Source organism: Tinamus guttatus, unplaced genomic scaffold (genome assembly GCF_059628265.1).
Source record: "Tinamus guttatus ecotype Peru unplaced genomic scaffold, ASM5962826v1 Tinamus_guttatus_pri_ptg000716l, whole genome shotgun sequence".
NCBI lineage: Eukaryota > Metazoa > Chordata > Aves > Tinamiformes > Tinamidae > Tinamus > Tinamus guttatus.
Window position 1 is genome coordinate 1,865,514 of NW_028289250.1, and position 1,153,433 is coordinate 3,018,946.

The 1,153,433-nt window shown below is 40.0% G+C and overlaps 5 protein-coding genes across 10 annotated transcripts; all 5 read right to left on the reverse strand.

Annotated features, from left to right (window-relative positions):
* Positions 1-9,661: 9,661 nt before the first annotated feature.
* Positions 9,662-168,182, reverse strand: UST (uronyl 2-sulfotransferase). Its single transcript, XM_088537070.1, has 8 exons — positions 168,178-168,182; positions 166,773-167,028; positions 91,256-91,411; positions 83,736-83,815; positions 68,787-68,940; positions 43,377-43,474; positions 41,896-42,053; positions 9,662-10,762 (listed from the first exon to the last, which is right to left on the reverse strand). Exons 1-8 carry the CDS (start codon positions 168,180-168,182, stop codon positions 10,482-10,484), a joined length of 1,188 nt encoding a protein of 395 aa, XP_088393196.1. The 3' UTR covers positions 9,662-10,481.
* A 43,214-nt stretch (positions 168,183-211,396) lies between these two features.
* LOC104568900 (SAM and SH3 domain-containing protein 1-like) lies at positions 211,397-729,305 on the reverse strand. Of its 4 annotated transcripts, none has more exons than XM_088537031.1 (20): positions 728,836-729,305; positions 301,391-301,519; positions 269,464-269,514; positions 269,310-269,359; positions 258,363-258,403; positions 256,758-256,835; positions 255,412-255,524; positions 253,802-253,903; positions 239,681-239,813; positions 235,405-236,240; positions 231,244-231,315; positions 229,004-229,147; positions 226,901-227,036; positions 225,712-225,881; positions 224,388-224,597; positions 223,570-223,720; positions 221,331-221,444; positions 214,780-215,921; positions 213,129-213,260; positions 211,397-211,987 (listed from the first exon to the last, which is right to left on the reverse strand). In XM_088537031.1, the coding sequence occupies exons 1-20, from the start codon at positions 729,223-729,225 to the stop codon at positions 211,715-211,717; spliced, it is 4,467 nt and encodes a 1,488-aa protein (XP_088393157.1). In that variant the 5' UTR covers positions 729,226-729,305; the 3' UTR covers positions 211,397-211,714. The 4 variants fall into 4 exon arrangements, with proteins under 4 accessions (XP_088393157.1, XP_088393160.1, XP_088393156.1 ...); XM_088537034.1 differs by having other exon boundaries at positions 235,894-236,240; positions 256,758-256,844; XM_088537030.1 differs by having other exon boundaries at positions 256,758-256,844.
* Positions 729,306-766,526: 37,221 nt separating this feature from the next.
* STXBP5 (syntaxin binding protein 5) lies at positions 766,527-868,261 on the reverse strand. Of its 3 annotated transcripts, XM_088537039.1 has the most exons (28): positions 868,076-868,261; positions 866,453-866,550; positions 838,060-838,141; positions 837,111-837,211; positions 826,270-826,404; positions 823,409-823,472; positions 819,955-820,038; positions 808,646-808,769; positions 807,368-807,446; positions 803,952-804,106; positions 802,857-802,929; positions 801,802-801,949; positions 801,316-801,383; positions 800,214-800,254; positions 798,149-798,369; positions 796,677-796,855; positions 795,682-795,807; positions 795,012-795,163; positions 790,301-790,366; positions 788,218-788,277; positions 788,077-788,124; positions 781,510-781,560; positions 776,600-776,839; positions 774,809-775,178; positions 770,225-770,390; positions 769,406-769,517; positions 768,075-768,295; positions 766,527-767,532 (listed from the first exon to the last, which is right to left on the reverse strand). In XM_088537039.1, exons 1-28 carry the CDS (start codon positions 868,223-868,225, stop codon positions 767,491-767,493), a joined length of 3,456 nt encoding a protein of 1,151 aa, XP_088393165.1. In that variant the 5' UTR covers positions 868,226-868,261; the 3' UTR covers positions 766,527-767,490. The 3 variants fall into 3 exon arrangements, with proteins under 3 accessions (XP_088393165.1, XP_088393163.1, XP_088393164.1); XM_088537037.1 differs by lacking the exons at positions 788,077-788,124; positions 788,218-788,277; XM_088537038.1 differs by lacking the exons at positions 781,510-781,560; positions 788,077-788,124; positions 788,218-788,277.
* A 148,302-nt stretch (positions 868,262-1,016,563) lies between these two features.
* ADGB (androglobin) lies at positions 1,016,564-1,095,820 on the reverse strand. The gene is given in 35 exon segments (XM_088537071.1): positions 1,016,564-1,016,895; positions 1,018,589-1,018,772; positions 1,018,970-1,019,072; positions 1,021,333-1,021,441; positions 1,023,393-1,023,548; positions 1,024,670-1,024,848; positions 1,030,182-1,030,293; positions 1,031,468-1,031,664; positions 1,036,232-1,036,416; positions 1,038,150-1,038,337; positions 1,044,092-1,044,245; positions 1,044,438-1,044,572; positions 1,047,116-1,047,209; positions 1,050,276-1,050,410; positions 1,051,982-1,052,120; positions 1,054,178-1,054,345; positions 1,055,612-1,055,726; positions 1,058,102-1,058,246; positions 1,059,220-1,059,310; positions 1,060,606-1,060,669; positions 1,063,158-1,063,326; positions 1,067,716-1,067,755; positions 1,069,600-1,069,614; positions 1,074,745-1,074,874; positions 1,077,937-1,078,027; positions 1,078,778-1,078,952; positions 1,081,441-1,081,526; positions 1,083,883-1,084,011; positions 1,084,721-1,084,932; positions 1,086,621-1,086,707; positions 1,088,595-1,088,734; positions 1,090,040-1,090,228; positions 1,091,268-1,091,339; positions 1,094,165-1,094,257; positions 1,095,671-1,095,820. Coding segments are annotated over 35 exon segments (4,623 nt in total). The 3' UTR covers positions 1,016,564-1,016,703.
* A 15,006-nt stretch (positions 1,095,821-1,110,826) lies between these two features.
* On the reverse strand, positions 1,110,827-1,129,352 carry RAB32 (RAB32, member RAS oncogene family). The gene is made up of 3 exons (XM_088537055.1): positions 1,129,062-1,129,352; positions 1,113,434-1,113,711; positions 1,110,827-1,111,359 (listed from the first exon to the last, which is right to left on the reverse strand). Exons 1-3 carry the CDS (start codon positions 1,129,288-1,129,290, stop codon positions 1,111,210-1,111,212), a joined length of 657 nt encoding a protein of 218 aa, XP_088393181.1. The 5' UTR covers positions 1,129,291-1,129,352; the 3' UTR covers positions 1,110,827-1,111,209.
* Between the last annotated feature and the right edge of the window lie 24,081 nt (positions 1,129,353-1,153,433).

The following is a 1,153,433-nucleotide window of genomic DNA, read 5'->3' on the forward strand; positions in this document are numbered from 1 at the left end:
TTTAGCACAACTCTGGGCGGAGATGCAGAGGGCACAAAGATAAGATTGAGAAATGAAGAAAACCTTTAGACAAAGTTGGTGTTGGCAGATTTCAAGAAGAAAACTTGAAACTATATCTTAAGCAGCTTTACTTCCCCTAATAAACACAAGGTATTATTTATTTTCACTCACAGTGGCCCTTGCTGAAGGGAATCAAACGGAAGAAATTGTTCCATCCCTGCTTGACCGACCATTGACCTCAGGTTGGCTCCTCATAGCTAGTGACTTTCAAGGTTCCTAACCAGTTTAATGGATCCATGTCTATTTTGAGGACCCAGGTAGAAGAATGCTTTGTCTGTTGCTGGGTGCATGTGCCTGCATCAGGAGCAGGCTTTTTGCCGAGTGTGTCTACATCAGTGGGCTCGGGGAGAGAAAGGAGCCAGGGAGGCTGAGACTGGCCTTTCTGTGAGCTCTGTACTATGTACATCTTGCTGCTTAATACCTGCATAGGGAATACCTTTCCTCATGACCTTTTGTATAGGTTTCTGCTCCTTGTAACTCCACCAATCATCTTACCTCATTCCCAGTCTCTCTGGTCTGATCTCCAAACATATTTCAAACTTAGTACTAGCTAAACCTGTCTGTCTTTAGTGTCTAAAAGCCCTGTAGGATTCCAGAGGGTTGTAGTTAGCATTTCAAGGCTGCATATGTATACTAGCTTATGTTTCTTTATAGTGCAGAGACCTAATAAACACTAATTGCCTAACCTGGCATACATCAGTGCTATAAGGGACCCTTGCCTTTACTGCATGTGCCAGCCCTACTTTGTTCCACTTGATCACTTCCCATAGAAGTCCCCTGAGCAAATAACAATAGTCTCCAAACCTACAGCCCCAACAGTTAATGCAGGGATTCCTGAGCACAAGTCACTGAGCCTCAGTTGCCCCAGTGCAATCTTCAGCACTTTTTCCACACCAGTTCTCAGCCAATTCTTTTGAGAAATGTCAATAGGAATGCTGAGTGAGGGAGCAATACCTTTGACTCACTGGACTAAAGCATACAGCAAAAGCTTTTTTTTTTTTTTTCTTGTGAGTAACAGGCTAGAAAAAAACAGTGGACACTATCGTTCAGCTTGCTAGGGAACAATGTAGTGAAGGGAAAAACTAGCTGTGCTCCAGACCTCAAGCAGTGCAAGAGGCTCCCATAGTTTAACCTGCAGTCTTCCCCCTCTTACACCAGAACTCTTGCTCACAGAGCACTTTTTATTTTGGCTTGTTTCCAGTTGCAGCATCTGCTTTGCAGTTGAACATTGACACTCTAAGGTAAACACAATATTCTCATTATTAGCCTCATTTGTTATTTGATTCTAATTGTGGATTGTAAGATCAATTTTCAAGACTAAGACATTACACTGGTGGCTATACAGTACCTCAGGGCTTGCTGATACCTGAAGGGATACTGAGCTGTTTAAAATTACTTTTCCCAGCTCACTACCAGAAACACTGTCAGGAAAACAAGAAAGTTTTCTCCATGGAAAACATCGGTGCCTCCTTTTTATTTCTGGAGGAATATAAAATATGCAAAGTTCCTGAGTGGTGTTGAGCTCTACATTATGCTGCCTTTCAGTAGCACTCGGGCTCCTTGAAGGAGCTTGGGATTTGCACTGAGAAAGGGAGGTGAAAAACCACGCGATTTGGGCATGTTGGGCCCAAAGGACCTGAGCTGGATTTCGAGTGGTTCAGGGCATTTGCTGCTGGAATTGGTGGGAAACAAAGAAGCAAGAATTTCTGCGCTCCTTGAATGGCCTGGCTTAAGAGATTAAATGTAAACAACGTAACATGCTTACACATTTTAGTTTGAAAAGTCTGGCTCTGCCATCACTATTGTGATCTGCATAGCTAAGGAATTCTACAAAAATGTACCAATTCTCATAAAAGTTTTGCAGAGTAGATAAATAGTATATCCAAGCCGCCACAGCCGTCACTGTTGGGAAAGCTTGAAGCAATGAGCCCAGGCCACACAGCAATTGGGCAGCGGGCTGGGCCGCCGGCTGTGTTGGGCTCACAAGGCAGCACTGTGTCTGTGTGATCCCCCTCAGCGTTGAGCATCGCGGCCCCTGCCCCGGCCGCCGAGCAGCACCAGAACCGGGGCAAAAAGCAGGAGCAGACCTGCTTTTAAGAAAGAAAGGGCCTGAGTGTATTCATGTTAGCAAGAAGCAGATTTCTTAAAAGATGCCAATTTGCATCCAAATACATTTTCCCCTTTTGCCCTTCCCCAAGATTTTCTGGGTAGCTCCACTGAGCTTTTCTCTCTATTTTGTGGGGAAATTACAAGCTCTTAACCTTAAGAGCTGTTCTTGGCCAAGGTTTTGCTGATGCCTCCATTCCCTTTCCTGTGGTGAGAAGAAAAATTGGTTGATTCTCATCTTACTTGCAGGAGCTGGCTACAATTCTGCTCTATCTACAAAACATGAAAATGCTTTAGGTCCTTTTGGGGGTGACTAGAATATGCAAAGGAGTGATCGGTATAAGTCTCAGAAGAGCTCCCTCCCCCAGCCAAAAAGAAGGCAGTCTCATTTATTTCTGAGAAGAAAAAAAGCTTTTCCTTTGACTCAAATATATTGTTTTGGAAAATCAGAGCTGACTGCATAATAATTCCATCTCCTGCTTCCAGTTTTTGACTGATAAGACATGCGCGATGCTGTTTGACACTGTGATATTTATAAGACAAAGTAGAGGTCAAATTTGCTGAACAGATTCCAAATTCCAGTGAGGTTTATCACAAAGAACCCCATGCACTCACAAAAGTAGTGTGACTGACAAGGGTTAGATTGTGGAGTCACTAGAAAGCTCAGTTTCCAGTCAATATGGATGGGCCAAATCAAGTTCTTCGGGGCAAAAGCTGCTGGAAAGCGGGAGCTATGTGGGGAATTCAGGGAGCTTTTGCAGCAGAGTTTCTGACAAGTGACCCCATTGTGAGGAGCTCAGTTTTCATGCTCCAAGGAGAAATGCTGTCTTCTATCAGCACCACCCTGCCAGGGTCTGGTGAGAAGCTGCCCAGAGCTTGGCCCCCTGTGTGGTACGTGGGTGAGAGACGGCTGCTCCCTTTCCCATGCACCCCCACATCTTCCCTGGATGTCTCCAGCCTCTTTGGAAAAGAGGCACTGCTGGGCTCTCCTCGCCAGCTTTCTGTCAAAAAAAGCGAAGGAAGAAAGGTTTTTCCCACAGCAAGTGCTGACAGGACTAGCATGAGCTCGTCCAGAGGAGATTTGGTAGAAATGCCCACCAGCTAGCTACAGCTGAGAAACTAGTTCTGCTTCCCTCTCCCTGCTCCAGCACCTTGGCACCTTCTGGGGCCTGCTGCTGACACCAAGAGTGTCTATGCTCACATCTGAGGACTGGTGCTGCCGAGATCTCTTTGTATTCTGATGCACTCACCTGCCGATGCATTTCAGCATCTTGGCTTGAAGCCAAAGGAGATGGTTTTGGTGTTGCTAAGCCTGAGTTATTTTGACAGAGACAGGCCAAGACTAGCCCTAATTCTTAGAGCAGAAGCTAGATCTGGAAGAGGAATGAAGCTGACACCTACAAGGTGGGTTTAACCTCAAAGGCCTTGCCCCAGTTTCAAAGTTTAGACTAAGGCTCAAGAGCTCTTACTCTTCTTAAAGTATTGGCGCACTGACAGAAGAGTATGGATCACAGCCATGCTTGTTCACTCTTCCTTAAGATGGCCCCAGCACACAGGCAAAGGCTTCTGTTATTATTTTCAAGGCAGGAGATGGGGGAAAGGCAAAGATCTCTCAGTTGAGAGGAACATAGCGCTTTCTGGCAGCTTTATGAATACACCAAACAACCAGCTATAGGGTGAGGTGTGTCTTTCTGATGTATGCTGGTGCTGATTGCTGAACAGTAAGATACCACTTCATACATCTGGTTTCTAAGCACTACTGAAACACAAAGGAGAAAGCAACCTAGAATACATATTCAAACAGAGATCTGATAAGCATCCAAATAGAGCTCAAGCACCATGTATTTAGGGAGAAAATTGTAACTATATTCTCAGGGAAAGGTGATTTTTCATCCATCACATGATGGATGTGATTCCATCCATCCATCCATCCATCCATCCATCCATCCATCCATCCATCCATCTGTTCTAAGTACTACATCTTTCCCAAGTGTAAAGCTAACTTACAGCCATGCCATTTCTGCAGGTGTTTGTTATAGTAAGTTTATGAATTAATCAGTATCACAAAGGACATAAATGGTCTTCTGAACCATTGACTCAATGGTCATTGACATTGAGTCTGATACCTGAAAAGTTTGCATAGTTTTAAGGGAAAGATAAGGGGAGACAACACCATGCAACTGAAAACGTTAATGTTACCTGGTTTTGCATTCTAAAATCCAGAACCTCTCTTGGAAAAGTAAAGATAATTTGAAGCTGAAGATATTTAACTGAATTATAATTTGTTTTGTCACAACCTTCCCATGTGAGAATGTTACTTACCCACTCACTGTATCCATTTCTAATGTATGAAATGGGGACAACAGCACTTCTTTACTTCCACTGTAGATAGCAAGGATAGAGGTATTAATTAGTTTCAAAGACATTCAGACAACACAGTGACTGCAAAAATACTCTCCCTAGACTGACCTTGGGAAATACACCAAATATAGTCTATGGTTGACTTTGTTTAAATACAAAACAAAGTGCACAAAGTGGAAACAAAAAGGGCCCACAGGAATTCCCAGGTGCCTCACTACTATTGCTTCTCAAGAAAATCTCTCCAGCATAATCTTGGGAGTCTTGTCTTCTCCTGGGAACGAAAGGAGGCACTAACAACTATGGCCAACATTTTCCCTGTCCTTCTCTCACTGTGTTTACCACTGCCAAGAGCAGACAGGAGACTCCTGAAGGGGCAGTGCCTTTGTGCCATGGGAAACTATACTCTGGACTTCAGTCAAGATCTACAGGCCTTGGTTTCTTTACTGGACCTGAACTGGGGACCGCCAGGAGCTCAGAACCGGCCTTCACAGCCTGACACCATCCAGCCCTGAGACTGTGTGAAGCCTCCTGCATTGTCCTGGCCCAGCAAATCTGAAAACTTCAGTTACACTTTTCCTTTTGGGCACAGTAACTAAACATTACTCAGCTCATTAGCAGCACCACTGCATTGAGAAGGGCTGATTTGGTAGTTATAGCACTCAGCCTGAATGCTTTGCTGCGGGATCCGATCTCTCTCTCGCATCAGTTCCTGGGCATCCGCTAAAGCATGCGCTTATACTCCGCCAAGTTTCTTAGGCTAGCATTTCTTTGGAAGTGCATGGAAAAAAAGCTGAGGGAATGCTGACTTAATACAAATCATCCTTGCAGCAGAATTTGATTTTGAATCATGGTCTCAGGTCTTCCAGGTGAGCCAAAAACACAGAGTGAGCAGCCTGTGGAGCACTTCTGCTGGATGCTCTATATCATCTGAATTTTTAGGCTTTTACTCTTCATTCTAGGCAGCATTACCTCTATGCATGCTTGCTATTCTCTGCTTCTCACAGCACAGACTTCCCCATAGTATAGCAAAATTCTTTGCCATTCACCTTTTTGTCTACTGGATACAAGGAAGGGAAGAGTAGGACAGGGAAAGTTTGCATAAAACACACTCCTACCATGCCTGGCTGACAGCAGTGTTATTACTTACCCTTTCATGACAGCCACAATCAGTTAAACACAAAAACAGACTTGCATTCTTCCTTTATGCACTCAGAAAAGGAAATCCACATGTTTATATTCAAAATCCACATTCAAATATACCATTGGTCACATCTTACCATTTGACTAATGCCAAAGTATGTTCTTCGGGAAACAACATATAGCCAGATGCGGGGATACATTTGCACTGAAAGCCAAATGGAGTGTGAAAGGCCAAATACATTTGCAGGAAAACCTCCTCTCTACCCAATGTCCTGCTGCTCCAACAGTCCTTCACGCCACCTTGGAGGTTTCTGCAATGGGAGCGTAACACACTGGTGCTCTGACAAAACTACACAAATTCACTTCATTCACATCGCTGCTGCAGCTTGGCATGCAGGGCTGTTTCTGCACCAACTGAAGAAAATATACAACAATTTTCCAACTGTAAGTGAGGCCGCAGCAGGCCTACGGTTCTATCCTGGTTTAACCTGGCTGAGGAGCTAAAACTGAACTTTTATCTTTCAAAATAAGATCCCTCCCATTCACTTACAATATTTTACTTCCCAATTCCAAAGGCTGCTGCTCACTGAACTCTCTTTGAGGCTGCTTCACACTGTATCTCTGTGTTCTTAAATCAAGACTGATTTTACAACCCCTCCCCTGGGACACTGCAGAGGAACAGCAGAAGTGGTCCTGTTGATTCCAGTACCAGCAGGCAGTCATTTCCAGGGCTTGGTAAGATCTTTCCTGCTTCTCCGATGGAATCTAGCCATGGAGCTTTGACTCTGACAACACTCAGTTCTTTTCTTTTGTCTTGGCCCATGAGAACAGATCGATCGACAATGTTTTAAGTATTTGCAAGAGCTTTTGCATTAAAAGCTGATTCCTTTAAAAAAGATTGCTGTGTTATTGTATTTACAGTATTCTAGCTCACAAAAATGCTACTGCTGCTGTCTCAGGCTATGGTCTAGCATCATAGATGTTCCCTTTCTTACAATGGAGGAAATGATCAGAGCACCATTATCCCTAGCTGGGAATAACAGAACTCTATTTCATAAATAGCATGGGTTTTAAAGTAGGTGGGCTGCATTTTTTCATTTGGTAAGAGGATCCAAATTGACCCACAGCATGTTTTTTCTCAACAGTCAAAAAATACACCTTTACTTTAAATATTTTAATTTCACCAAATATCAAAAGGAGGAAGGATTCAATGGCTGGAATCTATAAATCTGTTCTCTAGTGTTTAAAACCTGTAATTTTGTTCGGTGTTTTTATGGTACTGCATACCATACTGTACTACAAAAGTCAAACAACTCATCAGAAAGGATCCAATTATAAAGAACTGTAAACAAATTGAAATGCTTCACACTTACCATTAATTTCACATACCTTGAGCTCTGCTGAACTACTTCTCTACTTATAAGTGCATTTTAAAAACTCAGACTCAGTCTTGTATCATCTGAACAATTTGTGTGGGAAAGAAATGAATTAAACAGGAACAAAAAACTGCACCATTTGTCACTGACACTTGAAACTTAAAACCAAAATTTATTTTCTTCCAGAATGCTGCATTATAACAATGGTTTTCTTTTTAGTGTGAAAGCACTGATGTTTCTCTTACATTATAAAACAACTTCTTTGGACAATTGGAGCTTCTCAGGCTGGCTATCAAATAGCATGTCTAGTAAAAGGTAGTGTATGGGGACCAAGCTGTTTCTCTTCTACATAAAACCTCCTTGACTTAGTGTCAATAAAGCACAGGACCTCATGTATTTCTGGGCACTTACTGCATTTCTCAGGTGAGTGAAGTAATTCAGGCTTCAACCTCCCAGATCATCCCCAGATCGCTGAGGGCATTGAACAACCCAGGAACAACCTGTCTGAATGTCACCGCTCAGGTACGATGCCTGGATGACAGATCACGCCGTAGAAAACACTGCTCTGCTCGGGGCTAATCTGGACCAAGCGTTACCCACAGCCAGGACACCCAGACAAAACAACTAGTGCAAGCAAGTAGACTACGGTGCTATGAAGAAATGTACGAGTTTTATTTTTAACATCGCTGGACTGAAAAATAGAGAGTCATATGGCTTGTTTATATTTCAGGAGATGGTAGTGAATAAGTTAAAAGAATATTTCATCCCAAAACATAGGTTGCTTTCATTTATACCTAAGCTAATGTACACATATGCTTTCTTATTTTCATAAATGCCAAGCACCCACCTTTTTCTCCCACAAAGATTTACAAGTACATGCATGGCACTTCCTACAACACCATTGTGGGCTAAAGGCTTACAAACAATGATTTTTTTTGAACAAGAAATATTCATCAAACCAAAATAAAATCATTTAAATCAACTTCTTCCTGAGCAACTTAGAATTTGGAATGTGCTGAAAAGTTTCAATAAATAAGTCAAAGATTAACCAGCTTTAAACGTACCTTTTAACAATTAACTAACATATAATATATTTAATGACAGACAAATGGGCCGTAGGACCAGGAATCTTAGAAGCTATGTGCCAAATAAATTCATGAAGTACCATTCAGGGAGGAGAGGCCGGGCTGATTGGTAGGAAAAATACAGCAACATTAAACCTAGCAAGTAAATCATTAAACTGTTTTTTTTTTTTTTTTTTTTTTTTTTTTTTGTATTTAGGCTATAAAGTAGTGATGGCTGAAGATACCTTTAAATAAACAGATAGACTTTACTGTAAGCAGCAGTGAACTTGCAGGAAGGGTGAATGCGTGAAGTGACTGATTATTCTGTTACAACATTGGCAAAAAGGATTCAAACAGAATTTTCTGAAAGGTGAGAATATTAATTTTCTTTTCAAAATATAACAGTTCCACAGTGTGTAAACTAATCATTACTCTTTCAATGTAATTTCATAGAAACCACTTAAAATATACAATGCAGCAGATTCATATTTTAGCTAACATGTTAGTTGTTATCTGTGCCATTTCCAGCTTTCTTTAATGTGTTCCCTCATGGTAGTGCATTGGTACCATGAAACTTTTAATAATGAGAGCAGAATCTTCTCCGTAACATTTTCTGTAAAATAGCATCTTGCCTTAACACGATTATACTTCGGTATTTAGTCCTCTGCATGTAAGTACAGTAAAGACTCACTGGTGATAAGGATGGTCCATAATGTCTATGTGTTACCAGCAGGGTCATGGAAGAGGAAACCCTTGGGAAGCACACCCGAGCTTAGCTCAGGTTTATGGCCTCATGCATCACAAAATAACTTTTGCTTTTTAGTCCAAACCAAAGGAGTGATTATCTTGCAGACAGCAGACACACTGCTGAGACAGCCACACGATAGAGCAGAAATTGACTCGAGTTAGATACAGCTGTATTACCCCAGAGGTGTTACTGGGATTCATCCTGACAAGGTGCTGCCATCCTTCTTTCCTGTTCTCTAGAAGAGGATTTATTGCTGCTACCCCTCTGGACAACAAGGGTGCTCAGGAAGCCCATGCTTCCCAGAGACCCCGTTGCCTCCCCTGTTCTGATGTGGAGGACATGGCCAGGGAGCCCTGCCTGTCCCGCCCAGGATCACCTTAGGCACAACAGCAGGTCTCTCATTGCAGCTCTGCCCATTTCGCTTCCCAGCCTCACCAGCCCACCTCCTAGTGTTGACTGATAACACGTGTAGTGATTAGGTAACTGTTCACAGTGAATCTCCTAACAACATGTCATTGATTTGACTTTGGTTTTACACAACATCGCTTTTTTCTTTTTCCTTGTTTTATCATTTTGACATATTTAAACCTGAAAAGCTGTCTATCTTCATATTGCTAATTTTCTTATAGCCATATTAGAAGCATCTGGTGCTTGTTGGTATCTGGTGGGGTGGCTGCATTCTGCTTCAGCCGTGAAGAATTAAATTCTAAGACCACAGAAATATTGCTTGTGGTATTAAGATGTTCCAAATCATGTAAGTTTCTTAGGTGACATTTTTCACTCTTCATATTTGTAAACCATAGCAACAGTAATGACCTACAAATAATTTTCCTGAAGACAAAAACCATAAACTGCACCTTTTCCATTACAGCCTAATAGAACTGCACTGAGCTGCAGAAGCAAAACTCTGCAAATCACATAACGCTGCCTTGCAAGCTTTCCATCCATTCTCGCCATTCACTGACCCAGTAACTTTTTCCACTCACGGGTTCCCCAGAAACATCTAGTTCCTGTAACTTGCCTTCTTTCCAATAATTAATACTCATTTGCCAAAACAGTATGCTTGCTCCTCCTACAGACAGTTATTCAGAAACCACAGTCTAATCCACTTTTGAGTCTGTTGTCCTTTGAAGTGCAGACAGTAGCAATGGCTCTCACCATACCCCTAGAGCACCAGCGTTGTCTAATTAGAAATAGGCACTCTGGGCTCACTAACTTCTCATTTCTGGTTGTGAATGCTGCAGTATTATGCAATGATGACTTGTTTCTGGAGAGAGATGAGAAGTCTGTAAAATTCGTAATGCTGCCCAATCTATTGTGTTTTGCTGGTGTCCAGAGCACTACTGCACACTCCAAAAGTTATTTTGTGATGAGACTGTACATAGTTCTGTCTTAAACTATGTTCCAGACAAGATTCTATGGAGCCAAGACAGTATGATATAATCAAACCCGCAAAAACAGGTATCTCCCAATTTCCCCAACACATGGGAATGTTCTCTTTTGTTTCATTTTAAACACTGCTGCTCATGAAACTCAGTTCCTTAAGGAATTACTTTTAATAATAATTAAAAAAATCTTAAGAAAGCTGAAGGGGTCACCAGAAGAGAAGGATGGCTCTTGCTTTCATCACCTTTTATAGATATCCTCTAGCCATTTTTCATCATCTTCCTCATCATCTATTGGTTCTTCTGTTTCCAGGGGAGAAGGAATGAAGAACTCGGGTCTGGGACGTGGTTTCCTGATATGAGACTTGAGTCCAAACTTGCGCTTTAGTAGGTGAAACTGTTCTTTGACATAGTAATAGAACTCGTATTCATATCTCATGCGCTGGTAGAGGATCTGTATGGCTTCTGGAGAAGGGACGGTCTTTTTCACTGTCACAGTCAAATTGCCAAGTTTCCTATGTTCTATAAAAAAAAATAAATAAATACATGATAGATGTTGAAAAGAGACCATACCTAAAACCTTTTTTTGTTTTGTTTTCTAAAGGCATAGCTACTATATTATTGATAAAAATTGAGCTCCATTTGCCTCCTTAATAATTTATTTACTTTTACTGAGAGATGAAAAATAAAAGGAGTTTGAAGTTAGACTTGCATGTTTGAATATGGCTAGTCAATAGTATTTGACATTGCAAACAGTCAACTCACGTTCTTAACTGGCAGTGGTTATCTAATGCACATTAGGTCATGCCAATCACAAGCATAAACCATATAGAGAGGAACACATAATCTTGCCTAGCTTGGCAAATTTTGCCTGATTGAACAGATATATATTTATTTGACTCCATCTTGGGCTAGCATCAAAACATTGCTGGCATCACTAGATGACACCTCTCGGGAATGTACCCGCTAACTTTGTCATCTGGTTATACCTATTAATTAAGCTAGACCATCTTCCTGTTGCGTCCTGGGACTGGAAAACTGGAGTCTGGAGACAACTTTTGTCTTCGTAAATTGAAATAAAACATCTCTACTGTTGATAAAGTAATAAAGTGACTAACAAAAATATTGCATCGATTCCTCTCTTTGCCTCTTTTCTCTCCCTAGATTATTCCAGCATTGAAGGGTAAATATAAATGAATAAGCATGTCACAGAACAAACACTTTAAACAATTGTTTTTCTGTTTTCATCCAGATAGCAACAGGCTGATGGAACATCCCAAGAAATTTCTTCTCCAAGATAGAGAAGTAACTGAAAGCCAGTCTGGAAAACAGTAAAAGCTTCATAAACATTACTGATCATAAAGCTCTTAATATGAAAGTACTGACCTGTAGAATTCCTGTTTTCTCCCAAGCCCTACACCTTTCTTTAGAAGCAGAGATGAATCTTAGATTGATGAAGTAGTCCCTGTAATTAATCAGGGTTTCTGAAACTTCACTGCTCCAATACAGTAGACCTCACGTGTTACTCTCACAGAACGTGACCCATATGGAAATTTTCACAACATCTTTAGAATACATCTGTGTCCAGACAAAGCAAGAGGAATGGGCTTGTATGGAACCAAGGAGATGCCAACTGGACATTAGCTAAAAGCTTTTTTCATGGCGAGGAGAGTTAAACACCGCAAAAGAGTAAAGGTGTTATGAAACATATACCTCTGGAGGATTTTTACACCAGATTAAGAAAAAAATAATCAGAAAATGGAATAAAGACAGTGGATTCTCTCCTGAGGGAAGTCACTAGACTAGAAAACATCTTACGGCTGTTTTCCATGATTTTAAAAATCATGGAAAGATTCATAGAATCTTTCTCATCCTTATCTACTTCCTTGCTTTCTTCTACAATAGCAAGGTTTGCAGGATAACTGCTTTTTTTTGTTTTGTTTCAGGAAGTTACTTGGCTTCTGCTCCCAATTCTTTCCCTGGTACTTATATCCTCTGTGCTGTTCCAAATGCCAGTCATAAATCCTCATATTCTACATGGCCATATAGATTAACTGTTGTAGTGAAAAAAAGCAGGATTTTGACATGCAAGCCTACTTATTACTGTAATAACAATTCTCACTGTACGTTTGGAGGAACACAAAGGGGTCTGGCCCCAAAGCATGACAAAGAAAGAACTTACAAGAAGAAAGCAGACAACAGAGAACATTTCATATGTCAAGATGGATTCTGCTCTGTTGATCAGCGTCAAAAAGAGGGAAGAAAATAGGTAGGTGCCTCCCTTTGACAGTGTGTTACTGCCTGAGGTGCAGCACACCTGTAGGCACAAGGAATCCTACCATGGACAGCTCAACACTTGGTGATGCCACTTCTGGGGCACCACTGTGCTGTTAATAGCAACCACCAGCACTTCTAGCAAACGTCCCTGAATTGAAATAGTATTTTGACATGAGCAGCATTTTGCTTAGGTGCCCAGTCTGCACTGAGGTCTTCAGAGCACTTGCGTGCAAAGCGAAACACATGCGTAGCAGCTCTACTGAGCAGCAAGTTTCCACAGTTGCTTACACACAAGTTGAAAGCATACATCCATAGCTCCTGTTAGGAAAATTGAGTTGTTCCGGAGATTCCACAAGTTTTATATTTATCCAAAAGAAAATCAAGAAAAAAATTTAAGGGAAGAGAAGATTTTTTAACCAAAGGCAAAAACAGCAAGGCTTTTGACACCATCCCTCATAACATCCTCCTGAGCAAGCTCCGTAAGTGTGGGATACATGAGTGGACAGTGAGGTGGATTAGGAACTGGCTGGATGGCAGAGCTCAGAGGGGGGTGATCAGTGGTGCTGAGTCTAGTTGGAGGCCTGTAGCTAGCGGGGTCCCCCAGGGGTCAGTCCTTGGTCCAGTCCTGTTCAATTTATTCATCAATGACCTGGATGAAGGCACAGAGTGCTCCCTCAGCAAGTTTGCTGATGACACGAAACTGGGAGGAGTAGCCGATACCCCAGAGGGCTGCGCTGCCATCCAGAGGGACCTGGACAGACTGGACAACTGGGCAGTGAGAAATCTTGTGAAATTCAACAAGGCCAAGTGCAAGGTCCTGCACCTGGGGAGGAATAACCCCAGACACCAGCACAGGCTGGGGACTGACCTTCTGGAGAGCAGCTCTGCAGAGAGGGACCTGGGTGTCCTGGTGGACGACAAGTTGACCATGAGGCAGCAGTGTGCCCTCGTGGCCAAGAAGGCCGATGGGATCCTGGGGTGCGTTAAGAAGAGCGTCTCCAGCAGGTCGAGGGAGGTGATCCTGCCCCTCTACTCAGCCCTGGTGAGGCCGCGTCTGGAGTATTGTGTCCAGTTCTGGGCCCCACAGTACAAGAGGGATGTGGAGCTGCTGGAGAGAGTCCAGCACAGGGCTACAAGGATGATCAGGGGCCTGGAACATCTGCCCTATGAGGAGAGGTTGAGGGAGCTGGGCCTGTTCAGCCCAGAGACGAGAAGGCTGAGAGGCGACCTAATCAGTGTCTATAAGTACCTCAAGGGAGGCAGTGAGGAGGATGGTGCTGGCCTCTTTTCAGTGGTGGCCACCAACAGAACTAGAGGAAAGGGCTGGAAACTGAAGCATCAGAAGTTCCACAGGAATTTAAGGAAAAATTCCTTAACAGTGAGGGTGACAGAGCCCTGGAACAGGCTGCCCAGAGAGGTTGTGGAGTCTCCTTCTCTGGAGATCTTCCAAACCCGCTTGGATGCAGTTCTGTGCCACGTGCTCTAGGTGACCCTGTGTGTGCAGGGGGGTTGGATTAGATGACCTCTAGAGGACCCTTCCAACCTTAAGCATTCTATGATTCTATGATTATGTATTTCAACACCTAACAAAAGATGATTAAGAATACAGCAATGTTCCTCGACAAAAACGCACACCTACACAAAATTTTAAATCTTGTAAAATGCAGCTGAAAGGTAGAACACAGCTATGTGACCATGAAAATCGTTCTTTATATTTTATAAGATTTATGCGCATATAGTTTAGTGCATATATACCTATATTTAAATATATACTAATTTTAACATAGCAGATATGCTATTTCCTACTTCAGAGGAGAGACGTTAAATGAAGACAACTGAGAGCTGTTCATTTTAATAATGCTGCATGAAACAGCTAGTGCTACTGGACTGGATGTTCTCACATTATTTAACTTGATATATCTGCTGCAGAAGAAATATTACATCTAAAATCAGGTATTTTCCCTCCCATTTCTGACTACCCATTTACAGTAATCTGTAATGAGAGAAGGTGATAATACAAACTAGTTAACCTCTTCTTTCTTTACCAGCTTAATGCTAATCTAAATCACAGAAAGTGACATAAGGCATTTAACTTTTCTTTATCTTGAATTTGTATTCTTCTGTGTTTTCACTAGTGGGTAACAATCAAAACATGCTGGTTTGTAATTAAATGGAGCCATTAAAACATAATTCGTAATTCCTTACACTGATCAAGAAATCTCTACTCAAATATCTAATTAATTTAACAAACTAGTATACAGAGTTCTAACAGCTTTTGCACTTTAATTTCCTTACAAATGGTTATATAAGATTTATACTTAATGATTGTCTAAAGTTTATAAATTTGTATGGTTTTATTTAGATAGAAGTAGAACTCAATTAATATATACAAAAGTCTAGTTTAAAACAATTTAAAAGGGATCTTCAATATGCTGTTTAGCTAAGAAAAAGTATAAAGAGATTTGCATTTCAAATGGACACTAGTATAGAAAGCACTACCTGTAGCTAGTTAACGGGGTGAAATGCTTTTGGCACTGCAGTCCTTCAAGAAATAAGGGCTTGCTATCTTCTGTATCATGTTTACCCCTAGATTGGATTAGGCAAACAAACAGCCTGGTCTCTCTAAGTTCCCAGTAAGCTTTTTAAGTTCTCATCAGTAGCTATTAGATGAATAAACTCATTAATATAATAATATAATCACTCTATCCTTAGGTAAGGAAGCAAGAACTGTGTGATGACATTTTAGCGCTTCAAGAAATTCCTCTTTCTGGTGCTTAGCTGGTAGCTTCCACCAGCTTTGCAGTCTGGTTTTCTTTACAAACTCAGCAGCAAACATACACTAATAAATATTTCATTTATTAAGCTTAAGTTTTTGTGTGTGCTGGTTGCCAACTTCACTTCTATTTTACATAGGTTATTTCTGTTACAGAAAACTGCATTTATGTAGCTGGAAAAAGCTCTTTATTTATACGGTCCCACCAGGATCCTAACTGGGAAAAGCCACTTCTTACAGCATCAGCTCCCTTTGGTGGCTGCTCCTTGCAGCAGAGAGAGGTGCCTGTGTTCAGCCCAGGAGTGCTGCCAACGATGACAAGGTGAAAAGGCTACGCTGCTTTCTGCGGGGAGCAGCACGGGGCAGGACCAGCTACAGAATAATTTACTGCTGGCAGGGAATTACCGCCTTGCCTTGCGAGGCAGGGCCAGGGCAGCAGTGCTGCCAGGGCGGCCAGGCGCTGCCCCCGCCGCATGCACGGGGCAGGCGCCGTGGGAGCAGAGCGGGAAAGCAGCAAAGCTGCTCGTGGCCTCCTTGGGATTTGTGATTCCAGAGAGCTGGAGGATTCCTGGGTAGGTGCAGGTATGCTCTGCTTTATGCACATATGCATACCTATGAGTATCTATACATGTGTACACATAGACACACATAATCCTGTGCTCTTGCTTTGAAAGGCTACAGACTCTCTCTTCCTTGTCAGCATAACCATCAAAGGAAACTCCAAGGAGTGATATTTTTTTGTTTTAATCAGTGGAGGCTCTTTTTTCTCCCTCCAGTATGTTATCCCACAAAAAGGGTAACTTCTAGTCCATTATGGTTACTTCTGAAAATTAAAGAGTGCTGTAGATTTTATGGCTTCTGTTGGTTTGCCTCTCAGTATAATTATGCAGAGTATACATAGCTATGAGATGGTGTTTGTCAAATGGTGCAAGTGAGGGCAGTGCCTGGCTTCAGCCTTGGATTTTGATAAAACAAGTGAACTTTGCTTTTTTTTTTTTTTTTTTTTTTTTTTTTTTACACTTGAATTTTATTTAGACTGGTTTCTAATCTTAAATTCTCTTAAAAGGCCTTTTAATACAAACATGAATGAAATCACAGAACAGCCCCTTGAAGTCACCCTAACCATCTCTCCTCAACATATAAGCAAAATGGAAAAATTATGTACGTCTGGCTTTAAGCCAATGTAACAATCTGCATATGCTACATAAACCCAGCTGTCCCACCAGAGGACTTCATTTTATGACCTTTGAGACAGCTAACCATACAGTGGGCAACAAACTGCACCATTTACGTTTCGAAGGTTATTTTTTTTAAACTGTGTTTGCTTTGGCATTCTTTTAAATTATTAAAAAGAATGTACTGTACAGTAACCAACCCTCCCAGCACAGCCAGCTCATGCCTTGGATTAACATGGTGAAGATGAAGATATGGATGAAGGAAGTGAAATTCTTTTGGGGTTACCAGGTGATGAGTAGTTACCATTACTTTCCCCAATCTGTCTTTTTTTTTGCTTTACCACAGTTAAGCAGCAGAAATCTAAACCATAGGGAACAGTGTTTTTTTCTATATTTTGTGGCTTGAAAAAAAACTTGGATTGCCATATTTAGACAAAATGATCCGAAAGGCATTCTCTACCTCAAAAGAGAATTTATGAGTTATGCTTTCCCCAGCGATCTAGTGTTTCAGCTGATGAGACGCAAAGGCTGACTCCCGAGCAGCGCTCAGTCCAGAACAAAGCTGCCAGGAGCTGAGAGCCCCCCGAGACCAGGTAGGGAGACGTGCCCGAGGCTGAGGCAGCGGGAGCGCCGCACGCGAGCGCAGCTGCGGCCTGGCCGGCCTCACGCGCACGGTGGAAAAATCCTGCGCGGCTGCTCTAGGGCTGTGCGAACATGATGGTTGTCAAAGATATAGTAAACTCATTTCCTGGAACTACGCAGGGAGGCCCCGCATTTCAATCACATGCAGCTGAGCGACAGCGCATACCTACTTCTCCACAGATTTAAATGGAAATAGATGTATGTCACTGTGGTTAGGTGTGACGTGTGAATCAAAGAGGGCCTCTGCTTAATATGCCACTCAACTGAGCAGCGCAGTGTTAAAATAGGACTCCGATAGCTACACTAAATCCCCCCCAACACACCAAATATTTAACTGCAATACGGCAGAGAACGTTCAGGCACAGCAGAGCTGTTTTCCAAACCTCTCCTGAAATTTTTAGCAGAACTCTTGCAGGGAAAGGACAGTTCTGGGAGAACGGATGGCAGGCCCACATACTGCGGTCCCGATGCCCGCGGCCCTGTCACGGCTCTGGAGAGCCCTAGGGACAGGGACAGCCCTGGAACTCCGTCAGGAGCGGGACAGCAGTGCCATAAGGTCACACTGTGCAGCTGAGTGCCTTGTGCCAAGGCAGAGCAGACACTGCGGGGGAGACCGAACGGAGTCACCGATCGGGAAGAGCATTAAGAAATAACGGTGATGAAAAGTTAAGGGCCATTTGTCCCGTAGTAGGTGGTATGTCTGCTTTAAATACTATGAATCCTGCTTTTTAACCTCCTTATTGCTGGAATGGGTAACAGAAGTTATTTACAATAATAAAAGAAGGTGGCAAGATTTAACAAGATGGAGACAAAGATTAGCCATTTCTGTACATAATGAGAACTGCTGCACTAGTCTCACTAGAAGTGCTTGCTGTGTTTTACACAGGGATATAAATGACTGTGTTTCATGACACAGAACAACTACTAACTCCAGAGATTATTATGAAAACTCGAGCATACTGGCACACAATAATGTCCAGTCTCTTAACTGTGAGATACCCTTCTCTCTTAAATGACAGCTATCCACAGGTAATGGCAATACCAGAACTTAAGGGACCTTATCAAATATACTGAATTATAACTCCTATAGATACTCAAGAATGGTGGCTGCCAGAATCCTGAACTAGATGTGCCCATTACAGCAATTCTGTTTCTTGTTACTGTTATGATGGATAAAGAAACCAGGAGAAATAATAATGTCACTGTTAACCTACTGTAGTTTCATTATTAGTATTAACATGAACAAACTGCAGGGAGCTCAGAGAATGATAACCCAGCAGAGAAAAATGGAAGGACTGCCAAAAAAGAGGGATTATCCAGGAACAGCTGAGAAATTCTAAAGGACACATAATAAACAGTTACTAATACTGAAGGATGTAAACACCAAGGAGACAAAATACAAAACCAGAACAATGAAGAGAAATGAAAAAAAAAAAAAAAAGAAGGAACTAGTGGTCCTGGTGGACAACAAGTCAACTATGGGCCAGCAGTGTGTCCCAACGTGCCAGTGGTAATCTTGGGCTGCATTAGGAAGTGCATTGCTAGCAGGTTGAGGGAAGTGATCCTCCTCCTCCTCTACTCAGCCCTGGTAGGGCCACAGCTGGAGTGCTGGGTCCAGTGCTGGGCTCTGGACAGGTACAATAGAGACAGGGAGCTACTGCAGAGAGTTCAGCAATGGCTGCGAAGATGATGAAGGGGCTGGAACACCTCTCATGAGGAAAGGCTGCAAGAGCTGGGACTGCTCAGGCTGGAGAAGGCGGGGGAGGATTTTATCAATGTGTGCAAGTATCTGAAGGCAGTTTTCAAGAGAATGGAGCCAGGCTCTTTTCAGTGGTGCCCAGTGATAGGATGAGAGGCTATGGGCACAAATTGACACACAGGAAACTGCCTAAACACGAAGCAAAAACTTCTTGACTGTGAAGGTAACAAAGCACTTGAACAGGTTGTCTAGAGAGGTTGTGAAGTCTCCACTTAGAGATCTTCAAAACCTGCTGAATGTGACCCTGTGCAACGTGCTCCAGGTGACTCTGGTTGAGCAAGGAGTTTGGACTACATGATCTCTGGAAGTTCATTGCAACCTCAACCATTCTGACAATAATAAAAGCTTCATTTTCCTATAGCATCCAAATCATGTATATTGCAAATACGCTGCAGAGGTAAACTGGACAACACAACAGTGATATGAGTCCAGTGGTTTGCTGAAGTGCTAGTTAAACTATTAAAAGCATTGCATTGCTATTATGAAACCCCTGCCTTACAAAATGGAATATTCAACAACAGAAATATATACCCTTCTCTATAACTTTGCAAACAACTTATGTCTCTCTGAGGTATCTTCTCTATCCAGAAAGCAGGTATCACGAAATCTCCGAATTTCCTCTGGGAAACTCTTCACAGTGTTAGTATTTTTATCTCTATCAATTCCAAGCTGTGCAATCTAACAAACAATGCAGATTTTCAGCTGCACAGGACACCTTAGTCTATCCTACTATATAACATACTGCCTCTGGTTCTGTTCAATAAGATCGAGAATGTGCTTTATCTCAAACGCACCAGATACCAAATCTCACAGAACCTTCTAAGAAACTTCTTATAGGTTAACACATAAGAGAAGAAAAAGCTGCAAATTAACCCACATTGGTAAAATGAAAAGGTAGATTCTTATGAGAATGTGGTCAAGTACTTTTACTGCTGTTAAACAACTTCTAAGTTGAACTAGACACAGTTGAAGGAGCCAAAACCAAAATCATCTGCAGAGGAAATGCCGGGATTCTCTAGTTCAAATTGCTGAGAGAATTGCTATGCTTGCAGTTCATATGAAATTTCTAACGTACCTTTTATAGCTGCATAAGTACTATTGAATGAATCCAGTCAACTTGACAATCTGACAAAACCACAATTTAAAAATAGGTTCTTGCAGATCACTTGTGAACAGTGCTACATAGTAGGTTAGGCTGATACTAACAGTATTACATTTTGTAGAGAGAAGAGGAATTTGCAGTGACTGAGACAAGGTTCAGCTGTGCTGATGAGCCAAAAAGAAAAGAAAAGAAAAAAGCCACACTGCAGATATGTTATACAGAATATCTGCATAGATATAAACATAGATATAGCCTGGACTTGAGAACTCAGAGCAGGCATCTTGCTGTTGTCTTAAGGTAACAGTAGTGTCAAAGGCAAAGGTTTTGTCCACAGAAAGAAAGTAATGGAAGAGGCACACTGTGCAAACTTAAGGTGTCTAAGTAGGATGCAGTGAGGTAGAGGTGCTTTTATTTCCTTATATAGCATTGATGAGTGCAACACTAGCATATAGCATTCAGTTTTAGTAACCAATTCCTAAATCAGAGAGGGTATAAAAAAAGAGCCTCAAAATGAATTCCAGGGTTGGAAAGAACACTTTAGAGAGGGATGATAAATTCACTCCATTTGGCTTACCAAAAAAAGAAGATTGAGAGGTGACTTGATTACAGCATCTACATACTTTCATGGTGAGAAAACTATGGGTACTGAAGAGCTGGATGTTGAAGCCAGAAAAAATGTGAATTGGAAATAAGGCACATTATTTTTTTAAGTGGTGAATTTGATTAATCAGCGGAGAAAAATAGGAAAAGAGGCTGGTAGCCTTGCTATCCATTGGTATTTTTATATCAGAAGCGGATGCGTTAAACCAAGTCAAGTTATTGATGACTGCAAGTCGCTGTAATAGTTACAGTAACTTAGTACTGTGAAGCAAGTTACTTCTTACTGCACAGAAGTGAAATTGTGTGACTATAGCACCGAAGCCAAACTGAATGATCCAATTGTCTATTTAATAAGCTATTGATCCACTTTTCGTTCACCAAGTTTTAAGTGTCTGAGTTTCCACATCTGAGGCATCACTTTTGAAAGCCTTCTTATAAATGTCTTTGAGATACCTAAATGAATGTCATTTCTGAAAAAAAATGAACACCCAATTTGCTACCATTTCCAGTGGCTGAATCTCCAAAGCCTTACGGTCACCACCTTGCAATATCGAGCCCTGCAGGAATGCACACTTAAAAATTCAGATGGTTGACTTTAACAAGCTCGAGTGCATGATCTTGAAATTCTTAATTCAAAGTGCTGGCTCTTGCTTCCTAGGCTTCCTAGCCAGCCTTCTTGTTCTTCCTAGAACATTTATGTGACTGCTTACTGTTTTTATAGAAGTATTGGCATAAGGAAGAAAACAAAAGGACTAAATAAGAGCAAAGTAATGATCAATAATAAAATTTACGCGCTGTGAAGATAAAACCACTATTGGTATGGCACAATGGGACTGAAAGATATGCATTATTATACAAGTACAGCTATTAAAATGGAGAACAGAAAATACAGTTTTTTTCTCCCATGTGAGAAATCCGCTTGGTTCTAAAGAGATTTCCTACTAACTGTGTCAATATACACACAACTCAAAAGTCTGAAATCGTTTTACTTACTGCTGTAAGTTAAATCACAGAATAAAGAAGGACAAGAAAAAAAAAATCCCTTTTCCCGTTAGTTAGGTTCTTTTGTGTATAATTTGCTACTAGAGACAGCCAGGGCTGAGGCACTTAGTGAAGAAGGAAGAATGCAACCAGAGCAGAAACAACACACTGTTCCTTTCATGTTCACCCCCTTCTGGCCCAGAGCCCGCTGCTCTTGGCCAGCAGCCAGGGTACTGGGACAAAGACTTCCTCCTCTGGCCAAAACTGAGGAAAAGGGTCCGTTGTTTAACACAGGCAGTCTTGTTTCAGTCAGAGAAAAACTAAAAAAGAAGGGGAATTATATTAACTGAAAGTGCTGGGAGAGAAGAGCACTCTCCTAGTGCAATTCTTACCTCGCGCTTTTCCCTATGAGGGACTGCCTTGATTCTCTTACCTCCTTCAGGCTAGAAAGCAAAGCACAATAAGGAACCATAAGGTTTCCAGTGGTTTGGGGGTTCTTGGCGTTATTTCAAAGCAGAAACAAGAACACGCTTTGCTTCCCTTTGGGAATGCCCAGGGACCCCCTGCTCCCACGTAGGCCTGCCCCAAGGAGCCCACAGCAAGGGGGAGGCCCTCGCTCTTCTCCACAGAAACAGCACAGCAATGTCTGCGCAACCAGAGGTCAACAGGAAATAAGCCAAATGTTTAGCTCTCTCAGGGCTTCATGGAGACCAAGGCTCCTGCTGGATTTCACAAATCAGTAAGCCAAGGTTCAGATGAGTTTGTACCCCGGCTTTTTGCAGGCTCTTTAACAGCCTCTGGGACCTTCAAGTCAAGAGTTTACCTCCCTCCTACCAACACCTCCCAGAGAGATGCTGCTGTGGGGGTTACAGAGGGAAGCTGTAGGTACCTCCATACCAGTCTCCCTAGAAGCACAGGCATAGGAGAGGGTAAGGAACTTGAACACAAAATCTTCAGGGTTTAAGTTGATTGATTCTGAGCATTTGAGGGAGAGATGAACTACCTCACAGGTTACATAACAGGATGCACTGAGTGAGCTGCTGCAGAAAATTCTTCTTGGGAACTACTTATATGTCTGAGAGTTTTCAGAAGCAGGCCCTGATTTAAGGTGAAGCATGCATTTGGTCTGCTCAGGTCAATACAAATTAATATAGGACTTTTCTAGATGCTGTTCAACCATCATCAAGATATTTACACATGCATGTGCTTGTTCTGTTTTCCATACAGTACACTTCTCAAGGGGAGAAATGACAGTTCTGACACATATTTATAAGACACATTTATAAGGCTTTGCATGAGAAGGACTCCCTAAGGGCTCTGAGCATCCACACCAGCCAGTAGCAAAGGCAGCCTCCCCTGCAGTACCTCTCATCTGTCTTCACAGACTGGCTCCATCTCTTCCACCAGACCCTAACCACAGTGGCTTGTGTGTCAGCACAAGCGCAATCCACTGAGCAGGCAGTTTGCTCAGAGATCCTTTGAGAGCTCAAGTCACATTTAGCGTTACAGTGCTGACAGGGGGAGAGATACATGGGCAAATATTTCTGCCATCTATCACCTTGTTTACAGGAAGTGCATTTTCAGTCACCCTAACTTCATTGCAGGTTAAAGAAACTAGCCAAGTTTTATGAAAACATCCATGAATCAGCACAGAAGATTTGCGTGGTAAGAAAAGCTGCTGCTTCTGCACTCGCTCCTGCAGATTTTCTCAGGTCTGCAATGTCTCAATTAATAGTTTCATTCCACTGTTAGAGAGACTGGCTAGCATCAAACTTTCCAGGATGACTGCACTTTTTTGATTTAATGACAATTCTAGCCCTGACATAATGACTACCACACTTTCTAGTTCATACTGCAAAAAATTTTACTTCCTGCTTAAGAAAATAGGAGTTAAAATGTCTCTACTGTCTTCCTTTTGCCATGTAAGTACAAAAGGGCACATGTAAATGTTAACACTGCTGGATGAGTATAAATGGGAAACCAGGAAAGACACGACAGCAATTAAAAAGAATTTTTAACAAAAAATCATTTTGGGAAGTAATGAACGCTTAAACCACAGCAAACTAAGCCTCAGTAGAATAATGTTTACACTGCATTACAATTATGAAAGGTCGCAACATAAAGCTCCCCCATATTATTCATGGGACACACAATGTTACATGTTGCATGATGATAAGAGACAAAGTCTATTGATATCAGTACGCTTAGGAAACAGTCACTGTGGGCCACGTCCTGCTATGACTAGATCACGGACCGAAAGTTAGATATTGCATGCAGAAGAAAGCAGGAAAACATTGTCATCTTCCTCCGCAAACTTAAAAAAAGAAAAATACAAGGGTAGCACGGGATGAATGTAAAAAATATTCATGCCATACCTAAATGCCATACCTAATATTCATGCAATTTCCTAAAGAATATGCAAAGCTTGAAAAATAGGGCCAGAAGATGTTCGTGAACTGTGCCCCAAGCAGACAAGCAGAATGCTGCAGAGGAGCCCGCATGCTCAAAGCAACCACTGAAGGCCCTCCGGACGCTTCCATATCAGCCTAAAAATCCTGATCTTTTGCCCAGTGTCTCACTTTAACATGAACATGGGGCTCTACAGTTATCAGTCATCTAAGTCCATGCTAAGGACGCTTCATGCCACACTAATATGGCTGTTTCCCACAGTGCGGCGAAGCCTTTGCAAGATTAATCTTATTCTGTCCCTTAGTTATCCTCCTCTGCGGTACTAAGGCAAAAATTTCAGTTGGTGTGCTCTGTCAACATATAGCCACTTTAGCATTCATTTCACTCATGAATTTGTGCTAAGTTGGTTACTGTGACAAAAGTTATAAGATTTACCCTTCACTGATAGCACTGTAGATAACAGATTCACTCTACTTTCCTCAGAAACAAATCTATGGGCCCAGATGGGAGGCACCCAAGAGTGCTGAGGGAACTGGCAGTGATCATTGCACAGTTGCTCTTCATCATCTTCAAGAGGTCATGGAAGGCGCGGGGTGGGGGGCGGGGGGGGTGCCAGAAGACTGGAAGAAGCCAAAGTAGCTCCAGTCGTCCAGAAAGGCAAGAGGGAGGACCTGGGAAACTACAGGCCGGTCAGCCTCACCTCCGTCCCTGGAAAGTCTCATCCTAGAGACCATCTCTAGGCATGTCAACGAAAAGAAGGTGATCAGGAGTAGTCAGCATGGATTCACCAAAGGTAAGTTGTGTTTGACGAACCTGATAGCCTTCTACGATAAGCTGACTGGCTGAATGGATGATGGGAGAGCTGTGGATGTTGTCTGCCTTGACTTCAGGAAGGTTTTCAACACAGTCTCCCATAACATCTTCATAGAAAAGCTCCAGAAGTGTGGACTGGACAAGTGGACAGTGAAGTGGATTGAGGACTGGCTGAATGGCAGAGCCCAGAGGGTGGTGATAAATGGGGCCAAGTCTGGTTGGAGGCCTGTGGCCAGTGGTGTCCCAGAAGGGTCAGTACTGGGCCCGGGGCTCTTCAACTTGTTCATCAATGACTTGGACGAGAGCACAGAGTGCACCCTCAGCAAGTTTGTAAATGATACCAAACTGGGAGGAGTGGCCAACACTCCCGAGGGCTGCGTTGCCACCAGAGAGACCTAGACAGGATGGAGAGTTGGGCAGAGAGGAACCTCATGAGGTTCAACAAGGACAAGTGCAGGGTCCTGCACCTGGGGAGGAATAACCCCAGACACCAGTACACATTAGGGGTTGACCTGCTAGAAAGTAGCTCCACAGAGGGGATTTGGGAGTCCTGGCTGACAACAAGTTAACCATGAGGCAGCAATGTGCCCTCACGACCAAGGTGGCCAACGGGATCCTGGCCTGCACCAGAAAGAGCGTTGCCAGCAGGTCGAGGGAGGGGATCCTGCCCCTCTGCTCAGCTTTGGTGAGGCCACGTCAGGAGTATGTGTGCAGTTATGGGCTCCACGGCACAAGGACATTGAGCTTCCAGAGAGGGTGCAACGCAGACCACAAAGATGATTAAGGGACTGGAGCATCTATCGTATGAGGAAAGACTTAGTGAGCTCGGCCTGTTTAGTCTGGAGAAGAGAAGGCTGAGAGGAGACTTGATCAACACGTTCAGGTACCTGAGGGGTGACTGTAGGGAGGATGGGCCCAGGCTCTTCTCTGTGGTGGCTGGTGACAGGATGAGGGGTAATGGGTGTAAGTTGAAACATAGGAAGTTTAATCTCTCTGTGTGGAAGAACTTCTCTACTGTGAGGGTGACAGAGCCCTGGAACAGGCTGCCCAGAGAGGTTGTGGAGTCTCCTCTGGAGATCTTCAAAACCTGCCTGGATGCCACATGCTCTAGGTGTCCCTACTGGAGTAGAGGGCTTGGACTAGATGATCTCTAGAGGTCCCTTCTGTGAAACAAAATGTTTCAAGCAAGACATACCTAAGATTGGAGGACATTCGTCAAGAGTTAGTCTCTTAGTCAAGAGTTAGGTATTAAGCTTCCCTATTAATTTTTTTTTTTTTTTGCTTAGTTGCCAACATGCATCTTCCATTATTATTTACCTCATATTTACATTTCTAGAGCAAAAATGACTGTATAAAGTATAGGGAAAATATAACAACAACAACAACAGAGAGAATGGCACATTCAGGGTTTTCATGGTTACAAAAACAACTACCAAAAAATCAAGGGAGTCCTGTAATGCCCTGGCATGCCTGAAAACTCGAACTTCACCTCTGAGAGTGAGTTTAAGTTGAAGGGACACCTAATGCACTGGATGTGTGTCTGCACTTACACACAGGGCCATAAGGCCCATGTTTTGACATACACTTCAGCACTCATTTGGATGCCAATGAAAGCAAACAGATTTTTTTTCTTAGTGTTGAGTATGCTGATCCCAGACTACTTTAAAACTCTCTAGTTTAGAGTCTACACAGAGATCAAGATTTCCTGCAAGTCAGATCCCAAAAGTGGGTGCGGGGAATATAAAACTGTGACTCTGAATTCTTCTAAAAACATATTCTTAGTTGGTTATTCTTGTGTGGCCAACAACTACGCTCATCAGTTCCTAAAGAAATACAGTAACCCAGACACTTCCTATTCAGCTGACACTTCATCCATCTGTTTGCCACAGTGGTTGGCGGTATTTCTGGCATTTTCCTAATATATTTAACTTACGAAGTACATTCATTAAAAAAAAAAAAAAGAAATGCAAAACAAAACAAAAAAACTCAAAGCAAATAGAGAGTCCTCAGAAATATATCTACTTTTTCCCATTTTTGTTTTGTTTTGTTTTTTATGAATGTGTTTCAGATAACAGCAGGACAAGAAAAAAAAAGAGGTTGAAGGAAGTGAAAGGAATATTTATGTAGCATGGGAAAATGTAAATGTGATTCATTTGTTGTAAAGTGTCCAACATCTTTTTATCAAAATATTTCCCTTGTATTCTCTTGTCTTTGATTATCTCAGTCTGTGTGCTAAGACTCACAAACAGGAATGCTGGGTTAAAGATTCTTGCTTTGATTTTAATAGCAATCTTGTAAGTTCTGCCACTTGGAAATCTTTGATCACTTTGAAATCAAAATGCCGGTCTGGCATTGGCAATTGATAATAAAATATACCAATATAACATATGCCACTTCTTCATAAAATTATTCACATGTGTATATACAATATAAAAAAGATGTGTGAGGCTTGGAGTTTTTCCTTTTCTGCACATGAAATAGAAAATGTTTATATCCATCTTTTTATTTCTATTAAAAAAAAAAAGTTGAACAAGTGGGATATGCACCAACATGTGGTCTGGAAGGATAACAGAAGCTGTCTATGAATTAAGTAGCTGAATTAAGGAAGAACTCAAACCATTAATTTCTAAAGGCAGTTTGCAAAAATATGCACCGAGGAAAATAAATTTCAGCAATTCAAAGAAGAATCTTTGGCAAAGTGGTGAGCCTACACTTAAAATAGGCTAAATAGTCTATTCTGCAACTGCAAAATGTACTAGAGCCTACCAGGGGACCACATAGCATGTTCCACCAGCAGCAGAAAGCAGTGCCAAGTAAATATTGAAATTCGATATACAGACAAATACGCTTTGCAACTTTATTACAGCTCTATTATTAAAAGTACTAGAGGAACTGGACTGACATTTTGGTAAGCTGCTTGCTAACATATAAGACGAGAGAGACTGAGGTTTTAGGCTATCAGACACCTGCATTGACACAGCTGCACCAGACAGGCAAGGCTGCAATTTGTCCCTGTTAGCTTCACCTAAAAAAAAAGCTTGGCTTGCAATGAAAAGGGTCTGCAGACCCAGAGGAGCAGTTCTTGCTTATCAGGATTTACTTCAGCCTACTCTGGATAATGTATCTCTGTCAAGAGCTTGGACAGCATACATTTCACCACTCTGATTGGCAAGAAAAACTTGCCATTTGCAGATAAACCAAAATAATATTAACAAGAGGAATCTCTTTTGTTGTTAAAAGATTCCACATTCACCATGCTGAGCATCTCACCTCATCAGTAAAGAAAATCAATTGGCTTAACCACACACAATTATGGACTAAACTAATTACCCAAGCACATAAAAGGCAGTAACTTCTTCTAAGTTGATCTTTGTGATTCCCAGATTATACTCTGTCTCTGCTGGTATTTAACTGGCGCCACGGGCACTCAAAGTTTACCACTAAAATATTAATGGGCTAAATTAAGAATGGGAACGCTTAGGGTAAGAATCCAGAGAAGAAGAAATTGACTGAAAAATCTACCCAACTTGAATTAACAACCCTAAGGAAGACATAGAAAGCACTAGTACCTGATACTGTTATGGTGAAACTGCACAAACACCAATATCCACGTACAGTAGAGTGCAGAAAGAGATTAAGGTTTTCTCAGGGAGTGAAACATGAGCTGTAGATAGGGCAAGGCAGAGGTACATCTCCCATGTTGCAACATCCAAAAAACCTCCAAAAGATCATGGAGGAAACAACTGGCAAAATCAGCTCACTGCCAAACTGGTTTTTTCTATCATCCCCTGCTCCAGTTGGTCCTACCATGCTCCCCTCTCTTCAAGATCGCTTTGCAGTTTCTGTATCCAAACGGCTTCTCCAGGTTTCCTGTTTTCTGCAGTTATTCCCTCTAAGCCCTCCTTGTGCAGTGCCTTTTATCACCATGCAGGAGTTTCTCCAAGTTTCACAATAGATGTTGTTCTTCCTCCATCTCCTTTGCTCTTGGCAAAGAAGCCCTGGGCTTCTGCTGCTATTTCTTTGCCATACAGGCAACAAGCTCATAGACTCCTGGAAACACTGTAGCCAAAAACAGTACTGAAGGTGTTTAAAAAAAAAATCTCAGCCTTTTTTGGCCCTGCCAAATCTTAGCTGAAACAGAAACCAGCAATGCACAGATCTATCCACTGATGGCCAAGCGGAACTCTAGTAAGGCATGACATAAGCACTAATTTTATACACATGCTTTGTCCTTGCTCCTACAAACACTGCAAGCTCCTTGATAACATTCATCTGTACCCAACTTTACATGAGCATACAACACTGGTAAGAGATATTCATACTACTGAATTCCAGGCACTTACGCTGGGCATCAACCAGGCTCCTGAAGAATTATCACCAGTCACCTCTATCCACAGAACATGCAGAGAGTTCAGGTTTCCATGGCAAAAAAAAAAAAAAAAAAAGTACCTAAAGTTAAGTAATGGCAATACCTCAGTAAGTAAAGTAGGTTTGTCAGCTCTTTGAAGAGCCTGCAAATATCAATCATGGCTACTGTGAAACTGGTAAAGCACTTACAGGGACAGTGAAAAGTGGAGGAAACTTAAAAAGTAAAATGAAAATAAGAACTCAATGCCCATTAAAATATTTTCACTAAAACAGTAATATTTCACAAATAGTATTCAGAGGTATTTAGGAAAAAGCAGAATTTTCTGTGAATATTTTCATCCAACATTTTAAATTAATTTGCCTTGGCTATGTTCTCATTCCTGTCATGTCCAATTTCCACTAACCTTTAGGAGAATTATATTATGTACCAGGCACACATTAGTCCCACGCTCCCATTTCACGCTAACGGAAAAAGCAGATGATCCTGCTCACGCGGTAAGCTTTGAACCTCGCTCATGCTGCCACCAAAGCACTCAGCACCACGGCCTGCAAAGCACCCGGGGCCCCCGCGGCACCCGCCCTGCTGGAGGAAGGTCCGCAGGCTCCGCGGCCTTGAGGGCTGCGTCCTCACACCCTGCTGCTGCGCCACCCCAGAGCTCTGCAAAGCGCCGGTCACCACCGGCCCATCGAGCTGGGACGGGTCACTGCCCGCTAGGCCTGGGTGAGGTTTATCACCCACTGGAGTAGCAGGAGTCCAGAGCCTCCAAACACAGAGCTCCCCAGAGGCAGCTCATGTCCTGTACAGGCCTACACCAAATCCTGCAAAAACTGACCATTTAACCTCTGAAGGGTCATGTCTGGAGAGCCAAGGCAAAAATGAGAAAGGAAGGAAGACAGCTTGGATGATGCCCGAGGGGTGAAATAGTTCATTACAGAAGCTCACTCAGGTAGTACAGCTGATACCTCCAGGTGTGCCAGGGGAGTCCACGCATTCCTGTGGACAGTCACATCAGTGGAGAGCTGGGAACCACCTGCAAAGTTATTCACAAGGCCTGGCAATGTGTTTCAGCTGAGCCACTTAATCTCCTTTATAGGTAGTGGAAAAGCTAGGCTACATTCATTTTATCCTAAAGTAATGGTGAGTCAAGTGAGTGACCATTTCACTTCATTTATTAGTTTTACAGTAGTTTAGACAAGCCTTTGGTACAATTGTATCACCCTAGTTCAGAGAAGGAGAGGAATCTCCAACAGTCAGTACACGAAGCTCTGCAGATATTCAACTGGATTTTTATTTTACAGACAAATATTATTCCTGTACTGAAACTAAGATCTAAATGTCTAAGTGCTAACTTGGCAGTATCAATACCATGAAAGTAATTGCCATACTGACAATGACCGAAGATTTTTACTGAAGTTTATCTTGTTTATAAGGTATATGCCATCAGCTGATACCACTATTTCATACTCAAAGACCATCTGATCTCTAACTGTAAAAAGGATAGAGAGTTTGGGAAGAGTGAGAGAAAAAAAAAAGATCAGAAAGAAGAAAAACAAAGAGAAGTAGGAGGCAAAATTAAAGGGGGTAATAAAGAAATGATCAGAAAGCAGAAGACAAGGTATAAACAAATGAATCAAGTTTTGAAGTTTACCATTGTTCATGTGAAAATCCAACTCTAGAAGCTAGTACCTATGCAGAAGGTGACTGAAACTTCTACTGAGGCCCTGTTTGTTGGTTATTCATCATCAAAGAAGAGCATGGAGAAAGCAAACTGACTGCAAAGGGACAATACTTTAGGTCTGAGCACAGACTGCAGCACTCACATGGGTGGACCTTGACCAAGCAGCAAATCAGGAAGGAGTTATGAATTCTGGGGTTTTGCTGTTGTTTTGATTTGTGCAGTTGGAGGAAGATGACAATTTAAGCCACTGCCCCCTGGATAGCTTTTCTGTTTCTCCTGAGTTTGCAATTATTTGCAAATTTTCTTTCTCTTCTGTACTAATCCCTCATTTCCCCTGAGCATGCACCCATTAGCTCCTTACATTCCTCAGAAATCCTCCCACTAGCTCTCTGGAAAGACATTCATGCTAGAGGGCATAACACTCTTCTAATGTGAAGATGCCTTTAAACCACAAGTTTTCTTCAGAAACCAAACTGCATGGAGGTACATGCAGATTTTCTCCAAGTCCTATTTTGGAGGCAAGTCAATCGGTCTAACTCACAAACATCAGCAGCAATTTCATTCTCAAAGGCATGTTTAGTATCCTCAAAATCTTTCCCCAAACCACACGCCTCTTTGCACGTGCACTTTTAAAAATGTTTTCTTCTCGGTCTGTTTTTATGCTCACATTTTGCTCTTAACCTCTGTGATAAAAGTGTTTTCTGGGTGAGCCCTAGAGAACCAAGCAGACCAAACACTAATGCTCATATGGAATTTATTTAGAGGGGGGAAAAAAACCTTAAGTTGAGCGGTTATGTTATTTTGAACTGGTTTTATATTTTATGTGTACATAGCAGAGCTGGAATTTCAGGGCTGGCTTTTGTTTGCATTCATCATGAAACATTTGTTATATGAGCTGCTGCTACTGCTACCAAAACAGCTGCTGCTCACTGCCAGAAAACCAGAGGCCATCCCCACAGCTTCTTGCTTCCTCTGGTAGGTCTAGGTGGCAAATAAAACCTAGTGTTTTAAAGAAAATACCCTTGTTTGGCTTCACTGTTATCCTTGCTGTCTTTTGTCAGATCTGAACATGGATTTGAAAGCAAACTGATAGAGCAACAACAGGTATGTACTGATGCTCTTGAAACACCTAAAATGAACAGGAGACCACAACTGCAGTGGCAGGAATACCCTTCTTTGCAGCTAGGGCAGCAGCTTGAATGTGAACTTTCCCCTTTCAGCTGCCACTGTGATTTGCTCTGCACTCTGAAAATATTCTTTCTGTCTCCACATGATCATTTTCTGTTACCTGGAAAAACAGAGTGCCTTACCTTGACCTAGCCTTGTATAAGAACTTGTTTGCCATAGAAATGCTGCTGTCCCTAGGTAGGGCAAGCTGTGGGAGATGACTTCTTTGTGCAAAAAAATTAACCCCTGAACTGACAATTTGTGCACTTTCCTACAGAGCTGGGCCCAAGCCAGGACTGAGTGCGCAAGCAGACTGCGCTCCTCAGATACCCTGACCTGCACACAGGCTCCACGCTGAACGTGGTGCAAATAAAAACTGAATCCTAATGCACTGCTTTCTGTTTTGGTCACTAAAATCTTTCGTGTTCCTGCTTCTTGGTGATTTTATAATGGTTCTCTCATCTCGGTCTATCTTTTTAACAGATCATTAATCCTAGGCTTGAGTGCAGTGCCTGGAGTGGGGCTCCACTGCTTGTTTTAAACTGAAGGGAGACTACCAAGCATTTAGATACCTACCACTTCCACCATTCAGAGGAACATTTTTTCTCGTATTCCAGTCATGCCTTTTTAAGGGCTTTTAGGCAGAGGTCTTGGTGAAAATCACACTGTACCATGTCATATGCACATGCTTGCTGACTCCTTTACAGAGCTAGTTGATTTGTGAAGCTCTACAAAAGACATACTGACTTTCCCAACTGTCTATTAATTCTGCTCTTTATTATAGTTCCCACCAGCAAATAAATCAGATTCTTTCATCTGTAGCTGGCCAGATCACCATTGCAGCCCTTTAAAAACTGGAGTCGTGTTAACTACCATCCCGTCTCCCAGAACAGCTGCTGATTGAATGATAGGAAAGACAGCAGAGTTGGCAATTTCAGTTCCACAGAGATCCTTGGTGAATGCTAGCCTTGACAGCAGCTCTGCTGACATTGCCAAGGAGGAAAGATAACTGAGGAGGAAAACACTTCTAACACCAAATCTGTTATCTGTATTATAGATGGCATCTGCAAATAACGAAAAAGTTACTCATATGGAGTCCAAAGAGATACAACTCATACAATGAGATTTATAAAGTGAAGAAACAATTGTACAAATGTGGGAGATAGAAAAAGCAGCCAGACTGGAATGAACATACTAATTAAAGAATACAATGGGAATGCAAGTCAGAAGAAAGGGAGGAGATGGGAAAGATGAGCCCTGAGAGCAGCAGAGGGGAGGACCATCTTCCTTACTACACTTTTAAGTTTGTGATTCAACTCCAAGAGCAGAAGAAAGGAAAAAAAAGGGACTCTTCATAACCATATTTAGTAAAAATCTCTTCTCTTGCTAAAGCTTCTTGCAAAACAAGTTTCAAGAGGGACAGGTCAAAAAGGCTAGGGAATTGCAGCTGAGAAAGTAGGGAGCAGGAGCACCAAGAATCTCTCTTGAAAGCGTGGCTTGCCAGTATCTTAAATGACTGCCTACAGCACAGCAGGTAATGCTGATCTCGACCTTCAGCAAAGGCCCTCTGAGGAAGGAGCACACGTATGCTGTGAAGTTATGCTCAAGGGAACAAGTTACCCCTTGGGAGTGATGGCTCTGGGGCCTATCAGGACTCTCATGCAGCAGCTGAGGAAAGCGCTAAACTGCTAATACATTTCCTTAATTGTAATTGTTTTAACTTAATTACTCATTTTGTCATCAAGTGCCAGCCCTCGCACTTTGCTAAACTTAGTTATTGTCCAGAATGCTTTACTTTCCATTAAAATATACTTCTCCCAAACAACGGCCCTGAAATGTATCGTAGCACAGAATTGATAATAAAGCTAAATTCTGAGTAATTATGGACCTACTACAAATAAAACTTTTCCAGATTCCAGGCTCAGCCACCTTGTGCAACTCTCTTGTTTCCATGCTGGTGAAATGGAACCTGTGCATCGTTCCTGGGGATGCAGCCAGGAACAGGGAGCGGGACGAGGAGCTGGAATGCGACCGTGCTCCACCTCTGTCTGTCCTCTGTTGCCCGAATAGAGGTGGAAGTTGTCAGGAAGTCATCTGCATAATCTGGTGCTGCTGTAATTCCCACCCAAATGCTGTTTCTAAAGTGTAAACAGCAACAGCGATTTAGCTGTAATGTTACTAATTAGTACAGCATTGTGATTTTATTTGGTAAATTAGTCAAGAAGAAATGAACTGTCGCTGCAAGCTTTAATTGTCTGTCATTATAATGTTGGTGGGGTTTTCTCATCAGGGACCCTGGATTATTTATGAGATTTAACAAATGCAGCTCTCCCTGTGCATCAAACTGTTAACTTATATAGTGCACATAAAATACATAACAATATTGCTTGTCCATGAATTTTTCATTTGGTTATATTAGGAAGAGAAAATATTCAAAAGATGCAATACAAAATCAATTTAAGACAAACAAGATCAGCACTGGTATTAGTCCATAGCATTTCCAGTGACTGACAGCCTCATTAAATAAGCATTTCAGTTGCTTGAAAAATACCAGCACAAGCCGCTCAAAATGATCTCCTGATACAAAAGAATATGCATGAGCTCTTGACTGATACGTGGGATGCAAGCGTTTGGCTAACTGGTCTCTTGGGATCTAGACCACAAAATACGTTTTATTTTTACTGCAACAGAGTATGAAATTACATCTGTGTGGGTTTAGTCCAAAACCAGACAGCCTATCAACAGATCTGACGAAACTGAAAACAAAGCAAGCATCTTGAAGATGTAGAATGAAATGCAAAATGTAGAGCTTGAATGTTTTTGAAATAGCACTGAATTATGGAGATGATGCTCTAAATGGTCTCAGTCTTCATAATTCTACAGGTATGAATGTATTACATAGGAAGTTTAGAGAGGAGAAACTCTGTTCAGGATACAGAGGCTTAGGTCAGAGAAGGTGTGCAAAAAAAAAAAGAAAAAAAAGAAAAAAAGGGGAGATTTTGGCTTCAAATAAAGACTTTGACAATTGATGAAAGAGGAATAAGAAAAAGGTGGTGGAGAGAAAAAAGAAAAAGGTAGTGAACCACAGAGGACAAGCAGGATTTCTGGGCACCAGTCAGAGGTGTAAGGGCAGCAACTCTAGAAGGGCTCATAAACAACCACATTTTCAAACAGCTGAAACCAGCACCCAAGCGGATTGTGCATCAAGCGAAGGCTGTGCCAGAGAAGCAAACGGTTCCAGAGACAGCCAACAGTCATGACAAGCATGTGAAGAAAGGGGACGTAAACTCTGAAAGAAAAGCTTTTCTACTAAAAAAAGACCTTAGCACCCAAGTCAGAAGTATTAATGCAAACCATATTATAGCAAAAAATGTATTTCACCTACTTCTACTATACCTTGTTGCTTTAGCTAGTCTATTAGCTCATATGTCCAGAAAAATAGTAAAAAAAAAAAAGAAAATGTAGTAGTAGTAGTTATGTAGGAAAGAAATACTTAACTATTTTTTTTCCAAGGATGATTTCAATGAACAAGGACTTCACTTTCCACTACATGTCAATCTCAGCAGAGCCTTTACAAACTTAAGAAAGTGCAAGCCTAAAAGTAAGGATGTCGAATTCTGTGTTGTTACTGGCAAGACCTGAGGCCACCCTTCCTCTGCTCGCTCGATGCTGAGCCCTGCAAGGTGGCTGCACCTCCTGCACGTGGAGCAGCCGCATCGTGGCTCAGTACTAGCCCCCTTCATTCCCAGTTTATGAACTGTGCCCACTAGCCTCGTCCACCGATATGAAGTACTGCGATTTCTGACCTGACCTAATCAATTATTTTTGGTGGTGTTGTACTTGTGAAGTCAACACACCTGTTGACTTTAGGAGAAAGCAGAACCACATTGAGATATTTGGCAGAGGGCACCTGATTTGCATCTCCCTGCACTTCGAGCTTAGGGAAGTCAGAGCTGTGGTATTGTCATATCTTCAGCTACCTAAGCTTCCATTTTGCAAGGTACCATCATGCTGGTCTATCTATTCACAAAAGCTCTGCTCCGTAACATGCACGTGCAAGTTAACCTCAACCTATCAAGCACACATTAGAGGGAACGTGAGTACAGCAGACTTGAGCCTGGCTGCAAGCAGGATCCTGGTGGCCTTGCAAAGCCATGCCAAGCCTCTAGTGTTCCTGAAATTTTAGTTCTGAGATGCAAACTATTTTGGATATATCTTTTGGTGTCCTGACCCATTTCAGTATCTTCCTCAGCAGAAGTAAAACTTCTGCAGTTAAGAAAGCTTCCAATGTTTACTGCAGAACTTGCCACAGAGAGGGTTAGACTCTGAGATGAAACTGGAGGATCTTTTTAAAAATACAGAGTCATGAGAAAGCCTCAAAGTGCTCAAATCCTTCCAAGAGTTCACATTTTTAAAACTGCTTAGTTTATCCACAATGGGATTTGAATCCTCTGAAAGAAAACAACATATTTTCCTTTTATGGAGTTGGAAAAAAAAATGTTCACAGACTGTGGTTACCACTGATTGGTGCATCCACTAACTTCGGGGTATCCCAGATCAAGCAGTCTGATTTTGTTCCTCCTTTCTAAACCTTATTTTCACAGTTGAAGAGCTAAAGCAGCAACTTTTGATCAGCATCTTTATAAAACGAATGAAGGAGCAGAGCCTCTGTGGTACATGAACTACAATGTCTCGTATGGGCTAATGGAAACTGCTTCACAGTACAAAACAAAACAACCCCTCTCTCAAATACCTAAACACTTTACCTAGATCTAAAACTTCTTGTTTTCCTATACGCATTGCTTCAAAGCAGCCTTCCGGGTAATTCTGAAAGTTCAGACTTCAGAGGGAGACGGAGGAATGGTTTGGTCACATTTCCTACTTTTATTTTTAGAACAGGATGTTGGGTGATAAAGAAGAAAATGCCACCCAGGCAGAATGTACATTCACACGTGCTATTACCACTAGCACAGTGCCAAGTTCCCTGAACACCCAAAAAAGCAGGGAAATGACACCACCTTCTGGACAAATCCTATTAAGTCATGCATACAATTTGCTTCACATAACGGACAGGAACATGCCATGGAAGCTGTTAGCTACTTCCAAAGTCCAGCTTCATATTTTACCTCCACAAATTTTGGAATTTTCCTTTTCTGTAGATGACTTTCATACGGAGTGATTCTACGTTAGAGGATTATGCAGGAAGAAATAAGAAAGCTGTGAGAGTGCAAGGCAAAAGAAAAGGCAAGAATATGAGGCAAAAAGATAGCCTTTTTGGAAAGCTTTTTTAGCATTTGAACATATTCAAAGTTTTTCCAAATTATGTTTTAAGAAAGTAACAGATATAAAGACGCAAAAAAATGTATTTAAATTTAATTTCAAAAAAGCGGTTTTCTCACCTCAAGAGTGGAGATTCTTGTAGGAAAGATTTTGTATGGGTGCACGAGATGTGTCTTTAGGTTCCCTCTTTGCCTATCCAGTCAACTCTGCCTTCTCCAGAAAGCATCAGGAGAAGCAGCTAGACTATTAGAAGCTGCAGATCACTTGTCTTAATTTTTATTTCTCTTCTTTTTATTCTCAGCAAAGGCAGAATACGAGGTGATCGCTGTCCAAAGACACTGTCCCCAAAGCACTCCCATCTTCAGCATAGTGCAAGGGCTGCTGACCCTTTTCCTCTCTTCGCCAAAGTGGTGCAGCACCTGCTGCACTTGCTCTCAGCCTGACAGTAATGATGCATGTCAGCATCTCCCTCCTTGCTCTTTTTTTTTTAAAAAAAAAAAAAACAGAAACTCCTAAATAAAAAGCATCGAGTCTGTGTCATTGACACTTAAGAACACAAAGACTTTAAAGGATCAATATGCTTATATTATCTGGGATAATATTATCACCATAAGTAAAAACATTCCCTGTAAATGTCATTTTAAAAAGAGGTGCAGTCACCTTCACGACGCTTTTTGTAAAAAGTGCATCATTTTACATTTTACTCCCAACAGTAAATTTTGTTCCAGATGACAGGAAGAATAATTTCACTATACTCAAAAAATCAACCGTTTGAAAAGTCTTAGTCAATTTTCTTGCTTCATAGTAATAAGTACACATTCTCTAGTGTAAAAGTTAACTTTTAAGAAACAAAGATTTTTTTCCAGAGCAGTGTTTTTAGAGCTTTTGGTGTGAAAGAAATTTTATAAGTTCCTAGAGAAAGATGAGGGAATAAGGATATTTCTGAGGTGATTTCAAGGAGAAAGTGGAAAAGGAAAAGAAAGCAGGAAATCCATAGTTTTAATGTATTCTACAAGATTAAGGGATTGGTTCCAAAGAAAATTTTACCACCAAATATGGTTTTTACATTTAACTGTACATTGTTATAAAAATATGCAAGTCATAAAATATTCGGCCTATGGATTAGCTGAAGGCAACATTTTTATTAATGCAATGAAGAAAAATATTATCCTTATGTTCTGTGCCACAAGAATTTCCTATCTTGCAGAGTAACTTTTTTAAACTCACAATTTTTTTTTTAAAAAAAGTGTATTTCAAACTGTGAGGTTAACACAATCAAAAAGAAAAGTCAGCACAGAATAAATACCCAACAGCTGTCAAGCCAAGTGTATTAAAAATCTCAATAAGCAATTGTTAGTGATAATGACCTAAGGGGCCAATTACATTTCATTCTTTTCTTTAAAATATTCCCTTCCTTTGTATTATCTCTTGTCAGAGAGATACACAAAACAAAATGAAATAAATCATTAGCATTGCTGAGAAAAGTGCTCAAATCCTATTGCATTCAACTATTATCTCTGTCATTATACATGGACAGATGTTCACATTCACATTTGTGCTCTCTGATGTCCATATATCACTAACTATCTAATCAGTACTTTCAAGTACTGATCAATTAGTATGATAATTATCAATATCTTCTGTCTCAGAGCCATAGCACCAAAGCACCATGAAAAAAAATAAAAAGTGAAATTCTCTGGGCTTTGTTTTCTTGTTAGGAGGTTGATAGTGAGCAAGAGTTGGCTCAATGTTACTGAATGATGTCTCCAATGACAAATTCTGCAACAGATAAAGAAAGAACAAAAGACAAGTTCGAGTCGTGCTTGCATAGTTAAGGAAAACAACCACGGGAAAAACAAAGTTTACATCTTTCCTGATTTCTGTTCGCGTCAACCTAGACTGAGGTTCACTTGGTGGGAGCTGCAGTGACCTGGTGCCACTCAGTACATTACGAACACGGCAGGAGGCCCCGCTTTGGGAAGGAGAAGCAGCTTAGCCCAGAACACACACATATCCTAGACACTTTCCAAGGGGTCTCCAAGCAGCCCTCAGGCCTGAAGAGCACAGCAAGAAGGGCAGTTGCAGCCATGTCCCAAGGACACTCTCTGGAGTCCATGGCATTTTATGGGCTTACAGGGCAAATTAATTTGGTTTAAAGTATGACATTGGTGTGATGACAATCACCGATTTCTTACTTTAATGTTTATGTATGCCACTAAAGCTATACTGCATGGAAACTTGAAATATGTCTAATCCAGAATCACTTATTGCAATGGGTTCTGGTGCAGGGATTTAGTAGTCTGGCAACATACTATCTTTTGGTACAGGGTTCTTCACTGTATTTTTCTCATCTCAACATACTGAGTTTTAAAAATAAGTTCACAAAAAAGCTTTTTTTGCTTTATACAGAGACAGGGAAGACTGCTGTAATAAACTTAGGCGGAGTGGCAGGTTAGCACGCAGGATTGTAAATTGTATAGATGTAATTGGTATGTATTAGTCACAATAAAGCAACCTGCTGAATGTCGGGTATGGTGATACCCTAAATACCTGCTGCTTTGCGGGTCACCTGTGGTCCCTACTTCCCATCACTGCCTGATGCGACAGCAGAGGGTGTTGCAGGTCAGGTTTAAGGTGCACTGGGGACAACTATATAGCAACTCTTATACAACGCTCAAGGTTTTATGTTTTATTTTCCATTCTGGCTGATTTTGCTAGTCTTTTATAAGCAGTACTACCAACCACAATCACACCCACACAGAAAAAGACTGGAAGAAAAAGTGCGACTGAACAAAAATGTAGAGAGGACAGAGCTAACACAAGGAAACTGCTTTCTCTCTATTATTCCTTGACAGTAAGCGACTGGAGGAAAAAAAAAAAAAAGTTTAATCCACATTGGGAATACAGAATAAAAGAATTTTAGACAAGCAGGTCTTACCCCAAGAAATCACTGTGGAATCACAAATAAGGGATCAAATCTCCCACAGGTATTAGAATATACATACAGAAGAGAGAAAAATTATTCAGCACTTAAGGATCCTGGAACATAATTTATTTCACATCTGACAATTTCAAGGTAACCCTGATGAAAATCAAGACCCTATTGTGCTATTTGCTAGCTATGTACACTGCGAGAGAAAGGAGAATCTATGATGCAAAGAAAAAAAGAAAAAATCACATGGATTCCCACAGAGAAATCTGCTGATTGGAAAGAGAGCATCTTTTTATTGATTCCCTGCCTCCTGGGATGATATTCATATGGAAAAATCCTAGAGACTGAATCATGCAAACCTTCGAGATAACCATATGCTACAAAAACAGGCCTTTTTATGCTTTTAAGTTATGAAGAAAAGAGAAGTAACTGATCCAAAAACTGGGCTGTTCTGTACGACGCTCTCCTCTTGCCTGCTACTGAGCAAAAATAGCTCTGTGACTGGATTACAACAAAGTAATAAGCACAGTTTTAAAATAGCTGCCTTCTCTGCCCGACTGCAAGTACCTAATTTAAACACTTGTAATGTCTCACTGAAATTATGTTTTTCTTAGCACAGCAATATCGCTCTTCCCTTACAGTATCTGTTTCATTGCTAAATACGAATTTTCAAATGTGGGTTCTGGTTGCAGGGACTGCGAGAGAGTTACCCACTGAAACCCATGATTACTCCAGAGTGGCTGATCAGTGTTAGAGCTGCACTCAATCAAGAGCCAGCGATGAGCTGCACAGTGACGAGCATGCAAACAAAATCAGAGTTTGATTTGTGTGTGTTTAATATACACTTGCTATAAAGTATACATTTCAGTGGCTGCGGTCACTTGACACTGACAAGAATGCAATCAAGTTCCTAGGCACGAAGAGAAGTTTTACCCCTCTTTGGCTGACAGGATGTTGACGGCCCAGTGAAATGCAAGGAGGAAATCAGTTCTGTCAAAATGCTACGTGCAGCACCACAGAAGTTTGGCACGTGGTTTAGGCATAGGACACAATGCTGTTTCCTAAACAAATTAGCAATAAAAAGAGCATTGGGAGAAGACAGGAAAGAGAGAACTCTTTCAGATTCAGCTTCAGGTGTGAATGAAACTAAGGCATATATTAAGCACTCTCTGCTTTCATTTTCTCTACTTGAGTCTTTTTACTGGCCAAGCTTTTTACTTAGAGTACTATATATAAGCATTCTTATTTGCGCTTTACTCAAACTTACACTAAATTCAAGTGATGGGTCATTTTAAGATAACTGATTAATATCATGACACTTGTTGGTCAAAAAATAAATACTCTGGTACAAAAATGTCCAGCTTCCCGCTCCATTTCTTTCAAGTTTCTTTACATATGTAACCCTCTGACACTATTTTGAGAGCAGCCATAACAGAATTAAAAGAAGAAAAGCCACTTTTATGATAAACTTTGCAGTCTGATGTGAGGTCATTGGAGCACTGAGTGCTTGCCAACGAATGCAAAATACACAGTAAGAATAAAAGGAAAACATGCCCCCTTCCCCTGCCAATCAAATCCACTCCCTGAAAGGGAGGTAAATCTCTTCATAGACTGAATAAGACATAGACTTACCTTTGAGCAGTCATGCAGATTTTGCCTAAGCTTCTGTAAGAAGAAATTTTTAATGGAAAAAGTTACCTGGGTTTTTGTAGATGCTAAGCACATCCTTGAAATAATGAGGTAAGAATCTTTCTAATAAAAGCAGCACATCCTCCAGCTCCTCCAGAATTCCCACAAGCAGAAAATTTTCATTAACATTCAGCTTTGCTCTTTCAAGGGCCCACTCACCAGGCTCCCTATATGAAATTAAAAGAGGGAGAGGAAGGGAAGAAGGCCTGTAAACATGCAATTCCCTCGAAGCAATTTGTCTGAGAGCCTAGAGAGATCCCAATGGGAAATCAGCTGATGGAAGTCAATGTACAGCGCGATATTCATCCAGGACAGCAGGACGATCCAACATGCCCAGTCTGCTCACTCCGTCTGTGGCCTTCTCTTTAGGGATTATTTTCCTTGGGGTCTGGCAGGCGATGAGCCAGCTGCAGGCCAGATGAACTGTGTTGGAAGCCATTCCCTGATATTCCATTTCCTGACGACGTGGTAACTAACGTCCCCACAAGCCATGAGCGTATATATAGCCACTGCCTGTCCAGGATATAGACAGGCTCTGAAATACGACAGCACATATCTGATCATGCAAGAGGAAATGTGCATATGTGCTGCTAAACGTGACTAGATGTGTACCTACCACATGGCCAAAACCAGCTGGCATTCACTCTTGCCCGAGGTCTGAACAGACAACCATCCCGTACTTCAGTTGAGCAATGGACATCTGGTAGCATTATGGAAGCTGTGTGGTCTGTCCCAGCAAATCCCCATGTGGATTTAGGATTTCCCTTGGAAATTATGCTCTTAAAATAATGTCCTACTCTTTTGGTGGGCAGAACATCAACTATTCCTAGTGAGGCCATGACTTCTTTGAGAAAGCAGGTCTTACTGTCTGACTGTTCACACTTAGCTAAAGAAGCAGCAGTGCTGAATTTGATTGGAAAATATTATTTTAAAGACATGATACTTTTCAGATTTGTTGCAACAGCAAGAAACAGATCTATAATATGCTACAAAACGGAATTTGAATAGACTGTTCAGAACCCCCTAGTGACTTCTTGCAAAACCATTCATGCTTGTCACTGTTGTTTATGGGAGGGAGTGCTCCTGTATACAAGTTAAATATGCACACAAACATATGCAAAATACAGTAAGAAAAAAATGTAATCAAAATGAAGTCATGAATGTAATTTATTTCTTAATTAGACCCTACCTTATGCAAATTTTTTTGATTTTTTTTAAGATATGCATAATTATTCTACTGTGGAGCAGTAATAAAGGTCTAACAAATATATCTAGATTTGGTTCATTATTTGAGTGTGAAATCAACAAAAACTGTCATTACTATTTGCATCACCCTTTGCACTCTTGAAATAGATGCAATAGATCCCATTCAGTCACATTATACATACACTTTCCTTTAGTACTTCAAATAGCCGTTGCCTGTGCTTTAGCATTTTGTGACAAAAAGATGGCAACAGCTATCTCTTAACAGATACCTTGTATACATTTACCTGCATCTCGGATGCTGTCCACAGAAATACGGTATGATATAAAATAACCTGGGATTGGAACATTCAGGGTAGTTTTCAAGGATACATACGTTGATGTCCTGTGGGGGACAAAAAAGACAATGAGACTGAAGACTGTGTTTTCCCTACTTTATTAACACTTGTATTCTTTTTCTCATATTTCATATAGCCATCTCAGGATGAAAGAATTGTGCTTAGGTCATACCAAGTACCTTACAAAAAACTTGGTGATTTTAATACTTTTGAATTTTATTAAAAAGCTAAAGGAAAGAGAGAGAAAAAAGATACTTTTGTGCTATAATGTCTTGCTGCAAATCACATGATTTTTACACTAGGAAGAATGCATAATTCAAAAGAGGACACATGGATGACCTTCAGACTAAATATAGTACTTAAAATATTCAGGACATTATTTTCAAATACTACTTCTTTCTAAGTATACTGTGGGGAAAACTTGAAGTAGCCAGAATAAATCAAACTGAGACAACATTTTTTATTTGTTATGCTTCATACAATGACTGTACTGAACAAATATAAACTCCAATTGGCACAGCTTGCTCTCTATATAACAGCATTTATCGCCTTTGATTACAACTCAGTATGTTCCTCAGATGTTCAGAATTGATCCTCTTGTGTGAACCCTTACTGAGAAAAGAGCTGATCAGAAACTCTTTATCATCCTTCTGATTTGTCATTCATCTGAGGAGGAACTGCTTATCATTTTTCAAAGCCTTTGCATGCTACTGAAAGCTGAGGACTGCATTCCATTATTAGTTTTATTTTAGTGCACTGTAAAGACACCTTCAATGCAGTTAAATTCTACTATCCTTAAATATCCCAAGTATCCTTATTCTCCAAGCAGATCCACTGATTTCAAAGAGATTTTTGGAGGAACAAAGAACATAATACAACATAAGCAAAGATGAAAGACTCTCATTTCTGCAAGGTAATCTTTCTTTTCATTCCTGTTTAAACACACCTGCTTTTATGACACAACGGGCTGGACACATATTAACAACAATCAAATCAAATACATACTTCACCAAGCAAATAAAGCATGATGGAGAACATTTGAGCAGGTAACACATCATGAGAAAGCCAGAATTCCTCACCAACCTGGGAGACATTCAGAGTATTCCCAGTGTCAGTGAGAAATGACGATTCCCAGGCAGTGCAGGAAGCAGGGTGCCTATGGCAGCATCGCATCCTGAGACTTCAATTCCGAAAAGCTCCTTTGCTCTTCCCAGAACTTAAGTCCTCATGCCAACCTTTATTATTTTCAAATTTGGGACTGTAAGTCTTTTTAAAGAACATGCCCATTTCCATTCCCAGTCTTACGTTTATAAATTCTGATTTACATAAACATGCCAGAAGATCCTGGGCTGTGGAGTCAATTCTGTGAATGTAAAAACTTCCAATTGGGATACAACTATCCCACCCCTCCTGCTTCCCCCAGTGTCTTCAAGCATACTTAACAAGGCTTGCCTCAGATTCATACGAAAAGATTGATGGTCATGACACGAATTTCAGAATTCACGTTTCTTACTTTAAAGCTGTCTTTCAACTCCCTTCTCATTCCTATAAACATTACTAAGAAATCTACTGGATGCACAGATAAGGTGTTCTTCCTATGATTCAAAAAGCTTTAACACACAGCAATTAAAAAATGCAATTCCATAAAGAGTTGTTATATTTTTCATTGTAGACACTATTAGAGATGTTTTCAGGTATATGTATTTTGCAGTTGTCATAAGAACCCCCAGAACTCTGCAATAAACTTAACAATAGCTAAAACATGGTCCTAAAAATACTTTATGTCACCTTCTGGTTGATTAATGAATTAAGAGGCAGAAACACTTATTTTAGATTAAAAAAGTTTAGTGACAACCCACATAAAACTGTTCCTCTTTCCTTACCTCTGTGCAAAGGTGAAGGGGCATTAACTCACACCTTTATTTCTTTTAAAGAAATTGTGAGTGAGGAAACTATTCCCTGAAATCAGAGTGTCACTATTCAATACAAAAGAGTAACAGAGACCTACATGTCCTTTTGAAAGCAGTATTTGATTAACATGGGCAGAGAAAGCATCCACACAAGAAAAGCAACATGCCTTCACATGGAAAATCCCACATTTTTAAACAACTAAGTAACTTTTGTTTAGTCAAAAAGAGATCTTTAATATACTTTGTTTTTTTTAGTGGAAAGTACTTTAGGATCAGGGAATTAAGAGGTATTTCCTTTCAATGAAGTGGTATTTCAAGTTGACTTGTGAAGGGAAAAAAAGGATCAGAGTAGGGAACGTTCCTCCCTGCACTGATTCAATAGAGGTTCAAGATAGAAGAAAAGCGTGTTTTTACACAAACCTACATTTTTTCACTCGAGGCACAAACACACATGTTTAATGTTCCACACAGCAGAAGCATCGCATTTATTCTGTGGTTAAAGGATTGCCCCGACAGTCTCCCTTTACTACTGCTGCTGCTGCAAAAAGCAGCCTTACTTGCTGACATATGATCTTCATTACAGCTGCTGGATGGTTCCAATATAATTTGAGCACCTGCTATCCTTTCATATTTTAATATATTGATAATTTGTGAAATGAATCACCAGCAACCACCCACCCTCTCCAAAGGGATTTTACTTGAGGATAATAATGCAGCTTCATGATCCATGAAATCATAATCTTTATCAAGAGGTGGAACACAAGAAAGTGTGGCCTGAGGCTTACTCCAGCATGCAACAATTATCACTGCATTAATTATTACAAAACATATCAATATGAAGCTCTTCTTTTGCTGCTGACATGACTTAAAGGATTTTTTATTTTCTGAGCACAAAAAAATTAAGGTGAAATTACATTATTCTAGGCAATGTTATTCTGTTATCTGAGGCACTGTTAGTGCTACATTCTTCATTAACATCTTGCTTCCCTACAAAGACACGAATCTTTCAGGGCAGATAGTTCTGCTGCAGACACAAAAAAATCCAGTGTGGCAGATGACAGTTTTTCTCTAGCCTCTCCAGGTCCCTCTGAACAGCAGCAGAGTGCTCCGGGGATATCAGCCACTCCTCCCAGTTTTGCATCATATCAATCATATTTTTCCATTAATTTTCCATTCATCTACAGGAAGACAAACAAACAGTCTTTCCTTTTCTTGCACACAAAATGAAAATACAGCAGTCTTTCCATGCCCTGCCTGGCTGGAATATGGCAACCTGTGTTATGCAATTAGGAGAGACTCGACTCACAGGCCAGTCTCAACGTATGGGCCTTATTTAAGCCTGAAGGTAACAGATGTGAAGTTAAGGTGTGTCACGAAGGCTACAGAGGAAGCAGTGAACTAAACAAATACCTTTCAAGTAGGAACATAACCATAAAAGGAAATGAAATAAAATTATGTGGAAAACTAGTGAGTGAGCCCAGCCTACGGTGCCCTCTCCTGCTTACAAGGCTGTTCTTAATACACTGCTACAGTCAATAGCACTGTTTAGTCCACAGCACGGGCAGCCAAGGAAAATTCTTCTGCTCTGTTGAGAGCCCTCAGAATCCCCTAACTACTTTTCACATGTTTTCTCACATACTTGCTCAGTATTTGTAAAGGGGTCAAGCTGACCGTTACATCCTTATGGCAGCATTGCATCATATGAACTAAACACAATTACACCAAAATACTCTGACCCTTGGCTAGGGAACCTGGGCGGCCACAGAGCAGTGAGAAGGAAAATGGAAACAAGACGGCTCAGAAAACAGCCTGCAAACATGAATAAGTAAGGAAAAAGGGAAAGGCACCATTTCCTATTTTGTAAAGCTGAAGAAACACATGCCTTACTCCAAAGACCCTGGAAAGTCAAGGTATAGCTAGAATTACAGTTTTCAAATACTACTGTAATATGACTTCATGTTTGTTATTTAGTCATACGAGTCATTTACTTTTTTTTTTGTGAAAAATAAAACAAAATACATAATTTTAACCCGAAGAAAAGACATTTTTACTACAGTGATATTTTATATTCTTCTTCGATCTCAAATATGTAGATGATTAGAGCTGCACAGGATCATGAAGACCTGTTTGTTTCAAATCCTGGAGGAATTTGGTATTTGCTTGTGAACCGAGACAAGCGGCACTGGCAGCCGATCACCTCGAGGTCCTCAGGCACTGGGTGTCACTTCCCAGCTGCCAACAGGGCTGAAGCCAAGCGGTTCCTCGCCCACGCTGTTCTGGTACTGAGCCCCTCCAAGAAGCACTGCCAGCAGTAGTGGGTTGTGCCAAACTGCGTGGGAGTTTTCTGAGACACCCAAATGTCCTCTGGAGACTGCAGCGAAGTGACCAAAGGCAGACTCCCGAACAAGACGTGGGTACTGAGCTCCATGAGACAGCAGAGCTGATCTATCTGTGGGTTTCAGACATCCCTTCACACGAGTTCTGATGGCCCCTTGACTCATGTGCAAGCTCCACCATCTCAGTAAAGTCCCACTGGAGCATTATAGGCCACACCAATGACTTAAGGCACACGGTTGTTTTTTTTTTTTTAAACATACTTTGTCAGTGCTGTCATTGCAACAGAAGGGAAACAGTCGGTCACCAGATTATGAAGCCTTTTCTCAACGGCACAAGGACGTAACCACCCGCTGTGCTCAAGTGCTCCCACCACGGCAATACGGAGACTCACGCACGTGCCCAGCTGCTTCAGGCGTGGAGCCCATCCAAAGACTGCAGGTCTGCCCCACACCTTTGACAGACACTGCATTTCAAGTTGAGCTATGCTTTCCATTTTCAAACTAGTTTTTAGTCACAGATAATACTGCTTTCAACTCATCTATTTTTTATGAGATACAGTCCTGGATGCTTTTGTATAGCTTTTCAAAAGACTATTTGTAGGTATTCAGATCCTCTCCTTCCACATACTCATCAGTAGTTGAAACCTGCTTTTTGAAAAATCTTTGATCTCGTGAATTTCCAGAAAAGCATCATTACTGTTTCTTCTACAAACTGTTCTCTACCTTAACTTAAATCATTGTATAAAAATATCAGCAAAAGCAACTAGAGAATAAAAAGAAAAGAGAAAAATTGAAAAATTCAATGTTCTCATCACCAATACTTCTGTAATGCACAGTGTGCTCTTAGTGAATGGTACAATATAACAATCAGAAACATTAGAAGAGGATCCTCTAAAAGGCTTCAGACATTCTTAGCAGCAGCGTGTAGGAAAAGCAAAAGAACCCCATAGAGACAGTTTGATGCAAAACGTTGTCCTCCAGCCACCTTACTGAAAGAACGCTCAAAACCAGAAGCCCTCTTGTAAAATAAAGATAACGTGCTCTTAAAAATGGTTTGTTTAATATTTTTTTTCCCACAACAATCACCACTCCTATTTTCTTCCCAATTTTTCAAATGCTTTCTATAACCACATCTCTGTCAGCAAATTATTTGTTAAGTATTCACTTTGACGTGGGACTGTTCATCTAAGACTTACCACCAGGCTTCTAGTGTCTGAGTGACCAGTGTTCACACAGGAGAGCTGGAATTGTGGATGCAGAGAGATGGTGGCACAACATTAATGCCAGCAGTTAAGGACTACCAAGGCTAACTCTACATCTTGCACAAAGGCCCTAGGGAGCCACCAGGCGATGAGGAGAATAACTTGTGAAGGGGCCCTGCTATGATTTTTAAGTATTCACAGCTTTAATTCTGAAACTAATCTTTTGAGAAGTTCTGACACACAGAATTGTTTTCAGGAAACAAGACAACTGCAAACAGAAACAACGTTGAGATGCTCACATGTTAGTTCTTTTCCTCCTCAGCATTTCTCCCCTGCCAGCTACGGGGCTCCAAACTGAGTGACATGTTTCACGAGTCCAGCGACTCGTGCAAGAACCCAATGTGGAGAATTGAAGCAAGTCAACCATGCATGTGAGAAAAATATATTAAAAAAGGGAAGAGGGGAACTTAATTCTCTGTTTTGGAAGAACGTTTCTTTAAAGAAATACCCACTTTAAAATTTTCCCCCAAGATTCATTCTTCAATGCTTAATCTAAATAAAATTAGAAGAAGTATTTTTGTTCATTCCTTAGCATGAAATTCTCTTCATGGGTGGGATTGCTAAACTTGTCTTTGAAATAAATGAGGGATTTGATGCCACTTGGTCTTTGTTATAAATGCACATTTTATATCCTCATTGCACTGATAATTGTGCAGTCAACTTTGCCTTCCAGTTTAAAAAGGGATTTAAGTGCTGCAAGAATGTTCCTAGTCAAGAGGGAGACAACTGCAGTGGGGGCTATTTAGTAGCTCTTGAAGAATTTCTCCACAAAGTTTAATATGACAGTGATTCTGTATATTTATACTCCCATCTCATTAACAAAATGCATTTTTATCATTTCCCTTCCACCTTTCCTTTTTCTAAGCTCTTCCTCTTTCTTCCCTTGAGTTTTTTTCAGAAAATGCAATCATTTTAATGAAAGAAAAAAAAAAAGGTGAATGGTACCAACACAGAGATATGATGTACGGAGAATACCAGAGAGAGCACTCTCAGTGGCTGCAGTGAGGGGGAAGCCCGTCAGCCATCTCGGAAGAAGCTGGCTGCAAATGCTCGTAGGGGACTCAAGAAAATGAAATTTAAAAAGATTCCCCCCTAGGGAACCACTTTTCTGCAGCAGACAGAGGATGCCACCACACTGAGCCACTGAACAGCAGCAATTACTCCTGCTATGCATTTTTCAGCTATACTTGCAAGGACAGATTTTATAGATTTATTACTAGCAATTTCTATTTTACACAGTCCAGGGTAGCTTGGACACATACTAACACTGACTTGGAGAGAGAGGACAGGGATGAGAAGCTTTCAAAAACCTTGGCAGTTGAGAATGACCTCAAGGCCAACCCTAACTATCCATACAGATACTATCAGAAGGAATGTATGCATGTTTCTTTCTGACCCACAATATTTGTGACAGTTTTTGTGAATAACAGCTTTGGTAGGACATTTACACTTGCAAGGTAATGAATCCTCAGCTTTTTTTTTTATAGTAGGAGATAATTTTTCTTTAATTAAAAAAGCCTGCACTGTAAAAGTACAAATACGAAGAGAAAAATCTACTATGAAAATCCAGAGAAGTGTTAGGATTGGAAGCCTGGTTCGCTAAAGCCGCCTTTTAATTTTGCTCTAACAAGGAAAATGACTTTTAAAAACTAACCTAGCATAGACTATGGGTTGGTTAGATTCCAACTGTGGTGTTTTTACATCAGGATACAATTCTGGGTAGGGGGGTGTTTTGTGAGGAATAATTCTGGGTTTTCTTTGAATTGATTTTCCACTTTTTTCTGGCAAAGTATATGCTTTTCATTTTTTTTTCCCCCAGACCACACAAACAAATATCCTGCCAACTTTAATTTCCACATTTTTCTTTTTGATGGATTCTTTTGGCTGGGCTGATTTCCCTGTTTTTTTTTTTTTTTTTTTTTCTGCCAACAATGTATTCAACTCTTCTTCCTGGCATCTTAGCAAGTAAAGCAGTAGCTAACAAACAGCATCTTCTGCTAACCGTCTACATTTCCACTTAGCATAGACATAAATCATTAATTCACATATATACTTTCATGGTATTAACATAGCAAAGGTGATCAACTCTACCTACAAACCATTACTTGTACATGACAAACATAAAGCCCATTTGCAGCTCTCTATCTTTTAAAATATAAATACATACACCTAAATATTTTCTCAATGTTGCACATCATTATTTGTCTTTCTTTATCAGAAATTGTATTATTAATTTGCAAAAGAGATTTTACTAAATAGAATGGAACTTCTTAATCATTGTAGATATGGACCTTCTCTTCCATCACTTCAGCGTTTTTCATCAAACCTTCCTAGGATGGGAAATACATTAAAAAAAAAAGACGAAAAAATGCCAAAAAAAAAAAGAAAAAAAAAGAAAAAAAGGAAACTGCTTGCCAGCTGGAGGAAGTGTATAAACATTAAATAAAAGTCCTGTTATAAAGGACACTGATCCAAGGAAGACAACAGACCAAAAATACAGACCCAAGTGATGATGAATCCCAGTGGCAACCAACAGCATTGAAATAGTATGAGACAGTACACCTGTTAATTCTGCTTACTAACACTTTTGCATAAATGAACCTGGAAAAAATCAGTTTTCTCAGATGGTGACCCTTAGTAAAGTCACTTAGGGATGGGATATTTTCAGTTCTGCAAATGCTGAATGGGAAGCATCCTCCACAGTACTGATTTCTCAAACATCATTAAGGCTGGGTTACTGGATGCTAGTCAACAGATGCTTGTGAGGAAACAGTGAGATAACAGATAAATCCAGCAATTTATGCTCACAAAAGGTAATTCTGGAGCACAGAGTTTTCTGGATATAGATCACCATCTCAACCAGGTGACAATGACGATAAAGTGAATGGCCTGGCAGCGTACCATGATGTTGTAGGAGAGGTCACATATGGCACCTGGCACAGCCCCTTGTAGCTGAGCCAATAAGGAAATACTGCATTAACTAAAACATAAAATTAAGTACTTCAAGAAACTATTTAGTCCACCCACCCTCCTTTTTTTTTTTTTTTAAAGAAGCAAGTTTATCATGACTAGAGCTGCCAAATATTTCTCCAATCTGTTCATAAAAATGTTCATACCCTCTATAACTCGTATCAGTGCTTTATCACTCCTACTGTTAGATATTCTTTGCTAATATCTGATGCAAATACACCTTCATATAATTTAACTCCTTTTTGTCTTAAGCTTCTTGAATGCAACGAGTAACTGGAGGACATCCTCTTTATAACACATTTTCGCGTGCCTGGAAAGTTGCATCTCCATAAAGTGTTTCCTCTTTAAGTTGCTCTTCTGGACTCTGTCCAACTCCTTAGAACATCTTTGTCCTTTTAACTTAGTGTTGTGTCCTAAAACCTAGGCCTTTTCCTCAGCTCGGAGTAAAGCAGAAAACACCTCTCTGGTGTCTTATCTAAGTTCTCTGCTGAACAAAAGAGTATGATGGAGAGAATTAAGGAACAATTTCACATCTTTGGCACCTTGTACCCAGCATCTGCTTTATTAAGTGCTGGATCCTAGAAACCCTTCGTACTACTCATTAAAAAAAAAAAAAAAAAATCAAATTGCATGACAGAGGAAATCATCGTATAAACACTGCAGAACTTCAGCTCAAGCCTTACCGCCCAGCCAAAGATATTAATTATAATAAGGAAAAACAAAAAAGAACTAGAATTCTGTGTGTATTGAACTGAGAGCAAGTTCCGCTCAAAACTGAGCAGTAATACGCATTCAAGAATGCTTGGAATGAAAAAAAAAAAAAAAAAAAAAAAGAGTTTGACAAGAAACATACTGTAGGAGGTTTGGGCTGCTTTCCCATATACAAAAGCTCTAGAGAGTGCACAAGTCAGAAAAAAACAGTCTCAAAAACAAAGATATTTTAGAAAAAAAATGAATAGAATGAACACCAATAAACTGCCAGAGCCAGTAGGCATTAGAGGACCCTGTAATGAAGAATACAGGTGACAAACAGAAGAAGATGAAGAGAGAGAGAAAGAACAGAGTTTTCGCAGAGGAAGCAATTAAGCAATTCCTCTCAAACTTCCTGCAGTTTTTTTGCCTCAGTCAATAAACGAGTGCTAAAGACAATCCTGTATACCTAAATCCTCAGGAAAAAAACAGAGGAAGGGCTGATGAAGCACAGAAAATCAAGGGTCAGAACAAAACGGCTGGTTTTCTCCGTGAAAGGAGAACCTGAGCAGGGCTGCAGGAAGGGATCTGTGCCGAGCAGTCTGCTGCTTATAACAAGACAGGTTAATAGTGAAGTAACAGATTTATCAAGGAACAGCAATGGGTGGCAGGTAGGAAATCCGACCTGTAGTAATTATGGAAAGACCCCATAATTATGAGTGATTAGGTGAGAAATGTCAGAAGAAATTTGGTGCTGATAAAAAGTGTAACTCATTAAAACAAGATACTCTTAACAACCCAGGTGTAACTGGGTTAGGGAATCCACAAGTTGAAGAATGTCAGAAGCTGGGAAGATTTTGCGGGGGAAGTAACACCATGTTTCCCCATGTCCTGCAGTCTCCCTAGCACATATGGAGCCTGCACCCTACTCCCTAGCTGGGTTAGCTGGTGCCTATGCCGGACCTGGTACAAGCAGTTGTTTTGCTCCCTTCTCCAGAAGGGCTTTCACAAGAAAATTTGCATCTTTACACAACACTAGATGTTATTTGCCCAGATGTCACGGGATTTAAACTATTCAAAATGTTACATAGCAGTTGCAATACAGGAAAGCCTATTTCTGTAACAGACATTTATGTAGTTTCACATTTTCTCCTCACATGTCTTCCTTCCTAGGCCAAGTGTTCCTTTCTCTTAAAACTTGACTGCATGTTCAGAAGTTATGCTCAGCACATTTTAGCAGAACGCTCAAGCACTCACATACCAACAGAAAGATAAGTTCTACTAATACCATAACATCCTGAAACTCACTTTACAATGACTTTTTAGTAAAGCTTCTCAAGGAAACAGTTTTAATGACATGAAGATAAAAAGGGCTGACTAAAACAAATTTCAGAATTCTGAATGTTAAAGATGTTGCGAGAGAGAAGCAATCCATCATCCAAAAGGAAATTAACTGCATTTGCAATGAGCATTAAATATTAATGCTACTATCTTAGACACACCATCAAGACAGAGGGAGAACAAACAAGAGCGATCGCTTCTTTTGCACATCCTGTTACAGAAGTTAATGTGACACAAATTAGGACAGAAAATACTTCATCATAAAGTTTCAAAAGAAAAAAAATATGTTCATGAAAGAGGGAAGACATGCAACATTAAATCTCAAAAAAAAATTGCAGGCTTCAGGAGATTAAGGAGATCAATCTTTTTATTATTAAGCTTCGCTCATTAGCAGATATAGTGTGACTCTCACCAAAGCAAATGAATACTGACAAGTTGATGTATCTTAAAAATTTTATTACCACATACTGCTCAGTTATAGCTTAGACATACCACTCTTGTGAATTCCAGTAATAAATTTCTTGCCACTGATACTGAAGGTAGAAGGACTACACCCAACAGTTTGTGACACATACCTGAAACAGGCCTCTGACATCAATTACACTAGCCATGAATAATAATTAAAAAAAATCACTTCTTGCCTCTCTAAAAAATGAAAAAATGTACAATCATCACCATACAGAAAAGTTTATAAATTTCTTTGATTTTGCTCATTTCTTAAGTCGGATGCTAAATTTTAAAAGCTCAGTATTGGCCAAACAGAGAAAAAAAATAACAGCCTTCCTCACAGCAGCAAGGTCTAAATGTCATTATGTTCCTCCTACCTAACACACTTAAGATAGCAGCCTTCTACAAACCTCCCTTGAAAGTTGAGAAAAAATGAATATATTGATATACTGAGGTCTAAATGAATATGCTGTATATTAGATTCCATTTTCTTAATGGATTTCTGCCCAGGGTCTAAAGTCTTTGAACCTTTTCCTACATCTCATAAGACTGAGATATAAAAAGATGCCCAGAAGCCTCATGGTAGCTTGTGTAGAGAAGAAAAGCATGTTACTTTCACATGCGGCTTCCCTGACGCTGTATCTAGGGGCAGTTTCTACTATACTGACCCCATGCAATTTTCCTTTTTGCAGTCTTGCCCCTTACTGAACAGCTCTAATGCTTTTCTGGGAAATTACTCATAATTTGCATTATTTGAAGAAAAGTCATTCTGAAGAACAGAAGAACAGAAACAAAAGAGAGCAAAACCTACTGATTTCACTCTTCAGTTTGTAGTGACTGTTTAGTGTATTGACAACTTCGAGTGTTTAAGCACTGTGAATGACAAACTCCCAAAATTACAGGATTCTGAGGCATGATAATTTTTTCCTCTCCAGTTTTGAGCCCTGAAGAACAGAAATATGTCCCTCTCTCCACATATAGGTTCTTTCAATCGCTTCATTCCATGAACTGTGCTTCAAAAAATACAAACTACAGGATCAACTATAATTTCATGAAAATTAGTAACTCTGTTAGATGGCTGAGGAGTAGCAAAACAAATCTGCTTTTTTTCTTTTTTGAAAGGCATCATGTCTTTGGTTACATTCTGAGTTTTTTTTTCTGAAAAAAAAAATCAAATTTAGCAAAACACATTCACCATGGAAAGTGTGCTACTTGCCACTTGTTAGTGGATTTTTCCCCAAGAAAAAGGAAATTACTCTTGACAAGCTTAGTTATGAATAGTGGCTGGTTTTGCTTGGATCAACGTTCATAGGAAAAAGTTGTGTTCACGGCAACCTGACGAGACTGTGTTTCAAAAACTCACCGAATACCACGCAGCTTTGCTGCAACAAGGCCAATCCTTTTTGCAGAGCCCACAACAATAACAACAGCAATACTGTTTCTTACTTAACTGAATAAAAGGAAACAACGGTCAAGTGTCCTGAAAACCCACTTGGTGTCATCAGTATCCCTCTCAGACACCTGTTTTTTTTTTTTCTTTTCTTTTAATTTCTACATTGCATTTCCATTTCATTAAGGTGCCTTAGAGCACATCATTTGAATCAGTCCTTGTCTCAGGGCGCCAAAGCCCTTATTCTTGTCAAAGCTACTGCAATAAACAGCCAAACTTGCCAGTTGCTGGCAAGTCTGGATGGTAATTGCTGATCTCTCAGCAGCAGGGAAGCCGATCCATCGCCTCACTGTCTCAAGCCCCTAATCCTTTCATATCCCATTGGGGAAATAAAAGAGAAGGGAGGACACTTAATACCAGTTTGGAGTCTCCATACTAAAAAGGTTAATTTCCCTGAAACTATTAGAATGCTGATAACCTCACTATACAAGTGTCACTCTTGAAAACTAACAAACAAAAAATTCTTAAAAAAATCCAAACCATCTGCAGCCATATGCTTTATGCCAAGCTGGAAAAGATTTCTGGAATATCTGACACCTGAAGAACACCCCTGTGGGAAAGCATACCCATCAGCTGCCAGGCAGGGCCAGGCAACTGGAGAGAAAATCCAAATCCAGTTGCCAACAAAAACCTATGGTGCTCAGTATCTATTTAAAAGTTATTTTGTAGAAACACAAATGCATATTTCTACTCCACAGGAGCATATTAAACCAAACAAAGCAAGACTGGACAGACAACATCTGTTTGTTGGGAAAATGATTCCCCACTTCAGATCTGTTCATTCTGTAATGAGACAGAAACAAAGAACTAAATTTGCATCTCTTTGCCTCTTTTTCACTGTCATCCAAAGTGTGATCTTCCTTTTATTTGCATTTGTTCAGTCAAGAATTATAGCCAATCTTATTTTTAAACGAAAAAATTACTCTGTTCTCTTAGCATATACTGCTTTGCATTCACAATATTGTGAATGCAAGACCCTTAAAATTTATACGTCTTTCATTAAATTTATTCACATCTAAGCTACCAAGAGGAGAATGAAGATAACTTGACATCATAGAAGCAGAGAAACCAATGCAGATCCTTCTCTACTAGTCAAGAGAGAGGGGGAGAACACTGATAGCCAGAGGTACACGTGGAGGGTGCCCCGTAAAGGGGCAATCCTCTAAAACAGTAAATAATTCTGCTCTGAGGGATGAGGGAGTCAGACCAAAGGCTCTCAGTGCCCACTGAATCTCACATGATAATGATCTTCTTTGTGAAAAAGATGCTCCTACCGAGACTGTTGACTATAATGCTTTAAACAAAAGTAGTCTTTACTTTCTTGCCTTCCCCCATTTAATTATACCTGAAGAAATAACGCTGCCATCCTAGAAAACAAGATATTTCGTGCTCTGAGGACTTGAGTTTGAGACTTCAAGTCCCCTGCAAGACTCCTTCTTCTCTCCTTTTAGTCCTCTAGCTCCATCTAATCTTTCTTGATCCAAAATTCAGTAATATCATAACTTGAAAGGTGGCATTATGAAACTAAGCAGAGCAGGCATCTTCTCTCAGCTGTGCCAAGATTTAGCGATAACCAGAACCTTAAAGACATGGTCAGACACTAGCCAAGCAGATGGTGCTGGCATAGAGCTTGCCCCAATTGGAGACCTATTGGTCACAGGAAAAGGTAGTTTTAAATAGCCTGAGTAGAAAACAACACATTGCCTTTAGCATTTCAAAGAAATCTCTGCAGTGACTTTTCAGCACACATAGCTGCTGGAAAGGTAATGTGCTTATGCAGAGGTACAGCTATGCAGCAGCCACCAAGGCAGTCAAGCAAGAGGCTTGGGAGGTTTCACAGGCGCTGTCTAAACTGTTGGACTGGAAAGTAGTTCCCAGGTCCGAGTGCACATGAACTTCAGCTGTGTCCCAAAAACTCTGAAGCCCCTTCTGCAGCACCTGCCCAGGCACCAGGAAGCAGAGGCCTGGCTGCCAGCCACGAGCAGCACAGCACGCTCCAGCAGGGCCCTGGTGGTCCTGGCGCCAGGACTCAGCAGAGAAGGTCACTCCGCAGCCTAGAAAAAGCCTTGAGAGACTTCAGAAGAGAAGAAAAACTAGAAACAGGGTAAATTGTCTCAAGTGTGCCTGGGCACCAAATATCCCTTTTCATCTCCAACAAGCGTCATCTCTGCTTGCGTATGGTTCCAACATAAACTACACTGTAGTTTTAAAAATAATTTACAAGCATGATCCAGAATTTTGGAGTCCACAAAACAGTCTACACAGCCACCAAAAAATACATTTCAGGAAAGTATGTGGTTAATGACACAGTTTAAGCTAATGATAATGAGACAAACAATACATTCAGGGCATCAGCCTAGCTAGCAGTACTGGTAACACTCTGAAGCAGCTTGAGTGTGTCAGGAGCGAATGTGTCAGGCAGCTCAAGCACCAGACAGGCACAAGGGCTTTATGGAAACGCTGCTATACCTTACCACGTTACCTACATCCCACTGGGTGGGTGATTCTGCTGACAGGGGATACTGGAATTCACACTGCAATTTCACCTTCTGAAAGCCTTAGCTCGGCTTCGCCAAATAAGTTTTAGAGATCAGGATTTCCGTTTTTTTCACTTTGCTGGCAGTGCTGACATTCAGAAAACTAATGTATATACCACAAAAATGAAAGAGGAAGGCGAATGATAGATAAGAAATAAAATGGCCTAATAAATACACTTTTTTTTTTTTAAAAAATTGTCAGTTCCTACAGGCTTTGACACCTTCCGCATGAAATGAGTATCTGACTGCTCGTAATTGCATTATCACATCACAACGTGAACACTTTCAATATTGGCAGTAAGGGAGGCGTATCTCTCCCTGGACATGCTCTATAAAGGAGACTGAAAGGCTCTGCAATTTCCTTCCTTACCACACTTTCAATGTAATAGCTCTGAGTTAATGTGGCTAGAGCATAAAATGACCAGGAAAAACAAACAGGTCTACTCCTAGCAAGACCTACTAGACTCCTAGCAAGCAGCATTTAAGAAGGCAATGAACAGGGTTTTCTACAGAAAGACTACTGTGATTTCATTAAACAAAATTTCAAGCCTTACTTAAATTAAACAAGAATACAATACAAAACATTTCAGAGAAATAAGACTTCTATTTCTAAACATATGCACACAATTATCTGATATTTTAAAAACTGATAGTTTGCTGGTTACAGCTATGCGGTTTAGCTCAGAAATAATAAAATTCAAGAAGCCATTCTGATCATGTCAATTGGAACAGATATAAAATAGGATGTTATAAAATAAATTTTAAAACATATTGATAAAAGAGGAAACCAGTGGAGTTCTGGATGATGACAAAATCACAGTTCTAAAAATCACACTATTCCAACTTTAGAGACATAAAAAGTCTACCAATGATTAGTTGTACTTGATGACTATGGAGCACAGAACACTAGCTTCTTAATACACAAGATATTAAGACTCTGCATTTAACCCCATACAAACAGATTTGGTACCTTTTTTATTCCAGTCACCTGCATTCTAGCTACTGGTGCTTATTTGTGAGTTAATTAAAAATAAGCCATCAATTTATTGGCAGCCATTTAACCTCACCATCATTTTTTTTCAGAGATGTCCTCCTGCTGATTTCACATTAACGATACCTTAAGTCAAGAACATGCAAAATAGATGAGGAGAACTGAAGATATGAATACTCATTCATCACTTAAAAAATCATTAAAATGTCTGAAATTCATCCTTTCTGAAAATACTGTATACATTAAAGAAGTATATATTTTTTTCAGATAGATTTGGACGCAGTGAATATGGCACTAACAATTAAGATCCTTGATGGCAGGCTGAAAATTAAAAAAAATAAATAATTTGATCAGCAGAGCTGGCAGACAGCAATAGCTTAACTTCTATATAGTATACAACCAAGAATACTCAGCTGACTAATGTCAAAATGCAAGACATTGAGTTGAAAGCATTGATCTATTACAGTAACTATTTTATATAAATCACCCATCAGTCAATTTCCTCTGCATGTAATTATAAAGTCTGACTTTGAGTTACTCAGAGCAGTCGCTAATTTTAGAAAGCCAGGATGTATGGGGGTTAACCTGTCTGACAGCAACTCTGCAGAAAAGGACCTGGGAGTCCTGGTGGACAAGAACTTGAACATGAGCCACTGAAGTGCCCCTGTGGCCAAGAAGGCGAGTGCTATCGTGGGCTGCCTTGGGCTATTGCCAGTAGGTCAAGGGAAGGGATCCTCCCCCTCTACTCAGCCTGGGTGAGGACACATCTGGAACACTGCGTGCAGTTCTGGGCTCCCCAATACACAACAGACGTGGAGCTAACGCTAGCAGGTCCAGCAAGGAGCCACAAAGATGACCGAGGGACTAGAGCATCTCTCATATTAGGAAAGGCTGAAAGAGCTGGATCTATTCAGCCTAGAGAGAAGGCGGCTGAGAGGGGATCTTATCAGTGTGTAAAAGGACCTTAAGGGAGGGTGTTGAGAGGATGAGAGCAGACTCTTTGCAGTGGTAGCCTGCAATAGGCCAAGAGGCAACAACCACAAACCAAAACTTTGTTACTGTGAGGGTGACAGTGCACTGGCACAGGTTGCCTAGAAAGGAGAGAGGTTGTAGAGTCTCCTTTAACTGGAGACATTTGAAACCTGCCTGGACATGATCCTACGCAGTGTGCTCTAGGTCACCCTGCTTGAGCAGAAGGCTTGGACTGGATGATCTCCAGAGATCTCTTCCAACCTCAAGCACTCTGCGATTCTGTGATCACACGAATTAAGTTGCACTCTCAGAAGTAACCTTCTTCTGGGGTAAGGAGTGAAAGCTTAAGCTGTTAGAAAGACTGACAAGCAAACTTATGCTCATTACTGACTGAGGGATAAAATAACTCTTAGCTAACACATGAAATGCAAACATATAACCCAAATAATAAAAAACTCTGTATATTCCTCTACTGCTCCCAACAGCTGATGGGCCTTGAGACAGGAGCTCTCTATGAATCTCTCCTGTGTCCTAGACTCCCAAGTGTGTTGTCTCCATCGACTTCCAGCACTCCTCCTGTATCCTCCCATCCCAAGCCAGGTTCAGCAGATGAGGCCTCCTACTGTACTGCCAGGGCCTACCCAGGCCTGTACCGGGCCCTCAGCACTCAACACGTGGGGACCATAGGAACAAAACATTTTTCAGTGTGGACTCCAGCCTACCAGAAATTTTCTGAGTTAGAGTTCTCATGATGGTATTTAATAGTCTTTGATGTATCATATTTACTCTTTCTGAATACATATAAATTTCTATTTTCCCCAACACTCCGTTGTAACACAAGACTTCTACGCTTAATTATACGTTGTCCAAACCATCTTGTCATTTTTCTCCACTGGATCTGGCAACCACCCCCTCTAGTTGACATCTTCTAGTTCTTTTACAGAAACAAACTGAGGAATTGCTGCTTATGTAGCTTCTCCTTCTGCAAAGCTGTCTCTTAACACATCCTCTCCACGGCTTTTTGCTTCTTCATCTGGAGGGTCCTAATATACTCAGCCATTCATTGTATGGAAACAATTCCCTATTTTCCTGCCTGCTGCTACCCATTTCTGAATATTTTCCAGTTCTTTCATACCCTTTTGGAGGTCATCGATGTTCAAAGAAGTCAAATGCAGCCACACTACATATTTATACACAATTACATCATCTGTTTTGTTCTCTACTGCTTTTGATCTGCTTTTTTGACTGTGACTGAGAATGGAGCTGATGCTATCATAGAACCATCTACTCATCATACAAGATCTCATTCCTACTGACAACAGTCAATTATTTCATAATTTTTCAATGTGAAAAGAGGATTATATCTCTCTCTGCCAATCACTTTCCTGCCTTGGCTGAAAGCAAGGATGCTTTTATCCTCTGGCTATACAAGAATGCTCCTCTGTTCTTGTTTCAATCTCCAAAACATTCTCTGAAAATATTATATGGATAGACCCTCTTCCCTTACCCAATTCTTTGTCTTTAAAAGGCCAGCATCAACATATTGTTCTGTATTTGGGATTTTCCATCCTACAAACGCCAGCTTCCAACAAAGAAGTTGGAGAAAAGTAGTTCCCTAGATTATCACAATACTTATAAAACCATCACTACCACCACCAAAAAAACGTTTTTGTATTCTTTGCATTCATAAAGGTACCATTAATAAACTTGTCAAAAACACTATAAAAATGAGGAATAGTGTTTCTCATCCTGGATTAGCACAGATAGGTTCTTAAATAAAATAACATTAATTACTTCAATTGCTATGAATTCATACATCTTAACTATCATGTCCTGCTTATTGGTGGTGTTAAGAACCTGTTATAATGTCAGTTTACATGAGACTCTGGGTACTCCATGCTTGGGACTCTACTGCCTCCAAATTCTCAAGCAGTTGCTTAACATTTGCAACAGCCAGAAGCTTTCAGGCACACAGAACACTAGAAAACTGCTTGAAAAAATACGTCAGGTTTTTACATTCTGAAACAAAATATTGTGGTTATCCTGTATCCTGCCTCCTCGAGAAGGAATGCAATACAGAATGATATAATTAAAATAGAAATATGGCATTAATAAAATCCAGATCTTTTTATCTTTGCTGTTATTATAAGGATTTATTATGACTTATATAAGATATTTTAATGCTGCAATTTTTTCACCAACAGTATAGTATTTACTACGTGTAACTGACTCAGATTAATAAATGAAAATAGATTAAAAAGACAGATTTCCCTGCCCTCACATAATTGCATAATGCTGCAACGTTTGGAGTGCAAACTCCACAGGGGAACAGTAAAACATATTGGTCTGGAAATTAAAGTCATTGAAATTTAAATGTCAGCCATGAAAACATTTCCTTTAATATTACATTTTATAAGTTGCTTAATAAGTCCCTTCTCCAACTGAGTTCTGAATTATCTTTAACTTTGCGCTCCTATAAATTATTAATACAGAGTGGAAAAATCTAACTGAAAGATAGTTTGAGTGGTGCTTTATAGCAACACACTTCTGATGAGCAGATACAAAAATATGACAGAAATTTTGCTGTGAAGAGTTAATGCTGGAAAAGGGAACAGCTGGAGACTATTAAAAGAACTCATTAGAGGAAAGAAAAAGAAAACTGTTCTAATTGGGTCAGCTGACAGGTGGCTGCGCTTGAGAAGTGCCCTCCCAGCAGCCTGAATGGGAGCGCTGGATATTGATGCTACTGTGTGAGCCTCAAATGGGATTTACAGCTGCAAATCTGCACTTCAGCTCAGGGCATACCGCAGGATGTCAAAAGAACTTAACAAATCATCTCAGCACCAATATATAATACAGGCAGCAAAATGACCATTCTGTGTATGGGGGGTAAACTTCCAGTGAGAGTGCTTGAACTATTTAGCCTTTTAAGTGAACCTCAAAATCCATTAATTGAAAGTTTGTTTGTTTGTTTTTTAATAACTATATGCACTGTATGTACACGGGCAGATGATTTAAATGTATCCTGCCTCAGTTTGCCAATCTAAACAATCTCAACCATGCTTCCAGACCCTTCAAAAAATCCCAGCGTTCAATCAACTGACATATGTAGCCTCTTCTGAGATCCTTAGTAGAAAAATAACATATACAAAAGCAAATAAAAAGAAGAAACTAGGGCAGACAACTCTTCCTCTTCCTCTTTCCCTTCATATACAGAAACATGCACAGAAGAGCGGAATTAGAGTGGGAGTTACTGCTCTCAGATTTTGATCTCTCTTGAAGGCCATGTCCCCAGCAAATGGAAAACCTCAAGAAACATATCTAAAACATAGAAAATAATACAGCTAGGATTACTGAACTTAACAGATTGTGTTACCCAAGTACTCTTACTATATCTTCCACTTTCAATTTAAAAGCCATCAGAAGACCCCATTCTAAGAACGTAAAAAAAAGAAAAAAAAAATCCAAGAAGATACCTGTGCACTTAATTCAAAAAACAAACTAGAGAGAATCTGAAGGAGAAAGTTTGATGTGCAAAACACAACTAGCCATCGTTAAATATTTGTATTATCCAAATAAAGATAAGAACTATGATGCTGCCATGAGAGCACCAAAGCAATTGGTAAAGTCATATTTTTTCACTGTGGATAGAAATTTCAGGAAATAAATAATAAAATTGCTTAGTCTTTATCTTAAGGAAAACCAGTGCAGTTATCAAAGTGAATTCTCAAAATCCAAGAACACAAAAAAATGATTGTTGGGTTAAACTATTCAGTATTTTTAAAAAACTGTTTTAATTCTATGTAAAAAAATCAACATAAAGATGACTCAAATATTTAACATGAAAAGCCATCTTTGCCACAGGAGAGATCTATATTATTCCAAAAAATGTGACTAGAAAATTTTCTGACATCCTTTGAATTTTACTTTGCTCCATTGTTGTGATCGTACTGAACTTTTTACCATTATTTAAGTGTTTATATCCAATTTAAAAGAGAAAATGATAGAAGCTCCTTTAGGGGATTATGTGCTTTAGTACAGCAAGCTATAGCATAACTGAGGCTGAATATAGATAGAGTATTATCTCTTTTTTTGACAGAAAAAGGATATTTACTTTAAAGAGAGGAACTCGAAAGACTGTGCTGAACCTGAAAGAGATAGGGTGCAGACTTAACCCCTAATTACAATGAAAGTCTGAAATGTTCTGTAGATGGATGACAAGTTCTTCATTTACTTAACTATTTTTCACACCAATGATGATCTTGTGCTTGCATAAGTCAGGAACCATACTATTATTCTGATCTCACTGATACTAGGATCACTCCACTGGATGCAACTCATGGCTTGTACTATTTCACAAACTCATTCAACCTCAGCAGTCATAGATCAAAGGTTCAGTATGCGCTAAAGATGAAAAATGCTACACAATTTTTTATTTCATGTCTCACACTGCAGTTGTAACAAATTATTAACTAATTAAAAACGTCCTTTCCAGATGGCCTGCTAGTAATACAAGGCTTTCAAATATTTATGGTAGTCACACTCTTTGAGTGCTTCTCATCTTCACAACTTCCAAGGCTTAAACGAAATCATCTGGTTCATATTGTTCTATTGCTCAGCATGAAGCTGTTTCAGCTGTACTGATAGTGTATTTGCTTTACTGAAGTGTATTTACCCTAAGAACTTCAGTTCAACCTGCAGAATACTCACTAGGATTCATTTAAATTCATTCTCATGAATTTCCCTCATCTTGTGTGAGCAAAAGTAGGGCAGCCCTCGCCTGAGAGTGCTTAAGCCTCTCTCTGGAGTGACTCTCGTAGTTCCAGACCATTACCTTCTATACAATAAGGCTGGCTAGCATTGCCACTATTTAATTCAGAGAAGCTTGGAAATAGTCTGTTTGGATGACTGATAGTAAGTCACTTCAGCAGAGTGAGTGCCCTTTCCAGGTCAAGGCAAGGAACTGGCTGATCTGGGTGGAAAGTCTCACATTGCAGCAGCTGCCTGCACCATATCTGACTTCTGAATAAAGGACTTGTTTTCTGCCTTGGCTTTGAATAAATTTTGGTAAACACAGACATCTACCGAAACATTTAAAACAACTTATCTGAGTCTTGAATGAATGGTTGTTTTCTCTGGAACCGAGTCAAAGCCTGAAGCTCTATTCAGAGAAAATTTCAGATGATCAGCACACAGTGGAAATTTCCGTCTCTGCTTCTGATATTTGCAGTGTCAGCAGTTTGGACTTTCTAAGTTAAAAAATAGCACCCAAAGATGTACAAAGCTTCAAGGGTATTTTTTTTTTCATCCTCTTGTTTTTCATGACCAGAATTGAGGAGAGGAAATGCCTCCATTTAAAGATACTGCAACCAAACGGCCACACAGGAGTTTGTTGCTTCAGAACTCTAGAAAACCTTATTTTAAAATGCTTTTTTTCTCTTAAATAAGAGCCCACTTTGTAGAGGTGCTGAGCTCCCACAGATTCACTCTGAAGTGAAAAGCACCGTTAGCCCCTGAATATCTCAGCTGCCTAACAAGTGCACCTTTCCTCCAAGCAAACCTTGCTCTTCTGGAGCCAGAAACAGAGGAATTACTGGACCTTGGTACACACTTACAACTTTCCCATCCATTCTGGAAGCTTGTATCTGCTGCCAACACTAGGCTTCTGAGGCTCTTAAGCAATAAGCTCAGTGCTGTTGAACAATTATTCTGTATTTTCCTAGCTTTTGATTTGAGGTATAATGGAAGAAGAATAAAAGCTTCTTGCATCCTCCCGCTTTCATGTTTCTGCACATGGTCAGGCACATCTCATCTCAAACACTTAGATTTAACACTGTGATCGGTAAAGAAACTATTTAATAAGAAAAATAACTCATAAAGCATTTGAAACGCAGAGATTACCTGAGCCTAAGCCTATCCTTTAAGTTTCTCCCTATTAAGTAAAAAATGCTATATGGTTAGTTTTCAACAAAAAAAGAAATCTCCAGGAAAAAAATGGAACAGTAGGAGCACAGCAGTGAGGCCAGCCATCCTTTGTGTGCTAAAGGGCTGTGCTGGCTCATGGGCAGAGGTAAGACTAACAGAACATTTTCTTCATAGCTGGATCAGGCAATTGATTCAGCAGACTTCTGAAGCTACCATGCCCGAAAATCTACTACCTGAGTTTTACAACATATGGCAGTAGAATTCCTAGCACCAGCATGGAAAATATAAAAATGCACAATGTACAATATTATTTGGTTGGAAAGCACAGGCCTTAAAAACACTTAGCATTCTGGCCGACCGGCTTTTGTTAAAATGAACCGCGCTGGCAGGTGGCCCGTGCTTTACCCTGACGGGAAAAACCACTCGCTTTGAGCAGCGCAACTGACATGAGGGACGGAGGACGCATCCAAAACCATTTCCAGGTTTCTAATACAGAGCTATAAACAGAGAGGATCAAAACGAAAAAGCAGAAATAATTTTCATAAAGGTTGCCAATAGGGTCTCTTAGAAAGACAAACTGCCTTTTGTGGAGAACCACCCAGCTGATGATCCCAACAGGAAGGCAATTTTTATTTCCTTTTGGTTATAGCCTCTAAACTGATGTGCGCATCTGTGTGTCATTTCATACACATGTGTATGTTCTTATATATATAATATACACATATATGTACGTGTGTGCATGTGTATAATTAGGGAATATAATCTCCTAAAGCATATCTCAACACACATATGAAAGTACTAGGCCATTTCCTTTTATCAGTTTTTAAATCAACAAAAATACAACAGTAATTTAATCTATTTACTAAGTTCTAGTTCTGCTTGAAGTAAAATTCTACCCACTGTACACATTGTGTCTTCAGAATGAAACAAATATTAATAACAAGATTTACAAAGTAAAGCAATCTTGAGAGATGGCAATTACCACAAATTTCACTTCAAATGAAAAGTAGGGTGAAGTACTGCTAATCTTTAGATTTTTTTTTCTAAAAGGAAACTAGGACAGCTCTAGCAAAGTAATAGTAGAGCAGCAGATCCACGCCATACGCACTTTTACAAACTGCCTGTCCCGTTCACGCAGCAGGCACCAAAGCTCCTGGACACAGCACACGGGGTACAAACTGTTTGGACTGTCTTCCCAACACAACACCACAATGTCAGAACCTCAGCTGACTTAGAGAGCTCTTGAGTAACCCTAGCTATAGAGCAAATGAGAAACACCTTGCAACATTTTTGAAATGAGTTTATGGATGGCAGGTGTGCTGAAAGTTTAAAGTTATATGTAATTACATCCTGAAAAAAAAAAGGAGTACCCTTCTTAATTATTTGTGATTTATAAACTTGTTTGTCATGAAAAAACCCTGTGAGCAGGTAACAGTATTAAAAGTCCAAAAGAAAAGAGCACAACCCACTCACTCATATAGAAAAAATCCCAGACTTCCTTGGATTCACCTGCCCTCAACTAGGACTGGAATACGTGTCTGGATCCCTATTGCTCCTCCAAAACATTTTTTTCTCTCTATTCTCCTGAAGTCACAAACCTTCCTGACTTTATTTTGACATTTAATTTGGGCCTGCAACACCTCATAGCAGATCATCAAACTATGTGCAGTCAGCTGTGCCACTGCACCTCTGCAGGGTCACCTACGGTTGAAGGCTGAATCCAACCGAACTGGACTTCGGTTATAGCGAGGTAAGGTTTAACGTCACCTTTGGGTCTTCTTTGGGCGCAGCATCTAGTACAAGTGGTGGTGTGCATGCAAACTGCAGAGCTACCAGACATCATCCAATGAAACAGACATTCTAGTTTCCATGTTTCTTGTTCTTTGTGCATGGGATCCTGGCTGGTGACAGAGGCTTAGGGGAATTAGGACAGTTTAGCTGTTGCACAAAATTAGAACTGCTGTAAGAATAGCAGCTCAACCATCTCTGTTACTACCTTTTCAATCCAAAAAAAGCAACAAAATCAAAACAAGAACTAAGATATAGGAGGCCTGGTATGAGGAACATTTTGTACAATTTACCAGCAAAAACAATAAAGGCTTACGCTCACTTAATTGCTCAATTTTCCTATTTCCTCTAGTGAAGCTGCCTAGTTATTGCCTCCATTTCAATCCAAAAATCTGTCCAAAAATTCACAGTGATAAATAGTGGCAGAATTATTATGTGAGCTACTATGTAGTCCAGATCCAAAGCTCATTGAACTCAATGACAGGCTTCTAATTCAACAGCACTTGGACCTTGCTGATAGCTTTTATGAAATAAAACTGGATAATTAAATTTGTACACAATAGTCTCCATATTAAAACTGACCAAACTCAAGACCAGGTAGCATGAAAACAAGTGAAAAAGGTGAAACTGAAGATGCCTCATTCTCACGCTTCTCAATAAACCAGTTTGAAATATCAGCATCACCTAAATACACTGAGAAATCAGAAATGTTCCACTAAAAGCTGTTTGTTTAAACATACCAGATATCTTTCCTCCTGCCTCATGCTGGGGGTACGGATCATATGATTCTGTTCTCCTCTCCAGTCTCCAAAACGTCGAAAAAAATAATTGGATAAAAATCGATTGACAGGATCTCTAATAATATTGATATACACTGGCTGGTCGCCTCCAAACCTGGTGGAAAGAAAAATGGGGGAATCTCATCAGAAGCTTGCAGACAGGCACACATATCTTCCACCTGAATGTTTCAAGCTATTCTCCACACGAGTTCAGAACTTTCAGAAGGTTAGAGGTAAAACTGAGAAGCTGATGACTAGTAACCAAACTCCTGTAAAAGCATGCAGGATCTCCTCAGCATTACAGGAAAACATGATACCACATTAAGCTACATGTATGCTATAAACATTTTAGTTTAACCACCTTGTCGATGGTTATGGATTTCAGGTTTTCTCCTTGCAGTTTTCAGAGGAAGAACGTTCTGCAGGTGAATTCAAGGGTGAACATTTCTTTTTTTAAAATTCTCATTTCCTCTCTGGAAAATCATGTCAAAGCAGGAATTACCTAAAATTAAATGCCATAAGGCAGCCTTGGAATCACTTCACCTGTACAGTAAGAGTAGTTAACAGTTGCAACATTCCAGTTTATTTCAAAAGGTTACATTTGGATGAATTGGCAGATATGCATGGAATTTCCATGTTTCACTTGCTGTAACATGCAGATCTTCCTCCACTCATCTCCAAACTTGCACTACCTGCTGGGTTTGAGGTTATTTAGTGGTTATGCAGCAACTTATTTAACACATTAAAGATTAAAAAAGTGAAAACTACTGCTTCCAAGAAGAAATTATCTATCAATTTCAAGTACATGCATGTCCAAGGAAAAGGAAGGGGTAAAACAGCTGTGACCAGGGTCTGCACAAAAGTAAAAAATCTAGTACAGGTGCCTGCAATTTAGAGATGAGAAGATAAACCAGAGCAACCTCTTTAACTCAGGCTTAACACTGTGCTTGCTTTCTCTCAGAAATTATGACAAACATCTTCAGTTTAATGACTGTGATACCAAAGGAAGACAGGAGGAAAATGGGCTTTGAGAAAATGAGGTCTGTGGTTATATCTTATTTTCAGTGTCGAAATACTGACTGCATATCTCACTTCAACAAGCATCGTAATGGGAACAGGCCTAATTGCTAACCCAGTGGAAAAAAAAATGGGAAGCTGCTATGTTCTTTCTTGGTCAAAATTGAAGAATATACACCAGGGCAGACTTGCAGACTAAAAATGCTCTTAGACAAAAATAAAGAGAAAATAAAACCTATTTGCCTGAGATGTTCCTAGGACCAACTCAACTTGGAATTTGCCTCAACTAAAAAAAAAAAAAAAAAAAAGAATCAAACTTTTTTTCTCCCCTATGCTTCCCTAATTTGGGAGAACCACCCTTACCAAAGCACTAGCTCAACGTTTATTGTGGGGTAGAGCTTGAGGCCACCGTCATACTTAAGTACATAAATGTTCTTCAAATTATTCTCTAAGTCACAGTTTGTATTTTTTTCTTTTAAAAATCAATATATTAGAATAGAAGAGAGAAAATTGAAAACACTATTTAGATTTAAAAAGCCTTTTGGTTTGTCTAAAGCTTCTGAGTCAGATGAATAATTGAAGATGTATAGAAAAAAATCAGGACTCCTTATAAATATTAAAGAGTCAGCAAAACTATTTAAAAATATTAATGTAAAAGATGAGAGAAAAATCTCATACAGTTTCTACTTGATTTTTATTCCACATAATCCTCCAGACCACTAAGTACAGTCAGCAAAGGTCTATGTATACGAATAACTTTAGGTATGCAAGTAATCTCATTGACCTCAGTGTTGCGGGATCACTGCCATAATTTGCAAATGCACAGACAGCATAAACTTTAAACCAACCCAATTAAGAAGGGAGATGCTGCTCGCTTCCTGATTAGCACATAGCCAATGCAGGAATATATGTGCATGCAAGCCATAGCAGGGATTCTTCTCTGAGCTTGTCTTTGCCACTCTTTCCTCTCACTCTTTCCTCAACAGTAATTTAAAGACCTAAGAAAGTGGAGAATAGTAAAGAGAAGCAGAAGCAATGAAGACAGCAGGAGGAAGAGTAGCAGCAGGAGGAAGAAAGCTGCTTTAGACTACATGAGACTGACAGATTTTCCAGGCTTTCTAGAGAGAGACTCCAAGTCTCCCAGAAGCAGGAGGCAAGACAGCAGAGACAACCTTGGATTTTTAGAGGATGTCAAGCCTGGATATTCCTCAGCAGGGAAAAAAAAAATTAAAAAGTGCAACTATTATTTGTCTAGATACCCATATTTATTGTCTATTCTGAGATAAAAGGAGGGTTTAGGTTTCAAAACCAAGCAATGAAAATATCAAGGCCTGTCCTTTTGCTGGTAAGGTCATGTCCCTGAATGGGTGAACAGTAAATTCAGTACCAAGGGCTCTGAGGGAAGAGGCGTAGGCAAGTCTGTGCTGAGAGGACAGCTGAGACGGGAGGCCATCCTTTCACAAAAAAGCACAGAAGAATTTCTGATTTCCTTAGTGCTGACTGTAACCTCTCGAAACACAGGACAGCCAAAATTTCTGTTTTCCTGCGTACTTTAACCATTCTAGTAAATGTAGTTTATTAGCAGCTGTAATTGCTCCAAAAGGAAACAAACAGTTTTTTTTGTTTGTTTTTAATTTAGTCTGTTTTGGATTTTTTTCAAAACTGTGTATATTTTCTAGCATAGCTTATAATACTTCAAATCTCAACCATTTGTTTCTATGGACTGGACTGTACTGCATTTCTATCATCGAGGCTAACCAGTAGTTGCATGGCATAAAAAATCCTAAGGGTTAAAAAACAATCACATTATGCTGTTTAGAGAGAGAGAGAGAGAGTATATATATATAAAAAAAAAGGGAAATCCATGTGGTATTTGTGTAAGTATGGTCAGTGCATTTTTAGATCTCTATCAATCACATCAAAGTAAGCATGATTTAGATTTCCAGGTGAGACTTTTCAAATCAATACCACCCAAATGAAAGTGCTAATAATAATATATGGAGCTCTCATTGTGCATCATGTCATCTTATTTGCACTCAAATATCTACTGTTAAGGATGCAAAAAGAAAGCCAGTCATGTTCATGTAGGTATGAGCAAAAGCCTTAGCTTTTCTGAGTAGGATTAAGATTGGGGATCCTACATGATTGAAACCCCTGATCATTCTCATCCCCATTAAGCAGCACAGCTGCAATTTGATAAAATAAGTCAGGACAGAATCTCTGTGGACTCCAACAGAGCCATGAAAACCTATCAGTGGACATGTTGATACACTGCAGCTCTACCCCTGTTTTTAAATTCTCCTGATTTACTTAGTATGTGCTATTACATCACGTTATTTTTTTTGTTAAGTATATAAAAAAATCAAAGTATTTTGCTTGGCTGAAAAATGAAGGAAATCTCACCTCCCGTTATTTTTTACTTTTTTTTTTTTTTTTTTTTAAGGAACAGTTAAATATAAAAGTATTCTTGTCACTGCGGCTCAGGAAGCTGCCGAGTTTCTGCTCAGCACAAAACCCTCTGCACAAGCCACAGCAGGTTTCTCCACCCCTACAGGCAAACCACATTCCTACAGGAAAACAAGATGTATTCCCTTCAAGAACTCCGGCTGCCTCTTAACTCTTTTACTGTAAAATCTCTTTCCCTTAAACAAATGAGTTGATTGCCAGAAGTTAAATATAAGGAAAGCAAATCAGAATTGTCAGTCCCCTCGCACAAGCGTGGACAGGCATATTGCATCGTTCCTGGAAAGGAAGTACCATTTCCTCTTGCAGCTTCTCACAACTGAGAATCCCATGCTGAGGGCACAGCTGCCCGTGGATCATCACACGTGAACGGTGTCACGGCTCCGAGGCTCTCAGCTGCAGCACTGTTTCAAAGCAGACTGTGAAGAAGTGCTAATATGTAACATTCAGCTTTCAAGGACTTCAATAGATGCAGGTCTATCACAATCAATCCTCTGAGAAAAGGTATTTTCAGAATTAGAAATGAAAAGATACTGCAACTTCGTGCATCAACATGCACTTCTGGCAAAGCAAACTTATTCTGTTATAAGGCAGCAGAGCAAAGCAGCCCTGGGCTTATTCCAACGACCTTCATTAAGGAAAAACAGCTACTTTTCCTGTAAAGACTCCCAGGTGAACAGGCTGAGGTATCACTGAGGTACCTCCCCTCAGTGGTACCTACCCAGGGGAACAGGCTGAGGTACTACATGTTATTGCCAGTCTCTAAAATCAAGGAGTTTGTCCTCTTGCTTTTGTGAGTAGCACCTCTGCTCTAGCTCTTGTGCCTTTAACTTCGGCTGTGGTCATGTTTGCATGTTTACTTTTAGGAGACAGAAAGTGAACCAAGATAAAATCTTTAGTTTCAGAACTGCGTTCTTTGCTGGGCTGGCCTGGAACAGGGTGGCAAGAGAAGGCAAAACCCTCATGGTGTGAGGCTGACAACCAAATGGCGCAGACGGGCAATGCGCTACTTGCATTTTTCGGAACTGTGGTTTCACTACTAGAAATTCCAGCTTCTGAAGTGACTATTTGGAAATGTCACTGTTAAAAACACTGAGTCCTCTGGGAACTGCTTAGTAAACTGCTTCAGCCCAGTGAACTGTTAGCAGATCACATTTTGTAATCCAAAAGCCTTGTAATCCAAAATCCTGTAAACCTCCCTGATCATTTATATTGTGCTTCTGTCAGTCAGTTGCATTTACACATGCTAAACACACAATGAGTTTCTTTTCCCAAAGTTTTTCATCAAGCTGAGGATATCGAAGTGGTATATAATACATATACACACATACATATATATATATATGTGTGTATATATTTACACACACACACGCATACATCTATCTATATATAACATCATCAGCATTGATACAACTTCTGCTTCTGACTGTATAGCCTCCTCAAGGGAAGCAAACACTTGAGAAGAAATACTTACCGTGTTTTAATTGGTGTCATGCAACGTTAACAGCTGGAAACAAGGAAGGGAGCAAACGTTAACTCTCCTCAAAATATTAGCTGCTTCTAAAGCCTAGTGATTTAAAATCACTCATTTCCACATCCCTCGCACTCAAGAGTTTTGAAAGGTGTTGTTCAGATTCTTGCTGAGCCACTGATTGATATTTCATCACCATTTACATATGTTCCATTAAATGTAAGCATTGCACATGACATACAGGAACAGAGAGCGTAATCACAGTCCTAGCACTCTATCAGCAAATCCCACCAAATAAGAGAACAATCAATACAAGAGTATTGCAAAAATGTTAAATCAATCAATACGACGTAGAGAAAAGATATATTTTCCAAACTGTTTAATTCCCATAAAATCTTTGGGCTTGACTTCTGAGGGTAGTCATCACACAGACGGTGCAGTCAAGGGTCAGAAGTTACAGTGCATGAGGTATTACATCTTGAACTTCTCGCACAAACATTACTAAGAGTGGTAAGGGGGATTCTGGCTCTTTGTGGCAATGGCTGAATCACCAGAGTTACTCAAAACAGTGCTAGGTATATCCATACAGAAATGATAAACTGTACATTGGGCACAGTTAAAAAAAAAAAAAAATCACCTACCAGCACACCCTGTGTATACAATGCACAGAACATAAAAACCAATGTAACCTAAACTTAGAACATGGCTGCCACATCCAAGAAACGTTATTTCACATAAGGAATCATCACCAAGTAGAGGTGTCCCTGTGGATATCATCATGTTTGAGTATCTGGCTCTGTGCTGACATACTATTCTGTAATTCAGAAGAAAAATGGAAAATTGTTAACATTCTCAGTTAGCGAAGTATTACAAGCTAGAAGGAGCCTCCTTTCCCTTCGAGATGCACAAGTGGAGGGAGGTTCACAGACCCAGCATAGCCCTGATGTGACCATTAAGGAAGTTCAGAGACCATTTTAGGAAGCATGAGAACAAACAGAACGAAGTTCAGAGCAGAGCCCTACGAATGATGGAAACACAAGGAAAAATTCCAAGAAGCTCAGAATCTTTGGCTGGGAAAGAATAGAAAAAGGGGGGAAAAAAGACAGAGAAGGTCGAGAGGTGGCTTGACCACAGAACATAAGAGCTTATGTAATAAAGAGAAATATGATAACAGGATTATTTACATAGTGGGCAAATGTGTACCAATACCCAATAAAAAAGAGTAAATTGTATTTTGAAGAAAAATTAAGACAAAAAATAACTCACAACTTACAATCAGAGTGCATAATTCAATGTTGGAACAATTTATCAAGGACAGCAGATTTGCCATTACTGGTAATTTTGAATCAAGACATTTTCCCCCTCATAAAAGACACACTATAGTTCAAGCCTAAGTTTGAACATCTTGCATTATGCAAGCAGGAGAAAGCTAGAAAGCCGTTAGAAGTGCCATTATCCTTTTTTTTTTTTTTTTTTTTTGGCCTCAGGGCAGGATCAACTATGCAGTTGTCACTACCAACTCCCTCAGGCATAACCTATTCTGGTGCTTAGCTATCCACAATGTTAACAGCTTTCTTGATGTCTCATCTAGAACTTGCCTGACCGGCACTTCTGATGCCATTAACTTATAAAGGACAGTCTATTCCCTTTACCTTTGCAGAGCACGTTTTATATGAAATTTAAAATCATTCTCACACAGTTCTGTCTCTCCCAGTTCTCTTATTTCTGCCTTTGCCCTTTCACTTTTCCCTCACAAGTCTTTTTTTTCCAATCAATAATAATAATTATTATTAATAATAATATTATTAATAATAATAATAATCACATCAACATCTTTCCTGAATTAAATTACACCCAAATTCATCATGTACAGTGCAAATACGAGAAAAAGCAACACAAACAATAAAAAAAAGGATAATTCAGGAATTGTGTTGGATCCCACTTTCCATTCTCAATAACTAGATTTCAAGCAATTATTTCCAATTTAAGAATATCTTATTACCAACTAAATCAAGGTTAAAAAATCATAAAGCATAGATTCAGTAAAGCCAGGGGAAAGGATTTAAAAATCATATAATCTTAAAGACTGTGGCAAAACTCATTATGCAGCAATGTTTACAAAAAAAGAAAAAACATACCCTCATACCACGCAAAGGTCAAATTGCACTTGTGCTTAGCCTTCCATCAAGTCACAGTTACTATCATTAAAAAAATCAAGCATAAAAAAGGAAAAAAAGATGTAAGAGGGATTATAGCACCATGTGGCCTTTCATGAGATGTGTATTTTACAAGGCAGACCTCCCATGATGGTAGAAAGTGTTTCATGATGTGTTAGAGAAAAGTATAGATTGTGATGAACACACATAAAGACACAGTGTTAACGCTGTGTGCGCTAGTTTAGCTGACGTTTTGCAGCTTTTAAGGGCTTACCCAAAGGGCAATTTTTTTTTTATTAACATAGTTTTTAGTGACATTTCCTAGCTGTGTATGTTTATTTTTTCAAGGAGGAAAAATTCATAACAGGTAATTGATTTGGTAAGTAACATTAAGATGCAATTGGGGTCTCAAGATAGTGATTCAAGAAAACAGTCAAAAAGCTCAGCTCCTCCTGCAACTGAGCTGTACAGAATCAGTGCAAATGGATTGAATTATTGCAGTTCATATAAAGCATATTTTAGTTTGCATTCAAAGGGGCATGGGCATTCATGCCAACTTTATGCATTTGCCCAGCTCACTTCCAAAAGCTAGTGGAACATGGTCAAAAAAAAAAAAAAAACAGGAATATTCTGCTAACCATTATATTCTATGTGGTATTACTTATTGCAGAGAAAGGAAGAAACAAGAATACTCAGCTTATTCGTAATTTCAGTGAAGTGCCAAATATTCCATGACTTTGTTTAAGTGAAAGAAAAGAGCATCACAAAATGTTTGCAAAGTTTTACAGACTTCTTACAGATCTATAAAGTCTTAAATGTGAAATTCTAATTCCAAATGGAGGGGTCAGAGATGCATGCACAAGTTCTTGAAGCATTAACGCTCACTTAACACTCACGACAAATCAAGATAATTTAGCCTTTAAAAATGGCAAACCACATAATAAACCCCCTAAAAAAAAAAGAAAATCAACTTAACCCACCAGTGACAAGTTTCTAACATGTCACACTTTGAAACACCAAGCTTTCAGTGCAGAGTGCTCCTGCTTTCAAACATCCAGCTCATTCACATGAAATATAGCCAAGTTAATGCTTCAAGATTTACCTCCTCTTGCTTTGCTGGCTACGGGCACGTTTTACAGAGAACAGAGCAGAGAATTCTGCAGTGCCGAACTGCTGTGTTTAAACTGTTAATAACAGAAAAAAATGGAACAATATTCAAAATTATGTGTAGTTTTGGGCCCTGCATATTTTTCAGTCTAACTGAATCTCTGTCTATCACTGCTTTCAGTGATTTATGAATGCAATTTACTGCTATCAATAATTGAAGCACTTGAAGTTGAAACATTCAATTCAAACATACAGGCACTACCGCATGCAACAGCGTCCGTTTCTATAATAAACTGTTTTTTTATTAGCTAGTGTTGGCTCCTATGTCCACTCTAAAAGAGTCATGTAAAAAAATGTGTCGTACAGTTATTTAAATATGGAGTTTTTACTAGAAAAGACTTCCTCAAAGAATCCAAGAACTTTGCATATTAACGCTACTAATGAATAACATAAAACTAAAAAAATACTTCTGTTATGCCAGAAACCACTTCTAAAGGCAAGCACCTTCAGGAATAACCAACGAAGCCTCATTTTCTTCTGGAACATCTTGCTCTCCTCCCTGGACCTACCCACGTGTCTCCTGCGCCCAGCAGCCCCACAGGGCAGCGTCCGCACGGGCCATGGGGCGGCTGCCCAGGGACTGGCTGGGGCCCTGCAGCAGGTCCAGCCGCTCTGTTTTCCTTGGCTTTCCTTCTGCAGAGGCACCTGCAGCAGCGTAGCTGTCTCCAAGCCTCCCACCTCCCTTCCAAATTTGGCTCAAAATTGGCCAAGGGGCACAGAAGTTCTTTAGGAATTAGGGGTAGGAGGTAAGACATATCGCATCCTAATGCTGCGCATGGATTCATGCTTGCTTAGAACAAGTGAACTGAAACAGAAGGGCTAAGAAAAATGCAAGATTAAAAATAAGTTCACTCTTTGCCTCTCTGCATCTTCTTGCCACATCACAGAAAATCTCTGGAAAGATCACTCCCCAGTGGCCTATGACTACTGCAGAAAGTGAAGAATTCATAACTTCAGTAAAGCAAGAGAAAGTGTGTTTCTCTCGCTGGGTGGTCTTTCTAATGCTTCTCACTCCTATGCCTTTACCCTGACCTACTGGTCCAGCCCTTACATGAAGCAGGCTCTTTCTGACTACTGACATGGGCACATCTGCAGATTTTAACACATTCCCCCATAACGTACATTTACCCCAGGCCAGGATGGAGCAACCAGGCTGCCAACGGCACCTAAGAGTGCTCTGCAAAACCCTGCACCAAAGAGACAACCCTCTCAGTGCAAGTAGGTGCTGCAGGGGGGAGAGCTGCTCTGCGCACCCAGAACAGCAGTTGCTGCTGCTCCTCACCCTGACCCGTCCTGAAGCGAAGCCAAGCTCATCCTCCTCGCCCGCCGCGCGCATTCCTGCAGCATTCCTGACGCTCCTCTGAAATCCCGGCCATTTGGGGCACACCCCAAGGATCTTGAGGAGTTACCCAAACACTGTTGTACTTAGCTTTTTCAGCAGAAGATTACTTAGAGTTGAGGAGGGGTCTTTCAGCAAACTTGGAGCAAACTTCTTCCTGCTTTTTTATGAGACTAAACACATCATTGACAACTAGCGTTTATGGCAAAGCACAGACACCAACCCTCAGCTATCCTGAAATACCTTTTTGCGTTTCTGCAAGTTGTTCCAGCTCTTCAAAGCTTCTTCAGTTTAGCATTGTATTCCTTTGGCCTACTGATAACATCCGTAATTTCACCAAAAGTGTTAAATGCACACATTCTTTAAGGTTTGCTCATCAGTAACATGTCAAATGCTCTTCCCAGCAATATTAGCATATAAACCTAAATTTAAAAATAGCTACCAATATCTTATGAAAGATGCAACAAAAATCTTCAAAAATTTATTGCAGTAAAATAATTTTGCTTTTGCAGCTCTGCAGTTTGATATCTCACTTCTCTTTTTCATTCCTTAATACATTTAATACCAATGAATGAAAGTCATTCCCAAAGAGTGAAAAATGGCTGTCTGTTTAACAGCGACTAGAAAAAGATCTAGAAAGGATAGTGAAAAAAAACTCACCTTAAAATCCAGATTGCCCTGGAAAAACTAGCCAGCTCTAACTCTAGGAGCCATGAGCATGCCTGCTGCAAGGAGGTCACTCTTCTATTATATGTAGTTGGGGAAGTTAAAAAGAAGGCCCACAGAAATACTTAGTGGATAGGAAAATATCCAACACCAGATTTGCACAGAAGCTGCAAAATACTGGGGAAAGAAAGTATTTCTTAGGCTGGCTGGTGACAAGGATGATGCAGAAGTCCACTCATACCAAACGAAACAGTAAGAAATATTTTCATCTTTGTCTTGTATTTGAAGCTGCAATTAATTCAGTCTAGGGTAAATTTACATAAGATTTGCTTTAATGCATCCTTCCAAGACTAGTCTTTTTGTTTGCCTTTTTACATTGTTTTGAACTGAGAAAAAAATAGGAAGAAATTAAACAAAGTAAAATTAGGAGAGTAAATGAAGATTCATTACAGCAACAGAACCAACAGACATTCCTAAGGCATTGTTTGGAAAGAGGGAAAAAAGTCCCAGCACGCACTCAAGTTGGGTGAGATTTCAAACTGGAGAAATAGGCAGAGAGGAACATCATGAAGTTCTGCAAAGGCAGATAGGGAGGAAGGCACCAGGACAGGCTGGGGACTGACCTGCTGGAAAGCAGGTCTGCAGAGAAGGACCTGGGAGCGCTGTGCACTGAGCATGGGCCACCAATGTGCACAGCTGGTCAAGAAGGCCAGGGGTGCCTGGGGGCATTAGGCAGTGTTGCCAGCAGGATGTGGGAGGGGATCCTGCCCCTCTGCTCAGCCCTGCGGAGGCCACATCTGGAGTGTGTGCCCAGTTCCCAGTTCTGGGCTCCCCAGTACAAGAGGGACATGGAGCTACTGGAGATGGTCCAGTGCAGGGCTACAAGGATGATGCCGGGACCGGAGCCTCTCCTGTAAGGACAAGGCCTCTTGTTCAGCCTAGAGAAGGCTAAGAAAGGATCTTATCAGTGTGTAAAAATACCTTAAGAGAGGTCAGGAGGAGCTGGACTCCTTTCAGTGGTAGCTAGTAATAGGACATGAAGCAACAACCACAAAATAAAACACAGTAAGGTCCCTCTCTGAACATAAGAAAAATCTCTATGATTTTGACAGAGCACTGAAACCGGTGATCAGAGACATTGTGGAGCCTCCTCCTTTGATATTCAAAACCCACCTGAACATGATCTTGTACAATGTGCTCTAGGTGACTCTGCTTGTTCAGAGAGGTTGAACTAGATGATTTTCAGAGGTCCCTTCCAAACTCAGCTATTCACTTAGAGGCACCAGTAACTGAATTCAAAGCAGACTTTTGTTTTGCAGGTCACTGTTTACTCTTTCTCTGCTTATCTAATTTCTACCTGCCCAGTGATGTACTGAAGGGCCTATGGCAATTCCCGAGGTTCCTGAAAAGACTGGAACAAAAAGTGCAAGTCTGTACTGAGTAAAAGTGACTCCTTTCACTCCAACAGTAACCATGAAGCTAACTGAAAGAGCTGTGGAGATAACACACCTCATGTCTCCTACCTGCCTGCCTGTCTGATACAACACAGCAGGAAGGTACAGAAAGCTTCCTGCCAGCAGAAGGCTAGATTCAAAGGTATAAAGTGTCAAACAACTGAAGTCAGGTTGCTCACTGGACTCATGTCCAGCATTCACGTCCATGAGACAGCAATGTGCCCTCGTGACAAGGTGGCCAATGGGATCCTGGCCTGCATTAGGAGGAGTGTTGCCAGCAGGTCGAGGGAGGGGATCCCTCTCTTCAGCTCTGGTGAGGCTGCACTTGGAGCACTGGGTGCAGTTCTGGGCTCCCCAGTACAATAAGTTCCCTGGAGAGGGTCTAGCATAGAGCCACAAAGATGATTAAGGGACTGGAGCATCTATTGTATGAGGAAAGACTAAGGGAGCTGGGCCCGTTTAGTCTGCAGAAGAGATGACTGAGAGGGGATCTTATTGACACGTACAAAAACCTGACGGGAGGAGAAGAGAGGAGGCTCTCTGGCCAGCGATAGAACAAATGTGAAATGGGTACAATTAAACACAGGAAGTTTCATCTCCGTGTGAGGAAGAACTTCTTTCCTGTGAGGGTGACAGAGCCCTGGAACAGGCTGCCCAGAGGTTGTGGAGTCTCCTTCTCTGGAGACCTTCCAAACCCACCTGGATTGGAAGGTCTGTGCCCTGTGCCACGTGCTCTAGGTGTCCCTGCTGGAGCAGGGGGGTTGGACTAGATGATCTCAAGAGTTCCCTTCCCACCTTAACCATTCTGTGATTGCTGCCCCTGCAGAAATCTGTGTTCTTCAGTTAAGCTGTGCTGCAGCACCACAAGGAAGCCTCAACCCTTCCCTCTGCGGGAACAAAGATTTCCACCAGGGTGGTATTCCGTCACCTTGCGTAGCATTGGCCATTTCTCCTATCTGCTCTTGTATAGCAGCCCCATAACCTGCTGCACTGGTTTCCTACTAACAAACAGGGAACTCTCAGTCAGAACACTGAACTGACACCTCGGTGCACTTTCTTCTAGTTTCTGGGATACTACACAGCTTTTCTGTTCAGCTGCCAGGAAAGCTAGGGATCCATAAACAATTTGAGCAGAGCTGTTCACTAGAGGTGGACTACAAATGAATGAAGTAAAAAAAAGTGAAACTAATTTTCTTTCACATTACTGCATTATTCACAGTGCCTGTTTAAATCCCATTCTTGAATTTTTTGCATATTCAGTACTTGACACTTCACATTCTTAGGAAATTAATAGTTTAAGAAAAAAAAAAAGATATGCTATAGAACTCAGGAACAGAGGAAAAAAACACTACATCCTATTTTATTATTGGGTATACCACTGTCAATAGATTTTGAAATTAAACACTAAAGCTCTGGTTCATGTGTGTTTATGTACCAGAAAATATCGGAAAGAGCTAGGACAAAAGTAAGCAGTGTTGATGCACCTCAGGGATGTCTCATCACTTCAAAAGACGCATCACGCTTTTCACTACTGTACAGCTACTAGTCAAACCAAATACCCCTCTAAATTCAAACATGTAAACTTACATTTTTCAATTTTACAACTAACAGCAAAAAAAGAAGCTACAAATATTTTATTTTCAATATATTTTCAGAAATTGGAAAAAGAGAGAGATTTCCTATTAAGCATACATAGCATAGGAAACATGCTACCTGTGTGATAAGGGTGTACCATATTTAGGGTAAATGGTATCTTAGGAGGAGCAAGATGTTAATCTCTTTCTCATGTGTCTAATGCTATGTAACATCTCTGAAAAATCAGTATTATCAAGAAATATTCCTTTGTCCCTCAGGCATGCTATTTGCTTAATCCTGAATTTTGACAGGACGAAGAGATGATTTAGCAAGATGTGAAGTCCTATTCTTAATGAATGTTTAAAAATAATATATTAGAAATTGAGCTATTATAAAAGACAGAATACAGAAAATCAGAATTTTGTCTAAATCATCACGTTTTCATGCATTGGAATCATGCCTATAGTTGACTGTAGGGCAAGCGAACTTTCAATTGCTCAAAATGTTTTCATCTTCTTAAAATAAAATTTTTAAAAAAGTATTAAAAATCCATTTAAATATTTGGCATTTCTTACCACACTTTGTACCCATGCCTGAAGTCACACATTTGAAGTATATGAACTAATATTATTGCATTAAAAAAAAAAACTGCTTGGAAGTTAGGCAAGCTTTTGGAAAGACCTCTAGAAAATTCACGCTTCTACAGAAATGCTTTTATCTAAGTACCAAGAGTCCAACCTAGTGGCACAGATGGCATAGTTCCCGAATATAATTTTTAGATGAAATTTAAAGCTTGGGCAATAATCATCTGCAGTTAGCTTTAACCTCTGTATCCTGGCTAACTGCTAACTGGCATACCTCATCTGCACTCTTCCAAAAATTCCTCAGAAGTTTCATCCAAATTCAATTTTCTTCACATTCTATGCTGTAAATGCCTCTAGAGGCTTGCTGTGTTCTTTTAAATAGCTGTTACATATTATGCCAGATGGGATGGCACTCCCATGACACAGCACATAATTTTGTGTGTAGTTTATAAATGCTTCTGCATCCTGTGGATTGGGGACAGCTTTGTCAGCACAAAAATATAAGCTAAATGGGTGAAAAAACATTCTAGTCACAAATGTAATGAACTTGGGAAATTTCCACTCTCAGAGACTACATGCAGGTGAAACATTCCCAACAATATGCAGCCACTGTTGAGCCTGTTTTAAAAAGAGAGTACATAGTTTAAAGACCCCAGTTATTAACATAAGCTTTGTTAGTGCTACTTTCAGATTACTCAGCATCGATTGGAAATCTGACAGGAACTCCAGTAACACAAGCTATGCTACATACCCATATCATCTGGAAATGTTATAAACCAAGACAGTCTCTGTACCAGAAGCACGCAACACCATTCCAGCTTTTCAAATACATTCTGTATGTAACTATTCTGTAGGCAAAAATACCAAAGGAAAAGACTTCTGAATGCGATTTCCAGTGCCAAAAAGGACAAAAAAAGTTCAATGTATTGTTTATATTTGAAAATGAGAGAAAGTGTTCTGTTTATCACAAATTAATACAACTCAGCAAAAAAGTCTTTTAAGTGAATAAATGCCTTACCTTGAGAAGTTGAGGAAATGAACATGTCTAGTGAATAAATAGGGCTGCTCAGCAGTGCTTATGTTTTTAATCAATTCCATCTAAAAAGAATTAACAAATCAAATTTTCCGTGTTATGTCAAGGCATATTTTGAGACAAATATAACTCTCAACAAATAACGATGTAATTTACAAGTCAGAACTACTCAGGAACTCCTCCAATATCCCTCCCAAACCATGATGGTAACTTTAATCAAGATAGCACTGTTACTATTTCATGCCTATGCAAGGGAAGTTAAAATGCAGCCATCATTGTGCTCTCATGGGGCTTACACGCTTCCAGAAGCTAATATCAGTTTAAAGAAGGGCTTAAAACAAAAGAAAACAAAAATCCACCCAAACCTGCCTCTGAATTTTGCAAGTGGCAGCTACCATCTCAAGATAATGTCTCTGCTAAGCAGAATGCCAAAATGTAAAATGTCTGAAACTTTACCAGAAAGCAGGAGCAGCGCCAGTGAGCGTTTTCTTGCAACAATAAAAATTCCTAATCTTGCCAAAGCACTGTGTCATTGTTTGCCTGCTCATACATAGAACACATTCCTTTCACTATGACAGAAAATGAAAAGGACAAATCTAGCTGCACTTTTGGAAAGATGAGGCTAAGCTGTAGCTCAGGTGCATTCACAACATTTTGTTTTAAAAAATATTTTATTTTTTGCATTCAAAAAGATAACTAAAATAATGTCATATAAACAGCATATACCAAAGATCACATTCCAAGGATATGAATATGCATCTTGTGTAAGCCCAGTTTACATTTTGTTCAACTCCAGCTTTAAGAATATTCCACAGCATGTCAAGGAATTGAAAGCCTGAAGAGGAACCAAGCACTAGAAAGTTGAACCACTCTCAATAATTTTCCTTCCTTACTTTCCTGCCCTGAGATTTTCTTTTTAGCAGCATCTGTTCTATACTCCAATGCATGCTGTACTACGGACACTGAACACAAATGCAATTGAAACTCATAATATATTAATTGAATTTTACAGCCTAAGGAGTAAAAACTCAAAAAACCTCAGAAATGTCTAGCCTGCTGCGATGAAGGAGGGAAAAGAAAGCAAAGATGACCTAAACATCCTGGTTTGCATCATGTCCAGTTCATGTTCTGAAATTAAAAGGATGTTAATTTAAAAAATATTAACTGGAATGTTATAGTGGACATAGACAAAATAAGGAGAAGCATTGGGGTTCAGCCTATCAAGTGGTCAGATAAGCTGACTGATGTGCAATCACTTACAGGGCTAAAAAGCCCCAAAGAGCTTCATAAAGACTGATGTCCATGCCATATAAATATATAAACTACATTTAAGGGACATGAATTAACTTTTTTCTTATATATCCCAGTTTTGATAGGCTATATTTTGCCATGGTTTACTTTGCGTGCCACATTTTAGCACTCACCAGCTTTCTTCCCCCCATCCGAGACACATATCCTATCTTCCTTCAGCCAGGACAAACCATGGCCATTTATCTTCTGGTCCGGAATGAAAAGGCACGCACGCAAATGTTCTCTTTCCATCCTTCCTCTGCCCTCGACTATTGTACATACAGGCACATGTGAGAAGGGCTGAAGCAGAGAGTTTCTCTGTCTGTCTTCTCCTGATGGGCCCCTTTCTGTCGAACTAGCTCAAGTGTAACAAACTTTAGGCCTATTTCCACAGGCTTCAAGCCCATGAAATGCTAAAAACCCAAAGGAATGGAACAAAGGAGACTGAAAGGAAGAGAATACGAAAGGGGGAAAAAAAGGGAAAAAAAAGATGTTCAAGAAAAAGAATGGGAAGACGTAAAGATGCCTACCTAGCTTTAGTCCCTCATATCTAGGCTCTGACTAAACCTCATACAAACAAGTGTTTACACAGCTCCTGTATTATAACAAAATGCTATGAGAAAGTAAGCCATAAAAAATAAAGAACAAATCTTGACTAGGTCAGAAATAGAAAGCTCAGGACACTTTGCAACAACTGCCTCACACACACACAAAAAAGCTAGATATTAGACATCTTTTGAGTTTTTTTTTTCCATAGCATAACTGTGAAGATGTAAAAAATAGTATGAATGTACAAAGTAGTCACAACTGAGGTTTAAAAACACTAGCAACTTTAAAATAATAATGACAAATAAATGTGTGTGTGTGTGTGTGTGTGTACAAGTGTAAGTAAAAAGTATCATAGAAGCTGCCCTCTTCTCTTTCTCCTTCCCCCATGCCCTAAGCACTGATTTGCAAGCACCAGGCTCACTCGCATACAATTCCACATCCTTTCCCATTGTGAATCAGCTGATCTAAGTGCCAGGCTCATGTGCATCTGTGTGCTGAAGTAGCAGAAGTGCTCACTTTTTTGCAGCAAAGTGAGTCTGCAAAGACACACACAGACACACTGACAGTCAGACAGGATCCGGCTGCCTGCCTTTTTCTTTTCTTTTCTTTTCTTTTTCTTTTTTTTTTTTTAAAAAAAAGTTCTTGCTACCAAACTCAATCTCTGGAGCTATGCTAATAACTTATTCCAAACCAGACACAGAATTTTGTTTTGACTCAAAGTACCTTCATATTTAGACACTTACTGCTCAACTGGACTTGTAAGCAGATGTGCACTGTGCATATGAACAAACAAGCAAAAAACATTCTTTTAAAAACCCTGCCAAAAGGGTAAGTAAGGCTCAACAGAAACAACACACAGATGTCAGAAGGGAAAAATAAATAACTGTAGTGGCTCACAGCCACATGTAAGTTGTGGCCAGATTTCCCATGGGGCTCTCTCTCTCTCTTCTGATCCCACTGGGCTGAACTGATTTCAACTTGCAAGCCAAACATATTGCTCAGGAACACCAAGCAATCGGCCCTCCTTCTAAGATGGTGCATAAATAAATAAATAAATAAATAGATCTTTCAACACAAAAAGGCTGGAGTAGAAGGGAGAGACAGATGAAGAGTGAGAAGAGGATGAGAGCTGGGAAGAGAAGAGCAAATAGATTTAGACGGAATGGGAGATGCAAGAGGAAGAGAGATAAGTACCAATCAACTAGAAGACCTTTCCTAAACCACCACTAGCTTGAAAAGATGCGAAAAGTCACAAGCAGAAGAAAAACTGCTAGGACAAATATAGGCAGTGCAGAGATGAAGCGGAACATTTTTGTATTTGTTAGGAGAAGCTGTAAGAAAAGCTGAGGGAAGACCAAGTGGAGCACATGCCCTCAAGGACGACGGCTTGTGAAGAGCTGCCCCTTCTCTCAGTGCTGGAAGAGTTTACTCAGGCTGTTTGGGTGAGACGGTGCTGAAAAGACAGCAATTTGCTTTGGAAATGAACTGAGTTGCCCCGGACAGCTTAATGCTGCCCAGCACAGACCAAGGGAGAGGGCAGCACCAGGACCCGAAGCGCCTGTGCTGGCACCAACCGCGCTCAGGCTGGCCCGGCCCTGCCTGGGACCCCCAGCACACAGCACCCGCGGCAGAAAAGCGGAGAGCACAGGCAGCACAGAGACACTCTGCAGGGCTTGGAACTAAAGGAAGCGGCTGCAAAGACCCGCACGGCATCATCAGCTGTGCTCCTAAGTATTTGCTACCATAGCCATAAATACCTGGGTGTTAAATACTCATTATGTGGCCAAAAAACTATGATTCTACAGAACTCACTAAAATCAGCAAATAATTGCGAAGAACACAGTCTTTTAGTCTAAATGCTGATTTGCTTCTTAGGATAATATCTGGTTGCCACTATGATTCCTTGCTTAAGTTTTCTTTCCAAACTTTTCTATAAAGTTTCTCTGCTTCTCTGACTCTAAAGCAGAAAGCTTAAACAAGAGAAGATCCATAAGTACAGACAGTACCTTAAAACAAAAGCTCATTTTGAATCTTAAAGCCCAGCAAAGCAAGAAAACCAAGAGAGCCCAAGTGGAAAACTTTTCCTTACACTACTGCCCTACGCTACCATTGCAGCTTCTCCAGTTAGCCATGCTGAAGACATCGGGTTATATTGGCTCAGTCACTATCAGCCTACTGACACGCTGTTTTTGCTGCATTTTAAATAAGAAGCCGGCAGATGGCACAGTGAAACGACTCGCAGAAACTGGATGGGGGCCCTCCCGGCAAGGACAGAAACGTGGAGGATGGCACTGCTCCAGCTCCAGCCACGGCACTGCTCCAGCACAGAGACTAAAGTCAGACCCGTGAGCGAGGACACCGTCTTTCCCTCTTGCCTGAACATTCACCTGGCTGTGCTGGCCTGCTCGGGGCTGCTGCACTGTGTTCAGATGTGTAACAGGTAAATTCCATCAGGAACAAAACAAAGTATCAGATAATGATACGGATTTTTTTTTTAAACTGCTGTACTTCACCGCTATGGAATTTAAAAACACGTAAAAATGGTGAGGCAACTGTGATTTTTCAAGTGATGCCAGCTGTGCTGCACTATGGTCTCTGCTAACACTACTACAAATAAAACAAAAAGTTCACTGCAACTGTCTCACTTGTGAGTTGTTTACCTCTCCTCTTGATTTCAGTCTCTACTGAAGGCATGTAGGATCCAGGAGACACAAGTATCTGCAGGCACTTGGGATATCGCTTTCATCTTGGCTGAACTTCCTTTCCACAGAAAATTCACAACTGTGTCATCATCATAGTAATGTGACTGGTCCTCCACTTTCATCCCTTAAAAATTTGGAGTTGCTTCAAAACTTTCTTAAACTCCCCAAGCTGCTATGACTAATTTTCTGTCTTCATAAGTATTTAAGAAAAATTAGCAATGGATCCTCAGTGTGCTAAACTTGAATGATACATAAAGCTGGCTGGCTGGGCAAAAGGATAGGAGCAGAAGGAAATGATATAAGGACAAACTGTCTATTAGTCCTGCATGTACTCAGCTTTTGCATATTTTTAAGCATATTCATTCTTCCTTCTCTGAGTGCAAAGGAACTTTCTGGGAGGGAGAATTTGTTATAAACCAACATATGTGTCAATTTAAAGCTACATTGATTCATTTCACTCTGTGTACAGAAATAGCGACCAGGAAAACACAATTTCTGTATTTAATGCAATTGAGAATATTTTTGCAAATGGCAAGGCACAAATGAACCCATCAGCTTCCCAAACCCACTCTCCTATGCCCACAAATGTTCAAAGGCTACACCTCTAATTGCTGGCAAGCATACACAACTTTGAAAAGTTTCTTAGTAGGAAGCAGAATAGAAAAAGCATTGAGAATATGGAATCCAGTTATGTGCAATCTGTAGTCATAAAGAGCACCTAAGTGCTTAACTTTATTTAACAATAGCAGACTGCATAAGCTAAATATTTACATAAAGCCTTGGCTGGATCAGGGCTTTAACCAAATACAAAACAGACAAATGACAGAAGGATCAGAGTAGCAGCATCTTGAGGGAGCAGCCCATGCTCAGCTGGGAGCCTGCACACCACTTTTTTTTTCTCATTCTAGGGCTTGCAGCCTGACATCATCTATTCTCTTAATTTCCACTTGGGTACATCCCATTAAAGGTGAGAGAAACAATGATTTCTCATATTGTCATTAAAAAAGCCACTCAGCAAGAAGCATACCTTAGCCAACAGAACAGTTACTATCTCTGTGAATGTTTCTGGGTGATCAGAGGCACTTTTCAGCAGGAGTACTCATTAAATTATGAGCTTATTGTAGCTGTGTAAATAAGCCATAAATTAGAAGACAGTGACTTGAGTTATAATAGGGCAATCTGGAGAGTAAATCTTCAGCTCTGTAGCAATATGTCCACCACCATCTGTGCTCTATCACATTTGCTGTCTCATGACCTAATAGCTTTTGCATAGCAAAACTTACTGCAGGCATTTTTTGTCCACCAATGTATTTGTTGCAGTAATTTTAATTTTTTGGATTTTAATTTTAGTATGTCAGCTGTAGTAAAACATAGCCAACTGTTTATATGTGATCTTTTGTCATACTTGACAATGGGCATCGAGCTTTGCAATGAAGGAGGTGACAAGGGTGAAGATGGAGGTTACTATCATTTTAAAGATCTTTAGACTTTATGATGCATCTCCCAGGCAATGAGCAATGAAATCTGATGACAAATTTCTTCCTCAGAATAAGGTCCAACCAATCCAAAACACAAAACCAATTATATTAGGAGATGCCTCCCCACCCCGTATCTGATAATTAAGCAGAAAAACTTAAAAGCAGTTGAAATTACTGAGCACACCACATAGCACAGGATCACTTGATCCTGATGCAGTGGGACCATTTTCTCCTGCAGGAAGCGTGATGGTGGCTACGGCAGCTCACCACTCACAGGGGTGCTGCGGGAGCTGAAGCTCAGGGCTCTGCCCCATCCCTCTGCCTGCTCAGGAGCAGTGGCCACCACATAGGAGGCCAAATGTGGGACTGGCACCTTCCCCCGTAGCCTTTTCCTGGAAAGAAGGTTTCACTTGCAACGAACTGCCACATGCGAACGAACGAACGGGGAAGCTCATGTTCGTAAATAGGCTGCAAATAAATGACACCTAACTACAGTAGAATGCCCTTGCTGGGCCCCACGTCTGTATTTTGAGCATCACATCCTTTTGTGGCTTGTAGATTGCTAATCTTAGGAATGACGTCGGGCCTTATTGCAGCATTTACCTGAATCAGCAGATCAAAAGAACAGCTGTGGGCAAAGAACACACTTGTGTATAAAGGCATCTCACTAAATCTCTGGAGTCTGAGGTTTCTGCATTATTTACATCCATGCCTCCTCATTGCAGTGATATTTATGGTGGTTTATTACCCTAAATACAGGTAAATTGAAGTAACTGGACCTTCTGCAGAGCTTATTTTTTTGCAAAGTGGAAAAAATAGTGCTCTCTACCCTTTGAGGGAACATGAAAAGGGGTGTCTGGGGAGAAAGGTTTCACTGGGTGTTGCCTTGGAAAGGTATGTGTAATGTGAAAAAGGCAGAAGAGGAAGATAGGATCAAGGAAGTGTGAGGCTACAGCAACAAAAGTTAGCATAGCTCTAGAAAGAGCGTTTAGAAGCAAGTAATAACTCAAAAGCAAATGAAGAAAGTGAACAAAGAAATTGTTGGCTATTATTTAATTCCTGCTCTGCTTAAAGAAATCTAAGCTAGGCCTGAATAAACTGGCATGCCTATATGATAAATGGCCTGCCCTGCAGATATATTTGCACAGGTCCCAGGGGTGGCTAGTGCCAAACTTCACTCAGTATAACCTTCTTGACTCTTTGTCGAAGTGACTAACACCAGACTGCTATGCTGACTGCATTCAAAAGCTGTCTCATTTGCAGTTAGTTTTTGTGGTAGCTCTCCACATCATGCTGCTTGGGGATCTACCATCCACGTCTTCTATTAATTGAAGCCACTCAAAGGATGATGAATTCTGGGTGACGACCCAGGTGAAAGAAGTAATACATACTCTTTCAATAAGGTTTCTGCTAACATACTCCTTTATTTCACAGTTTTGGAAGTATAGTAACAAAACAGCCTCTAAGGTGAGAAGGAATAACTTACCTGTTCATTTTTGGTAAGTCTTGTTTTGTTATGAATGTCAGATGTAACCAGGTTGAATCCATGTTTCTCTGATAAAATTCTCAAAAGCAAAACCACAGTTCGACTCCCACACTTTCCAACTCTGTTGTAGACCACCTGGCTGGGGAAAGGAAGAACCTAAATAAAGGGTGGAAAAAAAATAGAGTCAGTATATGAGTATTTTTGTTTCTATGTACCTCAGGCACAGAACACTGGCTACAAGCCAACAAACACATAGAGGAGAATTTTCAGGACTCTGCCCAGGTCAGAAGCATTCAGTTCCACCAGTAAGCTCTAAACTCTTCAGAATAAAGAGCTAACTTGTAGCTCAGGAGGTAGCAAACAGAGATTTCTCCCCTCTATCACTCAGGTCAGTACCAATCTCAGAAACACTAAACCACTGCTGATGACTTCTGCTGGAGACAATTATAGGCTTAACCTTGTTGCTTGTAATCTCATCATATATTGCCAGCTTTAGTTGATTGACTCCGTACAAAGAACAAAGAGCAGTGAAATCTCGCCACAGTTTGGCTACTGAAGTGATGTTGACATAATGCACAAGGAATGCCTGGGCTGCAAAACTTCATCTTAATAGGAAAAAAAATCAACAATTGGGTAAAGCTAAAATGAATCGACCATTTGAATTTAAAACATAAATCTTAGGGAGACATAGATCTTAAAGAGAGTTAAGAGAGCAAACCACTGGCTACATGTGTACTCGCAAATTAAGCGATGTCAAAGGCTGTTGGCTGGCCCTAAAGTCAACTGGCACAGCCTGATCATATCCATGCTGTTAAAATCCATTAAACTTCAAAATAGAACAGCCACATCCAAACTGGCTACTGGGAATGATCCCCAGCCCGTGCTGCTAGGCAATCTGGGCTAAAGCCATGTCAAGGACAACCGGAATAATTCAACAGAATGGGCAACTGAGTTCCTGGGCATGGCACTATAGACAAAACTGTTGTTTACCAAACAGTGTCTCTGAAACTGGAGGTTAGTTTCCTTCTCTGCCCCCAAACCACAAGATAAGAAATAGAAAAATGTGAAACTGCTCTCAGTAATTTCCCAGATAGAGCTTCCTACTGTATTTTTGCAACAGTAGATAGTGAAATCTATTACTGTCTCTGAGGCAAAGACAGAAAGTCTGGGGGTGCCTGTGCGGGGTATGTGGGTGGTTGTATTAGCATTTTTGCAAAGCGCGGCTATCAGAGCTACTTAGAATGGTAAACTAAGTGCTTAGTTTGGCATTCCAGAAGAGATGAGCTTCAAAAACAAGCAAAGCAATATTTCACTGAGGATGCTTTGCACACTAGACTAGCCACAGCAAATTCATCATTTTCTGAAACTGAATTACAGTCATATTACCAGATGCTCAATTTAGAGCAATCCCAGCAATAATAAGATCAGCAGCATGGGAAGATAGTTTGATCTGAGCCCCAAACCCCATAGGGAAAAATAACAGTTTCAGAGAATTTTCAGGGATGGAAGAAGATGACGGGCGAATTTGTCATTATAGCTTGTGTAGATAAAGGGCAACAGTACAGGAAAATCAGGAAGGATATCATTACCACAGATTAAGTGAGGAGGCCACAACAGTCTGCACCTAAAGCAACGTGGAACCAAATTTCTAGATTATTAAGCATCTTGAGTAGGGAATAGAAGAGCTGCCTACAAGAAACAGGCTTGCTAAACTGAGACTTCCCTTGACAGCAGGAATATCTGGCTCTGCTGCATAGAGAGAATTCTTCTCTTGGTTGTTTCCTTTTGAACAGGAATCAGGTGAAAGGCTGTTGATTATTTCTCAAAATGAATATAGCAGAAATACTTCTCATTAATTGCCAAGTTAAAAAACAAAATTCATAAAGGTTTGTTTCCATCTGTTTGTACCAGCTATTTTCCCAGCTTAGGACTCTGAGGTAAAACAATCACAGAATTATAGAACGGGGGGAAAAGACCTTAAAGATCACTGAGTCCAACCATAAACCCTTCAACACCATGCCTGCTAAACCACGTCCCTAAGTGCCTCATCTACACGTTTCTTGAACATTGCCAGGGACGGTGACTCCACCATTTACCTGGGCAGCCTGTTCCAGTGCTTCATCATTCTTTCCACGTAGAAAACTTTTCTAATATCTAACCAGAACCTTCCTGCTACAACTTGAGGCCATTTCTTCTTGTTCTATATGTAGTTATTCTGCAGAAGAGATCAAGATCAACCCCTGCCTCACTACAACCTCCTTTCAGGTAGTTGTAGAGAGCAGTAGGGTCTCCCCAAGTCTCTTTCTCCACACTAAATAACCCCAGCTCCCTCAGCCACTCCTCATAAGGTCTGTGCTCCAGTTCCTTCATCAGCTTCATTGCCCTCTTTGGACACGCTCCAGCACCTCAATGTCTTTCTTGCAGTGAGGGGCCCAAAACTGAACACAGTGTTTGAGGTGCAGCCTCACCAGCATCGAGTACAGGAGGACGGTCACTTCCCTGGTCCTGCAGGCTACGCTGTTCCTGATACCATCCAGGAGGCCACTGGCCGCCTTGACCACCTGGGCACATGGCTGGATCATGTTCAGCCAGCTGTCGACCAAGACTCCCAGGTCCTTTTCTGCCGCATAGCTCTCCAGTCACTCTGCCCCAGGCCTGTAGTGCTGCTCGGGGCTGTTGTGACCCAAGTGCAGGACCCAGCACTCGGCCTTGTTGAACCTCATACAGTTGGCCTCAGCCCATCAATCCAGCCTGTCCAGATCCCTCTGCAGAGCTTTCCTACCCTTAGGCAGATCTACTCTTCCTCCCAGCTGGGTGTCATCTGCAAATTTGCTGACAAGACTGTTCCATAGTTAGCTTTGGATAGATCTTCTAAGTATTATACACAACCTCCTAAAATTCAGAGCTTTTTCACCCACTTTCATTTTTGTTACTGGAGTCTTATCATTTGTTTGGAGCCAGTGATGCCAGCTCTGTGCCAAGAGTGCAGCAGTGCTTCCTCTGGGCTGTCCTCACTGCGCGCCCTTCCTTTTCACTCTCAAATCCTTCTCTCGCTGACACACACCAAACACAATTTGTACAACAGAGAAACAAAGCTTGGCTTTTTAGGATGATCCAGCGAATCTAACTTTTTATTCATTCTGCAGTTTTGTTTTCTTTCACTGACACTGAGAAAAGTTCAGTGCTTCTCATCCCTTATGTACTGTATGCTAATTCTAGCTAAAAAATACCCTCTTCTAGCTCCTAATTTCAGGTAGTCCTTACTGATAATGAAGGTAGCAGATCTACCAAGCCCTGACCTTTGAGTATACTTGTTTATTGTCTCTGCTCAGGGTCACTTAGAAGTCAGACCATCAAAATGCAGGAGAGCACATTTCATCATATCTGTTATTGCCAAAATGCTACCATTGCCTGATTTACCCAGTTTCCTTGAGTTAGGCTAATTACTAGAACAAAATGGTGAAGAAGGTAGGTGAAGAACAGAAGCTTCAGGCATCTATTTTGCGTAACCATTCTTAAAAACTGGAAAATTAGAAAATGCAAGCAGCAATTCATAGCTCTAAAGTAAGGTAGATTAAGGATTATTTTGTCGCTGACTGATTGCCACGGGCCACACGTTCAGTAAAAGGCATTCTGAAATCACAGGATTGCATTAGTCAAAGCCTTGGTAAACAGTAGCATCATCTGATAACACAGAGCAAGAGGTGTCTGTTTCTAGGCTTCTGAATTGGCTAACATTGTCAGGAAGTCGTTTCACCCATATCAGGCAATAAATAGGTGACTTCCAGTGAAGAAGCTTATGCCATGACTCAACAGTTGCTTCTGTTAAGAAATTAAGAAAACAATGATCTAAAATCACTTACATGTCTTTTTTTTTTCAGTTAACAATTAGAAATCAATGAATCAAGTCTGCGTACACTGGAAGCAGCACGTATAGCACTCATTTAGAGAGAGTTCATTTTTCTATTAAAAGGTTGTGTCAAATGTTTTCTGATACAGGATACTAATTTTAGTTCCATGCAACACGTGTACACCACAAGGATAACGTGCCAAAGTAATGGGGTGTTTCAAGCAATAGTTACTTCTGCTCTGTGCAATTATTTTCTTCCAAGATTGCTGTCAAGACAGTAGCCAGAAGACACATGTGGTCTTCTGACAGTACCTGAGCAGCTAATAGATCTTCATCAGGCCAGCAGAATGATTCCTCAAGCAATCCTTCAGCTTGCTTTCAAAGAGGATTGCAAATTAGAATGAAAAACAAATGGAGAAATTTGAATATCCTAATATATATAGTGTAAAAATATTGAGTTATTTATGGTACTTTGCTACCACCCACACACTTTATGACCCCCCAAAATATTAATGCCTATTCTAGCAACAATGTTTATGAAAATTTAATACCTGAATCCCCCACTGCTACCTGAATTCTTCACTGCTATGTATATATGAAAGCTGCCATTTTCCAAATTATTTATAGAAGGGTATTTGGTGATCGCTGTCTTGACTGAGCTTTCCAGGACATCACATCTGTTCATTCAGCAAGTGAACCTGGGCCTCCCAGGGCTCACATAAAATCCACATAATTCACACAACTGTCTCTGAAGCTGAAAAATCCCAGCTTCAATGACTAGAGAGCTCCAAAGGTGATGGATGCAACATCTGTAGGTTATAGCTGCAGCTAACCTTTTCCAAAACAATGCTAACGATGTCTGAAAGGTTGATATTGAACACATTTTCTAATTTTGAATACAACTACAAGGGACATCACTATGAAAGATTTTATGTAAGGATGCAAATGAGGGTTATTCTATCTGCTTTTTGATTTATTTCTGTGTACAACAAAATTGGCAATGTACATTTGCCATGTACACCAATAGCACGTGAAAATAAGCCTGACGCTGCATTGTGGTCAATGCCAATTCCCTTCTTCATTGCTACAAAAAGCTACTTTGCAAGTTATTTCAGTAGTTTGACCACAGAGATGTCACTGGATGGTCAATAATCATTAAGCTAAAAATCTACCAGATTACAGCATATCACTCCAAAAACATGATAAATGTCCAGAGTTTGTAAGGCTATGGAAATGTTAATTAATGCATCCTAATTATTAACCACTTTGATTTTCCCTGCAGAACTGTACTTTGCAATACATCAAGCAAAATTTTTTCTTTACTAGTACCATACGTAGAATTAAGTAGATTTAAGTAGAATTTCATTGTACTCTGATTATATTAATTTTGGACAAATCTTATTAAGAACATAAAAAAAAAAAGGAGCGAGAGAGAAAAGAAGAAGAAAAAAAGCAGGTCTTTGTAAAGTCTCTAGCTGCAAACAGTTTCAGCACCTAAAAAAAAAAAAAAAAACCTACTGGTGCTGCCAAGTTTGGCCACCTTTGTTTCTGAAACTCACCTTCTTAGGTAACATGGCTCCATTCTGCACACAGGTGATAACCATGGCAACCCGAATAAAAGAAGCCATAAACAAACACTCACTGCAGTCTACATGATGACAAAGAATAAAGGGCTATTATTTTCAAAGGACTTTTTAGTTTAAAGGAGGGGAATATATCAACGTCTTTATTGAATAAACATCAGAATCTGCTTCTGTCCAAATCAGACAAGACGCAAGATAAGTCCTAGGGCTTCCTCTGCTCCTCTTAAAAGGGCGCAGTACTCAGCTGCAATCAAAACTTCACCTGCAGCACTGCTGAATATGGCTAGCTTTAGGGAGTCACTGCTGAAACTCTGCTCATGTTTATGTCATCAAACCACTTACACACCTAAATACACTAGAGAACATACACACAATACACACAGAGGCTTTTGATACTTAAGCAGGTATTTGTTTAACATAATCAGTTAAGATGCTGCAGATCTGCTTTCTACATTTTAGGAATTAGCTAAATCCCTTGTTAGAAGAATCCCTTGTTATCTGTCATAAACCTGTGTTTGTATCAAGCAGATCTAGAAATGCAAGAAATGCAAAAATCTATAAATTAAAAGAGGAACTTCTGTGTTTTCCTACTCATGATACACGCATCATCGACAGTCACACAATACAAGGGATGGTGCAGAGGACAAACTTGAAAAGGCAGTTCCAGTTTTATCAGTAGAAACAAGTACAAAAATGACCATCGGAGATTCACTAAAGGCTTCTCTGGTTACATTTTATGTTACAATGAAAGAATGCATCTCATAGATTCAGTAACGACTGAGGCGATGCTTGGCAGCAAGATATTCTTGTAACCGTACACACAACTTCAAAATAATTACAGTGCAGCTTTATTGAGTACTGCATCAGAGCTTGGAGATAAAATAAACAATTCAAACACATAATTCACTTAGGAGATATATGAATTAGTAATTACAGCTATAAAACTGTAAAACCCACCATATAATTACAATGGCTCTCTCCAAAGGCTTGAAAAGTTACATCACAATTTACTTGTCAGTCCAAACTGCAAGTCTTTTTCTTTTGCTCCATGGTTAAAGAAAATGACAGGATCTATTTCAAATGCAATGCAGGGGGAGGAAAAGTGAGATTATCCTACAGTCAATTTGCATTATGGAAGAAGACTGACAAGCAGATCCACTTCTCCAAGAGCCTCATGGAAGCCAGGTTTCCATTGTCATTTGAAAAACAGCTTCATACAGCATCGATGATTTAGGAGTCCAGGAAAAAAAAAAAAAAGCCTAAGTCACTCCAGTTTTACTGGATTAACAAAATCCAGTTTAATTTTGCAAATTTCCCCAGATTTACCAGTCTGGGCATAATGTCAAATCCACTGTCTGCAAAAATTATGCAAGGAAGTGATGCACCTCAATGCCCCTTCCTTATTTACAAGAGAGGCTAGAAGTCAATGGCAGGAATTGGCTTCTCCTTGCTGAGCAGACACTGTTCTGTGGTCGCACAGTGCTCTGTGCTTATCGTGCGAATGAAGCAAACAGGCATGATAAGACTATAAAAACAGTTAAATATTTGCTTTTATCATGCACCTCTATGTAATATCAAAACTTGCCAGTTCAGTCTCTGTCTTCATTATCTTCCTGACCATCTTAAAGAGAATTGTATGAATTTAAGAAAAATTCTGCTGGGCCAAACCAATGGTCCACTTGGCCCACCAGCCACAGAAGATGGTTGTTAGGGAAAGCAGGCAACCCGACCACCAAATACAGTTTATTTCTCCCCAGAATCTCTCCTATTCCTCCAGTATGCCCAACCACTGTACAAAGGATATCCGAAGGCACATCCCTGCCTATTCCCTTAAGAATTTCTTTCACAACCTGCAATATCAACAGATTCCAGAATTTCATTTCACAACGTGTACTTCAAACTCAACTTCTACCAATTTCAGCGAACACCCTTTCTCACGTTCTGGGTCTCAAAAAGACAGACTATTCAGTTAACAGTTCTCAGATCTTTAGCTCTATCTGATGCCTCTTTTCCTGTAGGGCTTGTAACTGACAGGCTTGTGTCAGACCCTCGCCTATTCCAGAAGGCCCACATGGCTGTAGAGGTCCAAGACGTTCCCGTATGAGACTTATACGGAACATACAGCCTCTGCTGCTATCCACATAACATACCTACCCAGCATGCAGAGCCGCACAAAGCAGTAATATATTGCTAAGCTAATTATGTCTTCAACTTCTATGGAATTGGTAGGCTCGGTCAATTCACTGTGTTCTCCCTGAAAGGTACAGCAAGGGCCTCCTGATGCCTGTGGTGAGCTAGAAGCCACGCACGTTTTGAAATAATGAACAAAGCAGCAGTCAACCACTGTTTGCATTTATTATGGAAGGTTGTTCTTTCATATGATCTTTTTAGTTGGTAGCAGAACAATATGTATGTTTGGTAGGTCAACAGAATTTCCTCAGAGAAACAGATGACTAACACATGCCTCTTGTAAGCAAAAAAGCCTGTCGGTCTACTGAGAGAGAAACTCTGAGGGCAATAAGAGTTAACATATTCCACAAATAACTTGAGAAACTGCTCACAGAAAATTTCATTCTAGACAAAAAACAGACAAAAAACTAATTCTTTCACACTTTCCTAAACAACTACAGAAAAGAATTACCTATCATAAGCGTATGTCAGCAGAAAACATGACCTTTTAGCCTCCTTCAGCCTCCTGCTTTAAATAAGTCACATAAGTCCAGCTATTCCAAGTACTGTCAAACTTAATTTCAGAGTTTAAACCTCTACTTGTACAGTATAGTGACACGGGACAGGAACAAGCTAAGACTAGACATACAATCTTCTCAACGGATGACCGAGAATACACTGGAAACCACAAGGAAGGTAATGGTGAGGTTTGCTTCTTTCCCAGGCCAGCTAGCCAAGTAGCTGCAACAGAGCATTGAAAATAAACAGAAGAAGAAACAGAGGTTCTTCTGCTGAATCTTCATTGAACAACTAATTCAACTGAGAAAGAATGACTTTTCAAAATGAAACATTTCATGGTTTTGTTACTATTGGCAGCTGACTGATTTGGAAGAGTAAGTCAAAATACGATTCACTATCCCTAAGTACCAGGATAAATTAAAAACATAAGCATGGAGCGCAAGCAGCAAAAGGAGATTGGATGCACACAGTCCTTAAACTTATTAAGGCTAAAGGAAATCACTGCTACAGGATGCCAGCCAGAGCTAATGATTCCTGACCTGTGCCACAGAACAGATCTATACAGCTAATATCAAAACCTCCATTGATTTCTAGGGCACGAAGTACAGCGGCCTTACTGATCTAAAAAGTGCTCAGGGCATACACAGTAAAATCTGCCTGTTCAGTCTCATATCTGGCCCTATTAACATGATACTTTGTCTATATTTATAGCAAAATAATAGTGTATCGATAACAAGCTGGGAAAGTTCTAAAGAAAAGGACAAAGAGCAAGCTCTCAAAGTTACGGCTGCACCTTGTCAGTGAATTTGTGCCTGCTCCTTTTATAGTTTAGATCTCACAGTGAAGCTTTATACATATAACGCTGTAATATTTATATATAATTGCTTTCCAAAAAAAGCAGCTTGCAGGTATGCAAAATCTCTGCTTCTGCAAGCTGATGCACTACACTTTGAGCCAGAAAGGGCAGAGAATCAGATTTAATTCAGGAACAGGAAATCATGGCAATGTTTAAATTCAGCACATGTATGGGAAGAGGTTGATAAAGAGCAGATGCTTTTTTACTCAGCAGTTTCAAGGGGTCACTGGTGTTAAACACCACGCTGAGGTGTGAGCAGGACTCTTGACTCTAATCACTCAGCTCTGCACAGTCCCAACTCCTTGTCCTATGTAGGAGCGATGGCAGCTCTGGCTCCTCTCAGGGAAGGACCAGATGAGATGTAATCACCATCCTAGACAGGTAATGGCTCAGAGGGATGCAGCTGAACACCTGCTAGATGAACCAAATCTTTTTCTTTCAGCCTGTTTAACACAGCATGCTTTCCAGCCTCCTGCCTTTTTCCGCGGGTTCAATTTGTTCTCTTGCTCTTTTGGGACCAAAATTAGACACAGTGCTCTATCTTGTCTCTCTAGCAGCAAAGTGAGCTGAATAATTATCCTCCATAACTTACAAAAATCCCTTTTTAATACATCTCAGGGAGACATTAGAAAAAAAGTCAGAGCATGTGGGACTCTTTCTGGTATACAGTGATGCAGAATGGAAAGCCATTTGTTATTTCTTCTGCTTTAGCCTCTCTTTAGCCCAGCATGAGTGCACATAGGTTGCAACCTATATAAAGAACACGAAGATTCTCAGTAGTTTTACTCTGAAAAGCAATATTTTTGTCTCTGTTCTGAAGTTCAGCATCTTGTTGTGCCAGTCCTCCTGGCACACACCCACCCCAGGACAAGGTCAGAAGAGATGAGGAATGCTAGGTAATGGTTCAGTGATGTTGGTACTTGTCGAGGCAACATGCATGAATTCGAATAGGTTAAGAATTTTTATGTCACTTTAATTCCTCACTTTCCACCAAAAGATTTAACAGGTAGTATCAAAAAACCCTTAGGCTGCAGAATCTGTGAAAGCCATATTCTTATTCAGAGCAGCTTCATATTATATATTACTTGAAACTGTAAGGTTTACAATTGCTGTTATTCCTTCTGAGCCCAGGGTTTTGTAGACTCTGTGATGTGCTCAGAACACACTGGCACAGTTATTCTCTGTTTAAGTATTAAATCCTATCACATCCAACCCACATGTTTATATTGGACACTTACAAAATGACAGATATTAAGTCTCTAAGCCTGGTTTTAAAATTTTTTATAATACATCACAACACTGGAGTTCCCTCAAGTAACCTAACTACCTTGCATTAGTTTCTATGCTTCCAATGCAATTTTCATGAATTCAGCTAGGGAGCCAATAATATTGGATTTGAATGTAGTAAGTGGTAGACTAAATAATTTAATCCTCTCTATGCATTTGTCTTTTTTCACATTAAGGTTTAACCCTTTCTTCTCTATCATAGTTGACCATTTACTAGGCTGCATGGATTATGCACTAAATTTCACTGGAAACAGTTTTGAACGGTTGGTTAGTTACACTATGTAACATACAACAAAATAGAAAAGCTGCAAAATTGGTGATATCAGAATTTTTCTATTTTGTGTAACATTGGAGAGGTTGACGTGCTAATACCATATGCAATCAAAAGCACCTTTAACTATGCACCCCAGTCATCAGTTAGAGCACAAATCAAAAGACACTTATCACAAAATAGTTATCAAGTGTCTCTTGAAATATACGGGACCAAACCCGCAGGCAACCATCATTCACAAATTCTGCATCCCTGCTGCCTCTCAAAGCCCTTCAACACTTACAAACTGAAACTTTCCAAAACAGCAAAATCAAGGTCACTACCCTTGTAGCTTTTGTCAGCGTACACAGTTGTCTCTCATGGATTTATCTGCCTGGGACAATCAGGCTTTAATTTCCTAAGTCTCTTTTTGTTTTTCCAGTTTCTACCAGTCAGTTTCTCCACGTCAACACAGTAAGAATATCTGACACACTTTTAACTGAAACAGCATTCAGCAATAAAAATCTCTATTTTGGGGAACAGCAGAATAATGAATTTATTGCTCATTCTGAAGATTCTGTAACAAAAAAAGAACATGAGCAGAACAAGCAGAAAACAAGCAGAAATTAGTATTCCAGGATTATTCACATGTTTTTATGGTCCAAAGCATAGTTAATAGTAGAGATTCAATTCTTGCTACTGGCAATATCTCCCTAGTACTGGAGTGCTAGATCACTCAGCAGCTACAGCTTCCGGAGGACTTTAACCAACTATAAATGACATGCAACGGATGAATCCTCTGGAAAGCCAATTTTTTTTTTCTCCTTGAAATACTTTAACTTATAGTAAGGAGAAAACAGTTTTAAAAGAATACCACATAACAGACAATTTCCAGTATTGCAATCATTATTTTAGATCTCTTTTAATCAAATGAAGAAAAAGAAGAAATATTTTACCTTTTTAAAAAGTCATAGTATTTTCCTGATTAGACAAACCTCAAAACCTCAGTTTTACAATACAATGACACTTCAAACTATGATTAGGACCATTGTGATTAAGGTACTTGATGAATTCTTTTCTAATATTTTGGGTTTAGCAACCTATTCATTGAGTCCTGTAAACACATGAAGTTATTTACTACATTTTAGTGTTTCTAAATTCTGACTTTTTTTTTCTATTGGAAAAATTCCAACCTGCACCATCATGACATTAATAACTTCTCATTTTATAGCAGGATAATTGTAGATTATCACTAAAATTAAAGAAGACAAAATAATCCGAGAGGTGAAGACTTTAATTCTGTTCATTGGCACCAGCCCTCCTTTTTCTGCTACTTCTCTCTGTTTAAGCTGGACTGCAGCAGACAGTAGGATGGTTCCTTTAAACACTACACACCATTTGCTTTAGAATAGGTAGTGAGAGCATTCTAGGAACATATCTTCTATCTACGCTTTTAAACTCAAAAAGAAAAACGAACAAACAAACAAACAAAAAAATCACTTCTCCAAGAAACAAATCTGTTAAGACAGCAGAGATTGATACAGGTGAAATCACATCCTTAAGAGCACAAGTTCAAAACAGAGAAAAATATATAGCTCTTGGCTGTTATCTAAGTATTTTTACCAAAAGAACTGGAAAAAATAAAGCTGACATGAACTTGATGGCTATGTTGGACATACAAACGCAGAGAAACAAGGACAATGTTGATGTCAGCCTTAAAAGCTATTTAGGTAGCCTTAATAAAAAGCATCTGCTTGACGACTGACCATGACAATACAAGGGTACACACATAAAAGGCTACTTCAGATTCTGCTGTCTTTAGCAGTCTTATCTCTATCTCATAATCTTTATCTCTAAGGGCAACATACACATTGCACTATCATGCGATAAGAACTAAAATAATGGTGTAAAGGCAATTTATCCACTTTCCAGCTTCAAACTCTTTGCAATCATCTCAACACACCAGCCCATCAATACGCCTCAGTTCAAACTTACCAGTACATGTTTTGGAGTGTTTTTGCTTGATTTGACCTCATCCTGACCCTCTTTTGTATTCTTTTAATGCTTTGAAGTGCTGTCACAAAAATGGCAAGCACAGGATTTTGCTGATACCTTTTGGTAGCTGCTTAGGTATCAGGTCCATGACAGGCATACCATAAGAAAATTAAACAAAAGAGAAAAGACTACTTCAAAACGATTTATCTGTCATCTGTGTTCACAGTCTGTTACACACATGTATCATGTGAATCCAAGGAGAACCATATCCTGGTGTTCTTATCAAGTTCTGGGGGTAAAAGCTTTCATCAATGGCATTAATAGATTTGATAAAGATCACATCATTTCTCCCCAAAGCCTCATCATCTCGGATGAAGAAAAAAAAAAGGAATCACTAAGGAAAGAGTACACATACTGCAACAAAGTACACCATTTTTATTCACTGAAATGCTCACGCATGAAATAGATCAGCTAAATTTTATCAGTCAGCAATTAACATCAACTGCACAGGTATTTTTAAAACAAATCAACATCATCTATAGGCAATATTTGGACTCCAGGCTACATGGAAAGGAGATCTAAACAATTATTTTGCAAATATCTTTAACTTGTTATTTTTGGATGGATATAAAGAGAGTGAGAGACTCAAATATTTACATATATATATTTATATTATATATATTATATATATATATATGAAATGCAAATGCTTCAATTTAAAGAGGTTTTTTTTTTTTTGCGCTACAGTAGGAAGTTAGGTCTTGCTCAACTATTTTCCCTTTTTACATATCACATTGTAAAATCAGAAAGTTGGTAGGCCAGAGCTCTGTTGAGGTTACTGGAAATTGTATCTATCTGCAGAAAAGCACACACACATCTGTTTTAAAACTAGAGCTGATTGACCCAATAATAAAACTCTGGTCAAGTTTTTGATACCAAAGCACCAAAGAAGAGTGGTTTATGCTGCATACATTAGTTGCATACCCCAGAAACATTTTCTTTAATAGTGAAGTGAACCTTTCTTGGGGAGAACACTTGAAAAGTTGGCTGAGCAAACTTTTAGAGAAGAACCAAACCACATGAGCAATGTTTGTGCATAGCAGGGAGCAGAGATTTCTTGCTCTGCTTCCACTGAGAAAATTGCTGCTGCCTTCTTACCAGGGAGGAGAGGGGAAAAGAACCTCATCCGCTGAAATGAAAGCACACTATTCTTTATCTGGGGAATAACTGCTATTTTCAATCCTTCCACTAAAGGAATAAATAAATAAAAGCTGCTACAGAGAAGCCAGTTTTGGTACCTATCCATGATGAAAAGCCAAAATGAAAATGACTTTTAACAAAACATTAGAATATGCTCTGCAAAACACCTATAATTTAGTGCGTATCAACTGTTTGTGGCCTTCCACTACAGTTAAACAGACACCATGGATATTAGCTGTCATTCATTTCACCCTGGATCATGGATTATTGTTCCATATCTCAACCACTTTATTTTTTAAAAATAGCATTTCTAGTTTTTAAGCATTTTTAGGCAGATGAAAAAAAGTTACAATCATTTTGATTCTGAAACTTCCTAAACTTCCCAAATCCACCATTCATTCATTTCATTTAGCATGTGCTGTAATTCCCTCTGATGCAGACAGCAGGTTAGGTAAACATTGGAGAGCTTCCCGTAATACTGCCAAGTAAGACCGACCACAGTCAAATTCAGCAAGGCAAAAGTATCCTTTCCAGGAAAGAACTTTTCAGGATTGAGGGAAGCAAATTTAGGGCTTTTGCAACTATGTATTATACACATTACTAAAGAAAGTTGCATCATGTCATCTTTGTCTTGTGAGTATCACAGTTGAAAATACTACCTGCAGTGAATTTATTTTAAAAGTGGGATTCAGGACTAATTTATTCTCACTATGCATAGGGAGTTGCTTAGTGATATGAATAGAGACTACCTGACTGATAATGATCATTACATTAGCATCATCAGGAGTTAGCAGTGCAAGACCAGTTCACAGGTCAGAGTCAAAATCGTAAGCAGGGTAATCCACTGCACTTAGTCAATGATGAAATGCATAAGATTTACACAAGAGCATCTAAGTGCAGAATATAGCCCTTAGCAAATTCAAGAAGTAACTAAAGAAGTAACAATATCCACTCATGTTTTGATTAAAACAGTAAAAAACAGGCAAACAAACAGGAAATAGTAGGCTTGCACCTATGCTATCCAAGGGTGATCAAAATGTCTGCATCCATCTTTTATCAGTGTTTCTAAATGCAGGCAAGCACTTTAAAAAGCAAGATATCTGCCATTAAAATAAGGATACATCCTTTTACTCCTCTGAGCTATGCACTAAGCTTTTGCCAGTCAGGAGAGCAGATGCCCCCAACCTCTACTGACTGTGTAAGTAACTAATCGATCATTCAAAAAAGTACCTCAGTCTATCAGATAACTACCCAATCAGCTGGTCTTTGTGCACAGCTGAACTGCAGCTGGAAGACACTGCGCGAACACAGCCTGAAATTAAAGGTTTAGATAGACAAGAGAAATTTGCACAGTGTAAACAGGAAAGAGTGTGGTCTGGATAAATCTGGATAAATTGCTACTGTGCATTATGACAATTCCCACCCACGGTAACTTTTAATAGTAATGCAAAACCCCTGAAGTAAGAGACACACAATGTCAAATTCAGCATGTGAATATGAATAGAGATTTCAAGGTTAAAAACTCTTATGCAGATTACAGCCTCTTCCTTATTGGCACAGCAAGTCATTTCTGAATGCTAATGCAAACAGGAGGAACACGGGGTTGGAATAAGCATTACTTGATCCGTTCAAGGCGAGGGCTCCCGGCAGACGCTAGACTATCGCTTTCTCCCATGCAAGCAGCAGCATTGCTGGGAAAGGGAAGGAGACTGTGCCCAAATAATAAAGACAATGTCTTTCAAGGGCACAAGAGGGTACTAAAACAGTTTTAAGTGTGAAACGTTTGTTTAGTTTAACAGTTTTTCCCCTCCTCTCTGTTAATATTGTTGAGTTTGACAGGCTGATCTCGTCACCTCTGACTGTAGCTATTGTGCAGGCAGAAAAAATAAGTGTAATTTGTGTTCTTTGATGACAAGAAAAACAAATACATCGCTATTCTTTAATTAAACTGTATGAACTTTATCCTTTTACCAGAGCATATCAAGTTTCCACTTATCAGCTGGAAGTTGCAGTTCCCATGTGTACACAGCAAAATGTGAAAAAAAAGCAGATTATTTTAGCTTGCTTTGAACCGAGAACTAAGTGAAATCAAACTCCTTCCCCCATGACTCTTCTTCTGCAGACCAAAATCCACTTGTTTCAGGACCCTAATTTATACATGTGATTGAACAATTAAAGTCAGGCTAAAGGCTGGAGGCTCTGGATGTGATTTCATGGTCACTTTAGGCAAATGTGTGGACTGCCATGAAGGAGCGGCTCCTGGCTCTCGTTCCATCTCCAACTACTTGCTCCTTGCAGCTAGCTACATGAGCATTCACTGTTTGCCATGTCAGAAAAATAACCTGACTGAATATTAAATCAAAATAAAGATGCATTTTCAGCAACTGCTCGAGCTCACTGCACGAGCACTTGTGTCAGCCCAGTGTGAAACCTGCCCTACTGGGGAAGAATCAGCACCTTCCCCAGCAGCTTGCACTTGGAGGGATGAGAGAACTTCACCCTTTCTGCAAAATTTTAAAAATAAGTCAGATTTCTGCTTAAAGGTGTAGAAGTACTGATTGGATTTACAGAAGCACACAGACCTCTAAATTCATCAAAACAAAATTACTTGAATGGGTTCAAACTAAATACAATCACAGCCAGGGCTAAGCTATAAATCCTGTATTATTATACACAATCACAGAACTTTCTCCCCATCTGCTTTGGAGTTTTACAAGTAATAGTAAAAATATTACGTAATTTGGAAAGGCAGCTTTCTGAAATGTATACTTTTAAGTGTTCTACTTGCACAGCGTAACAGCTTAGTTCTATCCCACTAACTCAAAAAGGTCTTATACTGTACCTGCAGAAATAAAGCAAGTGTGGAGAAATTAAAACAAGTCAAGAGAAATGTTCTCTTTTTCTGGAACAGCTAATAGCTTTTGTACCAAAGGAGTTGCAATGGCCTTACTGTTGCCTGAAGAGGCAGACATAAGGTATCACAAAATCAGGTTTTAGAGAATAATTAAATCACAGATATATCGAGTAATTGAGGTTGGAAGAGAGCTGTGGAGATCATTTAGTGCACCCCCTGCTCAAGCAGGACCACCTAGGGCATGTTGGCCAGGACCATGTCCAGTCAGCTTTTGGATATCTCCAAAGAAACAGATTCCAAACTCTTTAGAGAACCTGTGCCACTGCTCAGTAACCCACACAGTAAAGAAGCGTTTCCTTATGGAATTTCCAGTATTTCATGTTGCAGTTCAAATGGCTGCAGCGACCTGGTTCAGGGACGGCAAGGTGACCACCCCCAAGCCACTCGGGCCATCAGCTAGTTGACACCAATGTGGTGGACGGCAAATGGCCTTTATTGATGGGTAACAAGGTGTTATATAGCTAGGTTTACAACGTCACATCCATCTGCTTACACCATAGACTAAACACTATTGGCTATTAGGGGCCCTATCTTTCCGTACAGCACGATATCTTCTGGCTGCCGTTCCCTAACTATCTGCAACAGATCAGTTTGTGCTCCTTTGTGCTCATTGCCTCTCACCCTGTCAGTGGGCACACAGAGAAGCACCAATGCTACACGGTTACATTTGATGGGTATCTTACTCTACAATCGTAAAGTACTCAACTCGTATCCTTCTGCTCTACTTGCAATTACTGCACTTAGGGTCTGTGTTCTAGCCAAGTTAGTCTGCTGCCAGCAAAGAGACCACCTTCACTTTCCTTATTAACCATGGCTTTGGGCTGGCTTCTGAATACTTTTAATGCTATAACCACACTGATTTAGAAAATGATACAGTCAGAGATTCAACCACACTAGCACAAATTTGGTTTTTTGTCCCCCCGCCTCCTCCCGGTGAGAACTAGAAGAAAGTGGTTCACCAGGTGTGACCAACGCTACTTCATTTGCAAGCAAACACTTCACAAAAAAAAAAAAAAAACAGTGATTGCAACAACCAGCAACTTTCCTAGAGCAACTAAGGGAAGTTTGTCCGATTCTTATCTTCACATGACAGACAAAAGTCTTCACTAAAGTCACATCTCACCTTGTGTCAATGACAAAATCCTGCTAACTTAATCAGAGACTTAACTCAAGTTAAGAAAGGGAAGAGTGAAAGAAGTAGCCAGCAGTGCCAAGTGCTGTTGATCTCAGCAGGGTGGCTCTGCACATGTTCCAGAGCAAGTGAACACATAATTAGCATTACAGAGAACAAGAAGAAACCAACTGCAAAATGTCAGCTCACCTTTTGCAGAGGTGGTCCGTGGTCATCCAGATAAGTGGAATTTCCTACAAAAAGAAGAAGGGGAGAAATAAATAAAAATCATTCAGAGCCATTTCAAAACTTGCCAGATCATGGAAACAGTGTCTCCATCCCATTGGTTCTATGTTGTTAAAAATTTCCAGGAAAATAAATACTGGCTGCATTAACTTTTGCTTAAAAAAAGAAAAATAAAACTAATTTGATTCTGGCTACATTTATGATAGAAAATTAGATACACATTGCCATTTAAGCATAAAACTGAATGGGCCAAGGTAGCTTATATTAAATAATCATGACTTTCAATTATTTGCATGACAAAAGCAGCGTCAGCTGCATCCTTGTATGTTTCAAGCAACTGAACACACTCAACCTCAAAACATTTCTTAAATAAAAAAATATCAAAGGCCTTCATCAGATTTTGTTCTGATGAAGTTGACAAGCATGCATTCATTGATATTTCTTCTAATAAGGATTTTCCTCAAAACTCCAAGCTATTTTTTTGTTCCTGAATAAAAGTACAGTTTGAAGGGTTGTTATACTGAGACGTAAAAACATCTGCCAGTTCCAGATGCTCTTCTAATTCAGAAAAAAAAAAGCTTCTAAAATTTTTAAATGCCCCTCTTTTGGTTAGTTACAATAAAAGAACCAGTAACTATTTCACACTTTCTATCCATTCCTTACAAACACACACAGACATACACAATACACACACAGCTACTCACATACACACCTGCATGTCTGTAACTTTTCTTCCTGAACCCATCTCCCAAAGGATTAAGCAATTTTCCCAGTACATGCTAAGAGAGAACAAAACCTTGCATCAGCTCTAGAGGGTTCCCATCAGGCCACACATGCCCCTCATCTGCATGTCAAACACAGCAAAAATATCTCTGTACAATCCTTATATCAGTAGAGAACATGGGAATAACTTTTACCAGATGCCTGCAAAGAGTCAATTCAAGTCAAAAAATCCTTGGCTTTGGACAAGCATCCATAAGCTTGGTTTCTGCCCCGAACATACTTTAATTTTTACAGCATACTACTGCATCTACTTAAAATACAGATGAAAGACACTAATTCTGACCCAGATAAAGACAGATTTTTAAATCAAAGTTTCTTGCTCAAATCAATAAGCAACACATGGTGATATTAGCTAACTGCAAGACAGATATAAGTGGTGAACCAAATTAAAGGTATTGAATCGAACTCCAGTTAGAATAACTTAGGAAACAAGGGAAGAGGAGGGTAAGCCACAGCAAGGAAAGTTCCCAGTGCTCCTCTGCCCTAAACTCCAGGCTCTCCATTCCCTTCTGCCGCCCGATCTTCTAGCTTAGGTATATAAACTACAGCTGACTGCAGCACCCACTGCAGGCACAATCAGCTCCGTAACTTGAATCATTTTAACTTCATGTTTAAAATAGTTTTTTTGTTTTCAGTAAAACGGAGCCTTTTACTATAGGATTCATAAAAGTAAAAACATCAAAAAATAGCAAGTGCAGCTGTGATCAAATGGAGCAGGCAGATTCAGCAGTATTTCAGGCAATTCCTTAACTCTAGAAGTTCTGCATATGCTCCTATTGATCATCATATCAAAGGATCAGGCTTTCTTTCATTTTGCTTGCAAAATCAAGCACATGAGGGAGTGCCTGGGAAATCTGCAATAAAGTTAGAATATTTCTGCAGAAAACCTATAGGAAAGAAGAACATTTTCTAATATAGAAGGGTCAATGAAGAGAGTCATGAAATGGGTATTTATAAATTTTACAGACTTAAGAGGGGACGCTACTTTTCCCCCTTAGTGCTACTTTTCAGATTATACACATCTGACTATGCTGTTTAAAAAACAAAACAAAAAAGCCTTCTCCGCATGCTAAATACCACAACAGTGAAAGCCATTCCATTAACTGTCTTCTACTGAAAGTGAAAAAGAAGGAAAAAGAGAAAAGTAGCACAGTAAAAAAACAGGGCCTTGGAAGGGTCTCACATAAACACTGAAATCACTACTGATAAATTAGAGAGTTTACATCATTATGCAGCTTTAAAATGCTCTGGCACAGAGAATACTTAAAATATCATACAACTTCGTGTTTGACACAACTAAGCACCAACAAGAAGAGAAAATGCTTTCTGCAGAGGATAGAGTAAAGCAGTAGAAGAGGAGGTCATCTGTTTTCATTACGAATGTAATCCAATGCCCCAAAGCAACATATTTCATTAAATGATTAAGATTAGCTCTCTAAGTCCTTTAATAAAGCATTACTAAAGACATCATTGTTCTTGTCGGTCTCCCAGCGAGACACGTTTAGCTTTCGCTTTTCTGGAGGAATATATTTTCCTTAAGAAGTGTGTTTTCTTAAATCAGCCTATAATATCTTCTGTCTTCCTTTTAAAGAGTGAAAGTCTGGAATAACAAAACAGATAAAATAATTGAGGCTAAAGCCCCAGTGGTCTTATGCATTCCACAAAAATGCTCACCACACTTGCACTGGCTGAGCACACACTTCTCCATTGCCTGTCACAGAAAGAAGAATTCGGCTCTGTTACAGCACATTGTGAATATACGAAAAGCAGTCCAAATATTTTCATAATTTATTATCTTTGAGGTTAAGTGAATCAGATGTATGTAAGATCTTTGGGGAAACCTTGTGGCTATGTTTTCTTTTTTTTTTTCTTCTTGGAATCACTGAAGTGTGGGGGTTTCTGCTTGTACGAAGCCAAGTTTAAACAGAAAAAAAAAGGTCGGTTACCGGGATTAAGGACAAATATTGCTATGTCCTTTTCATAACCACAAAAGACAAGAATAATTACAATTTTAGAAAAAAGAAAAATCTTAAAAATGACTGGAAAGTATGGGAAGGGATGGCAAATGGCCTCATGTACATTACTGAAGATTCTTTCATAGCAACTGGATGGCTCCATTTGAACAATTTAGATATCATGTGGAAAGAATTGAGTGGGGATGAAGGGAGAAAGCCAACATGGAAAATACGGAGTTTTTCGTATTTTCCTGGAGCAGGCTTTTCCCTTGGTGGTGATCATAAGAAACAGTCTAAGGGAAATGGGACACAGCAATCATTGAATGTTTCTGTGTCTGCTGAAAATCCCACCTTGTTCTCTTCACTTGCCCACTGTCTCAACCTTCTGGTCACCAGACCAGTCTCTGCTGCCTTACCTTAACTGAGGCCAGCTCATGTGCAAAGGTAAGAAGTAGTTCAAGAGTTTTCTGATGCATTTGCGGGTTTGGAAATCAAAGTTCTGAAGAATGACCGTCCCAACATGAACCCTTAAGTTATTAAGAACTGCTTCTTCAATATCAACGAACATCTTCCCAGTGACTGATCAGAACAGGATTAGTTCTGCTCCGCTTCCAGCAAACTATTATTTTATCAAGAACATGAAAAGCCACCCACAATCCAAACCCCATGGCTCCCCGGTGTCAATTACCCTTTTATTCTACACAGTTTCCTCACTCCTCTCTCTCCTTCCCCACTAGGAAAGATTTCCCACTCTTCAAACCATTGGGGAGTGATAATTCGAAGGGGATGCCCATGCTGGTGGCACATCCCTCTGCCAGACAGGCCTGCCAGAAGGAGGGTGCAGCAGCCCTGCTCAGCCTTCTGCATTTTTTTCTCAGCTTTGTGCAATTTATGGGTCTCTCAAACTTTCCAGCAGAGCAGTCGGCATCCCTAGAAATGTCACGGATTTTTATGCATCTGAAATAAGATAGTAAGTATCTCTGTAAAACAATCTCTTAATCTCTTATAGAGATACGTACTCCATCATCTCACGGAGCATTTAAGGATTTTATGACCCAAGGGCAAGAAAGGGGGCTAGGGGAAGTTCCATTTCCATGTGAGGAAGAACTTCTTTCCTGTGAGGGTGACAGAGCCCTGGAACAGGCTGCCTAGAGAGGCTGTGGAGTCTCCTTCTCTGGAGATCTTCCAAACCCACCTGGATGCCACCCTGTGCCACGTGCTCTAGGTGTCCCTGCTGGAGCAGGGGGCTTGGACTGGATGATCTCTGGAGGTCCCTTCCAACCTCGGCTCCTCCGTGATTCCGTGACCACAACTTGAAAACAAGCTTAGGGCACGAATGTTGCCCAGCTGAAACCCAATCTAAGAAGAAAGTCCTGTTACTGCTGAGGTGAGCAGAGCCAAGCCAGCCTCAAGAAAGGGAAATTTCTCACAGGTGAGTAGAGAAGACTATCCTTGCAACCCCCCAACACTGGCTAGTCTGTGCTGGAGTACCAGGTGACTTACTGCAATTTCTTCCACAATATATAAATAGCCCTGCAGCCGCTATTGGCTTCTGCAGTAGAAAACTAACATCCTGTCCAGATTGCTTTTTTTGAGGATTAACAAAATAGTATAATATGCATTTTTATTGACTCTCTGAAACAGAACTTTCTGTTTCCTTTCCTGCTGTTCAAAGCATTTTGTTTGTTCCTCATTTCTTGAATCACAAATATCAAGAAAAAAAAATCACTATACAGTATTGCATGCAGTGAAGAGGGGAAAAAAAAGAGTAAAAAGAGAGATATAATTCACATTTGTTCACATACTAGCTTTATATTTCTAATATAATCAGGAGAGAAAAAACCTCAATCAGAGTTTTTGAAAACTTATTGATAATTCTGCATCTGCACTTTGTATAAAAATATTACTAGAAGTGTTTATATGAAGGGAATTATGAAGGGTTTATATAACTGCAGGTTCTAAATTAACACAGATTAAAAAAATCAATCAGGGAAAATATTTAAATGAAGAAAAATATAATTATGAAGAAAATTAAAATGAAAAGTATTAACTTCCCTGTATCTTTTTTTTTTAATTTCTCCAAAGCTGCTAGTTTATATTAATCAACTTTCCTTTTAAAGTACACAGATTGCAGAATTAGATCACTTAGATCAAATTCTTAGGAAAATAAAAAGTCACTTAGATCAAATTCTTAGGAAAATAAAAAGTCACTTGACTCTATTACATTCAAATGCACTGAGAGATATAATAACAAATATTAGATGAATTCAAAACTCTCAGCTGTTCAGAACAAATGAGAAACCAAAGTTCTGGAATGACCCCATCTACTCAAACCATGTGATTTACTGCAAGTGCTATGATGGAAATAGCACAGATATTGGGTGACCTGTGATAATCCTCATGCTTTTGCTTCTATCCTGTAATGGCAAACTTGCCAGCCTATAATTCCACAAAATGCATTTTAAGGAACCTTTTGAAGTTGTGACTAGATAGAATGATAGACAAAACTAGATAATCATTTCATAATGAAAATTCTTGGATAAAGCTGCTCTCAAATAAGAGAAGAAATTCTTCTGTCCCACAAACTTGCAAGAATGGGACTAGATGGCCTAAAGTCAGGAACTTCAAATCCTTCCTGCTAGAAGCAACCTTCTCTGTTTTCTTCCTATATAAGTATCATGTAGTTTTGATCTGGATTCATCCCGGGAAGCTTTTACTCGTACTTTCCCACTGCCAGTTTGGTAGAAACCTTCTAGTCTTCAGTCTGAAAGGTCTCATGACCAATTTACACCTACTTTTTCATGTAATTGCATTGGCCTTTGTTGTCTAGAAGTCTGCACCCACAATGCGTAATGGCTGCACCCAATATACCTACACTAGCCAACCTTTGGTCTGCATTGCTCGTCTAAACAAGTCAAGTTCTCACCCCTTTTCCATCCTTAGGACCTTCGTAGACCTTCTCTAAGATCCCTTCAGGACCAGATAATCTTTACTGCACAGCTCTGGTGCCCGTCGCTTTCCTGATAACCCTTGACCAGAAGCTGCACACAGTCTTCCCAACTTAAATTATGGATCTCTTCTGAATGGTGACAGTAAGCTTCCTTTCAATATACCTGCTACAGGAAGGGTAACCAACATTTTGACAGATGTCCAGGCATACATTCCACTTTTTGTTTGGCCAACAAACCATTTAATTATTACTGTAGGAGAGAGCAAAGAAGCAGAAAAACAAACAAAACAAACCAAAAACAAGCAAAACAGGCATTTTCTGGTACTCCAAGGAAGAACAGCTATGTAGATTTCATCATCAATGCAGTGCAGAGAAAATCCAAAAAAATAAGAAATGGGGCACCATTAAGCCAATCTATTTTTTCTTCAATGTGTTCCTCTATGGGAACAAAGACTGCTACCTACCTCTGCTGCCAGGCAAGTCCTTGAAAAGCATACTTCCATGCCACATAATCTGTTCATAATCTTCATTCTATTTTTCAGTCCCCAACTTCTGATTTCTGACCAATACTCAAGAAATGGTGGGAAATATGAAGGTGAAAAAAATCACCTGAGACACTACAATGGTGAAACCATAGGGAGAAAAAAAAGAGGAGGGAAAAAAGAATAAGGCAAAAGGTAATGAACTTTAGAAAAACCAAACTTGATAAAATCTGAAAAAAGGCATTACAATGCCAAAAAAAAAGTTCAGAAAGCTTCTGAAAAGTTCAGAAAAACTGAAAAACTAGCAGCTTTGCAACTGAACTGCCATTCAATCAAATCATACAAATAAAAAGTCTGATCTCTTACTGTATTTCTTAATAGGTTAAATTGAGAAGAACAGTGGAAACTGTCAAACTACCAAGGCTGAACACAAAAAGAATTCCTGTGGCATAAAAACTGTATCAGAGAGTAGCTAGATATATTTTAGCATTTTGATATCGGCTATACTAAATGACATTCACTTGGCAAAGTTAGGAAACTGCCTGGGGCAGTCTGTATTCTTAATATTTTTCAAAACAATGAGAAAAATGAATGAGTAAAAATCCAACTGAAAGAAAATAACCTGAAAGTAGTTATCAAAACCCTTTTAAACTGGAAGGATAAGGCAAGATCTTTAAGGGAAGATTAGTGATGCATCTGTCAGAAAGAACACAGGTGATTGACGCTGCTTTAGAAGAGACAGGGAAGATAAACCACCTCTGCTCCAGCCTTACTTCTTTGTAGGGATTTTTTTTTTCCAATCAATCAAGCTTCCTCAGGGTGTTGCTCTGGGCCCTGTCATTCAATGGTCTCACTTGTGGCTTGAAACACACATTAGAGAACACTAATATTGTTTTTTTTTTAACAATACCATGTGAAGAGAATTGATACCTGCAAAAACTTTGGAGGGAACAAAGTCAAAACAAGAGAGATCAGTTAAACAACTGCCCTGAGAACATAAGTTACACTAAAGACAAGTAGAAGAAAAATTGGATTAGATAGGAGCAACATCTTCATAAAAACAGAACAGGAGAAAGAAGCATGGAATGAGACGAGGGAAAATGAAAACTAATTCTCTTCCTTTGGATTTCTTTGAGCAATTCATGAAAACTCTTCAGGAAAATCTTTCCCTGACAGCTGAATGCACAGTAATAGTTTCACTAGTTGAATAAGACATCTATTTTAATTTGTCTTCCAATCAAGAACCTTTTTAAGGTTTAGGAATTTGTCTTTTTCTCTCTTTTCCTCCAGTGTCAGACAGGTGGCAGAACATTTGAAGGCTTCAGAGACAACCTTTTACCTCTATCCTATCAAATTCAAGAAATTCCAAATGATCACTTTAAGCACAGGATGGCAACTCCATGGGCAAAATTTCTCTTTACAGGACTCTTATTGTCTTAGGGATGGCAACTTAAAGATGTGGTTCAGGGCTGGACAAGGGACATAACAAAGAAGATGTTGTCAAGTGCTCGGCCTTTTATTCTCACTTCACTCTCCCATCAAGACTTCAACCCCCAAGGGACCTGTGAGTGACCAGACACCTTCTCAGATGATGCTCTTCTCAAGAGTTTCCTATTACATCAGTATCAGCTATCAGGTCTGATCTTACTGATCATGTTTTTTCCGAAGACAAGGATTTTATTTACTTACTTTAAAAAGTTTAGCCAGCTCATAGGTTTTACTCTTGCTCCTTGAGCTTACCCAGATATTATAGAAAATACCTCCATCTTTTCCCTCTGCACAGGCACTCTTGGAAAACAAGAGGTCAGCTGGAAAATACACAACTGGCAAGCCTCCACTTATACATGACTTTTATTATTATTATCATTATTCTTAAATCCTGCATTGCAAGTGCTGTCCAGCATGGGTTGTTTGGTTTGAAGTTCCTGTCCCTGGCTGTTTGGAGACAGATTTCTGAGAAGCTGCTTGGGTCTGTGGTCTGACCCCAGCAGCATCTTCCTAGTTGAGAGGAAATGAACACAATTTATAGACAATTATTCACAAAAAGGTCTAAATAATTCTTTGTATTTTTGTCGTGCTAAAACCACACATTATTTTTCTCGGATATACGTTTCACAGTATACTATTGCTGCGATTTTCTTACGCTTCTTTATAGAAGCTGCACTTAAGATAAGGGATGGTCCCTATGAGAGAGCTTTGCAGGGACAGGTTGTGAATCTTCAAGGTACTCCTTTCCTTACAGGTCAGGTTCTTTTTGCCCTTTAGAAGTCTGTCCCCTTTTCCTCCACTGCCATTTTTTTGTACCGTGAGAGGATCAATGCAAAAATCTCCCCTACATTTACACACCTCTTCAAAAGAAAAATCACTCCGTGCAACAAGTGCTTGTCTTTATGTTGCTTTCCTTTTTGAAGATAAAATTAAAACAATGTACTAATTGTTTAATTCTTAATAGCTTTCCTTCCTCAAAATGCTTAACAATTGCAAAGCACAGAAGTAGCATCTCTTGCCAACTCTGTAAGGCAGCAAAGTTTGCAAAACAGCGCATATAGATAGATCAGATAAGGAACACATGGTACCTAAATGAATTATTTCTTCATGACACACAAGTATAAGGTTTTATTATTCTGTATTACAAAAAATAAATACTAAAATTTCAGATGGTTTCCTAGAATTGAATATGATTTAATATAAATATTTTCCACCATTGTAAATGCCCTGGCCAAACTGCTCAATTTTCACACTATCCAGCTACTGGCTTCTGCTCATGAAGATATTTTAACTATTTTCTACCTGTATTTTAGGCAGATTTTTTTTTTTTTTTTTTTTTGGAGGGGGTGGGTAGGAATGGAGGGCAGGACAAAAAAGACTGTTCTGTTTCACATTTCTGGCTATCCATATAGAAGTGCTTATTTAAAAACAATGGGCAAGACTTAACAACCATACAGCATTGGACTTTGTTTAAACCTGCCTTTCCATTTGAGCACCCCTTTATATCCTACAGCTGTAAAAAGACAGAATTAAGCACATTCTTGTGATATATATATCCTCAACTTCAGTCTCTACTGAATAATGGCCTACTTGAAGAGTCAGCTTAGCACAATGTAAAATAACTTAAAACTCAATGTTTCTCAAAGTTTTGTGCTTCTGCATAGCATTTTAAGAAGCCAGCAAAAAGTTAAGGTTTAACAGATCAGTTTTTCCACTTTCTATTTCTCTTCTCATGACCTTAAGCAATGAACTAGCTCATTTTTTGTGCTGGTTATGATTTATTAGAGGGGCTTTTAACATCCTGTATAATGCCCTATGAAAAAAATAAATTTGACACTGTTATAAAACATTTGTTCCTCAAAAGCTAACCCTGTCTTCAGTACTGAAGGCTAAGACGCATAACATACACTCTAAGCTTATCTGTATTAAACAGGTAATCTTCATAGCTTACATCAACTCATTAAAAGTATACAGCAATATCAATATGTACTGATGGTCTTCCTCAGATTGTAAATAAAAGATCTGTCCCTCAGTTATTAAGCGATATTTAGTATTCTTTTAATTTTCAAAAGTTTCAGTTAAAATGTTTAAAGAGAATGCACGAACAGTTTTCAAATGTGTTAACTCGTCCTCAGCTCTCCAAAAACCATAAAACTTTCAGAAATGTCAACAATAATGGGATCTGCATTAACATTTACATGTTAGAAAAAGTAATGGTGCTGAATGGACTGTCATAAAACCATGCAACTAATTTAATGGACTTCAATATAATTCTTCAAAACATTATTTTTCTCTTGCTTGCTACATGTCTACAAAACACTTGTTGTTTTTACATGCTACTAAACACTTGTTCCTACTGGCCAGGAATGTATTGGGAAGGTCAAAAATGCATTTTGGCTCATTTGGATAACCGTTTGTTTACTTAGGACTGTCTTGGGTATTTTGACCACACTTCTGCACTCCAAGAGGCAGACATCCACTACTGGTAACAATTACCTAGGCGTGCTCTTTCCTTTTATATATACCTTTTCCTGTGTTTTATTTAGCTTGAAGAACCACATCAGGATGTCACCACCAAGATGTGGTAGTTTAATAGATCTCTAACTGCTACTCACCAGCCCTCCAGCAGACCATGCTTCTTAAAATACATGAACAACATCCATGCTATGTAGACTATCACCATACAGTAGCCATATCTAAGTTCAGCTTCTCGGTGTGCACACACACAAAGAGAAGTTTCTGAGTTTTTCACTGTCTTTCAACTTTATCTGTATCCATATGTTGGATTCTACTCAGCTACACAAATACATATCAGCAGCAATCTCTCCATTTTGCATGAATGGTTGGGAGACTGCTAAATAATAATGAAATTGCCAGTTAAATAAAGTTAAAACAAGGATACCAGTTCACATGGATGCTTATGGAAGGACTAAGACCTATCACTGCATTGTATTATTAGGTGTCTATTATTACTACAGTGCGCTTTCCAGCCTACTTTGTAAGACCAGTAATCCCCCTTTTTTTTTTTAATGACAGGCCATAATACAATAGCTGAAAGGTGAGCATAGGTTTTTGTTCTAGTCATACATCAGACATAATAATGCAATTCTGTAACATTTCACAGGGTCATTTCAACAGTAGTATTTCATTTCTACAAATTCCCATCGAGCTTGGCTGAGATGCAGGGTAAAGAACATTGAAACTAACATTTTAGTAGCCAAAAATACAATTTTAGATTCTTTGCTTTGCAGAAAGATGGCACTTGGGTCATGAATAAAGACCATTTATACTTCTTTTTTTTAATTTATTTTTAATGCCTTCTAGATCTAATCCAAGCTACTGCTTTATGTTATTTAACTGCATATTGTATTATTTGTTGAACAGATCTTTAAAACAAGCTCATGAGTAACTACCCAACAAGAGCTCATCTGCTTATACAAGAAAGCATGAAGAACACAAAAAAAATCTTATACAAACTTAATACCTAAGAAGAATCTTCTTCCCCATTACAAACCATGGAACCATGCTTTTCTGGGGACTTACATTTTAAAACATAATTACAGATCAGTGTACTCTTATGTGCTTTATTTTTTCCTAAATGAGAATATTCTTAAAGGCAAAATCATCCATATTTTATTCATTAATGATCTTGTGTGTCTTCATTTGGGAATTCAGTTCCTTTACAGCAAGCAAAGTAATACTGCAGTTGAATTACTGAGTTCCCCAGCTGGCAGCATATTACAAAACCCACTCCTCCTGAGTGAGCCTCTCACCCAGGAGAGGTACAGTGGAGATATGTTCAATGACTGCAGGAACTAAATCGAATCTCATCCTGACCATTAAAATGTTTTCTTGAGAAATCTGCCTTTTTTGCCCCCCCGCCTTTTCTCTTAAAAGAAAACACATGCAGAGGATTTTTTTTAAAAAAAACAGGCTAGACACCTTACACCTTGAAAGAAGCCATTTTCAGAAGGTTACTTTCTCAAAGTTTCTGAGCCAGGCACCTAGTGTCAAAAGTGGTTACCTAAAAATTAATGAATCCAGCACCTCCAGATAGTCTAAAAAGTAGAAAGCATCAGGATGGACAGACAGGTATGGGACTGCACCTGCAATACTGGTATTTCAGGATGTTATTAGTTACTCGTGGATAGCTGAACACTTCTGTGGAATTTTCTGACCTCTGATCCAAAGACTTCCCAAAGATACTCAACTCCGTTTCAAATGAGCTCTTGTGGGAAAAGGATTCATTTCAAATAACATCTAAAATGAACATTCTGCCAACACCAAATGTGTTTCAACTTGAATGCAGCCTTTGCGTTAAGCTGGTGCATTAGAGCAAACTGCTCCATTTGCTACCCTTGCTACAAAGACGAGATAACCTTCTGCCATAGGTTGTAGCAAACCACTTAGGACTGCAGGATCTTAAAAGCTCTAGGCTTTGGCACACACACCAGGGCTTTTGTGGCTCTATTTTCCTCTCCAGCCTTTAAAAATTCACCCTACCAGGCTTCCTACCACAAGTCATTACCTTCCAGGTCTTGACGCCCTTATGGATCCACTATCAGCAGCTCTTAGGCTACAGTCAGTCAGCAAGTGTCAACTCCTCAGGTCCCTTGAACTCCAAGCAAAATACAGCTGTGAAAACACATCCTCTCCGCTGTTGCTGCAGTTTCATACAAGCCAGTTTAGAAGTCTCCACTGTTTTCCTCTTGCTTCCCACACCAGTTTCCACTGTATACTTTGTCATATTATTTACCAATCAAGAGTTTCCAAAACTTATTTTTGGGAAACACTAAGAAACAATGTAATTCCCCTAGCTGTCTTCTCAGAAATAGTAGATTGTTTTTTACTCAGATTAAGTAGTTTAAGAGAGGAGGGGGGAATCTGCCCCAGACAGAATTCTGATGCTACTAATAAATCAAAATCAAACTGCAGAAAAATAGGAAGCTGAAAATGGGGCTTTAAGGGGGTAAACGTCCTGCCAAAACGCTGTGGTATGGGGATTACCGATAATTCAGATTTCAAAATTCACTGCCCTATTTACTCAGACTGAAATGTGCATTCACAGCCAAGGCAGAAGCAATAAAATGCTTCAAATGACTCAACTGGGCCTAGAGCTCCTGCTCCTGTGCCAGGTAGTTCTCCTCCTTCTTTGCAATCCTTCTTTAAAATAAGACACACACATGTTGCCTCAAACATCTCTAAAAAGGATTTTTAAATTTAGATAGAATCCTCTTAAAATCTGAGATGTTTTGTAAGAACGGTTATACAAGTAAACTGACCCCAAAGCCCTGTGAAGAGTTACTGTAATGCTGTAGTTACTATAAAGCCACGGGAGCAGCTGATGGAATAAACTTTACACCAGCAGTGCTTGCAGGATTGAGCCTTCAGATTAACACCTCTTTGGAGAGAAGATACAACCTTTTCAAATGTTTTTATAGAGTCCAACACTCACTAGCTTCATAATTACTTAAAACATATCAAGCTTCAAACTTCACTAAGTGTTTATTATTCGTCTACTTAATTCCAGCATTTTACACACTCTTGCAATTTTTACTGTTTCCCTGGATGTAAACAAGTGCTGCATTCAGCTCCCGAAACGCCCTGACATACCCTGCCATTTTAGTTCATGGAAACTTAAAGAAAAGGTGTCAGTATGGTGCTGTCAGCTGGAAAATGTGGTGAGCGAACACAAATAGGATTGTGCACAGCCAGCTATACGAGGCTTATACCAAACTATAGCACTTTACAGCAGTTTCTCAAGACTCAGACTCCCACATACCCTGGGTGGAAACCAGGGTAGCCCGGTTTCTTTTGTTTTCTTTTTAAAGCAGACAGCCTGGCACATCCATCACAGCAGGAAACCAGTGCACACACACCAAAAATAAAAACATAAAACCTGCACAACACACACAACTTTCTGCCTAGAGAAAGTTCTCCACAGCAGAACTGGGAAGGCCAGCTTTGCTCTCCTAAATCCTTCTGGCTTTGATTTGTTTGTTGCTTCTCTCCTCCCCCTCTCATCCACTATTTTAAAAGTCTCTTTAGTGTAATGAAATAATCCATTATTCTACATATAATTTCCGTGGGAAGGACTTGCTGCGTGATTTATCATTTCGTATTAAGCTCCTCAGTTTCTGCCTGGGCTGGGAAGGAGGCCAGCATGGTGAGCAGGCCCTGTGCCCCCACCTCAAGCTAAACAATTCAAGGCCTTGTCTCTACCTCTCTGCAAACAGCAGCTCTCGTGATTTGCTCCATTCAGTCAAATAACAGATACATTTTCAGCCTGTATTCTCATGCCACTCACTGTTTAGTCAAATTTTTAGTACCACGACTCAAAGCTGTCAAGTAAAAGCAACCACCCCCTTATGAATTCCCTGGGAGAAGAAGAAGGAAAAGAAAGGAAAAACAGCAACATGGATATTGGCACCTCCTCACTGGCACTGCAGAATCTGAGCCTTGGATTGTGACCTCCAGGCAGCGCTGGCAACTTAAGTGACAGGGACACAAAGGAAAGCCCAGGCACCTGGCAAGACATCACTCATACCCCAAGTGCTCCATTCAGGTTCTCCGGCTCTTCCACTATCCCTGCTGGCTCTGGGAGCGTCACCAGGAATAGTTCCATAGCGAGACCATTGCTTTCCAGTGCCTGCATGACACAAACATGAGTGCTCATTGCTGACAACATTTGTAGCTGCGGGGAATTGCGAGCGTTTTAGTTTATGCTGCAAAAACACTCCAAGTGACTGCAAGATCTAACGCAGAACAAGATGATGAGTCCCAAGAAATCTGCAGCAAAACATTCCAGCATCGGGTGGATCTCTATCATCTACTTTCACCAAAGCTGGCAAACTGAGATATGAGCAAGCTGAAGAGTTGTCAAGGTGTTTATGTATTTGCCGAAGTGTTTCTGCAACTCGTAAACTCAAATGAGCCAAGCTAATACATGACTTGAAATAGGTATCATCACTAGGGCTAGAGTAGATTAAGCATGAGAAGTAAATAGGTCACCTGATTATCACATTGGTTTATTCTGTTCTAGCCACAAACCACAAAAAAAAAAAAGAAAGAGACAAACAAAACAAAAACACTGTTTATTTAGGGATTCCTTATGCTAATTTCTCAGCAGTTCTGGAGAACAGATAAACAGGGACATGAGAGGCCAAATGAACTTCTAAAATTTTTTTTTGCTAGAAGCCACTGAAATCAGTGGGAACTTCTCAGGCTGCATAAATTTTATGTGAACCAGAATGGTTTCTCCTCTTAAAGAAAGAGGATTTCCTGCAGGAACCTGAGTTGTTCAAAAACAGACATTTCTGATACCTACATTTCATGTAACATGTTGACAAAATTAAAACAAAATACCAGAAAGTCAAGGCATGCTTTCCAAAGTATGCACAAGCTGTTTCCACATTCAAATACAAAGTGACTCTGAAAGCTTAAAAAAGTTTAACCTGTTTAAATTTAAACCACATTGCTAGAATCAGCAACAACTTGACACATAAAGAATAAGCGGTATCAGAAGTAAATAGTGTAATCTGGGAAATGTGATTTCATAGCATAGCAAACTCCTAGGAATAACTTAGTCACTCAAAGATCACAAAAGGGAAACTCATTTTACTCATCCCAACCTCTGACCAATATTTTGGAGGAACTAAGGTTTCTGTTAAAACCATCACAGAGAAACTGGCGTTTAGCTTCCAAATTTGTTTTCAGTACTGAAATAAATGAAAGTAGTTCACACTTTTTAGGAAATTCATAAAGCGGCACAGAAATGCCAGAAATCCAGCTATGATTTCTTCATTGATTACAAAATTCTGCCATTACGAATGAAAAAAATTGGTGAGCATCACATCCAACATAACACTGTTTTCACACTGCTGAAATTACAGTCTTTCTATTTCTATGCACTCTGTCATCCAACCTGTTTTTGATTTGAGTTCAGTTTTCAGTATCCTGGTTAGAACTCAGAGTATTACGCAATTTTGGCCGTTGGGGCTATTTTTCTGAGGGGTTGTTCATTCTACTCCATCCACAAAATTGGCTTATTAACTCTCAACCTGTGTTTTCTTGACCATTCAGAGCCACATCTCTACCCTTACCAGCCTTTTTGCAGCATCTTCACTATCACCTGAAAATATAATGAGAATATTAACCTTCCACTTCCTAACCATTAACGTAGCTGCTAAGCAAAACCAGAGCACCGATCCTTAATAGACACCATCCTTAAGGTGTTATATGTGATTGTTGCTTAACGCTGTGCTATATGAAAAAATAGTTTCCAAATTTCCAAACAATACCTATTATTAATATTCTCATCAACAAAGGATGCGTAAGTGGAGACTGCCAACTTTATGAAATAGGTAACCCTCGTGCTGCCAGAGGAGAGGAGCACGGTGCAACGTGCGCACCGCCACGAGCGCGCTCACGTCAGGGGGACCCTGAGCCTCCTGCCACAGGGCTCAGCGCGAAGCAGGACCGCGCGTGGAGCCAGCTCACGCCGTGCAGCCTTCCTCCCCAGCCGCGGCTTCAGAAGGAAACAGGAATCGCTGGAGAAAGCACGAGCTGCCCTTTGTAACAAATTTGGAGAATGGTAAAAGGAAGTTACTATAATCTACCGAGAATCACTAGAAGTCTGGCATACGCAGCCAGGACACTACTAGGAAACTGCCCGCTGTCCTGCACACCTTAGAGAAGTAATTGCTGCTACAACGAAGCAGCAGCTTTCAGCTACGGCACGCGAGCGCTGCTCCGTTCAGCGGGGCTGCAGCTGCCGCCTCCAAATTCCCTGCACGCTGCGTAAAGCATCCGAATGAGAACGTTTTTGACACAAAAAATCTTTAGGGCTATTAGCAAACCGTGTGCCACTACAGAGATTTTATTTTTAAACTGAGATTAGCTTATGATTGAATGAGCAACCCTACCTTTAAATGCTCCAAAGCCACAGTACAGTGTGCATGAAATTATTCACTGGGACAACGTTCTTCACTGTATTTTAGTTCCTAGCAGCACAGAACTAAAGCCATTGAGTTTCGAAAGAGGAGCCATGATAAGCTGGTTACTTTTGAGACTTCTGTTCAAGCGTTAAAACTGGAAAGGAGCCACGGGAATTACAAGTTGTTTTGAGATACTCTTTTTTCCGCCCTTTGTTTCTATGGATACAGAAACCTATTGCCATTCGCTTGTCACTGCTGCTTTTGGAAAACTCAAGTGCAGTCACACATTCATTTACTCTCTTGTTTTCACTTTCGCAGAAATACCAGTTCCGAAAAATAACATTTCTAATGTGACAAGAGCACCCAGTACTGCAAAGCAGAAAATACACACTGTTGTTACAAGGTTTCTTTTTCTTATATCTCTCGCCAATTCAGTGATTCACTTGATTAGCAAGAAAAATAAAAGGGGGTGGTGGCATTCAAAGCAATAGCTAATTTATGAAAAGTCTATAGAATTTTGAGGCATCCACCTTCCAAAACAAACCAAAAACCCCACCAACAACTAAGTATAAGCATCCAGAAGATGCCTCTGAATATCGGATTAACATTCGGTCCTAGAACACATCCTGGCTTTTTCACTGGTGACTTCAAAAACAGTCCAGACATCTTAGGATCTCTACTTACGTTCTTAAACATTTTGTGCTACTTTTACAATGCCCTCTTTTAAATTTTCTATAGTCATTTATAGCAGCAAGGATTAAAAAGAAGTACCCAAGTAAACTATTTCTCTCCTCTTTCTCAATCTGTTTAGCTTGTACATGCAACAGCATTTTGCATGCAATCAGTTCCATTGCTTTCCCAGGGCAGTTTCTTTTGCATTTCACAAAACGTCCATACAGGCACAGGACAAAATCCCGATGTCCTAAAACCAGGAGTCAGTGGTTTCATTGTCACTAGAGGTTTTGGAGACAATTTCTTTCCTTTTGGATTCGACTACCTGTCAGTATTTCTTCAGATGAAGTGATACGGCTCTGAGCTGGGGACAGAAACAGAACAAAACTCTACAAACCCTGCATGTAAATAAGCACTAAATCCTCTACTGTTTTATCAATAAGAAGCTCACGTTGGTCACTACCGCAAAAGCAGAAAGTAATGCTTCCTCTGCCTCCAAAAATTTTCTTATGAAGACAGAAAACATACACAAGTGTGAAGCTACTTATCCACCTAAGCTCATGTTTAGGAAGTACAGTTCTAGCACATTTACCTCTTCACAAGAGCTGCTTTTTTTTTCCCTCCCACTGCTCCTTCAAACTTTGTAATTGGCACTGGCACATAAACTGAAGCAAAAGGTATCCGAGTTAGGGATATCTCCTTCCAACAGCAAAGCTGTTCTTAGGCTTGGTGGAAAACCCGGCCTAATAACCAATGATGTAAGCATGCTTAATGAATAAACCACTACTAGTCAACGACACTGAGATTTTTCTCTCCCATTTTTTTTTTTTTTAATCAAACAGATTAATGGTGTCAGCCAGGGCTAGCTAAATTTAGGCAGACCTCTGAACATTTCGCTCCCACTGACCGGGCTTGTGCATGGCAGCCTGTGCACGCTCAGCAGAGGGTGTTTAAAGTTTTCCCAGTCTTCCAGAAGGTCACGCCCTGCCCCCCTGGAGAATGTTTTTCATTAAAATGGTGAAAGAAATCTCATCGATATCTTAACTACCAGATGCCTCATCAGCTCCACATGAATAATAAAATCCTCTCTGCAGCTGAACTCACTTGTCTTTACCTTGCTTCTCCCACCAAACCATTATTTTCACAACATTTCATCATTTCTGGCCTTGAGTTATGTTACAGACAAGGTTATTCTTATTTTATTTGTTAAAAAAAAAATCCTGTAATCTAAAAACTGCAGAATGTGTGAACAACTTTGAGCTTTTTCCTTCTAAAATTTTATGATCTACAAAGACTTGTAAAAACAGTGAAAATTTGTTTTGAAACAGACTCTTAAGCTAGACATGGAAATTACAGCTGGAAACATAAGCTGCTTTTTTATCGAGCAGAAAAAAAAAAGGAAAACAAGAGAACATACGTGGACAAACACTTGATATTTCACTATCCAAATCGTTTTCAGTGCATGTAAGAGGCAAAATCATACAACAAGAAACAAAGAAATATAAAGAAAAAACCTTATTGCTGAACCATGATTATACTATTTTTGTGTTGAACTGAAAGCTCACCAGACGAGACAGCTGAATTCAATTAACCAAAGTTTTGCTTTGGGGCTTGGGGTTTTCTTCTTTTTAAGCATTGAAAATTTAACTACATGGTCTCATTCCTGTTGAATGTCAGGATCATGGGATTGTAAAAGCATAATCCAAGTTTACTAACAGCTCCTTGGGAAAAATGATGTGTTTAAAAAAGAGAAAAAACAACACAGAACGCGATCACACTTAAACGGTCCAGGCAGATGTCCAGTAGTCATTCTGTTACTGATTCATATATTCTGAATTTCAGAAGCCCATTTTTAGCCTCAAAGCAAAGTCTTTAGCATACAGATGGTGTGCTAATTTGCTCCCAGGTGTGTCATTTTAATTACTTCTTTTCTTCAGAAGAAGAAAGATTAAAGTTCATTTTGTTCTGCTAATATAAAGGTCATTTAAAAAAAAAATCACTAAACCTGAAAAATGTGTGTAATTAAGAGTTTTGTCTACTATTTCCAGATCCTGTTTCCCAGTTGCTAGTCAAAGAGACACAGAAAGGACACAAGGTACACAGAAAGTTCTGATGCTAGAACAGAAATAGCCAGTGGTAGCACATACACTGAAAGCTGTAAAGTCCTCAACACCCCCAAACATCCAGAAAGGTTTTAGACACAGCGCATGGGAGGAGGATGGGATAAGTCTTGCTAAAATCTGGTAAGATGGAGGCTGGCTGCTAGAGCCAACAAGGGAGTCTTCAGGAGGATCCTAGATCAAGGACACAGTGAAGCAAAATAAAACAGGTAAAATACCCGATTCAGATATTTTCGGTGATTACCTCACTAAGAGGTCATGGCAGACCCTTCCTCCGTTGCCTTTGTGGGGAGGGCTAATATGTTGTACTATGGCTGATATCCAGTGAATGTGTACAATGTAATGGATATTCTGTATAACGAGACCCTTCTCCCCTTCTCCTACAGAGATGTCCCAGGCTGCTGTTGCTTTCCAAAGAGCACAGGAGTCCGACCGTTCTTACAAAGAGAAGAGAATTGTGAATTTTTCTCTAACGCCTCACAAAATATACCAAAAGATTTGTTTGCACTAGATCTACCTTTTTTTCCAGAATTACTTGTTCAAAAACAAGAGCTGAGACAGAAACTGAGAATTCTGCAAGCGGAGCTGATGAGAGCAGCAAGCCTTCCAGCACTGTCCACATAAATACAAATACTGCAGCTTGAGCCCATTAGCTTCTTTTGTCATCTCTAGACTGTCCAATAAAAATAACTGAACTGAATCCAACTGAACATCCCGCTATTTAAATCTAGGCACTTATGTCTCTCTCTCCACCAGTTCTACCATAACAGTCCTTTGAGTAGTAAGCTGCTCATCCTATTAAATATTCAGCTTTAAGGGAATAAAAGGCTATGGGGATGTGCATCCTGTGACCCAGGAATCCTCTGTGAAGTCTTAAATACAGCACAAAATCCACAGCAAAGTACTCAAAGCCATACAATAATACAATACTTACCAGTCAGGGGAAAACCAACCCTAGTTTTAACACATTTTCCTCCCCCAAAGTATATCATCGCCATTCAAAATGAAAGGGCTCAGAATTTCAGAAATTAGCTCAGGCTTTCTGTAACTAAAGCATGCAGGTTCAAATAAGACAATCTTATATTGCTCTGCAGAACGTAATTAACTTTCCTGTATAACTGGGAAGAGACCCTATTGCATTTGTTCTGCTGTGGTTGGTAGGAAGCAACTAACTTCTCTCACTTTAAAAAAAAAAATCATTTCTGTGTTCTGGTCACTATTTCAAATGAAAAAAAAAAAATCTTTCCTCAGTTACCTATCAGATCTGGCTAAACATCATGCACACAAGAGCAAATACATTCATTTTTCTAAAACCATTTTGTATGCAAAATTAACCAATTTAGTGACATTCTGGTCTTTTCAAAAACAGAAAAAGGAACCCTAGAGCACCTCCCTGCTGCAAGTAGGCATCCCAAATGAAGGTACAGATAACCAGTTTGCTGAGGCCTAACACAGGTGACACCTGTCACCACTAATCATGACATTCAAAGGCCTGGTCCCAACCACAAAGCTTAGGAAGAGCTTCTGGGATTATTCTGCTGTTACAAAGGGCTAGTCTCTTACTCTCCTTGCTATTTTACACTGGGAGATATAGGAGGGAAGAATCACTCAGCATTTTTACTGCTATTATTCAAAATATTAAAGAGAATAGTATAGACGATGCAGCTGCCACACAGGAAAATACTGACTACCACCATTTGAATGAAGCCCAAGCATGACCAACACAGGAAAAAAAAATGCACCAACACCGATATTCCCAATGAAATGGGTCTGAGTTAGTTTTGGCATTGGCTTAGAATTCTTGTGAAATATGAAGTGTTTTGGGAAGTATATAATTTTAACAGGACATCTGCTCTTAGGCTACAAGAAGTCATCCACTTTGTTTTCCAACTTCAGCTATTCAGGGGGTCAGAGTCCACATTCAGTTGGATACTAACGTCTTGCTGTTTTCTATGAAAAAGCGCAACAGGGAGCTCCAAGAAAAGCCTGAGCATCAAAGCTCTCTCCTGGCACGTAAGCGGATTTCCCAGGGACCGGTACAACCGCTCAGCTCCCCTTCCAGGACAGGCCAGCGCCACTGACCCCGGCGAGACCTCAGGCAGCACTTGGTGGGCAGCCTCTGCCATCCCTCCTCGAGCCTCTTTCCTCCCTCCACCCACAGCTGCAAAATGGAGCTTGGATCCTCCTGGCAAAGCCCCCTGCTTTGCCCCTCTGCCCAGGCACTTCCCCAGGTCCTGTGATCCAGGCATCCTTCCTCCCTCTCTTCTAGTCAGTAGGGATGAGGATTACCAAGGGGAGTTACGTGGGAGAAAAATCAGGTGCGAAAGCCCTTCTGTTGAAAAACTTGTTTAGTGAGAACTTGCACATCTTGTTTGGACGTGCGTCTTTCTTTTCCACTAAAATCGGTAGGCCTGCCGGCTCCGGAAATTTGCCAGACTTCTCTGGCTCCCTACAAGCTACTTGCCAAGGCTCTGCCATGGGCCATTACTGCGAGTTTTTATCCACAGATGTTTAATAATATTAAGACTCACAGCACGCACATCTTGTAGAGAGAGAAATATCCAACCAAAACACAAGAAAGGTTAGCCCAGGGCAAAATATCTAAAGTGAACAAAAAACAGGCTGAAAATGCAGCACAAAGTTCACTCTTTCCTGAAGGAGGAAAAAGAAAAATCTTCTTCTGTCTCCTCCCAAATGCCAGAAGAAATTATGCTCATATCTTGATGCTGCATAACAGGATCAAGGTTACTGAACAGGTTACTGAATCAAGCCTTGCTTCTTCCTGCCTGCCCTTGGCAAGGGCTGACGTTTTGGGAGGCAAAAAACAGTGTTGAGACTGCTCAAACAGATCAAGTCCATTTTGACAAAGACTTTTTATAGCCAACTTTATTTCCAAACTAAAAGCCTGCAATGAGGTCGTACAACTTGTTTTTGGAGTTTTGAGTATTTTAACATCAGCATTTGCCAAAGAAATCAGGAGAACTTTCTTTTTTTCAAAAGAGGACATATCTTTGAGTCCTTGCCACATGAACTGTTTTTGTCCTACATTTTTGATAACCTCCCAGGACATTTTTCTCCTCCCTTAATTAAAAACTGTGTTTTTTTTCCATAGCCTCTACACAAATGGCATAGGAAAGCCAAAGTGTTTCTCAGAATGGAACTTTGGACCAAAACTAGCTACTGGTACTTTCTTACAAACAGATTCCCCACAACAGATTTCTTAATCTCTTTACTTAGCTTATGGCTGTACCAAATTTCATAACAACATGATTATCCAGTGTATTTCCAATTCAAATTTATCTGATTTCAGCTTCCAGCCATGTCTTCCTGTTATGATTTTCTCACATACTGTAATTTACTTGGTATTTTCTCCCTAAGAAGGTATTTAGCCACTGTATAATCAAGTTAGGTCTGTCCTCTGTGTGCTTAACCAATCCTGAGTTTCATACTGCATTTCCCCAGTGCTCTAATCAATTTTGTGACTTTTTTTGCACTCCCACCAATTTCTTTTTCTTCATAAAAATGTGGCTCTTCAGAACTGCACTATACAGAGACAAATGTCACCTAACTACCCTTTTGTTCACACAAAGCAGGAGCAAATTATTCCTTTTTACTGCAGTTGAAGTTCATGTTGATAAATAGGAGAAAAAGAATTCAACATAAAAAATAAATTCGAATACCAACCTACACAATTGAGTGATTTTTACGTATTTTTCAATTTTCGATGTCAGATTTTAAGTCTGGATAGCATTGGCTTTACCCTAGTGATACAGATGCTGCTGCTTTGGCCAAAATTAACAGATACATAAATATATTAAATGTCAGATTATCTCTGCAAAACTAGAAGGATTTTTTAAATTAAAGTTTTACTCATCAAATGACTACACTTTCTCAGTCAAGAACACAGCAAGTAACACATGATTCTCAATAGGCATCAGCACCATATTTATGTAGTACATAGTAGCGGTTATAAATTAAAAGTTATTTGTCAATAGCCATTGAACTAGTCCTCATGTCCATTGTGATCATTAAATATTTGTCAAGTCAAATAGTGCATCCTTATTATAAAAATGGACATAAATAAAGTCTGCAGCAGCAGAAGTCAAAGCATGGCATCTCTTTAATGAAACCTGTTCATCATCCTTGATTCCTCAATGGGCAATACATTTTGTATGAGAACACTGCTTGCATTCCTGGTATAGAAGGAACAGAATTGTTATGTCTTCGTCTCCTCCTCAAATATGTATTTATATTTCTGCAAAATTTCTCTTCTCAAGGTCTTTGAAAATTCTCCTTTTCTTATGGAGAAAATGACTGACTGGACCTAGCCAAAAAGGCTACCATGTTTTAAACCCCAAAGAACAAGATATTGGATAAATATGCTTATTGTGTTAACATCTTTTCAGCATTCTGGAGATTTTTTTTCTCTTCTTTTTATTTTCTTCTCCTAAGCAGAGGCAATTTCTTATGTTACCATACTGATTTAGGCAGATGTATACACAAGCGCCTACGTACCTCATGCCCTCACAGATACACAGAATGGTTGAGATTGGAAGCGACCTCCAGAGATTATCTAGTCCAAGCCCCCTGCTCCAGCAGGGACACCTAGAGCACGTGGCACAGGGTGGTATCCAGGCGGGTTTGGAAGATCTCCAGAGAAGGAGACTCCACAACCTCTCTGGGCAGCCTGTTCCAGGGCTCTGTCACCCTCACAGGAAAGAAGTTCTTCATCACACGGAAATGGAACTTCCCATGTTTTGACTTGCACCCATTACCCCTTGTCCTGTCACTGACCACCACCAAGAAGGGTTTGGCTCTATCCTCTTTCACTCTCCCCTCAGCTATTTATGCAGAATGATAAGATCCCCTCACAAACTTCTCTTCTCCAGGATAAACAGGCCCCACTCACTTAGCCTTTCCTCAGAAGATAGATGCTCCAGTCCCTTACCTTGAGTTAGTTTTTAAAACACAGTAATACATTTAGCATTTGTTTTCAACTCTCAATAGCAGAAGATGATGACCATAGAATTTTAAGAAACTTTTCATGTCCTTCAGTACCCCTTTAGCTTTTTATTTTATTTAAAGTATCACAGATTTGTTATTTGAATTACTCTTAAATTCACATCAAGTGAATCTGGATTAGTAATTTCAATCTAGATCTCTCCAAATGTTAGAATATGCCTCTGAAAGCACCAGTTCTTTCCTCACTGATCTACCAGCAGAGCTTTACATCTTAAAATACTGGTAGCACCAGAAACATGAAGGACTTTTTTTTTTTTTCCAAAGGTCTCCAGTAGTACTTCTTCACATTACACTTCCATTGGAAGTTCCTTTTCATAATAGCATTTGTTTGCAGCATCTGTTGAAACACCCTCATGCTGACAAGTTCTTTTCATAATAAATGATGAATAATTAGAGCTGGCCATAGAGCTAAGGGAAAGCAAGAACACTTTTGAACACACTCATTTCTTCATTTCACCAAAACGTGCCCTGCTGACAACACAACAGCATGTGACTGCGGCCACGTCTGTGCCACACAAGGGGTGGTGCAGAGACAGCAAGGCCACATCTGGAAATAGAAACAGCCAACCACACCAGCAGTGGCCTGGGACTACAGCACTGCGCAGAGAGTGCACTGGGGCACGCCACGCTGCTCCTGCAACGGCACATTCGGCCATGCGACACGCACGGGCTGAGGACACACTCGTGCCACCCTGGTCCCGTACAGGGTGAACGCGTGTCCTCATCAGCATGGCTCATGCTGCCACGGCCATCTTTGCACTGTAAGTGGAGTCACAGTGCTGCAGATGTGGCTGTGTAACATCACTTGAGTCTGAAGGGGCAGAATCAGGAGGCTCCCACAGCCTTTGTTTCTCTGAGCCTTGTGGCAATCGTTGCTGCAGACCATTTGCTGCAGCTATTATGGAGTGCAGCACTTACCTCCTAGTGTAGGGCCTCACTGCAGTTACTTAGACCCAAACTGAGCTTTGCCATTTTGACCAAAATTTTCCAAGCCAAACATCTCTTTCATACTGTAGGTTTTAGCAACACTTTATATGCATCACATGGGAATCTTTTTTTAGCAAATACACATGTAATAGCAATTAATGACTACCCAGAGAGAAAATATTTATTTACCAAAGGCAATTCTTCTAGATGAGGTAGTCAGCTTAAACCTTACAGAGGCATGCACATACTTTATGAGAGCAAGTCAGAAAATACTTCTCATTGTAACACCTTACTGATCCTGTATATTAAATAAGATTACATACAAGCTAAAGAGCAATGGAAAGAGAATCTTTGAGGTGCTGGAGAAATACTGAGTACATCTGGTGAGTCAATAAGACTACTGCTCTCCCAAACTTGTCATCTCTGCTAGTAAACAACTTCTGGAGAGAAGTTTGATTTTTTTTCCAGACATAACCATTATCTAATAAATAGAAACCTTAATTATCTTTTCATTGTACTCAATTGGTTTCATCAATCCTTTGGCTGAAATGCAACATTTTTTTGACTCATGAAGCCAAAACAGTCCGCATACTTCTGTCAGAGCATGGTAGAAGTATCACTTATGCACAAAGCATGGTTTCTAGCTGACATCAGGACTCAGAGTACTTTGGATTTCATTATTTTCCCTCCAACTCAAGTAACACAGCCTCCCTACCAGCCGCAGCATTTTTGCAGCCTGGGCTAGCACAGGAAGCACCACTGGCTTTCACTGCCTTCAGCGCTGGCAGACCTCATGTAGACAAGAAATACTCAGCATTTCCCGAAGAAGAGGCTTGAGATGTCCACGTCGAACATATCAAAAGGCCAAATTTGTCTTCACTTACAAAACTATCAGTTTTCTTTATAAGATATTTTCTGTTAGAAAGAAAAAATGCTTAAAAGGTCAGTTCTTTCCTGGCTTCCTCTCTCTTTATTATTACAAGAAAGGAGGGAGAGATGTGTGACAACTGTGAGGGGTTTCTTTCTCCTCTCTGTCCCCAAGGTTATTCTCTACCATTCTCCTTTTCCACTCCTACAAATACCAAGCATCTGTTTTCTAACTAATCTTATTTCCTACAGCCTAACACATCCACACATTTCCCAAGAGGCATTAACTTCAAGAAGGGTAGTGACCACGAGACATCCAACACTATAGCCCTCGAAGTAATCCTGTCACCATGAGTAAAATCACTGATGCAAACAGAGAGCATGAAGAGGTGAAGAAGGGCTACGGAAGGGAACACCACGCAGCGACTACACCTGGAACAACTGGCCATTCCAATTACTTCCAGTAAGCACAGGGTCCACCCAGGACCAGGCAGGACTGTGGGCACTTCCAAAACCTCCCAACTGGATCTATCCCTCCCCCAGAAACTCATTTTTACATTTTCAAAGTGGGGAAGGGGCCTAAGTGAGGTATCAAGCAGCATTTCCACTAGAAATTGTTTGCAACAGAGCAACATGAAAGAAGCAGGGCTTCCTTCTGTAAAGCCAGGTCAGAGTGATTTCCCATCTGTTCATCATCTCTGTTGTAAAGGCTCCTGCTTGGGGTCAAGCTCTAGTTGTAGGAAGGAAGGGACATATTCACATCTCCCAGGAGAAGTGCAGCAGCAAACACCAAGTCCTCCGCTGCTCAGCCCCAAAGCATCTCCTCCTGCACCTACATGAAGCCTCTTCTAGAACACCCAAGTCACGTTTGGCAATACTACTATAGAAATCAGTATTCCCCACATTAAAATTTCAAATCTTTCTTTTTCAGAGGAAAAATTAAGTGACGTAAAACCTTTCATTACCACACAATCCCTGAGTCTTAGGCAAATTATCTGAATCCATAATAAGAGCTTCAGGCACATGCATGAAATCCCACAGCCTGCAAATTCCAGCATGTGGCAGTTTACTTCCTTCTTGTTGCTATTGTAGCACTATTACTTAATAGCCTACCTATGAAAAGTCCAACATATGTCTCTCATCTGTTTTGCATATCTACAAATTCCTTTGACGTACTCCACAAACAACTGCAACTACGGTAGTCATAGCAAAAAAACCCTGCTGATTTAACACAGTGAAACAACAGAGATCATTTTGAGAGCAAAAGCAGTAAAGGTAATTGTAGTGACAAAGTCCTTCACTCCCTGGAATAAGCATGCCATTCAAAATAACGCCAACTCCCTACCAGTCAAAAAGGGGACAATCTTGTTCCAAAGAAGGGGCCTTCCCCAGTTTGACAGAAGCATCACTTCTGACACAGATCACTTTTGTTTAAATCCTTGTCCCTACATGTAAGGAAGCAAGAATGAAAAGGCAGACATTGCACATTCTTGAACACTCTAAAGACTGTTAAAATGAGAACTACACCTCCATTCTGCTCTTTATCTATCAGGGCATCATTTCTGGCAAATATGAGTAACTACATATATATTTTTTTTTAATGTTGAAGTGTCACAAATGTAGATGTGGGTACCTTTCAAGGGCTCTCTTGCTAGGAGGGAGGATTTAGGAGATTTGGGAGCAGAGGCTCTTTCCAATATCAAGCAGTTGGTAACTGCTAAAATTAAACTGCTCCCTATCATTCCCTTTAGTTCAATGCACTATACAAACAGACCTTCAAGGTCACTCCCAAGAGCAACAGTGGAAGCTGGAATTGAAGGCTCTGGCCACAACAAAGACACTCTTTATTCCAACAGTATCAAACGTACAACAATGTACAACCATAGAAAAGCCAGGTTGTCTATCTAGGCCAAGCCAAACACAATACTGGTTTTGCTGGGCAATCGTGCTAGCCAGCAAAGTCCCATGGGAGATACCTGGCTAGTCCCGAAAACAAGCTAGTTGGATACAATCAGTCTCATCACATTAGCACAACACTCTGCTTGAGCTCGTTAGCCTGATTAGTGTATGAATTAGCTTAAAGAGAGTACACATTTTCTCTTACTCTTCCCTTATTCAGCAGAACTGTAGCATTCTACAAGAAGCCTCTTGCGTGACAAACGTATTTGTCCTTATTCAGAACAATCTGACTGTATTTTTTTCTTGGTATTCAGGTTCTTGGTATTACTCTCTCTCACTTTGCTTGCATATCGAAGTCTACCTTGCAATGTGGGTGAACCTGCAATACATCTGTCACCCACAATGACTGCAAGTAATGGAACCAAACTTTCCAGGCCAGCTTCATCAATCAGACCAAAACTACCCATTTTCCACGAGCTAAAACTGCACACAGTTAGTCATCGTGGCAAAAAGACAGCTGTCTTAGATGCATGGCAAACTCAGCAGTGTATGTGTGAATTCTGAGGAATTCCTAACCACCTGAGCCTGAGGGTACACACATAGGTACACAAGATACAAATATATCGCAAATCCTATTCCGAGCTTCCTACTGCCTCAGACATTTTTGTTAACCATAGGCATTAAAGATATCAACCATTTTTAATTCATATGCATTCAGAAAAATAAATTCAGATGGGATATTTTGCTCTCCACTTTTCTTCAGTTGAGCTTTCTTCCCGTCTACTGGCATATGAAACTAAATGCAATATAAGATGCCATTTCCTCTGCCTGTATCAACTGCTAATTACTAAAGCAATAACTCTCCCTGGTTCTTATGGTTTAAGGTGTAGAGCCAGTTCTTCTCTCTTACCTTGAAGACCCACTATTCAATGAAATCAGCTCACATCATTCCCATTACACTTTCTAAGTCAGGGGAAAATACCAGACTCTTAATTGGTTTTATTAACTTGCCTGAGGAAATGGTCTCCAGAGTAAACCTGTTACCAGTTACCATTTTACATTAACATTATCACTCATTTTGCACAACACTTCCTCATCACTCTCCCAGAGAAAGGCAGCATGTGTTTAATTTCTTGATATCCCACTTCATCTTCATCCTTAGCAAGCCAATTACACAGCTATATCAAAGAGGAGTAAATGTTAACATCTAAAGCATTGACTCTCTAATAAACTGAGTCACTGCTTTAGACTTTTTAGACAATACTTTGTTTTACAGAAAACAGATAACAGAAAATAAAGCAAAGCCACATAAATTGGGAACAAACTATACTTTGTCCTACGGTCAGGAGAAGACAGAAAAAGCTGGCTGCTTTTCTGGCGTAGTAACACAGCAGACTCCCAAATCCAACACCTTCCCTAAGGCTTTCGCGTAACAGTTACTTTCCTGCGCATCCGTTTGCATGTTGGAAGTGCTGACCCTTCAGGCAAGTTACCGCTTCTTTCAGAACTCACTGTCTCAGGTTAGACATTACAAGATGGTCTAACTGTTTAGAACAGGGCACATCCGCACCCGTCCAGACCTGCAGCTCAGTGTCGGCAGCACTGGGCAGGTCTCTTGATCAGGAAGGCTTACAACACTTCTCAGTACCTTTGTTACTTAACAGACAGAAAGAATTACTGTAAGGAAGCAAAATCTAACACACTTAGGGCATTCCAGAAAGTTTTCAAACAGTAGATGTGAATTTTTAAGTAATCCATCAGCCACGCCATCCATTGCCTAATTCTGAGATGAGACAGCCTCCACTCCACGGGTACACATCCTGCTTAGGGCAAGTTAAGCCTACTTTGCACAAACCTCGCTTGCTAGCCTGTTAAAAAAAAAAAAAAAAAAAAAAAGAAACACAGCAGGGCTTTCCTGTTCCAGCATGAAACGCACCCTAGTTCTCCCTCTGTTTCCAAATCCGGAAATAAACACTGCCTACTTCCAGCAGAAGAAAACATCAGAAAGTTTTCCTTTTCAGCAAAACACTCAGGTACTTTGGCCACCTATAGAAAACTTCAAAAGTAAAAGCTGGACCACCCACAAGTCAAAGCTCTACACAACGTTTCTCTGGCAGATTTGCAGTTCCTCCTTTGCTTAACTGACCAGATCTTAGAGGTTCTGCGTCCTTTAAACATCAATCCTCATTGTTACAGGTCACCAGCTTCGTAGATGGACAAAACTATAGGAGGAGACAGAAGCCAGAAATTGGAAGTATAGCATGATTTTAAATGATGGAAAGGTACTTTAGTACCTAACATAAATGACTCCATATATTTGCTTTTCTTTTTTTTTTTTTTCCTGAAAAAGAAAACTCTTTGAAGCCAGCCAACACCATCCTGAGTCAGCCACATGGTATCTGACACATGTGGAAGGGGGTCGGTATGCAGCTTACACCTACACACTAAAGTTTTTACTTCTGGTGTTCATTCATGAAAGATTCAACCAATTAACAGATTTTTACAGCAGCTGTTAAAAAACTCAACATATCCAAAGAGACTTTTTAATCACACTTTACCACAAAGCTTTTCAAATCTATCCCTAAACCTAAACCACATGCAAAGAAACTACCGCAATAGAGAAGAATTACCTGTGCCATTATGTTAGTTAGGGAAACTTCCTCTTTATCCTGTTCTTGTAAGATCATGGTGTACAAAACCAAGCCCCGTTTCACAAACACCTGTAAAAATCAACCACTTAAATATTTTATATTGAATGGCTTATGATGGAATTAGAAAAAAAAATATTAAATATATGCAGTTCAGGGACTTATTAGATTCTTTGAATCATGGGAATTTCCAAACTATGTTATTAAACATATAAATAACTAATGACTGGATAAATCTTTTAAGATTCAGCCAGTGATCATCCATGCACAAATCTCATCCTTTCCTAAGATCTTCAGTTTGGTCTCCTATGAGCTATATAAGGGTTGTGCAAGGAACGAATCGGGTCACAAGTCAAATCTGCCACGGAGTATCTTCAGGTGAGGAGCAGAACATGCACACTAAATAAATGGAAAAAAAATGTATTCAATTCTAGTTATTTGAAAGAAGTCCCTGGTACCATCAATCTAAGTCCTCTGCTCTGAGCTTTGTAACTTTCTCGCTGAGAAAACAGACAGGAAGTTTGTAACTATATAATGTGAACCAAAAGTTGCACAAACTTTACTTTGGACACGCTGCAGTCTATAATCAGAATGGCATAATTTTTATAATTACTTTGGCACAAAGGTTAAGACTAATATAATGAAGTTTCCTGGCAAAACAAGGCTGGAAGGAACTGTCAACGGAAGAGGATCAGGATATGGTGTAGGGAGAACTGAGGTGATACTGGGGCTTACACTAAAGAAATACCATGAAATTAAATAGTATGAAAGAAAACCATATTACACTCTGAGGGATTAATGTGAATTTCTCTAATAAGACAGAAGTAAAAAAAAAGGGCAAATAGAATTCCGGTCTATAAAGGGAAAGTTACTTGCAGTAGAGGAAGGGAAGGAGTAATACCACTGAACACAGAACTGCATGACTGTGTATATAAAATACTGCTTACTTTTTGGTCAGCTTTGTTCCAGAAAGAGTAATGTAGCAGGTGCAAGAAATGTTCCTAGCACCGTGGCAGGAAAAGAGTGTGTCTGACCAGAAACTAAAAGAGCTGTTTTGTTTTAGGAGGGAAGAGTTAGGTTAGTTTTTACAGGCCAGTCAGACAGGGATGGAGCATCTCAGAGGAACAAGAGCTATTAAACTACAGAAAGATTGTGACACAAGAACAAAGATGAATAAAGATGTCATAGTGAAAAGTTTCAGCTGGAAATGAAAGGAATTTTCTAAATATCTGAGCACTGCTGTTTTATAACAAGCTTTCAGTAGGAATACAAAAGTAAACCAGATAGCTAGCTTAAAGGTTAAATTTGAACCTTTTTTTTTAAAGGTATATAGTTGCTTATAATAGCAGAAGATTGAACTTTAGGATCTAGCGTGTCCTTCCCTCCTCTGTTCCTAGCTTTGGTATCCATACCACATCATTCACAAACAACTAAATAGCCCCAAATGTTCCTTTCCCAAATTGAAAACAAGGGAAATACCCTGTGAACATAAACTTCCTTACTGTGAGACTGAACATTGGCACAAGTTGCCCAGAGAGCTTGTGAAGTCTCCATCCTAGGAGGCATTCAAAACCTGACTGGCCAAGGTCTGGGGAAGCTGCTTGAGCAGGCGTTGGACTAGATCACCTCCAGAGGTGCCTGGCCATCCCAATGGCTCCGATTCAGATGTGTTCTGCACTTTGCCATTTGGCAGGCTGGAAACCTACCTGATATCACTGGGTATTTTCCCCCAATATACATCATGTTAATACCCAAGTCCATAAAAATGTCTTTAACAGAGAATGCACAGAAATCATCAACCTTTATTTGTTAGCTTGTTGAGTTATGCGTACTCCCAGCCCAGCACACATGGGTGGGGATTTCAATTGCCATAAATTGCACATGCAACCCCCACCAAGTACCTCTACAATCCCGTATCACTGCCAGAGGATGTAACTTGAAATCTGGAAGTCTTCAGGAGCAGCAGCCTTTGGAAGTGACCCTGACGGCAGAGCAAGCGCACTGGCGTGGCACACCGGAGAACGCGACTCAGCTCATGTTTTCTGAGCTGGATCCTTAAGGAGGCCTCAGTACCTCATTACCAACACACCTGTACAGTTTCAAGCCTATTTGCAAGCTTCCCCACCTAAAATACTGCTGTAACATTTGACTAGAAAAAAAGAAATTCTTCTGTTACAAAAGATGTTCGCCTTAACTGACTATGGGGGTTGAAAATTCTAAAGCCCAAACTTTCAACCCTGACCTACTGCCATTTTTGTTCACTCTTTAGTACTGCAGCGACGCGTCTGAACAGGCAGATCAGGGATTTTTCCCAAGATCACTCTCCTTGCCCATTCAGTCCTTGACCTTACAGCTGAGCCAACATACACAGGCATTAAGTGACATGCACTGTGGAGTTAGAGCCACCTAAGAGCTAGAGAGACTAAAAATAATTTCAAATAAAACCTGCTCCAGATACTTTAAAAACATTTACTACCAATTTTAATCCTTCTAATTTGCATTCCTCTTTTTGACTTTCACTCACTAGCAATTGCTGTATGGAGAGCAACATTGCAAAATCAATTTTAACAACAACAAAAAGCTACAGTCTAGACCATTTCTAATAACTGGGCTTAATCCACAAGTATTCAACAGGAAAACAAAATTTCTCCATTGCAACGTTTTGGCAAACAGCATATTCCAATTCTGTTATTTATGGACAAAGTCCTCACAAGACACACGGAATGCCTCTTCAAACAGTGTTTGGCATTTATGCACTGAAAGCACAAATCAAATTTGGAAGTGGTTCAATATCAGCTTTTTTGGCTTATTTGCAACTTTCTGTTCTTGACAAAGCAAGAGCTAATAAAAAGAAGAGAGGCTAATGTTTTCAGCAAATTATGCCATAGCACCTTTATTTTTCGGTTGAATTTTACAATTTAGGTGTAACAGAAAAAGACAACTTTTAAACAAACAGGTTTGTTGATATGTGCTATTAAAAGCTGCGTATTTTGGTCCAACTCTAACAACGCCAAAAGAGTAGGTTTGATTATGTTCAGAGTTTTTCCAGTAATTACACATCCAGAACCACCACAGTGTGGCTTAGTATTTAAAAACAAATAGCTTAGCCCATATGCTTATCAAAAGAGAAAAAAAGGTAAGCTAATTTTAAACAATGTATCAAATATACCCAGTAGCAAGAGGCCTATAAAATCTAGGTTGTTCCCCTCATCCTCAGTTTCTAATCTATGTTATATTCTGTCCAACTATTTTTACAAAAATTCATAAAATGTCAATAACTCTAGCATAAACAAAAACAATGAAACGAAACATCTTAATCACAATATTCCAAGACTCTCTACCTCTGACGAGAGGTGGCAAAATGTTTTCACTCTTTGTGCTACAAATACTTCCATAAAGCTAAATGCACATCATTTTTATCATTTCCATATGGTAAAAAAAATCTGATTGCTGCAAAATTCAAAAGACAGAAAAAATCACCAAAGAATTTGGCAATGTTCCGATACAGAATTTTGCTCAGATCTAGAATTTCCAGAATCAGTCTTAAACAGCACTAAAAAAGAATCTCCAAAAATCTAACAGAATTTATCATCTCCAGCTTTTGTAAATACTGTTCTCCAAGATCAGCAGAACCTCAGACATTAAACACAGCTAATTTCTTGGATTTCAAATTTCCACTTTTAGTATCAGGGAGGGAAAGAAAGAACGAACAAAAGCAAGCAAGCTATATACAAGAGCTATATATAAAAAAAGCCAGTACAGAGTTGAGTTCCCTCTCTTTCAAGGTGAGCTACCAAGCCTGTTGATCACTCTCCCAGGACGTGCTCGGCACACGATGAAGAGAAAGGACGCCCGCCCGCGTGCGCTGCGGCAGCAGCGCCAGCAGCACGGCACCCTCTTCAACTTCCACACTCTAATTTCTTCCAGCTTTTCTTGTAAACTTGCTGTCACAACCACTGAACAGCTGCAAAAAGATTTGTGGATTTTTTTTTTTTAAAAAAGACAATTATTAACAAGTTTTCTGTCTTGAATCAGTCTGACCTGCAGTTTTCCTTTAACCACTGAGCATTTCTGAAAGACAAGTGAGGTTATCGGAAACCTTTGCTATTATTTCCGCAGCTGAAGGACAAATGTCATTGTCTCAGAAGTGACTAAAGATAATTTTATGCTCTTTGAAACATTACTTTTCTGTTAGCTTTCTCCAACTTACAAAAGCAGATATAATTATTACAGCAAGATCAAAGTATTTGAAACACCTTCCCACTGGCCTCCATCCTTCCTAGGAAAAAGACCTCTCTCTGGACCCAAGAAACCTGGCAAATATTATTAAAATGTATACAATATGCTTCAAGAAGTAAATAAATCATGCTGAGAAACAAACCTTTTTTTTTTTTTATTTTTTACAATAAGTCTGTCATATACACAAGCTATTATTTACTTCTAGCTTTTATTCATCCAACAAGATGTCAGGAAGTAGATGTTTTTGGTGTTATTTGTAGTTCTAATTAGAGGAGCGTGCAGTTATTCAGAAATGAAAAGCTCTAACCAGACACAGCAGAACAGAATCAGTTACTAAAACCAATGGACACTTAGCCAAAAAGCTGTTTGCAACATTGACTATAGCATTTAACAGCATATGAGCTACACACACCCAACAGTGGCCATCTCCCTTTATCCTACAATGGTTAGCACAGATATTCAGCATGCACCTAACTTGTACCCGATTAACTCATGTAATCTGACATTTTAAAAGGAACTGGTGACTACACTATGCATAAGAATGAATTCTCCTAACAGGAAGCAAGTCTGCATTGCGTTACGTTCGTTCCTTGGAAATAGAAAAGCCATCAATCTCTATATCTTCCAGGTTCATTTTCTACATAGCCAGTGTACTGTACCATTACGCTGGCATTGCTTAGACATTTTCTTTTTCCTTCTCTCTTTTAAAAAAAAAAAAAAAAAAAACAGTGGAAAGAAATTACACTGAGATCTGAGAATTCTCACGAGGAATAATAATTTTAAAAATGGCAAGAGAAAAGCACAGGGGCAAAAAAACTACCATCCTTAAGGGAAGCATACATAAGACATCCATGCTTTATTGTGCTGGAACCCTCTTCCTTAATGAAGGTTATATGGATTACTGTAAAAGTAGTCTCAAATCACAAATTATGATTTTCCTGGAAGAAGGAAAGTTTTTAGAATACATTTTTTTTCTAGGGACGGTATCATATACTAAATTAAAAGAGGGCAGTCATATTGCTGCTTAAGGGGAACACTGGCACACGTTCCTGGCCAGAGAATGGAGGAGCCCTCTCCAGATCTTGGCAGCAGCTCCTATGTCCTGCGCAACATACTCTGAGCCGCCTGGAAAATGAACTGGCTTCCAGAGAAGCCACCGCCCCGCGTTCTTCCCAGATCAAGGTTCCCAGCTCTGCTCACAGAGGTGGGCTCCGGCAGAAACCAAAAGGACCAGCTCCGGGGCCACATCCCCAGCCCAGCGCACAGCGCTGCCGCACCGGGAGGCAGAGGGCCTTCCCCCCGCACCCTCCGCGCGTCCCCACTCGAGGAGGCCGCGACACGGCCGCGGCGCAGGCCGCAGTCCCCCGAAGGAGCAGCGCATACCCAAAGCAACATTCTTCTTCCACATGCCCTGCTTGCTTTTTTTAAAAACACCTAATTTTTTTCCAACTGCTCAGTATTACTAGGGGCTTTCTTTCAAAAAAAAATCCGTATTACGTTCTTGATACCATTTTCACAAATAGGTAATCTTCTAATCTCTCAAAAACGTGCAAACCAAAAAAAAGCCACCAGACTTCCACAATGCAAGAAGAAAACTGAACTCACACTATAGCATGTCTGTGCTATCTCAGCACACACAGATTCCAGGAAATACTGCCGTTCCAGAAGCAACAGAAAGAAAATGAGAACTAAAGCATGAATAAAGATAAAACATAAAAAATTCTGAGAAGTCTCCAAAACCTTAACTTCCTGCTTCCCAAGTCCTCTTCCTCCTTTCTGCAGCTATGACTGCGTGCCAAACGTTCCCTCCTCCTGCTCCTAGCAGCACACTTGCCATTATAACATTTTTAAATGCTCTTTACAAAAAAAAAGTAGAAGCCGCCGGTAATTGTTGGTTGGTTCCAGCTTCAGGAAGAACTGACTCAGCTTCTTTCCCTTGAGAAGTATTTTCTGTATTTACGGAATAAATCTTTTCAGAGCTATAAAACTAAAAGCAAATTAATACTCAGTACTGTGCCTTCCATAAATTTTTTTTTTACATCTTCTTTAATTGTGAGACATTGAAAAAAATGTAAAATTATTGATGCAACTAGGAAAGGTGGTGGTAAGTACAAATAAGTTTATTTTGAACAGGGATTTTGTCCCAAACTAATGCGTATGATTCTGAAATAATCACTTTGGGATGCTATCCTCTGGAATACGCTTTCAATCCAGCATACTGATATATCATACTGTTGCAGAAGCCAATGCTGGAAGTCATAGAATCCTTAAGGTTGGAAGGGGCGTCTAGAGATCATCCAGTCCAAACCCCCTGCACACGCAGGGTCACCTAGAACACGTGGCACAGGACTGTGTCCAAGAGGGTTTTGAAGATCTCCACAGAGGGGGACTCCACTACATCTCTTGGCAACCTGTCACCCTCACTGTCAAGAAATTTTTCCTGTGGAACTTTTGGTGCTTCAGTTTGTGGCCGTTTCCTCTAGCCCTGTTGGTGGGCATCACCGAAAAGAGGCCGGCCCCATCCTCCTCCCTCCCTCCCTTGAGGTACTTGTAGACACTGATCAGGTCCCCTCTCAGCCTTCTCTTCCTCAGGCTGAACAGGCCCAGCTCTCTCAGCCTTAAGTCAGATGCTTATTTTTTCCACTGTGTTCATTAAAAGTTTTGCCACCAAGGGCCATACTAATGCCATTTCTCCACCTCTTGGGGAAATTTTAACGCTGGTAAATTGGGCTCACAGTGTTCAAGCTTCCTGCTCACAGTGTCCAAGAACACGCCTGGTGAAGAAGACCAGGACCCTCCGCACAGCTGCTGCATTCCCTGGCCATGGCAAAGCCAGGGACAGATCCTGCCTGTTCCGCAGCAAGGAAAGACCTCCAGGAACACGGCACAGCGGAGGGGTGGAGGGAAATATCTTGTCTGGTAGCACCCCTGACAAAAAATGAACGTAAATTGTTACCTGCATGTCTGGTGATAGCGACACCCAAGTTTCAAACACAGCAAAGCAAGTCCCATGCCCTTTAAAATTACTTGGTTTTATCCCAAACCCAAAACACTGTGTGGTCTTGACAGGAGTAAACACTATTAAAGCAATAATTCTGAACTTCATAATGTGAATCCAGAAGCATGTTAACTCTTCAGAAATTAAGACAAGAAATCAAGACAAATTAAGACAAGGATTTTTCCTGCATGACAAGTTATATTCATAGTATCTGGAAAACTCAAGTGTTCTTGAGTTTTCTCCCTTTCTAAAATACAGCATATTGGCTAAAATATGACAAACATTAAATAACTGCTTTTTTGGCTTGGACCAAATTAAGTGTCAGCTTATTTTTGTGTACTTCAAAAAATACTATATCCTGTGGCATCTAGAACAAACCACCCAACAGGAGGCAGACCTGCCACTTCTCAATAACTGATGGCCTTAATAGCATACAGAAACTTTGAGTCACTTGGACAATCAATAAAAGTCAGATTTTTTGGAAAGTATTAAGTTTATTTTTGCTAAAGGTAATTCTTAGTCAAGGTAAGAATATTTGCTTTGTAAAAGAGATTATCATATAGAGGGAAAAGTTAAAGAAAATTTAAAGGCAAGGAAAATAATATTTTACAGAAGCACAGAAAAACCTGCATGGACCCAGAACACACCTTCACACTTCTCACCCTCTAATACTTACCACTCCTTAAATTTTTATTATACTGCAGTTTCCCTAATTTTAATCAAAACTTACTCATTTTGCAGACACCATTGGGACCTTAACTGAAATGCAACATACGCTTTGTCCATTAACTCAAAGGTCACACTTCCTGCAACACATATGACCACCAAGCAAAAATATTTTATTAGGCTACCACCACCCATTTCCAGATGATATTCCTAGCAATTGAGGTGTACAAGGCACAAGACCTTTTTCAGCAGACACATGCTCACTGTGGATCTTAAAGGATGGTCATTGTAGAAACAGGATCTATGATCTCTTTTTGACAGACCCTAACTGACTATCACAGAAATATGTAAAAAAATGAGAGAAGCACAAAGGTTGGAAAAAAATCAGAATGAAGTTACTCCTAAAATCAATACATCAATTTTTTTTTAAGTCAATAAAGCTTTTGACTGTAAGCACCACATTAAAAAACCTTGCTTACATATGCAGAATGTCTCAGGAATATATAATTCCATGATTCAAAAAAGCAGAATCCTAGCTGAGGTCAGTAATGCTGTGTTTGAGCTATGCTATTTTTCACAGCGCAGCTGTTCTCTCTCTTGGTCCTGTTTGTTCATGAGCTGGCAGCTACAACTGCCTGCATTTTTATATGAGAAAGAGAATGTTTTTGATGCAAGTTCAACTGTAAGAAGTGGTTATTTGTTCTCTTTAGATCATGGCGTTTTCTTAACTATTAGTAGGGAACATCAGGTATGTGATCACAACCACAACATACTTAAAATAAAATAAAATAAAATAAATCAGTTATATACAATTTCAAACCTTCCTTCTCAACACTGCTAACCTCCTGGGGTATCTTCTGATTCCTGGTTGTTTCTGGATTTGGTTAAATAAAATACAGAGCAGTATACTGACAGCAATAAGCTTAAAGCTCAAATAATTTCTTCATTTCTCTCTGTAGTTAGGATAGGTTTCCTCTCTGTATTTTCTTGTTTATAAATATTTCTCAAAGCTAACTTTAACTACTTATTTAATAATAATGAACATCAGATATAATTTTTTTTTGTCATCTCAAATACCCTTCTTAATGTATCTGGACTGGGGTTTTACTTTGGTTTCTGATAGGCATTGTTTCTACAACTTGTTCTGATTCCATAAATTTCTACCTTCATAACTTTTTCCTTCAGGTTTTAACAAAATTGCTACTTTCTCTTCATATTCACAAGCCATCATTTCCATGGTCTGCTACTAACAGGAAATGTTTCTGCTTACAGAGCAACAAAGCTTTAACAATTTTAATGGATAAAATTACACAATTCTAGTACCTGAAAACTGCTTCCCTCTTGGTTATCTAGTTCGGTAATCAAAATTTCAGCAGCCAGCTAGATTTCCACAAAGATCACAAGTCGTCTTCTGATTACTTAATCTTTGCTTTTCACCCCCATTCCATAGGTCTTTGTTTGTTGTTGTTGTTTTTTGAACTGTCCTTCACCTCCTGCCCCAGGGTGATTTAGTAGCAGAGCCCTATTCCAGGGCTGAGAAGTCAAAATACACTCGATGAGCTGCCTCGTCCTCTTCCTCCTGCTCCAACTTGGCCGTTCAGAGTTGGGGGCACTCTGTAGGCCAGCCAGCGGAGAGCGGCACAGCAAATACAGAGAGAAAACCACCTGCCTTTTAAAAAGAGGGTATTACTTGGTATCTACTTGAATGGAGGACGTCACAAGAGAGGCTTTTACAGTCCATTAAAGTATTTGAGGAAATGGAAGTGAGAGGGAGAAAAAAAAAACAAAAGAAAAAAAATGCAATGCAAATACAGGCCTCAATTCTCTCCTAAATTATTCAAACTCCTACTAAACATGTAATATCACTGCATTCATTGAATTCAGGAAAAATATCAGAACCTGCCTTGGCAAAGCAGTCCTGATTCATTCAATTTTGACACATGGGAGATTTCCTTTAAAGCTAGCTTTAAATCTCTTAACTAGTCAACACACATGATTACAGGGAAACTATATGAAAATCAATGCCAAAGTACTCGGGTTGATCCTCCTCAACTTCCTTAACTCCAAGAAAATGTGCTCCAAGAACCAAGATTTTTTTTTTCAAATAGGAATGTTTGCCAGTGCCAAAAACAAATATCATGTGTATGCTGAAGGAAAATCTCAGAATATTACTGCCCATCTCAGTAAATAAATTAACACGATGGCAATCCCCCTCTCAATCCACATCCAATTCTAAGCTAAGCTTGCTATAATTTTTTAAAATTAAACTATAATTGAAAAAACCCTTTGTTTTCTTTTGCCTTCAACTTGAAGCTCAAGCCTTCAAGATTCCCATCCTTGGCACAGCCATCTGAATTAGGTCCAACTTGCCAGAGGTATCAATTTTATTGAAACAAATCTGCTCCAATATTTTTCACTTGCAAGAAAATAGACCATTTGTTGGCAAGAGAGAATTGTGCTGGAGTTTGAGAAACAAAAACAAACAGGCTGGATTCGGCCTGACTTCAGCTGAGAGGCTGAAGCACCGTATGCTTTGAAGTGAGCAAGTCCGAGGCTCCGCGGATTTACTGTCCTCCTTCCCTATCCCAGGAATGCTCTCTCCTCCTGCCCCAAGAGGGAAAAAGCATAAAGGAAGTGGGAAAGGAGAGAAAGGATGTGAATAAAACAGATACAAGGTGACTGGAATCACTAAAAGTTCCCCTTTCACAACATCATCACATTAACATCCCCGTGCTGGAATTCCCATCCATTGTCCCTCTTTTCACATCTGTTATGAGTTTGGATTTTTGGAAGAACTTAATTCTGAGAAATACTGCTAATCAAACAGTACTTCTAAGATGTTTTCTGCTACAGTAAATTGTTTATGCTTATTTTTCCTCACTTTGAGAACATAGGAGGATAATAGATACACTTCACAGAGCTACCAAAGGCAATGTGTGCAAGGAACAGCTTGACCAAGTCATGTTTGTAGCGGTATATTTCACCATCCACTTGAAAGAACGTGGTGGATTCAGTGTGCCCAAGGTTAGCTAGTCGGAGATTTGCTCCATCCTGCCCTTAGCAACATGAGAATCACGTTCTCCCATCTTCCATGTTGAAAGATCATTTCACAGAATGGTGCTGAAAACAAATTTAAGTCATTTAAGTGATTCATGAATATGACATGCAATTTTGACACACCAAACTCCTTTAGACTGAAACTGATTCTAGGACCCAAGTTCTTTTCCCACATCTGCTATAATCAGCAACATGATAATTCCTGTCTATCCTCTTGCATGTGCACATTAGAGTCTAAACAACAGTTCCTCATATTCACAAATATGTGGAAGTATAGTTTCACATATTTTCAAATAGTGAAAAAATGGCTGCACGGACATTACTATCATGGCTTTCAAAGAATGACTGTATTTCATAATCTCATCTATGCCTAAACACAGAATATAGTATAAGAATGCTGGTTTTTTGTGAACCTTTTCATTTTCTAGCATCAGAGAGAAAACATTTTTCTCTGCACTTCACACTGGAGCTAACTACTTACTCTGACTCCTAACTGAATTTCTGGAAGGCTGAACACATAGTCCCCATCAAGCATCAATCCAGTGTTCAATCACTGACGTAGTTATATGTGTGTATATACATATATATTTATACACACGCACTACAAATATATTAATTTTAAATGGATTATTCGTACATTTGTTCTTGATCCTGCTTTTTCTTGCTTTTTTTTTCTTCTCCAGAAGCCTCTTATTACTATTAAGTAAAAAATTCTGTAACCCAGAGTCTGAGTTTTGCATCCTATATTCAAAAACATGCAGAAAAAATCCTATTGAAGAAGAAAATCTAGCAGACTTTCCTTCTAAAACTAATAAACATGTCACTATAGCCTAAACTCCAAATAAAATAAACCAAAGATGGAGTTGCATAAATTAATTAATATTAAATAATGAAATTCCAAGAAATCTTAACATGACAATATTCTAAACTTACTTTGGTCACACACTCCATGTTAATTTCGGATAAAGCAAATAACCACCAGGCCAAACTGAATTGCTATTCTCAGCAGAAACATAACTTTTATGTCACAGAGAGCAAAATTTGTATAGCTCATGTAAGAACCATTAGTGCAAGCTGTCTAATGCACACTTGCCCAGCTCTAAACTCCTCTACTCTCCAGAGGTTTTTAAGCTGGTAGATTTCTTTGTCAAAGAAATTTCAAAACATTCAAAAGCACACAAGCGAATGCTTCACAAGTTTACTCATTCAATAAACTGTTTATTTTTGTGGTTCGTGAAGAAGTATAGCTGCAGGAGTTAGAACATGTTAAATCTTAAGTTTGTGCTAACATCACTTTGCTTTAAGTGTCCAAAAATAAAGCTAAGGAAGGAAAGAGAAAGAACACTTATGATTTTCCCTTCTTATTCCTTCCTTCGACCTGCTTCCACGTGGAGTCTCTGCGTTATGTGACCGAGGCATGGCACTGCTATGCACTAACACATCTGCCTGGTCACGCTGCATCACGAATGAAAAATCCTCGGCTGTGCAGGCGAGGACCCATGCCCTGCCCAAGCATGTCACCACAGAAATATAGTAGAGATTGGTCAAACCTTGGCCAGGGAGCAGGAATCAGTGTGGGGTCAGTGACCAGGAGTGCAAAGAGTCTGTAGCAGAAGTGAAGCATGGCCGTTCGGATAAGGAGGAGAGCGTAAACCCTCCTTACGGGGTTATTTATAGAGTATGAGTAAGGAAATACACTGAACCAGGGCCATATTCCAATGCAACAGCTAAATCCATCATTCTGAACTCCAACATAACTACAAATCGAATTACTATGGGTTTCTTACTTTCTTTGATGTAAACCATATTCGCAAAGGACTAGTTGGAGATCACCACATTTACTTCTTACAGAAATGAAATTTCAAGCTTGAATTAGGATCCAGGGTGATCTGCATGAAAACAGAATATTTTCATACGTAGTGAGCCAAAGCGTAATCGTGTTATAGAAGTGAAGAATTGCAGCATAAACCATTTCACTGATCTGCGTTAAAATCTCATTATCATCTTTTCCTTGAAACACAGTAATGATCTGTTAGTATGAAAAATCAAATTCTCCTTTTTGATCTTTTCTCACAAGGGGTGCAATTGTCTACTTCAGAATTGAGAAAATCTGCAGATGTGAAGTTTTAGCCGAAAATGGTCACAAGGGCTCATAAATTGATAAAATTTGCATGAAAACCTCATTAATTCCCTCTCATTGAGCTCCTCTGCCTTAAAGATATTTCTGTCTTGAGCACTAGTAACTTCAGGAAACATTTCTGAACCTGAATGCACAGCTTTTAAACCCCAGAGTTGCTTTATGTAGCCTGTTTTGACATCTACCCATGCCACATAAACAATTTTTCCCAACCATAGAAAAGATTTTGGTGAGAAGATCACACAGAGGGGTGAAGACAACTACAGAAAGCAGGGAAAAATGCTCTAATTATCTTTTCAGTGGGAATAGGCTCCTTAACATGCCAGTTATCACTTACCTGTTTCCCCAATATTATTTCTGTCCCTCTCACAGACTTTAAGGAGAACACATTAAAAAGCATGCTCTTTCAGCTTAAACTGAGAAAGATTTACCCAGCAACCTGTCCTTTTCTCACCCCACTTTTTCCTCTCCCACACATCTATCTTTTATTTTAAGATTCTTGAGTCCAATGAACAGCTCTGCAGAAGCACGCTGACGGGAACAAGCTTAGGAAAGACTCTAAACAGTTGCTGCTCACAGATAGGAAAACACAAGTTTCCTTCTACATGGGAAGGAAGGTCTGTGGTGTGAAAAGCTACTCCACAGCCTGGCAGACTTGGTTTCACACTTTCTTGAGCTAAGCTGTGCTTCAGCAGCTCCACCAGAAAAATAACTCACTCCCTCTCAGGAGGGCTGGGAGGATAGGCGCCCTGCAGGCTGTGTCCAGATAAAGCAGAGGGGTCTGTGTTTTCCCATGCACCAGTGTTTTATCGGACACTCAGCATACATTTCTAGTCAAATCCCAGGCCTTCAAAGAGCTCAGGAACTCATGGCATTATTTTTGATACTGCTGCTGATCAGGCAAATGACATAGCAGGTAGCTTGGGAAGCAAGTAGCTTCCCTTAAATAAGAAGGTGTTAATATTTACTTTCCTTTTTGAAGCTCTAGCTGGACACTGCTGCATGCAGAAACACAGAAAGTTGTACTCCTCAGTGAGCAGTGACGGAGAAAGAAAAGGAAGCTAGGAGGGCACCTGGCAGCTCCTTTCCCGAAGCTGCAGGACTTCTGGTCTGTGACACCTAGCAGGAATGCCAAACATCTTTCTGGTAAGAAATACACTTGTCACTGACACAATAGCTCTGAAACAAACACCCCTACCTAGCAAGCAGATGTACTGCAAACAAATCCACTATATAGGGGCGGTTTTTACCTTGGGGAGAGCTGAGTCCATGACTTTTCACAGAACAAACAAGAGGTGATTCTGCTGTGGATTTACAGAGTGGTTGAGGTTGGAAGGGACCTCTAGAGATCGTCTAGTCCAACCCCCCTGCTCCAGCAGGGACACCTGGAGCACGTGGCACAGGGTGGCATCCAGGCAGGTTTGGAAGATCTCCAGAGAAGGAGACTGCACAACCTCTCTGGGCAGCCTGTTCGAGGGCTCTGTCACCCTCACAGTAAAGAGGTTCTTCCTCATATGGAGGTGGAACTTCCTTACTCCTTGTCCTGTCACTGGCAATGACCCCCACGAGCTTTATAGCGCTCATCGAAATCTTCCAGAATCTTGTTTTTGTCTTGCACTAAGCACGAACAGTGCACAGGCCAGTACATGGCACCAAAACACCCTGGATCGGGGAGAAAAACACATTTGCCAGTTGAGACCCCAGCAGCTAAAGCCTTTAGATCCAGCACTGCCACAGGCAAACGCTCACACCCCAGCCTCCCATGCCTCCTTCTTGGGCCAGCCAAGCCGAAATCTACTTCCAAGAAAGCAACCACTTGCAAGGTGAACTTAACTGCACGCAGGCCACCAAACACCTCAAGGCAGCAGTTACAATCAAATACTGCCAATCTCAGCTGTATCGGAGCCGAGGTCGGAAGGCGAAAGGCACTACATGCCATTTAAAATTCTTTTGGCTTTTAACATTTATAACCAAAACACGTCAGGAAAAAAACTGAAGCTGTCAGCTGTTTCCACATAGCACAGTGCAGAAAACAGCACTGCTGAGCTATAAAGGACCCCAGAGCATGGCCAAAGTTTGCCTCGTTGATCAGAGACAAGTACTGGGTTCAAAATTAGAAAGGAGCAAACATACCAGAGTTAAGAGAACAGGCTGCTTATTAGATTATTAACTAACTCGTGTTGAATTTTACTGACTCAACAGAAAAACATTCTCAAAGGAATGAAAGTGATTGGTTTTGTTCCTTACTAGTGAGGCAACGTACAGAACTTGCAGTTAGAGAAAGAGGCAGTTAATACTTCAACTTTTATTAAACTTTTGCAATTGGCTATTTACATGCAAAGGAGCAGAAATATTATCCAGCTCCTAACACAAACTTCCAGCAGCTCGGAAGTGATTTAAGAATGAGAAACTGCAGGGCACTATGCACGTACCTAACATTTACTTGGATTCCTCTCTCCCTCATACATGCACAGACACACACACTTGGCTGGAAAAGACTTCCTAATAACCACCTACTTTGCAAAGGAGTTTCCCCTCACATTCTCAAACCACACTTCCCATCCAGGAGGTGGCTGAAAACCCCTTAGCTTTGTCAGAAACGTAAATTGGTCGGGAACTATTCAACATTCACGGGATGCACGTCTAGTGCAACCACTTGATTCTAGTAAAACACTGCCCTTCTCCCTCTTCCCAAACTGCCTCTGGGTTTGATGCTTCCTCAGTGAGCCAGCGGCAGCACATCCTCAGATTCTGGCCAACTCTCAGATTCTCCTGCTTCCATACATGTTCCTAATGGTAACTAATACATTTGCTACCATTAATTATTCATATATACTGCTACCTCTTCTTGCCTATTGTGCTGATGTAGTGATAAGCAAAACAATACAACACACATTGTAAAAAAAAAAAAAAAAGATAATAATCACAAGTGTGATTATTAATCACACAAATATTAATCACAATCACAAGGTTTAGCAGCTGCTCTTTTATTATTCCCCATAATTTATTTATTGTGATACTCCCCAATGGGCAAAACAAAAGAATCCTGTGCATCTGCATGGACAGCTCTGCTAAAAAAGAACAATTAGCTGCAGATAAGAAGTAATCTGAGCAGTCAGCAATTTCACAGCCTTTGCCTTACGATGTCTGCTGCAACATTTTGGATTATATCGAAACTGTTGTCTCACACCCTTTTCGGGAAACTGAAAAACTTAGGAAGAAATAAACATATTAGGTCATCAAATCCACCCATAGAGCAGTGATAGATATTCTCTGTGGCATATTTTTCCAGTGCTTTATGCAGTCTTATTTCTAGGCAACCCAAGCACTCAGTTTGCAATGACCTACTGACATACAGTGACCTACCAATCTAAAAACCTTGCCAGTGCAACTGCCACCCTCTGCCCAGTCCTCCTCCTCTTTGGCAGCCTTCCTCTGGTTATCCACCAGTGCTTTTAGGAACAAGTACCAGACGACCAAGCTTCTTCCCACCAAACTTGAAGCACTTCTCTGTGCTCTGGGCAAGGGCATTGCTGTCATGAAGACACGGACGCCCCAAGCTGCTCTTTCTGACACCTCGGCCTCTCAGAGGCACCAGAGGGAGACCCTAATCTGAGCCCTTAGGGTAGTGCCCAGAATCTGAAAGAATGAACCAGGGCCAAACACAACCACCACACAGCCTACACCTCAAATAACCACTGCTGATCATAAAGACACCTCTCTGCCCTTTCCTCTCTTTCCCCTTTAATGGATGGAAAGACCATTTAACAATCTTTTCTTGGTGCATTACTGACCATCCTGAATGCAATTTTCAGGTGTTATCCCATCAGATTTGTACAGAAGAGGTCTATCATTTCCTGTCAGGGTAAAAGGACAGAACTTGACAGCACAGGAAACATGTAGCAACCACCAAAAGACACACTCCATTTCACAGATGCTGTAAAGAGCCAGTTCTACTGTTCTGTAAAGTCTAAAAAAATGTACTTAGGCACAAGCTATGAAATGTTCAGTTATTCAACTCACACTGAAATTTCTTGCATGTATTTCAGAAATATCTATTATTAAACTTCAAGCTAGTAGAAGCATCAACCCAGATGGTATTTTATGTACCTTGGCTTACGAAAAAAAGTTATGAAAATCTTCCTACTGAAATATCCCAAGATCTGGGACAATTCTGTGGTTATCATCTTCTTCCTTTCACAGTTAAACAAAAAGACATACCAAATATAAAATAAACACAATGAAGAAACATTTGCTGGCAACAGAAAAAAATGTGACTAGAAAGCTATATAAGCATATAAAAGAGCATATAAAAGACTTGCAGTCTTTTGCCAATCTATCTTTTTTAGATTTTTTTGTTTTTTTTTTTTTTGCATTTTGCTTTTCACTGCTACTACTTTGGATGGTCATCTATGAACTGCTACAGTTTATCCAAAAAAAAAAAAATACCAAGCCAACTGAGCTTTACATTCCTTAGATAGGGAGCACCACTGCCCTGAAAGACGTTCAGTGATTTCTAAACGAGAAAAATAAATGGAACACACAAGTCAAATTCCTTTGAAGAGTACTTTTTTATTTAGCTCCTCTCCTCTCAAAGATTTGCCATTTCTTAGCAGTTTGGTGACCCTGCTGCACAAGGACAAGGTTATACTGGCATCTTCTCTAGAGCAGATACACTGATCTGAACCAACCACCCACCTTATTAGTCAAAGTTTTTCAAAAGAACGCCCTCAGGAGCACTGAAACATATTTCTTTGATAAAGTTGCACTGCTTCTTTATTCCAACCTCAAGGGCTCCAAAATCTCCATCCCAGGTTCATGATGACTTCTACCCTGAACATTAAGGGTAATAACAGAAAAACTCTGGCAAACTCACGATGTTTTTTTCTAAAGCGTGAGTTTACTTCTAAAGCACGAGCACTATCCCCTAACACGATGTAAATCTTGTACTTTCACTCTTACAAAGCCATGCACACCAAGTTTTCACACAACAGGGTTCGTTTCCCCCACTGCAGCTCTAAAGGGCAAGCGGGTAAAATAAATTTCACTCAAATAATTGCTCTCCACTTCCTATCCACCCTCCATTCTCAAAACATCCTCTAACCCAGATTCTGAAACAAAGAAAAACAAATGCCTCACTGTATAAACAGAAGTAATGTTTGAAAATCTACTTGCCTCACCAATAGCGATGAGCAAACTTTCTTCGGTGAAAAGTCAAGTGTCAACATTTACCACAGCTTTCTCTTGAAAGTTAAATGTATACATATATATTTAAATATATACATAGAAAAAAAAATCAAGCTTTTAGCTTATGCCTTTGAGTCACTGTTGCACTGCTCAGATCAGGTCTTATGAACAAGCAACTCCACCGGCCCTGTGTTTCACTGCAAGTTAATGGCCATAGACAACTGGCATCTCCGAAAAAGCCTTATCACGCTCGCACTAGGCATCTAGCATAAGCTGTAATGAAGTGGAAGCAGCTCTCTCTCCTCACTGAGGACAGCAGGAAACTAAATAACTAGCTTCAAGTAGGTAACTTATACTACATACACAGTTTGGGCTATGAATCTCAGCTTGACACCAAAATCCAGAGAGGCACTTAATTCTCATTAATTTCCAAGGGATTCCCAGACCTTTCTTGCCCCTGTCACAAGAATGACCATATCCATGACCTTGTAATTCCAGGCTCATCTTACTGCTCTCCAAGTAAATGGATGCACAACTGAGATCCAGAGGCAGCTTCTCCACTCCTCTTCCCTCTGCTATCCCTCCTTCCCCAGTTTTTCAGTAAAGGTCATAAAATTAGAACCAGCTGTAAATCAGAACTGCATTGTAAGCAATAAAATTAGAAGTGGCCCCTAGAAACTATCTGTCCTGAAAAACAGAGTGGTAGTTTATTTTCTGAAGTGTGTTCCTACAAATGCACACAAACACGCGGGGCAGCTACTCACTCAGCTGGCTGAGCCTCCTAAGAGCGGGGCACTCCTAAAACGCTGCACGCTGCAGCGCGAAACAGCGCTCGACAGGTGCCAAGTCAGGACTTCCAAAAAACTAGAAACAGACTTTTCTTCTCTCCCAGTCCAAAGTGAAGTGGTAAACTCTACAATTCAACTGCAAAATTATCTTTGCATAGAGGAACAGCTACCAGACCAAAATAACCACCGGCACTCTTCGGGTCACGGGAGTAAGACGTTAACATAGAGAAGAAGAAGGTAAGAACTTTGAAGAAGGTCTCCCTATTTCTTAAGTACCAAAAAGTTAAGTCTGAAAATCTGGGATGAAGATCTCTCAAAAAGCAATCAAAAGATTTTAGTACTCCTAGTTTTCCTGCTTGACTTGGAAGTGAGCAGAAAGCCTCTCTTGGGATTAACAGCAGGATCACGAGACGAGAGAAAGAACCGAGTCCCAGCTGGAAACAAAGGGTAGAACAGAATATCAGAAAAGTGTAATAGATATGAAAAATGAATGAGTCATTCACTTTCCTCTAACACGGTTGTGGGCTTTTTTTTCCTCTTTCAAGTTTTTGTGTCCTTGAATCTTGTTTTATTTGATCTGTTACAGAGTTGCTCCAAATCAAGTTGCTCCATTATATCTTCATACAGATTTTGATGGCATAGACCTATATTTAAATACCAAATAAAAGAGTGATGTCCTTCCTTCCACTTAACTTTCACAGCTGATTCTGGAATTCACAGCCATGAGCTATGAATTTCAAAATAAAGTGCTATTTTTATCGGGAATCAGGGCAACACAGATAGCACAGGTAGCACAGAAGGAACCTCAGATCATCCAACAGAGTTTAAAGAAAATGAGACAGGCTTTATTTCTCCCATAGGCTTTTAGGTGTTGAAACTTTTGCACGAGTTACTTACGCAAGCTTGCGAGTTACGTTAGCAAGCTTCCCTTTCTGGCAGCCTTTAACACTTATTGTTCTTTGTCAAGCCCCTAACTAAAAGCCATTTTCCTCCTGTCTAATTTCACATAAAAATAGGAGAACAAGTCCATCAATGACTTCTTCTCCTGTGACAGCCGCTATTTATTTTGGCCGAATATTCCCCGATAGAGCCTGAAGTGCTTGACCCATTCGCTCAAGGTGAGAGAGACGTACAAAAATTTTATTTTTTACCTGTTTTTGCAAATGAAGCCTAACTAGTGTCACCAGAAACAAGAGGTGACCCGCTTGCATAGTCCTGTATTGAAATCTTTAGTATGGAACAAACCTGTTAGAAACTGTTGCCTCTTTGACCAGATGCCGGAGCTCACTTACAACCATAACCTCTGGGGTCTCTGTGTAGTTTTACTTCAACACAAATGAACTCTAGTGACAGCTTTAAAAGAAAAGCGAAGGAGCAGGAGCACCGACTCTGCCTCAGCCTACAGAGCAACTCCATTCTCATACTCACTGCCTGCCTCATCTCGTTGATACAGCCCAAATCCCTCAGTGACAAGAGGATTTACCACTAATGCCTTTTTCCTTTAAGTATTTCCATGGCTATCATCAGGGTAAAATCTGAGAATATCATTCTCTACTACATATTTATCTTCATAAAGCCCTTTGGGAAAAAGAGTATTAAATGAAGAGAGAAATAATACACAACTTCCAAGCCACACGAGCTCTGTCAGAGCAGGGAACTGAAGCTTCCCTCACTTCCCTAGGTCCAAGTGTAGCATCCCATTCAGCCAGCAGACTGTTCCCTACATGGCCTGAGGTCAACACAGTCCCATCACCAGTCCTTCTGAAAGGAAAAGCCTTGAGATGATCATGAAAACAGAAGGGGTCTGTGTCACCCTGACAGACCCCTTCACGCCCTCGTGCAACAGGCAGAGTTTGGTTACTCTTACCAGTCACCAATCACCCAACTGAAAGCAAGTCACACAGACTTTATAGGGAGAGCCTCTTCGAGATGACATACACTCCATTTTTGAAATAAGCTCATTTAAAACCTGACAGCTTAGTAAGGTAACTTGGACTCCAAACACATTTTACTTCAAATGAAAATACCTTGCACATTTTCAATTCCAAAACAACAAAGTCAAAAGAAGACAGAAAAGTCGATTAAGAAAGATATAGCTACAGACCTGTCATTCTGATGCAGACTATCTCCTTCCAAGGCTGTAAGGAGATGCTTCTCAACTGAACTCTCAGTTCCTGCAAGGTTAATGAATTTAACATGGCAGTAAATCTCAAGAACGATGTGTTCTTAAACAATCCGCCGACAAGCCAACCAAACATGAAGATACTTCGGAGTACTGAAGAGCTATTCTGAGAATAATACAAGTACTACAAAGTCAGTAAGAAGGTAACCAGAGCCTTGGTACCACCATACTCTTTAAGACACAGTGTGCACCACTGTATATTGGATGTCCTTAGACCAGACTGTGTTTCACACAGACCTGAAGGATCTTCAAAGATGAAAACTTATGAAAAATCTTTATTAGGACCCATGTGCAGAACAACACTGGATGTGACAATTCTGTCTGGCCATGCTACCTTCAGGCAGAATAGAACAGTTGGCTATTTACCTATGAGGAAGCATTCTTGGTGCTTTAATTGTTTAAAAAAAAATCTTTCCATCATTTTAAATATAAACGCAAAACTACAAGAAAAGCAAAGGAAAAAAAAAAAGAAAAAAAAATGCTGTTTTTCCCCCTCCTATAGTTCAGGCATAAAAGCATACCAAACACTGTCAGACACTTTTATTGTTTCCTTTTGGATAGTCTGCTTTCCCTTTCTTCGCCTCTTTCAAGGTGATAACAGGAAACAGGAACACACTTCGGCAGAGAAGAAAAAACAACACTGATATAAAGTCAATTCATCCTACCACAATTAAAAAAATAATTTTGCTTTGGGTTTCGCTTAAAATATTCTAAGAGTTTTGTTGCAGAATCCCTAAAAATTCAACCAAACCCTTATGTGTCCAAGATAAACACAACCGTTGTTGTGACAACTTTAAGTCTACTGAGCCCATCTCCTGGCCAAACTACTCAAGAGCTTCCAGCGAAATGCGGAGCGAGTTGAGGGAGCAATTCCGAGATTGTTTAGAGAGCACAACCGGCCACTTCAGCCTTTTGCCTCACATCAGGAAGTGCACAGGACAGGCAGCTTCCACGTGCAATCAAGCCCCTGGCATCAGCCGTGCGCTTGCTGGCCATCTCCCGGGGAGTTCAACAGGGAAATGGCTTTGCTGAGATGAACAACACGACAAAGTTTGCGCTGCACATACTGAAGATCGAAAGATCTCTTATTGGCCACTCGAGGCTTGCCACCAACCCTTGGAAATACTTGTTTCCGTTACTTTGAAGCATGTATATCTCATAAGGTAAAGCAGGGAAAAATAAGGCAACTTGAGAATCCTGCAGTCTCGGGAGACTGGAGGTGCCAGTGGGCAAGATGTACGAGTTCTGCCTTACCTACCTTATAGGAGCTGTTTCTTAATTCCTTCAACTAAATATTGGAGCTGATCTTTGATTAGGGAGCCAGTATTACCTTGGCAGAACCAGCAAGTAAAGCTTCACAGATGTTGTGCAAGTCCCAACTCTCCAGTTTGCAACTGAGAATTGGCAAGTCTTCAACCTTCTTATTTTTTTGGACCCCATAGATTGTCTAGGACTGCTCTGCACCCCCTCATAGCAATGCCAAGTCTACTGGAACAGGCTTGTTGTTTTACTAGTTTTCGCAGATTCCTCAGACACACACCACAAGGTTATGTCCACGACCCCACGGCCCCAAGGATTACACACCGAAAGCCAGTGCTCTGGAGCTATATCCTGAAGGCATTGCAAGAGTGCAGATTTCGAGCTATGTTCTGGCGAACCACAGCTGGAATGGACAGCAGAAACCAACAGCTTTCTACTAAACTACCCTGAACAGCCTCACATCTACTGATCTCCTCCCATTTCTCTGGCTGTGCTCATATTTTGCAAAGGAGAAAAGGTGGCAACGCAAAAGGGGAAATCCTGCGCACAGCTACTTTCTTCTCCTGCAAGCTGCCACAACTTATTTTCCAAAAGATTCTCCAGGATCTTTGTGACAACTAGACAAAACAAGAGATTCATGGACAAGAAACCACAGTAACTGGGCCAGGGGACAAAAAAAAGTTACTAATAATCTAAATTACCTGAAAAAAAAGTCATTTTTCTCTCCCTTCAAAAAGTTTTATGTAAAGAAAAAAACATTTGCTTTAACTAGAAAATCTTCTCTGTTAAGTCCTTTGAAAGTAAGTTTATTCTTCCTCCTCCACAGTTTGTGATGCGGGTCTAAGAGCAAAATGAAAGTTATTCAACTCACTGCTTCCTCGCTGCCTATGTTTCCTTTCATGAGGACACCTGCCTGATGCAGGTGTGATTTCTCTCCTCATTTCTATTGAAGTTTTTGGTGTTGTTACTTATGAACATGCTTTCAAGTTCTGAGGTTAAAAAAAAAAAAAAGAAAGAAAAAAAATCCAAGTATTCCCTTCAGAGCAACACAAGTAACCATGAACAAGGCAATGAAATGTGCGCAGCAAATAAAACAAAGCCAGACAAGAAGACCTCCCACCTCATGAAGGCCACAAAGTAATTAAACAGAGAAATCAATTTTCCCCTTGGTCTGCTCTTTTCTGGTCTTGTGGCTTTAAATGCAACAAGGGTGGCTGCTAAAGTCACACACTGGAACCATGATTTGCAAACTAACTGCTTCTTTCTGTTTGGGGATTTAAATTTTCACACTGTAAATTGTGGCTTGGAATGACTGGAAGGAAAGAGCTGCCTGTTCCCTGGTTCTGTGGCTTCAAGGGAAAAAATGTTTAATGATTTTTAGTATCATGAAATTTGACTCTGTCACACAAAGCACACATGCAGGTGTTCAGTCATTAACAGCATAGGATGCCCAACACCACCTCCTCCAAACACTTGCGTTAGTCCCCGGAAGACAGTGAGACCACTTGGTTACACAGCTGTTCAGGAGCTTAAGTAACCAACTGTGACAATTCTAACGCAAATGTGATAACTTGTTCAGTTTTGGATGACTTTGATTTACTTTTTGAATGAGATGTTCATAGGTGAGCAATTTGCAAACCCTGCCAGCCAGAAGAGGTGACGGAAAAGGCCACCATCCTCCCGAAACCTGCACACAGGCCAAAAACTCTTTAACCATGTCCACCACGTGGATCACCCTTGACAACCCAAGTCATCTTGTACATCAAAAAAGTGTAAGTAAGTTTCTGAAAGTTACATACAAAGGTCTGCAGAGGCAGCAGCACAGGTTGCTCACTGGGGAGGTCACATGGACTCTACCCCTTTGCTCAGTCAGCAGGATGTTAGACAAGTCCTTGTGTCCTCAGCATCCCAGGTGAGCCAGGCTCAAAGGGGAAACTCTTATAGTAACCGGTATGTAAAGTGCAGAAGCTCTGTGATGCCTGACCATGAATAGGCCTCCACCAACCCAGTGGAAGTGCCACACAGAGTCCATTCTCACAGAGCAGGGCACTCCTTCCTCGTGGGCTCAGGATTCACAGCACCTCTCTGCTGAACTTACTGAGCACCTCCCAGAAATGACCCAGTACAAATTATCTAATCACGCAGATCCAGTAGCGTCTCAGAAGTTTGATTTAGGCCTCACAAGATTCTCCAGCAGAGAGACAATTACTGGCTACTAGCATTAAAACAGCAGATCCTAGTTTTACTTCTGGGATCCCTCAAAAGCAGTCAAAAGACCATAAACTGGCAAGCTACCTAAGCAAATATTTCTTAGATTATACTCCTAGATTAACCAAGCAACATCCATCCTTGATGCAAACTAAAAATTGGTATCAGCCTTGCTTTTAGAAAATAGTGATATGTGCTTGACCCAGTTTGTAAATCAATCAATATAAGCAAAACCTACTTCCACCTCAGTGGAAAATTCGTCAATACAAGAAATTCTTCCTAATTGTAATGTGAAAGGAAGAGAGGAACAAGTCAGCAAAACAGAAGCCAATAGGCAAGGCACCATTGTCTTTGGGAAGTAGTATTTGAAGAGTTTTTCTCCCTAGTATCTCACTGGACTTTCCCTTTTTGCCTGTGTCGCTTGTCCTACCTCTATGCATCCCTCAGAATAACCCAGCCCTGTCTTCTCCGTCCACGCTCATCAATTAGCTGAAGACACAGGATTGTTTCCCTTTAAAGAAAAGCAACACAGACAGACAGAGACAGACACACAAACACCATATTCCCCAACTGTTCATAAAATACGCACAGATGTGGGTTTTCAGCTTATCTTTCGTCAAATGCTATCTTTTAGTTTGACACATAACATCACCTCTTACGGATCGCCTCTTCTACAGTGCATAACACATGGGCAAAAACCACAGAGTTCAGGTTGCTCAGCACTGATCTTCCCATGTGGTGAAACCCTTGGGTTTTCTTCCTTATCTGAGCTATGCTCAAGTATGCTCCGGTTTTTGCCGCTTCCCGTGTGGCAGGGAAGTGTTGCTCAGCAGCATGGACACATGACATGAAGGGCAGCCATGGGCCACCAAGTGGCCACTGGGCTGCCCCACGGAGAGAGGGCCCACACGGTGGGCACGGGGCCAGGGCTCCCTCCACAAGACCTTGCTCCAGGTCATGCAGGGGCAACGCGGCAGCAGAGAGCACGCCGGCGCCAAAGCATCGCCACCCCCAGCCCTACAGTGACCCCAGTGCCTAAGCAACGTCTGGACCCTATGGAGCAACCCGCCACCCAGCCCTACAGTGACTGCAGTGCCCGAGCATCACCGCCCACTCCCACGGAGCACCCCAGTGTGGGATCATCACCGCCCAGCCCTGTGGAGCATCCTGGCACCCCAGCATTGTCCTCCAGCCCCATGGAGCACTCCAGTGCGTGAGCATCACCGCCCATCCCCGTGGAGCACCCAGTGCGTGAGCATCACCGCCCATCCCCGTGGAGCACCCAGTGCGTGAGCATCACCGCCCATCCCTGTGGAGCACCCCGGCATCCCAGCATCACTGCCCACTCCCACGGAGCACCCCAGTGTGGGATCATCACCGCCCATCCCCGTGGAGCACCCAGTGTGTGAGCATTGCCGCCCAGCCCTGCGGAGCACCCCAGTGCGTGAGCATCGCCGCCCATCCCCGTGGAGCACCCCGGCATCCCAGCATCACCGCCCATCCCCGCGGGGCACCCCGGCATCCCAGCATCACCGCCCAGCCCTGAGGAGCACCCCAGCTCCCGGCCCTACAGTGACCCCGGGTGCCCGGGCATCGCTGCTCAAGAGGCACGCTGGCCGCACGCTGGCAGGCGCTCTGCTCACAAAACGCTGTATATATGTAGAGTGTACGTATAGAAACGAGTGTGTTTTCGCATCGCATCTCTGTCACACAGCGGCAGGGCAGCCGCGCCGTGCGCGCCCTCCCCTGCGAGGCCGCCCGGCAGCCAGCCCGGAGCGGGGACCGCGAACAAAGGGGCGCCCCGGCCGCGGATCCGTCCGGGATTTGGGGCACGGAGCCGCAGGGGGACCCAACCTCCCGCCACACTTCCCCGCGCTGCCCCCGTCCCCTGGCCGCGAGGCAGGGCTGCCCCCGCTCCCGCCCCAGCCCGGCCGCGCAGCTCCTGGAAAGCGCAGGAATTCCTCAGAAAAGGGGGCACGCGGAGGGGGGAGCTCCGCGTGCCCCTCGCCCCGGCAGCGCCGCGGCCCCGCGGCCGCCGCAACAAGTCGCCGCCGCGCCGCCCTTACCCAGATAGTGCCGCAGGTCGAGCAGAAAGTGCGGAGGGCCCCCGTTGAGCTGGTAGAAGAGGGAGCCGAGGCAGAAGAGCAGCAGGGCGGCCATGCAGAAGCCGTAGTCGCGCAGCGAGAGCAGCGGCAGCAGCGAGAGGCGCCGCCGCCGCTTCCAGCCCCCGCCCTGGCCCGGGCCCCCTCCCGCCGGCGGGGCCGCGGGCGGCCGGAGCGCCGGGCAGTCCCCAGCGCCGCCCGGCTGCTGCTGCGGCTGCTTCTTCTTCATCCTGCCCGTGGCCGTGGCCGCCGGGTCACAGAGCCCGCCGGGCGGAGCGCATCCTCCATCCGCCTGCTCGGCTCGGCTGCCCGCGGCGCGGAAACTTCCCGGCGCGCAGCTCAGGGGGCCCGTCCCGTGCCCATGGCCGCCCGCCCCGGCCCCGCTGCACGCGAGAGTCCCGGCGCGGCGGCGGCGGCGGCTGCGGAGCGGCGCTAAGGGGAGGGCAGGGCGCGGGGGGTGGGCACCATCCCGTCCCCGGGGCTTCGCCTCTCCTCCTCCTCCTCCGCCGCCGCCGCCGCCGCGCGCTCCCGCTCGGCCTCTCGCGCCGGTGTCGGGTTACAGCCAACGCGCCGCCCCGCGCCCGGCTGTGCGAGCCGCCCGGCCCGGCCCTGGCCCCGGCCCGGCCCGGCCCGGCCCGGTCCCGCTGCCGCCGCGGCCCGCGGCCCCCGCGCGCGCCCGTTGCCTCCGCGCGAGCGACCCCTGCGGGCGCCGCCGCGCGCCGCCGCCGGGCGCCCCCAGCGAGGCCCGCGCGCCCGCCCGGCCCCGAGGGCCCCTCCGAGGGCGGCGCGGGGCTGCGGGGGGCACACGGGGCTGGGGGTCCCGGCGGCTTCCCGCGGCTCTCCCACTGCGGGAGCGAGGCAGTGCAATGGGCGCTGGGACCCGCTGCCGCCGTGCGGTTGTGCTGGGGTTGCCGGTGCTTCTGGTCCCGAGACCACTGCAGTAGAAAGGTGACTGAGTGGTGCGGTGCCGTAGGTGAGCCTGGCGCAGCAGCACCACTTGGCACCTGTGTTTTAGTGAAACTGAACTTATGGGGGAAAGGAGAGCTGACCTTCTCATTGCTGCTTTCCTGGAAAAATTAACTGTTGTGTCACAGAGACCAGCAGGGAAAATCCGAATGAAAATTGCTTATGCAGCCTCTGTTTGACCTCCTTGCACATGGGTCTCTACTATACAGCCTCCAACTACATGATCACGTTGTTTTTCCTGGAGAACTGCTCCCTACAAATGCACAGGATGGACAGCATTTACTCAGTGCTGAGCTATTCAGTGGCTTCATCCTCTTTATGCAACATATGTCCCCAATATGTCCTGATGGCTTCTTCCAAATATTCTTGTCCTTAGGCATTCTCTAAAGCAGAACAGTCTCACTCCATGTTGTGGCTGTGTTACCAGTACAGCACTGGAGTATGGTGTTGCCAGCTCACTGTTTCATTTTATGCACCTTGTAGAAAAGGCTTCCTCCAGAGCCACCAACCTGAGTTCTAGCCATCATGGTTTGGGAGAAAAATAAGAAATCATGACCTAAGTGCAACTTGCCAGGTCCGAAACCCAAAAGCAGTTCCTCCTTTCCTTTTTAGGATTAAAAAAAAAAAAGTTCTCTGATTTAAGGGGCCTGACTCAAATTTTTAAGATTTGCAGCTGGAAATTTGTAGACAGAAGTCAGATGTTTTTGTTACTCACATGCCTGAATTTATGCTGCTGGCTTAGTATTGTTGCTAGCATCCAGTGGTAAAGGGCATTTGCTGAAATAAAAATTTACTTTTTTTTAATGTGGATAAAACTACAGAGCTAGAATCTGAGCATAAATAACAAGTGAACAATCCAATTTAGAATCTGAGCATAAATAACAAGTGAACAATCCAATTGGATACCTTCATAAAAATATCTGCATACTGGCTAAAAGATCAGATCTTCTTTAGTAGTCTGGGGACGAATCTCTTAATTTTAGATACATCATTCTTTGACATTGTACAGGCCCTTCAAAATTTTGCACAAAACTTGTGGCATGGAGAAAGTTAGGAATGATTCTTCATTTCTGCAAAGGAGAAAACAAAAGTAATATGCTTTAAAACACAATGCTATTTTGTACTAGCGTTTAAGCACCAAAGACAGCAAAACATAAATTGCCATGACTGCACTTCTCTTTAAAAAGAAATATTCAATAATCAAACAGATAAAGTCATAACTATAAATGCATGATAAAACTATCACTTCTTAATTCTCATGAATGTCACTTTCAAACTCAAAGTATTGGGGGACTTATTTAACTTGCATTGCTGCCATGGATGTTTTACTTTTTCTTCCTTTTTTTGAATACTTGACGATCTACCAAATTGCTTATAATGACCACCACATTGTAAATTCACTTACTAGTGCTGGTTTCTGTTGCGAATGAGAAACAGGTATGCACTTCCACTAAGCATTTGAGAAAAGTGGGTGCCTTGACGAAAAGACAGACAACGTCTGTAAGGTGAATCAATAAATCCTTATTTTTCTAGTTACAAAGAATGTCTTTGATCTCTCCAAATAAATTTTGAAAGAAAAAAAAAAAGACAGAGCTACCAATGGAGCAAGATTTAAGTGGGAATACATCTGAGAAAGTTCTTGCCTAATTTCTAGACATCAGTGGGTAAAAAATTCTTTTGGAAGGAGGGGGAGAAATAGAAATCTTTATTGCTGGAACATAAAGTCAAATATTTTTAAATGTCTAAATTCACTGGAAAATTATTTGCTTTCACATATATTAACTATTACACCTATGTTATTCTATCAGTTAAAATGCCTAAAATTAAACTAAGACTAAGCAGGAAAAGGACTATGATTTACGTTATAATGTAGTTTGATTTAGTACAAATATTTCTATCTCTGTTGTTAATTCCCTATTACACATCTACTTCAGCCAAAACAGTATAACTTCGCTTGCACAGTATACAGCAATACAAGCATATATACATCTTTAAATTACTGCATTACTGTTCGCACAAAATACCAAAGAACACAAAACACAAAACTGACACTAAAGGAGTATTATGGTTGAAAAGTCAAGCACCAACACTGTAGGATAACACCAGATAAAACAAGGCTAAGATTTTCAGACAAACTACCATTGCCTTCTAGTTTACAGTTTATAGATTATAGATTTATGGTTTATAGTTTAATTAGATGATTATGTTACTTTACTCACAGGACTGCTACCTTGTACAACATATGGGACAGACTCTGTTTTCTATATGTGTAGCTTTTCCATTTATTTTTAATCTCTTTGTTCAACACACATTCTCAGGCTTTGTTTAAACCTGTTTAAATCCTGCCTGTAATACAGAATTATTAACGTCATAGTCTTTTTTTTTTTAAACAACATTCATTGCTGCACTATACTGAGCATTTGATGAATGTTTATGAATTACTTTGGATGAGAGGTAACTAATATCACCATTCTACTGATTGCGAGACAGAGTTAAGGTTAAATGCGTCTATTAATGCAGTGGTTGCCTGCCTTGAGATGGCTGGGGTTTGAAATACTCAGCGTTATGCAGCACTTCCTGTGTTCCAAGCCCAGCTCCCACTGACTCCAGGCACAGTCGTGAATACTAAATACTTCTACAAATCAGACCCCAGGCTCTTCAGCCAAACACCTGAAAAAAGCACCAAAGAGCACTCAGTGGCCACCTGTAGTTCAAGTGATCTGCTCGGTGTCAGTTAGAAAGTCTGTGGTGCTGACACAGTCACACAGTCGAGTTTTAAGAGCAGCATTCCCTACAGAAATCCTCATCTTCTTTGTTGCCTGAGAGGTGTCCCACACCTCTCTCCTCTCTTTCTCTTTCTCTCTCGTTTTTTTTCTCTCCTCTCCTAGCCTTTGCTCCAGGCTCTTTTCCAAATCTGTTTCCTTTCACGTCCTCATCTAGGCCGGGTCCAGCTTTTGCTCGGCCTTTCCTTGGCATCCATTTGGACTGAATTCCCTTCCCACTGCCTGGATTCCAGCAAGCAGAGACACAACTCCTCAAGCCTGGAAGAAACTAAAGGACCTGCCAGAAATTTCCAAGTGAGCCACCTCAGTGCATTGCTAGAGATTCCTGAGCTAGCACGTGACTCCAAATGCGTTAGTTCAGAAATAAGCTAAATGAATGAGATGAACAGAGAAGGGAGTTGTGCATCTGCACAACACACTGCACTACTGGGCAAAGGCTGGAGCTAGCTTGGCTCCCAGTAGCTCAAAGCCATGTCAGTAGAGATTACCCCTGGGCTAGCTGGTTTTTGCTTCTCAGCCCAAGCAGACGTAATGTCTTGGCCCATGGAGCCATGTGCTCACGACTCGGAGCCTGGCACTTTCGTTGCTCGCTTGGGAACATCTGCCCCAGGGTGCCGAGGTGCTGCAGGTGCGTCCTCAGAGGCTTTTACTGAGTGCACATCACCTGAGATTATGTCAAGATCTAGCGCTTTCCATGGAAATAGAAAAAAAAAAAAAGAACTAAAAATGAAACAAACACCTATACCTCAAAGAATGGAGGAATGGAGGAATTGCCATATCTCTTATTTTTGTACCAGGAAGATTTGGATTCTAACGCAGCCAAAACAACATATTTTCTTCTTGCAAATATCTGAATATCTTTTGCTGAATTTTTAAAATCAATTCTAATTAATCAAATTTCCCAGCTAAGGAAATTCCAAAATAGTCATTTTGAAAATGTATAAGGATCTAGAAAAAGATAAGATATAATCTGGGCCCTAATTTTCATAGGATAGTAAGACTGGAGAAAAATCAGATGCAAGGCTTCACTGAAATAAAGGTTCACCGATTTAACAGAATAGCATCATCCAATGTCATCTCTAAGCCTCCAAGAAAGACTGCAGCTTTGGCTTCCTCCAGTGCTCCTTCTGATTCAAGAGAGTGAGAGCGTAACAGAGTATTGATGGCAACTGTGCACACTTCATTTTGGTTTATTCATAATTTGATGGAAATCAAATAAGAGAGCTCTGCAGGTTATCATTTCATGCACCCAGAATACTTGCAAATTTCATCTTCCTTGCTTGAGTTGGAATTTCAGCTGTGTGCTGGCTGGTTGTATTAATTTTAATCTTTGGAGAAGATTCAGGAGTATATCCTTGGGAAAATACATCAGTAGACATCTGAAGACAGAGAGATGAGTGGCCATCTGCTGCTCATATGCCAGGTAAAACACGTTGGTGACACTGAGGGAATAGATTAATGCCAGAGGAATTATTTATACTTTGTAATTAGGATGCTAGTTTAAATTACATGAAAATGTTCTGTCAACATCACTTGTAGAGTGATAGGATTTATCAGAAGGGCTTTATATTAATCCCTTGGCATTGTTAGCAAACACCAGAAATGTTTAGCAAACACCAAATACATTAGCAAAGTCCAGAAATGGACTACCCCCCAGGGCAATCCTGACTCTTGATGTTGCTGCTTTTATTTATTTTGTGATAACTTATTTTCTTTTCCTCCCTTAAAAAAAACCTCAACTGAATTCACTTGAATTTACTTTGTGTCCTCTTTATATTGATTTTCCAGTACTGGTCTAATTATTACATATGTCTGCAGCAACTACTAATAGAAGGTAGAAATTTCAGTGTTTCATGAGTTCTCACACAGCAGTCCATTAAAAGATACACAGATAACGGAATAATACCATATGATGTATTGGACAGATTTAGACATGTTAAAGATGGAGACAGTCACTTGGGGAGAATACAATGCTGGGCTTAATTAGGTCCCAATTAAAACAGATAGTTAGGCACTTAAGTCTAAATCCCAGAAATGCCCAAATGTGTTAGAAACACTCAGCCATCTCCAGAACAGCTGGTGTTTGCATGAAACACCCTGCAGAGCTACGCCGTTGTGATAGCAGGGAGCAGCAGAGCAAGGTTAGCGTGGCGCTCGTGACAGGATTAAGCATTTTGGGCAGAGAGCCAGCCTGGCATTTTTATACCCCTTCCAGTCCTTATTTTAGAGATCTCTGTTGTACACTGCATACTATATATAGCATAGGTATTACTGCAGGTGGGGAGCTACAATCATGCATTGATGTTCCTGCTGGGAACATCGTAGCGGGACAGAATGGACTGTCACAGAAAGGCATCTAATCCAGCCAGCAGGAAACCTCAGTCCAAAATTCAGGACCCTCATCTCTGAAACTACTTCCAAAATTAAGTGGCTTTGCCAATCTTCTGCTAGTCACTACCACTCTTTTATCAGATAAGGCAGACCTACACCCCAGGTGTAGGTCCGCCTTCTTTTCCCATGTACAGTAGGACAACTTTAATAGCAGGGATCAGGAGCACTGTTCTCATAATATATTGTAGCCTACCATGGAATCACAGAGTGGTTGAGGTTAGAAGGGATCTCTGGAGGTCATCTAGTCCAACCCACCTTTTCCAGGAGGGATGTTTAGAGCATGTGGCACAGGGTTGCATCCAGTTAGTGCATTCAGAAGGCAACCAACCCACCTTTTCCAGGAGGGATGTTTAGAGCATGTGGCACAGGGTTGCATCCAGTTAGTGCATTCAGAAGGCAACCACCCTCAGGTGAAAGAGAGGATTCAACTTTGAATTTTCATAGTGCCTTTTTTTAGTGCTTTTGCGCTTTTTTTAGTGCTTCTGAATTTTCATAGTGCTTTTTTAGTGCTTCTGCAGCCCAAAGGGGAGAATGTTTTCATGGCTACTAATCCGGGAGAAGTGCACCAAGAGCACCCATCAGACTAGGCCCTGTGGGTGACAAGGGGATGGAGTTGCCCATCATGATGGTTGCTCCTTGGCAACCCTGAGCAGATGCAGACCTCCGTGCGAGCATGGAGCTTGCCCTGGCAGAGGCAGAGGCGATGACAGCCTTTCAGGACCTGCTGTGTTTGGCAGCTGAGGAGCAGGGAATGTGATTTACGGGTGAGCACCTCCAGGGCCAGCTGTACAGGACGTGTGAGCTTATGCCTGCCTGGGCATTTGGTCTCAGTAGCTGAGTAACAGGGAGTCTAACTCGCTTAGCAAGTGTGGCCATGGGTGTTTCAGCCCTCTCAGGTATTACACGTGAAACAATTCACAAGCTGCAAGTTACTTTACTGAGTTATTCATAAGCAGATTGCATGTAATCAGAATATTTCAGAAAAAAAAAAAAAACCCTTTTTGTTCTCACATCAAAAAGCCAGCAAATATCAAGTTCTTTACCTTGAATCCTTCACTTGATAAAGGGGTATTCACCAAAAAAAAAAAAAAAAAACAAAACAGCTACTTTCACATAATCTGCCTACATTATGTTACTAATATCATTACTAGGTCAAATTTGCAGAAAGTAATGTACAAATCAATAACTAAGCCATAGCTAAACTCTAAGGGCTGTAAATTACATCACTTCTACATCCTCTAACCACGAGTGCCACAGGAGGAGGAGACCACAGTGCCTGTGGGGTATGAAACCGCCTTTGCTCTTCCTTCTCTTGCCAGTGCCCGGCTTCCAACCTCAAAACAGAGGTACCCTATGTTAAGGATGGTACTTGCAAAATTATTAGCTAACTAGAGCAGAGGGACTGGCCTTCCAAACAGTTTGCCTCTGCTGTGTAGGTGATTTGGTCTTTTAGACAGTTTTATAATAAGTTTTATTTTAGACAGGTGTTTTTATGGGGTTTTTTTGTTGTTGTTTTTGCCCACCAAGTGGCAATACATCATCAACAACTGAAAAAAAGCATCAAATTTGAAATCTCTAAGTAAACAGAATATTATTAAAATCTCTAGAACAATACCTGACAAATCTCCATAACACACATACACAGCAGGGAGATCCTGCCCCTCTGCTCAGCTCTGGTGAGGCTGCACCTGGAGTACTGGGTGCAGTTCTGGGCTCCCCAGTACAAGAAGGACATGGAGCTTCTAGAGAGGGTCCAGTGTAGAGCAACAAAGGCGATTAAGGGACTGGAGCATCTATTGTATGAGGAAAGACTAAGTGAGCTGGGCCTGGTTAGTCTGGAGAAGAGAAGACGGAGAGGGGATCTGATTAATAAGTACAAATACTTGAGAGGTGAATGTGCAGAAGATGGGGCCAAACTCTTCTTGGTGGTGGCAGCCAGTGACAAGACAAGGGGTAATGGGTACAAGCTGAAACACGGGAAGTTTAATCTCCATGTGAGGAAGAACTTCTTTCCTGTGAGGGTGACAGAGCCCTGGAACGGGCTGCCCAGAGAGGCTGTGGAGTCTCCTTCTCTGCAGATCTTCCAAACCCACCTGGATGCCACCCTGTGCCCCGTGCTCTGGGTGTCCCTGCTGGAGCAGGGGGGTTGGACTGGATGATCTCTAGAGGTCCCTTCCAGCCTTAAGCAGTCTGTGATTCTGTGATGTGCTGTCATTTTTCTAACTTAGCTTTGACTCATTTCCCAGTCAGTTACATATATAAACTTGGCTTCCTATCATTTCCTTAATATATGCACACATAAACCCAAAAGTTTTAAAATTCTGAGTAGTTTCATTTTGATTTTATACAGTCAGATTATGGATTTTATTCAGCATCAGTGTGGAATAACCATATGAAATAATAATATGGAACATTCAATTTTTTTTTTAATTCAGTCAGAAAATCTTGCATTTAAATAATTCATTCTTGTTCCTCATGCAATTTCACATTGCTGCTAAAGTATGAAACATGCAAAGCAGCAAGTAGGTCTGCATATTACAAGCTATTTTCCTGCACTATTAAATTAGATGCTTTTTGGCAACAATATTTCTGGAATGTGGCAAATATTTCTTTTAAAATTGTATGAAACACATCTGAAACCTAGTTCCTGTGGAAATGTCTATTTTAAAGGAAATAATACAATTCAGTTATTTAGGACTTCTGAAGTAAAACAACAAATTCTATAAAATGAATATAAAAAGATGAAACACTATTAACACAGTAATGAGTTTGCATTTGCACACAAATAGCAGACAAACACTTGCAAGAGCCCAAAGCATGTCATTCATTTATAACAAACTAGAATAAATAAATCAAAGGATCTTTGCTCAATTTATTGCATTTTACCCAACAGTAATGCCTCCTCTGGATCAGTTTGATTTTTCTGCAGTCTTTGTCCAGAGTCATATGACTAGAACAAAACTTATGAATTGCTTTAAGCACTCCCAGATGCTGGGGTTGTCGGTCTTAGATCATACTATTTGTGGGAAAGGAATACATGTATTTTCACAATGCTAGGCCCGCAGCTGAGTCGCAACCTCCTGATTGAGAAATTTGATGAATGTAAAAGCCAGAGCAAGCATTATGATAACTGGTCTGATTTCTGTTTCCTGATGAAATAAAAATTGACTCTGCTGTCGCTGCTGACTTAATTTTGTCTCCTCTATATTTTACTTCTGTGCTTCTTGCTGCAGCAGCCCTGACCGCTTTGGTGGGACTCTGTGTGTGCTGCTCCATGAGCCAAGCCAGACTTCAACACGACACCTTGTAAAGGCAGCTCCCATTGCCCTTCCTGGAGGCTCCTTCAGAAGATATCACCTTTTTTTTTTTTTTTTTTCCTCTCTCTTTCCCAAATTAATGCAAGCAGGCTCAACTGTATGACATCTGCATTTAAGCAAACAGCACACTGAGTCCTTTGAAGAGTTTTGGTATTCCCTTTTCGTATTCAAACAGCACAAACCAAAAAGGCATATGTTTATAATTTCATCATACACTTTTTTACTATAAAAATAATGTCATATTGCCTTCTTTTGAGGCGTGCCTCTTTATTTACAGCATGGACAGAACTTTAGCACAAGGACTATGTGCATTCATAGTCTTGTTTGTTTGCTGAAGGATGGGGGAGGACACATCTGCCTCCGTAGGCAGTATCCTGCTGAATTATGTAATGGAAACCTCCCAAATGCCAAGGGTACTCACGTGGTTTGTAAATCTCTCTCTGTGTCAGGTCAGATAACAAGAGAAGGGGGGCAGTACTACACGCCTGCTCCAAATTCGCCGCATTACCCCAGGTGTATCTCTCACACTTTTGGACCTCAGCTTGCATTTTCTTGTGTCACGTGTGGCACACTAAAGAGTTGCACCCCCTAGGAACATCTGCGTCCAAGCCCAGGTCAGGAAACAAGCCACTGCGCTGTGCTGCAAGGGTGTGAAATGCAAGTGCCATGGGAGAAAATACAATGCAGGTCAAAACTTGATTCTCCCACTGGATTCTTGGTCTCTGCAAGAACTGAATTTCAGTCCAAGAGGATGCTTTAACCAATTATTTTAATTGTTGTTCTCTTTTAAGTGTTGCAATATCAGCATACACATAATTGTGGACCTTACTGCCAGGGAAAAAAATGCCCCATTTATCCTTGTTCGAGTTCTCCTTCCAAATGACAGCCTTGTGCCTCTACTCTTTCCAAGGTAAGAGCCTGCAATTTTTCACTCTCCATTATTGCACTCACAATTGTACTGCTCATATAAAAGCAGCCAAAATGCCCCTCTCTTGACAAGTGTAGTTTGCTAGGGGAGGTAGAGGCAAATCTGAGCACTGAGGTTTTGAAAATTCTTGTTCTCCTTTTAACCAGAAATAAAAATGTTAGGTAGAAATAAATCATGCTTAGACTATTTCCCAAACCAAAAGCACGGGAGAAAGCTTGGTGGAGTGCTGATATGTTATTTTAGAAAAATAACGACCACAAAATTCTTTAAAGAAATCTTCCTGATGCTTTAAATCTGAACTTTGGCAATGTGGAAATGACTCAATTTTTAGCCTTCAGACTTGCCCCAGACTTGATCCCCTGCAAGGACAAGTGACTGTGTGTTGCTGTATATGCATACAATGGCTTAACTGTTAGACTAATGGTGGGGCTGCAGGGGGCTTCTGGAGCCCCTTTATTAAGCTAATGACAAACATTCATCTCTTGTTACAGAGGATACATTCTTTTATATAGCCCCTCTACAGCTTACTCTATTTTCCCTTTTTAAAAGGGCTTTTCAATTGTGTTCTCTGAATTGTGAAGGAAATATGAGTAAAGATTCTTATTAGCTATTAGTATACCAATCACATTTTCTAATACCAATAAGCAGCAGCACTTCTTTTACATGCACGTTTCTAATGTTATATCTGAGACATTTTAACTTCTCTGAACTTGCGGACCCAGATATCTAAATCCATTCCCCGAGTGGTTTGAATGCACAAGAACTGCAAGCACAGTACATGTCAGGGTGTTGTAACAGCCAGCCATAACTGTTACGTGTACTATTTACTGTATGTTTAAAACCAGGCATAGTCTGCATTCAGTGCAAGAGTTCAGCGTGGCATCTACCATGTGGATCAGTTAAATGAGACACTTGGTCTGGTGGTGTCCATGCTCCTTAAAGAGTCTTCCTGGGATATTTCCAGCTTACAGTCCACAATCTGCTTCTGTATCTATTTCTTTCTGAGGACTGGTTTTCTTGCAATGGGTACTGCAAGTCCAGACCACTGTAATCCTCTGGTTGCAATGAACCAACATGCCTCCTGCTCCTAATAGCCATACCTGTCTCCTGATGCTATAGAAAGCCAAAATCTTGTGTGGCATAGCTGATCTTGCCATGTAAATTCCTTTCCAGCCTCTGCAAAAATGAGTGACCAAATGCCCATGCAGCATGAGCCTCTAGGTCATTGCTCTGCTCACAGATGTTTGTAAGGATATCAGCTTCCTACAAGTCTGTAGAAAGATGAATCCTGCCTTACAAGCTTTATAGGCTCTTCTTTCACCAGAGAACTTTTCCAAGTCTTTCCCTTTCTTGGGGCCCCCATGTGCTGTTAGGGCAGAGCCACAACTGACTTCAAGACAGTCATACATATTTCCCATACTTCAACTAGTTCATTCCAGTGGCTTTTGTTTTTTCAAATGAAAGGTGCCAAAATTAAAACCAAAATCATTCCCTCACACCACCACTTTCAACTCTGATAATGCCTCACTTCATCTCCAGCCTCTGCTTTACAGATCTTTTCCATCCTATTAGATGGCCGAAGCAGATCTATAGCAGAACTAAGTAACGAATGTAGGAGGGGCTCATGGTAGATGTTTTATGGGAGTTTTATGTCTGTGAAAACTCTGAGACACGAATAAATGTACCAAACTTCAAATCAACACATTTTAGGAGAGTTTGGTTAACATTGCTTAATTGTGGGACTTAATAAGTGAGAAAGGGTAAAGGCACATGGATATGCTATGTGCCATTTTCCTGCATAGCTCGAGACTTTTGTAAACGAAAGCAGAGCTGAAAGATCCCAAAGACACTTGGCAGAGGGGTTGTGAAACATTTTATAGCATTTACATCATTGTCTTATGCTTTTCAAGGGAAGTTACTCATGATGTGAGTTGTACTGTGAGTAGAAATCGTCTCTCGCAGTACTACAAGAGGCAAGGATTAGCTGACAGCAAGGTGAGGATTTTGGAAGGTTGGTTGACCAGTGTCTCCTAATTTAAACTCTATCTATCCTTTATTAACTGAGTTTGAAAATGTTCTGGGAGAGTCTCTGATGTGAACTGAGATGGGACACTGAACACACTATATACAACTCAGCCATTTGCTTCAGAAAGGCTGCCAGATGTTCGCGCTTTTAAGCACACTTTGTAGCATAGTCTCCAAAAGGAATATTTCCATACCTGCTTTGGACAATGCCTTCAACTAGAAGGAACTACTGAAGAAGTTGCTGTAGAGACAACAGTGCTTAAAAGAAAAGTCTTGAAAGATGCAAAACGTTTCTTTAAGCACATAATGGGACAAACTATTCTTGCAAGAAGATATTGTTCTAGATGAATCAAAGTAAACTATAGGGAGGACATTCTAAATGGGAAAAAGAGTGACAATCAAAAAAAATTTATGTTAGGGAAATTTCCAAGCTGAGCCACATGCTGATATCACAACCCTGTAAACATACCTCTGAAATATTTTCCATGGGCCATTATTTTTCCAACATAATACATTTTGGCACATGTCAAACACATATAATGTTAGGTTATCTTTTCCATTGACATTATCCGTCAATGAAACCTAATTTGCCACTGCAGAAATTCAGTTTTGATCTATGACTAGTGTGTGATGCTACATGTTCCTTTGATCCTTAAAGAGCTCTGTAGTAGTAGGCTTATAACGAGCGAAGGACTGGATCTTATCCTGAAAGCAAGTACTACATGAAGAGACAAGCTTTGAATAGTGCTATGTTTGAATCCTATCTTATTTGAATACCACTGTGATTTCTTTAAGTTATGCTATAGATAGTGAAAAGGAACTGCTGCCATTGAAGCCGGCAAGTTTTGTCGGGATTTGGCTGGCTGGGAAATGAAGAATGTAAATAAGCTGAGAATAGGAAAGTGTTTTTAGAAATTCCAAACGCATAACATTGGGAATGAGTCCAATCCTGGCAAAAGCCAGACATGGAGAATCTGCACTGTCCCCCAACATGGCTCCTCTGACTGGCAGGGTACTCACTGGGCTGCACTGGGCTGTTTCTGAATTAAAAAGAAGAAGAAGGAAAAAAAAAACAACAACAGGTCACCTATGGAGACCACCCTGCTGTAACCTAGTAGCGCTTTTTAATTTGTAGTAGAAATTATTCTTCCGAATAATTTGAACTTTTAGTTTGTTATTATGTGGACTTTCCTGCCATGTAATTATTACATTCTGTTATTACAGTGGTCGATTCTGCAGCTGTGTTTTATGCTGACCTTTTAATGACTAGTACTGATTGTTACAAAACTTCAGAGGCAGGACTGATTCATAAAATACGTTCTTATATCATTTAGAGAGTTTGGCATCTTATACAATACTGTACTCTAAAAATCATTGATTTTCTATGGAAAAAAAAATTAAATGGAAACTTGCCCCTATTATTTTCTTTCAATGGATCATTCAGGCTGACATAAATATTCTCCTTTCACCCATTTTCATTTCCATGGGAGAAGCTTTATTACTTAGATAAATGTAGTATTATCTTGGAATTTGATTATCAAAATTATTTCTCTTTTTAGTTAGAAGACCATTTTCTGTTTCCAAGTGTGACTGAAGTAGTTAGTTCAAGAAACTTATCTGACAAAAGGATCCTTTATATCCTTTCATCCATCTCCTTTCAGCCATTCCATAAAATCAATAGTCCGTTTCCATATGGATCTTAACTACCTTCCTGAATAACCTATCCTGCATAACAACGTTTTTTTTCATGCTTTTTGCTATTATTTCTACCAGGGGCTCAAGGGGAAGAGAAAATGACAGTAGTGTTTTATGTCATCTGTTCTTTGTATAATATGTAGCTGAATGACTGGATGGATTTTTCAAACTCAAGTTGTAGTGTTTTGGAAGCACAGAAGTTTTGTACATCATGGACATGGAGATACTGTGCATTGCAGTTTAATTCCTACTCCTTCTATGCTAGTTAAAATACAGACGGTAACTTATCCACTGTTGGTTTATTAATGCCTCCTTTCAGATGGTGCATAGTCAGCTGAATATAATCTACCTGAGTAAAAATTCTCCCAGGAGCCTTCCTGTCCTCCTTCCTTCCATGGACAGCCATTCCCTTCTCCTGCTACACACCTGATTTCTGGGCAATAAGTGCTGTGATCACAAAGATAGTTATCATCTCTTTGCTGATTTACAGACCCACTTCTGACCTGTCTCCTTCCATCCAAGCTGATGCTGCAGTCAGTCTACCTGCAATTCATGGATCTTTAGCTGTCAATGTAATAGGAAAAGGCTTCAGCTTTCCTCTAGGTGCTCTTTTTCTGTTTTCTTCTTCACACAGTTTGCCATCCTGCCAGTCTCAGCCCTAACATCTGTGAGCTGAACCTCTTCCCTGCTCCACAAAACAGGCTATATCTAAATCTTAAAAGTTCACTATAACATATTCTGCCATATTCATTCAGTTTAAACTACTCTAGGCACTTATTTTGCATCTCACTTTCTGTAAGAGTTTTTTTTGTCTTTCTCAGATCACAGTTTAAACAGAACATGGGAGGAGAAGGCAATAACTGTGTAGTTATATTTGTGTCTGTCCCTTTAGAAATGTCAGGTGGGAGACAAGAGAAAAAGAACATTTGAAAAGACGATTACAAAAACGCTTTTGTAAAAATGGAATATCTTATTCAGAGGCTTTAGTCACAGGGCAAGCAGAACTCTGTTCCAAGAAAATTTTCTGCAACTGGACCAAAGCTCCATGTGAAGACCCAGGGTCACATCAGCACGCGGTGGTGCTAACGGAGCAGGAGGTTGGGGTACAACTTGCTCATCTCCCAAGTTCTGTGCCCAATTACCAATTTTAACCCTCCTCAGAGCTTTTGTGCTCAGTGCTGTTGCCTGATGAATCTTTCCTGGTTGCACCTTCCACACATAGCATCAGGGAGATATTGTTTGCACCTGAGTTGATGCATTTTTTGGTATTCCTTTTGCCTCAAATTTAAATCCTTAGAGAGTATCTGAATTTGATGTATATTAATAAACAACCTGAACAGCAAACAGCCTAAGCGAAAACCATCAAGAAAAAGAAAATTCTTAAAATAAGAAGAGTGCTTAACCATCCACTTACTAATGAAGCTTTGCTCTTAATCTAAGATGTTCTGAAATTAGAAAGAATTAGAGAATCAGGGAAGACACTGAAATAAAGAAGGGGACAGAATGGCAGAGGGAGTGACATCAGGCACTAGCAACTGATAAAAAATCTTGGAAAGCAAATGGTCTGCCCAACCAGCTGGTCTGCAATAGGTGCAGCAGGACCAGAAAGTGAAAAAGTGCAGATTAGAAGTGGATTGAAAAACAAAACAAAACAAAACAAAACACTATTCCACTATATAATCTGCACTCTCACATTGTTTTCTACTGAATTAAATGAAATCTAAAAACATATTTGTTTTTCTGAATATTGGTCTATATTGCTATTTTAAGAAATTCTCTCACGTCATGAAAGGCCAAGAGGCTTTAATTATACATGTAGGAAAAGGGATTTCATCCCTTTGAATAAGTATAAAGGTGTGGACTGACTCCAGGAACAATCTCAGCCAATTATGGAATCTGAAAGACGTAACAGAGAAAGACTGGACTGTAGTTGTGGTTTCTAGCATTACCTTCAGTGAAGAAACTGTATGCAATGGATACAGCTATATATCATCCACATTTTGCTTCTGCAACCAAGATCATAAAGAAAAAAAAATCTTTCCATAAAGAGGCATGTTTTTGCTCATGTAAAACACCTCTCTTTTCAAGTTACTGTGGTAAAGGTTGAATGTCAAGGGGCCTTTTTTTTTCCCCTCAAACGTAAAGCATTTTTTAGGACTATACAGAGGGTGGGAATGGATGGAATCATTGCTGCAACTCCTCACAGCACCAAAATCCCTATATCATTTGTGTCATCTGGGGAGAATAGCATTAGAAAGCAATGAAATGATTTTTTTAAAAAAATATAACATTATGCAGTAGCTAAAAAGTGCTGTCTTTTAGGAGACTGGAGTGATGGAGATAGCACCAGAAGGGATCTTGATGAATCATTTAGCACATTCATCTCTCTCCAGGTAGCATCAGGTATGCCTGAGATGTATACCCTGAGAGATGTTTGTGTTTAAACATCTGAAGATATGTTCTTGAAACCTCCAACAATAGAGAGACTCACTGGACATACAGCTCGAGTGCCTCACCATTCTGACCATAAATAGGTTTTCCTGACATCTCAGTTATATTTCCTTTGATTACAGAAATCGAGAACAATTTTATTCTCTTCTTTCTAGTAGTCCTTAGCACTTCTAAAGATCGTTATTATCACTCTTCTAATTACCATTCTTTTCTACAAGCTAAACAAACAGAATTCCTATGACTTTTTCCATCAATCACATTTTTCTCAAGCTCTGTTCACCGCTGTTCCTCTCTTATGACTCTACTTGTTTGATAGCCATTTTATAATTTAAAGACAGTACTATGGTTTGATGAGGCCTCACCTGGGTAAGCAATTTAGTCTTTAGCCATTTAAATTTGCCCTGTGGACCCAAACTTCTCATTTTCAGCATATGATTGTCAAAGTGGTGAAGTGACAGTACTAATGAAGAGACTTATCTTTGAAAATTGAACACCAACCAATACTCTTTCAAATAGCATTCTCTTTGAAACATAACAAAAGAAATCTAAATATTTTTCTCTTCCAGAAATGAAAATATTAAGCTCAGTTCTCCTGACTTCTTGGCAGTTCTTCTTATTTGCCAAAGATTTGCCAAATTCTTGCATTTTCCCTTTCCCCTGGGGCATACTATTTGCAATCCAGAACACTTAAATGCTTTGTCATTGGAGAAAAAACAAACCCAACAGTCAAATTTTGCATTGATTTTATCAAAGTTTTTCTGAACCTGGCTTTGATTTTGTCTGTACTGCTACACAGCATAAAAACTGCACAACCTCGGGGGAATTCACATCAGTGTACTCAGAATGAGATTCATTGCACAGAGTTTTTGTCTTTTTACCTAGGCATTTCTAATCAGCAATACATTTAAGGAGGTTTCTTTAAAATTTTGGACATGGTGATCTGGCTTTGCATTGCACTTCTACTCTGTAATCTATCTTTCCTTGACACAAAGATCCCAGGGATGGAGGGCATCTCAGGAGACACTAATTTCGGGGTTTCCCTTGATTGCACAGAACTGTGAATTTCTCTGCATATAAAGAGCATATGCTCTTCTTGCATGAAGCATATAAAACCTCTACTGAAAAAAGGGGAAGGAGAACATCTATTCCTATGTGATCCAGAAACCTCAAGGAAATTCTAGCAGCCCAATTTACTAATACAGTTTAAAATGGCATGAATTACATAAGGACACAGTTCAGCCCCTAAGCTGACACATGATGTAAGAAGCTGAAAAAGATTATTTCAAACTCATCTTATATGTTTTCTTTGCTCTGTGCTAAGGGAAAAGAAGAGGTAACTGGGGACAGGGCTCAACATGAAATGATAACTAGGTCATTTGTAGGAAGCTGGCGAGGCTGGATCTCTCTTTCACTGGTTCAGTCACGATGAGAAACACCCAGCTCATTCCTGGTGAGGTATATCTATTAATGCTCTTATTTCGATAATGTTTCTTACTCATCATTAGAGCCTCCCACTGAAGGGTCTTTGAGACATCTTTGCAGGCCCATCTCCTCATTTTCTGCTGCATGTCCCTGTAGTACTGTGCTATGCCCAGCAAGACACAAGTCATCTCCAGAGAAGGAGATTCCACAACCTCTCTTGACAACCTGTTCCAGTGCTCTGTCACCCTCACTGTTAAGAATTTTTTCCTTAAGTTCCCGTGGAACTTTTGGTGCTTCAGTTTGTGGCCGTTTCCTCTAGTCTTATCACTGGCCACCAGTGAAAGGAGGCCGGCCCCATCCTCCTCACTCCCTCCCTTGAGGTACTTATAGACACTGATTAGATCCCCTCTCAGCCTTCTCTTCTCCAGGCTGAACAGGCCCAGCTCCCTCAGCCTCTCCTCATAGGGCAGATGTTCCAGGCCCCTGATCATTCTTGTAGCCCTGCGCTGGACTCTCTCCAGCAGCTCCACATCCCTCTTGTACTGGGGAGCCCAGAACTGGACACAATACTCCAGATAAATTTAGAGAGATTATTGTTTTTTTACAACATGAAACTGTAGGTGAATCAAGACAATGGTGAAACTTGCAGATTTTAAAACATCATGATTAGTATTTCAGTCTCTAGCTTTAGACTCATGGATTAAATCTCTTCTTTGTTCAGTTTGCTATACTGTATGGTGTCTCACAAATGTAATTAAACTGTGAATGTGGTCCACCATTCTAGAAGCTGTAGACAAGATGCACAGAGTAACCTGTAGATAATTCATAGCTGAATTTTATCTTGTGAAATTTGAGCAACAGGTAATGACAGCACCATTAATAAATACAGATGGATTTATGCACTCGAACATTTATAAATTCCCAGAGGGTTTGAGTCTAGAATCAAGACAAAAAGTCATTGTGATCACAATGGACGGTTTAGTATTTTTAAAAGAATACCTGTCCAATGATCTTGAAGAGCAAGTTTCTGTGGCTTTCCATATCTAAATTATGTATAGTTTAATTCCCTTCAACTGTTTCACCAATGCACTGCTGAACCCCTTTGGAGGGGACTCTGGATAAGACTCCCAGGTCCAGGCTGAAAAGCTGTCGGTACGAAGCAGAGACATGGGGGTGTGACTCAGAGACAACCCAGGAGCTCGGGTCCATCTTTAGCCACCATCTGTTACTCGCAGCACAGAGTCAGAAGCAACCTTGTCCAGCTTCAACTGCTGCAGTGCATTTTAGGCATCTTTGTTGTGTTTCTCCTAACCCTCCAGCTCTGGGGAGACTCACCATGTCAGGCAAAGCATGCATGACTACTGAGGGCCTGGCAGGGTATGGTGCTACATGTCCCTCCCAGAAAAGCCCCGCGGACAGGGCAGACACAGCAAAGGGCCACAACGTGACCCTATGCACCAAAACCGTGCCAGGGCCAAGCTAATAAAGAGGTTGTTAACATCAGCTCAGTGCCAGGTAGGCTACAAACAAAGCCCCTCAGATGCCTGCCTGTGCAAAATGCTCTGAATATTATTCATGTTTTTTCCAGTCGCACCAGTCTCTTTTACTCTGGATGTGGTAGAGACACCGGTATAAGGAAAACTCTTAAAATTAGTACATACAATGTAACCATGAAGCTGTAGACAAGATGCACTTGTTTACACAAACATGCACAAGCATAGCCTATTGCACTCTTTTTTTAGGGCCTGGTCAAACAATCACAGAATGCTCAAGGTTGGAAGGGACCTCTAGAGGTCATCTAGTCCAACCCCCCTGCACACACAGGGTCATGTGGCACAGGACTGTGTCAAACCACCAAGCCCACTAGAGAGCCCCTAATTATTCAGATGGATACTCAACAGCTCCTTTATTTTACAGGAGTGCTTGATATGAGCCCTATGTTACTGATATGTGCTCTTTAAAAATGTTATACAATTACCATGTTTATTACCTAAATACTATATGAGTCTTAGGGTACAGATCAATAAACTGCAACCTGAAGCATGTATGCTTTATATCTTAATACTAGTAGAATATTATATTTATTTCATTTTCTTCTGAGAGCATTCTTTTACAAAGAAGAAAATAAATAAATTATTTCATAGAAATAGCTAAATGGAAGTTCTCCTTCCAGTTTATTTATCCCTGGAATTTTCAGTGAAGAATATCCTAGGAATCTACCTATTACACAGGGGGAAAAAGAAAAGAAAACACTAGGTCTGTTTCTTGTTGTTTGAAGAGATACACTTGAAGTGCCGTTAATTTCATGAAAGAAAGGCAAATGACAGAGGAGCAGAGGAGTAATCTTGTTTGTCAGTGGAGAATTTCACACTTCACTCTCATGCTTTTCAAATGAAACATTTGATAGCTTTTTGGTTTTTTTTTTTTTTTTTGGACCAGATTATACATGGCACAGCCTATTAAAGAGCAGTGGGAGAGAAAATAAAGGACAAAAAGAAGAGAGATTTATTGTTTAGGTTTGTTCTTTTGAAATAGATTTTTTTAAAAAACTCAACATTCCCTTGGATAGAAGGGACTTCATTATATAATAGCTAAATAGGGCAGTGCAGTCTTGCACAATGAAGTTGTTGAGCACGGCCTGGAGAGATCTGGCAAGGCTGCACAATGTGTGTGGTGTTATGAGAGGGGACATCACAGACAGAAGCTGAAATGCTGTCTCTCTAGGTAGCTGGCAGCACGCACGAGGTCGAACTGATGACAGGGACAGCGTCCGTGGACCTTGGCAGAAACCAAAGCAAGGAGCAGCTCCATACCCCAAGGATCGTATCCAGCCTCCAGAGAGCCTTCTGGATCTATCAGACCAACACTTCAACATCCTAAACCATGACTTGCCAGCTGCCCATTCTGGTCTAAATCAGATCAAGTCACTTTTTGTGAAAAAGGATGGATTCACTGAGAGCTTGAAGGATATATCAAATGTATCATATGGGGTTTCAGTGAGTGCGCTGCACAGATGCCTCTGTGTAGGACAACACTATGTTCGCTTCCTTTTCACTCCCTTATGGTTCAGCAAGGGCATTTATCAGGACATCACTTAAGTAGTCATGGAAAAATCACGTTCTACTGCACTAGCCCCAGGGCTGCCCCACCAGGAGTCACGCTGCAGAGCAGGAAGGGCAGGGTGAAGACAAGCTTCTCTAGATCCTTGGCTTTCCCTCCATTCTTGCAGCCATCTGCTACTGGGCACACTTAACCCTCTGGCAGCACTGCTTCAAAAAAAAAAAAAATAGAGACAACAGGTAGTTCATCATCATCTGCTTACACATATGTCACTTAAAGCAGTGACTTTGCAAAATAATGCTCTGGAAAATCTTCCTAAGATAAAAGATTGTAGAAATTACGCTGAGAGCGTAATTGTTAGGCAGAAGTCAATGGTGTTATGTTCCCTGGAGCCATTACAGAGTCATAAAATAAAATAAAGATAATTTTGTAGTCCTTATTCATTTTGGGGCACTCATTATCCCTTTTCCCTTTGTGGGGGGAAGAGCTCCCTCAAATACTCATAGCACAAATGGAATTAATTGCTGTCTACTAGTGGATGCTTGGCATCATCTCTTTCCTGCAAGCTCATGGAGAAGATAGATGATACCACACGCCCTGCTATTGAGGACTTTGTTCCTAACTAGGCACTATCATTAGTGGTATGAACTGCCAGCAGTGTGAACTGCCCTAATTTTTCTTGCCTTCTACCATTGGTGCCTCAGATGATCTTTACTGTTATGAGCATAATCTTGTTTACTGAAGATGTAACTGAACTGGAAACAAACAAAAACAAATATATTTTATATATACACATACACACGATTTCTTCTATCAGTGCCAGAGTTAAATTGCTCAAGATAAAAGTCAAATTACTCGCCATAGGTCAAGCATCATGCATGCAGTTTGCTTATAGCATTACAGACCATCTCACACACTTATGTCCTGAAACTGTATCAGCTGATAAACGATACCATCCACCCTAAGCAACGAGCAAATACTCCAGTCTTTGTATGTTAGGTGATAATGCATGTATTGCTCACACAGAAATTCTTTATAGTGCTATTGCCACATAAAAATCATTCTAGCAATACTATGATGGTGTAAACTAGGCAGACTCTCCCATCCCCCGCAAATTAAAAGGTCTCACTCCTTTAAAAGCATAACCACACTAACATTAATTTAATAAGTGAAACAGCTGCCAACCTTTTTCCTCTTTAAAGTGGACTGTTTGAAAATAGATAGGCAGTTCTCAGCAAAACAATTTCTTATCATCCCACTAAAGCACAGGCACAGACAAAAGTGTTTCAGCCTAATAATATTTATGCCTGTTTATATTATAAGGAAAATTACCTTGTGTTACAGTGCACTGAACCCTGTTATTAGTATCTATACAGTCATAGACAAGACAGAAAAGCTGTCCCTGAAGTATAAAAGCAGATCTGGGGGCAGAAACTTATTAGAAAGGAGCAGAGACATCAGAAAAACGTCATCTGACAAAACACGAGAGAAATATAAACAAGTTGCAAAAGACTCAGAAAGCGCACTAGGAGCTTTTGAACACTGGACAGTCACGAGAAGGAATTAGTTTTTTTAGTTACAATGAAAGTATTTAGCTAACACTGCAAGTCTTTAGAGCTAAAGAGTAATGCAGTAACTTAATGAGGCAAAGTTGAGGACAAGAGGAAAAAAAAAGTAGAAGGAAAGTAGGGAAAAAACTCATGAAGTCACAAGCTAGAGTAGAAGAGAAATTGAATATTGTGCCTTAGACAAAACTTCATGAAAACACTTGGGTAAACTAGACCTACATCTAGTAAGGAGATGACTTTGAGAAGCTGGCAAGAACATAGACTTCCCCTTAGGAAGGAAGGTCAGCAATTCACCACCCCTTACACAAGGGCATAAATCTGCCCCCTGGGCACATCCTCAGCAAACCTGCGCTTCTCAACAGCACCTTGCCTTCACAATTTCAGCTAAACCTAAAACTTGGAAGCTTCCATGTACAACACAACAGCAAACTGCTGCTCCTGTGACCAAAGCCGTGAGCAAATACCTGAGGAACACAACACTTGCAAGAGGAGATTTATCACAACCCAAGCACAGCTACTCTCAGTGCACTGCCCAGACACAGACACCTCCTCCAGAAGCTCTGCCCTACACTGTTTCATTGCTTAGCTCAGGAAAAAGGATGGGGTGGGGTGGGGCAGGGACTAGGGCACCTCCCCCTTTCCAACAGGTTTTCCCCATCCTCTACAACTAAGACTCATTAGCAGCTATCACCGGAGCAGTCCCTTTTTATTTCATACTGCCCCAAATCAGGCTCCAGGCATAGCAGCCCTGGTGGCTGCTTGGTTGTGGCGCTGGGTCTTGCTGTAGCCTGGACTCCTCTCCCGATCAGCACCAGCCTCCGTGTTCCCTGCTGGCGCTCTGGTGTCACCCACGGCCCTGGCCCCTCTTGCTGAAGAAACAGTGTTTTTCCTGCTGATAGGCCTGGTGGTTGGTGGCGTTTTGGGGCAGCTTCCGGGGTAGGGCACCCTCCACGGCAGCCAGCAGAGCTGCCTCTGCAGCTGCTTCCACATGCCCCTCTCACACCAGGGAAGAGGTCTTCCCAAAGGAGATAAGAGTTTATAAAACCGGGTGGTGTCAAACATCAAGTCAATTAAATTACCAGGGCAGACTGTTTCTTGCCGCTGGTAAGATTTTGTGACTGAAGTAACATTACCTGCAGGGTCCTTCACAAGGCATACATTGCAGAGAAAGCCAGAAGTTATGTGAAAAGCACCAGCCCACCTCATTAAAGGAAAAATAGGAGAAAAAGGAAAAATCTCAGCTAACTACATGCTGAATGTGCAGCACCTCTCACCTCTGCTTTTGGGGCACTCAGCACAACCACGTGTAGTTTCTGGAATGTCTCAGCAACTAGCAGATCAAATGTGCTCAGGTTGTAAGTAGAAAAAGATGTTTTATAAGGCTGCCAGCCCTGCACACTTTCTCAGGGATGTGAAAGACAACCTGTGTTCCTCCTGGCACCTACCGCCTCATCCATAATCCTAACCCAACACGATGGCTTGTGGCATAGCTAAGGTGCAGCTGAAGTATATGAGAGATGATTTGTGAGCCAGGTGCAGTTTAAGTACTGGCAGTTGGAAAAACATTTTTTTATTTTTTTATTTTTTTTGATTTTATTCTAAACAAGCAAATCTGAGGTTTGGGTGACTGGGAACCAATAAATACGGATGTGTTTTTTTTTTTTTTTTTTTTTTTACAGAGTATCTTTTCAGGGTAGAACTGGAGTGGAAGTTCTTAACCTCAGCAGCTGGGACAGAGCCATACCATATATGTTTATGTGGCAGAACAAGAAGAAAGGTTATCATATTTTAGTTAGCTGAAAGAAGTTTAGTCCAAACACTAACTTTCTGCTAAAACCAAGCACCATCTCCCTCCACTCCCCTTAGATTTTAAAGCAGTTTCACACCATAAAAACGAACTCTGAAAACACAGCTGCTAGCCATGACTCTCTGATCAGGATAAAATCTAGCGGAAAATAAATCTAGCAGAACGAAAGAAAACATCTTGGCAAGGAATTTAAATGTTATCTTTCCTCTTCCTGAAATTTTCATTGGATAATCTACAGGAGTCCTAACTGATTTCTGGGTTCCGGCATCTACGTTACCATCAATTTGTCACTCTCTGTATTACTGGATGCTTCATTTTCACAATATGCTTTAGCTCATGGATGTTGCTCTGGCAATTCTACATCCCTGACAGCAAATCCATGACCATCTTTTATCTGGCCACAGATATTTTCCTCTCTGACTATTCACACAATTCTGAAAAGTGTTAACCAGGAAATTTCAAAAAGTCTTTCTAGCTAAAAACACCCTTATCCTGTTATAACAGTCAGAGCTTCAGCCTGTGAGCTCAGTGGCTGAGTGAATGTAAATAACCTGTTAGCACATTTAGGTCACCATTGCCGTCTAAAGTCAGTGGTGTGGGATCTTTTAAAAATAATACACAGTCATTTTTTTCCCAAAGTGTTGGGAAAACAAAGATTTGATTCTTCTGTTGGCATGTTACAATTCTTTTCAGCTATTTTGTACTGTCAGGATTGGGGTTCAGACAAAGATGTTTCAAATGCCTTATCATATCATGTTGTATCATATCAATTATATATTTATTCCTTATTTTTATGTGACTTCTCTGTAAGTCTCACACTTTTATAAAATATTTGGTACAAAATTCCTTGTAACTTTCCTCCTCATTCTGAGCCTGCTATAGAGGAATAAAGCTGCTAATCAAGCATCAGAGACTCTGTGTTTCCTGATCTAGAAATTGTGGCACCGGCTCAGTGTTGACAAGTGCTTTCCTGAATCCTCCAGACTATAGGATTCAGACAGCAATGATCAAGATACCACTGCTACAGAGTAAAGTTTGTTTGGCAGTGGCACTCATAGTATGAACAATATTTTCCTCCCCAGATTCTGTGGAGATTGAGAGAGTTTGGCTCAAGAGGTTAAAAAAATAATGGCCTGGCAGTTAACAGCTTTTTAGAAATATTATTTGGCGGCTTAAACTTGTGCGATGCTTTGTCTACAGTAAAGGGGAGTGCAGCAAGTAATGGCATTAAATGCATAATAATTAAATGATCTACTTCAAAGTCTGCCATATTTTGGAAACTTTTTGTTAGGCTATGACTTTTTTCAGTTTGCTCCTTTTTAACTTGCTTGAATCAGTGAGCGACAGGAGTTGAACATCCACAGACTTGGGAAAACTTGAATCTGGATCTAAAGCTAAGGTTTTGGTTCTGTTCTACAAGACTTTCAGATTTACTATGCTGTCCTTGAAGACCTCTCACTGCTTATACGATAAGGAAAAAATGTTTAATGCTACTCTGATTGATGAAGAGAACCCAGCTTTGTTTCCTCTTTTTCCACAGTATTCTATTACTATCCAACATCAGTTTCTCTTAAGTCCAACCGTCAGAGGCAGAATCTCAGAATCCGCTCAGCTTTCGCATCCTGGTTTGCAGCCTAGCACTTGGCCCTGGTCGCTCCTCATTTCAGCGCTGGCGGAGGGGGATGGAGTATCCTGCAGCTCCTCAAGGGGTCCAGACCACTGGAAAGGTCAAGCAAACAGGGCCAAAATAACGGCGAGCGAGCGGGCCAGCCAGCGCTCCGCGTCCAAGATCAGTGGTACTGCTGCTTGATGACTAATGCAATTAAATGAGCTCTTGGTCCTGTACCACAAGCCTTATAGCGTTAATACTTCTGCCAGAGGGATTGCTCAAGCTTGGAAAGCTCTAGCATGCACACATACTTAATCACGACAGGCCCCGAGCGCGGAAAAACAACATGGCACTTACTGAAGGAGTTTCAGCCACTTCTCTTTAGAAAAACAATGGCAGGGAATAGACCTCGGTTTCAGATTGTAAACACGTAATTTATAGGCCACTAAGAGTTATTTATTTGTTGCAAACAGCAGTAAAAGCCGAGGGTGGAAGGGGTGCGTGCCGGAGGGGACTTCTGGAAGTGCCGGTGAGCGTGGGCTGGCGAGCGCTGCGTGGCCTGTGCTGCAGGGGCTTCCCGGACACTGAAAAATAAAAACTAAAAGGTGAAAACGCCCTCGCAGGAGCACGCGCTGCATATCTGCCTGTCGCCACCACTGCCGCCCCTCTGGTTTGTGTGCCTGCTTCGGCCTGCAGTTGCTGATAATTGCAATAACAGCAGGAAAACCTGGAATTTGTCTAGGCTCAGAGGGATCGTTTCTCTGCTTTAAGAAAAAGGGATTGCTTCCCTGGTTTGAGATTTCAATGGAAAGCTGGCGGGACAGGCTGGGAGAGCAGAGATAGCATCCTGGCCAGGCTTGTGTTACCCACCGTGCAGCTGCCTGCTTTATGGAATCCTCTGGGGTGACCCGAAAACACTTCTGCTTCCTCTCCTGCTCATCTGGTTTTATCACAGGCTTCAGTATCACAAAGGGGGAAAAGCAGCATCTCTTTAAGGCTGTATATTAAAACTAAGCTCTATAAATTGCACACAAAAATCAGTGTGTAAGCCAGGAGAGATCAAGATCATCCCTCAACAGCTGCTGCTTTTGGCGTTAGGTGAAGTTTGGAAATCCTATGGAGTAACACAGCAGTTAGCTACTCAGGTTTTGGGCACAAAGTTACTTTCCTATTTAATTTGAATTCTCACGTGGTTCTGGAGAATTAAATTGTGGTGTGAGGTGATGAAAATTGCTCTTCTCCTGAAGAAAAGTGACATCATATTTGACCACTGAGGCAAGGTCTTTACTGTTATCATTGGTTTGGACTACAGAAAAAGATGAGATACGAAGAGAAACCCATCAGCTTCAGCTTCAGTCACGCTGTACCTCTCCAAATTAATATCTTAGGTCAGGCCAAAGGTTCATTCAGTTTGGTAGCATCTCTTCAAATACCTGCTAAATTGGATGCTTATGCAAAGAGTATGAGACCTTTCCCCTGCCCATAACACCAGGCTAATTAGCTGTCACGTAAGAGTGCCTTAATATAAATCACAGAATCACAGAGTGGTTGAGGTTCGGAGGGACCTCTGGAGATCATCTAGTCCAACCCCCTGCACAAGCTGGGGCACCTAGAGCACATTGCACAGGCGGATTTTGAATATCTCCAAGGATGGAGTCTCCACAACCTCTCAGGGCAACTTGTTCCAGTGCTCTGTCACTCTCACGGTCACAAAGTTTCTCCTCAAATTCTGGCAGAACTTGCTGTGTTTCAATTTGTGACTGTTGCCGCTTGTCCTGTCACTGAACACATCTGAAAATAGTCTGGCCTCGTCCTCCTGACACCCTCCCTTAAGTTTTCTGTATGCACTGATCGGATCCCCTCTCGGCCCCCTCTTCTCTAGACTGAACAGGCCCTGCTCTCTCAGGCTCTATATGAGAGATGCTCCAGGTCCTTCATCATCTTAGCAGCCCTTGCTGGACTCTCTTCAGAGCTCACCAGAGCTGAGCACAGGGGCAGGATCCCCTCCCTCGTTCTGCTGGCAACGCTCCTCCTGATGCAGGCCAGGATCCCATTGGCCACCAGGGCACATTGGTGGCCCATGGCTAACTTGCCCACTAGGACTCCCGGTTTCTTCTCTGCAGAGCTGCTCTCCCAAGTTTCTGTCTGCTACTGCAATTAGCGGCAACTCCAGATAATTTGTTGGAACCAACTGCTGAATCTCTGGACAAGGATGCACTCAAAGGGACATCTGATTTCTTTCATTAATCCTCATGCAGAAAGGTGTCATTGATCTCTTGGTCTCTTTAAAACACTAAAAGACAGTTTAAATGTTTGCCTCCGCAGTTTCTGGAAGGAAGGATATATATTACACAGAAGCCACGTACCCACAGAGCAGTCATGCTATTATCCAAACTCTCTGTAATCTGTCAACAAGCTGTGCTCCCTGCCACACTTCATTAACAGCAGAAATTCACTCATTTGTCTGAGCCACATTCACATAAATTATTTTGAAGATAAAGTTACACAACCACCTTTCAGTTTTAGCAACTGTGTGCTCAGGAGAATGTCTGTAAAGCAGGTTTCATTTTAGCATCGTTTATTGTCTGTATTTCTGTGTAGCCTAAAAGTTCACCGAAGCCTGAGCTTCTGCCTTCTCTCAAGCACCTCTCGGCAGCAAAAAGGAGCAGGGTGAATTTCTGGGTGTTCGTATTAAATTTTGATAGGATGCCAGTTCCAAAAGCTTCAGCTCTATTACCTGGGGAAGAAGGTGCTCAGGAATGAGTGACACTTGTCCAGTCCCAAGTAGGAGCTTATGTACAGGAGTTTAAAACTATCAGGAATTTATTGGAAGAAAACAGGTTGCATTAAAAAAAAATCATGACTTTTTGAGAAGGTGAGTTGGTTCCTGGCTATAGTCCTATGATATTTGCTCTTTTTCCAGCTCTGAGTGGCTCTAAGGTAACACATGCTGTGTTCTTTGTAAAGCAGGACTGAGCAATGCAGTTTGCTTTTGTTGTTGATGGTGGGTTTTTTTTTGGCTTTTTGTTTGTTTGTTTTTCTCTCAAATAAGTTACTATAAAGCGGCTCATAACTGATTCCCAAAAGAAACACAGCAGAGCTGCTGTCTCCCTTTGCCGCCCTACAGGCGCAGTTCTTCCTCATGATGTTCTGGGGATCTTCTGAGCGCTGACAAATGGTCGTCTTTTTTCTCCTGCATCTCTGTTCAGTGCAGCCCATGGAAGTATATGGGATATACTGCTGAATATCAGTGACTGTTTTTTGTTGTTGTGGTGTAGTGAAAGCACCAAACCTTAAAAAAAAAGAATCCATAAGGTTTGCTGTGGTCTCTGGATAAGAGTATTAAAAGGGTTTACAAAAAGTAGTTAGCCCATTTTCTGTTCTCAGACTCCAAAAGGGGAGGCTTGCAATGGCTTTAGCCTCTCGCAGAAATACCAGGGATATCCAGGATAAGGGCACAGAAGGGAACGCTGCGGGACGTGCCACGCAGCCTCTGGGCAACGCTGGGGCCGGGGCTGCGCACAGCGAACGGGGTGAGATGTGTGTGCAGAAACGGAGCGGCAGCTGAAGACCCTCCTCAGCCTTCAGCAAGGAAAGACCCGCCAAACCCTGCCTTAGCTAACGAGATGGACGTCAGAAAGCGCTAACAAAAGCACTCTCGATTAGCAAACATATAATAGTGATTCTTGCAGGGACTACATGATGTTAATAAAAGTGCATGGCATACAGTTATGTAAGTTATTTCCAGAAGACAGTGAATGATAGAGATTTTTTTTTTCTTGTGATCCCACACAGAAGAAAAGATGTATTATTATTACTCAAGTTTCATTGTCTCGCATGTCATCTCTCAGAGCTCTGCCTGGAAACCATCCCAGATCTCCACCTTGCTTGGCGTCTTCTCTTTGTTTGCAAGAAACATATGCTCATCAAAATGGAAAAAAATAGCCAAACTGCTGTGCACAAAATCATAGTAATAGGATATTTTCCTCACTTTAGAGCCTGGAGGAGGACTGTACCAATAGCAAAGCTTTTTTTTTATTATTTTTTTTTTCTACTTCCTAGTCATACATTGCTTAGGATTAAGATCTGCCTCTACCTCGAGGGTTGGTACATAGTAGAATATGATCAGAGTTGCAATGCATGGTAGATTTTATTCAGAGATATAGCATGTCCTACAGGAGAAATAGAGAATAAAACAAATCTGGTTTGTTTTCAGGGTCAACAGGGTTAGCAAAATCTTACTTGCTTCTGAAAAGAAATCCAAATATTATAAACATTATTATAATGAATATAATAATGAATATAATGTTCAGCACTGGAAAGCTGAACTCCTGTGGATATGCATCTGCCGCAGACCAGTTTATTTTCTTCCCTAAGAAAAATAGTTCAATTATTTAAGAAAATTGAGGGAAAATAAAGATGTATGTATAAAAATAATAATTAATCCCCAGCTACACTTATTCTTCTGTTGTTGTCAGGCACTACCACTCCATTACTTTAGGATCATGGATGTTGGCACATCAGCTCTGTGAATTTTTTTTTAATTACTAAAATGTAACAAATAATGAACAGTTTTTTTTTTAAAAAAAAAAAACACCATAAGATGTAAGATAACACCATATGATCAGATAATTAGTTGTAGAGTACATGGTAGAGAAAACAGTCTTTAAACCAACTTTAATTCTTGTATTCCTATCTTCTAAAAACATTAGACTTTATGGTCAAAGGTGTCAAAAGTTTAATGTATGTTAATAAGTCTAAATCATTACACAGGCAGAAAGAGATAGAGGGAGAAAACTCTGGATATTTAGTTTTTAATTTGTCTTTGGCATAAATTCTACTAGTAGAAACTTTCTCTCTCAGATACTATTTGACACTCCGGGAGTCATTCTTACTACCACAAAGCCAGACCACAAAGGTTAGGCAAACAGAGAAGTTTGGAACTGCAGAAAGTTTTAATCCTTAGCAATATTTCTTGACTACTTACCTTGTAATTCCAGCTCTAAAGACACTATGGATGTTCATCTGAAGAAATATTTCTCATACTCAAAGAAGTGGCTGTCTCTCAAAGTAATATTTATGTGGTCTATCTTGTGGGGAAAACTTTAAAGCTAGTGAAGAACAGCAGTTGATTCCACAACAGAGAGACAATTTTATAGGCCATCCCAGCCTTGAGTTATTGTATAGAAGCAGAGAAAGATAAAAAGAAAAATACCCAGGGAACATAGTTTTCTTAATATGTAATATCCTTTTATTGGATTTTATTTCTTTAATCTCCAGTAGATGGCAATCCAGTACTTGGCTAATAAAACAGCCATGTGAAGAAAATGCTTTTTCTACAAGCCCATAGGGGCTTTAGTTATATGCTGTAAGCCTGATTTCAGACCAAAAACATTATCCAAATGAATCAGCTAATGTCTTATTATATTGCTGGCCAGCATGAGGCAACTTCAGAACAAATAAGATTAGAGAAACGTGTGGGGAAATGGCAGTGCTTTTCAACAAATTTGAAGGTTTTTCTGTTTTTAAGGGATGCTAGTTGTTTTCATGATGACTGTCTTTTAAACTCTCACTTTTTAGAAGCCTTTTAGGTAAAAACTTAAATTTCAGCGTTTGTTTAATGCACGTTGTTTGTTTGGATGTTTACCTGCTCTTAAAGTGGTGTAGAGCTACTACCTTTGTTTAAAAGAAAAAAGCCCAGAACACCTTGAATTTTCTTCAGGGCTCTTTCTGATATTGCTGATGTCTGCCCAAACTCAGAGAACACCTCAGCACTGGCAGGGGGCCTCTCTCCCAGCTGCCAGGCCAGCAGGGCCTTTGACCAAGCCTGAGGCGGGTGTTGGCCATGAGCTACATCTTAGCACCTGATAGAAGATTTCTGTGGAGCAAGGAGATGGGGAGATGTGGTTTAGTGGTGCTGGGGGGAGTCTGGGGGGCTGTCCCCGTCTATGTACTGCACCACATGGAAGTGGCTGAGGGGCTCCTCCTTGTCCCACCTTTAGATCCCAGTTCACAGCAGCAAGAGCCATAGCTTGGTGCACTTACCTTAGACAGGTAGGCAGGTTCTTTCTGCAAAAAATAACTAACAAGCCACTCTTAACAAGTCACTGCTAGAGTTGCTCTCTTGCTTGGCCATGTGTCTAAAGGGGCTCAGGAAAGCCCCATCCAGGTGAGCAGACAGGTACCTGCCCTTCCTCTACAGTTAAACTCTGAAATTCATCTAGTGTAAGAAGTCAATGACTGGAGTGAGGAACTGCAATTCCTAATGTGTTATCTCCTCTCCTTCAAATACTGTATTAGTGACAAAGATTTAACAAAATATACTACTAACTTCTACCCCATTTTGGCAGCAAAAACTCTTAGTATGCTGAAAATTAAGTATGGTGAAGATTAATATATATTTTGATAAAACAAAGCTAACAAGAATATTGTGCACATAGAACTTCCCTTTTGGGTTCCTTGATGGGTTGTTCACAGGAACTGAAGTTCCTTTTTTTCTTCCAAGATAACTTCCTTTTCAAAGTTTCCTTATCTTGGGTGAAAAATGCAGATCATTTATAAGAAATGCCACAACCTCCAAGGATAGTAGCTCTGCACTCTTCTGCAGAAATTCTGTGCCAAGGAATCTGGTAAATTCTCTGTTTGAGGGAGGGAGTAGGAAACATATTTTCTGTTTTTTTTTTTTTTTAATCAGAATATTCTCAAGAGCTAGGCCCTTGTTTCCACTGAAATCAGCACACAGCTTGATCTAATAACAGATAAATGGTATTTCTTGCCAACACCTGGCTAGTGTTTGGCGAACAATAAATATACAACATGAAGACTGTATCAGCTCCACAGTGTTCTTCGGTATACATACATACGTAATATATGTATATATATATATATCTGTCAATATCAATATCAAGTGTATTTTGCTAAAATTAAATAATCTTGCCCATCTCCAAGTGCCTGTAGGCTTTCTTCATTGTTTCATTCACAATTTGATTATACACCTTTTAAAAGCGTGGGTCCATGCAGGCAGAAAGGGCCTTTTGTCAAATACTTGACACCTTCATAACAGAGATTTAGAGCAGCAGCACGTTCAGAGCAGTTACATTTTCAGAGCCTTGTCAAGCACCAGTTACTGCTTGTATTCCAATATGGATCTAAGAGGAGCTGGAAGGAAACTCTAGATTTGCATATCACACACCAGGTCACAGGCACCAAATGAGACTGTTTATATGTGAATGTGATTCACAGACATTCATACTCTTTACTGGCCAACAGGATCCTGATTTCCATTTAGGCTATTCTAGGAGCTGGCTGATCGGTTTGTTTTTCCTTCCCATTATGTTCCTAAAGTGGCCAAGGTAACAAATAGCAAATACTCCCTAGTCTATGTGACACTTGGGTTGCTCTGGTTGTGCAGCTGACAGGGGACGCACAGCCCGTAAATGATGTCCCCACAGCACAGGCACTGCCGCACTGAGGGAATGAAAGCTACTGGAGAGAACGTGGGAGGAAGAAGGATGTCAGATAATAGAACAAGTGTGTCTCACTCTAGCCCTCTGTAACTCTTATGTGAGCCTCAGGGTGAAATCTGACAGCTTTTTGCACTTTGCTATAAATAGGATTTATCTGTATTTACTTCATTTATATCAAGAAGATTGCAACTGTGGAAATTTGCTGTTAGTCACAGTACCTTTCCACTCTCTTGGGCCTTTTGTTTGTTGGCCTCCGGACCAAATGTTCTCAGTAAAAGCAGCATCACTCAGAATTAAAGACTTCACCTGTTCTGCAGGCTTCTCTCTCTTACCTGATTCAGCTGGATTTCTCTTTTCCATGCAGCATCTTCACTTCGTAGAACCAGATCAAAATGCTCAGAAAAGCAGTTGCATTTGGAGAAACAAGTAGAAATAGATACCACTTTGGACAGCCTCCAGCTGCTTTGTTTTCACACCTCTGTTCCCATCTGTATGTGAGGTGTTTTATTTATTTATTTTTCTGAGACGCTGATACGGCATCATGAGCCATACATGCTCCACATCAGCGTCACAGTAGCTGGAGTTTCCCTGGGATGCTTTACAGCTGTGGTGCTACTTGCACCAAAGATGGTTTTGTTCTCTCGTACCCCAGGTGAGCACTGTGCGATGAGCCAGAGACCAAACCTTGACAAAACCTTGGTTTTGATCCTCTCGCGCCCACAAAAACTCGTATGACAGTACAATGCACTTGCAAAGCTGCAAGGAGCAAGAGAGAGAATCTTGGGCTATTATCTGTGCAGACAAGCACGAACGTGGTTGGATTGATCTTGGTGTGAAACCTCGGTGGTTGGGAAGCTCTGCCTGCAAGGTTAAAACACTGTATGTTGCAGACACTCTTGCCTGCTCCAGGGTGGTGTATCTACGTGCTCACAAACATTACACAGGAGCTTGTGGCATTGCTTTTAATTTAATCTGCATGAATCCTCATACAATCGAATAAAACCTCCTGTATTCCTGAAGTAAGACACTACTGACCAAATTGCTAAAATACACACACACAAAAATCAACCGAAGTACTTTGGCACACTAGACTTGTTTCATGGGCTTTTACTATGTGCCAGAAGGCAAAACTTGACCTGTGATTGTGTATTTATTACAAAGCAGGCTCAAATTCTCCAGTTTTATCATCAGGTCGGAGATGAAGGAACTTAGAAGGCAGGAATTGGACCCAAAGAATGTGCTAAATCTAGTCCTTCGGGGATGAGGGGTAAAAATGCTCTCTAAAAGGGAAAGGACTTAGTGAATTGAGAGTATCTTTCTCCTCTCATCTCATTAGAAGACTTTATCAAGCGCCAAAGTGAACTCAGGTGTTCGTGTCTGAATTTCTCTCAGCCATTTTTCTGCTGTTCTGCCCTGCTCCAAATCCTAAACATGTTCTATGGCCACAAACTGAAGCACCAAAAGTTCCTCAGGAACTTCAGGAAAAAATTCTTAACAGTGAGGGTGACAGAGCACTGAAACAGGCTGCCCAGAGAGGTTGTGGAGTCTCCTTCTCTGGAGATCTTCAAAACCCTCTTGGATGCAGTCCTGTGCCACCTGCTCTAGGTGACCCTGCGTGTGCAGGGGGGTTGGACTAGATGACCTCGAGAGGTCCCTCCCAACCTTAAGCATTCTGTGATTCTATGATTCTATGTTTACATTTTAAAGTTGTAGAGCTAGGGATGGAAGAACTTCATGAAACAATGCAACGGTACGAATATGTCCTGTGGGTTCACTTAAGAAAAGGAACTGGAAACATTGCACAAGCCAAAATACCAAGTTCTCCATCAGTCAATGAACTGGTATAAATACAAACTGCATTATAAACCTGGATCTGGAAAACATCTTGTTCAGTGTTTTAGGCAATACCACAACAAATGGATATGGAGTAAACCTCTGTCTTTTCAATACTGCTCTATTCTGCTTCAGGATAAAACTATGACTTGGCATTAACTGAAGCTTATGTCCTGTTAGATGTGCTACTGATGCTGCAAGTATCCTTTAAAAAAAAAAGTTATTTGCACTTTTTTTATATTAATTCTGTAGAAATGTCATGACATGGGAACACCCAAATGACCATGCGCTGTGGAGGGAAATAAATTTTTCAGCACCAGACTTGATACTCGGGACTTCTTCCCCAACAGGCTTCTAGCCCTGGGAATGGGGAGATCTGGGAACGCACTCTCTGAAATCTGAACTGCGCATTACAGTGGGATGCTAGGAGTCCTGCTCATTATTTTCAAACAAGATATTCCTAATGCAGCATAATCTGTTGGTGGTGGGTAATTAAGTGCCACTAAAAGAAAATAAAAAGGTGTATGGGGTTTGCCTACAGTTTTGGAGTTGTTGGCAGCATTAGTAATCCTGGTTTCAGATGGCCACTGTAGCTTAAAGGGTTGGCGTCATTTTGCTCAGGGTGCAAAATTTGACGGTCATTTTTAGTTCCTGGTGACAATATATATTCACTATCACAAAAGTCACTGCAGCCAAAGACCAAAAGAAATAACAGCAGGATGATAGTATCGTGCTCAAGCATGTCCCATCAAGCAGGGTTTGTGGACATAGATAAGGGTATTTTTTTGAGGAAACTCACACAGCTGGATTTGATTTTTCTGGCTAAATGGTGACATACAGCTTGTGGGGCTTTCAGAATAAAATACATCAAACTAACCAGTGTGGAGCTTGTCAGATATGCGAAAAAACTTTCCTTGCCTGGGATGAGACCTATCTTGGAAAAGTCTGGACCATACCTTCCTTCTCCAACCCCATGAAAGTCTTGTATCAGACGTGGAGAGGTTAAAAAGTTGGATCAAATAAGCAGTGAAGGTAGCTGAATTGCAAACTGGAATCAAAACTTATGTTTCCCTCCAACTCAAGTATGACTTTGGAAGAAATTAATCCTAGCAGATGCCTTTCTGTTTGACCTTAGCCATGTAGGGTGTCCATGAAATTCCAGAACCTCCCCAGCCTGACCATCACGGTCCCCTAGAAGTAAGACCTATTGCTCATTTTATTCTTTGAAAGAATATTCCATAATTCCATAAACCTCCTGAAAATGTTTATTTGTTTTTACATATAGAAGAATATTTTAAGTTCACTTACAGGTATGTGTGTATGTGTGTAAATTTTTTTCTTTTACAGAGAGCCAGGTCCAAACTCATTGAATTGACAGAACTGCACTGATCAGGCTGGGATCAGGCCATGAACATTACCACTATCCTTATGTACATTATGTGCACTATACTTAGTATATTAGCAGAATCATGAAACATAAGTTCAGCATAAATTAATACTGTTACAGAATGAAGGCAAATAGTCTGTGGGACACGCAAAGAGGCAACATTAAGATCTAACGAGGCTTTTGCTTTGTGCTCCTGATTGATTGTTAAACAACTAACTTCTACTACATGAGGAAGGTCTGGTGGAAAATATCTAGCATTAATTCCTAGCTCTTAAATCTCCATTGCCTTACATGGGAGCCTTCTGCTCAGGGATAAAGCTGCTTTTTAGAGGATTTGCTAGGGGGAATTTTAACAGGTGCTTCTCCCATGCCTTTTTTTTTTTTTCCATTGTAGAGATAACTTTAAAAATATATGGATAAATAGATGCATGCTTGGGGTTTTTTGTTTGTTTGTTTGTTTTGGGCAGTGGCCATGGTGGTTGGCCATGTTTGGATGGAACAGCACTAGGAAAATGCTGAGCGCAACAGATAGGGGCTTTGTATTTCAGCAGCTCCCAAAGCAATCCTGGACCATAACAGTCTTGGAAGGGAAGCAGCGCTCCTTCCAGATGCAGAAATGGCAAGCACTCTGGCTTTTCATGTTGTTCTGTGTTTGTTTTGTTTTGATTTCTGTTTTGTTACTTGAGAGACTCTTGGAAACGGCCTGTGTTTGCGCCAGCGGCCGTCCCCGGAGGCTGCTCGAACGCCCTTTTCTCGCTAGCAGAGCAGTGCCCTCTGGTGCACAAGCGCAGCCTGCGCCTCTGCTGAACCGAAAGAGAAAAATAGAGAAGGAAAATCAAAAGTTCACATTTGACATTTTTACCGCATGCTACTTAATTCCCATGAACTGGTTGCAAGGTTGGACAGTTCTGATGAGATCGTTGTCCTAAGCGGAACTGAGGATTCAGCTGTCTGGATGCAACCCAAGAAAATGATTTTTTTTTTTTTCTTCCAGACTTAGGATTCTGGTTAATGAAGACTAATTCAGGCACAGTCCACCCTGGTCTCTTTGGGCTGAATGCATTAAAGGGATTAACTTTTAGGCATGGTGCACTATTGCCTGGTGAATTTGACAGCTAGGTAGCTAAATGTACCCATTAATTATGCAGTAAACCTAACTAGACCAACGAAAGCCTAAACACTAAACAAAAAGTTGCTTATGTTTGCCAAAAAGAAGCGCTAGGCAAAGGCTGTGTCTTAACTCTCCCTTTCCCTAATGGGGAAACAGAACACGGGGACACGGGAATCTTTGCATAGGCTGTAGGGATCACCTACCTTCTCAGGAGTCACAGGCAGCCACTTGAGATGCCCATGCCACCCCAGCGATGAATTGCAAGTGCATGAATATGAAAGTGGAGCTGAGTTTGGAAATCCTGTCTTTCAGGCAAGAGCTTTATGTGCAACACCATAAAGTTGGGCTCCTGTACCCTTTATTCAAGGCTAGAGCCTTCTTTAGAAATGGGCAGACTCATGCCTAAACCTCTCCTTTCCATCAACTTGCTACTGCTCCTACTCCACCACAGGCTTTCATGCTTTGCTCCTCCATGCGTTTTCTCAGGCACATTTCCTGACAGCCTTGCCTTTTCCATGCTGGTGACCAATCCAAAAGCAGGGACTGTGCTGCAAGGTGGGCCTTTCAGGTCACCTCCTGTAACTCTGCCTCTTGTGCTTAACTGCAGGCTCCGCTGCCCTGCGGGTTTCTCAGCAGGGCTTTTGTGCAAAGCTGAGGCAGTGCCGGAACAGGCCAATGTCCTCCTGGAGCCGCAGCCACAGAGCTACACAGGACAGAAAACCCTGGACCAAGGAGGTTGCTGAGCACACAGGCAGCTCTGCAGGTAGGAGGATGCCCTGAGGACTGGCACTGAGCAGGGCTGCTCTGGAGCTGCATGTGGCACATGTGGGCCACGTGCCATAGCTGTGGTGAGGCAGAGATGTTCAGGGCATTCGTGGCAGCGTGTTTCTGTTGCCATGTCTTCTTTCCCAGAAGTTCCCAGTGACAACCCGGAGCTCAACCAAAGGCGTCTGCAGAGCTCCGCTCTCCACAGCCTTGCTCACTCTGGACTTGAACTGCACTATCCCCATGCCAGAGATTACCCCGTAGCTGCTTGTACCCCCAGAACCGCTCCTCACAGCCAGAGGTGCTGCCTAGGGTGCACTCGCCAGGCCACGTGGTCCCATTGCGAAAGTCCCCTTTTCCCTTCAGAGCGCCCATTAAAACAAAGAGGCTCTTTTCCTACCACAGCACACCCAGGAGCTGCTCAGCGGGACACTGCTTCTCAGCGCGGAACCCAAAGGTGGTTATGGCCGAAGCAGAGGCAGAGCTGCAGCAGACCCGAGGCAGAAGCGCTGGTGGGAGCAGCACTTACGCAACGCATAGCTCTGCTCCTCCACTGCCTCTTGGGGAAATCCCACCCAGCACCCTGCCCAGGAGCTACTTGGAGCCAGTCCTGTCTGTGCAGGAGGGCTCTGGAAAGTGCAGTGGGCACCTGAAAGGCAGCAGAAGTGCAGGCACTATTGCTGTCAGGCAGCAGCAAGAGCTGCCCTTGGAGAAGGCAGTCCTGCCGCGTGCTGAGCCCAGGCAGGAGGCAGCAGGAACCCCCACAGGGTTGTCGTGGGCCAGTATTTAAGGCAGAATGGACTGCCCAAGGTGAGGTTCCAACTATGAAATGGAGCAGGCTGAGGGGAGAGGAGCTGCAGCTTCAGGCTTGTTTGTAGAACCCCAAAAGAGACTAAGCTTGCGAGGTAACACTCTGGGTTCCTTTTTGAAAGAACTAACTGGCCTGGATGCTGCAGGAGCGGGGACGCTGCAGAGCGCTGCTGCCAGCCAGCGCTGTGGGAAGGTCTCCAGTGTCTGGGTGGTGTGGGGGGAGTGAGCATTGGGGCTGGCTGTGACCACTGAGTGAGCATTGGGGCTGACTGTGGCCAAGCTCTGTCTTCGTCCCCACCCCGTGCCCAGCCAAAGCCCAGGAGCCCAAGAGATCCACAGGGGCTTTGGGGAACGGCTGCTCCTGTTGCTCGTTGCTCACTTGCCCAGTGTGAGGCTCTGACAGCCCAGACCGTCGGGGCCTTGATTTCAGCAGAGCCTCCCTCTGCCCCGGCCTTGCTGGGTGCTGGTGGGAGGCAGCTGCAGTTTGGGGGGGCACGTGGCAGGCCCGAAGCAGGCGGAGAGGCAGGGCCCCTCCGCAGGCGCTGGGGACCGCGCGCCTTCCCTGGAGCCGCTCACACCCTTCCCCAGGGCTGCAGCAACTCGCTGGCGGCCTCTGCTGCTGCGGGGGTGGCTCCGTAGCCTGAACCCGTTTCATGGCAACTGGCACCAAGCGGTGTCCTGTCCTGGTCCCATCAGCTCGTGAAGAAGGACCTTCCCGCTCCGTTGGTGTGTCTGGAAGAGAAGCTGAGGAGCTGCCTTCTCACACAGCGCTCGGCGGCTGAGGAGCAGGGGCCCTGTGGGCCGCCCTGGCCCGGAGGCGTGCGCAGACTGCGCAGCCACCGCCGGCTGCCCCAGCCACGCATCTGCCTTGCTGAGACCTCAGAAACCTCTGCCGTGCTCAGAAACGCAGGGCATGTCAGGCACCCTGCAGCTCTTGTGTGTGCCCTGTGTGTTCCCCGCTTGTGAGCGGAAACAGGCACCAGAGCTGGGGAAGAAAGCAGCAAGGCTGGTGTGCTCGCAGGCCTGCTACCCCTTTTTTCACTTCGTGACCATGAGGACCACAGCAGAGGTTGCCCAGCGAGGTTGTGGAGCGCGTTGTAGCCTGAGCGAGCTGGGCCTGCTCAGCCTAGAGAGGAGAAGGCTGAGGAGGATCTTATCAGTGTGCAGAAGTACCTTAAGGGGGGTGTCAAGAGGATGGGGCCAGACTATTTCCAGATGTGTGTAGTGGCAGGACAAGCGGCAATGGCCACAAATGGAAGCACAGGAAGTTCTACCAGAATTGGAGGAGAAACCTCGTGACTGTGAAGTTAACAGAGCACTCCACCAGGCTGCTCAGAGAGGTTGTGGGGTCTCCTCTGGAGATCTTCAAAACTCGCTTGGATTTGATTCCGTGCAATGTGCTCCAGATTATGCTGCTGGAGCAGGGGGGTCGGACTAGATGATCTCCACAGGTCCCTTCCAATATTAATCACTCTGTGGCCTAGGCCAATATTCCACTAATATTTCATTATTCCATGCAAAGTGGGAAACAGCCAAGGATAGTCTTGTGAAGTTTCTTTTTCAGAATATCCTAAACCTAGTAGCTGGGCATTCCTGGGATATAAGAGACAAATAACTAAATCTTCTTAAGCAGTTGCAAAGCAAAGCTTGTTCAGAGCACTGATTTTGACAGCGAAGACGAACCGCAGATTATCTGTGTTATACTGTGCTGTCCATGAAACTCCAGGGTTCACTGAAACCACAGCAGTCACTGCTAAAGGTCTCTATCCCTCCTAACCACATCTAGAGCCAGCTGCTAGCGCTGTCTTACCAGGGGTTTTTACCTATTTTTATTTGATTTTTTCCTGCTGTAGGTCTATCTAGGGCATGCCTGCAAGGTGAGGTATACAGGCTTGGTATGGTAGAGACACAGGGTCTGGGTTATGAGCAAAGTAATTAAATACTTGGACATTGCTACTGCACCACCAGCGAAAAGATAAACAAAAAGAAAAGAGAGAGAGACCAAGGAAATTTATTTACTTTTTATCTATGAACAATATGACATATAATTATAGACAAGTTTTGATACACAGGAAAACCCTTTTGTCAACCATTTTTTTTTTGCTAAATGAAACAGCACAATAATCTTTACACATTCATATTTTGTTTTTTCTTTTTTTTTCTTTACAATACACAGCTTTCTTGGGTTGAAGCAAACTGCAGGACATATTGAGTACTGGTATATTACAGCTACTTACATCATTTAAGAACAGCATGGAGAAAAATAAGTTATTTAAATATTGATTTCATATACAGAAAGTGCAACTTTGTTAGTTGTTACATAACTTGCTTGTCAGTTTTGATTCCCCAGAGGGTGCCTGTTAAAGATAAAAGTATCTTGGAGCGAAAAGTATTATTTATTCTAAAAATAATACAGTACAACTGCACAGCTGTGACTTGGTGAATTGACCACTATTGCTGCTCTTAGAGATGACGACCTCTTTGAATAACACAATATTTAATGCTTCTGGTCCTGCTCCCAGTTTGCACTCAAAGCCAGGCATACAGAAGAGCACAGGGAACTAAGGTTGTCACTGCTATCAGGGCAGTGACAGAGGTTACTGATAGAAGCTTACAGTTAAAATGGCATTCAGAACACTTGGGTTTGCTGCTCTTAGTGTGAAATGGGGCTTGAGCGCCGGTGGCGACCGCGCAGGGCCCGCCGCGGCCCGCGGCAGCCGCGCCAAAGCCCAAGCGCTGGGAAGCTGCCGGCTTTCTTGGGTTAAAATATGAGCTGGAACTGCCGGTCGGATAAGACCACAGAGCACAATCTTTTTAAGAAATAAAAACAAAGTGATTTTTAAAAGTCTCAGATTTCAGCCTGCTCACGCTCGCCCTTATGGGTGCGATTTGGTTTTCCTGGGCTACATAATAATTTAAAAGCCACAGACTTTTGTACAAAGAGTGTTTGGCACACAGGTTCAGCTTATTCCTGTCTCATATCAGGAGAGGGAAAAGTAATTAATACAGGAGAGCTTTATTATTTTACTTGCCTTCCCTGCAACAAGAGGATTTTTTCCCTCTTTTTCCTCTTTTACCGTACACTGCTGGCTTAGACTTCTCCCTTGCCTGGGGAGGCTGCCATCTACTTATGCCTACTGATTTCTGGTCCCAGCCAGTTATCCCAGGAGGTCTCACTGCTCCTTCTACCTCCTGCTTACTGGTAGTTTCTATGCAGGTGTCAGAGCAGAACAGTAGACAAGTTATTATTATTAAAAAGACATACTAATTTGTTTTCTTTAGCTTTTCACCAGCTGTGCAAATGCCTATGCCATATGTCTCCTAACGCTGTCGTAGTAAAACATGCCAGTTACCCATGCTGAGATGAACCCTGCAGAGAGATCAGAGGAGACCAGTGATGAGCGACCTTCACGGGACGGTGCTTACTGATGTAGGCAGAACACACAGCAGATGCTAAAAGGAGTGGAAGGTGGTGAAATCTGGAACTAGGAAAATAAATCTAACACTTATCAATCCTATCAGGAGCCAAATAAATTATCAGCTGCACTGCCACTTATAATCTGAGTCAAAACATGATGAGGTGAGGACCATTTCTAGAAAAGAAATTACACAGTAAGCACAAATTTTCACTCATAAGAGAGCACTCGATCGGGAAATGTGTCATTAGCTCCTTTTAAGGGTGAGATCACTGAGGCACCGAAGAGTGAAGTGACTTGCACAGTTTTACACAGGGTAAGTGTGTAATTGGCTTTGGAAACGGGCACTCTTCCTGGCCCGGGTCTCTCCATTTATCTCACTTTACCTGCCAGCGTAAACCTTACTCTGTCTTCCATGGAGCATTTGCACTGCAAGAAGCTGAAGGACACACTGTGTATAGACCCCAAAGAAAAAGCTAGTTACATGCTGTTCATGATAATCTATATTTGGTATATAAAATGCGTACCCATATAGAAAAATAAAATCTGTCATCAGCCACATGTGTGAGTGGAGCATTTTACACGGATTTTAGCAGAAAAATAGCATTACATGATGGAAAAATGGCTCACCACGTATGCCAGAACAATACTCTCTTCCAGGGAGAGGAAATATTAACACTCAGTCATGAGGGATATAAACTGTTGTAAAATCACAGTGTAATTCATATATATATAGGGTTTGTGGGTTTTTTTTTGTTTGTCCATGCAATGGAATTACTGGATCCAATGATTTCTACAGGACACAGTTTGCTATTTCAATGCATTTTATCTCCCCCAAGCGAATTTTCATTTGCAGAACCCCCCCGTTTGGAATCGATATGGTCAGGATACCAAGTCAAAGCTGCAGCATAATGATTGACAATATAACACAGTACACAGAGTATGATTAAAATGAAAAGCAGTTACATATATACAAGGCAGTATATCTTGGAACAGTTTAGTAATAACAGTAAATGCAGACTGTAGTGAACAAGAAGTTTGCCTGAAAACCAAAACACAGCCTAACCCTGCATTTGTAAAAGCATCTCTGCAACATGGCAGATGTTATGATGAGGCAACATAGAGAAGCTACTTCAGCTGAAATCACCCCAAATGCAACTTGAGGGTGACAGGTTGAAGCAAGGCTTGAGAAACATGAATACAAGTAAGTGAACACTAGGTAACTGCTTAGAAGCTTGTTTTAAGGCAAATAAAAAGCTGATTGCTAGAAAGCAGTTATAAAAATGATCTCAGTTCTGTACAAATAAAAAAGCAGCTTTCTGACTCTCCTCCAGTAGGTTGCAGTGGAGTGCCAGAAACGGGCCACACTGTACACTAATCCCAGCCCATTAACTTTGGACTAGCCAAAGGCTTTGTGGCAGATGGGGACCTACACCAAGCAACGGTGGAGATGACCAGAGGGATAAGCACTTAGCTCTACACTGCTCAAGTCAACAGCAGGCGTTTGCTAAACAGCCTCTACTGGAGGCTGCACCTGGCCTCGTACATGGTCTTTAGGACTGACTGAGGTACCTGGAACCTCAATGTACGAGAGACAAGGTGCTCAGGGCCATGGTCTAACAGGCCGGTATTGACAGGCTGTTGATGGTGTTGACAGGCTTACGGCTGGACTCGATGATCTCAAAGGTCTTTTCCGACCATAATGACTCTGTGATTCTACGAAAGCCCCAAACCTAAGGCGCTCTCTACAGAAACAGGGCCAATCATCAGTATCACTCTGACACGTTCCTGAAAAAGGTGCAAGAGTCCCTTAATTTTGTGGAGCTGCCTGGTCTCAGGCCGACCCTGTGTACTCCATGAAACAAAAACACTTTTCCAAGGGAATGGGGGTGGGAAGTACCACAGCTGTGTTACCTGGTGGTTGCTTCTCTTCTCCTTCAGCTGCCAAAGACAGCAACAGAAACATCTCATATCTTTTGAAGAAGATATTTGCCTGTCCTTAGAAGCCACTTCCTTGTTCCCTTTAGCTATATGAAGTAATTAGGACAATATTGGTGGCGGAAGAAGCAGTGGAGTCTTGACCAGGCAATGCCACATTATGGAGCATGTTGAACTGCCTCTGGATCAAGAGGTTTGAAGAGTCTTGCTGCTGCCAGGAGCTTGCTTATGTGCCTCTCCTCCGTGATGCCAGCTTCTTGAAGGCAAGTTTGTGACAGAGAAGGCACTTTGCTCAGTGTGTTGAATCCTGCTTCTATGAGTGTGCTGGAATACATAGGCAGACCAATGGAGATCAGCCAGTCAGATACAGAAGTGATAAGTCCTGGGGACACAGGTTTTCGGCAAATTTCAGTGAGCCCTCCACTTGGAATCTGGGTAGAAAGACAAAAAAGGAAATAACCCTCAAATGATACTGCTTCATTTACTTCAAATCTTTAGTTTTTCTTCCGAACAGGTAGAATTTGATAGAGGATTTTTCAACTCGTCTGGTGGCACATTTGTCACTATGAGGCTGCTCTGTGGGTTTAAAGGCTTAGGGAGCCTTGGGCATTGTCTTTGGCAGCAGGAGCAACAGTACTAATTTTGGAAAGCCGATGCACAGGGCAGTACCCTGTTGTCTGGGCAACTGTAATGTACCCTTTTTAACTGTAATGTACCATTTCTAAGTAACTTGCATGCATTGCTGACTTCCTGTATTTTTATTCCAAGCATCATAGAGAAGTGCTACCACTTTCAGAGAGTCAGGCACAAATTCAGGATCTGTAAAGGCAAGCCCTGATATGGTTTCCAACCTGCACTTGTTCTGAAGACAAAACAAATCAACGTATTTGTCTTCCATCATTTTACAACAGCTAAAATTTAAGCCAAGCACGTATCTATCTTCAGGAGGCCACCTTCTTACAAAGCCAAGCAGGGAAAACTGACCATCTGGCCAGCCTACTAATTGCTATCATTGGTTGGACAACAAGGAGCCTAAGAGATTCTCACTGATATGGCATGCTTTTTTCTTTCTGATTTACTTATATCAAAAATCACAGTCTTGGGACAATTCTTCACTGCACAGAGAACTGTCTTCTTCAACCAAGTGTGTTCCTGAGGATGCTAAACTGACTTTTCTATTGAATCAGGAGCAACTGTGGACTCAATTTACTCCCAAGTGCTGCTGTCTAAAAGCGAGCGTGCAGCGTGAAGTAAGTGCCAGTAGAAAGGCAGCTCCTGGGGAGGGCAGTAAGGGCTCCACATGAGAACGATGTGCCTCCACCAGGTTTTCATTGACACTTCAACACGAGGGAGTCAGAAATACTCTCAATGGGGAGAGATGGTTATCAGCAATTCCTTCCATTATTAACAGTCCACCTTGGGATGCCCCGATGTCCCTGCTGCATCCCAACCTACTCCATGCTTGCCAGGTCAGCGCGGGGGGCACCTCTGCACTCAGTGTTGCAGGCATCTCCCTTTAGCTTTTTAAAGTCTGCTCATGGGCAGGACACGGGTGCCCACGGGGATACTCACTGCCATGCGATGCTGCTTCCTCAGCTGCTTCACCCGGATTTGGTCCATGTTTGTGGCAATATCCTTTTCAGGCTGGTCTAAGTCCTCGGAGTACCTCTGCACCAAAGCCTCGGGAATACCACAGCGGCCATGCTGTACGTCCCCAGGGGCCAGGCAGGATCGAGTCACGGGTGAGAAAAGAAAAACTGTCAGTACGGATCAACCAATGCAAACATGGAGAGAAGTGTGAGGTGGAAGCAAAGGGGACTCCTCCTCAAAACTTACAAAAAACAAGATTTTACTTAGTTCTACAGGATGATGGTAGGGAGGAGCTTAAATTCAGTAAATCATTAATGAGCCTTAGATCAGCTCCAGCCTGACTGAAATCAACAGCAACATTTCTATCTTCTGAACTGGGGTGTCCCCAAAGGCTATACCAACCATCGGCATTTCTGGTGAAACTTGGAGTCTCTCGAGTAGTACTCCGTTTTAGTAACCGGAAATCTTACTGGATAATTTATGAAGGTTTTGTTTCATTGCTTTTATCAGTTAACTTAGTTGTTTTGGGGTTCTTTTGGAGGTTGCATGACAGAGCAGGGAAGAGACTAGCGGCAGGGGAAGGGCCAGGTTTCCCTGACAGTTTTTAGTCCAGTCTCAAATCTTCACTTCATTGCAAGGAAGCAATGACAGGGCAGTTCATATAACAAAACTTTTCTTATTTACCTTGGTCACAACTCTTTTTTTTTTTTTTTTTGTTAGTCACCTGGGGATTGATAATCTTTCTTCAACTCCAGCTGATCTCTGTTCTTCTTACAGAGCTATTTGCACTTCCTACTAGGAAGGGACACATTGGTAAACTAATACCTCCTTATTCTTACACATGATGTCACTGAAGTTAGGCCACCTCTTTTCTGCCTACATGGCTGCTCTATTACAAAACTTTCTGAGATTGATTCACATCACCCATCTCCAGGCATCACCTAAATCCAGGAGACATCTGAATCAATCAGCAGCTTTACTTGAATCACAACATACCCCAGGCGCCAGAAGCTGTAGGCTTTTACAAGCTTAGTAACGTTCTCCTCTGTGGCCTGAGATAATCAAATGCCAAAACTTGGCTCAGCTTTTGGAAGGGGACAGACACACAAAATTCATGCAAGTCTGTTCATTGCCCAGTGTTGTTTCTGAAGGATGTAGATGAGGGTTCAGAAAGAGGACAAGCAAACAAGACTTGTTTACTGATAAGGACACTTCTCCCAGAAGATGGGGAAATGCTGTGTTCTGTTCTTCCTCCTAACAGTGTTTAGGCATTTTAGCCAATGACTATCCCATGAAAACTGACAGAGCAGCCCCCACAGCAGGGGCCTAGAATGGGGTAACTCCATCCTTCCCAGGAAGACACCCTCATCTCTAGGCTGGCAACTCAGATTCTCGTGGAAGCAGAAAATCTAATCATGACTTCCTTTTCAGCTTCCATGGCCAGCTCCACCATGGACTGAGAGGCCTGAAAAGCTGAAGACTCTGCGATCCCTCCCTTCCTTGAAAGCAAAGGCAAGAATAGGTAGAGAATGGCTAACAGTTTACAATTTATCTAGGCTGGTTGCTTGCAAGAGCGATCAGATATGATAAAGGAAAGACTAGCCACTGGGATGGGAGCAGAATCAAGTGGTACCTTGTCTGAGTACGGTTCTTCTGTGAGATCGATGTCTTCTGACTGCAGCTTGGTTTCTATGACCATTTCCAGATCTACTCCCCTGCTACAAGAGATTTTCCTTGTGGAAGCAGGACCTAGTTTTACCACATGCTGCTGGACACTAGCAGTCTCTGGGAGCTCAGCCAGCCAGGGTGGCAGTGGGCTGGGAGGGGTGCTGGGGTCCTGCTCAGAAGGTGTCCTATGGACAGGTACTCCGTGACAATCCGTGGGACTGGATGGGCTGCTCTTTTTTACCGGCAAGGAAGGTGCTTCTAGACTCGAGTGGCTGCCACCTGTGGTCACAGGAGGATGATACAACCCATTAGAAAGGCGCTCCCGGGATTTCTTGGCAGGAACTGGTGGCGGCTGAGAGGGAGTTTTTGGTTGCATTCTGGCCTCGCTTGCGCCTCTTTGCTCACCTTCTAGACCTCCCTTGAGAACTGGAGCATAATCAGCCCGTGCAAGGTCCTGGAAACCCTTACTTTGTATTTCCAGAGATGTCCTTGTTGCAGGATGTGTCACTAGGGCAGGCTGAGCCTCACAGCTTTTCAGGGGGAAGGGAAGAGGCTCTCCACCCGCAGTCGCCGTCACAGAGCAGTCCAGTTCCTTCGCTCTTCCCTTCTGAGAACCATCAGCTCCTTTACTCTGCTTAAGCACCAAATCACCTACCGTGCAGCCAGCTCCACAAGACGGAGGCTGCAGGGCAGAGCCAGTTGTCTTTTTTGCTATATCCAATGAATCCTGAGCAGAAGAGTCCCTTTCCTTGCCAGCTTCCTGCAGGTTAGTGCTGGCTTCTCCCTGAAGATCATCGAGCGAGTGCGACCTCGGCCAGGCCGCGTGGCCCTGGGCGCCGTGCAGCGTCTCGCAGCTGCGGCACACGGCGCCGGGCAGGCTGCGGCGGTTCCTGCGCGCGCCCTGCGCGGCCGGCACGGCCGGGGACGCGCTCTGCGGGGCCCCGGGCGCGCCGCCCCGCCGGCCCTCCTGCTCCCCGGGCTGCAGCGCTTCCGCCGACTTGGCCAGCGGCAGGGTGGGATAACTCGACAGCTGCTTTCTGCTGAAATCCTTAAAACTGTGCTCGCTTGCCGATTTGGAGGGCAGGACACAGGTCCGCCGAGTTTTACCTAAAAGCAAATAAAAATACAGCAGTTTTTAAAACCTCCTCTGTTTATGAAAAGGGGATCACTACTAAATGTTTTTGAAACACAATAATTTACTCTTTCTGGTAACACTAAATGTACAAGAGCTCTGTCATTTTAAGCTTAGGAATTTGTGAAGTTCAGCTGTTTATTTTTAATGAAAAATAGTACAAAGTTAATAGTACAAAGTCGGAAAATATATTCATAATGAGTATTATTCCCCACTCCTGCAGTTTACAAAGCTCTTTAGTATAGCCTATGTAATAAATCTCTTCCAATGTAGAAATCACAGAATCACAGGATGGTTGAGGTTGGAAGGGACCTCTAGAGACCATCTAGTCCAAACTCCCTGCTCAAGCAGGGACACCTGGAGCATGGGGCACAGGGTGGCATCCAGGTGGGTTTGGAAGATCTCCAGAGAAGGAGACTAGGAGACTCCACAGCCTCTCTGGGCAGCCTGTTCCAGGGCTCTGTCACCCTCACAGGAAAGAAGTTCTTCCTCACATAACATATTAGAACGGATACCTGGTAACAGTTATACAAAATTATTTTACTTCATGTAGCAATATCTCAAAAATCTACTTCTTTTCACTTTTCTAATTAATTTAGGCTATTGAAAGTTACGTTCATTTCCTAAATGAAGTTTAGTAGTCTTGCTCAGTAAGATTTTGAAGAAAAAAGATACTATTTGTTAACTTTAATTACAACAAAATGTACCAACAAGGTTATGTCATGTCTTAAGCAAGAAGCTATTTGCAATGGAAAATCAGAAAGCAAAACATTATTAGGAAGACTATTACACTGTGCCCTTTATAAAGAGAATTTCAGTGACAGGAGGATTTTACGGACTGAGGTCCTGTACTATGGAAGTGTTTCAAAAGGAGGCTTCCCGTGTCACTAATTCTAGCATTAGTCTCCTATCATAGTGTTTTATTGGAGTAGAAGGTCTCGGGGATGTGGCGTTATTGCTTTACTATAACCATTTAAGAAGAGATCACATGAATCAATATGAATTAAATGTTCTACATGAGCTTTATTTGTATGCTTTGAGAAATGCACTGCCACTTTAAAACTGGGAAAAAGTCCATCAAATCTGCTTGATAGAAAAATCCTCAACAAAGAAACTGAGATCATGAGAGTATTCATAGCTATGAAATACAAGTTTTTTTTTTCAAATGCTCCATAGATTTTCTCTTTTTAGAATACATAAATAAATTTGACTCAAAATAGACAACCTGTCAGATTGCAAAAACACCTGAGCAATTTTCCCCCCATTCTAGAGTGGGCTTTCTAAAACTATGACAGACAGTGAAAAACTATGATTCCCCAGTGGAAAGAAAAATGAGAGAGAAAAGAGCTTTGACTTGATATCAAAAGTCAGTAAAAACAGCCTTAATGGCTGTCAAAGGAACAGCACCTTTCAGAGACCTGCAAACTTCTCCTTTGTTCATTCGAATTACATTTATTTCATGTGCTTTTAAGAAATGGGTGCTTTCTTTTCAAAACTTTGGAAGAAGGTAGCACTTGGTTTCTTTCTGACACACATAAGCTGCTTGCTTTGAACGTGAATGTTAACGCACAACAAGTGCATGCTGCACTTCAGAATATCCTATCTTCAGATTTCATACTGGACGTTTTCTCCCAAAAGGGAAAAACAGCTTGCCTTCTCTCTTTTTCTTGCCTCCTCTTTTGCGCCTAGAGTTTACAAAACACAGTATCAAGAAAACTAGCAAAGAAAACGGACCTGTTATGTTTAAGAAGAAATGCTGAAAATATTCCCTTCGAAATGAGTCCTCCCTTTAGTGGGACACTAAGATGGTTATTGTATCCAAAATTTGGACGTGCCTTGCCCTGGTAAATGCAAGCCTGAGCAAACTCCTTTCTCAGAAGTTATAAAGCGCACAGCTAAACTCAAGCTAAATATATACTTTTTCCCCCCAAATGCTAATAAAAATTGACATATTGCACATTCCATGAACTCCTCCACTACTATCTTGAGTCCAAAGCAGTTCAAGAGAAACAGTAGAAAAATGTGCTTGCATGCCCCTTTCCATGGAGGTAGGCCCCTGCTTTCTGCAAATCCAGAGATGTCACACTGAGTTTTCCGTGCCTTGGGCACACATGTGACAGTGCAAGCTGTTTGGCACGGAGCATTCCCTGTTGATCGTCCACGTGTGCTAGGACATGTCTGACCTGTCCACCACGCTGCCTGGGACTTGGTGTCCTGCTTCTGTAACAAAAGCCCGGCCTCCTCCTGGAGCCTGAAACACGGCCGGGCTTTAGCAGAGCCCGCAGAGGTTCCTCACCACCACAGAAAAGCCACGGGAAATGCTACTGTGCAAGGGTAGCTCTGAGCCCAGAAAGGCGTCTAGCAAACACCACTTCAAGGGATGTGTCTGTGGAGAGCCAGTAGCCTGGGAATGGGAAAAGAAAAGAGGAGGGGAAACAAACCACCACGACCCACCCCAAACTACCAAAGAATGAAAAACAAACAAACAAAAAAAACCCCACACAACGTGGGGAAATAAAATTTTTAGTTTGCTTCAGGCCTGTCTCACGTTAAAAAAATACACAGAAAAGGGGTGGAAGAAAGCTCAAGGCATTTTGTCTATAACATAATCATAAAATAAACATGACAACATGCAATCTTCAAGCTCTCACTTTCCAGATGGTTTAAAACACCTCTCAGAAAAGGTTTGGAACAGTACTTGACCTAACCCTTCCCTCCTACTGCCCAAGAGGCTAGTTTCATTATAGTCCTGGGTTATTAAGAAGGGAAGGCAGCATTTCCTGAAAGCAAACTTCTTTATAGATATATAAAATCTACTATGGTTAAAATGTTTAAACGTGAATGCTTAATACCTATTTTGATGGTTGGTGTTTTTGGCAATAATTCATTCATATAAAAGCCTTTCACTGTTAAGCAGAGAAAGGCTTTTCACAGTGCTGTCAACTCCAGTAGCATCTCCAGCCAACTGTGTGCAGAGGGACTCAGGTGTCTGGGTGAAAATGGAGACAACAAAAGACGTTCTTGCACAAAATGCCTGGAAGGTGTGAGGTTTTTCAAGCTACAAGGTGAAGCTACAACCTTCCTTCATGCTTTTGTTTAAAGTTGTGGTGCAGTATCTGTTACAGAAACAACGTCTGCCTCTCATGGTACCTCTTGCAATTAGAATACAAAGAATAACCCTTCTGGTGCTCTGCCATCGTCTGCCTCAGAAGGAAGGTGACTCTCCTGGGGAATATTCCAAGAGGTACCAGAGCTACAGCAATAATTTTCATTGCTTGTCTCTCTCTCTCTCTCTCTCTGTATGTGTATATATATATATATACATATATATTTTTCCCCTGTGTGGAAGATCATGTTTAGGAAACCAAATACTCAAACTCAGGCACAACAGAGTACATAAAGCAGCCTGTCCTGATCACAGATTTCTTAATTTTGGCATTGCTTTCTGCAGCTCTATTTCTGTGCGTTTCAGACAGCTCAACTGAGACAACAAGATGACGGCACAGTAGACAATCCCAGCCTCAAAGCTTTTTCTTTAAATGAAAAAAAAAAAAGAACAGTAGAAATGCACATTGTATTAGGCAATGTGGCCTCCTGTTCTGTTGCCTCCCCTTCTCTTTGATAAGCAGTGAATGTCTGAAGAGTTAGGATGTTGACTTGGCACTGCGGAAACCCTGGCTTTAATTTCTAAACAAACCTGGGAACATCACTAAAAAATAAATGACTTGAGAGGAAGGGTGACAGATGTCTATACAGTCTTGAGGGGCAAGGGGAAATGAGATATAGACTGATTTTTCAGGGCATCTTCCAGTAAGAGAGCATAAAAGGTTTACATGCAGCTAGGAGGAAAGTTCAAAATACTCAAAAGGTGCCATGGGTACTGCTGGGTTATGGGGGTTGCAAGGGAGACCAGGGAAGTTCATAAAGAGAAACTGTTGGAACATATTGTATGTTCCTTGCCCTCTGTAAATTGAGACAAATATACAATGTTAACTGTAAGTGCAGTGGGGATAGCTATGAGAAACTTGAGCATTTCTGCAATAGGACCCAGATATGTACCTAAAATATCCATGTTGACATAATATGCAGCAAACCTTTTTCTATCTCAACCGTGCTCTAGGTGTCCCTGCTGGAGCAGGGGGGTTGGACTAGATGATCTCTAGAGGTCCCTTCCAACCTTAACCACTCTGTGATGCTGTGATTCTGAGATCCCTGAAATTTTGAATTGATGCTAAAAGATGCAGGTATTAGCCCAAAACAGGGCACTATTCTAGTCATTAATATATTATGTATGAGCGTCACCAGAAACTGGAAGACCAATTTCATAGAATGCATTTCCCTTTACAAGAGACAGTCTATTACTGCTGATCTGCACATTACGGTGTGCATACTAGACAATTATCTTTATGTTAACAGATGAGAATTGAAAATATTCTGGAAACAAGATGGATATAATTGATTATTGTTCGTAAATGTATTGCAGATTAACTGGCTGTGACAGAGTCTCTGAATGGATCTCACACCAAATGTTCTTTTCGTAACGCTTTTCCAAAGAAGAGCTAAATGCATTTGTGTACAAACACGATGCTGAAATGCAGCAAGCCATTATTGGAAAGCAATATAAGAACATTAGCGATATCCCATATTCTGCAAAACTCAGAAATGCTACTTTAAATTTAAGTATCTAAGCAGACAGGCAATGATAATTGCTTTCTAAAGATTTTATTATATTTTTAAAATAAGGAAAAGGTACAGGCATTTAACTTCAGTGCCACAGGCGTTATAGCTGTAGATAAAAAGGAAAGAAAACTGTCACATACACCATACATTTAGCTATGATTATATTCCAGTATGCCTACTGTATGGGGATTGCATATCCAAGAAATAATATTTTTTTGCCTTTCAGGAATTTCAAATATTGTGGAGTTAGGGCATTTAGATTCAAACCAAATGGAAATTTTCAATGAATGGGTATTTCTGAATGGCAGATTGACAGAAAATGCACATATTCAGAAACTTAATTCACATTTCTAATTGGAAAAGGGGATAACACAAGGGATACAGCACTTCCATTTATTTCATTCTTGGTTTCCTGTCTATGTGGGATGAAACCAGGCAGTTTGAGGCCTGAAGGTGTGTTGTCTAAGGATCCCATAAGAAAGCAGATAATCTGTAAAAAATGATCTGTTCCCTACTGGTGCAAATAATCAAATTAGCAGCAATGAAAAACAGTGGCCCAAGCTAAGAAGGAAAGATGCAGTCAGATCAAGGCCGAAAGTCAAGCATGAAGCCTGCCTTTGTTAGCTACAAGCACAAGCAGCAAACATACCAAGCCACCTACTGAAAAAAACGCTGTAAGGATGAGGAGGCTTTTTTGCCATTACCGTTTTCCAGGTTTTCGCTGCTCTCATAGCAGCCAGAATCCCGAGGAGAGCATCCAGTTAGACCCTGACCTTCGATGAGAAGTTTCTCCTGAGATCCTGACTGGTCACTGTTACCTAGAGGAAATGAGAGAGCCCAGTGAAAACAGAGAATCCAGCTAAACTTCTCAGCCTTATATTTCCAATACCTATATTATTTTCGCTGTTATATTAATCTTATCAGACCACAGATTAACAAAGAGTGAGCACTAGGGACAGCCACCACAAAGTGATGAACAGCACTGGGAAGCATTCATCCTGTTTTGTACAGAATTAAATACTAGCCTCAGCGTGAGTGTCATGGAGCAGAAACGTGCACGATGAAAGCAGAACTGAGTGCGTGTCCTTGGAAGTCTCAGTGCCATGAAGTGGCTTCCAGGAGGAAATACTATTAAACCATGGAATTGTACTTAAAACAATAGTATCAATGGTTCAAACCTCCAATTCAAGCAAGAAAAGAAAAAAATAAAATCCCAACTCTGACCAACTCTGCACAAAGACCAAGAGGAAAGATCAGGAGTGTCAGACCTTCCTGACCCTAATGCATGGAAAAGGGACAAGGAAGAGACTGGTGGGAAAAACTCCTGCCCTCCTCACTCCGCACCTTGAGCCAAGGCTAGTGTGGTGTGGATTGGGCTGTGCAAGCTGGATTCCAGGAATTTGCCCATAGTGTTTGGTTGGAAATTATGCTTTTGTAAAGACTCTAAGCTGGTGAGATAAAACCAACTCCACGATGCAAGGAGATAGTTCATGTTGTGTGGGTTTGGGTTTGTTTTTTCTGCAATAAAATGTCAGAAACAGACATTGTGCTTCCTATTCTCAGAACCTGAAAGATAATTAGGGAGTATAAAGGAATGTTGCTGCCCCTCCCAGGATCCATCTGTCTCTTCTTCTCTTTCCTTCTGCTCATCATCCTTATTTGGGACTGGAATTTATACTTTCCAACCACTACATCAAATAGTTCCTCAAATTCTCAAACCAAAATTGAGGGTCCCTAAAAAAATGATTTCCTCATGGAAGACAACATTCTAAGTAGGTCTCTGAAATAACTCGGAGAGGTTCATGTTAGGTGACAAGTAGCCACGCTTGATTAAGCAAAAGGAATCCATGCAATTCCACAATTGCAGTTTTTCTTCTTTTGGAAGGAAATCTCAAAGCTGCCTTGGGAAACGTGCAGGGAAGGTACATGTCGGTGAAAGCCCAGATCACACAACACTATCCAGAGCCTGACCACAAACCTCTATAACAAAATTAAACCTCACCCACTGAATAAGCAGCTGTTTAATTGTTAAACTGCTATGGTAGTTTAAGCTAAATTGTAGGATTGCACCCAGAAGCAGCTGAGAAGGCCCCCACACCATTCATTCCTCTGACTCTGCCCTGGGGCCACTAAACCTCTGCTGACACTTTTTTTGGGCTGAGGAAGGAATTTGGCCCTGTTTTGGATTGCTGCAGTTCGGCGTTACGTGGCTGCCAGCCCTACTTCAACAACGCCTGCTTGCTGCAGCACGGCCGGGACAGCTCCGCTTCACCCTGGGCACCAGAGACCCTTCCAATGTGACCACCCCAATTCCCCCATTCTTGTAGCCACTTTCCTGGGGCCCTCTGGACAATGGGCTGAGTTGCACTGCTGCATAATAGACTGCTGTGCCACTGTCTTTCGCTCTTTGCACCTGACTGATGCATTTTTATCCTTTTGAAAACTGCTATCCTGTCATGTATACAGCCTAAGGATACCTCTACAATCCTGTAAGGCAGAGTCCAAGGTACATACAGATAACAAACAAACAATCCCAAACCAAAGTTTAACTCACATCACCTTCCCCCACAGTTCTCTGGGCTTTGACCTTTTCCTTACCCTTGGTGACTCCCAAGCTTATCTCTCTAGTCTAGATGCGCTCTTCCTTCCAATTCTCTATGCCGCAGTTTCTTAGTTTATTATCTCAGAACTTATTCTTGGACACCAGTATTTTAAAGGATTATTTGCTGTATTTTTGACATCCTACCACTTGGATAATTTGGGAAGCAGCGCTTACATGAACAGGGAATTCTGGTGGAACTAAACAAGCCTAAAGTTGCTCCTTGAAAATCTCTGTGCTGCAGGACTAAGGAAATAACTAGATTAAAAAAAAAAAACCTTGAACTGGTTTTGTGTTCAAAGAGGCTCTTGGCCAAACTCGAAAACCCCAAACAACCCACGTACTATCATATTCCTGCAGAAGTTCCACTGCTGTGAGGAGAACAGCTCTGTGCTCAGGATCTCGGATATTCAGTTCATCCAAATCTTCTTCTTCTAAAAGTTTAAAGGTATCCAGATCTTCATAACCATTGAATAAGAAAGTGGGCATGTGCTCCTACATAGGAAGAAACAGGGAAAAAAGTGAACTATAAGACAACAACGTTTTTATTCAACTTCTTTTGACAATAAAATCCCTAGATGAGATTTTCATTAGCATGAAAAAAGCAGTAGTGTAGCAAACCACTGCACAACAGCAAAATTACAGGATAATGTATCATATAAATATCAATGAGAGATAAGGGAAGTAGCTGTGCTAGAATTAGAATGCTGTACATATTTTTATATTTAGAATGAACTGTGTTGTATGCACTAGGTAGCACTCTTCTCTGACGCAGAGTGTAGCACAGCTCTTTACAGTAGTGCAAAGGATGAACTACAGCCACAGCAGTTTATCTCCAGCCCTTTCAAACAGGAATATGGAAAATAACTTCCTCTTTAAAGAGGGCATAAGCACTTCCTGCTCGCTTGTGCAGTGTGTTAGCTGGCAGTCACACTATTTAGTGCTTCACACTGAGTGGGTACAGCTTGCAGCCACTCTCCAGGTGTGACAGGCTGCCACGTCTCAGCTACTTCGACTCTGCAACTAAGACCTCATTCTGCTAAATGGGGTCATGTTCATTAGGACGAGGAATTTAAAACTAATTTAAAACGGAGTAACTTCAGAGATGTGCCCTCCTTCCTACAAGCAAAGCTGAAGGTAAACAGAAAGAAAGAACATGGACCTTTAAGTTGATGCGATCCAAGAGATCCTCCACGGACTTGGGCTGCGGCGGTCGGCTTTTCCGGCGTCTCCTCGTAGGCCGCTTGGGCTTCTCCTCCTCTTCATTTAACACGTCCACGTAGATAAACTTGAAAGTGCCGACTTTGTTGTTCAGGAGGCCCATCCAGGTGCCCATGGGGGGCTTGCTGATTATGTCAATGATGTCGCCTTTCTGCAGAGCGAGGACGCAAGGCAGACATGTAGGCACGCTTACTGAGGGCCACTCAAGCCCACACAGCACTTGCCCCACGGCTGTTTGGTTCTACACAGAACTTACTCTGCAGGGAACACCCTTGAGCTTCAAGGAGGTTAACTTGACCTCTTGCAAGGATGTCTCAGATGCAAGGATTGCAGATTTGTTTTACAAATGGAGAAGGAGGAAAAGCGAATCTGAGTGATTTGCCTAAGCTCAGAGGAAGTCAGTAGCAGAACTTGGAACAGATCCTAACTGTCCAGATCTGCAAACCCACTCAGGCCCTGTACTGCCCCACTGCTCTTCTGCAGGGGCGGTTCCAAGGAGTGTAACTGTCTGAAACTGGTGCAAATGACAACAGTCTGAAGCTGCTCAGTATAGATGGGCACAATCTGACATCAGATTTCCTGAGGAAAGGTGGCACATGAAGGAGGAATGTCGCTGTACTGTAGCTTTTCCTACTTCATTCCTGACTGTATCGGCAGCATGGATGCACAGTAGTCTTTGCATTATTCAAGGGGTTGCCCTACTTGTATTTGCTTTAGCAAGAACTAGCTGTCCTTAGAATTTTATGATTACATGACCTGTCATTCAAGAGTCAGATATGCTGCACAGAATGCTGCACAAATAATAATAAAAAAAAAATCAAAGCCAATACTGAGAAAAATTAAAGGGGACTAACAACACATGGCCAGCAAAGTAATGCACTACTGGCTCAAAGCCAACTCATATTAATTGCAGTGCTTCAAAAGGACACTATATGCTGGCTCCTCCACGTTCCTCGCAAGGTTTTTGAAAATTATTAACTAATGGATGAATTCAGTGACAGGTATTTTTTTTCTCTCATTTTAAAAATACTCTTGCAAAATTGCCTCAAGTGCATTTCCTGTGATTTAGGGAAATAATAAGAATTACTTAACTATATTTTATAATACTTTGCTAACATCAGAATAAGACAACTAAAAAACCTGCAAAAAGCAGATTTAAGTGCATTAAACAACTAAGATTTGCAAAGTTCCTAAGAGCAGCTCTTCATTAGGGGTTTTGCCAGAATCAAGGTTCGAAGCCCGTTAAAAGCCAAACCAACTGGTACCTTGAGCTTCAGAGAGTCAGTGTCGTAAGGGCTGGGTGTAAAATCCGTATGAACCCGGGCTCTCCCGCAGAATGGTCCTCTGTAAGGAGGCTCTTCATCATCTCCATCTTCAGATTTCACACTCTCCCTGTTGCTGGTTGAGGAATCTGTCGTGCTCACTGTCTGACCACCTAAGTACACATGTGTGAGAGATAAAATATCAGCTTACAGGAAAAAAAAAAAATCTGAACCCTCTTCACAAGTAGACACAAGACAGAAATCCCAATCAGAACTTCCTCAAAAGTGGAACTTAATTCTACCAAACACTATACTTTGAAGTCCTTAATGTTGTTATTTCTTACATTTAACTTATTTTACACTCCTTCCCAAATTAATCTCCTCAAAATTTAATTGTGAAATTATTTAATTTATGCCTTGTCTATAGTACTTCATAGATGTGATCTGTCTGGAAAATTTTGCCCACAAAAACTTGTGAGAAAATAAGTCCCCTGTAGGACAGCTCTGGAGTCCCAATTATATCAAAAAATTTGGTTTTATGGCTGCATTTTGTGTTGATATTATAAAAAAAGCAGAAGACCTTCAGGATATACTTTCCCTGATTTAAAAATGAATCTTTCACTCAGGCTTTCTTTCCAATAAGCTCTTGGCTTCTATTGATTAGTAATTTATAGCAAAGTCCCTGTCAGGAACCTGCTTGAGCTCTGATTTTGTTAGAGATATTCTTAGCTACAGCAGTTTTAAATAATACCCCTCTGTTAGTCAATGAGAAAATTTCAATGTCTCTCTGTAAGAAATTAAAACAAAACAAAATAGCAGGAATCCCTAGGAGAAATCTTGTGTAAAGATGAGCCCATTCACAGGGTCTTTGATCTGGATCTTTCATCATCACTCAAATCATCTGTACTATAATAGCAGGGCTCAGCAGCCCCAGCCAGAGAGCAGGATTTCACTTTCTCAGGGCTCTGTATAAATACAAAACAAAAGAGACTGCCTCTGTACCAAAAAGTTTACAGCACTTTTGAGCTAAAATCTGAAGATACTCCATATTGCTTAGCATGATGACTAACCTACCAACCTTTCTGCTTCTAAACGCTGCATCTGCTTTGACTTTCTCGTGTTCTGCTTCCTGTGGAAATAACTTTGCTCCCTGCAGCCACAAAAAGAGCCACCCAGTTAGGGCTGCACTTACTCATGGAGCTCTGACCGCTCAAGGAGCTCCTCAGGCTCTCCACTGAGCCCCCAGCTTTCAGCTTGGGCTTGTCCAGGGCGTCCGAGTCCGGCTGCGGCGACTGCGGAGAGGCCGGCACGACATCGGGGCCGTGCTCCTGCAAGAGACCAAGGCCCAGGGAGGTCAGGAAAACAAACACAGGCAACCACGGAAGCTGCTCATCCGCTGTTAAGCACAGAACACCTTGTATTTTCCTGCCGGCCACCACACAGGATGAAAACTAGTAAAAGGATCAACTTCATCAGCGGTACCCATGTGGGGCAGGAACCCCATTTCACTGGGCACAGTAGCACCGACAGCAGCAGAAACATGAAATTAGACACAGAGCGAGGTATATTTTTTGCAAGTGAGTAACTGATACTTTTGCTCACTGACTTTCAAGAAAAAAAGAGAAAATATATTAACTGAAAATGCAACCTGGGCATAATATAAATACATATAAATATAATAAATACAAAAAAAAATCTGCATATGCAATAGGTGAGACAATTTCTCTTTTAACACAGTCAAGCATTACAGTGAATCCAAGAGGGTCTCTCTGAAATTGAAATTCTGTCAGCTTATGTGAAGCACAGTTAAATTGAAACTGTGGTTACCTGTGGCCAGAACAGCTTTTGCTTGTTCTTTATGAACACAGACTGAGACCTTGGCATATAAGTTTGAATGACGATGCTACAAAGATAGAAGTACAAATACTGTAAACAGATTGCACCGAAAAATTGAAACCAAAAGAACTCCAGCTTGTACACAAGAAGCGTTTCTGTGCATATATATAGCCATGAAACTGCTAGATGCAACCTATTATTTTCATACTTCAGAATCATCAAAAAAAATCATCCCAGCACTTGACTTCAGAGGTCAACTCAATCTTGGAGAGAACCAGAGAATGGAAATGTTGCTAATTGTAAACTGATTTCTCAGTGGATATCTTTCTCAGGCAGACTTTCCAAAGGGGCACTGTAAAGCCAGTCAGGCACCAAAGCATCTTCTTCTCAATGCCAGATCATACTGTTAGACCTTATTTTTTTAAGTGTAGGCATAGCTGTAGCATTGCTCCAGGTCTTGAACAAACATGGCCTAATACTCCTACAAGAAAGAAATTCCAGTGTTCCACTGCATTACTTCAAGCTGTCCATAAAACCATCCAGTTCAATAACCTGGAGGTTGTTATCTCAACCTGATTTACTAGAACTCCTTTACAAACAACTTGGCATTAATCAGGGGGACACGACTGTATTTCCACTTTCCTCTCCAGAACAGCCCCGTGATCCAGTGCTGGTAAGCGACCACTTGAGGGCGATGTTTGCCCACAGAAAAGTCCTGCTTTGCCAGCGGTTTTATAAGTTATTACTTACACATTTCAAGTGGAAAGACTGGTTTTAAGAATTTCTGACAGTCCAAAGCAAGGAATCCAAAGTGTACCAAAGGGATTCTTTTGGAAAAATGCAGCAATTGTTCTTAGTCCGCTAAAATTCAAAGTTTAGTTTTACAACTAATGCACTTCAGGTTTGCCTTTAAGAATGAGCTATAAAAATCTGTAATGAAAAAAAAATAGGAAAATCTTCCATGGGATGCCCCTCCCTCACTTCACTGTGCATCTATTTTAATGGGCTGTTGCAGAGGGCCAGTTATGATGGAAAGCAGATCTACAGTAAAGGAGAACAACAGTGTACACAGAGCTATGCTGGGAATTTAAACTAAGGTACAAATTGCAGATTAAACATACTATTGTGACCCTCTGCCATAGACCAGTTCCCTCAATAAATAATGATGATAAATAAAGAGATGGCAACACAGAGCAGGATGTGTAGTGCCATCAACCACAGGCTTCTGATGATAAGGTACTTGAATGAAAAATCCGAGAGTGCATTTTCACAGCTGGGCTTCTATAAGAAGCCATTTCACAGTGAGGGATTTTAAAAGACTAGAGGAATAAGCCATACCACATGCTCTTGGAAGAAATTTCTTCCTGACCTGACAGACTTCTTAAATAACACCTTGAAGAATGGGAATCAATGTTAATTATCATGTCTATAACATTGAGTCCATTGCAATCTTACATACCTGCTCAGACAGAGAGTTGCTGTATTTTTTTGACATCCTTTTCTTCATGGTTTCCTTGACAGACTTCACCTTTTTCCCCAGAGATATACGAGATGCAGATGGCGATTTGATCACTTCTTTATAAACAAAGTCTCCTTCTTTGCCCTGCAAAATTAAGCAAGGTTTACACTTGTAAAATGCCAGAGCCATTTTCTCCTTAGTGCAGCAATATCCAGGCAGCCAGGGGATGGGAGCAATGGTGTCCTGGTCACTGCTCTAAGTCACTGGCAAGAACTCGTGCAAGGCACCGCAGCAGTCCTCCCCAGGCCTCTTGCTCCTAAGGCCTGGCTTGCAATCTTTTCTGTTGGCACTGCATGTGGATGTGCCAGCATCTGTAAGGCTGCCCTCATCCTTTGGAGTTCCAGCTAAATATTTTACTTTGTCAACAGGCAACTCCATGGACTGAGACTAACCCTCCTCCTCAGGGGAGGCACAACAGCGGCTTGTGCCTCATGCTGGTCATACCACAGCTGCACTCCGGGGACCTCCGAGACCCCAGCAAAATACATATTTGCATACCTGTATTGCCTACCTAAATTTACGCTTTATTTTCAGACAGGCATTCAGTCAACCTCTCTCCACGACCTGCTTTGTGGTTTTACTGTGAATTGTGGAAAAAAAAAAGGGGGAGGGGGGTTGGGAAGCAGGGGAGCCACTGCATCCACCAGCCGTTGCACTCGCACAGCTACTCCTAGGCCTCTCACTTGTACGCAGGTAAGTGCAGGACTAAACTGGCTGCCAATTGCTAAGGATACACCAACAATTACACTGCACACAGGACCAAAACCTACTTGATAATTTGACTGCTGAATTTGGTCTCTGACTTGGTGCAAGAAACAACTTTAGAAGACAATTTAGATAAATAACAAACCCTAAAATACAGGTACACTGGTTTGGTTTCTCTCTCTCTCTCTCTCTCTCTCTCTTTTTTCTAAATTTATGCATGCTTGTTACTTCATCATGTTCTCCTAACAAGTCTTTGTGAAGGTTAACTGACACTTCGGATACTTTTTTTCCCCTTACAATTTTTTTTCTGATTACAATTTCTTTGTAATCCTCTTTTAGCAGAAATTGAGAATAGCTATTTGAATGATCTATTCTGAAACAAACAAACAAACAAACCTCTCTGACTAATGGACTTGCATGTTGCATAGTTTTGACAACAGTTCTTCATCTGCACAGATTACTCTGGTGCACTGTATTTGTCCCATTGTTGACACTATTGGAAAAATGTAGCATCTAAACTTCACACTTTCCTATGTCAAAAACATACAGTGAACAAAATATGCCAAGCTAGCTATGTATAAACATTGTGATTTTGGAGGTTAAGTTTTACCTTGAGTAGAATATTGATGAAAAAAATTACTCACGGTTTGGTCCAATTTAGGGAAAATTTTGATAAAAAAGAAAAACACAGCTAGTAAAATGATGGGGGATATATATAACAATTTAAACTTAATTGAAAGTAAAGAAGAGAAATCATTGGAGCTAAATCTGAGATAGTAGAGGTTCTTCCTTATATTAAAAAAAAAGAAAAAAAATATATGGGCAATTTAATTTGATATAATGTTCTGGCTCACAATTAATTCTGGCCATAGTCTGATGAGCATTAACACTAGGATCAACATGAGTAACATAAAGGGAGTAATTCTCATGGCAGTTATTTTATTACATTTTTATTAAAAGATAACAAAACACTGCACTGTGATCAATCCAACAGCACCCAGCACAAGGGGATGCTGGTCTACTCCACAGTTCTTCGACACAATGAGAAAACGAGTAAGAAATCACTTCTGTAGTGACCTCCACCCAAACAACTTGCACATCTTCACTGAGTGAAAGGTTGCCTCGTCATTCCGAGAAGTAACTGCTTTACCAGGAAAGTACCGTGATTGTGTTCTGCCTGGAGAGATGCTCTGAGGAAGTCACACACAGGAACAGTCCACGGATGTGCCCCCAGATCTGTGCTTTGATCACTTGTTCCTGCATCTTCAGCCACATGGTTTATAAATACTCATACACATATGGATATGGGCGGATATGTTATTCTCAAAGCTAAGGAAGTCTGTGGTTAAAAAAGACACCCTGCTTTCTTGGATCCCCAAACTGCTATTATGGGCCTAAATTACACTTAGGCCTATTATAACTCTATTGTGCATTTCACTCAGTGCTATTTCAAGCATGCACATTCTTTCACTCACCATTTGGTCAGAACTGTTTCCAATATGAAGAGAACGATTTGTCAAGTCAAATCCTCCAAAGCTACAGGTTCTCTGGAAAAAAAAATATAGAAACAGCTGTATCACAATGATTAGCTCAGTCCAAACATGTGTGATTTGAAGGATGTTACTGAAAACCGTAACATGAGCAAACATGGAGATAAACAAACAAACAAAAGGATGGGAGACCAAAGATTCAAGCACCACGAACCCAGAACGCAGCTGTAAAACAACTTGAGTCATTCGTCTCTTCCAGAGACGACTCCGTGGTCTAAGGTCTGCTGCTGTTGAGTCATCTATTGCCTACTCTTATTTAAAAAGAAAGAAAAAAAAATAGACTTTTGGCGTGAGGAAATTGTTCATTCATCTCATGCATAAAGTTTTCCAGGTTTCTGGCAACTCCACCTCAGCCCTGGCGTCTCCCTTCAGTTAGCCCACACTAGTACTGAATCGGAGGAGAACTGATCCTCTAAAGCTCTGCACAACCTACCTTCTGGGAACAGCTGCATCTGCTTAACTTCCCCTGAAACACCCGCAACCCTAGCAGCCTTGGAGGGGAAACCCCTGGCAAGAGCAGGGGAAAACAGGCCCCCTCCAGCTGTTCACAGGCATTGTGCCCCCAGAAGCTTTAAAAGCACCTCCCATACCCATACAAAAAAAAAAAAAGGGGGCACAAAACAAAACAAACAAACAAGCAACAAGCCCTGAAGCCCCAAGATGGGGTATTTGAGGTATTTCTCACAACTTCCCTGGCAGTACATGGCAGTTCTGCTACTTTTAGGGAGAAACCAGGTCATGGTTTCGGAGGCACTATCACCTACAGAGCAACTCAAACTCTACGCTCCCGTTCAGCTGAATGCACAGCTGCAGTTTGCCATGATCATCTTGCATTAAAAACCATCAGCACCATGCTGCTGCTTCCTCCTCAAATCAAAGGGCAGCTAAGCTCAGTGCAGTTGTGCTTCCGCAGCTGACACCAGGGCATTTAAATTTGGCAGATGAGTCTCTGCTAATGTTTTGGTATCACTTGAAAAGAGACCAGTCCCTTAGGGCGACTCAGAGAGAACTCTGAGTTTTTGTGTGGCAATCCAACAGGTCAAATAGTTTGTTTTGCCTTTGAACAACAAACTCTGCAATGTAACCAGCTGCCTGTTACGTGGCTCTGCGAAGAGCCTCAAAAGGCAATGCAGGAAAATGTGGACATGGCAACTACAATCTACTCATTCAGCTTTGACTCTGAAGTATGGGTTTAATGATTAACAGACCTCTATTATAAAAATTCTCAATACAGTCAGACATGAGACAAACAGGATGCAAAAGATTTGGAATTTGCAAACTGTGCATTTTTAGGGCCTGAACAATGGAGTAACCTGAAAGATACTTACGACTTAACTAGGCATCAGATCAAACCTACAAAAGATTCGCCAATTATTACAATAAGGGTGAAGATCCACTATCTGAGAACTACCACTTTACTACCACTGTATAACAAAGACACAAGTCCTCCATAAACTGGGCCACTTAATAAACAACTCTATTAATTGGCTCTGTTAAAGCACACATTATTCTTGCCTCATTCGCTGCTCATCATCATACACATAATTTCTTAAGGTTTGTTGCTGCACACCTACGGTGCCGATTTTTGCACTAACCACAACTCCCTTAGAACTGTCTGCCAGCTTTGTTTAGGCCTCACACACATGAACAGAATTGCTGCCATGGAGAATTCTTCAAAATGTTTGCCCTCCAGAAGGCAACGGGACTATGGCAGAGCTTTCCGAAATTGTTTTTGGAAAGCATTTGAGACTAACCACAAGTAATAAGAGCAGTTTGTAAAGCATAGCACATCTCGCTATGAGTAATGCTGCCCTTCTGCGAAGGGCCCGTCCTAAGTAACCCTGCAGCGCACGGCAATCCCAGCCACGGAGGGGGGACATCTGGAACTGCTCTGAGCAAACGTCTCTCCAACGAGGCAGAACTCCTCTCATAGCAGGCACTTTGGAGAGCAAAATGGTTGCTGATTAAGATGAACCATGTTAAGGATTCTTCTTGTTCCATGATGGACCTCCCCATACATCCAACACTTAACTTTCACCTTTCGATTCCAGAAAAGACCTTAGTAATTCTGTACCAAACAAAAGGTCTGTGGATGAGGAAAGGGATATTCAATGGAATGGCCATGCAATCAAAAGTATTATCATTTTGGGAGAAAAGAAAAACCGATGCGAATTGAAAAATTCATGCATGTCCAGGTCACTGAAACAAATATAAATGACAAAAATGAATGGTAAGGCAAGACAGAGTGACCAGTTCCACTGAATACACAGGCATTGCAATTTCCCTGAGGTTGCAGCAAACAAGCGCTACGTGTTTCTAAGAAGGAGGAACAGCATTACTTGCAAGGTCAAGAGAAGTTTACCAGTGTTTTGCAGTTTCAGAGGAAGAGTGTTGGAAAAGCTAGCAAGGGCAGTCGATCCCTACCACTTATCCCCTTTACCAAAGGCTGGAGAAGCAGTTAACTGAGGAGTTTCTCAACAACAACAACGACAAAGTGTCATCCATTTCTTTTCCGACTGTATCTCTGTGAATAAGCACAAATCAGTCCAGTTACTGCAGTGAGACTGCTTACCAGGAGAACTGAAAAGCCTGTCTTTGGCATCCGCATTTACAATGACAGCTTTAGTCCGTGTTTTTAATTAAGGGGCATCTCCGGCACACATAAATATGCATTTGCCTGCTCATATCCCCCTACTATTCAACTCACATACGGGTGAGTCAGGTGTCTTTTGTCGCTTGTAAAGTCCTTGTGTAGAAAGGATGTCTTCTGAGTACTATGTTAATGAAAAGGAACAGTATCAAGCCAGGTACAAGGCAAGCAGTAAATGCAGAAGAAATAGTGAAATTCTCTCTTAAGGAGAGAATGGTATCGGGTAGAAACAGACTCCTACTACTGTGACCAAAAGTAAAAAAGGTGAACCGGCAAGCCGTGGTTAGCTCCCACCGGTGACTGATCATTACTCAGGGGGAGCACAGTGCTCTCCGTCTCTCTCTCACATCCTGAACAACTCAAACCTGAAGAAATGAAGCGGGGGCCTCTCAAAATAAAGCTGTAATTCAAGAGGAAAAACATCCTCTTTCTACTGTATTGTTCACCGGAATATTTTGCTTAATATTATGGGTCTACCACTCTTTCCATCCGCTAAAGTAGGGAACTCATCAAAATTGCCAAGCCAACAGACTGTTTGGCTCAGCTCTGAAGATCTGGCTGGCTCCAAGGGCAAGCTCCCAGGAAACTCAACATCACGGTGAAGGAAACTACCAAAACTGGGTCAAATAGGCAGGAAGAGTCGTGGCAAAGATTGGGTTTCTTTGGAATCTCAGATCACTTAATTCACTCAGTTTCCTAATGTACAGGAACATTTCCGTTCTTGGCCACCCCCTGCTCCCTCTTCCACATTGCCATGAGGGAAGGTCCCACCTTCATCTCATGCTCGAAAGCAGGAGCAGTGGCCAGGGACACTTTTGGTGGTGGTGAGCAGTAAGCAGGAGGTCAGCGTCTACATAATGTAAACGTCCCCAACTTTCTGCAGCTGTGAGTGTGACGGAAATTACAGAGCTGGGTGGGCTGCTTCAGCAGATGAGATGGAAACTGTGAAGGGGAAGGCCAATATGAGGCAACAACAGACGGCAGGAGAGAAACAGAGCACAGTTGACTAAGCATGCTCTAATCCTTTAAAAATTTTACATATCTCACAGAATCCCTTTAAAAGAATGCTGATTTCCAAAGCAGCAGGAAAACAATTTTATAGATTCTTAAAGCTTCTTTTCATCAATAACCTCAATTTCTGCTCTCGCAAAAGTTATAAAACAGCATTTTCTCATATTTTATTTCTCTCATTGAGTTATTCTGTGCACATGGAAACTGTACACTCAACAAAACCCTTTTCTGACAGGATTATATCAAGCTCGTCATGGCATACTGGTATACTTTTCTGTTATGGAAAAATTACAGCACTTAAGTGTCCCTAAAGGTAAGGAAAATAGGGAAAGTGCAGAATTTCAGTTAAAAGCACAAAGCAATAAATGTCAACTGCAACCTCACAGAAACTGGAAGGCCACCTTCATGGCAACTCTTTGACTCACAGACTTTTGGTGGATTCTCAAGAGAACCCTTTTAGTACAGCGATCCACTGTGGCAGCCCACTTCCTCTTGGCCTCCTCATCCTCCTCCAGCAGGCATCTCCTCAGGTCCTGCTTGTCGGCCTTGCTCAGGGTCCTGTCAGTAACGGGACGCACCAACTGTGAGAGGTTGAGGTGACTGTACAGGCTTCTCTCCACCACATAGGTGATATTGAACTCGCTGACAGAAGTGCGCCCTCGTAGCCTTCTGTTTGGGAAGCCACAACCTCCACCCCCTTTCGCTTTGTGCCGCAGCAATTGCAGGTCGCAAGTTGTGGGGGCTGCTCCTTTCCTAGCAGGGCGCTGACAAAGAAAAGCTCTGGAACAGGAATAGTTAGTATCCATTTTCTTCAATCGGATCTGCTTCCTTACACTCTGAATCTCCTCCAGGGACACCAGAAGATGGTGCTTGTGCCTGTTGCTGTCATAAAAGCAAATGCTTTCTGTACTTACCCCATGGCTCAGGGAGCCGAGGCTCTTCTTCATCTCCCCATCTGTCAAGGAGCGGCAAACTTTCTGGGTCTTCTCCTCTTCTGGGTAAGAGAAAAAAGTCCCGAGTTTCTTGGGGGGCTTGATAAGGCCACGGCTATCAGTTTTGCTGAAGGTCTTCACCAGCTTCCGGTTAGCTCCCCAAGTATCAAGACTGCTGGAGGAGGGAGAAGGCGTGAGCGAGTCCAAGTCATCCTCTGTCTGCTTCTCGCAGGAGCCATCCAAGTAGAATTGCTTCTTGTGAACTCCCGAGTAAAGTGCCGATCTGTCATCCAGGATGGCAGAATTGTCCAGCGAGTGCTCTTCCACACCTACAGGGGACAAAAACAGCACAAAGCATCTATTTAGAGGGGAAGGCAGTCTCCTCTTGATATAAGAAGTCCAGAAGGTATTTATGGGTGGATAAATTTGAACCAGTTCCTTCCATTTGCGAAGTGAGAATTCTGGGACAAGTTAATCACAGGCCATAGCACCCAGCATTGCTGTAGAAAGCAGTATTTGTCCCAGAAAAGAATACAGCTGAACTCAAGGATGAAATGAAAAGAGTCGGGCTTTTGATGGAAAAAGAGGCATCAATTTTATCTACACAGAATTTACTTAAATACATGCAAAGAAAAAAAATGTAGGTCAAATTGTGGGTGTGCCAATTTCAGCAGTGTCCTGCTAATGACAGAAACACATGGTTTTCACCAACTATGTATTAGAGAAGGAAAGAAGACTTTCTGAAACAGAAGTACTGAATACGGGCAAAGGACCAGGACTCTTTTTGGGGATGGTGTGAAGGAAAAACAGTAATTCATTTTCACATTTATCATTTAATTTTTTTTCCCCCAGTATTTTCTCTTGAAAGTTAGGCTCAGGTTTTGGATGCAGAAGTAAGGAAAAGAGTCAAACAAGAATGCACATCCATCTCAGTCCTACCTGACATACTTCACGGCATTCATAGACATATATATCAGAAACGCATAGAGAAATGCAACTGAATTTTGTTCCTTTCACAGAACTCAATGCAGGTCACACAAACTTCCTTTTAAAAACAAACTTCCATTTAGTAGGGGTTGACTTTGCCTTCATCTTCGATTCGTTGAATATTCAACAATGTTGCAGAAGAGCTAAATTTGATCCAACTCCAAAATATTTATGATTTCCTAAACTAGTTTAGCCAGTAAGATCTTTTTGAGATGAAAGATCAGTTGCCTCATACAGGCTTCCAGTCTCATCTTCACTCTCTTGGCAAAACATATTTGACACATATTTGCTGCAACCTAAGACACTGTTTTTCCAAGATGAAACTAGCTGTGGCAGTGATGGGAGAGCAGATGACATCTCACACATCACTTTCACTCTTGAGGGTCTATTGGAGTCTGATTTTAACTCCATGTTCACTGAAGTAGTACAACCTGATTTTTTCTCTTTTAATTTTGGACTTGAAAGAAAATAGACTTTCTTCTGGGGCTGAATCCGTATTGATAAACTGCTTTAGTCCCCTGAGTAAATATGTTTTTAAACAGCTTGTAAAATATGCATTGTGTGTCAACACTGCAACAGATGTTATTTGGAATCCATCCATGACACAAACCCATCATGACACAGATGTAGATGTGATTTGTTTTTAAATACTACATAAAAAGTGCCCCAACATTAGGAAGATTCAGGAATTCAATTAAGAGAAGATTAACATAAAACACTCATGTATTCAGATACTAGCACATACTACTGTCCACCAGAACATCCAGATTTATCGATCAAATTTTACAATGATCTAGAATTTCACAAGAGTTCACACTTCTATACTGATTAGCAGTATAGAAGGAAAGATCTCAATAACCTAATCCAGTAAAATGCAGGTAAAATGCAGATGGCAATCTCCAAATCTGCCTGGAGTACGTTTTGTGACCTTGCAGAGTCCTCTGATGTACAGAAAGGGGAATTTAGACCTACACTATGAGAAATGGGGATGTACAACATTTTGACTTTTTATTTGTCATGTAAGAAAAAAGGGGCCTAGGAGAATCTTACTGAGAAAAAAAAAATTTGTATGTATCTAGTCGTTTTGCCTGCTTAAGAGGTTCTTTTGCTTTTGTAGGAGTTATGTAGAAGTAATTCATGTTGTTATTTAGCAGTAATTCTTTTTGTTACACCATTTCCCAAGAGCCAATCTACAAAGGGACACCAGCACGGTAGTACAAACAAACACAGAGTTATAGATATGTTTAACCATTTTTCTTGGTGACAATAGTGAATTTGGTGATTTTTCTCCAAATGAGGGGCATGGGTGGCTCAGCTCAGTGGAAAAAAATCTGGAAGGAACTGGGAGTTTAAGGAAAAGAGTGAGGGAGAAAAGGAAATAAGGAGATGAAGCAGAATTTGAAACAAGGGTGGAAAGCTGTGAGAGAAGGAACTGCAGCAAAACAGTCAGTTACCATGATGAGGAGCAAGCTTGGTGAAACTGTAGGAAGCTGTCCCACATCCAGAGGCCCCGTGCGGGCCGCTTCTGCAGCTGCTCCCACCACGGTGGCTGATGGCACCCTGCAGCTCTCCACACCCAGCCCCATGGGCCAGGCGAGGAAAAGCAGCTCTGGAGCAGGAAAATATGGTTCTATTTTGCCCCTTCTCACAGGCTGTGTTTTTGCTGCTGAGGTAACTCAGCTTTATATTCAGCTCTAATTTTAAATCCTCTTTGAGGGGATAACCAAATCTTCTCAAGACCAAGCTGGCTGCTCTGGCCAGAGCCCTAGACTGCCTGAGCCTTTCACTCTGGCCAGTAGCATGACCATCGTACAAGAGAGGGGCATGCTAAATGTATTTACTGACAGTATCCTGCCACATGCCAAAGAAGATGCGTGAGCTCTCCTGCAGTATGCTAGCATGGAACAAAGGCGGCCCAGTTCACTCCAAAGTGAAAGGAATCGCAGCACATGATCCTGGGAAGGCTGCTAATCTATGGGGGCGTCCACTGCTCTGCAGGGAGGACTCGGGCAGGACTTGCAGAGAGGGGACTGAGGCTCAGGCTTGGTTAACCTCAGTGCTCACATATGGACACAGGTGATCTAGAGCTCCTTCTGCAGCGTGGCATCCCCAGGAGGTGAGCTCTGTCCCCCTCTCTCCACTCTCCCCTTTTCCCTTCTCTCTTTCTCTGTCTCTCCCCCTGTCTCATGGCAGCATGGCTCATTCAAGAGGCAAACTCCCTCAGGAATAGGAGTTAGCACTGCATGAAGCAGCGAGCGTCCCATAAGAACATCTAGCAGAGTTTCTGCACTTCTGCCACAGGATGATGCCATGTAGAGCAGCTGCGCTACTAGGCAGATGCTCCCCTCCCCAAATTTTAAGAGCTTCACCTGTGCAACGTTCCTACAGCAGAGCATGCCAGGCCTCAGAGGAGGGAAGGGCGCTGTGGCTGCTGTGCTCACCTCCCCATGGCGCCCGTGGGGCAGCGGGCTGGAATTGCTCCAACGCGTTCCCTCCAGAGCAGCACACAACACAGGGCACGAAACATAAACCAAGCCCTAATCTCTTAATGAAGGGCCGTGGGAATCCCAGGAGATCAGCAGTAACCACATCCCAAACTGTCACTTTCCTCCTTCTACAGTCTCAAATAGTAATTACTTGGGTAATGCATGCACCATAAAAAAGGCAATCTCTTTCACTGCTCACTGTAAGCACAGCCTGCTCCTCCTCTCCCATCCACACTCTGTCCCCTCTCAACAGAGAAATACATTCACACGTTCAGTTTCAATCACAGGAACTTTACCTTCCGTGGTGGGTTTTTTCATTTCTTCCACTCTTATGAGTTTCTTCCGAACTCTGCGAGTAGAATTTACCAGCTTGTGCAATCTCTTAAACTTCACCGACTCCTCTGTTTCATCATCGGATTGTTCTCTTGACTGGCAAAGAAACAAAGGGAATATTAATAAAGTAGTCGCTCCATGGCTTGCTCCTTCAAGGCAAGGTAACCCAGCTCATCTGCCGCTCTGTGACAACGCAGCTCTGTAACTGGTGTTACATTTTCAGCCCAGGTCAGAGAGAAATATTTAAACTACTGAGAGTTTTCTTTCTTTCATTTTTTTTTCTTTTTCCGAAAGCGTAACATACCATTTTGAGTTCTAAATCTGTGCAATGTAAGATCCTAGGCACTGAAATTCATTCCTGCCCTTGTCTTTCTTCCCATGCATTGTGTAATAACTACTTCCACATCCTCTGTCCGTGCGTTTCAGGCAGGGCTCTTCCCCAGGGCTCTTCTTGCAGTACCAGTTTTGCTCCTGTGGTTTGGGTCAGTCACTGGTCTGTCTGGCATCTCAGAACTTGCTGCTTCAACCTCATTATAAACAGCTTCTCCAAACTGAAACTCTGTCATTGACGATTTCTCTTTTTTTCCGCCCCCCTGGTCTTCCCAGAAAATCAAAACCAGCAGCACAAGAAAGGGACGGGAAGGAAATGGAAGGAGGAGACCTCATCTGCCTCGCTGAGAAACTGCCACAGCTACAAAACACTCCTCTCCTCCTCCCTGCTCCTTACGTTCCTGCTGCAGGCTCTCGAGGCTGGATGCGAGATGGACACAGCATTCCTCCAACTCTGACCAAGGGAAAACTCTGACCTTTGCAGATATACAGTACAGTCCATATTCCCCAGCATCCCGTTTCATTTTGCATCTGATCCAGTATGCTCAGTTCCAGCTGTTTTCCCTCAAGTATCAAACATTACAGAGAACGAAAAAAACCCTCCCTCTCCAGCCGCGGTGACACAACAGGCTGAAACAATCCATTCCTTGTGCACAGGAGAAGACGACTGCCCTTTCCCGAGCCAACCTCCGACGTGCTACTTCCTGTCCTGCAACGAGCGCGGCGGGAGGACGCAGTGCTGGGGAGGGGGGCAGGAGGCTCGGGCTCCTCGCGGACGTCCCGGCCCCGCACATTCCCGCACGGGCTCCGGCTGCAGCGCTGCACGCTCCGACCTTGCTCGGCACCTGGCCCATTCGCACCGTTCTTCGCATCCAGCGAGGCAATAATGAAATAAAATAAAAACAAGTCCCTTCCTTATGAAAAATGCTGTCTTTGCTTTACCAGAGAGCGAATAAAAGACAGGCGCAAGCATAAAACCGTTTTTCTGCTTTCCAGATATGCTCGGGATGCGGAGCAGCAGTGCCTGCGATGGGACAGGACCCTCGCATACGCACAGCTACGTTCTCAAAGGCGCCAACAGCGCCGGGAGGAATCAGCACCGCTCTGAAAACCCACTGCACGGGAACACGCTTTACAGCGCCGCAGCAAGCGCCAGCCACTGCCTGCAAGGACACTCTCAACTACTGATCTCCCACAAACTTCACGGTATTCCAAAACAAGCAGGAATACCAAGCGGACCACATGTGGCAGCAGGAACTGCCATTCTGACATCCAAAACCCACAGGAATGCATTTATTATGGGTACAAACTGGATAGGCAATTAACAGTCTTCCTTCAGGACAATGAAGGCAGTAGAGAGGATTACGAGATTTGTTAATATCAAGATAGATTAAGCTGCAGGATGAGCATTAATTCAGAGATTATGGCTGGGAGAACTTGGTGACAGGTCAAGCAACAAGACATACCTCATCAGGCATCTTTAGATAACGTGAAGAACAGAATATTGCCTGTAATTAAGAAGTTCAGGCAAGTCTTTATAGACCATTAAGCAACTCTGGCAAGCAACCATCATGCAAACTCTGCACTCAAAATATGTTTATTTTAAATGCAATAGCTTTATGTCATTTCTTTCCTTCATTATTTTTCATACACCCTTGGCTTGCAGGACTTAAAACCTAATTGCTTCTAACACTGTGATTACACATCTAATGCTGACACTGTTAGATTTAGAGAACAGTTCAAAACCAATCCTACATCCTAGGATTTCACTGAAGAATAGGAATGCTGAGACACAAAATAACCTGTCTTAATTTGGCCCATTGATATCCAGTAAAAACTTTTTCTCATCTTTGACTTGTACGAAGCTTCCATATAAGAAAAAAATATATATATATTAAAAAAAACATTTTAAGATGCCTGACGTTTGCATTCATTATTAACACAGTGAAAGTGAGCATCAACATATGTTTCCGTATGGGATACTGACGCCAAATCTGAGTGGTTGATACATCGGGGCCCTACCGCACTTTAAAATAAATATAGTAACATCATAAAAAGAGTTTGCTGGTATTTCCTGCGGTTTCGGGACTCTCTGCATCCTTTGTTCCCAGGAGCCAGGGAAGGCTCCTTCCACGCGGCGACGGACACGTCCTCGCTCTGATGCTCGGCTCAAAGACCTGAGAGCGGCTCGTATTTAGCAACAGGCGCCACTGAGAACGTGTTTGACTGAAAACAAAACCAGAGTCTCACTTGCAGTCTACTTCCTATCACACTGGGCAGCATGTGCCACCGAGAGTCGTTTGTAAAGGAAAAGGGTGGTTAATAACCTGATACAAAAAGACCGAAACCCTTCTGTCGCTATGCCAGAGGTGCTGGCCAGGAACTTCCTTGTCAAGCAGTGCCGATGCCTTCAAAATGAAAAGCCTGCCTTTCCATCAACTTCCTGTTTTGAAACAATTGGGGAAAAAATAAAAAAGAAATTATCAATATATTCCCATTTGACGTGCTGAGCGTAATTTTTCAGCTCAAGCAACTTTTCTTTCACAGCTCATATTAAAAAAAAAGAAAAGCCAAACATTCAGGCTGAAGTGACATATTTGGAAACAATCAAACCAAAACCTTTCTACTTATCCAACCCGCTTTTCCTCCCCTGCTTTTGAGATCACAGAGACCGCTGCTGCTCTTCTTGATTTCGGGTGGGAAAGTCACCCTCACCTCCAGAATTCCTGTGGTCTAGGCAGCCGCTTTCCCGGACGGCTCTCGCAGCTACGCTGCGTGCCGCACGGAGCTTCGGGGCAGCCCTCGCGCCCCATGGCCTGGGAGGACCACAGGGACCTTTCGCGCAGGCCTCTCTGTGCAGTCCGAGGGGAAAACAAGCGGATTTGCAGTACTGTAAATAGGAACAACTCAATTTCCATCCTCCACGCTCCCATTTTTTTTTTTCCATCCAAAAGCCCATATGGCTCAACTTTTAATTATTTTGGCCAATGCTGCATGTAGTAATTCTGTGGCGAATGCCTAAGTGTTTCATTTCTGGTTTCCAGGGCAACATTACATCAGCCTGCAGACAGCTGGCTCCACGGTCCCAAACCATAACAAATCGGCCAGGCCAAGACACAAAACCCCCCTCGCTTTAAAGCGATAGCGGCCGCTCCGCAGCCGCGGCCTCGGGGGCCAATTTGGCGGCGCTGCCGGGGCGGAGGCCGCGTTTCCCAGCTCCGCTTGGAGCGCGCGCGGCCCCGGCGCAGCTGCGCTGCTCTCCCGGCGCGCAAGGCCGGCCAGCCCCGCGCTGCGCCACACGGGCGCACGCCGCCTGCGCGGGACGGCAGATAAATTAACAGCATCTGGGAGGACCGGGGGCTGCGTGGAGGGGACGGCACGTAACACGTGGCTGGAAAAGTGTGGAGAGGGGCCAGGCCCGGCCTCACCGCACAGCTCTTTGCCACCAGCACACGTGGCCATAAACCTCGGAAGACATTCCCAAATCCCTGAGAGAAGGACGCCCCCGTGCCAGCCCTGCTGTCCCCTACGCCTGGAGTATGTTTCATAACTGCATCTCTGAGTGCCACGCGTTTCATCGCCTCGTAGGTAAGAGCACAGGGGAAAGCCTTACACCCAGGCACAAATGTGCAACACGCACACGCGCTGCTACTCAAGGAGTCCTCTGCAAGGCTGCTCCCAACTCCCCACTGCCTTTTCAACCCCTTTGCTCCCCCAGACACTGCGTGGCCGCCCGCACGGCCCCAGGGCGCATGCCCCGTCCCGTAGCTCCGACGCCTCATCCCTCCTCGGGTGCCGGATGGAGCACGGCTGCGTGTGCTCCTCACCAGCCCTTCCCGCGCATGTGTCCCCACAAAGTGCAGATGTTTACTAGGGTACGCAGAAGTCAGTAGCTAGCTTGGGCAGGACTAGGCTTGGAAACTAGGCTTACGGCAGCAGTCCTTATAAAACACAAGTTATGCAAAGCCTGCTAGCCAGGTCCCAATAAAAGTGCTGAAGAAATATTAGCACGGTATCCAGTTAAAGCTACCACAAACAAAACCGTACGTGACTCGTACATGAGCTGCATAAACCCATTTAGAGAGATGTTAAACTTTTACAATTCAGTTTTATGCCTGGGAGTAGCTCAGCTGCAAACTGAAATCTCTAGGAAACCTTCAGGCCAAAAAAGCAGGAAATCTCTTATATCTGATTAAGCCCGAGCTGCAATTATTTTTGGCCGTCAGGCAATTGTTGCCCGGTAGTGCAGGCAAACGCATGCACACAGAGCTCCACGCGTATCGCCTCACTCGCTAGCTCGCTCCAGAGCTACGAGCCCTGCAGCAGACACAGAGATTTTGCTGTTCGCTTTAGGAGACGTGGCTACACGTGTCCTTTTGTCTTTCTCTCTAACAGGCTTTACATCCGCCAACAAAAACAACCATTCTATTTTTTTTTTTTTTTGTTAGAGATGCCTGGATAAAGTCAGAGGCAGGAAAATAGAACAGCAGAGAGCTCAAAAGCCCAAGGAAAGGAAGAGCAGAGCTGAGAAAATCCAAGTATGCGGTGCCGTGCCTAAGAATAACCACAAAAGCCTTTTCTCCTTCTCCATCTCCGAAGCAGGAGACACATCCCTCCACATCATGCTACGCGCTCGGTCACTTACCAGCTTCGGCATTTATAGGCCTAAAGCTCAGCTTCAAGTAATTCCCCTGAGTGCTCAACTGCAGGCAGCTTCGTAACCCCAAAATTTAGGATTAGACCCTTCTTCTTAAGTGCTGTATTCGCTGAGAATCCTGCGCACAGAATGTCTCTTCTTGTGGAGTTACATTATCAGACACCAAACTGGCTCCGATTCCAGGGCTGAATATGTAAAGGAGGAAAAAGCGCGATGCTGGACTCAATTAGCTGTTTTCTGCTCACTGATTGATTCCCCCAGTTACTCGCTAGCTGCATAACTTGCAAGAAAGGCATAAGTCATCAGCTCTAAGCAAATCTTCTATTCACCACAAGGAAAAAAGGGAGTGTTGTACATGGCAAACAATCCCTGTTTTCACTGACGAAGGCTTGCTGACCTCTTGCTGGCCTCCGGTTCCTTAATTACTGTCTATGGAATTTCAGTGAAAGAGAAAAATACAGAGAATCTGTGCAAAGCCAGGACGAAGACTGACCCTCAAACACTACCGCTAGCGTGGAGGCTGTGTCTATAGGAAATACAACTTAAGCCCTTTACCAGGCTCTTTTTATTCTCAATTTTTAATTCTTTTGACAAAAAGACCCCCCAGAGAATTCCCCTTTATAAATGGCTAATTTGACAGAAAAATAAACCTTGCTTCAGTGCTTTTTAAATTAGTGAACTTAAATATTTTTTCTTTTTGCAGTGTCAGAAGAAAAAAAAATACAACATCACCATGAACTGGAAAGGCCAACAATGTGTAATTTAGAAAACTCTGATGGGTCTAAAACTTGCCATGTGCTGCTTTATGAAGCACTGCAGTGTGTCTTTCAAAAAACAGGGTTTCTCCTCCTCGGCTGGGCTCTCACCTCCCTTCCTAAGAGACAGACTGAGATGCTCAAGTAAATCGCCACTCCTTTTATATGCACCCATATCTAATCCCAAACCATGGGGCAAATCCCTACCTTGGACAACTCCTCTCATGGCACAAGAAAACAACCACCAAAGCCCCTACTAATTAGGAGCAGCGCTATCCATTGGTAGAAGGTAGTAGCAAAGACACACCACACCAAAACCCTCTGTAAGTCAACGGCAGTATCTCCCTGACAAGTCCTTCAGTGTCCAGTTAACCTCTGCTCACCCCAGGCCAGTCACGCAGTGAAAGCACAGCAGGACTCACCGTTCAGTTCTCATGACTGGCTGCTTTTTAATGAGCCGCCCGGCCAAAAATACTTTCTCGGTTTTCTCCATCTTTGTGCTAATAACCATACAGCTTTCTGCTCCCTACGGGTCATGTAAACTAGATTTACTGGCTGGCTTTAGCTAGGCTCTTACTCTTGGATTTTACTTCAGCCCCAAAACTCTGATCTAAAACCCTAGGGAAACTGCTAAGCTTCAGATAAAACCAGCTAGTGTTCTCCAATTGCAATAACACACCAGTCCACATCAAGTGAAACATGACAGTGACTTCCTTGAAATATAACCCAAAACCCCCTAGAAGTTCATGGCCAAGAGTGAAACTGGTCTAACTTTTGGGCTAGCAACTTGACTTGTGGACGTTTCCGGTTTCTTTAGGAAAGTTTTGCAAACCTCTAATCGCTACAGGAGCTCTTTACAGAAATCCGTGTAAGCTCAGATGTGACAATCCCCATCATATTCGGAGGTTAGGGACTACGTTGCCTCCAGAATTTTCAGAAAATTCTAAGAAACGTTTTTGCCACTTAACAAAATGAACTGCAAGAGACTGAAACACATATTGCAAAGATCGAAAAGTCTAAAAAATGTGTCAGCCCTCTCAGGTATGCGGGAGGAGAGCGGCGATCCCACGTCTGTGTTCGCTCTGTGATTACTTACACGGAAATCAAAGGAGCGTCCGAGGGCTGCACTGGTGACAGATATATTACACATTAGCGGGTGACGACATTGCTTGCTGAACTTAGTGGGAAATATTTGTCATAAGTAACGAGAGCGAAAAAATTTAATTCTCCCAGGAGGTCTGTCTTGATACCAGAATAGCTGCTTAGGCAAATTCCTAGATGTTAACTGTTTCCAGGTTTTAGTTAAATAATTTTGAGAAGCGCATTGCTGACGTTTGCATCTGTACGCCAGATACTGTTCCTCTCTCTGATTAGAATAATTAATTTTAATGACATTATGACTGTACTCGTGTGCTGCTCATCACCGGCGTGTGTACGTGGCAGACCCAAACTCTGCATTGCATTACGTGCACATGTGCTACAATTCAGCATTCCTTTTCAGCGCTCCTGCAGGCTCTTTTATGCCTGGGAAAGAGGGTCTCAGACAAGGCTCTCTCAACTGCATCTTATGTTCTGGCGAGGCTGAGGAGGCCTGGGGAGAATCCCTATTCTTTGGAGAATGCTGTAATCCTAATGAATGGCGTACACCAGTGGCCCGGGAAACCAGCTTCCCACCACTTCAGAAAACAGGGGTAGAACAGCAAGACATGAATGAAGTGAAATTCATATCAGATATCATTTAGAAAAATAAAAATAGAGAGAGACCCCTCTAATGAGGGGTGTAGTAATTTAAGTTACATTTTTACAGCTTTTTTTAACAACTAAACTATTAAAGTCAGCATGCTAACCAAGAGGAAGGAAACACCAGAGGCAGGGGGAGGCAAGTGGTAAACGACAGGAGCTCAATTAAAATTTTCTATTGTACCACAAGTAAAGATTATTCAGTCTGGCTCTGCCAAATCGGGCAGGGAAACACATGGCTTTGGGGATTTCTAACTCTGGAACTGTGCGAGGCTTTGTTCCAAGCGAGCAGGCTTGCCCTCCTGCACGCTGGGGGCCACGCCACGGCTTACAGCATCTCCTGCTGGATGACACACGCATGACACTGGGCACGGGGAAAAACTGTCCTCACTGCTAGGTAATAAGCAGTGAAATTGGGCAAAATTGGGCTGTTTGAACTTTGCTGCCCACGGTTCAAAAGGTATAAAAGCGCAAAGCGGCACGCTGCAATTAGCCCAACTTGCCCTCCCAGCCCCGCGGCTCCTCCAATACGCAGCCACGTGCCTGGTGGTGGAGGAGGACACCAGGCCCTGCCTGAGCGCAGCCAGAACGAACACACTGAACGGGGGGCACTGCCTGCGTGCTGAGGCCAGTTCTCTTCCTCCAGTCATGACAGCAGCAGTATCTTCCTTCGGGTCCTTCTTACAGACTAATCACATCAGAGCAAATCATCCAGCCCACCAGCACCCAAATAGCTAAATGGTATCTGATGACAACTTGGGCGGGTCTTCCATTGTAAATAATACTTTTAAGGGAATTGATTTAGTTTTAATCATTAATAAATGTGTTTTTCCTGCAGATTCTAAAATATACTGTAAATTTTCAGAACGGTAACAAAGGTTAGAATGGTTTTAGACAACATAAACAAATACCTCCATGATCTCCCATTCTGCTGTCATCACTGCACAGCACTGATCTAGCTTCAAACTTTGTGTTGTGTCCTAGAAACCATAATGATGATTTGTGTTTCCCTTGCAAAGACTCCTGTGGGTTACCATACTCAGGGGAAAATCTGCTCTTGTGCATAGAGAGAGATGGGGAAAAGATCATAACAAAATATGCTATATTTTTTTTTGCTCCTGGCTTCTCCTGAGAGGTGCTGAACACCTCCCATGAGATGAATGGAAAATGAGGAGAGCCAGTACCTCCCAGGAGCAGGTCCCTGTGTTAGCCATAAAATGTGGGAATTCCGCAATATCATTTTGAAGCTGCGCCTTATTACTGACTCCTCCTTCACCACAACTATTTCCGAGCAGTAGCATTATTATAAGAAAGCAGAGAGAGGCAATAAACATAGCACCCAACTGAAGCACACCGGCGCCGGTCGGACCCCTTAGGCCCCTCGCAGCCGCGCGCGCAGCCACGCGCCCGCTCCGCACCCGCCGCCCTCCGCGGCTGCCTACGGGTCCCGCAGGGCGCGAGGGGCCCTGCCAGCAGCACTGAAACACAGAAACATCCTCTTCCACCCTTACGCCTTTGATGGGAAAAAAATAACTCAAAAAAAAAAAAAAAGGTGAGTCAGGTGATAACAGCAAAAATGGCCTAATGTAGTACATGTGTAACTAGTTTAACTGCAATGAAAACAGCTTTCAGAAAGCTCAAATTATTGAGGCTGCTTCAATTTAAATTAAATTACAAATCTGCATCATGTGCTAGTCTTCTTCGTACTAAATACTGGTTCCCAATGTTCACTGACTTTTAACTTGGTTCTAACGAGTTACACTCACTATATTAAGAGATCATGAAGAGAGCTTTCTCCCATCTGTTGTAATATAGGGTCTTATCAGCAATAGTAATGGGAACTGTCTAAGGCTTCAAGAATCCATCAGTAACTAAGATAAAAATCTATTTAAAAACGGCTGCATTTAGCAATCTGAATCACTGAAATACAATATAATGCAGCATAGCATGGATTTACTCTATTTGCTCTTAGATTTACTCCGAGGAATTGCTTCTACAGAAGTTATATCGTAATTATTTCTTTTCTTCTCACTTCACATTTACCAAGGAACACAGTAATAACTGTAATAAGTCAGAAATAATTTCACCAGACTAAGCCTTTTATTAGACTTAGCTTTATACCAATAAGAGAACAGGTGCACAGGCAACACAACCCTGCTTCAAGTGCTACAGTATAACTCTATTCCAAATGAATAGGAGCCAGAGTCCCTTCTGGTGCATTTTTCTGTCTTTGACAACAGTAGTAGATACAAAATCAATACTGAACATTCTTTTATTTTTTAGTCCCATTAAACAACTTAATAAATGAAAATGTCCTCATGAAGTAACACAAAGACCAGGAACAACAAAAAGAATCCTTCCGGCTAGGTTATTTCTGTGTGCACCCGGTTTGTTGTCTCCTATTATGAAGTGGATCAATACAAGACAACAACAGTTGCAGATCTGTACAGTACACCTCCAGCTTTGCAGAACTGCTGCCACCCTCTCCAAAGAGAATAAAAGGGATGGTAATTCAGTACTGCTAAAGGTGCCATGTCAACAGTCCTGGTAAAGAAGATTTTGAAGGGCAAGTAAAACAGCACTGCTGGCTGGGAAAGGAGTTTCACCTTATCTGTGAACTGCACTGTTGGAGCACCTCTGCTGGAGGGAGATGCTTATTATTCTCCAGGCTCGTGAATTTTATGGTCTCTCTACTGGGACTGATAAGGACACACACAGCTGGAGGGCATCTTGGAGAAGCCCTCTGGGGCACTCTGCAAACAGAGATCTGCTACACTGTCTGGAAAGTTGTGTTAATGAGCTTGGCATGGCTGAATCAAAACTGAAAACTAAAAACCCAACCAATGGGGCCAGTGATAATTACAAGTTTGGTTTACTTGCATCTACAGATGATGGCAACAAAGTTAATTAGTTGTTCATTTTAGTGACAGCTTATGTATTACACACCCTTTTGTCACAGGCTCTCTCCTGCTTCTCTCCTTCCTGCAACTCCTGCATCAAATAGGACAACTAGTGCCAAATAGCAGTTTTTCTGCAGACGGTGCAGAAAAGGATTTATGTTGGTTTACCCTAATATTGGTCCTCCAAGCTGGGCTGGAGCCCTACAGACAGAGCAGTCAGGGATGGGGGAAGACACAGCAGTCCTAGGCTTCTGCTTTACATGAACAGAGCAGTTCAGTCCCCCAAAGTTATCAAATGGGCTTCTATCTTTAAGAAGCATAAAAGGCACCTCAGTCTAAAGAAGGAATGTGATACAATTTTGAAATCCTCTCTTCCTCTGGACTTTCTGACTCCTGAGGACAAATAGGCCCTTATCTAAAATCCAAAAAGGGATTCATATGCAATCTGCACCTGCTTTACATCCCAAAGCTTGGCAAGAGGCTATGAAAGCCTGTCTAGAGCTGTTGTGAGTAGCCTTCATTCCAATGGAGATGAAAAATAAACACTCAGAAATAAATTTGTAAAAAAACCAACCAAACAAACAAACAAAAAGCACAAACAAGAAAAAAATCCACCCCCATACAAAACTTTAGGAGTTTTTGATTTGTGATATACGATGAAAAACAGTTGCAACTGCCCTCCCACACTAGCAAACAAAAAACCTGCATACTTGGTTGTGAAGGCAGGGCAGTGAGCTCAGTTTCAGAGCTACAAACTGCTCTGAAGTGGCAGAAAACGAAGTCACCCACTGGCTTGGCAAGGCTTTTGTTTGTTTGTTTCTTGAAAGCAAATGTACAGGACATGCAGCTCACAGCGACCTCAGGCTGCCTCCCTTTGGATCCTGAGACGATGACCCCTCAACACTTTTGCAGTTATGGATGTAATTTTATGAGGGTATGAAATGCAAGTTTCCATTTCCTGGGACACTAACTTAAGAGGAGGAGCTGGGAAAAAGAAACTTTTTTTTTTTTAATGAGATTACTATCAATGCCAGTGCTATTAGTCATAAACACATGTTAAAAAACAACAGCAACAGTTATGATTGTCTTTTAAAAACAAACAACATCTTCGCACTTCAGATATTATTTTGTAGGTGGTGGTTCCCATGTTGTAGGCAGAAGGGGCTTGATAGGATGGAGGCATCTCCAGACCCTCTGCCTTCATTCTCAGACTCTTCTGAGGCTTAGACTCCAGCAGCTTTTTCTCCCTGAAACGTTGTCTTTGGGCAAAAGTAGACCACAATTCTCCTAAAAACATCATGACCCAACCTCTCAAGTCCTCCTAACTAGCAGTAAGTTTCATGAAGATAAAAGGATAAGCAGAACAAAAGAAAAACAAACAAAACAAACAAGCAGACAAGCTAGTCTCCTTATCTCTCTTAAATCCCCAAGATTTGAGATCCCAGAGCAAGCAAACTTAGTAGAGGTAAACAAAAGCAGAGAAAAATCCTGTCTTTCCTCAATGTCCTTCATTTGCCATTATGCTGCAGTTTGCTTTTTCATTTGTGTGTAACAAAACATTCTCAGAATGATCAAGTATGATCACAATATTCCATTAAAATCTGCCTAGTAACAATTTGGCCATAAGACTGAAAAAACAAAAAAAACCCCAGAAAAACAGAAAAAAATGCCAACAAAACCATGACAACCTTGCCCAAGGACTTCTAATTCAAAACAGAAATTTTAGTTTCAGCGACTGATATTTTCAACTACTTTGTGAGGTTAGCAGGAGAAGACTATCTAACAGAATGCTTTTAAAATACAGAGAAACATCTTTGCTTCATGGTCTCTATAAAATGAATGTAGGGGATTTTAGTTCAGTTTCCAAAATCTTGCTGTACGAATCACACAAATGGCACTGAAAGTCAACCTATTTGACAAGTAAAGGGCTTGAAGATAGAAGTATCTTTGCACCTTTCAAAAATTATTCATTTTAGATTAACAAGATGCCCTTTGGCAAAGCAGTCTGTGCGGACGCGAGCCCTATTTCTAGGTATTTCTTGGTTTCCTCCCTCTTGTGTGGAAATTATAGGCAATTATATAAGTCTCCTTCACCCCAGTTCACCCTAGTTTCGTTTTGGTCTGCAAAAAGTGTTGATTTCTACTCTAACACGAAACCTCATTTCTGCACATGATGTGATTTTTCCTTGAAGGCACACAGTTTCACAGCTTGCTTTAAATGCGAGTGGGATAAAAACTAACAGCGAAAGCAGAAATCTTCAAAAGTACTTAGAACTATGGAATATAGAACTCATACAGAACTTGAAGCACCAGGAAGATGCTTATAATCTTAGCAGAAGGGTAGAGAGATGCGACTGCAAAGACAGCTAAGGAAAACTATTTCAGAGACAAGATGCCAAGTCACTCCATTAGGGAGGAAGAACTGAGTCATGTTCTTTCTCAGAGATGTGCGCAGATTTCACTAACTTCAACACAAGAACAAACCCCAGCCTGAGAGCAACACAGGATCCCTTGAAGCTCTGACCAAGGTGAATGAGAGTTTTCACGCTCGTATGCTAAGGGTACCTCAGCCAAAGGCCTTAACAGAGAAAAGTTCAGATTACAAACACTAAGGAGGAACAGATTAAGATGGCTTTTACTCAGATAAACAACCAGTTCAGAGGAGTCAGAATTCTTCCCTATTTCTTCCATATTTCTGATATATCAGAATAAAGAGTCCCTCTATTCTCCCATCTAACTCAAGATGGGCTTCTTCCTTTTTTTTAATACAGACAATAAAATCTTTCTTTACCACAAAATATTTTAAACATCTCATAAAATGACATAGCATTCCTCTCTTCATTTAGGGAGGGGATGCCAACTGTCTGCTACTTTTAGCAGGAAATTCCACTGACAATAAAATAAATAAATCAATCAATGGGCTCAAAGGCCTATGATTCAATTATATGGGCTACAAAGAGCTGGGATTTGACAGCCGAATGTGTTCATCTGTAAGATTTATCTGTGAACTTCAATTAGAGAAAGGGAATAAACTACTCAGTGAAAATGAAGACATTTGGAAAGAAAGAATAATTAATTCAGTATGGTATGACACAAAGGCAGACTGGTGTCCATAAAACAAGAGAAGCTACACAGCTCAAAAGTAAAAAGGAGGGAGGAAAGCAGCCTTGGTGTTTATGGGTCTGGCAAAAGTTGCAAACTCTCTGGGCTGAGAGTTAGCAAACGCAGAGCTGGAACTGTTTGAAAACAGCAGGCAGCTCGTACTTGGTCAGACCCTCAGCTAAGATGCATCAACAAGCTCTAGGAAGGCCTGAGAAACTCTGCTGATTTACAGTAACTTAGAACTGAAATGCAACAGTTCCCTCTAAGCAATATGAAAAGCCTTTACTGTGTGTTTTGGAATACAACTATTTTTGCCTGTATGGCTTGTGTTTCAAAATTTCACTGACAAAGGGCCGGGTTAAAAAAACTGTGATTAAGTATACAGTTAAAGCTGCTCTTTGCCCACAACACCAGATCCTGACGATTTTAAATCCATGTTAAGGATTTTCTGCTAACAGAACACAGCAGCACAAGGTCAAATGGTGCAGAAGCTGCCATTAAGGAAATCATCATTGTAAAACAGGTTACTTTCAGATCACAGTAAAAACTGTAGAATATTAAATGATGCTGCAATGATGTATCAGAAGGACAGATACTTACATTACAATTGGAAGACCCATCAAATGCTGAATAAGAACCATCAGGCCAATCTGTAACATCGACAGTACTTGATTGCCGGTGCTGGGCTTCGTATTCCTTTAGCTGAAATTTGAACAGACAGCAAATGTTTTCCAGTGAGAAGAAACTATCAATCTTCATAAAAGAGCAAGAACCCTTTCAGGCTTTCTTCCCCGCCCCCCCCCCCCCATTTCATTGTGGAACTGGGAAACTCAGAGTTTTTGCACTGCATTTCTCGCTTATTTTTAAACTGAAATTCATGTGTTTTAGATTTCATGATGAGATAGAACTTTTTTTTTAATGAAGTGCTCTATAACCACTGAATTTTGATGAACTGTCACTCACAAGATGTGTTACACATCTTCATCTCAGAAGCACGTTACAAGCTAAATCACAATAACCTACCTTCACAGAGAAAATTATCTGCAGTGAGAGACTAGATCTATTATAATCATAAAACTAAACACTATCTTTCTCACTTTCCAATAAAAGGCTTAAAACAAAAAAACCTAATTCCACTGGAGTGAAATTTCCCAGAGGACCAGAAAAGAACTAACAATATCACAGAAATAAAAGTTGCTGCTAGTAATTCAGACCACTAGAGGGAATCAATATCAGCACATATATTGAGCTATATAGATTAGGCGCAACCCTCTTCCCTCAAAACTTTCAATAGCAGAGAAGTCAAAGAATTCTCAGTATTGCCTCTTGGTAATTTTAAATTTTGGGATTTTTGATTTTCATTATATCATACTCAGCAAAGGGTTATTTTCTTTGGACAACAGAACTTCATCTTCAATGACAATCTATTTCAAGATGTAATGTGAAAGAGTATTTGTCTGCATACCCAATCAGGATCAGACTCATGTTTTCTGAAACTCAGGTGCCTTTACAGAATACTCCATGTATCATCACAGTATTTTGCACATGGAAACAAAATCAAGAGAGGTAGGAAAATTTTAACAGTGATCTTTGAGCTCCTGAACAATTAAAATCCCAGCCTTATTGCTGCACAGACACAACCCTTCATAGTTATTTTCCCTGGGGTTTGTTAACATTCAGATTTTGTAGAGAAACAGTTGTGTCAGCCACTGTATTTATCAAAAACTACATCTGTTTTCATTTTACTGTCAAATGCCAAAAATGGCAGAATATGTTTTCTTGGAGCTTAATAATACAAAACACCACCTTTTTAGCTAAAAAAAATCAAGTAAAATAAATCTCAAGTTAATATTTTATAAAGTTTTAATGAGTAAAAATGGAAGCCTTTGATCAAACCTAAATAGCACAAAAATGGTGAGAAAAAAAATGAAGAAAATAAGGCAACCCCAGAAACACTTGAAGCATTTATTTTACCATTAAAGAAAAAAAATGAACATGTACGTAAAATAAGAGATACTACAGGTGGGATTCCTCTGCAATGTAAATGTTGACACTTGAGCACCTAATTTATATTATCTAGCGAGACAGGATAATCAAGAATGTTTTCCTCCCTTCCCTTACCCTTTCTGAGCAACTGCAAGCTCCAAACTGCCATTTCCCACATCCTAAAGCACCTTTCTCAAGGAAAGTAGAAAATGCACATATCCTACCCTAGCAAGTGCTTCCTCAATGGTGATCATCTTCTCTTTGACCATCATCATCAGTTGGATCCGCTCCTCATCACTCATCGTGATCTCACTGGCCACATAACCGACATCCTCTCCTGGAGGAAAAAGGCAGGAGGTAACAAGCGTGTGTTAGAGGTCATGCACACAGAGAGGAGCACGTTTTGATCAGGCATCATTCAGCGCCCTGGAATCTGGTTACTACTACGGATCTGGCTGGCCAGAGCAGAGCTTTCCCAGAGCAGTCTCCTAGTACAACTGGAACGGTGTAGCTGAACACAACAGTGATAAATTTTTTAATGAGCCAATCAATTTACAGCCACAAAACTAAATCTACTTTGACACTGCAATGAAGAGAGCACAGCAAAGAGGAACAGAACGTGGCCCAAATCATCAGGTGGCTATGCGCCCTGAAGTCACCTGAGGCAATAACCAAATGAGAAGAGAAAGTGCTTCTGAACTTCTAGCCCTGAACTAACTCGTAGCTGTGAGGAACACTGTGACCTGCCGCTGCAGCAGCTGCGGTACCTCGGCTGGAGCAGCGTGCCAAGCCCTCCCGGCTGCACACAGGCCACATGGCTCCATCTGTTCATCCCCTATGGAAGTGGCAGCTGAGCTGACACGAGGTGCTGGGTGTGCCTGGGCTCCCAGATTCAGGACCTGCCCTCTTGGGCTGAGCTTGGCATGTCAACATGGACAGCTAGAACTGGTCTGGAGAGCAGACAAGCACTTAACTGACTGTGTAAATGTGCCCCCTTTCAACCTCTAAATGAGTTACTGTCAATTATCACAACTTGAACACAGCCACAGTGACGTAGGAAAGCATCTGTTTGCAACATAAGGATCTAACGGATACACATGGGGAAACAAGAATTTTCTTCGTGAAGAAAAATACTTCAAGTAATGCACAGCTGTATCTTCGGGAAGCACTAGAGAAAGAGGCTAGACAACTTAAGTGGAATGGATTCTCCGGTTCACTCTTCATCAGATACACTTTTATTACTCCTCCTTGTAGTGATTTCTCCTGCAATAGGAGAAAGGCTGGGTTCATGCCTAAATTAAACAGGTCCAAGTACCAGAATGTTACTCCAATCAAGTCAGGATCAAAAAGAAAAGCATCTGGTTAATTTATGCATACTATTTACATGCGTGACTGTGTGCTGTCACTGACACAGGCACCATCAGGTATGAAGGCCTTCAGCTTCATGCTCTTGCTTGCGTATCTGCAGACCCAGAGTTGCCTTAATGTTATAAATGAATTATATACTCTTTTGTGATGTTGGCTCCTTATATTTTATATGGATGGTCTGTGTGTCCTTGAAAGGATTTACCTTTGGAAGTCTGCCTCATTAGTCCTTTTTGGTTCTTTCGGAAATTCTGCCAAAAGTATTTATTCTTCTTTTTCCAGTCTGCTTTCCCTAAATGGAAAGTGAGAAGGGAGGAAAAGGGAAGGGGAAGGAGAATTTTAGAAAGAAACTTCGGTTAATAAACACTAAAGAATCTTTCAAACATTCCGTTTTACTTTCTTAATCAAAAATAAGAATAAATAATCCACAAATTTTCTTTTTTCTTTGTATTCTGTACCAGAACTATGCTGATGCGGTTGTCCCAAAGAAATGCACATTCCTTGATAAGTGCCAAAGCTATAGAGGACTGAGATAAGCCAGTAACTTACATGTTTTGAACTATGAAAATACTTTACATTCATTTTGATATTTGCTATTAATGTCAAGCCTGTAAGTGCTTTTGAAATGTTCTGTCAGTTTATTCCCTTTAGCTGAGCCACAATTTTGTAGCTTAACTACAAGTCAGATAAGGAATTTTCCAATGTGTATGTGCGTATCTATAGAGAAAACAAGTACTTTATATGCATATATATGTGCGTGTATTTATCTATCTCTGTAAACATATAGAACTCACCCACGCACACACACATTTTCTTACTTGACATGAGAATTTTAAGAGACCATTAACTGTATCTGTGAATCCTGCACTTTATGAGTCAGTACTATACAAGGCTGGGTCTCCATCTCCATTAATATCACACCCGTATATTGCTTGAGGACCCAGAAATGTTTGTTTTATAAAAGAAATAGGATCTGCATCAAGGGAGAACATACAATTATGTTCTACTGCAGCATCCAGGGTGCATGCTATAAAGTTATTGCCATCTGCAGGAGAATATAGTGTGCCTTATCTGTCAGAAAGGCAGCCCATTCACAGCCCCACTCTACTTCTAAAGAATTCAGTTGAACAGAGTTTATACTGGACCGCAGCACTTCTGCATTTAACTATAGCATTTTGGATTTTGGCCTAGGAGCACTAAAACTGTATTTACTGAATCTAAAATATAGCTCCGAATTGTGTCTGTGATGTCTCAAGAAAAATTAGTAGAAAACAGTTTCTCTTGCACTCTCCCAAGATCAAAATAAATTTAAAAAATCCAGAATTTTATCAGTTTAACCAATGAGTTAGGATCACAATATGAACTAATGATAGTAAGTCAAAAAGAAAAAGAAATACAGTGGAAAACAAATACATACTTAAGAATGCAAAGTATTTCAAAAACAAAGAGAGAGACTCGGCTGTGATATTAACAAAAATAATAATAATAAAAAAATTAACCACCATCGGTGATAACTTTCAAAATGTAAATGAATAGGCCAGCAATGATTTAGCGTTTGGATATCTGAAATTCAGTAGAACAAGTCAAAAGTTGCATGCTTGTGCACGACAGTTCTAGTTGGGCAGTTTCTCACTGACAGCCCCAACACGGCATTTTTAAAGCTGTTTAGATTGACCCTCCCCACACCTCCAAGTGCTGCTGACTTCTGCTGGCATTATGTTTACTCAGCTCTTCACATTCTAGCACAGGCAAAACTGAAAAGCTGTTTAAGAATTCAATAGAAGCATCAAATAAAATGAAATATACTGACCTACAGAGCCTTCTTCAGAACTTGATTTATGAACAGAGAGCCTGAAACACAAAAGAGAAATGGACTCACTGATGCAGACTTCTCAAATTTCCTGGGAGCTGTCTGATTACAGCAAATTATAGTTTCCAAACAATATATCATGAGCTGATTTCTCTTCCCTTTTCTTCCCAACACAGCCAGTTGGAAACAGCAACCAAATCCACTGGTCTGACCACATTAACTGAATTCCCCCTGAAAGCTCTGAAACAAGCTCCTTGTGACCATCATAGAAATATATGTACTGATGGAAGCTATGGTTAAGCCAGAGGAGTCCAGGAATCCCTCAGAAAAACGCTTTTTCACATACTTCTCTTTCCATTTGTAAAATAAAAACAGTATTTCGGCTAGAAACTGTGGTGCTGGGATGCTGCTATTTGTTTACTTGCATAACATCTTTATTTCTCTTTCACCTGAAAATGCTTTGTAAGTATTCATTCACAAAATAAAACTTTCAGAAAGCTGCTGTGAGGAGGACAGGAGGATAGATTTAAAGCCAAGGTGAAAAAAAAAAATGCGTCCAGACCCTATGAAGCGTGTCCATGGGCTACAGGTTCTTTCTCCCTATTCCCATCCCCGTGTTTCCCACAAGTTTTTACTCAAAAGCTATTCAGAGAGGCCTAGTCTAACAGAACATGGACTTTACAAAAAACCCACCAAAATAGCAAGTAATTTTTTTTTCTCCCCCTCAGTCTTTAAGCTCATTGAACCGGTTTTCAGAAACGGATTTCTACTCCGTGCCAAAGACTCACTGTGGGATCTCGGCTGGGCCAACACTGCCCCACTTGGCCGCCTGCTTTCTCTCCGCATAAGCAGAGCTAACAGAAACTCCCAAATCTTGAGACGCGCCTTGAGGCCTCCCCACGGGACTCGTGTGCAACCCGCCAGGCCCGGCGGGCGCCATGACCCCGCCTGGGCGCGGGTCCGCGCGCGGCTCCGAGGGCGCGAGGCCGTTGTGCCCGCGACACCACAAGGGCAACCGCCCCAGGAGAGCTCGCGCCAGGCCCGTCTCCGAGCGGGGTCACGTATGCGACACGCACGTGGCGTGCGCAGGCCGCTCTCGGTAGCTTTTGCTCAGGCATTTTCCCAGACTCCCAGAAGAGGGCACTGAAGAGTTTTTGACAAATTCACTTAAGCCTCTCGAAGGAAAATTTTAGTTTCAATAGGCTCAGATTTTAAAGGATGTCAGCAGTTATTGGCCAACGTTTGGCAACCATGAGAAACACACTCATCAATTTACAAAATCATCCTTAAAGAGGAAATGAGACAGTATGAAGTTTTGGTTGGATTCAGCAATTCACCGAGGCACGCAGGGCTTGGCACACCTAAGCTGCGAAATGCCTTCACTTCACTGCCTCCAGCTTCACTCTGATTAGAAATTTAATCTAGCACAAGATTTACACCAACTGAAGCAACGAAATGTCAGATTTGCACTGCATCAGATGAAAGCAGACACTTGCTAATTTCCTTGCTGCCGAAGTTTATCCTTGGAGGGGAAAAGTTAATAATACAGCACTTGCAGCCAAGTGCTTAATTTTCAGAAGCCTGAATAACAAACACGGGTGGAAAAAAAACTAATACTTTTGGGGTAAAATCCCTGGAAAATTTAGTATCAGAATTAACATGGACCTTCAACAGGATCGTCTCGTTATTCATAGGTAAATCTGTCAATGTACTCTAAATGAAGGGACACCAGATAAAAAGTAGGTGGACATCTATATGGAGACAACAAAGCAAAATGAAAGCCAAGTTTCAGCTGAACTAAAAAAAAAAAAAGATCCTATTCACATACTGCATCTGGGCATAGCCCTCACCCATCAAGCTAACACAGTTATTTCACCTCTCTTTCTTACATAAACTCCGCATCCATTAAATCCACCAAATGACCATCCTCAGAAACGAAATCTATTAATCACCAGAACTTTGCTTCACCAGTGAAGTCAGCCTCAACCAGAAGGAGCCCGTCCCCTAGGCTGTTCAATCTCCAAATCCATTTTTATCACCGTGGTCTCCTCTGCAGCTGCCAGCAGTGATGCGAACACATAGCAGGTGTAGTGGCAATGTTTGTCATTTGGCATCTGCTCACTGGGAACTGGCCTGAGGCCACCAGCTCATCCCACACTGGTTACCAAAGAAGGAGAATGGCACTAGGAGCTTCTGATGTTCCTGAATGAAACACAGTAAGGAGAAGAGAAGCATCCACAGCAAGCAGACTGCCTTCTTATTTATAACTATTTGAAAATTAAAGGTTTTTTTTCACCAGAGGATGCAAATTCCAATTATCCTGTCATGCATTCTCTAAAGGGGAAATCTTCCATGTCTGGGCTGACCTTGAAAACGCTAACAGCTGGTCTTAAAAGATGGAAATGCTGACAAAACCTACCACATGCAGCCTGATAAGGCATTTGCTTCTTAGTTCTACCAGACAACTCCGACGCTTTAAAATCCTCAGTGAAATCCATCAAGCGTTTTACTTCCTAGATGTCTGCCGAAAAATTCCATGGTAACTCGGAGTCGCTTTATGTCAGATTTGCCAATTACACTCCCTCACTGTGCTAAATCTGCAGCTCCTCTGCGAACGTGCACTGCAAGTGATTTGTGCTCTTCCATTCATAGACTGATAACTTATACTGAAAGTTAATGATGCAGTGACACTTGGCAGAAGCTGCAGCCTGGCGCGTCTGAAAGGGAGCCAAATGCCATTACTCCACCGTGGAGGCCTTCGTTTTTGTTGTGGTCTGATGTACAACTTCATTAGCAAGCCTTCACATGAAATGTGCTCTGTCACAGCATATAGCAGACAAAAATCTATGGGTATATACTCAGACAAGAAGGGCGAAAAAAGATTTATGGCCAGAGGGAAGGGAAGGGGTATTTTTATTAAGTCAATGCAGAATCTAAAAGTGAGTTTATGAATAGGTCAAAACTTTAATCCATTAATTTCACAGACTCAAACCCAGCTTTAGGCCTGTACTTAAGTCCTCTTGTGGCAACAGTGCTGATGAATCTAAATATGTGTGTGTATACATATATATATACATATATATATATATATAAATAAATAAATATATACATATATAAAGTGGCAAGTAGATAATACCTAACATGGAGCTACTTTGGGGAATAACAGAAAATATTTCTACATGGCTGCCTTAGAGAGCTTAGACATATGATAGGTTTCAGTGGAGTTCAATATATGATATTAGAATATGCAATGACACAAAATTATGTACATCTTTCTGAAACTCGAATTTTGCCAGTTGCAAATGACAGAGTACCTGGGGATACCGGTTGATAAAAATGACTGAAAAAAAATCTACTCCTAAAAGGCAGAAGGATGAGGAATTCCAATGGCAGCATGAAGGATAAATATACACAAATATTCTGTACAATTGTAAATACTCATTTTCGAGAAAGATGAATTTAAACCAGAAGCATAAAAGCTGCTAGAAGAATCAGATCAATGGACAGGTTATCTTAAGAGAGAAGGCTGGAAATTTTTTGCCTGATCAGCTTGCCAAACTAAAAGCTGCAAGATGGTTAATTTACTTCCTATAAATATAACATAGGAACAAGCAGATATAAACTGGAAATAAATTAGAAAAGCTAAAATTTCCTATTTGGACAACTTTCCACCAATAGGAAGCTTATGTGAGAGAAGCAGTAAAAGGCCTAACTGCTTTTAAGAGGGTCCTTGAAAGATATGGAAGAGATCAGTGCTTTTGATAACCAAGAGCTGGATATGAGGGCTGCCCTCTGAGGCCACTTCAAACGTGTCTTAGCAGCCTGTACGTTCCGCCACCTTTATATGCAAAGGCCAGGCAAGCAAAATGGTCTTTGAACCTGTCTGAAATGACCTTCATATACCCAACCATTCCCTTCTTTTGTAAGTTACTTACTGAATTCTGGAGATGATCTCCAGGAATCAGAATGACACACATTTGTGACACAGGCCCGCTGAGACCGTATCTGACTATAAGCAAGGCTTTTAGTTAGGCTGCATTAAACTTCTGGACTAGAGCTTTACCTGTTAACTCTGGACCGATTTTGATCTCAGAGATAAAAATGCCAGGGCTTATCTTGCATACACAGCAGCTGATTTTACAGGAAACACAGTCATACTTGCCTTGAGATGTGAAATAACTGTGTGCTGGTACATTACAGAACTGGAAAAGGAAACAAATGACACCATGTGCTGCTTTTATGAATGCGACCGTTGACTTTCCAAAGCTCATCATTCTCAAAAGAAAACAAACACAAGAGCTGAGAATGACAGGATTTTTGATGGGTTTTTGTTTTACCACTAAATATTTAAATGTGGATGTGCTTTACCACCCAGCTGCATCTCATTTACGCACCATAAAATCCACAGGTGCATAACACTATCTGATAATGAAACCACCACTGTTATGATCTTCAATAAACTGATACGAGCCCTCTTATTTCTTCCCAATGACTACTTAAAATCCATTGAGGATAATTCCTGGGATGGGATTTTCAATCTACAAATATTATTCGCGTTGATAGCGGTAAATAAACCCATACAAAAGCCTGCAGCAGCTCTGCTGCAAAGCCATTCCGTTATCTGCGTGCACTAGAAATGGCCCAGTCACGTAATTAGTATGACAAACTGACAGACCTATAACTGCTCCTGCCTGAACACGAGATAATTTATCTAACCGGAGCCAGCGTAGGGAAGAGAACGGGCATTCAGTGTTTATATCCAATTTGCATGAACGTGAAGAGAAAGCCGGCCTGCGAGGCTCTGACCTCGCTGGCACCCATGTGAGAAAGAGAGGGGAAGCCAAGAGGGTTCATTCAATTATCTTCTCATTAGGTTTCCATAGCAATGGCTCTTGAAGCAGGTCAAAACTTTCTCAGTGCAGGGAAGCAAACGCTGAGGCGCTTGTGGCCTCGGGACGCCCCTACGCGCTTTGCGCCCGACCGCAGCCCGCGTGGAGCGACCGCACGGGCTCGGCCTGGTCACCGGCGGCAAGCGAAGGGGGCTGCGCCGGGGGTTTGGTAAGTGCCGAGGGGTCCGAGCCGGGAGGCAGGTCCTTGCCACCTCAACGCTCTTGGAGGGCGAGGGTGGCAGGCGGTGCAGGGCACGCCGCGGAGCTCGGCGCCACGCTGAGGGGCTGCGGTGCTCGGCCTGGCCCGCGAGAAGCGCCCGTGGCGCTTGGGACGCGCCATCGCCACGCTGGGAATCTGCCTGCAGCTGCCGGGCCGGCTCACGTGCGGCGCGCGCGCTTGGCCGGCCTCTCGCTGCCTTTGTGCGAGCTATTGTGGGAGTTTCCTGCCCTACTTCTCTTGGGGAGGCTGCTTCAGGGCAGCATGAATAATCCGCCTTTGAGTAAGCCAGGCCTCCAGCAAGTGAATGCAGGGCCGTGCACATTCACTGGTTCTTTTCGATTCCTGCAAGCACAGGGCATAAAGAAACGCGTCTTAAACACAGACATCTCGAGCAGAGCAAGCATTCATTTCTTCCTCTTTTTATTTTTCCTCCAATATTCCTTTCCATTTTTAACCTACCCCAAAGGAACAATTTATTCTCTCACTAATTAAGTGCAGCCTTTGCCATTCTGGATACAGGGGTTTTGTTTGTTTTCCAATTTCTCCGTTTCGCCCTCTCTCCTCGCGTCCCTGTGAGAGTAGCGCTCCCCTTTGCCCCCACAGGAGCTCCCAGAGAGCCGCCACGATTCATTTCAGCGCCCTGACGAGCGGCCAGACCCAAATATGAAGGAATTTAAGCCGTCGCACCCATGACCTGCAGTAATGATTTAATGACCTCCTGCATTCAGAGCTTGACCTTCCCTCCCTAGGCATCACAGGAAGAGGATTAGGAAGCTTGCTGTTAAAAATTACTGGCAAAATCCAGGAGATCAGCATATCAAAGGGGCCAGAATTTAGGCCCTTTTCACTGGAAAACACTGTGGAGCATGGAAACACTGAACCTCAGGCACTCTCCCTGCCTTGGGCTGATCTAGAGCTCAATTTTGCACCACAGGATGGTGACTACATTTACTACAGCATATCTACTGCAGCAAGCCTTTAAGAATAGGTCCCGTCAATAGTTTCTCCTACAGAGATGACCAAGCTTGCAGATACCCCCTTTTGTTGAGGCTTCACAGCTTCACAGGCTGCCTGGTGACAACCCCAGGGAAAGCCCTAACGACTGAGCCGCTTTCAGCTCCTCCTCTACCGCTCATAACACACGGTCATGGGTGGGCCTGAACTGTATGAACTCAACCACTTGCTTGGAGATGTATGCCTCACATGCAGGGAGCATGAGGAAGACATTCGCTCCTGTGAGCAGCTGAGCAGGGCTGTGGCGTGTGATTAATACGAACTGTGACCATTTACTTGGTCAGCAACATGTTTGAGGGGTATAGTTCAAGAAACAGCAGGCAGTTCATGCAGGATATGGCAATTCGTAACATCCCTTGCCATGCAAAGGTGACGGGAATGCCTGTGAAAAGCCAGATACATCCACAGCTATCACCCTGTGTATTGTTTTTTTGTCCTTCCTTTCCCTTGCAGCTGCAAAATAAAAAATGAGTACATAGGAGCAACTGCACCTCATCCTATCCGTATGCAGTGCTCTTGGGTTGCTCACTCTCCCCCTCTTTCCTGGCAGTTCTCCCCTTTTGAAGCTTGCCCAGAAACCAGCAGTGACCAGCCAGTGACAGCAAACAGATCTATTTCCCAAGAGAGAAAACACACGACTTCCCCTCTGCAACATCCCCAGTTCTTCTAAAAACAGGATGAGAGCCAGGATGCAGAGGCCTGAGTTCAGGGGACTGGGTTTAACCTGGATTTCCTGGCAAATATGTAGAGCTCATCAGTTTGTCATGTAGACTCGACTGCTCAAAATGGGAACTGGGAACAGGCTAATAGTTGGATTACATTGTTTTAAATACTTTGTTTACAATTATGAGAAAACCCTGCTCAGTCTCCTGCTTCAGTAAACATCCTTGGGGTGTTGCCATCAGTTAGAAATAATAGGAATTGTATCTAGAATACATCCCCAGCTCAACACGTTATGGGGACAAAGGAGCAACAATAACAACTAAGAACTCATTTACTGGGTATTTGTTATATTGATCATCTTTCTAGCAAATCCAGGAGTTAGTGTATTTATACAGGAGAACTCGCAGTTCTGGGACATCCATATTCAAAATGAAAAATATCACTGCTGCAGATAAAGATCTCGTTGCCCCTCTGCTGAAGGCACACCGAAAATCTGCAAAATGACACTAGCACCACATCTGATAGTAACAGTGTGACTGAAAGAGAGATGCAAACTTTGGAAAGGGCAGGGGGGAATGAAGTAGGAAGCCTGCACAAGTGTTTCAGTTTACAGCAGGAAGACCAAAAACTCAGAGCAATTGTGAGCTGAAAGCTCAAACAAACATGACTTCGTTTTCTGTTATTTACTGACAGCTTTTTAGGGCACATCAGTATCCCTGGTGTTAACCTCCACACAACTTCATGCAGATCCTAGAGACCTTTACTACGGTGATTTTTTTTTCTTTGCTTATCAGAATCAATCAAACAAAACCCAACATCTTCAGCAGGATGTATGTAATGCGCAGAGTAGGTCCATACATGCAGACAGTCTTTTTTTACAGTTCCACCTCCTGAACAGCAGCAATGTTGTCAGCTGTAATGCTGCTCCAAATGCCTCCTGGAAGGACAATTACTTAAAGTGACAACTGACTCTGTCTCCAGGCTCATTTAACCCCTTTTGCCTCCCTCCAGACACCTTGGCTGCTCTTTTATGTTACACCAGATCACCCAACAGACAGATTCAGCAAGTTACTGGATTGAGGGGATCAACTAACTTCACACTGGCTTTGAACAGACGGAAATAATCATGACCTGGGCAACATGGTTATAGGACTTCCAGCAAGACTGCCCATAAACTGCATGGCCACATGAATTGGACTTTCCTACCACATCACTTCGAGGCTGATCTATTTTCACTGTGTTACACAGTGGAGCCTGTCAGTCTTTTTCTTCATTTGGGCACCGCAGAAAAACAAAACCAAACCAGGTTAAAATAAACATCTCCTTCCAGACTCTCTCAAAGCCTCACTCTGTCTGGAATCTCTCAACTCTGTCAAATTAAACAACCATCCAGATGTGTTATTTTAAAACTTCAGACCTTGGTAGCATGAACCAAGGGGTGTACAAACAGTGAGGGAAGCTCCTTGGAAGCTACTGAGAATGACTACGTTCCAGCGAGCCACCTGCGCTCTCCTCCCTACCCCGACCAGGAGCTCTTCCAGGACTGCTTTTACTTTCTGAGGCAATAAACTCAATGCTCCAAATGGAAACCTTAGCACACTCCATGAAAAAGGCCACCCATTCTCAGTACATGGAAACATAACTTATCCTTGGCCAAGCTTTTACTTAGACCTTGGAAGAGTATGCACAACGAAAGATTTTTTCAGCACCTGGGTGGTTATTTTGGGGGCCCTTCTTTCTTTCTGCCCTCAAATCTACCACTGAATATGAGTCACCAATACACAATGGCATCATGTTTAGCAAACTGGAATTTGCCACCAATGAAAGTCTTCTAAAAGGTTTACCCCAGATCCATCACACAGCACTGCAGTGGGCAGGCCACAGAAGCACTGTCTTGAAGGGAGCAGCTTCACTGTCTCCACCAGCATGCCCACATACCAAATTCAACTGAAATCTAGAAATTAAATTACTGATCCCCCAAAAGCCCAAGTTCAGCATGTCAGCAGCAAGAACAAAAAAAAAAAAAAAAAAAAAAAAAAAAAAGATGGATTTAAAATGGTTCCTGCAGATCACATTTGCAAGTTTTCCCTCTGTGGAATACGGCTTAATTGACAAGGGAATGCCTCTGAGCTGGAGCAATGTGACCAGCACTGATGGACCAGGCTGTCATTAATAGGCACGGGCCTGAATCACTGCTGTTTTCATTATTTCCTATGGCGTTAAGCAGGTATCATCTATCACTTTCTACTCTTTAGCAAATCAGCATGCATGATGTTGCCTTGTTTCTTACTACAGACTTTTTCTGACACAACTTCCCCTGTGCCAGTTACATATATTTGATTTGGTACATCCTGTACTTGCTCCAACTGACAAATGTATCCTCAAAAAGCACACTATCATTCTTGAAAGGTCCAGAAAAATTACAGGCCTCTTCCATCTGAACTAAGAGAATGAGGTTATTTTTCTTTCAGTGAATTAAATTAAATGGGCCCTCTCAGAATACAGCCACTCAGAAAATGCTTTTGCAGATACTGTCTCCTCACTCAGTTATTTGTGGTACAACACCTACACAGAGGCACATTTCAGGAAGCTGGCTACACCTTGTAAGAGCTGGAATCTGTTCCCAGCTGTGTGTTGTTCTCCCGTGAGATACCCATCTCCTCATTACCTGAAGGGAGTGGGATGATGATATTTACCCACAGGTGAAGTGCTTTGAGATTGAGAGAAATATATTATGATTATAGGGAAACCTTGGAGGCTTACTTCCCAGCCTGAGGTTCCTGTAAAGTTCCCATCCACCTGGCACTTTGGCTTTCAATAGAATGAAAGGCAGGGAAGCATCCTTGAAGATATCTTCTCCAGATGAAAGAGAATTTTTTGGTATCTAAAGCAAACTTTTGGTATCTACTGGCATTTTTTGGTATCTACTGGCAAACTCTAGGCCATTTAGGCTTTCTCTGTTAACTGCATGTAAATTGGGGGCAGTGATGGTGCCCAAAATTGAATTCACCTCATCTGTCTTAAGCTGTTTGAAAATGAGTATCTGTCTCATGCTGGTCATCAGTGCTTTTGCTGTGATTAATGAAAGAGAAACAAGACACCCCTAAAAGATAACTTATCACCTTCCAAGATCTTTAGCAAGAATTGCCTTCCAGAAGTTCCTACATGGAACTCCTAAGAGCTGTTCTGTACCATACACCCCGCTTTTACATGGCCAGGACTCAGTGAGGTGACCCCATATCTCATGTGAGCTGCAGTTCCTGCTCTGATTGACTCTGCTCTTACTGAACCAGCAAAAGCAATGGCAGCCTTTTTTAAAAACTTCCCTGCTGTGGCCCAATGTTGAATTATGGCTACATGAAAATATATTCAAATGTATTTTAAAAGCTTACTACAGCACCTAAAGTCTAAAATTGCATTTCATGTCCACCCTCTGAACCATTCCAGCTGGCACCACTTTACAAAGTGTAGGCAATAGGGAATACAGTGTCAGTGTCTTCACGCACTGCTGCGTGTTATCCTCAGCAGCAGGGATCCGAGATCTTGGGATCAAAGGATGGAGGCATAGAAAACAAGCACATGTATTGCAGCAGGAGGTTACAGTAAACAGAAACCTTCTCTGTCCACACAGAGAGGTTTTTATTAAGGACTGCTAAAATTAACGTTCCTTTTAACTTGTTTTTAAATACTTCGTTCCCTTGGCATCTTCTTCAAAAGCACAGTCACAAACCCAGGAGTGCACAGGAAGAGGAAAGTGATTTAAGTGTGTAACTCTCCCTTCCTCTTGCCCATCTTCCTCTGGGTGCGTTAGGTCTAGCCATAGAAAGCTATTTTTTAAGCAGATTTAATTTGCAGAGAATGTGAAACTCAAAACTGTTTGCAAGTTTTATCAGTGTACGCATATCCCAAACGCTTGCACGAGGGTCTCATTTAAATATCTTGATAAAAAATCTTGATAAATATCTTGATAAAAAAATAACAAGACAGTAACGATGAAACCCCAAAAGAGAAGAAGGGAAGAAGCGGGTTCCAAACCGGATTCATCAATAAGGTCTGGAATCTTGAAACTCAAAGCAATCAAGAAAAACCTTACTCTTTGAAGAAAGAAAATACACATCAATTTTTCCCTCCATCATTTCTCACTCCTTTGCCTTCACTTACTTTCTTTCGGTGTCAGGTGTTGATGCAGCACTGCTGAGGCCAAGTGACTCCTGCAAGAAAAGACACAAAACGGTGAGTGTAAACAAAAGAGCAGCAGTTTATGCAGTTTGTTAAAAAACAAACAAAAATAGATGTTCAAAATCATAGTGCCTACCTCAATCTGGGATCGCAACTGTAGAGATGTGGGGCTGGCATCAGGTTTCTCCTAAAACGGAACAGATATCAAGTTAATGAAAAATTCAAACACTAGAAAAAATAAATTGGAAGGACAGAAGAGGAGGAAAAAAAAAAGAGTAATAGAACCTTGGACAACCTGAGAACTTTTCAAATGGGATACAGTAACCTCTCCAGCAGGAATTATCTCAGAGAAATTCTGAAATACTCCAGTAAAAATGAATGCCATTCTTATCACTGCAGAATATCACACACTAAGGCTAGCACATAGAAATACTTCAAAATACAATATAAAGTGAAATGAGTTATTTTCAGGAAAACATCAATGTTTAACAGATGTTTATGGAAGAGGGCAAGCAGTTGTTTCAGTATTTTGTAATTCTCTGTCTTATGTTTTCATTTGCAGTGTATTGTTAAGCCACTTGATGTCTCTGTGTCTTGCACAGGGTTCCGGACGGGATAAAGCCCCTGGTAACCACGGGGCAAAAAGCTAAAGCTCAAGATCCATTTCTGTCAACCAACTACAGGAGCTTAAATTCACCCGGCTAAAGCAGATCGCGACTCGTATGTGACATTCCCCAACTTACTTGCTACTGGCAGTTGCAACACAAAATTTACAATAAACTTTACTTGCAAATATTTTGTTACAACAATAATATTGGAGGATCAATTGCTAATATCAAACCTAAAGGCATAATTTAATAAAGAGCATAAACTGGACAATAATTAAGGATAAAATTAGTATTTTTCACTCGGTACTTTGTCTTCTAAGTTGCACAGAGCCAACTCGGTTTACTTCTAAATACAGGTAACTGCTTTCCACAGCACAGTGTTGCCCAATGGCTGTGAGCTGGGAACAAAGTGCAGGTGTTTGGGGTACCAGTTACTGCACTAAAGATGCACCCAGAAAAACATTCACAAGTTCTTGTTTCTGAAAAGAGCAAAATCAAAAAGTGTCTTCTGAAAACCTGGTGCGAGTGGAAGTTATCAGCATATTTTTTCTTTCACTAAAAAGTACAGCTGGAAGATTCATACTTAATTTCTACTTTTTCCATTGAAACACCGTATTCCTCTTGTTTAGTTTCATGAATTTTAAAACATCCTTGTATGCAAATACAATTAGCAACAAGAATTCTCCTTGTCCAGTATATGTTTTGTATTGTTTGATATAGTGCAGATTTAAAAAAAAAATACAAACAGGAGCAAAAAATACACTAGATCAGCACAAAATTTATTAGGTAATGTGTAAGTGGTATTTCCAAAAATTGGCTTTAAAGAAGATTACATAGGAAAACCTCACTATTAAATGGGTGTTCTCTAGGCTGAAAACAGTGTAGTGGTAGCAGTGAAAGATTTCAGCAAACCCTGCTTTGAGACAGAAATTCACAGAATCCCAGAATGGTTGAGGTTGGAAGGGACCTCTAGAGACCATCTAGTCCAACCCCCCTGCACAAGCAGGGACACCTAGAGCACGTGGCACAGGGTGGCATCCAGGTGGGTTTGGAAGGTCTCCAGTGAAGGAGACTCCACAGCCTCTCTGGGCAGCCTGTTCCAGGGCTCTGTCATCCTCACAGGAAAGAAGTTCTTCCTCATATGGAAGACGAAATGTCTAAAATGAAATGACCTACTTCTGGGACTGGTCACCTAGACTCTCTTTTCAGTCACTGGAGAGAGGCAGGAATCTTCCTAGAGAATTCACCCAACTGGTTTTCAGTGCTTAGAGTTAAGCAAGATGTGTCCCATTCATGGCATCCAACTTGACACTGTATGCCAACCACTGAAAAGGCACCTGTTATTAACCCTGAGTCTGGCTGAAGTCAGTGGGAAAATTCTGATTAGAATGAAGGAACAAATTATAGTTATTTGTCAGACTGAAACTACATCTTATTACTTCATCTGCATGTGAAACAACAGGGGAAGCCAGTTCAACCCCTAGAGAAGCTGCTGTGAAGCCAATACTGTAACCAGAAGAGCTATCAGAGCTGAGTAAGCAGCCACGCACTCCCCCAAGAAGGAAATAGGACGTGGATTTATTTGCGAGTACTGCGGAGGTCTTTTTTGTTCATGCATTCCTCAGCCCACATGTAAATCTCTCTTATCTCCATGAAATTGTACTTCCTATGCCCTTTGTTTACAGAAAGGCTGACAAAACATTCTCAAGATTTAATACAAAAGGAAAATTAGATACAATTTTCTGAAAATGCAGGCTTTTTACACTAAACAGGAAATTAGCACCAACTGCCATGAAGCGGTAATGGATTAAGGCTCCCAGAAAATCTGCAAAATCTAGAGCAGAGAGGAGTCTATGCCGCTATCGCAGAGCCCACTGAGCCAGCAGCAGCAGCCAGGGGTGTGCAGGACGGCTCAGTGCCACACACTTGTTATGGCAGAGTCACAGACGCCATGGGGTCGCAGCCCTACACAAGGATTTTGCCCAGTCGTGGTCAGCAGGGTATCTGGTTTTATAGCATGAAAAGGGAACTGAGGACCTTCAGCTGGAGTCTGCACGCAAAGGGAACCACATTCATTTACAGTCAGCACTGCCAGGATCCTTCCTATAGCCAAGGAGAAGCTGGACTGAGCCCAGGGAAATTCCACGGATGTCTGCAGATCCGCAAGGGGAAACCAGCTATTTGGAAACAGGCGCAGTAGCGGATCCTTTTAGTTGTCACTCCCTGCTTTCATTTTCACATAGCTGAAATACATGATTCTCCCTCCTCTTCTCCATTAGCTTTGTGAACACAGCCATCACATCTTCAAGCTTCACACAGCCAGTCAGGAGAACCCACTGAGGTCCCCAACATGTATTTAGACTGCAACTTCTCAGCAATAAATATTCCACTTTTCGATGACTTATTTGTTGCCTCCAAAAGATTCCAAAACTTTCTAGTTTTTGCAAAGTATCATTTACAAGATTTGTGGCTGCCCAATACTTTATGTAACTCTTGTGCTCGAGTTGCTTGTAAAGCTGTAGACTGAAAGTGCAGTTAAGCAGATTACCACTTTCAGTCTAAAACTATTCAGAGGAATAAACAACTGCACCCTGTGTAGCCAAATCCTGAAGAAAGTTGAGTGTATTTGCTTTCTTTTGTCTCATTTGCTGTGAAGCCCACTCTTGCAACAGGAACAGTTTTATGGGCTCAGGATGAGAGTGGAGGAGAGCAACAAGCACAACTCTCCTCTCCCTGCCTCTAAAGCAGTAATTGCAGTACTGCAGTGCTAAGCACCTGGTAATCTTGTATCCCTGTACATACCTATCTGTCTTTCCAAAAGGATCACATTTTTGCTATTTAGACAAGAAACTAGGTGTTAGAGAAAGGCTGCTCTCTGCTGAACTTCTGGCATGGATCTATATACCACAGATGACAGAGCTTTTTTTCTGCCTATTCTATTTACCTAAGTTAGAGACCTCACAGAAGAATCCACAGGTAGTGCTGACTTAAATCCAGCAGGCTCAGGACCTTTTCTTTTACCAGGGGATAATTCTGGAAACTCGAGAAAAGCTTACATGACTGGCATGCTCTCAAGCATACCATAACATCTTTTCAAAAAATATTTGCGAAGATTAGTCTTTGAAAGAAAGCACATCTCCCCACCTCTCTGAGCCTAATCTTACAAAAATAAATACAGGAGAGCCTGGGCTTACAGAGGCATCCCCTGCAGCAGGAGCCTCCCCTAGCCAGCATATCCAAGACTACAGAAACGGGCAATGGGGCAGGAGGTGTTTGCTGCCCTAGATGGGCGCGCACTCCGTGCGTCCCTCCGGCTTGTCCGACGTGTTGCAGACACTCATGCCGTTTGCACACTACGCGCTGCTGGTGAAATCCAGGCATCTGAGGAAGGGCCCAAGCGACTGCGTTTTCCAGAGAGCGCCCGACTCGCGTCGCAGGCTCTGTGAGCCATGTGAATAAAGTCAGTGTTCCCAAAAGCGTCTCACTCATTTGCATGATTTCTGGATTTAAGGGGCCCTGCCTCAAAGAGTCACTGTCCTGTGCAGCCACGACCAATGAATGCTACGCGTCTGAGGTACTGTTTAGATCTCAGCAACCAAGATCCAAAGAACTCACATAAAGAGAGATATTCATAAATTACATCCAATCCCAATAAAGAGAGAGGTCAGATAGTGGTGTAACATCAGCTTACCCGGTTCCAAACTTCTGAGGTCCAGGGCTAGTGCAGCACTGAATGGCACACAGCGATTCTATATTCATCATCGCACAGTGATTTCTTGGCCAAAGGGAGCTGGTAAAATAAGTGACTCTAATATCAAGCAGAGTGAAGACATAGAATTTAAACTGGTAATTTCTCTGTCAGCTTGTTGATTGAAAATTATCTTAACTTGGAGATGTATTTTATTCTCCTAGCTTTAAAGCCTTATTCTTACTCCTACTTCGTCCCTGTCTTCTCCTTCAGGCGAAGGGGTGCTGGGATAAGGACGTCACTCCCAGCTGCGGTTCTCATCCCCGAGCTGCAGGACGGGAGGGCAGCCGGGCAGTGCAGCTCCCGGCAGCCCAGGACCACCCGACCTTTCCGCAACTCAGGTGAGGCCGAAAGCAGTTCCTGGGTTAAACTGACTCGTCTCCCCTGAAGAAGGGTCAGTGCAGTGCTTTTACAAAATCTCTTTGTAAAATTTGTAAACGTAACAACCAAGATACGTGGCCTGTGCCTCCAGCTTTAAGTTGCTCGCCTGAGGGCTCAAGAAAGAAGCTTCCCTCACAGGCAGCTTTTCTGTTTGCTTAGTATGCTGTTGACAGTGTAATTTATTCAATCATTTAAACATAGTTTCTTTCAAATAATTTCAGGTTACTAATGTGCCTTTTGTTTTGTATACTATCATTTCTGCAAAAATCTTGAGAGTGGTCTTACGCCCATTCATGTATGAATGTATGAACTAAGCCTGAAAGACGCCTCAGGGAAGGAAGCACAAAACACAGATTACATGGGGAAGAAGCTAGTAACACATCTCCAGACTGCAGTGGCGGGTTTGAATTCATGAGGGACTTTTCCTTCTACGATAACATCGGTTTGGCTGTTCTATACAGAACATAACAGGCAGAAAAATCTCCCCCTATCTCAAGATGTGACTGTTCTAATACAGTAGTATATAAGGACAGCTGAGAAAAGCCTCCAGAAGGAAACATGGGATCCCATAGCAGGACTCATTTGTTTTTACAAGGGGCATCTTACACCCAAGTTACCTGAACATTCCAGCTGTTCAGGTTCAGCTCTGCCTGACACCATAACTTAGGACATTTAGCAGATTTTTTTTTTCATTGAACAAATCCCTCATGATTATGAAAAATGCATGTATCTCTTGACAGTGTCTACCACAGGAGCTGTATCCATTTGAATTTTAAATTTAATACACATGTGTAAGACAGGATTTATCTCCCTGGGCAGACAGAAACTGCGCAAAGTGAAGCCTAGATGGTTCCTGAGAAAACGCAGTGGGAAACCGTGGGGAAAGGAGATGGCTAAAGTACTCCTAAATTTATAAACAAATTCACGAGCCCATTTCAGCACGTATAAATACGGCAGCTAGAATGGAAAAATTCTGCAAGAAAACTGTGGCAGTCCTTTGCCCTTCTCGTTGTGAACAGGCTCAGCATGCCCAGCCCAGCTCCTGGAGCGGCTCACGCGGAGGACGGCTGGAGCGCCTCAGATGGCTGCCAAGGCCGTTACGCTGCCCGGAGCGCGGGCGCGGGGCGCCGTGCGGCTGGAGAGGCCTGCGACAGTCTCCAATCGTTCAGATTAGCGCAGGCCCCACTTGCAGTTTCAGGCTGTGACCCTGGCCCCAACTTTTGGCCATTTTGGTGGAGGAGCGGAGCCCCCGGGCCTGTTGCTCTCCACATGCTCCCCGCAGGCCTGGCACGGCCTGAACGATACCTCTGCACCAGCAAACTCCAGACCACAAAAACAAGTATGGGGTGGGAATGGTTAAGAACTGAGATTTCAAGTAACTACTTTCCACACATGAAACAACAGTCCAAGCACTCTCTCACTGCCCCATATATTAACATAGACACGAGGAAATGCTTTGCGTAGCCACTGCTGAAATGTGGCTTCCGAAAGGGCAGGCTGTCACAATACCTTGGTGCCTGCTTTCAGTATGAGGTAAAGAAAAAAATCATGTTTCTCTTGGCTGGACCTAAATGGTGGAATCTATCAAAGGTAACACATCACACAGAGAAGTGTTTGCCATTCTCCTCTCTATCACCTCTTCTTCTCAGGAAGGACTTGCAAAGGAATTGGAAAGAGCCGTGATGTTTCAGAAGGAAGAAGCAAATTAGAGCAGCAGTTTTCTGGTGTAAATGCACAGAGGGCTCAAGGGGTGAAGCAGGCGAGGGCAGCAGGAGAGAAAGAGACACTGGATCCTACACAAGGCGAGGGGCCGTTCTTGGGCATGGATCGGATGTCAAGGCTGAGGAGGAGTTTGCACTTTCCCCTGAGAAAAGCATTTGATGTCTGGGAAAATCATGCAATGCAAGTGAGAAATAAACAAATAAAAAGGAAAAAAGTCAGAGACCTCCTAACTTTATTGTTATAGAGTTTTGTTTTAGTTTAAGAGTGATTTCAAAGTGAAACATTAACAGTACCACATGTAAGAGGACCACAAGCAGCTTTTTTAAAGCCAGGGTGGAATATTCTGAACTTCTCCCTGGAAATAAACAGTTGGATCCATTTTTATTTGCTCCTCCAATTCAGAATACCAATTCATTGGGTTATGTTCTCAACTTCTTTCACTGAAACACTTTGCAAAACTTACTAATTTTGCGTTTTCATATACACAAAACTGTACTGCATTTGTATTAAGCATATTCACCTCTTTCGCACTTTCCCTTCTGAATTTTCAAGAAAAGCAAAAAACATTTTTTTTCCCCAACACAGCCAAGGGAAGAAAAATAGAATCCCGGGCTACAACCAATGCCTCAAGGAAGCCTCTACAGCTGTGCTATAAATCCTTTCAAATAGACCTACCGCAAAAACACTGGCTAACGTAGATCCACTGTAAGCTGTATTTGTATTGATAATATATTTGCCAACATCCATACCTCAGGCACATGAAATTTCAGATCTGTACTGCAAACAAATGTAAGTGTGCAAACTGAATCAATGAATACATTGAAAACTCTTGAGAAACTGCTTGTTACTGTAAAACTAATGCATTTTTACATGCACACTGACTTTGGCTTTATCATTTGCTAACATTTCACAGATCCACCTTGATTTTACTTCATGTTCTGACAGAAAGTAAGTTACCAATGAATTATGCAGAAGATCTGTAGCAGAATGGATAACCACAGTTAATTCCTTTAAGTCTTGAGTTAATACAGCCTTAAAAAACTTGATGAAATTCATGAGTAGTTAAATGAGCAGGAAGGGTTATTCCTTAATCCTTAAAAGCAAAACAAACAAAACAAAAAATCTACACAGCTTTTTTTATTCTACTACCATAGATGCATGGTGCACCGATAATCAAGTCTCTTTTTCTTTAAGAAAAAAATGTATATTACGCTATTTTCTTTCTGGAAGAGCAGCGAGTCCTTTGATTTTGGACAAAAGGAGATCCGTAAAGGATTACACATTATTATGGAAAACAACGAAAAAAATTTAGCTAAAAAAAATACTTCTCCAACTTTTTAGCACTTACTCTAATTCACATCCAGCTGATAATCTGCAATCTTCCATCAGAAACTTCCATCACTGCGGTCACTCCAATTTGCAGACTGCCTATCGCAATAAAACGAGACAGTTTTGTCTGCCTCACTTACACGAGGCACCCCACATTACAGAGACTCAAAAATGCTCCAGCATTTGGAAGCAATCCAAATCCTTCCGACTGTTGGATCCTTTATCGTTGATGGGCAAAGCCAAAATTCAGAGCTCTGTGGGGTTGTGGGTGGAAGAAAAGCATCGATTCATGAGAAATCTGGCGCCAAACTTAATTGTACGACTGCATCTTGGGCTGCATGTTGCCCCCGCGCAGAGGAGCGGCCTCGTCGCGCTGCTACCAGGCCACGATCTTCAGGGCTGAGGACCTGTCCTTGGCCTCATCTGCCTCCAGAAACAGCTGTGCCCACAGTGCCCGATTTTCCATTTAAAAAATAACCTGTATGCATAGATGCACGTACAGGTGTTTTCTTTTTAAATGGGAAATTGTGCCTTTCAGAACGTGACTGCATAAACATTAATTCAGTAAACTCTGCTGGACTTGAAACTTTTCCTTATCCGGGACAGAATTTCTGAAGGCTAGCTTTGAATCCACTGCTCAAGAAATGGATTCCTCTTTCCAAATTTTTAGAGCAGTGAAAGAGTTCAGTAGAAAAGGGGTTGCAGAATTCTGTAGTTGAGATTTAAGCAAAGCAAGGACCTGAACCAAATAACCCCCGTCTTTGGCAAGTACTCTAACTATGAGGCTGTGCTCACAAGCACATTGACCATCCTTCTGTCCTCCATGACAAGATGCAAACAAACAGCCTCATTACTATTTTCACGCAGAAAAAAATATTATTTCAAAGCTTTAAACATTTGTACAAAATGGGATTCTTGCTTTCCAGATCACAGTTTCACCGCAACTTTCTTCTCTTCCAGAGTTTAAAACTTTGGCTAAAAAGAGCAGAAATCCTGAACTCAGGCTTTTGTAGGTGGAAAGCCTTGCAGCTCCAGTTTTGAAGCTATTCATTCAGTGTTTTAGACTTAACTGGCATTTTCTGCCGATCTGCACTCTCAGTTGGATGTTTTTAATGCAGTTGAGTTCTCCCTTATTGATTCTTGTGTTCCATATTCCACGGGAAGACCCCAGCCAGAAGGCTATAATAATATGAGCTATGCATATCTATGCATATGAACTGGGTCTGACCACATTTCAGAGGCTCTGACCGTGATAACCACAGGAATACAAATGAGAAGTGGTTTTGAAAAATTTACTATCAGACAAGCAAATTTGTATCAGCATATGGGGAAGTGACTTAAAAACAAAAATTCTACTCTGTGCTAACATTTTTGATTGCATTACGCTCATTTTGAGGAAGCCGTTGTTTCAAGTTCCCTTCTACACAGACAGACAACACAGGAAAAACTCATTACACTGGAAAACATCTTTTTGATTTAGTTATTTCATTCTTTTAAAAATTTGATCTTTTCTCAACCACTTAAAAGCAAAAGCAGTGTTTAATTTTAAAACAGACTGATTTTGTTTACTATGTAGGCTTGTGCAGTTGAACATCTGAAAATTAAAAAATTACAAATTCATCCCCTAGAGCCAGGCACTGACGTGCTCGCTCTCAGCCTGCCTAAATGCACTCCAGGAATGTGAGGGGGTGAGGGAAGAGAGAGGAAGGCTGAGAGTTGGATGCTAACTTCAAAGTCTCTGGGAAAATAATGGAGAAATTAATTTATTGAGCGAGAGAACTGCAAACAAATTAACCATATTAATGCAAAAAAGGATTAGCCCACAAATGGTTAGTCTGTATTTATACACCCTCCCTGCTATAAAAATTGCCTTTGATAAAGAGGCTGTTTAAATTAGTCATTCTCTCTTTACCTTTGAACTTGAAGCCTGTATTTAATGGATGCTTAGGGCCAGACCCTGACTTATTTAAGCCATCATCACTGGCCATCACATGATTACGAAACTGAATTTCAGATCAACTCCGGTGCACTGCAGCAGACTTTTAGGGCACCAGATATCATGCAAGGTTGTTCCACCAGAGGGAAAAATCACAATTAAAGGCCATTGTGTTATTTGGCACCATTTTGTGCATTTCCAAAGAAGACGCGCGCAGTCCTGGCTCTCCTCTTGCAGCGAAAACACAGGCTCCTGCTGAGCGCCTGCTGGAGCGGCGGCCGTCCCTGCGACACAAACACAGGGCCGGGGGGTGCTCCGTCACTTCAATAAGCTTTTCTTTGATAATATTAAGTAATTACTGACTTCTGTGATAGAAGTCGGTATCTAAGAGCCACAGGACCGCTCCTGACTTGCTGTTCACACTCAAACGCAAGAAGGCTGTGGCCAGAAACTCGTGCTCTTCGGTGCAGCAGCTGGGAGGCAGTGGCACAACGGTGGCACCCGACAGCTCCAATACCCATAGAGACAACTGCTGGTGAGGGGTTAAACGAAAGGCTTCAGGCCGCACCCGGGGGCCCTCTCCAGAGGTGTCAGCTCTTCCTCAGGCTTTTAAAGGGCCCCGGGGCAGTCGGCAACGCAGAGGGAGACCCAGGGCGTACACGTAGCGCATAAACCTCCTTCCAAGAAAACCTATAGCTACAGACAAGCTCCGTGCTCACTCTTTACTCGCCCTATCTGCTCACTGGCATATTTTACACTTAAGGGACGAATTACTGAGTTTGAGCCATAGTAAATGAAATCACAGCATTATAAATGCTGCCATATATTATTTTTAATTTCTGTACTTTCTCTGCCAAGTGCACATAGAGTGAAATGGACCCTTCAGCAAACAGTAAGTATTGCTGTTTGGAGGCACATTTAAAACTACCCCTTTGCTCATAGCGCTAAGCAAGAGTGTGTTGAGCACACACAGTGTGATGCCTGCAGGGTGCTGGGGGACTTGTGGCAATGGGGAACTGAGCAGAGGGTATCAACGCAGTTCAGAGAGCAGTCAGCAGCCACAAGAGGGAAATAGGTTACAAGGATGTTCCTCATAGATGAAGTGAATTGGGTGAATTAAGTGAGAAGGCCTTTTGCTCAAAATCCATAGGCTTAGATTTCTCAAGGTATGGGGAAGCATTGAGGCAAACACTTCACTCTGCATACTGACAAAACACACAGGATTAAGAACTATCAGAAAAACAATTTACAAAACCAGCCACTTGCAAAAAGAAGAGAAAGAAAAGGCCAGTAGCAAAGGTGCAGAAGAAACATAAAAGACATAAATGTCAAGTAAATCAGACAGCAAGTCCCGAGAGCACAGTCTGTGTCTTACTGACGCTGCAACCTTGCTACCAGTGATAACGGCTCTCAATTACAACCCGAAACAAACGCCATCCAGAAGCTTTAGCCTGGGAAAAGTCTGCCAATGTCGCATCACTTCAGTGAATAATTTGCTGCCGCGCACTTTGGGTGCTGCCATGGGAAGGAGCCACACTGCAGAGTGCCTCAGTGCAGCAAGTAAAGGGCTTCGCGAGGGGAGGACGCGGGTTGTGTCCTGTCTCCTCTCCCCGCCAGCAGATAGAGGTTACGCGCGCGAAACGCTGGAAACAAATGACCAAACACCTCAACTTTGTGAACGCCTTTGTGCAAGGGTTGTGACTCAGCGTGGCAGCAGGCCCTCCAAATAAATTCACTTACTGTGGTAAGGAAAATCTGAGCAAAGTCACATCTGAGCCGTACAAACATGTGCGCGAGTTTCCAAACGCCTGGTTCGCTCGCGACTAAGGCCTGCTTGTTTGGGCAGGTGCTGCGCGCGCTGGGCACATCCCCAGCACAAATTCCTCAGCTCAGCTGCCTGCACAAGGAAGAGCCGTCCCGGCCTCTTGGAAACAAGTCTCTTCTCATCACAACGGCAAGGAGGTGCCTTGAACGAAAAAGTGACATTTTTTTTTCGGCTCCAACTCACCTCAACACCACAGTCTTTTCCAGGCCATGGCCCAAACAGGTTTTTGTTACCACAGCTCATGGCTTTTCTTCAGTGCGGAGAGCATTTCTCTATGGGATTTTGTTTGTTTATTTGTTTCAGCTCAAGTTCTCACACAGAGCTGCTGCTCGACCGTACTTTTTGTTTCTTATTCAAGGTTATGTGCACTCTGTGAAAAAACGTGCAACTTAATCTGGACTACACCCATGGATACAAAACGGATTCTCTATTACACTGGTTTTCGTGAAAAACAAGTCCTTAAGAAGGCTGAGAAAGCTCTGCAAACACGGCAGATGCACCACGGCCACTCTGATACAGTCGTTTTGAACTATGCCACCTCTCCCCACAAATTTAATCAAGACAGTCCCCTCTAAAACCACAAGCTGGTAGCACAATTCACTGCTAGTCACTCTCAGTCAGGACAAAAGGTTTATTTTAAATTGGGCAATGCAGGGTGTTCTCTATTTCCATGAATACTGAAATAAAAATAGCACATTATTTTATGTACCTGAAAGTGCAAAAGAGTCTTCCATATGGCATGCAGTGCTTTCACACCTAATGGTAGATCTTGCTCTATGATTTACATCAAGTATACTGCGAAGTGCATCAGCTGCTATTCACTTTTATAAAGAAACTATGCTTTTATGAACTCCCATGGACTTTTAAACCAGCAAGAGCCACACACTGCAGCTGACCAGCACTACGCATCTTCCATATCTTTCTAGTCTGCTAGTCATTGAGCTTAACCCATAATCTTTCTAATATATATTTATTTTGCATATCATCTTTCAACTCGAGGGGTGAGAAGGCAGTATTTAAACATGCACCCATCGTCAGTGCTCAAACGCTTAAACTTTGGTATGTTTTGGCAAGCTTTCCTGGACACAGTCCTGATCCCACATGGAGAGTATAAGTAGTAAGAGTACAAATTAGCAAGTAATATAGGATACCAGCATTTCTTGTAGACCCAAACTGCAGTTCTCATAGGAATCGAAGCTTTCATGTTTCACAATTTACCAGCTACAGTTTGTACACAACTAACCAAGTCATAGAAGACAGACAGACTTTTCTAAACCCTGGAAAGAGATTAAATCAATCACTGCCGAAATATATCTAGAGCCTGCTGCTCTTTGCAAGTTCATAAGATCACATCAGCAAAGATGACAGGACGGTGGAAACTGCTCAGTGCTCAGAGGCAGGGGGGCTGTGGCAATAACAGAAGGATCACTTGAAGCCAGTTGCATTGGTCACCATTCCTCATAAATACGCGGAAACTCTCACACTGATGCAGGCTTCTCACATGTTAAAATTTGGGGAGAGAGTCCTAGGCTTGCTAAATTGCAGAGGCTGATGCAACTGAATTTGTTAGAGGTCAGAGACCTACACATACCCTGCATTTCTGAAAAACAGGCCTCAAATCCTGATGAAAATGAAGTGTCAAAACCAGATTCATGTCTAATTGGAAGCAATACTAGTCAACAGAGAGCAGATAAACAAACTCAAAATCAATCCAGTTACTATTTTTGCTGATACCTTTTCACCCTATTCAGAGTAAATGATGGCAGTAAACTAGATCAATCAGTTATACCTGTGCTTGTAATTGATTTCATTTCATTCTTGTCTTTCCCTGCCCTTGACAAATGCCAAATTCTAGCTCGCTGTAAAAATGCAGGGGGATGTATATGCAGAAACAGAGGCCTATTCTTCAATCACATGTTGTTTGCTAGGACTTCAAATCTCTGAAATTTAAGCTTAAATAAGCTGAGAATTTTCATCTGACATGATCTTTATGTTAGCACTTTTTAAACAATAGTCAAATTGCCTCTCGAATGTCAGCTTGAAGTAGCCTTAGTGATAAAAACCTAATAATTAAACTTATGTATTACAGTATTGTTTGCTCACTCCTTTAAACCCTTCAGACATTGTTAATTAGGAAAAACACCTTCAACAGCACAATGCTGCATGTTTTGGAACATGGCAAATGGCTTCCCATAATTCTTTTGCAGCTTCTCCCCTTGGCAAGGTCTTAGAGGGTCTGTAAATGGTTCAAAATGCTGCTATGTTTGTTTAGGTGCCAAATTTGGGGTCACTCCTACTCCAGTCCTTCTGCGGCTTTGCAAGTATCTGTTATAAAAATGTTGTAACACAGCGTTGTCTTTCCCTGTCTGCTACTAAATGAATCTGTTTTCCTTGCACATCCTTGGCTTCTCCAACACTGGCAAACCTGGTCTTTTATATCATCCCTTTCTACCAATTCAAGTGCCAGCATCAGAGTGCCAAATGTCATTTGGCAGCTTACTGAAAAAAGAAAAACATTAGCTGCTCAAAATGAAAAATATGAACAATTTGTTTACGTCACTACCTTTTTGCTTGGTAGCTACAAATGTGCCTGCAATCATTAATTTCGACAAGCTTGGAAATAATGAAACATTCTTGGTAGCAGTCCTTTTAAAATGAGTTGCAGAAACAGCACAAGTTTTAGCCATGTGCATGCAAAGCTCATGTCTCTCATGCTCCGTTTCCAGTTGTATGAGGACCCCTAAATTTTGGGGTGCCCATCACACAGGGAACTTACAACAAGAAAAGGCGAAATAAGAGTTTTCAGAGATGTAAGAGCCGCCTCCAGCATTTTCTTCTGCATACTATGCACTTTTTGACTTCCTCAATGTAATACTTGGTTTTCAGTGCTCTACTTAGTGCACATGACTCTAGTCTCAGCATGACCTGCTCCCAAGGGATCTTTCCACAGCTCTATACTGAGAGAAGTTATTTACGTGCAGGCCACGAAACACACCAAGTGCTGCTATTCCCAAGAAAAAAAACGGCAAAATAAACCCAAGCCTGCTCAACCTTGAAGACGTGTATCCCGCCAGGAGAGCTGGAAGGTTCACGTCTGTCATGCACCTTTGGACTCTTCTGTTTGCCCCGCTGAAGAGCAAAGCAGCAGTTCTGGAGGCAAAATTGGAGGAAACACAGTATGGTGCTGAGAAAAGAGCACAAAGGCACAGCAGAGTGTTCCAGCAAATGGTGCTCCTTGGGGGGAACAGCTTGAGATAAAACCAGCAGCGCGGCCGTGGGTTACGTGCAATATTGCTCAGACAGCTTTGGTCTTCAGAGGACAACGGGCCTCATTCACCTCCTGTCCTCTCTAACACTAGCGCAGCGAGGAGTGCAGAGGAAGTGGCAGTATGGCCAAGTTCATCCAGTGAAACCCACAAAAAGGTCATCTGTGGTCATCTACATTATCGTCAGGCGCCCTGGGGGCTGACACTGCAAACAAGCCTGTCTTGGGCTTAGAAGCCCAACTTGGGATGACTCCTGAGATCACATTTAAAAAACAGCAGGTAACTACTACCGCTCTCCGCTGTGTCAGACTGCACAAAACCACTCAAAGTATCCTGCAATGCCCAAAGACAAAATGAAAAATCATTTCATGAAAATCAAGACATGAAGTATTTCCTGAACAAAATACAGGAGGATGAAAACTGAAGTGTTCCCTCTCTCACCTTCTGAGAGAAAGCATTCCCATAGGAATAGGAGAGCAAGCTAAAAATTTCTGAGTTCCTCTTCCAGTTCTGCTTCTGACTTTCTATATTATCTCAAGTCAATTTCTTGAAACCTTTGCATCTCAGTACATATCTTTCGATGCAAGAGTTCTTAGCTACTGCACTTGCTGGCTTTGCCAAAATTCATGATGCACTCTGAAACCCTCTTACAGGACACACACAGGAATAAAGAATTGGCATTGCAGCATGCAATTCTTTCCCAATTCTTCCTCTTCTTCCCCGATTCCTCCCTTTTTGCAGCTGATGGCCAGTAAAGCATACAGTTTTAACTGGGCCACAGCACTCAACTGAAAGGCAGTGCAAAGGCTGCTTCAACCACCAAAAAGCACCTTGAAAAGCACGAGCAAGAGGATTCTCTCACAGATCAGCCACAAAACACCCTGGAGCCATCTCCCCATCAGTCCCAGCAGAAAAATCTCTCTCCACATTCTGACAGGGACACGTAAGCGTGTCTGTGCATGTGTCTGTTGATTTATTAGACTAGATTTTAATTAATACTATATAGCTAAAGGCAGGGTTGCTATGTCTAAGGGTCCAAGAAAGCAGGAAGAGACAGCAAAGCCAGAAAGGAGTCAGTTTATATGCAGTCTCGGTGAAAGTCAAGTTGACAAAAAACATTGCAAACCGATAAGATTTTGCTGAATAGGTTAAATATTTTGCTGAATAGGTTAAATAGTTCATCCTACCTTATGCTCATTCATTTTAAGAGTCAATAAACATTTTGTAAAAATAAATACAGGGAAAAGAAAACCCAAGCAGTAAGTGCTTTTTTATGACAACCCAATTTCCTGAAAATTCATTCTTCTCAATTTGCCCAGCATTATTAAAAGCTCAGATGTCACGTTGAGATAACATCTGTTACTGTTATAATTTTGTTCTATGCAGCAATCTTGGCCATCATTCTGGACACAAACATCTGAGCAGCCCCAAAGACTTCATGGACTGTAACGTTGCTTACACCTAAAACTGTAAGTGACCTAAAGTTCATCTAATTACCAAATTTCAGTTCTCCGCCTCAAGCTTTTCCTGTGTGTTGAAAAGACACCTAGTATTTCTGCATTGAAAGCTGAATTTTAGCATTAGCTGAAAGAAGAATCTGTCAGCATTTAGCATTCTGCCCATAATTAAACCAGCGTATTTATGCTCTCTATAAATTCCCTACGTAGTCATAATGCTATTGTTTCTGTATGCCCCTATTCACAGTATTTGCAAATGTTTTCAAATTGCCACTACTGCCTTGCTGACTGTGCAGCATAAGGTCTCTCAACTGGCAATTCAAATGAGATGTAACCTCTGTCAGCCATAGAGCAGTGGGAAACAGGAACCATCCACAGAAAGCCCTCAACTCTTCCAGAAATCTCAGATTGCACAAGAATATTCCCATGTCTAGATGATTTAGAGGGACAGTGTTATGAAACCTTCTTTTTCTTCCTTTTTTTTTTTTCCTTTTTTTTCCCCTCTAATCTGACATCCCTTAAATAGTGGTCTTAACATTTGTTTTGACTTCTTCAGCTATTAATTTATTTTTATTTATTAATTTACGTTCCTTTGGTGACTGCTACCTTCTGTAGTTGGAGAACCTTTTTAAAACACATATAAAATGCAGGTTTTATTCTTTTATTATTCTTTCACAGCTCAGTTCCACTGGAAGAAAGGTTGGAGGGCAGTCACATTACAACCTGATTTGACCTCTCTGTTTTCTTCTTTATTGAAGGAAGCAACAAATAGGACCTCAGGAGTCAATATCAGGGTAATTTATTTCTAAATTTATGGAAAGTTCTACTACAAAAATCAATAAATAGCAACTAAAAATGGCATTATGAATAAAACAACTTCTGTAGGTTGGTAGCTCCATCTGAGAGGATGGCAAAGGTTTCTACATGGTAAGTATATACCACGTTAATCAATGTAATTTAATTTACTTTGAATACATTATTTAACATTTTACAAATGAGCTTAATGCTGAGAAAGTAAGTTCTGTCACAGCTCCTGGCAAGGTCATATTGCAAATAAAAAATGTTCCCTGCACTATTTGCTGTCACTCTAACCTACAGATGGACCCTGTCCTGCATATCCAGAGTGGAATATGTACTTCAAAGAAGTTTAAAAAATATTCACATCCATTAAGAAATCTAAGAGAGGACATAATGTGACTTGCCAGTCATCCCAGAATCTTCTTGCCGAAGCTACTGTGTGTGGGCACAAATGTGTAGATAGATGGAGAGCCCAACTGAGACAGATTTTGTATATATATATTTTTATATAGATTTTGATATATATATATATATATATATATATATATATACACATATGAATCAAGTTATCTACCTGTATCAAGCTTGTATATATATGTGTGTGTGTGTGTGTGTGCATGTGTGTATACACACATACATATATCTAGTTTGATCTCTTCTGTTAGCTGAAATAAGAAAGGTGCAAGGAGGCACTGTTGTCTACTTGTATTAACAATGGAGGACTGGGCTGGAAGGTACTGTCATTAGTCATTACCAGACAAAGGTTGTTTTAATATAAGGCTCCATTCTAAAAAAATAAACATGTCAATCCACCAATACTGCCAGGCAAATAACTGATGAAACAAAAAGCAGATTGCTCTCTGCCTAATATTTTGTATTAGGGTGCTATTCAGTAAGGAGCAGTGAAACACAATCACCTGACCACAGAGATGCAGGGTGGACAACATGAGGAGAGCTAGCAGGCAGACACAAAGGGATGGAGGAAATACTAAGAATCATAAGCTGAACATAACTCTAGCTCATGCATTTGTTTAAAAACAGCATCCATATTACAAATATATAAAAGATAGTGTGATAACTGCCTTTGTGCTCTGTTCAGCCCTGCTAAGACCCCCAGGCACAAGCCCGTGTTCAGCTTTTGTAACTGTGCACACACACACAAAAGAAAGAGGCAGCCAATTGATCAAAGCCCAGAAAGAAGTAATATTGATGAGTGGTCTAACAAAGTCTGGGGTTAGATGCTAATGCCCTTCACAAAACTTAAAAAAGTTGATTTAAAGAGGGAGTAAGTTAGTATTTTTAACATCCATTTAAGCCAGCAAAACTCTTAAAAGGTGAAGAGATGTCTGTGATAAATCATTTGAGAAGCACTGAGAATCACTCTGGGGCAAATGAACACTGAAATAGTTTCCCCAAGGAGACTGTGGAGTTGGGCTGCTGGGGTGGCTTTAAAGGATCTGTCAGGAACAATATGCATAGATGAATCTGTCTGAAGGCATGGGATACACCATGAATTCCTCAAAATTGTAACATGAGGCTAAGACAAATTGCAGAACTACCTGAACTATTATTGAGGGATGGATAGGTGATAATTTGGCATTGATGTGGCCTCCTCCACTGCTGAGGGATCTAGCATTGGTAAACAAAACCTGCCATTAATCAGATCTGGAGTGGTTGCCAAAATAGCACACAGTCTTATTCTCAAACACAGCAATAAAAATAATTAGAGCAGTGAATATTCATAATACATGTGAATAGTCCATGACATCCTTCATTTTCAATATGTTTTACTCATTCAATATAACTGTCTTTGACTTGTTCTGTATCCCAGAAAAGATACAGCCAAGATCAATACACACGTGGATCAAGATAGAACCTGCTGATTTTTTTTTAATGATCTCCCTTCCTGCACAATTCTGAATTCTTACCCACCAAAAAAGGATTGCAATGCACTTAAGATAATGAACTGATTAAGAAACACAGGTCCATCCCCTGCGAGCCTTGCACAGCTATCCGGTCCTTGGATGAGCAACAGCAGCTACAGATGTAAGGATAAGTAGGTGTGATTTAAGCAAAGTCATTTAAGTCAAGAAAAAAAAAAAGTTAATTTTCTTTATATGATACATGAGTTTTTTTTTTTCTTCCCCTCTCTCTTTTCTCCACACCATTATAGTTATCAAACTCTGCCAAAGCTGGAGATATAAACAAACAACCAATTCCTTAAAAAGTTCCAGTAGACCACTTCTAATAAAAGGAGCTATTAAAATTACATTACTTTTAATACTCATGAGACATGCTGTTGTTTTCAAGAAGTTCAATTTCATTTCTCATTCTATGGTTAAATCCACTGAAAGACCAATTTATTAAAAAAATCCTATTAGCTTTTCATACCTCCTTTGCTGTTTCTAGTAGCTGTTAAGTGAAATGTGCCATTTCCCTCAAGTTAACAAGGTGAGACAAGATGCAACTCATCGTGTATCATTCCTTATTTGGTGGGCTTTTTGTGTATGAATTATTCAAAATTCTGTGTGCTGTTGGGGGGTGTGCGTGTGTTTCAAATATTACAGGTGGCCACAGTAGAACACATGTTTGTGTAGAAAAAGAACTGCACCAACGTTAACACAAAGCTTTTAAGTTTTACTCACTGGCCCCAGCTTTTCTCCCTGCAAGTAAACGAAGCTGACAACTTTCAAGATGTCCCTCAGGTAACAAAGATAGACCGGAGAGAATTACATTAGCAGTGAGAAACAAGAGTGGCCCTGTCTTGTATAAGATTAAACACAGATTTCTGAAGGAGGAAATTGCAAGGCCTCAGGTCCTGGCAAATTACTCTGATCTTGTACAGAAAATACTATACTCCTATTTTCAAGTCCGCTAGAGGGTGAAAAAGGACTGTGGCAGTAAAAGGATAAGAAAAAATGGGTGTAAAAAAACCCTAGTGATCCCTGAAAATTGAAGAATGCTAACTTTCTAAGAGAATCCATAAACTCATAGGTAGAAAGGTCAAAAATGCCATAATCTTCTCTAATGAAGAGGTTTTATATTTGGAATAAACTTTCCAAGAGCTATTTCTGGAAATATTCTTGCAATGGAAATATCTAAAAAATACTGACAAAGTATTCTATATTCTTCTAAGTGTCTAGGAAGACACTGAGAATCAAGAGGGAAGTGCTAAAGAAGCTCAAAGGAAGCACAACAGATATTTGTAATGAGCCAAACTACTGGAGAGCCAACTGTGATGTCTTGCCCCAACTACATTCCTTTTGCTGTCAGTGAAGGCCACTATTGAATAATTCTTGTGATAAAATCCTGAGTAATTTTCAGGTAGAAGAATCTCAATGTCTTCACTAATAAGAAGTGAAAATCCATTGTGTTTGTACTATTTAGAGAAAACAATAACTATTTCCTGTTCATGTTTCCTGCACGGGAATGAAAGAAATTCACAAAGGGTATTTCCTACTATACTTCCCCATGCTTCCCATGAAAGCCACTTTTGGTCAAATGCCTATTTCCTTAAAGCTTATTATTGACCTTAGACTTTCAGGATCACACACTCAGCTAAATTGTCTTCCTGCTTTCTTTTGCATCAGTTGTCTGAACTAAAGTCAGGAAGGCATTTCTATTTTCGTAATTTATAAGTCTAACAGGAATTAAAGATACAAAACCCTAGGGACATGCACACTCTGCTATTGTTCCAAATTATAGAGGCTATATATAAAAATGTCGTATATACCTAATGTATTCCAGTATATACCTAATGTATTCCATAGAATGCCTGCAGTTTATTCTTAAAAGTAAATAGCTTTACTCCCTCTTGTAATTGGGTGAAGGTGGTCTAGGATATGGCTAGCTTCAATATATATAGGAAGAAACAGATCAACCTTCTCATTCCTCTATTTTCTAACCTATTCATTCCTCTTCCCTTTCTCATTTCATCTTGGAAGCTTGTACAATTTCAAAGCAACCTGTCACAGTGGGAATTGGAGCTTGGACCGTAGCTCACGGTTTCTTCTGCAGTACGTGCAACAGGAGAGGTCCAAACCGTTATCCAAAACCTTTCCCTTAACCTCCCGTTTCATCAGATCGAGCTGCATTACGGCCAGTGCCCCGACCAGGTTCAGGCAAAATGAGCATGCTGCTGAGAGGCTGTGTTTCTAGCAAGCTCAAATATCCAGTCCAGCTTATTATTCTACAGATTTTTTAAGAAAAAAGGTTCTGCCACATATTTGTCTTGTCAAAGTATTTGGTCTTTTTGGTTATTGCCATACTTTAAACAGTGCTAAACTGTTACAGTATCCTGATTAAGGCACCCATCTAATGCTCATAGAAGTAAAAATAGCTTTCTGTTTTGGGGCATTTTTTCCCCTTGCAGGGGAATCCCTTGGATCATGCGTTTTACTTTGAGGCACGAACTTTATTTTATGCTGACCTACTCTAGCAAGCAACTTGTACCATTTCTCCTTCAGCCCCATGCGCAAGCAAAAGCCAACTTCTCTGATTCCTGAAGAACCTTGTCCAAAATTTGGGGGCGTCTGCTCCAGAGTCACTTGGATTCCTTACTCTCAAAGCTAAGGCTCTTTCCTTCAGCACTCCCATTTCCTGCCCAACAGGTCAAAATAGCCCAACCAAACCTCCAACAGCAGCAAAATGCGAGCAGGAAGCTCCAAAGACCATGCCCGGCTGTCTGATTTTACATTCTTCTTTCTCTCCTAACCTCCTATATGTCCTTCTATGTGTTTTTAAAACCCCATATTCCATGTTCTTTAATTTGCCATTATCATTCAATCATAAGAAGCGTTTCCACATTATCGATGGCAAGTCTAGATTTTGAAGCAAACCACAGGGGCTTTCTACAAAGGAATTCCGAAGAATATGAATATTAAACTTCCTTAGCAAACTAGAATGACTGCAGCAAAATATCTCTATATATTGTAAACAAAAAGCATAAATTTAGAGATACCACATGCAAGTCAAAAGCTACAACAAATCTAATCCACTCACACCAAATATAGCTCAGTTGAAGAAAAAACAATAAAGTTATCAAATCTCTGAAAAAAAACCATCCAGTCTGGCAATAAACTAAGTTTTATTTTTGCTGCTTGTTTGGAAGATTATTCATAAACAAGGAGACCAAGGGAGATAATTGGCCTGATATTATGTGCCCTATTTAATAAATAAATAATCCAAACTAGGCATGGAGTTAAAAGTAGCAGTCAAGAAAAGGAAAATTGATTTCTGCTAGAGGGCCAGCACTCTGGCTCCTGAAATAGCCTCACTCTAAAATGAGATCTCTAAAACACACAAAACAACAAAAAGGAGTCAAAACCCATTAGACTGAGATTTGTGTTCCCTAGTCAAATCCTGTTAGAGCAGTTCAATTCTGTTTAAAATATTTAAATAACTTCAACTGCAAGTGACAAAGAAAATTAAAAAAACATGTACCGACTTTGTGGAAAAGATGCCTCCTTGGAAGAGGAGGCACTGTTACTCACATTGCTACTCCAGGAACTGTTTATGTTTGCGAAGTGGGATGAGCAACAGATAAGATTAAGAATACAGAATATTAAATTGCAGAGCCCTTTATTTCAAGATAAGAGATAAGAGTTCAATTTTCCTCAGGCAGAGGAGAGAGCTGAACTTCAGTTTCCTACACTGTTGGATCAAACCACCACCTACTTTGCAAATCATACCCCTCATTTCTCATACTTTCCCACAGGTGTTCAAAAAGAAATATTTAATTTGGCCTTTAATGAAATAGCGTTTTTTTCAGGCATCACCTACTGACACTATTCCAATGAAATAAATGCATGACTGAAGAAACGGGTACCTGCCCAACAGTGAAGTAACACAGCTGTCTGACTTTGCATTTATATTAGTATTATCAATGCCCCACATCAGACAAATAATTATTTAGAATAGAGGCTGGATGGGAAGGAAGAGATGGCTGGGAATGAGCTACCATATAACAGAGCTAGACATTTTGCCACACCTCCACACTCAGAAGAAGAAAATAGCAGTTTTCTGAAAGATGATGTATCAGGAATGCTATCATGATCTTGAATAGTTTTTTAAATAAAACTGACATACTATACATATATATATATATATTATATATATATATGTATGTATTTCTAAAGGTGGGCTAGTGGAATGGACCTTAGACTTCAGCTGCAATCACCTTTTTCTCCACTCACTGATGACATTCCATGTAATTAGCTCTCATGGCCAGTGTCTGTTTGCAGCTGCACTGGGATAGACCTGGTCTAATGCTACTGTTTGTTAATAAGCTGTTCTGAATTCACAGTAAGTTTTGCTCTGCTCTGCTCTGTTGCAAAACTGTAGTTACAAATGATGAACTATACGGGTAAATCCTTACCAGCAACTGAATCCAGAGAAGGAGAGCTCTAAATAGGGCTAATGGTACTTAAATAACCAACCTCAAAGAAGGCAATAAAGATTAATTAATGTTTTTGAAGTGCTTTGAAGGTAGAAAGTGCTAAAGGAGAAATAAAATTATTTGGTGAACTTTCGTGTAGTCTAGCAACTGAAGGCTCCAATTACTCCATTACTTGGCTTTCAGTCCTTCCCCACACGAGCACAATAAAGCGACCTCTGATCACTCACTTCCTTCTTGCATCCCATTCACATGACTTTCAGCAGCTCTCCAATGTTTCAAAGGTAGCTTTAAAAGCTCTCTTTTCTGCCCAAACGGGCTTGAGTCTGGCCTTCATCTTCACTGCAGGACCAGGAGGAGGAAAACTCGAGCAGGTCAAGGGGTGCACCCGGACAGAAAGCTGACTGAAGTCTGAAACATGTTTCCCTGGGAATTCAGGGACTTCTTCCAATTACTGTTTAATTTAGCATCTTGGTCCATCTTAGAGGAAGCTTCCAAATACCCTTTTTCTTTCAGTAGCTTTTTGTTGTTGTTCCTAATTTATCTACATGGCTGGTAAATAAAGCCTTAATTAAAAGCTTATTCTTTTTTTTTTTTTTTCCCCAGCTGTATTTACTGATTTAGTAAGACATTATTCCTGCAAACATTGCTTTACACGCAATCTAAAATGTTGGGGGAATTTTACAAACAAATCAAGAGGTATGGCAGATGAGAGTCAAGAAGAGAGGTTTCCAGGTGACATCCCTTCCTTTTATTATTATGAGAAAAACAGAGATTGATCCATCATTGAAGAAATCATATCCCTTCAAACTTTTTGCACTCTTCCTTCAAATACTGAATGTGCTGGCTGCGTTGTTTGAAATGGAACATTCCTCTCTGTGCTTCAGGCAACACTGCTGAAACGGGCAGCCTGCATAACGCTGAGAAAAGATAAAGCTCAGGGAGATCAAAGGAGAGCGGCTGTGGAGCATCTGAACCTGTATTGTAAAGAGCAGGGGCAGGATGGCAAGGAAGAAAGCAGTCCCTTTGAGCCTGCAAACAGAGGCCTTCCTCTGGGTGGCTTTGGGGGAACGTATTTCTGTCACGGGAAACCAGCCATTCCAAAGCACATCCAGATGTTCACAAGGACTCAGGAGGTGCTTTCAGTTCTTTTTGGAACATGTTCTTGATTAAGACCCCATACGCTTTTCTGATGACTCTTACTGTTCTTACAAGTAAAGTTGCTGAATACCTCACTAACTTCAAGGCACCTATCTTAAGCAGGATTGTTATTATTTCTCGAGGACCAGTTATGTTCATTTATCCAAGACCTCAGGATAAGCGGAAGCCAACACAAAGCTATTTGGCATCTGAAGTTGCCATCAGCCACCTCGAGCATACACAGATGGACGGGGTAGCGGTGTCTGCAGGGAGAAAGAAAGGAGGAAACAGAAGCTCCCCAAGAATCAGGCTTAAACTATAGGCAGCTGAAGAGGAGTGATGTGATGACACCCTCAAGGTTATCCTTCTGTTGGGTTTGATGCTGCCATGCCACCACAGGCTGATACTCTTCTCACTCAGCACCAATCTTCTCCATTAACAGCCTCCATTGAATCCAGTGAAATTGCTTATCATAAGGTACCTGAAGCTCAACTATTCTGAATATAGGACTGGAAAATCTTGACACATGAGACATCCCATGTGCTTCTTATACCAGCACTGACTACCATTTTACTCTCTCTGCCCTCCTCTTCACATAAGTCCCTCCTCTTCACATAAGTCCCTCCTCTTCACATAAGTCCCTCCTCTTCACATAAGTCCCTCCAGTCTTTTCAGTTAATTCGTCAGCTTTTTCCCATGGTCTGTGGAAACTGAAGCTACCCTCCCGTATGAAGTAACTGTCAGCAAAACAAACACTAGGTCTTCCTAGAAAGTTCCAGAAAACTAGTATGTTCACAATGTCCTGGATATCCACCTCCCGGAATGCAATGGCCTGCTGATCCACATCATTGTCCTACCCCAGTTAATGTCCGTCAGACTGGTATTTTAGAAATCTTTCAGTAATCCGTGAATGACAGGCTGAACTGCATGACACAACAAAACCCAAAAACATTTAATATGGAGTTTGGATTTTTTATTTTTGAAAGAGGTAGACCTTCTTATATGACAATTTAATTTGCTTCTTTGCTTTCTTAATAACTGCATTTATTTGCAGTGAAATTTACCTCATTGTTCCATACGATGACATTGAGCATTTCTATTTTTCCTGTTGTATTCTAAACTCAGAGGGAGGAGGAGAAGTTAAAAAAAAAAATACACAAAAGGATCTTAAGTCTGCATACAAGTTCTCCACACAGACACACATCCCCATAACGTCCTCAGGCTCTGATGAGATTAAATCATGGAGCTCACAAATCTAGTCTGTCAGTTCCAGCAGATACGCACCGCTTCCAGGATCAAACAACAGCGCAGGGAGAACATACTCAATTGATCTTGGGTTCAAAGTAAAAGTCCTGCTGAATTTAAAGAAACAAGAGTATCGCAACAGATGATGCCACAAGATCAAGAGTAGCTGGATATAACACTAAGGAGATTTTTTTAAACTACACAATTATATGTCAGACTATCAGAAGTAGTTATCTTTTTTAAAATTTTTTATTTCATAACAGTAGTACAAGTTTGGAAAAAAAAATTACCTTTGATACCTGTTCCTTCCAAAACAGTAGCATCGCCAAAAATATGAACACTCAAAGTCCAGACATGCTAAACCAAAGATCCTGCTCTAAAAAAAAAAACAAGGATCCTCTGAATATACAAAAGGAAGAAAGGAAGATAAGGTCACTTAAACAACCAGAGCCACACAATCTACTGAGTTTCCAACCTATAAACTTTGCCTATAAATAGACACATTTTGCTTAAGGGATTATTCATAAATGGGCTTCTAACAAAAACAATGGTGAGGCTGCAGGAGACTGTAAGCCTATGGAAAGTCCAGGGATTTGCACTTAGGCTGCCAGCATGGAGCTGGCTAAGAACTGCTTAGAGCTGTGTTCACTTTGCTGTGCACAGAACAAGCCCTGCTTTATTTCCATGCTTAATGCCAGCTCTGTATTTAAATGCCTTTCTGACTTGGTGTGCGATACATGAGATAATAAAAATACCCTGTCTGTTCCAGAATTTCCATTGTGACTACCTTGAAAAAGTTCCATTAATGACGAAAAAAATTATTATGAATTTAACTTACATAGATAAGCCCTAAAATGTCTAGTCACTAAAACTGCAGACATATCAACTCTTCATTATATATTATATATCTATGTAAAACCACTTTATGCAGCTCATACTGTATCAGAGAAAAAAAAATTCCTTAAAATCCACATCTTTCACTACTACTTTTTCTGTGTCTTGACTGATAAGTCTTGGAAACACTCCAAGATTTAAGAAATCTTATCTGTGTGTTTTCTTCAGCTCATTTTTTTAATGCGGTAGATACTTTTTAATCCAACTCAAATGTTGTTTATATTTGGGAAGGCCTCTTGCAGCCAACAAGACAAAACAAAACAGTGGGATCCTGTTCCAGCAAGACAGAGGTGCCCTTTTGGGGCAAAGGGAAAAGCAAACAACACTGCGCTTGCAAAGCAGAGCCGATCACGCAGGGAATAAGCAGGACCCCGAGACTCCCAAGGCCATTAAACAAGCAGAAAAGCAGGTGATGGGGCCAGGTATGTGCAAGCATCGGCACCGTGGGACAGACTCCTCAAAAATATTTAGCATCGTAACTCTCACGGAAGCAGTTAATTCCTATGGTGCTTTCTTAAACACACATCAACCAATGGGTGCAACTGCAACAATTCTGCCAATTCTGGTCTCTTGAGTGAGGGCTGGCCAAGGTTTTTCAGTTGTCTTATGATATGGCCAACCATATCATTATGATATGGTAAAGTATCAGCCAAATATACCTCTAAAAGGTTAAGGGCTAATGAGTTACTCTATTTTTTCCTGCATTTCCTGCACTCTGCCTTGCCAGACACATGCCATTTACAGGCAATGATATTGTCTAGACTGTCAGCTCCAACTGCAAGCAAAAAATTAGTTGCTGAGCACCTTTCAAAACTGTGCATGGTCACAGCGATGTATGGGAACTGCATGCTTTATGTATATGGGCAGCAAAGCCAGAATCTTTTATTGGTTTGGGGTCCTTCTATACACTCTGACTTTATATCTGTGCACACGGGCATTTGTAAATCTAGGTACTGTAAAAACACAAGCAAACAGGCAAGCAAATTTGTCAAATAAGTATACTGTAGTTTACCATGTAATAGAGAGATGCCAAACGGTTCCCTCTTTGCACGAGAAAAGGAATTAAGCGTATTAAGACGGAAAACCCCTTTGCCTTATAGCTTTAATGTGGCACACATTTTTAATTCACATAACTTACAAGTCAAAAAATCAGTGTAACTTCGAGTGTCACAGTCATAGCTGTCAGAATCAATGAGAAAACCTCGAGCTGTTCTTTGACTTGGAGCTCATAACCTGCAACGTGGACGCTGGAAGCAGGAGTTAGCTGGGGACCATCAGTGATGGATGAGACGAGGACACAGTTTGCTCTTCCCCAGCTCTGTCGATACTGTGCTTGCCTGCTGACAGGCACAGCGAACCTGTCCTTAGCAGTGAGCCAAGCAGATATGATCCCAAATACACAAAAGCATCACATATGAGCAGTTCACAAGGTGCCATGCTCACAGAGTCACTCTTCTGGCCATAACTGCATTTTAACAGATGTCCAGCCGAATATTACCAGCAATACATTCATTATGGGGCTGAAAATCCACTATATTTATTTTGACTGCAGTTTTTCCTTAGCCAAAAAAAAACACATGGTGCACACGAATAGACCAAATGCTAGGAAATGTGGGCAACTCCCCTGCTGTTCACAAAACACTAATGCCCAAACCCAAGCACATTCTCCACTACAAAAACAGAGGCAAAATTCCAAATCCAAAGTGCAGTTATCGGGGTTAGGGACAACTAACAATCCTTGACGGCATTACCTTTTGAAATAACACTCTGTGCTGCGCTCCATCTGCAGCCACTGTTTTGGTACAAGATATGCTGTTCTCCCAAACAACTTGACTCTTTTTTTTTTTAATATATAATTCAACTCTAGAGCAGAATATCCAGGCTGAAATGGCTGTGGCCTCACCGGAAAGGCTGGAAAACTGATTAGAAGGCACAACATATCATCAAGATATCAACACTTGCTCACAAACAGCTTAAAACCTTTCCAACATGTACACAAACAGTAATAAGCAGCACATGGACTTCTTCCACTGGGTATGTTACAAAACACATTCTCGGCAAGCTGGCACGAAATAAACGTTCCTGGGAAAACTCTGCCAGTTCTTGCCATCTCAGGAACTTGCTATTTCTTTGCTCCCTCTGGGCACAGCCTCTCTGCGCAACTTTCCAAAGGCGATGAGATCCCTGGGGTGACCCACTCTTCCTTGGTCTTTCCTGTTTCTGCTACATATTAATTATATCACTCATTTTGCATTACCTATGAAGACATCAAAACTGTCCTCAAACAACATTCAAAAAAATTAATTAAAAAAAAAATCAAGCAGCCATTTCACAGCTACACCGTAGCTGTTGACATACGAATCCAAGCTTTCGCTTCACATTTGGTCTGACCTCAAAGCAGGCCTTGGATTTATCCTGTGGTTCCCCCCACTCCTTGGCGCCAGTAACCTTCACTCCAGCAAAATTCTGCACGTTTGCACTCGTACTGCATGTGCATCATCTTTGCTCTGTCCCAGCACTTTGCCAATCACGGGGAAAAGGCCACCAGTCAGGAGGGAAAGAGCAGAACTACAGTCTGCCTCCAGCTCTGCTGCTGGGAAAAAGAGGATATATGGATAGCACTGCTCCTCCTCACCCCTGCCGTGAGACATAACCATGGCAGAGCAGTGCCAGGCTAGACAAACAGCCCAACCATTCCGGTGCATAGTGATTTGGGAATTGCATACATCTGCTACTGGGATACCACTGCAAGAATGGTCTGTCCCGCAGCATTTCTCCTCAATTCACAAATCCAACAGCTTTGCAAATAAACTGCTTTTCCTCAAGCTGTAAAAAGAAGAAAAACACCATAGCCAACAGGCTGTTCTTCTGTCTTTCACATCAATACTTTTGAGGTCACTACAACAGCTCTTCAGTTTAAAGCATTTACTCTAGAAAGGATGAGGAAGACACTAAAGAGGCATCTCCAAGTTCCTTTTTCTTGCAGCTTCTCTTTGCTGCTGGTCTGTCCTGAGTCAGCTGAGGTCTGTTTAAGCCAGCACGAAGCGGGGTGCCTTGGAGGCGAGCTGACTAGGCTCCCGTGGCTTCGCTCTGCCCACCTTCTGCAGCTTTGGGAGAAAGGAGCCAAACGAGGCCCATCTGTCCAAACGGAGGGGAGTCCTGTGCCGCCGTCGTAAAGCACGCGCCATTACCCCACGCAGACGGTGCCTTCCGGGGGCCCGGGTGCCAGGAAAGGCACTTCCAATAGCTGGAATACTGGGGCAGAGCCAGCAGTGCAGGGCTGTGCTGCTGAGCCACTGACTCTTCGCGCAGCAGGCTCAGGGCTCTGCCCACAGTGGGACTGCACACACAGCCCTGCACCCTGCAATAATCCCTGTTTAATGCTGGGAACTATATTATTCTATCAAACTACAGCCCTGCAAAATAAACTTGATTTTTTCCCTATTTAAAAATAAATAAGGAACTAAGAAACTTCAGCAGGTCAGAGGACATAATGCTGGCTGTATTCTGCGTTTGTACAGCTGAAGTCAGCAAGGGCTTCGCAGGCGCCTCAGCTGAGGCTAGACTGACATCTCGAGAAGAAAGAAAGTGGCCTTAAGTGACCCGCATCATGAGGTGCAGCTGCCACCTCGAGCGAGCAAACCACTCCAGCCAGCGCCAGGGGGTAGGGAAGCACAGGCAGAGCACGCAGTAACACGCGCCGAGCTCCAGAACTTCTCTGGAAGGAGTCGATCTCGTGGTGGAGCCGTACACGTGTGGTCAGTCCTGCACTGCCCTTGCAGGAGCCTTGTGCAGCAGCAGACGTACGAACCACTCCTTGGTTTGCCATGCAAACAACGTGTTTAATGAGCTATGCAGTCTGAGACTTCCAAGTACTATGTTATATAACAGCACCCTCCTCTCTTTCTTTTAGTAAAAAGTATGGCTTCAGAATTACCCCATCCCTTTTCAAAGCAGAGCTGCTGTGCACTACCAGTCATCACGTTCAAAATTTACAAGCTCTGCAACAGCTAGTGAATGTGCTTACCACCACAGCAAAAATAAAAGTGGCAAATATTAAAAACAAAAAACTCATTAACCTGTTTCCTGTGAGACAAGATTTGTAAGAAAAGCCTATAAATTTATAAAATAAAAACACAGAATACACTTGGAAAACACAAACTCACAGAAGACCTAAAAAAAAAAAAAAAGACAAAACCTTTTTTCTCTGCTACAGGTGATATTTACGAGTCTTATGAAAAAAAAGCAAAAAAGGTTCGCAATGAAAAAAGTCTAACAATCACTAATACATATACACAATACATATATATATCCCTAAGCAATGAATAAACATTTACTCATGTTGAGGACAATAAGCAAACAGAAATTGTCCAACAGTGAAAACACCATATTTTTGTGCAAAAAAAAAATATTCTTAAACTTCACAAAAACAAGCTATGAAGATGACCTGGTTTTAAATTAGTTTCGGCTAAGGTGGTAAGGACTCCCTAAGGAGTCTATGCAACTGGATAGGTGAAAAACTGGCTGGTTGGGCTTTAAGGGTAGTGATTCATGTGCTGTACTCGGCTGTTGCAGGGGTCTATCCTAGGACCTATTGAGTATCTGACGAGAAGATGGAGCAGACCTTCACCCAGTGTGAGGGATTCAGAGGGAGCTAGGTAGGCTGGAGAAATGGGCTGACGGGAACCTCATGAAATTCAAGAAGCCTAAATGGAGCCTTGCACCTGAGAAGAAATAACCACATGCAACAGTACAGACTGGGGACTGGCTGGGTCAGCTGGCTTTGCTGAGAAGGCCCTGGGGACTGGGCTTAGCACTGTGCCATGGCTTTGACTCAGTAATTCCCCTCTCCCTCCACCTTATATTAACGAGAAGGGTTCACAAAAGTGAAGATTGTTGCCATTCTAGAGCCTGAAACCAGTATCTGAATATGTTTTGAGCAGCACTACTTGCACAGCCTGTGCAGTGCAACAGAGACACAGCACTCGCATGGGGAGCCTCTTGTAGCAAGGAAACAAGGCATTCATCAGCCACTTTGCTTTGCCTCCAAGAGTTGAGGTTTGCAAGCGAGTGTGTGTAAGCAAAAACTGCTCTAATTAAAGAATTGCCAAGAAATGCAGATTCCGAGGCTTAATGAATCACAACAAATACCTAAAAAAACCCATCATCTTGTAATTGAGTTAGCTGGAATGTTTGCCTGCATGAATGCAGCCACGTGTAGTTACTTCCCTGTGTAGAACTTTTCAACCAGAAATACTGATTCTTCTTCAGGGGCATAAATGACAATTGTTTGTAACAAAGTCATAACATCTCTACGTACCATATCGAGGTCTTGGGAAACCCTCCGTTTGCGTAGCTCTTCCATCCTTTCACACACATCCGTGAAGCAGGTGTTATAGTAGTCTGCATATTGCTGTGCCAGGTCATCAATATTTCCCAGGGACCCATCCTAGAGTGGAGACAAAAGAGAAGGAAATAAAAAGATTAATGAATTTTAAAATTCTAATTTAAAAGTAACATCACGCCTCCGAAGTTGTGATGTTAAAACTCCCCTCTTCCCCACAGCATGTCACCCCCTTGCCCAGCACCACCCGGGAACCCCTTGGGGCTGAGGTGAGGCGTATTCCAGCATGCGGAGCTGACGGGTGCTGAGAAGGAGCTTGGGGCCTTGCCATGGCTCCCCGCACCTCAGGCGCAGCGTCGCCCCAGCAGCGGTGCCGGCGGCGCCTCCGTGCACTGCGCGCCCTTCCCTGACGTCGGGAACACGCTTCCTCCCCAGCACAGGCCTCTGCGTACTGGGAGCAGCCCCGCTTTCCTCGGCAATGACTAACAGCCATTTTTAAACATTAAACGTCTCGCTCGCAAGCGCCATCAGGTGCACTGCAAACAGCCCCAGCTGACTGCGGCAGCAGGCAGGTCTGTGGCACCGACCAAGGCGCCCTGCCGGCTGGGCCTCAAACGCGCTGCGGGTGGAAACATGCTCTGCTCAGTCCCAAGTGTCCCCGCTGCCAGGCGAGAGTGCTGCCCCGCTAATAAAAGGGATATGGCCAGCACTCTGGTGGCATTCGGATGCTAATTACTGTCAAAATGCAAAAAAATAAAACAAAACGACAACAGCAGGCCGGACTTCTCAAAGTCAGTATCTGTGCCATAAATGGCAGGAGGCGGCAGTGCGGCCTAGCCAGTTTTTGCACAACACACACGCACAGAGCAGGTCCATGAAGAGGAAAGGGTAGGATAATTCTGCTTCTCTTCTGATTTATGCAAAAGCGCATATGTTATCGTGTATATTCCTCAAGGGTGACAAGCTACACTTGGTGCGTGTTCTGAGAAATGAACAAGAACACTGTTACTTCATGGTTGCTACCTCTTAATATATGCAAGGCACACAAATTTAAAGTTATGCCTTGGATATGAAAAAAAGAGCAATTGAGAATCCATTTTAAAATAATTACACTAGTTGCAATGCAGGGCTTTATTATATGAGCTACAAGGACATCTTTTCTTTAGAAACTGTAGCTTACTGAAGTTTTTGCCATTTGAAAACCCATATGTGGTTGTCTTCTGTGGACTCTTCCCCGGTGCTGAAGAGGCAGGTCTATTCTAATGAAGTATCACTTGCACAGCATTGACAAAAACACATGCCAATTTAAAATCAAAGGGAAAGCCTATTAAACCTGACCCTCTGTAAAACACCGTTTCTGCTTCTCCTAAGCATGTTTCCACATGCTCAACTGGTGCCTGCAGTCCCCCAGGAAGTTTTGTAGAGTTCATGTTCCCCAAACCTGGAACCATTTGCAGCTTTTTTAATTGGCTATGTGCAGTGCAGATGGAAAACAACTTGCAGGCCTCTTGTTAAAGCAGCAGTAGCAAAATAACTGTATTAGAAAAGAAAAAAAATGCATATCTATATACATATCCCTCTGTATATACACACTTTTCTACCTCTCAACCTGCCTAGGTTCTCAAATGGGAGATACTTCAAAAGCTGCAAGAGCTTCAAATCAGCAGCCACAAGGCTGATTGCTTGGCCTCAACACCCTTACGGGAGCAGCTCTGCCCTTTCTCCCAGCTGGGTGCTCCCAAGCCACTGCTGGGGAACAAGCCCTAAGGAAACTGTAACTTTGCAGCTGCGCCGCGAACGCCTCTCAGCCGCAGAGCTGCTCTCGCCACGTTTACGGGCTCACCAGGGGCTGCAGCCCCACCACATCGGGGAGGGAAACGGACACCAAGCACCAGCAGCAAACTGAGAAATGAAGGTGCATGTATTTGCCGGCTGCTGCAGGTGATGATTAAACTTGTGTTGTTGTCAAAAACATGACTTGTAATCTGCTTCCCTGTATTCAATGGTAACAGACATTTCTCATTTCTCTCTTAACGATTATCCAAAATTCCCACTCTGGAGCATCTTGCCCTCCCAGCTGGGGTCTGTCCCTTTCTTAATGGGTTTCATCAGGTAAGGGTAAAAATACTGACAACAAGAATGACAGAAGGGCAGAAAGGGAAAACATAATTCTATTAAAATAACATGAAATATCCAATTTACTTTGTCAGTCTGTCTCCATTCCGAATTCCAGAGACCTCTGAATTTCACATAGCTATCTTGCTCTGAAATAGGTACACCTTGTGTTAACATAAGCTATGCAACAGAAAACTTGGTTTTAAAAGGTACTGTCCTAACTCCAAGACTGAATAAGATACTCCAAATCCAAGCGTATCACCATATTGCAAACCTAAGCTTAGCTAAAGCGCCAAACGAGCTTTACTGGAGGCTACGTGATGGTTCGAGGAGGAATGAGGAACGCTCTGCAGCCGCTCTCCTCACGTGGTAATTTGCAGCACGCTCAGGACTGCCAGTGAATCACACAAAACTCAGTCTTCACTTGTTGCGACGTGGAGCTTACGGATCAGAAAGTGCTTTTTTAATGGCCCTGACAGGCGTGAAGGCTTCAGGTGGTGCCTAGAGCGAAAGCAGCTCTGATCCCGCACGGCCGTGAGGCCCGCGAGGATGAGGGCAGCCCGGCCGGCCGCCAGCACAGCGGAGGCTCCAGGGACAAACCCCACGAAGGGCAGAAAGGCCCTGGAGGCCGAGCTGCAGCCACCACCCTGGTGTGCACAAGGGATTTGGGGCAACGCACAGGACTCAAATTACGGGCCATTTATCGAAGACGCCTCAAACCAGCTCTACGGGGAAGAAAAGTCCTGCGTGGCAGAAAGCTTGAAGTCCAAATCAGGAAGGAAACCGAAACACGAGAAGATTTTTAAGCCAAGCGTCAAGTGTCTAGTACCTTTAAATACTATTAATAATAATAATAATAAAAAAGAAAATAACGTTAAATTTCTAAGGCAATGTTAATGGCTGAGAGGACTTGCTTTAGATTTTGCCAAACCACAAACAGAACAAATCAGAAACGACTGTGGTTCAAAAATTACCTAGACTGACTAGTCACTCTATCAATTTCCTAATTTCTCCAAACAGTTAACTACCTCACACAAAATATCCACCAGGGCTTTGTATTTCTATTTTGTTTTCTAGTGAATTAAGTATTACAAAAAGTTGCTAATAAAAAAATAAGAATTTTAAAATATGGAAATATACTTTAGAATATCTAAAAATATGTGAATCTTGAGCATTCAGCTTGAGAGCTCATTTGTCTTCCTTACACAGCAAAGATAGTCAAGGAATTTTCTAAAAAAAAAAAAACCCACCCTTGCATTACTAATAAAACCGCATAATAAAAGCATTCATAACCAATGAATGTTTCAAAGAGATTTCACTCTGCTGTACAAAGGACAAGAGCCAATGTCAATTGTCGTTAAGCTCCTTTTACTTTCCTGCTTTCATACGCAAGCCACAACCTAGACAATATTTAACGTAATAGGAATAAAAGTCAAAAATCATCAGTTTGGTCATTCTTCTTCTTCCTTATAACACTCCTACACTGCAACAGGGAGTAAACAAACTCCAAATTGCCACTTCAGTTTCACAGATAGAAAACAGCAGAGAACTTTTTAATACCCCTCCTCAAAAGACACTGTAATTTATTACAATTTAATTATATGTAATTTCAGCAGCCACTGATGCGGTCTTAATTGCTTCAGGCCAGTAAGATGTTTAAAAGCAAGACTGCATAATAAACTCTTACTTTTTTGTTAGAAATTTAACAGTTAGGCAAAGCATGAAAACAGATTTGCATCAGTTGTGTTTATTGCCATATAAACTATAATGTTCCAGGTCCATAATCCCATTACCACAGATCTCTGCTGGAAAAAAATCTGTAAGTGACACAAACACTGAGTAAAAATACCATTCCTGAAATGCTTTATTTTATTTGTAAAAAGTTAGTTAACAATATGTGTCTCTTAAAACTCTATTCTAAAAAAGCCTTAGCCCTTCTCACAAAACAGTCTGGCAGCTGGGAAAGTAAACATTGCACAAGTTTTACAGGGTAGAATCGGAAATTAACATTTAACACAGCACTCTGATGATAACAGAAATTATCCCATATTTCCAATTTTGTTCGTCAGCATGTTACTGAATTTCTATCTTATCACATATGCATGCAGCAGTTTTTGGCATTATAAAACACAGCCAGAATGATAAATTACCCTGGAATTCCCACAGAATTAGTTCTGATATGCATGTGAATACCAAAGGAATCCATCGAGCTTCGTGTTAATGGAGTGGCTACAAAGAGAAGCTGGAATGATTTGACACTTATTATAAAGTTACGATTTATCGGTCACTGCACATCAGTTGGTTTAACATGCTGGCAGCAGCCTTTGTATTTGACATTTAAAAGCCTGGAGGAAAATGTTTTGTCAGAAAGCTCTGTTGGTAATAAAATTAAGGTAAAAAAAAAAAAGTTTCATATTTGAAAATGATAATAATAAAATAGAAATAGAATTATCACAGAAAGAATAATGGTCTAATAAGTAACATATCCATTTGTGCATTTGGTAAAGCTGCATATGGACTCAAATATCAGGCATTGCCAGCACATACATACTTCATATAAGAAAGAATAAGACTTTAGAAGAAGCTGTCTATACAGCTACAAGGAAATAGAGCTATTTGAACTGGCACTTTGCTGTCTCGGATTCTTTGACAAAATGTACTAAGTTACACATTCCAGCACTACTTTCTCCTATTGCAGCAGAGCTCATGAACGTCAGCACGGAGGTCTTGGCCGGCAGATACATGGGCCTGCTCTGCAACCCAGTGAGTAGCACTCACGTAAGTGCATGGAAGTGCATGAAAACGTTGACAGAGAGGCAGATGGTAGAGCTCTGCTTGGCGAGCACAGACCCGTGTCCCCACCAGCGCCCATCGCCAGCACCCACAAAAGTTACCAGCTTTGGATCCACGCCAGCTACAGCCACAGCACATGCACGAACTAGGAGAGCAGGAAAAAAGTTTGAATTGAGGAAAAAGCCGGATTTCTTACATTAAAATATATGTGGAAAGGGCAGAGATGAAAGGGACCCGCTCCTATAAAATGCGCTGCAGCTATCCCTGGCAAAGGCTTTTGACCTTCACAGCCCAAGATGAGAAAAATCCATTTCCATGCCTGAAACACAGGACTACTGTGTGGAGAGTCACTGTAAACATTAGCAGCTTATTTCTGGCACTTGGATCTTAACAGGGAAGCCTACCAAAAATTTGTGGAACACGATCCTGCATTTCAGCAATACCTTTGGTTTGGATAGCTGGAAGGAGCACATAAATGAAAGCCAGGATGTGGGCCATAGCAAATAGGTTTTTTCGGGTGGGGAAGAGAGACCAAAAATGTGGCAAAATGGGAACATCTGCTGAAGGGAAACATGTTTTTGCCTAATAAAAAAAACAAGCTGTATTCAACAGGGCTTGTCCTATAGAACGCTGCCCGTAAGACCTGTGAAGTTTAGCAGCACTAGCTCACCTAAGAAAGCAGGGGCTGCTCACGTTTCCCTGGGGCAGCTTTGAGGCGGACAGGGACAGTCCCTTTTTAGGTATTTCTCCTAGGAAGGGCTGGCAGGACACGGGAAGGCTGCGCATGCTGCTCCGGGCGCCCTGCGGCTGGCAGGGCCTCTCCCCAAGCGGCCAAACGCCCCGAGAGGAGAGTTTCGAGCACTCGGCTCCGAGCGGCATCGCGCTGCTCGTTCCTCCACGGCGCTTTTTAAGGAGGCAGAATTAAAACAGACCTGGCGCTTTCCAAACGCGTCAGTTAAATCCGTGCGCCTCTCTGCCTTGGGCTTGTATTTGCTACAGTAATAGAGAGTCACGAAATGAGGACAGGCATTCACAGAAAAAGCTGCAGAGCTTCCTGATAACTGTACTTGCTGCGTCTCTCTGACCTTCTTTCCAGCCCTTTGTGAGCTACATGTTTCCCCTGGGAAAAAGGCTGATGTTCCACACATTGGCTTAGTTTCAGAATGATCACCATTAAAAATAAACCTAACAAGCTGCTGGAGAAGCATTTCCTTCTTTTCCTGCGGCTCAGAGAAGAGAGCCTCCCATTCAGCAGCAGAAACAATCCCACTATCCACACAGTGACAGGTTCAGAGTCTGGCTTGACAGTCGGCAGGGTCAGAAATGCGAATGCGGCCCAAGTGCGGGGTCAGGGAGCCAGCATTTGCCCCAATATTCAGGGGAAGGCACAAAAAATTCAATGTTTTGACATTTTTAGATGCAGAGCAGCTATTTTAGATGATGTCTAAAGGTTGTCATGGTCCCACTGACCTCTCTCTAGCTGTACATTGAGAGCACAAAGAGAACACACAGCTCATGCTGGGAGACTTTCTACTAATTTTTATGGCATCCGAGAGCCGAGCTGTTAAGCTACACAGCTTCACAGACTGAGTTACAAAAATAGATCTAATAAAAATGTGTTAAGCTCTCTGCAGCATGTCTGAAACAGTTCTAGAATCTGTACAATAAACACAATATACAATGGTATGGTTTGATGTAAAAGCTTTCATAGCATTTATCTGATGTAACTTGTAACCCAGAGCACAGTCATTCTGAATTCAAAAATTTTACATTGAATCACACAGCTATAGAACCTTTTTCTATTGTATGAGATACTTTATCATATGATTAGATCAAAAGAAACTCTTCCCAATTACAGAATTCTGCAACATTTTTTTTTCTTTCACCATCAGCACCATCATCTTTTTCCCTCTGATTTTTTGCTGTACAGCCCTGAAGCTTTGCCAAAAATACGTAACAAAGCATCTTCAGAAAAGCCTCCTGACTATAGTTTACTTTTTTTTTCTCCAGTTTGTAAATAAAATATTTTTCCAAATATGGTACTAGGATCCTTCTTTCTGGCACAAAGCCTAAAACGTCCTCTATGTAAATATATATATATATATTATATATATATATGTATATTTGTATGTGTGTGTGCTAACCAAAGAGTTCTATCTATGCAAATGTACATTCTGACATACTTAAAGAGTATCACAAGTAGAACAAGCTCTTTCACATATTATCTTGACAGGCAAGATGATATACAAATTTTATTCGTAAAAAATATGAGTTCAAAGCATCCTTAATGTCCAGCTTCCCTAATAGCAGCATATTAACAGCTATCCTCCAGGGGTGATCTGCACGAAGCTCATCAAAATACAACCTTAAATTCCTGCCGAGATCCCGGCCCGGCCAGCAGTCCCCGGCAGGCGGGTCAGGAGCCAGGCCCCGGTTTTCCCGGGCAGCCTTTGCAGGAGGGCAGGTTCCCAAACCCTCGGCCCTTGCCGCAGATGCACCTGGCACCACTTCTCATTTTCTTTGCCCGCCGTTTGCCGAGACTTTTGCCTCCACTTGAAGGGAAACGTATCCGCACACATTAGCTGCGGTGCGTGTCTATGCTGCTACCTGCGGCAGAAACAAGTGATAAGCAGAAGAACGTGCTTGCTGACATACATGGGAACAAATACGTGATTAACACATCATTAGGAGATGAACATTAATTTCTTGTCTCAGATTCAGGAACTTTAGCATATGTTATGGTGTGGTTTCATGTTTTGATAAGATAGAATCTAGAGAAATAGATATGCAAAATGCCAAACATCTTAAGCAGATGATGAAATAAACCCTTATCTCACCAACTTGGCTGCATGAACTGCAAAGTGAACATCTCAAATTCTCTTTTTAAAAACTAAACAAAAAAAGAAAAAAAACATACAAGAGTAACACGACATAGCAAAACCCAATTCTCACGAGATGCTTCAGACCTCCTATATAGCACTGAGGTGGAAGCCTCTCATTAAAATAGTAGCCTGAAAAAATAATCACTGAAAAAGTAGTAATTTGGGAATTTAAAGGCAAAACAAAGTGAGAGGATGACTGTATCTCTAAGTCTGACCTTATTACTTTACAGTACTTGTCAATGTATTTAAGCTGGTAGATGAAAAGAAAACAAACTTTGGACATATTTATGTCCATGTTTTATTACAAAAGCACTGTGATTTCTACATCCTACCGTAATCATGAAGGGGCATGTCCTCACACTGGATACCATGGTGAATAATACAATGTAATAAAACAAACAAACAAAAACAGCAAAAAATGCACTAATCTAAGTCAATGAAGTAAGAAGCACTGAAAATGTACTTAACGATTCTGCTATATGAAATTCAAGTTTCATCTTCTATTTCAACTAAGGAAAAGTAGGCAGAAATTGCCATAAGAGAAGCGTTTAATGGTAAACGTACTCTTTGGAGTGTGGTGAGAAGAATGAGAAGCACGATGTTATTTTAGGAATGGACAATTATTTTCCTATTGCTTTTGCAACTCTGTCTTGTGTGTCAGTTGACCTCCATACATGAATGATACAAAGAACATTAAGACCATGTAATGCTACACAAGTGTTCTGCTTCTATACAAGATTTTCCTTTAACCTAATCATTTTATCCCTGAATTGAAATTTTCTATCTATATCATGAACACTAAATGGAACTGCCTAGTAAACTTTGCATTTGTGAATTTCTATTGCATCAACACTTAGCAGTAAAACTTTTACAGCATACCCTACCCTACTTATTTTACTGTTCAAGGTAATCATTTTTCTCCTATAATATAATATACAATAGGCCATAACAGGTATATGGATAAGAGGCATATATGTACTTGGTGCCATACTGTAACTTGCCTGTCTAATAAATAATTCCTTACCCAATTTGGTGGTCCTTAACTAGCTGCTCCAAATGAAACACAGGAAATTTGTTCTGTCCTGGGAAGTGTGTATAGCAAAGAGGCTAAACCTGTCCCTCCCACCCGAAAGTTCTGCTATTCTATTACTTTTCCTGCTAGAAAGTCTAGAAGATGCAAACACCCCTTTTCAGCGCCTTGAGACTAATCTCTCCTTCACTCCTACTGCTTCCTGATGCTCAGTGTTTTACCAGGAAAGGAAGTAACTGTAATTGAATATGGCAGAAATCCATTTTTCCCCACGTAATCCCAACAGCCGGAGAAACAGTTTCCTGCAGCCCCGTTGCACGCTCTGCGCCGAACCCTCCCTCGTGCAAAACCTGGTGGGATTGGGCTACGGGGTTTTGTGTGCTAACTGAGCATCGTGAAGGCTCTTTGGAGAGACTTTGAAGAGACATTTTATTTAGGAGCAGTGATGCACTGTTATCATGGGGTTTCAGTTCGTTTAATTAAGCTGAATACAATTACACTCCAGTGGGTATTAAAGATGCAAGAACCCATTTAAATATTATTTAGATGCGTATCTTAAGTAGCACGGGCTGCACAGGGCTTCAGGTTTATATCAATTAGGGATATCAGCTTAGTAATAAAAGCTCCATCACTTGTCAGTTTATAATCCTTTCTACTGTGGGATCTGGCGGTTTATTTGCGCATTTCTCTTTCTCTGTGTACAGTGGAGAGGGCCTTTCTGCTTTCCTATGTGCCCATAATGTCCCATCATTGCCAAAGCGCTTCCTAATTAGGCTAAATAGGCCACTTAGTCAAATAAAAGGGAAGTATCTGTGCATACCCACAGAGCAAATCCTACCGAGTCTGCGCCTGAAATAACCGTGTGCTTGGCAAGTCTCCCAGGTGTTTCAGAGAGAGGCTTCTCCGAAGGGACAACATGCTCTGGAAAACTTATGGGAGTCCCCGACAGCAGAACCTTTCTTGGAATGGGTATTTGAGTGCTTAAAAGGCCACGGTGCTCTCTATCCCAGGACGGTTATGCTTTAAAGCATGTAAGGGTTTTGCTGGAGGTTGAACACATTACCCAAGTGCTGCATATTGCAGAGATGCACCCTGAACTGAGGCATAAAACAATTTTAAAAAACCCCACATGGTTAAAGAGATCATAAAAATAGAGTGAGCAAAGGGGATGCCTCGCACTTGCTGTTCGCAGCACATGTCCCATCAGCTTCGAATCAGGGGCTGCTCTAGTAAAGAAGCTACTTCACACACAACCCGATCAGAAGCACAGATTTTGATCCATGACTCTCTCAAGAAGGGCAGAGAATCACCCGTTTTCACATGTGGAGATCCCTTTTCAAAGCTTTGAAAATACAACCGTGACGGCGAGCGCTGGTTCATAATGAACCACACGCGAACAGGAAGTCAGGGCATCAGGCTGCCTAGCAAAACATTCCACCACTTTCTCATCTTCAATCTGTTTTAGCTGATCAGCCCCCTGCTGCAAATTGACCATTCAAAACATGCAGCCGTAATTCCTGAACGGCACAATCTTGTATGTCTTGTGCACACTAACTATTAGGCAGCTATAGCCTCTATTTGTTGTTGAAAAAAAAAATAATAAGACACAAGCACCTAGACATGGAGACTTCTTTTGCCCTGATACCCCATCTGTACTCAGGGCATGAAATGTCACCCGTGGTATCTTCAAATTTCCTCTCTAAGACCTGGAATTTTTGAACCAGGCTTAAATCTACGTTATTTACTTCCCACATGCTCCTGGCCTTTCTACATCTTTCAGCCATCGGTTTGGACCTTCCCAAGTCAGCCTGTGCATTGACTTTCCTCCTCCACAATCCTTGTGCATCTCCTGCTGTGAACGCTGCAATTCCTCCTGTCACCATCTTCACAAATTCCCATTTCCTAGCATTTGGGGACTATCCATAGCTGAAGAGCTCTTTGCAATTTTCAAGGTTTGGAAACTGAGTCATTTCTCCAAACCTTATCAATCTCCCATTTTTCTCTTTATCCTTCCCAAGAGTGAGGCATGCCTCTGGGGACAAAACTCATGGCCTTTTTTTTCTTTCCATTTAAAACTGACCAAAATACCAGAAACCATGCAGCAGCAGAGCCACCTAAATAGCCAAAATTACCAGAGATCTAATGTACGTTCCTCTCCTCTTTTTTGTGTGAATTTACACTCTATAAATAACTATATAAGCATTCTGATGTAGTTGCAATTAGTTTGGCAGATGAAACAAAGTATTGTTATTATACAACTAAACTATAAACCCAAAACTTAGTTTAGTTGTACTTTAGTTGTATAGTTTAGTTGTAAACTATACAACTAAAAATTGTATAATCTTTTGTATTCAAAGTACATTTGAGATGAGAATTAAAACCACAAGCAATTTGGCAAAGATTACTTGAAGAAACCAACGTTTTGTCTGAGAGAAAAAGTAACATTGAGAACATCCACATCTTCTTGCTTAACTTCAGAAATTAGGAACTCAGCCTCTCCACTGAGCAAGTCCAATAACACTCCTCGTGAAGGAGCCTGTAACATAAAGATAGGCAGAAGCATCCTTTTCTAGTCCCATTTTCGCAGGAAACACACTCCATATGTAGCATGAAGCAATTCTTCATCATGCCAATATCGTGATTAAGTCCTTGACCTTATGTTCTCAGTTTAGCTTCCGGAGTTCAGATAAAAATCACACAAAGCTCAAGTTTGCCAAAGTTGACCCGTCTGCACGTACGCGCTCACTTCCAGATGCAAAAGCTAAACAAAACATTGCTGGGTCCGAGCTGGGCAAGAAACACCCACCTCCCCGGGCTGGCATGTCCCCATTCCCCAGCAGAACGAAGCGCTGCAAAGGTGAGAATAAAGGTGGCTGCAATTAGAGAGGAAAACATTTGTTTGTTTGTTTGTTTGTTTTTTAAAGACTGACAAATACTTTGCACTACCTACAGAGGAGCAATCTCCACTGATGGAACAAGAAATAACACAGACCTTTCCCCACAGCCTTACCAAACAACAAATAAGACACCAGATTGCAAAATAAAATGAAAAATGAAGGGAAAATATACATCTTCTTATTTCTGTTTCTATAGTGCACAGCAAAGAACTTGGGAAGTTGTCCATACAAGTTGAGACATTGATGGAACAACTTGAGCAGGGAAGAAGAAACGTCAGGAACTGCCTTTTTCCTCCATAAGGGATCATCACCTCGGAGAGGCTTCAGAGGATGGTATGAGAAAACACAGAGGAAAAACATGCAAAGAATTTGCCATGTATGGAGATTCCAAATGTACCCTACCAGCAGGAAATCTTCCTTTACTCAGCCCTTTTTTGCCAATGAAATGAAAACAGTCATGAGGAAATGAGCTCAGCGAGGGAAGAGAGAGAAATTTGCTATTGCAACCAAGCTAGTATTGCAGTCTGGCACAGGCATCTCTGCCCACGCATCTTCTCGGCAGATCTGGATCTCTCTCTGAAGGCTTTCAAGACTCACTAGCTTACTAGTGGTCCACTCCATCAACATCAAGCAGCAAGCTGCAAAACTTGGCTAATTTCAGCTAACAGATCTGATCAGTTGCAGATATTCACACACTGCAATGAAAATCCACCCCTCATATTCCAGAGAAAGGCTGGGAAGTGAATCCCTGTTCCAAGATGAACTTTTCCTCACTCAGAACAAGTGCAGGAACAGGGAGAATCTGCACTGATCCTGGTAGAGAGACACTCCCCAAATCCACCTATTTGTAGGTCAGTTTGTGATTCTTCTGTAAGATTTGTAAGTAATATATATGTTACATCTGCTATCTAATTAGGAAAAAATACATTGCTACAGAACCCCAGTAGAAACATTTCAACAGAATAATCATTATTAACAGACTAATTATTAATAATTACTATATTATATAATTATAATGTAATATAAATATAATATGATGCATAGAATATATAATTATATTATACACATTATAATATAATTAATATTACATTATATACAATATTGGATATTATGTGTTTATTAATTAGGTATTATATATTTGTACTATTAAAAATTAGAGGCTGAGCTACTGGAAACCAGCTTCATGGAGAGAGATTTAGGAGTTCTATTTGACAAAAAGTTAACCATGTAAAAAGGATGGGGCCAGGCTCTTCTCGGTGGTGGCCGGTGAGAGGACGAGGGGTAACGGGTGTAAGTTGAAACACGGGAAGTTCCACCTCCGTATGAGGAAGAACTTCTTTACTGTGAGGGTGACAGAGCCCTGGAACAGGCGGCCCAGAGAGGCTGTGGAGTCTCCTCCTCTGGAGATCTTCCAAACCCGCCTGGATGCCACCCTGTGCTCCGTGCTCTGGGTGTCCCTGCTGGTGCAGGGGGGTTGGACTAGATGGTCTCTAGAAGTCCCTTCCAACCTCAACCACCCTGTCAGTCTGTGATAAGAAGCATCCTGTGAATTAAATGGAGAATCAATCAGCAACGTGCTTAGTGTTACAGGCACTGGCACTCAGCTCCACTGCCTTCAGTTGTTTACTGTCTTGGCATCCTTCATGCAACAGTTGACCATTAGATTTTGACTTCTACCTTTCATAGAATCACAGCCTGTTCCACGGCTCTGTCACCCTCACAGGAAAGGAGTTCTTGCTCATACGGAGGTGGAACTTCCCGTGTTTCAACTTACACCCGTTACCCCTCGTCCTCTCACCGGCCACCACCGAGAAGAGCCTGGCCCCATCCTCCCTATAATCACCCCTCAGGTACTTGAACATGTTGATCAAATCTCCTCTCAGCCTTCTCTTCTCCAGACTAAACAGGCCCAGCTCTCTTAGTCTTTCCTCATACGATAGATGCTCCAGTCCCTTAATCATCTTCGTGGCTCTACACTGAACACTCTCTAGAAGCTTAATGTCCTTCTTGTACAGGGGAGTCCAGAACTTTGCCAGGTATTTCTTAAATTACTGCGGCTTTTTTTGTTTGTTTTTGTTTTGAGATATAGTATCTCTATTAATTCTCTGATAAAATGCTGTCCCAGTTCCCTGGGTAGGTGAAGGTGGGAAGACTCGCTCGTGGCACTCTTGCTTCTGCGAATGTTTCTACAACAGAGGTCCTCCAAAGAGCATCTTCATTACAGGAGGAGCCTAGGCCGCTGGCTCGTTTGCATCTATGAGACAGATGCCTCCCGGCTGCAGCAACAACCCCAAGGTCTCATTCTCACCCTAGAAAAGCAGCGGTCGTAGCCTCCAGGCCAGGTATGCTGATATCAATTTCTACAATCTCCCTACATTTTAGATAGCACATGAAATATTCCCACATTTTATTATATGATGTATATAGTATATTATTTGGCAAAGAGGTTTTGAAATGCAACTACGTTGATCTTGAAGACAGAAATCATCAATGTACAACGCGCAATCTCCTCCACCTTTTTCCTGCTTAAAAGGATTATTTATGAATTCGAAGCTGGAAATGAAGTCTGGTAACACTGCAAATCCACCATCCACAAGTTGTGACACATATTACACACAAATATACACACAGACATGTATAAAATAGAAGATTTTTCTTATTTTCATTTTCCCAAGGAGTATGTTTAACTGCATTTACTGCCAGAGCTTTCAGAGCTGCTGAACTAAGGAGGTCAACTGCTGAAAGCTGTAAAACTTACAGGTATCATAAACTCTTCTCTATAATTCATGGTTAGGTTCAAGTCTATACCATCATATCAATAACTCTGAAATATATCTAACAGGTTAACGTGGTTAACAATGAAAGTGATGTGCCTCAGTCTAGCAGTAGAAAATAAGAATCTGAGATTTGCTTTACAACCTGGGGATGGTACTAAAAATTTCTGGCATAAAAACACTTCCAGCTGAGAGCGAATGAAACGGAAACATCCTGCTGCAAGGCTCAAGTACACAATCCTAAGAGGATGAATGTATTTCAGAACTTTGGAAATTCAGCTAAATACAGATAACAAATATCAACAAACTACAGTTGGGAAAATGCTCAAAATTTTAAGTGCATAAAATACACAGATTGTATAGGAACGGTGTGTCAGTCCTAACAGTGCATACTGGTAAGATAATGGTAAGAGATTCTGGCAAGCAAAGAAGCAAAATGGCCTTGCCGTGGGTACACACTCCCATCTGGGGACCTGTGCTCCCTTTAGGAACTTCTACTAAGCAGAAGCCACCAGTAGTGCCACCACTGCGGTACAAGGAGCTCCTGGGACAAGGGCTCTCAAACCCGCTTTTTCCTCCACTGAGCTCGTCTGGGTTTGCCCAGAAAGGACAGCAAGCTCCGCCTAGCAGGTTCTCCTTGATACTGACGGCATAAAAAAACATAGCAAACAAGTGACCTAAACTTGAAGAAATGACAGAAGTTGTTTTTCTCCGCTTTTGTTTAGAGCTCATGGGCCAAATGCATTTTCAGTACAAATAAACTTTACTCCTTAGACTCAAGGAGTTTTAAATAAAAACAGCAAAAGTCAGATGCTTTATCTTGGGTTGCTTTTCTCCATTTTTCGTTTCTATCATACCCATTCTATCGAATAAAGGATCTTCAGTTGCAAAAGAGAGTGTTAGAAATGTTTGATCATGATATTATGATTTGGTCATAATATTAAAACAAGTCTTGATTTAATTATAATGAGCATGTTGCTGTTTTCACTGATCTGACTCCTGTCATGACCACTGCAAAGCTTTCAAAGTACTTTTTTTAAATTTTATTAAATAATTGCTTATTCTTCCCTTCACATCCCCTCACATACTGTCACACAAAATTTTAGCACACTGTTTCCACGTGGCAAAATGCATTGTACATCATCAGCTAAACAGGATATTTCATACTTGCTTAGCAGACTCATGAGCTTCCCTGTGTGTGCATGCACGCGTATGTATATATTTTTTTAATCTAGAGGCTTGATCATGTAAATTGATCTTAATACCATATCCCTAGCTCAAAAAGGGATGCAGAGAAGTCAAACCAGTAAAATCGAATGGAGCTGGGCTGGAGACAAGCCTGAAACAAAACACTCCAATCAGGCTGCGCATCAGGCATATCAGGAGGCAATTCAACGATTTATCAGCATGACGTTTAGAAAAAAGAGGAAAATGTGGTTTTAAAATATATCGTTTCACCATTATGCTTTTATCTATTATAATATTCTTTGGCTTGTCCATCTAATTTTCTAGCTTTACCCTGCTTAACACTGTTTCCCGGAAAGTTATTCAAGCTCTACTCAGTTTCGACCTCTCACAGGCAAATGTGCCTCCAAAAACTAGACTGTAGCTCAAAACACTTAGCCAGGTATCTAAAGACTTCAATCATCGTTTACTTCATCATCCTAATCTTAGTTCAAATAAGAACAGTATATCACAAGTTTGTGTTTGCCTCCCATTAGTGTAAATAGGAAAAGGAGAAAAGGAAAAAAGTTCCACTTAACGCTTTGGGGAAGATCAAAGCAGGCACAGGGTGCCCACAGCTGGCCCACATCACAGCTTCAGAACCCATGTGGGGGCAGCTCCTTTTATTTTTACGAGCAGTTATTTTTCATAATGCAAATTTGTGTTTAACACACCTGCGTTTGAAAGTGTTTCTGTGAACTCTGTTGTAAAGTTTTCCTACCAGCAGAATAATTAAGTCTCTTTACAAGTAATAAATAAAATACCTCTGTATCTGCCTATCTAAACACACATCTACACGCTTCTTTAACAGAGAATCTGCTTTTGCAGGAGAAACCAAGCTCTTACAGGCTTGCACAGAGTAACCAAACGCAGTCACTTCGTTCTGCGTATTCTCTCCCGAAATATCTGCCAGCTGGGATGCAAACACAAGCAAAGCAGCATATAAATTCACTCATTAGCAGCTGCCATTGCCTCCTTCCCTCACAGGAGGGCCTCAGCACTGACCCTGGGACTCCTTGGCCAGGGCCTACAAGGCCCCCAAAATCCTTTTCCTCCCCCAGGTTAAGCTCTCCTGCCCCGAGCTGAGCAGAAAACTCTTCCTGCCCAGTTATCTGAGGCTCCATCGCATCCCTCACTCTAAAAATACACTAAAAATAAGAAGTTTTCATTTGACTGTAGAAAATTCTGACCAATGGACCACAAGTGACTCCCTGAGCTTCACACAACATGGCTCTTTCACATATTTGTCGCCTGGCATGTGCCATTCTTGCCCATTTTCCTCACCAATTTGCCTGTTTTCTTCACATGTTCCGTTTAGCTTACACCACCTTCTCACAGCCAAGACCAGCCTATTGCCAATTATTAATAAACAGAGCCAATATTAACAGCAAACCAGCCAGAGTGTGAAAATGAGACCTGATCAAGGTCCTCATTTCCTGTAAACTTACTCTCCAAGCACAGAGCAGTTCACAGCAGACAAAGTGCAGGTATATACAGGTCTACCCTGACTTTGCTTCTGTAAATCCAAGGCCAGGGAAAGGCAGAGTTTGGCTTCAAAGGAAGAAAAAAAAAAGAAAAAAAAGAGAGAGAGGAGAGAGGGGAGAGACCAGAAGCAAAAACTCTTCATTCCCCAGCGTATAGGATCTTGCAGAGATTTTAACGTCCGATGCAGACATCTGTGTTATGTAACTTGACATGAAGAAAAAGCCTAGACCAAAGGTTATCTCTGTAAGTTGTCTGTCTTCATAAAGGGATTAGTGTTGCTGGGTGTAACATTTCATGCAGACAAGAAGGAAAGGAGACACAACAGGTTGTATTAAAGAAAAATAATTGAAAAAAGAACATCTGACCTGGCAGTCAGTTACTCTCCATTTTGATTCCCGTATCTGAAAGCAGAAATAGACTCCAACTGATGGCTTGGCAGGATGGGAAAAACAGCATGAGTTACTTTTAAATGTACAGATTAGGCCTACTGTTTTTATCTTTAGCCTGAAAACTGGGATTTCCTTTAAAAAATGCACTCTAAAGCAGAGGTAGAAACAAAAATATTTTGAGCTGGCATGTCTCAAAGTGCTTTTTGAGCCAGCTGCACAGTAACGCAGCCCTCTTGTATACACAGTAATAAAGCTGCAGTGGTGAATATTCCATTTTCAAAGGCCTGTTCTGCCTGGCGTTTCTGAGGTTGCCTGCCCATGGTTTCGTGCCCGAGCGCGCTGAGCCCCTGTGGCTTCCGCTCAAGTCAGAGGCCGTTTGGTGCCAAGCACCATGCTGAAAAAACGGAGGCACCTGAGTCAGATGCCTGGAGAGAAACGGAGTACAAAGATTTCTTTTGGAGGCCACGGCAAAATAACCATTTCAGGACCAGCAATCCTGGGACAAACCTGCAACTAGGATGAGCGGCCGTAATTTCTTCTGACAGTCCTTTAACTACTTTTATCAGGCAGGGATCTGCTTTCCTGGTCTGTAGATTTCCAGGCTCCCTGGCTCAATAACAAATTCCTCTCCCCAAAGTATGTTAGCTAGTATGTAATTACATGTTATCAGAGCAGAATTATCAGCTGGCATCTTACTACTTTGATAAGAAATTCAAACAGTCACTGAATCATGGAAAGCAAACTAGATTACACATGTAACTAATAGAGCTCCCAGTACAAATACAAGCAAAGAGCTTTATTCTCCCCAAAACAGACACTCTGTTCTCTTCAGCCAAGAGCTAACAGTGGGAAAGCACTAGTTTTCTTTTTGCATGGTAACTGCAAAATACACTAGAAATACAAAAAGGAAAATTTCCTTTCAGCCCTTACAATCGATTCAGCCCTTGAATCGAAGCCCTTACTTTGAAATAAGAATAATAAATAAATAAAACTCTGGAAAATCTTCTAATTGCACTGCATCTCTTGCACATTTGTCTCTATCTTTTGTTGACATCTTGTCCCTTGAATAGAAAAGCTCCTTCCTCGCATGAATAAAAGTTTTCTTCAGTGAAATCTTCGCTCCGCTGACGCTGCTCGGAGCTTTGCCAGTGATTTCATTAGTGTCCGGATTTCACCGGGGATGCCTACTCCAGCGGCAGAATGCAAGAGGAAAAAATGTGCCACTCACATAAAACACTGAAGCTTCTCCCCTTTGTATGCTCCTGTATCCATCATTTGCCCTCCTGTCTGATCATAAGCAAACTTTCAGACTCTTTGCAAGAAACAGGTTGCTACTGCCAAATACATGATTCTGAACGGCACACATCCTGAAATAATGAGTTTGGGGGACGCAGAGAATTCCTACATTACTAGTCATGAGCCACTTATTGCGATCTCCTTCTAAAACCTTGATGTATTTCAGCCACCCATGGTCGCTCTGAGACATCCCTGATGATAATTACCCAGTACATTCCAACGCAAGCTTGCTACAGACCAAGCAAAAGCTTTTAAGTATAATTATGTTATCCAGTGAGCTCCATTAACAGTACAAATAGCTTTGAGGGGCTTTTACCACAGCTGCAGCTACAGAATATTTCATTAGAATAAGTACGATAGGGAAAAATTGCATTTGCTTCAGCAAAATCCCAGTACAGCTGCAAGCACACTCAGTATTTGTCAAGCATAGCGAGAGTCATTATGTGACTTCAAAGTTCATAAAATGCACTGCTTACAGACAGCACTTGAGAAGCATCTACTTCCTCTCCAGAGCTGGGACCTGCCATCACAGGTCCCTGCTAACGAGGTCCTGCTTTAAGGACACTATCTAAACATATCACTTTGCTGCTGCAGATTTTATCAGCCTGGGTGATGGCAGCAGGGGCTAATTTGGCATTTTAAATAACTCCAGCACACAGTCTACCAGCTGGGTTTATGGCACGGCCTCACATCTTGCTCCGCATGCTCACAGCAAGGTCAACGAGTCCAAGCTGATACCTTGCCTGCCCCCAACACTACAGTTCTTCTCAAGATGAAGACCACAGAGCCATATTCTTTTTAAATAAATAAAATCTTTTTCACACTGAGGACAGTAAAGCAGTGCAACAGATGTCCAGAGGGATCAACATTGAACCTTTTCAAGACCCAAGTGGATAAAAACCTGACTGACCTCATCCGACCTCGGAGCTCACTCTACTTGGAGCATGAAGTTGGACTAGATGCCTCCTGAAGCCTCTTCCAACCTGTATTATCCCAGGAAGATTTTCTTTTTACAACATGATTTTCTATTTTTCATTTTTCTTTAGATTCAGGCTCACCCTGCCAGCCTATCCTGCCTCACTTTCTCCTGCCTCTGTGCATTCAGCAGAACGCTCAGCTCTTCAGCTGAAACCTCAGCTTCCAAGCTGCTGCACGGTGACTTATCTGGTCTTCTGCGACACCAGCAGAGCCATTCCTGGTGATATACTCCACCATCTGCTTTTTTCCCTTCTTAAACTCCAAAGATTTTGAAAAATGGCTCACTGCAAAGCCAGGCATCTAGACTGGTACACTTACACATCCTGAAACCACTAACCGACAACAGAGGAGAGACAAGACGGCTCTGCAGATCATTGCCCTGGCCTCGTGGGGCACGACCAGCAGGGAACAGGCTTCCATCTGGACACCAGAAGTCTAGTCTAGTGTTTGCCTTTTGCACAAGGGTTTGAAAGTGACACAGTTCACTTACCAAAAGGATGGGCAGGGGAAAAGGCCTGGGAACTACCTGTCTTCAGCTTCAGGAAACCAGTAGTGAAGAGGGTTATACTCGCTTTACATTAGGACATTGCACACACGACCACTAGAAATGTCCAAACTTTGAAGAAACCTGGGAGCTTACGGTGAGGAGGGCTTCTGTCTTCCCTAAAAGAAGTTATTATTTGAGACCTAAAACAAGGGTATCTTTTCACATCTGTAATTCCATTGTAATACAAAGCAATAGCGTAAAAACTCATAATAGTGCTGAGCAATGAGTAGTGCTTGCTTCTTTCTGTAAAGCAGACTAGCACCAAACAGCTTTAGCTCAGTTCTCACTAGAGGAAAGGTAGTAATTGAATGTCTCTGCTTTTTTAGGAAGGAAAATAGATGGTACAGCCAGGAGAAACCTATTCAAATGATTAGTTGTGGGACAATCAGATCTTTTTCCCTACTGAACTCCAGTACGCTGCCCTGTTGGTTTGGCCTCCTCCAACACTCCTTCCCAGGCATCCAATAACCCTTTGCTTTTACTAAATGCAGCACTGAAACCTGCCAGAAAAAGAGAGAAAGAGACTGTTCATAAAGTACCAACTGTCTGCTCCTTACGAACTGGCAGCACTGACTCTGCTTGCATTCTTAGATTAAAGTCATTAACAGTGCAATAGTGTACGCAGCCGGGTGCTGTTAAACCGAATGCCAAGTGAATGGAGGGTTTCTGCGAGCAAAAGGAATGAGACAGACTTTTCTTCTTAATCATATTAAGAATATTAATGATAAAGCTTATGTAGAAAAAAATTGCAATATAAAACACTAATTACATTCCCTGTTAAATTCTATAACACTTTAAAATTAGATCCTACTGGTTCACCATTCATCACATTCCACAGCAGTTTTCTGTAAGATATTTCTTATTATGTTCCTTCATGCCTGTTGGTTAAATGTTAACAACAAAAATTAACACAGATCAAGCTTATTCATTTGCTCCTAAAATGAACAGGCACTCTACTGTTGATTACCACATTCCTATTTCACTGGAAAGCTGCCAGCTGCAGCACGCATGCAATACTACAATTTGGTATTCGCTGAGTGGCAGTTGTCTGCGATAATTATCATCTTGCACCTAAAGTAAATATTATTCTCACACCGCGAGTGGAAATCGGGTTAACTCTTGCTGTGTTTTCACTGTTTGCCGTGGAGCCCGTGCTGTCGGGACACCGCGCGCCCGCCGAAGGCAACGCTTTTAACCCCTATCGCCATGCCCAGCTCTTTCCCTTATCCGCAAGCTACTGGACCTCAATGCAGGAAGGAAGAGCCAGGTCACCCACAGACGGCGTCACCCCGTGCCGTGTTTTTAACAAGGACGGGGAGTTTCACAAACGGCACCGGGCAGCAGCTCGCGGGCTCGGGCAGCCTAGGAGCGCGCGCTGCCCGCGCCACAGCGCCAGGCCCGGCATGGGGTTAGCGCGGGCCTGGCACGGGGCAGGCCCCAGCACGCGTGCGGAATTTAAGGCAGTGACGATCCCGCTCCGAGACGAACTTAGCTAAGTGAACCAACGCGTCGGGGCGGCGCAGGACAACGCAGGCGGTGACCGAGCGAAAGGAGCCCCTCTGGACACACCATCGGACGGACGCGCAGCCTGCCCGGGTAACCAGCCCAGCGCAGCTCCTCGGGGGGTGCTCGGAGCTGCGTTCCACCCTCACCTGCCACGGCAGCTGGGAAAAGTCTGGAGAGAGACGGTACTCCAGAAGTGCAGTCAGAGGAGTCACCCAACACAATACCTGCTTTTCCCCCGGCACCTTGAAACAAACTCTCCGGGGATTAAGAAAACCCAGAGCACCAGGACTAACCCGCGAAGACGAGTGCCGGGAGCTGGGATCAAACACAGGGAGCTGGGATCAAACAGCGTCCGGCGCCGTTCAACTTTTGCGCGGCGAACTTTGCAGCAGGTGCTGCAGAGGAGGCGCCTGAACCGAGGTTTCCCGCACGCCAGCATTAAAAAAGTAACGACAATAACAACGACATATATTAATAAATTAAAAACAAAAGCAGGAGGAGTTGGGCACCGGCAGACGGCCCGCTCGCCGCCGAGCCCCGCACTCACCAGGATGCCCATCACATCGGCCCAGAGCTGGGCGAACGCCTCCGGCCGCCCGCTGCTCTCCGTCTCCCCCGCCGCCGCCGCCTCGGGGCCGCCCGGCTGCTCCCGCTCCCGCTCCCCGTCCATGGCCGGGGCGCTGCGGCGCGGCCGCCTCAACGCCGGCTCCGCGGCGCGGCCCGCCCCGCCATGCGCCCCGCTCCGCCCGCCTCCGCGCGGCGCGGCCCGGCCCGGCCCGGCCCGGGACAGCGGCGCCGCCCGCAGCAGCCGGGCCCGCCCCCAGCCCCGGCCCCGGCCCCGGCCCCGCGCGCGGGCCCTCCCCCGGCCCCGCCGCCGCCGCGGGCCGCGCCGCCCCCTGCGCGCCCGCAGCGCCGCGGCCTCCCGCGCACCCCACACAATAACCAACCCCCAGATCGGGGCCGGCGGCCGCGCCGGGGGAGGCCCCGCACGCAGCCACGCGTGGAGCCCCACTGCTCTTCAAGGAAACGCCGCGGCCGAGTCAAAACGCTTTCTAGACCCTGCAGCAAGGCTGGTGGGCAAGGGGGCTCCCGCGTGCTTGTTGTGCTGCCTGCAAAGGAAGGTGCGCTCTGTCAGCCCGGACTTTATATCAAGTGCTCAAGTCCTTTTCCCTTACCACAGATGCCACCGGGCTGCGGGGACATTGTTTCCATGCGCACCTCCCTTTCCTCTTACCTTTTTCTCCCCGTTACCGTGATATAAAATAATGACTAATTTCGGGCAGCAGAACGGATGCTCCCATTTCTTAGGACACAGTTGGCTGCGCACACACGCCCATGAGTGTACGTGTTTTGGGAGGTGTATTAAATAATCCAATAGCAGCAAAACAAAAACACTTGCAGCACTCCAGTCGACAGAAGATGTGCGAGGGATCTGCGGCGGGAGGACACGTGAAGGGAAACACGATACATCTCTTGGCCAATGCACAACCTCGCACCTCATTCACAGAATTAATAGAGATTGCAAGAACCAGCAGCCATGAAATTGCTCACACTTCATTTTGGCATTCATCATTAAGCTCTGAAATTGTTAAACACTTCTCAAAAAGCTACTGTTTCAAGCTGTTACTTATCGGAAACACCTGCCTCTGCACAGGGAAAAGCTGGTGAGGTGCCTGGTGGATATGCAGCAGCCACACACTAGCCAAGCATAGTAGCAGACAGGTAGGTAGCGTCCTCAGCCCCGCAGCTCCCAGGTGAAATTCTTCTGACCACCGCCTCTGTGAACGTACAGCTTTAAATTGCCCCAAAACATGTGCAATAGTTGGAGTGATGAATAGCAAGCACATGGAGAAGAGAGAAGAGGGGAGGGGCTGCTGATAGAAAAAGAAGGATTACGCTAAGTAAGAGAAAATGAGAAAGAAACCACTGATGATGTGGAAATAGTGACCCTTCTTTAGATACCACTGACTTTTATTAGTCAATGATATGAAAAGCCCCAAAACACAAACATGAAATCTCTACTAATTCACCTTTAAATGGCCTGTGAGTGCACACCTACAAAGTGTGAAAAGAGAACACAAAGAGGTTTCACTGACGCTCCTTTTTAAATGGCTTGCACAACTCAAGGCTGGTTTAATTACTCAGGAGAAATTTAGTTAGTGACCCTCTGAAATGAAATCCAGGTTGAACCACCTACAATAGTAACATCTATCTAAAATACTCAAGACACTGTCAACACACTGTTAGTCTCAGGAATTACATATCCTGCTCTCCTGCAAGTAATTTTCTGGGTATTCCGTGTCTTTAATCTATTTTGGAGGCACATTCAAATTAAATCTCTGCAGCATAAGGTCTAAAAGCCTCCTTGCTCTGACTCATGCAGCAGTAGATAAGGATCAAAGAGGCACAAGGGGCAGCACTCCCACTTGCCTTGCCTCTCCCTGCCACTCCAGTTTATTGCTCCTGCCGGGAGCAGCGACGGAACTCAGTTTACAAAAGCAGTCCTGAGTATCCACACTTTTCAGCCCAGTGCAGGTAAACAGAAGCCAGAGCGCTCTGCGAAGGCAGCAGCTTTCATCGGAGGAACGTGACGTGTGGCTGGGGCCTCGACCAGTTGACTTCAATTTATTTGAGAGTCAGTCTCTTTTGATTTTAAAAAAGGGGGAAGCAAGATGGGGAAACAAAGGATCTTGTAGAAACACTTGACTGCAGGAGGAGTGGCTATAACAAACTGATATGAGAGAATGACAGCAAACCCATAGCAATTTACGATGCCATGTAGATCTTCTATGGTCTTGTAATTATGGTATCTACTGCAATTCCATTTCAGACATTCACATTCCATTTTCCAAGGGATTCGATAACTATAGCATGCTAGAATATTACTTCCCCTCTATCTTTCTCACATATATTCCCCCTTTCCAGATTTCAGAAGGTTCCCCTGTTTTAATAGTACTAGTGTCCTGTAGTGAAATGTCACTGGGATTTATTAGAGTTTTACAGTTGCAGCAAGAGTATAAGAGTTTTAGAAAAAAAAAAATAGATACTCAGGTCTTAAAGGGGTTTTGAAGTCTAGCTGCTGACTGCGGCCTCTGCTTTTCCAGAGTGCAGTATCTCGTTTGTTTTAAAACTTCTACTAAAGAATCACTGTGTAACTCTGGATTAGCACTTTAGAATATAGCTTTTGTTTACATTTTATTGCAGTTCTCTAGACTGCAACCCAAACAACTCCAGCACAACAAATTCTGCAACTCAGTTACAGCAGACAGAAGGAGATGTGGCCGCTCCTCCGAGGCTTTCGGGGCGGCTCTGCCCCGGTGGTTACCATCTGGAAGCCCTGGGAAGGGTCACCGCAGTCTCCGGTGGAGACCTGGGCTGCTGGCTCGTGCCTATCAGCGATGCTGGTGCGACCCCCGGGTGTACCCGGCCTACGGCACACGGGTTGTTTGCACGTACCCTCTAACACAGCCTGGACACAGCTGCTTGACTGTGTGTCTGCAGAAGAGCTATGAAGCATCTGAGCAGTTACCCCCTGCAAACCACTACACAGGAGATGGAATCGATCCACACACGGGATATGGGAATATCTCCTGCTATCAGATCATCAGTTGCATGTGGGTGTGCAGTTCTCAAGAGTTTCCCACATCTACGCACCAGACAGGATTAACCAACTCCAGCAGCTCCCTTCTATATTCAACAGGGATGGACTTGTTGCTGGAGGGCTCTTCAGAGCAGGATCCCAGCTTCACGTCAAGCTCAACAGTGAGGTGCTTGATTTTCCTTTCTTTACGGAGGACTTAGGAAGAGCAGATTCACTAGTCCCAACTCCATCCCTGTGAATACTTCTTCACAAGCACAGGCCTCCATCACATCAAGACATGAGATCAGACTCTTTCTGCCCCAAAGCAGCGTATATAACCTTGCTCCAGTTTCACACAAAATGACTCAATGGTTTCAGCAACACATTAAATACTCACAAATTAATTAAAGTATGCATCAAAATAAACTGAAGAAGATGATATGTGTCATCAGAACCAACCTGTCATAACCACTGGCAGCCATTTAAGAGTCATTTAATCCAAGCAGTCTACACCACTAACAACCCCCAAACACTGACTCCAGTCTTAAACTTCCGGCAGGAGGCTGGGAGAGATCGGATTGCCTTGGGAAGCAGCCTCTGCCCCACAGCGTAGTGGACACCAGACTTCGCTGCTCCCTCATACCTAACCTAGGGGAATGGCTGCCAGACATCTGGCTGCATGAACAAGACCCGAGAGGTTTCTCAACATCACTACCACCACCATGCCCAGTACAGCAGGCCTAAATGAGAACATCAGAGCTCCAGAGAAATAAATAAGCAAGCTATTTTATGCACACAGTAAAGGTACAAGGAAAGGGAGAAATAAAATCCCACCTGTCCCCCACAGGTGACTTGCAAAAGCCCTAAAACTTTGCCTGAGTATGAGCTAGTTGCAGCAACACCTATTAAGAGCAACTGTGTCTCTTTTCACCTCCTGCCCTCTTCCTCTTTCAGGGTAGGCTCGAGTCCTGCCTGCAGAATCCACAACACATAAGGCAAAGTAATCCATTATTTTATCTCAGATACATTTGATGCATACAGATGTAAATTACATACAGATGTAAATTATAGAGACAGATCTATCATGTGCATTTTCCCATCTGATCACCATATATTCTTGAAGTACTTGTTTCAGTATCAATTATCAATTAGATAATCACAGCAAATACTCCTAATTTTAAAAGCAGCGCAGTCCAACAATATCTACCCAGTTACTTTAAACATAGACCATATCTCAGCTGCATACTCTGGTTTACAGATCTTCGCTGCACATTCAGCAATCACTGCTTTTTCCTTTAGAGGCTCCCTGTCACCTGTTAGCTCCTGATACTGCCAGCCTTATATCTAGAGAGTATCAAAGCTAGAAAAGCACAAATACACGCAGCGCAAACCAGATAGGGTTAAGACTGCACAACTCTATCAGTAAAAAGCAGTTACAAACAAAAAAACTGCTCTATTTTGATAAAAGTTGGAAAAGTTACACCAGATCCATCCTTCCCCTAGATATCAAGACCCTACGAGATTAAAAATTGCAAAGGAGAGGTGACACGTTGGAGAAAACCTTTCTAATACCCTTAAAAGTTAGAGCCAGCACCACACTCTATAGACAGGAGCGTTGCTAAGCTTGAGAGGTTTCAGTTAAGATGTGGCGACTGCCCCTTTCGATGACAAATCGTGTACGGAAAGAATCTAACCATAGCACGCACTGCCCATTGCAGGCCTCCCGGAACGCTATCTTCTGCGTCACACGGAGAAAGGAAAGGTCCATATCCTGGCTTCCTGCGCACAGACACGTCCCACAATGGGCTCCAGTATCCTGTTGAATTCCCCTCCCTCAGCAGAGCACAACCCAACACTTCCCAAGCACGAGGCAGTAGCCCTGTTTCAGTTCCTTCTGCTTCGTCGTATTATTTACTTGAGCCCTCTCCACACAAACTCGGCATTCCCCTCTTCTGCTCGCATGGCAAAACCCAGTTTTCTACTTCATTTTATCTCCATTCTCTCATTCGCTCATCTCTGGAATTCTTCTAATGCCCTACAACTTCGCATTTCAACAAATAAACAGTTGGCATTCATTTTCTATTCATTTTCTGTTCCTACAATATGTTTAATAAATTTTAAGCAACTTTCCAGGCAGGAACTCAGCATCCTTTGGGATGTCTAGGGGAAGTCTCTAAACTGTAGATCACAGGAGCTTGCTTTCTTATACTATCTTTGTAAGTGTATTCCACAAAAGATGCATGCAAATCTTTTTTTTGTGAGAGATTTACAAAATCCTCAGAGACGGAAGCATTTTACTCAGTGTCCTTTGGCTGCTCTTCTCCCAAATAATTTTAGAACAGAGGAAGTGAAAGAAAGAGAGGAAAGCAAGCCTCAGAACAGGGAATAGGATTTAAGCTTGGACTCTTTTTTCCAGTCACAGTGTCCTTTGATTTGTCTGTCGAAGCTCACAGTAAATGACTAGTGAAAAGGAGTTTGATGATCTCATCCCAAAGCACATCATAAAACTAGCAAGCATTAGGTAGAACTTAGTTAAGTTTGATAGCTGTGTATTTCCGCGATGTTCTGCTGACACAAGTTCTGTCCCAAGACGCCTGCGGCGGGATGGCAGGAAGGAGGAACACGGAAAGAGAACGGCCAAGCTCACACAGTCACTGCCTTTTCTCTGCTAGCCTGTACTGTCCTTCACTTCGCAACCAGCCCAACTCTTAAAAGTAAATATGGGGGAAAAATAAATAAGGGAGGTGTTTATTGCATTCCCCTTTGAAAGGAAAAAATACATCCTTCTTAAAAAAGGGAAAAGAAAAGACTTAAGGGGAAAAAAGGTTGTCTGTGATCCACAAAAAAACTAAAAATGTACAGAGCTGCCTTTAGCAAAACATTTCAGAAAAACCTTCGTGACACAAATATGCCAATGGCGGAGACTTGCTAGCAAACAAACCAGGAGGTGCTGATTAGTTTCCAGACCAGACCAGTCCCACCCCCAAGTCATACAGCGCACAACTCCTCCTCCAGCTCCATTCAGTACCCACTCCCTGCTAAGGCAATTGCATGCTGTCACCAAACCAAACAAAATACAAATTGTTTTCTGCAACTAGCATTTTTTTTTTTTTAGAAGCAAATACAATGTCATTCTGAACCAGCAGTGAACAGGCCCCACCAAAATCCTGACTCCCATTCTCACAAAGATTCAGCAGCCAACTCTGACTTTGCACTTTTTGAACCCATGTTCCCAAAGCCACACAGCCACAGGATTTGTGAAAGAGAACATGAACTTACCTATTAAAAAATAAGAAAAAATGGTGGCTGATGATCTCAGCCAGCCAAAGATAAAGGTAATAAACCAGTAACCAAAGATGATTATTTAATACTTGCTTGCTGTATAGGCCTAGGGTCTACTCTCCCTATTGCTACCAGTGAGGAGAACATACTCGCTTCCAAGACTTCTGTGAAGCTCGGCCGCTGCTGGGTAACTCCTACTGGGTCACCAGAGCTTCTCCTCTCGCCCACATCCCCGCGAGCAGCCCCCATTTTCAGGCTCTGACAGACGCAAAGCTCCCAATCTTCTCTCACTTTCAAAAATAGCTGGCCTACCTTTCCCTTTGAATAGTTCCTGCCTGCGGCTCAATGCCGGAGCCCTCCCTGTCGCAGAGTCGTGCCCTTGGATCTGCTGACCTTCCCGCTGCCCAGCGGCCCAGACGCACAAGCCACGAGATAATTTATGGAAAAGCAAACAGCACTTGGCTGGCAGGCAGCAGGTACGCAGTTGTATTACACACGGTGGTGTAATTCCTGTTGTAATGACAAGGGTTCAAGACTCACCCACGTCAGGCACCTGAAAATTATGCTTTCATTTAAACCTAATGCAATTTTAGAAGTAATGTTTTTGGAGTGCTTTGGCTTCAGTTTCCTGAGTCAGCAGGGTGCACTCAGGTCGTATTTTCATACTTTCCTTGAAAAACACAAGCTTGAACTTATGTTTCCATTATTAAAAAACAGCAACAAACTGAGGTGTTTACATCACTTGGCCCCAGGTGGTGGGATGCTAAATAAATCGCGGAGCTAGTGATGAAATCAGGAGCATTCACAAGAATGTGACAATGTACTCAAGATGATAAGTATTCCTCTCAGCTGTGGATATAAACACCAGCTTGCTGCATGCAGACTGTCCTGTGCCAGAGAAGTCTTGCCCTCCGCTGCCCTGCAAGCAGCACAGTCATTCGTGCCTCTTTCTCAAATCAAAGCTTCAAGTTACCGTGGAAAAATATATTAAAATCTGCTCTATATTCACTAACAAGAGTAAACAAGGAAGGAGGGAATTGTATCCAATCTGCACATTTTATTTTTCCTATATTGTTAATGACATACCAAATGTTTCACTTAATAAAATTTCATTAACTAACAAAAAAAGGTGGGAAACATCTCCCCATGCGCAGGCCACCTGAAGCACTGAAAACTTTGCATTTTACAGCTATAAATGTAGAAAAGGGGCACAAGACACCTATTACTTCTGTAATAGACTGAATTGGAGGGGGAGTACTGCAGAAGAGCAGCTGCTTCCAGTTAGGGCAACTCAGCTGGAAAGCTGAGCTATCTGTCAAACAGTAATTAAAGTGCGGGGAAGCCTGCTACCTGAAACTGCAGCTTTTATGCACTGCCCACCCGCCCCCTTTCCAAAATTTAATAGAAAAAAAAAATGCAAGAAAGGCAGACAAGTGAAAACAGGCTTAACCGTTGCTGAAAACATGCCTCCAAGCTACCCTCTCAATAAATATTTTGGGAGGTTTGTGAACAGAAGGATTATTGTGACTGTGGTGGTGTGAGTGGGAGGAATCTACCCTCCACAACCCAACCAACTGCATCGATGATGATACAACAGCCCTCAAGGGCAATGAGCTAACTCTGCTGGCTCCACGCTGGTGAAGTTTTACAGGGGAGTCATTTTGCATACGTACAGGTAGAGAAGGTTGCTCTCTAGTTCTCCAAAAGAAAACCACCTTCCCTTGCAGGAATTCATAGATTAGATGATTCTGTTTGAAGATACGTTTCCACAGTTCAGTGTGTATCCTGGAGCAATCAGATGCCTTGCAAAAGTTGACTGAGATTTGGGTTTTAATAGTTACTAGTACACATGATCCCAGAATTGCACATATTCCTTTTGACTTCTGTGGGAAGATGTGATTTATGAGAATAAATTCAAACAAGCAAGCAGCTACTGCTTGGGCAGGTGAAGGTTAAAGGGACTGGAAAAGATGCCGTGATTATTTGAACATGTGAAGGGTGTGTAAATATCAAGGGGCAAGTCAGAGTGCTGAAGAAGGCCCAAGAGGGTGTAACTCAAGACAAGGAGACAAACGTATGTGTTTTTGAGCCCTGCAATATTGGCTCCTAAAACAATGACATTATTTGTGTATACAAAAGAAGCTCTGGTTATTTCAAAAGTCATTGCTATTTGTCACTGGGGCCAACATATGTAGAAGTAGACTAAAATGAATGGAAAAAAAAGGTTATATAGGTGAGGGACTGAGAGAAACGGCACCAGAAACTCTGCATAGTGGGGGCAAGCCAGGTGACCTCCTGTCGTCTCTTCAATGCCTGCCATCTCCAGCACCAAGGCAGAGGCAGCAGCAGGGCCTGGGAGCCCACAGGGCTCTGGGCCAGACTCAGTTGCACACTGCTTGCAGCTACGTTAATTATTTTGGGATATTTTTAGTGGATAATGCTAAAGTATATGCTAAATGGGTAATCGCCAAAGAAGTGCAAAAAGCCTACCAGGCTCTCAGGTTCTGAACTTGGTTGAAAATCTCTCTGCTAATCTCAATTAAAATATGTGGCATTTAAGGAGTTCATAAGAACGTGGTAAAATGCCAGCAATGTATAGAACCTCATTTAGATGATTCTCATTATTCACCAGCGCTTGGTATTTTTAATAGGAATTTTAAACTTCTGGAAATAAAAATACTTACTCTATTTGTTTTTATTATATCTTACATGTGAACTGCAGGAGCAAGGGACGTTTAGAAAAGATTGTATTGTCAGAGAGTTGACTTGTCAACTTGTCAAAAGTTCCTTACCTCCCAAAAGCTTTCTCCCACTATCATGGTACCTTTTGATCTCCTAGGTAACATTATGGTACTAGACATGGACTTCTTGGGTTAGGAAAGAAATAATACTGTTCTCCTGGGTAGGTATTTAAAACATCTTTCACTGTATCAAACATAATTTAAACCGATGCCTTGTATTGCCTGCACTTGCCCAACTATTGTTCATGTTTGTCTGCAACCAGAAAGGAATTCAATCAAAAGATGAGGACCTAATTATTTGGAGCACGCCACACAATTATCCCAGTCTCTAAAAGCTTCAAATAAATTCAAAGACTTTGGCAGAGGATAAACAATTTTCCAAAAAAAAAAAAAATAGCGCCTACTATTTTCAAAAAAGTGTACATATGTTGTTAATAGAAGTGCTATTTCTAATAGCTGAATTACTTTTATGCGTGAGAAATGACTATAACAGACTCCACATATGAGAGGCAATTCATATCTGTGTCAAAGAGCTAAACACTAACAGAGACTATTTAGTGTGCCTGGTGGTTTCAAATAAGCTTAACCTGCTGACACTCACCCAAGAATGCCCAGGCTTGGCTTTAAGTTACAAAGGTTTTGGCAGTGACGACGACTGCTGTCTCCATCTCTTTGTTTTCACTCCTGCCCAACAGTAATTACAAATGAGAAGTCATGAGGAGGAGAGTTCAAGAAAGCTAAGGGAGGGCAAGAACCAGACTAGAAAGACACATGGACAAGTTATATAACCTTTTCCTCCCACTCCCTGCTATTTTGTAAGAGTTTAAAACAGCCAAATGGATTTGCCAGGAATTAATTGTGTCAAATCAATCTAATTTCCTTCCTTGGAAGATAATTGTCAGGGGATCTGCTCTTCAATATTTTAATTAACAACTTGACTGGTGGAATAGAGAATGTGCTCATTAAACTTACAGATGACAGCAAGCTCAGAGAGCTTGAAAATAGCTACTAAATAGGAACTGGCAAGGTTCTCCCGTCATGGAGAAGCAAGTTTCAGAGGACATAGCCAGTGCAACCAGGATACGCAGCCATGTGCAATCTATACTTCAATCACCAAAAGCAGTGTGAGCTGGGTACCACCTCGTGCTTTGGACACCAGACTCCACCAGTCTTCACAGACAGATATGGCCTAATGGGAGAAAACCTACAGGGCAGCTACACGAACAAGATGTTCATGAGCAGAGATTGACAGGACCAATATTCTTCAGCCTACAGAGAAGAAAATATCCAGAAAAGTGGATATTCATTTACAACTCTCTAAAAGGCTGCTCTGTTACAAAACAGAGTGAATCTCTCTGTCTGCTAGGGGTTCAGTGGACAGGCTTAACTGCAGCAGGGGGGACGTTAGGTTTTTCTCTAACTAACTGCAAGGTTTGTAAAAGCAGTGGAATTGATCGCCTGGGGTTCAGCAGTGCAATTGATCGCCTTCATCACTGTCTAACTTGTTCTTGAAAGCTTCCCAAGATCCCAGTATTCATTTTGCTACACTTGATGCTGCTTTGGGGCTTGGGTAGACTAAATATCCTCTTAAGATTCCTTCCTTTTTTCTTCTTTCTAATAATTTTTGTGTTTGCTTTAATTCTTTGAAAGCTGACTGTGAAAGCCCTATGTACAGCAGTCAACATTTAAACAAAAGAATATCTGACTGTCATCATGCCAAGAGGACCATGTACAGTGGCCACAGTTCAGTATACATTTTGCAGAAGTAGAACCTATGGATACCACATCAGGGGATACCACAAAGCGCATTGAAATACACTATATATCTGTGTCACTGAAACAGCTATTGATACCTGGAGAGCTGGCATGTGTTAGAGAAGCTCTTTGTAAATCCTGTGAAAACCGATGATGATCTGGAGGGCTATCTCAGAGTTTGCCACCACCTGGCTTGCTTTTGATATTAACATTTGCACAAGACGTTTGGGTGGCTGTGGCAGCATGTAACTGATATGCCTGAGGATGACAGTTGCCAGACAGGCAGGCTGCTGCACAAGGAGGCCAAGAATCTCAAACTCACAGGAATGATCCCAGAAATTACAGCTGCTCAAGGGCAAGAGTTTTACTAGTTCATTTTTATCCCAACTGAAATGCCTTAAATACTTGTTTGGGTATTCCTGCTCAAACTGGTCTTATCCAATGACAATCAGCATAAAGTACAATCTAGCTACCTTTCCAAAAGTGAAATTGTAGCCTGGATTCCTTAAAGAAGCAATTTCTGGGGAGGCATGTGTGTCTATTGGGATGTACATGCTGGAAGCACCCTGCAAATGTGGTTTTCTCGTGTAAACCAGAGCTGCAGAAGAGCACATAATCCATAGCAGAAGTTGCATTCAAAACAGTTTCCCTGCATTTTTCATATGAGATATAATATGTGCAGGAACTGTGATAATGGCAGGCCGGGATTTGCAGAAATGACTGGGCCAGCTACCTTCTTCCCTGAGACTCCACGGGCACCAGCGCTGTAGAAACCAGACCCTCGCTGAGGCCTGCAGTTGGGAATCCCAAAATGGGGCGTTCTCCAAGCTGCCCCTGTGGGGAGCCTTGGAGAGGCAGGAGACACGGACAGATGCATGTACACACACACATACACACCAACAACGTCTGCCCCCAAACATCTCACAGGTGTCTTTGGGCGTTTCTAAACATATTCAATGCCATATGTTGTTACATGTTTGCATAAGCAGACAAACCAGCTATTTATGTAAAAAAATACATGCACACACACTAACATACATGACTGTGTATGCACATAAAGCAGTGTGTGGAAGCCAACTCAACAGCACGTGATCAAGCAGCCAAGAAGGCGAATTCAGTAGCAGGAAATTATTTCCCTGGATTATGAACTCCCAGAGCCTTCACAGACCAGTTAGCAAGTTATCGCTCTCACTCTCCACCCAGCAGCAAGCAAGTTAAACATATTGCTGAGGGGGAAAATGAGCTCTCTGAGCCTCCACAGCCCACACTTTCCGAGGCAGGATGCATGGAGAGAGTTATTAAGGTTCTGTCAATTAGATACAACATTAAAAAGCCATCCCATCTGCTCTGCAAATGTCAAAGAGCTCATGGCACCTGTTTGGGGGAAAAATGAGCAAGAGTTTGCCACAGGTTTGGATACTCCTATGAAACAAAGCACTCTTTGTACTAGTGCTTTCCTCAGCAGAAGTCCTCTGGAAAGTTTTGAAATATTTCTACAGGAGTATTTGATGACAGAGGGTTAAAAAAAAAAAAAAAGGAGAGAGTGAGAGAGAGAGAAAAAAAAAACATAGACCTGCCCTTTCCACATTAAATGTTTTACCACAAAAGTCAGGCAGAATTTTGCTGCAACTCTGAAGGTGCAATAATATACTATATAATCAATTGGTAGGAAAATATTCTCCCCTTCCCCTCCGCCCTCCCCACACACAGAGCTTTTAAAGAGGACTGCAGCTGAGCACTTTAAGCATCTCAATTCACAGCCCACAGGATCTAAACCAGCAGATTCTAGGTTTCTATGCTGGAAATGGTACAAAGTCCCACTCACTTTCCCTGGAGAAGGATCAGATCCTAGAAAGGGCAATAGAACAGTAAGAAGTTTCCTTTTTTTTTTTTTTTGGAATTCAGAGAGCATTTTTTTTTTCTCCAAAGGTAAGATAGTCAGTTCTCCTGATCATGTTAAATGAAGACAAGGTTTTTCTTGAAATGCCAGTACTGCGTTCCAGGAACCTCTAAATATTTGCAGCTTAAGCTTGATTTAAAATGTTGAAAGACTAGTATATTTTGTATAAAAAGAGGGAAATGGATGTTGACAATGGATTTGGAAAAACAACCATAGCTTTTGGGAAAATAAAAAATCCTTGTTATGACTACCATCTTCTATGTTAAAAAATGGTATCTCACAGTTTGAGGTACCGTAATTTTTGCATTTATCCTGAACAGCAATGTCTCAAAAGTTGGAGAAAGATACTAAGTAAAAGTTTCTTTGGCTGCATATCAGGTTCTAAGGAAGTCTAGAAATGAAGCAAGAATAAATTCAGGGACAGGGAATGACAGATAGTAGGATTATGATAAAACTTTCCTGGCAAGGTTTTGTTTAAATGTCTCTTCTACCTTTTTTCATTTTCTGAATGTTTTGTTATTTGTTCACATACTATTTAGAATTTAGCATGTATTTAGCATATAATACAGAAGCATCTGGATACCTCACCTAAAGAATAAGATCTTATGATAGAATCTGTATACAGAAAAAGGAAATTTCTGCTCTGAGTCAAAAATAGAAAGCTAAAATACACAGAGGTGAAATTATTTGCAGTGGGAAACACAGCAAAGCATTAGCATAGCCAGAAAGGAAATCAGGCTCTTCCTGAGTTCCAGTCCAGGGCACTGCTCACTGGATCACACTGTGCTCTTCATGCTGTAAATAATCATGTACCAGTCCTGGCTGCACATCACATGCTCCGCAAGTCCAAGAAAGAAAAGATGTATTAGAAATTGATCTCTTCTAGCTGAACACCTTCCATAGAACATAGTGTAACAGAAATAAACCTGTTAAAAACATACAGCAACAACAAGAGAAAATATGCAGACACTCAGTCTTGTAACCAGAAAGAGGAAATGCTCTGTGATAGATCCTCAAGCCATTCGAAGACATATGGTGTTTGCTGGAAAGGAACTCTTTTTACTATGAAATGCAAGCAAAATGCAGTTTCATCAGAAACCAAACTGAAATATCAATTGTTTTGGAGGCCAAAGTACAATCTTTTTGTAGGGAAAGTTGATATATTAGAGCTAAAACATTATAGTAATTTGGAGACTGTAGTCAGCACCATGATGTCTTTCTGGAGGGGAATACAGTGACAGGCAGTTTAATTACATTTTCCAAATAAAATTACATTACTGGTAATTACAGAAGAAGCTGACACTATTTCATAGCAAAATGGCCATCATTTGCTGACATGGTTCTCGAGATGAAGAATCAAGGAGTATTTCAGCACTACAAAACTAATCTACGTTTATAAGAGTCATAGCAACATAGTGAATTCTATGTATCTTCATTCCAGTCTCTCACATCTCTGTGAATTTCATATTACCTTTTCTGCTCCTCAGATTGAAAACCATTTGCCAATATGGTGAAAGGGGAGAAAGAGAAATGAGATGGGTAGAATAATTCAACTATTGAAGTCCATTGCAGTGGAGAGAACAGATAGCTTTTGAAACTTCTACCAATCTGGACATTTTTAGGAGTACATAAAGGCTGCAGTTCAGTTTTGCTGAATTTCCACCTAGATTCTGAATATAACTAGAAAAGTTATGTTAAGAAAACAATGATTAAGAAGGCAGAATATACCACATGTACTAATGGAAGCCTCAGCTAGCATGAATAGGAAATGTTGCAAGCAAAAGCTCTCCAGCAGTATTAGTTACTCTAGGGTAGCCTATTAGCCAACATAGCATGGTGAGCTCCTTGGGGTTAGGTGATTGGAAAGCATTGAGGACCTCAAATATCCAGACACTAATCTGTACTGCATGGTCTTTAAGGGGAGCAGGGAGAAGGAATCATGACATGGTTGCCATGAAGTTCTCAAGCAAATGATAGATTCTCTTTGAAGATATCCTAGCCATTAGGTTTGCAGGACTTTTTGACCAAGTTTGCAAAATACGTATTTCTAGATGGTTTTCCCTTGTGTTAAGAGTCTTGAGACTCTCTGCCTGTTGTCTGCGCTTCACTTTACGCGGTTCCTTCCAAGTCGGAGGAGCAAGGTATTGTAAAGCACAGCAAAATGGCAACCCTCCACTCAGCACGCTGCTCTCGCTGCTAAGCACCACTGAGCTAAAACGCTTTGTTATTCTTCCCCATACTCACCACTAGCTCAGGCCAGCTATTTCCAAAGCCAAATGTTCTGCTTTAGTGGCGCTGCCTACACACTAATCTGCTATTACCCTAGATTTCCAGCACAATTTTCTCACCTGTGACACAGGGATTTTTTAGACTGCAGCTGGGATCCAACAGGTTTCCTGATTGCCTTGTACCTATTACGAAACATGAGGAATCAAACCAGCAGCACTTGCTGCATTGCAATAAGCATAGCAAGGCACAAGGAATGCAACGCCTGTTATTTGACAGAGCAGTGGGACTTTAAAATAAACAAGCATGGCAGTTACTAATGGCAGTATTATTAAACAAGCATGGCTTTTTCTATGGAATTAAGAAAACGAATTCAGCTTTTTTCAGGACAAGCCTTTCTGTACGCGTATTCACTTCTAAATGCACTAAGTGCGTCTGGAGACCAAAATCTTCCGCAGGAGACTGCTTCTGAAAGCAGGGATTAAAGAACTTTTTCTGAATGTGCAGGCTGGTGCCAGTCCTTCTGCCACATCGTGAAACTGCGGCTGCCAAAGAGGCCGGGAAGCGCCTGCGCTGGCGCCGCGGCGGCCTGCGCCGTCACCCGGCTGGCTCGCGCCCACGTACTGTGTGCGATTTGGGCAAAAAAAGAGAGGGGTCACGAAGCCAGCGTTTGGTACGTGCCGCTTCACCCCCACTGCCGTGATCGGGCAGTTTCTGCTTTACGCCCTGCAGGGAGATTTACACGCTAGGCCACAGAGGAAACCCAGTCTCCAGCTGCCGCCTGGCCCTCGTTCAGTGCGCTGCTTGGTGGGTGACACATCGTCCGCGCTGAGCTCTGCCCTCACGAACCAGTAGCTGACTTTCCCGACCTCCTTCCCTGACTCCTCATGGAGGGGTTAAGGCCCCGAGCGAGGCCCCAGGAGAAGGTGAGTCTGAAACCCACCTTGGTGAAAGCAGCAAGTTAAACGCGGCCCTTCGCCCACCATGTTGGCCTCTCGTGGGGAGGGCAAATAGCTACAGACGTTTCCAAAATCTGAGCAGGACATGAACAGAAACAAAACCATGGATTCCTAGGGAAAGCTCGGATCCAGTTTAGGCAATAAGTGGCCATAAGGGAGAATGAACAGGCATCTCGCTAGATCCAACCAAACTAGGGAAAAAGGCTGGTCAGAAAGAGATGCACGTGCACACACACGCACACCAAGGCAGATGCAAGGGCATGTGGATGATCCTGTCAAGGGAGCCTTGGCTGCTTTGATGATGGGATAATGGCTCCACAACAGATTCCCTGCCAGCCTACTGCCATCCACCTCACGAAGAAAGACAAATCCAGTGGTGACCTAAATTCTGTCCTCTAAACCACAACAAAGTGAATAACAGTCAAAATCCAGAAAAGGGGGAAATAAGGAGTACCAAGTATGTTAAGGGGAAGAAGGGAAAAGAGATCCTGGGGTTCACTGTAAAGTCACAAGAGGGAAAAGAATTAAAAAAGCATATTAGACTGGCAAATGTATTAAATGTATATGCACTAATGCAAGAGGTTTGAGGAATGAAACAGGAGGAACTGGAAGCCTTAGTGCATAATAAAATATATAACTTAATTGGCATAACAGAAACTTGCTGAGAATTCACACACCTGAAATGTTAATATAGAGAGGTACAGTTTGTTCAAGAATAATAGGCAGGGGAGAGGCAAGCATTTGTATATCTAAGTTACCTGTGCTGCTCCAAATTCTGGAGTGACATGGCAGAAAGCCCCGTCAATAATTTTTTGGCATTAAAAAGAGGGTAAGTAAAAAAGTTCTGGCACTGGTGGACATCTGCTGGAGATGACCAAATCAAGTACAAACTGGGGTGAATAAGAACTGTTTTTGAACAAGGAATAATATCCCAATGGCAGAACCTCTGGGTAAGCAGGAGGACTTAACCATCGAAATGCAACTCAGACACAAATACCACAGGCCACTAAACACGTCCTTGATATATACATTAGAGAAAGTGGCTAGAGATGGCCATGACAGACGTAACTTGGATGTGATAGATGCCTTCCTTACAGATAGGAAGGAAGCAGATGAGATATATGTCCATGTTCATAAGAATCCTGTTGATGCCTCTTCATATGATATGAGAAGGGCGTACATGAAATTACCAGGGTCAGTGCATGGTAGGGAAACCATACCACAGAATAGTTATCAGTGGTTCCTTATCAATCTGGAAAGAGATACCACAACCTTTGGGGTACAGTTTGGGGGTACTTGAACAACACAGTTGTTCTCACAGCAGACTTGGATATGAGCTCCTTATATTTTGATAGTTGTGATCAAAACATTGATTTTGAGGCACTTCCAAGGGACACTGATGGTCATCTCAAGATCATGTGGCTCAGCCACAACTTTTCAGGAAGTGTCTAAGCATGCAAAGGCTCAACAGAAAGCACTAAAAAAATATTAGAAAATGAGACAGGATTGTGTCAGCTTCTGATGTGGGTAATGGATCATGCTTAGTAAGTTTTCAGATTGCACAAAACTAGGAACCGCAAGCATATTAAACAGCATGATTAGATATACAGATGGTCCTGGCAAATTGGAGAAATGGGATAACACAAACAGGGTGCAGTATGTAAAAGCACATAATGTTGCAATGTATTTCACTAGGGAAGAAATCAGAATCATGAGCACAAGATGGGAGGCAGCTGGCCCTGCAACACTTCTGCAGAAAAGGATCTGGATGATCTGCAAGATGAACATGAGTCACCTTCTTTCTTACTCTCATAAAAAAGCAACGCTTACATATAGATTTACAAACAAGCAGGAACTGAAATCTTTTGCTCTCTTCAACACCATAACACACCCATGAGTTGATCTGAATCAAATCAAAAGCACCCAGAGGAGAACATCCTAAGAGATCTAGAGACCTAGGTCTAAAACTATGATCAGCCTCAGTCCTCTGCCACGTGCTCTAGGTGACCCTGCGTGTGCAGGGTGGTTGGACCAGATGACCTCTAGAGGTCCCTTCCAACCTTGAGCATTCTGTGATTCTATGATCTACTAAATAAATAAATAAATAAATCATTGGAGTTACTGCAAACTCTGTTGGATGGTCTTCAAACTAACTAAGAATTTATGACAGCCAGCATTTTCTTGCCCCTATCCAGCCACAGGAAGTTATGCGGGCTTTTTAAAAAATAAGAATGGAGAACAGAAGAAGGCAGAGACTTTTAATCCTCTTCATTGTACAGTACATGAAAATTTCATTTCTGCAGATCTTAAACAAAAAAAAAAGGCACAAAACCACAAAAAATGTATTTGTGGGGGGAATTTTTTAAAGGAGAATACTCATCATTTGTGAGATGCTCACTGCTCGAGGCTGCCCCATGGCCGGGGCCCCACAGGGCTTCGGCTGCAAACAGGCTTGGAGCTTTGACAAAGCCACGGGTGCAGGAGGTGTCCTGGAAAACTAGCCCCTAGGGCACAGTGGTTCCCACTGAGAGAGGGAACCATGCAAATATATAAGTCCTCAGTCAGCCACAAATGAGTCAGGCACTGTTTTTATCAACAACATTTTCCCTAATTACTGACCTGAAAGTACGGGGATTTTGAAAATGTTTCTTTCAATACTTATTGGTTGGGTGGCTGGGAGCCCCTATCCAGTGCTGCTTACGTTACAGTGAAACTGAGCAGTCCAGGTTTATTATCACCCATTCTTCTTTCATTTTAAATGCTTAGTACTAGTATAATATCATGATGCATGTGTTGATTATACTTATGGAAACCTGGAAACCTGCTTATTTAGCTGGGCAAACAATTTCTTTGGGAATTCTGTAAAACTAACAATACAGCTCTCCGCACCATTATAAGAATTAAGAATCTCAACCCTGTTTTAATACATCCTAAAGTAATACAGCATTTAGCCTAACAGTAGTCTGCAAATAACATTTTTTTTAATGAAAATATGCATAGAAGTGAGCATCTTCTGATTTCAAATTACAATTCACTATGTAAGAGGCAGGAATACAGACAATGGCAGCCACTCATTTCCATGCCAAGGGCCTGCAAACATTCACATATCCTTAAAAAAAAAAAAAAAAAAAAAAAGGCAGTCACAAAGAAGTTCTAAGTGAATACAAAATGTTCCTGATTTTATTTTCCTAAAGACATTTGCTTTGACACCCAGCTTAATTCCCTGAGAGTGGGAAGGGAATATGCTGTTTTACTGTCCTCTGGGATTTTAAAGTGCAAAATGTTCCTAACATCCGGCACCACTGGAAACAGGCCTTGTATGCCCCCAAGGCGCTTTTTTCCCCTCACATCTCGACTGCATTTTCTCAGCTGAATTACTCCCGCCCATTTGGCCGACAAAAGGCTCAGAGGTGTGTTCTGATGCAAAGGCTTTACAGCCTAACAGAAGGTCACTCTTAAGTGAGATTTCATTCCTTGTGCCATCACCGGGAAGTGCGAACAGCTTCACTCACCCCATGAATCTTAAGTTGTATTTTCTCTGATTATGAGTGTCCTGAAAAGAAAAATTTATCTAGGCAAAGTACATACACAGGGACATCATTTGTTTTTTTTTTCATTTGCCAAAAAATAGTGTCAACAGCTGAGTAATTGGAAGATGGAGCAAGACAGAAACGCTCTGAAACTACTACATGCAAGAAGATTTCAGTAGTATTTAAAGTAGACAGGAAAAAAATGACTACTGTTTATCCACACCCTCTTACTCTACCTTTTTTTTATTAGTCTGTTTTCCTTCAATTTAAACATTACTCATCCTCATATTTATTCATACATTTTTCCAAAGGAAGCAATTAAAAATATGAATCAACATTAAAATCTCATTGTGATTACAGATAATCATCTAATTTCATCTCTTACCTTTCTGCTGAGGAAGGCTTTAGCACGTACCAGAACAATTCACAAAGAGTAATATCAAAAATAATGTTTATATTTCTTAGGGCAAAGCCAATTAGAAATTATTTACTTTCAAACAGGCAATAACAGCAATTATTAAATTCAGCTATAATTTGCCTTATGTTATCTTTATAAAAAGTATCAATATAATCTGAGTGTACTTTGGAATGGTAGGAGAATAATTACAGAAAGTGATCTACGTGACTTACCATCTGACATCAGTGTAATAGCAAGTGTCTCAGTAAGGACCATTAAGTTAATTCTTCTTGGCAACCTAGGCTGTTCTCCAGAGCATCCGCACCATTCCGTCCAGGATGAGCCTCCAGACCCAACAAGGGGGAAAACCCATTACCCGTTCAGACAAGACTTCAGGCTCCAGAGGAAAAGCATCAGCAAGTCAAACACAGTCTCGTTCCTGAAGAACAACCTAACAAAAATGCTGAGCAGCCACCTCCTAAAACCCTGAAGCACGAGCGCTTTGCAGGGCTGCTGAAAGGTGCAGGGGCAGGCGCAGAAGGACCGAGCCAAGGGCCTTGCTGCCTCGCCAGCAGTAAACTTCAAACAAAGGCAGAGCCGCCCAGCTGCAGCCGCCCCGCTCCCGGCCTTCCTGACAAACACCTTTTTCCCCTTTTGCTAGACGTGTGTCACTTCCATGCCGTGACCTAACTGCAGGCGGCCGGTGACCGCGACACCCTGAAGGCACGGAGGAAAGGGGCCAATGCAGGCATCACCCTGGCGCGCCGTGCAAGGAAATCCCAGCCTCGGTGCAAGGAAATCCCAGCCTTGGTGCAAGGAAATCCCAGCCTTGGTGCAGGGAAATCCCAGCCTCAGCACCCAGGCCGGGCTGCTCCCTTCACTGCTTCCCTTCCAGTCTGGACCAACCCAAGTCTGGCCGATTACAAAAACTGCTGATAAGAATTGTAATTTCTAGAGGCCCTCCAAATATTATTTAGGACTAAATCCAGGAAAAACAAAAAAACTCCAAACAAACAACTTTTTAACTGCATAAACTAAAGTGGTATCTGAGCGGGCAAAGTAGGCAAACGGGTTAAAAATACCTATTCCTATACATGTACATTCAGACATACACACAAAATTTTCTCTTAAACATATACATCCACACAGCAGATAGATACACAGTATTTCACCTTTAGAGAGGTCCCTGAATACAATTTTCTAAAATGTCTTTTTATTTCAATTTGGAAGCAAATTAAAAAAACAAAACACTCTATCAAAGACACCTCTCACTTCCAAAGAGGTAAAATGATTTTGGGGTGGAATGCCATGTATCAAGGTCCTCTGCAATATTCTGAGGCACCCCAGTCCTTACATTTTTCCTTTTCAGCTTTCTTGATTATTTTTTCCATATGAGTAAAACCAGCACTGCTTGCTTTAGAGTACCAGAACACCAGAAAACAATATTGTAGAAAATGTGATTGTGGAGATTGTGGTGATTTTGCATAATTTTTCCAAATTGCAAGGCTTTCATTAACATCTATTTCATTAGCTCAACTTCATGGCTTGGGAATTCCTACATTTGCAAAAAAAACCAGACCTCTAGTAGCAGCAGCAGCTCCTTCCAGATGATATTGGTGGGAATTACCATGCACAGCTATTAATGACCATGAAGGGCCCAGTTCTCTTATACTAACAGAAGGAGAAACAAGGCCTGACCTTAATACTAAGGAGATAGGGAGTGCAGGTTAGAGCTGAAAACCATCCCTACACCACCACTGATCACTGCCACTTTGGACAGATAAATGACAACTGAGAAAAATAAATGAGATCAATACAACAAACTCTTACTTCCCTCAGGCTCCAGGACAGGGATTTACACCTGAAGCCCGATTTCCTGCAGACAGGAGATTCTCCAGGACTATTGGGCAGCAGTGAACTTGAAGCCAAAGGGAGAAGGAGCAAGCATAGCCCCACCATGTGCAAAACCAAATGTCCTAGGAGAAAGACAGGCACAAGTGGAGGAAAAAAGCACAGAAGATGATCCGAGAGGAGAAGGAGAAGTATTAGTGGACTGTGCCCAAAGGCAGCTGAGCATAGCTGTCAGGAGAAACAAGGGAAGGAAGCAGGAAACACCGTCACCTATTCTCAGGATTTCATTTCTAGTCTTGAGAATCTCCTGTTTTCATTAAAAGAAAAAAACAATCCCTCCTCCTGGCATCAGAGAAAAAGACTGAGAAACCTTTACATGACTTGTCACCTCTTCGCAGGGCCTACAATTCAGAAAGCAATTGCTAAGACTTTACCTAGACCACATGACTTAAATCCGACTGAAGCGTTCTGAATGTCTGAATATGGCTATGACAGGAAGAACTCATTTTAAACACGACTCTTCCATATTCTTATTGTATACATGATTTTGGGGTAACTTTACAGATGGATGTTCAGTCAGACATATGCAGGCATCCAAAAAAACAAGGCTCCCCCCAGCCAAGACCTCAAAAGCAGAAAACAGGACCAAAAAATAATACAAACTCTAAGATGGTACCAAGACAGATAACAGAAAATTTTTAGTTTTCAACTTGATTTCCTATTTAATGTAGAGCTTTATCAGCTCTGCTGAACAGCTATAATACCAAAAAAGTTTGCTTAGAAATCTGAAATCTGAGTATGCTTTAACCTAAGTCTGCTCCCATTTCATCGTCCCTCTCATGCTGGATGGCACCGAAAGACTTCATATCCCTGTTTTTCAGTTTCTCTTGCCCAAAGATTTTTTAATACATCCAACTCCTTTGACCAGAGTTCATTATCTCTCATCCCTCCCACATGCCCCCTTACTTCTGTCAGCCCATTAGCTTCTCAAACTGCATTGGGAGAGTAGGTAGGGAAGCTGTTTTGTTGGGAGGCATTGAGGGATACAACTCTTAGTTATTTGGTTATCTGTTGATAAAGTTATTCTGTTCTTTATTATCTGTCATTAAATTCAGAGATTTTTATAGTGTCCCTTTAATTTTTCCATTTTCAGATTGTTTGTTTCAGAAGGAAAAAACAGTATTTTTATGTTCAAGACTGTAAACGGAGGTGCTCCCATGCAGTGTTTAAATGCTGCAGATGTATAAACATAAAAGACATGTAGCTGAATGAAAGATCTTCCACACTGCCCAAGCAAATGGGTTTTACAAACAGTCTTGAAATTGGAATAAAGATTTGGTGCATGCATTCCCCAGTGGGGAAATCACAAATGCAAGGATTAAAACAAAAGCAGCACATAACAACCTAACAAATTAGGTCTCCACCAAACACAATCGGTAACTTTAAAAAAAAGTTAAGATTAGCTTTCTGCACGTTCTTGACATGCTCTTTTCGGGGGTGGACTCAGGATCACCAATTTCACTGTGTATTTTATTTCAGTGAGAAAGACTTTACTGCTTGTCCCATGCTACGACAACCCAGGTCAGCAGCAGGCAAGCTCCAAGAGAGCATGAGGATTTCAATGAACCCTCTGGAGCTCCCTCCGCTCTGCCCCAGCCTTGGCTTCGCCATAGCCATACTCTACTCATCCCCGGCCATCTGAGGAGGTCACCAAATGAAGCTCGCGTTACCCCTGAGCTCCAAGACCATCTTCTTGATGAAATACCGTGGGGTTTGCTACAGAAAGTAAGTATGCAAACACAAACATCTCTACAACCGCACAAGCATCACTGCCAGGCGAAGAAAATCTCTGCTGTCTTATGTGTTGAATAATGAGCAAACCAGTCTTGGTACGTGAGTGCTTATTGGCGACGCTTGCGTATTAGTCTGACCTCCACATGAAAGTCCTAGGAGAGCTGGTCACACAAGCACGCAAAACTTCTGGGCCTCTCTTAAAAATGCAGCTGGGTGAAGGGACCTGGTTACAAAATGGCTCCAATTTTAGGGCCGACAGGACCTTAATAGTAGTCTATAAGCAAGCACAAGCCCCGGGCTGTCTGATTTGTATTATTCCTTGTTCTGCTTTCTCTTTCTTTTTAGAAAAGAAACAATACAAAGAATGAGAACTCCAAACCCGAGTCATGCTGTCAGGAAGAATAATGGATCCATTCTGTATAAAAATGCCTGTATTGTTGGTTTGTTTACTTCAGCTGCTTCATAGCCACGCTGGTGTCAGAGCTCTGGAAACAAAGCAGGAGCTCTGAGCCTGCTCTGGGGGCTGTGCACGAGCTCTTCTCCCTCGGCTCCTTCTCCTCCAGCGGCGGCAGAGGTTAGTGTTGGAGCAGCAATACGGCACCCGCCCTCGTGAGCGACGCTGCGGCAGGGGCTGAGACAAGCTGCACACAGCCAGGCTTCCCGCTAAATCCACGCCTTCCACGGCCACCAAACCTCTCAGTGGGACACGGGGATTTACTGGCAAAAAGCCTACGGGGCACCCGAGTGCCTTAGGCATGTCTAGCGCAGCCCTGCGTGTCAGTGGGGACGCTTAAACCCTCGCTGGAAGGGCGTCTCTACGCGCACCGCGGTCCCCAAGCCCCACGCCGTAGCGTGACTTGAGCAATGACTAATGCAGTGCCTAAGCATCTCCACTGCATCGATGACACGGAGAGGGTTTAAAGATTCCCAATGCAAAATAAATAACAAAAATACTCTGTTCCCATATAGCTATAGCAACCACAATCTGCTAGGAACTTTCTAAACAAAACAGAGGCAGTTGCAACCCTACCAGATTGCAATCTAGATGAGAAAACAAAGAAGAAAGGAGGCTGAAGGAAGGGGCAGATTGCACAAGGCACAAACAAAACTCAGCATGGTGCGTCAACACACACACACATATAGATATGTAAATAAACAGCTGCATATTTTTGTTTGTGTGGGTTCTGATCTCTTAAAATAGATATATTTTTAAACTTCTTTTTTTCTCTTTTTCTTGTTTTCTGGAATGATGATGAAAACAAAGTTCCAGTCACAGGTCATAAAACTACAGCCCAGTTTAAAGAATAATTTATAATTTAATCATCTGATTGGTAATTTAAATCCCAGGAGGGAGAAAGTGAATTTAAAATCTCAGAACACAGAATAGCCAATCCTGTCATTTTATTCTGATAATTTTTAATGAAGACTTTCCCATAATAATGAAGAAATCTGAGCCTCTTAAATGAAGGAATGGAGTCACAACAGGCCTCTTTGTCTAAAGCAGAAATAAGTGCATTTTCATGCTCAGTTTCTTTAATTGCCAAGGAAAGGTCTAAGTCTTCTTCCCGCTCACCAGCCCAGACGAATTAGTTGTGTTGCTGCCACGTTTGTGAAACAGGGCTGAGATGCTCTCTGCACAGCACAGCGTAACGCAGAGGATCTACAGGCGAGCTGAAGGACCCAGAGCAAAGCTGCGGAACGTTTTGTCGGTCAATTCGATTTAGTGGAGCCAGCCTCGTGCGAAGCTATTTTAATTCGGTGTTACCCCTCTGTGTGAAGCACTTTCAAAAGTCTGTGACACAGTTAGTGCGAAAATTTCCTTCACTTGCCCAGTTCATTCCCAGACGTTATTTCCTGCCAGCTACATCCACCACGAATGCTGTCTGGTAAATAGCAGCTGCAAAGGAAGGACGAGGATGCCAGGGTTCGCTTCGGCAAAACACTCCTGCTCAGTAGCACACTATGCCCCGGGCCAAGTGACCTCATGTACATTCACAGCCGCGTTTAAAAATCCTCTCCCAGAGCGCAGCTCTGCTTTCATAATTCTCCTGAAAGCGAGGATGGGAAATAGAGGTGAAGGAGATGCCCGTGCTCGCTGCCGCCGGCTGGCTCTGCACACGGGCGCTCAGCGCCGCGCAGCGATGGCCTTCGTGCCACGCTGCCGCTCACGCGCTCGCCTCACACGACGGCGCCCGTTGGCAGGATGCGCCCTCTCCCACCGCCTATCCTGGGATGGCACCAGCTGCACCCTGCCTTTTTACTGGAAGCACGAAGGCATTAACGGCAGCTACTCTCATGCCTGTTCTTGCTTCCCACCTGCTCCGTCTTGTTCTTGCACGCCACCCCCTTCTCCCACACGCTGCCAGCCCAGCTCGTCCAGCCAAGACTCCTCAAGCGGGGCCACAGGGCCCTGAGAAGCAGGAGGCTGCTCTTCAGTAATGCCTCTCCTAGGGCTTTTCCAGGAGCAGCTCCATGGGGGGATGGCCCCAGAAAGGTGGCAGTGACTGGCCTGGAACACTCCAGGTTTCCAGGAACAGGAGCCGCACCTGCGGGCAAGCACGGGCACTAGGCCAACGTCTCGCCAGAGGCAGAGATTGCTGGCATGGCCGCCTCTCTGCGCCGTTATCGGTCTCTCCAACGCACCGAGGAAGCTGTGGGTGTGAAGGGCCCTGGCTGCCTCGCTCTCCACGGCTGATAAGGCTGCTTGCACAGGCAGCCAGGAAAGGCCGGGCAAGCACCGCTCCCACCCAGCGCACAAGTAGCCGAGGCAATAGTGGCTTTCCCCGGGGCAGAGGATGTGCAGAAGCGATATCCATTCCCTCATGCAGAGTTATCCTAGAGCTAAGGTCGCCAAACACCCTGCTAGGCACTTGCTTCTGCATGAGGAAGTACAAAACCCTGCCAGTTTCTCCATGGCTCGGACTTGCAGAGTCATCACTGCGGGGGACGCACGTGCAGCGACACCATGCAGCTCCTGTCTCCCACATCACAACTGACTCCGACTTGGACCTTTCCCAACTCCCCCTGGTATCTTTATCTATATTGCTCCTCAAGCTTGCCTCTCACTTAATCTACCAGGCAGAGTTGGATCAAAAACAGTGAGGACTGCAAGGAGAAGTGACAGAAAAGGTAAATTAAAATGGCAGAAGGGGCAGAAGGACAGAGAAGAGGGTCCACAACAGCAGCACCAGTTTAGCTTCCTCCTCTCGTCCTCTTCTCTCTCTTCCTTTCTCCCTGCTTCCATCTTGCCAAAAAAAAAAAAAACAAGGAAAGAAGGAAAAGAAAAAAAAAAAAGAAGAGGGGGAACAGATGCACCACACACCTACAACACTTCCATAAGAACACAGCGAGGGCAGGATACGTAAGTTCCTAATTCCAACACATCTGTAACCAAGTGAGCTGCTGAACTGCCCAGGAGGTAGAACTCTGCCAACTGGATGGGATCCGAACTGTTGCTCCTGAGGACTTTGACTTTCCCATCAAACAATGTTTAGTCAGATACACAATCTCCATGCTTCACTACAACAGCCTGGTGTAACACAGACCCTGAGGTTGCCAGTACAGCACGAGAATTACTGTGCAGCAATGCAGGATTGCTGAATGATGAAACTGTCCTGTCTCATGAGGTCTGAAACCTCGCTCACGTTCCCTATCAGTGGGTGAGCAATCCAAGGCTTGGTGATTTCTGCTTGGTGACAGGAAGAGCCAACTTCAAAGGACCAAACAGCCATGTGGCTATGAGTGCTTTAGTCATCACAAACCACTTATCTCTTTGGTATCTTTTCTGAGGAGTGCTTAAAATCTTCCAGATCAGATGGATAATGATTGCCTTTGCTTTCACACACGTGGGGCTCTGGAATAAGTGTGCATGACCTGAGGTACCTTTGTAATCAGCACTGCACTGCATTAATTAAACAATCTAAATTTCTATACAAAAGAAACTTGCATTCTACAATTCTGATGCTTTGAGGCAACAATATCCCTAGTCATCGCTGATACTACTTGAATGGTATCTTGGTAATGAGATTTTAAAAGCCCTTGACCAAAAAAAAACAAAAAAAGAGCTAAATAACACAAAGTCCCTCTAAAAAAGAGGAAGCTTTCCTGCATATTATAGACCAATTGTCTCACTCATCGATATTGGGGGAAAGAAGAGGAAAATGTGGTGCTATCATAACATAAAATGAAATTGCTTCTACAGTGCAAACCTTCAAGATTTTTTCTCCCTTTCTAGCTACCTCTCATATTTTAGGTTGCATTACCTAGATGGTGGAATCCACTAAGAGCTTCACTTCTAGCTGTTTCACCTTGTCCAATAATTTACTGATATTTGTCACCTAAAAGTAAAAGTTCAGAAGGTTCAGAAGAAAGCACAGGTCAGGCCATCTTAGCAAAACCAAAAATGTAGGAGGAAAACAGTCTTGAGAGAAGCTGCTACAGCACTAGACAAATAAAATCCCACTGTCTCTGGATGCAAAGACATAACTCTTCTTTATGGGAATGGGAAACATGCTCATGCATTGAGGGGAGAATAACTACCATAGATCAACAGAATGACTGCACTGGAGATAGCTAAGACCAGACTACATGTGCAATGAATGTGAAAGCCATTTCCACCATCTGGGATATGTAATTTTTCACAGATGCTCCTTTTGGAGCTGGATGGACCTCTTTTCCCTGACTCTTCTCCAAGTTTTGCATATTGCTTGCTGCAAACTGTAGGATGGTACTCTAAAAATTTAGTCTGTCCTTCTCTGCCCTCACTCTGAGTGTCCAAACAAACCCACATAGCAATTTTGCAAAATGCCCTTTTTTAATAGAATGCAACCACATGGCTGGTGCTTCATCCAATTATGTGCCCACATAGTTTGCAATACTAACAGCTCCATCAATGCTTTTAAAATATGAAATTGCAAACAGCTTAATTCAAAACTCATTGTATAAGAAACACTTTCTTGGGCATCTAAAAAAATCCACCCGATTCATTAAGATACAGAAAAGTTACTCTCACTCGGCTGCTGTGTGTACCAAAATAAACTATCTCCCTCCTTGTAACAGAGGACCAACCTCAAAACAGAACTCTTAATAATGCAAGCATTCAGCTTTTTCAGAACAATTTTGAAAGTCTGTTGCATTTAAAAAGATAGAGAAAACTGCATTTTAAACTTCATGGGCTTTGGAGGTTACGTGTTTATTAGCTGGGTTTTAACCTTTGTTTAGCTGGGAAGATTCTTTGCTTTCATTCTTTTTGTAGCTTTTGTGCAGAATATCACATCATGGTCATGAAATGTGGTAAATCTGGTTCCAGGGCACTTAGCACCAAATGAAATAATACAAAATCTAGTTATGCGACATAAACACTGAACCTGTCCAAACCTACATTTCTGGTTCTAATTTGCTTAAAAATATTTCTGAAGGATAACTTTGTTCTGGCAGACTTCGTATCCGATTAGGAACTGCCTGTCCTCTGAATCCAGCATAAACATAAGGCTGAAATACATGCTGTTTTGCAAGTTTTGGCTAATGGTGTGACCATGTGCCCAAGTCTGATCTGGGACAGATCTCCATTGCCAAGGGACCTGGATCTTATATTGTAACTGGCAACATAAGCATGAAGCCTGTGGCACAGCAGTGCTAGCACCACCCATTTTGACCATCACTCTTATTTACATGTTAATGCTGTGTTTGGGGGGCACACAGCAGCTTGGGGAAGGTTTTCAGCAACATGATGGTGGACAGCCATAACCTAACTCGCTCACGGCAGTAGCGTGCTGAGAACAGCCCTTGCTCAGGCAGTGCCTCCTATTTGCCTGCAGTGGCTTCCCAATTTCCAGGATATTGTTCATCCATCCATGCACCGAGGACAGCTTGTAATCCTGACCCGCGCTTTTGTACGTCAGGCAGCTGAGACTGTGGTTCTTGGAACAGCTCTCCGGTGGCAAGGAGATTTTAAACAGCCCTCGCTCCCCTTCCTCTTCAGCCACTCCTGCCCTGCACTGTGCCAAAAACAACTGTTTATGCAGCTGTGTGGTGAAATGTATGAAGGAGCTGGTCTGGTTGGGGAGAAAATAAATAAATAAATGAAATTATAAGTCACTTTTCGGACAGGTTGCTTCCCTGATCTGGTACATGAAGAAGCCACATGAGCACTTTTACTGGCACAGCCTGGGATGGGAGAGGGCGAAGAGGGGCGGCTGCTCCTGGGAGCTTAAACAGAGCTACTACTGAGCGTGCGACCGCAGCCAAAGCCCTTCATTGCACACACAGGGAGCGGGATTTGCGTACACAGTCAGGGCATTCATTATTAATGGCTGGGCCCTCTCTTTAAACTTTCCCTCCTTCTCATGGGATGTGTGTGTGTGGGGGGGAAACAGGTTTATACAGTTCAGCTAGAACGAAGCTAAAGCCTCATAAAGCTAAATAAGGCTGGGCACAGCTTTTATAGGCTTGGCAATAGGGCCCTATGGGAACGGCCCACGATTACGGCCCCAGCGGTTTCTAACTGCGTCTTTAAGTGATGTCCCAAGCCTGTCACAGTGGTATTTTTAAAGGGCTTTGAAGGAAGAATCATCACTGTTGTTAAGGCTAAACAGTTTTCTTTCTTTTAAACTCCAGCTATCAACAAGACAGATCTAGGAAAGCTTTTTATATAAATCAGTAGGAAATTGAGGACATTAGAGAGGCTTGCTCTGTGAGCAGTAACTCTCAGTAACTATTAATCCTAAACTACAACACCAAATGCGCGCAGCATTAACAGCCAGGCTTGACTCGCTGCATTCCCTCCCTTTACTCCAAACATTACCTTGTACCCACAGCAGCCAAGGTCTGCTACTGCTAAAGAAAGACCAAAGCTTCCCCCCACCTCCAAAACCTCAACTTCCAAGTGATTATATCTAGAAATTACTGAAGCTGCCCACAGCCTTATCAGGAGCGGTGTGAGCTTCTGGCTGTGTGAGCTTCTGCGGAGACGCCGGCAGCTCTGCTCGTGCCGCGGGGAAGGCTGCGAATGCAACCTCTCCCGCTGCCTCCCGCAGAAAGGCCTTTCCTGGAGCGGCCGCGGAGGCCTGAGACGCCCGGAGCTGGAAGCCAGGCGACATAAAGAAAGGGTGGAAGCCGGGGTTTCCGCTGCACGCTGATATGGAAACTCGCTTTGCTTGAAGGAAGTAAGAGGTGTCGGGGAGTCCAAGCTTCTCGCAACTCAGTGAATCGGCTGCTGTGGCCCTTTGCAGCGTGTGGCAGCAGACGCAGGAGCGCGCAGAGCAGGGACGAGCAGCACACACGCACCGAGTCTGGCTGAGAGCAGCCTTCCCCCGAGAGGTGTGAGAAATAAACACGAAATAAACGGCTGCTTCCCTCTTTCTACCACAATATGAGCAAAAAGCAGTTCACGAGTACCCCACGCTCCTGCTGGGTCACTTTTGACCTGATTTTTTTTCTTTTAGTCTGAAAGCAATCACAGAAATGTAAACACCACAAACACAAAATTCATCGCTTGTCATGTGTCAGCTTTCCTGTCAGCCTGAAACAAAACACTTCTTTCTAAATAAAACGTCGCTCCCATAACCCTGTGTTTGTTACGGCACTTGAGAATTTCTGAAGGGCTCTAGAAATGACATCCAAGCCGGCACTTGTGAGCGACAAACAGGCCGGCTGCATTCGGTGCTGACACGCAGCCCTCTCCGGGCTGGGAGGTGAGAGCTGCTGAGCGGCCGCTCAAAAGCGCACGGGACTGGGTGCAAGGTGGTCACCCACCGGCCGTACGGGCCTCAGCGCGGCAAGCGGGGCCGCTCTGCGGCACGGGGAGCTGCTCTGCGTCCCGCGTGTGGCGCGGAGGCAGCGCCGCTTGCTGCCCACACGGCCCCCTGGAGCAGCGGCCACAGGCAGAGTGCTGGGAGGAGGAGGACGAAGCGTGGCCCGCGTTTTGTGTATGTGCTGGGGTGGAAGCTGTCTCCCCCACGCAGTCGCTGCTCTCGGTAACTAGAGATTAGCAAAAATATCAATCTCCATGAGAAATCTAATAAAACGAAAAGAGACAATAAAATTCACTACTTGTACTGCATTCCCACTGTCGCTAGCATCCAGCAGGTCTGAGCCAACAGTTTAAGGTAATGGAAACATTTGCAAAGAAGTCCTCGTGTGTGAGGAGCACTTAACTGTTCATACAGTGGAATCCAGTGAAATTTTTGTGTCAGTGCGGGGCAGCGATTGGCTTACAAGGCTTGCTCACCTTATGTGCCCAACAGAAGATCTGCTGGCTTAGAAAACCACTGTATTAGCCAAGGTCATACCTGCAGTTGCATATGGCAGGTAGGAACAACTACTTGAACAGAGAATTTTTGCACGAGTTGTAATTTCCAGGCCCTTAAGATTGAAAGGAACTGTCAACCATGTCAAAAAAAGCAGCTCTTCTTGATTTCTTTAAAGAAAATGTTTTTTAAAATTCTTTGAAGAATTCTGTGAAGAAGAGCAGTAAATAATCATTTGTCCTTGGCAAAAGTGAAAAGCTATATTTTTTGTAAATAGGGTTCAGAGAAGCATCCTTACAGATCGGTCAAAATGTAAATTACTGCACAGTATTACCGCTGGCTAACAACTGGGCAAATATCTTCTCCGCTCCTGCATATCTTATGCTTGAATTAAAGTGCAACCTGAGCTGTAAATTTCCTGTGTTTGTATGCCAAATTGAAAAAAAAAAAAAAAAAGGAAATAGAGTAGATAAACTGTAGGGACTAATCAAAGCTTTGATCAACAGGTCAAAGGGAACCTAAAGCCAGGAATGGGCACTACAGAGGCTGCTGGAGCAGCTGAGGACTTCATTGCTTCTGATTCCCTAACAATGTTAACTGTTATCAGGTGTCTAACGCAATTAACATCAGTGACAAAGGGGTGAGAATTCAGGCCAGATTAGGAAAAAGAAAAGTTTACAGACTCCTCAGATAAACCAGATGTTTTCAGAGAGGCTCCTTCAGGTTGAAATTCACCCAAAGGAAGTGAAAGATGTGGCTGAAGCAAGTTCAACACTGTCAGCAGGGCTACCCTACCCTCCCAAACGGAGGCACAGGCTCCAGAGACAGGGAAAACGCAACCACATGGCCTCATTAAAGTGCCTTCCCTTTAGACACCATTTATGTATCTCTCTTGCTGTTGTGACTTTTAAAATGCCAAAAATAATTTGTTTGAAAGTTCTCAAATTTTAATTCCTCTGTGGACTGACAGTCTGAAAATGATGAAATGATTTGCAGACCAGAGACTTCTTGGTTCTGACAAATCAGTAATTGCAATGATGCTGACAATAGTGATAAGAGAGTTAATGCAATCTGTTATCTTCTATGTGCCTGCTCAAAATTATGCATATTCTGAATTTTAAAATGTTAGTGCATTGTTAAGTAAGCAGAGTTTTAAAACACAAGACTCAAAGCTTAATGGAATGTAAAACTTACACCTCAGTACTTGACACTCAGATGTCCTTTTTATCATTTGGTCTATTATACTTTTGATAGCTGCATTCATCTGCTTCTAAGTTAGCAACGTGTTTGCAAATCATTTGGCGTGGCTGATTGCTAATAAAATATATGCAGTGTTAAATAAAACATGCAGCATTAATACATCTTACGTTGCGATGACAGAAATCCTTCAATTACGAATAAAAGAAATGTCTATTCTGTAAGTTAATATGTAAAAAAAAAGCATAAAAACTACTTGCCTCAACATAAAATAAATATATTCAGTTGCAAATGTTTGTCTTATTTTTTCAGTAAAAACTTTGATAATAAGATCAGTATTCAAGAAATGCATATGCACTTACATATAGGTTACGGAAAGTTTTGGTCATCTGAGTAGTGAAAAAATACTATCTGCATTATTATCCTTATTTATTAATGTTAATTCTCCCATCAAGACTGGAAAGCTACTGCTTGTTGAGCACTGATGTTTTAAAGAAACTGAGAGAGTGCTATATTGTTAGTACAAATAGTGACTTTTGGTTGTGGAAAGACCTCAGCGGGTAAGGATGATTACAACTGAGCCAAGGTACATAATTAAAAAATCAGCCAGTGCAATGGTGGTTCACTAACCATCCACAAAAGCTGCTGCAACCAACCAACCAGCCTACAAAAAAAAAAAAAAAAAAAAAGGAAAAGAAAAAATCCATAGCGGTGAGCAGAAACAGTAGCCTTATAGCTTGGGTATCCTGATATGGGCACATAGCGCAGGCAAACCCATACATGGTTTCTGTCACTTGGTTTTACAAAATGACCTAGAATAGTGGTGTGATCTAACAAGATGCTGGAATGTGCTGCGCTGTCAGCCCAATAGGACAGTTACACACGTTATTAAGAATAAAAATGTGGGTGCTTTCAATAAAACTGCTTATGTGATAGAAACTAAAGCCACATTTAACTACTGCACCTTGCAAGATTGTGCTCCAGTTATGTTAGAACAGGGAATGTAACAGCCGTCTGTGTATGCGGTGTAACACTGCATCCCAGCAAATCGGTTTGCAGCATCCACGCGCTATCACAGCTTGCAATGGGAAAATTTGGAGCTGCTAGATGAGATGTACAGGACACATGGACTCTGCAGGTAAGTGACTATCACGTAAGAAAAAATTCTGTAGAGTGATATTTTTTTCCTACAGAAAAGCCCAATTATCTAACATCTAACAGATGACCAACGTGGTTTCCTCTGGGAGAAGCTAATGGCAGTCCCCTTCTCTGTTGATAACAGCCACCAGGTACAAGTGGTTCACGTGACAGCAGAGCACCCACTGAGTTGCATCGTTTTTTCTTCCTCTGTTAATCTACATGATTCATTCATTTGGTCTTTTAATGAGAACATATTTCCTGTTAATAATTCATACCTGAATAATTAAGTAAAATAATACTTAGTCTATTGGCTATTTTTCTGCTAACTAGAAATTCTTTTGTTCTCTGACTACAGAACAGCAATTGCTAATGCTAAATGACCACTTGGAAAGCCTGCAAGGCTAGGAGTAACTTGAGAAATTTGGAGGATTTTGCAAATATTTTAAGTAAAATTCTGTGAGTTTCAGGTAATCTTGCAAAAAAAAAAAAGGAGTAGAGAAATTAGTAGAGAAATTAAAAAAATATTTTAATGTTTCATCTTGAATTAATAATTGTGCAGTAACTTTTCTTAAAAGCCCAGGTCGTGCAGTAGTAACAACATCCAAGTAACAATTCTCTTCCTTTTCAATAAGTAATGCAGAAAGACTGATTTTTGTGTAGACAGCACTTCCCTATCTCATCCCTCTCTTTGTTCTTTGCAGTCCTCTTCCATGGGGTGCTTGTCAGCAATAGCGCCAATGAGTCAAAAACAACGAATGGGTGCTTAGCTTTGATCAAAAATTCAAAAACAAGACAAATGCAACCATCAGAAAATAACTTCCCATTCCTGTTGATCTGGAATTACCTGTATTTGCAGATGGAAAGAGCTTTTCACTAATCTACTTCCTTAACAATTCTCAGTGACCCACTGCTCAAATATTTTCAGCTATTAGTAATCTGTCAAATGTATCAACAAATTTTCCTTCTGGTATTACAGACAAATAAATTTATCCAAAAAAAAAAAAAAAAGACTGAGTCTGATCATAAGGCGAAGATGGTCTCATGGCAATCTGCAGTCATTTTTGGCATACATGAAAATCTGACATCACTTAAGATTGCTGGCGGGTTCTCAAAACACAACAAATTTTTGGATCCGCTGCAGAAAACATCACCTCCTGGCCAACAAGCTATATATACTGTTACTGCAGCTAAGGGAATCTCATGTAACATATATTCTCTGAACACCATTACAAGATTTATGATCAATGGACTTAGAAAAAAGAAAGTGGTAGCTGAGTAGATGGGATTTTGTTCCCATTTTTCTGACAGCTCTGAAAGAAAAGGGAAAGAAAGTTTCCCAGTGATTCTTATCCCAGCTTTCTGAAATCTCTTTTCACTATTTCTTTTATAGTGAATTGACAAAAATGCTTCTTTCCACTTTTATCAGCTACTTGGCTCGCTATCCTTCACATGGTTTTGGTAACTGGAAGTTACTTACACCTCCTGCAGGGAGTTAATCTCTGATTCAGAGGCTCATTTCCTTAAAAATTGGGCCTACTGCCTTCTACTGTCTTGTCTTGTCCCAGGCAGACAATCCAGAAGCAGTCAACACAGCAACTGTCCCATCTCTCTTCATGCTAACTGCTTTTGGAACTCAACATATATTTAGATATTCCAACTTTATTTTATGTCTCTCTTGTCCCAGAGGCCAAGAAAAAATACTTGATTTTACATACAAACATCAAAACAATGAACTAAAATAGCAAAGCAGTGTAACTTCACTCATTAAGTACTTAAGTAAACCTCCCTCTTTTTTAGAGGAGGTTGCTCTTAAAATGAAGAGCAACTTCAAAGCAAATGACTAGTTACAGCAAAATGCTCCGCTGTTTGCTGAATCGCCTCTGGTATAGATATATCAAACTGTTGAGAAGAAAAATAAACAAGGTAGGAAATCCAAAGAACTATGTTAATAATTTAAGTATGCTGCATACAGTTTATTTTTTTCTTCAGACATGTTGTGTTTTGCTTTGCTAAAAGAGGTTTTCTTTGTTCTAAGTTTTTATGTCAATCAAACATACATCTTAATATCAGAAAGGGCTATGAAAATAATAGCCTGCTACTGGATTTGGTTGCTAAATGTTGATGGCTTCCAAGAAGCATTAGGGACTACTTTGCTCTCACGATGCCACCAGGTGGTTACCTGACAGAGGTAAAAATCCCCATGACATAACAACTTTTCTGAACACATCAAAACCAGATCAATTTGAATAAAAACCACATTGTATGAATCACAAATACCCGCTGGTTCCATTATGAGCTACCGACTCCTGGGCAGTAAGGGCAAACCTATAACACGTATGAAAACTTGATACTTCAAAGCATAAGGCCAACAAAGCACTAACATGATTAGAGTTGTTAGACCATATTTTTGGCTGAAAGAGAAGACCGTGTTGACAGTTTGTATTGGCTGAACATCTACCACTCACTTGGATGAGGCCGAAGAGCACAGCCCTTGGCGGCATACGGCACAAACTGCCTTGCTACCTGTGTCGTGTCCTCTCTACACACCTTGTCCCTGTCTTACTCTTTAAGGAACAGTGTGAGGTACTTTTAAAGAATGAAACATGTATCCTGCATAACTGTTCTTCCAAGGAAGAATTTAAATGCTTGTAAATCCATCATATTTTATTTGGAAATGCACTGTGCTTTTACTTCCCAACTGACTCATTTCTAGCATATCAGCAATACTGATGTAATGCTCCTTAATGTGGATCTGTTTTCAATTCAGGACAGATGCAGGGTATTTTTGCAGCCACAGGGATAATCAAATCACTTTTAGCATGATATATAAAACAGAGTAATTGATTCCTGAGGCTTACTTAAGATTCCATCAAACTGTCAGTAAGCACAGGGAAAAATTAAAGCTTACATAATTAACAAATTTTAAAGAAAACATGAGTTTTGCAATGTATCCTCTTAAGAAATAAACAAAATGTTAAGCTCTGCTATTAGCCACCAGCTATACAGTTTAAATGAGATCTGACCAGATGATGTGATTCAGCTTTAGTGACATTGAAGGCAACATATCAAGAGCAGCAGTTCTATGCTATTGCAACACAATTCCCAATTTCAATCCTGATTCGAACACTTTAAAACCTTAACATTATTAAAGAATTGCAATTTAGCCTAAATGCTTGAGTTTTGAAAATCAGAACTGGAGCTCCTAGAGCCCTGAAACCATATTCATGAGTGATCACTCTTTGGCCGCTCTCTAGCTTGAATAAAAGTCAATTACTCCAAAATACCCATTTATGAAAATCGGAAAATAATGTTATGTATAAAAAAATGATTTTGCACTAAGAAATAGAGAAATACTGATGCCTCACTGCACAAGAGCATCTATACACATATGTACTTACTGCCTTTCTCCTGTATACTCCTAGTCAACATGTTCCTTACAGTAAATTATTCAAAGTAAATTAACTGAAGACAAGAACAAGGCTATACCCACAGTTACCATATAGTTTCAAGATGAATTATTTTCAGAGGTTTAGAAGGAATACAGAGCTTTAAAAAATGAATCAACCTTGATGAACCTCTTCTCAAACATTCACAGACTACATCAAAGGAAATTTGGACATTGCAAAGTGCAAAATTATGCGTGTTCAAAACAAGAAAGCCTCAGTGTTTATGCACTGAAATAGAAGAGAATGGCACTGGGACAAAGTTTGCAGAATTGTTAAAAGCAGTTGTCATGTCCACAGTGTTATATTGCAGATTACATATTACAGATCATTTTATCATTTACCTGTTTGAGAACACTGGCTAGGGCTGGCTGGGTCTTGGCGCCTCTCAGCACTCTATTTTTCTTGTTTCAAATGCACTGCACTGGAATTTGCAGCTGGAAGGAATGGCCAACAACCTGATTTTGTCCACAAGGCTAATTTTGGCATAGAGCAAAGGCAGGACATCTGCTGCCATGAGGCACAGCTTGTTGGTGGGGTTCAGTCTCAGGGGAGCACCAAGCAGCTCATCTGCTTTCCCACCACTCTGGTTTGGCTGGTAGATGCCATATGAATTAATAGAAAAGACTCAATATAATGTGTATAGTCTACTGGCTTGGGTAAGAACGGATCTCAAAGGCATTATTTAGATTGATTCTTCTAGAAAGGGAAGATTTAAGGATCTGTCTTTGCATTTTGAGGATTACATTCATCAAATCACACTTACTTGCTCCAAGTCTTTTAACTTCCTTTCACTTTGCTGGTTTTGTTCTGTTTTCTTTTGATTTTGTTCTTTAAAGTGTACTCATTCTAACACTAGGAGCTTTCATTCATGGAAGTGGGAAAAATCTGGCAATTTTTAGGCATATCCTATACTTTTTCTCTGACAGAAATAGGAACTATGTGGTTAACTCATAACCTGACTATGCCAAATACTCACACATTCCTCAATCCACCTTCAAAACATTTCTACTAAAAGTGTAAACACATGCTACATTTAAAATACACACATAGGATAGCTTAGGCAACAGGTGGCTGCATCACTACGGAGAAGGATCACTACAAAGAAGCATTAAAGAATTCTGCTTATGACTCATTGCCTGGACCTTGGGAAAGAGCTCTACCATTTCTGTCCCCTTCCTGTCCCCTATATGCTATGCATAATATTTATCCTCCTACCTTGCTGAAGTATTTGGAGGAATACTCAGTGTACCCCTGTGCGGTGCTTTACATCACATAAATGGAAAGGATGTTTAGCATGTTTGATCTATCTATATAAAAGACTGTATGTACGATGAAACGTTATATAGAGAGAGACTTTATATATATTAAAGAGAAGGCAGAGGAGCCTAACTGCAGTCTTCACCTCTCAAAAAGGAGTGTTTTATATAGAAGATAGAGCCAAACTCTCCTCATAAATGCATAACATCAGGATGAGAGGTAGCAGTCGCAAACTGCAACACAAGAAAGTCCAAACTGATGTGCAGAACAGGGGAGAGTGGCTCCGCACTGGGAGGTGTGCCTGGGGAGCCACCTAAATCAGCATCCTTGAAGGTAATCAAAACTTAACAGGACCAGGTCTAACTTTGAAGTTAGCCCTGCCTCAAGTAGATGGCTGGACCTAGATGGTCTCAATAGGTCCCTCTAGTTTAAATTATTCTGTAATTCAATGATTATGACTAAAACCAGTTCCCATTATTTATTCTCTCTTCCCTCTCCTTTCCCTAAGGGATTACTGGCTAGCCAAGATGGACATAATTGTCTGAGAATATCCTCTAAAGTACATGCTGTCCATGTAAGGTGTCAGGCATGAATCACTGGTGTTGGCAAAGATCCAGGTGCCAAAATACAAACTTTGAGAACTCAGCTGGGTTTTTTTTTGCTTGTGTCCTAATTGCTGTTTATCCACATTCTTCTTTGCTGACATGCATTTGCAGTCCCACAGTCATCATACACCCCAAAGTCCCATGGATTTAACTGGCCTTTTTGCATCTGTAAGGAATTGTATAATTAAATATTATGATTCAAACCCTTCAAATACTTCCATGTTACTCTTGTCAGTAAAGTTAAGCACAAGAAAACTGACATTTTTAGGATTTTAGGATGTATTTATGCATTAGCACAACATGTTTAAATTAATCTAAGCATCTTTTAGGGGCTGTCCATGCTGGCAAGTACATCTGAAACAGAACATTATTCAGAAATACCTCTAGAGAAATCTAAAGAAGCAGAATGCCGAAGTCCAAACTATTTGAACTTAACTTCCAAAGTATGGAAAAATCGTATGAAGATGATATTCTTGCTGTGAAATAAGCATGTTTACCTGCAGAAGGCTAACCAGGAATATTTTATCTGGAATATATATTCCCCCCTTATTATTGACACAATTGTTATCCAGACAGATAAAAATACTGGGCAGCCTATACATGAAATTCAAGGAAAAAAAAATGCTAAAGCTTGATTAAAAATAAGATAATCAAACTACCGAATTTTAGGGGGACTCTACAATGCAATATACAACTTCAACAACTAGAAGTCTCTGCCTGACTTCCTCTCAGGACAGACAGTGGATACCTTTTCCAGTGAATTTCCAAGACTTTTCAGGCATTCCCAGCACTCCCATTCTGGCCTGGGAACACACATGACTTCTTTGCATCTCTTAACATTGCCAATTGAATTGCACTGTAACGCAAAGCACAACAGCACCTCAAAAAGGAAAAAAGGAAAGGAAAAAGAAAAAAAAGTGGAAAAGACGGTGATAGTTGTGTTGCTTTGAAGAAATCCTGGGCTGATATTTTGTATTCAAGCTTCAGCTCTGAGCTAAGCAAACTTTAATGGCCGTGTTATTAACTCCTGAAAATGGAGGTTTATAATAGAAATGCTGACAGACGCTTCAGTACAGCAGGGCTATTGGCCACTGCTATAGTCATCAGTTTTAATGAGAGCTGTTAATATCACCTCAATCAAAGCGGCTGCCCAGGGCTGATGTCTCGGGCCGTGCACAGGTGCTCTCAGCCAAGACTATAATGAAGGTTATTACGTTATCAAGGAGGCACAGATGCACACGCAGCCCGGACTCGGGGTGGTGCTGCCGCCAAGCACACAGCCCTCGCAGCAGCTCCCAGGCCTATTTATATCAATATGTGGTTCCAGCTCAGTGAGCCCCAGCACAGCCTTCTGCTTCTCCACGGCACCGCCGGCGAGAGACGGAGCCGGTTTTAAGACTGCAAGAAGGATTTGCTCCTGACACTCGGGTAGATCCTAGAGCAAAACAACCCCGGGCTGCTCCGTGCGATCTCAAGTGTGAGTGAATGTGCTCGGGTCTGGACTGCTGCAGCATTTCAGAGCAGCTCCTCCTTTTCACCAAGCGCTGTAGCAAGACTGCGCTGACAGAAAGCTCTCCCTCACACCTGTATTCCCTCTTCTTCATTTCACATGGACTCAGACATGCTTTCCAGTGTGTCTGCCTGTTTCCAGAGATGCGCTTCACTTTGCTCATTAGTGCTCACGCTCTTCATTATATAAACTCTATAAGCAAGCTGCATTTCTCAGTTTTTCTTTTTAAAGCAACTCCTGCTTTTAAATATACACAACACTTTCAGGCACCGTCTGACTAATGGGATCTACCCTGCCAGAAGTGGATATTAGTTACATTTCACAGAATCACAGAATGGTTGAGGTTGGACATTTCTAGTGAGCTAACACCTGGCCACTCAGATGGCGATCTGAAATGAGCCGTCACCTCTGCTGAAGCCTGAAGCCGTCCTTTCCTTTCTCTTTCGTTCTCCTGAAGACCCCAGACCAAGGGGCGCAGCAGGGCAGATGGAGATGAGAGGTGGCATCTCACCAGAGCCACGACGGCGCTCGCTTCAGCAGAGGAGGAGCCCCGCTCACAGCTCCCGGCTGGCACGTTGGTGCTGCTGGCACCCAGCAGCATTCCTGCTACGTGTGCACGGGCTGACGTGCAAGCAGAGGAGCTGAGCAAACATCACGAATCCCATGACATCAGGTGACGGTGTGCAGGTGCCTGTGTGTGCATACATCTATGCATGTGTGCATGGCGCACATGAGCACAACACAACAGGCTTTCTTCAAGCACCTCTTCATTCGGCATGATGGATTCTGGCTGGAGGATGATGAATGTGGTGCTTTCCCTCTAGGCTTCTTCCTCTTCTGGCCACTTTGGATTTATCCAGGCATTGCAATTAAAATGCTGAAGAGAAGCTATTCCTGGTTTTGCAGCTGTCTCTCATAACTTGGAAACGGGTACCTCCTCAACCAGACAATGTCTGAGGGCCCTACTACCCATCCAGCACAGACTGGATAGGTTGAACGACCAGCACTACACTATATCTTGCAGATGATACCAGCAGTTTCTGGCATTAAAGCCTCTGCTTAGAACAGTGCCGGACATTCAGTCACTTCTATGAGAGGACAACATGGAGCTGAACAGTTAGGGCCATCACAGCAGAGCGATGCAGGCTGCAGAGGGACAGCTAGAGGCAGGGTAGGTGGCTTGGGGACACTGCTCTAAACTGACTGAAATGACTGAATGACTGAATCAGTCAGCTCTGGGCCTGAACTTTGCAGGTCTAAGGTAGGCTCTGGTTCCCAAATACCCCCTAGCACAGTGTTTGGGGTTGATCTGAAAAGTCCATCTGGAAGTCCGGAAAGAGAAGAAATCAATGAGTTAAACGGTTTCCATTTTGAAATAGAGCCATTTCAGGTGATTATTTTCCTTAAGAAAATACTATATCCTTGTAAAGGGTTGGATGGCTGCAATAACCAAAACTGTGTTTAGGTAATCCTTATTAAAATGAAAAGGAAACAGGATGGGGAGCTACTGCTCCAGCCAAGCAAAAGCAGCTCTGCCATGGCACATTGCTTTCAAACCAGGGACACGAGAGCTGGGGCTGTTTATTTTTAGCAGGAGGAAAGCTGCGCTCCCTCATTCCTCTTCAGCTGAATGCCTTAGTAAAGAAATATCAGATGAATGGAGATGCTCGTTTTGCATTTACCAGCAGCGAGCACCGAGCAATCCGGTTTCAATTTATCCTGGCTACCCTACGACACCCCTGGATTCTTGTTAGCGTCCCGGTGGAAAGCAGCGATCCGGCTCAGTGGCTGTGCCGAGGCCTCTCCTCGTGACAGCGGGCGCACTGCGCCTGGGGGTGACATGCCCTCAGCCCTGCCTCTCTGCATATGTTCGCGCAGATCTCGATTCAACCCTGAAAATACTTCCCCGCAGGACTTCTCTGCTTTTCTTTCTTTTTTTTTTTTTTCATGTTCTTGACCCATTTGTACGTTTTCAGCAAGACTTCCAAAGAAAGAGAGCAAAAGCATCTCTAAGTGACCCAGTTCTGTCCTAGAGGACACTGACTTTGAGAATAAGCGCTGCAAAGAAATTTTTTTAGTAATCACCGTCTGTGTAACTTGCAAGCTGGGGCTGAAATGAAGATGGCAGCTCTTCTTACCTTCTGGGCTTCTCCCCACAGCTGCCATTTGTGTTTGGTTTCTGGGCTTGAAAATCCTGCCTTAAATCCTACTCAGCACCCTACAAAGGGTGGCCAGCAAGAGGTGCTGCAACAGTCTCATTCAAGGGAAAAATCTCCAAAACAGCTCTTTTCCCCAAATCATTACTACAACAAAACACCTTTGAAACAGGCGTCTTAAAACTTTATGTATAGGCAGACAAACTCTTAAAAAACAACAGTAACAGCAGCAGAAACTACAACGCCCCTGCCCCAACCTGATAGATAACTTAGCAGGAAATTAAACTGTGATTTCCCTAAATGAAATCAAATGCCCTGATTAGCAAATAATACTTGGTTTAAAAATGGCAGGAAGTCCCAGCTGAATTTTCTGGAATAGTTAATAATGAATGCTGCAAGAAGGCCATAGCACACAGTAATCTCAAGGAAAGAAAATCAATTGATGTTGCAGAAGGAAACATCTGCTGAGAAGGAAGGGGGTTGACTTTACTAAAACTTTTACACTGTTATTTCTTTCCGTCTCTTACATGGATGTCTTCCTTTAGTAGCTTAAAAATAAAGGATGCAATCTGTATTCCAGACAGGCTGCATGAATAATTTTCTCTTATCACAAACCAGCCACAACTGTCCTTGGGTAGCTAACAAGAAACTACAGGAATCGCTCCAATTCCCAGTTGGAGGAAGCATTAGTTTTACAAATACTTTTAACATTTTAAATTCAGCGGCACTGTATCCTCTCTGCAATGCTGTCAAGGCATTGCAAAGAAGCAGTAGGCTCATCTCTATGTTAAAATAAAACAAAAGACACCACATGGCTTAAGAATTTAGATCTGTTCTGGCACAGAATAGACCGGTTTCTCCTGAGTATCCCACTGGAACATAACTCTCTTTGCTGTGATAACCTCTCTGCTTCTTAAATGATCTGCCTTTGCTGGGGAGGCCAGATGTGTCCCTGGGGGACTTTATTCTGTGTGGAAGCTGAAATACAAAATGCTGCAGGAGCCTCCTCTTCCCCTCATCCCACCCCTTACCCTGCACCCTCATTGATGCAAACATGCTTAGACTTTTCCTTGGGATCTGAAAATGGATGAGGGGAGCCCCTTGGAGAGAGTGGTGGGAAAATTGTGGCTGCCCCATCTCCCCCAGAAGCAGCAGCACAGCTGGCACAGACAGCACCGTCCCTCCTCGGGAGCAGGGGAAGGCCAAAAAGGAGGCACAGAGAGGGGGAGGGATGGGTAATTCATTATTTTTCTTTTTCTTTTTCTTTTTTTTTTTTTTGACTTCTGTGAATGCCATGATAGCCATCTCCTCGTTTGGATGCTGTCTACTGTTTGAACCACAGCGCTGCCGTGATATTGATGCGTGCCTGTCAAAATGACTGCAAGACTCTCCGACTTGGATAATCCATAACGGTTCATTAGGAGGTTCCTTCTCCCAGTTGCCCTGGAACTGACAGCTGCCACAGAAATTACACTTTCTTGTCAATCCTGAAAGAAAGCAATGACTTTCAGCTGTGTACACTGCAACCAGTAGCTTCCATGTTACCAGTAAAGGTTCTTGCAGTAAAGAACTGCGTGTAGCTATAGCATTAGCAGCTGAAAAACAGTATTTTCCTGAGAACTATGGGAAGGAATCAAGAGTATTATTACCGATTAGGTACAAGTTGGTACATTTGTTCATATTCCTTTGGTATTGCTGAAAAGAGACCCTTGCTTTTTCAGTACCGTATGAGAACCACTCTTAAGATTAAAGCTAAATGTGTTTCTCTTTCGCACTTCAATTTTATGCTAGTCAAACAGAAAAGAAAGAAAAGAGGAAGAGAAAGAAAATGAGAGAGCGAGACAGCAAGAGAGAGAGATAAACATTGACATCCATGGAAATATAGCAGATATGGCTATCTTGAAATCTAGCTACTCAAAAACAGTGTGTGTACATGTCCACACACAAATGAAGTACTTTAACATATTGCCTTACATTTCCTTTCTAATTTCTCGGTTCTTCCAATTACATTCTTCTCTACAAATATATACACTTCTGCTACCCCACTGTCATGTTAAAGGCAGAAAAAATCCAAAAACTAACAACCATTTCAACAGAGCTATGGCATGAAACATAAGGACTTTTAGAAATTTATGGAGGAGTGGTTTAAATTAGCTGGCAACTGTTTCGGTTGACGGGAGTTAATATTGTATTAATTCCATGAAAAAAATCATTGTTTAAATATGAATTAGCTATCCAAGAAAGTCTGTCATTCTTTGTATTTTTTTTTTTTTATGGAGAAGGGCCAAAACAAACTCAATATCTGTCTTCCCAAAACTTTTCTGATGCTGCTGACAGCACCACCCACTCCAGTCCACATTTGGAGGTGTTTGATTTCTTCCTCCTTAGCCACATCTATATCATTTCCAAATCACGGAATTTTTGTCCTCAGCATCATCAAAAACCACCTTTGCATCTCCAGTCTTACAGTTAAATCCTTTGCTCTGCCTTTCAGTTGCATCCCATGCCTTCATTCCTCCTTTTTGGTCTTCCAAATACGCCAAGACACACAAATCAAGGAGCTGCCAAATAAACATGTGTTCCTGGCCTGTAAGTTTGAGCGCCTAGTGTCCTTCTTCCCTGTGCCCCCATCCCTTTCTTAAACCTCACTATTGGCTTCCCTCCAAAACCATAATAGACGCCAGCACCTTCCAAGTCCAAAGTAATTCTGAGCCCTTTTAATTTATCTTTGCCTCGTTAAGCTTTATCTTAACTTCTTACCTCTCCTTTTCCCCAGTTGGCCTCAGCCTTCCTGCCTGCCAGGTTTTCAGTGTTCTCTTGTCTTCTGCTTTCTTTCCCATCTTGCCCCTTCAGCTCAAGCTGCCCCAAAAGCCCTGCTTTACCTGAACCTGGGAGATTCACTTGCGATATGCTGCTTATTAAAATATATCGAGTTTTGATCTGTGCAGAGGTTGTGGGATATTGTTTATTTTTCCTCACCAATTGCTCAAGCTGCTGTCCTCAAGGGCACAGCAAGTGCCAAGCATGCAGCTGGCACTCCTACAAATACATAACAGCAGTGACCGAGGCAGCACACGGACAACTGCCTAAATAATATGCTAGGGGATAAAATAATCACAGCTACCCTCAAAACGCTGTCAAGTGCACAAAATAAGCAAGTTGCAAGAAATGAATATGAGAAAAAAAGTACTTTATATGTGTTCTCTTACAGGAATGTTGGCTTCTTTTGTTACCAAGGCTTGCTGTTTTTTCTTTTTCTTTTTTTCCTAATGAGTCTAAATGGCATCTTTATCACTCCTGTTTATATAGCAAAAAGCCTGCATATGCAACAGCAATCATTATTTCTTCTATATCTTTGACACTTTTTAATTCTTGAAATACCTTTTAATAAGACAAGGCCAAAGTCTGAGTCTCTTGACTCTAAACAACTACCCAACATTTCATCTAAAACCCAGCATTACTCTCCTACAGATTCAACACAGAATTTGTCTGTCTCCATGAACACATGCACAAACAACATGTGTGTGTGTGTGTGCATGTTCTGAGTCTCTGCCCGTTTCCCGTATGGCTGCTGATTCTCTCTGCTGTCACCAGCAGTTGGCCCTACGCCAGAGGACTTTTAAACTGGCCCTTGCAAAGGGCCCTACAGCAAGAACTTCAGCCATCACAGGAAAGAAAGCGCTGTATTTAATTTTTACTTATTTTTTGAAGTGATATAGGGTCTCAAAGGGAAAAATAAATGCAACTTGCTAACTGACACCAATCATCCTGACTATCAGGGAGCACTTTCAAAAATCCCATTAAACGGTCATCTTTAGGCGCATAAGCTTAGGGTACCTTGGGTTTGAAAAGCTTGGTCCATGTGCCAGTATCACATCACTGCCATCTCTTTCTCAGTGTATCTTTTCAAGACACATCTGCTAAGTTACATAAATTAATTTCAGCCAGTTGTTTGCTCTTAAGACCTTTAAGAACCCACAAAGTGCAGCACTTTGCACTGCAATTAGGAGACCACTGTATTCCTTAGGCAAATAAAAAAAAATATAGAGTAAATCTTCAGCCACCAAGTGTGGCAAGAGATGAGTTAAACACCGCTTGTTTTGGCCAAAGGAGAGAAACTGCATCAATCTCACAAATCTAAAACCTCAAGGGCTTTTAATGTTTCCTCTCTCAAGCATGAGGCAGCTGTTTCTCCCGGGAAGGCTCCTGGAAGCCGTCCGAGATGAACGTAGGAGGCTGGAATGTGGCTCGCATGAAAGGAGGCCAGCAGCAGACTTACCCCCAGGTTAACAGCTTTCCCAGCCCTGCCGCCTGCTGTGCCCCCCGCACCACAGCGAGCGGGCCCGGCGCTGAGGCGAGCGGACCATCTCTTGACCGTGCGGCCTCCTGCGGGGCCGCTGGGCACGCAAGGCGGCTGGGAGGAGGCCAGGCCTGGCCGAGCGCGGCGCTGACACATCCTCACATGGCCGCCGCCTGCCCTGCGGCCGCCCAGGCGCCTGGCCAGGGAAGGGGCAGGGGGGATTTTTCAGCGAGCACATACACCCAGCGCAGAAGTGCCACCTTGACGTGCAGGAACATGTATCCCCGCGCACACGTACGACGCACGTACCTAGGAACCTGCCAACACATTCGGGATTCTTTCAAAACATGTCTAAAATGACCTAAGAGGAGAAAAGACACAGCTAGGGCAACTGGAGGTAAAATCTCAGGTTTTATGTTGCAGCATGCCTTGCACTCTGAGCATATATTTCTGGCAGAAAAGACCATAAGGGGGAAGCATACTCTTTACTGCAGCAGGATGGAGCTGCAGGCCATGTAGCCTCAGAAGGGAGAAAGAAAAAAAAAAAAGGCAAGGATATGACCATCTGACCGGAAAAATGCAGTCTTTAAAACAACAGGAGCAATTGCTTATAAAGTTGTATCCTAAACCTCATAATGTGACTCAAATGTTAGTGCTCAGATCCCAAAGGAAGGGACTTGGCCTGCCCCGAAACAATTTTGCTGCTAAGTAGCCGCGCTCCTCCCTTCGGCAAAGCAGCCGCTAGAGGGTAACAGCAGCAGCACAGAGGAGCATCGCTACACCCGATCATGCTGGGGCACATAATAAAAACCATGGAGCCAATCTTCCCTAATGCAGGCAGGGGAAAAAAAAAAAAAAAGGAAGAAGAAACTCTCCGACCTGTTTCATTTCTTTCCAGGTTCATTAATCATTTTTACCTTGGAAAAAAAGGACAAAAAAAAGTGGTGAGAGCAAGAGGACCAGTGTTGTCCCCTTCTCTCTGATCCAGAGCAGGGATAAAAAATCTTTAGCAGACAAATCTGATGATGACTGCAGCCAAACACATACCTAAGAATTGCATGCTTGGGGCTGATGAGTTGAAAACTTCGTAATTAAAGTTAGGTTTCACATTTTTTTCCTCCTCCACAAACTTCCTTGCATATCTGACCTGATGGGTTGTGCTGGGAGGAAGATCCAAAGAGCCCACTAGAGGCATGACGATGGGAATACGAGTACAGGAATGACTTCATATGACATTGCCTCATTGGCTCGTGTAACACACGTAAGAAATTCCTCCTGCAGCTTTAATGATGGAGTGGGAAGCTAAAGCCCATAGGAGTTCCTCCCGCTATTTACCAGAGAGGCGAGATATGGGCTCTGGTGATGAAGTGTTCCATTAATATTAGTGCTACAGGAAATGAAATGACTTAATTGTAAACTAACGACCTCATCCTAATAACCAAATTCTAAACAGAAAAGGCAAGAAAAAAGCCCCTACTTTCAGCCAAGCTGCCAAATCATAAATTAAGCAAATGACATTGGATATAATTATACTAATTAGTAACAATGCCATGAAAACACTGTTTATGGATATGCCTTTACCCCATTTCTAACCCTAGAGGCTGAATCTAAAATAGTAGCTCAATCAGAGTACATTTTGGAAATTCAGTCTTATTGCTTATGCTGTTGTGGATCTAATTTAATCAATAACATATTCTCATTAAATCCAAGGTCTGTTAAAGATGTTGCTTTCACAGGCCCTACAAATGAACTCTATTGGATTCGTCTCATTACGTTATTGCTTTGGGCTTAACTATGCATCATTAATAGAAATAATATGCAAGTACCAGGCTCTGTATATCACCTGAAAACGACACTCACACATGATTATGGTCATAAATGGTTGGACTGACAAAAGCTGGCTCCTGTGGTGACTGTCAGATACTCATTGGTTCAGTGCCATCAGAAAGGATATCTGAATTCCTGATGACTTTCATAGTGACAACAGGGAAAGAAATCAAGATGAAATTTTGCTCCCTGTTCCCCAAAAGCCTTACTAAACGGTTTGACATTCGTTTGTAGCCTTATACCAGAACTCCGAGAACACTATTCCTTACTGTCAATTTGCCTCATACTTTTTAATGTTTCAGTCACAAGCAAACGACTGCAACACTACAGTGCAGTGGATTGCAAGTGATCAATGCAAGGTATCCCTATCGGGGTAAACTGAAGAGGTCAGCAAGCTGCACAACAGAAGCTGAAGTAGATTAACTTCTCTAAGTTGTAATTAAGCCCAAGATGTAAATGAGATACCTGAAGTGTGCATCAATATTATTTAGTTAGGAGGGCTACCTCCTTATTTTTTCTTGCTTTGAGATATGAACATACATGTGCTATTCCCACCACTATTCTTTGTTAGTCTGTGTGCGGCTCAAAAACAAAATATCACATACATGACACAAACAGGCCTGCCTGGTTTACATCTGAAGTAATCACTCATCAAAGAGCTGCAAACGAAATCCTCTATCAGTTTTGTCAGGGAGCTAGAGATATTATAAAGTTTGCACTGCCAGTCTGTTCATTCACCTAAGCATGTACATAGTTGCAAACCTCCTGCAACATCATTGACTTCACCAGTTGCACCAGAACTTTTTTTTTTTTTTTTTGGTCTCCTCGATCTGGCAGATGGTGCCTGTGTTTGTTATTTAACCTGAGTTTACTGGAAATATATGTATGTGTATGTGTATATATATATTTATATTTAACTCAGCAAAAAATGTTTCCTGCTCTACATTCTTTCTTGATATTTCTGCCAACCATTCCCACCTAGAGTTCTTCACTGATTGTAATTGCTAGAAAATTGCATGTTTTTACTTGTCCCTTTGGACAAATGGGCTGAAATTAGTGGTTGCATAGATTTGCAGCTGACTCATTATAACATAAAACAGTCAACTGTGGGGCTTGGGGTTTTTTGGGATCTGTTATTTTGGGATGGAAATTGCTGAGTTGGCAGGTTGTGTGTCCATATAAATCAACTAGCAACTGCATATTTTTAAAATGACATGGTGCGTAATCAATTTAATATGTGATGTTTGAGGGAACATAACCTTAGTAGAATAGCATTGATCAGAAAAATTCAGCCTTTAAGTATCTCTTAGATACTTAAAGCCATGTGCTAGTATATACAACTCAACTTAATCAGCTCGCCATGCCTTCATTTGCTTCTGGATGAACAGTAGTATCTAATAGCACTGGTGTAAATACCAGAAAAAGACCATTGGTCCATTTAATGGAAGCGAGAACTTTCTTCACCACTTGAGGAACATGATTGTTATTAGGCTGAAAAAGTAGTACAAGTAGTTCTGTTGAGACTCTCTGAAGATTTCTTCTTCTACCCCAAGAAGACTCTACAGCCTCTACAGCATCATCCCTCAAGTCTTCTGGTTCCAAGGCATCCTTTGACTAACACCTTAAGGAGAAGCAAGTGGCCTAGAGGGACGTGTATCATTCCCTTCTTCCTGAGGTAGAGTTGCATGAACTGCAAATTCTCTCTCTGGAGGCATCCTGAGAACAGGGGAACATGAGGGAGTCCCTGTTCGTGGAGTCAAGTTTACACTGCACTAAGGAGAAGCAATTATGGTGACACAGCTGTGAAGCCTAAGGATGAGTTCACAACATGTTTTTGCTTGAGGCAAAGTTCAAACCTCACTTTCACACAGGGCAGACATGGAATAAATCTTCTCTGGTGGTTCCTTTGGGAGCCTGGGGTAGGGGATGATCACAACCAATGCACTATAGGATTATGTACAATTTTTCAGTTATGGATGTCAAGACATGTTATGAGGGTTGGAATTTTCTAGTGGAAAGGTGTAAAAATAAGGGAACCAGGCTAGGAGACTGCACACGTCCATCTGCCTCCCCTGGTATGGCACGTATTAAATAGGGCCCATGATGGTCTCGCATCTGGCTCTTTATTCAAAAGCTGCATAAGAGAAACGTGCATTTTCTATGCAGTTATTTCACAGGTCTTGACAAACATAACTGCAAAATTAAAAGCAAAAGTTACCTTTTCAAGTATGACTGAGATTGGCAAGGTAGCCACAAACTGTGCCAAAAAAGATCAAAGAATTAACACATGGTAGCATAATCTCTCAAGAAGTGGTTTTGAAAAATAGAATCTACAGATCAGTTCAAAAATACAGGGAACTAGCCATTTTGTTTTCTATTGATCATGCACAACAGAAAATTCAGGGGCAGTTATGAGACAACACAAAATTAACTTCTCAAAGTGAAGAGATCAAGGTGGTGCTCGGAGCATCAGATTTGACATCAGAGGCATCAAAACTGAGTGATCAAATGCAAATAATTTCTTCAGTCTAAATACTGGAGATAAAAACCTAACTGCTCTGTAGTATTTTTGTCTATGTATTTGGCTGAAATACTGCAAAGGTTTAGGGTAGGGGTAGAGGGAAGAAGGCCCTGATTCCTGATGAGAACAAGTTAAGTATGCCTGAATTAAGGGACAACAATAAAATGAATAGATTTTAGATTTAAAAACATTTTCTAGAGCAATTTATTTCTAATTCTAAGAGTAACAGATAAACAGTCAAGTATATGGAGGTTGTTTATTGGAGTCTGATGGAAAAGTAAAAAATAATGGGAAAAACAAAAAAAAAGAATAAGCCTTTCTTAATTGCTTTAAAAGTGATTTTTAAACTAATACTCACCACAAATAGCCTCACTTTCATCTATCTTTTAGGCAAATGAAAATTCTCCTGAGTATAAAATCTGTGCTTTCTTTCTCTAGAGATCATCTTATAAAAAGGCATAAAATATGTTTTAAAGAGGGAAAAAATCTTCTTTCTAAAATATAATTCCCACTTTGTGTATTCACCTTTAGTGCAAGCTATAGACTGAAAACAAATTAATGTGTAGAAAATAGCTTCTGAAAGTGCTGTGCAATTTCATACTATTTTGCATTAATAGGACTACTCTCTGTTTACTGAGGAGAAGTAATTTTGATATAAGGGGCTTCATTCATGCTATAAAATCAAAGGGAAGAATTTCAAATGCTGTGGGAATACAGCTCTAGTGGATTTAATGGAAAAAAATGCATAGTTAAAAGCCTTTAGACCAGTTTGAAGACTTATCCCCTGAATGGGATTTGATTATTTTTGTCCTAATGATACCCTGGAAAACAACTGTCGCCACACACCAGTTCCAAGTTCGTATAAGAGCTACTAATTTCTCTAATTCTTTTTCCTGTATTCAACAGCATTGGCTTTTAAAACATATATTATCTTTTTAGAGCATTCACTTTGCAAAGTCTATTGCTACTGAAATATCCTGGGAAAAGAATTGAACTGGTAAAATGAATAAACTTTAAGAAGCTAATGAATACATGTATTTTGTTCTTAAGACTGGTTTATCATGGGCATTTTAAATCAAAACTTTAGAAAGACAGAGTAAGCAATACCTGTTGATCAACATTTGCTGACTCCATATATGAAGTGCAGTGGAAATTACTACACATTTGTCACAAACCTGACAATCCAGTTATAAGTCTGTAATTAAACCTGTTATTTAAATTATATTTGCTCAGTGCATCAACTCAGTTTCTGCCCACTCTACAGGACTAGACATGCATGTGCATATGCAAGAAGGCAGCTGGCTCTTGCTTACCTAGGTGGAGAACAATTTTCTCTAAGTTCAAAGAAGAAACTGAGGCAAACCATACTTGCTGTACCTGCTTTTAGATAAGACCCCCCCAAAAAAACTATGATAGATGTAAAACTCCTGTTTGATAGGAGTTTCGGTGACAGATTTTTCTGAACCTCTGAATTCAGTTCTGAGGATTTATGGATTCAGTAAGACCAGTTTTACACGAACTGTATATACATAGCCAAAACAGCGTACACAGCCACAGGCACCTATTACAGATAGAAGAATAACATTTATCACGTTTTAGTCTGAATATCTGTAACGGACCCCCTCAATTTTCATTTTTATCTATAATTACTTTTACTTTCTAGACTTGCATTGTCTGTATTACTTGTTCTTAGGGGATGAATTTCCCAGAGCTCAAATATTCTGGAGGACAAGGAAAGCCTAGATGTTGTTTTCGTAATTTTATAATTAAAAAAAATAAAGTTCCAATCCCCAAATATTTAGTAAGAGAAGAAAAATATTTGACATTTAAGTGTTATTTAACTAGCAATAACAAGGCAGGCATTGCTTTTCTGGTTTAAAAAAGGGTTTGCCTGGACTATGTCTCAGATTTCCACAGTGCCTCGTGGTGTAGCATATGGGCCAACCTCACAGTGCCCTGCTCAGAGAAGGTGGCCAGCATGCAACGTGGTGCTGCTCTCCTGCAGCAGCTTCAAGCAATGCAGCTCTCGCTGTGCGCTGGGGAGGCAGCCTCTGCGGCCAGCTCAGCACGGCACCTTTGGTACCTATCTCTTTCTCAAGGCTTAGCACTAAGCTAAGCACTGCGTGTTTTCAACTTCTTTTCCTTGAAAAATGAGTTTTATGTTCTTAAAGGAATGCATCCGTGCAACTTAAAAGATGCGCTTGCCTGAGATGGACCTTTGTCTATCGGGGCCAGTGATTTCAACGAGGAGAGGGTGGAGTAGGGGGAGCTTTCAGGGTCTCTCCGCTCTCCTTTAAGAGCTGCACAGGGTGGCTGGCTCTAGGAGGAAGGCATTTCCTGACTTCAGTCTATAAATTCCTAGAATAAAAAAATCCATATAAACTCAAAAGTGTAACCCAGCTGGATATATACCCCAATTTCTGTGTCTTGAAGAAAATGTCAGTAGGAAGCTCTCCTTCCTCTTTTTTTCTTTTTTTCCCCCCCATCACTACTGGTATAAACACAGAAGATGAAAAAAGGCTGGGGGAGTAAAGGATGGGAAAGGACAATTTAAGTTATTCCTTCATGCACCAAGAACATATGCAATCACTGAAGTGAGAAATCATACTGACAGGGCAAACATCCCAGCATCAGTCAGGGGACTTGACTTAAAGTATTAAGGGGGGGAAAACAAAAACTGACCAAAACTTATCTAATTTCTTCCCTGCATTTTTTTTTTATTTAGCAAAACAAAACAGGTCCCACCCATTACACTGATTTAAACAGAATGACAAAGTAAGTATTTTGGAGTGTTACTAACTAATAAATTTCTGAGATTTGTTACAGCATAGCATCTTTTGGTCTCAATAATGAGAAAAAAAGAGACTTCTACTACAAGTTTAGCAATTAAATAACAACAGAGTGAGTAAGAAGACGCAAAGCAATGGCCTGGGAGAAAAGAAAAAAAGCCCAAACACATTCGGCTATGCTTTGAAATGAGAGGGTGAGCAGATGCTTCAAGGAGAGCTCATTTTAGGCAACACACATTCTAGGCAGCCTTTGGCAAGACCAAAAAGACTCTAATGTTAGGCTGAAAGAGGGGAGATCAGGCAAGAACTGTGCAAACAGGCAACTTTGAAAATCAGGGAAAGAGGAAAGCTTCTGAAACTTTCTGAGTTAGTTGTCACACATCTGTCCTGTTTATGCAGAACCACCTTCCTCCACCACCACCATTGCTGCTGGTAGAGTGCATAGAGGATGGTCATCTCCCACCAGCTAAGAGATTCAGTATGGAAACTGGGTTTCCATCTTCTCCACCTTGACAGCTCTTTTGCTCCCCAGCTTCACAGAAATCACATTAGAAAGGCCCTTTCTACTCAGGCCCATGTGACAAAACTTTCTCGAGCACTCGAAGTAACACAGGGTGCTCCTCGATGAAGTACAACAACGGAGGATATCGAGGGGCAGATGCCACACGTAGGCTTCTGGAGCGTATTCGCAGTGCTCCAGCCTACCTGACTGGCGCCCAGGCCATAGACATCTGCTTGAAATTTTTGTACGATGCATCCAAACTCTGAAATATAAACACAGATTTTGGAATGTCTGAAAGCTAAGTGCAACTGCCAAAAAATCTGTAAAGAGGAAAAACAAAAAAAAAAACAAACAAAAAAACTTGAACTGATGACAATTCTTTTTCTTAGTTTAATTTTACCATTGCATTGCAAATAACGTATTTAGTTTACCACTGAGATAACCAACAGCAAAAGAAGGCCAGAAAAGGGCAACGTGAGCCTATTCAGCTGCTTGCAGGAAGCGAATTTTATAATTAGTTCAGAACAAAAAAATCTTCTTTATTAGCATATTAATCTAGTTGAATGGTAGTCATCTTTATCACATCATTTTACAGGGCGCGATTCTTTCATCAGTCATTCAATTATAATGCAGTGAGATTACTGGAATTTCTTTTAGGTATTTTTACCCTTTCCTTTCCCCTTCAGTATGATGAATTTAGAACATATTTGGCCACATGCTATACAAAATCAATAAAATAAGTCAACATGGATTATCTTCTAGTCTAGTCACTTAAGGTAAAATAGTAACAGTGTTTCACCCTTCTGAGCAGGCTCTTTAACCATAGTCTAGAGGAAGGGACAGCTAATATAGATTTATCTGCACTCTTCATGGATTTGAAGTGACTTATTTTCAGGAGTACAACTGACTGAAAATATTTCAGTAACCACATCCTATCCTTATAAAATATTTTAATTTGTCAATAACAAAACGGACTGTAAAAGTTTATATTTTTGTGTAATATTTTTTTCTAATCTGAAACATTAGTAATTTTAGATCAAAACACAGTGGTAAAGGGGGAGACCATAATGAGATGCTGTGATTCATTTTAACCAAATTATTTTTAGTTTGTGAATTTATGATGCTTTCCCAGGATTTAGACTTTTCATCCTACTTTGAGAATGAAAAAACAGTGTTGAAATACTATAAATTCCCACGCTAGGGGTAGCATGGGAAGATTACTTCTTTTCCATTACTGGTCTGAAAATGCTTTTCCAAGTTCAGATGTCTCCAAGGATTTGTCTACATTACAGCAACGCAGTATTGAAACCCTCCCTCATTTCGGGGCTCTGGTTGCTGTTCTTCTGATTGCCCCAATTTATTGGCAGTTATTATTATAAGATCGTATATAATATCACATATTACTGTCAGCACCAAATTTCAAAGTCTCTTCCAGTGGTTTTGCAGTGACTCCTCAGGGTCCACACAGCGGGTGCCTCTTCCCGTTCCCCAGGGGAACCCGTGGCTTTGCTTCGGTCAAACATTTTTAGGGAAGCAGGATATCTCACGGCTCTCGAATAAAGACAGCCAGCCACGCCGGGGGAGGCCAGCTGTGATATATGAAATGTGTCTGAGGAGTTATAAAGGGCTGGACAAGATTTAATTAAATTTGTGACTGCACCCATTTAGCCTACAAACCAGGAGCAACCAGTACATGCAAGCACAGCGGTTCTGCCACCTCTAGCTTTGATTTCCTAAGAGGACAATTTGGATGGAAAAAGCAATGAAGGGCAGACAGGATATGTCTAACAAAGCAGAGACAGTATTTTGATTTACAGATAAAAACCTTGTTCCTTGCTGGAGTTCCAAAAGCGGCGCATCATGCCGAGGGAGGGGCACTTACCTCAACTGTCACCTCCACATATCTCAAAATATGGCATATGAGGCTAGAAGTAGGTAAGAAAATAGTTCTTTTTAGCTTTGTGTGGAAATGGTAAAGGATACCATGGAACTCCTGAGGAGATAAAAACTTACATTTTAACCTTCATTAGCACTGATCACAGCATAGAAATTCAGCATCTGTGTGGGATTACAGCTTGGCCTTGTACGGCAACTGCTATTAAATGGTTAAAAAAAAAGGCAGACAGAAGTGGTATTATGTCCTCTTACAGAGAAGTATCTGCTGCAAATTAAAGAAATTAAGTGCCTTACCCCAGCACTTGCTTGCATGTCAATGTCTAACTTTTTAATCACAACTGCTCTGTATAATATGGGAATTAAGAACAGCATCATTTTCCAGTAATTACCAGAAACATACACATTTTCCAACAGTGTCACATTATGTCATGAATTCTCTTGTCAAGAGGAAAAAAAAAGACAAAACATATCATACTTGTTTGAGAAGGCAAAGCGATAGATTTGTCATGAGGGTAATCATCTATAAAACAAAATCCACTATTATCAACTTCCTGAATTTCTGAAAAGGGATTCATTTTCTGCCTGAGCTAATAATGAACATTCTTCTTCTATTCATCATCTTCAGCTACTTTCCCTCATGAGATTCATTTATCACTAACTACTGAACCCAAGAAGTAAAAAATAGGCAACATCCCTTTTGAAATAATGGCTTAGAAGACTATTAAATCAAGAGGCAAAAAAAAGTATTTCTAAGATATATGTTAGAAATTTTTATAATAGCTCTAAGTTTTTCACAGGGGATCTGCACCACTGGTTTAGTAGAGGTATTGGTGAAAGTAAGTTCATTTTGTGACAGGAGAAGATGATGGACAGTAAATTGTTTTAGCAAATAAAACTCACAGTAAAAGGAACAAAATTGCAGAAATAATGAGATCAATGGCACCATAAAGCATAATTTACATTGCAGGGACTACCCTAGGATGATAGTTCAAACACATTTTAAATCTATAATAACCTACTATAAAGTATACCATGCAAATACTTCCAGTCCTGCAAACCCTTCTGTGTGTGCAAGATTTTGAGGCCATGAGAGCCTCTGCTCTGGGCACCAGCTGCCTGTTCTGCACTCTTGAGATGTGAAGTGACAGCCACACTGAGGGGGGAACGTCCCAAAATATTTTCCTACTGCCCAAAGGAGCCTGAGGCAGCTCTGAGGATCTCAAGTCACACTGTCACCAAGCTCTCCTATTGCTGCTATCTCTGCCTTTGGCAGAGGTTGAAAATGGTCATTTCTAGAGGGGAAAGGAGGCAGATTTGGGGATTTAAAGAATTCTTCTAAGATTCTGCTGCTGCCCTGTGTTGTCACCTCTATGTGGTATTTTCCAGTGAAGGGAATTCTCATGCTGTCTGTCTGTGAAAAGACAGGAAGGAAGATGCCTTACAGATAGGAGATGGAAGGAGCAGGAACTTCTCCTTTTCTTTTGAGTCGAATGGAAAGACGCCTTCCCCAAATTCCCTCTTACCTCATCCCTTACTCAAGCTTTTCTGGCAAGGCAGGTAACAGCCACACGAACAATAGCTTCTGGAGCTGCCTGCCTGCTGCCAACGCTCCCGCTTTTGCAAGGATATTTCACAAGCACACTTGGAGCAGTAACTTGGTGTCCTGGCAAAACCCCCTGGGCAGATCAACGACAAGCTCTTTCAGGAGAAGACCTGCGAGAGGTCTTCAGCAACTCTGGGGCACCAAGATTTCCATCAAAGTACAGGTTTCGGACAGGAATTGGCTCCATACTTTTGTTTTACTGGGATGCTGTCCAAGCACAGCCTCTTGCTCTAACTTGCTGGGCTAAAGCGAGTGCATGGGATTTGAGAGATTACTGTCTTAGATTCAAGCTCGTTGGTTCGATGCCAAAATGCAGGCTTCTGTGAAGTCCCAAAGCTCAGCAATTTTTGCGTGCCAAGCTGCCTCTGCGGAGAACTGATGCAATTTCACCAGCTCACAGCGTTGATAGGAAAGCATGGACTCTCTGTGAAGGGGGTGCTCAGCCCAGGGGGCAACAGAAAGGAATGCATGGTAATTTAATCTCCATTTGGACAGCGTGACTTCTTGAAAAGAAAAAGAAATGGAGTCAGCAACAAAAGAAAAACCCAACAGTCCTATGAATGTCTCCTTAGTGAAGTCAATACAGAAGCTCTCCTCTTCATTTGAAGCTCACAGGCTCCTTACGTAGGAAGCAGAGACAACTTTCAAGAGCAAATTCTCATCTTAGCATTTTGTGAACTGAGAGCAGAACTGGAGGAGGAACGGAGGCTTCAACATCTGGAATTAATGGCATCAGATCACGTCACAGGTTCACAAAGCAGTTTTATCCACTAGGTAATTCCTTAACACTGATTGCTGTAACACAGAGCTGCCAACAAGCCAAGCTATCCCTGAGCAGCAACCTAAAAGTAAATAATCACAGCTGTTTCTAGAATTTTGCATAGTGGATATGGAAATGGATTCTCTGCTTAATATAGCAGAGAGCTAGAAAGAACAAAGCATGAAACCAGAAACCATGAATCCCTTAAATTTGTTTATGCAATCCATTGTTACTGCTCATAGAATAGCTTTGGCAGGCAAAAGCCACAAGAAAATTTAGACTTAGTTTCTTCAGAACATTTTTTCCCCTCTGCCATTTTTGTTGGCAGTTTTTTTTTTTTTTTAATATTGATTTCTCTCCATGCAGGTCCAAGTTTAGCCTGGGCAGAGCTGCATTGATCCAAGAAAGTCAAAGTAATTTGTCTCTTCTAGCAAAGCAGTAATGGGGCAGGAGACGGTACCTATCGCTGCTTCTCTGCTAGGACTATGTTAGAAACTTTCTTGGAGTAGTGATGTCGATGAAGGTTGCGTTTACGGCTTTCCATACAAATATTTCTGCCAATTCCATTTTATCTCTGGCAAGTGAGATGAAATCCATGCTGAGAAGTGTTCTCAAGCAACTCCCTCCCTCAGGCTGGAACGAGCTGACTAAGCACATGAATTATAGAATCACCACTACTCGGAGCCATAGCACAGCCCTTGAACTTATACAGGAGATTTTTTCATTAACTAGGAATAGCAGAGCTTGGACTCTACAATAAGGTGATCTCAACAGTTGCCACCTGGATCCCCGCTTTATTTCTTTGCTAAAATGGCCAAGTGATGTGCCCCACAGCACGTTCTCTAAGCACCCGTTGACACCTACAGGACATCAGTGGGGTTCCTTCTCCAGAAGCCTTCTGGTCACAGCACAGTCCGAAATGGCCGTGAGGAGTAGCCAGGATGATCCAGGGACCTACTGCATGCAAGGGGATGAGCAGAAGGTCTTTACCTTAGCAAGGCAGATCAGAGAAGGAGACTCGTTCACACCAAGCCGGGGGAAGAGAAGTATTTAAGTTGAAAACGTCTGTGTGTAGGATGGCCACAAAGGCATCCCAATTAAAGGTTTGTTTCTAACCATTGAAGCAGGGAAGTTCTGGGCTTCCAGCCTAACTACCATGAGGATTCAGAAGGTTCCTTCCAGTCCTTTTGTTCCTATTGCTTTTGCAGTCCTGATACAAAAAATTGCCTGTGACACAGGAGTATTTGTAGGTGCATTAAAAAAAATGTTAGAAATAGCTATATGCTGCCTATGAACTGGTTTGATTAATTTAAAAGGTTTAATTCTAAGGCTTGGCAATGGTTGCACTCCCCTTTAACACCATACACTTCCAGAAAGGAGGATGAAATCCAGTGGGTCTTATTTACCAGTACAGCTTTGTGAGAGATTAAGTGTCAAGTGCAAGGAACCTGCAATTCTTTTTGTTAATGAGCACTCCTGGATTACTGTGTGACAGGAAAAATACGCACTAGGAATACCCACCCCTGAACACCGCATCCTCCCTGGAATATGCTTTTGTGAGATAAGTTGTAACGAATACAACGTGCCCGTTGTCTAACTGATGGGGAGAGGACAGGTACACGAACAGTTCAGTGCAAAGATGCCAGAGCAGCGGCTCCAGAGAGCAGCTGACAGGCACGGAAATGGCAGGGGTTTAAATGCCACCTCCAATCAGAGCCCTGTAGCTGAAGACCAGGGAGGTAGCCCAGCTGTATAATATCTTGAAATGATCCTCCAGCTGTTGACAGGAACAGCCAACAGTGAAAAGTTACCTACTAGGACACTGATACACATGCACAAAAAAATCAGGAATTCATCAAAATGCCTCGAGAAATTACCGGTACAAGCTGATAAATGTAAAATCACATGCGTCTGAACACAGCACTCCAACCTTTAAGCACGTCTTTAACTGAGCTCATAAAGTAAGCCACAATTTAAAAGTCGAAGGCCTCCCTGCTTTATTCTTCCAACTAGAAGCTTCTCTTGAAAGGGATTATGAGCATGATTCAGATTTTAATTTTGCTGACCACACGTCCTTCCCTGCTGCCATTTGGATAGTGGCGATTCTTACACAGATTTGCTATACTAATCCAAACGTAAAAAAGGAACAAGCACCAAAAGCAAGCCATCAGAGCTCTCCCCATTAGCTAAACACACAAGGAGAAAGCTCAAACAGTTTCCAGGAAGAGAATGATAGACGAGATGTTGACTGGTAAATTAGGATATTTGGAACACATCTGTGGACATACACTTTGTCATTCACTACTCAGCACATCGCCAGCTTAAAGAAATGTATGCTCTTACACAGCAGCAGCTGGTACTGTTTGGGCTGTAAATAGTCATGAGCCATATGGTGTGCTAGAAGAGAAAACTTCACACTTTCTCTTCACATGGACAAATATTGTTATTGCAAAGCATACACATCAGTATATGTGTCTTTTCTCTGGGGAAGCATATAGCCTTCAACCTGACTCTGAGAAAATTACTTGCTTCCAGATGAGCAGATTACCTGCAAATATTGTGTCTGGATTTTCAGAATTTGGATGAATTGCCGGAAAACAAAAGCAGGTGTGCAGTAGATAGTGCTTTCAGCTCCAGAGATAAGATGAAAGGAAATGCAAAACACAAACCGAGATAGTAAAAGAGTAATAAGAATTAGGAGAAAGGGGGAAAAAAGATACTTTTAATTGAAGAATACGGCAACTCCTTTCCATTGCATGCAGAAACTGGCAACACAGACAGCTAACTTAGTTTCCTGAAGTGACCCCAACAACCTTGGCAGGGCGAAACCGGACAGGTCAGTAGCAAACACCCACACATCCTCTTCCTGGGCTTAGACAGCCCTGGAGCTGACAGTGCTGTGACTCGACATCTAACAGTTATTTGGAGCTCTCTCTTTTTTTTTTTTTTTTTCTTTTTCCGCCTCAGACGGTTTTGAACACTACATTGACACCAACTGGCATGACAAAATAATCCTGAATTTATAACTATATTAAAAAACCCTGCAATGCTTCAGCAGAGGATAGAGACTGCAAGGCACTGCTGAGCCCTAGAGACGATGGCACCAAATGCAGGATGCTCTCAGCCACTAAATGAATATACGTGACAATCCACATGCATACAAACTCGGTAAGAGTCATAGTTTAAAGCAACCCACTATACATGAAAAGAGGCTGCAAATCAGCATGCTGCAGAAATCGAGAAAGAAAATCTTTCCCCGGGTTTTGCTTGGCCTGCACCAAATAAGCCATGTCGCTATAATGACCTCACTCCCACCCCAGTTTTCAAGGTAAGAAGAAGACAGCATTAAATAATTTCCTCATGCTGTTATGTTTTCATGCTGACATTGTTCAAACATTCTAGTTATTAGGTATTTGCTTAACATATCCCTCAAAAATGAACTTGGCAAAGCGCCTGTAGCTTCCTGTAAAAAAGGGAGCAGGAGAAGGCCTTCGGCGCTGCCTTTCAAGCATTTACATGCCTCAGAGTGCTGGCTTCTTTCTACCCTTGAAATGTGACGTGGCCCACACCAATAATCCTACCTTCCTGAGTCAGTGTCCCCAAAGTGATAACCTCATACTCGAGGCAGCCGGTGAACCAAACCATCTGAGCTCCGTTTCGCACGTTGAGATACTCCACAGCTCGACCTCTGAATCCCCCCCAGGCCATCGTTCTGCAAAGCAACATTACTGGAAACCACATCAGAAATGCAGGGCCTGGCATATCTTTTTCATGACAACTAGCTGGCTTCTCCTACAAATGCAATGTGGTCGCTCTTGGATTTGGAAATTTCAGCCAGTAGTTCTGGGCATTTTTCTTTTAAAATTCTTCCCGTAAATTACTATGTTTCAAGAAAACAAAACTGTAACCCTGTTTTTCAAAAAACATTTTTGGACTTTTAAAATTTTTAAGTTGTTTTCAATTTAAAAAAAAAAAAGGAAAAAGAAAAAAATGTGTTTTCCTACAAGCCAACACTCTTACTCAAGAAAGCAGTAGAAAATGCAGAAGTTTATTTGAAAAGTTGATTTCTAAGGATGGGAAATCCTATAGAGAGGTTTTAAGTGTAACTAACTTCTCTGTTTACAAACACAGTCTCTGAGTTTAGAGCTCTGCTCTTGACAGACAGAGCCCACACGAGAAGAGCAGGTCAAGTGAAGATGGAAGTGCGATTTTTTGGAGAGAAAGGCAGTGAAAAAAACACAGCAGCTCCACAAAAAGAGCAGACTGAGTTGCTCTCTCAGTTTTATTTTCAAATCTTTGAAGCAATTAGCAAATCATTAAGGGGAAACATTTCCTTTTCCTTCACTGGACATGACCTTCCTGAACTAAATAAATTGCAGGCCCGCAAGCTTTTACATACGGGAAGATTTTCAATGTCCAGACAATCATGTCCAGCCAAAATCTTTTACAATAAAATTGCAGGATCAGCCTAGAGGTTCAACAGGTTAATCATTTCCCACCTGCAAATCTGCTGCCACGAGCTAATGACATTTGTAGAAAACGTATATGCCAGAGAGAAAAATGGAAAACTCTGTATTTGGTAAACTAGGCTTAAGATATCTGGAAAAAGATTAGTGTACTTCATCTGTTTCTAAAATGCAATTTAAACATGTAGTCCTGTACTTTCAGCAGTTGGACAGCCAGTTACTTTTAATTGCTTTAAAACAAAACAAGACAAATAATAAAAAGCAAGGAAAGAGAAATAAGTGCTCTCAAATTTGAAATCCCTTTTTTTTTGCATTAATTACTGTCTCCCCACAGCGATGCTCCCTATAGGAGCGAGAACTAGAGATGGCTGAAACACTGGCATCAAAGAGGAAATACACCAATAAAGCAAGACACACAGCAGCCCCTTGGATTAGACAAAAAGTACTGATATTTTAAAGGTATGGCATCTGAAAGACTTTGGGAGGGTTCCTTACCGCATTAATACCGTACAATTCCCTTTGTAAGTGTAGTAAAATTGTGTGTATAGTGGCTTCCTCCAGCTCACGTAAGCATGCCTGTGGCGGAGCCTGAGTCGATAAGCCAGACACGCTGATTATATGCTTTACCAAGTGGCTCAGGCTGCCTTGCTCCCTCAAAAAAATGTGTTCCTTAAGTTGCTTTAGAAAACCTCTGGCTGATTTTTGCTTTTCATCAGGGTAATATGAATGTCCTGATTACCATCAGCAACAAGGGAAGGCACAATAAACTTTACTTGTTCTAACCTGCAGCTATGTGCATGGTTACCTCCCTATACTTATGCACCTATTACTTTGTCTGGCCTCCTTACTCTTATGAGCAAAGACTAGAAAACTGGATTTAAAAAAATCTCTCCTCGGATGAAACGGATACCTCAATGACTGAACTATCATTTGTACTCCAGTACTCTAGCGGCAAAAGAAAAAAAAAAAAGAACTACTTGCAGCATATGGAGAAGAAAGATTAAAGATGATACAGAAAATGCAGTTTTCAGAAAGAAAATCATCATATTTAGTTATTTAACATGCTTTTCCCCATCTGAAATAAAATTAGTTTTTGTTTTGAAGAAAAGAGAAACTCCACTTCTTGAAATGCACATAGCTACCTCCCGCACACAGGACTTTGCAAAGCTGGTTAAAAGTAGCTGCTAAGACAAAATGCATCTATTTCGTCAGCTGGCATGTTTCACTTGAGAAGAACTTGAAGCAACTATCAGTAAATCAGATTTGTATCTTGATATTAAAAGAAAAACTCACATTCCCCTTTCTCATGAACACAACAGCAAGAGTGCCTGCTATTATCTCGCTCCTTGTTCAATCGATATGTTATGATTTTCACTTAATAAAAAACATATAACCCTGCAGTTAGAATACCAAAATCCCTTCCATCTTTGTTTTCAGAAACTGCTGAGTAAAACTCAGAAGAAAAACACTCCCTCAGTCCCCACTCGCAGGGTTTACTCACCATCACTTTATTCCAAAACTCAGCCTCGCTTGCAAAATGATCCATAACAATGAAGTGATTTCTTCTTTTGTCAAAAGTATCGCTCCAATCATTTAAATTACTGAACGGAGAAAAGAAAACATTGTGCTGAATCCCTGCGCTCCACAGAGCACTCTAAGCACGCACTGTTGTTCTCGCTGATGCAATGAGGCTTCTAAGCAAACGAGTTTGCAAGCAAGCTGGGTAGTGGCATTCTCCCTATGATTCAAAAGTTAAGTATGTCTCAGCTAACTGAATGCTTGCACAATATATAATAAGGGAACTCAAGAAATTATATGTGTCTCCAACACAACCGTTTGTAAAACTTCCACTCCTATTACCATCTATAACTCTGCCACACCTCAAAAATGACGTGCCAAATACAAACTTTTACTGGGTGCTACATGCAGCCAAAAGAAAGATAGCTTCAGCCAGAGGCTGCTTTTGTAAGTCTCTGAAGTACAAGTCCCTAAGGTGGATGAAGTTACATTTTATATACGGAACATCAGTGCTGGTTCACGTGTGCTACGTATATAAATATCTTCCAGTTCATCCTGAATTGCATGTTAAAAATATCGGCTATGCCTCAAAGCATAGTTAGTGGATGAATGCACAAAAGCTGTACTGATAGGAAGAAGAGACAAAAACACATTTAAATCCCCTTATAATTGCCACTGGGCAATTCAGGCAACTTGCAAAGCACAGAAGAATTTGCAGTGTGTTTTTGGAGAAGCGGAGATGAAAAGACTCGGACAACATAAAGACTGTATCTTCTTCTTTATTTTTATATATGCATATGCAGAACTCCTGTTTGAGAACCTAGAAGGAGGAGTTTAGCAGCAATTCCCTGCAGTAAACCAAAAAGGGACAAAAATGCAATAATCCAATGACCATCTGCTAGTTGGGAGACTCTGGTACTGTATTTGACATTTATTTCACACGCCTGTCCTTAAAGCTTTCAGACAACTAACTGCCTGCACACTTAAAGTTGGTGAAGTGCAAAAGACTTTAACTGGGACTACAAAGAGACAATACTCTAAGACAATAAAAGCTCCTGAAGAAGACATGTTGGTGAACATCAAACTCTTAACAGATTCACTGGATAACATTTTTTTTCCTCCACCCTTTTTTGACATAGTGAGGTCTGAGATAATATTCACTGAACATTTCTTGACAAATAAAGCTGAATAAAGGCAGGGAAAAGCAGCTCTCGCTCAGGAAATAACTGGGTACATGGGAAACACGCTGCTGGCACCTTTCCTTCTGCAGCCTTCTCTGTGGCGGGTCCCGGGCGCTGGCAGGAAGGGGCCTCGCACCCAAAGGCACCGGCTGCTGAAATGTCCCATTCTGACTTGGCACTCGGCCTTGACGTGTTCTTATGCCAAACAACAATAACCACCACCAGCACCACCCCTTTGCGATCCCACAGTGCCCGAGCCCCTGCCTTCCCCAGACAACATCGGGAGCCACCTTTAATCAGCACCGACTGCCAGCTCATCACTGAGGAGTTCTGCCTAAACAAACAAAGTGAAGTCAAACAGGATGCTGATCATCCTTTATCTGTCCAGAAATAAGTAATTAGAAAGGATGTTGTCCGCCAATAAGTCTATTATTAGCGTTTTTAAAGCTCCTTTGATTTACAAGAACTAGCAAAATGTTCCTTATCAGCGCATACTTTTTGCCTGCTTTATTCTGTGAATCCTACAACTCGCAACTGAATATAATTCTCCTGGCATTTTGTAAAACACAGACATCTTTGTCCTTTTGCAAGGGATCTTTACCCTCTGGGCTTTCCAGTTACAGCCAGGATGTCTACAGTACTTTGTCTGCTGTTTCAAACTGTGTACATTGAGCTCAGCGCATTTGAAATATGTCCTGTAGCTGAGCTCCACTGCAAGCACTAAAGAATTTCTGTAGACCCACTGCTGTACCACAGAAACATTACTTGATTTTAATTAATCATTTTATGTTGAAGGAGATCTGAATATAGGTTGTGAAGCTTAATTTCCATGCAGAATTGCCTCGTCTTATATTAGCTATTTCATTAACTAGGAAGCATTCAGCAGCTAGAAAAACTGTGGTGCAAATGCTAAGTGCCTGAGTTTCTGGTTTTGAACTAATGTTTGGAGGTGAGGGTAAAAAAAGAGCAAAGGGCAGGTGACGGCAGCTCGTGCATCGCTGGCGCCTCTAAGCAGACACAGGGGACAGACACGGCAAGGAATGCCGCAGAGATGAAGCAACACACACTGGAAACCATCTTTAAAAGTCTGCCTCTTTTTTCCTCCCTTGATTCTCCTGCTACACAGAAGCACAAAATCTTTCATCACGATCGTAATAAACATCTATCAAAGATCTTTCTCTGCTTCCTTAACAGAAGGCCAAATAATTCAGAGGCCAGTTGAAGTTCAATTACATTTTTTTCCTGCAGTAAGCCAGAAAAAGGTGAAAAGTAAATCACCTTTATGTGCCCCTCCTGAAGTTCTTTGATATTGATCCCCCAGAAAGCATGGTTTGAACATTTTTACATGTCCATTACCTAGCTCCAAGCTTTTGCCTCAACCAGCCTGAAAAACAACCTCCTCTGACCTCAACAAATCTCCTAATTTTAATTTTAATGCCTATGTAAATGGCTACATGTTAAAAATGAGGCGTTTGCAAATAATTTCTTACAAATGTTATTTCTTAGCATTTCAGCACACTTCTACCTGCTTTGATTTGTGAGAAAGATTTCTGAGGTTTGGTTCCTGTAATAATTACAAGTATAATCTCTTTTTAATGACCTATTTTTCAAGTAGACCTAAGTACCATGGTTAAATACTAATGTGCCATGTATTCTCTCTCAATTGTGGAGTATAACAATCCAAACCAGCTAGGGGCTGCCTTGGCTTACTGGTGAGACACTGCAGATTCTCCTTACATTTTATCTCTTTTTATGTAAGATTAGGAAAGCTCCCTGTGACATTGCTGTGCCAAATGCTATGTGTGGCATGCCTCTGTTCCCAAAGGTTAAGCACATTATTCTTCAGCCTTTTCAGTCCCATCTGACAAGGCAGAGAAGGATTTCACTTCTGTTTTATTGGGTGAGGGTCAGTTTTTGTAATAGGAAATAAGGTCGTGGAACAACTTTTAATTGACTGATGAAGTCTTGCACTGGCACTGGCACAAGGGTCCATCAGCCTGGACTGATTAGGCTCTGAAGTAAAATCTGCCTAGCTGCTGGCACGTACATATGCGCTGGTTAGCATGACAGTTAATCATTGTGGACATCCCGGAAAGCAAATTTAATGTCTGCAACGACATGCTCTCCTCGGGGGGCAAGCCGAAACCGTGCGGCAGAGCTCTATGGCCCCCTGCAGCTCTTCAGGGAAACTCTGGTCACTGGCAAAAGTATTTTTAATGGTTCCAGCAGTGTTAACAAAACTGGGAGTATCACTGTAGAAAATATGCTGCCTGCTACCTCTGTTTTAACAACCTCACGCAAGATGTGGTTGAGTGCGTTTTTTTAATTGATGATAACTCACTCTCCTAATATTGTTATTCGGTCAAGCTGGGTACTGGTTAAAAAAACATGAAAAACAGCCAATTGCACACAGAATTATCTTTCCCAGCCATGCTCAGCTCCTGGGCATACGCAGGGCCTCTCATGGACTGGACAACACTTAATATTGTCAGTGCAAGCAGCGGAATGAGAGCTCTGCCATAGCCTCGTGGCCTTCCAGCGTCCCGGTTCCTACGTGGAGCCGCCTGCGTTGGAGCGGCTGATCACACCCGCTGCACAGGGCTTGACAAAGTTACCTACGATGTGACACGGGCAGCGCAATCTCATTTACTTGAATCGTCTTCAGCAGCTTTCAAGGTAAACTTTGCAGGGCACCAGGGAAGTTGACTCTAAGTGAATTAACAGCATGAGAAACCCAGTATATTCTTTCCCCTACTTTATGCCCCAACGAATGCTGTCAGGACAAAGCCGTCCCTGCAGCAAGGCAGAAATCTTGCTACAGGAGGCAGGCAAGAACATAATACACATCCTGACACTCACTTCACTCAGGTTGGTGGCACTTCTTAATGCCACTTCAGAGAATAAAAAATTACAGACTTGAAAATTATATTAAATGACTGAACCCTCCTAACCGATGCTTCAGGGGAGCTATAACATAAATATAGAATGCCACCCAGTAAGAAGTGACTGCCCAACTAAAAGATTCATAACCTGCAATAGTAATTTAATAATCAAGCCCTTATAAAATAGCACCTCGCATCAGCTGACACTGGAACTCACAGCACCTCCCTAATCAGCACTAAATAATGCATCCATAACAGTCGCCTCGCGCTTGATTATGCTGATGTGGTTGATACTAGATGCAATTCAAAGATTATTGAAGTCAATGAATGTTCTTCATTAGTGCCAATGGAATTTGGATCAGACTCATCAAGCTAAAATACAGGAGAGGAGCTAGAACTATAGTAGAAGCATAAGCATCAAAGGTGGTTATAGTCCTTGGATATTAGTAATAGAAATTACTGTACCCTCACTATATACCATGGTAGAAGATCCTTGAAAATATGTTTAGATTGTTTCTGACAAGGATAAGTGATCAAATAAAACTCTGCTATAAATTCTCACTGTTATCTGTGAAAATTATCTCCTTTGGCATTCCAAAATATCCTTTGGGTCATGAAATGCAAACTGAGTTTTGAACATAAAATCCTACAGTTCTGAACCCTAAATAAAATCTCTGATACCGAATTCAGTTTTACAATTCAGAATTATTACATGAAATGGTAGCATCTCTAGCTATAAAGTCTGAAGGGTGAGAGAAATTCTTTTTCCCGTTTATTACAGAGCAGTGCACGAGAATACAACAGGAAGGATTCTTGAAACTGATAAAATGAAGAGGAAAGGAGGCAGGAAAGTCTCTAACTCATCTCAAGCAGTGACCTCAAATGCAAACAACGCAAGGATTAGTAAACCTGAACATAGCCATACTAAAGGAACCTTATATTACCAGTCATCCTCCCTCATTATACTACAGAAATTTGTGACTTTGACTAGCAAATAACTTTATTACCCCCTTATTGCATTTTCTTTAGCCCTCGTTCTCATTTCTTTAGCACAGGGCAGAAGCATGGAGTCCTTTGAGCGACTGGGACATTAAATGAAGCTGGTAGTTTCCCTAACCATCAGGTTAGGGAAGTTGAAGCAGAGGATAGACTCTTCACCCTTGAGGAGCCCTGACGCAGCTCTTGGGGATCAACAGATACCAAAACTCTTGTCATGTTTCCAGACACTTCTGCAAAAAAAGGGGAGCAGGGAAACCATTCCATTTGTAATCATTAGCTGTTTTTTCTTTTTCCTTCCTCCCCCTTATAAGAAGGCTGCTTTTGGAAGTTAAGGTGCCGACAGGAAGAGTGTCATTGTTCTTTCTTATCAGTTTCATAGTAGTTTCTTATTAGTTTCATAGCAGAAAGCCCTAGTGTACAAATACAAAAAATTGCAGTAGCAGATGTCCTTTCACTGATGAAAAGAGGCTGGGACATTAAGGTTGACTCCAAAAGAAGTATGAGAAGCATTTAAGAAACATTGCAAAATCAGAAAGGCATTCCCCTGGATCAGATCTATGGTCTCTGGGCCTGAGAGATTCAAGCAGCAGATGCTGTTTCTCCCCATCTGGAGTTAGTCTAGAAGAAAACATTTATCTGTGTACACGTCCCATGCACAAATCACAATATCTGAACACTAATGAGTAAGGCAAGGGCTCGTATGGAGTTAGAGAGTCAAAGTACACAATAAAATCTTCACTGTTTTAAAAATGCATTTTCTAAATACCACCCAAGACGCGGATCAGTATCAGATCCAAGAGTTCGACAGCAGCAATTTTAAGCTTATGTAAAAAAAAAAAAAAAAAAATCCCGCTCCTGAAAGCACATGATGCCTTCCAGCTACCTTATTTTCACTTGTCCAGAGTTTTGTGTAGTTAGGTTGTTGACAATATGCACCATGCTGTGTATTGCAGACAACATACACAAAGTGCTGTCCACTCTGCAGGGGGAAGAAAAAACCATTATACAGCTCTGCTATCTCAGGAGAAGTGATGCCAGCAATCTATGTAACCAGCACAATATTCATGAAAAGTGTGTATGTCTTACACCATGCTTTATTCTTGAGTTTACCCATGTTGAAAGTTAGCACCCAAAGCCTTTGGTGTTGAGTCAGGCCAACCCACTGGACATGAAGTGGTTGCCGTTACTGAAAATAATGCTGAAACTATGAAGATTTACATTGCTTTAAACAAAGTTAGCATGTCATTTAAGACACCAGGTAGGGGGGAAAAGTCATCTTACACAGAACTTCATTGCTACATTGCTCATGTTGCCGTCTTCCTTTGCAACTTTCTCACCCATTAACAAGAAGCTGCTACCAATGACTAGAATTACTATCCTAAGGCTACACCTCATTAATCCTAGAAATTAACGTTTACAATCATCTTGCCTCAAACAAACAGAAATTAATTTGTCCTTGCATAAAGTCCTCAAAAAGCAAGAGCATTTCTCCCTCTTCCTCCCTTCCTTTAGACGTGCTAGCAGAAATCTGTAAACAGAGATTTCCTCATGCAGCTATGGCAAACAGTCCCCGTGTTCAACTTAGCCATCCAGCAAACAGTAAACATCTATTGCACAAGCTAAGTTGCAATATGATTATGTGTCAAAAATAAGCAAAATTATTTGAATTACATAGTTCATCAACAAGATATATCTCAAACTCCTTGACAGAACTATATAAAGAATAACTCAGGTTGATGGAAAAGAAATGGCTGAAGCTAGAAGTCAGTGTAGCTCTGATCAGACTGATAGCAAAGGAGGGGAGCGGGGGCGGTTTAGATAAAACCACTGTCTCCAAACGCCCCCGCCTCCAAAGGGCTTTTGATGTGAAGCTGCTGTAGATGGCAAACAAATCGGCATTTTCAAAGCTAGGCCTTGATAAAAGCCAAAGGCATAATGTCATTTCAATGAATAGATGCCAGATACTTGGAAAACACAGTCTGAGCAATTCAATTACTTAAGCTGCATAACCATCCTTATCAAAAGGACTTCCTTTTTGGCGAAAAAAAAGAAGAAAAAGATTGCAAATAAAATCACAACTATCAAGGGAAGACAAAATATCAGTTCTCTCTATTTCATGTTTATACTGTGATTTGGTACATAAGCAAAGCACGGTCTCCGTTCTCCCTTAAGAAGTATACATATATAAGCAACTATATGTAAATATAAATACATACATATAAAAGCCCTGGAAACTCCAGCCATACCCCAGCCCAGAGGCAGAAGCCCGAGGTCCCACCTTTCCAAGCGGCGGGGAGATGGGGCGGCTGCTTGACGCCTCCCTTTCCCCACGCTCCACGCAAGGCGCGCGGTGCGGGTGCGCGTGCGGGTGCGCGTGCGGTGCTGGACGCCACGAGATGGCAGTGCGCGGTCGCTATCCTCGCCCAGGGCATCGCCACCGCCGCCAAGGCCCGGCGCGCGCAGGGCTGAGGCGCCGCGGGATTATGTCAGGAAAGGAAGCCCTTTTTGAACCCCTCCAGGTGGTCGCTGCGGAGTGAACTCCTGTCAGGCCCCACCGCTACTCTAGGTTCAATATGTTTAGCCATTTCCACAGCGCAAGTGCTTAAATACATTACATTTCTGCTGAAAAAACCCCATCTCTCCACAGCGTAAGAATCAAGACTGAAATAGAGCTTTTACCCAAGACAGCTTTGAAAAGAAAACAGGAGGAGCTGAATTTCAGCCACACACCGACCCCCCTGAGCTGCTCTGCAAGCTGGGGAAGGAGGATGGAGAGGAGGGAAAGCAGGACCAGGGCTCGCAAGGAAGGGGAATGCAACGCGAATTGGACCTCCTACCTCCTGCTACACACATCTTTCATCACACCTGCTAGTATTATGCCCAAGGACTAGTCTGAAGAGCTAGCACCATTTATTCATTAAAGAGCTACAGCTTGTCTCTCTAATTAGCAAGCATCCAGTGCTGAAAAAGTGCTGTGACTGGAAGAGGGAACACAGAGGAATATAGATTAAATATTAGCCTGTCCTTTCACTTTTATGCCAGGTATGCTGTATGCCTGCAGTTATACATGTAAACAAATATTATAAAACAGAATTTACATCGAACATCAGCATGTATTTCTGTTTGTAAGTGCCTCTTTCTTTCTAGACAAATAATACAGAATATAGCAGTGTACTTCTGAGCTTGTTTTAGGCCTGTAAAATGACTACAAGATTATACTGTAGAAATAAATTGCCATCTAACTTTCAGTGTTGAGTTTGGATGCCTTTTTTGCAGTTCTTTATGACACAAATTTGAGGCTATATAAAGACGTTTGATTACTCTCATTGTATATCCTAGAGCTAAACTCACAATCTGAATTGTCCTATTTGAAAGGAAGTAAAGATTGAATAGTAGGATTCAAACAGCTGCTTTTAACAACTGTATAATAGAGTTCCCATGTAAGATATGCATTTCCCACCCCCCTAGACAGAGGCTGGTGTAAGAAAAATAAGGCTAAATTATGCAAGCTGATGAACAAACACAAAATATTTAGCGGTTCGGGAATACTATGTAAAATACTAGCCAAATAACTCCAGTTCAGGCAAGGCAAAGCATAGGAGGTTACATTTGGATGATGAGGAGATTATAAAGCTTGCCTTAGTTCATCTTTTTGTGCGCCGTTCAGCATCCAGTATTAACATCCAGTGTTGCCAGTTTTTCTGAACCTGTTGTTAGCAAACATTGACAGTAATAGCAGAGCCTGTTCCATAATGAGCTGTGATATCTTCTACATTGAAAAGCCTTTTTCTTTCTTTTTGCTTTCTTTCTTTTTTTTTTTAAGAAGGTCTTTGTCTGAATGGGGTTTGTCTTCCTGAAGCCCAATCTTTGCAAGAGAAGACAAATGACATGAGAAATGCCATGAACCTTCTTGCTTTAAAACCAATTATTTGTTCAGGTTGTAATCATCAGATAACAAGGATTTTCAAAGGGATTAATCCCTTTTCAGAAAGATACTTTGTAGTGCTTTAAAAGAAAAGAAAAACCGCTTTGGAGGAGCTAGGGCTCTGGAAGAGTGCTCAGCAAGGCAAGAGGAGGAAGGGCAAGTGGCTTTCCCTCAGAAAGGAAGCCTGCAATAAACTTTGACAGTCTCTGACTCCGGGGCTGAGATACTTCCTGGACCTCGGAAGTTGAAGGACTTGCACAGAGCATCTTCTATAATGTGCTTATCCTCACGGCAATGCTGTGGAAGATGCAAGTGCTGGAAGATGCAGGATGCAGTCAGTCAAAACTTCCTGACCCAAGTTGGAAAGCCCATACCCATATGGAAAGCCTGCAGTAATCCAGGGACTTGAATCCTGGTCTTCAAAACTTCCAGGTCGCCACCTAATCCCTTTCCTAATCTTTCCTAATCTTAGTCAGGAATCAGTCTATAGCCATGGAGGAAAAAGGGGAGCATGTTCATGTGTGTGTGTGTGTAAGGAACTGGGGGTTTATAACATCAGCAGCTTGCTGAACATAACAGTTAACACTTCTTGTCAAGCCGAACTGTGGAAGAAAGCTGTGATGGGAGGTTTGCAAAGGCAGCTGGAGCTTAAACACGTAGGGAAAAGGCTGGACTCCTAACTTAAAATGTTTATTTTGAGGGCGTTGATGGGAATGTGCGTCCTGCCTTCAGCCCTGGCACAGCTCAGCGTTTCTTTCCCTATGAGCAATGCCGTCCCCAGCACCTCAGATGGCCACCACCTGGCGCAGGCCAGCTGGCAGGCGGCCTCCCGGCCTCGTCCTCGTCCTCGCAGCGCGGCACGATCCCGTGGTAACACTGGTGTAAACTCCAGGCTTGGACACTCCTCCTTGAAGAGGAGGGACCGTACAAGGAGTTACACCTGTGCAACTACCGCAGGTTAATCACACCAGTGAATTTTCCATGGTAAATACACACCAAAACAGTTGATTTCAACTGTTTTCCAGTGGAAACTCACTCCAGATGTCTGCTGTGTCTTTGAAAAGTCCCCAAGCGTTTTACAGCATCTTCGCCCATAAGCAGGAACAACATCGTGAACTTTAAATTTCCTAAGTCCTATGATTTTAGCTCACAGTAATTAACTTTTCTGAGGTCTGATTTCTGCAGGAAGTCTGTTCTCTCACAACACTCATATTGCCCAAGAAACATCAATAAAATACAAGTAAAAACATTACAGAAAGCCCCAGCAGTTCAAGAAATGAACGTCAGCACTTGGAGAATTTTTAAACACCTGCAAAAAAAAACAAGCGAACTGACCAAAACCACACAGTAAAAACAAGGAGCCTGCACACACCTTCTTAACACACTTGATAAAATGCACCCCTGACTTCTTTTACTCCAGCCTGGCACTGGTCCAGAGCAGATTCAACTGCAAAAGTATGTGCCAAGCTGTGCCCTAATCTTATTGCAAGGTCTGGGCGAGGTAACCTCCCAGCAATGCTGCTTTTTCCTGCTGCTCTGGGAGCCAAAGGCTGAACACGAGCCCTCCAACCTTGCGTGTGAAGCTGTGCAGCATCTTCCTTCAGTACTTGCACACTGGTCTAAGGCAGAGTTTAATATCAGATGCAATATACTCTAAATCCTCTACTTTCTCCCATTTACAGAATAGTTTATTTTGTAACTCAGGTTCTGGCACCTCCCAGAAGTCTGCAGTTTTTAAGGTGTGCTAGATCTGTTCAAAAACTTGAACTTCCAAAACTAGTCACAGTACTGAGCATTTGATCTAAAACCATCAGATTTATAAACATGAATAATTTGCTGCTTCTTGTGGCACTAAAGGTCAAATACTAGCTCAAGGTTAAGTGGAAGGAAAGTAGCCAGTTTTATATAAAAGCCCTCTGAACTGAAATTCAAAATATGAACACTTGTTCATGAATACACACAAAAGGTAGCAAGGGACTGGAGAATGCAGATATATTTCTACTAAGTCACAGAGCTATTTCATTTATGGGGGGGGCGGGCAGGGGGAGGGTTCTAATTCCTATGTAGCTTAATAGTTTGAGCAAATACAGTGCTTTTCAGAGATCAGACCTTGATGGCACTATTCCTGGTTGGAGATGATGGCTTTTCTGATAAGAAAAAGTGAATATTCTGGAAACTAGTTAGGGTTGTTGACAGTAGCATATAAGGAAGTATTATGGGACCTTCTCATTTCTATGTATTTCTTCATGAGTGAAGAGAAAAGCTGAGAGCACTCAGCCTTAAAATCACATTTACAAATTACTGGGAAAAAAACATGTGGGTAGCACTAAAGGAAATGGCAACACTGGCTGCACGCAGTGTACATTAAAAAAAAACCAAGTGTTTTACATAGAATTACCCAAAACTGCAGAAATATTCCGACTTTGGGCCAAACCATGATTTATATACTAGAGTAATTCTACTCATGTCATTCAATCGTTCCACTTCTAGAGAGGTCTATTTTAAGGCTTTCATATTTCTTTCCATCGCTACAACTTGCACGAATCTACCATATAACATCAACTGTCTTAGACAAAAGTCTTGAAGTCTTTAAATCTCTGACATTTACTTTTCATAATAAAACTATTCTGGCAAGAGCAAAGGGAGATGAGATTTACAGATATAAGGCAACATCAGTTGAATACAATCTTATCATGGAAAGTCATTTTCCACTGTCAACAGCTGTCTGTCTTTTGTTCCAGGACTAGATGTTCATCATCTTACACAGGTTCACTAATGAATACAATTTAAAAAAAGAGGAAATTTTAGACAAACATGGACTCATTTTGTTGCTTTTTAACACCCTTCTCCTATTAGCAACTTGAACAGAAAAATAAAGTGCTTGAGGAATCCAATCCAGTGGGGAAGGGAAACAAAGGAGCTGCACTTAAAATCTCTCAGGTGGCTGTCTGAATACGAGAAGAAGTTGCCAAAACAAGCAAATGAACTTAAACTTCACAAGCTTTTGCTGCTGCCACTACTATATCCAGGAAAATGGGGCCACAGATCATTATTATCAGGTTTAGCAAGGACTAAAAGAGCTGGAAGGAGCCCAGCACCTGAACAGTCCAAAGGGTTGTCTCAGAGGGCTCCAGTGAGCAGCTTGAGAGACTGCCAGCTGGGAGCTGTACATCATTTTCACATTCAGCTATAAATATCCATAAATTAGGATTGGAGTTAACATGTGCATGATTCACAGTCTGAGGAAGCAGTGACTTTAGAAAGTTTTAAAAAATAAAATAAAAAGATACTTCAAGTTCTGCGGAGAATGAGAAAGGAGCTTGTGCCTCACACTGCTCAGTGGGGACTGAAAGACCTTGGTAACATCTTGGTTTAGTTCTTCAAAGTGATTCCCCTTTTCATCCAACATCACTTTTGTGTTTGCTCCTTTTCACCTACAGTCTTATTTCTTGTACAGATTTTCACACATTAGAAGCTGAGAAGACAGCTGCCATTTGGAAATATGATATTAAAATGTATGTTGGACGGGGTGTGTATATTTGTCTGCCTTATGACTATATCACTGGCAGGTGAGAGCAAGTTTTTCCACTGATTCTCCTTATATGTGTATAGAGAAGTTTAAAACGGAATAACTTGACACTATGTACAGTGTTCAGAGTTGTTGCACACTCTCTGCAATCAGAAGACTGGCTTAGCTTAGCAGAAGACTGAGCAAGGCCTTGTCAGTCTGCTGAGTTTATTTCAGATCTGAAGAGGTTACAAATGTATAATGGCATTTTTGTGGGGGAGATATAGGAGGAAGTTGAAGCAGAGCTTCTCTCCCTTTTCAAAGATGTTGAGGAGTCCCCACTAGCTAAATATGGAGAATGAAACCCAGACTCTCTTGTTTTCCTCTGTCAAAGTCAGTTGGAGTTTTACTATCATGAGGCCAACAACATTATTCCCAAAACTGATTGTACAGCAGAGCTCTAGTCCAATTCTTCTGTTTATGCTGCATTAGTTGATCTCAGTTCATGGCCAGCAGAGATGACACAGGCACTAAATTTGATGGTGCTTAAAAAGGAAGAATTATTTGCAATTCCCCAGTTTTCCCCTTTGCATTCTCCTTCTGCCATTGTGGTTCATATTTCAACGACTTTTTAACAGAAAAGTATCAATTTTAAGGGTAACACAGTGCTTTTAGTCCATTGTTTACCCTGGCCCTGAGTATCAATGTGTCATCACTGTGCCACAGTCTAAGACTGTTAAAAACAAGCCCTTGCATTTCTACATCTAATGACCCATCCAGCAGTTCAATAATCTTCATCCAGCTAATAGGCTTTCGTTTTTAAATTATTTTTATATATTTATTTATTTATTATGTAGGGCTTTTATTTAAATATAGGCTTATATTTAAAAATATAATAAGAAGAATGACCGCTAACAGCTTCATTCCTAGATTAGGGAATCTAGAAAAAAATGCTTACAAATATGCACAGCTGGAAGACATTTTTTTTTCTGTGTTCTCTGGACTTTTGCTGCAAAGGGGGACTGAAGAAACAACAGGGGGAAGACATAAAGCCTGAGAAATCCACAGCTCCCACTAATGCCCACGTGAAACACACCGTAGGGCTGCATTCCTTCTGCTGCACTTCTGCCAGTTCATCTCAAAACTGGATATTCCCAGTGTAACTGAATGAGTGCATCTGCACCGTTGTTGCTATTTCCTTTGCCTCAGAAGTGCTACCTGGCAGGTAGATGTTCTGTCTGGAAGAAAGATGACTGTAGGCAGCAAACCCCACCTTGCAGTTTGCAACCAAGCTTTCCTTGCTAAAACATTTTCAAAGAGCTATTTCCCTAGGCAGCCTAGGTGTCTGCTTTCTTCCCTAAAGCTTTTAACCTTGTCTGCCCTATCAAAACCTGCCATTAGTTTAGCCCCTTCCAGTTAACTAAAGAACATATATATCAACTTTGGAAACCCTCACTTAATTCACTGTGAAAGAGGAATGAAAGAGGAATTCTCTATTAAGAATTCCATTCTACTGAGGTAAAACTGTGATTCTGGCCTTAGTATACTTTTAGAAATCATTTTGATTTTTTTTTTTTTTTGTATTTCCAGGAGCAGAGCTGCCATATTTCTTTGCCCTGATCACCATATTAGTTCAACTTTTGCCGGTTTTGGAACTACCAATGCCTATTTCTTCATGTACAGCCTATGTTGCGTGATATTTTGTGTCCTCTACCACAAGCACTTCAAACCACTTTAAATAACACTGTTCACACGTGCCAAATACACCTGCGGTATGTGAATCAAAGTTGCCTCCTTAAGGCAGCAACACGAGCTGCTTGGTTTGAATTAAACGTTTTGAGCCCGTAATATGTCTGCAGCTCCCAGTGGCTTTAATACCACCAAAGCCAGTAAAGGGCTGACCCAGCATCAACTCCCAAGCACTGTTGAGAGCTCAGTGCGTCTTTACTCCCTGCTGAAGACGAGCCATCCTCAAACACAGAGTAACGTGATTCCAGTGCATCTCCCAGTAGGTGTCCTGCATAAGGAGCTGAACTCATCCAGAACTCTGCAGATAAAACAATGCATATTGTTTTCTTCATCCCAGCTTAAATGCTACAGACTGGGAATTCAAGGCAATTGATCTACTGTATCTAATGCTTGAACTAGCATTGCTAGCAGTATATTAAAACACAAACAAAAATCAAAAATAACAAGAAAGGCTTAACCAGAACCTTTCATCCAAACCTTCTCACATGCATTGCTTTGAAAGTTCAAATAAAAATAGAATAAGAGACTTTCCTTGGAGTTTTTGCAAAACCAAAGCCTGAGTGACAGGGTTTTACAAAAGCAAAAAGCTCCCTTGAGCCATCTTTAAAAGTTCTGATTTATTACAGCTTTGTGACTAGTAATTACTTTCAGAGGGGAAATGGAAAGACACTTTCCGTTTGTAAAGTATTGCTTCATGGCGTGGAAGGGTAGCAAGAGCAAATACAGCTCACTGAGGTGATTGCTTTAATAACTTTCAAAGTTAGGATCTGTAAAAGAACAGCTTTAATCCTGAGCAAAGCCTTAGACCTCAGGCAGTCCATGGACCAAAAGCAACAGGGAAAGTTTCATGGGGATGAATACTTGTGGGTAGAAGTGGCGGCTTGCCACAAAACGGAGAATAAAATTATAGGTGCCAAAGGGATCTGGTTGACCCTAAAAATTCCTCAGAGTGAAGTGTGCATCATAAAGCCGTGAAAACTGTACCTAGATCATCTTCTCAAAGCCTTGAGAAACGTGATTTGTTAGTAAGCATTAAGATAGCAAACATAATTAAAATACAGGTGGGAGGAGGGCAGGGCTGCTGAACAAACATGAGCTTCCTATACCACCAAAAAAAAAGCCATTTTCCTGAATAATAGTTACTTAGGAAGGTTTTTGCATTTGGTCATTGACTATCATTAAAGGAAATGGCATACTGAGAGCTCTCTGCAAATGCTGTTTTCCTTGAGGCAATCGTATTCATCCTCCCATATCTGTAAGCTAAGATTGTTATATAGCCATGGCTATCAACATCACGTGCATCATAGCCAAGCTGCAACTATACTACCAGTGTGGAGCTGCTAAAAAAAAAGACAGTATTTGTGATCTTTCTGATATATATAGTCTTGATAGCTTTAGAACAACCAAATGCCATGTTTGATAAAACCCAACACAGAGGCTGTTGAGGAGAGGTGCCTGACTAATGGATTTATGGAAAAGCAAATGCAAGAATACAGATACTGCTAAGAGAAGCAGCCTGGCATTTTATGCTTACATATCTAAGCAGTTTTCAATTGCACAAATGAATATGAGTTCATTTAAAGTCTTTTTTTTTCCAAGTTGTGAGGGCAGTTTTATTCTTGGCTTACTGTTTTTGAAAATTCAGCATGCATTCTGTTTTAAAAGACTTAAAAGGGTTTATAGCTTTATGCTTTCTGTTATGGATGCTAATGCAAACTATTCAGTACTCATTAGCACACTATCACAACGAGTATTCCCATATCATTGGAAAGCCTGAATATATTTTTGGACATTACTGAACTGCACAAGAATTGGATTTACTGCAGCAGCTTCCAGTAGTTAATGTAAGAAAGCAAAATAACATTTATAAATAAATATTTCCCTTTGCAAAGAGCAAACAAGTAATCTAATCATTCTTGGAAGAACAATAACCATTTGGAAATAACACTTGTTCCCTATTCCTTGCTAGTAAGTTATTTATGTAGCACCACTAAGAGATTCTGATATTTTCCAGATAGAGAAATTCTCACAGATTCTGAAAAGGCTTGTCATTATTCATTTGCTTCTAAAATGATAAACAGTATATGAAAAAGCAAATCAAAACTCCGGCCCACATTAAAAAGAAAAAAAATCGAGGAAAAACAGAACAAAGTAGACCAAAGAAGCCCTCCTTCCCTTTAGGTAGTGAAAAAAAATCGATATCTCATGGAAAACATACTATCTTATGTCTTCTGACTGTCATGATGTACATTTTAAAATTGTCTTCTACATATACAAAACAACTAATTCTAGGACATACCATAGTAACCTCAGATAAAGTTTTAAAGCTTTGCTATGCCTCAATTGTTTACAGATGATATTCCTAAAGGAATTAGATCAATCGGAAGATAGAAATGAGATATATTTATATTATTAATGGCTACCAGTTAGTAGAGCCTGCACACAGCATACCAAGTATTCTATAATCATAAATTGCATGCAACCCGAAGAGGAAGAAATAGTGAGGCAATTTTGAACACTGACTCAAATTTTAGGAATTACAGTATGAGTAAGGATATTTGGTGAACAGACACAGATGCTAAATTCATCAAGGAAATTATTCACTCTGCATTACCATTAAAGCTGCGTTTTGCCTACCAAGATTTTTGTTGATTATGCATATGCATTTTATCTATGCTATCTATTGCTTTTCTCTCTAAACCAATCCTAATCTGGAATGACAAGCATGGCACTGCACATGGGCAACTCATCTTCAAGGCAAAAAAAATGCACTTGGTGCATACTTGGCAACCTTCAAAAGTGCAAATGTAGGATGAAACTGATATAAATCTTCTAATACAATACAAATGTGCTGTGTTACACAAGAGCGAGGCTCTGCTTTCAGGAACCAGTTGTGGTTATGTCAGTTGAATTCAATGGTGACTATTCGGAAAGCATGACTGTTGCAGCAAACGGGCACTTCAATTTTAATTTGGAAACCTTGTGCAGAAGGACAGACATTTGCATGAGAGTGAAAATAACCTTGATCCCTCTATACCCTTGACTTGCATCTTGGTTTCTTTGAAAGCATTTTTTAAATCAGCAAAGCTTCAGTCAATTAGGAATTATAATACTTGGGAATGAAAAAAAAATGTTTTAAACCCAATACAATCTCACTGAAACATATTATTTGCATACAGCACAGCCAGTGCCAGTAACCGTATTAAAATGCCATTGCTAATTAAATTGTATCCTTTAAAGCCTGTCAGCTTTGAACAGTAAAGGAGCAGAAAGTAAAATACATATATAATTCCTAGCAATATTCTAAACACACACATTGCTGGACAAATATTTGCAGAATACTTTCTGACAAAAACACATAGTGATGGCTATTTGGCTCTTCCCCCATACAAAAGGGCAAGATGACAAAAGCAGCTGTCTGATGAGGGGCACTGTTGCCCTGAATCAATTACAGCCCTGCAGTAGACAGCTCCACTGATGCACCTGTTTTTAAATAGAAAGCTGCTGTAGCTCCCTTGTACGAGGGAGATGGAGCGGAGGGGAAGGAACCAGGAGTGAAAGAAGCAGTAATTCTTCTGAAGGTCAGCCAGGGCGTCCTGCATCCCTTGCTCCCCCTTCTCACTGATTGCCTCTCAATAGGAAATCTGCCCAAATCTTCAGCTATGCTCAAGAAGTGCATGTGTGGGGGGAATCTGTGTTGAACATGTGCCACTCTCCCTGGCTTTTGAATGAATATAATTACTGTGTTTAACTGACTGACTTCCCCACAAATATCTTTTCAAGCTGCAGGATGACAGGGATGAGGAGCATGAGAAATGCTTAATATTGATTGCACGCTGCCTCCACGTATCTACTGCTGTCCCTAGCCTGCCTGCCTTTTCTCCCACCATGCTGGCCAGGCCAGGACTGTTGCTCCCAGTTCTGCTCGTAACAGAGGCCCATGGACATCCTTGCACAGATGCTGAGAGAGGCTGGTGCTGAGAGAGGCTGGTGAGAGAAGCTAACTTCGAGCCTTAGGTGCTGTGCCCTGAAAAACAGCTGCAGAATGAAACCTAGAATGTGACAACTTTGATGACCTCAACTCATGGACAAGGAACTTGCTCATATTAATCCTGTCCCCTAGCTTCTGGTAGACATCCTTCTACAAGAAATTCACTACAGCTTGCCAGCTGGAATAAAAAGATTGCTTATGCAGTCTTTTGCTATATGCCTAAAGAATTTCACATGATGCAAAATACTTCTCTGGATTGTTTCCATTTATTACATCTGGACTGTCTAGGCACATCTTTTTTTAATTATTATTATTATTATCATTAAAAAAAATCCGTAATGCAGTTTCATGAAGACCTAGACAGGATGAAGAATTTGGCCTATTTTATGAAATACAATAGGGATAAACACAAACTCTTGTACCTGGGAAGAAATAACAGTTCTCCACCCCGCAGCAATCCTGACTGGGATCAGCTCGAGTGGAAAAGGCCCTGAGGTCTGGGCAGATGCAAAGCGCAGCAGGAACTGGTGATGGGCCCTAGGGGCAGGAGAAGGGCCACCAGCATCCCGGGCTATATCAACAACAAGGGGGACGGATAGGGTCCTTCTATTCAGCACTTGTCGGACTACAGTTTTAAGCCCTCCAAAACATTAAAGACACTGATAAACCAGAGCAATTTTGGAAGAGGACTACCAATATGGTTGGGGCACTTGTCCTGTGAGAAGAGGCCGAGGACATTGGGCTTGTTCGGCCAGGAGGAGAGATGGTTGCAGGGGAGCTGGCAGCAGCCTCCTGGCTCTTGTGGGGAAGTCATTGGGAAGACCATTGTTTCTCCATTTCACTATGTGACAGAAGGACAAGAAACACTGAGCATAAATTGAAGCAAGAGACGTTCAGACTGGATGTAAATTCACACTTTTTTTCACCAGTATGACTGGAACAAGTTGCCCAGAGAGGTTACTTGGAGGTTTTCAAGACCAGCTGGATAAAGCCCTGAGCAACCTAGACTGAATTCATAGCTCACCCTGCTTTGAGCAGCAAGTTGACTACAGGCTTTCCTGATCAACCTTGCAACTGCAAAAATGGTAAATCTTAGAATCACGGAGTGGTTGAGGTTGGAAGGGACCTCTAGAGATCATCTGGTCCAACCCCCCGGCACAAGCAGGGACACCTACAGCACATGGCACAGGGTGGCATCCAGGTGGATTTTGAAGATCTCCAGAGAAGGAGACTCCACAACCTCTCTGGGCAGCCTGTTCCAGGGCTCTGTCACCCTCACAGTAAGGGAATTCTTCCTCACAGGGAGATTAAACTTCCTATGTTTTAGTTTATACCCGTTATCTGTTGTCCTGTCACTTGCCACCAGCAAGGAGAGTTTTGCCTCTAAGAGAAGAGTTTTTGTCCTAAAGATTGGGAACGGGAGCCATCTGTTTCCAAATATTTGCTAGTAAAACAATGGTAAATGACAATAATTGCACAGTTTTATATTCAGAGTTCTTGTTTTTATACATAGGTTTTTATAAAAAGTCTTTTTATATTGTAACTTTAAAAAATCCATAAATATTTTGCCCTACAAAAGATTTAAGAAATTCTTCACTTTATGTGCTTCTATGAAAAATGTTTTTGAGTTTATTTTGTCGTTTTCTGAATCAACCTGACATGCTCATAGTTTGAGATTACCAGGCTGCATACAGGCAAGAGAAACACTCATGGAGAAAGTTCAAGTATCGTGTTGTTTTAAGCATGTCTAAGAAGTGGCTTCAACTGCTTCCATTTTAATATGGATGATATCACACCTCTGTTGTGTTTAAACATAATAAATATCTTATTGCAGGCTACCTCCTCAAAACATCTCAAATCTAGAACTGAACTTCAAAATTAATACACATTTCTGGCATTCAGTCACCAGAGAGCAGGCAGATTTGTTGCTCTCTTGAAAAATGGAAATTTCCAGTTGCCTCTTCAAAAAATTTAAGCATTGGTCTTCCTGGCAGACCATAACTAACACATGGTATTAACCTTGGCAGCCTAAATTATCAAACAGAGAGATCATATTTCCAAGAACTGAACTGTATTTATTTATATAAACTAGCTATAATCCATATTAGCCTTTCGAGAATAGATCAAGTGATTGATAAATTCTGAAAAAGGCTTTTGGGTTTAAAAGTCTAAAATATTTTGTAAAATCTACTCTACTCACACTAGCCTTTAGAGGAAAAGGAACTGCATGATACAATAACCCAGGTATCATTACCACTTTCTAACTGGGACACAAAACCCTCATTTCTTCATGCTGTCTTTCAAGCAAGTACCTAACATCATTGGGAAAGTACATCTTCAGTGATTAGTAGCACATGAGACATGTTAAATGCCTCCTTGTTATGTAGGTGAAACTGAACAAGTAGAATAACATTCCTCCACTTCAATTCTCTGCATGCTATATAACTGGCATAATGTAACTATTACACTAGCTGTGCTATTATTTACGGTATGTGTGATGAAGTACACAACAACGAAATAGAAATAAAACAAGCTAAAATAAAATTGAGGAGAAATAGAGGAAATAACCCTTGAAAGAATACCTAAAAAGTCAAGCTTGACCTTGACAGGCAGGATACTGCCCTCATCGTGGGCCTCTGAAGCTCAATACAGACCAGCAGCAGCATTTGCATCATGCATGCTGGTCTCCATGCTTTTCAGGTTCCCTTGTTCCAACAGTATCTTTATTTGACCTGCAACGAAACTCTGCAGGTGCATCCTTTGTGTCTTCATTCCGGCACAGCTAATGAAAAAAGCCTTGCTTTATTTCAAGCCTGCCTCTGCCAGAAGTCATACCCGAGCAGGCTCTGTCAAAGAGGCAAACCAGTGTGAGTAGCGAGTCACTACGGGTTAGGGTTACCCTGTAACCAGACCTGCACCATACGCCTCCGGAGTTTCACTGGAATATGAGATACGTCCACCCAGGGAGCAATAAAAGGAGATGCAGTCAAGCAAGCCTTAAATTAATTTGGCCAAAGTTAATTTGGGCCACAGCAGCAGAGAGCTGGGCCTGGCCTCATCCCTGCGTGTCCTGGAGCAGGCACTCGCCGATGGACATTCGTCCAGGGCTGATGGGGGCCAGGGGCTGGAGGCACCACAGCTACAGGCACAACGGGCGCTGAAGCTGCAGCACAGAGTCAGCAGAGAGGTCAGGCAAAAGCCCTCTCCAGTGCAGAACTTGTGGGGCGGCAGAGATACGCTCATAGAAATGGTTTATAATCTAACCTGGAATGCAGCTATGGAGGCAAAAGCCAGAAATTGATAGATTTGGATTAACCAAAGACGACCCCACGCCCATGAGTGCATGCTGCAGGCCACGCACTCTGCACAAGAACCAGCTAGACCCGTTTTTCAACAGTTTTACTTTCCCCAGTAAAACACATCTTTTCCTTCAGTGATTTACAGGGATGGAAAACATCAGCAATAAAAGATGATAACCGCAACACCTTAGCCCTGTCAACATTAAATATTTCTCCTTTTAAACAACTTCCCTGGGAGTGCCAGGCAGACAGCTGGCTGCCACAGCGTTTTCCGTGCTTCTAGAAGCAGCAAATAAGCTGGGGATGGCATCCAGAATCTGAGTTCTGCTTCGGAGCCCCTCTCCTATGATTGCCAGGTATATGCATGGTGCCATGGCCCTCTCTGCTCTCTGATCTCCTCTGGCTGCAGCTCTGTAATCCCTAGAAGTTACTTTAACACCTGCCTCCTGCGCCAGCCCAAACACCACCATCTATTGCACAGCCTGTAAGGTCCATGAATCGGTTTGCCTAAAATATAACGAGCCCGTTCTCCGCAAAGGCGCCAGGCCCAGCAGACCTGGCGGGCACTCATTTTGCCTCCCTGGCCACTTTGGCACTGCTGGGCGCTGGGGGCACAGCCAAGCCCAGCAGCCTCCCCAGAGCTTTGAGCAAAACCTGCCTCCTACAACTCTGCCCCTCACTGCAGCCATCGCCGGCCTTCCTCTTCAATCACCAACTTAACGAGGTCCTAAAAAAGGGATGGGGACACAAGGGGGTTCACCCTTTGAACAATCATTCTACAGAGCACCTGCACCCTGGGGAAGCTAATCCCCATCCTTGTCTCAGGATTACACCCAATTTACTTGCAGAGCTGTCCTTTGTCCTTAAAATTTATCCTCATCTTGCCTGAAGAGCTGGAAGTTTACTTTTAGATTTGCTCATGGTCTGAGAAGTGTTTGCATTTTGCACAATATTAAATGCTCACACAGAGCACCTGGATACGAAAGACTGAGAAGTCTGACCTGCTTTCATTAGCATGTCTCCGCAGATACTTTCTTCTTCCTGTCTTTACTGACTGCTCAGCTCGGAACAGGAGAAGTTACCCTGTAAAAAGCCAAAGCCCATGATACTGGATCAAAAATATATCAGCAAAATACAGTAGTGAGGATTTTTTTTCACCTACATGAAGATCTTCTTTATATTTAAGATGACCAGAAATAGAAGTTATGGAAAAGACTGCCTGATATTATTTGAGAAAATGGTGGTAGTCAAATGATTTAAACACATATGGCAGAGGGATAGAGTTAAGGAAACACAATCGTAATCTGAAACCTTGATCTTTATTTCTGCGTATTAACACTGTTTTAAGCAATTAATTTTAACCATTTCCATTGCCAAAGGACAATTACATTTTAAACTAGAGAAATGCCTATTCCTGATCCAGAAAGAAATGTTCTTAGTTGTACTCAGCCAATAAGGTTGTGACCACAATGAGCTGACCAAAAGTTTCATTTGGCTACGGCCTTTGGCCTCCCACAGGAGTAGCGCGATGGTCACTTCAGACACTGCCAGTGCTCACCTCTCTGCGGCAGGACTCCTCTGACCAGTTGCAAGAGCAAAACCACAAACACGAGAAAAACCTTTGCTGCAGCCAGGCCATGTGGGGCTAGATTTGATACTGTTCCAGAAAGCAACACGAAATACTTCAGGAGCCTTCCTGGGCGGGGGTGGGGAAAGTCAGGCCTACGAACTAAGAAAGCAAAAACTACACAGGAAACTCCACCATACTACACTGTGGTGTGTCCACGCCTCAAATATTGCAGTATTGCCTGTGATTGTGGCAACCCAACCCAACCCAACCATGAAAAGGACACAGCAGAGAAGATAATCAGAGAATATTGTAGAGATCAGAAATATAACAGAGAAAGGCAAAACGGAGACTGAGGGAGCTGGGCCTGTTCAGCCTGGGGAAGAGAAGGCTGAGAGGGGATCTAATCAGTGTCTATAAGTACCTCAAGGGAGGGAGTGCAGAGGATGGTGCTGGTCTCTTTTCAGTGGTGGCTACCGACAGAAATAGAGGTAATGGCCACAAACTGAAGCACCAAAAGTTCCACAGGAACTTAAGGAAATATTTTTTAACAGTGAGGGTGACAGAGCCCTGGAACAGGCTGCCCAGAGAGGTTGTGGAGTCTCCTTCTCTGGAGATCTTCAAAACCCGCTTGGACGCAGTCCTGTGCCACGTGCTGTAGGTGACCCTGTGTGTGCAGGGGGGTTGGACTAGATGATCTCTAGAGGTCCCCTCCAACCTTGAGCATTCTATGATTCTATGATCATATATTGAATATCATCTCTGATACATGACTCACAAATTAATTTCCTAAAGTGCTAATTGCTAAACTTCTGAGGACCTAATAATAAACAAGTTCTTTGTACTTCCCCAGTTTCTGCTGTTCTTTACCAAAGCACCTGATCACTGCCACTCTCAAGAGAAAGTATCATGGACTGGACAGATTTTTAGTTTGAAAGAAAAGTTCTCATAGTAAAAGAACTACAAAAAAAGTGTTTTTTATGCAGAATAAAGCATATTTAATCATGATTGTTTCACCACACAAACCCCAGCACTGGATTATGCCATATATCACAGGGTTAACTCAGCCTTGTTTCCAACAAATTTGTGTCCTACATCCCTACACTTAGCCTCCAGCAATACATAAAAAATTTCTCATATTGCTTAAAAGACATTAAAGTACTTCAGCTCCCCTTTATTAGTGATTTGTCAAGAGGCAGAAGTATTTTTAACCAGCAGGCTGAACAAAATGTAACCTTAAAACCACCACTAGTCTTTTCCTTTTCAGATTGGAACACTTACATGGATCTTCTTCCCAGCTTAGCTACTGTATTTTAAAGAAAATATTCAAAGTTGATTAGCTTTGAGCCCTCTTCCGATCTTTTAAGTTTCACTAAGTTTCACCGAACTTAGCGAGTTCACAATTTTATGCAGATGAACTGAAAAAGACAAATGGACAGGGTCAATTGCATTCATTTTGCTTCCTGGGCAGGAGGACTAGAAAAAGTAAGACTGAAAAAAGTTCAAAAAATTCTGAAAGGAAACAAACAAACAAAAATGTTCAAATGCTTTTTTGAATACTTACATCTTAAATATTACATTTAATTTGACCAAAAAAATATTTTCTAGGATTCAGCTTGTCTGAATCTTAGAGGCTCTTTTGTTATGCATAAAAAATAAAAGCAGGGATTGTCAAAATTTAGCAATATTTTCAAAGAACTTGTGAGTCAGAGTGCTCAGATGAAAAACGAACAGCCTTAATGTAATTCTTTCAACAAAAGGTCTTTTATGCTTCATCCCTGGTTAACAGAAATTTCTTGTCCAAAAGTATAGGATTATGAAACTTTCCCCCTTTGCACAGGAAAAGATACTCCCAGCTGCATGCAAGAGGAGGCAAGCTTTACACAGATACACACACATCCCATTATTTTTCTCCTACTTGCAGTCTTTACATTAAACATGAAAGGAAGCCGTTATTTTGTAGGATTCATCACAAAGCTCAGGTAATTTGTATATCAGTATTTAGGGATTAAGAACACACACATTAAGAACACAAATGTGCACACATTTGCAATTTAGGGAAGCCACTGAACTGTCTAACTGGTATAGCTAAAAGAAGCAACAGGGAAAGTTTGTTCCATTGTTAGACCATTTTATTTTGATCCTAAATCTTTTATAATGCTGATTTTGCATTTTATTTTACATCTGGTCCTGATTCTCTAATGAGATCCACATAGGTGAAATTTAAATATCTTTCCCACCACAGTTTTGTGTCCATACAATCTATGGCTAGTAAACAGCAATCAGTTTTAATGTCCTTTGGAAAATGTTTTGGCTCCATTTCAAGCCTTTTCATGCATTCTCATCATGATCTTTTTCTGTAATTAAGTTTAAGATAATTAACATTTTCCTTATAGTCTGTATCTGCACATCTTTTTATCTGTGTTCCAGAACATTAAATTACATCTAGTAAAACCTCCATTGTATACTAGAAAACAACTGAATCATTGAAGGTCAAAGTCTTATTTTTATTCCATGTAAATAATAAATGATAGTGCATACAATAATGAAGTATTTACTCCAAATTCTCAAATGACATTTGACTGGAAATTGGTTTTATGTAACTATTTACTTCCCTTAATATCTGAGAGGTACCAAATATACTTTACAAATAGGTGATGTGAGTCACTAGTTCAACAAAGCAACCACTGTAGATTTAAGAATAACACATCTGTAAACCTGGCATTATTTTTTTTAATTGTTAACACATCAGAAGAATAAAACCTGGTGTCATCAAAAAATAAATAGCCTCATCAAGAAAAAACAAAAAATGCAATTACAGATTCCAACATTTGCATATTTCAGGCTTTTCAGGCTTAAGATTTATCTAATACATATTTAATATGTGTGTTTTTAATGTTATTTCAGCTTTAACAAAACACAAAACTATTAAAAATTGTCTCTGCTGAAGGAAATTCTTTCAAATTGATTCTCATTTTAGGGGCACAACCTTACTAAAAAAAACACTAAAGGAGAGACAAAAACAGCATATAGTAATTTTAAGATTAAGAATGAACTTAATATTAAGCTTATAAATGCCATTTATTTAAAAAATTAAAAGTTTCATATTGTTCAAGGAAATGATTTGTGTAAACAAATCTTTGATAAGTGTTAAGATAAATCTTGATAAACTTTAATTAAAAGAGGATAACCTGAGATGAGTACAAATGGCTCAGATTGCAAAAAGCAGCTTTAGTACAGAGCCTTTAGTCAAACTGATTACAGCCATTATCAAAATTCAATATGGAAAAGTGTGACAGATCAGTGATAAATGATTAGTGAAATCTATTTCCAGGCTTTTCCCTTCACAAATATTGAAAACATTAAAAAATGGCCAATGGAAAGAATCTTGGTTTTGCCCCTTGGCAGGCAGATTGATGCTACTTTTCCCACAAAGTCCTTCAAAGTTCCTTTCAAAATTCTGAGCTTCCCTTTATAACCAGAACTTGTCTTGCTGATTTTAATTTTTAAGTCATTAAAAAGAGGATATTGCTTATGCTAGTCTCCTTTATTGAGCAGAATATGCTCTAAAATTAACCAGGAAGAGTGTTAAAAAAAAAAAAAAAGAAAGAAAGAAAAAGGCATAACACTATATTTAAAAAGCCAATACTACTTATACTCTATAATCTACAAGACACAGTGAAGCTATACAGAACTTAAAAATGTACCATTGGTCCTTCTGAAGTTGTGTTATCCTTCTGCTGAAAGTTAACTATTACTAGAACTATGTAAAATATTTTCCAGTCTGTTCTAAGTAGGTGACAATCATCATCTGAATTTATACAAATTAATCAAATGAATATTCAAGGCAATCTGTCTGAAAACAGAACTTTTTTCTAGGCATTTTATATATTGACACTATGACAACAAAACTCAGGCTTTATCGGGGTGGAAGCTGAGTTTCAGGAAGTTCATTGAAAAAAGGCTCATCTTTCAGGCTTTTAATTTCCCAGCACACAAAGGGATTTGGTTGCAGACACTACATTCTGCTGTCTCTTTGAACTAATAAATGTTATTTGATGGTTAATTATTTAAATAATTAATCTAAAGTAGATAATATGCAATTGAGAAAAGTTACAAATTTAAGGATACCTAGGTATAGCTCCAGTAGCTCCTACAAAATGGAGTTTTTTTTCTTATTAAAACCACATTGCTTTTCCACTAAAATTAAATATCTGTGCAAAGTTCAAATCATTCCTTGGTTATCACAACTGTTCGTATTGCTGAGGTATTCATCCTCCTCTCTTTTTCATATTACTCTCCTCTTATTTTGAAGATAAGATTTCTTTTTTCCTCTCAAGCTCTAAGCATTGGTAATGTCAGCAGGAATTTATTGGAAGATTTAGTGGAAGATGGAAGCCTCCATCTCTCCCAAGCTACTATTAATCCTCTCCAGCCTTTGTGAGAGACAAGAGTCTCTCTTGAGTCCTGTAGCTCATACTTAAAAATAACACAACAAAACTCGCCACCGAGACAGCTGATTAGAAGTTGTTTTATCCCTGTGTGCAATAGAGGCTCCTGGCTTTTGATAACCCTTGGACTGATCTGATGCCCTCCTGTCCCCTTTATCCCAACTGGAGCACCAACATATACTGTTCCCCAAAATCCCTCGGAGAAGCAGAAAGCTAAATACAACACAACGAATGTTTGTACAGACTGCTCAACTCTCATCATCTTCTTCATAAAATGTTTATGTTTCTCCTGATTAATGAATAAAATGCAGTTGTGCTATTGAGAAAAGTTGAGGCAACACTTGTTATAACAATCTATGCCTGATTGCTGTTTCCCGGTATTTGCTGATTTAACAGTTATGCTGATGCTCTCCCTTCAGTTCTCCGTTGCAACATTTAATACAGCTGTGATTCACCATGGTTTAACAGCAGCCTGTTTCAGTGCATCCTTAACTTACTTAGAAATATTTTCATGTTTTCTGCCAGATGGTCTCTCATTCTACTGGGCCATACAAGAAAAGAGTCACAAACACCTTCCAGTATTAATCATCTAATAAATGTGTAAAAAAAAAATGAGCAAAAATATGAACTAATACAATTTTTGCTAAGCCTTTTTATGCTAAGAAAAATAAAAGCTCTGCTGTCAAACATGTGAAACATCTAGCATCTTTTACTACATTCATGACCTGCTCTGACTACAGAAAAAAAGATCCCAGCTACTTGTTTTGGAACCTATTTAAGAGCAGAGTTTAAAAGCTTTCTTAAGCCTAAGGTAAGCTTATTTGTAAAGAACAGGGTACTTCGGTGAGCAAATTAAGAACATGCATAAATGTTTGCATAAATGTTCCCATGTCAAATGTAATGCTCTTAAGCAGGCATGCTTGGGGAGCACCTCTGCTATACAAATGCTGTATGAAAATACATCACAAATCCATCTGTTAAAAAAAAAGCTAAAAGTAATTATGGGCTGTGCTTAAAATATGCTTTTTAATAAGTGAAAATTATTTACAAATTGTTTTTTAATTTCCATATTTACAAAGCATTTTAAAAAGTACCCTGCTAACCAAAAAGCAACTAAGTCTTGGATCTGCTTAAAATAAAGGTACTCTCTGGGCCTGAAAAAAAAAGCAGAGGCCTGTTTTTCTGAACAAGATTTTTCTAAGAAAAAGCAGCCTACAAAGAAAAAAAAGAAATGTTCATACACTTTGATTATAACCTTTGTTTTCTAAAACATCTTTGCTTTACCTGACCCTTCTTTCCTAACAGAATAATATGGAAGTTTAGAAATCCTCTACTGACACTACATGACAAATCAAACCATATGATAATTTTAAAGATGTAGACAGTGGCCCCGCATGGAGGTTTAAAGGAAGACATTTTTTAGTTATCTGTCTTTGAGGTCAGTAATAAACCTCAGACAGCTGGACCACAAGAAACCATTCTCAGCAGGGGAAGCTCCAGAGCAGATATATAGGCTAACTGTGGTCCTGCAACACCAAGCCAAGACTTAGCCCTCAGGCTCTGGAGTTTGAGCTAGTGGATTCCTTCACAAACAACAAGCTGATCAAATCTGTAATATCATAAACTGTGTGACAGAAATAACTTTCCAGCAGTCTAGCAAGGGGTAGGCTTCTTTTTCAAGGTTTGCTCTACTGTCAGTACATGCAGGATATTTCTGTTCACTCACTTATGTTATGGAAATAAAACAGTAGGACTACCAGCAGCAGTTTGCCATCCACTGACACATCTTCATCTGACACTGTCCTATAGACTTCACCAGATTTTATCTTTGCATTTACATGGAAAAATCTAGAGCTCATCCTGTGATTTCAGGCATCTGTCCTTATGCAGCATACGAAGTATAATAATAAGTCCTTCTTTAGCAATGGCTGGTGTATGTGGTGTCAGTCACATCCTCTCACTATTCCATCACATTTTGCTCAGGCTTGAGTGAGTGAAAAGCCATTAAAGCTAGAGAGCCATCACTGGAGCTGAAGTGCCTTTACAGCAAAATCAGGGTGATCTTGAGATGCAATCAAATTCAACTGTGTAGAAGAGGGGGCCTGAGATGTCTGGGACAGTGGAATTTCTTCAGAATAAGCAATACTTGGTAAAAGTAGATACAAAAATGGGACAAAAGTGCTGCTGAGAAGATCGTATTTGACCAAAAAAAAAATCAGAGTTGTGTTTTAATGAGAGAGAAAAAAAAAAAAAAAAAAAAAGGCGAATTTGACGTGCATAGGCAAGAGCAAGAAAAGACACTTTTTGGCAAGGTTGAGATGAAGATGAGCTGCACAGAGGTTTGAGATAGCCCAGAGCCAGTCCACAACACTGCATTTGGCCGACAAGCTCAGTGCAGCTTTGCTGATGCTCTGCAAGGGAAAAAGAGCTTGTATTTCTCTGTTGGTCCAAAAGCTGGAGAACCACTCACCGGTGGGCTGTGACCGAGGAGGACGGCACGATGGTCACTCTGCTGGACTCTAAGTGCTAAGAGGCTTGGGAGAATGGCACAGGTAGCGCCGCTGAGACCACTAAGAGCCCAGGAGCGATTATAGTAGCATCTTAACACAGTAACTGAATAGCTGCCCAGTTGAGGGAATTTTAACAAGACTGTAATAAAGCTATTACTATTGTTCAGTTCAATATATTATATTATATTCTCCATCCAGCTTCATTTCAGCTTTTCCCATCCCTGCCTCTGCACCCCTCTGGCCTCAAGTAAATCCAATAAACTAAGTAGCCATTTAGCTAAAAACCTCTCAGGGTCAGAGCCCTCAATTCCTCCAGGACTCTTACAGACCTATCATCATTTCTTCAGCTCTGTTTTTCTAGACCATTGATTTTTTTTTTTTTTCAGGGCCATTTGAAACTATTCCTCTGGTACCATTTGTGCAATAATCCATCGTGTAGCGAGCATCTTCCAGGTCTGATACACACAGTTCCACACCACAGTGTGTCTCTGATAGTCCATTAGAGGCAGATTCCACCACAGAGAGAACTGCATAAATTTTGACTCATTTTTATTTAAATTTTTTTCTTCTACCTTTGACACAGAGATTAATGCTGTAATTCTCTGAACACTGTTGAATTGCCTGGAGAAAGTGCATGGATCTGGCTGCTGTTCTACAGTTGACTTGCACAGTTGACTTGCACAGCAATGCAATGTGAAACTGGAGAAATTCACACATAATTTCATACATTTTAGTATGTCTTGGATTTGCACAAATGCCTGCTCTAAAACATGGACTGGGGAGAAACAACACTAAAGCAAAGTGCCCACTGAAAAAAAGCTGTGGAGTCAAATTCCAGTATTTATTAAGTTACAGGATGGTGCTAAACAAGCCTGAGAATAATCAGCTATTGAGTTTTGCTGATCCAAAAGCTGCAAGGAGAAGGCATGCATCACTGGAATGGACACAAGACTTGATGGGGACTTGAAGTAGCTGAGCAGGGAGAGAAGGTGAAAGTCAATACAGTTTGGGTACCAGAAGGTGTTATAAAAAGAGCAAGCGCTGAGATGGGAAACTATGAGTGCCTATAGCAGGACAGAACAAGAGGTGCATGGCATCACATGAAGCTGGCTTTCAAGACAGGCAGTTTTTATAGAGAAGTGAGTGGTATCTTTTTCTAATTCCAGAAGACAGGGATGCTGCTTTGCTTGAGGAAGTCTCAGGTGAACCGCAACAGGTGAAACTGGTGACTTTGAGACACAAGCAGACTCCACAGTTAAGACTACTTGAAAATGTCTTTTTACCTCCTGGTAGCCTTGCAGTCAACACAAAATAATGCAAGATACCTTGGTAACTAATTATATTTGCCATTTAGTGTAGGTCCATGGACTGATTACAATTGTTACCTTGCATTCCTCAGCAGTACTACTGTTATGTTTGGCTGGGACATAAAAACGGAAGAAACTGCTTTTAACAGGCCCTGGCATGAGCTAACTGGAACCACATGTTACACCATCATTCTTATTACGCTGCATTGCTCAGCCTGATTTTCTGGTAGGGCACAAAGTACATCTGCCAAGCACTTTGGCTCCAAGTATTTATCACCTAGCATGAGAACAACAGTAGCCACGGCAGCATTTGCTTCTCCAAATACCATACTGCCTTTTCTCCAGTGGCCTTCACAAAGCAGCATTACATGGTGAGCTACAGGCTGAACTTCTGTCCTCTGTCAGAAAGCATACAAGAGAGAAAAGAAATCCATACTAACATTAAGTGGTATCTTACTACTGCAATTTAACTTTCCAGCATTACTGTGGTGTGCGATGGTAGGCAACTAGTCTAAAGACAAAGCTTTAAAAACCAGACTGCCTTAATGCTGTCCTTAATCTGGGATGTTAACAGAATTTCTTAATTTTCATGAACTCATATGAGGAAGAGTAGCCAGAAATACTGTTTTAAAGGCAGACATGCTATCAGTCTGTACACATTTACTCGGAAGTATAGATTACCAAAATTTACTGCCCATTACTTCTCTCCTGTCTTGAGCATACTGCATTTAAATGCAACAATGAGCTAGATCTATCTATTCCACAAAGGAGAAGGCTGATAAATATTAATGAATTTTGCTCATGTATCTTATGAATTTTTATGTATTCTTTCATCTAGGGGCATCATTGTACAACTTTCACATAAATGATTACAGAGATCCCATTTCAACTTTGCATTTCCATTTTGCACGCAGGCCCCTGTAGAGAGCACGCGCTTGGCTGACAACCCAGAGCACTGAGCAGCCTCCAACCCAGGCAAGAGAAGGATTTTCTTACCTGTTTAAAGCACAGTGGTAGAATGAATTCTCTCTCTGAACAAATTGGAACGAACTCAGCAGTGGAAAGCTTCCTCACAAGACTGCCTTTAGACATGCACACTGACCTCGGCACCTACCTGTGCAGCTAGCCACCCCAACACCAAGGCAATAAATAACACTATTAAGCTATTTTTCATAGAGCAGAAGGGGAAACTATGTGAATGCAGTGAATAGTGGTGAGTAAGCCCAGACTTGAATCTACCTATACAAAATTCTATTCTTCTTTTCTTTACTTCTTCCCCGTTCAAAATTAAATTTGGTGACCTAGCAGCATAAGCCTTTCTATAATAAAGCAGCAAAAATCCCTTTCAATGAATGCAACCTCTAGCAAAATACTGCATCTGGCCCTTACCGGGATAAGAGAAGCTTAAAAAAAGTTAAGGATTTGACTCTTTGACCCAAGGGGTGGCAGCTTATTGCTTTTGGGGTTTGCCCTAGGGATCCAAGGTTCTCAGAAAAACCCAATGGGCAATTTCATCAGCCAGGAAGGCACATTTATTTCTAAGCTTTTAAGTTCTCACAATTACTATTGAGGAAAGAGGAAAGGATGTAAGAAAATACTTTCTCTATAGAATATACAGTGTTGCAGAGACATCTGATGTTACATATCAATCTTAGCATCTCATGCATTAAAATAAACAATTTTTAAATGATTCAAAAGAAATTGATACGATATCCTCAAGATTTATTGCATAATTTGTTATTTCTGATCTTTCCTTGCTATAAGGTCATCGTGACAGGCAAATCCTTTTACTTTAGGGATGAGAAATGCTTTTGGGGTGACACTGAGCACAAAGTACTCCTCAAAAGGTACCACCTCAGACTTGATGCTCAGTGATGCTCGGGATTAGGCCCTTCCTTAGCTAAATCGCATGATAAACATGAGGGCATTATTTCTGTGTCCCCTTACTTAAAGTTCCATTGCATTTACTTAAATTAACACTCTAAAATTAACAAAGCGATTGTTTATCAAAAAATCAAGCCATTAAAAAGATCCTGGACAAATTGCAGCCATAGTTGCCCTGCACAAAATTAGCTGAAATTCACAGTTTAGAAAAGAGCATACACCAAGACCCAAATAATGCCAGTAGTAGAAAATCTCTTAAAAATTCTCTCATCTGTGGGCATCAGGAGCAGACCTGCTGCGTGAGCAAGAGTCAGAGCAGACCACGAGGAGCCTCTATGAGAGGCACCTGCACTGCAGGACCGATCTTCCTAAAACATCTCCAAACTACACGCACTTGTACAGAACTCACCGACTCAACATGATATATCGTACCATGGTGCTTTCAAAGGCACAAGGAGCCTAAAGAAGTCTAGTAGACACACACAGAAAAAAAGGGAACTCTGTAACTCTGTCAGCTATAGAACATAAGAACATAATGGTTCGTGGAATTATCATGACCTTACAGCTGATTAAATAATGAGCTTTTACAGACAGATTCATTGTTTAAGCTGTTGGACAGTTCCTCAAAGCTGTACTGATTTTCCCTCTCTGAAGAATATTCCTCCTTTCAATGAAGATATATTAGAAAATTAAAAGGAGTAATAAAATGCCTTTAATAATTAACAGAAGACTTACTTCAGTGTTCACCCCTCACTATAAATAATCTATTGAAAATGATCAGTACACAGACAAAACTCATCAAAAATCCTGAATTTATGTAAGACACTGACTTTTCATTTTCCATAGCAAACAACAGATAATGATACACGGAAATACTTTTTTTTTAATGCTTTCACCCCAAGTTAAACATTCCTGTACCCCAAATTCTGCTAGTTAGTAGAAATTTTAATGAATGCTTAAAATACAGCTTTAGAAGTTAGTTAGCAATCAAGCTTCTCTCCACACTGGAGCTTTTGGAATATGAATTATGCACTTTTATAAATGTAGAATCTTTAATATATCACACCAAAAGGAATGCCTCAAGGTAACGTTCATGGCCGTAATCTTGGGCAATGAATTAATCATAATGGTCTTTAATGCACAAGGTAAAAAAAGTGAAATTTACTGTCAGTGTTATACAGAATTCACGTAGCATTTTTGCCTGCTGCTCTTGCCTCACAGCTCTGTTTCAGAAGGCCCTGGAGACTCTCCTTCCCAGCCGGTATCCTGAGCATGGCATCTCGGGCGGGATGCTCCCGTGCATGTGCTTCTCCTTCCCCAAGGCAGCAAGGGAGCACTCTTCCATATGGGACATAAAATGACCATCTTAATGTGGATTTTAAGATCAACATTAAATGCTTGCAGCGCTGAAAGCTGAGCAATAAACAGGGAAGCACTGACGTTAGGTTTCCAGCTTAGATGATATCATACTTTTTGGGTGAAGATCTTAATAATAAAACAAAGGAGGTGCATGAAATTTTGGCAATGGCGTCATTGTAACAGCTGAATTGCTCCATATAGAGGAGCCAAGCTTTTTCTTCATGGTTGGGTGTTGTGTCAGAAAGCCGAGGGCCTAAGAAGTTACGTGTATTTCCATCCACAGGATGCATGTCTATACTTGCAACAGAGAAGGAATATATCTTTTCCTCCCATTAGCTTGCACTCCAGGGGAACTAACAACTGAGAGGTTACTGGTGGAGAGCTGTTGTCTTTTTCCTATTTCTCTCTGATGCAAACTGCTGAACTGACCCTCCACGAGCTTCCCACTTGCCATGGAAGCTGGGGGAAGAGCAATATTGCCCCAGTATGCTTAAGGGACCTGATAACCAAAGGCCAAAATAATGGGCTTTTGGTTTACTTGGAATGATTGAGCAGGACCGATTGAGAGAACACACAGAACTGCCCAAACCTACCTACCTGTCTGCATTTCCCAAAGCAGAATTGCTACAAAAATTGTGTCTAGATTTTCACTAAAAACATGCTTTTTGTCCAAAGGTGTCCAAATGTGCTTTTTACTATTCGTTGCCTTTTTTTTGTTGTTGTTTTTTGTTTTTAAAAAGTTATCATGGCTTCTAAAAGGCAATCCCCACTACTTTGATATTGGTAAATACAGTTGGGACAAGCCTTATTGGGAAAAACCACTATATCATTAAAGAAGAGAAAATACAAAGCAAAACTAAAAATTTCCCACCTTCACCCCTGACACCCCAGGAAAAGGGAAGCCAGTGTAATTTTATTTAAAAAGATTGTATTTCACACCATTATACAAGCTAAATATATAATCACACTGAATTTCTACATAGGATTGAGACTTGGAAACTGCCCCATTTCTGTCATTTTAGAATCTGCAGGTAGTCAGACAAAAATTAATATTCCCACTGTGCATGACTACATTGTCTATTTCAAAATGACTACTAGAACCAGAATCTTAGTAAATTAAATAATGTCAGCATTATAAAACATATAATTTATATCTATTTGAACTTATGATACCCTTTTGATTAATCATTCCTGATATATTGTACATCAATAATTAAATGGCTTCCAGAAATGTCAATGCTTATCAGAAAATGACTTAGTTAGAAACTTATTACCCTAATAATTTACCTAATATTTATCTTTAATGCCTGAATTTATGATCCTATTTCTTATAAAGATTAGTAGAGAATTACATGTTTAAAACTTGGCTCATGAACTTAAAAAAAAAAAAAAAAGTAGAATACTCTGAAGACCATCTTAGGTACATTGAGGAGGACTGTGGAATCAGTGCAATATGAAGCATTATATGAACTATTAGAACAGATAAAGAGAAAGCAACAACATTTTTTAAAAATCTCAAGAGTTTTCAAGCATCTTCATCATTTGTTCAGTTACTTATAACCAGAATGAATAATCACTCTTGTTTGTTTTAATATTTTGAAACTGGGACATATCAGACTAGTCATGAGGAGATGAATGCTTACAAACACACACACAAACTGGTTATGCAGAAAGGTAATTTAACGATCGGGACAGAGGACATGCACTTAAGAAATGATTAGTAGGAAATCATCAATATCCTAAGAGATACTCTCCTCTCACCATGTAGTATTTGTATTTGGGTTATTTTAAACTTTTGGAAGCAGATCCAATTTCTGTCAGCCAGCATACTTTTGTCATATTCGACTTCTCCATTCCTGACTCCCTACCTGCTAAGAAAACTCCTTGTTTGTTGCTACTGCTGAAATTCTAGCTGTTATTCATCAGAAAGTGTCAGGATGGGCAAAGATGTAGCTGATGAAACAGGAAGTTATTATTATCAGCTTGTCCATGTTCCCCTCCTCATAAAAAAATAACAATCTAGCTCACATATCCCTATTGAGGAAAAGGAATCAAAGACATTTAAGCCCCTTGATAAGCACACACAGACAGAAACACTGCATCTCTCAACTCTGGAGATTAAATATTCTGATGCTTGTTTAGAGCACACTGCTTTTCTCAATTTGGAGCATGAAGTACTGCAGTCACTGAAATACCTTCAAAAAGACAATATCATACAGCATAGCTGCCATCCACAACCCCAAAGAAAGCTCAGGAGACTGCAGAACTATTGTTCCCTTTTTAAAAGATCCATGCAAGGTACCTTTGAGTGAAATGCAAAGTGAAGAAAGGAGGCTTCAGGAATGCTTACTAAGCAAAAACATTTAATTACAAGATGAAGCTTAACATACAGCTTTATCCTTTTGTTAATAGTAAGGCAGCCTATTGCCAACACTACAAACCTAACACCAGCATAGACCTGCTCATTGAATTGAAATTGCAATAGCTCAGGAAAAAAAGAAATACGGGTCAACAGGAATTAAGGAAAGCCACCTTGTTTCTCCACTCTCTACTGCATCCCAAGATAGCTGTTTTCACATTCTATATTGCTTTTCCTGCCCTCAGACCAAGAGCAGTGGGGAACTTCACATCACTATCCACAATATACAGCAGAGACTGGCTACCAAGAAGTGAGAGTGCTGGAGATTCTGGAAATACCATGAAAGGGGTTGTAACATTCAGAAAGAATGCATGCAGTAGAATTGAAAAGAAAGCTTAAAGGTGTATTATACATAATTCACACATGCATAATAATGATTTTACTTAAAATACTTTAATGTGAAGTTAGAAGGAACCACTGAAAATGCTGGAACTAATGTCTATTTTAACTAGAATATCTCCTGAAAATACTGAAAATACCACCACTGCCATGGTTTAGAAAATTCATCTGTGACTACATTTTCCTAGTGCTTACTTATCCTTATTAAATGCAGACACTATATTTCTACTCGGTTTTGTCTAAATTCCAGCTAGTTAAATTTGTCAGCTGGATTACAAAGCTGTCTAGCATCATGGTTTCTGTTTTCTGCAGTTACTGATAAACAGCTATAAAGTCCTCTCAGTCATCATCTCAACCAGCCAAATAAGTTGAGAGTCTTTAGTCAGTCACTGCAAGGCCCCGGGCTCTTCTGAGACCTTTCCAACTAGCCAGTGTCCTCCTCATACTGGGGACATCATAATTAGACCCAGTATTCCAATAGCAACCATACCAACTTCAAAATTTATATCATATCATATATCATATTACCACCACTATTGCCTTGGGAGATTTTACTCAGCTGATACCTGCTGTGTTTAAAGCTGCAGCTGTTGTTTCCCAGGATAACATCCCCTAGCCCTTAACAGGACCACTTAAATTTCTTGTTCTTCACTGCTAGATTCCACCTCTGCAGTATTTAGTGCACTTGCACATTCCTCAGTTCACTCACTGATCAGAAAGTTTCTTTTGGTAAAGAAAAGTCTGCTTATCCCAAGACACAAAAAGTATGAGGTATGTGAACATGCTTGTCTAACCTTGTCAAACTCTATTGTATAGGGAAGCCCCACGGCATTTTATTTGACAGGGAGAATACTAGGCAGCAAAGCACTGGTAAAGAAAAAACTGCTGTCATCTGAAAGAGAACTCTTCATGAAAATGGGTGAAAAGATGTAGGAATGAAGGAATTAGTGGAGGTAAGAGCAGTTTGCTAGCCAGGCAGAGGTTTTCAGAAGATATCTCCATGGATGTTTGAAGGCTAGAGGGAAAAGTTTCAGAGAGGTGCATAAAAACTCTGTAAATTTCATAATTAAATGCCGTGTAACTTTAAAGTTGCCGCCAAATGCCCAAATATTTTACAAAGGAAGCAAAAACAAAAGCAGCTGGATTTGAGCTAACATACAACGTTATGAGACACACGAGTAGGAGAGCAAGACAACTTTGTGAAACACACTTCTTCCTTTGGCTCCATACCGTGGTGGGCAGACAGAGAATCTAAAGCACCGCTTACTGCAGGGTGCCTGACCTGCAGATTTATCGCTATCAGTTTGGCACAGCCAGCCAACAGACCAAGAAGAACCCAAAGACTTGTGCAAGGGTGGTCATGAAACGGGCACGCAGAAGCAAAGCAAGCTGAGCACATGCTCCCGCCATGACCAGCCCCTCTCAGGTGCTCCCCAGGCAAATGCTCGCAGTCTGTGGAAAAGCTGCATATATCTTGGGGTGTGCTATGTGTGTAGCTAATCTTACTTGGCACCGGGATCCTAAAAAGAGATGCTAGTCTGAAGCCTGTGACACTTGCGAGCAACCCGTCAAGATCACATAGGAAGTAGGAAACCTCACTTTTCTTTCAGAGTCCTCAAAAGCAGGACTCTGCTCAGAAGAGCTTTAAACTGAAAAAATGCATGCTGTGAAATGCAATATTAAGCAACCTCTTCACACTGAATTACAACATGTTAACAGTTCAGAAAGCCTGCAAGTGAATGTGCTATGTGAATCTGCTGGCATGTGCTCAGCAGGGATGGAGATACTTAATCTGTTCAAAGAGGTACACACTTCTCACAACTCTATGTACACAACAAAATACAGTCCCAAGGCGGGCCAAACTTTCTTCTTAGAAGAAAATGGAAATCACCAACACTTTGGGTAGATCTGAAAGATTGGTATTTCTCCTTGAAGTTTCAAAGGTAAAGAAAGAGTTGGGGTTTTGTTTATGCTGTTTAGCTGTTCTTCCAATTTTAAGGGAACTTAGCTAGGGGAGCGATACTGCAACTCGTTTGTGCAAATTTTTATTTGGCTGAAATATTATATTTTTTCTAATAAATCATATTTATCAGCAAAATAATTTTATCAAGCCATATCCATACACAGCAAAAACATTTCCTTTAACACTACTCCTTTTCTCCTCTCTTTAGTTAAAAATTGTCCTCAGGGCTCTCATTAATTCTGTTTAAATTTCTGTTAAGTTTAAAATTCTGTTAAGTTTAAAAGATATCCTTCAGCGATATTTTAAATTCATAGATATCTCAACCAGGAAAATTTCTCTTTCTATTTTAAACAATGTGATTAACTCAGTTTTAAGTGTCTTGTAGCATCTTTTATGTAAATGGCAGAATTCCTTATAGAAAGATCTTTTCATAATATTTTATTAACATATCCTTCCTTGTCTCTCAGCTCCACAGCATAAAGAAATCACGTTCTCTAACTGGCAGCACAGTAGCTATGTAAATAAATAGCTAGCAAAATGCATGCCAGAGAAATGAATGTGTAAATGTGCTTATATATCAGTGAAGTTTCAGTGCTATATCTGGATTATAAGCAGGGTAGGAGAAGGTTAAAGCCTTTCAAAGATTAAAACAGCCTAGGAAGAGTTTTAATTAACACATGTTTTCAAGCCATCAGACTGTGACTTATGAGATGTAATTGCTACTTGGACCACTAATGGAATTCTTCCCCCCAACTTCAGGAAAAAATGGATTAAGTAAGAGACTACATGAGGACTAGAATGAATCAAACCATCGTCTAATGCAAAAAAAAAAAAAAAAAAGAAAAAAGAAAAAAGAAAAAGATAAAATGTTCTGTAGTTTTATAATGAATAAACAGGTTTTTGACCTCTCACCCTGAACCCAGAAAACACACACCCCTTATCCCTCAAACCCCTATGCCAGAATCTTGGGCAAGACTTGCCACCAGAAGGAGCTTTCTAGTGACTTTGTCCTCCTAGTCACAACACTGCAGAGAGGCTGAAACTGCAACCCATTTCCACCCAAATCATTTACCCCTTTTTCAGAGCATCTTGACACCTAAACTACGGAAGACCCCACTACCAAAGTTTCATAAATTCAAATAAGATGTGTTAAACAGAGCCATTTAGTATGAGCATCCTACAAGCTGTGTAACACCTAGTGCTTTAAATAGACAGATAGTGTAACACAAGCTTGCTTTTGCTGCCACTTGAACCACATTTCAAATTCACATTAGCAGAGATTACAAATCACCCAGCAATAACGGAATGGTAAACTAAAGTTGTAGGAACAGAAGCTACAAGTGCAAGAAATCCCATTCCACAGATGTCAAACATATGAAGGAATGGGAAAAACAAGACTACAAGGGTCATTCGTCTCTCAAAATCACTACTATGTCATTTTCAATCTCTCAAAGCTATATACTTTAATACATACCATTGACCAAAGTTTTTGAAGAACATTAATGACTAGCTGGCAAGTTAGCAAGCTGGAGAAACTCTCCGGATGTCAGTGGAATTTCACAGATTTTTGCTACCTTCAGGTTTCCTTGCAACTTACTTTTGGAATTAAGTCCCTAAATACAACATATCCAGCTTTGCCAGCTTGAGACCTTAAGCTGAACAGCTTGCTTCAGTTCAGTTATTATTCAAGTACTGATAGGCAGCACTAACCTAGACGAAATGCAAACCTAGTGAAAAACAGATTCCACATAAAAATGCTTGCAAGCTAAGAGAATGAAATTATTCCTCAGCCTTTCAACTCCTTAAAGTGACAGGCAATAACAGGACTGCCAAACCCAAGTAAACCTGCAAAGAAACATTTTGGATGTGATGACTGAAAGGAAACATAAAAGGATGTCAGGCAGACAGATGCTTTATTGCTGTTTCTGGTTTATACTCTAAACCAGAAAACAAGGCCAGGATGTGTCTGAAGACATGAAACTACGAGTCTTCCATCTGTTCCAGGAGACCTGGCAGATACTGCTAGGTTGGTTGATCATAATCACACCCCTCCATCTTTCCTATACATTGATCATCTGTTTCTCCTCTGAGAACAGCGTCTTACAAACACCTCTGGAGATTTATATTTGTACACGTGTACTTTTCTCTCTGTGGCATTGGTTTTCATATGTTGTTTGCAATAAAATGTGTATGCTAGTGAATATAACTGCATAGCTGATACAAAGTTCTTATCTTCAGAGTCACAGTCTTTTGCCTTGCTTCCACAGTTAAATAATCAAACACATATCCTGCAGCCTTTGGTAGTATTTTCACTAACTGTCCTGCAAACCAATTCCAAACTTTCAGTGCTCTCTCATCTCTTAGTTTTTCTCTCCCTTGGCTCTTTCCTGATCATACCTATTCACAGAATCACACAGAACCACAGGACAGTTAAGGTTGGAAGGGACCTCTACAGATCATCTACTCCAAACTCCTGCTCCAGCAGGGACACCCAGAGCACGGGGCACAGGATGGCATCCAGGCGGGTATTCGGTCAACTCTTTCCTGTTTTCCCAGTTGCAATCTGGATTTTTCCAATCTTTCTTTTTTTTTTTTTTTTTTTTTCCTCTGAAAAGGAGCATGCTTAAGTATTTCAAACATTTCTCATTTTTCTGTAAAAATTTTAAACAAAACAAATGAGAAAAATGTGCATATCTCTGATGCCAGCTTACAAAAGGAATAGTCATGCATCAAAAATCAGCCTGCTGAGTAAGGACAGTTTACAAAAACATTTAACACATCACTATATGATTCTCCTATTTAACTAAATGGCCAAATAGATCAATATCCTTGCAGTTCAGCTCCAGACATGGAATTAGGCACCTGTATGCACCAGAAACTTTCTAATCTCGCCAGTGAAAACAGGACAGAAGCACTGACATGAAAGAAATGGGCCATGTGTAAGTTGACAAGAAGGGCTAAGAACCTGTAAATTCTGAACTCAAGCACCAATGCCCCTTCCCCTTGGTCAAGGTAGAGATTCTCATATATCACAGTTTGATTGCTGTCTCAGATGCCTCAGAGCGATGGCTGAACAAGCACAAAGAATGAACTTTTTCCTCCTGAGACCACCCTGTAACAAAACTTTTTTTTTCCCCCTGAAGAGAAGCTCTGTTAAACAAAAGCAGGCAGGCCTCCGGCTACACATATCTAGTCTCCCTATTTACCTATCCCTATGAGGTATGACCAGAAAATTGTCTGACCTGATATGGTCAGGTGTGATATTGCATCTGTATACACACAGGTAACTCACAGTCGTGCAGATCTGGTTTCACTTTTTGGTGCTTCCACAGAGGATCTGAGAACTTTATACTTCAGCAAAATATCATCTATTACAATTTTGTCATGAATACCAGCAGATTGGGTTCCTCTAATGATTTATGATTGCATTAGCAACTATTATTCCAAGTTTCACAGAGTACTGCCCTTTCGAATTTTATTTTTCATATCCTGACTCCACTCTTTTAACCTAGGGGGTCATGAAAACCATTTTCTCCTTTATGAAGTCTATAATTTTGACCATTTCTGAAGACAAGATTTAGATGTCTTCTATGATACCTGTGGGATGAAGTTTCATTATCAGCATGAGCTCCAAGAGCAAGTTTACTACATGTTCCTGATGCCCCTTACACTTACTTGGCAGCATAACACTGAAAAGCAAGAGTTTCTTTTTCTTAAATTGAGTAAGTTTGCAGATATGATTCTTGATTTGTTTATTGTTTCCTTTTTCTTCTCTCTAGATGAATCTCATGTCAGCGTTCTGGAGAAGTGCTTCTCTTTCAAACTTTAGAATTTCTGACTGCCAAATGAAGATATCTACCATCTGGTGATACGCTCAAAGTGTTATACAATGTTTTTACTGGGCAAAAAAAAAATCTTCATTTTTTTAATCTTGTCCCACTGGCACTATGAGAAAAGAAGCCTTTCATAGGGAAAAAAAAGGAGAGGTAAAAATATTTAAAGGTAGGAAAAGTTTGGGGAAAACGGAAATTAAAATTTTAGTGTGGAAATTTTGCAAGATTTTTTAATGAAAATGAAAAAGTAAATTTTGTTAAACAAGAACTAGCTTTTTTTTTTTTTTTTTTTTTAAGAGATCACCAAAAAGAACCTCTTTTGACAGTTTAGAAAGCTTTAGATCAAGCTCTCAGATAACAGACTGAGAAAAAAAAGGCAAGGCAAAGCATGGCTCATATCACATCTTTTATTCTACTCATCTAAGGAGGGTATGAAACTGCCAGCGAGCACCCACAATTGAATTGAGACTTAGAGTGGATTTCTAATGCTAAATTGACAGGTGTTCAGATACTAGTGTAGTAAGGAGGATATAAATACACAGAAATTGACAGCTTAAATAGTTTGCTAAAATAGATAGCTCTAAGAGCTGTTCCAGATAACCATTTATCTATATATCCATCCAAACTCTCCAAGCTGTCTGAGTTTCAACAAGCAGGACAGCTTGTTGAAATACAGCTACAGTAGCTATAAACAGAGAGATGGATTGCTAAAACGGGCATGAAAAAAGAAGGATGAGTATGCACAAATGGACAAGTTTGCACCCTGTGAAAGAAAGAGAAATAAAAGTCCTGCTGCTGGTAACCACATTTTCCTGCAGCTTTCTACTTTAAACAAAAGATGCCTCAAAAATCCACATTGAAAATCATTCTGAACCAATTCTTTCACTGAATTGCACTGCAGATACCTTGTTTCTCAAGAGGACTAAAGAGTGGGCATGGGCTTGTGGCGACTGCCTAGTACATGGGCACTTTGATTGTGAGATGGGAGGAAGCGTCATCTAAGTTATATCCAAGGTGCCCTTCAGTCCAACACTGCACTTTTCCCTTTCACCTATATTTTTTTCCGTAGTGTGCAGCTTCTTATCCTTCTTTAATATTACTTATGCAGCCTCCCACTCACTCAAGGCAATGCAAATGTGCTCAGTGATATGCTTCTGCCAGAGTTAGGAAAATGAATTTCCAGAAAACAGCCCTCACTATCAGTTCTTCACAAACTCATATCCCTGTAGAAATCTTAAAACAATTGAAACCATAACTAGGTTTTACCAGCTAATTGGAGTTCTGGGTCTTGAATAATTTTGTATATTCAATAGCTACACATCGAAGTAAATCACACATCATCACGGTTCTACAGCAGAAGACATTTTAAGGTCTTTTATATAACATGTTGCTAGTTGCCAGCTGTTTTTCTGATCTTTATGGCAAATCCTGCTTTGAAAGATTGCTGCCTAGAAGGCAGCACTGACAACGATTTGAATCTACTTGCATTTCGGTACATCAGATGCCGGCACAAGCAGTGAATCAATATTCTTGTCACATGCTCTTATCTTGCGCTCTTGGGAAATGTTTTGCAAGATATATTATGGAAATATGTGTTCACCCAGTTACATCTGCTCCAGCATAGCTTTCTGTTGGACTGTATTTAGTATGCATATCAACACTGGGTGTACTGTAGTATACTTTCAGCTAAATCATACAATATAGGTGTTGATCTAGTGGATGAATATTATCACCGGCACTAAAATTTTGCTTCTCAGAGTTTCTTTTACTATTTTAAATAAGGAATAATATTATACATATAAAAAACACATAAATTAACAATTGTCCTGGTACAACCTTGATTACTATGTTTTATTATCTTCCGATACAAATCAGTTCTGATCCAGAGAGTTGAGATTAGCTCACAGAACCAATGAGAAAGTGGCTGAAGATGAGAAATTAATGAGTAACTATAACCAAAGCAAAAAACAGAAAAACAAGAAAAGAAAATCTGCCTTCTTAATATAGACAACAGAAAAACAAACAAAAAGCATAAAATTAACTCTTAATTTCCTTCTATTAATCAGAGTTGATGATCAAGCAAAATAGAGTCTCTGAATTAGAAAGAGCTCAACAAACAGTGTTATCTCTTTTGAAGTTGTGCAAGAATACTCACCCTAGTGACCCTGAAAGAAATTCAAAGTTTATAAATTTTATATTGGCATCTACAGCCAAGTTAGTGAAATCTTGGAATATGAATCAAGGAATTTTCTTGAGATAACAGATGCACTTAGGGACAAACGGTTAAATGACACATACAATATTAAGAAAAATACTCAGGGAAAGGAGGGAAAAATATGGAAGGAATAATACAATGTGGTGATTAGATCTGTTAAAAATGAATCCAGCAGCACTAAAATAAATAAAAGCCACAGGAGAAATAATAAACCACCCACTAAGGGGTACATTTTGAGAGGAGGAATTAAACACAGACAAGCTCCACAAGCTGCTCATGAATTTTGCAATCTACAGGTTAACCTAAGGTTAAAGGTGGCTTTTAGGTGCCATTGGATGCTTGCAATGGTGAAAGGACAAAAGCCCAAAATCAGACACAGTTTTAACTAGATGCAACCTAAGATGAATATGTTCTACTGAAGGCCAAAACCTGGCCTTCTGAACACATTTCTCTGCCCTCCCATGCAATTCCTATCTACCATATTTTGCCTTTCCCAAGTCATCAAATACTGAGCCTCTCAGTTCTCCAGCTGCAGGACACTGAATTGATCACATCACTGTCTCAGTGCATCATGTTCTAGCTCAAGTGCCCTTATTAGCTCTCCTATAACCAACTCAACTCTTGTCCTCTCCACATCAATCCTAATCTCTTCTTTGAATAAATCTAGACTTCATTGTGCTTCTCACATCTTGCTTACATTTCTCATTCTTGTGCATGGGTGTGAGTTTAGCCACAGGAACACTGACTTCCCTTCTTGAAAGCCTTTCTTCATCGTGCTGACATACACCTTTAATGCTAAACAGAGATGGCTGGCACTCTAAGAAGGAACCTTTTTTTTCCTGTCTTTCAAATTACTGATACAAAATGGTTCAAGAAGGGACATGTCATCAGAAAACATAAAACTACTATTAATAACCCTACTGTATTTGGGTAGGAAGAGCGATGAATAGCAAGGGTGGGGGAAAATTGGCATTTTTGAGAGGACAGCTGTGCCCTGGCTAGACCTTCACTCACCTGCAAAAGCTTGAAGCTTGTCACTGTAGGGCAGACATCTACAGAAAAGGTGGTGGCATTATTAAAAAAACTGCAACTGTAACTGTTACTTACTGTAAAAATAGGCTTTCTAAATAATGTTTAGCAGGTAACTACAAGCTGAAAATCTTCAGTCAGTCCATACATATTCTAGAAATTAGAGATAGAAGGACATATTAAGTAAATTTACCATTCCCACGGCCACTGGTAGATTATTCCCTATTACTCTTTGTCCAGCGTAATTTTAAATGACTCAAGGGCTTGGACTTCTACTACTTCCCTTGGCAGACTTACCTATACCACAGTCTGATAGATCTCACTGTCAGGAAATGGCCTAAATTTTCTTATCCCATGACTCCTATTTATGTTAGTTTCTTCCCCTTGTGCTTTAAAACATCCTTATAATGTATCTTACTCCCAGTCCAGAGTGGTTAACAGCCTTAAATAGAGCCCTCTCACCTTCCATTAACAATTCCCTCCTTGCCTCGCTCCCACAGCCTGGCACAACATACTGGGAGAGAAACCAGCAGTTGCAGCAGGCAAGAACTGGACTTCTGCCACCCGAGACAGATCTTCGCCCAAGGCCGGGCCGTAATTACTGCACAGTGGGGCAGAGGCAGCAGTGCCAATAACAGGGGCACCTCCTTTAACACAGGCACTCTAAGTTACAAGCTCAATTTTGTAAATAGCCCCATTTTGCAAATGGGCATTAATCATCCTAGTGAAACATCTCATCAGCACTCCTGTGTAGTGTGCCTGTCTTGCTTCCCTGATCCTCCCTTCCCATTTCTTTTTGCTGAACTGCAGCCAAACATTATGCACTGAGCTGTATGCCTAAACTTTCACTTCGCTTTTAGGAGCTCTTGGAGACTAAATCCAAACTCCAACACCATTCGCTTTTAATCCTGGCAAAGATGAAGGTAGCTTCTCAGTTTTATATGGCAGAGATGCATGCATATTCATGCTAGTTAATGATCGTACTTTTGATTTAAAGACAAACTATGCTTTGATCACTTCTTGGTCTTGAACAGTAATGACAGCAATAGTATTGTGGGCACTGGCAGATGGTTATCAGCAGATAGAAAATCCCCAAACCAACAGAGGAAAGCTCAGAAACATTACAGGCCGAACAAGGGAACTGTGGTTCTCAAAAGATGTGAGAATTCCATCATGATGTGAGTGGAGTTGCAAAGTCAACAAGGTAATGAAGAGCTAAAAAGGGAGAGATTCCCCTGCCGAATCAAGACAGCTTTAGTCACTTCTGCTACCCATCCTGTTCATTTGTTTTTCTCCCCCGCCCCAAGATTACCTTACTCAGGAACTTGCCCTTTTTTTCCTTTTTTTTTTTAAAAAAAAATATTTTTTTCCCCCTCTTTTTTTTGGGGGGGCAGAAGGAGAGAGCTTTTGTTTGTTTTGATTACTACCTGCCACAGCACATTTTGGATTTCCCAAAAGCTTCCCTGTGGTGTCCTTGCAACTACTAGATCTATGTATTATAATCTGGGGACTGAGAGAGTAAAAGAAAACATATAAATATTGCTTTTGTCTATAACATATTATACCCTTTCCACAGGCAAGTCTTTTATCAACTGCTACACTACTTTGCTGTTTCACATAAGGAAAATGAAGTAGCCAAGGGAGAGTTCCTGAAAAATATTTCTGCAAGTTATATTTTAGTCTTGAATAAACACTATCAAAGAAAGCAGTACAGGGGAGGGTGCTCTTGCTTTCACTCTCTCCTACACAAAGAAATGCACATTCTTTCCTACTAATTTATTTCCCAATCACTGGAAGGCACACAAAATCTTTGAGTAGCAGGACAGGTGCCAAGTGATTAATTAGAAAAGAGCTCAAAGTCTTTAAAGAAAAATAATGCCAACCAAAGCACTTAAAAACACATAAGGAAACAAAAAGAGGGAGGGCTGAGGCCAACATGTCTTGCACTTCAAATGCTGTGCAAGAAAATGAAAGACTCCCTTACACTTACTAGGTTTCTGAATATGTTCTAAAGTATGTCAGAGACAACATGAATAGAAGTAAAAAAGTTTTCTGCTCTTTCTTGGTCCATTTCATGGAAAAATGAGGATAGATTACAGACAAAAGTCAGCACTAAAAAGTCCAAAATTATGTTCAAACAGAAATATTAGAGTCAAATATAAGTAGAATTACTGGAATTACTAATAAATTTCTCTGTTACGATAATCTTTCAGTGGGCTTATGGTTTTCATTCACAGCATGCAGGCCACACTGCATGCTCTCTTCTGTGTATATTAGAAAAGTTTTAGTATTTCTGCAGAGTGAATTTTGTTCCTACTGGAATCCAGCAGCTAAGTTCCCATAATTTCCATTCAGCATAAAATCAGATTCATATTTCATAAATAAATCCTGATGTTTAAAGTTTCAGTACTACTGTGTTTAAGCTTTTCTTCCTTAGCTTAAAATATATCACTAGCTGGAGTGTTTGGTTTCACAACTGCTCTGCAGTCTTTTTCATTCATTTACAGCACAGGAAAGTGGCAACATTATCGTTTGGGCACTGTCTTCTGCTTCTCTAAAGCTCATTAATAAGCAATAAACTGATCGTTCCTGCATTTCTACCTGTTGTAAACAGCAGCCTGGGCAAAGTTCCGTACCTGGCCCCCCACAACAGAATTAGAGCACAGGGCGGTATCTACATATGTGGAAGGTGAAGCCATTAAATTAGTGGCTAAATACCCCTTTGAGGATTTGCTGACTTGACACGTAAATTGTCTGTCATACCACCTACCTAGGATTTGCAGACTAGCTGTCCATTTTTGACAAGAAAAGTTAGGAGTGGGGTCCAATTTGGCAGAAGCACATATTTTTTAGCATCATACTTTACATTTATATTATACACATAAACAGACACGCAGTGAAATAGCATGGTAGTCTTTATTATTAGCTTAGTGAAAAGTAGTGTATTGCAAATGTTAAACTTCTTCGGGAGAGATGGTTTCTGACTGGAGAACAAGACCACATCAAAATACCACCACTTTGCTTCAGTTTACACACATTATATACGCTATCACCCAGTGTCTTGTGTAATAAATGTTACTGAAAAGACTAATTTAGGATCTGAATTTATTTTAATTAGTCTTTGGAATCCTGCAGCAGATGTTAGCCCGTGTAAAAGCAAACCTGCACTTGCTAGGAATCTCAATGAGAGCGCCCTAAACATTTGGTATTCTCAGGCATGCATGCGGCTTCAGATTGCAACTGCGGAAAGGACGGGATGAAGAAAGCGGGGAATGCGGCAGAGATTCCTTTTGTTATAAACATGTCCTGTTATCAGTCACAGCACTGTGGAGGTGAGGTTGCAGAGCACCATTAATAACTGACAGTTGTTGTTAACTACCAGGGAACAGCAGATAACCTTCCTGCAAATCTCTGTACCCCCATCTTGGGCAGCAAAGTAATGAGTCCCAGCGGTATGAAAGCACTGACTGGCTTTGTTGTAGCTATTGATCTAGCGATGTGATTTAGATAAGGGAGGAAGAGATAATGGCATTGATTATTCTATTTAGGAGCCAGACTGAGACTAAACTCAAGTATAACACATAAGAGGCAAAATCCACACTCAATCATTCCTTGTCTGCTCTCTGCAGATCAGGGCAACGCAAGGTGGTCACGGCAGCAGGAACACACATCTTAATAAACATGCAGGGTTGAGTTTCTGGGGCACTTTGATGTAAATGATTGTACGACATTTCTTTTTGTGCTTTTTAATGAGCATGCATTGTTTTCATAAAGCAAAGCCCTGGATGAATGGGTTGTTTTCCTGCCAACAAGGTTGACAGCAATCAGTGGTGCAGATCTCTCAGCCTGACAGCAGGACACGCATAGCTAATTTTACCTACCCTCCCCTCCCTTGCTGGGAAGGCCAGCTCAAGTCAGGTAGTTCATAGGGAAGAATCTCAAAAACACACAAAACCCCACAAACCTCTAAGCAAGCCTATGCCTAGCCACAGTAAGATGTAATTATTCTGACAAGCTTTAACTGCGGGTCACCTAGAGACACGGATTAGAGTCTCGGGCCTTGCCTCAGAGCTAAAAAGAGCCCTTGTTGCATGTAAGGGGTGGCACTGGGCAGACACCAGTGAAATGTAGAAGTAGCTCAAAAAAGAGAAAAACATTTCCAATCTTTTGCAGGCTGTTGAGCTTAAACAGTTTCTGAATATGTTAGCAAGTCACAGAAGCCACAGTTATACCTCTGCCTCACCGTATTCCCTTCGTAAGACTGACAGCAATTCTGTGTGCTTTCATATATTGTCCTAACGGAGGTTTTGAACTTCCGGACTGAGGTTTTCCTGTAACTGTGTGCATTTAGTCTAAGCACAGATAACTATGCAAAGTACTCATCTTTTATTGGGGTGACTGATAGATACATTCTGTAAAACTTAAAATAAAAACAAGATAACTACGAAAGCATATGATGTAGGAACTAAAAATAAAATAAAAGTCTTCCTTCAGTTCTTAAATGTCACCATAAAGTTTCTGCATGTGAAGATGACAGTTTGTTCACCTCTGCGCACCCCTGCTTTTCCCAGTGTCAGTGGGCTGCAATTCATGTCAAGCAGAGCTGGCTTCAATTTTTTTTTTTTTTTTGTTTTTTTTGTTTTAGGGAAAAATTTCTTTTAAGAAATAAATTTAAAAAAATCAATTCTTATAGACTAATAACTTTCATTTAAAAGCTCATTGTTTCCTTTACTTTGTTAATGTTTTAGGTTTCCAAAAAAAGGCTCTTCAAACAAAAAATATGCTTGTTTTCCTGATAGGTTTGCTCGGAGGAGAGAGGACAAAGACACTGGAGCTGCCTGCACCTGAAAATGAATTTGATGTTTTATGGAGAAGCTGCAGAATGGAATTCAAGCATCCAAACCAAGGAAAATTTTAGGTCCAAACTGAAGATTCCCAGAAACTGGCAAGTTGGCTTTTCCAACAGTTTTAAAGGGAATCTCTATGATCTCAGGTCTTAAGGTGACAAAAGATTGTTGTGCCAAACCATACAAGGTGTCCCAGCATCTTTCTGTACGCATGACCATTTTTACAGTGGATTCAGCAGGGTACAGGGGAGGCGCACACAGCTCAGACACAGAGATCTGGCTTTCCCGATGAATCCTGCTCCCTGCTGCATCACCCCACGCTCGCGGGAGGACGATACAGCAGAGCAGAGCGCTGCACGAGCGAGCGGCACAGACCTGCGCGGCAGGTCCCCGAATCACTGTGAAACAGGAGAGCAGGACGTAGCGGGAGCAATCAACCTTGTGCAGGTAAAAGCACAAAATCGAGACACTAAAAAGCCATCTTCGAAAGAGTTATTGAAGCAAACCTACCTCAAACCACAAAACACATGCTTCTGTGCAAGGAGAATATGGGTCTGTGGTTTATAGGAGAGAATAAATAAATAAATAAAAATCTGTTGACTACATATCACACTAAAAGTACTGAAATGTTGTCTGAAGGTAAAGGAAACATAGGTTGTCCCTTTCAAAAGGAAACTGATTGAGCCATGCAGGAAAAATGGCTTTATTCCTTTTTGTAACGCAGAAACTAGGATCAGCAGTGTTACCATTTGAAATAAAGAAAACACTACCACTCATTTCCATGAACTCCAGGGGTTGTGCTGATGAACAAAGGAAGAATGAAGGCAGCAGAGGAAGTGTATGACATGAAAAAGATAAAACTTGGAATTCCATTGATACAAAGGAAAACAAAAAAAGCTACAAATAAAACCATTGGTATGATTTCTTGTTTCCGCCATTTATATTCAAAAAGTATTATAAGACAAAAGTGTTTTATGAATAGTGCATTCAAGATTTAAATACAGGCTGACATCTCGCCATGATCAAAAATCATATTCTTGTAAAGGACCATTAGCATGAGCCAACACTCGGGGGAGGTGGGAGGAGAAAGAACAGAAATTCTTTGGCAAATTCTGCATTGTTTTAGTTTTGAATAAGATGGAACCCTAATTTCAGGGCACCTTGGCATTAAAACTACAGAATCCATACTGATCAAAACAACTCGGACTCCATCTGTTAAAGCATTTAGTGTTTGTCTTATTTTTCCACTAATTTAGAAAACTTGTTAAGTGAGAGTTGCCTTTAAGTGATCGCGGTGCTTCTAGCAGTTTGGATTATGAATTTGTAAAATCTTAAAATGAAGCTATGGCAGCTGATCGATCCCAACAGACACAAACCAAACCAAGCAATTAAACTGAATTAAAGATATCACTCAGAAGGATTTCAAATTTCTTCTTGCACTCAGGCTATTCATGAGTGTTTCAACTGCATCACCGTTTCTTCTTTTTTGCTGTTTGCCCAACCAGAGTTAAATAAATTATTAAACAAAAAATAATTAAAAAATAATCCATAAAACGATATTTTTACTGTGGTTTTAGAAATGGGTTCATACTTTATAGCTATAGGTACTACAAATTTGAATACAGATTTAATGTTTGCAGCACACTCCTCAGCCACTCAAATACAGCTGCTCTGTTTTTACTGACCACTTCTCCAGTGACAAGCTGTTAAGATGAGACAGAAGAACCCCGATGGAAGTGGTTATATTTCTAACAGTATGCTTTCAGAAATAACTTCCAACAGTTCTTTCCTTTGCATGGGATAGTTTGGCTTGCTTGCTTCTAAATTTGCAATACTCCATCAAAAACTCTCAGGCATACGATTAGGCACAAATTAGACACCAGTTAAGTAGCAGAATTACATGATGCTCTATGTTTTGCTTACTTGTCAGTTAGGCACATTTCCAGTTCCTCCAGCTTTGACTTCACGCGGCGGAAATGCTACTGCATGGTGCTGTCTGACAGTAAGTAAACAATCTGGACAAGTCTTTAGATCCGTTACCAAAATAGTTAATGTCTAGAAAACCCTTTTGTTGCCAGGACAGTGGCAAAGAGCTATAAAGGGCTTTCTGCTCCAGTATGGTTTTAGGTTTTCAGCAAACAGAGATTTCTGTGGTGCAAATGCTACGTTACTAAGCATTAGGTGGACTGCTCCTTTTCTGCTTAACTGATGCACCTTTGATTTCTTTACTAGCAGTTGGGTTTAATTGGCAAATGCCCTTTAGATCAATTCCTTTTGTTTAATGTTCCGGCCCTTCCTGGTTTCTAGGCAAGCTGAACAAACACCAAATCCAACACTAGAAATGTGCTTTCATGAAATTCCCTTGACCCTGGACTCAGGCCAGCTAAAGGCAGTGGAAGGAACAATCCAGTATTCACCTGAGAAAAGTCTCTGATCAAAGTGCTGCTAAGCTATGGTGTTCCTTTCAAAACGCATGCTCGATTTTCAGGAAGCATACATCACTTATTCTAGAAATCACTCTAATGGGTCATGAGGGAAGCTAAAACGCTATGCAAAACAAACTAAACTCGGTAGCCTAGTGTTTATGTTAAAAAGAAAAGAGTTCTAACCCATGCAAAAGTACATGTTCCTAACTAAGTACTTCCAAAGTAGGGAAACTGTGATAGAGATCAGTATAGTTTCTACTTCTTAATCTTTTTGTGGTTCATACCTACTTACACAAAAAATATAAGTAACTAAAGATTGTCATTTGCTTTCCTAAGGAATCTCATATTTTTACTTTATCATAAAGCAACTAGCAAATAATTGCAATATTAACATTTCTTGAGACCTGCAGGGCATACAAATGACTAACTCTATAGAGAATATTCCACACAAATTATATATGCACATGGAAAGGGCAATTGCAAGCGAAGATCACAAGACACCATGTCTTAAGTTTAATAACCCATTTAATATTGCCTTTCAATTCCATTTCATGCTCAGTAAAGCAAGAATAACTGAACCTTTCACCGGTGTTGGCCTTAGATGAACAGCCTTTGTTTTGAGGGTGCCGGTTACAATGCCTCATCATGGTTGACAATTAAGGCCTTCCACAGCAAGAGCCTGCGAGAGAAACACGCTCTTCCTGCACTTGAACAAGGAATTTCTTCAGTGGGTTCATTTTTCTTTATCGAGGTCACACTGTCTGCCTGTGCACCAAGAAAAGGTGCGCCATGCCAGCACCCTTGTCCTTTCCCCACCACCTTCTCCCATCCTTCCTGCAATAAATACAGTGTCTGCAAATAGGGAAGGGGTGAAAACGATGCCGGCGTGCTGAAGCAAGCAGAACACAGCGCACTGTCCCCTCAGAAAGGTTAATGGCAGAAAGAAGCAAGACATCTAAACCCGTGACATGCTAAAAAAACGCTCTGGAAAGGTTAATAGTTATAGCTCCCTGTGCTTGCTTAAAGAACGGACTATGTTGGGACTCAGCCAACCAAGAGGAAAGAATATGAAAAGAGAGATCAATGGCTTGAATCAAAGATTACAAATCCAAACCCTACCAGAGTAGACAGCAAAGGTTTATAGCTCTGTTATGCACACAGTACTACATACCATTATCTTACATTGCTCATAAACAAAATGATTTGATCAGTAGATTAGGGAAATTGTACAGACTTTTATTTCAGGTCCATCCATACAGCACAAGCAAGATGACAAGTCACTAATTCATCAGGAAATTTGTAACATATGGTTTAATATTTGCAGTACAAACTGGCTCTAGCCATGCTACTATAAAGCCTTTGAAAAACAGCAGTTGCCACATTTGCTTTCTCCTTTGCATACTCTATGATAAACTGTGTTTCATCTTAGAAAAGGCAACACATATCTGTAAAATCAAGATAATGTGATATTATAGCAGTATCCTACACTACTGTTACTGTAACTAATGCAAAAAAGAAAATTAGAAAGACTCTGTGAAATTTTCTATAAACAGATACTGAACCTGTGAAAAATCATTTTCCTTGCAGAAATGCCACCTAACTGTATTTCATCACGTTAGAGGCTTTGTATTACAACCATAAGGGGAGAGAAGGCTGATCTACCAGTACTGAGTCTCACTTTGTAAAAAGCCAAAATTATGCACCATGTGTAGCAGTAGTGAGTAGCTGAACCAGTTTTACAGAATCAACAAAGAAGAATAAACATTTTTCTCTAGTTTTGAAGAAGTCATCTCTAACAGACACTTTTTCTTAGGCCCTCCAATCTTTACAAAAAAGGAATGACTTTATGATTGTTTTTGTACATATTTTTGTTACAGTATTTTCTTTTTTTTTTTTCTGGAACAGCTGCCTTCAGTATTTTACCCATAGATAGCGCCTATTCTTAGCGTTGAATTATCCTCTTATAAATGGCTTCGAGACTTCTCAGAAATACCATGAACCTCTCATATTTTATTAAACCTCTCACCTCAAATTAGGGACAAATTCTAAATTAAAGAGTAGGAAAAAAATGAGCAACTTGGAACTTACCATCATTCCTCAGCCACATCAATAACTCCCTTTTGTTGAAAGGCATTTTCAGCAACTGCTTTGTGGCAAAATTGTATTCATCTCGTGCATGGAGCTATTATTTCCACTGCCATATGATTGTAGATTTTCACATTATTTTTATATCCTCTTTGAAAAGTACAAAAATGTAATTTACTGAAATATATGGCTCTGTTTCGTGAATCTTATTTTTCAGAAGTGTACTGGCCCATAAATGTGACATCATGTGTTTTCCAAATCCATGGATCAAACCAAAACAACTACAATCAGATGATTGTCACCAACTTTGCAAGTCAGAGAGATAAGATATTATGGCCCATAAAGGCAACAGGTTTAGGAAATCCCATCGAAAAGAGTGGAAAACAGACAAACTGGGAAAGAGGAACATTTAAGGGAATTGCCACAAATCATGGAACAATCTGGAAAAACAAATGTGTTATATATACTCAGAAAAAAAAAAAACTCTTTCAGAATAGTAAAATTGGTTAGAAATTCTTGAAGAAAGAGTAAAACTAAGCCAATTTAAAGAGATTTCCATCACTGTTCCCTGCTCTTGCACCATTAACAGCATACCACACACCTTCCTAAAACTTAACTGTGTGAAATACTAGGTCTTCTACCTCAGGATGTGGAGAAGCACAAGTGACCACGCAGCCGTACAAGCAGTCTCAGAGCAATGCAGTTTCTCTGCTGCAACATCCCTAGCAGCAGCAGCGTACGGTGCGCAGCCGTCCTGCCCATTCCCTGCCCCGTGCCCCTCAGGGTGCCAGTGCCCTCAGACCACGCTCGGTGCCACCAACGTCCCTGGGGCACGCGCAGGGCCGGCTGCTTCTGCTGCGTCTGCTTTGGAGGACATAACCCAAGATAAAACACCATGGAAGATAAACCTTATATATAAAATCAATGACAGAGGCTTCTCAGAGGAAGGATCTTCTTAAAATAAGAATTACTTTGTCCATAAAACAATAACTGGGATCAAAATAAATCAGATTACTCAGGGAAAGGGGATGTTTTTGATTGTTTAACTAAATTACATCTTGGAACAGTGTTTTCCTTAGGGGACTGCAAAAAACGGTTTGCTCAAAGGACAGCAATCCAGTCAAGCCTGTTAATATATTTTTTTTTCAATTTTAATATTTAAACAAGATCACTACTGAATTCAAAAGATACCATGGGCACAAGTATGTATTATCTAATTATTTTTAAATAATAAGGATCAAATCATAACAAATCAACTTTAAAATAAAACAACCCATTTTCAAAAAATCTGTTAATGAACCCTCCCCAAAACCTACGAAAGAGCACAGAAACAAGCAAACATCTTTCTTGAAGACTCACAGATTGTCATATATTTGATAATGTGAATCTAGTTATTGATGCTGATTTTTCTCTTATTTTTTTTTCCTGATATTTCAATATTTCTTGGGTGTATAATATGCTGTCAAGATCTTTATGGAAAACATGCTCCTAATCAAGCATAATTACATTGACTTATAGATTTGGCTGGTAACAAGATTTCTTAATCTTCAAGATATATGAATGTCACAGATTTGTTATAGTCAATATCTTTAGACTCAATAAATCTTGATATTGGCAACGGAAGTCAATGCATACTTAGCATTTTTTTTTCAAACCATTGATAAAGGATTTTCTTAATACCAGATCTGCGGTCGTGAAACAAGCCATTTCTAATACTCCATTCTGGCAACACAATCTGTTTTACTCAATAGTCTTTTATTTTTTTTTTTCCTTCTTCTTCAAGTCCCATCACCTGTTCAGCTAAAAATTGGCTTCCATGCATACAATCAAGCAGAAAAGAGCACATACCTACAGGAAAATAAATAAATAAATAAATAAAACTTCTTTGCTTCTATACCAAGGTGGGAATGAAAGGTCCATGCTTGTGCTCACACACAGCAAGTCAGCACATTATTGTGCATTATAGTCCAGCCCAAGCCTAGCTTAGTGATACTGTTTTGAGAAGGCTGCCAGGCTTCTTGATATACAAAAATACTAATTTTCCAGAATGATGTTTTGAATGTGAAGAACTTTAGCAAAGACTTGGAAACTAAGTCACATGGGTACAATGATAAGGAAAATGAAAGTCTTTCTATTTGACAATGACTGAATTAGAAACTCACAGAGATCTTTTATTTGAAATTATACCTGTTAATTGCATGCATATTTGCTCATCAATGCTATGATGTGCTTCCTAAATGTTGACAAAGTCATACTATTGATGTGAAATAAAATAATAGCGATTTAATTTAAAAAACGTATATTTGGAATCTTCCATTTCAAATTAAATTCTCTAGCTCACTATTCAAACTCTTATTTCACTCTTGATATATTACTCCTTCATTTAACTGGCTGTATTTTACAACTAATAGTTTCCTTTTATCATCCAGTCTGTAGAACCTCTTTCTGACAAAGTAACTGCTTCATACAAAGTGCAGGTGTTTTAAAAATAAAGTACTAATTTTGTTAAAACCTAAAAAATATTAAACTTGTCAAAACACTTCAAATATTCTAATGCCACATTCTAATTTAATTCTACACTTACTAATCTGTGTAATAATATACAATGAAAGTCAAAGTCTTGATGGATCATTCATGGAAAACTGAAGTAATTACCCTCATTCTAATATTCCTATTTAAATGCATGAAAAACTGATTAGCTGAAGAAAGTTCTCTATATAGTAGAAATGGCATCTGCTTAATATTTATGCTAATGTAAAATACCTTTTACCCTAAAGGTTAAGGGTGACGCATGAATGAAAATCAAAACCAAACGAAAATAAAAACAAAAAAAAATCTGCTACATAATGCCATTTTAATTACTTTACCATTTGAATTTCTATTATACAAATTAGGCATTTTGTTCTTAGATGCAGCAATCAGTTTCTGGGAGGTTACTTGCACTGATACAAGCAGAATCCTACAGATTCATTTCCTCTCATACACACTTTGTTTTGCTGTTAACAGCTGCAAGATTTCAAGTGGGCTCAACTGAAGGCAGTAAAGATGTTTGATAGTTTCTTTAGGACATGCTCAAATCTGTTGTGCACATGAACCCAGGGAAGAAAGGGGCAGAATGGCCCGAGCACTGGGAAGCTCTCGGGCTGGCCCCTGCGGAGCAGCGCGCGCCCTCCAACAGCAGCGCTCTCAGCTGACCCTCCTTTCACAGAGACTAGCAGCAAAGCAAAAACTGCTTAATTAAAATGTTGAGGGCCCTTCCCCCAGTCACTATAACAGAGAGGATGCTCTTCCCCTTTCACACTTATTCTTTTTTTTTCCCTTTCCTTTCTGTTTGAGTTAGAGAAACAAAGCATTAAAATTGACAGCTTAATTCTAGTCTTCAAATAAGTGTTTGACAGCTTAAAATGAAAATCTTATCAGCTATATTTTAATCCAAGAAATATTGAAGAGGCGCAGTGAGGGCAAGCGGATGGAGTCAGGAATTAGAACGCTCCCTACCTCCTCTTCATCTTAAAGAAAAAATTGGAGACATCCCAAAGCCCACTCCATTTGCCCTATTTCCCTCATCTCGGTACTCTCATTTCTCCTTCTGCTTCCCCTGACTCTTCTTTTTTATTTGAGGACATCTCTCTCTCTTTTATATATATATGTACACACACACACGTATAACAGAATTAAAAAAGAAGCCCAGTTCCTACTGTTTTATTCCATAGTAAAGTTGCAAATGGATTAAAGTAATTTCTCTACACATAATTTCCCTTTAGCAGCAGTATAGTTGTTTTAAATAAGGCAAAATAAATTATGAGCAGCAAAATTGAATCCTAGGCTATAAATACTTTGCCACGAGATGAATGTGTTTTGCTCCCACCCCCACACAAAAGGGACTCAGTTCTGCTGCCAAGCTCCATTCCAGCTCCAGGCTTCACTACGCAGGTGAAGAAGGGACATGGGGCAGAAACAAGAGACAGGTTTTCACTTCAGATATAGGAACACAGGCCTACGCACACATATGGAAGTTTTAAGTTTTCAATTTATGTGCCTGCTAACCAAGAAACAAAACATTTTATTAAATACCAGAGCAGCAAGCTGAGAAAAAAACAAGGAACAAATGGTCCAGAGACACTGAGTTTCAGTACAAGAAACTCCTCACTAAGGTCCTAAGTATTAAGCACTGAAAGACACCATGCTCTCCACTTAAACACTTTTGTGTACTATCCAGGCACTGCTGATCTGGAGTGCCAATGCGGGGCTTATCCCAGATACCAGTGTGTTTGGAATATGAATGATTTTTTTTTTAAATCAACTACAATATTTTGTTATGCAATACATAACAATATGGACTCTGACTCCCCTATATTCTCTGCTCCTCTCTTCTATCCTCACCCACACCCCCCCAAAAATGGGAGAAAACCAAAATTATTCTGTCAAGAACCTTTAAAAATGAATTAGTGATGTAGCGGGCAGAATCATTATACTATCCAGTCTTGTTTAATATAAGTCTCAGGGCTTTTCTCATTTTCTCACCAAATACTGACTATTTTCAATTTTGGGGGAAAAAACAGGGTGAAGATAAAAATGAAGACAAAAGCAATCAAACAAGAATAAATTCCTAAAAGACCTAATTAGATGACATTTAACTTAGGAATTATTGTCTGTTTACACATACTACTTAGCTGCCTTTAAAGCCATTCTGTGTGGGACATTAATTTTTTACTTTTCATCATATATCGTCAAATAAAATGCTATGTAAATCCTTACTGAATCGTCAAATAGCTTAGACTAGGAGGGACTTCTGTAGGTCACCTGGAGTAACTCCCTGCCCTGTCCAGGGATAACTGAAGCCAACATGCAATTTCAAAGCTAGAGCAGATTGCAAAGCGCCTTATCCAGTTGAGTTTTAAAAGTCTTCAAGGCTGGAGAGACCCGGAGCCCCTCTGGGTCTTCCTCCAGTGCTGAGCCACTCTCCCCAGGCAGATTTTTTATTTTTATGGCCAGAGAGACATTGCCCCAGAGCAGCGCTTGCCGCCTGCCTCGTGTCCTGTGGCTGCACGCCTCCGAGCAGCGCCCAGCTGCCCCGTGACCATCTTAACCATCCTCCTCCTCCTTGAGCTTCTCCATGTCATTCCTGTTTCGCCTCTGCAGTGGAAGGCTACTGACTTTCTCTCAGAAAATAGCCAAGTTTTGCTTCCAAATTCAATGTCCTGGAAGCAGAGCCCTGCAGAACAGAACTGTTTGCTCTCCCTGCACAAATTCTAAAAGCTGGGTTAACATTATATATTTCCCAAATCTAAGTTTCATTCTTCTGAGGGGGCTGGTGTCCTACACCTGGGGAACTGGTACACTGCATACCACCCAGCATGGGTTTTGATGTTCTCAAGAACTACGAAGTATTATTTAAATGCCAATAATATGGGAAAATCTCTTTTAGCATATGCTAGAGAACCTCTTTTCAAAAGAGAATATTTTATCCCTCTGAGAAGACTTAGTTCTTTCAACAGCTTCCCCTGTTACATTTTCTGCAATACATATTTATATTTGTTGCTGTTAACTTGCCCTTTCATCTGTTCCTTCAGACCAGTTTGCCTTCTGCTTTCCAATTTGGGCCTGCAAGGCTACGGGGATTGCCCATTACCTGCAGTCTGGTGCTGTAAGCTAACATGTGGCTTGGCTCTTGCCTGCCGGTTTCATCTCTGTCATCAAACCTTCTAGACACCGCCAGAAATCCTCACTCAAACACTGTATTACAGGTAGCGAGTTCCTCCAAAAGAGGGGATAGCTGGAGATGAGAAGTTTTTCCCCAAATAAGGACCAAATAAAAGCTTACACTTTAGTATTAGACTTATTTATATTTCCAGAGCTTGCACTAAAGCACCATTGCACTAAAGCACATCACTGCAGATGCAGTGATGCATTTTTAGATGCTTTGTGCCAGATACAGAATGCTAGAAATTGTGGTGCTGGGTAATTCCTTTAAGTACAATGACCAGGACTCCCAAGTAATTCACAAGAGATTAGGGATTTAAACCTATAACATTAAGTCCCAGACAGCTTCATTCAAACAGTTTGGTGCAAAATGGAGCCCAAACTATTTTTGAAATTGCTAATAAATAAGTTAAAGGATTTGAGATCCAGTGACAGGCCTGTATTTGGCTTTATTTAGCACACAGTACCATCTTTAAAACACACTATCAACAGCCAATATTTTGCTTTAAGCATAATGAAAAAAATCACAGCCTCATCAGAAACGTAATAAACTAGGAACAAACTGAGCAAGCGCAGGGAATTTGGTGAAGCTCATCAGGGACAGTCAGAAAGACCTCTTCCACATTGCAGTCCTGCAGGCAGTCGCTTTGAGGTTTCTGCTTTCTAACTGAAGCATTTCGTGCCTTTTTTTTCAGAAGCTCAAAACATGACGAGGAGTGGATCCCAAAGCAAGATGCAGACACATAACCAGCCTCCCCCCTCTGAAAATGCAGCCCCTGCCTGTGCTCCAACCTCCTCTCTTCTCTCCTCTCTTCTAAACTAAAAGTTTCTTAAGCAACTACAGCTTCGCTTCTGCACACACTCTGAGGCACCAGGTTCTTCATCTGGCCTAACACAATGGTCTTAAACAAGAAAGTGTGAATGAAGCCTGGAGCGCTTCTTTCATTTTTGCTTTGTTTAAAACCTTTCCGTCAAATTTTGTTGGTATTTTTTTCCCAACTGAATGGAATGAAATTGGTCTTTAAGTATTTCTAAACAATTGCGAAAATGACTAATTTAATCATACAGGACAAATTAGCCACACACACTTAATGTATCACAAATTGTTTTATATATGTATTTTTTAAAATATGAGATTTTCTATGAACTTTGTTAGGTGCAACAGTGAATTCTAGTGTTGGAAATCTGCACCTATATCTTTTAGAAATTATATTTAATATACTAAGCTGTATTAAGGCAAACATTCGCTTTGAAGTGAAACTGTCACTGTTGGTAGCTGGCAGCTGTAATAGAAGTGAGATATTTACCACTGTAGAATATAAGCAAAATAGATTAATATTTTATTACCTCATAGAGCAAACAATTCACACAGTAATGAGGATCTCTTCCACTCACTGGGAAACACCTTGACAGTTCACATGAGAAATGCAGTGGTCTTGAGTTATGAGAACTTACCTCACTTCCAAATCCTGGCTGTGCCCTTTAGGTAACCTCTTACTAATCCTTTCAGGCTGTTGTTAGCAGGCGATAATCTTGTAGATTTAGTACTGACATTATAGTGGTAGGGCATGTCAATCATTATGCCTGTTGCACTGAAAAAAGTCTAAACATGCGCATTTTTAAATCCAAGCCGACAATCTGCTATAATGAATACATTTATCATAGAGATTTTTGTCTACTACTGAGTTATGACACCACATACATTCTACCACCAGCAAGTTTTTGAAGGGTTAAAAAGGCTGTCGCATAGGTGAGGATGTTGTTCTATGAGCTGTAAAAATCGGTATTGAAAGGAACTTGGCAGAGGATCTTAGGCTCTGGTTTAATTAAAGCTGAGCTTGTTGTGCAAGTAAACGGCACACAGTTGGGATTTGCTCCTTGCATAATTTACACATCCCTTGTTGGCTCGCTCTCAAAGCAACCGACACTGTAATGCTAAGGCAAGCCTTGCCTGATACGATTCAAGGGTCATGTCACTGGAGCAAAAAGAAAGAAAAATCACGCAGTGATGTGTCTAGGAAAGCTTAGCTTGAAGTTTCAAAAGCCTGTACATTGTTGATCATGGTACATAGAAGACATGACCTCCAGTTTGAGATTTTTGTAGTAGAACTGTACAGTTCAAACCTCCGTACACAAAATGATTTATTACCATGTTATTCAATTCAGTAATAAAGCATACCGCATAACAAAAGATTTTTAGAATGAAGAAAGTAGTACTGTAACTACTTATTTTTCATTATGGTTAGAGATCCTAGTGCAATTAGCTGAATGTAAACAACAAAACTACTGCTAATGCATTTGTATATGAAATTGTATTCACCTAATTTTACCATCTTTTCAAGGTCACACATGATCTTCCTTTCCAAGTTCTCTGGGAAAAACAAAACAAAAGCCTACTTCATGTTATGTGCTCTTCATGTGTCAGACAGCTTGATGGCTTTTGGCTTTCTACTCAGGCAGTAAAGCTTTTATGCTCTCCATCTGCTGTTCTTTACACTGCTGAGGTTTGGTTACTGGCAGCCCTGTTAAATACAGGGGGCTAACACCAACCAAGAGGGCATGGAAGCTATCTGCACTTGCTGCCTGAGAAAAATATTTTCAAGCACTTCAAGCAGAGAAAAAATGAAAAATTTTGAATGTAAATTGAACCCCTGTCATATTATCATATTTCAGACAACCCATAGTGTACATTTACGTTTTTAAGTGTCAGCGTAAAGGAAATTTTCATGAAGACTGCGATAACCTATACTCTTTCCTTGCAAAGATGTAAATTCTTCCTTTTCAACAAAATCTAAGAAAGCACCACGTAGCTGCATAAATCAGGAACCAGGCAGCAACTCCAAGACAAGGGACCTCACCAGGGGTAGCTTTATAGTGGTCCAGATCATTCCTACCTCTTCGTACCAGCTCGGGTGTGCTACCCAGCTGAAAAACAGGATGACTCTGCTTGCTTGCTTTCCACAAGACTTTAACTTACAGGCCTGTGGTGCAGAAGAGTTGGGGGTGGTTTGTAGGATTGCTTGCAAGACCTGCAGGCATTCCTATTTTCTGAGTTAAAAATAAGCTAGCTAAAATAAGATACTCTATCATATTTTAATGTGCCTAGTCTCTCATTTGAAAAAAAGAAAGAAAAAGAGTCTCTCTCTAACCTGGAGCAGCTTTGTAAGAATGGAGTACTGCTTTTTGAGCAGGTCTATAGCTGTATTATTGATATGAATGCTAATACAAGATTTCATTAAAAAAAAAAAAGAAGCTTTCCTTTTCCTGTTAAAAGTTCCAGGGCTGTTAAATAGATACTGTGAAAATATGCAAGAGAAGATATAAGAACTAGTTAAACTAAAATAAAGAACAAAGATAAGATAAAGAACAAAGCAGTGAAGGAACTTAACCGTATAAAAAGGCCATAAAAAGAATGTGTCACTGTGAAAGATAATTTTTTTTCTACTGCATGCTGATCACAATCACATAATGAATCATGATTTATAACACAGTCTTTGCAAATAGTCTTTGTGCATTAGATTGTTCTAGCAGGTCATGGTTTTAATACAACTTCAAAATCCTTCTTTAATAATGAACAAACTTTAGTGTACAGACCTTGAGATTACTGCCTGCTCATAACACAAGGTGATTCCTCTTGCTTAAAATGAATTATTATTGGAAAGCCATTCTCCTCAAGACACATGACATGCTATCAGAATAGCTCCTCCTAAGGACTGCTTTGGATCTTTTTCTGCAGGTCTTTCCTTGAACGGGGTTTTTGTTCTCATAGAAACATAGTGACTTGTGAACATATTCACAGGCAGTTTCTAGAACGTCTTTTTCACATGCTAGCAAGGGACTAGCTAAGAAATGCATATAGCCCAAGTAACACTTGAAAGAAAAAATATCTCAGAAAATACTCTTATCATAGTAGGTCTCTGGTAAAGAGAGTTCACTGGAAAAATCTGTCTCAGTGTTCAGCAAGACTATAACATATATTGGCAGAGAGTTGTGGGTCGTTTTCTGTAACCAGCTTGTTAGCACCATCACATTTTCTGTGGTTCTCACTCTTCTGACATTTTAAAAACATCTTTTCAATTGACCCTTGGTAAATTGTACACCCATAGAAAATTCAAATAATGTATTGATTAGTCCACGATAGCTTCCTTTTTCAAAAGCAATACTGCATTTGGCTCTACTGTTAAGTATATATATATGTGTAAAAGTATATATGGAGGTTAAAAAAAAAAAACAAAATAAAATTTCTTAGTTCTGCATAAACGTTCAGAAGTCTTACTTCTCTAAGATTCTGCAACATACACTGATAGTCCCCTTTGGAAATTCTATATAGATTTAGATCTTTTATTGGGAGAAAAAACCAAAAGCAAACAAAAAATCTAGAAGCTTGTAATTAAGTGAAATAGATGCTAAATGTCATTGGTACCTTGATTCTGGAAATTGTACTATTTCTCATGCAACTACTTTATTATACATTAATATCTTTCACCATTTACAGTTACAGTTTCATTATTACAAGTGGTATACATCATTGATTGCATAACTATTATAAGGTCTTCAAACATCAATTTTGTTGGTATGGGAAGAACAATAATCAGAATGATGGAGTTTTAAATAGTCTGTTAGTTTTTTCTTACTTCTTCAAAAGCATATAGCATACACTGGTCATCTCTGTCATAGGGATGCTACTGGTTTAAAAAAAAAAAAAAGACCATCATGCCATACTTTAGTTTTCTGTCCTCATTTAGTTTGTTTTTTTAAAATTTTTTTGTGGGCCAGTACTTGATATATTATTCCAGCCTGCACACACAGTCATGAGGATACACGTATGCTTCCCGGTTTGACCATATGCCGTGTCCCCTCATTACCCGGGTGTCTGTCTTTGGAGAAAGGCAAAACCTTCACGCAGGCACAACCGAGGCGAGTTGGGTCTAGGCACAGAGCACATATGCGGCTGCACCACTGGTGACAGCTCCTGCTTGGCCTCCTGCATGCAGGAGTCGGCCTCTGCTCCCGCGCACGCCCTTGACGCTGTGCTATAAAACACCGCTGCAGTGGGCTCTGACTTAGCGCTCTCTGGTGCAGACGATGAGCTGAACTTCTCCTCTCGTTTACCCACCCCTAATGCTCAAGTTGATATGGCTGCTGGGGACAGCCCTGCCCCACGATGTCCAAAGGAGACTAAGGTAGGTGGGACCACCACCAACTCATCCTAGAGAGGATTAGTCTGAGTGCATTGGACTAAAGGCTCTCTGCACTTTGCTCTGCATGCCAGAATTTATCTTCTCAAACACCGATTTAGCAACATGGGTACGACTAGTTATTTTCTCTTTCAGCTCATGTCTTTCTAATACCAAGCTGCCCAAAACCAGCGCATCAGAGTCCTGGAAAACACACCTTCTAGTGCAACAAGGTTTGCTTTTAAACTAAAACTGCAACAAGTTTTTTCACTATGTCAAATAACACTGCAAGCTCATCAACAGCCTTCCATCACTACTCTTATCTTCTTAAACTAGGTAATGCGAAAAAAATCTCTATGTCACCCAGAATAGTGCATTAATCCGCAAGAAACCTCTCTGAAAATCAATGAAACTTGCTAGAGAATAAAGCAGTGCTTTTGTGAAAAACAGTGGCAGGCTATTTGTGCTTTGTATTATTTTCTCACAAGATAAGGAAATAAAAGTGATATCTCCGCACGCAATCCAATTTTATCATTTCTCACACATATTTATATTTATTTGCTTTATGTTCCACTTACTATTTTCTCTTACAGTTTAGCATAGTAGATGCAGTATATTTTTCCCCAAAATTACTAGCGAAACATTTCTTACCACGGACATTCTCATTCACCTCCTCTCTCTCAAGTCAGTGCACTGTCATCGATCATTCAATAGTTTGGGGTTACTGACTGTCAGTTTTTCATCCATGAAAGAGTACTTCAATTTAAGTCAACTGGAAATATATTTCCAAGTCATATTGCCTATGACCTCATAGCAAATGACAATCTATTATATTTAGATAACTTTGTCCCCTACCTATGACATTAAAAATGTGATCAACTGAAACAACAGTATGTCAGGCACAGAAGACATTGCTCTTCCCCAGAGCTTCCCTCAGCTTGCTGGTGATTGAATAGATTAATAGATTTCAAGGTCATAGCTTTACTATACTACAAATTAAACTCAAAATTTATGGAAAGAACATTACACATAATATTTGGCAACTTACAACCTCTAGATTCTCAGTTACTTATTACATTATCCAAATGCAAGACCATCACATTTATTTTATTACTATAGAGCTACATGGAAACATTTCATCTTGTTTAAAGCATGTGAGAGCTTACAAAAAGTTATTATGAAAGTCACTGGTTCAACCTGAATTTACTTCCAGTGACACTAGAAGTGTATGCAATGTCTGCCTACACCACATAGTCCAAAGCTGGGGATAAGTTTGTGTGTGTGTGTGTGTGTGTGTGAAAATGAAATATCTTAAGAGATCAGTCACAGAAATTTAAATATGTCAAAATTATAAATAGCAAGAAGGAGGCTTTAGTAATGAAAAGTGTTGGGCAACCATGTTACATTGTGACCTTGCTGAAAATTATCATCAGAAGCCATTTGCTTGTTTCCTCTTAAATAAAAACACATCAGGGAAGAAGGAGCGGTTACTTTATAAAACCCGACAGCACCTGAACATATTTCAGAAGAGAACATATTCTTCTACTCTACAAGAATTACGATATAAAAAGACAATCATGTAAAAACAAACAAACAAACAAACAAAACCCTTCATTTGGGCACTGCTGGTTATCTCTTCTAGAAGTGACTTATTAATAGCGAAATGGCACAAAGATGCAAGTGCTCAAACCTCAGATTTACAATTCATGCAGGCTAATATACCCTATGTAGTAGCCTCTTAATACGATCATTTCTTGATTTTCTCCCTTCGCTTCCATTGAATTCCCAAGTTCCAGTTAGATTGCCTAACCAAGCACTGATAAGCCTTCAATTGCGCCCTGTTCTTTATCACAGCAAAAACAGAAGATAAAACACTACAGCCACAACATAGTGTATTTTTGTTGACACAGCACTGTGCTGCTGTTGTTCGAAGAGGAGTCCTCTGAGTAGCCTTTGAAGAACAGAACAACGTATCTGCCTCTGGTACTGGACAGCTTCTGCCCGTATCACAGAAATGGGAGACTTGTAAAACCACATTTCTTCTACCCTTATTTAAGGGAGAAAACGTGCCATAGCAGGACACGTGGCAATGCCCCTCTAACCTCTTGGGCTGCCCCATTCCTCCCTCCTCCAAGTTTCCTTTAAGCACTAGCTTTGGATATAGGCCAATGTATTTGCTCCTATTCTGCAGCACCTCTTAGCTTGTCCTAGTGCATTTTCATTTAAGGGTATTTCTTTGAAACTGTTCTCATTGTCCGACTTTTTTCCTGAAAGTCCTGCAGTAAAACAGCTTGGCTCAGAGACAGGTCTGTATCTGTTCTTCCTCTGCAATTTCCCCTACTTATAACCCAGGTGTTAGCAGCTGTGTTCTTTGAAGCATCAGCCACAGATACCTTAAATAATCCAAAACTCTGAAAAAAAATGTTGGTTTACTGAATTTACTGGCAAAGGAGACTGATGATAGGGTGGACAGTCAACACAAGTGCTTTATTTCAGTTTTCTTTCATTTTACTTACTAATTTTTCTTTCTTATAACCTGTCTACTGGGAGAAATAAAATGCAAATCTTTCCTTCTACAGAGCACAGGTGACATTGCAAAAGGAAGGAAAAGTCTCCTATCATGACTGAGCACAACAAATAAATGAATAAGCTTTCAGGGGTCATTCCAATTCTACAAGAGATCAACAAATAATTTAGTTTGTGAAGGCCAAAGTAACTGGGGAAAAAGGCAAATAAAATCTGGAGTTACCCTCACGTCCGCTAAATTTAAAGCTTATGTTTTAAAATGGAAATTCTATATATTCTAGAATTTTGATTAAAACCAAATATGCATTGTGCTGTCAGTTTACAGTGTATGAATAGCTAGAAACTTAGTATTACTGATTGATTTATAACTTGCTGTTTAACGATCAGTTGGTGATCCATACCCAGTTATGCCAGTTCTCTGAAATGCTGGCTGTTAGATATGGTCTATAAGAGAAATGCTTAAATTCTGATATGAAAGTGTCTGGGATAAAACCAGGAGCTCTGCATTTCATGGTACTTTAATGCTGCCTTTGAAGTAGCGGAAAAGCCATTTTCCAGCACTTGCCTCAAGGACTCCACTAATGACGTTTTTCACAAAGGACCGATCTTTTATTAGATAAGTTATTGTTAAGTTTTTCTAAAGTATTTAAAATCATGCAGCTAAATTTGACTTGAACTTTTCAGACTTTTTATTCTGTTTGAAAAGGATTCCTGAAGTTCTTTTTGAGTATATTTTTTACTGAAACTTCAGATGCAGTCCAATAACAAAAATAGCATTGCTAACCTGTTGCTTTAATATCACCTGCCACTCTTCAATACAGATTACTCTGCCAGTTTATCACAACGAATGGATTTAAAATCCATATTTGGCCACAGCCGAAAATGGATTTGTTGGCCTCAGTGGAGACACTGTTGATTTAACCTTCATCATAAAAACAAACCAGCACTGTGCAGTCTGATGTTTAACAGCTATGGCAGTAAAATAAGGAGGTTTTGCATAGTGATGAGCTACGCTGACAGAACTGTGCATGAAAACACATAGAAACATCCCGTGCTATCCCGAGATGGACAGACTGAAAACAAGCATTATAATGCAAAGTGCAGCCAGGCCTGTCAGCCGCAATATGCACGTCCTGATAGCTCTGCATGGAGGCTGCACGCACTGTCTTGTCATGGAAAGAGTCATGCTGCAAATACAGAAGAGTCCTGCTCACTTTCATCAGCCAATTAACCAAGCCAAGCTCTTTTCCAAGACAGCAGTGAAGACAACCTCACAAATTAAAACCGAAAAAATACCACCACCACACAGGACTCTGAATCTAACTGAAGTGAGCCTTTGACAAACGTTGACTTTCATTTTTCAGCAGACAGCAGTTTCTTTAAATATCTAGTACCTTATACATAAATTTATTTAAGCCCAACCCACGAGGTCTGAATTCAAATGAAGATTTAAACGAATGCACAGTACATACACTGTGAATTCTGAGAAACCATCTGATACAAAGTTATTCATAAGCTCTCCTAACTACTCGCAGGAACACCAAGTTGTGGTTCTCTTCTGACTGCTGGAAATTTTCAACCGAAGCCTGATGGTCTTTGGGTCTCCCCCAGTCTACCTGTTCCAAGAATATCATCTGGGCTGTTCCTTCTTCTTCCAGCCTGCAACCTTCAGCTGTCCTTTCCCCATATCAAAGCCTTGCAATAGTGAAGTTCTGCATGCTTCAGGCTTTTCTCCTGTAATACATAACGTCACTGAAAATCTTTCCTCAGCCTTTTCATACATAGGACCAATCTACAGGTGTTTTCTCCATCCAGAGAAACACCACGTTTCTCCACCATGTTCAGCCTGCACAGGAGTGTTTGCAGACACAATCTGAAAGGAGATTCAACTTCATGCCTTTTCTGTGATGTCAAGGCAGCCACCCTGTGTATTTTAGATACTTTAGTCTGATAGGTTTAAAGAGGGAAATTCTCTTGAACTCTGCTGACATATCAAAAGACAAGTTTCCTTGAGGCTCCTGTGCAAGTCTGTCCAACAGACTGAGCTTCAAATTGCTACTGCAAAAAGCCAACTGAGAAAGACCCATAAAATATTAAAAGCCCACTTCCAGAGGAAAATAAATATCTAGGCTTAGACCTAGAGACTCCAAAATCTAAAGTGGGACCACTAACACAATAATAGTGGACATATCACTTTCATGAGTTTGTTCAGTTTTCCGGATGAAGAATTGAGTTATTTTCTAAATTGCAGTGATTTATAAATTACAGTATCTGTCATAAAATGGTAGAAACTCAAAAACATCATTTAAAAATGGGAAGATTCTTTTACTGAGTTGAACTGCTGCATATGCTTCCAGTGGACAACTCACTTGTGACCCACTCTTTTCAACTCTATTTGAAGGAGACATGGTCAATACAAACCACAGAGCAAGCCCTGCCAAAGTATCAGGCAACAACTCTAGGAGGGGATGAGGGAGGAACTAATTAGTCTTGAAAGCATAATTCAAGTGAAACAGTTCTGCTTTGAACTACTGAACAACTGACAGTCTAAAAGCTTTTGATAACTTGGCCTATACTAGCTTCAAATTGGTGACCTGTTAGAAGTTCAGTGACCAATAAAATAAAGCAGTATCTTGCAATTTTTTTTTACTACGTAGATTTGCTTCATATGCATTTATATTTTGCTTTTATTATATTTTCCATTAAATAACTAAATAACAAAAATATGATGTGGTACAAATGAATGTAGAAGAAATTTCATAACCCATTGCACCTCATAATCAGCCAATCTGTACAATGATAAACAAAGATAATTAATGCTCATGGTGAATAATGCTGTGTAGAATAAAATTGTCCATCACTTCAGCTCAGAGTTGATGTCCACAAGGAAGTTATCTGAGCATATATTACATTTTCCCCAAAAAGCTAAACTTCAGAAATACAGAAGCACAATATTGTTTCTACAGATATAATTATTTACAGTTGCCTTGATGGTATCATTTAAAGCGACTTCCACATTCAAGTATGGTGAATATATAACAATACATATACACTTGTAATAGTGTAGGCATATTTATAAAATATGAATATTAATAATTTCATTTATATTGGAAAGGCAAATTAGAGGTCACACTGAAAGTTTTCAGGATGACATGGGAACAAACCAGAAGGAGAAAGCAGTTTGCAGGGTTTCAGGGAATTTCAATCCACACTGAACTGATGAAGATAAATCATACCCTTTACTAGTTTTGCTCATGCATGGAAAAAAAAAATGCTATTTCATTTCATTACATATAGCTTGCTGGTATAATACAAAGGGTAAATTGCTAGTAGCTATACATGTGAGAAGTAGTACTGGCCTCAAGTGTATGCATATTTTTAGCTTGAAAGGTAACACATATCCTGCACAGAACACCAGGCTAAATTTTTATGCACAGTACAAGTAATTTGGAACCTCAGGCCTTTGAAGACTTTGTCTACAATACACATTTATCCTCCACATGCCATTAACCAAGTTTGCAAAGTATTACTGCAAGATTCCCTTACACTCCTGCCTAATCTGCAATTGAAAGCCCTAAGCCCAAGCCTCCAATGTTAGCAAAGAGGAAAGTTAACGTGCTCCTCCAGCTTCAATGCTTTTAGACAGGTAAGGAATTATTTGTGGACACAAGAGAGATTTACATACAGCTGTCAGCCACATGTGGAAAGCCAGTAATTATACACCCTTGGCATACCTCTACTTTGTAAAGATAGGTCTACAGAAGCATCACCACTTCTGCCTCATGACCCAAACACCTTTGGGCCATTTTGCCTGCCTAGCTTCCAATCATGTTTCACTTCATAGAATCATAGAATGCTCAAGATTGGAAGGGACCTCTAGAGGTCATCTAGTCCAACCCTCCTGCACACACAGGGTCACCTAGAGCACGTGGCACAGGACTGCGTCCAAGCGGGTGTTGAAGATCTCCAGAGAAGGAGACTCCACAACCTCTCTGGGCAGTCTGTTCCAGTGCTCCGTCACCCTCACTGTCAAGAAATTTTTCCTTAAGTTCCTGTGGAACTTTCGATGATTCAGTTTCTGGCCGTTTCCTCTAGTTCTATCAGTGGCCACCAGTGAAAAGAGGCCAGCACCATCCTCCTCACTGCCTCCCTTCCTTGAGGTACTTATAGACACTGATTAGATCCCCTCTCAGCCTTCTCTTCTCCAGGCTGAACAGGCCTAGATCTTTCAGTCTTTCCTCATAGGGCAGATGTTCCAGGCCCCTGATCATCCTTGTGGCCCTGCGCTGGACTCTCTCCAGCAGCTCCACATCCCTCTTGTACTGTGGGGCCCAGAACTGGACACAATACTCCAGATGCAGCCTCACCAGGGCTAAGTAGAGGGGCAGGATCACCTCCCTCGACCTGCTGGAGACGCTCTTCTTAACGCACCCCAGGATCCCATTGGCCTTCTTGGCCACGAGGGCACACTGCTGCCTCATGGTCAACTTGTCGTCCACCATGACACCCAGGTCCTTCTCTGCAGAGCTGCTCTCCAGAAGGTCAGTCCCCAGCCTGTACTGGTGTCTGGAGTTATTCCTCCCCAGGTGCAGGACCTTGCACTTGGCCTTGTTGAATTTCATAAGATTTCTCACTGCCCAGTTGTCCAGTCTATCCAGGTCCCTTTGGATGGCAGCCCTCTGGGGTATCAGATACTCCTCCCAGTTTGGTATGATCAGTAAAGTTGCTGAGGGAGCACTCTGTGCCTTCATCCAGGTCATTGATGAATAAATTGAACAGGACTGGACCGAGGACTGACCCCTGGGGGACTCCGCTAGCTACAGGCCTCCAACTAGACTCTGCACCGCTGATCACCACCCTCTGAGCTCTGCCATCCAGCCAGTTCCTAATCCACCTCACTGTGCACTCATCTATCCCACACTTCCGGAGCTTGCCCAGGAGGATGTTGTGAGGGACGGTGTCAAAAGCCTTGGTGAAGTCGAGATAGACGACATCCACCGCTCTCCCCTCATCTCTCCAGCTGCTCATTCCATCATAGAAGGCTATCAGGATGGTCAAGCAAGATTTCCCGTTGGTGAATCCCTGCTGACTACTCTTGAGCACCTTCTTGTCCTCCATGTGCCTGGAGACAATGGCCAGTATGAGCCGTTCCATCACTTTTCCATGGATGGAGGTGAGGCTCACTGGCCTGTAGTTGCCTGGGTCCTTCTTCTCGCCCTTTTTGAAGACTGGCGTGACATTGGCTTTCCTCCAGTCCTCCAGCACCTCCCCCCTTCTCCAGGATCTTTCAAAGATGATGGAGAGCGGCTTAGCTATGATCTCTGCCAGCTCCCGCAGCACTCTGGGGTGCATCCCATCAGGACCCATGGATTTGTGAGTATCGAGTTTCCTTAGGTGCTCTCTGACCCAATCTTCCTCTATCCAGGGCGAGTCTTCCTCTCTCCAGGCTTCTTCTCTTGTTCCTAGGGCCTGGGACTCTAAAGGGCTGCCCTTGGTAAACACCGAAGCAAAGAAGGCATTGAGCAACTCTGCTTTTTCTATGTTTTTCGTAACCAGGTTGCCCATCCCATTCACCAGCAGACCCACATTTTCCCTGATCTTCCTTTTGCTGTTAATGAATTTGAAGAAGTTTTTCTTGTTATTTTTAACATCTCTTGCCAGATTGCATTCCAAACACGCCTTAGCTTTCCTTGTCGCATCTCTGCATTCTCTGACAATGTTCATGTATTTCTCCCAGGGGGCCTGTCCTTTCTTCCACATTTTGTATACCACCTTCTTCTGCTTGAGCATTGCCACAAGCTCCTTGCTCATCCATGCAGGTCTCCTGCCCCCTCTGCCTGACTTCTTACACACAGGGATGTTGCTGGACGTGGAGGAAGTGCTGCTTGAAAACTAACCAGCTCTCTTGGGCCCCCCTTCCTTCTAGAGCTCTAGCCCATGGGATTCTTCCAAGGAGGTCTCTGAAGAGGCTAAAGTTGGCCCTGCTGAACTCCACAGTTGCAGGGCTACTTACAGTCCTGCCTCCTCCTTATTGAATTCTGAACTCCACCAACTCATGGTCACTGTAGCCGAGGCCACCCCCCACCTTCACATCTCCTACAAGGTCCTCTCTATTTGATAGCACGAGGTCCAGTAGCCCACCTCGTCGGCTCCGCCACAACCTGCGTCCAAAAAGTTATCATTAACGCACTGCAGGAACCTCCAGGACTGTTTGTGCCTGCCTGTGTTGTCCTCCCAGTTGATGTCAGGGTAATTCTTCTTAAATCCTTAAATTGCTCTGGCAGACTTACCATTTTCTCCCTAATTCAGAAACAGGCAGCAATAGTTGGCAGCATGACCAACTGGGTGAGAGGCACGGGAAAGATAGATGGCTTTAGTTTTGGTATTACTACAGTAAGCTGATCTTGCAATAGCTGAAGAGTTTATTCATCAAATACCTGTCAAAGAGTCCACTCAGGGATAGGTCTTTTGCTAAATAATAGAAAAACAATACGCAAAATAACCCTATTCCATTCATTAAGGTTGCCATTACTAATACTCTCTATTTTACATATTGCCCCATGACAAATGAAAATTCCCTTAACATTTATATAGTCTTACTAACAGTGATGAGTTTGATAAAAATGACCCTTTTAAATCCAGAAGTGCAAGAACTGCAACACTTAGTACTAGCAGAGCCCCTTAGGCTGATGTGGCTGGTGTTAATTGCTATCATCACTGTTGGTCTGTGTTTACTTTCTTGTAGAAACTGCAAAAGTAAGTGGCATGTTAAAGAATCTGTGGACACTGTATTGACGTGTCATATTATCAATAAAACTGGTTCCTTTAGGCCTGGAAAGGCAGCCTTTTAGCTCCAGTTACAGAAAGGAGCAGCTTTTACAAAGCTTGGCCTTGACCTAAGACAAATTCAGAGGCAAAGTCTACATAAGGACAGAATTATGCTACCTGGGAGGGAAGAGTTGCCAACAACAGACGAGTGCACCCTGCAAGCACACTGCTGGCCAAAGTGAGCTCTCGAGATCAGGTAAGTCTGTTTTTTTCCATGGAAGAGAGACTTCTGGCTTTTCCCAGCTATTCATATGCTGAAATATCAACGTAATTCCTAGACAAAATGTAATATTCATTTTTTAACCTCCAAAAATACACTTACTTGTTTCTAGAACATGGGGAATGGCTCATTTGCCTAATAACATTCCACTGCATATTTGCTAACCTACAGTATTAGGAGTACTTAAAAAGATTATTAAAATAGCTGGAATACTTTAACGTTTTAACAGCATGCACCCCCACACATGAGAAATACCCAAATGAAGCATAATCTAAAGAGAGAAAATATCTATGAATAGCTGTACAGATTAAAATTTTAGTTAATATTTTTGCAAACAGCTCCATTACAAAGTGTTTCTCCTGAAAACATTGCTCTCCAGCACTACCACACTATACCAAGGACTACCTTTGAATGCAAGAGTGCTAAAAATTCCCCAGGTTAATAAATAACAATACTGATAAAAGAAAAAGTTAAAATACAAGAAAAACAATAATTATCAGCTTTATTAATAAAATATCTTTCACACCAACTTCACTGTATAATAATCAATATTTGTGGAGGAAAAACAATTAAATCATAGAACACCCATTAATCTACTCACAACAATGAACAGATTTGATGCTTCTTACAAATATTGCAGGAAGCTGCCTATTGACTGAAGATATATCACTAACATAAAAAAAAATGCTACAATAATTTGTTATTGATAATACAGAGAATCTATTCATCTAGAAATTTAAAGTTTAATGGAATTGATTTCAAAGCACCGTAAATGACACGTCCTATAATAAAAACTCCACATTTGAAATAGTCTTCAAATGCATCCCACTTCTTAGATAATAAAATATTGTGCTATGGACAGAGAAAACTAATCCATTTTAGTGTTGATTTTTATCTTTCAAGTTTAGCAATCATCTACTCATGAATTATTAGAGTGACTCAGAAGTTATATTAAAAAATACCTATATCCATAGTTCTCACAGCTTTGATATATTTAGTTCCAGAGAAAGTGAAAGCTTTAATTGTATGCTTCCCAAGTTAGACTTTTTCTCAAAATGGAAGATGATATTCTCACAAAAGGACTCCCATCCTTCAGTACTATCCTTTGGCCTTAATAAACAAGAACTGTGGAGTATCCTGTTATCTCGATTGTTATTTGTGGGAAGGCCAAATGTTTCCAAATTCGATAAGGATACTTAAGGTACATAACGAATATGATGCGTCACAGTAATTGTGCCACTGCAGTATAAGATTATCTTTAAAATGGATCAGATGCTGCTTTATTATGCAGAAAACCCAAATCCATTTCACATATACATCCCTTAGAGAGGCATTAAAAATATTAACCAAAAAGACAACATTCACAAGATTCTTGCAGTGTTTTAGACCTCGATTTTAACGCACCAGCCCCGCTCTTCTGCAGGAAGCTGGATAGATAATGCAAGAAAGAGTCAAGTCTCAAGGATGCTGCCACAGAGAATTTAATTCTGCATTTATATACAGTGTGGGAAGCAGGAACACTGGACAAATCAAACACTTCAGTGACATATATGGTTAAATGTTTGTTTCGTGTTGTCTGCATTCCCAGGCAAAGAGTCTAGTTTTCACTTGTAGCAGTGCTGCAGATCCAAATTTTGCTCTGGAGCCAGAAAGCAGATTTGTATACCAATTACTACCAGGAGAAGTGACCAAGCAAAATTAATAACTATTTTTGAGTGTAATCTGTGTTTCAGTTCTGGCCTTTCTGCCTCATATAAGCTACCATTGGTGCTCCTTTCTATAAGAGAAGACTGGAAAAAATAATCTATAAACAAGGATAATACTTGCCCTGTTTCACAAGTTTTGTTGATGGATATATTAACATTTAGATGTTCTGGTTCCGTAGCAAAAAACACTTTAAAAAACTCAAGGACATTAATTGTTCTATGTTAGACAAGAATGACATGCAATACATAATAATGAATAATGTACAATGAATAAGGACTAAGAACCCCACACTAAATAATGAACAGAAGAGAAAAAAAGAAAACTAATCACCCTTCCTGACAGCGGAAAGATTCTAGAAGGGGAATAAAAAGTGTGCAGTATAATTAAAATGTACAAGCATAAGAGGATTAAGTGGAGACCATGAAGAAAGCCGTCATAATGACAGCTCCTGGGAGCTTGATTTTGTGACCTTAATGCCATTTTAACACTGCTTTTGTGCATGATATTATATAAACTCAGTTTATTTATGAGCTCTGAACTTCAGCTCACCTCAAGCTATGGCTGCTGCCACTGCCCCCTTCTCTTCCACTAACTCCCCTGGAGAGCAGGGAGATGTAACCGGCCTAGCAGCCCTTGTACCTTTGGAAGCACGATCGTCACCCCAACACTGCTGCGCTGGCGTGAACACCCTCAACGGGGGTGCTGTGCTGCCTCCTACCCTCTGCTGCCCTGCCTTTCTTCCAAGCATTGCCTCCGTTCTATGGATGACCTTGGACATCTTTTAGCACTGGCTCTTACCTTGCAAATTTGTGATTTTTTTTTTTTGAGGACAGCTGCTCATTAATGTCTATAATGTCAAACATAATAAAGCTGATTTTGAAAAGGGCCTCTAGGTGCTACTATAATACAAAAAATACAAAAAAAAAACATTTTTCTCTTTTTGATAAAGATAGGTCAGAGTTGTTGATGCCTTATATGACAAAGCCCCAGATAAGTGAATATCAAATGATTTCTCCTCCTTTACTACTATTGCTGAAGAGAAGCTTTTTTATGTCTTTTCCTTTATCGACAACATCAAAGAAGCAGGGAAAACAAATTTTGCATTAGGATGTCTGTGTCAGAAAAAAAATCACTTCAAACAAGGCATATAGAGATGACAAGATGAGAGATTTAAATACTAATTAGAATCAATTTCTTTAATTATGATTTCAAGAAAGCATTGTGTAACCATCTTATTTAAATACTGTTTTTCCTTCAAACACATTTTTCTTTGTCGAAACGGGTTCTTGGATGTATAGGCACAAAGTCTTCATTTCAAAAGTAGCATTTCCACAGATTAGCCCGTGTCCCCATACTCATAACCAAGTGCTGCAGGGACTGTGCTCATCACAGTCTGCATGTTCAGGACAGAACTCCAGCGCTGCAAGGTAGGGGTGCTGTATCCCACTTCCATGTGAGAAACTGCTAACATGTTAACATCCAGATTGGGCAATGGGAAAGGCTTGCACTCTGCTGTGCCAGCACACCAGTACACTCCAGGGTCCAGGCCTTCCTAAGGAGGCTCCAAAATGGTGAGGAAGCTGCACATCAGCACCTTCTCTTCCCTACAAGCTTACCACAGGCACTCTAGTGTCTCCCCGATCTCACAGATTTGGATGCTCATGAAGATGTCACATCTACTTTATGCAGGCCTTGCTTTAATATTCATGTCTTCATGTACGGAGAACAGGTTTAATGGGTGACATGAACTTATGATGAAATGGGAACTATGAGGGTTCCCTCACACCCCATCCAGCTTTCCCACACATATCAAGAAACGATTTACACAAAGTGGATGGAAACAGGATTTCTCAATGGGAACTAGGCACTGAATGAATGCTGGAAATCTCAATTAGTAAGGATTATAAGCAGGTGCAAAGTTCTATATGCCAAACATTAAAGAGGCATTCAGGGGAGTAGCTCACCTCTATTTTAATGATTTTTCTTGACAAAGGAGAAATCCAATGATACACGGCAGTCTACATCTATTTTATGAATTCTTGGCACAACTGCAATGTTGGCAGGTGATTGCTTTGTGAAGAAATAGTGGCTTGGAGGACAAGAGACTAACATGCCTCCATGGGAAGCAGAATAAGGTAGAGTGGTTAGGCAACTATTGCTGCCTTGACAACAGTGAGCAGGCCAGGAAAGCTGCCTGCATAGGAAAACAGTTTATTAAAGGTTCTCTGTATAAGGCTGTTGAAGAGGTGAATTAAAAAAGACACCAATAACCCAATTAAAAATACCTCAGCCCCAAACTGGCATGGGCACAACACAAAACAAAGCCTGTTAGGTAGAGTTCTGTCCAGCTACTGGGTCAGACAAAGGGTGAAAGGATATTTGTGTAAAGCAGAAGGGGAAAGGGTTCACACACTAAAACACCTTGAGACAACTGAGAAGGAACACCAGAAGGATGCCTGTTTTTGCATTTCTTGTACAAGAAAGTTACATCCCAATTCTATGCAATGTAAGCATGTAAATACATTGTGCAAGGTGAGCCTGAAAGCACTATTCTCATAGAAGAGAGAAAAGAGCTTTTACTCAAATATTCCAAAACAAAGCAGTCAAGAAGAATCCTGTCACCTTATGTGCCAGGGGAAGATTCATGGAACAGACTCAAAGCAACAGACTCCAATTGTGCCAAGTAACAACAAGATGGTGACAAGTCCTAGATTTTGAGGACTCAGCATAATGCCTCTGCCAGGGAACGATTACAGCTGGAGTAACAAATCAAAGTCACTGCAGTCATAGCTGGCCTTCACAACCTGTTTTCCAGCAAGAATACTGGTCCAACTTGTAATTCTTAATGGCTTTCAAGAAAGAAAATGTTAATACAACATAATCCAGAATCAAGTCATAAGGTGCTGATGGCTCTTCCTTTGTATTATTGTTGATATCAAATTTATAGGAAGTAGTAAATCACTGATTTACTATTTCCCTCTAGTGTTAAAAGTTACCTTTTGACATATACTATATTTCATAGATAATAACTAACAAGTTCTGAACTGAATTATACCAGCACATCTAGTATGCTCATTCACAAAAGCAACGCATTCAAAAATGTGTCTCCATAATAATATCAAGAGTAAGGGAAGCAGGGAAGATGCTGAAGATTGATATGGTCCCTTTGCTACCCCATTGGCTGTACCAGCTGGTGGGGCATGTACTTGCTGTGCAGTGTCTCAGTCAGAGTGTCTGTTTTCTACCTTTCAAAAGAAGTGTGCCTGGCTTTTTAAATTAGCTATCTGCAAAAACAATTAGAATATTAATTACCAGATCACACAACATGCTCAAGCTATATAGCAAGTTTACACAAAGCACAGGCCTAAGAGATAAAAGGATTATTTCCGTTTAAGCAATCACACTTTTTCCTCTGCTATTTATCCTCCCACATTGCGTTTTGAAAGCCTACCTGAACACTTTGGCCATAACAAGTATTTGGACACTTCTAGGGACACATCTGTGACTTGTTTCAAAATATAAAAGTTATATTTCACTGACTGATAGCATGAGTTTGTCCTTTTGCTCATTAGAAGCCAATGAAAAAAGTCACAGAAAAAAAAAATGCCTTGAATAATTTCAAGCACAAAGGAAGAGATCAACAAAATCCAGATAACATAATGCTGCAATTGTTTCAGGAGGACTTGTCCTTCCAAAATTATCGCCAACTGTCTAGCCTTACAATGACAGCTTCTATTACAACAACAAAACATATTGGCAATGTCAATGGCCTTGCTCCATTTAAAATATCTTCAATATCTTCCAACTGACAGTTGAAGTACAGGCTGAAAATTGCATCTCCGTCCAACTTGTTATGAAAAAAAAAAAAAAACCCAAACCCCCCAAAACCTCATTTTCAAGACTAATGCAAAGTCTTGCTTGCTCTTTTTCAGAAAGAAAAAAAAAAAAGAGTTCTTTGCATGCCTTATGTAGGACAACTTTATTGCTGTGCATTGCTGAGAAAAATGTCAGGCATTATCCTATATGGTATATAACACACATTATGTATGTGCTAACAGATTCAGAGACTTAAGTTGCCTGGTGTATCCCAGAAATCCGAAGTTATAGGAACTAACAGTGAGTAAGAACTCAGCAAGTTAAAAAAATGCTGCTACCATGCCTTCATGAAACACCACTGCAGTGAGCTCAACTTACTGTTGAGCGCCTGAGACTACGCTCACTTTTACTTTTCAGTAGTTAGTTCATAAACCCCAGGACAAATTCTAGCCCTAAATGACAACCATGACATCAACTACTGTAAAGCACTTGGGTTACCAACCTTTTAGTTCTCTCTGTGTAATGGAAATAGAAGTTGAGAAGACTGTAGAACAACATGGAGGGGGAGGACCGCCGCTCTGTCAGTGAGGCAAAATTGCAGCTATAGGTTGCCAAAGCGCAGTACTAGGGTTACAGACAACAGCGGTGAGGCCCAGCTATGCACACAGAATCCTCGAGTCTTCCCCTTCCTGGCATACAAATTGGACACTGAAACACATGCATTGCTTAATTAAGAAAATAGTCAACCATACAAAAAAACCATGCTGTTTAACCCAAAGAATGGTAAATGAGGCCTGTATCTAGGTACTTGGAGTGATACTTGGATGTCACATGTTAGTTTCAGATTCACTAGTGATGTCGTGTGTTTGAAACAGAAATAAAACATAAAAGGTTAAAAAATACAGATTCCACTAAATAAAAGACAACATATCTACTTAGTTAAGCCAGATATGCAAATTAAAGAAAATGAGAAAGCTGCTACCATTCAGGCCTTTCAAAACACTTGTCATTAGAAGATGGTTTGTTGAAACTTCAGATAGGTTAAACATATGCCACATTTTGAGTGAAAGAATTACCTTTCTAGGTTGCAATTATAACTATGTTCAGTTGTCATGACAACCTGGCAACATATAGATGCTGTCAGATGAAGCTATCAAGGGGCAGACAGTGATTTTCAAAAGACTGCAAGCCAAGTGTCAGTTTTCACAGGTATAGCTGTGCTCAATTAGAAAGGAAAAGAGCCAAAACAGCAAAAATAGCATTTTAAAAACAATGTTTGAATAGCATTCAGATTGCAATGCCCAAACTTCATTTTGCTGAGCTATTTTAAGATGGTTAGGCTTTTTTTTTTTTGTTAGTTAACGTGTTCCCAAAATATGACACAAGGAGCTGAAAAACAAAGAGAGCAGGCTGCACTATCAAGGTTATGAAGCTTTTGCAAATGTTTAAGATCGGCTATTTTCCTTTCTCTTTTCTTCTTGTTTTACTTGTCTATCTTGACTTGGATATTTTGAGTCAGATGTTCTTTTTTCACCTGAACTGTAGTTTCTTTTGAGACACTAAAAGGACTAAAAGTATGTATAGGAAGAGGCAGTGCTAAGTGGGTCCTGGTGACATGAAGCTCTGCAAATATTCCAGCTGGAAGATATTCGTAAAGGGTGAGAGAGAATCAATAAATCACCCACTACAAACACGGCTTTCAGTTCTTCAGTAGGTACCTCATACTGTGGTAATGGTTGACCACCGCCATTTTTTTCTTCTACTGACCAGCTATTTGCTTTGTTTTTATGTTATGGCTTCTAAAAGAAGATTCCCAAGTTGGTGTGCCATTTATTTATATAGCCTTCTCATAATATAATCACTAATGCTACATCATCTAGCAATACCAATTTGACACGGACCAAACATGTGGATATGATTCCAGCCTGACTATAGTGCACACAGGTCTGGCACAGGTCTGCCAGAAAGACAGAGGTAGCACTTCAGCATAACATTTGCCTGCGTAGCAAATAGTCGAAGTAGAAAACACCTAGCACTAAAAAGTTTTTTTTTTTTTTTTTTTTTTTTTTTTAAGCAGATTTTTGGAGACACTTTTGAAGTGGAGTAAGTTCACCATTTTTACAGGTGAGATATTTTTGATCTAGTATTAAAACACTTCAAAATCCAAACTTACCATCTCATTCCTGCTCACAATAGCTGGAAATCTCTTTAGAATTAGACATTTATTTAGCTAGTAAGATTGCAGAAATGAAAACATTAGGTTTAAAATAGCGAGCATATTTTTATGCAAAGATGGACAGTCTTATGGATTCACCTTCACAAAGCAAAGGAGTAGCCTAAGAGGCCCAGAAAGCCCAGCTGCAGCGTGATAAGCATCAGCAAAAAGCAGAACTTAGGCAGTATTTGCTAAAAAAAAAAGAGCTAAAGGGGGGGAAATGTGTGTGCATATGTATACAATGAAAGCAGTACAGGTCCTCTATTTAGGCTAGTTTCATATTTGGCCTGTAGCGACATTTGAACTTGCTCTTTAAAATAAAAGTGAATTAGAGGTTTTTCCCACATTCAGCAAGTCAAGTATAGAAGTTCTGCCTTCAAAAACGGGTTCTAGAGAGATGAGTACCTGTCAGTCCGAGATTAGTCTAAAAGGGCCACCTCACTTTATACAAACCTTCAAAGACCCACCAGACTACAAAGGCCCCCAGTAACTACCAACTCCAGTAGGCTACAGGTTGCCTCTGTATGAATCAACTACTAAGATTTCATTTGCTACTATGGTCAACAAAACTCATTATTAAACTATAGGCTCCCTGGGTTTCATTTATCACCTCATTTGTAGCAGTATAAGAAACAGTGTTCCTAAAAATTTACTTTCTCTGTCACAAATTTTAACATAGTTCTGATACATTTGGAAACAACAAACCTAAGCACAGTAGCATATATTACACACAATCTAAAACTTAAGGTACAAAACAAGTAGAAGTGTCAGACCTACCTCAAAATGCTAGATATGTAAAGTACAAAGGGTTTTTTTTTTTTTTTTTCTTCCCCAGAAAGAAATAGGTCCAAAAAGTGAAAGGAAATTACTAGAATAATTTTTAGCCAGAGTGCAAGTGAGTACTTAGTTACTCAGGGGAATAAGTAGGAACAGAAAATCGCTGCTCTCACCCCATCCAGTTGTCTACTGAAGAAAAAGGACACCAAATCAGCTCACCTATAATAGGTAAGATTGTTCTCAGTTTGCTTACGTACTCCATGTCTGAAAAATAATCCCCTTTTTTGGGTTGACCTTAGATTCAAGTATTTCTCTTAAAAAAAAAAAAAGCACAGAATGTGTTACATGAAATCAGAGCACATTGCTAAAAGAATATGCAGATATTTCGAATGAAAAAAAGCCTTCTAAACTTTTACTTCTAGAAATTGGGGCTCAATTTCAGTGTCTGAAATTTAAGAGCTATTAATTCTGGACATAACTTATATGTAAAGAATTGAGTCTGGTTTTGACAGTTAACAGACATTTAAGGAAGATGTGTAAGACTATGCTCTCTAAAAGAAAATTGCTAAGAGTTATAGCTGTTCCCAACCTTTTAGAATGTATATTATATACATATATGTGCATGCAAACATTATTTATATATAACACTATTAAATATATGCACGAGAATATTTTACCTCAAGAAGGAAATACTTTTAGAAGTGATCTGGCCTAACACCTGTACTATAGAACAGTTTTTCCTCAGATCAAGCGCGACATCTCTGGTCCCTGACAAGTTGTTACCTCAAAAGAAGAGGAATTGGTACAATAGTATTTCTTTAAGAAAGAGGAGAAATGGGTATCTTCCGGGACAGGCAACAAACTTGGTTGTTAAGTATCAATGCACCCAATTAATGCAACTCCTCTAATTTTCAAGATAAAGGGTACAATTAGCATATTTATATATGGCCAGCTCTGTACCTTTAGATTGTATAAGGCTAGCTTGATTCCTGGTGAGATGCAGGCATAATTAATGTAGGCATAATAATAAGGACATTGAGCTTCTAGAGAGGGTCCGGTGGAGGATGATTAAGGGACTGGAGCATTTGTCATATGAGGAAAGACTAAGTGAGCTGGGCCTGTTTAGTGTGGAGAAGATAAGGCTGAGAGGAGATTTGATCAACATGTTCAAGTACCTGAGGGGTGATTGCAGGGAGGATGGGGCCAGGCTCTTCTCTGTGGTGGCCAGTGAAAAGGACAAGGGGTAACAGGTGTAAATTGAAACACAGGAAGTTCCACCAACCTGTGAGGAAGAACTTCCTTACTGTGAGGGTGACAGAGCCCTGGAACAGGCTGCCCAGAGAGGTTGTGGAGTCTCCTTCTCTGGAGATCTTCCAAACCCGCCTGGATGCCACCCTGTGCCCCATGTGTCCCTGCTGGAGCAGGGGGGTTGGACCAGATGATCTCTAGAGGTCCCTTCCAACCTTAAGCATTCTGTGATTCTGTGATAATTACTGTCTATCTGGTAACAGCTGGAAAGAAAATGCTTCAAATGACCTGTTTGATTTTAAAGAGGATAACTTCCTAAAACAGCTCCTGGACACTCACTGCTTTTTCTTGATATATATTTAGAAAATTAAGGTGTTGAAGTTGTATTATTACTTTTTTTTCATCAATTTCTTCCTTCAGCTTCCACGCTACTCCATCCTATGCCGAGGCTTCAGAAGGCACAAAGGTATTAGTGTGATTTACAAAGGTGTCTTGACCCAAGAAGCTTAAAGTCTTCCATGAAGGACCCAAAGGTACTTACAAGAAGCAGAGGAACTTACTGGACAGTCTCTCAAATCATTTATCAAATCACCCAAGGGACTTACTTGAAAGCATGAGAACCAATAACACTTGAAGTCCAGTTATCAGGAGAGCATTCTGTTTTACTAAAAAGGATTTGTAGCCTTCCCTCCCATCTCAACCCCCCTCAATACATACACACTTTACCTTAGTGGTTTCTTATCTCACTCTCTACCATAATAAATCAGAGATGCGTAAAGCTAGTGGAGAGCAAAATGGTAGGGCTGAAAATCGTGACCTTTGCATAGAGTAACTGAAAACCACTTCAGAGTGCAGAACGGACTCTTGGACACAGCTATGCTGTGAGCTTTGAAGCCTGAAGTTATCTGCTGTTATAACTCTAGGCTTACACATCAAGTTGTCAAATTGGAAACTGGGAGCATGTTAAATGGTTTACAACAATAATAGTCAATCAAAGAATCAAAGCTTCTGTACAGATATCCTATTGTACATAAGGTAATATTATTTCCCCCACCCTCTAAACACCGACATTTGCACAACCTGTTAGGATGTCTCAGTTGTAGGAGTGCTAGTACAGAATAGATACCAAGACTGTAATCACTGTAACTAGCTTCATCTGCAGCTGGGCCTTTCCACACCATCATTACAGTGTAGCCAGAACTAAGATGTGAAAGAAAAAAAAAATCCAAGTGGAGATGTACAGAGAACAGTGTAATGGCCACACAATTCAACACTTGATTCTCCCACTACCATCTCAGCACCCCTATTTTTTTTCCATCAATACCTATTGCATTACATCCCAGGCAGAGTTTACATCACTAAGTTGTAAAAATTCTCTATACAGCAACTAACATCAGCAACTACTCAGTCTGACTTAACCCACTGAGTACAGAAGATCCTTATTCTTCAACTTCATATAAGTAAAATTAAGTCAGAGTTTTGTCTGGGCAACACATGACTAGAACCACACAGGAATCCACAATGACTTTGCCTACTGTTTTACTACCTTTTGTCATAAATATTTTGCCTTTGCATGAAGTGTTGTCTGGTTGCAACAATCTTCCAAATTAACAACAACAAAAAAAAGGTTTAGTACTCCCCCCTCGGCCCCTCCCCCTCCCCCAATGGTTAAAAATGTTAACCATTTTTCCTCAAAATGAAAATATGTCAACTTAGGCAAATTAAATACTCCTGGGGAGAGACTTTTGTCTTTTGTGCTGTTCACTGGGATGGTGCTGAACTAGGTTACCTGGCATTTGTACACACACTGGTACTAACCTTCAGGTTCTTAAGGCACACAAATAAAGAAGGCCATTAAGCTACAAACACTCCAAGGGAATGTCTACCAAGCAAGAAAAAGAATATTAAGAAGAAACACTTAAGAATTACATTCCTGAATCAAAAGCTTAAGCACAGTAAAATAAATTTACTGCCATATCTGTTTATAGCAGAGTGTAATGTTTTATTTGGAAAAAAAAGTCATTTACCATTTTAGTGGCAGTGAACATCTCACCTACATTTAAGATAAAACCTTACAGGAACAATTTGGGGATGTTGCCACCTCATATAATATTGTCAGCCAGCACCTAATTAAGAGCTTAATTAATGCATCAGAAGAACAATGTGTTAGCATGTGCTAGAAACCAGTTTCAGCTATATTTGTCAGACACTGTTGCAAATCAAAGCCAGCAGTAAAATTACAGCATTAAATCTTTGCATTCTGTAAACTAGATAAAGAGATGGTCTTGGGGAAAGCTAAAGAATAAGGCTTACAGGCGCCTGCAGGAGCAGATGCCATTACCAACCTCTTATATCACAGACTGCCAGTACATTCATCTTTGTTATTCAGCACTAAGGAGGATGAGCGTACTCATCCCAGTTAACTTCAATCGAAGATGCTGAGGAAAGGAAAGCTCTTTCTTCTTCCTTACAAAATACTTTTCCCAACACAATACTTTTCCTGCTTTTAGCCTTTCCAGCAAGAACCTCAAAGTCCATCCCTGCTGCTTCCCATTCTCCCCTTATCCCGTTTGCCTGAAATGCCATTCAGACACCCTGGCCTTATGCACCAATTGTTCTTACCAGTTGAGAAGTGAGAACTGCACATCAAAAAAACTACTTGTACAATGTAAGTGGAAGCAGGGCAGAGAGATGTGTAGTTAGTTACAGATTTCCAGTTCAACTTTCCTTCCCTGAAGGTAAAAACTCCTTTTTTTCACTCTTCTCCAAGCTAGCTTTTCCATTCACCTTTCCAAATTATTTCAGAAATGAAATGTTATCCAGAATAAAGCACTTCAAATGTAGTTTTGCCCCAGGATAATAAAAAAACAAAAATTACCTGAAGTTCTTTAATTATGTAAATAGCTTTATTTTTCAAAGAGATGACCAGCCATGACTTCCTAATTTTTATGTATAATAATAGTACAATTTATGAGAGATAAGTAACTTGCTTAAGTCTTTAAAAAAAGTTTGGTTTTAAAACTGAGATTGGAACTTTTCTTTACTGCCTCAACTATACATACAGGTCCTTCAAAGTAAAGTTTAAAAATACACTTCATAGCATATTTTCAAAAAATCTAATAGTTCAAAAATATGATAAGTTAAAAAATTATCATTATATCCTTCAAGATGTTCCACAATAGGAAATAAACTGACCTGTATGCCCTGAACAGCATGCTATTCACAGCAACATTTTATTGTGCATTTTAAAGTTTTCTCATTATATGCCATTGCCGTTAGAAAATGTAGCCTAAACAATAAAAAAAGCTCTAAGAGCCTTGACCCCTGTTTTAATTCGAAGCATTTGACCCATTCAGTTTTTGAAGTCCTTAGCAGAGCGGCACTCTTTCAGACCAAGGAAGCCATGAGGAACAGAACTGTACAAATAGGCTGCTCATCCCTTTCTGATGCACTGGGGAATTAGCTTTTGATAGGTAGGGCTATTTCTATTTCTTTCTGTGGCCTGCTTATGTGTAGCAGTATTTGTTACATGTGAAAGCTACAGTACAGCGATTATGTAATTTAGCTTCTAGCATGACAGTCTTGGATAACATACAGGTACTCCTACATTGCCATCTTAGCACCATTAATTTTATGCTTTAAGCTCCAAGAAGCAGTCTCAAAAAAAAAAAAAAAAAAAAAAAAAAAAAAAATCCATCTCTGCTTCCATGTATCCCTTGATGTTGCACTGAACATTGCTTGCTAAATCATCTGAAGCAATTTTGATTACACATGATTATACACTGTAATGCCAGACTAGAGAGCAATGTCTGTAAAAGTATAGCATGTATATGCAAACATTTTTAACAACAGAGCAGCTTAAAAACTACAGAAATCAAAAAACAAACTATTGAAGGCAAATAGGTTCATTTCCACTAGTGGACAAAACAGAATATAAAGAATGAAAACAATCCTTTGAAGGATAAAAAGAAAGAGAGAAAATGTGACCAGAAGACTAATACAACTTTAAAGACAGAAGAGGCATATAAAGAGGGCCCCCAACTGCAGCAGGCAAGTAAAAGGGCAGTTGTCAAAACCCTGACATCGAAGTAGGGAAAAAAAAGCAGAATTTTATGCTTAGAAACACCACTAATAACAGTGTGGGTTGTATACAGTGTTTAAGACGTGACACAAAAGTCTGAAAGGCCAAAATAACCATATGCAATAAAGTGACCTGATATGGAAAATGCAGCAAGGAGCCAAGTGTATGTATGAAGTATATGTATGTAAATTAAGAAAGCGTAGTTAATTATATTTGCCTATAATACACACAAAAAGGATCATCTACTACTCAGATTTCTGGGCCCAACTATGCCTCAGCTTTCTGCACGACTTTCTGAAAGCGCTTTCTGCACAACCCGCCAGCTGCAGCAGTTTCTCGCTCCCTCTTTTCCAAGGGCAGGGGGAGCCCGACGGACAGCTCCAAGGAAGGCTGCGCGGCGGGACGCGGAGCGAGGAGGCCGCGCGCAGCGCTCGCTCTCCGCACGCGGCCCAGGGCTGGCTCTCCGCGCGCAGGCGGCTGCACGGGGGTTGCAGGGTTTGAGGCAGACCGAGGAACCGGTGGAGATGCCTGTCTGTCACGGTGCATATTCGTGTACGTAAAGGCCAGGACAAGCAGCAGGTTCACTGTAAAGCGGCTCCACTGATGCCTCTGCCCTTCCGAAAGGGATGTCCCTCTTACTTGAGCTCAGTGTCACAAATCCGGAGCCTACTACAAAAAATACCAAGGACATCCTGCGCTTTTGTTTTTTTTCCCCCCCTCTCGTTATCTTGTTTAAGCTCTAACACTTTTTCTTGCCCAGAAGAAGGCAGATTGGAGTGCTTAAAGATTATCACATTATTCACCGACAGATGTACAAGTAGTTAAGCAAGGGATCTTCTATTCTGTGTGGCATGCAAGGCATGCAAAGCAGCTGAAGCAAAGCAACAATTTTTCTCTTTTAATCTCGTGTTATACAAATGTTTCTCCTTGCAAACAGATTTATATATGCAAGCTTACAGAAACTCTCCTGTAACATTTGCAAGAACTCCAGTACCATTGACCTGCTGGATGGAAACAAAACCATCTCTGACTACAAGTGAGTGACTCGCATTGTTCAAACTGAATATTCTAGATGATATTGAAATGAAATATCATCTTTAAGACACCTTTTAACAGATTTGATAGCTGCCAACTAGCAACAGACAATGTACTTGTTTTAAAAAACATGGAAATTTGACTATCCCTTAAATTATCTCTTCTCTGATATTGATGGCTAGGGATACCCTGTTGATGAAGTCATAACAATTGATTAGTTATTTTTTGTGAAGTGACTGTACATAATTTAGATGCATTGAATAGGCCGCTTAGAATAAATTCTGTTCTACTGAAAAAAAACTACTGTGCCCATTATCTTGTTTGATCTTCTACAAATCCTTTGATCAAACAACACATTCAGAAACACCGAAAACATGTTGCTGCACTCGAACAACAAATTCTTCACACATCTAAAACAATTTTCTTGTATGATGTTGCAATTTGATATATTCCATTACAAAATAAACTGTTTTGGAGCTGATAATACTACATCATTCTTTACAGCATTCATGATCAGCACATATAACTTGGAAATAGTTATGAATGCAAGCAAGCTGAAGTGAAGCTTTCAGAGGGGAACCACCTTAAGGAGGCTCAGGCATTAGTATTTTTAAACAAGCAAAGCAGTCCTTTAAGCTTATTTTAATATATCAATATCACATTATTATAATTATCAGATATATTACATAAAATATAAAATATGCATATTCTATCAGTGCAGAGCAAGGTATTACACAACACTGATCAGAGAATGACTTCCCCTACTTTTTTTTTGGTAAGCAAATGTATTTAAAAACAAACTCAAAAACAGCTTGGAAGTTGAAATCAGGACAATCTGACATTTTCACTTGATCTGTTTGGTACCACAAATTTTGCTCCATGTCAAGCTCTACTGAATTTTGCATGTTTTACTTAACTTTTCTTAACTTTTCACCTAAAAGGGAGTTATGTGAGAACAAGCTGGCCTGCCGCCTCATAACCTACTACTTCTCTTTAGAAGAGATGATGAAGAGTTGATTGGAAAGCTCATGCTGCACAAACACACATCTGCAAAGAATTCTAGCAAACATTCAATCCCTGAGCTGCTCCCATGACCACACACACGAGTGGGCAAAGCCAGAGACGTTCCTCTTCACAGACATGCAGAGACAGCGCCTGCCAGGGGCTCACCAACACAGCAGAGCATGGGAGAAATGGCCACCCCAAGAACCATCCAAGTGGTTTTCACAATCAGCTGCCTTTTCCAGGGGCAGTTCTGCACTGCAGAACAGATTCTCTCCGGTTATTTTGAGGAGAATTCAACCACTAAGCATCTATGGCATTCTACTGCACATCTCAGGCAAACAAAATATTCATCCAGCAACAAACTTGCTTCTTCCAGGCAAGAAGAGATCCCTGCAGTAATTGCAAAGATGTATGTGAAATAACATCAGGATGCCCTACTATCTATACAAACAGGCATTCATCACACTTAGGCTAGATGCCATGCATGTCAGTGATGGATCACTTTTTTTCTACCCAGTTATTTTTATTTTTGCAAACACATTCCAGTTTTCCAGGCTCTCCAAGATTGTAATATATTTCCCTATTTTGAGAAACACAGTAAGTGTCCAACAGAGACCATTCAGTCACCTGCCAATTGAAATTACAGGACAAGCATATCAAAAGATCATTTTGCTAGATTTCTGAATGGAACGTAGAGCAACTTCATCTTCAGCGATATGTCTGCTTAACAAATACTGTTAATAGAGCTCAGCTTTGTTACCAATTTTCTCTGTAAATGTCTGTGTAGCTGCCTATCTCTGAGGTAGCTGACAGAAAAACAACATCTTTGAATCAGCAAAGAGAAAATGCTTTTGAGCCCATTGCTTAATACATACCTTGCTGACAAAACGCTGTGCTGTTTTTATATTTTGCCTTTTCTTGAAGAAAATTGACTAGAAATGTAATAACAATGCAATCATTTATGATGCAGGGAGAAAAATCAGCATCCTTCTTTCCTGCTAGCTTTAATTAAGACACCTAGAAACATAACTTTTAGACAACTCTACCATAAGAATAAACATATTTGTTCTAGCTGTTTTAATACTTTTGCTGGTCAGAGCATTAGTCTAGACTAAAATCTTCAGTCTCTAGAATCCATGTGAAACCAAATAACACTTGAAGTAGCACTACACATATCCTAATCTGTTCTATTTATTATATTACCATTTACAAAGATCATTCATTTTCAGCATGGAATGAGCTCTACTATCTTCCACTTTCTGTCACCTTATGCAGGCTACTTAGCTTTGAATTAGGAGTTTGGTCCATTTTCAATTAATTTTTCCACATGATTGAAAAGGACATTGACTTTTCTTGTACTACAAATTCCTAACTGTCTTCAGACTATTTTTAAGAGCACATAGTTATTAATCTTCAGAGACATAATATTTCAAACCACTTCTCTAATTCTAAATAGGTTCAATCTATTAAAAACTATGCCCAAATCTATTATTTATCAATAATTAAAACTCGCCAAGGGAAAGTGTAACTGTCAGAAACAACAGCTGACAAACGTGACAAACAGCTGACAACATGTAAAATTTGAATGTTCAATTCCCCCCGCTTTCTTTTGGCCACACTTCTGCAGAAATGCATTCAACAGGTCAGGCCTCAGCTGCACTCAGAAAATCCCTTCACAGGGAGGCTTTGAAAATTGGAAGCAGCAGCACAGTTTCAAGAAAATTTTATTCAAAACTGTGTGACTGAGAGAGACAGATGTCTAATGCCCGAGATTTCTGCCTGTGAGAGAGTACAGGCTATGCCAGTACTATCACCAAGTCATTCAGAGTAACATTTCTCACACACAGTCCTCCTGAGCATTCTTTTCACATTGATTGTCATGTTACACAAGATTGACCTACTCTAAAAGTACCTATATTGTACTATAAATTTTCAATTTTCATTCTATCAGTAAGTATAAAATAAACTGAATTCACATAGATTTCTCTGGATAATAGCAATTTAATTACATACTCAATCTAATTTAAAAGCTGAGAAAGCACTTCTGAAATTCCAGGTGGCTCCAACTAATGGCTTAATTGAAGCTGGAACTTGCAAAATATCAGGGTCACTAAAGAGGAACATTCACTAACATTGTTGTTGAGACTGTAGTAAAAAGGTCAATCTCTCCAGATAACCAGGCACACTTCTATAATTTACTTCCTGCTCCACACAAATTATTCATATCTTGATAAAAAAAATAAGCTCAGAAGAAGTAGTTCTGAAGAGAAAGATCAACTTGCATGTTCAACCAGGACACAAGATAGCAACAGCCTCTAGTGCACGTAACTATATATGCTTACACAAAGCCTTAAGAAGAAAGATTCATTTTAGCTGGGTCCAGGCATTGTGTGACAGAAAACCACGGAGGAAGGCAGGAGACCTAGACAAAAAGGGCTGTTCTTGGATCCCTTTCTGGCTCAAACTGACCAGTTGAGGGATTTTGCAGAGGCAGTTCCTGCACGCCTCCAGCCCACTGCCACACTTCCCTGGCAGACAGCTCCTCTTACATTAGTGGGTTTCTAGAAGTGTTTCGCAATCATCATCCAAAAATTCCACTAGAAAGCCACAGCAGCCTAGGACTGATGAGCCAGCATTTTCTCCACTGTGTTATTTATCTCTATGCAGAAGCCACAAGGGTCAAAAGCAGCCAGTTGCCTCCGTTTGATCTGATATATATCCAATACAGCAGTTAACACAAACAGCACTGCAAAATGGCAGAAAGTGCTAAGCCTCTGACCTTGAGCTCCTAAGGGGAAAAAATATTCCCCCTTGATCTTCCAAAACATTGCAACAAAAAGTAAAGACCACAGAGGGGGACAGACTCCATCGCTTTGCTCTTTGGCTTTTCCATAAACTGTAGGTTGAGCCAAAGACACAAAACTGTTTGCAAGTAAACAAGCTGACAGAGAAAAGGTCAGACTGCTAAAGAATAAACCTAGTGAGACGTGAGACTTTTCCTTGTCATTGAGATTTAGCAGAGAGCTTTTTATCTTGGGAATGCAGAATATATAATCAGAGACAGGACATCTGCCAAAAACAAAGTCAAGAAGGATAAAAAACAGAGGACAGTCTCCAATTATGTTTGCTGCTTTGTTTATTGGATTTTGGCTAAAAGTAAACTGAATATTTATTCCTATCACAAGATATGTATTCGGGGAGATTAGTCAGAAGTAGTGTTACATTAGTTTTGCTCACGTATATCTATTTTTTCCCCACATGCACAGAGAAAAAGCATTTAAACCGTGGCCAGAGCTTCCTAGCTTTGAGAACAAAAATTAAGCAAAAATTCCATCTTATACCTCCAGTGTCTTTAAATCATAATATTTACACATAAAAAGATAATGACACCATGAACTGGCCAAAGAGAAATATAGCCACCACATGGGCTGTGTGAAAACCATATTAAGTATATCATTATAGAAGATATAGAAACTTATAATCTTTTAGAGAGGTGCACAAGCGTTCAAAACCAGGAATACCAACTGAAGTGGTAGCTCTAATACTATGATGCAAACAGTCGGATCCTCTTACCTAAGAAGCATTTCCTGGGCAAAATGACTGTTTCTTGGAGTAAATCCTCTGCAATCTTTAGAACAAGTTATTTAGATGAGCTGCAATCCAAGCAAACCAGTGTCAGGGAGAAGCTGCCTCCCACCCCTTTGGATCCCTCCCGGATCAGCAGAACGGCCTGAGCTGCCAACTCCCTGCCCTTCCACTTCTCAGGGTTTCCCTTTGGGATGCCTAACGGAGCGGGAGCTGAGCAGCTCCAGTTATCTGATGACCAGTTTTCCTTCTAGGCTGAGAAATCCTAAGGGGATTTTCTTCAGAAATAAAATTATTTCTTCAGAATAAGAACTCACCCAAGCCCAAAGAATCATCCCTCTTCCCCCTTTTGTATTCGCATACTCTCCGTTGTCTTTACCAACACCCTAAAAAGCCACATTTCCTTTCCTATCCTGGGAAGGGGAAAAGAAATAGAGCGAAATACCAATCACAGTTCCCCAGCATGTCATCCAGAAAGTGAGGGGCAGGAGAAGCACAGAATCAAGTTCAAATCGTTGTCAGATTGCTCAAGGTTTCTTACATGCCGAGGGGAATCTCGGCAAAATGCTTTGCATTTTGACGATTCCTTTGTTGATGTTGGGCTATTTGACATAGTTTAACACCAAAAGCAGCTACATTGATATTTTTTTGCACCTCCTAGCATATGTAATAGTGGGACTATGTTAAGGAAGAAAGAAGTTATAAAACTTATTAATTCAAGCCCTAAATTTGTTTTTTATTAGCATCCAGGGAGGAATTAATAGCACAAAAGAGGAAGTTAAGCTAGTAAGCTAACACAACAATCATGCACCAATTTACAGGTAGATACAAAACAGGAATCTTATCCTGATCTGCAGAGAGGACTTTTTTCTACCATCTACTTGCCCACTGACCCAGACTTCCCCATCCTAAGTCTGATGCAAGGATATTGTTAGAAATGGTGTTGAGAGCCTTGCTAAAGTCAAGGTAAATGGCATTTCCTGCTTTCCTGCATCAACAGACCTTGCTAAGGTCTGTTCTTAGAAGAGAGGGAGAGAGGCAGAATGAGTCCAGGTAGTCTTATTTTACCCTTGCCCTTGTAAAAATAATGGATCTTTTTTTTTTTTTTAAACACTCCTTTAATTACTTTACTTTCTAGAGCAACATTTCATCTGCAGCAATGAGGACAAAATGCTGCAGAAACTAGAAGTGAAGCAGGGAAGGAAGCAACCTGTTCAGAGCTGGATTAAATTGTAGATGGGCAAGAAAAGAAAGTAAGGGGCGATGACAACCTACCTGCTTTTCCGGATCACTTCAGGCACTTAAGGACATGTAACTTGTCAGTTTAAGACAGATGCTGGCAGGTTCGAATCTCTGCACGGCAGAACTGCTGCTCTATCTAATTTCAAAAGGTGAATCCCGCAGTTGGGTAATGACCCTACCAGCTACTCGCACAGCTGAATAATAAGAATCATACACACCAGGAATTGTGTAGCTGTCCACTGAATGTGCTACTGATTACAGATGATGATAATTTTTTTTGAAGAATAGCAGAAGGATGATTTTATTTATTTTTAATTCGAGGTGTTTGGATAATTGGTCATTTCCAGCAATTAACCCTGAAACATCCTATTTTTCAATTAGACAAGCATCTTATTCACACGTATCCAAACACAACAGGATGTTCTGCTTCCTGTGGCTTTTAAATGGTGCAAAGTTAACCTTATTTGTCTCTGCAAAAATATTTCATCTCATTTTCAAACAAGTTTTTCAGCTCTTCTCTGGAATGGAAGAAGGTAAAAATGTGTTAGATACAGAAGGAGAGCAGATTGCAATCTCTAGTCTTGCACTGAATTTAATTTCCTGCCACAGCTGCAAGAGTATAAGGGAAGGGGGGGCGGGCAGAAGGGAAGGAAGGCCATGACAGCAAAGGTTTTACAATAAGAAAATCCATCAATTGCCTTGGCTTTTTTAGTATTTGCATATAAAGCTTTATATTTCATGCCTAGACTTCAGGATTTTAAATGCTTTAGCTTCAGGATTTTAAATGCAATAGCTGCCGGGGTGGGGAAGGGGTTAGGGTTAGTTAGTTAGTTAGTTAGGGTTAGGTTAGTATATTAGCTTTTTCCATTAGCGTTAGTACTACAAGTATTTTCAGATCACAGAACTTTTAAATTATATTGAGTCTCTCCCTGCCCCCACCCCCTGAAGTGTCCCCCCCTCCCCCCCCCCCCAAAAAAAAAAAAACAGACCAAAACCACCACACAACAAGGGCACGGGTCTAGTTCTAATAGCTAAATGCACCATACTACTTTTATTATATAATTTTGCCTAAATCCAGTGATAACACTACAGCCACAAAACAAGCTATAGCTTGACTTTACTAGTCTACAGCTCGTGGAGGCAAGAGCTGGGAAGCGCCCTTGGAAATAAGGGAGAATTCCCCCTGCACACACTTAGTGTACAACGCAGAGGGGGAGAAAGGGGAAGCCAGCTGTGATCGCTGGCATGCTAACATAGATGAAAAGATCGGACAACCGTGCCTACATTTGCTTGGAAAATGTGAAAACTTGCATGTTATGTAAGGAAACACAGAACAATATTTCTAATAAGATTTTTTCCCAACCTAATCTTGCATCACAGCGTAACAGTGTTGGAAGGTTAACTTTGAACAATCATCTTGAGAATAAAAAGTTGGCAATACTGAATGTAGGATTTACTCATCCTTCAAAAATCATTCAAAACCTTTCACCAATTCCCTTTCTAATTGAAAAAGAAATCTGTAAAGGTACTATGGCTTTGTTGATGAAAAAGCATGGTTAGTAGACAGAAAAAGGGCCCCCCATTACTAGAAACAGTCTGTTTAGGGAACTTTATTTGGCACCACAGAAATGAATCACAGAAACCCTATCAGCAGAGTTCTACAATTAATTATTAGTGTAACAAAAATATTTACTGCACTCACTTGGAAGTAGGACCCAAAAAAGCAGATCACCTTGGTCACTAACTCTGCAAAACACATAAGCATTCAGAAGTTTTACTCTGCATATGATTGGCATGAACTACCCAAATCATGAACCTCCACCTAACGCCTTTGAGGATCTTGTTGCACCTTACACAGAAATATATCCAAATTGGCCTTCTTCAAAGAAATACAGTCAAACAGGTCACTCCACGTTATAGTTCTTCTTTACTGCCATGACCACAGAGGGCCTCAATGTAGTTGGGTTTTAGCCTAAAATGCCTCAAAGTTGTCATGCTGTCACCACCACATAGTCCTGGGGATCCACAAGCCACAGATGGTAACAAACTGTTACCCTCATAGGAAGCAGCCTTTGCAGTAGAAAACTCAGCTACGCCAGGGAAGTGCAGTGTAGCGAGCGATTTCTGCACATGAATTCCTGTTTTGTCAGTCTTGGAACACAACCATCTTTAGGAGTACTTTGAACAGAGCCATCTTGAATCCTTAAAAATAAATTTAAAGAAAGTCTTCACTGGAAGTCTGAGCTACATCAGTTTCTGACAAGAATACATCAGTCAAAGAATCAATATTTCTTGTTACACTATGATCAGACTTCAGTCCAACATCAATTAAGGTAGAAGTTATTCACCAATTAAGACAGACACAAATCGCTCTTTGTATTTATGCTACTTTTTGTGCTTAGAGTATACCAAACTACATGCCTCAAGAGATCCCCTTCATCCAGATTCCTCCTTTGAAATTCAACTACAGCAGGATGAAACACCAGGAAATTAAACAGGACACTATTTCTACTCATTGCTTCACACAGCAGAACATTGTTTGCCCTAAACTAAATACAAAGTAGTTATAAAATTGCAATTCACATAGAACAGACAAAAAGTAGGAAAAAAGTGAAGACTGCCTGAGCTCTGCACAAAGCAGCAGATTGGAGAGGAGATGCCGTGAGGTTTCCCAGTCCCCCCGCTGCCGGCGGCTGCTCCGCGGGGCCGATGGTGGTGCCAGGAGGCGGCAGGCGAGCGGGCACGCGGCGCCTGGCCGCACTCGGGAGCCTCACGCAGCCGCACCGGGCAATACAGCAGAGAGGGCTTTTCTGCAGGCTCTTCTGCAGATCTGGCTGCACACAAAAAGCCAGTAAGATAACATCACTGATCTTTTCCCCTTATAAACCTCTTCTGTGGGAGGTAGCAGGTAATGCCTTTATTTTATTTATTTTTTTTAATAAATCCAATAATTTTCTTAAGAACAGGCTTAATTCTGCCAAATGTAATGCTCAAATCTCTAGAAAAGACCTTCGATTTGCTAAGCCCCATATCTGATAATGGACATGGTGAGTGGTGGGGGGAAGAGACCACACAATTTCAGCGTCAATCCTGGGCCTCCCACGAAGACTCTCGTGGAGTCCAGCGCTGCTCTTCCCTGGCCTCCTGCCTCCTTTTGCCAAGGCTCAGGATGAGCACTTTCCTAAGGAGACCCACAAAGCCCAAAGCGTGCAACACTGCAGTCTTCAGGATAGCCTTGTTTTGTATTCTGAAGATGACATGATCAAGTGACCTGGAGCTACATGAGAACCTCTGCTCCTTTTCTTCTCCAAGCTAATGAGCATTGTCTTCACCATGTCTCAGAGGTGCTACCCTTGTTCTCATGGGTCTGCTTCAACTATCTCTTCCTTACAGTGCTTGTCTCTAGGCAGAAGCAGCTAAGATAATAATTATTCATTGCATTATAAAATACGTGATTATGCCACATTTAAATATGTTGTTTCTCCCATTATGCAAAATTGCCAGGTAAATGGAAAGAGAAGGGGGGCATCACTGCTGAAGAGTCATGTAAATGTTGAGGGGAAGAAAAAAAAAAAAGACATGACTGTAAGGCCCAACAGGTTTTAGTTATGTTGAACTGGGACCTATTTAAAACAAAATGATACGTTTAAAATGATTTCCTGATGGATTTGATTAGGGAAATAAATGACTACTATTAAATAAAACATTTTGGCACTGAATATTATGGCAACTTATTTGCATATTTTAACAATTGCAGGGACTTCGGGAAATAACAATGTAAATGTATGCTAGAAGTGTGCAGTAATGAAAGAATGAATTTTAACACGTACAAAACGATATCCTGATTTTATTTAGGTTGTTTTTCAGTTCTTAATTACATTTGGAAATAAAGGTTACAACAATTTGTTGGTTACTCTTCAGCTATCAATCCATTCTAGTGTCATTATATTTTTACATGCATCTCTTCCATTTTCCCTTCCGTAAGAGAATAATTAAGTTCTGAATATATAAGGTAAAGAAATCCTCATAGCCAGCAAAATACGAAAATAAGAGATGTTACTAATGAGCTATAGAACAGCAAACAAGAAGTAAGATAGTCTTTTGACATGATTAGGAAAGCATCTATTCATAAGTCATGCTTCACTCAAATATTATTTCATAAATAGCTCTCCAAAAAAACTATTTCCAAAATTTTATTTTATGGCAGTAAAATGCATAGCTCAATATCTATGTTGCGGTCCAGGAAATAGCTGTTATTTTTTAACCACTCCTAGGTACCTCACAGCAATTAAAAATCTGGAGTCATTCTGCTCCATAAAGCAAGTATTTCTTCTGATACCCAACTTTAAAACTCAACACCATGTAATTTGATTTTCATTTTTCTCCACACCAGCTAATGAAAACAGCACAAAAAGTATCAAGATATTTTCAAAGCTCAATAAAATGCGTAAGACTAGCCATCTGTCCCAATCAAATGTAAACTTATAAGTGCTTAGTTTCAGTTTAGTGCTTTGGTTGGCATAAATGAGGGCAGGCAAATGCTCAGTTAAGGGCTCTTAACAGGTTCTCAATCGAATGTAAAAGCTACAGTTTAACAAGACAATGTGTCATCTGCAACCTATCGCACACCGATTTTATACAGGGACATTGAGCAAGCTAAGTAAAACAAGACTATATGAAGCCATATCCCACAGTAGTTCTATGTTATTGCTGTCCATACAGGTACTACTCAGTCTAGCATAAAGCCACAAATTCCATTTTTGAGGACTGTGTTCTCGGACCAGACTGATTGCTTTCATCCAAATTCATCCCTCACTTTCAAAATTAAGACACCAGAGAGAAAAAAAAATGCAGTTACAAGCTCATTATAAACTTTCTAAGTTACATTTAAAGGATTAAAGAGTCCAGGGATAAGCTTCTGACCTCCATCTCTCTGCATTGACTTCATAAATTGATGCAGCTATTTTTTTTTCAATGGAATGCAATAGAGACTAATCCCACCAAAACCACAATAACAAAGGAAAAGTCACAGACTAGAAGCAACACAGTGCAGTTTAAAAAAAAAAAAAAAGTTTGAGTTCTAAATAGGAAAAGTAATATAACTCTGATCATTACAAGAACAAAATGTTAAGTGCAGTATACCTGGATGAACAGCATGAATTGGTTGTTACACAGGTTAAGTTTGTTCAGGTGTACATGCATACATGCATTCATACATGCCCTATTTTGTAACTTTTCACAAATGGTGAATTATTTTATTGTTTCCTTGACTGATAGGCTCACCTGAAATAAATGCAGCTGCAAAAAATTAGTAGCAATTTGTCATAGAAGATTTCTCTAAAGAAAAGTGCAATTTGTTCTTTTGTACCATGTCCTGTCATGAGACCAATACCTTACTGCACTCTCATCCAGGAAGCATCTGGAAATGCACTGATTCAACATTTAAGATAAAAAACTGAAAATATAACTTGTAAAACTTCATGTCCTTCACATTAGATATGTGAACAAGAAAGCAAAAAGTGTTTTTAAAAAGATGATTTGAGAAAGGAGGAGAATTAGATTGATGACCCTTCTATTTCTTCTATTCGACAGACAGAAAAACCCTGTGAGAACCTTTGTCAGACTAAGAGGAGGAACACACTTCTGCCAAACCTCAGGCACGTATTTGGCTTCAGTAACTTGCAGAGCTTCTAGAAAACTGTTTCCCATTCCACACGTACGTGGCAAGTGGTACAAGTCATTAGCAACCACTACGAATACCAGATTCACCATGTACATCTTGAACAGTTATTTTGAAACACAAGCTTTTTAGTGCTCATAAGTTATTGTTAGGGTAATTTCACATTTGGTATTAGCTGGGAACAGCAGAAGCAGCTGTTTCTTTTGTTTTATTATTACTTTGGCTTAGCTATCTATGCAAGTCAAAAAAAAACACACAGTAGAAGTTAGAGGTTTTCTTAAAAAGAATTATTTGATTTCTGAAAATAAAACTGAACTTGATGAAAAAGAAATTATGCAGTTACTGAATACAGAGAAGAGATGGTGGAAATATTTACAACCCAGAACAACGATGCTCAAGAAAGCCTGCAGAGCCAGACAAATCAAAGTGTTTGACGCACACCAGGGATTCAGACTCACTTCTCACAGTTTCTGTCTTGTTTTACTAAGGGTTGCAAAGAGAATTGGGAGTTTTCACATATGCATTAATCCCAGGTTACAAATTCCTAACATTTTGAAGATACAAACTGAAAATATCTGGCACACTCACTCTCACACACACAAGAGCAAAGAAAACACCTCTTTCTATTTAAATTGTTCAGCAAAACAGCTAGGGCAAATTGCTACCTGCAAGTTTTGCTATGAAAGGCTTTAGGTTTCTCAAATCAAGACTCCAGATCAAGCTCAGAATCATTTCTTAAGTTATCTTAACTTTTATACATTTTCAAGAACTCAGAGACCCCCAGAAGCAGTGAAGGGAAAAAAAGTATTATTTAAAAGTTTTTAAAAGGCACATTCTTAAGCCACAGGCAACAAATGAAAACTTTGATCTCTTCTGCTTGAAAGACTGAAATCTGAGTGCAGTTTTTTTTCTTTCTCACAACCCCCTTAAATCATTGGCAAAAGGTAAGGAAGGGGCATTGGTGCAAGGGGGACGCTTGAAAGAGGGGGCAGCCGCTCGGCAGTCCCGCTGCACGCGGTGACCAGCAGCCCCAGCACGGGCCTGCCCTGCCACGGGCAGGCCTGCTCGCACCGGCCTCCTTTGAGGCACCCCTGAGAACAAGGCCTGCCCGCACATGCCTCTGTCGTTCCTGAAGAGTTCAAAGCCTGAGCATGAAAAAGCCTGTGCCAGCACAAAAGCTAACCTTCTTCACCTTGCTGCTCTCCTATTTTCTGATCTTTTGAGGCCTGCTTCTTTAACAGCAAAGGAAACTCTAACAACATTGAAAACAGCACGGGGCATGAACTTCAGGGTAGCATCGAAAACCTACCATCTTTAGTATGCTTTAATGAGAAAAGTTATTTGTCCTTTTTTTACTGGGTTGCGTTCTTACCTAACAGGCAGACAAATTTTGAAAACGGTAATACGTAACATTGGTATCGATTCTGGTTATTACATTCTCAAGTACAACATTTTCTTCAGGCATAGATCAATGCGACCTCATCATCTGAGAGTTTATACATAAGGCTATATACGTACACTGAATTTTCTTCCCCTGTTCTGACTAGTATCACTGACAGAATAGTTACTGCTCTTCCCAATCACACAGTCACCACTCAACTGAAGAACAGTAATGACAATTTCCAGGAGTTCATTTATTCAGCTTCAGCATGAAATGTTCTTCCACTGGGACACCTTCCACCTTCTTAGACCTGTCAGTTTTGTACTCTATATCAGCAGGCAATAAAATCTTACTTGTCTTGGGTAAGTAACAATAGAAAAATCCAGAATAACTAATGAAATTTCAAATTATTTCTTTGTACAACAAATATAATTTCTTTTGGGAAGACTTAAAATTGAACATTGCAATAAGCATTCTATGAAAAAACAGATAGGAGGAAGAGAAAATTTAGAGTATTTTTCTATTCTAACTTCGACACTTTTGAAACAAATATAAACATATTTCATATCCCTACATGCATGGTTGCTTTTGTCTACTGTATTTTCCCTTTCACTCTAGGATTAGTTCTGCATCTACAGTAATCCCTAACCTTGAAAAATTATGTATCAATTTTTGACTCAATTATAGTATTGCGTTAAGTACATTTTGTGAATCCTCCAAGTGATTTGTCTTGAGCAACACCTGGATGTTACAAGTACATGCTTAACTATAGAATGATCTTCTCATAGAAAACAGAGTAAACTATGCAAAGCTCTCCATCACTTTCAGATTTAATTATCGATTGTTTAAAAATGTAGGTAAGTATTGCCATTTTTTAATCAGAGTTTTGGCTAAAGCAACACAACATAACCAAAATAAAACCTAAGCTGAGCTGCGCTTTTCTGTTATAGAGTACAAACTATGTGTATTTCCTTTAAAAAGGAAAAAAAAATCTAGCTATTTTATACTAGAAAAATGTTCACTTTTATCCAAAAATACCATCAACATGCTGTTGACAATGTCTAAGTGTGCTGCATACCTTCAAACACTTGCTATAAGCAACACATGCTTTAATCCAATATGTAACAAAATACACAGGATAAAGACTCAAGTTATGGAAAAACCCTCAAATCAAGCCAAGCTATATTTTATTGCGAAGACAAAAAGCAAGCTCAAAAGCGTTTTCTCTTCTGCAGTCCACTCCCTTGTTCATCATACATAACTTCTGTACTTCTAATACCAACAACATAATGAGCCAACATTAAAACAAGTTTTAGGACAAAAAAAAAGTGATGTTTTAAATTTGAACAAGATATGCTTGTTACTTATGTGTTAATTTATACATAGCTGATCCTTATACTCATGTGATGAAGAGCACTTACCACAGCAATTAAATGCTCCCCCAAGCCACGAAGAGAAAGCTTCCACTTACCTAAAAAAAAGAACAATAATAACAAATGAAATCTACATTGCACATCTGAGGTTTGTGGGGGTAGCGGGGAGGGGGAGAGAAGTCTTACTTCATTCAGTTTAGGCTCTTCCCCTACCCCAAAGGCTACCTAAGAGACGTTTGCAGGGGATGAGACACTACAGGCTGCATACGTAGTGGTGTCAGCTTATGCTGCTCCCCTACACACATCCACCCTCTCCATTTCCAAATGAGAATAGAATATTGGGAAAGCGATGTACGATTTATGGATTTATGAGAAAGTGGAGAACTGAGATGTGGAGACATGTGGAGGCATGGATGGAATAGCTGTTATGTGCAATATCCTGGAGAAGGAAGTGAACCCTTTCTGCTTTCCTGCTTTTTCCTAGAGTTTGACCTAGACTAATACTTGAATGGTGGAAAACTATCCAGACATACATTCATTCAGGTCAGCACCACTGAAATTGAAATGTTTGCTTGATTTTAGTGAAAAATAAATGTACAGAGCAAGTAGCTGTACAACTGTTTTATTTTTTAACCTCATTGACATAAAATAGTTTAACTGATGTAGTACTGTTAGCAAATCAGAAGACCTAAGTCCTCCATTATGCAGTAGCTTTGTAGGCAACAATCATGTAATAATAAATATAAGAAATGTAGCTTCTGAAAGCTTCTATAACCTCAGATTTTTTTAAAAAAACAACAACAACAAAAAAAAACTCCACTGTAAATGGGTGCACAGGCACGTAAATCCTTTTAGTTGTTAGCATTTGTTATCAAAGAATAGGGTAGTTTGAGTATATGCCACTATTCGACCACAGGAAAATACATAATGTGTAAGAATACTTTAGAGGAAGGTTGGGAGAAGTAAAAAGACCAAAGCCCCTCATTTACAATCGATATAATCTTTGAACAGCACAGCTCTGTTTCCAACTTTGTCATCATGGGAAACATTTGAATCATTAAAAAAAATAGCTATGCATTTAAATAAGAAATTTTGAAAGCCCGCTGAAGAGAAACAAAGCATTTCCTACAGAATATTTATAGTTGACTATATAATAAACGTCCAACTCCCAGAAGGTTTTGAATAGCTTGTATGCAGTTGTGTCCTTCCAACATGTATTTTAAGAACATTCACTTTTTTTTTTTTATTATTTATTTTGAGCAGCAAATATCTTCCTATTATTTTTGAGGTAGGAAAGCCGTGTAATTGGACAATGGAAAGCTTCATCTCATGCCGTAGTAGCAGGGCCCCTTCCACCATAAAGCCACAGAGGAAAATGAATCATCCAATTCCTCCGGGCTCCAGCAGGACTGGAGCTGACCAAGGCTACCAGCTCGGCACCTGCACTTCAGCATCCTCCACCAGGAGCTCGGGTCACAAAGTACAGATGGAGCACAGATGTTTTGGACTCGCACCCAGCAGATTCTGCCTCTTCCCGTCCCCCCACCATCCTTCTTATCTCCAGAGGGAAAGGCTGGGAGAAGAGAGGAAGAAAAGGGGGTGGAAGAGAGGAGAGGGGAGACAAAAAACAAACAAAAAAGCAAGCTATATAGTTTTTCCATGAGCTTCCCCTACTCCCTGCCTCTCCCCACCCAAAAAAGCCTCCTACCAGCTCCAGCTAAATTCAGACCTTTTGAGTAATGTATCTGGGCTCACTGAAGACTTGCCTGCTACTCCGATAGTGTAACAGACATTCAGCACATGGGGATGCAAAATGGGCCTGATAAAAGAAGCTAACAGATGGACAAGAAAATTCATATTCATAGTACACTTAACAGATTAGAGCACTGGCCAGACACTATTTTTAGCGTACCTCATTTCTGTCATTACCTTAGCTAACCTGCCTAATCAGAAATGGAGAACAGACAGTTTACTTTAAATAAGCATGTATAAAATCATTAAGAGCAATAAAAAAGCAAGCATCAGTCCTGAAAAGAATAACCAAAGTGTTTAACTTGGGTAGCTGTCATAATGATTAAGCTGTGTCATAATGAGGAAATATCTTGCTATTATTATGCTGCTATTCCTGGGTAATGCCACGCAGATAAACTGTGCATTTCCCCTTTAGGTGGCCTGACAATGTCATAGCTGGGATGATCTAATGTGCAATCTTCTAGAGAAAAAAATGATATTTCACTTCTAATTAAAATAAGAGAATTAACAAAAGCAAAGAAGCAAAAGCAGCTACTTTCAACATGTATTAGTTCTAGTATTTCATAAATTTGCTTTTATCCTTCCTAAATATGACACAACAGCACTGATCCTTGGATGCCTGCAACATATTTCAGCTGCTGCAAAGCTATCCCCAAAATTATTCTCTCCAGTGAATACAAGAATTTGGGGTTACATCTTCTGCACTTCTCTAATAACTTCTTAATACATGCAGCAAGACTTCACCTGGAAGGTGCTAGCTGAAAGGAGCAGTGAAATTGGTTAAGAAATCAGGTCACAGAAAGGCATAAAATAAATGTTGTCTTGTGTAAAACTGCAATGCTAGAATTTAATACTAGGATTGAAGCACCTTTGAGATGATTATGTTATGCGCAGTGCCTTGGGGACTATGCTTAAAACGCGCAATTGCTCATGGTTTCAAATATAATAAAGTCTATTTCTGTATCTTTATATTGGTTCTAGTTCATTGGGGATCAATATGGTTTGAAACTTCTGAAGAACATTTTAAAATTTATGTATTTGAAATTTCTTAATTAAAATAAGCAGTAGAACAAACTGATTCTCCGTTTTCATAGTCAGATATCTAATTCAAGGCTTTCACATGCATTTCCAAATTCAAAACTTGGATTCCGCCTGACACCTTCGCAGCCTAATTAACGCACAAGTCTCTTGTTCTCACAATAGTCCAAAAGAATTAAAAAGTGAACACAATACTACTCAAAACTCAATAAAAACACACAAAAAATTCACATTGTATACTGATCAGAGGAAGATGGCAAGGAACTGCACTGGGGGGAAGTACGGGTGTATTCTCCAACAACTGCAGAGAGATTCTGGCCGCTGTGCAAGGTGGTAACACCCAGGTTAAAAGCCCCGGTCCAGGCCACGAAGAGCGTGTGCCCCGGGTTTACTCTGCAGGCTCCGGATACTTCGGCTGAGGAGAAGCCAGATGACCTTACAAAGCTCTTCGCACTTCAAAGTTTAGACAGAAGTAACACCAGTCATTATTCATAAGACTGTAATAAAGTGGCAACATTTCCTCCCTCCTGAGCTTAAATTCATTATTTCAGACCTATGTTACAGTTCATAAAGTATGAAGTTTCTCTATCGATCAGACAGCCTCTATTCAGTAATAGGAAGAGATCAATAACAATTACTGTTTACATTTGCTCCCTCTTCTTTCTTTCTCATGTTTAAAAATAGAGACAAATGTTTAGATCAAACTGTGTAAGGGAGGTACTGTCTTCTTCCTTATGAAGAAGGTATTGCAAACATCCAAGGCAGCAATGAAAATACACCTAGCAGGTATTTTTAAGTCCTGTGTACATGCTACATGGGTGGTTAGGTTAGATGGTTGTGATAGTCCTTTTCGAGTCTTTATAAAGCTTTTTCTTTTCTTTTTTTTTTTAAAAAAATTATACCCTAAGTAAGACTCTACACAAATAATTACCTTGCTATGCAAACACCCCCTCACTCCTGCCCCTCAAAACTGCCCTGCAGTTATCCCGCACTTGTACTGTGCCAAAGAAACAACCTATTTTGAAGTACAAGTCATCTAGCACACTGTGAAGATAAATAAAAATCAGCGTCCAGCAAATCCAGTGCCTACTCCTTCCACAGAATATCAAAGTGATCCTATAGTATTAACTATGTATTATCTCTCTGATCAGATCCACGTCTTCTTTTGACTTCTGAGAATTTTAACACATGCAGATAACACATGCTATTGTAAGTCCTATCATAAGATGTGTCCAAAGCAAAAACATGTGTCACACTGAGTTTGTCAACTCTGAACTTCAGCACTCAAACAATTTGGCGTCCTGTTATTTCCATAGGAGTGTATTTCTGTGCGCTTAAGATCCCGAGAGAAAGAGCACTTCAAACCTCAAAACATATTTTACACAAAGAAGGTTCCAGAATAGTATTACAAAGGCAACCACCACTTCTGTGCACATTAATTCTACACAAAATACTTAATGGATATATTTAACATGTAGACCACAATTTATGATACCTTGCGTCATCAAAACCACATAACATATACTGAAGGAGCCACTATCAGGTTCATTAATACTTGCAGGCATATCTTTACACAAACAGGGACACAATACTGTAAGGTTAACTTTCAGCATGAAGACCTTCATGCCAACTTCCTAGGTTTCAGTATCAGAATAAGGCAAGGGCTCTCCCACTTCAGAAAGACTTGCTTGCAAAAGTTACCCTTGCTTTCAGGGCCATTCAGCTTCAAGTTGAAGTTTTTTTACTATACTGAGACTTTTATAAAAAGAGAAGCTTTGTGAAAGTTATCTTTATTTGATTCTAGCTTAAATTAAAGCAAAATCACCAAGAGTTATGGCTATTGCACATAGGCAAACAGATGGTTTCAGCCCATACATTTTTACAGATTCAAAATGCTGCAAACCATAAACAGGAAATTTTTTTCTGCCTTAATGTCGTTTTTGTTCTACTGCTGTAACATATGAAAATGCTAATAGACTTAGCTCTTTTTCATTTTATTTAAAATCTGAAGCATCCTGATACTGGCTCTTCCTCTTCCAGCACCGCATCAGTTTGGCATTGAAACACAGGTTGCTGCCTTGCTGCTAAACAGTGCACAGAAAGAAAGCACTGCACCAAAGAAGTTTTTCTTTCTAGCAAACATATGCATTACAGTACAGACTGGTTTGTAGATGTTATCCTTCACTTTTATTCTTCCTCATTAGATTCAGTTTAAAGGCAGTTGTTTCTGCACCAACTGTGGTGAACTCACCAAAAACGTCTGTAAGATGGAGATAAGCCCTGACCACCATCGCTGCTCTATTAGTTTGCTTGCGTGTTGGCTGCTTTTGTGATTATAGTTACTCCACGATTTAACGGTGGGAGGCTAATGGAAACGTTACTTGCTACACTAGCAGACTAAATCAGTCGGGGAAAGGAAGGGAAATGTGTTTACACTTGAAGATGTCACATAAAACAGCAGGAAGCTCCCACTCCTAACACCCGAACTGGCATGCTCATCCACGGACTCATCTACGTTATTGCACTCTCCTTCACACTTAGAAATCTACTAATTTACAATTAGCTGTATTGATTTTGTAGCAGATTTGTAATTTCTGTAATAAGTTACTGGCTACTGAAGGAATTAACTATGCCCCTTACAAAGATAAGCATTATTGAGAAGCAGATCTTGGCATGAGTTACTGAGCACATCCCTGACAGTCTGGATTTTCTGCTTCAAATTCCACATTAATTACAGCAGAGCCGACCAGGAGATTCTATCTGCCCCACCAAGAGTTTCGCCCGTCTCCCAACAGCAATCCACCAGCAGGAAATGTAATCAGCCACTGGAGATAATGTCAAGTCTGTCTCTCATGTCTTGTTAAATCAGGAGATTTAAAATAACATAGTTATTGTGCATGTCATTTCACAGGCAACTACACTGTGCTCTCCAGGACGGGAAACTAAAAAATAAAAATAAAGGGGGATTTCATTTTTGAGAGTTATATCTAGTGGTGCCCATGAAAAACTTGATAGAGGCCAGGCAATCAAGAAAAAACTACTTGTACAAAATATATAAAACATAAGAATGTCTGCTGAGACAATGCCTGTTGCTTATTATAAAACCTTTTTTTATTGTTTTATTGTCTTATTTCATTAAATAAACCATTCACACAAAATGGCTTATGACTGTTATTTCTGGAATGTCTTTATATTTTCTCCAAGCAAATATGACTTCCAATAAAAGTATCGTACTGTTCTTCTTTGTTCAGTACTTAGTTACAGGCTGAACAGAATTCAGTTCAGTGTTGGGTCCTTTATATTTAGTCATCACATAAGATGTCTGAAAGAGTGTCTGATTCATTAAACCACATTTGAGAAAGGCCAAATCAGTGCCAATCACAAAATCTCTGACAGATATGTCTGAATTTTAAGTAATATTTTAGTTTTGGTTCTGGCAATCTCTGTTTTTTTTTTTTTGAACAGAAAAGAAAATCTACTTTTCACCAAGAGACATAAAGTTACTGAACATTGCTTTGTAAACTCTAGATATCTGATTCTTAGCATTTATATTCTATAATTATATATTCTATAATTGTATACACAAAAATAAATATAAACCTATAAAGATTTTTAATTCAGCTTTAGAGGCAAGGGCCTACTTTTTGGTAAACTGTAATAATATACTGCTCAGCTCAAAGGGGCCTTAGAAGTACTACCACATTGCAAATAATGAACAGTACAGTATATTTTCCTACAATGTTAATATGTCTGAAAACATGACAAGAAATCCTTCTGGCAAAACTGACAGCTGCCAAAAGATGAGAAAACAAAGGTCCTGGAGTTTTGAAATATTTTTCCAGCTATTTTTTGGGCCTTATCCTGTAGAAACATAACCACATCTTAACTGCCTCTATTTCATATCCACCTCTATCTGCCTCTATGTATCTTCTTTCAATGCATCTTTACTATGAAAAAGGTAGTGTGCAAAGTAATGAAATAAATCTAATGGTAAAGATGGAAAGATCACCTGCTTTGGATAGATCATACTGGCAGGCTAAATAGAGGACGGAAATCTGTACAGCCCCAGGAAGCTCTCGGCATGAGTTATGCTGTGAGTGGTCTGAATGGTGACAGCAGCAGTGCTACAGAAGAGAAGAGTTAGCAAATGCAACTAGGCAGATGCTACTGCTCTTTAGCAAAAATAGACAATTTTAATATAGATGAATTTTCACTACACTTAAAACTCTAGATTGGGCGTATCTATAGAGAGCTTTTAGATCATTTTTATTAAAAGCTTTTTTTTTTAAATTAGAAGAATTTCTCAAAAGATTTGATTAGTGTGTGCACAGACACCTAGTTTCCTTGCTACTCTCCACCCTTCATTCTAGCCATCGTCTGATAACTCTGGGTACAAGGCTCGTATGTAGCAAGTAAAACCACTACTGTATTTTATACCTGAAAATTCGTGAAGCATGATGTTGTTTGACCATCTCCTTTCTTAGCAGCACGCAGCCCTGCTTCCCCCCATCCTTGCCTGTTGCCATCTCTCGCCAATCAATAGCAAATGAGCCCCTTGTGTTTACCCCGAACAAAATTCACAGCTGAAGCCAACTGCTCCAGTTGTGTGATCACTTGCAGGAGCAAAGCTGGCCAGGGGGTTGATCAGCAATCAGCTGGGCTATGCTACTTCCTACTAAAAAATTTCTGCTGCTACAGAAAGTCACAGTTCATTTATGTCTCACTGTGATAGATGCACCGACGGTCATAAAGAGAAGGTCGGGAGCCATTTAGACACACTTCAAAACGGACATGTCAACCTCTATGGGTAAATCATGGAGTTAAACAGCGAACAAGCAGTATCACAAAATCCTGGTCTTATTGCAAAAAGCATGGTCTTAAGTGTGATAGCTTTGACGTATGGTAGAGTCTCCTAAACACTTGCGTATGAGGACTGAGGTGGGCAAGCGTGTAGGTCTGGGTCTGGGTCTGGGTTGGAGAGAGAGGCAAAAGAAGCCCACTCATCTCCAGCAGAGTGGGTGGCACGGAGAAAATGCTAAGTGCAAGAACATAAGGAATTGCATAATGAAGAAAGTCCAAACTACCAAAAAAAAAAAAAAGAAAAAAAAAAAAAAAAAAAAAGAGAAAAAGGAAATGTCCTGGCCCTTTCCTTCTCCCCACCCCCACAAAAAGACAAAGATACTCCCACACAGTGTGGTAGCTGGAATCAGGAATAAGCTGGCCCTGTAGCATGCTGTTTCCAGTGCAGGGAGCTATTGACAACAGGGATTCTTACCTTTGAAGCTGCAGATAGCCATGCTAGAAGTGACCACACAGTGCTCCATTAATACAAATGTCTGTTCAGCTCCACGGGGGCCCAGATGTAACCACTTTGCTCACAGGGAATAAAGCAATTGATGGAACTGATGCTTAATGAGGACCTAAAGACTGATCGGAGCTTCTTGGGGCTTTCAGAGTAATACTGGGCTTCGCTGTAAATACTGAAAAGATCTTTTAATCTGTTCTTTGAAATGCAACCAGTATGAAGATTGTTTGTGCAAAAAGGAGGAAGAACTGACTCTAATAACAAGAAAACTTAAGATCATCAAGTTGCTGATCCTCAGGCTTGTGGTGGGGAAAAGACAACCTCTAATAAAACGTAAGTTTTAAGCTTCTCTTCCACTGCTCTGTCCTGTGGCCTGCCCATGCAGGACCTTATTTTATTATCTATTAGTCACAGCAGCTCTACTCTGAATAATTAATTCATATGCCAATGGAAATCACCAATAAGAAATGAATGGGAAATATATATATATATATATATATATATAAAGATACTGCAGTTCTTTTGTATTAGTCCTGTGTAATATTAATATACTCCAAACACTGTTTGCACACTTGAACCCCAAAGCTGCTTGTAGAGTAGCAAAGGGCAGCTGTCTACGGACACAAAACCTGCACAAAGTCTGTAGAGATCTTACTGTAAGTAACCTCCACTAAAGTCATCTTTCATAAATGAAAGAGTTTAAATATATGGTCTGCAATACATTGTATTTAATAATCTTCTGTGTGCATGGATACATATACACACATAAAAACTTAATACTCATTTCCACACTGATTTTCTTGAAAAATTACACAAAATCTCTACTAATTATACTCAAATTGCATTAAATCTGTAAAGCTTGAGATACATTCAGTTCAAGGAAGCAAGTTGATTTTATTCATGAAAGAATGCAACACACTGCAAGACCAAGAGAGCATCCTGCAAGGAAAAATATCCTGCTTTCAAGAGAAGCACACTACACTTCTGAATATCCACACAGCTGCATCTGGGGTTTCTTTCAGCTTTCTAGATTAAATAAATGAAGCCACGTGAGCCCTGTATGTCAAAATGCACACAGCTGAGAGAGTTCATCACAACTGATCATTAAAGCTATAAACCTGGAATAAAGGTAAGTGATGTATAGGGATTCATTAAATTTTTTTCCATAAGCTTCAGTTTAGAGAAAACTAAACACATAAAATAATATTGTACAATTTCAGTAAACACTATACATCCTTGGAGCTATTCTGTTTTCTGTTATTATTCCAGCATATACATATTCAATGTAATACCTGGCAATTGGGGCGTATGAATTTTTTATCTGTCAGTAAAGTAGCAACATGTTTTTAGAAATATTGTTTTCCAATAACACATGCTCTGAGTTAACCTTTGGAGGTTAAAACTTGCAAACTTAAAACTTTTTTTTAACCCAACTGTATGCCAAGTAACTTGTAGATGGAGAAACAGCAAGGGTTACAAACCCAAAAAGCAGAAAACAAGGTGGTGGTACTAGTGCGTTGAGTAGGACATGCAAGAGGACCCCTGCTGTGTTGCAACCCCTTCACACTGAAGAACTTCCAAAAACACCCAAAACTGTAAAAAAAAAAAAAAAAAGAGAGAGAGAAAAAAAAAGAAAACAAACAAACAAACAACAGTACATGCTCAATACAATATTCTTTGTGCAGCTCATCTTTAAAATCCATTGCATGCAGATAATGGATATAAAGAGCCAAAACTATTCATTCTCATTTTAGCCTTCCACTTTCCTGTTCCTCTCTGTTGCCGTGACTGGAGAGCTCAAATGCCCCTACCAGAGCCTGAGAGCAGACACACATGCTACACTAATACTTTTTCTACCGAGACTATCTGAAAATATTTGTGGCTCTAAGGAGAATATTTACGAACTCCTAGGAATGGAATTTCCTTGCCTTTTTTTAATATCAGATATAACAATATGAAATTCTTAAATATTAAAGGTAAAATTGGAAGATAATACACAAAGGAAAACTGGAAATTTCAACCATGAATGATCACTAAAGAATTTCTGTTCAATGAAGAACTCCAAGATCAAGGAAATGTCAACCTAATGATTAAGTGACAGTAATTATATTCTGCTTTACTGAATTTGCTTGCAACTTTGTGGATAAAGTATTCCTAGCTTTATTTATTTAACCATAAACAACAGTATAACATTCTAAAAAGACCTTCATTTTATTACTAAATCCGATCCCCCCCCCCTTTTTTTTTTAAGAGATAATACCACAAGTTGCTACCAGAAGTTGTTTTTTAATGCTTGCAAATCATTTGGAAGGATAAGTAATAGAGGTATTTTTATTTTAATGTAAATAATGAAAAACTCCTTGGTCAATGCTCTCCATGATAGAAAACATAACTTACATTTGCATTTTTGCTAAGCCAAGGCAGAGAAACACCACATACTTTCCTGTATAGGAGAATGTTGTCAGGACACAGTGTCACACTATCTAAACCACAGTTTACTCCAGGAACTCTACTCAGGTTTCTAACATACCAGATACTCCTGATGACTACTTTAAGCCATCTTCATAAATCAGGGTGAGCAGGGAGAAGGTTTATTTTCTTTATACAAGGAACTTAAAAGCAAAGTGGAGACAAGCTGCTAAAGGTCATACAGACACAAGTGCAAAGAGAACTACAAATCATCCCCCCAAATTCTCATTGTGGCAGGTTCTCCACCAAAACCAATGCTAAGGAGTCATGGTTGTTGGGCTCTGCACATCAGGTGGCCCTTGGGCGCTTGAGTTGAGTACTAGAGGTATCGGCACAGTGAGCTACAGTATCAGTTCATATGAGAACACGTTAGTATTTCACATGAATAGGCTTATGAAGGCATGATTTAATCATGATTATACAAAGAATTTTGTAGAGCATATCAGCAATGAGAATTAAACCTTTACAGAACGAACTCTACGGGAGCAATTTCCAATTGAGATGCCCACTGTGATTCAAATAAGAACTTTAGAGTCGCATTTAGAATTCTCTCAACACTACACCTTTGAGATAATAAATACAACCTGCCGAATAGAACAGCTAATGGCAAGAACAAAAACAACATACCACCACCCACCACATCCTCCTAAACCTGTTTATTTAGGAACCAACACGGACATTTTCATGGATTATGGCTTTCTCCCATAAAAACTCCCCCTAAATTCTTTGTATAATCTTCCCCTAAAAACTATAGGGCTATGAGACTTCCTACTTGCAAAAAACACCAAGGCTTGAATTGACAAACCACATCATATTAAAGTGTCAGCAGCAACATTCCTGAGGAATTATATTAAAATTGATAAACACCGTTGACTCCTACCAGAAGCCAGTATCTTCAAATAGCCCACTGAAGCAGGAATTATAAGAATTTATACTTCATGGTCAGACGTATCTAGTCAAGGGCATATTTGCTGCTAAGGCAAAACAAAGCAACCACAGTCAGATCATGTTTTCCATCCAAGTTTCACCAGGTTCTCTCTCACCATCCTGGCTCAGGTCTGCCAAGTAAGACAGATTGTTCAAATCTTCTAGAAACCGCCTCAGAAGTGTTAATTCACAAGGAATTACTAGGAAAAGAAGAACACCATTGTTAAGTACCTGATGCATCTGCTAATTAAAACACAGCATTAGGGCTGCTGGGGAAGAGCAGCAAACTCTAGAATGACAAAGCCCTTGGGAGCGGAGGGCAGCAGTAACAAGCAATTATTCTTCCTCAGTAATGAAGAAAGCATGGAGGTAATTTATAAGGAGGTCACTGACATTTTAAACACTGGCAAACCAGTTCACGCCTGTTCTTTAGTCAATAGCACTCATAATTCTTATTCATAAGGCTTGCATTCATTTACACATTTTCCTTTCTAGGTCCTACTCCTCAGCTGTTCTCAAGCAGCTTAGTAACTGTAGGTGTTCTGTCTTGCTGCTGTTAGCAAACAAAACTGAAAGTTTCAAATTTTGAAAATAAAATAATAATTGCTTTCTCATTTAGGATGCTCCCAACATTAGAAAGAGTTGTCCTCTCTTACTTGAATTAATATAAGGGAGCCACTTTACACCTTAGGTTTAAAAACAATACTCTTTAGGAATATTTAATTTCCAAACGTGTAGTTTGGCATTTAAGTACACTGAAAGGTACTCTTCATGCCCTCTATAATTAGACCTCTTTCACAACCTCTAATTTAGACCTTATAGTGTTTGGGTTCACGGGCTTTGAAATGTTATCATCAAGTGCATGTTACTCAAGGCCATTTTTTGATCATTAATGGCCTGGAAAGTACTCTCACTTTCACATGACATAGGTACATCGTCCTAGTTTCTCCTACACTCTTACTGAAGATATCTTCCATTTCTGAAGTCATATTAACTATGCTGCCATCTCCATGTAATAATGAGCCTATGCTATTACTAGAACATGTAGAGCATATAAGCAATGACCTACATGTTTCTGAGCTTAGAAATAATAACTTTCTTTTCAAGAATTGCATCTTTGATTATGGAGAAAAATGGAAGTTTCAAGTGGAAAGGGGCAAAGATTAAGACCCATTTTCATATACTCAAAAATAGTTTTGTTGGTTTCTTTATTTTACCTCTTACCTGTAAAAGCTCAAAAACTAAACTAGGACAAAGTGGTTTTCTTGAACATCTTTCAGCGTGCCCTGCCTCATTAAGTACCAAACAGCTAGTTCTTATTTTCAAATACTGTTTTAGCCAGTTTGTTCTTACCTACAAGGATCTACGGGATCGTCTCAGATGCTCTAGTGGTCTTACATTCAACTCTATTTCCTAATATATTGAGGGTCAAGCCAATCATAACCTTTTCTCCAGCTTCTCAGTGCTCAGGTCATCAGATTGCTCCCCCTCCTCGCCCCCCCCCCCCCCGTAAGTTGTTGGGGGTCACGACAGTCATTCCTTCTATTATTCCCATTTGAACCCTTTACAGCATCATTGTAAAGACAGTTATAGCTGGGAAGACATACGCAAAACCTTGTCTTGGTGTCCCCTCCTGATTTCCTTGCTTATTGCCAGGGACATCTCATTCCGCACTTTTAGCAAACACATACCAGCCTCAAATTCCATTTTCATCCTTGCATTTCTCTTTGTGGTGCAGATATGCAGCCAGCCCTGACAAGAACATATTTGTGAGGCCTGATACACATACAAGTGTGTATGTGCGTACACACACACACATGCACCCCTTTAAATAAATCCCAGTTGGAAATCCTAAGGGATGGCAAATAAGGGCAAGTGCTTCAGCTTCAACTGCCCTTCCTGTGGTTTGCATTATAGAAGAGAAAAAATGCAAACCAAAGCATGCTAACCCTACGGAGAGGACAAAGGAAATCCAAGCAAGCCACAGCAGCACACAAGTACAGAGACCTTAATGCACCTAGAAGATAGACATTTATGGATTAAAGAGGAAAGAAACAACTGCAAGAAAAGGTAGCTTTTAAATACCTTCAAGTGAAGTGTGTGTGAAATAATATAGTTGTATATTCTATAATAAATCCATTGTATGCTATTGCATGCCACTTGAAACTGCGCTCAACCTTTATGATGACAATTTCGTAATTAAAATAATACTCATATGCAAACCCTTTATTTATAACTTATAAGCCAAAGATGTAAGCAACTACATGGAGTGAACTGAGTTTTATTATCAACTCAAATGATTTTTGGATACTTGCCTCTAGAAAGAGGTTTTCTTTTTTTAATATCTATTTTTCTTCCCTTATATTTTATTCTTTCCTGTTGGTTCCAGGGAGCTAAAGGGGGTTCACAGAAGTTGCAGAGATTCCTGTATCACATGAAAATAAGGGTTTAACTAAAAGAGTGCTTTTACAGGGGATTTACTAAAAATCTTTCAACAAGCTATTGCCATCTTCTTATGACTGAAGGTAGCTTAATGAAGTATTTTAGAACACTTCTAGTATCATCTGCACATAGCTTTTTGAACAAAAACCTAAGTGAACTAAATTAAGCACTACTTTCCCATTTCATCAGGAATGAAGAAATCAGTCAGGCCATCAGAATGCCCAATTCACTAGTTTCTCCATGTGTTTTCATTTCTGCTAGTCTTTTCCAGTTTATACTAGGGTGATAGAATGCAAATTAAAAGAAAAAAAAATCCTAAAATGAAGTCCCCAAATGAATTACATTTGCTTCCCATCACAATTTAATGAAAGATGCAATTTCGTGAAAAAATGGCTATGACAAGCACAATTAAAAAAAGCTGCTTTGAATCTTCTGAATTGCCAAAGCCATTCAGCTAGTGAGAGAAAAAAATCTAATAATTTTATTCCATCAGACAACAAAGAGCCCTTACATCTCTCTATTCTTCTTCCAAAGTATACCTTGCTCATATTTTCTTCCCATAGTCAAATAGTATTATTTACTGGTTGCGTTTACAAGCTGTTGAAAAGCTTTTTTTAATATTTTAAATTTATCATTGCAAAGCTCAGTAATCAAATCCTGCATACCTAGACAAAATATGAAAAAAAAAACAGAATCCTGATTTTTCCAACTTCTATGGGTTTACATTTTTATCCATTTCTTAAAAAATGTTTTCCATTAAATTTAATGTAGCTTTCATGTAATGAATCAGAAAGATTGGCATAGAGATAAGGAGGGAAAACGCATTATGCATAGAAGAAAAGCACCCTTTGACTCATCTTAGCATATCTTTCTTTGTGTGTCAGTTAATAAAATGAGCAAGTTTCGCATTTTTGAAATAACATTTATTCCAAGCAGTTAATTGAAAGAATGAAGCGTATTCTGTAAGTTCTTAAGGCATGAATATTCAAATAGCAGATTAGATCAGAGTGGCCTATTTCACAGTTGTTTGCATTCATTCTCTGAAAAAAAGATCTCCTTGCATATTCTGAAATCAAGTATTAGCAAAATATAGTTCCTACAAGCACTAGTCACATATGAAAACTCATGGTGGAAGATTTCTGCACTTCAACAGCTAACTATTGTCTCCCCCTGGAACTCGGAGGGATTTGATGCTATTTCTCTGAAAAGTGCTACTGAATACAGGAGAAGGCAAAGTGAAATTGTCAGACCTTTACAAGGACCGAGTGCCTGCATGGTGGAGGAGAAGCTCAGGAAGAAAACTCTCCAGGGATGAGACTGCTCAGGTGAGACAGCTGAGTCGCACAGCTGCAGCAGAACACCACCAATGTTTTTAGTACCTGTAAAACATTTAATCTCCCCTTACCACTTTAAGGAAGATATAGTAGATTTGGTATTTTGCCAAGGAAAACATTTCTGTCAAACACGCAAGACACATGCTTTCTAACAAGGTATTAGACATCCATAATCATAAAAGAAAACGCTCAAGGTCCTGGGAGTTATTATTCCATGTAGTACGTAGGTTATAAGCAAGTGACCCTTGCCTGTTAAACTACCTTTCTAAAATAAAAGAAAGTTAGACATAGAAACAAAGTGGGGGGAAACAATCTTTCTATTCCTCTATTTGAATATACAAGCAACTTGTACTTGTAAGTACAATAAAATGCTCTGGAGACATGAAAAAAGCTATATAAGTAATAACACTTGTCTGTAATTTACAGAATGCGTTCTGTACTATAGACCACCAATGCAATGAAACTGCACTTAAACACAGAATTATTTGTTCTTTAAATGATGTTATTAAGAGACAGACATTTGAGCGGTGTATGGAATCTGATTGATTACAAATGCACTGATTAGTTACTTAGCTCAAGTTTTTGTGAAGGTTCATAGATCTTTATGTTAAATAATAGCTCCTGCTGTCAAGCTCCTACTATCAACATACAACTGGTAGACCATACAATTAAAGGAAAAATACCAAAAAACCCTTATCTGCAACACTTTCTTTTCAACCCCAGAAGAGAAGGAACTCCTCGTAATTACTTTTGAAAAAGATATTCACTCCAAAATAAAAGATATGGATATCAAGAAAAGCAGTGCAGTAAAAAGCTTGGAATCACCAAAAATGTTATGCTGCTGCTTATGCAGCTCATGTGAGTTGGCACAATGTTTTCTTGCTTCTTTCCTGTCAAAATGAGAAGAGCCTGTAACAAGCAGTAAAAGCCTAAGGCATTACTAAAATAAGAACAGATTCAATTGAAACAAGTAGTACGTTTTGTTAACATTTGAAGAATGGAGCATCTGACATGCCTTCAAACTTTTGCCACGGGGAGTCATTAAGATGACCACAGGAAAATATTCCACAATGTTTATTTCTTGTAACTACAAGAAACTTTTTAACTTATATCATTTTTTTCCAAATGAATTCTGTAGTCCACTTTCATAAACTTTCAGAGTCTTTTTAAATAGAGATGCATTTGCTAGAAACCAAACTTGAAAAAAAAAAAAAAACCCATCCCTCAAATCCTGTAGTCTTCAACTTGGTTTCTACCTCTACTTTCTAGAAAGTGCTATTTAAAGACAGAAGCATTGAGACTGCCACCTTAAAAAAAAAAAAAAAAAAAAAAAAAAAAAAAAACTATTCTCACTAATAGTCCGCTACCTGCTGCCTCCACTAATAAAAAATAAACCCAGGAGGATTTGAAAGTCTAGACTTTAGCGCAGATTTCAGTTTGTTTCATTACGTCTTGAACCGAAACTTTTACTGTGAGAGAGAAACTTTACTGTCCATTTATCATTTTGTTTTTAGCTTGAGAAAGATTGGCAAAGACCACATAGAGGTTAGTCTGCCCAGTTAGGTAACTGCTTCAGAAGAACGATATCATGAACAGAATCAGGAAAAAAATAATCATTAAAAAGATGAATGAAAAGTCCAAATAATTGATTTCTAAATCCCCTCTCTAGAGATGCACTTACACTGTAAAATTTAAAAGAATAGTGTCAGCAGATCAGAACCGAGCTTTATAAAGCACTTGCACACTAGAGAGACTGAGAGTATTAAATGGCGAGTTCAATGTCTCCGATGCAAACACCACCCAAGAAAAAATACTTCCTCCTAAGGCAACTTTTGACACCCAAAGAATGTAATTGTGAAGAAAGTAACTTTGCATAAATCCTGCTCCAAGGGGTCAAGAATTTAATAACAATAACCACCTTGTTTCTAAACTACTTCCGAATCAAGAGAAGAATTCCATATTAATATGTCTTTTGAAAATGGATTCACTTTTTTTTTTTTTTAAAGAATATAGATTACAGAAAATACATATACATCTAACATAATTGAAAATCTACAAGAAACTTCTAATGAAGTTTAAGAGTTTGCAAACTAAGCCTGTGTCTGGTAACTATACTCATTAATATTATTTTCAGAACCTAATGAATGTTTTTCCTTCCCTTGTGCTACTGAATTTAAACATATTATCAGTGAATTACTAAATTTCAGCATTACTTTTATCTTCCATTTATTCCAATCAGTTAACCACAAAGGAAGAAGAGCCTTTATTTAGCTTGGAGTCACCGCTTTCTGCTTCATTAAATTTTCATTTGCAAAAACTCAGAAATTTAAGTAAAATACCTGTCTTATCTTGCATATTGACAGAATTATGCAGCCAAGTATGTCAGAGGCAAAGGCGAGTACTTTTCCATTGCTATTCTCCTTTAATTTTTGCTTCTTTCATCAGACACAAGCTATCTCAGAATCACAGAATGGTTGAGGTTGGTAGGGACCTCTAGAGATCATCTAGTCCAAACCCCCTGCATACGCAGGGTCATCTAGAGCACGTGGCACAGGGCTGCGTCCAAGCGAGTTTGAAGATCTCCAGAGAAGGAGACTCCACAACCTCTCTGGGCAGCCTGTTCCAGGGCTCTGTCACCCTCACTGTTAAGAAATTTTTCCTTAAGTTCCTGTGGAACTTCTGATGCTTCAGACTTTTGATACTTCAACTTTCAATGCCTCTTCTCATTGTTGCTTTTCATTCCTGATAGTGCAATGTTACAATGTTGCAATCAGACCTGCTCTTCCTTCACACACATCACTGATGCTAGAAATACTTGCACCAAGGCAGGACTATGTACAAATACCTTGATATAGAAAAAAAAGTAGAGATCATATTTTGTGTTATATTGATCTCTCAAGCAATTTAAAATGTTTACTTGTGGAGATACTGTGATATACATCTGGTCTGACTGATGCATATACATCAGACTTATTTCTTTGTTAATAAGTTTTACTGCTATCTTCTAGGAGGTTTTCATTTTGAAACATTCCAATTTAGAAGGATATAAAAATTTTCATTTAATATTTCCTCATCTAACCAACAAAGAAACCTTCTTTTTATAATTCAGAGAAGCTTCTGTAGCAGCAGCAGCAGCATTATCATTAGCAGAAAGGCACATTCTTTTGTGAAGTCATCAAGTAATTAGGACATAATAAACAAGCTTTTCCCAAGCTTATTATACTTTAAAACACCCACAGAAATTTAGGTAAAGCATGACAGAAATAAGAGCCTCCATAAAAACCTTAGCAGAAGCAGCAAGAATTATGAGCCCCTGCCTGTCCCCTGTGCAGAAATAAAAGAAAAATCCCTGCCTACCTTGGACCACCTGCAGTGACAAGATAGAGGCACAGCTTATGATGAAGCACAACAACAAATGTTACGTGATAAACGGCTCAGAATAAATGGAATTTGTCATGCAGTAAAGACACTTGATAAACTGCTTTTACCCTGCAACCCTGACCATCTTCATCCGCTCTTTCTGCCACAAATCCTCCTCTCCCTCTATTATTTCTAACAGGGTTAGGTATGAAGCCATACAGCATAGCTACTACTTAAGTATTACCGTCCATATAAAAGCAAGTTCTAGTTTTCCCTAAACTCTTTTTTGGTGGCCGAACATTTTTTTTTTTTTAAGCCGACAACAGTCAGCTTGAACACCCAGTAAGTAATGCTCCCAAGCTCTGCATCTCTGTGCACTTGCCACAGTTAAGGGACAGGTTTGACATACTTGAAGAAGCATCACATAACTTTAAATATCTAAAAAAGAGAGACATCTAGGCTATTTTTACCATCAGCAGAGAGAAAAAAAAAAAAAAAAAAGCTTGCATTTTTAGCACCAACCATAGTATGTTACAAACACATGCTAAAAAGGGCAATTCCTTGTTACTGGCTGCAAAAAGGGGATCTAGACCACCAGCTCACATGTGGATGCCTACATCATGAGCATTTAAGTCAATCAAAAAATTAAAAAAAAAAGTGAGAGGCAAAATACGGCAGGCACTTGGTTTCACAACAGGTAGAGGAACCTAAGAAACCTAATTCACATATCATAGCCATAACATACAAATCAGTAGGTGTGTCCAGAATGGCTTACAGTGACTGAGAATCAAAAGACTATAGTAAAAAAAAAAAAAAAATATTTGCACTTTCACATATCACATATAAAGGTGATGCTGATCCCCTCACAGAAACTCCAGATACTTTATAAGCTCTTTCATGACTTGTTACTTCAGAATAGCAGCATATGCCACAACTCCCTACTTGCATGATTAGTTTAATATTACAACAGAATATTAATTAGTATTGGAATGTACAGAATCATTAATCCCACTCAATATGAAAGTTATGATGGAACAAGTAGAGACTACACTTTGCATAGTTAGGCTTGCACCAGGACAGCTTTCTGTACAAAAATTTTGCCCAGCTTTACGCTAATCATCTGAAGGAAGCCCAGACACACAGAGCTGAAGAGCATCGTAATATCCTGCAGGATGAGGGGATCAGGCAGAGCACATTTCAAACCAGAGTCATGGAAAGGTTTAACGTATTTTTGTTTTTGCATTTTGAATAAAAGTTAGTTTTTTAAGTCAGTCCAAAGGGGTTGTTAAGCCCCCTAAGCGCTTTCCAACTAGTAATTTCACAGAGCTTCCTCCCCAGCCTCTGCGAGTATACTTAAGGACAGAAATGAAGAAGCAATCTCTCCATGCTGAGTTATACACAAATACTGTAGACAGAAATCTTTGTGGTCAAAGAATTGTAGTTCTATAATTCTGGGTTCTGGGTAAGGTCAGGTTAAACAAGGAGAAGAAAATGGCTTTGCTGGAAGGGACAAAAAAAAAAAAAAAGGACATGAATACAGAACCTCATATTTACATTCCCACCCCCCTCTCCACCTAGTATTCCCTCTTTCTAGAATTCTCAGAAAAAAATTCTCCAAGATCTGTACTGATGCTACAGTCTTAAAGAATCTACAGTCTCAGCACACTGAAAATCCCTCAGGAAAAGTTCTCAATACCTAGATGACCATCAAAGATACTGACACTAGGTAGTGAGGTGGTTGTTTTCTTAAAATAGAATTTTTTTTTTTTAAAAAAAATGATATTCTGGAAATATCGAAGGCCAAAGTCATCATTGGGCAATTGTTATCACAAAGCAGAGGCCAACCATGTAACAATGACTAATTACAGGACAAACTTAAGCCACCAGATGATCCAGCTGTGCAGAAGTTTAGCACAAGCATCTAAGACACATTGCCTTGAAGTATTCTGTGCAGGCAGGTTTCAAAAGCTTTATTTCACATTTAAAGCATTTCTGCAAGTGCACAAGACAGTTTAAGCATTATTTGTTTTCTATTGTAAAGAAACTTTTAAAACATTGGATTTTCCTAAACAAATTCTGTATACAGCCAAAACCAGAAAGCCACAATACGCTAATTAATGATGTGAGTAAGAGCCTCCAATGTCCTGAATTGGATAACAAGACTTTCCCAGATTATTATGAATATTTGATACACTATCTCCTGTCTTTGACAACCAGAAGTAAATGAAGTAAGAGTCAAGAGCTTCTTAAGCAAACTGAGAGGAAGTATTTTTTTTTAACTTCCAGCAAGCAAGATATTGAATTTCCACTGAAGTAACATTAGCACTTGATTTATTTCTAGTCAAAAAACATGATAGCGAGGAAGCGCAAGGGGCATTTTTCTCAGACTACCTGCAAATTACAACCAGGGAGTAAGTAAAAATAAGAGTCCAGATAAGGGCAATAGTTGTCTCCTGCCAATTCAAGCCTTTTTCCCCCCAGGTTTATAAACGGTTTCCTAAAGAAGATGTGGCTCTTTAAAAAAGAAAAAAAAATGGGGGGATATGTATAGCTTTGAATGAAGGATTCGTTGTTGTTCTGTTTCCTTATATACATCCCTTAGAAGCAGCACCTGCCACCCCCAAGACTGCAGGCCCCAAGCTAAAGCAACAGGATGGGAATAAGGGAGATGATAACCTTCCCTCAGGACAGAACCCAGTGCACACATCTGCTCACTCCTTACTCACTTTTCTCCTCTGTCCCTACATTAGGGGACCAAGGTTTTAGAAATCACCAGCATCCCAGCAACAGAGGAACACATGCAGACAGCCCAGCAAACCCTTCTACCTCTACACAAGAGGGTTGACACAGCTCCCTGAAAGCCAACTGGACGCACTGCCCCAGCTGCACCCGTCCAGGTGAGCCTGCTGCCCGGCTCCCCAGCACACATCCAGAGGCACATTCAGGAACTCCCACACACCTGCCAGAGCCAGTTCCTCCTCCATAACAGCCTTTGCCCCTTCCTGGAGATTGAAGAACACTTGTCTTCTCCTTCCTCCTCCTTCTTCTCCTCCTCCTCCCTGGGCTAGGCCTCCTCCCGCACCACTCCTGGGTGCCCAGCTCTGCCTCAGTCAGGCTAACAAAGGCCCCGGTGCTGCCTGCGGGCTGTCCTGGGCTTGGAGGCCTCCCCCAGTGCAGAGCTCCACGGGCATCAGGGACTGTGTGGTGCAGGTGAGCTCCAGGCAAGTGGGCCACCTGGCTAATGCTTCTACAGGCCCAGAGTGGTTTGTTTAGTGGCTTGAAATCTGTTGAGTTTGACCTGGTGTATGGATATGTTCAAAGCATAAGGATCATGCAACAGAGCAAGTTCTGGGCTCTCCATCCCCTGGAGAGGGCCTGGCTACAGCCTGTCTCTGCTCCCCAGATTCGAGCCTTCAGTCCAGCTTCGCCCCTGTGCACGTGAGCTTTGGAGCTGGACGAAAGCAGAAGCCCTGGGAGCCCAGGAAAAGACATTTAGTGCTCGCCTGCACATAAAAGCATATGTAGTGAGGAGAAATGGAGGGAAATGCCTGTTTTAATGAAGGGAAAAGCGCTGTTTTAATATGCGGGTGGGAGGGTACAGGGAGAGCTCAGCCTGCAGTAGCCAACTGACATTTACAGAGCTCCTCAGCCACAAACGATGGACAGCTTCTCCATAAGGCAAGCGGTGCTGCACCAAGGATGAAGCAAGTTCAGACAAGATCCAGAAATAGGAATATTCATTCATGGGAATATTCTTTTCTGCCAGTGAAGATAATTCCTGCCACAATTTATGGCATGATCTCTTGTTCTGGAGACAAATTTTCATTACATTTCCTATACTTCGTTGAGGGGAAGGCAGATATTACCATCACTGAACACCAGCATGAAGACATTGCAAAAAGAATTGCCCACAATTCCTGAAATGCAGTTCTACTGCCACTGCAGGTCACAGTCTTTCAGTGTTTTTTTTTTTTTTAAACTTTAATGCCAGATTTTATATTTCTTGCAAGGCCTAGCGTTTAATATCTGTTTTTGCAAATACACAAATATAGAAACCATGATTGTGTTATACAGTATTTCTTCATTTTAATATCCATCTCATGACTGCAGTGTAGACTTAGCATATTTATATTTACCTGAGTGACAATTTGAATAAGAGGAATGTAAAATATTGTTCAAATAGCTTGAGAAATTGACATAATTCTTCAATTTAATAGCAGTAAGGAATGACTAAGATGCATGTATTAAAACACAGAGTAATTTTTTAAAGAACCTTTTTTCCGGCACTTGAAATAACTGTATGATATGTATGATCTTCCTTTTAAATCACAACTTACTTCCAAATAACAAGCTGAATTCATCTATTATGTAAGCTCTCTGAGGGTGTCATCAGTGCAGGATTTTACCACTACTTCTTTCAGTACGAACTACCTGTTCTACCCCCTGGAAATCTGTAAAGGAAATTGAGATGCAGCAGCGTTAACATGTCTTTGGTTGTACATACACAACAAGCTTTAGAATGAAAAGCTCTTTAAAAAAATCACACAGGCGACTGCAAGGATACTTATGTCAGGTTTTATGGACTCCGCTGTAGGGAAGGGAACTTGGCAGCTTTTGTCATTGCCCAATGCTGGCTCTCTGCAGGCTCTGGTGAGATGGATCACTGCACCTTTTCCTGGGACTGCTACCTGCGCCCGAAACCTTCCTGTGCAATGGATCATCTTGACAGAGGAACCTCTTTTGCTGGGCTCCATATTCTAAGTCTGTCATTCATCTTTCGGTTCATCTTGAGAAATTTACTTTAACTTTTTTTTTTTTTTTTCCTTCCCTTGGTTGTAGTGTTACTGTCAAGTACATTGGAGCTACTCCTAAAGACAGGTGCAGAGGAGCAGCCATCATTTCTATTAACTAGCCATATCAAAACAATCTTTCAAAACAGCAGAACCGCACTGCAGCAAGGTCACTGAACTGCTGCTGTGACTCCTCCTGGCAATGCTGCTGGAGCTACTCAGGCTGCTGGTTGGGGCTGCTGAGCAGGGTAGCAGGCGACTAAAATCTGTTCTTCTTGTGGGCTTTACCTCAGCACCACATGACAGCTACTAACATCTAAGCTCCTTTCCGACATCTTTCTCACTGAGCTGCACTTTCTGTACTTCATTTTATCTATGCTGTTTTGTTTCTTTTTACATTCTAGAATGTCTTAGTTGGTCTTCTTAAATATGCTTTCAACATATGGGTGGGAAAGAAGGGAAATTGAATGAAACTTAAACACAAGGTTTTGCAAGTAGCTTTGATGTTCTCTAGCTTTTTATTTATAGCATACAGATTAGCTTCCTTTTGTTAACATCTATTGTTGCTTTATAATGGATACTGAAAATGCTTTGATAAATGAATTGAAAGAATTTGCTGCAGCTCCTGCTAAGTGCCCTGACTTGCAAAAAAAGTGAGTACAAATGTGTTTCATACTAAAAAATGAAACAAGATAAGTTCACCTGATTTTGGATGACTGTGAAATACAGCAATACCTCTATGCCATAAGATGTGATTTCTTCACCCACAGGTAATGAATAAAATGCTCCCTCGACCTAAACCATATATGTGCATCAGTCAAAAATGATAGGTAACTTACTCGCTAGAGGCTTACAGTACTTTATATCAAACTACTCTTTTTTATTTCTATCCCTACACATCACTTTCTTTTGCCTATATCATCTCTATTAACACTACACTTTGTAATGAGCTGGGGGATATGTATCAGTACCTCCTTGTAATATATGGGGATATTCTTCTTATGAACTGGGTCTTAGACTCTTTCTTAACCAAAAATTTGCTCCTGCAAATTTTCTACCTATGTCCAGTATCAGCAAATATCTTGGGACTTCACTGGATCGCTACAAGAGAAAGTACTGGTTGTGAAGTCTGCTATGGAGATTAGATATGTGTGCTCCAGTAAAAACAGCTATTAGATTATTTCCCTTCCCATCAGGAGATGCCTGCTAGCAATCTCATGCTAGAAATCTATGCCTGTTTCTGTCCTCAGCACCAGTGTTCCTAATACTAGCACTTTGGCCAGGGGAAGTTTTCGCTTTTGTATTTATATAAACAGGCAGATAGTCTGAAATTCAAGTGACAAAGGCTTAAATCAGCACAAATGCTGAGGCACGTAATGTACAGTTAGTGAAACTTAGTAGCTCCAATCCATGGCTTCTGTATGGATCCATCCAATCCAGGCACCTTCACAAACTTTAATTTGTCCCTACTAATCATATCTGTACCAAAAAATTAACCAGACACAACCTCAAGGTCTGCCTGTAAGTATGTACGAGGTATTTATGGCAATCACTGAGAAAGTCAAAGTAAATAAAACATACTTTTCAAGGTGCACGGGAAACAAACTTTCCCATCTCCTAGTCTACAAAAGTCATATTTGTTCCATTTTGATTGTTCATTTCACACCTGTGTTCAGCATATGATGCATCTCCTTTTACCCAACTGAGATGTTCTGCTGGAGGAGGAAGGGGAGGAGGTGAGTGCTCAAGTCTCTTCAGGCTTTTGAGCAAACTGAAGTCACAACTTTGTAGCACAGGGCGAGTGCTCTAACTGCTCAGATACACAGAAAGGTGCACCTGTGTAAGCAGAACATGAAACATTTGTCCATGCACAAAAGGATCATTTGCAATGTTTACAATCCAGATTTGGGGTGTGAATTTCAATCTTGTAAAGTTCCTAACTCAAGGGTTAAAAGGCATTATCTAGTTGTAAGAGGCACACTCCTTCACAGTGTAAATGAATATGAATTTTCTCTCTTCTCCCACCATTTATTTAACAGATTCATCTGGTCGTATGACTTTAGCCCTTTGCTATTTTTTCTACCTGCCAGCTGTAAGTGCAGTAGGAGCCTAATTCACAGCTCTGTCATCTAAAGATACCACGTAATGACATATAGTATCTCTTAGGTTAGTACAATATCCATCTGATGACTTTTGAGTTTTTTAGAAAGATTCTCTTCTACCAGGCTAGTAATTCGTTCACATTTAGTGGATCTCACCTGCAAGGTGACTTTAGAATACAGAAGTATCTCGCCTTTCTTTGAATTTGCTGGAGGCTCTTTAGACTATTTTGGGCTTGTTTCTCAGCAATCTCACCATTCTAATTGGCCAGATGAGTAAAGGATGCTAAAATAGTTTGAACATTCCTGCTGTTCGCATTTAAGTTCATGTCATGTTCAGTATTTTAATGATTTCTAGTCCTTCGGTTAAAAAAAAAAAAAAAAAAAAGGACATCTTTGCTGGCTGCCACCCCTCTCAGCTGTTTCTCTGCAGTCAACCCCAAAATCTTCAAAAACTTGAATTTCCAATCAAACACTTTTAAAGAGCCTATCACAGATGCCTATAGCCTTGGAAGTAATTAGTAAGTCCCACTCTTTCCAGACTACACCAAAACAATTTGTTGTTGCATGTAAAAAGTATAGGAGTGTATAAATGTTTTCAGGCCGAGCCTTTCTATGAATTATTTAGTTCATCTGTCCTAATTAAAGACCTGTTGGAGGATTAATGTCTTGTAATCTGACAAACCACTTTTCTAAGTAACAAATTATCCATATAATGACCTCAAACTAGATTTATAAAACTAGAGCTGTAATTTGCATATCTATACAAAATTCATTGAAATAGAGAGTATTCTTCCTTGATATTCAATACATACATTCTGAGTCTGCCTTCAGGAAAAGGGTTCTGACCAACTGTAAATCGAAATTGGAAAAAATAATTCACTGGAAGTCTTTTTGTGCACCATTTACATAAAAATCAGTTTATCAGCACTGCTTCTATATGTACACCAAGATAATATGTTGTGAAATGAAAGCACAGCTGTCCCCAGGGAGAATGACTTATCTTGCCCAGTTATATATGCAATATATATTGTTTCTTGTTGTAGGTGTTGTTTTATAAGTCTACAGCATATACTATGCACCTAAAAAGAGTTATGAAAGGAAAATACTGTCAATAATTCAAAAAGGGGGTAAAAGATGAAATTGAGTTGGTTAAAATAGAGCTTGTAAGTGGATGCTTTGCCGTGTACCTTGCTAAATCTGTGCATGTATGGTAGGCATTAACTGCTTTATACATTACAGTCATGGACACCCTTAGGTGTTTTTGCAGCAGGTACAGGCACCAGACCAAAAGTGGCCAAAACGCTTTCTGCACCTCTGATCTCCAAAATAGATGCCCTATTTTGAATGGAAAACGCTTTCACTCTGCTGATAAGATTGATGCTGGGCTACTTTCCACAGCCCAGGTTTTCAAACGCTGACTCCTTACTCCTGGGTTGTTTCTAGTCCTGCTTTTAGCAGCTCTTTATACCACGCGCAGGTCTCACTATCTTTACTAACAGTTACTGCATTTTAGTAATTTGACAAACAATGTCAGCTCTTCCCCTTTAGCAGCTGCAGAAACAACTGCAGTCAACACACACACTCCTGTCTGAAGCCAAGTGCTCAGAGTACACAGAGAAAAGGATTTATTTGGTCTCTGCCTTTGAACCTGAGAACTCTACTGTAACACACATAATTATGACAGACATGGCTGAGAAAAAAGCAAGCAAACAAACAAAACAAAATAAAAAGCCCCCAAACCTTCACTCTTATATACTCACAGAAAGTGGGTATATAAGTGCCCACAGGAAAGATGAAACATAGCTAAGCAGAAAATCTTATTTGGTTTGTACGGGCATATGAATTTGGAGCTGACTCTCTCGATTTTGCTGGGGGCAGATCTCTATGGAAGACACATGTCTTAGTCATGAACACATAGCAGAGAAGGCTGGCAGATTTCCCAAATCTATGATGGACATGATTTTAACAATCATGGTAAAACAACACAGAATAAAGAAAAGATAATCTAATAAATCAAATGTTTGCTTTTTTTTCCCCCCATAGTCAGAAAAAAGAGAAAAAATCAAAAACAAAACCTCAAAACACAGAAATAAAACAGACTAGAATTGAAATCCAGCAGTCCTCCATAGCTGCATATTTAACAAATCTCTGAGTTACCTAACCTTACAAAATAGCTTCCTAGGAAAACGAAGGCCTTCAGTTCAGGAAGATGCCTCTGAAAACTAGGAAACAGTTAAAATGATGCTATAGAACCTAATGGAAATGAGGCTTGCTTTAAGGCTTGCTTTGTTTTACGCTGAAATGGAGTGTGGCTTGAGATCCTATCTGAAAACTAAGGATTTATAAAATTTCTGTATAAAAAAGGGAAGAAAATAAAAAACTTGTACCATGTTATGTATGTAGAAAAGAGCTGTTAAAACTACTTAAGAAGTCTATTTTGCAAAGGCAGAATATTCACCACACGAAGTATGTTACAGTTTGAGTAAATGTTCAATAAACTTTACAATGAAAATGTACTGCTTTGAAATCAGTTACAATTGCCTTTGTACTATCCATTCTACACTTAGAAACTCCTATGCTTCCATAAAAGTTTATGAGAAGTTTGCCCCGGAGTTCAGGCAGCATCAGCTTTACTTTAGACCCACATTCTGTGTTTTGTTCAAGTCCAAGTCATGAATACAAACCCTTTTGCTGGGCCAAAGGAGCACACTGATTTGGTGGGGTTCACTTTCTCTCAGGCCCCATATTTACGGCCTAGGCCACTTGCCTTCTACAGCAGCTAGATGAACTGCCTGCAGTTTGGTTTGGCTGAGCATACCTAGTTCCTCAAGGGCCCGTTAAAACCTAGTTATACCTACTTTTTACGGTATATCCAGCCCCCCCTATATGCTTCTACTCTGCTCCCAGACTCCTCACCGTGCGAGCTCAGCTTGGCCTGAGGTTTCCTCCTCACTGCTGGCTCCGGCTGGGATATCCCGGGAGTTGTGTGGGACAAAGGGAATCCACGGGCAGCTCCCTGCTGCTGCTCCAGCCTGCGGCCTCCTCCCCAAAACCCCGTGATCCTCAGATTGCACATATCCTCCAAGGCCAAAATCCAGAGGTTTGTGAGCTAAGCACATGATGCAAATACAGACTGAAGAATTAATTTTGATTCATTTTGTATTACTTTACATGTTCCCAGATGGAGTATTTTGAGGTTTATAATTGGTTTCCTTTAATATAGAGATGAGTTACTGCATTTGAAATGTTCCCATGGTGTTTTTTGGATATATTTTTTAAGGTTTGTTTCTACAATCCTGGACAGCAGAATAACTTTTTAAAAACATCACAGGAATAAAGTGAAATCTTGTATTTTCGACTGGGAATTGCAAGGTCAATGCTGATTTAACTGAAATCTGGGGAGCAGAGCTTTCCCCAGAGGTCTGCAACAGAAAGATGCTACAAGGAGACTTCTTCTCATGAAAATTTCAATTCAGTCAATACGGAAGCTACATATTTGGATCAAAACGGTAGGGAGTCCTCAAGGACTCTTCTTACAAAGAGCTCACGTAATCTTAAAGTAGCCTTTGATAGCCTGAGAGAGATCATTTTGTGGCTTTGAAAATGTTGAAACATCTACAGAAATCAATGTTATCGCAATTAAGAATTTTCACTAGAAAAGTATAGTTTACTAGTTTACTGCCCACACTCCTTCCTTCCTTCCTTCCTTCCTTCCTTCCTTCCTTCCTTCCTTCCTTCCTTCCTTCCTTCCTTCCTTCCTTCCTTCCTTCCTTCCTTCCTTCCTTCCTTCCTTCCTTCCTTCCTTCCTTCCTTCCTTCCTTCCTTCCTTCCTTCCTTCCTTCCTTCCTTCCTTCCTTCCTTCCTTCCTTCCTTCCTTCCTTCCTTCCTTCCTCCCTTCCTCCCTCCCTTCCTCCCTCCCTTCCTTCCTTCCTCCCTTCTTTCCTTCCTTCCTTTTTGTTTAGAAATATGAACTTTAAACAAAGTCCTGACTGACTTTTATACTTTAAAAGCACAGGCAAACACGAGTTAGTTATCCTATTTAAACTACTTTATTAAAATATTTCCGTTTATCCTATCACTTCAGTTGAATGTGTTTTCATAAAAATTCCATTAACTCTAAAATTTTCCTCCCAACCCTATGTTAGATTGTATCATACAGATGTGGACCGAAGCAGACCTTATACTAGCAGGGTAGCTGGTCTTCCAAATATTAGGAGTTTTGTCTGAATTTGACTTGAAGATTTTTGAATCAGCTTACAGTAAATATATACAGTGTATGCAATATTTTATTACATTTTTATTATATGTACTGTATATCTTTATATTCACAGTTTATAGTCTACTTATTTATTACATTTTTAAATATGAAGGAGGGAAGAAAAGACCATGAAAATAATGAGATGGTGTTTAAAATGATCTGAGCTTCATGAACTACAGCATTAAGTACATTTTAATTTATTTACTGAAAAATTTTATTTTACTTTATTTATATTGCAGTTTATTTTGGAAGGCAGCCACATTTACAAATCTTTGCAGGGATATGTGCTGAAAATCTATGACTCAAACAATTTAAAATTAAATAAGTATCAAGGGGAATCTGTAATAAAGTGAGCATTAAAAAATTCTAAGCTGATTCTCAGCTTATTTATGCATTTCCTTCCCTTTTGTGGAATGAATGGATATGCAATTTACTTTGGATTTATGTTAAGATTTAAACCACATCTGAAAAAAGAGTTTACTCAATGGATTTCTCGGGTAATTAGGAAATCACACCAAATTAAATCAGTCATTGGTGTTATCAGATCTACCTGCCATTTGTTTTGAGTATGTGCACATTAAGTAGTGTGCATGCACACAGACACAGCTACATATACATACACGCATATTTACATATATCTATATATCTATCATCATATTGTCCCCCTAAATGGGGGACATTGCATCTTCCATACTGGGCAGCAATGAATTAATAGAAAAAAACTGTATCATCACCGGCAAATATAAAATGTAAAGCTTTTTAAAAAGATATATATTCTGCCTCATAAGGAAGTCACCTGATAAATGGTAAGTACCTTTGTGTAGCAAGAATGTTTCCAGGCACTGGATGTGTTTTAGTCTGAATGCAGAACATCCAGAAGTAAGGGAGATCTATCACTTTGCAGCACTGTCAGCAACTACCCATTTTTTAAAGCACGCCAGTCAATACGAAGCTAAATGGATGTGTTTATAGCCGAGTTAAAGAAGTAATGTGGCTCAGATACCAGGGGACAATAAATAGGAGGTATGTGGAAGACTCAGAAAAGTGTTAATTTAAATACTGGCATTAATGACCTCATGACATTCCCAGGCTCTAAGTGCCAAGGAAATTCAGGTGTAACCTCATCCCAGAGATGACTAGCTAAAGGGCTAGAACTTGCATTTCAGACTTGAATCTGAGTATGCACAAAGAAGCAAAATCTGACTGAAGTGGAGCAGCTGCAGTAGTGAAACACAGGGCTTAGAAACCTAGATGATTAATTAGTGAAGAAGAAATACCTCAAATAATCTCCTGGAATTAAATTTTGGTCAATGTTTAAAAGTCACTGACCATTAAAGATCAAGGCATTACTGAATGAATAAAGGACAAGACAATAGGGGTGGTATGAGATTTTAAGATGAATGAATGAATGAATAAATGAAATTTGTAACACTTTGTTACTGTGACAGCAGCCATAAAAAATTAAGACTTAGCTATAAGAGATAATACAGTTACAACCTGAGATACCAATTAAAAGGGGAAAGGTGCCTTTGCTTATAATGGGACAGAAAGCAGTTCCCAAACAGCACTGAAGATTTAAAATACGACCAGCAGTAAGTGACCTACCTTTTATTTTAACTATCAACCAAACCTTTTTACAGCCCCAGAGGCTAGGCATGAACTTTCATGTGACAAGAACTGAATGCATCTCACAGGCTTCTTAAAAAGCAGTTGTACAGAGAGATATATATAGCACCCATAACACAAAACAGCACAACCCTCTCCTTTGCCCAGCACAAAAATTAACATTCTTCTGCTCTGTAATTCTTACAGGAGACCAATTTCTGCTACTGATCAGTTGGATCCAGGTTTTTCCTTTCTCCTTCTCTTTCTCATCCTTTTTCCTGTCCTTCTAGATTTACCAATTTAGTAATCTGAAAGTGGTCTTTCAGTGAATCCCATTCTGAAATAGACTTCTTCTAGAGGCTGAGACTGATGAGTGTCACATGCACAAACCCTATCTGGAGACGCAGCAGAATTAAATGCGGTTCAGAAAAAAATAATCTCCATCTTTCTCGTTTTGGTGGGCATGAAGACAGGCGCAGTCTGTGCCTGCTGCAGAGCTAGGCCCTCTGGGGCAACCTGGTGGCCCAGCCTCTTATTTCAGGGAATAAAAGCATCAGCCATTGAAAGGGGGCTGTGGGATGGATGGAAGATTAAGAAGCGGAAACACTCATTTTAATGATTTCTGAATCTTATCCAGCAGTCATATTAAGACTAATGCATTCACTGTCTGCTGCGGAACTGGCCAAGATTTAAACTTTTGCAATTGAAAACATTAGTCTGGAGTTAAGTTTGCTCGAATTCTTTTTGACCCTCAGTGGGATGGACAGCACACGTTTGAGAGGAATATTTTTCTGTCTGCTAACATCACTTTAATCTTCTTATATTGGTCCTCTGGAAATGTGTGTTTTGCTGCCCCTGCTGTCACTGCCACCCAGCACCTCTCCTCCTCTTTCAAATTGTGCTACTCCCTGCTAGCAGTGCTGGGGCAAAATGCCATCAGTCCCTCAAGCGTAACCTCCTGGTCCTGCACCAGGGGCATAAGATAAAGCGGTTATATTTACACCAAGTTAGACTGAAAAAATAAAAAGAGAATCTGTGATTGGTGTTTATTCTCTCACACATTCATCTTTCTGTGCCCATGCTCTGCTAAACGGAGTGGAGAAATGTGCCTTCCTGACCAGTCACACATCTCTTCAGTCTACAAAGAGTCAAGATTTCCTTTGTGCTTTTTAACAGCAAGTGAGATTACATGAGAGCTAAAGGAGGAGAACATCAGACACAGGGAAAAATTGGAAATGAAACATGTAGAAATAAGGAGTGGGTCACCCTCTTCATCTTTAATCTCTAATTGAACCTTACTCCTACAATAATGTTAAGTCATGTAAAATACTACAGATATGTCATCTAATAAAATATAAAATCCTTTTAAGGATTTAAATGGCAAGAGCCTTGAGCAGTTGACAAGAGGCTTCTCCCAAAGCAACAACTCATCTAGACACAGGAGTCAGGATTACTGGAGCTAGCTGCCAGGCAGCTCTGTGAACTTTCTGCATTTCTGTGAGCTGAGGGTATTGGCCCGTGCTGACCTTCCGTACTCTGCTGGAGGCAATCACATCAAACTCCCTTTCCGAGGAGCCAATGTGAACGGCGCTCTGCTAATGACTCTCCCTGCCACATCTCAACATTCGTGACAGCTCCATCCGAAGGAATTATGGATCTCATATCTTTTGCCTGCAATTAATGAAATCCTTTCAGTTCAAAGACCCTTAACTTTAATGCCAATTCAAAGGGTATCCAAGTAATTGATAGGCTGCGTGAATAAATCCGTGGGCTATAAAATATTTAGCCTTCAAGAGAAAAGAGTATAGAATAAGTATATAGTCATGGTGCCCTAAAATGGTGAAATTCCTGAGCATTACACAAGCAGATGGTTAACCTACATTAGCAAAAAGAGCTAATTTCCTTATCAACTGTTTTCATAGAGGAAACCTAAACAGCAAATAACTACTTACTGCTCCTTATGTACAGGAGCTATTACTCAACCTTTGTCCCAAAAATTTCTGCTCAACTCCAATTCAATACCTAGCATTTCCATTACTTCTCCTGATTAAAATAATCCATACTAATTAACATGTAACAACCAGCATTAACAAAATATGCTGGGATTTAAGTGAACCCCTAATTTGTAAAATGTTTTTTAGGATGCTGTATTATTGATTAAAAATCATTTTCTCCTGCACCAGAGCAATTAGTGAAAATGTAAGATAATGAATATTCATAAAGCTAATGTAAAAACTTGATCATACTCTGAGATACTATTTTTTTGTACTTACAAGCAGTCAGCAAACTGCAGCAGTTTGCACATTGCTGTCTTTTTTACAGGTAGAGCTGAGAATGTAGGAAGATGCCACTTTTCTCTTATGAAGGCCCAAAAGGTGGTAGCACCAAATAAAGCTTTAAAAGCGAAGGCAACCTAACTTCCAGTGTTCATTCCCAAATATTTGTCATCAGCCGAGAAGGGCCAGCTTCTCAAGTTAGCTAACACTAAAGCCAACAGCAGTTGAGATCTGCTCTGTTTCTGTTCATCTTTACTGTGCTGGCAAAGGTGATATTTGTCCTTTATGTCCTTCAGCCCTACTAACAAGTGTCTATTTTTATGAGCTGTTCAGCTACCTGTTTACTTCACACTCATCACAGAAATAACTGCTATTAGCACTTTGTCTTAATATCAATCTTTCCTACAAGATTTAACCTTGCCACATCCTAGTCTGGGTTGTCAACAGAACTTTCTTATTTTGTACTTTTTATTGCACACCAGGGGAGTGGAAATGGCACAAAGGTCCTTTCAGCTGCAGGTTTTTCAGGCTGCCAAATGACTTGGCAATGTAGAGAATTTAACTATAGTTAAATTTAAATTCCTTTAAACTACCCCATCAGAAGCTGACAAACAGCAACTTAGAAAGGCTGGAAACCCCCACGTGGCCAATTTTGCACAGTCAGCGCCTGCTTCTGAGTGCAACATATGTACTTATGTTCCACTGAAGTTAACATCTTCTTAAAGTACTTCATTAGGCAGGTAAGCATGCTCATCTGCGTGTGTCTTGCTATGTTGAGACCAGGAGGCATTTCCTTACTTCCAGTCTTTTAACCCACAGATTTCATGTCCTAGGAACTCCTTTATATTTATTAAAGAAATTTCCCCTAGAATTGCCATACCTGAGCTGACAAAAAGAAAGAGGAACATCTAGCAGATGAAAATAATGAAGAAATTTCGAAAGAATTTCAGATGTATTCAACATGCATGAATCAGTGGAATGAGTTATTGGAAGCAAACCTTCAAAGTAGCTACTATGTTATTTCAAGTATAAAGTTAGATGTGATGGCTTTGGCGAATTAAAACAGAAGAAAATACACAGGCACAGCTGTCACTGAGACTACTCCTCAAGTCCAAGGGAAAACGTCTTAGTGCTGTGTAGCCTATGGCCTCTGGAAACAGAGACATTTTAGATGGTCACCAGGCAGGAAAATCTGCCTGGAAAGAACACATGCACTTTCAAAACATATAAACATATCCTTAGCAACCCCTGATGCTAAGGGGGTTCATCCTCTCCAGCGTGTACAGAAACGGAGGTGCACATGCAGCCAGCTCAGCTTTGAATTTCCTTCTTGCTCCTTTTTCTGGACCAGATGGCAATTCAAACATTTCTTCAGAGTTGCCATCTCAATCTTTTCCCAGGCAACTGAGACTGTGTGTGCCATGCTGAGAACTCAAAATATTAAGTTCTTAATCAAAAAGGTGTTTTTCTCTTTGAAGGAGAGTTTTACTTACATAATAGCCACAGCAGCAGAATGTGCTGCTCGCAGCTGCAGCTGGAACATGCTTCCAGGGGCAACCTTCACAGGAACATTTCTGACAGTGAGGAAAAGTAGTTAAAAGCTGTGTCTGTCATGAACCGAAGTGCCATACAAAAAGAGGTTTTTTATAGCACATACCTTGCTGGAATTATTACTATTTTGGGGGGCTTTTTTCTAGAATGAATAACTTGTATCTGTAAAAATAGAATGAAAAAGAATCTTGAAAGTAGGTTGCTAAGTTATCTGTCCTCCTTATTTTCTAACTCCACAGCCCTGCTTCTCCCAGATTGAATTCATAATGACTAAAATATTAACACCTTTTTCTGACAAAAAGGAAAGATTGAATGCCGCTATAATATAACCCAGAAAAAAACTTCTATCAGCATGTCTTTTTGCTAGTCGACTCTTTGATGTACTAATAATATAAAGTAATAAGAAGATTTTAAGTCTTTGACTGCAGAAGGGCTGAAAGGCCTGAATGTAACCTCATTACCCATGACAAAAGAATGACAGAAGTCCACTACATTGAAGGCATTGCTTCTTAGCTTCAGCAGGTGAGACTTATCCATGCACATTACTTCACATTTCCTCTTTCTCAGTGAAAATCCAAACCTGATCTTCACAGACACTGGAGACTTTTAGATTTTTTTTCCCCCACAAACAAAGTGATCACAGAAAGTAGAAAACAAATCTCATCCTTTACTTGATTCGAGGAGAGGAAATCTGACACATTTTAAGACTGAGCAAGGCTTATGGAGAAGAGGAGAAGGAGGGAAACCTCCTGATGGAGATTTCAGCCAAGAATTATGTGCCCGTTGCAGCCCTGTGGAAGTCTGAGGGGATACACAGCCACTATCATGGCTCAGTGTAGGACAGAACTGAAATCAAGCAAGACGGAAACCAAAAGTGGCTTTAGGAGACCTACAAACCATATCCTGATACAGGCAAAAACACTGCAGGCTCCCATGGCCCCTGGAGAGGGGACTAGAGTCAGGAGAGGGAGGGAACTCCCTAGCATTGCTCTGAGTGTCTATTCGGGAGGACAAATTGTGCCCCTAGTCCTCCTGCATTGCAGTTAGCTTAAGACCTTTTCTTTTTATTGTCTTCCCATAGACCCAAAGATTACTCCTAAATATTACTTTGCATGACTCTCTTCTGGATCCTACTGTTAGGTTCCAAATTACAGTTTTATTTTCTAACATTTACCAGACACTAATACTGTAAACAAGAGAAAAAAATATCCTTTTACTCACAGTCAGGCTAGCCTCAAGGGATGGACCATCTGATTGACATTCCAGCCACAAAAGTGTCATTAGGACAATTGAATAGTCTGGGAACAGGAGGAGTTACCTGGAGCTTTGCTGCCCAGTTCAATTAATTTTATTGAACCATTATCCTCCAAACACACTGCTTGCCTCTTTTATCATCTGCTCTTCTTTTCAGACACTGAGACAGTTTTACCATCACATTCTCATATTTCTCATCACACTATTGCAAATGAACATAAACCAAAATCCAATGTTCTGACATATCACAGATATGAGTAATGTAATATATCCTTGAAATATAAATCAGAAGCGAAGTCATTTACAGGCAAAGCATGTCCTGGGATTTGCTTTTCTCTGTGAGAATCAAAGTTATTTGCCCAAAGTCATGCAATCAAAGAAAAAAAAATCTATCTTTAATTTATAAAATATATAGATAAAATGAATAATAATAACTTGAATAACTCAGTTTAATTTCTGATAGATCTGTCTACTTCAGATTAGATAAACATTATCCTTCACCTTTGCTGGTGCAGACACACAACAGGCAAGTCCTTTACCCTGGCCTGCGATCGCCACGTCTCGCTGTTCTGTCTGTTTGAGTTCCCTCCCCTGCAGAGCAGCACAGCAGAGGGGCATCAGCTGAGCGTGGGACACGCTTGGGCTACAGCAATGTCCTATGGGGAGCAAGCAGGACAACTTCAACGTGGGCGATGGGTTTCCACCACTGCTGCCCTCCATTTAATCTGTAAACCTTCCGATGTTCAGCAATAGATTTACAAAAAGTCTGCTATTTCTCCTAAATTTGTATCCAACATGTAAAGCATTCAGCACATGATTTTGCTCTTGCTCTTTTATTTTTCCAAGTTTGCTTCTGTATTTTCCTTGACATCAGCTGTCCTACTCATAAGGACATTTTTTAAGCTCTCTAATCTTTCTTTTGATTTCTAGCAATGAGATACACCCATAATGTATCTAATGTTCCATTTAGATATTCCATTTTAGATATTTCTGATTCCTATTTTAGATGCTTTATTTTTAATAATTTAATAATTAAAGAGAAGATGCTCTACATTGTCTTCTACTGTTCTAATTTACCATAGCTTTAGCCCTCAACTTTTAACTTAATAGATTTCTATCAGTGGGTCACCGTATTATTATTTAACCAAGTCATGTGACTACCAATAAGATAGAATATTAAACATGGGAAACAGACACCAGTTTTAGCATTTGTAAACTCAGGAATATGAGGGAAACACACAATGGGGAAAATTTTCTCATCCAGAGGATTTCTGCCTTAGGAGGGAGGTTTTTTGTCTTACATTCTTGGTGAATATTTTGGTAAAATACCTTTCACTTACTTATGTTTGGTTTCCACCATGTAAACTACACTGCTAAGTTGGACAGTTAATCTTAAAACAGTATAGATCAGCAGAATTCTTTTGCCAATATTAAATCATGGTAGAAAAATGAAATTTAACAACTTCCATTAAGCATTTTAAGCTCTAATGTAATGCAGGACTAATTGCACTAATAAATGGCCTATGCCACTATGTCTAAATCAATCAGAACCCAATTTCTTAGTGTTCTTTTCAATAAGAAAGAAATTTTATGGTTTCCTTTCCTTTAAAGTCTTGGTGATCTTAACACAAAAACGAGAAGCCAGGGAAGAAGGGTGTTTATGACAAACAGAATAAGCACATGCTTAGAGAGCAGGTGCACATTCAAATAGTCAAAGCGGTCATTCAAGACATGAATTATTGCTGTGCCTATTAAAATCGTTATAACCAAAGCACTCACAAAGCTGAGACCCCTCTGGACATTCACTAAGACAGACTAAATCCAAAAGATTGCGACCTCACCGATTACCGCACATTGCTCCTCAGTGGCAGGACACACAGCCACAGTCTCTGTGGATTTATTTCTGAAAGGAGCTGGATACCTGTGTGAGCTATTGCAAATCCAAGACTCCAGCCCTCTGCAGCAACGTGTGAATTTTCAGGGAATGGGGTTCACCAGACACCTCGATAAAGCAAGCTGTTGGCAAGGTATCACGCAGCTTCTTGGAAGTGCTCAGTGCAAACTCCCAAGGACAGTGTTACTGCTAAATTTGCCAGCCTCTTCCCCGCAGAATCCAGTCTGTAACGAATAACGAAGAGTTTCCCAGCTACATAACTTACATTGTTGCCTCTTAAATAGTAAAAACAAATACAAGTTCCAAAACAGAACAGAATCTGTGCAAGTGTGGAGCCAAGATGACTTGCTATATTTCCACTATATTTTAGATCAATGTTGCCCAGGTTGATTCAACCCAAGGGATTTTCTTCCCGACTCTGACTGGAATTACTATTTCCTTTGCTAATTTACGCCTAGAAACTTACTAAATAAATTGCTCTCTGGCCAATGTCAAAGTTGCCATATAATATAAACACTTGGCTAGAGTTATCACTATTACTCTTAATTTATAGAGATAAATAAGAAATCCCTTGGCACAACTAGTATTTTACACCATAAAGAGCAGACTATTTTGACAACAGTCAGCATTATGGGTTCAAGAGTAATTACTGACATCAATCAATAGATGCTGGCAGTATTGATTATACATTCACTGTTAATTTTCTGGCGCAGTATCTCTGGGATATGTCTATCACATCTTTCATTTAAGCCTTCTTAAAAAAGCCCAAAAATAAACACAGAATTTCACACTCTGGAAAAGATTTAAAATAATCAGGTAATGACTCAGAAAAAAAAAAAACAAAAAAACAAAACCAAAAACCTCAACATGTTACTGCATCCTCAGGCTTTGAATGAATAAATGAACTATTTTATTACCTCCTTCCCAATTAGTGTTAGATGTTATTATGGGGGAAAGAGAACTTCCAACAAAATGAAAGAAATATGGTAACTACCATCATGTTTCCTGGTTGCGCTTTTCACAGTTACATCGAATGGAAGTTAAATGTCATCTCTGCTTTTAATGTGTTCTGCTTTGATCGGACTGGGCAGAAGGAATATGCTCATAGATCCATTCTTAGCACTGGGTGCTGCGATTTTAGAAAGCTTAAATGGGGTTAAATGGAGAGAGGAGGATTTAACTGCAAGTGATGAGAGCAGAGAAATCAAATAAAATGGATTTTTAGTGAATTTTCCTGTGTGTGTGTATGTGCATGCACAAAATATTTACGCAAAGTGAACTTCTGCCAGACTAGGAAAGCAGATGCTAGATTAAACATACAAATAGTACAAGAAATCAGGCAGACACGTAAGGGCATAGGCACTAGGGAAGCACAAAAGACCTCAAAGCACTGTTAATGCTGGCAAAAGGAAAAATGAGCATAAGCTAACTTCAAATAAATTTAGTTTGGAAATTCAGAGGAAATTGCCAGCCTATATAAGGGAGGCAAATGTGCTAATTAGGCTGGAAATGAAGCTTGATAAATTTATTACTGATAATCTATGAAGCTGTAGCTGTAATCAATGGAAACTGAAATCAGTTATCCTTTCTTAAATGCCTCCCCTGAGCTTTCCTCGTCCAAGCACACAGTGACCTGGATTTTCACAATGAAAATACAGCTATTTTTGGTGGCTACCAGCACCCTTCTCACCCTGACAAGAATTCTCCTACCCTGGGGGATTTCTTGGCCTTTTCTAAGAAACACCACTCAGGTGAGCACTCTGCTGCTGCGGCCGCCGGGTCAGGCACACACATTTTTGCGGTACAGCCATCCGCACCTTTCCAGAGCAGCATGTTGTTCCTGTCCAGCAAAGCTGCAGTAAGACTGCCTCAACAGGTGCCGGGTGAAACTCATTTCTGAAGAGATGGCACATTAAATTAAAAGGTATTTAGCCCTTTCACCACATTTATTTTGCTCATATTAAAGAACTCGTTGTTGCTACAGTGTGCACTGCCTTTAGCAGTAATGCTGGTGATTTAAAACTAAAAATTTAAATTGCAGATTACCTCTCCCATTGATTCCACCGATTTATTCTGAAATCTGGGAAAAATATGCCGCATAGTGTTTTACATCAGCACTTTCAAATGCTGACTTGCAATACCTTTTCTCTGTACATTAGAAGAAAAAAGAAAAAGTAGACCAAAACTGACTGATGCAATCTAGGTTATTTTAAAATGCAAATAAATTAAATTCATTCCAGATGACCGTCTGATTTACTGTTTTGCTCTCGTATCATAGTCCTGCTCTGCTTAGCAACATCGATGGCAGGCTGTCGTTTTTAACTAGAGAAGCAGATGGTATCTACTTTTTCTAGTATTTATCTGTGGCTAAATACGATCACATCACCCTTGGGCAGCATCGTCTACGCCAATGACTTTCAAGGATGTGTCCAGAGAGGGATCTCAGTGTTAGCAAGGCTTTGGGCACTATGTTTGCAACTGTCTGCTACCAAAGAGGAAGCAAGCCTGTAAATCCAAGTGAAAGACGTCTGATGAACGAAGGACATTCCCGTATCCTCATTTTAACTTCACAGCAGAACCTCTAGGAAGGAGGCCGCATCTGCATGATCAGCAGCTGCTTACAAACACATCCGTGTGCTAGCAGCAGATGGGACTGCTAAGACCCATGCTGAGGAATCCCTTCTTCAAAACTACTTATTTTAAAAAATGCCTCCTCTAGACTTTTTAAATTAAAGGCAATAAGCCATGAATTATTTTACAGTTGTTATACTGCAGTTAGTATTGGTCTTTCTACACAGAGTCAGACGAAGAAAACTTTCCTTTTCCCTTTTTTAATAAAGTATGCAACGTGTTTGGTAGTCATATTCCCTTATTAAATTATATTTTGCCTTTAACATACATCTTTTTAGAAAGCAAAAATATTGAAATGGGCTGTTTCTAGTAGGGCTAAAAAGCTATTACTTGTTTTACGACTTTGTATGAAAAGTAAGAAAGCCCATCTAAAATTATTTGTTCTCTATAATTTCCCTATATATAAAAATAGAACCACAGGAGTGTGACACTGCACCTATGACCTCAAAGTCCATTTCTGAAATATTTCAATATAAAATAGCCTCTCAGAAAGAATGAGGTCCTACGCAGCAGATTCAATCTAGCCCCAGAATGTTTTGAATTCTTCTTTTGAGATCATAAATAAAGTTGATGCTGGGAATTGAAAAATCGTTGACATACAATTTGTCTCAGAGATGCATTGTGAACTGACTCAGCTGTTGCAGCCACAGAACGATAAAACACTCTGATGTAATATACCCTGTTTTTGGCATCATGTTTCATACTTCCCCATAGAAAATCTCATTTAAATCTAAAATATTAGTGGATTTTCTTCCTTCTCTGTGTGGGAGAAACATTCTTCTCCCCTAGTCTCTCTCTCAGATCAGTTTAAAATCTGCAACAGAAACCACAGACCTCACTTTAACGAGGAAATTGAGTCCAATTCCTATCTAGACATGGTGTACTGGCTATATTTCCATCTTGTTAACCACTCTATTCATTTATATCCATCAATCTCAATGGACGAAACAAGTACTGACACTAATAACTTTGCTGCCAGTTTCTGGATGCTGCTGAATGGAAGGATAGGCAATGCAGCTGAGCTCTTCTATGCAGTGTGGGTTTTCTCCTCTCTTTCTCCCCTCTCAACATTTTGCAGCACTTTCAATAGAGAGATTCTGATGACTTTATTTAACATTAGACATTATTATCATCTGTGTCCTTGGAAATTTTTTGATACCTTCTTCTAGAGCAATTGACATTGCACAGCCTTCTTGAAATCCCCCCAAGGCTGTTCCAAGCTTCATGCTAACATGTTCCAAAACACAGTCTAAAAGTCCTACCCAGAAAGCTCCACGTTGATTATTATGCACTTTGCAAAAGCACTAACTGCTGTATTAACATATCATGAAGAGCAGAAGAGTGACTGTGTTCCCACCTTGCCATACTGTCAGCCATATCCTTAACAGCTTTTAACCCTGACAATATCAAATCTAACTGTTTACAGCCTCTAAATACTCAATATATCTTATAAATACTGGTTAATCTCTATCCTTGCTTATCCTCCATATATCATGCTCATTGCTACGATCTTAACAAGGTTCAAATGCTGTTTTGTAACAGCAATTACTGCCTTTTTTTTTTTTTCCCGTTACAGACCACTAACACAGTCTGCCTGGGGAAGATGATAACTTGGGTAAAAAGTCTGCATTTGCTAATGCTGAATGAGCATTAGCATTTGGGCATTACCTGCCTCACTCTAAAAGTTACAATATTTTATCTTTGTTGAAAATAGAAGTTCACAGTTTAATATGATAATATGGGACCTGTTGTGAGGTAACAGAGTTAAAATCTTAAACAGGTCATAAATGTTAAAATGCAAAAGGAAGGAAATGCCTGTTATTTATCTTCCAGGCAGTATTCAGACATTCATGAAATTGAAAGTTAATGTACCAGGGACTTTCATTATCTGACCCATTCTATCCTATACATTAGAATCCCATAGTACTGGAGACAGAGGACCAATATGTCACTAATACAAGATGGAAAAGGTCACAAAAACTAAGCATCAATAAGACATTACTTCTCTATTAAATTTCACAACACTCAGCAGAAAACATACTTGCTGAAACCAGAATATTTTATTATATAATTCAGCTAAACTGAGAGAAATATATGTTTACCAAGATGAGGGCATAATGATCAGTTGTTGAGTGAAAATAATGACTTTTGCCTCTGTTTCCTCATTAAAGGCATGTTGTCTGTTTGTTTTTAAATGCACTGCATGGTTTGTTGTGCTTTTTAAGGACATTTCTTGCAATAGAAATATGTTGTTCCTTTAAGCATAGCAAAGGTTTCCTTTCACACAACTGAAAATACAGTATTTACTGGCATGTTGTGAAGTCAAAACAAATTTGTTTTCCATTTCCTCCAGTGGCATATTCATTTAGTTAGAATAGGTTTCAGAAAGAACAATATTACTCTTACTGCAGCACTGTTTTCAGGTAACAAGATGACACCCTGACTCCCTAGAGCTGCCACCATTCCATTTCTCCCCTAACATTGCCCAAGCTCCTCCATACACATTGCTTAGACTGCACAGCTGAGAAAAGTAACAGCCAAAATGTGAGGTGTGATTAAGTTTTATTGGAATAGCTTTAAAAATACCTAATCTTACTATTTGTTATTTATTACAGCAAATATATGATCATTCAGAATATATATAGTACTGGAACCAGCTTTCTGCGAGGCAGAGCTGGTGGTCAGAGATCTTGGGATTCATCCAGACCACAACCTCTTTCCTCACGTTACCCTGTCCAGGAGGGGGTAGTGAGGGCCTACTGGCATCGCACCACTCAGCCATATGTAAGAAAAGCAGGCAGCAAGGCAGTTATGTGCTGGTGGACTCCGGGCTATGGGATTTCCTTCACTACTTCAGATTTCCAGGGAATGCCACAATTACAAATGGCTCCACAGTGTTTGGAGAAGGCTATGGGAGAGCAGACTGACCAAAGTCCCTGTCACTGGTCGAACGGGGCTGGGATTTTGCCGTAGCACCAGTAAGAACCTGGAGCCCCAACACATAAAGACAAAGGACAGCTCTGCAAATACTAAATCTGGCAATATGAGACATTACTCATTTATTCAGCCTCTCATTTATTCAGCTCATGACCAAACTTAGAAAAAAGAGAATATTCCCAAGCATTACTAAATTACAGCAACCTCACCCCATGTGTTTTTACACAGAGACCAGTACTAGGGGATTAGGCACTCGTAACTTGGAATCTGTTTTTTACAGAGGACATTACGGCTAAGCAAGGCAGATCAGCCAACTACACTTTAGTAATAGAACAAGGCATATTGCTGTTTTTCTTAGAAGAAGGCACACGACAAGAAAACTTTCTTTTACACTTAATGTAAGTACACTTTACACTTAATGTAGGCTAACAAACAGTTAAATCACAAAGTAATCTCTTAAAATAATCTGTTAGTAAACAATATGCAAAATGCAGCACCGTACAATATTACAGCTTTAAGAGGTAATAAAAAAAGGTAATAAACTGTCAAAATACCTATTTGTTTTTTTGACGTTTCCTTTTATTACTGTCACTGGTTTACCACTGTTCATTTTAATTAGATTCTCCTTCCAAAATTCGTTATGGAAAAATCTGGTACAATGATGAATAAGAAACTGATGTTTAATGTTTTTTTTTTCTTTTGATCATTTTGCTCCTATAGAACAAAAATGGTATTTCCTACCTTGTCTGCTAGCTAAAAAGGTGCTGAAATAGGCACAATTCTTTCAGTATTCTCCAGCAGTCAGAACTGAGTTCACATGATCTATTGCTAGGTGCTCATTTAAGAGAGCTAAACTATATATTCAATCTGTAGTAGAACACTGTATTACCAAACCCTATATATCTTATCAGGACTGACACTGAAATTGCCAGTTAGGTAGGATGAGAAAGAAGACCAAAATGTCAAAATAAATTACATCATTGCAAGAAATGTTTGCAAATGGGTAATATAATAAATCCTTGTACTTAAAAAATCTCACCTGGCCTAGGTAGCTAGTGGCTCAAACTTGCTACTGCATCTGTTCAGCCTCCAAGAAGCTGAGTTAGCAGCCCTGGCAACTGCAAAAGCAGCTATCCAAACGACAGCACACAGCAGCATTTTGACACCGTTAAAAGAAGATTCATCAGAGTAAACAAATCTTAGCATGATTAAGAATTGCATTCTTGATGAAGCTAAGCAAGGACATACGTCTGTGAGCTAAAAGCCCTCCTGAATCAGGTTCTAGGTACCTTCTTAGTTCTTCACTGAAGGTTAAGGCCTATGAGGGGAGCTACATGAGCAAATCCCACTATTTCTATTAATGTTGTATGTTGGGGCACAGGTGGGGAGGAGGCACCTACAAAACAATTTCTCTTCCAAATATCCATGATTGGCCTACAAGATCACAGAGATACACTGCAAATTAGGAAAAGCTATTGCAATTTCTCTTGTGAGTTCCAACTCCCAGGTATTTCACCTAGACTCCCTACTCTATGTAGGAAGTCTGTGGAGAGTTAAAAGCATGCAAAGAGGAATCCCAGGGCAAGCCAGTGAGAAATGCTAACCAGACGGGCATTTTCAAGCTCCCAGCTTTCATCTGTGCTGGAGTGCCTGCGAAGGAGTCCATTTAGGATCCTGAGGCCAAACTTTTCATTTAATGTCCAAAGGTCTCATTTAAGGTTTGATGCCTAAGTGTTCTTAAAGAACAGATTAGGGTGCCTTTTTTAAAATGAGAAAGGTTTTGTCAAGTCTGAGCCTAGTGGCTAGGTAATTTGCACAGGAAATTGGAGATCTGGTTTTCATTTTCCCGCTACCGTGAGCAATTTTGAGGTGACTGCATTAATAGCAAATTCCACCAGAATTCCACAGAATTTTATGAAGCTTTCACAAAAATACTCAAGGACTTCAGCAGATACTGCAAATAAAGACAGGAATCTACTTTTCTCCTTTCAACTAGGGTGTTACTATTAATTAAACACTACAGGGAAGTTCAGGATACCACAACGTAGGTTGCAGCCAAAAACGCTTGTGAGACCTTCCCATATCCTCAGTACGGGACATCAACCCTTGGGCTGTTCAGGGGAATGGTTGGTGCACGGTTGTGCAGAGGTAATATTTTAGATATTATGGTTCAACAGGTGCCTAATAATTTTGGCATTTTACAGTAATGAATGCCACAGCATTATTCTGAAGATACATCGCTACTTTCCTTGTTTTCACTAAGTCACTTGGCATCAGATTTAATTTTATCATGCATAAAATATTAAATTTTTTTATTCAATGCCAAATATTTTACTAAAGTTGTATATACTAGCTATTGGATAGAACAATGCATGCATACATTGTTTCTCCATGCACATTTAATGAGTTTCCTATATTTGGGAGATGCTGTCCAACTGTGTACACTTGAACTATTCCTAATTATTGCATTATTTAATATTTCAATTATTAATTAATTTGAGGACTACTTCAACGTCAAATTGCAGATTTCATATCACACACATTATTGAAGTCTAGCATTGTGTCCTGTAGCATGACAGAGAAAACTATTAACAAGACTTTTTTTCCTGCAAATCATAAGAAAAAACTGCGCTTCTATCCTTTCACATTATCTTTAATCAGTGAGCTACATTCCATGGGCAACAAGCATGGGTAGGAAGAGAAAGCAGATATGACAGATAAAAAAGAAATACGGATGCTGCTAGAGACAGAGAGGAATAGAAGAAGGAAGAAGCGAGGAAGCAGCTATATTCTCAGTCTACTGGGCCTGGGAAGCCATTACTAAACAGTTTCTGAGATGTTGAGTACACAGGGCAGCAGGCTTAAGTAAAGAGAAGGAAATGGTGCCCTCAAGGCCTGTATTTATCCAGAGCGCAGATTGAGGCAACAGCGGAGAAGACCTCAGGAAGAAGTGAAGCCCAGCATTAATTAATTTGATTTGGCTGGGATACTAGAATTAACTGACTTCATTTGGCAGGGCACAATTAAATTTCAAAGGGGTTAAACTGATTACTTTGAGCACAGGGATGATTTATTTCAGAGGAGAAAAGATACATGGATAGAAGTTAACCAAAGAAATGCAGGAGAGGAACCAGGTAGCAACGTAGGGCATTTCCCACCCCCTACACATTCAGGAAAACTCACTTAATACTTTAACTCTTGGGATCTGGGAGATTCCCTCCCCAGTAACAATCCTTTGCAAACAACAACTATAAATATTGGTTTGCTTAAAGTGCTGCCAAAACACATTTCTGAACAATCCAGCTAAGTAAACAAATGCTCCAGTTTTGAAACAGTTTCAAACTGAGCACCAAATGGCACACATAAAGATCAAATAATCATGCATGGCAGTGGCTGCTTGTTAAAAAGTACTTGCATAATTTCAGATGCAGCACCAAGACCCTTCTGAAAATATGGCTTCCTTTTTTTTTTTTACTAAGTAAATGGCTTATTTTTCCAACTACAAAATTTGATACCAGAAAAACTCAAGTGCATGTGAATTTTTCACGTGCAAAACTTTTAACTGCACAGCACTTATAGAGCAGAAGAATGTAATTCTCTCTTAAAAGAAATGCTGCAAGTGCCAAAAGGTCTTGGATGGAAATTATGTCTTCTCTCCTTTCACATGGCAAGGATTAAAAATTGTACACTGGTGAACAGCTCTAAGTATTTATTTTAATTGAGCAGACTGACAGGACTCATCTCAAGTGAATCTGAATTTAAGAATAGGAGTGGTGATTATGATTCTGCTGTCTTCTCAGAAAGTGAGTCTAAGAGATGTCAGCACTTAACTCAGTAGTGGTAATACGGGTAAGGTGACAGGAAATATTAATTCTTCCAGCTGTGACTCAATTTGCTTCTCAGTTTCAGATTTTGCCTTTTATCCAGCTTACAAGTGAGAATAGCTGCTCCTTCCCAAGCAGAATGTATAGATAAGAAGCTTACACAATGTTAATTTCAGATAGTACTCTCAGTTTTGGATTAAAGCCAATCTAACATCAGATCTAAATATATCTTCCCTCACCTTAACTTGATAAGCCTGATCTTCGTGTTCCTAAGCACCAAATCAGTCAGTCCAAACAGATCAATCTCTCTTTGCAATCTGAGCTAATTTGTCACAAATTAATTCCAAATGTCTTTATTTGTCCTAATTCTTTTAGCTCATCTCATTTTCTCTTCTACTTCTTTCCCTGGCCAAGGAAGATGATCTGATTAAAACTACTGTTAAAAGTAGCACTGTGTTGGCTGAAACCTTCTTTTGTACCCTTTCCAACAGAAAATGATTGACATTAATAATAACCCATATTGTAGCTAGTCCCAAAAGTGATAGCAAAGTAATGGCAGATGCAAAGCCAGCACCAGTATTTTGAAACAGGCAGAGAAACAAAATGGGCCCACATACCTGGCAGCAATAAGAGTCCTTTCACTGATGGATGGGAATAAATATAAAGGCTGATAGCATGGTAATAAAACAATGATGATAACCCAAAATTATTTATTACAAGGCAGGAACAGTGCTGCCTGCTCAGACTCTGCTGTAAATGGAAGCCGACATCAATGGATGACTCCCAGCAAGAAAACATGGCCCATTTTAATTTGGGAAGTGTCATCTCATTTTTTAAGGTGAAAGCTATTATCAGAGGTGACAATGATCTATAGCAAATCAAAAGAAACAATGAAAACCCATACTTAACTCTTCAGTCTGGTACATTTACTGCAGACAGTGACTTCCTTACAAACACCAAAGCGGCATCTTGGAAAGCTGAAAAACATCCCTTAACAACTTCTCAGAAACCGAAAGTCCTATCAGCCCAAAATGCTGCTGCCATATTTTCTTTGAAGAGGATACCACCAGCCAGTATGATACCGAGAATGACTGCCTCTGAAAAATATTGCAGCCCATCGGATGCAGGGAAAGAGCACGGAATAAAACCGTAGGCTAATGTAAGATTCTGATGCGTGTGTTCAATAGCTCCAGCATAGAGGCTCCAGAAATGGCAGGAAAGATGCCTCTCACCATTACCTGGTTTAATGTAACTAGATTTATATTGATATATTTAAGCCAGATAATGCACAAAGGACGCCGTACGGCACATCCCGCACAGGTTCTGTGGCCTCGGGTGTAATGTTGCCATAGAAACACCTTGGCCACCAGGAAGGTGTGTTTGTGCAAGGGACCGGGGGTGACACACTCACATTCCCATGGCAACTGCTCCGTCCAAAGGCTGAGGGAACATGTGTCAGTGTCCTTTGGAGACACAGGTATGGGAAGGACGGCGATGGAAAAAAAGCCATGCGATGTATTCTCTGCTGGAGCTGGTGAGCATAGTTGATTATCATTCAGGGATGCTACCAGAAGGTGGAATAGCTACAGCCTGTGTTTTTGAGTTAAAAACTGTGTGTGAGCAGGATAATAAAACAACAAAAATTCAGAAAGAAATTAGAATGGTAGTAGTGTTTCAATCAAAATGACAATGCATAATCTAGGACGAGGCTCTCAATGAATGAAAGTTGTTGAGGTTTTATGTTTGCTGCATTAGGAGAGGCCTCAAAATCCCCCAAATAGGCTAATATATAACATACAAAACTGTCAGAGTCCTTCTACTTCATTAGTGTTTATATTTCCTAAAATAAAAAATGATTCATCCTTCAATTTCCTACCTTGCTATTAACCACCATCACTTCCTGGGAACAGATCCCTCAAGGAGAAGACACTCGACAGAATTAGTAGCTCCATGCTGAAGAAGGGCTACGTATTTTTTCAGCAACTTCTTTGTAGGCTAATCTAGGGCAGCCCTGTGAAAGTACTGACCTCCTAACAAAGACCAAGTATAGTTGGTCAGAGCTGAAATTAATTCAAATAATACTTTTATTAAAAGCAGACTGCCAAGCAGAACTGAACTTGTATTTTTAAAATAGGTCCTTTTTTTCTTCTATTGACAAAATAGAAGAGGCTCTTGAGAACAGTATTTCTTGCTATGCCTGCTTTATTATTATTTTTTGTAAGCTACTTCCCCCACATATTACTTCAGAAAACTTTCACATCTCACAGCGTTGTCTTGTAGGAATCTCAAGTTCAGGTCAATAAAAACTGCGTCTCCCAATAGCTATGAAGTCAATGATGTAAGTCCCATATTATGTCAAGCAGCTCATCTCATGGGACTTCCTTCTGATGTTTTGCTTTTTTTTTTCAGTTAGCCAAATGGCTAAAATTTGGATTATTTTTAGTAAGTATTTAACAAATCATCCTAGAGATTGATAGAGATTATCTTGTTAGAAGGCATGCTGAGCAGTGACAGATACCAACTGAGGCAGAGGCAATAAGGCAGGGATTGTGGGCATGCGGTATTGAAACTCAGCAAAGAACCTGTTTTCTCCTGTTTTGTGGGTTCAGGGTCAGGAAACGGAGGCTAAAAGCTCATGGCCAATAGCAATTTTATTGGGTTACAACCTCATATTTATAAGCAAGCAACATGGTATATGTGTCTTACACGTGTCCCGATAGCCAATCCAACCTCATCTGAGGCTTGCATAACCTGAGACATCCAATCACAGAAAAGGTCAGCTTTAACTTGTCTTGTGTCTAGTCAGCAAGCCACGCTCGGCTTGAGCCGGGTTCAGTCAGTTCTTGTTTTTGCCAATTGGTACCTTTTGCCCTTTTGCCCTTTCCCCTACACTTTTTCCCTTCCCTTTTTAAGTGCTAAGTAAAAAAATACACTGAATTTGGAAGTTGATCAAAACGGTACAACTGAAACACTGTTTTTCTTTGCCTAAGAAGTAGCCATGTTCTCTGAGTAAGCAAATGAAGAAGTACATGCACTTCTTAGGAATACTTTAGGGATATAGATTGGAAGTAGAGGGTAAGCATATATTATAGCATCCTAATCACAATTGTTTATTTTCAGTGATAAATGCTGCATTTATTTGGATGCATCAACCACAGTTACACGCATATAGTTCACTTACAAAGATGAAAATCTTACGAAAAAAAGACAAACAAATAGATTTTTTTTCACCCCAATCAATCGTTTTAGAAGATAGAAAATGCTGCTCTTAGCCTGAGAACCACACTGTCCAAGGAAAAAAAGTGCATGTCAGGAGTCCAGATGCATAAGCAGTCAATATAAACTAACCCTACTGACCGCTGTAACTACTAATGTGAAATGTTTGAATAGAAATAAAATTCACAGACACACAGAAAAAGAGATTCTGATATGTAGAAATAACAAGGGCTCAGGGAATAAGTGGAGTGATAATGATTTGTACACTAGTTTCTCTGGAATTCTATACTTATTCTTGTAGATTTTTTTAAGAATTTGGGAAATTTTGAGCATACTTTTTGAGCAAACTGGAAGGAAAATTTAAGACTGCTTCTTCCATTGAAACTCAGGACTTCAGAAAAACAGGAATTGGGTGTAACTAACAGTGTACTAAAACTAGAGGACTCCTCAGGTGAATTTGGAAACCTTGTTCTTTCTGGGGCCCTGTAATGGTCAAGTTCTTTAAGGAGTAGAGTACATATGCACCAAAATTTTGGATATTTTCAATGGTTGACTGAGAAGTACAATAATGCTTATCATCTGGAAGGTAAATCCCTCCGTTTCTAAGCCTGAGACCCCAGCTTTGAATACGTAGGTGCTTGACAGAAAACTACTTGCAGGTCCTGAACTGTTAACTTTTAAAAGTCTGCAAGTACCTGAACTGTTACCTTGCTGCAAACTCTTTAAAAACTCATTCTTATTCTTACAAATCCTATTGGATTTCTTAAAACTGACGACTTCTTTTGTTCAGATGTAAGCAGTTGTAATAATTATATGCCTTTGTTGTGACATCTTTGTGACAGTCTTTAATAAGAGTTTGGAGATTAACCAGCATTATATCTGTTCACTGCCAAAATAATTGGGGGTTTCTTGAGAGCAAAAACTTAGAAATTTTCAGAAAAGAAAAATTCAATGAGAAATTTCATTTTGGTAATTGAATTAAAGTAGAAATATTTCGAGACTAAAGAAATTCCTCTGGGCGGGAAAAAAGTTTGGAAAAGTTAAAAGATTGAAAAGTTGAAGTGTTTCCTCATCTGATTTTGTTGCTACATAGGGATATTACCATTATCAACACATTGCTTATGCATTTCCCATCACTAGCCACATTTGCATTGCAGAGAGAAAAAAAAAAAAAAGAGGACAAAAGACATTGCTTGTAATTAGTTTGCTGTATGGCAAAGTGTGAGAAGGCCTGATGACTCAGAGAAAATTAAACAGAACGGCAGACTTCCTTTTAAGATGACAAAAAATTATAAAGCTCCAAACTCTTTGATTTCTAAACCAGAGAAACCTGGATCTATGAAGAGAGGCTTTGTTCCAGGCAGCCTAGGAAGAGATATTAGTGTGCAAAATTCTCCCTCTATTACAAAGAAACTTAAATGCAATCCCACTCAAAATGCCTTAGGAAAAAAAGGCAAGAGATTCACAGTTCTGTCTTTCACCGCCTCTTTTGCAGAGGTTCAAACAGTTGCGAGAATACATCTAGGTATGGTGGATTCAAAATTTTTATTTTTAATGTTTCAAAACATAACAGAAGAAAAAATATATACTTGAAGCAATTGCATGACACCAAAACCAGTCCCCTGTTACACCAGGTAAGCAACTGTATCCCATAATCATTCTAGTTAGACTTCTTATTCCCAGTCAAAGACTGTTGCAGTTGTCTCTTGCAGAGATTTTCAAGGCAAGGGGTACCCACAGCTGATTGTCCTCTATTTGTTCTTGTACAAACATCATCCTTTCCCTGACAGCCTTCCTCCTTTCTCTCTCAATGTCTTATAAGCAATTATCCTTGGAGGTCTTTTTTGCAGTAGTTTCGGTATAATTTTGATCCTTCTTGAAAATAGACAAGTCCATGAAGAAGTGTCCATCAATTCATGTAGCGGGTACTGTTCAGTACAATAGCATATTCTCTTATATGCTCTGTCTATATAGCCTTTGGCTAGCATGTATTTTTCATAGCTGAATCTCACCAGTACTTCATAAACATCCCACGATTGTTTTATGCATTTAATTCTTTTCCTTCTAACTAAAGAGGTTTCAGAATTATTGGCATTATTATCTGCATGTGATGCATGGCCTTCTCCTTTGTACTAGAAAAATCCATCCCTTTTCATTCTACTTGTTTTTCAGCTCTGCCTCTGCATTGATACTGACTCCATTTCTGATTTATCAGCAAATTTAATTCATGAGTCAAGGGAATTAAGAAAAATATTAAGTAAGACAGATCACTTAGACTCCTCTAATATCCATGTTTTCCCCTGAAAAACTTCCATTTTCAAATAACCCTTCATCATGGGTATATAAGGAGCATGTATGGAACAGACAAAGGGTCAGGAATGAATTTAATGATTGAAGTTTCTTACTGGAACAATGATGTGATGATACATGATAGTATTATGACAATTATTGCATGCTAATGTTATTACTGCACCAGCATCCAGTCCCGTGCCTCCCTCTATAGCGCTACATGTGGTCTGGTCCTGCACCAATCCAGCACATTTTGTTATGCCCATCTCCTCTGCAGCTTGGCCCTGCAGTCCAGTATAACTGGGACAGGGCTCTGTCCCCCTCCTCTACCAGCAAAGTGCCCCGTATGAGGTCGGGGGCTGCTAGTGGGGCTAAAGGAAGCTGTATGGGGCAGACGCTGAAGGAGAAAGAGGTCTCACAAACTGTAGTGTAAGAGCTGATAACACAAGGCCAAATCTCCCCAGAGAAATGCCCTCACATCCACAGTAAAACACAGATGGTCTGCAAGACAAAGGGTTAGTGAGAAAAGAAAGAAACCACCAGCTTTTTAAAGTGTTGCCTAAGTAGTTTAATAGCACCATATATATTTGCGGTATCATGATTCTTACTTCTAAGTATCAATACTGTGGAAGACTCAAATAGTACTATACACCCTGGTAAAATGATGATCTGCAATTCCTATAGCCTTGCTGAAGTGCTTTTATAGCTGTGCAACAAAATATTGCCCTCTTGTCCTTTAATGCTGACAGGTTCACAACCATTTAGATAGTCCACTGGAGCTGGCAGGCCAATGGGGCGAGAAATTAGACACGCTCAGCAACGCTGCTAGATAAAAGCCATTGCCAGGATTAGTAAGATTGCAGGCTAAGCCAATCTACCACAAATAAAAAGAAACTGGAAAAAAAAAAAAAAAGGAGGAGAAGAAAAGAAAAAGAAAAGAAGAAGCTTAGTAGCATGCTTTCTAGCGTATTTTAGGCTTTCTGGAATCCTTTGGCATATGCAAACTGTCTCCCCTTAACTGAAGGGAGTCCAAATGTCAGGGAGACCAAACGTCAGGCATGCATGGACACCAGTTGGCCCACAAAATATACTAGGACTTTCTAGACTGTAATCTTACCATGAAGTAAAGAGAGAGAGGAGGCAGTGGGCAGAAGGTAAAGATAAACTGGACAACTGAAATAGATAGATCTATCTATCTATGTTCACGTTTGAGTGACTTTTAATTCAAGCACTCCACTCATGATATATAGATATACAAACTGACTTTTGAAGCAAAGTGCTCTAAATTGCAAGAATCTGTTGTCAAAAAATGCTTTTTGGCTACGACTAGTTATATGAGTTCTCCCAGAAATATGATAAAGGCAAGTAAAATCCTACATCGCTATTGCTCCTCTGTTGAAGCACAGAAATCCTCAGTCAGCATATAATTGCCCCACAGATACCCTAAACATGTAGCAAGGTTGGCAGCTTACAGGAAGCTACTGAAAACCGATCTCATAGTACCCTTCATCTCTGTAGGTATGACTCAATTTTCCCATCAGCCTGAGGAATTTACAGTTTTAACTTAAAGTTAATCTGCATAGAATAGTTATAAATTGAGTTTTAGAAGACTTTACAAGTACCTCTAAGAAAGATATCCATAAAATCCTGTTAAACACTATTTAATTCTTTTGAAGATAGAGGTCAATAATATAATGTTAAAGAGCTGTGCAGTCAATAGCCAAAATGAATCAGGAGTTAATCTGTGATTTTCAAAGAACCTTGAAGAATTAGGCAAGCCTCTGAAAATCTCATTCTTAAAAAAGTAAGAAAGACCTTTTATGCCTTCAGAGAAAAGTCATTTGTCAATCAGTCTCTGAGAGTAGATCTTTTATGCAAAGATAAGATGTCAAACCAAGGTCAGCATTTTAACTTGATAGTACTTCTTTCATTTTCCTTCAAAATTAATCAATGTGAGAAAGCAGTAACATAAGCCACAAAATGATCAAAGTATAATCTGAAAGTAGTATCTGTTGACGGCATCCTGTATCAGCATTGATGGAGTACCCAATTGTAAAATTCTCATGCAGGTGAACTTTAGATTTATGGATACTCAGTGATTTAGGATTGCACCAAAAGTGGGCAAGTTTAGCTTATAAAAAGATATACAACATCTCACAGTAATTTCATTATATATATATATATATATATATATATATATATGTAAACTGATGCCTATTTATTTGGGACATCTTCAGTTACACTTTAGTACTAATTAGTACTGTAGATAAGATAAAAATGCAAGTTCTCTGTTTCATTTCCAGTGCAATTTTGCCCAAATTGCTATAAGACTAAGGCTGAAAAATATTGCTGACATAAAAAAAAAAAAAGCTCACCCTCCAAAATACAGCAGATTAATTCAAAGGCAATGAGGAAGTGCTTTTTTTTTTTTTTAATAGATACAGATATTAGTTGTTGTAAAGCAGTTCTCAACACAGTAAAAATCAAGGTAGAGTTGCAAGAAGCCTTTCACTCCTTTTCTATGTCTGTTATTTTTACCAGCTACATAAGTGAAGTTACAAGCACACAATCTATTAACCATTTTATGAAAAAAAAATGAACATGTAAATTAGCAAGACATCCTAAGGCTTAGTAAGTAAAAATGACATGAAATTCTCTTTTGCTTTTTAAGCTAATTACCTAATTGACGCATTTGCTTCATTAAGCTTTAGGATTTTTCCTTTCTCAAGTAGCAAAAAGCTAGCTGCCATGCATCTTAAAACAGGTATCAATTTCAACTGAATGGTCTAAGGTACATTTTAAAGTTATCTTTCCCAGAACCTTTCAGTAAGTAAGTGTTAGATTATGAATGGTAACACCAGAATACAGACCAACTTTTAAAAAGTTGCACAAATAGTATTCAGAATAACATGAATTGTATTATCCACCTTGGATCGACACTAGTTGTGCCCAGTAGAGTTATTTTCGCTGCTGCATATGTAATGGATTCCTACAGTGCTGCTTTAGAGAGTTAAGGACATAGGAAATCCAAATTGATATACATACATAAAAAAATTACTATGCACAGTTTTGCAAAGGAGAAAAACTAGTAGCAGGTAAATGTAATTAAAGCCGGCAAAAGAAACTGAACCAAGTGTGAAAAGCCTATTCTCTTGTAACAGGTTGGAAGTCTTTCCAACATGAATTAAAGTTAATTATATCAAGATGAAGCACATATTCAATAGAATAATGGTTTCTTCCTTATTTGAACTGTCACAAAAGCCTATTATTACTGTTCTTCAACACTAATTTTTGTTGAACTTTACAAATAATAGTATTGAATTCAATTATTAAATGCCACAAAATAGCCTCTGTTGAACCTGCTAGTTAAAATATAGAATTTAATTTAGCAAAGAATAAAGCAGCTACACTATTTTCCATAAGTTTGGGGAGATGTTTATGTTGTCTGTTCTATATGGATTTCACTATCCACACTGCCTACATCACAGAATCACACAGAATCACAGAACGGTTGAGGTTGGAAGGGACCTCTCGAGATCATCTAGTCCAACCCCCCTGCTCCAGCAGGGACACCCAGAGCACGGGGCACAGGGTGGCATCCAGGCGGGTTTGGAAGATCTCCAGAGAAGGAGACTCCACAGCCTCTCTGGGCAGCCTGTTCCAGGGCTCTGTCACCCTCACAGGAAAGAAGTTCTTCCTCATATGGAGGTGGAACTTCCTGTGTTTCAACTCAAACATCCGTTGCCCCTCATCCTGTCCCCATTACAGAAGATTATGGCTACTTTTCATTGAAGATTCTATTTCAGAAGTAAATTAGAAGACACAGTAGATTGTAAAATATCTTACATCTGTGGAGAGAAAAATAGTCATAAATAATGGAATTTACCGTCTGTCCTTGAATATCTATTGGTAACAACTGTGTACGTCAAGGTATCTAGACTTTCAGCTACAACTGCTGTTTCCAGTGTCCATAAACAAAATAATAACCATACAAGATGAAGCCAGGTGTCAATACTATATTAGTCACAGTAATGACAGAGGTAAGAGAGGTGCTAAATGATACCAGAACATAAAGGAATACTATTTTGCAGAGGTGACAAACACTATTTAGTTGAACTTTGCATTAACTGCTTGCTCCTACAAGCAAGGAGACAGGTATCTGTTTTAAACTTGACTGTCATACATCCCTTTTCACCTACATATACACGTGCTCAAACTGACAGGCTGAAAGAGCTCTCGCGTCTTGGAAGTGCCTTGCATTTCAGGTGAGGGTTTAGGCCTGCTGGGCACGTGTGGAAAAGTGAAGTCTTAAAAATAGGCATCAGTTCCCAGCAGTTTTGAAAATCCATCTGTTATCTATGTTGCCAGCTGTGCTATCAGTTAATCAGTCCCTTAAAATAAAGTCAGTTTTCTCTGCTCCCATGATAAGGGTGAAGGATAAGGTGTGAGGGACAGGAAAAGGCAGCTCATTCAGTAGATACGAAATATATTGTCATCCAGCAGATGACTAACCGCTAGTCATATGGGCCTGACAGTGCAGGAACAAGATCGGATCCCTACTGTGTAATGAACAGAGCCAGCAGAGCCTGCTGAGGATGGCTGCAGTCTCTCCTTTATTTGACAGGGGAGCAATAAGACACGGTGATTTATCGTCACCTTTCCTATCTATCCCTTCTTCTCCTGAACAGGAGTCCTTCTTTTTGCCCTTCTCATCTCCTGCCAGATTCAACTCCAGATGGGCTCTGCCTTTCCTAACATCATCCCTATATGCTCAGACTCCTCCTGGGTCACCTGCTCCTGCTTCCACTTATTGTATTCCTCCTCCTTTTTTTTTCATCTGGTTATTTAGGAGCTCCCTCTTCACCCATTGGGGCCTCCCATTGCCCTTGATGAACTTCCTGCTCATCTGGGTAGCAGGGTAGAACATGGGTAGGTGGGACTTGGACAAGGGGAACCTTGAAAATCAGCCAGGTCTCATGGACACCTCTCCATGGCTGTCTCTATTGGGATTCTTCCGAGCAGGTTCTGAAGAAGCCAAAGTCTGCTCTCCTGAAGTCCAGGGTTGCAATCCTGCTTTTCTTGCTTTGCTCCCTCTCACTGTAGCCAAGGCTGCCTTCACATCCCTAACCGGTTCTTCCTTCTTCCTAAGTATGAGGTCCAGTCAAGTGTCTCCCTTTAACAGTTTCTCAATCACTTGTATTAGGGAGGTGTCATCCTTGCACCCCCTTTTTCCCTTCAGTTCATTCTTTTTTTTTTCTTTACTATGTTATCTCTGGTCAGGAAAACTTAAAAGCAAAGCTAGTAGGGTCATTGATTTTGAGACTCAAAGGAAGAGATGAATTAAAAAGAGACAACTGGTGACATATGTTCTTAATTGAGTATTTCTGAAGCTGCTACAGAACTCGCAAAATGCAGGCATATATTTTCCTGAAGAAACTCAGATAAATTCCTCTCTAACAGCAAGTTTAAGATGATCTTGACTGGCATTTCCTATGGCAGGTACTCTGGTAGCATGCGTAGAGTAAGAAACTGTTCAGTGGAAGATCCAGTGACTTGGATCTAATTATGCCACATGACATTGAACAGCAAAGTTACTTGCTTTCCTGCTTCATGTGACATGAGCACACTTTCTTTGTCCTATCTCTTGCATGGGTTTAGGAAATGGGTTGTAAAAACAATTGGCAGTCACTAAAATTCCACATTGGATGAATGGGAAAAAATGGTTAACAATTCAATAGTTTGTAGTGCGCAGGTCTCACCATGCAGTGGCACCCACCATGTTGTGTCAGTGTCCTCAACAAACCACTTGTAGTGGTCCCTTCACATTGCCATGACATTTTTCATCTTGAGTCTGCACTTCCAATACTTTGACTTACAGCCCAAATTATGCAATGCATTAAAATATCTTGGAAGTGGGAAACAAACAGGCATCAAAAATTAGTTTCAGTAACCCTTGCTGTATGGAAATTAAACGACGACATCTCTTGCAGGGGTGCAGAGATTTACAAGGAATTGTATCTGTTCGTACCAAACATTCAGATCTGGACAATGAGCAAATACCAGTCTCCCTGTAGTACATCTAATAATTTACCTATGCTCACTTTCAACTGATATTTTTTCCTCCCCAAAACAGATCTATAACCTGTGAAAGTTTGGGTAAAATCACATTTGAATCTCCATGCAAAAAAAGACAAAAGATTTGGGATTTAGCCCCACACACAACATAACAAAGTATTTTAGAAGATCCCCTTAAATAAAAAATAAAAGAAAAAAGAAAAAAGAAAGTACTAAACAGCATGAAAGCCTTTAAGAATGCCTTTACCTATCATTTTAACATTGCTGCATGTGCTTTCTTTCTCTACTAAAAATTGGCAGACATGAATCTAACAATGGAAAACTTGAGGAAGATTTGGGCTTTTCTCTGAAGGACTTCAGCTATGCTCTGAGATGCTTCCCACACGTGACATGATGGTAAATTGTGGGTGCTAAGATTAAATAGGAGTTTCTTTATATACCAAAAGCATGTGTGCTTTACTGATGTGGTAGGGAAAAATAATTACCATTAATCATTCACCTACCTGTTTGCCTGTAACTTTATTTTCTAAAAGAAATATATAATGAGAGAAACTCCACCGGATTTTTTTTCCTCTGGCTTTCTGCACTGCATTTTACTCTTTAGATAAAATACAGACTTAGCAATCCTATGTGAAGGAAACTGGTGTCAGTATTAAAAATCACAGAATCATAGAATCACAGAATGCTTAAGGTTGGAAGGGACCTCTAGAGGTCATCTAGTCCAACCCCTCTGCACACGCAGGGTCACCTAGAGCACGTGGCACAGGACTGCGTCCAAGTGGGTTTTGAAGATCTCCAGAGAAGGAGACTCCACAACCTCTCCGGGCAACCTGTCCCAGCGCTCTGTCATCCTCACTGTTAAGAAATTTTTCCTTAAGTTCCTGTGGAACTTTCAATGATTCAGTTTGTGGCCATTACCTCTAGTTCTGTCAGTGGCCACCACTGAAAAGAGGCCAGCACCATCCTCCTCACTGCCTCCCTTGAGGTACTTATAGACACTGATTAGATCCCCTCTCAGCCTTCTCTTCTCCAGGCTGAACAGGCCCAGCTCCCTCAGCCTCTCCTCATAGGGCAGATGTTCCAGGCCCCTGATCATCCTTGTGGCCCTGCGCTGGACTCTCTCCAGCAGCTCCACATCCCTCTTGTACTGTGGAGCCCAGAACTGGACACAATACTCCAGATGTGGCCTCACCAGGGCTGAGTAGAGGGGCAGGATCACCTCCCTCGACCTGCTGGAGACGCTCTTCTTAATGCACCCCAGGATCCCATTGGCCTTCTCGGCCACGAGGGCACACTGCTGCCTCATGGTCAACTTGTCGTCCACCATGACACCCAGGTCCCTCTCTGCAGAGCTTCTCTCCAGAAGGTCAGTCCCCAGCCTGTACTGGTGTCTGGGGTTATTCCTCCCTAGGTGCAGGACCTTGCACTTGGCCTTGTTGACTTGCATGAGGTTTTTCACCACCCAGTTGTCCAGTCTGTTCAGGGAATATAAGTTACTCCAGAAAAACACACAAACACAAAACGTTTCCAGGATGAAGCGGCTGCATCCCATTTTAAGCATCAAAAACTGTTGTGAACAGTTTCCAGTCAGCTTCTTGCAGCTTCTCCTGGTTTCTGGCTTCTCAGCTTCCAGGGGAGACACATTTCATGCTCTGCCTTCCCAGAGCAAGAGAACTCGGCTACCGCTTTCAGGTTTTCTTTGAAAGTATTCCCATCTTTCACTGACCAAGTAAACATAAAGCTTTTCCTGAAAACATTACAGCCTTTACTGCTGTCAGCTTCATTTCCCTTCTGCGTACTCACTGCTAAACACAGCCACTTTCAGGTAAGTTTGAGAAAGTAAAAAAAAGTAAATCTGCATTTTGGTGCACTATATATCACTTTTACTATGCAAATGATTGTTTAGAGAAGAATAAAAGCCTGTAAATATTTTGAGAAGTGGGTCCCCAGTGCCTCTTCAGTGTTCCAAACTGCACTGTGTGCTTCGTAATTATGTAATATATAGAATGCCAGCTGCTTTGAATGGTACTCTAGGGGTTTGGATGATATCGAAATGCTCTCCTCCCCCAGAGAGAGTCATAATCAAGCAAGTAATACCGTAAAGTCAGACCAAATTGACGTTGAGTTGTTGGCTTTTAATGCACTTTAAACCAGATGTTAATGCTGTATACCGTGATTTTTGTTTTTGTTTTCTTTGATAAAGTATTATTTCTCTGACAAAGCAGGACCCTGGTACATAGAGATTCTCTCAGAAGTTCTGCTTTATATTTTCTGATACGCACTTTTATTTTCCACTTCTGCGGCAAAGAATGGAAGGGACATTGTTTTGCTGTCACAGGATAGAGCGGGGAGGCAGCAGCCAACATGCACATTGGCAAGTATGGCGCAGGACAATTCCTTCAAGCAAGTCTTGGGGGCAAATTAGTCAAGCCTTACAGTGGCACTGACTGAAAAGAAGTGGTAGCTGCTTCTTCCTAACATGTAAAAATAGGCAAACATTCATTTATAGATTTTTTTCCATTAGCTCTCTAGTGCTTTACAGAGTAATATCCAACTAAAATTTCTCCAGAGCTTAAGGTCTTTGGCTCATGAAGATGAAATATGATACTAATCACAGAACTAGTGTCTATAATATTATATCCATTTCATGCAATCTAATACAGGAGCTAAGAAAGCTCTCAAGCTGTTGGTTCAGCTGTTTCCCTACCGAAGCATCACAGTTACCCCAGTCTGCTGCTTCTGCGGGGAGTACAGCTTCCTTCTTCATACACTGGATCACTGGCTACAGCCATGCTGGGATAACTTTCCGTTTTCACAACAGGGCAAAGAGCTCCATTCCCTTGCATGCCATTCCTTCCCAGATCAAACCCCCTGCCAGCCAAAAAACTATGAGCAGTATCACATTTTCCATGGCTATGACTATTAGTGGAGCCAGATGAAACTGAAGAGACTACTTTCAGTTTTCAATAGCAAGGTAAAAGTTTTATTTCAGACCACCTGGAGGTCTGATGAGCTGAAGCAATAGGAGAACTGTCCTGGTAGAAAACCCCACAGTACAGACTCCAGGTCCACAGCTGGCTACCCGTGTGCTCAACAGCCAACCCTGCCACGCAATACACGACTACTTCACACAACACCCACACAAATTCACTGCTTAAAATTTTCTCCCAGTACTGGCCAGAAATCTGCCAAGTCTCCAGGCTGCAAGGACTAGGGCATGGCTGCCGTGTTCCACACATGGTCATGAGATCTGTCCGTGCTTCCCTCCATCCTTCCTGCCCTCCTCGTGGCCTTCCTAGCTCCCTGCTCACATCCTTACGGCTGTTCTGCTGCTGCTGAGCGGCTTTGCAGGCTGCCCTCCAAGCTGAGATGGGGAAACCCGGGGACGTTACGGGGGCTGTTAAACAGAGCCCCTGCAAAAGGGAGAGCGCTGAGCAACCGCTGGGTGGAAAGCAAATGAGAGCAACAAAGAAAGGTAACAACTGTTAATACATATATTCTACATAGGAGAATATTTCAAGGAGAGGCATAGTGACATTTCCTCCCTGAGAGACCAATACAGAACAGTGTTTGTGCAAGTATGTAGCAATGCCTCACCTAGAAGCAGTATAATTCCCTTCTATCCTCTTGAATAAATATATAACATATTATCAATAGCCTCCTATATAGCTATGTTAAAGCAGCAAATAGACAACCCCTTAAGGTATAAAGAATAAGCATAAGCAATTATGTTATCAATTATTCAGATTTATAACTACCCTAAAGAACAAGACATAGCTGCTTTAATAATTAATAACATTTAGGATACTAACAAACTATGATGTCACTAGGGTATCCTTAGAAAAAATGGCCTACTGGGCAAATAATTTTTTTGAGGAATATATAAAATTAAATGAGTATTTGAGAGGCTTCTGCCAGGGTTGTAGCCAGATGTTATCAAACACTGCAGGTTAGACTGTACTGTTGATGTGTTTCTTGGCAAAAATCTTGTATCTAAATTAAACTCTAAAAAAAGGAGAGGCCATATTTTGATCAAATAGTTAATATTTTGTTTTCTGTTATTTCTTAAGCATGTCTTCTGGAGATTTTTTTTCCTTATCAGCAACATTATTGTCCATATATAAAAAGCTGACTTTCAATCCTTCTTCTCCCAGTGGGAGTCCATAAAGAATCTGTATCAAAATAAAAATTTGCTATCTTCCTGTTGAGATAAACCTCCAGCTTCAATCTTCCTGGACCTTTTAGAAGGCAAGAACAAGAAAATATCCAGTCAGTCAATTCACAAAAAGTTCCTTTGGAGGGGATTAACACAAGTGCATGAGTTTGATTTTTTTAAACAATTTTCCCATCTCTACTTTCCTTATTGTTTCATTCGATTTTATTACATCTACATATCCAAGAGAGAGAATGAAATTCAGAATTGAGCCAAAAGAGAACGCAGCATTTTCTTAATGTGAGTACCTGAAGATACAGTCCTAAACCTATATTTAGATATACAAAGGTTTGTTTTTCTGATATGAATAACAAACAGCTCTCTTTGAAGGCATTCACCATTTTCCAAAGTAACTGAAGGTATATTTTGCTCCACGTCTATTAAAGAATGCAAGATGTCCTAATTTAGTAGGACAACTTCATAACATGTAAGAGTAAAGCTGCTACTGTGGAAGTGTACAGCCTTTTTGAGATCCAGATCCAGTGGCAGGCTCAATACCCATAATTTCAAGAATTAACCTGGAGCCAACTGTAGGAGCAGAGCTCTAGTTTTATTGCTTGCATTTGCCCCTCTACAAGGTAGTTATCCCCCAGGTTTCCTTCCCAGAGCCATTCTTCTGCAACCCTGCTTCACTGATTGCTTACGATTCAAGGACATGACTGTGCAAGAAATTTGTCGCAGCAGGCAGGAGAGGAGTTCCATTTGTGTTCTAAAAACCACAGGCTCCACAGTAATATGCCTTCAGACGGGCTCCAGCACAGTAACTATACAGCAAACAGCTTCATAGAAAATATCAACACCTGACTTTCCAATGCAGCAAAAAGCAATATGATTTTTTGATTCCCGGCATGACGTCTGGCCTACTGATACAGGGCTATTTAGAGAAGGATTTGCACATGGAAGCAATTTGAGTACACTGTGATTTTTATTTCAAAGCTTAACTATCTGCAAAAGCAACATGTGCTTTCTTCAGCTGAATTGACAAATATGCTTGCTTTGCTAAACTTCATTTTACACCTATTTTTGATATGAGAAAAGTCCTGGAGTTTGGGATTATCCTCTTTCTCTCATGACTTTTCAGGAGATCATTTAAAGTTAATTAGAAAATTATATACAAACATCAAAATATGAAATATGCCACTACTTTGGTAAACCTAAAAAAAAAGTAAAGATGATCTTTATTCAAGCATAGGTATACAGGGACTGAACTGTAATGAGCCACGGGATTCAACTTGTCAGTATTTCTCCCTTTCCATATCCACCTCCTGAGAGGCTGTATTTAATGCCAGATCTACCTTAGAGACTTTGCTGCTAAATTTGGCTCGGAGAAGGACAAAATAAGGGGAAATCAGTTAGCTATCATTACCAATGGGATGTTATTAGAAACATGGTAATGAGATCTAAGAACAACCTGAAACAATCACAGATGGCAGGCATACAGACATTATAAAAAGGGCTTTAGAACACAGTAATAAAGGAAGGCTACCACCACTAAAACTTTCAATTATAGCTGGAAATGATAAAACTTTGTAACATGCAGACAAGGTACAAATACTCAAATAATACTTCTGTACTTGGCAGAAAGCAAAACCTTATACTCCTCATATGAGAGACTTTCTTCATTTTGTGAGTAACAACAGAGGATAAATACTGAATATCAACCAGGGCCAAGGCTTACTAAATCAGCAGGTTCTTATAATGACCTCCTGTAGCACTAAGGAAGTGGCTGGAGAGAGATTTCACTGCTACTAGTTTTTATGTAAACCTAGTAATACTCAGGAAATTCTGGAAATTTGGAAGCATGCTATATAAAGAAGGCAAACATAATGTGGATTATTCATCCACATGAACAATGTGGATGATAAGAGAAAATGTATTAGACGGTTTCTAAAGGGTGGGATCACAGGTGAACACTAAAATCGGGTTTATGTAATGAGAATCCTTGTAGTCATACCTAGTTTTAGCACTTTTTGAGATTATAAAAACGGAAACTACAAAAGCTCCAATATTCTTAGAATTCGTAGTGTTTCAGGTAGAACTCCACTAACTACTAATTAGAAAATAACACAGTACTGGACAGGATCAATAAAGCACATGGTCAGAGTACTAAGAGATTTTGAATAGACTAATATGGAATGCTCCTCAAAAGGCTAATAGTGTGGGTCTGGAGTGGCCAGTACTAGATATAATGCTGTTTAAAATATTCAAAAATAATCTAGAAGTAAGTGCAGAAAACATTGTTGATGTTTTATGTGAAACGACTGGTTATAAGCACACAGTGGCTGCAAAGCTAGGCATGTGCAGGGGGTTGGCCTCTGTAATGCAAGCAGGGTTGAACCCTGGCTCTTGGTGGAGCCGAAAAGGATTCAGGGAGAATATGGACTCCCAGGATGATGTTATGATGTGAAGGGCTAATGAACCCCTTAGGCATACACTGGGAGGATTAAGCAGAAAAGGCGACTTCACCATGATGTCAAGCTGACACTGGAGTATTTTGTATGTGTTTGGCATTTGTAATTCAAAAAATACATTCAGAAATGCAGAAATTTCAGGGGCAACTCTTAAAAATAATGATCAACATATCTCAGTTTAAAAGATTCAGAATAGATCAGTATATGTCAGAATATATCAAGAGGGTGACTGCAAGATGATCAGAAAAGATTATCTGCTCTTGTCTTTTTTTTTATTCCCCCGGGGACCGCTATTGCAAACCATGCCAGGCTGCAAAACTGCCTCTTGCAAGCAGGAGTCACCTCTCCAAAGGCATCTGGGGTGCATGAGGAGAAGCGCACTGCCCTCATGACTATGTCAGCTAGACATGGATGCACTCTCCCTTTTACCTGCAAGTCACCCAGGCTAGAAAGAAAGAGTCTGGAGTTGAAGTTAAGGAAGAAAATACCTCGCAGGCAGGCTGTGAATGTCCTAAGCCCATCATAACCTGGTAGCCCAGGAAAGACAGCATGGCTCTTGCGAGAAACTGAGAGAGGGCAACCATGGGTGCTATCAACCCAGCACAATGCCGTTCCCCCAGTGCCCTCTCTGCCATAGCCACCTCTTGAGCTTCACTGCCATGGCTATCTGGGCCCTACGCTCTCTTTCATATTCTTCCTTTTCCCCCTCCACACATGCACCAGACAGAGCAGGGACTCCTTGCTTTGAGAAGCCCTGGGTTGGGGCAATGGCCTGCGCTGCTCCTGGGAGCGCAGGTACTAGCGGCTCCAGCAGAGCCCAGCAGAGAAGAAAGAAGAAAAGGGATGGCTGGAAGCCGAAGCCAGGACTCATTAGAAATGGGCCTGACATTTGAACTGTGGGTATGCCTCCCCGGCACAGTAGGCCCAGGTGTTTGGCACGTAGGTCTTCCTGTTTGTGCCCAGCGAATGGCATCTCAGGCTGGGAGCAGCAGTGCGGGGAGCTTGGGAGAGTGCCACAGCGTGCTCACAGGGACCCTCCCGCACTTGCCTTTCATGATTAGTCAGTTCAGTACTAGCTGCTTAGGAGAAACAGATGTTGTCTGACTCAGTTCAGTTAATTGACCGAGTTCAGGTAAAGTCTAACATGGGTAAAATTAGGAGAAAATTAGCAATGTTTTCCAGCCCATCTTTTCTAATATTATTTCTAAGGTGGGAGGAAACACACTAGGAATATGGAAGGTGATATTCACATTCTGCCTGGATGTGAACCTGTGCAATGTGCTTGTGCAGGGCGGTTGGACCAGATGATCTCCAGAGATTCCTTCCAAACTCAACCACTGTGATTCTGTGGTAAAAAAAATGAATGGAGAAACATGTTTAGGCATTTTTATGATTAATGCAAGATGCGCAGCATTTGCCTTATAGATTCCTCGGAAACATCAGTGACTTTCTATTGCCATCACATATGTACCAAACAAGTCACCAATAGCTCTTATGTGACTGCAGACTGTGTCCACTGTTCTGGACATGAAAGCCAATGAAATTCCACCTCAGAAACAAATGCTTATATATTTATTTCTAAAACATATATGGGCCACCTATTATAGGAGATGCTTACTGGGTTAGTACTATGGTTATAATTTTTCCTCTCTAAATTTCTCCCTCTGGAAGTGCATTCAGATTCACACAGATAAAAATGTAATAGATGTTTCAGGACTTATGATGATTTATGCATTACAAGAGTTGTTTTCATTCAGAACCATTATCATTGGAAGAAATAATCCTTTATGATTAGCCATGTAGATATGTGTTCAGAGAAAAAAAAATAGATGTAAGTATCTAAAAACTGTTAGTTAAGCAGGCTGCAAATGAGGATACTGTTGTTTGCACTCTCATTAATAGCTACATTAACACTGCATTTTTATGGGAAAAAAAATGCAGATGGATTGACTATTTATAAACTGAATTAAATTCTGAACTATCATCCATTTTAAAGTTTGCCTTGTGCTTTAACCTATTTCTCTGTTTGCACACTGAAAGCTTGGGGAAGTTTGGAGAAATTGAAAGAAGCTAGTACTACATCCGTCCATCTCATCCTCCTGTCCTTTCTCTAACCCCTGCAATATGAGATTATATTGCTCAAGAAGCAGCTCAAAAAGAGATTTTGACAGCTGATATTTTAGATGTTAGGCACCTAATATCTATTGAGCATCTGGCAGCGAAGTTTAATCTCTTGGCCAATCACTTTTATGCCTACCTGTCTAACAGATTCAGCATTCTAGTTGTGCACTGTTGAAAGCAATATCAGGACATTTCCTCAGCAATTTTTCAGTGAAAATGTCTTATTTATTTATGCTCACATATTTGGCTCAAAGTCATGAATGAGGTTAGCCAATGTCCAGACAACTCCTCTCATAGAAGGTGGTTGTCAAAATTAACCTTCTGGAACGGGAGAAGACAGAACTGACCCTGTGGTTGGGCATATACACTCCCAATTTTTCAGAAGCTCAGTTCTACTCACATTAAGCTAAATGGCTGAGAAAGAGAAAGGGTTATTGAGAAAAAGATGAAGTGAAGAGTATGTGTAGTTTGAGGAAGAAAATTGAAGGAATTGTTATGGGATGGAATTTTTCCACTTCAAAAGGTAAGACCGTCTACTCAGGACAGATATTCAAAGTACACAGGATAAGCATGAAGAATTTGAATAGGCCTCAAGAAAAATCGGAAGCTAAACCAAAGATGCCGTAAGTGCAGAATAGTAGTAGTAGTAGCAGTAGTAGTAGTAGTAGTAGTAGTAAATGAGTTTTGGCACCTAGACATAGAAAGACTGTCTGCATCCATGACAAATGACAGAACCAACAGTAAACATTCTAACCTAAATATGCAAATAATAAATCAAGACATCAAGACATATAAAGCAATCATATTTAACAGAAGTAAGTAATTGAAACCACATGTTTTGGAAGAATATCCATGAGCTTCATCTACTTCCAGAGGTCTTTAGCATTCCTGCCTGCTACACTGCTTTAGTTTTTTCTTATGCTGTACACCTGCAGGATAAAGGATATATTAACAACACTTAAGTATGTACAGCTCTCTCCAAATACTTATCTCAAATTGATTACTGTAGTGTATATTTACTACCTGTCTAAGCTGTAACTTGAATTACTGAAGGACTTCAAAACAATCTTAGAAGAAGATGATAAGCAACGTTACACAACAAACACATATTACTATTATTGTTTTAAACACCAGCAGAAAGTAGATGCACATTGTGATATTGATATGACAAGATCACTTAACTCATTTCCATTGAATTAATAGGAAATTACTTGACAAAGTAAAAGGAAGAAAAGGCACTGTAATTTTCTCCTCTTCAGGTGTGCTCTTGGAAAGCTGTCACATCTTGTAATGATCACAGGAAAAAGAAACTCATAAAATTTTAGCAAGATTTTTTTTTTCATCTAGTTAATCAAATATACCTAGAATATGTTTAGAAGTATCCAGTTTGGCACAAGTCTGAAAAGTTACTGAAATCTCACTCAGGTATATGACTCCGAACCTGAAATCATGGTATGCCTAAGAAGTCAGGCAGCTTCTGAGATTTCCTGTCAGGACGTTATTATTGCTTTGCTCCCAGGAATCCATCAACCTCAACCACCTTTGCTAGTGAACTTCTCTTATTTTAACTCCTCCATTTCACTCTGTCCCTTCTGTCTTGACCTTTGGGTGTAGCAATTCAGAAATGCTATTTTTCTCTTTCACCATTTCAGAGCATCCTGTCTTTTGGCAGCCCATCATCTACTGCAGCTTCAACCTCAGTCCCTCAGTGAGGGATTCTTCCCCTATATCTTCACTACCAAGAACAATGGAGTTGCCCTCCATTCACAGTTCAAGAGTGAAGCAACATTTCCCATTTTTGTTAGCATTACTATATACATAGCTTTTGAAAGATGCGGATGGCAGCAGTTTCATATTTAGTGACCATGAGAGACAGAATTACTTTTAAAAGAATGTTGCTCTTCTTGGACTCTCTTCAGCTGAGTACAAGATGTATGAGGAGAGCCTGGGTTTGCTGTGCCTGAAGAGGAGAAGGTTCAGGAAGACCAAATTACTGTCTACTGACACCTAACTGAAGGGTGTAAATAAGACAGAGGCTTCTCAAAGGTCCATAAGGGAAGGATAAGAGCAAGCAACAGACACAAGGTGGAATTTGAAAAATTCTGATTCCATAAAAAGAAAAAGAAATACCCTGAGATGATCAAGCACTGGAACAGACTGCCCAGAGAGGTTGTGGACTCTCCATCCTTGCACACATTCCAAGCTCAGCTGAAAATGGTCTGAGCAATCTGCTCTAACTGGACCAACTTTGAGCAGGAGATTGGACTAGATACCTTCTGAAGGTCCTGTCCAGCCTACATGATTCTGTGATTCTAAAATGGGGGAATTAGACTGCACAGTATTCCAGATGTGGGTGTACAATGCATATACAGTTTGGCATATTGATCTTCTTTTTTGTTTTTTTCTCTATTCTTTTCAGACAAACACTTGACTTCTCTTTTCTATCATTAGTTAGCACAGCATTATTTTCTTCTTAGATATATCCCAGCTCCCAGATCTTGCCCCTGAATAACACACAGTCAACAAAATGCCTTCATTTTATGTGTGAAATTTGCGCTATTTTTTTCTGTGTGCATCACTGTAACTATGTACATTGCATTTCATCTGCCATTTAAATGCCCAGGCACTGATTCTTAAATGTTAATTTTGCAGTTTGTTTTAGACTTGTCTTTACCATCGCTAAGTTAATCTTCATACCATCAACAGGCTTAGTCACATCTATATTCATTTCCTTTCCCAGGTCATTTACAAACTTCTGGAATGCTGTCCCAGCTCAGATCCCAGCATTGATCCAAATAGTTTGTGGAATGACTAGTAACTCCTGTCCCTTGGTTTCTGACCTTTAATCAACTGCCAATCCATACAAGGAACTGCATAGGCAGCAAACACAGTGTTACTTAATTTCCTTAAAACATTTTGGGAAAGAGCGAGCCTTGTGGAAGGCCATCTGTCAATCCTGACAAACAACTGGATTGCCTTTACCCACATACTTGCTGGCAACTTCAAAAAAAAAAAAAACCCAAAAAACACAGAGGAGTGGTTTATGAGTCAAGCACTCCATTTAAAAAGCCAACTTGACTGTTCCTCAGTAGATCATATTTATCTATGTGTGTATTAATGCTATTTCTTACCACAGTTTCTATTAATATCCCTGAACTTATCTGTTCCAGAGTAACACCTATATCGCTTGCAGATCTATATTAACTCAGACTTCCCAGAAAGCTGGTTTTAAAAACTGCTGCCACTTCTGCCAACTTTAAGTCCTCAGGTGCCAGTGTTGTATGTGATGAATTACAGGCTGCTGTTAGTTAAACAATGATGAGAACTAAATATTTCTTAAAAAGAAAAAAAAAAGTCATTGTTAAATGACATGTCTGAAAGATTAAGAGCTAGTGGGTATCCTATTACCTCTACTTTCTCTCAACAGTACCTGACTGCATACATCCTCTTAATACTGAAAGGTCTATCCTCAATATTCCAAAAATACAAATTTTCTGATTTAGTAATTTTGTCACTATGCCCAGATACTAGCTTATATGCAATGTCTACTAGTGTGTCTTTCTTTCACCACTGGTTAAAAGCAACTCTGAGAACATAAACCTTAAATAGCACCCTTTCTTAGGATTTCTTGCTTAACTTAAATTGGATTTGATAACTTCCTATTGTCTCCAAACTCTGGCATAATTAAGATTGTATTTAATTATAACTGAAAACAGATAAATTTCCATTAGAGAGCTGCTTTGTTGTGAATTTTATCATCCTAAAGGTCTTAAATGAAAGACTGCAGTAGATTTAACATAAAATTGTGTATCTCTGATGTAGATACCTATCATTTACATCCGTATTTCTCAATAAACCCATTTAAATACCTTTGTTCTCCTGCCTCATCAGCAGCCACAGCCACTCTGGGCTATTCTTTAGAAATATGAGTTAAAATTATATACAGAAAACATGCATTAGCCACAACCAAATGCTGTCTACATTGTTCATACTAGGTTAGGTCACTCAGTGCAAAAAATATTTGTTCTACTAAACAATACATGAGATAAGCATTATTGTAGAAAATATGTCTATGTAAATAACAAAATTATATTTCGTATATCGTAAATCGTCTGTACAAACACAATCTCATTTTATTCTATTCACAAAAGTTGTCTGCAATAAAGAAACAACAAATGGCATGGGACTGAAACACTAACATATTTTCTTCCAATCTTGACTTAAGGAGGGTTCTCCACGCTTCACCAAGCAGAGAAAGAGACTTTTCTTCCTTGCCTCAGATGGAAGAAAGCAGAAGCTTTTGTATATTTGTCTCATGACAACATATCATCTTAATACAATCTGGTCACAGCAGCTACTGCAGAAAATTGCTTGCAGTTTGCTGGCACCATGGGAGACCATCATTACTGACAAGATTGAGAAAACCATCAATGACAATTGAGGACTCAGTCTAACTGGGGCATCTAAGTGCTGTGCTTTTTTATTAGGGCTATTTTCTTGCATCTTTTTAATTCTTAGTCATGTCCATTGGTCCTTGACTCACATTGAGATTCAATGCAATAAAGGCTTCAGCTCAACTGAATTCAATCTCAGAAATCATCAAAAAGTAAGATTTATGTAGTAATTTTTAGCAAACCTTATGAAGGCCACCTACTCAGGTGAGGAAATGTACTCATAAGCTCTGCTTCTGTGGTTTGACTAAAATGTTCACCTCTAACATGTTGTGATGACATAAGCCGCTTTCTTTGGGGATGTTTGGCAGAAATCAAGTAGCACCTGCACCAATGTCTTCGTTTAATAGTCTGCTTGTTTGACTGGAAATCATCATATGGTAGTTTGGCATGGTTTTAGTTTAGTAAATAAATAACTTCGTCTTTAGTGCTCATTCACATCAGACTAAAGTCCTCATTTTTCATGAAAAGTAGCTAAATACAGAAAAGTATAGGACTATGCTTTGACCCTATACAATTTGCTGGATTTGCAAATTTCACACAACATGCACATCTCTGAAACTACTCCAAAATCACCAAAAAATATACTGATCTGTTCTTTGCCTTACAGATATTGTCAGTGGTGAACCTATACTTGCAAAGGAGATGTAAACTGCAAATACAAAAATGGGACAAAAATACATCCTTTCCAAGAACAGGGCATAAAACACAAAGATGCATATTATCTTCAGTTGAAGTTGAAACACCCGTCAAAATTCCTATACTTTTTTTCTGATTCAAATGAACCACAAATCTATTATTTCATACAGAGGCAAAAATTTTGAGAAATCTTTGTCCAATATTTTATCAAAACTGTAATCATAATCTTATTTCCAAAAATATGTAGCTTCATCTCATTTTCTCTTCATTCCCTTAATTTTAGGAATTAGTGAAAAAAATAGTGAAAAAATGTATGTTTAAACACAAAGCTCAAGACATCTTGTTCTTGGACTTTTTAAATTTACTCCTAATTCCCAATATTTGAATTGCCAATTCAAGTTAGTTTGGAGAACTATATCTGTTTTGTTTGTTTGTTTTTTAGATAATTACAGAAGAAAGTGAAGGAAAAAAGTCTATCACTGCAGTAGGGTGCTAAACATAGTTCAAAAGATTTTTGAACACTGTCTCTCACTTGCTGTTTAAGGCTGTTTCCATCCCAAGAGGGGAGTCATCACAGACTAACTTATGGACATCATGTTAAGCTACCGTGTCAGTTATGTAAGCAAGGTGCAGTTCGTTAATGCTAGGAAACATTTTTTTCTCTCTGTTTCACCATCACATTACATGGATTCAAACAGAGATACAAGATAGATGTTGGCCCAAAGCCAGAAGTGGCAAAAATATGAGCAGCCTAATAAGACAGGACCAAACTACGGTCACCTGGGAGAGCGATACTGTACAAATGGAAAAATACATTTGTGTGCTATGCGAACAACATGTTCAAATGACTCCCAAACAAAGTAAATAGCAAGTGCTATTTGCTCTTTATGGAAGTAAAATAATTAAAAAAAAAAAAACCCACAGCAAATAATAGCATTTCCATCACTGAATTAGCCAGGAAATAGCTGATGTACAGTTAAAAAATATGATTTTTTTGGATCAAATTCAATTTGCTCTTTCTTCTTTCCCTTTCTCCAATTATTTTTAATCTTTAGACTGTGAACCCTTCTCAGTGTGTGCTCTTTTTTGTATCTTTATACTGCCCACTAAGACCTTTTTTCACTGAAATTTGTGAGAGATAAAGTGGCATAATTATTACTAATAATATATCTAGGATTTTTTTGCCTGCTGGTACTTGTAACTATTTCATTTTTAGCAATTTTTAGAGTATGTTTCTGATATTCCTGGCTTTAGCTTAGTTTTTGCCAAAAAAAATACACTGGGCAAAGGCAGTTTCACTTTAGCTGATAGCTTCTGCCTTAGCAGGTACAGTGGTTGTGTTTCAGACCTTTTCAGGATGTTGCTATGTTTTCTTCTCCAAAACTGCATAACATAATGCCTATGAGTATTTGCACTGAAATAGTGGTAAATACAGTATAGAAGTATTACTGTCAATGCTTTCCATGTTCAAAACCTCAAATCTGTGCACAAAATGATATGTATATGATGAACATCCATACTTTTCTACTGTTATAATTAAATGGTGGAACAAAACATCTTACAGAGAAAGAAAAATCTATTTAGAAGGCTTTAGATTATTGGTGAATGAATCCAATATGTTTTAATTCATCTCTGTTGATTATTGTCTCTGAACTGACTCCATAATGGCTATTACTTTCTTCTTTAACTACAGTCTGATTTTGAACTAAGTTCAGTTTTATACCAACTTGTTTCTAAGAGTGCCAGGACTCTATGGAGAAAGAGTAAATCTTAATGCTACTCCTGGAGAGGACAGTGTGGGTAAGAACCAGCCTCTCTACTTCCCTCTTCAGTCTAGGCCCCCAAAAGACAGCTCATCCATTTTTATTGTCACCTAACTTCATCCTTATTCAATAGCTTTATCCGAGATAGGATTTACACTCTAGGGAACATAGTTATTCAGAACTGAGGACGAAAGAAGTGTTAAGTCTTGTAGAGTAAAACCAGCCTGATAAAACCACATATCAACCTATGAGCCAAATTACCAGGTCTGATAATTACAGACTACCTACAATCTTAAAATACAGTAATGTGAGCATTTAAGAGTTACTGGGGAGATCAACTTTTGAAAGACATATTTTCCACATGCTTGAACACTACAAAGAGCGGCTACAATGAGCGACATGCCCCATTTAGCATTGAGTCTATAGATTATTCAGATCTTCATCAGGAGCAAACGTGATGAAGGAAAAGAATAACATTTTTCCAATTAAAAAAAGAAAAAGAGAATTATGCAATTAATGCCCAAATCCTATGTTACTACAGGTTTTGCAAAGCATAGTGATCTTATTCTTGTCCTAATCAATTTTATGTCTAGCATAAAGGAATAGGGAGCAGAAATTTCCACAGACTAAAGTCTTATTTAAAAGAAAAAAAAAAAGGAAAAAAAAGAGAAAAAAAACCTTCTTAAAACTATGCAAATAAAATCATTAAATTAAACAAAAATCTATCAATGCAAAAAAAATCCATTCAGCAGATGACAAAATGAACTCCTCTTTAACCTGAAGTACAACAAAACTGTATTAATTTTCCTAGTAGAAAAATTCATATTTTTTTTGGTGAGAGATGCATCTTTGGTATTTCTCTATGGTAAGAACAACACTGCCACAAGCCAGTCATGGTAAAGGTTGCAGCTAGTTAGCTAGTTGTGGTAACAGTGGTTTTACATTGCAGATGTTTTACCTATGATGTGAAAACACATTAACACTACATTTCAGACCACTGCAGTAATTATAGTATTTATAAAACAATTTATTTATAAAACAAGAAGACTATGTGACATATCTACACAGGAAATCTTCCACAATACAGAGTTTAATATGCTCTGATTTGCTTCCCAAGAAACACTCTGTTGCACTAGTATATGTACATGTGTATAATCACAGAGATACCAAAGTTCACATATGTTAGGCCAAATAATTACTCCTTGACAAAGGAATATACTTACATACCCTAAGTTGTTCATCCTAGACATAACTTCTACAGAAGCTTAAAAAAATACTGGAATATATTAGGTCCTTCCACAGCAGACTGTAAAATTGGATTGCTCATGCACCTTTTCCATATATTGAGAGTATGAAAAAAAAAAAAGCTACTCTTACGTGTCTTTCACTTATTACTTTTCCTCACGGAAAAAAAAAAAGTTGCTAGTGTGTGCGACATCTCTTTCTTAATGATGTTATTCCTTTCAAGTCAAAGCAAAAATTATGCAAAAATTTTATCCAAAGCAAATATCTTGTAAAAAATACATTCACATATGAGGAATTAACTAAAAAGAAAAATTACTTGATGGGTGAAGCTATCCCCTACTCATGAGTTTTAGGTAGATAGGCATCTTCAGTTCATTTACTCACCAGGTGTTTCTGGGGTCAGTAGTTTAATGCCCTCCTGCAGAAATAGAATCACATCAGTGTCACAGCTCTATAGCTTGAAGCTAATTTTGTTGTTTTAAATAACTTGGAAAAAAGATCATATATAATCACACATAAAACTATAGCAGTGAGGGACTGCCATTAAAAGTATTCAACATATGTCTAGTTGCTTGACTGGGGTAAAGCAGTCTCCCTTTAACACAAATATAATTAAAAACAGCTTACATATAGTGTCTCCAGAGTATGCTGAGACTATGTGGAAAACATGCGCACAGGATTATATCTAGCACATCAAAGAATGCAAAAGAATGTAGAAAGGTATGTTTTGCTTCAGAGGAATGCTTTCATTTAAATTTAGAACCCCAAGTATTTTTTTGTCTCTTTGGTAGATAAGATTCTAGGGTAATTGGGCACATTTGACAATTTTATCCTTGGTCTGTAAGACAGGTTTCCAAGATGGGATTCAGATTCTGTAGCCAACACCACAGATGAGTAACCAGGCTGATATGCTTGCAAATACTATGTGACAGCAGAACTGGAGCTTTACATAATTCTGCTCACCCTTTGGAAAACCCAGTAAGGCCCTGCAAAGAAGCATATTCTCCATTAAGCAAAAGTGACTGAAAACGTACTCTAAATAAGGGACTCTCTCTCAAGCACTGTGATTTCTGAACTGTAACTAGCACTTTCTGAACGGTATCTATAATGGAATAAAAATATGGAAAATAATCTGAGCAGGAAAGTATCTACTCATATGGAAGACAATTGCAAGAGATCTAAAGAGCATTCCCTGTTTTAAGGAATGGGTACTAGGGAAAGGAAAACCACACACAGAATAGTCCGTTAGGAGCAAATTCCTTTGTCCTTGAAGTATTTTGGTTGGTAGTCAGGAAGAGGAAGCTTAACTGTGCAAGTGAATTGCATGTAGCTGTCATGACTGACTCATACCCCTTGCAAAACAGACATATGTTTTGAAAACATGTATGTTTTAGGCCCAAGGACTAATTAAAGCTTGAGAAAAGTTTGTAATCAATCTATCTGTAACTCTGAAGGAATTGCATGAGATAAAACACCAGCCCTTTATTGGAGTTCAGGACAAAAATCTCAGAAGGATTTTTAGAAGACTTATAACTGGCCTTTGACATGGTAGTAAGAGCATTTTCCTAGTAACAAAAACCATGCTGACCAGGTTCAACTTTGTTGAGGGAGAATTCCATCCCAATACTGCAGCATTAAAAAGCAAAAGCATCGAAAAGGCAGAACCTCAAGCCAAAAAGGAAGTAGAGTAGGTTCAACATATACGTAACAATACCCAAAGCTGGCATAGAATGCTAAAATCATGGTAATGTAATGATGCAAAAAGTACAAGAGACGCAGGTTTTTTTTAAGAACGAGCACAAATATGCTGACTCAGGAGGCATAGGGGAAAAGCGATGGCAGCACTGTGCCTGCATGGCACCAGTAGGCATTGCATGCAGCCCGTCTGCGCTCCAACACTGTCATGCTACAGGGGCTTAGACTGTTTACTCTTGAAATTACTCTCCATTTTCAGAAATGTAAAGTTAAAAAATACCTTCGTTCTAATTTCCCAGGCACAAAATATATTCCTTTGCATTTGGAGAAGCACCCTGACCTGTGGAGACAGGTGCCTCTCTCACCAAAGCTCTGGTGTCCCTACCTTCACCTAAATCCCCAAAAAAACAAATTCAGTAGGCACTTTTAACATATCACTCTGACCTGAATAACTGAGCCTGAAATGCAAAGCTCACTCAGACAGCCAAGGCCACGGATACCTCTGTGGGCAAGCGGTGGTGTTAGTGCAGGGGCCAATGGGGCAGCTCCCAATGTCCTGAAATCCCACAGGAGTTTGCTCTTCAGTAGGCTCAATGTCGTGCACCTGCCATTTTAACTTTACATTTAGTAGGGTGCTATTAGAGCAGACTTCTTGCAATGATTTCCTAGGAAACCATCACAATAACTTACAGCAGGCTAAGCTGCAGGAAAGACAGCACTTGTAGTCTGAAATACGGCAATTTATGCATGCCCAAATTACATAGGTAAGAGCAGGTGGGTCAAGGTCACACTTGTGTACTTTGCATGTCTGACTTTATATTCCAATAAACTATCCAGGGCAGTTCATTCAGTTCTATTGCCCACTTCCTCAAAGTCTTTACATTTATTCTCATGGAATGACTGAGAAAACAGTGTGAAGCTGCATTTTATTTGCCAGCTTGGACTTCACCAGGAAATGTCCAGTTGCTGAATCAGGAGGCTTTTGTGAAAAGCTTTCCCATAAAGCAGTTGTATTGCTGTACAACTTCCAGGCCACATTTTTGTGCCCTCGCTGAATCACAGGGCATGGATTTTTCCAGCAAAGTCCTTGCTGCCTGCCATTAATCCTTTGGGCTAAGCAAATCAGCAAGCTCTTTAATCACTTGGATTGATACAACCACTCCTAGCAAAGCACCGCCAGCCATCTGCCCATTTCACAACTATCAGATCCATGACTAAACGAAAGTACAAGGTAAACAGCGTGGTACGGTATGCCACAGTTGAATAAAAAATTAGCGCCGTCACAGGAGAGATGGATTACTGCTTTATTGTACTATAATCCACAGAGCAGTAAAATCTTGTCATACCATTCCTATTATGGTATCCGCAGCTCCAAACTGCAAGTCTAAGCATAAATATGTTTCTGTGTATTATGGAAGTAGAAGCACGCAGTCACACACTTAAAAAATATGAATATAATATACATTTTCACAGCCTACTTTGTTCTCTCCCTTGCCTACAAACATACTGCATCTGCTCAGCAACCAGGAAATTATGCTCCAAAATAAAGCAAAGCTCTACCTATCTCACAAATGCTGTAATTTGTGTCCTACATAGTTATATAAAAACAAAGCAGCTGGATATAATGCACACTATTCCATCAAAATAATGACAGGCCAACCTCTCAGTGGACTAAACCAAATGGATATAAAATAGGGCAGGTGTCTTTTTGAAGTCAAACGGATATGGGGAGCAGTGGGGGAAGGGAGGAAGGGTTGATCCCTGCTTTGGGATTGGAATATTTTATCTGTTCCATTTTTACATACCAAAATCTTCTACAGAAAATCAGATAGGAGGAACCCTAAACCACGTTAAAGCTGAAAATGCGCTGAAAAAGCAACTGTGCCCAACTGCTGTCACGAGTTGTACGAACCGGTGTCCTCCCTGCCTGAGGCGGAGCAAAGCAGCGAGCTCAGAGCGCAGCTCCGCAGCGCAGCGGCAGCAAGAAACCGCCCAGGCCTTCCAAGCCTCCCGGGCCAAAACACTCGCCTGAGGCCTTGCTAGCCCCGGGTCAAAGCCTGGACTGACAGCTGCCTGTTTAAAGCAAGGAAAGGTCCAGGGATAAGTACAAACTGTAGGAATTGTAATTCTTGCTCCCTTCCTCCTTATCCAGGTGGTTTCTGCCATCACACAAACAACTGCCCTTGACATGACCCCTCTGATGCTCAGGGGGAGGATGACACCAGGCAGTTATCCAGAAATGAATTTATTTAATTGTCAGTTGTGGCTGAGAAATTAAAGCAAATCAGTCCAGAAGAGAAGCCGTTAATAGACTCTACCTAGTGCATGTGACGTCTATTTATTGTGCATGTGACTGCTATTTTTAATAACGGTTTCAGCTATCATGTTAAACTAACATTTTTGGTTTCAGACTTACTTAGTTTATGTTACTTAGTTATTGTTATTTGAGGAGTCATTATGGGGTGCACAGGGCACTTCCCGGAAATTACTGATCGGTGAGGTGAACAGAGATTACAGCTAACTTTCACAAGTCAGGAAATGCCCTCGTTGAGGCAGTTCATATTATTTTTGCTGCCCATAAGAATTTTTGAAATTATTAATATGCTTCTGCCTTCTAGCACAAAGATTTTTGCAAAGAGTTATGATTTTGTCTGTTGAACCCTTTCCTAAAGCCTTTGAAAGATCCTTCCTGTTGTGCTGGGCCTTTCTGAAGGCTTTAATCTCTGAAATTTGGCACAGTCTCGATTACGATTTCTAACATTGTGCCAACAGAAAAATGCCTGCAGTTCTGAGCATCAGAGGGAATTCTGCTGTGTTCAGCTGGGTCAGCGGGCCTGCTCCTACTGGGGCAAAGGCTTCAGTGTAGCCACGGAAGCATCAGGCTATGCTGTGGCTCCACGATAGCTATTAACTTTTAAACTATCGTTATTTTTACCTAAATACTTTATGCATGTAAGCCCAGAAAGTAACAGTCTCCTACCAGCAGGGCCTCCTCAATTTGCAGTGTGCACCCAAGCTTCAGTTTTTGATATATTCTACTTTCATGCTATTTTCTCAGTGCCTTTTATCTTCCACATCCCACATTCAATAATCTCTCTTATCCCTTCTGCATAACAATAATGGGGCCACATACATATTTCATAATTGAAGTTTCATAGCTTTCAACATGTCTCGCATTTAAGATTCCTGTGAGGAAAGTGAGGAAAGAAATAAAAATGTAGGTGTTGCATAGATCAAGACAGGAAACACAGGAAAGCTGAAGGCCAAATCAGCTAATATCCAAATCAGAAAAAAAGCAGCAGTCTGATTGCCTTTGTAGACTTGGACCAGGAATTTATTGCCTTCACACTAATTGCTGTGACATCTGATTTGGAGGCATTGGTTTAACAGTGAAATCCAGGCTGAGAATAAATTGCTTTTCCTATACACTGCTTGGAACAGTTATATAAACTGCAAAGACACTAACCTTGCTCTACTCTTACCCATACCTCGACCAGCACATGTTCTCAATACTGACAAGGGGAAGAGAGAGGCAGGGACTGAGTGTGGCTTCATGACCTCCCCCAGTCTCAGTTTCCTCTGCCACCCTAAGCAGCATGCCTGCCCTCCCACACCTCTGTGTTCTTGCTTATCCTCCCTCCCTTGAACCAGCACATAATTTTTGAAAAAAAAAAAAAAAAGCCGTTAAAAAAGATACAGAACTTCACACCAATTCTAATTCAGTTTGAAAGACTACAGAAAAAAAATGGAGGAAAAATATTAATTTATGTCAGCAAGTTTACTACATGGTTTGTGTAAAAGTCTTGCATAGTCCAGGAAGCAAGGAGAAGAATGTGAGTGTGGAAATGCAGGCTTCCACAGTCCGAGCTTGGATGCAGCACAGTCCCACTACCTCTGTGCCTGGTCTGGCCCTGTGTCACTTGTGGTCCTGGCACGGTCCTGAACTGTTCTGTGCCCATGCTAACACTGAAAGAGGCAGTTCCTCTCTTCTCTGCTGCACTCTTTGCTTAATATTTCTACCCTCTTCAGCACCAGAGCTCGTGCAATCATCTTCGAGTTTTGGAGCAGGAGAGAGATTATTCCTAGAAAAAGTCTTGAAGAGTTCACCTCAGCAAAAGTCACTGCTGCTAGCTCAAGTTATTTGTGCTTTATTTGAAGGATGCTGGGTATTTCCAAGCAATTAAATAAAAATAATATGCATAGCTTGATATTCCCAGTTCCTGCAGTGAACTACTACAAAACTAAGATTTACAATCAATGTCTTCACATCTCAAGAGAGTGCTATTCCTTTTACTGGTGATTACTACTGAATAAACTTATTTAGATTCTGAAAGTATGCATAAAACCCAATACAGCTGCTTTGTGAAGTTTGAAGACCCATTGTAAAAGAACACATAATGCATTTTCCTACTGTTACTGTGAATATACTTGAAAAGAACACTTTCTGTCTTTTTATGATAAAGTATTTCATGCCAGAAATAAGGAAGAGAAGATGAAAATTGCTGTCAGATTAGAATCCTCAAAATCAAGAACTCATTTAGGAACTCAAAGGTAGCTTATATGCATACATACATGTAGAGGTTGGATTTTGTGTATCAACTTTGAATCCTTCGAAAATGGGATAAAGCCAACTAACCTAACAGTAATTGTATGGCCTTCTGGGCTTGTTCCATTTTACATCAGTCATTTGCAGGTGAAGATTGGACTGTCTGAGATATAGAGCTGTCAGTCAGCACAATTTCAGAGCATTTTAGAGCATTACATAAGCAAGAGTAAACCTGCACCTTTCATTATGTGAACTTGAATAAGATGTGCCACTGTGACAGCTGCAGTTAAAGTCTTTGTCAAGCCTTTCTTCTCACCTTTCTCCTCTGTCATTTGTGCATTTGCATAGGCTTAAGCCACCTCGAGTGAGACACTGAAATGTCCTCGTCAGTCCTCTCTTGGGTGGACATGCCTGTTACACACAGCTCACCGAGTCTGCCCGGGGACTAACTTGTGGCCCTGGATCTCTCAAATGCACTAGCGTTTCTGACAGCCCAAGCGCCACTGGGATCAGACACCTCTGCGCCTCCTGAGTATCCTCTGTTTTGTGAGCCTGGATATGTATATGCACTTCCCAAACTGTGTCAGTTCTAGAAAACAAAACAGGTTGGGCATGTGCTCCAGCACCACTTTGTGATTGTAGTACTGCATCAGTTAACACCTCGCCTGGCAGTTCTGGCTCGCACCACATAACACTTTGTGCCTAGATAACAACAAGGCTCAGGGACTACTACAAAAGAGCTGTATGGATGAGGCAAACCTACTCTTTTTGAGGAAAAAAAATAGCTACATGGGTGCACATTGTGTTGTGCCACTCAGCCTCAGGACCATGACACGGCCCCTTCCTGGGACACTGCCCCTACATAGCTTACCTCTCTGCAGGGGCCCCAAACCTCCTTGCTGGAGAAACATGGCAAGAATGCAGAGAAGTGTCTTCTGAAGTGTCTGAAGTTGAATGAAGTGGAACACCTGAATATTTGATCAACATGTTCAAGTACTTGAGGGGTGACTGTAGGGAGGATGGGGCCAGACTCTTCTCGGTGGTGGCCAGTGACAGGACAAGGGGTAATGGGTGTAAGTTGAAACATAGGAAGTTTAATCTCTGTATGAGGAAGAATCTCTTTTCCTGTGAGAGTAACAGAGCCCTGGAACAGGCTGCCCAGAGAGGTTGGGGAATCTCCTTCTCTAGAGATCTTCAAACCCGCCTGGATGCCAACCACGTGCTCTAGGTGTCCCTGCTGGAGCAGAGGAGTTGGACCAGATGATCTCTAGAGGAAAGGAAAGGGAAGGGAAGGGAAGGGAAGGGAAGGGAAGGGAAGGGAAGGGAAGGGAAGGGAAGGGAAGGGAAGGGAAGGGAAGGGAAGGGAAGGAAGGAAAGGAAAGGAAAGGAAAGGAAAGGAAAGGAAAGGAAAGGAAAGGAAAGGAAAGGAAAGGAAAGGAAAGGAAAGGAAAGGAAAGGAAAGGAAAGGAAAGGAAAGGAAAGGAAAGGAAAGGAAAGGAAAGGAAAGGAAAGGAAAGGAAAGGAAAGGAAAGGAAAGGAAAGGAAAGGAAAGGAAAGGAAAAGGAGAGGACTTTTAGATCAGTGCAAAATGAAAGTTTCCTTCTCTGCCTTCTATCTTGGAGACACAAGCCAATTTCAGTTTTACATGCACACAGTTGGAGTTTCCCGGTTTCCTGAGAATACAAATTCCATTTTAATGTTGATACTTCATGGGCTCCAAAACCTTAAAGTTACTAGTTTTGTGAAATGGTAATATGATTGTCCATGTGACAGTAGAGCGTAGTCCTCTATTTCCAAAAGAGATTCTTTTTTGAGCTCATACATTGAGCTAATACATTTTTGAAATGAAACGTAAAAAAAACCCCAGCATTTTGTGTATAACTGAATACCATTAAAAAAAAAAAAAAAAGTAACCTGCTTGCTTCACCAGAGCACCTGCTCAATACAAATAAAACAAGATTTTCTCCTACTGGGGAAAGAGCAGATGAAAGTGTCCAGGTATTAGAACAAAATTTGTTGCCCAAACGGCCACTGTCAATGAAGTAAAAGTGGGCAGCCAGATGGTGCAGATCACCATATGGCCACACATGGCAGGATCACAGTGCACATCATTTTCAGTGCTCTGAGGCTCTTAGATAGATGCCCTCATCCTCTCCATGGCCAGCCACAGGCCACCACCAATGCCTTTAATTCACCACTATTTTTGCCCTTACACTCTGTTCTGAGGTATATGTGCCACATTTGGTACACTTCAGACCATAAGATTTCATGAGAAAGCGTGTGACTGAAGTACATCCCAAAGCAGAGATTCACTAAAACGCTCAGCTGATGAACGCAATCAGGTTAGTATCTCTTCAAGATTTGCCTTTCAGAGGGTACACTAAAACCTTGTGATTGCAATCTTTTTTTTTGTGAGCAAATAGAAGAATATTCTGAGTATGATCTTGTATTCAGATAAGTATTCAGTATGATCTTGTATTCAGATAAGCCTCAAAACAAAATCCTTCTATTCTATGGATCTACAGTTGTAGATGCCATCTGAAATACATATCACACAACAATTTAAATCACTCACTGTCCACACCATATAGCTCATTATTAAAAAAGCAAAGCTGAACTCTTTCTAATTTACCATATTCCCTTAATTAGTGCAAAATCTGCTCTCTCTCTCACAGCTACAGTGTATATTAATGAGATATACTTCATTCATCTACTAAATTATAACAAGATATTTTTATTTCAAAACCCAGATTCTGAAGGGAAGATTCATGGTAACTCTTGTTTTCACAGTTAATTTTTTGATCATCTGATAGTTTGGAAACACTGTATGAGATGCCATGTACCAGTGAGGTAACAGGGGACTTAGACAAATCAGAGGTTTTATCTGTAGTTAGTTGTGCTGTCAATGAAACAACAGAGCTCCTGCTAAGGAGGTAGTTTGTTGTGGGGGCATGTAGCACAGTAGGATACCACATCTGACTTTAAAGGTGACCTGAAAAAAAAATTATGTGATACTGCCGTGCTGCTTATTACAGGGCTCGTTCATTTTACAGCAGAAAACCTGTCACACACAAAAATTACTCAAAATCACTACTCCAAAATGCATTGTGCGAGAAAACCTGTAGAAAGTACATCCTGTTACACAAAGAGAGAGGGTCAGCAGACAGGCACAGTAAAGACGATGTAAGGTGAATACAGCACAAGTTTATGTACTGATAGAAGATAAACATTTACCAAAACCAATGTCACTCCCCTTCCACTGTTCCCTTCATTTCCACAGTACTGCAAGTTTTTATTTCCATTTCAGAAGATATAGATCAAATCTTACTTTCACATTCATCACTGTTACCACAAAATATAAGCAGTTCAGGCAGTTCTATGACTATAGACTTGGTTCAGGAATGGGAGCTGGACTTGGCAGATACAGATTCAATTCCCCAGCCTATCCGTTTGCTTTTCTGTTCCCTTGCCCCATATAGAAAAAAAGGGATGGAGTCACTGTGAAGCCCTTTGGTAGGAAGATCATCTTTTTCTGAACATATGCACGCTATATGGGCAATGGAGCACCAATCTCAGTGCATCCTGAGGATATGACTGAGGAGATAAATGGGCCTTGTAGGTCAGTGGCAGGTATTTCAATGATATAATTCAATCATCTTCCTTACCTTTTTGAGTTGCTAGCTTCCTACCATTAACACAGCAGGTCAGACAGCAATAGCTTGTGTAAATAAAGAGCAAAGTAAACTACATAAACAGCTGGGGATTTTTTCTATCTTAATTTGCTGTCCAGATCTTTTAATTAGTTTACATTCATACTGAATTCTTCATAGGCTGAAACCAAACTTGGGTATCTTCCCCATTTCAGAGCAGCAGATTGGCCATGTTGCTGGTTCAAAGGCGGGCTTACTGGGCTGGCTCTGCTGCCGTACCAGCATGTCTGTTTGCTTCTCAAGCTCAGCGGGTGCCTGCTTTTATGCTGACTATTGCAACGCTGAAAATGAGCAAGATTTACAGAATCATAGAATCATCATGGTTGGAAAAGACCTTCAAGATTGAGTCCAACCGTAAGCCCTTCAAGCCTGTTAAACCATGTCCTTAAGTGCCTCATCTGGACGGTTCTTGAACACTGCCAGGGACGGAGACTCCACCACTTCCCTGGGCAGCCTGTTCCAGTGCTTCACCACTCTATGTGGTGAAGACTACAATTCACATTGTTCACTTTGCATTTTGGTAAAAATATCAACTGTCTTTGAAATGGACAAATGAAAACATTTGATGAAGACATATCCCTCCCAAAATGTGGTCCTCTGTGCCAAGATCATAGTTATGAAGATGTTTTTCTCCAATTAGAGCACAGTGCCATTATGATTTATGGCTACAAAAAAAAAAAACCCTCTCAAATTAGGATCTGTTTGATTGTTTCTATTAAGGGTTTCATAATAACACCTTTCCTTTTCCAACCAAATGTTCTATCCAGCCTAGTATTTGTGAGACATGCACAAGGATGTGACAGTGATTAATTTCTATCACTGAATTCTTTATTTCCAATAACTAATTTAAGATAGTCACCACTTTTTAATAACTTACAGATATAAATTCTGCAGGGTATTTTTGCTTATGTAATTGATAAAACATCTTCATATTAATGACTGTAAATTATGACTGTGCTATATAAATCTGTCACCTCACAAGTCTCCAGCAGAACAGAATAATACAGGCAACTGCTGTGTTCTGATGCATAAAATTTATACTAATAAAAAAAACACATGAACACAAAGCCAGAAATGTCTCAACACATATGAATAAAAGTATTTTTTTTTCCGCTTGAATTTTACCTGGATGATAAAGTTCTGGTATATAATTGAAATAAATTATATATATGGTCCTGAGAGTCATACAATCCCATTTTCCCACAGGAAATCGAAAAAGCACATTTGGGGATTTTTAAAAGGAAATTAGACAAACTGCTGAAAAATCTCCTGTGGAGAACAGTGGTTCAACAAAATTTCAAAGGACTAGGTGATTTAACACAACTTTCCTAATATTTAAGAAATTTTCAACCTCTAGCCTTTCCTTAGATAAAACTTCAATTCAACATAGCCAATTTCAGATGGGGGAAAAAAAAGTAAACTAACTCTGCATTCTTACAGCAAGATCAACAAATATTTACCCCTGCTTCCACAGTATTGATTGAGGCACACATCAGAATATTAGTAAATCTTTTGGTGGAATGCCATATGCTTTTAAAAAGTGTGGACATTTAGAAAAGAGATTTGACTTATGCTTTCTGTAAATATGTCCAATTACTTTAGAAGAAGCGTTGTAAAGGTTTTTCAGTGCTATAGTTCAGTCAGATGGATAGTCACCTGCTTATGAGAGAGCGACCTCTAGAAGCGGAGAGTTTGGTTCCACCATTTTATTCATCTGCAAGCCACTGAATCCTGCTGGGGTTTGGCAGCATTCAAAATAAGGTGATATTTCATCCAGTACAAGAATGTGTAGATTCATATTTAATTTTATTGTACCATATATAAAATAATAATGCAAGTATTAGGGCTAGTAAAGACTAGATGATCTCTCATGAGGAACATGATCCTGAGAAAGACAGGCTGAATGGCAACTCAACCTTCCAAAGTATTTTGGCAAATACTCTCTTGAGTCCTCTATTGAGTTAAAAAAAAAAAAAAAAGAAAAGAAAAAGAAAGGTTTATCTGGGTGCTTGACCAGACCACAGCAGAGAAAAACAAGTTCCTTAAAATTTTCAACAATAATTTTTCTTTATGTATTTTATTGGTGTTCAAAGAAGACAACATTTCAGTAATGCATATAATAACAGGTATTTTATTTATATAGAGAGAACACAGGGTTATCATCTACTCAGACTGTGATATCTTTGGTAATAGTGCAGCTGTCCTTTACAGTTGCATAGAGAGAACACAAGTTTCAGAATAGTTGCTTCATCTTAACTTGACACCTCTATTATAGGAGAAATTAAAAACCTGTCTAGGCTATCTTTCTAGCAAGTCATCTTAGATCACCTGTGTTCACACTAGCACTGACCTGGCAAAGACCCACTAAGTCAGTCCTGGCCAAACAGCTCCGCTCTAACAGCAGACAGGACAACAGAGACTTTGCTCTTGAGACTTTGCTTTTTATTTTAACAGCTCTGGAAGAGGTTTGGGAGAAGAAGAGTACAGTCTGTGAAGCAGCCTACAAAATTATCCTCCCAACATGTAATTGTTTCTCAGATCTGCAGTGCCTAGCCTTGTTGCATTAATCAAATTTATCATTGAAAAAAAGAGAATTTAGTTGATGCTGTGAGGATAGGCAAGTCTCTTTTTTTTTTCAGCCCTCTGTTCTTTTAACAATAACATGGGATTTATTGATGTCAGTCGTGTCTTTCAGAGACTGAAAGGCTTCCCGAAGTGACAAAACCATTGTGTTTCATTATTTTCACACTGTAAAGTAATTTATCAAGCATGGATCAGTGCAGTAAAAGAAAATTACAGCAATTCTCAAATTGACCAAGATGAACATGCTTCTCCCTTAAAGTACACACTGCATATCTGAATTCCAAACAAATCTTGACATGCTTCAGCCTGCAATTGAACATACCCTCCTTCAGTTTTGCTGTTAACCAGTGCTGAAGTAGGCCGCAGGCTAGATGGAGTGCTGGGGTCTTTCTTGTCTTACACTAACAAGGCTATTATGTGAGAATATTAAATTGCTGCAAGTACAAACACCACCCTGTTTTTGCAAACAATAATATAATTAGAGGTTATTATAAAATAACCATCTCTGAGCCATAATTTTGCATGTTTTCACTAAAAATGCAGACTGTCACTTTTGAAATACTATAATTAATGCTTTTATCATTCAAGTAATGTCTTATGGGAAAGCTCCAGTAGAAGTGATTCTGAAAGGCAGAATAGCTCCAGAAGTTGCAAAAGCATAAACAAACTAACAGTTGCTGTCTGTACCCTAGAGTTTACAAAAGAAATGCACCAAAAGACTCAAAAAAGACACAGATGGTGTTTCATATTAGTATACCTCAGAAGCAAAAAAAATGAAAAAACTTAGGCTTCAGTCTAATTTCAGAGGAGCATCAAGGCTACTATTTTAACTGCTTCTCTCAAGTTAAATCCTTTGGGTTGCCAGTGGACAGACCTATGAGCATGTCATGTATGGAGAGGATGCAAATCAGTGGAAATTTTCAGACAAACCAGTCTTTAAAACATGTAAATATATGTTAACATATGTCAATGTATGCCATAATTTTATTTTTGCTTGTAATAATTTATTTGAGAATGGACTTTCATCCTAACACCTTTTTTTCTTACTCAGTCAAGCACTGAAAATACAATGGAAGATGCCTAACAGTGTCACCTATTCCTAATCCAGGAATTTTACCATAGTAAAGCTTTAAGACTGATGACCTATGAATATTAGTGCTGTAGAATAAAGCAGCTACAAAAAATACAAGATGAGAGGAACTACTAACAAAATAAAAAATTTCCTCCTCCACTCTCTGGGAATGACTTACAGTGATACTGAAGCAACCTAAAGTTTACACCTAAATGTTAATCTAAATTTATCTATAATCTAAATTTATCTTAGAGATTCTATCTTTAATTGGAAGATAGAGATAGAAAAGATAGAGAGAAAGGTAGAGATAGAAAAGGAATCTTGAAAATTTGCATGAGAACTAAAGATAAGAAAACCGGTCTCAGAATCCTACAGTCTAAGGCAGATCTGCCCAGGAAATAATTGCCCTAGGATTTCTTCTTGCTGACCATTTTTTCATATTTACGGATATATCATATTGAACAAAAAATAAAAACACACAAAGCAAAACTAAGGAAGGAGATCTGAGAATTATGGCAGAGTAAACTGTAGGGGTTTCAGGGGAGTTTTGTCATTGACTTCAATGGAACTGAAAATTTTACTGAATTAAATTAAAATATGTTCCCTTATCAAGATCAAACGTAAATAACATAGTTTTCTTTCCCTTTCTAGTAGCACTGATTCTGATTTATTCTTTATGGCAGCAATAGGCAGCACCAGCATTAATAGGCTGCCTTGCCACATGTGCCTTGCCACATAACTAGCCTTAATCTACTTATTCATAAATAACTTATGAGTATCTTGTGTAATGACCAACAAAAGCCTGGCCTCTCGCTTGCTTGCTTCAATGGATTTCCTTCAAAATTTAGAAAAACAAAAGCAATGTGCATTTTTGGACACTCTCAGTGCTCAGTGCTCACTCTCAGTGCTCAGCCATTACAGCAGTAAGCTCCCTCTTGCCAGTTCAGGTAGAGGCTACCCCTACACAGCCCATTGCAACCTTGAAGCTAGTACCACAGCAGAGACTTCTTAAGCCTGGTGTAACAAGGTTATTTCTTACAAACATTTGGATTTGCATTTCTGATTGCAGCAGGCATGTGGTAACTGTCAGAACAGCAAGAGAAAATGATGTGTTAGATTACTACAATGAGCTGAACTTTTACACTGCAGTAGAGAGTAATTTTATTGCCCTGCTAAGTTGTTTTGTGATAGCCAGTGGAGTGTTTCATAACCAGTAATTTGATTTACAAATTGTAACGCTTTAGGAATGTAAGATTCATAGGTCTTGACTAATATACTTGGTTTAAAATCGCAGTCAAAAGATTCTCCACAGATGCTTGGCTGATGCAGTTTAAACTATGGCTGTGAGGATAGAACCAGAATGAACCACACACCCTAATTTTCTTCTTCCTGAAAAGGACATCGCAGCATGGCATACACTGCACATACCAAATGGCAAACATCAGCTATGGCCACCTTCTCCTTGTGTTTTGTGCCCTTTCTCTGCCCTGAGTTTTCTAGTCAATTGTGTAAGTTTGGAAAGAAGCTTCTACCAAAGCTCTGGATAAGAAGGCCACAGCGTGAGTCTCTATTTGGTTTGACTGTGTAGCTTTATAAAAGAGATATATGATCACCATGCAGGTTGAAGAATTTGTTTAGAAAAGAAATTAAAATTGGGCAATGTAGAACAGCTGTTCCAGATCTCTTATAATTACCGCCAGTGCTCTTATTGTCTTTATGTATATCTACACATTCCAATTCAGCTCAACACGTTATTTTCTTGGGGGGTAAGAATTATCGTATTTGACTTGTTCATTATATTATTTTGACAGGAAATGTTGTGGCAAAAATTATGTGTTTAATCTACTGTACATTCCATTTATTTTTCTCTTCTTTCACATCTATCTTATTAGAAATCACCCTCCATTCTTACAAGGTTATTTCTTTTCTCCTATTTTCCTCTGCTATGGCTACATCACAGAAGAAGCGAGAACACAGGGATCTCAAGAAAAGTACACAATTCCTAGCAGAGGCAAGGAGAAGAAAAAGGCTGAATAAGTCCTTTCTTACCCTTGGTTTGCCACATTCTGTGACATCCTGCTGTGGCATAGATAGCTACAACAGCAGACAATTCAGGTGGACACAATAGGGAACAAATAAAATTCATACATGCTACCCCTCAGTTGCAGAGAAAGTATTTTGGGATAAAAAATAAGAAAACATTAAGGAGACACACTCTGGAATACACAAGGAAAGAACTCAACTAGCTGAATATAAGGGTGTCTCCTTCCAGTTGTGAAGTGTGATGTGCCGCTGATGGGAAGGAGCAAATCCTGCCCTTTTCCAAGAGCTAATCAAGCAAGCTGCAGGCATAATGAGAGCTCTGGCTTTTGTTATTCCTTCCACAACACTGACCATCACTGGCACTTTTTGGAAGAGGCCAATTCCTGAGGACAAAGCCCAGCTATTTCTTAAGAGCTGCTCTCACGTGGTTGATGACAACACTTCCCTAGAAATAAAACTGAAGTCATTTACAGTGCGATTTGAGTAAGGTGCTGCTTCCTCCACAATCCTCACTGCCAGTTCAGGGCATGAGCAAAGGTGCTTGAGATCAGCTCAGAGAACAAACAAGTTTCTTGGAGTTGAGCTTGTGGTTGGGCAGAAAGTAAGCCTACGCTGCACCTACTGCGTGTGGAGTTAACAGCTGCCATTTAATACTTTCTATTCCAGACGCTCTTCGCTTTCCTCAACTGAAAGGGAAATCAAACTGAAGGAGAAATTTAGTTTTTCACAGGCTTTTCAAATCCTGAATTGTGAATTTCGAGTGTGGTAAATAAAACAGAAACAATATGTTTCTGCTTCTAAATCTTTAGAATTCCTGTAAAAAAAAAACGCCCTTCAAATGCTGTAACACGGTGGTAAAAAATGCTGCAGCCTTAAAAACACATGACAAGCTAAGCAGAAGGAAGTAGAGCTACTGCTTGCTTCTTCTTTTTTTTTTTTTTTTTTTTTTTTTTTTGTTCAAAGAACAAGTGTAGGAGTGGCAGGCTGGTCAAGTGACTTCATTTCATTTCCTGTTGACTGGAAACAGAAAATTGGTTTATTTCATTTCATTTTCAGCAATCTAACGTTTAATACAGAAGATGAAAGAACAGGTACAGCATGTTCAAAGATAAGCCTTCAGCCTTTAAAGTGAAGACTAACAAAAGCAATGAGTCTTTCCCTTCATATTCCTACTTGTGAGTAACTAGCTCCACCAAAAGAAGCTAGACAGTAACATCTGAGTAGCCTCAAGGTTATTTCCACTCAAAAAACAGGTCTGGTAAATATTAGTGGATGCTTCTGTAAAGAAATAAGCTTAAGATTCTGCTTCAAAACTGAGTTGATCTGTGATACACTCTGTGTGTGCATGACTACCACAAAGCAAACAGACAAAAATTAGATAGACAGCCAAGTCAAAAAGAAGATCTGCAGCAGCAGCAATTTTCACACAATGTGTGCAATTTTGATAATATTAATTATAAATTATTAATAATAATCTCTTGTACACTCAGTTTAGTAGATAGTATATATGTTTAAATTTCAAGCTATATTATCCGCATACATTATTAATAATGATTATTTTCCACATGCAATATTTTAACAGCATCCGCATGAGAAAGCTAGATTTAGAATTTGATATCTTGAGCACTTGCTCATTTTGGATAATACCTCTGAATAGATTCTATAGCCAAAACAATTTGGTTTTTCTGAATTCTTGTGTTAAGAGTTCTTGTTTCTCTCCCTTATGGCAGATCTAGTGAAAATGCAACTACGGTCGTGATACTTCTCCAAATTATCGATGATTAAGTTTCTTTGCAGGTCCCTTGATAATTTCTTAAGCCATACCCCACAATGCAAAGGAAGGGTGGAAAATACCTCCTCTATTGATGATAACGGCCCTTCAAATTTTGAGGGGCAGCATTGTTAAAAGTGGCCTTCCTGAAGTCTTCTTGTGACTGCCACTGAAAAAATGAAGATCCCAAAGGCAACCCTGTACTACAGCTTCTCTCAGAGTGACCTTGGAACAATAGCATCATTTAAAAGGACTTCCTCTAAAAGAAATTCACAATACAGTGAGATGTGAACATGGAATGCCATGAAGATTGAGAATACGTGATCCATTTCTGTGAGGAAAACATTCTCTTTCTGACCTTCTAGAAATGTCTTGATGTATTGTCTACTTGACTGCTTCTATGAGCTCTGTAATGAGAAGTGAGTTGAAGAGCATCCTTACTTCCTTTCAGACACATAAATGAAAAGACAAAATCATTCACTGAAGGCCTGAATCTGCACTGAATGCAAATTCCACCTCTTGCTGTTTCAAGTGGAATTGAAGCTAGCAACTACCAGAAGATAATATTTTTATGCAGTTTAGTAACAGAGAATTTAGCACTGAAACTAACTCACAACTTCCTGAATAGTTTCGATGACGAGATGTTTAGAGCTGAGCTATCTTGCCTGAGAAGAGATGACTGGCGCTGGGAACAGACCTGTGGAAATCACAGATGTCTGCACCTGAGATACTGCAGAGGAGAAAACACCAGAGGCACCATAATCCCTTTGAGATGAGGAAGACTTCTGTGTTTGAGGAAGACTTCTGTGTTTGAGCCTCTACAAGCAATAGCTAAAACATTCCACTCTCCAGAGCCAACCGAGACGTAGGAGCACTTTTATACTGAAGAATATGTCAGGTCTAAAAGAGACTAGAGATCTGTCACAACAGCTAGGGCAGCACTAGCCTCTCCGGTCAAAGATCCTGTGCTCTGCCAGCACCCTGTCCCACACCAAACCTGTACTCCTGGGCTTTTGTTGTGGCCATCAAGAACCTCTCCCCTCTGATGTACTCGCACAGTCTATGTGAACGTTCATGTGAGAACAGACAGGTATTGGAGGAACAAACACAGTTACAAGTCAACCAAGTAAATTTAAGTAACTGAAAGGTGGTGACTAATTTACTTTGAAGTAAGTTCTCTCTCCTGAATCACTTCACCACAAAAGCTGTGGTTGTAACTATATTAATTCTGAGGAAGCACTTCCCAACTGGATAGTTTTTATATGAGCAGGGGAGGGTCCTGCGCCAGGAATTCTCAACAAAAGTACCCATCCAATTTCTCAACATGGCCACAATACGTGTAGTGGTACTCAAAATAAATCTAGTCTCATGCACGTGAGCCACACACGCACCAAATACAGAATCATTTTAGACACTCATTCGAAGAAGAAACAACACAAGCATCATGTTGCTCATACAAATAGAACACCAGAAACATCAGTCCTTAGTGTGAATGCTAAGAGAAGCATTCATACAAATCTCAGGGAAAAAAAAAGAAATCACAAAAGTAGAGCAAAAGTCTTAAGCTTAAAATAAAAGGCTGTAAAATTTGAAATGAATATTCAAGAATATTTTTTCATTCACAAATACATCACAATGTTCGAGTACAATGCTATCATAGACATTACAGCTAATGAATGGATATACTGCATATTAAGTTTAAAGCAATCTAGTTCATTGTTTAGTTTGTAGTATTTGTTAGTTGCTCCATTTCCCATCCTACTACTTGCTGAGTTTTACAGTAAAAAAAAAAAAAACAAAACAGGGAATCAGGTAGTGCAATTAGCTAACACCTATGATGGTTTTCCCCCTACCGTCAAAGCGTTAGTGTACCAAAGTCCTATTGCAATGTCTAATTATGAAAGAGATGAGGAAAATGGAATAGTATGACTAAACACGGTAGATTTTATTATTATTTTAAAAGCCCAGGATATTCAGCAGAGGAACACACTCATGGAGAGAAAATTCTGTTCATAAGAAATGTCAATACATCTCATTACAGTGAAAATGCAATAGCATGGCTTTGATATTATTAAATTCACAGCTTTGATAAACAGCCCACAAATTACCTCTTGAAGGGAGCTGCATAATAATACCTGAAGCGTAAAGAGAGGAAATAGAGTTTAATTAAGTGTTGCCCAGCTAAATCACACCAAGAAAAGCGTATGGAGGGGGGAAGATTACTGAGCTTGCTTCAGTTCATAGGTGGTAAGACAGAGTGGTCAGGCAAAAGGCTGTGTCTGGAAGCCTAGTGAAGCTAGAGTGGGTCACACATCAGCAATTTTCTGATGAGCGAAAGCGCTCATTTTCACTCCTCTCTACATAGCAGTCCCTTTCAAGATGCATCATTCATTTCATTAAAGCTCCTTTTCTTCCCCTCGTACACTAAGGGGGAAAAAACGATGTCACAAAACAAGGAAAAATGAGTAAGGCTGAACTGCATATGTTTTAATGCCCCAAAGCACACAAAGCTGCAGTGCAGTGTGCTTTTAGCAGGCCGGAAGGGAAGGCCGGGAAAGAAAATGGATAGAGGCAGAGAGAACCACTGTAGCGAAAAGCTGCCAGTGTTGTACTAGGGTTGGAAAGTGGTGATACTCGAGCTGTTCTGCAGCCTTTTGGGGTGTTTCTGATGAAACGGTCAGGACTGACATGATGCAAGAGAGGAGCATCTGCACGGGTCTCCTTAGGCTTCATAATTCTTACTCCAGCAGCAATACCAGTCACCTGGAGCTAGCCGCCCACTAAATTCAAAAGCAATGCACCCTATTACATTTGGAAGGTATACATTAATGTGTTTCATTTTTATAGAAGTCTGACTTCTGTGAGAACTCGTGGATTCACCAGAAATGGGCTGCCACAGTGCTCCAATAAATACTGACATCTGAAAGATTAAAATGAGCTTGCATTAAAATTTGTGTCTTCACTAATAACCTTTGACTCGAACCATTTCATCTTGTATTTATGTTCTATTGTCCAAAACAATGAACTTTCAGAAGCAAGCAATAGATTAACAGAGTCCTAAATATGGTAGCACTTCTTTTTAATATTGATTTTCTAAGCAACATTTTAGCCATATGACAGGATGCAAATATCTAGGCCTTTTTGATTGTGAGTAATAACTCTAGTTCTTGTTTGCTCCTGCTCTGATCCCTAAATTGAAATGTATCTTCCCCATATGCCAGTGTATGCACAATGCCTAATAGTTTGAAAGTGAAAATGCAATGGGAATTTAGTATGTGGTCGCCTTCACACAAAGAACATCCCAACTGCAATGCACACAAATAATCTAAGCTTGCTACCACAGAGCCAAGGAGAATGTTGACTCCAAAGCAATTGCAGCTGCTCTTTACAACAAGCCTGTTTCATGAGACTCACTTTTAACTGGAGATGAGCACCCAAAACAAGGAAGTTCAACAGCAAATAGCTTTTACTAATAATAGAGACAAGGTATCATCTACTAATTAGCACACCAATAATTGAATATTGATTAGAGCTTGTCAGCTTTAAAATAATTGAATCTATCTCACTTCAAGCCACCAAGAGATTGTTAAAAGATTCTTAATAATGTTAAAAGAATCTTAATAACCAAAGGATCTTCTGTTTAGGACTGCTCTGCCAGCTTTCCTTTTGTGATCTACCCATTGATAGATTTATTCAAAATATTTCCCTTCCTTTGATAATCTTCCCACCTCTTCAGCACCTGAAGAAAAAACACTTGGAATTTCCAGGGTGCATAAAAGTCATACATACCATTTTGATCGTATAACAGCCAAGTACAATGGATTAAAGATACACCTGAAGATACAGCTAAATATTATACCATTTACTGGACACTTGTAGTAAAATGATAAGGGTTGAATAACAGCTAGGAAAGGTCAATAAGTCAACTTTTTTTCCCCCCATTCATTCCACTTTTTTTTTTTTTTTTTGAAGAGTGTATTTTCCAAGAAGTGGGTAAAGTATAAATTGCACATGTACGAAAATTTTTTATGTGATTCAATGAGTGATCCAACCCGAAAAATTACCTAATGTGGCACATTAGGTAATCTGAGAATGGGAAGGTACCTGCATGGTTAACAGCATTAACCATTAAAGGGTATAATCCTGCCTGGAAACAGGAAGGACATCAGTCCCCAAATGTTTTCTCACTGGGAAGGAGAGGAATATAAGGATATGAGACCAAAAGAAACAACCCCAAAGCAGAAGAGGTGACAGAAATGGCAGTGAGTAGAATGCTATTCAGACAAATCTCCTGTGTGTGTCTTGGACTTTTTCGAGGGTTTCCTCACTTTCAAGTGTCTGAAAACCTTACAAAAAAGGAAGGCCTCACAAAACATCTCAAATCGGTTATAAAACTTTTCTTTTTCAAACAATAAAAAGCTAAAAGTGTGAGAGCCATAAACTTGGCCATTGAGATTTCTCTTAAATGTACAGTGCTGCTTCTTCAGATTGTCTCAGACCTTCTCATTGCCCCACGAGAAATGCCAGTATGAATTATCTATTTTACCTTATCTCATTTTTTAAGCTTTAAAATTCCATCATGGAATGTTGTTAAAGACATTAAAAATATGTCCAAGTCATTCTCCAAGTTTGTTTTTAAGAGGAGTATTAATTTCAAATTTGGTCCAAGCAATGAGCTTTTTCTACAACATTGATTCAGGAAAGGCATTAAAAAAAAACCCTCATCCCGATTCCACGAATTCGCATTAAAGCAAGCAATTGCTCTGTGATATTTGAATCGCAGATGTTGAAACACAGGAAATCTGAAAACTGAAACTGCCTGTTTATAAAAATGACTTCCTAGATCTTTATTGTCCAACCTGAAAGAATTGCTAAAACCTCACCAAACAACAAAGCACAGAAAGCATTTCCTGTGACTAATCAGTACTTTAGGTGTGACATTCTGAGGTGTCAGACAAGTAAATATACATATTATACCATATTTAACAAAGGGGTTGGTTCATGAATATCCCTTTGTCTAGCCCATGCTTTTTACAGTATTTAGTGAGGAGGCCTCTGTAACTTACATTGCAGATAGAGGGAGATGATAGCATATATGCAACCAAACCCACCTTTTCACTCACAGAAGCTTTCTCGCATGCATGAATTTTGGAGAGAACGTTCTGGAGGAAAAAATCCCATTTGAAAAAAAAATCACAGAAGCTTATCTTTAAATTGGTGCCAAAATGCCTCTCGTACTATGAGTTTTTGTGTCCAGGTTCAACATGCAAGGAATCTTCACAGCAAATTCTCCCCCCTCCTGCAAGGCACAGCTCAAAATGCAAGCTCTGGCACAACATTAGCAACGTCCACGCCATGATACAGGAGAGGAGCGTACAGTAATTGGTATAGTTTTCTCAGCTCCACCTGGAGGACCTGGTGGCTAAATGGATTACTCGCCGACTTTGCACCTCTGGGATTGCAGCCCTGGCTGCAGTGACTGAAAATCATTCTGATCAGTCAAGTGAAGAAAGACCAAAGTGAAATTAGGCCGGTGGCCTCGGCTCTGCTCCCCAGCGCCGCACTTCCAAATCACAAACCCGCAGCACGTTGAACGCGGCGAGCAGGGGGAAAGGGAGAGGCTTTGAGCCTTAATGAGCACAATTCCAGCTGCCTGCCCGGCTCCCAAACACCTGGGCATTGGCTATCAGCATCCCATACCGGCACCGAGGGAAATAGATGCCCGGGGATTGCCTTACAGGTTAATCAGAACTGATCTCTGGCGAACGTGTGTCGAAATGTCTGCATTGCATAGCATGATGATATAACATTAATCAAAGCAGATTTTTCCAACAGCCAAATGGTACTTCAGTAAATGTTTGAAGAAAGTCCATAACGGTACTTGAGTATTTCTACAGCAAATGTGCCTTTCTGTTTTCATTGCACTCACAAGCACTGCACAAGGCAAGCATATTCCATGACCTATGTGTGCAATTATTATTCCAATTTACAAACAGAGAGGCTGGGGAATAGAGGAGGTTAAAGTGCTTTATCACAGATTTTAAGACCGAAAGAGGACATTATAATCACCTAAGCTGGTGTTACACTTATCACTGTGTCTCTACTAGACTGGATTGTGAGAATCAGGAAATAAAATTGGTGTCAGGATGCAGGAATTCAAGTTTACCAGCTCCAAGCTCAATTCCCTGTGAGTTTACAAAACTAGGTATGGAAAATTTGCTTCAAAGGCAGTGCCTTCCCGAAAGCCAAACAGCCTTGCCCTGTGCTTCTTTCTTTACCTGTAACTCAGTCAGCAAAAATGAATGGAATTTCTCTTCTTCCAGCGAGACTATTTCAATGGGAAGAAGAGAACTAGCATACATTTAAATGTGTACAGAAAGAACCTTGTTAAATTACTGTTTAGAACCAATCAGGAGAAGGATCTCTGTCAGTTTGAATAATTCAGGATTCCGCCCCCCTCCCTTGTCTTAAATCATTTTCTAAGACTGATTCTTTGTGGCAAGATCTGCAGAAAATACTCATTTGCTATGTGAATATCAGTGACAGTGTGAGAATGGAAGAAGCTATGATTTTGTAGGATGGAGCTGGGGTGTTTCTAAAAGAAGTCTAGTAAAGGGTGCTGCCTAAAAACAAGTATTTTTATTTATGAGATTATTATTTGGTGGCATCTAGCACATTGTGCTGTTTTTCATTAAATGAAAAATCAATTGAGAATAAATAGAGCCAGTGTATTTCTCTAGGGGATGAGGCATTGTTCCTCGCTCAAAAGCCATGTTGATTTTGCACCTCAGAGCCTTCCCAGTTCTCACATCAGAGCAACAAACACCAATCGAGTCCTGACAAAGCAGCCATGGCAGCTGAACTTCTGCTTGCCGAACTCTCTGATATTGCTCTCTTCCCCTACCAACAAACCAACATCCTCAACACACTGCTTAATGAGATGAGGGAATATTAGCAAAATGTGCAACACTGGACTATTGAGGAAGTCTGAGAGAAAAACCTCAGCGTCGACTGAAACATCCTGTGTACGTGGAGGATTTTCAAATATGGCTCAGTGCAGAAGGCTTGATTAGCTAGATATGATTGCAATCACTAATTCGCTTCTTTAGGGTCATATGACTGTTCAGATGCCCAGGAAATTTCAATTACAAAGCAAATAGGCTATGTGCTCCATGACTGTTTCACTAGCCTAATTCTGAAAAGCTCTCTGCAAAAAAAAAAAAAAAATACAGGATTTAGCCACAGTTCATACACTGAATTGCATGCTTCCCCCTCCCCCCTTTATTTTATAATACTTTTTTGGGGGGGGCAGGGGGGTTCTTCAATTTACTTTATAGTATATAGTATGAAACTGTTTGTATAACTTTTGTACAACTTACATGTAATGAAACAGTATATGAAAAGGAAACTTCTAGTAACCTGAAAATAATTAAATCACCTGATAGTTACTAAGTTATGGGCAAAACAGACATTTCTTCCCGCTCATTTATTTCATGAATTGCATGCACTTATACTGCAAACCCTTTAGCTATCGATCATTCAGCTCACTGTCTCCTATGCTGCCGGACGGATTCTATCCAAATATTGCACTTTCTTTTTTGGATCAGCCTTTTACAGCTGGGACCTGCATTACCTATTGCAGTCTACTGAGTTAGGCTGCTACTGAAAACCATGTGGCATTATTTTTCCCTAGCAAGTCATGCACATTGTAATAAAAACTGGTGTAGCTAGAACCTCTGTAGAAACTAGTCTGAAATTAATTGCTTGCCATACAGACACAAATGTGAGACAAAAGATCTGATGCACTCTACTACAAAGGGAAGATTGTATTTGCTAATGGCATTTGCTGCTATGAAAAATTAAGGAGGTAGATGCAAGTTAATTGCACGTGATGATTCATCTACTCGTCACAGAAATTGTTCATGTGCTCTGCTTAGAACAGCACCACTACAGAAAATGATGTTATCTTTTTTTTGACGCATCATCAGAACTGGAAAATAGCTTTTTAAAGAGTGTATTTGGGAAGGGACATATTTTCCACCATTTTTTTCATCCTTTGTTTCCCCCAAATGGATTTTCGTATTGATTTTGAAGCTATCATACATTTTCGTTCACAGCAACGTTGTCCACTGAAACGTTGCCAGGTGCCATGTCTCTCTATCTGCTTTGCTGTCTGTTGTTTGGATTTTCCATCACACAGTCATTCATCTCCCAGTGTGCAAGTCTGCATCATTTCCAACTGGGAAATCATATTAATAACTTTTAAATTTACTTTCCTATCAGCCATTTTATCCCCAAGGAAAGCAAATCTTAAATAAGAATGAGAAATCTAGAATTCTGTGTTTTAAGTAGCCTCTGTAACATTTTGTTTCATGTTAACGGGAGTATCTTGGTTTCCTTCCTATTTTACAATTTTAGCAATATCCATGAAAGCCTGTGTTAGAAAAATACTTCTTCCAAAATATTTCTTCAAACACTCTCTCTCTTTAGAATGGATATCATTAAGCCTAGCTTCCCTCAAGTGCCAGTAATGAGTCACATGCATTATTCTCATTAATGTGCACGCTTGTCTGAGGTGTCATCTGCCCTGCATTCAGACAGAAGAGCCGGCTCGGGGTTCGAGCAGCCTGAGCCGTGGGGAGGATGCCCCTCTGAAAGGGCTTCAGACAGCATGAACGACTCCGCTCCTCCTCCCCCTCAGAAGGGCCGTGGAGAGAAAAGAAAGGCATGTCATGGCATCCTCGGAGAGCTGGGGCGCTTGGGAAAACCAACATCTTCAAAACAGGATTCTGCAGAGAAAAAGTCCCAGGACACAGGTTCTGTATCGGGGCTGGGTCCCAAGCGTGATGGTATGCAAGTGGCCTAAAATCTTGTTAGCAAGGTGGGACAGAGGGAAAAAGATGTCAGTCTGCCTAAGAAAAGTATGTCCATGACTCTCCTCCATTTTACTATCTCAAATTCTACTACATATGCTGTTGATATTTAAACCGTGAGAAATATACTATCATTTTTCCCTCAGGGAACATGCAGCAAAAGCACAAAGGATGTTATTTATTCCTCCTTCCATACCTACAGCTCTGACCATCAGGGGCCTCCCTGTACCCAGGGCCAAAGCAGAGGATGCTCCACAAAGTGACATCGACTGCTGTGACCACAGGTAGCTCCTGGCACAAGCCACAGCAAAATACCAGAGAGCCCTTAGCAAGCCAGGCCGGCCAGAGAAAGCCCAAACCCCTGGGGTTGTACAGAACCATGGCATTTGCCCTAAGGGAGCCTTTTTATTTACAGGCATTTCTCCATGGTGTATCAGCTTCTCTTTGCCCATGGGGTCTGTTGGACAGCTCCGCTTCCCCGCATGTCTTGCTACTACTACCATGTGGGGCTTCAAGTGGAGGCACAGAAGTTCAAACTGTTACCTGCAATGCTGCTCCCACCACGTTCCTGAGAGCCATAATTTTCCTCTCCCGAAAGAAAGAAAGAAAAAAAAAACAATAAACCCAATTAAATGCCAAGAGTAGAGCATCTCCCTGCCAGCTATCTGTGTTAGAAGGGCCCTTGAGCACCCTTGAGTTCATTTACACTGCTGATAGGGGCACGGCTTTGTTTTGCTCCTACCCGTGATTGTTGCTATTTTGGGGGAAAGGCCGCCTGAAAGGAGGGCACCTGTAATCACTGACACCTCGCAGCGGGCCCTCAGCAGCAGCAGCGGCTGCCCCCTCCTGCGCTTGCACGAACTGTGTCTCTGCAGTCCCAGGAAAAGTTATTAGATGGATTTAATGTCTGAGAACTCCAGTATGTAAGGTTAAAGATACCTGCAAGCTTCATTTAAAGTAGTCTCACACACTGTGGTCCAGCTTGAAAAGTTATGTTTTAGGTAGCAAAAATAAGAATTTCCACAAGACTGGGCTGTTATACTAAAAAAAGAGGGGCATGTGAGCCCATCAGCTTGTAGCAGCCTCACCTTTAAATGACAGCTCGGGTTGGTAGATGTCCAGACACTGTCCCTGATGAATTGGTCTCTTCCCCACCGATAACATTAGAAGTACAGCCCCAAACCCCTGGTGGTGTTCCCAAAACTGCAGGTGTCTCTCACTAAAATAACAAACATATTTTAAAATAATAGCAGCGTATTTTTTCTCTCTGAGGAAGAATATATTTCTACTCTATCATTAATCCTCTCCCTCTAGAATTTACCCAGTTATCATCAGATCATTGTGCAGGAAGAAGAAACCATAACTGCTCTCAAGTTCTCTAAAAGCAAATGTTTCTAAATTCTCATCTTCCCTGAATAATGTCTCCAAGAGCACCAAAAGGTACAAGCACCCAAAATAAGACCACACAATTAATGGAGGCTTTGAGCATTGCCTTATCACTAAAATGTTGCAGAAGTACATTTACTGGGTCAACTTTGCTAACCTGGTCAACTTTGGCTAACGTAAATCTTTCCTTTTTATACTAGGATGAAGTTTAGATATCACAAGCCCCAGAAATATTCTCTGATAAAATGAAAGGAAAAGGAGAGAAATACAGCATGGAATATTCTTGTATATCTACCAGACTGTCTTTAATGAACACTGTAATTATAAGTACATAAAATATTCATCAACTTTTACAAAGATAAACTGGAAAATTGTAGCCTATATATCACTGACCTCATATAGGCTATAAAAGCATTACTATGTTTGTAGTTGCAATTAAGATCATGTAAGATTTAGGCAATTATGTCCGTTATGAACACAGATAACTACTCAATGAATTTACTTTTCTTTAGCAATACCAGTTTATTCTAGATGCAAGTCAAAATGAAAGAAACATGAGTCCTTGAGGGTATTACTAGTTCTCCATAGAATTTAAAGAAAAAAGCTGAGATTTATTTCAAAACTCCATTTCATCTTTGAGAAAGGTCAGTAATAAAAGTGGGAGAAGATTGCTTTTAATAGAAGGTACTTTGTGTCACTCAAAAGCGATGTTTTTAAATTGCAGAGCTTAATTAATAAGACATAGAAAAAGTCCACTGCATTCTTTTTCATATAGTTTGTTCAGCCTAATGTATGAAGTTTTTTTTTTTTATTTGCTAGAACTGGAGGATCACTGAGTATTTGCAGCTTTTTTTCCCGGTGCAGCTTAATGAAAGAAAAGAGTTTTGCTCATTTGGCTACATTAAAATATAAAGATAAACCTGGAAGGGACAGCCCATGGAGTGCACATGAGTCCATCACGTCTATGACACTTTTATAAGTGATCCATTTAAAACTAAATGGTGGGGTTTTTTGCTCCCACTGCTCTTCTCGGCAGGATGCTCCAGAACCCTGTCTATCTCATGGTTAGAATACTTCTCCCCAATCAAATAAATATATTCAGGAACAGTTACATTCATTTTCATCTTGTGCTACCATTGCCTTTTAGCTTAACTAGTGATTTAATTCCCGTCGCTGGTGCCTGTCCCTGAAGGAGTGATCTCACTTCTCAGCCTTAATTGTACTGCATTTAACAAGCCAAGCTCTTTCTGTTCCCTCTGCACGGCGAGCTTTCCATTTCCTTAATTATCCTAGTTCCAACTGTCCCAGTTCAAATTCATTTGCTGCGAATACGGCTAAACAAAACTGTCAGATGGGGTCTCTGCACTGCCTTGCACAGTGTCCTTAACACCCTCCTACCTCTACCTAAATGCACTGCTGTAGTGTGTAATACTACAGGCTCTTTAAATACACAGCACACAGGTACTGTACATAGGGTTACACTAGGTCTTTTCTCTCTCACCTGTTAATGTCTGATGGAAGGCAAATTTCTGCTCCTCAGTGCAGAAACTGTGAGCTATAAGGTTAACTGTAAAGTTAAACAAAACAAGCCCAAGGACTTCTCTATCCCTAATGCCACACTTGCACTACACAGCATTAGGCATAAGATTTTGGGCCATATTTGGTGCCCTATGGCCCTATGACATTATGATTATTATTAATTATTATGGCTATGATTATGACTATTGACGGGGATGAGAGTGAAGATGGGGATAGGGATGGAGGGCTGGTTCAAAGCTCCAGAAGTAATGAGAAGCCCATTTTGTAGTCCATGACAATGCTGTTTTTAAGTTACAAGGTGGAGGATATATATAATGTGCAGACCAAGGGGGAAGCATGAAAGCATATGGGAATGTTTGAGAGCTTAAATACTAGGGAGTAAATGTGTAAGGGGGTGCCAAAACTGGCACTGTATAGCCCAAACTAGCACACAGAGCCCCTGAACCACACCTGACCACTGTGTTGAAGAGGGCTAGCTAGCATCACCTATAAACCACATTAGGGAGGATACCAAAAATTAGGGAGCATGCTAAAAATTAAGCAGTTAAATCTGCAGTCACCACACAGTCTAATGACCTGTCTCCGTTTTATTTAGCAGCCTAAAGGAAATCTAAGGAAAGGATACTGCATATTTTAGAGCTGAATTTCATCACATTTCTGTTATTATAATCTTCAAGGTCATCCAGTTCTTCTCATGCCACTATCTAAATTCTTTTTTCTGCTGACAGTCTCTCCTAAATTTGTGCCATCTGCAACACAAATCCACCAGAGCAGTACATGTTGCGAAACAATTAATGAAAATACAATTCATGGCATTAAATTCTTTATCCTTGTGAAATTCCCCTGCTTCCCCCTTCACAGGTCAGTATTTTATTTTTCAATACAATTCCCTGTCACCTCCAGTTAGCCAGCTCCTTAGCTTCCTAATAATTCACATCCTAATGCCAATCTTCTCCGGCACTGTAAACAGTTTTGGCTGTTCTTCTCTAAAAGTGCTTGGCTATGCTTCAGTATTATCCCTGGCATTGCAGATTCCTTATAAGTTATTAATTGGAAATCTTATTTGCGATTTCTTCAGAATTCTGGGGCATAAATTATGAACTGCAGAACTGAGCAATTATGCTTTGCAAATTCTGCTTGGGTGTAATTTTCAATTCTACAAGTTCAGTCCACAGCGCATTGTGTTTAACCTCCGTGCAGCCTTACACTGCAGGAATTCTTACCCTTCTTCATTACTTGTTCAGTACAGAAGTGAAAAACTACTTTTATTTAAAAAATACTTTTCATTTTTGTTTTTATTGAAACTAGCCTATGAGGACCAAAATATGCAGTTTTACAACTCTACAACTTCACTTTTATTAGAGTTTCATATCAGAGTCTTTTTGACTCTTTGAATACTCTTCAGCTAAACAGTTAAACGGTTGTTTCAACATAGGCTTTTGTTCAAAACCCCACAATAAAGAACTATTGTAGATTCACAGTGATATATGAATTTTTTGAGCTTCAAATTTTGATCCTATGCTAGTGAATTGTGAATTACTCAAAATAATAAATAATATTTTAAAAAATAATAATTTAACATAACTTTAATGTTACTTTTCCTAGCCATATTATTTTAAGCAGTCCTTCCTGAAACAGCTGTAATGTCTAGTAGCACAGAATTATTTAGGCATAAGAATTGTTGCTTTGATTAAGAGCATTCTCTCCCTTAAAATAAATTGTGCCAAATATCCTACCATCAGCTCTTTCCAGCCTCTGGCTCAAAGGCATAATACTGTCTTTCCTTCACTTAGATTCTGAATAATCTGATTATTAGAATCAATTTTTAAATAAATATTCTAGTTCAGAACAAACTCTGTATCTTCTCAGCTTCTTCCAAGATTTCTTAAAGTTGACATAGCTCTAATACAAGTAATGAAATAAAAGGAAGGTGAAACACAGCTTTTGTCAGAGGCAGAGAGCAATCATACACTAATAGAGATGTTCTGCTTCTTTGCGTCGGTGAGTGGATGACACATTACTGGCTACAGTGAAGTGGTGAGCTCGTCATTCACATTCAGTGGAGCATACTTCACTTTGGGGTAGTTCAAACAGATTTTTATTGTTATTCACCTAGGGGAAGGGGAGGAAGATGTATTCTTTAATCCTAAGAAAGGAATGGGTTCAACAGTCCCATGTCTTCAAAAGTGCTCCTCTCATGGAATCACTGAGTGGTTGAGGTTGGAAGGGACCATTAGAGATCATCTGATCCAAACCCTGCTCCAGCAGGGTTAGAATCACAGAATCACAGTATGGTTGAGGTTGGAAGGGACCTGTAGAGATCACCTAGTCCAACTCCCCTGCTCCAGCAGGGACACCCAGAGCACGTGGCACAGGGTGGCATCCAGGCAGGTTTGGAAGATCTCCAGAGAAGGAGACTCGACAGCCTCCCTGGGCAGCCTGTTCCAGGGCTCTGTCACCCTCACAGTAAGGAAGTTCTTCCTCGTATGGAGATTAAACTTCCTATGTTTCAACTTACACCCATTACCCCTTGTCCTGTCACCGGGCACCACTGACAAGAGCCTGGCCCCATCCTCCCTATAATCACCCCTCAGGTACTAGAACATGTTGATCAAATCTCCTCTCAGTCTTCTCTTCTCCAGACTAACCAGGCCCAGCTCGCTTAGTCACACGATAGATGCTCCAGTCCTCTAATCATCTTCGTGCCTCTACGGGGGACCCTCTCTAGAAACAAAATGTCCTTCTTGTACTGGGAAGCCCAGAACTACACAATACTCTAGATGTGGTCACGCCCGTCCTGAGCAGAGGGGCAGGATCCCCTCCCTCGACCTGCTGGCAACGCTCCTCCTGATGCAGGCCAGGATCCCGTTGGCCTTCTTGGCTAGTTTCTTGGTCAGCTGCAGCAGCTGACTCAGCTTGTGCCCAGACGGCTTCTGAACATCTCCAAGAATGGAGACTCCACAACCTCTCCGGGCTACCTGCGCCAGTGTTCAGTCACCCTCACAATAAAAAAGCTTTTCCTTGTATTTGGACAAAATTACCTGTGCCTCAGTTTGTTTCTGTTGCTTCTCGTCCTTCCACTGGACAACACAGAAAAGAGCCTGGCCCTGTCTTCTTCACACTCTCCTTTCACATATGCAGATGCATTAAGAAGATCCCCCTCAGGCTTGTCTTCCCCACACTGAACAGTCCCAGCTCTCTCAGCCTTTCCTTATATGAGAAATGCTCCAAGCCTTGCAGGAGCTCCCTTTAGGAGCCCTTTGCTGGACCCTCTCCAGTAGCTCCACATCTCTCTTTGTATTGGGGAGCCCAGCACTGGACCCAGCTTCAGCTGTGGCTTCACCAGGGCTGAGTAGCAGGGCAGGTTCCCCTCCCTTGACATGCTGCCAACACTCCTCTTCCCAATGCAGCCCTGGATGCCACTGGCCTTCTTCGATCAGGAACAAATGGGCGGTGAAAAGCCTCATGCAATTCAACAAGGCCAAGTGCAAGGTTCTGCACCTGGGGAGGAATAACCACAGACACCAGTACAGGCTGGGGACCGACCTTCTGGAGAGCAGCTCTGCAGAGAGGGACCTGGGTGTCATGGTGGATGACAAGTTGACCATGAGGCAGCAGTGTGCCCTCGTGGCCAAGAAGGCCAATGGGATCCTGAGGTGCGTTAAGAAGAGCGTCTCCAGCAGGTCGAGGGAGGTGATCCTGCCCCTCTGCTCAGCCCTGGTGAGGCCACATCTGGAGTATTGTGTCCAGTTCTGGGCCCCACAGCACAAGAGGGATGTGGAGCTGCTGGAGAGAGTCCAGCGCAGGGCCACAAGAATGATCAGGGGCCTGGAACATCTGCCCTACGAGGAGAGGCTGAGGGAGCTGGGCCTGTTCAGCCTGGAGAAGAGAAGGCTGAGAGGGGATCTAATCAGTGTATGTATAAATACCTCGAGGGAGGGAGTGAGGAGGATGGGACCGGCCCCTTTTCAGTGGTTGCCAGCAATAGGACAAGAGGAAACAGCCACAAACTGAAGCATCAAAAGTTCCACAGGAATTTAAGGAAAAATTTCTTAACAGTGAGGATGACAGAGCGCTGGGACAGGTTGCCCGGAGAGGTTGTGGAGTCTCCTTCTCTGGAGATCTTCAAAACCCACTTGGACGCAGTCCTGTGCCATGTGCTCTAGGTGACTCTGTGTGTGCAGGGGGGTTGGACTAGATGACCTCTAGAGGTCCCTTCCAACCTTTATAATTCTATGGTTCTAACTTGTTCACCTTTTTGCCCACCCAGAAACCCTTGAAGTCCAGATACCATATTCTTACTATCCTGAATGCCTTCATACATTCTGAAAGGAACCACACAAAACTGAACTTAGAGAGTTTTGCACTTTTTTTTTTCTTGAGAGCCAGGGGTGCTGGAGAAAATGATATTCTATTCATTCTTCAAGATGTATACAAATATCTCTGAGAATATTTACTTCCTTCTCTTTGCTTCTTGTTCTCTCAATTAAAATATACAGTATAACACAAAGCATACTCTGATTAGTATTCCACAGAATAACCAATTCCCTGAGCTCATTCTCCTCTCAACAGCTGAAGGAAAAAGATAGAGCTACAGCCTTTTTACATAAAAAAGCTGTCTTTCTTCACAGTCTGAGGGGCAGTTTATTTTTTATTTGTACACTCTTCCATTCATTCCAGCAACTGCTTTGACCTTATGAATTACTTACACCTGCAAGACCAGCACAAAAACTGATTTATAAAAGTTGTTCTTGGTCCATCCTTTGTCAGTGCCTCTTGACCTAGCTTCCTCTATCTCTCTGGAATTAAATGAAAGCCATATGCAGAAAACACTTAGCTTGAGAACTCTTCCAAAGTTAGCAACCTTATGACTTATACTGACAGAACAATGTTTAGAGGGAAAAAGCAGCTCCTGTGGTTAAGATCTTTTCAGAAATGCTGCACACAGCTTCATCTACATGGCAGCCCAGACAAGTTGTTTCTAGAGCCAAACCTACTAAGAAATCTGATAGACGCTTCACCCCTCTCCCAAAGGCAGCTGCCTCCCAAAGGCAGCTAATTGTAGGATTGTTTTGAAAAAGAAAAAAATATTCCCACGTTCATATATGAGTAGATGAAAACATTGTCTATTTATGTTCAGACTGAGAATATCCATGTAGACAGAGGCGCACGCTGCACCTTGCCAGACTTATTTTTCAACGTCGAATGCAAAGTAGTGATGTGTGAGAATGCAGTTTGCACTGGAGGAATGTCTTAGCAGAAAAGAAGAAACGGCAAATATTTCAATATGCCCCATCTCAGCAATACAACCCAACAGCACAATGATTTCTGAGAACTATAAATGCCTTCTTAAACAAAGGGGTCCGTGACTTTATTCCTTTTATACCAATATGCTCTGGCCAAACCAAATTCCTATATTTTCAGGATGGTTTCTTCCATAAACAAAACTCCTAAAGGAATGCCATATGAGGCTGAGTTGTGGTTTAAAGATTTCTTTCTTACTTTAGCAGATGGCCATCTCAGGTCTCGTCCCTACATTATAAAACTGAACTCAATCTTAAAAAGCTGCATTATTCTAAAGAAAAAAAAAGGGAAGCACACATTTGTGAGAAATGCATGGAGTTAATCATCTGCATCTGTATTTACTGAACATTAACAAACCCTCCTTGCTAGGATAGCTTCAAAAGAAAATGAACATTTTTAAATGAACATAAATGATTTTAAATGAACATTTTTAAAAGCAGTTTGAAAAGTGCTTTTTTGCCCACAGATATGTCTAGAGAGAATGAGAGCTTCTTTATATAGGTTGGTGCTAATCTCCTTGCCTCAGTACCTGTCATTATTACCTTTGTGGGTCACTCTATTTTAGCTACACTTTCCAGCCTGCTCAGGATGGATGCAGCGTCGCTTCCCTGGGAGGTGATGAGAATGGCTCATTTCCTTTCAGTGGGAGCTTTTCTCACAATGACTTTTTTGCCTGAATCCTCTTCTCTAAAATCTCAATTGAAGCTTTTCCCAGGGAAAATTATCTTTTATCATTTATAGTTTTTCCTTTAATTAATAACCCAGGATATAATTGCAATAATACAGTTCAGCAGGTGCAATTATAGTTTAATAAAACACTTAGGGTATTTAAAGGCAAAGTGCCCTAGGTTTTCAAGTACTCCATTATTTCCATATTCTTTGGCATGCTTTGTGGCTTAGCCTGATGTGGCTCTTCTAATTAGAAATAAACAGAAGTTATTCATTCAGGAGTCAATGGAAAAGCGAGAGACAGAAAAATACACCTATTTGCAGACAGATATTAATTCCATGCAGGAATTTATAAATAATGTTTTTTTTTCTCCCTAATACACTGAAGAGCTACAGTGAAATAGGCAAACAGAAAAACAACGGGTAATTTACAGATGTTAAGATAGAAAAAAGTATTATTTAAGAAAAAATGTTATTTAAGAATCCATAAATCATCTCTGTCCGCACCAGGTTTCTCAGCAATATAGTGTAGCATTATTCATTAGGGAACAATAAACAGTATTAGTTAACGAGCTGAATCAGAAGAGAACTATTTGATAAGGCTATCACCAAGGTTGGATAGAATTTGCATGACTCATTGGACCCTTTAAAAAGTCTACAGTATCACCGCATTACTCATTTCCTCATGTTTCAGGACTATTTTCAGTGGGGAAAATTGCTTGGGGAAAAAAACATATAATCATATTATCTAGGAACCAGGTCAAGTGTCCACACAACTTAAAGACTTGATTAAATAAAGGTCCTGTTTAGCTGCGGTCTTGCACAGAAGCTCAGAAAAGCCAAGGAAGCTGGGAACGTACATGGATTTTGACACACTTCACAGTACTGAATGGGAAACACTTAAACACTGTCATCCTAATGAGAAACTGTATTTTAAGATGTTAACATTTCAAAAGCCCCCATGTGATTTAGCCTTCACTTTCAAAATATACTATTTCCAAAAAGCGAGCTAGGGCCAGAGCTGTGAAGGTTTTTTGGTGCTTATTGCTACAGACAGGCATCCCTTCCTATTTCAGAAGCTGATGAGGTGAATTGTTCTATTTTTGCAGCATCAATTTGGCAAGCTGAATCATGTCCCGAATGAAGAGAAAATGAAGAAATGGGTTTGCAACACCATTGAAAAAAAATAGGATTCTGATCAAGGAAATAAAAAGAAACTTCCTTTTATTATTACAGTAATGACAGGATAGGAGATGATAAATCATTTTTTTTTGTATGTCTCTATTTACTCCTCTTGTTCCTGAAAGTTTATCGTCAAATATTGATTTGTAATTATTGTTCAAATAAATTTCTTTCTTTTTCTTTCTAAAAGTATATAAATTAGGTCCTAAGCAAGCTAAGGGTTCTGTGAAGTATACAGTGCCTCTTCACTTTTGCTGAACATATATTCCACATATTATAACTTTGATTTGAATACTTTATTTCTTTTCTTTTTCATGCACTTAATGCAATTTATGTGCTTTAAGTGCTTTACTAGAACAGGCCCTTTAGGGATAACCACTTAACTCTCAACATTTTTTCTTCTAATTTAGTAATCTCAAAACACAGAATTAAGTATGGAAGGCACTGTTAGCTATGCTCAATGTGTATTTTGAGCATAAGGAAAATTCATAGCAATATATCAGAAGCTAAAAAAAATTAAAAATGTGCCTTGTTTCACTTGTTTGCATCTTGTCTCTCCTTCCTTTCTGATAGATTATTTTGTTACTCTCCTGTTAATGACGAAAGTTTAAATCCACAGATGGCGAGTGGACTATTGTAAAGTTCCTAACAAGAGACTTTTCTTTTGTTAAACATTCATGGAGTTTTTTAGAAGATACTTGGTTCAGAAGGTGGTCAAAAATAGTTGGCATTTCTATAATGAGAGAACAACCCCCATCTCCAGTAAAGGGCAAATGTTCACTGCATTCGCTCATCTCAGCACCTGTGGGAGCTGCTGCCAAAGCAGATGGCCAAGAGGAGGATGAAAAGGGGATAGATGAGGGACAGAAGGAACCAGATTGACAAGTGAAAGATGGGACTCATCTCCTTCTTCCTCATCCTTTTTTTCCTGTTTTCCCCCTTCTGTCTCTTTGTCTGCTCCAGCCTGAAAATCAGTTATCCTTCCTCAGGATACTTAACAATTTTACAAGTAAAATACATGAACTCTGCTTTTACAGGTCTCCAGACAGTGACTAAAATAAATGTTCATTTATAATGGCAAAAGTGCATGTGTTTATGCCTGCAATAAAATGGCTTTCTTATTATGTGATTCTCACCACATAAGCCCAAAATACTCACAGCAATTCAAAGGTATTTCTGAAATTTATCTTTCTCAATTCATGATTCTCTCATACTTTATTTCTGTCTTTAAACCACCTTACTCCATTCATAAAAGCAGTTTGGTTTACACATGTAAACCATTACTAAAGAGCATATAATTAGAGTTAAATCAATTGCTGGCTATCTGGATTGTGCAGTGGCAAAAGTCAGGCAATTCCACAGAAGTGGCCCCTGAGGAATATCCTCTGCTGCTATATGAGGTTTTAGATTTTACTTTCTGCATTTTGACTGATTAATACGAAATGCATCTTGGCATTCTTGTTGCTTATAATGCAAAGGGTTGTTAACATTCAGCAAGGTACACTTGCATTTTCCCCGTATTTGTAATACAAACACTGCCTTAAATTTTCTGAATTAGAGCAGCAGATTTTTCTTTTCCCTGATGGTAAAAGCACTAGCTATTCAATGTTTTTTAATGAGAATTAAAAATCTGTTTATTTAATCAGCTCATTGAGCATTCTCTTTATACCTCTAATCCCCTGAATGGGGATGTCAAGGCACGCAATAACACATAGTCCTGACAATAATCTCAGGAGATTTTCCAGTGCTGCCATTTATAATAAGTAATGCATTTTAGTGTTAAAGGGACAGCTATCCTCATCACGGGTGAAATTCGCTCCTTCCCATGCACATGAGCACAGCAGCTGACCTTGGGTAAGGAACCAGGCAGCCTTGAAGGTACAGAACCCATTTCCAGAGTGGAAATTGGCTCTCTGCATCCGCCTTGCCAGCCCATTGCCTCTGCAGCCCGTGAATGAGGGAGAAATGATCCTTCCTACTCTGTTAATCTCCAGAGAGCCCTTCTGGTACCCCCGGTCAGAGGCTGTCGTGGCCCCAGTACCCCCTCCTGCACATAGAGTATAAGAGCTGCAGAGCAAACTTATTTTAGCTTCTTCAATATGATTTTAGTTATTTCCATCCAAAAGTTAATATTACAGGGCAAACTGCAAGTACACAGAGAACAGTACGGACTGCAATAGCAAAGAAAATTTGCCGTCTGCAGATGAAAACCTAGGCTGTTCCACTTATCCTATTATATATAAAATGTTTTTTTAACACAGTTTCCTCTCGCTCCAGTCTCCCATTCAGTACAGTTATTTTTCCCAATACTCACTCCCAAACTCCTCAGTGCCTGAAGTTGCACTTTACCATGAAAAACAAAGATCTGCACCACACTGTGAAGGACTGTACAATGCTGACTAGCATTCATTTGAATGACACGTCCACTCAGCAAGGCAGGTAAAATAAGTCAATAAGGTTATCATGATTGCTCAGTCATTCTGTCACTGGAGGACTACACAATCATTTCAAGTAAGGCAATTTTGGCCTTTTTTTTTCCTAACTTCCTGGAGAGGGAAAGATAAGTCATTACCCCTTTCACCTTAAAGGGAGAACATAAACTGTTTCTCCCACAACTGCTAGTGCTAATGCAGAAAGATGCAAATATCTTCCAGGGTTCATCACAGTCAAGTTTGAACTGTGATTTGTTATTTTTGTCACACCATTTGTAATGCTTTTACATTTTTCAGTACTTTGTCTTACATGGGACATGTGATTGCCTGAAACCCAAACCTGAAAACTCCTCTGGGATTTCAGCTGAAGCTTGTTTCTGTGGTTTTTTTGAACATGCATATTTAGATTTAAGGTTTAGTCTTCAGAAAGACTGTGAATATCAATCACAAAATACAGCTCTCAAGCAACATTCACAGTAAACCCCCTATGAAGTGACCAGATCTTTGCTAACTGTTGGCTAGAGGTGGAAGGAAAAGTTCTGCCTAGCTATAGGTAGAGCAATAATAAATCCCTTAAAAACAGTAGAGTTACACTAGAATCTTACTCAATGACGCTGGGAGCAGAGCAGAACCTTATCCATAAAGAGATGAGACAGCACAGGTTATGCAGTGATGCTTACCTGCTTGGGCAACAGTGGACTCCAGTCTAAAAGATATATAAAGGCAGAGCTTCATTTTGAAGAACTAAGCTAACCAGACTCCCTGCTAGAGGTAAATCTCAAAGGATGCAGAAGCACTCTTACTATGAATGCATATTTTTCAAGCATTCACTTGCTTTCTAACAAAATGATCAGGTAGCTCAAAGCAGCAACCAAAGATACTTTGAATCATTTTACTGAGAAGATAATTTTCATTTGAAAGTGACATTTAATGGCTTCTCATCCTGAAGGTTCCAGATTGACTTTTGCCTGGTGTCCACTCAAGGGAAAGCATCTTGCACCCCTGCACCAAGAGTGCACCCTTGCCCTCTGTCCTGCAGCTGCTCTGACCAGAAACAACCATAGTTCCCCACCAGAGATAGTTCCAAAATTCATCCATTACATTGAGAGAGGAAGGTTCAGAAACAGCTTGGGGCCATGACGCACTCTACTAACTAAAGACATTTCCTGGGCTTCTTGAACACCAGAGAAAAATCAAACACAGATGGTTCAAGGACTGATTTAACCATGAGGCAGTCGAGTAAGAATGCAGAGGATCTTTCATCTCATGGACCTGCTGCACCCCCTCAGAAGAACCCACTGCATGAGGAACTTTTACAGTAACAAGTTCAGATGGGTAAACTTAACAGATACCAAGGTGTGTTGAGCGGTGAAGCATGTCAGAGCAGAGGCACTTTTCTCACTAGCTGTAAAGACTTTTGTGTAAGCACATTAGCAGACCACTTGCTTCTATCATGACTTATCTTTGTCATCAGTGAAATAACTTTTATTTATGCCTTAGGGCTAGTGGCACTCACTGTGAATTGTTCCCCCAGTGAATTTATTAGCCAGAGATGTAATTTAATTAGTGATTTCAATTTACCAATAACAAATCACATTTACTATCATTGTTTCTAATAATATTGTTATTAAAAGATGTGGTTCTTTGTTTTGTCTCACTTTTAAATAGTCTCTTCACTATTGCCAATCTGAACACATTAATCCTCAATCTCCATGAAAGTATGTGCTGGTTCATCTAAGAAGTAGTTCTGTATTACTTCAGAGCTTGCCACACATGCTCAAAATATTGCCAAAACTTCAACCAACAGCCTGACACTAATTCCTTGTCTACCTTTTTCTGTCCCTCCCCAGTAATTCCTAAAAAGTACTCAAATAACAAAAAAACAAGGCAATATACATGCACTACCCATTAAATTGTTTTTACACCAAAGTTACAGTTCTGTAAAAAATCTGCATTTTGAGCCCAGTGATCTCAGCAAAATAATGCAAGCCAAAGCAAACCATCACGTCAGCTAAATCTGTGTGAGTAGGAAAGAGCAACAGTGGGTAGAGGAGGCACCATGCCATGTTCAGGCTCTTTCTCGAGCACCTTCTATCTGAGCTTTGAGCTACTACATTGTGCGTGCCTAGGGCGGAGGCTGGAGTAGCCACAAAGTTGATTTCCATGGATATGCCAAGTGACTATGTGGAAGAGTCGCCCAATGGCTTACGTGTTGTAGCAGCTCCAGCAGGAGAGATGACGTGCTTTTTGATGCTAATGGCTGCCTACCCTTGAGAACAGATGGCAAAATAAAGTTGAGGAGGACCCAGAAGATCACAACAGAACAAGTCACCACTGGGGATCCGGCACGGAAACAGAGTGGAAACACAGAAACAGAATCCTGAGGCGATTTTCTTGGCCTGTAGCTGAAGACATGCGCTTGCAGCTTAAGAGTATCTGTTTGCCATCCTTAATGCCTCAGTTCCCTTCCAATCTGCTTTTCCATGAAACAGGGAAATCGGGATCACTGAGATAACTACAATGTTTTTGTTAAATAAATAAATGAAACCAAGAAAAGATCAAGGAGCCTCCTCCAAATAAATGTGACATTTGTCATTTGTGAAACGCAGGCAAAACTGAGTATCTGCCAGTTTTGCATTTAAGCACAAGGCACTCAGAAAAAAAAAAGTGAAAATAGTGGACTTCAAAAAAAAAGGGGGGGGAGGAATAGATGAGATGATGAAAGATGCATAAGTAATGAATTAATTAGCACTTAAAAGATGTAGTTGCTTATTAAAAATAGGTTATTGCATTTCAACCATTCATGATTCTCTTTAGTTGGTATTAAAATGAAATCATTAATTACAGGTTACTATTTCTAGAGAATTTGGTATGTGTATAAACTGTATAATTCACATGTCAAATATCAGGCTGTTACTGAACAGTGTTTTGTGGCTTATTGGTAGTGTTGTGTAAATATAATTTATATTCAGGTTTTATATTCTCTGCTTAGGATTTAAAGCTAACAGTATTTCATTCAATACTAGCTGACAAGGAGTTCTTTAAAATTTCCATTTGATATAGGTAATGGCTCTCAAAAATCTCAAATGATAACCCCCGTATATAGGATTTTTTTTAATCCACCTCCTTAATGACTAAAGACTATTAATAGCAACAATGGACTTAGCAAGACTATTATTTTTAAGTAACTGTTTATTTGTTCTACAATTTAGTTTTTCATGTGCACAGTCATAATTAGCAGGAATGAGAATCAAAGAAAGAATCTAACAGTAGGTACCATTAAGCAGATACATATTTTTGCTAAGCTTCAAAAGACTTCATAACATGGGACAAATAGGCAAGCCTGAAAAATCCCAGTTCTTCAAACAAGAGACAAATGCTTAAATTCATTTGTGTAACACACGTATTTCCTTTGAATCAAAGTCTTCCAACTCTTGCAGGTCTCCACGTTTTTAAGTACACACTCACACCACAGCATCTTCACAAGAATAAGCATTTTTATTTCAAATATGTGGGCTAGATCCGCAGCTGCAATCAACCTACCCTACAGCTGGAACAGTCTTTAGTCAGACGCTTCCAGCTGGCATATCTAACTATTACATCTCTATCAGCATACCAAATGCTGTGTGAAAATAAGGAAATAAGCAATACTTTCCAAGATAATGTTTGAGTCTCGGAGCATGGTAGTCAATTTATATATTGTAGAACGGACTCAAGAAATGGCTGTGTTAGACCCACATGAGCACAAACTTTCCTCAGAAGTGGGGAATTGCAATCAAGTCTTTCTTGTGCCTCTAGAAATCTCGGCCACTGCCTGTATTTGTTTTTGTACGGTTGCTTTGACCATGTGCATGCCGACAGCCAACCTGCAGCATATTCGCAAAGTGAACGACGGTTGCACATTTTCACTTTGTGCTGTAATAGAGTAAAATCAGCTTTCATCTTCATGATTACAATACCACGGAAGATCCTTCAAACCGAACTAAAATGGAGTAGCAAGAAGACAACAGTATTTGACTTTCAGACTGAGAAAGAGTGATTCAGATAAAGGACAGACTTGCAGACTGCAGAGCCTCAGAGGGCAGGGCATGGTATTTCCTGAAGCTTTTGCCCCTTGGGCCACACACGAGAGAGCCATGAGCTCCGTCACAAAAGTTACATCAAAAAGTCCTTGCGCAGACACAGTGAGATTTTTGCCTCAATATCTTTTAAGTATGCTGGCAGGTGTCTGTCCATGTACCAGGAATACTCACAGAACCAACAACATTTAGGAGGTACAGTGGAGTCCTACAAACTCAAGATAAAATACCACGCAGGATAGCTGTGATCTTTTTCAATCGTCCACATAGTGTTGGTCTAAAGCCTCAGCTTCAAAGGCACTTACTTGTACTCAGCTATGCTTCCCAAAATTTATCTTACTTTTTATTAATGTTGCATTGATGCAGAGAGAATCAAGGATAACCTATGCATTGCTCTCTCTCTTCTGTACCTAATGCTTCTACAGCATTAGATTTCTGCTTAATGACTGAAGAGTAACAAAAGTATAACAGACATGTGCCTGATCTGATACAAATTTCATTCCATACTTGACCTTTTGTTTCATTTATAAAACAAGAATTAAATTTACATTGCACACAACTTTATATGTGCTACCACTAATTTCCCTATTGAGACACTAAATAATTCATTTTGCTCTATTTAAAGAAGGAACACTGCATTTAAAAAAAATTGCCTCAAAAATTTCCAGATACCCAGACAGTACCAGCAGACAGGCAGTGAGCTTTTCTTGTATCATCTACTTTCAAAATCAGAAGGCAGAGATATACTGCCATGCAGTACAGCTTGAACTACTCAAGTGCTAACAACTGATAACAATTTGGTGATAAGAGGTTTCAGAGTATATCTAACATAAAAATAGCCCTCCTGAACTGCATTCCTCACCACTACCCTGAGAACAACGTCAAATGAGATCACTTGCATGCAGTACTCAGGGGGAGTACAAATTTGCCTGGTACCCAACAGATGCCACTGGTGACCAAAGGCTTTAGGCTTGCATATGTCATATTGCATATCTGATGGTGCTGCTAGGCCAACAACTAGCTGTTAGGAAAGCTAGGCCAATAAAGTGTGGGTCACTATAAGGTTATTATCTGTCTGGATATTTAACAGTTGAAAATTGAGTTAGTCAGAAGTCATCACATCGCAAAGCTAACACTGCAGCTCAACAGCTGGAGCTCATGATCTCCATGTATATGCTGGCTTTGAACTTAGCCACTTCTAATACAGCTACGGTTCAGTTTTTCAAGGCAGTAAGAACATTTTGGGGCTGTCCAGAGCTGTTTCCTGACATTGACGACATCAGGACTGGTGGTGCTCTGCACCTTACATGATCAAACCTCTAAGTCTGACTTAAAGCCAATAGGAACTAGACTGCCCTGAGTTCTCCAGGGATGGTTAAAATGCAAAGGTATCTTTGGATAGGGTCACAGGGAAAACGCTCAGATCAGTATTGACAGGGGTATGACAGGAGTATGAATGAAATGAAGCATCTGTTCAGAAAAAGACCATACACCCCCAAAACACATCTTCTCAGTCTCCCAGGCATGGAGGATATATGAGGACAGTCAGATTTCTCAGGTAGGCTTCTGGGTAACTTTTGAATATGTTACTGCAAAATAAAAAACTCAGCAAACTAATTGCCTTAAGGGGTATCCAGCAACTTGGGCTCCCAAAGGGTGAGTTCTGCAACATAATAAATCATCCCACTCTTTGTAAAGACATACAGAAAGGAAATTCAGCCTACTTCATCATTTAAATGGTTAAGGAATACTTTCTAGCACTCTTCTGTGGCCGGTGTCAACCTCATTATTCTTAATAAGATAAGGATGCCTTCATGCACGTTTCATTTTCTATAATAGTTAAAACTGGTCATGTTGGAAAAGCTTTTCGGGCACATGACCTTCCTATACATAACTGCAAGTCAGCTCTTGGTTGTAAGTGCTGGCATTGTGTTATGCTTCTAGAATTCTCTACATTATCTACAGCATAAGTTGCATTATAACTCTCTTTTTTGAATGAGTCATCGTTTGGTCAAAAATTCCATTTATACGATACCACAAAACCTCTCTAGGCAAAACAATATACTCAGTTTTATTTTTTTTTCTCACTTACGATTACTAATAGTACTTCCTATTTTTGTGCTGTAAGTCATTTGCTGGTACCCAAGTGCTATATAAATAGTAATTAATTAGGTTTCTCAACATGCTGGTGCAGTACTGTGGCTATTATTCCCATCATACTGAGAGATTAAATGCCTTGTTCAAGGACACAGAAACAAATAAGAGATTCACATGGAAGTTTTGAATCCTCGGTTCTTCTTTTGTAGTGGCAACCAACGGTTCCTCATTTCTCTCTGGAGAGAAGGCATCATAAAAATTTGAATGAGTAGTTTATTAAACATGTAGGAGAGCATTATGTAGGCTATCAGTATCAGTGAGGATAAATATACTGTCCCAGAGTATTTCATCTTCACCATCATTCTATGATAAACAACGTTAATAATACAGAAAAAGGAAACTTAACAGAGGAAAAAAAAAGGGATCCTAGGTTAATTGTTATCACATTAAACTCTAAAACTGTGATCCCCTTTAACACCTCATGACGGATGCCAGAAAAGCAGACAGGACCTGTCACAAGTGAACAAAAGATTCTAATTTGCAGATAAGCCCACTAGAGTCTACAGTAATAAAGTCAGTTCTTGTTGTTTCTTAATAATGAGCTGTCAGGTGACAGGATTATAGAACGCAGTTTGACCCCAAACTACCACTTGCTGAAAACTGCAGCTCTGTCACGACACTCACTTCCTTGACTCCGCTGGGGTATTTTGATTCCATTACTTATAAAAAGGAACCCAATTTCATATGTAGTACAAACCAACTTTGAAATCCTTAATGTAATTCTGTGGGGCAGAGAGGCATAAGGGAAACCACAGGCAAACAAAATCACATTACTAGATTATCGTTTCTCAAGAACAGATTCCCTACTCTGCCCGGGACCCTCGCCTTTTTTTTCCCCCCTTGCCCCAAGGCATAACAGTGCTGTGCAGCATATTGCTTTATGAATCTTCTTCAAGTACCCAATTATCCTGGTGCACCAGACTTGTCATTACGCTGACAGCTGCGTGCAGCATGCAGTACATGCTGTCAGGGGTGAAAGATTGCACACAGGCATCCCACATTTCCCTCGCAATGAGGAAAGTGAAGGGGAAGGAAGAGACAGGCACAAACAGCCCCCTCACTCCAACCTCCCCGACAAATAACTTGGCTAAAGATGCTGATTAAAAGCAGAGGTTAAGAACATTTTTTAAGTGGCAATATAATTGCCAGACATTCTGGTGCTGTCGTTGCCTCCAGCGAAATTCCTCCTGTTTACTTTTTGTCACGATAATCAATGAGGTGGTGTAAGTACATTTTGAGCACTTCTACCAGAGTTGAATAAAAGAGTCCACCAGCCTGCAACTCCTCCAGGCAGAGAATTAAGTTTCTGTATTTTCTGTTTCTGATTGGTTTTCTTCTCTTTAAGAAGGCAAATCCCTCCCCTCTCTCCTTCCACCCCCCTCCCAGACCCACTACACACAGATTCGTGAGGGCTGTCACTGCTCTAATAGAGCTGTGGTGGCTCTACAGGCTGCCAGGTGTAGGATGTGGTACAGAAGCGAATACAGGACACTTGCCTTCCAGGTGAGCAATACAGGTTGAACACCATGATCTGACCCAGGACCCACCTTGATAACAGCCTTGTGATGGATCAAAGCCAGTGCCTGCGCTGCAGGAGGTAACGGATGGCACCCCTCTTGTGGAGCACATGTTCATGCAAGGTGCCCTTGGTTCCCACAAACATCAACAAGAACTGATGCCTACCCGCATCATGGCCAGTATATTGCAGGATCAGGCCTTTCAAGACATATGTGCAGTGCAGATGAGTTGGTAAGTATTTGCTGCAGATTTTCCATTGATACAGTGTATTCTGTATTTATGTGCCACATCTAAGCTCCTCCTTCCTGAATTTACCCACAGTAGATCCCTACCATGTGATCATGCGGCTCATTAAAGCTGTAAATACAAACATCGTTTTTTCACAACCAATTCTCCCTTTATTAGGGAGACAGATGGGAAAAATCATCCACATTAACAGTAGACATATTGCCATTTTGTCTTCCCTTAGATTTTCTATTTTTAAACCTATGGATCTTCTATTTTAAATTAATGAATAACAAACTTGTGGAAAACAATAATTACAGTATATAGAGATATACTGATGTACTTAAGGGTTCTTTTATAAAGACAACCAGGCAGAAAAGGCAGTGTAATTGAAATCACTCATCATTCAAAATTAATTTCATCTACATCAATACGGCCAAATGGAGGCAACTTGAAACCTATGGTCAAGTATTCTAATATCAGCACTCAAGGAGATATATCTTCACACTCTGAAATGCAGGAGAAGGGGAGCAGCTGCAGAGAGAGAATGGGAAGAAAATGGAGAACTCCCACTTCTCCTTTGGAAAGTAGGAAGGAGGCATTTGTTACTCAGCATTAGACACTTGCCATTCAGAGGATGATATAACAGATGAAGCCCTCAAACAAGATCTAAAGCTACTATCCTGCTCAGACGCCTAGTGCGAGGCCCTTTGCGGCTGAGATATGAGGAGGGGTTTGCACAAAGACTGACCACAGCCTCGCGACCCTCCTTTTGCCCTGCACTGTGAATAGCTTTGCCTCTTGAAAGAGCAGTTCCTTCCCAAACCCTGGTGTTCCCAATCCACTGCAGAAACAGCTCAGCAGCTCAAGTGGCAACCATTTACAAGTGGGAATAAGCACAAATGAAGCCTATTCCATTTAAATGCAAAAGGATTAATGAAGCTTTTGGATTAATATAGCATTCCCTTAGTTCTACTTTCGTAAGAGTTTTGACTCTGTGGGCCCAGGCCAGGTCACACTATCACTTTTAACATATTCAAATATTCAAGATAAAGTCTTAATTGCGAGTGCCATTTTTCTACAATCAATGTATGAAGCTATCTAACTTCACTGTTGGAGAAGGCCAATCTTTCTGTATACACAGGGTAAAATCTTCCTCTGAATGGTGTGCTCTGTCCATGGGTCAGAACAGAGCCAAGCCTGCCGGCTCCCAGCTAGTTACATGGTGGCCATGGCAAAGTGGCTTGGACAAGGCAGGTGACAGAACGTGGGCTGCAGCACATGCTCATTTGACAAAGAATCTTGTGCACTTCTGAGTTACTGTAATACACCTTTCTGTGCTACCAGCTTCTCTTGGCAGCTATTAAGCCATCAGTAGCTGGGGACTTGTCACATTTCTGAGCTCTTTGGAAAAAGAATCTCTTTGCCCTCTCCATTCTCTCATTGCAAGGCATAATTCAGCTAGAATGGGACTTTTCTCTCATCTCTACAGCCTTTTTAGATCTTTTTGAATGAATGCTCTGTGGATTTTATAATTTATATCCTCAAGCTCAAAATATTCTGTCATATTTATATGTGACAAACACCTTTAGAGGCAGAGCGAGAGATGGCCAGAGGACATATCTATATTTATTGATTTTCCATTTGGAAAACACTGTGGCTTACAGGGCAACAAGCAATCAAGTAAGCAGTCTCACTCTTAATTCACAGATAAAAACACAGAAGACACTGAAGATGGATGGGCAGTGCATGAGCACTGAAAGTTAGGGATTCCGAGAAAAATTAAAAGAATGGATTTAAATCATTTACTCTGCAATATGAAACATTTGCTCCTCAGTAACTGTACTCCATTGAACAGCAATGTCCAGAAGCATCACTCTTTTTAATGATGTACTCATACCAATTTCTATAACAACTGGGCTTCAAACTATTTGAGAAAAAAAAAAAAGAAAAAAAAAGAAAAAAAATATTTTGGAGATGGGCTGGGGTGATTACAGTGAGATAAAAGAAGAGAATGGGGGGAAATGGGAGGAGTTAACAACAGCAGCTAAAATCTCTAAAAAGGATGAACCTAACATTAATACATGTCTTATACTGAAACAGTAGATTTGACAAGACACAAACCCAACAGTTAATCTGACAACCATAAAATGTGCATCATTTCTCCTAGTTATGAAAAGTGCAGCTGTTTTACACCAGAAGATTGTTGATTGCCATAGTTTAGAGTATAATTTCTTTAAAACATTGCAGTAAACTAACAGCTAATTATAAATCTTCTCTCTTTGATAAGAACATTTTTTCTAGGTAAAGTCAATAGCCTTCATTTTAAAACATGTACTATGGTTCATTTTTTCCCTCACAAAAACTAATCCTTACAAAAGCTTACAGTTAACTGCACATTCCTAAAGTAAACATCCTCTTATGAAGTTGCAAGGTCAGAGACATAAAATACAAACACAAGTGTGTTAGTGGTAAGAAGGAGCTATAAATATCTTAATTAATTTTATTACTAATCTTCCCCCCAAGCTCCCTTCCATCTGCTAAAGTCAGTGAATCTTTCTCATATTGCTGAAGCTGGAGGATATGACAGCTTTTCTGTCATAAGGATATGCTACATAATCCCCAAACAGTATCTGTATGAGTGTTCAAGGAAGGCAGGGAGCTCTAGTCCTCAGCTTCTTAAGGGCATTTGGAAGTGTGACTAAGTTCTGATCTGTTTTAGTTCTATGAAATAACTCTCATGCTTAAGGTTTCTTTCTTTCTTTCTTTTTTTAATGTCTATTTTCCCCCCTTGGCATTCTGTTACTTCTGAATCTTAAATCATCTGCAATTCTGGCTGTCAAAATTAATTTTGATAGTTTGGGATTAATAGTCTTGAACGACATTCTGCATTTTGCTAAATACATGCAAATCTCTTCCTAATGTGCTATGTAGGAAACTAGAGATCCTCAAGGCAACTTTCAGTTCTGAAAAAAAAAAACTCCAAAAATAAGGCCTACATGACTAAGTCTTTCTGTATGGCAAAAATAATGTACTATGTTTATTAACAGAATGAGAAATTATGAAATTATCTGCTTATCTTGAAAAAAGGAGGAAATTTCTCATTGAATACTAGCCCTTCAGCTCCCAGCGCACCATATACCCACAGCAAGAGAAGGTGAAGATACCACATGGGTAGCCGAAGACCTCAAGGAACCAGCACTGGTAGGACCATCAACACCTGATATCAGCAGGCTCTGCACACATACACTGATGACGAGCACATGCATCACAGCTCCTTCTCAGGAAGTTTTGATTATGGTTATATGTATGTACACATGTATGTATGTACAGTTATATATGATTATAGTTAAGGATATCTAAAACAATATTTCTCCATTGTCACAGTACCCCCATGTGACTGAATAGGTTGCATTCATGCCTTTAGTTGCAATTATTAAAACTATTAATATAAATAATTAAAAATAACATAAATGTTCTTAGAGGTTAGTAAAACATGTCAAAATATGAAAAAACAAGATCTTCTACTTCAGTAAAAATGAGAGCAAATACATGATTGTGAAAAGAAACAGCTTAAGCCTTTCAAAATTCTTCTATAGAGTATGCGATGCTGCCACATCATGATGCCACATCAAATGATCCAGTTGATCGTGTATTTACCAAACAGAAATTTCTACCTTTTGCTGACTTCCAATTTCTCTTCCTTTAAAGTGACATAATGCTTTATTCAATATTAGGCCTCCTCTACCTGATCATGTCCGCTGGAATTTGCTGGTTAAAGTCAGGAGACTGGGAGGGAGACAAAGGGGTGTCTGTACATCTGGATATGTTAATAATCTGTGTATGTACAACTGATAACTTCTGGTTTATTTATACAACTGTAGTTTGTCACTAAATGCCTCACTGTACCTGGAATCCATCTGTTGTCTAATGCATCTCTCACAGCATATGCAACAGAACCATTAATCTTTGATGTCTTTGCTTTCACTGTCTTTGAGGAACCAGCAACAGTCTTGGGACGCCGCATAGCCAGACAGCAAAAGTACCTACTGCCATGGAAGACTAAGAGGCAGGGGGTTTCACCATCCTTGCACAGCAAAGACATAACAGTGCAAGCTACCTGTGTCAGGCACCATGAGGGAGGAGAAGACACCTGGGTGTTTGGCCACTGAGCCACACTCAGCCACTGCTGCTTTCTGAGGGATGGACATCTACTCATAGCTGTGACAGCAGGTGCTTCTGAACAGATGTAGCCTCTTGCACGACCAGAATAGAAACCTTTTGTTCACTAAAGCTGTGGTGAGGGTCAAAGCCTTAAATAAAATGATTCATATAGCTGCTGCTGCTTGTGATAACATCAGGTACTGAAACTGTCTTTTATTTTTTTCATCACAATGTCATAATAGTTTGAATCGGCAGAAGTTAAAAAAAAAATACCAAATGCAGCATCATATTAGAAAGATCTGAATGTATTAGCAATGCAAGTCTTCTGGAAAATTGCTTTCACGCACAGCCAGTCTTGTAATTTCCAGCTTCTCCATTCTTCTCTTACGTGCCTTTTAATAACGTGGCATATTTAAATTGCCGTGGGACAAACACATTTATTAGCAGAAACATTTGATAGTAATAAAACTAGGATGAAAGTTGTCGTCCTTCCTTAGCTGTGTCACAGAGCAGCAGCCCCCCCTCTCCTGTACCCAGGCTGCCTGTAGAATGGCTCCTAGGTCTGCAGAGCTGCAGACCTACCAGCTTGCCTGATTTCCCCCCGTTCATCATGATCTATGTCTCCAGCCCTGCTTCCTGGGACTGCACAGACAAATGTGAAGAGTTGTTGTGCTCCTTGCAGGGACACTCGGCAGAGGTTTCCCCAAATCTTTTCATTTTTAGTGCAATAACATAACATTGATTCAACTGTGTTGATGAGAGAGGAAGAAACTGAGAGAGATAAAGGAAGAAATTGCTCATATCTGCAGTAGATATAGCCTGGAGAGTGAAATTCGAGGTTCTCCACATTTCTCTCTCCAAGTCATTTAGTATATCCTTCTGAGCAAAGATATTTTCTATGTGTTTCTAACTACCAGCCTGACATTCAAGAACACTTACATGGGAAAAAATGCAACCCAGCTTGGTGCAACTGATAGGCAATACGAAGTAGATATCATTTATTAATTCTGAATCAAATTACAGTAAATTGCTAAAATGAGTGACATAAGCCTGGCCTCCCTGGGCTTTTAAGAACATTTTGTTATACCCCATTTGTAAATAAACAGCAGAATTGTCTTTACTATTTAAGGAATGTTAAGGCTGACAGGGAAACTATTCTGGATTTAATTTCTATTGCTATTAAAAAAAGAGAGAGAGAGAGAGAGAAAGAGAGAGAGAAATGGGGGTAGAAGACAAAGTCTCCACATCAGACAAATTACATCCAACAAATGGTAAAACAAATTGTGACATGTACCATGCATTGCCCAATTGCTTTTCAGTCACGGCTTGGGGCCAAGCATCGCTTGTCTATTTGTTTCGCACTAATGGCTGGACACACTTATCCATGGTAAGCTGCCTTCCTAATGAATTATGTTTAACAACATCATTTATAAATCTTCTCCAAAACCAACATGGAGACACTAGAGAAATCTGAGATGCATTATAGGCAGAACCCAACTCTCTCTTCTTTTCATGGTACGTGTGATGGAGGTGTGTTCAGCCAGTACTTCTGGCTGTGTAGGAGGAACATGGGGCTGTGATAGCCCTGTCCTACTGCCAGTGCAGATGACAGGCAGCTCCATGAGCTTCTCTGGCTGGCACATGGTGTCACAGACCGGGAGAAAAACCATCACGGTCCTTCAGACGTGCAGGATGCCACCCCAGCTCTGGTGAAAGCGAACCAAGGAGCAGGCCTTGCATGTACCAGGTTGGGCAAGACCAGGATGAGGCTGTGCATGTAACACAGTTTGCATCTCATCTAAAAATGCTACTGCTGAGTGCTTCCCACAGAGCCAACAGAGATAGATCACATCTGCCCTGGCCATAGGCTAGAGTGTAGCTGATTCTGGTATGCAGTTCTCCTTAGGGTCTCATACCTGTTCGCTCCCCATATGCATGCCCATGCATGCTCCTACTTCGTCGCAGTCTGTAATTTAAAGATATACACCAAGACATAAGATTTGAGTGTAGAGCAGCATGGCAACTCTTCTGCTTTCCCAAACACATTCTTCACATTTCAGAATTAAATCTGTTAAAAACTCAGAGTAGGGATGTGGATACACTCTTGCAGGAAAGAAACAGAAGTAGTAATTATTATGTGTTTGGTTTTTTTTTTTAGTAAGTTTTAGAGATATCATTAAAAGATCACATAAAAATGGAGACCGCTATTGTCAAAAGAACCTGAGGGTGCCAAGGTACTTCTACCAGTTGTTTCTAAGCACTCAGTTCTCTTTGAATCTTTTCAAAATTAAACACAGTTTATTAGTTATCCATATATTTGGATGGCAATGTCCAACAACTGTTTTTATAGCTCACAGTCTCTGAAGAAGAGTTTTCTTTTTATTGGTTTGTTTTCTTTACAATTGAAATACTCAGTAATGTATGTGTTCTGGTTTGTGCAAGCATTCTCAAAAGCTGTAACACTCAAAGAGGAGGTTCGGCAACTTCTCTTAAGCAATATTCTCTGAAAACAGGAGTAGAGAGGCAGCAGTAGCCTGGAACAAGGCTTATTGAGTGGTACTCTGGTTACCACTCTGTTAGTAAATTTTACCATGCCAAAGAATGTTCCTGTGCACCAAAACTCAACTGTATATGCTATTGAATCAGTAAAACATAGTTTTGAGCTGTGACAACTAGTGTGCTTCCAGCCATGGTTTAGAAGATAGTATGCACAAGAGACCATTCATAATAGGCAGTCTGCATACAGCCATTCTGCTTCTGCTCTGAAGGGCATGAAAAGAGTGGGAAAATGTATTATGAGATATAGATGTGCCAGAACAATCCTTAGTATGTTCAATTTACTAATGACATAGTGTGTCAGTCATATTGCAGCTACCAGAGGCTGACTCAGGTAAGTTCAGAGCAACCTACTGATAGGCATTATGTGTATCAAAGATAAATGATTTAATTTTTGAAAGTACATATTTACCTTTTCATAGCTGATGCAGCTAAAGGTTTGCCATTGAGGAGTGAAGATACAAACATTTACTAAAAAAAAACCAAAAAAACAAAACTTCCCAAAAAAATCATAAAATTTAGAGAAGCAAAAAACCATGCACTAAACCATGTAGACTCAGCCTCTTAAATTTTATTTGCAAATGTAGTTAAGTTACCACACTGGAAAATATTACTTCAGGGTAAAGATCTGCCTTATAGGAAAGGGGATTCCCATAGTAGCAATCTTTGTATGTTGCAGATACAGAACCTGGAAAAAAAGTGCATTGCACTCGTGTGGAGCAAAGTCACTGGTGTAATAAAGTAATTGCTGGTAACTTTTTAAGGTCACTGGTTTCTGAGCACTAAGTAAAAATAACTAGGCTGAAGACACAGACTTGAGCACAATTCTTTGCTGCTGCCAGATGTATAGTGTATGCATTATTTGTTTTTACTTGTTTAGGAAATAAAGAAAGTTTTGTTCTTTAGAAGAAAGAACTGGCAACATTCCACCAAACTATTTTACATGCAGCACCTCGGGGGTCCAGCCAGCAACTTTTATTTTGCTTTTGTTTTGTCTTTACATAAGGGTCTCCATATGCTTAACCAGCATATCCATATGCCTTTTCTTTGTGCCTTTGAATAAAGAATTTGGGGGATTTCTTTTTTTAGCTAACAGAAATATTTTGTTAACATTTATCTCTTGTGAAATGAAAGCAGGAAATGGAAAAGCAGAAGAAAAAAAATATATATGTATCTTACCAGCTTTCTTTTCCCCAACAAATGGGTTCTCTTGCTACTGTTCCCAATACTTAGCAGTCACTTTGAATATTTGGATTGTAGCTCTTGAGCATTGATCATGGGGAAATTGGGGCAAAGCCTTCTGAACTGTATCTCCTCAATATATACGGCAAATTTTATCTTCTAGGAACATATGGTTTGATAAATGGTATATTTGTCAGCAGAAACATTATACAATTTTGACTGCAAGTCTATTTTTCAGGCTTTAGCTGAAACTGCAAGTATAATGACCTTAAAGAGTCACTGCTGATTACTTTATTACAGTTTATTCTACACAAGTGCAGCACAACCTGCCTTTTCTGAGATATCTCTTTATCCTCTTTTCTGTAGTCTTTGTGGAATACTACTAAACAAAGACATCGAACAGAACAATGGCAAGTAACATTATTTTTTCTTTCAAGGTTTCGCTGCACAATGGCAAAGAGTACTTAAAACTGTCCAAAGGATACTTCTTATTTTTGATATAGTGGAGAAATTCCCATGTGTTTACCAAAATGTAGAAATGATTGGAGATTTTAGAATTTAATTTGGGGAGTAAAGGAGCAGGTCTAGGGATACAGACACCCTCTTTTTGTATGGAATAAATTCTCATTGTATAATTTGCTTTTCTGTTTTCAACATCTAATATATATATAAATATATATATATAAATATATACACATGTATTCCACAGTTTTGTCTTTTTAACTATTCCAATGACTACAATATTTAGCTATCTTATTATCTAGTGACATTTTACGTATTTGTGCATGTATGTGTCTAGCCACTGAAAGAGAGATGATATGGAAAAAAGCACAGTGCCTATCACATATTCAGTGAAGATATGCAACTGGTCACCTGAACTATAACTCTTGCAAAGAGAAATCAAAAGACAGGGTTTTTCTTTAGAATCATAATAACACTCGATCTTTGCTGCTGTAAAAAGCCCTTATATAAAATGCTGCTGTTTCAGTCTGTCTGCACTTCAAACATCTCCTTTTCAAAGGTAAACAAAATCTGCATATTGAACTTAATTTGCAGATAAATGCAAACAGCATGTAAGTATGCATGATACTACCTAGCATGACAGTGATTTGTTTTGTTATGAACATACATGTATACTCCTGTAAGTTTTTGATTCCCACATTGTTCCCTGCTTAAGAATTTCATGGAACAGGACTATGAAACCCACAAAGACATCATTACCAAGTAACAGGAGCTTTCTGAACTACAAGTCGCTTAGCTAACTGGATGGATGCACTGGGAGATGGGGAAAAATGTGAGTCAATAACACTTTGGAATGTTCAACTGGGCAAATTTTGGAGCAAAGAAATCACTACCACTAGGAAGCATCTGGAAAATGAAATTATTCTTGCTGGGAAAGCACACACAGCACCTGTTTAAATGCTTTAAGATCCATTTCCCTTAGACTGGAGTTGGTGGATGCAGGCAGAATCCCTCCAATCGTATCAAAATGAAAATGCAGCTGAGCATGTATAAGTCATAACAGCTCCTGCCCACTTATGTTATTTGTAGTAAAGACAAATGCCTCCCAGGAAATTTGTGGTTTCTGTCAATCAGGTCAATGATGATACATTATCTCTCTTTCTTCTCTCTGCCTTTATGCATCACTCTCCTTATGCGCTGGATACTCTGTGCTAAAGGAAATTTTCTCTTAGTCCTGCCCAACTGGCCACAAAAAAAGCACCTTCTGGTCACCATAAGCAAGTCATCACAAAGTGCAAAATTGCATGTGCCAGTACAAGCTACCTTGCCTCTCCTATTACCTCCTTAAGGGTTATGTTTGTGAAGTAATATAAACTTTTCTACTTTTTAAAGCAGCAATTCATATACAGTGAAGACTTACAGCACATTCCACTCTAAGAGCACAAACAAGAGATGTTCTGCAGTAACAGGGAGAATTAAAGGTCTGCACAAAAGCCTACAGTACGGGATGGCATATTTCAATCTAGTCTGACATTCAAGCACCATGATATTTGGATAGTTATGCAAAATAAAATTAAATGTGTTTCATAAAAGCCAAGGCTAAGAACAGTAGCAGGAAAAGAAATGCTGTCAGACATAATTTTTTGTTATGCAGTGAGCCTGGATAAAATAATCTCTGCCTATCTTTCCATTTATTTTTATGTTGGCAATGATTTTGCAGTAACTTTAAGTGCCATCTAAGTGTTCACTTGATTTTTCTAGGGTTCTTTTTTAAAAAAAGTAATATGAATAGTTACAACCTGCAAGAGAATGATTTATGCCACAGACTTCATGCCCATTAAGTTAAGCAAGCAGAGCAAACGTACACTGGGTATAAATAGAAACACAGGAAGGTCCATGTGAGGGTGACAGAGCCCTGGAACAGGCTGCCCAGAGAGGCTGTGGAGTCTCCTTCTCTCCAAAACCCGCCTGGATGCCACCCTGTGCCACATGCTCTGGGTGCCCTGCTTGAGCAGGGGGGTTGGACTAGATGATCTCTAGAAGACCCTTCCAACCTCAACCATTCTGGGATTCTGTGAGTACATGGAGAAATACCTACAAAACAAATAAAAACTTGAGAATTTTCAGCTGTTCCACTGAGATCAGCTCAGAAGAAATGTTCTGTCAAAGTTCTGATAGGCTAGGGGGTGAGATGCAGACTGATGACAGCATCTTCTTCATACGCACTACAATGCATGAAAACTAGACACCCAGCTTAAGTAGGATAGACCAAGGAGACAAAGGTACTAGTAGAAGTTCACTGTACTAGTTAAGAAGGAAAGGCAGCATGGATTCACAGAAAACATTAGCTGGGAAGAAGGGAAAGGAAACTATGAGCAAGAGTGGCTGGTATTTCAAAAAGTCTCGTAGTCATACTACTCCTGATACAAGAGACCTAAGATTCCACTTCTAAGTGACTGGATCCCTTAAGTATTTTATTTCACAATTTCACTGACCAAAAAAAAAAAAAAATCCAAACCAATATCAGCCTTGGGTTAGCGAAGCAGAAGTTTAAATGCTCAAGGATAAGTACTGTAAGCAGTAATAATGTATTGCTTATATATATTTTTTTTCCCTAGGCTCTTGCATCCTTGGCTGTACAGCTGCCCATCTTCAACAGGAGAGGGGAAGGGAAGTCAGACTGTCCTCATCAGGCTCTCCCAAAGTCATTGCTTAGAAAACCCTCCCGGTGAGAGTGGCTTTGAGTCCTTCCAAACTGCGGAGGGCACTTACTTTCAGATAGCCCATTAGGAACATGTCAGAAGACTCCATAACCCCTCATGTTTGTACAACATGGACACCCTACTCCGCCCCCACAAAACCAACCATCAACAGAAGGGGAAAAAAAACAAACCTCTAAAAATGACAAGGCTACTGCGATTTGTGTCAACTTTTTACTTTAGTTGGGCCTCTGGGTACTTTGCTACGCATGCTAGGGTGCTTCTGGGTGCACATGGAAATCATTTTAAATATTTTAGAGCTTAACTTGAGGTACTATATTGATTTTTCTTGGCAATTTGTTTTCTGAGGCTCTTTGTTGGGTCAGAGAGCCTAGAGTTCACCTGAACAGAGATTATCTGTATCTCAACAATTTCTGGATAAAGCTGAAATGAGCTTTTTTCTCATCAGTAAAATTCACATGGCTTTGGTCTGTGGGATTTTTAGCTGAGTTTGTTGTGAATTAAATATTCCTTCTATAAATTCCTGCTGTGTTCTTCACAGTACACACAATCCTCTCATGTTCTTGATGACTTCTACATAGTGGAAGACAAGTCTCTGACGTACAACCTGCAACACTGAGACGAAAGGCATTGCTCTGTGCAATTCAATTTTTCACTGGTCAGTACATGAATATTTTGCTTCTGCATTTCCCCTTCTTCATCAAAAAATGACAGTTCAACAGATTTCACCATTGCTTTCTACTTACTATCTCACAATTACTTTTCACTTCTCTTTGTCCTTTCTCCCACACTCCAGTTTTGGGTCACACTCCAATTCCACTGGTGCTTCATTCTTAACATCTCAAAGGTCAGGCAGCTGTTCCCTACAGCTAAGCCAAGAGAGTCAAGAGAAGCTCAGAGCCTCACTATATCTCACGTTGATCAGAGGGAAATCCTGTTCCCTCCCTTTCCACACAGGCTCTCCTCAGTCCATACAAAAAACATCTGCAAGAGCCATCTTCCCCACCTGTCACTGTGCTCATGACATGTCACTCCCTCTTTGAAGCCTTCCACTTCCATCACATCAAATTTAAGTTTCCTGTCATCACCTTCAAAGCCCTAAATTGCCTATCGCTGCCTCCCACCCCTGTTCCCTCGACCTCTATTCCTCAACTGTTTCTCCTTATAATTTCCCTAGAGCAAAGGGCATCCTGCTAGAATACTTGTGAAGTGATCAGTTGTACAACAAAGGCTCTTACCACAAGTAAATCACAAACATTATAGATCGTACCAAATCTCATTTTTTAGCTCACTTGGAAGCGTTCAAGCTAATTTCTAAAGCTCTAATAATACTGAAATAATTTTCATTTTTTGGATGACACCAAGAGCATTTCTAAATTATTGGCCACAAAACTGTGCCCTCCCCAGAGTAACAGAGAAAATTAGAATGTGCAGCTAGAAACAGAGGAGCGTGCAGTAACAAATACAGGATACACACGCATTTTTTCATGCACTGGCAGAACTGAGGGCAAATGAACCATTACCAATCCCCCTCAAAGGTGGCTTAGGCAATGGCAAATGAATGCCTTTTCACTTGTAAATAAAGCTCCCTGCTCATGCTCCATCCCATCATGCCCTGATCGGTTTCCTCAGTGGCTCTAAACAGCCCTCGGTTTCTCAGGCATGCCACACATGGGAGAAAATTTCAGGCCCCTTCCTTAGAAGATTATCCTGCAGGGTAGTATATCTACTTTATGCACTTTCTCATCTACTCTGATAGAAAATTCTAATCTTAGCAATCCAGACACAGTGCTAGCACACTTCTGTGATGAAAGAAAGGCTTTCCAAAACTGTAAAAGCTGTGAATCACCTTGCTGTTCCTTCATCAGTATAATCTCAGCAGTTTCCCACCATTTGGCCACAGATATTAGGCACAAAAAGTATTTTAAGAATCACATTTTGGGGGCACAACCTGATTTCGTAGCCTTAAGTGCTGAAAAAGATGGGACAGAATTGTACTTTGCTGTCCATGATTCACAAGCAATTCTGTCCAAAGGTACCTCACTTTGAATTTGAGATCACAGCAATCTGGCTTAGCTAGCTGAAAGCTGCCGTATCTGCTCTGAAGATTGCTTCTCTTTATGTGTTCTCCAGCCTTCTGTGTGTTAATTAAGACAAGTCAGAGCTCCTCGAAGCTAAGGCAGTGGTGTCATCAGCCAGTAGTATGTCAACATCTGAAACAGACTGAATCCCTTTTTCTGCAGCCACCATTGCGCCAAAGGCATTTTGATCAGTTCCTTGCTTGCTCATTGCAGACTCTGGTGACAGCCAAACACAAATGGATAATTTGAGCTTTTGAGGAGTCTAGCAAGGGGCACTGGGAAACCCTCTTAGGTCACCAGACTTTGCTACAGACTTCTCATTGCTGCTGTATCAGTGAAAGTACCTGTTGTTTTCATCACTATGCTTTCCTCTCCTTTTATCACTTAAATATTTCATTCACACAGTGAAATTAGCCTGCAATGTTCCTCTCGCCTTTTTTTTTAAGCCTTATCTGCAACGGCTATGTTCATGTAAATATTTCAAGAAAGGTAAAATTCAAGAGGGAAAGCATCCAGTAAAACCTATTGGGCCTTTTCCTGCTGCAGCTGTGACTTCCACAACCCTGCCACAAGTTCAGAAGAATCAGAGAAAAGAGAGATGTCAGCACAGACTGGTGGGTGCAGGGTTCCCAAGTCAACTCCGAACTCTCTGCTCCCACCAGCCCCTCTGCACCTCTCTTTCCATCTGGGCCATTCATTGGGGCAAAGCAGCACATGATGATGACCTGAAGCTCTCTACCACCAAAGGAGCAGCTCCCAGCATCACCAGCTCATCTCCCATTTCCCACCTTTGGTTCTAGTCACTATGCGCACTCCTCACCCTCCTTCACCCCAGTTCAAGTGCTCTCCAACTTCGGTCAGGATCAAACCAATCATCAGGAAAGAAACCCAAGAGGAGGAGCTGAAGATCTTTCTGCTGAATTAGCAAGTTGAATAGTTTAAATGAAAAGTCCATCGAGAGCCACAGATGCTGCAAGAGCGAGGGCAGCGCCTTGCGTTTAGAGGAGGTGAGGGCTGGTTAGCTCAGCTGCCACATGGCATTTCACCTCAGGGCTGGTTAAACCAAACTCGCCACTGGCTACTTGGACTAGCCCTTTATTGGCTTAGTGTGGTGAAGGGCAGGTTTGATGAGCACCAGAACCAGCATGTGGGAGTGGGAAGGGCCACTCAGCTAAGAGAGGAAGAGAGCGGGACTCTGTGGCAGCTTAGCTCACGTGAGGTGCTAACACGAACCACTAGCAGCCTGCTAGGACAGGACTCAGTACAGCACAGCCTCAAACTCAGCAAGGCCATTAGGTTATGCCACACTGGAAAGGTACAATAAAGTAAGTAAGGCAACAAAGTGAACGTGCTGTTCGTAACATCTGTTCAACTGTTACCCTCACTCCTCACACAGTTGAATAAACAGTGCTTTTGGAAATCTACGGATATCTGAAAAGCAGCCATGAATCTCTGATACTTTTTGTTTCCAAATTATTTTATAAGACAAGTAGGAAAGATTTATCAAACTAAATGTAGCAACGTGTGGGCCTTTGTTTAGTAAACTGATGCTCTTTTCTATGACAATTTCTAACCTCTTTTATAGGCTCTTCAAAGCTTAAATAAAATCTGACAGCTTTCTTCCTACCATATGTAGAGGTAATGAATCTATTGAGTCTCCTGAGGCAGCCAGCAATTATCTCTGACATCAGATACAACACACTTTCACTTACCCACACAAGCATAATTTTAACTATGGACAAGAATAATTAAAACTTTGGAAACTACTACAAAGCAAGGACAGAACAGCTGGTGAAACGAAAGATCACTGCAAATAGATTTGAAAACTGTAATGTTCTGAATTCCTCCAGGCTGCATTAGCCATAGCTAAGGGTTTCCATCAAGAGATACTCAATGTCACAATTTGGCCCAGTCAACCTCTCAATAGTTTGAGTGTCTGCAAATCCAGTAGGTCTGAAGAGAGCCAGTTGCTCTGACTTACACCCTTCTCTGGTGCCACTACAGACTCCAAATTGGTTGCAAGAAACCTCTTGTTTATTCACTTTCTTGGCTCCTTGGTAGGCAATTGCGGCATGTTCTTCTTGTTGCTAGTTTTACTCATTTTGGCTAAAGAAGGCAGTTATTTAATTGTACACCTATATTCTAAAGAGTTTGGAAATTTTAATTCTAACCATAGTATTGAAGATGCAGGGATTTTCTCCAGTCATTTACCACTGTACAGCAATGGCCAGCCACTCCTTGAGTGCAGACTGTCTCCTTCCATCATGTAGCCAGGAACATTTCTTACTGTCAGTCTGGAAACTGGCAGTTTCAGGCCTATGTGACTTACTGCTAGACAGTGATTTTTACTGTGCAATACATGAAGAAATATCCCATCTCTTCCTTTTCATCTTTATCTCAGCTATCTAGTCCTCAAGCCAAGACCACAGGAGAAACTTGGCCTGCTTTCTCCTTGCAGAGTAGATGGTTACCGAGATAGGCAGAATTTAGTTTCCAGACTTCTGCATATATGAGTCAGACCTGCTTAGTGAGTAATAGATATTGTTTGTATAGGTCAGCAGCTACCTCTGAGCAAACAGAAAACAGAAACTAATACACAGCTTACTAATGTGCCTGTACCTGCTTAGGTCATCTCTGGCTTTCTTCAGCAGTGTAACAAGTATTCCTGCAGTAGTGTTTAATCTTCCAATGAAATACTGTATATATATATAGGACAGCAAAGGCTGTTTTCATTGCAGCTCTATCATCTCTATAAGGCAAACTTAATGCCTTTGGATATACATGGATTTGCATGGGACAGATACAGATCATGAAGGCATTGCAACAGAAGAAAAGAAAAGAAAAAAAAAAGCTGGGCAGGGGGAGAGGGAAGAGAATTACAAAAGTGACTATTTTCATGAGACAGCATGTCTGCACTACAGCTGAGAAACATAACTCTATTTTTAAATTACTTTTAATTTCCTTCACCCACTTGCTGGAACTCATGGATGCTAGAGACCCCTGAAGTCAGAGTTTCCTGGCACCGACCATCAAGCCTGCTTGGGCTACACTCTCTTTGGAAAATCCCTGTTGTCAGCACCATGGGAGTTTCTCAGGCTTGCTTTCAGTCTCAGCTCTACGAGAGAGCCGCTCCTCCCCGAGCATTTCACAGATAAAATTATAAATCCACCACGTGTCTGAAATAGTCATATATAAATTAGCATGTGCTTCATAAACTAAGTCTTCAGAAAAGCTATTGTTAACATTTATTTTGATCACCTTTAAAGCTTCCCACTGTTAGCAGATGATGAAAATTAACAGATTTGATGTAACCGATGGAGGCGTTTGTTAACTTTTGTGTTTACCTGACACAACAACTGGAGGAGAAGCAGAACTGTAATTAACAAACTATAGAAAGGTTGTGGTGGTGTTAATTAGATACTGAGAGACTGATTTAGTGCCACAACGATTTCCACTGAGGCAGTCATTTCTTAAGGAGACTTTCTGTCAAAACACAAGAAGATACCTGTTTTGCTTTTTGTGTCTTCACGAAAGATTAGACATCAAACTGTGCCCTATCTTATTTTCTCTTAATCACAATCCGGCAAACACTTGACAACCGAGGCTGATTTAGCTTGTGCAGAATATATCCCAGCATAGCCCTGTGGGATTGTAGAATGATTTAATATATTAGGCCATAGAGCAAAACAACAGCATTTGGTCATTGCTTCTGCTCTACTCCTCAGAGGTGACCTATGTTAAACAAACAAACAAACAAACAAAAAAGATAAAGAAATTGTAAAGAAATCAAGATAGTTCCTACAGGAAGGAAAAAAAAAATGGAGGCAAAGTTAGGAAAGCAAGTCGAGAAGGAAAATAATTATTTTTCTGTAGGAAAATAAAATTGTCAGTCTTGTAGTCCTAACATACCAAGCACACAAGATATGTTATGTCCACAAACTGTTGCACTTGTAGCTGGCATTTTAGAATGAATTAGGTGGGTGGATGGTTAAATGACAACAAGTACTGTATATCTACAGCCCTCAAGGAAGAGAGTTCATCAGATCCCCTTACATGTCTCTTTTTTTTTTTCTTCCCTTTTTTAGATAATTTTTTTTTCCAGGGAAAGGTCAGGCCAGCGTAACAGAAAATCATTCTGATTTGAAGGCTGTTAGGAGTCATGAAAGTAACACATCCTGCTCTACTCAGCCTGCCTGGCTGTGTGCAGAAACCTGCACCACACACAGATACCAGGCATGGGAGAAGGAACAAAATCCCTGCAAAGAAGGCTTTATGAACAACAGGGGACAACACAAGGAACAGCATGGCTTGCCTTGGAACGCACGGCCTCTTACATCTCCTCTAGCCCCATTCTTTCCATTTTTTTTTTTCAAATTAAAATAGCTATTTCTTTACTGTATATTGGAACCAGTTGGCTACATAAATTTTAGAACAGCATAAAGCACCAAGGACCAAACTGCAGGTTGCCTTGAATCTCTTCCCCTAAAATGAGCTGGCTGAAGAGGTGAGCTAAGGCCGGGGGAGAAGCTGCGGCAGGTCTCACCATCATGATAAAGCGGTGATCCAGCTTCGAGACACACACAACAAGCCTCTTGGAAGCACATTTCACTGCATTCTTTACCAAACAAGGAAACCTCCTCTAATCTGCAAGTAAAGGAAATGACAAATGTGAACAAAAAAAAATGAGCTGGTTACAGACTATTCAACCTTAGATTATATTACTCTGAACTGTTAATTAAACTCTTTTTATAACTCTCTGCTGAGTCTGCCTGGGGCTATACCTTTAAATTACCTTTTAATGGGAAATTGATGTGAACAGCATGCAGCCACAAGACCAGGAAGATGTGTGCCCGTTCGTGGGATATGAGTGGGCATGAGGGGTTCATGTGGAATTGCTACCTCTATTTTTGGCTGCATGAAGCACTAGCCAATTAAGTGGCTGTCAGGAAATGCACACACCACTGCAACACTGACATGGAAAATGGGAGAGAGCACAGAAATCAAAGAATACAGGATAAGCACGTCAACTATTACAAAAGTGTGAAAAAAAAAAAGAAAAATAACTGCTGGAGATATGTGAGCACAATGCCTCGTGCTTCTGATTCAGAAGAGTTGTATTGAAGTGAGCTTGCCCAATGCGTTTACAAAATGACATTATGATATATGCTGGAATATTACCAAAAGCCTGATTTATACTTAAAAGATCTACCACTCACAACACATGTCAGATGAAGGGAGTAAATGAGATTACTGAGATGATAAACTGCTACAAAAGAAAACTGAGAGAGAAATAGCAATGGCTTTCACAGTTTTAAGATAGGAGTGTGGGGGGAATGCTGAAGGCTTCGAGGGGTTTTGGTCCTTTATTACGACCGCTGCATTTTGCAGGTTTGCTACAGGCAGTACTTTTAGCACCCTAAAGCTCTTCTATCAGAGACAGTGTTTTCCGCTCGGCCTGTCTGCTTCTGAGATGAGCTGGATGAAATACAAAGGCATAAAAAGCGTGGTATGAATTTATGGCTACAAAAACGCAAAGGACTATAAAGTGTTTCAAATAGGTCACTAGTGGAATGAAACAAAGCTGAGCTGAGTTCTGCCCTTGAGTTCCATCACAGAAAATCAGGTTTCACACTCTGAACATAAGCATGTAGGACAAAACTCAAGGAAAATAATCATAGAATCATAGTATCATACAATGCTTAAGGTTGGAAGGGACCTCTAGAGGTCATCTAGTCCAATCCCCCTCCACACCTAGAGTGTCACCTAGAGCACGTGGCACAGGACTGTGTCCAAGCGGGTTTTGAAGATCTCCAGAGGAGACTCCACAGCCTCTCTGGGCAGCCTGTTCCAGTGCTCTGTCACCCTCACTGTCAAGAAATTTTTCCTTAAGTTCCTGTGGAACTTTTGATGCTTCAGTTTCCAGTCGTTTCCTCTAGTTCTATCAGTGGCCACCAGTGAAAAGAGGCCGGCCCCATCCTCCTCACTGCCTCCCTTGAGGTACTTATAGACACCGATTAGATCCCATCTCAGCCTTCTCTTCTCCAGGCTGAACAGGCCCAGCTCCCTCAGTCTCTCCTCATAGGGCAGATGTTCCAGGCCCCTGATCATCCTTGTAGCCCTGCGCTGGACTCTCTCCAGCAGCTCCACATCCCTCTTGTACTGTGGGGCCCAGAACTGGACACAATACTCCAGATGCGGCCTCACCAGGGCTGAGTAGAGGGGCAGGATCACCTCCCTCGACCTGCTGGAGACGCTCTTCTTAACGCACCCCAGGATCCCATTGGCCTTCTTGGCCACAAGAGCACACTGCTGCCTCATGGTCAACTTGTCGTCCACCATGACACCCAGGTCCCTCTCTGCAGAGCTGCTCTCCAGAAGGTCAGTCCCCAGCCTGTACTGGTGTCTGCGGTTCTTCCTCCCCAGGTACAGGACCTTGCACTTGGCCTTGTTGAATTGCATGAGGTTTTTCACCGGCCAGTTGTCCAGTCTGTCCAGGTCCCTCTGGATGGCAGCGCAGCCCTCTGGGGTATCAGATACTCCTCCCAGTTTGGTATCATCAGCAAACTCACTGAGGGAGCACTCTGTGCCTTCATCCAGGTCATTGATGAATAAATTGAACAGGACTGGACCAAGGACTGACCCCTGGGGGACACCACTAGCTACAGGCCTCCAACTAGACTCTGCAAGAGACCGGCATAAAGCACAGTAAGATTTCTACAATTTAAAGAAAAAAGGCAACAGATACCTTTTCCTTTTTTGGACAAAAGGAAAACAAATAACAAATACAAATGGTCAAGGTCTCAGTTCAGCTTTAGCAGGTGTATAAATCAGAACAGCCATGAACTCATGGCAGAACTGCCATTCAGGTCACTGCTCCACTGTTTAGACATTCCCAGGACTGAGCAAGCAAAAATAAAATAGCTGCAAAGAAAAAACCAACAAAAAAGTCTTTTTAAAAATATATATTCAGCTAAATGAAATTCTCCTAATATCTTTACCTAATAAACTACTTATACACTGCAGTATAAAACATAAAGGCAATATATTTTTTTCAGGCTTCCTGGACAGTCTTTACACATTACTAATAAAACCAAAACTGTAAACCTAAAAAACTTGTTAAAAGTTTTAAGTCAACAGCAGTTTATGTCTACAAATAAAATACAACAATAACTGCATCCGTGCAGCATCATGCTAGGCACTTCTGTCCTTGGTCGTTTCAAAATAATCACCACAACTTGAACTAAGAAGCACAAAGATAATCACAGTACAGCAGAAGCAGCACTAGCATCACAAAACTGAGCATCTTGGTTCAGAGGCAGCAATACTTCAAAGCTAGCAATAAGGACGGGCTGCAATAAGAATTCTCCTTTATTAAATGCTTCTGAAATGGCATCTGCACCTTGGGTTTGAACACACAAGAACTGATTATCAGGTAAAAACAGGGCATAGTTTGGCATTTCAAATCCAAAATCTTATTCTCCCCATTTTTCCTTCTTAAGCAGAGCCAGCAGGAGGAATAATAACAATTTGCTGATATAACAGGTCACCAGCTAATGGCTACAGTCTTAGAGGGAAGAAGCACCAAGCAGGGAACTGCAGGGATGGGCTACATCCTGCTGACTCAATGTGGCTTGAAGGAAAAAAAAGCAACAACTTTATTTTGAAACAGGACTGCAAGTGCTAGTGATGGATAAATTCCTTCCCATTTCCTCAAAGAAAAGAAATGGGATATTCGCATGCAAACAGCTTCCTCATGAACCACCAATTCCATATTGTATTTTAGGATGTGGACATGATATCTGAACATAAGTATTCCTGAGTATGACTTGGTTGAACCCTATTTGTCTCTACTGACATTATACTGTAATTGCCAAGAAAGAGCATTTTACTCGAGAGGCTCCGCAAAGGTGATCATATAGCACACAATAAAAAGGAGGGCTCTGAGTGCCCCTCCTAGCAAGAGGCGCCCTTCTTGAGAAGGTCAATGACCATCTAAAAACAACAACAAAAAGTAGACTTGTCTGCTAATGTTTTAGCCTACCGTGTAACTTCAAAGCAGCAAGCTGGAACATTATACTGCACAACATCTACAGAACACAGCTAGAAATAAAAGAGTAGGTACAGAATATGGAGGAATTAAGCAGGATGTAAACATACCTCATCTGAATTTATGAGAAGTAATCTTAGAAGCATCTATTTTTTGTGGAGGGGTTATAATTTTGCTCTTTCTGGTCATGTCCATGGGTGCCGGGTAGAGGATATCCACAAGGAGAAAGAGAATCCCTACAAAAGCAAATGCTTTTGCCAATGGCAATGCTAAGAAATAACTTTTAAGAGGCACTAAAAATATTCACAAGAAGTTACTGGATTTTTTTTTGGTACTCCCTTGCAGTTTCAGGTTACTTTAAAATGTAATCAAGCAGAGCTGATTGCTTTCAGTTAGTTTCCTCCACTATGTATCGGTACATGTCAGAAAGAACAATTACTGAAACACATGGATATTTCCTCACTCCCTTCCCTTGGGAAACCAAAAGATTCAAAATAGAGGAAAGGACAGAGGCTTCTGCTGACATTTCAAATCATAGTATGTAACTGTTCCATTCAGCTGTACAAATGTAGGCTACGGAATGAAAAACATTATTGATATTCCCAGTGCACCAAAGTAGAACATGCATTTTACTTAGATAAAGTTTTCTCCGTTTTGAATGCTAATGTCCACAGAGCATTTACAACAGATTTTCCATTCGCTTTCCTTGTGGAGAGAAAGACTGGAGGAAGGAAAGAGGAGACAGAAGGGGCGCACAGGCTAGAAATAACAGAAAGCTCCTCCTGCTAGAAAGCTCAACTTTTCAGGGAGCTTTTAGTCAGGATAAACACAAACCACAGCAACAGGCACTCTCCACAATGCCTGGAGAAGTGTCTTCAGAAACTCTGACACATTCTCTTCCTTCAAAATCCTTCAAGCCCTCTGTTGTCACATATACAAGAACATGGTAATATGGTAGACTTGTTGGTACAATCTTATTCCTGACCTTCGACTTTATCATCCATTGTACCTAGGAATATACATTGATCCAGCCATATGCAGCCTATGCACACTATTTCCTGCAGGAATCACTCCAATCATGACCTGCAGGCACACACAAAACTGCAGATTGCCTATTTCAAAAACCATATTTAAAACCTTGAGAACACAGAGGGCATGGAAAGGCTGCCTTCTGCAACAAGGGAGCGCAGGGGTGAACGCAGCCGATACCTTGCAAGCCAGGAGGGCCTGCATCCCCCCATGCTCCCCCATGATATTCTCTGTTCTCCCCCTCCTCCTCTCTGATGCCAACATGGAGCTAGTAGCTAACACCCTCTTACCAGAGAGCTTGTGTGGTTGTCCAGATAGGTCATGAGCTTCTTGTTTCTCTGTAGTGATACATTATGGTGTTTTAGAACACCCCATATAACTTCAGCCGGTTGCCTTCAAATAGTCTTATTAAAAACATCAGCTAACAGAAGCATCAAAGAAGGAATTTTGATGTGAGTTTGAGACAAGAAGTATTCAGATAACATAATTGCTGAACCCCTAGTATTCAATGCGCACGATGAATTCTCCATAGGTTCAGCAATACTCATAAATACCATGGTTTTCCCAGGTGAGGTTTAATTTGAGGAACAATTTTCTAACTTTATAGACTATTTAAAAAAAACCTCTTACATTCATTTTAAAATATTTCCGATTAGGTTTCTTATAAATTACATCCTAATCTTACTCTGCTGCATAGAAGGGGAAAGATGTAGAAGATATGAAATACTGAAGGTTTTATCTCTGTTTCATACCTCATTTTAAGACTGAGACCTGAGGAATCCAAGGAACATTCGCATAGTAAAACATGGCAGAAAGCCCCCCAACACTGTTGGCATTACCAGAACACAGATATCAGCACTAGGGGGAGCATCTGCCTTTGCAGTCACCAAACGGGAGTTTCTGTGTGCCTATAAGACATTCCATGTAATTTATGGTTTGGTTTTTTATGCTACAAAAATCAAACAAATAAGGGAAGCACCTACTTGCTTGCTGACTGCTTACTTGCCCTTGAGTGAGTTTCTCAGAGGTTTATTCAGGCCCTGAAATCAAAGTTCTGGAGCAATTATCTAAGTAATCTAATGTCACAGTGCTACAGCTCATGCTGTTATGGGAAATGGAAGCAATGGCACTGTGTCTTAAGGACATGGCTTGAGACTTCTGCAAGACAGGAACCCACCTCTGGGCTTGCTGTCCAGCCTCACAAGGAGAGATGGGCATCCATAGGCTGCGATTCACCTCCAGGCAGCTGTCATAGGGTGAACATGGGCATCCTGCTCTAGAAGTGTCATTTTTATTAACTGCAAAGGCAATCGAATTCAAGCACAGCTTCTAGGAGAGCATCGGTCTTAGGAAAACATCCTGGCACCTAAAGAGTATCAGAGCTCTCGTGGCAAAAAATTGTATCAACTCATTACCCCTTTCCCAAGCATAACATCCTGCCTGTAAATTTTCTAACGCCGTGCAACTTCCATTATTGCTAAAGGCAACAGCCTCGGTTAAAACACTGTCTAAAAAGAAGGAGACTGGAAATCAAAGGACAAAGAGCCAAAGAGCCTTACTGCAGACTGTGAGCAATAACAACCCAAACCTGGGTTGTTCAGATCCATCAGAAACACAAACAAGGTCTTTTCCCCCTGAAATGTGAGAGGAAGCAAGAAGTACCTGCCACCTATATTTCTCTTTAATGTCCTGGCTGTACAGCGAGGTCCCTCGCTGCCTGGCAGGTATATGTGCTGTCTTCAGGGTAGCCCTCAGCTCTCGGCCAGTCTAGACACAGATACCTGAAATACGGATGAGAGGCTTAGCTTAGTTTTCCCTAGATTATTAGCAGTCACAGTACCAACGTGGGGCATCACGTTCTCAGGCTGTGTGCCAAGCCAGGAGACAGGAAATTCTATTTTCAGTTGCAGCAAATTGATACTGCTGCAGCCAAGGAGATTATATCAAATTATCTGATTTTAGTTTGCTGGGTTTTTTTCTTCTTCTTTTGTCTACAATCATCAGACATATCAGATAAATTGTACATTTTGGGGAAGAAATATTACCTTATGTCTTTTTAAAAAGTACAGTGACAGAGCTTCTTTAGCATTTTCATTAACAGACACATTTTTCCCGCTCTGTGTAGGGATTTTTTTCCATTTCTAGACAATAACAACTATACAGTGCAAAGGAGAAACTATCTTCAGTTCCCCTCCCAAATGATCCCTCCCTTACTTAGAGGATACTGGCTCAGCTGAGCTGCTTTCTCCATGGCAAAGGTGCTGGCCTGCCTGGCAGTTTTGCTATGCACATGGACAGGAAAAAAACATACACAAGTGCTGGACAGGAATGTTCATCATTTTGCCTGATGTACTTGCAGTACAAATTCCTGTATATTATTCTGACTGCCAACTATTATCCCAGTATTGTGACCTCCATAAATCCTTCTAACACTGCTAAGAATGTTCAAAGCTAGAAAAATCAGGAAAACCTATTACTTTACCTACCTACTACCTACTACTGAAAAAGATAAATGGAAATTATTTCACAAAAAGGATTCTGAGCACCTGCACATTATAGATCTCTCCTAAAGTATTTCTCTTTATAACTGTGAAGTATTTTTACAATAGTACAAGCAAGTCCTCAAAAATACTTTAAGTAGTTATAATTAAATAATAAAAAAACACAAATGCAGAGCTTAATGAGATGAAATTTTAAAAATGCAACACATACATTGAATTTTATAATCGAAAAATATTTATCTTTATAAGTAAATTTGCCTTGTAGTCCAAATCCTACGATCCGCTCCATTGGTGCTCCCATTGGGGGCTACTTGTCTCGGAGCCCATACGAAGACCAGGGCACCTGCCCAGAACATGGGTGGGTGCAGAGAAATGATGAAAAAATAGCAAGGGGAGGGAGAGCAATTACTGTGTGATCTAGTCAGGTCCCAACATGAAGCTGGGACATCAGGAGACTCGTAATTTAGAGATGAGCATAGGTGAAGACTGTCTTTCATCTTTCTCACTTTCTCCGTTTACTCACTCTGAGCAAGGACAGACGTGTCTCATTCTCTCTAGTTATATATGCAATATATTCCTCATTGTGCAAGAGGAAATTGTGTTTTTAAAGTGCTGAGCAAATTGTACTGGCGTCATACAACTAATGCTCCAAAACACTAGCAGCCACGTGGGTGATCAGTACAGCTTTCATTCACCTTGTCCTTTGCAGACATTAGTTTCATGTGCTAGAAAAATTAATACATTATATATGATAAAGAACATGGATCCCTATAGAGACTGCACTATCATGTTTCATTTCAAATAAGCCATTATCTGGACAACTAAAAGCATCTTTTAAGGGGATTCACAAAGAGGAAACAATTTATATGGTTACCTAAGAATTGGATTCACAAAATAAAAGATGTATATTCTGGGAAACTAAGGCCCACAGTGGTTCATAACTTTGATTATTTATGTTAGAATTATGGTGATGGTCACTATACTGAGGCCTGAAGCGGGGGTGATCACACTAACATATCTAAAGCTGACCCCATATTTTTTCTTATGAAAGAGAAACATAAAGATTACACCAATTGGTGTATGGTGACAGCGTCATACCCAAAGAGTCACAGCAACATTTCTCAGTGGTCCACAGGCCTCATCCCAAGCTCTACTGATTGCAATAAAAGTTGTGAATGGGAAGGTGACACAGGGTGTGTACATCTCCTTCTTCATTCCTCGTGTTTTGGGGAGGCAAGAAAAAAATTAATTGCTGGGAAATTTAATTCCTACTGTGTTTCAAGAGCAAGGCCTTTATGCCTACACAGGCATACTCTAATTTTTTTAATTTATCAGTGAAATCTGTTAAAGCTATAAAACAAAGTGACAGATATTGTTATTTTTCCCCAAGCTCTGAATATGATATAATTGAGCCCTGTGAAGCATTTTCCATATAAATCGTGGAATACTTGCTGTCTCAGAAGCAATCCATAAATATGTATTACCAGTTTATAAATATGTATTGCATTATAAATGAAGAAAACAACTGAATAGAAGACCTCATAATTGGTAGGATTCTTTATTTAAAAATAAATAAATAAAAGGAATTATATAATTCCACAGAGTAATCATGAAAAGATAGTATAACAAAATACTTTCCAGTTCTTTGTACTTGAATGTGGTATTTGCCTTTTTGTTTAATTCTCTCATTTACAAACTGAGGTATTAGCAAGTGAAGGAAGGGGATAAAATGAGCTGCCTGGGTGGTTGGGAGAAGTAAGGGAGCTAAGACTTTTTTATAGGCATCCACGTGGCTAAAAAGCTTGGGTAAGCCCTTAGCATCTCCTATCTTGATTATTGCAGTATTCTTTTATCTTGGAATAGCATCCAGTCATTAGGCTTTTACAAAACCGTTTTTTCTCAAGCTATATTGCTTTGAGCATGCCATCCACCTACTGCATCTCTCCATTTCCTATTGTATAACAAAACTGAAAGAGGCAAGTGTGTAATTTCATGGAAGTTCTTCCTATTAAGCAAGCTGATCAGCTACTTGAAGGCTGACCACAGAGAAATTCATAAATACTCGAGAAAAAAATGAGCTGCTTGAACTTTCCTTAGAAAAATATGTATTTTGTCTAACCTATTCTGTCCATCTACAATATTTCCAATTTCAAATGACATCCACAGACCAGCCAAGTACTGAACAGCCCTCAAAACACGCTGGAGAGTGTCAGTGGCCAAAGACTCTACAGCTGCTCCCCATCTCACATGAGTGGGCACAAAAGCGAAGCTGTCAGGAAAGACACACAAACACATCCATTCGTTTAGGCTGCTGAATCCTCAATGTTTCATGAAGACACCAGGAACCTGACTAGAACAAAAGAGAGCCCGAAGCCAAAGGCTAGCCCTCTAAAAATCTAAACATAAGGCAAAAAAAAAAAAAAAAAGTTTAACAAAGGAAGTTACATTTCAGAACTGATTATGGGGCCTTCCATTCTCCGCGTCAGGTGTCTCCCAGCCTTCTGAGTTGAGGCAGGTGACAAGAAAGCACTTAGGAAACCTCTACTCCTCCACTTTTCAACCCGTAGTAGGAACTGGGTGACAAGGACAGGAAGCAGAGCTTGCAAGCGTCACTGTGGAATAAGAAGGCACGTGAATAGACTGTGTACCATTTTCAAAACAAAAATTAAGCAGCTGTGATAATATTAGTCAACATGACAATTATTTCCCTTAAAAAAAAAAAAGAGAACAAACAAGTAAAGCCTGCAGTGAATGAAGGACGTAGCTGTATTATTCACTACGAATATCACATGTGCCTAAGTTTATCTATTTGATATTATCCTGACCAACTGCAGGGAACGACATCAAAAGAGTGTTTAGGTACTGAAAAATCTCTAACCAATTGTTCCCAGATGTGTTGGAGGCCCCTTTCCCAAAGGTTGGAGTGTAAGACAAAGATCCATACAAGAACTGTGCTGCATAAACGAGGATTTAATTGGAATCATCTCCATGCCCAAGGACATGCTCTTCAGATGCTCGGCCTTGCGTTTTTAACGTCAGTGCCTACATTTGTAAAGTTAATACCACCTCCTTCCTGAGGGGCAATCCTGAAAATTCCTCAACAAAGAAGTTTTGAGGAAATACAAGGCTGCATCCTCATGATCCTTCTCTAAGTCAGCTGTTCTGGTCTGGAAAGAGAACTGGAAATGGCCCACCATTTCAACCACAGAAGAAACTACAGGCAAGATCAAGTACATGGTTTGCTCATGTGCTGCCCTAACTTCCTTGCACCCCAAGATTATTCCACCTCTGCCTGGCTTTGTATGCAAAAGATGAATTTTCAAAGATAGAAAAGAGTCTCTAAAACTTCCATCTATTGCTCTGTCATAATTTTTCAGTGTTTAAACTCAAGCCAGACTAGGGAGATCTTTAGAAAAGAATGCCAAGGACAAGTTAGGTCATGGAGAAAGACCATTATCCTAAATGTTACAAAATGTGAAATATTCATAGACTGTGGCCCGATCTTCCACATACAGAACAACATCAGAGCGTGAAGGAAGGAGGAACCCAGAGTTGAGTGTGACCTCGTGCTTCTGTGGGGCCATCTATCCTCTCGTGGCAAGGCAAGAGACGAGTTTTGGGTTTTATTTCTTCTACTTTCAGGAGAAAAGCGGTGCTGCCACCTGTGTATAGCTTATCACTGTTGTTTAATGTTCTGCAATTTAATGAAAATAAAAACAGATTTCGCAATTCAATAACTTGAGATTCTGAATTAATGAAAGTGAGATGATGAAAGGGGAATATAAATGAAAGCGCTCCCTACTAGAATCCCCATGAATAAAGATCTAAATATTTGTGAGAAATCATTTCCAAAACCATCTGATTTTTTCTCAAACACTATTATCCTTCAGTAAGGACCAGTAATGCAGTGCCATTTTCTGGCAATCCACTAATGTATATCTTTATTGAAACTAAGTGCTTTATTACAAAATGAAAAGATAATTTACTGGGAGTTTATGAGTAAGAAATTATTTTACACTTTCTAATTTCCCTCCCACCCAAATACCATAAATGCCTCATTGTTCTCCCGAGAGCACATCTCTGGTGGAATATAAAAGATGGTGCTTACAGAAGCATTTTGAGACAGTTAGTACTTAATCATATGTAAAACTGCTAGAAACTAAGGGACCAAATCATTTCTAAATCTCTCATGCATTCTGTAATTGTACTGTGAGAGCCTGATGCATACCCAGTTAAAACTTTGCAGAATGCACAGTGTTTAGGAGGTAACAGAGGTAACAGAGAGGAATAGGAGGGAAATTACAAGAGAAAAAGGCTTGAAAAAAAATCTGACCACAAGAAATGAAGACATGCCTAAGCATGTTTATTGTGAAATTCAGCTATCGGGCTGGCAAGCTAAACCAAGGCTTCTAAACCTCAAATATCTGAACAGCCTCACATAACGTGGAAGAGGAGAATACAGTACTTTGCATATAACATACCCTTGTTTCCTACAGAAATGGGATGAACATCTCATTATGCTGAGATCTTCCTCTCCATTTTTTTTTTCTGTTCATCCATTGGGGCAGATTGACACTTAATTTTTGTATTTGCTAGGTTCCCATTTGATTCCTGATGCTCATACTACTCCTATGCACACAGTGCAACCTGCATTTCCTGTGTATTCAGATCTAACTAGAAATCCAGACTAAGCAAGCATATAAAGAAGCGAAGACATTTTCTCACATGCACTTTGGTGACCAGAAGTCCCACACTAAAGATGGTCTCTATCCTTTCTGAACAATGTCTCTGGAAAGTATTTTGCATCAAATTGAGTCCATATGGAAAGCTTTTCCTGCTGCTGTATTTCAAGCAATGGCTTTGGGACCATTCCTAGTGTCTCAACAGGAGGGCAGGAGAACGGCGCATTAACCGCATCACTATGTCATGAGAATTGCTTCTCATCAGTTAATCTGGTGCAAGGGAGGGAAACCTTTCATTTCATGATACTGCATCAGCATTTAACTTTGTCAAATCTCATCCTTTTACTGTAAGGCAGCAACCCACAAAAAGTGAAAGAAAAAAAAAGGGGGGTACTAAGCTCTGTGCGTTTCATGGGCTGTGGGTGCCCCCTACAATGGGGGTGCCAAGGAGCAGGAACCACCGTGTCTTGCATTTGCAAGAGCTGTCCCAGAGCCCCCCGTTTCACCTGTGTGTGTCCAGGGCAGCAGCAGCGGTGGCGGCGGCTGCGTTTTGCTGTCGCGCTGTCAACGCGCCGCCGCTAGCGGGGTGGCTCTGCCGCCAAACCACCGCCTGCAAACTTGGACTTCCCCAGCGCCAGCTCCTTCCAGTCCTGCAAAGCTCTGCCTCATGCCAAGAATCGCAGCAGCCCTCAAAGCTGAACTGATTTTCCCTATTGCGTCAGGCAATAAAAGGTCTCCTACCGAAGTCATCAGCCACCTACCAAACTCGCTTATACTTGAGCACAGTTTCGTGCTAATCTGTTTTATTCCAATGCTTTATTGTAAGTTATCCATAAAGACGACGAACAACATCCATGGACTTGACCAAAGGAAAAAAAAAAGTTCAAAAAGGGTTCTTGTAAATAAGCAAAAGCCTAAAATCAGAGCTAATTCACTTTTGAATGCTGCAAGTTCTGTCAATGTTGTAATAGGAGGTTTTGCAGTTAAATAGCATGACTTGAAATTTAAAGCCATATAAAACCTCTTTGCTTTTTACATAATGTACAGTAAGTATCATAAAATGTGGCACAAGCAACATTAAATTATTATTCTTGGATACGCAGTATGTCTGATCTCCTCTACACAGTGCCTAGCTGTTAGGCACAGAAATGCTTTTTTCATCTATACAGTACTGAAAAAACTGCTAATGCCATTTATTCTTTACTTTGCACATTTGGGGACTAAAAAGAAATGAAAAAATTAATAAGCAGAACAGCATACTCAGTATTTTGGCAATGCAAAACTGAAGAGCTTGAAAATCTGACCATGTCACATAGAAGTGAAAAATGTGTGTATACTTACTACTCAGCTGGAAAAGAAGCTGCTTATGTGAATGCCAAAGAAAACTAAATAATATGCATTTGGAAGCTGTTCAGGGTTTAGTTTCACATGATTATAATGAATTAAATGCAGCCAGGATTCACAGCATCAAAGTACTCAATCAAAACAAAACAGTAAGAAAACAGGCAAGTGCGCACAATGATTTAAATATGAACAGTTATATTACCAAGAAGATAATCTGCAGTGACACAGCTGGGGGAAATAGGTAAAACCCCTGCGTGACACATTTTTCCTTTTGGTATATTTGCACCTATTGTAGCCCGAACAAACCATTTATTCAAAAATACATAATACTACCTCAAAAAGTGAAATACACTTGATTGACAGAGCGGGAATGGGATTAAGATCCCCAAGGTTTCCTAGCCTAAAGGCAGCCATGACAAACGGCTGCCAGTTGCCCAAAGCCTGCGCAGTGACTCGAAAGCAGCAATCCTCAAAATAGTCATATGCAGCTGAGGACAATCCCTGCTGTGCAGGGCTGAATTTCAAACTGGGCTCAAGAGAAGGGAAAACATCAACACAATCACACACCAGTCACTCACATCTTACATTCATTATCAGGTTTTTCAAAGGAATCCCCAAGGTGGCTATATTTCACAGAATTGAAGATTTTAAAAATAAATAAATAAATGAAAAGAATAACCAAGCGACTCCCTCTACTCAAAACTGTAGTAAAGCTACTTCATAAACGCACAATAAAATACATGAAATAAAATTGCTTAAGTAGATTTTTAAGACAGAAATACTTTAAAGCAAGAGAAAAAAAACGTTGCTAATAGGGTAGGTAATAGGAAGAGCATTGCTCTCAGACAAATGAATGTCACACCGAATCACAGAATGGTCTATAGATTCTCAGCAGAATGCAATTTACTTCCCAGACTCTTAATTTCCAGGAAAAATCTGCAGAGAGATTTTAACTTGCTATATAGCACACTTTTTTTTTCTCCAGAATTGTTCTTCCATAGAATAGCTACCTGTCTTGCTGTCATCTCTATCAAAATGCTACCTATCATTGCAGCTAAGTATAATGTATCAGCAATAAGATGTGATAACTTAACATGCTCTGATTTCTTCTTCTAATTTTCTTCAGCAGAACTGGTATGTGAAAAAGTCTAAAGTCTGTGCATCAGAAGGATTAATAGAGTCTAATAATGTATAAAATATGCAATTAGAAAAATCAGTTTAAGAAGAGAATTTGCAGACAGAAAGGCAACTTAAATAGTATATATGCGTATGAATGGAATCTACTGAATTTTTGGAGCTGTCTGGCATCAGATAGAAATTTTTCTTTACAGTGGTGCCCCAAAGGGAACACGGAGGGGGAAGATTAATAAAGGTTTCAGACGGATTTATGCATATTTCACTGATGTGGGTATAATGCACTTCTCTGAGCACGCCTGTAGCACCCCAACAAGGCGATATTTACCCTCAGCAGACAGTGAGGAACCCAACTAAAGAAACACCCAGGGCTGACACCCTAGGTGGAGCGATGAGAATACAAGCCTGGGAGTAGTTGGTCTGTTTTTCCTTTTTGTTAATTTCCCTGCAAGACATTTGCAGCACTCTGCTTAAGGACCCCTTGTCTTCATTACCCTTTTCACTGGTGGCAGGTTTTGCAGGAAGAAAAAGCTCAGACGAAGCGGCCTGGACCAGGCCGTGCCTGCTGCCAGCACGGCAGCCGCCACTTCCGCGCGCCGGGAACGTCCCAAGGGAGAGCGCCGGCCGCCACGGCGGGTGCCCGCGCGCGCTCGCTGCCCGGGAAGGAAACTCCGTACGGGCCGTTTCTGCCCCGTCAGAGGCCCCGCGGACGCGGCAGCGCCCGCAGCCGCCCACCTGCTGGGGAGGCAGCGCTGACGCTCATGGGGACCCTCTGCCGCGCCGTCGAGTTCTAGCTCCACCACCAGAAATATTCTCGCCCATGCTTTTCCTAGGCAGTAATTAGCCAAAAAAAAAAAAAAAAAAAGTTGGGCGCGTTCTGTATTTTGTTAGGACTTTCTTCACTCCCTTTCTAAAGCAGTGTCAGCACAATGAAGCTTAACGAAAAGACATTTTGATTAAAAAAATAAGAACGGATGAATTGTTTTCATGTGTCTTTTCCTTTTATCATAAAACAATCCCATCACTATTATTCATGCTTATTAGAAAAGAATGTGTAAAATAATACTGAAACATTTTCTTCCTGTTTTGTGCTTTCTTTTATTAGAATGCTAAATTTAATAGCAGCACAATTTCGCAAAGTCCATTGAAATGAAGGCAGCAATGACATAAATGCAAATCCGCACAAGACCGGTTGATCTTCAGCTTCAGTGCTACACTGGTATAAAACAGGGGAGAACTTGGCTTGTGGCATTTGCTGGAGTAGTGAAAATAATTCCTAGATACTTGTACTAATTCACTGGGTTGTGAAACCTGACAGTGCACCTGACAGAGACACAAGATTAAATACCACATCTAAAAATTAATACTGAAGGTAATAGAGTGGATATTGACATCCTATAAAGGAAGAACTTACCCTCATAGTCATGTATAGCGACACATAGACAATACCAGTAAAAACATTAGAATTGTAAAGCACACAAGAATTAATATATAGGGTTACTTCAGAGTACAACAGCCATCAGCAATCTATGCAGTTCCCCTATTGTGACAGGGTGAGGAAAGAGGCCTAAAGTCTTTGCATAGCCCTATTCTCTACAGAGATCATAAAGGATGCCCCTACCCACACCCTGCAAACATAGTTTTAATGAAAACTCCACTAGATCTCCGCAACCAGCACCACTTCTGATCAGCAGAGCAGGGAGAGGGCTTAGAGCTCATCTCAAGTCAAATTTTTTCCCACTGCTCCCACCCTCCAATCCCCCAAAAAGAAAATTCCACCAAAGCTTCTCTGTTTCATAGCTGGTCTCCCCTGATCTCAACTATGTCCTTGAACATTCAATGAACAGAGGTACAGAATTACACTCCAAAGCAGAGCTGCTTTCAAAAGCTGCTTAACTATCAGTCGGGTTTAATTTTACAATTTGCAGGCAAGCTCCAAACCACAAAAGAGTCTTCTCTCACAAGCACTGGAGACAGTTCATGATGCTGACACTAAAATTGAAAGACTTAGGGAAAAAAAAGAAATCCTGAAATAAATTGCATTGCACAGAGCTATGCCATGGTGGCATTGGCTCTAAAAGGACTTGTCCTGGTATCTCAGATATTTTGTAATTGTAGTATGTCTTTCTGAGCGTTTCTCTCCTTCTCCTTCCACTGTGCCCTTCTTTAATGGAATGTGTTAACAAATACAAGGAAGATGACTTAACTGTCCAGCTTACTCACAGATCAAGAACTCACTGCCTTAGAAAACAGAGAAACACAAAATGGTTGGGGGAAAAAAGCCCTTTCTTTTACAAAACGTCATCTATAGGGAATGAGAGGGAGAGGGAGATGGGTCTGGACAGATGGAAACCCAGTAAAGCAAAAAAGTGAAGTTCAGCAAGAGTGACTCTGGTCAGCCCAATGGAACAGTCTAGGAGAAGGCTGCTTCACACAGTGACCTGAAATGAGCCAGGAAAAGCAAGTTTCATTTACAAGTGAAATTCCTTTTCAAAAGAGAAGGGCCTTGAGTGCCTTAAGAAGATACAGGGTGAGCACTAAGTTTGTCTTATTTTCTTGGACCAGCTCCTCAAGCTGTTGCAGAAATGCTGAATGTAAAACAAAGGAGCAAATCGTGGCAAGACAGCAGAACACTACACAAATATGAAGATATTTATCAAAATATCATTTTCAGATTCACAATTTTCAATTTACTGTTTGTTCACAAGGTAGAATCCTGGAATAAGTTGCCTTCTCTCTTCTTTCCCAGGGACATGTTAAAACTATCAACAGGTTAGAGTAAATTTGCGGTGTAGACTAAATTTGCCTATTTTCCACTGTAAGTATCCTGCATTAGTTTACAACACCCAAACAAAAGTGTTGTGTAAGCTTTCTGATTGGGCTTTGTGAAGATTACCGTGAATGGTATAAAACATTTTAGAAGAATACAAACAAACCCCATGATGTTACGAGTCATTTGTTCATGGCCGTCCTTTATTCAAATGCTTTCCCCCTCCTTGCTTGCTTCGCATGGAGCGGCCCCATTATGTTTTCAGATGTCAGACATGGTTAGTGAGCACAATGCTCTCAAACTGCAACAGACCAGGATTTTTTTTTTCTTTTTTCCACAATGTGTTTTGTTTGTATGAAGAACCGTGCCAGGGATCTGCTAAGTTATATCATTTCCTTCAATGAAAGTAATTTACAAGGAAAATGAATCATGGGAAAGGCAAAGAAGATATCAACCGTTCTATATCCACCCTATTCCTTCCTGTATCTGTGCCTGGAAAAAACAAGTAACAGAAGCACAATAGACTGAACTCGAATCTGCTGTAATACCATTAAAGTCAATGGTGTTACAGCATGAATGAATGAGGCACAGCATCGGTCTGATTCAATGCTAGCATGCAACAGATTGCCAATTGCTTGGCAATATGAAGACATAACTTCTGTGTCAAAGCACAAGACTCCACATTTGCTCTGAAAATCTGTAAGTAAGCAAAAACTATACAGTATATTTACTGTATTTCTATACAGTATAAAGTACGGTGTCCCTGCATCGCCCTCCCTCCGCAGTGTGGCACGGCAACCACATCACACTCCTGTCTGAACTGCAGCAGCTCTGTGCTTGCCAGTGATGCCCTCACCTCTTAAAATCACAAACCACATATAAACTTTTTACTCCAGCATTTAAGATCAGGCTTTTATATCCTTTCTGTGGAATAAGGAGAATGTTCTTGGAATAAGGAGAATGTGTAATCACAAAGAACATTACAGAAACCCATGAACCTTTGTTGAATTCAAAAAAAAGTTTCAAAATTAAATTAACAGACAAAGAAATGGAGATAGAGCAGGCAAAAAGCATGAAAAGAAGACTGATTCCACAACAGGGATGTAGATTTAACCCAAACAGCATTGAAGGAAAATTTATCTCCTAACATGATAGGAAAAAAAAAAACCCCAAGCTGTTCACACACAGTTTCCAGAGGGCACTTGAATCACTCCCACTTTCACCGACAAGAGCTGGGCCAAGCACGAGGCCAAGGCCTGTTGCCCTGTGTGCTGAGCTGAACGCAAGGCACTTGCCACGCCACCGTCTCCCAGCTAGATGTGCACTTGGCTGCTTTGGGCCTCGATTTCCCACCCGGCAAACCTGAGGCCGGTAACAGTAGCCGTATGAAAGAGCTTTCGGGTTTTCTCAGGACAAGCCTTGCGAGCGCTAGGAGGTGGGTATTACTGCAAGTATGCCACATGTTTTCAATCACATGTGCCTTATTGCCTAGGAGAGAAATACAGCTTTGTGCAGGGAAGCTCTGCAAGTCAAACCACAGAGACCCCAGTTAAGTGTCAAAAACGGCACTTTTTGTACAACTGCAGTCAAGTCCAGGCCTCTGCCACAAACAATAGGCCACAGCTGGGCAGCCTAGAAGCAGTCAGAGGTGGCCGGCTCAGTTTCTATTCCTCTCCTCCTTGTGCCCCTGAAAAGAGCAGATTGCATCGTGTCTGTGTTGGGCACAATCCTGCCGTGAGGGGAGCACAGGGCTAACACGAGCCGTGCCAGCCGATTCCTTGGACAGAAAGCTGCCTCGCTTGGCAGATCCAGCTCCGCTCCTATTCTCGTTTTTTTACAAGCAGCAGCAAGTAGGTGACAGAGAGGTGCAAAATGACATCTCAGCCCCCTCCCCAGGAAACCATTCTGCTTTGCTGAGGGTTGTCTGCAGTTGCTGCCTGTAACAAGGGCTGTAGTCTACGACCTTGCTTCCTATGATACCACAAAAGCTGGTGACTTTAATTGAAGTAAAGACTGATTGTATCTAAAGATTGTATGTAAAACAAGGGAAAAAAAATATAGGGTGTATTACCTGGAGAAAGAAGGGCAGAATTAAGTATCATTAAACTAATAAAAGAAGAAACAGATGAAATAAATATAAAAGAGGAGAATAAATAGGTATAATTACAAATATTTTTCAGAGACTAGAAAAGTACATTTTTTTAACTGATTTTTTAAATGTAATGTGGCAAATTAAAGCATACTATGATTACAACTAAATAAGGCTACTGCTTAGTTAAAATAATACTGCTTTTACTGTTTTCAAATATCCACTACAACAGCGTGTTTTAACTACAACAGCATGATGCCAAAGCATAGCACGAGGCTGCCCAGAAACATATCCCAGGCACAGACCTAACGATATGAAGGCAGAGAGCCAACATCTACTGAAGGGAAATGAAAAACAGCATCTAAAATGATTCCAAGTATACATGACTATATAGTCATTAAAAATGCTTTAAAAATATCAAAACAATGCTTCCATAGTATACAGCTTCAGCTAAACATATTGATGTTTATTTTTTACTCATATAACATTTGCATATGTGTATGTGCAAAATACTGTGTGAGTAATGCTGAAAAGAGAATAATGTGCAATACCATCTTAATCATTTGCTAGATACGTTGGCATAGAGTATCATAAACGTAAGATGTGATTGAATTTTCTTCTGTGAAAACAAAATCAGCTTTTAAGGTTTAGAAAGGAAAAAATCCTGGAGCAGCTTATTTTGTATGAAAGCATTTGTTCTTCAACAGAAAACAGAGCAAGTTCCTTTTTATTTAGAGACTGTTAAGAAACACAACCTCTATTCATTCTTTAGTGACTAAATTTAATTAAAATACTCTCCTAAATATTGCTTAACAATGATTTTTTGCTACATTAGAAGGAGTAACTTGATTTTAATGACATGAAGCATATGCAAATACTGAGGCGATAACAAGAGTACATGTATTGTATCCCCTCGCACATTGAAATAGTTATGTAGTCTTCACTAGATTTTTTTTTCCCAGAAGAACACACACAGAGCAAGGGTTTATCTCTCAGGACTCCTGATGAGGTTTCCCTCTTTATCCTTTAAACACCACTCCAGGTTACCAGAATGAGACATTAATATAACTTATGCTTAGGATATCAGCATTATTTAATACTATACAGAACAACAGGATACAACATGTGGCACATGAGGTATAAGGCAGTGTATACCTACCTTCAGGTGACTGAAAACCACCAATAAAATTACATTAATTTTAGTCTTAGATAACTGGAGAAGTAATGTTGACCCACATAACTTATGAATCCTAATCAGCCTTACTGCTAAATTCTTTCAGGATGGATTAAAAACAATTGCTTTTTCCGCAGTGCAATGCCTTCCTGTGTAGCCTTACACAATTAGCTTTAAGAATAAAAAAGATCTAATTGCCTTCAGTTCAAAGGTAAGGAACTGCAGTAGTCCCTACTGTGAACTACTCCAGACCAAGAGGCAGAGCCTTCCTGTAAGTTGCCATTGATCCATCATAAGAGACTCCTGCCAGTTTATCTGGGAATCGTTGTTATGTGAAAAGAAAGAGAGAAAGAAAAATCCAGCTCTTGGCTTCTGATCACAGATCCAGTTATTTCACTTCTTCTCTACTGCTAAAAGAGCGAGGAGGTGGTCTGCTTAAAATATAGCTGCTCAACATAGGCTGTTGTTTTCTTCCTACCCCAAGACCACCCAGATTTCCAGAATCTACCCAGATAGAGAATCTTCTCTCCACTACACACATTGGACTCCTACCCTAGCTCTCCGTGTCCTGCACAGACCTGCCACCCCGCAATATAATTGTCACTATTTACCACCATCACTGAGTAAACATATTTACTACCATCACTGCATAAACAGAACATGCTGTGCTGGCTAAGGGTGGCAACAGGATAGAAACATCGTGAAAATTTAGGCATCTGGTGGGAGGGAAAAAAGCCATGGCTAAGACTCTCTTCAAAGTTCAGGAGATTAACTTTAAAAATCGGGCTACTTTTTTCTATTTGAGTCTGTAACTAAAGCCTTTTATTTACTTCATGCCCCTTTAGTTTTATGAGTCTTAAATTTTTATGCAGAGAGTTAATTAAAATTGGAAAAGGATAGGAAAGTTACCACATAATATAATTCCAGACTCAAGCATTTTTGAAAAAGAAATGGATGGTTTTCAGAGTTCATCTAAAAAGCAGCAGTCACACTTCGCCCTAGAGGTCAGGGCACTACACTGGGCACAGGTTCTCTTCATAGCCCTCCTAGTGCTATGACTCTTCCAGCTCACAACACCTCAGCTTCCCACACAGGAATTGGCTGCTTTGCTGCTGATCTCTACTGTGTTTTGCAATCCACAACTGAAAATAAAAGGTATGAGAAGAACTATGCTATCACCATGAATATGCAGTGGAGAACCACACACATGACAGGTAGATAGCCTTATATCTAGCTATTATTCGAAGCACCTGGAAAATAAAAATCTGCTATTCTTTTATCACAAGAAAGGGTGGAGAGCATCTGTAGAGGGTAGTTCATCTCATCCCAAGACAGGTTTGTAAGACAAATTACTGTGTGGAGACGATCAGCTGAGGTGCCTTTCCAGATGGCTAGATTTGGGTAACTTGAAGCTCATCCTGGGTAAGAAAATAAAACAAACAAAAGTTTTATACACATACACATGGTATGCATTTATCCTTAGCTCATCAAAGCATCACATTAGCGCTGCTGTTTCATATTGCATTTTATCAAATCGGGCGCAATCAATTTTTACTGTGATCAGCTGTATGTATTTATTATTAATCATGAGCTTGTTACTCAATACATTACATAAATGGTGTAGAAACGATACTGGAAATTAAATCACAGTAGCTTCTTGGAAGTGAAGTGGGGCAGGCAAAGGAGTACCCAAGAGGATGATGAAGATAGGCTACTTCTTTCAGTTGCAATATGTATCACGGAGCATGTAAAGAAAAAGAAATGGGTGAACTAAAGTCATATCATTACATCTAAATAACCAATATCAACATGGAGTGGAAATTATAAAAGGAGCAGAGGTTAAACCACTGTCAGTAATATTCACGTAGGCACTAAAAATTACATAGGTTGTAACTAAAGTATCGCATAAGGATATGCATTGTTTAAACCAGGATAAACTTCAGATAAAAAAATCTTCCTCTGTTGCTATTGAGATTTACCACCACACCTAACTAAACTGCGACATGATAGAGGCAGTTTTTGTATTTGTGATTTATTATTCTGCGTCCCCGCAGAACCGGCAGCGGCTGCATGTGCAGCTCTCGCTGGAAACGAGGCTGCTCTGCGTGTTTCCATTACACCAGCAGCAAGGTGATAACGCTGCGGTGCAGCCCCCCGAGCAGGGAGGCTCAGAGAACGTGGAGCCAGGCGCTCCTCAGGGCCACACGGTGACAGGGACGTGAATTTCAATACAGGAAATTCAGGAAATTCCAGTGAGGTATCGGGAAATAGATTTTCACAATGAAAACAGCTAAGCACTGGAACGCGAACCCTGACAGGCTCTTGAATAATCATCTTTGGAGATATTCAAAGCTGGGCTGGACAAGGCCCGGGATTCCTGATCAAAATTGGCTTTGAGTGCAGGGCTGGACCTAGATCTCCAGAGGCCCCTTCCAACCTCTGTTATTCTCTCATTCTAAACCCGTGTCAAATACCTTTGCTTTTTTGCATAGCTGTTATTTTTTCTAAGCCATTTAACGTGAGTACAGTAAACAACGAGGTTCTGTTCTTAGTGTTCCCATCACAAATAATCACCTCGCAGGTGCATTGCTGCTTCACGGGTGGCAAGTCACTCAAGCACCAGTGACCGGGGAGGCCGCCTCGGAGGTCTTACTAAGCAGGCGCAAAGCGCTGGGTTTCTTCGCCATGCTCTTGGCGTGCTTCCTTGTCCCCATCTCTGTTCGCAGCTATGGCTTATAACTGGTTTTCTCCTTGTAAAATAGCCCCCAGCATTAGTCCTCTCTGACAAACACATCACACTTTGGCCAAGTTGCAATTTTTAACTAGGCTTCCAGTTGCCCGGTTGCAGACCAGGTTTTGACTCCCTCCAGATGCAAACTTGGAAAGGAAACTGTTTGTGCTCTTATAACTCAACATTTTACATAAACTGCCCAGAAATACGTTAATTCTTGGGACAAACTGCTCCTCAAAACATATCAGGATAGAGAAAAAAAAGAAAAGGAAAAAAGAAAAGAAAGGTGGTAGTTGGCAGGCTCTCTATCACTTTGTGGCTGCACTGACTCAGTAAAATCTTGTGCACATTCAGAAGCTAGTGTATTCTGGTAACTACTTCTTTATTATTTCATTTAAATAGTATTATATTACAATGGCATGACAATTTCAAAATGTCACCAAAAACATTTCTAAACAGGAAACTCCTGGCCGGATCCTATTAACGCTGAAGCCAGGAAAATTCCAGTGTAGCTTGTTGCTTAGCCTGGCCTTTGCATGCATGACATTAAGTAGTTGCATTACATAATTGCAAAAAGAAGAGCATTTAACACTTGATAGTTTTAGAAATTAGAATGAAATGAGGTACACTTTAGAAAGTATATTTATATAAACGTCACTGATTCAGAACATGTTATATCAGAAATCAAAGAAGAAAATTGCTTGCACATAGGCATGGTAAAACAAAATATTATAACACCTTATTCTTTTCTAATTTTTTGATTTGCTCCATGTTTTTACTTTTGCTGCTATTCCCCTCTTCAGCCACTATGTTATATGTAGAAATGTTTGGCAGGTATTTTTAAATACATGCAACATCACTTTTCAACACTACATTAAGTGCCTAAATACCTCATTAGTTTTTTAAAAAAAAGTTGTTTTTTTTTCTTTGCAAGCTCTTTTGAAGGGTTGAGAAATTGACTAAAAGGAGTGGAAGTGAAAAAGTGGGGGGAAAATATAGGAGAGTACCTATTTGAAAGGGAAAGTCATGTGGGAAATTAGGTTTGTAAATTAGAGAAGGATAAAGGAAGATGAAAAAATGCAGATGAGACTAATGGAAGAAAGATGATCTGCACATGGATAACAAGGCTAAGGTCACTATTTCATGATTATTTTAGGTGAACATGAGCTAGTCTCCCTACTGAAAGAAGTGATCCCTGTCCTTTTTCTCTTCCCCACGCTGCCTTCCCTGGCCTGGTACAAATTCTCTGCAATATTTGGATGGGGAAATGGTTTGGCTAATGCCATGAACTGCAGTGGCCAGGTGGGTCACAGATCCTGATTTATGACGGCTACTCACACCTTCTTTTCTCCTGGACAGAGAGTACATCTTCTCAGGGGAGATGCAGAGCCACACAAGGACTTAACTGTATGTTGCCAAAATTTCCTTGCCAAACTTCTTGGCACTCCCCTGCAGGGAGCCCTGGCTCCCTGTTCATCCACAGGGATGCCTCACAGGGCAGTCCTCAGACACCCGTAACCCTGACAGGGAGATGCTGAACGTCGCCAATGGGAAATACCAAATAATGCATCTTCAACCCAACTGCCCTCACAGTACCATGTCCCAATTTAAACAGCTTTGAACACAGCCCAGGAGTTAAATGGAAAGTCATGTTTATTCCTCTTGGGTTAATAAGTCCTGCATCTTTTAAAGCACCAAAACACAGTTTTAACTGCAAACTGGTTGTGCAGGCAGAGTCTGCAGGTAAGTTCTTATGTATTCTGAATTAGAACTTTCATAGACATGGACAGAAGACTGATCTTGAATCTCTTATGTCCATCCTTGCTGTCCTGTCTAGAAGATAGGCTGGAAGGCTGTGCCTTTCCACCACCACCCCCTTTTTCTTTTTTCTTTCTTTCTTTTTTTTTTTTTTTTTTTTTTTTTTTGCAGCCCCATTGCATTTTTCAAAGCCCAAACCTGTTGTTTTGCAAGTAGCCCTCTCCAAGCACCTACTGATTCAACTACCCAGGGGAGATGAAATGGACCTTAAGAACGACCCAGGAACAACCACATGGACAGGGCAGATGCTCCTGGGCAAGGGTACAACCAGAACTTCTGGCTATTGGGAGTCCTCAATAGCGAAAATTTGAGCACCAAACGCAAAACCAGAGCAATCAGAGCAAATCAGTAATGTAATATTTAGGTTACTGAATTTCTTCTCTATGTAATTTTAGGCCCAGTGGGGCTCTAGACCTCAGTATTTTGCTGGAATGCAAGAAAAGGGAACAGAAACTTCAAGAAGGCAGAAAGTGGCTTTGCCACTGAACATTTTTCAAGCAGGGACAAACAAAAAGAGCAGGATGCTGCCAAATATCCAAGAGTAAAGAAGGGCATTTTCTAATCGCAATTTGCCCCAAAGCAGAATCTTTTAACTATGTAAGGTGTTTGCCCTCACTGCATCCTTCAAGACTTCCCAAACACAAATGCTTTCATCTGCAGCTTGCCACAGCTATGAAAGAATGGGGAAACTGAGGCCCGTGATTGCACAATACATTCAAATATCTCATGGCATAACTGGGGTCCTGCCTCAGAATAACTCTTCCATACAATGCTAATATGATGCCTGAGCTATTACATGGCTTTACAGAATTCACAGTGTCTGAATTACCAAATATCCAACAAATTTATTATAAACTCTGAAGACTAACAGAGCTAACAGAAGAGCGAATCACAGCCTTTTAAGAAATCTCATGTTTTGCAGGAAAGACAGTGTTCTGCACTTTCACAAGATAAAATTGGGAAGCACAGATTTCCAACAAAGTTGCTTTTTTGTAGGCATCTGCTGGTGTTATTTTGACTAGTTGAGAAATTAACTTTAGCTGTCTCAAGCTGCTAGTAATGAACTTCAGTGCCATATAATTTTACAGCAAAACACTCTTACGCTGTGCTTTAAGGTGGTGCAAGTACCGGAGGCTCCAGGAGTTCATTGCAATAGAAGTGCATCGCAAGGGTGTCCACGGAGAGTAACACCCACCACGCAGCTCCCGTTTCCCGAGGGAGTAATGCCCTTATTAGAAACAAACATACCAACCGACCACCCAATCCACATTTCTGGAGCTCACCCTTTTTGCCAGATCTCCCTTCGGAGAGCTCTATAGTGAGGATGAAATAGATAACTTAAACCACTGAATAGCAATTCCACCAGAACTGCTGGTTCATGTAAATGATCTACCCCCCGTGGCATGTTTACCAACCAATCAAAATATTTTCCTCAGACAAAGCACTGCAATAAATTTAAATGAAAATAAGGACAACCACAAGACAAGACACTTAATAAGAGATTTGTGCACAGCATGGAAAGTATCTTATATGTAAGAAAATTATTTTTGTGCTTTACAGCACAGAGTTTTCAGAATAATATAGCATATTTATCATGTACAGTACAGTTATTTCCAACAACTTAATGAAAAAAACCTCAAGTTATAAGTGGTAGTTGCTATTGGAGTCCCTGGGAAAAAAAACATTTCTAAGCAAGGCATTTGACAAACCATGCATATTCTATCAGACCTTTCCCTTCTATCACAGTCTTTCCTATAAAGAGCATTTATTGAAAGATACATTACCAGCTGTAAGAAAATTGAGTACAATGATTTCTGGCTTCCATGACAAGCATAGACAAAGTATAACGCAGCTGTCATCAGAAGTTACAGGACAAGGTGCAAATCACAGCTAAACAGAAAGGATTTATAAACACTCAACAAAATAAACTCACTTCCTTTCTACAGGCATTAGAGCTCCCTTTACTAGCACATTTAGGAAGTTTTTCTCTTGCTTTTCTGCAGGTGCCTATACCCAGAATGGTATAGGAAATCAGGCCTTTCAAATTTGATGCATATCCCAATACAGGATAGGAAAGATTGCCTAAAAGCCCTCCTTATCTTCTAAGAGGTACAGGCCTTTGTGGAGCTTTTTCATTAAAACTGTCTCACCAGACAGAGCCTCCCCAAAACTCCTTGTTGGTCACTTCTGCAAAACTACCCATGCTTTGGCTGTCCTAGAATCTTTTCATGACCCCTCTTTGGTTTCATTATTATATTATATATCTATATAAAACCTGTGCTGACATCCTGAACCAAGTCACAATAAAATGTCATTTGTCTTAAAGTCCAACTTTTCATGGGGTGGCTACGAATATGTTGACATTGGAAAGAACATACCTGCTGTCAGAGTGACAAGGCTGCCTCTTTTCGACTTCTCCTTTACAGGAGCCCCTATACATATAGATGAAGAGGGCAGTTCAACTTTGCACGTCCTATGTCCCGCAAACTGTCTGCATCAGAGCGCTGCTAAATCCCAGAATATCAGCTGTTTTTCAGATGTAAATGCAGTGCTTTCCTCCAGTACTCTACAAAAAGTGACCATCTGCAAAGGCTTCTTAAAATGCATGTAGAATTTATGTTACTATTTGAAATAAAGCATTTCTATATGCAACTCTCTACCATACAAAGGTGGATGTTCAAGTACCTGAGGGGAGATTGTAGGGAGGATGGGGCCAGGCTCTTCTCTGTGGTGGCCAGTGACAAGACAAGGGATAATGGGTGCAAGTTGAAACATAGGAAGTTTAATCTCCATGTGAGGAAGAACTTCTTTCCTGCGAGGGTGACAGAGCCCTGGGACAGGCTGCCCAGAGAGGTTGTGGAGTCTCCTTCTCTGGAGATCTTCAAAACCTGCCTGGATGCCACCCTGTGCCACGTGCTCTAGGTGTCCCTGCTGGAGCAGGGGGGTTGGACTAGATGACCTCTAGAGGACCCTTCCAACCTCAACCGTTCTGTGATTCTGTGTGGGATTGGGTACCTGAAGGCAATCTGGCAAAGGCTTCAGAAAACCTAAGCCACATCCCACCTTGATTCTTCCCTTCTCTCACCAAAAATTCATCTTCTCTCAGAAACCAACATATTCCCGCCCTTTCACCTTCTCTCTCTCCTTTCTGCAGTGTTCTGGCATCTTTCACTGTCCTGTCATGGATTACTTTGAGACACTCATTTTCATCACTACTGCTCCAGCAGCTCCCTACTAAATGGAAGCTGCATATTCAAACAGCGAGTTTATCAGCAAGTATATTAATATACTTGATTAAACAGCCCAGAGTTACCAAAAAGCAGTTAAAATTAATCACTCTTGGATCAAACTGGTGCTACTGAAACATGTAGGGCATGAAAAAGTCTAACTGCCACAAACACTTCACAGGCAAGAGATAAAGGCTGAAGAGACAAACAGTTGTCCCACTGTCCAGGAAAATCATACTGCCTCTTAGCCCCAAATATTTGGGATATTTGGAAAATCAGAGGACAGAATGGAGCTAGAAGCATGAGCAGAAAGCTTGGGATGATGCAGAGGTTACTAGCAGGCATAGAGGACTGCGAGTAACGCGAGGGGGAAAGGGAGCAGTCATAGGCACAGGGAAGCGTGCACTGATCTATGCTGGTCTGTCCACTAACCTCGTTCGTTCCATTCTGATTGAGGGAAATGAGAAAACCTCATGAGATGAAGCTGCAATTCTCATGTTTTTTTGGCTTCTTTCAAGCAAAAAAGGAATGAGAAGTATGATATAAAAGTAAAATACTAATGGCACAGATGAGTTAGAATCAGCTACACGTCTATCAATACGAGTCATGCAATGAAACTGAAGGCATAGAAGATCAGAAACAAAAACCTTCCTGATGTTTTACAATTAGTAATTAGACTGATGCTTGTTGCAAGAGAAGGTGACAACAGCAAAAAAAAAAAAAAAAAAAAGTTCAAAGTAGGAGCAAGCATATATCCACATTTTTGACAGACATATATAATATGCACTGCTATAAAAAGTATTCTGATTTTTTTAAAGCCAACATAACATTTTGAAAAGGCTTTGAAAGCATCATGTTTCATTGTTTAAGCCTGCCTTTAAATGATTGTAATCAGGATGAAAACAGTTGTGAAGTTTTCTCCCTACATTTTTACATCTTCAGCTATCCCATGCTGTCCAAGCCCTGCTAGGGATAGGACACCAGCCAAGGCAGCAAAGGGAACTAGAGTTCCTGCAAACAAAATGCTCATTTCTCATTGCTGAGGTTTTCCACAACCACGGTTCCACGGTTCTGAGTACTGCAAACTCAGTGATTTTCCAATAAGTCACAGCTCACAGACAAAAAAACACAGCAAAAAAAAAAAAAAAAAAAAAAAAAGGAAAAAGGGCTGTGATCCTGGAACTTGATTCACTAACTCCAGAAAACTACAAACCACTGATCCATATGCTGTACTTTATTACGTATGCTGGGTTTTGGTTTAAAGATTAAACATGAAATTATGGTATATGGGACATAGAAGGGGTATATATTTTGGGAAAAAAGAAAAAACTTCTGTTTTTAATTTACTCCCTTAAAAAAAAAAGAGAGAAAGCTAATAAATTTGTACATAACTGTTTTGGCTCAAACAACTATTAAAACATCATGACAGCTTCAGTTATTCACTTAAAGCAAGAGCTGTATCATCCAAAGTAAAATCAACCCCAGAACTGAACTCAAAAAATTCTGCCTCTGAATGGTTGAGGTTTTTTGGTTGGTGGTGGGTTTTTTGTTTGTTTGCTTTTGTTTTACTTTCCATGGAAACTGACAATTATAGTGAACTTTTAAAAAACCACAATTTATTTGTCAATTATTTCCAACAATATGCCAAACCAATTTCAGTCCAAAAAAGTTAATGAAAAATAAAACAGGCTGGGTTCTTTTGGTATTAGCAGTACCTTCTTCAGGGTTCTTCTTTCTGAACCCTGGCTGAAACCTCCTCAGAGCAGAGCACTAAGCCTGGATACAGCCAACTCTTGGCTAGCTAGCATAGACAGTAATGCAGATTAGAGCCCAGGATCTAGTTTAACCCAAATTAGCACCTGTCTGTTTTTAAGGTGCATGCAAGCAAAGTAAGACTAGGAATCCCCAGGGCCCTTTCTGTAGGCTCTGTTTCCTCATCAGGAAGGTGGAACAACCGTAGAGCACCTCAGGTCTGTGGGACATGCTTGCAGACATGATTAATCCTCAGTGAAATACTGCACCAGTTGTTGAGCATTTAAGAGAAAAAAAGATAACCTGAAGCTTAAGGTTGTCCGTAAACATGGACATAGAATACCCCAAATCTGTGTTTTCTGGTCATCATCACCAAGGACAAACTAGATAGGGCAACTGTGTACATAAATGAAAAACATTCTGGTAGGTTCAGACAGTATCTCTCCCCTCTCCTTTTATTGACATTATCTGGGATCGTATGTGCTCCCGTTTCAAGTCTTCCAGTGGCATTTGGGGGGAAAACACATCTAAACCACTTAACACACTACACTGATTTTAAGAGAGGAATGAAAGCTTACAAATTAAAAAAAAATCACAGAAAATGTAAAAATCTGAGAAAACATAGGAATGGGAATTTGCATTGTTTAATATCGTGATTATTTAAAATAAATTATATACAGTAGCTTATTTACATGGCAATATTTATGGAGCATGCTTTGCCTTCACCTTCCACTGTCTTGCAATATTTTAACTTCTAATCTAGAACATCATGCCATTTCCAACACTAAGCATTCTATGATTCTATGATATATTTCTCCTTTCCAAATACCTGCCAGGCAAGGCAGTGTTATTCTCCCATGCTTTATCAATGTGCTGCATAGAAACTCATTAGTAAAACCTTTTTTTTTTTTTTTTTGGGTGAATGCTCAAGATCTAATTCACAACTTCTCTGAAATTTTTTAATGAAACCAAGATGTCTGATACTCAGGAATTTCTTCCAGTGGGCATAAGCAGCCAGTCTTTCACAACCTGTTAGAAGATGTGCCAAGCTTAGTTCCTTTCCTGTGTAATAGGAGCCGCAAGAATCAAAGCTTCTGATCAAAGTCCAACATCTCAGCACCGCCAGAAGTTGACAAGTCCCTTTCCCCACTTTCCTGAAAACAGCTCTGTAATCGCACTGAATTTTAACAGGATAACTCTCTCTTGGACTCAGGCTGAACTTGACTGCGCTAAGCTAGGATTAAACAACATGATGGTTGCTACATATAGCATTACTCCATATATTTATTTTTAAAGTGTGCTGGGATCCACCTATAGCTTAGTGCTACAGTCCAGGTTTTGTTTATATTCAGACATTTGTTCTGTCAGGAACTTTGCATTAAGCATGCAACAATATCTAAGCATTAATGTGAAGATTCTGCTGTATTTGCCAAATGCCAATCCAGAACACATACGAGAGATCTGGTGGAGCTGTTCTATTTTTGTCAGTATAACTAAGCGGAGATTTTAATCACTCAGGAACAAACTCTCCTTTACATTTGTTGCTTTGTCCCTTTCACACCTTCAGTGTAGACTTGTTGCTCCTAATTTTTTTTATAACCAAGGTTCTCAGGAAGTTGTCACAGCCACAAAATTTCTGCACCAAAATTTAGAGGCTGAAACCCCAGCCTGACCATAGAGAAAGACAGCACGGGCTGGGCACAGCTTGTCTGCTCCCACCTTGCATTGTAGCTCACAGGTAGGGTACTTCTGGCTCACCAATGAGCCACAACTCATGGGTAGGGGATTTAACTGAGGCCAAGTGAGTCTTCCTTATAACGCCAAAGTGGTATAAAATCATATGTGAGTAAAAAGAGGGTCTTATGTAGATAAAGGAAAGTAAAATTTGATTTAATAATCGGTACAATCATGTGACACAGGAAAGGGAGAGGCGAAGGATATTAAAACATATGGAGATGGCGTTCCCGGGGGGATGGAACCCCCCTGTTAACTTCCTGCTGCAACAAATACTCGATTTTAACTAAATTCTTGCCACTGAGACCCATCAAAACTGTAACACTTCTGTCAGTTGTTCCCATACAAATGATAGAACTGCTTACCAATTTTGGGTGAATAGCTAACCTTTACATGTTATTGAAGTAGATGTGCAATTAACTAGAGGAAATAATAGTTCTGTAGAAAAGTATGGGAGAAAAGTATGGCCAGAGAAAACTCCTGTGCTTATATTCTTCAGTTCTTCAGTTAACTGCAGAAAATATATATCACTGTATGTAAACTGTGATGCTTATTTAATATTTGAAGAGTCATTTGGCAATGACTGCAAACCCCAGGATTACTGAATTTAAGAGTTTCTAATCTCTATAAAGGAAATACATGGTGCATCTTGAGTTACAGTCTGGAATTTTAACTTTAAATATGCTCCAAAGCTTGTAGTCACTAGCTTCAATTTGAGTGCTCCATCTCTGCTCCTTGAGTGTGTCCAGTCATAACTGTTATTCTTGCCAAGGAAACAAGTATGGTGGGAAGAGGAGAAGTATAATACCTCTGTTAGAAAAAGCTCTAATCATCCTCCAAAAGGAGGACAGAAATCGTGACATGTAGCCTAAAAGGAAAAGTCAGAAGGCCCTTGGTACAAAAAGAATTGCTCTTTTCCTCAGGGAGTAAAGAAACTGTTCCCGTTCCTCTGTTTGAGTCCAATCACTGTTAAATGTATGTGCCAATGACCTAATTCTGTTTTCTAAAGACGTGTTACTTACGCAAGAGAGACCATGACAACCTCTTCAGAATCATTCCCGGTCCACAGCAGAGTTACATATTATAAATATGGACTGTGCACAGTGGAACTTAATGGTAGGAAAACACGCAGAACCTCATTTAGCAGAGGGATTATAACAAGCTAATAGAGCCTCAGTTACATCTCGATTCTGTAAAACAAATCTATGGAAGTTGATGACACACATATTTATGGAAAATTTAGCTCCTACAGAGAAATGTTAGCTTCCTGAGGCACTGGTATTTTCAAATTTAAGATGTTATGGAAGCATGAAAATACCTTCAATAAATGATAACATAAACCTGCAATTTAGCATAATTTTTCCTTTAAATCTACCAGATGTTGAGAAAGCCTATCTTCTCTCACAGTTCCCTCCACTCAGTACTTACCTATACGTTCATAATGTTCTTCAACTAAACAGGATCTAACTATTTAAAATAATGAAATCTGAAATCACTGCAGTTAACATTTTAAGAAAATCATCTACAGTGAGCTCTATTTTTCACTGTACGCTTGGGCTTGCATTAAGGAGCTTCTTGTGAGCCTTGTTTTTTGTTGACTCAGCTGCAAAATGCTGACACAAAGCCTTGCATCTTGCTGCCTCGGCGAAATCCTTGGTGAGGACTAAATCACACTGAGGCACAACACATTTAAGATACGAAATACGATCCTCTCTGAACTGCGACTTTGTGACAGAGGTGGTAAAATTGTCATTACAGCCTCGCCTGAAGGTACCAGAGTTTTCACTCCTGCCTACACCTACCCATGAGTTGTTTCTGATGGGCAGGAGACCACGGGAATGAGCAAGAGGCTCTCCTGTATTTGGTGAGGCTTAAGGCTGCTCGGAGCAGGTGCGGTCAGGCCACAGGTTCCAGTGTGGGGCTGAGCTCAGTGTCAGAGCACAGTTCATTTTGTCTTCCCCTTAACTGTCCAAAGCCTCCTCCCAGCCAAGTCCATGAGCTTTTGCTAATGATCTTATCAAGAGAGAGGAGCAAATCTGAAGCCTATAATACCTCTATTAAATAAAAATACGCATTTTAAAATGAATTAGTAAATTAGTGAATAAGTAGTTAATAAATTAGTGAATAAGTAAATGGGTAGAACACTCGCACATCATAAATGTGAGGAAATGGGATATTTTTCGCTCTCTAAAGGCTCAGATTAAAAGCAGCTTAATATCTTCTTTTAGAAGCCTTATGTTCACAGAACCAATTTGAAAAAAGTCCAGCACCCAAAGTATTATATTTTACAATTAAAAAGCTAATGCGCATTAAAATCAGTAAAAGTTAAAAACAGAAGGCATGAAAATAAACTAAGCCAAGAAGTTATTTACAATCAGAAAATACAGCATGATTTTTATGTTCTGAAGAGGAATATGAGAGTCAAATTTTATTCATATTTTAGTATGCAAAAAACTTCTTTAAAAATGAAGGCAACAGAGTTGCTCAGAAGTGGCAATATCGTCAAGCTGTTTACCCAACACCTGGGAGGGAATTCAGGCTATTTTGACACAATGTTCTGGAAACAAGTGGAAACTTCACAAATCCTATGCGATTAAGCAAAAATCCTTGCGAGAGGGACATTTCACTCTTCTCCCGGTGCAGCGGCCTTTGCTCCCCGCACGGCGCCACTCTCACACGTCCCCGCAGCTGCGGTGGCACTGCCAGCGTGCGGGATGTTCAGGTCACGACTGCTCCTAGGCCTAGCGTTTGCGCACGCGAGGATCGCACTTCCTGGTGAACCCATCAGAGTACTGTGGTATGCTCACGCATCTGTGCCTAGCTGTGCATAAAAGAAATTACCTGCTGGGATAAAAAGCACATTAAGCTCGAAAAAAGAGGTTTTCTCATGTTATTTCCATTAGGAAACAAAAAGGTGAAAAGGAAGAGCTAAAAGGCACGTCCTCCTCACCACATATTTGCCTCTGCGTCAGGCAGGAAGCCTGCCAAGCCAAGGGGGCACAAGGGAAACCTGTTTCCTCCCTGGCCAGGCAGCCCAAATGCACCGGCCAGCAAAAGTAGTTAGTCACGGAATCATAATCACAGCATGGTGAAAATATTTACCTCGCTAGGTGTATTGGCAGTTAGCCTGCCAGGTGTGGGCAGTTAACTAACTCGCTAGGTGTGTGGTACCGCTTGGCCTTCCACAGGTAAAGACACCACAGCTTAAAAAAAAAAAAAAAAAGGCTCTTATGAACTCTTATCAAATGCTAAAGCTCAGTCATCTTCATCACTTCTTGAAAGTAAAGCTACCCCTGGGTACAAGGTTTCAAATAGGAAAGAGCAGCAGTGTGTTCAGGAGTAAGAAAGTGGGTAAAGACTCCCTATTTAATATACACAAGAGCAGCAGTAAAGTCCACTGCACAGGAGGTAAGAATGCTTAACCTTGTTTTCCTGCATTTGTCTTCAATGACATGCCCAGGAGACTGGCAAAGAATGACAGAAGAGGCTTTGGGCTTTTTTGACAGTTCTGGAAGCCTAGTTTATTCTAAAAATAACTTTTCATGTTCAGGCAAAATTCTGCAAATGCCAAACTCTAATATTGTGTTTTTCTTATCTGATGTTGGGAAAGACATAAGCTTACAGCGCACAGGAAATTTTTAACATTTTTTTGTGTGCATCTTCCCAGATGAGGCTGGGCGATGAAGCAACTTTCACAGTTACAATTTCCTCGAAAGCTCCCTGCCCTGTAAAGTGGAAACTACACTGCAGTACATCTTTCCTCAACCCAGATATCAAGATAAGCTTTTTTACAAACTGAAAACCAATAAGATGAAGCACTCTGAAATGCCTGCTTTCCGATTAATTGTTTTGACATTCGAAGATAAAAATCTGCAAAGAGACTTCCACAGCAAAACATTACCCATAAAGCATGTATAAAGATAATAAGGGTTTACACGTGGGGCTTTCATCTAGTTTTCCAGGACCTCTTTGAGACTGTCAGATTAAAATAAAAATTAAATAAATAGGTAAGCAATTAAAACAGTATTAGTGTAAGCTTAATTTTTAACCCTCTGAGACTATCACTGGTATAAGGTCAACCCCATGCTTAGTACCTTATTACAATTATTAGGTAGGTTAGATAGGTTAAAAGCATACATGTACACACTGAAGAAATCAGGCTAGTTTACCCTACTGCGTTATGGCTTAACTCACTTCCCCACCACATTCATTTTTTTTCTTGTCTAAAATGAACTGTTTTTTTGAAGGAGAAAAGACTTCGTATCACATGTAGCTTTTTAACTTACATCTTCTACTTGATAATACGCTTGATTCAACTATCTGGGGGCATTTGTGTTTTATTTTCTGGTTATTCTGATTTCTCATCTTCTCTACCAAGCGCAGTCAATAATTCATTGCAAACACATGCTTCACATGCCTCCAGAAGCCATCCCACTGCCAATTAACTAAACACAGAGATGGCCATAATCCAGTCTTGACAAGCACCCATCTCATTAATGCCTTTTTAATCATCAAGGTTGACATCCCTGTCAAGCTCTCGATAAATTATGTCACAGCATATATCATTTGACACACAAAAGCATCATTCTCTTCTAATGTAGTTGAGTATTAATGGACTTATTATGGAAACCTCAAATTAAAAACCAAGGGCAAACAAGGGAGCGGAAAAAAAGTAAGAGAAAATATACAAAATGAAGGGGTTTAGCAACATGTTGAAAGGTCAAAGGCTTTTTTTCCCCCACCGTCCCACCCTTTTCCCAATCCCCATCATATCCTTCACGAGAAGGTCTGAAACGACAGCATTTGCAATGCTGCAAAGTTGCAGTTATGGCAGCTGGCTTCAACTGCCAAGCCTCTTGCTGACGACGGCTCCTGCCGCGGGCGGCTCCGCATCCCTCTCCTTCCACCGCCACCACAATCTTGCCCCAGCCTCGGGCCCTCCTGCAGGCAGCATCTCCGCAGCTTGGCCGCAGGCGAGCGCTGGCTTCCCGCAGAGCACTGCGGGGCAGGGGCTACGATTTTAGTTTCAGTGCTGGTTTCAGCCAGGAGCAGTGATGGCAGCAAAACAAAGCCAACTGTAAGGATAAGGCCCCAGGCTAATGCATGTTGAGTGTTTTTGGGGGTGAGCGGGAGGAAGGGGTGCAATGTATGCACAGGCTGGTCACCCTAAACAGGGCTGAAGGCTGCAGCAAAATGCTCAGACAGAGCTCTCGGGAATGCAGTAAACTTTAAAAGGAGTATTCACAAGAGCCAGCCTTGGCCAACTGTGTTTTCACTCCCTGGACTTCCTCTGAAAGTAATGAAAGAAGAGCCAGCTCAGCAGGAGACTAACTTTGATCCTTTGAATCAGCCCTGGAAGAACTTGTCTGCCACTAACTACAGTGCAGATTAGCCGTCCTGAATCCCTCCTTTTCGCCTCTATTGAACACATGCAAGAGACTTAAAAAGTTGGGAATTTGGCAAATGAATAATGACAAGCATCCCTGACCAAAAAAAAAAAAAAAAAAAAGGCCACCTGCTCCTAAATTCCAAGTCTGCATTTCCATGTATGGAACTTGGCATATAAGCCTAGAAATAATAGCAACAAAAGTTGCCAGAATTCTTTTTAATGTAAAATACTATTTTTTCTCCTTATCTCATTTCCTGAAACTGCTCAGCCATTTTGTCTATAATGGAAACTATAATGGAAAAATTCATAAAATCTGAATAGTTGGTAGTCTAGCTCAGTCCCAGCTAGAATATTATTATGTCTAGGCTCACTTCGGTCATCCCAGTATGGTACAAAATCATCTCAAGCCAAACAGCAACTTTGCTTTCCTTCAAGCACATGCCATAGTGAAAGAAAATAAATAAATAAATAAAGACTTGCTTCAGATTATTTCATACTCTGAAATGTAACATCATGCAGCTGGGGAGGAGTCATGCAGAACCACCCCTCTATAGAAGGTCAGCCTGTAATACTAGGTTAAATACTATCGCCACTAAGTACATACAGCATGTTTGGCCCAGTCCCTTATTTTGCAAAAAAATGTAAAAAAAAATAAGAAGGCCAATAGCTCTGCTAAACGCACAGTCTGAAGATTTGCTCCAATAAAAACAGCTCTCCCTCCCTGCCATAAAAGCAGCCCTGCTGCTGCCCAGCCCCTGCGCCGCGAAGAGACAGTCGTGTTGGGAACACGGGCTAAGCCTGCCCGTGGTAACTCCTGGGCTTTCAGGTGGAATTTACAGCCTGGTGACTGCTCTGCCCGCAAAATGAAACCCTAAATATAACCAAACCATACAAGAGCAGTAATAAAACCTTAATCTTCGCCATTTCTGACTTCAAAAGTGTAACTAGGTAAGTGCACTTCACAAACAAGGCATTTTTACTGTTTTTTATATGAATTAACCTCTTTGTTATTTTTTCATCATACAATCCCTTAATTTTTTTTTTTTTTTTAAAAAGGTATTTTCAAAAAGCCATCTCTATAGGGGTACTTAAAATAAAGCAAGACACTATACACCTAAATAAGGGGAATACAAAAGAGAGCTCTTGTTTTTTTTCTAACTATAGATTCTTCAGTAAAGCACAAGGAAGATATTATTTGATTTTTTTCAATAATATCTTGTGCAACAAACTTTCTTGCTATCACCTGTGATTGTCATTTGGAAATGTTCGGCGGGGAAGTAGCAGCCACGTGGTGGTTTCAACATCTTCTATTTCCTGACACATTAATGGTAATACATTCATGTTCACTGAAGGATTCCACGCATGCCTTTAAAATAATTTTTTGCACATTTGTCAGACTGGTAAGATTGCATATCTTTGAATTGTCTCTTCTGACTCTCAGTAGCTAAATTAAAAACCTCCTCATCTCCTCACTGCTACTGTAATTGGAATTGTCCCACTGGCGCTCCTGGATTATTACCCATAGCCCAGCCCCCCCAACCACCAGGGGATTAGAAATCTTTTCTTACACACAAGCTTTTCAAAACAGAGTATGAATCTAGAATTACTACCTTACATTTCACATAGGTCATGAGAAAAAAAAAATCTAGTGAAATACATTGATACTAAAATAACAATGAAGTCCGAAGCTGCTTCTTCAGATGTCATCCCTTTTGATGTTTATTACCTTTTGTCCACTGAATGTAATGGTGCTACATAAATGTATCTGAGAAGAAAATGTGGCTACGCATAGTCAGAAAGTATGGCAGCAGGTCAATATTTAGACTTCCCTGCCAAGGACAACAGACAGTCGAATATTATAAACGTTTTGCAGGGCTTTTTTTATCGCTGTATGCCAAGTTGTTCTCTTTCCACATATGGCCCATAAACCTCTGGAAGCAGAGACTACGATCGGGGACTTTAAAGCAGCTTATGACAGTTAGCCTCTGAATGTCGCATTGCCTGGGCATTTAATTCCTTTACTGCCTCTAAAAAGCACAGCTTTCTTGCACAGTCCCCTGGTATAATGGACAGCAGAGATATAAAATCATGTTCCCATACATCAGAGATCAGATTTCTAAAATGTATTCAGCTGTCTCGGTGCCTAATGGGGTCTTCAAATGCACTGAGTAATTCAACACTGATTGATTTTGGAGGAGGTTAGCACTCACATGTTTACCTGCATCTGTAATTACCCCAATGTCTATAATTTAACTGGACTTACAATGAGATCACCTAATTGGATGCTCACATTTTGTCATTGCTAGTGGGGTGACTTCCAAAGGTGCTGAGTCCTTGCAAATCCAAGTGACTCAGAGCTTTGTGAATACTCAGCACTTCTGCCAAGCTGGGCGTTACGGGCACCCCTGCCCCAATCAGAGGTGCAAGGCTGCTTTGGATCAAGACGCCTGACAGAGCATGTTTGTTTAAAGGATGAGGTATCTACCCCTCAATGCCCAGACAGTCTATCTAAACAAGAATAAGGGATCCTGCCCCCTTCTTTCAGAGTTGGCATGACTTTGCAGGAACGCTCTCACACAGACGTAGACTTGAAGAATAAAAAGCTATTAATATTTCAAGGGACCCTATAATATATGTCAAAAACAGAGGGTTCAAAACTAACTTGCCTTTAAGATCCTGCCTTTGCCAAACATAACGTAGCTTCCATGCTGTCCTTCCCTTTGAAGCAAAAGGGCTTTGGATATGAATTTATTTCTGTGAAAACTCCTTTAGAATTTATTTATACCTCCTCAGAAAGTTTGCTGGCACATCACAGCTTCTCAGCTTTCAAAAGTATCTTGTTATTCATGTAGCAAGAATCTATTCTACTTGAGATCATCCCAACAAAGTAAAAGTTTCTCTAAACACTGCAATTAGCTAGGAGTGAAATAAAACAGGGTGGTAAGAATCTTGAGTGCCCAGAATAGTTTGGCAGGGAGGTAAAGACTTATCATTTTTTGAAATAATCTCACCTTTGGGGTATGCTTTTAACGTTCTTCAAGAAGTCATCAACCTTAGCTTATTACAACCAATCACCTATTCCAGGTACCCCAGTGAGAAATTTTTCATTAGCTAGTGAGATAATAAAACCTTATTTCTTCAGTTCTTTATGTGGAAACCTATAACAGAGATTAGATAGAAACAAAATGTGAAAAGGGTTCTGTCTTATGAAGGGAGTCTTTATTAGAGTTATTTTAAGATACTGAACAAAACAGTAAGACTAATAAAAATGTGCAGCCTTTTTTTGTAAGTAGGTTAAATATGCTGGAGTAAATATTATAAAAATAGCTCTGATTAGGACACAAAAAGGGGAAATCAAGACACCGATAGAGCCAAGACTCAAAAGCAGATCTTTTGATTTCACTGCCAGGACACATTTTCAAAGGCACAAAAGACAATGACTTTCTCCAAACTCTCTTGTAAATCAGCAAAACATGAGCACTTAGATCTTAATGCTATCTCTGAAAAATTCTGTGTTTCAGACAGCATTGGTTATCCTTGAATTTTGTAAAAACACTGAGGCTGAGACTTTAATAGTAGGATTTCTCAAGTCTTTTTGAAATGCAAACCATGTCTTAGCATACGCTTACATATCTTGGACCTGTATCCTTCCTTTGACAGGCACAGACAACTTCTTGTTTTCACTCACAAGTCATATAATAACTTTTGGATGACTGTATAAAATAGTTACATAAGAGAGTAATATTGGCAGTGTGGTTTTGTCTTTTAGCTCATTTTTAAGACTGAAAATGAAGAGGACAGTTAAAACTGCAGGATTTAGCTAGCTCTCTGGGGATCAGATACTTGTCATAGGCTCCCAGACCATCTCTAACTACTGAACCGCAGAATGAAACCCGCTATGACACAGTGGAAAGTCGAGAGGAAAGCAGGCAAACAACCAGTTGGGAGGGTTTCACTTTGCTACTGAAATGATACTTGGCATTGCGTTCTTAAAATGATAAAATACACAAGGATTAATACAATAGCAAGCGACGTCGAAATTCCAAAACTATGTCACCAATTGATGAGTGGATGACAGGGAGAAGGAAAAAAAAATAAAAGGTTTTCTCTACTACAGTCCAATCAACCAGATTCCAAAGATTCTTTAGCTAGAGAAAATATTTAAGCCAAAACCATACAAAGCTCTTGAGGAATGCTATCATTTGTTTTAGCGGCCGTTACTCTTTTCTAGCAAACGCTTCCCAATTTTACTAGTAAATGTTTCCCAACAGGTTCATTTTTTTTAATGTAGGAATATCTATCTTGTAAAAAGCAAGAAATGATTTCAACTATTGGAATAGTAATATAATATAAATTACAAAAAAAAAGAACTGCTACTTGTTCAAGGTTTTTGAATTAACGATAGCTACGATTTGTTGTTTTATTTTTTAAATAACAGCAAAAGAACTACAGGACTAGGAACACTTACAATTTCTACAGATTGACTAAATAAAACTTTTGCCCTCAAAGCACACTCAGGGTCTTCCTAATTCAGAGACGTTTTATGAGAGCTAGATTTTCCATATTCTTTCTTTAATAAGCTGAGGATTTATTTCCTCGGGTGCGCAGCATTTTTCTGTGTCCCCGCCAGCCCCCTCTGCTCGCTCAGCCACCAGCAGACACTGCCTGACGTAGCGAGACTGTCGCTCTCTGCACAGCACAGTGTAGGCAGTAAACACTTAACATCATCTCCAGCTGAGGCTATCGCATCAAGCAGAACTATGCCACAACTCGGCCGTTAGTTAGTACCCAGAAATCAGCTGTAAACTGAGCCAAAAGTAATCTCAAAACTCCTTAAAATATCCACGGTAACACTAAAAGAGATGGACAGAAGCCTAAAGAACCTGAACATGATGAGTTCTGAGTAAAGCCACTTTTTGCTCACGCCTGGTCTCCCACAAAGTTTTAGTCCAAGTAGTTGCTTTGTGTTGCCATTGCTTTGCATAAATGTGATGCCAGCTGGCAAAGCCCAGGCTGTCACCTCAGTAAAACCAGCTTCCCAAAGAGCACAAGTCTCCAGCAAAATGCCACTGTGGACAACCTCCAGTGGGGAGCATATGCCCTTGGCTCCTCCAGCACAGCCCTCCCCCAGTGTAACACCTTTCCCAGAGAGGCTGCCTGGCACTAGGAGCAGCAGCCAACTCCACACATGTTCCAATAATACGGCAACACCGGCAGCTGTGAGCTGACAAATCCTGGAGTCTCACGATACACCATCCCTGGAGGATCATCTGTGTGGACAACATCCTAGAATGTCAAGCAAAATTAATGCAATTTTCTTTAAACCTATAGTCCTTCTCCCTATCTTCTTTTTGTATTCTACCTATTAAATTACAACGGAAGGAACTTTAAGAGGAAGTGAGGAGAGACCAAATAAGTCTTTGCTCCTGTGAAAGAAAATGTGCTAAAATACAGTTATGCTAGTTTAAAATTTATGCCTATAGTCTGTTGTACAGTAGTTAATCTTGAGAAGGTATTTTCTACATCAGCTTCTACGAAACAGAGAAGAAAACGTGATCACTAATTTTTAAATGACTAAGATTTCCTTACTGGGCAAACTGAGAATTATCTCAGTTATCAAGCAAAAGTAATATTCATAGTACCAAGACGTAATATTTAATTGTGAAAACCCCACTTTCTCCAAAGGAATTAGAAACCAAGCAGACCAGCACAGATACACCGAGCAAACTTTCTTTTTTGTCAAGTCAATGCACAAAAAGGTTACCTTGCGAAGAGCAAATAAAGATACGTACAGTGTGTGGCCAAACTACCTTCCACTCCTGTGGGATAAGGAGTATCAAATTAAAGCAGACAGGATGCCTTTGCCAGACTTGACCTAAGCCACAGCATGTTTCCACGTGGCAGGCGGAGGCAGCATGCCACAGACAGGAGCACATCTTCGGGAGTGGTACAGTATGCGCCACTTCCACACACGCTGGTCACCCTCGAGGCAAAGACCAAGATGGGTAAAACTTGGTCTGTGGCTGAAAGCAGGGCTAATAACCACCCCTGCTCTTGTCCGTGCCTGGTTTGGAAGGCAGAAGAGTGAGGAGTGCATGGGAGGAGAGCAGGCAGCTCAGCCAGATCTTCCTGGGGTCCTGGCTCACTGCCAGAAACGGCTACATAAAAAGTTCTCTTGGGCCCAGCATCCAAGTGTGGCCCCATCTCCAAGTGGGGAAAATACCAAACATTTCAGCAAATATAACAGTTTAGTAGCAGCAGTATTCTGCTGAGATCATATTTTACTGATGCAAATTAAGTAGGTTTTTGAAATTGAAAATAATTAAGCTATTACTGTGTTTATATGTTTTCATTTTTTGCAAGCACATTTTTTCCTATGCTGCTGGAAAAAAGAGGCCATTTGAGTTAACAACTCCTTAAATTTTACCACGTTTTCTACTTACAAGTATGTCAGGTTGATGAATGTAAAAAGTAACCAATGATAACTAAAAATAAACTTTTACTCAGAGAAGAGGATACCACTCTTTTTCTTTAAAAAAATCTAGTTCCTCTTTACTATACAACCAAATAAATGAAAGATCCTAATTCATGGTTTAAATCCATGGCTTAAAAAAATCAATAACTAATATTGCTGCTCAAGGGACGGTATCTCAGTAGACATCTGGAGAATCTACTGATTAATTAATAGATTCATTAATTAGACAACTGCACTGTTAGAAGAGAATTCAACTGTTTGGATTAATAAACCTACTAATTCGTCCTAAAGAAAATCAGCATCGACCTTACAGTTGAGAAGATGCTGCCTTCCTAAATGCCCATCTGCCTGATTAACTTCGTTTTTCTGGAACATGTGAGCTAACTATTGACTGACTGACAAGACCACAGGTGCCATGGGAACATCCAGAGCGACTCTAAAGCTGGTGCTATTTCCAGTCCCTTCTATGCAGGCCACTGGAGACAAGTGTTATTAAACCTGACTCACTATTTCTTGATTCTGAAGAGTGACTCTGATGTGGGAATCTGAGGAAAAACAATTATAGACACTAAGTCTGCAAGGGGATGCACAAACCATGAGATACAGAGGGGATACACAGCCCATGAACACCATTCAATTGAAAATCAGCAAGGTATACAAACAATACATAAGCAAAGAGAAGTCTAGGGAAGACCGTAAGAGGCTGCAGTATTCATGAATAACCTTATTTAAGAGCTTTGTCTCACCAAGAAGGTGGTCACATCCTTTTCAGCCAAAGGAACATCATTATTATATAAAGTATTTCACATGGACTATCATCACCTGAAATATATGACTGCCATTTTACAGAGCGCCATCTAATAACAAGCTAAAGACCTCATTAAAGAATGCTCCTTGTTACATGTGGATTTGACAGTATGTCTATATAATGCTAAATATACTAAGTTCCCCAGTTGTATACTGGAAGGCATAAGGGAATATTGTGAAAATAAATTAATAAAATTTGCAAAACAAAAAGATGCCTCAGTGACATCCATCTTAAAAATCCATACAGAAATGAATAAATCTGCATGCAATATAGAGTAAAATCAGCATACAAAAATGTATTGAGAATATAAAGAGGAAAAAGCAACATTTTGTGAACCACACATCCTATGTTGTGATCAGTTAAAAAGTCTAACAAATAACATACACATAGGAGGAGAGGAGAAATAATAAAATTGCCCAGGCAGCCGACTTGGCATATTTTCAGTTTTGAGTCCTTATTTCTGCAGCCAGAAGACTCTTTCCATACTCCTTAATTCCTCAGCTTATTAAATCTTTGCACATTGTTTACTTTCAGAACAGCAGGTGCAGGACCAAAGGCCAAGACTGGAAGCAGCCACTCAAGGTCATATTTCAAAAGCTACTTAGCTAAATAAAAACTGGTAGAATTTCAGTGGGGAATGTGTCTTGAGGATTCTTTAGAAATCGCAGTGCATTATTTTATGCCCAATACCTTCTGACCCAATATGTCAATGCGAAAGCATTTCAGCAACAAACACTTCGTAGTAGGATTAGACCTGCCAACAGACAGTACACGAATGCACACAATCTTACAGACACACCTGATAATTTAAGGGATAATTTCACTTTAAAAACATGGGATACTTGTAACTGGCAGTTTGGTTCATTATGCTTGTTTTACCTGCCATGTAATGTTTGGGTGTAACTATCCAAACCAAGGTTCTTGCTCATAAATGCCCAGCTGCATGATAAATCAGAAGTTTCCTAATACAATGCTAGTATTAAAATAAGTTAAGCTACCAGAACATGAGTCCAACTGAGTAGCTACATCGAGTCATGTGTTTACAGTAGGTCTGGTGCTTCCCAAATACACCGCATCGCATCAAGAGCACAATCTGACTGGTGGGAAGAGTGGTTGGAGAAGCCTTCAGTTCCAATAGCCGCCACCTTGGTGAGGATGCAGTAGAGAAATTTTTAAGTTATTACACAACTTTAAAACAAATAATTGTAGTAATGACATAGAGGTTTCATGGGAAAGCGTATTTTTGGTGGGAAAATGGGCAACATACAATTATAGCTGCAGAATTAGAGAACCCAGTGCAATAAACTCTGGGACACCCGAGATCACGCACACACACAAGCACGGCGCACCTAGAGACAACGAAACTTAGGTAACACTGAAAGTATTTCCTTGTCATGCACCCATATATGACACACAGTAGCTCTCCTTGCTTCTTCCCAGCCTGGCTCCCTTAAAGAGGATGCTCAACCAGCTGTAACAAGTGGTGAAGCATCCGGTGCTACCTGTGCACTCTCCACCCACATCTCTCACCACCCTAAAGCGTGTGCTAACCACCAAATTACAACCTGGACCACGGACGAGCTCCCTCTGCCCTCCCACTGAATTTTGAAATGTGTGACTGCATGCCGACACACTTTCTCAAGGCTGAAAAGAAAGCATGATAAAAAAACAGAAACAACTCCACAGCCAGCAGCAAAGGCTTCCATCTACTGCACTTCTTCCTGACAGTCATCTGGTTTATCCAATTACTGTTTCCTGCAAAACACAGACGCAGGTAATGGAATAGGAGGGACCGCCATAGACAGGAATTCTCCACAAAAGCTAACTGACCAGCCATCAGAAGTGTTCTGTTTAACATCAGCATTAAGCATCCTTGTTTTAGTAACCCACTTTAATTACGCTGCATGGTTCTCAGAACAACTGGACTCCAGATGAAGAAGGTCCCTGGATAACATGGCAAAATAAAACAAATCAGGGAAGTGAGATGAGTCATGGTCTAGAGCAAAGAAAAGCTTTGTTTCTAGAGAGAAGCTTAGGTTCAAAGCTGGCTTCTCTTCTATGATGTTGATAGAGAGCATAATGGTTCTTACTGACAAAAACCACAAAATTCTGGTGAGATATAGCTGTGGCACCAGTTTTGAGAAACAGTGAAATACGCCAAAGGAATGCTGTGTTATGGGAAAGCACCTTCTTGCCTTCGGTAAGTATTCCAAAATTTAACAAAAACACACTAAACAAAACCAACACTAAAGTTTATGTCAGGGAAAATAATTTTTAGGAGACCTACTTCAGGGATATAGTCCACAAATTCCTATTACTTGGTGTTAGGAAAAGAAAGATATTTATTTAGATTGCTGTGACTGCAGTCAATAAATGTATTTTACCACTACTGCTGCCAAAACACTCTGTACAGAAATATGTTTGACAAACAGAAAAAGAACTAAGAACTATGATTTATTGTTTGCATGACATTAATAACTGAAGTGTTTGAAGAAAGATAGACCAGATGAGATTAACTGTTTAAAAATAAATCAATACTACATTTTACAACAACATTCACCCATAACTTATATTGTGAATTTTTGTATTACTTTTTCTGTTTGTATTTGAAACCTTTCTTTCGATGCCTATTTAAGAAAGTATTATATATAGTCAGTAATTTTGTTTACTTGACACAAAAAAAATCCTAACCCAAAAGTTACCAAATGATACATTTAAAGTGTAACTATCAGTTAAAAATAATTGTTTTCTAAAAATGGAAGAGCAAAAGAATGGAAAAGTAACATTAAGGAGCATATATTGCATCAGAATACTGAATCTGAACAAACAGCATGGGATCGGGGCTGACCTAGGAAGCTCCTCCAGTGTCACTTAGTTTTCCATTTTCTTTGCATTTCTCCCTACTGTAGTTCAGGTGTATACTACTCAAACTATATAGTTGTTTGGGGGTAATACAGATTAAATCAATTACGCTTTTTAAAAATAAAACATCAGGAAAGAACATTTAAACTTTTAAGCATGTTACTACATTCAATCTTTAGTAATTGGCCACCATCAGCAATAATAGATGATTAGCAAATAAATAAAGCTAAATGCCCTTACAACTATATCAAATACTTCATGTAGTGACTTTTTTAGCATATATAGAAAATACTGTTACTGTAAGTAATTATTATTTATAAAGCACTCCCTGCTTAAATTGCATGCATTCTTATTTTCAACACAACATAAGGTAAAATAAAACCAAAATTCAGCAATCCAAAAAGTATGTATTTGTTTTAAGGGAAAACAATTTTTTATGAGGCTACAGTGCATGACAAGGGAAAGGAAATTTACATGGGGGGAAAACAATGGCCACATAAAATAAAAATTTTAAAAGATTGAACTATTTTGAGTCAAAAAATGGTGATCCTGCTATGCAGGAAGAAAGAAATCTGAAGCAATGAACTTTCCTACTTATGTTTGACCACCAAAAATAATTTTAAAAAAATATTAATAATAATAATAAAAAACCCACCCACACCCTTGATCCTCAGCTCTTCAGAGTTAGACACTAACAGTGGAAGAAAAAAAAATAAATTTGCACACCAGCCAAATCATTTAATGTCAAATATAAGTTAAATGTCAGCATGCCTTCGATATTAAGATCATGGAGAGATCTGAACACGTTGACAACTTCTGCAACACTGTCACTAGTGCTATCAGCACTTTTTTTCCCTTGAGACATATGGTTAAGTGACAAGCCCGTGAGCAGCCATTCCTAAATCTTGTGCATGCCTTATAGCTGAGTGAAAAGCTTCAAAAGAACAAAGGCAAAAACAACAGGAAAAAAAAATGAAGTCCGTAAGTCATGAGGACGGCATCTCTCTTCTCTCATTCACATGGTCCTCCTCATGGTATCAAGTCTCTGTCTGTGCTCTGGGCAGCAAATTTGGCTCTGCTGAAAAATAATGCAAATTTTAATGTCTTCACTTTTTTAATACTCTCTCCCAGGCATTTAATAACCACCTCATGTTTTTTTCTAGAAACAAAGCTATATTAAGAATTTCACTGCTCTGCAACGGATTCTTTGCTCAAACGCCCCAGGTCTTGCCATGTAACTTTCTGTCAATGCGTGTCAGTGGAAAATAAATAAATCTGCACCATATATGAACACTTCCCCCTTTCTACAATGCAAACATTACATAAAACTGCACTTTCATCATGTGCTCCACCTTCGAATCATAAATACAAAAAAAAAAGGAAAAACTGTCATAAAAAGGTAAGATTAATGGTTCTTAATGCTTGCATATGTCATTTTCAAGAGAGAGGACAGCCTCCACTGGCTCTTTCCTGATACTGACTGGCACTTTTCATGGCTTTAGACTATGCCTTATTATGGAGTATCTTGTACTGGATCTTAAAATGAAATCAAAACGTAGTACATAACAATGTAACATCAAGCCAGAAGGAAATATATCCATTCCTACGATTAAAGGCTCTAGCTTTCTATATATTTTTATCACACATGACTTAAAAAAAACAAACTGGCTTGGAACAAAGCTGATGTTCAAATAAAGGTCACAACTATCCAGTAGTTATTTCCTGAATCCCTTTTTAATCACTTAGTTATGTGATCTTGGATAAACAAGTAGTAATGAAAATCAAGAAAAAACATAGTAGACAGAAAAGGTCACTGCAGTGACATACACATCTCTGAAACAACAACCATTACATATAAATGCAGTTACTCAGAATTTATTTCAGTGCCACTGAAGTCGGTATTAAACCCACTGGTGTCTGCTACTTCTTGCCCCAAATTTAAAGCTGTCCATCTGCAAATCAGTGTTCTGCCTAGAGGTAAAAATAATGAGAATTCCTGTACATAGGAAAATAGCAACAGTCATCTCCAAGGCCCTCAAACCATCAAAACAATTCTCTACATGATATAAAGCAAAAGAACAGAAAACATCTTTCTGATTATTATTCCAGCGATTTACATTTTTGTAACTAAGAATTTGGCAGAACTTTTCTTTCCATTGTCGGCGTGGGTAATACAGGTAAATCTTTCACAATACTTGCACCAAAACCCTGCATTGCTCCAAATGCTGGGACACAAGCTATGACACATCCCTGTAGCATCAGGGATCAGAGACTGCTGCCATCTTAGCGTATTCAGGGTATTTTCCTCCCCTGCAGAAACCACTCTTTTCCATTTGATCTTATCTTTCTGTAGGACATGACACTGCTCTGGAGATGGTCCCATGATGTGTCCCACTCCTCTTGTCCTTCTCCCACCCCCAAAAACCTCCCTCCTGGAGTTTACAGACTTGCCCCACATCTCCCTGGCACCAACACGTCGCACTAGGGACCAGCTCCAGCCCTCACGCTCCCTGCTCCCTGCAGAGGCACCAGCTCCAGGGCCCACAGCAAGGACGTACGGTACCAAGAGGAGCACAGGCCCAGCCCTGCCGGGATGAGGGACTGCAGCAACGCAGGCACCGGGAGCACCAGAGTTCCTTGGTGTTGGGTGCATTCCTGTGGGGCAGCGCATTTCTTGCAGCTCTCTTCTGCCTATCACTATCCTACAGTCAAAAGATGCTGCTCAAAGCACACATGCAAAACCAGCCGTTCTTTCAGGTTCATGTTTCTGAGTGTGTTTTGCCCTCTGTTTAATTCTGCTTTTATTCCCCATCATTTTGTGCTTCACACTCTATGAAAGCATGAGGCAGAAATTACTGTCAGGGATTGTTAAATCTTTTCAATATTTTATCCTTCCCTCCTTTTCCTCCTGCCCTTGCAATCCTCCTTTCCCTTGAAGTAGGATGATGGCTTATTCTTCTTATCTCAGCATGCAGGAGGAAAAAAGAGGAACTTTCAGAGAAATTCACCTCTTTCTGTACTACAGGTTCCCACAGTATCAATTATTCTAATAGGTTATTTCAGAAGCAGTAACTAACAACTGAAATGAATACACACATGTAGCAAATCTCAGGTAAAACAGAGCTTCTGAAGGTGTACATATTCAGGCCTTTTTTATTTCTGAAGACAGAAGAGCATCTTTTGGCAGCTTCAATTCCTACAGGGCAAAAAATCATACATTCCAGGCTGCTAAACTTGAAGGGTATTGAGACATGACTTCTCAAATATATGCCTTTTCTCCAAAATCCACTCTGGCTCTACAGTGGTTTGTGATCTCTTAAGTCTTTACTACAAGCTAAGCAACGTTGTTCAGAGCTCTGACCATTTGTAGGTCCAGGCTGCAGACAGCTGGGAAGCATCCTCTCACACTGCTGCAGAAATTACAGTAGGCAAAACACATGTTAATGCAATCGCTTCCACATCCACTCAGCTGCTGGTAGTTCCTTCCTATTTCAAGTCTTCAGATAATATTTCTGTGTCCAGTTTCGCTATAAAAGGTATTATTATAGGTATTATATATCCTCCAAATAGCCTGTTTTGCTTGAATCCATACACTACTGTATCTACAATATAGTTACATGTCCACAAAAACAGATAGAGTTTTTTTTTTTTTTTACCCCCCCACCCCAGGCAAAACATTGCTATTTGAATTAACTTTTCCTCTCTCCTTATAAAATACTGATCAACAGACCTACAGGAACATCCTGAGTCTTGGATGGACACTAGAAGCACTTGAAGCAGCACTTGAAAAGCCCTGCCGGCTGCTGACGCCCTGTCAGTGGAAATAATGACTAAACATTCACACAATTTCTGTCCAAATGCTTCTCACATCAACAGCTAAATGTCCCCATGGAAAATGAAGAGTCTCTTAACATTTCTCAATGAAATCTAAGTGTACTTGTTTTTTCCCAGGCAGAAATTCCAACGGGGAACATCCTATTCCGCAAGGCCATAGGCCATGTGGCAGGAAGAGATGCACCGCCCAGACGTCAGAGGAACTTGCATATAAAAGCAAGCAGGTGACTTAAGAACACATGCCTCTACTCGCGTCTAACTCGGCACCTGCTGCACTCGCTCTCAATCGAGAGAGAAACGCTCCGAGGAGTGTTTCAGCAGTTATCGCAGCAGAGTCACTGCACGCAGTGATATAAACTCATTATATTTAAAAATGTAATGTTCCTGCATGAAATTTAAGGAATAATTACATTGCAAGCAAGAATATTTAATGCCTCGTCATTGTCTTACAGCTTTCACAGGAATCACATAGCAAGAAATTCACAAATATCCATTATCTCAGTTAATTTGAATCATAATTTTACGTCCAAAAGGCCCAATTTCAATTTTCTTTCTGAAGTAATTAAAAACCTAGGGTGCTTTGTTGCCCTCCCAGCTGATTTGCAGTGACCTGTAACATGGACAGCATGTCCTAAACCAAGGAAGGTGCCACAGTGTCATGCACTGACAGCCCTTTCTCAGCTGAGCCGGCTCATAAGCATCTGAGCAACAGCTTGCTGCTTTTCATGAACTGAAATTCTCCGTTTCCTACCTCTGCATATTGGGGCAGGTTTGGCTCTGTCAAAAAATCCAGGGTTGCTCTCGTCACTTTGCCCTCTCCATCATCCTGCTCCTCTTAGCAGCCTAGTTTGGGCAATCAAAAAGGCAAAGGCATGTTTTGCATTTCTGAGGTTTTTCTTGACTCCTATTAGTCCTATCACTTCATCTTCTCCAGCAGCTTTGTGTTATTCAGACAGAAGATTCAGATGTATTTGAAGAAAAGGCTGCATTGACAAAAAGCTTTTCCTGTCATAGTTATTAGAATTGGGGAAAATGTCTTGATTCAAAAAGAGACAAATATAAAGGAAAAAGGAAGAAAAAACAAAAAGAAAGAAAAGAGTCTAGAAAAGATATTTCCTGAGCAAGTTACTAACAGACAGGACATGGAGGTCACTGCAATTCTTCCTTACTGTGAAATTAAATTAGTCTCTATTTACAGCTGACAAATTGCTGAAACTGGCACCACTCAATTGCATGGCTAAATCTAAACTTTGTAGCCTGCTGAACCTTTTCATAAAGTTCCTCTTACGTTCTAATTTTTCTTCATCCTGCCCTCACTTCTGCACTTTTCACCAAACTGAGAAACAGGTTTCCAGACAGGCATGCCCAATCTCCTCCTGGGAGTCTGTAGGCTGAGCACATTTCTGCACTGGGCTGATTAAGGTTTTTCTCACCTGCAGAGGAGTCTTTCTGCTGTCCCTCTTTGAAAAGGAGCACTTTGCAGGGAAGCTTGCAGAGAGCTAAGTGGAATTTGTGCCCACAGTTTCAGAGATACTGGAGGAGCGGAAATGCTATCTGGGATGAATGTTTCTGAACTTGTGCCCTGATGCTAGAACAGAAGTAGAACCTGTCACTTGGAGTAGCTGCCTCTCAAAGCCTGTTTAAGTTCTGGCTTACTGGACCTCACACCACACGTCTTGCAGATTTTTTTTCCCCATTCAGTAGTTATCTAATGCTCTTGGTAAATGGAACAGCTATTCCCTGCAGAGGCCCTCTGTGACATCTGTTGAAACATCTGTTTCATTTTCTATTCTGTAGAATATCCATAAGGAAACACTCTTGTTAAAAAAAAATACTATATGCATTATCTACACTTAGAACATAACTGAGTAAACAGCATTTGTAAAAGATTTAACAACTTGTTTTTGCTTTAATACAGCCACGAGTTTTGCACAGAGAGGTTGGTGCACTTACACACCAATATGCCTAGTGGGTCCTGTGACATTTACTTTTCGCTATCAGTTCCAAAGAAAACATGTCATACACTGTGCAACAGAAAGTGGAAAAACGTGTATCTCATCATGAGTCTACATGTGCAACACTCTGCCAAACTAAACATAATCAGCTATAACCAAACACTGCTTCTTTCATCATAACCTTTCTTCCCCGCCTTGTCCTTATGCCTCTAGCATACACAAGGACAAGAACTTAAGTTTTACCTCCAGGAAAGGCCCTAGTTTTCTGCCTTCATCCCTAAAAACAAGACCAAACCAATCAGCAAGCTTATTATATACTTGCAGTTCACTTCAAAGGTATGACATTTTGTTCTGTTCTGTGCAAAATGTACTGATGAGAAAACATGTTTACTGATACATATTAATATAAAGGTCACAAGCAAACTTTAGAATTTATGATATAAAAGGTTTGTCCTTATTCTTATAAAATATTCAGAAATATTCAAAAATGCTATTAAAGAAACATTGTTCAAAGTGCCTTTAAAGAACTGGGGCCTCATACTGAGGCCCAGCTAATCTGTGACCAGGAGGTACCTGCCACCCTGCGTTGCAGATTAACGAAGGAGAGCACAGCGCACACCAGGAAAGCCGCATCTCCAGCAGCTAAGCACATTTTTGCCCTATTCTCCAGTGTAGCCTGACCTGGACAGCTTTCAGAGAGCTTTCCAGGCACCTAAGGTAAGCGCAATGTGCTAAAAACCCTGGCATGCTCGGCTGCAGCACAGGAATATAGAGCCTCTACATAGGGAGGTTGCACCACTGGCCATGCTCCAGCACTTGCAGCTCCCTGAGCGCAAAAACTTAACCCAATTTCACCAAAGCCAACTTCTAACCTGAATATTTCCAGGTACTGAACAGAGTAACAAAGGCCTGCTAAAGGCCACGAGCTTTCCAGAGCACCAGACAGCTTGCTGCTACTTCCAAAGGGGCTTACGCAGACCTAGAAAGGCAATTCCTTTAGCACCACTACATTTAATGCACGTTACATGAGTAGTTAGCCCTTTAAACCCCTCACGTGCTCTAAACGCTGCTTTGGGAAACATTTGGAAGACAGAAAGTAGCTGTACACAGTGTGCTAGAGGGATACCTCTCCTCTCCGAACAGCCCTGTGCTGCTCTAACGACAAGAGAAGCGAGGACCAAGGCACACTGACTGCCTTGCCTGTATTAAAATGGCCAAATGTGCTTGTGCTCTTCTGCATAACAAACATTATAAATCTTCCATGGATTTTGAAAACTAGTCATTTCCAAACAGACTCAGGATGAACAGGTTACAATCAGCATAAGGAAATTACTCATAAGCATATGACTCTCCATTATCGTAAAGTGTACCTATACACATTTTTTACTCCCAAATTCCCAGAAAAACTCAGTTTCTGGTGCTTGCTCTCTCTTCCAAAGCACTATTTTCTACTACACACACATCTTATTAATGTTTAGTAATGAAAATCAAGAAAAGAAAGGAAAAGAATTTTTGTTATTTTTCAAATTCTATTGATGGAAAATTTTTAAAAAGTAAAACACATTGAAATCTATCTCTCTTAATACATCTAACCTTATTAAACTGATATAGGCTTTAAGCAGCTGGTTTAATCCCAAGCAACTGCTGATCTCAATCAAGTCAAGGGATTGTCATCCTAAACCATTCAGCTCAACCTGTTCACCCTCTATACCAATGTTCTTTATCATCTTCCCTAAAACTAGCAAGTTTTTTTCTTCCCCCCTCCCTCTTTATTTTTTTAAAAAAGAAAAAGCAACATGACCTAATAAGCAACATAATGTGCCATAATACAAGATAAAATGAAATACTAACTGAAGGGAAAGCTACCTTAATAATTATTGTCAACAAACTCAAACCAACCTGGCAAGATTTGCCTTTAACAAAGGCAAACACAGATCAATACAACTTGGCAAGGATAGACTGAAAAAACATTTTTAAAGTTGTATCTTGAAATATTTTGAGACCACACAGACTCTGTAAATAGCTGTATTTCAGATTATTTAACACAATAAAAGACTGCCAAATACACAGTCTCCTGAAATCCATCACACTAATAGATGATATTTGGTTTTATAATGATGCCCTTAGTATTGCTGTATGTATCTTAAGGGTCTAGGCTAGTTGTACACGCACTCACTAAAGAAGAACTTTAATTTTAGTTGTACTTTGAAAATACAGTTTTCAATAAGCATCTATGAATCTTATATTCACTTTGTATTTCATCTTGACATGATCTTATGGATACTTTGCTTTTATATTAAAGGGGTCTTTATACTCAAGTTGTGACCTTGAATTTTTCATACAGTATATAGCTTAAAAGGCAAAAGTAAAACACAGAGTTCCGAAAGAATCAAAGCAATCATTTAACTACATTGATATTTTTGTCTGTGCTTTCAAGAGGGAGGATTCAAGCAGAGAAGTGTTGGGGTTTTTTAGTTGTTGTTGTTTGTTTGTTTTTTTTTTGTAATTGGAGACAATTCAGAGACAGCACAGAGAGAGGAGACTCCTGAACTCTGAGGAATAAAAGTCACAATTAACAACCCATTAAAAAACTAAAGCAGAGGAGATAAAAAGGCAGGTTAAAATAATGAAAAACCTATCAGTATCCGTGCCACAGAAATGGATCGATGAGATACAAGAATGATCTACAATAACACAGGACAATCCAATTTTAGTGTCCTTAACATACTATAGGAGACAAAGAAAAGATCTAATTATATCAATTGTATCACAAAACTTGTTTGCAAAAATTGGTGTCTTTCATGATTATCATTAAATGCTAGGATGGCTGCAGCCACCAAGCAATGGAAGATTCCTCTCTTGCAGTGAATAGATAAAGCTCGGAGATAAAGTAAAAGCTGGCAGAACATTCCAACTCTACATCCACTGGATTATTCACAGCACAAATAAAAAAGAAGGTGGAGTAAAGGTGGAGTAAAGGTGGAGTAAAGGTGGAGTAAAGGTGGAGTAAAGGTGGAGTAAAGGTGGAGTAAAGGTGGAGTAAAGGTGGAGTAAAGGTGGAGTAAAGGTGGAGTAAAGGTGGAGTAAAGGTGGAGTAAAGGTGGAGTAAAGGTGGAGTAAAGGTGGAGTAAAATGTATAACACAGAAGTTAAGATGCAGAAAGGCTAGAAATAACTCAAGACATCACTGCACCTAAACACTTCTTTCGGCTGGGTGTAAAATAAGGGGTTTGGTTTCTTCCCACTTTTCTACTATCTCTGCAAGTTATTATTCAGAAACAGAATTCAACAGCAAACAACATAAGCAATGACTATTTGCCATTTGATTTTGATGCAAGAGCTTCATGTAGGTAGTCCAGCTCAGGGAAGAAAGAAACATGAATTTGCAAATGTGGTATCAAGACACTGATGTATTTGTTCATGTTTGTGTTGGTTAAATAAGCACCTTTAATTACAAAAATTCACGCTGCCCCTAGGCAAACTGCAAAATGATTGACAATCACATTTCTAATTTATTCAAAGCTTCTCCTTTGTAACAACCTTTTTACAGTGAGCACCATAAACATTAGACATTGTAGCATATTTCAGTGCTTTCTGACATACATGTGGCCAGACCTTAAATTATCCCATTGACATAAAATTATGGAAATGAGAGAATTCTTCAAAACATTAATTATTCTTTCAAAGGCTGTTTTACATCTATCAGATAATGATTTGCAAAACTCCGTCTTAAGACAATAATTTATTCATCCACGAATAGATCTAAAAAATTAAAGAGTTGCACTGTTTTATAAATATTAAGTATAAAATGAAAGCAATTCTAATGAAATAATACTACCACCTCATTAAAATTTGTTTGTTATAGAAAATGTTATTTGCTTTAGGCACATTAAATAATGATTTAATGGACAAACTACAGTTTCATCCAGCTGCTAGTAGTATATGTACTATATACAGCTAATATGCTACAAGCAAGATTATTATAGACTGTTTAATATAACAGCATCCATCCTCATGTAAGCTTTTCATGTAGGAAGCAAAAGGGTGAAAAGATGCAAACTCAACAAGTCAATCACTTAAAATCATTCATATCCTAATTCACAGGTTTCAGGCACACTAACAACTTCAAAAAAAAAAAAGAAAAAAAAAATTATAAAAAACCCATGTAAAATACGGAGTGTAAACTTCATTCAACGTTTGATTTCATTTTGGTCTCAAGGTAAGTAATAGACATTATTAGGATCTGTCATGCAGCACTTCAACTTATTTCTAGAGGTAGAAGACTTTCTTCTATTTTACACCCTGGAATGGGAGAGGAAAAGTTTTGACATATGATACAAATAGTTGAATGAGACAGAATTTTTTTCTAAGTTATAAGATTTTCAAGTTCAATTAACCATAATTAGACTAGGCTGCAAAATAAATTCATACATTCTTCAACACATATTGAACTCCACTGAAGATGCAGGAATTCATTGTCCAAAATTTGGAAAGCAAATGTCCAAATTTGTATTTACAACAGTCTCCCTGTTGTTTGAATACACAAAAGTCTTGCAGATGGATTGTCTCAAGGAACAAAGGAGGGAAAGTTGTTGCCATCACAGGGCTGATTTCTTCATCTTGGAAGAATAAAAACTGTATAAGGCTCAATAAAACTCAACAATTACTCAAAATCTGCTGGAAAAATTTGGTTTCTTACTAGTGTTGATTACTTTAAAAGGACCAAGTTTCAAGAATCTTCGTTTTACTGAATGGCAACTTATGCACAGATTTTGGAAGGACTTCAGGTACTAAGGTATTCAGCTCAAAGGCATGAAATATTTTTCTACTGCAACAAAATCTTTAAGCTAAAGTTTTTAAAAAAATAAATGAAAAGCAGAAGATACTTGTGCTGGATGAAAAGCATAAATAAAGAATTTTAGAGCATCATCTCTGATCAGGGAAATACATTTAGGACAAAATTTAAATAAAAATGAAGACAATGATGACTCCACACATAGTTATGTACGCACTTGCATTGCTGAGCAAGTCCCAGAATAACTTTTCAGAGACCAGGCAGATTTCTGCTAGAGGATTTTACTGAAATTTAGCCATTAGCCTATTAATTTGTTTCTAAAAAAAATTAAACATTTATGGTTATGAAAACAAATGGAGAAAACAGCAACATCTCTTACATTTGGTCCAATGTTGCACTACTTTATCCTGTACATATATTAAAGATGGTTTCATTTTTGAAATACTGAGTGTTGTCATTTTCATAAAATCTGTGATACAAAATACATCCATAAAGGATTTTTCCGGTCCTAAATTATGTTTAAAAGTTTATTTCCTTCCTAATGTTCCAGTGGATTGACTTTTTGGCAGAACTAGCTGGAAAGCAGAAGCCAGATCTAACTGCAGGGTTTAACCCATTTGTTTCCAAACTTGTATTAATACTAATATTTCTAAAATTTGTGAAGTTTCCTTAAGTTGTAAATTACTGAAACATTACTGTTTTCATCTCTTTTGACCTCTATTTCCCTAAGAAATTTAGTGGAGATCACTTGAGAAACTAATAAAAACGGCAAATTCCTATCTTTTCTTTATTTCACATCAACTGGTTTGTGTCATTTCTTCTATGACTCTCAAAAGCACTTTTCAGTAGGAAAAGTTACTAGTGACTCAGTTTTGTAGGACTTATTCCTGTGCACTATCTAATACTGTCCTTTAATATTTTGCCTCAAAAACTACAGAAGAAAGCATTCTATATACTAGAATATATACATATAATCAAACCCACGTGCAAACTGCTCTATTCCACAACTTTAGCTGATCACTGACAATGGCATACAGCCATTGGCCTGGATCCAAGGTAGAAAAAACAAGGTGTAAACATTTAAATATTGTCCAGGCAGATATCCCCATCCACACCAAAAACCAAGATGCCTGGGGCTTCAATAGAAAAAAATAAAATAAAAAAAAACTACACATACACATGTAACACATTAACCTAAGAGAGTCTCACGAGAGAAATATTAAAAAAGCCCGAACCTTGCTAAAAATTTCCCTTGCTCTTCAGAAAAGTATTGCCTTTCGGGTGGGATATACAATATGTAATAATGACAGTTTTATACCACCTCCCATTCCAAAAAATAACCTCCATGGGATTAACACTTCAAACATTTGAATGTTTCCTGAACTTTAGACAAGTGAGAAATATTCTATATTTGAGAGGAACAGTCACTTGCATAAAACTAAGCTTACGTCATTAGTGTTTATAGACCTTTATAGACCCAAAGTGAGTTAATTACTCAGTGTATCAGTTTTATTAGTGCACAGCAAGTGTATTTATATCCTTCACTAATTCATATCCATTCCCACTGAGCCTTCTATTTCACAATAGGAATCGCTTAGAGATTTCCCTCTAGCGAACTGCTCTTGCTATATTACATGGATGGGGACAATATAAAAAACAAATAAATAAATAAAATCCATCTATACACAAGTTATAGTCAAAACGCACCCAGGCTTTTGCAGTGCTTTACCTTTCACCACAATTAAAAGCAGTGCACTGAACAGCGAGTCTTGGAATCGCTCAACACTTACCCAAGCATGTGCTTAGATAACTGTATTAATAATTAATCAGCTGCATATTGCCTTCGTACAGGGTCACCTCATTTGGATATTCTGAGATAACTACCTATAGTCAGTATAAAAGGGGGTGTCTCTTCTTTTTCTAGAAGAAATACTAAAGAAATATTGAAGAGAAAAATAGAACTATGAGTGATGAGTTTACCCACAGAGACTGTGGGACCCTATCACTCAAGTTGCTACTGGGGTGTAGCGACCAGACAGCCTGTCTACTATCTGTGGATTTGCTTGGTGCTGCTGAAGAACTTAAATTTGCATCCCTTTGTCAAATTCGGCTCCTGTGTTTTAATTAATAAAATACTAACTAATCTAAAACTTCCGGATGGTCAACAAAAAGCATACCTCTCACACCTCACATAGATAATCCATCTATTACAGTAAAATCAGTTCTTAGCAGAAATTTCATCACCTTTAGCTTGGTAAATATGCATGGTGCAGGCATGGATGTCTGTCAGCAGTAGCAATTATGGAACATTTCTAGTTCTACAGCACCCGTGCAATTTCTACAAATCTTTCATTGCCACTATACATCCCTCCTATCACACAGAGCCATATAAATTAAAAGCTTAAATTGCAATATTCAGACAAAAAGGAAATCACACAGAATACATTGCTAGTGAAAGCCACAAGTGCACTTTCAAATTAGACATAATTCTATTTAAAGCCACACACTGTACGCGTGATTTCGAGCAGTTTTTTTCACATACACTTCATGATCATTTCTCCATTTAATTACTTTCCTTGGAGATTACTTTATACTGCAATGCATTGTACTCTGTTTCATTTCAGGGAAGGATGTGAAAACCAGGCCTCTTTTGCCAGCAAGTTTCCTGCACTGAAACCTTTGGCACTTCTGCAACGTCTTATGAAGGGCTAATTCCTCCTATATCTCTCCCCAAAAAGGAAAATGACAAACACAAAATTTCAGAAATTTAACAAATAGCACAGATTTTACAAACTGATAAAGAAATCAATCTCTGTATTACACTAACTAAAATCAGCCAAACTAGTGAAGAATGGAAACCCTCAAATGCATCAGTTTATTACTGAAAGCCACCAAGGGACCACAGAGCCTGCACTGGAGAATGTCTGTATACATTATATGAAGTTATGCACTGTTTTATCATGGCATATTTATCCATGACACTGTAGTTAATAATCAGCTGTCAACATTTTGGAGTGGCTTTGGAACATATGGAACCTGGGATATTTAGACACTTATAACTGCTTTTTTGTTAAAAAGCATCTCTGAAAAAACAGAATTGTTTGAATAAGCACTGTATTATTATGAATGGCTGAATAGGATTAAGAGGCTTTCTTGAAATGCAGACACGCAGTGGATTTCATCTGCTATGTGGGAAGCCAGTGCTGCTCGTGGGCTTCTCGGGTTTATATTACATTCATTACCTTCAAGCACTGCTAGGCGTTGACAGCTTTAACCGCCTTCGCTGGCACTACGGCCCCGGCAAAGCCCCAGTTGACCATTTGCTGCCCGTCTGGCAAGGCTGGAAGTCAACCCTTACGAAATGTGCATCAGGGCACTTGTCCCCTGGCGCCGCTGGAGGAGACGCAGGCGGAAAGTCCGTGTGAGGAGCGGCAGGGAAAGGTCCCCGAAATCGCCCCTTGCTGCCTTCTATGCCAGGGCAGCCAGTGCAGGAGCCTTCCAGAAAGGCTCCCAAGAGCAGAGGTACAACGCAAGCTAACCTGGGAGAGATTCTGTGGCTGAGGATAGTCTTGTGCTCTGTTATGGGCCTGAAACATCTAAGGCCCCTTATTTTACTATTAAAAACAATCACAAAATATTCTGGAGTATTCTTGATCTTTTCTGTTTTTTCCTCAAGAGCACAAGCTTTTGTTTATTGATTATACTTTCTTCAAAACATAATCAAGCATATTAAAACCATTATTTCTCATATTTTTTCCATTATATTACTGCAAATTACATTAACCAAACCAACTATTTTCAGGGATTTTAAAAAGCAGTCATATTTAAATAATTCCCTGCTGCTGCCACTGTGTTAACTATTAGGCTGTTATTAATTGATTTGGTATCCTCCTTATTTCTACAATATCAGTGCAGCACAATCACAAAAAGGTAGATGCATTACACAGAGTATTTCAGTCACGGATCTATTTAAATTACTGTGTATGGCTTTTTAAATTATATATGAAAATGCTGAATTATCAGGGAAGTGTAGTGTACAAAGGAAAAAAAATGCAATGTAAGAATAGCATTGCATTGGTCCTTATCCAAAGTCCCATTATCCAGGCTGTTAGTGAAACTAATTAAAAATACATATAATACTTTGAAGAACAAAAAATAATATTTTATCTTTAAAGAAATTATGATGAGACACAAAAGCTAAATAGTGGAATGCAAATTCTTTAAAGAAATTATAAGGGGTGTCTGCATCATGCACTGCTGTACTTGTGTATTTTTAAAACATGAAAAAGAAATGCAAAGAAATAAAGCGTTGATGTTTGTGTGCCATTCTCTTGGCCCTTTGTTTCTGTCCATTCTATCTTCTTATGAGAATCATCCCACAGAGCAAACTCCTCAAGTTTACAAAATTTTAAGTTTACAAAAATCTAAGTTTAATCGAGTTTACAAAGGCTGCCAGGGATGCTTAGCTTTCTGCAATACATGCAGCCCTGCAGCTGGACACTGCATGCGTGAAGTTGAACATTCACAAAGAAAGATGATCAGTGAAATTTGCCTGGAAATGCACCTTAACACAAATCTGGAGCTTTAAGTGAAAAGCAAGGCTTCACCAAAGAAGCCAAAACAGCATAGCTACCTCTAACTTCATTTATCAGAAGTTCATGAAGATGATTAACAGCAACCACAGCCTGCTGTTACGGACAGAGGGTGTTTTGAAAGTTCATTCCTTGCTGGATAAGGAATGCTTCCTTCACCCGCTTTACATTTGTATCCTGCGAGTTTCATAGAATACACTGTAGCTTTAGCATCACAGGTGAGTAACAATTCCATTTCATGATGTTGTAAACTTAAATCCCATCCTCCCCTCAGCCTTCTCTCCAGCTGGCAGCACTTTTAAGTCTTTCCCCAGCGTCAGCTTCTCCAACCGCCTGATCGTGTCCACCATCTTTCCCAGCACTGTCTTTCCAGCCATATCCTTCCCTTCACATTCCTAATATTTTGTTGGCTTTTTTTTTGGCTGCTGCTGTACATCAAGCTAATGATTTCAGAGACTTGAACCTCAATATCAACATCTCCTTCATGGGTTGTAACTGGCAGTTCCAAGTCCAGCAACACGTTGGCCTGATTTACATTATTCTTCCCTTCAATGCACTACATTACATTTCTCTGCACTGAAGCCATCTGCTGCCTCTAGGGCCACTTTCTTGGTTTTCTGAATGTCCCCTCCAGTTCCCCACCTTCAGCACAGCATTTCGCCACTCAGAAAAAGCTAAGTATCATCTAAAAGATTGGGAATTTCACCATTTAATGCCTTCTTCAGATCAGTGAAGAAGGTACTGACTAAAATCTGTCAAAACCCAAATCCCTGGGCAAACCATGTGCTCTCTCTTTTCCAACCTGTGACTATTAACCCCCAGATCTTTGCTTCCTGTCGGTTAACCAGCTTTTAGCCCATGAACGAACCTTCCAATTTCATGGTAGCTTGCTTTCATTAATGCTGTTTAATATGAAGCCATTAAGTCTTTCTGAAAATCCCCAAATACCTTGTCTGCTGGATGCCCTCCCCTCTTCCACGCATTTCTGGACACAGTGAGAACCCCAGCAGTGCTTCCCCTTGCAGAAGCCCTGCTGACCTGCTCCCCAGAGCCTCATTTCACCTTGTTCTCAGCACTGTTGTTCCTTATTACAGACTCCAGCACTGCAATAAGGACTCTCTGGTGTCTGCTTCCTGGCAGACCCACTAGACCCACTAAAGCCCTCTCTGTAGGTGGGAGCTGCACTGAAACTTGCCAGTCCCGTGGCGAGCGCACATTTGCGATGCCCTGTCGCTCAGCTCGGCCAGCGCTTCAGCACTTCTGCATTTCACACAAACTCCTTCAGTGCTCCTTGGCAAACAACAGCCAGGCCCAAGGAACCATCAAACCTGATCTGTTTGGTCTAACATTTCTGGCATATTTACTGCAAAAGGGCCTAGCAAGAGGGGATAATAGTGTGACAAGCACATAAATATGAAAGCAGTCAAAGACATAGCTATGTTATATCAAAAAGGGACACAAGCAATGCAGACGAGGTTATTATGAGTGTCCTTCAACAATTTAGTCATTTATTTACTATTTTGATTGTCAGAGGGACAACACTGCCACAAGAAAAGCAAGTAGAATCCAGTGGTGGGCCCACAAGGTCAAAAAAAACAAAACAAAAACAACAACAAAAAAGGAAATATTTCACTTCAGCTGGAATAAACCCAACTTATACATACATTACAACTTACATTCAAGATAAAAATAAAAGTTTAGTCTCACTTTAGAATGACTTCCTTTGATCTGTGCTGGAGCCCAATAGTCAGCAGGTTTGTCAAAAAGGCACCGAGACCGTTACATTACATTTCTCTCTATTTTCAAGGGGAGAAAAAAAAAAAAAAAAAAAAAAAAAAAAACTCACACTAACTCACACTATAGGATAAATCAAATTCCCCTTCCATTTTTTTGCCCACTTTTTTAAACCATAACTTGATGTTGCTACTGGGAAAAGGACAGCTTTGTTTGAATTTAGAAATTATATTAACATTGTAGATAATTAATAGTATTAATGATACTTATAATGCATAACAAAATATAACCTTGCAGATAATTATATTAACCTTGCAGATAATTACAATAATTAATTGTTTGCAAAGAGCCATGAACATGAAAAGCACTATATAATGTGCTATATAGACAAACATATGCTGTTACTATTTTTAGAAATTGCCAGTTATTCTTTAAAATTTCAGACAAAAAACAAACAAGCTGCAAAAAGAGCTATTTCTTATTGGAAAATGAACAAAAGGTTTACATAGGAAAAGTGAATTTTAATTCCCTAATCTTTAGAGTAAATTCAGATTATATATTTTGCCCTGTTGTTGCTAAATTTCATTCCTGACAAATGATACTTGCTTTCATTTAAAGCATTTAAGATATATTGAAGAGCCTCTATACAAGTAAACCTTTTTATTATTCAGTTCATTTAGTGGACTTCTAAATCATGAGATTAAAGAATATACGGATTAAAGGAAGAGAAATGCTCACAGAAAATACTAAATGCATTGTCTTGGCCTTCAAAGGATAACTACAGAGGTAATACAGATTAAAATGCAACAACAATAACAAACCCCCAAAAACTCCCAAATGCTACTAAAAGCAAGTTTCTATTTTCTAAGAACACTTGGTTCAAAAGAACTCAATTTATTCCTAAATCATCTATAGTTTTCTTGGAAAAAAAAAAAAAGAAACTAAAACTCTTTCTTTAATCAGCCAAACTAAATATTAATTTAGGTGATTTTTATGGGTTTTGCTACTTCAGAAACATGACTGCAATGGTTGGAAAGCCACAAAACTAATTAAGTCTGAACTGGCCCCTTCTCAAATCCCATGAAGCTCAACTGCTGGGCCATTAAACACTAACTTGAAACCACTCATTCTGAGCAACACTGTAGTTCAAAAAAAAAAAAAAAAAAAAAGCAGCACTGTTTCAGAAACAAAAGCCACCAGCAGAACACAGGAAGCAGCTTGTAGTTATGTTTTACAGAACTACTGTCTTTCCCCCTCTGGGGAGGTATTACTACATCTTTGCTTATCTCACAACATAAGTAAAATAATAAAAACAGCAAAATGCCTTTATTGTGTTTATGCTCAGGTTACTCTTGTCACTGAAAATATTCTGAATAACACTCAAAACCTTTATATTTGTTAAGTGAGAAAAATAGCTTTGACAGTGAGGAGCAAAATGACAGTGTTTGCTGGGCTGAAAGAAAAAATAGATGAAAACTGAAAGGCCATCAACCTAGCTCATCAAGAGAGCGATCCGGCCTACGTGAAGAAGAAAAATGGAGAATATTCCTTGCATTGTCTCTCTATGCTCTAAGCAAGATCAGATGATCAGTTTACAACAGTCGCACCAAATCACATTTATTTGCATTGTTTATATAGCTATTTTTTAAAAAAACTGAAATAGATTGGAACCTTAGCTCAAAATTTGAACATAACCCCTTTCCATCCAGATACTCTCCCATAAAAGGCAGGTTTGCACTTTTAATTTCTAGGTCTTCCTTACACCTTCCTCAGAGATTTCCCATCCTCAGAAAGCTGCTACATCCAGGCAAATAATAGCCAACACACAAAGTAAAACAAGGTTGGGAGGAGGATAGCATAAAGTCTGTGCACCACTGAACCCTGTGAAACCCTGAGACTGAAACAAAGCAAAAAAAATTAAAGTGCATAAAACCCACACATACCAATGCGTATTAATGAGCACATTGAATTGCACTTATTAATCTGTTCTTTTCCTGATCATTGTCCTTAAATTCTTTAAACAGGGAACACCAGAGTGCCTTTAAATTTGCTAATAAAAATGGAACTTTTAAGAGTTAAAAAAAAGCTATGTGCGCTTTAGTAAACATTGCTAGTATCTACTCTTAAGCCTCAAGACACAATCTTCATTCCCAATGCCTTGCCCTTACATGTTCGTGTCACTGAAGAGTTCAGCCAGGTCTACTATTGGGAAGATTTTATTTTTCAGTATAGTACTTAAGTGCATCCATCTATCTCTGTTACAGCCCTTCTGCCATCTGTGACATATCATATTTCTTGAATTCATCATCAAGAGATGACTTGTTTCATATGTTACCTCTTTACACTGCTGCACATGCATTTCAATCACTGATAGTCTATTGCAAGGAGAGGCATCTTCTGATTTCAAGACACAGAGGGAGAGTAATGACAGAGTCCTCAGCAGGATTCTGCATCTCCTTGACACCAATCAGTGATTGCATTTCCTGCCTTCCATGGCAGCAGGAAAGCCCTGGCTGAGCAGTTCGGAGGAGATCTGAGCACCGTAGAAAAAAACAGCCAAGCATAAACTGCCTCCTGGACACAGGGGTTAAAAGAACAGGATTAGTTTGCAGATCAGAGAAAAAAAAAATACAAGTTCTTTACTAATTCAGATATTTGGATGTCTTATTAAACAACTAAAGAAGAGATGAAAGAGAATAGGGAAAAATAGAGCGACAGAAAGTAAAAAAAAAAAAAAAAAAAAAAACTCCTTTGCTTTGCCAGAAACATATGCCATTGTACTGCGTGAATATTACACTGAGTCAGAGCTCTCAGCCTAATGATGCAAGTACTTAGCCCTCTTATCATCCCCTAGACATCTTGAGGGCCAGAGGGTTCCAACAGGACGTTCCTTTCCCAATTCAGCTGCTCTACACAGAAAGAGCAAAGAGGTGGAAAGATTAGGGCTCACAATCCCTAGCCAGAGGGACTCCTAAATAAGAAAAGGTTGTCATCTTGTCTGCACGCATAGACCAAAGCCTGACTTGAGAAACAGAGTCAACAATCTTAGCCCAGACTTTACACAGAGCAGCAGTAACATAATCCATGTAGTTAACAACTCTATAGACCTAGCATTATGTAAGATGGGAGAATCTCCTTATAGATGAGGAGGAACAACAAGTAGAGATTCTCTCCATATCATCTAGAGAAGAAGTCAGTTTAAGCAGCTTGCAAGTGCAACTTTAAATGTTATAATTAGAGTGATCTGATTAGGATAAAAATTTCACCACTTGTGGTTCCACACTGCAGGCAAAGTCTGAATCAACTCCTGAGCTATACTAACATAATGAGAACAGTTTTGTGCAAAGTTTATGTGACGAATTTTACTTGCTAGTTGGGTGTTTGAAGGAAGAAAGACAGGACAGGATAAAAGTTGATATAATTCATCCCAGACTGCAGGAGGATCTGGAAGTAATCAGTTGCAACAAATCATCATCAAAAGGGTTTTAGGGTGTCAGAAAGAGAGACAGATGGCCATGTAAAGCCCAAATCCAAGTTTATTTTGGAATAATAATATGCAAGCCTTAAGGGCAGAAACACTCATGTGACGCATGTAGATGTGCTTTAGAAGATTCCAGTTATCCAGGATAAATCAAATATCCACTTTCCTACCTGGCGGCATTCAGCTATCATGCTTCAAACATGCAGCAAGGATAACATCATCAGTTTACACGAGTAATATTGGTTTATCTAATTACCAGAATATGAAACACAATCCTGCAATATGCAAACATATTCAGGCACACACTTGGTTTGGTACTTCGGTGTAAGGGGCCTCCAGGACCCTACACTTCCATCTCAAACTTCTTCAGTTGCCTTTTGCTCTCTTTGCAATGTTTCCTCAGTCTCCAAAAGAGAAAGAACAAAGCTGTAATGACCCTCCTGGGTTGTCTTCGCCACCTCACATGCCTTACTTTGTTCTCCTAAACGTTTTTTTTTTTTTTTTTAAACTAACAGATTTTGCATCACTACCAATGAATTTCCTATTTCAAAGGAAATATATATATATATATTTCACCAGCTCTCCTGTCCAATTAAGTACAATAACAACTGTTTTTAAAGTTTGCACAAGGAAGGCCATAGGCCTCTGAAGTTTTAGGACTACCACATACAGAGAACAGTGTCCACAGAACAAGCAGGGAATATTAATCACAAAATGCAGACTCTGGAGGTTCTGTCTGTGTGTCAGTGACAACTGGCAGCATCAAAAAATACCATAGCAGCTAACAGCAATACACAACTGCCACCCCAAAAAGCCAGCATTTCCTCTAGTCCATGTAAGGTAGAGCATCCTATTTGTACCACTCTTCTCTAGTTCACTTATTTATTTGGGGCTAGAGAATATTAAAGTTGTAGCCTGCTTTTTCTTCATTTAACGTATGGTCTCTCTGCTCACTCAAGAGATGCCCTTGACAACTAATGATTTACCTCACCTATTCCAGGAACAAGCTGATTGTAATAAATTACTCAACTTTCAACACCTCTCCTCTGCCCGTATGGCCCCTAGTACACACTCATCATTTATTTGCAAGGTTTTCTGGAGGAAAAAAAAAAAAAAAAAAGCAATGCTGGTGAAGCTCACACTCATACTGTAAAATAACACTGCCACTTTTTTTTTTTTTAAAACAAAGATTCTGAATTAATAACAAATGCTCATGCAAAATTCTTCAGCACTGACTGTGTCCTAGGACTGTTCAGTCTGCAGTTACACAGGAGTCTCTAAATATGCACATATTTTATTATTTTGGGGCCAATCATTGAATTAAAATATCTATAAAATATCTAAAATATCTATATATTAGTCAACAGACAAGTCACAGTGCTACTGATGCACAATCAATACACTAGACATTAATAAGGTAAGCATATACTGTGACCACAAGACAATTTCAATTTCACACTTGAAATTATGCAAGTAGTGCCAGCTGCTACCATTTCACACATACAGTCTTTATGGCTCAGTTTCTTTATATCGGTAGTTTTTAAATCTTGTTTCTAAATAAATCCAAACGTCATTTTGCCACAATTCTTTACTTCCTTTTTCACCTTTGTTATATAAACCTCAATACTTTGATTGCTGGTGTGTTACTTTGCTGATGCACGTGCATCTTAGATATTGCACACCAAAAAATATACAATGTGTATCTACATAATGCACAGATCATAGTGCAATACTAGAAAGAGTAGAGAGGGGTGTAATGCATCCTCTTCCTCACACTTCTGCAGGTCAGCACATAATAATTTAAAAAATAGTACAAATGCAAAGAATGTAGTGCTTCCATTGCCCTGCAAGTACTGCAAACCTATTCTGTGACAGTGTCATCTAGAGTACCACATATAAAATTCCTCAGTATTAAAAACATAAATTTACATATATTTGACTGAATGCTGTCAAACTGTTACCATTATTTCAATTTTAAAAGAAACAAGATACAAAACAGAGCAAATTCAACTTTCATCAAGCTTTGTGATCAGCTAATCACAAAAGAAAAAAAAAAAAAAATACTGTCAGACATACAGGCACATAGAATATATAACAAAGCTTTGCAGCAGTAACCCCGATTCTAGGGGAAAAAATAAAAAAAGAAAACAACAACAACAAAACAAAACCCATTGGGGCCTTGGAGGGTCCTAGAAGGTCGGTATACACTTGTTTGCACATGGTCCACATCCTAGTTATCTTTCACATATCTGTGCTATGAATGACAGCAAGTTGCCGGGCACGCTCCCCCCTGCCTGCAAGGCACGCAGAGAACCAGGGTGTTCCAGGAGCTGCGGCGCTTGCAGGCGGCAGAGCCCAGACACCTCCCTGCCATCAGAAACTCAGCGGGCGCCAAGGCAGGAGACAGTGTTCAGTGGCCTGATTTCCATGTACAGTTTACAGGTAATAAAGATTCCAAATAACTTCTATGAAATATGTAATTTAAAGATTTATTGAAAGCTACAGGAGCACTGTGAGCACCCCAACAAGTTATGCTCACATCTTTGCATCTAACATGCAAGACAACACATATTAACAATTCAGACTTTCATTTTAAATGCATCACAAGAATTTGCACACATGAAGTTAATGCAAGTCTTCCCATGAAAGACTTGCATTAGGTTGCTCTAGCCAACCTTAAAATCTCCTTTATTTGTATAAACACTAACCCTACCTAGTACCTTTTATAAATTCCATAAAAACTGGCAGTTCCTCTATGTCTGCACTAGTTTAGTCCAGGCACTTCAAGTACTGAATTGGAGCACAAAGGCCAGCCCTACAGTCCAACCCTACTGAATAATGAAGCTTTGGCTAATGATGCTAATTAATTAAGCTCATTAGGCAGCTGCAGCTAATGCATGCAAATGCAGCTGGTTTCAGAGTATTTCGCCTAAAAGGCTCCCCTATTTCAGCATGACTGAAGGCAGGCAGGTCCCTTTTGCAGTAAGTGTTGCTTGTGCCTTAGCGGGCCGCAGAGGGAAGTGGAGCTCAGGGTTTCCGTGGGACGTGACAAGGCACAAAGAGCAGGGAGCCTCAGGGAAGGTACTGTCGTGCTCACGCACCCGCCCCGTGTACCTGCCTGCCCAGCAGAGAGCCGAGGGCCTCCGGCAGAATCACTGGTGCTGGGCTGAAGTTCAGGGAACAGATCCATTTGAAGTCTGCCCGTGTTACGCTTTGGTCAGCCAGTCACAAATTCAAATACCTCTTCCTTACTCTGCCACACAAAAGTACGTATTAAGACAACTTTCAACAAAACTTATTAGGGTGGACGAACATTAGGCTAGAGAAAACTGAAATGTCAAAATGTATATTCAAGCTGAAATTCTCACCTAGATGCACTTAGCAGGAGGAAAGGCCAACAGCTTTTAAACTTAAAATGATATCCACCAGTAGAAATAAAAAGCCATTAAGATATTAGCAAGACAGAACTAATGTGATAACAATTACGATTAAGCAGAAACAAGAGCAGCAGCATACTGCAAGTTTAGCCCATTTGCTTGTCTTAGTTCCTTGTCATTAAGGAAATACCTCTTTTCTCTACACAGAGCTGCAGGGACATTTGACAAACCAATTAAGAGAAGGATGATCAGATCAGCAGCCTCTGTCCTGTTTCCAAGCACAGGCAATACACAGTTTACAACTCCAGCAGACGGTCCTGCTTTCCAAACTCACTGGGAACTAAGGTCTTACATTTTTTCTGTCTTTCCTGTGTAACATGACAAAAAAACACTAAGCAAAAAACAAGCAGAAAAACACTGATTTTTTTGCAACAAGTATTAACCCATCCAGCACAATTCACTACCAGATCAACAAACAATAAACGCCACCTAGCCGTTTATTTTCTACAGATCCCAAAGTAACTTGAAGCCGGCAGGTTTGGGCTCCCTTGGCAAATACAAGAAAAGCCTGTTTGAGCAAAGAGTTCTGACAGAGCTGTTCGCTCTTCATCCATCACTCAATGTCCCTTCCAGTTAATGCTTGACTACAATAATCCTACTTACAAAACCTAAATCCACAGCAGCAGCAAAGACAGAGGGTGACAGAGAGAAACCTTGAAGCATCCCTGAATTCTGCCTGCCCCCATGTCCTTATCTTGGCCTCTGCTCTGTTTCCTAACTTGTGCCACCAGTCCTTGCATGACCATTAAATTAGCTGCACCACAGGGCTAATCCAAGACAAAACCAATCCTTCCCTCACTTCTCTGAGCGTGTGCGCTCAAACAAGAAAGGGAGGTGGTACATAAACAAAACCAATGGCCTAAAACAGGCATCATTTTTCTTTACATTGTCCATTTAAAATGCTCATAAAATGAGAGCCTGATTCTGATTTGAACTCTTTACTTTCAGTTTATTAGTTGAAATAGAGTTGTCAAAAAAAGCTTTTGCTAAAGGCATCCTTCGTTACGCAAGAATGCAGTTTGAGAAAGCAGCTGTGATGGCTTGTAAACTATACGGCTCCCAGGCAAACTCCTCCTGACCCTGATAACCAGTTCATGGACTTCAAAAGCTTGAGTGTTGCCTACATGATAGAAGCCCACCTGGGTCTCATGACACATGGGAGATCCGCTGCAGACACTGGGGCCAGACACCAGCTGGGGCTTCTCAGGTCTTCCAGTGGCTAGGACAGAGGTGGTCTCTGCTGCATTTCCAAAATGTCCTTTCCACTAGCTCAGATTAAGCACTTTGATGGAAAGATTTCTACAGGACAGCAGTTCAGGATGTTTTGGAAACAGTAATATAAATACAGCTGCTATGAGTCCGCATAATAATGATTAAAAATTTGGTCACCTATGGATTCCACATAAATAAAACATGGGCTAAAATGAAGTGCTATGAATTTTACTGTAGTGCCACTATTGGGGCAAATATGAACAGGCATTCTTCCAATCAGAACTGAACTGCTGTCTTTCACAGATGTAGAACTGCTCTTGTTTTGAAGTTTTCAGTGAGTATTTCTAATGAGTAGCTATATAATCAGTAACTATGCTAGTGTGTTTTACATCATGACCTGACTATTAATGTACCGGATCCCTATCTTATCTTAGTTAAAATCCAGCTTTAATGAGAAGGGAAAAGTGCTTTCGATGCTGCTGCTGTGAAATGTTCTGAGGAAGTAACCTTATTGTTACCACAGCTTTAACTCTTGCACCTCTCATATGTAAAACCCAGTTCAGAAATACTCTTCTGAAGGGTGGCCAGCCATTTTCACTGACTTCTGGTGCAGCAAGCTAAGCAGAAGAGAAGAAATATTTAGGAAAGGAAGTAGACAGGAAGGAGCAATGTGAGGAAAAAAAAAAGGTTCCATATTTATATCTTACTCTAAACGTATTTAAAAATAACTGCCTTCTCTGCTTGCAAGGTCTTAAAAAAAACTTTATTCATGCAAACGTTTAATTTTAAGTTAATTTATATGTCTAAATGCCTATAATTTCAGCATTTTAGCTCCCTTTTCAATATTTCATATATACAAAGATATGTATTTTAAGGATGGGATGATGAAGGGACTTATTTACATTACCTTCTAGATAGCAACGAGCCTGGTAGCCAATCTTCAAATTTGTGTACAGATGTAATTAAAAGAAATTAAGGGAGACAAAAATATATGTGGCTTTGGCAGTTGTAAATAACTGCAACAAAAGAAGATACAAGGGACTACATGTGTATTCTTTAATGTACAAGATTATAATTAATATAATGTCTGTTTTAAATTTACTGTTATCTATTAGAGAATAAATAATTTTACAGCTTTCTAACGTGCAGCTCTTAAGCTTTAAATCACTGACCATAACTAATAAGCAGTGTAATAGCACAAGCATCTTAACTAAAACCACAGACTGCAATTTTGTTGATTGTAAATCATCATCATTTTTAATGCAAAAGCAACAGCAAATCTCTGTAATTACTGGGTGCACTTTGAATCACTTTTATGATTACTGCTCTATACCCATCAAAAATCCAAAACAGTGAACTGCACAGGGTATAAAACTGGAGTTATGATACACTACAAGCTATAATTGAAATACATAAATTCCCTTACTAGCATTCAAAATTATTTTGTTGCTCAGAATTGCAGCCCTGCAGAAGTGGTTTGAAAAATATTTGCTTTATCTAACAGAGTGGTAGTGGCAGTGACAGGAGCAGCAGCACTTTGCTTTGAAGTTTTTAAAAAAACCTTCAAGGCCAGCTTTGGCGCTCCTCCTTGTTTGCAAAACACGTGGCTACCAAAAGCAAAAAAACAAAACAAAACAAAAAATCTGCTCCAAGCAAAACTGGAAAAGGCCACAAGTGGTGTACCCGAGGCCTGGACCCATGACCAAAGACTCCAGCACCTGGTACAACTTTGCACCCACAGCGTTGGCCGGGAACGGGCCACAGGGTGGTGAAGTATCGGCCACGACTTGGAGCGTCCACACATTATCTGGGCAACCACTCACTTTAGTTTGGTGATGTTAATGTTGGCTTTTAGGAATGTGCATTTTCTGGCATATGGGAGTCAAAAAGTGAATATCTCGTAACAAGAGAAAGATTATTAGGGTAACAGCTTTAATGTTTCTAAATATATAGAAATATATGCTAACCAGACTTCTCATAAAATAGTGAATAAATATTAATCTAGAATAGGCCCACATTCAAAATATATATATAAAGTTAGATGAGAACAGAAAAGGGATATTAGGATGTTCATAGATTTAGACAGCCAATTCTACAAGGACAGACTGGAGAAGCTTTTCTTGTTTCAGCTGTCAAAACAAAGAAATAGAGGAGGGAAAGATATGAGTGCTGTCATAACCCCAGTGAATCTGCTGTGCTGCTTGAATCACAACTATTGTAGGGGTGCAATTAATCTCTGTGTGCAAAGGAGGCTCACCCATACTGGTGTCAAAGCACTACTGGAGGCGTTGGTTTGTTTTTCCTCTCTACTCTGTCACCTATATCAACTCAAAGTAATCATTAACTTTTTTTAAAAAAGGAAATAACAAACCACTGACAAAAGTGGGCTGTATATTAGAGGACAATTTCAACGTAAAAAGGGAAAAAGAAAAATTGAGAGATCAAAAAATGCTTCTGTTCATATTAGTGACAAAAATAAACTGATTTGCTAAAACAGAAAATTTTTTTGAGGCCTGCATATTGATGTCCTTATCTGCCCCCATCAGTCACAGTTTATAGGTAGCATAGTCAGCAGTAGTTTTTAATTCTGATGTGTTTTTCATAAACTAAAAACTTCTTCCAAATACCAGATCAGTAGGAGACAATTTGCAGATCCATCTGCTCAGGGACAGAATTTGAACCGAACAAGATAGAAAGTTAACCTTGGTCTCTCTTTTCAACTTTAACACAGAAATTCCACATAACCAATTCTTATATAATCAGATTATAATTATATGGTAATATTGGCCATGGTTGTGGTTTACAAGGCATTCTTTAATCTTCAGGTTCTTTTTCAGTGGTTTATAACTACCCCAAAATTAATTTCTATTTTTCTGAAAGCTCCAGGCAAAGCACAGCCATGTAAAATATCTGCCCTACCAGCAACACATTGAGCTGCTTGGTTTCAGAAACAGTGTGTTGAAAGGGGGTAATATCAGAATTAAGAAGATTTTCATCTATTTAAAAGTAAACTGAATGGAAAATGCCAAACCTGGCATAACGATATGTAGATGAATGTGTGGCTCGGTAATTGGGTATTATCTCCACTATGCTGGAGCTTGCTCCCTTCACATTAAGATAAGCACTTGTGAATCAAAACATATTCGGTCCATTAGAAAGATAATGGAGACAACACTTAAAGACACTAAATGGGTTCCCTCTGCTTTAGTATGAAGATCTGCTGATTATGCCAGCAAGGAGTAAGATATGCAGCAGTGGAAATAGCAGGAGCAGACATGGTGGTGGAGACACTGCTTTTCGTCATCCTCCTCTTCGTTGCTAAGGCCCAAGGAAATGCAGGAGCTGCTTGGCACCGGTGTTCTCTTGCCTGTCCATTAAAGGTCTCCCAAGGTTTTCCCAAGCACTCAATTCCTTTTTCCTCATTTGTAGTTTTACTACAAAAGCCACATTTCAAGATGCTATGCATATGACTGAACACTTGCTTTAGGGGCAGGAAAAGATTTCTTCTTGTTAGGCCAAATGCCAAGGTGTGAGGTCCTGTCAGGTATGAGGCTGTATAAGGTCAACTGCTTCTTCTGCCTTTTGCAACACCACAGTATGCAGGTCCCCACAATGTATGACCAAGCACAGTGCAATTAACAGAGAGATTTTCTTCAGAGGTGGCAATATCTAAGACTTCTCTATTTGATCACCGTTGGCAGAAGAAATGTACAAGAATTCTGCAAACCTGCCATGTAAGAGACATGATAGATGGATATAAAAAGGGAGTAAGGGGTTGGTCAAGAAGCCCACATGCTGAATTCCTAGCAAAGCAACAGCAAGATGCACCACTGGGAGAAAAAGGAGAAAGCAGAATGTGCAGAATTAATAAAAGTTGTGGCATGCCCTTTAAATCTGTTCCTGTGCCGATCATTCAAATGCCCATACTTACACAACAAGCTCTTCCAGAGCCTTTGACAGGTGTAAATTAATCAGCTGTTGTTTTATTTTTCTCCACATCAGTCTACCCCTCTATAAAAAACGTAAAAAACAGCCTGCGAATAACTCTGTCCGTTGTAGGACCTACAAAAAGTTTGTAAAACCTTAAGGCCTTGATACAAGAGAGATTGCAGAGAAGCACAGATGAGAGGGAGAAATGGAAGCCCAAGCGGCTGCATCCTACTCTGAGCAACCCTGAATTGGGGATGTCTGCAGGCAGCTGCAGAACAGACGCATTTATTTCTATATGACATGCTCAGTAGGGAAAGTGTTTCCTATAGTTTACTCTTTTGAGTCAGACTAATACAGATATGTCTCAGGGTCAAGAAATTTAATCATGATTCATCTGTGACCCAGGACATTACTGCTTTCTTCAGCTGTGTTTTGAATAACAGAAGGGATCCGTGCAGCATTCAATACACATCGGGCCGGGTCCGTGGCAGTGGTCAAAAAGCACACAGCGCTCCTCAGGAAATGATTTATGCAAGTGTCTCAAGGCTCTCCGTTGCAGGCTGCACTTCTGCACGTGTGCATTCCTACAGCGCCTACAGACTGACTCTCTTTAGGCACAAACCGCTACAACGCAGCATAGAGTCATCCTCCCACTTGCAAATTCAATTCCCTTTTCCCCTGCTGAACAAGCAGAAAGTGAAATGCAGAATAGACATACATGTTTGAGCCCTACAGACATGAAACACGAAGGGGCAAACAACTCTACCCAGGAGTTCGCCTACTGCGTTAGCTTCATGATTACAACTAGACCCCAGGAAGCAGTCTGCTGTGTATCCAGGGAGCATCCGAGCCTCTCACACCTAGGGCTGGCCCAGCAACCGGGAGCCAAAAGGGCTACAGAAGGGTCCACCAAATCGAGAGCTGCCTGAACAAAACTGTCCTGCTGGATGGGAAAAACGTATTGATCCTCCTGCAAAATATGCTTTAGTTTCATGAATCAAAAAGTGACAAGATGATTAACAGTTTACATAGGCTTGTCAAGAACTAATTATGTCAAATCAACCTAATCTCCGTGTATACTAGACAATAAAACTCCTGGCAGGAAGAAAATAAGTAGATGCCATAAATCTTAACTTCAGTAAGCCTGTTCATACTGTTTCATGATGTGTACGAGCAAACTAGGGAAGGCGTAAGGAAAAACAACACGAGTTCAAACTGTTTGGAAACTATACTGCAAAATATGTATGCCAAAATTCAAAGAGGTATCAAGAGAAATAATACGAGGCTTTGTCCTCAGTACAGCAATAATTATTTTCCTTATTGAATTGGATGGTGAAAGAGAATGTTTTTTGTGTCAACAGGTAACATTCAACCGGTTGGACCATTATCGCATAGGAGGCCAGGCTTAGAATTCAAAGCTGTCTCAAACTGGAGGGAGAGTCCAGCAAATAAAACAATGTTATTCATTGAGAACAGCAGCAGGAAAGTGCCCCTGAGCAGGCATCACAACTGCCACAAACAGCAGGCTGGTTCAGCTACCTCAAGCTCGCAGGGCCTACTGTAGATTCCTGGCACAGGCAGAGCTAATACAATACACAGCATAACATTACAAAGTGGCAACAGCCACACCATGGCAGACAAACAAAAGCAGGAACCACTCAGACCAAGTAGCTTATGCTCTGCTCAAAGCAGTAAGGGAGAGCCAGTGGGGAGAGCTTCAGTCCAGAAGCTTCAGGAGCCCCCCAGAGCCATTCAAGAGGGAGTAGAGGAAGGCAGCAAACCCAAAGGATTACAAGAGGTCTAGACAAGGGAACCATAAGCCCTTATCTTTATTTCACCTAAGACATTTGGGAAGGACTTAACAGTACCTTCAATTAGCTAAAGCTTAGTGCCAGAGCAAAAGAAAAACCTGTTTTTCACACTCCTAGCAGACACAGCAAGAAGGAATGAGCTGAAACTGCAGCATGGAAGATTTAGCTAAGGCATTAGGAAAAAAAAAGCCTTCAATGCAAGAGACATTAGAAGAATCGTAACTAAGATTATAGACAACCCATTTCTGGAGATCTTAAAATTAGATGAATGCTTGTCAACCTGAATTTTCAAAATCCAGCTAATGCCTGAGGAAATATTTTAATCACAAAAATTAGTATGGGTTGGTACTACCAATTAGCCAAAAAGCAGAAGGACATGAACTCACAGTGTGGCTCTGATGTCATTATTCTTACAGCTTTGGCAATACCAATATAGTCAAATCTTAAGTGTTTTATAGACAACACTTAGAGATTTCTTCACCACTTTTTTCTCTTTATGAAAATACAGTTAGTTCAGTTTCATGTAGCAGCACCACTTAGTTATTTGTACAGCGGAGGAGTTTGCATAAAACTGCGGGAGTCTCTTTCTAAACATGTTCTTCAGCTGCAAGCTGTCTAAACAACATCCAGAGCTCTGATTTGAACATGAACCTACCAAAAAAAAAAAAAAAAAAAAGGTTTTCTCTTCCAATTTTTTCTTCTATTTAAAAGACACTGACAGTATTTGGGAACTGAAACTCTAAATATTCTTTATACTCATTTTGGGGAACATAAAAAAAGCCTTAGAGCCAGCATTCTTTGCACACTCTTTCAGGCCTTTTTTAAGTTCTGGGCTCACATAAAGTAGCCTACATATGCACAGGGTCTTACACATGCTTACAAGGTAAGCAATCATGTATTTATCAGCTGAAAACAGGCAAAACTTACAAAACAAAACAAAACCCTCAAATAACAACAACAACAACAACAAAAAAAAAAACACAGAAAGAAGAGATTTGGTGTGGAAGAAAAGTAAAAGTGCACTGGCAGACAGCCAGTAACTCCTCTAAACACATTACTTGGGGAAAAAAAAAAAAAAAAAGGAAAGAAAAAGTGAATAGCTTAGTTACAATTTATGTCAATTTTTTTATCTTTAACATTGGCGGAACATGTAAATAGACCAATCTACCCATCTCTAAACAAATGCCACTACTGCACTCAAGGCAAAAGTGATTGCCTCCTTTGGGCAGATTGGTTTTCAGATTGAGATTTTATATTATGTAGCTTTAGAAATTTCTCTCAACCTGGCTGTTCCAACGTTTTCCTGACTGTAACTTCTACCTTGTTTGCCAGTTTAGCTTCTCCCAGGCAATTTAAGCCCATAATTAACATACAGGACTTTAACATACAGGACTTTAAGTCTTCCTAAACAGGCTAAAAAAAAGTGTTTTGGAATGACTAAAATAGTAAATAATCAGCGCATAATTATCAGCTTTTTCTCACTCCTTTGTATAAAGACTGTTCATACATCAAGAAGCCTCTCTTTCTTATTGGTAACATTTTCTATTCATTCGCTTCTAGATCAAAGTTGAAGACTACCCACAATTTCATCACCTACAGCTTGCTTCAGAAGGTTCCAAACTGGAAAGAGATGGAGTGGGGAAAAAAAGAAAGCAAGGAAAAGGAAAGAAAGGAAATACAGATCCCTTTAGTGTTACATGGATGGCAACATCCCCGGGGAGGTGGGGGGGAGGGGCTGGAGTTTAACAGTTCTCAGCAGCCTACTCTTTTTTTTTTTTTTTTTTGGCACACCAAGGAGAAAGGACCTTTAAAAATCAGAATATTTTCAAAAACCATTACCACACATAAGTTCATGGAAATAGCAGCTAATAAAAATATTTTTAATACGCCATTTAGATTCAGGAAAGGAAAGACCAGAAACCGTAATGATTGAAGTTTTGTGCATAGTACTTTGAAAGCTGAATTCTAAATCCTCTGCAAAAAACACAGTCTAACTCCCCAAAAATCAATGGCAAAGTTTGCATGGACTTCCCTGGTGCAGGGCACCATAGCATACCCCACAGAATTTACTACAAACATTCTTCCCTTTTTAAAAATCCTCCTATAGCTGAGACAACTGACATTTAAACTCCAGATGTCTCCTTTTACAGTGAAAATCTATTTACCCAATGATACACATGTTGGAATGGTGCTCATTACAGATTCTGAAAGCAGCATTCTGTTTGCTAAAACAGACTGCAGAAAAGGTATAGTCAAAGCTCTGATTTGTACCTAAAACTGAAAAACAAACATTTTCCAACAAAGCAGGTTTTATTAAGGCATGCCTATTTACATTTAATGGCCATCATATTTTCTAGTAACAGTTATTTGTAAAATATCTTGATATATCAGTGATTAAGCACATGAAGATCATCAGATAAAAGGGAATTTAGTTAACGTCAGAAGCTTGTTAGAGAAAAAAAAATCTGACAATTGTAGCTTACAGTGTTAACCCTTATTCTTTGATACTGGTGTGTGCAACATTACAGTGAAACACTGACAATACCAAAACTAAGGTTCATTTATAACAGAAAAGCTTAAAAATGGACATGAACTAACAACACATTAATAAGTCCCTCATACAAACTGCATGTCCCTGAAGTCATGTAATAGGAAAAATGTAAATATTTCTCCACTAGTGTATTACTCTTTGTCTGTGTACTATAAACTATTCAAAAATTATCTGAAGAGAAGGTTTTTGCAACTGTAACACTTGGCAAGCCCAATCCACTTGGGAATAAGAAAGGGCTGGTCAATTGTCCTCAAATGCCCTTGAAGACAGAGAGGATTGTCTTCTATCTCCCAGAGCCAGCAAAGCACAATGCTACCTCAGCAAATATTTTAAAAAGCACAAGTTGGCATTAATAAAAAGCCAAGATAACTTCTGAAGGGAACTCTGTAAAGAAGCAAACATTGGTGGAATGTTTTTAAATTACTGATGATTAGTGAAAATTCATGAATCTTTTTGAAGGCCATTCTTAGAATGCTACTTCTAACAATTATAAATTTATGAAAGTACTATGTTTGTTTCAAGGAATGTTTTACCATATTAGATAAAATAGTACACGTAGAACATTTAAGAAAATAAACCGAATGAACAGAAAACCATCTAAAAACTGAAAATGAAATTAAATTAGAGATGAGCTGAAAACTATCAAATATGTGGGGTATATACTCAATCTCACAGAATATTGGGGAAAATAACAACAACAAAAAAGTTAGAATTGTCCTAATAAAAAAGATGCAACTGTTTCTGTCCAGTCACATAGCCATTTCAAATTGGAGGAAAAAAAATTAAATACACTATGAAACACAGGAGAAGGGAAGAGGAAAGTTTCTGAAATTCCTTCACTACCCTTCTCCTGAATTCTAGTTCATTGTGCTCAGTAAGTCTGAAACTGCTTCTTATTAAAAGGATGGTACTCATTTCTTTATCCATGTAGGATGAAGTGTGTCCAGCACAAAGGAATTTCTGCCTTATTTTCCAAACCTAGGTCAATACTATTAACTATTACATCAACTGCAGTCACTTAAAGAACTGTCACACAAATTCTACAGATGGAATTTGTTCTCATGAGTGCACAGGAATACATACACAGGAAGGATACACTGCAGCTGGTTATTTCCTGTTAGATACCACACAGGAATTGATTTGGTGAACCTAGTGATGACATAAATACATTAAAAAAGAACTGCTTAAGCTTAAAAAAAAAAAAAGAAGAAGAAGAAGAAGAAGAAGAAGAAGAAGAAAAGCTGCTTGTAAGCAAAGTTTCAGCACCACGATGTAACAGTCACATGGAGCAACACCTAAAATCTTGACTAATTCCTGTATAGGTGGATAAATACCCACTACTTTAAATTCATCTGAAAGCAATCCAATTTTGCAGGATTTGTAGTATTTTGAGATGCACACTACCCACATTATCACCTACCTGCTACAGCAGGTAGACATGAGCTTTTACACATATGCACACACAACTTATTCAGGATAAAGGGCATCACATATCATCTAATTGAAAAATACCTCAAATTGATTAAGGACTATGCAGTGCTACTGATACTTAAAGCAAGCAAAGAGCATGGAGGCCACTTCCCTAGGAGCTTGGGAATAATCATGGCTCTGCTCATTTCCATTGCTACCCTCTGGGCATTCAAGTTAGTCCCCTTCCTTCTGCCATACCGCACTTGTGTGCCTTTCTATTAGGAATGAAATCCTTTGCCCAAGAAATGATTGCACTTGAACTCCAAAACTCAAAACACTACTGAAAGGGAATATAGTGTTTTTCAACAATGCTTCAAAACATCAAATTTTTAGACAACAAATACAGGGGATGAAGTCGTCTTCTTTTCAGAGGAATTTTACCCATAACCTTTTCTAGGGATACTGGTGTTGCTTCTTAAAGAGATACAAAATAACTGACTATACCTGTCTTGTTCTTTCTGTTTGTGTCATGTTACTTTATTGGAAAGGTCATACTTGCATTTTACAACTGCTAGTTGATGACTGTATGAAGTTTGTTCTTACGATATGTAATTTTTAGATCTAGAAAGAAGACAGCCAGGGTATCCTTTTCAAGCTTCCTCTTATTCCAGTTTCCTCCACAAGCATGGAGCATTATTTTTTTTTACCACTATATGAATATCAAATGTATGTGAATATCCTCCACCCAAAATACTCTCTTCCAAGCTTTCTTTAGAAGTTATAGCAAAAGTCTAAAAACTTTTTTTCATCTGAAAATGACAAAGTGACACGGAAGTGACCTTTCCCAGATCTCTAAACATAGTTTCGGTAACATTTCCTTAACTTCGGCTTTTTTTTTTTTTTCCTCCTTTTTTGAATGTTAACACCTTTACATAATAATATAAACAGGACTTCTTGCTGGGTTGATTCTACAGTTCTCTTTATTAACCTTTGAGTTTCTTCGGTGATGTTTTAAAATGAAAATTGCTTCTGAAATTTGGTCCAAGATGATGGAGAACACAGTCAGAGATGCTGAATTAGTCACCCATTTTTGCATTAACATTTTTAGATGAGGATCTAACACATGAAGATCTACAAGAGCTTCTCAAGGACAATTCAGCCCTTGATGGCCACTTATTCTGCTACCTCCCCTTCACTAGCTATGGAAAAACACTGCTAAATGAACAGCTGGATTAATTATGGGGAAAACTTAACTGTATATTTAAAAAAAAAATCAGATATATATTCATGCAAGAATTCTCAGTGCAGTACAAGACTTGCATTTATCAGTAGGATGGGCTTAAATAAAAATCTGAAGAAAAACATTTTGCAACAAAACAATCAGACAAAAATTCAGATATGCTGCAGTCACGTGGAATCAGCATGGTGCTGTAATCAGAAACAAAAAATGATGTAAAAAACATTTCAGGATTTTTGTACTGGACTTGTAACTTTTGGCAACATTATAGCTTATCTTTGAAGCAAGACTGAATGTCATGCTAAAAAAAAAAAAAAAAAAAAAAAAAGCCAAATGACTTTCACAGACACGTTCTAAGTCTACATCCCTCTTTTCCCAGACCACTCCCTTCTGCCACAGAACTTGGGATGGAGGATCTTTTGATAACTGCAACTCGCAGCAGGGTTTTAAAAGCAAATTAGTTTTAAGATGTCAGTCTAGAGCCTTGGTTCTGTGTGACAAGGACTCTGGCTCAGCCACCCAGACTGGTGAATGGGAGGGCAGTTGAGAGAGAGGGAGGGAGGGAGGAGAAGGAGGGAGGGGAATGGAGGGGAGGGAGAGAGGGAGGGAGGGAGGGAGGGAGAGAGGGAGGGAGGGAACAAGACCACTCTCCGAAGTGGGAAGGAAAGCCTTTCCTTCCACCAGAGCAAGGCAGAGGAGACAGAAGGATCAGAGTTACAGTCTGGGAATCTGGGTAGCGGGAGAGAGATACAGGCTAATGCAGGACTTGGCATGGGGAGGAATCAGGTGAAAAGAAAGGAATACAAAAAGAACATTTTGCTGTCTCAAGTTCTCTCTTTCCACTGAACACCATTATGGTCAACATTCCTCAGCTTTGATGACTGAATTACTGTGGGGAAAAGAGACATTAAGGAGACTGGAAGCAAAAAATAGGAGTTCTCAAGTGGGAGACTTTTCTCTTAAGGAAGATGCAATGCGCCTTGGGGCAAACTTCAGGGAGACTGTTTAGGAGAAGATGAGTAGACACGAGTAATGGTGGGATGGACTGAGGGTTCCAGGACGGCAGAACAGGGAGCTCTGGAGCTAGCAGCTGGTGCAGAACCCTCACTTCATAGAATGCTTAAGGTTGGAAGGAACCTCCAACCCCCCTGTACACACAGCGTCACCTAGAGCACGTGGCACAGGACTGCATCCAAGTGGGTTTTGAAGAACTCCAGAGAAGGAGATGCCACAACCTCTCTGGGTAGCCTGTTCCAACATTCTGTCACCCTCACAGGAAAGAATTTTTTCCTTAAGTTCCTGTGGAACTTTTGATGCTTCAGTTTGTGGCCATTACCTCTAGTTCTGTCGGTGGCCACCTCTGAAAAGAGGCCAGCACCATCCTCCTCACTCCCTCCCTTGAGGTATTTATATATGCTGATCAGGTCCCCTCTCAGCCTTCTCTTCTCCAGGCTGAACAGGCCCAGCTCCCTCAACCTCTCCTCATAGGGCAGATGTTCCAGGCCCCTGATCATCCTTGTGGCCCTGCGCTGGACTCTCTCCAGCAGCTCCACATCCCTCTTGTGCTGTGGAGCCCAGAACTGGACACAATACTCCAGATGCGGCCTCACCAGGGCTGAGTAGAGGGGCAGGATCACCTCCCTCGACCTGCTGGAGACACTCTTCTTAACGCACCCCTGGATCCCATTGGCCTTCTTGGCCACGAGGGCACACTGCTGCCTCAGGGTCAACTTGTCGTCCACTATGACACCCAGGTCCCCCTCTGCAGAGCTGCTCTCCAGCAGGTCGGTCCCCAGCCTGTACTGGTGTCTGGGGTTATTCCTCCCCAGGTGCAGGACCTTGCACTTGGCCTTGTTGAATTGCATGAGGTTTTTCACCGCCCAGTTGTCCAGTCTGTCCAGGTCCCTCTGGATGGCAGCGCAGCCCTCTGGGGTATCAGCTACTCCTGCCAGTTTGGTATCATCAGCAAACTTGCTGAGGGAGCACTCTGTGCCTTCATCCAGGTCATGGATGAATAAATTGAACAGGACTGGACCAAGGACTGACCCCTGGGGGACCCCGCTAGCTACAGGCCTCCAACTAGACTCTGCACCGCTGATCACCACCCTTTGAGCTCTGCCATCCAGCCAGTTCCTAATCCACCTCACTGTGCACTCATCTGTCCCACACTTCCGGAGCTTGCCCAGGAGGATGTTGTGAGGGACGGTGTCAAAAGCCTTGGTGAAGTCGAGATAGACGACATCCACCGCTCTCTCCTCATCTCTCCAGCTGATCATTCCATCATAGAAGGCTATCAGGTTAGTCAAGCAAGATTTCCCCTTGGTGAATCCATGCTGACTACTCCTGAGCACCTTCTTGTCCTCCATGTGCCTGGAGACAACGGCCAGTATGAGCCGTTCCATCACTTTTCCAGGGACAGAGGTGAGGCTGACTGGCCTGTAGTTGCCTGGGTCCTCCTTCTTGCCTTTTTTGAAGACTGGCGTGACATTGGCTTTCCTCCAGTCCTCTGGCACCTCCCCCGTTCTCCAGGATCTTTCAAAGATGAAGAAGAGTGACTTAGCTAAGACATCCGTCAGCTCATGCAGCGCTCTGGGGTGCATCCCATCAGGACCCATGGATTTGTGGGTATCGAGTTTCCTTAGGTGCTCTTTGATCCAATCTTCCTCTACCCAGGGGAAGTCTTCCTCTCTCCAGGCTTCTTCACTTGTCCCTATGGCCTGAGACTCTAAAGGGCTGCCCTTGGTAAACACCAAAGCAAAGGAGGCATTCAGCAACTCACTTCCAGGACATGTCTTCACCCCCAAGCAAAGGGCACTGTTGCAGAGCTGGAACCTGCTCCTAGACTCATTATTTAATTAACTTCACAGTTTCTACAGATTTTTGGCCTTTTTCACTGCAAAAATAGCCTAGCTCTAGTTTTCAGACACTGATGTTCATAATGTCCTTTCCTGCAATTAAAATATCCCAGAGCATTATGCCTGTGAGGGTATGGTCAAGTGGCTATTTTAATACTGGGGCGGGGGAGGGAGGGAAGTTTCCTCAGTCCCTTACTAAAGTATTAAAATACGAGTGTTTTTTTTTTTTTTCTCTCCCAGGGCTTTTAACTCCATTTAGAAACCCTCAAACCTTGCAGTATGATTTCTATCGCGCAGATAGGACTGGACTGCACTTTTCCACAATGTTCCCATAGGCATCATGCAGCGGTAACACCACATCCATATGTCAGACTGTGGACCATCAAAATCAAAGCAATTCTTATTGGGAGAGAAACAAAACAAAAGCCCCACACATCTAGGGGACACACAGTTGTCACTTCTACTGTATATACACCTTTTCTCCCCAGAATGGTTACCCAACGTTTGCCCCAGCATGAATCTGTAAGACCTATACCAGAGCTCAGCCTTGCTGCTGTTCCAACTGGCAACAGTGATGTTTAGCGCTTTGAGGAGTCCCGGTTGCTTTTAGCCTACTACTGCTATATTTATAGCTCTCATCTTATGCCACACTGTTCTCGCCCTCCACAATGACAGCTGGCCAGGGTGTGCTTGTTGGCTAATTTAAACACAAACACTTCAAGCCAAACCCAGCATCATATAAAATCACTGGCACCACCCCCACTGACTTCACTGGGAATGAGACCAACTTGGGTAGCAAAGCTCCAGCGAGGCACGTTCCACTAATTCTCATGCTGCTAACGGTTCGAGAGACTAGGGACGGGTATCATTTGAAAGCTTTTATACCCCTGTTTTTTTGACAAACTTTTTTTTTTTTCTCTAAATCATAAGGGAAAGCTGTTTTTTTTTTTTTTCTAACTAAGGGCAAGGAACAAAACTAACAGGCTCAATGACTCACAACATGCAGGGCTTAGAGAGTGGCAATATCAGGGAAGGTTCACACAATTCTCCACTTCCTGTTGCAGAGCCATTCTTAAAATAACATGGCAGTGCTAAACATAGCACTACCATATTCCTTTAATAAAACACTATTCCTGTAGTGTATACAGGCCACCACATTTGTAAGCACATCAATAAAACATGTCATACTAACCTATAGAAAGGGATTGAACCAAAACACAAAGCAAAGAGTCTTATTCAGACTGATAAAACAAGCAATTTAAAAGTTAAACCTTCCAACCTTCATTCTGTTCATTCTGCTCTCTCCTAGTTTGGAAGACTCTCAAACCAGAAAGTCATCTCCTGTAGGTGATATAATGGACACATTGCTAGTCTGCAGTAACAATGTTCCTGGCACTTCAACTCTTCTGCTGCACATTTCAAAAATTCTGTGATAGCTGTGCGTATGTTTCAGGTGTATGTATGCACATGTATGTGCATAGTTTAGATATATATATCTACATAATTACATATGCTAGCAAATGGGGACCCTACATAGTGAAATACGCACACAGAATCACCAATACAGGGAAAGGATGAAAGCCAACTAGATATCCCTGTAACTTCTTTCAGAACTGCACGTACACACACACATCAACAAACAGCAAACCCAACTGCCATATATCCAAACTACTGTTTATTCTGCAATTGTTTTTCTGTTATTTATAAGTAAAAGTTTATTCTTAATGACTATTCTGTACTCCTGGTGATCCTGATGCTTCATCTGCCTAAAATTTTTCATGACTTTAGGCATATCATTCTATTTCTCACTTGAAATGAAGGATGTTACAGTACATAAAAGGCACTCCAATAGACAATGATACACACACCAAGACAGAAAAGGGATTCACAAGCTCGCATTCTCTGTGAGAAGTTTTCTGTGTTTCTTTACTGCCACATATATAACTGTGCAACAGTGTGGGCTTAATCATCTTACCTATGAAGGAGGTTGAGGTTCTGGGCACAGAGGTAACAACAAAAATCTTTTCCTTAAACTGCATTTTCTCATCAAAAAATTTACCAGCAAAATTATTTAAAACAAGACAGGTAACTCCTGTCCACAGAGGTTATGTTGATGGTTAGACTTTTTTTCCACTCAAATGGTAGTGCCCCTTTTGGTGTTCAGTACACAAAAATGTCCTCCTTTGTACCACAGAGGTCTAACTAAATCGTGTCCTTTGAGGGAAGAAAAACCCTCCATGAGACTACAGGCATTTCTCCTTTGCTAAAGGACAGCAAATTTAACTCTGCCTTCAAACTTAAAGCCACCAGCATGAAAGGCTCCTCTTTCAAGGGTAGCTGCTGCTGAATGCCGTGGAAGCCTCCTGCTAAGCCTGGCTCCCACTGAGCTAAGAGCCATATGCTCCTTTCTCCCTTGGCCATCCCTCCATCACAATTAGACCCCAGTCAATACATAAGGGAACTTTACAGTGATGTAGAAAAGGAGTGAGAATGCTGTGAAGGGTATTAGCCCTTCTTAAGGCTCCACCTTTACTTGCCCTAATGGGATCTTCCTCCCCTCAGCACTGGCAGTGAAACACAGTAAGATTTACCTTCAACACCACTTAATATCTCAGAACAATTCAAATGCAAATACAGCACAGCAACTGTATTAGTCACCTTCTCTAACATTTTGTCTCACTGTTCCAAATGGAAAAAGATTTTTTCCAAGAAAAGATTTTTTCCAAGCTTGCTCTCTGTGAGTTTTATAAATTACCCTTTGAAGTAACTGCCCAATATACAAGGTGCTAAGTTTTCTTTACTCTAAAATAAAACAGAAGTCAAAGGGAAATTCAGTAGTTTCACATATAAAATACCTTTTCACTTGCTGAACATTGCCTGTAGCTTTGCTAATTTATTGCCATGAAAATATTGTTACTACTTAATGCACTAGTACTTTTGTCAATAGGCAGCTTTCCCCAAGGCATATTTGAGAACGCTCTGCTAATCAGAGTTGATGCAGTTATTTCAAAGCAGCCCGGTCTTTAGAGAAAGGTTCATGTTTAATTCTAGTATGGGTGTGCATTGCCATTCGTATGAAGCATTCTATTTTTAATTCAGTTAATGCACTTAACTGCAGAATTGAATTGCATTATCTAAAGCACTATGTTAGCACCAGATTAAGTATGAAACAGTGTGTTACAAAGCAATACTCTTGGCATCTGTACTCTTTTAAATTTATGTGAAATACTCCTCATGTTGTAATGGCAAGGATTATACTAAGGTTCTCTCACAAGCACAGGTCTGCTCTATGCCATCAGCACCGATCTTAAAAAAAAAAAAAAAAAAAAAAAAAAAAAAACCCACACATGGCTGAGTGTCTAAATAGATTCACTTGAATCTGATTTCCTCCTTTCTACATCTGCTTGAACTCTCGAGCTTATGACCTCAAAAACAGCTGAAATGTTAATGTTTGTTTTCGAAGCATGCTGATAATCATAAACACCATAGTGAGTGAAGATGAGGTCATATACACATGGCACACTACAGTTTTATTCTCTCTAATAAATATTGAAATCTATATCAGTATAACTTTATTGAGGCTGAGCAAATCATCTTAATTGGGGTGGGAGCCTGTAATGCCTCTGTATTTCCAGTGATTTTTAATGTATTTGCAATTCTCTGCAGATGAAAAATTGAATAAAGTTCCTCTAGAACAGGTTAGGCCATTTATTTCAATTAGAAATAGTAATGAAATTCCAGGAAACTATTAAATGTCACTTAATCTATATTTGAGATAAATAGAATACTTAATTTCTCTTGACATGTTCCACAGAGAGGTTCCCTTCTTGTTTTTTATATATTGACCAAAGTGGTGATTCCCTGCTTTGCATACCACAGTGACATTTAGTGGCATTATTCCTGTCCAAACCCAGCACAGGCATCATCTATTTTGCAACAAGGCCACCAGGATAAGAAGCGCATCTTTATGGAAGTAAAGGCTCCCCCTTCTCCGTTCCAGCTGAGTGAGAAGAGCACTGAGCTTCACCTTATTCATCTGAAATGGGATCGGGGAGTGGTGCATGTCTGCACAAGTGTGTGTATGTGTGTGTTGTCATTTTTATTCCTTTCTACCATCAGACCCATCCCCTAGAATTACTACATGACAGAAGATTATAAAAACTATTTTTACACCAGACATAATTAATTTCCTACTTAACGACAAAATTACAACGAGCAAGGAGAATTGGGATTAAATCAGCTAGGTGTTTTCAGGCACGCTTGACATAAGGAGGTCCCACAAATCTTTGTCTGAAGTCATTCAAGTCCATGACTTTTTAGATTCATGAGATTTCTAAGGTGAATCAGCCAGAGATTACAGACTTGAGACTGAAACAGAAGGCTGGGTGTCCTGAGGAAGAGAAATCAACTTCCATAGAGTTTGCCTCAGTTACAGTTAAAGACTTTGAGTGTATATTTGAAAACTATGAAAGATTCAGTCTGAGGAAGTGAGGCCTTGTTCTAATTCCCATGGAAATAATCAAAATGGCTTGCGATAATTCCCTGTGCCTAAAGTCACCCACACAGATGGCTTGAATTCAAAGTTTGCACATCTTTAAGAGATTTACCTTAAGCTGTGCTAAGTATTTGTTACTTATTCCTTCTGGCTGTAATCAAAAAGTTTCATTTACCATAGCAATAAATTCCTGTCCTACCACCGCATGGTTTCACCCTTCATCTGAAAATACAGGCGCAACACTGAAAGAACAGCAAATAATATTTTTACATATTTCCATCCACATCTAATATACTCATTTTGATCTTTTTTACAAGTCTATAGCTTGGACAGCTAGCAGAATGATATAAACAAGACAGAAGAGCAGCATTTGCAGTTCTCAGGGACATTTTCAAATAAAACTCCTAAATTGTCTGAGGACAACATAAATTAATATATTAAGGGTAAAAACACTTCAGAAAAAAAGAATAAAATGCATATATATATATATATACACACGCCCTTATACACACATGCACACACACAAATAGCTCCTCTAGAATACATTACATCCACAGATATTAAAAGACTCCAAATAAAAAGGGAAAAAAATGGTAATCTCCATGTAAACCATGGAGAGGTGGAAGGTTACTTGGTGGATCAGCAGAAAAGCTATGGATAGATGTCAGGTAGTTCTGCATTTCCTGCCCTACTCCAGAATACCACCAAGAGATGGACAAGTCTTCTGATCAATGCATACATGACAAATTTTCAACTGATTCTTTAATTCTATATGTAGTAGTTTTCCAAAGGTTCTTATAGAGAGAGTCACATTATAATATTGTTCTTTCACAAATGAAAGAATATAGTATTTCATTTTTCTTACTGTAAACAATGGCCAGTGAATAATGCACAGTGACGTGATCACTTGCTATTCCTTTAAGCCATTCTGGAAATGGATTGCTACAGTGGGTGGTAGGCAGAATGACACATGTTGAGCAACACGCACTCAAATCCTGCCGGCTTTAGGGTTTCTTATAACATACTATGATGTGAAGTGATTCACACAGAGGAGATGGAAAAAAAAAAAAAAAAAAAAAAAAACCTATTACTGTAAAAAAAAATGATGTTATATGTATATATCATCCAAAATAAACACATTCACAACACAGACTGAAATGAAATCAGTAAATTAAGTTCGATTCCACTTTCTATCTCAACATCCTACATATAGAGTTAAACCCATTAAAGGAGAATGACACTTTCTGTGCAAGCTGAGCCTGTTTCAACAGCTAACAGGCACTATTATCAGACGCATCAATTTTAAATAAGGTGAGATAAAGAAGAAATCAATACTAAAGATTTTGATTTTCTTGATGATGGCATCTCAGAAGCTTTAAAATCCCTGTAGAAGACAAAATGATCCACTTGGTAAGATGGAACTGGTGACTATAACACCTCTTCACACAAACTTTGAAGAAGTGAAATTTATCTATGGAAGCTAGTATGCTGCAACTATAGTGGCAAGCAAGAACTTTTATGTGAGTTTGTTAACATAAGACAAGTAAAGGTAACTTAAGAGGACAATGGAGCCTAAGTCCAGTGAACTATCACTTTAAAGCGGGGAGAGAGCACTCCTAAACAATACAGTAAAGTTCTGGAAGATGCTGTATTCAGACTAGACATATGCATTCATGGATGCTCTGTTAGATTTGCCTACAGCGCTATCAGATTTGAAACACTGTCCTCAATAATGTCATCAGATTGCTCTTTCAGAAAAAAAAAAAAAGTATCTCAAACCAGTCAACCGTATTGTACTTTAAAAATGACTACCTTCTTTCACCAAATGTTAGAACAGTAACCCTGAAACTTGCTGTCCTATCAGTCTTACTATGCATACTTTCACATGGTCGCTCAAGGTGAATTTCACCCATTATGCTCATACGCAGCTCCCTGCAGCAGATAATTCAGATTTAATTAATTCTTCACAATCCTACTAATTCCTACAAAGACAGACCTACAGAATTCCCTATTGCCTTGCTTCAGTATCATCTAGAAATTACTCAGAAGTAAGTAGTAGTCACAACTTAAAGGTCACGTGCAAATGCTCACTCTGAAAAATCTGACTTCGAAGAATTAAAAACAACAAAAACAACAAAAAATGCTGCACATAACCAAACCTACCAGTTTATCAAACACCTTTGAAGTACTTTATGCTGAACTGCAAAGCAGACATACATGATAATACTGCAGTTTCTTTCACAAACTATTTTCTAATCCATGGCACTGCCCACTTAATTCTGCAGTTTCATTTATTCTACTTATCATGATTTCAGCAGGAAACCTACTGAAAGCTTTAGACAAAACAATTGCTATCTCGCAGATCACATTACTCCTTTAACCTTTTCAAAGGATAAGAATTAGCTAAATGTTGAGGTTTCCTCAAACTGCAATATACTCTTCCAAGACCTGCACTTTCCTGGCCTTTCCGCAGAACGTGCCTTGGATATAGACTGACCGCATCTGGAGCGTCTGATGAATTGCCTTGACATTCACCAGTCAGTGTTGGCCTCTAGTAAATAAATACAAACAACAGCAGGAGTTATTCCCCCAGCCACATTACTGCTTGCTCCCTAAACCATTTTACCAACAGCAACTTGCACTGAGAGGCTGTGTTTAACAGAAGATGAGCAACATTGTCACTCACACAACAGAAAACTTTTGGAGGAAAAAAATAATAAAATGAGTATCCTTTTATCCCAATGTAGGCATTCAAGCCTCAAACTGGATTGGTTTAACAGAATTAAAGAAAAATAAATAAATAAATAAGAAATATAAAAGCACCACCCCATGTGTCCACATTGGGCCACAAAGCAGCAGTGGATCCAACCCACATTGGCCCCTCTCCACACAAGGACGGGCCTCAGGACAGTCCGCACTTCCCTCTGAACACACTACAGTCACACAGTCACAACTAGAGACACATGGCAGGCAGTGCCCACGCAGCCAGTGCAGGGCCATGTCCTGGCTGGATCCCCTCACCTCCAGGCAGAGGCCACCACGGCCTCAGGTCTGTGCCAGGGTTTGCGCACCAACCATGGCTGCTGCCACCTCCATGGGCAACAGCCACACACAGGAGCAACAGCCACACCTGAGAGCAATGGTCCTTGCCCAGCCCAACGGCCACACCTGGGGGCAACAGTTGCACCTGTCCCAACAGTCACACTGAGGACAATGGCTACACCTGTGGGCAACAGCCCCTCCCCGGCCCAACGGTCACACCTGGGTGCAACGGCCCCACCCCGGCCCAACGGCCGCACCTGGGGGCAACGGCCCCACCCCGGCCCACTGGCCCCGGCCGCACCGGGCGGGCTGGAGGGCGGCTCCTACCTTGTTGGAGTAGGGCGGCTTGCTCAGGTCGATGCCGTCGCGCACGAGCTTGTCCCGGATCATGATCTTCAGCTTCAGCTTGGGGTAGGTGAGCAGCCCCCCGGCGCGGTGCCCGGGCGGGCGGCGGGCGCAGCGCCCCGCGGCGGGCGGCGGCACCGGCTCCAGGGTAAAGTAGAGTCCGGCCGCCGTCTCGTCCGCCTCCCTGAGCCGCCGCACGGCCTCGTGGATGCGGCGCCGGTGCTGGGGCACGGCCACGCCGATGGCGTCCAGGTCCGGCTCGCCGATCTGCTTGCACACCTCCAGGTCGTCGTAGCCGTTGTCCACGAAGGACTCGGCGTACTGGGAGAGCTGCAGCGTCCGGAGCCACTCGTACACGATGTTGGTGCACATGCTGGCTCCGCGGCAAGGACGGCGGCAACTTTAGGCACCGGAGCCAGCCTCCCCCTTTGCGCTCCTCGCCGCCGAGGGGAATAAAACCACCAAGCAAAAAACTGCGATGCAACTCGGAGCACTCAAAACCGAGCCTAAGAAATAATCCACCGGAAAAAAAAAATAGTAATCCTTAAAGCACCATCAGTAGGGCATCGCAAGCACTGCTGAGCAAAACCCGCCTGTTTATCCCTCCTTCTCCTTCTCTGCTATTGAGCACAGCCGCTGTCTGACACCGGAGAAGATAGACTCAGGCTGGAGGAGAGGGCGCATTCCCTAAAGTCCCAAGTCACAGCTGCGCGACATCCACCCACTTTCTCTGGAAGTAATTCGCAGCCGCTTTTTCTTCTCCCCTCTTCCTTCCAGTGTTAGTTTCTGCGGGCGTCTCACCTTCCTGTGCTGTGTGGCACGGTGGGTCCGCTCCCAAGTGTTGCTCCCTTAGCACATCCCGGGGGCAGCGAGATCCTTTCCCGTGTCCCTCCCGCCAGCGGTGGCCGCTTTTGCCTTCTTTGCGAGCGGCTCCTTTCGCATTAGGCGGAAAAAGACGAAGCGAAAAAACAGATATCCCACTCAGTTTTCCGAGTTACTTTCCCAGTCCCCTTTCATCTCTGGCAGGAGGAGGGTCGAGGCGCTTCGCGGGCAGCCAGCGCGGCCGCTCGCTGCTGCGCAGCCCCGGCGGGAGGCGGCGGTGAGGGGCTGCCGCGCCGCACCAGGGGCGCGGGGCGCTCCGCGCGTCCTCCGGCGGCGGCGGCAGCAGCAGTTTGTGCGCGCTGGATGCGCCGCAGGTCACCGCTCGCCTCCTCCCCTGCTACCCCCAGCGGCGGTGCGTTCCCCTCGCGGGTCCTCCTTCCTGCCCCAGCGCCGGGGCGTCCGGCGCGCTTCCTGCCGCTGCTCCCGGCCGCTCCGCTGCGCCCGCGCCTCCTCCGCCCGCTTCTCCCCAACTGCCGCCCCCTTCCCACTCGCCCCGCCGCTCTTCCAACTTTCCCGCTCGCAGCCAGCCCGACCGCAGGTCCCGGGGCCGCCCGGCCGCTCTGCCCGTACCGGGCGAGCCGAGCGCGGCAGCCGCGCGCCCCGCAGCTGCCCCGGGGCTGCTCCTCCTCCTCAGAGTAGCGCGGCCCCGGGGGCTCTGCCCGGGCAGCCGCTCGCCCCGCGGCGGGGACAGCCGGTGCAGGAGCGGGGCTCCTGCGGGGAGGAGGCTGCTCGCCCCGAGCCTCCGGACGAGCCGGGCTCCGCGGCGCCCTCGGCCCTCAACGCTGGGGTCGCGGCGCCCTCGCAAGGCGGCCGCGGTAAACGCGGCCCAGCCGCCTCTCCCCGCTGCCCCCTTACATTTTAATGTAAAACATGTCGACTCCTGCTTTCTTAGTGAAATGTCTCCTTCCCAATAGGTGCCTCAGCCCCAGTGCGAGGAGTCACCGTTCTCGGCATTTGAGGCCGGCCCGATTGCCCTTGGCCCCAAGCAGGGCACAGGGGGCTGGGTGTATCGCTCCCACAAACCTGTGAGGTGCCCCACAGGTATCAAAAATCCCCTTTGGTACCTCTGACAGGCTTCATAGGGAACCGTGTTAGCAGCCAGGCCTGCATTTGCACCTCACGCTTCAGAGCGGTTCGTGGCTTATTTAGCATAGCCACCTTTTCGTGAAAGGCATCGCACTGCAAAGTGTTTGAAAAGCAGGATTCTTTCAAGAGATTAAAATGCAGCCTGTGGGTAGGAAGCATATAGATCAATGTCTTAAAAGGGGAGAGGGAAGGAGCAACATTTTATTTCTTTTAAAACCTCCTTCCATCTCTCTTCTGCTCTGATATATCTTATTTTCTTTCCAGACCACATAATATTTCAAACCCTCCTCTCAGCACAGAGAAGGAGATTGAAGCAGCAATTATCTTCCTTTCACAGACCTGGTGAAAGACTGACAAGGCCACAGAAATTAGCAAGGAGGCTCTGTGAATTGCAGCTGCAATTGATGGTGTGGGAGAGAGGGAAAACTGGCTGGTAAAGCCTCGCTTGTTGACTGTGCATATGGAATTGCACATTATTTTTATGTGTGGATTTTAGAAGGGTTTTGGCAGGCTTTTAAGGTATTGCAAAAGTCATGATGCAGATGTATCTCCCATCTATAGAGAGTGGGATTGGTAGCTCCTCACAGGACTGGAGGAGGAGAACTTGGTACCCCTTGGGCGGGTAGAGTTTGGCAGCAGACTGCAGCGTTCTGAAAAATTCTCTGCTTTTATCTGCCCTTGAGTTCACACTGTTCGCTTCTCAGCAAGTATAACAGAGTTTTATATGACTTACTTGCTTTGAAATTAAAAGCTAAAAAAAATCTCCACCTTTAGCCAGGGCAGTAAGGAGGATCTAAGGAACTATAGCCTCAGCTGAGCTCTTGGGAAAACCTTGGAGCTCAGTCTTCATGGAAGCCATTTCAAGTCACAGGAAGTGCTAGAAGGTGACAAGGAGCAGCCAGCATGAATATACCGCAGGCAGAGCACACCTGAAAAACCTGACTGACCTCTGTGATGAAATGACTAGCTTGGTGGACACAGGTGGAGCAGCTGATGACTTGACTTTCAGCAAGTCTCTGGATCGTTTCCTGGAGTATCTCTAGATACGCCAAGGAGGAGCAGTCAGTGTGCTGGGGGGCATGGACTGCCCTTTGCAGGAACTTCAGCAACCTAGGGGCACAGGAAGCTTGTGAGTTTGGTAAAGGTGCAGTCCTTGACTTGGCACGGAACAAGCCTGTGAGGTGCTATGTGCCTGTCTGGCTTCCCCAAGGTCGCTGGAGGGTGCTGGTGGGTAACAGGGCAGCGCAGCACAGTGTGGTGAAAGTTTACAACTCGGGTTGTGAATGGTGGCAGAGAGACCCTTACTACTCTAAGAAGGTTTCCTTACAGGTGTAAGGAAAAGTCCTGGTGTGCACATTAAGTTGCCAAGAAATGGGTGGTATGTCCTGACTTTAGAATTGCCTCTGGGGTAACCTGTTCAAATGCATCCTGTTGTTCAAATGCAGCCCCTAAACACACAATATCTACTCATGAGGCAGAAGAGATTTCAGATTTTAACTATTTCACATGATAAAGAATAAGGACATCTCAAGTAAATTCAGCAGCAGCAGTACCAAAGAGCTGCCTTGTCCTTAGGAATGTGTATCTTTGTTATGGTTATTGTCACTGAACTTTTGCTTTACTTTACTAATAGCCAAAAGAAACAGTGGAAAGAAGATGCAGTCTAACTAGAAAAAGAAAAATTGCTCTGCAGTAGGCAGCATTACACAGGTGGAGAAGATCTGCACTCCCTCCTGCTTATCATCTTGTGGAATTATGTGCTTTGTGGAGAGGGGAATGATGCAACCTAGAGATGGAGATGCCATCTCCATGGATGGCCGTGATCATAAAAGGGGTGAGTGGCTGGAGTGCTGCAGGGAGCAGAGCTGGAACTGGGATCCTTACTGGGCTTCTAACTGGAGAGGGAAGAAGTGGAAGACCAGGGAACAGGCACATTTTGGGTGGTAACAACAAGCGCAGTTTGTAAACTTCTGCTATGGTTTTATTTTTTTTCCTTGAATGCAAAATTATTATTAAAATATTAAATGAAAAATATATTAATTCCTCAGATACTGATCTGGTTTTGATTTAGCTGAAACCTGAGAATGTGCTTTCCAGTTGTGAGACACCATCTATTGTTTGTATTACATAAACAAAGCTATTTAAATCAATGCTAGTATAGAATCATAGAATGCTTGAGGTTGGAAGGGACCTCTAGAGATCATCTAGTCCAACTCCCCTGCACACGCAGGGTCACCTAGAGCACGTGGCACAGGACTGCATCCAAGCGGGTTTTGAAGATCTCCAGAGAAGGAGACTCCACAACCTCTCTGGACAGCCTGTTCCAGGGCTCTGTCACCCTCACTATTAAAAAATTTTTCCTCAAGTTCCTGTGGAACTTTTGATGGTTTGGTTTCTGGCCGTTTCCTCTAGTATCATTATAAACAATTAGTACTTCTTACAGTTTTGTACATTAATTTCAGTAATGTATACTGTGTGTTACAGCCTATGTTTAGCTTTTACTTTATCTGCTCAGCACACTGTTTCTTCTTGTGCTATATGCACATACTAATTAAGACGTTTATATATTACAAAAGGGTAGAAGCTTTCCCGGAGTACCACAGGTTTCCACACATACACTGGAAAGGTCGTGCCGAGACAGAGTGCTGAAGCGCAAGCAATTCTAAGTAAAAAGAACACAACTAGTACGGCTGAGGAAACAGCACATAAATCTGTCTGAAAGTCCCAGGATAACCAGCAGAAGGGAACTACGAGGAGATTAAAAAATAAATGTATTAGTGTCACGTATCATGGCTTCTTTCATTTAATAGCCCACCCAACATGGAGATTATCTTCCTCTTTTCTAGAATTAGCAAAGTCTGTGCACAGACTATGCAGTGGTTGTCTTTTTTTTTTCTTCTTTGTTATTTTGCTCTGTAAAAAAAGGCAGGCCCACTTTGAGGTAAAACTGAGATTCTGAGATTTCTGGCAGGTTTTACTTTGGGGATATTCGGGTAACACAGCATAAACATGATGGATAGTGTCAAAAAAGGTATATGATAGTGATGACAGATTCACTTAGAAAATGTAAAGGGTATTTTAACCAAATCATTGATTTAGATGTTCTTTAAACAGAGGGTACTTTATCCTGTGAACTACTAAATAAAACAGTTTAATCCTAGAACTTCTCTTCTAAATTGTATATTATTAATATATCTGATTATATATTAGGTCACATTATCTGACAATAAAGTATGATATGTTTGCAAAGCTATATTCATTTTCGCTGCTGTGCATTCTTGTATATAATTGTTTTTCTTGGGCTGAAATGAATAGAAATGTAGCTATGTACTCATCGTCATGGCTAGGCTTCGCGAACGAAGATATGGGAAGGGCTTTAGCCACATTTGCTGCAAGCATGTTGATGGCTAAAAAGATCAATGCAGGAAAGGCAAGTCCAGTTGCAGAAGACATAGCGGAAGGTCTCCTTAGGCAGTATTGGCGAGGCACAGTTCTTTCTGCATTGTCCTTTCTCTTTGAGACTGATTCTGCATGTGTTCTCAAAGGAAGCAGCAGCGTTATGGATGGTGCGTCTCCATGTCTTCTGATTCAAGGCCAGAGTGGACCATTGATGGTAGTCAATATTGCCAAAGCTGAGGTATTGTTTCAGGGAGTCCTTGTATCTCCTCTTTGGGGCTCCTCCCTTGCGGCAGCCGGTGGCAAGTTCACCATAGAGCACAATCCTAGGGAGGCGGTGATCTTCCATCCTGGAGACGTGCCCTGCCCAGCGCAGCTGCATTCTCAGCAGTATGGCCTCAATACTGGTGACCACTGCCTGTCCAAGGACAGCCACATTAGTCACGTAATCAGTCAGTGGATGTTTAGGATTGTACGGAGGCAGCACTGATGGAAGCGTTCGAGGAGTCGCAGGCGGTGGCTGTAGATGACCCATGATTCAGACCCATATAAAAGAGTAGACAGTACAATGGCTCTACAGACACTAATCTTTGTACTTCTCTTCAAGTATTTATTGCACCAGACTCTGTTATGAAGTTTTCCAAAAGCTCTGTATGCCTTTGCTAACCTGCTGTCTACCTTATTGTCAATCTTACCGTCCAAGGAAATAATGCTTGCTAGATAGTTGAACTTTTGGACTGACTTAAGCTCTGATTTGCCTATGGTGATGTGGGGATGATGGAAGACTTCCTGAGGTGCAGGTTGGTAGAGAACTTCTGTCTTCTTCAAACTGACTTCCAGCCCAAAAAGCTCAGCAGCCTCTGCAAAGCAGGATGTTAAGCACTGCAGTGCTGCTTCTGTATGAGCAATGAGGGTGGCATCATCAGCAAAAAGCAGCTCACGGAGAAGATGTTTTAGGGTCTTGGTGTGGGCCTTCAGATGCCTTAGGTTGAATAGGCTCCCATCGGTACGTTATAGGATGTAAATGCTGTTTTCTTCATCAAGGTCTACCATGGCCCTTTGGAGCATCATGCTGAAGAAGATAAATTGTGAATAGAATTGGTGCGAGAATGCAACCTTGTTTCACACCATTGGTTATTGGGAAGGGCTCAGAGAGTGCATCGCCATATCTGACTTGGCCGCACGAGGTCACATGATTATCCTCATGTAACACGATAATCATTTTATCCTCATGTAACACGATAATCAACACGATAATCATCGGAGGGGCATCCTAATTGTTCCAAGATCTGCCACAGGTCTTTTCTGCTCACAGTGTAAAAAGCTTTGGTGACGTCAACAAAAGTTATATGGAGTCCTTTGTTCTGTTCCCTGCACTTCTCTTGCAGTTGTCTGAGAAAAAATACCATGTCTGTGGCACTCCTATTGGCTCTGAAACCACATTGGCTTTCAGGTAAGAGTTCTTCTGAGATAGCGGGAATTAATCTGTTCTAAAGTATTCTTGTGAAGATTCTTCCAGCAGTGGAGAGCAGAGTTACACCTTGGTAGTTTGAGCAGCCTGACTTTTCTCCTTTCTTCTTGTACCGGGTGATGATGACTACATCACAGAGACCTGGTAGTAGTTCGTCTTTTTCCCAGCAGCGCACAATGAGCTCGTGAAATTTAGCACGGAGTGCTTGGCCTCCATGCTTCCAGACCTCAGGTAGGACTCCATCAACCCCAGCTGCCTTGCCAGTTTTCACCTGCTGAATGGTCTTAAGAGTCTCTCCCATAGTAGGAGCTATATCCAATTCGTTTTTCACCAGTTGTTGTGTAATGTGCTGAATTGCTGAACCTTGGACTACACGGTTGGCACTGAAGGGAGTCTGGATATGTTCAGACATCGGTTCAGGATGGAGGTTTTATCTGTCAGAAGCATTTGGCCATCTGCGCTGAGTAGGGAGCTTTGAAGGTGGTATGTGGGTCTATGTGGGCTGCTTTCAGAGCCTCATAGAATCCTCTGTGGTCAGTCGAATTGCGCAGAGTTGAGACTTTTCTGCTAGGCTGATCCACCACTTCTTCTGAATGTCTCAAAGTTTCTGTTGGAACTTACTGCATGCAAGATGAATGGCTGCTTTTCGTACATGGCAAGATGGCTGAGCAAGGTGTGCTTGATGAGCAGTTCTCTTCTTTGTCAACAATTCCTGGATCTCTTGATTGTTTTCAGCAAACCAGTCTTTGTTTTCCTTGAAGGAGAACCCTAAGGATTCTTTGGAAGACTGCAGGATACTATTTTTAATATGTTCCAAAAGCGCTTCAGAAGAGGGATCATGGGGTGGTCTTCAAGTCCAGTTTGAAGGTTTACCTGGAAGCTGTCTCTCACTGTAGCTGTTTGAAGATTATTAACTTTGAGCCTCCTCCTTGGAAATCCGCCCCTCTTAGGTTTGGGCTTAAAGTGGAGGTTAAGTTTGCATCGCACAAGGTGGTGGTCTGTTTGACATTCTGCACTAGGCATCACTCGGGTATGATGGATATCACGAATGTTTCTCTGGCACACAAAGACATAGGCAATGAGGTGCCAGTGCTTGGATCGAGGATGCATCCAGGTTGTCTTCAAGCTGTCTTTCTGCTGAAGGATAGTGTTTGTGATGGTGAGTTGCTGTTCTGCACAAAACTCTAGCAGGAGACGTCTGTCGTCATTGCAGTTTCCAACACCATACTTGCCTAGTACTCCTTTCCAGGCTTCAGAGTTCTTTCCTACTCTGGCGTTGAATTCACCAAGGACTATGACCGTATCATCTGCAGGAACCTTTCGGATGAGACGGTGCAGGTTGGTGTAGAATTTGTCTTTTTCCACAGGGTCAGCTTGCAGAGTTGGGGCATATATGCTGAGGAGAACAACATGCTGCTTGTTATGTAGTGGGAGGCGTAAGGAGATAATGCGATCGGAATGACCTGTCAGCAAATTTTCAGGTTTGGAGGCAATGGAGTTTTTGATCATGAAACCAACGTCCTGAAAGGTGACTTTCAGTTTTGGGTTTTCCTGACCAGTAGAGTGTGTAGCCAGCACCATGTTCTTTGAGGCTGCCTTCCTCATGGAGACGAACTTCACTGAGAGCAGCAAAGTCAATGCCGAGTTGCCATAGTTCTTGGGCAATTCATGCAGAACGACACTCAGGACGCCCACTGTTCACTATATCAAGCATGGTTCTGATGTTCTGACATGCGAGTGTCGTTCTGAACACACCTTTGGAGGTGAAAAAGGCTGCTTGGTCATTCAAGATGTTGCCAAACAAAACTGTCACGTCCAGGGTCAATCTGGAGCAACCAACGTCCTGAACCGCTTGCAGGGCTGGGTCTGCGGCTTCCAGCACACCTTATCATCTGCCGTTTCGTCCCTCATCTGTTGCTACAGGCTTTACAAATGTGGGCGTATCCTTCAAGCCTGCACAGTGGATTTTTTAGGTGAAGCTCAGCGTGCACGAAACTGGCCCCACCCTTTACTCCTAAGGTTCATCTGCCAGGGCCTAGCGAGCTCGGGTGGTGGCAGCGAAGTCTTCAGGACGTAGGTTTAGTTAGAGCATCTTTCTCTGAGATGGATGGCCTTACAGGGCTAAGCAAGCTCCATCTGCCTGAGTTTGGGGTTAGAGTTGTCCTTCTCCTAGGGTGGTTGCCGGGAGGCTAGTGAGCCCATCCTGCCCATGGACACACTTTGTCTGACTCTTCACTTGAGACCTGTCTGGCATGGGAGACCCTACTGGAGGCATATGCCACCGCCAGCATAGCTAGCCACCTCATACAGGCACGCAGCTACAAGGGGTTGTCCACGGAGAAGAACTATGTACTAAATACTCCTAAATTACTCAACCCGAAATACAAAATGTATTCAACAATCCATATAACTGTGTTTTTTTTGCCACCTTTATCAATACTTACATGGTTTCTGACACATTAAGAAAACAATATGGGCCTTTGCTCTGGATAGGTAGGTTTTTCTTAGTGTTTTGAGCCATACGCTTATATATTTGGTGACTGAAGCAAAGCTAGACAAGAAAACAAATACTTAGGAGGGTAATATTATGGTTGATTAATTTGAAAAAGACTGAAATTAATAAGATACAAGTTAAGACATTTATGGAGTTGCTCAGTTAGAAGAGGAAACTCAGATTCACACGCAGAAAGGCACTTGATAGGGTTGCAGTGGTGAATGCATTGAGTGGAAGCCAATAGTTCTGTACTATTAAATGTAAATGGGAGCAGCAGATCCTTAAATCCTTTTCTTCCAGGTTCCACTAGGAATGAAACTACATTTCAGTGCAGTAAATATTACACTGAAATGGATGTGAGTGCTCATTTACAATGGTAAATATTTACAGAATCAGTGTACTCATTTAGGTGAAAAGAGATATTTATACTTCTGTGTAAAATGTCACAAATATTTTACTGTACCTGGGGTACGCTGGCAAATAGTCTGGAGGAAAGTAGCGATGATAGGAAGAGGCTTAAAAATAGTCTCTTTTATCTAAGTCCTAAAGTTCATACAGGAAAAGACCTCAGCATCTAAAGGAAGATTTTCTCATGTAAACTCTACATAGAAACAATCCTATGTATGAAGTTGTATACAGATTCAAAAATTAGTTTAAAACTCTTACGAGTCTTACTAATTCTAATGAACAGTACTGACTATTAAGCATGCTGAAGATTGCATTTCCTTCATAAAAAGTTCTGATGACCACTATTTTAAATGCTTTAATCATATATTACAGTACACTAAATGTAATAGAAAATGGGGATTCTAATAAGCATTGTCTCCGGGGCTAAAATTAACTACTCTTTCATTGAAGATTAGAAAAATTTAGTTTAGAAAGCACCTCTGGAGCTCATTTAGACCCATATCCTGCTCAGAGAAGGGCTCTCTAAACTCAGATCTTGTTGCCCGTGGTCTTGCTCAATTAAGTTCTGAAAAATTTCTTAGGACAGATTCCCTGGTCTCTTTGGGCAGCTTCCTCCAGTGTTGACCCACTCTCACCATGAAGAATTCCACCCCCGCCTCCCCAGTTAAAACAACTGTGACCATTGCCTGTTGTCCTTTTGCTGAGTGCCTCTTGGAAGAGTTTGGCTTTGCCTTCTCTAACACTTCCCCCTTAGATACTTGAAGTCTGTCATTTTGTTATCTTTCATCTTCTCATTTCTAGGCCCAACAATCCCAAGATCTCTTAGACTCCTTTTCTTTGTCCACAGGCAAAAAAATTTAAAAGGAGTTTGCCTAATACAAAGGGTTACTTAAGCAAAAGCTCCATGTGTTTCAGAAAAAAACAAAAGGAAAAAGGAGTCTGACAAGAACATTGCAATAAGAATTTTAATATGCAGCATTTAAATGTAAACACAATATTGCTTACAAAACCAAATTTTTCACTTAGTACATTATATAAACAAAGCAAAATACAACTTTAAAATATACAAAAACATAATCCCTCCATCCAACCCCCAAATTTACTTAATTCATGTATATAATAATGTTTACTGAGGCTATCCAACTGCGAATGTAAAAACATGTGACTGATAAAGCATCCCTTTATCTCTATCATAAAATAATGCTTATCATGAAATAAAATAATTTTGTATTTGAGATTGTATTTGACACATATCAGCTACATTATTTACTATGGTTCTCTTGCTTCCTTTACAGTATAAATTTGCAAGCATTAACTTAAGATCAAGTCTCTGATAACTATAAGAGAAATTTGCTGAATGCAACAGAGCAGCAAATTTAGTAGATATGGAAATAAACAACTAAATCAAAGATACTCTTTTCCTCAGACCAAGACCTATAACCATAATTCAGTCTAAAAATGTAGTATCTTCCTCCTCAGTAGTAGAATGAGAAAACATAAAAGCTAAATTTTCATGGAGTAGCTATCGATCAGTCAGCTTCTAACAATCTCTTTTGCATGGCACTTTCAATGCAGAATGTACTTTTCAATTTGCAGAAGTGCTATGTTGTTGTTCCTTAATGGCAAGGGCTCTAAAAATTACCCTGACAAAATAAAAATATACTTTATCCCTAAAGATATATGTTGACTCCTATTTTTCCAACTTCTTACACCTATTTGTAAAGAGAAAATGTTTTCTCTAAAATAATTCATAGTGAGTTTATAGTGGCTTTACAGATTTTTAACCCTAACCAATTGTCAGTATTATTGGCCTTGAGCCAGAATGTAGTGCCGGTATTGCATGTACAAATATGGATTTTATCTTTCCTCAAAACATTTCATTTTACAATGAATACAGCCTAAGCAGATCATTTACTACACATAAAATTAAAAGATTTTTTTTTTTTGCAAGTAGTGGTGTTACTATTGCTACTTATGTTGTGGCAAGCCCTAGAAACACCAGCTGAGTGTCAATGTTGTGGGTTGGAAACTAATGAATATTTCTGTCCTCACAGTTTATAGTCTAGCACTTCTGTGTGATATTGTCTTGCAATCATAATGAACAAAAAGCTGAAAGCTTTGCTCACTTGGACATTTGCTATGAGCTTCTTTCTCATTTTTTTTACAAACTTCCACACATATCACTTCATCAAGAAGAGCTCCTTCATCAGACACATGAAACAATCTCTGGGCAGCTTGTTTTTTTTGACCAATGAGAAATTGAATTTAGAGTGTACAGCTACTGCCTGAACTCACTTACAGCCAGCATAGTCATATGTCTTAAACAAACACTTTATGAAAATCCATAAACACCAGATATCTGGTTACCAGAAAATAAAAGCATTTTGTGAAAAAAAATAGGAAAAAATATGGAAAAAAATAGGAAAAGTGGATCATCATGTCTACGTAGGCTGTGCAGCTTGCTCTATGAACTGTGTCCCTAATTATTGGCTCTAATTATTGTGGGACACAGCGTGTCCATAGAAAGGGGAAAACCTTCAACCCTTCAGAACTTATCCCTTCAAATTCAAAAAGTTTCTCCAATGCCCAAAGGTAGTATGGGGAATATTGGCAACCCCCCACACTCCACTATTCATTTGGGATCTCTGGGTGACCTTGCACCAGTGTCACCCCTTCATTTTACAGAACAGCTGCCTTATGCCAGTCAGGTCCTAGTTTCTCCCATGCTTGTTTCTGTTGTGCCTCTCTTCAGCAGCTAGGGGCATAGAGGCAAAGGCCAGTCTTGCAAGGGATGTAGGGAACAACAGATAGGAAGAAGGAAGGAAGGAAGGAAGGAAGGAAGGAAGGAAGGAAGGAAGGAAGGAAGGAAGGAAGGAAGGAAGGAAGGAAGGAAGGAAGGAAGGAAGGAAGGAAGGAAGGAAGGAAGGAAGGAAGGAAGGAAGGAAGGAAGGAAGGAAGGAAGGAAGGAAGGAAGGAAGGAAGGAAGGAAGGAAGGAAGGAAGGAAGGAAGGAAGGGAGGGAGGGAGGGAGGGAGGGAGGGAGGGAGGGAGGGAGGGAGGGAGGGAGGGAGGGAGGAAGGGAGGGAGGGAGGAGGAAATCATGAGATTTTCAAAATTATTCAAAAATATTACTCTCTAAGTATATATATAGCATTAAAATGTGGTGTAAACCTCTTTTTCTCTCACTGCTCCATTCACACATCGTTTCTCTGTGTCTGCCATCCCATTCAATTTTCTGTGGCTCTGCCTGCCTGCCTCATGGATCGTCTTTTCCGTCATTTCCTCTTTCCACAGTTCTTTCCCTTTTCCTTCGCTAATTCTCTGCTGATTATTATCCTTTTTGTTTTTATTCTCTTCACTTCTATTGATGTTTCTCTTGATGTTTCTCTTTTTTTTTTCACTATATCCATAGCTGATTACTCCCTCCCACACACACAGACATACACCAAACCAAAAATAATCAGTAAGTTGTAAAGTTTCCTTGTGGTGTTTGCCCTGTTCTTCTTTGCTTAAGCATCTACTGTCTAGACAGGATATTGAGCTAGGGGGACTCTCTGGTCTGAGTCAATATGACCAGTGCTGTGTATGTTCTTAGGAAGGAATAAAGCACTATCCTTGCTTGCCCTTTTCTGTGCTCAGCTGCTGTATGTGGTGTAAGCAGACACACAATTCTCCGGTCAGCACTTGAGACGCAGGGTATAAAAATGAATAGGAAGGAGCAAGAGTAAAGCAGAGAATTTTCATTCTATTTCTTGAGGCTTGCCAAAAACAAAGACTCCTTCACAGGAAGAAATCATTATTATTATCCATGTAGCTACCACACAAAATTTTTCCCAAGACAAGGAGCACCGCATGTTAGTAATTGTCCATTCCAGACTGGAGTCCAACACATCAGCAGGACCTCTGGCCATCAGAAGGAAGGAGGAGGATAAAAAGCAACAGTTGGTGCAAGAGTCCACAGCATAGCTGAAGTACTTCAGCCACTCTGTAACAGCTAAGGGCTTGGCTCCTTGCTTTGAACTAACACCCTCAGACTCTACAGAAGCTCCACCAAAAAAATCAGAAAGCTCCTGCTGCACCATTTCAAGACAAAGGCAATATAAATTGATTTGGTTTATACAAAAGCTCCTCTCCAAATAATCAATGTTTGAAAGGCTCAAATACTTTCTTGAATTCCCCTCAGACGGTCCCATTCTGGATGAGTAATGAGAAATTAATCACCCTGTCAGAATAAACATTGTGAGACCTTTTAGTCATGCTCACCCCTTTCTCTATAATAGATTTTTGCCAACCATTCTATTAGGTCTCCCAAAAGACAGCGACACATCCCTGCTCCTGCATTTTGTGTGGTCTTTTTCCAGTTGGGACTCATTGCGCAGTCCCTTGGCATATCCCGACTCAATCATGTGTCACAGGAGCCCTGCCCATCACGCTCCCCTTACCTCAGCGGACCATTATATCACAGCACAGAAGCTGTCTTTTCATTAAGTCAGTGCTGATTCCAGTCTTCTTGCAGCTGATACCTAGTATCTTACTGGCACAGGCAGCCTCTTAGTGACACAGACAGTCAAGGCTGGTGCATTTATGTTTTTTTACTATTTACATGTATAAATGCTAGCATAACAGAATATTATGAGAATTAACAAATAAAAATTCTCACAATCATATGAATTCATTTACAGCACACATATCTACTAAAGATGATGTAACAGTCTAGTTAGGAATACAAATGAGGAAGAGAGAAGCTGTATGTTTTTTCTTCTTCTGGGACAATTTGTATTTGTTACAAAAAGGAATTCCAGCTGAAAAAAAAAAAAAGTCCCCTCGAGTCTTTCCATAGATGAAAAATCAGGATGAAATGCTTTATCTGAAGGCAACACATCCAATTTTGTATTTTTGATATATTGTATTTTAGTTCCTTTTTCAGTAACCACTAGCTCTTCAGCAATTTTTTATCTTTACATTACTGAGTCTTGAATTCTCTGTATGATGCAGGAATTTTCCACTCGTTCAGAAACACTTTTATTTGAGTGAAACCTCATGGCTTTTTCATTAAGCATCACGTTATATTTGAAGTCAATATGGGAAGACTACTGAAGGAAATTGGCCTTGGTTGCAAAAAGACAGAAAGATCTGTGGGTTAACCTCTGCACCTCTGGTGAAAGAAGACAGCAGAAAAGAGGGAACTATAAAGCAAATAACTCTCAAATTTCTAAAACACCATACGTGCAGATTGTTGCTCTTCTGCCTGTAACCTTGAATGTGTTGGTAGGAGGAGTGAAATGAATGTTTATTTCCCTTCCACTGTGCTGTGAGTTTTTGTATCTCAGCCATTCCAGATCAACGTGAATTTTGGAAGTGGTCAGTTCTATATTTGCAAAACGGCTGCATATGTACATATGATCTGAGCTGTGACACAAACTTTTATCTGGGTATGGGCTGAACATGGAGGTGAGACCGATTTTAGAGAAAGTCTATGTGTCCATTTGGTGGGCCAAGGACATTCCGAGCTGCCAGGTGTCCACGTGCACTCTTCAGCTGTGCCACAACCTCTTCCCAGAGCAAGATTTGGGGGCATGTATCTGTTCATTGGCTTACAGGGTAAGAACAACAGTCACACAGACTGGAAGAGAGCTATGGCTCGCGTCAGCCAGGACCTTGATCTGGGTGGATCAAGACATCCAAGACATGGATGTGTGCAATGGAGCACACCCACCTCTCCGTCTAGCTGAAACCTTTGGGGTCTCAGTATTGCTAATGATTTAAAACAGCCTATATCATGTACTCATTCAGAATTATCAAATTTCAAGGTTTGTTTTAAATCCATTTATAATATGGATAAATAAAAATAAATGAATTAGCTTAATTTTGGTCAGTCAGACATACGGATAGCTCATGTTTCATTCAAGCCCAATTAAAGATCCAGACAGAAGATGAATGCATCTTTATCTTTGACTAGTTTTAACCTCTAAAAATCAGTATTGGTTTAGAGTGGTCAGATGAAATGTAAGAATTATTCTTCAGAGATCTTCAGAGATCTGTTGCCAAATAATTTCATTTCTTCCTCTCTCTAGATAATAGACGATCTCTTTTTAGTAGTGAGACAGTCAGTAAATTTAGGAGTCACTTGACATTCCTTATGTTTCTTTGCCAGGAATATAAGCTGCTGTCATAGAAATCTCCTTTCTCTTTACAATAAAGACCCACATTTCTACTGTAGCAAAAAGGAGAAAAATAAAAAGAAGAAATGAAAAAGCAATGAAATTTTCATCAGTTCCAATATGTACAAAATATTCTGTTCTCAGTGCAAGTCTCAGATTTTGTTTTACAAGCTTTCACCAGAACTCCAAGGAATAACTGTGAGTTCTTTTATTCTGAGAAAAAGACAGTCCTCTATGGATGCTTTTAATCAAAGTCTTTTAAACTCCTAAAGTTCTTTGATATTTTCTCCTCTACTTTCTGTTATGCTGAGCTATGCATGTGTCTGCTATAATTTTAGGATGGATCCACTGCACCTTTGCTGAAGGTAAGTGTGAGCAAGAGAGATGCCAAAGATCAATTTTGTGAGTTAGATAAGGGATATAAGATGGGGAATCAACAAGATGAAAGAATAGAAGTGAAACATTTTTGTGTCTGCGGTATGCCTATTTATTCATTCTTAATACATGGGAACTTAATGTAATGACATTTTCAAGGTGCTTTATGCAAAGCACAACCCTTTGCTATGTCACTGAACTTCTAAATATGAACTCTAGCCTACTCCTAAATGCGGTGTGTAGCACTGAGTGCTATTTATACACACAATGCCTAGGAAGTTAAGGTTTTCAGAGCTATGAACAGTAATCATGGAAAGCCACATGGTCTTTGTTTTGCCTTTGCCCCAAGTACGAATAGAAAACAGAGCTTTTTCCATGGCCAACCAACGATATTTAATGCTACTCTTTTAATACTGGCTGATCTGACCTATGCTCCGACATTCTCTGCAGTTCCCCTGAGATGTAACACAGATAAAACGCTGCAGCAGTTATCAATGAGATATGTGCTTTTCTATTTAAAGTACTGGTTCTGATTTTCTTTAAAAAAGAGATTTCTCTGTTAAAACATCACATCTGCCTGTCAGGCATAGCTTTCTGTCCATTTTTACGCACTAAAATGAACATAAAGAATATCTAGTAACATCTCGCTTTATTTACTCACCCTTCCCCCAAAGAGTGGCGCTTCAGAGCTTAGGAATTGTATATATATTGAAAAATCTTCCTCAGAAATGGCATTGGTACCTATCTACTTGAGTTTAACCTAATTGTGTTAGAAGATGTCTGTAGCAAAGTCTTTTTACAAATAAATAAATACATACATACATACAAGGCAATACAGAAATATTTAATATACTTGGCAGTTCACAGTTCACCTGAATTTTGGAAATCTTCATTACATGAAAAAGAGTGGCAAAGGCACTCTTTCCTTATGTCTTCAGATTTTACTCCTAGGAAGAAAGAGAGAGGACTTGCTACAATCTCTCCTGAGTGTAGTGCACTGTAAAACTATAATAGTGCTTTAGAAACTTGTGGTGGTGTTACTGTTTTTGTACTCAACAACGGAAACACTACAAATATATCTGCCTCTATTAATATTCAGCTATGCTAAGAGTCCAAAGTGATTTACTGAGAAGTATAGCATTCTGAAGATCACTGCGATTAATTGGGTTAAGCAATATAAATTGGTTTCTATTTTGCTTTGAATAATTTTCTTCCCTCTGTCAGAAGTTTTATATTTCCAGTTTTAAAAGGGAAATATAACAGTTTAGTTATTTTTTTCCTTATTTCATTTCCTTGTTGCAAAACTTGCTCTTGCAAACAGAGATGCCATTAACAAATTCTCTCAAGTACATTTTAAGCAGCTCTACATATTTCACCACACTTTTTTCTTCCTATGAAAAGATGATTTATGTAGATCAATCTGCAAGAGGCTCCTTTGGGGAGTTTCACTTTAACAGATACTTAAATGTCTCCTAAAATAGAGGCTGACTTGGAACCTGGAAGGAGCTCCTTTCAGCATGGTGCTAGAGGATTGCTGGCAAGGGGAGAGGGAAGGAGGAGAAGAGCAGCTGTGGGAAACATTACTGCTGGTCGCTGCTCTGCACTCCTCCATCAAGAGTTTGTTCACTCATCATCTGAACAGCTCTTTCTCTCCAGCTATTCCAGAGCTCATACTGATTTAAAGCACTTTCCGATCAAGTATTTGGCTCTGTTTAGCCATTCTTTCAACGTAACATTCACACAGTTACATACAAATTTTACTAGAGAACATTGATAATTAATACTCACATTTTTGACAAGTTAAAGTGCGGTTACACAACAGATATTTAACCCCTTTTGAAGTGAGCTGCATAATATTCTTTGCTTTTGCGGTAGCTACAGTGTTTTCAATCTAGAACATTCATGGGCTAACTCTAAAGATATCAATTTCTAGTTCATGGCATCTGGATTTTTTGTGGGGTCAGATAAGAGTGCAAAGTGGGCTTTTTTTGTTTCTTTGTTTGAGAAAGAAAGTTGAGATTTTACACATAGTTATTGTTTGAGGCATAAGTTTTAGGTAAAGGATGCCCCGTCTATCATCTAATAGTCATCCAGTGCCCTCTGACTCCTACTGTGGCCTTAAAAGAAATCTGATCTGGCTGATAGGACCTAATGCCTGAATTCTTTCTACTACTCCTACATACGGCCGAGCCACTACCATTCTGGCCAAGTAGGGCAAAGTGTAGGGCGTGAGACACAAGTCATTTATTTAGTTTGGTTTTGCCTGGTATGACTGTATGGCCTCAATGTCTTCTCCTGGGCCTGTGAGTGGTCAGATGGACAGATATATAAACTGTGAGCTGCCACCATGCCTATGTATCCGTGACCTCGCATGTGTTCACACATCAAAGTTTTATAAAATACCACATAATCAGAAGAATTTGGTGGCCTGATGGTAGCATACCCAAATGACAAACTGAACCATACCATCTCTGTCTACTAATTAGAAAAGGTTAGAAATTATTTGATTAAAATTTTTTTCTGGATCTCTTTAACTCCCATTTAAATGCCTGAGTTAATAGCCAGAGATCTAAAAAAAAAAAAAGGTGTAAGTGTAATCTGAGGATGACCTTTGCAGTGGAAGGCTGCTCCAAACCCAGAATTTTCTGTAGCTTCCCTCCACATCCCTGGGGTGCTCAGCACAGGCACGATGCTTTGCTTGCACACAGGTTCCTGGGAGAATATAGAAATAATCATTACTGCTCCCCTGTCTCTCTGCTGCAAACAGCCCAGCAATCAACTGGGCAGTGAGGACTTGTCATGCCTTAGTTCATCAATATTGGAAGAGAAACCTTGATTGTTATTAAAGAACCTTATTTTATATGTGTACCGGGTTGTAACAAGCATTTCAACTGTTCACTTGTGCTAACATTGCAAGATAGGGTGTAACCTGCAGACTAACTAATTAAATGCTCTTTGATTTGAGTGAAGTGTTTGGTGCAGCTTAGACAACAGAGCCTAATTAGCGCTGGATGTTTAACGGAACTAAAGACCCATGAAAAGCAAAAGGTGCTGAAATAAAGAGTCAGTGAGAAGAATGTGAAGATAAATGAGAGTAAAACAAGAGAAAAAAATAACCCTTTGCTGTGCTAGAAACAACATTCCCTCAGAAAAAAAAATATATTAATTATGAAAAGCCGATAAAGTCTCATCAATTCAAATGTCCAGCTGTCTAGGATAATATAATGGAAAGCTATCCAAAAAAAAAAAAAAAAAAAAGGATTATGTCAGCAAGCAACAGATTAAGGTATTTCACACTATCTTGGTGCATTTCATTTCTTCCAGGCAACTAATTCACCCTAGATTTTTTTTTTAACAATGGAGTAAAAACACCATATGAATTAATTTGTGCATTATGATTCATAGCATCTCAGTAGGAAATAGAATGCTTGCCTAAGCAGCACCTTTTTCTGTCAGTAAAGGCAGCCAATTTAAGGTTTTCTTTGGTTGAGAAAAATGTGAAGGCAACTTTTTAGCAGTACGTAGTTGAAGTCCATAAAGTTCTTTAAAAAAGAAAAAACAGAACCCCTCAACAGGAGGGTCCACAGCGTAGCTTTAAGAAGCTTTTTTTTCAATATGTGTCCTTTCTCATAGAGGGTTAAGTTTGAGAATAACAAAGTCCAGATTATATGGGATGCTTGAGCAGCTCAAACCTTGTCTGTAGCTGGCCTAGGGCAGGAGTGAAAATGGTCTAGAGGGTCTGGAAGGCTCTCCCTGCCTCTGAGGCTTGTGGCCTCTCTCGTCACGGCCTCGCACAGGGTAGGGCATGGAGCTTGCTGTGATGCCTCTGGAGGATTATGTCAGCACTGGAAAGTCAGCTGGTACGGTGCGTGTTGTTTGTACCTGCACTGTCTCCACAGATACGGGGCCTGCTGTGAGCAGTCAGCCCATCACTCCCACCTCCCCCAAAAGGACACCCTGCATCAGGCAACTGCAAAGCCAGGCCATGAGATCAGAGCATGGGCACCTGCAGGCAGATGAGCTGGACGTCGGATCGCCTATGAGATGCAACTGTTACAGATGAGGAGTCTGGCATATACAGGGTGTGCTTTCATTTACATTTAGTACAAATTAGGAAGGCATTTCTGAAGCGTCTCTCTAAACTTTTTCTAGTCACCACTTTGATAAGCTCAGCAGAGCATAGAAAATGCTTAATGGGCATCACAGAGCAGATCCGGGGTGATTCCTCTGGGTGAAACCAGAGCAGGATATGTGCTCCAGAACCATGTGTGATGAGTTCCAGCTGCTACGGGTGTTCAGTCCACAGGTCCAGCGGAGACCGAGTCCAAACCAGACTGTTGTGGTATCGTCTGGAAGTTGAGTCTTTATCATTGAGTGTTTCTCTACTTCTCTTGGGCCACACTGTTCTCCAGTGCAGAGGTGGCCATAGTGGAGTGTCTCCAGGCTAAATATCTTAATTTTCTCTGTCAGTTTTGGAGCAACTGCCATCGCAGAAGAAAGAAAATACATTATTCAGCAGTTACAGCTTATGGTAGCAGATTTCTCTATAGATGAGTGCAGCACGCAAGGTGGCACCATATGTTCCTGCCCTTTAGCATCTAACAAATATCAATTAATTACTGCAGGCACCAACACAGGCACAAGTACTAATTACAGACTTAGAGGAAGGGATGGTATTAGCAGTGTAAATATTGTTGAAAATTTATGCTATGCCTTGAGAAACTTGAAGGACAACAAACTGAAGGTCATCTGCATTAAAAAAGTTGTGATAGTCAGAAAAAGAAACCTCAAAACATACTAAGACAGAACATGATTGGTCAGAGCAAAATCACAGGAAATTTAGAAAACATGACTAGAAGCTCATACTCAAAGCAAGCCTAATGTTGAAGAATAACGGGCCTGTGAAGGCTGGCATGGGAGCAGCTAAAATGAATGAAACACTGAGCCAAAAGGAAAGATACCTTCCCACCGAAGTTTCGTGAATGTCCAGGCCTTCTTGGTATTACTGAAATGCTAGTAACAAGTTAACAAACAATAATTTTTCCAGAAGCGCAAATGTATGTAAGTTTAATCATTTGGGGGAATTCATCACTTGTTGTAAGCATACTAAGTTTTAAACTGGATTTACTACAATCAAGCTGCTTGTGCTTAACTTGCTGCTGTAATACCAGCTCACTGAAATTAAATTGCCCCCTAAAAACATGGACTTTTCACTACCCGTCAGTTCATTTTTGAAGAATGGGAATGGTACAAGGTGGCCAAGCCTCGTAAGGCTTAGAAAAAGCCTGTAAGTGCTTAAGAAATAAAGCACTGAGGCTTAGGAGAGAAATTTTTGAACGGGGAAGGGTACCCACAACGAGCAGGCAACTTCCTAATCCTGGAATCACATGAAAACAAATCTGGAAGAGAGCAATGAACACCAACCATGTAGTTCAAACCAAAGTGTAAACTTGAAGTCACACATTTTGGTGTGTCTGAACACTTAAAAAGTCAGGCCTTTGATTCACACTGCAAATCTCATAGGGATTTTGAAAAGTCCAGCTTCCAGCCCTGGCCTCCAGGCATGTTTTGTCTTTGGTGGGAGAAAATGAAGTTTCTGAAGCTGTTGAAAAATCTCTGAAACAACATGGGCAAAAATTTGCCTTGTGTGGATACCTTGCTCTCAGGGGGGCGAAACTCGGTAACAGAGAGTATGTACTTTTCTTTCTGAAAAGACTCATCCCTTGTGGTAGAATCTCTAAAATCCTTAATCCTAATTCAGATACCATATAGCTATCATATTCGGTAAATGAGGACAATGGAAATAAATTGCATTATTGGTTTACTTGTCAGTCGGTCAAAATTTTTTAGATGCTCTTCAACTTTGAAAAATGTCTCGCAGGAGAGTTTGCTAGAAAGAAGAGTGATGCCTGTTGGAAATGCAGCAGGCTGGTGTATGATAAAAAACACTTTAAATTGAATGCTTGAAATATGAATATGATTTTGTATAGATTTAGGATGACATTGCTGACCAAAAGACACATGCTAGCCACTACCGGTTCCCAAATTTATATCACTCCAACTCTGCTATATTTAGTCATTCTACATCTAACAACAAATCAAAGGAAAAGTTGCATTCTTCTCACTACTAAACAGTGGTGAGATCACCACAACATTTGCCATTTTTTTATGCCAAAGATACAAGTCACTCCTTTGATGTATACCATCAAAGACGTAAATGCATGGCTGCCACAATTCATAATTCTGGGTAGTTCTCAGCTACCACAATAACCATCATCTGTACAAGGACCACAATCAATAAACTGTGAGACACGGGCGCAGCGAGCTCTGCTGAGGCTGCATATAAATAGCTACAACATAAATAACAAAAGCAATTTAACGGCTTGGTGGCTGAGAGGACACGGCTTTATGAAGCAATCGCTGGAGTGGACAAAAAGCAGCTTTTCCCATGGTGGGAGGGACTTGGACCCTTCACCAGGGACATGAGAGTGACGCAGTGCAGAAGGGGACGGAGGCTCTTCCCCTGGCAGGAGGCTGCTGCTGCCGGCCTTCAGAGGGAGCCTTATTCACTGCTCTGGCTCTTCCTGGGTCCAAGATGGGGAGTGCTGAGGGACCCACTGAAAAGATGGGAATTTGCTATGTTCTGCCTATTCATTTGAGCAAATGCCTAGCAAGGATTATCTGCAAGTTACTGGTTTAGGGGGTTGTGGCGAGGTTAGGTCTGAGAAGTTGAGGAGGGGCTGTGAACATGCGGCACATAATCAGAATGAGGCAGACTCTGCAGAACATCAATGTGGCAGAAGGCAAAAGAGAAAAGAAAAGAGGGTGGGAAAAAAAAAAAAAGAAGGAGGAGCAGCTTGTCCTGCGGCAAAAGGGCAGAACTTAGCCAGGATACAGGCACCAGGGATTTAGGGATAGCTGGCAAAGCAGAGCTGAATGTGCTCCTGCTCCTCCTAGAGGGAAGGTAGGCGAGCTGAGGATGGGGCTGGACGGAGCGGGGGCAGCTGGTGAGCTGAGCCAGAGGACAGGCAGACGGGCAGGCTGCGGAATTCCTCCTACAACAGGCGTGCAGAGCCAGCCCTGCGTTGCCTGAGGTGGCCCAGTTTTTCAGTAGAACAAACAGAAGCTGGAAATAACACACACACACACACAAACTCGATCTCTTCTGACCTCTTTGCTATGTTTCAGGTTGGCATAAAGACACATAAATCTTTTATGCATAAAACATAAAGGATTAGCATAATTTTACATAAAATTTTAACTTTCCATCATAGCAGTCTGTATTCCTATTCAAGATTCAAAAGAAAAAAAAAACATTTTTTAAAAGCCATGCTCTGTTTTCTTTCAATGGATTTCCTCCAGAATAAGCCATATTGGCCCATCTGCCCACAGATCTCTGTATTAATTTTCTCCCTGCTATTCTTCTAGCATTTACTAAATTTTCTGTATATTTTTTAAGGACAACGAAAAAGGAAGAGACAACCAGGAAATCTCCAATGTCTGATTCTGCATTAACTGATTTTGGGGGATTTTGTTGTATTGCTAGAAAGGGACAGCAGACATAGGGTCTCTATCAACTTGTGTTTCTCTCTCCTTGGCTTTTAATTAGGTGCAAACTGTTTTACACTGTAGTTGCCATTACTTAGGACATTAGATTTAGTCCAAGACACTAGTGCATGGAACTAGAGGTTTGTATTCCTAGCAGCTGAGTGAGTAATTCTAATTAGAAAAAGTATCTTACAAGCTTGGGTCATCAGGTCACGGCAACACAAAATGATAAAAGCCACTTGAGTGCAAAAAAATGCCAACCACCTGATACAGAAGAGAGGATGTGTATGACAAGACCAGTGGTTACTGAAGTGGATCCATAATGTCTGGCTCTGTTTTGCAGAAATTTAAAGCAACTTGTCTGAAAAAAAAAAAAAGATTATAACAGAACTTAAAAAAACAAGCCTCAGAGAAAAAAGAAAAGTCTTTTCCTCATACAGCCAACACATCCAAATCTTGAGTTCTTTCTCATAAATACTAAGTGCAAAGTAGCTGCCTCTACCAGTATGGCTTGATGAACTTTGCTTACCCTGGGAAAATCCTATTTTCCAGTGCTGGCCCTGTCAGAGGTGCATGCTCCTGAATGTACCGAGTGCAGCATTTCTACCACCATAGAAGTCTTGCTCTGAGCCACAGGAAAGGCTCAAATAAAAGCACAGAGTGCCTGTCTGTCCTAGGGTCATGAACAATCACTTTGCTTGACAAGAAGATTTAACGCAAAGCCTAAAATCCGAAGAAAGCAAGGAAATGCAGGCTACACACAGAATAGCTATAATCTGCCTCTGGAGGGGAAAAAAAAGTCTTGATTCTGTTTTAGCTTTTGAGTAATGACTTCTGATTAAATTATTGCATGATTGCATTTAGAAAACGTTTCTTTCTGGAGCTTCTGCCATAAGAGGGAGGAAAGCGAGCACTGCAGAGAGCGGGTTGCCCTGCCTGAGCTGGCAGAGCCCGGAGAGGCTGGGGCCGAGCCGGCCCGTGCGGTGACAACCACCGTGTCCCCTGCCCAGCCAGGAGCCTGGCACATTCCTGCCTGGCTCCCACGGACCCTGCACCAGCCGTTTTAAATACCTGCTGCCCTGGCACTGGGGGTGAAGCGCAAGATTTGTTTGTGGGCTGAGCTCTGCTGTGGGAAACACCATGGGATGAATGACCCAAATAAAATAGGGCATTGCAAGCAGGATGGGGCCTGGTGGTGCCTGTTGGCGTTTCAGGGACTTTATCTAAGCGCTTATGAGACCTGGTGCCATTTAACCGCTGTGAATCAGTGAGATCAGAGTCCCCCTGGCAAGAGTTTTGTGATATGAAGATACCTAAACATGCAGACAGGTACCCGAAAGAAAGGTTCAGACCACTAGATACATAACTCCCACTGAAAGCTGTGAAAATTTGGTGCTGGAATGTTTCTGAAAATTGCCCAAGAAAACAAGCTTTATCGATATGCAGGCCCTGCCTGCGATTAATTTCAATGGGCGCCAAGCAGCCAAACACCTTTGAGGATTTGGTCCTAACAGCTTCATGACATGGGGCCCCAGCAGAAGGTATTTTATTAGATGGAGCCAGACCCCAAGCTTGCACTGCTTTGTGTTTTCACTAGCAGTTAGTAGCTGTTTTACTGCTTTATGTAATGCTGCTAACAGAAAAATGCCAGAGTGATTTACATCTCACCAAAGGCTACATGGGCCACACACGGTTCTTGCTCCAGTCATAACACTTTGTTTTAGAATCGGAAAAACTTTTGCTAAATATTCACTCTCTATCATCTCTGCACTTGAACAGAAACAGCAAAAAAATTCACTTTTTATACCAGAAGAACTGCAATTAACAAGTTGTTATTTCATGGCCGATGCCAATGAGTCTGCACCCTTTGTGTCTTCCAGCCTCCCGCAAACTCTGTCGAAACTCTCAAAACCATGGAAAAGCGCTCAGGAGAGCAGAGGACAGTGACATGCAAACACAACTGGCCACCTGGGAGAAGCTGTCCTGCTCTGTGGACACCATGTGAACAACAGGCCCAAGGAAGTGCCTGAACAGGCTGAGGGAAACATGAGCCACGATACGAATCCCACAGGGCTTTAGCTGTCACAATGGCCAAGGAGTGATTTGCTAATGCTTGTAGTAACTGCTTGTGGCAGGAATATGTCAATGAGCATCACTAGTATGCAAAGGCAGTAAAAGTCCTGCCTCAGCAAAATCATTTGAGAACAGGGTTTATCACAAGCTGCTGATGTTACACACTGTCATATCAAGGCATCAAAAGCCATTGCTTTTTTTATTTTAGAATGGCTGCAGGAGTCGTACCTGATGGGTAGACAGCCCCGCTACGTGGGGAGAAAAAATTATGCGCCTGTTTTGTCAGGAATGCAGAAATCATTATTTTTACCTTTTTCATTTCAGAGGAGAGAAATTGATTGCAGGTTCCTTATGTGAGCGATAATAAATTAGACATTTTAAATATCTGATCCTCTGCTGTCAAAAAATTGTCAATACAAAAGCAGTTTCCAGTAGATAAAATCCGTAATAGAAATTCAAGCCTTTTGTGGAAAAGTCATTGGATTAAAGATTCTCATCTTTTTCTGTAGTGAAAAAAATAAGTCAGAACATTGCCCATTTAGGAGAATCTATATGCTTGATAAAAACTTTATAGGTTTTCAACTGGCTATTAGATTGAGAATGAATCCATTTAAACATGGTTGTTCTTCCATTATTCTCAGCTGAAATGTTGGGTTTTGCTAATGCACATGGCTGGTTAATGGGGTCACTGCAGTACTGAAAGAATAATTGTCAAAAACAGGGTAAATTGTTTTTTCTGTGGTTTATTGTTATCATTACTGTTCTGAGTTGTGTATCAAAGTTACCTAAATTGCCTGTGAGAATCTCATTGCAATGTGATGGATTCCTGCAGTTCTGCTGCTAGAACAGATTGCCTTGTGCTCCTAACATACTGCTCTGTTTTCCTCCCCTCATTTAAATAGACAGCATGTTTTAGTTCCTGAATAAAAAGTAACAGTTATGCTAGCTCACCTTCACTGCAGTGCTGTGTCTAGAGCTGAACACTTCAACCAGCCTTAAAGGATTTTTTTTTTTAAATTATTACCTAGGAAAAGAATAATAATCATGCAGGTTATAACCATGATTTCTACACGACAGTTATAGTAACCCCTGTAAGGAGGGGATCCATGAATTAGCTGAATGAAAATACAAGTACATATGGCTTAGCTAAGACGTACAGCAAAAACTCACAGTGTTTCTTTTACAGTTACATAAAAACGACTTCTGATTTCCAACTACGTAGTTCCTTAAAATACCCAGTCAAATCTGCCTACTTGTTTGACCGAAATGAATTTTATTGACTTTTACCCTCAAGATAAAGTGTGCACCAATGTAATTTGAAAAGTTGCCTTTTGATGCAGAACCACCTCTCATCATTGACAGAAAAGCCCCCAAAGTGGGGAGACTCCAGTGATCCTTCTCAGCACAGCACGGCCCTCTGCCTTCCCTGCCGCGCGTGCTTACTATTGAGATTGTCTTTCTCTGTTTTTCTTTTTTCTGTACAATTTGACAACCATCTTAAGCACCCATAGAAGTAAATTGACAAGGACTTGAATGCTAGGGTTGTATTTCTCTCCCGACAGCTCATCCAGAGATAGGAAGCACTCAATGTGATATCAGGAGATCTTTTTGCTGGATGTGATGCCTGCAATTGAGCATGCTCAAGATTTAAAGCTGAATTTACCAGATTTAATAAGGATTTGACATTGGCTCTTCACCTGACAGTACTTTTTTTAATCTTTGAATAAAATATCACAGTGCTGTGTTGTGACCTAAGGAAGCTCTTTGAGTAAACAAATCATATTCATTGCTTAGAGACTAACATGCCTTCCTGGAGTCTACAAAGACAAGAGATAAGCTAAAATATATGCCTGTAACATTGTGAGTTAGCCAACAGTACCTTTTGCTTTAAGGATATATTTCTAGAACATTTTAAAATTAACACGCTTAAGATATTACTTAAGGTGCAGTAGTTTATATAATATCTCTAATGATTCCTTGATACCATCTAATCCAAAGGTACTGATGGTTTGAAAAGGGGTCTGCAGCTCAGTTTCTTAAGATAACAAGTTGTTTTTGTGCTCATATACTCTAGGTCATACATGCTAGCTGCCTATGCTGAGCAAAATACTTTTGAACTTATATTTCAACATATAATTTAATTTAAATTGTGCAGAAATGAGACAAAGGTGGCAAGGGTCGTCATAACAGTGAAGTTCTGAGACAGTGGTGCTTTTGAGCCACTAATGAAGACCACACGGATGACAGCAGAAAGGACAAGGAAAAAGCTCATGGCCGGGGTGGGTGGAAGCAGTGAACTTTGCCTGAAGCGCGACATGGAACCTAAGTGAATCTTCTGGAGTGCAGATGGAGGCTGGAAAGGCACTTCCAAGTACATAACTGCAAACTGAAGACAAAATGGCCCTCACAACGCCGAGGAGCTGAGGACTAAACAGCACCTACATTGCTTATGTGCAAGTCTTGAAATTTTTAATGGGACTTTTGAAAGTGTGTTAAGCTGTGTAACACAGCAGAGAGTAATTACTTACAGATTGAAATGAATGGGACATGCATTGTACCCTTTATTTTATCAACAGAATTCTATGATTTGTTCCTCATCCTACAATCTCCTAATGGCATTATGTAATGATTGTGTGTGAGCATAGGCAATCAGAATGAAAATTAGCCTTTTTCAGTTGAATTAATTCTCTCTATTTACTCTGCTTCCAATTCAGTTTTTAGCTATTATTGATATTCTATTAAAAAAAATGCATATCTTCTGCAAAACCACCATCTTCAGTTAAACCACTGTCAGAAATAAGGGCAGTTTTACAAAAACTGAAATCACACACCATTTCTCATTTCAGTTGGATGTGTCTCCCATACTTCGTTTTGGCTTGAAAAGAAAGCCATTATATTCAGATAATAGTTTTCCCAGCCAAAACTATGTGCTCATATGGAAAAGATTGACTGTTAAACTCCAGCAAAATGTGTAATCTAAGCACAGTGACATTTTATAATAGAAGTCTGCCCTAAGCGAATGCATTTTGTTTTTATTTTTAAAAACTCATGGGAAACCACAAGACTGAGGTATCGGAGTGCAGACCAGGGACCTCACGTCTCACAGAGCCTCTGACAAGAGCCGGTCTGACGGTGCTGGGAAAGGTCATGATGGCTGTTCCAGAGCTGCTGAAAATGGCAAAGGTTGCTGTCTGCGAAACCTCCACCCTAGTACAGCAGTTGGGTACATTAATTTGTGAAGTCCTTACTATTGATTCCCCTCAGTGATTGCTCGATGTCCCAGGGCTCATGTCGCTGCCTTGGTTGTGCTATTCAGGGAAAGTCTTTGCTCCTCCCTGGCTCTCCAGGCCCCACAGTGACCGCGGTCCTGTGCAAGAGCTTTGGGAAATGTTCCCCAAAGAGCATGAGCTGCCCAGCAAGTGTGAGTGCAAGAGGAGACGCCCCTGAGCTGGTGCTGCTGCTCACGTCCTCAGGAGACCTCCTCCAAGCCGCCTAACAGCGCCCCTGAGTATGACCTGCCCTTGCCTAGAATGATAGATTCATTACAGTTGGAAAAGACCTTCAAGATCATCAAGTCCAGCACCATGCATGTTAAACCATGTCCCTTAGTGCCTTATCTACACATTTCCTGAACACTGCCAGGGACGGGGACTTCACCACTTCCCTGGGCAGCTTGTTCCAATGTTTCGCTACTCTTTCCTTGAATAATTTTTTCCTAGTATCTAATCAGAACCTTCCCTGGGACAACTTGAGGCCATTTCCTCTGGTTCTATTGGTAATTATTTGGGAGAGATCGACCCCTGCCTCACTACAACCTCCTTTCAGGTATCTGCAGAGAGCAATAAGGTCTCCCCTGAGTCTTCTCCAGACTAAATAATCCCTGGTGCCTCAGCCACTTCTCGTGAAATCTGTGCTCCAGCCTCTTCAATAGCTTCATTGGCCTTCTTTGGACACAGGTGTCCAAATCGCTACGGGTTCCTGTAGGTATTCCTGGTCCTGGCCACTCGGTGCCTGCAGAGCCTCAGCCTCACCATGTGTGTCCTGTGAGGCACCGGGTGGGAGAGGCCCGAGACAGACCCCAGCCAACGCTGTGGCTGCTCACTGAGCCCAGCGCAACATCACGGTCCCCACTCCTCTCGGGGCAGAAGGGAGGGCTCTCATGTAAGGGAAGAGGGTTTAGGGGAGCTTGCCCTCCTATGTGAGGCCCCTTGTCTGGCTCTGTCCTGCCTTAGCTTCTACCACCACTGCGTTTTGGCAGGCTGGTCAAGGAAAACCTCCCCAGTGAGCTGCAACCCTGCTCACTGCAAAAATGTGAGTCTGGGGTTCAGTAGATCTTCTCTGGTAGCCTAGTTAGAAGGGAAGAGCCAGAAGAAGGGCTGAGCTAAGTTTCTCTTTAAGTGACCCTATCAAAGCAAAAGTTTCCAGAGACACATATGTTAGTTATACATGAAACTGCTACAGGTTTTACTCCCACATCTACTAGTTAGTGTGCTCAGTTAGCTAGTTAGTACTCATGTGTGCGAAGAATTAAACCAAAATACTGCTGGGAATACATACAGCTCTCAGCCACATGTACAGCAAATTCTCCAGTGGAGAGGGCGGCAAGTTTGTAATTTCAATCATCTTTAACTTCAGAGCGGTTTTTATTTTGCTCTGCTAATGAGCGGTGGAAACGGTAAGAACAAAGAACTGGTCCTTTGCTTGCTAATCATCTGCCATATTACTCATTTCCCCACATGAATATCCATCTGGTGCCTGTGAGCCCTGGGGTTGTTGCTTGTATTCCCTCCAGAACCCACTCACATGGACCAGGAGGTGGAAGCTCAGGCATTTTGTATGTCTCCAAAGGCCGGCATGATGCATCCTCAGCCAGAATTTCACACTTACGGCCCTCTTAACAACCCGATTTCCCCCCAGAGTTATCACTGGTCATTTAGCAGGATGTCAGGTATCAGATATAATCAGTGAACTATGTCTAACACCATCGATTCTGCTTAGATTTTCAAACAGTTCTGTTTTGTTTTTTTCCATGCTTTTGCTTACATTATGGTGCAGCTCCTGTGAATATCCAGTTTCACTTTATCTGCTTTTAAATGACTTCTTAAAAGTTTGCCTTTGCCATAACAGCCGCAAAAAAATGTGGCAAAAAGTCAGCCAGTGTTGTGCCAACCAGATTAGCCAAGTGTTGTCTCCTTGTCCCCTCCCCGACCTGACTTACTTCAGTTGTCTCTTTTACCAGACTGAAGCCAGTGGGGATGGGGATCCATATTTTGACAACACCTACAATAACAGTAAGATAGTGGTCCATGACTAGCGAACAGCTCAACCCAGATCAAATTACAGCTTTATAGTTCATAATGCCAATGTAAATAAATGCCTTTCAGTTTAAGTTACTGCTTGCCTTCAGGTAGAACTATGGCAAACAGCTGTTACTCACATCAACTTTGCATTTCCCCCAAGCTAAATCACAAGGGATGGGCTTTCAGTTTTTAAACTGACTTTTCTACATGTGGTATATGGCCAATCTCTGTCACTGTTAATATTTTAGACACCAGTATCCTTTTCTAGTAGCTCTCTGTGTTAAAGCCCTCAGTAGATTTTGCATCCACTTCAGATCAATGCCAATTCATTTTTTTGATATTCATATATGGTGTGATAGCAATCGGGTGCAGTCCTCTCCAGTTCTGGCACTGGGCCTTGTCAGGGCGCTGTGCTCTAAAAAGTGACTCCAGATTTTTGGCTGTCTGCGTTTGTGATACTGGTGTCAGATACACCAAGCTGGTAGCCATTTTCAGTTCTCCTGAAAGTTTATGCTGGTGAGAACAGCCCACAAACTGCTTTGGGAAATCAGTGTCTGTGGCACAACAGGACTACTGGAGAGAAAGCAGCTGTTTCCAGAAGAATTCCAATGAGAACACCACAACATCCACATGTTAAAAAATATATTCAGTCAAATGAGCTACTGTCCTTTTAACAACTGATGGAAAGCTCCAGAGCTCAACACAGCTTAAATGAATCCTGCTTGGACAATCAATGAGTGCATCTTCCAAAGAGGTTTAAGTGGAATAGCAGTCTTCTATTCACACCCACATGAAAGACCACACTCGTCGTTGCTTTTGCAGGAAGTTTCTTGTGCCACAGAAACCTGCGCTAGTTTCTTGTCCGTGTGTCTGACACGGTCCTGAGGCGCCCGACCTCAGCCACCCCAGCCACGCTGTTGCGGGGACTCCCAACAGCCTCCTGACAGTTTGTAAGTGGAGACCAGACAGTCAGGGCACGTTCGCAGTGAGCTAAGGCAGACTCCTGGAGCGGGGGCACTGTTTAATACCAGATGCCATATGCAAATATTCAGCCACCACAGGAGAGGAGTGTCCCCAGTGTTACTGGTGAGGGCAGAGACTGCCAAGGCTGAGGGCAGCGCCGAGGGGAACGCTGCCTGCCAGGACCATTCCTCACCACATGCTTTCACGAGGGGCTAGAGGCCCGGAGCAGCTTGCGATACCTTCAGTTTAACTGGAGTGCCTTTGACAGCACACTTGTGAACTGCAATGCATTTGGTCCTATTTATAACTCCACGTGCTGCAGAGTTTAAAGAGAGATTTACATCTATCTATCCAGCTCTGTGCGTGTGTGTGCACACGCACATGTGCATGTTAAAAAAAGGAAAACAGAAGAGGTCTGGGAACGAACAGGCTTTTCACATTAAACTCCTCCCCACATCCCCCATTTTTAAATTACTCAACAGTGCCAAAATGCAACTAGAGAAAATACTTTGACTAAGTCTCTGCCAAGTGAGTGATCATAACTCTTCTGAAAATGACTTAAAAGGGTGACAGGACTAGATCAGTTGAGCTCCAGCTGAGCTAGGTACTTCCAAGTGCTCTCGCACGGGCCTGGCGACACCTCCTGTGCTCTTCAGCCGCTCCTCACTGCCGGCCGGGCTGCTGGTGTCTCACGGACACGCGGCGGAGCTTGTTATCAGAACATGTCAAGACTGCTTGTGGTAAAGCGCACATGGCAAATGAAGTAAAAACAGTAAAATTAATGGAAAATGCATGTAGGGAAGACCTTTCGGTGAGACATTCCTGCATACTCCACAGACACCAGGAAGGTTAGCCATTAAAGGGAAAAAAATATCAACCAAGTCTGACTCATTTCATGAGAGATTTGAATAGTTTATTTTGCCCAAACAGAGCCCTTCAGCATAATGACACATTCATATACACATATATGAACATTTTTTTTTCTGAAACATTAATGTATAATACATTTTAAATTTAAAATACCAGTTGCACAGGTATTTTTATTTACAAAAATATTCCATACTTATTTTTTTTTTCACTTTATGATGACATAGTTCAGTTCAAGTACATGTAAGTAAAATAACTCTATGCAACCTAACATAGTTGAGTTTGTAACAGTACAGTTTGCAGTTCATATGAAACTATATTTGTAGACAGATGGATTTGCAACCCTACCTAAAATGCATATTCCAGTAATCACCCTCAGAAGAGCTAGTGGGGCTCAGCAAGACTTAACTGAAGAGTAAGTTGCAATGATAAAAAGAAAAAAGAAAACACACATGTACACACTAAGATATACAGAAACGAGAACTGCCACACATCAAGCATGCTTACCCACAAGTGGGCAATGTTAGAAAAATTTACTGATGTCTTTTATTTTTCCCCCATGGTGCTGGTACGATGAAACAGTAGCATAACTAGAAAGCAGTATGTTTTCCTAGTTCTAATCACTACAGATAGCAGAGCTCAGGTCTAAAATAATACAGTACTGCTTATTTACACTTCTTTTTTTTTAAGGGAATATTTGAAATATGTTCCCACCCCACTCCCTTTGCATTATCTATTACTGGATTTTAGTGGTAATCCACATACAACTCCTTACATGTTTTCAATCAAAACAGAGTTTATTTTTGAGCAATTACTTTTGACTGGAACTAATAAAAACATATATGAGTGTCAAAAAACCCTATAGTTGTATGACTTAAGCAAGCAATTCCAGGTGCTTTTCTTTAGAAACTAAAAGAAATACCGTTGACTCCTTTCATTTGGTTGCTCCCTGTTCCTGCCTCAGTTGTTCTTTACTAGTAACTTCACTTTTACACCGGAACTTCATAATGTGCAGAAGAACCCAAGACACACAGTACACTCATCTGGCTTGAAGGAGCAATAAAGTACACAGTATACAGCACATCTTTGTAACACACAGGAGAAGCTTGAATTAACCTTTCAATGAAAACTGAACTAAAATCAGTTCGGCCGATTTGCTTGCACTACGCTACTTTCTCTAGTCTACTTACTTCCTCCCCTTAAACACCATTAATTTCTGTCTACAAAACATTTTGTGGCAGTAGCAAAGTTACCCAAAATGATGCACGTGAAGTGCACAGGGAATAGGCGAGGAAGCAGGAAACGTGCAGCGCGTTACCCCGTAACAGAGGCAGCCCGCGCAGGCCCCGGCCGCGCCGCGATGCTCCGCTCACCCGCGCCGAGAACCGCGGGGCGCCGCAGGGACAGGCTGCGAGCACAGGCTGAGCACGAAGGATTGGATTTACATGTAAAGAGCTGATGTATTATCTGGACTTGTACGTTAGCAAAATATATATATTTTTTCTCCAGACAAAATACATAAAATCTCATTTCAATTTTGGGGGATTTTTAAAAGTTTGAGGAAAATACCTGAAAAAGGAGCATTTTTCATGTCCATGTTTAAAATAATAATAATTGTAACAAAAAGAAAAACAGCCAGTCACAAACTGCAGCTACTAAGAAAAAAATTACATCGGGTTTGTTTTCCGAATGCACCATCTTCCCTCTTCAACTTAGGGTATTGTTTAAGAATGTTTAAAACGGGAGGTAAAAATAAGTATGATTATTTTCTCCAAAGCAAAATGGGCTGTTGGTTTTCATTGCTTAGTAACTGTATCATCTCGATATGAGATATGAATGTATTCATAAGCTTAAAACAACTTCTTTATGGATAATATACATACTTTAAGTACTTTGACTTAAAAATTGAACATAATTCTTTTTAAAATTAAAGGTAGAAGTGTACATATAAAAATTATTTAAAAGTAAAAGTATACTCTTAAGCAGTATGTATAAATATAACAGGTTATTACTGTATTATCTAGTAACAAACCTGAAAGTGTTGCATTAATTTATAAACTGAATGCTGACACAGGATAAGTGTCTTTTGTTAGATTCTACATTGTATATACTTGTATATACATATTATGCTAAAGAAAACACACATTTCAAACTACAACCACATAATTAGCAGATGTGCCCAAAAGGAATCTGTTCTAAACTCTTTATTGAATGTGTGTGTTTATTTACAATTAATGAAGCTGAACTACACAAATGTAGAAGTAAGATTAAGGAATAAAATATCAAGATTGAATTAAAGTGCAGGAAAAATTCAAGTTTAAAGTTCAGGTAAGATCAGTGCTATGGATAAAGCAAAAAAAGGAAAAGGGGAAGGAAAAAAAAAAAAGGAAAAGAAAATGGAAAGAGGAAATGAACTTGCTTCCAAAAATCCTCCTTTGGATGTAGCTTTCTAACATCACCTGCCATGCAAGTACCGCCTCAGGCAAAAATCTTTGTATAAAAACAGACAAGGGACACAGCTATATATTACTATATTTTATAACTGACTCTTTTCTAAATAACAAATCACTGGAGATGCCTGTGGTGTAACACTTTCAGACTTATTTGGAATACACACATATTTACACACAAAAACATTCAGAAGTTACAATTTGGCAGGACTAAGGTGAAGAAAAGCTTCTTCAGTTTACAGATTCTAATGAGACACACTACATATAAACAGATAGGTAGCAGCAGTTTCTTGCACTTTCATCAAGAAAATTAAAAAAGTAATAGCTCAGTTGTATTTCATAGTTTTTCCAGACACTCTGAAAAAGTTTCACACAACTAAAATGCCAGCGAAAAAAAGAGGGTGTTGCTCCCCCCGCCAAGAATTGCAATATACTTAGCTGTACAAAAGGTGCACAACCAACAGCAGAGTAAGATGCAGTAATATGTTTGTATGATCGTCTTTCCACAGAGAAACAAAAAGAAACGTTTCAGACTGAAATTGTACGTAGCCCCTATTATTGACTAGAAACCATTTGTGCATTCATCTTGTGAGCAAACATCAGAGCAGTTTTCAAAACTAGAAGCATGCTCTGAACATATGCAACAGGAAAAAAAGATGGCACTGTGATAAATTCTGTAATATCAAATAAGCTACTACTCTCTTGGTACTGGCATATGCACGCTCATTCCTTCTTATTTTTTGCTTGCTGGTGGTTGTTTCCTGATGGGAAAGGTTAGTACATTTTTCTTTAAAGCCAAGATCAACTTCTAGTGAGCTACCACCTGAAGAGTACCAGAGAGTAGCTTTTGCTGAAGGAAACTTTTGCCATCCATCCCCTCAGAGACTGACCTGATTAACTTCCCAGGATTCTTCTATTGCTCTCAAATACAATCCATCTTCATCAGGTCAGATAATAAGCAATAATCTGAATTTATAGGGAAGGGGACTACTGTCAGCTAGGTGGTGGTTCTTTTTTGGAAGTTACATGACATTAGTATATCTGTTTCTCTGCTTACTGGATTTTACACAAAATGGTTTTATTTTAAATATGCATTAGCTGGACACTGCAAAAAAGAAACAACTCATGCAGAAGCCAAAAAAAAAAAAAAAAAGAAAGAAAAAAAAAAAAGTTCATGGCGACTTAAGTAGCGGAAGCGAATATGGCCTGGGCAGATACAGGCCAAGCCATCATAATGCTTCTTGTTCAAATTATCATGTATCACATTTGTTAAGCTCTTTAAATTATGGACATGGTATGGTATATCCTCATCCTGGTAACAGTTTTTTTTTTTTTTTTTTTAATTACATGATGCTATACATGAATCAGACAATTCACCAATTTGTGAATGAAGCCCAAGTGTAAGGGACAAATTTTAAAAATGAATTAAGAACCATCAGTAACTGCGGAGTTTGGCACCTCGTAAGTGGAGTGTAAGCTTGCCTTACCCAGGTACCTGCTCCTGGAGGCTTCGCTCCGAGGACATCTGGAAAGCTGTGAAGACCACAGTGAAGGCAGGTCCCACAGACACGCACCCCAACCATGCACCACAGAGAGCACTGCAGGGCATCACGCATTGGCTTCTAAGCACTGCCTCTTCCAAAGCTGAAACGGTCAGTAAGTATTCCTGCTCTGAGGAAATAATCTAAATTCACTGTTGAAACACAAACCTTTCTTTTAAGGAGTCTTCTCTCGAGCTCTCATGATCCCCACGGTTACAGCTTTGGCGCAGCAGCCATTAATGGCCTCGCTCCACTATATTATTCACCCTACCCAAATGGAAGTTTATTTCACCAATTCCTGCAGCTGTGAAAACTTTTTTAGTGCACAGTTTGCCACTGACCACATTACTGAGGACGCTGCTTTAGAGACTGAACACAAATGGTCGGCCAGCTGCCTCTAGGGCTGGTGGGGCTGGGACAGGTACTTGCCAAACAGCTCTACTGGAAGGATCTAGAAATTGGCTACACGGCAATACACTGACAGTTGTTAAATATTAGATGCTTGCCATTATTCATGCAAAAGCACCTCCATTGAGTGCAAAACTGTTTGAAAACCTGAGTCCAAGATTCTTTGATTTGGTAGTAAAGGACTAAGGGGGCATCTACAACTTAAGTTTTAAGCAAAACCTGCAGCTATCTCTGCTATTTTAATTAATGGCTGTAAGGATACATTCTGTTAAACATTTGTAAAAATTCACAGCATGAACGGAACCCACAGCCAATTCTACATCTTATACAAACTGAACCAATAACTATTTTTTGGCAAAAAATTGTATTTAAATAAACAGAAGTATTCTCACCACAATGAAGAGATGTTGCCACATTTCACACTGCACAGTCATAACACAAATGAAAACTCCCAGCATGACACATTCCAGTCATATTAACCACTTGACTTTTTTAATGCAAAAGTTGTGTATCCTCTTGTTTTGCACTTCACAGAATATGATGTGAATACAAGAATACTAGATCAGGGGTCCAAGAAAAGACTATGCACAGGTCAACTATGTATACAATTTTCAACATGAAATCTTCCAAGCTTCCAGTTTTTCTGATGAAAGAAGTGACAGCAAACTTCAACTCATCTTCAACAACAACAGTAAATATAATGAGTCCTAGAGAGGGTAGGTGTAGGTCAGAGAGGGTAGGTGTAGGTCAGCTACTATCTAGCAAGACAAACAACTGTATTCCAGCTCTTGGACCCCTGATTTATTGCCTCTCCTCACAGGAGGGTATAACACTGGCAGCAATTACAATAGCACAAAAACTTTTGGCATATGAAATATTAACACAGGATTGATCCTGCATTGCCCCTGCCCATCTCACACTACTTTTTCCTTTTACTCCTTTTCCATGCGTTCAAGTTAACCTGCTCTGTTCCCAACTCTTAGCTATTCAACAGCAAAGAAACACTTGAGTTTTTGTCTGTGTTTCTCTTAAATATAAAGCTCCTCAGTTAAAGCCACGACTGAGGTAAAACAGTGTGTGATTTGTGCTAGGAAACAACAGTATCCAATGATAAATGCTCCTTTAAGCATCAATGGTCCTGGCAAAAAATCAATGAAAAAAACAGAAGATTTTTTCATCAGGACAAAATCATACAGACATAACTGATGCGGGTCATCAGAACTGGTACCACTTCTTGTCTTTGTATTTCAGCATCATCTAAAAACAAAAAATAAAACCCATTTCTTGTTAGTGGTTTAATAACGTCCCTAGCAGTACAAACAAATTACAACCTTCAAAGCAGAATTAGAAACAGGGACCCCAGTGAGGTTTCTCACAGCTGCAATAACCACAAGGCTGAACAGTGAGGAGCCAGTGCAGCGAATTTTTTACTGGTAACCTGCTGCTCATCTTCTGAACTTGGAGAGAAAAAGATACATTTTGAGAGGATGGGAAGGCGGCACAGGAATCTGGGGATGGGAAGAGATCTACGTGAGCACAAAAGGGGTCAGCTATCCTTTGTACTTACTGAAGTAAAAAAATACCTCAAATTCATGGGATTTGCATTCAGTCGGATCTTTCTTAAGAACCCGTAGGAATCAAAAATAGAACATTACTCTTGATACATCTAAATCAGTGACACAGTCCTTAGAAAGTGGGAATGGCTTATTACGGGCAAGCCTGTAATATTTGCAAGTCTACAAATGCAAAACTTGCACTTATCTGAGACTAAAACAGCTTAATGCTCTCAATGGACTCACCTCATGAGCGTGTTTAGAGAAAGAATCAGCACTGTAAAGCATGGCTGCAGTTTTTTCTTCCAGTTCTCCTAGTTTCTGCCCTCTTTCATCTAGTGCCAGCCGGGCTCGTGCCAGTTCCCCAACCACACCAGACGCAGCTCCTTTGACACCTTCAATACCCCCGGGCCCTGGAATATGTTGGGCAAGACTTCTCGAGGCCTTCCCAGACGCAGACTCTCCAACTAGAGGCATTTGGAAAGTAGCAAAAACAGAACCGTATCATTATTACATGAACACCAAAGCAACAAGTTTATAAATACAAATAAACGTCATTATTTTGCATGGATGCCAAACTCTAAATCATGACTGTGGCTAGCAAGCATACTCGATACTTGGTGCTCTTGAAAGACATTTAATCAAACTAAGATTTGAAGATACATTTTAAAGTTTCTGGGCATTTTAATAAATTATAGCTTCTTCCTGGCCCAAGCGTGAAATTAAAACTCTCGCAGCAGCACTGGCTAAAATCACTGGCAGCAACAGAACCGTGCTGGTGAAATGGCTCATTACAATATGGCTCGCTTCGCTGGAAGGGTGTGTGGGAATGAGGCAGACAAAAACTGGAAAACTTTGCTAATACAAAATGTGGTCAATTCCGGAAGTGCTTTGCAAAGGGAAAAGGGAAAAAGTTCTTGCTTCCCAATAAATAATATGGCGTTTCATTTGTGTAAGAGGACCTTTCTTTTTTATCCTCTAAATACTTTAAAATGATGCATACAACAACAGTAAAAGATTAATAAAGCTTTAAAAGACAGAGAGTGAATGAGGAAGCAGTAAAATGACCAAATCTGAATTTTACTGTCCTAGATGGAAAGGGCACTGAATTGAACTACCACAGGGTCCTGTCCTCTCTGCCATTCCTATGTCAACTCTTTACAAATCAAATGAAGAAAAAGAATCCAGCAAATGAGCTGAAACAGAAAAACAATTTTATTTTGTCACTGACTAAAGAAGTACTTTGCAGAACCAGCCGCTTTCAGTTTAGCAGTATGAATCACGAGCAGTGCCATACACCCAAAGATGAAGAATCAGACAGCTTTCCCATTTATTATGTTATTATTTTCTTCTGAATAGAGGAGGTAAAGAAACCTATGAGAAAGCTGTAACAGTCTGTTCAGTTTACCTGTTGGTAAAAATGGTATAGCATATGAAACTATGAAAAATATTTCTAATTCCTCTTTTTTAGCTCTCTCTCTGAAAATACGTTGCATTAATATATATAAAACATTCCTCATGGTTAACTGGTTTCCTTGCAGGAAAATTCCAGAAAAATAAATAATACAGAAACTTACAGAGTTCTTCTCTGTCAAGTGACTGTGCCCCACCTCCAAACAGGCCTTTAAAGAAACCTCTGTTTGGTGCTTCTGGTGTTTCTACAGGAGTGAAGAGCTCACCCAACATTTCCTTTGCAATGAAGAAGAAACAGAGCAAGGCATAAATTATTGCACTCACAAATTCATGGAATATTCCTTCATTTCAAAGATTTTTGTGGATTTGAATTTTAAAAAGAAAATGCTTTAATGAGGATTTGGCTTTGCAGCAGACAGTCAAGGCTATTTCTGAAGTAAAAAATAACAACAGATTAGGAAATCTGTCACAACCATCTGTTCTAGTAGTTACAAGCTATTTGCTTTAGACTTTTTTACAAAGCAGCATGTCTGAGCATAACCATATTTCCCCCTCAACAACTTGTGTAACACTCCTGATTTGCTTTTGTACCTGCAAATACTCATATCTCTGTGTAGTATGAAAGCAGACCTTGCAGATTTCCTTCTGCTATTTCAGGATTTTATACAGCCTCAAATCACAGCTGAGAATCTTATCAAGCCTTTGAGCACCTTGAGCTTGCCCACCCCACATTAAACTCTTTCTACAGATAAATAGGAAACTGCACCAGAACCGACGTTTCAAATACCTCAGGATAAAACAGTACAACGTAAGACAAAGGGAAATGATTCATCCTAAACCAGGCTCTACTCTGTGGGAAAATTAAAGCATGGTTTGCTTTGGCCTTCAGTAATCACATCACTGTGAAAGCATCATGAGTTAAGAACCAGGATCTCTAGGGGTCATTTGTGTTAGAAGATAGTAAAGGTGTTTTTACACATTACCTGAAGATTTTCACAGGTTTCTTGACTGTAGGTGAGCCTCTGTATTTCGGTTGGTGAGACAAGATAGAGCGCTTGCCCATTATTGGTGAAGCAGAATGTTCTGGCTATCCGCATATTTGTGAGTGGCAGATAATATACATCCAACAAGGGCCTTAAACTTGGCAAACTTAAGAGAAGAATTAAAAAAAGTGATTAAATATACCAAGATTGCCCAATATTGATCAAATAATTGTGGCTTGTAAACCACAATGTATCGTTTTTGTCATACTGTTTACATTGTTTTAATAAGAACAGGACTCCACGTAATGCAGTTACAAAAGTCTCTAAAGATAAACATGAAATCTTACAGGCAGCATCTTAAGAATGAAACTTAGATATCTGTACCTCAGATGCTGTTGAAAGTGTAATTTTAATGATTCTCTAAATCATGCAAGACAAATAGAGATAAAATATTATTGAAGGTATTTTGATAAGTATTTGCCAAGAATTTTCACCTTTACAGATAATTAAGTACTCTGCTTCTTCTCTCAGATGAACAATTCTGCCTTGACTAAAAATAATGCTGGAAAGAATGTCCTCAGGAAAGTTGGAAACACACAGATGAAGCGCTTTCAAAGGAAAACAGATTTCAGGAGCCTAAACATAGTGGCCTGTAAGTTTATGTTCTCATGTGGTTGGCTGCACACTTAAGACAAAACTCTCTTAAAGCAAAGTTTGCTTACCTGGTATTTTCTGTTTCTGTGCATCTAACTGCAGTATTTACTACATCAAGCTACTGATGAACAGATGCAGCAGACCAAGGCTGTAGCAATGTTCTTGCTACCAAACATTCCTCTCCCTCAAGGTAATAAAAAATGAAAATAAGAAGTGACTGAACACCTAATGTCTTATCAAATACGACCCAAAGTGAACCATTACCTCAAAGGCATTCCCTGTGAAATTTCTGTAAAGGTAAAACTTACGAAAGTGCTTAGCTCCACTAATATGAATAATATATTAAGCAGTTTCTTCTGCAGAGACGGTCTGAGTAAGATTATTATTCCTAGAGACTTAAAAAAGGAGTAAGGGGTCAAAATGAAACTGAAAGTAATGAAAAATAAAGGAGAAAGAGTAATAACAACAATAAGCTGTTTTTTTTTTCTTCCCCAAGGTTCAATAAAAGATTTCTTAAAAGTTATGCTGACGTTTACAGATTGCCTCCTTGAAGTGTATTTCAATTATAACAGACAGGAAGGAGGACAGGTGACATGACTTTGAAAAGAATTCTACAGGTGTGAAATACAAAGCAATATTGCCTTGTAAGTCCATCTCCAGCACTGAATTGGCGGCATTGCATATGTTTAAAACAGCAATATGCCAGCAATATTCCAAAGGGTGACTGAGTGAGAGGATTCACTGAGGCATCTGTACAGCTTCAAAACAAACACTGGATCACTTAGGATGCCCTCAGAGACATCATTTTCAGAGTATTAAATCTGTAACATTAACCAAACCGCAACATATTTATATCAGTTTCAAGCAGAATGGCAAGTCCCATTTTAACTTTATAATCAGCAGATGAGTATTTCAAAGTCAATGGGGATCTCGACCAACGCAGCGCTCTGACAACTATACCCAGAGCACAGCAAGTCTGCTTGGCAGCAGCAATTCATTTCCTCCCAGGTCTGTCACGAGTCTGTTCCTCATTGGCAAGCCAATGTGGCTGCCACCAGAAATAGTCATTTCAAAAAAGAAATTAATCCTATTCTAATAAACTCGGGTGCCGTAACAGAAGAGCCATTTTAAGTCGGGGCGGGGGCTGCCAGACACATTCAGGGGGCAACTTCCCTGCCCATCACAAAAATTCAATATTCCGAATTTAGCCAATTCTTCTCTATGCAAAGTCCATTAGAGAACAAAAAGAAACTGAGAAAAGTAATATTCATAGTAGATATTTAAGCTAGCGGAGTATCTTAGACCTTCTGATATGCAGAAGATGGAGGAAGCTACACAGATCTGTCGTGTGGTTATTATCAGTGGCTGACATGAACATTGAAGACTAAAAACTTGTAACCTTTGGTAAATCAGGTAAAATCTGAGATTATAACCACAAACACAAATGCACAAAAACACAGTCTTTTGCGGAAACTTGAAAGGGCCTAACAAAAAATATTCTTTTCAGATACTGGTGTTCCGTTTCTTTCAAAACTGAGGATTTAGCCAGCCAGCAAAAAAGTAGAAATGTCCCTAGAAGGTGGGGAAAATACTAATTCTCACATTAATTACAGTGTATGGCTATCAATATCATAGCATTGTGTATATTGCCTATGGATGGAGAAGCCTATGGCAACGAATCCACAGCTACAGAAACTGGCTGTTCATAAGAATGGATGGTAGACTGAAAGTATCTTTCATTTTTGTAAGAAAGAAAAATAATAAAACCTGTAAGCAGTAAGGTCCTTGTCTGTGTTTGTCAAAATAATTCAAGCTGTTTTTAGTTTCTAGCCTGAATATTTTGTTCAGTTTTTGATGCCAGTCGCAGTTAATAGAGGATTTTTGGAGATGAAGATAAGAGACTTTTGTTTGGAAGGGGAAGCGGTGCTGCTTTTAAAATAATTTCTCGAATTATTGCCTGCTAATTATTATTTTCCTCACAATTTGTGACTTGCAGAGTTAACAGTATTAAGGAAGAGCATCTCATAATATGCTAATATGGTACCACCAATTTAAAGAATTTGCAAAATAAGACTAGACTTTGGTAAGATTTAGTTTAGACTGAAAAAAACAAATTCCCTTGAAGAACTCATTGGAAGTGCTTGCTCATTCTCTAGAAATAATATCCATATTTTTTCCCTCAGGTCTGACATACTAGCACTCAGCTGAGATTTAATGTACATACACTAAACATAATAAACTCTATGGGTTTTACATGAAGGAAAAAAACATATGATAGCTGAATGGTATCAAGTTCAGCTTCATGTAGGGAAGAATAACACTTACCCTTCCAGACTACCTATCTCTCCTGCCTTTCTTCCATGCATTTTCTCCCCTCTAGAAAACCTTAGATATCCCTATCTGTGGGCTCTACTTACAGTTTTCTTCTTCGGTACAGAAGTCGAAAAATCACAGATTAATATGGACAGATTAATATGGACAGCAAGGTTTCAGAATAACTGAGGGGTGGAGAAGTTACTCTTTCCAGAGGTTCGGGTTGCCTCCCAAACAGAAGACATCGCTCATCTCCACATCCAGAAGACATCACTGCATCAGTTATATATTTGATTTTTTTTTTTGGAATCATAAACTACAATTATTTAAAGCAAAAGCTCAGACTAAGTGCAATCATTAGCTGTACCAAATCCATAGCCAGGTGTTTGATATTCTGATTTTCTATGACATGTATAAGCTCCCCAACTGATAAAATTTTCACGTATGAGAAGGTTCAGTTGTTATCATTTGTATTGCTCCCATACGAGAGAGTAAACTTTGATGGAAAATTGCTCTCTAGCTTCTCTCAAGTATTTCACACATCTGTAAATACAGGAATTATTTATATACAACATAAAATTTTGTTTATGTTGGACATTATTATATTCTGAAAATGACTGAGAAGACTACATTACAAGAGGTCAGTCATGCTCGAATATACGTGGTGCTCTACTAGCAAGATGAGCAGCATTTCCAAGAGATATTTAGAATATATATAAGGAATACAAGGCATACTGAGTTACCAATAGACTTCATCAAGACTTACTTTTAATTACAGTATGCATGAACTATAGTTTTATTCATAACAATTTACTGAAGTGAGTAGCTATTTACAGAATTTTCTGACTTGAATGTTTGATTTCACAGCCTTAAAATAACCTTTTGTAAGTTTTACAGGCACTACTTTATAATGCATTGTTCAATATTATTCATGGTTAATGGTAAGATGAAAATGTAGATGCAAGTATATAGCTATATGTACATTTTTTTCTACTGCTGTACAGAAAAAATAGCATTTCTGAAATTCAAGAAAAAAAGCTATGTAGAAATTACATAGTTGATGTGTAAGTACCTTCGAACATTACTTTGCACAAGCTTAGAATCAGAACTTCCACTCCTCTTTTTATGACTTATTCCTACACTACAACTGCTAGCAATTAATCTTCAGCCTGAGTTTAGGGCCTTTGACACATGAGCAGGCTACACTGCAAAATAGAAAAATTCAGGCATGAGCATAAAGCAAAGAGCACCACAAAAATGTACTGAGCTGTGGTGAGTTATCAGGTAAAAATCTGCTTCAAGGCCCTTTTGTCCATGAAGGAGTAAGTCTGTATTTGAGACCATCTTCATCTATGCCAGCACCTACCCATGTTTGGAACTTTCTCCATTTGTTAAATCAGGATAGCTTGAGTTAAACCACTAAGTTTGTCCATCTGTCAAAGGGCTAATTAATAGGAATACATTATTAAAATGATTCATTTCCAAAATTTTTAAGGTTCATCAACTTGAGCAAATGAACATTTTTTCTTTAATTTATATTTTTATGGTTTTTATCTAGGGGAGATAAAAGCTCACTTTTTTCTCTTAATATTTAAGTTACTATTAAACAGGTCTTACCTAAAAGTCATAATATGTCCATTGGCACAGAAACATGCAAGGCAGATACTGTTACTCAATGCCACTATATCTCCACGAAGAACAAAAGAAGTCTCTGTTATGTTTTGCTTATAAATACAGTTCTGGGATGGCAGTGAGATAACTTTTGCTTGCTTTTCAGAACATATCACTGCATATTGGTTTTCACTGATTTCCTGAGAGGAAGAGGGGGACACTGAGACAGGTCGCCGCTTTTTCAATTTATCTTTTTCATCTTTATCTTCAGGAACATTGTGTTCTCTCCAGGGTTCATGTGCTGGTGGGACTAAAGATCCTGTTGTATCCAGAAAAGCCATTCTCAAGATCGCCCCTTTTAGCCTCAGAATGGTTCCTAGGACACAGAAATTGAGTAGATTTCTAAAACAGTTATCCTAAATTGTCTTTCAAGCTACAAAATATTATTTTTTTAAAAAGTGAGCAAAACAAAGATGAAATAAGAACTTAGACTTGCCTCTGTAACAAAACACAGACTTACTGAAATGTCTCGTTGTTAATCTGAAAACCATGGAGGTACATGCCTATGCAAAAAAACATTCAACTTGTTTTCAAGGTTAAGGGCATGCATACACTCCATCAACCTCCATGGACATAGAACATATATTAAGAGAATTGTGCTAGAATGCATATTCAAGTTCAAGTTCAGTGTCACAGATGCAACTCATTTCATTTTTCTCCTGAAGAATCATTGTGTGCTAAATATCTATAGCAAATCCTATTAGTCAAAGGAGAGCATTTCCTTTTTCTTCAAAACATAGAGGTTCACAAACAAGCAGCCTGGGGTTTACCTGTAGTTCACACTTTAGTCCACCTCCCTCTAGCATAAACTTAAAGAGGAAAACAACTTTCTTTCATGGCTGTTTAAATCAGTCTCTGTGTGCCGTTCCCTATGCCAGTACATTGCTTTTACTTTACTCCAGCGTTTATTCCAATCCAAGCAGAAACATGAACATTTGCTAAGCACACATGAAATCACACAGAGCAGTAGTTTCTAAGGCCCAAGCTGCAGATTCAGGGGTTCAACATACTGTTCTGTCTGCAGCTTTCTTTTATCATAAAACATTACCAAGTCTGACAAGATTATACCAGACAGACACAAACCAAGCACAGTTTAGTGACCAAACTATTCCAATTACATTAACACTGCAATTTGCATGTCTAGAAAACATCTCAGTTTAAAGGGGAGCTATGCAACATACGCTGCACGACGCTGGCAGCAGGAAATAAAAATCTATGCCTAACAGTGTATTCAGTATAATATCCCCGTTTAGGCAACGTTTTGCAAACCTCTAAAGTGTAATTGCAACAAAATCACTTGCTGTGGTTGAGAGAAACAAGCCACAAGATGTGTCACAGGAATCTAAAGAAATTTCATCATTGGTATTTAATAATAGTTGTTCAATATGTAACCCTTAATTTTAATTCCTTTTTCATGATACAGTAAATTTGAAAGTTTCCTACCTTATGATAAAAAATAAAGCACCTAAAATACTCTTCAGCTATCTCCATTTAGAATTTATGTACTGCATCACTCTTTCCTCAACAAGTACATCTTACTCTTAATTTTACAACAGTATTTAACACTTCAGTAATCAAGTCATCAGGATTGCGAACCTTCTTATTAGCTAGAACAATGAACTATATATTAGTTGTCCATTAATTCATAATCAAGAAAAGAATTCCTCAAGAAAAAAAAAAAGAGCCTTGAAGAACAGTGATACTCTAACAAAGTTTTTTAGCTTGCTTTGCACATACCACTAGGAGAAACGATGACTGGCTGCAGAAGTCTCTGCTCTCCTCCTGGAGGTAAGTTCAGCACGATGACAAGCACGGTACCCAGAGTGGTTCCGACCCAAAGGCAAGGCGAAGGCGACGTGTCAGCCTTTCTCGTGAAAGTCTCACAAAAATGAAGCGCTGAAATTGCCTCGCGTGATTCCTTATCAATGCTAGTGACACTAGAACTCCGGGATCGACTGAAAGAGTTGTCTTTGACATCTGAAAACAAACCAGTATTAATTAAAAATAAGGGAAAAATGTAGAGATTGAGGTGGGGCGACTGGGCAGAAAAGCAGACTTCCTTTTGTTTTTACCATAAAGTAAACATTAATCAAACCTTTTTTTTTTAATTTTTTTTTTATATACTTAATCACCTCTCCCTTCGGCCTATTTTTCTACACTATCCTGAACAAAACATCCAATCTTTCAATTCAGAAGTAGCCACTGGCCAATTATGATGGACTATTGGCATAAATGTCTCTCTCTTCTTGGGACAAACTAAAAGAGTCATCGCTGAATAGCAGGAGTCCTTTAAAAAACAAAATTACAAGGCTCATTGATGATTAACTTCCTAGTTGACTGATCAGATTAAATCTGTTGGCTCCCAAGGAGCATGGTTTAATGATCTTATGAAATGCAAATATTTTAGTTTAAAAACCCCAGTGACATCTAGACAGCAATGCTACGACATGACTTTTGGAAATTTTAAGAGAGGAAGTCTAATAAATTATTTGCATAAATCTGAACAGGTTTGCTCTTTACTCTTATGCAAATTAAATAGTAAATAAAAATGAATGTAAGTAAAAATATCAAATGCCACAAAACACTGTCTGGCAAAGGTATGCAAATCTGAAGATTTCTGTTTCAAATACTGTGCGAACTGGCATTCAAAAACTTTTCAAGAAGTCTCATTTATTGTTTAGCAAATAAAGTTTTCACAACAGAGGATGAATTCTAACACTAAACAGAGCCTCAAACCACTGACCATGCTGCTTCATTCTAGTTTTTCTCTATTTTTAATGTATTACTCTGCACTTCTCGTATGTAACATTCCGATACTTCTGAATTTATCAGTGTGCTCATGAATTAATGCAGGCTTTACTCTCCCAGCACATCATTACAACATTTTAGCACGATAACCCTTACCCATGTAAGTTTGAGGTAACTTTTATCATGGTATTTGAAAATGAGGATTATTATTTTAGATCTTTGAGTAGGGTACGGATGCAATTGGCAATTCTTTAACAGGATTAACATCTAATGCCATCTAACTATAAACTTCCTGCAAGTACCAATATGCCATCTTCACTGATTTATTGTAAAATTTTCTGTAAAGAACATCTGAAATACATTTGAAAAAGCATACTATCGAGATTTCAACTGACTAAATACAGACCTCTAGTCGACATAAATAGTGAATCTCTCTAAAATGAGACTTGTGTCATTCCACAAATAGAAAAATTACTCTCCCAACCAAATTTAGTCAAATGTAAAATCAAGGATTATAAAAGGAATCTAGGTAAATCAGCTCAGATGTGGACATCTTAATCTTTTACACTTAAAAACAGTGAAAAAAGGTAAATTCAGGGAAGATGATGGAAAGAATTATTTCTTTTTAGATTTTTTCTAATGACCACAATAACCTCTTAAGATGCATATTCCTTCAGGTTTGAATATTTACCAACTTTTAATCTTTTAATCTCTAATGTGGATTAATCAGTCTTAATATAATCATATACTAATATTCTAATATTAATATGCAGCTGTACAAAAGAAAAGATGTATGTAAACCAAATTAAGAAAATTTGGAATACAGTTGAGTTGCATTTTTATGTTCCGCATAGACCAATAACCATGAAGAAATGCTAACCCAAACCCTAGCAGCTCGCTCTAACTCTGGGACTAAATGTGTTTCTTTAATTCTCTCTTTTTCTAAGTTAAAATTTGTGGACATACTTCCTGCATGCCTTATTTGAATAAAGATCTTTCTCCTTTTCCTGTGAAAAACAAAGGTTATTGCAACAAGTATAAAATTAAATGTGCATTTGTTAAGTTGCAACTGGTTGAATATTTGACAAGTATATGTACAAATGCCAGAAGTACTGGAATGAGGAGGAGAGAAAACAAAACAAAATAACCAAAACACCCCAAATAACTGGCAGACAGAATCCGTATTGTGGAGACTGGACAGCTCACTCGGGTGAGTTGGGGGTAAAAAGTTGAACTGCATTAGTGCATATTATTTAGCCTGAAGTCAGGGAAGAATCTATGGCTTGTTCATGGATTAGTTCCAGATGGAAAGGAAGCAGCAATGGGGTGATGACCCACTACAACACACCACTTAATCAGAAGGATTGAAGATGAGGCTCTCTTGTGCAACTGAACCAAAGGACCTAGCAGTACCAGTACCATAATCATCCAGATTGCAACAATGAAAATGGTATAATGCAGGCAGCCCAACTGAGGACTTATTTATCCTGAAGACAACTTGTTTTAGAAAGTGAAGGATAAACACAGAATCAAATATTTTATATTTTCTTGTGGTTAATTAGGGAGGAAAGAAGGATGACAATGATCTAAAGAAAGAAAAGTCATTGGAAAGAATATGAATGGAAGAGTAGGGTTCAGGAAGCCAAGCAAAGAAATGTCAGAAAGTGATAAGGATAGTGAACTTGTGAAAAAAAAAAAAAAAAAAGCAGCATGTCAGCTATATCCTAGAGCAAGCAGAGAAGGCCACAGAAATGACCAAGAAAATATGAGCAAGCTGACAATCAATGAAGCACACTGCACAAACTATGCCATTAGGAGGTAGAAAGTAAAACATCACCACAAGTACCATTATTATTGCCTGAGCAAGTTCCTTACGGATCTACAAAACTTAAGACCTTTGTCTATGGAATAAAAGTTGAGCAAAATGAGTCACAGCCTGTTACAATTAGGAAGGAACGAAGTATTTTAGATTATGCCAAATGTGAAACAGCAACAAAAGAAAAAAAAACACAGAAGTTTAATTATTTCAGTAGAAAGAACAGCAAATTTTAGATGATATGGAAAGTGCTGACATGGCTTCAGCATCTTCTTTTCTCCAAACTTCAGGAAAGACTGAAGACAACCACTTCTAAGTACTTAACATATCAGAGGTGGGAGTGGAATAAGAATAGGAGGAGAAGTTGGGTAACATGTAAGACTACAAGTGTTTTTCAGCTTGTGAGGCTTGATAAATTTCACCCTAAACTGAAATCATCCCTAAACAATTAATAATTATAATAGAAGAACACGCACAGATTGAACAGACCAAAGTCAAAATTTTCTGGTGCCAACACGGCCACAGCTGAATACCCACCCCCACACCAAGACACAAGGTGTCCAGAAAGACGAGAAAACCTCAAAACAGGTCCAGAGGAGAGTAACAGAAGCCACCCTAGATTTGGACAATGTGACTTACAAAAAAAGAAAAGAATTCTGTAAAGAAATGTATCATCAAAAATTGATATATCAACCATCAATCAGCAAAAGATTGAAGAATGACATGATGATAAGTTTTCAATACCATAAAAGCTGCCTAACAAAGACAGGAAGCACTGATTCACTGTGGGAAGGACAAGGGAAAAAAGTAAGGTAATATGGAAGCAAAGATTTAATTTGGATTCAGGAAATTTGTCTGATTATAAAAATACTGGAACTTAGTGCCTGGGATTTTTTTGAAATGTATTCACTGGAGGCTCATGCATTCAACAGAGGTCAATCTGTCAGTCATCTGGATCCTCGCCATAGGAATGGATTAAAGGATCTCTGGAGGTTCCTTCCAACTTCACATTTACTTGAGTGGAATAAGCTGTAGCTTAAATCTGGGTGGTCCAACTCGAAGGTTTCAGTATATCCCAGTCCCATCCTCTCTTTCCCCTCTGCCAGGAGGCGTTGTCAAATACCCTGTTCCGCAGCTGCCCCAGCGTGATGCCGGCCTGTGTTCCGCTGGGCTTGCGGCGGGGATCTGCGGCAGGAGGGGCAGGCAGCTGGGGCAGGCAGCAGGCAGCGGGCAGGGTTCAGGCTGCATCTGCTGCTGGAGGACCACAGCTGCATCCCCCGTCTTTGGGGAAAAAGGCAGGGGAGCTGGAGCTGTTCTACAAGCTGGCAGGCAAATTGTGGTGACAAACCAAAAAAGAAAAAAACTATTCATGTGTACACGGTTTTGTTTATGCAGTGAAATGACCTTTAATACTAGATTTTTAATTTAGTTATTTTTTTAACAATGGAACAGCTTATTATTGCCACGTGCTCTAGGTGACCCTGCGTGTGCAGGGGGGTTGGACTAGATGACCTCTAGAGGTCCCTTCCAACCTTAAGCATTCTGTGATTCTGTGATTATGTAGGCACTGTACTTTTTCAAGAAAATGAAATTCTCATAGACCGGTAACAGCTGTATGCTATTTTCATTTATACAGAGTGGACACAAGACAATTAACATTCTCAAAAGTATGTCCCAACTTCTTGTTGAATAAATCTCAACATATCCTGTTATTCCTAAGATACCTCATTTTTCAAATTAAATTTTATCAGGCCATTTTAAACAGGCAAGCTCTATTTCCTTGCAATATCTTACCTATTTATTCTCGCTTTTGCTATCATGGCACTATTGTTAAAGTGAGAATGACAGATGCCTAAAATCAGGACAAAATTGCGATAAGCCATGTACAAAATTTGCAGGCTTACCTTATGATGGCAGCAATTAGATTTTTGTGCCGGGGAGGCCCCAAAGAGAGTTAAATTAAAATTTTAATTCTACACTTGAAATAAATGCATGATCATTTATATAGTTTAGGAATTACTTCAAGGTACTTGCATTCTGTAAAACAGTTTCAATAAAAATAAAATCAACTATGTAAACTTACCTAAATCAGGCTTTAACTCAGTTGGCAAACTTAGCTTCCTGGACATCTTTGCTGAAAAGTGAAGTATATCTTTTTTTTAAAAAGAAGAAACATGATTCTGCTGGCCTTTACTTGCCTCTTTCCAAATATTTAATATATCATTGCTTATTACATTAATTGCAGCACTTAAGAATTCTACTAGAGCAGAGCTTGACTTTTAAGAGTGAGTGGCACAAGGTAGAACATGGAAGTTATCGAAAGCTCCCAAAACAACATTATATGATTGTTTTGCCAAATTTCATTTCCCCCTCAGGCATCAGAGAGAACTTGACAGATTGGATATATTTAGCTTTGGCTCAAACCCAAGTTTTTTCTCCTCTCTCCCGAGGTGACTGTGCACACTCTCAGCTTCTGCAAGAAGGTGCATCAAAATTTAGATGAAGTTTACATCCCATCCACTCTTCTTCTGCCTTACTTCCTCATCAAACCGCAAAGAATTAAAATAGAAATAAAAAGAGGAAATTTTAATTACACTAACCAATTCAATATAAATGCACAAAATAAGCATCTGTGATGCCATTAACAGACTTACAAGAATGGAAAAATTACAAAGAATAATTATAAAATCAGCAGCATAGAAACATTTGCAACATTGTCAAATGAAAGACAGTAAAATTTTTGTAATATTACTCAAGCAAGAAACAGAACTTGAACTCATCACTGACTTGGAAAATTTTATTTCTAGGAAGAGAAATCATGTAGTCCGTTTTAAATGCTGTATAGAATGCTAAAACATGCTACTATAAGAAAAGTCACTGGTTAACTAAAGGCCTTACATCACTCTCTCAATTTTCTTTCATCAATTACCTGAAAGGCAAAAATTTTGATGTACCTCAGATTCTGGACCAGGACTTTAATTCCCAGCCATGTGCTTAACTTTAGGTATATCGTTTAATTTTTCATTAAGTAGATGTTGAGAATAGTTTCATAATATTAGGGAGTACTTTGTAGTCAATACCAATCATAAAGTAGACTGAATCTTGCCGCTCCTCTCTAAAAATGAATTCGCTCTGATTTCAGATAATTGGAATGAGTAAATTTGGTCCAGATACTCAAGAACAGCATGTGATTTAGAGTTACTCTCACTCATCAGCACAATCAATGAGATACGGTCATCAATATTGCAAATACTAGTTATCTGAATGGCTGAACAGCTAGCTGAACAGTTGTCATATCCTATAAAAATTGGAGAATATGACTCAGGAAGCAAGATGATTTCCTTAATGGGTCAATGCTACAATGTATGTCCTGTTCAAATTAAATTGAAATTGCTTACTCTCAGGTTGCAATACCAGAGCCAACTGTTTTTTCAGTGCAGGCTGAAACCAAAAAGGGCAGTCCAACCATGTATTTTCTACCTAATCCTTGCACTGGTGCTGGCACACGTCTGGCCTGATGGGTGAGGCAGGACCAAAATTCACCTAAATGAAATTTCTGCTGAGGGCTGTTTTCAGTGAGATCAACTCCCATCTCAGCTCAGTGTTCAGCTAGACAAATGGCAGACCCGTGGTACATTGGCCATTACTTTTTGCCATCTGGAAATTACATCAGCTTAAAAAGAGATCATGTAACCTCACTTAGAACTGCGGATTACAGGGTGCCATTGCTAAAAGTTGTGAATTAGGGTGCTCTACACAAAAATTACATTTTAAAACATACATTAGTGTGACAGAGTGCTTAGTAAATCAAACATAAAGAGGAAGTTTATTTAAATAGCACTAGTGCCACCTTGTGCTTAAGCAGGAAAGTGGCTCAATATTTAATTAGAAAATACAAATATTTCAACAGTTAGTTAAATCGTTTCCAACTAACATTACTTGCTATACTAAACTACTTGTATTCATCGTATCTGCCTTATAGTTTTCAGCAGCATGGAAATATGTGGTTTATCCATGCCTCAAAATTAAAGACAGTAACATGTCAGCTCTCGACCACTTCTACCATACAAAAAACAGAGCAGAGGAATGGAGAAAGACGACATGAAGATATACAGGGAGAAGCCTCAAAGTCAGGTTTTGTACTTTTTTCCCCTCTGCATGACAGGGCAAAGGTGATGGCGACTCGTGACGAGTGTGAGTGACCTCAAGCAGCTGCTGCCACGTCACGGAGTTAACACCTCACTCCGTGTGGTGGTTACTGCAGCTTCTCCAGCTGCGCCTGCCTCTGCACAGCTCTGCTGGGAGGCAGGGCCAAAACCTAGGTATGTGTGCTGCTCTAAGCAGTGATTATTTTGTCTATTTGCTTAGACCTACATCTCATACTCCTCTAAAGGAGAAAACCTAGTGACACACATTCACATTCATATTCTCTAACATATATCATTAAATATGCATTTTATACTAAGCATGCCACTACCGAACGTTCAAAAATACAATATTCAGGTTTTTTTGTGTCTTCTCAGAGGTCAGTCTTGACAGGGAGCGAGTTAGAACATGAAGGGTTCTCTTGTGCTACATCTCAGCACTGTAAGCTCAACTAATTCAACCAAAAATACCCTGACGGTTATCTGAGACATGCCTGAACTATCAATAGGAAGAAGTGGTTCAAAAGTAATAGTTACATTTTATTTTCAATAAATATTTCCTGAGGTACCTTACAGAGCATTACAATAAACAGCATTTAATTTAAAAGCTAAGGGGGTGATTTCACAAACATTCCCTATTTAAACAAATCTGAACTGCTCTCTTAAAAAAAAAATCTCAAAAGATTATAAGAGACAAGTGTCTTTGTGCTTTGGCAGACAATAAAGAGTTTAAAGAAAAAATTAATGTAATATTTAATGAAAAATATCTAAACAGCTTAGAATCATCTTTTTGTTCTTATCAATATTCTTTAGACAAATCCACATTCCCAAATTATTTTAAATTGAAGTATATTAATGTTTGATAGCGACATATTGGACAAGAATTAAATAACCCAATTTCATGATGGCTAAAGAATTGACTATTGTACTTATGACAGTTAAAAAGAATTAGATTCACAAAACTGAAATCTGAAATTTTGATACCTTTAACAATAATGAAACCACCTTATAAGAGAATGTATGAAAAGGGAGCTACATGATGTGTACACAATTAGATCAGACAAAATATTATAAAACACATTTAATAATAATGTCAATCAGTCCTTCTCTGGCATTAAGAGAAATGAGAATTTAACATGAACGTATTGAGCTTTGCTTCTGTGAAAACAGTATTAACAGTGTTAAATTTTCAAATTGACATCGTTTAGACGTATGCTTAGCATGTTACGAATGTAAAAAAAAAAAAAAAAAAAACTTACATTGCTATTATCAGCAGGAAATTCAGAATTACAGAAACGCGTAATTCTGGCTGATACTACTCCAATTAGGTTTGCCTGCTAATAGTTGGTGATTGCTTTTAAACTGAGCAATTGCATAAAAGAAATAAAGCATATAATTTCACTGAAAAGTATTTAACACAATCTACTGGAAAAGCTATAAGAAGCATCTCAGAGTCTGCAATATTCTCCATGTACCTTTACTAAGGTCCTTTCCAAAAATTGAGGATATGCATCTCTACAGCTTTGGTATGATCAGTAGTGATAGATTTAGTCAGACTTTTCTCTTCATGTGCAATAATTATCTTACCAAAGTAAGGGTAAAACAGCTTAGATTTCCCTTCAGCTGAAGCTGGATTGGAAAGCCTTTCTGTAGGAATAATATCTTGCACTCAGAAATTAAATATTTCTTTCACTTTTTTTCCCCCCTCTAAGTCCATCTAGATTTTGGACACTTTTCTATATTTTTCCAACCCAGTGCATTATGTATAGTTTCAAACATCTGCAGCTACTGCTGCAACCTTGGATGGCTTTTGACTCTTTAATGCAACAAGAATCCCATTCCTGATACTGTCACTAATGATACAACTCTATAGAAAAGAAGATGAATCTGTGCAGGGTAAAATAAAATTATATAAATTGAAAATAACTTTTTATTTCTAAATGCCTACATATCTGCATTGGTCTTTAAATACCGCTTTAGAGTCCTATCACTGAAATGAAATTCCTTCTGCTTACTTTGGAAAATACTAGATTTCCCTCTCAGGACTTTCAAAGAAGCCTTCTTCTCTAACCTACTGTTCCAATGGGTTCCAATGGTGACATGTCAGAAAACCACAGGAATGCTATTCTTAGCTGAAATTACATACGTAGATTATAATTTTTATTCTTTTTTGCAATCCATTTGATAGGTTGTACTTCACGCAAGAACAAAGAACTGAAGGAATTTGAATCCAATAGCACTGTATGCCACTGCATCCACATTACAGGCATCCAACTCCATCTGCACAGCTGATGTAGGTAAACTGCTGGGCAAGATGATGAAGTTGATGGCAGTAAGTGGCATACGCATTATATAGAATTAATTGTCCAGTCACATTCAGCTGACTACAATTCAGCTTCAAACAGTGAAATGTAAAATCACACAATCATTAATTTCAAATAATTGGCAAAGCATCGTGTTATATTTCAGCTATTCAGAAAAGTTTAAAGTTCAGAAAGACCCATGCAGAATAATCATGCCAACTATAAAGCAGGACAGTGAAGAAAATGTTACTTGTAGGGCATCCAACTACTCAAAGCTCTTAAAAAATAAGAAAATCGAGTGAAAGAAATTAACTGTGTAAACTACACAAATCTTAAAATATGGGCTTAGTAAATCACATCAAATGCACTGTTGGCTCAACTCAGCATTTAACCTACTTCCTGAAGAGGTTACTACTACTTGTAAATGAATGCTACATTAGTTCTAAAAATATTCACAACTGCGTCTTTCCTTTGGAAAGGAAAGGTTTCAAGCTGAAACACACACCAAAATTTCTGTAAAATTATCATTGGCATGTTTTATTAATGTTATTAGAAAAAAAAAAAAGAAAAGAGAAATAAAGTCATGCACAAACATACTAGTCTAAAACAAAAGAGCAAAATAAAACCTCATTTTCTGCACAAGTCTGGAAGAAATGGCCTTCAGATAAAAGGAAAATATTACCTCATCAACAGGCACTGACATGACATGCACAAAATTAAGTGCTGTTTTTCTCATTAAAAGAGCTCAGTGCAAGTTTCTTGTTAGGCTGTATGTCCTTCAGGAAAACATATTAATGAGTATTGTAGACTGTACTATGTTTTTTAAACAGACATGAATGACACAATGATACATTCTTGAGAGACATCTGCTTTCTGGAATTCTTCTCAGGCTTCCGCTACGTCGGAGCTCCTCTCCGCTGTCACCACCGTGAAAGGCCGTACCAGGCCGATCCCTACTCCCCTCCTGTATCTTACCTTTCAGTGCACTCCTGTGAGCAGGGCCCAGTACCAGCCTAGTGCTGAAGAAAGGGCACTCTCCCTCCTCCCTCATTTTGTGCCTCAGGTTCCAAAGATCTCTGGTATCTTAGCAGGATTTGCCTCATTGATTTCTGAATGATTTTGCTTCTCAGGTACCGAAGTGTGATGGAAGGGAACCAACCATTAACACTTTAGGATAAAAGCTAAGTTGTCAAAGAGTAAACTGGAGGCAGGGCACAGGAAAAGAAATCTCCTCCTCCTCCCTAGCCTTAACTTAAAGGTGCAACGTATAATCTAAGAAAATATAGTTTAGCAAGGTGTCACTATATGATTCAACGTTACAACTAAAGAGGGAAAATTAAACCTATTGCAACCACACACTGATACATTAAATGGAAACAAAATGAAACATTAATGTGGTGATTTTGAAATGAAATTACCAGCATCTGAGATAAAGAATTAGAGATCCTTTCCCAAAATTAAATCACACAGCATCTCAACTTCATTTTCATAGCTCCAGTTGTCATAAGTAGAGTTAATTTTTGCTCTAATCATAAAAGGGTTCAATCTATAATCTGCATACAACATATTCCAAAGCACTTTTGCTCATAAATTAAAAAAACCACAAAAGACAAAAAAAAAAAAAAAAAACCCACCAAAGAAGATTCCGAAGCTGGCAAAGTGCTGTATCATTGCTAGACACAGAAGGAAAAGTTATGGAATAGTAATGGGGTGTAATTATATTTAACTGAGTCCTTTTCCAGACGATTAAGTCAAACCATGATGCTACCTGCACCTGTATCTCGACCATTTTATTACGGAAATCTGGCCATATGGCTATGAATGTACCATGTAAAAGAAATTTAATCAAACAGATATTCTCAAGGAGACTGTATCTTCACAAAAAACAGTGGAATAATGTTGTGACTTGCATAGACTGAACTCTCTTAGTATTTCAGATTAGAATTCCACACATCCAGAAAATGCAGAAAAGTGCATTTGTAAGATTAGAGAATTTAAAACACCAATATTCTTGATTTTTAAAAATTATTGTACCCGGTGTATTTAGCACAAAAGCAGCCCATAGAGTTACCAATTAGCATAGAGAATGAAAAATTAATAACTAAATACACAATTAAATTTGATTTTTTTCTCCTGCTTGGTTAGTGTTGCATGGATTAAGGCACTGGATTAGGAACAAAGCAGAATTTTTCTAGTTCCTACCTATATCATTGGCTACCATCTTGGAAAACTTTCTGCTTTTGGTCTTCACTGTAAATAATATTTTAATAAAAAAAGTCAATTTAGGAGTATCAAAGGATAAATTTAACAAAAATAATACTATAAAAAAGAAAAATACTGTACCCTTTTCTATAAAATTATTCATTTTTTGATCATCATCAGAATTGTTTGGTGAACCAGAACCTATGAGTGAAGACAGAATGAGATGGACATACAAACATACATCTTTGACACAAGAACTATGTATTAGTAAGTGTTTTGTATTTAATGGAGACGCACAAAGATGGATTAAAATACTGATGAAATACTAGATACTAATAGTCTCTCTATCTGAATTCTTATGACATGACAAGAATCCTGCCATATTAACCACAAAAAATATAATGCAAGGTACAATGTTGCACAGTGTAATTTTATTGCTATAAGTATTTCCCCCACTGAATAAAATGCTAACACTGAATAGAGCACTGTCCTAATCATGGCCCCAGACATAAGAATTAATCCAAAATGTGTTTCATAGAGCAGGACAGTAGCAATAATCTCAGTTTTGAAAATTTGCTTCTTTCTAATTCAATAAATCTTCCCTGGGCCACAGTTCTTCAAATATTCTGCAGACAACTCAAGAGGCAGGACTGGAACTTGGCAATTTTCAGAATCCTTCATCGTGAGAAACCAATAATTGTGGCCTACACTGTTGCCAGGAAATTAAAGTAGAATTTAACTAAAGATGCTAAATTTCACTGGATTTTATATTGTAAAAAATGTATTTACAATGCAAGCATTTTAATGCTCTTGCACATAAAAGCACAACATTTTTCAATTTTTTTTTATCGTATTATGGGTCTCCTGAATCCTTCAGGGGCCTTAGCTTATTATCTCCTCACTTCTGTAGAAAAAAAACACAGAAGAAATAAAGCTATCCTATGTCAGGAAAAAACACTTTGAGCTAAGTTGTTTATTTTGCTTCAATAAAGGAAACATGAAGTTTGATAATCTGACTTTCTATTCAAATTCTACTTTCACTGTAATTATTTACTCCAAGTAAGAAAGGCTTACTGGGAAAGAGAATGACAATCTGACTGATCTAGATTAAAAGTCTGCATAATTTAAAATGAAGATCAAAAGACAATTGTTGTCCAAACAAATATAAGAGTTCATATTAAAATTTCTACAGAGTATTTTATTCTGTTACACTTTCAACTCGGCAAAAATAGCAAAAGTTTTAACAGAAAAGGGGCAGATAGTCAAGAGTGGTTGTAAACAGTGTCATTTCAGTTTTGCAGCTGCTTCCTTTATGGCCCAACACAAAGGAAGGTATTCTGTTAAGTGATAAATTTCTTCATGTTCTTGAGAAAACAGCCATGACTTTGGAAAGTACAGGCAGAAATGGCACCTTCAGGCAGGTAAGCTACCCTTAGGTTCCTGTAATGATCATTATTTTGAATTCCTATGCAAAAAGTAGCTCCAAGTAGTTAAGTAAACTTGCATTTTGGACTTTTAACATAGTGTAGCACTTTGACTGAAATGGATAAAATGACGTATGCCATTAAAAGTTCTGTCACAGTAATGGAGAAGAGGCAAGTGAAATATTTTAAGCTATCTAAAATATGCATCCCAAATATTATATATCAACATTCACTATTAAGTATTTGCATGGCCATAGTCTCAATTAGCCAACACTGAAGAAATTTCTAAGCAGAACAATGTATTACTGATGTTTTACTGACCACTTCCTCTCCTCCTGCCTTTTTTTTTTTTTTAAACCTTAGTAAGAAGGCCAGCTTCTGAAGACCTCTGTTTCTGAAGAAAAACAGTCATTTATTATTTCTAAGGAAGTAGGAGTAAATTAGATCCTTTTAGAGTCTTGGCCACTTTTGAGGACTCTCTGAAACACCAGTCACCTCAACTGTTATAGGAATCTGTGCAACTCTTACCAACACACCAAAACTTCCACTGCAGTGGAGTATGCTCTCTACAGTGTCAATATTTCAGATTGTGCATCTCTTCACACATTCTTATGAAAATATTCTTATTACATCTCTTAAAATTGGTATTGTTTTAAAACTGGAAAGATTTGTAATGAGAAATCAAACAAGCTGTGAGAGGGCGACAGATTTTATATAATTACTGAACTAGTAATGTTGACTTAAAGCATGCTATCCTCTGCGCAAACAAAATACTGAACAACCCAGAAACTTACAATTACCTGAAGTGGGTGACTTGCAGCGATCTTCTGGCACCACTGTACCTTCATTAATATCACACAGACCAGCTGTAACACACACACAAAAAAAACAGTATATAGTAAGTACAGCTGTTATTTTAGCTTTTCCTCTATTACAGCCGGAAGCTTGGGCTTTCATTAGATACAAACCAGCTGGTTGTGGTACAATTCATATTACATTTTTTTCATTTGGACATCAGCCACAATGACTGTAAAGTCACTTACTTCATACTCACATGAAGTTTTCTGGATTGGTTTTACAAAACACTTCTTCATAGAATTTTAGTGAAAACATTGCCTTTTCAGTAAGACAGTCTTAAAAGAACAGTTTATTTACATGCTATGGATATATATTATCCACGTCAGGTCTGTTTTGAAAAACAAAAATAGTCTTATTAAATGTTTAATTGCAAAAGGGAGAGTCAGATGAAAGAAGACTTCTTGTTATAGTGATACGCTGTGAATTTGTGTTGCCTTGTTCACATCCCAGCAAAACTCAGTGATGTCCCTTAGAGAACTTAAGGTATAGGCTGCTTACAAAAATATTCTTCCGCACACAAGGAGATTTCACAAAAATTTTAACACAACGTTGCCCACTCTCATCATAAGAATAACTGCACTATGTTAATACCAAGGAATAAAACCCAAGAGTCCACAGTTATAAGGAAAGACGGAACTCGCCTCCTAAAGGTCCTAAACAAAGGTCCATGTGGTTAACTAAAAGTACACAAAGAATTTTGCTTCTCTCCACACTTTTTTTGAAAGATTTGATTTTTGACAAGAAATTGTTAGCTCGATAGCCTAGCATTGAGGAAAGTGTATTTTGTTGATATTTTAAGAGTGCCTAACTTTTAGGTTTATCTAGTAACTATGTTTTCCCTCACAGATGTCATGACATGCTATACTAAAACAAACAAGTCTACAGTATTTAATTGTAGTAGTTGAGAAATATTGATTAGAATGAAACATTCTGTACACACGCAAGGATCTCAAATAGAACCAGCTTGACGGGAGAAAGAGCTAAGGCAATAAGGACTTGCACATGCAAAGCCTGTCTACATAGATGCATTCTACCCACTTATAGCACTGCACTGCTGGTACATATCTGTTAACAGAAGGCAAAAAAAAAAAAAAAAAAAAAAAAAAAAAACAGAAACAGCTCTATTCTTCTATCAAATTTTAAACAAAAAATAACACAAAACTCCCAATCCTTCTGATTCAGTTCTGCTTTTGGCATAGCTACAAGCTGATGTCAGCCTGGTTTGGATCCAATATAAGTTAAAATTTGAAAATAAATTCTGGCCCAGTTCCAGTTCAAGGAGGAAGGCGAATGGGGAAACAAGAACAAACCTCAGAGAGATTTAAGTACATATTTCCTTCACATTTAATTAAACCTCAGGCCTGAAACCCTTTAGGTTACGCTAAAAAAAGGCTTTATGCTGAATAATCAAGAAAAAAATTATTAGATATGTATGCAAAAGCTGCTTTTGCTTTTTTGAATAATCTCTGGTAGTATTAAGAAACGCTTCATAAATATCTAAGTCACATAAAAGTTGTTACATTTAAGTAGGTCACAAATAATATAACCCTAACTTCCATCAATAATAACCAAAACTGCAGAAGAGCTAAGGTCTTAGGTGAACTTAATTACGTAAGTCAAAAACTCAGGTGTCTATAGAAAATTTCTTCGACTTTTGGTTTTACAGTTATTAATTGAGTATTTGGTACCAGTACTGGTGGTGTTCTTAATGGCTCTAATCCTTCCCTCATATGTTGTAAACTCTAAAAAAAACAAGCAAAAGTCTTAAGACTCAGCCAGAGTGTTTTTTTTTTCTTTTTTTTTTGGAAACATATATACTAAACGCTTCACGAAGTATAAACTACCACCCAAAACATGTAAGATATCTTGTATGAATCAGTGATAAATTCCAAAACATGATCTCAACTGGAAGTTTGTATCTGTTGAGTTAGCCTGAAATGACGGTACATAGTCTAACCATTGTGAAACTTGTCTCTAAATAGATGCTGCTTTAAGACAATAATCTGAATTTTGCTTTTGAGTATGAAAAAAAAAAAGACACATCCATCATATACTCACAATGCAAGTGAAGGGAAAACCCCCTATTTCTATTTCCCTATTTTAGGAGATACATAATGCTATGTCTATAAAATATCAGGGTTCTTAATGAGGAAGGATCATTTCTTGCTACTTTGGTCAAAATCTATAGAAATTTTTGAGTAGAACTATTTCTTACTCCTCTCTTTCCTAAAGCCATTTAATTTTTGCTTCTGCTGTTCTGGAGACACGATGTATCCTAACAATACGCTGCTCTGTCACACTCTGGATGTAACTAAACGCACCGCAGCTAATTAAGAAACTGGCTTACTGCACACATAGGATAGCATTATTATGCTAGGTATTTTAAGATCATTGCAATTGTCTCAAAGAGAATGAGAAGGTACACTCTATCTCTGAGACACCCACATTAAATATAAGCACTTATTCTAGGACTAAGGTAGGGGTACTAATAGTCCTAGACGGCTATTCTCATCCCTATCACTTAAAAGGGTGGCGGGGGGGGAATTACCAACTTAAATTCCTACAGGGCTACGCAGTACACAGATACTTCACTCATAATTCCTACAAACTGGGTCTTGGAAGAAGCTTCACTGTCTTTTAAAATGTAAAAGAAAGAAACAAACTAAACCAGCCCAACATCTGCATTTAGAGTTTTGAAGCCTTTCACTGCCAAAAGTGGACCAAGTAATGGAAAGCTGTAACCTCAGATCTCAAATAGTACAAAACATTTAGTGGTTAAGATGAAGGTTCCATAGATAGTCAAAACCTCCTTTTTCTTTCCTCAAAACAGAAAGAGTTTGATGGTTGCTTTTTCCCTTCAAGTTTCTTTTAGAGCAATGAAGAAACAGGTATCCGTAATTGCTTAAAATGGACTAGCAAAATTATTTATGGTGAATGAACAGCAAGTCAACAAATCAAATTCAGATGTTCAAAAATATTTTATTGCCATGAGATGACTTACTTATATAAGAGGTGCGAAGCTTTTTCACAGACTCTGAATATAAGTTAGAAAGGCCGCACATGCAAGAAGCCACAGTCAGCATACCTTCATGAAGCAATGAGAAAAGGAAAGACGGAGACACTAACAGTACATTTGAGACAAAAAAGCCAGCAGAAAAACTAGTACAATAAGGTTTAAAAGATGTTTTTGCCATGCAGATTGTTAGTTTTAAAGCATAAGATGAAAAATATAAATATGATTCAATGTAACAATGGTTATATTCATGAGCAGAAAAGACTAAATTCATGAAAGTCTTGGACATACACTTGTAAATTAAAGTTGAGTCACACAAATTCAATGCCTTAAAATAAAAAAAGATAAGAAAAAGCAAGTGGAGTTAGTCACCCCAAAAGGTAATTTACAATCTAAAATATATGAAGCAGAACTTAAATCCTTTACTCCCAAGAGGAATTAAAACACTGAACCAGCAAAGCTTCTTTTTTTTTTTTCCCCTCACAAGAAATAGTTTTTTTCTTCCCCAGTCTTTATTTGTATAGAAGAAAAGATTTTATCTGAAAGGCCGTGAATTGCATTACTTTGACAATATTTTTAGGGTTGTTTCCTCAGTTTAACTCAATTGCCTCGTGGTAATGGGATCTTTCTGAAATGAACAATTTATTAAAACATGGATCAGAGTGCCCATTTTCATTTGAATAAAATTCATAAAAAACTTACCTGAATTTTCTTCTGGATCACTCATGATAAACATTAGACATGAAGAAAGTCTTTTCAATAAGCTTTTAAATCCTATTCTATCAAAAAATAATCATTTAAGGGCAACAATGATCTTGTTCATAGCTCTGTCTTGAGTTCTTTTCTCAACTAACTTAAAAAAAAAAACCCAAAAATAGTCGTAAGCAAGTAGGAAAAAATAATTTAAAAACGCTAAACTTGTTTTGGTAAGAACAAGGCTAAAATTTGGATTGAAAAGTCATTTTCCTCCTCAGGTACTAAGAAATACTTCCCTTAAGTAACTACCTTTTTGAAGCAAAGTCTTTTTTAAAGAAGGATGAATGCTACCCGTTGGAATTTGGACGTGTAATTGATTCATTTAAATGAAAGGCTTCCTTTTAAATTAACAGATACATAACATAACTTGATTTTGATTATCATGGACTTTCCTGTCAAAGTTTAAACTAGTAAGTTAAAAGATCACTGCAGAGATACCAACGTATCTGCAAACATTAGTGGGTTTATATAGGCACAATATAAGGGTGTCAGGTTCAAAAGAAATACAAGGTTATCTAGATTTGTTCAATCTATGCTATTAAAACCTTATAATTGACATAAATGTATTGAGTATTCAAACTTCTGACTCTAAACTTTCCTCCCTCAGTGTTTTCCCATCTACTTGTTTGTACATTGCACTAATTAAAAATATAAGAATACAGCTAATGTTTTCAAGTGTCAATTTAGATTCTAGCAAATGAATTTTTCCCAGGAAACAAGAGATTACAAGCCTACAAGACTGTCATTAAAGACTGATCAAGAAAAAAAATTAATGAAGTTAGAATGGAAAAAGAATATAATGATATTCAAAGAACAGACACTGATAGCCCAGATAAGCTCAGAAGACAGACAGATTTGGTTAAAACAAGCTCTGGTCTTCTCACCTCCAGATGGTTGCCGAGTTTTTCGGGGAGATCGTGGCTCTCTGCGATAAGGATCATTAGAACCATACAGCTCAATAGTGCCGAGATTCAAGAGCACTGTCTTCTGGAGGTAATCAACCATGGCAATACCATTACAATTTCCAAAAACTACTCTGGAAAAAGAGTGGGAGGAAAGATAATGCTAATAACACAATGCTAAGGTAATGTTGGTATAAGCTTATTTTGGTGTTTTTTACCATTCAGAATTTTAGGAGCTTAATTTTAAAGATTACTCTCAACTACACATGCATATAAAATTAGTGTTCTAGAACGCAGTATTAAGCATTTTCTTGGGAAAACACATGGGACATATGCAAAGCAAAGCAGCTCACTGTCATTATACTTGCCAACCTATCCCAGAAGTCTCAGCTGACATTTACTATTGGATCTACAATGCTAACAGAGGTGTGGAAGAATGATGATTTGACACTGATGTTAATATGATCAAGTTCTGCCCTGAATCACCAAAAAGAATTATCTTTTAAGGATAGGAAACTGGATAATTAAGGATAGCCTCTCCTCCGTTGCTGTGCAGTAAATGTGAACATGCATGGATTTCATTTTTACTAGCAACTGCTTTAACAAAATAATGAAAAAACAAAACAAAGATATCTGTGTAGAATATACTTACAGGCCGTATGCTGAGTTGACTGCTAAGCTGGTTATCTGCTGAGGAGGTTCTCCACTCACCCACACCAGCTGGATAACTAGCTCAATTTGGTAGCCTGGAGATTGCTTGAGGGGAGAATTTTTAACTCTGTAATGTAAACAAAACGCTACCTTTTTATGACTCCATATACTTTTTTTTTTTTTTTTTTTAAATAGACTTAGAGCCTTTTATAGGCTTTCAATCCTATGTGACACTGGACTTGAAAGCTGGAAAACTGCAAAAACTACTCAAACACATAAAAGCAACCAGAAAGAAAACTCACCAACACTGGTCACTTTTTTATGGGCCCTTTAAATGACTACCTAATTGAAAATGACTTGACCAACGATCACAAAAAAACTTTGATTTCCCCTTTAGAGCAAGAAGCAACAGCTATAGTGGCTTTATATTGACTTGAATAAAGATGTTCAGTGTCTACAGGGAGGAATTTCATTGTCTGCTTCCCAAAACACAATGCAATTCCCTTACAGTTAGGACAAACTATTGTTCTAAGCCTATAAACAGTTACCACTCAGTTTTTCCACAGCTTTAAGAGTTTTATAGTCCAATGAAAATCAACCAAAATACTTATAAGATAAGCAGAGCTGCAAAATGTTAAGTAGACTATTCATTTCAATAGGCAATACGACTTCAAAATAATTATAGTGTTGCCATTTAAAATACTTGCACTAAAGAAGGAAGATCTATGCTACATTAAGTATCAAAAATTCATATGGCAGGCAGAAGAATGATGAGGCAAGCATTTTCTGATTTTTACAAGTTGGAAATATTAAGTGTAAAAAACCCCTTGCATTTGTTAACTTATTTGTTGAAACAGACCTCCGCTTCCAGATACTTGGAAAGTGTTGCTCTAATCCCCAATAATGAATTTTCTGTAATAATAAATATCACATCTCATCACCTAAATATTTTTGTAAAGTTTCACGCGCAACTAAATCATAACAGAATACACTTACTTTAAACATGGGACATTATCACGTAGTCCATCAGATGAACTGCTACTAGTAGATGGGTGGGACTGGGGGACAATGGACTGAGGATTGGAACCTGTGCCTGGAGTTGGCAAAGGGGGCACCTGCTCACCATCTGGGGTTTCAACATCATTTATTTCATATAACAGTCGCACTTCCAGCATCTGTAAATAAAAGTAAAGACCACCACCACCACCACAAAGCCAACCAATGAACCAATGGAAAAAAAAATCCAAACTCATAATAGTGAATTAAGCCCTTCAAAAAAGTATATACGAACTAACTGAGGTGCAAGTGAAGATACTAGTGCTAAGATGGTTGTCTGGGACTTTCCTATTTTTAATAAGCAAAACCATAACTAAATAAATATCACGACCTAACAAAAATGTGCGCTCATCTGAAATACGGACTGAGAGTCCTGCTAACCACTGGGCAGACTCGATATTGTAAAATTACTAATCTTGAAAAGCTAACCTCTATCCCAGTATTTGAGAGTTTGCTGCTTTATACAGAACAGAAATGAAATATTGAATACAAGACACATTTAATTATCATTCCATGCAAAAAATAAACTCTGTTATAAAGAAGTCTTGTTTTATGTATTTCAGGAATGCCAAAGCTAAGAGATAAGGAATGTAAACAGCCTGGCTTAATTTAGTAGCACTGGACTTAATTCCCTGTTTAATAAGTTTTGCCTTGAGCCAAATTATAATATTTTGAAGAACAGAAAGATCAACATGATTTCAATTTTCTTTTTTCTTTTCTATTATAATATTAATATCAATCGTACTGTTAAAGGCAATTTAATTAAATTAAGTAATTAAATAAATTAAATAAATTAATTAAAGGCAATTTTGCCTTTAATTTTTTGTTCTTTTTTTGTTCTATTCTCACCATCTGTAAATCAGAACTTAACTCAAGGACTGATCACCAAGAACCATATGGTGATTTTAAAAAATTTCCCTAGGACTGAAGAAACTGGTTAGCTGCTATTCCTTTAAAATAATATAGGAAAAGCATTTGTTCAGTTATTATATGCATTCTAATATACATTATTAAACATCATATGGTAAAAAACAAAACAAAACAAAAATACCCCAACACTTAGTCTCCTTAAATCAAGGCTTTTCTGAAGGAGCAGAATAACTCTTCAGATAACTGTTTGTTTATAGCAATACATTTTAGTTTTGATATTATCAGTTTTGGTCCACTATTTGCTTTGACAATTAGAACAAAGATTTATTATTGATAGCAAAAACAATGGAACCCAAAAGTTTGGTGTATAATTTTCACTTTTTCTGAATTTAATAATTTATTATTTATCACACACACAAACTACAGTATGAGTTTTTTCGGTAAGTTTATAAATCCAGTGGTGGGAAAAAAAAAACAATAAAAAACTGCTACAATATTCTCATTACAGTTAAAACCTGTAGAGAAATGGTTACATTAATTACCGGAATGACTTCTGTTGTCACTTCTTGCTTGCTGAACCTGTAGATAATGACATGTGCAGAAACTCCCGCTATGCACAGCATTCGGCTTTCCGGGCACCATGAGATGATCTGAATAGCGTACGGATCTTCATCTACTATATCTGTGTTTGGCCTGTCATCCTTATTCCGGGATTTTTCAAATACTTTGGCTGTTTTTAGCTTATAAAGTACTTGCAGTGTTACTAGGAACAAACCAAAAGAAAGAAAAATTGGTTTTGATAGAAACAGGTAAGCTTCTCTTGCTAATTTTTCTGGTCCAGAAAGTCCTTCTCTACTTAGGAAAAGCCACTATGTTCATAAGAGGGCAGAGATGAAGCACTGAATGTCTGTGCTGAAATTGGTGGTTCAAAGAAATAACTACGGTCATCATCTTTGTCAAAATAATAAATTCTCACAGCATTAAACTAAATGCACTTCTTTCTTTTTGGTAAGGGCAAGAAAAAAAAGAAAATTCTCTTAGCTTCAGACCAGTGTGGAAGAATTACTTTGTGTTGGCTTTAATAAATGATACTCCCATCCCAACAGTGTGTTTTGGTTTATTTTCTGGCAACACTGACATAGACAAGACATATCTAATCTGCATTTCATTAGAGTTCCTTTCTTCTTCTTCTTTTTTTTTTTTCCATCTGATTCCGAGTACAAATCCTCGGTCCTATCCTCAAAGGGCTGGGATACTATTCCACAGCTGGTCACAACATTCTGAATTTTACTTCCAATTCTTTCTTCTAGCATTCTCAAACCCTCATGGTGTTGCTTTCAGACTCCACAGACACACTGTCTAGTCAAGTGCTGAGATCACCAAAACAAATAGAAATGTTATCCTATATATCCTTCCTCCCCTTCCATATTGCAGTGGTTTCATCTAAAACACATTTCCTTTGTTTATCTGTAAGACTGCACTGGGAAGAGAAATTTGAAAGGTTTAACATGAAGACAGTGGTATGATACCTACTGTTACTCTTGTCAAGCCTATTAACCCATTTTGGAAGAAACTTAAATAGCTTTGATAGGTTTTGCTCTTGACAGATCTATGTTGAGCCTGATTTTTAAGCACACACACTCAGTTTGTTATTCAGGCACCACCCTCATCTCGAAGTGAAACTAAGATTACTAACACTTCAAATCCTCCTCCTCCCTGTTTTTAAACATGTACTTTGCATCTGTTCCCTCCCACCCCCACACACCCCTCAGCCTTTTGGAAGCTCACCAGTCTTCCAGAAGTTTTTAAAGAAAATTCTTAATGATTGCCAGATTGTTTCAGTCAGGTTTTAAGCACTAAGTCTAAGCTTAGTCAGAACCAGATGATTTAAAACATATAACTTATCTATCTGAAGTTGCGTTCTGGTTTGAAACTTTACTGCATTCCTTAACCTTTGCCTTCCTTGCCTTTGCAGACTGTCAGATGCAACTGACCCTTTAAATGCAGAGAAATGTTAAAACAGTATCAGCATCAGACTTATCAACCTTATTCAGTAGTCCACCAGAGGAGAAAAAAAAAAGGGTCTTTATTTTACTGTTCTCCTGCCTTTCTTTATAAATGCCTACAATGTTGTGCTGGCTTAAGTTATTATTGGTTCTGATTCTCATTTTTGATTAAATAATGTATTACGAGCTGGTATTTTACAAACAACTGCCTCACTTCTGTTCCAGGAAGCAATAATATGGAAATAACTTACTGAAATTCAGTTGTATTAAAAATACATGTGTTTTCCTGTATATCTCTGAACGTTGAATAAGGTGCTTCAGAAAATTCTAAAATACTAAAATACTAAAATTCTAAAATTCTCTTTGCTCGCCTCTGAATCACTACTGCATTTTCACCGAGATGGTAAAAATCAACCAAACATTTAACAAAAACATAATGTTAACTTGATTTGATTTTAAATCAAAGATTCCTATATGATACTGACTATATATGAAGCAGGAAATATGAGAATGACCAGTTAGTGATTACATTCCATTAGAGAAATCAGTAGTTTAGAAAACTCCTATTGAATAAAAAAAAAACTCTACTGACAACACTTACTTGCAGAGGCATCCCAAAACTTGATTGACCCATCAGCATGCCTATGAAATATTAAAGAATTAATAAGATGATAAAATAGTTAGTTGGAGAGTTAGACCTCTTCGTTACTAACCCATTAATTAACACACCTAATTCTATAGTGGTACTATGCAACTGGATACTAATATTCTATAAAACGTGCCTTCATTTTAGACAGAAGAGCTTAAAACAAAATTTGGAAGCAACTCACTGAAATTCCATTGCACTATTTTACTATTTGAGAAACTCACGAGTAAGCTGCGTTTCTGATAAACAGTTTAATAGAGGTCTTTTCATGTTGTTTCCTATGGGATATCCTTAACTGGACTGAAACTTTTAAAGGAGAGAATCCAATTAACCATTTTCAGTGTGAACAGATCACCTCACTTTTATTTTAGCCTTGAAACTGACAGAATTTTTTTGACAAACTTTTTTTTCATAACTGGCTCTTAAACTCTCTGCAATGCCTACAATAAACTAACCACCAATCCTCACTAGGGTTAATGGGTTGTTCTATGAAAATGTTAGTAGCAATCTTGCTACTAAAAGTAGCATGTTATGCACTGCATGAATTTAATCCATTACTTTTTAATTTTACTCTTTAATTCCACTCTTTACAGTGAAGTTGGAATAATACGTTTCAAAAAGGTCAAAGTGAACCAATTTAGGCATTTGGTTGCCTTTTAAAAATTAAAAGTCTGTTTTCCCTTTAGGACCTGAATTCAATAACTACTTAATGAACTTTGTATGATTTAAATATAGCTCAGATAATCCCCAAAAGTCAAAGGATAAAGGAAGTTTCTACAACATACTGAATCCAGAAAGCAGAGACAATCACAATCGTCTTTTGCAATTACCAACCATGTTAGACGCCTGTTATTATGCTGCTTCCCTACCTTTTCTTCTGAATTTTGCTTTATTTTCTTTTTAACTCCTCAAAAATATCATGCAAATGATTTGTTTAGCCAACATAATTTATTGAACCATTGATACACCTTTCTAGAACATTGTTTTCTATAAAAGAAACAAAATGCTCTCACTTCTTAATCAACTAATGAAGTTACTACACTATTGTGTCACTTACCCTGTAATAATTATCTCTGGATAGCTCTGAGTAATCAAACCCCAGTTGCCTCCACTGATGGGCCACTCCTAGAATATTAACAAATAGGCTGAGGAATAAAACATCACGCTGTGCACAGTTAAATCATTGAAATTACTATCACAAGACATTATAGATGGTAATATTTCACATGCGTTCAAGAAGTAATTAGGCAAATCCACTGAAGAAGAAACAAACCAACCAACCAACCCACCCCACAGGCTATGAACAACACTCCTGCCTCTCAAAGACCCCTAGTTTGCAGTAATCTGGCAACTGCTGGAAGTGCACCAAGTTAAGCACGACTACACACTTGCCTTATGCTCTGTCCTCTCTAGGTGTTTTCTATTATTCACTGCCAAAGACAGCATAACAAGGTGGAGCCTTATTTCTAATATAGTCATGCTTTTTTTTTTAATAGTAGTTAATTTTTAATATTTTCAAACACATATGTACTAGATGTTGTACCTTTTTACTGTAACCTTGACGTTTCTGTCGAGCCCCAACTGAATAGAGTGCAGGTATGAGGTCCACAGGACAATCCGCAAAATATTCGCAACAGGTAACTGGAGACTCATGTATCGTCAAAGGATAGGGATTCTCAAATATAGGGTACCTTTAATGAACGAAAAAGGAAGACTGTTAATCTAGGAACATCAGTTTAATTGCAGAACACCAGTGAAACACTGCAGCCTGTAATTTTACATTCATTTTGTACAAAAAATAGGTTATGAATAAATACATTATGTACCTTTACTGCTCATCAAGTACACTAACAAGATACTGTAGATTTCTACCTGGAAACTGAAATTTGTATTGTTTGTAGAATACACTTAAAACACTGATATTTCCCCTCTATAATTTAACTTTTAATGTTTACTATTTACAAGATGTGTAGAAGAACTGAAGTTATCTATTCTTAATTGTAATATTTTGCAGGTAACTAACTTTTAGGTCTATTCTTACAAGGGGAAAATAAGAAAACTTTATTTCATAATCTACTTGCAAGTCTAAGATCACTTCCAGTGACAGTTATAGGCAGCAACTCTCAGTTTCCAATTAAAAGCAAACAGAAGCACATATTAACTTTGCCTATCAACTTCACCAGAAAAGCGACAGAGAAAGAAGTCAATAGTTACCAAGGGGGTTATACAGATGTGTGTATACATGCACATACATCTATCTGTATATCTCTCTGCATGTATATATCCAATATATGTTTACCTTAACAAAAATTACAATGGTAGCACTAAGGAGAAAACTTTAAAATAAACAATCATTAGCAATATATTACTTATTTCTCTTGGTCAATCAAGCACAGTAAAGTTGCTTAATATTCTACTCAGCTACTACCTACTAATTCATGGAAAGTTGACCTATAAAGGTAAACAGTTTTACTTAGGAAACTTAATATGTACTATTCAAAATTTTATGTTCTGGGCCAGAAAGCAATGTGGTGGATTAAGAAGCTAAAAAAGGTGCAAGATGAGCCAGTCATTACAAACATGACCTAAGATTCTTACCCATTTTGTGCAAGATCAATTAGTACTAAGTCCTTTTCTAGAAGAACTACTACAGCATATGGTTCCTGAAAGTCTGAAAACAAGAAGAAAAAGTTACCTATCTGTAAATACAGTTATTTGCACACAAAACTTTAAGCTTATGATCAGTCATTGCAGTTGGTCAAGGACAGAAAAGCTTTGTAAATGACTGTACAGTCTCTGAACACACTCCACACACCCTCGCCCTCTTATGTTCCAAGTTTGTAAGAGCCACCTCTCCCTCTAGTTCAGTATTCCCAACTCCTTCCCAATTGAGCTAGATACACTTAAGCAGATAAACTAACAGTAAAAGGAACATGTGGAGGTATTTGCGTAAACAGAAATTCTGACACAGAACCAGTTACTGACCCACTGCCAACTCTTTTCCTCAAACTCACTGTGGCGATAGTAGCAATAATGAAACTAATGGCTTCCAAAAAAGACTGCAAGTCAGCTCACCTAACACTAAAGTAAGAAAAATGAAAGCAGTTTACAAAGTTTTGTTTGCCCTCCATCATACTTGCCTCGAATCCTGAGCTAAGCAACTGGCTATACTCTGAAGATAATAGCAAATGAACTAACGTTGCAGAAATATAATACTTCTGACCTGGGACACTTACTTAATCTATGATAAAAATCCCCTTCTGCAGAAAAGAGATTACAAGTTAGTGAAGAAATTCCTGTGAATATTGGAATGATTAATAAAGTCACTAAAAGTTAAGAGCACTACACAAATAACCACAACTTAGTAATGACTGGAAAGCTCTAATAAACATTGATGAACATGCCTGCAATTAGTATAGATTAAAATTCTAATGTTACTTTTTGTCTGCATAGGATTTTGGCTAAAGAAATGGGGTTAAAGGAGTTCATTCTTCTAGAAGCGAAACAGGCTTCATAATAAACTCTTCTATTATGACGCTTGGGGAATCAAAACAGAAAACAGAGGTAATAAAAGTTTCTGCTGCAGTTTGAGCCATAATGATAAAAAAGAAAGGCAGTAGTTCAAAATATTCTGATGGGATTTAAGTTCAGGGAGAAGTGGTAAGAAGTACTCAGAAAAATCTTTCTACCTACCATTAGGATATGGTGTTTCACAGAGGGTTAGAAAATCCACAATAGAATAATCCATTTCTAGCACAGCAGTACTTTTCCCATGCATAACTGTTAAACAGGGCCTTCTTCCTACAGTATCGTATGACAAACCTCCTGAGAGAATGATAAAAGGCTCCCTGGAATAAAGCAGAAGAATTTAGGATCAAATCAAGGTAACACAAAAAGAGGAGACAGGTCAGTTTTCATAACCCTGTAATAAAGTTCAATGAGATGTATTAAACATAATGCAAAACAGGCCTCCATGCAATGGGTACTTTGGGTATATATTTCAAAATTTAAACAGAACTAGATTACACAGATTTCCAGACAACTCCTTGAAACCCTTTTATCCATTGGGCTTATTTAATTAATCTCAGCATCTCTTCGCCAAGATGAGTTTTCTCTTGTGGGGGGGAGGGTGGGTGGGTTAAAGATTAGAATTGGTTTTTTTTTGTTTGCTTGTTTGTTTTTCTTTAATGAATGGCAGAGTCAGTATTGCAAAGACACTTTCCTTCGCACTATAAAATATTCCAGGAGGATTAGGAAGAAATAGTTCCATGGACTTTATTTTATGCATATAATTATCCTAAAGTCTGAAGTACGAACAATTTTGCAAATACCGTAATTTTGCAGTCACAACAACATGACTGTTTTGAGAAACCAAGTTGCTTGATAGAATTCAAAGACATAACTTTAGAAAGGCACAAATAAATTTCTTACCATACTTTGATTCTAGACATTTTCTCTGTTTTTCCTCTACTATTGTACACAAAATTCAAGGCCCTACTTCTATATGGTAGACCAAATTCCTACTGATAATTAAATGACTGAACTGAGCAAAGCAAAAACATTTTCTCTAGTTTTGAAAAAAGTACATTATGGTCTCCCTCTCATAAAAAAAAAGTTTAAGTCTGTACAGAAACAGACTACAAAATATATTTTCTCTAACCTGCACATAACATAGTGTTTAATATCTCATCTAAAGAAAAATAAGATAAAAAATGAACAGTTTCAACAGATATTTTACTCCTCCATTATTGAATACAAAAAGTCACTATTCCTGTCAATATTGTGCTTGTTTAAACAAGGGCTATTGATTACTACTGCCTCAAATTCCTGGTTATATTTCTTAAAAAAACTGGAGGGTGCAATTCCTCTGACCTACTTTTATAACCTCTCTAGGATGATAAGAACTCTACCCTTCGCTTGCATCTGCCTTAGATGAAAGCAGTTAGTAGCTGAAGAAAGTCTTAGGGAAAAAAACCCTGATACATAGCAAATACAAGTCTGAATGGTAGTTTTAGGTTGGTTGTGTGTGTTCCCGTAACACTATCTTTCCCATAATGCCTAAATAGTTTTCAGTTTTTATTAGGTTAGTGTTTGAAACACACCAACATGAAAGATTATGCCCATCTTCCTGAAGTTTTTAGAGCTTTACACAGAGCACAAATGTGAAGAGGTAATGGTTATACACTACTTTTCACAATACAAGAATTTAGGTGAAATAATTTACATAAATTTATAATAAATCATCACTTACTATAAATATTTTTCTTGTATTTATATTATATTATTTATATTTTTTCTCCTTTAAGAAATTTTTAAATTAAACAACTTCGTCTTGGTCCAGCATACATATTTTAAATTAACCTCAGCTGCCCTACAGAAGTTCATTAAACCCCAAAGTGTGTCATTTCACAATTAATTCAAAAGAATTCATTAATTAAAGACAAAATGATAAAAACTTTTGAGCACCAAAAGGTAACTCAGCTTTGCTTAAAATTTCTGTGATAAGACAGAGCACTACTGGAACTGAATATAGAAGCATGAAGCAAAGTACATGTAACAACAAATGAGTGGATATTTCCAGCGCACTGCTTCCATACTGTTATTTAAAATTTCTTACTAAAGAAGAGAAGAACATCACAACAGCTAAAAATTTAGAAGAAAAAAAAATATAAAGAGAAAACATCAAACTGAAATACACCAAAACCATCAGTCTATATGAACACTGGAATAGTGTATATTGATGAGGATAACCAAAAAAATCCCATACTATAAAAGAGCAATTCCTCCTCCCTTCAAATTATATATTTTTAGACATTGTACTAATGAATTCCTATCTAAACTCTATGAAAACTCGATTAGTTTTCATGTTACAGTATTAGAATTATATAAGGCAAGTTTCAAACAAATCTTCTCCTTCAAAATGACTGTTCATAACAGAGAGCTTTGGACTGCAGATATTATAAACTGAAACTTGCCAAAGTTGAGGCTACCTTTTAGGCTACCTTTCAGTTATCTCTACCTTTATTTAGGTTAGCTTTTGACACTTTAGTTGACTTCTCTGCTCTTGAAATATCACACTGTTGAATAAAGCCATTCAATAACTAGTGATAAAAAGAATTATGTGGACAGATGCAGGTGGCTGCAAGTAAAATATGATTCTCCAACCGATCATAGATATTTAAACACCTGGAAACCAGCCACAGACTTAAATTTCTGTTTGCCTCACTTTAGTAAGCAATAAAATATATACAGCTACTGAAATTATCTGTATGGGTATAGTAATATATAGAAGAAGATTATATTGCATCAATTAAGTAGCATCTTCTAAAGACTTAAGCATCTGGAAAGTAAACAAGACAATATGTCAAGCCAAAAAAAGTCAAAGAAGATAAACAAAAGTCAGGAAAATTTCCACATCTGCAAACAGCTAAACAGATCACCATGTGCACTTTATCTTTGCACCTTTTAGCCAACCACTTTAAAGTGTTTCAGAACCATAAATAAAAAATTGCACACAGCACATGAAATCTTGCAAGCCTAATTGCTGCCTTGATAATAAAACATGCTAATCAAGATACTGCAATGCCATCAGAGTCTCTTGTTGCAATTACAGCTTTTTTACATTCTCAGTGTGCATAATTAGGCACAATTCACTGCATAAATTACTGTGTTCCACCAGAAAAACTTCTGTCAGTAACACTTTTTTTTTGGTCTGCAACATGTGTTCAGAATTTAGAGTATTTGGATCAGGCCATCATTTGCTGAAGTTCAGTTTTTCAGGCATCTGAAACACAGCTTCTGTGCTGTCAGGCTTTCTTTCTTTAATAAGTGATATTCTCAGAAGACCAGGCAAAAACATACCGGAGTTATTTTTAGTAGCATGGGAAAACCATGCAGATAGTGCATGAGCAAGCAGTATCTTTAACTTAAGATTTGTGTTTAGTAATTTGTTCAGATGTGTTTCTGTAGCTTGTTCTATAGTACTTGCTGTTTTACCACAGTTTGGGGCTATCTGGATTCATAATCCCAACAACTGGGAGTCACAAAGGTTATTCTCAGAGTATGCATTATTGTATGCATGCTAATTTCATATTCAAAACAAGTCTTACCCAGCTCTCGTTGTTTTATATTCCACCTTAAGGATAGGTTTGCAAGGTTCTGGCTTCTTTCCATCCTTCAGTTGTTTTCCTGGAGTAAATTATTTTCTTATATTAATCTTAAAATTCCATAAAATGAAGACAAATTATGAATTTCCCTACGCAATTTACAAAACAGAAAATTCACACACTATTGTAGAATATTTAAAATTTTTAGAATTTAGAATTTGTAGAATTTTTAAAAATAAAATCCCTCTCTAAAAAGTCATTGCAAGTATCACTGAGAGACTTAAAATCTATCTCATGTCTACTGCTCTACAACTAAATTTGATCGATTTACAACCAAAGTTAGTTTTATTCCAACTGGCATCCTTATGAGCCTGAACTTGAATTTGAAAGTCAATTGTTTTTTTTACTGTGCACTATTAGTAACTAAAGCTTCTACAGATTCAACTTCTACTGTGTTAATTGGAAATTAAAAGGATGGTGTAAATACATATGCTTTCCATCTGGACCTTCATCAAATTTGATACAACTACAAAATTCCACAGAATATTTAAGCTGCTGCCCAAAATCAAAATGTAAATCATTTTTAAAAGAGGCTAAAACATAATAAAACAGTCTCGGTCAGTTAATCTCACTACCATAGCGGCAGTCAGTTTTTTTATTATTTTGACCACTATAGGGCAATAAGGTATCTACAGCTTCCTCTTTCCACTCTGCACAACAAGGTCCACGGACAGCATAGTAATCAGAGACTTAATGAAGGCTCAGACAAATTAACCAGCAAGCTTAACTAGAGCATCTCTTACTGTAGCCACAGGCTACCCATGATCCTCACACTTAAGATTCTGGGGACGCTAACATACATGATCTAAATGCACGTGCTCAGACCAAGTGCAGCAACACACTTCACATGAGAACAACATGTAATGCTCATTTCCTACACCAAAATAAATGTGAATTTATCTGAAGTGGGAACATCTGACCAGATGCTAGCCCTATTCTGTTATAGAGCTTTACAAGAATTTACATAGTAAACTCCACATTTAAACAGACGGTCACTCGCTTATATGCATTTTAAACAGCAAATAGGACTGTAATGTCAAGAAAAATGCAGGCCCTAATGGAAAAAATACATTATAGTTAAGAACAATATCATAATTTGAAGAACCATTCAACATTATCAATATCTGGGTTTTCTTTTTTTTTTTTAAATTAAATGTATAATACCATTTTTGCCCTGTTTCAAGGGCTGTCATACTTGTTGGATACCCGTTTTCTTCTTACCATGTGGAGTGATTGTCTGGAATGGTTTGGCAGGAGATTTTACATTCCATATGGTCAAGGTGCCATCTGAGTGACTACAAATAAATTGTTTTCCTTCATGATGCCAAGCCACAGAGTGGATAGCCTATGTAAGAAAGAAAAGAATAATAAAGTAGGAATTCAGGATTACTTCATCCTTACTGCTCCCTCAAAGACACAGACGGCAAAAGGAAATGAATGAAAGCACTAAGTACATAGGTAACTACATGGGTACAGAATACATGCAGAAAACTGCAGGAAGCTACTATCGAATCTTTGTAAAAATGGAGAAAACAACTTTGGAGTAGGGAAAAAAAAATCAAAAACAGAATCATTAACCATGCCACATAAAAAAGCTAAAGACAGCTAAGTGAAATTTAACTGCTGCCTTAAGGCCAGATGAAGTTAAATAATGAAGAGCTCAGATAAAGCAGCAAAGAGATTAACCAGTAAGTACAAAAAACTTCTGTGTCATTTTTATTTCCAACATTTCTATTATACATGAAGACATTATCAAACCATTAGATGATATTCAACAGAATGTTACTTACGGCAGGAAAGTGTCAGTAAATAATGATAACCCAAAGTATTTCTCTATTGCCCAAAAGGTGTATGAGAAAACATTATGCACAAGTAGTATTGAACTTTGATTCTAGGTAAACTGAAAGCAAGAACTGAATAGACAGACAACCCAAGGCCAGCCCTTGAACACCCTCAGTATTCAGCCCTCATTGGGGATCCTGTCTGCAATCTGTGACAAGGCTTAGACTCACGCTAGCTCCACAGGTACCCAAGAATCTCCTCTGCCAGGCAACACAGGCGGGCGAGCAGTAAGGAATCCTACCTAGCAGTAAATTAGCAGGTGAAGTGTAAATCACAGAGGACGGCTCTAATCTGGTTTTGTCTAAATTGACTAGACAATCTAATCTGGTCTGATAGACCAGATCTTCAAGTTTCACAAAATTTATACAGAAAAAAAAAATAGCTTCCAGCAATGTGATGAGAGACAAAGACATATAATAACAAGCAAAGGAAAATGACTGCTTGGTGGGAGTGAAGTGTCCAGTAAAATTTCACCCAATAAAAGCTTTCTTAGGGATATCTGTTAATTAGATACTAACTATAAGTTTAACACTGATCCTAGTCAAATTTTTACCTTGTTCCTTTTGCAACCACTAGGATTTTGTTAGGGGACAGATTTGGTATAGCAGTAATACATCTATACGTACATAGCTCAGAAACCTACATATCTCCCATGAAGGTAATGGAGACATGAAGTGAAATATCATTGCCCATTCTGTAAGATGAGTCTACAAATAAAGTCTGCAAATAAAAGCAGGAGTTATAAAAGAAATTTTGCATAACCTAATCTTGAGGACTTATTTCTATCTTCCATGTAAAGCCAAATAATCTTAGGTTCTATTTCAAAAAGCACACTTCATAGAATCATAGAATGCTTAAGGTTGGAAGGGACCTCTAGAGGTCATCTAGTCCAACCGCCCTGCACACGCAGGGTCACCTAGAGCACGTGGCACAGGACTGCGTCCAAGCGGGTTTTGAAGATCTCCAGAGAAGGAGACTCCACAACCTCTCTGGGTAGCCTGTTCCAGGGCTCTGTCACCCTCACTGTTAAAAAAATTTCCCTTAAGTTCATGTGGAACTTTTGGTGCTTCAGCTTGTGGCCGTTTCCTCTAGTTCTGTCGGTGGCCACCACTGAAGAGAGACCAGCACCATGCTCTTCACTGGCTCCCTTGAGGTACTTATAGACACTGATTAGATCCCCTCTCAGCCTTCTCTTCTCCAGGCTGAACAGGCCCAGCTCCCTCAGCCTCTCCTCATAGGGCAGATGTTCCAGGCCCCTGATCATCCTTGTAGCCCTGCGCTGGACTCTCTCCAGCAGCTCCACATCCCTCTTGTACTGTGGAGCCCAGAACTGGACACAATACTCCAGATGTGGCCTCACCAGGGCTGAGCAGAGGGTCAGGATCACCTCCCTCGACCTGCTGGAGACGCTCTTCTTAACGCACCCCAGGATCCCATTGGCCTTCTTGGCCACGAGGGCACACTGCTGCCACATGGTCAACTTGTCGTCCACCATGACATCCAGGTCTTTCTCCGCAGAGCTGCTCTCCAGAAGGTCGGTCCCCAGCCTGTACTGGTGTCTGGGGTTATTCCTCCCCAGGTGCAGGACCTTGCACTTGGCCTTGTTGAATTGCATGAGGTTTTTCACCGCCCAGTTGTCCAGTCTGTCCAGGTCCCTCTGGATGGCAGCGCAGCCCTCTGGGGTATCAGCTACTCCTCCCAGTTCGGTATCATCAGCAAACTTGCTGAGGGAGCACTCTGTGCCTTCATCCAGGTCATTGATGAATCAATTGAACAGGACTGGACCAAGGACTGATCTCTGGGGGACACCGCTAGCTACAGGCCTCCAACTAGACTCTGCACCGCTGATCACCACCCTCTGGGCCCTGCCATCCAGCCACTTCCTAATCCACCTCACTGTCCACTCATCTAGCCCATACTTCCGGAGCTTGCCCAGGAGGATGTTGTGAGGGACGGTGTCAAAAGCCTTGGTGAAGTCGAGATAGACGACATCCACCGCTCTCCCCTCATCTCTCCAGCTGGTCATTTCATCATAGAAGGCTATCAGGTTAGTCAGGCAAGATTTCCCCTTGGTGAATCCATGCTGACTACTCTTGAGCACCTTCTTGTCCTCCATGTGCCTGGAGACAAGGGCCAGTACGAGCCGTTCCATCACTTCTCTGGGGATGGAGGTGAGGCTCACTGGCCTGTAGTTGCCTGGGTCCTCCTTCTTGCCTTTTTTGAAGACTGGCGTGACATTGGCCTTCTTCCAGTCTTCCAGCACCTCCCCCGTTCTCCAGGATCTTTCAAAGATGATGGAGAGCAGCTTAGCTATGATCTCTGCCAGCTCCCGCAGCACTCTGGGGTACATCCCATCAGGACCCATGGATCTGTGGGTCTCGAGTTTCCTTAGGTGCTCTCTGACCCAATCTTCCTCTACCCAGGGCAAGTCTTCCTCTCTCCAGGCTTCTTCTCTTGTCCCTAGGGCCTGGGGCTCTAAAGGGCTGCCCTTGGTAAACACCGAAGCAAAGAAGGCATTCAGCAACTCTGCTTTTTCTGTGTTATTTGTAACCACGGTGCCCATCCCGTCCGCCAGCGGACCCACGTTTTCCCTGATCTTCCTTTCGCTGTTAATGTATTTGAAGAAGTTTTTCTTGTTAACGTCCCTTGCCAGATTGCGTTCCAACCGTGCCTTAGCTTTCCTTGTCGCATCTCTGCATTCCCTGACTATGTTCCTGTATTTCTCCCAGGGGGCCTGTCCTTTTTTCCACATTTTGTATATCACCTTCTTCTGCTTGAGCATTGCCACAAGCTCCCTGCTCATCCACGCAGGTCCCCCATCCCCTCTGCCTGGCTTCTTGCACACAGGGATGCACTGCTGCTGGGCGTGGAGGAAGTGCTGCTTGAAAACTAACCAGCTCTCTTGGGCCCCCCTTCCTTCTAGAGCTCTAGCCCATGGGATTCTTCCAAGGAGGTCTCTGAAGAGGCTAAAGTTGGCCCTGCTGAACTCCACAGTTGCAGGGCTACTTACAGCCCTGCCTCCTCCTCGTTGGATCCTGAACTCCACCAACTCATGGTCACTGCAGCCGAAGCTACCCCCCCAAGACTTCATTAAGAAGTTTTTGGTATGATTAGCACTACAATGAAGAAAATAATGTTTTCAATATTCTCTCACTTAGAGTCCAGCCCTGAGCAGCTCATACAAGGCAGATAAAACAGTTTTTGATATGTGCTTGTGTAGAAAAAGGCCTTAAGAACCTGTAACAAAGGAATTTGTATAAAAGAAAGCATAGATCTATCAGAACTGAACAAGGTTTTTCTGTTTATTGAAAAACAAGGTCAAGAAGTAGAGAAACTATCCCCCATTATTTTTGAAGTGCCATTAATGCCTATGAACATCTGATAAATGGAGCACAAAGGACAAGGATGATTGCTATCACTTAATTTCTGCAAGGAACCTGATGGCATGGAAAGGACACTCAAAAAGAATAACGAGGCCTTTGGCTTTATGGCTGTTTATTGCCTAGTTTTATCGAGCATCTGGTCACTTTTATTGATGTAGTTAAATACCACTTAACGCATCCGAGGAATGCTTTACGTATTTTTAAAATAATTCAACCAATAATTCTCTAGGCAAAGTAGGATAAACATGGCACCATGCTTTAATATTACACAATCCACCAAACTTTTCTAAGCCTGAAAAATACCACCAAAGGCCTGTAATTATCTGTACAACAATCTCTAGGATTAAAACAGCAATTTATAACAACAAATCAGCTACGGTGAAAAAATACAGTAACTTTAGGTGGTACTACCTAGTAGGTATCAACAGCTTCAAGCACCAAAACAAAACTGATAAACACAAGTCAACCTGATGCTCAAGAGCAAAACTTTGTGTTTTTTTTTTCCCATGGTTAGTATTTGTGCTAGAATTAGAAAGAAAGCATGGCATTTAAGACAGAGAAATATGGCAGAAACCACCAAGACAGCAAAGCTTTACATACATTCTTTGACAAACACACACAAAAAGAGACCCTAACAGGGATATATTTTTACAGTATATTTTCATGAAAGTTTCACATTCAGAATATAACTCTAACCAAACACAGAAATATGCTTAGATGAACTCATTTACTCATCTGTGTCTTTTTTTTTTTTTTAAATATATCACTGGTCACTTGGATCCCAAACACATAAAAACTCCTATCACAAGATTACATACTGCTACCATGAGGAATGTTTGCTATATTCAGGGCACTAGTTGTTTGCATCCTGAAAAAGAACTGTCTGCACAGGCTGCCCCAAGCCTGACATGACTTACATTTTAAACACTTCTTACTAGAGTATCCTAAACACTGGAAACTTCTACAGGTAATTTGTATGCGAAATGTAAGTATTTAAAATTATTATAGGCAAAGATGTTTTACTAAAAGTAATCCTAACACCTCTTTCCATTCCAAAATAAGGTTGGCATTCTGAGTTACATGAGAAGGTGGTTTCAATTTTTTTTTTCTGAAGCGGTTACATGTTTTATAGAAATAAAAGAAAAATTAATTCTTACTTCTTTTTTTTTTTTTTTTTAGTAATAAAACCAACATGGTTAGATCAGCTGTCCTGTCAAAACTTAACCAAAGATGTAGACACTGACCATCCTAGAGTACTAGAGTATTATATGGAGACAGGCTGTGCACACAGGAAGCCTCACATTCACCAGCTGTTCCAGAAGCATTATCCCTTGGGGAAGCATGACTACTATACTGCCTGCAAAGAAGGTGAACATTTCTGATTTTCAGAGGGAAACATTTTCTTGCAATGTCTGCAACAGTTAGCTGACTGAGATTGGGGGATTCTAAGAGGCAAGAACAAATGAGAAACTGCGTAAGTAAATCAAAAAACTGATAGGGGAAAAAAAAGTGTTTATATGCGTGTTTATGTGCAAGCCTCCTGTAGAAATGTCTACAAAAAAGCAGATCACTTATGAAGACTAGTTTATATATTTTGGCATTTCAAAAAAGTTGAAGTCTTACAATAGATTGCCAATACACTTACAAAGAACTGTTATTTATTGTTTCTTCAGAGAAATTAATTCTCTACATTCTCTATATATAGTATAAGAGCTAAATCAACCCACTCGAGCTTTGATCTTAGTGCTCACCTGCTACGGGAAACATTTCAATTTATAAAATATCCTATACAAAAATTCATTTTCTTGCAATTTTCTGCAGAGAGAATTCTAATCCTACAGCTGAAAATATGCATACCATTTAAGAAAAGTCTGAGGCTTTTCAGAGTCTTGAGACTCTTCGTATCCTATTTTTTGTGAGACAAGACATGCAGAAATAAACACATACTTTGATTTGAATACAAAAGCTATTTAGTTGAGCAATTTTATTCTGTTTCTGTAAGATCTAGCACTATAGAATAACGCATAATTCTAATACCAAGTTTATACTACAGGAAACACAACTGAAATACAACTACTACCACTCAGAACAAATGTAGGTTAATTTTTTATCTTAAATGTGCTTCCTTGCTTGTTTTTTCAAGTGTTACAGATCTGTGTTGACAAGATTCCCTGCATTAATGCACCAGAATCAAGGAAAACTCTATTTATTATTCTTTAGGGTTGGCCATGATTCTTTTTTCTTTTATGTAGTTAATTGAGCTTGGAATATATTGTATATGACTATTCAGGCTCATCACAGGAGCTCAGTTACGTTACAACCAACACTGTCAACTCTAGTCATTCAAATTTCCTTGTCCCTCCCTTTCCTGCACGGAGATGGCAGAATTTTCTAGTAACCTTGAATGGATGACAGCACCAATTCCTGCGGCACAGGTTGATCATAGGATTCAAATGAAGCCCAGTAACCTATGCCAGCTATCCTGTTAACAACCTCCCCCTGCCAAAAAAAAAAAAAAGGAAATATATGTTCATGGACATAGTGATTGCACAGACATGCTTCAGTTTCCAGCAAGTTTTTTGTTTTGTTTTTGTTTAAATCCCTTGGCTACGCTGACATGTTTTTAATGCTGTAAAATAATCTCTCACATTCGGCCATGTACCAAAAGATTGAGCCTAAAAATAGTAATCTATAATACGTGTGCCCAGTTAATGCTATCAATGCTTAGCTTAAACCAGAATAAGCAAAACACTGCTTTAAAAATGAACTTAAAAAATGGCAATTGCAAGTTTTGTTATTTAGAAACCAATTAATGCTTGAGAAATTTATTTCTTTCATGACTGCAAATATGGAATGGGTAACATTTGCACAAGAAAGTGTAATTCGTATGAGAAATTAATCAAAATGTTTTGCCATTACAACTGTTCCAAAAACTCCTCATGTTTAAAATTGTGAGACTCCTAATGACCGGTAAATCCCACATGAAACCAAGCGGGAAGCTTAAAAGGCTGTAACAGACTTCAGCCTCTTCCCTGAGGACACTGTACAGCTATCTTGCCGTAAACCTCTGATCATGCAGAAAGTTTGGTCCTCCTTGTTTCATAGGAGAGGATAGCATCTGGCCCCTGGACACTTTCGACCTTCCAAGACAAGACGAGTTGCATCAAATGCTTCTGGTGGACTGATGCATGGCACAGCCCCACCACTTACACCTTCTGAAGATCAATGCCAGCTAAAAAAAGAATGACAGTGGAGAAGGCTAATGCAGTGGCAATTTTGCCAGGAAACAACAATCCTTACGGCAATAATATGTTTGGCCAGCCAGTCGACAACACCTGGTGCCCAGCGTGCAATCACACTGCAGCGCCCGGATATGCTAGCGGCAATGCTGGGAGCCCAGGAGCACCCTGTGTGCCACAGGTAGAGCAGAGTCATCGGTTAGGAGGGACAGCAATCACCTTGGCAATGACCACTCCATTGCTGATGGACTTTACCAGGTGGGAGGATTACATGGCAAACTGGTGCTAGAAAAAGTTATCCATATTGTGACAGTTACAGCCAAGGAACATTACCCGAGGCCTTACTCATCAAGGGAAGAGACCCCCACACCCTTCGGGGCTCTGACCAGGCAGTATAGTCAAGAAGAAACCTTTCATCAGATGGTATTGTCGGCATCTGAAGAGAAGTCCTGAACTAGCATCAAGCTGGCCAGGACTGTAAAGTTGTTCCCGCCTTATTGGTTGTCAACTCCATGATCAGAAGAGCCTTTCATCAGCATCAATGCTGATGATGGTGATGAGCCAGGAGTAAGAGCCCTCTGCTCCTGCCACAACGGCAGGACATCAAGTCCACTACCATCTGCAGTAGAAGCATCTGAAACGTATTTGTGGATGGCATACAGCCTCTCCAGTCAACATATGGAAGAAGTTTTGGGAAAAGACAACCAGGAATTCAACACAAAAGAACAGCTAGAAAAAACATTTCTGCAGAGAGGTATTCAAATTGAAGAGATTTGCTGGTAGGAAATGAAATGGCAGTGAGTAGTCTCTGCCCTCTACCACACTTCACAGAGCAAGGGAGATCATGTGAGATAAGGCTTTATTACACTCATGTACCTGTGCTCTCTCTTGCATAAAGAGAGAAAACTGCTACATCGCCAGAAGCTTTTGCCAAATTGTCTTGATGACTTTCCCAAAATTTAAGTCTTCATGTGTAGTAGAGCTCTCTAAGCGAAAGAGTTGGGGGAAAAGAGGAAAACAAGTTAATTCTGATGCTATGATTTGCTTTGCTTTCATGTGGCAACAGACACTGATGGAAGGAGTGGCCCACTGTTTGGGTCAGAGCAAAATTGCCTCTTTGGGCAGCAATGTGATATATGAGGCCACATCTCAAATACTGTGTTCAGTTCTGGGCCCTTCACTAAAAGAAAGGCATTGAGGTGCTGGAGCATGTCCAAAGAATAGCAACAAAGCTGGCGAAGGGCCTGGAGCACAGACCTTATGAGGAGCGGCTGAAGGATCTGGGGTCATTTAGTCTCAAGAAGAGGAAGCTCAAGGGAGACCTTACCGCTCTCTACGACTCCCTGAAAGGGGGTCATAGCGAGACATGGGGTTGATCTCTTCTCTAGAACAATTACGCATAGGACAAGAGGAAATGGCCTCAACTTGCACCAGGGAAGGTTCTGGTTAGGTTTTAGGAAAGACTTCTACAGCGAAAGAGTGGTGAAGCACTATAACAGGCTGCCCAGGGAAGTAGTGGAGTCACCATCCATGATTCAAGAACTGTCTTCCATTTTATTCTTCACCCCCTGACCCTAGCTCATAATGAAAAAATGAGTTTGTATACAGTATTTAAACAAATAAATCTTGTCACGATCAACTTTCTGCTTTTTTCTACTCTTTACCTTTTCTGTGTCCGATAGATCATCTCTTGAGGCAATCAGTCCAAAAACAACTACCAAACTATCTCCAATGGCCCTTTCCTCCAAATGCTTCCGCATGTATTATTCAATTTTGTTTGAGGAGATTAACCATTTTATTTCTATGCCATTCATACCAGAAACTGGAACAAACAGAAACTGCTAACTATAAAAACCAAATTCATAAAGGCCATTATTCTACTCTGCTTTCCCTCTTAGAAGATTAGATCTAAATAATTTGCCCACTGAAGAAGAAATTCTTTGTCATACAACATTAAATGGATGACAGCCAACAAATTATTACTGTATACAGTAATTTGTTTCAAAGAGAAACTTTTCTTGCAGAATGATTTGAAAGCAGAGAAAAAAAGGGTGCTTTAATGATAAATCCAGAGCACGATCACTGTTAAGTGGCAAATGATTTTATTTAGCTTTTATGTAAGAGCCAAATTAAAGGGTTAAAAATAATAATAATAAAAAAATCCATGAGACTGAGATCTGCTTTAAGATTCCAGAATGTAAAACTTTGGATGAAGCCTTTGAATGAAAATACGTTAAGTACTCAATTTAGTTTAAATATTGCAATCAGAGAAAAGTGTTCTCTAATATTAAAACACCACAAGTATAAATAAAAACGGTTAGGGAGAGATGAAGAGTATATAATTAAGACATGATCTATATTAGCAGCTAAAAGGAAGTATATCAGTCATATCATAGCCAGCCTCAAAGTTAAATTTTCTACTGGGCTTAGTTCAGTTCATTCATTAGTTTTATAACCTAAGAATAAAGAGAGAAAGCCTAACAGTGATATAATCCTGTATTAAGAAAAAAAAAAATAAAAATAAAAAAATAAAACACGGTAATTATTCCACAACATAAATCCAGTGTCCCCACATCTTGAATGTAATATTCTGTTGTGTTTCTTGTGTTTCTCATCTATAAGAGAAGGATAAAATAGAAGAATGTATGATATTAAGAATTCAGAGAAGGGCAAGAAGATTTTATAAGAGGTACAGAAAGTACAGCAATATAGGAAAGACATTAGAAAAAGATGATGGAGATATGAAGAAGCCTATACAACTAAGTAATAGAGAGTAAATGAATTAGATGAATGCAATGAAACTAGAAGGCAGGATAAAACCCCCAGAAGGAGACTGCTCGTCATACAACATACACTGAGGTTCAGATTGAAACTTCTGAACAGAAAGATATCACCGACTCTGCTCATCTTTAAAAATACAAAGAAAACCATCTCTGGAAACTTTATCGTGCAAATAAAGCGAAAGCATACAAGATATTTAATGTATGGAGACATAGACGGAGCATTTACTTTCGCCTCTGTTCATTTTTAGCCATCTGCTGTCAGGAAAACATCTTCAACTACACTAATCTTCAGACCTCAGGAGATTTCCCTGTCCTTTCAGACAGGGTCTCCACTTGCAGAGCAAATACAGTGTATACTCAGACAGAGCAATAAAATGTCTGTCTTCTGAAAACTTCGGCAGAAGATTAGGGAAGACATGATGCCCTTTGTGATACAAGGAGAAACCAACCCAGCTGTACTGAGCAATGGATGTAGACATTTTACGATCATTTAAGCTATAAGAGCATTGATTTTATTTCATAATGTTTAAATAACATATCAACATACACATTATGCCAAATGATTTTTCCTAATCTCAGTCTTTCTAACAGGCTATATTTTCTCAAAATCAAGTTTTAAGGAATAAATACCATTCAACTTCCTGCAGCATTACTTAATTCAAACCTTATTTTTAATCCAGAAAGGAAAGAATTATTTACAAAAACACATCCTACCAAGCCAATTCAGTGGTTTATCTTAATCTTACTTCAGAATATCTGAAAGATTCCAAAATTACAGATTGCTATACCATCTTGTTTCAAGTTAAGACTTCAGTTCTTAATACAGGTGCAAGAGTCACACTACTTAGCAATGGATAAAGAGCTGAAAAAATTCCCACCCACTCCAATTGGTAGGGAAATCCAACCGTCATTTATTGTAACAAATTTTAACTTAATAAACACTTACTCAGTCTGAGGTTTTTGTTATTCAAACCCTAGGGTTCCTTCTACATTTAGAGAAAGTTTCCAATATTTGCAATTTCAAAAAGATCCCTTTATTGATCAACTAGTGACAGGAGTAGGAGAATAAGCAAAATCTTAAGAATTGTAGGTTTAGAATAGCAAACGATACTTCCATAATAAATAATACAGATACATTTGCACAAATGCTAGACAGTATGGGGAAAGACTGCATACAAGCCATTTAAAGAAAGTATTTTTTAAAAAAGCTTCACTCAAAAAGGCAAGAAATATCAAAAAGGAAGGGCTACTGTGAAAGAAATTCTGACAAAAAAGCTTATTACCTCATCGTGTGTGTATCTGTAATCTGCTTTCTTTGACTTCAGATCCCATAACACCACTGTTCCAGATTCAAAGCCAATCAGAAGCTGCAAGAGTAAGAATGATTTTTAAGCCTTTACATGGAAAAGAAAAAGAATATTGTTACAATACCTAGAGTTCTTCCCTCATGGACAAGGCTAACACAACTGAAGCTAATACAGTGTTAGAAAATATTTCGTATTTATTTTCAGAAAAGTTCTTGGAAAATCCTTTGAGTCCAATAATAGAAGACATTAAATTCCTTCCCAAGAATACTCCTTTATGGTTGAAACTTGGGGTGGGGGCGTATGACATGACAGGAAGATGATGCATAAATACCTTTTATTCACTAACCTATGTTTTAATCACCGGAATTTGCTCTGCTAAGATTTGCTGGAAGAGCACAGTGACCTTTCCAGAGCTTCTCAGTAACAGTTTATTGCAATAAGGAAACTATGTACTATGAACTTTCTCCAGGTGTTAACTGCAATCAAAAAAACTGTCTAATAGAAGGCTAACAAATATGTTATATGCCAAAAGTAAAACCAGAGATAAACCTTTTCCCTAGAAGTAAAGCTCTATACCATTTCTACAGGGACTAGGGATTTGAATTAAGGTACTGCTGAGGATGTCAGTTGTTTTGTCTTCCTCAAGTGCCACTTCATATTGGAAAAGTTCAACGTAAGGCAGCAGTAACAGTCTTGATACTTGCTGAACAGCAAAAGAGGGCAACAAAGCATCACATTTCAGTGGGTCTTCAGTCCCACTTCTTTCTCTCTGCATAGCTTTACAGAAAAGGGGCATCTGGTTGCTGGGATTTACTTGTTGCTGAAACAACTTATTTCCTGAGAACAGAGGTGATCTGAGGGAGTGACTATTAGTTAAGATGCTGCCTTTGCCTATGCGCCTGTGTAGTCAGGGATAGAGACCTGCATCACTTTGGCCTACTGCTGTCCCCGAAAGCTTTGCCCTGACAGGGTTTTCAGTATGCTAACATTTTCAAGGTCTCCAGTGAGCTCTAATACGAAAAATAATAGAGGCTCTCCTAGAAGCTTAAATATATTTGCTACATTTTGCTGCTCTACAACACTAAAATACCCTAAAACATCAAACATACCTTTCTAGTGAAAATATGAAACAGAAAGTAAACTAATAAAGGCAATACTAGGTATTTTTCCTCCACTGCACTGTCAGGCATATTATCAATTTTATCTTCCTCACTCTAAGACACATACTTCATTATTTTCCTATTTTGAATTTAAACATTAAAAAAGTCACAATGCATAGCGGCAACTTTAAAAATGCAATACACAAGAAACTGTAAGCTTTTATTTTTAGCAATATTTTTCTTGTGAAAAAGAAGAGTAAAGTAAATCCAATGCTACAACACTGAGTAATACCATGATTGATAAAAACAAGATGGCTTAAACTTTATTTGACAATGAGTGAGTGGGAGGAAGGTGCATGGAATAAAAAAGATCGGTTGTATCTTTCGAACCTTCACTCTATTCATTCTAGAGCCCTCAATTCTGGAACATGATTCAAACCTAACGATACCAAGAAACCCATTACCGTCACACATTTAATTCTTTTCCAAATGGAAAAGATCTACTCACAAAATTCTCATTCTTTGACAGAATCCTCAGGTGTCTAACATTACAAGCTTGTAGCTAGTACGCTATTGAAACATTTAGAGCACAGCTAAGACATTACTACTACTCTCTTCACTGTCCCTCCTCTAGAAGATTCTTCACATTTGGAAACTCAAAATATTCTAGGACTATTTCAGATAATACCAAAGACTGACAAATACATAATATGAAAATTGGCTTTACACTGATTTAGAGTGATATTCGGGTCTCTATGTATATATCTAGCTAAATTATGATCATGCTTTGGCAGCGGTCTCCACAGTTTCGGAAGAGAGACGTACACAGGCTATTGTTTTAAAACCCATATTTCATATTGGGCTTTATTTCCATTGCTTAGATTAAGAATAACCTGCAAGGTTATTCTTCAGTAGGGACCCAGGACCTAGACAAAAATTGCAGGAAATCAGTGAGATTTTCAAAACAACTATAAAAAGCATCCAAGTTAAAAAATCTGAAGATTCTTCAAAAGAATGGATGAGTTATATGAAACCACCCTAAGAGTAATAGAAAAAGTGTGATACCTGAAGCACAGACTCAGTTCTGCAACCATGACTGAAGTAGGGAATGAATTAAAGAGAATCACAGTACATGACCATTCATAAATGATTCTATAACATGCATGGTTTTCTGTGGAATAAGACACTTGGAAAATACAGAAAAGACTCCAGCACAAATTGAAGTGTTTTTTTTCTTAATGCAGACTTTTGAGGGTCGCCTGGAAGCCACTAACTATCCTCTCCCAGCATACAGGGAGAAATCAAGTGGCAGGGGGGCATTGTCCAGTCAGCTGGGAAAAAGCACCAAATAATGCTGCCGAGCAGAAGGTCCCTTCTCTATAAAAATATACAACTCAGTACTGTAAGAACGGCCTCATCCACAGAAAACATACTACTGTTTTAATGCAACTTGCCTTTGTCTTTTAATTCACAAAAACTTCATGGTGAGAGTTACACATTCTTTTTGCAAAAACCTTGTGATATAGCTCTCATAGCAAAGGGTAGTAATACAGGGGGAACATAGGGACATTGATGTCACAGCTCAAGTCCTTCTTTGTGGTTGCTGGGTCACAGTGCATGAGAATGTGTGTCTTGTGGGAATGTGTAATGTGAAAAATGTTTTGTCAAGACAAAAGAGCATGTTGTTAATCTTAGCTCACAAGAAAGAGAATGCAAGTCTAATATACACGAGGATTTTCTGAAGTATTGGTACTGCAAACGAGCTAGATTTCAATTGATTTATTATTACTGTTAGATGTTGGCTGCTAAATAACGTCGTGTCAGTTAGACCTTGAATCCCTTCAAAATTGCTGCCTTAAACTAGCTAAACAAAAGAAAAAGTACATTGTATTCTACATAAATATACTTCAGTGACCACAAAGCATTTAAGAGTTGAGAAACGGTAATAGCCCAAGAGCATTATAAATGGTATTTACTTTCCATGCAAGTATTTCTATAGGGCATTTTTCTTGGGTATGCGACTGTGTGCTTTTTTAATTTAATGTTTACGACAATACCTTAGTTTCCTTGCTTCTGTTTTTAAGGATTTTTGCAATTAAGCTCTTTCATCTCTGTTTTCAAGTGTTGTTGATTACAAGAAGTATTCAACTTATCCTGGCTTATCTGACAAAAGTGTTTCTACACCAAAACCTTGATCCATCCTTTCTTCTCGTTTCCAACACCATCCTCAGTTCCTCCTTTAGAAGCAGTGGAATTTACAACCATTTTTAAAAAATAAAAAAGACTTACTTGAAAAATAATGGGTTTAATGGACTTAAAACACATATTACCTTTCCTTCATCCATTGGATTGTCACTAATATGGACAATAGGTCCTGGGTGAGATTTTGATGACCTAAACAGGAAAAAAATCCACTTAATTAAAAGAAAATTTTAATTTGCCCAAAATTGTATCACCAAAACCAAAAAAATCTCATTAAATGATTACAAGTAGTACAAAAATTAAATTTCACAGTGAAATATCAAGAAACATAGATAAACAATGAAGCAGTCAACTTTCTGGAAACATGGAATTAAGACTACAATGACTAATCTAAATTAGGAGCATTTTATTAAATACTATTATAATTGTTTCATACAACACTTTTTTAAAAAATACTGTTTGATTCGAACAGCTGAACTATAGCTTCCAGCTTATTACAGTTCTGTATACATAGATTTTTTTAATGAATGCTATTACTAATTCCAAATATGATAACTGCTAAATCACAGTCGGGACATATTTTCTTTCCTTTCCTCTCCCACATGCACATTTGTGGACAAGCGACTACAATATGCCCTCTGAATCATTAATTCACAGCTGAGGAAAAATTTTAAAAGAATTAATGTGAGTATTTCTTCAGTGCTGTGTGTTTCCTGACCACTTTCAGTCAACATGCCTGTGCCACTTGTTTCTTTATCTTAACAGGGAAAGTAACAGACAGGCATTTATGCAATACATTTTCGGACCAGTAAGACTTAACCAGTAAGAAATATTAGACTAGAAATATAAAAAGAATTCCATGACCAGTCAGTGTGTAAAACAGGTGACCAATGGCAAAAAAGAAACAGTCTTCTACATTGAATCCCCCAAACCTGTGTGCCAAAATGCGTGTGTGGACTTGCCTGCACGTGCGTACAAAACAAACCAAGAAGCTGTCAAGAAAAGTAAGGTAAAGCTTTCTCTTTCAAATTCTCCAGATTTTCAGACATCACTCATTCATCTTCATTGAAGCCTGGCATATACTATACTTTACTTTCAACAAGAAAAGGAAGGGAGGAAGTTTGGATGGAACCCAAACCTTTAAGTTAAAGGTTAAAAGTAGCATTCTGTAAATACTTTTTTTTAAAAAAATAAATTATCGCTATCTTCCCTGAACAGCACTGCCTATATTCAGCATATTTTCTCTATGAGCTATAATTAGCTTTGATAAATTTTTATTCATACTGATTGTCCGCTTCAAGAGGCAAAGGACACTTATTAAGCAAAGACATAGAAAGCGAGCAGTTAATACGTTACAAAAGATTACACATGAATCAATAGGGTTTTTGGTGTGTGATTCAGCAGTTATCTATAAATGAAATTATATCATTCATCAGCAGAGTCTATTCGATGGACATACTAATACAGGAGAGGAAATTTACTACCAAGCTCCTTTTCAGGACAGCAAGCTCCAAGTTTCTGGTCCCTCTTTCTCATTTCAAATTTTGCACAGTTACAGAAACCTTGATTATACACACACTGTAAACTTACCATATTTTCATAGTCATGCATCTTAAAAATACATTCCATATATACAAACTGAAGCTGTGGTCAAGATTCTACCTTGCAAAAGCAAATATTGGCAGGACTGACATATTTTGCTTTTAAATTTTTGAGGTAAATGGAAAGACTTCTTCAGCTCTGCAGAAGACTAACCCTCTCAAAGCTGGCAGTTAGATTAAAATTCTATTTTTATTTTGGAAGAAGCAAGTCTTGCAAGACATCACCTTTGATTCCTTCAGTTATTAGTGAGCCTTTTATCTTTCAGGACTTGAGGTGTTTTGAAAGCAGTTGTGTGTGTGTGAGGGGGGTGGAATATATAAACAGTTGTTCAAACAGAAATAGGTTAAAAAACCAAGAGAGGCTAAACAATGTACAATCCTAATGCCTTAAATAATTCAGAACTCCATCCATTTTTTGTGTATAATTGAGATATCTGAAATTCAACATTTGTTCAAATATTTGAACAATTTACACATGTCCTGCCCAAGTGTGGACATTATTAAAACAGTAGAGTTGGAGGTATTATGTTGTCCTCCTTCTCTTGAGGAGGTGGACTATTGAAGACAACCTACACTTGTTTTAAAAGTCTTTGGCAAATGAAGGATTTCATGCATGTTTCAAAGACAAATTTAACATCTGGAAACAAAACACTAGTGCTAATATCTCTTTAGCTATACAAGAAAAGCAGCACACAAATATATGTTCTCAACCACAGATTGCTGTATTTACATAGCCACTTCTATTAAAAAAAAAGAGGTGAAACAACAGTAGTTGTAAAAAGAAAATCTTTGTTCGCAAAATAAGCTCACATAAATGTACATTCACAATCAGTAATCTTATACTCAGCATACATTAGTTCTGTCACAACACATGTCTTTATATTCTGGAATTTATCTAATAGGGATTACTGAAGCTAAGTATTCTAGATAATATACTGACGTTATACAGAATTTTGAGCATCACAGCCTTTAGTCAAATCAAAATTGACAGCAAAATAAAAATGATGCTGTCCTTAAACTATCCGCCTCCAGACTTTAATCCCCAGCTACCTCTAACACTACAAGTCATATTTTGCCATTATATATATATGTGTGTGTGTGTGTGTGTGTGTGTGTACAAAGAATTAGAAAATTATAGAAAATTTTATCACAGTTAATGATTTTTCTCTCTATTGCAGGCACTATGATAAAATGGTTTTAAAACAGGGAAAAACAGACACACGGGTAAACATCAACACTTTATTTATATAATATCGTTAAATGACTATATGCTATCTTTTTAAAAACTCTAATAAGGAGGCCATGCTAAGTAATAAAGACATTTCTGAAGTTTATTAATAAACTATGCTGTTCCCTCCTCTCAGCAGACAATACTTGATTAAACTCACAGTTCAATGGCTTTATTCCACATGATGACATAGCCTGAGAGAGTGAATGACTCCACATTGACAATGTGAATGTTTCCTCTTTCAGTGCCCACGTATAGCCATTTGCTTTGGAAAGGCAGATGACAAAACATTATCCTGCAAGAGAATGCCAAAAAAAATTATAAAAGCTGTTATTATTCAAATCTTAAAAAAAAATTAAAAATGCAAATGGGAAGAAACATAATCATTTCTTTTTATCATGTACCATTTTTGCTAGCTTTCTCTACTTGTGTGGTTATAAGCAATCTAAAACTTAGATTAAATAAGAAACAGAAAACAATGGTATTCTAAACTGTTTAAAAAAAAAAATCACACCATCACCTTGGAAAAGTATAAACTATCATACTGAATTTCTTTCTTAAAGTTAATGCCACCCCTATGGTAAAAATTATAAATTTCACTTTCAAATCTATTTTAATTTCAAGTTTTAAAGATTTTCAGAAGCAACCTTCTGCTGTTTTCAAGTAAGGAGACAAAGGCAGAACTTAAAACATGAGAAGTACAAATTTACATACAAAGTAAAGCAAACCTACAAACAATCCTAGGGCTTATGAAACTATAAAAGCTAATAAAAAGTAGTTTAAATTTTGGAAAATTATTTTATTTATGAGTCTGGAATATTACATTAAATCACACTGTCATTTCTTGCTTGTTTCTTCCTTCTGTTTCTAGGAGAGAATATCTGAATAAAAAAAACAAAAGCTAACAGCTGTTTTCACCAGCAGAGAACTGTTCTGTGGCTTTAGATCTAGTCCAAACAGTAGTATTAGAAATTTTGGTGTGGGTGACCAACTTTTCAGCCCTGATTGCTGTTTACTTTGTCCTCAAAATCACTAACGTATTGATCTCCCCCCTGTAGAAATTGCAGGTTCTAAAAATATTTGAGCTTCCTGGAGAACACAAATACCATCTTCAAAACTAAAGCCTAGAAACTTGTTACAAAATAGAAAACTAAACCATTTACTCTAGACAAGATCCTTTATGGAGAAAAGAAAAAGAAAGAAACTCCTTGGACCATCTTTTTTTTTTGTGATAAGGTAAAAAAAATTATTCAGTGGAAATTTGTTCTGCCAGCTCTAATCTGTGGCTTTACAGACTTGTGCTTCTCCCTCTCCTGTTGGGCTCTTTTCTTGCCAAATCCATGCATCACTTCACGAGCCTGTTAATCATTTATGCGCACAACCCAAACAGCTCAGCCCCTTGGCACTAGCTGCTGCACAGATACACAGAGCTTCAGCAAGGAAGCAGTAACAGCAGCAATGCACAAATCCTGCACATGGCTGAAAAAAAAGTTAAAGTGTATTACAGGTTTCAGAAGATAAGTTTTCCAAATTATTTCTAACTGAATCACAAGTATACCATTTTTACTGCTTGTATCACTCACATTTTTCTATTTAGGGAATGCCATTTAATCAAGCCTATAATTTCTGTATTTTATAATTTTCTTGATTTGCTGTACTTGAATATTTATGCTGAAAGCCTGTACTAACTTGTTTTCATTGATATCTTAAAAAAAAAAAAAAAAAAGGGGGGGGGGGGGACACAGAAACTACTTCCCATCATCTACAGTGGGGCAAAAACATAAACTAGGGCTGCAACCTTGACTGCCACAGCAAAAGGGCAGCCCTTGCAGGGAGAAAGCACCACTGACCCCTTGGGACTCCCAAGGCCTTTTCTTGAATAGTTCTCAACTTGGCGACTTTAACTCGATTTACTGTCTGCTCTGTACAAGGGAGATTAATTTTGTCGACAGTTTGCATGCAGTGAATTATTCCACACAAAAAGAGTAAATTATAGTTGAGCCAGTAGCTTCACAAAATCTCGAAACCAGAGGCTGAAAGCATTTCAGAGTTGTCACGTAAACACACGCACAATCACAGAACAGAGTTCTTATCCTTATCCTTCAAAGCATACTTTTATCAAGCTTCTATCATCACAAAACATTTAGCATGAGCATCACATATCCTGGAAAATTTCTTTAACAGATTTACTGGTTAACAGAATCATTGAGAGCAGGTTAAATCCCACAGAAGCTCTTCTGACTGACCAGCCAGGTCAAAAGAATCGTGTTTCACCTTGAATGGACAAACATTATTCCATTCACAAATGTAGCCTCCTTTTCTGGTTCTATTTCTCTTTTAGCCTGCTGATAAACAGAGAAGGCATGCCTGCCGCTTTTCAAAAATTCAATTATCGTTTTGTCTACTTAGAGTAACTTTTTTCCGATACTTCATTTATCCTAGTTCTCAAGTAACAGCACATTTCCAACACTGAAGACCACATACTGACCTTCTCTTTCCAGTATATTAAGGCTTCACCTTAAACATTATGTGCATTTGCACCATGTTATATGGGACTATTTATAGCCCCATTAGCAATAGGGAGTGAGTGACAATATAAGCTATCAACATACAGTAAAATCATAAGAGCACGTCAAGATGCAAGCTGCATCAGTGGCCTAACAAACTATCTTACTCCATTAAGAACAAGACTGTGTATTAAAATGGATTTAAACTTGTTTTGGAGGAAGGAAACAAAAACTCCAGGCAAGTCACAAGGTTATCCCTTCCTCCGCCTGGGACTTAGGAAGCCCCCATTCCTGTTTCACACTTGGTCAAGGACAGCAAATGCTGACAAAAAACAAAACCAAAACTACGCACAAACAAACAAACCACACACACAAAAACACAAAACACCCACTCCATAACAATAACGAAAAGTCACAGAAAGGCTTTTGCAGCCAGCTCTCTCATGGCACAACAAGTTAACCAGGTTACCTCCAAGGTCCCCTAGGAAATTTCAGGTCCTCATTAAATAAGAACACATTCTCGTAAGGCTGGTGAAATTTTTAACATAATGCAACCATTGCGCACAGTATTTTATTCCAAATATTTTACTTTCCCATCACTATTCAAAGAATAATCTTTCTTCTATAAAAATTATTTTTTAAAGATTTTTTTTAAAATTCAAGTTCTACAGCAAGATTTTAATACATGTTAAAATTACTGCTAAAATGAAATACTGCTATGAAAGCCCAAACAGCTACAGTTGTTCTAAATTCTAATGTACCCGAACTTTTCCCTAAGTACCAATTTACTTCTTCACTCCAAGCATATTCACAAAGCAATAGCAAAGGAAAAGTTGCACATTTGTGCAAAATTATTCACAGAAAACTCAGTGGTGTACTAGCAGTGGAGAATATTGACAAAAGAAAAATCTCAACACTGACACAAAAATATTTTTCTTCTTGTACTTAAAATGTAATTAGTGTTATTGCTTATGGGGAAGTATTAGCAGTACGAAGAGAGACTTTAAGAAGCAGTATGTGAACATACTGAAAGGATTTCCTTTCTTAACTGCAAAGCATATGCCTCTTCTTATAACCTAAACTAAGAAAAATCTTTGTTATCATTCCACACCATACCAAAACAGCAATTATAACGAGCGATATTATTCCTGAGAGAAATTTAATTAGTGAAATCTCAAAGATTAAACAGGGGGCTGTTTAATGGAAATATAAGTTTCCACTGCTTTAGCAAAGGATAGCAAAAAAAAAAAAAAAAAAAAAAAAAGATTAATCAATGACCAGCACTGATAACAGGTGTTGTTTTTATGAAATCCTGAAATTATTGCTAGAACATCAGACTACCATTATATGTCTGTAATTAATTCTATTACATCTGCAGATCATTTTTATGTACACAGAAAACAACTTTGTCTTGCAAAAGCAACAGTGTTAACTGGAATTATCCTCTACATACTTCTAAATCTCTTCAGTCTTTCATACATGAGACAGATGCCTTGTAAACTTCAGGAACTGAAAGTTTTGAACATATTTTTGTAAGACTAGTCCTTATGTCCTCATGTATCAAGTCTTCAACATACACAAAAATCAATACCCGGCATCAGGATAGTACCTCGAAAGAGGGATGGATTGCCTGTGATTTTCCAGTGTTGCTACAAGGGGTTTATGTCCAGACCTGGTGGCTACAGCTGGCTTAAAATACCAGGAAGAAAAAGGATAGGGTGGAGGTGCAGGGCCACAGGCAGAGAAGTCCTTTCAAAGCCATTTCAGAGGTTCACTCATGACGTTGAGGCAGAAGCACCAGGGAAGTAAGAAAAGAGGACTCCACAACCGTCTCTCAATGTGATATTAGGGCTATTTAGACATCTTTCCAAAAGAAGCTTAATTGTAAAGAGCTCCCACATTGTTGCAGTATGTGTATTTTTATTATGTACAATGTTACTAATCCAGTTCTTGGCTTATATATCTCTTTATTGAGGTACATTCCACTTCTTTTTAGCAACGTCTTTTCACCTCCAGCTGGCCTCTCCTCAGAAGGGCTCTTCTGCACACAAGCAGAAGGGGGCTGCCCCACTGTTTGTAATGCTGGCAGAAAGATGCCCCGCACACGCGCTGTGGGTGATCCACTCTGAAGACCAACACAATTTTACACTGTTAAAGGAACACTGACCCCCTACCCTAAGGCGTTGAGGATCTCTTTCCAGCAGTGAAGGCTACTGCCCTACCTGTTCATGAGCTCATGCTAGTCATCTGATGCGATACAACCAGCTCCTCCACCAGGTAGTTTGCTCTACCTATATGTAAGTTTGAGCTAAGCATGTTTAGCCTTGGAAGTCCTGCATAAGAATTTAACAAGGGCCATGTGTCCCAGATGTAGCTTTCCTACAGACAAGGAAGACTTAATTCTGCCCATCATGAGAGACAGGTTTGTTATCAGACAGACAGGGTTTAGAGGTTGAAGGCTGCCGGGGACGGGGCAGTTGGCCCTTATGTGGATCCTACCACTGAATGAACACCAGTGGGCAAGAAAAACAGCTAAACGGGTAATGGAGACAGTTTCTGCAAGTTGGTTCTTTGCAATCTGAAATCTCTGAGTAATGAGACTAGGCATGTTAGCTCCACGTCAGTGCCAAGGGCAGCAGAAGGCAAACTGAGAGGCAATGCTGTCCCACAAGCTGCACCAACATGTGCCAACCCAGGTGCCTGCACTGCCTCCGGAAAGCGTTCTCCAGCAGAGTCTGAACCTTGCTGATACAGGTAAATCCAGATATTCACACACACACACAGACTGACTTCTTGATTCAAAACCAAGCTTTCTAAATACCCATTGCAGATCATCAACAAGTAACAATTGTTTCAAGTCCAATAACTAAAATATTTCAGAAGACAGCATGACAGTAAAACAAACCAGAAGATCAAGTTTTATTTTGATCTTAAAAAAGAAAAAGAGTTTTTTAAAGTGTTCAAATCATAGCTGTGTGTCATATTTTAAATCTATATTTGGTATACTCTCTATTTAGACTTCAAATGTGAATTTCTCAGAAGTCTGAATATATATTTGTAATCTGTCTGCTAGTAAAACACATAGGGCAATGGGGAAAGAAAAAGTCTTATTTATCATCACCTGCTTTCATAGACAAAACTGTATGTTCTTCTGCTATCCACAAAGTGGCAGAATTGGTCAGTTTATAAATGCAGTGTGGAGAAAGAAGGGAAAAAGCCTCTATCCTTAAAGGAGTCTACTAATGTCTACTAGTTCATGACCTGGGATATAAAGTTATGGTACTTAATGAGGAGATGTACTGTCATAATAAAATTTTAAAACTTGTTTATAATAGAAGTGAATGAAAGTGTGATGCTTTGCCCACTCACTGGAGACAAGAGTTTGTATTTTAAAAACAAGGCTGAAGCTGCAGTTCATTAGCAGCAGATGAAACCAACAACACTTGAAGCAACCAGCAACACTTGAAGCTGAAAGTCTGAACTGTGTGGTTTTACGTTGAGGAAAACAAGTTAAGTGCAACAGCACGCAGGTTGACACATTAAAAATTAAATTGCTGTTGGTGCATCCTGTGATCGAAACGCAAAGCACTTGCACACTAAGCACTCAGCTCTGTTTTTATACTAGGATTCCGGTCCTTGTCCTTATGCTAAGGCACAAAGTAAGTAACCTCTACCTCTTTCAACATCAAATCAGAGACTCCCAGGCAGCTCAGGCAGGATAAGTCTCTGATTACTAAACACATTTTTCATCCATATAGAAGAGTAAGGTTTTAAAAATACTTTAGGCATTTATCTATACTTTTAATATTTTTATCTTCAGAACACAGTTTTTTTCTCCATTTTCTTCTGCTTTGTAGCAAAGTAAGCTATTAAATTTGAAATTCTCATCTCCCCTCTTTTGTTTTTTTCTTTTTTCTTTTCTTTTTTAAAGTAAGTTAGGTTGTCGTTTCATCCTTTCTCGGAACATCCTTACTCAGTTCTGTGCGAGTCACTTGCCCCATGTGATGTGTGTTAGGACATTCCAAGTCTTAGCACAGCGTGAAGTTTCTTGCAGGGCACAAGCAGTAAAGCCAGGTAATTTATCCACCTTACAGCAGGCTTTCCATACTTACTTTAATAAAAAGAGTTAACTATACTGATTCCAGAGTGAATCTAGACTAACATAAGCGCTTGTTACTACGTTTAAATAAATTCAATGAGGTTTATATTACATGTGAAAACACAGTAACTTTATAATGTAGGAATATTTATATACATATGTAGATGACAAAGAAACCAGTCTGTCATTTAGTTACAAAAATCCCTCAGATTCACAAATCCTAGGATAGTAAGTCCGCACACTTACTTGTATTCTGCACAGACTTAGCACTTTACACACTTTATTCCACGCTGTAAGTCAGGATGAGCAACCTCTCAAGCCATCCTGCATTTTCCTGGCCCCTACCCGCTGCTGCTCCTCTTCCTTCCCCCAGCCGGGGAGCAATGGCCAAGCTTTGCATTACACTGGTTTAATACCTCAAAATCTCACTGATAACTAGAACATGGAGCAGCTGCAAAACCCACACAAATGCGACAGGAACAAAAGGGTAGAAAACTTGCAAAACCAGCTTGCTTTGTACTGTGCTTCTGACATCTGCCAGTGCTTTAAACTAACAGATTTATTATACACCAAAGCTTCATCCACCACCAGTTCCAAAGTTTTATTTCAAATCACTGAAGATCACTGCTACAGAACACAGTCCACATCTATGAATCTATTAAATTGACAGATTCTTATTTATAGTTTATTGATACTTGTTTCTGGATTCTACAGAAAGTAGCCTCTTCAAAGACTTCTGGCGTTCACCTTTAAAGAAATATGTTTTACTCAAAAGACATTTTCCGCTACTATGAACAAAGTCTGTAATGGATAGCACACATATAGAATTATTTTAAAAGGAAAAGCAAGCATCTTTCTCATTACTTCCAGCCTTTAAAAATCAGGAGCAGAAAAGCAAGAATTCACAAGGCTTTCTAGTCATATGCTACAGAGGCTACACTCCAAATTCATTAATAGGCAATTTCATATTTAAATTCAATTTTGAGAGGAAACTTCAAATGCTTAACACCTGACATGCACATTTATATAAAAAAGCTCTGTCCATTTTTGATTCCTATGTGAGACAGGCTCAAAGTCAGCCTAAGAAAACTAGCCAAAATACATTATCAACAGGTAAAGCGCATCAATTCTGAAAATTGCATGCTGTTAAACACTGGGTTAAACACTGGCTCTGTCTGTGTGGTTAAACACTGGCACTGTTAAACACTGGCTCTTGCAGATGCCTAAAATCAGGGATGGCTAAAATCATGCCATCAACCCCCACCCAGACTGAAAAAGAAAAAAGAAAAAAAAAGAAAAATGTTAAAAAGAAATTTTTGAATTAAATATTTTTTATCCGGCTAGGATGAATTGCTTCAGTTAGCAATGTACCACGAACAACTTGTTATTGTTCTGATCTAATTCTTACACCTTAGCTGAAACTGGAAAACAGTAACTGGAGAATATTTGGCCTATATATTAAACCCAACTGTTATTAAACAGGACACAAATACCGCTTCTGCAGCCTCCATGCACTTACTTCCAGGTGCTCCCAATCAGGCATATAATTTTAAATCCTAGCATCTATAGATTCCTGGAGCAAATACTGAATTAACTGGAGAGGTCCTACAGTCACACAGTAATATTTGGCTTTGTTTTCTCTCCAAGGACATTTTTTCCAGTTTGTTAATTTATTTATGCTTTTACCCAAACAAATTTCCAAGATACTGAAGTTGCTTTCAAAGTATAAGCTTGCAAATTAAAGTATCATTAGAAAACAGATTACAAGGCTCAATTTTAGTATTTAATATTTTAATAATTCATGTTAAGAGAAGTTATACTTATGAGCAAATCCTAATCCCTCAGCATAAATTTTTTAAAAGACTTAATTAATTAGGTATCTAACAACTAGGCACTTGTGAATGGACAGACTCAGATTTATTCATGAATACTCTTCGCAGTAACCTTAGTAGTTAAAACATGACATAAGTCTGACCCAGGTAAAACCCATCTACTTCACACTTACTAGGAACGATTACAGCAGTAAGAGCACCTAGTTATTAAAATAATCAATTTAGAATTACCCACCAATTACTTTTTTCCGAATGCTGTGAAGCACTATATCAAAACAATTCCCTCGCAGCTAGATTACACACTTGAGGATTTTATGAATTTAGACAAAGAAAATCCACTATTGAAAAGCACAGGTACCACTTACCCAGCATGAGTTAATGAACGGCTACCCCGATGTATCATTTTGGGCTCTGAAGTGTCCTGACTACTATTACTAGGAGCTATTGTAATGCCTGCTTTAACATTAAAATGTAACTCATTACTGCCTGTATAGACCTTGCCTATATAAACAATCCCTATGGTGCACACGACCAAAAACAACAGAGAAACTCTGCTTTCCCTGTTCTTGACAGCCACAGTGTTCTCACCACGTATTGTAGCGAGGCACGTTTTCACTACACTATGTAAACTCTGTCCAAAAGCTGCAAACCACTCTGACCACTGCAAGTGCCATGAGTGACCTAAGTGCCTTTCCCACCTCCCTCTTGCTGACAAGCTCAACTCAGCTCCACGCAACTCAACTCCGTGCCACTGGTTTTGCTAGTGAGAGTGCCGTATTTACAGAAAAAAAATACGGTCTAGAGTTCCCTCTGTTTAAACAAAGATAACCACGTGCCCCAGTCTTATATCCAACTTCAGCAGCTTTGCACACAATCAGAACCACCTCCTTAGGCATCCATTTCTATGTGCAGCAGGAGTTGAATATGGGCTTGTAACCATTATCTTAGAAAGTGGTTTCAGGTTGCAAATCCAAATTTTACATCAGCATTTACCTAGGTACTAGAGGTAAGAGCACAGACACCTAAGAAAGAGGAGGAAAGAGGTAAAATTATTCTGGATCTATCACTGTTTTCTCCTAATAGTTGGCCAATCCTCCTGAAACTACATATTGTGAATTCCACTTTTTCACTCTTTCGCTATTCTTCATTCATACTGTAATAAAGGAACTTTCTGAACATTTTGCGCTGCATGCAAAGCTACCTGTTTTGTGCATAGCAGTTTATGCACAGTGAACCAAAAGCAATTTAGTCGTCACTTAAGTTCTCCACCTCCTCCAAAACCAATACCCTGGATCTAGGTCGTTGTGACAAATTTGTTTTAAACCTGCCTTTGAAACCAAAAGGCTACTCCATAAACTACCAGGTAGCATGTTTTAGCTCCTTGTACCTTTGCAACATTTTATTTGGGGGGTTTTAGATCTCTCTTGCTGCCTGTTACTCAGAGCCCTATGCAGCAGAGGTACAGATGACAGATGTTCTACGTTCTTCCTAGCTTTCCCCCAACTCTCCGGGCAGTCCATCTCACCTTCTGAAGCTGAACACAGCATTCAAAACTGAACATAGCATTCATTCCTGTTGAGACCTACCCCATCTGCTAGAAGAAGGGTTACTGCCCAAAAACTCACAAAAGAAAAGTCACAAATATATCCCACTAAGTCTATAATCTTCTCTTTTCAACAATCACAACACTCTGAAATCTGTGTTCATCTAGCAGATCCTTCATAGCCTTTTCTGCAGAACATGAGAAGCAAAAAAGCCACTACATGTGCAGCTAAGTATTCTTGTCTATGTTTTCCTCCACCGAATCTCATTCCTCCCTCAGCCGCATTCACAACTTGAGATCACTCTAAACTAATCCTGCTATCCAACATGCACAGTTCAAGTTTTCAAACAGTTATTTCAAAGAGTTACATTATTGCAATATCTAATTTTATCAGCAAAAAAAACAAAAGAACTACTCCACTTTATGCATACTTCCATTTTGATAGGGAAGCAAAATTTTTTAAAAATGAAAAGTTGATATTACACAGAATATCTAGAGGTTGGAAGGGACCTCTAGAGATCATCTGGTCCAACCCCCCTGCTCCAGCAGGGACACCCAGAGCACATGGTGCAGGGTCACATCCAGGCGGGTTCTGAAGATCTCCAGAGAAGGAGACTCCACAACCTCTCTGGGCAGCCTGTTCCAGGGCTCTGTCACCCTCACAGGAAAGAAGTTCTTCCTCATATGAAGATGGAACTTCCTGTGTTTCAACTTGTAACCTCTAATCCAAAAATGGCACTTGGTCTCTTGTTGTCTTGTGGATGCATACAAACACTTCCCTGTGTTCCAAACAGAATACTGAAGTTCAGTGAAGCCACAATAATTAACACAACAGTGAAGTCATTAAGTTCAGGTCACTGATGTGTCTGCTCTCAAGCAATCTGGAATCCTATCAGTCTCCAACTGAAGTCCAATCTCAACTCACTTTCAAATAACAAGTTATTTATTGGGATGCATTAATAAACATGATTTTATGCCTGCGCATAGTAATGGGTGAAGTAGTAATACATGGATTCCTACCGTTCTCGGTTAAACTTGAGCGAATGAAGTATAGCAGGTCTCTTCTGACGCAAGTTCCACAAGTGTAAGGTATCATCAGCCAAGGCACTCACAAGAGCTCCCTATTAGAAATAAAAGTTTTATTCAATTTATTTTCATGGCCCTCATACTACATATAACAGAAATTACACATACACCAGCAATCATGTCCATCAGCTCAGTCCGTTTTGGTCAGTGTTATACTTGCAGGTGAGGGGGGAAAAGAGGGGAGCAGGGAAGCTTGTTAGCACGTGTGCACAACATTTCCCTTATGCACACACGTGTGTGATGAAATTATGCAAGCAACTCATCTATATACTGACACGGTAAGTGAGGTTCAACCCTATCAAATCAGATCGGACAGTCCCTCTGCAAACCCGGCCCTGAACAGCACCGCCATCAGTCACAGCGAAAAGACATCACAGATGTCAGGCCTCCAGAAGAAACACACTGGAGGTTACTGAGGGATCACATTAAGGAACTTTGTGCTATATTCTACTGCCCAGTAGACGCACGCCTGCTGCCTCCACCGAGCTCACGTTCAGAAGAATAACTCTATAAAAACTCAACACCCACTGAAACTGTTATCACTATCAGAAGTAGTATTAACTTAATACTTCCAGGGTTACTTGCAATGTTTAAAGACATGAATAAACTTTCCTTGATGAAGAAAGAAAAAAATTCTTGCTTACAGCTACACAGTACTCTACAGTCAAAGCTCAAGTATTATGTATGATTAATAAATAAATAAATAAATAAATAAATAAATAAATAAAGTTAACTTGCTGAAAACTGTTGTTACTGCTTTCCTCTCATGGTAAAAGTCACTTTTGTTATCTATATTTTGATGTTCCCTTAATGAGAAATTGAGGAAAACAGACTGTATAGGCTGCCTCAATCATGGAATGTGCACACACACTATTTCACCTACCTCATTAATCAGGAACTGAAGCTGGATGACTGCTGCTCCACTGTCATGCTGGCAGTAGCATTCAACTCCTGGCCGACCAAAGCTGAATTTGGTACCATTAAGGAATATTTGTTGTATACATTGCAGGAAAAGAAAAACATTAGAGAGATTACTAATGGCTCAAACCATTTAAAAACCTGCTTCTGTCTCACATACTTAAATATTTAAACATATAGATCTAAATGATCACCAAAAAAAAAAAAATCTTGTAATCAACATTACAAAGTAACACAGAGGAGATGTACGACCAATTTTATTTAGCCCCATGCAAAAAAGAAAACAACTGCATAATTCAGCACAGTTTTCAAAAGAATTCTTAATCACTGAGAACACAGAATGGCGGACAATAAAGCAATTATTTTAGTCACATTAAATACCAGGATTGGTATAAAAAAGTTAATCGAAAAACATCATAATCAAATGATAAATATTTGAAGTACTAAAGGAGCTTTCTTTTTCTTTCTGAACACTACTTATACATAAAAGAAGAGCAGAATAATGCAAGACATGGGAAAAAAAAAAACCCTGCTATGACAGAGATAAAAAGAACAGTAGCCAAAATATGGAGGAGTCAGTGGCAAATTATGTGTAATGTAAGTTTCCAAGATCTCTGTTCCAAGACTTCCTGGATTCACACCAACTATGAGATAACAAAAGCTTGCTCCTTTTCCCACCCACACTTAAATCAGTTCTGTAGTCCCGTAACAAATATTAAAACAGAGCAGGAAACACTGCAGATTCTTTCTGCGCTCCATACTTTATTAATTTATTAGTCTCAAGGATTCTGTTTAAGTTTGGTTATCCTGTTTTTCTTCTGATATGAAATTAAGGAAATTTTCCAGAAACAGAAAAGACAGGAGACAGGACCAAAAAAAAAAATGCAACAAGTATAAATGAATTATACCAGTCAGTATTTCATCATTATAATACGAGCTGCATTTCTGAAGTATAATTTGCCAGAGCGCTGAACACCTCTTGTTTTAAACAGATAACTCCCTTTCTGGAAGAAGGAAAACCATTCCAAAGAGACATGCAAAACAAGGAGGAAAAAAAAAAATGTGCAATTTGTTCTCTCAATATGTAACAGGAAGTCGTGAGACAGCAGAAATCTCACTTTTTCTGCAACTCTTTTCCTGAGAAATTGCTGACCAACACCAAAGTGGATACAAATATCCTCTAAAAAATAAAAAATAGGTTTTTAAAAGTACTTACACTAGTGTAGACCATTACATAGCTTACGAAATAAAACTCAAACATACACCTCCTGCTCAACCTTTAAACTGGCGAGATGAAATCCAAGTAGAACTGCTGTGTGAACTCAGAGTCTTAGAAGGTTGCTGCACTGAAGCACACATTATTTTAACTTCTAAATTTAAAATGCTTTATTCCCCTAACCTAATGAATCTAAGTGATGAGAGATGTACTAAACAGAGGTTGAATAAATATCCAGCATCCATCATAATACCAGCTTTCTTCTCTGTATAGAATTAGTAATTTAATTTTGTTCTGGCATGTAAGGGCTTAGAGAGTCAGCTTGCCTCACCTGCCTTTTTTTTTTTTTTTTTTAATTCTTATCAACCTGTTTCCTGTACAAAGAAATCATCTGTATTTGCCTGCCAGTGGATAACTCTGGAAAAAAAATTAAAAAACAAACTGAAAGATTTTTTTTTTCCACCTAATGATAGCTTCCTACGCAAACTCAGAATATATTTAATGTAAACGCCTGGCTTTTGCATCAAATATGGACTGACTGCACAAATTACCAGGTAGGAAAAAAAATCCCCACAAGCAACAACAGAAATTTCAAAGTCAATTTGCTTCAGCCTTGCTCATGCTTCTGCATTCACTCGAGTTAATTTTTACATGCAGAAACGGGCACACAGCATTTCTGAATGTGAAAAAAATCAGATGTTTACAGTAATTGAGTTTTAAAACTTGTCAAATAACTGACAAATATGTTTTTTTAAAAAAAAAAGAACAGAATCTACAGTTTTATATAGCATGAAAATTTCCCCAAAATCCTGAACATCAGCTCCCAGCTTCAATAGGTAATGCTTGCTCACCCTTTCCACTCACAATTTATTTGGGATTGAAATTTTAAAAATCTTGCCTCAAAACAAGAGGAGTTTGACCTGAAAAATCAGAGAAATCTACAATTCCCTCCACTTACTCCAACCATCACAAATTCCATGCTTAAAATGCCCTCAAGTATTTGCGATGCAAATACATTTGGAAGAACTTTTGTAACTAGTCAATACCAGCTTCTGTATTATAAATACTACAACTTTCAAAAAAAAACCTTTAAAATTTTCTAGTAAATTTCCTTATGCTAACGCCCTTCAGTAATCAATAAATATGTAATATTAGGAGTAAATCTACATAAGCTTTAAACACTCCGTTCAAATTTCTGCTTTTTGACAAATGAATAACAGCCTCACATGCATATCTGAAAATGCAGTTTATTTTTATAGCGTTCATGGTTATCCAAGTTATCCAGCAGGTCCCACCTCAGCCTGCCTCCCATGTTTGTGGGAAGCGTTTGCCGAAGCAGCGCCCCGCGTGACCACGGGCCGGAGGAGGGTGCCGGTGCGTGTCCTCGCCAGGGGCCTGCGCGTGGCGCGCCGGTTGCTGCGGTCCCCGGTGACGGTGACCACCGGCCGGAGGAGGGTGATGGTGCATGTCCTCGCCAGGAGCCTGCGTGTCCTCGCCAGGGGCCTGTGCGCGGCGGTTGCGCCGGTTGCTCCGGTTGCTACCCGAGCCCCACGCAGCAGCGCGGCCTGCCTCTGCGTGCGCACGTACGAGTGCTCGAGGGCAGGCAGCTCCCCGCGCTGAGCAGGGGTCGTCCACCGCGAAGCGGGAGATGCAAGCGCGGGGAGCCAAAATTATAATGAATGGTGACAAGGCAGGCCAAGCGTTAGTGTTTTGGAGACGGAACAAATTCTCTGCAGAAGACCGAGAGCTCCTCTAGAGGAAACCGTCTGCTCAGACCGGGGATTTGACCAATTTCTCCTCCTTCACTGCTGGGTATTTCTTCCTAGTATAGTCACTTTGTCCCCCATTCCCAATATGAACAAATAGGTTGAATTATCAGCTCCTCAGGAGCAGCTGTGAATCTTTCTTCTGTTCCCCAATGCCCTTAGGAAATTAACCCTACAACCAGTGGCCTTCCATTGCTTCCAGTACATGATTTTAAGAAAAATCAGGTAAGACAGAAAAGCTCTGGCGAGAGAAAACCCAGATAACATACTCACATACTTCTGTTCATTTTTGTAAAGCTAGAAGTGTAAGCCATACAAAAGAAGAGCTGACAGAACAGGTATTTGTTTTGGACTAGTCTCAAATTTAAGCTTGCGTTTTTTTTCAGGCAAAAGAGTGGCATTTCAATTTCTGATATTTGCACTTTTTTCAGGCAAAAGAGTGGCATTTCAATTCTGATATTTGAGTTATTCTGGCAAAAAAATGCTTTTCCAAATTATAATTATTGATAGCCTCTGCATAGTAGTAACTCAAGTGCACATGTTCACTTAAAGATTACATTTTGAGAATGAGTATTTATTCTGAAATATGAATGGAAGTCTTAAAAACAGCAGTCCTTTCTAAAAATTAAACTTATTGTAGGAAAAGCTAAGGAATATCAGAGTTGTTCTTAACCTGTGGTTAGCCAATCTGACATAGGGCACAGTTGCTGCAGCTACCACCAATTCAGTTCTTAGCATGGATCAGTCATGAGCACGGGACACATGGATAAAGCAACGACCTTTCAAACCACACCTCCAAATATCTGCATCTTCCTGTTAACCGCGCTGCAATGAAGAGACTTGATGAGATAACGCAAGATGTAGACCATCCTCCTATACCGGATATGCCACTGTTAGGATGGCTTAGGATTTTCAAGATAAATAAAACTGCAGCAGCTTTTGAATCCATTACTAAGTACTTTTGAAAGCTATCGGTGTAACACCTTGCACGTAGAGAAACAGATCTCAGAAAGAATTCTTAGTTGCGGAGAGATGCACTTGCTGACCCGAAACACGTACAAACCATGAGGGCAGTAGCAGTGCACAGTACTCATACGTATGCTCCTCCGTAGCATCTGGCTCTTTGATTACACTTGCATGTTTTACCATAGTCATTGCTATATAACTATCATCCACTTTACTTAATTAGCCACTGAGTTATTATTCTAGGCAGTGAAACCACCATCTATTTTGCCATCTTGAGATATGGTCTCAAGAATTATCATAAAATAGAAGAAAAACGACAATGGTGAGATTTTTTCCAGTTGTTCTGGGTATGTAAAAATTAATTCAGTTTGGTATTACCACTGCCAAAGTCTTGATACAATACAATAGATTAAAAAGCAAACTCAATACTTAATTTACAGCAGGTTGGAATACTACAAAACTTAATTATACCTCTAAGCCAGACTAAAGCAGCACCAAAAAAAGCTTCAAAATCATGCAATTTTCTTTTACTTAACTGCACCTGAAGCAAATCAGTACTATTACACGCACATGCAAAAATCCTGATCTCTAACAGACGCATAATTTTGTAAAGACCATCTTATAAAAAGACACAGCTACTTAGCAGAAGAGGTCTAGCCAAGAAATTGGGAAGCACTACAGTTAACTGCCTACAAAACTTTGACATCAAGTCTTATAGGGTAAAAAACACTTCCCCAAATGTTCTCTGGATTTTATAAACCTCACACCAATCTTGACATGTCATCATATTACTGTTTCTGAACACCTGCAGGACTGTAGGGTTTATTCCTAAACCCATAAGCCTGTGTAGCATCCTGCACTGTCTGTGCTACTCAGCTAAGCAGGTCTTTACTCTTTCCCATGTTTCTACACTTACATCTGCAGAAGTATAAAAACAATATTTGGTAACATTTCACATCCATTTTCTTACACATAAGTGACAACAGGAGGGAAGAATGAACCAAGGCTTCTGTTATCTGTGTAAACAGTATTACAGCTTAAAATGTAACAAATGATCAGTATCACACCAGCAACTCTTCTAAATGGAAGCACTCACTTTCACATTTCTATCAGCAGCATTAAAGCTCTCTTGTGCAGAATTACAGCACTTCTTGCACATACAGGGTTCGTATGCTGCGAGTTCTTCACTCTTATCCACTGGCCTCTGAAATGGACTTGACTGGTCCGGGTTGTGTTCACACGACCCTCTTGATACTGCACGGAATTTGGAAATGACAAAAAAGGCCTCTACCCCAGGAGCTGGAAGAAAGCTCTGCTCATTGGTTTTGTCACCATTAATAACCCATTTGAGTTTTACTCAATCCTTACATTGCTGATAACGTGTTATCAAATTAACCCCTGGACAACTTTATTATTATTATTTCTTGGTAATTCCCAAATAAACTATCACACTAACACTAACTAATCCCGCTGTGGAATACAGCATAGTGCCATGAAATAGAAAGATCATCAAAAAACAAACAAACCAAAAGCAAAAGGCCTTTTACTTTTTTAAAACATGCAAAACAGGTATGACTAAGAGAAAACTCCCTAACTTCTAAAGATTCAGCAAGGGAGAACTATTTCCTAACTTGATAAAGCAGCCTTCTGCTGGTGGGCCGCCCTGAAAGGCAGCCTTCGCTTTCTTTAGTATTTTAGTAATCAAGTATAAAGCTTTCCTTTCTGCCTTCCAAGCCCGGGGCCGGGGCGCGCTCCCAGCAGTGCGGGGCAGGAGGCTGAGCCGGAGCCTGGGCAGCTTCCCGAGAAGCTGCAAAGCTGCAGCCCGGAGCAGGCAGAGGAAAAGGCAGCGGGATGGAAACGGGACAAGCGCCCGCAGAATTCGGACCACGCTCACTCCGGCAACGTTTCTTCCTGAAAACAGAGGCAGGCTCCAGGGCCAGCCTGTCCGCTGGAAGCCGCCCAGCTTCCTGCTTCGCTAGCAGGAGCACCGACATCGACATCTCACCCCTTGAGTACTATTTGCTTTAAGACTGACATTAGGTTCTTCAGGTAGGAATAATATCAAAATTACCAGTAACAGCATTTTTTTTTTATTAGCGGGTAAGGAAAATGAGGAAAAAAACAACACAAAATATGGGATGAAGGAAGAGAAATGTCAGATACACACAGCTGGAATATACTGGATTCAGCTTCTGTACATCAAATATAGCACTTGCTGAATTAGCTGATATCTAGATACAGTTTGACCTGGTTACTTGGAAAGAAAAAAGTCCACGCTATGTATTATATTTGAGAATAAAACCCAGCCTCTCTGAAGAGGAAAGCAAGATATTTCCAGGCAATGAGAGATCTACACCCAGCTTCCTTCCACTAGTCACGAGGATGAAAACACAAGTGACCTGTAGAAAAGGAGGAGGAGGAGGAGACTGGTATCTCAGTCCTTGAAGGATACCAAGAGGTTTTTTTCCTCTCTCGAGAAAAGGGAAAACAAGAGAGCGAAATGTGGGAGGAAGACAGGGAGATAAATTTTAAAAGACCATTTCACAACAAAAGATTGGCAAATGCATTACATTTTTCTCATTTACTAGGAGTCATAAAGTTTTCAAATATTTTTTTCTTAGGAAAGAGAGTATTCAGCAGTATATTTTTAAAATTACACTGAAGGGTAATAAGCTGCGTTCAGATTGTTTATGTTTGTTCAAAAACTATTTGTGATGTGTTGTTGTCAACTCATTTGATACCATCTGAATTCAGCAGTTATGTCTCCTGACACTCGTCAACATTTGTGGCTGCTCAGAGGGAAAAACAGCAACGTACATTCATTTCCTTTGTCCCATTTCCATGGGAAGAGGAGGAAGCAACTAACATACATGGTACTCAAATATCTCCTTAGTGTTAGAATTGTCCTAACAGCTTAATGCGTTACAGCAAACAACTACTACTGTTTTGCTGCAATAACTTTAGAAATGCCACCATACCAAGGACTACACAAGCACTTGGAATCAGAATTACTCAGCTTCTACTTCCTGCATAAATGCAGGACATCTTTTCTAGAGCATTCACTTCTTCTTTTATTCATTTTTAAGGAAGTGTTCATCTCTTTTAAACTTCTGAAGCAAAACAATTCAGTTTTCTCTTAAAAAAAAATAAAGCAGGAAAACAAAAGGAGATATATCTTGGACACAACTAAGTACACAGATCTAAGTTAAAGCTCATCAACTTTTTCCTCTATACAGGAAGATGTAGCAATTTTAAAGCAAAAATAACTATTCTGTCTTAAATTAGACCTAGTTTTATGCTTCAAAAAACTTTAAAAATCATTAAATTGTGTATAAACTGATTTGCAAAGAATAGCGATTCCATCTGATTTATCGTCTGCCAAAGATAGTAGCTAGGAGTCAAAATGCTTCACATTAAACTTCACAGTTACTTATAAAAATATGTACAAATACACCATTCCCCAAGCAGCTATCAAAAGTGTCGTGAGATTTCCTACGAAGCTTGGGTTTGGTAGATGTTTTCTCAGAGCTGCGCCAGTAAGAGGCAATCTTTCTTCAGGAAAAGATGTAATTAAGTAGTACAAATGCAAACAAGATTAAAAATCCATGATTTAAAATCAAGCAGGAAACAGAACTTAATAAGTTTCTATATGCATAATTCACAGAGAGCAAAACATGCTGTTAAATGAAGAAGTAGAAACGTTAATTTAGATTAAACAACATAACGTTTTCAAACAAAACCAACAACGCTACAGGCTTTCCTGGATTTTACTCATCTTGTTTTCTCAGAAAACGTGCCATTCACGTGTAGGCTGCCCCTACTCCTTGAGCCCAAAAGCTGCACTTCAGCACTAGCGTGAGCAGCACTAGCAATGCAGAAGAGGAGACAGACCTGGAGCTTTTTTGCGGGGTGTGGGAGGGAGGCAGGGAAAAGAGCAGAAGGCAGAGGGAAAAGAGAAGGATATTGCTACAAATACATTGGCAAAACAGTTCCTCTGACTCTATGAGATTTACTGAAATGTGCTGCAACTGCCAACCTGCTGCGATTTTTAGAAACACCACATATAGAAGAACAGGATCAGGAAATTACTGAATATTTTGAAAGACCTTTCTCAGAATCCAGAGGTAAACTTCATACTGTTGCAGGCTTCCGAGTCCCGTTCATCTGTCATGCATTTATACCAATTTAATTTTAGTGTCAAATTTTAAGATGTTATTATAAATATCCTACCTGAACTATCCTTTGGTATCACTTGCTATATCACAACATGAATAATTAATCAGGCTTTTTCTCGTACACCTACAGTTTCTTGGCCAAGACTAAAAGCCATTCTACAGTACTGAAAAAATAGCTCAGGGAAGAACAGTGTCTCTTCTCCGAGTCCAAATATTTTGTACAGACATTGCCAACAGTAGCATTAACAAATAAGACATGCTAAACCGGATGTTAAGCAAATTTTTATATACCTCTTTAGTTTAACTTATGAAAGCATATGAGGAACAATTGATATAAGAAGGACAATTTACTGTTTTCCAAGGACTGAGCCGGCCCAAGCCCAATCAATTACTGTCTGTCAACACTGCTTTTTGACTGCATAGCAATTCCTTAGAAGCTCTAGACATCTCTTACTCCCTATTTTGCAGAAGCACAGAAGCATTTAAAACACTTTCCTTAACTCTTGCCTGCCAAACAAGGCTTTTTCAGTTATTTGCAAGACACCAAATAAAGGATATTAGCGACAGATGACACTACTTGTGATCAACAGTCATTGGAGCCCAACGTGGCTCAAACTCAGCCCACCCCTTCAGCGCCCTCCCTCCAAGCCAAGGAGCAGTCAGTCTGGTTTCCCTTCTAGTCCCACACAAGTTCCACTCATTAATCCTCTAAATCTTTTTGTCCCAGAACAAGACCCCAAGCATCACTGCAACTCATATAAGCTATGCTCACTCATCTTTCTTCTGACCCTCTCCCATCACTCCGCCAATATTTCCCTCTCCTTTCAGAAGGATGGTTGTTCTCATTTGCAGGTCACCTTTCCTTTTGGCAGAAAGAACTTATTTTCCAAATTAACTATTAATCCTGTTTAATTCTTCGCTTATCCCAAAGCAGGTTTTGCCCCATCCTTCACCTTTGTTTTAATTTATCGCTCTGCAGATATCTACTTTCACTCGCTTGCCATTTTACCTTTTCTCGGCTGGGGGAAATAAAGCATAAAAAGCAAGTGACTAAAGTACATGGAACTGAAAATATGATTAAGGCACAGTGTTAGTAGCTCCAGGTGTGGAAAAGGCAGTAACCTGAAATGCCAGTTGACTTAAAGACGTTCATGTGTATGAATTTCTACCACAGGTTTTGGTGAGGTCTCTTCTTCCATAGTGACATTAGCTCTCCATTTGGATACAATCCTGCCACACTTCACTTGTGGATGAAGCTCAAACCCACGCTTCTGGTTGTTCCTGCACCATTTTGTGCTATATTACTGATGGAAATGCCTCTCCCTCCCAAATAACCTTTGGACAAAGTTCCATTGCCAGAATTTTTATCAAAATTTTAATGCAAATACAGCATTATTTTGATCTCAGACAAACTTTTAAGGTATTTATTAGCCAGGTTGCAGGATAACATTTGCTGACGTGATGAGAGAGCTAAAAAAAAATACAGATACCAACATTTCCATAATGACAAAGCAAACAAAAAGCAAAAACTATTATCTACAAGCTTAATTAGTGACCTAAATTTGCCCCTCTACCTACACCAAGCTGACATGATAATCTATTCCCCAATTTATATTGATAGTGGTTACAAACTGAAACATCTTTCACGAGCAACGCTGCTGCTTTTCGAAATATTTTATTTAGTACTGTGCGTGAACCTCCCTTTCAAAATAACTCAGTAACTCAGTGGATCTTATGAGAGGCCCCCAAAGTCTGCCAAAGGCACAAATAGAGATAATAAGGAGAACCATTAGTATGTCTTGTTGAAATAACTAAAATATTAGTTACCACTCTACGCCTTTATACACATACCTTCATTTTATGCACCACAAACCCAGCTTCATGTTAGTGTTGCACTAAATGGCATTTTTATGGCTTTTGTTACCAGAGAGGCAATTTTAAGCAGATTACTATAAGGCTGATGTTGTGCCTAGAAGTTTCTTATGCAACCTTCATTTAATATCTGCTCAAATGCATTATGATCATTTCCTTCATACAGTTTAGGTAGTATTTCAGTATCATTAGTAAATATTTTTATTTAGTTTAAGCTTTATTTTAAAAGTGTCAGAGCCAGATGCTCACTAGAATGATACAAATTACGTTGCCAGATTACAAAAAAAAAAAAAAAATCACCTCACTGAAATTCACTGAAGTGAAGCATAGCATTAAAGGTAATGCATCCCATTCCATTTTTATTCTTCTCTTAAAAGCTGTTGCAGATGGCCCCTTTCCCATGGTACTTGAGAGCATCAGATGGGTCATTTTCGTGGCCCTGGGAAGTGCCCTATCAGCAGCGCTAGCGGAGCTCCCACAGGAGGGTTGAACACAGCTCTGCAGCTCCCTACGGGTTGTGAGCCCGAGAAACAAACAGCTTTGGCTACGACTGAGCACGAGAGCTCACACCGTGCTAGGAGGTTTCTAAGCATCCACAGCCCAATTTAAGATTGCAAAAGGACTGAAAAATAACCCTGCCAGAAAAGCACAACCCACAGTAGTTTTGCTAAGCAGGTTTCCTGCTGTTTTTCCAGTTGGTACTTTGTGTACTAGTGGAGGAAAGAGCACCTTGCAAACCTACCTTTAGAGGCGAGATTTTTTGATACTTCACAGAATCTGTTCATGTTACAGCCTGGCTACTTAGAGTGCCTGACAGATTGCAAATATCATCTGATCTGCAATTAAGACACTGCTGATCAACCCTAAACCTACAAGAATGTTTCCGCTACCTGTTTTTCCTCTCCTAGTAACTGAGGCTGAAGCCCTATCTCAAAGGAGCTTAACAGCGTGGAAGTCTTGCAGAAACGACTTCCCGGGAATAGTTATGAAAACAGGAAGCTAAGACGGGAGAAATCCAGTTTAGACTCATGCCCTATCCAAGAGGGAAAGGTGGCAACATCCTAAAATAGAGGCTGTGCATAAAATGCTGCAATAACACAAAACGCTTGAAAAAAATGCTACACACAGGGCAATTCTACCACAAGATAGAGCCATATAATGCCAAATTCCACAGATGAAATGACTCTGTTTTTCTTTTCTCTATACAAAACCATCCAGAATAAAGAATATTCATCTCCTACATCTCATTTCCTATAACCAAAACTGTTCCAGTCCCAAAGAGAAAATCTTCCTTTCTTCCTGTGACGGCAAATAAACTTGAAAAACATTATACATTCCCAACTACGGATTCAAGCCCTCCCAAGATGAGGAGCTATCCCTGTTTGTGTGTCCACCTTTCCAAAGCTCCTCCATGATCCTACAGGCCAGATGAAGTTTCTAAAAAAATATTCTGAAAAAAAAAAAAAGGCATGAAATTTTAGCAGACAGTTTGACTTCAGATTTAAGAGCAATAAGGAAAGGGTCACTAGCCCCATCTTCTCTACAACAAGTTCCAGCTTGTGAAACCAGCAATGCCACAGCAGGGACATATCCAGGGCCTCAGACATAAGAAAAATATTCTCTGCGTCAGGACTCTTCATCCAACCTCAAAGAGGTTTTTAAGTAGCAAATACAGACCGTTAGACTTAATATCTGGTGTATCAGTATTTAGCCTATAAAGTTCAGGCCTGTTTTAAATAGGAACAAGATGCATTGGTACAGTATTATTCACTGTTTAAAAAAAAAAAAACACCTTTTTTCTACTCATCAATAAATAATGAGAAAATAAAATAACAAGTAGTTTTGAAAGTTCACAGTTCACTTCTGTAATACCTTCCATTAAAAAAAAAAAAAGAAAAAAAAGAGGAAACTGTTGATGTAACTCTTAAGTCTTAGTCAATTCATTAAAAGTTACAACATGAAGAGGCCTTACATGTGCTTTTCACGGGGAAGAGTAAAACCACAGAAGCCTCAGGTACAACTTGGAGCACTGAGTATTTAAGTTAATATATCAGACAACCACCTCTGACTCCTCAAATATTTTTAAAAGGGAAAAAAGGTGCATCTCAAAAAGCAAGAGGGATAGACTTGTGTTGTTACAATACGAGCAGAAAAAAATCAAAGAGCCTAAGTAGCATTTCTACAGGATACAAATCAGAATTTATTGTCTCTTTCAAATGCTAATGCAGTAGAAAAGCAATCATTTAAACATGAGTAAAAACACAGGCAAGCATTCTGAACAAACAGTTTCCGGTAGCTCTATTTGAACTTCAAGTCCTATTTCAAGGAAAAGGCTTAGATTTCAAAATTAAATTTCATCTGCACGAAATTGAAGTAAAACATGTATTAACACCAAGCCGCATTTCCCCATACAGAAAGAGAAATTTCTCTGGGTCGGCTGCATGTAGAAACATTTTATTGCTCTAAAACGTTACAAGCCTGGAAATGCTTTGGTTGAAGACGAATTATTTCAGCTACTTTTGCATCCAGTGGCTACTGTTTGGTGTGTTAGCACAGCAACCTGAAGCCCAATCGCTGCAACAATGCACGGAGAGCCATTTCCCTCCCCCTAGCAGGAGGGAGACATGGGGTCTGTTTAAGGTGCCTTATTTCAGGAGAAGGAGAAACAAAACCAAGAGGATCCTGAGGACAGGAAGAATCTTAAGATGCTTGATGTCAGCCCACTTAAGGAAAGTGGAAAGAGGGAAGGTATATAATTTGGAGTGACTAACAGGGAGAGTGTGTAATTATTATGGTACAGCACAGTAATTACACCAATTACTATGCTACAGCAGGGCCAGAGTTTGTGTGCGTGTGCATGTATTTGAACAGAATGAAGTCCCGACCCTAACCCAAAGCTGCATGGCACCTGATTTTGATCCGTTAGAGTTATTAGACCCAGATCACTTTTGATGGCCTCTTACAACATGGATACACTCCTGTTGTTTTCGTTCATGCACCTTCCAGTACAAGTGATAGAAACAGGACAGTACAAATGCACGTCTGAAGACAGTGAAATAATATTTTTGAAGGACTGTTTGATAAGAAAATTCCAAGTCACCTACAAACACTGAAAACTGTAGGTTTAAGATAAAGACAGACTTGACTAGGTTTGAAAGACAAGCAGAGATTATTTCTATTAACTGAAAGTTTCCTGTCATTTAAAATAGCAACTACAAAAGGAACAATCTCATAATATAATCTTTTCACATAAAAATGAAAAAAAACATTATCTAGCGGCCTATTGTAGGAATCACTAAGAAGTTTTATTTTATTTAAGAGTGCCTGCCGACACATGCCTTGCAGTTAGGGGAAAAAAAATGGTGTTGCTGAACACAATTTTCTCATAAAATGCCTAACGATGACAACCAAGTAACACACCAAGTAATACACATGGCCATCGTAGAGCTACTAATACACTTCGGCTTCTAGAAAGCACTTTTTAATAAAAGAAGCATTTTGAAAATAGCACATTTCTACTGTTTCTGTATCACTCAAAAAGAATGAACTTAACCTGAAGATCCTTAAAGGTACTTGAACATAGAATTCAACTCTAGTAACACACTAAAATCACAATAACAACTACTTGCCTCCAGAGGAGTTTTATTTAGCCAGAAATGAATGCCCATAAAATTATGCCTGCACTTCTATTAACAATTATATTCCTTTTAGTGGACTATAATGGACAATGAGGAGCTTCAGTATAGGCGTTTTTTTTTTTTTAATCTGAAAAGAATTTTCTACTTTACTTTGTTGAACAAATCATGTGGATGAGATATTCAAACTTAGGTATTTTACCTGCTTTGTAACTAAGCCTGCTGATTCTTCAGGCTTGACAATAAATACTACTTCAGGAATATTGTAAGAAGAGCCTTGGATGACATCTCCTACAACAAGCAAGACTGGCATTTTTAGGAATCCAATCCATCACTTGGTAGATTAGAAGAGCAAGCATTAATAAATTCTTCTATTTCAAAGTTGCATAAAACTAATGCAATGAGATACTATGGCAAGTTTTAAGGACAGCACAAAATAGTTTTTCTCAGAACTTCCTCCATGGGAATCGTTTCTGAACTTGCTTAACATAGGCTGTTAAAATTGCAATAGGAACCTCAGCCACAAAGCAGGTGAAGACAGAGAACATTACCAGATCACAGCCTGATAATTACATGGAAGTCTTCATTGCAGCTCCTTAGACATTACATCTCACAGCTATACTCTGCCAACATCTTTAGCATTTTATGTTAAGCCATAACACAGAATTTGTTTCATGAACTACTCATCAGGTAAATTTTGCTTAACCATCATATTTTTTTTTCTTTGTAAAGAACAATACAGGCGGGTAAAATTTTAAGTTGCAATTATTACAACGAAGATGTTTGTGTAATCACACTGCTGAAGAACTTTACAGTTACGAAATGTGCTCCGACGGGACTCCACCGGACTAAGACCGTGCAGACCACCCTACTGGGTCCAACCATCACTCCATCCTGCCCATACTCTGTCTCCTACCAGAGCAGTAAGAAATGCACTTTGAGGAGGGCTTGCAAGCCTGACCGCTTTTTACTGCCTATTCCCTTCCTAATCCCAAACAAAACACTACTGCCGGATTACAGATATTAGGGGACAAATCCTCACCTAGTTCCCCTTAGCATCTGTTTACAGAACCACTGCCCGTGAATCAGCCCACTGCCCTCCCGAAAACACTATATCCGCATCCGCAAACTCCTGTGGCAACTAATTTTAGAATTTCACTACCTTATTATACTCCAATGATACTAATAATAAACAAAATGTTTTCTTATCTCTTTTAAACCAGTCACAAACCACTCTAGTGAATGCCCCCTAGTTCTCACGCTGTGGGAATTGCTGGCAGCTTGGCATTCACTTTATCCCCTGGTCTCCTAATTTTGCAAGCCTTGAGGATATTTCCCTCCCCCAAACTAACGAAACCAAGCATTTCTAATCTTCTTTAAGGCATCTTGTAAGGCAACCACTCTATTCTCAATCATTTTAGTCTCCTTCTCTAGCTCCCTAGCTCTCCTTCCCTAGTTAACAACAAACCAAAAACCAAGGAGAGGAAAAAAAAAAAAATCACTAGTCAATGTTTCGAAGCCTTGTACTTGTTCTACTGTGAGCACTGCACCTCAAAGATCCAGGTTAAACCCATCCTATATGTCTTTAGTATAGAATATATATTATATGTGCATAATATTTAGTATATTCTATAGTATATAGTACATTAAATAGATATGCAAACATATAATGTTCAAGCTGGTATTTACTTGCATAAGTGAGTTACTATAAAACTATATCCAGAAATTTTAAGTTGAACATCTAAATTGCATTTCTGCAGTTGAAATGCTGTCTCTCTAGTTTCCATAGACTGCCAAGGAAGGGATTTCTCCACAGTCCACAATCCCAACATAAAGGAAGGCTACATTCATAAAGGACACCCCAACCATCACTGAGCTACGAAAGTCTGTAGGGAAGCAACAACTTAGCACCTCATGTTTTCTTTTTCTCTCTTTTTGCTTTTGGGAAGAGCGAGGAGTGAGGAAGAGAGAGAAGGCTCCAACTAACCTCTTCAGTAAGCATTTCTCTAAAGTAACAGCTATGGTTTAAGTATTCTGCCCAAATCCAAGTACGTTAGACACAGAGGGGATAAGGTCATTTTTGAGTACTTAAGGTAGGAGAGCCTGTCCACAGCTTACCAAAAGAGTAGGGATTTCTTCTACTCCATCTACCAGAATGAAATGAGGCAGTAGAAGATTTTACCCTCCACCACAGTAGAAGATTTTACCCTCAGGTGCAATAGCAGTAACAGCCTCATTTTCAAGCGCAGCTATTTTATAATGGAGAAAACCAATCAAGACTACAGTCTTTAAGAGACTAGCTGATATTTACATTTAAGCTACACATGCTCACATTTCCGGCCCCTTTAGAACTCTAATCTCTGATATTAAAATACAGATACCTTTAAATCAAAAAGACTGAAGAAAACATAGGTCATTTCTGTTACTAAGCAGGGGACCAAACAGATAACGTGCTTGTAAAATCAAATAATGATCATTTAATTCTTAACCCATAGCTATGTACCAGCTATGATGCATCTATCTAGTTAGAGATCACCAGAGCTGCGTTTGCAGACTGCTCTACCAGAAGCCTTTATAGCTCCTAGTGCTAACACAACTAGACCAAATGAGTCACAACCAACTTCTCTGCAGTAAATAGGAAGTTTACCAATTTTCAGTCAGTTTATCTACAGAAATCTACAGGAGATAAAGAAGCTGCCCAAATGTCATCAAAATTTGGTCTGAAGATTAGATACATCAGTGCCTTGCACAAGAAACTAACACAAACCACTTATAATTATACAAGTTAAATGCAAACCAGCAGCTGCAAAACATTTTGTAGCTGAACTTCACCGTCAGCCCATGGTGATGCACTTGGCTACCCCAGCAGCCTCTCTCACTGGGATTTGCTAGCAGAAAGACATCATCTCTAGTCAGGAAAGTTTGCTCAGGAAGTACCACTTCCTCCACACAATGTTTTTTAGCCAAAATGGCATTTATCTGATCTGGAAGTTAACACCAGCATGTACATCTGCAAGAAATACAAACGATTCTTAAGTGGGAACCTTTAAATGGTTCAAATTTGAGTGCTTTATTATTATTATTATCCTTCATTACTCAGAAAAGAAACAAGATTAAAGACTAACTACTGCCGGGTCTTCCTCACAGCATCCTCTAAGGCATACGTAAGGTCCATTCTATGTTGTACATTTTTGACTACTTCTTTGAACAACAACATGATTTGGCTTACTATTTTCACAGTGCTTCCATAGGTAATGTAAAAAAGAGAAGAGCTGTAACAGTCAAGTCCTAGGCAGTCACATATGCTACTCTGGCAAAATGTTTTAGGACCTTTTTCTTGAATTGAAAGTTTGAGGCTAAGAACAAGATAGAGGAGAACAAAACAAGCTTAAAATTTGGAGTATTCTATGTGAATAACTGGGCTGCTATTTGAATAATATTCCCTTTGGTCTGCAGTCCTTATGGGACATCACTAGTACTATGTACTCAAAGAGGGAGGTCACTCAATTTATTTCCCCTAGCTTACCAGACTATTTTCCCTAACTTATGAGAATCTCTCTCAAACACTGTACTTTCCACTTAATTATTTAAAAGAATGAGAACAGATTTACCATGTAAAGAAAAACTGAATTCTAGTCTGCTGTTTTGGGGTGTTTTTTCCTTGTTATTTGCCATTTAAAGGTGGCTCTGAAGTGAGTCTTATCGTGCCAATTTACTTCACAAGTTTGGAAAAATGTATTAGAAAAAGAGTATTGCAAACCTTGTTATACACACCATTTTGCATAGAAACAAGCATCATTGAAGATTAGTAATTACACTTCTTAACCAATACTACAAGTTCAGTCAAGAATTCTTTGCAACTATGAAGATGAACATCTATTAAAAGAAGTAAGAGTAGAGTGAGCATAGGCAAAAAAAAAGGCATGCTAATTTTATCAATTTATGATTAAACAATCACAAAAAAGAAATCTCACATTATTTTCTCTCTTTTTTTTTTTTTTTTTTTCTAGTAAGCAAGTAACCAGAAGAAAATTGCTTCTGTCCCTCTGGCTGCAACCTAAGATGTGGTCTTACTGGGTGAGAAGAGAGACAGGACATTTAGTAGAAAAGACTATCAAAAACATTGGATAACATCTAGATTACTTCTTCGGTAGGCTATTTTTGTATTTCTAAATATTTCATCTTAATGAGAACCAAAGATGTAATAACATTAATCAAATATGTTCAGAGTACATGCCTGGAAGCAGCTTTAGGAGACCATGTAACACATTCCTCTTCTGGAATTGAGATGAATCGCACAATAAAACACCAAATCCCCAAGCAGGGGCACAGAGTCCTTGCTTTCTTGGGATCTGCATCTTTTCTTTAGTTCCCTGGTTTCCAAGAGGAAAACTGTTCTTGCAAAATCCGTGGGAGAGACCTCAAAAGGGTGAGTCTCCTTTATCACCTTTCTTGGTGGGGAAAGGCCTCCCTCTCCCTCTTCTCTCCACTGGCACTTGTGGCCATGAAAAGGTCTATCTATCAGTTTGAGTAGGCTAGGCTAAGAATCACTCCTGACATGGAAGAAGTCACTGCAATTATCTCAATTTTAGAAGCAGATCAAGCTTCAGGTTGTCCAAACAGAAATCAGGTTTTATTACCTTTAAGGTACTTCGGAACAAAATCCCATGATATTCAAAAAAACTAATGAGAAAAAGCAGCCTTAAGGTATTTCCATCAAGCTACCCATCTTGCTCTTTGTAAACCAGCGGGCGAGCAGATGATTTTACAAACTGCAGCACATCGGGCTGCAGTGAACTTTATCAAGTATTCCAATCTCAGCTTCATTCCTACTACAAACAAGTTGCGTTTCAGATGTTTTAGGCAGCCTGATCAGCATTAGCTAACACTAAAACACTAGATGAAATGCTTTCAGTATTTTCCTGCACTAACAGGACACACACATTCCAAGTTTCACACACATTCCCTGTCCTTGACATTTAAGATAAAGTTCAAGGGAAGGAAAGAATCCTAATGAATCCAGAACCACTGATGAAGAGTAGAATTACTGAGGACAAATGACTAAGGAAGATCCTTCTATACATTTACTTCAATGACAAATTTTGACTAATATAATTTAATTCAGCAACTGGCATAGCTCTCTCAATAGCAGCACTATTAACACCCAGCACCCTTACTTTTACATAAGTTTACGTACCCAAAACAGACTAGGTCTTTGCAGGAAGTGATTCAGTTAGAACTTCTTCTCCTACACAGACTAAAACTGCCTTTAAGTTGTTTAAACCTCAGACAAAAGCAGTGATCTAGAATCTCTTACCAAAAAGATTTTGACTCTAAGACAGAACTGTCTTCATCTACAATAGAAACAGCATTAAACAGATCTGTGACAGCCAGACCAGACTAAAAACTAGACATCAAAAAAAATACAGTTGCACAGAAAAAGCACTTTCACAAAAGCATTGTAAAAGCAAGAACAATCGGGATCGAGCCTCTGGAGGTTGACAGATCTGCTAAATAAAGAGGTGTACTACCCTAGCACAGTCCTCATTAATGAAATTTATTTTAGCTATATCTGTGACTCATTATTTTCAGCTAGGCTTAAATTCAGAGATGCAAGTACTGATGCCAGAGATTTGTCATGAGAAGTTCATCTGTATTTGAAGTTAACAGAAGTAATAACTTAATAACTCCTTCATAATTATGTAAGTGATGTTATTAGCAAGTGTCTATGATAGAAGAGTTGAAGAAGGTTGCCTGAGCATCATCAGTTAATCTGAATATTAAGACACTGACATAGCCTTGATTAGCATTCAAGTATCATTTCTGATAACACAGTTCAAACCTATGGTTCAACATAAAGTCAGCTTACTTTAAAAGGTACTGAAAGACAGACTACTGGCAATGGGGGAACGAATGCACTCTCACAACAGACTTGTTAAACAAGTACAACAAACCATTTCTTCCTTAGGCCAGCAGACAAATAAATAAATAAGCTTTATGTTGAACAATGAAAAGTCTGAAGAAGAATCTTGTCTACTTAATCAGATGCGCTTTGAAGGGTTAATTATAAATCCACCTCACAACTCACAAGAACTGAAGTACATTTTGATGGAACACTACAGGATGAGACACAGAAGGAGGAAAAGAAAAAACCCAAGAGATTAGAAGACAGAAACCTTTCGCAGCACTTTCTCCTCTCAAAACTACTAAGGGATATACCTGTCAACTGTGAAGTCGCTATCAGATAATTAAGATTAAGGACTAAGAACTGTTCCCACAATCCAAATTTTTCAGTTCTGCTGAACTTCATATATGTCATAACAATTTATAAGTCTTACTTGGTTTCTTGTTGAGATGCTACCTAAAGAACCCTACAAAAACAAACGTAAGTATGGAAACCCTCAGAAATAAGGCAAGGTTTTGCTGCTCCAGAAAACGAGAAATAAGGACTCTAGCAGGAATGGCGTACCTACAAAGCAGTAACTGAGGATGTCTCTTCAGGGCACTTTAGAGGCAATCTTGAGGAACTCATAGCTTTCCTTTGGAAAATCTCTGTAAAAATAGAGACCCTGGACACTTGGAAGAAGCCTTAGGAAATTACTAAGTTTCTGTCAAACAGGAAGTTTTGTTAGAATTGGTTTGCCAGCATAAATTTCGCTTTCACATTTTCTTTATCACATCTCAAACTGTGAGTCATTTCTACTTTTCCAGTCACGACACTAATGAAACTGCTCCTTTTTTTTCTACCACAGCAATAACACTATTTCAATTCTAAGAGCCTTTCCAGAGCGACCGAGAAAAAACATATCCAGTAAAACCTCCAATTAAGAGCCTAGTGAATTGGGCACTCCATCAGAAGTCTGAAAGCCTAAACTGGGACCCAACGGTGCAATTTCTTGTTACTTTTCACTCTAAAATCCTAGTTCATTTTCAGTAGTGGGATTCTATACTACTGTGAGGACAAGAAGTAAAATCACCCAACGTGCTCCACCTCTGTGGTTCACAAGCAGCTGGGAGGTGCCAGGAATCAGACCGTGTTTGTGCAACACCTGTAGCCTTGGAAGCGTTGCAAGTTTTGCAAAGGTATTTTCCTCCCCAAACTCACCAGCAAGTTTGAGGCTGAAAGGTTCTATTCTATATCTGTTAAGTTCCTGCCTTATCAGTACTAAAACAGCTACAAGGAAGAAAAGTTTACATACTAAAGTTCATTTTTGTACAGTACCGTGTGAGATTTACTGTTATATTTCAGGCATTTTCAAACAATGATCACTACTAGAAAATAGTGTATTGTACAATTATGGTACATGCTGAAATTCCTCAAACAGAGACCCAACTTTCTTGCTTTGATGGAAATACCACCAACTCTCCCAATATGTCTTCCTGTAGACTTAAGAAATACACCACCCTATGAAATTCTGAGTAACTCACTCACAGCTTTCTCTGTGCAGAACTAATCCTATGTGATTTCATGCACTTTGAAGAGTTACACGTCGCACTATCACTTTGGTCTTCTTTCATTCTGGCTATATCCAAAGGTCAAGTGATTTTCTTCATTTAGGGGACTGAGACTTTTCATTGAAATAAAGTTAATGACAGCTAATGATACGCATGCAAACCATGTACTGGAAGGTGTGGTAAGAAACGTGGCAATGCTTTAAAAAAAAAAAAAAGAAAGAAAAAAAAAGAAATGTGATAATATGTAACTGAAGTATTCCTAGAAAAAAAAAAATGTTGTTCTATGTGAATTGAGTAGTAAGATAGCAAATAAACATTTTCTTATTAATAGGAAATCACAGAGTTGCTCTAGCGTGAGCAACTGCAAACATTAAAAAGTTTAAAGCTGCAAAAGAAAAGTATACTTCCTAAAACAGGAAAATTTGTGCACAGACCAGAAAAATATTGGCATACCTAGGTTAATTTAGGGTGGACAAGAACTCTCAAGATTATTTGGTCCAATCCCTTTCCTGAAGCAACTTGAACGTGAAGCTCAATTTTACTGTTAGACACTGGGTTTAAAAACAGAAATCCTTGCTCAGAATGCTTTAACAGAACTCCAGCCACCACTCTGCCACTCTTCTTTCTGAAGGTAGAATCCACAGGAGTACAGATAGCTCATAAAAACACTGCAAGCGGGAATTTCAGCGATATGATGGAAAAAAAGAGGAAACAATTACTTACTGATTTAGTTTAAAAAAAAAAAGGAACCAGTATCAAAGGAACAAAGTATTAGCAGTATGAAAGACCAAAAAGAAAAACAAATGTTTTAATGAATGAAGTAGCATCCCAGCAAGTCCGAAATGAAATTTTGTTAAAGCATCAGAGATTTCACTGAATTACTTGAATTTTGGTATGCATCTAGAGCAAAATTATCCAGATGCTGCAATATAAACATTTCATCAGAAACGGACTGCATGGAAGCACACATGTAGGCTTTCAGCTATTTTCATCAGAGAATTTAGCATTTGTGAGATCTCTCACAAAGGCCAAAGAATGGAAGTCGCATAAAGCAAGTTTCATATGCTTCAAATATATGACAACTACTCTCATTTGCCTACATAAGAATCTTATTTTACTGCTGAAAAGAATGGGGAGGGAAATGAACAGATGCTGACATTCAGAATGATTTGGATCTTCAGATATTTAATGAGAGAATGACAAACCACCTAATTTTTTTTTCCTTCCTGTGGACTGGGTTAGCAACAGAAAGGAAAAAAAGTCCTCTCTAATTAAAGAATCTATTCTGCTTGGGAATAAAGAGCACTAGGCATAATGTGGTCTGCATGGAATGCACAATACTGTAATTTTACTTGTAGTCCATTATCTTGAAGAACTTCTAGTGAAATAGTCTTCCTTTGTGGGATTCTCTCTATCATCATGGAGACTGAGCTCCAAGCTGCCAACAACAATTTTCAAGGTGCGGAGCACCAATAAACATTTTGCATTCATTTTGGCAGAAGATCAAAACAGTTTTCATTTGATACATTCTCCTAGTTTTGCTATTGATAATTAAAGTACAGAAAACTGAAGCAACTTGTTTAAGATGAGGCAGTTAAATATCAAGGAGCAGGAAACATTCTTTAAATCTTCTGCTTTTACTTGAAAGTTTTCTCTACCTCTCACAATAGTTGGTTGATATATTTTTTGGGGGGCAAGGGGAGAAGAGGCAGGGGGTGTTGTTTTAATTTCAGAGCTCTGTACAGTTAATAATTTAAAGTTTTGAGAAAACAACAACCTAAAGAGAGACAAATCCTTAAAAGTATTTTTTCTCCTTTCTGAAACTCCTTTATAGAACCATAGAATCACAGAATGTTTAAGGTTGGAAAGGACCTTTAGAAGTCATCTAGTCCAACCCCCCTGCACACGCAGGGTCACCTAGAGCACGTGGCACAGGACTGCATCCAAGCGGGTTTTGAAGATCTCCAGAGAAGGAGACTCCACAACCTCTCTGGGCAGCCTGTTCCAGGGCTCTGTCACTTTGACTGTTAAAAAAATTTTCCTTAAGTTCCTGTGGAACTTTTGATGCTTCAGTTTGTGGCCATCAGCTCTACTTCTATCGGGGCCACTGAAAAGAGGCCAGCACCATCCTCCTCACTCCCTCCCTTGAGGTATTTATATACACTGATCAGGTCCCCTCTCAGCCTTCTCTTCTCCAGGCTGAACAGGCCCAGCTCCCTCAGCCTCTCCTCATAGGGCAGATGTTCCAGGCCCCTGATCATCCTTGTGGTCCTGCGCTGGACTCTCTCCAGCAGCTCCACATCCCTCTTGTACTGTGGAGCCCAGAACTGGACACAATACTCCAGATGTGGCCTCACCAGGGCTAAGTAGAGTGGCAGGATCACCTCCCTCGACCTGCTGGAGACGCTCTTCTTAACGCACCCCAGGATCCCATTGGCCTTCTTGGCCACAAGGCCACACTGCTGCCTCATGGTCAACTTGTCGTCCACCATGATGCCCAGGTCCCTCTCTGCAGAGCTGCTCTCCAGAAGGTCAGTCCCCAGCCTGTACTGGTGTCTGGGGTTATTCCTCCCCAGGTGCAGGACCTTGCATTTGGCCTTGTTGAATTTCATGAGGTTTTTCACTGCCCAGTTGTCCAGTCTGTCCAGGTCCCTCTGGATGGCAGCGCAGCCCTCTGGGGTATCAGCTACTCCTCCCAGTTTCATATCATCATATAATTTATATGATTCGTATAATTTATGTGTTACTATGTTCAGATCACATTCTACTTCTCAAGGCCCTTTTAAGAGTGAAAGTAACCAACAAAATGCAAGCAGAGTTGAGAACCATGACACTGAAGGCTGTCAGGGGGGTCTTGGGGTAAAGCCCACCACTTAATATTGCTTAAGATATGTTAGACAATGTCTCATTTAACCAAACTCATCAAAAGGTTTTAGTACTCATTGGAAAAAAAGAAAAAAAAATGAGTATATATGATTGTTATATGTGAGGCTTATCCAAAAGTTCCCGACCATGTACGTCCTGATCTAATGATCCAGATATGTTCAGGAAAGAAATAAAGAATCATAGATATACTCTTAATAGCTTCACATCTTTCTACTGGGTCAGCAAACAAAAGATGAGAGTAATCCTGGTAGCAACAGCTAATTGGTTTTAGGTGTGGGGAAAGCCCAAGAAACCGGCCTGCAGCAACATGGCACACGAGGCCACTGAGAGCCTGCGCTGACCGTAGGAAAGCAGTAAGTTGCTAGAAAGCAACGAACGGTGAGAACAGCAGCTCTTTGCGGGTCACATCCGCAAACCTCCAACACCGCGGAAGGCCGAGCCCGAGCGGGAGCCACTGCACACAGACCTCAGCCAAGACTCAGGCACCACCGCCCGCAGCAGCGAGTGGCCCACAAGCAGCACGGTGACCCTGGTGGCACGACGGGCCACAGCGAGAGGGGCAGAGCAGGTATCGCCACCACCCGCTACGCCCCTCCTTCCCAGTAAAGACATTTAGAGAATTAAAATGTGTGTCTGCTCTTCGGCCTTACTACTCCCCACTCAATTTCCCCAATGATATAGGAAATAAAAAGGGGTTTAAGCATTTTCAATAAATGCAAATGCTGGGGAGGGAGGTATAGCTGGGCTGTTTGAGAGTCAGGAACAGGGAGACCACTAACAGATATTACACCAATGTCCTATCCTACAGAGCTATATACTTCATAGTTCTCTCTCATTCACAGCAAGGTGACCAAGTGCCTTCAACCATGGCTGAAAACAGAAGTAGGGCAGGAAGAAGAGAGTCTTTATAATGAATTGCTCAATCTGTTCCTTTCTATAGAGGGCAGAAAATACTTCTGTAATTAAGAATAATAGCAGAGCAAGACTGCTCTTAGAAAGGCATCCGCAGCTTTAGAAAGGCAGTCTTGCAGTTAAATCCAAGTTGGGAATATTTCTTAGTAGCTCTGGAAATGGAACCAATTAAAAAAATAAATAAATAAAAGTAAAGACAACAGGATATACAGCTCACGTTAAGCTGGCGACTTAACCTAGTAACTATTACTCTGGTGACTCAAAGGAGTTTTAATTTAAGTTTTTATTTAAAGTTTTAATTTAAGTTTTAATTTAAGTTTTAATTTAAAAGCAGTCTCTTCGTAACATGTCTGGGACCTCTCTCCCCCTTAAAACTGTCAGATCTAGAGCCAATTGCTGCGTAGAGGCATGGACCTGCACAGCCCTGTCTTGGACGCGCTAAGGCACCAATGCCACCACTTTCTCCTTTTCAATTTTAACTCATCAACCACAACAACAAGGAGAAACAACAGTAATGGAGTGGCAATTCTAATCAGATCAGTGAGACATGCAACCTATAGATCAACATTTCCATTTGCACAACCACATTATGGATTTGAAGAATTTGATACAGTGTTCATGTTACTTTGTTGCTATTTATCACTGATTGATAAATAAACCAAAGCACTGAACTCCAGAGCACTTCTATCACAGAATCACAGACTGCTTAAGGTTGGAAGGGACCTCTAGAGATCACCTAGTCCAGCCCCCCTGCACACACAGGGTCACCTAGAGCACGTGGCACAGGACTGCGTCCAAGCGGGTTTGGAAGATCTCCAGAGAAGGAGACTCCCCAACCTCTCTGGGCAGCCTGTTCCAGTCCCAGTTTTTGATTATTTTAAGAAAGAGTTTTAGATCTAGTGTTGCATACATAACTGCAATGTGATAATATTTAGCATGTGTGCATTAAAATGTGCTCTTCCTCCTCCAGTTCCCAGAGAGTCCTTGCAAGCAAAAATAAGATAGGAGCATGGTTAAGAAATTCCTGCTCGCAGTTAAGCTTTCCTGGCCAATATTTGCCTCGAAGTTAAAATACCTACATTGCAGACCATTCAGATATAGAGAACATGTAATGGGATTAGCTGATATATTGCCCAAAGTCAATGAGGACTGTAGTATTAATTTCTTTAAATATTAATAATATCTAGAACAGTTCAGTTCATTAAACAAGCTTATTTAAGGACATTATCTTAAATACTCTTTTTTTAAAAAAAACTATTGCCTTACAACTACTCAGATCGCCTTCTTGCGCTATGCAGTAAATGAAAGCTAAAGATGATGCACCTTTTTTTTAAGAAGCAAGTAAAACACTAATACCCAACTCTCAGCTACTGGTAGGCAGTGGAAAAAGTATTATCCTTTCTCTACTTCTCCACAATGACTCTTGCAACCTTGCACTTCTAGTATTTTCTTCTCAATGAATAACTCTGCTAACTCTCAGTCCCTCAAGTCCACCCTCATTTCAGTTAAAAAACATTTTGTAGCTCAGCAGAGTAAGCAGTTCCCCACTTTAAAGACTCTTTGCACCTAGTTAGATGCCCATAAATATTTAGTGTGTAAAACAACTTGCAAGTCAACAAGCACTGATCCAGACCACTTTTTGAGGGAGTTTTCATCAGTGAGCAGTAGAATGAAACAAACAGCTCTGGTAAGTTTCACTGCTTCCAAGGTAGGCTTCTCAAACCAGTTTCAACAGACATTAAGCAAGAGGCTGGTTTTACATTTGGAATCCATCCTTTGCTGCCTTCTTCCCTACCTCCTTCCAATAAAGCAATCACAGAAGATTTAACTTCTGCAGACTTGCTGGGTTACAGGGCTGCCCCATCAGTCCATACTAAGGCCTTTTAATTAGTTTGTCTACAATTCAAAATCAGTATCAAGACATTGCCAGAGAAGAGCATATTTGTCTCCATTAGTGGAGCTCAAATGTCTCACCTTCTGCATGATAATTCCTCCCTTCCCTTGGAAATACGTTTCTGCTAATGTTGCAGCTTCCCCTGAAACTAACTCCGCTCCTTCCCTCGCAATCCTGCAACGCTTCTCCTGTCTATTTAAAATGCAGATCACACTGAGGGAATTCACACGCGTAGTCAAGGGTAAGTGCCAGTAAACAGATTTTATTAAGTTGTCATTACCTAACCTGGAACATCACATTGCCCAAAATTACAAACACGTAAATGTTGAGTAAGTATGTTTTGCTCCTTCCTTCTCCTCCAATCTCTCACCGCATCTCCAGGTAATTTATTTTGTCGCTATGAGTGCACTTAATCCCCCTCCTCCCAACACACTTTATTTTTCATTTAAATCATCCTTGTCACCTTTTAAAAAAATGCAGTTTATTAAGACTAGTTTCAAATATGCATTCACCATCACTACACAGTCATACTTCGGTATCAGTTCTCACAAAACTTGTAAAACTCTCAAAATCATACAAATTACTTCCATTCGGCCTCTTAAAGCTTTTAATTTGATACTAAAGTTCTAATTTTCCAATCTGTGCAAGAGAGCCCACTGAAGACAGTTAATCTTGCAGATGAAAATGGGATGATACTGAAGACTTTCTACTTGCAGAGGATCATAAGCAGCAGAGAGCAAAGGAAGACAGGAGATTTACCTGCAGTTTAGAGCAGATTAAGTCAATTTTTCTAGCAAGAGGGCCTAAACCTTCTCAGAAAAGGTCAAAGTCTAGGTAATTTCGGGCTAACAGGAAATTCAATTTATTTTCTCTGTTGTTAAGTAAGGTTCATGCAAGGGCAGTGTCAATGAATCTACGGGGCACTTTCTTTTTTAAAAAAATTTAAACACTTACTTTATCACACGGCTTGGATAGTACCATATGCGTAAGGCTACCAACCTCTACATAGTTTGCTTTTCAGTGGACAGAAACAAACAAGGTTACTGTTGCTTTTTTCTACAAATTCATTATGCTCAGTCCCTTGTAAGCTATTAGTAAAACACAAATCCTGTACATTTCAGTTTTCCCCCTTTAAACCATCTTTTGGCAGCATGAAAGTAGTGATGGGTAATTACAGTATTGCAAAAGTTCTCTCAAGACCAAAAAAAAAAGAAAAGGAAAAATTTCAATTCCACGTTATAGAGCAAAACAACCATGAAACAGAGCTCAGATCAGGCCTCTCTTTAGATTTGCATTCAGCTGCTGTAAACTGTCAGTGCACTCGTAACCCTTTACAAAATATATACATTAACTTGAGATAATGGGGACTGAGCAGCCGTACCTCACATCGTTGAGGCAACTGGAACTGACACATAAACAACAACCAGGACAGCCAGGCCACCCCCCAGCAAAAATTGGAGCTTTGTCCCCTCCAAACCCATACCTGGTTTCCACAGCGTGTCCTACTGGGTCCAGCAGCAGAATCAAAATGCCACTTCTGTGAGGCAAAACTAATTTCTTTTTCAGAATATAAAAGGATACAGCCTTAATGCTCCAGTCTGAGTCCCGATGGCCAGGATTTTCTGAACAGGATCAAATGCCAAGGCTGAAGGTTGATAGGGGAAACCATGGCGTACAGTCTAACCAACCAGAGCATTGCAGCAGTGATGGGACAAGCAGCAGACCAAAAATAAATACAATCAATATTACACGTTAGGGAATAGGATTCAATTTTAATCACGGTTAAGAAAGGAACTATAAAGCATTTTAACAACAGCCTGGGAATAAGAGCCCTCTTACATGAACTAATTATAAAGGATTTTTTTAGTTATAATCCAGTCATTCATCCTTGAGTCCTGAACGACAGCCACACATAATGAAACTTAATTCCAATCTTACATTGCTTCTGTGCAAAGACCTATCAGTGCTGCATTTTATTTTTTCACCCACGTCATCCTCTAACTACTCCAGTTTTCAGCTCTGTCGAAGGCCCTTAGCAAATAAAACGCAAGATGCTCCTAGAAGTTTGGTAGCAAAGCCAGAATTGCCATTATAGCTATTGCAAATCACTAGACCTGCTTTTCAGAGAACCACTTCAAATTCGCTCCAACAGGCCCCACATGACACTGCAACCTCTCTGAGCACCTTAAGAAAAACATAAACAAAACCCCAGGCTCCACAAAACAAATCTCTCTACCTCTCCTGCCTTCAAAAAACCCCAACCCCTCACAGAAGAAATCAATGCAAAAGCCCCTCGGCCAAGGCATTATTTTTAATATGAAGCTACTGACATGGTTAGCTTTTTAGGTCAGTCAAAGCTAACTTAATAATTGACCAAGCGATAATTACATTACACTTCTTGAGCAGTTATTGATCAGAATTGAGAACATAACTGAACTAACAGCAGGTAACTTCGTTATTATAAATGCAAATATACGCAGCTCAAGGAACACGAAAGCCAGATTTTCAATCTCAAAACCCTTAGTTTACAACGGCTATTTTAGGACCTCACAAACGCAAAGGTAACTACTTCGGATATACTCCTTTTACTCGGATGAAGTTGTGGAGACATCGCGCCCCCCGCAAGGTTTCACAGTAAATAAGACGCCACTAATGGCCCTGACTGCTCTTTCCCACGTCCCTGGCCGACAACTCGTAAAAGGGGCAGAAAAGCCCGCAACGCTCGATAAAACGGGAAGGAGGATCCACGCAGCGAGCCCGGCCACAACGCGCTAGGCCACGGGTGCATCGGAAAGATAAAAAATAACAATAAAAAAAAGAAAGGGCATTGATATTCAAATCAGCTCTTCTTCCCCCTGCTCGGCACGGCTGCCGGATTAATTCGCTGCATCATTTTCCGAGGCGTGCACACACCAACCGCAGCTACCCTATCGCGCACGGCCGAAAAGGAAAAGGGAAAAAAAAAAAAAAAAAGAGGAACTTTTCCCCGTCGCCGGAGCAGGGTTGCAACAGCAGCAGCAGGGACACCCTGCCGCGAGGCGCCACGCGCGGCTCCGCCGTTTTGGCCGTTTTCGTGCCTTTTCCCCCGTTCCTGCGCTCCGCCGCCGGCGCAGCGGGCGCGCACACCCCGCGGCGCGGAGCGGCGCCGGGCCCAGGCGCAGGGGCCGCGGCGGCGCCGGGCGAGCCCCTTCCCGCCGCCCTCACCTTGCACAGCTGGAAGTGCTCGGACTGGAGCGTCTCCGGGATGTCGCTCTCGCGGGCGCCCGCCTGCTGCTGCTGCGCGGCCGCCGCCGAGGCGGAGGACGACACGGCCGTGAGCCCGTCCAGCACCTTCCTGATGTTGAATTTCCTCATGGCTCCCGGCGGCGCTGCCCGCTCCGCCGGCCTGGCCGCCGCCGCACGAGCCGCCGCCGCCGCCGCGGAGGGCGGCGCAGGGGGCGGCCGCGCTCCGCGCTGCTCCCGCTGCGGCTCCTCCCGCTCCGCGCGGCGCCAGCCCGGCAGGCAGCGGCGCTCCGCACCCTGCGGCCAAGCAGACACGCGAGGGCTCAGACCGCGCCAGCGCCCGCCGCCCCGCCGGCACCGCCTCCCATGGCGGCGCCCGCCGCTTCCCCCCTCCGCTCCGCTCCGCTCCGCTCGCGCCCGCACCGCGGCTCGGCCACCCGCCGCCGCCGCCGCCTCCTCCTCCTCCTCAGCGGCGCGGCTGCTCCCGGCTGCTGCCGCCCGCCCCCGCAACCATCACCCGCCTCCTCCTCCTCCTCCTCCTCCTGCTCCTGCTGCTGCTGCTGCTGCTGCTGCGGGCGCCTCCCCCCTCGCCTGACAGCGCAGCGCCCCGCGCAGCAGCGGCGCCCGCCGCGGCGCCCGGCCTCGCAGCGGCGGAGCGGCCGCGCGTGCGCAGCGCCGGCACCCGGATGTGGCGGCGGGGCCTGGGCGCCGCCGCAGCGCGCAGCCCTGCGCGGGGCGGCTCGCGCCAAACGGCCCGTGCAGCGCGCGGCGCCGCTCCGCTCCCCCGCCAACGCCGGAGGACGCCCGTAAACGCCCCGAGACCCCGTGCCCTGCGCGGTACCCAGCGCGTTGCTACGCTGGGTGCCGCTGCACGGTCGGGCTGTGGTGTAGGGGTTGTTCGTGGCGAGGGCCAAGGGGACTGGCGACCACCGCGCACAGTAACGGCGATTTGCAGAGTCCCCACGAGCCCCTGCTTTGTGAGGGCGTTCAGCGGCGTTAGGAAGATGTGTCCCTTCGTTCGGCAAAACTCAACTGTGCAAGTGGAGCAAAGCGCAGCGCCCTCGCGCTGCCCGCTATTGCGGGGGCGACTTCAGGTTACCGTGCCTGCAGCCCGCTTTTATTTCTCATTTGTAGGTGGTATTTTTGGTTACCTTTTCAGTGGTTCAGGGAGCAGCCGTTATTCTTGCCCCTCGGCATTGTCTATTGCTGAGAATAATTATTGTCACTTTCCTAAGCTCTCTTTTCAGTAAGAGATAGATTAATTCTCACTTTTGGAGAAGGATTTGGAGGAACTTGTACAGGTGTGATTCAAGACTTTGGCTGGCATCCCCGTCTGCAGCAGGGACGTCTTAGCGGTGAAGGACTCGGCACAGGGCACGTGTTGTCCTTAAGTGGCGTTTTCTGTGTGAGAGCAAAGGGTGCTTTATTAGCACAGTAACTGTGTTAGCAAAGGCTAAAAGAGTAACAGCTGGAACACTGAGGGGTAATCAGAATGCAGCAAAATAGCTATAATTGCAGCTATAGTAATTACCTTAAAGTAAAAATTCCACTGTCTTTTCTGAGACATGTATCTCCATGTCAATTTTAAGCCATATTCCCATCAGGTATATGATGCATAAGCATTTAAAAGAAACTGAGACAGTTTACATGTTCTAATGAGGTGACTGAGTCATGAATTTACAGAGCTGTTCTCTTGTATTACTGAGACTATTGAACATTTCCTCAGAGGATCTTGGTAAACATGCAGAAGAAGAATGCCTCCAGAGATGGTGTAATTCTTAAAATACATGAAAAAAAGTAGACTTAAGAGCCAGTAGATATCTAATAAAAAAATCTTAAGAGAGCAATGTTGATATTTCTAGTATGCCTTTTAATTATCCATTCTATATATTAGCTGTTGGCTTGTAAGTTACAGAAATAATCATGTCATTTTCCCATCTGTTGACCAAGGCTTATTGTAACACAAGGAACAGTGAATATGACTTGAATGTGTTTGACTTAAATGGTAAAGATCTGCCTTTAGAGGCAAGAGAACACTTGTATATGACAGACATAGGAATGTAAATGAGAGTTCACCTGAGTCCAGTTGTCAGCATATGGGTGATGCCCTGCAAACATTAACCTTTACTATCATCACAGCTAGTCTCATTATTTATACTAATATTAATCACAGAAAAACAAAACAAAACAAACAAACTTTGTATCTTGCTGAGGGGCTTGGAAAGCAAAGATCTTTATAACCATTCTTTTTACGTGCTACAGTCACCATCACTTTTCAACTTCTTTGTAGCCAGCATTCAATGCATTATTTCACTGGACTGTAAGTTGTTTAGAGGAGAGATTGGATTTCTCTTTCTGTTTGGAGTTGCACGTGACACAAAGAGGACCTTAGTCATGATTGTAACATTGTACCAAAGCTTGCCAAAACATTAAATTTTCATGAAAATGATACACTACAATAAGTGCAGGGTGGAGACAACAACAGTTCTCTTCCCTCACACTTTCCGCTTGATGCCATTCAACAAATCAATGTTTTCTGGGACTCAGAATTCCTTAGGAGCTTCTGTAAAAAACCAGTGGTAACCTCCCCTCACATGGGGACTTCCATGGGAGACATAGCAGGCCTTTAATTTTATAGTTCAGCAAACATCCTGCTTATCTCATCTCTTAGGATTTAGCTGCTATATTTCAGAATTTCTTCTGAGCCGTATTTCAGAGCTGCTCTTACCCAATAACCACATCCTCTGTTTACAAATTCAACTGTCTCTGCCAAACCTCCTTACTTGGTTTTGCCTACCCAGACCTTCTGGTCTGTAATATCTGAAATCTCTTGCCAGTGTTTTAAACCCCAGTCCAAAACCCAAATGTCTTGCATTGCTGGGGAAGAAGTAATTAGACCCAACTAGTTTGCAACATCTTTGTGCTCAACTGTCTCAGGGTTTCAGCTGGTACAGAGTTAAAATGTTCATGTCTCACTCAGCCCAGCAGTGCACCTTAATTGGCCATAGAGAATCCCTGTGCCTTATGCCAATGGATCTGTTTGACTCACCCAACTGTTCCCCTTATTGGAAAGGGAGAGGTAAGCTCACTTGTTCATTTCTGATGACTTTGTGACAGATACCATATAAGTAACCACTCCTCCTCAAAAGCATTTGAGGCATGGAACAGTGTTGACCTAGATACCAGTGTGATCCCACAGACTCTTAGTTGCTATAGTTCAGACTGCGCCTTTTGGGTCCTTCACCTCAGCGTAATCACACTAACCTTATAGACAACTACACAGTGTGGCCGTCACTATGTCCTTCCTTCCCCTTCCCTCCTTCCCTCCCTCCCTCCCTCCCTTCCTTCCTTTTCCTTCCTCCCTCCCTCCCTCCCTCCCCCCCTTCTTTTTCTGACATAGTAGTAGTAGTAAACCATTGGAGTGTTAACAAGAAAAGAAGAGAGACTGGTGATGGTGCTACATAAGCCATAGCAAATATAATCCACTCGGTCATCATGCATGCTAAGATTTAATGAAGTAACCCTGGAGCAGCAGGCGGGTGGTAAAATGACAAGTGCAGGGCTGCTGGCAGTGCTTGTCACTAGCTTTCATATAAACAGCCCCAAAGTGCTGTTGGTGGTTATATCTGGAGAACACAGTATGCTCCACGTGAGATGCACACCATAATAATTATTTTATTACTCAGCATTGATGAAAAAAGGACCATTAAAAGTGTCCCCAAGAGCTCTGCTTGGCCTCCTAACCTCAGTGGAGCTTTATAGTCGGTCAATCCAGGCTTTGAAGAGTGACTTAAGATGCTCAGCCTTCCTGAGAACTTCTTAATGGTGCTTAAGTCACTCATACTTAAGAGTCAGCTGGGACCTAGCCAAACAGTTCTATGCCATAAATAGAAAGAATCTGGAAAACATTTTTGAACTAATCCTATTCTGGTTGTTCTACTCAAATGTATTGGACAGAGCAGCTTCAAGTGACTTTTGGAATCTTTCCTGGCTTCTGGGAAACTGCTCAAACTCTCTAGACTGAGAGCTGTTGCCAAACAAACATCTGTGATTTTCTTCTCTCTCTTTCTCTCTTTTTTTTTTCCCCCCAAAAGTGTGCATTGGTGACAAATTCAAAGGACTTTGAGCTCTGTGTGAGCTCTGAGGTGCTTCTGCAGCTTACTTTGAGTAAGCCATAAACAAGTAGGATATGAAGGACCTAATTAACTGGGTGGCTCCTGGGAAAAAGCTGATAGTGCCTACCATCCCCCCATCTTGGTTTATAAATTCACCTCTTTGAGAAGCATCCTGGTGAGCATGCATGAACCAATGCAATGATCGCCTGCATCTGAACACCAGGCTGGTCTTTGGCAGGCTCCTGGATGGTTAAAGACTTTTTATTAAAGACTTGGAGAGCAGTGGGACCAACAGCTTTTATCACTAGGCTGTATGGACTTGCATGGCAGGGAGAGGGCACAGCCTGCTACTCGAGAGAACCACCAAAGTTTTCTGCATACTGAGCCCAGTCCAGCTAGTAAAGTACAACAGCATAGACAAGGACTAAACATTTACATTGTGCATTGGTTATTGACCTATGAACTGGCAGTCTTCACTTGCTGGCATCAGTGGTTTGCAACAGAAGGGGAATAGTGATGATACACCAGCAAGCTAGAGTATATAAGGCATGTGTATGTACATGTATGGCAGAAGCCCTATACGATGGAAATGAGCTTTGGGAAAGAGGTGCACAGGCCACTTTAGTCGCTCCCTTTTCGCATGTTTGTCCTGCCACTGTCATCATGGACCAAAGGCAAAAGAAGGGGTTAAACTACACAGAGAAATCTACTGTTGCTAATGAAAATATGTTTATTGCTTATTATCTATTGACCTATTTACATATAACTTTCATCTTCCTATAAGGCACTTCACTGTCTTTATTGTGTAACACTGATGATTACACAGTCCATTTCTGAGCATCCTTATGTCTTTTTCATTAGATAGAGGCCACTTCAATAAAAATAAATTATCATAGAGAAATATTTAAGGAGGATGTTAACACCTCCTTTTTGATTCAGATTAACTGTCTTATTTTTAGCTGTGTCTTAAGTACCTAAAGTTAGGTCATCCTAGCAGTACAATCTGACTGATTTGGCTCCAACTAACCCTGTATGTTTATCACTGTCTCAAGGAGTAATTTATTTTTCTGCTTATCCAAATCTTCTTTGGCCAGTGTAGGCACTTAATTAATTTCATTCTAACATTGTACTAAAAATGCACAGTTCTCTCTGGTTCATGCAGGCTGTCAATATGCTTTGCTTTCTACGTTCCGTTATACTTGAGCCTAGGACAGCTTGGTGTTAAGAGCAGAGGTATTCTGACCTCTAGCATTCATTCTCTCCCAACTTTGTGCCTTAGTTACAATAGCATTCCCAGTTTTCCTGAATCCTTTAGATTAATCATCTTGGCCATTTTGGCAGAGATTTCTTCTTTGTTTGTGATTTTCCAGTGTAAAATGCATAAGCCGTCTTAGGACCAGCATTCATAACCCAGGTTTTCTCCCTTCCAAGAGGATACCTTTATCTGTGTCTCCTTCTGGCATCTGCATTGCTTTTGGAAAAAAAATAAATCAGCACTTGGAAGATTGTTTTTTGCTGACATTTTCCTGTGGATTGTGTCTTCTCATTAGGTGGAAGATTAGTTCTCTGAATTAAAATTCTTGTGTTCTTATCATGGCTAAGCACTGCCAGGGCTAGGCAGCCACTGAATGAGTGGCAGCGAAGTACAGTTTTGCACTTAGGCTCCTAAAATCCACATCTCTCCTACTTTGGAGCTGATCCTTTGTCATTTTCATCCATTCCTAACTCATGATGTTTTTATGGATACTTTCTTGTGTAGGGATTTGTCTTGCACTCGAACTAGTGATTCAGCAGGGGTTTGATCTCAGCTTATGTAGTGAGAACACCCGCAGAAGAGCTGGTGAGGGGTCCGTGACTGGTAGATACATGGTAGCAGGCCCAGTGTGTGAATCTACACACGGACCCCATCAGGGCCAGTATTCTGTTCTGTCAACAGCACCTAGCTGCTTCCTGTACAGTAGTTTCTGTAACTACTGAGATAAGGAAACAGTTCTAGTAGATTTAAGGGGCTCTTAAGATACAGTAGTCAAGTCCTGCCCGGACATCCAACTCATACGTCCGACCCATGCATCCCATCAATTACCCCTCCACATGGTTCCTGGTACTCCTCATGCATTTTTGGATTGAAAGTCATTTATTAAAGCTATCCTGTTTAACCCCTCAGGAACCTTGAGCGTGTCTCTGTGCTGGTATCCAACTCACTCTTTCCTGTTTTGTGGTTACAGCACATTTATAATAAAATTATTATTCAAATATATTAGAAGAAGTAAAACTTTAAAAATGGTGTACAACAGGAACGTGTAATAAAGTTGATATGTGTTTGCAACACTGAAGTTTGTAATATGTTAATGTGTTGTGGCTGTTTATTTAGATGCCAAAGCTAAATTACAGGCCATGATTCTACAGAATTTCCATTTTTAGCCGGGATTTAGGCCATCACTTCAAGATGTAATTAACCCTATGTTCCCTTCAATGCCATCTGTGCACCTACTTTAGAACATGCATAAGCCTAAGCTACGTCAGAAGGCATGCTTATCTGAACTGATTGTGTGACATATTTGCCATGAAAACAAAACTTGCCTTATTACTTGTATTAGGTCATTTTGCTTCTGCAATTAGATTTAATATGTACTTGAAGCATATTAATGCAAAATCATGTGAGTATGGAATAACTGAGGTTTGAAGGGAACTCTGGAGGTTGTCTAGTCCAACCCTCCACTCGGAGTTAGAGTTGTAAGTTCGAATCAGCTTCACAGATCGGATTACTCGAAGTCCCATCCAGTGTTTAAATATCTGCAAAGATGAAGATTCTGCAACTTTTTTTTTGTGGGTGCGTGTGCGTGTTACTACAAAATTAAATTTTAATTTCATATTTCATGCACTGCATTTCTCCATTTTCTCAGACTTACATTAACAGTAAGGCTATCCCAGAATTAAAGCTGTAGACATACAATGCTAATACAGCCCCAATAGGTTTTTAGCAAGGTGAAGCTTTTATCCACCTATATAAATATATATAAATGTGCTAAAACTTTACATCACTGAATAATTAATATCGTTTCATATGTACTACCATTTGTATGCACATATGTACATTTTTTGGTGTATTGCCAAGTATAATGCAAGTGCTTCTTCTTACAGTGTCACTTTGAGACCTGCATAAGAGAATGAAATAAAATGTGAAATACAATCTGTCTCTATTAAAAGGCAGCAAAATACTATAAGTGAAATCAACACAAGCTTTACAAAATAGTCATATTAAGATGAAGGATGAATGTCTGCCAAGTGAGGAAGGATTTTCTTGAACTAAGCGAATTAAAGCCAAAATATGATGGACAAAACTAATTTATCCATTCTTAAACACAATTATAGTGCAGCAGTTTTGAAAAGGTTTTAGAATATAATGACCTGTTTATATATAGTATTTCGTACAAAGTGTAGCTTTTCAGACAGAGGAACTTTCGTCAGTGAATCATTTTAAATGACCACCCACTACAAGAAAAAAATGCTCACATATTTATTACTGTCATTGTAATTACAATGCATTAGTTGGAAGGGGATTCCTATTGTACAGTAGTTTAACAATCTAGGCAAATACTCATTTAGACTACAGAAATGTTAATCTTTTGTTTAAAATAGCTGGTATTTCACTGTATTTTTTCTTGTTACTTTAAGTTAATGAATTAGATAAACTGCAAGGCTAAGAAAACCATCAACCAGGCTATCCCTTTAGTGATATCAGATCCAAATGTTACCACTTTTCTGGGAACACTTCCTGCGACCATGTACCCAGAATTACTAATGATAATATATCTTTCAATTACCTGATAAGCTCAGTTGAGCAGGACAATTTCACCTTTCAAAACAATTTGAAGATTTCCTATAAAAACAAGAGCATTCAGAGCATATGGCTTTAGCTGCATTCCATGTGTATTAAACAGTATATAGCTTCTGCTGTGAAATAATACATCAAATGCAAGAATAGGTGACACTTCCCAGAGAAAAGTCTCAATTGGTGCCTTCAAATTTACGAAGAACATAAGTTCTGCTCCATATTTGAAATGAACAAGGCAAATAATGATTTAAGAGGAAGCAAATAGGTAATGGGGCAGATGAGCAGGAGAAGTCTAGAATGAGCAGGACAGGTTCTAAACTTCCTAAAGTCAAGGAGTCTGACTCCTGGATTTCTATTCTTGTTTTTAGATCCTGGGCCATGTTGCTAGTCAGCAAACTTCTTTAGACTAGGACTTAAATCCAATCTACTTTAATCTGCTTAATCTACTTTTTGAAACCTTAATTGAGGCAATTATTTATTAATTATCCATATAATTTATAGCACATATCCAAGTAGATGATAAGATCAAAAAGACCATTTTTGAAAAACAGTAGAGGAAAGTTAACTGGGACAAAATCCTCTTTCTCTAGGCAAGATTTATAGGGTAAGAGATTACTTTCATTTTATGAGCTGGAAATTGAGATGCACACACAAAAAAGCCATGAGACTTTAACTGTGTAAGTGATATGATTTCTACTGCTTCATATAGTTGTACCTAATTCAGGATCTTTTTATTATCCAACATATTTGTCCATTTTGAGTTAATATTCCAGATAGACAACTATACTGGAAGCTGTTCAATTTGCATTGGATAATGCAACTTTTTTTCCTTTACCTGTAGAGAAAATAGCTCTTCTCAGACAATTTGGAGGCATGATGTAGATTGCATCTGGAGGCATTGCATCTGTGTGATAGAATTAACATGCTGTTAGCCAACAGGATCACAGGGTACACACTTTTGTATAGACCACAGGTTACCCAGGAGGCTTCAACTAGAAATGTAGAGCTCTGAATCCCTGTCAAATTCGTGAGATTTTTTTTTTCTTCTTATCTTAGTAGGATTCTGGTTCTTGTTTCCCTCAGAGCGAAAAAGTGTGTGGCTTTTTACTGAAGCGAAATAGTACCTGGATTGTGAAAAGTTTAAAGTCAAAAATGGCAACTAACATTTTGGAAAGCACTGCAGGTCTCGTGTAATCTAAATAATACATGCTAATCTGCAGTAACCCTGCCTCATGAAGGCTTCTCTGTAAATATAGCTTAATACGTGAGTGCGTTTTCTGTTAGAGCACCATATGGGACAGGGGATCTTGGCAGGGCCGGGCCAGGTTGCATCGGGGCTGGTCACTGGGGCCAGTCCTGCTGCCCCAAGGGACAAGGCCTTGGTTTGGGGTGGGATGGAAAAAACATGGGAAAATACAGTAGCAGTTATGTAATGTGAGTGATACTTATTTGTATCTTATTTTCACTTAATGTGAAAATGAATTCAAGATTTACATCATGCTATGGCTGTTATTTCTTATTACAGAAATAAATTTAAAGAGCATTTGGTTCTCCGTTTTCTCCATCGGGGAAATTCCCAAAGAGAAGAGTCCATTCTTTTTAGGGACTGATGTAAGAATGAATAAAACCTATGCTTCTCTGACCTGTGTCAATCAGACTGTCTCACTTATTCTGTGTTCTCATCTGACTGCATGGTTCTTGCCACTTTAAATAGAGTCCTCATATTTATTTCCAGCATTACATAGTGAGTTCACAAGAGGCAAGAAGAGAAACAGGACTTGTGATGAGTCATCACAAATAAGTGCGAACACACAATCTTCTTTTATTTGCATTGTATTTCTAACACAGACTTGCAGAAGTGTATAATCTGAATATCAGTCTGTATATCTAAAGATGAAAGCAATGCTGCATTATAAGCCATGATTATGAAAGATTCCCCAAATCCTTTTTGCTCTTGTTCCACTGTTGTTAATATCTTCACCAATCTTAGTAGAAATAGCGTACAGTACTACCTTTTAGCAAATATTGAGCAAACAGAGCAAATACATCAAGAATTCGTTGATACATAGGCTAGGCTAGGCTAGGCTTGACTCAGATTTCTACTATTTACAAATTTCTCCAATTTCCAGCCAGATAATTAAAAATTTCTCATACATTAGGCGCTATGTGCCCCTCTTCTGACTTCCTTCTGGCTATTCCAATCAGTTTTGGAAACACTGTATTTCAGGAATTCTCTAGAGCCATTATAGGCCCCCGCATACCCAAGGAGAGTCTTGAGGCTGCACTGTCTTAACATATCTTTTTCTCTCTCTCCGGTCCTGCACTGAAAACAGTTTTTCAGATGCAGAAATTCAGGCCATTGGAAATATCCATATTTATGCATAAATTCAATAAGATATATATCTAAATCCATATGCACAACACCTATGACCTTACAGCTTTCATGTGTGGACTTTCAGTAAAAAACATGTGAAGGTTATACTGTGATAAAAATGAATCTCTTCCCAAATGCAAAACAAACATGGCCGTAAAAAATTCTGTACCTGAGACTATTCACACAATGCCAAATGAGACTGTTCACACAGTGCCAAAGAATAGCATGTTCTTTCTCACACCTTTTGAAAGCAGGTTATCTGTGCACTAAGAAAATGTTTAGGTGAAATAATAAGTTTACCTTGCTTCCTTATTCTGATCTGGATAGGTTCTCATGCTGTCACCACTGTAGTACTTGAATGAGTATCAGTTCTGCATCTCATCTGTCCTAGGCAGCAGCTTGTTTTTCCTCAGTCTCTAAAGAGAATTAGGTGAGCAGTCTAATGGTAATTTTCTTTGAAGTGGGGAGATATCAGTGAAGAAACAATAAAGAAAAAGCTTTCATCAAGGTGAAAGCAGACAGAAATGCTTCATTTAAAAACGTAACTATAGCATGAATAAACATATAAAAACTGGAAATGTTTTTCAAACAGACTTTCCCTGCAGATCATTTGCTACCCAAAAACTGCAGGATAGTTCTAACAGTGAAGCTCATGCACAGCAGAAGATAGCACCAAAAAGTTCCAGGACACTAAAAACATTAGAAGTTAACAGGAACAAAATATGCTAATTCATTATCATGATGGAAAATACCAAAATTAAGCAAAGAGCATAAATGAGGAAAAGCAAAATAGATTCTAGTTTTCAGAGGTTTTGAGAATGATCACAATCTATCACCGCCTAATATTTAACTTCTGGAGTCCTGTCATGTAATGTGTGGTGTATGTGAAATAAATGTATAAATTGAAGCAGTTTAAGATATGACATCCTCCCAAGTCAGAACAAGCTAGACTTTCCTTTTATATAATACAAACTGTGCAACTGGAGAAAAAAAAAAAGTGTGATCTGGAGGTCAGGGACTTCTAGCTCCAGTGGATTAATAGAGATTGAAAATCTTTTGGCAGAAGTCTCTGCCTTCAGGTCCTGCCAGATTGAACAAGAAATTGTGAGCATGAGTGCTTCAGCTGATCTCCAATTTAAAGGTATTACATGAGTGAGAACAATGCAAAAGATAATGTAACACTGCCCCACACCCACACATATTTTATGCATTTTTCCTTTAATATCTTTAGAATTGTTTTACTGAACACATGCCCCCCAACTGTTCATCAAGATTTTATTGCTTTGATGAGAAGATTTGCAAATCCAGGAAAAAAAGGCATTATAAAAGTGACTTTCCATTTTATGAAAACATTAACCAGAATTGATTTTATTGACAGAATTTGTGTAAATTTGATTAAAATTTGAGAACTTTCCAGTAACAGGGGTAACTGGTGCATCCTGAAGGAACTTTGCACTTCAAATGTTTTTGTTAGCCACCTTATCATACAGTTTAAGCTACTGTCTCGAGATGCTGATTTGTAAGTCTGCCATCCTTTGCCAAAAGCCTGGACCATCTCTTGGTTATGTCTTGAGCCTACCATTGCCTTTGTCTAGCTCCCAGGACATCACATTACTCGTACGTCTTATGCAGCCAAAACCAGCAGCATTTGCTCCCTCACCACATCAAGGACAGCTCCATGTTTACGTCCTCTTCTTTCTCAGTATCACAAATATCTACTACAAATGTGTATTCCTTTCTCCGGTCCCCATCCCATTAAAACCAATGCAACATCTCTTTCACTTCTTTAAAACTATTTTCGCACCAACACAAGACAGCAGCAAGACACAAGTGATCATCTCTGCCCACTCTTTATGGTAAAATCTTTCTGCTCTTTATCCCTGCTGATTCTTCATCCATTATTACTTCAAGCATTTTCAAGTTCTGTAAGACTTTGTATCTCACTATATATCTAAATTATTTTCTGATACTGTTATTCCTGATTTGTACTATTTGCTATCTAGGGTCTCCTTCGTGCTGCCCTTCATGCATATATATAAACTTCGTGAACTCACTTTACATTTCTCAGCAAACCTAGTTCCTCCATGCTACCTAAGTACCATATCTCTTTTCCACTTTCTCATTGTAGGGTATGAACTTCTTTTCCTTCATACCACACAATAAGTAACACAGCAAGAAAAAAATAGAAATGAAAATAGTAGATCTGAGTTGATATACCACATGTACAAATCTCTAAACATCATGGGAGATTGTTCTAAAAGAAAAAAGAGCAGTATTTCTTTTCTGAAATCTCTGTGCATGTAAGAATTATTTTAAGTGTCTGAGGTTTTTCAAAGACAACAAAGATCTGCTTTCTTGGCATTATCAGGGATGCTGAGAACAGCCTCAAGGTGGAGATGCACTTACTCTACCTTTAACAGAGAAGAAACCAGATATAATCAATAAAAGCCCAATATAAACACCTTTGCTACTATGAATACTTTAGTGAAATGCAGCCTATCAAAGGAACTAAGGATAAAAGACAACATAGTATATCTTATTTAGTCTTTAGTGAAGTCCATCTAAACAGCTATTATGTAAAAAAAAGTCATGGATGAAACCTAAGAGACAAAAAAAGGAAAATAGAAAGTGGCAGAAATTAATTGTAAATTAAAGAAAGAAAAGACTTTGACAGTGTTACAAGACATGGTTAATGTATGTTCATAAACTAATAAATACATGGAATAGGAAATTTTCAAATATTAACATGCATTTCCAGGTTTTAAATTACCAGCAACATCCCTGTAGAAAACTTAGCGAAAACCTGTGCTTATTTGGCAACAGCAAACAAATGATTAGTTACTGTGCATAAACAGTCGATCGAATTGACTCTAGAATACAAAAAGATTCTAATAATCTCATGAATTGAGGCTGTAATTTGCCACTGTAAAGACTGTAAAATGAAAAGAGATAAGGAGGATCTTACCTATTTAGGAAGACTGTGATAACACATTGGAAAGAGTATGTCAACAGCATTCAGGAAGGAGTGAAGCAAAGAAGCATTATTTATATACGAATAATATTGAAAAAGTCAAAGTTGACAGTATGATTCTTTTCTATACCCTGTAATTTAAGAACCAAATCACAGAGTTTGGTTGTTAAAAAATTAAAAATTGACAACAGGGATTTTTTTCTTATACTCCACAAAAGGGGGTGTTGGAACGTAAAGCAAAAATATTAGTTATCCAAGAATTCCGAAAAATTTAAAAGACATTTGTATGATTAATGAGAATATCTATGATAGCAGGCACTTTTAAATATATTGCATATAGACATTTATGGCCAGATTAATAACCATTTAGTTACATAGTAAGGAATGATTTTTCTCTATATTAAGATCCCTTGCATTCATTCCTCCTTTTTTTTTTTTTTTTTAACTTCCTACAAATATTTGCTTTTGGCCACTGTCAGAAACAGAATCAGGTGAGTCACTGATTCAATTTTATTAGGAAACTGCTGTTCTCCCAGCTTGGGCAGCATTTATTTTCTTTGTGATAACTTTTTATTTATCACTTATTTACTTTCTGCTTAGAATAGCTATAAGCATCTCATTTTCTTTATTTTTTAATGGCGATTGAATCTCTATGAAGAAGTCTTTCTGTTTCTGGAATTCTTCTCTGAATTCTGAAATTTCCCCCTGTGTCTCAGAACAAGCATTTACTAACTTGTGAACAATGTTAGCAGGAATAGAATCACAGAATCACACAGAATCACAGAATGGTTGAGGTTGGAAGGGACCTCTACAGATCGTCTAGTCCAACCTCCTTGCTCAAGCTGGGGCACCTAGAGCACGTGGCACAGGGTGACATCCAGGCGGGTTTGGAAGATCTCCAGAGAAGGAGATTCCACAACCTCTCTGGGCAGCCTGTTCCAGGCTCTATCACCCACACAGTAAAGATGTTCTTCCTCACATGGAGATTAAACTTCCTGTGTTTCAAATTGTACCCATTACCACTTGTCCTGTCACTGGCCACCATCAACATTCTCCCCTCAGGTACTTGAACATGTTGATCAAATCTCCTTTCAGTCTTCTCTTTGCCAGACTAAACAGGCCCAGCTCGCTTAGTCTTTCCTCATACAACAGATGTTCCAGTCTCTTAATCACCTTTGTTGCTCTACACTGGACACTCTCTAGAAGCTCCATGTCCCTCTTGTACTGGGGAGCCCAGAACTACACACAGTACTCCAGGTGCAGCCTCACCAGAGCTGAGTAGAGGGGCAGGATCACCTCCCTTGACCTGCTGGCAACGTCCTCCTGATGCAGGCCAGGATCCCATTGGGCTTCTTGGCCATGAGGGCACCTTGCTGCCTCATGGTTAACTTGTCGTCAACCAGGACTCCCAAATCCCTCTCTGCAGAGCTGCTTTCCAGCAGGTCAACCCCTAATCTGTACTGGTGCCTGGGGTTATTCCTCCCCAGGTGCAGGACCCTGCCCTTGTCCTTGTTGAACCTCATGAGGTTCCTCTCCACCCAACTCTCCACCCTGTCTAGGTCTCTCTGAATGGCAGTGCAGCCCTCAGGAGTGTCAGTTATTCCTCACAGTTTGGTATCATCTGCAAACTTCCTGAGGGTGCACTCTGTGCCCTTGTCCAGGTCATTGATGAACAAGTTGAACAGCACTGGGCCTAGTACTGATCCCTGGGGAACACCACTGGCCGCAGGCCTCCGACTAGATTCGGCCTCATTTATCACCCGCCTCTGAGCTATGCTATCCAGCCAGTTCTCAATCCACCTCACTGTCCACTCATCCAATCCACACTTTCCTATGAGAGCTTTCCTATGAGAATTAATAATGTAAAAGTAATATAAGTAATCATAAGTAATATAAATAAGAAAAAAAAATCCCTGTATAGTTGCTATGTGTGAGAAACCATCTTAAACCTTATATGTATTTGGCAAACATAGTATCTGACATTTAAAATCTTATTAATATTTGGATGAGAATCCTGGAAGACTATTGAAATTCATGTGGCAAATATTCCTGGACATCTCTACAAAGTTTTTCTGGGGTACAAAGAAACTGCTTCTTCTGAAGAATATTTCCAGTGTTTCATGATAAAATGGAATGACAGATAATGTGCACTAGGAGTCTGTTAAAGCCTTTTATGTAATTATGTATTTTTATATATAATTTTTAAAATATTCTTTACTGTGTTTTAGGCTTCATACGGCCATTTGCATTCAAAATTTTATACTGTGTGTCTATTTTTTTTTTTAGCTATGTTGAGCTTTAAAAGTGCATAGTGGCTGGTCAGTTCACTTACCATTTTCCACATGATTACAATGCTGTTTTAGCGCAGAACTTTGCAAAAACAAATTATCCTTGAATTATTTCTGAAAACCCTATTCCTATTTATAGTTTTTTATATTTTAAAGAATTTAGGGGTAATTTAGAGGTATATGTTTTTATTATGGAGATTAAAAATCAAAACAAGAAGGAAAAGAGTGAATAAAATGCTAATCTGAAAAATAAGGACATCATGTCCTAGAGGGTATGAGAGCCAGGCCTTTAAGGGTTGCACATCCCAATGGTAGGATCACTCAAGTGAGAAATTTCTACATGCAACCTTGATATGGAGCAGGAATAACTCTATAATTGCCCAAATACTAGAGTGGTAGGAACCCCATAATTTAACTAATTAAAGAGAAAGCAAGTTTGGTGTTTGATATACATATATTCATTTAGGCCTGCAGCTGACTGAGAACTATTGAAAATCTCCTGGAGAGCCTTTGGCTGCCAGGCAGGCGGGATTGTCCAAGGCTGCTTAAGGCTTCAGTCATTCTCAAAATCAACATCTTAAAGACAATTCCTTTCCTACTCTCTAAATCAAAACTCAGTGCGGAAATTGGATCTTTAATTTGTCTTTGAGCTATGTTCTGCTCAAGAAGCACTTAGCTATTTACATTAGTGGAAATTTCTGTGTGAACTTTGCAACATTTCCTTTAATCTTGTAACGTTGAAGAATTTGAATTCAAAGTAATTAAGCAACTGGTGATCTTTCCATAATACAAACTGTGAGGAATGAGCAGAAACATGTCTAGTTTCAACCTAAAAAAACACACAAGATCACTTGGGTTGGTATTTGGGAATTCTTTGCCAATGAATATCTGAGTGCAAAAAGATGCCAAGAACTTATTGATAATATGCTGTCAATGAACTGGGTAGAAACTACTTCTACATGCTCCCTGCTCTGCTGCCTCCCCTATCCAGTGCCTTCCTCCCAACAATATTCACCTCTGGACTGAGCCATACCTTGCTGTCAGAAGTGGCAAACAAATGAGAAATTCAGAATCTCTGTTTGATGAGAAAGCATTGGAGATACTAAACTCACTGTGACTGAAAGCAGGAATTCCCTTGAGGCTTCTATATAGCTCACCAAAGAAGAGAGAGGTCAAAAGAGAGTACAGTCAATGCTTTTGGAAAGAAACCAAAGAACGAATCAATTGTCAGCAGTCTGGAATCCCCTCTCAAAGTGAAATCCCTGAAACAATTTGTAGAGGCCAGAAATACATTGTGGTTACTGGTAAGAAGACCTAACAAATCAGGACAATTTCTTATCTTTCTTGCTGAGAGAAGACCTTCCATCAATTTTAATATAATGTTAGTCCATACAGTTTTATTAAAATAAAATGAACTCTCTCTGTACAGCTAAATTTAGCCCACTAATACAATTTCAGACAGCTCTCTAAAAAGAATAGGTGCTAGGATGGATGGTCATTTGTGAATCTGTTGGTATCTCAAGACAGCTAAAAAGAAGATGTAAGCATCGCTTCAGCATGGTCAGCATGCTTGAGCATGGTCAGCAATTTGTCCTTATGAAAGAAGGCATTAATAATTCTCAGTAGTGATATCCCTGTGATTATTACTGTGTCTTTACTAACTTTAGTCAGGCATAAAGAACATACTTGATGATGATGAGGTAGTACATAATGATGTAGGTTTGAAATCGTTAATAGAAATCCTCTGAATGACAAATAATGCACGAACTTCAAGTTAGACCAGATCTTTAACACCCTGGCCAGTGAAAGAATCTTAGGGAGTTTTGTGGGTAGGACCAGTTTTACAGCCAACTTTCTCATCATATGAAAAGATGACTTAGTCTTTACAATTTCCTGAATTCGATCTCAAATTTGTTAAGGAAAAGAATTTTGAGGTGAGAAGAGCCTCCCAAATCTGTTTGTGTATGTTTTACTTTCTTAAACGTACTTAGACACCAGTGTAACTCTTGCAGTCTCTACACTATAATTTGTACTTTACAATATGTGGAGTTGCGAGTAATGTCCAAAAGAAACTTCTTAATGTAAGTTCTCTTTTCCCTTAGGAAGAGGAACTTCTTAAACAGAAAACATGTACTTTACCAAAGTAGTGTCTCTTGATATTCCTGTGATGACGTTTTGATTGTATCATGTGTAAGAGTATTACTGATTCAACTTTGAAAATCAGAATTCTATGTTTATTAACTGTCAGTGATTTTCTGCTGAAATCTGTTTATGGATAAAAAAAAAAAGAGATTTTACTAACTGGCAGCAAGACATTCGGTTTCTGAGATGTGAAAATTAAGAGGGAATTTTGACTGGCCACCCTTTTAGTGTGTTAAAAATAATTATTTTGCCTGTTAGAAATAATTTGTTTTACACTGTTGTAATCACAGAATGCACAAGGGAAGGTATAATAAATGCTTTGATTATTGGCAAAAGAGAAACCAGTTTGCTTTTCCATTGCCTTGTTGAATATGTGACAAAACTGAGAAATAAAATACATATTGTAAAAAAAAAAATTCTCCAAATGAATAAAAGCAGAGAGCGCAGGTGAAGTGATACCTCATGTTATGTAGTAACATGGAGAACTACGTGTTAAATACAAAACCAAAATCTGAACCTGTTAAATAAGAAGTAGTATAAGACTTGAAAAAAACAAAAGTTTTAGTGTCTATTACACTTCTTGGGAAAGAATGGTAAAAGCCATGCTTCACAATGGTTATACTGTAATATTATTGTACAGAAAATATAAAATTTGCTTTTCACCCATGTAGTGTAAAAGCAGAGGTGATCTCAGTAAATGCTCTTACCTCATGCCATTACTAAGACTGATAGGAACTCTAAAGTTATCAACTAATATTTTACGTCTATGATTCACAGCTTCTAGGCAACCAAAAAGGTTTTCAGCATATATCTAGTAGATTCTTTGCCTTGTACGGATTTTAAGATGTCGCTAAAATTTTTCAAACATATGTCTTTTAGGAAAACTATGCAAACAATAGCTCTGAGATGTGTAATTAACTCAATTTATTCAAAGTACATCTTAATTCTAAATATCGTTATTCCAGAGTGCCAACATTGACTGTTTTATTAGGAAACTCCAATCCTTACCTTATGTGATTGGTTACCATAGCAGTTGGACAGGGGGTGCCCAACAAATTAAAGGTATTTGAATGGCCACTTTGGTGACCAGCCTCTAATTATCGCTCTATTAATTTTACATAGCATGTGCTGAATCATTGTTGTGGGAGATGCCGAGGCAGGAAAAGTGGGGACAGTAAGCAAAGGGGACAGCTTGTGCATACTGGACAGGGTAAGCCACTTCCTGACTTCTGCCTGCCGTGAAAATACATTTCCAGCACTGAAATATTACCCTTCTGAGAGAAGGCTGACTTTTGTTTGCAGCTGCCAGAAAAAAAAGTGCCCTTTGTTTGCAGCCTGTCAATAGAATGACCTTTCCCTTTTGCCAATTTATGCTCAAGAAATACACATGTGATTGTTTTCCCTTTGCTGAATGTTTCACGAATCTTCCAAATTTGTTTGATCAATGGCTCAGAAGCTTTCAAACTGACATGAGAAAATACACTTTTTTGCAGACTCATTTTCAGTTGGACCTGAAGCAGCTGAAGCTAGAGATCAGCTAGAATTAATCTGTACGTAATGAAGGAAACTTGCTGAATTTCTATAAATGCTTGCCTTATGACAGATATTCAGAGTTACATAAGACTGTCATTTAGGCAATCAGCTTTGGCAATATTTATATTTGTATTCAAATCTTCTCTTTTGTGAAAATGAATAAATCAAAACCTTGTAATTGCCTGTCAAATAATTACCTGCATCTTGGAATGCATATGACTATCTCAAGGGTAAGAACAGACCTCAAAAGCTGACTTCAGGTTTTCAGAGTTGGTCTGACCTACAATGCTTCTCTTTCTGTTGTCTTCAAAGCAGAGGTTGTCTTTGTCTTTAATAAAACAATGCAGATGCATCATAAATTTATATAACAAGAATTTAAAAAGTAAATTTAAATACATTCTTGCCTGTGTGGCTATGCGGCAGGTACAGATGCACATACGCTCCTTTTGCCTGTACTCCAAGTTCTCTGGGAACTGTGCAGTCATGTTAGCATGGCATTGTACCCAAGCTACGCTAAAAAAAAGCATGTGTTAGCTTGAGCGCATGTTCCTCGTTAACATTAGCAAACTGTTTCTGTTCTGCCTTTGGGGGCACTTCCTCCTGATCTCATTTCGTTTTCTGAAGGTAAATGAGAAATGAAATTGGCAGCTGATCCTCAATTTAACTGCTCCATGATGGCGGTACATAGTATGTCAGCAGAACAGTTGACTTGAATTTGTAATGTCCAAAACTATCTATGGTGGAAGCTCATGCGTGGTATGCTATTGCATACAGGCAACCAGTTATACTCTCATATATTCATTTTTCCTTGATCCTTTTTTATCTCTTGTGTGCCTTTAAAAACTGAGTCTTAAAAATAATGGTCTGCACTACCACAAATGTTCTTTGAGGTGGCAGGAATTATGGAGTCTTATTTTGAGGATATTTTGTAAAGATAGCTTGTCTGAGTGGGGCAGCACCTCTCCACTGATTCCTGGTGAATTTTAGCCAGTACCATGCTGGTTAGGTTCCCATGCAGTGCACAGGAGAGGTTACTGCCTAGTTTGCCAAGCAGGGAGTTGTTGTCTGTGTTACATATTAATTGACCTGTACTTCCCTATTGATCTCAAATTTTAAGTCTACAAACATTATATAAAACTCTTGAAAGGTAGGGCACATGCAGAACTCATAAATCTCCTTGAATTAAAGGTGATAGGTTAGAGCTGTGAAGTCCATCAGCCTAAGCCTCGAAGAATGAAGCTCAAGCAAAATTTTTTATCATGCAATAATACTCATAAGCGAATGCAGGAATGGCTACAGAGAGTAATTTGTACTGTTGCAGCAAAATTGGGTGGTTTGCCTGAGCCCTTAGTAATCTATGATCAGCAGTTGAATACCTCTCACCTTGCATGTGACATTTTGCAGAGGGGCATAGTGCTACTTGTGCCTCTCACCCCTGTTTTGATGAGTGCCATACTGCCTATCCACCCACTGCAAACAGGCCTTTTCTAAAAGGATCTTAAAATATTATCAGCTTAGCTACCCAGTTATATAGAGATCATGCCAAGGTTATTCACTGCCAAATGTGTATTTAGGATATGCTAAGCTAACCTGTGCTTTGAGGCAATAAAGGCAGTACAGCCTTTGCTTTGAGGCAGTACAGCTTTGATGCAGTACCATCCTAAATTGCCTTTTGGCTACTCTTAACTGCATTAATGCTCTTTCTCTGCTGTTTCTGCCCAGTGTATTCTGAAACAAATGGCAACCCTAGCTGCAAAACTGTCTTATCTGAGTTTGCTGCTCTACTGCAAGCACTCTGCCATGATGCTTCACTAGTTTATCCCAGTGCAAAATTGGACGAGTAGTGCTCGCCCTAAAACAGTATGCAGTAAGCACTCCCATAGGCAGGGAAAGACATTTCCTAGAAAGTGCAGGGCTTGAGCTTTTTTTATGGCATCCCAATGAGACCACAGTCTGAACTATGAATGTTTCTCCTTCATTCCATTTCAGAGTAAAGTACCAATGATTTGAAACATGCCTTTGAGGGCACGGCCCTCTACAACAATGGCCTGTTGCATTAGGAGGCAATTTAAGGAGTTGCTCAACTATTAGTTACTGGCTCCTGGATGAGAGCTCTTAAAAGACAGTGAGAGTATTTCTAGTCATTGAAGCTGGCTTTGCCTTGAAGAGACTGGGTTAATGAGGCAGTTAGGTGGAGAATAACAATAAACAAGATAATCCTAAATATCTCTCAGTTGCACTTCTCCAAATTACAGTTTTACCCATCTCATCCAGCATCCTCGTGGCAAGACGTGTTCTTGGGGCAAATGTTGGGTTTTTTTTCTGCTTATTTATGGTGTTTACCCATACTCCTACTCAAAGATATGCGGCATTGCAGTGTTTTCTGTCAGTTCTCTGAGTATCAGGCCTTAGAATGAAGCTTTGTGCCAAACTACCAGGGTGTGGAACATGTTACAGGCATCAGGTGTGCCCTGAATAACACTTCAAACCTGTCTGTCAACTAGTTTAAAATCCTTTAGGATCTTCAGGGCTACTTCGGGCTAAGGCTCTGAGCAGTCTGTGAACTGCGAGGTGGAAGCAACATTTAGGCTGCTAGCAGATGCCAGCAGATGGAGAAAAAGGATATGCAAAAGGGAGCATGGTCCACAGCATAGCCATCTCTGCACAGTGCCATCCAAAGCTCGTTAGCCCTACTGAGATACACAGCTTATTAGTTCATGCACATTGGCTTCCTATCACAGCCAGACTGCTTCCTGAGGCTACGCTAGCATGCTGGCACAGGTGCTATACCATATTGTCATACTAGCTCAGTTGACGGAAGTTCAGACAACTATATACTCCTTCTCTCATGTGCTCTACTCTCAGGCACATGATGAAGGTAAGTAGCGACTGAGCAGCGCCTCTGAAAGTGCCACGAGTGCTTGCATGATACTGCTATGCTTTTGTGAGCCCACATCTCTTTAACAATCTAGTCCTAGATGTCTGTATGTTTCTAAAGTTGATGGGTTGCTGATAATAGCCTGATAACTGCAGGAATATTCATTTCTTCAGCACAGGATGGACAGATTCCCATAGGCACACTGGTATAGCTTCCTTTACAAGCTGTGAGTCACTGTCCCAGCTCACATTAATGCTCTCAGTAGAGAGGTGTGAGTGTGTACATCTAGATAGCGTGACCTTCCATTGACACATCTCTTATTGAAAGAGCCGTGGTACCATTAGCCTTGGGAGCATGGGCATTTCGAGCACAACTTCTGGAACTTCACTTTCTTTTTCTGTGTTTTTCTTTTTAGCCTTCTCTGTGTGTAGACTTAATTATGCTCAAGCTGCTTCACCATTATCTATAGAAATAATCCGGCAGCACTGACTTCAGCAGCCAACTGCTCCATAACTTTCCAGTTAGGACCTATATGAAATACCCGCCTCTTCAGCTATAGCTCTATTGTAAGAAGGAGAATAGGAGTGTGCTGTTTGCCAAAGACCAAGAACCAAATAAATAAAATACATAGCGTCAAAAAGTCACATACTGGGCCACTAGATGCTTGCCCATGTTTCCCATAGACTGTCCTTTCAGTTTCCCTCTACCCTCTTCAGGTCTTCTCACCTGCAGCCATAATAGCCCCATTCCTACCATCTGATTCCCCTATTCTCCTCACATCAGGTCCATGCAGCTCAGAGATGTCATTTTGCTATCCTCAAATCGAGTGTTAAAATTCCAGTTTTATTACTTGCTGCTACCAAAATTCAAGAGTTTTGAACCATGAATATGGTCAGTTACACATTACAATTGCATGTGAATCATAACCATAAGCAGTTTAACACTTTTATTTTGTTTGGTTTTGTTTTCCTTTTTTTATACTCATTACTTGGTCTCTTCTATCTTTTCACCTTACATATTAAAAAAGAAAAAAAATAATCTCAGAATTTTTAGAAAAGTTTTCAAAAAAACCCACTTTGTACTGCTAATTTCACATCCTCAAAAAGAGATACCAACAACATCTACCACCCACCTTTGGTCAGCAAACACTGTTACTGAAAACAAGCATGAATTGTAGAAGCTGAACAAATGAAGATGCGCTTTTGACAGGTTCATTTGGCAGTGTAGGAGGATATTCTATATTTCTAGAAATACACTCCATTTTCACAGACATTTTGAGATGTCTGTGTAAGTTCTCTTAGAGGAGATGGCCCAGAGCCCGTATGGCACAAGTCAGTCTGACAAATGTTATATAATAATCTTCCTTGATTAAACTAGTACAAGACATTCTCTTCTCACCAACCAAACAAGAAACAAGAAAAAAAAAATCCACTCTGAAATAAAACACTGCCAACTGGGCAAAAATGATGGAGCTGAGACCTTGTTATAAAAAATGCTATGGTATTCCTTTGGGAAAACCTTGGACTTCTATGTCATGGAACAGATGAGGTAAAATGACAAACAGGATTTACTAGTTCCAGAGTTTATATCTATGCTATTCATTTGAGGGCAAAAATAGGGATATAGAACAATATACATTGAAATGATTCTTTAAAGGGAAAGCAATGGGGAGAGAAGAACATATTATTTATTAAAAATACCCACACTGACAATAATGTAATTACTTTGCACAAAAACATTGATGACAACTCATTTACAGAGGCAATTTGCATAATATTTTGTAGAAAAGTAAATGGTCTTCAACGGTATTCTATATCAGACAGTATGGGATTACTTTTGAATAGGATTATGCAGTTACTTTTGGACTACACATATACACACTAAGGGGCATATTAGAACATTTCCCCCAAAGAGTCTACTGGGGTGTCCCTAGGCATGTAGCGTCTTCTAGGACTTGTTGCTATGTTTTAAATACTTAGGTGTATATTATATTTGTAACGTATTTTGTGTGTGTAGTGCTCCACTATATTTTGATATGACTTGGAGCTGATTTTGCAAGTCTACTTTTTGTTATTTTACTTATGTTAGTAGTCAGATAGACATGATTATAGCTCATTACACACATGAATAAATCTTTACAGAATTGGGTCTTTGGTCTGGATCCAATAAGACTAAAACCAATGACTATTTATACCACAGGGCTTTTGTGGATCTAGGCCTTGGTTACTTTTCAGGATTTTCTTTCCCTCCTCTTCAGTTGAAAATACTGATAGATGATTCCTTTTCACAGAATCACATAAACCTTTGAGGTTGGAAAGAACCTTTAAAAATCATCAAGTGCCACACCTCTGCTCAAACAGAATCACCTTGAGCAGGCTGCCCAGAACCCTGTCCAGATGAATTTTATTGCCCATGAGGCCCTTCTCTGAAGAACTGCTTTCTCTTTGTTGAATTTCATGAGGTTCTGACTGCTCCTCATCATCTTCTTAGCCTTTCTATCTTTGAGTTTTGTTAGAAGCATCTTGTTCATTCATGAATGTCTCCTGCCTTTTTTAGCTTCCTGCTCATTATGATGGATCATTCTTAAACTTGGATATAATCCCTAGGGCCCTATCATATGAGATGCTTCTGAGCAGTTCTCTGAAGAGGCCAAAGTCTGCTCTTCTGAAGTCCAGGATTCTAATCTAGTTTTTGCCCTGCTCCCTCCTTGCAGGGTCCTGAATTCCACCATCCCATGGGCACTTCAGCCCAAGTTGTCTCCAGCCTTCAAATCTGCAAGCAGCTCTTCCATGCTTGTAAGCGCAAGGTCCAGCAGAAAGCACCTCTCCTCATTGGCTTCTCTGTCACCTGTATCAGAAATTTGTCATAGATGCTCTCCAGGAACTTCTTCATGGCTTGTGCCCTACTCTGTTGTCCCTCCCAAAGATATCAGGCTGGCATGAGGACCAAAGCCTGTGAACATGAGGCTGCTTCCAGTTGTCCGTAGAAGGCCTCAACTATTTATTCTGCCTGATCAGGTGGTCAGTAGCAAACACCCAGAACAATCCATCTGATTCTGCCCCTTAGTCCTCGCCCAACCAGCTCATGATCCACCCTTATGCAGAGCTCCATGCATTCCCACTACTCTCTTATGTAAGGGGTAACTCTCCTTCTTTGCCTTCCTGGCCTGTCCTTCCTAAAGATTGTGTGGCCATCCATGGCAGCATTCCAATCATGTCCCACCATATCTCCATATGATTTTATACAGATCTGTAAGTCCTAACATTTATTCCCTATGCTGTGTGTGCTTGCATAAAGGCAATTCAGAGCGGTACTCCAGTATACTGGTTTCCCAGAAAGAGTGCAAGAGGTTTTCCCGTAGTATTGTCTTGTTCCTCACCTGCATGCAGATGCTTGAGGTGTCCCCAACTTAAATCCTGTTTTACCAATTGTGTGCTTCCTGTAACTATCTGATTTTATAAGCATAAAACCTCATGGTGCTGTTGAATTGCTCAGAGACAACCTCAGAAACTCAAGATAGGAACCCCTCTGCCCTGTTTAGCACTACAGTGCTATATCATACTCATATCACATATCATATTCAGTCCTGTTGCTTTTCATTCTCATTTTCATGCTCTTTCTTTGGATGCAAAGGCATGTAAATACACAGGAAGACTCCCTTTCATTTTATTGGTTTCAGGACCCTTTCCTAAGTCTCAGCTAAAACAATGATCTCCTGTTCATGTTATTGTATCAAACTCCTGGGAAATAATCACAAGTCTATATTTATGATAAAATAAGCATATTAAAACTTTACAAACTGGGTGTGTGTTTACTTTCCTTGGCTCACATATTGTGCTCTGAGTATTGTTCATATGTGTAAACAACATGGCAAATAAAAATTGCCTAAGTGTCTTCCCTGTTGTCTGAAACAGCTGTTCGATGTGGCAGTTATTTTGTCTTTAAAAACAAATATTAACCCCTCGAAACAGAATATTCTCTTTCAAGGGAGTATTGCGGTAGAATACTATAGCAATTATTTTTCTATTGATTTGAAAGTAAGTCTCTGTTCATGAAAGGAATGCTATGCTCACATTAATTTAGCAAAATAAAACATTGGCCTAAAGTAAAACATTCAGGGGTGTGCACTCATATGCTTAATATTAAGCATGTATTTTAGTATCTTTATAAGAATTCTAATGCATCAAGCTCTCATGCCTAGATGATTATGCATTTCCTTATGAACAGATGAATATATATTTAATTCTCTTTTTTACACTCAATGCTTAAAGCCTTGAGGTATGTTTTGGAATTTTTTGTCTTTTTTTTCCATTCAAATGCCAGAGTGAGGTATGCTTTCATTTATGGAAAGAGTCGCATGTTATCTGGCAATTCCAGGACACTGGATTTAAAATAAACACCAGCGACTATGGGACTCATGATAAAAATATGGATTTGCAGAAGTTGGGAAGGGTGCAACTGCTAACATGCAGACAAGGAGAGAAACAGTAGTACAGACACTCAAATATGTATGTGTGATTAGGGTATGCACGACACACTGTGTGCATTGATAAGGGACAACTTCCCTGAAAAATCCGAATGTCTCTGGATACACTCTAAATCAGTATCTATTTTCACTTACTGCACAGTTTGAGGATATAGAGTAGTGGAGAATGCAGATAGTATGTATGTAAGAACCAACAGAAAACAACATAGAAAAATAAGATTGAAGAAGTCTTATCCAGTATTACTCATCTTAAAAATTAACCTTGGCATTCTTCATGCTAATTCTGTGGTAGGACTGAGTATCTGTCCATTTTTCACATACCAGTTTAGACGGAACCTCAGAACCTGCAGTAATAGTTTTTATCTAAATAGGATTTTCAGAGTTGAAGTCACTGAAAATTAAACATCTTGCTACAAAGAGATGATTGAACAGATGTTAATGGATACATATTTCGTGGTAGTCTAGTGTATACTGTAGGTACTATGACTCTTATGTCTCATTCCAAGCAATCTGGAAAACCTCAAGTACTTTAGAACAAGTAGCATAATCATTAAAATATTAGAAGGATTAACTAGCACAGTTGAGCAAGGTCTTGCTTGTGATATGGAGGGTGTGGTAGATATATTTAAACAGGCACTCCTTAAAAACAGTCCCAATTGTAATTGTAGTGAACAAACAGGCTTGACTCACCATGTTTGTCCAACTTTAAAAAGCTATGTCAATAGTAGCATGCATGCGGTACCTGATTTTGTCAGAAGAATTAATAAATAGGCATTATCCATATTACTTTCCTTAGTTATTGTTGCCTTCAAAAATCTTTCCATTAAATTAAAAAGATCAGATCAAGCACAGTAAGAGAAATATATAAACAAAACTCCTGTATTTTCAAAAAGCTGTTAGAGGTGATCCAAGTAGTGACCAATGGCTGAACTTAATCTTCCCTATGTAAGGCTTCTGCCTTTTCTGCCACAGACTTAAAACAGATGAGGAGAAGACTATTATCTATTATTTGCTCACTGCTCTGTGTAAGCTCTGGGAGCAGCAAGGACACAGCCAGGTGGCTTCCAGGAACAGCTTTTGGTTTCCTACACGGAAAAGCAACTTGCACCAATCTGCTCCGTGACTAATGCTAGGAAGTGATATTACTCCGCTTCTTCCACGCCAGAGCTATAAACAGGAGGAGTCCGTCTGTCTGTAATAAAGAGGATCTCAAAAGGAGTACGCATGTGGCTTGTACGCAGCACGTTCTCTGTCCTGTTTTCTGTCATAAGTGTTAGACTACTGTTGTTCCCAATCTTTTTCTGGCAACATATGTTTTCAATTTTAATGAAATTAAAATTCACTTCACAGCATGGCCTAGCTTTCTTCCCGAAGAAGGGCTGTGCTGTCATACATGTTTGAACAAAACCTAGTGTTGGGGCCTCATTGATTTGCCCTATCATTTGTATCTATGGTGTATGTAAATCAAATAAGCAATAATAAACATATACAAGTAAATCATATTGACGTAAGTGTAGCAGTATTTCATTGTTCATAATATTAATAATACTACAAACAACATAATCCATCAATATTCAACTTTCAATGCACTATTTTAAAGTTACTATTACTATACTGCACTGTGTACATATTAGAGAAGAAATTTACGTTAATGAACAGGGAACTGTAGACAGAGAACTGATGGAGCTGTACAGTGGTCAGAATATATAATCTGAAAGCTATGATTATGAGAAACACCTTGCTGGATTGTGACATTTTACCCAGAAGTCCACTTTTTTTTTAATGCATTTTAATGCTGTGGAGGGAAGTGTAATACCAGACAGTAAAATAATTTTTTTTCATATATATGATTTTTCAAATCCAATAATATATTTAAGAATGATTATCTTCTATCTAGCAGAGATGACTCCCCTGTTTCGACCCTCTCCTCATGTAGGCAGCAAAAACTGCCAAAAACTGCCAAGAACAGGCTCAAGCCATTTCACTGCTTTGGAACAACTTCACTGCATGTTATTTCTAGACCCATTGTCTACATTCCTTTGTAGTTTTGGCTGGAGAAGCTGTTTTCACTTCCCCTTGTAAAAGTGCCGCTGCTTAGTGCTGTTGACACCATGGAGAGTGCTGCTGGTGTAGGAGGATGGCTGTGCCGGATGGTGCTGAGTGGTACTTGTGAGTGAAGGACTCTGTACAGACGCTGTACAGATGCCTACACAAACTCGCCTTTTCCAGAATAAAAACCCTCAGTGTACACAAACTACTTTCAGCAGCTAATTATGTGGTCAGACTAGGGAAAACAAGGGATATATTCAGCTGGATTTTTCAGGAAGGATCGTTTCCCTTCTAAATTATAGCAACTTCTAACCACTTATTTTAAAGTTTAATATATTGATAAGCTGCTTCTGTTTGCTTTCACCTTTGCACATGAATGATGGCCTTCCCTGTGCTCTGATTTTGAGGAGTAGGACAAGACAAAGGGCAACATTTTGACAGAGCCTTAAAGATTTCAGGCTGAAAGAAGATTTCAGAAAGTGAAAAGCAAAAAACCAAAATTTTGAGTCCCTGTGAAAGTTATTTCTTACAGCTCTGCACTGCCTGAACATACTATACAAAACCAGGAATAACTTACAACATCTCCAGCTAAAAGGGGAGTACTGTTATCCCCAAAGGAAGGAATGCAGAGAGCAGTTGCAACAACATGCCCAGAACAACTGAGTAGAATGAAGTGTGAAACTAAGACACGACAGTGCTGCCCTTGCACAGGCAGATACTTGTCACCAGCGTGTCAATGGCTAGAATGCAATCAGATGTTCACTGAGAACTGAAGTGATTATTTGGGGTCTTTGGCCATAAAAATACAAAACTTTTAGGCCCAAGCATCCAAAAGAGCAAGAACTCTTTCAAAAATAAAGGTGGGATCAAGCAGTTAAAAATCAAGCAAAATTGAGTATCAATGGTAAGTCACCTGTGTCATATATCCCACAACAGATATTTCACAATGGTGAAAAGAAGGGAAATCTTCTGACGCTTTGTGAGGTTTGCAAGTTTTTAAGATGCCTGTTTTTTTTAATATTTGTCATTTTTTTTTAATAAAAAGAGCTTTTCCTGATCTACATAAAGCACAATTAGAAGGCCAAAACCTGTATTTGCCTTGCTGAAGTTGTTTAACATAGATATCCAGGAAAGTCGGGCAAGGTGGTGGCTTTATGCATTAATCTATTTACTCTTCAATAAAAAAAAAGAAAAAAAAAAGAAGGAAAAAAAAAAAGAAAAAGAAAGAAAAGGGAAAGATCCTTTTGTTCTTTTGTTTCTTATCTTGGGGGGGTCAAGTTTATGCAGTCTTAAACTAAGGCTAATGGAGGCAAGGGGGGAGGACTCAGAGCTCAGGAGGACTCAATTCTTTGGTAGAGAGACCTTAAAGTTATTATATGTGGAAATATATGGATTGATGTGAAAAAAACAGATAGTAAAATGGTAAACACTAAACATACCTAACTCTGCTTTGTCTCAAGGCTTCCCTAAATAGAATTTCTTCCAGGGTTCTGTGAAAAGTATTTGGTTTGCTATGCTGATTATTTTTTTAAAGTAAAATGTAGAGAGGTTTATGGGGATTAGAGTGTGAAAGAAACAAAAATATTGCTCATCTTTAAATAGCTCAGTCTCAGAACTTCGGTCTAAGTCAGAACTTAGAATTTCTTTTTCATAATTACCTTAAGTTTTCATAAACTGTTTCTGAGAATGTCTGTCACATGTCATTTCTCCCCATTTCTCTATTATTTATGAAAGAACTGCCTCTGAGTTCTTCACTGTGGCGCTGACTTGGATAACAGTGATATGCTATTTTCCTGTTTCTGAAGTTTCTGAAATGGAAGTTGGTCCTAATTCAGTGTCAGACTGCACATTCTCTCTTATGAGGCCTAAATCTAATTGAAGTGCATGCAGTTCAGTCTGTGGAAATGATTAGAATTTGATTTCTTGAAACAAAACCAGAGATATAAATATTCTGGGCAGAGGAAAACAAATTAGTTCATCACCATCAACAACTCAGCTCTGGGTGAGACTATAAGGGAAAGTAAGACAATAGCCTTCCTTGTAGAGATCACTGAATCGTCCTTAAACAAGGACATTTCTGTAGTAATACCATGCTTTTTGGATGTACCATCTTGAGCCTGATTATTCACATGGTTCTAACAAGCTAAGCTAACAAGCATGCCCAAGCTAATGAGTACAGAAAGGACATTGAGGTACTGGAGCAAGTCCAATGGAGAGCTACTAGGACAATTGGGAGCTGGGGCACACGGCATGAGGAGAGGTTGAGAGAACTGAGCTTAAGCTGCTAAGGCTCAGGGGAGAGCTTTTTTTGTCTACAGCTAGAAGTTGATTCTTCTTGGAGGTGCTCAGTGGAAGGACGAGAAACAATGGACACAAGCTGGAAAAAGGGAAATTCTGATCAGGGAAATTATTACCATGATGGGGTCAACCAATGGAATACATTGCCACAGAGAGACTGTGGGCTCTCCATCCTTGCAGATATTCAAAGTTCAACTGGACAAAGCCTGAGTAATCAACTTTAAATGTCCTTTTTTTTGAAAATGAGGTTGAATTAAAACAGCATCTGGAAGTCGTGTCCAACATACACGATCCTGAGACTCCCCAGCCTCATGGCGTAGCAGTATGAACATGGTTATCCATCCTCAGGTCCTGAACTGCCTTGAGTACCTGCCTCTGTTTCTTGACCTAATTTTCTTTTCACTGTAAAGTACTTTTCTTTGGAGTGGTTACCTTCCAAAGACATCAGTTACCAGGAGTGTGCATTTGGGGATTTGCTCCTTTCTAAATGATCAGTATTTTCTATGCTATTGAAGCAGAGAAATAGTGTGATCAGAAGCTGTATCCAAATAGCTCTGTACTGCCTGAGCACCTTGCAAATATAATGTGGGAACGGAATAGTTCTGGAGGGCAGGAAAAGAAGAAAGAACTTGATGGGTCAGCATTAAACACAAGAGATGAGGACAGACAAACAGAACAGGTATTTCCACTCTTAAAAGTGGGGAATTGACTGAAAGTGAGCACTCCAAGTGCAGACTTTGAGGCACAGAACGATACTTTCTGGCTGATGTAGACCTCACATTCATCTAATAAGTATCCAAAAAGAGAGCTCACCTATCTGTGTGACTGCGAAGTGCCTGGCATAATAAGGCTCTCATTTTGGTCACTAGTAATGTGATTCCTTTCACTTAGATGTGTGAAAAAATAGATGCCTTCATCTGGATTAATTATCCAGACTCTTTAGACTCAATGAAGGGAAACAAGCTCTTGTTGGGCATGACTGTTTGGGCTATCTGCTTTAGAAACGAATCATGCACTGGAATTGCTATTTTCTCTCCATTGATTATAATAGAGTTTAATGAAGTTGTAGACAGATTAGATAGAGATTTTTAAGACTAGAACTGAAAGCAGTAGTGTGCGTAATCACTGTCTACTGCAACTTGTGTTGTGGAACTAAACCTCAGATGACCAAAGCATAAGTGCTGCTGCAAAGGCCCTTTGGAATGAAACCAGCAGTCTGTGCTCCAAAGAAACAAGCAGAGGGAAGGACCTCTTTTATACTTTTCCTGTGTTCTTAATATTGGTAGGGATCAGTGAGGACCTCTTCTTAACATGTTTAACCTGCTGGGCATTTGGCTTTATGTTGTTGTATGCTCTCAATGAGCTCTAAACCTGCTGCAAGAACTACCAATAGTATGGTCATACATACAAACAGAGAGTAAAAAGATTTAAATATTTTCCTTTTTACCTTCTTTTTTTTGAGATTGAGAGGATTACATTACATGAAGTCATAGTATTTTAGCTTGTTTAGCATTTCAGAGAGGCTGCTCCTGGAAAAGTCTGTTATTCTCTAAATCTTATTCAATTAGAACAAACCAGGCCCCGAAACTACCAAAACCGTCCTTTAAAGATCATTCTCTCTCTCTTAGTTACTTATGCTGTTATGAAGGAGTTGCACCTTCTGTATTTCCAAACACAAAAATATCTGAAAAAACTTATTTAAACTTACTATTTCTGTATAACAACCTCTTTATGAAATTGCACTGCAAAACATCTTTTCAGCTCTACCTTGCCTACTTTATATGCTCCGAGTTCAGGCATTATTTTTTTTAAAGTGTGTTTCAAAAGCAACATTAACATTAAAATATTCAGGTATAGGAATAGACATTTGTTTATTCCCAAGCCACCTCTATCATTCTCCGAAGGCAATCGTTTTCTGAGAATGAAATACTGCTATGGTCTGATCAAGGGTATTCAAGAGGAGCACAGGAAAATGCTTCATTGGGAGGAAAAATGAATGATGAAAAGATTCCTCTTTCCATCTTCTTCCCTAGAAAACAAAACAAAACAAAAAAGACTGTTTTCAGTGACGGGAAAGATACTTTTTTTTTTTTTCCTTTGTGCTAAGTTTCTATTCATCTCCCTCAAATCTAGTTGTTTTTGTGCCATCCCCCTGTGGGCCTGCTATCATGCTCTTTAATTTGCCTACAGAGACATACTTTTCAAATCAATCAATAAGGTCTAAATGCTGTTATGAATTCAGGTTGATCTCCATTTTGAGACCTATTTGCATTACTCCAATTACAAAAGGAAAAATGAGAACTTCCATTTTATCAACAGTTCAAACTTCTCCGTCTACTAGGGACTCCTCAGATAGTATGGAGCCTCCCAGAGCATACATTCGCAATCCCATCTTTTTAGACACATCTGATTCAGTAGGGGTATAGCAGAATACCTAGAGTTTAAAAAATATCAGTTGATGTCTCAATTAGATACAGTTTTAAGTAATTCAGAAACTACTTCCCAATTTGTTACTGATAGAACGAGAAAGCAAAAAACATTCCTTTAAAAGAGAGTCCTAAATAGTACTGTTCCTCCTTGCCCCTTAAATTTTTGACAACTAAAGGTGCTATTCAGATCTACAAAAAGAATGAAACCAAGTCTATAAAAAGAATAAAATAAGAATTTCAAAGCTATTTAGATCTTAAGATGAGGGGGATTTACATAAGGATCTAAGTGATCATGTGACTTTGTAGATTTTCCTAGTGTCTCACTGTAGATGATCCAGAAGATCCAGCAAATCTGAGTCTAGGAATGCAACTTGCCTATTAAGCAATAATAATATTCAGATGATTGTGTGATTAAAATTTCATTATTGCCTACTTTATTTCTCATTAAGGCTATATTTTCATTCAACATAAATGTAAGCTACAAGCTTAACTGTAGACAGAATATGCATGAATAAGCATGTCTTCTGGATTACTTCTTATACAGAGAGAGGATGATAGCAATAAGAAGAGGTAGTAGTCCCATGATTTAGGGTATGAAAGACTTTTGAACCCAGTGGGTCAACAAAGGATACTAATTTTTTTGCCTCATTAGATGACAAATATTTTCATAAACAACTTAGCAGAAATCCAGCAGTATCTTCATTGCATTTTAAAGTTGCCTATGAGTATATTTATCATATTTAAATCCATGTTCTTTACCTAATAGCTCTTCTCAGTTACTACTATCCTCATTTAATCTTTGGACTAGCTGAGCTGCTACCTCACCTAAGTTACATGACTGATGAACATTTTCTCCAAGCTGGTTGTCTGAAATACAGAATTAGAAATAGATTTTGCATGTTATTCTATTACTAAAAAAACTTGTTGTCAGTTGGACAGCTCTGAACTACAAATTTGAAGCATAAATAAAATTCAAACACCCCCATCTCCCCTTTATTTCAAAATCTCTCTCACACACATCATCTTGACCTTACTAAGATTATGAAATAACGGGTGTGGAGTCGGTCTTATAGTGTGGGGGTTCTATAGTATGCGATTAATGAGCTGGATGGGATCCCTTATATTTGAGAGGCAGAAGGAAGTTCTGTGGAGAGGTGTGAAGTCTACTCATGCTGGTGGAAATGTGTTGTGTGGGCACTGAGTGCCTTTAAGAGGAGTTCCGTCATCTGACATTTTCTTGCTTTCAAGAGATTTTTCTGCCTGGATGTCATACTCACCCATCATTAATTGATTCTAAAGAAAGTCTTTATCTATGGGAATATTAGCAGTGAGTAGGGAAGACTCAAGGGGAGGCTGGTAATACTAGTCATAAGTTCTGATGCCACAGGAAGATAAATTCAGCAGTGATGTGGGCAAACCTAGTCTGGATTTAGAGCAGAAACATTCCTTTAGTCATCATTTGGGCACAATATAATCACTGACTGCTACCTGGCAGTGTAGCACAAGAGGAACTAGTTATGCTCAAATTCCAACATGATCTTCTGGAAGCATGCAAGGTTCACCTACTAAGGCATTTTTTGGTGTCTGTTTTCTTGGAGTCTTGAATGTCAACTGTGCATCAGCATAAAGTTCGCAACACTTCAGAGTTCGTGTGGGCCCAGGAAGGAGATGTGTGTATGTCAGCAGCATGACTGTGTGGGTCTATTGATAAGTCACTTTATTCTTTCTGGATAGAATTTCACTTAAGATATTATAGTTTGTCTTGTTTTAATTACAAAACTTTGATGCAGCTTTTTTTTTTTTTAGGTAATTTATAAATTCAACATAAAGACACAGGCACAAAGCAACGTAATTCAAGGAAGATTGGCACCACTGTAGGAGGCACATTCCTCATCCCTCATCTCTCAACTTTTACCTTTCCTTTCATGCCAGAAAGGAATATCATAGCCCAATGTGTATTTGAAATTAAAACACAACCAGGAAGGAATCAAATTAATTTAGCCTTGATAGGCTTTTATTTAACTGCTAAAATAGGAAACCTGAAGAACTTACGTGATTTTGTGCATTTTAATTCACTATCTGCAGATAGATAAGTTTTGAATACTTTCATAAAGCCTTACATTTACCTCTGTTTCTTTTTCCAGTAAGCACAGACCTCAGCTATACTCACCTTATAATACTAGCTTGTTATTTTATTACACTGCCAGCAAACGTTTTGGTTGAGAAAGCATAATGATTTCCCTTTATATTCAGTTTTTCTCAAACTCTGAAAAATTCAACTCTTGAATAGAGTATTACTTGCTTGCTTTTTACTCAAAAGGATTTTAAATATGTCTGATCAGAAATGCCTTTCAGAGTGTGAGCGTGGGAAAATAGACATTTCTCATTATAAAAAAAGGCATTGGTGTTATTTTGAACATCTGTGCAACTCTAATGGAGAGATGTTAAAAGCTGAAATTGAGTGAAAAATTGTTTTGATTTGCCTGAGCTTTGGCTTTTGAAGACAGGACTCTGTGCTTGGCCATTTTTTTTTTTCTTCTGTGTCCGTGACATAGCACGCTGTGATGCTTTTATGGCTAATATGCTAAAGAGCCAGGGGCTGGTGGAACATTTCTGAGCATTTTCCTCTGGAGCTAACAACAAAAATCTGCAAAATGGAAAAAGGCAAAAAGGAAAAAGTAGTTTGCCCTTCTCAGAAAATGTTCATGGAAATAAAACCAAATCCAGGTGCAATCATTGATTCTTGAATTAAAAAAGGGGTTTATTTTTGTTACTCTTGTTGGCAAACATCTGAATCACTCTTAAGGAAAAAAAATCACAAACCGTAAAACATAAAGAGAATTCTATCCTAACTGTAATGTTTCAGGAATCCAAGAAAAAATACTGTCACAATCAATTATTTTTGCTAACTGAAGGTGTGTACAGTTAGATCTAGGTATTACTTAGGAACATGGGTTTGGTGTAATTAGAGTGGATCTAAGATATACCTCAGGCAAATTTCCTTCTGTCAGCTGAGATGCAGAAAACACCAGAGCAGGAAATTCTGAAGCATCTTGAGAAAATTCTTCCAGGATCAAATAATTACAGGGCATGCCTAACGGTATGCAATTTCAGATTAGGTATTTGTTGTATAGCTCCTATTTCTACTGAATTTATTGAGATGTTTGCCTTGCAAAAAAAAAAAAAATAGTGGACATGAAAATTTAGGTGTAACAGGTTAACTTGGTATATGTAAATTAATTTTGCTCAAAAGAGGCTAGACTTTATTAGTAGAAGAGAGTCAGAATGTATCAACTGGGAAAACAGAATTGTTTTGATACCTGGAATTTTACTACGTCAGCTGCAAAGTAATATACTAATAATATGATAACATAATTTTGAATTTTGTGATAAATGCTGACTTCAAGCTACTATAGTTTGAAGTCAATAATTTTCACAGACAAGTCAGGTTGGGGCATTGTAAATGATATGGAAAAAAGATAAGGACATAAATGTAGACAGAATAGCAGAGTATAGGTGTATTGAAAAGAAGCAATCATATTTGGAGGGGTTAGCTTACTATATTGATGTTGGTCTGCCCTTTTAAATAAAATGCATGAACAATGTTTTGGGCATGAAAATGTCATCAGATTTATGTGAATGATTTTATGGGAGATAACTCTTGATACTAGCAGTATTGATGAGCATTACCACCCTTTCTCTGAAGTAAACCTGGGAACTGGTAATTATTTCAGTGATATTTATAGACTATTTAACAAGAAGCAAGAAATGTTGAGTTTCATTGATTCCTGTTTTAAATGGTGCACAACTAAAAGCTTTTTAAAATCAAATTTAAAAAAAAATATCTTTGGCTTCTAGTCTCTGTAAAACTGTGAAAAGCAATTTTTTTGGCTTTGTTTTGTGCAATAAAATTCCACAAGTGAGATAGATCTGACTATATGATGATATCATTGCTTCATTTTCCGTCCCATTTGGAATGCAATTTTAACATTTATTTCACTTTAAATACACACAGATTTTCATTGATAAAAAACATGTTGTTGATAATATGTTGAAGCAAAAGGAGTTCAATGTGGAACTTTGATAAATCCTTCTTTTTTATCATGTAATCATTTACAGTTTTTAAAAAGACTAGTCAATTATTACTCTTCTTACTCTCATAACATTTTTTTCATAATGTATTAATTTATTGCAACTTATCTACTTGCCGCCTTTGCGGACCCAGCCACATTATATAGTACCACTGCTTATTTCTTGTTTATTTTTAAATAGAGATGACTGGCTAATTATGAGAGAGTTATTTTGCCTCTCTGAGTCATGGTATCTCTTATTTCAGTAAAAGAATGTTTGACAGATAGTGAGATGTCTCCCTTTGTTTAAACCTAAATAAAATATTAATAATTTGTCTGGAAGAATTCTGCTTCTTATTTTGAGATACAGTTACTCAGCGTTCAGCACTGTAAGAATTTCTTCCAACTCTTACCTACAGGCTGCTCAGTGCATGAAGGAACACTGGAAGAACACCTGAGAAGGGGGACAGAAATTTTCAAGGTGATACGAAAGTTCAAAGCAATGCAAAGTGATGCACCTTTTGAAGTTTCAGAGTTTGTTTTCATCCTGCATGGTAGCGTTATTTTAATTACCCCATGTAGCATGTCAGCTGCTGGAGGTTTAATCTTCCCAATCACATACAAAGCATGGTCATTAATCTTTAGGATGGTTCTGTCATCATTTAAAGAACTACACTTGGAGAATCACTAGCACCACAGGGTTTATGGATATTAAATGAAATTAGGTCCCACAGCAAAACTAGACATGAGCATTCACCAGAATTCCAAAACTCCCCTCATCTATTTTAAAAATTCGCAGCTGCTTTATGAATTTTTAAATTGTTTCCTTTTATTTCAGGCTTTATTATTGTTCTGGCATTAGGCAAAATACTATACAAATAGCAATGGGTTACTGCAATGCACTCAGTTTATCTTTAATTAGTACATTTTGGAGATGGGAGGTTTTCCAAATAAACCTGCCCATTGCAGACATGATGAAACTCACATTTACTGCAATGACACAAAGGAAAGAAAACTACAGATTTCCCCAAACCACATAAAAAAGCCACCTATAGGTCATGATAAATTACTAGACCTCAGTCCTTCATGTAAAATGGACCCTTCTGCCTGAGCTGAATGCAAATATTTTTCTTGGGATCCTTTATGCCTGTATCTCTGTGTGATTCTCAGTATGAATAAAGGCTAAAATGTACATTATTGCTGAGTAGCTACAAGTGTGAAGATTACCTAAGGAAAAGACTTTGTTTAGTGTTAATTACCTGAAAGTAAGTGTGGATTGAAATATGGTTGTGACTAAAACCAGTTCAGGAAGTGCAAGTGTTCCAAAGTTCCACTTGCAGAAATGCATCATGCATTTTCCTACTTATTGCTACCATCTACTTGCCTCTGTTCAACCTGGAGAACAAGATCCTCTGGTACTACCATTGAGAACAACACAGGCAGACAAGATGTCCTAATAATACAGTAAAATCTAGATCACCTACAACAGATGTTTTCATACACACTTGTGCACATATGGAGGTTGTAGTGCCTTTTGTCTGGAGCTGCTCTGTACTGTGGATTAAAGACTATATTCTCACATACTTAGAGTTTTGCCATACTTAGCCACTTACATAACAATTTGCAATTAAAAGGTCTATCTCCTGCTGAATTTGGGGGGAAGATTAAAATAAGAAGGGCCCATCAAAATGGGATTTAAGGCAAATTATTGTTTTCCTGGGTTTCCTGGGTATTAAGTTTGGTTATTCCTTCACATGTCTTCTGTGTGCAATGGTGACCTGCAGTACTGTGCTAGATCAGGAAACGAGAAGGAGCTTTATCACTTACCTCTTCCCTTAAAACTGCAATGTCTGAAAGATGTCCGGCAGAGCACGCTGATAGCAAGTCCCACAACACATTCTAGGCCACACTAGATTTGATCTTTTCCTTGAAAAGGTATATAAAAGGTCTTAGATCTCAGGTGGATTTTGCTGTCAGTTGGGAGAATGCATATTCTTATTATATTGTTGTCTAGAACGCTATTCCCACTGTTGTCTCCTTATCTGGATTCAGAAAAAAAAAGAATTTCTATTATGGATTTCGCTACCTGTTCCAGATGTTAATGACTCTATTAGCTCCTGATTAAATATAGTAGATATTATCTGTGTATAAAATAAAGGCAGAAACAACCAAAAAAGTAGGTAAGTTGGTAATAGATTCAAGAGGGCATCATGGAGCATAACAAGATACTACTAAAATCTCTGAATTCATTGCTAACTTGAATTCACAGTCAGGTACAATGAGTGGAATTCCCTCTTATGAATAAACAGCCCCTAGAACTGAGAGCAGTTGCCGTAAACTAGGTATTTCTCTTCCCTTCTCATTCACCCAGTTCCACACAGAGCTGGTTGAAAGTGACATTGAATAGGGTTTAACAAATGAACCTGGCAATTCCATCTGCATGAGATAATTGGTGACATGACTAGTTGTGCTTTTGAGCTCTGGTGAGGACTAACCACAGGTCTACAGCATTATTTAGAAGACAAGCTACACATCATGTAATGCTAATTACAGTCTAGGAAGATATTTCCAAGGTGTCAGCAGGGCTTACCTCCAGATCTTTCTGACCCCTTTTGTTTCTTTTTTCAATTTTCCTGTAGCTGGCTTGAGCTACCACATATTCATAAGACTGATCTGAACAGAAGTTTTACACTGAATTTGCAAATTGCGATTGATCATTTGCTCTTCACAGTTAAATGTGCCAAGGATTTATGCTAGTAAATATACAATGCAATATATAATAATTATTTCACTAAGTAGAGCACTAGATATATTGGCATGGATTCCCAATGCCCATATTCATTGCTTTTTTACTCTATTAATCACAGGCACTACAAAACAGTGTTGTCTACCAACTCCATTTTTTTTTTCAATAAAGAAGAGCTTCTCTCTTTTAAAACCTTGTATTGTAAACCAGGTTAAAAAGAGTCGTTTATGAGAACTAGCGTTTTTGATTTTTTTAAGGCCTTTTTTTTTTTTTTGAGATATCTAAGTGCAAAAGCAGCACATCAAATATTTCACTAATGAAAATCATTGTGCCTGTACTGAACTCAGGAAAACAGCCAAATGGAATTTTACCAAATTTCATTAAGCATTCACCTTTGAGATAAGAAATGTCAGCACAAAAGGATATTTTTCTTCCCCCACAACTGTAAGCCCTTAATTGTAAGGATTTTAACGAAGATGTTGCATCAACCATAACTTGTTTTAATTGACAATCTACTTAGCAAAGCCTGAAGCCATAGAACATAGAAAGAACATTAAATTGAGGAAGGGTCCATAATGATTTTCAGTCTTGCAATCCTCGACTGAAGTTGTGACTCAGAAGAGGGATGACCTTTGCTCCTTGGAAAAAACAGATCCTCAAAAGCAGTTTGGTGATTAGAAAAATAGTGATAAAAATTATGATCTCTTGAAGCAAAGACACTTTCTATTAACAACACATTAGTTCTGGTCACATGTGTTGCAGTAGAAACTTGGCTAATTACAAGTAAATGACTTCCTCCCATAAAATCTTAGGTTAGACTGGCAAGCTGAAAATGACCAGACTGAATTTGGGAATGGTAGGCAAGAAGATTATATTTGATTGACTATGATTCTAATAGTTGTGAATCATGATATTACTTGTGTCCAGGAATGATAAATGTGTTTTGAAGGACTAGAAATCTCATTTCCATCTGAGCACATGAGACAAACTAATCCAAAATATTGTTTCTTGGATGGGACATCCTGCTTACTTTTGCAGTTGCACTTGTGATCAATGGCAATGATTTCTCATTGAAGAAAATGAGTATTTTCAATATCTTTTCTGTTTATTTAGGAGATATGAATTGAATAATACAAAGGAAGAGAGGAATATTGAAATACATAGAGATAAAAGAAGGAAGTGAAAGAAAAACAAGGAAATGAGGGAAAACAGTATAGATCGACAGGAAGTGGAAAAATCATTGGAAGGAGAAAAGAATACCCAGAGAGAAAAAGAAGAGTTTGAGATAGCAAATAGAAGGAAACACATGAAAAAAACAGAGAGTAAGGACAATATTCATGTTGTATAATACTTCTTCAGTATGGAATGATGCATTTGCAGCAGTTGAATGGTGAATAAATTTGTATTTCCTGAACAGCATTATTTCCACAACACATATGCCTTCTTCGTACATAAAACAAAAGACCTGCATTTTATGAATGCCCAGTACAATGTGTTATAAAATAAAAACTTAATTTCATGCCGATTAACCCACTCCAACAACTGGCATCTCTTTTGTGCAGGTTTTTCAGCAATCCTCTACTGTAGGGCTTGGGATGTGATGCTAAACTACTCATTCAAAATACAGTGAAGTTCAATATATGGCTCAGGACATTCAAGTTTTGAAAATACGGGGCAGCTAGGATACACTGGTGCATTCTGAAGACACATCAGTTTTGCCAATGACAGCACATACTTTTATGTTGTTTTCAAAGTGGTGGGTCTGGGGTTTTCTTAGTATAATTGTGTGTTATATGAGAACAGCATGGTTTCTCCCAAAGTAGAGCTTTTAAAATTAATTTTGAAAGATTTACATAAATTCTCCGAGGGCAAATCATTTTAATTTGAAGAAAGAAACCTACCCAGCTGTGCTGCAGTTTTTAATTTTTCCAGGGGCAGTAAACAAAACAGACCCCTAACAAAGTTGCAAAACTAGCACCATAAAGAAATACCATTTCTGAGCACTCTGATAAGGCCCCTGTCTCTATTATTTAAGGTTGAAATCTTATAAGTCATTATAACTTCAGCTGTGTTTGCTCAAAAGTAGGAGAAACTTGCCTGCAGAGAGGGAAAATCCTTGATTCTGGAGAGCTTAATAAACAAATGCCTCTATAGGTAATTATGAAAATTTAATACACATCACAGTTCTAAACACATACAGTAACTAGTGCTGTGGCAAAAATAAGGTCGGGAAGAGCTAACCTGTATCAAGACCTAACGTCTTTACAAACTACCTTCTGAGAGTAGTTTGTGATTAACACTGCCCTTGATCCAGCATATAAAGTACACACTGAAGTATGTGAGTAGGCCTTTTGAAGTGCATACATCTGTAGTTAAAGTTAAGAACACACTTAAATAATCTGTTGGCTCAATGTCATCTGTAATCACTCATGTTCCTTGTAAGCTGGCAGTGTGGACTGAAAGGCTCACCAAGGGGCAAAAAAAGAAACTCGGTCTTATAAGCTAGGTTTCTTTCAGAAAGCTCTTTGCTTTTCTCATCTTTTGTTTTCCTTTGCATGTTTTTCCATAAGGCCAATGTTAGGTAGTGCTCACCTGAATGCCTAACCTGTCTTTCCCGCACAGGTAAGGCAGAGAAGTTCCTTCACAGGAGCTTCACAGTTTGCAGCAGGAGCTTTGTCTAGGCAGTTTAGCCCTCTAGAACAAAGATTTCCTTCCTTTGGCTTGCAGAGGTCTAGGATTTATCAGCTAAAAAAAGGATGGCTATATTGACTGGGGTAAGTGTGCCCTCAACAGAGCTTGAAATCCCATAGATAACTGTAAACCACTGAAAAGATCAGTGGTCAGTCCTCAGCAAAAAGAAAAAGGAACTTTATAAGTCACTAACTTGAGAAATAACAGGACCTTCACATCCAGAGGATTTGGGTAACCAAATGGCTTTTGTATTTAGATCCACTGGCAGTTTTGATAGATTGTTTGCTTCATTTTTTTTTTATTTTGAACATGCATGTATATAATAATTTCAGCAGTATGATTTTGTGCATTCGTGTGATATTTGCAGAGATCCACATTGTATTTTTGTATTTTACAATGCCTGACATCTGATACATCATACAACGCCTGATACATCATATTCCCAAAACAGGGCAGAATGTTTTTCCTGAATAATTTACACTTAGGGTATTTGCAGTAAATTTCTGCATAAGGGAGGGTTCGAAGACTATTTTCCACCACGCTGAGAAGTTCAGTCAGAATGTATTGCTGCTTTTAGCAGTCCTCTCTACCCTTCTGCTTGCCTCCATCACAGCACATCACACTGACACCAGATTTTACCTTTTCCTTTCTTTTTTTTTTTTCATTACTATGGAAATACAGTGCAAGATGCCCTGAACTGTGATAAAGATCTTGATGTTTTCCATACCCTGACTCTCTGTGACGAACACACACACTTATTAGCCCTTTAACTTCCTTTCCAGTCACAACAAAGTAGGATGGCCGGGGCTTTGCTAGGGCCTATGATGCTAACCTAAACAGAGAATCCACATCTTTCTTAATCTGATAGGGTAGAAATACTCATTTTGCTCTTGTAACTTCAGTTAACACAAGGATTGCCTCAAAGTTTTAGGAACTGTTTGAACATAGAAGAGTATTGCCTTGCCGACTTGTGCTGCTACACCAGGAAATTTGAAAATCAGCTATTAATCATCAACGAGTTGAATGGCTTCTTTGTTTTGGTTCATGCACTCATGTTGCCATGAAGATCCCAGCTCTTTCAGCTGCTCTGTGCTTATAGCCAATGCTCTGGTGTCTTTGTTCACTGCCTCAGGATTTTTTTCTGTCCTGAGTTTCTGGCAAAAGTGTGTTTTTCTGGACTCTCTGTAGGTAAAAGTCTTCATATCTGGAGCAGAGGACCAGACCAGAGGTGTATGCTTTCAGAGTAATATAATTCCCAACTGATAGACACAGCCGATTTCTTCCCCTTCCTACTCTGATATCTTCAAGAGACTCCATGACTTAAGGCTTAAGAAAAGCTGGATCTGAACAGTATGACATTGATATGTTTTTTCCCACAAGCTCACTGCTCACTTCTTTGCCTTTATCAAGTAGTCTTTCTTCTCATTCCTTCCAGAATCCTAGAAATCCCATTCTGCTTGCTCACACGTATAGTGCTAGCTGACAAAAAATCACTAAATCAGTAAAATTGCTATCCTAGAGAAGAGCAAAGAAAAAAAATGTGTTAGGCAAGCAAGCAATGTTAGAGCTGGTTGGAAACACATAGAGTATTTTGGAAAGTCTTTGCTTGATGCAGCTCTCCTTCAGCTGAACCCTGTACTAGCTGCAAAAATGAATCATTTTCAGTGTATGTCAGAATATATCTCTGCATGCTTTGGTTTGCAGACTAATATGGAAAGGATAACCTCTCGTAGATATAACATTTTTAGAAAGGAACTCCAAACTTCCTCAATGAATGTAAACACCAAGTATTTAGCCATTCACTCAGATTGCCATTTATCTGGCAGTAATGCACAAAGGATATTTTTAACCACCAAAAATATGAAATTACTGGTTTGGACTGCAAATCCTTTTAATGACAGAAAAAAAATTAAAATAACTCATCTATGAATCAGCCAATATCCAGTGAGCCGGTCTACTTACTATCTAGATAAAAGCCATCTCCAAAATTATGTGAATGATACAATAGCTTGCAAGATATGATGAAGTTAACTTGCAAGATGATTTTGCCTTCTCTTGAAGAAAAAGGCCCAGAAGAGCTTGCTGATTTGGCTAGTATGGCCAGTCATGGTTATCTGCACTTTACCGTGCTAAGATTAGTGTAAAATATTTTTTTCTGAAAAAAATATAATATATCGCTCACACAGTGAGATTCATATGGTCTGAACTTACTTAAAATGCTGTAAAGGCCATTATCATATAGACGGCTTTCAAACAATTGAAATGCAATCATATAGATGGATGTGACCTTTTCTGTTAAAAGCTCTCACTTGCATGAGAACAGGACAACCATAATTTGGAATTATTTTTAAATAGTCTGTTGCCAGACCACACTGCTAGTGAAAATCATGGCAGAATGCCAGAGAATCAGTATTTCTGGCATTCTGTAAGGTTACTTATGATGTCAGTATTTCTGGGGATAATATTAAAAATACACCTTGAGAACAGATACAAATGTCATTTGAATTTCAACTGAGCTTTGAAGCTCAGTTTATGTTGGCTCCTGGGGAGCACTTTCCTCTTCTCACAATCCCTCTTTGAGCCTTTGTATGGGCCAATTCCATATTGACCCTGTAAAGGCAACCCCAAATATAACGATATACATCAACATGAACATCTACCTGGCAAATGGGCTAGAAAGAAGGTGACCTGACCACATCAAGAGCTGGGTTTCAAGGAGAGCTACAGACTGCTCCTGTCTCTCAGTTAAATGCTACTAAACCATGCTGCTTCTCGGGATGTCATTCGTCTCTCTTTTGAAAGGATAACTCGAACAAGTCAAGGGAGCAGCCATTTGAATTTGCAGCAAAGTGTACAAGTGTACTGCACTCAGCCTAACAGTAACACCACCGGTCTTCTTTAAATTGAGAACTTTCTGTGACATCCTGTGTGCTTTGGGATCCTGATGGCTTCAGGGGGCAAAGGCTCTTAGCATCCTCTGAAAACACAGCTGACCCCTGAGAGCACTGATCAGAGCATCACCTTTGGTCTTTAGCTCTGGAAGGGTTCAATGCATTTTTATTTGTACAGGAGGAGGAAGGGATTTCTTTTCTGTCAAGTTGTTTCAAAAATAAAACATGGCATTTCTGGAAGACATTCATGGTCAGATTATCAAAGTAATGGTGGAGTCTGACTCTCCCTTAGGTTTGTGCAAACAAACAAACAAGAAAACCTGAAAAATTTATGTAAGAAAAAGAAAGATATGATTGTTTTCAAGATTCTTTTGACACTTCTGTTGTGAATAAACTTCTCCAATTCAGTGTTTTCTCTTTCTGCAATGGATGCTAATTGTGCAAACTCAGTACTATCATTAATTTCACTTGTGAAACATTAACTTAGTCTTCATGGTTAATATCACTCACAGCACAGGCCGTCTTTGCTCCTGTCTCCTATCTGCTTACTCTTACCCGCTATGTACACGCTTTTCCTATACATTTGGGTCAGGTCACTTTCTTTCTCTCTGCACTCACTGGACAAGAAAGCAGAGAGCTGCTTTCAGTCCTGTGCCTTCCCAGGATATTTCACAACTTAAAATGAGTCAATTTAGACATTTTCCTTATCATGAAGAATCTTGAACTGGATTATGCTCCACATGACAAAATACTATGGGTGAATTAGCCAAGAACCTTGAAGAATTTTCCACCTAATGTATGCATTTTGAAAGACTTTAAAGTTGTATTTGAGCAGATTTTTCTCAGGGACAGCTCCTTTGCTCCTGAGTTCAACCCCTTTGTCAAAGAAAGACAGTGGTGTCTGAGTTTCTTAATTAAATGTTTGAAAATGTATTTTTGATACAGTACAGCAACATAATTTCCTTTGGTTTCAAGCTCAGAAATAGCCGACTTCTTTTTTTTTCCCCACTAAACATTTGCTTAAAAGCAGACACCCAAATTATAAAATTATAGTTTTACTGTAAAAATATAGCATACCCATTAAAACTTAAAAGCACAGCCCAGTGCTGGAAGGTATAGTGCCATCTTCACTTAAAGATTGCCAGTAGTCTCACTTGTTATATATATTTCATGTCCAGCATTTATTATGTAAGCCTATGCTTTTCTCTAAAGCTTGGAAACATTTTTAAAAGAGAGCGTATCTTCAGCAATATATATTTGGAGCTTAGTACTCTTAATTCAGTGAAAAAAAATCAGGCAAAACATTCATGTTAGGTTACTTCCTTGCTTTTATCTGTTTTCTGCAAGGTATTATTGTTGCAATTCAATTTTAGTTGTAATTTTAATTTTTCATAGAGACTAAGATAGCAAAAAAAGCTATTTCATGGTCCTCCAAGGTTCTGACTGTATGTATATACCTGGTGATACACCTGGTCTGTTCACTGATATGAGGATGCAAAACAGTTATATGCAAATCCAGCTATGCAGTTTATATGCATGTGCTGTCAGATCTTCATACACATTTGTTAGAAGGTGGTAAGGCTGCTGGATCAATCCTCATATATTAAATGCCAGCATCTTTTAATACTTTTATAAAACACCAAATTAAATGCCAATAAATAATTAATGACAGTATTGCATGCAAAAGAAAATAGCAATAGAATTTCAATCATAGCAAACATTTTGCCTGCAAAGCAGGGAGACAATAAGTATTTAAGAGGAGAAAATGCAACCTTGCCTCAGAATGTATGGACCTGAGAGATAGTTGTAGAGTTTTACTACTTCGGTAGTGTAAAAGAAATGAGGGGGAATACAGATCCTATGTGGAAAACAGATAGATATGTTTGAGGAGGCGTCATTGTTATGTAACTCTACTGACAGAGCACGTCATAATGTGTGACATGTAGCAGCAGAACAGCTTTAAATAGCTCTCACAATCTTTTCTCCTCCAGATTTTTGAAGAAAGCTTGGCTTTCTGAGTAATGTGTGTTTTTTTCTTTTCTTTAGAAAATCAGCTGATAATACGGATGAAACGCCCCTATAGCACAGCCAGTGCATCCCCCTGGATTGCTGGAGAGTTGAGGGGGTAGGTGGGAATCTTGCTCTAAGTTCAGATGTTAAGACCATATATCTGCAAATGCAGGTATGAAGTGCACTTTCATCAACACCAATGTTAAAACCTATGTCCCATCTATGAGGTCCTGAATACACTCCGGCTTGCATCAAGGTCATTACTAGAAAAATGTCAAACAATGACTACAAAATTTTTGATGGTGAAGAATCCATTACAAAACACATTTTTTTCTTACAGTTAGTTATTTTTTCAACTAAAAGTTTGAATTCTATGCCTGAAGGTTCAGGATCCACTCAGGATTTTGTTATGCATTTATCTGCTAGACTGCAGAGACTTTATTGGCACATTTCTGTTCATTCACTTATTACAGACTGTGGCCAAGTCACTATTTATCTTTGTAAGCTAAATATATTGAGTTTCCTCAATCTTTTTCTCCAGGAGTTGTTTCCCAATGATCCTTATTGCTCTGATCTTTCTCTCTAACTTTTCTGTGAGTTTTTTTTCTCGTAGAAAAAAAACTTTCTTTTTTTTGATCTCTATCACCAGATTTGTACAAAGTATTCCATTGCTGGTTGTGCAAATAACAAATGTGGTGGAAACATAATCTCACATTTTTTTTTTTTTAATTCTTGCCAAAATGGCATTAGCCATTCTGGCTATATTTGTACATGCTGATGCGCCATGTTCAGTTCATTGGTGCTGCTAGTCCCTTTAAGTGTCACAGCTTCCTGAGACCTCCTTCCAGTAGGCATGAATTTCAGTTTTTGCTTCTAGTTGAATGATGTTGTATTGAAGTAAAATGCACATATGCCTGTGCCTAAGAGATTTGTATTTTACCCTTTGTTATTTACTGCATCCTAGATTTTGGTTTCTCTAAGTTGTTTGGGGTTGACTTCGCTCTTACTGTGTAGAAACAGCCAATAATCTCCCCAACTTCTTTTGGGAAACCCAGAAGCTCTTAGGATTCACTCTAGATCCCCTTTTTGTCTGGAGATTCCTGCCCTCTAAGCTGCATTCTTCCTTCAGTGTGCCCATCACACTGCTTCTCCAGATCTCCTCCTGAAGCACATTCACATTAAAGATCAACTTTTATTACAGATTCTCAGTGGGAAATCTTCCTTTTATCTCAAAGTGAGCTTTTCCCACTGGCCTGCCAGGCCTTCTGAGATATGCCCTGTGAAAGATCCCTCACTGCTGATTAGACCTATTCAGAGCTAATGGCTTGCAAGTAGAGGCCTTCTTACAGTGAAAGCTATTGTGCTAAGACTTAGTCTTTCCCTGTTATTTCAGTCGCAGGTGTCAGGACATGCAGCACAATTTGGATTTCTGATCCATGTGCAGCACTTCAGATCAAAGCTGAGGACAGGGCTCCCGTTGTGCCTGTGTGTAGCCTCTGCACACACAGAGTGCACAAGGGCTCAGGGAATGTTTGGGATTTAGGGCTGAAGGCAAGAAGGCAGAAGCCAGCCTGGAGGAGTTTGCTGGTTTACAAGTCATGGCTTTATAGGCAACAGGGTTGTGTGGGATACTCCTAATGAGGTTGTGGGTGGTAACTAAGTAGGAAAAGGCAACTGTTGTATGGGTGAAAACCATCTCGAATGAAAATATTTCTGGGAACAAATCAGGAACTAGTCACTGCAAACTCAGAACAGAGACTGAGTCAGCTATAGAGCCTCAATGAGCTTGGGCTCCCATCCTCCCTTCTTTTCTCTTATTTCCTTTCTCGTCTAACTCAACATATGCAACTTTTTCTCCAGGCACTCCTTGCAGACAGCATCAAAGCTGTGCAAGCAGAAGGAAAAGGACTGCTGGAAAACAGCCTGTAGCTAGATTACCCTGGAAAAATGCGAGTATTTTCTCTCTGTTGCTCCAGTCATTCAGCTACTTAGGGATCTTATTTGTCTCTTTCTGGCTCTTTTCTCTCTTTCCCCTAAAACTGGCTTCAATGCAATGCCACTGTCTTTTATAGCAAACATGAAATGTATGAAACACAGGAATAAAAAAAAAAAAAAAAAAAGAAAGCAGTATTTTGTTTGCTTTTACCTCTTCCTACCACTTCCCCCCAGCTTTATTTGCCATACCACAGCAGTGTCTTTTGTAAAACTTCTCTTGATACACTGCTAAGTGAATAAGCGTTAATGAAAAAAATAACAAGAAGATAGAGGTACATGTTGATCTGTAGACAAAAGGCAGGGAGAGGATAGAAGACTTAATGGATAAATAGTTCTGGAGTTAAATCTAGATCTGGAAAGTGCTTAGAAAGAAAAGAATAAAATTCTGTCAGGGCCTTGGATTGGAAAAGAGTCATATTCTGTTTGGACCCAGGACCTGAAATTTCTAGTGAAAGAATCAGATCTGCAGGATCTTGGTGATGATAGCAAGGGGGATGGGGAGTGCACCAGGAACAGTCAGTCTCTTCTTTGACCTGTATCTTATATTTCAAATTAAGAAAATCAAAAGGGTTCCTTGTGATTTTAAAACTGGGTTCCTTTTAAGAGCTTTTTCTCCACCTCTGGCTCTATAAGTCCTTCCTTTCAAACACTGGAAGAATTCTTATTTCCAATATTCCTTTCTCGTCATTAAAGTATAATCTTGAGATGATTCCTTCCAGCTTCTCCACCCATTTCTTTCTCTCTTTAATCCTTAGCAAAAAATTGACTTCAGAATATGACACGCTTCCACGGTGGCATATGGATGTCATACAGAGGGCGGTGCTGCCACTCCACAGGCAAAAGTGGCGCAGTTCCTTATGCTATGTTTTTAGCAGGATTTGCTGTTTTTTCAGCCAAAGAGGGATCCACTGCAGGAATGAACTTACAGCAGCCTGATACCACCTCATCTTGAGGACTGAGATGCTGAGTTTAATATCTTTGAAACAAAACATAATGTGCTATAGGCACAGCTTAACTTTTAAGACAGAAGAGAAGGTGTTCGAATTAGGATAGTTTACTGATATTTTAAAAGTAAAGACCTGGACTAGCTAAACAAAAATATGCCCTCTTAAGATGCAGTGGAAAATATTTGCCTTTTGCCTTTCAGAAAAAGAGCTTTCCATGACAAACTGTGCTGAATTCAGTTTCTCAGTCACAAAGCTCATGATTTGCACCAGAGTTTGGAGTTTGAACATCCATGAAGTAATGATTGAGCAGGCATGGCAGTAAGTTTCCATAACTCTTTTAATGTTATATAGTGCAGTTTCTCCAAGGGAAACAAGTATTTGCACTGTGAGAGATCCCCCAGCCACGTCAAGTGCAGGTCCCTGGAGGCCCCATTAAATTGCTATTACGATGAAACTTGGGCTGTGCTCTTCCCTCCCCTGGCTCTCGTGTGTTTTGTGACTCCTCAGCAGGCTCCCTCATTATTGTGGAGGAAAATGCAGTCAACAGATTGAAGATCAAAAAGGAGTCAAAAGCTAGATGTGAAATATCAACCTAGTCAGAATCAAACAAATCACTTACGATTTTCTCTGCAGAGGAAGCAGTCTAGCAACATACATACAGCTGTGCCTACTGCATATTGGGAGGTGTTTGATCACTTTGGCTGCCTACTTGCCCATCAGCTGTTAGATTTATTTTCAGGGCAAGGACAGAGGAGGGCAAGAGGAAGATCAGAGTCACCCTGAGCTGCCTTGGAGAAAGAACAAGAGATAGGCAGAGAATTTCCCTGTCTGCTGGTTGTAATTGGTTTCTTCTGTTCAAACCTGGAATCACAACCCTCCTTTTCATTTCTTATATTCCCAGTTGCTATCACATTTTGTTCCTGTGTGTCAGTTTTTCTGGACTGCAAAATAGATGTTTTGGTCTGAAATCAAACATACAAGGGAGATCCACAGTTTTAGTCATAGTAGAACTGGCCCTGAAACAGGTCTTCCAAGGATATGCAGTGACCACAAGTAAGTCCTACCCTGGCTCTTTGTTCAACCAGCCCCAGCTTTTTTTCAAGAGCCCCTTATCTGCAGAGACAAGAGTTCTGATAGCTGGAGATGAGCCCACTACAGAGCTGTGGTGACAGAACATGAGATCAGAGGCACAAACTGAAATACAGGAATTTCCCTTTAGACATCAGAAAAAAAAAAGAAAATCAAAAAACCACTTTTTTTTTTTTTTGCCTATGAGGGTGGTTGAACACTGATGCAGGTTTCCAGGGAGATTATGGAGTCTCCATCCTTGGACATATTCAAATTCTGACTGCACACAGTCTTAGACAACCTGCTATAGCTGACCTTACTTGAGTAGGAGGTTTGGGTCAGACCATCTCCAGAGGTCCCTTCCCACCCCAACTATCCTGCTTTATAATATCCTGAATAATGTCCTGAAGGAGAAGTCAGACTAGGTGAGATTCACTGTACTCACCAGTCTTGTACTGATTTCCAGCTTTGATAAATGCAGCTAACTGTTTCTGTAAGCACAAGTAAAGAAAAACAAAGTGCAGAATCAACATTTCAGGAGTTTTAATAGGCTTTCCTATTTAGTAACATAAGCAGTTAATTTTTCTGCTTGGCAGCTTTGTGCAAACAGGTGGAGAAAAAGGCTCTGGGCTAGATTTACTAGTGTTTTTTGACACAGCCAAGTGTCAACATTCAGAAGCGTGTCATGCAAATCAAAGCCTTAGATCTCAATGGCTCCAGTTCTGAGGAAGTTTGCACAGAGATACAGATTTTAAAGGTGGCTTATATCTTTATAATGAGCTGTCAAAGGCCTTGTGGCTGAACACAGCTGAACTTCAATAATGTCTGGAGCTGCACCCTTCAGACTGAACTCATCTGAAAATCTATGGACAAGGAGAAAAAAAAAAAAAAAACAGTTGCTGTTCCCAGATACAAAAATAGCCTTACCTTGTACTGAAAAGTGATGTTGTCATAATAGTCAGTTGTTCTTACAGTAACATACATATTAAAAATGTCTGGCAGAGCAGAAGAAAGCTATTCAGGTGTGCCCAGGACAGCTACAATAAACAAAAAAGAAGATGTCATTCTAACTTCTAAATAGTAAAGGTTCGATGAACACTAGTGATGGAGTTTGAAGCCTTTCGATGATGTCATGAGCAGTGAAAGTGAAAAAAAAAAATCGCAGTAACAAAACAGTGCTCCCTGAGCAGTCTCATGAGCAGCATGGAAGGCAAAGGAAAAAATGTGAACTACAATTTCTGAATTGACTGAGTCGGGGGATTCAGAATCTGGGAAAAAATCTAGCTGACAAAATCTACTAGTTTCCCCTGCACGAGCCTTATGTACAATGTGAATTAGCTTTTGAGAAGTTCCCTGTGCCTTGAGGCCAAGCATATTAACACTGGGTTCTGCATATGACAAAACAGGAGTTACTGTGCTCTGCTTCTGCACTAAAGATTCATTTGAACACAGGGTTAGTTGCATTCCAATATGCAGGTCAGGAAAGGGACATCTATGTGCCACATACACACATATCCCCACAACCAAATGATAAGGGTACAGTTACACAGTTAGGTTAATAAGGACTTTTTATAGGCTAGGTGTTGTGCTCACTTTACTATTAGTAAATAAACTCATTCCCTGACCCTAAATATCTATTCCTCTATAAGCATAACAGTACTGAAATATTGGAAATAAACAACTAGGGAGAAAGGCTGGATCACACAGTCCAAATGTTAGCGTAGTCCAGATTCAGTTCCCCTGATCCCATAAGTTGCTGTGCTAACCCCAGGCAAATTATTTTGCACCAAATCATCAGGAGTATAAACATGCCTGCTTCCTACTGATTTCAGGTTGTGTTAGTAGGAATTAAGTATCTAAACATGTAGTACTTAGCTTTTCAATACATGATTTTCTCCACTAATAAATAAGAGCAGCAGTGTTACATGTTCTCATGGCACAGAGACTTTAACTGTGTTAAAGCTTATGAGCTTCTGAGATGTAGGTAATGGGCAATGCACATGTATCACACATGGAATGGGATACTACTGCCGCCGCTTCTTACCCACACTCTGACGGGGCCTTTCACAGAGGCAGCATGTCATCAGGTTAAATCAATCCATTGTAAAATCTGCCCAGGCAAATTAAAATATTTCCTCCTGGGGATCAGGGATATAAGCACAAGAATTGTTATTCTTTAATTCTTCATGTTGAAAATCACAATGCTGAAGAGAAGGCAGCTTGGCAAAATTTGAGTCCTGACATCCATTTATTACATTTATTATTTTATTTTATTTTATTTTATTTTATTTTATTTTATTTTATTTTATTTTATTTTATTTTATCCCAAAGGAAAAAACCTCCCCGGTATTGCCAGATGTGAAAGTCTGTGTGGCTAGAGTCACATGAAGAATTCTTCTTCCTTCCTACCAGTCAAATGCTGATGATCATTGGCTTACAGTTTGTCAGTCTTTTTATTTGTGAGTTATTTCGGCACCTTAGAAAACCTCTGAATAAGGACATCCTATAGCAGACTGTATAAATCCGTTCTGGCTCAATAATGCCTATTTAATTACTACATTGCTTGGTCTGCAGGCTTCCCTCACGAGAGCCATAACCCAAACACTCCTTTGGTCTCTTCTTGCAAAATTTCCAGCTTTTCAGATGGGATCCCATGCCATTTGATCTAAACATCTAGTAATTGACCTGAACATAGATAGCTATTCACTTGTCTTAAACAAATCAGGTCTAACATATTTGTAACCTGAATGAAATACTTTAGAGGACCATACATTAGCTTTTAATCATGCTGACTTTGCACAGTCATTACCACAGGATAAAAAATTTTCGTGGTCATACACCACGAGATACGACAAGCCCCCCTACACGTCAACAAATACAGCAATTCTTCTGTAATGCATAAATGCAGAAAGTTAAAGAAGCAGGCAGATTACCTTTCTAAACTGTTTCTACATTTATAATAGCAACTCCATTTTAGCCTGCTTATCTGACCTCCCTTCTTTCTATTCCATTTATTCATCTGACTGATCATCTCTTACGCATGGAGTTACTGAGAGGAAAATCTCCACTGTCATTAGGAGAGATGTAATGCATTTGAGAGTAAGGACAGTGATATAGAAAACATAAGAAAACTATGATCCCAGCTTGGATGGTTTTGCATCCCTATTGCTACTTTGTACATAAAAATAAGCCCTTAGAAATTTTTATTGTGAGGAATAGACCCATTTTCATTATAACTAACCTAGTTCCTCATTTTATAATAAAAGAGGGTCACTGTAAATATGTTGATGAGGCAGGTGTTTCAAGAAAAGGTAACTGGTGTGTGATGTACCTTTTGAGTCCAGAGCTTCCTGTTTCAAAGTGTGCACGGATTTCTATTTTTGTAAAGCAAAGAAAAAAACTAATGAGCTTCAGACATAAAACATTTGGTACCATCATGCAGCTGCTGTGTGCCAGAAATGCTGACAAACCTGTTTCTATCTCTGCAAGAACCACATGACACAGTACAATTCATGTTCATATTGACCTTTGCTGTGTTTGTGATTGAAAACAATTAAAATTACCAGAGTCAACAGAGTGCAAACTATGTAGAGTAATTGGGTTTGGTTATCTTTGCCTTTAACTGTGTTTCTATGTTTCATCATTCTGGCTCTCATGTACACAGAAGCTACTGAACCATTCATGCGTGCTCATGTGGAGATGTGGATTCAGTGTGTTTGACAGCTCAGGAAAGTCATAAAGCAGTGTTGTCAAACAATTGCACAGAAGATGCAAGAGGCATTAGCTAAACTGTCAATAAGCTACAACATTAATGTAAATTATCAAATCAAATTTGTCAAGCTATCCCAGGGTAAACATGCATTTATCTTAATGGAACAGCATTTGGGTATTTGATGATTATGTTCTCTTCCAAGACAGCAGGCTAGAAGTATAAATCATATTAATCTTTCCCTTATTAACTCAGTGTCTTTAAATATTTCTTCAGGCTCTATTTGCCTAGGACACTTCGTTTTTAAGTTACACCTTGACCATATGCTATTGCCTTGCTGGCTCACACGATTTCCTCATCTCAGCTGTCTGACACAAACACACAGTGAGGTCTCCCAGGGCCAGTGGAAGGGTGATGACAGCCCTTCTGAGAAAAACATCCGGCATTAATTCCTACTAAAACAGCAGAGTTAAAGTGTACATCAATGTGCATAAACTAAAACAACTTGATGGTGTTCAGATAGCCCCAGTCACTCTTGGCTCAATTTTCTGTATTTGCATGATAGAAGGTCTGGAACCTATTTTATGACTAGGGATTCACAGTAAAACATATTATTAAGAATAGCTACTCAGAGCCCTTCAGGTAGGTAATTATCTACTTAGTAATGTTTTCAGGATTCAGATAGTCTATACACATGTAATTTTTCTTTAGAGAGCTCAAAGGCCTTTTCTTAATTTCATCTATTGCACAATAAGAAAAATGCAATACGCACCAAGTCAAAGTCTTGGGCCTCCCTGAGCAGTGACACTGCATTTTTCTGAGGTGCGTTCCGTGCCAGAGTCTGCTGCCACTAGCCAAGAGTGAGTAAATATTCAGGCAGTCCTCAGGCATTGTACCTTGGCATGCCTCTCCCCAGTGTAAGAAATCTCAGAAGCATAATGTGGGGCTATTGCAACTATCTAGAAAATAAATAGCATTGTCCAGAGTATTTTATTTCAGTGTAAAGGGCTTTTATTATCACTTCTTGATAGCAGGTTACTGGATTATATGGCATAGTCGAAGATAATACTTCTAGCTCAGGAAGTCCCTAAGTCCTTCCTAGCTTATGCTGTAACCCTTCCAAACACATTACACATGACTAGGTTATAGGCCCACACTATATAGTCTAGTCAAACAAGAGACTTTGTACCAGGTCAGAAACTTCAACGAAAATAAAATCACAATGTATGGAAGATTTTTTGGACAGTGAGATGGATTAGGAACTGGCCGGATGGCAGGGCCCAGAGAGTGGTGATCAGCGGTGCAGAGTCTAGTTGGAGGCCTGTGGCTAGTGGGGTCCCCCAGGGGTCAGTCCTTGGTCCAGTCCTGTTCAATTTATTCATCAATGACCTGGATGAAGGCACAGAGTGCACCCTCAGCAAGTTTGCTGATGACACGAAACTGGGAGGAGTAGCCGATACCCCAGAGGGCTGCGCTGCCATCCAGAGGGACCTGGACAGACTGGACAACTGGGCGGTGAAAAACCTCATGCAATTCAACAAGGCCAAGTGCAAGGTCCTGCACCTGGGGGGAATAACCCCAGACACCAGTACAGGCTGGGGACCGACCTTGTGGAGAGCAGCTCTGCAGAGAAAGACCTGGGTGTCATGGTGGACGACAAGTTGACCATGAGGCAGCAGTGTGCCCTCGTGGCCAAGAAGGCCAATGGAATCCTGGGCTGCATTAAGAAGAGCATCTCTAGCAGGTGGAGGGAGGTGATCCTGCCCCTCTACTCAGCCCTGGTGAGGCCGCATCTGGAGTATTGTGTCCAGTTCTGGGCTCCACAGTACAAGAGGGATGTGGAGCTGCTGGAGAGAGTCCAGCGCAGGGCCACAAGGATGATCAGGGGCCTGGACCATCTGCCCTATGAGGAGAGGCTGAGGGAGCTGGGCCTGTTCAGCCTGGAGAAGAGAAGGCTGAGAGGGGATCTGATCAGTGTATATAAGTACCTCAAGGGAGGGAGTGCAGAGGACGGGGATGGTCTCTTTTCAGTGGTGGCCACTGATAGGACTAGAGGAAATGGCCGGAAACTGAAACATCAAACATTCCATAGGAACTTAAGGAAAAATTTCTTAACAGTGAGGGTGACAGAGCACTGGAACAGGCTGCCCAGAGAGGTTGTAGAGTCTCCTTCTCTGGAGATCTTCAAAACCCACTTGGATGCAGTCCTGTGCCACGTGCTCTAGGTGTCCCTGCGTGTGCAGGGGGGTTGGACTAGATGATCTCTGGAGGTCCCTTCCAACCCTAAGCATTCTATGATTCTATGATTCTATGATTTTATTCTTCTTAAGTATTTGCTTTTTCTTTTATTTTCATTGTTCTATGGAAAAGACTTTTTCTTGAGAACTTTTTTGAGCCCCATATAAATTTGGATGTTATCTCTATCTAGTTCCTACTAATACTATGGTGTTTGTATTATTAAATGTAAAATAATTACATATTCCTAGTAACGTTGCCTTTAAATATAGCTCTTCAGCTTTGACCTAGAATATTTTTCATGGCAATCCTGTCTTTTGTTTGTCATTTGTTTATGTCCTTTTCTTTTAAGGACGTCTCCACAGATGCTGACATTTTGCATTTGTCATCTCTTGGACCCAGTAGTCTCTTTATTTGGTTCATAGTGCAATGGAATTAATTTATACAGGCATTTCTTTTCCTTGCTATACATTCCTTACACTTTTCCATCATGCTTCTCCCTGTAGCATTTTAATCACTTACGAAAGAAAGTAAAGCCTTCATTTTTGCAAGAATGTCTAAGCCATCATCGCCTCAGGTACTTTTCTTCTTTTCTGCGGGAACTAGCAGCAACTATTCCTGTCATGAGTACAGTTTTATCTTCCACTTACTAAGCTTATCTAGGTTAATATCACTGTCTCCTTGGTAGTACTTCCACTGTGTTGTCTGTAAATAGTGTCCAGCTTATTTTCTAATCCTTATTCCAAAATCACTCAACCTTTCTGTTCCTCACTTCTTACACTTTTCCCTAGTAAATGAGGAATAGGCAAAAGAAGAAAATGTATGATAAAGCAGAGGATTTTTCTTTTTTCTTTTTTTTTTTTTTTTTAGCTCTCTCTTCTTTTAAAATCTACCAAGCCTGAATTATGGTTATATATACAAGAACTTACAGGAAGGCTTGTTTTTCCTGTGAGAAGCCAAGTACTACTAGTACTAGACCTTTATGCTTCAGGATAAGCCAGGAATAAACTGATGAGATTAAAGAAACTTTTTACCCTTATATTTTTTTACAAAGATTTTCCTTTAAGAGTTTTCCTAATATTCCCCTTAAGATTTTACAGGGTAAAACAATTAATTTGATATAAAGGGGCTGGGGCTTCCTTGGGGGTATAAAATGGAAATGTACAATGGGAAATACTAACACAAAAATCAATCATGACAGCTTCCTTAAGACTTTAACACGAAAAGTCCTACAATATGTTACTTCTGTAACAATATGTTATTTCTGTACACCAATGTGTGAAGCATGCGGAATAAGCAGGGCGAACTGGAGATCTGTGTGCAGTCCCAGCATCATGATCTCATTGGAATCACAGAGACGTGGTGGGATATCTCACATGACTGGAGCGCTGCCATGGAAGGCTATGTGTTCTTTAGGAAGGACAGGCTGGGAAGGAGAGGTGGTGGAGTTGCTCTTTATGTGAGAGAGCAACTGGAATGCATGGAGCTCAACCTGGGGGTGGATGATGAGTGAGTTGAGAGCTTGTGGGTAAGGATTAGAGGGCAGGCTAATGTGGGAGACCCTGTGGTGGATGTCTGCTACAGGCCACCTGACCAGGATGGGGATGTTGATGAGGCGTTCTATAGGCAGCTGGATATTGCCTCACGGTCACAGGCCCTGGTTCTCAAGGGGGACTTCAACTGCCCTGACATCAACTGGAAGGGCAACACAGGCAGGCACAAACAGTCCTGGAGGTTCCTGCAGTGCGTTGATGATAACTTTTTGACACAGGTTGTGGAGGAGCAGACAAGGAGAGGTAGGCTACTGGACCTCGTGCTATCAAATAGGGAGGGCCTTGTAGGAGATGTGAAGGTGGGGGGTAGCCTCGGCTGCAGTGACCATGAGTTGGCAGAGTTCAGGATCCAACGAGGAGGAGGCAGGGCTGTAAGTAGCCCTGCAACTGTGGAGTTCAGGAGGTCCAACTTTAGCATCTTCAGAGACCTCCTTGGAAGAATCCCATGGGTTAGAGCTCTAGAAGGAAGGGGGGCCCAAGAGAGCTGGTTAGTTTTCAAGCAGCACTTCCTCCACGCCCAGCAACATCCCTGTGTGTAAGAAGTCAGGCAGAGGGGGCAGGAGACCTGCATGGATGAGCAAGGAGCTTGTGGCAATACTCAAGCAGAAGAAGGTGGTATACAAAATGTGGAAAAAAGGACAGGCCCCCTGGGAGAAATACAGGAACATAGTCAGGGAACGCAGAGATGTGACAAGGAAAGCTAAGGCGTGTTTGGAACGCAATCTGGCAAGGGACGTTAAAAATAACAAGAAAAACTTCTTCAAATAAATTAACAGCAAAAGGAAGATCAGGGAAAACGTGGGTCCGCTGGTGAACGGGATGGGCACCCTGGTTACAAATAACACAGAAAAAGCAGAGTTGCTCAATGCCTTCTTTGCTTCGGTGTTTACCAAGAGCAGCCCTTTAGAGCCCCAGGCCCTAGGGACAAGAGAAGAAGCCTGGAGAGAGGAAGACTTGCCCTGGGTAGAGGAAGATTGGGTCAGAGAGCACCTAAAGAAACTCGATACCCACAAATCCATGGGTCCTGATGGGATGCACCCCAGAGTGCTGCGGGAGCTGGCGGATGTCATAACTAAGCCGCTCTCCATCATCTTTGAAAGATCCTGGAGAACGGGGGAGGTGCCGGAAGACTGGAAGAAGGCCAATGTCACGCCAGTCTTCAAAAAAGGCAAGAAGGAGGACCCAGGCAACTACAGGCCAGTCAGCCTCACCTCCATCCCCAGAGAAGTGATGAAACGGCTCATACTGGCCATTGTTTCCAGGCACATGGAAGACAAGAAGGTGCTCAAGAGTAGTCAGCATGGATTCACCAAGGGGAAATCTTGCTTGACTAACCTGATAGCCTTCTATGATGGAATGACCAGCTGGAGAGATGAGGGGAGAGCGGTGGATGTCGTCCATCTCGACTTCACAAAGGCTTTTGACACCGTCCCTCACAACATCCTCCTGGGCAAGCTCCAGAAGTATGGGCTAGATGAGTGCACAGTGAGGTGGATTAGGAACTGGCTGGATGGCAGAGCTCAAAGGGTGGTGGTCAGTGGTGCAGAGTCTAGTTGGAGGCTTGTAGCTAGCGGAGTCCCCCAGGGGTCAGTCCTCGGTCCAGTCCTGTTCAACTTATTCATCCATGACCTGGATGAAGGCACAGAGTGCTCCCTCAGCAAGTTTGCTGATCATACGAAACTGGGAGGAGTATCCGATAGCCCAGAGGGCTGCACTGCTATCCAAGGGGACCTGGACAACTGGGCAGTGAGAAATCTTACGAAATTCAACAAGGCCAAGCGCAAGGTCCTGCACCTGTGGAGGAATAACCTCAGACACCAGTACAGGCTGGGGACTGACCTTCTGGAGAGCAGCTCTGCAGAGAGGGACCTGGGCATGATGGTGGACGACAAGTTGACCATGAGGCAGCAGTGTGCCCTCGTGGCCAAGAAGGCCAATGGGATCCTGGGGTGCGTTAAGAAGAGCGTCTCCAGCAGGTCGAGGGAGGTGATCCTGCCCCTCTACTCAGCCCTGGTGAGGCCGCATCTGGAGTATTGTGTCCAGTTCTGGGCTCCACAGGACCAGAGCTGCTGGAGAGAGTCCAGTGCAGGGCTACAAGGATGATCAGGGGCCTGGAACATCTGCCCTATGAGGAGAGGCTGAGGGAGCTGGGCCTGTTCAGCCTGGAGAAGAGAAGGCTGAGAGGGGATCTAATCAGTGTCTATAAGTACCTCAAGGGAGGCAGTGAGGAGGATGGTGCTGGCCTCTTTTCAGAGGTGGTCACCGACAGAACTAGAGGAAATGGCCAGAAACTAAAGCATCAAAAGTTCCACAGGAACTTAAGGAAAAGTTTCTTAACAGTGAGGGTGACAGAGCCCTGGAACAGGTTGTCCAGAGAGGTTGTGGAGTCTCCTTCTTTGGAGATCTTCAAAACCCGCTTGGATGCAGTCCTGTGTCACGTGCTCTAGGTGACCCTCTAGGTGTGCAGGGGGGTTGGACTAGATGACCTCTAGAGGTCCCTTCCAACCTTAAGCATTCTATGATTCTTTGGTTCTATGATTCTTAATCCAAGCTTCCAAGCTGCCTTAAGCATTCTATGATTCTTTGGTTCTATGATTCTTAATCCAAGCTTCCAAGCTGCCTTTCATAAGTAGGGACCTCCTGGTAAGCTGTACGAGTTATTTTAGAGTTTATAATACTACTGAACTTCAGTGCCTTATTCATCTATGGCCCTTGGTGCTGTGCAAATGGGGAAGGCAAGATACATCTCTGCTGTCACCAGGCACGCAGTAATTATATTAACATCATACACTTTTTCATTGTTAGTACTATAATAAAATAACTGCCTTTTTATGACTATGTATTAATCAGTATCTCTGTCTAAACTCAGAAGGTATCATACCACCATGTACCTTCACTGCATTCAACTTATGCTACCAGAATATATATGAGAGTATATTTTTAATCTATATACAAACATACATATATACAAATATATTTCAAGTGTTACTACTATCCGAATAAAAGTTCATGAACAGATTCTTGTTGAGAAATCCCACTATCTGTATAGTCTTTTAGAGAGTCACATTTTCCAACTTGTGTTATAAAATAATTTAAATAATATAACATATTTCCTTATTCTCTCTCCTCTCCTATTTTTCCATATAAAACAAATAAAGGAGCCTTTTGTAGCCTGCACAATCAGGTAAGAAAAGGCTCTGGTTTTATTTGGAAAATCTTTAAAGGTACATCCATTCAAAGGACAAATTTATTAAAATATTTTGTGCATAAAATGATACTGCATATAAAATAAGCAGTACTCCCAATTACGTCTTAATAGAAGCCATCATCATAAAAAATGGTAAGGGAAAGGGGAAAAAAAGACACCTTAGGTGGCATTTACCACCACAGTATGTTTTTGTTTATAAGAAAGTATGGAAAACAACAATATATACGCTATAAAATAGTGTCAGCATGCAGGAGCAATAATTTACTAAATATATCAGCATCTGACATTATTCACCTCAACAGAACAGGCTTTGTTTTATAAAGTATGTTTTACATGGACTTGTTTTCATAGTCAAAGAAAAAAATACCTTTTTATGTTTTATTAAATAAAACCTGGCAAGGAAAACTGAAGTCTAGAAACCTATAGAGACAAATTTAGAGGAGGAGGATAATTTTCAGCTTAGATTATGCATTATTCTGAAATCAACAGGATCTGTGAAATATGATACTTAAGAAAATATAGCCTCAAAACTGCAAGCTGTTCTTTTGTTTCTAGACTTTCAAAATTGCAAGATGTTGCAATTCTGCTAAAGGTAGAACGTTTTTAGATGTAGTTTAAGACCCAAGAACACAAATACACTCCAGCTCCTGCAGACTATCAAGTACAGTGTTAACTCTAATGTTACGATCTGTACTAGAGATTTTGATGAGACTATTCAGGGGAATAAAGTTAAATCTATGCCCAAACACTGGCAACATAGGATCAAAAGAGACCTCAGCATTCTCTAAAACGAAATTTCCAGGATATAAGAAAATCTGAACTTTCTTTTTCTAATGGTATTTCCCATAATCTTTAGGGTTTTTTGCCATAGGTTTTTTCAGAACCTATGAGGGAAATGTAGGATGAGGAAATTCTGGTATACTCACTTTGTTTTAAAATGCTGGTGTAGGTGTTAAGCTGGTATAGTTAGACATGTATTTTGATAAATTTGGAGCTCTTGCCTTCCACATGACTGTTTCTCAGATGACACTCATATTGTTTTCAGGAAGTGCGCAGTCAACAACTGCAACATGAACTGTCCTTAAAAGCCTGAGAAGGTTTGGGACAGTCCTGTACAGACGCTATTGTAGAAGCACTGAATTTCCTGGAAAAAGTGTCTGCAGCCTCAGTATATGTAAGGTTTGCAGAGTAATGGGGCCTTCTGTGGGGATGATGAGCCTTGCACCAGGTAACAAACTATAACCACTATGGGCTAGGAAAGAGCAAATGGAAAAACTGGAGAAAAGATACATTTAAAAAATGCATATGTGGAGGGGAAGAGGCAGAGGTGCTGAGTCAAACCTTAATTAGTTTTCTTCTGTGTAAGCTTGGACAAATCACTGTTTCCTCAGCTTTATTATGGTAACGCTACTTTCTCTTCCACATCCATTCAGTTTGTCTGTTTTAATTGGGGCCCCTTGGAGCACATCTTGGAGCTATCTCAGGCATTTGAACAGCGTCCAGTTTGACGGTGCTAGTGCTTTTGTGGGGACTCCAGGAGCGGCCTAATAAGCCATTAGTGCACCACTCACTAGGCAAATTTAGCTTTATCCACCCCTGCTCTGAAACAGGCAGGGAATTGCAGATGAGAGCTTTAAGAAAACTGTAGTTGAGCATTATGGTTGACAAAACAAAGAAAGACAGTCATCAGCTACGTCTCTTCTCTTTCACTGGAGGATGTCAGGGGTAACTCAATTAAACGTAACCGCATTACACCAAGGCAAAGGAATGGAAAATCTGGCCTGGCGTATGCAAAAATGAGCGTTTTACAGAGGAGCAGAAACCCAGACCATGTCCAAATCGAACTGTTCTGGGGAGATAGCAACAGAGTAGGTTGAGATGGGGTGTTAAGTGTGAGATGAAGGTCAGACTGAATCAGAGTATTTGCAGGAAGACAGTTAAATATGAATGAAGTGGCAAAACGAAGACAAGGCAGCCCGTGGAGGCAGAACTGATAATACTATTTCATCTTAAAGGGACACTAGATTGCTAGGACAGGTACAAGATGGTCTCTACATTACTGAAAAACTGAAAATTCCAGCACATCCATGCTAAGCAATGTATAAATGCTAACATGTTTATAGCCATACATTATAGGGCTCATTTTCATGGTATTACTTCTTTAGTTTATGGATTCTTTTTAATAGAAAATTCTTCCTGTATATATGAGCAGATGTTTTCTCCACCCAAAATGACTTTTGAATAGCACAGTTTCACTCAGCTCTGAATTCACTCATTATCATAAAAAGTTTATTTAAAAATGTATTTCAAAAGCTATAAATGCTTCACAAAAGCTATGAATGCTTCTTCATAAACAGTTTATTTAAAAATATATTTCAAAATCTATGAATGCTGAGTGAACAACACCCAGCTGAGAAGTGCTGTGTACCACACTGTCCAGCCCACCTCCGCTCAGCAAATTGCACATCTGCTTCTGCAGGTGGTGGCACCAGGGCTGAGTGGTGCCCTGGGTTACTGCAGCATGTGCCCTGCTTCTCAGTTACCCCAACACAGCTTCTCAGAGAGACAGGTCTTCTTGCAGGAAAGCAGACGGAAGGTGAAGGGAGTCTGCTGAGGAACCTCAGCCTCAGCTCCTCTGCGTGCTTGGGGCAGATAGATACTACCAAGTGGTGGCCACACTGGTGATTCCCCGTCCTGGGGAGAACCTAGCCCGCTCAGGGCACCGTGCTGCAAGGGGCTAGAGCTATTACAGCTGGTCTTATGAGCTTGAATAGGCCATGGAAGAAAGACTGACTTTTCATTTGACCCGTTCATACAAAAATACTTAGTAAGGAGCCGCTGTCTTGAAGTACCTATGCAACCCCAGCCCAAAAAAACAAGCACTCATGACGCAGTGATGTTACACATGCCAAATAACATGAAGGTCTCCTTCAGCGACAGCTTTCCTATGACCATTTCCATTACGCTGAAGTGTTCATATTTGTGCTTGCTAGATGTTTTAATATAAAACAGGAATTTGTTCTGCATCAGCTACTTTAACACAGATTATGGTGGCCGTCATAGGCGCTAATACATTATCAGTCCTGCAAGTGCAGATCTGCAGATCTCATCCTCCAGAACTTACATAGAAATGTGTTATTTGTATTATTGTATTGAGGCAACTGTCAGAAAATCATCCAGCAAGGCGGGAAGGGATGGGTCTCATCCAACATGTATAGGAATTTAAAACATTTAAAGAGGAAGTTGAACAATGAAGAATGTCTATTGAAACTTTGGTTTCAGAAGAGAAAGATGACGACTGAATTCTAGCCGGCCTGAAACAAAGTAGTCGCAGCTTGTCTGCCACCTGATTTTTAACAAGCAAATGCTTTTTGCCAACATTAAAGTAAGGAGAAAAAAGGTATAAAGGTTCAGCCAAAAACCTAACAAGCAAGTGGTAAAGGCTGGTATTGGCAAAATCTGCTCAAAAGCAGATAGAAGGTGAGAGTTCGGGTAGGCATTTTATAATGGAAAAATTGAGAGAAAGGTGTTGTAGGGGATTGCGGCTGAACTCACCACCATTGCTGTGATAACTTTTCTTTAGATGCTGTGCTCATTCTCCCAGGGAAGGCAGCTCTCTGTCCTCCTCAAGACAGTGCTGACAGGCCAGGAAGGAAAAGGATCATCGCAACAGCCTTCTTAATGGTCCTGGCAGGAAAATAAGAAATGTATCTGTGAGGGCAGAAAAGAGAGGTAGGTGATTTTTTTAAAGTTTTGCCGTAGATAAAGGAAAACTTTAGAACTAATGCGGCTTTAGGATCAAGGAGAGAGCTGTTGTAAAGAAAAAGATGGAACAGTTTCTGCAAAAGAAAAGAAATGGTATTCGGAGGGAAAGATTAGGCATCTGTTTTGTGCTTATAGGTGACAGGACATCCATAACGAGAGTCAGAAGCAAAGGCTGGCATAAAGATATGATGAAATAATCAGTAATTTCAGGTAACCAAAGCAAGAAAAAAAAAAGTACACAGACTAGGTATGCACCCAGTTTCAAGGCTGCAAGTGATCTGAAGTGATTGAAACAAGAATATTGCTGCAGTTCATCTGCTCCATGCCTGATTTGTCAACTGCAGTCATTAGTCTCCATGGCATCATCACAACCTCCACAGCAAATGACTGCAATGTTACAGACTGAGACATATATGAGGAATAACCAGCAGGAAAAGCGTAATCCATCATTAACAATCTTCTTTTTTTTTTTGGATTGACTATGCCTTGAAGTAAAAAAAATATATTCAGTGAATACATACATATACACACACATACAAAAGTCGTTATATGCAATATGTATCATATTTTCAAGAAGAAATTGTTCATTTTTAAAGGATGAAAGTGAGGAGTTCTATTTTTATCATCTCCTGACTTATATCTGACCGTGCTCGGTCACCCCAGCCAACCTGAGCTCTAGTACAAAGTAAATGGTGTTGTCTGCAGCAGTAATGGCCATCAGCTGGGTAATTGCTATCTACGTGTTACAGTGGAGTCAGCTCACTTTTCCATAGTGTATTGGTTTCACAAACGAGAAACAATGCAAATACTTCCTGTTTGTGATTTTTAAGGCTTTTCAGTTTTGGTCCACCTATGCTGTTATCAAAGAGGAAATTAATCAAAATGTCTTAGAATTAGCAAATCTACTCCTTTAAAGAGCTGCAGAGCTGTTTCTCTTCTGTACATTCTCCAGTTAGTGAAGGAGCCAACTTTCAAAGTTATGGATACCTTTCTGCAGAGGAGCTGCAGATAAAGATGTGTGCCGGTCCTTACTGTAACTCAATGATTTGTATGTCCTTGAAACAAATTGTCTGGCAGCTGCTTGCAGTCTAGCAAGTGTGTCAGCAAAAGTGACCCATATGTCAACCTCTCCCTCTGCAGCCCTCTGCTGATTGTGAAATTAGTGTGGACAAATTCCAAAAGGTTCTAGCTCTCTTGGTTTAAGTACTGCCCTGTGTGGGTGTTTAAGATCTATGAGTTCTTGGGCTACCAAAAAAAAAAAAGTGGAAATTTTTATGAGGACAAATATTTGCAATATTGTGTAGAATTCTTTCTTCTCCGGATGCTAGAGGTTTCACATCAGTAATCTCACCTAAGGGACAGTGGACATCTTAAAAAAAAAGTGCATCCTTCTCATTACTTATGACATTTTAGTATACCTGTAGCTAGGAAATAACGTTGAAAATTGTGATTTTTCATAGGGTTCCCTTCTTCTTCAGCACCCAGTCCCAAATGAAATTGGATCTGTGTGCTTGACCTGCTTAGATGGTTGTACTGGATTTGCTAATTCAAGTCCCAGTATGTCTATGTGGGTAGATTCACAGGGGTTAAAGATGGAACAGAAAAAAATCTTTTTTTCTTTTTTTTTTCCTCAGAATTCAAGACTTATTTAGATTCTTTACGTTTTTCTTCAAAAGTAGGAGGCAAATATTTAAAATAACTGCACTTTAGCAATAAACTATTTTGTGGGTATAAAAGTATATCATTGCCAGGGTCACACTGAAGTCAATTTCTCAGCATAAGACAATTTCAAAAATTAATAAAATGAACAGATTTAAGAGATACTTTTCTGAGTTCCTAATATGAGTTTGCAGCATTAGTTTTCTTCATGAATGTCTGTGGCATCTTTCATTATGAAGGCTGAAGTTATGAAAACTTGGGATATCTTGGTTAGCATATTTCAATGAAAATATTCACAGACATATTCTGATTCTTTACAAACACAATAAAACTACTAGAACCTTTTTACTCTCTATATTTTTATTTTGGTCTATGTAGGGTTTTCTTATGCAGGTGGCATTGTACACACCCCATAATCTCTTTTATAGTGCACTGCATCCTGTCGACAATGTTTAACTGTAGTGATGGCTCATGAGGTTAGATCAGTGATGTGCTGGTTTTCACACATGCATATTGTGAGCCAGTATTGCATGCAGGGAGCCTCAGGTTGGAAAAGACAGCATTGATTCCGGTAATGAGGAAGTGGTATATCAACGATGGTGCACTCCGTGTGCACACGATGCACAGAACCAATCCAACATGGTAAGATGCTCTTGTGATAAAAACAACACTAATGAAGTGGCACGTAAAGAGTCACAGCAACAAGGTGAAGTAGAATTATTTAGGCAATTAGGGTCAGGGATGTCAGGGAAGTGGATGGCTTTGTGGCTTTATGGATGGTACTTTGGGGATCTGCATATTACTTCTCAATATACAAGAAGATGTGATCCTCCCAAGTAAATGAAAGGTTATTTTCTGCCAGCATGTTGGCAAACACCATCTTCTCCTCCATGAACTTATGGTTCTCTCTCTGAAGCTGTGTTCTTACCAAAGGCCATGGCAAGATTAGCTGCAGAACTGTGGCCATAATGCATGCAAAACTGAAAAAGTTACTTTAACCTTTTTGGATCTTTTCAACAGCAGCCAGGAGAAGATGCTTTTTTCCATTCTTTTTTTTTTCTTCCTGGAGCACTCAGCTGCTCTGGCTGTATCACAGTAATCATTCTGCATGGGTACATCTGTGCCCCCATGAAAAAGGTGAGCAGAAAATGGACACCCATATATTCTATTTAAGGTTCAGCAGCAAGGAATAAAAGCAATGAAACTAGCCAGAAGGCACTGGCATTAGAGAAGACTCTTAATATTCCCCCTTCCCTCACCGAAGAAGTTTTAAAGACTTGTAAATTGTCCTTCAGGGTAAGTTTTATGAGCAGCAAGTAAGGATTTATCCACGTGACCCTCATTAGCTTTCATGGGAAGTTGTTTTGACCCTGGTTCTGGCACTCTTGCTGCTGGAGCCTGCAATATAAAGGTGTAGAGCATTAGCCACCCAGGTGCAAGAGCGACAGAAGCTACTCATTGTCTTTCATCTGAGCATTGATGGGCAGGCCTTTACAACGAGTATTTCCTGGCATTGCTGCTTAAGGACCCACCGCTCAGTAACTGTACCTCCAGACCATCTTTTTACAAGCAGATTGCAAAGCAGCTGCCATTCCGAAGGCAGCGGACATCCCACAAGCATTCTAGTCGAAGCTGCAACTGCAGCACATGAAAATTGTGTCTAAGCTAACTACAAAAAATTAAACTGCTAACGGAATAACAACAAACACAATGTAGGGTGCAGAAATCTGCTGGTTAAGTCAGTGGTGAGGCTTGTCCTGAGCTCCACTCTGCCCCAGGAGCACTCCTACCTTCTTGGCAGCCCAATTGCCTTGATCTAAGAAATAGAGCAGGAAGAGAAACCTAAGAAGGTGAACCCCAAGGGAAACCCTGGGAAGAGGCAGCAAAGAGTGCAAGCAGAAACAGCAGCTTCTAGTGGCAGGGAAAGATGCTTGGGATGTGTTTGGCAGGAGTTTTGTGAACACCATTCCTGTGGTTCCCATGGACCTTCTTGGTGGGTGTCGCATGCATGCTGATCGCATCACCACAGCTGCTACTTTTCGCTTGAGGAAGAGCAGTGGAAGGCCTTGATGTCCTTCACGAAGGGTCATCTGCCTGGTGAGGCATGGTTCTCACCACGCAACACAACTTCTCATGCATTTTATATTCCTTCCTTTGTTTTAAGGAACTTCTTTTTTTTATATAAGCACAATGGAGGATTAGGAATGCAAATGAACTTGAGATTCATGATATAGAGAAATACTTTTCATCTGTGAGTAGTGACCAGATAAAATTTTCTGAACTGCTCACTTGAACTATCGTTCCAGAGTTTTTTGACAATTCCCATGGATATCTATAATGTAGATTTTATGAATGCAAATGTTTGGCACTTTGAGGCAGATTTTTATGAATATTTGGCACTTTGAGGTTTGTGCTTGTGATTATTTGTGGGGCTTGCATATGCTGTTCTCTGTGGAAGACAATAAAATTTCATGGCATTATTGGAACCACCTGGGATTTTATCTTTGGCCTTTAATGTCAACAACTAGCCATCTGCTTTACAAACTCAGCATTATTAGTGTCCCATGTGCCTGTACCTCCTTAAAAGTTCAGTTTTCTTCTTCCAGTTATTTAAATATTTATGCCCTTAATCCTGACTCATTTTACTTAATAGACTGAATAAAACAAAATATTTCAAAAACACTTTCACATAAAATCCAAATAGAAAATATCCCCAAGGCCTGGAAGGTTTCACCCCAGTTGACATCTAGACCTTATGCAGTTGGATGAGTTGTGAACTCCCTTGGTGTCATAATTTCGCTGTTCTGCCTCAAAAAGGAATGAGTCTGGGTAGTTTGCTAGGCAATGTTGTAGTATACGACGCTAAAGCTATTAGGTGACAGAGAAAGAGGAAGACTGCTGCGCCTGCAGTCAGCAGGGTGGTGGGAGCAGGTCCCCACATGTGGGACATGGCTGCACCCTCAGACGGAGGGTTGTCAGATGGCTCCCTGGCCAGGCTGCCCTGGGCCAGCCTTCAGCACCCGGGCTGGCATTTTCACCAGTCGCTGCTGGGAATATAACTGGTTGGAAAATTTCTGACAGAATAATGTTTCCACTAAAGAGACAGTTCTATTAGAATTGACACATTTCACAGGAAGATGACAGCACTGATTCATTGGGACTTTTCCCATTTAAAAAATGAGCCTTCTCATTTCAGTTCAGTGCTATGGGAACAGTCCATCTCAGCTTGACTACCTTGATTTATTGTGCATTTAAGTATTAAGTGAGACATTAAATACATGTAATATGCATTTATATATGTGTATATAGATAGTATTCTGATGTTAAAGGAACCTAGTGATTTAACTGTATGAAAATGCCTCCACATTATCAAAAGCAAACATTTTGACAGCAAGCCTGCACAGCAGCTTCCACAGCATCTAATCACAGGAAGCATGAAAAATGAAAGATGAGACTTTTCAAAACAAAACAGAATGAGAAATCAGATTTGCTTGTGCAATGGCTAATCTGCTTTCCCAACACCTCTGTATAGGAACTGCCAGCCTCAGCTGTCCTGCTCAGCAGGGCAGGTGCTCAGAGCAGGCTGTAGACTTCAGGAGGCTTCATTTCTACCTACTGCTAAGCTAAGAAGCCAGCACGACTACTGCTTTCTGTTCTCTCTGCTTGACTCCTGCTTCAAAACAGACACTCTGTGCTGCGGAGCCTGCACAATGCAGCACTGACCAGAGCTGCCTATCAGCCAGATCCTGTCCTTCTCCCTCTGGTGAATTTTAGATTGGGATGCAGCCTCTTAGTTAGTGGCTGACCCAAACACAGCTGTTAGAAATGTGATGTCCCAGCAAGTCTGCAGGACCCAGCAATGTGGGTATAATTAAGCAATAATGATTGAGGTGTAGGACATTTCCTGGGGAACCGATAACCAGCTGGGAGGAGTTAATGGCCCACACTGTGCTTTGGCTCATTAACTGCGGCAGATATTAATCCCCAGAGCACACTCCTTGTCAAGGTTGTTGTTGCTATTTGAGAGAGACAAGTCTATATTTTGTTTCCTTTATTCCTACCTGTTTGTTGTTACCTGTGCTGTGAATTTGGCAGTGATCTCTTTGTCAGAGAAAGCTACGGGGATTCTAAAGCTCCCCTATATGCTGTAGTAAGGGGTCTTGAAGCTACTGGCTGGTACCTGGCTACTCCTGCCCAGCAGTGCACTGTGCTAACTACTGTCTCACACCCCAGATTACTATGTTGTAACTCAGTTCCACGCTGGGATAGCAGTTTCCTCTTTTCCCCTTGGCAAGGCAACACTAGTGCAAGAAGGGGAAATGGAGAATAAATGGCTTGTGTTGCCTCATAACTTATTCAGAGGAAATTTTGTTCAAGGAGTCCTGTAATTTATAAGCTAAAAATAATTATTCCTTAAAGGGAGCTGTCCCACAAACTCCTTCTGAGAAGAAAAAGATGTAAAGCAAATACTCCAGCTATTTTTAGAAGATATAAAATATAGTAAGAGAAGTTATTGATGGATGTACCTCTGTCAGAGGAGCTCAATAACATTATCAACTAAATCACATCACCAGTCTTTTACAGCTTCGCAACAGTAATGGAAGTCAGCCTCTTATTTTCAGTTGGTCCAATAAAAAAGAGATTGCATATGGTTTTATGTCATTTCTTTTGTACGTTTTAAAGTTACTATTTTATTTTGTACTCAAAAGGAGAAATACTCACTGGAAACGTCCTACTGAAAACATCCAGCCCCTCTCCTTCAGGGGCAGCTCTGGGAAGCAGCATCAGTTTAGACAGCCCCCGTGGGACATATGCCCACAGGGAGTTATACTGAAAGTCATCTCTTGTGAGACGCCATTAACTGTGATAAAATTATACCAAAGATGTAATTTGGTCCTGGCTATAAGGAGGAAAAAAAGAATTGCTGTGGCTATTATGCTACATACATCTAAGCGTTTGGCATACCAGTGGGTTTGGGATTGCTCTCTGTATTTGCACTGGGAACATAAGGGAAGAAACATTAATGGCAGGAGGAATTAAAAAGACAGAGGCTAAGGGCTGCTATCCAGTGAGATATAGTGTTATCTATATGCCCAGAGCACTCGCTGTGAAACCATTTTAAAAGATGCAGTATTCTGTGGCTGGTGCTTGGGAGAAATGCTCATTTGAATTACTAGCATTACTGAGGAACTTCACAGCAACAGTGGCTTTATATTAAAGATAAACTTAGGCTCCTGTTCTAGAAAAATTCCATTCAGTAAGGGGGCTGTCTTGAAAAGACGAGAGATTTGAAAAGACATTGTTATTCCTTATACAGGTACTCTTGGCAGGAACAGACAAATTTGGCAGAATTATGCTTATTTGCTGAGAATGATGGCTGTGACCAGTGGTAGTGGGCTCTGGGTGCCCTGGACTGCACTGGGTGCCCACAGAGAACAAGGAGCACACGTGGCTCAGTACAAGCAATGGGGAGTGCTTCATGGGTAGACTTCGCTATCAATAAGCCCAGCAGTTATTAACACTGGGACTGTGAGCCACTCTGCTGATGCAATTGGTTTTGTTCTCTTTTATGTATATGACTGCAGTTTATTTTCCAAAATGACTACTATATATTTTCCAAATAAAGTTGTTTGTATTTGAGTCTTCTAAAAGACTCTCTTCTCCGTGCATAAGGTTGAAGAATACCTAGAAAGCAACTACAAAGGTCACAGCTTAAATCCCTAAATCCTGAGAATAGACACATTTTTTGGACAGAAAAGATTTAAATAAAGGCCATTGAGAAAGTGGAATCTAACTCTGACAGTAACTGCAGACATCTGGTACAAGGTTATAGAATAAAAAGGGGAACAGACAGGAGCATATGAGTACTACAAAATAACTGATATTTTGGCATGGTGTCAGGGTGGAATAGTATGAGATGGACATTTTACAGCAAGAAACAATAAATTGTCCGCTACTCTCAGTATGTTGTAAAATACAATAGAGTAGTATTCCTCTCTATTATGGTCTGTAAACGTATTACGAGCACAATGAGGACTAAGCCTGAATACTAGAATAATACTTTAAGAACAAATAATAAAAAATTGGTTTCTTTATTGTTTGTGTTATATTATCTCATATCCTTGTTATTGTTTCTCACATAAAGTGCAGTAGGACCTTAATGTCTGTGTATGATACCAGAATGTGCTCTGGATTTAAAATTATTATTACATCCTTACAGCAGTTGTTCAAAAATTGTCATAAATGATATACTTTCTACCTTAAAGCAATTCTTTAATGAGTGAAGTGAGGGCTTGAGGCTTCTTTTCCTGTATTTTTGACTACTTATGGGACTTCCACTGCCACAGAATCATAAATGTGTGACTTGAGGAATTATTCTCATGATACTTTTGACATCAGATGTCCCTCCCTCCCCATACAAACACACACCGACAGTCCTTCTTGTGCAGTATCCTAATTATTAGTTCATTCACAGAGGATTTTTGCTCTTTAGTCTTGGTACATACAAAAACTCTCAACCATCAGGCCAGAGCCTATTTTGTACTTCCACGTTGCCTCTCAAAGATGCTCCATTATATCATACAGACATGAACTCACTGGGATGCAAGAGCTCATCTAAACTCTGAGAGCATTTACTAGAATTCTGGTCCCCTCTCTAAGGGCCAGTTATGTTTTTTATTCATTGGCTATTTGTTATCAAATAAATGCCTGCCTAAGGTTAGTCCATACTAGAAGGTTTCTTCCAGGAGAGATGTCTTAAATAAAGAAGGATTTTGCCTTCTGAACTATTCAGACTCTCAGTTCCACGAGGTGATCTGGGATGCCAGATTAACAGGTTAAGTAGTCAGACAAAGATCTGGAGGCTGAAATCAAGTGAACCTGTATGTGACTTAGTAGGAAAAAAACTCCCTTTTAGAAGTGGTGATAGGTTAGATAATAGCATCTGAACTGGCTGAAATCCCACTGTTTTCTTCAGCAGAAGACATACAAATGTTTCTTTAATTAAAGTCAAAGACCTGCATTAGGGAACTAAAGAGCATGTTAAAAAAATTCCTCTTCAAATATGTGCAATAAACCCCTTTTAGCCTTCACCAAACAATATGAGGGGGTGTCTGTGAGGAGGCAGGGGCAAGCGTTTTGCTTTCATACATCATTTGTGTATAATGTGAGGGTAACTGTTAATGACAGAACTTAACAGGCTCAAAAGGATTGTTTTACCAGCATCTACTTGCAAAATTCTATTTTCCAGAAAGCTCCTTAGATACTGAAAGTATCTCAGAATAAATGGATTGCCAAAGACCATGAAAACAAAATGACTGTCACCATTGATTAATGAAAATAATATGCATGCTAGTAGGCGATACTCGCTAATCACATTTTCCATATACAAGCCCTAATCATATATTTACAGTCAAAAAGACTTATTTTGCATAAAAGAGAACAACAAAAGAAGCTAAAAGTAAATACTCTGTGGGAGAACACAGTCTGCAGCTCCTCTGCAACAGCCTGTGTCTGAACTGAAGACACCATGGTAGCAGTCTCCAGCTGATATCAGATTCCTTGTGACTGAATGGGGTTATACAGAGAAAAGAAGATCATGATATTTCCTGCACATTATCACAGCCTTGAATTCTCCACACCAGGAAAATATTTCTTTGATAAAAGTGGCAGGTAACAAATTGATGAAAGTTAAGCATGAGAAAGTAACTCTTCCTTTGATTTAATAAGAACTTTAAGCCCTCCAGTTCTCTAAAATAGGCACAGTCAGAAGGCAGAACTATGTGTAATTCACTGTTTAATGCAGTTTCATGCAGACACCACAAACTGCACCCAGTACAAATTCCAGTTGCATACTTCCAGACCTAGACTCGACATGTTTTTTCTTTGCTAATAGCCTGAATAACTTCTAAAAGCTGGGCAAGCACTGTCTGTAGCTAAGAAACAACCAAAGCGGGCAGCTGAGCACACAGCACAGTGGTCATCCTCTCTCCTTCTCTCTCCTCTTGCCACAGGCCCAGTTGGCAGCAACCATCTCCAGATGGTGGTCTTCCCACTCCTCCTGCAGTCCTCTCTCCTCCTTGTCACTGAGCGCCAGCTTTCTGGTGAGAATCTAAATTGATTTATCTAGTGGAGTGATGTCACCACTTCAGTCCTATTGTGAAGCACCGGAGAAAAGAAAACCAAAGGAAAGGAGTCAAGGCTCGAGGAACACATTTTACTTCTTTGTCTTATGACTTCTGCTACAATCTGTGAGCATTAAGTAAATGAGTTAGATTTAATGAGAGTTTAGCTTGCACCCAGACTTGTATTTATACAGCACATAGCAAGCAGCCTCTCTTGTCTATTCAGGATTTGGCTGAATAACTGTGCATATGGAAATGACAAGCACTAATGCCTGAGCAGCCAGCATGTCCCTAACTGGTTACACACAAAACCTTTTCCTGACTTCCATCTCAGATCTAAACTCCCTCTTGAACTTTACAGAGTTAAAACTCTGGTGCCGAACTCTGCAGTGGTGGGCCAAAGTAAGCAAACATGCTAGGGAAAGTCTTGTCCTACCCTAAATAGGTCAGAAAAGATCCTTATGCTGTTGCAACTGCACCCATGGTGAGCACACTAAATATTTTGCTCTGGGTGAGGGCCCTGGTTTTCCTGGCGAGTATGAAGTATCGCTGTCTTTTGGTACGTGTAGGTTAACAGGCTTTGTGCATAAGAGAGGAGCTCCTACCAAGGAGCCACGACACACTCTCCCGTGGACTAGCACTCCTGTCTGCTGGTGAATTAGCTGCCTTTGGCGCCGCTTAAGTTCTCCAATATAGCTTCAAATGTAAAATTTTCAATACAATAAAGTGAGGCAAGAAATGGCAAGGAGGTTTTATCCACCACTTTAATAAACTTAAATGAACATTTAATGCTTTTTTTTTTGTTTGCCAGCTTAGGAAAATTTTCTTTTTGCTTGTCCCCAGAACCTGTGCAACAGAGATTGCTGTTTATACATGATCGTATATTTGATCTAAGAGCAATTCTGGGAGTACATGATTCCTCGAAGGAGCAATCCAGTCATCCTCACCTAACAAGGGCACCAAGGGCAGAGCATTCTTGGGTAAGTTTCTTGTCTGGTGTGGACACAACAGGGATATCATGTGGTAAGTTCAGCCACCCTTTGGCAACACAAGGCGAGTATTCCCACTTCACGTCCATCCACATATAGTCATTACATTTTCCAGTCTGTCTGAATTCAGACTACACAGGGAATGAGTCAGGTCCAGACCCTGGACCTAAATTTCCTATTGCTGAGCATCTGTCAGCCATTTACAGGAACTGACTGCAAGCAGAAAATAATGGTCTACCTTTTTTTGTAAATAACTACCCGGGGCAGCACCGAGCAGCAGTGAAACAGGCTCTCTCACATTGGCAGTTCTTCAGTTATGTAAGATATCAGCTTTGAGAGCAATTATACAATTAAGATAGATAGATTGCTTTTAATTTGCACTTACAGGAGAACTTCAAATTCCTTTGGTTTTAGTTTAAGAAATAGTTTCATATTGTCACAATATTATCTTCTTTTTTCAGATGAATTTGCTGTTTTTGTTTTTCCTTTTTGGAAAGAGCCTTGTTCTTTGAGCTCTTCTGGCTTAAAAGATAAATGTTCATGGCTTTACATTTCAAATGGCAATGTTTCTTTACAAACTCAAGCAAAAAGAATAGAAACATTAAAGCTCTAAAGAAGAGAAATATTAAAGATCTGAAGTTATTGCTAGAATTTTTCATAGATGAGTTTCTCAAGAAAAGTCAATATGAAGCAAAGATGCTTTCTGTATAACCACATTCGATTTTGGATATGAATTCCACTTATGGAAATAGTACTAAAAATGAGCAGGAGCATTGGAAAGTGAAGGCCATAAGCAAAGGAAATACTTTAATTTTGAATAAGAAGGAGGTAGAAGAACCTGAGTAATACAAGCCAATTAACAGGAAACCTGGCAAAAGTAGTGAAATGACCCATAATCTGCTATTTTCTCTTTTTGATAGCCAGCTGTTAGGAAAACATTAATTTCATTTGGGCCAATGCAAGAATACTGAGTCAATCTCCTTTTGAAAAAAAATTGACCATTATCCATTCTTTAAAAAGCCCCATCAGCTCAAGCACCAGGCAACACTAGGGCTGTGCATGTTTAAATTCAGAGCTGTTTTTTAAAACAAATACCAAATCTTTATTTCCCTTTTGTACACTGCACATTTTTTTTTTAATAAGAAACTTCATTTTCCCAGAACTTAAATTTTATGTATTTAAGTGAGAGTTAGGACCATTGAATGTGTTCACACCATGAGAGAGAGTAGGTGGAAGGGAGTGAGAATTGGTTATAGAGGCTAATTAATGGCCTGGAGTAAATGTGGTCATTGCTCGATTGGAGATATAAAAAGGGCTTGTGAATATCTGTGTTTTTTTCCTTCTTTCTTTCTTTTTGGAAGTAAACAATTACCTGCATATGGCCATTTTCATATGCCAAAATAAAATCAAACTCAAATCTTGGTTTGCTTACTACAAGCATCACCTCATCATTTTCTCCCAAAGGAATGCTTTTTTTACTCCCCCCCTTTTTTTGAAAAGATCTTAATTATTAATAATTTTAATTATTTTTTGGTTTTAGATTATATAATCCTATGTAGGTCTTTTGCAAACTACTTCTGTTTTTCTGCTTTCAAGGAACTTGGTCTCTCTATAATCACCAGAGCATGAGAAGAAAGGTATAGAGTAAAGCTGAATTTCATTGGTTTTGACTTTCATGGAAAAACTGCACTAGAGCTGTAGCTAGACAACACAGATTCAAGAAAAAAGATAGGTTTAAGCCAAGGCTTTTCCCAGGATCCTATTTCTAGCTTTTCCATTTCAGACTGAACATTTGGTAGTTGGGTAACTCTGAGTTCAGTTACATCTGTCATAAGGAGCTGAACAAAAAAGCCATTTGCACCGGGCACATGAATTTTGCAAAAGAAATAACTGCAGACAAAACAAGTGCTATAAACGTTGCTTGTAAGATATGCCACATGAGCCTCATGCAAGGCTGTTGCACAGCCTGCGGCCTCAGAGCTGAGCTAGAAGAGCCCAGCAAGACCCAGTTAGACAGCTCAGACTGGTGTAAGCGCCATGGTCCTGCTTGCTCCAGGTTGGCACTTTCTTCCAGCTTGGAAGCCCTCAGCTGGCCTGGCCTGTATTACACATGACTCGAGCACTGTCGGCCTTGCCTCGAGGCCCTGTGTGGGCTCAGCGCGCTGCGGCATTGCTGGTGTGCTCTGGCACATGTTGTGGGGTGCTGCTCTGGGCCTGCTCCCCACAGTTTGAAGCTTGGGGCCTGTGGGTTTAAGTTTAGGGTGGTCGGCTTTTGTGTGTCAAGCCTGAGACATTTTCCCTCCTGATGTTCTTGAGCTGACTTCTTGTCACTGCGTCATCGCTTTCTTTGAAGAGCCCCAAATCCCTTAATAAAACCACGAAGGACTGTTTAAAAGCAGTGCTAACGTTTTTAGAGAAACATGCTACACTTTAATCTGGATCTTTGTTCAGAAATGAGGCTTCATGAAACAAACCGACAATTTAGGGTGTCTCCACTTCTGCACTGGTGGCTCCACTTCTGCACTGGCTCTTTTCCCCAGTTAAGCACTCTCTAAGAAGTCAGGCATCCAGAAAGCTTCTAAATACATATTGAAAGCCAGAAGGTGTTGTTTCCATCAAGATCTTAGTGCAGCAGTTCTTAATTATGACTCCCTTTCCTGGTTTTCCTTCTTCTGCTTTTTGTATCCATAAAAAATTGGAAGCTCCTCAGCACAGGACCTTCCTCTCTGTACTCACACTCTCTTTGCAGCACACTTTGAATGCTTTGGTTGGAAATAATGTAAGGATCTTTGCTGATGCCTTGGTCAAACTCCCACTAAATCATTTCTGGTCTGAGGACACTGCTTGACAGTTGCTGAAGAAAACATGGTTCTGATGTGGCCCAACAAGCTCAGGCTTTGGTAGGAGAACACTCAGCAGGAGCAAATGCAGCCCCCCAAAAGGCAAGTGATCCTTCCTGGGCCTGGTTGGTTTCCTGGGCCTGTTCTGCACAGATACATCTGTACAGTGCCCTTCCTCACCACTAATTGCTAGCAAAACTGTTGCTTGATGCTTTGAGTGGTGATAACCGTGCCCGTAGCCAGCTGGCTTTTCCATGGCCTGCTCCATTCCCTCCTCGCTTGCCCCTGGGCGTGCTGTAACCTCACAGATCCAGATCCTTAGAGTATCTATCTGCAGTATCACAGCTGGTACAGCACGCCCAGCCCCTAGCCCAAACCAACAAAAATACCCATCTACACAGACCATTCTTCCACTATAAATAGTGTCAAATGGAAGAAAGCATCTTCTGTGTTTGTTGTACAGGGTTGCTCAGATGATAGATGTTTTGACAGATTTTTCTGGCAGGATCAGCAGCTCTTTAAGTTGTGCTCCTTCCAGAGGCACTTTATTACTGGTAAAGCCCTTGCTGGTTGGTTCGGCATTCCATGCTGCCTTTGTGTGGAGATGTTAAGCATGTTTCTGCTCCAGTCATGGTAAGGGCGCGTGCGCAGCAGCAGTGAGGGCTGGAAGGGTGCTAAGTGCTGAGCCCCCAGGCACTGGGCTCTGCACTGCTGCTGCTGGTCACAGCCCGCAGAAATGGTGTTTTCCTGAAGATCTGACTCAGCAGAGCAGGGGACAGGAAGATGATTGTCCAGAAACAGGGGGAAAAAATGCAGCAAGAACATTTTAAAAGGCACTGGAAAGTTTTGAAGCTGGATCCTGCTAAAAATAAGACAGAATAGACTCTTACCTAGGGGAGACGACTTAGGGGAAGCCCCTATCTATTTGCTGATTTCTTCCCAATTCAAATCTCATTATTTGTCACATTTTTCCTCAATATCATCACAGTCCCTCTGCTTGACTCACCAATCCCCTCCCCTCACTCATATTGTGAGATAAATATTGGCATGCTTTGGCTAGAACCTATTTGCCTTCCACAAGCCTTTTTTACCATGAGTGCCAAACAGAGGGGTGCAGGAGACCCATGGCAGCATCCAAGAAGCCAGAGCTCATCTTGCTGCTCCTGCCTGCAAGCACCAGGATAGTGCAGCAGCTTCAGTTTTTCACACAAACTCCTTACCCCTGGAAGAAAAACAAACAAACCTCCAAGCTACAAAGTTTGGGGCCAGGGACCTGCCAGGTGGTGGCACCTGAGTGCTGAGCCCTAAAGGGCCACAGGAGATTTTAGGGAGAGGGCAGATGCCTGCACTGCCTTCATCCCTACAAACACTTTCTTCCCTTTTACATTGTGGTTTATGTTGGCAAAGAAATCAGAGCTGCAAGGGGCAGAGTGGTGGTAAGCCCTTGCAAGCCTGCTCCCTATGTAGCAACTTGCCCAGAGGAGCTCGGTGGTGGCTCCCAAGCCCCTGGGATAGCTGCAAGTATAGGAGGTCACCTGTACTTCCCTGCTGAAGGAGACACAAACCTCCAAGTGCCAGAGAGAAGGAAGATGTGACTTCTGCTTGACTGGCCTCTCATGTCGCTTGTAGACCCTTGATTAAACCATGCTCTGGTTTGTTTTGACTATTATTCATGTTTTTTTGACTGTTTAGAACAAAGCCACTCAAAACTGACTGGAATTTTCCCACTGGAATTAGAGGAAGAAGTGAAGCAAATAGGAAATGAGTTAATCTTATGAAAACCACAACTCATTATGAGACTGGAGAGGATTAATTCAGCCTAGGTAATCTTAAGAAATGTTATTTTGCGGATGTTTGTGTCAGATGTAAAGTAGAAGGAACTCTGATTCGTAGCTTATTGTCCTGTCTCAGAAGAAAAAAAGGGAGAAATAGGGGAACCTAGTGAAGCACAGGTTATCTGGGATATTTGAAGATAGTCTGTTTTCCACATTTTATTCAGGTGCTCTTGTTATCTGCATGTCCTTCTAAGAGATCAAAGACTCTCAATCTTTCAAGCATTAAAGCTGAACTGAAAGTGAATCAGAACTAGGATGTTATTGGACTGCATTCAAAACCAAAATTAGAGTTTTTGCTGAGGAAAGGCTTAAATCTGCAGCTTTTTAGAAGATGAGAAAATCTGTCTCAGAGAATCCAGTCTTTCCACCAAAATACCCCATTTGTGACCTGCCAAGAATTTTGTGCTTCTTTGACTAATTTATGCCAAAATCTTCTGTCACTTAAGGCCACTTTGCTACAGCTTTTCTATGCAGTGCGATGTCATGGAAATGTGACCCCCCTTATGAGGAAGGAGTAGTGAGCAGGCACACTCCCAGGTCACCCACAGGAGCCCAGATTAGCTGTAATCCCTCAAGCCCCGAATGGAGAGCAGTTTACATTTATGCCCGGAGATTCAGTGGCCACAATTTAATGTTCTTTAAGTAATTGTGGATCAGCCTGAATCATGCTACCACTACTGGATACTCATCCTAGTCTTTGGTCACATTTAACTAGCCACTTACCTGGTTCCATCAATGCATGCACACTTTCCAAGCGTTCAAATATACATACATCTCTGAACAGGATCTATTTTAAATTCACAGTTTCAATTTTCTATAATGTCAACTCACTGCATGTCCATAGACATCTTCAGAAAGTCTGCTAGGTAACAGTCAGTGCTGAAAATATCATTTCTCCTTTTGTTTGAAATGGAAAATAACCTGAAATCCTTTCCCTAGTACTAATCTCAGCTCTGTAACATACATTTTTTTAAATAAATAAATAAAAAGTATGAAGTATTCACAAAAAACAAGACCTCATCATGGTATCAAAAATAATGCATACTCCAATATACATCTCTGATAAAAATGAATTGCTCCATTTTTAAGCAGGAAGCATATAATGACACAGGCTGGCAAAGTGAACTCTTGAAATATTTGGATCGCAGCGTCAAGTTGCCAGCAAAATGCTTTCATGCATCCTATTTTCTCTTCCAGCAAGGGAGCATTTCATTTAAACCTAATTACACGTACACACAGAAAAAAAACTTCAAACCAGAAAACACATTTTTGATAGCTAACCACAAAAGAGATTAACATGGTAATTTATAAGAGATTTCACTTCATATGAGAAATTTAGGACTTAACAAGTGGAGGAAGCCAAAGGTGTGTGATAGCCTGCAGGCTGCTAATTTCAGCATTATCTTTACTTTAGAAATTTGCTGTTCCCTTCATGTTGCATCCTCAAGCTGGCTCTGCTTTCCATTAACTATGTTATGAAGTATTACCCCTTAAGTAGATGGAAGTAACATACAATTTCAGCAGTTCATGGGGGTGAGGGGAGAAAAGCTTTATAAACCAATCCAGACTAATTAAAATAAAACATACTAGCAAAGAAAACATCCTTTGCTAGTAAAACATTTCTAATTTTTATTTAGTTAGTAAAACTGACTGAAAAATCTCAACAGAACCACAAAAATCTGATTTTGTTGAATGACAGGGTTTTAATGAAATTTGAAAAAAAAAAAGTTTAGAAATCACAAGGCCTATTTCATTACGATCTTCATTTGAAAGCAGAGCTATTAAAAACATGTGCAAAGTTTTCAATTCTAATAACAGCGAACCCTGAGGTATTTCCCTTTTCACAGCACAAACTCAAATTCATGAACTGGACAATTAAACTAGATGAAAAAAAAAAAGAAAGTGCAGCATATGACTCAATCAGTCTTGTCATATTTGTTTTTCTTTACTTTTGATATTTCTTCAGTTCCCCTGTACAACTGCTTTTATGTCCTTAGAAGTCCTGGTTCATGTCTTCTGCCTTTAGATGCTCAGTGCCATACTAATTTATGCATATAATCACCTCATACTCCCTAAATAGTCTCTGCCTCCTTGAGAGAGGCAAGTCACCAACTTACCAGTAGGAAATTGCAACTCTGATGTATCCTTTAAAATGTGTCTCTCTCTCCTGACTAGCTATATAAGGGGCCTCAGGTTCCAACCCCATCCCCCCTGCAAGATATGATTCTGCAGTTTTTCTTTTTCCGATGCTATCAAGCAATACTGATCTTGTGAATGCTTGTCCTCACATATATTCATTTCAGTTCTGCAGACACAGAGTATTTAGAGGCCTTAGAGTTTGTTGGTGATGCATTAGACATCCAGATTATTTTCCTTACTCCGCCATATACTATTAAATATATATGCAGTTCACCAATTCCAGAATGACAAGAATCCAATGGCGTTTTCAAGGAAATGTGATATTTGTACTATTATTCTTCTAAAAAGGTAAGCCATGCTGAATCAAAATTAGGAAAGAGAGGAATGAAAATCCTGATTCCAAGCCTATATAAGATTAAGCTTAGAAGTATTTGTATATATGCCCAAGACCTTTTAAAGCTATTTTGCTATTTTTAAACTCTTTTGTCATAAACAGAGATGCAATTGCTTGATCTTATTCTGTAAAATGGACTTACTGTAGCATTTACACATCTTAGGTCTGGTTAACCAATGAACCCTCCAGGTCATGCTAGCAAATGAAATTAATTTCTGAAGTACTGTTAACCTGTTTTATGGATGGGTGCAGCTTATTTTGAGTCACCTCTGCCTCTCTCTTATCATGCTACCAAGGGAGTCTTCAGAAACCTTATGAGTCCTCTAGGATGTTAAGTAGATCGTGTCTTGGTTAAGGAATAGCGAATGCAGTTGCCCATTATTTCTTTCACCTGTGAACTGTCAGCTAAGACAGCAAGGCCATAACTCATCAGTAATAAAGATCAGGATTTGTTCTTCCCTAGAACTACTGCTTATCATGCAAACTGTGTCAGTATGGCAGTTTTTATCAGCGTTGAGTTTTAAAACCCAGGCAAAGAAAGTCACAAGAAGTTTTAGAACAGGTCCAGTACAAGCTCCTATCAATTTCAAGAGTGCATTGACATTGTCAACTTTTGAAAATGAAGATATGTGAAATATAAGCCAACTATTATCTGACTTTAACAACAAAGGCACACTTCTGTTTTGCACTGAATGAAAAAGAGGTTTCTAAACTCCTCTGAAAATTGTCAGGAAAATAGTTTATTTTATGAAATTTAATATTTATGAAAATGTTTTATAATATGGCCTCAGTATCAAACTTTTGGAAACAGCACCACATTAGGCCAGTGTTTTTTTTTTTTTTTTTAGATGCAAATAACTGGAGATAAAAGAGATGTCCTTTTAATTCCAGGACTATAGACACTTCATTGACATTGATCAACTCCCAAACATCAGAGAAAAATGGCATGTCTCTTTTTTAATGCAAAGCTTCCTAAGTAACATTCGTGAATGTGAGTAAAATTAATAAGTGGTATTTTTCTCCAAGCACTCGTCAACTGATTTGCATAGTCAGGAAAAGATCTCCTGCAAATATGCACACTCTACACAAAAAGTATTATATTGTCTCTGTGTATGTTCACCCAGTTTGCACGTGTGGTCTGGGTTATTGAAACCTGCTAAGCCAAGGAAACAGATCCAATCATGATTCCCTTGTGAAAGTCAAACCAGATGCTTCAGGTCCCGACAACTGTGAAAATCTGCCTTTAAGTAAGAAGCACCTGTGCGTACAGCCTTTTCTGACTAAAGATGCACAAATGGGAGCTCGGCAAAGAGCAGTTCTCCCACTAGCAGCACTGTTCAGCTATCTGTACCTGCTTGGAAACCCTGCTCAACGGGGCCCAAATGGGACTGCTTGGGACAAGTCTTCTTGGAAATGTCTCATCACCTTATTCATAGTGGCTTTTAAAGTAGCTTCCTTCTGACTTTTTGGAATATCACTTTGCAATCCATTTTTTGGAAGATAATTGCAGCACACAGTAGCACTCAGATAAAATACAGCACCCCCACAGCTGCCTCCAGTCTGCTTGACAGTCCCAGCACAGCTCCACAATTCAGCTATGATTCACCAAGAGCCACAGCTTCATGATGAGATCAGGCTAAATTCAAAATGACAATATACTTCCAGGAAAGTTTGGGGTTTATGACTGCAAAGTCTTGGTGGCTGAGTTTTGATGCAAGTTTTCAAGTTTTCTTACTAGACACTCAGTAAAATGCTCAGCGCTACTTGAAAGCTGAGATAGCAATGCTTCCACTAAAGGTACTGTTTCTTGTAGCATACAAAAGGGACTTAGTGTCCGCAGGGTCCCTTCTGGCATGCTGTGGATTAGAATAATTTAAGTGCACCTTACACCATGCAATGGAAAAACATTTTCCTTGCACCCCTATAAATTGTTTCTAACACCTCTACAAAGTGTTTCTACTTTACTAGACAGCCTTTCTGTGGAAGTACTGATGACAGCTTTATATAAGATTGTCTTTCTCTGTCTCAGAGAGACTTTCCTACCCAGAAAGTAAGAAGGGCACAGATCATTAGGAGATGAAATAGTGAGTAAACATAGCCGGCAGGCAGGAGACAGGACGTGTTAGATTTTGAGTGCTGCAATTTTATGACTTAAATCTAACATTGAAGTAGATCTGTCTTAGCAATCAAACAGGCAAACTTTCTTCCAGTCATATCAGTCTGCAGACTTTATTATGTGCTGTACTTGTGTGTGTGTGTGTGTGTATGTAATTGCTGTGGCATAAACCTTGAGTTTATACCATTTGCCTCTTGTGGGTTATTGTATGTACACAGCCTAAAAGAAAAGATCTGATAGACCAGTGTGAAGTTTCCTGCCTTGTTAAGTGCAAAAGTATTAAACCCTTAAAGAAGACCAATGGCACAATTCATTTTTCTCACATCAGAGTTGAGTTTGGCCTAGCAATTTCAAGTTAATTTAAGGCTGCTGAACATTTCTTCCTCCAAATTCAGAAAGCTCCTAGCAATTTTGTATCACTGAACACTCTCCTGTTTGCAAATTTGTTCTTATGTACCTACTCTATGCAAGAATGCAGCCTTTTGCCCCTTCCATTAAATTTTTATCCCAATTTTCCACAGTAAAAAAATATTCTGACTGTCCAGAGTGCTCAGTCAAGCACAGTAAGCTCTCATAACTGCTGACAAAAAGGTCACTTTGCTAACATTTTGCTATTCAGTGTCTATTCTAAGTCTTGGTTGTTAACATGACACTAAAATAAGTCATTTTGTGTTCCTTTAGGCCTCAAAGGTTGCCAAACTGTTTTCTGGCTGTTTGGAATAATTTATTTTGAGGGTGATGGCAGAAACTCTTTACATGTACTGAAAATACAGAGTTTTTATTTAGATGCTAAGCCATAGAAGAGTGTGCATGCTTTCTCCTTCCTGTTATGTCCTAGATACAGATTAAGATAAAAAGGGGCTACTTTCACTGAGTGAAATCAAAGCTCCCCATAGGGAACCAGTTTGTTCAAAACCCTAGTCTTTAAAGCTACTGTGAAACGGTACTTTTCACAAAAATATGGTACTGTCTCCATTACTTGGGTCAAATTCCTAGGCTTGTTGCTTATGGTTTTATCACTTGTTTCACAAACAATACTCATTCTCCACTCCCCATCCCAAACTAACTTGTGGCTGTTAGACAACTGTGTCATGAATCTCTTCAGACAAAGCACGCAGCAGATTGACAGTGTAGTCTGTGCTCCTTGTCTTGTATATCATGCTACTTTGCTGAATCTTTTTGTTTCTCCAGAATGGTGTTTCACAGTAGAAACTTGTAGGTCTGCTGGTTTCATTTGTAGTAGCATGAAAATAAGCAGCATCAGTGCTAATTTTTGCAAGACGGAATTTCAATATTGCTCTCCTGGTGGGATTTCAGAGAGACTGCCCCTTTTCCCCACATGTTAGGCCAAAAAAAAGGTGCCTTTTTCACATTTATCATTTTAAGGAGATCACAGTTAGGCTAAAATCTAAATTAATCTGGGATTATCCAAGTTGAAGAAGTTTTAGAGCTTGTTAGGGTACTATGTTATACTCATGTATGTCTTTTCACTTCAAACTAACTCAGACTTTTGAACCCATATGCCCCAAATTTTGCCTCAATGAATGGTGTATGCATCAGTTTGCATGACTGGGACTTTAATTTAGAGTACTAGAAAAAAATCAGTTTTGACAAGTTATATGCTGGAACAGATTCCAGCTCCTGCTTGTGCTTATGCAACTGTGGAAAGAGAGAGTGAATTGCAGACTTATTTTTAGTGGCACAGGAGCACCTACTGTCTCTCATTGAGACTGGCACCAAGATATAATGGCGCACTCCCAAAGCAAGACAGCATCTGTCTTCAGGGGTATTTTCTCTTTAAAAAATGCAAAAAGATTCCTTCTTTCTCTTTTCACCCTCTCACCCTCCTGTGTTAAGGTGGGGAAAGGTTGACAAACGGGCTGCCTACTAACTTAATCAATGCTTATCTGGCAAATCCCCCCGCAAAATGCAGTGGACAGTGCCAGGCTTCAGGTTAGATGGTTTTGGTCAGCATGGAGTTGAGAAACTCCTCCACTTGTAAAAAGCTATCGGGAAATGCAGTTTCCTTTGGGAACCTCCTGGTAGATGTGCTATTTCAATCCACCACGGGGTCCTCCCTTCTGCAGGCTTGGTGCCTGCAGGGTATCAGCTGCTTTCCTGAGCCCTTACAGAGCCCATCCAACCTGTTAGAGAGGGTCATCTACAGAAAATAAATTAAAACTGTGGCTCTAAACATTAACATTTCAGTTCATATTTCCATATTAAAAAAAGCATGAATGGGACGCTATTGAGGAATTATAGAGATGAAGTGTCCATAAACCAGATACAAAAAAAAAAAAAAAAAAAGAAAAAAAAAAAAAAAGAATTGATGCACTTGAAATGAAGACACCGGGTGATTCAGTCCCCAGAGTTCTGGGAGAACCAGGAGGCAATCTGCCAGCTTTAAAAGGGAAGGTGGGAGTCATTGGCATTATCTGACTGGAGAGCAGCAAACACTACCTTTACCTAATAAGGGTGCATAAATCATGTTAGTAGCAATGCAGCTGTATGTTTGGCTTTGCAATGATCAAAACTTCAGTCAATTTTAAAAACGTGCAAAGGAGTACAAAGTGGGACAAGACACAGTGTGGATTTGGAGTGTTACACTAGACTGATTTTTTTTTTCTTCTGGTGAGATAATTAGTTTTCACATAGGGAAATACATAGATGATCTAATCTACCCGAACATCAGAAAATTACTTAAACTGCTACCACATAGGAAGTTATTAATTAAACTGGAAAAGATAGGGAATACCTATGAGAATTGTAAGCCATACAAAACTGGCTAGAGAAGAGGGTGGGTTGAAAGGAAATGAGAAAGGCAGTTCCTCAGTGACTTGTCTTTTGGTCGCATCTTACATAATGTTCTTATTAGTATTTAGAGCATGCTGGTGAAGTTTGCTGACCCTAGGATGTTGGGAGGCATTATGGAGATGTAATAGGGTTAGACAATTGTATGGGAAGAAATGGATGATCTTGCAGACTTAAGTAGTAGAGATTATACTCCTGAATGTCATTCCACATAGAAAGCTTACACATTTCTGGACAGACAGCAAAAAATTTTGCTTTGAAGGACATTTATCAGCTAGAAATGATGGGAGAGGAGAAAGACTGGGTTGTTGCAGAGTCTGGGATAGTCTCTGCCATCTCTATTGGTTAGGAAAATCCTTTCTGCATCATGGTCAGCTTTCATTTGCAGTAAAGCATAGCGTTTGCTCTACCAGGCCTTCTTCATACACTCAGAGGAGCTCATTAGGAGGTTGATATTTAAAGCACTGTGATGGGGCTCTGTGATAAACAGAGCAGGTCATACCTCTGCATAAGTCTTTCTCTCCTGTTCCTGAAAATGCAAGCAGACACAGGGCCCTAGTGGCACCACTATATGCTGGTTCTACCCACCTTTTGAGCATTCTCAGGAACTGTGTTAGAGACACTTCAGAAAGAAAAAAGAAGTCCTAGATTCTGATGAATAAGATGGCAGTAAGAAAGAACTGCTGGTGTGTTATTCTGTGTTAGGTCAGCTGAATGTGAGCCTGCAAGGAAATCATATCAAATCATTTTTATACATCTTCTCAATATGTTCACCTTGGAATTAATTCTTGGGTGCCTAGTTTTTTTCATGTCTTTTAATTTTTAAATTCATCTTAAATAAAAGCACAGACTGTCCAAGACAGGCAAGCTGCAAGGTGTGATTTTATGAATTAGTAAAGATAAGGAATATCACAGCAGTAGCACTGGCATTGTACTTAATGAGAACATTGCATTAAATTTTATGAAGAGCCAGTCTGATATTGGGTAGTTCTATTATTCTGAAACGAACTTTTAAAAAACTGCTTCTAAGGCAAATGGAAGGTCCAGCTCCCAGGCTTGGGCTTCTGTAATAGAGTAATGTAGTAAAACAAATACTAATTCAACTAAATCTAAAATGACACCCTAAAATGCAAGAAAGATCCTTTTCCTTTACTAACCAGATCATGAAACTCCCCTGCTTCAAAAATAAACTTTCTAAATACTTTTTTGTCTCAAAAAGAGGATGAGAAAACAGCAGTTCAATAGTGATGTTCACATTTCTTAATGCATTATTAAAAAGATGCTCAAAGGAATAAAAAGTACAGAATAAAAAATATATCTTCAGGACACAACCAAAGGCTGTATTGCCACCTAGCAGAATATGTAAAAAGTGATAAGATGGAAAAAATAATCTTTTTTTAGCTTAGTTAGGGAAAGCTCTTGATTTCCCAGCAGAAGAAAAAAGCCCTGAAATTTTTAATGAAGTGGGTGGTCTTAATAGATGATTTCTGGCTAATGACTACTACTGAAACTGAAAACAGCTCTTCAGACTCAGATACCTGAATGTGCCCTGAGTGCGGCTCTGTTCCAAATCTGGGAGAAGACAGTGCGCACAGGAAAATACAGCTTTCAGTGTAAGTACATTAGAACAGAGGATCAAAAGTTCCACCTACTCCTGGGATATCCTATGATCAATTTCACATTCAGTTACTTTGGCTCTCCAAATTTTTCACAGCTCCAGAGAGCTTGGTCAATGGAAAGGTTGTGTTCTACAAAAAAAAAAAAAAAGCATTTTTTTTTTTAAGCGCTAGTATTATAAATGAGTTACTTCTCTGGTTGTTAGAAGGAAAACAGTTAATAAAAACCTGCAGTAGGGATAGTGTATGATTTCTATCTCTGACCCTGCATAATTTAAACAGATTGAATAGATACATTTTCCAGATATGCTTTACTAAATTGTCATTGATCTAAACAGAGTAATTAATGGTCATGCTGAGCCTCAGAATCAACCTTCATCTTATTGGGCCGCCATGCTCTTCAGTTGCACCAGGTGGTATATTATAAACCAGAAATGAGGCAGCTCCATGTCAGAAGCTTTTGATCAGAAAGAGGTTAAAGCTGGAATTAAAAATACAAGTTAAATTTGTGCTTCATGCAGATGCCTGTGGAGCATGTTGAAAAGTAAAACATATGAACACTGAGCTCCTTTTCACCTAATGATGGAAAGGTTGTGTAATTTCCTACACAGACATATAAATGCCATCAACACACACTCAGAACATAATGCCATGATCGGTGTGAGTAATTGATGGACAGGGAAAACCAGGTTTCTTAGATGCTTCTGAAAAATCCCAGTAATCACATACCTTCATGTTTACGCAGACTTGTACCTTTGAAAAATCTGACCCCACATCTCATTTGGGACTGGAGTGCTTTGAAAATTTTCTCTCTCAGCACTGTGTATCAAATTCAAACTTCCCTTCTTATCCTGTTGTTGCAAGTTTTACAGAAACCCCGGTATCATTGTCATTTACGATCATATTTGGCTTGAACTGAGCTTTTGAGTTTCCCTGTGGCTTGGCAGCAGAGCTCAAACAGCAGTACAAGGACAGCAAAGTCAATGTGTGTGAATAGAAATTTTCAGGAAAGGGATAAGAATCCTTTCCAGTTGAATAGCCAGCTGGATCTGGGGTTTGATTATGCTGAGATGTCAAGTGATGCAAAACACGATTTGTTTCAGTTCTTTCTCTTCAGAGACCCACACTGTGTGAGGGGGATTATAGCAAAAGGCTCGGCATGTGAACCATTTATTTGAAGGATATCATTAGCAACTTACTGTGTTCTCAGTCAACCGCCTGTTCCTCTCTACCTCAGTATTTGTTAGGGAATCTAGATTAGTTTCATTTTATAATATGCCTTTATATAGCTGTCTGTAGGAAACAGATTTGCCATGCATATTAGCCAGATTCTTCAGTGTTAACATATATTAGTTCCAATTTCTCTTCAAGGGAATGGAGTACAACAGTATTTTCTCCCTCTGCACTCTTATCCTTTTGGGGGTGGGAGGGCTAGACAATCCCTGGCTTTTACATACTTTACAAGAGTCCTAATGCACAAGGAGACATGGAGAAGTTAAACATGGGCCAGCAATGTACCCTCATGGCAAATAATGTCTATGACATCCTGGGCTGCCTTTGGAGAAGCATTTCCAGCAGGTTGAGGGAGGTGACCTTGCCCTTTACCCAGCCCTGGTGAGACCACAGCTGGAGCGCTAGGTCCGCTGCTGGGCTCTGCAATACAAGAGATACGGAGCTACTGGAGCAAGACAAGAAGGGCAACAGACATGATGAAAGGCTGGAGCATCTCTCCTATGAGAAAAGTCTGAGTGCTGGGCCTGTATAGTCTGGAGAGGAAAGGAAGGCTGAGGTGGATGTTATGAACATAAAGAAAGGGAGAGTTTAAAGAAGATGGAGCCAGACTCTTCCATGGTGCTCAGCAATAGAAGACTAAGCAACAGGCACAAAATGATCCACAGGAAATTCCCCTTGAACATAAGAAAATACTTTTTTATTGTGTGGGTGACTGAACACTGCTCAGAGTCTCTGTCCTTGGAAATTTTGAAATCTGTTTGGACACAGTGATGAGCAACCTCCTGTAGATGACCATGCTTGAGTTAACTCCAGCTATCCAGTGACAGGCAAGACAGCTAATGGCAGAAGTATTTTTATTGTTGTTATAGTAAGACAGTAATAATATCTAAACTCTTTTGGGGTCAATTTGAACATAAAGCAGTACTTAAAAAGAAGATCTCTTTTTTTCTTGATTGATGTACTTGAAGTCAATGCAGAGCCCTAACATTTGCATTTTGGTTGCTGATACATAGAGAAATCCCTTGGTAGTACATGCCTATACAATATAGAAAATGGGTAGCAGCTATTTAACCAGATTGTAATTCCTCTTATCTTCTGCTACAGAAGCTATAAAATCTAAGATAAAAGCACTGCACAAGGATAGCAAGACCTTGTCTTTGCACAGAGTTCATTTCAGGGTTTCTCACTACTACAGTGATAACTGCAACAAAAAAAATCATAAACCTTAAAAAAGAAGGGTATATTCCTAGGGCATGATAGCACCCAACTCTCAAGGCAAAGTACTATTCAAAGCCAGGAAAAAAAATTGTGGACAGAGAATCAGCAAGCCCTGGCTGTATAGTTGCTGCTGCTGCACATCTGAGGCTGCTATCCAGCCCATACTTGAAGCATTTACTACTCAGGTACCTTGTTGTAATAGCACATGAAATGGAGGCAGGTTTAAAAATCTACTGTGAATCTCTCCCTTTCAGGAGTTGTATTAGTGCCATCAATGCGTGCCTAGGAGTATTGCTAATTAGTTTCTCTATCGCTGGAGAAAACCAAACTTGCATATAGACACTTAAATAGCCATTTGATTGACTACGATGTGTGTACTACAGCCATAACTTTATTGCGCACTAAGAGCTTATTTGCATGTGTGGCAAGTTTCTTAGCTGGCTTTTAGCCAATACAGATGGATTTGGTCTCAGAAAGAATATGATTTTTCACACATGTTTCACAAAGAACTTCATAAATAGCAAAAGAGATTAGTAAGGGTGAATATGAATGTGATAACATCATGGTGCCATTCATCTAGTACTGTCTCTATCAGCTCCAATGCATACATTGCCAAAACTGCATAGATATTGCATGATTATGTTGAATATCACATTATTCTAGTATCTTTTGCTATGTATAAAGAAAGGGGGAAAATAAGGTACTATAGAGGAAGATTGATACAAGCTTTTTTAGAGGTGCTTTATGAAAGTTTTGTCTCAGTATCTTCTCTAAAATCTTAAAATGAACATGCACACTGTTCATGTACTCCTTAATGACTACAAAAAGATTTGTTCAGCTTTCAAAAATCTTTCCAAAAACAATAAATGGGTTTTAGCTTATCCAATTGTAACAACATTTGCTTTTAAAAATATGCTATTTTTGAATTATTTTTATATTGATTGAACAAATTCCAGGACACTGCTCCCAAAGAAGCAAGTGAGACATGCTTGTAAGGTAATACACAGTTGCATAGACACACTTTTTGCAAGTCTGATGCAAAGAGATGTAATCCCTCTGGGAGAAGGAAACATAAAGGACTGTCTCTATCCTTTAGAAATGGTTCCTTGTGAGTAAACATTACAGAAGGCAGTTAGAGGTCTGATTCAGTCGCACATTGGACTGGACAGAATTTGAAGTTCCTCCAATTGCCTGTGCTTTTTGAACTAAAGGACAAATCCTGAAAATTTCTAGCAAATACAGCAAGACAGAAACATTATACATTTAAGATGGCTCTGCAAAGAAGCTGTGGATCATTCACCCGCTTCAGTTTAACACGTTGAATAGTCCAATAGGAATGCCATGACCACAGAGGTATTAATTCCATCTCTGACGAGGTTAAAGTGAATATACTGCAAAATGAAGACCTGTGAGTTTATATGTGCTAAATGAAGTGAGATTAGAGAGGAATTCACTCATTGGAAGTTTCTGTAGAAAACTTGGGAGAGAGATTAAAAAAAAAAAAAAAAACCCAAAGCCCACTCCTCCTTGACCTCTTTTCCTCCTTAATATGACTTGAACTGGTTGTATTACAAAACAGTCAATAGTTACTGATTATACTTTATCTATGGGCAACAGGTTTATCAGTATTTCAGAACACTTGTTTCTGCCCTATCTCTTCCTTTGGGAAACATAGTGGAGAACACTTTGGCTCTCAGCATCAATGACAACACTATCATTAACTTCATTGCCTACCCATTGTCCTTAACTAGCCATGACAAGATCAGCTCATAATTTCAGTTCACCTTGGAGTGAGGAAAAAGTTATTGTTTGGTATTTGTGCTAAAATGACCATTCCAAAGATGGGGATGGGAAGGACGAATACCAATCACAACTCCAACAGGCATCCTGCACAGAAAAACTGTCATCCTTGCTGCATTAGCAAATGCAGAGTTTTAAGTTGTGTTCAACCTTATCTCCCAAAGAGAAATGTCTTTGGTTTTGTTTGGTATTTTTTTAAGGAGTTTCCTGTTCTCAGACCATCAGTCTGCTCTGACATCCCTGTGGTCATCTGAGTTCTAGTCTGTCTGAAGGTGCCCAACAACTGCCTCCAGCTGTGCTATGAGCTTTTCATCCTGTCAGTCCATTTTACTAAGAATTGTCTCAACTTGCCACATTAGTTTGAAGGAGCCAAATAGACACCAGAATACCTTCATAACAGCATCTTTCTGAAGTGCAAGTACCTCAGGCCTTATTAGGATGAAAGGCAACTGCCTGGAATGAATCTTGGTAGGAATCTCTGGAAATCCCAAGTAAATTCCTGACTGTCAGTGCAAAATAAATGAGCAGTAGGTTCAGCAGAAAACGGCATGTGTGCACATGTTGGTTTAGCAGAACACTATAGCCTTTCTTACGACATATGCATTTAAAAGCGATTCCCACATTATTACCATACTTTTTGAGAACAGGGCTAATTTATCAATGTATAAACAAGGATCAGCAAAATAAGGGACCTTAGGGGCTTCCAGTACCAGCGCTAGTCTAGCAAGCTCCCGGTTTGCTTCTAATTAGGGAAAAATGTTGTTAGCTTGGGAACACAGAAACTAAAAAGCTCAAAACTGAGAAGAACTGAACACTGCCAATCCTAATGATTGATGAGGAGTGAGTATTTGCCAATTGAAAAGTCGGAGGCTCTATGTAGTGAGCCACCTAGGCAAAAAATTGAGCCATAAAAGATTTGTAGAGAACCACATTAAAATTTTAAAATGCAACTCAGCTTTTCACATTTTATTTGTATTAAGCACATGTATATTTTTCAAAGTTTAATTAGAAAGAAATTAAGAAAAATAATACCCCTAAGTGGTATGTGATCTAAGAAGCCCACCAGACAATAAAACATGATGCTTGAATTATCTGCACCCTGAAAAAAAAAGAAAGAAAGAAAGAAAGAAAAAGGAAATTAAAGCAAGAACAAGCAGGACCTTTATATGTTACACAAGAATTCCCTCTGCGCTAAAAATTGGGGAAATAGATTTATACATTCTTATACTGTATACACGTAAATAAACAATCTGAATTCAAAATATCACTAAAAAAACTGTAACATGTTCATCAACTTAGAATTTTTCCCCTCTTAATTTCTTAAAACCATTTCCATTTGTTTGTTTTTCTGCACTCCTACCCCCTGCCAAGATGGAACCCAAAGTTCAGCTGTGATGATTTGTGAAAAAGTATTTGGTCACAGATTTCACAAGTGCGGAGACTTGTAGCAAGATGAAGTTTTCTACGAATAATTTTCCAAATAAGCAGAGTCTGGGAGCAAACAGAGGCTCTGCATGGGTTAATTACATTGCTTTGGAGTTAATAGTTTTTCGGCTGTTTTTACAAGTGAGGTTGGAGCTGCATCAAGGCCTGTGTCACAGACTACATCAGGCTGCCAGGATGCACTGCTGCACTATCATGAAGCACAGTAATAATGCACCATTGAAGCAGCCAGCCCTGCTCTCAGTGCAGCAATATTAATATAGTAACTCTTGGGCACGTGATCCCCAAATGAAGGCGAACATAGGAAACCAACCTGTGCATCACGCTACCTCATTCTGCAAGCAGAAAGAGGAAGGATGCTCTTTTAGTTACTCTTTTAAAAGCATCTGGTAAAAAGGATGAAGAGGATATTTTCCCCTTGCACCTTGACTGGAATTGTGCCTATCAAGCGTCCAAATCCAGAAGACCATCTATCTCTTGTTTCATTAAAATGACAAGAAGGAGCCTGAAATTCTGAAAGCATTATTTCACCTCCCTCATTGCTCTCAGATCACACTCTGGCATGCAAATTAAATGTAATATGTTTTTAAGAGCTGATGTAAAAGTTCTATTACGGGTGAGTGGTTAAATTAGTTAGCTCTATATTGTATCTGGACTCAAAGCAGCCCAACCTTGCTCGCTTTTCTCAAGGAGGACCCTTTGGATTTGACAGCAAAAACCTTGTGAGGAGTGACCAAATAAGCGATATTTTATTCTTATTGAATACATCAAGTGGTGCATGGAAAATTAAGAGGCCATATTACAAACATTTTTCTGTCTTATTACCTGTTTTGCACTTGTGACATCAACTATTTAGTTAAAATTGAAATTTTGAAATAGAATTTGGAATTTTATTGTCAGTTCATAAAGTCTACTCTCTTTTCAGGTCTGACTCATTCTTTCCACTTAGTAATAATCTTGCAACAGTAATTTGACTTGCCACTGAAATACAATTTAATTTACATGTAAATCAAATTAAGTATAATTATGTTTCATAATTACCACTAGCAACTGAAAATGTCTCTTTCAAAAATTCAATAGAAATAATTTCTCAGCAATTTCTTCTTTGTAATTAAGAGAAACTTGGTTTAAAAAAATAATAATCCTCCCAGCTAGATAAGCCTTGTAGACAGTACTTGCGTATGAAATGATATCATCTGCATCACTCTGCACAGTAATTTAGCATGCACCATTTTACATTTGCCTTTCTGTTTTTGAGATTTCTTACCAGTTAATTTGCCTGGGATGATTCTATAAAGAGGGAGATTAAAGACACTGTGTCCTAGGCTTTTTAAACCTTTGTGCTATCAGACATGCCAGCCCCAATGCAACAGCACTATTTGGAAATGATCATTTCTTCTGTAGCTAGGATCACTGAAATGAGGAAAAGAAAAAAGTGTTTTCTGCTAATGATTCCTAAGTGCTGTTAACACTTCAGACTGAAAAGAGTGAAAATTCTCAGGGCTAGCAGGTGCTGTGGATGTCATTAGATAGCTACTGCCAGAAAAGTGCCACTTTGCTATTTTTTTATGCATTTATATTCCTTTCTGAAGGACATATTAGCACCATGTTAAGAAGAGCAGAAATTCCCCAGGCCCTGAAATTCCTCCTCTGGAGAGGGTGAAATAGCTTCCCCTTTCTGGTAAATTTGATGTAACCGATGTTTGCTCAGATTTTCTTTCTCCTCCATTTCCAGCCTCCAAGTTTATTTACTCTATTTCAACTTTGAGGTCATTCATAAAATAATAATTTCAACATTAAGTAACTAGAGGACTGGAAGGAAGACAGATAACAGAGAAAGAAGCTCTCAGGTTCTAACAGAGCAATGTTATTCAAAGCCAAATTACATTTGTACACCAGAGTCCGGTGGTGGTGATCAAGGTGGGAATGTGACTCCTTAGAGAAAAACCAAGACTTACCTCAGAGTGCCTCCAAAACGGTATAAAACGTCTTTGACCTCTTTTCGCAAGAGGCACCCCCTCTTGAGAGCCATATTTAACTCATCAGTCATGTTCCTTCCAATTTAAACAAGATTTGGGATATCTCCTATGACTCCCCTCAGCACCACAGTCTCTCAGTGCTTCCAGTCCCTTTCTCTCATAAGGGAGAGGTTTTTTTCCCATTAATTTTAGTAAAGGCTTAAATCTTAAGTTACTACCTCAGAAAGGCCAGTCTCTTGGAGAGTAGAACCTCATTCCAGAAACAGCTTAGCATTTTATGGAAAAAAAGAATGATGCAGTCCAACATTAGGAGAATTGAGATATGACACATTAAAGAAAACTGAGAACTGAGATATTGACATAGGTGACCACTTTATATTCAGTAACTAATAATAGCTTACTTATTGATAAAGGCCAGCAGGACAAGATGTTCCTCGTAGGAAAGTCTTTTGTGGATTACTCATTAAGAACAATGGGCAGCACTGACCCTACATACATCACAAAGGCAAGAAGATGGCATAGCATCGTGGCCTGCTTGAGTAGACAGCATAGTGCAGCTGGATGGTGAAAGAAGCTGGGGTCTCTTTCCTTGCTTGCAGAGCCATAACCTACCGGAGGTTTGCTGAAGTCCTTGGCAATAAACCACACCTTGATTTTACACAAAAAGGCTGTTCCTGCTGCTTACACAAAAAGACAGTTTGTTGGATCCACATGGAGGCATCCTTGTTCCTACGTGAAGAATTCAGCACTGGAGATACTTTGTGCATTGACTCTGAGAGTCAAGCTTTGCTTAGTTTCAGAGAGCAAAGTTAAGGAAAAATAAATCCTATCTCACCATATGTAGTGCATCTCATAAGTGAACAGGAAAATCTAACTTCACTAGAAGTCACATTCAAGGGGCTGAAAATACCCTCATAGTTTTTCATCTGCCTATCAACAGCTGCAAGCCATTATGGCACATGAAGCAAGATTAAACAATCATACTGAAAAACAAGCTACTCCTTGCATCAACATTTATGGTGATATTAGAATCAGAGCAGAGAAATGCTAAGTGCTGATTCCACCACCAGTGAAAAGAGATCAGAAAGTCCTTGCAAGTTAACATTCAATCAGGGCAAAGAAAATGAAAATAAGACAGTGATTGCACAGCTCTCCACAAATGCCTACATGCTGTATTATATAATAGAGTGTGCGTACAGGGAAATGCTGGTCATATTATGTCAAGACTTATTTACAGGGAACAATCATATTGCCTCTTCTCAAATGACAGCAGTAGCTGGAGGGGCTCAGCCGTATCTGCTGTGGATGGGCACTGTTCTCAGAGGGGTGCCTGCAGTGGGTGTCCTTTGCGTGACACCCTGCCTACTATTCTGGTCACGACACAGTACAACGCAGCATTAAAAACTGGTTCAAATGCACAATGCTAGAAATTCTATTTTGGTATATGAAATCACTGGATAAAATTGAACTAAAATGCCTCAACCTTATCACAACTAAATTGTGTCTCAACCTTACCCAGATTAAGTTTTTCAACAGATTCAGAACAAAAGTTGGTTTTGCCAAATGAAATTTGCTCATTTCCTGACACAGGGATTTTCCATTTTGAGCAATTCCAGGGCACAGACATGGCACAAAGCTTGATGCTGAAGGGCCAATAAGCATCATAGCATGACATGTAAAATCTGTCAGTGCTGGAAAGATAGCAGCACACTTTCCTTCCTTTTTCCTGTTACTAGGCATTTCTTTCATAAGAAGAAAAGGATAAATATGGAGTATACAAGGATGTTCCCACAAATCAGTTTTGACTCCTAGTGTTAACAAACCAGATATATAATGAGTTTTTTTTCTTTCTTTATAATATATGTATAATTACATTTAAAAGTCATCTGCAGCTCTTCTGGTGTTTTAACAAGCCTTAAAGATATAGCTGCACCGAACCCTTCTTGTCCAGATGGATAGGAGCATTTCTGGATGCCTACATGCAGGGATTTGCTACTAGCAGAAAATATTGCCTGTGTTTCTTAGTAACTGATAAAATAGTAAAATTAAAGCAGGAAGTCTCACTGCATAGCCTTAGTTTTATGCTAAGATTCCCCCTAAAGATATGCTGTGAGACAAACCACATACGACTAGAGGAAGGAAAAATCAGATTTGATAACTGCTCCCTAATTGCATATTTTAGAATAACATAATCAAATAACTTTAAAGCAAGTGATGCAGGTCAGGGATTAAAATAATCTGCATATTTTTAAATCCTCAAATGTACCTTTTCCTTTTTAACTAAAGGCCCGTTTGGTGCTTAGCAACTACAAGCTATCTAAACTGCTCAGTGCAATCACTGCCATTCAATGAGAAAGATCTAAAGAAAAATACAAAGGTTATGAAGGAAGCCCATCAGGAAATCATTTTTTCTATGAAGTCATAAAAATGATCCAGAATTAGGCAATTCATCCCATGCAGTGCTACTCAAAAAATGCATCACAAATTCCCTTATATATATATATATATATATATTTAGTATTCAAAGGGGACACAATGGACCTAAGTGAGTATGTAACTATTGCTTATACCAAGGACATATTTAAAGGTTTAGAAAACAAATAAAGCCGCTCAAAAAACACAAACACACAAACAAACAAGAAACCATCAACCTCACCTAATCATTCAGAGCTGAAAGAGTGCTCCTCCCAGCAGAAAAATTACTTGTTAAAAGTCAGTTCTCTCTACGTAAAATAGAAAAAAAAGCTCAAAGAGAAGCTAAAAGAACTAAGAGAATTATATCCATAAAACTGAAGCTAAATAAATCCATCATATTCAAAGCAGAGGGCTAACAGGTACTATCTACTGAGAAGGAACCAAGGAGTTGCACATTCCTACATGGTTTGCTAACAGAGGTAAGCCTCAGAATGCTAAAAGGTGTCCAAATGTAAATAAAAGACTCTGGCAGATTACAACATAAATACATAGTTAAGCAGTCAAAATTTATTTTGAGAAACAACTGATAAAAGATATGAGTAATAACAATAAATAAAATCTACTTTTAAGCGCATCAGGAGTGGAAAACCTGCCAAAACCAGTCAAAACATACACAGAGTGAATTGATGATCATAATGTAAAAGGAGAAACTTTTGAAGAGAAGACACATTATTTTTTTGCATTACTGTTCACTCTGGGAGAAGCTGAGGAGATTCCCATATCAAAGCTCTTTTTCACAAGGGACTCATCAGAGGATCTGTCTGAAATTGAAGTGACTGTGGAAGAGGTTATGGAACAAATTGACAAAATGAATGTAGCAAATTGCCAAGACCAGATGGTATTCACCCAGGAGCTCTAAAGGAACTCAAGGATGAAATAACAGAATTACCAAGGAGAGCAGGTCTCTCATTGCATTGGTACCTGAGCAAGATGACAAACGTGACATTGGTTTTTAAAGAATAGTTTAAGAGAACTGCAGGCCTGCTGTTTGTAGTGGACAACTTGGTGGAAACTCCAATAAAAGACAGAATTATTGGGCATCTGAATGATTGACTTGAAAAGGGTCAATATGGCTTTCTAAAGACAATTGCATCTCAAACATTTTTTGAGGGGAGGCAGCAGGCTTTACGGGTGTGATAGAACTAATATCTGCTTGCATTTCCAAAAGGCTGCCCTATTAAAGGGATAGAAACAAGTGATTATAGCATAAAGGAGGAGGTGATGGCATAAACAGGTAATTGTTTAAAAGACAAAGGATAGAAATAAATGCCTGGTTCTTGCCCAACACTGATTCCACATGGGTTCATACTAGTCCTCATACTAATTCTCATACCAATGAATGGCCTGATAAAGGCTCAGCAACAGGGTGAGAGAGCTTGCTTATATTATAAATACTAAGTTATTAAGGGTGATGGCCAACAGAAGAACAGCAGGACTAGCTAGTTGGGTACTTGAGTAATAAGCGTACGGGAAAATTCAGTGTAGATGAATAGAAAGAGTGCACAGAGGGGAAAAAAACACAGTCCCAGTGGCACATATAAATAATGGCCATTACTACTGGCCAACTAATACTATTCAGGAGTATCTTGTATATAACAGGAAGTTCCTGAAAACATAAGCTCAGCATTCCACAGTGCTTAAAACCATAGTGGTTTGCATTTTTAGGAAATAAGTAGAGAACATGATCCCCATTAATAATTATGATTTTATTTTGACTATTATGTGCAGTGCAGTCCTCTCATCTCTCCTGAGCTTGGAACAGAGAGAAGAAGCAACAACTAGCAAAACAGAAAATAAGCAAGCTATGACTGCTCAGTCTGAAAAACAGATGACTAAAGAGAAATATAGTAGAGGTCTACAAAATTATGAGGCTCATGGATAGGTTGAAGAGGGCTTGCTTTTCCCTGGCAAAGATAATAAATAAACAACAGCCATTAAATGAATCTCTTCTGAACCAGGTTCAGCACAAACAAAAGGAGGCGGTTCATTATATGATGGCCCCTAGGCTGCCAATGGCTGTAGCTAGCAAGATATTCGTGTTTATCCCTATTTATGCTGTTACTCTTCGAAAGGCATCCATTCACAGCCTCTGTTGGAGCTAGGACAGGAAACTGAACGGATCCTCAGTCTGACTCTGGAGTCCATTTTGCATTGTTATACTAAGTACAGTTAATACCTTACTTCTGGATGAATTTAAATACAATTGATCTACAGTTTATCTAGATTTGAGATAATAAATATGGATAGACAAATATTTTCTACAACAGGCAACTCTTCAAGTTGAAAGAGTCTGAATGCCAACCCTACAAAGGCATTCCTGTAACAGTGAGATGAAGAGATCTTCAGAGCAAAGTGATCTCTTGAAATCAAGAAGGATGTACTTCCTCTTGGCAATAAACGATCATGTTTTCAGTAGTTAAATATCAGCAGAGCTTCTGTCACTTCATTGCAGCTCCCAGAAACACCTGTCTAGGGGTCTCTCAGAAAGGGAACATGGGTGCTGTCTACACTTGCTAATTCAGTAATGCTTGGCATCTTTCCTAGACATACGAATGTGATGGTCTACACAGTTACGTTAGCATGGTCCCATTAAATAGCACTATGCCAAAAACTAGCACACAGTCTGGAGCAAAGATGTTGCAGGGACTATTCCCAGCTTGGTTTGCATATGGGCATCCTATTTTGAAGTTGAGGGAGATGCCAGTACAGGACTTTTCTAAAGAAAAAGGCAGCAGGAGAGGGGAAGAAAATAAAAGGTAAAGACACATCTTTATTCCCTTATTGCCACGAATCAGTGCTCAATAGTCACGTTACTGTCCTATTTCCCATGCTGTTTACTCCCATATCTTCTTCCCTTGCACTCCTGCCTTATTGAGCTCCGTTCAGATATCTTTGCTCTTTTCCCCTCAGCTGGTTAGTGTGGCAACCACCCAAACATTGTACTGTTTCAAGCCCTGAGAGCCTCCTCTTTTTCAGTTGGTCCCTAAAGGAAAAACAAAAACAACGAAACACACACACACACACACACACAATATCCCCCTGCCCCAAATCCTATATTCTGTAATAGGATCCTAAAATTTTTTCATTCTCGTCTCATTAGAGAATCCTAGCAATCTTTCTCTTATTTCAGCTGTATTTATTGCAGTGATTACTCCAGCCTCTTCGTTCAACTGGAATACTGTGGAGTTGATGTTCTTCCTTCAAGCTCTCCTGTTCTCTGCTATCTGGAATCTCTACCCAGTTAGGATACAGATTTGGTTAATGAGCATAGGAAACCATTAAGAGAAGATTAAGCCTTTTGTATTGTATTTTTTTGTACACATGATGTACTCTGGCATTTACTTGTACATGATGAAAGACCCAGTGACACAATACTTGAATACAAATATTCCAGCAAAGGATATAGAAAATCCATATCATTTTAGCTGTCTCAGAAGCAGCATCAATTAGTGGCTCAAGTCTAAATTCTGAGTTTATAGTCACTTAAAAGCTGTGCTAGTTGAACAATTTACCCCATTCCCACAAACATTACTGGTTAAACACATCCTATTGCCTCGTGGGCAGACAAGATCACACTGTCATCACTTCCACTGCCATGAGATCCCTGCTCCAAGCAAGGGTTTCACTTAAAACCTCTTTGTAACCTTTGTAACCTTGGCAGCAGGGAAGCCAAGCTGGAAATCCCTAGCTGTCAACAGCATTGCTTTGCATACACCTGATTTTTTTGCAGCTCAAAATGCTGAACAACCTACTTTAGCCCCACTTCTTCCCACTCTAGAGAAATGAAAGTCTGAAGACCCAGCAGCTGGCTAGTCCTCAGGTAGTCTTCTCACCTGTAACCACCACACTTCAGTAGAAGGCTGCTGACGGGACCTCATTGTGCATCCAGCTCTTAGTCTGTCAGTTTTAAGGAGAAAGGCAAACGAAAAGATTGAGCTTTACTACTTAAACAATCAAAGTACATAGTTCTTCTGCCAGTTGTTTTATATTAAAAGGAAAAGTTGGAATGGGGACTGATTCAAATAGAATCAACCATGTTACATCAGACTTTGAAATCTGCCAGCTTTGCTGTTGGCATATGAACCTATATATTTATCTTTGGTTGTTTTATTTTTTGCAAAGTAAACAACAGTTGGGGGATTTAATTTCAAGGAAGGTGACATTTGTTGTTAAACTTTCTTGCATACAGATTCTCGAACCAAACTGAAGTTAAAGTCAATATTTTCTTCTTGGAAAAATGGCCCTGAATAAAGATGAATGAAATTTGAGGTAAGAATAAAGTTGAGATTTACACAGAAAAGATAATACCAGTCCCTCTGAAAGAGCTTGAACATGCCAAAAAATCAGAAGTAGTCTGTATGTAAACACAGAATGAGGTGGCAAGATCAAGTCTCTACTCTGTGCTGGGTGACAGGTATAAATCTCTCTAACCAGAGACTTGATGCAGGCAAAGGATAAATTGCCAGCAGTGGAAGTGCAGTATTAACGGAGAGGATGGAGACTAGATAGAAGTATTCTATGAGTAAAGACGAGGTCCCTTCTAAAAATACTCCTAAGGAAAAATAATTCACCTCCATATCAGCTGGGTGATTTTTGAAAGGTTCACATATCATTTTTTTCTTCTTTTGAGAGCAAAACATTTCTTTTTTGTTGTTATTTTCTCTTTAATAAAGAAAAATAAATAGAGAGATTCTGGCATGGAAGTCATTCCACCATATTAGCTTTACAGTAAAGTTAATATGAAAAGACTATGAAACCATGGAACTCTGCTGAACATTAAGGCAGGTCAGGGAAATAATAATTTTAGGAAAAAATGCAGTCCCTTCAATAAATGACTTAAATGTAAGCAGGAACATTTACTTGGTGTCCTTTATCTGTTAGGACTGAGGCTCTGCTACACTGCTTAGACCTCTGAATACCACCCTTAAAATAAGGGGCTTCCTTATCACGTGATAATCTTTACAGCAGTGTAATGTAAAGAAGCAGAGGCCTCTCATGCATAAAATTTTCTCTTCTTGTTACCCTTTTCTGGCAGTTCCCAAATGTTAGAAACATTTCCTCCCTCCCCCCCCCCAAAAAAAGGGTATATGCTCCACTATATTTATTCAGAAAGTCTGTGAGAGCAGGACGCACACTCAGAATAAAATTGCAAGGAACGACTTCCAGGAGTGCAAAGGCACCTCCTTCCAGGAGTTCTTCTCCAGCACCAGCTGGGCTTGTCCCCCCACTGTAGCACCCATGGAGAACCACTGCCCTGCCCACAAAACTGCTAGGGTTTTCATGGGGAGCATGAGGCTTTCCAGCTTGTGCCCTTGGGATTCAGAGAAAAGCTAGTGAAACATTTAATCCTATTGCAGTGTCTTTTTAGCAATGTGATATAAAACGGGATGCAACAATTACTCTCCCTTTCAGAGCAAACAGCCCCTTCTCCACCCACCGCTCTCCTCTCAAAATTGCACTTACTACCAAATTGTCTAGCTGGAGCAGAGAGCCTCGATTTTATCTTCCAAAAGCTTTCTGGGCACAACAGCACACATCTAGGTGCCTTTTCATTAAGGCAGCAAAGGTCTGTTAACATCTCTGTCCCACTGAGATTTTCTCTTTGCCAGAGCACAGTTACCTCACACATCTCTGAACTGTCATCCAGACTAACAAAAGCATCCACCTCCACAAGCCCCAAATCTGGCCCAAGCCATTGGAGGCTTCTAAAGGAATAACTCGGTGTGGGGAGGTCAAGTCATCACTTCAGCACAGGATCAATTCACTAGAATAAATATTTTTAGACAAAGCATGGAGTTCATATTCATGTCAGCCGAGATCACTGTCAGCATTACAATATCTCCTCCCTGGAGTTAGAGCCCTGCTGTGCTGGGCACAGTACAGTACAAACAACACAGGCAGAATGCAGAATAAAAGGAGCCCAGGTAAGGTGCAAGAGAAGGTGACAGAGTTCCTGGGTGGCAGAAATAAAAGCAAATGCTTATTTTCTGAGTTGCATGTATAATGAAGTATGTGGTTCTGAAATGTCACACTATTGGGGTTATACTCATCAAAACAGACAGCAATCAAGTAGATATTAATGACATAGATTAGGTCACCTGCCTACACAAACAGGAATTCTGCCTGGTTCGGCCCAGTGCTATTAATGAAATCAAGACAGGAAAGACTGGAATGGCATATGGCTGGCAGATGCAAGCATGTAATTTGATGGTGCAGTGGAAAGAATTACTCACTACATCATTATCAGCTCAGCCTTTTCCAATTTCTAAAAAGAAAAAGATCTAAATGGCTGAACCAGAGGTAAGAAGTGAACCTATCCATGACCAAGTGTGCATACCTGTCCATTGCTTTTCAAATACAGGCTTTATGCATTGTTTACAGCACTATGAAATAACACGCTTGGAAAGGACTTCAGGTCATGTGCCTGTGCCTAGGCCCAGTTGCCTTCTTGTGGTTCTTGGTGGACATTTCACCAACCTGTTCTTAAAGACCTCCATAACTTATCTAGTCTATAATGCCTTCTAACTTTGCTCTCAAAACTCCTTTTATCTAGCACCTGATTTCCATCTCTTTTGCTGCAATTTAAGCTCACTGAGCCCAATAAGTTCTATAGAGCTTTTTGCTCTATTTTCAGAGAACCAGACTATCCTTCCATCTTTGTAAAATTCTTTCATATGAAAAACTGAACTTGATATCTACTTTTACTTTAAAGCTGAATCATTGATAACCACATCCAAACAGCAGCTGATCTGAAGATAATCAGTTTTTCATTCAGCTCAGTTTCCTAAACACCACCTTTCCTTAGTTAATTCTCAAAAACTTTGCATGAAATAATGCCAAAGACCTCTCTCAGGGCACCATCATGCTGTCCAGCCAGAAGTCTAAGCTTGCAAACAAAAAAAGCCTTAATGCTCTACATTAACTACAAGCTGTGGAAGATGACCAACACATCACTTGAGCTACTATTCTTTATTTTCTCCAAACATCTGCTAAAAGTTTTAGACAGTGACCCTGCATGTCTTCTCTTCCTTCCCCCATCTTTGTTTTACAGGCGGCATCTCTTGAAGGAAAGCCCATATGGGGTAACCTGTGGGAAGACAAGGCATATGCTAATAAACAGACCCATTTCACTTTTTGGCAAATACTTGGCATTACATTCCAGTCTACTCTTTCACAACACCAAAGTTAGTGCTAAATTTTTACTTTGCAACACCATGTGAGCATGGCTAACTCATCTGGCAGGGATGCCCTCTCCAAAACAGAAAATTCATAAAGGTTCACCCTCTCCACGTTTTCTGTCTATCCTTCCAGTCTTTCAAAAATGGGTGTTTGTAGAAGAGTGTGCATGTGAAATTTTCTGATCAGAAAGGAATATACTATATCCTGTTTGTTTTGAGGAAAAAAAAAAAAAAAGTGAAATGCATGCTATATTAGCAGCTTAGATATCAATCTCAATAATAGCTATAGGTTTTCTTGACTGATAAATCACATACATTAAGATACATATTAAGTTGCAACAATTTGAAAGCATAGGAAAGTGAGATTAGATACCTGGGCTATGATCTTTGTTTCCCTCGATTTAAATAACGGTAATCAGTTATCTTCTGAAGCCACAGGTCTATCTCGTTTTGTTGGTTTAGCTGCAAGTGGTTGCTTCAGTAGTAATTAGTACATATATACTTAACAATAGAAGAGTAGCCTATGCAGCTAGTGCTTGGTACTAGATGTTAATTCCTTGCTTTCCCTCTGATCCAAAACATGCCTTTATATCAGATGCTTAGCTATGTTTAGACAAAAGTAGCCAGTGTATTCATCCAGCACCTTACTTCTTTATTCTTATCTGAACTTGCACTAACACAAGTAACCTCTCCATTCATGTGGGCATGTGCACTAGCTCAGACATCCATATCTTGATGGTAATTTGCCCATCCCAAGCTTTTACAGCATCCTACAACCACCTTCTTTTGCCATCTGCAGGAGCAGGGCTTCTGTATTGTGGTCTTCCATACACCTCCACAGTACTGCATGCAATGCCCAGGATGAGAGGTTGTTGAGCCTTGCTCAGTTTGCACATACACCTGTGTAACCCTAGTGAACTTCCTTCATATGACTTGTAGCCTTGATTTACACACACAGACACACACACACACAAGCTGCCCCCACAGGAGGTAGGAAAAAAAAAGAAAAAAAAAAGAAAAAAAAAAAGGAAAAAACAAACAAACAAACAAACACAGCTTTGGGGATATTTCTACCTTGTAGAATTCTGTAAATGCTCCTGACTCGAAAGGATTAATGGAGGAGAGCCTGGAAAGTGCTTGCACAAAGCTGCCTCTTTCACTGGCTCAGCTTGCAGAGGGTGGGTCAGGTATTGCTTGTTAGCTGTTACTCTCTGCAAGCTGCAACATGACTTTTTCTGACCACTGCTCACATTTTGGCAACTACAGAAGGAGGCTACGACTGGAGCTAACATCTACATCTGAGGAACAGCCTTGAAGGAATTTGCTTGCTTGTTTTGCCTTCCATGCAGCAAATCAGATTAATTCTAGTTTAAGCCTGATGATTTAGATTAACATGTCATTTGTCTACATACCATGAAAAATGTTCCTGAAGCTGGAAGAGGGCCATGTTTGGGGTCACTAGTCTGAAAACCTGGATATGAATCAGCAATTTTGAAATTACAGAGACAGACAGACCAACAAAAGTTGCAGCAAAACTCAGCTCCTCTCTGTTTACCTCTCCAGTAAATATCACCATGAGCCCAAGCTCCTGTCTGAAATCCTTGGGTGCTACAGAAGAGGAGAACTGATTTGGAATCACATACCCTTAGGCTGAGGTTTACAAAATATCTGAAGATACAAGCGTATGCCAAACAGAACAGCTGAGAACAAATCTTCCTCAGGAAAGAGGATGAATCATGAAGCTACAGAAACAAGAACAGAGCCCTATGCTTTTCTTCTAAATTTATAGGATACCTCCATGAGAGATGTGGGATGTTTTTCAGAAAGGCTCTTTCTGAATGGTCTCTTTGGATGTGATAGCCCCGTACTTGGGCTGGATGCAAATAAAGGCAACTTTGAAATAAAAGCCTAACATAAGTGTTAATAGCAGGAAACAAGTTCTGGGTTAGGACTGCAAAAGAGCTATCAGTTTTTGAAACAGCTGTCTCTGCCTGCAGAGGTCTGATGGAAGTATCTTCAGGATTTCAGGGGCCCACAAGGCATGCCAGGCCTCTGATGATTGGTACCTGTCATAGGCCTGGGCCTGCACACTTCACACAGGGTCCCGGGTCCTTTGGTTTTGCAGTGTCCCACTGCCTTGCCAGAAGATTCCTGGCTGCTCTACTACTGCTCACGGGCATGTACCACCTTCATACCTCCCTGAAAGCTTCCAGCGGACAGCAGCAGCCTGCTCCATACACAGCACTCCTTCACTCCAGTCAGGATACTGGGCACAGGAGAAGAGTAAAATCAAGTTCAGAAGTGGGTGCTCTGCTCAGCCTCCTAGTTGTAATTACTCAGTCAGACAGCAGTTGCTTGGTGCCAATTCAGCCTTTGCAGCTAAAAACTGAGTTCTCATTTGAACCCTCTTGCATGTGAAAGCTTTCTCTTATTTCCATCACGACCATGTTTTTATGCATATTGTCCCTTCCTTTCTTACATGAAAGGGGGATGAGACAAGGCTAGGTAATTTAAGGATTCCCCTTTAAACTGCAAGCTAGCTAGTCACATTAACCCAGACATATTTATCTGATACACATTCAGTGAAGTCCTTGTCTATTATACAACTTGTCCCAGTTCTTTATGCAAATAAGCAACAATCCAGAAATAAGTTGGAGAAAAATAAATCATGCCTTTTTTCCCCCTCTCCATAAGGGTAATGCAGCCATTTCTTTCATTGTGCATGGAGATATTCCCTCTCAGCTACTATGCCATAAGCTGGCAGCTATAATGAAAGGCCAAATAAGTGGCTGGGCTGGCTGCTAGCAATGCACATCTATAAGACAGCAGAAGAAACAGACAAGTGAAAACAACAGGCAGGATGACACTGACTCTGCTGATTTCCAATTCCTAATATTTCATGAGATAGCAAGGAGCTGCTACATGGTCATGTCATGACTTTTTTTTCCCTCAGTTCCAAAACATAGGCATAAAAGAATGCAACTTTGCAATTCTCTCAGAATGAATCTAGCAGAATCTTTACCTATGACAGTATGCCCCTTTAAAAAATGTTTTTTTTTTTTCTCCTATTCCTGCAGATTGCGCTCTCTCCTTTTATGCCAAGGAAGACTGCATTTATTTCAACAAGCACGCTCAACGTCCTCACGCTCAACGTGAGAGGAAAACTTGAAAATGGACTGAACAGGATTTTAAAAGGAACTTTGTAACTCTCCATTCATTGAAAGAGAAGATAGAGATGCTGAGATTTCAAATATGCAATTGCCCAAGGCCATATGAAGGAATCCATGCAAGTGACTTGCTCCCAAATGATTTTAGCAGGTCTTCAGCCCCACAGCTCTTATTGAACATATGCTCAGCAAGTTATACGGCAGTGCAACTCATATAAATTTGTAGCCTGTAAAGAGGGATCTGACTTCTATCTCCCACTCTTTAGTGCCTTGTATACCGGGCCTCTCATTAACTCAGATAGACAGAAGTTAAACAAACGAGACTTCACAGAGCAACTGATGTAAGAAGATACCAGTTTGAGTATGAAAACTCATAAACAGCTGTATTTTTCTTTCCTTCTGTATACTCCAGCTCAGTCTCTGTTTATTCATTTCCCTTATTGCCCACCCCACCCTAATCAATAACAGAGAGAACATTGATTACTCAGCAAAGCTAGGACAGATGAGAAGCAAGCAACAGATATTTTCTTCAAGTAGATTAAGAATATAGCCTGTGTTCCTCCTGCATTTTTAAAGCCTTTTTTTAAAAAAAAAAAAAGGAAAAAAAAAAGAAAAGCCTTTTGATTTAATAAATTTCATAGCTGATGAACAATTTGGCTGCGGAATCACAGCAAACCAACAGCCTAAAGCTAACATTAATCATGTCAACCATTACGGCAGTCCTTATTTACTTTTGTCTTTAAAAAAAAAAAAAAGACCCAAAAAACAAAACAAAGCTACCACAATGTATCCTGTAAGCTAAAGAAAACTGCAACCACTATGATAACAACACAATAGACTATAAATAGACTGTTATTTTTAGACCTCTGTGTTCCTTAATTACCTTTAAACTTACCCACTGGTGAGCACTTTGTAAAGACTCTGATGCACACATGCACTTTCTGTATTTCCGCAGGGCACACAGATTCTGTATTACGTCTTGAGGATGGGATGCTGACACTAACTGACAGAAGCAAGCACAGAGAAAAGCAGATATTTTTAAATGAGAAGGGAGAAGAAGGCAAAGCCCCTTTAGCTCTTGCCCCTGCACCTGAGCCTCCCCTCGTGCAGCTGGAGCTCGCAGGTGTGAGGAGCTGAGGGCACCCGCTGAGCCACAGCCCTGGCTGAATTTCATGTTGCCTCAAGTGGCATCTGGATCTCTATGAATTTGCATGTGCCAAAGAGAACTCAAGTCAAGTGGGTACATCCTAATGGTAATTCCTAGAAACCAGGTTTTGTCCTCACTGGACATAAACCCTGTTGCTGGTTTATGCAGGAGGCAGCTCAGTAAGGTGCTAAAATCCCTTTCACAATAGGAACAGCCATTCTGAGACAAAAAGTCTATGCATGTCTGCATCCATGTGTCTACTCACAATTAAGAAACAGATTGAAATGACTGATGTCACAGTTTTAATAAGGAAAGCCAGAAACACCAGCAGGACATAGCCAAGTGGAATTTGTTAGAAGAGTTTTTCAAGACCCTTAGGAGAAAATACAGCCTTAATGAAACAGACGTAATTATCAAGAAAATTAGTGGAAGTTATGCAATGTTTCTTTTGGTTCAATGAGATAAATACTTCAGACTGCACCAGCCGTCTCAAGGAAAAAAAGCAGAGGAACTGCTTTTTCTTAGGGAACTGATACCTTTGCTGAGTGCCCTTGGCCTTCCCTTGCTGGCCTCCTCTGTGCTCCCTTCCCTGCTATCCTGCAGTCCCTGTCTGTAGGGCTATCCCAGCACTTTTTGCTTTCCTCTGGTCTTACAGCCGCCACCACACCTAACACTCATGGTACCTCAGCTTTTCTAGTGCTTCCACCAGCATCTCCAAGTTGCTAGTGAACCTCCTCCTGTATTCAGCAATTTCTTCCCAACCTCTGAAGTTCCCCACCTTTATCTCAATGCTAATTGCTAATTTACTTTCCTAACTAGGCTCTTCACATATTGTTTTTGTGATTTTATGGCCAAGCACTTTTGAAAGGAATTTTCTCCTAGAACAGTTTGTGTAGCTCAGGGAGCTCTGTTTACACTTGTCTTTGAAGTGCTCCATGTAGCCTCTCCATTAGTGCTCCCAGACTCTCGACAGGGCTCTGCAGGGCCTATGTAGCAGCATTGCTGAAAGGATCAACTTTCCAGCTGGGGACAAGCCAATAGCCTGGATCTGGGTATTCTCTTAATATTATTTATTTATTTATTTATTTATTTATTTATTTTCCCAACACTGGAAGTCAGATAATATGTGAACAGCTTCCTTTTTTCAGGAATTTACACCTTTCCCTAAAGACAGATGCCGCAGGTATTTTCTTTGGTTTGTTAGGTGAGGCAGAGAGACAGTGCCTAGGTTTTGGGCAAGGACATTTTGCTAGAAAAGAAGCAGCAATGCAGAATTTATTCAAAGATGTAGCCGGCTTTGCACAGCTGTAAAAAGAAGTTTTATCACTATGAGTAACAGTGCCATCTGCTGACTCCTGCTATAACCATATTGGGAGGGTTCCATAATAGATAATTAAGCAATAAATTCTTCCAAAATCCAATATCTTTTCACAGAAAACAGCTGCTGATAGTTTTTTTTTAAGTCATCTTATAGGATCTAGGGTAAAAATACCTTTTCAGTATGACTTCTGAAGTCAAGAAATCCTTAGCTGCTTTCCTAAGGACTTGAAAGACTGCAAACTCTTTTATTAAACATTTCTCTGACCTGTACAGGATATTTGGATTCTATTACAGTATTACACAAAGACTTGCATAGGTTGTCATATCTTTCCCCAGTTCACCATCTCTCTAAGTGATTTTCTGGGCCTGACCAACTGAGTGCTGGTCTTTTCAGAGAGAAGACCTTGAGGTCCACAGGCACATTCAAATCAATGGTGTCTGAGCTCAGCTATTTGGAAGAGAAACTGTAGCTTTTGGAAAAAACAGAATCATACTTAGTACATTGAGCCCCTCAGTCTTGGCAGGCTAAACTCAACTACTGCTCCTTCAGGATCCAACACAACAGACTGATACGACCACTCTGTGATTCTGTGATCTGTTTTGGGTGGCAGTCTCTGAAGTCCTGATTGCAGCATTCTTCATGTTCAGTCACATTAGGTAACTTCAAGCTAGTGACCGGTTACTTTTCAATTACAGTGTGCTTGATATAGCTTTTCTTTTGAAAGAAGCAAGAGACTTTACCCTTGTTCTTGCTAGGATTAAGTTTTTTGTTTGCCGTTCATTTTGCCACAATTAGTTGAATGGAAAGACAAGCCCGCAACAGAAAGTGAAAAAAAAAAAAAAATCTTGGTGCAGGCAAGCAGTATATCTTCATGACCTGCTGAGTCAAGCCAAATCCTCACTCAAACGACACTGTAAAGCAGAGTTCTTCACAGTTCGGAAGAATTTGTCTTTCAGCTGGCTTGCCAGGCACATGGGGATTGCCTCTAAACAGAAGATGTGACTCTTTTCAGATGGTCCTTTCCTGCCATCCCAGATGGCTGAGTGGCATCTACAGCTCACACATTATAGAAATCTTTGTGGTAGAGCTGGCATCACAGAGTATCATCAATTTAAAAGCATTATCCTATCATAATACTAAGTTTGCTAGACCCAAACTAGCCAAAGGAAGCAGCTTTACATGTCTCATTTTTATTCTGTGCTAATATGACAAAGCTTGGATATGTCAAGGATATGTAAATAAAAAAGCCCAGACAAAAACTGAAAAAAAAGGTAGAAACAGCATGCAAAATTTACCTTAAAAATTAGGTATAGTAATGGGCTTGTACAGTGTTGGGCTTCGTGTGATAACAAGAAGTTATGAGTCTTGTAATCTGTTCCTCAGTGCTGTGGTGTTTGGCAACAGAAGATAAAGCATCAGCCTTTATAGAGGTATCCATCCCCAGAGCATCACGAAGTGATGTAATACCCCAGCTGGCTGGCCGTGTGGCTTGGGCTGGCAGCATCAGAGCACCAGGGACACCGGACTCAGCACAGATACCACCACCTGGAGATCCAAGCATCTGCTGTGAGGTTAGGCAACGTGCTGCAGGATCATTGGCTTAGCGATCATGGGGGTATGTCCACACGCTCAAGTGTCCACTGTGCAGAAAGCACGGACAAACCATGTACAGGGCAAGACTGAAATTAATAATCCCACTGATGTGAATTTTTGACTGACCATGCAGCTATATATGCTGCTTTGCAGCTGCCTTGGAAAAGGCACTTATGTGGTAACCTGTTCTTCTGGTCTGCTCTGCTTGCCTCAGGGGGAGTTTTGCAACTCTTTCTAAGGGGAATGGGGCAAAACTCATCCTATGTGCCTATGTACATGCTGCTGCCATCTGGTAACATGAAAGAAGTCTGTCTTCTTTTCTTTCCAGATTGGAAAGGGGAATTTGGAGGTAGATTGAATTGGTCAGTATGATAGTAAAACGTGCAATAAGACCAATAACTTTGGTGTGTCTCTTTTTCATACTGTTTGCACTGCACAGAATTCATAGCTATTTATCAGTTTCTCTTATCAGCTGGCTTGCTCTTTGAAACAAGGGCAGAAGGAAGGATTTTATTGCTTACAGAGGCCCAGTTGAGCAAATACTATTCAAACAACCACTGCCAATCCCACCGAGGGCTGACTCCCGTGTCTTTCAGGCCATTTTCCAGTACATGCACCACAGTATGGCATCTGCCATTTTCCTATCAGTGTGACATTTCGACTTCCTGGTCACCCTATCACCCACGGAAATCACTAGTAGGATTCTTCTCTGGATGACCGCTGCTCACACGAGTCATGTGTGTTCCTGTATTTCTGCCTTGGCCAGCATTACCGTTCCACATTTTATTTTGCTGCTGAGATAGGGGAAGGTGCTGTTCATTTCTTTATTTTTTCAAATTAATGTTGATTTCTAATCCTGTCCCCCACTCTTCCTCCCTGCCTGAAACTCAAAATTCAATATTGTTATGATGATGCAATCTGGGAGAAACATGCCGCCCACAACATCATCTTTGTTGTCATCTGAGAGATCCAAGTTGGACTGACAACCTGTGAAATCATTTATGAGGCCAGGAAAGAAGATATCTTTCATTCTACAGTTTTACTAAGGTTTACTGGGCAATTTTACTGAGGTCTGCTGGATAGAAAGTAAGGTAGGTACCGGAACTGGTAAGATCCAGTTCTGCCCAGGCAACCATATGTTATAAGTTGCCCTTGCGCTGCGAGCTGTGGCAGGGCCTCTTGGCTGCTCCACAAGAGAATTGCTGTGGAAGTCCTTTCAAGAATGCAGGAAACATCATATATTTGCACTTTGGTAAAATCCAGCTCAGATTCACTACCAGGACAGACACACATCATTCTGTGCTGTATTATTCAGCAATGACCTTGGGACCACATAGGCCAGGTGTGTGGGGTGGTTCTTCCAGCCAGACGTGGTGAATGTACATGGAAACCAACACAGCTGTGAGTGGTGTGCACCCAGCAGCTGGCCAAGTGCCCACAGAGACTCCCAAGAACTCTCTGAGGCTCAGAAGAGCCTGCTGCCTGATCTGAAGAGACACTGCCACTGATGGAGGTGTCCACAGGGTGTATACAGGTGTGTACTGCTTCATAAGTATGACTTCTAGATTCAGAAATTATTGTTTGAAATTGTTTTGGAATCTTTCTTTTTTCTGAGCCATTACAAAAATTATGAGCTCTCATCCTCTCTATCTCTGTTTTTTGACTTGCTCTTCCTCTTTATTACCTCTTTTTTTTTTTACTGTTTTGTGTTTGATTTAGTTCCAGTTTAAAATTCAGCTTATAGAGAAAAGATGGAGCTACATTGATGTAGAAATGAATAGTCTAGAAAGAAATTTCAGCTCATCCTGAAACAGGTGACTACTTTTGGTCACTTGAATAATTCTTCAGTCTCCATTGCCTGAACTGAATAACTTTCCATTGACCATAATGTTTAGACACCCAGTTTACATGTGGATGCTGACACTGAAGTATATTAATCTGAAAATTAATCCTATCCCTTGAGCCTCTGAGGTGTAGGCCAGGTCGCTGTGCAAACTGACTGGTTTGAAGTTCACCACTCTCTTACCCATATAATGCCTCTTGGTATCTGACTATCCTGACGCTGCTTTCCAGTTGTGGTCTTCAATGATGTCTTCATTTTCCTCCTTCCACTACAATTACAACCACCTTTTAACAAAAGCATTCTTTTCATGACACGCCCATACCAATATTGACTAATTTTACCCAGGTTGACCTTAATTGCCTTTCCAAATTCATGTCAGTTTTTATTAGGAGCGTGTCTCTCGACATCTTCTTTTCCGTGATGGCTTTCATTCTTAGAAAAAAAGTATCTTTATCGGATGAAGGAGAGATCTGCATGCTTGACTCTTCAATTTAAGTATTCTGGTTTTATTTCTCACAAAAAGCCCCTTCCTTTTAGAGGCACATTTTTGGCAGGCAGCTTCAATGCTATCTTAAACATCACAGAGCCATCCTCAGCATTTCCTGAACCAAGCATTTTAATCCCTTTACGCTTCAAAACCTCCTTTCTGTGATAACCTTTATAGTGTGTCCACCTCCCTGCTTAAGAGTGGAAAGAAGTTTCCAAGGCTCTGATCTTACTAACTTGCACTTCTATCAATCTACGCTCTTTAAAGCTGACTTGAAGGGTTTCATTGTATACTGGCAGGTATCAGGAAGAAATTGGTGAGCAGTCATAACGGTTATAGGTTTTGGCGATCATTTTTACTGATTAAAAGAGCTGCTTTTTCTCAAATTAATTCTATTCTGTTTTATTCTTTTCTATATTTTTTTCTCGAATGACTTCTTTCTAGTTATAAGAATGTAATATATTTATATAGAATATATGAGTTATATCTAATATCTATACATCAATAGAACTATATTTCTATCCCTATCCCTGTGGACCTCTTGTTACCTGAAGACTGTGCCACTTTAGACAGGTTTACGTGAAGAATGAAATCAGCGCAATAGCTGGAGAAGGAATTTTAATATCGGAACAGCTCTTGTGTAGGCACCTATTTGCTGTACAAATGGCAATATTTAATCCTGTCTGTACACAGCAGGATTTTTTTTCTGTGAAGCCTGTATAGCAAAAGATCTTTTTCTCTAATTCTCTAATTTCTATGCCAAACCCTATGGCTGTATAGAAGCAAAAGAGTGTTCAATGACCAGGTCGTATTTTGTGTGTGTTGCCTAAAAACACAATGATTTTTTGCTCTTCCAAGTAGACAATAACTGTTAAATGTGCATTACTGCACATAAACTGGAGGCTGGAATATCCTTCTAGAGCTGTGGTCCCTCTATGCACCATACATAGAAAATACTTGGGAGGCTTGGAAGAGGTTCACATGTGGTCCTGGAGCCCCAGTCCCACTGTAAATTAGTATTTTCATGCTGGATCCCAGTTTTACCGATCATGGGGATGGAAGAATTTAGCACTGTAGTCTTTGTTTATGATCTTTATTCTGAAGACTGAGATGTACCAGCCCAGGGAGTGCTTTGCCTGGATCACAGACTGAGTTCATCTCCCTTACTATTAACTGAAACTCTGCACCTTTTCAACAGAATATTGCAGTGGAAGAAGTACAGCAAGGCACTGCAGTAGCCAGTGTGCTGCAGAAGGGCTTCTGTTCTGCCACAAGTTTTGGGTTATTTTTGGCTGTTTACTGAATACACCCTTTTGCACTGCAATACACAAAGGAACCAGCAAAATGGCATTCTTCCCCCTTAATACCTCTGTGTGATTTTAATCCCAGAATTTCTATTTGTAAAACTGAACACAATTTAAGCAAAAAGAAGATACTACAGCTACACAGATTACAAAATTGGAAGAAGCTATTTCAGTTACTTAGGTGTTTTGGACTAGAGCAGAGAAACTACTCAAAACCCAAAACTGCAGCCAGTCTCTCTAGTCCATAATTGCGGTCTATGTTGGTTCTTGTTCCTGCAGGGTGAAATTGAAGGCCAGGGAAATAGCCAGAGCCGTGGTGCTGCGGCTGCCCTGCAATGCCCTGGTGGGGATGTGCCAGGTGGCTGAGGCAGCCGAAGGGGCTATTTTTGTCCCTATTTTTGCCCCTTTTCATTTGCTGGTGAAGTCATGAAAAACAGATTATTTCTTCAGATGTCAGCAATACCCAGGTGGTTGTTCCCCTGCTCACTTATAGCTGTTTAATAGCCAAACCACTTCCCAGCTAGTGATTGCGAATGCTGAGATAGAGGCATCTGTTTGCATAAAAACAAATTAACTCCAGGTTGGAAAGGGCAAAGGGAAAGGGGAAGACTCATTCTAAATAGCTCAAGCCCCAAGGCAGGCAAGACATTCCAGAAACACACCACACGCTGCCCCGCAACGCTGTTGGAAATGGTCTTCCTAAAATAACACAGAAGCAATTTTTGAAATTGCTAATCAAAAATCACAAACAGCAGTAAAGCTGCAGGGATGCACCTAATTACTGACTGTTGCCACAGTCCAGTTCAGTCTTTCATTTCGTAGTTTGGCCCAGATAGTTTACCAGATTTGGTCACAATATGTGGCAATATGCTTTGACTTTCCTGGTGCAGAAGAGCTTTCAGTGGTGTGAGATGATTAAGGACTCATTGGTCTGGATTTGCCTAATTCTGCTGGCTGAAGTGCCCCTAAGCCTTTGAACTACTAAACAGACAGCCCTGTTATTATTTTTTTCTTTATTTTTTGCTCTCTTGTGTGTCTTGCCGCTGTATTTCCTAAAAGCAACATCCTGCCTCTCAGCGTTGGAGCTGGCTTCCTACCCCTACTTCTATGAGGGAAGCCTATTCACAAACAGCCCTCCCAAGCCTTCCCCAAAGCTGTTACAGGGTCAGATAAAAGCTTCATGGACAAACACACAATCAGCCAGTTAAAAGCATCTTTTCCAGGAGACTACTCTGCTCCGGATGGCAATTTTCCTGAGGTTAATTAGAACATGTCCAATATTCATTGTGTTTCCATCATTGCAGCTTCCCTGTGAGCTGCTGTAGAGCAGCACAGACCTTTACGGCTCTTACCTCTTGCAGTGACAGCTTTAGGCTGGGCAGAGGGTAAGCGGGGAGGGGAAAGGAGGAGGAAAGGGGAGGAAGAAGAATGGTCAAGTTTGAGATAGAAGAAACAAGGAGAGACAGTCTGTCATCCCTCCAAATTCCCCCATAAGCCCAAATCCTGTAGCCCCTAAGCCCAAACCTTCCCCCTCAGCCAGAACTAAATAACGCCCCCCTGCCAAAGACACAATCCCCGTAAGATCAAGCGTAACCTACTGTGATGGAATGAGGTCTCAAATTCAGATTTTGCAACCTCTGTTTCTTGAAACATGCATGATTTGAATGGCCCCTAGTAAGTCTTGGGTGCATCACAGCTTTCACCCGTGTATATTTGTCAGCATTCCTGCAGTCTTTTTTTATCTGTCTGCATGAGCTTCAGGAGCCTGGAGTGGATGAATAAAGATTTTTTTCCACACAGTCTAATATCTCTGAATCCTGGAACTATAAAACACAGCTGTTGCATGGTGCAGTTCAGACTTAGGTGTGTACGTGTGGTGCTTTGGGTCTGTACAAGGTTAGGTTCACCGGCTTCTGGGCAGCAGGGCGAATGGAGCAACCTGCCACACGTGTTAGCACATGCACGCAGCTGTGCCGCTAATGGGGACCCTCTCCTGCCTTCAAGGTTAAGCAGGAGAAGCAGCAGCTTGAACATTGTCCCACTGCTGATGTGTCTGCAACCACTGGAAGGCTTATGTGTAAGGTGGACTCTGAAAACATTTTCATGGCAGTTCCCGGACAATAAGGAAGAGCCAGGTATTGGCAGTCTGTTCAGATAAGGGATCAGGAAAGAGAAGAGTTAAGTGGAGGCCGTGCCCACAGAAAGCTAGGCTGAAACTCTCTCCTGTGCTCTCTGTCTGGCATGCTCTAAAACTGAACCACAGTATCTGTGAAATCACTGCTGCGTTTCAACAAAGTCCTCAAAATTCGTTCAAAACCCAAGACAATTCCAGGCACCAAGATATAGGATGACTCAGGAGTTCTGTAAAGCAGATAGATACCACTCAAAATGACGTCCTACAGATAAGAATTTGGCCAAGAAGCAGTTCTGAATTTCCATCAGCTATTGCAAATCTATTTTGAGGTCTGGCACCAGGTAAAGTCAGAGGAGAAAATGAAAATTCTTTATAGGCTTTTCTTCAGAATCAACTCTGGACTGGTATTGTCGTACGAGGAAAGACTAAGCAAGCTGGGCCTGTTTAGTGTGGAGAAGAGAAGACTGAGAGGAGGTTTGATCAACATGTTCAAGTGCTTGTGGGGTGATTGTAGGGAGGATGGGGCTAGGCTCTTCTCTGTGGTGGCCGGTGACAGGACAAGGGGTAACGAGTGTAAGCTGAAACACAGGAAGTTCCATGTCCATATGAGGAAGAACTTCTTTACTGAGGGTGACAGAGCCCTGGAACAGGCTGCCCAGAGAGGTTGTGGAGCCTCCTTCTCTGGAGATCTTCCAAACCCACCTGGATGCCACCCCATGCCACATGCTCTAGGTGTCCCTGCTGGAGCAAGGGGACTAGATGATCTCTAGAGGTCCCTTCCTACCTTAAGCATTCTGTGATTCTGTATTACAATTATCTATATATAAAAAAATGAATTACTGGCACTTACATACTAAAGTGTTTATCTTGCATTTTTCATGAAGTTAATTAAGAGATCTCAAGTTAAATGGTTTTGTTATTTACAAGCAAGTTAGGTATTTATGTGATAATCACCCTCAGTGTTTGGATCTAGTCAATCAGCCTTTGGAACAAGCTGTGGCACCAACTGAACTGGCTGAGGTCATCTTTCTGGGGGACAACCACTTCAGTTCAAGGTGTCACATGCACTCCAATATGCCAGCAATCAGCAGGTCAAAAAATGAAAATGGGATTTAGGGAATGAGAAAGACTTTACAAATCTTTTCTATTGGGAAAATAAGTTGATGGAGTTTCTCCATGTTATTTTGGGCAAGATTAACACTTAATAAAGGCAAGTGAATATGCACTGATAAGCAGTTGCTTCAGCTGCAACTAAACTAACAACAACAACAAAAAAGGACAGAAACACAGAAGGAGACCATTCTTAAATGTCTTGACATTTTAAACATATATTTGGAGTTGCAGGAGACAACCCCTGTGTGTTTTTAGCTGTTTTGGGAGCAGCTGCTTAAATAGCAAAGAGCATTTCTCAACCAACTTCTTAGCTGGGCAGAGTCAGGAGTCAAGGCTGGATTCAAAAGGCATTGCTGCTGGTCACCTCTGCATTTACTGCACCTTACTGCAAAACTTGTGGAATTTTGCATTTTAGCAATTCACTTGTGAGCCTCAAAGATGTTTTTAACTGGCTGGAAATAGTGAAATATAACAAACAGGAGTGTCAGAGTTGCACTTCACTTAGTATCTCCTAACTCTAGTCTGCTAAAGCAGACTAGGTCACTGAGGAAGGGATCTATTTTTTAACTACAGTAAATCACTTTTATTATAGTATAACTGATAGAGGGAACCTATGGTGACGAGCCCAGACAGAGTGCCTCCGCATGGACATGTGATCTCCCCATGCTGGATGATACACTGTTTGCAGCCTCACCAGTGCCTGTCTGTTCTACCAGTGCAGGATGAGACGACCCTTCCAGACTTTCCAAGAAGGCCCTCTGCTGCATTCCATCTCCTTAGTATCTCCCTGCCCATCTGCAAACTTACCCTGCAGGCTCCTCCGGCAGCACCGTGGGGAGCATGGAGGCTGTGGGAGAGGAGGCTGAGAGGCTGTGAGTGTGGGCATTCCCTGCTTGCAGCCCTGTCCAGTAGCTGTCAGGGAGTTGCTGCCATGTGCCTGTGCTCAGGGATAGGGCTGCTCACCTTGGGGTTCGTCCATGGCAATGCTGCTGCCCAAGCCACCAGCAGCGGCTAGGGGCCACTGTAGAGCCCAGGAAGTGCCGGGTTTGTGGGGGGCAACCCCGGGCCACCTGTGTCCTGTGCTGGGCAGGGCTGCCCGGGAGGGAGAGCGTGGGTGGGAGGCAACCTGTGCACCCCGCACGCCTGCCTGGGCCGGCGCAGCCTTCCTCCCGGCAGGAAGATCATGGCCATGCAGAAGGCCAGGAGGACGTTCCATGCCAAGGAGACGCCGAGCACGTAGAAGAGCACGAGGCTCACGGCCACGATTTTGCACACCGCCCGCACGCGAGGCTCCATGTCGCCGAGGCGATGGGGCCTCGTGTTCAAAGTCGGCGACGAGCTCTGTGCCCGAGTCCTGTTTGAAAAGGGCGAGCCAAAACACGTCCCCAAGCTCGTGTTAGTGCCCCCTGGCAGCCACCCTCACCCTCCCGGCTCCAGGCTGGGCAGCAGCACCCACAGTCCTGCTCAGCAGGTCCCTTCCCACCTGCTGCACCACCCTTCCAGCCCCTGTTCCAGCTCTGGCTCTGGTTCCGGCCCTGGCCGCTCTGCTCTGCTCTGGTGCTCACCCTTGGAATGGGTGTCCACACCAGGAGAGAAACCTGGCAATGTGCCACAAACCAAACGGAGTGAAGACTGGTGAGAAGAAATCTGGGAAGGGAAGGGTGTTGGATGCTAACTCTGTGTGCCCTCCCTGGTGCCTGCTGCCAGACCTGGTTTACCATGGCCACGCTGGGACACCCTGTCCTCAGCAGCAGGGACCCAGACTCATTCCTAAGGCTGTGGGACTTCGCTGCAGGGTCTTTCCTTTGACTCGGGGCTTTCCCGGGGTATTTCGAGGCAGGGGCATTCCCGTGCCTGGCTGCAGCCCAAGTTCCAGCGCTCCCTATGGCTCCTGTGCCTGCTCCTGCTTCGGGTGTCGCAGCGAAGTGTGAGGGAAGTGTGCAGCGGTTGGTGGCTCTAGGGAGGCCGTTGAGGACAGGGAGAGCCGCGAGGGAAGAGAGGCTGGGCAGAGAGCCCATGAGCCAGCTCTTACCCTGCTCCCTCTCTCCGTCACCTGAAGGTCAGGCACTTTTCCCGCTTGCTCACACAATCGCTCGCTCATGGGCAAAGTGACACTCAAGGCCACCCCAGCACCACCTTTAAAAGGGGCCTGGGATTGTGATGCGATGGTGACATCATGGCAACACCGCTCGGCCTGGTGACTTCCATCACATCCAGGGGTTGTGATAGCAACATCCCTTGGCCTGGTGACATGCCACGGCCTGGGCTTGTGATGCAATGGTGATGTCACGGCAAGGCCATTGGACCTAGTGACACCCCAGGACGTGGGATTGTGATGGAAAGGTGTTGTCATGGCGAGACCCTTAGGCCAAGTGACAAGTCAGTGAGGTGCTGACACTACTGTCATCTAAACACCAACACCTTTCCAGGGTTGGAATGGCTGGCCTGCAGTTCCCTAGTTCCTGCTTCATGTCTTTTTTGAAGATTTGTGTGATGTTGGCTTTCTTTCAGCCTTCAGGCACCTCTCCTTTTCTCCCTGACCTTTCAGAGGTGATGTTGAATGACCTAGCAATAACATCTGCTGGCTCCCGCAGCCTGCTGAGTGCATTGCATTTGAGCCCTCGCATTTGTGGATGTCAGGTTTACCTAAGTGATCTCTAGCCTGATCGTCCTCAATCAAAGGAAAGTCTTCCTTTCTCCAGACTTCCTCTCTTGTCTTCAGGGCGTGGGATTTGTGACGGAAGGCCTGAGCAGCAAAGGCTGAAGTAAAGGTGGCATTCAGTAACTCTGCCTTCTCTGGGTGCTCTGCCACCACAGCACCCACTCCATTCAGCAGTGGACCCACCGGCTAGACTTTGTGCTCTCAAAAACAACCCTGGACTCTGCTTTTGTGTCGCTTTGCAATCCAAGGAGACAGTGTCCAAAGCGTTCCTGAAGATGTAGACCACATGCTCTGCTCTCCCCTCATCTACCCAGTCTAGAGTCCTGCCCTCATGATGAGCTGCCAGAGCGGTTAAGTTTACCCTTGGGGATTCATGTGTCTACCCTGATCTCGTTCTTCTCCTTCCCAGGCTGGAGCTGGCATGCACGCTGAGCTGCTGCGGGATTTTTGCGGGGCTGGAAGGGAGGCTGCCAGGCCTGCAGTTGCCGATGGGCAGTGCCTGGCCCAACAGGAGCTGGTCCCACAGCCAGAGTGCCCATGCGGGCAGTGCTAGTCAGAGTGCTCAGGGAGGTGGCACTGCTGCCATGAGCAGGATAGGCAGGAGCAGGGCTACCTGCAGGTCCGTCCCAGTGGTCCCTGCTCACGGAACTGTTGTGATCAAGGGGCGGGTGAGATTGAGGAAGAAGAATCACGCTCAACTTCCACTGCGTTGTGCCCAGATGTTTATTGCACCAATCTGAGGTAACAGGGACACTGGGCTCAGCACGACGTTGGTTAACGGAGCCTCTGCCCTAGCGCTGAGCTTTCCGGTGTCTCACAGCAGCTCCAGTGGAGCCTGGTGGAAAGCCTGGCGGCTCCACTGAGTTCAACCAGGCCAAAGCCAGCAATAGCCTGGGAGGCCCCGCTAGCCACAGGCCCCCTAAGTCTCTGTGCCCTGAGCACACCCTGAGCTCAGCTGTTCTGCACTTCTCAGGCCACGTCCTGGCTGCTCCTCTCACTGGCAGTTCCAGAGGTGGCTGATGATGTTGTTATCACAGAATCACAGAATGGTTGAGGTTGGAAGGGACCTCTAGAGATCGTCTAGTTCACCCCGCTCTGCTCCAGCAGGGACACCTAGAGCACGTGTCACAGGGCGGTGTCCAGGTGGGTTTGGAAGATCTCCAGAGAAGGAGGCTCCACAACCTCTCTGGGCAGCCGGTTCCAGGGCTCTGTCACCCTCACAGGAAATAAGTTCTTCCTCACATGGAGATTAAACTTGCTATGTTTCAACTTAACACCCATTACCCCTCGTCCTGTCACTGGCCACCACAGAGAAGAGCCTGGCCCCATCCTCCCTACAGTCACCCCCACGTGCTTGAACATGTTGATCAAATCTCCTCTCAGTCTCCTCCAGACTAAACAGACCCAGCTTGCTTAACCTTTCCTCATATGATTCATGCTTCAGTCCCTTAATCATCTTTGTGGCTCTCCTCTGCACATTCTCTAGAAGCTCAATCTCCTTCTTGTACTGGGGAGCCCAGAACTACACACAGTGCTCCAGGTGTGGCCTCACCAGAGCTGAGCAGAGGGGCAGGATCCCCTCCCTCTACCTGCTAGCAACACCCCTCCTGATGCAGGGCAGGATCCCATTGGGCTTCTTGGCCATGAGGGCACATTGCTGACTCATGGTTAACTTGTTGTCAACCAGGACTCCCAAATCCCTCTCTGCAGAGCTGCTTTCCAGCAGGTCAACCCCTAATCTGTACTGGTGCCTGGGGTTATTCCTCCCCAGGTGCAGGACCCTGCCCTTGTCCTTGTTGAACTTTATGAGGTTCCTCTCTGCCCAACTCTCCATCCTGTCTAGGTCTCTCTGAATGGCAGCACAGTCTTTGGGAATGTCGACCACTCCTCCCAGTTTGGTATCATCTGCAAACTTGCTGAGGGTGCACTCTGTGCCCTCGTCCAAGTCATAGATGAACAAGATGAACAGCACTGGACCCGGTACTGACCCTGGTAGGACACCACTGGCCACAGGCCTCCAACTAGACTCAGCACCATTTATCACCACCCTCTGGGCTCTGCCATTCAGCCAGTCCTCAATCCACCTCACTGTCCACTCATCCAGGCCACACTTCCGGAGCTTTCCTATGAGGATGTAATGGGTGTCCACTTTGCCTAAATAATCCCTAACCCAACCCTCCTTGACCAGCAGAAAGTCTTCCTCTCTTCTGCTTCTTTCTCTTGTCTCCAGGCTCTCTAGTTCATGGGGACTAGCCTTAGCAGTAAAGACAGAAGCAAAGAAGGCATTTAGCAACTCTGCCTTCTCTGCATCCTCCGCCAACAAGGCACTGTCCCCATTCAGCAGCGGACTAACATTTTCCCTAGTCTTCCTCTTGCTGCTGATGAATTTATAAAACCCTTGCTGTTGCCCTGACATCTCTTGCTAACTCTGATACCAGACGGGCCTTGGCCTTCCTCATTGCATGCCTGCATTCCCTGACAGTGTTCCTATATTCCTCCCATGTGGCCTGGCCCTTCTTCCGCATTGCCTTCCTGCTCTTTTTCTCATTAAGTTTACGCAACAGCTCCTTGTCCATTCACGCAGGCCTCCTGCCCCCCTTGCTCGACTTTATGGGATACAGGGCCAAGGGAGGCGTCACGGGGAGAGTTTTTGTGGGCTGAGAAGAGGCGCAGTGAGAGGCAGGTGGTGTCCTGTTGCACCTCTCACCAGTGATGGTGGCCTTGAGGTCCCCAGTGCGATGCACAGATGTTTATTGCACTGACAGGTGTGTTGTGCCTAGGGAGAGGCATTGGTGTCTTGCGCCTCTCCTGGATGATGGGGGCCTCGAGTCCCTTGGCATGGTGCACAGATGTTTTTTCACCACCCCAAGGGGACAGGCGCACTGGGCTCAGTGTGCGCTGCTCAGCAGAGCCTCTGCACAGAGGCTGAATTTTACAGTGTCCTGCTGGAGACCCTCCTGGCCTGGCAGCCCCTCCACCCTCGCCTCCTCCTGAGGGCAGAGGCACATTGTGGGAGCCCCCTGCGCAGCACTCGCAAGCCCCCACAGGCATAGCTAGGAGGGAACAGGGAGGCCAACGCTGCTCTCCACCTGGTGCCAGCTGCAGGATGGGACGGAATCTCACAGTCTGAAGACCACAGCTCAGTGGTGTCCCAGAGCTCGAGGCCCAGGGAATCTGAGAACTCGCTGCCATCACTGCTAGTTGACTCGGGGGGTGATGGAGACCAAGCAGGCAGCAGGATGGGCTCCGATGTGCACTGCAAGTTGGATTTGCGCACGAGGCTCGAGGGCCAGTCCACACGAGGCCTCTTGGGAATGAAGTCAAGGAGCTGATGCTCTTTGCCGTGCCCCAGGAATACCACCTGGTCCTCCCTGAACCTCATGCGACAGTGAGGTGGGGAGGTACCGTGAGGCTCTTCAGCCGCCAGATGGTCTGTGGCTCTGCACCTGGGAGGGAGAAGGGAGGTAAGCAGGGAGCCCAAGGCTGCCTGTTGTCCTCTAGCAGAACGCCCTGACGCCTGGCAAGGAGAGCTCGCCCTTCTGTCAGCCTCCTGGCTTCATCCTGCTCCTTCCGGAGACATGCAGTGCCTGGTGGCAGCCCCCAGTAGGGCAGGGCTCCACTTACCCTGCAGGCTCCTCCGGCAGCACCGTGGGGAGCGTGGAGGCTGTGGGAGAGGAGGCTGAGAGGCTGTGACTGTGGGCATTCCCTGCGTGCAGCCCCATCCAGTAGCTGTCAGGGAGTTGCTGCCATGTGCCTGTGCTCAGGGATAGGGCTGCTCACCTTGGGGTTCCTCCATGGCAATGCTGCTGCCCAAGCCACCAGCAGCGGCTAGGGGCCACTGTAGAGCCCAGGAAGTGCCGGGTTTGTGGGGGGCAGCCCCGGGCCACCTGTGTCCTGTGCTGGGCAGGGCTGCCCCGGAGGGAGAGCGTGGGCAGGAGGCAACCTGTGCACCCCGCACGCCTGCCTGGGCCGGCGCAGCCTTCCTCCTGGCAGGAAGATCATGGCCATGCAGAAGGCCAGGAGGATGTTCCATGCCAAGGAGATGCCGAGCACGTAGAAGAGCACGAGGCTCACGGCCACGATTTTGCACACCGCCCGCACGCGAGGCTCCATGTCGCCGAGGCGATGGGGCCTCGTGTTCAAAGTCGGCGACGAGCTCTGTGCCCGAGTCCTGTTTGAAAAGGGCGAGCCAAAACACGTCCCCAAGCTCGTGTTAGTGCCCCCTGGCAGCCACCCTCACCCTCCCGGCTCCAGGCTGGGCAGCAGCACCCACAGTCCTGCTCAGCAGGTCCCTTCCCACCTGCTGCACCACCCTTCCAGCCCCTGTTCCAGCTCTGGCTCTGGTTCCGGCCCTGGCCCCTCTGCTCTGCTCTGGTGCTCACCCTTGGAATGGGTGTCCACACCGGGAGAGAAACCTGGCAATGTGCCACAAACCGAAAGGAGTGAAGACCGCTGAGAAGAAATCTGGAAAGGGAAGGGTGTTGGATGCTAACTCTGTGTGCCCTCCCTGGTGCCTGCTGCCGGACCTGGTTTACCATGGCCATGCTGGGACACCCTGTCCTCAGTAGCAGGGACCCAGACTCATTCCTAAGGCTGTGGGACTTCGCTGCAGGGTCTTTCCTTTGACTCGGGGCTTTCCCAGGGTATTTCGAGGCAGGGGCATTCCCGTGCCTGGCTGCAGCCCAAGCTCCAGCGCTCCCTGTGGCTCCTGTGCCTGCTCCTGCTCCGGGTGCCGCCCAGGGGGAGTGTGCAGCAGTTGGTGACAGTTCAGGTGAGGCTCCTTGGGGGCCAAGTTGAGCCTCTCATGCTCCTTGTTGTCCCCCAGGAACACCACCTGGTCCTCCCCAAACCGTACATCATGGAGTGATTGTCCTCTACCTTCATCTTGCCTGATTGTCCTCAACCAAAGGATAGTCTTCTTTTCTCTGGACCGCCTCTCTTTTCTTCAGGGTCTGGGATTTGTGAGGGAAGGCCTGAGCAGCAAAGGCTGAAGTAAAGGTGGCATTCAGTAACTCTCCCTTCTCTGTGTGCTGTGTCACCACAGCATCCACCCCATTCAGCAGTGGACCCACATTTTCCCTAGTATTTCTTTTGCTACTGATGGAATTGAAGAAGCCATTCTTGTTGTTCTCGAGTTAATCCTGACTGATTTTATTCCAAATTCATCTTAGTCTTCCTCATCTGATCCCTGCATCCTCTTACAGCCGTCCTCTAGTCCTCCCGAGTGGTCTGCCCATTTTTCCACATTCCGTATACTTCCTTCTTCAGACCCTCTTCCCCAGTGGAAAGCAGAGCAGTTGGTGGAGCTGTGCGAATGCTGCCTAAGAACTGGTCCATGGCACTCTTAAAGGCAGTGACATGGAGCAGAGCATCCAGGGCTGGCTGGGACCATGCAGGGCACTCTGGCTTGAGGATGAGACCCCAGTGCCTCATATGCTCATATACATCCTGATATTCTGTGTTGTTTCCAGTTTGTATTTTCCTTTCCAAAAATCTTATTGAAAGTGAGTGAAATTGAATAACCAGAGGAGAGGCAGTTTAATTAGCTACATTGATGATGGCAGGAGAAGGAGCTCTTCAAAACAAAATATATGCTTATCCATCCACCCAACATTTATCCTGACATAGTTGAAAGAGATGCAACAAATGACTGGACCTTAAAATATGTTTCATATATACAAGGGATCCCAGCCTTCACCACACAAGTGTTTCGTAATGTGAAAACAAGCTGTTTGGTGTCATGACAAATACAAGATGTCAGATTCTGGTTGCACGGATATTCATTGCTCTGTGTTCATTAATACTTCTAATCTATGTCAGTGGAAGTGATGTACTTGCATTAATAACACATGAACCAGATGACTGAGAGGATTACTACTAGCAAGACACCTGCTCCTCAGCCCCCATGGAGATTGCTTAGCTCTCCTGGAAAGAAAGTGCTCACAAAAATGTCCCTGCAGTATGAGGTGTGATTTGAGGCAGAGAGAAGGAATTTTCAAACATGAACTACCTTGGCATTTAACCATATTGTTCTCTTTTCCTGTTATAGAGAAGAGAAAATACAGATGAAGTAAGTCACTGAAGTTCTCCTTCGAGCAGTGCCTGGGAAGGACAGGACCTTGTTCCCATTTTGTATGTGCCCAGCTATTGCTTTGAGGGCACCAGGCATTGTGGCACATACAAAAGAGGTCTGGGCACCTTTCCTCTTCTGTTAAAGCTGTTTTTCCGTGCTTCTGGTCCAGACTTCTTCCTGTCAGCCCTGGTCTGGCTCTCGCTGAGATGAATCACACACTCTTTGCATACTGCACATCCCCAGGCAAAATATTTCATGGAGATGCAACCACAGTTTAGTCACAGTTTGAATTAGATCCACTCGGGCACACACTATGGCGGGAGGGAGGAAGGAATTGATTTGTTTGTTGCATATATATTGCCTGTTAATTTTTATTGCTTGTAAACTTTCTCTCTATAAAATCTGTGTGAAAGCTGGACTACTGTGTTAAAGGAAAGTTACCAGATGGGGAAAATATGGTTGATTAAAGTGGCTGTTTCCATGTTTGCTCAGTGTTGTGACACATCTTCACATTGGGTAAGGTGATTGGCAGAGAAATAACAGCAGTGAGTGCTGATGAGTGTATGCGTCATGTATAAATGCCTGGAGCTGACTAGTGTTTGAGTTCCGCAGACTTCACAGAGCTCCTAAGTCTGATTTATTGCAGGTTTTGCTGAAAAAAAAATAGAAGAAATAAGAAAATTCAGAAGTCAGTGTCAAAGTTCTGCTTTAGACTACTGAATGCTAAATGAGAAGAAGGCAGGTAGACTGTCTCAAGCAGGGAATTGAGCTTATTTTAGTACCAGAAGTATTTTACACTCCTGTTTATTTTTGTGTATCATCTTCCTCCCTTCCATTCCAGGAAGGATGGATGGTTTTTTAGTTAACCTCGACTTCTCTAACTTCCCAGATCTGTCATGCTTTCAGGTGGGATAGCATTCCCACCTCTTAGTTTTGACTCTCGCATGTTTAGACTGCAGAGTATTCCATCTGTGTGTGTGTGGACATATACATAGAAATATACAGCGATACATGCAGATTATTCCCAGTGACCTTGAGCTCTGATTTTGCTAGCCTCTGACCAGTAAAATGAAGTGAGAAAAAAATAGCTTTTAGTAAGGTATAAGTATAATGAAGAATTCCTAAGCTTGCTGGTCTACAAATAAGTACCAATTAGACCTGCACACAGTGTCACGTCCTGAAGGCAGCAGCAGATATACAAAGAAACAGATTTGCACTTTGGGATTTTTGAAGATTTTGAAAGGGCTTGTTCCATTAGAGAGAGAGACATGATTGTTAGCTATTCTAGCCACTGGGATGGGAAACCTGATATTCAATCCTCCCTAAACTGCTCCCTGTGCTGAGGAGCCACTGCACTGTTTACTCAGACTCTGTCTGATGTCTTGTCCCATGATACAGAAGGACTCTGGCAGCTAGCCCCATCCTCAATATATTCCTTATGACAAGCATCACTTCAGTCCTTGTGGACGTTGCACCAGCCGGCTGCTTGTCTCTTCTCATACTCATTCTGAAAAGCCTGTTGACTACCCAGTCATTTCCCTATCTCTGCATCAGTTGCCTCTGTCATCTTTCAATTCATCTCTCAACTCAAGTCATACACAGCAGCTAACCTAGAACAGTCTGTATTTTTTCTCAGCCCAAAATATACACTGATGTCAAGGCTCTGAGATCCATTTTTTGCTGCAGGCATAAGGCAAAGCTTTTTACTGTGGGGTCCTTTCACCAGGTGTCTAGCAGTCTCCATCACCTTCCACTGAAGCACAGGTTTCATAGAAGGCCCTGATCTTTTTCTCAGCTAATGTTGGGACAGAGAGGCCCCTTCCTGTCTGACACATGACTGCATGGGGTAAAGCTCAGACACAGTAGGGAATTACAGCAGAGGCGGCTGGTTCTCTTCTAACACGCTGCCACCAAACTCTGTAAGGGTGAGTTGGCAGAGGTGGCTGAGCACTGGAGCAAGAAATTTGCCCCTTAGGTACATCTGCACTGTGGAGGCATAGTACCTTGTTAGTAGATAATAGATGCCTTGTTAGTAGATGGTTAATCGCAAGGATGCCTTGGTAGTGGACAGCAAATACAAATGTCTTATCAGCAAGGAGCAAAGCAGGAAAAGGAGGAGGACTACAACCGCATGTGGAATGTCTTGTCAGCAGATGAGGAACAAAGCAAGGAGAAGATCATCACAGCTGCATGACTGGCAAGATGCTGATTGCTTGTCATCTTTGCAACACTTGTGTTAAAAGAGTATAAAAGAAGTTGGTTTGAGAATAAAGTCTCATTCTGCATCCCAGGCTGAGTCTGTTCTTTCTGAAGGTGCAACACTGCACGGCTGGGCTCAGTGAAAAACACTGCAAGTAATGAATTCAAGGGCCAATTAAATGAAGAACTAAAACACAGGTATCAAAGCAAGATGCTTGATTAAAAAAATGACAAGAATATGGCTTGCAGTATGTAGGTAGGATCAAGCAAGGTCCTGCTTAATTCTGCTGAGCATATGCATGAACAAACATGCATAGGTGATAGCCTCTGATCTGCTGAAGAGGTCTTCCAAACTGCCAACAGAAAGAAGGACATGAAAACTCTTTACCAAATGGAAAAGAAACAAAACACTACTCCAGCCTTAGAAGGTAGAGGGAAGTAACCCTTTTTTTTTTTTTTTTTCTGTTTTTAAGAAACAGGAGTAAAGTCAGCATTAAACCTTGCCTGGCTCTGATTCCTGGGATCAACTTGCCATAAAATCCACTTCTGCAGCACCAAAGGCCATGATAACTTGTAGCAGCTGGTTACTGCTTCCACAGGAGAATCTGCACACTGCTGAATTCACTGACAAGAATTAATTTTGCACCATATGGTAGTGAAGTGAAGCTCAGCTGAAGTGAAGGCCTGAGAGGCAAGACTACCTTTGAATTTCCCAAAGAAAAAGTGGTAAAAAAAAAAAAAGCCAGAGTAAGTATATCATAAAACTAAGCTAATTTTGACTTGATTATTTGCAGACCTCACTGCATAAATATGAGAGACTTTTGTCGTTCAGGGAAGATAGTGATCCTGGTGCCTGGATCAAAGTCTTTTATTCCCGCAGGCCCCAATAGCAGTAGAAGCAGCAAACAGACGGAGGTAAAACGTGGGCCCTGAAGCTGACATTAGTGCAAGTGATGTCTTTTTGAAGAACACAACTTTCTTTTCACTTCTGCCTCCAATACTTCTGTTCCTCAGCTCTGCTTAATACCCAAACAGCTCCACACTACAGCAAAAGGCTCTGCAGGCCATAACCGTTTATAAAAGATTCCATATGCAAGTGCCACAGTCCGAGTGCCAAGGTGAAATCCTTAGGATGAATTTTATTTTAAATATCTTTATAAATGAGAGAATAATCAGACTGGCTCTGCTTGATAATTTATGAGCTTGAAGGCAGGCAATAGCTTATGATCTTCCCTTAGAGGGCATGAAGCGCTTTCTGCCAAAATGAACAGTCCTGAAGTCATTTTTTAACTTGTCTAAGCTAGGTTTTTCCTTTCGGGCTTATTAGCAAAGGATGCCTGCCTACTTGATGCACATTTTAAAAGAGAAAACACAGTGTGGAATAATTTCTGTGCAAGAATACGAAATGCAATTTGACTGGGCAGCATGATGTCGGGCAAAAAAATTTGTTTCAAGGGGCCTTAGCTGTTCCAGCAGCTGAATATTTGAAAGTAACCACTGGCCAACATGCGATCAGTCAGAGCTCCCCCTTTTTAGATTTGCCTTTCAGGGCCTGATATGCAGAGGGCAGGTACTTTTCTCTTGGCAGTTCTCCATCAGTTGCTCTGAAAATCTTTGATTTCAGTATCATCCTAATGATCCTTGTCCTGTTTGCAACTGTTTAACTAAACTGCAACAACAGAAAAAGAAGAAAAGCAATTTGGGGACTTTTAAAACAATCGTTTATTGCTGAACTTTAGAGAAAATTGGGAGATAACCAGGAAATGTATGTCAAAATAGAAAAGGGTGGGCTTAATTATTAGAGCGATTAGTTCTAGAAGGGCAGACATGACATAGTACTCTTAAGAACAAAAAAATCTCATTCTGCGTTGCCGTACTTGTTCCTTCTCTGCTTCTGTGTGACAACTTTCCAAACGGACACTTGTGCTTTGCAGTTCTGTGGTCAGCCTCATGCTCACACACTGGACGTGCTCTCTGACCCACGGAGGTCACATCTGACATTGAAGAGAAGTGGGACGCAGTGCAGAGCGCTGGGCAATCCAGGCACGGTGACTGTGGGTGTGTGCCATGAATCCGCAGGTCAGCGCAGCATCTGCAGACAGACGATGAGCCTGATGTGGCTCTGAGAAAAAGCCTAATTGATGTGAGTGAGTGATTTCATCCTTTCCCCAAAATTCAGAGCACAATCTGTTCTATTGCCAGGTCCATTTAGGCCACGCACATAAAGACTTTGCAAAATGTCCTTGACCTTGACACAATGCTTTCCTGGTCTTTGCTGAATTTCAGTGAAAAGAAATTATCTTCTTCTGCCGGGGAGAAGGAGAATAATGTTGCTCTGGTGCTAGCAGTGGGTAAAACACTGAAGTTGATTTAAAAAAAATAAGTCAAATGAAATTTGAGTTCTGCGGCACCCCAGGAATTGATTAAATGTATGCTTTCTTTTGATGTAGTGCTCCGCTTGCTCACTCTGCTGACTAGGGATGTCTCAGGGATTGGATTCCAGTGAGCAGGTGAGTGATGTTCCTCACATGTCCGGTACCTCACAGGTCTGTCACATTGTCGGGAGGGGTGGGATGCCCTCATTAACAATATTCTCATCGGGAATGAGAATATTATCTTGGTCTCAAAATGTGTGGCTGAACACCCGAGAGAAGCTGAGCTCTCTGCTGTTGCTCAGAGGAGGGGAAGCCTACGCAGTGCCGGTGAATTAGAGCTGCATGAACCCACGAGCCTCCCCTGCCTTTAGCCAGCCCTCCCCTGTGGACAAGGAGACAACCCAGCCTTTCAGCCCACCTGTTTAGCTGGGGCTTTGCACCAAAGCTCCATGTGAATTGCCATGTGGAAAGTTGCTCGCTGGAGGCTTGTGCCAAACCCGTGGGAGAGCCATGGGAGACCTGCTGCTGGGTCCTACATCTTTCTAAAAATATATTCCCTTTTAGCCTGAGAATATCCCATCCGAGGATTTTTTCCCCGATCTCATTTATTTCCCATCAGTATGTCTGCAATTACCCTCCCTCAAACCCTCTCTCTCTCCTACCAACATGCCTTGCCTAATTCCTCCTGAGATGCCGTTGGCTGGGATGTTCAGCAGCTGAGCTCCGTTTATTCCTGCTGATGCAGGCAGGATGGAAAATGAAAGAGATCCAGAGCCTCACAGGGTCAACTTTTGCAGGGAAAAGAGGGAGGGAGATTGCCTGGCAAGTAGCAAGGCTTGGTGACTTTTGATGAGCCTTTCCGTTGTTGCTCTGAGAGGACAAATGACATGGGAAAGACCCATATGTTACCCTTCCCTTGATATGCCAAGAAGATCCTGGCTACCTGGCTCATCAGATCCCTGACCAATGCACTGTTTTATGCAGCCAGCTTGCTGCTTTGCACAGGAATTCTTTTTCTGTTATGTTTTTTTTTTTTCCTTATGCACTACCCTAGGATAAGGAAACATCTAACTACCTAAGGCCTGTTCTAACCAGAAACACTTCATGACTAGTGTAAGGTAAAATGCCACTGGAGGAAGATGAAGCATGCCTTCATCTTCTTTTCCTAGAAGGCCTTTAACTGGATCCTCACATTTTTCTAGCATTGGCCTTCTGACCACAGCAGCTTTGGGGTCAAGAGCAGTGAGTAGTCAGGGCATGGTTTGATTCTTCCATCTCAAAGGTCTACTGTTGATACAATACAAGACACACCAGAGGATGGAGCAAACCTAGAATGATTCTCTTTGCTCAACACATAGAGACAGTATTATAGCTCAGGAGGAGTGCAGTGACTGGGGAGAATGACTTGTAGGTGACTTACAGGCCTCCAAAGTCTGTCTTTTTTCAGAAGACCGTCGCAACAAGACCATCCAAGCCCAAGATCAGGACACCTTTATGAATAAGAAGTTGAACAAAGCGGGCATGGAGAGCATGCAGGAGAGCTGCATGGATGAACAGGAGCTCCTGGCAAAGCTCAGACAAACTAAGGAAGTGTGCAGAGTGTGGAAGAAGGGACAGGCCACATGGGAGGAATATAGGAATGTTGTCAGAATATGCAGGAATGCGACACAGAAGGCCAAGGCCCCCTTGGAATTACATCTGGCAAGGGAAGTCAAGGACAAGAAGAAGGGCTTCTTCAAATACATTGGTAGCAAAAGAAAGACTAGGGAAAATGTGGGCCCACTTTTGAATGGGGTGGGTACCCTAATGATACAGAGAAGGGCTGTAGGGCTCCAGAGATGGCTGGGAAGGGAGCAGCTGTTCAGCTTAGAGAATGCACACTGTAAAAGTACACACTACAACAAGTAAATAAAACTTTAAACAGATCTTTGTCCTGTAAAGGTTTCACTTAACTCCTGGGGAATAATGTTCATGGTTGTTAGGCAGACCTTAGGTACAGATATTTCTCATGTGGAAACATGTATCTCATGTGGAAACAGAAGAACCTCAGGCAGAGAGCCCTTAGTGTCTTCTTGGTGTTGTTGGTCCATATTATTTTCCATTAGCCTGAGTAAAATAAATCCCCCCCCCCCCCCCCAAAAAAAAAAAAGCCTAAGATAAGCAGTATTCCATGCATTCTGCATTAGGCTGTTAAAGAGCAGCAGAAAGAAAATGTGCTCCCCATGTCCCATACCAATATCCATGGGCAGATTTGGAGTGTGACTGTGTGGGTTTGCCTCACCACCAGGCGACACTCCTGTCTATTGGAAGGCTCCTGCTGCCTCTGTCACTGCCTGCAGGTAGCAGAAAGGTTGAAATCTGAGATTATCCTGGAGTTCCCTTTCCAGGTGGGGAGCAGCCTGAATGCCTCTCAGGCACGGCCACTGCCTGATTAACAGAGGTTGTTGCAGATTAGAAAGGCTCACATTTTATTTTGTAAGAATAAGGTGAAGAAAAAAAAAAAAAAAGATGAACTGACTTCAGATTGCAGGAAGTTTCCCTCCTAGTAGAAGGGAGGGCAGTGCATTTCTGATGAGCTGATTTCCCTAGCGGAGCTCTGAGTGAGTGAGAGAAGGCAGTTGTGGTGAAAAGCATGAGGTGTCCAGGGCCCAAGTCCAGTAGGACCAGGAATTCTTGAGAAATCCTGGCCATGCTGAGCACGTTCAGGAGGCCAAGATGTTACTGTAGTATCACTGTTAATACCTGAGTTGCTGTCTGCAAAACTAGAACTCCTTTCCCTCCAGCAGTGCCACGAGATAGAAATCATTCTTGTATGCAAGTGTCCAAATATTATAGAGTGACAGGCTATAGCCACCCCTTCCATGAAAAACATTTTGACTGGTACTCTCTTTTATTTCAGGGCTTGACTCCCAGTTTTTGCTACTGTAGATTTTAGACAGGCTAGTCTGTAAAAAAAATTCCTGAGATTAAAATCGTGGTATGGCTTTAGATTAAAATAGCCCCCCAAAATAGTAAAAGGGGAATATAAAAAATACAGGTAGAGCATGGTGTTTAAGGACAATTTTATTTCTGAACACACTCCATGGAGAAATGGCATTTACTTCTGACTCGCTGCTCAGGGTAGATGTGCGTGTGTATCGATGCTCAAGCAAATACTGAAGAAACAAAGGGGTGCAAATTCCAATTTTCCTGGAAATAAGGCACAGTCAGAGATTGTAGCCCTCAGCCCTGTCCTCTGATCAGTATGAATTGGCTATAAGGCCTGTGCAGAACCCCACTGGGCTGTACTTACACAGACCTTCTTGCAAGATTACAGATTTATGTTTTTTACTGCTTAGAGAGTGATTATAGAGATAATGGTGGCAATTTGTTAGACAGCTAACCTTTACAGAAACTTCCTAATGTGAAGATCTTCTTTTCACATCATGCATCTTAATATGAATAATGGTAGTCTCATGAATTTGCCATTTCAGGTTTTCCCTGGCCTGTGGTGTCTGTTTTCTCCTTTTCTACAGAAGTGTAAAGCTGCTGCCCAAACACAGGCTTTCCAGTACACAGGCTTCCAGTTTTGACCAGGCAATTAAAAACTTTGCCCACAATCAATAAACAGAGTTTTCCGAAGTGTATAATGCAGTAGGCATGGAGATGAAGATGGATTTTTCCTGTATCCACAATAAAACTGAGTGTTTACTTGTCTTGCAGTAAATATACTTACCTCCTTTTAATCATGACAATGAAATCAATAAAAGATACTTTACTTGTCCATCCAAAAACTAATAAGGAGAAGATTTACAAGCAAGCAGGGTGCTCTTGATAAATTATCAGAGACTCAAGGGAGCTGGCTTAGCCCCTGGATCTGTCAATCTGAATATTCTAGTTAGGACTTTTGTAGAGCTGGATGAGTTTGAAAATTTTCCGCATTGGTCCTCTAGGCCTTACTTTATTACTGTGGCAAAAGAACAAAGAAAATGCTGTATATTTAATTAGAGCTATTATCATACAAAGGGGGAACCAGGCCATATTAGGGAGCCAATTACGGGAACAGCTTGTTTACTTTTGGACAAACAGTACTGCCTATGAGAGCTCAGTCTCAAGCACAGCTCCTGCTGACTTCAGTAGGAATCTGGTATGAGTCAAAAGTGGAGACTCAGTAGTGCTCTACAGAGAAGCATAATGATAATTATAACAAGGATTATAACTGGAGATTTCCAAAGTCAATCAGACTACTTCTGTTAATATCAATAGCTGCCTTGTGGCTAAATTGCCTAGGCTAATTCTTTTTTAACACCTCATCCGTAAGACTCATCGTTAGAGAAATGCCATATCCTAATATATACTGCAACTTAAACACAATGAGAGCTTCAATCTGTTTTTTAATCTCTGTGATATTCTGTCTTGTTGCCCACATACTGGGAAAAAAGTTTATTGGAGGCAGAAGACTGCACGGACTGTTCCCTGTCAGAAGGTCTGCAGGCTTCTTGGCCCTCCAAAGGGATAGACCCTCAAGACTTGTGCTGCATACTGACATTTGAAAAATAAGCAGTAAACAAAAATTAAAACAAATTTAAGTGGTTTGCTGCAGCTCTTAATGTTGCAACTAAAAAAAATGTACTGAAAGGAAATAACATATTGAAACAGATTGATAAATGAAGGGAAAAGCTCAGTCAGCAGTTCAAAACCTTATGCAGTGCATAAAATGGTAGTTTCTAGCCAATAGAAAGAAAAATGCTATTGCCTTAAAGAGTCCCATAACCAAAGGTTCTCCATAAAAAACAATCATCTCCTTCCCATAACTTTGGATGGCAAGAACATCCACCCAAAGTTATCTCTTCAGGAAGAGAACTTGGAGAACAGAAAACAGATTCTTGTTTATCCCAACTTTCCTTTTGCACAGAGCATGGATTTGCCAAAGTACTTGTGCAGGGTCAAGCAGATGCCCATCCTGCAGGAACAGCAAAGTCATGTGTCTTCATTCATGGCAGGGACCTCTAGGACATGCTCCTCACCATATACAGAGCCAGTGTCACTGAGTGGGTACCTGAGGTTGTCTGGAACATTTTTAGGCTTGTTCATTCTCTGGATCTGTTTAAGAGGAGAGTGGTGTACTCAGAAATAACAGCCCATGTTTTCAGAGTTAGAATCCACCATCAGCAGTTAATTCAAACTGGCCTGATTTTCCATGCCCCAATTTGAAACAAGCTCCTCACATCCTCACAAAATCAAGCCATTTTCAGTTTGAGACCTACCTTTCGGTAGGGGATTGGGAACATTATGACCTGCCTTAAACTGTAATGTGTTACAAAATTACAGGGACAATTTATGGGCTAGCAGATAGTTCCCTTTGCAAGTAACTGACTCCCCAGTGCATTATATCCTTATAATGAGTCAGTAAAACAAGTCACAGCTACAGCACAATGAATGTCAAGAGGCACAATGGACAGCAGGTATTTTTAATGATTTAATCCATCAGCCCCCTGCACACGCGCTTGTACTTCTTGGCAGTTTACTGTACTACACTGCACAAGGAAACCGAGTATTTCAGCTGCACCTGAACACCATGTTCCAGTGTCAGCCTGGCCAGAGGAGAGAGGTCAGAGCACAGTTCTCTGGCCTAAGGGCAAACGCTGAAGACAAAAAGTAGAAAAATCTTATAGGACCCAAGGGCTTGAGGCAAGGAAAGATAGACACAGAGAGCGTTCTCTGTCCATGGGGTTTATAGCAGTGAGGACTCATCCACTGGTTAGCCCAGTTGTGACTGAGGTTTATTGTGGAATAGTTACACACATGCCCTTTGAATGGGCACAGGGATTGAAAGCTGCACAAAATTCTTCCCACGCACATAGATCCGTTCTCCTTGAAAAGCAGAATAGGGCAAAACCGGGCACAGCTTTGCAAGGCCTAGCTGAAAGCCATAAGCTTTTGTTATTTTGCAGACCAGTGCCTTTCAGTTATTGTTTTTTTACTTACACTGTTTATTTATAGCACTACTCAAGCCTGAGTACATATTTTGCTGTGGGGTGAATAAAAGACTAAAAGAAAGACAGCTATCCCTGCCTACAGTGTCTCAGCAATAAACCCAGGTCAGCTAGAAACAAGCTAGAAGTGCTGCTACGCGTTTGCAGCCGAAGTCTGCTCAGAGCCGGTTTGGGAGCGCTGGTCTGCGGCACCAGCTCTGAAGCGGGGCCTCCCCATGTCGCGTCGCGCCGCTGCCCGCTCCGCGCGTGGCGGCCGGATGAGAGCCCCGCTCCACGCATGGTGGCCTGATGAGAGCCCCGCTCCGCGCGTGGCGGCCGGATGAGCGCGGGCGCGGCAGGGCTGTGGAGGAGGGAGCGCCACACGCCACCCGCGCGCTGCCAGTGCAGCTTGTGGCTGCCTCTGCCGGGCTCCAAGGAACGCGCTGTCCACCAGCTCTCCGGCTTCGGTGCGACGCGCGTACAGAAATACCTCCCTCTAGTGAAGACATGTAACTATTGCCAGAGCATTTTTCTGCTTGAGGTACTGCCTTTATATCGTTTTATCCTCTGCCGTACACATTTGCTTCTGACTTTTATATTTGCACTAAGTTTATATCCACTCCTTAAAAGCGAAGGAAGGAAATTAATGACACGTCCCATGTCTTCCCTTGCAGAAGCCCAGAGCATCACCAAAATGAAGGTGAAGGGCAGCCCTTATGTCTGAGATTTTTTTTATAAATAACACATTTGGAAGAAGTGACATCCATCTGATCCAGGATCTTGGCGAGCCTTACACTTGTGCTGCAAGAGAGAGAGACTTGCATTTTCTGGGTCTTGCATTTTCTGGAAGCACAGTATTTAATTAAATTGTCAATGGTGTTAATTCATGACACCTTAACATAGCCCATCCTACTGGTGACATCAAGGCCTCCAAAAAATCTCCAGTTCAATTCCTGAAAGCAGGGATTTAACCTTATAACGTCTCACACCTGATTGGCCATCTTTCTCTAGTGCATGTCGGCAGAGTTGTACCAGTGTTGACTGAGTGTTAAGTAACAGAAATGGTATTCTCAGCACATGTCTAATAGATACAAGGGGGCTGGAGGGTACCACTGATCTTCTTCAGCTTTTGCTACGGTGACAAGACTGGGAATAGGATGATGCCTCATCTTGACATGCTTTTCTGTGTATCCAGTTGCTATATTAGCAACTGGAAATATATATGGAAATAGATTCTTTCTGTTATATTACCTGATATTCAAATTTTTGCTTTGGTAGGAATTAAATTAGTCTTTAAGAGAAAGTAGATATGGACATAAACAAGTAAGAACCATAAACAGGACTTGAATATCTTTCTCAGACTACAGATAAATGGTGTTTCAGAGTAGCATAGCAGCTGCAATGAGCTAACCGAGTAATATTTATGGAGGGGAAAAAGAAAATTGTCAAAAAGCTAAATTGCCAATGAAGTGTCTGAAGCTTTTGTTTCTTCATAATTGAGGTGAAAATCACTTAGTAAGTATGAGAAATGCACTTTCTGGGATGTAACCTATTTCCCATTGGGAAACTTGCCCTTTGAATTGAAGCAATAGAAAAGCAAGGGAAAATGCTTTTGAAAGTGCCAGAGAAATTCTGCGAAATCCTAAAAAACAGAGTAAGGAAAAAGTGAGAGGAAGCAGCATCTGATTATGTCATTAGCTGAACCTCAAAAGCCTTCATTTCTGTGGCAGAAGTAAAATATAAGCATTGCTTTAGGCACTTGTGATTATTTTCTTGTCTCTTACGCAGACTTTTTCTCAGTTCCTGAAAAAAATGTATTTTTATTAGATATATAAACCACTATGAAATACAAGTTTTCTTCTCCTTGTCTACCATGGCTGGGAATGGGGCAGATTTAACCTTTCCTTTAACTATATTTCCAGATCTACAGTTTTAGCCTCTGCAAACAACTGCCATCAGATTCAATTCAAAGTTTCTCCGTAGTGCAAAAAGACTGAATTTTGTTGTATTAAAGGTAAAGGGGATGAGCTGAGTTGTGGTGTCTGGCATGGTGAGAGAAGCAAAAAGGCAGCATGGATTTTTTACTGCCCTTGCAATCTCTTCAGGCACTTTCCATTTTCTTTATGCCTGAAGTATTTCTGGTTGCTCCAAGTCATGTCACAGCTGATGGCCTCCTCTGCCTCTCTACCCTGCCAGCTGGTGTCTTCTGCTTTTTGCTTCTGCAGTCACCTATAAAATGTTCCGCCCATGTGGAAGGAAGTTCCACTCAGCAGCACACTCCAGCTCACAAAAAAATGCTCCCTTTTTGGCAAGATTTTACTAACCTGGCATATTAGTGAGATGATAAATATTATTGACATCCTTTAGCTCTATCCGTCCTTCTCCCTCTCTTTTTCTTTACAGCCAGCTGGTTCAGATGTGGAGTCAGGCTCTCTCTTGCCTGCTAATCCCAAAACCGCCGTCCCATGCTAGTCACTGCCCACATCCTTACTGCTGCAGAAGTCAAAGGTCCTGAGTCTTACTGGGGCCACACACACATCCCTCCTCTGACTTCAGCCAGTGAAATCTTCAAAGCACCTTTCTTCTATGTTATTTAGTCTCACTACCATGCAGACTGTCTTCTTTCTTTCCCTGACTTTCTGCTTCTTTCCTTTGTCTTCTTCTGAGATACATACTGCAAGAGCACCTTGTTTTTCTGAAAATAACAAGAATATTCAAGCCATTGAAACACGCCATGGGCTTCAAATGTATTAGGACTAATTCATGAAGCGAATGACTGGACATTAGGACTCTAAAAGTGAGATTTCTTTCATTCTGAAGACTGCTGTGTGATTATGCAAAGCTGTTCCCTTATGTCTTCTGCCAGACAGAATATGTAGACACTTTTCTTGCCTTTTTGGAGGGGGAAATGTTGTGCTTGTGCATAAACGCTCTGTCTCCTATCTCCTGTTCGAATTAAAATGAGACCTCGCAGAGCTAGTAAATTGCACAGCGCTGGGCTGAGCAGACTGGCAGCTCAGAACAGCCTCATCTCACAGCACATTGCTTGTCTCAGCAGCAAGGCATCCCGGAATAGGCTTGGTCTCTGGTTTCTGGTCTGTAACTCATTGTGTAAATGCCAGCCAAATTAAAGCGAAGCAGATGGGACAAGTCATCTGAAGATTAATGAAGCTAGTTGCATTAAGAATTAAGTTTAGAGACATCTTTTAATGGAAAGGGTCCTTTCTAGCTCGTAATAACTGGTCAAAAGAAAAGGAACAAGCAGCAAGAACAGACAAAACCTATCAGAACACACCTACAAATAGTAACTGAAAATGATAAACTTTTCAGACTTAATCTCCATAAAATACAGTTAGAAGTCTCAAAGACTTCATTTCTTTCCTAAGTTCCTATATTGCTTTGTGAATTTTACCATTTCTCTTAAAACGTAAAAGTAGAAGCAAGTAAACATTAAAAAAGTGATTATTCACAGTGTAGTCTACCATGACATTTACAGTTGCCATCAAAACCTTTCATAACTTTGGCTGAGCAGTGACATTTTACTTTGTATTACTGGCTATACTTGCTTTGAAAGTGAAATGGCTATCAGGAATCAGTACTGCAAACAAATTATTATTTTTTTAATCTCTACAAAAATACAGGAAAAGCTGCCCCTGTGAGTGCCTATTTCCCTGCCAATTCACTGATTCCTGAAACTAGTTCTCCCAGGGCAAATCCTAACAGACTGTCCTCCAGGGTTTTAAACACAGAGCTAGGAATTAGCTACATATTTGGTCTATGAGCTGGGAGTAATAAAGGTGTAGTAGAATTATATAAAACGCAAAATCGTAGCAGAATATTGGCAACAGGAGCACTGTGATTGAGAAGAGCACAGCGTTCTGACAGAGACAGGCCAGGATTTCAGAACTATTGGATTGCTTGATCTATCCACCTGTGTACAGAAATGGCAATTGCCATACTTTTTCCCCAAGAGTAAGACCTGGCATTTCAGGGAGGAAGTACATAAATCTCCAACAACAACAACATAAAACAAACAAAAACACACTGTCTCTCTCTAGAACCTGGAGTCATCAAATACCTGGTAAATATGCCTTCATGCAGTCATTTCTCTGGTGCCGCTCGGAAAAGACTGTCATCTTAAAAGATCAAGGCAACCGGGTCTTCAGTTAGAAAAGCTTTCATGATCTTTTCAGTTCTGCAAAGGGCTTCTGCCCATGTTTCAGTCCCTTGTCTAAATGCTTTATGAAAGACCATAACTGAAAGCTTTTTCTTATGGCCTTACTGAATCTGGTCCTAATAGCCAAAAGTGTCTTGTATAACCAGGAATGGTGACTATCCAAATTCCATAGATTTCAATACAAGAAACCTTGGGAAAATAAGTTTGATATACTATGCTATATTTCCGAAACACACAATCTGTAAAACTAGAATGTAAATTCTTGTACTGAGTACAGACAATAAATTATTTTAATACAAAGGAAGGTAAGCTCCATAAAATTATAGTGCTTAAAAGTTGTCTTTATCCTCCAGAGAAAAAGTGAAAAAGGGCAAAAATCCATAAGAACACAGAATTTGACTTTTGTTCAGCTCTATCTGTAGATGGTAAGCAACACTCATGTCAGTTAAAACACAGTAGATTAGATTGCTTTTTGTTCTCATGGTAAAGTGCTAAACATTACGATTACTTAAACTACTGTAGAGTACATATTTTGATATTACTCACATTTTGTTGTAGTCTTTGTACACTCTCCACCCTCCTCATGCAGAATATTTAGCGTTATAATGTAATATACTTCACTGTAATACCCTGCACTAAACTGTGGTATTGATCCCTTAGATGTAAAACTGATGCCAAGAAATTTCACCAGTAGGGTTTCTGGGTCCAGTGAATATAGATTGACAATCTCAAGACTAGACGTTTTGTCTCCTAGGCTCCATAATAATTTAAGTGAAATTTTGCTTTCTTGGAATATGCACAGGAAGTCTAGAAAACTGCTACTGGGCTTCTCTGAAAACTTAACATACTCCAAAGTATACTCAGTTAAACAGTGTGACATGAATTCTCTCCATCATCATATCTGCATGGTTGAAATAAGTCTGCCAATGGGGACCTTCATGAACTGCACATCAGATTATGCCATATTATTCTTTAAAAGAAGGAAAGCATGAAATTTAGAATCGTGTATAACATCACTAGGTTTGATAATGTAGACTTGAGTACACTGTGTCCGAGTTTAACTCAGTTTATAAATTACTCCATTCAGGTGGAATGGTTCAGAATGGTTCGTGGATTGATTTCTACCACAGAATGTCATTATAGCACTTGCAGTGACATCAAGAACAGGACTTCAGCTTGATCTTATTCTACAGATTTCATTACAGATTCATATAAGAAAACAACCAACACGTGCTATTGCCATGGAAACAAGATGGAATATCATGAAGCAGTATAGCCCATATTCCAAAATAGAGAGGACAAAGTTGGACAATTATAGCACAAGATTGACAGGCTTTTTATTTCTACCCTGTGTAGATCAAAACTTAGCTCCTGCTCTTTGATACAAAATTCTTCAGTGCAGTTTACAGTGCTGGTTTCAGGCTGTGGTTTCATTTTCATATTTAAGAACACAAAAACTCCAACCAGTTAGTATAGACTATGTTGTATAGGAGGACAGAGGCTAAAGAGGGGCAGAGACATCACAGGTGTGTAGGTGTGCTGCCGTACAAGGAACAGGCATCACAGAATTGACTGAGGAGTGAGTCAAGTTCAAGTCAACCAATACTGACAAAAGAGAGGCAAGCAAAACCACCAGAAGCCTGAACAGCTGGTATTTCATTTATAGGAGAAAGGCTAATTCCAAATGCAATGGCTATCCAATATCAGTGGCCAGAATAAAAAGAATGACAATTCTTGTGACTTGCACTGACTAGCACTGCACACTACTGAAGCAGCACTTCAGTGCAAGTAGCACTTGCACTGAACTCTCACAATTTCTCATCCTGCCTAGACATCCAAACACTTTTGGACATCCCATACTATAGGTGTAGGACATATAAGCGGTCTAACTTCTCAACCTTCTGCCTGTGACTAGGTAATTGAAAAATATTTTGAGCCATTTAGAACAACTCTGATCTAGAAAGAGGTTTGACTGTATTACCAAAAATACTAGAAATTCTACAATGATGGAAGCAAGAGTTAAGGGGGGAAAAAAATTATCCTTCCTGTAGAAAGGATACTTTCAAGAGGGTCTACTTTTCAAGAGAGTTGTACACCCAACTGAGGGTCTACAAACTGCTCTACTGGAGTCACTTTTAGTGAAACAGCTGTGGGCAAAACATGACTTGGAAGAGAAAAGCAGAAATATGGTTCTAAGGAACATTCAGCAAGCCTCAGGAGGTTGTACCCAAGGTAGCATTTTGCCATGACAGAGGTTACTGGGAGTTTCAAAAATTTTGAGAGAATGATGCAAAATGTGAAAAAGAAAAATATTACAGTATGCAGATATCATGTGAGTGTGCTTAGTAAATGAGGCTTTGGGAAGCCTTCCAATGCCTCAATATGAATGTGTGGTTTGTGTGGTATTTAATTATTATAAACTCACAAATTGTCATCTACTTCAGGAGCTCATGTTTCCTCCAAGTTAAACATATTCATTGATAGGTTAAGCTTAACTGTTTCAACTTTGGTTCATTCTTGACTCATTCTGCTTTGATTTGAAAACAGAATAAAAGATAGTGAGAATTTGGAAGAAGAATTGGAATGCAATATGAATTTTTGATTCAAAATTTTATTTCCAATAAAACATACAAACTTTAATAGTAGAGAGTACCTTTTATACCTTTAGTAGTACCTTTAGTAGTAGAGAGTACCTTTAACAGTAGAGAGTACCTTTTATGAGAGTACCTTTTAGTAGAGAGTACCTACAACAAAATACCAACACTTAAAAAGAATACTGGTTGGATTTTTGCAATAAAACTGGACAAAGAGATAAAATTTATTATAAAAAAAAATAGAATATAAGGGTTTTTTTTTTCATCCTTGAATATAAATATTCTTTCCTAACAGTTAAGTACAAGTCAGTGCAGTCAACAACTCAAGTAAAATTACTTTTTCTTCCCTAAGCCTTTTCCTTTTTTTTTCTTTTGTACGCCTGGGCTTTTCTTCTCTTGCTCTGCTTGTAGGGCTGCTTCACCAGTTGCCAGTGCTTCTTGTTTGCTGAGCTCAGCCTCGAGGAGCTTGCTTCTGTACGCTTCCCGAATGCTGAGAATTCGGCCTCGTGTTTCATCTAAGGATGCCTAGCCAAAAAAAGAAAATCAAAAAGCAAAAACAGCAACACCCCCACCAGCGCATGAGTGTTGACTTACTCACAGGGAAATGCATCCTTTTTACATTTTTATATTTTCTGCATCCTTTCACTATGTTTCACATTGTGTCACTGCTACATGATTTTGTGGGACTTGGTAGGACCTCTCTGCTCTTCTTTTTACCTGCTCGTGCCTTCTTATTGATTGTCACAGTAACACAGCTATGTATTACAGTCTATCTTTTCACCATGAGGAAGAGAAGAAAGTTCATGAAAATCTTTTTCAAATTATTGGCATAATAAGTTAATTGCATAAGAGGATGGATAGGGCAGCAGATTTGTTACCCATCTGGATCTAGTCCTGATTCAGTTACTAACTTACATTGCAATCTTAAATGACTCCTTTAAGATCTTATTTTCAGCTGTACTGAAGTGGCTTGGGAGACAAAGTCCCTTTTTCAGAAAAGCATGAAGGAGCCTAAATCACACTGACCTTCAATGAAACTTAGGTCAAATGGGACTTGGGCTCTTCCAAAAGCTTTTCCCTTTCCATTCTGGACAATGGGGAAACCTGAATATCTTTGTACAGTTCTCTGTGGTCTACAGATGAAGATACTGTAAAAGGCTGATCAGCATAGTATAGGTATTCAAAAGTAACTTTGATTCTAAATTCTTATTGTAAAACATTTTCAATGGCCATGCATTCCAGAAAGAGCTGAGGCACTCCTCTGAAAAGAAACTGACCTTCCAATGTTAGGCATTGGAAATTATACCAATACCTGAAAACCCTGACATGTATTATCATGAGGGAATCAGCAAGTCACTGGTAAAAGACCCTGGCTCCTTGCAGGCCTCTAGTTAAGTACTATACATCAATCTGCCTGGGAACTTACCAAGATGTTTTCAAGTGATTGCTCTAAATTAATTGGTCTAATTTAAACTTATTTTTATTGTCTCTTATCCAGTTTTAGAGCTCTGGAGAGGGGAGAGTCAAATTTTAAAGGTTATTGTTCCACCACTGTGTAACAGAAATGTTTGTTTCAGTTGGCTCTCAAAGCATAAGCCTATTTTGTTAGGATCTGTTCACCAATTTTATTGCTTGAGTCAATGCCAAGGATGGATGTTACACAAATACTATAAAATTTACTGCTTGTAGCCATGTTTCTTTAAGGATCAATAGTTCTAACTATTTGTTTATTAGCTTTATGCATGTTCCAGGAAGACTGATACTATGTTCTGTCTCTGAGCTGCTAGACATATTAGGAAGGGCTCACCCTTCTACATAAATGATCATTTTCCCTATTACTTTCCAGTATAGCATATACAATTCTACAACAGAAAAATGGGCAAACTTTATGTGATATGTGTCTGGTCATATATACCAAATGCTCAAATTATTTTCACTTGCTGTTATGGTGATATTCTTAAAATAGCGCTGTTGCAAAGAGCTATACCAGGAAATGTAATAAGAATGTCATATTAAGAATATTGTATAGCACTATATTGTTTCTAGCAGCTTCAATCGTAACTTTTGTCCAAGTCAAATTTCAGGCTGTTACATTTAGTTAATTTGGTTAATTACTAGTTTAGTAATTGGTAGTCAATACAAAAGTCTTGAGAATGATTGATTTATTTAAAACAAGATATTTGTGCTAGTGCTGGATATCACTAACAGTTAGACCTACCTGTAGATTCTCATACATTTCAAGCATATTCTGCTTCAGTAAAGTTCTAGCATTTTGATCTTTTTTCCTTTCTTCCAAAGCCAGCTCTCGAAGTTCTCTAAAATGGTTGATTTTTTCTGCTTTTTGCATCTCTTGCTGCTGAATGACAGATTCAGTTCTTAGAACAGCCTCAGACATTGTTTTTCTGCAGAAGAAATGTAAAAGAAGAGATTAAATTCACATGTATGATAGCATATAATCCTCCAGGTAAGAATGAGTTACACTTGCAAAAACAATATATCATATTCATTTTATCATATATCATTTTAATATGTCAAAATTCTTAGGTAGCCTTTCATTTCTGTGGTTCACTGGGATTTAATTGTACTTGCTTCAATTTACCTCATGTACACACTGTAGTCTACAGGCTCCCATTCCTTTTGCTGCGTTTGTAAGGTTGAATCTGTAATTGTTTGTGATGTTTTCTTTTCAGTGGTAAGAGAATCTACAACAAAACAGATTAAACTCGTTATTCAGCTGCACCAAGAATTTCTCTTTATGTATTTTTACATAGTTTTTTTCCTGTTTTGTCTCAGCAAAATATATTATTATATGTAAGAATATAGGTTAGAAAAAAAAAATCTTAGTTTAACTTTCAATACTCATGGCAGAATCAAAGTAGTTGCAAAAAGCATATCAGAGGGAAATGTATGTGCCTTAGCTAAATCCACACTACTTATGAAGCAGTGGAAATATAAGTATAGCCAATATAAAATAGTTAAGTAACATGAGAACTGCTTTTGATCAGTAAGGAATCATGTCCTTTAAGGTAAAAATCAATTAAAATCTGAATGAAAAGTGCTTGGGTACAGTTTAAAAATTATATTAATCTTTGGGCAGAGATCTAGTTTGGGAAACACCAGATCAAATAAATAAAAGAAGTCCAGTGTGTAGGAAATGTTATGATTTAAAATTAACAATCTGCAGAATTAATTTTTAACCATATGGATAGTAATAATGTTATGTATCCAATAGTTGAGCCTTTAATGTAGTATTCTCACAGTAGAATACCTTATCTGACATTGTTTGCTACTGTATTGAGCTGTATTATGATATTTCAAGGCTTCCTTATTTCAGTTTGACTGAATATGTTGAAAAGAGTCTGTGAAATCTTATGAGATTTAATGATGATAATAGTTTCCTTGAAAAAAATTCTATTGCCCTATTTATTGCAGTAATCAATGAAACCTCTAAAAATATTATTGGAATTTTATCTCCAGCAAGAGGAAAGAGAAATTTAAGCATTAAAAAATTTTACTCCTCTCATGAATGTGTTTGTGACAAGGCTTACAATTAATCTTTCTGGATGCCTTTTCTTTGGAACACTTGGAAATGCTTCACATGAAAAACTATAGTTAAGTGCAGTTGATTTCTATGAGTTTTTGTGTTCACCTGTGCTCTAAAATTGTATCCATGAGAGACAATGAGAAATATTATCAGTAATGGACAAGAAAGAAAAATAAATAATATTAAATTGAACTTGGTCTAAGTTACAAAATTATAAACACCTTCAAGACATCTCTTTTTCCTTTAGATTCAAATGGAATCTCCTATTTGAAGATCCATTCACAGGCAGTACCTGCAGCATTGCTGGTGAGGATTATGAAGGATCATGGGAGATCAGGTTAACAAACCATTAAGATTAATTAAATGCTAAATGGGACTACTAAATGAGGATCACTTACGGGAATATTAAATTTATTTCACTTTGATAAATATAAACAAGCCTTTGCACATACTATTTCAGATGCTAAACAAATTTTTGGTATCTCTACACTAGTGACCTCTCTTACCAAACATGGAATTGAGGGACTGTTTTTCAAGGAATTTCCAAAAATATTCCAAGTTAATTTAGGGTTACAATTCTAGTGCTAGAGGACTGTCTACAGTTTGCTTCAGGATAACCTGGCAGCATCCAAGCACCAAAAGGAACAGAACAATTAAAGACAGGACCACAGAATTGTCGAGGTTGGAAGGCATCTCTGGAGATCAACTATTTCAAATCCCATTCTCTTTACACCCTCCCGTCAGATATTTAGCCATATTGGTAAGAACACCCTCAGTCTTCTCTTCTTCAGGCTGAACAGGCCCAGCTCTAACAGCCCTTCCCCATATGAAAGATGCTCCTTAATTATCTTGGTAGCCATTTGGTGGAAACCTTGTAGTAACTCCATGTCCTCTTGTATTAAGGAGGCCAGAACTGGGCCCAGCACTTTACACGAGCCTTGCCAGGGTTGAGTAGAGGGGAACATAACCTCCCTCAACCTGCTGGCAATTATGCCCAGGATAATGTTGGTCTTTGCCACACGGGCACATTGCTGGATAATGATCAGCTTGCTGTCCAGCAGGACTCCCAGCTCTCTATCCCAGGGATAGAAATTATAGAAACAAATCATGCACCTTTACCAGGGCTATTCTTTCAATTTACTACCAGTATTTCATGCAAAAGTCTTTTCTAATATTCTGAACGGGCTATGAGGAATGCTTAAAAGCCTATTGTTGAATTTTTCAACCTATGCTAAAACACATGCTATGAAATGTATAAGCTATACTTGAGAATCAATGGTAGGAACTCTGGAACTGTGATAGCTTACCCACTTAAATTTGTGGACATTTTATCTTTCAAGTAATTAATCTCTTTTTAAATATTTAAACTATGATGCTCACAAACAGGATGAAATCTTGACAGAAAGCTATACCCTTACCTCTTTCTCCTGGACTAGGTGATAAACTTCTGATCTCAGTCTCAGCTACGGGTTCCTCTGAACCTTTCACAGCAAACTTATTAAGAAACTGCATGCGTTCCTGAAAAGCCTAGAGATCAAAGTTTTAGTCCCAATGAGAAGAATTCTACTGAATACTTTAAATCCCAAAGATTTTTCAAAAGCAGGAAACTAAGTGGTCAATAAGACAATAAACCTTTGAATCCAGTGCATGTTTCATGCAAGCTGAGATATGATACTGCTTTTTTATTACTGGCAATTGCATTTCCTTGGTAAGATCTACAAAAACATCAACCATGACAAAAGAGAGTATTATCAGTGAGTAACTGTGAAGTATGGGTGGCGGGAAGGAAAGAAAGACAAACACGACAGGACTCATATTTCATGTCACAGTCGTACTCAAGGCATCTTTGCAGCATTTTTTTTCTGAAAAATAACTTGTCAATATTAAACATCCATTTTTTCTAGTAATATATTGAAACCTTTTGTTATTAAGTTTTAATGTGTTGATGAGAAACAATCATTGGTAATTTATGCCAAGGGCATCAAGAGTATATGAGTAAGAATAGTTAAGTTAACCTTTCTGAGGTTACCGTTTCAATAAGATGAAAAGTACGCAAAGTACCACTTTAGGCTTCAGTTATCTTTGATGCCAAAAGCAGGTATCACCATACCACCAAAGACTGTTTGTCTTCTTTAAAATTTGATCTAAGCTCACCAGGCTTTCTCTTAAAGGCTCAGACTAGCAGAATGAACAGAGGTATCACATATCATCTAAGAGTAAGGCATCTAATTCCCACAGTTATAGGGCACATGACCCCAGAAACAGGCAGACCTTTGAGGCAGGGAGATCAAGAAGAAAGGAGAAGGGAAATTACTTAGTACAAATAACAAACCCTCAAGTTAGACATCCATTTGTTAGCATATTACATGTGGATGGATGCTGCAATTTTCTTGATGATAAGTGTTCAAAAAGAAGCCACAGGCATAAGAGGCTTTCAGAATGGAAGTCTTCAACTGCAATTTAACTGAATTTCTAAGAAAAAAAAGGCAAACAGCGTGATAGAACCAGCATTTTGAAGAAACTCTTTACACATCAAAGGAGAGTAATTTCCAGATAATCTTAAGGACACTGCATTTGCATTTTCAGTCTCAGCACTGCCAAACAAGCTGCAGGGTAAGGCATCCCTCCTTAGATCAAAGTTTAATAGAGTACTCTCAGAAAAACTTGGGAGGTCCACATATACAGAACAGAAACTAGAAAATCTGAAAGTAGGAAGACTCGTGACTGGGCTCATTTCTTAAAGTTAATATACAAAAGGCAAAATGTTCCTAAGTCAGGTTAATGGTCATTGATGATGGTGATGTAAGGGGAGGATTTTTATATATAACCTAAGATTTCATTTTTTTTCTATTTATTTATTTAGATAATGTTTTTCCTGTTCTGAATCAACAGTTTAATCTTTTGCTTCACTAGGAATAACTCTAACTATTTTTACCACCCTAAGCAATCCTAGTGTCAAAAGTGATTCCAGATGCGGTGGATACATCTGCATTAGTATTGCTTCTCCAGTACAGTGAATTCATACAGAGGAGCAGATACAGGACAATTTGAGTACTGATATGGCCAACCACAAGTTCTTCCACAAAAGTCTTTCTGGCATGTTTATAATGAGATATACTGGCATGTTTATGGTCAGTGCATTTCTGGCTGAAGGCAGCTGAACAGCCAACCTGTCAATACCTGTCAATAGCAGCAGCTACACTTGTGTAGAGGTAGTAAGTTTTCTAAGGAAACACTTTTCTGTTTATTGAAAAATCTAAAGCCTTGGGCTCAAAAGAAAGGCCCAGTAGATGATCTGGATTCTTGCACAGAATTCACGCAAATCAGCTCTTTTGATTCTTTAAAGTGTGTAAAATTCCTTGTCTTCCATGAAGTGGTGGAGAACCACCTGAAATCAGATTCACATTGTGGGAAATGCTCTGCCTTCATAACTCCTGGATTTGTAATAAAGCTGCCTCAAAGATTAAGCTCTGATTACCTTGACTGCTCTTCCTGGCTCTGCAGACTCCCAAGCTTGTTTCATAGCTTTGATCTCATCTGCTCTCTCAGTGTCCTTCTTCACCTCCAGAACTTCTGCCTCTTTCTGTTCACTAACTAGGCGTAGAGTCCAGTATGGTCTGCTTGAAGCAGCTTGCTGAAAGTGAAGTATAGTAAACAAATAATCTAAATGTATTTATTGATCTAAATCTATTACCACCATTTAGGATAAAGTCACGTTTCTGAATCCTGGGGTCATGAGAGACTTTGACATACATTACTAGACAAAAAAATGTCTGCCAAAGGGAAGGAAAATCACAGCCTGTAGAAGCTCTGTAAAATATTTTGTTGACATGCCTTCCCCCAGGCAGCTTTTAGTTGAGACTAAAAGTGGGCATCATTATCTTCAAGAATTACCTCATCTTGAACCTTGCATCTGTTGTAGTGGCAAACTGTAGAGCTCCCAAGAGCTAGCATCCCAGTGCGATGGGCATGCCCCAGAGCTGGAGATGAAGGCAGAAATCTGCCATAATCTGAAGTTGTATCATGTCTTCATGGCCAACAGGCTCAAGTGCAACAGCAGCCCTGAGTACTGTGAAAGAAGGGCTAAGGCCCTTTTACAGAACTCTGTATGATGAGGTGTACATGTGATTCATAAGAAGGCTTCCATATTTAGTCAACCAAACAATTCAGTAGAGATTTCTTCACGAAAAACTTCATGGAGATGCCCTTTCCTTGAACTACCTGCCATGAGGCAGCCAAAATCCAAGCAAAAGCAATACCATTAAAGGACGAATTTTCAATATCTTCTTGCCTTCCTTTAATCCATCTGCAGTCCATATACAGTAGCCTTTTGGTCAACCATAGAACACACACTATTCTACCACAGAGAATAAGAATTTGTAAGAAGGTTGGTACCATTTTTTTTTTCTGTCACGATATACGACAAGCTAGTGACAATGGTAACAGGCACTGAAGATACATGGGATAGGAATTTCATCTCTCTGGATTCCTGTGAGAGCCCTTACAGCAAATAATTCTAATGAGAGTACCGGTAAGGCAAATTCATGGAACTTAATATACCTGCATAGACAGAAACTAGACCTCGAAAAGGAACAGACTGTGGCTTGCTTCACATTTAAGCAAAGAAATAAGTACATAACATCTCTAAATGCATGGTGTATGTTTCACATGTGCAGTTAATGTTTCTCAGGTGTAAGACTAGGAAGCTGGCAGAGAAAGCATAGAAAAATACACATTCCTTGGATTTGTTCTCACCTGAGATTCAGATTGAGATGCAGGTGATCCTTTGTCTTTATTCCACTTTTCTTTTTCTGTCTTCTCAGTTGCTCTCTCTTTTTGTTTTTTGTTTGCTTTAGGAGTACTTGTGGGTTTTTGTCCTTCGGAATAATCAAACACTAGGGAAATATTGTGCTCCTCATTCTTTTCCCCATGTACTATTCATATGTAGTTATGATGCAAGATGAATTAGAGATATCATCATCATTCATAAGTTTATTTTCCCATACAATATCCAGGGTAAAATAATAACACCAACCAGCCAACATGGAAAGAAAAAGAAAAGTCAGTTAATAGTTGCTCCTACAACAGTTGCTTCAAAATATCATCACACTAAAATTAATTGTTGGACTAGGGAAGAAGTTGGGGACCAAACTTTTAAAGCTAGACTTCCAAGGCGGTCAACTTCTGTGGACTTTATTTGTCCTAAATAGCACTTTACCCAAGGATTAACTGTGAGTTTGCCATGATCTCCACATATCAATCACTGCATTGTTGCCTTGTGTACGGGTCAGACCAAAAAAAGTGCAATGCATGAAATCACAGTGTGAGTCTCAGCTCTTCTACACAGTCTGCATAAATCTCTGTCAGGGCTATGGACCAAGGGAAGTGAGAACATCAATGCAGGTAGAGTCAGTGTTCTCTCATCTCACACCTTAGTGAGTCCAAAAGAGTGAAGAGCAGAAGATGCATCATAAATGAAAGGAAGTGAAGGTAAAGAAACATACATGAGATTTGATACATACTTAAGAAATCAAAGTGATCAGTCTCAGACCAATCAAAATACATTTGGGATTAATTATTTAATTAGCACCTGTATGTGCTATATGTATGAAACATGTTTAAGCTAAGGATGCTGAAAACTGACATTCCTAAAACTTTTATTTTGCCTTGTCAAGGCTGGGGGGAGCTGTTAAGATTATTTGCATGATATGTTCTTGCTTAAAAAAAAAGGAATAAATAAAGAAGGCTGCAACAGCATAGACCTTTAATATCATAAGAAGCATGGTAGTCGAAACAGCCTGGATTAGACCCACAACAGTACAAGAAGGATTAAAGATCACAGTCTGAAATTGCAGTTTCACCCTCACTTTATATTGCTTGAAACATGGAAGTAAATGTCGAAAATTTATAGTCAGTACAAGCAAACAGGTAATTTTTCCTGGAAAAATAGGAAATGAGTAACTGGCTTAGAACCTGACAGTAATTAAAATGCACCTTCACTTAATGATAAGCTCTTTTATTCCCTCTTCACTTCTGTGCAAGATTTGATCCTAAGTTCACTGAAGATTTTCCACTGAGCTTTGGATCAGATCTACAATGTCATGCCTGGGGATATATACAAATACAAAATGGTAAATATAAAACATACACACTGAAGCAATTTAAACATAGCATGGTCATATCATTACATGCATGTTGGTACATTATTTAAATAGCATGAGGAGATAAAATAATAATTTACATAATTTATAGATAAATACATGTGTAATATATAATATACACATATATAGCATATTTGTGTATTACGTGTTCATTAAAAATAAAAACATATTTAAATAATGTACCAATATGCATGTAATGATACCAACATGCTATGTTTAAATTGATTCAATGGTACAAAAGCATATGTTAAAGAATGAAAGCAAAAATCTAAATGGTCTCTGAAAATATTAAGATAATGAAACAACTGCAGGGGAAATGCAAATATAAAATAAATACTGACGGCATTACTTGAAGTTACAGTATCATTACATAAATGGCTTTTCATTTAATTTGACTTTATCATAGCATATTAGCACAATAAATCAGGCTTTTGTTTATGCATTATTCAGTGAATTATTAATTTTTAAAGATAAATTCTTTATTGTTTATATGAACACTCAAGAGAATTTTAATTTGTGAAATGATATTAGACAAAAACTATCCATGTCATTGCATACCACAGACTTCTGCTGGCTTGTAAGGATTTTATAACTCTGATTTTTAACATTTTAATGCTCTAGGCGTATCTACTTTGGGACATCGCTAAATAGCAAGTGAGCTTATGAAATGCCATTGCATGACCATTCTGCTTTAACTCCTGGTGTGGAGGCATAGAACAGGATTCAGCTCAGCTCTCCTAGCTAAGCGTAGGCCGCACTGCCCATGTTCCCCCAGATGTCCTCCCTGCCTTGGTAGATCCCACCTCTTTTGGGATCATCCTCCAGGGATGTCTGCAGTGACACTGGATGCAGCCCACTGCAATGCGAGGGAGATGTGAGTAGTTCCTTGGGGCTTTTTCCAAGGCCAAATGTTTTGTACTGAGATGTGATAAGGTAAAAAGAAACAAGTCGAGATAACAAGGAAAGTAAAATACCATGTCTGAAAAAAGATGCTGCTGTGATTAGTTTGCATTAATATAAAACTTACTCCAGGTGGCACTGTTGCCTTACATGAAAAAGCAGTATCTGAAATTGGTGAAGATTTATTGCTGGAATTTTCCACCTGGATCACTGCATCTTTCTTAAAAATCACATGGCGAAAGGATGTCCTTTGGGCTTTGTGCCAACATTGCTATTATATGAATTATGTGTTTGAAAACTGGCGCTGACAGAACAGCCTAAAATGGCAAAGCTCAGTTTTCAAATAGCTTTTCTACTTGTTCCCAGTCAGAAAACGATTCAGTGATTAAATGCTGCTTTGTTCCAAGTATCTAGTCTAGAAGTCTTCCTGCTATCTAAAGTAAGAATTCCAGATAAATATTACCATTATGATTATATGAAATAAATGCTAAGCAATAAATAAAATAAATATTAGTGTTTATACACTGTTTTAAAACACTGTTGGTGACCTTTAACCTGTGCAAGCTAGTTAATGACCCAGACCCAGTTAATGTGAAATGCAAAATGGATGTGGGTTACTTCAAAAAGCAGCAACTATGAGGGGATAGAAATCTCAACCTTCAAAAGGGATGCTAAGAGGGCACCTCATCACTGACAGCTAGCTCGAGTCTGGCTGATGATAAATGAGCCAATTTAAATGGTGAAGGGCAACAGTGAACTGGAATGCTCTTACATTGACAGGAACACGAGAATACTCACGCTGGTAACATTGACAAGCTTCAGCAACAACAGCTGAGAACTTGCAAAGAAACTCCATGGTGGAGTTATTTGAAAGGATATACACCAGCAGTATGATTGGTATGCTAAGTGCAAGGTATTACTTTGTAATCCGAAGTATACAATGTAATAGAATGTCTATTGTATAAAGTAATCTCTCATCAAAAAGAAAAATCTATCAGGAAAAGTCTATAATCAAAAGGAAAATGAGAACAAATGCATCTAGGAAGCAAATATGATCTTGTGAAGAATGTAACTAATTAAAAGCTGATGAAGTAACTGCTTAAAAAGATGTCTGTACACAGATCTGTAAGGCTACCTGCCATTGCTCCTCAAATATGAAAACTGAATAGGGATTATAGTAAACTAAGAGTATGCATTTTTATAAAGTTCTGGACTACTAGCTGAAAAAAAGACTGGAAAAATCTCAAATGCCACCTCATCTGTAAAATAACAAAACTGTAAAATAGGAAAAATATCTGTATTTTTCTAATCTGTAAAATAAGAAAAATATAAATATATAATATATAAATATATTCCCATACCAACAAGCCAGATACCAATCTACATTTTTGGGGGCCTAAGTTCTGAATCTACATATTGAGACTAATACTGGCAGCAATGATAATTAACAAATAATAAACATAGTAATATTTAAATTAAAACTGAATGCATGAGTTTTGAGGCATAGTTGATTCTGAAACAACATATTATAATGAGAAAGATATTTTAAATATATTAAGAAGCAGGTTAATGTGACTTGAAAGTAAATGGAATATATCCTTATTTAGAAGCACTTGACGACAAGCAAGCAGAATACCAAAAGAACAGATTTTCACTTAGGCTAATTAGAATTTCACACACACAGTGGCACAGTCAGTAGTTAGGTGGGATCTTATATGGCTTTGTTGAACAGTAGAGATTTTATGCTTTCACTGTAACAAATCACACGATGAGTATTACTTTTTTATCACTCTAAGTTCTCACCAGGGAGATGCTTTCAAACTCTGTAACTGAAGGTGAAGCCTCAACTCACAGTTTAGTCTTTCAATCTAGTGTTTTTTATGCATTAGTTAACATTGAGTCCAGAAGTGCTGCATACATGAACTGTGAAGTGTATTCTTACATGACCTAACCAAAACACAAGGCCTAAGTTGAAAGGTTATTGTTTCAGGGATCTCCTATAGTTTTGTTACTGCACGGTGAATTTTGCTCAGTGACAAATTGCTAGATTAAAAAGGGTCAAACAAAAGAGAGTTTTTCTGAAAGAAACACAATAAGAAGTACAATAAATTTATTTGGCTTCTGGTATGTATGTGTGTGTGTGTGTGTGTGTGTGTGTGTGTGTGCATATGTGTGAAGATCCTAGAATATACCAGAAAAATCAAACAATAACTGCACAAGTTAAAGGATCTTTAAAGGAGATACAGAGATGCAAACTTGATAAACAGAGAAAGATTAAAAAAAAAAAAAAAGAGGCAATTTTGAAAAAAAGTTACTGGTTTTCCCAAATATTACTGCCTTAAACTGAAATCAACTGCTATAACTTTAGAAAGCTTTAAGTTTGTAAGAATGCCTGATAAATAACGTCTTGTTATTAGAGTATTTTAAAGTATGGAAGCTGCTCATAAGTTAAGGTATTGACATGTGTAGACTGAAAAAAAATCTTTAAAAAATCCGTTTTGAAAACATTTTCTCTAAGTGCTTCTATATTTAAGATCTAAGTCTATTTGTGCCAGTCTCCTGGTTATGGGAGAAGCAAATCTGGGACATTTTATTTCATTTGTAAGATACTTACTAATATCCTAATTACTTTTGATTTTTTTTTCTAACATTTGTCAAGAGACTCTAAGATAATCTGGAAAAAAATCTGTAATTTCCCTGATTCATCCTGTTTTTAATACATAACATACACTTGGGATTTTTCCCAGTCTTGTTTTCTGCCTGGATTTTTCTCATATCAGTAGAGAACTATACACATATCCCAAAAGAATTGAACTTTGTTCCTCTTATTTGTGTGTTTTCTTACATTATCAGCAGGCAGGTTTCTCAAGCTTCACTGGCAACCTCTATATTTGGATGACTTGACAAGTCTTTCTGACTGTAGAAGCAGAAATGCATGTACATGTATTCCAGGTGTCTTCATAAAACTAAGCCTGAAGAACGTCACATACATTTTGCAGACCATGCTGATTTCTGTCAGTTCTGAAGTTACAGAACCATGCAATCTATCTTCAGTTCTATGAAACACTGAGCAAATAGCTTCGTTGCTTAATTATTTCACTTAAGCAGTGAATAAAACAAAAAAAAAATGTATGGTTTTGGCCCATAGAAATATAACATTTATTAAAAAAAAAAAACTAATAACATGACACATTAGAGTGACATACCTTTGATGTCATTTTTCTCCATTTCTTTCCACTCCTGAACAAACAGAAACTCACTCTCAGTAAGTGGCCAACTATTATGTAACACCAATGCTTGTATAATATACTTGTGAAGCTGTGAAACAAAATACTACATGTTAATACATTGGTGATATTACAATTACAGTAAGTAGTCAAAAGTTCTATAAAAAAGAAAATTGCTATCTATGGAATTCAGCAAATGAAAAATGTAATCGATTTACAAGCTTTCACATTGCAGTATTCACACAAGCTTAACAACACAGTATTAAATCACACAGAATGGTTAAGGTTGGAAGGGACCTCTAGAGATCATCTAGTCCAAACCCCCTGCTCAACCTAACTACACTTTATGCATGGGCACACAAGATTCTTTCTTCATTTGAGGGGAAAGTAAAGTGTCATAGTATTTTATTTTAATTCTTACAGAATTACAAATTATATGTTCAGCAAGCAAAACTAAACTGAGTTGTTGAAACTGCATTCCTTTAAAGATGTCCATGCTATATTTTCCTAGGCATGTGGTGAGCTGGGACAGACTTTAGTCTTACATGTTAAGACCTACTACAGCACTTGGAGCATCAATGCTAGGGCTCACTTCTGACTGCATTTGCAATGGCGGTAGCAGGGTTAGTAAATTACTTTATACATTATGTACACTGAAGAGGAAATAATCCCAAAAGTCTTTTTAAAATTGTTTCCTGCTCTAAAGCCAGTTCTGAATCAGTGGAACACCCATGGAGATTATATGTCAATAATCATTTTTTTCTTGGGGAAAATAAATTTCAAGGGAAATACATTATTTTGATGTCCCTCTCTAAGAAACTGTCGACTCAGGTAGAAGATTTTGTGTGTTTGGCTAAAGAGACTGGCAATACTTGCTTGTCTAGTAAAACTATTAAAGTTGACACTCTTAAATTAATCAGCTCCGAAGCCACAAAATCAAACACTGAAGTATCAGAATTTCAAGTTTATTACAGATGTTTCTTAGCCCTTAGTTGAAAGTTATTCTAGACTTGAGTTAAATCTGACAATGAAAAACATTTAAAGAGGGGAAAAAAGTCCTCAAATTGAAAACGAAAATGTGTCATTCGTATTCATATAATATATTCATATTACCCTCCCCACATTGTTGCAGCTTCCAAATGGAACAATCTTAGTTTTGGATTCCTTGTTCTTCTTGTCTCAGGGTATCAGAATTCCATATTTGTTAAAAAAAAAATCAATACCCCTTCATCACTTTTGCCTCCCTATGATATGCAATTCCTTACTAGCTGTGGACTTCCATTTTTCTTTTCAAAGCTTGTCAGAAAAGATTCATCATCTAGTATAGCTGGACCTTCATGTACAAATCCTGGCTTTAGAGAAGTTTTGGTAATCTTTGGAGATGCAATATAACTTCTTTTTTTGGATATTCCACTTTCTGTTTCTTTCTTTGCAGTAATGGGAAGAAGCTGGGCTTTGCTTGCTGCAAGAAAACAAACAGTGTTACATTTCCAGAAAGCCTATGAGTTAATAACATGAGGAAAACAGGAAAACAGATGCCACCAGAACCTGTAAGAAAAAATGAAATATTACAGTCATTTTTTCATGTTGTGTTATGCTCACAAGGTTTCCATTAAAATGTATATATGTATGTACCTGTACATGTAAACGTACACGTGTATGTGCTCTGTGTATGTACCTAAGGAGCCTGCTCAGCCTTGCTGGTTGGACTGGGGGCTTGGAACTACAGCAGCCTCACTAGGCTACCAGATTCAGGAAGTCCTAAGAATATAGACCACCACTTCCAGCATTATTCAATATGATATATAACATCTAGTATCATTATCTATGATATCTGTCTATCTATCTTACATGAACAGCTACTGGGAAAGGAAAGAGGATTCTAAAAGGGATCTAAAAAGGGAAAATCACATTAGAAATTGAGTAAGAGCAAAAAAGCAGCTTTGCTGGAGTTACAGCAACAACAGCTTGACCATCAACTGGGAAAGAGAAATGTTTTTGACTTTACTGAGGACAGAAGCCTTTCCTTTCCATAAGTCTTATTCTAGAAGCAAAGGATGATACTGTATCACTGCAACACTTCAGTATAAGATAGTTTCATGTGTGTTGAGCAGATGTCCTGGTAAGTCTGCATGAGTTGAGAGGGGTATTAGTCCAGATTCGGCAAGTTTGATGGGAGATGTGTCAGTGTATCAATGCCAAATCAAAGATCAAGAATCTAATGAGAAACATCAATGCAATCAGGAGACATTGTTTCTTAAGGAAGTCAAATGTCAGAGATCACTGAGCATACAGTATCTTTCTTCTCTAAAGAAGAGTGGTTCCTATTTCCTAAGAAAATCCAAAAGAGTTGCAAAATGAGCTTCAGAGGTGTGTCTCTGAGATGCTTTGAAGAAATATTTCATTCAAGATGTCTCAAACTCCTAATTACAAACACTTGCTTTTCTCCATGACATTCGAAATCTTCGGCATCCAAATTATAGGTTGCTATCCCTATGGTAGAGAGACCTGAGACAGAGAGCACTGCAAAGCTGCAGAAAACCATTTACCAAGTCATTTTTGCCTTGGGACTTCAAGGAAAGCAATAGTCTCTTCCTTCTAGCCTATATTTTTGGAGTAATGCAACTCAGCAAATGTCAAAAAAACAAGGAAAAGCTGTTCCTGAGCAGGTCTGTGTCTGTGGAAGACATTCTCAATCAAATATAGCCTGGTGAGCTTTCTACTATGAAGTTCTTCATCAGAAGAAACCATAACCATAGGGCTGTCATTCAAAAGAATTGCATTGGGATGCTGAAGAAAGTGAGATTATTTGGAGATCAGGATCTTTTATGTTCCTCCACACCCACATGAAAACCTTCTGAAAAGAAACAAGTCAGATCCCACATGAAAGAATAATTCCACATACATCCTTATTTGCATGTAATTTCTGATGAGCAGGAATTCCTCAAAACCTGTTAAACACTGTTATCAAAGGACAGTGCAGAGAATTCACAAGAAATCTTCAAAGAAACAAGACCAACTAAAGGTAGACTCTCATGTAGCCAACAGAAAGAGATAAGCTCCTCTGTAGGAGTACTGCATTCTGGATGTTTGGAGATCTGAACTACCCCTCCGGAGGAGCCTACCTCCACTCATTACGGTAAGAGGGATTTAAGGACTGTTATCTTCACTAGGCTATAATTAGTTTTCATGAATACCTCATTGTCCTCCTCTTTTCTCTCTCCTAAATCTGAAAAGTGTAAGCACTTAAGAACTCTGTACTGGTCAGAAGATGATGTTGCCACAAGGATAGCTCAGCTCCAAAATGTGGAATCCTCTGAAAGATTGTTATTCTGCCCTTGCTGAAAAGAATAATTATTAAAGAAGTTTCAAAAAATGTATCCCTAAGCACAGTAATAGATCTAGCAATTGTCAGCAGGTGGTGCTGTAACATCAAAGTACTCTTACGGTGTACATAAACATACTCAGTCTTGGTTTTGCTAAGAAAAGCTCTGACTGAAAGGACTCTGTAAGCAACTCTGTAAGAAACACCTTGCCTTGATTTTAGATTCAAGTGTCCAAACGAAAACTACTGTATTGTATCAGGCTGATATTATTATGAAACTATTGTTGCCCATTTCTGCTCTCCCTACATCAATACACTTGCAGTATTTCAGTACATTTTTTCTTTACTGGCAAGCCAATGTTTTGGGACCAAGTCATCTGCTACATTTCAATATAAGCACATATATTCAAAATCAATTGGCTGAATGTAGTTGGTAAGAAATAAAAGACATTTATAAAACAGCTCTGACTGCAGATGAATTAATGGACTGTGGGCGGGAAAGGGGGATAATGTTTTATTGATGATGCTTGCACAATCGTGTCATTTAAGAATACTTCTGCCAACATCCTAGTCAAATCTGACTGCCTGTGGCAGGCACATGTAGAATATGCATGATACTGAGTATGCTTCAAATGTGAGAATTGTGTCTTGGTTAACTTACAAGTTTGGTAATGTGGTGCAGTGATCGTTTCTGAATATGCTTATTTAATGAAAACAAACTTTTTAGAAACTAACTAGCTACTGACAGTATTAATGTTGTTGCACTGGCTATTCTATAAATCCCCATCTAAACTTGGTGTCAGTATTTACGGAGCATTTATGGCATTTATATTATTATATAATATTATATTATTATTGTATAAACCATAATTTCCAAGAATATCTGCCAAAGGTAAAGAAATGTTATATTTAAAGGGTGCAAAATGCACTTACAGACACTCAGCAGTTTGGCTAATATGATACTCTCATATTGGTTATATGAGTACATTTCATGATCTTTTCATTGAGCTTGGATATTCTGAAAAATTTAGAACATTTACGTGAATTCTTTATGATATGCAGAATGCATACATGTATATAGGAAGAAAATGGCAACATTTGGTCAATTGGTCTAATTGTTTTGTTTTAAATCAACAAACTGTTGTTGACTATGAACAAGCTTCATAGCCACTCCTTCCAAATGATCATTCTCTATGCACTCAAACACACTTAAATGGCACCATAATATTCATTCAACTTTTGAGCAGATTCTATAATCATAACATTCTTTATTTTATTTTACTCTCATTCAAATGTCAGGTCTACAACCTTTTACATAATAAAGTACTTTTCACCACCACTTTTTTTTCAGTTAGAAATCAGTCCTTACACTCCTGGAGAGGAACCTGGTAAGACTATCTTCCTATTTTTGATTAATGTAATAGATATTTTGTGACAGATTCACCTTCAATTAAAATGGTTTAAAGACAGCAATATATTATTTGTGTTACAGTAGAAAAAGAAGGCAGAATAAGAGAGAAAAGTCTAATATTTGTATCTGACTTTATGTGAACTTTCCAAAGATTGTATTGGAAAAGTTCCTCCCACCTATGCCCCCTGATACACTGACAGAGACAAAATATCCTTCTTAGTCATTCTAATTCATTTGCTCCCTTCCAGCATCTGCTGGAACCCACTACTCTTCCCTTTCATCTGATAGTACCTTTTAACTTATTTCAGTCTTCAAGTCTTCAGACTACAATTTTTATGAACATGTTGGATTACTGAAATTTCCTTCTCTTTACTGAGGGTAACTTGACAATTTATTTCAAGTATCTGTGATGATGCTGACTATAATCTAAGTCTTCCTGCTTTTGTTTCCACCAGTCTGCTGTTAAACTATTAATCTATTCCCACATTCTAGTAAGAATAACTAAAAGCAGCTGTTAAATGACTATCATGATAAGTCAGTGACATAGTCCTTAAAGCTTCTCTAACTCTTCCATTAAGGGCAGGACAGCTAATAGGCTATAATTTAAGAACACAGTCTCTACAGAATTTATATTTGCTCTTCTGGAGATAAGGTATAGTTAAGACAGGAGTCATGTCATTTTACCAACACGCCAAAATTAGATATTTTTTCTTCACAGCATTGGAAACTTATAAAAAGAATCATTTTAAAAACATGCTAGAAACTATACAACTCAAAATGGTGGAGAAAAATGCATGAAATATGAAGTGATTTTGAGCTTTAGCAAAATAACAATGCAATATTTGAATGACATGTCTCTGCCTCAAGTTCTGAATATGCCTGAACACAAGCAGAAACATTGCTTTATAGAAGTCTCATTGTTTAAAGGTCTTCATGCAGGGACTTACGGTTTTAATATCTTACAAAACTGACGCATTGTTGTGTCCATGGACAGTACAGTAGCTGACTTGCTAAGAAACTACTGTGCTATTTCAGAAAACCTGGAATGCCTATGAAAAATAAACTGTTTCAAAATGAAATCCCTACATGAACTTCAAAACAAATGAAAAAACACTAAACAAACAAAGAGAACCCCAAAAGCAACTTCAGAAGCATATTTTTCAAGAATGCTGCTGATTTCATAACAAGAAAATGAGGGATTTTATGGGGAAAAAAAGTAATTACCTAAAACCATTGTAAGAACATATAACCTTTAAGTGAATATATGTATCAAATACAGAATACAATACTTACGTGAGGAATTTAAATGTCTTTCATTACTCAAAAAATTAAAAGCGGGGATGACTACATGTCCCTTTCCAGTGGCACTCACAGTTTCTTCCTCGTTATCTAGGACTTGTAGTTTAATGAACACATCAGATTTAGAGGTTTGTACCTGCACAGTAGCAATATGTGATGCTGTGACTTTTACTGAATACCTAAAAAGGAAAGCAAAATTATACCAAAACAATCATACCAGATGGTTCTTTTTTAGAAAAGTATCTAAGCATATGCCGACTTGGAAGTACATGATTAAAAACTTGTGGTTAAGTGTTTTCCTTCAGCATGCTGAGCTAGGTCTTCCCTACTATAGTTTAGGGCTGTGAACTCCTGATCAGTATAAGCATACTTTGCTGTAAAATGGGTGGTCCTGTTTTGTTTGGTTTTGTTTTTTTGCTCTCTTACCATATGTCCAGATGCAGATCCTCCCTCATGTAATGCTAGAATTTGTTCAAAAATACGGAAAGAAGTTCATGGAACTGATTCAATTAAAAAGTAACATGGTAATGAAGAAAAACTAGGATTTGGTTTAAAAGGGTAGAGCTATCTCATTTGATGGCAGCTGTTACTCTGGTCACCTTAAAATACTGGGGAATTAAAAGACTGCAGAATTAAAGATTTAGAATGAAATTCAAAGAATAATTTTATTGCCACTTATAACTTTATGTGTTAAAGTTTTAGGAAAGCTCTAACTATGGAATTTTTTTTTAAAGTTAAAATTCTTAGACTAACCTAAGTTAGCAAACAGACAAGCAAACGAATGCTAAAAAACACCCTGTCACCTTGAGTTCAGGACATCGAGACAAAAACATATTTATATTTTTAAATAAAATTCTTAGAAGACCTTTGACAGACAAAGGAGAAACAATCAAGGGAGACACATAGTTTACAGAATTTCAGTGTATACTGTTCATTGCCATGTCAATTTTTTTTTTTTTTTTTTTTTTTTTTACTGTAGTGGAGCTTATTCGGCATGTTGAATAGATTTTACCTCAAGAATAATCAATTGATTTGAAATACTGACAGTTAGTTGTCATAACATTGTTCTGCCAGGAATCATGGCAAAATATTAGAGATGCACCTTTCAAAATCTACATGTGATCAGCTTTAAGTACAGGACTTGTGCTAGCTTATTGTATAGTCCTTTTCTATAAAAACTTAAGCAGAGAAATTTTGTAACAAAACTAATAGTTTGTATGGTACTATGAGATTAATTTCATTTTTGTTAAGCTATAAAACATGCTAATGCTGTTTAATGTTGAATAGGCATTCATGTAACTTCTGAAGGACTACTCAGCTAGAATAAACTGGCTTCAGTCAACATCAGTTAGTTACAAAAGAATTTAGAACACTAAATCATCATGTTCTCATTAAATATGTTCTCCTAAAATAATCTACATGCTACAGCAAATGCATAAGTTCATGATTAAATTAAGTTTTTCTGCCACTACTGCAAGATGAAAATTCGTCTGATCAATCAAGAAACATAAGTGTTATTATCTCTGGATTTTACTTCTAGCTTTGTGTAACTAGCTGGAAAAAATACACCAAAATCCGTGCAACCTTCTCTGCACCTGCAAAGTCTCTGTTAAAGTGCATGTTCATTTTCCCAAAGTAGCGTGGAATTTCAGTAACTGAAACAAATTTGTTTTCAAGATTGAGGCTATGCAACAATGTTATTAAGATTTTAAAGTTACAGTCTGTGTACTTCATTAATCAGTGTCAGTATTTCAGCAAATTACAATAGTCGTTTATGAAAATGATGATTTTAGTATCAAACACCCAATGGCCCATGAAATTCAAATGTTCGTTTTAACATCCTCCTCTTCTCAGGATGCTGCAGTGGTCCACATAAAAAGCTGAATCTAGTTATTCTTCTTTCAATATTTACCTGAATATTATGTGTTTGTCATTGGGTATGTAATACTCTCTAATTTCTTTAGTAGAATACAAGTTGTTTATAGCCTCACGAGAGAGGAAAGGGAGTGGAGTATGGGATCCAATGAGCCGCAGCCTCCATTTCCCAGATGCCATATGTAAGTCACCACTATGTGCTTCAGCCATAAAAGTATATCCTTTCTGAAAGTAAAAAACAAGACATTTTCACCAGGAAATAACATTAATCAAAAAGGGCTCAATGACTGCATGCAACAGACTTTTTGTCTATAACTAAATGTACTTCACAAGCAAAAATATTATAATATCATGATATCATATCATGCAGTTTTCTATTCTGCAAAGTATTCTTATGACAAAGTTCAATAGAAACAAATATATATTCAATAGGTTTTCTTTCTTGGTACCTCATACTAACATACAAACGGCTCCTACATAAATCACTATATATCTCTGGATTCTGTAACACTACCATGCTTTCTCATAAAAACACCAGCAATAGTAGCAATAAAATTCATTTTCTTTTGATATGGTTTTTTTTCCTCTTCTTGATATCACATCAAAAATATATGTAGTAGTAGTAGTACAATTTCTAAATAATGAATTAAAAAATCAATATGAAAGACTTTAAGTCAAGAACTTTAGCTCCAAGCTTAGAGCCAGGCACATCAAATCTACACTTTACTACTGCCCTGCAAACAGCACTGTGTTACACTTCCCAAAGACATTCTCCAGAAGTTTGGCCTTAGGGATATCTTTTATAAAAGTACTTATCTGCTAAATTCTTGCCATAAGACAAGACAACATATCATGTCAGTGTAAAAGAAAGTAAAAATCCTAGCAATCAGTTTTTGGTTGCCCTAAATCTGAGCATATTTTTCAGGTGTGGGCACTGAAGTATAATTTGAAAAATAACAAAGCAAAGGGCAAATGTTTTCTATAAAACTGAATTGAAAGTAGTAAGACTGGAGTTAAGACTTACCTATTGACAAAGAGAAAAAGAAATAGGAAATCAAACATTAGAATTGAAAAGTGAAACGATGTTGCACAAAATGACAAGAGATATGCAAAAGATAAATAAAGCATGAAATGGCTCACAGAAATCTGAACTTTATCAACCAAGACAAACACAGAAGTCTTTCCTGACATTAAAGGTAGGATTTTTAAACTGAACTTCAATATTTTTAAAGTAGCAATTTTCTTATAATATGCAGTGTAATACATAACAGAGTGCTCTTACTCAGGCACAAATGCAAATTAAATATTCAAAAATACAGTTCTATAAATAAAACACTTAGTAGAATTTAAAATTCTGGCCTTATGTCAGCAAATTTAGCACAGTTAATCTCCAGATGATTACATCACCTATTGAATGCCATAATTTTGATTGAAAAAGGAACAAGCTGTTGATGGTGAAGATTAAAACAAACATTCTCCAAAATACTCAAAGCCTTAGTTTTCTTGTTTTCCTCACTCGTGCTCTGAAAGACCCTCTTATGATATCTTGGCTCCTTAATTGTCTATGTTCTTCAGCTGTCTTGAATTGTTTGCCTAATTAGGACTGTGTTTTCTTTAGAACTAGGCCAAATTACTCAGCTCATTTCAGCTGTTGTTGAAAATCAGAGAGAGATCGCTCTAAAGAATAACGTTCAGTTCTTCACTTCTGAAATAACTTTTAAAGTGAAGTTTAAATCAAAAAAATCCTGCTCCCCTGCTGCCTAAATCTATTCCCACTGCAGTTTTTAAGTATAAGGCCATTAAAATTCAAATGGAATGAAAAGCGAGACTGAACACTTTTGAAAGTCCACCCTGCATGACTTATTTCCCAGCTGCAATTCTCAGTGTTGCAAACATCTTCGCTTCAGTTATTTAGATTTCAGCTCATTAGCCCTTCCCAATCAGCCCTAAAGAAGGCTGCTTTATTGTGCATTCTCTCAATCCTCGATACTGAAAAGAAGGAAGTACAAAAATCCTACAGTGCAAGAAAGATTGACACAAATCAATTCCAAGAGGCTACTGATGCAGCAAGAGGGGTGAACCATATGAACTTGTCAAATCCTAAACAGGAGAACCTTTGATTTGCTCCAGAATGTTAACAGTACAAACTAGGAGATGTTTTCTGTACCAGAAGGAGGTGACCATGAAGAGAGAGGAAACGGAATTTTGGGAAAGGATACCAAAAAGAGAGTTCCTAACAGTAAGGTGCAGGAAGTGACTTACTTCATTAAGCATCACTTCATTAGTTTATTACTCTTATGTGAACTAAGTAGCCACATTTTTTTTTAATGCTGTGCTGAGAAGAGATTTAGCTACATGTTCATGTGCTTTCCAGCAACCGGGTACTTGTGAGAAAAACACTCCCTTTTGTGTGCCTATTTATAATGATTTACAAAGCTTCTCCAAGTTTAATGTTCACAACACATATTCAGAAAATTTAGAATTAATGTTAAAAAAAAAAAAAAAAAGGATGAGTGGCCATTTTGGCAGAACGTAATTAATTAGAAAACACAGTAACTGCATCTTGGGGCTGCTAAGACCATTGAGTAATTGAGTCACTACTGAGAAATAATCAAATACACCTAGACAACCCCTGCCAGATTTATGTCTTATTCTTATAAACCTTCACTGAGAAATATCATGACCTACTTAGGTAGGTGTTTCAATTCACTATCCCTAAAATCAAAAAGCATTTTTTTTCCTCCTATATTACCCAAAATTAACCTTTCCAAAAGTAAGCTAATTTTCTTGGGTCCTTTCACAAGTAGTCAAGATGAATAACTGATCAGTGTCTTTGCCTACTTAGAGTTATAATTTCCAAACTAAATAGACTGTAAATGATGACTACTTATCTTCTTACATTTGTTACTGACTTGAAGTTTGAGGAATGCTTATCTCTCTAACACTTTCTACAATGTGTTCAGAAGACTTGTGAATGATAAAGTGAGGGGCAAAAATAAAAAATGTAGCCAGTAATAGAAAATATGACCATGGACGGAGAAAATTGAATGCAGAAAATCCAAATACTGCAAAACAAGTAGCTAAGGTCTGTGTCTGGATTGTAATAGCTGCAGATTGCTGGTCTGCAGATTTTATCCTTAGTGTCAATCATTTTGTAATAAACTTTAATGTATTCCAGGAGTGGCTGTGGCAGCAGAATAACAATACCCGCTGATATGTATTTTTCACCTCTAAGCTGCTGATTCACAGTTTTGAAACAAAACACCTACATGGTGGGTTCTTTCAAAAAAAGCACTTGATCTGTATTAACACTGACACTTGGAATTTAGGCATTCTGTATAATTTCTTACTGTATTACACTGTTGACTTTTTTTTAAACAAAACACTTTTAAAAGGAAAGGTAAAAATTAAAATACCACCACTGTATCCTGTATTTTAAAATAATCACGTAATGTCTTAACAAAACATCAAGGGAATTGAACTATATTGTACAGTATAAGGTTATATTTTTATTGACAAACTCAGCAGCAGAGCAGTAGCATTAGTAAGAAGTGTAGTAACAAGTAGAAAAATGGAGCATAACTACACCATTCTGCTCTAATACTCCTAAATCAAAATCACTCTTTTTATTCTTGCTAACCATATTTAATATTATGCGGTGTAAGGCTTAGAGAATAATAGCATCAGCTTTAAGAAGGGAGTTCTTCAGCAAAGAGGAGGAATAGAAAAATGTCTATTTTAATTAGCTGGCAATAGAATCACTGAGAATTACACATTATGTACTGTACTCCTAAGAAAATATTGTAATTCTAGAAAATAACTGGTGGGTCAGGGCATAGCAAAAGGAGTATTTCCTATAATAAAACCACTGTACTCCACAAATGTCCTGGTAAGGTATAATTTGTAATACTGCATATAATCTTGGATATTTTTATTCAAGAAAGCTATCTTGCATAGTACGAGCACTGAGAAAAAAATAGTAGAATCAGGGGAATGGTAAGTCCATTGTGCAAGGCAGAACTACACAACTGTAGCTAAAGAGCTGCCAAAAGGGGATCTAGAATGTATCTGAAGCTGTGATTGTGCTCTTCATGACCTGTCACTTTTCTTTAAAGGCAGTAAGTTATGTTTCATCACTGAGATTTCTTTTTGGCACCCTGTCACTTGCCACTGGCACTATATGGCCGAATACCATTACTGAAGATCACAAATCTGTCGTGAGAACTAATCTGAAGGACCTGCCTGCAACCCTGTTTTTTAAACCACATTCCTTCAGCCGTAGCCATTCCTACTTGGGATTTTCAGCCAGTATTTACTTTAAACACCAGGTAAGTGAAGTTTATTCTAGCAAAAAAATCTTATGTATAAAATTGGAAGTAGAGTTACAAAACAAAACACATAGAAGAAAGCTACCCCTACGATGTACAACTGAGATCAACTCCTTGCTATTGATAGGTGAGACTGGGAAGACTAATATGTGAACCTGTCTCCACTAAAAAGTCAGCTGTGAATATGTGGAAAGTATAGTCAATATTACTGATAAGAGCACTCTAGAATAGGGAAAGGAGTAGCAAATGTTTATTCGGATAAATTAATTAGGTATGATGAATTTCTGAACTATCTGAAAGATAGCTAAATAATAGGTTAAAGCAATCACAAAACTTTTTAATTATGTCTGATGAAGAATAGTTAAGGTACTGCTTGACCACAAAACCAATGTTCTGGCTTTTATATTTTAATCGACAAAAATGTGGAAAACAATGAGTCTGCATAGCCTCAACAGCTGAAAATATTAGGAAATAACTAATAAAATGAACTATTCTCACTCCTCTCAATACTGCAAAAAGGTGAGTAATAGCTAAAAAGATTCCAAAGAATATACAACAAAGCAATCAAACCTCCCTCTATAACAGGGTAAATACACTATAGGGGTGGAGGAGAAACAGCGGATAGCATTGATCTTGACTTCAGTTAAGTTATTGACATTGTCTCGCTGGTCATTCTTCTAAGTCAAGTGAAATGTGATCATGATGAAAAGCTGGGTGGCTGTTGGTTTGATAATCAAAATAATTTTAAATTGGGGAAATGGTCCTGCAAGTAGCATAAAAATCAAGAGTGAAATACACCGTATTTGCTCAAAAATAATAAACTCTGCAAATACAGAACTGGAAACAATCAGAATTCAATCCTTTAGGAAAGTATCTAGGATTTGAAGAAGCACAACTATTTCTTTTTTCTTTTTTCTTTTTTAAAAAGGTAAACACCACAGATAAGTAGGAGTAAGGCCCAAAAAACATGTAAATTAATCACTCTTTTCTCACCATTTGCACCGCCTCAAGATAATCCTTGGTGCCCAGTTCACTATGAACAATGATAAAAATCATAAACAAGAAAAAAAAAAGAGCAATTGGAAAGAGTTGAAAAGGTAAACGAGACATAATAACCAAGAATGTAGAAAAGAACTTAAAAGGAAAGATTGAGAAAACCATCTTAGCTTAAGGCAGGGGGCAGAAAAGTTGTGAGAATTATGTTATATATATATATATATAACTATTATAGTAGTTATACTATCTATGCATATAAAACTATTTTTTGGAGTGAATTAAGTTTAATATTCTAATGCTGCTTCGGTTTGAGGGGGGAGCATAAGTAAACTGTATCTGGCGTCCTTACTTCAATTACCACTATCATTTGATAGTGGTTTGTCTGTTTTGTGCAAACACAACTTACACAAACTTACACGTAAGGCTATTCATGCCTCATTCTTACTAAAGTTTCTGATTCTTCAAGGTATTTCTGTCAGATGGACTGCATCAGCAGTTACCAGATTATCACTGAGTACAAAAGCACAGAGAAGCTGGCAGATATGTCACCATTTGGAGATAACCACAAATACCCAAGAAAATTAAGGTCATTCCTTCAATGTAAAAGGTTTCTGTCTTTAAAATAGTATTTTTTACAACCACTCTTTGCACTTACCTTATTCTTGGGATAAATGCGAGGTGCCACTTTGAAAAAGACATGTGGCATTTCCTCCAGTGTGTCATTATCAATTACATGGAGTCTACATGTAGGGATAGAGGTGTACATCTTTGGCACTATAAGCATGTCTTCTAGAACATGAAATGTCTCTCTATTAAAAAAAAATCACATTAAAAATATTTTAAAATTCTTTTCACTAATAAAATGATTTCTGGAACACACCATAACAGCAACCATTAGAATTGCAGGAAAGTAAAATCATATTTTTATACAGGTAAGTGATAAACTACAGTGAATAAAAAACATTGCTTCTCCATAAAGATTACATAAGGCATGAACTCACCTAAAAACCACAAACCAAACATTTGGTGGCTGATCAGCATATGTTACAACATAGTCAGTAAATGAGATCTTGGACCATTCATCCTCGTAACAAGGAAACTTTTCAATTGACTTACAGTTACTCTTAAACATTTCTCTAGAAAGCAGAAAACAAGACAAACATTTAAATCTAATGAAGAGAAGGCAAATGACTGGACATTACTGTATACTACTCATGAAAAACACTGCTTTTTGTGTTAGTGTAAAATAATTGTACAAAATGTGTTACTAGCGGTTATTTAGTAGCTGTTCAAAATGTAGTACCTCAAAACCACATGCATTGTATTTCAGTACCTCAGAAATGGTAAATCTGAGGGGATGGGGAAGGTGCTTTTCAAGTTCAAGAGCTAATGGCCTGTAATTGCCAACATGAATATTTGCATCAGACAGTCTATCCGTAAGTGCAATTAACAGCCCCAAATTAAGGCTTTTTTTGAACAAAAAAAAATGATTGCATAACCAAAAGATTGTATAACCATATAACTTAAAGGCTGATTTAGTGGCCTTAAATGTAAAGGTTTTCTTTTCACACATGGAAAAAACCTTCAAAATTTACTAATAAGGTAAATAAACACTCTGATGTTACTAAATTCTATGAAATTACAGTTAATCTAACTGGTACCTAGCTGACATCATGAAGTTTTATTAATCACTAGCAGTATCAAAAAAAATCCTTTGGGCAAAGCAACGTGAATACCAGCAGACAAAATTCCCCACTATGTGAATGGAAGTTGAAGGGTAGTCAGGTGAAGGTTAGGAAGAACATAATGGTTCTTGCTCCATGTTTTGGCTCCTTCTGGTGATTTTCTCTGCAGATTACAGGAGAAAGTACAGATGTGAAGGTGACGAGATCCTTCTTCCTGTCACCACCTTAGCCTTGAACTATTCTTCTATCTGTTTTCGGCAGGATATTTTCATTGCTCTGTCTCATTCAGTGTATTGAACCATTTATGTAAAGTGGACAACATCCATTTTCAGTGAGGCCTGTCTCCTTTTTGATTTACAAAAAACTTATAAACACATTCAAATTGTTCAAAAGTTTTTATCCACAAAATCTAGCTAATACTATTTTCATATTTTGTTATTATTAGCAGGACTTAGAGAAAATAATCCCACATTCATGTTTTTAATGATGAAAATAGCCAACCTTGATAGTTAACTAAGGTGAGAACCACCTTAAAGATCCATACATCACCAAATGCAATTTAAAGCAAAACAGTTTTAAACCTTAATTCTTGAAGTTTTGCAAAGATTGTTTCACCATCGATAAAAAGTACAAAAATGTGCACAAACTTGTAAATTCTTTAAAAATTTCAGGAGGAACAAACCATCCTGAATTTCTCCTAGGAAAATAAGACATAATGTGAAACAGGTGTGAACCCTAGCACACACTTAGAAGTTTTAGGGCATTTTGAACTAGGCCTTCGTGTTGTAAAACAGTACTGCTTTTGGACTCAAGCCTGGGCTTAGAGAGGAAAAAAAAAAGTTCCTACTCTAACGACTGCCACAAAATTCCTACATGTCTGTCAACTGTAAGAATAAATAATAAATAAAATCACGGTACCACGATTTTCACACTCAAATATGTACCCTTAGACAATGCCTAAGAATCTAGCCTAAAAGTTCTAAAACATTGAAAGCAGATGAAAAACTGCATCTGATCTTTGTTCTTGAGAAATGTTGCAAATCTGAAATTCAGATTTTTTTTTTTTAATTCTAAAAATGTTTGGAACTAGGGCTTGATGTTCCTGTCTGCATGCAAATGTTTTACTCACTCTAGTAATGTGGATTAGAAACACCAAAAACTGAAAAAAAAAATGCCATGAGAATTCTTCAAATTGGTGTTTATAAGGAACGAAAATTTGTACCGACAGCTACTAATTACTGCCAGTTCTTACTCCTCAGTACTGACACAACTGAGCTACTGCTGGCATTATGTGAACACCTGCAGAGGGATATTTGAAAGACTTCATGAAGACACATGATCTCCAAACAGGGCCATGCTTGCAAATAATTTAAGGAACACTGCTGTGATTAATGTAGCTGACTTTGTAGAACCCGTAATTACATACCAGGGAAAGCATCCACCTGGAAATACACCTGCTTTCCTTGAAGGAATGATAAAAACAAATTGTTTGATGCTAAAAACTGTATTACAATTAAATAAGGTTTCTGGCATAGCTGCTGCCTTTGCTGATCACCTAATGTTGACAAGGCATCCCTAAGAGGAAAGCAGGAATCAAATGCTTCTTTAAAGCAACTTTAGGTGCTTAGTCAAAGAATCGGAAGAATCAGTATCAGATTTATACTTACAAAACAGTTTATAAGATACAAAAGGGAAAAAAAGAAAAAAACAGAAGAAATGCAATATTCTAGCTTTCTAGCTCAAGCTGCAGGAAAACAGCTTGTGTATAGTAAAATCTATAGTTAAAAATTAGATTGTCATGCAAGTTTTTTTTGCCATAGCTTAGCTTCACTGAAAGAATCTCATTTTTTATAGTTTAACTGAATTTTGCAATTTTAAAATTAGTAATACTCTCACAATATTTACTTTGTGAACCAGCAATTTATGCCAAATCTGTGCAATAGGCTGCACAAAATCTATGCAATATGCTGCACTAGTATTTGTTAAATCATTACCTCAACAACATTATAGCACACTGTTCAGAATTTAACTCGAACAGAGCCCACAATTTTTTCAAGGTTTCTTTGACGTTAGCATTTTCTTTAGTACCTGAAAATAATGGAAATAATAAGTTAGAAAATTTATATATCTTTCTAAATACACACCTGAAAAATACTTGCGAAAAAACAAAAAGCTACTCACACAAGTCAATTTTCTTATGAGTCATTGTTTTATTATCAAAAAATTTATAGAAATCTCACACAACTGAAAGCTAATCTTTGATAGAGGAAATTCCCTTAATCATATTATTGCTTTGCACTTGTCAGCATTTCTGCTATTGCAAAAAATGATGAGATCAATACCTTTTCTGATTTACAGATCTTCTTTATAACATATTCTATCTTAGCATGAGATAAGAGGCGATTTGTGTTCCAGGAAAGACAGTTTGTCTTCCAGCAGCTTTTATTTGCACATACTGCTAAGGGGTAAGTAGGTGCCTGGGCAATCTCTACAGACAATAAAAAGAATCAGGCAGACCCAAAAGGTAATTCATCCTACCTGCGACCGATACCTCTCAGATGACAGGACATGCTGCCCTCGCAAAGTGTTTATTTCTATCCACAGGATAAAAATGATGATGAGGCAAACTAGTTTAGACCTGACATCTAACTTCTCCTGTCTAAACTTCAGCTATTGTATAATGACAGAACTGGAGAGGAAAATAAAAAGGAAAGAGGGAAAGTAAGAATACTGTAAGGACAAGTAACAAAGTAAGAAAAAGTAGCATAGATAATGAAGAAAAGATCTAGAAAAGTGGTATGATTGATTAAAAGGTGAAGCACTGGAAAAAAAATGATCAGAATACAAATAATGGAGTGGAGACAAATCAGACAAGGATAAGACAGACATTATAAGAAGAGTTTTGATATACTCGGGGCTTAAAACATAATAATCTAAAGAACAGCAAATTCTGGGCTCTGAGATCTGCAGGAATTAATAATACTAGCGAAAGTTTGCTAAAACTTTCCTAATCTACCTGTTGCTTTGTAAATACAAATAGAAGGGTAGGATATTTGGAATAGAAAACTTATGTAAAACTAGGATAGAGGTTTAGGAGCCAGACGGTCCTGGAATTACTGATGGGGAGATGAAGGTAGGAAAGAGAAATTGAAGAGCTCAGTTGATGCAGGTAAATATAAAATAGAAGAAACTCCTGCAATGATGATAATTCAGAAGAAACCTCCAACAGAAGGGCAAGAGCAATGGAAGTTGTCTAGGCTGGATTCAGTAAGGTTTCCACACCACCTCTCATACCACTCTCACAGACAAACTGATGAAGTATGGGCTAGATGAGTAAAAAATGACAAAAAGGCTGAACGGCAGAGCTCATAAGCCTGTGATCACTGGCACACAGTCTAGTTGGAGATGAGTAACTAGCTGTGTACCCCCAAGGATAAAAGTGGGGGCCAATCCTGTTCCACTTATTCATCAGTGACTGTGATGGGTGTGCTCCTTCCCCAGCTCAACCTGACTTTTCACATGTAGGCCCTATTCAGGTGTTAGCCAGAGGGGAAAGGAACAAACCCATGCAACTAGTACTAGTTGGAGGCTGACCTACTAGAAAGCAGCTCTGTGGAAAAGTACTGGAAATCCTGATGGACAACAAGCTGATCCTGAGATAGCAATGTGTTCTTGTGGCCAAGGAGGCCTGCAGTATCCTGGGTTGCATTAGGGGGAGCATTGCCAGCAGGTACAAGGAGGTGATCTTTCCTCTCAGCCCTGGTGAGATCGCATCCACAGTGGTGCGTCCAAGAGAGACATGGGCCTACTGGAATGAGTCCAGTGAAGATGATGAAAGCTTGCAGTCCTTATGAGCAATGATGAAAGCCTGGAGTCCTTATGAGCCTCACTCATAAGGGTGAGAAGATTGAAGTTGATCCCATCAACGCAAATAAGAATCTGAAGGGAAGGTTAAGAGCATAGGGCCAGACTCTTTTCAGCGGTGCCCAATAACAGGACAAGAGGCAATTGGCACAAACTAAAACAGAAAGTTCTACTTGAATATAAATATTTTTTCTTTTACTATGGGAGTGGTCAAACACTGGAACATGTTGCCAGAGACACTGCTGAATCTCCATCCTTGGAGACAGTCAAAGACTAACCAGACATAGGTCTGGGAAACCTGCTCTAGGTGACCCTGTTCTAGATGTTGGCCAGAGGTCTCTGCCACCTCAGCCATTCTGTGATTCTGGGAACGATCTACTGAATATGGAGTGCATCTCTCACAATGGAGCAGTTTTCCTTATCAAGATTCTCAGACATTCACATACTGTGAGGCTAGAAGGAAGGTGGCTTCTTCCTCGGGATCAATCTGACTTTTGTGTAACAGCTTTATAACACATTAATTGTTATTTCATCCCATATAAATGATCAATTAAATATTTTCTGAATTGCACAAACATGATTTTAAAGTTCGCAGTGATGGAAAACCCCACACAAATCTTGTGGTCTCCTTTTTCCAGTATTCCTTTAATTCAGTATAAAACTCTCAAAAATACTTCTGAAAAAGCTCTTGAAAAAGAGTTTTAACAATGATATTTTGATTTTTGGAGCTTAAATTCATACTGTTAAATATAGTTTACTATATAGATTAAAAAAAAAAATAACCTGAGAGTATAGCATGAGACTGACAATCCCCTCCACCCCCCACCCCGAATTTCTTCCTTATGATTCACAAATCTTCATATATATTTTCCTGTAAATTATACTTAGCGTTTCATCAAAAATGGCTATGACAATGTTAAAATATTGTTTGGTAAAACTCACACAAACCTATTTGTGGCAAAGACATAAAAGAATGACATGTATTTAAAACTGTACTTTTCAAATAGCAACCTTTCAGTCCAGTTCTAAGCTAAAACTATATTAATGCTGCTTTAGCAGCTATCAAAATCAATGTAGTAAGTCTTTCCTCTACCTCAATCACTTTTTAATGTCATATGTGCTACAGAATGAGTTAGGTTGAGCAATATTCTCTTTTTTTTCCAGAGGTTCTACTATAATGTTTTATTGTATTGCAGTTCATTTAACAGATATTAATAAAATCCTTAAAGCAAATATCTGAACAAGATGCAAAATAAAACTTTTTTTAAAAAGCTATTTTAAAGGACATACCTGGTTTTCTGCCTTTTATCACTTTCCTAACATAGGTCCCCCTCCAGCTGGCTTGAAGTTTGAGTGCTGCTGCTTCTTCTTCAGAAGTGGGAATTCTGTTTTGCCAGTTACTTGGGAAAGACGTGTCAAAAAAGTCTGAAAGAAGAGAGTGATAATGAATGATGACAATGGAAATCACATAGCTGCTTGCTATCAGGGAAAAAAGAGAGAGAATATAATCCATAAACAGAGTGGTTTCCGCATAAAACCTCCATTTATGACAGAAATAACACTCTGGCAATTTTCCTCTATAAAAAACACCATAAATTAATTCATGATAAAAATAAATATGATTACTGTGTAATTACATAAAGTTAACATGCAACTATTGTGCTAATGCCAAACGCTAAATCATTGAGGCCTTACTTCTTACAAACAGCTACTGCAGTATTTTTTATCTTCTAATGTAATTTTGAAGTAAATTTCCAAACATGAATCAAAATAATTTAACATGCTAAAGTCTGACTCTGAATACATCTTAAATGAAGAGCTTTGCAAGATTTTAAATGTTTCCATCTATATGAACGGATCATTTTATTAATTAAAATTTTTAAAACAGACATTATTGAAAATGAATTCAGCTTTCACTAAAGAGCCATGGAATATGGTAAAAATCTCAGTAAAGCCATGCATTTATCTGACTTTGATCTTCTGTCACTGATGAGACTGGAAGTGGAACAGAAGCTGGTTGATTCTTACAGGGTTACTGAGGAGATCTTTGTCATTAGCATTCCTGGGAGCCATCAGCATCAGGATTTTGTGAGAGTGGGCATGCAGCACTACAATGAGGCAGAGCCAGGAAGCCAATTTGGAACTGCACAGAGACTGAATGAGGGCAGGGAGAGAGGAAGGAAAAAAAGGAAAAAGGCTCCAAAAGGAAACTCCAATAAGCAGAGAAGAGTGTTGGGATCCAGTACAAAAAGGGGACAAACTAAGGAAAGATTGCTGTCTTCAGACAAAAGATTACATATTTTAAACTAACATATATTGAACGTTGTTAAATTTGGCTATTTTTCTAACTCTCATTCTTGATTACTATCTGATTTCCAAACCCAGGAAGGCAATCTTTAACAATTAGTGACTCTGAAAGGTTACACAATACTACTTCAATAGACAGCAGCTTAGGGTTCAGCAATATGCACAGCACAACCACTTATTATAAAATGGAATTATAGAATCATAGAATAATATAGGCTGGGACCACTGGAAGTCACACAGTCCAAACCCGTGTTCAAAACAGCAACAACTTAGAGCAGGTTGCTCAGGGTCTTGAGCAAATGTTCAATTTTCCTAATATTCAATTGGAATTTCCCATTTTCTAGCTTGTGTCTTATCACTTTGCATCTCTGAGGAGGTCTGTCTTCTCTATACTCTTCCATTTTTCTGCCAAAATTATCTACATTTCAAAATGAATTTGTCCTGGCTACATGCTTGTTTAGGTCAACAAAACAAACACCCAGAAAAAGAAAAATACTATTTCTTTTCTGAGATCTGTCTCACTGAGGAATTTCAAACACTTCCTGCCAACGGTAGAAAATTTAGATATCTCATAAGATACAAACCACACTTACCCAAGGAAGAAAATACATGATCATTGAAAAGCTAATTCCCTCTATCTTAACAAGTGACAGATACATTTAAATTGTTTAGCAATATTGGTAGAGTACCTGAAGACACACTGTCATCCTCAGAAATCTCAATAGCTTTAAAATCCAAAGTGAACGATCTGAAAGCAAATCGATAACTGGGAGGAACTTTGTTGGCTAATACATGTTTGATCAAACACCAAAATGCACTATTGAAAACCTAAAATGAAAGACAGAAAAAAGATTCATTTTTTAAAGGCTGATTTACAATGCTTTTTATTAATGTTTCAAACATGTTTTTTCTTCCTTCTTTCTGTAAAAATGCAGTTTATACTTCTAACTTCCTCTAGCAAAGATAATGTCAAAAAAATAGTCCTTGCTGTTGGACTGAAATGCTTCAAGCCAAGAATGAAGAAAAAACTTGTTCATATCTGGTTTACTAAATACAGACGAGATTCTACAAGAAAAACTTATCATCTAAGACTCCTTAGTGGTTTATATGAAGTGAATTGAGAGTCTCGGTCCAGAGCATTGAACATATCATTATTATCATCATAAGGCTTGGCTTTCTGTTATATGTGTTAGAACAGAGTCCAAAAACTGAATGGGCATGTTTACTGGAATAAGGAGATGGCATCATAAACAAAAACACAAATACACTGAAGAACAAAAGAAGATTTGGTGTTCTACTTAGGGTGGTGATCAGTGGTGCAGAGTCTAGTTGGAGGCCTGTAGCTAGCGGGGTCCCCCAGGGGTCAGTCCTTGGTCCAGTCCTGTTCAATTTATTCATCAATGATCTGGATGAAGACACAGAGTGCTCCCTCAGCAAGTTTGCTGATGATACCAAACTGGGAGGAATAGCTGATACCCCAGAGGGCTGTGCTGCCATCCAGAGGGACCTGGACAAACTGGACAACTGGGCGGTGAAAAACCTCATGAAATTCAACAAGGCCAAGTGCAAGGTTCTGCATTTGGGGAGGAATAACCCCAGACACCAGTACAGGCTGGGGACCGACCTTCTGGAGAGCAGCTCTGCAGAGAGGGACCTGGGCGTCATGGTGGACAACAAGTTGACCCTGAGGCAGCAGTGTGCCCTCGTGGCCAAGAAGGTCAATGGGATCCTGGGGTGCATTAAGAAGAGCGTCTCCAGTAAGTTGAGGGAGGTGATCCTGCCCCTCTACTCAGCCCTGGTGAGGCCACATCTGGAGTATTGTGTCCAGTTCTGGGCTCCACAGTACAAGAGGGATGTGGAGCTGCTGGAGAGAGTGCAGCGCAGGGCTACAAGGATGATCAGGGGCCTGGAACATCTGCCCTATGAGGAGAGGCTGAGGGAGCTGGGCCTGTCCAGCCTGAGGAAGACAAGGCTGACAGGAGGCCTCATCAGTGTCTATAAGTACTCAAGGGAGGGAGTGAGGAGGATGGGGCCGGCCTCTTTTCATGGGTGGCCACCAACAGAACTAGAGGAAACGGCGACAAACTGAAACACCAAAAGTTCCACAGGAACTTAAGGAAAAATTTGTTAACAGTGAGGGTGACAGAGCACTGGAACAGGCTGCCCAGAGAGGTTGTGGAGTCTCCTTCTCTGGAGATCTTCAAAACCTCCTTGGACACAGTCCTGTGCCACGTGCTCTAGGTGACCCTGCGTGTGCAGCGAGGTTGGATTAGATGACCTCTTCCAGTGCTCTGTCACCCTCACTGTTCATCTTCTGTAACACTTGTTTCAGTAAAAATCTATTTATGCACTGAAGACCTATGCTACAGAGATTTATGTAAAAAGTGTATTTACTTATGCATATGGAAACATTTGAATTCATCATGCATAAACAGCATAAAAGCTAAATAAGAATATAGTAGATCAAAAAAAAACAAAACAAAAGAATGCAGGAATACTGCCTTCAGTACCATAAGCCATACCAATGCCATCATTATTGGTCACCAAAAGGAACCATCCTATCTTTTTCTTTCTGAATTTCTGGTCATGTCTTTCAAATCCCAAATTAGATAATAAAATTAAGAAAATTAAGAAAACAAGACACTCAGATTTAGAATGTGCTTCTCGAAACATTAAAATTTGTTCCTATTAAGAGAAATACAACACACAGTTGCAAATTCTGTCGTTTGTGCTTACACTTAATAATGAATGTGATTGATATCTGGAGAACTCAGGAGATCCTTTTTGAAAGTGCAGTCACTGTTTTGAAGAGGTTAATGACAATGTTAAGCTGTTATCCAACTTTGGCAGTCTTTAGTTATAAGTTTATTAAATTGTTTGTTCACCTTGATGTGTTCTTCAACTAGCCTAGTTCCCTGGATGCCAGGAGGACCGTGTGTCAGTTCCAATCCCTTCAGAGCTCTAGGAAGTTCAAGCTTACTGCTGAATTTTTTTATCACATTTCCAATAGCTTTCAGGATAGCTGTAGCCTGTTCTATAAACTGGTAGCTCTCCTGGGCAGACAGAAGAAAAACAACCATTATTAGCCAAATAAGATTTTCTATTGTTTTATGTTGGTATAGTAACAGTACCTAAAATTTTAACTGTACTAAAGTATCAAACTTTTATTAGGTTAACCAATTGCAATTAATTTTATCAATTGTCAACTGTCAAACTGTCCCTGGTATGCAAAGCATTCAAAATGACACTAATTTGAGCTATTGAAATGAAAATAATGTAACACTAAAACAGGCAGCATAATACATCTGCTTATAGTTTTCAATTTTCCTGTTTTACTAGTCCTAGAGCAATTAATCAAAAATAAGGTGCTTGTTAGTGCAATACACAGCTTTGCTTGTATTATAAAAGGACACAGATGAACATTTATACCCAGCTGAATGCAATATCCAAACATATGATGCCTAAAGCATCGTTAATCTTCATCAAGGTTTCTGTGCAAGAATGTGGATACCATTTTGCGAAAGATACTCAAGAGAAACTGCACTGTCAGCAAAAAATGCAGAGAAGACCCCTGGATATAATTAGGCTTTACTTTTAGGACAAGGAGAAGTCTTTCTTCTACAGACAAGGAGATAGCCCAGAGACATTATTTTTTCAGTGCTCAACTTCTTTCCTACGGCAGATATCATAAATTTGCATGAGACACTATGCTAACATATTACTGGACCCTGAAATTACAGCCCTACATAAATTGTTGCTAAATTCACGTTTTTTTCACAATTCTGCTCTACAAGCAATACTGCATTCCCCAATGACCATGCCAGATAAGTGGGCCTCCTTCTTCTTGCCAAAGAAATCTTGAAAATACGGATGGCAGTGACATTGTGTGGACTGTATGCAACCAAGACAAAGAAAGAGCTGTAATAATTACTTCCCAGGGCTTCCTATCGCAGCTATGCAAAGCTGTTTGAATCAATTGCCCTTTTAGGTATAAAGGCTACCCTGGAACTCATTGAGCAATATATGATCTCATGGGACAAAATAAAGTTGCTGATGATCTCATGGGATGAAACATGCTTAGTTTATGTTACTAAGCAGGTAGTTTTGAATAGAGATAGTATACTGGTATCTGTACATATATTTTATCACAGTTTTATCACACCTTCTACTTTTATGCAAACATTCATTCAATTCATTCAAATTAATATTATACCATTAAATACAGCAATTCTATCTTAAGATATGACAATATTTCATTTTAAAAACAGACAGTAGTTACATATTTAGCAAAATCCTTAACGAGTTCTGGCTACACATACCTTCTCAAGACTTGACATCACAGTATCTTCTTCTCCAAAGACACATGGCACCATGCTACACAGATGAAGATGATGTCCTATGGGAGAACTTACAGTGAAGAGCAACACATGCCGCCTACATTAAAGAAAGAGAAATCCAAAAATAACACTTTATTTTACCATAGAGATTCTTAAACTTTTATTTTCATACAATCACATAATTTTGTGCATTAAATTTCATACAGTAATTATTTTCATACAATAATCCTTCCTTGGATTCACTTGCTCCTCAAATCTTGCAGTTTTAACTCCTTGCTTCTCAAGGACCTCAAAATATAGGTTACAGAGCCAATCAGAAAATTCACTATTTTATTTTTACTTCTTAACATTATTTATTTAGGTTTGTTTTTGTTTTCTACAGGAAATATAAATATTTTGACTATTTCAGATGGATACAAATTCAAGTTTCCTTAGTCAGTGACTGCTTTTAAGCAAAAATTAAAAATAAGCATTATAGTTAGTTTGCCTAAAAACTTAAGAACATATTTATTCTAGAAAGCTTTGCATGAAAGTCAAGTTCTGATCACAACTAATGTACATCATAATTTCCATATTTGCATAGACAGTGATCAGAAAAAATTAACACATAATCACATCAGGCTAAAAGAATACTACAGAATGACCATACTATCGAGCAACTGTGGGACATATCATTCTTTCTCAGGTGGCAAACCACATAAATTCAGTATGTTTAGTGAGGAATCACCCATCTCAGTTTATTCTTGTTCAGCTGATGGAACCTTTTAACAGACTCTCACTATGAATAAAACATTCTTTTAAATGCGGTTACTCAACACAGGAGTCTCATACTCTTCTCTCCAGTGAACACACCTGCAGTCTCAATGAAATACTTCAGACTCCTGCTAATATCAAATGCTGGGGAAATATTTTTATTTCATTGACATCATGACATTTAGCTGGAGGAGAAGTTGTGCAGGCCAGAAACTGAGGTCCAGAAGTGAGAATAAAGATGGGAGCCTAGAGAGTTTCTCCCCTACACATGCTCTTTTTCAGCCTTTTTCTGAGTGGAATCTGAAGTGGTTTATGCAACTACCAAACAGAGGTAAGAAAATCTTCCTGGCCTAGCAAGTCTTTTTTTCATCTGGAATGAAATGGAGGATCAGTCAATAAGTCCAATTCCCGCTCACACACACTGTAAGCCAAAGCTTGCTCAGAGGCTGCTGGCTGTCCCTACAGCAGGGAAGGGCAAAGGAGAGGCTATTATCTGTGGTAGCACCCGTGGTACCTCTGAAATCTGCAAGCGCAAAAAGATACTTGCCTGCCTTCACACTTGTGTTAAAGGAATATTTGATCACTCAAAATTTCAACAGTGATATCTCCTCACAGGACAAATATGCTATCTTTGGAAATTGTGGAGAGTAAACGCATGTACTGACAAAACTAGCCTATAAATGTAATAATAACTTTTCTGGTTTTACTCCGATCTAAAGACAGACAGAATCTCTATCAGAGACCTCTGATGTAGTATGAACATGTTCTTGCAGTATTTTCTTTCTGTGCCCACATATTTGAAACCCTCCATCATTTCAGTTTGTTTTTATGGACTTAAAATTCTAGTTTTCTGAAATTTTCTGTTCTATTTTCTATTCTATTCTACAAAATTCTATCCATTTTTCTGAAGTATTTTTGTTGTTCTATAACTATACAAATTGTGCTACTAACATATATTTATACTAGAGGAATTACAAACTGTCCTAGAAGAAAGAATTTGAAAGTTCATTACTTATATATATTTATTATATATATAATAGTAATAGAATAGTGATTAGATTTAATTTATAAGTATATGCTAATAAATATCCTAATGGGATTTATTCTATATTTATATAATATTTTTTTGATTTAGTATTTGTTATATTAACCAGGAAATACTCCGAATTTATTATCTGGAGTTATGTGGAAGGAGAAATAAATCATACTAAGCATTAATAATATGGTTTTAATAAAACTTAATTCTGGAATATGAAGTAAGATATGCAAGACTATTGGTCGATTATCTCAGATTTTTTCCTTTCAAGCTTCTTAAAACCTATTTCAAGACAAGCTATGAAATTTCCTGCCATATCATCATTCTTTAACAAATCAGCAAAAATTCTAATTTTTGGATTGCTGTTGATACTTTGAGAAACATTTTAAAACATTCTAGTTCTAGTCAGAATTTTAAGTAAAAATTTGTATTCTAGTTTTACTTTTATAATACCAGTGTAATTCCTCCTCTTACTGCTTATCAGTAAAACCAAGGAATTCATTGTCTTTTTTAAGACTTTGGTAATTATTTTAAATCCATAACAATGTTACAGTCTTGCCGTATTTTAGCTATTGAATGCAACTGTGTTTTGGTAAACAAAGTCTTAACTACTGTGTAAAGTAAAAGATCCTTTCAAGTCTTCGGAATAATGTTTTATGACATAAAAGAAGAGTCATACATACCCAACAGGAAGATTTAACACAGTAGCTTTGGTTGCATATGTATGCATTTTTAACAAAAGTTGACCAAGTGCCACACATTTCCAAGAGAATTTTTGAACCATCAGTACTCCTTTCGAAGTATCACAGCCTTCCCCTTGTGTAGATGCTAAAAATGAAGTAAAGAAAAAGATCCAGGAGTACAGAATAAAATTACAACAAAATTACGACATTTATGCAGAATTTGAATCTGGTTCACAGCCAGATGTCTTCATTTAGGCTTTGAGCACCCAAAGAATTTTAACTGTACTACCTATTAGAAAGCCATGGTTAAAACAATGTGTTAGGACAATGTGTAAATCAGACATTTTCAAAGTCAACTAAGGTTACTCTAGAAGTATTTAGAAAGTCCATTCTGCCCTCATGCAAAAGAAGCAATTAGCCAAATATAATTTATATTTATATTACAATTAAAGTTCTTTTAATAGTTTTGTTTCCTTTCCTTTTTTTTTTCTTTTTTTCTTTTTCACTTGTTTTGTCTTCTAGCTACTTTAGTCTGGATGCACTACAATTATGTCTATGTATTTATACATTTGATTAACTTAAGCTAATTAACAGGAGTTAGCCCTTCTAAATGTCTTTCTACAATTCCCATAAAACACAATCAATTTTTATTTAATTTGACCATTGCTGCTGGATCTCAATATAAACTAAGTGTAAGAGCTTAGTGTATACCAGTATAAAAATCATATTAAAAATCTACTTTAGTTATGCTGCTGACATAACTGAGTTTTGGCCAGCTCAGAGAATAAAGATATTTGCAAGAATGAAAATTATGCAGAAAAAATACTATGAAACAAATAGAAATCCATTAACTGAAAGTTATGGATGAAAAAGTGTACAGCAAGTGACAATAAGCAGTAATGGTATCCTATCGGAAAAATATTAATCATGGAAAATAACAGAAAAACATTTCTTTGACATGGCTGTATTTCCTAGAATTGATGCATCTGTTTAATTCTAAATCACAGAACTCTGACAAAATAATCCACAGCTAAACACAACAGCACAGACATACTCTAGAGTGGGAAACCCCAATATTAACATAGACTTTTTTGTGTTGTCCTTACCTCCAAGGTCACCCCAGCGTACTAATGCAGAAAAGCTAATCAGGATTTCAGTGGGCCTCAAGCTATCCACAAATAAGTAATAGAAGACTCGATCATCAGTCGACTGCATAGAAAAACAGATTTCATTCATCTTGCAACTCCATTGAATATTGTCTGAGCAGACCTTTAATAAAGCATGACTTCGATTTCAGATATTGTGCCTATAAATACCTGTGCCTGTCTCTACCGCTTATGAATTATAGACATTTGAGTCCAGATTCTCATGCTGCACCTATAAACAGTAACTTTCAGTTAAGAGGTAAAAGGAAAAAAACGTTACTTGGGTGAGAATATATTTACTTTCATGGGCTTTTCTTCATACGTACCTCAGTTTAGCCCTACATGTCAGACAGAGTTAATCAGACGACCAAAAGGTTTTTGCTCCGCAGTTTTCTCATTCTAATTACAGCAAGCTTCAAGGAAATAAGTTTCATTCTCTTAATGTGCTACACACTAGTATACAGGCATACATTGTCTTGATGTTCATTACAGCTTGGGTAAGTATATCACACAATGAAGGAGAAAATTTCCTGTGATTTGATTATAATATAGAGGACTATGAAATAATAGGTGTACAACAATTATGGAACATAAGCCATGTAATTAACCTTTGCAATACAAAATTTTATATAGAATTCACGCCCGAAGTTTACACTTCTCTACTCTGCAATTATTCTCCAGTTAGAGTATGAAAGTAGAGCTGGAATAACCTTCTGATAACATGAATTGCCAGGTAATGGCAGGTTAAAAAATATACTGTAATTGCACAGTAATTAATGGGTAATTCCAGTCTTCAGAACAAAAATTTCACATATATAACCAAAGTACTTAGCATGTAAAGAGAAAATGAAAAGCTAGGATACATAGCTAGACTCCTGATTCGTGTTTTAGGCGACAGGTAAAGAGAAGAAAGGGTAGTTGAAGGATGGTTTCAGAAACTAAATCATTAGTGAATTCAATTTGAAGAATTGCAATTGCTAAATTGCAATACAGCACATTTAAGGCAAGATAAAAAGAACATGGAGATCTGATCCACTGAAACACATACTCTCACTACAAACTTTCATGATTTACATACTCAATATATTTTTGGATTACTATGTAACAGCAATCCATAACAGTTTTGTTTATTCTCATCTTAAAAAAGTGAAATTCTTCTGGATAATTGTTAGCAAACATTTCATCGTAATGACTAATGTAATCTTAAGGATATCCACACGACGTTTGCATTACCATTTTTTCAGGCATAATAGTTCTCTCAAGTATCAACAAAATTTAGTACATATGTAATAGACAATTAAAGATTTCTTGGCAAAGATAAAACAAATAAATGCATAATAATTCAATAAAACCATATACCTTAAAATCTGCCTTATGATAGTTATAAGCATATGTATGTGGTTTGTGGAAAACATGCAGGTTCCTAGGGAGAAAATAAAAGAAATATATATGTAGGAAAATAATCTTTATATTATTAATTCATTTAAATGTGTTTCCATTGCATATGATACTGACTTTTGCTTGGCAAATGGATTAAATTTTCATAAATTAGACAAGTTATTTCTCAACATATATTTCTTAAGATATTTCTCAAAAATGTTAAAACATTTTGAGTTTCATAAAAGGTGAACACAATCCACCTCCAGTTAAAGCAGTGGACATTAATTTCTACTTTTGCCACATTTCTATGTCTTTCTGTGGAAGTCAGGCCATTACTTTTACTCCTTGAATCTATAAATGGTAATAAGCTTTTAATTTCCATGCCTATCTAAAAATTACTTTAATAAATACTGTAAGGAGGAACTCTTTTTATATAGCTTATTAATGCTTCTTTTCAAATTTTCATTGATGACATAGCTCCAGAAATCACTTGAGATTTCTGACAATTTTTTTCTGACCTTGATTTACTCAAAGGCAACATAAATGACTTCAGCTTTGAGGACAGAATCAGACGTATCAACTTTTAAAACTCTAAAATAGTCCTCCTTTCCCAAAGTAAATACAAACTTGGAATATTCATTTAATTTTCATTGTATCTGAGATACAGACATATCACACAAGGAAATGCTTTCCAAGGAACTGACTACTGTAATATTTTTGAGTAGCATCTAACATCTGCTGAAAAATGAAACTTTCCTAAGTTAATCAAGATGATTTTGTCAAGAGCTGCTTCACAAATTTAGTGCAAAATTAAGCCAACTCCTTCCCCTTTAGAGACAGAAATATAAGAATGTGACAAATGGTTGATATGATTAATATTACCACAGTCTTCAATAGATCAGCAGTCATTTAAAATTAGACTGACAAGTTAAAATAATGTTCATAATTTATATTCTCTCTTTATCAGGCTTGCTGTAAGTAGGACTTTTAAAGGGAAGGGAATGCATTTGCTTGGGATTCTTCTTTCTGAAGGCAGTAGTTCCTTGAACATAGTGGTCCCAAATATGAGTCAGACAAGTCTTAACAAGCTCTAGTATGACTTATGTCCTTTTCTGTAGTGCTGCTGGTGTCAAAGACATATCTTTGCTCTCATATACTCCCTCTGAATTTGATATCTCAAGGAAAAAAAAATATTTATGAAAATAAGAGATTGACAAAGAAATCTGTTACAAAAATAAAATGAGAAAAACGGGGTGAGTTTTCTGAGAAAAATTACTCCTCTCAGAAATACAAGTTTCTTTAAAAAATCCATATTGTTTCAGGCTTCTTAAGCCTGAAAGACAAGCTAAAGACACTCCCCCAAAAATGTAGGGGAAAATAAAAAAAACAAGGACTTCAGAAAAAAGTAAATGACAGACAAACAAGGTGACAAAAACTAGATGGTGATTTGAAAGAACAGAATAGGTTCAACATTCTGTTATCTCCCAGTCCACATCTGAATGATGAAAAGAAAAAAAAAAAACAGCTACATCTTTTTTTTTTTCCAGAAAAAATATTTAAAAGTGTTGAAAAAAAAAAGGCCAAAGTTTGTTTTTCTAGAGTAAACTCCGCAATACTGGGAAAGCTAAACTGACTTAAGGATGAATGTGGAAAACGAATGTTGCACTGATCTTGGACTGACTCCTCTATGCTTTGCATGCTTTTGCATGCATAATAGCTAGTGCTAAGCATGAAAGTCAAAACATTATGTTTATAAGCGTCACCCTTGCAAATGCAACCCACTTTCTACAGCCCACTAATTTAGAGATTTTGTAGCAGTCCAACTAAATAAACCTTGAAATATTAAAATTACAAATAGCATCACTGAATTACACAGTTAAACTGAAACTTCATTAAATATTTGCACACTATACCTGACTTTTTATTTATAGGCCTTTTTACTGGCAAGCTATATTTTGTCTTTTGTAAAAGCACTGCAGGCAAAGTTAGATCCTGACTGACCTCGGTTCGATTGCATTATCTTTTTTTTTATGTTTGCAGAAGCATAAGTGCTTGTGAACTTTTATTTGGAAGGGAAGGAAAGAAAGCATCTATTTGACCAAAATGAACTGTGCTGACAGCAACAGAAAATTCCTACAACTTTGTTTCATAGTTATGTTGATTGGATATCCCAGACACCCAGACTTGCTCTGGCTAGGAGCTGTGTCAGGTAGGTGAGCACTGTAATCACGCATGCTCTGTGACCTACCATCTTCCATCCACACTGCATTCTGGCAGGCACTATTTGTAGGTGATGGTTTTGTCCCTCTCTGTGCTTTGGAGGACACAGCCTGGGGCTGCACCTGCGGGCTACTGTCAATAGAGACAGAAAGGGTCTGAAGGGCAGTCACAGGATGACCTTGAAAGGCAGGATAGTTATATCCATGAAGGGAAGATCTGTTGAGGACATAATGTTTTTATATACTCTTCAGCTTCTATCATTGCTATACTTTATATTCTAAAGAATAAAACCCCAAACTGCTGTTCCTTACTGGAAACAAATACAGAAGTCTTCGAAGCTAATCCAAGTTTCCTTGGAAACAGAATTCTTTTCTGACTCAATTTTTGCCTTTGATTTATTCACCATCTGGCAGTTAATACCAGTATCAGCTGTTTCTGATGTTTGTGATGCTTCAAAATTAATATCCTCATGTAATTTTTCTGCAAAGATAAGATGACACAAAGATTCAATACAGTGACAATATGCACATTAAAATAGCATCATTCTTATACTCAAAAGCGATTGAAACAAATCTGTCTTGATTTTAATTGCAACTGATTGTGTATTAAAATCCCTCATAAGAGCACATTCAGTGAACATACAATTCTGCAAACCTGAAGTTACCTTAATAAAGAAAAATATAACCCCATTTCCAAAGTTTCTCTTCAGAGAAAAGAAGATATGGCAGAATGCTATATTTTTTATAATCCTCTGAGGATCAAAAACATACTGAACTGTAGAGGACACTAAGACCTATAAAGATTGAGCTTTATCCTTGCCTCTGCTACATAGAGCAGTCCACTTGCAAGGCTCCTCACAGAAGTCAGTCTAAGTACTTCTTAAAAGAGAGGAACAGATGTAAACAATATTACATGAATTTCCTTGTAAAATCAGAACACCCACTGTCAGACTCATAATAAAATTTCAACACAGAAATATATACATATGTTGTGCAGACACATTTTGCAATTATTTTGTAATTTATTTTAAGTTGTGCTGAAATGCCATCCTCTCTGACCGGTACAACAAAAGAAAAAGCTAATTAGAAAAATAAATAATACATTTTAAAATTTCCTTTTAATATTTCATGATCAAGGAAACACATACTGATCTTCTGGATCACCCTTAGGATGTGAGCAGCTCTAAATGATTTTGCAATTATTTTGCAACTGTTTTTTCAAGAATTTATAAAAATGTCATGTAAGGAAATGTGTCAAAGACCTTTTCTGTTCTCTCACACTCTGGAAAAACTACTTGTGAGCTATAAACTCTATTTTTTTTTTCAGATTAAAGTTAACACAGATTTTAGGCCTTCAGTAAAATAACTAGTGCCTGGTTTACATATGTACATATCCAAGGAAGTATAGCACAGTCATCACCACAGGAGAGCTATGTCCCAAATCATCTTTCTGGGGCTCAGTGTTGCTCCTCTTTGTTCATGATAAGAAGGGCACTACTAGTTGATGGTGCTCAGAATCTACAGGGTCAACATTTCTTTGCAGCCTTCAAACAGAAGGTGGGTTCCGTCCTATTCAGAGGTTAATACATAAATATCCCTATTGAGATATTTATGCTTGCACATTGGAGTTGAAGGGAAGGTATCTCTCCCAGGGCACCTAAAGGAGGGCAAAACTGTCAACAAAATGGCTGAATTTTTCCCACTTCTCTTTCAAGAGGTGAGAATCCAGTGAGAATTCATCAAAAAAAAATGCTTTATCCTTTTTGATCTGCTTATCCCAAAGACAGTGCAATGTTTAGATGTTCCCTGGCACCACACAGAAATACAATTAAAAAAATCGTGTAACAAGCTGCTATCTCTTGTTTACCTGATACACAAGAAGCACAATTAACAGCCATGAGAAACCACAAACACTGGTTGATATAATGAAGATATGATTTACAGACCAAATCTATAAATAAAATGTGAAGTAAGTATCTTAAGAGACAGTCAGAGTTAATTAATATTTTGACTGACAAATGGAAGACAATTTCAGCAAATAATTGTCAGTAATTATCAAAAAAATTATTCTCTGAACAAATCCAAATGGTAATCAAATACAGAGGGATATGATACAAACATATTTTAAAACTAGACACTGCAGAGAGCTTCATAAAAGGGCAAAATATATTTGAATTCAAGGATTTTATGCTAGCTAAGAGTCAAAGATTAAAGATTAATGTAACAAAATCACACCCAGGAGAAAAACAGTAACTTCCGAATACAACAAAATACTCAAAGTGTCTGCAATAATACCATATTGAAGTTTTTTAGCAAACTTGAAGAACATGGGAGTTGTAAAATGAGCTAAAAAGCGGCAAATAAGAGGAGTGAAATATGAACTCTATATTTTAAATAATTTTCATGATGTTAATGAAATGAGAAGCACTCCACATCATTTGACCCATTTTTTTTCAGAATTAAGCCTGACAGTTGCACCAGATGCTTTTATACAAAAAAATATATATTACATAAAATATGCTAGAAGATTAATATTGACATAAATGGTCATAGACTTTTTCATATCTCAGTAAGTTCAAATTTTCTATGGAACTTTTATGGAAGCAGCCTAAAAACCTTCATATGAATATTTAATTGGATTTTTTTATAAACAAACACAAGAGGAAAGGAAGCTTCCTAAAACAAAAGATTCAGAAGATCAATTATATATCCAAGAACTGATGTGTTCAGATGTAGCAAATTACTTCTAAAATACCAATGGTCTAAATAAGAATACTTCTGAGACTTTTCAAACCTGTTTCAAGTGAACAGAAAGAACTTTTCTGGTATCAGACTATTCATACGTTTAACTGTCTTGTAACCAAATTCCAAAGAGAAAAGTTCATTTACTTCCATTCAAATGCTTTGCACACTGTGAGCAATTTTCAGGTATAGGAAAAAGTACATTTGAACACCAGTTCTCTTAAATAAAACACATTCTAAAGATTCGCTTCTTTCAGTTTTGGTCTCTGACTTATACCCTGAAATGTTCTGTGGAGTTGATAAACATAAAATGTTTTGAAATAACAGGAATCTGAAGTAACTCATACAACATACAACGCATAATTGTGCAAAGCATTAATCAAGATATATTATTAAGCTTCTTTCCTCATGGTTCTTCTGAGAATTTTGAAGATAAGTTCAGTTAATAATCTCTCAGAGACATGAGAAGATATGGGTTCAGATGGCCCAAAGACAGTGAAAAGAGGAGCAGAGCACAGACAATAGCTAAATTATCTAAGTGAATTATTAACACTGTAGGCCAGAGACTGGCAGAACACAGCACACGAGTTTGCTGAGTGATCTTTTGCTGAATGGACTTATACAACATATCAGTTCAGCTACCATTCAGCTTCCTCATGTATTCCCATGTTGTCTGCTGAGAAGATTCATAAAAAAGCAGAAAGAGCTTTCAATAGACGATATGCACTAGGTGATATGCACAAAGGAAAAGAAACAACAGGAGGAATCTTCTCCAGCACAGCTAAGCCGCTGAACCTTTTGCAGCTGGCTCTCTTTCAGGAACAGGGAAATTCTCTGAGGTTGCAGCCAGGAGAGGCTGGTTGTATAAAAATTATTTTTATAAAAATGTATAAAAATGTAAGATCTATAAAGAGGCTGTATAAAGATTGTGGGATTTTTCCCAGGAAAGTCAAGACTTCAAAAGCACCCAGACTTTCTCTAGTTCTTGCAGTGTTAAAGCTCTTAATTTTGTACTGTTTATATGTCTTGCCTAGTTAGGGTATGTTGCTAAGTTTTAATAAAGTTTGTTTGTTTGTTTGTTTTTTTCTCTGTGATTCTAGCAACTTTAGCTACCAACAATCTAACTGTATGTATTTTAAACCACTATTAAAACAGTGTGTCATTTTGCCATGTTTGTAATTACCTATATTAATTAATAATCTTTCCTTGAAGGGGTGTTTCTTCAGTAATTTTGAGTAAGCATTAAAAAAGAACTCTTTGACTATACATTAACTTCAGAATCTTCAGATCGTGGCGACTACTACAAAAATCCCCCAGTATCCCAATGTATTTGTGAGAGGTTTTAGAGAGTCACTTACTGTAAGCTACTACACTTATATAAGGTTGAGCTAGAACAGATGCAGAGCTCTGAAATAGAAACTGGAGAACATCTTTCCGGCTAAATGACTTGTAGAATTTTGATAAAGTAAGTGTCTTTTATTTTGCTTCTTTTTTAACTGGGATAACATTACTAAAGATAATATTAAAGAATTTAAAAGACAGGATGCTCAAAACTAGTAGCAGTTCTTAAAAGCACAGATATTTTTAGAAAACATTAAAAAAAAAATTAAGAATACTACACTCCATGCCTTCTCCTCACATGAGGATCAAACTTCAGAATTTTTTTAAGTATAAAAACGTATTTAATTCAATATAAAAGGTTTTTTTGGAAAAAAAAAAAAAAAAGACTAGGTATTTTCTGTCCGAACACTGTTCAAACATTAATCCAATTTATTTTCTTTCTTTCTGTCTTTTATTTCTGAAAAAGTCATTAATTCACAATAATCAGAAAAGGAGATCTATGTACAAAATCCAATACAGTTAGTACTCACAGTAACTCTGTAATGTCAGAAGTGCCATTTTTTCAAAAACTTCTCGTAAATTAAGGATTTTGTAGTACTAGTCTGAAAACTCTATTTTATGAAGTCATATATGGCGCCAGTATAACTGAACATTACACCAGTTCTTTGAAAGCTTTTGCTGTAAAACCCATAGCCATAACTAAGTAATGTTGTTACTCTACATGAAGATTAACATTGATGTCAAATCATACGACAGTGGCAGAAACCTGAACTTAAAACATTCTTACCTTCCATGGGTTCCTCTGCATTATGCTGCTGGAAGGAGGTCTCCTATGAGTGAAAAACAATAGTGGGGATAACATTTTATCATTTTTTAAAGAAAATAAACATTTTATTTCTTTGTGTCAGTTCTTCCTGGGTTAAAGAAAAAAGATAGTAAGCTTTCAGTATAGTATAATATTAAACAGTATCATAGAAATATTAGAATTCACAGTAATACCTACACATTTATCACTGATTCATGGATTATTTTTCTAAAAACTGGGAAAGTACATGTGATCTGGAGTCTAGCATAAAAAATGCCTATTATTAAAAGATGCTCTTTGATATGACTATTCTTTGACAATAAAATAGTTCTAAGTATCTTCCATTCCAAACTCCTTTTCAGGAAAGTATCTATTTCTTTGCTTGCAAGCATATATACAACGGCCACTTGAAACAGCCTGCCTCGTTGTTCCAGGATCTTTTGTTTTTCATCAGCAGCATAAATAAAAACATTGCCTGTTCTTTTCTTTTTGGTAAGCATAATTTTATCCTGGTCAATGCCCCCCTTTCCAAGCCACAGGAGCTGCACTAATCTGTGTGCAATATTCACTTATGTTTGCAGTTGAACTAAGTTCACCAGCCTCTTTGAAAGTCATCTTCATAACACAGGTGCAATCTCTTCTTTGAGAGAGCAAAATATTTAATAAGCTTAAAAAATGCCCCTTCTTTGTCTTACCTCTTACCTTCAATATGACATAACTCTGCAGAAGACTCACTATCTTTTTTATGAGGGAGGTTGGCAACACAGAGGAAGTTCCATATTTCTTTGCTATTTCTTATTTGGATATGGTACTATCAATGTGTTAAATGATCCAGCTTAAATTGTACTCAGAAAAATACTAGAGCCTACGAAAGCTATTGAAACTAATTTGCAAGCTTCTTTTCATGTTAGCTGTCATTTTACCAAGCATTTGCATTCTTTCTCCCACCCAAATTCCACATAAACACCTCTTTTAAAAAAAAACATGTGTCAAAGGTGATAATGCTGAAACTGATACCACTGAGCTAGACAACATCTCCACATAAATGATTTTCTGTTCTGCATTTCAAAGGGGAAGCTTAGGGGCTACCCTGACGCAGAGCTGCTTTTCTCAATGCAACCTAGAAAGCTGCTCTGAGGGGCAGATTGGCATAATTTGAAGAGTCTGAACTACTACAACATGACCACGATACCTAGGGGCTGAACACTGCTATGTGCTCTAACTCCACTTTTAATGTGATCCTCATATCACAGCCCCACCCCTGTAATTTTTCTCAAGCATTTTACAGCATGTCCATGGCATAAAAGGCCCAGAATAAGTTTGAGAATCTTGCCAATTTGTAAAAAATTTAGATATTTGACCTTCTTTGAACTAATTACAAAGAGCTGTTAGAATAAACTACAGATCCAGGAGTCTCTGTCCCTGACCAGGAGGTGCTTTCACCAATAATTTAATGCTAACAATTTAACTGCATTACTACTACACTTAATTAAGAGAATTTGAAAAGATCATTTTTGCACAAAAAAATCCTAAATTCTATTTCAAATCTCTATTTTAAAGGCACATAAGTCAAAACTGATGATAAACCTAATATAAACAGAAATTAAGAGTAAAATATACAGCTTTTTGAAAGGGTTAACAGTTTGTTGAACAACTGGGCAACTGAAATGTGTTCGATTCCTGCATGTCCCTTTTTAAATATGTATCGAGCTTTTCTAGAGCAAAAGCACTGAAGGCACCATAAGAGGATGTTGCAATTAATGGCCCACATACTTCAGTTTCTGTTTCCAAGTTTCTCTACGTTCAACTTTAGAAAACAAAAGATAAACTGAGGTCACTTCTCATGTGACATTCACGACCCAGCACTTGGGTCTGAGAAGTCTCCCCTTCCAACTTTAGAAGAACCCATATACAGAGATGTTGTGTTTCTGCATGGGAGTCTACAATTCATGAGGTTCCAGTATATGCAAGTTTCTTCTCAGATGCACAGGATTTACCAGACAGGTACAGGCCAACTGTACACTCTCTCAAGTTTCTCAGAAATCCTGAGTACCCCCAAAGTATATGTGCTCGATTTACTTTATAAACCCTAGAAACTGTCATGTTTGCACCACGAGCCTAACACTTCCTTGCAGATTCAGCGTTCATGACAGTGCACATGATCCACGCTTCTAGTAGGACATGTGGTAGCTTACTCCAGAGCCACTGTGTTGCAATTAATATCTGGCTCCTGGAAGGCCTGGAGGAATAGAGAAAGTCCTCAAAAGCTGCTTTGATAGAATTTCCACTGAAGAAGAACAGACCACGGAAAATCTGGATGCCTAGTACTGTTATTTAAGTCAGTTTCAGTAATTGAGCCACAGTTGCATAAAGACTCCTGTAGGCTCCCTTACTCTGTTTTCTGCAGTGCAAATATAATCAATAACTGCCCAATTCTAATGGTATGGGATGTGTCTGTCTACCTAAATCTCACAGACTTTGGAGCAACAGGGAGTGTTTAGAAAGCTCTCATTCTATTTTGCTATTGCCGCAGCAACAGTGACAAAGACACTGGCACACAAAGAGAAACTAAAAGCATCTTTCCTCTTTAAAAAGCCCGCATTGCCTGAAAAGGTCAAAGCTGCTGCCACAGTATCCGATAAAGAATGAGATAAAAGAAAAATGAGATCCAACTGTGAAACATGAAAGGATGCACACATTTAGACTCAGGGAGAATTTAGTTACGTAACGTTCCTTCTGCATGTCAGTCACATTGGTGAAGAGAAATTCACTATGAGCTCTGAAGGTAAAATGGGAAGAAAATACGCTGATTAACTTAAAATCTGATTTGTCATCTTCTACGCTTTATAATTGTTAATATGTCACTATAAAATATCCTGTTCATTTTACCAATTTGTATTGCTCAACCTCTTAACATTAGCTAGGTATTTACTTTGTTCAAATTCACCAAATAATAGGATGTTTTTATACAACTGGTATCTTTTTATTTATGGTAGAAATGATGCATGGCAATCATTCCACACCAGTTTTTCTGGAAACTGTCTTCCTCTAGAAATAAGCTCCTCAGCTACAATTAATTGCAAATGAAACAACAAAGTTCCAAATATCTTATTTGTATGATTAAAAGTGCATTTTAAACTACCTCCAAAATGGAAAAGATGACTAAAATATCTATTATGATCCAACTCTGTATTAAACTTTTGGGGGACTGATGTTGGTCTGAAGTCATCATCACTTCTACTTCACATCTATATTCACATGGACATATTCTTTTACTCATGAGTTTACTGTTTTCACTAATGCAGTATTACAACTAATTTTAGCTGTGATGTGGGAGAGGGTAATGGAAGTGACTTTTGAGATAAGGCAACAGTTCAACAGTAAGTCAACTAAAAGTCTAATGTGCACAGACCAGTATGTAGGAATGACTTAAAAATAGCGGATTACGGGCTCACTTCCTCTATTAAGCAGTCTTCACTGTTAGTGTTGTCCCAATCTGCAAATAAGTGGATAATCACAAGCCTACTCAGAAAGATTCTCTCAAAAGCATCAGCATTTATAATGAGAATTCACTTCTAAATTAGGTTTTTCACATCTCTTGTCCACTTCCTTTTCCTGAAAAATTAAGAGGAGAATCTTCCTCACATGCAAATCAAAATCAATTTCCAAAACATGTCATTGTCCAAGAAAATAAACTTTTTTACTGCCTATCTAGATATCCTGTTGACTCAACACCACTTCACTGGGCTTATGAAATATGTTATGAGAAGAATAGAAAGGTTGATATGACACAACAGTGCTGGAATATTTATGGAGAGTATGAAAATTAAAAAGCACAAACACAGCTGGCAAACTAAACAGAACGCTAAGACTGACATCAGTGCTAAAGCAGAAGAAGGTATGACTGAGCTTCCATGTTTAAAGATGTCACTAAAAGTAAAGAAAAGAGGTAAACCAATATTTAAGCACAAGTGTACTGGGTTTAGATCAAGGGGAGAGAGTAGTGATTTTAACCCTTCTGCTCTAGAAAGCGGTAATGCCAGGAAGTATGAGGCTGAAGAAGCCACAAAGATAAATCAAGTGGGAGAATATGCTTATGATTTCTGGAGATGGTAATCAGGTAAGTCTACTAAAATATTTAATAGCCTTTAGCAAACTCTGATGATAAACATATTTGCACTAACTTTTCCTTGACTTGTTACTGTTCAACATTTTCTCAAACCAGAAGGTAAAGACCTTTCTTCTTCCCAATGGTTCTGGAGATAGCTTGCAATAAAGAATTCATTAAGATGAAAATTACAGTAGGCTTTCAAATGGCAGATCTACAGGGATCTATTTCAGGATCAACTTTCTCTATTAAGACATGGTTGAAATTATTGTTCTAGACAACAGCAATGCATTGTCTAGCAATGCATAATGTAAAATTTACAGTTGATGAGCCTTGGCTTCTTTTTGACCCTGAAAATGAATAAGTAATAAAAAGGAAAGAAAAACTAAGTTTCTGAAATTCTTCTGCTTCAGGAAGCTATTTATTCTGTGAAGGAACTTCTTTGCAACTGAAGAGCATAAGCCAGGAATCTACTACCACACATCAGAAATGTACCTTGCACAAGTAAAATCACCTCATTTCTGTTTTTTTATTTCACAGAATCACAGGACGGCTGAGGTTGGAAGAGCAGCCGTCTAGAGATCATCAGTCCAACCCCCCTGCTCAGGCAGGGACACATAGAGCATGTGGCACAGGGTGGCATCCAGGCAGGTTTGGAACATCTCCAAATTAGAAGACTTCACAACCTCTCTGCGCAGCCCATTCCAATTAAAAACTAATGATTTTAATATCAATAAAAATCAAATAATTGGACCTAGTTCATGGAGTTTTAAAACACATTGTTGCTCAAAGTCTATTTTTCTTTATTTACAGAGTGAATCAAGATCATTTTATCTACAAAAAAACAGAAAAAAAGAAGTTTTTCTAATTATAAATCCACAAAACTTTTAGAACTGAAAAATCAGGAGGAACAGAAAATTCAAAGATAAAAAAAATGAAAAAATCATTCATTTGAAAAAATGAAGCAATTTCTATTCTTTGGCATAAGTACTTTGGGGACAGAGGGGATAATGCCATATCTTTGAATGTGATATTCTTCAATGAAGGCATATTGAAGGCATATCAGATCCTTAAAATTTATCTTTCATGTATCAGTGTCTACAGATATCACCTCTGTTTCTGTGACCACGGACCTTAGAAACGGTGAACCAGATATTCAGTGGATGTAAATTCAGATAGCTCTATTGAAGTGTATTGAGATATCTAAATTTAAATTTAATAAGGCAGAATAAACTTAATCTGGCAGAATAAAAGTGCTACATCCCAAAGATCTACCAAATATACCTCAGGGGTTTTAAGCACAGATTTGTCCCAAATAATCACACAACATAAAATGGAGGCAGTTATTCACATTCTGTACACTACAATATGAAAGTCTACAGATGGCAATAATGTTACTACAACTGGATATCTCAAAATTTCTCTTTCGGTATTTTGTTTTGTAACCACTAGTCACTTAAAAACAAACAAAAACCCCCCAAAACTAGATATTTTATGTGTAGATATTTACTGTTATTTCAAGTATTAAAATTACAGAAAGAAAGCCTCCCCAAAGGAGTTCCCTCCTAGAGCTCTGTAATTTTAAAATATTGTTTTTGTTGATTAAGATTTTGATATGCAAATAAATAAAATTATTTAGTAAGTTAAAAATGTTACTCACTTCAGCAGTTTGAATGCAGCTCAATTTACACACTTCAGCTGTTGAGAGGCCCAGCATATTTCAGCTGAGATTTAAACTAAGGCAAAAGTAAATATCCAAGCACAAGTCAATTAACTGTTCATGCCTCCTTACACTTCATGATCAAATCAGATTACTCTCAAATGGAGGCACGCTCATTTTTAATTCCTACCTTTCCATTTTTATCAATGTCTGTCTGTCATGTGTTTTCATACTTGCCCTTCACTCTCCTTGAATCCATGCACTACTGGGGCAGATCAGCATTCTACAGTCAGAATGGTTTTTACATTCATAGACAGGAGGAGAAAAGGAAAGGGATGTTCCAAGCTACTGTTGTGCTTTTAGCACATAGATGTCTATCACTTTGTAATTAACTATATCTATGTTTGTACAGCTGGAGAGACTGAAGTCACACAACTAATAATTATCATACGTTTTAAGAAGCTACTTACAGCTTTTTAACCGGCTGCTTTTGTATTAATCTTCATGACTTGCAATTATTAAAAATACTTTTAAAAGCTCATGAAGTATTAATTAAACTATTACTTGTGGATAAAATGTACAAAACACAGAATAGCTAACAACTTAGTCTATTGCAAAGAATTCTCCTTCACTACAGAATTGTCTTATTTTTAATTCATATGTGCCCACTAATTTACACCCACGCCTGCATATTTTCCATATGCATAGTAGATAGAAATTAAAACACCTGAAATTCAGATCTAGAATATGAGAATGGCATTGTAATATACTCTGAAGAGGTAACGAGGATGGAATTTTAAGGTACATGTTTACAAAGTTTACATTTTTCCAGTAGCCATATGCATAGGTATATCCTTCATTGTAGTTGAAATACAGTTGATTAACCCATGAAATACACATTTATTTATAAAGGCACTTGACTTGTTAAAGTTTTCTCCATCAAACTGATTTAAGGATCCAACCCAAAATATTTCATAGTATTAGCAATAGTGTTCTAAGAAACTGAGGAATAAATTATAGAAAAATGTTAAAATGAGAAATGTTAGTAAATATACCTCACCCAGCAGGCCCCAATGTAAATATAAAATGAAAGAACAGGTGTGTTATATAAAAAGAGAAAGAAAAAGCTTACTAAAAAGATTTTTTTAAAAATCCATATTTCAGTATTTTCTATTTTGTCTTTCACTACCCTTTGCAACATATATTGTGTTAAGTAGATTGTATTAAATAGGATAATTATTACCTTATGATCTTTTAAGTGTCTCATATTTTAATTCATACTCACAATAATTTCATATTCATCTTCTTCACTAAGAGAAGGGAGAAGGCATACGGAGTGAAATCCTCTTTTAATGGTAGTCCTTGGAAAGTGACTAAATAATAAAACAAAAGGAAGTTCAAATGTACTGTTTGCTTGACAAATAAACAAGAACATCAAAACAATGTTGCACACATGCCAATTAGATTTCTATCTGTAATTGTTTTATTAGAGCAATAAAGATCAGAGAAAAAAAGGTAAGCCTGTTTTATCCAGTCTTTTCTGAAAGACTGAAATAATGAAAGATCAAGATCTCTAGCAACAACTCTTTCTTTTGAGCGTTTCAAATTATTTAATTAGAATAAAAGCAAGAGACTAAAAACAGTTTCAGTCTCAATTGTGAATATAAGCCCCTTATGTTATTTATGCAGCTATATTATTTTAATAAGATGCTAATTCTTACTATATATTTTTTACTACCTGTTAATTAAATTGCAAGACTAAATTAGCTGATTGTCATGGAAACTTGTACATTAAGAAAACGGTCCTTGACAAGTGATAAGTGAACAATGAAGCAATCTATTAAATATGAAGATAGTTATGTTAATATACAAATACTGCATTTTAATTATTATTCACTCATTATTTTAATAAACTTATGGGTATTAAACATTTTTATGTATTCTTATATATGATTTGAAAATAACAACAACAAAAAACGTAATTTAATGTACTTTTAATTGTAAATGGCAACCATGAAAACTCAACGATCATCAGTATAAATCACAGAATCATAGAATGCTTAAGGTTGGAAGGGACCTCTAGAGGTCATCTAATCCAACCCCCCTGCACACGCAGGGTCACCTAGAGCACATGGCACAGGACTGCGTCCAAGCGGGTTTTGAAGATCTCCAGAGAAGGAGACTCCACAACCTCTCTGGGCAGCCTGTTCCAGTGCTCTGTCACCCTCACTGTTAAGAAATTTTTCCTTAAGTTCCTGTGGAACTTTTGGTGCTTCAGTTCGTGGCCATTACCTCTAGTTCTGTCGGTGGCCACCATTGAAAAGAGGCCGGCCCCATCCTCCTCACTGCCTCCCTTAAGGTACTTATAGACACTGATTAGATCCCCTCTCAGCCTTCTCTTCTCCAGGCTGAACAGGCCCAGCTCCCTCAGCCTCTCCTCATAGGGCAGATGTTCCAGGCCCCTGATCATCCTTGTAGCCCTGCGCTGGACTCTCTCCAGCAGCTCCACATCCCTCTTGTACTGTGGAGCCCAGAACTGGACACAATACTCCAGATGTGGCCTCACCAGGGCTGAGCAGAGGGTCAGGATCACCTCCCTCGACCTGCTGGAGACGCTCTTCTTAATGCACCCCAGGATCCCATTGACCTTCTTGGCCACGAGGGCACACTGCTGCCTCAGGGTCAACTTGTCGTCCACCATGACACCCAGGTCTTTCTCCGCAGAGCTGCTCTCCAGAAGGTCAGTCCCCAGCCTGTACTGGTGTCTGGGGTTATTCCTCCCCAGGTGCAGAACCTTGCACTTGGCCTTGTTGAATTTCATGAGGTTTTTCACCGCCCAGTTGTCCAGTCTGTCCAGCTCCCTCTGGATGGCAGTGCAGCGCTCTGGGCTATTGGATACTCCTCCCAGTTTGGTATCATCAGCAAACTTGCTGAGGGAGCACTCCGTGCCTTCATCCAGGTCATTGATGAATAAATTGAACAAGACTGGACCAAGGACTGACCCCTGAAGGACACCACTATCTACAGGCCTCCAACTAGACTCAGCACCGCTGATCACCACCCTCTGGGCTCTGCCATCCAGCCAGTATGGCATGATGGTGTATTGTGCATTGTTCCATGCAGTCACTCGGAAACCAAAGAGAATACTAACTAGCCATACAACAATTCCCTCTTTAATCTAGTTAAATGACTGTTACAATGTTATTTGCAAAAAAATGACAAGACTTAAGACAAAACTTGAAAAATATCTAAGAATATTCCTATTTCCGGTTAAAGGAACTTTTGGACGTCCTACACTTCTGGACCACTCTGTAGAGAAATTAGCAAAATGCTGTAAAGACAAAATAAAATCTCTGAGTAAAGTGATAAACCTTTGAGATATAATTGCATTTTCATTTTCATTAAAGATACCTGACCCTTTGTCTGTACATGTAGTCCTAGAAAGTAAAATTAAATTTGGATTACAGTGGTTTCACTCCATAAATAATTTCAAACAATTTTATGCTGAATTCTATGATTCTACTCGAGGAAGAATAAAGATTCAGATGTACAAAATTTTCACGCGTTCAAGACAATATTCTGCAGAAGAGATAAATGCTGAGACATTCTTCTGTGACTACCAATCAGGCAAAATGCTCACAGTTCACTGAGCAACATCAGCAAATAAATACAGGCTGTCTAGGAAAGCAGTGGCAGTTGCATGCACAGACACCATTGAAACAAGAGGATTCAGCTTCAAAAGAATATAAAAGAACAACAAAACATGCAGCACAAGTAGGGACTCTGGGGCAGAATCAGCAATAGCCCAGACCTGTTCTGATGCTACCAAAGGTTGCTCTGCCAGCATGACCACCTCTGCCTAGGCCTGGCAGAGCTGTTCATCCAGCCAGGGGACTGTTGGCACAGGGTGCAACGAGAAGGGATCCATCCCTCAGATATGCTTGCTTCCTCTGCTGGGGAGTTTTCTCACTGTTGTGTGGAATTGCAGATTTTAGGGAGCATCTTAGGGCACCCCAACTCTAACAGGAGGTCTGTGTAAGAGAACCTGCAGCCCCAGAAGAGAGGGTAACCCTCTTGTTGGCTTGTAACCCGCAATGCCAGAGAGTGCGTATATGCGCCTGCGCGTGCATGTGTATGATGAAAAGTAGTTGTTGGAAGGGGTTCAGAAGTTTGTACGTGCTAATTAACATTCTGTAAGTGTCTAGCATCACGGTTTAGCTGTTGTATTGCTGATCTTAATCATACAGTTCTCTGAATGCCTATTAATTATGTGTTATCAATAAATCAATAGATTGCTTTGATCTTGATGTGCTTGAAAATACATCTACCAAGTAGTTTTTTCCCCCGTGAGACAGATAAAAATAAGACACTGGATTTTTGCAGTGTAACTGATTGACAGAAGGATGTGAATGCTGAAACTACATTAAATACTTACACATCTGTTGGTATTGTGAGAATGTCGATTTTATAATTCAAAAATGGGCTAGCAATCTCAATGTGTTCTTCAGGTTTCTTTATTACAGGCTCTGTAAAAATGTAACTTATTAAAGATATACTCATATGAAACATTTACTACCACTTAACAGCAGAGTTTTTCCTGATAAATAATTTAAATTGGGCATATCACCCTAAATAATTCTAAAAGATTTCAGAAAAGAATCTCTACGTATTCTCTCACACACTTGAATGGAAAAGAAAAACCTGGGATGGCTTTCATCCTAAGGTGATGACACTTCATCACCTTATAACTATGATAGTACATTATGCCTTTGTCTAATTTAATCTGTTTTATTACAGTATATTTTGCATGTGTAAAGTTTTCATACCCATGTTACCTCATGTCACTCATGCAACTGTATTATACAGCATAAACAAACCCTAAAAGAAGTGCTTACTCCTAAAACCAAGTTGTTAGTTACAGCAGGACTAGTCACTATTTCAAATATTTAAAAGGTGTAATGACTCTGCATCAGAAAGCTCTGGCAGTGCTCTTATTATGCCCCCTCCTAATTTTATCCAACAGAGTAAACAGTTTTCTTAGAAATACGATAAGACACTTCTTAAAACATTTATAATTAAAGTATTTAATGAAGTTGAGGGGGACTATCACATAAAAATAGACCCCACCACCAAAGGAAGAAAAGTAATCCCCCAGACAGTTCCATTGAAACTACACTAAAAGATGATGGTTGTAAATACAACCATGGGAATGTTTATAATGATTCAGGTGTAATTAACAATTGCAAAATTTGTTCTGGAGGTCTGACTAGACGAACCTTGTGGTTCAGATGTCACGATAGTTTCTTTTTTCTGACGGAAAAGTTTCCAGCGAGGAACCAGTGGCGATTGTGGCGGTGCTACCAGAGGGCAGGACCTAGTTCTAGTAATCAGGACAGGATGGCTATACAGGTGGGAAAGTCCATATTGCCTCTGCTTCTCTGAAGAATCAGCCTATGAAACACAGAAAGATAACCTGCTGAAGACAGCTCTCCTTCTTCATCCCTTCTCTTGCCAAAACCAACAGCATGCGTGCAGAAGCACCTAATGGTTTAGGATTATTAATGATAAAAGAACAGTTCACCTGACAATAATATTATCAAAAGACATTCTAACAAAGACTGATTTTCAGCAGAAAATGTATTATAGAATACTTACAAGTGTATACACGTATTTTACTTTTCATAATAGATTTATCACTTCTTTCAATGTATTTATACAGCCATATGCTTTTAGGTCTTATAGACATACAGGTGAAGCAGAATGAATAAATAAGTGATACTTTCTGTTTTAAGTATAGATGTTTTAAAATACTTTTTCTGCAGAACAGTCCTTTCATAATGCTGACTTTATAAAGTGACAGAATCGTTAACAGCAACTGGTCTTTTTGACGGCTTGTAAAATCTTCACAATATAGTATCACTTTGAACCAATTTCATTAAAGTTAAGCTTTTTATGGCTAGTTTAGAAGACACATTACAGACCCGTAAAACAGAGCCCAGTTAGGCAGTGGGCTTAGAAGCAATTTTAAGTGTGGACATTGAGTGGTGCTCTTCCCATTAAAATATGGTTCAGTACCTAGTCATTTTATTTCTTCACTACTAATGTTCTTTTTCAAGATTTGTATATCCTTAGTTTTTATTTTAAAAATACACCTTCTGTTGCTTGCTAAATAAAACACCCATTATTTATTTCTTTAACATGCTTATCAACAAGTTTCTGTTTGTTAAAATATTCCTGAGACTATAGCTACAAATTCTGCAGAGAGGATGGTAGCTGTAATTATTGGAGTGGTTTAAATGGAGAGGATCAAATTAATCATGTTAAGATTCAGAAGTGCTTTATAAGGTTCATTTAATATTGGAATTTACATGGATAGGTCCTAGAAGTCATGACTAATTACACACATTTAAACAATTTAGAAATCTAAGTAAAACATTTGAGATTGAAAAGGTTTCTAAAGAGGAGTGGGCTAGCTGCTATAAGGGAGATATTGCCATATAGTTGCTGAGCAGAAGACACACTCAAATAACTCATCTGATTTTTTTTCATCTTATTTGAGCAAGGTTAAGATAAATTAAATTCTAGCTACATACATCCAAGAATATATGCACTAAGAAGCCCAATTGCAATGGAAACTGCAAAAAACCTTGATGGAAATTCTGACATGATTGCAGTCAATGAAAAAATTTCCACTGAGTCTAGGGAGCCACTCCTATCCTAAAAAATTAGCTTACTTCTCCAAACTTTAATTATTTACATAACAAAACACTAGACCATAGGGCATAGTATTTCTCAGCCCCCCAAAAAATCTTGAAAAAAGAGTTTCTTAACTGAATCCCAGAAGAAACACACTATATTTCTATATTTATCTTCCATCAGCTTCTATTCTTCTATCAGTTTTTACCAAAATACTGTTTTAGATATGTGGATTCATCTGCCTTATCCTATCTAGCCTGTCATACCTCTTTTTCAACAATCTCTGTATCCTAATGGACTGAGAACAAGTTTGAGATTCAGACTCATGACCTTACATGTCTGGAAACACGTAAGCCTTATGCTGCTGCTTACAAAATGCTTTTTCCTGACCATTACTAGCAAAGTGCCAACATTGTCTAAAACCTTAAATTATACAGGATAAAATCACAGAGATCAAGCTAGTCTTTAAAATAACATAAAATACACCCCGCAATTTTAAGGAAGAAAATAGTGCAAGAATTAGTGAAATAGTGCAGTTAACTAAGCCCTACAAAACATTTTTGGAAATGTCCTTTCTTTATTCTAATGAAGCCTACCAGTTTCCTGAAAAGGCAGATTAAATTTTAATGTTCTAATCATGTGAAATATGATTAAAAATATAAAGAAATCAAACCTAATTAAGAATATAATCAAGAAAGGCTGCGCTGGTATTTATAAATAGCTTTCTGTGGAGGGTGAGTGGCTAAGTGGTTTAAGTATTGTTCTTTATCCCAGATATATGTACACTATTCTCCAGTTGCTTTCATCAGTTACAATACTAACGATATCAATGTACAAAAACATGCTATTTCTTATAGAACAACCAATCAGAAAGTATATATTAGAGAAGGCCTGAACTGTAGTTTAAAAAAAACTTATAATTCATGTTTTTCAAGTAGCAGCACTTACAATAATTAGTCCAGCTATTTTTTTCCATTCATAAATATCTCATGATGATGTATTTTCTCCTTAGTCGGAGACTTAGGGGTTCCAGAGGAAAGGGAAGTAATACTGAAGGATCGTCAGGGTTATAGCTGGAAAATGCATGATCAGTATTTGGAGGAACTGAAATAAAAATTTCACTGACAGTCATTACTTAGGGACTGTTTTACTGTGCTATACTTTTTTACAATGTAACTGCTACAAAAATAAATGTCTTAATAATAAAATATAGAACATTTCCTTGTCTGGAGAAGGATCTTACCATCTGGCTTAATGTAAAAATTTTCTCTTCAAACAAATGTAGTGGTATACAGCTAGCATACACGATCATTTGTGGCTGGGTTGACACTAAGGAATCTAGAGAGAAAACATTAATATCTGTTAAAACAAGACAAACATTAAATAAATGCTGTGATGTCTCACCTTAAATTATTCTGATTTCTTATAGATCACCTCTTTCTCTGACTAGCTTACTTGATTGTAAGCTAGAGTTACTTCTCAATAGATTCTTATTATCTCTCCATGTTTGTGATTTCCGTGTTAACCAAAGCTCTTGTATTAACTACGGGTTTCAACTTACTCAAAAGCAAGATTATAATTTAGGTTTGATCTCAGTTCTCTGCTGACACATCTGATCTACTACAAATACAGCACTAGCTACGATGTACAACATGTTACAGAATGGTACAAGCCACAGGTCATAGGAATCTCATGTGAGATGTATTTCTCAAACACAAGTATTTCATCAAACACCAAGTAGAACCTAAAGCTGTCATATTCATTTCAGATGGGCCGTGAAATAAAATGTCTGCATGGCACTGAAAAAATTATTAGAGCTACCGAGCACATGGTATTCACTTCAATAATACTATTAGAACAGCAAAAAGATTTTGTGCTGTACACCAGTGCCTTTTAAAAATAAAACATTACTTGATCAAAACTGAGGAGGATGTACACAAATTATCACCACGTGTGCTGTTGATTAGTGTGAACTCAGTGTCTAGCCTTGATAAATTTGTATTATTAGGTGAAATATGTTATGACATATTGTACAAAACAGATTCAGCAAAGCCTATTATTTATATTCATCAGTGAGGACTTAACGATTCTGCAGTGGGTAGTTAAAGATTTTTGCATCTTTGTAGCTGTCTAAGTTCCACTTCTAATTTGTTCTGCAATTTCATTTACAGATTCAGTGAATGCTACACAAGCAGAACAAACAGTTCAGTCTCCAAAGAACTGAGAAAGTACCAGTGGAATTTATCTAGGTAAAACGCATAAACTGTATAAAACTGTAGGTAATCAATGAAAAAGATAGGCCAAAGAGGGAAACTATTATGTTTTGAATAAATCTTAATGATGTAAATTAAAAAAAAAAAAAAAAGACAGCCTTGCAACATACTTTCTTACTACAATGTGAGGCTTCTCTTAAATCTTTTTATTGGCAAACAAGAGCTGATTTTGAGTTATAACTGCTTTTTCAAACTTTTCAGCTGGCCTATAATATTCTTCTTCTCAGGCATACTAGGTATGGATTAGCTCTGTCTAATAGAATTTTTTGTGTGTGTGCAGAAAAATGATCTGTGTGCTTTGTAGGATTTACATATATATTACAGAATGATAATATGCATTTGAAAAAACACATCAGAATATTCAGTTCCTCTCTCTATTTGTACATAAAACTCTTTTGAACAGGCAAAAGGAAACTGGAAAGAACTTATGGATATTTTCATAAGTATTACCCATATAATTTATTCTGACAGTTAAAATTATAGATTTACTCGTATGAGTTACAAATTTCTAATATAATTATATTCTTCAAACACTATGCTGACATTGAAAAGTGACATAGACGTTATTATTATTCCTAACTGTGAAAGTGACATCAAGGCACATTGAGAGTTAGCAAAAATAAATAGCTGGTCTGTAGAAGAACAGACTCTCAAATGCCTGGCTAATGCCCTCTTCACTAGAATTGTATTCTCTTTGCACCAGCTCAGAAGTTATTGGGAAATAATTAGTCTAGAGGAGTAAATGGGAGACCAAACGGTCTTCTGTCTGTCTTCTTCTGTTGATCAAACAGACCCAGGACAAGAGTTACCTGATCATCAGACCTAAACTCTTTCCTTCTTGGCTCACCATCATATTCATAGGTAAATATACTGTTTTTTATATGGTAGAACAAAGACCAAAACATCATGTGTTTCCACAATCTTTGATAATCTTAATGTCCTTTCACTGGTTTAGTAAAATTTCTAGAACTCATCACTTAACTAGAATCCTTCTGCTCCCCTTTCTTTCTTTTCCTCATGATAGACTAGAGTGTTTGCTCATGCTCTCTTTTCTTTATATTCAGGTGAAATGTCTCATTTTCTATTCCACAACTACTACCACTGAAACAACTGTGTTCCATTAATAGATTTGAAAATTTAACCCCATTAGCAGCATAAAGCATAGGAAGTCAAATGTGTAACTCTTAATAATGTTTGCTGACAGCAAACAGCAGTATTGGACTGATATAATTTGAATGATTTAAATCACAAATTTTAATCAGGATTTACATCAAGAAGCAGGAAATTAATTTAAATAAGTGTATTTAAATCCCCTGCAATTTAAATTAGAAAAACTTATATTAAAAACAAAATCCCTTGCTTTATGTGTATCTCCTTGCTTTTATTTCTAGCTTTGAAGGCACGGGACTTACCCTCAGTCAAGGCTTGAAGAGAGCTTTGGGTATCTGATGAGATTCGTGAGGACAGAAGCGATGACTTGTGTTTTTCTTTTTCTCCATCTCTGCTTCTCTTCTTTCCAATTTCTTTCTGCTCTGCTTTTTCTGTTAAACAAAAATAAGATGGATTATTTTTGCTTTTCAGATAAAAACTTTCAGTCATAGGGTGAAGTACTCAGCAAATGGTATACTGATATTTTAGATAAATAAAAAAAAAAAATCACTATCCCAGTAAGTAGCTACTGTCCAGTTAGAAGAGCTCATACCTTCATTGAAAAAAAGAATAAGTGGGATTTTCTTAAGATTTAAATACAGATTTACTGAGAGTGGGTTAGGGACATACTAGTCCCATCTGTCAATTACAGCTCAACTCCCACTTACCTACTATGAAGTTTGCAATATCTGAAAAAGCATCAATCTCTGAAAGAGGATCAAATTATTTTTTCAAGTCCCTGACCTCATGCACCAGTAATTTTCCCTTTCTTTTTCCAAAAAGAAAAAAAAAAAAAAAGAAACCTTTATCATTATTTTTTTCTCAGAAGTTATTAAATCGTTCTGGGATTACTTTTCCAAAACAAACACCAAGAGCCAGCAAGGAAACTATCAGCCTGAAGGAAAAGAAAGTTAGCAATGTTTTATGAGTCAGAAAATAAAGTCTTACATGGGAAGTACTGAACAACATAGAAGAGGAGTCTGTCAGGAATGCTTGGAAGAAAAAAGGAGGAGTCTGTTAATGCTTCTAACGAGCTCTACAGTTAGAGAACTTCTTAATGATGCTCACTACTTATGCTTGGCTTACAAAGATAACACAGACCTTTGCCAGTTTTATCAGCCTTCTCTGCTTTCTCAGGTTTCTCTGACTGCTTATTCCCAGGCGAAATTTCATTTTTTAATTCAAAAGCTTTGGTCTCTTTAGGTTTTTTATGTGGCTGAGGTTTATCAACTTCTGGAGTTTTCCCATTTGGCAGCTTGAATTCTGGCACAATCTCTTTCAAAAAACCCCAAACTTTATCCATGTTACCAGACCTTAAAAAACCAAATGCATGTAATTATTAATGATATTTGTATTTGCAATAAGGTACGAATGTGTGGTCTTCGCTTGGAGAACATTATTACCGCCACTGACAGTCCAATTCTTTGAAAAAATGATTAGGTTTTTCTAGTAAATAAGCAACATATACCTGATTGTGTATTCCTGCAGAAATGTAACATGCTTGTTAAAAAAGATGTCTGAAAGAAAGATGTTGGTTAGAAAAGCTAGTAAAAACATTATTTCGTCAAGCCTTTTAGCAGGCAAAATTATGGCCCAATATTGGTACTGTGCAATTACTGGGGAAAATTCATATACCACTTGGCAACTGTACCATTTAATAACTCGATCCTAGACATTAAAAACTTTTTGCAAAGGTACTTTCAGACTCGGTTTTCCTATTTGTTTCAACACATGCAGTTCCATGAATTTTCCACTGATTTCATGAGCTAAAACAGCATCTTGATATGATGGTAGATGTCATACTGTTTCTCCACAGAAAATCAGTAATTCCAGAAATAAACTGAAACCGAATGAATTATTTAGGACCGTAAATAAGTTTCATGCATTCTAACTGCATGCTTATTTAAATAATTGTTTTTAAAGCAAACAGAAGCCATCTTCGTACTATTACAGCAATAATTTTGTGGTATTCACATTTTCCCTCTGCAAAAGTTAATCAATTTGTAATAAATGCCAGATTCATGAATATGTTTTTTGTTGTTATAAAACTGAACTGCATAAAGAACCAAATTCAGGTCACTTAGATATCTAAAGCCATGGGCTACAAGCACACTGCAGGACAGAGAGATATCAAAAAAATAAACCGCAAGCATGAAAGGGACAAAAAAGAAATATGACTGCTGAAATGAAGAACAAAATAAGGCATGACTGATGTTACTTTATATTGAAATACTATTACACCTAAACGATAACATATAAACAAATTATACCTAAACCAAAACAGCCATACCTAAACAAATTATTCATTTAAAATGAAGGTGAAAAAGTACAATTAAAAAAAGAAGTTTGCATTTGCAGTATGGATGACAATCATTTATTAAATAAAGGATGTCATGCTGGAAAACCAGAAACATGAGAGGAACTTAAACACATAGAAAAGAAGTAAGAAATATTACTAGAAGCTGGAAATATTATTTTTATTTGAAATAAAGGTATACCAGCTACTTCAGTTTAAGAAGTGAAAACTCCACAGTAGCCAAATTTATTTACTTCCAAAATCATACCACATAGTATACTTTCTATAGTCTATTCCCATATAAAATTATTACTGTTCCTGACAGACAACTTATAGTATCTGTGATATATAGTATCTGTGATATAAACTTAACTCTTAACCCTATTTTCACCACAAGATTTGATATCAATTAAAATATAAATTTATTTTAATAATAATAACCATCAGCTTAACATAAAAAGTATCTGCACAAGTATCACACATGTATTCACAAATGCACATGCATTCACAAGTATCTGTATGACTTGCAAAGAAAAACACAATAAAATTAGATTCCTTGAACGTACATTTTTCTAGTGCTAGAACTGAAAGACTTACATTTTCCCAAATTTATGCTGATGAATTTTCAGGTTCAGCTTTATTTTTCCTTAATGCATTATAAAACTAAATAACTAACATATGATTTTTTTTATTAGAAGAACTTACTGGATAGGAATAAGTTCTGGTATCCATCCAGTCAGTGCATGTAAAACTGTAAATTCCTCTAGCTCTCTTTTTCCACTTTCACGTACACTACAACGAAAAAGCAGATGAAATGTGGAATTATGGAATTATAATTATGGAATTATAATATTTTTAAATAATTAAAATAGAGAATTAAAAATAATATGAATATAATAAAATTTGGACTAGATAATCTCCACAGGTCCCTTTCAACCTCAACCATTCTGTGGTAATATATCCAACTCATGGTCAACTCTACAGCCAATACTGCTTTCTGTAAGAGCAAGAGTGTGCAGTTACAGATAAGCAAAGTGCAAAAGAACAAGCCATTAGTCACAACTTTAGCCGCTCAGGTTCATTAATGTGTTCCTTAATGTACAATGTCAACAGTTGCAACAAACATTTGCAAGTACTTTATATTCTCACATTGCAGGCTTTTTTTGCACAGGTAAGAGATGCAGGTTTGAAATCTCATGCTGTAAGATGGAAACGAACCTAGAACCTCCTGAGCAGATCCTCTAACTCGCACATTATTATGCTGAAGTTGGTTGCATTTCCAGGGTACCTGACACTTTCAAAGCCAAAAGGGCTCCTATGTTACAAAGAGGTTTCCATCTTCATATCCCAAGAGGACCTAGGTTAAACGTGCCAGCCTTTAGCCATGACTCAGGCCCCTATCACTCAAGATTTCAAACGCAATCCTACAAACGGCATTTTCCATTGGGCGACTCTCTGTCCTGTGTTGGAAGTCCTTTAGAGTGCTCTTCTGACAAATATAACTGTTGATGTGACTAGAAAGGGAAGCTAAGATTACTTTCAACTAAAAATTAGTATCACTTTCAGAACTTCAAATTGTACAAAATACTTTTAAACAATTTCCTTTTTTTCCCCCCAAAGTGCCTTTTTCCTCAACAGCCTTGAGGATCTCCTTCTTCGTCTCTGATTTATATTCCGTTTGCACTGTAAGTCTGTTCTCCTTTAAAAGTGAGCTGGAACAGACAGAAGTCCCATCAGAATACATGCTCTTCAGCGGTTCCTTCCTGTCTCTACAAACAGGAGCCCCTTTTCTCTGCCAAAGGGATCTCTCCATTTTTTCACCTAGGATGTAAGTGACAGTCCAAATAGGACAAACATGAAAGACAAAGCAGATCACCACCATCAATCCTGTTGACTTGAACTCCATTATATCATGTTCCCTTTGATTTGTAAAGCCCACTCCTAGCTATTTATTTTAAATTTGGAATCTACAATAACTGGTACCTGGATGTATTCTTTTTTTTTCAGTGGTTTCTAATTTATTTCATATACCTATATGCAATATTATATATGCAATATATGCACAGTATATATCACATAGATATACTATGTGTTATATGTATAATATATAAATAATATATATATAATTAGCCTTATAATTTCCTAGACATTAGTTAGCAGAGTACCACCTCTACAGGTTATAACAATTAACATCAGACAAATCAAAAGGGAATTTATAAATTCTGAAAAGAGGAATCACAATATGATATAATTGTATTCTGCCTATATTTATTTTATTTGTTCACACAAACATTTCCCTTCCTAACAGGCTGATTAAGCCTCACAAAACTGCAGTAAGTTGCTTGGGCAAAAAACAGCACGTGAGTCTTTTCTGGAATAACTGCAGACAGACAAGACAGATACAGAGAGGAGATAACTCAAGTTTCTTTGTGAAGTATTCTGTGCCTATATACACATAAACAAACATATAAGAAGGAATCACTGTATCTTCAGTAATCACTGAGGAACGTGACTTACTAATTTATTGTGCCAGCTTTCAGAAAAGTACTTATATGTCATTACAATATTTGAAGCAAAATATTTTTTCTTGTGCACACAAAAAACACTATTTTTTCTTTTTTTTTTGTAAATTCCACACTATTTCACAAAACAAACTGAAAAAAAGCCTACTAAACATACTATGTATTTGCAAGCTTAATGATAGCTTTGGACAGCAGCATTGGCCAAAGTTCAGTTTCACAGGTTGTAGCCGGTAGTAACAAATTATCATCTTCACTGAATGGCATGGTGTCATCCACAGTGATCTTTCTCCAGCATCCCTATGCCAGAAGAAGAAAAAAAAAAAAAAAGAAAAAAAAAAAGAAGAAAGAACGAACATTGAATTTGTGCATTGGAAAAAGAACGTGCATGTAGGAGAACTCACACCCTTTCTCAAGGATTCAATTCTATTTTAATTTTTGTTAGAGATGGCTTAGAAATAATTTCTCTTGTAATAACTGAGAAACATGGAATTAGTATTCACAATATTTCATTACTGAGTTATTTCATAGAATAATCCAACTGCAACTATTTCCAGACATACTTATTCTTTTATGTGTGGTCTGCTGTGTGCTTGTCACACATCCACACACCACTGATGCTTCTTCAGCTGCCATGTCAAATGCCTAACAATAATGACCTAAAAGACTTAACTAAATGCTGCTTTTACAAAGGCCTCTTCAACATTACTTTCTATCCTTACAGTGTGTTCTTTTCATCTCCCTTCAGATATTTAGATGTAATTACAAGACTCCCCTCCCAGTGCCCTCTTGTCCAGCTCCTGAACAGACCCATTTCTCTCATCTTCTCCTCCTATGAAGGATATGTTAGTCCCTTAACCATCGCGTTTGCTGGATCCCTGCAGTAGCTCCATATGTCTCACACTGGAAAGTCCAGCACCGAGCCCATCACTCCATTGGACATCTTTGCCATAAGGGCACATTTTTGGTTTGTGGTCAACCTGTTGCCCACAAGGACCCCCAGACACTTCTCTTGTAGTTGCTTTCCAGCAGGTCAACCCCAGGATCTGACAAAAATCACAATTCTACTGCAGCTCACAGAAATTAATCTTGTTTTTAACAGAAAAACCATTTGCATATAGCTATTCATTTCACAATACAGAATGACCTGTTTTTTGATTTTTCTTTTGGAATTGTTCTTTATGCTAAGGAATAATATGGAAAATTGATGTTTGAGATTAAAAAAGTCACAAGCATCTAAAGAAAAGTTATTTCTGTAGACCTTTTTAACATACATGTAACTTTAGCAACTAACATTATTGTATCCTCTTTCTAACTAAGCAAAAAAAAAAAATGTAAGCACAGGATCTTATTATACAGACCAGAGGGGGAAAATATATATACATATGTTTTAATGTCAAAGCTTAATGACAGTGTTAAATTGCACAAAAGGCCGATGGGATGCATTTTGTTTCATTCACCAGCAGTTTGTTAACACTTTTATTTCTACAGACATCTATGTTTTCTAATCATAAACACTTATCTTAATCACTAAAAATGTGGCTTGTTGGCTGTAGCGATTGTACAGAGAAATAATGTTTTAGGATACAAGAAGCAACTACTCACCATCCAATAAAGTTTCACTATATATTTTCCATAGCTATTGTACAGTGGCATGTGGTCACTAGTAGCTTTACATAAGGAATAAATATGTTCCCATGGTTTCCAAAAAAGTGTGGATGTTTCACTAGTTGAAACCTTTTCATTACATATCCTCCAGGCTAAACAAATTTCACTTATAATCCACCTCATCAGCTGAAAAATAAAATGAAATATGAAAAGAAAAAATATTTCTATTTAAAACTTTTAGAAAAATAATATCAAATTATTCTACAATGATCAATGGACACAGAAGAGCTCCCAGTGTTACATGAAGAAGCAACATAAAAGCAGTCCAGATTTATTCAGTATTTACTTTCACTGGTACAACTCTTTCTTTTTTTTTTTTCCACAGTTTCTGTAACAACACAATACTACCCAAAAGAGAACAGACACCACAAATAAGGCTGTCCATCCACCAAAAAAAGGAGGACATTTCAAAGTAAATTATATTATACCAGATACAGCTGTTAAAAATTGGTAGCAGTTTCAATACTCAGTAAAAAACACTAAACTATTTCAAGTATTTTTTTTTTAATTTTTAAATAGAAGTTTTAACAAATAATGATCTTTCGAGTACATGTCTTTCTAACATACAGATTTATAATGTATGCTATGGTTTCAACAGTATCACTAGACTGTGATTTACAGAAACAAGAATGATAATAAGCTTTTATTACAGTGTATTTGCCCTAAAAACGTGTAGAGGTTCTGTGGATAGGAAAGTTTAGAGCATCCCTTTTTGGTTACTTCTTCCCATACATTTTCTCTTACACTTAATTTTACGTTTTCGTTGAATCACTGAATTAAGTTGAATTTATGAAGAAGCATATAACCAGTAAGGCACTCACTCACATGCCTTGGTTCTAACTGCTTCATTTTTTTTTTAATCTGGCTTTTACTTTATATTATCTTTAGGGACTATCACTCCAGTAACAGTCTCCACAGTTCAGAGCCTCTACATTATCTTAAGAAATCATATTTAGAAAACTATCGCTTTTTAATTTTTACAAATTCCAAAAAGTGCAAACAATTTTACAAATCTAGATTTTTTTCATCAATGTTTCCCTCTCACTGTTTTGTTTTCATTTAAGGAACTTGCCACAATTTATTTATTCATAGCAGAAATTTGGACTGAAATATACCCTTAAAAAGGAAGAAATATAAAAAAGTGCATTTATGTATGTCTACCTACCTCACTACAAAATATATGTTCATTTGCTGAAAAAAGGTCAAATGTGGTTTCATTTTTCACTACTGTAGGAACCTAGGAGAAAGCAAATTAGTTAAAAGCCCATTATCCACAAAATAATTAATGAACAGCAATATTTAACAGTAGTTACATACAAATGTTAAGACATATCAGACATCAATTAGAAGGCTGAAATTTTGCAAGCCTTTTATCTGCTTTGGTGTTTCCAAATAAATTCCCTTCAAATGCTGTTCTAAAAGCAAAAGAATCATTATTATTACTAGACAATTAAAAAGTTGTCCTCAGGATAATCTAAGTAAAACCAGTGTGTAAGAAGAACTTGAGCATAAAGAGTTAGCGTTAAGAATCACAGGGCAGTTAAGTTGATTCAATGATTTGCTGTTTCTGAAAGGAACAGTCTTACTCCTCCAGCCTGGCCCAGGTTTTAGCTGTGTCATCTCACACCTTATTCTTACTCAGTGCTGGAATCTGCCTGACCCCACAATTGTTGTCTCAGATCTCTAAAAGAGAAGTTTCATTCACTGTTTTCTTTTTTGCTGCCAATTTTCTTCCAAGTTTAGCAGGCCAACTGGCTCACCAGAGCTGGATGAGCAGAAAAGCCGAATCAAAAAGAGAGTTAAGAGTGTGGGTCTAAGATCCTCACAATGGTAAGAACAGCAATTTCAATACCTTTGGGTGGCAGAAACATTAGATAGGCTTAGACACCTTGTGATGTCTAATGAATACTTTCAACCAAAACAATATCTAATGTGCTCCCTTCTTTTTAAATACTGCCCTTTCATGTTCTATCTTCAGTGCGAACACTTCAAATTTCCTAAAAAGAGCCAAATGTTCTATGCTTATATTTTATCTCTTGCGCTACTCAAAATTCTGTCAAATAACTTAAAGATACATATTTTATGTAAATAATGTCTCTTCTTTGTATCTTGAAATCTTAAAAGTGAAACTAAGTAACTTTGGGTATTTTTTGATGAAAATCTGTTCATCATTGAAAACTTGTTAAACTGTAAAAAATCAGTCTTAAGATTATGAGAGATACATCAGGATTAAATTCTGGTTGTCAGCAAAATCATTATCCATCTCTCTCAACAAATCTAGGGTGGGCTGGGAATGCAGGAAGAGAAAAACAAATGGAATGACTGAAGACACACACACAAAAAAAATGAGCCCTCCACACGCCAAGGAGGATTCCAAGATATCAGACTCTTGAGTCCCTTAAGGTGAAAGGTTCTTCATCTTCTCATTTTTCACATTTAAAAAATAAAGTTCATGTCCTATGTGAAATTAAACCATACAATGAAATCTAATCCATTTTTTTCCAAAAATCTTGACTTCTATTTGACACTATTAAACTACCATACTATAGTATTATACTATTCTGTATAATGAAACACTCAAACAGAACTTATTTTATGTCTTTTTTTCTAACAGAAAATTATGTTCTTCAGCTATCATGTTTCTCAGGTGTCAAAATATAATTTTGGATATTTGTTAGTAGGTGTAGTCATGTATGAACTCAATTTTGCTTGTACTAGTAGATATGAACAATGTCTTTAAGAAACCTTGAACTTCTTTAAAATGTTTTCATAACTGCTATTACTGAATACAGTCTATTCTATAATTTCAAGCAATTCATATGATTACAGCTTATTGATGTAAACACCTGTACCCCTATTAGCTATTGGTAATCGTCTGTTTGATTCTTTGCTTATCACACTAAATAGGTTTTTTCTTTTATAATTGTTAGTAGATTAGGCAACAACGTGTATCATTAAACACTTTCATTACTTGAGATTTACAATAATTTTACAATAACTTATCATACTTTTTGTAACCATAGCTGCTTGATCCCCAAAAATACACTGGCATCAAAACAAGCATGAAAGTTTTTACCAACTCTTAAAGAAACTAAATGCTTTCTTGACAAGACTCCAAAGATAGATTTTATAATCTGTTTTTAACATAGGTGCATATGTTTCCATAGCTTTCTTGGCTGCCATATCTCTTGCCTTCATCTTTCTGGTATTTCTATTCAGTCTACATATTTTGGCAGCATTTCTCATTCAATCTTTCAGTCTTGTCAAATAGTCTCCCGATTCTCTCCCTCTCTTTCCCCCATTAAAAATTAAACTTGGAGCCGCTTAGTGTATATTTAATAAAAAATGAAACTGACAGGCTGACAAAAGTAAAACTGACAGGACTGGTAAAATTGGAAGGGTGGTCAGAGTGCTTTAAAACTTTGGCATTTCATCTGAAGCAAAAATGCTTTAAAACTCCAGATAAACAGCAGAGATGCAGAGCACTCCAAGAGTTCATATGGTAGACAGATTATATTCTATGTAATTTATGTTAGAAATCAATTGAATAAGAGCTTGGTACAATTATAAAATGTTAAGAAATGTACAAATATAAAATGTTCCAGACAAGCACTGTCATAGATGTGGAAATGTTCTGCAGGAAGGTAGGAGAAATAAAATACTTGAAGTGTGAGGGGTAAAAAAGTACTGTACTTTTAGTAAAGGTAATTCATGGTTTCAGGACAGATATTTACTTCAGAGATCTGCTGAAAGGATGCCTCAACTGGAATAAACAAATCTGTTTCGGGCTCTGTCACTTACATTTGTTTTGCCATAAAACTGATTTTAGAAGTAAGAAAACAGTGAAAACAGGAACACAAAGGAAAACAGGAGGGCATCTCTCTGTGCAGGTGCCTTATAAATTCAAGTGGAAAAAAAAGCTGAACAGAGCTAAAAGGATATGCTACTATGGGCATGTAGACTTAAAAACATACAAATAGCTTTGCCTCTTGAAATAATTCTCTAATTGTGACATAGCCAGGTAATGTGCATCTTTTCATTCTGACCTTGCTTGCTTCTTACCTTATTTGTTAAAAACTCACTGGGACGTTTCCATGAATTCACTTTTAAGGACAATGGCAATTCTATTTTCCCTTCAGGATCCTCAAAGACAGGCTACACAAAATATGCATACACAAAAATTGAACTTTTTAAAATTACTTATAATAATGGATCATCCACAAGATTTGAAAATTTGAAACATTATATAATAATTCACTTAAGAGGAATAAAAATAGCACAAAAATGAACTAACAAATCTGTAACTCTGAATTAAACAGTGAATTCTGGCTAGCTGCTTGGATCAAAATCAACCATTTTAGAAAATTCTTTAGATCTGTAGTCACATTTAGTATGACCAACACCTTTACGAACTCCTTTATACATGTAAAGAGAGCAATGTGTCATATAGCTTGGTAGCTAAAGAACTGAATGACCTGATAAACAGGTCATAATGCTCTTATGCTAAATATTTTTACACTGTATCTGTTACAATAATGTCTGGGAGACCTAACAAAATTAGCATTTTATTAACGTTTAGAGTACAGCCCAAAGATACCAGGTGTAGTTATGGATCAGAAGAAAAACACAAAGGAACATTATTTATCTGGCAAGCTAATGCAGCATTCAGCCATGAAGCTGTAATTCAGTCAGAGGAGTTCTTTGGCCCAAACAGGCTACAAGTTTGGGATAAGAAAAACGATCTACATATTTAAATATGCATGCTAAGATACACATAACACACAATAGTACATATGAAACAAGTATAAAAACAAGGTAGAATTTACATTTAAAATAGAAGAATGAGCATGGTAGAAGATGGATTTAGAATACTACTTAATAATTAAGAGTTTAAGAAATGTTTCAAGAATGTTTCTACTATGCTGCATAAAACACATATACATTCTTTAATGAGAATCAATTTAAATGAGAAGTAGAAATTCCGAGGAGATTTAAAATTAATGCAAAAGTTAGAAAGACTTACAAATTTCTCTGCATCTGGTAGGCAACTGCACTTGGCAAAACAATTGTATCCCCTCAACCCACTCTCTGCATTAGAACGTCAACCTGTATTTCACATGCCCCAAACTCAGTTGTGGGAAAGACTTCAACCTGCTGCTCTTCCCATAAAAAAGCACTGCAAAGATGGATGCATTCAGCCCTTTGAGTCCGCAGAAGCTGTAGTGCTCAAAGGAAAGACTGCTCTATTCAACTGCAACAGTTCATTTTGTTCTGACATCCCCAGTTTTATTTATGATATGAAATAGGTTAGGACATTCCCTCTTTCTAACCATTAATGTTTTAATAGCACACACATATTGAAGTGTTCATTTAAGAAGCAACAAATAAACAACAGAATATTTTTAGTTAATTAACCTAGGATAGTAGGAAAACACTTATTGAAAATATATGCTTGAAAATTACTATTAATCAGCAACAAATAACTTTGTTGCCACTTCAAAATAATCATATTAAAGACAAGTTCCAAAATTACATAAAATTAACTAATTTGTATCACATACTACTTACTAAAATAGGACTTTTTCGAGATTTCTCCTTCTCTTTTCCAGTTTTTCCTGCATCCCATTTTTCTGCATTGATTTCTGCTTCATTCCATTCTGGCCAAATGGGAACTTTTGCTTTCTTTGACTCACCACTTGAACCTATTTGGAAAGACATAGTCCTCCTGGGACAAACAGAGGCATGAATAAAAATGAACACTAGATAAGCAAGTGGAATAGAAAGATTTTTTAGTTCATAAACTATTCATGTTTTTAATGTATTTTTTTTAAATACCATTAATAATGTCAATAACTTTTTATCACTAAAATAAGCTAACCTATAGAATTGTTAGGCAGTATTATAAGGTGTCAGCTAGATTGAGAATACAACAGCTCCATCCCTTTAATGATGCAATCTGGGAGCAGATACAATATGTGCAGGTTATATCTTAATCAAATTCTCCCAAACCCACAGCAAACTGCAGATTTCAGCCCTGAAAAGCAACTTGGCACCCAAAACTGAGCAAAAAGGTTTAAATAAATCTTACTGCATAAAAAATATGTCTACTTCAGCTAGTCAAAAAAAAAAAAAAAAAAAAAAAAAAAAAGGCCTCAGGTTAGAATTCCCTCTTTGATACTCATCAGTGTCCTAGAATCCATATATATGGTAACAGAAATGTAATATCAGAGAGAGATGGGAACCTTAATATAATTTACATAATATTTCTATTTTATTATATACAAAAGCTAAGGATTTTGTAACTCTCTCTTTCCTTTTCTTATATACCACACCTTTTCCTTAGTATTATAATTGGTGCACTTTTTAGACAGGATAAGTATCCACATGCCACCATATGCAATATACAGGCAAGAGTTAAATGACTGTTATCAAATATCAAAAATAGGAATCTGTCCTTTCAAATTGGTCCCCTGAAGTTATCAGTGAATGAAGAAATTAATCTTTTAGTTTTAAAAAGATTGTTACAGTTTTGGGCATATGGTTGCAAAAATAGCTTTGTAATCATAGACCAAGACCCTGTTATCTTCCAGATCTCAAGGATATCTTTTAAGGAATTCTACTGCTGCTCATTTAAAAAAAAATAAAAAGAAAATGATAATGATAATACATAAAGGCATGATCACATTTATGTTGCAGAAGTATAGGTTCTTCCCAACATTTTGGTGAGTGCACAAAACATAATTATTTATATTCAGCACTTGTAAAACCACATTTGGAGCACCGTGTCCCATCTGGGGATCCTCAGTACAAGGCAGCAATGGACATATCGGAGCAAGTCTAGAGGAGGGGAAGAAGATGGTGGGAGCTGGAGCACGTGAGATATGAGGAGAGGCTTTAGACAGCTGAATTTGTCCAGTCATAATAATTGTAAAGGTAGGATATGATTGCTGGCTTCAGCTATCACTATCGAGAAGACAGTGCCGGGCTGGTCGGTGGCAGGACAAGCAGCAACAGACACAAGCTGGAATATAGGAAAAAAATGCATACTGTGATGGTGGCAAGCACTGAAACAGTTTTCTGAAAGGGGCTGTGGCGAAAGCACAAACTTAAATGGAGAAGGCCCTATGTAACCTTATTTAAGCTCTTCCTATTTTGAGCAAAGTGGTTGGAGTAGATGACCTTCCAAGGCCTGCGTATATTAAAATTATTCTGTTATTCATTAATATCTTGTAACTAGCAATGCTAAGGACAAACAGATGGGAAAAAAAAATCCTTACTGTTTAGTTGATAGCTACTTTCATCTGCACTACCAATAACTCTTACAGTAAGAAAGCTGTGAAAATTCGATATCATCTGTGCCTTCTGTAGGGTAAATAAAAAGTATTGCTCCTTCCATTCTGAAAAAAGTAGAAGGATGTACTCTCTGGAGTGATATTTTGCTTTTCTTTACCATCTTCGTCGACTCAGTCGAGTGTAATCAACCTCCAGCCTCTCTCTATAACGTCTGATCTTGATCTTTCAGTAATCTGAAGATTTCGTCTAAAGCGTTTTCTTGGAGAGTTTCAAATATATTCAACAACACTCAAGAAGCAAGTGGATATCTAAAAGTATTTATTGGAATTTTTTGGATTACTCAGTAGGTCTACAACAGTTACAGTTATTTCAAAGAATCTGCTGTGTCCGCATTAATTGCATATATGAAGAGCAACGAAGGACTGAGCATGAGTTGTAGCAATGATTTCATTATTCTCAAGACATTTTGAACCTCTGCCTTTCTGAACATTGATTAAAATATAACGTCTGGTAACCTCTTACACATACTTATGATAACAAAAAAGGACAAATTCCTACTTTTTCCTCAATTTGCTCATTTCAGGTGAAGTATGAAGCATTTTTAAATAAACATTCAAAGGCTGCTTCTAATTGTTTTATGTCTTCTTTCCTCCCCTCCTTCTAAGTGGATTCACTTGGTCTTTTAAGTATTTATGGAAAAGCATGAAAGATTCGTTCAATAATAAAAGAGATGTTCAGAAACCATTCCGGAAGACAACTGAAAATAAAGGCAAAGTTTAGAGTCCATCATTAAAGGGCATTAAATAAAAACACAGTCACATTGGGATGGAAGAAAAAACTTTAACCAATATCCTCCAGTGATAAAATTCAAGTCTTGTTTTATTACAGTTCTGGTCTGTATTTAGTACTCCTACAAGTTTTCTGCTACATAAAAAAAAAATATATAAATTCTAAGAAATAGTCTGGTTTAAACCTGAAAAGCAAAATTTCCTAATGCAAATTCATATGCCTTGGGAGAATAAACAAACACACTCGCATATTTCCTTATTTATTTATTTTATTGTATAAAAAAGAGGGAAATGAAATCAACAAAGGACTTACCTAGCAAGTCATACTAGTATAAATGCTGCCTCTCGGCTTCAGTTGTCTCGGTGCATCGAGCGGGCACGGGTTCCACCACCCAGGAACCCGGGCCAAATGAGCACACACACCACTATGGTAGATACAGCACTTGACACTTATTACAGACACATCCAAACTTATATAGGGCACCTGTGACACCCAAACTTATATAGGGCACCTGTGTGTGGAGGCACGCCCCGTAGCCCATAGCGTTAACATCGCCTTATACGGGCACGTGCCCATTTCCCTTATTCTTTCCCCTATTCTTTCCGCTCAGCGCGAGATCTTCCGACCGCCGTACCCTACATATAAAAAAGTATATTCCAGTACACGGTGACATTATAGAACATCCTCAACATTGACAGCAGTGTGGAAGAGATGGAAACAATCCTACCTGCAACTGAAATGTCTATGCTAAGTTGTGCGAGTCCAATAACACTGGTTTTCAAAGAGAATGATTCAAAAAGGTTTTATGATATTTTTAGAAATATGCAAATTAATTTCAAATATAAACATGTGAATAAGGACAGCATAACTTAAATACTGTATTTAAATTTAGTATTAGGAAGCTCCTCTATTACAGGAATCAAGTAATGTAATTCAATGAAAATTGAAATTTGACAAGGCTAAACGGTTCTTGGTATTTTATGCCCAAGCTACAAGACTTCATTATACAACAATGGTTTAAACACCACTTCATCAGCAAACTTCTTTTTAATCCTGTGCTAAACCATAAAGGAGAAACAAGAGTGAGTTTCCAAGTTGGAAAAAGACTATGAGTTGGCACTAATTCATCTCTGAGCAGATTCTATAGGCAGGCTGGCACACTGCCTTCCACAGCGTGTTCATATAGTGCCAGGAGGGGAAATAAGGACAGGAAGGACAGACAAACACAATCGGAGAAAACAGGGTATTACCTGGAACTTCACCTTTTGAGCGACCTTGAATTTGCTAGAGAAATTGAAGAATTCCTTGGGAAACAGAGAATTCCCTGGGAATTCAGCTCCCAAAACTCCAGACTCCTTTGACATTTATTGAGATGAGCAAGTCTTGGACTTGTTCTCCCAGTAATTTTGACTGGGAATATTTGAAACAGATGAATTCCTCAGGGATTCCACAATAGCCATGACTTTCCTTCAGGGTTTCTGATCGCAGATTTGCATATGGCCATATCCATTTTTTTTTCCTTCTGAAATCCCTGTCATTCACTGTGACACAGGTCGCAAAGATGATTCTCTTCTGCAGCTCTTTTTGCAAAAGTCTGCTTAGCGTTTATCTTCCCTAGACCTTCATTGCTTTATTCTATTAAACCTTTTCCTTACATTTTTGCATTTAAGATCTGCTTTAGACTATATCATCACAAAAGAGTAGTAGAAAGATTTTAATGCTGTCTTCACATTCTTAGGACATAGTGCTGTGATCCCTATTTGAGATGCACATTTGAAACCAAAGTTTTCAGTGGGTTTATGAGCTCAGCAGCTGAGCTATAGTTACTGACTACAGATGTATTCTTCACTAACTCTAAATGTGGAATAAAATATGTGTTTCCTTCAAGCACATTTTGGAGAATGAAAAACATGCAAAAGTATGCAGCAGCAGAACAGCAACCTGCTATTGATTGCAATCAGGCACAAGGCTGAGCATGAATCACTTCTCCTCAACAGCCCAAGCTCCAAGCTGACTCTGCAGGTGCTGAAGGATTCATCACCAGTAAATACTGCTCTTAGCTCCCGCTCTCTCTGATAAGAGCTCTGCCACTACCCTGGCCTTTCCCCGTGCACTGATGACCCCTGCCTGTGCCACAGTTATCCTTAAACCTCTTGGTACTTAAGTACTTGGTACTTGGTACTTAAACCTCTTGGTCTCTTGGTACTGATCATTAACTCCTCACTATGAGCCCTGTGGGAACAAACAATAAACTAAACTCTTTATTCTCCAATAACCCAAACCATAATTCAGTTTTATCTTCATGCTGGCAGATGCCAACAGCTGAAGTTTAATTCAGAAGATTAGGGCTGATGGCATAGACTTTCATCAAATTCATTTTAAAAGCATTTTAACTCATTATCACTGTTAGTAGCCAAAATCTCTTTCAGTGCTGACAAAGACATAATTCCAGTGATTCACTTTAGCTGCCGAAACCTGGGAAAGATCAGACGCTCAGTATCCTCTAATGGTGCAATTAAGAAAAGCTATAAGGACAGCAGTAGCCTTGAGCTCCTCGGCCTGACTGTGCTCTCCAGCAACTGCTCAGCTCCCGGAGGGAATCGCTGCCTAATTAGAAGAGTAATGAAGAGGGGCCACACGGAGCATCCTATCGAGACAATTCCGTAAAGCCCGGGTTAGCAATTCTGAAGGAATTCCCCTGCCTTTTGTGTATGGCTCTGAAATCACATTCCAGCATTGCAATATTCCACCAAAAATCGCAGTCAATCTTCCATGGCTCAGATGTACTATGTTGACTACTGGAAGCAATCCCTGTGGGGGAGTCTAATCTCACTACAAAACTAGCACAGCAATTTAAAGGTGATCAGAATATATATTCCAGATTTTTGTACATGTTTGTCTCAAAGTGCTTCTGCAAAAATGGCACCTGTACGAGAGAAAAATCAAAATATTTTAATTCTTTGTAGTACGTATTCATAACTCTCAAGGTTTATTCTTACAAATGATTTTTAAAAGGTTTTTTTTCTATACTGGTGATAATTCTATTCAGCATTTAGTCAGTGCAGACATATCATAACAAATACCATCTACTAGCAGAAAAACAGTATTAGATAGAAGGCAAAATATTTTTGACAGTTTTATCCCTGAAACTGCAAGTTGTGTTTAAAAAATAAAAGTGACATCATCAGTGAAAACCTACCTTGCAATTTCTAAAGAATACTAAACTTAGGAGGCAATATTTTCTCAGACAGCTTGCAAATACCCATTCCCTTCTCTGATACAGCAACACTAACACAGTGTAAACTGTCACAGATAGCCTTACACAAAATTGGTACACTAGAAGGCCATAACATTCTCTCTGTCTAACAAAATGATTAAACAAGGACACCAACAGAATGAGGATAAACAGATGTCTGGAAGATATATAATTATTAATTGCCATACACCCAAAGTGCAAAATTCCAGTTTCACAGTTTTTGCTGTACTCTCCATAACCCACTATAAAAAAAATGGTAAACTGCCTTTGATAATTAACCTCAAAATTCACCAGAAATGTTAGTCTATCCTTACAAGATAATCATTCATTGAGGAAATTGAGCAATCTCTCCAGCACTCAGGTTGCCAACCAAAAAAGCCTAGGTCAAGGTCAAAAGGCTACACAGTAAAGTTGTTTGATCACAATGGCCAGTACTTTTTTTCCTCAGAGAGTGTAAATAAGAGGCAGCAGTATTGCATTTTGTTCCCAGATAGACACCTGCAAAATCTCCTCTTAAAAAAAAAAAAAAAAAGATTTTACAGATCTAGTCTTAAATCAGCACAGAAAACAGAACACTTTCTGCATCTGGGGCTGTAACTATATGTCAGTAAGCAAATGGCATTCGTACATTCTCTCACAGACCTGCAAGCATGGAATATCTTTTCTGGTACACAGACATTCCTTACTATAAGAACTTTTCTTTTAAAAATATAAAGAGATAGCATTGATCTGTCAATCTGCTAGAAATAACCAACTTTTTACCATGAGCCTGACACAAATAGAAAGCTCTGTTTTAACAGATCGTAGTTCAAAACTTGAACCTGTTTGGGTGCTGGTTAAAAGTCTCGTGGCTTATCCATGACTAAAGAAAAAAATATATTTCAATAGTTTGATCTTTTCAAAGGTATTAAAATGCTAAAATATCTTTTTGATACTGAGATAGGAATTTATAGCTCAAATCATTTGAGAAACAAAGGATCCTAGCTTGCTCTACAAGCAGATTGAAAGCTGTCAAAAATCTTGCGACTCTCAGGTGAACTTTTAAAGTTTAAGCTCCGCTACATTCAGGTCCCAATTATCAAGAACTTGCAGTGATTTCAGGAGAACCAGACTTCCACCCTGATCTCTGACTAGAGAACATCAAGATGCATCGTCACCAGAATGAAGATCTTACTGAGAATAAGCACTAGAAACATTTGTCAACTCAGAAAGCGCATACAGCTTACAGAACATGCAAAGCATCACAACTGGAATGTGGAAGTGCTCCATTTATTTTCAGTTTTCCTATGTCGTAAAGTACTACGCTGTTTCATGAGAAAAGGGGACTACTTTTCCTGTAAAATTTTCAAGATAAAAAAGGCCTCATGAAATGAGTAAATGCTCCCATGCTCTCATCCAGCTAACAGCAAATTAACATTGGCACCTGCTAGACACTAGTTCCATTACAATTAGCTGATAATGGCGGGCTGAGAGACACATCGTGTCTCACAGCCTTTAGGTCCAATATGAAGCTTCAAGAATGATGTGAGCATTTCTCCTGCTTGCATTTGAGAGATGTTTCAGTAGAATTCAATACCATTCAGACACCTTGTAATTAATATTTATGCATCTCAACTTGACACTGGGAAAACAATTTTATAGTCTAATATGTCCCCAGTGATCTCACTTACTTAAAAATGTCTAAATCAGCAATAATGTACTCAAGAAAAATACAAATGCTATTTTAGATATTTTGATACAAATAACTCATTTCATATGAATAATTCTTTTATAAGTTGTATAATGCAAGAGAGAATTAATGATTTTAATACAGAAAAAGTACATAGTTTTAGAATCTTAAAAAAAGTATATCTTAATTTAATGGAATAAATGAAAAATCTCACATTATAAGAATGCCTGAAAAGGGATGAAATCTGAAATAGATCAAATCAAATAGCAAACAAAATCTTATGCACGACAGTCCATTCAGTTTCCCATATACTGGAAAGTAAGAAAATACCTATACCTATATTCCTCTGATTATGCTAGAAAATAAAAATGTCCATGACAGCTGGTATACAATCCTAAAAAAAAAAAAAAATCACTATACTGGTTGAAGTATAGTGAAATATGAGTGACTAAAAGGAAATATGTGGCTAAAAGGAAAAGAAAAAAGTTGAGAAAAGGGATGCAGAGAGGACAAGAGAGGAATTAGATATACTAGTTCATAATGAGCAAAAGAAGTTATCAAAATAAAAATCAATCAACCTCAAAATGCAACACAATAAAATATTGTGTGCCAAAGGGTAACTGGATATGAAACAACAGCAAAGAGGAGTTTGAAAATAAATGATACAAGTGACATTTATAGCAGGAAGAAAAAAAAGGGCATGAGCACGTCTGTCAGTGCCACTATCGCCTTTTTCATCCTGAATCCTGCCAGTGCAAGGATTGCAGGTTTAAATAATTCAAGATGAGAAAGTTGTTCAAAACAAAAACTTATATGTTATAGGACAATAACAGAATGAGAGAAAGAAATTCACCCTGAACAACTTAGCTAGTTTAGTTCAAACTACTTGACCAAAATGGAGGGTATGTATTCCCTAAATTTTTAACCCAGTTGACAGCTACATGGTGCTTTTCAGTCCAAACAAATCACTTTGTGGGGGGGCAGGGAGGGAAACCACTCAACTTACTTCTATATGTTCCTGATCTTATGGTCCATACTAAGACTTGGGGCCACCGCACTGCAGAGACGGAGCCCCACCACAAAGCAACCTACCAACCTATCATGTGCACGCTGAGATCCACAGAGTGGCTGAGGTTGGAAGGGACCTTGGAGATGATCTAGTCTAAACCCCCCTGCTCAAGCAGTATCCACTGGACCACATTGCCTTGGATCATGTCCAGAAGGGTTTGGAAGATCTCCAGAGAAGATTCCACAACCTCACTGGACAGCCTGTTCCAGGGCTCTGTCATTCTCCCTGTAAAGAACTCTTTTCTCCTTATGCTCACAAGGAAATTCCTGTGTTTCATTTTGTGCCCATTGCCTCTCATCCAAAAAACGCACACCTTCAATTCCTATAGGAAGCCTGAAAAACAGCAAGGAATTAAATCAAGTGCCTTCAGTTCTCGGGGTAGTGAGCTAAGCTTTCAGGTCATCCTGACTGTTTCCTCAAGTTCAGAAACTGATCTGTTCATAGCACAGCCAATTTCATCCTTCCTCATATTCTTGCCAAGGGCCAGGACACCTCTGCAGCTCAAGGTACATTACAAGATGTACATCTCGCTATGCAAAAGCTTTGTGGTCGAAGACCTGACAGTTTCAGTGTCCCTCGACATTCACAACCTCCCTCCACCAGGAGGAAGGCGAGCAGAGGAAACTCAGAAGGAAGGAAGCCTAACCTCCACGTAAAAGCGGGCTTATAGGGAAGAAAGAAGAGAAAAAAAATAAAGAAAAAAAATAAAAGAGAAAACCAGACACGCGTGCTAGGAACCACTTTTAACGGCGCACTTTCGCAAGCAGCCCCGTGCAGCGCGCCCCGCCGCAGAGCCAGCAGGGCCGCGCCGGCAGCCGCGCCTTAACGGCCGCGCGGGGGCGTTAACGGCCGCGCCGCAGCGGCGCGGGAGGGAAGGAGGGAGGCGGCGGGGCCGCGCGCCCCAGCCCCTCCGCCCGCCGCCGGGGCAGCGCGGGTTCCTCCTTCCCTCCCGCCGCGCGGGCAGCGCTTCGTGCCCGGCTCCCTCCCGCCCCGCCGAGGTTCTTACTCTCTGCTGGGCGCGCCCAGGAGCCCCGAGCTGCTGCGGCTCAGCAGCTCCTTCCTCCTGCTCGCCTTGGAGGCCATGGCTGCGGGCTCGCCCCGCGTCCGCGGCGTTGCCGGGCGACCTGAGGCGGCAGCGCCAGCGCCGCCCCGCGGCCCCGATGGCGCCAGCCCGAGCGCGGCGCTGCCCTCGCGGCGGGACGAGCCGCGGCGGCGCCGCCATCGCCCCCCCGCGCTCCGCGGAGCCGGCTCGTAAAAACCCGCCGCCGCGGTCCTCTGCGCAGAAAGACGGCGTGGTGAAGGCGGGGAACTGCTGTTTTCCCACTCTTGTGTAGTGTTCCAGGATCCTTCTGAAGACACAACATTGAAAATAGCCAAGGAAGCTACCTTGAAAGAAATGGCATGTTACAGCTATTTTAACCGCAGCGCTCAGTTGCCATTGAACAAGTGAAAAGCATGGGCAAAAAAACAACCCATCTGAAACAGGGTAGCATTCTTCACTCGCTGCTGCTGCCTACAACTACATTAAAAGCAAGCAAAATGCTCCTAGTCCTTGGGTTTGGGGAGATTCCAGGGGAGATCCCTTGTTTTTGTTTCAAAATAAAAGGAGTAATTAACTCCTGATAATGAAGGCTATAATTACTAAAGTGAATATAAATTCCACCAAGGTAAGCTAATCTTTGCATCTATCAGCTAACTCAAGGGCTCTGCAGATAACAGACTTTAACTAAGTGGACTTTTCACTAATATTCCCCCATATTTCTATTTTCTAAATTATTCAACCTATTTGCTATTTCTCAGTCTGTAGTAGATGAGCAATTCCTGCTAGAATCAGACCTGCTCACTCAGTCTTATTCAAGCCAAGTCTATCAAGAATATGAATATCAATGAAAATTTGTCAAGTCACATCATGAGCAGATCAAAAGATAAAATGAAAAATATGCACAGCTGTAGTATCTCAAGGCTTATTTTAGACAAATATCAGATCTTGATTTATATCAAGATGACAGAAGGCCAGATGTATTTTCAAATTTGAAAGTGGAAAATTCTTCAGTATCTTCACATTTCCTTCAGCACTATGTCCAAGAGCATCCATTTTAAATAAGGTACCTTGTGACACTTCTCACTTGAAGACCCTGTAGCTATTTCAGGTTTGTGTGCTTATTGTCAAACTGAGCAGCTAGTCTCCCTCCAGATGATTATGCTATCAAACAGTGATCAGGATATGCAGATGAATAATGGCAAGGTGAATTTAAAAAACCAAGTGCTTTAGCATCCGTGCAGGTCCTGGGCTCTGGGGGATGCCAGAGATTGTGGAGTCGCCACTGTCCATACTTGCAGACCCAGACAGACATGGCTGAGCAACCTGCTGTGACAGGGGGCAGTTGGACTAAGCAATCTCTAGAGGTCACTTCCAACCTCAGGGATTTTGTGATTATGGGAAGCTTTCCATGAAGAAAAAAAAAAAAAAAAAAAAGGAAAAAAAAAAAAAGCAAGGCCATAGAGCAGCTTTTGTAAGAATTGTAGAAACAAAGGCTGTTAACCTCAAACATGAAGGAAAAAAAAAATCTCATGATACCGTATCTCATTCGATCTTAGCAGGGACATGAGTTATCTAATATTGCAGTTGCCTTAGGAAGGTACCAACTCACATTACTGCTTCCAGATAGTGTTTTACCATTATATTCTCTCTGCTGGAGCACCTATTGATTAAAAGGTTACAATACTGCTCCCACACCCCATTCTTCACCCAAAGGTCGTTTGGGGGCAGACAGTCAGCCACCGGTAAAATACTCAGCAGGTATCCAAGCTCAGTTTAAATGTGCCAATACCATCCAGTTTCACAGGACCACTCAAAACCCCATATTTAACTTTAAGCCAAAGTGTTTTCCCATACTGGGGCTTATGCTTTGATTCTCTCAACTTAAATATTGGGGTAACCAAGTTGAGAAAAAACAGATGTAGCTCAGAACTGAGCAGTGCCATAAGCCCTTATTTCATAAGTTTCCATTGGTGATTCATGAAAGGAAAATCTTTCTATATCAGAATGAAAAACATCTTGACTTTCAGCTGCTGTGAAAACCCTAATGTAAAGCTTGCAATAAGATTGCTAAGTAAATATTTTAAAATATGACTAATATTTCAAAGCCATGAATAAAACCATGAACAGGTATAGTGATAATATACCTGGTAATAATAAGCTTCCCCTCCGCCTCCTTTATTTCTTTCCCCTTCTTCCTAGGAAGGTATGTTACTCCCTACAGCAGTCTTATTCCACACCTTCAGCCTTTATTCAGCAATAATGACAATAATCTAACTGCTACCATAGCTAGCTGACTAACTCTTATCTAATTGTGCTTAAAAAACAGTAATCAAAGGGGGAAAAAAGTATTTTTTCCTTAAGCCACTGAATACTAGAAGCCAGTGATGCTGCCTCACTAGATGCTAGTGAGGCAAAGCACAATTAATAAGTTTCTGGTGAAGTAGTTTGCCTGTACAAATAATTATAGGAGCTTTAGCATATAAACTGGCCAGTACTATCCAGAGAGGAAAGACTAGAAGCTCCTTGTGCACAACACGACTATTTCAGTATGACTGAGTCATGCTCCCCACAGAACTACCAACCTAATGTAAAATCACTTGTTCAGGCTACAGTAATCTAAAGTTTACACATAATAGGGGAAGGACAGGTGGGAGATCAGGCACTTAACCACACCAGTACAGTGTAGCATTTAAAGCATTTACTGCATTGTAAAAATAATATAACCAAAGATACTTAGACACATTATGAGCAATGGAGATGGCCAGTGGAGCCCATGTACCATGCTACCAAGCTTCAATAGCCCCCACACAGACAGGAAAATGGCCTGGCCCCCATAAAACTGACATTTCACACTGTAAGACCTAAAGAAATGGAGCAGCAGGGGACCCTTGTTCACCTGATGGAGATAAATCATCAGCTTGCTTTATGTGCTGTAAGTGTAAAACAAGTGATGTTTGGCATTTTTTGCTCACTTTATTGCCCGAAGTTAAACTGCCTAAGCTTCAAATTTTTTGTTTAGTTTCTTTTAGGGTTAGCCTACTGCTGGATCAATTCCCCGATTCACCCACTGTTACGTTGTCTCACATAACACTACTGCCAGGAAACAGGAGAGAAAGTGACAGTAGCAGCACAAGGGAAGAAAATAGATCTAAGCAGAAACCTAGTGACCATGTAATTAAAGCTTTCCCCACCCCCCACATCCCTTCCAAAAGGAAAAAAGGACTTCATCTAATAGCCTACAAAACTTAATTGCATCATTTTTCTTTGCTAATGGGTGATCTCAACAAGCCTGCTTTAAATACAATCTTTTCATTGGCACTTTTGATATTACTTTGTTTTTTTACATATAGCTCTTCTTGAACCTTACCCTGCCTCAGCCTCTCAACTATGTCAAAAGTAGCATAGACCACTGTAGTTGGACAGTCCTGGCCACTCTACATACACATAAAGAACACAAGCCACATACAGAACAGGAAAAGTGTTTGCACATTGCAGTAATAGCTTAAGGAGAAGTTTAAACATTCTTAAAACTATAATCTGTACAGAACATTAGCCCATGAGACAGCACTTGCCATCAATGCATTAGAGTACAGTCTAAAGAGCTCCAGAACTGGTCTTCATTCAAGACCTGCTATTTTCAAGACATCTTTAACATTTGATAACTGAAAGCACAAGCTGGTTGGTTGGCAAACAAACAAACAAAAAACCACACACACACCAAACCCACCACCACCAAAAAACACTTTACTCTTCCATTCGCCATTCCCCAATAAGGTATTTAATAAATGAGTATCTGAACATAGTTAGACTAGCTTTGTGTAGTATATTTAGATACACGAACAGGCAGAAGTAGTGGCATGCTTTTCCATAAGTGAGCAGCTTTGCATAATAATGCATGTGTCTAATAAATATAATTTCATGCTATTGTTGCTTCAAATACATACATCTTTGGTCACCAGTTGATACTGTATGTTTTGATCTCCTCCAGTGATCAAGCTATACACATGCCCCTGCTGCCAGTTACTGACTTTGTGCAGTTATGTTTAAAAACAGTATGCCTGGGAATAAGTGGCTTTAAAAAGTCAGCTTACAGTTCAAAGCCACTCAGTGATTGGACAGGGATATTACTTTCAGGTTAGGTAAAAGGAGTGACAACCCAAGACAGTAAATAAGGAACAGGCATGGGGCAGTTTTCTTTCTGAAGAAATACAAGTTATTGATGAGTTGCAGCCAACCTTTAATGCCCAGTAACTCTGCACAAGCCTAATGAGGACAGGTTCTTCAGTAGTACACGAGGAGAGGATGAGACACCATGGACAAAACGAGAGAATCAAATTAAGAGAAATATTCAGTGAGGAAAATCAAGTATTGGAACAGCTGTCCAAGGGCTGTGCAGTCTGTATCATATTATGCAGTCTGGTCTCAAGTCCTCATCACACTGGACTGATCTCAGAGCTGACCTTGCCTGAAGTCAGAGGCTGAATTAGACAGTCTCTAACCTCTTTTCAATGAAAATTATCCTATGATCCTAATCCAGCTAAAATCCAGGTTTAGCATATGCCGAGCTTTACTATAATAAAGGTCTTTGATACAGCAGCCACTAGGGAAGAAAAAAAAAACATTTTTCAAATGCCAGTGAAACATTTATGTATAGAATAAGTTAACAAATGTAAAGCTTTGAGCTCTGAAAAGCACACATCGACAATAAGATGCCCAAATATATTTATTTGTCTCTTAAAAATGTGTTCAGAAGACAGACAAGAATTTCTCAATACATATTGAAGTATCAGTCTGGCACAACTCACGCTTATGTTTAAACACCAATACCATTAGGCCAAGCAAGCTAGGATTCCAGAAGTCAGTGGCAGTCAAGGCAACAGGACTTAAGAAGCCCTTAAGATAAAAGGGAACTTCAAAGCTTCTCAGACAACCAGAGCCAGAGTTCAAGAAAATATGCCAGAACTGTAAAAGCAAGTCTCTGCTCCCTTTTGATCTTCCCCTGCTGCCAGAAACGCATGCAAATTATAACAACAACAAAAAGTTGAAGCATCTCAGTATACTGGGTTACAGGCTGATAAACCAGTTCACCAGCTCTAAGTAGTCAGAAGAGTGCAGCACTGTTCTAAAATTGAAAAGTTAGAGTTTGGGGCTTTTTTGACTCGTTATCACAGGACAGCAATTTTATCTACTTTTTGCAGCTCTTGCTGGTTTCCAGTGTTAGTGCATTAAAGTTTCTGGATATTTATTTCTCCATGTGTATATGGGTGAGATTATCACAACTGTGCCCACTGCACAACTGTATTTTTAATGTGTTAAAGTATGGCATAGTATCCTTAACAGTTGGAGATAACAACAGAAAAGTATCTCTAATGTTTCCCCCCCTACATTTTGTTCTTACTTAGTGGCAAAATCTGCCATCTACTACTCAGTCATGGTGAACACACTAAGGAAAATGTCTCCTCTTATTGAGGATCAGCTATTTCTACCCATTTCAAGATTTTGATCCAGGAGAATTAGCAACGAGACAGACCCTCATGGTGAGGATAATAAATAGGGACAAGTGCAAGTGACAAGTCAGGTAAGAGGGGGACATCACTTGTGACAAGGGGAAAAAATTATAGCAGAGGTATAAGTGCTTATTCAGTTAAAAGCATGCTGAGTGAGTCCTATTTGGAATATACCATGTCCTAGAAGGAAACTAGATATCAAATTTTGCCTTTGTTCCTTTATGGGAAAGTGTAAACACTACCTCATGTTCTCAAGTAGGAAATTACTCAGATGCAGCCACTCAAGAAAGTAGAACAATATCACTCACCACATACTCAGTTCCATGCTAAACAAGAATATGTTAACACCCACAATTATCACCTATTCCAAGAATACCAGGCACCCCATGTGGATTGTCACAACGCAGCACCATAGCAGCTGTGTGATTTAAGGAACAGTCTTGCTGCTCATTCCATCATGTTCACACTGAGCATTGGTAACATCAGCAGCACTGTGATTTACTCTCCGCTTTCAATGGGTCTAGGTCCAGTTTTGGTTTCCCCATGTCATTCTCTTCATTAGGAAAGGTTTTGTAGTTCGCAAGGATGTTTTCCACCAAGAATCGAGCTGCTTCGTCTATGTTGATGTTATCCTAAAAGTGTTGAAGGCAAAGAAGTCAGATCTTTTAAACCAAGAGCACACATACTCAAGAGCTGGCCAAATGCAAACTCTTCTACACAGTCTAATAGTCTTGACATAAATAGCTTAAATAGATCATTGCTCATGCACTTGCTTCTGCAAAAAACTACTAGAAAGAAATTGATAAAAAGGTATTCACCTTTATAACATATAGGATACTTTGACTTTAACCTGCTAGGTGGTCTAGAGATGAGTGTCACTTGCATTGGAAAACTAGCAAGTACTATAGTATCTCTGCAGCAGGAAGAATAGTAGGCAATCACACAATTCATAATAGCGTTCCACCTGCTATGGCCTTTTTCTACCTTTGCTACAGTTTGAATGCACTTACTTATCTAAAAGGATGTTTTTCCATCAACCTCAGAAACCCAGCTGAAATCAGGGTGCCTCACAGAGCCACTCTTCAAAGCATGCATAAGATGTAAAGTATAACACCAATCATCCTCAAGTTGTATGCCAGATACCTAGAGCTGCATTTCAGCAGGATACCTCAGATGGGCTCTTAGCTACAGCCTCTGCACAGGCTGGGCTGCCTTTTACTTTACCGTTGGGTAGCCACTTTTGGAACTACTTTTATCTTCACTGTCAATGGAGATACCAAACCAATGCACTATTCAGTCTCCGTAAGCGGTGACACCACAAATATGTTCCCATGACCTAGTCTTTAAGCAGTTGCTGTTGTAGTCTGAAAGCTTGTGATTGTCAGGCAGAAATTGCTTTTGGGGGTTCACAGATAGATACTTTTCCCTGGCCATGATGGGGGAAGATTCTCTTCCTACTGGGCAGATGTTCATAAGATTTCTATGAGTATTTATATTCTGTGCAGTTCTACTGCCTAATCCACACCTAGTGGACAGTAACATGACAACTAGACTGAATATTCAAGTATGAATTGTTGATGGTGATACACAGGAGTGTTAAGTGCAGCTGAGAAGTTGTACAGCTGTTGTACAGAAGTTTCAAGGAAGACAACCTGTAACAGAATATTAAGGAAAAAAGGGTCCTTTTAGTAAACTATTCTTTCTGAAGAGCAGAAGGGCAAGTTTGAAAGTTAATATTCAAACAAGTAATTAGCTAATTTAATTCCTGCCACTGTGTACTCTTCTCCCTTTTTAAGGTGTGGTCAGGAAGACATTTGTTACTTTCTTCTTACCACATTCCTCTTGTGGATCTTTTCTTCTTTTAAAGAGTTATCTAAGCATAATGAGGTGCCAGAAATGGCTTGCACTTACAAAAACAGAAAACACTTTGTGCCAATTTATCTCAGTAGTAGTTCAAGGAAGTGGGCAAGCCAAGGGAAGAAACAGACCTTGTGATTCAGTATATATGCACAAATTTAGACTGACTGGGAATTTGGTCTGTTGGGCACAATTCTAAAAGCGAAAGGTTGCTCTAGATGAGGAAAACCAGGTTTTAAGAAATCATCTGACTCCATTTCTGGCTGAACAGTAAGCTTATAAGCATGCTAACCGGGTTTGTAGAGTAGAGTAGACTATACAATATATATACACTCTAAGCTATGAGTAAAACAGCTGTCTACCTTAGCTTAAGTTACTTTGCCAAAAAATTTGTTTTTCCCCAGTTCAGTTTTGCTACTATGGAGATGCTGAATAGAAAGTAGAAAGATGAATTGGTGGAATTATGTAGCTCAGTAATACAAATAAGCAAATAGCTTGCTTGTTTTGGGAGTCTTAACATTTTCTAAGTTGATCTTTTCACTGTTGCATGTAAGCTTCAGTTAAAGATTATTCTTTGACAGTTCGATCAGTGTTTAGTAGTCCTAACACCTAAACGTGCTGATCCTTGACACAAGCATGATCTTAATACTCATTCAAGTCAATTAATTCAAGGTTGCTAGTTAAGTTCAGAGCTAACCTTAAGAATTGCATCTTAGTCTTATCTTAAAAAAAGTTGCAAGTTTTCCTCAGCAGTAAAATAATCCACACATCAATTTTAACTTCAACAGTTCAGGTCTCCAGTGATTAGCAGTTCCTGCACCCAAGGAATTTAACATTTTTAAGGCTCACCTTGGCAGAGGTTTCAAACCACCCAACGAAGCCGCCTTCTCTGCAGAATTGGTCCATTTGAGAGAGATTCTGGCTGCCATCCTTTTTCTGATCACACTTATTTGCAAGAAGAACTGCAGGGATGGGACTGCCATTGGGAAGTAGCACTTTACTGTCCAAATCATGCTTCCATTTTGAAACAGCCTCAAAAGTGGAGCCTCTTGTGACATCAAAGACCACAAAAGCCCCAACTGCCTCTTTGTAGTACACTCGTGTCATATTTCCAAAACGCTCCTGGCCTGAAAGACAGTGACAAAGCATTCATTTTTAAGCAACAACTGCAGTAGAGATAAACGCATTTCAGTGCCAGGTTAGTAAATATGAGTCTAGCATTTAGAAGCACTTCCCCAGTTTATAGAATATAGCCCTACGGCTGCCATCCTGTGTCAGCTCTTAGTGAGCTATTATGCATGCCATGCATGACAAGAATCAGATACCCATTGCCTTGCATTTCCAATACTATTTCACTTTTTTTTTCCTTATACTTACTTGTGAAGTAGCATTCTATAAGAGAAAAAAAAATCATGACTAAATACTACCAGCACAACTGCTCCCAAGTCTTCCCCCCCCCCCCCCTCAGAGAAAGCTCCTACATACCTGAGGTAGTAGCTTGGTTTTTTCGTATAAAACCTGTAATGTATTTCCCATAGGGATAAGCTGAGAAGGAGTTCTACATAAGACTTTAGTTTCAGTTTTTGAGTTTGAGACTCTCTGGAAGTCAAACCATAGGCTTCAAACTACAGCAAGCAGTCACAGGATTTGGTGCAAGATTACCAAGAGAATAAAAGGACAGTTATTCACAACAAAAAAGCCTCCATATTCTAAGGAGCAGAAAGATCAAGCCCCCACTCTGTGAGTAAGGCTTACAGCTGCGGTACCAGAAGGGCAACATTTGTCTTGTAGCAGAGCAGAAAATAAGACCGACAGATCAATCTCCTCAGAGAGTCCTGACCAAGGGAGAGGCCACTGCGAGGAAGGTTGTTATAACCAGGCACTTTGGGAAAACACACAAGCTGAGGTTGATTGAGATAGCTTTTCTCCTTATTGTATGGTACAACAGTGCTTCCAGTGGGAAAGCAAACCCACAACAGAACCACACTTTGCTTTGAGACCAGTTTGTGCTCTAAAGCATCCACTTGAAAGAAATGCTCCAGCTCTTCAGGAGAAGTTTGAACTTCCAGCTGGTTTGTTGACAGAAAAAGTTATTTGCTCTTACACTAAAAGTTTTACATTTGGAATAACATTAAGACATACTCTTCTGTACTTTAAACTTAGGTGAACGCAGATAAAAGTCCATAGGCCCATAAAAATGCCTACTGAATTTCAGTTTTGCATGCAAGGGTTTGATATTCCCTTCCCTTGAAAACCACTTCTGTTATTTCAAATTAATGCCTTTTGGTAGCCCAGATATGCTCTAGTATGGAGTGCTCCTCTGTTCTCAAGTAGTCCAAATGTCATAAGCTTTTTTAAATTACATAGAGAACTGCTTTCACCTTATTTGCATGCATTGATATTAGACTTGACCCCCATGCTAGTTTATGACTGCTTTTTATATTATCTGGTGTCTTATAAGGAAGTGACTGTTCTTTTTATTAATCTAAATAAAGAGATAGCGGAACATGGCTTGCCTAAGAAGGAAAAGATTTTTTGCAATAGGTACCCAACATAAGGCGGGAAGAGAGCATCCAGTACTAACTGATGAGACTTTCCATACAACCCAGTTACTACCAACAGTGCACATGCTTTAGGCTGAGCCTCCCAAGGAAGAAGCAAGAAGATTCTTGCCAGCCTTTTGAAAATTTGATAGGACTTTCAGGCAAAGCTCTTGCAAGTGCTTTTCTGCTTGCAAAAAGGAAAAAAGCTCATACACAAAAGCAAACTATAGAATATTTTACTCCTCTAAAGTCTGCCAATTCTGTTTCAAACTCTAAAATGACCATGCCCTGCTCAGCCAGTGACTTGTCACCCCCCCTTCCCAAGGAGGGCAGAACTTTTGTTGTCTCCTCACATGGCAAAATGATTAACATTGAGCAGTACATAAGGTAGATCAGACCCCCAGAGGGAAAAAGGATAAAAGTGATCAGAAGAAATTAAGACTTAAACTCAGGGTACATAGAATCATGAAAGGAAGGGGATGGGAATAAAGCTACTTACTTACAGCAGCACTGCAGAAAAGACATTATAGGATTAAATACAGTGGTAGGTCTAGTTCCTTGACACAAGCCTAATGGTACCAGAAGGGTATCCATACATATTTGAGGGAATGACTGGCTGAGCTATAGAACAGCCCTTGACATTAGTTTTTTTAAGGATAGGACAGTGGCCACATGCAATACAGAGTTCTGCATTCTCTAACCACATAGTTTTCACATCTAAATGACTCAGCGCACTTTGTCACCTTATTTTCCAGTAATTGCAACAACATTAAGTAAAATAATTGCATAATGTCATACATGGGGAACTAATGCAGTTCCATGCTGCAGAATCATAGCAAGTAAGTTTAAATTAAACTATCAGTGCTTAAGAGCTTTTCCTTATTTTCCAACTTACATTTTAGAAGAGCTAAAGTTTAAGAGCTAGAAGACACACACACACAAAAAAAATTATAGTCAGTTCTATTACTTCTCCACAAAAGTTAAGGCATTTAAAAGGACAACAAAAGGTTATCACAAATTTCAGAAAATACAAGCCTTTTCTTGAAAAAGAGTTAAAAGTTCCTTACAGCCATCTTCCCCAGCCTAAGGAATAAGCAAGGGAGTCCCATTTATCATGGCAGTGAGACTGATCATTGTGCCAGTTTTGTTTTAGTTAACGGTAGCTACCCTGTGCTAACATTATTCTGCTCCTAGCTCCTGTTTGAATTGATGAAATAGATTTAGCAATCACTTCTGAATCTATCATGCTATTAAGTTTCCTTCTCCCAAATTACTTACCATACTTAAGGGTAGAATTAAGTCTTAAAGACTGCTATGCATACAAGCATAAATCGTAAGTAATGTAGAACAAAACTGTCAGTCTAGAAAAAGCTTCTGCAACTATTTTTGCTATGGAAGCGAGTTTTGTCTTAGCCTGTTCTACTGTTGGAATTGACAAGAAACTCACCTACCTTGTAAAAGCTAAGCTTAGTCAGTTCTGAAACCATGCAGCTCTGAGAGAGAAAGCAGATTTTAGTTACATGTAAACCCTTAAAGGGTATCAGAAGTAATACCACTGGACAAAATCTAAAAGAGAGTCGCCAATGAGACCAACTACCAAAAATCTTTCCAAACATGGATCATTAAAAGATAAGCAGGAAGATAACCCAAGGGTTATAAAACCCCCCAAACTGGAAGAATGATGGAACAAATAATTTCTTTTGCTTAGCTCATGTTAGCTGAGGTCTTCTTTGACAAGGTAATCAGCTTAATGGATGGTCAGAAAGTGATATTGGACTATCTGATGTGGAGCTGTCAAATTTATTGGTCTTAAAACAAGTCAAACTGAATCCAGACTGAAATCACTCCCCCTAAAAAAGCAAGTGCACAGCTAGCTGAAGAATTTTACTTCAGAGTTGTTTGCTGTCAACTGGAAGAGCACTGTTTAAGAAGTTTTGCAATTCTCCTCTGAATCCAATAATAATGAATTTTCTGGTAAGTAGTGAGGAATTCTCAAATACAAATAAGACCAAGCAGTTACTGCTAGCATTTTGTCCTTTGGAGTGATAAAACTCAGAGCTCAGTTAATTTAAAAGTCAGTTTAAGTTCAATAGAAAGTAAAGGAATATTATATAAAGATACATAAAATAAAGCCAAGATATCTACCAGCATTACAGCAGTTTAAAGAAAAAAAACAACAAAACACCCACAGCATAATCAAGAGACCTAGGGGATCAAAAATTGAGCAAGTTAAGGTACATTGAAATTGCATCCTGCTAGGGTGTTTGAGATACTGTTTTTCTGTCAGCAGGTAAACCTCAAATACAGTACTCTATCCTGCAATGAATTTGATACTTATTAAAACACACCAGATAAGTATAACAAACAGCTTAATTCTGTAAATAAATAAATACTCTATCAGAGAGAGAGCTCTTTCTCAAAGATCAGCTGTTCTACATGAACATAGTCAATCCTAGTTATTCTAAAATTCAAGAAGTATCAACACCAACAGCAAGACTCCTTATAGGCTTCTTGGCTCATAGTTAAAATGCTTAGATAAGCCTCTCAGATGCTGAGCGATTTTACATTTGCTTACCATAAGATGGTTACAATGACTACACAAATTGATCTTCACTACACAAACCTCAAGATCAATATTTAGCAAGTTATTTATAGATCTGTGCCCCAAAGTTGATATAGCTTTTCTCCAAATTCTTCCTTTTTGCTGGCTACAGCAAATTTCTCTAAAGGCAGCATAACACACTGCTATACCGCCAATACTTCTAGTATTCAGCACACTACTTACCAACAACATAGCAGAAGAACTGAGGGAGCTAGTAACGGTATACTGGGATACCAGTAAGCTTTTTTAAAGCAGTTGAGGAGAAGTTTGATATAGCCTTTTGAAAACTCAGTAAATATCAGCACTGAACTATTGATATGCAGTGCGAAAAGGGAAAGAATGTTAAGCTATATTTCAGTGCATTAGGGATGGAATATTTGGTGTACATGCATGAACATTGTAGTGCAAATAAATATTCTGCAAGAGCAATATAAACATAGTCATTAGAGGCCATCTAAAGAAATAAAGTTAAAAAAATAGAACTCAAATTTTAGCACAGTCTCAGCAAGGCTGGCACTATGCTCGGTAGCACCTGTCTCCCGTAGAGGAGCCTTAGAATTAAGTACCTCTTATTTGAAACCAAAATACCCAGCTCCCAGGCCAGAAAGTTATACAAATCAGCTAGATTATCAAACTGACTTAGAAATACTAGGAATAATGAGCAGCAACCTTAGTTTATACCTAAACAGTCCCTAGACAGGCATCTCTGCTAATCTCTTCTGAGGGCAACCTCCCACCACCACCACCTGGGCTTTGGTTCATATGTACAGACTGCTCATGGTGTGAAGCGACTTCCTCTTGGCAGCAAACATGCTTCACACCTGGGACAGGCAACTCACAGGGCCAGACTAGCTCTAGCTGGACTGCATGCACCATGGCTATCAAGTCCTCACTATCAGCCCTCCCTTGGCCATTCTGCTTGCTAAGGTAGACAGCACCTCTGTTCTGTTCCTAGCTCCAAAACTACAAGTTAGTTCTTTCGAACAACTGTTCTGGTCTCTGGTTCTCTGAATTTCTGGAGTCAGATTTGCACACAGCAAAGTTATGAAACATCTGAGTGGCAGCTCCTTATTCTTGATTCCAACAGTTTACTAGATTTTTCAGTGGGGGTAAATCAAAGAAGCATCCAAATCACTTGACATGCAGCCCAGCCCTGGCATTGCAATATAAGCAAGTTTTACAGAACTTAGGACCACTGCCTCTTAGGAACTGTAAGCAAGAACACACCACATGTGCAACACCCTGAGGGTGCATCTCCCAGTTCTCCAGACACCAATGTGCATTTTAGCACTACAAGGATCAAATGAGAACCAGTTGTGACTCCTTTGGAGATAGATATTAATATGGTACTGACAAGGCACTACTACTGACAGTATTTTACCTGAAACCTGTGCAGGTCGACCCAGAAGTCTCACCCTATTAGACAGGCTTCTGCTCAAAGCAGGAAGTAGGTTAACCAAATCACTATCAGTGTAACAGGACATCCCAAGTATGACACATGGGGAGCAACTTTAGATGACTAGAATAGACAGCCTGTGCTAGAGAATGTGAGACAGTCGGTGCTAGATCTCTCTCTCGCCTCCTCATCCTTACTGTTTAAGCTATCTGTGCAAAGTTGCTAAGCATGTAGACTACAGAGGTGTTGAACTGTACTTCCAGCTCTAGCAGTTAGTAGGAACCTGCAAGAGTTATACAAAATGCACATCCAGCCTGAGCCTTGCTTTCCTCTGTTATGCAAGTCATATTTGGGATCTGTGGTTCTGCTGACAAATGCCAAGACATTTAAAGCAAGAGCTTCAATAATATTTTCCTAGATTAGACAGTACTAAAACCAGTTTCTGACTTCAGCTCTCAGCTTCTAACATAGAAAACAGCCTCAAACCCTTTTTTTTTTTTTAAATTAACTGCTAGTGTCCTTTCTTGAGGGGGGGAAGATAATAAATGCTACTAACCACTGGATCAACCTTCTACTGACAGTGTTCCACATGTCACCTAACTATATAGCCATTAGTGCTCTGCCTACTTTATACAAGAATAGATCTGCAGAGAAACAGCCTGTGCTGGAGACCTGTCACCCACAGTATACACAGCAGCATAGGCAGGAAGATTTATCCTGGACCACTGCTAGTCTAAGACAAAAATACGTTCAAAGTATTAAAAGGACGCTCATGCTTTGGGTTTAGATTAATCCAAAAGAAGTCTGCCTATTATAATCCACAACCATTTCATAAATGAAATTAAGGCACAACAAAGCCAGAACAAACAGCTATTTTTTCCAGACATATTGATATAGACAGTTTCTTCTGCTTCCATTTGAAGCTCAGCTTATGAAGTTTATTAGCTTTTCTCCCAGCCCTCAGCTTCTTAACTGTAATATTGAAGAGCAGAAGCTTCACCTGGAGAGGTATGGTCCTTGTTAGTGTTGATCACAAAAGGCTACTTCCTATCTTTGGGTTTCATATTATAATAAGACTTCTTTTCTTACCAGCTAGGTTTTCCTTTAGACCATAGAAATAATATCCTTATTTCTACTATGGAATAATAGGAAAAACAATGAAACCAAAGCTCCCTAGATATTTCTGTTAATTGCACGAGTTCTTCACTTACACAAGTTATTTGGGCAAATCCCTTTATGATGCTAACCAGCTTTCCTGCATAAAAACCAGGAAATCACATGCTGTCTCAAAAAAATACTGGATACTAACATTCACTGCAAGTCACTGTAGCAGTTCAGGTTCATTATTTTGATTCTTTATATCAAATTCTGAAGCTTCCATTGCTGACCTCAGATTCAATGTTGTTTCATTATAAAGTAGTAGGAAACAGTTTAAAAGGTCATTGTGCAACATAGGCTGAATCTAAATAGTTTAGTTACCCATATTTTCACAAGCATTTAGATGAATCACTTCGATCCCTTTCTTTACTATTGTCATACTTTACTCCAGTGAAAGACAGGCTTTTTCTATTCCCTAGAAGTGAAGCAACAGGAACACTGAAGCCCAAGTGCTTTCAAGTGCTCCTGCTTTCCATAAGTAAAGTTGGTCACTTAAGTGGCTACACAGGATATCTGTAGTAGAACAAGATGAACTGCAGATGGCTGCAAGTTTGTCCACTCCTGCATCTGTTTATTTCCCATGGTCTTGAGGCAGACCTTTTACCATTCTCAGAGTAGTAAGTGCATTCACAACCTGATATCATCATGATATCATAGCTATGTAATATTTGAACCTTGGTATCCCCTATGTGCTTTGTGTTTTATACTACACCAACAGAAGGAATTAGTCATCTCCTAGAGTAGCTTTTAATCATGACAGAGAGCCTTAAACCTGTGTGCAGTGAAGCAGCCTGTCAGCAGGCAGTGGGCTGCAGACAACAGCTTTCCAAATTCCCTCTTGGTGCAATGGCTATTCTGATGTAGTCCCCATCCCAGCAGATGGGAAAGGGCACCATCTGCTTTCACAAGCATATGAAGTTTGTACAAAAACTTCCTGAACAACTGCACTGCTCAGGAAAGCTTATAGAAAAACTGAGAATCTTTTGTTGCCATCCACAGCCTTGCTTTGAAGGCTGAGAATTAGTCCCCAGCAGCCTAACAATTTGTCTAAATTTAGAGGAGGACTCTGCACTTAGGGTTCAGCTGGCTTTGTCCAGCATCAAGTGCATTATATGTGAAAGTATGAGTAATCTACTTAGCATTAGAAAGTTTTACACATTTGTTTCTACTTGCTTTGCTTACAGTTTGTATAGAAAGAATTTGAGCAAGAAAGGAAGTTCCTAACTAAATGCTAGATTTCTGTCCCCAGTCAAGTACAGTTCAAGGCTAAGTAATTTCTAACTAGACATTAGACACAGCCTGTATGAGAACCCCTCCTACATTGCCCAATTAGGAGCAGCAACAGCATGAATGGGTAGTTCCTACTTTTTTCTAGCTAGATGTATTCAAACATGTCCTCCACCAGAGCTGAGTTATTTTGTGCCTTCTACTCCCTAATCCATTTCCTCTGGTTCACTGTCATGCAGTCAGGGCCGTGCTGTATGCTTAAGTGATGTTGCATGGCCCTACAGTGTTTTGTAAGACACAGGAGAACAATTCTAAAGTCAGTTTGTCTCAAGAACTTTATCACGAGACTGAAAAAATGTTAATCTCTGAAACTGTAAATGTGTCATGGCACATTATGTGTGACAGGAATTCAGTGTCAACTTGCTGCCACATTGCTCTACTCTACCCAGCACTCTAATCTGGGAGTGTTTAAACAACAAGTTCCCATACTCTGTTTTATTCTTTGAAGATCTGCTAAAATCAGCACAGCAAGGAATATTGTTTTGGCTCTGCTACTAATCTAGAAGCTATCTCCACAGAAAGAGTAAGAGACTTTCTCTGGCCAGAAGTAGGATATATTTCTAAACAAGCCCTATGGTAACCTTGAAATTCTGTTGTGCTTCAGAGTAATCTTACCACGTCTACCTTACCCTCTGCACCTCCAGAGGAGAGGAAAGCTTGTACTATCTAATGCTTTACCACAGACAGATTGAGAAGCACGTTATACTTTGTTGTATAAACAGCAATATGTGTGACTAATAGTCACAAGAATTGTCCAAACTATACAAATAGAAGCTTTATAACTGGAAATTATCTCCCAGAGACAGGATAGCACACTTCAGAAAGCTGAAACTAAGCACTTGGAGCAGTGGCTACAGCTATCCTGCAAGACTGAATTTCGGCAAAGGGTCTCACATTGGAAAACTGCATTCTTGCTTGCTGTTCAAGTACAGAAACTTGTTTTGCACTGGGGCTGTGGGAGCCAGTCATGCACACTGAGAAAACTGAATAAAAGTTAATCAGATACAGTCACAAAGATAACCTTTGAACCTGATATTGCTGCAAGAAGTGTTGATAAAAGCAGATTTGCATTTGTGTACAATATATACTTTTAGCAATGTATTACTGCCCACACCCAATTTGGTTCCACAGGAGAATGCTCTTGACAAACACAGACTTAAGCAGCTAGTAACTAAACTTGTTAAACATGAAAGGCAAGAATTTAGCCACTACTTAATTCAAAAAAAAAAAAAAAAATCTTAACACCCAATAAAAAGTTAATGGATTTTTGCACCATTTCTAGCTTTAGTGCTCTATAATTTGATCCAAAGGTTAGTATTATTGAGCTGTAAATGTTGTTTCTCTTCTGCTTGCTGCATAAAAGAACACAGGTATTATAGTTTCCATTTAAGGTAGAATTTATATATCCCTTAAAACAAAATGCATCCCACCCTTTATCTGCACTAGAGAACTACAGAAATATTTTCACTGATCTTTCAGCAAATGCATAGCTTCTGCTAACATGGTTATCTATTTGGAAAAATCAGGTGGAGATTCAGATTCACTCATCCCATAGCAATTACAAGCTCATACATTAAATGATATTTCCAAGTATCAAGTGCTTCCTTGTCAACAGAAGCAGTTCTCAAGATCAATACAACAATCTTTATGCTTTAAGCATGATAAACCACTTCATTTTCAGCAGAAATTAAGAGTGCTTGCAAACTCAATACATCAGTCTAAGCTTTACACAAGGCTTAAAACACTCCACACCTTTAGCAATATTTCTTCTAGAATGCCTAAAAAAAAGTCTTGTAAATAATTTCTGAGGTTATTACCAAGAAGCTCTTTCAAGCCTACCATTTACCTGAAAGAACTAGCCAGACCCATTTTACATAATCAAAATGGACTAGCACATTAGATTGCCTAACATCACCACCTTCAAAGCACTAACATTTTGCATATGCTTATGGTATTCCTAATTTTAAACTCAGCTCCAGAAAGCTCCTGTTGTGATAAATTGAGATAACACACAGCAGTTTGAGTTATTTAAGAAAAATACTTATTACTTCAACTATAAGATGCAGTACCCCTCCCCCCTCCATTTAAGACAGGGAAGTTGCTTACCAGCAAGACCAAAACCATACCTTGATTGATATCTTTTGATAAGAAGCTACTTAACTAGAAAGGAATTCAAAAAGAAGACATGATTTCCCAGAATCTGGATACTATAGAGAATCTTTTCAGTCATTTGTGCTACACAAAGACATCTGAGACTTGAGACACTAAGAAATGCCACAAACTAAACATTTAGCATTTTAGACTAAACTGCAAAGCTCCAAGGTCAGCAAAGCCCATTCCCAGTTAAAAGTTCCTAACTATAAATCTGCTGTTTCAGAGGAGTTGCAACAACAAATACCTACTTGAGACTTCCTACAAAGGGCCATTTCCTACTACAAGGAATTTATCTTCAATTCTCTACAACCTCAACCTTTCTTTCAAAAAGAGCAGGTCTTTTACTTTTCCTGAAATTTCATCTGAAGAGACACAAAATTAATAGCTAATGTTATCCTTAAGTAATTCTTCTAATATGAACTTTATACTCAAACATGCATACAGCAAGCTTACAAGCCTGTGACTGTCCTCTGTTCACTCTGTCTTTGAGACCAAACTTCATCACATGAAAGACTCTCCAGTCCTGACTCTGGGATTCTGACTTGCCTCGGGTGTTACCAGAGCACTAGTACTCCCAGCTCCGCATTAAGGCAGCTGCAGCTGGAGCCTCCATTGCTGGATAACAAACAAGGAAGTTCACTTGTGTAAGCAGTTATGTAGCTGTCTTCTGCTAGTTCTTCCAGTTCCAGAAATGAAACTTTGAGCTCCAATTTTCCCAACTCCACAGCAACATGCATATTTTCGACATTCTGCTTTCTTCCTCTTTTCATTCAAATATCCCTACTGAGTGCAAAAAAGCACAAGTGAGCAGGTTATGCCAAGATTATCTGGTCTCTACACAGACACAGGGCTACTCAATTCCTTAATGGTTTCTTTGTAGGGATTAAACTGGGAACTTCTGCATGGATCCTGAAAGTGTTGCGTACAAGTTGCTACAAGCTTTGCCTCACTTTAGAGGCTACTCTGAAGTCTCCATAGTTAGGGCAAGCTCATATGAAAAATCAGCTAAAGCATGCTCGTGCTGCACACGTTGCTAAATGAATAGTACACCAAAGAATTCTAGATATTCCATAAAGATATGGAAAGGAAAGAATTAACATCGTTTAAGGCTTGCTTCAGACCTTATAAAAACGGTCAGCTTATAATTAAAATAACTAGTTCACAACCTAATATACAAAAGTAGTTTGGCAGTCTTCTTACACACTGGGACCATAAATACAGACCTAGAATACCCCCAAATATACAGCTGCTTAAAGCTAAAGAATTTAACATACTGGAACAGCTTGAATACCTTGAAGCTCAGTCACCAAGCTATGCAACAGTACAAAACCATGCTCCACAAGCAAGTGCACCATCTCCAAGCACTCTAGCCCATTCAGACAAGATACACTTCATTCTGGGGAGAGAGGAAGATAACGAGCACAAAATCACTCCTGCAGATGAAGGCCAGAAGGCTTGCATTTTGCATTCATTTTCTTCCCTTCCAAGTCTTACTTCACTTGGAGATTTCTTCTCTACAGCTGAACACATTTTAGAATATCCTCCTCTCCCCTGTTCCCTACTCGGTTTCCTGCACCCACTTTCCCATTTATTATGGCTTTCTATAGGTAAGTAGAAAACTTAAAAACTTAACACATCTTTACATATCTAATGCCTATTTGTCTTTATAGAAAAATATTTTGTTCCAGCCCTTCCTCAGCTCAGTGTTTGAGCAAAATTATTTCCGGATATTTATACTTTCAAGCATACACTTCTGAACAGTTGAGATTTCAGACCACTTCAAGGAGACATACCAGGGTTTTATTAAACATGCATGTGATGAGTCTTACAACACACCTCCGGAAAGTTTAAATTCTCTAAACATGCTATACCCATAAGTACATTTGTTCCTCTTCTATTTTGCCAACTTCATAGCCATATTTTTCCAGTTAAAGCAATATTTAAGTTTCAATAAGTCCTGGAAGGCTGCAGTTATTGGATGTAACACAGAATGCTTCACTCAAAGCTTTCCAAAAGGAGTTAGGTGTCATTAGTGACATGCTTCAGGGGAAGCCAAGCTCAAGTGATCACTGATGACTTTTGCCACCCTTCCCCTCTAGATGGCTTCATGTTCCCACAAGCTGACCTGCATGACAGTGTTAGCTGGCTCTTTAGGACTGCATGGGCTACCATCAGAGGTGCCAAACCAGACCAAGAGGCTCTGGGATTCAGAAAGAGTCCTTCACAGTGTTCTTTCAATGATATTTGATTAAAATCAAATATGCTATATTTGCCTCTTACTGACTGTGTAGTCAGTGTAGTTGTTCTCTCAGCAAGAAGGCATGCTCAGGAGGCATATTTTCTTCTATTTCTTTGGCCAGTTATTTATGTGCTTTGAAGAAGTGGTTTAGCCTGCTTCTAATACTTTCAGCATTTATCCAGGAAGATAAATTTAATAACAACTTGGCATGCCAAGAAAAAACAGGCATAATTGCCCAAGGGCTGCTGCATGTTCATACATGAACAAAACTTTCAAGCTGCATATAGTCTGTTCAGCTTCTTTCACAGTCTTTCATGCTACAAAGAAGATCATCTGACAGCAGCTGAACAGTCTAACTCACAAGCCCTTTTGTCTCCACTATTCAAATACCCACAACCTGGGTCAAGACAAACTAATGCGTCTGAGTATTTGTTGAACATACATGTATAGGCACAATACTCTCCTTCCCTCTTCATTCTGCCACAGGAATTATTTTCCTGTTGCAAGATGGAAAACAAATTTCATCAAAAAACAACATTAACATAACTTTTAGTAGAGAATTTATAGCTTTAACACAGAAAGAGAAGGGAGGGCTCAGCAGGGAGGGGCGGGGGGAACACCCCCCCCACCACCACCTTTAGCTAAACAGCACAAGAAAACTCAGGAACTTCCTGCACTGCACTCACCCATATGGCTACAACCACACCAGAAACCAGCACTGTAGGTACATTATAATCCCGAGTTGCTGAATTGAGCAATGTGGTTAGTTCTTATCACCAATTTAAGTTGCCAAACCTTAGATCTCAACATCCAGCTCTTGAAGGAAGGCTTTTTTTTTTTTTTTTTTTTTTCCTCCAGTGGACTATAAGCACAAACTCTGATGTAGTAAAAAGAAACACTGTGCTGTGCTTAAGGGCTTGACTTAAATTCAGAAGCCACTTTAAAATCAACAAAATCAATCCAGAATGCCACACCACATAGCTTGCAGGGAAGTCACATGTAATAGTACTTACCATAAGATTTAGATCTCCAAAGCTGTTTGTCTGCACCCAGACAGAATTATCTACATTAGTTGCTGGAAGCCAGAAGACGGTTGAGCTGATGAGTTAAAAGAGCATGACTATCACATGCTCAAAGACTTTGTTATACACTTTAATAAAATAGCAAGGCTTTAGAGAATGATCCATGACTCTTCAGGAGCCATCTTCTGCCTCATTTTCTGTAACTAATACTTCCTATATGAACCTTTTAGCATCTTCCAGTATTTATATGAGTTCAGAGTACAGACAGCTGTAGAATACCTTCCCAGGTCAAGAATATTAGCAGTTTTAAGACCATTAAGCAGCTTTTTCATACTAAAATCCTTTGTATTTCAACTATCAGTGCTTCACTGAAATGCATCTGTGCGAGTCTAAACTATGACTGCTACACCAGCCGAGCTTATCCCAGATATCACTAAAAACTAAGTGTGGTTCTGTTCTCAGCCTTGTTTTTCTTTTGAGGAAGGATGCATCCCATCAGGTATGGGATACCATAAGCCTCCAGATTAGATACAAGAATTTGGGATGCAAATTGTGTTTCTTGCTTCCATTAACACAAGCCTCCAGGGACTAAACAGCAACCCTTAACTGTGTCTTCACCTAGCCATGTCCAGGATACACTAAGGGCAATAATCAGGAATGAAAGAATAGTCTTCCAAATCCTAAAGTTAATCCACAGATGTGCTAACAGACACTATTTTTACTATGGGAAGTTCTATCCAAACTGTTAGAAGTTACAGCTAGGTTTCCAGCTAGTCTGTTGAAACAGATTGCTTTAGGGAGTGTAAACAGCTACCCCAGCCTCTAAAACCAAGGACTGAAGAGAAGTTAAACCCAAGGGTGCTAGCCAGCTAAAGCAGAGGATCCTGATCCTTATTCTGCATTCAGGTTTTGGGACACCAGGATTGACTTGCTAAGATATATTGAGTGCATTATGGCAACTGAACTGCCAGTGGATAAAAAACACATCCCCCTTACACAATTCCTTAAAAGAATCCTTCTGAAAGTCTTATCCAAAGAGAAAGTTGGCCATTAATTCACTTGTTCCTCAAAATAGCAATTAACAAATGTGTTTGTTTTTCCTACAGGACAACATTTCAGCATATGACAATAAAAAGGAGGGTTTTCTGGTTTGCAAAATCATATTGAGGTGCTTTATGTTTTTCCTACAGGACAACATTTCAGCATATGACAATAAAAAGGAGGGTTTTCTGGTTTGCAAAATCATATTGAGGTGCTTTATGATGATCTTTAGAGCACAAGGAGGCCTGAAACTGGCAGCCAGCCAGGTTCATCACAGGCCCCAGCTGCATTGCTTTTTACACTTCCTGTTTCAGGAACTTCCACTCCATAGGGGGGACCACAGAAACAGTAACTCCCGGCTGTTACTGCTTCATTATAGTAGCTCCCAGTAGCATAGGTTTAAAATAACCTTAATTCAAAGTAAAGCCCACTTTCTCACAGCCCAAAAGATATACTGGGCACACTGAAGAGAAGAGATACAAGTCAACACCCAGGCTATATACACAGAGAGCTACAAATGCAACACAGAGTTTGGGATGCTAAGGTTACAGACCTCTCGCAAGAGCACAACAGAATAGTTTGTACTGTGGCATTAACACCTTGGCCTAAGTAAAGTAAAGTATGCCATGACTTGTAAAGTACTCTAGATCTTTCAAAGAATAGGTTGGAACTACAGGGAGGAGTTCTGAGCAGTCTGCAGAGGGGAACTTCTCCAACTCAGTAGTCAGAATATCTTTTTAAGCATATAAACCCAATACTCTGAATGTAGAGCTAAACATAACACAAATGCCCTTTACTCATATCAACCTGCAAGGAAAAGAGACACTTTCAAAGAAAGTATGTAATTTCAAGCACACAAAGTTTGCTCACAACAGCAGCTACTAGAGTTATTCCTAATCTGCAAGGTGAACCTCCTAAACATGTCCCATTTGTGAAAAGAAATGTGTATTGCTAAGTGTATCTGGAGGTGCAGAGCACAGCAGCTAAACGTTAGAGGGGAGGGAGAACGACCAGGAGGGGAGTCCCGGCGCTCACCTGCGATGTCCCAGAGCTGCAGCCGCACCAGGGTCTTGCTGTCCCAGTTGATGACTTTGAGGGCAAAATCCACACCGATAGTGGCCCGGTAGTGCTGCGAGAAGAGCTGGTGCACGTAGCGCTTGATGATGCTGGTCTTGCCCACGCCCAGCTCGCCGATCACGAGCACCTTGAAGAGGTGCTCCCGGCACTCGGGCACGCCGGAGCCCCCTCCGTCCCCCCCGGCCATCCTCGCTGCCGCCCGGCTCCGCGCGGAGCCCCGGCCTGACGGAGGCCGCTCGCGCCCGGGCAACTTCCCTGCAACTTTCCCGGCGCCGCCGCGGAAGGGAGAGGGCCCCGCAACCACCTGACTGCAGTCACAGGACGCGGAAACTCCGCGCTTATGAGGGCGCGGGCGGGCGGGCGGGAGGCGGAGCCGCCGCCGCGGCTCCCGAGAGCCGAGCCGAGCCGGGCTGGGCCGAGCCAGGCGCCGCGGGCCGCCCCGGGCGCTGCTCCCTGCGTGGGCCACGTGGCGAGGGTTTCCCTCGGGAACGCGCCGCCAGCGCGGCTGTCCTCTCGGCAGCAGTCTCTGCAGAGAGCACCGTGCCCAGTGCGTCTGGGCCACAGAAGGCATCTTCAGGAAGGCTAACTGCGGTGTCAGCCAGCGCGAGCTAGTGCTACACAGCGTTCTCTCCACGTCCTGGCTCGCAAGGGCGCAGCGCTGGGCACGGGCACTCTCTCCGACCATCCGGCATGTCCATGCGTGGTGGGTTCTGAGCCCTGCAGCACCAGCTGGCCCATGTGGAGGCAACGGCCATGGCCATGGCAAAGGCCGCGCTGTGCAAAGGGCTCATGTTGCAGAGGAAGAGACTGCATCCTCATCCCTAGGGCTTCCCACTGAGCACTTGGATCTGTGTTTCTTTTGCTTTTCATTCCTAAATTAATCCCCTGCCTCCAAAGTGTTTGTTTTATCACTCTTTAGTTGTTCCAAAAATACATAAAACTGAGGAGTAAGCAGGCAGACACACTGTTACAATCCAAAACAAATAAGCTTCCTGGCTCTAAGACCCTGTGTTGCCTTGTGTGCAGATAGCCTATGTTGGGGGTTGGGGGGGGGGAAAGCATTTTTTCTATTATGCCTTCTGAATGGAAGACCCCAATCTCGGATACTTATTCCTGAGGGGACAGGAAAAAATTGTTCAAGGAAACGATAGTATCTGTGCTGCAATCTTTAACTATCGTGTAAATTGCTCTTCAGTGCAATTATGCGCTGGGAGCTGTGAGGAGCATTCAGACATGAGGAGGAGGCTCAGGGAAGTTATGATTAGGAGGGAATGGGAACCTCTAATGGGAAACAGAGCAGTGGTAAAACACAACACCTAGCAAGTGATCCATTGAGCAGTCACCATTCGCTTCTGATCTTGTAATAGTTTAGTGCATATATGAATTCCTTTGCCATGTTTTAAATTAGTTTGCTGTGTTTTCTTGCTGGCTCAAGAGAAAAATAAGCCAGACTTTCTCAGCTGGCTTGAAGCATGCTTTTTTTCCACATCACACAAAAATGATACACTGAATATAGACAGAAGCAGATGAAGAGAAGAACTAACTGGAAAACAAGGCGAAAGAGCTAGAGTTTCTGTATTTAGGAATGTTAGTTTAAATTTATTAATTTAAGCTGTCATGCTATATTAGCTTCAAGAGCATTTTTTTTTTAATTAACTTTCCAGCAGCAGGAATAACACCAGATTGTAAGTGGAGAATGTGGAGAATGTTGCTCAAAAATGAGACTATTTTTTGGATGGAGGATAGCATAGCATAAAACATTTTCTAAGGAAGGAGACAAAATAAACAAGAAACAATGTTATTAGGTAGGAGATATATAATAAACCTGGGAAGCTTTGTTTCACGGACATATGTTTGTGTGGGTACTGGTAAACCTCTCTAGCTGTACTTTAACTGGTCACTACCTGTAGGCAGAGCTGAGATCCATTCTGATCAAGGATTTGACTGGCGCACACTGAAAATCTCTCACTGCAGAGAGACTCCTTTTTTTTTTTTCTCTCTCTCTCTTTCTTGAAAAAAAAAAAAAAGAAAAAAGAAAAAAAAAAGAAACAAGGGAGGGACATAAATGGATGCTCAGCTGGAGATATGCCAGGGTATAATGTTAATGCAGAAGCCTAATTTCTCAGGGTTCAAGGTAGCCTTTGTTTCTTAATTCCCTGTCAGATGGTGATTGGAGTACTTTTCTGCTTTACAAGAGAGCTATATTCATTGATTATGAGGAACATTCTGCCATTATATGGTGGAAAATAAAAATCTTGCTCATTCTAATTGCAAGCTTCTCACTTCATTAAATATATTACACTTCCTTGCATAGATGGGATGGATTTTCTAAGCGTTTTGTACCATTTATTAGGCCTGCCTACTACCTTCTTTGTCTTACATTCCCTAGAAATTCAATAATCCCTTGACTTCCTTCACCCCTCCTCCTCATTTTTTAAAAATGAGGGAACATAGATGCTATCAGATAGCTAAGTGAGTAACCAAGTGTACAAGTATACTGTATACAAGTATATTGAATATGAGTACTTCAGTAAACTTGAAACTTGGTATCAAAGTACAAAGAAGCCTGTAGGCTATGTTTTTTTTCTCACGTACTGATTTTGAGCAATTAGAACCAATGGCAATAATAAAGAAATATGTAAAAGTCATGGTCTGTTCACAGAAGACTCACAAACAGAAATAAAGGCTAAATGCGAGTAACAATTGTTCACAATTAACAGTTTGATCAGTTTTAATTACATTACAGCATGCCAAATAAATACCAGTGGATCTTGCTTGAACTAATAATTTGCCTTAATGTCCTTATTATTCATTTAATCAAAGCTCACTGATATCTATGTAGAACAACTTGGCAAAATTCTGTCATTTGCAGTCCTGCTATTACTGCTCTGCCTCACCACGGTGCAGTATAATCAACCATGCGTGAGGTTATAGAATAAAATATAATCACCACCCTCTAGTGCAGGGGATATAATCTTTATATCGGGAGCTAAATTTTGGTGTCGCTTTGTCTTTTGCATGTAATTCTACTTTTCAGTTGACTCTCTGTACAGTTAAGTGTCAGCAAAAATCCTCTATCGAATATGGGTTGGTGGCATTATGTTCTACTATACTGTTACCTTCAGTTGCCTATAGAATTGTTACTGTGCCATTTTAACCTGCTTAACTACTTGGTTGACTATAAGTAAGGCACCTGTGTCATATTTTAAACCACAATTTTAAGAACTATTGGATTTTTTTTCTTTTTTCTTTTTTTTTTTTTTTGTGCATCGCAAATATTAAGAGGAAGGAAAATGTAAAACTTACAAAGCAATCTTCTGGTACCCTCTCAGTCTGAATGCTGAGGTCTGAATGAAAAACAGCTAAATTTTTACAGCTGCTCTTTGCTGGTATAGGCCTGCCGATCCAGTGGGGCCTTTGCTATCAGTTTATCCATGTTTCATGGCATAGGTGGCCTGTGTTTCCAAAAGCAGTTTGATTCGAGGACTGAATGCTGGAAACCACATACTGGAAATACTCAATAGCTTAATGATCATTACATCTTGAAATACCAGAGGACCTGTAAAATAGATTTACTTATAAAATGACATTGTAGCTTATTTTCCCCCCGATCCTCAATATCTTTTTGCGTCTCTCTTCATTCGAGAGTGCCCAATCTTGTCTTCTGTCCTCTACTTCCTCTGCAGCATCATTTTACCTTATCTCCCTTCTATTTTCATCATACCAACTTTAATTCTCCTTTAACCTCATCCTTTTTTTTTGTCTCTTTTCTGTTTCTATTTCTTTTATTTCTTTTTCCCTTGAATGTCCTTCCTCACCTAACCTCAATTCAGCCTTTTCATTTTGTCATTTTTTTTCTTTTTTTTCATGTCTCATTTCTTTCATAGGCCTGTACCTCTATATTTTTTATTCTCTGAATGGAATGAGGAATTCTTTGTGTTTCTTCTTGTCAGAACGCCATGAAGAAAAGGCAGCAGGTTGAGCTGGCCAGTCAGCTGGAAATGCAGGGGATACACCTAAAACAGAGGAATAACTTTCTTTTATTCTCCCCTGTAACTGCATTAGAAGTGAAATTCCTAGCTGAGGGGATGGGGTGAGTAGCTTGAAAAGCAGAAGCATGAGCACATGGAAAAGGAATCATGTCTATTTCAAGTCATGAAATACAGCTGCCTGAATGCCATGACTGATCCTATTTGCATGCAATTTTATGTATCTTCATTTACTTCTCTGATCATGTAGAGGCTTCACAGAAGAGTTTTCTGTTGTGTGTGGCATTTCCCAATTGCCAAGGAAAAAAACCCACCTGTGTTGTAAACCAGTATTGTTATAGTAGACACACTATTGCCTGGAGCAGTGTAGGTGACTGAATGTTTTATTTTAGCAGTCGTTTCCTAAAGAAATGCCCCAGAGTGCTACTTTTAGTAGTACTAATATGCAAACAGTAGAGATCGAAGAAGACTTGTGCGGCTGGGGGCTTGCAGGAGTCTGTCTGGAGGAAAAATACTCTTATCACCAAGTAAAACACTGGACAATAAAGCACATGTGTTAGAGGATTGAATTAAAGTTAAATGCTGTTTATATATGAATTCACAGACAAACGTGCATGCCTGAGTTTTGCCCGCTGAACATACTCTCATTTAATTATATGAGAATATCCAAGAGCATAAGGCTAAGGGTATATTTAAGTATTAGTCTGTCTGGGCCTTCACTTCCTATATGGTAATGTGATATTCTGTCATCTCTTGACTGCAAATATAACCACATTATGTCGACTTGAGCTTTGGGCAGTGTATACTGTCCATGCAAAGGACAATTCAACCTAAATTTGAAAGATTCAGCTGTGGAAATACAGAGATTGTTTCTACTTCAGTTGTAAAATGTAGATGGGATGCCTGCAGATATGCAGCAAAAAGGCATTGACAATATGTTGGAAAGTACTGAAAAAATGAAAACATGAAGGTTTTATTAAACTCCTTAAAATACTGTGGTGTATGAAGTAGTAGATAAGTGGTTTTGTCTAAAAGAGGATGAGAAACCGGCAAGCCTTTGGCAAAACTGTGGAGAGAAGCCTGATGACCAAGTCTTGCAGAGAGATTGGGATATCCTCACTGAAACTAACTCATTGCCAATCTATGTAAAGAAGTGGTGTGGATTTTCGACTGCCATTTTTATATGAAAATCAAGCTTACTTGTTTCCTATATGCACGCTTCCTATTAAACAAATTCTGTGATAAGTTTGCTTGTTTGTTGGTTCATTTTCGTCTGTTTTTGATTTCTGTTCTTTTGAAAAATAAAAGTGGCCTCTGCAGTAATCAGCAACTGAATGAATGTAAATAATTTACTGGGGCTGAGATTAAGAGACAGTCTAACCCTCTGGCTGTGACTGCTTCACAAGATGTGGGGCAGGTAACAGTGAAAGCGCTAAAGCTCTGCTGAACACTTCCCTGCCTCCTTTCAGTTAATCTACATCTAGGCAGATCACAGTGAAAGAACTTTTGAAGTCTTTCCATTCAAATATATATATATATTTTCCTCTTTGCAAATGATGATAACAGATCTAGCGCCCTGGAGAAGTTATATAACGCACATGTGTATAGTATAGTAGTCTGAGCTGAGAGCCAGTGCAGTGCTTCACAGGAGTGTTGTTGATGGGCGGATTTATGCCAAAATAAGAGTAATACTTAGAGAGACGACACTGGTCTGAAGGCTGAGGGTCAGGAAGGGAGGCAGGAACAGGCTGAGGTTCAGGGAAACAAGATGGAATACTCCACTGAGACATGAGTAATGCTCAGTACTCCCAAGCCCTGTGCTAGGAAGGGTGCAAAAGAGCCCCCAGAGAAGATCTACTTCAGCAGTCATTGGCAGCTTTAGTAGCTGGGCAAGGGAGGGTTCTGCAGTAGGTACCACCCAGACACGAGCTGTGCTCATGGACAAGTGTTTTTCGTATGCTTTTAAGAGGTCGTGTACAGGAAAGCACCGGAAACTCTCGATTATTATGTTTACATGGGTGAGTCAGCGTAGCGTTCTCTACCCTTCTTAGCTGAAATCATCTTAGCTCATCTTGATTGGTAAGCATACTTTTCCTGCACCACAGCAAGATGTGACTTAGATATGAAGATACATATATAGAGAGATATTTAAAGTGGCAAGAGAGAAAATTGGACACTACTACCAAGAAATCCATGTTGAGCCATATATTTCATTTTAACTAGCTAAGGCCTGTTTCATTTATAATGACCACTTAAAGTAGTAACATTTATTATATGTTACTCATGTACATATCTGAGTATGTGCAGAACTTTGGATGCTGTGAGTCACCCCATCCAGTATAGTTTTTTAGGTTATTTGTGTGCTTAAGATTTATCACATGCAGACAGATTCTTAGTTTCTATGATGAAGCATTAAATGAAGATAAATATTACAGAGCTGCACGTATATCTAATAATATGCAAGTAAACAAAAATATACATCATACTTATTTACTTGTCACAGGTTCAGCTGCTGCCTTTGCTGCACAGTTTCATGCTTGTAACAAGAGAGGTGAAAATACCCTTTCCTTTCACTAGTCCCATTCCAAAAGGCAGAGATTAATAACCACAAATAACATATTTATTGTATTTTGGTTTGGCATCAGTGCTATTGCTATCTAGTGGTTAGTAGTCACTTAGTTCCGTAGGTGTTTTCATAATGATTACAGAGGGTAATTTCCCTACTCTTTTTCCATGTTGGTGTATTTTCTCCATTGAGGTGTTCAATTTGGCAGCAAAATGACAGCAAATTAGGGTATTTTTCATTCACCATTCTTTCCAGATAGAAGTGTGGCATGTCTGGAACAGAGATGCAGTGTGTGACTCCTGTGAATATGTGAGAATGGAGCTGTAATTAATTCCCAAAGTACCCTGTCTTTCTACCAAAACAGTTGTAAGGTTCCTCTTCAGTCACTGATTGGGACCTTCTTTCCACTTACACTTTTGTGTGCAGGTTCAGAGTGTCCTTGAGGGCACTTTCTCCCTTGAGTGTGTGCTCCGTCACTGCACTCCAGGCCTTGACCTGGCCCCTGCCCTGTGTGTCTTGCTCAGCAGATCCTTCCTGAACAGCAGTGCCGCTCGCTCCGTAGAGAGCAGGCAGCACAGAGCAGTGGCTGAGGGTTTTTGCCAGCTGGGTCATCAGCTGAGGCACAAAGACAAGGGTTTAGCTATTCCATCTCCTGTCAGCTCCCAAGACACTGTTGCCCTACAGAATGTCATGGCTGATGGGATCAATGACAGTTTTCATCATTACACTGCTGATCTATATATGTATTACTTCTTTTCACTATAGATGTTGGTTAATTTCTATAATTTTACTTCTGTTTGGGAGGATCACCTAAAATACCACTGCATATCTTCTGCATTTGTTAGCAATAGATAGTGTCAGACTGCCTAAATTGAAGCATTAATCCCTCAAACTCTGTAAATAATCTATGGGGAGCTCATTACGTATACTTTTCTAAATCCTCTGAGCATAACACGGAATAAAGGGTTGACTCTAGACAGAAGATTTGGCAACTGAAAAGCTGTGCTTAATGCTGACAATGTGTTCTTCTAAAAGATGGCTGCAAGATTTAAAGAAAATGTACATTTATCCATAACTAACATCTCAGAAAGCCTAATTCTATTTTTTTTTCTAGATCTTTCTTTAAATTAATTGGGCTCCAGAACTAGATGGTGAGAAAGGTGATTTCATAAAAAAATGAGAGAGTCCCAAACAATCAATATTTTGGGTCAATATTTTGGGAACCGTCTAGGAATCTGGAAGATAGTGAATCTTTTCCTAGTGTTCTTTGCATGAGGGAAGAAGCTTTCATCCAGAGGTTCTTCATCTCAGCATATATGATTTACCTATGACAGCTTAGAGATGACAGTGAAATTTGAAAAGGTGGTGAGTGTGGTGAAAATTTGGACCAAGTACAGAGCAAGCAAATCTGGATATATTCTATTACTGCCAATTTTCAAGAAATTTAAAAAAAAAGAAAAAAAGAAAAAAAAAGAGAGAGACAGAGAAAGGGAGAGAATACACACTTTAGTGCTAAATGTCAGAATCCTTGGTTTCAGAAAGTAGCTATGTCGTGAAGAGAGCTCCAAAACATACAAATAAAACTAAGCAAACCAATAAAAGACACAGAAACACTTGTACCAGACTCGCAATCATGTCAGGAAGGCAACAAGATGTATCTTCTTGTTATTTCCCCTTGTTATTTCTGTCCCTGAGTAAAATTCATCAGAGATTCATCAAAAGATGTAATCACAATCTTTCCCTGTCCGTCGATCCTGAGTTGCGTCTCATTTCTAGAAGGCAATGTGGTGTAAAATGTCAAACTAAGAATCTGGAATCTTACTTTCTATTTTATTCACAGCTGCCACTGTGTAATTTGAAAAAAAAAAAGTCATTAGCTCTTTCTGTTCAATGTTCCCTATCCATAAGATAGGAATAATTGTATTAACTTTTCTTTGGAAATCTTTATGTGAAAACCTATCAATCAAAAATGCCTTAGTCTGACTTGTGGTTGATATCCTAGAATCCCTGATCTATATCCTCATTTTGATAAAAGTCAGGAAAAAATGTTGTAGCCTATAAGTATTTCTAATTATTTTCTGTCACTGTGTATTTATCTTTTTCATTTACTCTTTTCTACTTTTCTTCTATACTCTCCACCTTAGAATAGAATACTGAAGAAATTTAAATTCTATAAATGTCTTTTTGAGGTACTCAGTTTATAGTTCAGGCAATATCACCTAGTGTGTCATTTCATTTAGAGGAACAAAATGTTCCTGATTAATTCAGAAAGGATGCAGTATGGGGCTTGTTTACTTCATTGATTATTTTAATTGTCTAATTACTAGGTTCCATCTCAACAATTTCAAAAGTGTCTAACCACTTTGGTCACAGAGATAGCTTTTAAATAATAACCCATTTTCAAATGTTCTGCACAGCAAACTTGACAGGATAAAATTTTGTGGGCCTCAAAGCACAAACTCACCCATTTCCATGCTGCTGCTACTCTGTGCCTGTGGTTTGTGTTTGTGATGGAGATGCTGAGATCTCTGCACACAGCTTCCAGAAGACATATGTTTTCTTCCTAACAAACTTATTGCTTGCAGAGTTCAACTATTGGTCGCTTTGAGGTGCTTTGGCAATCACTTGCTGTACTAGATGCAACACACAGGAGTTCCTCCTTCACAGGAGACAACTGACTTAAGGAAGGGCAGAGTTGTATACAGTGTATATATGTTTCCTATAGAACATTTGCCTTGAAGATCAGAGAGTTTTCCATCAAGAATACACATCTCAGACATGTATTAAATCTTAGCAGCCATAAAAAGTCTTTCCAAATTGCAGTGTGGCACATGACATGGCATAGATACCAGCAAAGTCTTTTCTTTCTTTTTCTTTTTTTCCCTTCTAAATGAAACTACTTCAAAGAAGTCTTCTCAAGTCCTTTAGTCTTTTTTTTTAGCTTTTCAATTGGCTGCAATTCTGCTTCTGTCTTCCAGAAAAAAAATCCAGGATGTTTGAAATTTGCATGATTTGACCTAAGAGCAATTCTGATTTTAGAATTAGTAATATATTTCAAAACTCCTGATTTTAATTCCAATGTTGCTATAGATTATATCTGTTAAGCACATTGGAGATCTATTTATAAGGCATGGCAGTGGTTGGAGCAAATTTAGTAGTTTTTGAATAATATCAGACTCAAAGAGTAGTCTTGATCCAACAAAGGATGTACTTATTTTCAAACACACAGGTTGATCCTGGTAGGTCAAGGTGGTATTTGAGAGTCATATCTCAAATGCAATGTATCTAAGTGCTTTATTAAATGACTGCTGAGAAATCAAATCCTGGAGAAGCCTACCAGTAGATTGCATGTAGCAATAAGAATTTTTCCCATGCTACTTATCTGCTGGATTGAAGAAATGATCATCTAATAATCTTTGGGCTTCTCTATTTAATACGCCAGAAAATAGTGCCAGTTACATATAATGTAAGTTATGACCAGTTGTGGTGACTTCTGGCTTTCTTTTTAAGAGGCCTTTTTTTGTACAATACAATTTTACATATTACACATGGGATCCATCAAAATGTCTACATTAAGAAACAATGTTCATTTGAAAAAGCCAAGTGTTCAAAGTTATGAAATGCATGAACTGCAGCTGCCCATGCAGTCTTCTTTTGGCACTGTGAATGTGTATTATGATAGAATGCTTATTAATTTCACCGTACCTGTTTTTTCCATGCACCCCTTCCCAGATTCATTCAATGTGGTGTGGTATGTTTGCAGAATGCAACATCTGTTCAGTATTTTTTGTCCTCGTTACTTAACTAGTAGTTACATCTGAACATAATGAATTAAGAATTACTCCTTTCCTTGTGATCCTTTCTAGAGCATTCATCACAATAGTGCCCAAGTGAATCATAAACATTAATGATTATATCCCTGCTATGAGGTGAAATGCATTTTGTTACGTTCATTTAATGTCCTTGGAAGTGGAACAAAATCCATCTCTGGAGGCCATGCAAGGAATCAATAGCATTGCTAGAACTGTTTAGGTTAAGTTAATTGTTTTGGACTTAGAGGAGAATTCACTATCTCTGCCTCTCTTAAGCTATCACTTTATCACATCTATGTTTTCGATTTTCCATTCCTCACACTATAAGAATTCTGAGCAGCTGTGAGAACCATTAAGCATTAGGCTACTGATATACACTATAGTCTTTTAAATGTTTCAAACATTAAATTCTTAAATCGTTGTTTCTTCAATTCTTGCCGCCCATGGACAAAGACTGTATCTACAGGTTGTAGTGTACTGCATATATTTAAGCCTTATGTCTCTTTAGTGATGCCCACAGAATCCCAGTGAAGAAACACCTCACTGCAGTAGAAATACTCCACGTTACAAGGGGAAATTACAGCCATCATAGTTGCTTATATTTCACATTGTATTTCTGCATACAGGAGACAACCAAGGAAGAATGCTCTATACTGCAAAATTTGCAATTTAAACAATTGTGCCCATGGACAATTCAAGCAGTATTATACAATGTACAGCGCATATAATGATAGTGATATATAATGACAATATACTGTGTAAAACAGATCATCTATTGATCCATTTTATTTTGTTTTGTGTTTGGCAAATGATGGATATAATGGATAAAGTATGAAAGAGAATTCTAAAGCAAAAATGTTCCCAAAGATTTTAGCAGCATATTATCTGAAGAGGGATTGTACAATAGGCACAGAACCATTAAAAATCATTTGCACACAGCGTGACTTGCTGATAGGTTGCTGTTCCACCACAGCTCTGCTTATTTGCACTGAAACAAATCCATTCTATAGCTAATGAATAAGCCATGTGATTGTTTTTTTTTTTTTTTTCTTCTTCTCTTTCCTTCTAGGAATTGCTAGCAAGACTAGGATTGTCTTCTCTTTTGGATGACAGATCTTGCTTCACATGCTCTTACACACTTGACAAATGGTTTCTTGAGTTTTAAGGTTGCTGTGAAATGTAATGAGCAGACTGTGCGGATATGAAACTTCACACCAGAGGGTTCAATTTCTTTATGTAGTCATTCATTTATTCTCTGCAAGCTTTTGCCTGTACACCGTGTTTCTCTACTTTGTCAGCCTTAAATTAAAACAAGGCTGCAGGGACTTATTTCTATTTAATAATAATCTGAGTAAAATGAGCCTTGTTAGGTATAGTAAGTCTACAAAAGTGTTATGTTTATGGGTAAAATCATTTATATTGATCAGGGCTCTTGTTCTGATAACCTTTTATTTCTCCTTATATAAATTCACAAGACCAGGTTAGATTATTTTCGTTCGCAATATCCCAGTTCTCTCCTGTCATCTGACATCTTACTATGACCTAACCTATAGAAGAGTGAAACAACGTTAACATACCTAATTACCATATTGTTACAGTGCACAGTCATTTCATTACCCGCTTATCAAAGTTTACGTGCAGAATTCTGATTGTAACGTTGTAATCAGGAGCAGGTGAAGAGAGGCATAATACTGCTAATTAAATATTTTTCAAGTTAGAGCTGCCAGACAGTGATAATATTTCAAATTCTAAGACAGAGGAGAGTAAATGTGTGCCTAATCCTTCTGAAATGTATGGAATTCAAATATATTTTCATTCAAACTACAGTTATACACATCCCATTTCTGTGGAAAAAAAAATCTCTTTTAATGCAAATTACAATCATAATATTAATGACACTCTGGTTGTGTTTATGAGTCTGTGATTCTATCTCCCATCTCTCCCATTCTCCTGAATATAATTTGACCATTTTTCATTTTCTAAACTATTCTGAGATACTTTGAATCCCCAGTTCAGGTTCTTTTTCCTCCTCATTGGCAATGTACATGGAAGAGTATTCCAGTCTACATAAAAGGTCACAAGATCTCCGGTTAGGAGGAAGGTTCAGCTTTTGTGATCAGCAATAGCAAAACCAATTTGTTACTGCATTAGTTCAGTCCAGACTGAACTCTGCTGCTCAGGACAGAGGTCTACTGTGGGCAGTATAGGATAGATAGCAGTGTTGGCTGGTGTTAGCAGTGTTTAAAGTCATTTTACTAGATAACACTATGCAACCAAACCCCCTTGGCAGAGGTAGAGAAGGCAGAGAATTTTACTTCATGTATGCTGTTTGTGTAGCTGATGTGGTGAGATCAGTGGGAGGCAAAGCGATGGTCTCATCATGCCAGCAGTTGGGTGGGAGATAAATGTGCTACGTGGGCTTAAGATGGCTAAGGAAGGCATGAAATCAGATGGCAAATGCCGATGGGTCAAAGCTGTGTCAGATGGTGCAGGTTGTAGGGTTTTTCTCCCCAAGGAGCAGCCTTAAAGTGGGATTACGGGGAAGGTGGAGACAGGATGGAGAGCTGGGCAGAGAGGAACCTCATGAGGTTCAACAAGGACAAGGGCAGGGTCCTGCACCTGGGGAGAAATAACCCCAGGCACCAGTACAGATTAAGTGTTGAGCTGGTGGAAAGCAGCTCCACAGAGAGGGATCTGGGAGCCCTGGTTGACAGCAAGTTAACCATGAGGCAGCAATGTGCCCTCACGGCCAAGAAGACCAATGGGATCCCGCCCTGCATCAGGAGGGGTGTTGCCAGAGCGATGAGGGAGGTGATCCTGCCCCTCTACTCAGCTCTGGTGAGGCCGCACCTGGAGTGCTGTGTGCAGTTCTGGGCTCCCCAGTACAAGAAGGACATTGAGCTTCTAGAGAGCGTGCAGTGTAGAGCCACGAAGATGATTAAGGGACTGGAGCATCTATCGTATGAGGAAAGACTAAGAGAGCTGGGCCTTTTTAGTCTGGAGAAGACTGAGAGGGGATCTGATCAACATGTTTAAGTACCTGAGGGGTGATTGTAGGGAGGATGGGGCCAAACTCTTCTCGGTGGTGGCCAGTGACAGGACATGGGCTAATGGGTGCAAGTTGAAACACAATAAGTTCCATCTCCATGTGAGGAAGAACGTCTTTCCTGTGAGGGTGACAGAGCCCTGGAACAGGCTGCCCAGAGAGGCTGTGGAGTCTCCTTCTCTGGAGATCTTCCAAACCCGCCTGGATGCCACCCTGTGCCACGTGCTCTAGGTGTCCCTGCTTGTGCAGGAGGGTTGGACTCGATGATCTCTAGAGGTCCCTTCCAACCTCAATCATTCTGTGATTCTGTGATTCTGTGAATCTACTCCTGCCTCCCAAGTTTCTACTCAGGGGCTTTGCAGATAAAGCCTTGTTCATAATTCAAAACTTTTGTTATTGTTTTTCCCATCTAAATCTATGTGCATGAAACAATAAGGAGTCATGTCTCATAACACATGCACAAAGCATTATTTGTGTACATCAAACCATCTGTTCTCATAAGCCTTTTCTGCCTATATGTCAATTCAGAGCAACACTATTATAATATTATTTATAATATTATCCTAGTTCTCTCTCGCATGATAACATCCATTCTTGTGACCTGACTTCCCACAATGCAAATCAGTTATAGCAGCAGAAATTCTGTGCAGAATGTACATGCTCCTTATCACACCACTCAGAAGCTATAAGCTGCATGCATGGGCAGTTCAGCTGTCTTTGCTCTGCAGAATGGGAAGGCATCTTTGAGGAGACCAAGCTTGAGCCCTAGTTAGCAGGTGGGAATGAGGCAGGAGCTGGATGCAATATGGTTTTTATGTGATGATTTATGTGATGATTTATGTTGAATACAATAAGTATTTTCAAATTGCTTTTCTTTATTAAAAATACTTTTTTTCCTAACAGGACGTTGATTTCAGTAGCTTGGTGGGGGCTAAGTTTGGGCACCTTGTCAAGCTTCTTTTGGTGCTTGTGCTCTGTTAGTCGAAGCAGGTGAGGGCAGAGCCAAGCCCTGATCGATAGGACTATCCAGGATGGCACAGATCATTCTGCCCTCATCCCCCTTCCCAAAGAGGAACCACCTGTATCGGCCTTAGCAAAGTAGGATTAGCACAGCCTGTCCTTTCGGGTTGTTATCACAGTCCCTTTGTGGCATTCCGTTTCTTCCAGACCACCTCCTGAGGAATTCCTGGGCTGCTTCAGGGGACAGTCCCATAGCTCACGGACTGTCTCCATGGACAAACTGAATATGACTACTATTTTGGATAATACAGGATTTGACTATAGGGAATCAAGTTGTGCATTGCCAGAAGCCTTGAGGGCAGAGAATAAGGTCCTGTTCATTTAGCATCCCTAAAGTCATTGACACTGCAGGATATAGTAGCAAAGTTTGAGATGGTTGGTGCAGAAACCTGCAATTCCCCTTCCTATTCAGGAACTGCTCTTGCACTACACACTGACTGGAGTCTGCACCTAACACCAGTTTTGTCACATATGCTGCATGTTGCTGACAGGCTGACGGCAAATGCTCTCCTCTGAACATTGCTGCCTTGTTCCATGTGATGGTTATATCGAACACAAAGTGAATTTAGAGGATCATATAGTACCTCATAACTGGAAAATTAATGCAGATGCATACCTTGTTTTGCTTGGAGATGAGCTTTGAAACATAAGCTTTCACTTCAAACCAAACTTTGAGGTGAATCTGAGAATTCAGCTTCCAAACTCAAAAAGGTTTTTTTTTTTTTTTTTTTTATGTTTAACATATGGAAATAATATTATTAGGAACATCAGAATGGGCAAACTCAAATGTAGCAGTTCTGCATTCTTCCAGGAAGGTTATGAAATCAGTTCTTGTACAAAAGGTACATGACTTTTTTTTTTTCTGTAATAAAAGATATATACAGATATATATATTTGATTTACCATCCTGTACTGTTTAGATCCTTTTAAAAGAATCTCTGTGCCCATACTTGTAATTGTCATTCAAAGAATATTAATGCTACAAATGGTAGTTCAGATGTTACTGTTAATTGTGCACTTTGATCTGTGAGTTTTGCATATTAATTATTATAATCTATTGAACTGACATCACAAGTACAAAAGGTTTTGATGGCTTAGATTCAAATAATAATGTGTTATTACCAAACCTATGAGATATATGTCCTTTTTCAGTCTTCTGCAAAATGAATTGTCTATTAGCTGGCAGAAACCATTTTCTGGCTTCTTTCTCTCTCTCTCTCTCTTTTTTAATCTCAAATCTGAACACTGAAATAGTGGAGTGGCTGAATCAAAAAACTGAATGCTTGAGTTGTGGTCTAAATTAGAGCAAAGAATTAAAGTACGCTCAGCTCTTCAAAGCCTAGAATTAAAAGCTAGAATGCTAGTGATTTTTCCCTTTGCTGAATGAGTCTGTGAATTATTTAACCTAAATTACATCAATATTTTGAAAGTTCATTTTTTTAGACAAAAGAAGAATTTAAAAGGTGTTTCTCTGTACTCATGTAGCCTGTAGACAGGACATGCAATATATGCCTCAGTCTCTCGCCAATATGATAATCTGGCAATTTAGATAATATGTCTGATAGTTGCTGAAGGTTCCACTAGTTCCCAGCTAATCTCCAAAAGCACCAAGATCACCTGTAATTTTTGTAGTAGCCCCATATTCAGTCTAAAATAGTTATTCATCTTCTTGTGTTCTCAACCTTGCTACTACCCTGTCCACAGTGTCATTGTAAATCTCATTTTCCAAATGTTTGCACAAGATCGCAGATACCCTACACTGTCCCTACACTACCCTTATGTCTTGTAGATCTCAGCTGGATTTTACCTCCTACTAAATACATGCAACCTCTCAGACTTCAGTGCTCCAACTTGGGCTGCTGTAAATCTGCATACTACTGCTGGAGATGGTGAGAAATTTCTCAGCTTCTTCTTTTATTTTGCAGAAAATGACAATAATTTCTCAGTTTCTCAAATAATTTTATTTGTAGTAAAGCCTCTTTTTCCTAAAATTTAATCAAGATGTCCAGTTCTCAGCAACTCTATGCAAAAAGATACTCCCTCGTGCTATGCAAAGTATGGATATAAGCATTATCAATAAATATTTTAAATGAGCAGCCATTGGACTGCCTGAGCTGGAAGTGTGGGTCACTCTAGCTTACTTATCCATGCATTTAATTCTACAAATTATGAAGTGTCCTATCACAAAACAAAGTGGAAAAGTATTACAGTGGTATCACCAAGTGGTATAATTTTACATATTGCTATTAGGCTTCCTCGAATACATTCTCTTATCATTCAAGGCTAAAGAACCATCAAAACAGGAAGTCCCATTTTGCGTTCATTTTAATTACAGAACTTGGGCCAACCTTTATCCAAAGAAACTCTGATATGTGCTGAGCTCACATTTATATTTTTTCTTCACCCACTTGTCCAACCTTGACAGAATTCCTCCAGTAATCTTCCTATAATTCTTTTCACAGCAGATCTACACAAATATTTGGACTAAGTTTGATTACTGGAATAAAAGCAGCTTAAAATCCCTACAAAATTATCTCTTTCCTTCATCTGCCAATTCATAAGCTGCTGTTGAAATGTCCATTGTGTTCTTCTGACAAAATATATCTGCTAATGCAGTGATCATACAATGCTAGTTTTACTTCTAGCTAGTTTTACTAGCTGCTTCTTTCAAATTAGTGTGCTTAATAACAGACGAGAGCTTGAACATCAGAGCTCAGTACAAAATGACTGCCTGTTGTTGAATATTCAGAATCTTGTTGACTATTAATAGTACTTACCAACAAGAATAATTATTGTTATATTAACATTAAAGATCACATGATGGAATTCAGCTCTTTCTTATTTCTTCTGTTATTCTATTCAAGGAATTTAGCTAATTAGTCCAAGCTTCCTCTCTGCCCCCACCAAGTTACAGAATTTTATTAAATCATCACATGACTTACGAGTAACTGAATAGCATGGTGCTTTTAATGAAATGCTTAACTGGGAGGAAAAAAAAATGCCATGTCAGCTCCTGGTTCCTCCCCCCTTCATTAAATCCCTCTTATTGCAAATAGGGGTAGAAGACAGTAATTTAGTAAGTAATAAGATGGTGTGTAAGTTAATGGTCACAAGCACTCACCAACTTGCCAAGCTGGACAATTATGTGTCCCAACAAATGAAAATGTTGAACTGGATGCCACAGTGACACTTACACTTGCTATTCATTTTCATATTCATGTATCGAAGAATCATCCATGCTTGTGAACAGTCTCCCTTCGTCAGATATTCATAACATTCATTCCCTTTTCAGTAATACTAAAATGGCAAAGGGAAGTGGTAAATGCAATAGTTGACTTCTGAACATATTTAACAAATACATATTTAATTAATAAATAAACTCACAGCAAGTCTCCAGAATTAACAAAAACTAATAGTTGAAAAGCAGTAATCTCCCTAATAATGTGCAAGATAAGGTACCCAGGGTACACAGTGCCGGAATTCTGTTGGAAAGCGGTTCTGTGTCTTGCTGGAAGAGATGTCTCCTGTGCTGTGCTAGGAAGACACGAGGCATGCTCAGAGTTTGGGTTTTTACTGAGTCCTCATGCTGGCAAAGTTTCTGTGGATTGCAGACATAAGGGCAGAACAACACCATTAATGAGGGATTGCCATCTCGTGTGCAGTCTTCATGCCCGTGCCAGCTTGAATCACTTCATATTATTCGAATTTTTTTTTGGAAATGCATGTTAATATTTTTGTGTGTGTTTGTGTGCACCCACACACACGCGCGTGTATGTGCAGATATTCTTATCTTGCTGGAGATGTAATACTTTGGCAGTCAGCTCTGAAGTGCTTTGGAGCGCAGCCAAAATATTACATTCTGAAATCTTTTTCAAGTTCTCCTTTTTTAAACCGTGAAAATATTTCATTTTCTTCATCTCAGACTTTTTCTTTTTCTTAAAAGCCAGCCTTGTCAGCTTTGCATTATATATCTCCAAGCATGCTTTGTGAAGCACCCCAGATAAAAAGAGGGCTGGTGTTCAACTGCATGTGTTCTTTGACATCCTATGGAGAGGCTGTGTCCAAGGATTCGTTGTGGATAATGGAACTCTCTATGCATCATTGCAACATAATAAAAGAATATCTGTTTAAATGAATTTGCAAGACCATAGCACGTGATAAATGACCTTTTAATGAAGTTTATTAAACCTCAGTGACTTACCTGTTATCTCCCAGTGACCATATAGACCCAAGTCATCAGTCAAAATAAGTTGATGCAACAGATTCTTCTTTCTATCCTCCAATAATCACACTTTTGTTTTTTTTTCACAGAAATAATGAGTTTTAAATTAATGGAATCTAGAAGTGTGCAAGGTTCTGTATTATGTTTTATTTCAGGAAGAAGAAGAAAACAGAATGCTGTATCTAGGAGTGAGCACAAGTTTTGTTTTTTCCTTATTACCAACAGACCTCTGTGCTACTCCCAATAATGTTTGTATGCTCTTGCTAATTACGCAAGATGCCTATTATTTTTGGACATTGAATACCTGGCTGATACACACATTTTTTAAAATTCATATGTGTAGACAAGGGGGAAATCAGAATATTTCTGAGCTGATGAAATATTTCATTAAAATATTAAATATTCCTAATCTTAATGTCCTTTCAGATATGCTGCTAAAGATGTAAGGATAGAGTTGTAAGGACACGTTCTAAGATTTTACAGCACTTTTCCTTTCCGTTTTCCACTTTCTCTTCTTTATATGGATCCTTGGCTGTCTTAACCAATGCAACACAGGAGATCTTTTATCCCATTTCTAACCACAAGAAAAATGTTTTTGAACTTTCTTGCTTTTCAGATTGCAGATGGAAAGTGTTTTTGCATGCCGCTGAGAAGCTCACTGAATTTTATTTTGAAAGTGAGAAAAGAATGAGCTAGTGACACTAATTATTTGTCATTTGGAAATGATTCATTAGGGACTATTATATCACGCTATATCTATCTGCATGAGATAAGTAATCACACCCTCACAAACTTGAATTATCAGTTAAAATATTAGAACTTTTTGGTGAGCTCAAAAAGATGTGAATTATTCTCCCCATCCCACCCCTCAAACACACATGCCAGAGACCTGGCAGTCCCTATGACTCCATGCTGTGGCTCCCTGTGACCCCCAGCACCTTATGTTCCTTTTTGCAGAAAGTAGCTAATAAACCACAAAGGCCACATTGCATATGCACACAGTAAAACCGTAAAAAAAAAACAATATTCACGTGTACCTGCCTGTATGTCAGGAGCTATGGGAACAAGGCATACTTCTCAGCCTTTGCTGCATATTTTAGATCACTTATGTCTTGTACACTACGGCTGAAAAAGTGATACAATGAAAAGCTACTACAGAATCCTCTTTGGTAAACTGATGAAAACTGGTCTTACAATGAGGCAGAATATCAAAAATAGCACTGCCTAGCAAGCCAAGTTGCCAGATTTCTTAGATAAATTATAACATAAGGAAAAAAAATGTGGCTGTCTCTGATTAATAGTAGTGACGACAAAAGCCCCAAGCCCAAATAACACCATTTATACTGTCAAATTATTCCCAAATGAATAGTTTCTCTTTTGTCTAAATAGCACAGTCATAATAAATATCAAGAGATAATCGATGCATCTAGATTTTCAACAAGACAGACGGCTTGACAATGGTTTAGAACTTAGAACTGCATGAAGTATCCCACTGAACAGAAAAAAAAAAAAAAAGCAAAGGTGCCTCATTATTCTTCTGAATCTAGCTGACAGTCCCCCCTTATATGCATTACTAAGGACTGATACCTTGACATGCTTTAAAGCTTTACAGCACTTGTTGATGTAGACTTCACTGGCAGCTGCTGAAAATATTGTTAATCTGTCTGAGCTGCAATTTTCCAACAGTTTGACAATTCTCAAATTCTCCTTCAGCAACTTGAAAGCCTTGGTCTGATTTCAAGCTTTGGACACATGTATCTGATACCAAAGTAACTGAAAGCTGGGCTTTTATATATGAATTTTTATACAATAATATTATGTATGTGAGGTGAAATAGACTGCCCAATCCATGTACCCCAAATTAGTTTGCAGTGTTTCTGTATCAATTTTATATCAGTTTTGTGGACATGTGTCCTCAGGTCTTATAGGAGAATTATAAAATAAAATTATTTTGACTAATTTGAGAAGAACTTAGTAAGGAGATCTTCTTCACCTTTGTTCAAAGGACAACAGTAAAATATTGAGAATTTACTCACTATCTCAGCAGTCTATATCCTGCACTGGAAGAGCGAGATCCTGTAAAAGGCCAATAATTATTTGATGACATAACTAATGCTTTGTCCTAGGGGATGTCTGAAAAGGTATCAGAATTATAGTTGGATAAGCAGTTTTACCTTGAGCATGTCCTATTTCAGAAACCTAGATTTTAGGATAGATGATTGCAAGGTACATTAGTGTAGCTTTCAATGTTTAAGATCAAAATAGACAAATAATTATCTATAAGACAGAGAGTATTGAGAATCACTCCTATTTCTGCTACACACTGTGTTACAGGATTCTTTCATTTCAGCAACAGCTTGAAGCTGTCAAAAAGGAACCTAAACCCATTAAAAGGTCAACATACAGGTCAGCAATCTGATTAATATCCTAAGCTGCCATAAACTTCAGGAGAAAAAGGGACTGAAACAGGCTATTTCTTTTCTTTAAATGTCAAAATAAGAATTTAGTGCTCAGCTTTAGGAAAATATTTGCAAATGTTGCTGTTAGTAGACGATGTGTCAGCCTCCTCACCTGCCAAATGGGGAGGACAGTGCTACATCCCACACAAAAATGTTGCATTAAAAAACAGACTAAATTCGTGATTATCTTGTACTCTGTAGAGCTCTAGGAGAGGAGTGTTGGAAGCTTTCTAAAAGCCAACCTTTAAGGAGCATAAGTGTCTTTTACCAGTTTGTATCACGACACAAATCTCAGAGGCAGAAAGCACTTCTAGAGTAAGTGGTTTAGGTGTGAATATAGTATTTGTGTAAGATGTCGCATGGTGAGTTTTAAAGATCTTCAGTGTACTTGCGAAATAGAACGTAGATAAGCACGGGGTTGAAATCTGTCTTGAGAAACTGAAATGTGTGAGAAGCACGAGCAAGCGAGTTTCTTGCGTGTGACTCTTCACCTCTAGTATCTGCCAAGAAAAGCGCTGCTTGCTGACAATTAAAAGGTGGACATGTGCCTCTTTAAGACAAATCGACTAGTTTTCTGCATGGCTTGAGATGGTTGCCAGTGATGAAGACTGAACCACGCTGTCTTTATCAACTGATACTGGCTTATAAGTATGAGGCCCTCTGTCTCAGTGCAAACCTCTCTTTCCACACCGCCAGTAAATTAACTTCACTGTGCTTTTTCTTCAGAGCAAATGTGCTCCTGAGGTGTTCTTTTTTCCCCAGCATCGAGCGACATTTTCTAGGAAAAGTTTCACTGAAAGTGTGACCTCTTTATAGCATCTGCAGGGCTTCAGTCTCTGAATAAAGAAAATAAACCAAAGGCAACCTTATTTCCAAGGCATTTTTTTCTTTGTTTGAACCTGTTTAAATGCATATCAGCTACTCATGACAGGTATGAGTTGCCAGTAAGAGAGTTACCTCTTTGAAAGTGTCAGAAAAACTGGCCTGACTGGATGATTCGTGTCAAACTTTAGCTCACTACATCAGGTGTTCAACCTCAGTCAGGCAATCTGGAAAGTTTGTGTACAACATGCTTAAGTGTAGTTGTTTTAGCAGAGAAGAAAACATTCCCAAAGGCTTCAGAGAATCCTCACCTTTTTTTTCTTCTGTGTGGCAAGTTGTACACTCACATAATGCAGGAAATGCCTTTTCCTATGCAAGAGAGGTGCAGTTTACTTCAGTAAACTCCTGATGGTCTACAGACAGCTTATTTTTTGCAGTATGATAAATAATAAGTAAATTTTTGCTAAATAATACATATCTTGTTTCTTGTGTGGGCCTTTCCTGGCAGGGAGTGACGCAGGTTTCCTTGGAAGTATTGTACAGATGCAATGCTTTCAAACCAAGGCTGAAGAAGGAAAAGACTTCTTGCCACTGTGTTCTGTATTTTTCATAGTAGGAGCTGGACTGTGATTCTTTTGTTCCAGTGGCTTCACATTAATCACCTTGGGGATTTTGCAGCTGCTTAACAAAAAAGAGTTTAAACTCCCTCCAAATTGCAGAATGGAGAAATTCTTGGCACAACACTAAAGCCTTCTCTTTCTTTGATATCCTGTTAGGAATTACTATTAGGTTTTTCTGCACTCAACATAAAATATTTGGAGTATGATCTTCAAATAGATTTTAAGAATTGGCTAATAAATTTGATGGCTGTGATGCTTGCCTTGTAGTAATTAGCTCTTGTTCTTGCCAAGAGCTGGTTTTGTTGCCTGGGTGGGATCTCTTTTGCATTTAGTTTTTTGTGTCTTTTCTAGATCCAGGGTGGCAGTGGGGACAGAACCAAGGAAAATCACCGACTGGCAGATGATGTCTGAGCTTGGCCTATTAGGGACAATACAGAAAAGTGCAATGGACAGAGGATAGCACTTCCTCTAGCCAAGCCAGTCAGAACTTTGGATTTGCATAATTTAACGTGATTTAATAGATGTTGGAATGAAGCACCTCCTGGGGGGGAGTCATGCAGCAGATATGGCTTCTCTTCTTTTGTTTCTACAACTGTGCATCATTAGTACAATATCCATGTCGGAGCTGCCACCCTTGCTCTCCTTTGCCATCTGGGACTGACAGCAGACCATGGTCTGGCTCACTTTCTCTCAAAGGTAAACAAACAGTGGTTTTGATTTTAATTTGTGCTTCAGTTACAGACAAGCTCCGAATACATCCTCTGAGACCCCTGGAACAAATGAACAGAACAACCCTACTGCCTCAAAACACGGCAGGTTCTACCCCCTACAGAAGAGACAGAAAACAAGTGGAAGACACAGGGCTGAAGTGTCAGAGCATCTGGAGGTGAAGCAAGTTCTGCTATGGCTAGAGAAGATGCAAGCTGTCCCCATTGTACTGAGTCTTGGATTAGAGCCCCTTAGGAGAGGATGATGCCAAGCACCTGCCTGTTTTTGCCTTTTTTTTCAAAGCTCTTTGCCCCAGACTGATCCAACTTGCACCTTGCGGCACAGCTTGAGGCACCTGTGAAATTACCTGCCTAAGAAGCTTCCATTTGTCCCATCTGAGAGCACAAGCTCCTGTAGCTGGGCCTCAGGAGCAGTGCGTAGTGCAGAGCACTCTCAGGAGCGTGGTTGTGGCTCAGCAGTTGGATATACATGTGCTAAGGTAACTGGCAAGTGTGTGGTGCAAGACATGCAGTGTACTGGCAGGTTCTCCAGATAGATAGACTGGAAAGAGGGTGGACCTGGTGGCCTGAGTGTATTTGCTAATGGGTAGACAGTTGCATAGTAGCCCCTATGCCACCTTCTTGCCCCCATCCACTTCATGATTCCCTCGATATCTGCTGACTCTCCAGAGTCAGAAGTTAAAACCTCTAAGAAAGTGCAAAGTGCTGCCCAGGCCACAAGACCCTGTCTCTGTGTGCATCTCCTTACAGAGGTGTCCCTGTATTTTGTAAAATAGTGTTCCTAGTGCCATCTGCTGTCTTTAGCTCTGAGAAATCTTTGCACAGAAAATTTTCTTTTTTTTTTTTTTTTTCATTCAGGCTTGCTTCATTCTGTCTTTCTCCCATTTACTTGTAACAGGAAGGGGAGAAGTGTCGGGACGACAGAAGACACAGAGGGTAATTCTCCTAGCAAGAGTGCTGGGGAATTGAAGTCAAAAGGTAAATATTGCTTGCTGCAATTATTTTACCTGCTGTTGTTCACATTGCTCTGAACAGAGATGCTGAGA

What these genes read in the sequence shown, in the direction of transcription:
- UST (XM_088537070.1), bottom strand. An exon ending in CATTTCCTCAACTTCTCAAG is followed by an intron (nt 68,941 to 83,735) that starts GTAAGGCATTTA and finishes TCTTTCCACCAG; the next exon opens with GTTTGGAGGCGACCAGCCAG. An exon ending in GGCAGGAGGAAAGATATCTG is followed by an intron (nt 43,475 to 68,786) that starts GTATGTTTAAAC and finishes TGTCCCCCACAG; the next exon opens with GACATCAACGTATGTATCCT.
- RAB32 (XM_088537055.1), bottom strand. Translation starts at nt 1,129,290, where the DNA reads ATGGCCGGGGGGGACGGAGGGGGCTCCGGCGTGCCCGAGTGCCGGGAG. An exon ending in GCAGCTCTGGGACATCGCAG is followed by an intron (nt 1,113,712 to 1,129,061) that starts GTGAGCGCCGGG and finishes ACTGTCTTTCAG; the next exon opens with GCCAGGAGCGTTTTGGAAAT. An exon ending in GGTTTGAAACCTCTGCCAAG is followed by an intron (nt 1,111,360 to 1,113,433) that starts GTGAGCCTTAAA and finishes CAACACTTTTAG; the next exon opens with GATAACATCAACATAGACGA.
- LOC104568900 (XM_088537030.1), bottom strand. Translation starts at nt 729,225, where the DNA reads ATGTGCACCAACATCGTGTACGAGTGGCTCCGGACGCTGCAGCTCTCC. An exon ending in TGAGAATCCACCAAAAGTCT is followed by an intron (nt 231,316 to 235,404) that starts GTGAGTCAAAGA and finishes TTTTTTTTCCAG; the next exon opens with AGAACCTGTAGCTTTGGAGG. An exon ending in AAGAACCGTACTCAGACAAG is followed by an intron (nt 213,261 to 214,779) that starts GTACCACTTGAT and finishes GGGGACGTACAG; the next exon opens with CATGGCCGCTGTGGTATTCC.
- STXBP5 (XM_088537039.1), bottom strand. Translation starts at nt 868,225, where the DNA reads ATGAGGAAATTCAACATCAGGAAGGTGCTGGACGGGCTCACGGCCGTG. An exon ending in AGCACTTCCAGCTGTGCAAG is followed by an intron (nt 866,551 to 868,075) that starts GTGAGGGCGGCG and finishes CTGGTTGGTTAG; the next exon opens with ACTGTACGCCATGGTTTCCC. An exon ending in TATAAAACAACGAGAGCTGG is followed by an intron (nt 804,107 to 807,367) that starts GTAAGACTTGTT and finishes GCTTTATTCCAG; the next exon opens with GGAGCCTTTTATCATTCTCT.